Genomic DNA, 1,070,060 nt, shown 5'->3' with positions numbered 1-1,070,060 from the left:
TAAAGAGAAAATCAACTGGGCAACCAGGGAAAAAAAGGTCAAGATAATAACAGAATGCTCATTGAAAACAACGTAAATGAGAAGACAGTGGAGCAATATCTTTAAAGTAATGAAAAAAAATGCTGACCTAGAACTCTTTACCCAGTAACAATATTCTTCAAAAACACTTGCAAAATAAAGATATTATCAGACCTCAAAAAGATGAAAAAAATCATCACAACATACCTGCACTGTAAGAAATGTTAAAGGAAATTCTTCAAGCAGGAAGTAAATGATACCAGAGTAATCCTGGATCTACAGAAAGGAATAAAGAGTGGCAGAAATAGTAACTACGTGGGTAAATGTATAGACTTTTTCTTTCTTATTTAGATTTCTTTAAAAGGCAGTAGACTTTTAAAGCAAAAATAAAGTATAGTGTGTTTTATAACATCCGCAGAAGTGAAATGTATGTCAATAGCACAAAGGACAGGAGAGAAGAAATATAAATATGCTGTTGTAGGGTTCTTTTACTGTATGTGAAGTAGTATAATAACCCTTGAAAGTGAAGAAGCATACTGCATAGTAAAAACATGTTTCCTTCTGTATAGTCATAACACTTCTGACACCAGATGTGCATGTGTATGGGTTTCTGCCCACAAGAAACCCATTTTAATCACGTGCCACACCAGGCATTTCTCCAATTCCCCTTGGACACCAACTGGCTGTCTTATAATTCAATTAAATTATGACAGTATCTACCTAGAGTTAGCACAGATTCCACAGGTTAAGGGCTCAATCCCACAATGCTGCCTCTGACTTCAGATGCCCATCACAAGTAGTGGGTCCCAAGTTACTCACAACTTCTGTCTGGCTTGGCTACAGACAGAAGGGATATTCCCATGATCCCCTCCTCAGGTTTTATCATTTGCTGGGATGACTCACAGAACTCAGGAAAACACATTTACAAATGTATACAAAGGGCATTGCAACAGATACAGAAGAACAGCCAGATGAAGAGATACATAAGGCAAGATCTGGAAGGGTCCCAAGTGAAGGAGTTTCCGTCTCTGTTGGGGTGGGGTGTGCCACTCTTCCAGCAAGTGGATATGTTCACTATTCCAGAACTCTCCAAAACCTGTACTTTATATGGAGGCTTCATCACATAGGCATGATTAATTATTCACTCAATCTTCAACTCTTCTCCCCTCCCTGAGGATGGGGGATGGGGCTGAAAGTTCCAGGTTTCTAATCTTGGTGTGGGCTTTCTGGTGACCAACCCCCATCCAGGAGCCCACCAAGGGTCACCTCATTAGAACAAAAGATACCCCTATTGCCCAGGAAATTCCAAGGGATTTAGGATTTCTGTGTCAGGAACCTGGGTCAAAGAGCAAATATTAGAACAAAAGATGCTCCTAGCACTGCTATTGCTTAGGACATTACAAGGGTTTTAGGAGTTCCCACATCAGAAACCAGGGTCAGACACTAATATGTACATATTTCTTTTTATTTCATACATACTATAAACTCTAACCACTATGGAGTCTAGCTAATAAGCCATAAAAGGAGATAACATAAATACTCAATCCAAAAGAAGACAGAAAAAGAAAACAGATAGGATGAATAGAAAACAAATATCACAATCATAGCTTTAAACTCGATCATATCAATAATCACAGTAAGTGGAAATGGTGTAAGCTCCCAAATAAAAAGACAGATATTGTCACATTGGATAAAAATGCAAAACCCAACTAACTGCATACTGCCCACAAGAAACCCATTTTAACCACGAAGATTTAATCTGCATATTTAAAGACTGATATAAATATTTTAAATATAAAGATATGAATGGATTTAAAGGGATGAAAAATTATACCAACGTTAGTACCAATATTGTCAAACACAGATTTCAGAATAATGAATATTACTGGAGATAGAGTCATTTCATAGTAGTGGGGTGAATTCTTCAAGAAGACAACATTCCTAAACATCTATGTGTCTAATAACAGCACTTCAAAATATATGAGACAAAAATTGATAGCACTTCAAGGAGGAATAGAAAAATCCAAACAAATAGAAAACCAGTAAGAATATAGAAGACTTGGACAACAGTATAAACCAACTTGACCAAACTGATACTTTTTAGGTCATTCCACCCAACAACAGCTGAATGCACATTTTTGTCAAGTTCATGTAGAAAATTTATGAAGACAGAACACATTCCAGGCCATAAAACAAGTCTCAATATATTTAGGTGGATTCAAGTCCTACAAAGTATGTTCTCTGACCACAATGGAATTAAGTTAAAAATCCATAAAGAGATCTGGAAAATCTTCAAATATTTGGAAACTGTGTAATACACTTTTAAATAATACATAGGTCAAAGAAAAAACATATTAGAAAGTACTTAAAACAGAAAATGATAATATAGGATTTCACAGTGCTTTGCAGCTAAAGCTGTACTTAGGGGGAAATTTATAGCATGAAAGATACCAATATTAGAAAAGATCTCCAGTCATGACTTCAGCTTTCACCTTAAAAAAGCAGAATAAAAAGAGCAAATAAAATCCAAAAATGTGAGAAGAATGGAAATTATAAAGATAAGAGTGAAAATCTGTGGAAAAAAAATACATAGAACCAATAAATAGAAAAAATCAAAAGCTGGTTATGAGAGAAGGTCAAGAAAGATGATAAACCTCTTGCCAAACTTAAAACATAACCAGAATCAGGTATGAGAGAGGTGATATCACTATTAAGGGGATAATAAGGGATATTATGAACAAATTTACGTCAGTAAATTTGGCAATTTAGAATAATGGACAAACTTGTTGAAAGATACATACTACTGAATATTAAGTAGACTGAATTTACATGTGCCTGAAGAAATTGGAATTACATTTTTTCTTTAATAGATAAGGTCTTGCTCTGTCACCCAGGCTTGAGTGCAATGGCACAATCATAACTCACTGTAGCCAGGAACTCCTGGGCACAAGCGATCCTCCCACATAACTGGGACTACTGGCACATGCCACCATGCCTGGTGAAGTTTTGTCTTTTTTTGTAGGGATAGAGTCTTGCTGTGTTGCCCAGGCTGACCTTGAACTTCTGGCCTCGAGCAATCCTTCCACCTTGGCCTTCCAAAGTGCTGGAATTACAGTCATGAGCCATCATGATGGCCTTGATTTACATTTTTAACAATATGCAGATTTTCTTTGGGCTGCCTTTTCCCCCAGTTTTTAAAATGAGTGTGTACCTTCATGTATGTGTATTCACATGCAGAAAACTTTGGACATATTTTTCTGCAATTGAAATAGCTTTCAAGTTTCTGAACAAAATTTCTTTTCATGAATGCTAAGTTGTTGAGGGGAAAAGTCTGACTTTTCAAGCTGAGCTGCAGAGAGGAGGTTTCCAAGGAATGAGTGTCCATCTGGAGATATTCAAGCCTTACTCTCTGGATTTCCTTTGTTTAAAAATACATGCTTCCCAGATATTTGCAAAGATGAGTGTGCGCTGCTGTGAGTGCCCACGTTGTGGGGGGCCCTTCAAGGCACATGACAAGGGTGGAGCCAGAGTCACCTCAGTGACTTGGAGGCCCCACACTTCCCTGGGTCTCCATTCCCACTTCGGCACCCAGGAAGGGGTTCAGAGCTCAGGGATGAGCCTCTAGTGTAATGCGCATGGGGCAGTTTCCCCCAGAATCCTGAACAACTTGAATTTAGGACATCTTAGTCTGTCCCATTTTAATTAGGGGAAAATCAACTTAAGGGTCTCCTCAGTTTTACATGGTCATTGGTTGGAATGTGGAGGGAGGCTGGGATGAGTTCTTACCTCTTTTGCTCATAATTATGTAAACAGGAAAACATGGCCATGGTTGGAGGAAGAGGCCCAAAAGGAGACTCAAGGGGACATTGGCTGTTAAAGCAGCAGGAGACCTGGAGACACTGGGGTGAGCTGGGGAGACATGAGAGTGGCCTTCAGGAAGTGTGTGCCTCCAGGATTATGTGGGCTCAACTGGCAGTAGGTGCCCAGGAGCTGTAGGTACCCAGAAGGCAGGGAGGGCAGAGGCAGAGCCAACATGTGCTACATAATATTTTCAACTTTCAACATTCCTCTGTGGTTAGGGGACTTGTACTATACTTCAGATATGCATAGATGATCTGGCAAAGGGGACTATGCCTACCAGCCACATTGCAGAAGCTAATAACTGGGAGACACTATATGACAAATTACTTGAATTGGGTGTTACATATGAGGTCAGGGATGACATTCCTATTAGACTATTCAGGGCTTTCAGGGTGTTTGGTAATGTCTCTGTTCCAGTTTCATTCCGCAAGTCCCTAGTGAGCACCTGCTATGTGCCCCTATCCAGTGCCAGTTTCTCTGGTCCTTGACCCAGGCCCCCCTAGAAGGAGCTTTCAGTTTAGTAAAGGGGAGACAGCAGGGCTAATTAGAGACAAATCAGAGACTTAGGGCTGTCGCTCAGAGTGTGACCCACAGGAAGCAGACATGTGCAGAGGCAGAACCAGTGTTGGCGGGAGTTTGGGGAAGGACCAATCTTAAGCTGAGTAGAGCTGGGACAGGTATCAGAGGGCCAGTATTAGTCTGGATAGTCTATTAGGCCAACACAGGGTGGTTTTTTCCATGTAATGAAATGTTCAACAACTCCAGTAAAATTGATATGATGTATAAACCCAGTTGAATTAAAGTTAGTGTTTAAGGTTTAGGATTTAAGGGACTAGAAACGCCTGCGTGGCTCCATCTGGAAAAAGCTTTTGGGAACACCAAACAGGTGGTATCGGGCCCTGTGGGGGATGTGCACAGCCTGGGGCCCCTGCACGTGTATTTCTAGGCACTGTTTTCTCCAGGGAGACGGGAGAAAGGGAGGTATGCCCTGGCCTTGATCTACAATATTGAGGTCACTGGTAAAAGTTCTTTAGGTTTCCTTAAAGGTGTTAGGGATCCCTCCAACGGTCAGATTGTGGGGTAAATTAGGGTGACAATAACTTAGGAACACTGGGGGAGGGGGTGCTGTGTTGAAGGCCGCCTATGGCCATGTGCCTGCTTGTCAGAATCGTGGACACCAGAAGACAGGGATGGGGTCTAGGGAACTTGACTCTCTAGCTGGAACTCAGCTGGGCACAAGGCAATTGGGAATCCCATTCCAGGGGCAGAACTGGGGTACAGGGTCTGCCGGATGTGAAGGTCTGAGTAAGAAACAGAGCACTAGCTATATCCCAAAGGAAGCCTAAGCTCACAGCACTATGAAAGGGGGCTACGGTGCCCCAGTACTTTTTGGTGAATGCTAATATTGGTTTAAGTACCTGGGCTGGCATGCCCCTTCCTGTTGTGTGAAGGGTTTAGATCCTTTCTTGGCTAAGAAAATGAAGCAGTAGGCTGACTGCCATTTTGTTATGAAGTTTCTCCCATGCATATAACCTTCAGAGTGAACAGGCTATGGCAACTTCAAATAAAAATCAGATGAGCCAAACCATCCCCAGTTTACACATGAGCGTGTTCTGGGGGAAGGAAACCAGCCTCTAAAAGGTAATGCTGGCAAAAAAAAAAAAAAAAAATAATGCTGAAATAATCAAATATTTGTTTAAATGATTACTTGCTATGCAAACAATTTTAAGAATTTAATGGAAATTTAGAATAGATGTCTATGGGGAGAAAGGGAAGAGGGTGACCTTCAAATAAGTTTCCCCTAATATGGTTTTAACTATTGGTCTTTAAAATTTTTTCCTTTTATGTATTTGTACACATGCACGCATATCTCATGGGGTCATGACCCTACAATATGCATAGTTGCCTTTCCATTTTCACCTTGGCATTTTTATATAGTGGCTTCATGGATTGATTGATTATCTACTTATTTATTTGAGACAGAGTCTTGCTCTGTCACCCAGGCTGGAGTGTAGTGGCGCAATCTCAGCTCACTGTAGCCTTGACCTCCTAAGCTCATGTGCTTCTCCTACCTCAGCCTCTCGAGTAGCTAGGACTACAGGTGCATGCCACCAGGCCTGGCTAATTTTTTTTTTTTTTTTGTAGAGATGGAGTCTCGCTGTGTTGCCAGGCTGGTCTCAAATGTCTGGGCTCAAGCAATCCTCCCACCTCGGCCTCCCAAAATGCTAGGATTAGAAATGTGAGCCACAACGTCTGGCTGGATTTTATTGTTTTAATTGCAAATTGACAATTTATAATTGTATAATTTTATGGGGAACAAGGTGATGTTACTATTTATGCATATAATGTGGAATAATTAAATCAAACTAGTCAACATATCCAGCACCTCAATACTTAATATATTTTGTGGTGAAAACATTAGAAGCTTCATGGATTTTTAAATGAGCCTTGTTCACAGTTGCATAATGTGTGAGCAGTTCGGAGTTGAATGAAATACTCCTCTTTGGAGAGCTAGGTTGTTTCTGTTCATTTCCTATTAGAAACAGTATTTTCATGTTAAATTTAATGATTTCTTGAAGAGAAATGTTTTGGGTGCAAATTAGGGAACAATTTAAGGAAGGAAAGCCAGGATTTAAGGGACTCAGAAAGTGGGCAGAGAAACTTGAAACCATCAAAACAGGGGCCACTGTCAGTTGTTCCCCACCTCCTGGATGTCTCACCTGAGGTCACGTGTGCTCCTGGAGGCTTTGAAGTTTGTTCTGCATCACTTTCACTGCCCTGTGTTAGGTCCACTCAGATGCTGTGTAAAGGTGACTGTGTTTTACTCTTCTCTGTATAGTAAGAAAAGGGTGGGCTCCTCTCTATATTACTCTGATCAGAAAAATCCAAAGTTGCACTTTTCACTTTGCAAAGGGGGTAATTGGCTTCACAGAACCTTTGAATAATGATCACGTTGCACCTGAAGTGTTTTATTCCTGATCACACTGGTGGGACTTCTGCTTGGGAGAGAAGACAGAAACCAGGGGGACTTTAAACCAAAGGTTTTGGTGTCCCTGCTCCCTTGAAGACCCATGGAAAAGCAGTAACATACAGTCATACATCACGGGATTCGGTTTACAACAACTTAGGCAAGTTGCAACAAACAAAACAGCTAGAAAGTAAAGTGACCAACATTTGCCAAGCTTCACAGTCCACTCTGAGGTGGAATCCTAGAATCTTAGCCTTGGAAAGGATACTTCGACCCCTTATCCTGCTGACTGTATACTTTCTGAGGTCTCTTGGCAGATGGGCATAGAGCCTGTTGAGCTAGAACCTTTCCTGAGACAGGGAGGTCACTGCCCCCAGGAGCTACATTGGTTGCTCTAATTGCGGGCAAGTTTTTCTAGTGGCAATGTTATCTGCCGTTCTGGAGCTTCCTCTGGTGGCTCTCCTTCTGCCTGTGGAGTAACACCAAACATACTGATTTTTCTCTATCCATCCTTCAGCTGCTTATGGCTGAGGCTGGGCTTCTCCCAAGCCTGTTCCTGTCCAGCCTGAACATCTTATTTTCTAACTTATTTTTCATTAGACAAAATTCTCAAACCCTTGCCATTCTGGCTAGTCTTCTCTGGACAAAGTCTGGTTTGTCAATGTCTGGCTTAAAGTGTGCTACTCATAATGATGTTTCTGGGGTTAGAACTTGATGAGAAATTCCACTTAAGCTTGGGAGAGTGAAAATAACTGGAAAAAAAAATAGACCTACTGATTCAACCCAACTTTATCCATTGCCTTCTGAATGATGGGGCCAGTTACTTCTCTGGGTTATTGGGGTGGGGTGGAAGGAGGATAATAGAGCTCCAGAAAAGAAGAGTTGGGCTTGACTTGCCTTTTCCCAGCACAGAAAATAGGGTCTCTTTTACTTGTAGTCCTAGAATATTCGGCAAGATTCTTAGCGATCACGTCTATCAACTTTCTGATGTCACAACCTGCCCAAGATCACAGAAAGATTTAATGACAGGTCCTAAGTCAGAGTCCAAATCTGTATGGTTGTTTCCATCAATTTCTGCTGCTCCCCTCTTCTGCCTGCTCTCAGTCTCTCCCTCTGCATTTCCCCTGAGACCCCTACTCCTAAGTCCCTTTTACTATTCTTACCTGAAAGCTTTCTTTTGAAAATACAAGCACCAAAGTCATAAGATACCTTGGCACCTTTTTTTTTTCCCCATGAGAATCTTTTACACTGTGGTTTGTGAAGGAAGCTGACTTTAACAATCTAGGTGATATGGTGGTTATCAAGAAAGAACACTGGCTGTTAAGATAATACGTGTCTAAATATGTCAGCAGGTGCAAGAGCTATCTTGTCCCACTGGGGCTACAGGAAATGTATTCACCAAAATGTGCAGGTCACAGATAGGTCAGAGAGATAGCACAGTACAGTACGGGGGTCAGACCAGCCACAGTGTGATTTCTACAGACCTGTGATCTAAGATTACTGGAACAGAAATGCCCATCCTTAGAAAATACCTTAGTGTTCATATGGGCACTCATAGAAAACGCATTTAAACAAAATTTCTGCAGCATCAAGGACTATCTTTAATTTTAGACTCTGGTCTACATACTGCTTGTAGACTATTTCTTAGATATTCTAATTTGTTCTTTTGTTTCTGTATGTTTTCATTCACCCACTCATTCCATAACTATTTTTGAGTGCCTCCTTTATGACAGTGACTCTCTTTCTTCCCTGCCTCCTCTTTCTGAATTCTACTCTGAATCCTTTAAGATTTGGCTGGAGTCTCACATCTTTTGGGATGCCTTTGTTGTTCATTCCAGCCCGCAGACTTCTTCCTCTGCTCTTTATACTTCCTGTACTCTTCATCTACTTTGGATATTTAATGCTCTCATGTGTAGACTTTGCCAACTGGCCTTAACCAATTGGATAAACAAACTGAACATCTCTTTAGCCATTTGCAGCCAACCAAGTTCATGTGCATTTTCTCATTTCATCCTCACAGCATTCAGGTTAGTATTATCATTCTCGTTGCAAAAGTAAGAAAGCTGAGAGCTCAGAGATAAAGAAACTTGCTTGTCACACAACTGAAGGTAATGATGCAAGACTCAAAACTCAGGTTGGTTCAACTGACTATAAATCTTCTGCTTTTTCTCTTTCACCACACTACACTTGTCTAAACTTCCTTTTACTCTCTATTGGGTTTTACATATTATTGTCACTCAACTACATTCTCATCGATTGAATTGCTCTGAAACTTTCTGCTTTAGTTTGAAGGCTATAGAAGGGCATATTCACTTGGAAACCATCAAGGAAATATGGAAATGTCAGATTGTATTATGGCCATTTTTGTTTCTAGTGTTATCTTAGTTGCTTGGGCTGAGCCTTCCAGAAGATAAGGAAGAAGATAAAATCAATACATTGCCATTACAAAGCAGCTTACTAGTACACAACTTCAGCTATCGTGTCATGTCCCTCGTATACCCAGAAGAGAAATCAATGTTTGGGGTGGCTGAGGAGTGGGGAGAGTGCAATCAAATTGGCCTAAGCACAACAGATAGATAGCTGACATCTAGCACAATTCTGTACATTCTACCCAGGTGCCTCAGCATCCACATCAACTCAGCTCAAGGTTGCTATTTAAGTTGGGAGTTTGGCTTTGTTTACTTGTTGGTTTGTTTTTCATTTTTTTTAATGTGGGCTCTGGCAGGTCTCTACTCGAGCATGAGCTTAAGGAATAATTAGTTCCACACACTCTGTCCTATACTTGGTGCCATATTGATCTATTTACATTCCATCTGTGAATAAAGTGGTTTCATGTCTTCCCTTCCTGTTTGTATACCCTTTATTTCCTTATCTTATTGCAGTAGCTAGGACTTCCAGTATGATGTTGAAAAACAGTGATGAGATTGAACATCCTTGCCTTATTCCTGATCTTAGGAGAAAACATCCAGTTTCTCACTATTAAATATGATATTAGCTGCAGGTTCTTTGCAGATGTTCTTAATGAAGTTGATGTTTCCCTCTATTTCTAATTTGCTGAGAGTTTTATCATAAATGGGTGTTGGATTTTGTCAACTGCTTTTTTTTTATCAATTGATATCATCATATGACTTTTTTTCTTTCGCTTATTGATGCCTTGGATTACATTGGTTTTTCAAATGTTGAACCAGTCTTGCATACCTGGGATAAATTCTACTTGGTTATGGTGTATAATTCTTTTTATACATTGTTGGATTCTATTTGTTAATATTTTATTGAGGATTCAGATTGATCTACTTAAGCCACAGCCATGAACAAATCACTCTCTTGTTCTAAAGTATCAATGGTTTCCAAATGCAATCAAATAAAATCCAGATTTTTTAGTCATTCAAAGCCCTCCATAGCCTGGTTTCAATGTACCTTTCAGTGCTTCCCTTCCACTACATTCTGTGAAGTACCTTTATTTCTCTAAACTTTTTCTATAGTTTCTCACTTTCCTGTGTTTGAATACCCCTATTCCCTTCATCTGCTACTAGGTATAACTTTCAATTTTTTTCTACCCCAATTTTCTAAAATCTTATTTCTCTTCAATATCTAGCTTAAATAATAATAATTCTCCCATACTGGTAACTGTGTCTCTTCTTTTGTCTCTGTCTTCCGAAATACAGTATCTCATATATGAGGCACTTAATGTGCATTTTCTGAAATGAAAGGAACCTGGAATTTAACTTTGGCCTTGTTGATCAGAATATGACTCCAGTCTTTGCTTTTTCATTTTAGATATTGAGATCATCTAGTCCAGTTTTTCAATCAGGGTAGTGGTCCTCTCTACAATATCTCAGACAGAAAGACGTTTCTGTGATGATACTCACTACTTCAAGATCCATACTGTTGCTGGACTTTGTTAGGTAGTTTATGTGATATATTGAGCCAAACTTGGCCCACCTAGGATTTCCATCATTGATACAGTGGTCACTGGAGGAATGAAATGTTTATAGGGAGACAGCCTATAGAGTAGGAAGAATTTAGGCTTTGGCACTGGTCAGTCTTGGGATCAAAGTTTACTCTGCTACTTACTAGCTGTATTGTCTTAGATGAGTCTATGCATTTGCCAAAGCCTCCATTTCTCCATCTTAAAAATGGGGATAATACCTTTCTAGGAGAGTTAGAATGAATGACAAAATGTATGCATGAAATAATTATGTAGAGCTTCAAGTACAGCTCCTGGAATTAAGAAAGTGTTTGACAAATGGTAGCAATTATTGTTAAGCTCCTATAGTGTATGCAGTACTCTATTACATGTCATGGGGGAATTTATAAACTAATTTATAAGACTAATCCTTCCCACTTAAGGAACTTAAGGCTAATTTGAATTATGTCCCAAATTTGTTGCTAGAGATGAATATGAGGAGAAACGTTCCTTCACTTGCCTATGGGATGAGTCCAGGTTGGCAGGTGAAGGTTGTAACTTCCAATGGAGGCAATGTCACAGTTTCTTGGAATCAGAGCTGGTCTCCTAGAGTTGACTGATATATGATCAGTTCAGTTGAAGTTTCCAGTGGTGGTTTGGGAAGGCCAGACTGTTACTGTAATGTTTGTGTGGGAAGGAAAAAGTGAAACAGACCCGCAGGGTTTAATGGGTGAGCTGAGTGAGCTGTAGACAGTGGGGCAAGAAGGGAAAAAACAAATGAGAATTCCTTAGAACTTTCTTTTCACATCATTAGAAGACTTTGTGGGGACGGGTAACTATTTTCAATGATAACAATTCATAGTGATATCCAAACCTTTAAAAAACATTGGCACAGTCTCCCCCCTTCCTTCTAACAATAGCACTCTCATTTTATGAAGTTAATCATGTGTAGCTCATTTTGGTTAGGCCACGCAATATTTTTTAGCTGTGAACTGGTATTAGGATTCGAATGTCCTAGATGCTTTATTAAATGTTTTGTGGTCTTAGTGGGCAATTGGTAATAGCTGCTTTGAACATTTTCTAGGCTAACATGCTAGAGGGTTATCTCTATGACATACAATGTTTGGAAATTTGCCACAGGTTTGAATAGATGCAGAACTAGTTCCTGTGGGAATCATCGCTGCTCTTGTTGGCCCACTTTTTTGGTGGAGGTTCAGTGAATTTTCATGCTGGCTCCAATCCTGATTAGACTCCTTAAACTGACTAAAGAGGACGTTAGCCCCCACCCTCCACTTGGCTTATGGCCAAAGCATATCCAGTCTTCCTTTGACAAGAGCAATACATTGTGTGAATCTCAAGTTTTTGCCTGATAGTGTAACTTCAAACTCTGCAGCTCTATTCTTATCAGAAGCTCATTTTTTTAAAGAAATAATGTTCATAGAAGATTGCTTGAAGGATAAACCATTCATTTCTTTTTCCATATTCTACATGCTATTCTTGGGTCAAGAGGTACCATCAGATGGTTGCAGACTGGACTGAATTGCCTAGGTCTTTCAAATAATTCATTTGATTAATGGAACTTTGATGTGTGTTGTTAGTCTACATTGAGGAACTGAAACCTGCTATTGTATTCATTGTGGGTCTTTATGGAAGGTGGAAGTCATTCCAACCTACTACATTGGGGTGGGGGAAAATTCTCCCTGGTTTCAGTACCAGGACAACTTGGGCTTCACCTGGCATCTGTTGTTATCTTTTAGAAACCAGAAAACTTGTAATCAATATTACCCTCTGTGGATTTGCCACAGGAAGCACACTGTAAAATTTGTGGTCCTCTCTCTCTTTAGTATTGTGTCTTACTCCTTGTTTATCTCTTTTGCCCACTTTATTTTTCCTTTGGCCCAACTTTCTCATTGAAACAAAACTATAATTGAACTGCATGGAGATCTGCAGCTGCCATGAATTCCTTCATGAACAAGTTAGGGCAAGTCAGAATTTTTAAGAGCCTACTATCCCTTGGTGAAGGTCAGCACAGTATGTGGGAAATTCCAGAGGAGAGAGCAAAGAGGGGAGTATTTGCCTGAGAGAACAAAGATCAGCATCTGTTTGCATCTCAGCTCTGCAAAACCCTCTTCTAACCCTTACTGGTCACATGCAATATGCTCAAACCACGAAGTTTGTTTTTTTTAGGAAATTACGGAGGTGTTCCAGAAATGGAAAGTCTGCGCTAACTCTCCAGAAATCCAGTCAGACTTTGTGGGTGATTGGGGTCAGAAAGCCAAACACACCCTCTGTCAAGACTCCACAGCCCAGTTAGCTGTACCTCTGGGGGAACCAGCAGCTGCTCTGAGCACCCCTCTCCCCTTGCATGGCAGTCTCATGCATCTCTGGCTCGGCTCACATGTGCAGGTCTCCAATTGATTAACTTCATTTCATCCACCAAAAAGACAGGTGGGCCCTCGGTCTTGACACATTCCTGATGAAGAGGTAGAGGTTCTTGGGATGACTTACAGGAGAAGTCATGGCTTCCTCAAGCCAAGAAGGTCTTCTTTGGCTGTGGCCTCTACCCTTGGCTTCCCCCACTCCCCCGCACTCTGTGCTCTTTGCTCAGCATATAGTGACCTCCCCTCTTTTTGAACATTCAAGTGGTATACACGTCCTTCAACGCTCAGTTCAAATCCTTTCAGTTCTCTCTACTCCTCCAACAGTTACCCTCTACAGCTAGAATTTCTGCAGCCTTTGGTCTGGAGCATGCTTAGCCCTTAAATTCTGCTGTCCCTGTGACTAGGACATTTTATTTGTCTGTGGTTCCTCTCCAACTAGATTTTAATCTTCTAAACGGGAGCATATATATCCTAACCTTAGTCTTTTATTTCTCACAGACATTAACATGATTCTAAGCAACAAGAGTTACTAAAAGTCTCCTTCTCTTCCTCTTCTCCATCATCTTCCACCTTTCCATCTTTCTTGCCCCCTCCTCCTGTTGTTCTACACTGTCATCTTCCTATTCCTCCTGCTTTTCCTTATTAGCTGTATGTGGGACTCAGTATTAATCAGCTTTGCGTGCTGACAAGTAACCCTCATACTTCAGTGGCTCACAAAACATAGATTTGTTTCTGTTTCACGAATACGCTAGATTAGCTGGGGCCCTGCTCCATGTCTTCTCATCTGGGACCCAGCTGAAGGAGAAGCCCAGATTCAAGACAAGTGATGACCAAGGGAAAGTGTAAGAGAACTGGAAAAAACTTGCATTGTCCCTCATGCTTTTCTCTGTCATTTCCATTCACATCGTATTGGCTCCATTGAGTCTAGTGGCTGAGCTTGACATGGGCAGGGAAGCATACCCTAATTACAGGAAGGTACTCAAGTCACATGGCCATGAGTGTCTTGCAATCATCTCTCAAGAAAGGGAGCCAAGAGTTGGGACAATGGAAACATTTACTACAGATGACTTCTAGGTGCCTGGCTCTGCTTGGTGCATTACATGAGGCAATGAATGTTCAGTTCCAGGTACAGAAATTTTATGACACATTTTACCTCTATTCTAGTCCCATTTGAGCCCTATTTTATAATGAGGAAATGGAAACTTAGATAATTTAGGCAGCTTTTGAATGAATGTTTGTATTTCTTTCAGCTTTTCTTGCTGACTGCAAATGCCCAGGTCCCACCAGCATTTCTCTTCTCAAGACAGTGCTCCCTCCCAGTACCGTTCTTACAGTTTTCCACTGTGATCCTAAGAAAAAACGTCCTCAGTAGGTCTTAGCAGATTATTTATTAACTATGAGATGAAGAGAGTTATATCATAAACTTCTGGGCAGTGGCTCACACCTTTAATTCCAGCACTTTGGGAGGCTGACAAATTCTAGAAATGCAAGGTCTCGGAATTTTACCTCCCATGTATCCTTTCCCAGGAATTTACTGGAGCATGTGCTCCATCAAAACATTTGTGTCGCCTCTGTTCCCAGTGAGAAAGCAGTATGCAATAGAGGATGAGGGCCACACTCGGAGAATGAATGTAGTGGGTAGTCTGAGAGTGAAAGACAGCAAAGGCATAGAGCATACCAAGCAGCAGATAGCACTGTTTCCGCTCTCGGGTCCACATGACTTGATGCCAGACATTTTCCCCCAGTCACATGAACCAATATGTCTTTTCTTGTCTCAGCTAGTTCCAGTTTGATTTGTGTTCCTTGCATCAGGAGGAGTCTTGATCAACTTAATGGATATGACAGTTGCATGGCTTTCTAAAAATACCACTTTTGATTTGGATATGTTCACATAACTTTTGCAAAACAAACAAAATTCCTTCTTTCCTTCCAGAGAATCAATTGAGCACAAAAATGTGCTGTGTACAGTGTTTGATCTGGATAACAACAATGACAACGGATATCTATAGCAAGTTGTATTTCAATTTTTTTACCAAATTTTGCTTAGTGTAAAAAATAACATCATTAAATAAAACTTTTCAAAGAATAAGATTTATCTCTACTTCCATCAATGTATTTTTTTGCAGTTTCCTGTGTTTTCATCTGCTGTTTCTTCATATGCAAGATAAGGTCTTCCATGGTTGTAATCATGGTGTGCCCCAAATTTGGAACTCTACTTTTTCTCTATTAAATCATAAAATCTCCATTCATCATATTTAATTTCTGTATAATAGGGTTTTTTCAACCTCAGCATTATTGACATTTTGGGAGGCTGTCCTATACACTGCAGTATCCTTGGTCACTCCTCATCAAGTGCCAATAGAACTCACCCTCCCCCCAGGTTGGGACAACCAAAAATGTCTTCAGACATTGTTGAATGTCTCTTGGGGGGCAAAATCATCCTTCACGGAGAACCATTACTGTATAGTACTCCTTTGATTTGACACCATAGTTTTTTTTTTTTAACAAGTCCCCTATTTAAGTTACTTCGAATTTATTGCTGTTACAAATGATGCAGAACTAAAAGTTCTAGGTATACACCTTTTTATAATTCAAAATTGTTCTCTTGAGAATAAATTCAATATGGTCAAGGGGTAGAAACACTTTTGTGGATTTTGACACTCATTACTAATTTGCTTTTCAAAAGAATCCCACCCATCTTAGTGTGAGGAACAATGAAAGAATGTAATAGTTTCCCTGCCATCTTGCCAGTGCATCATCTAATATGTTGTAATTTCAGCATCATGTGGTGAAAGGAATCTAGAATTTGAAGTCAAACTGGCCTGGATCAAAAAGCCACATAAGCACTGATAGCACGTTGGCCTCAGGTAGTTACTTTATCTCTCAGCTCTGATGTTTGTAAGAGTGTTTGAACGATCTCTACCTTGCAAGGTGGTTGTGCTTAAAAAAAAACTGTTATTAACTGTCATTATGCACTGCTGTCCTGGATATTCAAAATACCTCTGTCTGTAAGGCAGGCAGTGGAAAATATAATTTCTGTTTTACAAAGGCCGGAGAGGGGAAGGTATTTATCAGAGTCACACAGGAGACGTGGGCTTCCACAGAGCCTGGAGGTTTATTGCGCCAGAGAGTTTGTTTCATTCTAGCCATCTGTATATGCCTCTACCAGGTGCCTGCCCTGCTGGAGGCTGTGGGGGTTGCCAGAGGAAGGGGTAGCAGAGATTACTGTCTGACACATGAAATTACAGGAGCTCCATGCCTGGTACTGTTAAAGATTCCCAGATTCTAGGGATTCTTCTCTGTCCTTCACTCCCAGGACCTCTGTTGTCAGCATGACTGGACAGCCCTATGCCTGACATATATCCTGATTCCCTTTACTCTCCCCAGTCAGCTCCTAACCAGTACCTTGCTTCTGCTGTCACCCTCCATAGTCCACTCTCCACAAAGCCTCAGCCTTAAACAGTAAATTAGATCATGTCATGCCTCTCCTTGACCCCTATAATGCCTTCCCATTGCACTTAGAATAAATACTAACTACATACCAGAGTCAGCAACTTACCCCAGTGGCTCTCAACCTTATGATGTAGCGTCACCTGGAATTTTTTTTTTTTACAGGTTTTAAAAAATAACCTTCACTTTTTAAAAGCTAATGTGTGCATTACAGGAAACTGAAAACCACTAGAAGCAAAGAACAAAGCCATCCACAATCACAAGCAATTTAGTTTCACATGTCCTTCTAAGTCCTGTTTGTGTAGATACAACATCCAACTTGATGGACTTGAGATCATATGTTATGTATCATGCCTTTTCACACATCATGAATATTTACCAATTCAAAATCTTAAAGCTATGTGAGTATTCTGATACTCAGCAACACATTACAGCAACTTCATCTGTTAGAAAAAATGTAATCCTCCCTTTCTTAGGACAAAAATTTCATAGAAGACCCAAATGACAACATGCCTCTACATAAAAGCATTAGCAGAGTTCTGATTAAAATACTGCGTTTTCTTAATGCTCAATTTAAAATGAAACATAAAGCAGCAGAATACACTATGTATAATGTTTCTAAGATAATTTCTCATATCTATACCATTAAAATATTAGCAAGAAGGTATGTTTCCTTCAAATTACTTACTGTATTCCTATAGTACAGCCAAAAGAGTTGCACATATATCAATGACTAGTATCAAAATGTAAACATAGACACATTTGCATACATCTCTCCCTTTATACTTCATTCTGCCCTTCTGCTGCCAACCTAATGAACAAGTCCTGACATACACTGCTCAGACGTGGCTTAACAATTCCATGTTCAAGATGCATCTTTTCTATCAGTTATAACAAAAAATATTAATAAATTGCCTAATTCACTAGCTCTACTTTTTATCATACATTGTCACTCCAGGACTTTCATAAAGCTCAGATGTTGCAAAATAATAAAACTTGTCCACAACAAACACAGGCACTTTACTGAAAATGCTCATATAGAGCTATGGGTATGAGTTTAAACCATCTTCTAGATATGGAGATACTAGCAAAGAGCCCTTTCCTTCATCCTTCCTCTTCTCCCTCTCCCACCATCCCAACGACTAAGGATACTACTGTGTTTAGCTCCAAGGGGTGGATTACCAAACTCAATCCCAGAAGACAGGACTTCCTATAAACAAACAAAAGGACATTTATGAAGGGATTGTTTTACGTTAGTCAACTCTATGTACAGTGGTGAGCATTAATAAAATGTACACAAAACAAAGGTTAGATTAGAACATGAAAATCTCTTCAGATATGACCAGACTGGCCTAGAACTTCCTTCTCAGGTTTTCTATGTCCTTTAACTCACTGAACAAACGTGGAAGCTTCGCTTCCAGAGGTGGTCTAACCACTTCAAAGTCACCTCCAGAAGACATTTATTTTTTATAATTTTTTTTTTGAGACGGATTCTTGCTCTGTCACCCAGGCTGGAGTGCAATGGTGCAATCTCCGCTCACTTGCACCCTCTACCTCTGTCTCCTGGGTTCAAGCGATTCTCCTGCCTCAGCCTCCCGAGTAGGTGGGATTACAGATGCCCGCTACCACTCCCGGCTAATTTTTGTATTTTTAGTAGAGACGGGGTTTCACCACGTTGGTCAGGCTGGTTTCGATCTGACCTCGTGATCCGCCCGCCTCGCCCTCCCAAAGTGCTGGGATTACAGGCATGAGCCACCGCGCCCGGCCTATGATTTCTTTTTAAACAAATGAGAATTTACAAGATGTGTGATTTTCTAACTCTGTCATACGTCGGCAACCTCTTCTCATCTAGAAAGCCTAGATGTGGAAAATGTTTTCTTTTAAAAGGTTGGAGGGAAGTTGAGAGCAACTTTTTCATGTTATATACACACAGGTTTTCTATAAACGGCCAGTAAACCTTCCCAAAGGGTGGTGGGCATGTCCAGCGGGCCAACTGTGGCCTGTCATCCTACCATTTCTCTTGCGACATAGAGGTCTGGTAGAACTAACACCAACCCGCGATGGCCACTGATCCTTCTGCTCACCCTCCTCCAGGACTTTGCTCACCTTCTGTGCCGTTAAGGCCTTTGTTGGTTGTCCTCAGGACTCAGTAGGTCTCCTTCAACTGTGACTGAGCAGTCTCTGCAGGCCTAGGCTTTACGTTGCTCTGTGGCCTAAAGAGGCCTCCGTAGACCCGCCCTGCCACACCCTAGGGGCCTCCCTGCCGCCGCCATGCTTCCGGCCGGCCACGGCAGCTGCCACTCAAAGGCTCTGCATCCGGGTGGCTTGGCAGGGGTGTCCTCTGGAGATCCAGCGGTCGGCGGGGTCGGCTGGGAGAGGCTGCCGCCACCATCAGGTCACCGAGGTGGGTTGAGGAATATGGTCGATGCTCCTTCAAGGCCTGGGTGTGGCCGGTGGGAGCCATAGCAAGGGCTCTGGGATATCTGCAGGGCGGAGGCCCCAGTCTGTCCTGGGGCTCCCCCAACTCACCCGTTGGCCCAGGGTTTGGAGGGCCCCAGGGGAGCTAGCCGCGGAGCTCAGAGTCTCACCGTGATCTCTGTCGGAACTCTGGAAGGCTTTTAAGAAATACCGATATCTGGACTTCCTACAGACTAATTAAACCAGGCATGTTGGTTTGTCCAGACTTTGTTAGCTCTTTGAGCCATTTTAGCATCCAGGGGTTCTTGAGGGTATGTGCCAAGACTGGTATTAAAATCCTTACTTTGTCAGGCTGAGTGGATTTCTGTTGTAGGTCTATGAAAAACCAGGAAATAAACCCATGCATTCATTAATGTACACATTCATTCGTTCCTTTGTATAGGAAATTCTCATTTATGTTCTTGAGTAAGATTGGTCTGTAATTTTACTTCCTTAAAATATACTAGTCAGGTTTTGATATCAAGATAATACCAGTCTTATAAAATCAGTTTTGAAGCTTGCCGTCTCTTTTGGTTTTATGGAAAGTTTATGTAAGACTGACAAAATACCTTAATTAAACCTAAGTTTATGGAAGACTGACAAAATATCTTCATGAAATCTTGGGTAAAGTTTACTTATAAGCATCTGGGCCAAGAATTTCTTTGTGGGAAGGTTTATATATTAAATTTTTTAAAATTATAATACTGTTTAGATTTGCTATTTCTTTTGGCAGTTTTGGTGAATTTTATTTTTCAAGAAATTTGTCTATTTCATCCAAATTTTAAAATTTATTTGTTTTAAGTTATTCGGAATATCTCTTATGAGATATAATTATGACATATCATGAGATATCAATGTCTGTTGGGTCTATAGTGATGCCCCTGTTTTTATTCATAATATGGATATTTGAGCTTTCTTTTTTATTTGAACACTCTCATCAAGATTTATCAATTTTATTAGTCTTTTTAAACAACTGTCTTTTGACTGTATTTATCTTCTCTAGTATAAAGGCTTGCCCTAAAATATGTGGAGTCTAGGGCAAGAGTATTGATGGAGTACATATATATCATACTATATATAAAAAAATATATATTCAGCCAGGTGCGGTGGCTTATGCCTGTAATCCCAGCACTTTGGGAGGCCGAGGCGGGTGGATCACGAGGTCAGGAGATCGAGACCATCCTGGCTAACACGGTGAAACCCTGTCTCTACTAAAAATACCAAAAAAAAAAAAAATTAGCTGGGTGTGGTGGTGGGCGCCTGTAGTCCCAGCTACTGGGGAGGCTGAGGCAGGAGAATGGCATTAACCCGGGAGGTGGAGCTTGCAGTGAGCTGAGATGGTGCCACTGCACTCCAGCCTGGGTGACAGAGCAAGACTTGTCTCAAAAAATATATATATAAATAAATATATATATAAAAATATATATTTATATTATATATATTATATATTTATATATAATACATATATTTATATTATATATAATATAAATATATTATATATAATATATGTATTTATATTATATTTATATAATATAAATATATATAATATATTATATATATTATATATTATATATATTATATATAATATATATTTATATTATATTTATATAATATATATTATATATTATATAAATTATATATTAAATATATAAATATATTTAAAGCCATAAATTAAGAAACTGTTGACTTTATCCTACCATGACAAAGCTATATAACTACAAAATTGAAAGATATTTAAAAGCTGTGGTTTTATATATGGCTAAAGCTGATGAAACATCGGAGATAACTGAATTTTATTTTTATTGGGAATATCTGTCTATTCTGTTTATGGAATGATAATGTTTCAGTGAAAATTTTATTTGTCTATATTTTAAATAAAATTAAAAATTATTTTAATTGAATTTTTCACAAAATTTTTGTTGATTGACTGTAATGTCAAATTAGACATCCTTTCCTTAGTCTTTGTGGTTATTTTAAAAATTAATTTTAATTGGAAAAACTTCTTTCTGCAGAGGCAGTAGCTGCTGAAATTGTCAATAAAATACTTAAAGCATTACTTTGATTAGGAAATGAAACAAAAATTTTACATGTAAATACAAACATTGTAATGTGGTTGCATGACAAATTATTACTGCTGAAATACAACAAAATATTTTGACTTCATCAAAAAATGCTTATCACCATCAATTTAAAGCAATATCTAGATCCCTACAGTAAGTTCTTTTTTCACACTTTTCAATGCTTAGATATTATAAAAACTGAAGGCAGAATTTATTCCACAATTTTTTCAAAGCTCCTTCAATCAAGACAGTACCTTGATCTATAATTGTCAAAAAATAGACTATACAAATTATTCGGGGGCTTATTTGTATGTGAATCCTTTCCTTCATATTCATACAAATGTTTTTGTTTTCTTTTTCTAATTTTCTCATATCTTATTGGAATGTCACTGTATTGCATATTTCTCATGTGTTTTCTTTTGGACTTTGAAAAATTATTTCTTCTAAAGTTGTTTTTTAAGTTTGTAATCCTTTAAAAAAAATACAGTAGTCAAATACAGACCTGCTTGGATTTTTTGGTGAGTTTTAAAATATTATAGTAAGCAAAAGTTCATACCAAACTGGATTTGCAAATTAAAAAGATCATTTTTAGTATTAAGAATCAATTCTTTTTTTCTTTTTTTCTTTTTTTAATACAGAGTCTCGCTTTGTTGCCCAGGCTGGAGTGCTGTGGCATGGGCTCGGCTCACCATAACCTCCGCCTCCCCGGCTCAAGTGATTACCCTGCTTCAGTCTCCCGAGTAGCTGGGATTATAGGCACCTGCTACCACGCCTGGCTAATGTTTGTATTTTTATTAGAGAGACAGTTTCACCATGTTGGCCAGGCTGGTCTCGAACTCCTGACCTCAGGTGATCTGCCCACCTTGGCCTCCCAAAGTGCTGGGATTACAGGCGTGAGCCACTGTGCCTAGCCAAGAATCAATTCTTAATATCAAAGACCACAGACCACAATGCACTTTATTTGAGGATTGTCTGTTGTTTTGCTTAGCTCATCTAGTGCATTTCATATCTTGTCCGATCAAATCTACTTATTCTAAGAACATTTAGTCAGTGTTTCCATTATGTATCTCAGGGTATCTGTGAGATCAAATTTTGTATGTGTTTCACCAAGACACTCCATATATAGTCTATAAATTATATATGAACATTTTTTGAATATCACTCACTTTTGACATGAGCCTGCTTCTCCTAGGAACAAATTCAAACTGTGGTCCTGTATAGCACAAATAATGCTTTTAAATATTTGACCACAATTCTGGCTCATTAATGTTTTTTAATTTACCAACCATATTAGTACCTTTATTAAAGGCTTACTCTAGACAGTCTTTTAAAACAATTCCTTCATTGAAAGTAGTTTCTGTAGTTTTTTGCTTAAGACAAAACTTGTACTTTTTACAGCAGGTGAAGAATTCATCAATTCCTGGTTTCCCTCTTCTAGTAGTTCATCAGTACAAATTAAGGATATTGTTAATGTAACTTTTGTTCCTGTTATAATCTAGTTGAATGAAGTAATTTTCACTTTTATTTTATGCATTTATTTTATGTATGATTTCATTACTTTATTACCTATTAACTTAATCGTTATCTCATTTATTTCTCCATCTTACATGGTAACCAAAGTTTCTAAAAAAAAGTTTCACTTCTATATCTTGCCACTCTAGCACCATTTCAAAATGATTTCCTCCAAACCTATACCTTGTCTTTATTTTTTTTTAAATATTACGTAATTAGTACCCTGAAGAACTTCAACTTGCTTGGCTAAAATAATGAGACATAATTTTATTCTTTTCAGAGGATCAAAACAAGTTTGTTTTTTTTTGTTTTTGTTTTTGAGATGAAGTCTCCCTTTGCTGCCCAGGCTGCAGTGCAGTGGCGCAGTCTCGGTTCACTGCACCCTCCACCTCCTGGGTTCAAGCGATTCTCCTGCCTCAGCCTCCTGAATAGCTGGGATTACAGGGGCCTGCCACCACACCCAGCTAATTTTTGTGTTTTTGATAGAGACAGGGTTTTCAGTGTTCACTTACCTTGATTACTATCACAGGTTTGCTGTTAATTCAGCCTTTTTTTTTTTAACTTTTAGTATAATAGTTGCATGCGTGTCTTTTGTGTGCAAGTAATGTTTTCTATTAACCAAGAACCTAGGTCTCTCCAGTCACAGGTATTTTATTTTCATGGTCAATGCTAATTTTGAATATTGATTATAAAACATAGCAATAGTTACAAAATTCTTCGTCTACATTTCTCCATTTGAAATAGTTTTGGTGTAGAATGAAGTGTTAAATATTCTTGCATGTTCATCCAATGGGAAGTTGTAAACATTAGTTCATGTCAGACTGTGTTTGAGATACATTCTCTTGCTGTGAGAAACACGTGACTGCTGTTTCCTACAATCATTGTCCAATAAGCAGAGTAAAGCCATGGAGGTTTCTTTCTTTTACATGAAATATACCAATTCTAAAACATGATTTTCTTTTTGTAATAGAAAGGCCAGAGTGTAAGTTTTTAATCCTGAGTTGTGCATTAGATCAATTGTTTTCATTGTCACTTTAGTATGAAGTCGTAAGAGCTTCATCTGACTTGTTCGCATTGCAGATTTGACAAAAATAATTTTCTTGCTTGTTTTTATTTTGATAAAAAATTATGCTAATTTTTTATTATGTATTTTTCTCACATTCTATTTCGGGTCATGTTTGACAGAGGTCTTTTTACTTTCATTGTTTCCAGTATTAAAAACTTAACAGATCACCACTTGGGATATTTTTCTGTTACTTTTTTCTCTAATTTTTTTTTTCCTGAGTTCTACCTTGCCATTTTTTATCTCTAGTATATCTTTATTTTTACACCTCAAACAGCTAAAGCATTTTAAAAAAGTTTTTAATGTGCTCAGGTATCTGAAATTTGAATATATCTTCATTAAAGATTCTAGCTAATATAAAAAATTAAAAATTATCTTTCATGAGTGTTTCAAAAATTGTATTTTTTCTATTTATTTATTTATTTATTTATTTATTTATTTATTTATTTATTTATTTATTTATTTATTTTGAGATGGCGTCTCGCTCTGTCGCCCAGGCTGGAGTGCAGTGGCGCGATCTTGGCTCACTGCAAGCTCCGCCTCCTGGGTTCACGCCATTCTCCTGACTCTGCCTCCGGAGTAGCTGGGACTACAGGCGCCCGCCGCCACGCCCGGCTAATTTTTTGTATTTTTAGGAGAGATGGGGTTTCACCGTGTTAGCCAGTATGGTCTCGATCTCCTGACCTCGTAATACGCCCGCCTCGGCCTCCCAAAGTGCTGGGATTACAGGCGTAAGCCAGCATGCCCGGCAAAAATTGTAGTTTTTCTAAACTGTGCAAAATTACTTACTGAAATAAAAGGTAAAATACAAGCTATAATTGAACTATCAAAATTCTAAGTAAAAATAATTTAAATCTGAAACATGCTGGGTGTAGTGGCTCATGCCAATAATCCCAGCACTTTGGGAGGCTAAGGCCTAGCCCAAGAGTTTGAGACCAGCCTGGACAACATGACAAAACCCCCTGGATGATTCTAGCATCCAGTGTCCATCTAGTTGCCAAGATGAAGAATCAGAATTACATTTCATGCATATTACATCTAGACCCACATATATACAAATTTAAGAGTAATATGAATGGTTTAATATTGCAAAATGCTCCTCAGCCATCATGAGCAAGTATTGTGAAATTGGCAGTAATTTGTGAGTACTTCTGGAGCCATTAATTGGAACATAAAAGGAGCAAGGAAATGAATACCAAACACTGCTGGGAGGTAATTTTTTTTTTTTCATGTAAGAATCTATTGAATTCATGCTGAGACTTAGGATTTGGAAAGTTAATTTCTCTTGTCTTTTACCTAAGTGCTTTGTCACTTAAATCCTTTCCACATTCTAAGGAAGTGTCCATTTCTGATGTTTTGGCAGTGGCAAAACCCATAAATCTTTCTGGCCTGATGGGTAGAAGAGATTCCCTGGGGGTTTGAATGCCATTGTTCATGGGATTATTTAGATTATGAATTGTGTTGTGACGGGGCTGAGAACCAGATCCTAAGTGATGGAAGTTACCATATGTTCCTTAATAAATTGTGTGTGGGTGTGGTGCAAGGTATGGATGGAGATTCACATTTTCTGCATATGGATATCCAATTGTTCCAGCACCATTTGTTGAAAAGACAATCCCTTTTTGTCACTGAATTACTTTTGCATTTTTGTCAAAAATCAATTGACCATAGCTGTATATGTCCATTTATGGACTCTATTTTATTTGATTGATCTGTTTTTCTATTCTTACACTATATTATTATTTTTTTTACAATGTCTTTATTGTAGCTTAATAATGTCTTGAAATTGGTTTGTATAAGTGCTCCAACTTTGTTTCTAGTTTTCAAGGTAATTTGTGTTATTCGAATTTTAGAATCACTTTACCAATTTCTACAAGAAAGCAAGCAGGAATTTTAATTGGGATTGCATTGAATCTATAGATCAGTTTTGGAGAATTGGCATCTAACCAATATTGAGCCTTCTGATTTATGAACAGATTATTTAAGTTTTATTATTATTTTGTCAGCATGTTGTTTAGTCTTCAGTGTATAGGTCTGAATGTCTTTTGCCAAATGTCTTCCTATTTTATATTTTGATACTATGTATATGTACACACACACACACACATATATATATGTGTATATATATGTAGAGAGAGAGAGAAAGGAAAGAAAGAAAGAAACAAGCAAACAGGGTCTTACCCTGTCACCCAGGCTGGAGTGCAGTGGCACCTCATGGCCAACTGAAGCCTTAACTTCCTGGGTTCAAGTGGTCCTCCCATCTCAGCCTCCTGAGTATCTGGGACCACAGATGTGTACCACCATGCCCAGCTAATTTTTACATTTTTTTTAGAGATGGGTTATCATTATGCTGCGTAGGCTGGTCTCGAACTCCTGGGCTCAATTGATGCAACCATCTCAGCCTCCCAAAGTAGTGGGATTACAGGCATGAGCCACTGTGCCCAGCCAAGTACAATATTTTTTAAACTTTATAATTGTTTATGGCTAGTATATTAAAGTAGAAGTTATTTTGTATAGTGACTTTATATCCTACAATCTTGCTAAATTTACTTATTAGTACTACTTGCTTTTTTGTAGATTCTGTAGGATTTTCTAGAATGATATTCATGTCATTTGTAAAGACAGTTTACTTCTTAGTTTCCCATTTGGATGCCTTTTATTTCTTTTTGTTGCATTATTACTGTGGCTAAAACCTCCCAGTATCACGTTGACTAGAAGTGGTAAGAACAGTCATCTTTGCATTATTCATAATCTTGGGAAAAGCATTCAGTCTTTTGCCATTAAGTAAGATGTAACTGTAGATTTGTTATAGATGCTGTTTATCAGTTTAAGGAAGTTCTCTTCTTCTATCTGTCTGCTGAGAGTTTTTTGAAAATCAGAAGTGGGTGGTTAATTTTATAAAAAGCTTTTTCTGTGTCTCGATATGATTGTATGGATTTTCCTTTTTAATGTATTAAAATGAATTAAATAACTAACTTTCAAGTGTGTAACCAACCTTGCATTCTTGGGATAAACACCACTTTGTCATTATCTATTATCCGTTACATATAATATTAGATTCAATTTGATGAAAGTTTTTAAAAAGGATTTTTGCACCTATGTTTATGAGGAATATTGTTTTTTGTTTTTTGGATTTATTTATTTATTTATTTATTTATTTATTTATTTATTTATTTTTACTCGGATAACTTTACCTGTTCTTGATATTAGGAGAATGCTAGATTGCAATAATGAATTGGGAAGATTTTCCTTCTCTTCAGTTTTTGGAAGAGTATATGTAGAACTGATGTTTATTTCTTAAATGTTTGCTAGAATTCATCAGTGAAGCCATTGGAGACTAGAGTTTTTCTAAAAAGATATACAACTATTCAGGTTATTTTTTTCTTCTTGAATGAGGTCTGGTATTTTGAGTCTCTCAAGGAACTTGTCCATCTTACCTAAGTTTTTGAACTTACTGGCATAAAATTATTTATAGTATTCACTAATTATCTTCTTGATATCTAGAATATGTAATAATGTCACCTCTCTCATTCCTGATATTGGTAATTCATTCTTCTCTCTTTTATTCTTGATTAGTCTGGCCAAAGATTTATTAATTGTATTGATCTTATCTAAGAATCAGATTTCGTTTTATTTATTTTTCTCTGTTGTTTTCTTTTTTCTTTCTTTTTTTTTTTAAGATAAGGTCTTGCTCTGTTGTCCAGGTTGCAGTGCAGTAGTGCAATTACAGCTCACTGTAGTCTCAATCCCCTGGGCTCAAGTGATCGTCCCTCCTCAGTCTACCAAGTAGCTGGGACTACAGGCATGCACCACCACACCCAACTAATTTTTGGACTTGTTGTAGAGGTGAGTTCTCACTAGTTGCCTAGGCTGGTTTCAGACTCCTGGGCTCAAGCAACCCTCCTGCCTTGGCCTCTCAAAGTTCTGGGATTATAGGCATGAGCCACTGTGCCTTTTTCTTATTTTGTTGATTTCTGCTTATATCTTATTTCTATTATTTTACTAACTTTGGTTTAATTTTCTCATCTTTTTCTAATTTTTAAAAATTTTAATTGATAAATTATATATATTTATGGGATTTAGTGTGATGTTTAGAAATATAAATACATTGTAGAGAGATTAAATCAAGCTAATTAACATATTCATCACCTTACCTATTTTTTTATGACAATGTTAAAATCTACTCTTTTAGCAATTTTGAAATATATGTTATTATTAACTATGGTCACAGTGCTGTACAATAGACCACTAAAATTTATGTCTCCTCTCTAACCAAAACATTCTACCTTTGGGCCAACATCTCTCTTGTCCTTCCCCCCTCAACTCCCACCCCCCATTTCGTGCCTTTGGTAACTACCATTGTACTCTCTGGTTCTATAAGTTTGACATTTTTAGGTTTCACATATAAATGAGATCTTGCAGTATTTGTCTTTCTGGACGTGGCTTACTTCACTTGTCATAATGCTTTCCAGGTTTACTCATGTTGTCCCAAATGACAGAATTTCCTTTTTTTTTAAGGCTGTATAGCATTCCATCATTTATATATACATTTTGTTCATCCCTTCATCCATTGCATAGATACTTGGGTTGATTACATATCTTGGCTACTGTGAATACTGCTGAAATGAACATAGGAGTGCAGATATCTCTTTGACTTACTGATTTTAATTACTTTGGGTATACAGAAGTGGGATTTCTAGATCATAGGAAAGTTCTATTTTTAGTTTTTTGAAGAAACTTCATATTGTTTTCCAAAATAGGTGTACTAATTTACATTCCCGCTAAAGCGGGCCAGGGTTCCTTTTTTTTTTTCTTATGTCCTCATCAACACTTGTCTTTCATCTTTTTGATAATGGCCATTCTAACAAGTGTGAGCTCATCGTGTTTTTAATTTACATTTCCCTGAGGATTAAAGATATTGAACATTTTTTCATATATCTGTTGGTCATTTGTCCTCTTTTGAGAAATGTCTATTTAGGTTCTATGTTCATTTTGTAACTGAGTTATTTGTTTCTTGCTGTTGAGTTGTTTGTGTTCCTTTATATATTTTAGATGTTAGTTCCTTATCAACTGTTTGGTTTGCATATGTTTTCTCCCAATTTGTGGGTCGTCTCTTGACTGTGCTAGTTATTTCCTTTGTTGTATAGATGCTTTTATGTTTGATGCAGTCTCATTTTTGTACTTTTGCTTTTGTTACCTGTGCTTTTGGGTTCTTATCCAAGAAGTCATTGCTCAGACCAGTGTCATGGAGCTTTCCCTTTTCTTTTTCTTGGAGACAGGGTCTCACTCTGTCACCCAGGCTGGAATCCAGTGGCGCGATCTTGGCTAGCTGCAACCACCTGGCTGCTTTGTTTACCTAAGCAAGCCTGGGCAATGGCGGGCGCCCCTCGCCTAGCCTCGCTGCCGCCTTGCAGTTTGGTCTCAGATTGCTGTGCTAGCAATCAGAGAGACTCCGTGGGCGTAGGACCCTCTGAGCCATGTGCGGGATATAATCTCCTGGTGCAGCGTTTTTTAAGCCCGTTGGAAAAGTGCAGTATTCTGGTGGGAGTGACCCGATTTTCCAGGTGCCGTCTGTCACCCCTTTCTTTGACTAGGAAAGGGAACTCCCTGACCCCTTGCGCTTCCCACGTGAGGCAATGCCTTGCCCTGCTTCGGCTCGCGTACAGTGCGCTGCACCCACTGACCTGCACCCACTGTCTGGCACCCCCTAGTGAGATGAACCCGGTACCTCAGATGGAAATGCAGAAATCACCCGTCTTCTGCGTCGGTCAAGCTGGGAGCTGTAGACCTGAGCTGTTCCTATTCGGCCATCTTGGCTCCTCCCATCCTGGGCTTTTTATGCCCATATGTTGATTTTGTATCATGCAATTTTACTGAATTTGTTGATCAGTTCTAACAGTTTTTTTTTTTGTGAAATCCTTAGGGTTTTCTTTATATGAGATCATGTCATCAACAATACGGCAATTTCACTTCTTCCTTTCCTTTTTGGATGCCTTTATTTCTTTTTCTTGCCTGATTGCTTTGGTTAGGACTTTTATTACTATATTGAATAGAAGTGGTGAGGGTGAACATTTTTCTCTTGTTCCTGATTATAGAGAAAAAGCTGTCAACTTTTCACTGTTGAGTATGATGTTAGCTGTGTGCTTGTTATATAAGGTCCTTATTATGTTGTGGTACATTACTTGTACATTCTATAGCTAGTTTGTTGAGAGTTTTTATAATAAAGGATGAAGTTTGTCAAATGATTTTTTTGCATCCATTGAGATGATTATATGGGTTTTGTCCTTCATTTCATTAATATGGTGTGTCACATTTATTGACTTGCATATGTTGAATCATCCTTGCATCCCAGGAATGAATCCCAGTTGATCACGGTGAATGATCTTTTTAATGTGCTATTGCAGTTTGCTGATACTTTGTTGAGAATTTTTACATATATGTTCATCTGGGTTCTTTTTCTAATCTTTAATATGGATGCTGAGACCACTGAATTGAGACATTTTCTGTTTTCTAATAAAAGGATGTCAGTACTGTGAATTCCTAAAGGATTGCTTTCACTGTGTCTCACAATTTTGATATGTTGTGTTTTCATTTCCCTCCAGTTAAAAATTACTTTCTAATTTGCTCTTCTTAAATTTCTTCTGCAATTCGTGTCTCAGAATATTTGAGGATTTTCTAAATTTCACGGTCTTCTTGTGATTTCATAAGTTTTTGCTTTATGTATTTTGAAACTCTGTTATTAGGCTGTTAGGAAAAATTCAAACCATTTTTCCTTTGCTGTCATATCAACACAAGACTTCTGTGACCCCAAAATGTGTTGGGATTTCTCCCCACCAACAAATAAGCAATCAGTTCTGTAGTGGGTGCCAACTGGGTATCCTGTAATTCAATTCTGACATTATTTACTTAGAGATAGTGTCAGATCCCCTTGTTGAGGTCTCATTCCACAAAACTGTCCCTCCCTTTAGTCACCAGTCATAGGTCATGGCCTCTGGAACTTATGACTAACTAGCTTTAAGCTGGGTTTCAAGTTCCGTGACCCCCACTTTGGGCTTGATTAATTTGCTTAAGTGACTCAGAAACTCAGGGAAACATGTTTACCAGTTTATTATAAAGGATATTACAAAGGATACAGATGAAGAGATGCACAGGGCAAGGTATAGGAAGAGGCATGGACCTTGCATGCCCTCCCTGGGTATGCCAGCTCTCAGGAAACTCCATATGTTCAGCTGTCTGGAAGCTCCCTGAATGAACCTTTGGACGTTTTATGGAGATTTCATTGGATAGGCGTGATTGATGACCATGTACAAAAGTGAGTGGACTAAAAGTGTTTGATCTAAATACAGCGAAGCCTGTCTGTTCAGATTCTTCTTGGCCTCTCTGTGCAGCATTCCTTCCTTCAAAATATGGGGCAGGTTTCTTTCTGAAATGAGGCTTTTATGTTCTACACTCAGAGTTTTGCCTTGGGCAAGAGAAGATCAGAGAGAGAAATTCTTTTTACTGTAAGAAGGGCTATGTCAGTTATGAGCCAGGAGCCATGAACAAAAGCCACCTGTATCTGTATCTCATAATGTCACATAGGCCCATATACATTTAAGGACTGTGTCTTCTTGATGAATTTAACCTTTCCTATGCCCCTGTTTATTCCTGGTTTGCTCTGGTTAGTGTTAAATGTGTTCTTTTACTCTGTGTGCTCTGGTTAGTGTTATGTCTGTTCTTTTACTTTTAACCTGTTTTTGTCTTTTTAAAGAGAATTTCTGATAGGCAAGATAGTTAGGCCTTGCTTTTTTTTAATCCAATCTGACATTCTCTGTCATTTACCTGGAGGTATTTAGACCATTTACATTTAATATTAATGATATGATTTGATTGAATCTGCCATCTTGTCATTTGTTTTCATTTCATTTGCTCTTTGTTCCCCTTTTCCTTTTCTTTTGCCTTCTGTTGGATTTATTGCCTATTTTTAATTCTGTTTTACTTTCTTTGTTAGATTATAGTTCTATCCATTTGTTTTATTTAGCGGTTGTTTTAGGCTTTATATTGTACATATTAACTTAGAGTCTACAATTAATACTTTATTGCTTTATATATAGTATTAAATTAAAAACTTACAACAGTTTACTTGTATTTCCCTTCTTCTGGCCTTTGTGCTATTCTTGTCATATATGTTAGTTTTATATCCATTATAAGTTATTGGCTATTATTTTTGCTTTAAATAGTCAATTTTGTTTTCAAGACTCTAAACATAATACATTATTTTATATTTTCTCACTATTAATCCTTTCCAATGCTCTCTGTTTATGTATCTGATATTTTCCTTCCATCTAAAAACATTTCCTTTAATATATGTTTTTGTAATATGGATCTGATGATGAAGAATAATTTCAGCTTTTGAATTTCTAAGGTTTTTATTTTGTCTTTGTTTTTGAAACACATTTTCATTAGGTCTGGATTGCTAGATTGACAGGCTTCTTCCTCCCCCACCGCCCCCAGAATTTTAAAGATTTTACTCCATTAATTGCTAGCCGGCATTGTTTCCAATGAAAATTCTGATGTAATTCTTATCTTTGTTATTCTGTTATAGCATATCTTTTATCTCTGCCTGATTTTAAGATTTTCTTTTTATTGTTGGTTTTAAGTAATTTAATTATGATATTCTGAAGTGTAATGTCCTTGGTGTTTCTTTTGCTTGGGGTTTGTGGAGATTTTTTGTGGACTTACAGTTTGGATCATTTTTGGAAAGTTTTGGCCATTATTTCCTTAAATAATATTTTTGTTCTCCCCTTGCCTTTAATTACATGTAATTTGTTCACTTAGTTCACTGATGTTCTGTCCTCACCGCGTCTTTTCTTTATGTTTCATTTTGGATACTTTCTGTTGTTGTGTCTTCAAGCTCACAAGTCTTTTCCTTGGTAGTGTCTGTCTATTTATTCTATCCAGTGTTTATTTTGTTTTAAATGTAGAGGTTTTTATTTTTAGGGTTTGATTTGGGATTTTTTTTCACTTTATTTTATTTTATTATTATTATACTTTAAGTTTTAGGGTACATGTGCACAACGTGCAGGTTTGTTGCATATATATACATGTGCCATGTTGGCGTGCTGCACCCATTAACTCATCATTTAGCATTTTCCTCTACCTACTTGGACATATAGAATATAGTTATACTAATTATTTTGATGACTTTTTCTGCTAATCTTATCTTTTGTGCCATTTTCATATGTTCCTATTGATTGAATTTTTTCCCTTATGTTTCCTGTTTCCCTTCATGACTATTTTATTTCCTTTCCTGTTTCCTTTCATATTTCCTGTTTCCTTTCATTTTTGTTTGCTTGTTTTTGTTTTGTTCAGAGACAGGGCTGTTCCCCAGGCTGGAGTGCAGTGGTTTGATCTTGGCTCAGTGCAGCCTTGACCTTCTGGGCTCAAACAATCCTCCCCTCCACCTCCCCAGTAGCTGGAACTGCAGGCATGGACCAATGTGCCTGGCTAATTAAAAAAAAAATTATTCTTGTAGAGATGAGGTCTCACTGTGTTGCCCATCATGGTCTCGAATGCCTAGGCTTAAGCAGTTCTCCTGCCTTGACCTCCTGAAGTGCTGGGTTTTGTAGGAGTGATCCACAGGGCCTGGCCTCTGTTTTTTTTTTTTTTTTAATTGAATGCCAAATATTATACATTCTACCTTTTCAGATTCTAGATATTTGTGTATTCCTCCAAATATTCTGAAATTTGGTTCTGGGATGCAATTAAGTTTTTTGGAAAAAGTATGATACTATTGAGTCTTTCTTTTAAGTTAGGTGGGACCATCATAATCTTTAGTCTAGGGTTACATTTCTCTATACTACTGAGGCAATATCTGAGTCCTTCACCTGGTACATCACGGATTATGAGGTTTTCTATTCTGGCTGCTGGAAATATAAACTGCTCCTGGTGCTGAGTGAGCTCCAGTGATTTGCTTTTTCTTTTTGAGTGGTCCTTTCCTCAGCATCAGGTAACTTCCTCACATGAATGCATTGATTGTTCCCAGCTGAAAACCCACAGGGATCCTCTGCAGATCTTTGAATCTCTCTTCTATCCATAAACCAGCTATGTGGTAGGTACCATTATTATGCTCATTTTACAAAGAAAAAGAGAGGTAGATGATGTGCCCAGGGTGGCACAATTAGTAGAGAATAGAGCTGCGATTCAAATCCTGACTGACTGTTCTGGAGGCTGGCCTAACCACTCTGCTCTACTACCTCTCTATGTGTGGTCATTCAATAGTTTCTAGGGTTCACTTACCTCAGGTATGATTTTAGGGCTAAGCTCCTAAAAGCTCAGATAACAATTAACATGTTTTACAAATCAAGGTCAACTGCTCCAAATTATGCAGTACTTGGACCAATTTAATTGGTCCCTATTTTCTTGCTAGTAAATACAGTTTCACTTTGAGAAGATGTCTTATCCCCAAGCCATTTAAGAGCTACTCAGAATGTTGGAATCCTGTCACTCTGCTTTTTTTTTTTTTTTTTTTTTTTTTTTTTTTTAATTTTTCCTTTTTGATACAGGTTTTTACTGTCACCTAGGCTGGAGTGCAGTGGTGCAAACATAACTCACTGTAGCTTCTACCTCCTGGGTTCAAGCAATCCTCCCACCTCATCCTCCTGAGTAGCTGGGACTACAGGTGCACACCACCATATCTGGCTGTTTTTTAAAAAATTATTTTTAGTAGAGACAGGATCCCAGTATGTTGCCCAGGGTGGTCTCAAACTCCTGAGCTCAAGGCGATCCTCTGGCCATGGCCCCCCAAAGTGCTGGGATTACAGGTGTGAGTCACTACACCCAGCCTCCTTTTCCTTATTACCTCTACAGGTAGGATCCTGTCCCATGCAGCGTTGTTCTTTTTGGAAAAGGCAGCTGTCCACCCCCTCAAATACCAACAAGTTAGCTGACTGAGCATTGCTTCTAAAATGGATGTCAATTTTTGTGCATTGAATTGCAAGCTGGCGTTTCTCAGTTCAGTTTTTTTACAAGAGGTGCAGGCAGGCTCCAGGCACAGCTTTTTCCTACTTCACACTGCCATTGTCACACCTTTGGGGGAAGTCAGGGCAGGAGTATTAAGAACAGGGTCCTTGGCATTTGATTCAGGACAGGAATCAGTTACAGGCTGAGCTGACTGAGCACACAGTGACCATGACTGAAGAAAGAGACGATCTGAATTGTTTAGCTGACAAGTTTCAAACTGTGGGTCCTATGCTGTATTGTCTTCTTTTTTTGCTTGGTCTACCTGGATTCAAACCAAAAGCTTCTTGGGAGATGAATTTAATCACCGTTCAGGGGAAAAATCACACATTCCAGGAAAAAAGATGCCTTACATATTGCCTGCCATATACATGGTTGTAACTGTTCCATTCTTGTCTATTTATACTGGCTGTTTAAAAATCCCAAATATAGATATTATTTAATTATAAATTATACAATTATAAATCAATAAAAATAAAATGATAAATATAAATACTAAAAATAGTAAAACCATTTTGGGCACTGTTGTCAACATAATGTGATGTGCTTATCTGATGATTTATTTTATGAAACGTCAAAATAACTTTGGGCTCAAAAGTCAATCTAAATCTGTAACTTTTGTTTGAAAATCATAATTTTAATGGCTGCCTATGACCTAGAACAGCTTTTGGCCAAATAGCCACAAGTCTGTCACTACCCCAAGCATAGATATTTTAGTCAAAAATTTAAAGGAAATACCAATATTTGGCTGGGGAGTAAGGGTTGGTCTATTTGTTATTTGCACAGTGGGACTATTTCTCTTATTTTTGTGTCTTAAATCAGGAGCATATAAACTCTTGGCTCTGTTTGTTCCTGCCCTTTTTGGTCTGTTCATTTCTGTGCTTGGCAGAGAAAATAACTTAGAGAAATTAGCTGCCCAAATGTGTGATTTCTTGGTCTACCAGGGCTGGGTGTGAAGCAGGTGCTTCCAGGACATTCCTGGGTTGTCCAGGGTGCTCATGTGTAATCATCTGTCTACACAGTATAGCAACATCATTTCCCAGCATCCCTCTGGTTCCAACAAGCTGGATCACTCTGTGTCTTTGCAGTTCTCTGTGATAGACACTGGCAGCTGGTGATATGTGGGGCTGACAGTTTCCCCTGAAACTTGGCAATGAGGGGAACAAGGACATAGGCAGAGCTGTGCAGCCTGAGAGCCCTGAGAAGGAGGTTGGGAAGTGTGCTCTGGGGTCTCTCCAGTAGCAGACGCAGGTTCAGCAGAGCTGGAATTGGCCCAAAATAATGAATTTGTCCTCCTGGAACAAAAACAGGGAAAGAACTGAGCTCACTTGGATGTCCCAGGTTGAGACAGGAGAGGTCATTTAGGTCCATTAAGAGCCAGGAGTGTGTCATCTGTCTTATATCATGGGATATAAGAAAGTGGGGATCAGAGGAACAAATCTGATGGTGAGCTCCCTGTAGGTCTACCCAGGTCTACCCAGGCAAGAGGAGACTCGATTCTGGGGAATGTGGGTCATACAGTTTTCTTTTGCAAGAGCATCCTCAGTGTGTCTTTGGGTAACTGTCACCCGCCCGTAATGACATGTTTAGTGTCTGGCTTCTCTCTTAGGACCATACACTCAGTGAGGCAGGGCCTAGGTTGGTCTGGTTCTTAGATGGTTCCCCACTGCCCAGCAAAAGGTCTAGTGGGCCATGACCAGAGAGGTGTGCTATACCTTTGGGGCAGACTGCCTCAGCAAGAGACCTGTTTTTCCTGTGCTCTCTGCTTCCTGTGTGCTGATTTCACTCCTGTCTCACAGTGGCCATGCCCCATTCCTGGGTTGGTGACCCCTGACAGCAGTGAGCATTCTGGTCACTATTACTCATATACCTCACCCAATGTAAATGAATGCATTTAGATGGGATTTTATAGCTCTCTTCTGCATTGGATCAGCATCAGTTGATTACTAATAAGTATTTTCATCTCTGCATGAATGACGGAGTCCTCTTCCTGGTCAGTTAAGGCCAGACTCTGATCATGGTAAATTTGCTAAGAAATGCCAAAGCAGCGTCACCCTCTGAGGTCCCTTGGTGTTACCACCCTTTTGTCAACTCATGTATGATCCCACCTGATTCATTCAGTTCAAAGCTTTAACACGGCTAGAAGCCTCTGAAGGGAGCTATGAAGCATGCCAGCTGGTCATTTGAGCACCAGGGCCCTGGTGCCTGGTTCCAGTTCTCACTTGCCACTTCCCAGCTGTGTGACTTCTGTGAGTTTAGCAACCTCTCTGGGCTCAGTTTTCTTATGGGGATGATAACAGTTAATGGCCTCAGCATAGGTAAGGGATTAAGTGAATAAAGACATATAAGGACTCCACACAGGGCCTGGCACACTGGAAAGGCTCAGCGAGTGTTTGCTCTGATGATTCTCAAGCATTGTTATCTCTTAACTTGCTTTTTAATATTCATCTTTTTCAGCAAGGCCCTGAACCTCCCCTCTTCACCACGTGCATTCATTCATCCATCCCTCTGTCCAACTTCATCTAATGGGGCCAGCGTGGCTACATCAACACAGCTGCCCTTGTGTTTCTGGAACAGTAAGAAGGGTTCTGAGCCCCATGAGAGCAGAAGCAGGCCTATATACCTTCACATCTGTATCCTCAGGGCCTGGATCAGGGCTGGCCCTGAAGAGGTACTCAGGAATGTTTGGTAAAGAAACGTTCTCAGCATTTGTCTTCCCAGCTGACCAGGAAGGTTCCACTTGATCCTGGGCACCCGTTCTGGGTACAGCATAGGCTATTGGCCAACACATGCTCAGCTGTGCCAAAGATGAGAGGAGCAGGGCATGTGCCTCGGGCAGCTCTGGTAGTTTCATTAAGATTCCTGTTTGCTGGGTATGTCGTGGGGAAGCTGATCATGGTGTTCCCACCACCACGGCTAGCTGGGAAAGCCTTGTCTCACCTACCTCCATCTCCTGCTTCCTGGGCACCTGCTTGCGGGAGAGAGAGAGAGCAATTCAGGTATGCCACAAGGGGAACTTACCTGCCTAAATGCAGGTTTGTCAAGAATTCTTGTCCAGCCAGAAAAAATCTTGTCAGGCTGAAGCGAAGTGATACATGATTTTTTTTTTTAAAGTCTGCTTTAAATTTCTCGTGGCTTCCAAAAAAGCGGCTAGCATACTTCCATATGGGATAAACTGGTATTCCATTAGATTAACTCATGCAACATTTTCTGAGAACCTACTGTGCCCCAGGTACCAGAGATGCCACAATGAGTAAAACCTACCCCACCAGGCTGTGCCATGTGGCCAGAAGAGCCCAGATGAGGAGGCTGTGGGTCTCTCCAGTAGCAGGTGTGGGGTCAGGCTCGTGGTCATCTTAGCCTCTTCCAGTCCTGCTTGTCTGGAGTCTGTGTGATGTAGGGGCAAGAGCACTGAGAGGACGTTGAAGGCCCTGGATTCTGTCTCTTGTTTGTCCTTCACCCGCTGAATGTCTGACAAATGGTTTCTTCATCTGTAAATGAGAGAGCCACACTAATTAAAGGTCTGGAAGGGCCCTTGAGGACACACATTCCATGTTCTGTGATCCCCACTTCTCTGTGTGTGTTTTCTCTTTTTTCTCTCAGCACACTGGGGCCAGACACTGCCGCTACATGTGGTGGAACCAAGTGACAGAGGGGGAGTAAGCGGAGGCTGGAATTTCTCCCTCTGTTGGCTCTCCCTGACCACCTGCCTGCTTAGCCTCTCCTCTTCCCCCAGTGAAAGTGCTGCAGCAATCTCGGCCTTTGGCACTCTCCTCAGGAATTTATGAAGCTTGTGATGTGAATGATGGAGCCAGCTAAGCCTCCTCTGCACTGACAGCTCAGCACAATGACCTGTTGGGTGATGAAAGAAATGCCAGGTGCTTCAGGTGAATTGGCTGGGATTGGGTAACTCAGAGAGTTGGCTCCAGAGTGTGTGTGTGTGTGTGTGTGTGTGTGTGTGTGTGTGTGTGTGTATTCATGGGACCTCACTTGAGCCAATGACACACCCAGACGGGACCTGGGCCAGCGGGCGTTGGGCCTGAGGTAAACGCCTGAGTCACTTTTGTCAACAGATCCTAGGCCCTGTCCACATATGGACTGGGAACCATGACTGCGCCTCACAATAGCCCAGCGAGGGCTGGTGTTTTTCCACTTAGAGTTGGTTTTGTTTCCCAAAGCTGAGCCTAATCCTTTTAACCCTTGCCTCTGGACTCCTCTTGGGGAGGAAGGGAACGCTATCCTTGCCTCACCAGCTCAGGTGGTTGTGCAACCAGCTCTAGGCGCGGGAGGAGGGCCAGGCCGCCTGTGTGTGCTCTGTGGGCAGGGCAGGTAGGCAAAAGGCCAAGTTTTAGGGCTGGACTCCTTCCCTGTGGGCTGGGGAGAGGGCTGAGGAAGGCTCCTGCTGGATCCCGGGGTTGGGATGGGTTCCTGGCTGGCTGGACTTCTGCCTACCCATCACCCTCTGTGACAGCCCCTTTCTTCGTGGTCCGGCCTTGCCTTCTTCCTCACTCTCTCACACTCCCTGCCAATCTCAGTCTTATCTCTCCTGTGGCTCGACAGAGAGCTTCCAGCCCAGGCCTCTCTGCCTAGCCCCAGATGCCCAGCCTCTGCCCAGCCCCAGATGCCCAGCCTCTGCCCTCAGGTGTCTCCAAGTCAGCGTGGGGCCCAGAAATGAGGATGCAGGCTCTGAAAACCACATCACAGCTCTGATTCTTACAGGGTTTTCAATCACACTACGCTTCAGTTTTCTCATCTATAGATATGGATAATAGCTGTGCCCTTCTCAAAGGTCCCCCCATGTGGGATTTAAATGAAATAATTCATATAAAGTTCCTAGATCTTGGCCTAGCACCTATTATTTTATTGTCTCTCTTCTCCAGCCCCAAACCTGCTCATGCTGCAGTCTCCCCGGTCCTGGTTTGTGGCTCAGTGGTTCACCCAGGCCACCCTGTGTCCTGCCCGTGCCCATATCTAGTCATCTCTAGGCCGCAGTCCTTGCTGCCTCTGCATTCCTGCGGCCCTGTGTTAGTTTAGGGCCTCTTTCTCTCTTTTCTGTAGTAGTGAGTTCCTAGCTCCTGAGCCAGCTGCATGATGCAGTCCCCAAATCTGATACAATCCTAATACAACGGCCCAATCCGATCATTACAAAAAGGCGGAGGAGCTCGCTATCAACTCCAGAATCAAGTCCACAACCTCCAAGGTGTGCGCAGCCTGGCGAGACCTGGGCTTTGCTCACCCTTCTGGCTTAATTCTCACCACACACTCCCCTGTAGCAGCCATGCCAAACCACGGCCCACGCTTCCGTCTCCTTGCCTTTGTTCGTGCTGTTCCTGCTTTCTGCTTTACACCTTTCCTGTATCCTTCTTTACCTGCTAGATGCCTGCTTTGCCATCAAGACAATAATCTTTTTTAAATTTAAATTTAAATTCTTTTGACTTTTAGGTGTAGGGTACATGTGCACATTTGTTAGGTAAATTGCATGAAAGACAATCTTAAATACATTTACAGACCCAGTAGCCAGACACTGTACTAACTGTGATTTACATGTATTCATATAATCTTTTCAACAACCTCTTGAAGTGGGTACCATTTATAAATGAGGAAACTGAGGCACAGAGAGGTTGGTAAGTTGACCAAGCTCATAGAATTAGTAACTGGCAGAGCCTGGGTGCAAACCCATGCAGCCAGTGCTAGAACCTGCGCCTGACTGCTACGCTATGTCTCAAGCCCCTCGTAGGCACTGCCCTCCCACTGATGCCCACCTGGCCTCCCCAGGCACTGTTTGGTGCCTCCCCTTTGGTGCTGGTGACTACTGTTGCTTTGCCACAACATGTGTTAGTCACAGTGCTTTTTCCGGCGAACCTCTGGAGGGCAAGGACCGTGTTCTGTTCATTCTCACATCCCCATGGCCCACAGTGCTTGGCACCTGGTAGGTGCCCAATAGACGTTTGTTACACCAAAAGAGCTGGTGAATGAAATGTCATCTGTAGGACTTGTCAGAATGCCTTCTTGCTTCCATCAACCTTTGGCCCTCCATTTCCAAGACTTACCTAAGACTTGCCTCCTTCCTGAAGCCTCACCCACCCTCACTCTCTTCCTTTGCTGGAAGCCTCCTCGCTTGCACAAGGCTCATGTGTATATGGTCAATTCTTTTCCCTCCCTCCCTTCCTTCCTTCCTGACAGAGCTTTGTGCTTGTTGCCCAGGCTGGAGTATAGTGACGCGATCTCGGCTCACTGCAACTTCCACCTCCCGGGTTCAAGCGATTCTCCTGCCTCAGCCTGCAGAGTAGCTGGGATTACAGGTGTCTGCCACCACACCTAGCTAATTTTTTGTGTTTTTAGTAGAGACAAGGTTTCACCAGGTTGGCCAAGCTGGTCTCGAACTCCTGATGGTCAGTTCTTGATTAGGTTTGTTGATGGTAGAGGAGCCATACCGTTGCCAGTGGGCTGGGGAAAAGCTCTGGCTCTCTTTTGTTTGGGAGAAGGCAGCTTAGTGAGTCAGATCACACCTTAATGCTCTTGCCCAGCTGGGGGAGGAAGGGAGAGTGCAGAAAGGTGTTGGGGGTAAGGGCAGGAGACACACCAACAGTGCATCCTGTTGGGATGTCCTTCTGTAACCACAGCCCCTTGCTTCCCAATTCAAATGATGAAAAGAGTAACAAGGAATCCAAATGCAGAACAAGTGGCCACCCTGTCCCCATGACTGTAACCAATCCATACACAGGATAAAGGAGATGGACCCAGGAGGGGCATTGTGAGGCTGCTGCTAACTTCCCACAGCATCCAGAGAGCACCTCTCAGTCTGATGGCCCGGATATCAGGGGTGTGGGCAGGAGTGGCAGTGGGGCAGGAGGGAGCTACTGCTGAAGGTCTTGTGCTGGTGCTAGGCCTGGCAAATGGCACACCTGGTTCCACCGAGTCCTGAAAGCCTAGGAGCTGGGGTATCGTGTCCACTACGCAGAGAAGGAAACTGAGTCAGGAATCATTTTACCCATCAAGTGTCCACCCCAGAAAGTCTGGTAACTCTAACGCCAGTCACTGAAAATTTAGGACGTGTCTCTTCGTTTCAGTTTTCTGTTCCACCGAGTGGATGTGTCCCCCGCCTCTGTCTCTCAGCTTCTGGAGGAATTGAAGCCTGTGACATGTTTCGTTCCCAGATGCTTCTTGCAGCCTCTACCCGACACTGCTTATGGAAGCTGAGGCTCAGAGAGGGCTCTGGAATATTTCAGCCGCTTACATGTAGCCATTTTGGTGTGGTTGTGTCAAAATGACTTTGCCCAGATGCAAAACCACTGGTAACTTAAACTTCTTTTTTAAGTAGTATCTCCCAGGGATCTCTGTAAGCCATGTCACCCCCACCTGGTCTCTCCCTTTCCTCTTCCTCAACCCTGCCCTGACCCTGACTTACCCAACCCCTGCTTGATCTTCATGTGATGATGAGGCAGGTGTGGGGAAGAAGAAAGTATTTGCATATTACTTGGTAATTTTTCAGGAGGTAAATGTTGGATGCATGTGCCTGCTGTTGTTTTGGTTTTAGGTGGCATTAAACTGTTCCAACATGGGTCCTGTGCCGGAGTGTTGCAACTTGGGGAGTTCCCTGGGGAGGCGCCTGTCTCCCTGCGTGGCTGGGGCTCCTTGGTCTCAGCATCAGATGGGGCTGGGGTATGAGGGTGGGTGGGAAGTCCGTGTTCTTGATGAGGGGAGAGGTGCTGGGAATCCCACTGGACACAGCTAGGCTCAGTGCACATTGGGCAGGCTACCCCTGGGGTGCAGGTGGGGACCTCAGCAAGTCCCGGAGGGAAAGCACTTAGCTGGGCAATGTGAGCTTTGGACTCCAGTTTTGCCACGTGCTACCTGTGTGACCTTGACCCAGCTCCTTAACCTCTGTGAGGCTGTCTCCTCATTCATGAAAAGGAGGATAATGAACCTTTCTCTTACGTTGGCTGCAAGGGTTAAATGCCTATATGTTGCTAAAGCTATTTGCCCTTCAGTTCTCCTTAGGCCTTGGGCCTATGATATCTCCATACTTATCCCCATTTCCTGATACTTCTTTACCTTCCTCACCTCTGCCCTCCAGGGATTGGCCTGATAGCAGTCAGAAGTCTTCCTTATTTCCAAAAAGGGTTTCTAGAGGAGAGCGGTTGCCTGGGGATAAGGATGGAAGGAGGGAGTAATTACACAAGGACATGAGGAAACATTCTGGGGTGATGGAAATGTTCTCTATCTTAATTGTGGTAATGCTTTTATAGCTGTATATGTATGTCAAAAGTGATTAATTCATACACTTTAAGTGTGTGCAGTTCATTGAATTTCAATTATACCACAATAAATTTTGAGAAAAGATTAAAAAGGTATATTTCAGTTGAGCACAAAGGATGAAAGTACACTTTCATGCTATATTCACATTTCATTAAATTACAAAAGAACATTAAAAAGAAGAGAGGGGATTGTCAATAGTCATCTCAATAGACCACCACAGTTTATCTGCACTGGGCCAGTATGTGCTATAGTAGTAACTCCTGAGCTCTGCAAGGACTGTTTTTGATTATATTCTTCACGCCCAGCCCACATCCTAGTATGTATCACTCGTGCACAAAATTGATGGATGAATAATTGATTGAGTGAATGAATGGATGTAGACATTTAAGAGAAGCGACTGGATTTGAAACCAGCTCTTGTATCCCGAGCCTACTTTGAAGCAGGAGAACTTTATCAGTAGTTGCCTCTTGTTTCTCCCACCTCCAGTCTGCCCAGGGTGCCACCGGGACCTTATGTGGTTGCCTCCTATCCCCACTGCTGTCACCTGCAGCCCTACCCCCGACTTCCCAGAAAACCTGCTTTTGCTGCGCACATCTCCTGGGGCCTTAGCTGCTATCTGATAGCTTCATCTGCACTTAGATGGGAGGGTGGTGGGGCCTGGGTGTGTTTACCTCCCAGGTAATGTGTTTTTCCATTCTGAAGGAATGCAGATCATGGGTACCTCAGTCTTTTCACCTTTGTGATGAAAAGTTGGACCCTATGGCCTCTGAAGCCCTGCCCTCTGGCATCTTATATGCTGTCACGTCTGGACTCCACTGTAAGGCTAGGGCTATGTTTCTGTTTTGATTAACAAGTTTATATTCTGACATGGTGCAAATTGCAAAGGGTACAGGGGATCATCCTCCTTCTACCCTGAGGCTCCATCCCTTAGTGCATGCCAGAGAGACCACCACTCCTGCTAGCTCCTTAAGTGCCCTTTCAGAGATGTCCTAACATATGTAAACCTAGAATGTGACTTCATGGACTTGAGCCAGATTTGGTTGACATTCATTTGTTTGTTTTAAACACTGGTATTTTCTTGTTTAAATGCACCGTGATTTATTCAGACAAGCCTTTAGATGTTTAGGCTTAAAAATGATGTGGCCATGAAAGGATGGAAATCCTTTTATTTGTATCTTTCTGCATATGTGGAAGTATAACTGTAAATATCCTAGGTAGAATTGTTGGTTGAAAGGATATATATAGCGTTTCAATTTGTGTAGATATGACCAATTTGCCTTTCAGAGATATTTACAGTTTATACTTCTAACACATATAGGGTGCCTGTCTCACTACATACTCATCAATAATATTTTATCAAAGTTTTTTTCTATTGATAAAATTTTATAGAGGTATAAAATTCACACAGAAAACCGCAGAAATTGTAAGTATTTGGCTAGATGAATTTTCCCAAAGTGAAACGTATCTATATAATCTTCTAGGTTAGAACTAGACTATTTACAGCATCCTAGAAGCCCTCCTTCTGTCCGTCTTTGTCACAACCCACCCTTTTGCCCAAAGATGACTAATATTTGACTTTTAATGGTCTAGGTTAGTTTTGCCTGTACCGTTACATGAAATTTACACAATTTGTAATCTATCGTTTCTGGTTTCTGACACAGCATATATGAAATTCATCCATGTTCTTACATGTAGCAGTAGTTTGTTCATGTTCATTGCTATAGCATATTCCATTTTATGAGTAGATCATGATTTTTGTCCACTTTTCTAGTGATGGACAGTTGGGTTCTTTTTAGTCTGGAGCCATTGGAAATAATGTTGCTAGGTATGTTCTTAAACCTGTGTTTTGCAGGTCAAATGCACTCGTTTCTCTTGGGTATACACAGGAGTAGAATAACCGGGTAAGAGAGTATGCGTACGTTCAGCTTCCCCCAGTGGTTGTGCCAATTTTCACCTCCACCAGTAATATCTGAGAGCTCCAGTTGCTTCATGGCCTCTCTGGGACTTGGTACTTACGACAATGTTTTTTCAACTTTAGCCATTCTAGTGGGTATGTAAGTGGTTTCTGATTGTGGTTTTAATTTTCATTCTCCTAATGACTCCAGAGTTTAAGCACTACTTTTATCGGCCATAAAAACTTTGTGAAGTAGCTATTTAAGTCTTGTGTTCATTTTTCTACTGGGTCACTTGTCTTTTTTGTTGTTGTTGTTGGGACTAATTTGAGAAGTTCTTTCTATATCCTGGATATGAGTCCTTTGTTAGGTGTAAATATTTCAAATATTATCTCCCATTCTGTGGATCATCTCTTCATATTCAATAAGTCTTGCCTACTGAGGTCATGAAGGCTTTCTCTTATGTTATCTTCTAGAAGTCTAATTTATTTTTCTCATTTTGATCTCTAATTGACCTGGAAATTTTATATTTAGTGTGAGGTAGGAGCCAAGAATAATTTTTTCCCATATGAATATCTTATTGACTTAGTGCATTTATTGAAAAGACTGACCTTTCCTCTTTGCTTTGCGGTGTTACCTTTGTCATGCAGTGTGTCCACATATGAGTAGGTTAATTTCTGGGCTAGTGATAGTTTTTTAATAATGATAACAATGATAGTTTTTTTCTTTTCTATTTGATCTATTCACCGATCCATACACAATACCACACTGTCAAAATTATTGTCATTTTAAAATAATGTTTTGAAATTTATTGTTATTAATTAATGAAGAGACTGGGTCTCACTATGTTGCCCAGGCCGGAGTGCAGTGGGCTGTTCACAGGTACCATAGTGCGCTACAGTCTTGAACTCCTGGACTCAAGCAGTTCTCTCACGTCAGCCTACAGAGTAGCTGGGACAACAGGGTCACACCACCAGGCCCAGCCAATAAAATAAGTTTTGATATCCAGTAGCATTATTATCCAACTTTGTTCTTTTTCAACATTGTTTTGGATACTTTTGGCTGTTAGCATTCCCACATAAATTTTAGAATAAATTTTTGACTATGAACATACATATACATATAAACTACTACTATTCTGATTGGGAATGTTCTTAATATATAGCCAAATTTGAGGAGAACTGACATCTTAGACATACTGACTTTTCCAATCCGTGAACATGGGATTTATTTTGGTATTTTATTTTTCTCCATATTTTCTAAAGTTCTGTATTTAACATTCTTGTATGTCTTTCAGATTTTTTCTTATTTTTAATTGAATTAGTACAATAAAAATGCGCATTTTTATTTTATGTGCAATCATTTTAAAATATACCTTTTCATTTATTTGTTGCTGGAGATAATTGATTTTTGTATATTATCTTTGAATTCAACAATCTTGTTAAATTCACCAATGAACCATAATAATTTATCTGAAAATCCTGTTGCATTTTCTGTATATACAGTCATGTAGACTGTAAATAATAATAGGATTTTTTTCGCTTTCTAATCTTCATACCTTTTTTTTGTTTTATTATATTGGTTAGGTTTTTTAGTACAATATTTGTAATATTGTGAAATATATATTTAGTCTTCATCCCCTTTTCCTGACAGTTCCTAAACCTTTGACATCTCCAGAGTGATGACGAGTGTCTTCTGTATGCTCAGAAGATGACAGGTGGTGGAGAGCCCTTCGATAACTTCAGGGTGGGGACTGGTTGCCAGAAAGACCAAGACATGATTAGAGGGTTAGGACTTTCAGCCCAATCCCCCCAACCTCTGGGGCTGAAGGTTCAGTTGACCACCAATGGCCAATGATTTAATCATGCCTAAGTAATATGGATACTTCATAAAAACCCAAAAGGACTGGATTCAGGGAGCTTCTGAATAGCTGAACACACTGAGGTTCTGGAGGGTGGCACTGCTGAAGAGGGCATGGAAGCTCTGCGTTCCTTCTCCCATACCTTGCCCTATGTATGTCCTTCATTTGGTTGTTCATCTATATCCTTTGTAGTATCCTTTATCATAAATGGGTAAACATAAGTAAAGTGTTTCCCTGAGTCCCGCGAGATGCTGCAGAAAATTATTGAGCCCAACGAGGGGTTTACAGGAATCCCCGATTTATTTCCAGTCCATCAGAAGTATAGGTAGAGCTTATTACTTGTGACTAGCATCTGAAGTCGGGGACAATACTGTGGGACTGAGCCCTCAACCTGTAGGATCTGATACTATCTCCAGGTAGGTAGTGTCGGAATTGTGTTGAATTATAGGACATCCAATTGGTGTCTGCTGGAAAATTGGTTGGTTGGTGTGTCAAAAGTTTTGTGTTGAGTGACTGTGAAAGTAGGGAATAGGAGAAACTGACTTTGTTTTTTTCTATCTCATTTAATGTTGAATAGAAGTGATGATAGTTGACATCCTTGTCTTGTTTCTTTCAGGGGAAAGCTTTTAGATTTCACCATTAAGTATGATGTTTTATACAAGCTTTAAAATAAATATTCTTTATAAGAGTCAGGAAGTTATTCTCTGTGCTTATGTGCTAAGAATTTATTTTAATAAAATAATGCATTTCAAATTTTATCAAATGTATTTTCTACATCTATTGAGATAGGTTTTTTCTTTATTCTGTTAATATGATAAATTATATTGATCCAATTGTTCTTTATTAAACTAAACATGTATCTCTGTAATAAACCCAGATTACTTGGAATGCATTGTCCTTTTCATGTACCACCGGATTTGATTTGATAATAGTTTCTTGAAGATATTTGAATTGAGGCTTGTGAGAGAGATTGGCCTGCAATTTTTTTAAATTGTTGTATGTCTGCCAAGCTTTGATGTCAAGGATATATTGGCCTCACTAATGAGTTCCAAGTGTTCCCTCTTTTTCTATTCTCTAAATGTATTGGAGACAGAATGATATTCCTCACACATTTGGGAGAATTTAGTGGTTATGCCATCTGGGACTGAAGTTTTCTTAGAATGTTTTATTTAAGGACTCACTTTTCAAAGTAAATGTAGAACTATTCATATTTTCTCTATTTTCTAGTGTCAGTCTTGATCAGTTTGATTTTTTTCAAGGAGTTAGTGTATTTCACCTAGTTTTTAATGGCATAAAATTGTTTCAAATATTCTTCTATAATCTTTAATTTTAATTCCTGATATTAGTAATTTGTGCCCATTCTGTCTCTTCCTGATGAATCTTGGTAGGTGTTTATCAATTTTATCAGTTTTTTCAAAGAACTAACTTTGGCTTTGTTGATTTTTCTCTATTTTGTACTTGTTTTCTATTAATAAATTATTAAGTTTTCCTCATTTATTTCTATTTTTCTGTGATGTTCAATTACTGTTTGCTTTCTAGCTGCTTGATGTAAGTACTTACAGCATTGGTTTTCATCCTTTCTTCTTTTCTAATACATCCATTTAAGGCTATAAATTTTCCTTTAAGCATGGCTTTAACTGAATCCCAGAAGCTTTGGTACACCATTTATATTAATACTCAAAATATGTCCTAATTTCCAAAGTAGTATTTTTTGATTCATGGTTATTTAGAAGTGTATTGCTTAAATTCAACACTCGGTGATTCTTAAACCTATGTTTGGTCATTTATTTCTAGTTTAATTTCATTGTGGTCAAGGAATATATGGTGAGTCATTTTAAACCTTTGAAATGTGTTATGGCTTCCTTGGCACTAGCACTATAGTCTAGCACATGGCCAATTTTCGTAAATTCCCCTATATGCATCTAAAAGAATGTTTATTCTGTATTTGGGCACAGAATATGTCAATTAGGTCTTGTTTTTAAATTGTATACTTCAGTCCCTCATATCTTTATTTTAAAATAGAGACGTAATTCACATGCCATATACACCCTTTGAAAGCGTACAATTAGTATTTTAATAAAATTGTGCAACCATTACTACTAATTCTAGAACATTTGCATCACGTCAAAGAGAAACCCTCCTTATTTATCCCTTCAGCCCTTGGCAATCACTAATTTACTAATTAAATTGAGTAATTCTGGACATTGGAGTAATTTACTAATTTACTCCTTGAATTTACTAATTCTGGACATTTCACATGAGTAGAATCATGTAATATGTGGCCTTTGTGTCTGGCACCTTTCATTTATCATAATGGTTTTGAGATTCATTCATATTGTTGCATGTATTAGTACTCCCATGACTTTATATGGCTGAATAATATTCCATTGTATGTCTACACCTCATCTTGTTTATTCATTTATCAGCTGATGGATGTTTAGGTTGTTTCTACTTTTGGGCTATTATGAATAGTGCTGCTGTAAATATTTGTATATAAGTTTTTATGTGAACATATGTTTTCAGTTCTCTTGAGTATATATCTAGGAGTGAAATTGCAGGTCATATGGCAATTCTGTTTAACTCTTTGAGGAACTGCCAGACCGTTCTCCAAAGGACTTTGCATGCCATTTTACATTTCTACTAGCAATGTATGAGTGTTTCTATTTCTCCACATCTTTAGCAACACTTTTTATTGCCCATCTTTTAAATTTTAGTCAGCATAGTGATGTGTGAAGGGGTATCTTATTGTGGTTTTAATTTGCATGTCTGTAATGACATTGAGTGTCTTTTTGATACATTTAATTGGCCATCTGTATATCTTCTTTGGAGGAATATTTGGAGGAATCTTAAATAGAGTTATTTTCCTTTCAGTTGTTGAGGTGTAAGTGTCCTTTATCCATTCTGGATATTAGTCCCTTAGCAGATATATGATTTGTAACTATTTTCTCCCTTTTATTGCTTGTCTTTTCATTTTCTTGATCCTCATTTACTTTTTTTTCTGCTTGTTCTATCAGTTACTGAGCGAGATGTGTTAAAATCTCCTGTTATGATTATAGATTTTCTAGTTTTCCTTGTGGTAGTATTAATTCCTGAGGCTTATTAGGTACATACAAATACAGAATTATGAAACCTCCCTATTGTATTGACCCTTTTATTATTATGAAAAGTCACTCTTTATTTTGGTTAATGCTTCTTCCTCAAAGTCTACCTATTTGATATTAGTATGCTACACCAGCTTTTTTGGAGGGAGTTGTGTTTGCATGGTTTCTTTTTGTCTTTTCACTGTCTCCTGTCTGTATCCTTATTTATAAGGCATATTTCCTGTAAGCAGTCTTTATATATCTTTTAACCTGGTCTGGTAATATTTGTCATTTAATGGAACTATTAATATTTAACCCCACTCATATTATTTAATTACTGATATATTTGTTTTTTTTGAGACACGGTTCTCTGTCACCCAGGCTGGAGTGCAGTGGCATGATCATGGCTCACTGCAGCCTCAACCTCTGGGTCTCAAGCTATCCTCCCACTTCAGTCTCCCGAGTAGCTGGGGCTACAGGCATGCACCACCATGCCCAGCTAATTTTTTAATTTTTTGTAGAGATAGGGTTTCCCTTGTTGCCCAGACTGGTCTCAAACTCTTGGGCTCAAGCAGTCCTCTTGCCTCAGACTCCCAAAGTGCTGGGATTAGAGGCACGAACTACAGCGCCTGGTCAATGACTGATATATTTAGATTGAAAGCTAGCATCTTACTTGGTTTGTACTTATCCAACCTCCCTGTGTTTCTTTTTCTCTCCTTTCTTGCCTTTTTCTGGAATAATCACGTTTTTTTTTTTTTTTTTTTTTTTTTGAGATTTCATTTCCCCGCTCTATTAGCTTGTCATTGTTACATTATTTTACAGTTCTAATGATCGCTCTAGTAATTACAACATGCATCCTTGATTTATTAGCATCTAATATAAATAATTACATTGACCACTTTCTTTCTTTTTCTTTTTTTTTTTTTTGGAGATGGAGTCTTGCTCTGTTGCCAGGCTGGAGTGCAGTGGTGCGATCTTGGCTCACTGCAATCTCTGACTCCCTGGTTCAAGGGATTCTCCTGCCTTGGCCTTCTGAGTAGCTGAGATTACAGGCGCGTGACACCACACCTGGCTAATTTTTTGTATTTTAGTAAAGACGGGTTTTCACCATGTTGTCCAGGATGGTCTTGATCTCCTGACCTCATGATCCGCCTGCCTCGGCCTCCCAAAGTGCTGGGATTACAGGCGTGAGCCATCGCACCCGTCCACATTGACCACTTTCTAGACAAGGCAAAGACTGAAAGCCACTTAACTCCATGTACTTCTTCTCACCTTTTGTGCCATTGTTTTCACATACGTTCATTCCACATTTATTTTAAACCCTACAATTATTAACAGTCAATATTCACTTAGATTTACTCATTTATCTACCTTTTCTTAGCTTTGTATTCCCTCCTGTGTTTTCCTTGCTCTCATCTGGCATAGTTTGAAAAAACATTTATTTAAGTATAGTTTTAGATTTACAGAAAAATTGCAAAAATCATACAAAGAATTACCATATGCCTCACACCCAGTTTTTCTCTATGATTAACATCTTAGTATAGTACATTCCCTATAATTAATGAACCAATATTGATACATCATTATTAACTAAAGCCCGTATTTTACTCACATTTCCTTAGTTTTTACCTAATGTTCTTTTCTTTATTATAGGATCCTGTTTAAGAAAGCACATTCCACCATCCTGGCTAACACGGTGGAACCCCGTCTCTACTAAAAATACAAAAAATTCGCTGAGCGTGGTGCTGGGCACCTGTAGTCCCAGCTACTCGGGAGGCCGAGGCAGGAGAATGGTTGAACCCAAGAGGTGGAGCTTGCAGTGAGCCGAGATCGTGCCACTGCACTCCAGCCTGGGCGACAGAGTGAGACTCTCTCTCAAAAAAAAAAAAAAAAAACAGAGCACATTTCATTTAATTGTCTCTTTAGGCTGCTCTTGACTGAGACAGTTGCTCAAATTTACTTGTTTTTTAAGACCAGCTCTTGTTCTATTACCCAGGCTGAAGTGCAATGGCATAAACACAGCTCACTGCAGCCTCAACTTCCTAGGTTCAAGCCATTCTCCCACCTCAGCTTCCTGAGTAGCTGGGATTACAGACATGTGCCATCATGCCTGGCTAATTTTTAAATTATTTTTGTAGAGACAGGGTCTTGCCATGTTGCCCAGGCTAGTCTTGAACTCCTGGGCTCAAGTGATCCTCCCACCTTGGCCCCACAAAGTGCTGGGATTACAGGCATGAGCCACATGCCCAGCACTTGTTTTCGATGACCTTGACAGTTTTGAGGAGTTCTAATGAGGTTTTTTTGTAGAATGTTCCTCAGTTGGGATTTGTCTGATTCTCTTTCTCATGATTAGACTGAGATTCCCTAAAGGTTTTTAGGGGGAAGAATCATAGAGGTAAAATATCATTTTTATTATATCATGTCAAGGGTACATACTATTTTTTTTTTTAATGGAGATGGGGTCTTTCTGTGTTTCCCACGCTGGATTTGAACTCCTGGGCTCAAGTGATCCTCCTGCCCCAGCCTGCCAAGTAGCTGGGACTATAGGTGTGTGCCACCATGCCCAGCAAAGGCACATACCATTAACAAGCCCTTCAAAATCTGGATCTACCTCTGAATACGGGTAAGTATGCTAATAGATCATTCCAGGAAATGACCATATGCCCCTGAGAAAGGATGAGAAAGGAGTTGTGGATCCTGTGTTTCTTTAGGGAATCTCAGTCACCCCATCCCTCTGGAGATGTGAGCATCTTGCTGTGCTGAGTATAGTTGTGTTTAAAGATGTGTTTTCTTTACAAGGTGATCTCTAGATATGAGCCAATTATTTCATCTGGTGCTCATCCAAAGAAACCACAATTGTTCTGACACCGGAGGAAAAGCTGACTGCGCTGGAGAAGTGGGGTGTTGGTTTTCAGCGTGGTCACACCTTCCTTAGGGGTTCTCGAGGGGAATTCTGACTTGTGGGGTTTTTTGCTTTCTTCCTAACTTCAGATGTAATGCCACAGTACCTCTCAAAGAGAAACAGTAGTCCATGAAGGCCATGCAGTCTAAATCTCTATTAAGGAAGAAACACATTTTAAAATTTAAATTCACCATAATTTGCACCATTTTTTCGGCTCACAGTTAAGGGGCAGTGCCAGTTCCCCTCTGGTCATCCTGGGTTGCATATGGGCCGTCTATCTTTCACAACCAAGCTTTATCTACACAGAGATGTGAGCGAAGTTTTGCAATCATAGTTTTTCTTTACCTTTTCCTGTTATCCTTAGCCCATCATGTTCTAAATAGCTTTCTCTGGTGATCAGAGTAAAGGGATTTCTCTGTTATTCTGAGCAAGTAAACACTGAAACATCAGGGAAAGGGTGAAGTTTGTTTCCGAGTGTATTTGCGTTCAGCTGGACTCTGTTTTCCTGCACCTGTAGGCCTGATTCTATCCTGTGGAGCCACCCAAAAAAGTTCTACACCTTCTGCTTTTCCAGATATTTGCAGGTGGGCTTTTGAGCTCCCCCAAACCTTATTTTCTCCAGTACAAACTTCCTCAGCTTTTCTAGTCAGTGTTTGTAACATAGTTGAGAGTCTCCTCACCATTTTAGTCATCCTTCTTTGAATTCATTCCTGTTTATTAAAACCTGGTGCCGAGAGAGGGATATAATATTATCGGGGTGGCTTCCTAGCCCATAGTATTGTGGGATTACCCATTCCTTTTTTCTCCATATTGTTCTTCTATTAATGCATTTTTAGGGTCACATTATTTCTACGATTACTTTATAGGCTAGTACTCATTTATTAATAAGTTATTTTTCAGAAATTCCCATACTCAATATCAAAGGCACTTCCTTGGCAAAGTGACTGTATTTCTCTCTGTCTCGGTTTCTTCATCTCCAAATGGCAATAATTATGATCCTATGAGCTCACAGGACTATTGTGATGAATGAATGAGATACTCTGGTCAAGCTCAGCCTAATAAATAATAAAGTCACTGTGACTGTCTCTACTTTCTGACTGTGAGTACTGCTACAAGTCCACCCCCACCTCTGCTTGTAGAAATAAAAAGTGCAGATTTATGAGAGGGGATGGGTCTACCTGGAGTGACTTGAGGAATACCCAGAAGACCCCGTCCACCTCCTCCTGCTTAGAATATGCCTTTTGCTAGCCTGCTGTGATGCCTGGAATTTCATCCTTCACCCATGTGAGTCATTATTGGACCCAGGAAGTTAAAGATCAATCAGTCTTATCCCCTGCCCCTCCCCCCCCCCCCCCCGCCACCCCCGGAGAGCTACAGATGCCACCCACAGCTGGCTCCTGGAAACTTGAGCAGAGACTGGGTCCTCTACTCTTTTTCAGAAGTTCTCCCATGAGGGTGTGAGTGGCCAGGGAGATGTCCTGAAAGGGATTCTGGGCTCGGAGTGGCTTAGAGGGCAGTTTCCCACGAATTTTCCAATTTTCTTCAGTCAGAAAGTGAGCGACCCATGACCAGTCCCATGCCCCGAGCACAGCCCAGCAGAGCTCAGAGTTGGTCCACAGCATGTAGGGGGGTGGGAATGATGACCATCGCGGCAGAGCCCACGCTGGCCAGCACAGCTGGTGCTCCACATTTTAAGCAGGAGTGGACACACGTACCCAGGATCTCCCAAACCCGTGCAGGCCAACCCACCCCGGTCTGAGTCAGCTTTCTCATCCAGACTTGAGTCTTAGTTAGAGCACTGCCTTAGCCTTTAGTGAGGCCCCCAAAATGATGTCAATGTTCACGCTCAGCTGCCCTCGCCTCAACCAGGCTAATGAGGATGGGGAAAAAGTTCTTTGTTTTAGGCCAAATGGGTCTTCTCTAACTGCAGCTGTTTTCTTTTTTTGTTCCTACAAGTGCTGGGCCCACCCACATAGTTTAAAGCCAAGATCAGGACAGAGATGGAGGGAGCTGTCCCCTGGCCACCCTGATACCTGCTGTTGGAAATCAACAAACAAACACAAACCCACTTTGCGTTCTGTGAGTGTGCATGTATGTTGGTCCCTAGGTGCTGCAGGACAAGAGGAGGGCCAGAAAGCTCTGCCCATGCCTGGGGAGCATGCTGGATCTCCCTTCCAGCTACAGAAGAGGTCAGCACCCTGCCCCCGCTGGCGGTCTTGCTCGAACCTCTGAGAGACCTCTTGGCAACATGCTGTCCCTCCTAATTGTCTTCCTCGGTCACCACTGCAGACCAAGCCTTCCAGGTCATCAGTCACCACGTGGCCCTTGTCCTGGGAGAGTTCTGCACATCCGCTTCCCTTCACCCCTCCTCACCTCCAGACCCTTCCACTGCATTATCGAGAACTCTGTCTCCTAGAGCCTCCCCTCCTCTGAAGGGGCCTTTACCTTCTTTCACTGAAGCCTGGCTGTCCTCAAGCTCCCTGCTCCTTGCAGCCACTCAGGTTGAGGCTGGTTTCTGTCGCCTACAGGCAGGTGTCAGGCAGGGCCTGGACGTAGAGGGGTTACTCATTTCTCCCTCTCAGTCCTCAGACTCTTTTTTTCTTCCCCCAGTGACTTCAGTCCCCAGCTCCTCTCTCCATCCACCTTTACTTTCACGGACGCTGACACCCACCTGGACCACTCTGACAACATCCTGGCTCCCCAACTTCATCAGACCCTTGCCTTCTTTGATTTCAGCCACCTCTGAGATCTGAAAATTTGCTTTTATTTAAAAAATGTCTTAAGTTTACATATGTAAAATTCTTTTTCTGATGTACAGGTCTATGGTTTCTTAGACACGCGTGGATTCTCACAGCCACCACCACAGACAGTACAAGCAACAGTTCCAATACTCCAGAGAACGCCCTCATCTCTCCTCACCCCTGCCTTCTGGCAAGCAATGAGCTGTTCTCTGTTCCTGTATTTTTGCCTTTTCTAGAATGCCATATAAATGGAATTATATAGAATGTGCCCTTTTGGTACTGGCCTCTTTTGTTCAAAAGAATAATACCTTTGAGATTCATCCATGCTGTTGTTTGAATCAAGCATGTTAACTTTTATTGCTGAGTAGTAGTCCATTGTGTAGATATATTACAGTTTTTTAAAAATCTACCCCTGTCGAAGGACATTTGGGTTGTTTTCAGTTCTTGGTGAGGATGAACATTTGTGTGCAGATTTTGTGTGGACTTAAAATCTTGACTTCTTTAAAATACCTAGAAGTGGTCATTGCTGGGTCCTATGTATGTGAGATCTCAACTGTAAGTTTCCTCTCCTCTGACAACTGTGCCCCATCCACATGGTTCCTTTCTCTAACATATCACACTGACCACTGTGACCTCACTAAGACCTCCAATTCACTGAGCCTGCCATTTTTTTCATTGATCATGAACCTATTCATTTTTTCTTTCCTTCTCACACAACTTAGTGATCCATCGTAATAGTCATCCTACTGGAAACTTTCCTCACTCCCTTAAACATACCGTCCTGGCTGAACCACAACCTGGTAAACTCAACTACCCACCCATTCAGTCTCCATTAGAGTAGAACAGTGTGGCTAGAAGAAAACACAATTGTGCCATGGGCCAGTTCATGACCATAAATCTCACCTGAGCTTCTGATACTGATCATCGATCAGTCTGACCTTCTAGTGACTATTTCATACTTGTATCTCTTCAAACCTCTGACAGCCTCATATATCACTGGGGAAATAGCGATCAGACTAGAGATTGCTTATTATCCTCCCACCACCAATTCCACCTGACGGACTAAGGCTTTACTCTCTTCTCTGCCTTCCCCCTTTTAAAACGATGAACTGTCCATGCTTCTGTCTGAAGCCAGCCCCTCGATGGTGCAGTGGATTCCATCCGTGCCCATCCCACCTTTTCAATCATTTTACTTCTGCAATTATCCCCCCCTTTCCTGTCTTCATCAACTTTCTGCCATCACCGTATATACGTTTCCTAATGTAGCTCATCTTCAAAAATGATGTCCCTCCTGGCTCCCCAAAACCAGTAACTTTACAGTGGAGAGACCTGACAAAACACCTCAGCCAGGTGATCAAGGCAACGAGTCATGACGGCGGAATGTACCCTTGCTGTGATGTGAGGAGGTGATAATGGCACTGTACCTCTTTGGTCTTCCTTTCCAAAACCCACAACCTCTGTCCAACCAGAAAAACACCAGACAAATCCAAATGGAAGGATGTTCTACAAAATACTTAACTAGCACTCCTCAGAATTGTCAAGGCCGTCAAAAGTGGGGAAAACCTAAGAGAAGCCTAAGGAGACGTGACAAGTAAATGTAATGTGGTATCCTGAATAGGACCTTAGAACAGAAAAAGAAAGATATTAAGTAACACTAAAAACTGGAATAAAGTACAGGCTTTAGATAATAAGGTACCAATACTGGTTCATTAATTGTGACTTATGTACCATAGTAATGTTAACAATAGAGGAGGCCAGGCACGGTGGCTCACGTCTATATTCCTACCGCTTTGGGAGGCCGAGGCAGGAGGATCACTTGAGCCCACGAGTTTGAGACCAGCCTGGGCAACATAGGGAAACCCCGTCTCTATTCTAAAAATAAAATAAAATAATAGAGGAAACTGAGTGCAGGGAACTCTTATAATGGTCTCACAGCCTTTCTGTAAACCTAAAACTATTCTAAGATAAAAGTCGATTAAATATGAAACCACACACACACACACATACACACACACACACATATACACTCCCACACACTCCCCTGACCCATGTCATCCTCTTGCTCCACTCCATTTCCCTGCTTTCCTGCACAGGGAACCTTCCCAAACGAGTTGTATATTGCTACGGTCTCTGTTTCCCCACTCCAGCCAGCTCATTCCTCAGTCTACTCCAATCTGCTGTCCTTAGCTCCCCACCAAACCTGCTCTTGTTAAGGTTGATGGTGAGCTCCATGTTGGCAAATCCGAGTCAATTTTTTTCCCCTTCCCTTACCTTTCAGTCTAGTGTGTGTGTAATGCAGTTCACTATGCCCTACTTCCCGCAGCACCCTTATCACTTGGCTTTTGAGATACTATACCCCTGGATTTCTTTCTGCTCCTTGGGTGCTCCTGCTCAGTCTGGCTTCTACCAGTGGCCTAGGTTCTGTCTCCCGACCTCTGTTCTTTGCACTTCTATCTCAGAGGCATATTTCATCCCAGCTCATGGAGTTAAGTACAATTTACCTACTGCACATACCCAAATTTGTATCTCCAGCTTTAAACCCTATGAGGTAGGGACTGCTGTCACCACCATTCTACAGAACAGCAGACTTAGGCTATCAGATGTTTAAGGGGCTTCCTTGAGGTTACACAGCAGGAAGCAGCAGGGCTGGGATTTGAACCTAGGTCCGTCTGACTCTAGGTCTGTGTTGTGAGTTGCCAGGCTGCCCGGCCGCCCCCTCCTTCCCAGCTCCCGTCCTGCCTGCCCCCCAGGGCCTCTTGCATGTATTGCTCATTCTGGCCTCAGGCCTTTGTCTCCCTGGTCCACTTCTCCTGGAATGACCTCTTTTCCCGCTGCCTGTCTAATCCTCTTCCATCCCAGCTCTGGTGGGAGATTCTTCACTCCTAAGACCCAGGCTGATCTCTGCTGGCCTCCTCTGGACATTTGCAGGAGTTGAAGTCCACCCTAAAACAACCAAGGGCTCATTTGCATCAATAGTTATCATGCTTTCTGAACCCGCGATGGGACCCTTGGCCCAAGTACAGCTGCACCCGCGGGGACGCGGAAGCACGTGATCTAATGCTTGGACTGGCTGGGAAAACTGGGCCATGGGCCTCCATCATCCCACACCATCTCAGACAGGGTCTCAGTCATCCAGGCGGGCTTTGTTTGGTTCCCCTACTAGCTGGGAAGCTTCTAGAAGGAAGGATCATGATTGCCGAAGAAGTATCATTTTTAAACACTGTGTATTAGGTGGGGCTGGGGAAGTACTTCAAAATCCTTTTCTCCTGGGTCCTGGGGGACCAAGAAAAGTTCAGTCTAGTAGTGAAAGAATTGATTTAGACTTCATTTGAGGTCACAGAGAGGCCAAGCAGTTCCCACAGGGGTCGCTGAGCTCAGAGGAATGTTTGGAAGAAATGGGGGTGACAGGATCATTTTTGGAAGAACTGAGAGTGCCGGAGGGAAGTGAGGAGCAGGAGGCTGGAAGGAAGATTTGGGAAGGGCCATGTGGGAGGCCCAGTGCTGGCTGAGACAGTGAGCGGTGACCTCTGGGGCAGAGAACACAGCCCTTTCACTTACGTGAGTTCAGCCCCAGTTCCCATGATGCTGGCCTGGGCTCTGGCCCCCACCCTGCCACTAACTCCCTGTGTGACTGTAGGCAAGTCGCTTTGTTTTCCTGGGCATCAGTTTCCTCATCTCTAAAATGAGGAGGTTGAAAAAAAGAAGTGATGGGGTTGGGCGACATTGTTTCTCAGCCCCTCTCAGCATCTGAGATAACATCCTGTGCTGTCTTACCCAGGGCCACTACCTCAGGGAAGGAAGAGCCGGGTTAACCTGACTGTTCTTCTGCAGGCCTCCTGGTAAAAGTTTCTTTTTCACAAAAAAGCAGTCTCTTTTGTGCGGGATCCAGGAGAGGAAGGATGTTAAGTGGTTGAATCTTGCATGTTGTAAAAGAAATGAATCTGCATTTCCGTGATCTCCAGAAAAAAAACAGTTCATTCACTCTCCACCCCCATCTGAACATGGGCATCAAAGCCCATGCTGCGGAATGGGATCAGTTTTGCCCTGCATGATCAGAAGGGGCAGGGTTGGCCCTTCTCTACTAGGTAGGGCCTTCTGAGGTTCCAGCCTTGGGTCAGAGTCCCTCTCCCAGAGAGATTCCTCATCCATAAGCCAGCCAACCAAGACAAGTGCTGAGATGTTGTCACAGCCCACCAGGGTTTGCTTGCCTAGAGGGGAATATATCTAGCATCAGGAGGACCCCCAATGGCTGAACGATTGCTGATTCTGCTCGGGCCCCTACCTTGGTCCTTGCACATCTGGTCACACAGGCATGTACCTACTCCTGAGTCACCTACATTTTGAAAATACAAAATCGGGAGCATTTAAGTCAGTCTTCACTGGATTGCTTGAGGCAAAACATGAAGCAGTGATGGCTTGTGTGGGTCTTGTGTCTTGTGCTTGGAGGCTGAGCTCCTCTGACCCATCAGGAACAATGGCTTCGTTGTGTTCCTGGCTTGCTCTGGCTTGCTCGCTGGACTTGGAAGCAAGAGGAGCTTTGAGCTGCCCAGCACCCCCAGGAGCAGGAGGGTATAATCATGGCCCAAGGACAGCACTGTGGACCCCATGGGACCCTGCAGTTGTTAGGGGGCTGGGATGGATAGCACCTTTCCAGGCCTGGATCCTGAATTAGCCAGTGCTTAGAGGCAACTCTGCTCCTGAAGGATGGGCTGAGATGTGTCAGTCACAGAAAAGCTTCAGAAAAGAACAGGTGATGTTTTCAGGAAGTCCAAGATGGCAGGCAAAGGTGGGTAGGAACCTGGCAGAGCCCAGAAACTCCAATCTGAAGGTCCAGGCCCCAAGATTTGGAAGAGAAGAGTAAGCAAAAGAACCAGAAGGAGGTCTAAAGGCTAAAGTAATAAAGACATGAATTTTCTATTTAGAAATGAGAACAGGGTCCTGTCATAAAATCAGCCTCCCAGCCATCAGTCTAAGGTGTAAGAGGAGAGACGCACTGGCCAGGAAGGGGTTTCAGTTTCATTTCTCCCATCAACAAGCTGTGACTTGCTTAAGTCATAAGATCCTCAGTTTCAGCTGTAGAATGGGTGCCCATGGCATTGCTTAGACCTAGGATCCAGTGAGCTAACAAGCTAACAAACATGTGAGACCATACTATATGGACCAAATGCTTAGGCAAAGTACATGCTGCTGGAATGGCTGGTTCTAGGGTAGACAGTGAGAGCGCAGGCTGCTGCACGGTCTCTCCCCTTGCCCCCATCTCTCCATGGAGACAAAGGTCTGCTCACAAGCAGGTCATGATCTGGAAAAGTGAAATTTGAATTGGGGAACATATCATGCTCATGTCCAGTTCTGGGCTTTCACTGTGCTCTGTCTCTGGCCGAGGGGATCTCTGCTCTTCCCAATCACAGTCTACCTGGGAAGACCCTACTCCAGCCCAGCCGCCTCCAAATTGAAGTCCTAATGCCCAGGCTGCCCCTTTCCCTTCGGGACCTCCATCCCAAAGTGCACTATGTGAATATACAGAACAGTGTGGCTCTCAAACGACTTCATGTAATTTTCTGAAAGCAGAGACCATGACTTCTTTCCTTGGGTTCCCCATAGGATACAAAAAATGGCCCCGAGGCACATAGATAGATAGATAGAAAAATACTTGCAGAAATATGGAAGATACAATATGAATTTTCAGACTTAGGCAACTACCAAGTATTTAACACAGTCTTTCCTTCACCAGTCTTATCAGCTCACTTCAGTAGTCTCATAAAGGTCTGTGCTAATGTTCAATTTATATGAACGACTTAATACTTCACTTTACATTGGCATAGCCCATGATAAATCCACAGGAAATAAGAGCCACCAGCAGTGGTAGGATCAGAATACTTTAATAAGATACCAGTGTCAAAATACATTTCCTTATAAAGTTAAGCTCCCATACAGTTATAATGTTGTCAGTAGGAATTCGACAATATAATAACGTTCATGAAATCGTTACGTTGACAGGTAGGGTTAATATGAAGCTTGGAATATTTTTCAGTGTTTTAGTAAAACTGCAAGGGTAAAATGCCCTTAATGCCAGGGCAACACACACAGGAAATCAAATACCAGCATTTACACGTCAGTAACCCTTCAAGTTCTGCCACCCTGTGTGGGGTAATGCCGTGCAGCTAAAATATGATTTACGCAACACCATGACTAAGGAATTTCTCATAGAACTTAAATTTCTTTTGAAAGCTATTTTTTGTTTTTGGCAATAAGTCTATCCGGGCTTACTAAATAGTTGGCCCAATGTGCTTTGTGTGTGTTTTTAGAAACTTCTTCATTGTACCCATTACAGAAAAGTTCCATGTAATTGGTATTGAAAAACCAGAGGTGTCGTCCCTCTTACCCAGGGAGTTGCAAAGTGCTCTGGGAACACTATTTTCAGTGCTTCCTACCTACATGTCACTGACCGACCCAGAGACCTCAGCCAGGGCCTGTGGCTAGGGGCCATCCCTGGAGGCCTTGCGGGGCCATCTGGCTGCCGGCTGAGTGGGGGCTGCAGGGCTGGTCTGGACCAGCTGCTCTCCCGCTGTGCAGCCTCCTCCTCAGTCCAGCTCCACGGGGCTCCAAGGTCGTGAGCTTGGAGGACGTGGACGGGGTCACTATACCATTTTTGACCCCTCATTTGCATGAATTCCCGTCTAAACCATCTCATGGTAGTTCTGGAAATGTCCAAATGTGCCGTGTGAAAGACCATCCGAGTCACATAGCTCAGTGCACTTGAAGGGCTAGCAACAAAACCTTAAGAAAAGTTAGAGCACTTCCCCGCCCCACCCCCCGACCCCACAACGTGCCATCAGACCCTCTTGGCAGCAATAATAATAATACATACATACATAGTACATAGAGAATGTGAGGGGATAGCGCGCAGTGCTCCCGCTGAATGACTCCACTGCTCGGATTGTCACACCTATGGCATATCACAGATGGCAAAAAGCCGACAGAGGGAGGCCTTCCACAGTGTCCGTACAGGCCGTGGGAGCACTGGACAAGTCTGCAGTGTCCACAACACTAAGAAAAATTAACAGCTTCGAAAAGATCTTAAAGTGATTTTGTGAGCAGGATTCCATTTCCGTTTCTAAGTTTTTAGATATTACAAAGTACCCATATATATGATAAACACTTAACCCAGATATAAATTTTCTCCTCTTTTAAAAAACTCAGTTATGTTTTTGAATAATAATAAAAAATCCACCAAATGCGGGGGAAAAACACCAGTTTAGGAAAAGCCACGCTGTGCAACTTTCACAGATAACCACATACGTTGGAGTTGACCCTTCACATTTCTTTTTTTCCAAAATTAGAGCAAAGAGTCAGCTTAAACAAAAAAAAAAAAACCCTGAAATTTACAATATGGTGATTAGTTTAAAAAAGAAACGAGAAGGGCTCTGCGAGGGAGACGCCACAAACCAAGCTTGGAAAGCAAAATCATTTTTGTTTCTCTTTGGCAACAACAATAACGAGGAATCTTTTTAGTAAAATGAAGCTAAAGCTTCTCCCTACAGAAGAACAGACATGCACCAAACTTGTTAGTATGGACAGTTGTGTGTGAGAAGGAGAAGGAGGGAGAGAAACCTATGGATAATATAAATTAGAAGTCATTGAAGGTGGGGAGGAAAAAAATCCTACAAAATTTAAGAACATTTCAGAACAGGTAAAACAATTGTGTACTTTAAAAATAGGGATAATAAAGTGAGCATCTCAGAAAAAGGCCACTGCTTGGTGACCTGGGCAAGTCTGCCAGGTAAGTCCATCTTGTAAATAGTGTGCTGGCGTTAGAAATACCTAGTTGCAAAAACAGACGGAGAGAGTGAAGCTGGTGGGACGGCGTCGGCAGAGGTGCTGCCCAGGTAGAAGGCCTGGCTCAGGTGGCCTGGTCCAGGGCTCTGAGGAGGTCCCCTCCTTGCAGGAGCGTGGAGCTTCCCAGCACGGGCACGTTCACCTCACAGTCATATCTGGTCAGTTCGGGCAGCAGGTAGGACTCAAATGAGGGCCCGAGCAGCCGGCTTGCCATGCCTGAAAGAAGGGTTGGTACCATAACTTAAAGGCCTAAATCGAACATTTGGAAAAGTGTCTACTTCTTTGTGACTGGGGGATACCAATAGAGCAGCCCTAATTTCACTCTGCTCCTTCAGTGGTGTCTGTCCCACGGCCTGCTGCATGCCCGGGGAACGTGTCTGCCTCCAGAACCACTGCCTCAGGTGGGGTGCTGAGACCCAAGAAAGAGGAAAGCGTGAGGTGCGGGCTGCAGCACAGGTATGTGGAAGCTTCAGGAAGAGCCTGGGGTTGCTGACCCCCATGCCTCCTGGCAGCAGGGAGGAAAGGCTGAACCACCTGGCACCTATGCTCACATACACAGAACATGCAGAACACACACATACATACAGATGCAAACACAGACTGCCTCAAGATTCAACAGTCTGAAAATCCAGTTTCTGGTCACCACCCTCAGCAGTCCTTTCTTCTTGCCTCTGTGCTATTCTCTTGCCGAGGAGGCAGACCAGGGAGTGGCAGGGGGGACACTCGCAGCACACACACAGGCCCCCATCCCAAGGAGGAAAGGCTTAGGTGGCAGCAGAGAGCCTGGAAGCCCTGCATTCTGCCCCTCCGATGGGAGATGCCCACCCACCTTCCCTTATCTGCAGAGCCTCGTTCCAGTGGCCATTGCCTCCTGCACCTCCTAGCTCAGATCCTTGCTGGGGTCCATGCCTGCCTCCCCAGCTTGACTGCTCCTGTGGACAGTATCAATGGATACCTGCTCACCATCCCTTGCTAACTTCTCTTATTCATGGTCAGAAAAGAGTTTGATATGATTCAACTCTTTTGAAAAGAATATGATTTTCCCTTGATTTCAATATTCAAGGTAATTCGTGGGCTTCACATAACAGGAAGAATAGTGCTGGCTACCTCTTACTGCACATAAATATATACCAGCCCCTGAACTCAACAGCAGAGCCAGAATTTAAGCCAGGGCTGTCTGGTGTTTCTACAGCCTGGACTCTGAAGCACAGAACTATAACCTTCCCCAAACTCTATTGCTGAGGAAATTGCCTTTTAGAACAGGGGCCTGGTATGTTTTTCCATAAACCACGAATTATTTTCAGGCCAAACAAACCTCATGAAGACATATATGTTTCACAAGATACTGTCAAGATGAAGGTGGCCCAGGGTTGAAGGCAGGCATTGGTGCCTGCAGTTGAACCAAGTCCAGTGGGGTGGGCCTACCAGAGCTTTCCAGGCTGTTCTACCTGAAGGAAGTTTTGGCATGTTCTCAGCACCTGCCTGAACTCAGAGTGACACCCCAAAACACATCCACATGAAGAACTGAGGAAGGGGCAAGGCTCCGGGATTCTCAGGGTGGAAAGAGCCCTGGATGGCACCTGATCATGGGAGGGTTCTCCCTAAAGCCCCAGGGAAGGAGCACTCCCTTCTCCACGCAGCAAGCTCATCCTTGCATAGACGGGAGATCCCCTGCCTCTGCCCAGACCGCTTCCCAACTCTCTCTCTCTGAACTTTCTCTTCTCTTCTTCAACAGGCCCTCACCACTGTGGCCGCCTGCTCTTTCTTCTGAAAGTGCTCCTGTCAACAGTGGTACAGTGTTCTGGGGGTCGCCAACCCAGTGTTCAGTGTTCAGTCCTCTTTGGGCAGTCGGTAGTGGTCTGCATTCTTTCCTTCAGTATTCTAGCCTGAGTTTGAGTTTTTTAGCTGTGTCTCAGACCCACCCACTGGGGGGCCTGATCACTGATGTCACAAGGAACTTGTGAGGAGGTTCCCTAAATCCAAGGAGACCTGAGCCCTGTATAGGTGACTTCAAGTCAAGCACCTCCCTGTGCCTGGCACTGTGCAGACGCTGGAAAAAAAGTAGACGTGGGCTTCCCCTGGCATCGAATCCTGGGATGGGGGTGACAGATCCTGGGCACACCCACCTGACACCTTGTGGGCTGACGACAGGCTGTAGTCCTGGTACTGGGTGGCGTAGCACTGTGGGGGGAACCTGCTCTTGCTGTTCTCCCCGGGACTGATGGCAGATGGAGGCTGTGGCAGCGGCAGATGTCTCAGGGGATGGCCCAGGCCCCTCATGGGGTTTTGGGTGAACTTATCTGAAAGACCAAAGTCAGAGAGTGACGGTAGCATTGGCCTGAGGGAGGGGAGAGGCCAGGAAGCCCTAGCATCCCTTTCCTTTATAAAAGGTGCTCAGAGTCACCAGAACTACAGCCAACCTTCAGGACCCTCTGATGGCATCATCTAAGTCAGAGTGGAGATGGAAAAGTTGGGTGTGTGGGACTGCGGGAGAGACAGAGGACATCGCCCCATTCTAACAAGGCTCAGAGAGGCAGGTACGGCCTGTGGTGAATGGAAGAACCAGGATGGGCTCCCGAGCCCCAGTCCTTCCACCAGAACCCCCAGGAGGCCCAGGCCTGTGGCCGCTGCTCACCATTGGGTACATTTGCGCTCAGTGGCTTGTCCGGCATCAAAGGGCAGCTCCCACCCCTGAGGTTCTTCATCCGTTTCCACATCAAATGTGAGGTGCTGCCACCAGGTGGGTCCCCCTGGGAGTAAGAAGGGCAGATGGAAAGGGGAAATGGCCAGAGAACCAGGTCCCCAGACTGGGTGGGTTGGGTGGGCCTGGAACAGGGCTGGCACTTGCTGGCTTGGAAGGGCCACATCCCCACCCCTCTCAGCAGCCCTGGGTTCCCTAAGGGCTATGCTGGCTTGGAAGGGCCACATCCCCACCCCTCTCAGCAGCCCTGGGTTCCCTAAGGGCTATGGAGAGGCCCCTGTGGCCAGTGGGGATGACTCACCCCGCTCAGGTCCTGGAAGGCTTGCTCTTCATACTCCAGCTGTCGCTTCAGCTTCAGCTTGTTGGAGAGGGCTACCATGGCCGGACTCAGCACGTCTGGGCCTCGAGCCCCAAAACCCTTTGCAGACCTGCCAAGCCCGAGAGAGCAGGCTATGAGGGAGTCTGGAGCCACATGCCACTCAGTGCCTTCTCATCTTAGGGGCCCTTCCAGTCCCAATGCTGATGCCTGTGATGACTCAAAGACCCAAAAGGCAGAGTCTCAGAGGCAGGCTGTGCACCTGCAGGCCGAGCTCGAGCTCTGTCTCCTTCCTCAGCTATAAGATGCTGAAGGGCTCAAGCCTCCTGGTCTGGGGGATGGCTGCCTGGCTGGGCAATGTTAGTCCTTAGGAGGGTTTCTTCTGCCCATGTCTCTCCTCTGCCTTTTGCTCCCACTGAAAACTAGTTTGGCTGCTCTATAAAGGGCAAGTACCAGCGGCCCCTGGGAGTGGCAGGTCATGTACCAACCCCTGTGCCTTAGCCCAGTGAGCTCGCAGCTGGTGAAATGAGCATGCTGGGGAGATGGGAAGGCATTTCTGGAGCCTAGGCACAGCTGGGAGAGGCTGCAGTGGCGAGGACCCGGGGGCAGCCAAAAGGCAAGGGGAGGCAGGGGTATCTTTTTGCTGTTTTCAACCAGGGAAAATCATCACTCAATTTTCTGTGTGGCTCAGATGATGAACCGAGATACGAAAGGCACTCTGGTGGTGGTCCGAAGGGAGACACTGAGGTACAGGGCTCTCAACAAGCCACTTCTTTGCCTGCCCTCAGTGGCAGCCCAGATAAAAACCCATCCTACACTAGGCCTCACATGGCTTGAGGTGATTCCCCAAAGTCTGAGCTCAGAGAAGGGCTAAATGGGGTATCAGATGGCTGGGGAGAGGGGCAGGGGCCTCCCTGGGGGTCCAGCTATCTTACTAGTGGGTGCCTCTCGGTTCGGCCCTGCTGGTACAGCTGAGTATCTGCCACTTACCTTGTCTTGAAGGTGGAGACATGGGGTGGAGAGACAGGGGGCCCCAACGGCGCTGCTCCCAAGAACTCTGTGCGCTGATCCCCGACGGCCCACTTTGTGGGCCCAAAATGTAATGGTGGATCTGGGGGCCACTGGGTATTGGATCTGCCCCCCATGGAAGAGAGAGGGGTGCTGGCCTGGCCACAGCACGGTGGCAGGGATGCTTTGCTTCCGGCATCAAAGAAGATGGAGGACATGGGCCGGTGCTCGGGCTCTGTCTTCTTGCTCTCCAGCTGCTGCTGAAACTTGTCCAGGAGGAAGGGACTGTGCGGGGCTACAGGGGCCAGTGGCTGGAAGATGTTTGTCATGGCACTGAAGCAGTGCTGGGGGGTGGACTGTGGGTTCTCCGCCAAGAGCCGCTCCTCGGGGCAGATGGGGCTTAGCTGGAAGTCTTCCCCGTCCATGGGGATATAGGGTGCCAGTGTCTCCAAGTCCAGCTCATTGAAATCCGTCTGAGGGGAGACAGCACCGGCAAAGAGGCAAGGGGGTTGGTACGACCTCACAAACACTATTCCAACTCAGCTCCTGCAGAGCCATTCATCTCAAGCACTGTTTCACAGTGCTGCTCAAACGCCTCCACTGGCTCCCGAGGGCCTATCAGGAAAACCTCAGACTTGGCTGTGTCATGTACACGACCTTGTATCATGTACCAGCCTTCCCCCATGTTTATCCCCTCTTCACCCTGCACATTGAGAAATGTTCTCCTCTCCCCATCCCACCTGTCCGGAGCCCGCCTTCTCTCTTGAAGCCGAGGCAGCCCCTCTTCCACAGAGTCAGCCCTGCCTACTCCAGCCTGTGGTGGTTATCCTTGTCCTACAATGCTTAGGCCTGTGGTGCACACTGTGGCTTTTTTTTGTCCTCTTCTCCCTCCTGTAAGCTGGCACGGGCCTAAGCAAGCAGTAAGTGCCCAGGTCCATCTGTGGACTCTCGCAGAGTAACAGCCTAACAGCCAGACCCCAGGGACAGAGACTTTGGTTCCAATCAGCAGATACTCAGATCATCCCTTAGGGTGGCAGTATCATGACGGACGCATGATACAAGCAGGGGAATACAAGCAGATGCGGAAAACAGTTTCTAACTTCAGAGACTGACACCCTCAGTGGGTGTCAGCTGACTAATGACTGCAATACTAAGCAATCTTTAAGGAGCAGAAGCAGATAGCTGTGATTAAGTGCCACATGATATATACTACAGGAGTGCTGAGGAGGGAGGGTGATAGAAAAGCTAAAATTGGGCATGTTTTGCAGAGTAGCTGGGATTTGTGCCAAGTAGGATCAAGAAACAAACTAAGTGGCAAGGCAGAAATCTGGTTGAACTCAAGACTAAGACAAATGGGGGATTAATGGTTTTCCCTGGGGTTTTGTAAAACACGTACCCCTCCCTCTACCTTATCCTTGTTTACATAGTTTTTGCAAGAACATTGGCCTTATGTAATAAATGTGTTCCTGAAAAGTTTTATGTAAATGAAAAATTGTCAAACAGATGTTATTTATTTTAAAGTGCATTTCATATAAAAATGATTATTTTTTTAAAATCACAAGATGAATGTGTTTATAAAGGGATTAATTGTCCCCTATGTTTATACATGTTTTATACATCTGGCTATGCTTGTTAAATGTAGGGCCTGTTTAAAGAAAGGTGCAGTGGTATCATTTCGGTTTTCATGTGTGCTAAGAAAGCTATCTAAGTAGGAGACACATATGCTGGAAGAGCTGGATTTGACAGTGGGAGGAGGGGGTGACCACAGGCTCCATTACCCTGTACCCCTACCTCTTTAGGGGACCTGGGCCTTGGCCAAACGTCTCCACTGCTCTTTACAACAAAGGGATGAGGCTACAAGAATGGATGTGAGCCTTTGCTGTCCACCAGACAGCAGGCACACACCCTAGCCTGATCTCCACAGCCATCTACCTGGGTACTGCATTGGTCCTTGGCCTCTGTGTCCATGGCGAAGAGCTTCTCAATCACTTCAATCTTCAGGTCGTTATCCAAAGATGTGTAATAGTCTTCAGGGCTATTGGGCTAGGGGCCAGGAAGGAGGGGGACAGAGTCAAAGATATGGCACTGGTCTCCCCAGAAGTCCAGCATGGAAGAAGAAATACCTTCCTGGACCCAAAGGTTCAATTCCATTCCACCACACAACTATTTGTAGAGGGGCTGCTAATTAACAAGCTGTATGAATTAGGTCAATTCATCAACCTCTCTAAATTCCAGTCTCCTCATCATAAAATGAGGCTACTGTCGCTTCACAGGTTGTCCTGTCTTGAGGACCAAACAGGATACAGGCTGTGGCCAGCAGGGCTGTGCAAACTGTGCAGCTCTGTGCCACATACGGGATGTTACTGCCCTGTATGGGGACTGAGCTGGGGGCTCAAAGCCCTTCAAGGAGCTTATTTCAATGGAGTTGGGGGATGAACACTAAAAGGAAGAAAACAGCTCTGATACCTGGTAGGTAAGTGTCACGGCCACTCTAGGGGGCTCTGTGATAACCTGAGAAGGACAGTACCTGTCCCAAATGTCCCTTCAGCCATCTGGCAGCAGTCATACATACGGAGCCCTCTCTGTGTCCTCGCCATAAGAGGGCTGCTCACCGTGGAGCAGCTGCTGCTGCTGCTGGTGGCACTGGGGGTGGTGCTGCCCGGGGCAGCTGCCTGGGGCACGGTGAAGGCAGGCAGGCTCCCAGCCTCGCTCTGGGTGCTGTGGCTCCTCAACTCCGTGGCCCATGGCTGGCTCGGGGGCAGGATGGCCTTGCCATAGGCTGAGGACTCCTCGAAGTTCTGATTCCCTGTGGAGACAAGGGCCTGGGAGGTGAACACCCACAACCATCGGGCTCACCCCAAGGCAGAGGAGGCCCAAAAACCGCAGAGAAGGCCCTAAGAGGGTCTGGAAGGCATGCCTGGGGCTAGGCCCCCCCAACACCCTGGGGCTCAGCTGGAACACATGGGTCTTTGACTCTGGCTATGAGTCAACGTAGAGACTCCCTTTAAACGGAACAGTCTCCTGGGACATTTAATTTTCAGAGACTAAATATATTAGGAGCCACTCTTCCCTGAGGAACAGATCCGGAAGGGTAGACAAGGAAGGTATGAGAGGGAGAGGAGAATTGGGCTATTGAGCTATTTGCCTCAGTACTGCCACAAAACAAGCCGCGAGACCTACTGGCCAAGGGCCCGCTGCGTTTCAGATTCTCTTTAGCTGCAATCCTCACGTGGCCGCTGTAGAACCCATCTAAAAGGGGCTGACACAGTCCAGGGTGAGCACCACTCTTCCGGCAGCCACAGCAAGGCCAGGAGAGGGTGGCAGCGGGTTGCGAACTGGGGAGCATGGGGCTTCAAGGGTGTTTCCAGGATTGGAGCAGCCGAGGGCTGAAAACCCTGCCGGGGTCCCCAGTGACTTACATCCCCAGGGACAGGCAGACACTTTAATGAAGTCGTGGGTTTGAGGGCTTAATCCCAGGCCTCAATATGTTCTCTGTGTTTTTGGAATGATCCTTCCCAACATTACTCCAACTTGGCCCTCTGCCTGAACAAGCCATCTGTCCTTCCAGACCCTGGTAGGAATCTGCCCCTTCTCTTTGACAGTGTCCAAGTGGCCTCGGAGCAGATCCCTCACCTCTCCCCTCCCTCTCATCTCAGACTCTCACCACCCATGGTGGAGAATCGACCCTCAGGGGGGTGTCCTCTCTTAACCCCTCCTCGTACAGCACTTGGTGAGGTCGGATATGGGATGGTCTTATCAGGGCAGGAGCGTGTGGTGTTCTTTTGTGCTCAGCAGGGCCTGGCCTCTAACAGGTGATTAACAAGACTTGGGGGGCTGGGGTAGCTCTGGTTAAGAAAAAGCTGCAGCCAGGGAGGCCTGTTATAGTAAGAACTCTTCCCAGCCCCAACGGGGTTCCAGGGGCCTGGCTTAGCTAAGAAGCACCCACCGAAATCCAGAGAGATGATGGCGTCTCCTGGGGTGGGAGCCAGCTGGGCCAGCTCCTCGGGCTCCTCCTTTAGCTTGGTGAATAGGAAGTTACTCTTCTCAGACACAGCCCCCTTGCCACTGCTATCAAAGATGCTGTTCATGGCCATCAGGTGGGGCTTGAACAGGGATTCAGTCTGGTCCATGGAGAACACCACGTCATTCTTCTCAATCTCACTAATGGGGGGGAAAGAGCCATTCAGACTTTCCACATTTTCTAGAAAAATTCTGCTCCCCTAGATGCATGGAAACCCTCATAGCTAAGCTCTCCGACAAAAAATGGGTAGGACTCCAGGCATTGGCGTCTTATAAAGAACCATACAATAGAAGTGTGTGAGCCATGGAGGTAGTGACAACAGAGGTATCCTCTGAATGTATGTCTGTTTCGGATCCTGTTTTATTAAATATTATTGCACTTGAGTGGGGTGGTATATATGAGGCCTGATGCTTTTGTTTTTCTCTGTCTGTAGAAACAACTAGAAATGACTTCCTCTAGCTTTCTTTCCAGGTACTATAGAGTGAAGGCATGACATCTTTTTTTTTTCCCAAAAGCATAAGCGATTCTCTTTCCTTTTTCCCCATTCAGAAAATATTGACTATTGTGTGCTATCTGCCTCCCCACCTGGGTCAGATGCATGGCATAAATGACAGATGCCAGGGAAAGCGCAGAAAAAAAAATCCCAACCCAGTATCCCACTGTTCCAAGACATCCACAGGAAGTCCTCTCAGTCACTAGGGTTAGCCCTGCAAGACCTCCCTGAGGTGGTGCCCAGGGCGCTGAGAGGCCTGGCATCTCCTAGGCCTGTCATCCTGAGTCTGGGAAGCTTGGGCACCCCCACATACCCTGCACCAAGGCCCGCCAGCCCTCACATGCTTACCTCAGGACGTAGTTGACACACATGATGCACTGGGGCTGCAGGTTGCGAGGGTTGTAGATGACCGTCCCCTGGGTCTCCAGCCACACGTAGCCCCCATGCTTTGCGAGCATCCGGTACTGGCCACTTACTACCTGACCCTTGGTGCACACTAGGGGAGGAGAAACAGAGCTGAGCTTAGGGAGGTGGGGCAGGGGTGTGCACCACAGGCTCAGCAGATCGCATGGGAGGGCAGTCTAATCTGCAGGGGAACAGACAGAACAGGGCGCCACGACAGTGAGGACCAGGGAGAGTGACCTGGGAGGGAGCTTAGGGATCACCTCAGCCAACTCTTCATTTTAAATATAGGAAAAAGAGGTGAGAAGAGGTGAAATGACTTGCCCAAGGCTGTCTACTGAGGGAGGGACCCGCTCACTATGCAGCTTTGCAGTGGCCCATCACCAATCCCTGGACAAGTCAGGCTCACAGACCAGCTCAGCTATAAGCAGAACCAAGTCCAGAACCTGCCTTACTTTCTTCATGGGGTTCAATGAGAAGAAGCCCCTTCACACTGGGTAAGGAGCGCCATCCCGTCAAGCACTCCAGGTGGGGGGACTTCTAAGCAGCCTGGAGAAAGCCTGACCTCAGGGCAGTTTTTTTTGTTTTTTTTTGTTTTTTTTTTTCAGCAGACCCACCACCAATACCCTGCTTATGAATAAAAGCATTTAAAACATTGATATCCTTGATTTCTCCAGGTCATCTGTCAGGCTTGCCACCTTTTGGGCCACTGAAGGTTTGTGACCCACAGCAAAGGCAGAGGCAAACCACCCCACCCTTTCTCAGTTGGGGCTGAGAAAGAGCTGGGACCCTGGCAGCCCACACACAGTCTCTTCATAAGCTGTAATAAATCACTTATACTCCTTCTCCCAACCGCCCAGCTAGGCTTCCTACTTATGAGGTTTTTCCTCTTCTAGATTGTTCTACTAAGTGTTCATTTAAAAAACGCTTTTGTTGTCTACCTTGGGGAAGGGTTTCACATCACAGACTGTCCTTCCCCAGTCCAGAATGTTCCATCTGCTGCCATTCAAAAGGAATCAATAAATCTCTTTAAAGTCTAATAATGTTAGAATTTTTGGTATTTTTCTGAACTGCCCATTCCTTGGGAATTTACAGAACTCCAGCTCAGAAGCTCCCAAATCACAGAGACGTTAGGAAAGGGCATGGAGGGAGGATCGGGAAATCTTGCTAGCTTGGGATTTGGGGAAAGGAACAATCCTTCTTGGTTTTGGTTTCCTCCTCTGCAAAACAGGATATTGATAATAATAGTAGTAACGGTAATAACTGTCATCATTAGCTACCCAGCATACCACTGCCATTTGTACTGAGGATCGACTGTACCCACATGGCTTATCAGGTACATAAGTGTTGACCAACTGTCACCAACAAATTTTGTATAGGAAAAGCCACCTCTTTCTTAGAGATACTAATACATATTATGCCCATGGCCTGTCACAGACAGTCTGTTACACGTTGGTAGATAGTCTCATGAGGGGCCACTCGGGAGGATATCCAGGCTCTCGGTAGACAGAGAGTCTCCCCGGTTCTCCTGGTAGGCTCGCAGGCCTCCTCCCCATTCATCAGCCCTGTACAGCTGAGGAACATGGCTCTCTTCATACTAGTGCAGTTTGGTAATCCTTTACACTTATGTTTTGCTTTCTTCTTCACAATTTAACAAGCACCTGCAAAGTGCAAGAATTCCTGTAACTTACATTTGTATAGTGCTTTGCAGTGTTCAGAACTATCTGATAAGATGAATTCGTTTCTGCAAAGCATTCAGCACAGTGCCTGGCACATAGGGCGCTCACTAAGGATTAGGTCATCATCACTGCATTTCATAGGCAACACCATGGGGTGCCTGTTGTTATTCCCACTTTACAGCTGAAGAAACTGAGGCTTAAAACTACTGAGTCATTTGCTGAAAGACCACCTCAGTGGAAACAGTAGACAGAATTATAGTTCAAATTAAAGATTCCTAGTCTAAGCTTTTTCTGTTTGCTCTTAATTTTTAAAAATAAATGTTATTGGGGTCAAATTTACCTTCAATAAAACACACACCCATTTGAAGTATACAGTTCAACAAGTTTTGACAAAGGTACAGTGAAGGCATAGCACTTTTCCATCACCGCCCCCACCACCCCATTTTTTATGCCTCTGGGCAGTTAATCTTCATTCCCACCCTGGTTCCAGGCAACCACTCTTCTGCTTTTTGCCACTATATATTCGAATTGTCTTTTCTAGATTTCCATGTAAGTGGAATTGTATAGGAGTATCTACTCTTGTGTCTGGCTTCTCTACACTCAGCATGTTTTGAGATTCATCATGGCGTTGCAGGCATTTGTGGTTTATTCCTTTTCATCAGTGAGTTGTATTCCGTTGCATGGACATACCATAATTTGTTTATCCATCTGCCTGTTGATGGATGTTTGAGTTGTTTTCAGTTTTTGATTATTATGAATAAAGCTGCTATAAACATTTGTGTATAAATCTTTGTATGGACATATTTTCATTTCTCGTGGGTGCAGCTAGGAGTGCAATTGCTGGCTTACCTGTAAAGTATATGTTTATAAGAAGCTGCCAAATTATTTCCAAAATGGTTGTATCATCTTGTCTAATCTTTTAAACAAAACCCTGTGCCACAGGGAGGATAAGTATTTTCTTTTAACATGAGGAAACTAAGGCCAGAGGGTTATGATTTGCTTCACAGCTTACAAGACAATAGTGACAGAGTCTGAGCTACACAACATGTCTGGTGGCTCCTAATACAATGGTCTCTTTATTACCTGGGTCCACAAATCACTGGGAAGACCAAACTTGCTGTTGCCGCTGTCCTAAACCATCATGGACTCAACCAAGGAAATAACTTTTGTCCTCTCTGCTCTCCCTTTATCTGTGCCACTGAGGCTCCTCTGCTGCAGTAAAATGATTCTTGCACAATTTCAAGTGCCTGTATTTAACTTATTTAGATGGTCCTTAATGCAAACCAAATTCAGGGCTCTTACTCTTTTTGATCAAACAGTGCAGCAAGCAAAGGTTTTAAGTGCATTTCTAACAATTGCAGGCAAGGGCCTGCTCTGTCAGTAGAATATAATTAACGCCAGCTTTCTAATCATCTGGTCATTAATGCCAGCCTTGGTGAAGGGCCTGCTACTTAATAGATAGGAAAATAAGATTAAAGGCCATAAAAAGCCTAAAAGCACATAATATCCTCATATAACAAAGGGAGACTGACCCCTAACCTCACGCCCAGAGTAACAGTGTATAAATTATTAATCCATTTGGAAATTACAGCTTTCAATGATCTAAATCTAGTTGAGCTTCTCCAGGCATTTCAACGGTAAACCTTTACAGGCTAAGACATACATGTGTGTAAATGGGGGATCCCAGTGTGTGAATCTGGACCTGTCTCAAACCTGAGCCTCCAGTTAGTCTAGAGCATGTGTGTCAGTCTGTAGTGAAACTTGACTTGCAAAACCTCAAGGACGAATGAGAGACAGGGGTCGGGGGCAAGGGGCAAGCTCGTGTCATAACTGTCATTAATCCAATTTCCAACCCAAGCAGATTTCCCTTGGCTAGCTATGGGTTTGTCCCTTTGCTAGCTATGGGTTTCTGAGCTCAGGGCAGCTTTACTTGGCTCCATCAAGGGGAGAGAGAGCCTGTGATTTCTATTTGGGCTGTGAGTTACCTTTCAGTGTGCCTAATAAGTAAATACACGGATTCAGTAAAAAGCACCTTATTTTCCCTAGAGTCAGCAGAAAACATAAACCATTTTTATCCTAGCCCTTTTTATGGATTGAAGATGTTCTAAGAAGAACAAGAGGGAAAATCCTTTCTATATGCCTAGTCAGAAGTCACAATTTTTTTTTCCTTTGACAGTAGCTTCTTCTGCTTTCCCATCCTACAAGATAAAAGGTAATACTGTCCTCCAAGAATTCCCAGAAATTTTTACATTTGTCTCTTGCCTTGGCTTCACCCTTAGCTTGGAAGGAAGGCTAGACTTTTCCCCAGTTTTACATCTAAAGTCAGGAAGGTCCAGAAATCCAGGCCCTAGGGAATCAGTGGGTCGGCTGGGCCAGAGCCTGGGCCGCTAAGTCCCAGTGCCTGGATGATTCTGTCACCTGCCTTTGAAAACAGGAACCCCTCAGGGACCAGGAAGCATGAAGGAATCCCAAAGGGAAGGCTGGAACCAGATGTTACAATTTCAAAGCTTGGGCAGGCTAAGGTGGGGTCACATTCACAGGCATAAAAGAGTACCTCCACTCCTACCCCATCTCTGGGTTCCTGAGTGGGGCTGAATCTAGGTTGTTTGTGTGTGTGTGTCTGTGTGTGCGCGTGTGTGTTTTGCCAGAGAGCACAGTGAGAAACTTCTCTGAGATATCATAATGGGCCCTGTTGTACTGTCAAATCAAACCCAAAAGCCATGAGGAAGAGGCAGAGGAACCAATAAAAGAAAAGAAAGATCTCACTCCTTAAGAGTGGGTTAACCATGTTCACATACAGCTTGCGGGGTTGTGACTCTGCTGGCTGCACTGAACTTGGCTGTCTTAGCCTTGGGGTAGATGGGTGGATTTAGGAGCCATGGACAAATGGCTGCCCTTCCGTTTTCTCCATTGCCAGCAGGGCCACTGGGAATCTTCTCAGACTTACTTTACCCGTTTTTAATCCTCCCATAATCCTCTCAGCACCACTGTCTGCACCACTGTGGGCACTCGTTTTGAAGCATTCTTTTCCAAATACAGTCTTGCCCATCGGTTTATATAGTGCATTTAGTGCCTGTTCTGTACCAGACGCTATGCTAGATACTGAGGTTAAAGATATGAGCCCCTTGTTCCCAAGGAGCCCACGGTCCTCTTTTTTCCTCAGAAATAAGGTCACTTAGGGCAGGAATCAATTCTACCAATTTATATCACCCCCAGTGGGCCAAGTACAGGGTTATAGGCCCAGAGCCCTTGCACAGTGATGAGTCGCATGGATTCAAGGGAACGGTCCTGGATCACCTGCCTATAGGAAGCCTGAATTGGGAACATGGCCAAGGATACACTCTAGAACTTCTCTGTCCAATATGGTAGCTACAAGCCAAGTGTGGATATTTACATTTAAATTAATTAAAACTACATTGTATAAAGTTCAGTTCCTCGGTTTCTCTAGCCACATTTCAAGAACATTTCCACTGCAGAAAGTTCTATGTGGCAGCCCTCTTCCAGAGTCCTTACATAACTCAGGCTTCTTTCAAACTGCAAAGCAGAGTTTCCATACGCCATCCCTGGGTTGCCTGGACAGCCTTTTCTAAAGCTCCCTTGATCCAGCAAGCAAGCTCTCTGAGAACTGTGGCCTACCTCAACATATGTGTTAAGTTGGACCCGTAATACTTTCCCCTCTGTTCAGCCTAAGCCTCCCCGATCCTTCAAGGTCCAACTCAAGTGTCCTTTCCTCAACTCCCCCTGCCCTCCTCTTCTGTGAATGTATGTACTTGAATCTATAGCATGCACCCAAGTTGATGATATGTTGAATTATTTTACTCTCTACAGTGCTGTTCCACAAGGTGTGCAAACCACTGACTGCACACAGGCACTCCGTGGAGGTGGTATGGGGGACTGAGACTCAACCCACCCTCCACTGCCTCAGCTGTGCACCTTGGCACGGGTGCATCTCCCTGGAGGAAGTGTCCTTTTTCTAATTTGCACGAAGGAGTCTATAGGCTGGTGGCAGCCTTGGTTTTCTAACCATCTTGAGGGCATAAGTCTTGTCTGCCACACAAGACAGCAGCTCTGTGGAGGAAGTGACCTGGTCTTCTGTCTCACCAGTCACACCCCACTCAAGGCCACATACCACAGACACAAGGAAGCCACAAGGGGCACTCCTGGAACTCACAGTTCTGGTGACTCTTGGTCATGTTCTCGGAGTCTAGCGCATGGTAGAATTCATAGGCTGAGCGGCCAAGCAGCTCCTCAGGGTGGTAACCAATCAGTTCTGTGATTCTGAGTTTTTAAAAAGGCAGCATGTAAGGAAGAAAGACCATATTAACTTAGCACAGCATGTGGGCAGGAGCTAACCCCAGAAGGCAAATCAAACACACACATGCAGATGAACACAATCCAGACTTTCTTGTTGTACCATGTATCCAAGCAAAAGAACACTGTGCTCAATCTACAGTTGCAGGTTTAACCAAACCCCTGTTGTTCCTGCCCTTCCTGAAGCCATGTTTGGGAGGAGAGAAAAGCACCAGTTCTGAGGACTCCCTCTCCCCACCACCCCGGTACACACATATGTCTGTTCTCCAAGAACCACTGGAAGGGGCTCACCCCAAGTTTTTGCAGATGAGGGAGTAGACATCCAGGACGGGCAGACAATTTGCTCGATGCCTACACAGGTGTCCAGGGACAGAGCAAGAATGAAAACTGGGGCCTCCAGTTGCTACATCAAGCTCATTCTAGTAGAAGGCAGTATAAATGAAACATGAAAATTATGTGGCCCCAGGTAGAGCCACCTTTGTCTCTGTGTCAACCAGCACGTGAGAGGGAGTCCAGGCAGGCAGAACCCGTCTGTGCTTAAACCTTCACTTTTCTGCAGGTCCTGCCTGTGACCTCAGGTGCCCTCGGACACTTTCTACTTGTGCCTCACATTTCAAGGAAACGAGGGAGGCAAGGAGGTGCTGAGAGGAAGAAATATTAAATCATAGTCATAGAAATGTGCCTTATTATACTCTAATAGGCAGCTCAGATGACACCACTGGCTGTCATTTCAGTGTCCCTTTCTTCATTCTGTAAGGTATCTGGTTTTGATGGGAAGTGGGCAGAGGAAAGGGCAAATGTGGAGAACCATGAAGAATCACTTAACATTCTTAGGACCCTTTGTTTTGTGCTGTAATCACTAAAATAAACAAAGCCCTGCCTAAGAACCACCAGGTTGGCCGCTTTACCCAATATCATGTCCTATCCTAGGCTATATAATACCTCCATATTATCTCTCAAAATCTTGGTTCTCTCACAGACTTTAAATAATGGCTTCACTGTCTTGTTTACTTGGCCTATCACAAGTTAGAAGTGATGCCACAGTCTCATTATTACAACTCTACTTCAGAAGGCATGACTCCTGGATACAGTCCTATAATTTATCCTTGTAGGGGATCAATAACACGGAGAGGAAAGCAGAAGCAGAAAGCAGAAGCAGTGGCTCCTCATTTCCTGTCTCTGCTCTAAACCCACCCCCCAAACAGGTCAACTTGCATACATCTGTCAGACCAAATTGCCCTAAAATACTACTTGCAACCTGCCATACTCTTATTTAAGTATCTACAGCTTTCACTTTTGCCAACCACACCAACAGTAAATGCTGCGTAACTTCCAAGTCCCCCCAGAACCTACTCTCCATCTTTTGAGCAATTTGATTTTCAACTCATCTGTAAAATGTTATGTACCCTCTGTCATGGAAGACCCCTCTCCCCTCAGTTCCCTATGCCTGGAAAACTCATTCTTGCTGCAGAAGCTTTATGCCTTCTCTTCTCCCCTCTTCTCCAAGCCCTGACACCTCCAGGACCAGCTAAAGCCTCATCTTCTCCACAGAGCCCTCTCCAGTTCCTCCAGCACAACGTCTCTCGTGAAGTCCTAAGGAGTATGCACAATATTACAGAAAATTATGCATTTGTCTCCTCACATCCTAGGCTGTCAACCCCTGAACTCAGGGACCACTTTCTCCTTTTGCTTCCTCTATAACGGGTGCTTAGTAAAAACCTCAACAGCTGACCAGTAGATTGATTTTCTCTTTGAACCTACGGTACAAACAGACACCTGTTTATCCCAGCACTGCTAAGGAACCTGGGCACTAAGGATCTACTTTTTTTTTCTAGAATAATATGATTAACTGTCTCAATGTGTGTGCGCACACATGCACGCGCACACACACACACACAGAACCTGTCATGATAGTCTATCCATCCTTTCTTCATTCTGTAAGTCATCTGGTTTTGAAGTGGGCAGAGAAGAGGCAAGTTCTCTGCTTGGGTGAGAATTTGGGGGTTAAAGCCTTTGTCAAACAAGGAGCAGCTCAACAGGGCTGAGAGGCTTAGGTCTCAGCTGATTCAGCCCAGTGGAGATTTCTCCAGTGAGATCCTAGCAGCTCATTTGTGCCAGCCAGCCAGTCTCAGAGCAGAAGGATCTGTCCCGTCGCTTGGCCCTGAGCAGAGAGGTCTCTGAACTCATTAGCAATGGATACATTATCTGGCAACCTGACCCTGGGGCTGGCGCCCAAGTACACCTTGGCAAAGGTGGAGACTGGGGGGAACAAGGAGACAGAACAGTGCTGGTCCTACGATCAAATGGCTTCGCTGCTGGGTCGGATGACTTTCAAGCTTAGCCTGGGAACTAGAACTGCATGAGTAAGCCCTGCTAACAATGGTCTGGCCATCTGCAGGCTCACTGACTTGCCAGATAAACTGCTTCTGTTCCTGGGCAGGTCTAGAATTTTCTAGAGACCCTCCAAAATGAGCCTACTGGCATTCTAGGAAAGATGTCTTTCTACTCTCTGAAGGAATTAAATTTCCTTTCGAGATTAGAATCTTTAAATTAAAATGTTCAAAGTAGATGTTTATTATAATCTGCCTCATAATAAAATGTTTATCTAATTAATGTATCATCCATTCAAAGGCATACAATGGGCATGTTTTGGAAGTGGAAAAACAAACCTAGATTTCAGAACTGCCAGATATCTTCCCAGTAGCAGCTTTCATTTATCTTGTCAACTAAAATAAATATTTAATGTCTTTCTTCATTCCTTTAAACAGACTACTATAAAAACTGGGAAATACACCACATCCCAAACACAATTGAAGAACATTTGAGTTGTCAAACTTCACAAAGCCAGGAAACCCCAACTTAAAGCTCATGGTCATTCGCCCCCACGTGCAGGCACGTAGACGCCAGTGGGGAGGTTAATGAACCGAGCTTGTTTATAAGGTCGCTCCTACGGCACACAAGGGCCTTCCCCGCTCATTTCCCCCAGGCTCCAGACAAGCCTTCCGAGCTGGGCTGTGATAACACAAGTTCATCTGCTCTCTCCATCAGGGGCCAGGGAACTATTTTTTTTTCTTTCTTTCTAATTAAGGACCCCTGACTCACTGGGAAAAAGAAAATCAGTTTGAGGTCACCCGTAAATTTCAAAGTCAACTCAGTAGGGCTGTTCTAAGAGAAGAGAGAAATGTACAAGGACTTAATTCACCAGATTTCAAACATAAGAACAGAGGATACTTTTTAATAATAAAGTCAAAAAACAGCAGACCAAGGATGCAGTGAGGAGAGAGATGCAGATAGATAGTCAGCCACAAGGAGGCAGAGGAAGGATGAAAGGAAATAGAAAATACAGCTTTAAAGGGGGTTGTTAAATTCTGAAGTTGGTGTTACCCCAAGTAAATACGTGGGTCAGCTCTCTGAGCACTGGACTTCAGAGTGAGATGTGCCTTCAAAATGTAAAATGAATGATTCATTGCTCTTTACTCTCAAAACTGTTTAGAAGCTCTATTCAAAATACACCACCTACAGCAGAGTGCTCGCAAAAAAATTATTCTCTTGGCTACAGCGTGAGTGCTGCCACCTCAAGTGGCAGAAAGAAATCCACCCACAGGCCTGAGAAGGCTCGCTCTTCTTCCCCGCATGTAATCGCCAGCACCCGTCCACGTGCGGTGCAGCGCCACGGTGCCTGACTTCAGATGCCACCGCCTGGAGTCACGCAAGATCTGGCTGCAGTTTTTACCCCTGTTCCCTACACGAGTAAAGGATTTGCTAGGTAAATTAATCATGTAAGCAAGATGGTGAGAGAGTATTTAAACTGTTTAAGAGGATGAAAGTTTTAAGTACTTTGTAACCACCTATTTGTTTTCCAAAGAATGTATCTGCTAATAAATACTTCAAGTCGGCTTGCTTTCCTTCCACACTCTGCCCATCGCCTCTCCTCAGCACCCCGTGATTTATCTCATTTTGGTTTCTATATGTGCTTATAAGCTTTGACACTGCGTTTCCTTACTAATATGTACGCTGTTCACTAACTCAGATTTCAGTGCCTTCGGTTGGTTTTAATATATTTTCATCTAGATTTTGTTTGCTTTAAACAGTACTTAAGCCTTGTGTTTTCCTCAAATACTACATGGTTATATGAAATCTATACAACCAGCTCTGTAATTAACGGGAAATCCATTTCTATCCTGTCTGTGGAGTGTTACAGGGTACCTGTAGGGGTAAGAGTATACATAGGAAGGTTGTGTGTGTGTTTTACCACTTATGGCTCTTTATAGTTCTCCTTACTGACATTATCTTTAGGATCCTCAACGTTTCCCTCACTTTCACCATTTTTACTTATTCTCAACTTCTTTGTAGAAAAACAATTCACCATAAATTTATCCACAGAACTTGGAATGTAGGCATCTTTATTCAACTGTAACTCCTGATATTAATATGTCCTATGTTCCCTAAATGCAATGACAAAACAGGGTTGCCCTAAAGTTCTTTACCTGTAAAAATTGTATGACCCTCTTTGTTGATTTGAAATTTTTACTGTAATTTTGAAACCTCTTCCCCTGGTGATACTGCTCCTATCCACATAATTTGGTTTTATAATTTATTTCTAAGATACAGGAAGACTCCTACAACTGACAAAATCGCAGTGGGATTATATGATAATTAGAAAGGCCTGGCCTCTATCTCCCTGACGGCTTGGCTTCCTTCACAGTTACCTCTTTCACCACTAGATGGCACCTCCACATGAATTTAAGAACCACCCTATTTTAAAGTTAAACTACTTGGGAACAACTTTTGTCTTCCTTTTGGGTAAATGGAATGTTGTATTTTGTACCATTCACTGTGGTTTCATTAAATGGCTTATGTCTCAAACTCTCAACTCCTGAAGATCAGGAATCATCTCTTTTACTTTGATGTAATGGTCTCTGGCACACAGTTACATAGCAGATGCACAGTAAATGACAGTTCGTAACTGGTTGCTCAGTATTTCGGGAAACAGAGTATATTGCCTATGTTTGAGTCGTAAATGAAGAAGAGATCATTAATTCCATTAATAATCAGGATATTTTTCTTTTACCCTGCTACTCAACTTGCTCCCCTTGTCTAGAGCAGTTGACCATAGGTACATAAATGTGACCGACATGAATTGTTATGAAATTTACTTTTAAAAGTATTTACTATTTTAAAAACAATTAATGCAGGACTTAATATGGTACTCTGATCCCTCATTAACAGGAGGACAAATGCATTTTGAACCATCTGTATTCCTTTATTCTATTTCAGATGTTTCAGAATAGGTTGTTTCAGATTCAACTGATTTGACCTGAGAGTTCAATGTAAAATTAGAGTTGTCTTTTCTCTCCCTTCTTTCCTGTCGGTTTTCATCTTTTTCTCCATGACCCTTTTTCTTTTTTTGCTTGATTGTGTCTGTGGTCTCAGTATATATAAGACAAGTACCAAACTGCTTCAAAATTGATTTTGTGGATTCTAACTGCCATACATTTTCTTCAGATTCTAACTTTTCTTGTAGGAAAACAATCCCCTTTGTGGGAATCACAGCACCTTGTGTGTCTCAGATGTCATTAAACCTAGTGAATTTCCTGATTAAAATGGAGAACCCCTCACCCCATTAGGTATCTTGGACAGGCATTGGTTTTTGCAGGATTTGTCTCTAAAGGGGAATTGAGGCGGAGAGTGTATATATGTGTGCATGTGCATATGCTTCTCCCCATCCCACCACAAAGAGTGAAAACAAAACAAGCTACCAAAACCAAAAATATCTCAGGCCTCATCAAAGCAATTAAGATATAACACTTAGGGATTAAGGACTTAAAATAGTCACTTCATCAACTGTCTAAGCCATGTCTGTGCCCTTGTTAACTAATCTGCTAATCGGTTAAACACAACTTCTGTGTGACACAGCATTCTATGTCTTTAAATGCTTCTACATGCAGCTCTCCAGCACCACTGAATTCAGACTTGGGGCCATGTAATTAGGTTTCTTGAAAGGCAAGATTTTGCTGAAAATGCAGTGTGTCTCGCAGAACTTATAAGCAATATCACCCTCTACATTATGAGTCACAAAGCCCTAAATCACGAGGCTTGATACTTCCTTTAAGCCAGAAGCTACTCTGGCTACCAGCCCTGAGCCAAACTAAGAAGTCAGCACAGCATCTTTCCCCTTTCTATGTACATTTCCTCTCCAGCCACATTTAGACATCCAATTCCTTGTGTTTCTCCCCCTCTTCTTTTGTCCAAAGGTTAGTACCTTCAGAAAATTACCTGAAACTCATTTAAACCAAGATAATGAATAAAGGATAAGGCTGAATTACCCCTTCCAGAGGATTTCTTCTCACTGTAACAAGGATCAAAATCTTAAGCTTAAAAAAAATCTCTTTTCTATTATGTAGGGATGCCAAGTTATTTTCTAGGACAGTAGGGTTTTCCCAGTGCTTATGGAGTTATGTTACGGATGTGCTTCATTCACCAGGGTGAAGCACGTATCTGACTTTCATCATCCCCAGCACTATATATGCTCCCAGGCTATATGGCTACGTCGGCTTGAGCCACTTCACCTCAAAGCCAGTGACACAGGGGCTATGCAGTGGGATTGTCCATGTTATCTCACAAGACTACTGAGGTACACAAAGCTGTGTCTTCTGCCCAGAATGTTCACCTGAATACAAAGACTGCATCTGATAAATAACCTTACCTATAACATGGATTCCTGCAGTGCCTGTCACTAAAAGTGCAATCTTCTTCTTGAACCACCATCATTATCACCACCACCACCACCACCACCACCACCACCACCACCACCACTACCACCACCACCACCACCACCACTAACAATTACAATAAATGGTGACTGTGTCGAAGTTCCAGGACGGAAGGCTTCATGCATGACATTTTCTCCCTATGAGGTTAGAGCATTTCTTTCTACTTATATAACTACCCACTAGCTCCAAAGGCTGTGAATCCTGGCCCTACTGTGGTCAGAACTGAAGGACAGGAATGACTCAAGGATACTTTTACAAAAGTTCTGAAATTGTGCCACAAGTGGTGGCCAACTCTAAGAAGGGGCGACCAACCAACACCAGGCCGGTCTGGAATCAGAGGAGAGAAACCCCATCCTGGAGAGGAGGGTCCCTCCCATGAAGAAACCAGATGCCCTTGGGATGTCCAGCTGATAAGAGAAAAGTGGGTAGGCCTAGGGGAGGCTGAGCAGGAGCTTTTTTTCCTGGGGTTCCATGGTTTCCTGCTAGCTGAGGAAGACAAGGCAGATTCTTGCTGATCTGGGGGTCAGATTCTTCCTCTTCCTGCCCCCCAGCCACTAACTGCCTTCAGAAGTGGTTTCAGCTCCTTGAGTTTAGTGGAAGATTTTGCTTTGGAGGAGGCCAAGGACAGGAAGTAAGATATAAGCAATAACAAGAAGCCTCACATGTGTTGTGGTGTCTGGACTTCTCAAAGTGCTTGCACAGCCATTATCTCATTTTACAGTGACCCCATGAAACAGGTTAGAAAGTGTTATCTCTATTTTGGAGAAGGGGAAACTGAGATCTGAGGGTTTCCTGAGGAGAAACCCTAGAAGATGAGAGAAGAGTGGCAAAGAGTTGGGGGTGGCAAAGAGCTGCCACAGGAACTGTCACCCTGGGACACATGGCGGCTCTAGATGCTGCAGAAAGCTGAGGTCAGGCAGGGAGATCTCTGCCAGGAAGGGCGCATGCGGGGGGTGCTGCTCAGCAAGCCCCAGTGGCGCTTACTCAAGCCAGGCCTACCCTGGGCCCAGTCTTCTGCATTTCCTTCCCTCCCTGGGGCCGGCCATTGCTCCGGGCATCTGTTCTCCCCATCTTCCTCCTCCTACCTCCCATCATCAGGCTCCACAGTCCCAGAGGCAGGGCTGGTGGGGGAGTTAGGAGCTGTAGGGTATCTAAATACTCCCTCCTATGACAACCCCAGTCTCTTCCCCACCTGCTTCAATCTTCTAAATGAGCTAAGAACCCGAGATGGCATGACATGCCTAAGCAGTCTTAGGCACTCTTTCAACAACTCTAATAAAGGTGATAATAAGAGCTAACACTGAACATTTATTACTAAATTTGAACCTAAGCCATCTAGTCCTGAAGCCCATGCTCTTAATCACTACTGTGTCTCCTAAGAGACACTGGGCCTGGCACTGGGGGGTTAGCATCTGGCTCAGCTACCTTCATCTTCTTCAAAATGGCTGGACACTGGCCGGAATGGAGTTGCATGCAGGAAGGAACAAGGCGGAGGGAAAGGCTCAGTCAGTAATGGAAGAGGGTCAGTCTCCAGGGCAGAAGCTGATGCTCCTTACTGGCCTCTGAAGCAGGAGTACAGATGGAAGTCTCTAGACTCTTTCTCCTGGGGCAGAAGACTGCCTTGAGAATTTCCTCAGGAGCCTGATACACGTATGGAGAAATATGTTCACACCACAATGATGAGAAGAGTTGCACACCAGGAAAGCTCTGCAGATGGACCCTGAGGCTCTGTCAATGGGAGACCACCAAATACAGTACCGGGAACCTCTGAGGGGCACTGATGCAATGAAACAGTGGCACAGGTCCACGAACATGCACCCGGCAATACCACGTCTATGTTCAGTTCCACACCTTTAATACAGGCACAACTCCCCACACACACAGGTAAGACCCATCTCTGCCCACAGCATACACACCCATGGCCCCCTACCTGTCATCACAGTAGGTGAACTTCATGTCCATGCTGTGGCGGCTCAGGAAGGTCTTGCTATCCAGGGGGATGTCCATGTGGGATGGGTGCTGGATTGGTTCACACATGATGATGAGGCAGGACAGCAGGGGCTCCTTGTAGCCACACAGACTATTGTGAGGAGGGCAGTTGTTGTAGACTTTCACCTGGCCCGTGCAGTGCAAGACCTGAGACAGGCGTGGAAGGGTCAGACATGGAGCCGAGAGTGCTGGGGGTGGGGGTAGGGCCTTAGGCATCCCCTGCACCGCCGTTACCCTACACCTGGGACTCCAACCCAGGCCTGATGTTGCCCTACCTTCCAGGTGGCTGACTTGAGGTTGACAGTACGGCCTCTGTTGGTGACCGTGCACTTCATCCTCATGAAGAAGTCCCGCTCTGTGGACATGTCTTTGCTTTTTTTCCCAAAACCAGAGCCTGGATGTGGAAGGATGGGAAGAACCAGCTGAAGTCAGTTTTATATGGATATTCATGAGAGGGGCCCAGCTGCAGTTTTTCTTGGCAGCCTATTGTTTATATTTTCCAAATATCTGCTCTCTTAGCACCTGTGGTCTGCCATCAACACTGAGCTCCATCATGGCCTGTGAACTAATGGTTCCCACTCTCAAGCTTATCTCCTCAACTGGAGCATAAACTCCCACAAGGGAGGAGCTGCTCCATCATTTGATTTCCCATTGCATCTGGAACATGGTCAGTGGTGCCTTCAGAGCAGCGACACAACGACTGCCTATCAGCCACTAACTCAGCCACCCTTTCCTGGGGCAGGCCCAGGTCTTCTCGCAGAAATTCCAAGGGACAGTCTGAGTGAGGCCACAGTTACTCCAAGGGTGTAAGCCTTCCTCACAGGTTAGAAATGTCTCTCCGACACTCCCGTCTTTCCTTTATAACCTGTCTCTCAGGAGGAATTTAACCCCTCCTGTACCCCATTTGCAAACTGCAATAGCTGTGTTCAGGATACCATGCCATTAGCTTTGTCCCTGAAGTGACATATGTATCAAGGCTCTAGAGAGAACTCTGGTACGAATCTCCTTACAGTGGACTTGGTGAGCAAGTCCACTTTATGGATTAACTCAACCTGGATCATATCCTCTCTCTCAGCAAAAATTAAATCACCAAGACCAGCAATATAGCTTACTTCCTTATAGTTGCCAAACAGCCTCCCGATTCAGAACCATTTTCCACTTTTTGTAAAACAAAGTAATGAAGAGTGCCAGCTGAATCCCACTTGTCTGTGTCTAAATCCTGCCTACACCACCATCTCTGGTACCTACTTTCAAAGATATAATCCTGCCCCCTACCCAGCATCATAGAACAATCTAGAGCCTTGTTTCGAATAGTCACACTCCTTCCTCCAGGAACAGTCACCAGCCCCTGCACTTAAACTTCCAGAGGATCTTGACTGACATATTCCTGAAGAGTTATGTGTCAAAGGAACTGTGGCACCCTTGAACAAAACTTCAACATCCTTAGGGGACCCCACTCAGTAACAGACTGAATAGTGAATTTTTTTAAAAAAGAGAGAACATTCCTTCATCACGATTATAAAACCATTTCTCCCATACCAAATTATGATTCTTGCCATTTTAATTTTCAGAGGTGGGGTTAGCATACAATGAGATATACCTGTATCTTGGGATCTGGCCCCACCACCAGGACCAGACCAGTTGTTGGGTATAAGGGGGCTGGAGGGATTCATTTGTGGCTGTTGCTGGGGTATTATTGAGGCCTCTTAACTTGCTAACCTCTGGATTCTCCCCATGCTGACATTTGATCTTTTTTTTTTTTTTTTTTTTTTTTGAGACAGAATCTTGCTCTGTCGCCAGGCTGGAGTGCAGTGGCGTGATCTTGGCTCACTGCAACCTCTGCCTCCTGGGTTCAAGTGATTCTCCTGCCTCAGCCTCCCAAGTAGCTGGGACTACAGGCACGCGCCACCACGCCCAGCTAATTTTTGTATTTTTGGTAGAGATGGGGTTTCACCATGTTGGCCAGGATGGTCTCGATCTCTTGATCTCGTGATCCACCCACCTTGGCCTCCGAAAGTCCTGGGATTACAGGCGTGAGCCACCGTGCCTGGCCTTGTTCATTCTTTCTAAACACTGCTCCACACAGATCACTCCACCCCTGCACAGAAACCTTCAATAGCTCCCCATTGTCTATGGAATAAAGTTCAAGGCCCTCCACCTGGCCTTCAAAGCCTTCCACAATCTGCCTCATGGCTTTCTTTTCCTCTAGGAACTCACACTAACCCTTTAGGTCTAGATCACGAGTCCACCCATAGGCTGGCACCTTCAGTGAAGATTTGCTGTTGCATTGAGTTTGACTGATCCCAAGTCCTCAATATGCAGATCAAGAGATCTAAAGTTCTACTCAGATAATTAGAGGTCACTTGGCTGTGAATCATGGCACTTGAGAACTGAAAGGTTGTCGCCTTTGCCTAGTCCAATACCATCAATTTGAAAAGAAAGACTCTGAGGAACAGAGAAGTAGGGTACTTGCTTCTGGTCACAGACTCAAACTCAGACTATGGTCAGTGGCTGAACTGACACTAAGAACCCAAAGGCCAAAGGGTTTCTGGAGTACAGAAGAAATCAGTCTTTGGTTTTCTCAGGCTTTCTCAGGCTTCAAGCACCTACCCATGCAGAACATGAATCCTCTTTTTAGAGAGCTTTAGAAAGTCTGGTAGCCCTTTCCCCACAGAACCAGACAAGACACTGAGCAGCCTACAGGGTGCTCTCTGCCAGTGTACCCTAGGACCCAGGTGGTCTAAGGCCTGCAGAAGAGAGAGCAGAGGAGCTGGGTGAGGGAGCTGTGGCAGTGGTAGAAGAGGAGGTGGTTGTGATTCTGTACTTTGCAGGCCCAAATGTGGACTGCAGACTCAGTCTGTAATAGGGTGGAGGTGAGCCAATGAAGTGTCTGTTTTTGCAGCGTGTGTGGTAATAAGAGCCAAACCTTGTAGGCTTAGCCTCACTGCCTCTGTTATTCAGGCTGGACAAGCACAAGCCCCATGGCAGTGACAGGTGAGGTTGTTAAAGAGGACATCTAGACATGCACAGAATCTCCCCAGACCAGTGACAGAATCTCAGGTTTGGAAGGGACCTTGACAGTCATTAAGCCCCAATTCTGACCAAAGCTTCAGTCCTCTTAACAATGTCCCTATTCATGCCTTTGTTGAATGGCCACAGTTACAAGACAGGAAGCTCCACTGCCATTGCAACCATTGCAACGTGCTTTCTGCCTGTGTGGGTCCTCTCATCTACTGGCACCTGCTGGGTATCCCCATGGGTAAGGTCCTGAATGCTACATCTTTTTAAACCTCTTCTCCATCAAAACCTACTTGACCTGCGTCTCATCAGGGTACCATTTCCTGTGGTAGCTCTTCTCCAAAAGTAGCTCCAACAAGCCATGCCTTTTGACACTCATGGCTTCGTGTAGTTTCCTCCCACAATGAGCCAGGGCTGGCCTGTAACATGCTCTAACCAACAAGATGGGGCAGAAGTGATGCTCTGCCAATCTGGGGACAAAGCCTTCAGAAGGCCTGGCAGCTTCCACTTTAGTGCTTCTGGGAGCCCTAAACTGCCACGTAAGATGTCTGGCTACCCTAGAGACACCATATGGAGAGGGAGAGTCTCTGAGTCTCCATAGAGTGAGAGAACAGTCCTGTTGTCCCAGCATGCCAACTGAGTCCAGGGTTCCAGCCACCTGCCACAAGGTCCCAGACGTGTGTGAGCTATCCTGATCACCCCAGCCTAGTCTGGCCCCCAGATGACTGCAGCCCAGCTGACATCACATGGAGTACAAGACCCACCCACTGAACCCACAGAACCCTGGGAGATAATCATCAAAGCCCTATGTTATAGGTGGTTTGTTAGACAGCAATAGATAACTACAGTAGTTACTATGAGCACTTTGGCACAGACTAGTTCCTCATTGGTTTGGGTGGTGTCATTTGGCAGAGATGCTTGACTCTTGGGTGATGAAACCTCCTAGAGACAGTGTCCTAACCCAAAGGTGTCCCCTAGTAGTGGGACACCAGGCACCATGCAGGGCCAGCAGGAGATATTTCTGAGTACTGGATCCTCTCAATGCCCCAATCTCATCTCACAGGCTACATACTTAAATTTTTTAAGGACATCCATTTTTCCTGCATCACAAGGGCCATGAGCTATCTCCCTTATACCCGTAGACAAAGGGGAGGCAGATTCCCACCCAGTGGGGGCAAGAAGGAAGTAAACACAATTAAGGATACCATTTTTGAGACTCAGGTTCTCACGAATCTCCTCATGGTCGCAGGGATGAGTGAAGTCAAAGATACTATGTCCTGTTAGCTCCACCTGTTTCAAAAACAAGGTTAGGCATCATTATTCCTAACAGTGAAGTAAAAGACTCCAAGAGTAAGCTGAGCCACCTTCCAGATTTGGAGGCAGGGAGGAGACTGAATTGGGTTTTCTCATAATCCCAGTCCAGTGTCAGGTCCACAGACAGAAAGATGTAATCGGGGACTACTGATGATGACAGAGACTTGGTCTGTTAATGAGTCAGTAGAGAGCTGTCTACCAGGATGGACATGAGCAAAGCCAAACCCAATGCTTGGGGGTGGGAGCGTGGCCTGAGGCGTGTGGCCTGAGGTCAGCGAGGGTCACCGTGGGCATTTGCAGGGAGAGGTCAAGTGGGATTGTGGCTAGCACCTTCCACTCATTTCTACCCCCAAATGGAAACATTTCTTCTTTTGAAAGAGATAGAGGAGGGTGTCACCTGTGTAAGTCCCATGAACTTGCTGATGTTTTCTGACAGAAAGATCATGTCGCCATCTTGGGTCACCACGGCAATGAAACCCTCCAAGGCTTTCAGGTACAAGTTGTCCATCTGCTGGTCAGCTTCGGCTTCGGACTCGTTTTCAGAGCAAACTGGAAAGGGGGGGGGGTGGGACAGCTTGCATGAATGTGGAGTGAAAACAGATGGGACTGGCACAGATAGGCATTTGCCAGGGATGGTGCAAAGGCATTGGGTGGACTTTTCTGGAAACGCATACTGCCAACCATCTGAATGTCTGCCTCCGCCTGGCAGCAGGCACCACTGCACAGAGGACACCCTGACGGGAGCTGTGAGGACAGTGTGCTTGTTGTGACAACAGTACTTCTGGCACTAGTAATGAGAGCAGTAGGAGCTGCTGTGTGAGTGGTTCAGGGTGGAAGTTTTCCCAAGCTGCCCCCAGCAACCACCTGTACAGCCTATAGACTCAGCTCTTGTCCCAGACCACAAAAACCTTTTAGGCCCCAGGCCTTTGGCTGTTATACACAGACCATAGACTTTATTTCAGCCCTCTAGCCCTCTTCTCCTAGTTCATTATTTATCTCCAAAGACATTTACTTATGAAAATCTGTATTTATCCAGTGCAAACATCAATCAAAGTATGCCTGAATATAATGGTAGTCGTAGTAGTAGGAACAAATTTTAGCTGCTAATATATACTGCAATTACTACATGAAAGGTACTGCACTAAGCATGCTATGTAATCTTCACAGTGACCGACGAGGTAGCTACTATTCTTAATCTCATTTTACAGATGAAGTGTAGAGAGGTTAAGCCATTTGTCCAAAGGTATAAAGATTGCAAAGCTAGCAAGCTTTGACAGCTGAATCCAGAAGCCACACTCAACCATTCATAGGCTTTGGAGTTAAACACAGGTTCTATTCCTAGATCAGCCTCCTATTAGGCTATGACTCTGGATAAGTAACAACCTCTTTGGATATCACTTTCCTCATCAGCTAAATGGGAATAACAATTTCCATCTCTGAATTGTAAGGATAAGTACGTAAAGTGCCTAAAACTATAAGAACAGTAAATTCTTTCTTCTTTCTGCTCCAAGACATGCACTACCCTCAAATTGCTCAGATCCCAGGTGAGGAATATGTAGCACTCAGAGATGCAAAGCTAAATAAAAGTTCAAGGGTGTCATAGCTGGGCTCCCAAGGAAAAGTGTAGATGGGAAGAGCTCTAAGGGGTCAGAGGACGAGGGGGTCGCTTTGGGGTGATCACAGACAACTAACTGTTGCAAAGAAGATTTGAAGAGTCTTAGAAAAAACAGATTTCACTCTGTGGAATGCAAGAAGGGCCTTCTGAACCAGACGGGATTGTGTGAACACTGGAAAACACCTGGAGCAAGCTTCAGTCCTAGGACTGAAGAGAGGCCCATCTGGCTGAAGAAGAGAATCCATTTCCCAGTCTCAGAGATTGGGCTGGTGAGGCAGGCCCAGTGTCCTGGAGGGGCCTCACATGTCAAGCAAATGTGATCAGAGGAGTGCATCTCAAAGCACTGCTTTGGGGAGATTAGTCTGGCAATGGCGTACAGAATGGTTTGGAGAGAGTGAAGCCCAGAGGTGCAAAACAGAGTGAGCAGGCAACTGCATTCTCAGCAGGCCGTACAGGTGGTTGCTGGGTGCAGCCTAGGAAAACTTCCACCCGGAACCACCCACACTTTGAGTATCCTGCCCTATCTAGTATACCTCTGCTATCTGAAAAATATAGACTCGGCTCTTGTCCCAGACCAAAAGAAACCTCTTAGGCCCCAGGCCTTTGGTTGTTATACACAAACCACAGACTTTATTTCAGCCCTCTTCTCCTAGTTCATTATTTAACTCCAAAGACATTTACTTATGAAAATTTGTATTTATCCAGTGCAAACATCAATCAAAATATGCCTCACTTGATTTACAGAACAAGTGGATGAGAGTAATATGTCAGTTGCAAACATTAACATTCACTGAACTAAAAGGAGTCTTCCAAATGGAGACTATTCTAAGGAATGTAGAATGCAATTCAATTTATGGGCCACTTGGCCAGGGACACATCAATGCTGTGAAATGTCGTTCAAGGGCCTTTCTGCAAGGGAACTGGGTTTCTCTTTTATCTTTTTCCTGGAGCCTCTAAATTTAAGCTTTGGGTTACCTGCTGTTATTCCTCAAGAAGAACAAATCCACATTACAAGATCTTCCTACCAAGAGGCTTCAGTGAAGGCAAAGGGGACCAGCTATCTTTCAGGACACAGGATCAGAGAACACGCCAGAGTCACAGATGCCTTTTGCAGAGGATCACAGTGGGTCCTGTCCGGGGATGGGCAAGGCTTCAGAGCCAAGAGTTGGGTTGTACAGAGTAATGCCCCGGTGGCTTTCCCTCTGTTCTGCTAAAATGGTGAAACAAGGGAAATTCTTTCCTCTGCACACCCTGGTTCAGGCGGCTAGCCTGGAGAGGGGAGAACCACAGGTCATGGGAATGACCTTACACCATACACATACGCACACCTGATCCCTGCTTGGGGTTTCTGCTGATACACCTGTTCTCTGCCAGCTCATCAGCCCGCTGAAGCGATGATGCAATGTCCCAGGTGTGGGCGATGCCACTGTGAATGTTAGCTTTCCCAGCTAAAATCTTCATTTGAACAGGGGCTTTAGGGGAGAAAATGACTTAACTCAGTGCTTTCAAATTTGAGTATGCATCAGAATCATCTATAGGCCAGGCTGAAAGAAACATTTCTGAGACCAGCACTGCTACATAATTTGCGTGGCCCAGTGCAAAATAAAAATGTGAGACCTCTCATTGGAAAAATTAAACCAAGCCTGAGAACTTTCTAAGTGTGGCGCCCTCTAAGACTGCCTGTGCTGCACGCCCATGAAGCTGGCCCTGGACGGGCCCCTGCTGGGTTCCTGGTTCAGTAGAACTGAGAATCTGTTTTTCTAAAAAGTTCCCAGGTGACGCTGACCCTGCTACTCATAGGACCACATGCTGAGAGCTATGGCCTCAACTCAAAGATCCTACGAGTGACCTTAATTACCCTGTGCTGGCAGGTGGTGACTTATTTTGGAGATGAGTGAGGAGAGGTTTTCAGCGCCACTTCAATCACACCAGATAGGTGACCACCTTCTGTAGATACACAGAGGCCAACCCTGTGGTTTCTAGCCAACCGAGAAGATATTTTCTCTTCAATTTCTTTGATCTCAGTGGTAACGCTGACTTCAAAATCTGAAGTAATCCCAAGACAACCCTATTTGGGTTAACTAGTCCCAGAGGAAATAGTCCTGCTTAAAATTTCCTGTTTTTAACAGTTCCAACACAGCCAAACTGGTTTCCACCCATGCCCAGTGCATTTGCTTCCAGGAGGTGGCGAAATCGGCTACAGCAGCATCGGGTCAGCTGGCCTCCGGGAGGGAGAGGGGCAATCTAGGGCCACGAAGGGTAACAGAATGTCTTGGGACTGCGGTCACAATGGCTGGAGGACCAGGAAGCCAGCAGGTTGGCCCCAGGGACCCTGTGACGGCAGGGCCGGGACAGGGTCTCTTCCCTCTGTGGAACTAGTTGCCCTCACAGCACCTGCTTGTTCTCCTGGGAGCTTCTGAAGGAACCTGGCCAGGTCACTCCCAGCTTGGAGCTGAGAGTGAAAACTGGGGAGCCAGGAGGTAGCCCCTCACCGTGGAGGCTCATGTCACAAATCTGCTGAAGACCCTTCTGCCTCTTCCCCTATGAACATCGTGTCTTCCCTGACGTACCATTAATATCCTACTCAGTGTTACGGACATGGGAAAATGCACGCGCTCCCTACACCATTATTAAGTTTCTACTGTGTTCATGTCTGCTTTATGCTAGGCACAAGGTAATCTGTCCAGAAGTGTCACTTACTGTGTGCTCAGTCCTGTCTTAAGGAGAATCAGGGATACTGAAAGGTGTAAGGGCAGTTCCTTCCCTCGGAATCGACAGACTGGTGGGGAAGACAGATAAACTGCTGTAAGGTGATGCCACAATCCAGCATCAACTCTTGGTCAGAACAAAGTGAGGAGCCCAGAGTAGGTGCTCAATAAGCCACCAAGTGGGTCTGTAAATCATCCTGGGCTCCAGATCTCAGTTACTTGCTTCCGAGGACCCTTCAGGGTCTGACCCCAAAGACGAGAGATGGCTCATTAAAACCAGAGGTGCTCTGCTGAGAAAGTGCATGCCCGTCCTGGGGAGCATAACAAGATTCTTTAATGCTAAAAATAGCCCCGGTAAACAGGCTTTGATGACTCCCCACAGCCAGGATATGCGCGGGCTGAGGTTTTGGAGCACTTTTTCCGGAGCAACGCTCATTTCCTTCAGGCAGCACCGCCCATGTGGGGTGGGACTTCCTGGGCAGCAGGGGCTGTGCATTGGGAGAGAGCAGGCAGAGTGGCAGAGCAGAGGCTCCTGAGTGGTCTCAGAGACCAGGCTGCCCCACGGTGCTGCTGGTCAGAATGCTGGCTGCACTTTTATTCCACCAAGGTCGCTTTGCCTCTTGTTTCCTACTCCGAGAAGTTCCAGGACTGCTCTGACTGTTCTTAAAGCCATTCTGATGGGGTCTTCCTGGTTCAGATGTGCTTGGCAGTTACCACTTTGTGACCACCACAGGGGCCTTCCTTCTAAGGCTCTGCCTAAACTGATTCCTCCCCTCCACCTGACCCACAGCCTGGCCCCTCAAACCCCGCCCTCCCGGATGTGCAGACTGCAAGAGCAGTGCCAGTCAAGCCACAGGGAAATCACTCTGGGATCGCTTACTGGATCCTTAGCCATACCTTTAAATGCCACCATTAGCAGGCCTGGGCTCCTCTGATGCCTTTGACAGAAGGCACTGTGTCCTTCCTGATCTTCCTGGGCTCCCTGAGAGTCCTGAAAGTCCACTAGGAGAGATTCATGCCTTTGTTCTTTGCATGTATCTTACTATCCTATCTTGCCTCTCTGTATTACCCTTGATGTAGTACAGGACTGGGTTCAGCAAACACCTGTTGACTGACGAGACTTTTTAGTTTAAGTTAAAGGAATGATCTGAACAAAGTCAGTATCTCTAGAAGAGACTGTATATTAGCTGTTCTCACCCATTAACATCCTCACATGAATCAGCTTATTGAGTTCTTTCCAAACAGGACAGAAAAAGGCCTTGATTTGGAGTGGGTGGGACAAAGGGGTGGAGGTAGGAGTGAAAGCCTGGGAAAAGAAGTCTGAAAGTGGGGTGTGAGAGGGTACCAGAACATATATCTGCCTCCACAATTCTTTCTTTGTCCCACTTTTCCTGCATGGAAAGGTCATATCAAGCCTTAAAAACTTTAAAATCACTTGTCTCACATTTTAATATCCTTCCCTTAGTAGTCTAGAGATCAGGAAAATATAATCTCTTGTTATAACTGATGTCTTCGCTAAGCAAATGATGATGAATCCATAATGCAACTGACACTTCTCTTTAGAAACCTTGCTTCACGCTGATCTCCAGGTCCATGGAAAATGAATTTGATTTCGCCATGTATGAGTTTGGGCAAGCCCAAAATTCAGTTTTACAATGAAAAGCAAATTTTGTATATTCACTGCGGTTTAATGCCCTCAGAATGCAGAGTTGACCCTGATTCGCTCATGGTTTGTGGGGCTCATCTTGAAAGAGGATTTAGGACAATCAAGTGGCATTTCCACCGATGTTCCTGTAAGAGTGTGTTCTGTCCTCAGCCCAGCGTGGCAGCTAATATCATAAAGCTATTGTTTCAGTTTGCTTCCTGTGATACGAATCTCAATCGGCAGCCCAGACCCACAGCCTGAATTTCTCAACGTTGAGGTTTCCTCTCCAACATTCCCACACAGAACAGCCTACTGTGAAAATCAAAGGGAAACGTGTTACTAAGTAAAGAGAAACTTTTCTAAAGAAAAACCTGGTATTTTTTAGCCTTTTGAACTTTGAGGTATGCAACCAGCTATTTCCTATTATAAAGTGAGCCAAAATTGGTACTCACCTTTGTTAGAAATGCTTAAATAATGAATGTGTGGGTTGTTTTGCCTTGGAAAAGTTTGACGACTCTGCATTTTGATAGAAATTGCTAGAAAGTAGGTTAGAGGATAGTAAGAATTTACACTGGGTTTTCTTTTACATCATTTCTCCAGAAGCCTATATTTAATATAAATCAATATATTTGTTCATAATAATTTTTATTTCTAAGCTATAACTTATTGAGAGCTTAATATGTGGCAGGCTAGAGGATAAGGCCTTTTATATCTGTTATCTCAATCCCCAAATAACATTGCAGGGTAAGCACCATTATTCCCTTTGTGCAGATGAGGAAACTAAAGCTCAAAGAGAAATTTTTACTACATTGCAGAGAAAGAAGGCAGCCAAACTAAGATTCCAATGCAGGTCTATCTGCCCACAAATCCCGTACTCCTCTTCATAACGCTACATGTGTTGGAAAAGCAAAATACGATTTAGAAAGAAAAAGATCTTGTCTTACAATTTCTGAAAATAACTTAACAATCAGTCTAGCGAATGTGTGGCAGGAGCCTGGGAGAGAAGTCAGAGAAAAGCGGGTGCTGAGAAACCATCTCCTCCTCCCTGGGCTGTGCTCGTTTGGTGAGAATTTCTCCTTCAAGGACATCAGGACCACATGGCCAAAAGTAGAAACTTTTTATCCTTTTCCTTCATTTCTTTCCTTGGGACAGAGAGGACCAGAGCTGACAGGCTAAAGGCTCTAGCTGGTCTAGGGCCGAGCCCAGCCAGAGGGCAGGCAAGTTTGTGTCCACAACTTTCAACAGGCTCCGGAGATGGGATAGATATGGGATGTCCCACTGTGGCCACTCTGGTCCTATCTCTGTGGGTGTGTTTAGCACACAGGGGTTCCCATCAGCACATGAGGGCTCACACCAGAACACACACAGGTAGATGTGCTCAGGGAGTCCAGCCTAACTCGTGGCCTTTTCGAGGCCAACCTTTGAACCACTGAGATGGACAGCCAGGCTCAGGAGGGCAAGCATGCAAAACGAAGCCCTGCACTAGGGGGAAGGACAGGACAACTCTCTGAATGTGTGAGGACCTCCTCCCCATCACGCTGGCCCCCAGCTGCTTCTGTTGACCTTTGTTCCCCTACCTTCTCCCTTCCCCCACACCCCATACCCCAGCCCTTGTCAGCATCTTTGCCTGACCAGGTTTACAAAATGCTCTTGCTGTCCCATGTCTGTTTTCCCATGGACCAAAATTCAAAAGGACTTGAATTCCAGGTGCAGGTTCACCATGTGCTAAATGTGTGACTTTGAGCAATCTTAACCTGTCTGTGCTTCACTTATCTGTGAAATAAGGAGAAACACAACGAGTCCAAATTTAGTCAGAGGCATTCTACAATTAATATACAGGTTGACTGTCCCTAATCTGAAAACCTGAAATCTGAAATGCTCCAAAATCCAACACAACATTCAAAGGAAATGCTCATTGGACCATTTCAAATTTCAGATTTTTGGGTTAGGGATGCTCAACTGATAAATACAATGCAAGCATTCCAAAATCTGAAAAAATTAAAAAATCAAAAGCACTTCTGCTCCCAAGCATTTCGGATAAGGGATACTCAACCTGTATTACCCCTTCTGGGGCTTTGTGTGGGTGGAGGAATTGGGAGTGGTGATGAAAGAAGCAATGATTAATCCAAAGGAATTAATGTCTAAGAGCAAAATCTCAAGTACCACAGCAGGAAAGCAGGGGAGAGGGTTCTCACTGTGGGGAAGGGGCCTCCATCCAGTCATTAAATCCTCCACTGTCTACTCTTTTTATGTAAAGATGATTGCAACATTAGCCAACTTGGCCCTCAGTTATCCAGTAAGACAAGCCTTTTTAAAGGGAGGGGTACACAAATGCCCTGTGATGGAGTCTCCCAGCCTTTCTTATATCCAGCAATCCAAGCCTTGCCAGGGCTCAGCCCACTGTTCTCTCTTTGCAGCATCTAGGATCATGTATCTGCCATTGTCTTGCATTGTTCTTTGAAAGTATTTATGGAGCATATCTTCCCCCTTGGCTCTCCTGCTCTTGTCTGCACATTTCGCCTCTTTAGGCCTAGCCCTCCAACCCCAGGCCCACTGAGCTGTCGTCCTATTTTCTGAAAGTCTGTCCCCCATATCCTTCCTGTACTACAGGGACCAGAATAGTACATTCTGGTCTGGCCTCCCAGCCTCACACTGGATTCCCTCTTTCCCAGAATAGCCACTTCATAACAGGATGGCGGAGTCCACCGTCTCCAAGGCACCAGGCTTACTCCGGAAAACTGAAAAACAACCACAAAAGAACCTTCCCTCCCTGAGTGCCTCCCTCATGCTCACCCGTCAGACACTGTCCCCACCTGTGGCACCAGACCAGGTGGGGAGGAGCACAACTCGTTGCCCAGCGTCCTTACAGAACTGACACCCCTGACGAGAATGTCACCTAGGATCTGAAACCAGAAGACTACTCAAGACACCTGTTTCTGGTCAGGACGCATAGGAAATGGTTTCTTGAAGAATGTAACTGAGAAAAAGCAAATGTCTTGTGAACTTTGGAGTTGCAGAGGTGCTAGGGAGGGGAGAACCAGTTATTTTCCGAGGGAGGGGTGATGTCAAGGACTCCCCAGTGTGAGTGAGCTCAGCCAGGCCAGGTGCTTTATGGACATCATTTCAGTCCATTCTCACCGACACCCTGGGCAAGAAGTATGTTTAACCCCATTTTATACACGAGGAAACCAATGTTCAGAGAGACTAAATGATTTACTTGGCCTAACTGGCTTCTCAGAGGGAAAAGATCATCCGGGCACACCTTCTTGCTGTTCTGGAGAAGGCACTGGAAGTTAAGGATTAGAATGCTTCCTGCGGACTCAATCTAGTGTGGAGGATGGGTCTTATGGCCAGATGGCAACAAATTGAGAAGTCAGCAAAAGCCGTCCTTGGTTCTCCCAGCCCGTGTTCTCCACAGCCTCTGGGTGCCCATGTTCTTCCCTGGTCCTGTCCCTGCCCTCCTCTCACAGCTGGATTCACGGTAAAGGTCACTGCTGGAAGAGAGATGTTTAACATGAAGGAATAAATCACTCATGATGGTGTTTCTGTGGGTGAAAGTTCTGTAGTGGGGTGACTTTCCAGCTCTGGCAGCAGAAGGGTCCCCTGCATATAGGAACATGCTGGTAAGGCTGGCATCTGCCCAGCCTAGGGGAGCCTGCTGGCCTTACCTGAGGAGAGGAGCTTGTGTGTTCGCAGGAAGCTGATTGCCAGTCGCATGATGGAGGCCTTGTCCAGATGGGAGCTCACACTGTGGGGCAGAGGCAGCTCATGGGCCAGCTCATAGAACACCTCCGTCTCCTTGCTCCGCCGGCACCGCGCAGCATCCCGGGACTTCTCCTTCCTCCTCTCCGAGCTACTCCTAAGTGGAGAAGAAGGGGTTAGTCCCGGAAAGGTTACTGTCAGCCTATCATACCTCTGGCCAGGACATCCCCATGGCCCCAACCCCCAGTGCAGCCACACTCCCTTACTAGACTGATCTGGGCTCACACCAGTTGTCTGAGCCACACACAACCTGCTTTGTATTGTTAGCTCTGCTTTTGTGTGTGTTGGTGTCTTCACAACCAAAGTCCTCCTCTTGCATTCCCTGTGGAGGCCAGAACAGGGCTTCACATGGGTGGAGTCTGGGCAAAGACTGGCTGATTAAATTAACTACCAATGCCTGGGACCTAGCCCTGGAATATCTGGGGATAGGGGTGAATGTCCAGGGATGGAAAGAGAAGGGTAAGGAAGCTATGATCAGTGGCTCAGATGGCTTTGTCAAGGGCTCTGGAGAACAAGATAAAAAAACTGCTTTAAGGTTCTTTTTCTGCATAAGACACAATCAGAAAAAATTAAGAGTAGTACTGAACCCTAGATCCCGCTTCATACCAGAAAGTGATTTCCACAGTAAAAACTGAAAATGCCATTACAGCCCCAGAACAGTTAGCCAGACACCCAACAGTCTAGAGTACCAACGTGCGTTCTGTCAAGGATTAAAAAGGAGTGGGCACAAACATTTTCTCTCTAAGCCCTGCCAGCATAGGTTGCCAGGCTGTCTCAGCCTCATTCTCCTCTTTGCTGCAGGATGGAACGAAAGATGACACGCACTGAAGCCTGCCTCTTTTAGAAGTCCTAAAGAAATCCTGGACTTTCTTATAAAGTCCATGGCAAGTTCTAGCACGGGCAATATTTAAAAGCCAGAATGTTTAGATTGGAGTTCTAACTTCTCTGCTTGTTAGCTCTGTAAATAAATCATTTAAACTGCTTAGCCTCAGTCTCCTCATCTGTAAAATGGTAACAATAGTGCTTACCCTACAGAGTTAACTGTGAGGACTAAATGTGATAATTTATGTAAAATCTTTAGCACTAAGCCTGTTCCAACTGTAAGCAATCAATGTTAGCTAATACTAATTAAAAAGATGGCCATGAAAAGACAATCATAAGAGTTAAAAAGTTACAAAACAGTACAGGACAATTCTATTTTCACAGAAATGTATTATACATAATACTTCCTATAAATTATATAGGAGAAAGGCTAGATGCATAATAACTATTATTATAGGTATCACAGACATAGTGCTTACAAGGACTGTTTTAAGCAGTACTACCTTGGCTTATTTAAACTCACACAACTGCCCTTGGAAGTAGGCATTATTATTATTATTATTATACCTAATTTACATATGAGGAAACTGCCCCATAGAGGCCAAGTAATTTACCTGTGGCCTCCAGCAGGTAAATGGGGAAGTCGGGCTTTGCACTGGGAAGGTGGGCCCCAGAATCATGGCACTTAACCACCAATGACTGTCCTGTCTCCTTCTACTCAAAAATGTTAGCAGTTGCATGGTAGTGAGGTTAAAGGGAGTTTTTTTGGTTTTTGTTTTGCTTTGTAATGCTTATCTGTATTTTCTTGTGTTTCTATAAATAACCTATATTGCGTATTTAATGAAGAAACAAGTATGTTTTTTATTTTTTTAAAAAGCATCTAAGCCAGGCATGGTAGTATTTGGACCTGTAGTCCCAGATGGGAGAATCACCTGGGCCCAGGAGTTCAAGACCAGCCCGGGCAATATAGTGAGACCCTGTCTCTATAAAAATATAAATAAGATAAAATAAAAAAGCATCCAGCGAAGTTCATAGGTTTCAAGGCCTCAATCCAATCAGCTCTAGCTGGCTCGTTCTGTCCTGCCATCTGAGATCCCAGAGGCTGCTTCTCCTTTTGTTTGGCTTTGCAGCCTGCTATTTGGACAGAAAATCTGTATTTTGGGATTCATGGAATGTGAGCATGCCTCTCAAATCCCTCAAGATTTGGGGCAGAAGCACTGTTTTGATTTTACAACATACTTCATTTAAAAAGACAGACTATCCAGCTCCGTGGATGGATTAAGCATCATATACTCGGATTAAAGGATGAATCGTCCAACAGCTGTTGATGGTCAAGAAGAACCTTCAGAAAAATTGTGAAATGAGTGAAACTATTTTTCTCGTCATGTCTCCCTTCTCTGCTTCCTTTATCTAATCCCTGTTTCCCTCTCTCCCTGACTTCCAACCTTCAGGACACCTACCCCTGCACCCCCCTTTCCCCACCTTCTCAGGACTTGCCCTGATTAGACCTTTAGTGGCAGTTTTTATATTAGTCCCTCCCACGTGCATTTTAATCCTGACCTGATTGTGGAGAAAAAGTTAAAGAATTGCAAGTATTCTGGCACAGGAAAGGAAGATGGGAAGAGGGCAGGATGCTGAAACCGCACACATCATGCCTTTGGATCAGGAGGGTCAGGTGAAAGATGCTGGATTTCATTACTAACCCTTGTGCTCTCCAACAAAAGCATCATCAACACATAACCTCGTCATCAGGGGCCAAGGGAAGCCATCCTGAAGCAAAAGCAATCCCAGCACAGGCTATGGCATTAACGCCAATATCTGCATGCACAAAGCTTCCCTCTGCCATTGGCCCCTTCCTCGAAGAAGAGGCAGAGAGGAAAAGCCAGGTAGGGAAAAGGCAATCTGGAGTCAATGCTCTGACAATGGCATCTGATATATGAGTCTTGCTGTGCTTTTTGTGCCTGGTGCTCTATCAAAAACCTTTCATATATTAGTTCATTATACTCTTCCTAACAACAAAATAAAGTAGGTATTGTTTACACAGTTTAGAGATGTGGAAACTGACGCTCAGAAATAATATGTCATTTGCCCAATGTCACAAAGCCAATGCCTACATAAGCCATTTAAGGGTTTATAGTCAGTGAGCAGACACTTAGAAGTCCGGAAACACACAGGGGATCCCTATCTAATTCCATCCTTGCAACCAAGTGAGGTAGGCAAGACAGGTACTGTCACTGTTCCCCTTTCACAGATCTGGAAACAGACACTTGAGCAGGTAAGTTACTTGCCTAGAGCAACCCAGCTAATCAGTGGCAGAGCTAGGGCTAGAACCCTGCTCTTCCTAGGCGAATACTCTTTTCACTGCTTAACTGTAGGAGATAGTGGCTTTGGCAAGAAATAAAGAAACAGCAACACCTTAGCTTCCAGAAAAAGGAAGATTGAGAATCTTAGGCAGCCTCTTGGTTCAAAAGTCAGGGAGGTGGGATTTCAGCTGAACCTAAAAGGACAAATAATAATGCCTTTACAGAAAGCACTTCTTCTTAACATGTGTTATCTCATTTGATTCTCACAACCCTGAGAGATAGAAACTATCATCTCCATTTAATAGATGAGGATGTGGAGATTTAGAGAGATTAAATAATTTGCTAAAAACATTGTCTCAAACCTAGTTCTTCTGGGTCCAAGATCAAAAGTTTTTCCATTGGCAGCAAGGAGACTATCATTTACTGTACAACTTTGATGTTCCCTGTGCTGTGTTGATACTTTCCCACAACCTGGATGCTCACACATACTTTGGGAAGAAGGGCTAATACTTTTTTAAATACAGTGACAAAAATTTCATGAGGGGAGCCTCATGTCTTTAAGTGTGCACCCATTCACCTTAGGAGAACACCTGGAATGTTAAGAGTAGGACTAAGAACCAGCATCAGAGTTCAGATGGGGTCGGCGGGGGAAGAAGGGACTAAGTGCTGTGGGCCTTAGCAGACACAGGTGCCGGTCACAGTAGTGCTGGGAGGGTGGGGGAATGTTATCAGATGTGGCTCTGCAGTGTTCCATAAAAGCAGCAGGTCCAACCCTGCCACAGTATCTATCTATGCCGCAGGTGGAGAAAAAGGTGTTTCTTTTTGTTTTGGGTTTGTTTTGGGTTTGTTTTTTTTCCCCCTGGACATTTTCATATGCACAAATTTATAGTTACTCTCCCCGAGGTGGAAACTCACATTCTGAAACGTTTGATCCCAGCTAAAGTTAACAACCACTTAAGCACCAGGCAGCCAGTCAAAAGATAAAACAAAACTGAAATGTCCAAAAATTGTCAGCAGAGATATGCTACAGTTCATCCAGGAAAAACCTCTTTGCCCAGAGCTTCGTTATCTTAAAAACATCTTAACTTTTAGGTCATTGCTCCGAGCATGGCTTAGGGATCGCTACTTAGGTCATGAATCTAAGGATGATCTGCTCTTGGTCAAGATGATCTTGGTTCCTGACTTCCATATGAACACAGCCTGGAGTGAGGCCCCAAGATGTCTGTCACCAGTAACACAGAGGGGTTGGCTGCCTAATTAGCTAGACTTTTAGAGTGATTAGGACTCACATGCCTAATGCCTGTGGCCATTCAGGTATCAAAACAATATGCCTATTACCCTATAAGGTTAAATGGCTTAGAAACAGAATGGATTTCAGCAGGTAAAGAGATGACTGAGGCTAATTAAGCCAGCTGGGATCAGTCTATTGGTTGGTGGTGAAATTCCAAGCTGGAGCCAATTTGCAAGAAGCTGAGAATGGAGGAAATAAAGGTCAAATGCAATTGGGAGAGGTCTAGTGACACTTCTATGAGGCTTGTGGCTGCTGTACAGGGGCTGCCTGATAGGAGAAACACACCCAGCTCCAGGTTCCAGAGATGAGAAAGAGTCACTGGTCCCCATACTTAACTGGGGCAGAACCAAAGTCGGTGGTTCTCAGTTTTGCTGCTCACTGGAGTCACCAGAGGAACCTTAAAAAACAGATGCCTGGGCTCTATCCCCAGAGATTCAGATTTAATAGGTCTCAGGTGCAGGCTGGGCAATGGGAGTTTTAAAAGCTCCCCACGTGTAGCCAGGGCTGAGGACCACGGTTCCAAAGCAGCCAGTTTTTAAAGGAAGGATGGATGGGTGGGTGTGTGTGTGGTGGGGGGAGGCAGATGGGGTTGGACTTAAATGTTTTTGGAGATGCAAACAGCTATGTCACCTTTCTCAAAGAGTAGGATGAAAAGGAAACATATTTATTGAGCACTGGGGCCAGATGCATTTAATAAATGGTCTCATTTGATCCTCACTTAAATGATGCAGTGTTATTGGCCCCAGTTTTGCAGAGCCGTGGGTCTCAATTTTAGCTTGCATCAGAATCACCTGGAGGACTTATGAAAACATAGATTTCCAGGCCTGTGATCATGTGTCTATGGAAGACTGACGCCCAGGTCCACTTCCAAAACCTAACCACACTCTTTCCCTCTACCATGCACTGTGTCCATATTCACTGTGTCCAGCAAATTTGAAGTCACCATCATAAGCCAAACAGTCATTTATCTAGGAGTTGGTGTGATCACCACTGTACCAGATGCTATGGCTAATAGGAAGAGGGAGATGAAAATAATGAGACATGTGAAATAGATGCCACACAGAAGGTGGCTACCCTTCAAAGAAGCCACCTTGGGAGAAGCCTATAACTTTATGCTGGTAGGTGGCCATCGCTCTGTCTTTTGGGAAGTCTTTTAGAATTAACTTCAGAGCCACATAAGAAAATCAGTCACAACTCTTCAAAGGACACACCTCATTTCAAACCCCAAACAATATTATCCAGTTTACCCACCCCGTTAGTCACCAGACTTAGCTGTGGATGGATTGTGGTTGTTTGATAGGATAAAATGTGCCCTCAAAAGATAAGACTTTGCCACAATTGAAGGTATTGAAAAGAATGGTCTTGGCTGTGAGGGCCATTCCAAAGGAGTGACAAAAATGTTTGAGATGAAGGCAGTGTTCCAGTGGTCAGTGTTCTAGGTACATTCTGATGTCCAAAGGCTGCAGGGATCAGTAGGGGAATCTATCACAAAGGGAGGAAAGGTATCAATGTTAGATAGTGAAAACAGAAAATAGGCCAGGCACAGTGACTCATGCCTATAATCACAGCACTTTGGGAGACTGAGGCAGGAGGATTGCTTGAGCCCAGGAGTTTGAGACCAGCTGGGCAACACAGCAAGACCCCATCTCTAAAAAAGTTAGAAATTAGCTGGGCACGGTGGCACACACCGGTGGTCCCAGCTACTCAAGAGGCTGAGGCAGGAGGATCCCTTGACCTGGGAGCTCGAGGCTGCAGTGAGCCATGCACCACTGCACTCCAGCTCAGGTGACAGAGTGAGAACCCATCTCAAAGCAAAACAACAAAAAGTTACAAATTCAGAATGGAAAATATTAAATTAGCAAATTCAGGAGGAGCTGGCCAGATCAGACAGACTTTGACAAGAGAAAAAAGGCATTAATATGCTTTAATACACACACCTCTCCTGAGGGGCATGGTCTCTATCCTGAAAGAGACCACAGCCCATCTGGGAGATAAGACTAATAATCCACACTAGTATATCAAAAGTCTACAAGAGGGGACAAAGAAGAGAGAAGACATGAGACTGGAGTGGTTAAAACAGGGACAAATGCTTTCACTTGCCACTTCCCTGAAAGAGGAATCCTGGAAAGCATCTCATACCTCAGCCTCCCAACCTCCGCTCCGCTGGGGCTGAGCCTCCAGCTCTCTGACCTACTCTAACGGTCTGTGTCCCTGGAGCAGAGGGCCTGGACTGCATTCAGCGCTGACAGTAATGTCTGGGGCTCACCCAGCATGGCCCTCTAATGGTCAATTCTGCTTGGGTTGACTGGAGATACTTATCTTCTGGCCTTCTCAGCCCCAGGCAGCCTTGTAGAAAAGAGCAGCAGATTCGATTACTAAGCAGCCCATCTGGGGCTCCAGATAACCCAGCTCCTTACGTAACCGGAGGACACGTGGACTCCCCAGCCCAGCTGGGAAAAGCTGTGTGTACACAGGAATAATCATAATGAACTGTCCCTGTGCTTAGCTTCATCAAGCCCAAGCCTTAGTGGGTGCCAAGGTCTGAATGTTTACGTCCCCTCAAAATACTTATGTTGAAATCCCCACTCCCAATGTGATGGTATCTGAAGGTGGAACCGTTGGGAGGTGATTAACTCATGACAGTGAAGTCCTCATGAATGGGATTAGTGCACTCGCAAAGGAGGCCCAGGGGAACCCTCTCACCCCTTCCACCATGTGGAGACACAGCTATGAACCAGAAAGTGGGCCCTTACCAGACACTGAATCTGCTGGCACCTGGACACTGGACTTCCCAGCATCCAGAACCATGAGAAATGAAACTCTGTTGTTTATAAGCCACTCAGTTTACGGTATCTTGTTGTAGCTGCCCAAATGGGCTAAGACAGTGGGGCATTCTTTATTCTACATATTAGTGAATAATACCACTTTACATTTGGATCACACACTACAGTCTAAAACACTCGTGAGTGAATCTGGAAATCTGTAACTAAATTTGTAAATTTCACACAGTAGGCTAGGAAGAGCAGCTACCATCATTCCCATTTTAGAGATAAGGAAAAACTGAGGTTTAGAAAGGTAATGGGAGTATGTGGAACTGGAACAAAAGCCCCGAGTTCTGGCTTTTTCAAGGCCCTGTGAACAGAGCGCCTGCTGACAAGCAGCACTGGCCATGTGGCACGATTAGAAACAGACCTTCATTATCTGTCCATCATATAACCTAGCTTTTCCCAACACATAATTTCCTTTTTAAAAATGCCGTGGTGAAGATAAGGGTAATGCATATTTAGTATAAGCAACTTCAAAAATACAAAAAGGTATGAAGAAAACGAGCTGAGATCTCATTGGATTTATAAATTAATACTTTGCTCTTTTTACTTAACAGGATATCCCATTAAGAATTCTTTCAAAATATTCATAATAGCCAGCAATATCACATCATGTGGCTGAACCACAATGCATTTTACTATTCCCTTATTGCTTTTCGTTATGGTTTCTAATTTTTAGCTGTTATAAATAATGCCATGACAACTACCTTGGCATCAGGTATTGCTTACTTCTTACAATAAAAGATATGTATCCAGCTTGCTGCCAGCTCCCCGTAGCCACCTCACAGTGACCCCACCCCCACCCCATGAAAGCTGAGTTGGCAGATTTGGCTACACTGGCATCCTCAGGACCACAGCCAGCATTACTGAGCACAAAGCATGGGTCACGGTGCTTCAGAGGGCAGTATCAGAGGGAAGGAAGACAGAACATGCAACAGTCTCAGCCTTGGAACCAGGCTCAGCCTCCTTTTCCCATGGCCAGCTCTCTCTAGGCTGCTTCTCTTCCTCATGCATACGCAGGTCAAAGCATCTGAAGAGAAGACCAGCTGTGCTAAAACTGGTGGCTTCCTTTGACTCTAATCCAGTTCTGAGAAGAGGGCCACCCTTGCTGATGAGCAGGACCTCTTCCCCCACTGTAAAAATAAAGTGTTCTTTCCATCTTTCCCACCCCTCATCTTATCCACTGCAGGGATGTATAGAGAAGACTCGGTGCTGTCTTCACTCATGAAAAAGCAGGGAGAAAGCCAGCGGGTGCAGGAGGCATTTGCGTGGCTCTCCATTGCTCTCTGTGGCCTCTGATGTCTGCCACTGCCCGACCCCTGACACCATGCAGCCTTCAGCTAAGAGACTAATTAACCTCCGCAAGCTGAGATACTGACTATATAACTAGGAAACAACCACATGTGACTCTTTCCAGTTAGTAAAGAACTCTCAGCATATTGCTTCTGTTTAATCCTGAATCAATCTTGCAGAGCAGGTGTATCACTCCCATTTTACACATAAGGAGACAGACCCCAAGGATGTTAGTGGCATGCCCAGCCATCACCCAGTGATGGAGCCAGCACTCAAACCTGGATCATTTGACCCTAAATCCCATATTCTTGATTGTAATTGGGTGACCTTCCCTACAAGGCCAATAAGCAAGTCCCTCAGGTTCAAAAGATTTAGCTGAGCTGGGCATCTTGAGGGTGAAGCCTTCTAGGATACTAAATCTGATGAGCTTTTTGAAACATACACTTGGTCTGGGAAGCAGCAAAGTGAGACACGCTGGCCACCATTTTGCCTGAGGCCAGCCCCTCAGCTGGCACACCAGCCCCCTTGGGATAGTTCTCAGCTTGGAGAAGTCTGTCTTTAAAAGAAAAAGAAAAAAAAAAGGTTTGTGCTTTGCTTGCGGAGTCTACAGCTGCCACAGGTTGTTTCCTTCTCACCAGACTGTTTTCTTTGGTGCCACCTCTCTGGGCTTGAAGGTATTTCCCCACACCCAGGCTGTTACCAGATCTGATTTAGATTTTTTTCCTTAGGGCTTCTACCCATCAGCAGCCTTCTTCCTTTGGATCTCACAAGCTTCCAACAACACCATCTGTGGTTTGGCTCAAACCCTTCTGCCTGTGCTGCCATCCTGTTCCTACAACACTGCCTTCAGCTAAGAAAATTGACAAAGAAATTGCACGGCGGTTGAATCAAGAAGAAAAGGCCTGAGATGTAAAACGGATTCCTCGGCATGAAGCAAACTCCGTGGGGCAAGTGGGGAGCAGTTTCCCGCCCCACTTCAGTCTCTAGGGGGGACTTAGCTACTGCTGCTGCCCCTCCCACTCCCTGCCTGGAATATACTCTCTCCATCTCCCAGGCCTGTCTGAATTAGGCTCATATTTCAAGATCTCCCATGCATCCGTTTCCCTAGGAAAGCCTCACCTGCACTGACTTCTCCTCCAAGTCCCATTTCAGAGGTTACACACGCACGATTTGGCCCTGTGTTGCTCTCCTTGATTTCACTTCTGTGGCTTCTGTCTCCCTAACTAGACCACATACTCTTCAGGGAAAGAACCCCACACCTGTTCTTTTGGTGTCCTCTAAAGCATCAGTAGTACAAAGTGGTACAAACTGGAGACATCGGATAAAAACCACGTCAATGACTTCAGTTCTGTGGATTCCTCAAAGCTGCTCACTGTTCTAGATCTTTCCTAAGAATTCTAACCCGGCTCTTAATTAGAATAGACGGTTTCCATCTGGGAAGAGTCACCCTGCGGACACTCAAGGTGTGTGTGTCTGTTGGTGTTTTGTCACCTCTGTGAATCAAATCTGGGGTCTGAACTAGTGCTGCTGACAGCTGCCTGTGGAGTCACCCAGAGCAGCACTTCCCAACCTTTGCTGTGGCCAGGAATCACCCAGGGATCTTGTTACAGTGCAGGCTCAGTAGGATCTGGGCTGAAGCCTGGGATTCTGCCTTCCTAACAACCCTCAGAGGATGCTGATTCTACTAGTCTGTGACCTCACACTTTGAGTAGAAAGAGACCCAGGAACACGTGCGATCTTGAGACTGAAGATGCCATCTGGCAGGGTTAGTGCTGCCTGCTGCCATCCTAATCTGAGGCACGTAAAGTCCAACAAGTCCAATCTTCTCTCTGGCCAGGAAGAATCCTGTTCTCTTTGTAGCTTTCTTTATGGGATTTTACTAAGCCCTACATTAATGTCCCTCTCCTCCTTCAAGTCTTCCCTACCTGTATCATTTTATTCCTTCCTATTTCTTCAAAACCCACCCCTTAGGACCAGCCCAAGCCCTACTTCTTCCAGCAGTGTCCCTGGCCCCTTAGCAACATTCTCCAGGGTACTTCCTGCCCACACTACTCATAGGCCCTTATTAAAGGCCTCCCTGTCTTGGTGGCTTTTCTATGCAAACGTTCTACTCCTATAACTGTGCTGTAAGTACCAGGGGAAGGGCACAGACACAACATCTTCCACTTTCGTGTATCCTTCAGTGGAACCTGGGCTAGGGCAGACAAACTGGGTAAATATTTGCTGATTGTGAAAGACAATCAAAAATGCCCTTTGCTCTTTTCCTTTCCCTCTCAAGGAGGAAAGAAAAAGTGATCCCAGCTGCCTTGGCCTCCATCCCCAGCCCAGCCTTGCTCCTCTCCCAGGCGCTGCAGCTGGGGCGGCTTAGATTTTATTTCGCTCTCTGCAGCTCCTCTTCCCTTCAGTGAAGAGTTAAAGCATCGGGAAGGCTCCTTCCCACTTGGAAATCTCCATTTCCTCCTGCAGCGTGAACAAGAGAACTCTATGGACAGAGGCCGAGTGAGCCAACTGCGCAGGGAGTGAACTCACTCTGAATGGGGCTGTTCTAACACCCGCCAAGTCAAGTCATTAAGATGCCATCCCCGAGGTGCAGCCCCCAGCGTCACCTCTGGATATCCATATCCTCAAGCCCGCCGGCAGAAAGGATGAATGGTGAGCACAGAGCTGGTGAAAGCAAGCTCTTTCATGAGCAGGGCGTGAGAGGACCTCTCCGGCTCCTCTTAAGGTGGGGGTGGGGCGCTTCGGAGTAGAAGTCGTTCCTCCTCTCTCCCACTGCCTCCTCTACCACACCGAACTAAAATTAACCCTCAAATTTACAGGGAGTTACCCAAAAGATTGCTCCACAAAAGGCAACCAAGAAGGGGGCTGGGTAATAACATTAGAAAAAATATCTGCAATGCCAAAAATAATCACTGTGTCATGAGAAAACAGAGCTGGACTGCCTCAGAGGCCAGCACTGGGTATATACAGGAAGGAGGGGGCAGAAATTCCCCTGGCAGTGTCGTCAAACATTCTGGATGGAAAAAGGCGGGTGGGGGGCGGGGGTGCACATAACCGGGACAGACAGTTGTCAGAACTCTTTTCAAGTACAGAATATGATTTTAAGGGTCAGTTCTCTCTTCTTTATTTCAGACACTTTAATTTCAAAGAAAACATTTGTTTAGACTTTTAATCAGGACTGATGCTTGATCACATGCTAATAGTGAAATATCCTAGGATCTGCCTTACTAATCCCAACATGTTGCCAGAACTTCTGGTTCCTGGAATTTAAAGTATTTCAAAACAGCAAGAGAAGGGGGAGAAAGCACGGGATCCCTCACTCTCCTACCCCCATCCTCATAACCCCTTCTCCCCTCCCTATTAAAAAAAGGAAAGCAAAGAAAGAGGAAAAGTGAAAGAGGAGAGAGCTGGTAGAGAATCTGTCCTGGGCTTCCTTTATAAAGAATCCTGATCTGAGGCCTGTTCACATGGTCACATGTCTAGTATTGTGGGATCTGATTCATGCCACAGCGCGAACACTTGCTTTCCCCCAATTCTGCCCTCTCTTGCTCTGATGAGAAGTGAGATGTCTGCGCACATTTCCATTCCTTTGTAAAGAAGTCATCAAAAGCCACAGGAAATGCTAAAAGTCTTTTCCAAATTTATTATCATGCTCTCAAATAACATTGAGCAATTTGGGAAATAAAACTGTATTTTTCCCCCAGCAATGGCTTATTCCCTCTGCTCATTCAATATATATTAATGATTCTCTCTTCCTACGATGGGGCTGTGAGCAGTAGAATGAAATGTGGAACAACTATGCCTGACCTCAGGGAGCTTGCAGAGAGGTGAAGAGCCAAGTCCTGAAGAATGGGCTGAACAGTCAGGGCTGTAGGAGTTTGGGAGGAGAAAGCCTGCAAGGCTGGAGAAGACAGGGAGAACTCTGCTGGAGGTTGGCTTTGAAAGAAGAGCAGGATACAGGGAGGCAATCAGGATGGCAGAGGGATGACAAAGACACACTGGGAATGGGCAGAGGTGCCAGTGGTCGGGAGACAGGCTAGAGAACAGGGAGCAAGGCATTGAGAATCTGGGTGGGGAGAACGCATTCATTAAACAGACCTTGTTGAGTATCCATAAGGTGCCAAGCACACGAAAGGGCTTTAAACAAAAGGACAGGTAGCTAAAGTCAGATGCCCGGATAATTGCCTAGCCTGTTGTCTGATTAGTGGCTGAGGTGCCAGGTGGTGGGCAGTGCCAGAACCCAACCTCCATGCTCCTCCTGCTGGTCATGCTTTGGCCCTGCTGGACAGCAAGTGTGAGAACCCCTCTTTTCTTGGCACCAAAGCCAAGGAAAATGAAACCCTCTGTTGGAAGCTCTAAATATGGCAGCAATTCCTGGGCTGCCACAGGCTGGAGCCTCAGCTCAGTCCACAGAGACCTCCGCAAGGCATTCTTGCTGAACAGTAACTCATAAATGTTACCCATGGGATGAAAAACAAACTTCACCCAGGGCACACGCCTCCTCTGGCTCTGGTGGTGTTTTATTTATTTCCACAGACCTTAGTCCCCATCTTCTGTTTGTTTCCCTTGCCCCTCACTTTCTTTACCACTGACCAAGAATAAAATTTGAGTCAGATCTTGGGGCAAGGAACAGCTCGCCAGCCCACCACTCTTTCCCCAAAACCATTTTCAGCTTGTCGCTCCCCCATTTTAAAATGAAAATTGCTCCCCACCATCCTCATGATGAAGTCCAAGCTGGACGTGCTCCTTGAGGTCTCCCAGCCCTTTCCAAACTTAGCTCCTACGATCCTGTAGCTCCACGCTTACTCCAGCCAGACCACACTATGCCCTGCCACCCCCAAACTCCGCACCCCTTTCTGCTGCCCAGCCATGTCCCCAGTTGATTTGTTCCACCTGAAGTGCTTCTTCCTTTCTGACCTTCTAAACCCTAAAGTTTGAGAGCCAACATAGGCCTGCCACCTCCACAGAGGCTTTTCTGAGCATCTTACCGAGCCTACACTGGTGTCTCCTCCTCACTCCTGCCTGGAACACTTAGACAATCTGTGCTACTTGACTGCAAGGCACCGTCACCTTGTTAGTCCTAGTTTTAAGGTTCTCTGAGGGCACAGGCAAAATGTCAAACCTCTCATGTATCAAAGTACCTTACTCCAACAATAATAGTGTCATACAGCCCTTTCAGTTATGGTATGGTGAGCTGGCATGAAGATTAAATCAGTCACGGTCCCCCAGCTGTGGGGGTATTGCAGAGTTCCAATGCTTTAGTGCTTCCAGTAGAAAGTGGATTAATAAAGGCGAGTGATGGTGGCTATATTCATCACTAGGTTGCTTAACACCCCATGACTCCTCACTGTCCCCAGGAAACAAATCCCTGTATACTAAGGATGTTTTCACACAGAAGTAGCTGGCTGTGCCCGCTGTCCACATCATGGGTGTGTTTCGTGAGCCAGCTGCTAGTCAGCTCTCACTGACACAGGTGAACAAGTCCGGACAAGGGCAGACCCCTCCCCTCCTGACCCGTCCCATCCTTAAGAGGCCAGGGAGGTTTCTGCCTCAGATCCCACCTCCTCGACACTACAGAACAATCTGTTGCCCAACACCCGTGGCCCAGAGCCCTCACCTCACATGTGTAGGTGCCCTGCTTGGACTCAGATTTCTGGCAGAGGATGCCAGGGCTTGGCCAGGGTTCCACCCTTCTGGTGATATAACATAGAGGTGAGAAAATGGGCCAAGCCCCAGGGGGAAAAAGCCACTAACACAAAAATCCTAAGAAACAAAACAAAAATGAAAACCTAATGACATCCCTAAAGATCAGCAAGTGGGGCTAAAGAACAGCCCACACTTTGGAAAAAACACTGTCCATTAGCCCAAACTTCAAAAAGTCCACTCTACTCTACTCCTCCGCCTTTGACTTCCCTGCAAGACACACATCAGACGAGGAGGGGGTTAACAGAACCCAGCTGCCCCTCTTATCTGGCTAGCCTGCTAATGGCGAATCTCTGCTACTGAGGTCCCGTCAGTGATTTCTGCAAATCACTTTTATTAGAGATAATGTCATCTTTACTTCATTATCCAGCCCAGCAGCCAAAGAGAAAACAAGTTGATACACACACACACACACACACACACACACACACACACACACACGTATTTTTTTTTTTTTTTCTGTGAAACACCAGTTCTGTCCATTAACACTGACAGGTGACAGGGAACTGAAACTCCTGGACCATTCTTATAAGATTTTGGTCAAAACTTGGCACTTAACCCTCTTTTTCCTGGGACAAGCAGAGCACACCCCACAGCCTCTTCCCCAGAGCCTCTAAAGCAATGGTTGGTTTCTGTGCGATGCTCATTGCCCTGGCAGCTGAAGACAGGGCCGCTGGTGACACCATGGCAGGCCGGCCTGCACACTCAGTTCTGTCCAGCAGATAAAACAGTTGTATAACACGCAGGCAGGTGAGTGCAGGAGCACTGCTAATTCTACTTTATGCAAAGCAATAATTAACATGTGAGTCAGCAGCAGAGAAAGACTTTAAGCCCGGGGAAAAAAAAACAGCCTGAAAGTCCTGAAGCCTCAGAGGCAGCGCCGTGTCTGATTAAACGATTTAGAAGATTAGAGTGAGTGTAGGGAGACCTAAGTGGAGGTGGGGTGTGACTGCAGTGGCTCTCCCTGAGTAGTCTCTCAGCTGTGTCCAGGATACTCTGAATTTCGGTGCCGGTTGGTAGAAAGAAAAGGTTCATTTTTCCAGAATCAACTAAGAAGTGGTCTTTTCTGTCTCTCCGCTTAGTTATTTCCCTTAATTATTTTTAAACCTCGGAGCTTTGGCTTCATTGGAGTGACGTCTGATGGCCACAGAGATTCTGACAAATGCATCTGTTCTTTTCCCATGGTGGTCTGCCAAACCCCACAACTCTATGCCACCTAGAGGAAAGATCTAAAGCAGTCAGAGTTCTAAAAGGCCACCCTTACATAGCTAAAACAGTTTTGTTTTGTTTTAATGAAAAAGTACTTCTTGGCATTTTAGCATTTTTGTAAAAAGTATGGCTCCTTGGAATTTAAATCACATCTGGTCTTTGTTTGATGAGCCAGGGCTTTCATTTATTTGACAGTTACTGAGTGTCTACTACATGCCAGGCACTGGGGATAGAGAAGGGAAGACAGATCCCTACCCTCCAGGAACTGACAGCCCAGTCAGGGAGACACACTGAGCAGACCAGGCCAAGCGCATGTGCCATGCAGATGCAGCAGGACTGCCCGGGCTTGAGGACTTGGACACTTACTCTATGACCTGGGGCAAGTTACTTAAGTTTCTCTAAACCTCAGCGTCTATGAGTGCCTGCCTTACAGAGCCTCTGTGAGGAATAAATAATATATACATGTATGCAGAGAACCATGCCTAAGAAATACTACACACTCAATAGTGTTGAGGCCATTGCTACAGAAGTCAGGAGCAAGTGCTCTGGGAGCAAGAAAGATGACATAACCCAAAATGGGGAGGAAAAAAAAAAAGACTCCTCAAGGGTTTCCCCAGTTGTGAATTTAAGGACAAAGGAGAGTTAGCCAGGACAAGGAGGTGGTAAAGGAGTCCCAAAAAGATGGGGCAAAATCAGGCCCCGTGAGGCTATGGTTGTAGGAGGACAGGTCTTGCCAACAGGGGCTGAACTCCAGAACAATGCTTGGGACCATCCCTCCTAAGGTGTCCCAAGGTGCCCTCAGCCGGAAGCAGAATCCTGGTTTAGCTGAACCATGGGGCAACCCTATTGTGGCATTTCTTCTATTTTTGCATTCCTTGTGCTTTGACAATGAGATGATTGTGTGGATATTACAAGAGGTGATTATCTCCATGGGCACTGAGCCTGTTTTAGCGCAAAGACCTTGCTTTGCCAGAGCCAAGACTTCTGAGGTCACAGCTAAGTTGCCAATTCTAGAGAACTTCTGACAAACCTCAAGGCCACTGGGAACCCTGCTCTTTGCAGGATGGCTTATTTTAAAAGATAAGCTACACTAAGTAGGTGCTGGGCAGAAGGTAGCCTGGACTTGAGAGAGCCTCAGTTCAGGGACAGTGCACTACCCATCTATGTGTGCCTAGCTCTACGTGTAGGAAGAGAAAAAGACAGCCTGTGCTATGAAGCGATAACAGCTCAGAAACGGAGCTGGATTCTGGATTCTGTAAAGCCTTTTATCCCAGATCTCTGTGGGAATGGGGGTGCTTGGTGAAGCTCATGCCATCACGGGGGTCAGGGGCAGAGGGCACAGAGCTTGTTTGATTCTGTCATGATTTAAAGCATTAAGATGGAAACTTGGAGGGAAAGTTTCAAGAAAAGAGAAACAAAGTATTACTGATGATTCTGCCTGTTACAACAAACATGTGGCATCACAAACGGTCTGGAACCTCAATCAGAATGTTCAGCAGTTACACATTCTTAGTTGGATTTAAGTCATTCTGTGAATGATTCATCTCAATGCCTATAAGTGAACTTCTTGGCTGTGAGGCAATAGTTGGGGAATTTAAAATGTGTAATATTCCACAGAGGCAGGCAGAAGCTATGCAGACAGCCAGAGGTGTTTTTGTCTTTAAGAAGGATGTGTGTGTGTGTTTTGTTTGTCTGTTTGCTTGTTTTGAGATGGAGTCTTGCTCTGTCACCCAGAGTGCAGTGGTGTGATCTCGGCTCACTGCAACTTCCGCCTCCCGGGTTCAAGCGATTCTCCCGCCTCAGCCTCCCAAGTAGCTGGGATTACAGGTGCCCACCACTGCACCTGGCTAAATTGTGTATTTTTAGTAGAGACGGGGTTTCACTATCTCGGCCAGGCTAGTCTCGGACTCCTGACCTCATGATCCACCCGCCTCGGCCTCCTAAAGTGCTGGGATTACAGGCGCGAGCCACCACGCCTGGCCGTGTGTGTGTTTTAATAGAAAGCCTATAGAGATGAGCACAGGCCAATTAATAGGCAAGGTCTCCAAGGGGAAAAGAGCTTATCTTACAGGGACAACTCCTCGGTCTCATTGCCTTTTTGCTGCCAGCTTCCCTTGACCATCTTCCTGTTTTTCCATAGGCCTCCCCTTACCATAAATAGGATAGCCTACACGTTCCCCTCCTGTCTTGCAAGGACTGTCGGCATAGGTGCTGAGTCCTAGGAAAGAAAGAGCATTCTAGCAATGGTGCCTCCTACCCTGTGGTTGCCTCGCACCCAGATGACAATCCCTGAACCAGAGTCAGTAACCAATCCTAGCGCTTCACTTTCAGACACTGGCCTACTCAACCAGGAAGGGTTTCTGGAAATGCCCCTATTAAGGAAAAGAAATGTAATATGCAACTTGACTTTAAAAACCCAGGAAGCTCTAACACTCTATCAAGTTCTTAAGACTTTTTCTTTGCTGCATAATCCTTGGCCAAGTTCAAAGGTGAGCACTTTCCCAGAGGCTCATTAGGAATAATGTTTACTTCATACATTTTGAGGATGCAAAGTTTGACTCCATTTTGCTTATTTGGAAAAAAATAATTTTTTTTATGAACAAAAAGGAGGAGGGAACAGGGAATGAGACAAGGGTAAAATGTGAAAGAGAAGAAAAAGGTGCTTAGAAGACTGGCCTGGAAGGCAGACTTGTGTTCTGAACATTTTCACCTCTGATTTGCTCTGAAGAGTTACAATGGGAAGATATTGTACATTTCACCTTTCTGAACCTTGAAGACCCCATCTGTCCTCCCCACTGTTCTAAGTGATTGCTGAAGGTACGTTCTGATGGTAGATATGATATATACTCATGTTTTCACAGAGGATGCTACATAAATAAAGTGTAGTGACATTTATAACTAGGACTTCTGGGTTCTGTACTGGGAAGGAAATTCAACAGAGAGCTCTGTGAAGGTTTGTGGTCTGCTGCTCTCAAGCCAGGAGGTCATAAACAGGCCCATCAAACCAGGCCATCACTGACTGTTTGGGGGATGGGCAGCCATTCTCAGTGACTGGTTGAGGCCAGGGAGTTCAAGCTTGCACTTCATCTGTCATTTTCATCTCATTTCCTCCCTTAGAATAAAGCACCAGATCTAAATGGGCCTGCCACCTCCCATGTTTGGTTAACGAAGAGTGGTATGGGGGAACTGGTCATGGGGACAGAAGTACTTAATGCCTCCACCTGTCTTACCTGCCATCGTGGCCTCTACTCATTCTTCAAGACCCACTCAAGCTCCTAGCTCTCCCTCCTTCCAGGAGGTGCCCCCAATTTCCTGGCCGGGGTGACCTCACTTACTGTCTACACCACTCTTTTGGCACTTAGCAGTCTCTGCCAAGTTTTGTTAAGTCTCTTTTTTACCTGTGTAAGCCAGGGTCACTAACAGCCCGATCTGCATATGGACTCTGGGGACCATAGGATAGTTAGACTGGAAGAAAAATTTGAGGCTGTTGCCAAGTTTTCTCAAAACCTAAGTTCAGACAATTCTGGGGAGGGAGTACGTGTAGCCCCCCCGGAGGTAGGTTAACATTTGGGAGCAGAGAATTCACCTTTGATAGAGGGCTGGCTCAGGAGGCATGAGGCAATATTAAGCTCTTCCCAAAGACTTGGCAGGAGGGCTCTGGCGGGGCCTCCTCTGTGCACTGCCCTCTGGAGGTGGGGCTGAGACCACCACCAGGGTGCCCACAGCTGTTCAAAGCTGAACAGGGCAGAACACTTTTTCCACAAGTCACTCAACAGATGAATTTTTGTGTGTGCCTACTCTGTGCCAGGGGCTATATTCTAATGGAATTGTCATCCAAGGATATATGGGAAGCTGGTTTGAGCCTCTTTATAGCTTCCATCCACACTACCGGTTTTAGACATGGAGTTTTATAAACTTTGTCCCACCTTATATTCCAAATAGGTAACTTTTGTTTTTCTGCAGTTCAACTTTAATTTAAATATTAATGGCAGTGTTCCAAGCTTCAGAATTCATGGGATTTGTAAACAAGTCTGAGCTCCTGTCTAAAGTCTCTGTGGTTCTAAACATTAGATAGGTCACTATCAAATCTCCTGACTACTCTGGTCCATTCTAAAATCTCTATTCCTATGTTCTCACTGCCCATACCACCTAGCTTTTAATTTCTAATATTCTCTAATTCTCTAATACTCTCCTGTATATTAATGTCCTCTCCTCACTTAGATTATAGCTCCTTGAGGCCAGGGACCACATATCCTACTTTTTCTCTTTTTCATTATGCCAACACAATATTGGGCACACAGCAGGCATTTAATACATATTCAACCATGAAATCACGGCACTTTAGAATAAAGAAAATGTTAGCATTTATCCAGTCTAATCTCTTCATTGTACAGATGAGGAAACTGAGACCTGGAGGTTGTAAGTCACTAGCTCAAGGTCAGCACGGCCCCTGCTGGTCCTGAAGCTGAGACCAATGTTTATGGGCAGTAAACCATTATCTACTGACATAGGTACAACAGTGACCTACATTTTGCAGTTGAAGAATCAGAGGTACAATGTGTTTAAGTGACTTCTCCAAGATACCACAACTCATAGGTGGTAAATCTCGGACTGGAACCCAGGCAGTCTGGCTCCAGGGCCTGCAGGCTTACCGCCTCCCTCTCACTTCTCCTCTCCAAAACCCCTAGAACCATTTTCCCTATTTCCATATCAGGGTATTTACTATCTCCTGTCTTGAGTATGATCACCTGTATGCTCGTCTTACCCCTTCCTGGCCCCCACTAGACTATATTTCCTATGGGCAGGAACAAAGGTGTCTCCTTTAATTTTCTGGGATCTTCAGCCCAGTGCCCTTCCTACAGTGGGTGCTTAGTGAATAGAACTCCAAATATGTACAAATGAAGTATGCTAGGGTAGTAAGGCAATCCATTTCTTCCTCTTAAAACACTGTGTAGAACTTTAAATACTTGTTTTTCCCCACGGAGGAGATAGGAATCTAGTGGGAGTACAAATGCTTTGTCAAGGCCTCTCCACCCTGACCAAATGTTGCCCAATTCTTGCACAACCTTACAGTCACGTGGGAGGCTCATCCCCCAGGCAGGTGATCTAGCCACTCCTCTCTGCACCTATTCATCATGGTTTTTACCCCCGTTTTCTTTCACTGTGTACAGAAGACTGCATCCTGGCGCCCATACTTAAGCCACTCCAGGAAATCTTGATAGTCGAATTCCCTTGTTATTAGGCAGTTGAGATTGGAAGCTTAAAGAGAAAAGCAGATTCCCCACTCCCCCTGCTTCTCCCAAGAGCATAAGTTGGTTCCCTGCTGGTGGGAGAGTCAGCAACAACTACAAGATTCTAGTGTTTCCCAAATTCACACAGGAGGGAGAACTAGGCTATCCCCAGGGGCAACTGATGCCTAGAAGGAACTGATCCAATCCCAGCAGCACAGAATCATTTCCATTTCATATTGAATGTCACTGTTTTCTCAAATATTCAAAATAGCACCCATGCTATTCCAAGGTTTCCCCTTATGAAGAATAACTGGGCGCCATAATTATGGTTTTCTTTGCAGGAAGTGATCACTACAGCTTAGCTACTTTCCCTCTTCAGGATTTAAATGGGGTGAAGGTAAGGGGCTTTCACTAACCTTGCATATGGCAGCCTTCTGTTTCTTCTTTGTGTCCCTGTTTTAAAAACAAAAAGCCCTAACATGAGTTCTAATGATCATCATGGTAATAGGATTTCAAGTTTTTCGCCAAATTTTTTATCCATGCAGCAGCTATGGATGAATATAAAACACCCTGGAAGTGAGCGTGTATGTCCCAATGGAGCTTTCCTGTTGGCAGGAACAGAGAAAATGGTCATGGAACTCCTCCTCCAACACCTGCCTGACATCACCAGCACAAAAGCCAGAATTCTCCGGCTAAGCAATGGAAAGGTTGACTAGCTACCATACAATTACCCTGCACTGATCTTATCCCGCCTGGATTCTCAGTTGAACTACTAGGAGGTCACCACCAAAGTGAGTCATGTCATCCTTCGCCTGCCTACAGGATATTCTAACACTGAGGCTATTAGGGCTTTTACCATGAATGAAGGACACCCTTTGGTGCCTCTCCTAGTCCCTCAGCCTCAAGGAAATGCCCACATCGGCAGAATTTTTCTTTATGCTCTTTTGTATGTTCTTGCTCCCATCTGCAATGGATAGGACAAAACAGTTCTCTCCCCAAAAGGAACTATCTAAAAAATTCCCAAGGGCAGTAATACTCTAATGTAATACAATACTGGTTTTAAAATCCCATATTATCTAAGACTCTAACCTAGAACATACAGAGCACTGCCCACTGGAGAGTACTGGATCCAACAAGCCCAAGGGAACCTTCCTCACCATGCTTTTTAAGCAGGGAAGTGGATTCCTCCCAGGGTCCTGTCCTCAGGAGATTTCCCTGCTCCATCTGGAAAGGTCAGCTCACCCTAAAGATAAACTGGACCTTTTTTCTTCTCTTTCGATGTTAAGAGCTACACAACATACTTAAATATTAAACAACATCTCTATCAATGGGGAACTGCCCAGTCCAACAGTATAGCAAAAGCCTGTGCCCAAGCTGGGTGAGATAGAAGAAAGAAAGGCAGGCTGTGAGATGGGCTCCAGCCCAATTCGTTTTCAGTGTAGAGCAGAAACACCAACCACTTCTGGACTTCTCTATTCTCAACATTTAACAAAACAGCTCCAAATGGAGGACTCTGTCTCTCCTGTTAAGCCTTTTATAAGGTGCAGTTAGTTCCCCACTTACGTAACTGCTTTTAATAATGTGCCTTGAAAACTTGTACGGAAAAAGTTTGGCATCTAGGGGCAGCCCAAGGATGAGCGTTTTCATCCTGGCCAGGCTGCCACAGCCTTGCCCCAGTCTATAGGGCATATCACAGCCAAACAGGGACATAAATGCTCCCTTTAACTGTGTCTTGGTTTGGCCAGAGATGGCCTTAAACCAGTCTGTTCTCAGGGTTACTGTTCCCTACCTCCAGCATGCACCTATGCTTTGTATTTTCACAAGCAAGATTTGTAGTTTTGGATGATAAATATTTATTGGGCATCTATTGCCCATGGGCCTTGCTAAGAACTGTGGGGTGTGCAATTCATATAAAAACATAATTAGGGCTGGGCGCAGTGGCTCACACCTGTAATCCTAGCACCTTGGGAGGCCGAGGTGGGCAGATCACAAGGTCAGAAGATCGAGACCATCCTGGCTAACGTGGTGAAACTCTGTTTCTACTAAAAATACAAAAAAATTAGCCAGGCGTGGTGGCGGGTGCCTGTAGTCCCAGCTACTCAGGAGGGTGAGGAAGGAGAATGGCATGAACCCAGAAGGCGGAGCTTGCAGTGAGCCAAGATCGCACCACCGCACTCCAGCCTGGGCTACAGAACGAGACTCCGTCTCAAAAACAAACAAACAAAAAAACCATAATTCACCCTGCCCTTGCTTTTAAGCTGCACAAACAGCAAATGAGACAAGAGGTTGCCCTATATACACAGTAGCCATAGACTAAATATTTGTTGTTGGTGGTGAGACCAGACATTGTATGGGCTGGCAGAAACACGCAAAAGATCATGGTGGGTTATTTCAGAAGACAGGAGAATCACACCCAATACAGTCAGTTTCCTTTGATTACTCATGTATATCTTTGCAAAATTCTGTTTTGGCTTCCCTGTGGAAAACAGATGAGCAAGTGACCTAGGGGCATAATAGTGGCAATATCTGATACAATTCACAATTTTCAGAGGAAAAAAAAATATTACTTTCTTGATGAGTTTGGTCAGTTTTCTACCAGTCTCTTATGCCATAAGAAGAGAAGCAAGACATCAATCTGTGGATGACTTTGGGACTCAGAGAGCCTCTGTAATGTGTTTTGGTTTGGCCAGAGATGGCCTTAAACCAGTCTGCTCTCAGGGTTACTGTTCCCTACCTCCAGGATACACCTATGCTTTGTACTTTCACAAGCAAGATTTGTAGTTCCGTATGATAAATATTTATTGGGCATCTACTGCCCACGGGCCTTGCTAAGAACTGTTGGGTGCGCAAGATATATAAAAACATAATTCAGTCTTGTTTATTCCTCCCATCCATTTGTTAAAAGACCTCATCAGGTGTGGACACAGTTGCCTTTGGCACCTACTTTATTTTTCCTTTCTTAACAACTGTTTATTGATCACTATTTTATATCCATCACCAAACTTAGTGCCAAAGAGTAGAATAACTATTTTTAGAATAAAATGTAGCATATATGAATTAGACAAAATATAGCAGCTTAAAAAAAAAGTCTCCTCATTAACTTCGTCTAGATTTTTACACTTTTCAAGGGTAACGGCCCTGTGTTGCCTGTGTGCTGAGTGTAGACTCTAGTTATGATCCGTGAGGTCGCCATGGGAGTGCTGTGCTTCACACAGCCTGCAATCTACCACGCTCTTCCCTCCTAGGCAGATAAGACTGGAGCTCACACAAGGTTTGTTTTCAGCTGTTAATAGATTGATTCCTTGGTAATGTCTCCATTTTAGAAAGGCCATACAGGTTAGTACAGAAATTGCAAACTTCAGCTCCCACTGACGGGTAGGTTTGGCTGTCAGGAGCAGTGTGTGAAAGATTCCGAGGACATCTCTGGGCTCAGAGGTGCTGTGATTGATTAATATTGCCTGTCGTGGGGGTGGACTAAGTGAGGGAAGCACAGGTGGTATCTATGCCTTTGCCATCCCTGATATAATGGAAACAGCAGAAGCTTTGGAGTGAGGCCTCTCAGCTTCAAATCTGGGCTCTGGCTCTGTGTGCAAGAACTGAGGCAAGTCATTTGGCCTCTCTACATCTCAGCTCCTCATCTATAAATGGGAATAATATCTATTTCACAGGCTTGATGGAAAGCAGTGGTTCTCATAGTGTGGTCCAGGGATGAGCAACATCATCATCATCTAGGAACTTGTTAGAAATGCACACTCTCAGGCTCCACCTCAGACCTGCGGGCCGAGTAAGAAATTCTAGGGATGAGGTCCAGTAATCTGAGTTTTAATAAGCCCCAGGCAGTTCTGATGCACACTAAGGTTTGGAACCCCTGTTGTTAAGAGTCACAAATAAGTCCTGCGGCACTTACAAGGATAGAAGTTATGTTTTATCAGTCATGACTGATGTAGTCATCTGCCACACAGTGACTAGCAAAGTGCCAGGCTTATAGCAGGTGCTCAATACATTCTAACTTCTTTTTCTTGTAAAAATATGAGCTGCCAGCATAAGAACCTAGCGGGTGGAGAAGAGGAGGGGTTTGTATATTGTTTCAGGTGGAGAAATTAGCTAGTGCAGCGGTTCAAAGACTTAAGCAAATGCTTGGCAAGATGTCTGGGAGATTTCCTCCCCCAAGAAGAAGGAAGAAAGTGGGCCCAGGATTCCGTAGTAGATGACAACAATAATTATTCTCAGGGAAGAATTTCAGGGAAGGGTACCTATACATCACCCAAATCAGTAGGGATTATACAGGATAGATCCAGCCCACAGCAAGCTTGCCTTAAACCTCATTCAGAGAGTTGAAGTTACTTAAGTCCCAAAGGCCTCTATTTAAAATAGTTTCACATGCTCCACAGCACGAACTGAAAATAGGTCTACTGAGGTGCCTGTACTATATCCTATATGCCAGTTATTATATATAATAACCTTATGGTGCCTTCATCCTTCTCTCCCTGACACCTTTCACTCCCAAATATCATTATGTTGATAGTCTTTGTTTGCCTCACAGGTGTAAACAATGGGGCAGTGATTTCCATTCCCACACAGGCTGTTGTGGGGGTGCGGGGGTGGGGTGGGGGGCAAGGAACAGGCAATATGTTTATAAAGACAAATCACTGATCATTAGGAAAATGTAAATCAAAGCCACAATGAGATACCACTTCACACCCACTAGGATGGCTGATATCTAAAAACAAAAACAAAACAAAACAAAAAACAGAAAATAACAAGTGTTAGCAGGGAAATGAAGAAACTGGAACTCTTATGCATTGCTCGTGAAAATGTACAATGGTATGGCTGCTATGGAAGACAGTACAGCAGTTTTTGAAAAAAATAAACACAGAATTACCATATGATCCAGAAATTCCACTTCTAGGTCTATATCCAAAAAAACTGAAAGCAGGGACTCAAATTGTACACCATGTTCACCATGATTCACAACACCCAAAGGTGGAAACAACTCAAATGTCCCTTGACAGAAGACCAGATAAACAAAATATAGTGTCTACACACAATAGGATATTATTCGGCCTTAAAAAGAAATAAAACTTTGAATACATGTTGTAACTTGGATGAACCTTGAAAACATTATGCTAAGTGAAATAAGCCAGACATAAAAGGACAAATACTTTATATGTCTATATATACAATCTACTTGGAATAGTCATATTCATAGAGAAAGTAGAATAGTGATTATCGGGGATTGGAGCATGTGGGGAATAAAGAGTTATTATTTAATGAGTACAGAGTTTCCATTTGAGATGATGAAAAAGTTCTTGAGCAGTGGTGCTTGTAGCCCAACAATATGAACGTACTTAATGCCATTGAATTGCAGGCTTAAAAATAGTTAAAATGGTAAACATTTTTTGTTATGTATATTTTACCACAATAAAAAACGATTTAACCACCTTAACCCCACCACTACCAGCAAAGGAAAACGACAACACAATGCAAAGCTTCTACAGTACTCTTAAACTAAACTCTCACACAAAGTTAAGTATCTTGAATAGAAAGGACTCCAAAACCTCTCCCTGCTTAAAATCTAAGATGATAATGGCACGGGCAGACAGTTTTCTTAATTTACTTTCATCTGCCACACTCCAAGCATATCTGCTGTGAAAAAGAGACACAGCTGAAAATGGAGATTTAGCTCTGGCTGTCCAGTGTGTTCACCCAGTGGCTTCAAAATCCCTATTCTCCTTTCCGTTAATGAAGGTTTGCTTCGATCTTTCCATTAGCCCACAAACTGCTATTAGAAAAGCCATTTATCAAATTAACACTGAGCACTGCAAAAGTCATCTGCAAGCGGCGTGCACTTTTCCACGTAGGAGTTGCTATGCCAACAGCTGCTCCATGTGCATTGTACAGAAGTAGCCATTTCAACAAAGTCCTGTTCAACAATTCCCAGGACCAATTAAGTCTTACTGTCCCTTTGCACTCCCTAAATGTGTACACATGGCAAGTACCCTACCAGAATCGGGTAATGACCAACTAAGGGAGCAATTACAAAATCAACAAATTTCCACACACCGAAAACTTTGAAAAGCAGGCAACAATTAGTTTCTCTCTTTAACTTTTACTCCTAGTCCCATCCTCATTCCTCGGGAATAGAGTCAAGGAATTTGGTGTAATAAGAGTCTGGCCAGTAATTCTAGAAAAAGGAGTCCAGGGTGAATAAATTGAAGGAGAGACTGTAATTATTCAGATTGTTGTAATAGATCATTTGCCTGAAGAGCAGACAACTATAAACAAAATGAGGCAAAAATCCTCGCATTCTGCCGTTGCCAAATTTTGTTGCAAATTTTTCTGTTCGAAGATGCCTGGGAACTCTTAAATATGTTTAAACTGACTGGCATTATCATGCTTTCCCACATAGACAAGAAATCTGAAAAAGAGAGCTTTAGGAAACGATTTGTCTTGACTAAACAGTAAACTTTACAAGCAATTCCCAACCACAAGCAATCATCCCCAGCCTCATACTATCACTTCTGATTAAATCAAACATTCAACTCAATTTAAAAATGAATCAAAGAAAATAAGCAAATACCGCAGGCACCTGGCTCCAAAACAAAGAGGAATCACCATTATATCAAAGTTTACTGTAAATCTATGCCACACTTCCAACCACGATCAGCAATGGAGGAGAAAAAGCTAATCACAAGCCTTAAAAATATACAATTTCCAAGGATGAGACAGAAACACTGATAGCACCTTTTTCAGCTAAACTAGTTGGATTTTTAAAATAATCTTCCAACTGTCAGCAAATCTGAATGATACTTTCTTTAAAGTTTTTAACATCATGAAAACAACTGTATAAAGAAGAAAGAGTGCCTTTTTAAAGATATAGATTGTGTCATAAAATTTCAGGAGGACAATAACCAATTAAAATTAAAAATGGAGCTTATTTGAAATCTTGGTCACAGGAATACCACTGAAGAAAAACTTGTTCTCCCAGCTAGCAGCTCCTGGCTCAAAGCATACATATGGGCCACACTGGAGGATCATTTTACCCAGGGTAAGGTCTGGCCCAGCCCTGGAAGCTGTCATCATTGCAGCCTCTTCCTATGTAATCAAGTGAATTATTCTAAGCCTAGAGAAAGGCCTACATGGCACTTAACCTTTTATTTTGCAGCTATTTCTGGGGCACCATAGCTAACACACTGGTCAGAAATATAGAAAAGATGCCGCTTTTCAGATAACACATTGGTCAGAAATATAGAAAAGATGCTGCTTTTCAGGTCTGAAAATAAGCTTGGGCTGGTTATAGCTTGTTTTCTGAGCCTGGACATGTCAATGAATAAGGGTTTCACTATGATACCTCTATAAGTGGAACTTAATACAACTATGTATTAAATCTTTGTAACTTAGTAGCAAGAGATAGTTCTGATATATTGCTATATAGAAAATGCATTTCACAATAGCATGTAACATGATAATGCAGGCATACCTCATTTTATTGTGCTTCACAATTAATACTATTAATAACTAATAATTAATGTTGAATTTAGGGAAGACACGTCATGTGAATTTACAAGTAGTTCTGCTACAACATGGCATATGAGCTCCTAAAAATCACCACACTATGCAAAACTAAAAACCACAGAGCTTACGGGAAAGAAGAGGTTAGGGTACAACACTCAAAAACTTTCTCAGCAACACAAAAACAATATGGGAACTTAATAAAAATGGTAGCACAGTTTTACACGTGTTAAATGGTTAAGAAACACAGGCATGCCTTGTTTTATTATGCCTTACTTTATTGCACTTTGCAGATATTGCACTTTTTACAAATTGAAGGTTTGTCAGGCAAGTTTATCCATGCCATTTTTCCAATAGTATGTGCTCACTTCATATCTGTGCCACATTTTGGTCATTCTTGCAATATTTCAAACTTTCATTATTATAGCTATTATTATAATGATCTGCGATCAGTGATCTTTGATGTTACCACCGTAATTGTTTTTAGGCATAAACTGCACCCATATAAGACAGTGATCTTAATAAATGTTGTGTGTGTTCTGACTGGTCCAGTGATTGTTCCTCTGTGTGCGTGTGTGTGTTTGTGTGTGTGTGTGTGTATCTCTCTCTCCCCCTCCCCAATCCTTCCTATTCCCTGAGACACAACAATATTGAAATTAGACCAATTTTAATAACTCTACAATGGGCTCTATGTGTTCGAATGAAAGGAAGAGTCACATCTCTCACTTTAAATCAAAAGTTAAGGAATGATTAAGCTTAGTGAGAAGATCAAACCAGGCATAATATTCCCTTAAGCCAAAGTCTAATCCAGAGCAAGGCCCTAACTCTCTTCAATTCTAGGAAGGCAGAGCAAGGTAAGGAAGCTGCATTAAGAAAAGTATGAAGCTAGCAGAGGTTGGTTCGTCACATTTAAGGAAAGAAGACATCTCCATAACATAAAAATGCAAGGTGAAAGAGCAAGTGCTGATACATAAGCGGCAGCCAGTTATTTAGAAGATCTAGCTAAGATCATTGATGAAGGTGGCTACACTAAACAGATTTTCAGTGTAGATGAAAGAGCCTTATGCTGGATGAACATGCCATCTAGGACTTTCACTGCAAGAGGGGAGAAGTCAATCCCTAGTTTCAAAGGACAGGCTGACTCTCTTACTAGGGACTAATGCAGCTGGTGAGTTTAAGCTGAAGCCACTTATCATTTACCATTCTGTAAGTCCTAGGGTTCTTAAAAATTATGCCAAATCTACTTTATTGGTGCTCTATCAGTGGAACAACAAAACCTGGATGACAGCACATATGTTTATGTGCTCGTTGTCAATGCACCTAGTTACTCAAGAGCCCTGATGGAGACGCACAAAATTAATGTTGTTTTCATGCCTGCTAACACAAGATCCATTCTGAAGCCCATGGATCAAGGAGTAATTCTGACTTCCAAGTCTTATTCAAGAAATTTTGTAAGGCTATAGCTGCCATAGATAGTGATTCCTAGATGAATCTGGGCAAAGTAAATTGAAAACCACCTGAAAAGAGTTCACCATTCTAGATACCATTAACAGCATTTGTAATTTGTGGGAGGATGTCAAAATATCAGCAGTAACAGGAGTCTGGAAGAAGTTAATTCCAAACCTCACGGATGACTTTGAGGGGTTCAAGACTTTAGTGGAGGAAGTAACTGCAGATGTGGAAGAAATAGCAAGAAAACTAGAAGTGGAGCCTGAAGATGTGACTGAACTGTTGCAACCTCATGATAAAACTTGAACAGATGAGTCAGAGCTTCTTACAGATGAGAAAAGAAAAGTGGCTTCTCAAGATGGAATTTGCTCCTGGTAAAGATGGTGTGAACACTGTGGAAATGACAACAAAGGATTTAGAATATTACATCAACTAAGTTGATAAAGCAGTGGCAGGGTTTGAGAGGATTGACACCAATTATGAAGGAAGTTTTACTGTGGGTAAAATGCTATCAGACAGTATCACATGCTGCAGAGTCTTTCCTGAAAAGAAGACTCTATTGATGTAAAAAACTTCATTCTTGTCTGATTTCAAGGAATTGCCACAGCCACCCCAACCTTCAGCAACCGTCACACTAATCAGTTCTGCAGCCACCGATATGGAGGCAAGAACCTCTCCCAGTAAGAAGATTATGACTCACTGAAGGCTCAGATGATTGTTAGCATTTCTTTTAGCAATAAAATATTTTTAAATTAAGGTATAGACATTGTTGGCCAGGTGCGGTGGCTCATGCCTGTAATCCCAACACTTTGGGAGGCTGAGGCAGGCAGATCATTTGAGGCCAGTAGTTCGAGACCAGCCTGGCCAACATGGCAAAACCCCATCTCTACTAAAAACACAAAAATTAGCTGGGTGTGGCAGCACATGTCTGTAAATCCCAGCTACTCGGGGGTGCTGAGGCACCAGAATTGCTTGAACCCAGGAGGCGGAAGTTGCAGTGAGCTAAGATTGCCCCATTGCACTCCAGTCTGTGCAACGGAGTGAAACTGTGTCTCAAAAAGAAAAAAAAAAAGGGTATGTACATTGTTTTTTAGACATAATGCTAAAATATAAACATAACTTTCATATGCACGAGGAAACAAAAAAAAATCATGTGACTCGTTTTATTGTGATATTCACTTTACTGTAGTGGCCTGGAACGAACCTACAATATCTTAGAAGTATGCCCGTATTCTGTAATTATATATCAATATTCATGATATAGAGAAAAGTATGTTCACCAAAGAGTTAACAGTGGTTATCTCTGGGTGATGGAATTTTGGTGATTTTTATTTTTATCTCCATGCCTTCTTTTACTATGACTTTTTATGGGGAACATGTATATTTTTTATAATCAGAAGAAAACAACTTAGCAACTTTAAAAATAATTTTACAGGAGAGACAATTCATGGAGATAGATGTGTGTGCACATGGTCCCAGGGCCTTCCCAACTCCCCTTGTGCTATAATCTTCCAAAGAATTTGAGGGGGCTCTGCCCCTCTTGCCCTCCACCCTCAGAGCCCAGAGCACCCCTGGGTGACGTTTGCAGATCCCTGCCCTCCCTCTACATCCTGCCCTCGGTCCAGCAGTGTGAGTGAGCTGCTCCTGCACTGGGGCCAGCCATTCAGGGAGCAAGGAAATATTATGCAAGAGCACAGGAAGTCAGAGGAGACAGGATTCTGGGCAGGCCTGGCAAGGAGTCTGTGTGAACTCCAGTGAACAAGCAGACTTTGCTCAGTGGGGCCGAAGCCAGCAGAAGGCCTTCCCAGGGCAGCAAAAGGGAGCCGTCCACCTCATGTCTCTGGCCAGTGGGCAGCCATCCAGAACTTGATGTACCTGATGTGAGGCAGATAAACCCAAGTCTCAATATTTCTACTCTTCTGGCCCAAGTTCAAGGTGACTCCCCAACACTTATGCACTGTGACTCACCTCCGTCCCACAGTATGCACCCCCGCCCCCTCTGTACAACATGACTTCATTCAGTGATTTTCAAACCTGCTCCTCTCACGGCCATCAGCTTTCCGGCTCAGTCCGTTCTCACTGTCTCAGAGTGAGGGACACAGTTCCTCCGGGTTGCCTGCATGGGTTGCCTCACATCAGTATCAGCCCTGAAAACTTCAGATACGTTCATGTACATGTATATGAGTCACAGTGGCCACAACCTCTTCTTTTGCAGTAGTTGATATTTTGGAAGCCCCAATCCAACTGGCAGGGCAGAGATCATATCAGCCATCTAACAGAAGTGGAAACTGAGGCACAGAGGGAGTGCAGTGTGACCTAGTTGAGGGTGCTCTCCGTCACCCCAGCAGCCTGCCTCCTTCTCCCTGGCATCAGGAGATGGAGACACTACCCCTCCTGCAAGCACAACTATCCCTTTTTGTAGAAACCACTGGGCAGCCCACCTTCTCGTACCCCAGCCCACCTCCTTCTTGAGGGTGGTGGTCTTGCTGCTGTCATGGAAGTGGGTTGGGCCATGCCCAACAGCGACTTCCAAGTCTCTGCCCCTCTATTCCAACAGAACCTCCTCTTGGAGAATGGGGAGTTCCTTCCTCCAGCTCCCGACCAATCATCTTTAATCGTCCACCTTCCTTCCCTCTAAGGGAGCATGTGAAAACAGGAGTCAGGACGAGGCTCCACTTGAAATTTATTTCACAATGGAGCTAGAACCCTATTGGGGATCTCTGAGCCAATTTTGACTGGTTCCCACTTACTAGTCCATTGTGAAGATGGGGAAACTGAGGCCCAGAGAGATCATCCAGCTGATTGGCACTTGCCTTTGCTGTCTAGCAGGCTACACAAACAGGACGTTTTCCTGAACAGAAAGGACCTAGATCTGAGTGGAGAGATAGCCAGGGCTGGGTAGAAATGGGGCTGTAGTCCTAGGACCCACACTCCCTTTGGCATCTGTGGAGGTACAGGCAGTGGTGTTTCAACACGCAGAGCCAGCCATGTAGAGAGTGACACCGACCCAATCACTGCCCCTGACCTGACAATTGCTAATTGTGGTAAGAACCGACAGTGGCATTCTCCTGGGACTCTCTTGTGTATTTCCAGACGCCACCAACACACAATGGCCTCTACTCCTCCGGTGTAAACATTGCCAAATAAGACAAACAATAACATCACCACGACAGAAAAATAAGGTGCCAAGAGAGACAGCATGGGTCTGTGGAAAGAGTCTGGGTCTGGGAGCTGTTCAGGTAGGCACTGCCACTCTCTGGTTTTGTGATCACATTTTTGTGCCTCAGTTGTTTCATCTATATGACAAAAATGACAAAAGCTTCAATCTACATCAAGAGCTTTGAAAAAAAATTAAGCACTGAACAAATATAAGAAATAATAACGTTGAAGACAAAGACCTGACAACCTCAGATTATTTCACTTAACAAACATTTAAGGAGCACCTCCTGTGTGTAGGCACTGCCCCAAACCCTGAGGATATGGCAGTAACCATGTAATGCATGGTCCCTGCCTTCATGAAGCTTACATACTAGGGGGCAGCAAAGGTGACAGATGATAAGCAAATAAATTATGACATGTGGGGCTGGTCACCGTGGCTCATGCCTGTAATCCCAGCACTTTGGGAGGCCAAGGCGGGCAGATCACCTGAGGTCAGAGTTTGAGACCAGCCTGGCCAACATGGTGAAACCCCATCTCTACTAAAAATACAAATATTAGCCTGGCATGGTGGTGCGTGCCTGTAATCCCCGCTACTCAGGAAGCCGAGGTGGGAGAATCGCTTGAACCTGGGAGGTAGAGGTTGCAGTGAGCTGAGATCCCGCCATTGCACTGCAGCCTGGCGACAGAGTGAGACACTGTCTCAAAAATAAATAAATAAATAAATAAATAAATAACAACATGTGGGAAGTACTGCTAAAACAAAACAAAACAGAACAGGAGGGAGGTTAACTAAAGGAGGTGAGAAAATGCTTCCCTAGGGAGGTGATATTTAAGCTGAGACCTGAAGGCAGAAGTTAACTGGCCAGCCTCATGGGTGGGGCTGAGGGATGAGCAAGCTTAGGCATTAGGGGCATCAAAGATGTTACAGATGAAGGATCAGAGGCCAGAGCTGAGTGGCCTGTCACATCTCATGGTCAGTATGTAGCACAGCCAGGCGTTTGCACTCAAAGCCTTTTTCCCACTTCTAGTAACACCGGAAGGACAAGGTATCTTTTAGGTGTCAACATTCGCTCTGTTTCTCTGCTAGTAGCTGTCTGACCTCTTAAAGACCTTGGGCAAGTCATCTGCTTTCTTTGGGAGCCCACAATTAGGTCTTGCTCATAAGATGCAAAGCAACAAGTAGGACCTGAGCAGACATGGTACAGATGTAGCTCTTTAGGTTTAGAGATTTGGGTGTGCTGAGTTGAAGGGATATTCCCATTCTCGACAGAATCACATCTTGCACAAACCACCTCCATCTCCACAGGGGAGGGAAAAACAGGCCAGATGTAGAAAGGAGCATAACTGGTCAGACCCTTTATCTAGAATCCTGGAAGTGTCCTTGGTCTCTTGGGTATAATCAGATTTCCTCACATCTCAGGGTATGGGCAAAAATAGAACTGATACCCAAAAATCATTATTAGTAAAAACTAATAATTCTGAAAATCCCAGCCAGGTAAGAAATTTAAAGGCCTGAGAGCAAGAGTCCCCTAGCTTTTCCTAAGGCTGCCTTCCAACTGCAGCCAAATCACATCAACAGGCAATAATGTGCCTAATGATTATATTGCTGTGCTTGTTAATAATGATGCCTTGAAGGTCTGCCCTTTAAACTTTTCAAAGTTCTATTGAGATAATAGTTGCAAAAGTGATTTTTAAAATATAATAGACTTTAAAAATGCATGGTTTTATGAAACTCTAGCTCATTTCAAACTCATAATAGTACTCTGAGAAAGCAGCAAATATGTCTAACCCCACTTAGGAAAGGGGTTAAAGAAAGAAAGGTTAAATTACCTGTCCTAGGTCACACACATCAGAGAAAGATCTAGAAAAGTCTTTCAAACTCCTAGAGACTTGAGAGCTCCTCTGAACCCCATGTGGAGGTAGGCTTTGCCAGGGACACAAAAAAAGAGAAGGTGACTCGGGAGCATTTACAATCCGTTTGGCAAGATAAAAGCCAAGAAACACAGAACCCTGTGGTCATCCCAACGCTAATTTTGGAGGCAAAGAAATTCAAGTGGGTGAAAGTTTGTCTCTCTCCAAAATAAACATGTACTGTGCCTTGGCCCTGAAGATCTAACTCAAGAAGAATTAAGTTGTCGTCATTGCCCTGGTAATATTTGGAGCCATACAAGGAGATACAGGTGGCCTGGAATCACCAAGATTATGTTGATTTGGGTATGGAAAATGGTTTCAAATGTGCTCAAAAGAGATGACTCAGGAACAAAGGGATCAATGCTCACAGTCACCCAGACTCCTTTCTGCCTGGGTTTTCTGCTCACCAGGCTTTCCCAAGGCCTTGGGCTGGCTGGCGGCCACAGTGACCACACCACCCTCAGGTGTGCCCATGTCTCAACATCTCACTAGCCAAGGTGGGGAAAAGTACTTGCTAGGAGTTCAGCAAAGGCAAAGTTGGAACTTTTCAAAAGGATGTTTTACTTTAAAAAGGAAGAGAAAAGGAAATGAACACAAAGGAAAAGACGTGGATATGTTCACAGGTTTCACACCCTAACAGATATCTAGTCACAGGTTAGCTTGGTAGGACATCTTCCTTTTCCTTCTGGAGGTCCACCTGGAGCTGTGAGAAGGTAGATGCTAGACTCAAATTTCTAGCCATGGCAAGATTTGGGTAAACAACACTTTCTAGCCTAGGGGAGTTCTTAGGAGATTCTTGAAACTAGTCCCTTAGTTTGGGCTGCGCTGTGCTCCAAAGCTCTCTGGCACCTGCAGTCTTTTCCTGGTTCTGACAGTCCAGGCTCCTTTCCACCTAACTGTAGAGGGCCCTTCCCTGCTCTCGGGCCTGAGGCTCAGCAGCCTGCACAGAGTAGGCAATGAGCAGAGAATGACTGTGGAGCGAGTCATTGAACCAACCAATCCTGCCTGGGCCAGGCAGCAGTTTCCCAGTTTTACAAGCATTTATTGATTACTAGAGGGACAGAAAAGGAATAAGAGGCCAAATATGCTGGGTGCAGTGGCTCACGCCTGTAATCTCAGCACTTTGGGAGGCCGAGGCGGGTGGATCACAGGTCAGGAGATCGAGACCATCCTGGTTAACACGGTGAAACCCCGTCTCTACTAAAAATACAAAAAAAATTAGCTGGGCATCGTGGCAGGCACCTGTAGTCCCAACTACTGGGGAGGCTGAGGCAGGAGAATGGCGTGAACCTGGGAGGCAGAGCTTGCAGTGAGCCAAGATCGTGCCACTGCACTCCAGCCTGGGCAACAGAGCGAGACTCCGTCTCAAAAAAAAAGGCCAAACACGCAGTTGTCATTGTGAGGTTAAATTCTAAGCCAAAAGTACTCAGGAGTTATATAGCCTCCCTCAAAGTACCGGTGGACAGAATGAGCTAAAGTGACTTGGATGAGACCCGCTGGCCTCTACTGGTCCCTGGAATGGAATCTTCTCCAGTGACTTGGGATCTCTGGCCAAGGCCTGGCCCACAGTGTTCAGGTATGACTTTAAGTGTTTCTAAATTCCTCCAGGGGAAAGGTTACACCTGCTCGAGGAGGGAAAAATCCCCAGCTGCTCTACCCAGGTGACTTCAGGAAGACGGCTCCTTTTTTCCCTCTTCTGGTGGTATCATCCCAAGAACTTGAGTTAGGGCTTTAGGGAGTGTTGTGACCAAACACTAGGAAAGGAGAAGGTCAAGGAACAGCTTGGTCGCAGTGCTTTGTACAGGGTGTGCAATGAACAGTTATTGGTAGAAATTGATCAAAGGGATGGTCTGACTTGGATTTGGCTGTGTCATGCCCTACAGATAGTGGGATATTGAAGGGACTGTTCTCTTTCCATAATGGTTAGACTCAAAAACCTAGAATCCAGAATGAGAAAGGGACAGAATGAGAGCCTTATCAAATAATGAGGGGGACAAAGGCTTTACCATCAGAAAGAGAACCTTATCAAATAATGAGGGGGACAAAGTCTTTACCATCAGAAAGAGAACATGGGGATGAGGGTCACTGCTATTTTAGGATACAGCAAGCTGTCCTCTTCCAGCTCCCACTCCATGCACTAGGAGACTCAGACATGGCGTTTATTACCCTGAGAAGTGGTACAGGCCAAAAAGAAACATATATCAGAGTGATTTGGGCACATTCACACATGCCTGATTTACTAAGGGCTAGCAGGGGAGGCTTTGAGGTCAATATTATAGAAGACAAATCATGGCCTCCTCCAACCACCCACTTGATGCTCACACTAGAGCTAGGCTTCTGGTTGGAGGGCTAATGATGGAGATGCCCTGAGCAGCTTCTCATGTGCCAGAAGAGGCATGCACTGCTCCCATGGCCCCAAGGCAACCCAAAGATTCCATCACAACATGACTCAGGAAGGCCTGCCCCTAAACTTCCCAACACCAGCCCAGGCCTGGTCCTCATCTCCTTTCTGCTAACAGAGCTCCAGATCCAGCCCTGGAAGGAACTGGCTCACCAGTCCTGGCCTGCACACTCTGTTTATTGCTGCCTTCTCATTTTACTTACGCAATTCACCTCAAATGGAATGCCCCATACTCATCTGCCTATCCAAATTCTACCTAATCTTCAAGACAGACCTAGGTCTTCATGCTCCTCCAATAAACCTCCCTCTAATCTCCACTAATCACTTCCCTAACTATTCCCAACACACAAGATCTATTTACCCTTACTCACTCTCACTTAATTACTATCAATCTTCCATTGTTTGCTCAATGTTTTATCTGAGTTGGTTGTGACTTCCTAACAAGATGGCAACATTGTAAAGGCAGCTTGGACATCCATTAACATAAATCATCTTATATTGCTTAAACAAATCATTTTAGGACATCCTGAGTGCAGGGTCCATCTAATGCCTCTTTGTAACCTCACCGTACAGCATAGCACCTGAATTTGGGAGGGAACCTATAAACATCTACACACAGTGATGATTCCCACAAACCCTGCTCTACGCATGGTGGATAAGCAATGAGGATAAGTTAGGTTGATGTGAGCAAAGTGTCTACCTGTGCTTCCAGTTCTCTACACCAAACTCCCAAAGTTCCTGACATAGACAGAATTACTCAGTCTACAAATAATTACTGAGCACCTCAAGAGACCTCTATTCTGACTTCTGTGGGGAAAAAAGAACAGGAAAAAATGACTGGGTCTTTGCTCTTGAAGGGCTTACCACTTGAGTGGTGATCAGGGACATACGCCACCCCCAACCTTCAAAAGCAAGTTGTAAAAGCATCATACAAATAACAAAATACAGACTGAAGACCATCTATAAACACAGGGGTAACCAATGTGCAGTTAATCAGGGAAGGCTTCCCAGGGAAGATGATCTCTGAACTGAGAGCTAGTGCCCTCTTGCACAACTTCCCCATCTTGCTTTTAACGTTGAGATTAAGCTGGAGTATTCTGTTTGGCTGTACTCACATTAGTGTATAAGGCATTCTTGAAGTGAAGCACTGATATAATACTAGCCTGACGTTTGCATCTGATATAAAGTTATGTATCAATAAGACCTGACTGTGGTCCCCCAAATTTTTTCTTTTCCTTTTTCTTTCTTTTTAAAGGGAAATAAGTAAAGGGGTCAAATCTACATGAATAAAGAAAGCAGAGCTTGTGAGGCAGGCTTTCCAAGTAACCCAAGGGACATGAACAAAGCAATTCTATTATTTTTTTTAAAAAACTAAGCATGATTTCAGAGCCCCCCCCCCCAAAAAAAAGCAAGCAAGGTATTAGGGCACATCAGAAAATCAGACATCCTTGGCCTTCAGGAACATGCTATATTGTTAGAAAGGCAAAAACAAATAAAGTGTCATTAGATAACAAGGAAATATAAGCAGGCTCTTTGGCAAACAACCAAAAGCTAGTAATGCAGGGAGTGGGAGTGCCACTGTGGAAATTTCTACGCTCCCTTAGTGATTTTGTGTAAGATTTCGGGAAGCCTGGGCTCACAATAGAAAAGTAGGAGCTATTTGAATAGGAAGAGAGGGGAAAAGCATCCAGATGGAGGAGCTAGTGTGAGGGAATAGAAGTGGGAATGAGTACTGCAGCACTGCCTTTGAGGCTGTGGGAGGAGGCTTGTGTATTAGGAACTCAGGAGGCACAGTGAATGATGGTGAATGGGCGATAGAGGTGAGGTGGGGTCCCTTGCAGTCAGCAAGGTGAACTCCCACTGCCATGGTGGCTGCCCTTGGGAAGAAAACTAGACCAAGGACCCATGTCTTTACTGAGGCCCTGAGTGTCTAGCTAATCTTTGGAGATCCCTAAGAGAAACCCAAATCCACAAAAGAAACCCCTATCCCACTCTGAAGATTCTCTGTGCTCCGAGGATAGGACAATCCCGCTGAGGAGGCCTAAAACAGCTGCAGGATCAGCACCATGTGGACCTCTTCTGGGGGACCAGGAAAGCGATCTCAGCAGCCAGGGTGCCTTCCAGTCAGTCGGCAGGGAAATGCACGGGGGCACTAATTTCCATGGAACTCTGGAAGACTCCAGAGAGTCAGGGGACCACACAGTGCCCAGCCACACAGACTAGGATTTCTTTAGATGTCTTGGCCATGACAAAGGCCCTTACCAAATGGGAGGCGCACATCAGCTGAGGCAAGACAAACAGAGTGATAGCAAGAAAGCCAGAAAACCAAGAAGAGCCTCAACTCCCATGCCCCACCCACCAATAATTCCCCCTAAGTCCCGGGTACAGAATAAAAGACAGACTCCCGCTGCACAACGATATGGTTACATTTATAGAAGCTCTCTTGTCACCAGTGAAATGTGACCTTCATACTTTCCTTATCTTAATATCTGGGTAAACATTTGTTGTGCAAGCACACAAATAAAGGTTCTAAAGGTGAAATGTGGTGTGTCCAGCAACACCACACTGCTCCAAACCCAGGCCCCAGAGAGTCCTTTTGGCTCTGCAGAGGACTTCTCTCTCCCTTCACCCTGGGCACCAAGGCACCAAAATTAGCTTCGTTGACCTCAGCCAGCTCTGGAGTGAACGCTGCCATTCGAAAATAGCATCTGAGAACTCTTGGAAACACAGGAGAGAAATACAAGGGTACAGTGGTTTACAGAAACTTACTGCGAAAGCAATCTCACTGGAGTGCTTTTTTAACTAAATACACAGGAAAGGGGCATTATGAGGATTTACTCCAATCTGTGGAAAGTGAATTATATGCTTCTAGCTCCCATCCTGATTAATTCTATTAAGTGTGATTGTTTTCATTTAGAAAAATATTGCAGAGGTAATGTTCATAAAGAGAGTTTGTCAAATGACCCATGCTTTGACCCAAAATTTTGCTGTACTAACTTGCACAGTCCTATTATTTCTAGACACTCTCTAAAAACATTGTGTCTCATTTCCCCATATATTTGATATATGTGATTTTTAAAATCTTGTCTTGAAATGCAGAAGGAAGGATTCTCAAGCAGTTCCTCAAAAGGCACAATTTTCTGTTGTTTCTATGTGGAATTCATAAACAAAGCCAAGTAACCGAGTTTTTATGTGTGCTTAAAGGCACTCTTTCCTGCAACTGTGTGTGACGTATTTTTCCAGGACAATCTTTCTCAATACTCCAAAGTGCTTCAGTAACAGGAAGTCATAAAGGTAGGAAGGAGGCCTGTAAATATTTGCTGTAATTGCTCATTAGTAATGAGAATGGCTGGCATTGAATTTTGAGTCACCCTTTTGTGCTCATGGCTCATTACCTTGTAACTGGAGCCCAAGGTGGTACATATGGGCTTTCCCTCACCATGGACAACCAGGTCCACTTCTAGGTTTTACTTCAGACAGTGTGGCTTGTTTCTCTCAGCACCTCCATTTCCCAAATATAAAGGAAGGAAAGCATGCTGGTCTTCTTGCTCCCTGCCCCCTAACCAGAGGCAGTCAGGAAAAAACTTATACAAAGTAGTGACAGTATGCAAAGTTTTTATCAAAAGTGAAATGTGTGTATTTTTTTAATACTATACTAATACAACATCGAGAGACAGATAAATACTGTCTGGGTAGACACACAGCACAATGATTTAAATGATTACCAAAAAATAATCATATACTTTAATGGATGTATTTTAAACAACTTATAAAATGCTTCTGAACTTTCTCAGATTCAGCTCATGTGTCCTCTTATTCATAACAAGCCACTGACTCCCCTTAGTCACAGGCCAGCATCAGGGCACCTCGGACTAAAAATGAGACCAAAACACTCAACCCGTTACAGAATTGATTAACTTCTAAGAATACTATTGGCTGTACCCCCTGCTTCTGGGGGCAGCCTACAGGGCAATGGGGGTTACCTTCAGCACCACAATCATGAGTACAACATAATGGATCCACTTTCCTGCCCACGTGTTTGATTACACGGCCTAACCAGATAAAATCACTAATTTGTTAAGATTGCTACCACTTATCTCTTAGTTTTTTTAATAGGAGAGTTCCATGGCTGGGGATGGGGGGATAGTTCAAGAAGTCACTAGGGGTGTATGAGACACTTCTAACAATCCACTTCCATGGCTTTATAGAATTCACAAAACGTCAGATGAGTACATGGCAAATAAACATATGTTTCAATGGGGTCATTTTTCTCATTGACAAGACACCCTTTCTGAAATATTTTTCCACATGAGAAAAGGATCTGTTCACAGGATCATTATCTGGCATGGAAATTACTTATAACTTTAAAACTGAGGAATCTTTCCAAGTTCGGGGGAGTGGGGGCAGTGGGAAATGTGCCTCCTGGAAACATGTGGAACTTCTGGCAGTGATGTCATCTAGTAAGAGTTTTGCTGACGTACAAGTGGCCCCTGCAAACAGCCTAAGGCAGTCAAGCAAACAGGTATTTCTTAAGAAATTAGAAAAAACAAGGTCACTTAGAAGTGGATAACATTCTTGTCCATTCCACACCTGACTCTTCAGCTCCAGGTATCTCACAAAGGGTCTCGCCACTCTTCTTCACTTTATGCTTTCATCAGATCAGTTATGGGGCTTCCAACAGTGGGAACAGACAAGGGTCACCAAATTACACCCAACATCTACTTGAAAATTACAGATGCTATTAGGGGCATCCCATGGATGACCACCACATCGACTGTGATGCACAGTTGCCAACACGGCTTGCTTCTCTCTTGATTAAGGTATGTGTCAATGCAATTCTGTTTGGCAGCACTAGAAAAACTCAAGGTACCCTCTAGGTTCACAGTGCAGGGGCCAACAGTGTGATGGCTGTTAAGGCTCAGGGCTCATCAGCGAAAGGGCTCTATAGAAATGCAACATGCTATTATCACAACAATCATAGCTATTCTTTATCCCCCTATCCATTCTTTCCTTCCTGTGCTTGCAATTTCAAAAGATCAAAAGAGCCACAGGAAGTCCTGTGCATCTTGATGGTTCTTCAGAAGCCACAGAGGAAGAGCTTCTAACAGGTTCTCCTGCACAATGGAGTCCGAAGGCTGAAGTAATTATTGAAGTCTTGCCACCAGCGAAGGGTGGGATGTGGAAAGCTTTGAATTTCTTGGGGCAGGAGAGAACCACCTCTTGTCAGGGTCTAGGAAAACCCATGAAAAATAAGAAATTCAAGGAGTTCCATGTTGGCCTTTCAGATCTTCAATCCCTATCTGCTTGTGAGGTTTGATGCAAGTGATAAATCACAAAAAAGAAAAGTAATTATAATTACAAGGAAAACAACAAAGGCAGTTGTCATTTATAGAGCACTTATTGTGAGTCAGAAGCAGTATTAAATACTTTATAGATATCTTCAGTAAGGGAAGGGCGTATGGAACACCCATTGAGAGTATAGACTCTGGGGACCTCCTTTACTCAGGTTGAATGCAGCTCTGCCCATGCTACCTATACGACCTTGGGCAGTTAGCCCTTCTAGACTTCAGCTTTCCCATCAATGAAGTGGGGATAATAACAGGGCTTATCTCACAGGATTAAAAAGTTAATCCATGTAAAGTTCTGAGGACGGCACTGGCACAAATAAGACTGTCAGTTTTTTGTGTTGTCCTGATGCAAAATATAATTTCTATTAAGACCACATACATTCCTAGAACATGAAGGTCATCCAAATAACTGTTTGAGGATGATGGAACATTTGAGGATAAATTTGTTTTCACAGTCATTTTTCAGAAGCATTAATAAAATGAATCATACCAGTATTTACCCTGTGCAGGGCACTTGGCTTCCCGTCCTTCCAAGACTGAGGGCAGACATGTAGGTGGACGGACACGCCAGCCAGGGACAGGGAAGATTAAGCGGCACCTCAGAACCTTTACTAAATACACACACCTTCCTCCTCCCCATTCTTCACCACAGGGAGAGGCAATGGCAGTAAAACACAAGAACTGTCTGGGATCTGAACAGGAAGACTCTGAAACATAAGACAGTCACCAAATCAGACATCCAAGAGCAAGGGCTTGCCTTTTCCATATCCTAGAACCTTTGAAAGGCTATGGAGAGCTGAACAGACTTCCTTTAGAACAAGTTGCTTCTATACATAATGTCTTGCACACATTTTCAGAGATTTACACGCCAGCCTCTGAAACCCATTCACAAAGCCTGGTTAAGAAGCTCCCTCTCCCTTCTTGGCCTTCCTGGAGTCATAGCTGTCTCCACTGATATTCTCAGGGGAACAGAAATTACTACCCCTGTTGTCTGTGGAGCCCCACCAGCTCCCTTTCCATGTCCCCACCCAAAGCAAGTGTATAAAGAACAGCAAACATTCCATTTCAGGGGCCTTCCTGTGTATGGTGTCGAAGTACATGATAAGGGATACACCATAGGGAGCCTTGTGTGTTTTCTTTCCTCTCGTTAGCCCTCAAAGACTGCCTTCTCCCATTTGACCTTCCTTCTGAGCCAGTCTTTAAGCTGGTGGTCAGCACCTACTCTGTGTGGTTCCGGGGACACTAGGAACAAATTTCTCCACCTCTAAATACACATAATACTCTTAAATAATTGTGTGTGCTTATGTGTGTGTTGGGGAGGGGGGCGGTTATTACCTGAAATGCTACTCAGAGCTTATCTTTTGCTTCAAAATATTAGATTTCTACAGAAAAGCATGTAGGCTGTCAGCTCTTTATATTTTCTTTCTTTTCTTTCTTTCTTTGACGTTGTCTCGCTCTGTCACCCACGCTGGAGTGCAGTGGCACGATCTCGGCTCACTGCAACCTCCGCCTCCCGGGTTCAAGCGATTCTCCTGCCTCAGCCTCTTGAGTAGCTGGGACTACAGGCATACGCCACCACGCCTGGCTAATTTTTTGTATTTTTAGTAGAGATGGGGTTTCACCATATTGGCCAGGCTGGTCTCAAACTCCTGACCTCGTGATCTGCCTGCCTCGGCCTCTCAAAGTGCTGGGATTACAGGCATGAGTTACCACGCCCAACCCCTTATATTTTTACTTAAGCTTCCTTGTATCTCTTTTTTTTTTTTTTTTTTTTTTTTCCTAATCAGACTAAGCAACTTGATGACCAGGACCATATCCCCTATTTCTTAGTATTCTCTTCAGCATTTTAGCCAGAGTAGGAGTCGGTGTTGAATACAAGTTTGTCATCTTATGGATTATATCTTAGGGTGAATATCAGAGCTGGTGTCCATCATGTGAACAGGCAGCATGGTACTGGTGGGGAGAGGGGTGGAAGTACAGAGTACTAGGGCCCCAGGAGCTAATATTGCTAACTTGACAATATTGGTAAAAGCTAGACCTGTTAAGAACTACCAGCAATGGTTAGTACTGAAAGCAAAAGGGAAGATTCATCAGGCTAAAATAAAAAGGGAAACTAGCAGGTTGGCATAGGGCAGAACCAAGGAAAACAAAACAAAACCCCCAAAAAACTACTAGATTTCCTGAAAAGTGGAAAAGCCTAAATCTCAAGACAATTAATGACAGCAAGTATTTTCAAATGTAGGAGCCTAAAATCCTGGAGCACTGAGAATTATCTAATTGTTTCCTTCCATTTCTAAACACTTTACTTAATAAATTCCTAGAAAGTTGAGAATCACCACTGCCCCCCCCCCCGACGCACGGGCACACACACACACACACACACACACACACACAGAGAGAAAGAGGGACATTCTAAGTAAATTAAACTGTTTAGTCTCACAGTTTTCACTCCTAGTGAAAATGCCAACTAACCCAGTACAAAAATCAATCTAGCAGCTGCTTGAATGTTCTCTACCTCAAAAAGCAATCTGCTCCACTGAGGAGCGGTCCTTGCATTGGTTTTGTTTAATGAGGTCTACCTATATAAGTAGATTTTTTTCTAACTAAAACAATGAATTCATACTTCTCAAAGTTTACAGACACTGGGAACAGCATCAATTCAACTCTGCTTCCTTTTTTTTTTTTTTTCAAAAAGCAAACAGAATCATCACTTCTACTGCAGCCTAAAGGTGTTGATAATTATCCAGAAAAGCAAATCTCCTTTCTATAAGGTTCAGCGGTTTGAGAGTTGTGATGGGGAAGGCACTCCTTCGGAAATCATCCTCACTATCTAGAGATATTTCAGGGCTGGGGTACTCTCCTGTGAACAATAGGAAAATACATACTTAATTGAAAGTAATAAACCAGGGTTCTGACTTTTTTTTTTTTTTTTTTCTTTGAGACGGAATTTCACTCTTGCCCAGGCTGGAGTGCAGCAGCGCTATCTCCGCTCACTGCAGCCTCTACCTCCCGGGTTCAAGCAATTCTCCTGCCTCAGCCTCCAGAATAGCTGGGATTACAGGCACCCACCACCACGCCCGGCTAATTTTTTTGTGTTTTTAATAGAGACGGGGTTTCACCATGTTGACCAGGCTGGTCTTGAACTCCTGACCTCAGGTGATCCGCAGCCTCAGCCTCCCAAAGTGCTGGGATTACAGGCATGAGCCACCGCGACCAGCCCTGACTCTTATCAGCACTAATTTTCCTTGTGACCGGAGAAGTCTTTTAACCTCTCTCGGCATCAGTTTCCTTATCCAGAAAGAGAAAAGTCTGACTAGATGATTTCCATGGTCTCTTATAAAATAATTCTAGGCTCCCTATAAGCACCACTGAAAAAAACTTGAAATGATGGCATTCTTTTGAACTTCATGAAAACTGTATGAATTAAAACTTAAATACTCAAGCCAACAATGTGTTACATCAATTCTGTATCATCCTGCGCTGCTGGTAATACAATGGAAACATATCAAGTGTGGAGGGAATATTTATTTAAAATATATGTTTAAATTGAGAGAAACTGTCCAGCAATATTTTTTCCCTTCAGAGTTGGAATAATGATGGAGTTTGATTTGATTTTAGAAGAGGAACAACTAAGTCCAGCTGTCAGAAGGAGGGGGAGATTGGAGATCCAGGTGTCTCCAATTCCCCTTCCACGCTAGCCCTGTACTGAGCACTACTGTATAAGCACTCTGGGAAGGTGTCTGGACCTAGGTCTGGCTTTGGGACTGGACTTTGATCCCTGATTATCCAAGGATCTCATTTACATTTGCCTGAACCACTCCTCAAACCCCGTGAATCCCAGAATTTCCACATTTTTTTCCCAGTGAAAGGACTCAGGCATTCCTGATAGATGCGTGCACAAAAAGGTGAGTGAAAGTGCAGTACCCCCACCCACCAGGCTTCAGTTTCTGACATCTGTGATGTCACCGCAAATGCCCACTACCACCAAAACTGGTACTATCAAGGACACCCAGCCAACTAACATTTAGAAAGCAAACTCTTTATTATTAAACATTAACATATTTATCGACGTGTGAACATTCTGGGACAAAATCATCTGCCCACTTCTTGACGGGCCATTGTTAGAACGAATATTCCAAATGTTCTGCCCATATTGCATTTGGGGGAAGAAACTGCTCTGCTAAACCAAAGAAACACAAAATGTAAGAACTAGTGGGCAGAATCATCAGCAGAGAGCCCCCTCACTGTCACATCGCCCTTGTGAGGCACTCAGAAAAGCTACAGCAGTCACTTACATGACAACACCAACTTTCAATGTATTGGTTCACATATTTTAATTACATCTTGGTCCCTAAAGAAGCCTGCAGCCAGCAAACAGACCCAGGCACGAAAAGTAAATGAGTCTCAAACTGATTAGCCCAATAGGAATTGGACAACCCCTTAAGGGGCTCTAGATGGTGAAGGACACGCTGTTTGCCCTGCCATTCTGCAGCACAAAAATCCAGGCAGGTCGAAGAGGGCGGACACCCTCGCGTGGCCACCAGCCCGGAGCCGCAGCTCACACAGCGGCCTCCAAGGCGTTTCGCAGGCAGTCCCCACAGTGGTTCTTAAAGCGGCCGCTCTCGCCAATAATTGGGAGTCTAATTACGCAACGTTCTTCCCGCTCCCATTCCCGCTTCTTCTCTCTTTCCAACAGTCCGCTAACGAACCAGGTACTGTAGCTGGGTGTGTCGAAATCATTTTTCCCCTGCTCCCAAGTTTCTCGGTATATACGGTACAAAACTGCACAAAACCCGGCGCTAAGGAGCGCAGGAGGAGCTGACACTTCACACATTTGTCAAGATTACTGTCAGGCCCCACCTCGGCGATTGCCACATTCCCGATAGGCATCGCAGTTGTAAAATACACAAGTTCCCTCCCCGGCTCCGGACCCGAAAGCGTCTGCAGGCGCTGTCTATAACTTTGCTTTTCGATGGTTCAGTCATTATTAGCATTATGATTGGTTTTTACAAAACGCACTGGAATCTTAAGAGTCTTTTCCTTGCTCTGCTGCCTTCAAAAGACATGGAACCCCAGGACTGCTCCGAGGGCCCTGGGAATGTGCCGGCTGCAGTCTCAGGGCTCCCTCACTTGTCTTGGGTCTGAGGGCGCGACGGTGACGAGAAAGGGGGGACTACGGCCAGGAAAGGGGAGCAGGGCCCAATCCCCTCCCCTAGCGATCCCGCAGTGAAGGGCCCGGGCGCCGAGCCAGGACAGGCGCGATTCGCTCCCGTTTATCAAATCCTTATCGGTGCCCCGAGGTGGGAACCGCTGCTTTCGACCGGAGGATACACGGTTTCTGGCTCCAGTCCCGTAGTGGAAGTTGGAACAAGAGCAAATCAACCTCGGCAGTGAGCCCTCCCGGCCAGTCACCTCCCTCCCTTAGCGAGTCGGTCCTCCTCATCCTCGCACCTCTATACCGCCGCTCCGCCGCTGGTTTCCCGCGGCTCAGGCGGTTCAGCCGGCCGCGCGTTGGATTCCAGCTTCCCGCAGCATAGCCTCGCCAAGCCGCGGCCAAGCGCGGGGCTGGAAGCTCCAGGCCACTGGGGCCGCACGGGTGGAGACAGGAGGAGAAAGGGGACAGGCGGCGAGCCGCACACATTTGCAGAAGTTGAGGCCCTGCCTGCTTCTGCGCGGCCGCGCAGAGGGCTCGAACCCTCGCTCGGGTAGCGCCGGGCCCGGCTGGACTGGGAGCGGCCGGGAGAGGGCGAGAGGGCAGCAAGAAATGGCCAGAGTTGCCTCTCACCCAGTGCCGAGAGGCTCGCGAGGGCAGGCGGGCAGATCGTGGCTGCCCTTCTCTGTCCTCTTCGGAGACAGACACCCGGACCTGCCAGGGACATCCAGTGTTGCCGTCCGCTTCCTACACACCGAACCATCTGCCCCCGCAGGGCAATCCAGGTCACTCACTACCTACTCTCCCCAGAGTCAAGGTGCGGCACGAGGAAGTGGGTTCTCCAACCTTCGGTGGGGTCTGGAGCCCGGCAGCGGGGCGCTCTGAAGGGTCCTGGCTCCTCGGTAGGATCGTGTCCCTGAGCCGCTCTCCGCCTCCCGCCCCCCTTTGCCCACTTGGGCCGCGGCGCGGGCACAGGAGCGCATTTGGAAGGACTCCGCGAATCCAGAGAAAAATAGAGACGTGGATGCTGCCCCAAAATGAGAGACCAGAGAAAGTCGAGGACATGCACCCACAAACATTTCCAAGCGCCGGTGGCCACGGTAATCTGCTGCGGGGCGGCTGGGAGATTTTCAAAGGCACCGCGGAAGCACCTCCGACCTCCAGGCCATCTCCCTCGGCCTCCTGGCCTCGCCGTGCGCGCAAATCCCCGACTCCTCCGAGCCGCAGAAGTCTCCACTGCAAAGCTGCTGATCCGCGCCCCCAAACCGGGCACATGCTCTCCCCCTCACAGCCCTCCAAACCGAGCCTCGAGCTCCGAAGACCTCTCAGCACTCTTCTCCCAACCACTCTCGGTCGCGCCTGCCCCGCGCAGCCCGGCCCTGGCCTCGGACCGGCCCCCTGATCGGCCCGGACGCCCGCTTACCTTTTCTTCTCCTTGTCAGCTGTCATTGTCGCTGTGGCCCTTTGAGACGTTCAGACGCCGAGCACCTGGGCTCCCTGGCGGGTGGGGGGCTGTGGCCCTCGTCCGCTCCCCGCGGCCCGGGCGGGTGGTGAAGGTCCGAGGTGCGCGCAGGTCCCGAGCGCCCCGCGCAGTCAGGTGGAAGGTGGCGCGCGGCGGGCTAGGTGCGGGGGCGGGGGTGGAGAAAGGTGACTGGGAGGAACCTGCGCGCGGAGGCGGGGTCCGGGGAAGGAGTGGGTGGAGGCTGTCAGACCCGAAAAGAGGACGGAGAGAAGGGAACCCAAGTTCCTTTTTCCCTGGAAAAGGAGTCACTTTTCTGAGTTTTCAAAGAAAAAAAAAAGTGGCTCGAATGCTGGGAGTCGGAAGGAGTCGGAGGCCGGGCTGAGCTGACCATACAGTCTCAGGACACTGCCGAGGATTGTACGGCCGCCTCAGGAGCGCTGGGGCGGAAGCGCAGCGGGCACCGGACCCGTGTGGCGGTCCGCTCGCGAGTGTAAAGCTCCCGCGGCCGGCAGCCCACTTTAAAAACTCCGTCGGCCGGCTTGGGGCGGGCACGGGGCGGGCGCGGAGGGCGGGGGGCGGGCACCGGCGCGGGTGTGTGGGCGGGCACGCGCCGGCAGGCCCCGCCCGCGCCGAGCTCCGGGCGGCTCACTGCGTCCCGGCCAATGGGGACGCGCGGCCGCAGCCTCTGCCCTGACCCTGGCCCGCCTCCTGCCCCCGCGCTGCGCCCCGCCTCCTGCCTCCGCACTTCGAGGACTTGTTTATGAGGTCGTCTGGGCGGCGGGTAGCGGGGTGGGACTCCGCGTCGGGGAGAGGCAGCCTGCGCAGGGCCGAGGGGCGGCCGGGAGCCGGGCTCCGGGATTGCTGCGGGGGACGGCAGTTGCGCCACAGCGTCGGTGTCCTCGTACCGGCGCCGTGCCCTTGGAACGAGGGCAGGACCGCGGGCAGCGCCGGGCCAGCGCGGAGCCCCTCCACGCTGCTGCGCTCCTGCGTCCCTGGCCCTCGGGCCAGGTGGGGATAATTTCTCGGCCCCCAGCGGCTGCGTTTCGGGCGTGGGCGATGCGCCCTTTTCGGTGGGACGCAGCTGACTTGACCGTCTGGGAGAAGCAGTGCAAGGAAATTGATCTAGGGCTGCGCCTACTCTTCCTTCCCTCTCCCAGCAGGGTGGTTGCTTACCGGCTTGTGCCAGGCGGTTTGGTTTTGGCGGGGATGCGGCAGAGGAGGCCCTTTGAGCCGCCCGAGGCCGGGGCGAGTTCAGAATTGGAGAAGTCAGTCTGGTTCCCCAGTGTGATCTTGGAGTGACAAGAGTTGGCCATGTGCCCTCAAGTCACTGCATCTCAGGCCTGCCCTCTCTGCCGCCAGGGTCGATGGAAGTCCTGGGAAACCCAAAGGCTACAGGTGTTGGAAATTTGTAGATTTAAGGGCTCACACAGGCAACGGTTAGCGCTCAGGGATTTTCCAGCGGCGCTTTTGACGCTGCCTTCCATCTCCGGGCCCAGTGCTCCCCTGCCCCGCGCTGAGCTGTCTCCCACTCGCTACCGGCGATGGGGAAGGGACATCTGGGGAGAGGACAGGGGACGCCCTTAGTTTTTGAAGGCTGTGGAAGGACCCATGAGTTTCACAGGTGTAACTTGAAGTTGGAAAGCGAGGGCCAAAGAACTGGTCTATATCTCTCCCTTTAGCCTCTTGCCACATTTTATACTAGAACGATCTACAGAAGCGATTTGAAGAGAAGGGTAGGTTTCAGCGCCATAATAAAAATGAACACGTGTTTTCCCCGTGTACACAGAAAGGGTTGGGGGAGATACTTTTCAGGAGCCTGGAGAAGGCGAAGTGGGGAGAGGGCAAAAACTGACGAAGAATTGGGAAATACTTTTTTTTTTTTTTTGAGACTGAGTCCCACTCTGTCGCCCAGGCTGGAGTGCTGTGGCCCCATCTCGACTCACTGCAACCTCCGCTTCCCGCGATTCTTGTGGCTCAGCCTCCGGAGTAACTGGAATTAAAGGCGCCCACCACCACCCTCAGCTAATTTTTGTATTTTTAGTAGAGACGGGAGTTTTACCATGTTGGCCAGGCTGGTCTCAAACTCCTGACCTCAAGTGATCTGCCCAACTTGGCCTCTCAAAGTATTGGGATTACAGGCGTGAGTCACTGTGCCCGGCCGGGAAGTAGACGTATTTTGTCATTTTCTCAGATCTCGGGGCACGGAGCACCTATACAGGTTGATAGTCAACGAATTCAAAGATTGCAAATCTCTCTCTAGCGAACTATTTCATGGGGCTGGTGGGTTTCAGGAACGGGGTGATTTGGTACTGGGCTTCTCCAGCCAGCCATTTCTAGTGGACACATTTATGTATTTTAATGAGTTCAAATTGGTAGATAGTTCTCCCTTAACCATAGGCTTATTTCCCTCACTTGGGACTAGAGTGCGGGAAAAGGGCACCTTGGTGGCTTCCAGGTGCCTACAGTAGTTCACCACAACAGCCTCTGAGTCCTGGACTGTGCTTGACAGATCGAGGCAACACCTCCAACCCATAGAGAACATAGCCTTTTAGATCTTGTTTTTAAAGAGGAAAGGCAAGGAGGGGTCACTCAAGACCACATCAACCTAAGAAGACATGGACACATGGGAGGAACAGCACAGACTGGGGCGTGTCAGAGGGTGAGGGGTGGGAGGAGGGAGAGCATCAGGAACAATAGCTAACGGATGCTGGGCTTAATACCTAGGTGATGGGATGATCTGTGCAGTGGACCACCATGGTACACATTTACCTATGTAACAAACCTGCACATCCTGCACATGTACCCCTGAGCTTAAATGTTAGAAATTCCATCAACCATGTTATATAGCTCCTTCCTCTTGGCCAGACTGCACCCTATAAGTGAAGGATCCCCAGGCTAACACAAACAGCTGGCATTGAGTCTGGGATTTTTTTTTTTTCTTTAGACAATCTCACTCTGTTGCGCAGGTTGGAGCGGAGTGGCACGATCTTGGCGCACTGCAACCTCCACGTCCCGGGTTCAAGCTATTCCCCTGCCTCAGCCTCCCAAGTAGCTAGGACTACAGATGTGCACCACCATGCCCGGCTAATTTTTGTATTTTTAGTAGAGATGGAGTTTTGCCATGTTGGCCAGGCTGGTCTGGAACTCCTGGCCTCATGTGATCCACCCACCTGGGCTTCCCAGAGTGCTGGGATTATACGCATAAGCCACCGCACCTTGCCAAGTCCGGGATTTTGGCAGTGTCTGAGATACACCAAAAACTCATTATAATAACTCTCAAAAGGGTTGCACCCAGCCTTGCTTAGAGCAGAGCCGGGTGGCCTGAGATTTCTTCCAGGACTCAGCTCAATAACCTTTGCAGGAAGGAGCTGAGAGTGTAAACCAGATGCAGGCTGTGGCTAGGGTGCATCCAATTTTACTTTTTAGAGCCTGTGGAGAACTAGAGGAGAAAAACTTTGAAAGGTGATGCTGGGGCAGTGAGTGGGGGATGGGGAGCTGGGTCCCCGGATTCAGAGGGGTGTCTTTAGAGACACTGATGTTGTGGCCACAGAGGGCAGCAGAGGACACCGGTAGGCAAAGCTCCCAAGCTGCTTAAAATAGGAGCAAACTGCCCACCTCCCAGCAAATCTCCCTACCTGCCCCCCAACCCTGTATTGGATGGTTTGGGAACAAAAGCTGTGGCACCAGTGAAACACCTATTTGTTTTGACAAGGGACAAATCTGATTCTCTTGCTTCCTCTTTTCTTTGTAGGGTGTGCCCTCAGGAGGATGGGATAGAGATAAAGTGTGAACTTACAAACCTGGCAGAGAGCAGGCACCTGGGATGCAGTGGGCTGGTGGAAGAAAGATGGCCTCAGTACTCCCATCGAAGTAACAGTATGTTCCAGGATGCAGTTGGAAATTAGGTTGGAATGGATGGGATCTAACAGGAACAGCTCTTGGAAGGATGGGCTATCTCATTAGTACCTTACAACTTCCAATGCATTGTCACATATTGGAGTTGGGACCAGGGTGAGGCAAAAGAGGCCTTTAAGAGTCATGCAAGTACACTGGCCTCTGTCCTGCCACATGCCTTATCTCACGTAATACCCATCTGACCCTTGTCTGGCTATTTAGTTGGTTTCGGGGTGGAGAGAGCAGGGGAGGTAAGGAGCAGAGATGGGAGAGAGGACAAGCTGGCAGAGACTCTTTCTCTATGAAAAGCCTTGCCTGAGTCACTCCTTCCCTCACACTTGCATGTTACTCCATCCAAACGAAACCAGCCCCTTTTGTGACTTCACAAAATCTATACTCACACTCCCTGTCACTGAACTCCAGGTCCAGAAAACTATGCCCCCTGTGTTTGGCTTTAGGCCAATGTCGTGAGATATTCCACACAGACATGTGCTGTATCTTCTTTTAAATGTTGTGACTTTTGACCCCACAAATCTAGAATTTGTCATCTTTCAAAAAGAGTTCTGTGATTTCTTTTTTTTTTTTTTTTTTTTTTTGAGGCAAGAGTCAAACTTTTTTTCCTCCTTGAATTCCTAAGTGCTTGCTGGTAAGAAGGATGCAGTTTTAAAGAACCCCAGCTTCTCCATTCCTCACACCTGTATACTGATGACTTGGAGACTAACATCTTCCATTGCTAGGCTTAGGAATGAAGTTTTGCCTCTGAAGGGAGTTGTGCATTTGTAACTGTCATTCAACCAATGGTGAAAGAGTCACTGGTCCAGGGCCAATGTGCTCTGCTGCCTCCGGGAAAGCATAAGACATCAGTCTGTGGAAGAGGGCACTGGTGGTTTCCTTCCCTCCAAGAGGACATAGTTCAGTTGGGTACATACTGCATTTCCCAGATTTTGAATACACACGTTTTAAGGCTTCCAAAATCAGGTATCTTTTGACATGGTAATTCCTTTTCCTCCCCCAATTTTTAATTTGGTAAATATGTACAATTTATATGCTCTTAACATTTTTAAATTTGAAAATCGAGAGCAAAATCTTATAGCCTAAACAACAGGAGTGGTAAGAATTTGGTGGTGGTGAACAACCAGAAAATCTGGAGTCCCAGCCATGTCCACTGCTAGGACCCAGAGAAGCCTAGCCTGGACTGGCCCAGCTGCCGGGCTGATGAGTGTGACCTCTGAGGTGATAAAATAACACCCATGTGGGAGGAATGGCCAATAAGAAGGACATGCCAGCCCCACCTTAGAAAAAGGCATGAGTAGAAATGAAGGTGCTATATCACTAAAAATGATGACATTGGGCCCCAAGCATCCGATTTTCTCTGGCACCTGGCTAAGACAGGCATAGAGGACAGGGCCGGTTGGGGTGTAGTCAGAGACACCCTCCCTATTCTGTGGCATTGCTTTGGCCTGTAGCAAAGTGTTAAAATGGGACTCTTCCTACTTCAGTTTCAACTGAGTTCCCAAGACAATCAATGCCAGCTACTCCCACTTCCAAAATGCGGAACACAAGAGCTCCTTGAAAATGATTTTGTGTACCTTCTCCAGCCACTGTCCACCTCAAGGAAAGTGCATGGATTGATACAGAAGAGGACTCAAAGTTGGAGTTCTAGGATTGAGTTGTCAACATTGTGATCAGTTTTCCTCCCCATACCATGGAGAGAGGACATGCCTTGCTCCTGTCTCTTAAGTCCAGTGACTAGGGCTTACCTGAGACCACACACAGAGCTTGATATCTGTCCCTGGAGCTTGTGGAACACAGGAGACTGCCCACTGGTGAGCAGCTGGCTGAAGAGGCCTATTGTAGAGGACATTTCCATTTGGAAGTCACTCCCTCTTGCCTATATCATGGCAAGGGAGTGTGTGGCAGATTGAGTTTCCTGGAAGATGACTCTGAGGGGGAAGATTAGCATGAGGAAGGTTTATTAGAGTGCTCTTGGGATAGCACCCAGAGGAGGAAAGGAGAAGAAGCAGGATCAGAGAGAAGTGGACCCCCACTGCCCGGATCTGAAGCTGGGATGGCCCTTCAGAGTTGTCCCAAGGCAGAGTCAAGGGGCCTTTCTACCCCTGCCATAGATTGGTCATTGTTCCTGGCTGACCTTGGGGAAAGGCTGTGACCTTGAGCAACAGCATCTGGGGGAATGTGTCCTTCATTCCTAAGGGGAGATCTGGGCAGGGATCACAGGGTCCAGTATGGCATATGGCATGCAGGTACCAGATGTGGAAACTGCAAGAAGAATAACCACCTAGGGCCAGGCACAGTGGCTCACATCTGTAATCCCAGCACTTTGGGAGGCTGAGGCAGGCAGATAACTTGAGGTCAGGAGTTCGAGACCAGCCTGGCCAACATGGTGAAACCCTGTTTCTACTAAAAATACAAAAATCAGCCAGACATGGTGGTGGGTGCCTGTAATCCCAGCTACTCAGGAGGCTGAAGCAGGAGAATCACTTGAACCTGGGAGGCAGAGGTTGCAGTGAGCCGAGATCACACCACTGCACTCCAGCCTGGGCAACAGAGACTCCACCTCAAAAAAAAAAAAAAAAAAAGAATAACCACCTAGAATTAAAGGAAAAAAAAATTTAGAGATGAGGGTCTTGCTATGTTGCCCAGGCTGGAGTGCAGTGGCTATTCACAGGTGTGATCATGGCACATTGTAGCCTTGAACTCCTGGGCTCAAGAACTTCTCCTGCTTCAGCCTCCCAAGTAGCCACTGTGCCCAGCAATTTTTAAGGGGACTCTGTCCACATGGGCTTCTTCAAAAAGACCTTGGCAGAAAAAGGTGGAGGCCCAACTGGAGATAGAGGCTGAAGGAGGACCATAAGTGACCAGCTGAAGGAGAGGCCCCTTTGGACTCTTGAAGACTGCAGTCCCAGGGGACCAAGAGGGTTCCATACAAGGTGACAAAGGTACCAAAGAGGGAAGCACCAGCCATGGCCAGGGAAGGTCAAAGAGATACTTCATCCATGCTAGAAACAAAGGATGGAAGGAGGATGGAAGGAGGGAGAAAAAGAAGGAGGGAGGAAGGAAGGGAAGGATCAAGGGAAGGAGAGAAGGAAGGAAGGAAGGAAGGCAGACAGAGAGGCATCTCCTACTCCTTGTTTTTTATTCTCCCTCCTACTCTACAGGGGCCAAGGTGAGGCTAGTAAGGGGATGGGGTAGAGGTGCTAAATGGGAAAATGTCTTGGCGTCCTCAATGCCTAGCAGGGAACCTGGCATAAAATGGACACTCAAAAAATAATATACGAAGAATGAGGAAAATCTTTGCCCCTTTATGATTCCCAGTGACTGTGTAAGGGCCTTCTATATCTGCATCATTCTGGGGACTGAATGTGGGTCCTTCCAAAGTCATGGTGTTATAGAACAGTGATACAGGGGTGATGTCTAAAGCACACACTGAAGTATCCCCAGACGCACCTGCACATACACACATGTACATGCTCATGTACCTACCTGGTGCCAAGCTCAGAAATAGGGTTCTACACAAACCTCACTGGAAACTTTTCATTTCTCTTCAGTGCATACCTCAGTCTTTGCCCTTTGAAGAAAACCAGGGATGCAATGCTGAGAATGTGACTGTAAATACTTCAGATTTTAAACTCCGAGGATTTTCTCTTGGTCTCCTCAGAGGGTTGTAGTCTGTGGTGTATGGATCCTGGGGTTTCAAGGCCATCTGGCCCCTGTGTGCTCAATGATCTACCCCAGTGGAAGGAAGACGAGAAACAGACATTTCAAAACCTTTAGGCAATGGGTCTTGGCCTGAGACAGAGTTTCACTTTGTCGCCCAGGCTGGAGTGCAGTGGCGCAATCTCCACTCACTGCAACCTCCGCCTCCTGGGTTCAAGTGATTCTTGTGCCTCAGCCTCTTGAGTAGCAGGGATTACAGGCACGCACCACCATACCTGGCTAACTTTTTGTATTTTTAGTAGAGGCAGGGTTTCACCATGTTGGCCAGGCTGGTCTCGAAATCTTGGCCTCAAGTGATCCACCCACCTCAGCCTCCCAAAGTGCTGGGATTACAGATGTGAGCCGCCGCACCCAGCCAGCATGCCCTATCTTAATTGTTAATTTTCTATGATAGCAGATTAGCTCTCCTAATTACTTCTATCTTAGGCTAGATTAAAATGCATCCTGATCAGATAGTAATTTATGGTGAAGAGATGCCTTCTGGCCTAAAAACATGCCAGGGGTAAATCTCTAAGTAGATGACCTCAAGGCAGAGAACCCAGAGTGCACTGTGTATGAAAGAATTACGGAGTGAAGTTCATGTGCCCAAGGTTTTAAAGAATAATTAAGAGCCTAATTATAAGAGTACTGAAAAGAGCCATACACAATTCCAAGTTAGCTTTGCCTGTTAAGAGTAGAAAGCTCATTTTATAAGTAATAAAACGATGGTGTTTACACAATGCAGCTTTCCAATTTCCTTTTCAAATTCCACTGTGCTTGAGGCACCATCCCCTTTGACTGCATGCATTCTGATCTTTGTTGAATTAATTTCATCTAGTAATTCTTCTACTCATTGGCATCTATTGACTGTCCAGTCCATATGCATGGATGTGGTTGAAACTCAGCTGAGAAAGATGAATGACACACGGCTCTACCCTCTAAAGCTCACTCTCTCCTATTGGAGACAGACTTCTAAACAAAATACTACACCTCCAAAGAGAAAACCCCATTTTTCTGGGAGCTCAGAATGGGAAATGACTCTGCCTGGGGATGGAGGTGGGAGGGAGGAGAACTTAGGGAAGGCTTCTAGAAAAGGTGACATTTTGGCTGCAGCTTGAGGGGTGACCAGGAGTTTGCTAGTTAGAACAGGGAAGGAAGAGCATTCTGGGTTGAGAATTGGGACAGAGTCTTCTCTGATAATTCGCAAAGCAAATGTCAGGTCATACAGGAGCAACTCAAAAGACCTTTTGCAGAGATTTAGTTATTATTGCCCATGCTAGACTATCAACTGCTTCTGACTTTGTGCAGTACTTAGACCACCTAAGTTAGTGCCTGATAGGGTATTTTGAGGATGACAGTAATGCCTATGCTAGAGATGAGTGGGATATGACCCTCATCTTTTAGTCATGACATTCCAGCTCTCCTACCTTGGGTTTGTTCCTAATAATTAAGTGGCCATCACAGCAGTAGTGAGTATTCTTCTGCAAACTCCAGGAGCATCTGTGGAACCGAGTGCAGATGCCTTTGACCTGTGCAGCAGTTGACTCAGGTTACCAGGCACCTTTTTCAAGTTCTTCCCAAGAAGATGTATCTTTCTTGTTCAGCCTAATTTTTATAAAACTTTAATGTTCTCTTAAAACTGAAATTTTGCACAGTAGGCATTAGCATCAGAGCAACATTCCCATGAGTTCTGGAATCTCCTGGAGTACATTACTCTAAGCAAAGAGCCAATTATTGCAGCCCTGAAGTTGGAGGGGACACTGATTAGTATCTGTGGCCTAGAAGTACAGATGGATGGCTGTGGAGGCCACAGCATCTTGAGGATTTTTTTTTTTTTGAAACGGAGTCTCATTCTGTCGCCCAGGCTGGAGTATAGTGGCGTGATCTCTGCTCAACGCAGAGGATGTTAAATGGAGTCAAAAGCAAATCAGACTCCCTCATGGCCCAACTCAGGAGTTATTCTTAGGCATAGGGAACATTAGAGAGACCTCTAGAGTTGGGAAGAGTGGGCCTAGTGGGGAGTCCTTGGGCCCTGCAAGTTTCCACTCAATTTCTCACCCTGGGCACTGCCTCCACCTGTTCTCTGTACCTATTCCTTCTCTTCTATTTCTCCTCTACAATTCTTCTTTTATTTCCCCATTCCTCTTTCTCGTAAATATATCTTTTTTTTCCCAGAAGTTTCTACTGAGTTTGAAGGTTTCAATGACCATGTTGATTACAGAGATAGGAAGGCTATTTCCATCACTGTCTTTGGATGAGAGACAGCAGAGGCTCCTCTCTGCAGGCCTGGCCAGACTGCTTATGAGGAGCTGGAGGGAAAGATGAACGGCTTTAAGTCACTCAGGCCAGTACCCAAGAACCCAACACTGTGCTGGGCCTTGGGGTGGTTCTGGGGTAGCGTGAGGGTAAGGAATGCTAGAGAGGTATGGCAGAGAGAACCCGAGAGAAGGCGTTAGGACATGCAATGAGGTCCCATTTCCCACTGATTCCTAACTTTATTTTTCTGCCAAATTAAAGGAAACATATCTTCCTCATATGGTGGAGAAGTAACTGAGACATAAGATAAGAAAAGTCTAAAGCCCAATATAAATATAAGGGTTTGAACTCATCTGACCTGGGTCTGTGTGGGCTAAGCTGCTCCAAGCTGGGCTAGACATGGGATAGGAAGCAGTTTAACTTGCCCTTTTCTCCTGTGGGCCTAGAAGTCCCTGGATTAGATGATGCTGTGGAGCCCACTGTGGGAGAAGGGGAGGGGAGAAGAGCATGGCTTGAAGTCTGAATCCTGGAGCCCAGGTTCAGGTCTCCATCAACCTGAACAACATCTCTGAGTCCCCACTTCCTCATCTGCAAGATGAGAATTCTAATTCCACCTCACACACTTAGGGATAGAATCAAATGCAATACTAAGCCCAAAGTCACTGTATAAAGTACAATACAAATGTGGTTATTAATATCCTATCATTAATATCTTGGTGTTTCTTATAGCATAATGGATTTCCAAAGGGAGAGCATTAGCAAGATAAAATAGCCTCAGAAGGAACCAAAGAAACTAAATTTTGTACACTAAGGTAGTATAAATTCAGTACATTTTAAAGCTTAGTTTCTATTTAAGATCATTTAAAAATCAGTTTCTATTAAAATTCAGAAGCATTTCTAAGTGCTGGGAAAGACTCTCTCCCTGCTCTTTGCCATTGCTAAATTAGCCTGCCTCTGGAGGAGAAGGCCCTTTTCCCTTCCTGCCCCACTAGTGCAGGACTCTTTGGGTGAACTCCCTCCCCTTGCCCCTGAGCAGTTGGGTGGGAGTGTGGTAAGCCTCTGGTTATACTTTAAAAATAGTGTTGAGAGAGAGGCAGGCAGGCAGGGAGGCTCACCGGACAGGAAGGACAGGTTTTCCTGCCTTCCCTCCCCACCTGCCCCACACCCAGTCACTTTGTCACCCCAGGGGAGCTGTCAGCCCAGCCCCACAAATTAGAGGGTGCTGCATGGCCCTGGCCCCACACAGTGTTTCCATGAGAACCTCTCCTTCCCCTGATTTTCCCTTTTCTCCTGGGGCCTCCTCGCACGTAGAAAGAAACCCCTGCTCCTAGCCCTGTTCCTGTATCTAGACCCTGGCAGCCTCAGTCACTCATCCAGACATTAGCTAGGAGCTGGCAGTGCCGAGAATGGCTCTGGAGGGGAGGACAGGGGGCCAGGGTTGGCACCTGGGCCACTCGGGCAAGCCTGAGATGTGGGTGCAGGCTTTGCTTGGTGCTCCCAGTGGCCCTGGCCTGGCCTCTCCTAGGATCCAGAGGGATCCTGGACCCTGGAAGGGTCCCAGGCCCCAGGAAGGGAAACAGTCAGACCTCTGGCTTCCCCGTGGTGGCATCTGAACCCATGGCATTGCCCTCTTCCAGACATGCCTTGGATCCCTTGACTCTGCCTCACCCTTAACCCCTGGTCAGCTCCTTCCCAGTGGCCAGCACTACCCCTCCACTGGGCGCAGACATGGCTGCATCTTGCTCGAAAATTATTCATAGGGATGCATACCTCCTGCCTGTCCTGCCAGACCCCCCACAGACCTCAATTAATGCAGCCCAGCTGATTGAGCATTTGTCTTCTGATGGATTGAATGACAAACCAGCCCTATGAGGTCTCAGCTTGTCCTCCATCATCTCTGGCCTGAGGAGTTACCAGGGTTTTGGGAGCTCTGGGCTTCATGGAAAGAGAAAAAAAAGGTACAGTAAATGCTCTGGGACTGTCCAAGCCTGAGGACCGGAGAGCACGGCGTCTCGGAATCAGACTGACGTGGTCGGCCTCCCAGCTCTGTAATTCATCCTATAGCCTTGGACAAATCCATTAACTTTTCTTGATATAAATTTCCTTATCTGGGGCCGGGCACGGGGGCTCACGCCTGTAATCCCAGCACTTTGGGAGGCTGAGGCAGGCGGATCATGAGGTAGGGAGATCAAGGCCATCCTGGCTAACGTGGTGAAACCCCGTCTCTACCAAAAATACAAAAAAATTAGCCGGGCGTGGTGGTGGGCGCCTGTAGTCCCAGCTACTCCAGGAGGCTGAGGCAGGAGAATGGCGTGAACCCAGGAGGCGGAGCTTGCAGTGAGCTGAGATCGCGCCACTATACTCCAGCCTGGGCGACAGAGTGAGACTCCATCTCAAAAAAAAAAAAAAAAAAAAAAAATTCCTTATCTGTAAAATGGGGATGAAGTTACCCACTTCAGAGGGTGCTGTAAGGATTAAATGATCTCCAAGGCCTCTACAGTGTTCAGACACACAAATCACCTACAGCACCACTCAAAGTGTATGTGCAGATGGGGTCTGGCTTCTTGCATTTTGTTGTTGTTGTTTAGTTGATTGTTTTCTGCATTGTGCATGTGTGTGGTTAAACAAAATGCCCTATCACTGAGATCTGGCCTGCAGGGCCAGGGCTGGACACAGATAACACTGCTGGAGGAACACTAAAACCTTTCTTGATGTGCCACAGGCTTTTATTTCTCTTATTTCTCACTAAGGACAGGAAAGCTTTCATCAGCAACATCAACAACAACACAACAAACACGTGGACACCTCCCCAGGGGTTTCTGTTGATCCTGAATCCTCCCACCCACCCACCCCCACCAATTGCCTTAGAGATGTGGGGCCACCAGGCTTGAAGCTCATCTGACTTCCAGAGGTTGAGGAGTGAGAATTCCTTGCACCAGGGGCTGCCTCAGCAGTGAAGCCACGGGAAATAATCTTCACTCTGTCAGTGGGGCTGCTGGTGACCAGCAACATCCACTTAAAAGCTGTCGATCAGGGCCTCTGAGCATTCCTGGCCTGGGAATGGAGGGGAAGAATCTGGCTAGCTCTAGGGTTACACAGCTGAGTCTGGCCTCATTAACCAAATTAGCTAACCAGCCGCTGTGCAAGCGACGTCTCAGAAGCCCCAATGTTCATGGAGGAAATTAACTCAAATTATTATTATACACACCCCACATAATCAATTGCATTTAAGCAGGTGTCCATATACAAAGGAGGAGGGAAATCACCACAGACTTAGCTTTTGTATAGCCCTTTGTTCTTTAAAAGTAACTTTTTAAACAGTCTATCACTGATTCCTACCTCGTTTCTCTGACATCAACAACACAGATGTTACTATCAGCATTTAGTTAGAGACTAAGTGGCGTATCCAAGATCACACAGCATATTGAGGGATCCAGGGCTCCTCTCTCTTAGTCCATTTTTCTTTTTTGTTTGGTTTTCTCTTCTCTCATAGGCTATTTTGTACACATCAGCCAGAGTCATCTTTTAAACCTCAAATGAGACCATGTCACTCCTGGCTCACACTCTCTGTGGCTTCCCAATAGAGAGAGCACAGTCCAGGTGGCTCACCTTCTTTAAGCTGCTTTCCTCCCCATCTCTCACACCAGGCTGCCATCATGCTTCTCCCCCACTGACTCTCCACAGCCTGGCTCCTTCTCAATCCAGGGCTTCCTTGTCCTCCAAATCACTCTGTCCCACTGCCTGCTTTTTGCTCTCTGGAATCATCTCATTTATCTGTTTACGTGTTTGTTTCCTGCCTCCCATCAGCAGATCATCAATTCCATGGCGTCAGGGACTTTGTTTTGTTGATGCTGCATCCCCAGTACCTAGATTAGTACCTGGCACTTAGAGGGTAATTAATGAAGAGCTTTTTGAATGAATGGATATTGCACTGTATTGATAAAAGAAAGAGAGAAAAGTCCTGGGAGAGAGTGAAGGAAAAGAAGTTATTAATGATGGGAAACAATATGCCCAATATGAGTGAATAGCTGCTATGAGAGATTGCACAAGCTCTGCTGGGTCACCCCGTCCCCACTGATCTAAGACTCCTGAGCCCTAGGCTCACTCCCCACCTCCAATCTGACCAACAAGCCAAAGCCAGCAGTAACTCCAGAGCGGACTTTGACTCTAAATGTGGCCTTAACCCTAGGCCTGACTGTGTAAACAACACCTTCTTCTAACTTTAATCCTGTCCCTAATAACCACCTTAACTTGGCACTCTAATCTCAATGACAAACCCAAATCCATAAGCACAGTCCCCTCTACTCGATGGACCAATTCTAGATATAAGATCCAGCAGGTCAGACTGTCATCCCAGTCCTGCCACACTGAACCTTAACTAGATCTGCATCAGTTTCCCTGAGTGGAAACTGATGGGGGAGGTATGGACTAAAATTGGAGACACTGAAAGCTAGAAAAGACCTTAGAGATCATCTAATTTCTTCCCTTTGGGGATAATATACAATGAATACATGCCATCATGTATTTTCTATGTGTCCCGTTGGTTCTTTCTTTCCTTTTTCTTGCCATATTTTGGATCAATCAAGTATTAGTATTCCATTTTGCCTCCTCCATTTGCATTTTAGCTAAATCTCTTTGTTTAACTTTTGTGTTTATTTTAGGGGTTATAATAGGTATCTTAAACTTTTCATAGTCTACATTGAAATCACATGAAAGAATTTAAACCAGTGTCATTCCCTTTTATAACCCCCATCTTTTGTTCTACTGTTATCGTATACCTAAGTACTGTGTATGTCATAAGCCCCACTATTATTGTTGTTGTTGTTATTGCTTTAGATAATTATGTCTTAAAGACATTAAGAATTGAATAGAGTATGTTTTTTAAAGTTACCGCTGTATTTAATAATTTCTGATGCTCTTCATTCATTTCTGTAGGTCATGTTTCTGTTTTATTTGCCTTCAACCTGCAGAACTTCGCAATTCTCTTCCCCCTCCAGGGACACTGCAGCTTTTCTACCCTTCCATTGCGGCTTCCATACAGCCTCCAAAACCTGCAAGTTTCCAACCATTTCCCACAGTGCAGTTAAATCCCAAGATAAATTTTTAGGCATTTCCAAACTCCCTAAGGACAGGCCCAGGTGGAGCCATGAAAGAGAAGAGAGGGCAGGTAACCAGGAGCCTCTCCTCTTCCTCCTTCCTACGTCACCTTCCCTATACTCCCCAAAGGGGACCTCTCTGACACTGCAATGCAAGATTAAACTACTGGATGATGATGATGATGATGATGATGATTTACCTCCTTTCCTTCCTGGGCCAGGGAGGAGAGCATCAAGCTCTTTGCAGCAGCAGTCTGATCCCCTTCAGTTATCCTCAGGTATTTACTAAGCCCCCTCCTCAGTGCAGCCCCTCTACTAGGGGAAGAGAAAGGCAGAAGTGGAGAGGCTGCAGGGAAGCGAAGGAGCTTATAGACTAGATGGGAGACCATGGGTACCCCTCCTAAGGAAATCAGCAATCCAGTCTTCTCCTTTTTTGTTTCTTCTCCCTCCTCTTCCCATTTCTTTCCCTGCCAATTAGCAAGGATCATAGAACTGTGGGTTGGAATAAGCGTGATTGGGTAAGAAAAGTTGATCAAAGAAGTCCTTAGATTCTAAACTCTGCAGGAAATGTTGCCTCCAAGGCTGCTCTCATCCCTAAATAATGGAGCAAGAGATAAAAGGGACCCCCTCAAAGCCTTGGGAATATACAGTTGAGGGCAAGTCAAAGGTTGCACTGCTGTACACCTGGCAGATTTGGAGAAGACGTGGGTAAGTAGCTGGAGGCAATCCTCTGAAGGGTTGTGAAGGGATGAGGGGTGCCAAGAGCATGTACCTCAGCTTGGAGGCAATGGGTAGAAAGATGCATAGCTGGCACCAAGCCAGGTCCTTTTCTGGCTCCCAAGTCCACAGCACCTTGTTCCTTCTCCTTCCCCATATGTGTCCCCAACCCCTCCAACAGCTGACCTCTAGTCATCCCACAGAACATACTCAAGTTCTACCACTAAGGCTTCCACAGCTACTGTTATTGTCTTATTATTTTTTCTGATGAAGAGCCCTGGAGCCAGTCATACCTGAGTTCAAATCCCAGCTAGGCCACTTGCCAGTTGGCTGACCTTAGATAATTCACTTTCCTCATTGAGTCTTGGCTTCCATTTCTATAAAAATGATGCTATTTTCTTCTTTTTTTGGACAATTCTTCAATAATGAATATAACAGGCATTGAGTTAACATCCTTAAAATATAAAGAGTTCATCTAAAACAACAAGAAGTATACTAAGGGCCAGGTGTGGTGGCTAACGCCTGTAATCCCAGCACTTTGGGAGGTTGAGGCAGGCAGATTGCTTGAGCCCAGGAGTTCGAGACCCGCGTGGGCAACATAGCAAAATCCTGTCTCTAAACCCCAAAATTAGCCAGGTGTGGTGATAGTCCCAGCTACTCAGGAGGCTGAGGTGGGAGCATTATTTGAGCTCAAGTAGTGAAGGCTGCAGTGAGCCAAGCTCACACCACTACACTCCAGACTTAGCAACAGAGTGAGACCATGTCACAAAAAATTAAATAAATAAATAAATTTTGAAAAGAAATATAAGACAAAAACAATAAGTAGATAAGAGTCACAAACAGATAATTCCAAAAGATGAAATACATGTAGCTAATAACGTTTTAAGACATGTTTAACATCCCTAATAATAAAAGTGAAAATTAAAGAAATGAGGCACGTTTCACTTATGAAAAACTACTATAGTTTTTAATCTATAATAATCAGTATTGACAAGGGTGTGATAAGATGGACAACCTCCACTTGGTTATTAGGAATGCTTTTTGGAACACAATTTGGCAATATGTACCAACAGCTTTAACAATGCTCATGCATTTTGACCTAGTAATTTCGCTTCTAGGAATCTGTTTGAAGGATATAATCAGAGATGAGGTCAAAGATTAATATTCACAGATGTTCAGATGTTCATCACAGAGTTATTAACAGGAAATTTTTGGAAAAAAATCTAAATGGCCATGAGTAAAAGAATGTTTAAATTGGTTATAATGCATTCTTAAAGTGGAATTTTACAGCTAATAAAAATATTTTCATAGATTGATGATATAGTGATTACAATACAATGTTTGCTGATAAGCAGGAAATAACGTACATAATATATAATCTCAATTTTATGCTGCTATATTTATGCTTATATATTAGAAAATAGACTGAGAAACACCCCAAAAGGTTAATAATAGTAATTTGAAAGGTCATACATGACGTTTTCTTATATTTTCTAAGCTTTTCACAGTAAAGAAGCATTACTTTTAAAATGTGAAAATAAACTACTATTTAAAATCACAATAACACTGTTTGACCCAGTAATTCCTCTTCTTCAAATATGTTTAAAAAATCAGAAATTCAGTGAAACATGTTGGTATAAAGAGCCAAGACTCAATGGTGATTAAACCATTACTTATAATTTAAAAAATAGGAAAACAGGTATCTAGCAGTTGGAGAACAGCTAAGAAACTTGTTGTATCACCACATAATGGGACACTGTGAATGCACTAAAGATGTTTTTTAGTTAGAATGGCAATCATTAAAAAGTCAGGAAACAACAGGTGCTGGCGAGGATGTGGAGAAATAGGAACACTTTTACACTGTTGGTGGGACTGTAAACTAGTTCAACCCTTGTGGAAGTCAGTGTGGCGATTCCTCAGGGATCTAGAACTAGAAATACCATTTGAGCCAGCCATCCCATTACTGGGTATATACCCAAAGGACTATAAATCATGCTGCTATAAAGACACATGCACACGTATGTTTATTGCGGCACTATTCACAATAGCAAAGACTTGGAACCAACCCAAATGTCCAACAACGATAGACTGGATTAAGAAAATGTGGCACATATACACCATGGAATACTATGCAGCCATAAAAAATGATGAGTTCATGTCATTTGTAGGGACATGGATGAAATTGGAAATCATCATTCTCAGTAAACTATCGCAAGAAGAAAAAACCAAACACCGCATATTCTCACTCATAGGTGGGAATTGAACAATGAGAACACATGGACACAGGAAGGGGACCATCACACTCTGGGGACTGTTGTGGGGTGGGGGGAGGGGGGAGGGATAGCTTTAGGAGATATACCTAATGCTAAATGACGAGTTAATGGGTGCAGCACACCAGCATGGCACATGTATACATATGTAACTAACCTGCACGTTGTGCACATGTACCCTAAAACTTAAAGCGTAATAATAATCAAATAAAAAAAATTTAAAAAAAAGAAAAAAAAAAGAAATTTTAATGACATGGAAAATTTTTGTTATAAAGGTCATTAAAAGAAGAACAGAAAATTGTATATACATATTTTAAATATATGTTTAAAATGAATTTTAAAACTAGGAATGCACACACTTAAATGCTAGCAATGATTTATCTTGGGCATGGGATTATATGTGATTTTTATTTTCTTCCATACACTTTTATATTCTTTTATATGCCATATCTATAATGACTATCAATACTTCATGAGCTTATTAAAAAAACAGAAAAAAGAACAATAGAGAAACGGTCTGAGAAGAAATGAACTTCTATATCGGAGAATGGAGCTAAGGACAGTTATCAAGATCGTTGAGAACATTAGATGATGAATGTGACCAGCACAGTGCCTGGCACATAACAGATGCTCAAATAAATGCAGGTTTGTTTCTCCCTCCCTCTTCTTTCCCGCACACATCTTTCTTGCTCTGAACCCTATGTGCCATTGACAGTCTGTCTCACTCTCCTTTACTCGAGTAACATTTCTCTTCCCAGCAGGTCTGTTGGCCCAGGAGGACTGAGCTAGCTCCTTCCTTCAGGGCATGGTGCCAGCTGGAGCTCAGGCAGCCTTGCTGACTAGTGATGGAGGAATAGGGACGACCCCTCCTTCCCTTCACCCTGACAACCCATATTCAGGGTTTCTTCTCAGGATGACATCTAGGGAGGTAAAGTTTGCACAGAGTGAAGGAGTGAGAGGGAGTTTCCTTGTAAATGGTTTTTTTCTCCTCTTTCTATCCCCCCAGTCTAGAGCTGGCAGAACATCCAGGGAAAGAAGGTAGGGAGATGGCTCCAAGGAAGGTTCCTATGCCAAGCATTTTGCCTTCACTGGTAACTGGCATCCCACCACTAAAGCTGAATGTTCTTTCTAGATACCTTTCACAATGCAGATTCCCTTTGGAGGACAAATATATTAATATGTACGTATTGATATGTATATATTTATCAGCTCCCCTTCAGAAGGCAAGTATGTGAGAGCCCCTGCATAAGGGAACTGAACAGGGAACTACTGAGAATGGCCATACCTGCAGATGGGGGTCTGGAATCTTCCATTAGTAAACCCATATTGAGGCTCCTACCCTGTGCCAGGCACTACTATATCACAGAAGATGCAGACCAATATGAGGCAAGGTCTGGTCCTCAGGTTTCTTACTCTGTAAATGGAGAACTAAGACAGACTTGTGAAAAATAACAGCAAAAACATATGGTAGCATAGAACTGCAGGACTGAAGGGACCTTAAAAGTTTTCAAGATTGACCATCCAATTGGTTATCAAATAACTGTTGTAGAGGTATATGCACAAAGGACACAGAGCTCAGACATGGCTTGAGCCAGGACTGTCTGGGAGTGCAGAAGGATTGTTAGGGCTGGACTGCCACAGAGGATTGGGAAAGGCTTTCAGGACGGGTAAAGCACAGAGCTGGGACATTTGAGGGACAGTGTGTAGACTGTTGGAAGGAGGCTGGTGAAGGGGAGAAGTAGGGAAAAGTACACACAAGAGAGTTGGGGTCAGTTTGCAAAGGACTAAGAATGCCAGGTTTGAGTGTCCAGACTTTGTCCTTTGGACAATGAGAGGCATCTGCTGCACATTTCCAAACAAAGAGGTGACTTTGAAAAGAGGTATCTGAAGGTGATTCTAAACATTGGCAGGAGACAGTAGGAACTGGTAGGGACTGGAGACAAGGTGGTGAGTCAGAGACATTCATGCCATCCAGATGAGATGCCAGGGGCATGGATTAGGACTGTGGAGGTGGGAATGGGAAGAAAAGGACCAGTGGCGAAGGACTTTCAAGGAAAGACTGGGCAGGCCTTGGGGGCTGAGTGGTGGCCAATCCACCAGCCCAGCACACTCTTTGTGTACCTTGATCTCAGCAGCTGAGGCGCCACTGCCCCAGGAGTGCTCAGAGTCCCTGGGGGAGGGAGAGGAAGCACATTTCTGACCAGAGTTTCCAGGAGTTGTGCACCAGTACAGACTGGCACCCAGGGCAAGGGTGGGGTCAGGGAGAGGGGCGGCTCCTCCTATTCTCTTGGATAACAATGCCCCCGAGCCTGCCATTTTCTGTGGTTAAAAGGAGGGCCTTTCTCCCCGCCAGTCCCTCACCCACAGGAAATCCTTGTCCCGGGAGTTCACAGCTGTGAATACAGTCTGTTAAATAGCTCAAGACAGGCCAGGTGCTGCCTGGTGCAGGCCTCCGGGGCCCTCTCAGGGGCCCTGAGCAACCAAGCACTGCCCATTCAGTCACCTGGCATGTCTTTCTTGAGGACTTACTTTGCACGAGGCAGGTGCTGGATGCTGAGGACACAGAGGTGAGGGAGATAGAACCACTACATCCAGTGGGACCACAGACAAGTCAATGCATAGCTGCAATGTAGCCAGACACTTGCCGGTTGAGGTCTGTGCCAGGTGTCAAACAAGCAGAGGATGGGGCTGGAATGTTCAGAGGGAAATGAAAAAAGTCTTCACAGAGGGTGATGTTGAACAGAGTCTTAAAGGGAGAGTAAGGGCTTCTCGGGTAAATGCAGGTAGGAGCAAAGTACATTTATTACATTCCAGGAGATGCTCTGAGCCAAGGCCTAAATAAAGCATCATGGTGCACCTAGAGAACCAGAAGTCACGGGTCAAGCTTCAGGGGAGAAAGTAGAAACGGGTGGGAAATGGAACTGGAGTGATACACGAGGTCCAGATAATGAGGATACCTGTGGGTGTCCCAAGGTGTATAAATTTTATCCTGCAGATCATAGTAGCCATTGGAGCTCAGATGTGGCCACTCACTGTGGGCCCTGCCTTAGGGAAATTTTACATTTTTTCCTCTAGGGGAGCTTAGAGAGTCCAGATGAGGCTCAAGTGTCTGAGGGAGGAAACCATCTCTGCATAAATCACATTCTACCAGGCAGGCTCCCATATCAGGGTTTTTCATGCTCTGTTTCTTCTACCTAGAATGCTCTTCCCCCAGAGACCTAATTTGGCAACTCTCTCCCCACTCCCCCCTCTATTATTAATTTCCCCGACCCTGCTGTCCTCTTTCTTTTTTTCTTTCCATAGCACTTAACATCTACAGTAGAATATGCTCACTTCTTATGTCTATTACTCATTGTGTCTGCTGGAATGTGACTCCAGGGGAGCAAAGACCTTTATATATTTTGTTCCCCAGCTGTTTCCCCTACACCTACAACTGTGCCTGGCACAGGTAGAGGCTCAATGACTATCTGTGGAACAAATGAATGAAGGAAGAAACCGTCTTTGTAATTCCAGTGCCCAGCACAGAGCTGTAAGACGTATGCATGTGTGCAAGAAATGCTACCATCATTAGGGCACCAACAAATGAGTGCCCTCGGGCTTCCCTGCAAACCCCAAGGCCTAGTTGGGCCCCCCAGAGTGGCGCGGGTTCCCCTTACTCCCTGCCGCCCAGCGGGGCACTTGGCACGGCCTGGGGCGAACGTGCCACTCGGAGAATAAAGCGCTTCCTCCGCAGGGCGGCCCTGCCAGGCTGCCGGGGTCTTGCGTCCCGGAAACGCCTCCCCCCAGCCAGCCAGGGGAAGCCTGGGCGGAGCTTTCTAGGAAGCAGCCCTAGCCTGCCTGGCCTTCTCCCGCCTGGAGGAGAGAGAGCTTGAGGTCACAAGGCCCTACTGGCTGCTGGGCACGAGCCCAGGGAGCGGGTCACCTCATTGCTGAGTGACAGGTCTCTCCTGGACCCCAAAGTCCCTCTAAACAGGGCCCCAAGCACTGAAAATATCCCAGTGTCCCAGTACCTATTCATAATTTTATAATTACATTATATTTATTTATATAAAAAGAAAGAGACACAAACAGATATGTAAGAGTAGGATTGGGGCAAGAATACAAGGACACTTAGCTCTATCTGAAATGTTTATTTATTGCAAAATAAAGTGATTAGAAGCAAATGGGAGAAAGAAGGCTTGTTTTAGGTGGTGAAAATATGGATGCTGGTTATATTGTTCTTTTCACTTTTCTGTAACTTTAAAACACTTCAAGGAAAAATAAAGGAAACATAAGGAAGAACAACAAGATTCATATATTTTTTTCTGTGATGACTACTTGGAGCTTTGCTGAATTAATGAATACCCTGGATCCAGCCTTGGTGTTGCTGTATAACTAGTCAGTAGACCAAGGCACCATGGCAGTGTGGTGGGGCAGAGCTTTGCAGAATGAGGGGTCAGGGAGCATGGATGGGGTGGGAGTGGGGACAAAGGCACTTTATAAGTGTCTCTCAAGGCTTACCATGCAGAGAGCCACTTGCTCTTCCCACATAAAGGGTCTGCCTTTCTTCCTTGGCCTCCTGCATGTTTTATTTTTTGCCTCTGACCTAGACCTCAATTGTTGCCACATGAATTAGATGGTGGAGAAGTTGGATGAACAGAAAAGAAGAAAACTTGAGAGGTGGTCTCTGGCAGTAGTGGTTCAGCCAATGTCACCTCCTGGTAATTTGGGTCTCTACCTGTCACTACAATCTCCGAGTGCAGGACTTTTGAGAATGCTCATAGACTCATAAGATACAGTGAAGCCCAGCATACCTCTGCCCCCAGGCCATCGCTAAGTAGCACCTTCCAGATCCCAGGAAAACACATGAAGATTTGTCAGATTGCTGTTTATCCAGAATTCAATGAAAGTACAAACCATAGGAATTTTTGCCTGCTTTTGAGAGGAGACAAAGGAGCAAATTTTCTTTCTTTTTTATAATGTTCAGGGCATCTCATAAGGTTGGTGTAGACTCAGCCCCATCTCTTTAACCTCCATGAAATTAAGGACTCGTGGGTGGTATCCTAGCCAGTCCTGCTGCTGTAACAAAATACCCTAGACTCGGTGGTTTAAGTCAAAGACATTTATTTCTCACAGTTCTGGAGGCTGGGAAGCTCTGGTATCTCATCCTCTTTTTATAAGGGCACTAACCTCATCATGGACACTCCACCCACATGACCTCATCGAAACCTCATCACCTCCCAAAGGTCCTGCTCCTTAACACCATCACATTGAGGGTTACGGCTTCAACATATACATTTTGGGGGAATACAGTCCATAACAGGTGGGAATGTCTTGGAAACCAGCCCTCATGGGAGACATAAACACTCCCTCTATGCATCCTGGCTGATGCATATACAGTCTTTCTTTGAATGTCCCCAAGGCAGCCAGCTCCCTCCCTCCATGTATTGGACATGGTTCTGCTCCCTGGGAGAGACCAAATTTGTCTGGCCCTTCCTGTATTTGTAGACTGAGTCAACCTTTCTCTAGACTAAATGCACTAGCTCTTCCCATAAGCTTCCTACTCTTTTAGTGGACAGATCTGTGCAATGGGAATGATAGTTCCAAGAGTACTCTGAAATCCCAAGAGATCCTGAAATATGTCTGACACATCAGAGAAGGATTGGTTAGGTTTGCTTGACAGAACTGTTCTTTAAAGATTGGTAAATGATCAATCCACTAGCCATGGAAGTGACAGCTTGCGTTTAACCAAGTTGTAAAATCACCCAGTGCTAGTTACTTAGGGCTTCTTGACATGCACAGACGCTTGGCTGAGTCCTGGAAGCTGCAGTGTTGACTTAGCCACTGTCCTCAGCCCGGTGTAACTACACAGGGTCAAAATGAGTCAGCAGGCACCCCAGGCCCTCATCCATTTTCCACAGTCTCCTGAAGGAAATCTCTGGGCAGACGGGGAGGTATCAAGGAGCTACCAGGGAGCTAGGCTGAATTCTGGGTAAGGCAGGAACGTCCCCAAGGCAGGCAGCTCCCTCCCTCCATCTGGGTCATAGAGATGAGCCAGTTAAAGATACAGTGACCTACTAGAATTGTTTAATTTGGGGCTCACATTGGGCCCAGAAATTTCAAGACTTCTTTAGAGCAATGTTTTTCCAATCACTCCTCCGTGAAAGTTGTCAAGTGTTAACTCCTCAGGGAAATGGAAAGCTAAGAATTCTCCACAATTGGCTCAGGAAGTACACACTGAAAGTTTAGCCTGACCTAAGATCCCTAAGATACATGTTTTATTTAGCTTCAGGGTGCCCTTCCTATGTACCCATTTCAGGGATTGGACACAAAGTTCAGCTATAGCAAATGTTTGCTCTAAACAGGAAGTGTTGGCCAGTACTCCTGATCTCCAGAGAGCTGGGTGGGTGGGGGCTCTAATTACAAAGGGAGAATGGCTGCTGGGGGTGTCCTGACTTTCTTCCTGAGACACCTCATCGTCCTTCCTGCCTTACCCAGAATTCAGCCTAGCTCCCTGGTGGTTCCTTGATACCTCCCCGTCTGCCCAGAGATTTCCGTCAGGAGACTGTGGAAAACGAATGAGGGCCTGGGGTGCCTGCTGACTCATTTTGACCCTGTGTAGTTACACCGGGCTGAGGACAGTGTCTAAGTCAACACTGCAGCTTCCAGGACTCAGCCAAGCGTCTGTACATGTCAAGAGGCCCTAAGGAGAAAAAGCAACCAAGAACAGATTTAGAGACCCAGACAGCTATTCTGTAAAATAGGGTTCCAGACCCTGGGCACCCAGCTTCCCATGTGCCTCTGGGCCTCAAGACAGTTCTTAAAAATGCCTCTTAAGTTTCTTTCTGGGCCTGTTGGAGCCTGAGGAGGTTGAAACATAACAATCATGTTTTCCCCATCCAAATTCTGTTTTTTTCTTTTTTTGGAGGCAGACTCACTCTGTTGCCTAGGCTGGAGTGTAGTAGCATGATCCTGGCTCACTGCAGCCTCTATCTCCTGGGGTCAAGCGATCCTCTCACCTCAGCCTCCTGAGTAGATGGGACTACAGGTGCACACCAACCATACATGACTATTTTTTAATTTTTTTGTAGAGACAAAGGTCTCACTATGTTGCCCAGGCTGGTCTTGAATTCCTGACCTCAAACAATCCTCCCACCTCTGTCTTCCAAAATATTGGGGTTACAGGTGTGAACTACTGTGCCAGGCCCCAAGTTCTGAAATATAGAAACAGCGGATGGAGGGAAAGATGTCGGCTCTGTTATGGACTGAGCTGCTGAGGACTAGGGACTTCCCAAGGGGGCCCTTGAGAAGACCAGCTTCAGCAGACCCCCAACCAGCTACAGGCGCCCCCAGTTGGTAGATCCTTTACCCCTACCCCTGTCAGAGCACCTTAGAGTGCAAACTACCTGCTGTGAGGCACACCCAACTGGCCCCTGATCCATTCCCAAACTGTTCACTCAGTCACTACCGCAGTTCACCTCTGTCGGGGGTCGGGCATGGTGGAGTAACCTGCCAGGAGTGCACAGATAATTCCCTCCTCATGGAAACCAAAGACTAAGGAAGAAGCCCTCCCTCATCTCTAGTAATTTATTTCTTAGGAAAAGAAGGTTGACATTCGGGGTAAAGAATTTGGGTTAGGAACTGGCTTCCAGGGGAGTTGGAAAGCAGCCACTGACAGAGGCCATCGAGTCTCTCAGGTGGGCAGGGGGGAAGCATTCCAGTCAATTCTGAAACGCTCTGAGCAGCCACTTGGTGCTGGGCACTACGCTACCATCTGGAAATGCAACGAGAAATGCAAGATGAAGAGAATGCCTTCAACATTCTCAACTAGAGGCAAGTCATTTGTGCTGCCTGGAATTGAGGAATGAAGAAAGTACAGAAAGAGAGGAGAGACAGTATTTCTGTGGGAGACACTCTAAAGAAGGTGAGCAGATACAGCGGAGGCCTGATGGGAGGGAATACATGGAAGCATTAGAAAAACCATGTGGTGGCCGGGCACGGTGGCTCACACCTGTAATCCAGCACTTTGGGAGGCTGAGGCGGGTGGATCACGAGGTAAGGAGATCAAGACCATCCTGGCCAATATGGTGAAACCCCGTCTCTACTAAAAATACAAAAATTAGCCGGGTGTGGTGGCATGCACCTGCAGTCCCAGCTACTTCGGAGGCTGAGGCAGGAGAATTGCTTGAACCAGGGAGTTGGAGGTTGCAGTGAGCTGAGATCGCACCACTGCACTCCAGCCTGGCAACAAAGTGAGACTCCGTCTAAGAAAAAAAAAAAAAAGAAAGGAAAGAAAAGAAAAGAAAAATCATGTAGTTTAAATAACATCCTGCCCAGGGGCGGAGGACTACCGCTAGTTAGACCACTTCTTTAAACTCTAAACTATAACTGCAGGGGTGTTTATGTTTAGAGCCATAATCCCTCAAGGAGTAAAACGGCAATCCCACATAAGTACCACATCAGCCAGTTTGCCTCACCCAGCACCTCTGCACTCAAGGTGGCTGCTTTCTCCCGGGATTCAAAAGGCATTAGCCCCCTGCCTGTGTGTGGGTGTATGCACTCTCACTGGCTTTCTAAGATGATCGGCCCCCCAAGGGTTCTTGCAGAAGCTTTGGGGGCCTCAGATCAGCCTCCAGGGGAGCCCAGCTTACCTTCCCAACCCCTTCTTAGAACTTCCACAGAAGAGGCCTTGACACCAAATGGCAGGTCAGGTTTGGAGAAATTTCTCAATTCATTAGTATCTCCCCATTAACAATAGAACTGCTTTCCCTTTTGGGAAACATGTGCTTTGACTGTAAAGGAGGGACCAACTTTTTCCAGTGGCCTTTCTCAGCCAGGACAGTCCCATCACCTCCTAGCTGTGTGACGGACAAGATCTCCCACATCCTGAAAGACTGCTCCAGGCTACTGCCGCTGTCACCACACCCAGGCAAACCAAGATGCTGGCTTCTGTACCCAGAGCACAATTATGCCCAGCTCTGCCAACTCTTACCAGCATTCACATGCCAGTGAAGGCCCACCTTGATTTAATAAGACATTAATGTCGAACAATAACAAAGGATTAATTTAAGCAAATAGAGAAACCTGAGCTTGGACGCTCCCTGTGCCTAACTGATGTGTCCCATTTGGGGCCACAGCCTGTTCTTTGGCAGGGCTGGGTCCTGGGAGACCATAGGATTGGTGGAGAGAGTCATATCTGCCAAGGATAACTTTCAAGGGGATGTGTGCCCGGGAGAAAAGGGTAGGGATTGTTTGTAGGGTAAGGGCTGCATTTGCAGCTCCCATCTGCAGAGGGACCTGTCCAGTGGAATAAGTATGGAGCTGGACACAGGAGATTTCAGCCAGGGGCTGTGTGGGCTGGGGCCAGAGCCCTAAACTCTCTAGGTCTCACTTTCCTCACTGGGTCTTTGGGTAGGAAGATACTTCTCTAGGGATGATGTCATGCAAGTGAAATGTGATTCTTCATCCACACTGTAAGCTCCTAGCAGAGAGTAATGGGTGCTAATCACTCCTTCCATCTTCTAGGGTACTTAGCAGAGTGCTCAGCTCTTAGAAGACACTCAGCCAAACAAACGTTTGTTGAACAAATGTATGACTCTGTTTCCTCCCTGCTAGAAAACCCCTGTCCTAAAAGGAAGCAAGTTTTGGGCAAGTCACAAATATTCCAGTTGTTGTATCCAAGACCCTCCATTTCCATATTGTCTGTAGTTCTAGAAATTTGCTGAGAAACATCAACAAAGTAAGGTTTTGCTTTATGAAGGAACAATGCTCCCAAAAAGTTGGGTGTAAGTTGGATTTTTATGAGACAATTTAGTATTTTAAGTGCACAATGTGAATTGGTTATTTTAAGAATGCAGTGAAGTTGTATAGGAAGTGAATAATTTGTTACATCAGTGTAAGGTAAAACCCAGCTAAACCACAGAAATTATGCTTACACACGGATACATTGCACCCACTGCACCCTCCCAAGTGTTCTGTTGCTAAGGGTTCAATCTTAAAAGAAGGATTACATTACATTATTTTAAAAGAAAAACGAGGGGAAAAAATTCACGAGTGCTGTTGCCTTTAAAAATGCAAATAACGGATAGGGATTCTCCTAATCTTCCGGGATTGCAGCTCCTGATTCAGCTACGGATTCCCAGTAGGAGTAGAGGGGGAAATGGGCTGGAGAATCACTAATCACCAGTGGCTGATTAGCTTCTGGGAAACCAGTGAGTCACACGGGGCCACGGTGGGCAACCCACAAGTACTCTTCATCAATGGCCGTGAGTCCTCTCCCAGAAGGAGTAGGGTGTGACCTTCACAGCCATCTGGATGGACTCAGCCTGGAGTGTGCGAATAAACCTAAATTTGTTTCGGGTTTAGAGGTTTCTGTTGCTCCCAGGGCAGCAACAGAGACCTCTAAACCCAAAACAAATGATCTTAATTGGGCTTTGTGGCCTTACCTCCAGGAGGCAGAGGCATTAAAGATTTTTTCAGTGGTGTAGGGTGTGTGAGGTGGGGGTGGGTGGGAGTGGGGATGCCGTTCTCTCCAGCCTCAAAACTTATTCCCCTTGGGAGTAGGGAAATGTTGCGGGGAAAGTACAGGAGTGGTGGACTGTATTATTATTCGCCAATAATAGATTGCATGAGGATTATAATTTCTTATCTACTTTAAATCATGCTTGGCTGTAACACACTTTAACCAATGAAATGTGCACAGAAACAACCTGGGTCATTTCCAGGCAAAGGCTCCAAGAGCCAGCTCCCACGGTCACCACAACATTCTGGAAAGTGGCTGTGGCATCATCCTGGAACCACAGGAATGACAGCACAGAGAACCCCCAGCCAACCTATGGTAGATGTGCAGAGTGAGCAAGAAATAAACCTCTGAAGTTTGAAATCATTGATGTTGGGGATTGTTCATTACCATGACAAAACCTTGCCTCTACAGATGGGTTCATGACAAATACAAATCGATTAAACATAAATCAGGTAGGAAGATATCACAGAACCAAGGAACACTTACAGCGTGGGCTGAGTGCCCTCAGGAAGGTGGTCAAGGAAGATGGAGAAGGAGCATGCATCTCCCAGGTTACATCTGAGCCTGGAGTCGCCAGGCTTCAAGGACCTGAGGGAAGCTTGTCTTGTCTCTGGGACATTGAGATAATCTTCAACGAAACCTTGTTAATAGTTTCCCCCAAATGGACACAAGTGGTAAGTTTTCCTTTCTGCACTCTGACCTTTCCCAACTCCTGTCAATCTCTATCTATGGACTAAGCATAAACTGATACTCAGCCTGGTGCCACTGCCTTCCAGAACAAGGTGTATTCCAGACCTAGATCACGTGAAACCTGTGGGAAGAAAAATCTAACCTGCGAGAAATATGTAAAAGTGAGATAGTGCAGAGCTGAGTGATAAACTGTGCAGTCTTTTTTTCTTTTTAAAATTGTGATAGGATACTTGTAAAATTACCATTTTTACCATTCTAAGTGTATAATTCAGTGACATTAAGAATATTTACATTGTTGCACAACATCACCAGCATCTATCCACAGAACGCTTTTCATCCTGCAAAACTGAGACTCTTTACTCCTTGAACAATACTTCCCCATTCTCTCCTCCCCCAGCCCCTGGAGCCACTATTTCACTTTCTGTTTGTATGTGAGCTTGACTACACTAGGCATCTCTAGAACTTCTTGCTCGTGCTGAAGAAGAGTGGTCTCCAAACCTTTTTAACCATGAACTCCCACTGTTAAATATCTTAGCACACATACCACCAGTATGTCATAGTTATTACTTTATAAATTAATACATTTATACCACTTTACTAACATATGATGTATATTTGAAAAACATACAGAGAGCAGCAAAGCATTTATTCCTTCTTTTTAAAACATATTATTTTGAGATAATTTTAAACTTATAGAAAAGTTGCAAAAATAGTATAGAGAGTGTTCATACATTCTTCTAGTTTCTCCTAATGTTAATATCTTATATAATCATTATATGACAATGATCAAAACTAAGATAGTAACATTGGCACAATATTACTAACCAAACTATGGACTTTATCTGGATTTCCGCTAGTTTTCCCACTAATATCCTTTTTCTGTTCTGGGATCCAAGCCAGGATCCCACATTGTATTCAGTTGTCCTGTCATTTTAGTCTCTTGGCCCAGTCTGTGATAGTTTCTATTTTTCCTTGTTTTTCATGACTGGAACATTTTGTAGAATGTCCCTCAGTTTGGGTTTGTATAAGGTTTTCTGATGTTTATATTGTGGTTATAGATTTTTGGCAAGAATAGCATAGAGCCAGTGTGCTCTCCTGAGTCTATCATACCAGGGGCTACAGGATGTCTGTATGTTTTATTATTGAGGATGTTAACTTTGATAATTGGTTAAGGTGGTGTCTGCTGGGTTTCCCTACTGTCAAGCTACAGTTTTAACCTTTGTAATTAATAAATATCTGGAGAAAGATACTTTGCAAATATCTTTCTTCCCAAAGTGTTGCCCCTTAATTTTAATATCTCTTGTGGATCTTGCCTTCAATATTATTACTGTAGTGTTCTAATGGTGATTTTTCTATTTCCTTCATTCCTTCCACATTTATTAGTTGAAATTCTTCTGAAAGGAAGAGATTCCTTTCCTTCCCACTTATTTATTTCTCCAATTATTTCTTTATATAGGAATAAACTTATGGATATTTATTTGGTTATAATCTAATAATATTATTATTACCATTATTTATCTTACTCCTCACATTGTTCCAGCCTTGGCTATTGGGAGCTCTTTCATGTTGGCTCATATCTTTCTGGTCCCACAACATGTTTCAGGATCATCTTGCATTTTCCCTGCCCCTGACCTGGAATCATCCACTTCTCCCTGGTATCTCTTATTGGAGAATGATATTTTAAACAAACCTGTGAGAGTTGGTGTGCTCATTGCCATTGGGATGCTATTGCTTCTAGGCTCTTTCAGCAGACAGAGATAGGATATATATATATATAATTTTTTTTTCCAGGAGACAGGGTCTCACTTTGTTGCTCAGGCTGGAGTGCAGTGGCACGAACATGGCTCACTGCAGCCTCAACCTTCTGGGCTCAAGTGATCTTCCTGCCTCAGCCCCCAAGTAGCTGGGACTACATGCACGCACCACCACACCCAGCTAAGTTTTGTATATTTTGTAGAGACAGCATTTCACCATGTTTCCCAGGTTGGTCTTAAACTCCTGAGCTCAAGCGATCCACCTGCCTTGGCCTCCTAAAGTGCTGGGATTACAGACATGAGCCACTGTGCCCAGCCAAGATAGGATTTTTATATATGTGCACTAATATGTGAATATACACGTTTCTATATTTATTTTTGTAGCTACTTCTCTGTATATATATTAAAAGACCATTAGTGTCCATAAACAGATGAATAAATAAACAAAATGTAATATCTAGTACAATGAACTATTATCCAGCCTCAGAAAGGAAGGGAATTCGGATATATGCTACAACATGGATGAATCTAGAAAGTATGCTAAGTAAAATCAGCGAGACACAGAATGACAAATAGCATAAGATTCCACTTATCTGAAGTACAAGAATAGGCATATTCACAGAGATTACTGGGGGTGGGAAGGGTCGAGGAATGGGGAATTACTGTTTCATGGTTACAGAGTTTGTGTTTGCGATGATGAAAAAGTTCCCAAATTGGATGGTGGTGATGGTTGCACAACATTGTGAATGTGGTTAATGTCACTGAATTGTACAATTTAAAAGGTTAAAAAGGTAAATCTTATGTTGCGTGTATTTTACCATAAACAAACATGAGTTCATGGTGATACTTTTGCATCCAGTCCAGTAACACAGAGTTCATTCTAGCCTTCCGTTTGTTTTTATTGGTAACTTCTTTCTCTGATGGGGGAAATTGGGCTCTTCTTATTCATAATATATTTACTTATTGTTCAACCCAAGTATATCCATTTTCAGAATTACTTATACATGTCCTCACGAGAAACAAATTTACTAACTACATTATTTGTGCATAGTTCATTTTTCTTTAACCTTGCAATTCCCAGTCAAAACACCGCTTGCTTACTTAGATTAGTTCTTTTCTTCACCACCCCCATCAGTGTGGTAGTGCTATTCATTTATAATATAGTTAGGTTCATTTGTTAGTTTGTGTCCTGATTTGAGTTCACTCCATGCCCTGATTTTAAAATTTTACATACTGTAAAATTCATTCTTTTTAATGTATAGTTTTATGAGTTTTGACCAATGCTCAGAGTAGTGTATCACCACCAGCCATGATACAGAACAGGTCCATCACCCCCAAATTCCTCATGCTGCCTTTTTGTCATTAACTCCTCCCGACCTCTGACAAACACTCATCTGTTCACCACCCCTGTAGTTTTGCTTTTCCCAGAATGTCGTATAAATGGAGTCATACAATATGGAGCCTCTTGGTTCTGGCTTCTTTCATTTACTAAATACATTTAAGATTCAGCCATGTTGTTGTTTGAATCAATACTTTGTTCCTTTTTATCGCTGAGTAGCATTTCATCCATTGTATGGATATGCCACTGTTGTCGGTCCATTTTCTGGTTGAAGGACATCTGGGTTTAGTTTAGCAATTATAAATAAAGCTACTACAAGCATCCATGCACAGGTTTTTGTGTGAACACAAATTTTCATTTCCCTAGGGTAAATACCTTGAAGTAGGATCGCTGGATCATCTGGTAAGTGCATGTTTAACTTTATATGAAACTGCCAAACTGTTTCTCAAGTGGCTCTGAAAGCACCCATTCTCAATCCTGTGAAACTGGGTGTTTTTGACATTCAGAAAAAGCCAGATACTGTGTTAGACACTAGAGACAGAACCTGGCACATGGCAGGCTCTCGGAAAGTACTTGCTGAATGATAAAAATAACAAATACAAAAATAACGAACATAAAAATGACTAACACCTCTCATCACAGGTGAGGAGCAGAATGGGTGCTCTAGGGTTACTGAAGAGAAGGGATCACATTAGAGGGAGTCAAAGAGGGCTTCATGGAGGAGGGGAGCTGTAACAATTTGAGGAGAAAAAGACTTATTTTGTAATTCCGCATGCATACCTACACAAATCACATCTTTCTATCACATCTCCTCAACTCTTTGTGTGTTTAAAGCATTTGAGTTTAGGATTAGAAGCAACAATTGTATTATGTAATGATTTTTATCATGAATATATGTCTACACACACACACACACACACACAAATGATTCTTTTTAAAAAGTGGCTGATTTTGAACAACCACTGTCTAATACCCTTTTCCCCTCCTCCACGGCTCCCACAGGCCTCCAGCTGTCCTCTGGTGGCTGGGTTAGGACTACCTCCACCGGGATCCTGCACTGCCTGGTGCTTCTCCAAGCTCCACACTGACCACTCATTCACTTGTCCATTTTTTGCCTCTTTTCTTGTCACTAGAAGTGCTTTGAGGGTATGGAAGTCTTTTTTTTTTTCTTTTTAAATCTCTGTCTCTAGAGTCTAACACAGTGCCTGGCATTTTCTGGATGTCAAAAACACCCAGTTTTATAGGATTGAGAATGGTTGCTTTCAGAGCAGTGGGCCACTTCACCTTCCTTAATCTACTGTTTTCTTTTCTTCTTCTTCTTTTTTTTTCTTTTCATCTTGCTCTGTAGCCTATTCTAGAGCTCAGTGGCATGATCATAGCTTACTGTAACTTTGAACTCCTGGGCTCAAGTGATCCTTCTGTCTCAGCCTCCTGAGTAGCTAGGACTTCAGACAGACTCTACCACGAACAGCTAATTTTATTTTATTTTATTTTATTTTTAGAGAGACAGGGTCCTGAATTCCTGGCTCAAGTGATCCTCCTGCCTCAGCCTCCCAAAGTGCTGGGATTACAGGTATGAGCTACTGCACCTGGCCATTAATCTATTGTTTTCAAAGCTGAATATAGTTAGTTGGATTTTTATACCTAGGCAGAACACCAAAGCCTTCCTGCACCAAAGAAATGTAAAACAAACCCAGAGAGTGACATTGAGCAGCTTTAAAGTGACGTTGTTTTCCTTTCACCTGGTGAATTTGAGAACGCAGTGGCTTTTGAGACTGTCCTGCCAGGTGGCAGGTGAGGCATGGAGTCTCAGCCCTGCTGGCTATAGACCATTATTAATCCATTTACACTACCCAACTGGCTCCTACATCACTGGGGTGTGAGAGAGGGGGGATGTTGCCCAAGCCAGAAGTTCTTCCACATAATCAAGCAGGTCTCTCTCTCCTCTAGCCCCAAACCTAGGCCCCTCCTCTCTGCTCCCTGGGCCATCCTGCTTTGCAGAGAATCTTGGATGCTGGTACCCATCCCATCTCCTCCCTTCCCCAACAGAGCCCTCCTTAGGTATGGTCCATCCCACATTCCTGAGTCACTCACTTATTCACTCAACAAACACAAACTGAGCTCCTATTTAACACCAGATCCAGGGCAGAGCCTCTTCATATCTGTCAAAAGTGACAGAGACAGATAAGGCCCATTCTTGCTCCTGTGGGAGTTCTGTGGCTTGAGTGTCCAGGCCGCATCTGTGTATGTTTTGGTGCCAGAGTCTTCAAGAAAAGCCATTCCTGAGAGCTTTAAGAACTCCAGGATAGGGTAAGGGAAAGTTTGAAGTAAAGCGAGATGAAACAAAACAAAACAAACAGACAGAAAACAAACAAACAAAAAAACCAAACAAGCAAAACAAAACAAAACAAACAAACAAAAAAAATAGATGACCTTGAAGTAGAGAAGATATCTCTGGGAGGAAAAATAACAGTACGGTCCCCAAATAGTACATTAATATCATTTCAGTATTTTTAAATACTTTTCAACATATTGTCCTTCCTGCATATCTTATCACCTCATCACAACATCCCAGTGAAAAGGGCCTGCACAGACAATTGGCTCCAATTGATCAGTGAGGCATCTGAGGGCTTGGATGAGTTAAGTGCATCACTCAATCTTGTAGACTGAGTCAGTGGTGAAGTGGAGACCAGAATTGACTTTTTCTTTTTCCTCCACCAATGACAAGGACATTATCCCATTAAAATGATGTCATGTGAGTCAGGTGTATGTGTCTCCTAATTGGATTTATCTTAGCCAAGTAAGTATCAAATTTTTCTGCAAAGTTCTTAGCCAATTAAGTATCAAATTAAGTATCAAAATTTTCTGCAAAGACATGAGGTGTTGCTCTTGCCCCAGCCTGCTTTGATCTGTGATTGGTTGGCTACCATGATGGACACCATGGTGACAGGTTGGCCACCAATAACCCACAGGCTTCTGAGTGAAATACTTTGTTAGGAGTACTCTATGGAGGTTGGTGTGGTCAAGATTCCTAAAATGTTATTTGGGTGTCTGCTGTCAAAGATGCGTGCCTAACAAACACCTTCTTCTGGAATAAGGCCAGAAGTCTACAGTCTCTGCTCTCAGGAAGCCCCTCATCTGATAAGGATAAGACTCTGGGGTAGTCCCCAGTCAGAAGGAGGAGGCTCAGCCCCCATCCTAGCAAGCCATCTGTCTGGAAGGAGGAATGTGGTCAAGCTGTTAGGTCATGCTGGTTTGGTTGGCCACATTGGCAACCCAACCTGCTCTATAGGTTTCTGAGGGCTTTTGGTCCAGAACCTTCTCCTTCCCTGTATAGAGCTTGCTGTAAAATTCTCCACCATCAAAGCTTTTCTGTCCAAATTCTGCTCCCATACCACGGGTGTAAGAACCTAGGATTGAAGTGGGGCAGGGGGCCTTTTAAAGCAGAAGGAGACCATTCAGCAGCACCAGTTGCTGTCCTGCCAAAAATGTGGCCTGTGTGGCCAGATCTGATAGTTTTCCTTAAAAAGTTGAAAGTTAGATTTGTAAGTGAAATTCCTTGATGCTTAAATATTGGTCCCCCAAATTTTAAACACTGTAAATCTCAAACAGTACATTTCTAGATATCATTTTATTTTTCCTCAAACCTTGCTATGTTAAAAAAATTTCAAATCCAGGAAAGTTTAAAGACGAGTAAGATGAACATCTGTATTCCTTACTCTCACATACTGTTAGCATTTTACATGTTTACATGTTTCATTTAACTCTTTTTCTTCCTACACACACACACACACACACACACACACACACATACACACACACACACTTTTTTTTTGGCTAAATGATTTGAGAGTAAATTACAAACATGATGATCCTTTACTTCTAAAGAATCCAGCATCTATCTCCCAATAACAAGGACATGTTCCACATAATCATAACACAATTGGTTTTGAGAAACTAAACATTGTACAATATTATCTAATGCATGGTCCATATTTGGACTTCCCCAATTGTCATAATACTTTCCTTTTTCTTTTTAAAATCCACAATCTAGTCCAGAATCACACATTGTACTTAGATGTCAAGCCCCTCTGGTATCATCTCACCTTTAAGAGTTCTCTTGCCCTCTTTGTCTTTCATATCATGGCCAGTTTAGAAAAGCCCAGGCCAGTTGTTTGAAGACTAAGTCTGGATTTGCCTGATTATGTATGCTCATGATAAAAGGTCAGACATTTTTGGGAAGAATATTACATGGGTGATTTCATGTCCTTCTCAGTACATCATATCAGGGGCAAATATGTCAGTTTGTCCCATTATTGGTGATGTCAAATTTGTCCACATTGTTAAGGTGAGTTCCACTGGCCTTCTCCATTGTAGAGTGACCCTTTTCCCTTTTTAACTCATAAGCAATCTGTGGAGTGACATTTAGAGACTGTTACCTTAGGCTTATTTAGCACCTTTGTAGGTGTTTTGGGAACATAAAAAGAGACAATGGTACAACAGTAACCAGATGCCTGGTTCCCAGACACTAATCTGAGACCAGCTGCAATGGAACCCCCAGTGCCTCTGCAAGCTGTTGGCTCCTGGGCCCAAGGGCTATTTATAATCATTTGAAGTGAGGATTGTATTTTTCATAAAAAGCAGAGCAGTGTCACTCCAAAGCATGTATACAAACTAGTGTAGACGTAGCTCAAGTGCAGCTACACTGAACTATACCTATATATACTGGGCACATTGGATTATAGTAGCATACTTTGGACAGCTTGCAAAGTAATGCAGGTATAAGCTCAATTATAGTTACACTGGCAAGACACCACTTATTTACTCCTTCTGGGCCTCAGTTTCCTCATCTGTAAAGTAGATGGTTTGATATTATTTCTAAAAGTCCATTTTAGCTGTAATGTTTTAATTTTCAAAATTATTTTGCATCTATTACATGCCATGAGTTTTCCCATATTATATCTCATTTAAATTGTCAAGAGCTCAGTTTTTACACCTGAGGATTCTAAGGCAGAAGAGGGCTAAGTAACTTCCTACAGTCATAAGCCTAGCCAGCCGGTGAACCAGGATTTGAATCCTGGTGTTCCTGAGAACAAGAACAGTGTGCTTTAATTCACAGAGGCAGAAAGCAGGGACTGGGAGGAGGCGGAATGGGGAGTGATTGCTTAATGGGTACAGGGTTTCTTTTTGGGGTGACGAAAATGTTCTGGAATTAGATGGTGGTGATGGTTGCACAACATTACGAATGTACTAAAAGCCACAAAAAATACTCTTTAAAATAGTTAAAATGGTGAATTTTATGTGAAATAAAATTTGCCTCCATTTAAAAAAAAACAATAAGCAAAACAAAAAAAAAGGTAGACTTTTCTCAAAACCGTGTTGACTTTCTGGTCAAAGATTAAACTAAAAATTAAGCAGAAGTACAAGCAGATTTGTGAACGGCTACTAGTCTCATTATCTTCATAAAATGAAAACTTGGAAAAAACCTAAATATCCAACAATAGGAAATTAGTTAAATAAATTGTGAGACAACAAATGAGGGAATACTATGGAGCCATTCCAAATTATGTTTTAAGAGAAATTTTAATGACATAGGAATATGCTTATGCTGTAACATTCAAGGAAAAGAAGAGGATGCAACATTATACAGAGTTCTATACAGCGCATGTGTCTGTGCTTAAAAAAGAGCTCTAGCTGGAAATATGCCAAACTGTTAACATTGGCTATCACTGGGTTGTGGGATTATAGGTGGTTTCTTTCTTCTCTACACTTTTTTGTATATTTCAAAATTTCTCTAGTAAGCTTTGTTACTTTTACAATAAAAAATTACAGTAAAAGTTATTAAAACAAATTTAGCAAAGTTTTCCCTGCATTCTCCCTGACTCTGGGTAGAGTTCCCAGGACCTTTCCTCTCCCCTGCACCCTGCCCAGATAAATAACAAGCAGATAAATATTTCAAAGGTCCTGATCTCAGATGCTGCCCAATTCCAGCAGCAAATTAAAGGGACACTGCCCTGCTCACTGCCCTGCTTATGTCCTTGGAACACCCTATTTTTATGGCCAGAAGCCCTAACGCTTCTCTCAGGAATCTGGACAGGCCTTACAGGAAGCAGCTGGTCACCCACAGAATGGTGGAAAAGGAGGAGTGGATGTAGAAGGCCCCCATGGCTCCTCCTGTTCAGGGCAAGGAATATTCTGTTAAAAAACTAACACATGAAGTGTTATCAGTCATTAACACCTCAGTGTGACTGAGCTTGTCAGTTTCCTGAGAATGGGTTGATAAGAAGAGAAGGAAGCCACACCTCCAAGAATAATGACAAAATCAAAGTTAAATTTCTTTAGCTTCTTGGACATTGACTCTGAAAAGTGGCTTCTATAAATACACAAAATTAGCAAGGACTGAGGTCATTTAGGGACAGAGGCTGTCTGTCCTAGCTTTACGCTGGTGTATTAGTCCATTTTGCATTGCATTTACCAAGGCTGGGTAATTTATAAAGAAAAGAGGTTTATTTAGCTCATGGTTCTGCAGGCTGTACATGAAGCATGGTGCCAGCATCTGCTTCTGGTGAGGCCTCAGGAAGCTTGCATCATGGTGGAAGGCAAAGGGGAGCAGGCGTGTTACATGGTGAGAGGGAGCAAGAGAGGTGCCAGGCTCTTTTAAGCCAGTTTTCACGTGAATGAATAAAGCAAGACTTCACTCATTATCACGGGGAGGACACCAAGCCTTTCATGAGGGACCCGCCCCCATGATCCAAACACCTCCCACCAGGCCCCACCTCCAACACTGAGGATTGCATTTCAACATGAGATTTGGAGGAGACAAATATCCAATCCATATGAACTGGTAACAGCTGGGAAGCTTAAAAAAATATACCAATGCCCAGTACTACCCCAGAGATTCTAATATTCTTGGTCTCAGGTGGGATCTGATCATCAGTATTTTCTTAAACTCCTCCACCCCCAACATTCCGTCCAGGATTGAGAAGTATTAAATTTATGTATCTTCTTCCAACAGCACTTTGCTGTTAAAAGATAAAGCACAATTGATCCTTGAACAACACAGGTTTGAACTGCGGGTGTCTTCTTGTACACAGATTTTCCTCCACCTCAGCCACCCCTAACACAGCAAAACCAAGCCCTCCTCTTCCTCCTTCTCTCTGCCTGCAACAAGGATGAAGACCTTTGTGATAATCCACTTCTACTTAATAAATACATTTTATTTTCCTTAAGGTTTGCTTAATAACACTTTTTCTCTAGCGTACCTCATTGTGAGAATACACTATATAGTACATATAATATACAAAATATATTTTAATCAATTATTTAGGTTCTCAGTAAGTCTTCCACGTTAACAGTAGGCTACTATTAATTAAGTTTTCGGGGAGCCAAGAGTTTGACATGGATTTTCAACTGCATGAGGGCATTATTCAAAGGTGAACTATAATTTAAAGATTGCTGCTAATAAAAGCATTCATAAGCACGTGACAATAAGCACGTGACAATAAATGATTTCTTCTTTTCTGAGGAATAATTTAGGATTGAAAAAAAAAGACCCTACCTTACACTTGAGCATAATCAGGATTCATAGCTTCATTCTGTTAGAAAGAGAAACAAAGAAAACGATCAGAGATGCCAAGAAAGATTTGTTTGCAAAGATGTTATTTATAACATCAAAAATTTTGAGGTAACATTATCATCTGTTGTTTTTGATTCCTCGAAACCTGGAACAAATTGAAGTTGGTCAAGAAACGAAAATAAACCACAAGAATACAAGCAGGTAAAATATGTTAAACTGATAGTAAATTTTTAGACCTGGGCATGAGGATAGTTCTCTACCTCTCTGTATAAATTGAGTCCTTCTGTTTGCAAATAAAGGTAGCTGGGTTAATTCAGCTACTGAGGGCTTTTTGAAAGTGTACAGAGCGTAATGAACAGGAAACAACCTCAAGTGCACTACAAGCCAGATCTCAGGGAGGCTGAATCACCAGCTGGAAAATATGTTATTGTTTAGGAACAACACAGCTGGAGTGACATGGGTGTTTAGCCAACCCCTTAGCAACAGATGCTGAAGTTCCTTCTGTCAAACTGCATCATTATGGCGACTGAGCCACTCTTATCCTCTGGCTACGCAGCTCCTACTACTCCTGACTTTCTGAGCCTTTCCAGGGCCGACAGCCTGGAAGGACTCTAATTTGTTCTGTTTTTGTAATTCATTACATCAACAAATATTAATTAAACATCAATCAGTACCCAGATTTTTTTAGGCATCCCATCAGGCCTGGTGGGAGGTGTTTGGATCATGGGGGCAGGTCCCTCAAGATACAGTATTAAGCAAAATGCGCAAAGTTCCTGTGCTCCTGGTGATTATATTCTAGTAGAGGAAGACAACAAAATTACACAGACACATCAGGTGACAGGCTCCAGCAGGGCAAGGCAGAGAGGGCAGATGCCAGATTTCCATTTTCACCGTGTAGACACCTTCGCTGCAAGATGTCAGAGTACCTGGAAACCGAAGAACTTTCTATAAGAAGTGTGGTACACATCAGCCTCACAGAGCCACCCGGTATAAGAAGGGCAAGGATTCCCTGAGTGCCCAGAGAAGGAGTGCTGTGATGGGAAACAGAGTGGCAATGGTGGGCAAACAAAGCCAGTTTTCCAGAGGAAGGCTAACATCACCAAGAGCTTTGTGCCAAGGCTGGAACATGTCGCACCCAACTGCAGATCAAGAGGATGCTGGCTATTCAGAGATACGAGCACTTTGAGCTGGGAGGAGATAAGAGGAGAAAGAGCCAAGTGATCCAGTTCTAAACTTCAGGACTTTTTTGTTCTTTTAATTTTGAGGAAGTGACGTGTGGGGAAATACAAAGATAATCTTACTAAAGGTCACATGGTGCTACATGCAGAGAAGAAGGATAAAGTGTCAGAAAGGGAGAGAGAGTGAGAGGAGGTGCCATGTTTCACGGAGTGTAAGGGAGGACTTCTCTGAAGCTAAACTTCAAAGTGAGATCTGAAGACAGCAAGGAGACATCTGGTGAGCACCTTCCAAGCAATGGGAAGAGTAAATGCTAAGCCCTAGGTTGGGGGAGGCAGGGAAGGGTGCTTGCTGTATTTGAGGGAGAGCAAAGAGGCCAGTGTGGCTAGAACACAGTGAAGGGGAGAGGGAGAGGTGGAGAGATGAGACTGAGGCTCTAGAACTCATAGGAGGCCAACACCGCAGGAGTTCTTCTGGGCTCCTGTAGGGGATTTGTTCCTCTCTCCCCTACGAGGAGCTGGAAGCCCCTGGAGGGTTTACAGCAGAGGAGTGATGTGATCTACTTTTTTTTCTATTAGGATAATTTTTTTGAGCAGTTTTAGGTTTATAGAAAAATTGGTGGAAAGGCACAGAAAGTTCCTACACACCAACTCTCCTCAGGTCCCCCTGCTATTTACATCTTATATTAGTGTGGTACATTTCTTACCATTGATGAACCAATACTGATACGTTATTATCCACTCAAATCCATTCTTCATAGTAGGGGTCACTATTTGAGTTGCATATATCCTACGAGTTGTGGCAAATGTATAGCGTGATCTACTTCTACGTTAGGAAGGATCACTCTCGCTGCTGTGATGAAAGGATGGGGATGAGGATGGAGCAAGGAGAGGGTGCAGAGGCTGCTGCAGGTCTCCGGGTGTGACGTGGGTGATTTGGGACCGAGTGGTGGTTATGGGGGTGGAATAAGGCAGTCAGGTAGAGCCGACAGGAATTGCTGATTGATACATGGAGGGGGCAGGTAGAGAGCAGGGACAGAATTAAGGATGATGGCAAGGTTTTCGGCTGGAGTAACTAAAATAAAGTTGCTAGGATAGTGAAAATTGGAGAGGAGGGGTGGGAAAAGTCAGAAATTTGGTTTTGGATGTATTTCAGTTGAGATGCCATCCAAGTAGACATTTTGGACGGGAATCTAATATATACATGGTGTTCAGGGGAAAGGTCTGGACTGAAGTATATGTTGGGGATTATCAGCATATTCATTGTTGAATATGGACTGGATGGGTTAAACTAAGAGTGAGTATGGATGGTGAAGAGAAAGAGCTGAGGCCTGAACCCTGGGATCCTCCAACATCCAATAAATAAATAAATAAATAAATAAATAAATAAAGACATTTTGTTTGGATGTTGGAGGATCCCAGGGTTCAATCAAGAAATTCAAGAAAATGAAGTGAATCCTGCAAAGGAGGCCAAGAACCAGCCCATGAAGTTGAGAACCAAGAGATGGTGGTCTTGGACATCAAAAGAAGAGAGGCCACAGAGAAGAAGGAGTGATCTGACCACTGCATCGAATGCTGCTGGGAGGTGGAGGAGGATGAGCACTGAGAAGTGACTGCCATGCATCAGTTTGCAGCATGATAACCATTGGTGGCTCTGACGGGAGTGGAGTGATGGGGCAGAAACCTAACTGAATGAGTTTAAGAAATAAGGTAAGGAGAGGCCGGGCACGGTGGCTCACGCCTGTAATCACAGCACTTTGGGAGGCCGAGGCGGGTGGATCATGAGGTCAGGAGATTGAGATCATCCTGGCTAACATGGTGAAACGCCGTCTCTACTAAAAATACAAAAAAAAATTAGCCGGGCGTGGTGGCGGGCACCTCTAGTCCCAGCTACTCGGGAGGCTGAGGCAGGAGAATGGCGTGAACCCGGGAGGCAGAGCTTGCAGTGAGCCGAGATCGCGCCACTGTACTCCAGCCTGGGCGACAGAGCGAGACTGTCTCAAAAAAAAAAAAAAAAAAAAAAGAAAAAGAAATAAGGAAAGGAGAGGAAACCCTCCTTGCAGAAGACAGTGAGTTCAGACAACTCTTTCAAGGAGTTTTGAAATACAGTGGAGCAGAAGAATGAGGCTCTACAGGGTTGTGAGGTGATGGAAAAGTTTTGGGGTTAGGGATTGGGGAATGGAAGACCATGTGTCATGGATCACCCAGCCAGCATCTGGCGGGGAACAGCCGTGGGGTCAGAGACCTCATAGCTGCAACCTTGCCAGCCTAGGGTTGCCCATAACTACTCCGTGTCATTTTGGCTGTGGCCAGCGCTGGCTGTCATGTCTCCAAACCTGATGGCCCCCTAGGTGGGAATCTCCCAGGATGTGGGTGCAGCAGCCACCCAGACTTCCCAGTAGGAGGAAGCCTTTCTGACCTGCTGTGTCATGGACTGTGTGGCCAGTCCATGATGATCTCTTTCTTTAAAGCAAGTGACCCACTTCTAAAATAATTCCAAGAAAGACAACCACTTTTGTTGGTAACACTGAGCATCTGTGCTGACGGTTGCGTAGCCATGTCTGTATTGGTCATCTGCCTTCCTCTGCAGGAGAACTTCACATTCTTCTAAGCTCCTTCACAGACGGATCTCATTTGGATCTCCAAGCCCCCATGGGGTAGAAGGGGTAAACATTATTTCCGTCATTTTATAGTTGGAGACCAGAAAGTTTAGAGACTTGACCAGGGTCACACAGGAAGCTGGTATTAGGGTCCAGGTATCCTGATCCAAGACCAGTGATCTGGATTTTTTCGGGTTGCCTGGGTAGCCAGCCTGCTCTCAGCCCTGTGGAGTATCAGAAATGTTTTGTCTACAGTGGGGTTCAGGGCAGGGTCTGAGCCTCATGAGCCCACATATGTTCCACACGTGGTGGTATGGCAGGTGTCTTTAAAGGTCAGGTCCAGACAGCACCATCAGGAAGCTCTGACCCAGGCCGAAGACCCCCCCCCTTAGGCGTGAGGGGGCCTGAGAGAACCATCAGATTAACACTCCATTCCACATGCAGGGCCTTCGAGCCTGAGAGCAGGTGGACACCCAATTTAATGTCTTGGATCCCAGCACAGTTGCCACGTCTTTTCACAGATTCTCCTTACTGGTTTACTCTGGATTTCTCAAAGTCTTGACAATAATGGCAATGAGACCTCGGCCATGTGTCAGTTCCTTGGGCCGTGTCACTCTCAGGCCTCGACTCTCACCTTAGAGAGGTTTTCTTTCTCACAGGGGCCCAGCCCCCTCAACACTCTACCCTGGATAAAGTCTGGCTTCTAGCATTACCCCCAAGTCCCTCTCCTTTCTAGGCCTTTCCACCTTGCTTCCCAGGCCTCTGGAAACACAAGACCTGCCTTCTGCCCTGAGGCTCCTTACAGGGCAAACAGCAGCTGCTTTTCCTCCTGGGGGAAATCAGTACTTCAGAGGGAGTGGCTCAGAAGGGCATAATTGCTGATGAGGACATTTTGGGTAGCTCCCAGAGCTCTGTGGGGACAGACGGCCTTCACAGTAAGCTTCAAATACTCTCTCTACACCTATGCCATGATACTGTGCTTTCCCTTCCAGCTACTCAGTCAGCTTTATTGGCTTTCTCTGCCCCTGTCTCTGTCCTCCCTCTCTCTTCTCCAGGCATAGCACCCATCACACTGACTGAGTCATCCGGAAAATGTGAGAAATCACTTAATAAAGAGCTGCCCTGGGGAAATGGACAGGTAAATGGCTTTAAATAAAAGATTTTGTCTTACGCTTAATTTAATAAGAACTATGCCCCAGTACCTTCACTAGTAAGAAAGATAGACAGCAGATAAGTGGAAGAGATGAACAAGCTGTCAGCACCAGAGCATGTAATCTCTGTGAGCTGAAGTTTCCCTCTCCGGATACAAATGGGGCCATGCCAGGGAAAGCAGCTCTCTGCTTTGCCCTGTAGAGAGGAGCAGGGACTGGGAACCAGGCCAGCCTGATGTCGATTCCAGATCCAGCACTTACTAGCTGTGTGACTTTGGGGAAACTACTGAGTTTCTCTGAGTTACATCCAGGAAACAGGGGTGACAAGGCCTATTTAACATGTCCATTCTACAAATATATGGGAGGTGCCAGACACCATGTTAAATGCTGGGGACACACAAGAAGGACCAGCTGTCAGAAACGCCACAGGCAGAGGTGAAATGGCAAGAAGACTGGAGCAATAGGGACTGAGCCAGTTCACAGAGGGGCTGGACAAGCTACACCATCACAGGGGAAGAGGTGCAGCTGGCATTTGATGGCACGTGGTCAGGAATCCTGGAAAATCAGATTCCTGTCCTGCAGATTATTTCTTCTCCCTTCCTCTCAGCCCCACAAAGTTCCCATTGGAAGGAACAGGAGCCAAATAGGAATCGAAATTGCACTCAATTGCTGCACAAGTGCAGGTCTTCGGTTGGGTTGAAGCTTGAGGCTTAGACGCTAAGCTGAATAAGATATCCTGCTTCCCCCCAGGCCCAAATCCAGTTTGTGAGCTCACCAGCTTCTGGCTGGGATTGCATAGCAGAAATCAGAGGTAGAGGGGAATTAATACAGCCAGGTTTGTACAGTAAAATATGGACTCATTTACTAAGTCAACTTGCTCCTCAGCTGGATGCAGAAAGACACATGGACGCACATGATTCATTAACGCACGGCATGCCTGCCTACTTCTCTATGGCACCAAATCGGCAGTTCTCAATGCTGAGCTTCCCAGTTAATACTTCTTGAAAGAGAGTTGGGAAGAAGCAGCAGAGAGGACCTTAGTAGGAGTGGAGGTTATAATAAATTCTCCTTTCTCCTAAATGAATCAGATTAAGACTCTGAAAGCCTAGTGGGAAACACCAAAGGCTATTCAGCCAGGTAAGTGGCAAGATAAGATTTGCATCTTTAAGGAGTACATCTGCCGGTTTTCTTCCCTCACGATCAACCAGGAAGAAATGTGAGATAGAAAACTGTGAGGACACCCTAGCATGACAGAAACTGTTTTGATTTGTGGTGTGGGAAGTGACTGGCCTGGGGCTAGACGTGTTCTGGCTTCTAGCACTTCCTAGGAGGCTAAACTGAGCAGTGAACTGCTGGAGTTCTGCTCCTGCTTTTCTACCACCATTTCTCTGGTCAGACAGGTGCTGTCCTCATACCTCTGGTGCCTCAGAACTAAAATCAGACAGAGCAGGAGCCCTGCGCTCAAAAGGAAGTGACAAAAATATGTAGGGACCAACTGGCCTCCTTTCCTACTCCATCTCCTTCCAGTCCTAAGGGCTTGGAAATTACACCCTAGGGAGTGTCTCCTCCTAATGCACTTCTCAGTCTGGGGCATGGGAGGAGGAGGAGAAAAGACCAGAAGTGGCCTGGCAGTTCTTTTGTAGATTGAGCAGTGATTGACTGTGTTTTATGGGAGTGAGGACAGACCTGTGTTATGACTTTAGTGAGTTCTGTGTACCCTTCCCTCATAAAATATATTAAAAATCATATTTTATAGCTGCATTGATATAAAGATGAAAATAATCCAGGCTGGGCCGGGCGCGGTGGCTCACGCCTGTAATCCCAGCACTTTGGGAGGCCAAGGCGGGTGGATCACCTGAGATCGGGGGTTCAAGACCAGCCTGGCCAATATGGTGAAACCCATCTCTACTAAAAACACAAAAAATTAGCTGGGTGTGGTGGTGGGCACCTGTAATCCCAGCTACTTGGGATAATGAAATGGGAGAATTGCTTGAACCCAGGAGGCGGAGGTTGCAGCGAGCCGAGATTGTGCTACTGCACCGCAGCCTGGGCACAACAGAGCAAGACTCCATCTCAAAAAAAAAAAAAAGAAAAAATCCAGGCTGAATTCGTTCATTGTTCTATATTCATTACTATTATACTTATTTCTTTCTTCAGCTAGTGAAATAAACTAGAAATAAAACACTTCTGTGGGTGCTTAAAAATGTTGTGGACCCTAGGCACCGTGTGTGCTGCAGCTGGTAGATAAGCTGGGCCTGGGTGCGGACTGTGGTTTTCAGGTGCTGGAAGCTCTCTCCACCCTCAGGTTTATTCATTGCCATCTCTTGAGTCTTCTGAAATCTTCACAGACTAGAATCTGGCCCTCCCCACACAGTTATTGCCTGACACATTAGCCAGTACCCTTAGGAGAAAATGAGCCCCCAGCCCAAATAGGCCGGCAATTTGAAAAGCTTGTAATATAAGAACCAAGTAGAAGTATTAGTTAGGAGCTTGTACTCTGATTAAAGAACACAATAGATGGATAAATAGCAGGATGATTACAACCTAGAAATGAATTCCTAAGCCCAAAATTGAAATGGAAAAAAGCTCTCAAAGAGAAAAAGGAAAGAATTAGAACACATGCAAGGGAAGTTAGGGGATATGAATTTGAGAGGTGGAAATGCTAATGTCTGTTTAATAGGAATTATGAGAAAGAGAAAAAGGGATAAAATACCTTATGAAATAATAGATATGTATTTCCTGAAATTAAAAAAGAAAAACCGAGCAACCTCAGATTGAAAGGACCTATAAGAGCACCAAAGAGGAGAAAAAAGGGAAGACTCATACCTATCTATAATGCAGTGAAATTTAAGACAATCAAGGACAAATATTCTAAAAGCCTAGAGAATTCATCAGGGTGCCTGGATATAAAATTAATATTCAAAAGTTGGTCGGGTGCGGTGGCTCACGCCTGTAATCCCAGCACTCTGGGAGGCCGAGGCAGTCGGATCACAAGCTCAGGAGATTGAGACCATCCTGGCTAACACAGTGAAACCCTGTCTCTATTAAAAAAATACAAAAAATTAGCCAGGCGTCGTGGTGGGTGCCTGTAGTCCATTAAAGAATATAAAATATGCAGGCATAAATCTAACAAGTGATGTTGAAGAACAGGGGAATGTTATTAAGAGATACTTAAAATACATAAATGGATGGAAAATACTTAATTTATGAACTGACAACCTGATTATCATAAAGATGTCAATTCTTCCCAATATGATCTATAAATTAAATGCAATTCCATTGAAAATCCATTAGGAGGCTTTTAAAAATGGAACATGAGAAAACAATTCTAAAATTTAATTGAAAAACCAAAGGGCCAAGAATAGGGCCCTTCTGAAGATGAGCAGGAAATTGCCTTACTGCATATCAAGACTTATTTTTAAGCTCTTGTGGTCAAAACAATGTGGTATCCCAGGGAGGTGTAGGTATAGACAAATTGATCAATGTGATAGAACAAAGAGTTCAGACCAGGAGGTGGAGGTTGCAGTGAGCTGAGATGGCGCCACTGCGCTACAGCCTGGGTGACAGAGCAATACTCCTCTCAAAACAAAAACAAAAACAAACAAACAAACAAACAAAAAAACAGAGCATTCAGAAACAGATTCATATAGCATGAAACTGTGGTAAATAATAGATGTCATACATTCAACCAGTGGGGACAAAAGGGATTAGTCAATAAATGAAACTGGGCGAAAATGGTTACTCAAAGAAAAATAGATTAAATTAGATCCTTTTACAGCTACAAATAGATTAGACTTAAATGTCAAGAACAAAACTTTAATATTCTTAGGAAAAAATATGTGTGAATATCTTTTATGCCTGGGGGTAGGAAAGGGTTTCTTAAAACACAAAAAGCATTGGCTAAATATAAAAGATAAGGCCGGGCGCGGTGGCTCACGCCTGTAATCCCAGCACTTTGGGAGGCCGAGGCAGGCAGATCACGAGGTCAGGAGATCGAGACCATCCTGGCTAACATGGTGAAACCCCGTCTCTAGTAGAAATACAAAAAATTAGCTGGATGTGGTGGTGGGCGCCTGTAGTCCCAGCTACTCGGGAGGCTGAGGCAGGAGAATGGCGTGAACCCAGGAGGCAGAGGTTGCAGTGAGCCGAGATTGCACCACTGCACTCCAGCCTGGGCGACAGAGCGAGACTCCGTCTCAAAAAACAACAACAACAACAACAACAAAAATACATATATGATAAATTGATTTGATTATATTAAAAGTAAGAATTTTTGTTTTTCAAGAGACAATTTAAAGTAAAAAAGATAAATTATACATTGGGAGAAGATATTTGCAATATACGCAACTGACAAAGATTAGTATCAAGAATATTTTCATATATATAACAACCATTTTAAATAAGAGGATAGACCCACTCAACCCGACAGAAGGATGGACAAGAGACATGACCAGAGATTTCACAGAAGGGAAACCATATGGCCAATAAACATGCAAAGATGTTCAACGTCATTGCTGATTAGGAAACACAAATCAAGATCATAATGAAACACTGTTTTGCATCCATTCAATTGGGAAATATTTTAAAAGTCAAACAATATCAAGTTTTTAGAGTGTGTGGATCCACATTTCCAGGGTCTCTTGTACATTACTAGTGGGAGCATAAATTGGTGAAACCATTTCTATAAAACAGCTTTGCACTATTTTCTAAAGTTGAAAATAAACATAATCTATGCCCCAGATTTTCACTCACTCACATGTACTCAGGAAACACATGTAAGAGTTCATAGCAGAGCTGTTTACAATAGCCAAAGTCTGGAAACAATCCAAATGTCTATCTCCAGAGAGTGGAAGATCATACTCTGGCATATTCTCACATAGGGATTAAAATAAATAAACTGTAGTGATAGACAATAATATGAATAAACCTAAGCAGTATAATATCAAGTGAAAAATGTAACTTTCCCCAGACTACATGCAGCATAACATCACTTTTACAAAGTTAGGTAAAAATTTTAAGATTACATTTAAGAAGTTATATGGATACAATAATAATATTAAAAAGCAGTACAAGAGCATTTCTATACACCAATAAGATCCAAGCTGAGAGCCAAATCGAGAATACAATCCCATTTACAATAGCTGCAAAATAAATAAAATGCCTAAGAATAACAGCTAACCAGACAGGTAAAACAAAAGAAATCATAGATGACACCAACAAATGGAAAAATATCCCATGCTCATGGATATGAAAAATCAATATTGTTAAAATGGCCATACTGCCCAAAGCAACCTATAGATTCAATGTTATTCTTATCAAGCTACCAATGACATGTTTCACAGAACTAGAAAAAACTACTCTAAAATTTATGTGGAAGCAAAAAAGAGCCCAAATAGCCAAAGCAATCCTAAGCAAAAAGAACAAAGCTGGAGGTATCACATTACCTGACTTCAAACTATACTACAAGGCTACAATAACCAAAACAGCATGGTACTGGTACAAAAACAGATACATAGACCAATGGAACAGAATAGAAAACCCAGAAATAAAGCCACACACCTACAACAATCTGATTTTCAACAAAGTCAACAAAAATAGGGAATGGGAAAAGGACTCCCTATTCAATAAATGGTACTAGGATAGCTGGCTGGCTACATGCAGGAGAATGAAACTGTACCCTTACCTTTAACTGTATAGAAAAATTACCTCAAGATGGGTCAAAGATTTAAATATAAGACCTCAAACTATAAGATTCCTAGGAAACACCATTCTGGACATCAGCCTTGGGAAAGAATTTATGACTAAGTTCTCAAAAGCAATTGCAACAAAACCAAAAATTGACACATGGAGCCTAATTAAACTAACAAGCTTCTGCACAGCAAAAGACACTATCAGCAGATTAAACAGAGCCTACAGAGTGGGAGAAAATATTTGCAAACTATGAATCTGACAAAGGTCTAATATCCATAATATGTAAGGAACTTAAACAAATCAACAAGCAACAAACAAATAATCCCATTTAAAAATGGGAAAAGACATTGAACAGACACTTCTCAAAAGAAGACTTATAACAACAATCATTGTGGCCAACAAGCATACCAAAAAAAGCTCAATGTAATCACTAATCATTAGGGAAATGCAAATCAAAACCATAATGAGATACCATCTCACACCAGTCAGAATGGCTATTACTGAAAAAGTTAAAAAATGACAGATGCTGGTGAGGCTGTCGAGAAAAGAGAATGCTTATCTATACACTGCTGGTGGGAATGTAAATTAGTTTGGCCACAGTGGAAAGCAGTTTGGAGATTTCTCAAAGAACTTAACATAGAGCTACCATTTGACCCAGCAATTTCATTATTGGGTGTATACCCAAAGGAATAGAAATCATTCTGCCATAAATACACATGAATGTGTATGTTCATCATAGTGTAAAAAGTAAAGCAGAGGTTCCTCTTCAAAGACTTTCCTCCCCATTTAATTAGGAAAAAATAGTAACTTCTCTTAGAAGCAAAATTTATTCAAAGACCTGTGCTAGCAGTCCTAAATATCTGCTAGCCATGATAAATAAATCAATGTACTTTATGTTCTTAGCTCCCACAATTTAGCCTAAATATTTGCCCTGGCATGCTTATACTGGTCCAAGCAAGCATTAGATAATAGCCTGTTCCTCTTCCTTATTTGAAGGTGTTTTTTACCTTTCTCAGCATTCCACAAGTTACTTCCTCCTTCCTTTGTTCTCCTCTGCCTTTGCCTCTTTAAAAAAGTTCTAAGTTGCTAGCCAATCAGGACAAATACAGAATGTGAGGTCCCGTTCCAGCCAATGGAAACCAGATACAACAGTAAGGTGGACGCATCAGGTTATAAATACCCTTCTCCTTTGTTCGGTGTACTCTCGTGGCAAAACTGCTGACAAGTGTACTCTTTCTGCAGGAAGTAAAAATGGCCTTGCTGAGTAAATTAAATTTATGTTCAAGTGCTATTTCTCTATGGCACCGGGGAACAAGCATTTCCAACAATAGCGCTATTCACAACAGCAAAGACACGGAATCAACCTAGATGTCTATCAACAGTGGACAGGCTAAAGAAAATGCGGTACATATACATCATGGAATACTACGCAGCCATAAAAAGAATGAGATCATGTCCTTTGCGACAACGTGAATGGAGCTGGAGGCTATTATCCTAAGCAACTTAACACAGGAACAGAAAACCAAATGCTGCATGTTCTCATAAGTGGAAGCTGAACATTGAGTACACATGGACACAAATAAGGGAACAACAGACCCCAGGGCCTACTTGAGGGTGGAGAGTGGGAGTTACCTGTTGGGTGTTACGCTGAGTACTTGGGTGACAAAATTATCTGTATACCAAACCCCTGCAACGTGCAGTTTACCCATGTAACAAACCTGCACATGTATCCCTTGAACCTAAAAGTTGGAAAGTTTAAAAAAAGAAAAAAGGGGTACAAGGAAATGAAGGATGCAGGATTCAGTATTATTATTACCTAATAAGTGGGGAAGGAAGGGAAAATTAGTTGTGAGAGGCGACCATACCATTGCATGTAAACTCATAGAGGCAAAGTAGATTCGTAGCCACTAAGGGCAAAGGGGTGGGGAACAAGCAATGACTGCTAATGGGTACAGGTTTTTTTGGGAGTGTGACGCAAATGTTCTGGAATTAAATGGTCGTGATGGCTGCACAACTTTGTTCATACATAAGCCCCACTAAATTGTGTACTTAGGAAGATGAATATTGTGATACAAGAATTATGTCTCAGGTTTTAAAAACAGGAAAAATCTCATTATAAAACTACAGTAATTAATAAAGTGTGTTTTGATTTAAAGATAAGTAAACAGATGAAGAGAAAATTATAGAGTCCAGGATTAGATCCACAGATAGATGGCCAGTTGATTTTCAACAAAGGTAAAGAAAGGATAGTATTTTCAACAAACAATTCTGGAAAAACTGGATGTATGTATGCAAAAAAAAAAAAAAAACCCAAAAAACCCTTTGACACATACTTTGAACCATATACAAAACTTAACTCAAAATGGATCATAGACCTCAATGTAAAACCTGAAATTATAAAAGTGCTAGAGGAAAACATACCAGAAAACCTTTATGACCTAGGGTTGGGCAAAGAATTCTTATGAACAGCACCAAAAAACATGTTCCCTTTTATTTAAAAAGAAATTTTCAAAAAAGTAAGGATAAATTGGACTTCATCAAAATTAAAAACCTCTCTTTAGGCCAGGCACGGTGGTTCACGCCTGTAATCCCAGCACTTTGGGAGGCCAAGGTAGGTTTATCACCTGAGGTCAGGAGTTCGAGACCAGCCTGACGAACACAGTGAAACCCCGACTCTACAAAAAAAAAAAAAAAAATTAGCTGGTCAGGGTGGCACATGCCTGTAATCCTAGCTATTTGGGAGGACGAGAAAAGAAACTCCTATGAAACCAGGAGGTGGAGGTTGCAGTGAGCTGAGATCGTGCCATTGCACTCCAGCCTGGGCAACAAGAACGAAACTCCATCTCAAAAAATAAAAATTAAAATTAAAAAGATAGAACCTCTCTTTAAAAGACATTTAAGAGTATGAAAAGAGAAGTCATAGACTGGGAAAAAATACTTGCAAATCACATTTCTAAAACAGGACTTTTATCCAGAATATAGGAAGACCTCTCAAAACTTTATAAAAACAGTAAAAATAACAATAATAATAACAATAATATAGCCTAATAATAAGTAAAGAGGGTGGTAGGAAACATTTGGAGATGCTGGACATATTTATACCATAGATTGTGGTGATAATGTCACAAACATATACTTATGTCAAGTTACATGCATTAAATATGTACAGCTTTTTATATGTCAATCAGACCTCAAAAAAGTGCTTTAAAAAATAGTTCTGGGTGTTACCTCAAAAGAAAAATAAAACCTCTACTGGAAGTAAGCAAACAACCCAATAAAAAATGAGCAGAACCTGTCAGCAGACACTTTACCAAAGACAGTAAGAGGATGACAAATAAGCACATGAAAAGAAGTTAAACTTCATTAGTCAGTAGTGATTTTTTTTTGTTTGTTTGTTTTGAGACAGAGTCTCACTCTGTCGCCCAGGCTGGAGTGCAGTGGTGTGATCTTAGCTCACTGCAACCTCCACCTCCTGGGTTCAAGTGATTCTCGTGCCTCAGCCTCCCGAGTAGCTGGGATTACAGGCATGCGCCACCATGCCCAGCTAATTTTTTTGTGTGTTTTTTGTAGAGACAGGGTTTCTCCATGTTGGCCAGGCTGGTCTCAAACTCCTGACCTCAAGTGATCTGCCCACCTCAGCCTCCCAAAATGTTGGGATTACAGACATGAGCCACCATGCCCCACCATGAAATGTAAATTAAAACCACAATGAAATGCCACTACTAATTTTAGTATGTCTAAAATCAGAAAGACTGATCATGTCAGGTGTTGGTGATGAGGTGGAAGAGCTAACTCCTGCACACTGCTGCTGGGAATATAAAATGGCACAACCACTTTACAAAATAGTCTGGTAGTTTTCTAAAAAGTTAAGTATACCCTACCATATAAACCAGTCATTCCACTGCTAGACACTTGCCCAAGAGCAATGAAATCATATGTATACCCAAAGACTTGTACACATATATTCACAGTAGCTTTGTTTGTAATGGCCACAACCAGAAACAATGCAAATACCCATCAACAGATGAATGGATAAACAAATAGTAATATATACCTACAGTGGAATACTACTTAGCAATAAAAACGAATACGCTATTGATAGACACAACACCATAGATGAATCTCAAAATAATTAAGCTGAGTGAAAGAATCCAACAAAAAGAGTACATGCTGTATGATTTTGTTTCTATAATATTCTAGAGAATGTGAACTATTTTATAAGCAGATCAGTGGTCACCTGGAGATGAAGGTAGGGTGGGAGGCAAAAAATGAATTACCAAGGGGCACAAAGGGCTTCCTTAAGCTGGATTCTTCCTTCCAAAGCTGGGACTGACGTTCTGCCAGGAGAGAATGTACAGAAATAATTTGAATGAATTAAAACCAAATCTGATAGCAGGAGACAGTTTTCTGATATAGATGTACAATGAGAGTTTAGGCCGGAAATTACTTTAAATGGGGTTTTTTTCCGAGGGGGATGTCTTCAATCTCTGTGTAAATATCCACATGCTTATGCATTGTAAACCAAGTGTATATATCTCTGTATGAATTTGTTGAACTGATTTTTGCTTCAAGAGAAGCCACATCTTTAATTTTATAAGGTTCCCTCCACCTGTAACCCTATACATGTTTGTAAACAGAAGGCTAAAATTAATAGTGATAGAATCAATTTGAGAATATCTGCTGAGAAACCAAAAAGTTCATTTTTTAAGTGCCTTGCTTAAAGAGGATAAAGATGATTCCTCTTGTTTATTTTTGGAAAGAAGAATGCACTTTAACAAACAGAGCGGCATGTGCAAATCCATGAAATGCGCACCCCTTCAGAAATCGTACTTTCTGAAAGCAGTACCAAATGCTCTGAAAGGCAGAGCCAAATGGGCTGTTGATCTCACTGCCTGTCGACTGAAGCTCAGATTCTGATCAATTTTGAGAGGAGCAGGGCTACTTCAAAAGAGCAATGTGGGCTGGGCACAGTAGCTCATGCCTGTAATCCCAGCACTTTGGGAGGCCAAGGCAGGCGGATCAGGAGTTCGAGACCAGCCTGGCCAACATGGTGAAACCCCATCTCTACTAAAAATGCAAAAAAAAAAAAAAAAAAAAAAAATTAGCTGGGCATGGTGGCAAGCACCTGTAATCCCAGCTACTCGGGAGGCTGAGGCGGGAGAATTGCATGAACTGGGGAGGCGAAGGTTGCAGTGAGCCAAGATCGCACCACTGCACTCCTGCCTGGGTGACAGAGTGAGATTCCATTTCAAAAAAAAAAAAAGCAATGTGAAAATGTGAATACGGCCATAAGCTTCAGATGAATCTGCAAAAATGGTGGGTCCTGTATTTCACCATTAACTAGCAAAACCAACAGAAAAACTCATAAAGAATAGTTTAAGAATCCTTCCTGCTGGTGTGCTCTCCTCACAATAGACTTTTGCAAATGGAGTTTTACAGTCTATATATTAAAAACGGCATAACAAAGTAGGCAGAAAAGTGAATGAGAAGCAAACAGGTGCACAACGAAATTTTGATGGTCTGGGTATGCTCATTATCTTGAATGTGGTGATGATTCCATGGGTGTAAGCATATGTCAAAACTAACAGATTGTGCTCTTCATTATCTGCAGTTTATTGTATGCCAGGCATACCTCCATAAAGCTGGTAAATACTGGCCTGTGTTCATAATTGGAAGCTGGATGATGGGTATATGGGAGTTCATTATCCTATTCTGTATGCTTTGTTTAACATTTTTTCAGTTAAAAAGAAAAAAAAATCCATAATTGTGATGGTCTGAAAATATGTTTACAAATTTGGTGATATGCCTCCCTTGCACAGGTGAAGTCTAATTCCCTTCTGCCCTTGAGTGTGGGCTGTACTTAGTGACAGCTGCTAATGAATAGGAAAGAGTGGAAGTGATGGTGTGTAATTCAAAGATGAGGTCATAAAAGGCAGTGTAGCTTCCTCCTTGCCCTGCCCTTCTCGAATTACTCACTTTGAAAGAAGCCAACTACCATGTTGTGAGGACACTCAAATAGCCCATATAGTAAGGAACTGCAGTCTCAGCTAACAGCCAGTGCAGAACGGAGTCCTTCTGCCAACAGTCATGGGCATGAACTTAGAAATGAATTCTCCAGCACAGTCAAGACTTCAGATTACAGTGCAGCCCCTACTGACATCTTGACTGCAATCCCATGAGAGATCCAAGTCAGAATCACCCAGCTAAGCCATTCCAGAATTCTTAATCCTGAGGAACTATGAGATAATAAATATTTGTTGTTTTAAGCCACTATATTTTGGCATAATTTGTTAGGCAGCAATAGATAACTTACATGCGAACATAAAAATTATTCAAAGGATAGGCAGAAAGATCATCCATATAAAACATGCTGGGCCATTTTAACAAAGTCAAAAGTTCCATTCAAGTACCAGCCTCTACAGCAGTATATCCTGGTTTCTCCAGCCCTTATTGCTGTCCTCTTTTATAAGCCGCTACAGACCTTGCTGTCTGGCCTGTGCAGTTTGTCTACACTGCCCTGGACTGTGGCAAGGCACAATCTTGTCTCTTCAGAGCCAGTCTTATAACCAAGACCAACCTTGTATCTCAAAAGAGGCTTGAAGATTCCAAAGGCCATCCTCTGCTTCCCTCATGACACAGAACACAGGGCAAAATTATGGACTTCAGTACCTTTTTTCCCAATTTTTTTTTATTATGGTAAAATACATACACATAAAATTACTATCTTATCCATTTTTAAGTGTACAGGTTAGTGATATTAAAGATGTTCATAATATTGTTTAATCATCACTAATATCTATCCCATAACTTTTCCATAAAACAGAAACCCTGTACCCATTAAATGAAACTGCATCCCCTACTTCCCCCAATCCCTGGAAGCCACCCATCTACTTTCTGTCTCTATGATTTTGACGACTCTGAGTACCTCATATTAGTGAGATAGTACATATTTGGGTTTTTTTGGTGAGAAAATAAATACTTTTTGATAGAAGTCAAGGAATCCAAACAGTACCATTCTCTACCTCATTCAAATTAGGGAAAGATTAGAAGTTTCTCTTGAGAGTGCTATCTCACTCCAGAGAATGATGGACTCAAAAATAAACAAGCATCAGAGGTAAGAGTCATTATCTCTGTTTTACAGATGAGGAAACTGAGCCTCAGAGATGTGAAATAACATTCCCAGGTTCACACACCTAGAAGTCAGTAGTGTCAACATTAGATGTCAGGTCTATCTTGAGAGGGTACCTCTATGTTTATGAGGAGCCCATGCCAGGGCCCAGCCTCTATCCACTGTAGAGGGAGATGGAAACCATCATGTTACAAAATAGTGGGCACATTACCCCAAGGATAACCTTTCAGATCCCCCGAGCCTTCTCCCCTGTCAACCGCCAGCTCCTTCCTCTGTGTTGCCTTCCCAGACTCCTCTGGCTCACCATGCCCTCCCCTCCTGAACTTAGCACAGCACTGCTGCTACCCAGCACCGCTTTCTGAATGTATCACCCATTTCCGGTGTGAGCAGACTGTGTGTATCTAGCTCACCTATGCATAGGGCAGGAAATGCATCTCAAAGCCTTCCCACTCAGTGTCTGGTGCTTGCCATGTCCTTGATTATTTGCTAAATTGCAGAGAATTGTGATCCCATAGCTGCTATTACTGAGCCTCTCAGATGCTAGGACTTGGGCAGCTGATTTCAGGTGAGCTGAGGCATCACAGCCCAGATCCTGTGGCACCTGTCAGGCACCTCTAAGGTGACTCCCAGGCCCGGACCATCCAACCAGGCTGCCCTCAGGAGGTCAGCTCCACCTGGTCCAGGCCTCTGTGGGAATGGGGTTTCTGAACATACTGCAAGGACAACAAAGCTTTATACTCTAGCCACAGAAGAAGCAGGAGGTCCTCCTCCTACCTACTTCCTATCCATCGAGGCCTGTAAAGCCTAGTGCCCTGGGGGAGTCAGAGTAGGAGGGCTGGCAAAGACCTGGGGCTTCAGGAGGAGGGAGGGAGCAGCCCTCTCTACTTCTGTCCTCAAGGGTGCAGAAGCTTCTTTGGCATAGCCAGGCCAGAGGGCCACAGCTGCCCACAGTTTCTCCTCCCAAATCAGGAAATTCTCTACAAGAATCACTGCTCTTCTAGGTCACACCGTGACCTCGTGGCCCGGGAGACAGACTGGGAAGTAGCTGTGGGCAGAAGGATGATTCATCATCACCATCATCACCACCATCACTACCATCATGATCATCATCCTCACCACCATTACCATATCACCATCATCACCACCACCACCTTCTAGGCATAAGGAACTGAAGAAACAAATGGCTGAAAGACATAGTACTTACTTTCAGAAACATACAATTTAGCCAGGGAGTGTATTAGTCCATTTTCATACTGCTGTAAAGAACTACCTGAGACTGGGAAGTTTATAAAAAAAAAGGTTTAATTGACTCACAGTTCCACATGGCTTAGGAGGCCTCAGGAAACTTAAACAATCATGGCAGAAGGTCAAGTGGAAGCAAGGCATGTCTTACATGGTGGCAGGAGGCAGGGTGGATGGGGACTGCCAAGCACTTTTAAACCATCAGATCTTGTGAGGACTCACAATCACAAGATCAGCATGGAGGAAATCTACCCCCATGATACAATCACCTCCCACCAGGTCCTTCCCTTAATAGTTGGGGATTATAATTTGAGATGAGATTTGGTGGGGACACAGAGACAAACCATATCAGGGAGGTAGCTACAATGTTACAAAATTTTCATTTTAGTATAGATTTTTAAGACAATGGCTTGGGGTTATGAGTTCAGATCACAGCTGTGCCCAGAGGGCCACAGGTGTTCAGAGCGGGAGTGCTGATTGTGAGCCCTGGGGTCAGGGGCTGACCCAAGGATGTGAGTGCAGGAGCCCAAGGGTCAGGCAGAGTCCAATCCCAACTACCTTGAAGGCTAGTGAGGCACCATGACCTTGGGCAAGTGCTTGAACATTTCTGGGCCTTGGTTTCCTTGCCTCTAAAACTAGGACAATAATAATAATACCCATTTCATGACATCGTTGTGAGGATTGAGATTGTGTGTATAACAGGCATGTGTACAGCAATATGTGCAATCCATGTTTCCACACACGCCTGGGTGCAGTGAGTGTTTATAGAAGGGGGCTGCTGCTGCTATTTATAGGAGAGGTGGCCCTCAGTCTTGACGGATGGAAGAGCATGCCCCAAGGGTAACAGCCTGAGCAAAGGTGCAGAGGCAAGACTGGGCAAAACTTATTTAGCAAAAAACAAAGAAGTTTATCCTGTTCCACATGGGTAGGAGGTCAGCAGAGGTTAGGGAACTAGCCAGGGTCTCCCAGAGACTCCGAGGCAGAAGGAACCTAGGCCCTCTGTGTTATGGCTATGTCCTTTTCCCTGTTCCACACTGCCCCACGTGGGGTTCAGTCTTTTCTTAGAAAGAATGAAGAAGTGGAAACAGGTTGCAGGAGGACGGGACCCAGCTTTGGTCTGGCTGTACCAGTGGCTCGACTCCCCTCTGCTGTATGAGTTCCTGAGGCTGTGGAGTGTGTGGTGGTGGGGGGTTGGCGGGAGACAGCAAGAAAGATTTCAGAGAACATGGGGTTCAGTTGGGGAACACGGAACAACTAGGGAAGATGAGGTGGCCATCCAAGAACAGATCTGCAGGCTGCTGAGGAAATGGCTGTCAGAGCTGGAGGTGCACACATATACACTTATACTACATGTAAGTCCCCACCCCCACAGACACAGGTCCAAAGAGGAGCACAAGAGGGAGGGACATGTGCACACAGAGGTGCAACAGACCTCACAGACTCACATAGGCTGAAATAGACACAGTCAGCACACAGGTGCACAGACACACCCCAAGCTGGAGGTCTACCTGCCAAGGGTAGGTAAGAGATTTCCTGGGCTGCTTTTTTAGATGTATGTTTGTTCAATGCACAAAGGTGCCTGGCTTAGCCGGGGTGGGGTGAACGGAGGATAAAGTTCACCCCCACCTCTATTTCCCAAGCTTTGCATCTTAATTTGGGGCTGTGCCTGCTAGGAGGAAAACACTCTTTTTCTCTGCACAAAAGCATCATTTGCTCATCAAGCCATTCAGCCACAGATCTGCATCTACCCAACGGTACCTGTTTCTAATTTGCACAGATGCCCAATGGGCTAGTGATGGCCCTGCATCTGCCCTGTTCACACTGAATTCCTAGCAGTTAGCACCATGTCTGGTAGGTGTTCAAGAAATATTTGCTGAATGAATTGAAGGTATATCTAGAGGGTAGACCCAAATGCATACACAGAGATACCCACGATACACACACGCGCACACACACACACACACACACACACACACACGGAAACCCTCATGAAATCATGAGGACAGAGGGGACCTGGGGAAGGGTGTGGGGTGAGGAGAAGTGCAGGCAGAGGGGAGCTGAGTGCCAAAGCTGGGCAGATCCTGAGTATTCAGAGAAACAGGGGAGGGTGCTCAAGCAGGGAGGACACAGGAGCAACAGGAGGAAAGGCATAGAGGACCCAAAGTCCAGGAGGGGCTCCAGGAAACATCCTTTGTGTACACACCACACTTTACACTCTGCAATCAACTTTTCATAGCTCATTTTACATTTGACAGAATAAGGGGCAGAGGAGAAATGACAAGCCTCAAGTCACACGGCCAGGAAGTGGCAGCCTCTCCTGCCTGTGCCCACTAAGAATGCACAACTGTGCTGGGGACACCTGTGTGTGTTAGGCTGCAGAGAACCTTGAATACCAGGCTAAGACTTTTGCATTGAGGAATGATTTTGAAGCCTTTGTGGACATCCCACCCTCACTTCACAAAACAATCACCATGCTTCCAGATGCTTAGAGACTAAGATGCCTCATTTCCATTTAACAGATAACAAATCTTAGACTGCTTTATAAAAAACAGATGTTTCAACCTACACAGACAGAGAGATGCACATGAGACATGAAGTGGGACACACAGACACACAGCAGACACACAGAGATGCCCAGAGAGCTGCATGGTTCAACATAGCCTCCCCTGTAATCACAGAGAGACCTCCACTTGCACCCTATAGCACAGACTAGTGTGCAGATATAGAGGCCCACAGACCAACCCACACACAGCATGGCAGGGGGCCCTTTGTTTTGAGGTTGGGGTGGGTTGTCTGTCCTTCTGCCTCATGCTTTGGCACAGCACGTGTCCATGAGAAGCCCAGACCAGTGGTCAGCAAGCCAGGCCCTTGGCCCTGAGCTCCCTTAGGTGAATCAGAGCCCTTCTCCACTACGTGGTGTTCTTCAAGCAATCCCTGGGGCTGAATTTCAAGTCTTTCTTCTCTGCCAAGTCCTTCTCGCATTTTGGTATTATCTGAGCCTCTGAGCTCAGAGGTGTTCACCCTGGGAGGTAGGTCTCATTATCTCCATTGGCAGGGGATGAAGACAGGCCCTGGCCAACCAAGGTCAAGTGACAAGCTAGAAGGCCTTCTCTCTCAAAGGCAGGACATTTCTCCCTGCTCCCTGCTCTCCTTTCTCCCCATACCCATTTCTCCCTAAGACTTGCAGAAATACCCCAAAGACATGAGGGCTAAGTCTATGGTGGCTGGAGAATTCGCAGACAAAGGAGCCAGACACAGCGGTCACCACGGGAGCTGAGAAGAGCAGATGAGGCAGCTCAGGATTGGGAGGGGCACTATGGAGACCAGCCCCTATCAGGTCTGAGCATTCTGGGGTACAAAATCTGATTGGCACCCATGCGCATTAGTTTGTATAAGGCCAGGAGTGAGCTCGGTGCTGGCTATGCCACTGCAGGTGAGACTGAAGTTAGATATAAAGGACTTTCTGTCTCAGAAGCTGAGATGCAATACTCCGTGGATCCAAGAAGAGGAGGCAGCAGCCATGATTCTGAAATGTACTAGGACAGACCAGCTCAGAGGGTGGGACCTGCGGGTGTCATCCACTTCTCTGGGTCTCAAAACCTTTTGGTAGAAATAGTTACAAGTAGCATATGCACAGCACATCGTTGTTTCCAAACTGCTGTCAGCTATAGTTCATTCTTTTTTTCTTTGAGATAGGGGTCTTGCTCTGTTGCCCAGGCTAGAGTGCAGTGGTGCCATCTAGGGTCTCACTCTAACCTTGAGCCCCTAGGCCCAAGTGATCCTCCTGCCTCAGCCTCCCAACTAGCTGGGACCACAGTCATGCAACACCACATTCAGCTAATTTTTTAAATTTTTTGTAGAGATAAGGTCTTGCTATATTGCCCAGGCTGGTCTTGAACTCCTGGACTCAAGCCATCCTCCTGCCTTAGCCTCTCAAAGTGCTGGGATTACAGGTATGAGCCACTGTGCCCGGCCTAAAGTTTATTTTTATCTATTACCGTATTCATCTGGGAGGAAGACTGGTACAGTACACAAGAGCATGAGTTTGCAGTGGCTCCCTAGGGTTAAACACTAACTCTATGGTGTGCTGTTTGAACTGAGGCAAATCTTTTAATTCCTCTGAGCCCATTTTCTCATTTGTAGAATGGGGATAAACAATAGTCCCCATTCCCTTACTTGGGGGTTAAAAGGAAGTTGGTAGCCTAGTACCTGGCACCCAAAGAGAGTTCAGTGTATGTTAGCTATTTGTGTTATGTAATTAATAGATTGATGCCTTGCCTCCATCTACAGAAGAATAAAGTTGGCTGCAAAATGGGCTTTAATCCTCCTAGCATCCCTGGGGGTGACCATCACCTCCACAGTGTATAGCTAAGGAACCTGAGCCTTGGAAAGATCCAGTGCCTTTTCCCAACCACACAGGGCAAACCCAGGACCCCTGCCCAGCCTCCGACTTCAAGTCCTGGGCTCTTTCCCTGGACCTTTTATAAATGCCACTGTCTTGTCATGCAGTCCCTGGTGTAGCCCTGGAGTAGGGATACCTGGAAGAAAGGTGGGAGGAGGTCAGGACCCCTTAGCTTCAGGAGGACTGAGTACCATGTGGCTGTCTCTATACTTAAGTGGCATAGTATGTGATGTCTTGTCTGAAGAAGATCTTTTTTAAATTTTAAACCTTAATACTGGTTTAGGTATACATATATATATGTATATATATATATATAAATATATATAAAAATCAGATACTGATTGAAAACGGAGAGGGTTGAGTAGAAAGGGGTGTGAGGGACATTTTGGGGAGATGAACTATTCTATAACTTGGATGATAGTTGCACCCAAATTGTCAAACATTATCAATTGACATGTACATTTTATTGTATGTTTATCAAATGATATCATTTTAATATAATATCAATTATATAGAAAAAATAGGCCAGATGTAGTGGCACACACCTATAATCCCACCACTTTGGGAGGCTGAGGTGGGCGGATCACTTGAGTTCAGGAGTTTGAAACCAGCCTGGACAACATGGTGAAACCCTGTGTCTACAACAAATACAAAAAATTATCTGGGCATGATGGTGTGTGCCTGTAGTCCCAGCTACTCAGAGGCTGAGGTGAGGGGATCACCTAAGCCCAGGAGGTTGAAGCTGCAGTAAGCCATGATTGCACTTTCCAGTCTGGGAGACAGAGTGAGACCCTGTCTCAAAAAAAAAAAAAAAAAAATTTAAGTTGCAATCCCAGCACTTTGGGAGGCCAAGGAGGGCAGATCACAAGGTCAGGAGTTCAAGACCAGCCTGGCCAACATAGTGAAACCCCATCTCTACTAAAAATACAAAAAATAAATTAGCCTGGCATGGTGGTGGGAGCCTGTAGTTCCAGCTACTTGGGAGGCTGAGGCAGGAGAATTGCTTGAACCTGAGAGGCAGAGGTTGCAGTGCGCTGAGATCGTGCCACTGCACTCCAGCCTGGGTGACAGAGTGAGACTCCATCTCAAAAAAAAAAAAAAAAAAAGTTTAAGCCTGCCTTTGGGGCCTTTTTCAGCTCAATAGGAGGCTGAACTCCTGAACTCCCTCTGCAGCTCTGTGTATGGCAGTCCTGGGGGCTTGTAGGAACCCTGAATGGAGGCTTCATCTGCCATCAGGAGTGTACACCCTTACACACACAAGCACACATATGCACACACACAAAGCCAGATGGAGGGAAACAGAGGAACAGGGCAGAGGAGCTGCAGAACACTAGCAGCTGAGCCCCCAAGGTATATTTGAGTCTCCTGTTTACCCGTAGAGCTGGGCACTATGGAGGGCTCCAGCAGAATGTGAGGTGGGGGTGGGAATGGAGAGGAATGTGTCCTAGGCTGCAGCTGGAGTGAACTGGCCGTCACCCCAACTTCACTGTCCCGGGCCATGTTCCGGGACTCCCCCTCCTGGGAGCCCTCCAGAAACCCTGCTGGGCTGAATTGGCTCTCTGTCTAGGACCAGGGCATTCATCCACGAATTGAGATGCTGGAGCTGAGTCAGAGGATGGGCAAACTTCAAGGACGTGAGGGAGAGCACGCTGGAGCTGTCCACGCCTCCCACCCCACCCAGTCCACAGCAGCAGCCCAGCCACATCCCAGGCTGCCCTGGCAGACCCTCCATGCAGAGCCCTGACCACACAGGTTCCTGGGTGGCCCACCCTGCCCCCACAGCCAGGTGGCCACTGGGACAGAGGCAGGACCCTAGACCTGACTGAGGAGGAGCTGGTGCAGGGTGAAATGGGGGTGGAGGGGCAGTATTTGAGCCCCCAGCATTTAAAAATCCGTTATTAGTGTTTAAAACATTTAAAAGATGCATCTAAGAAAATAGAGAATTAATTTTGGGATCATCTGTTGTGCTGATTTTTCCAGATCATTTATTCATTTATCTAACAAAATATTGAACTGAAAGCCTATTATGCAGGGCTCTGTATTAGGCACTTGGACTCTCTATACAAAGATGTATAAAATAGTCTCCACTTCCATGATGTTTACAGCCCAATTAAGGAGATAGATCAGTAACAACTCACAATAATAACAGAAAGAAGGGGCCCTGTGCAGTGGTTCACGCCTGTAATCCCAGCACTTTCAGGAGGCTGAGGCGGGTGGATCACATGAGGTCAGGAATTCAAGACTAGCCCGACCAAAACGGTGAAACCCCATCTCTACTAAAAATTCAAAGATTAGTCAGGCGTAGTGGTGGGTACCTGTAATCCCAGCTACTTGGGAGGCTGAAGCAGGAGAATTACCTGAACCTGGGAGGTGGAGGTTGCAGTGAGCTGAGATCGAGCCACTGCACTCCAGCCTGGGCAACAGAGGGAGATTACATCTCAATAATAATAATAACAGAAAGAAGGAAATCAGTGCTAACAAAAGGTTATAAGCACTAGCAACACGGGCCCAGAGTGAGGGGTTCATTCTAGCTGGAGGGGTTTAGGGAAGGCTTCCTGGGAGGGAAAGGGAAGGAGGGGCAGCACTTATCTGAGCTTGAAAGCTAAGTGTACCTGGTGAGAGGAATGGCATAAGCAAAGACTGTGTGGGCTCAGCAGCTGGACCTCTGGGGACGGTGCCTTGGAGCCTGGCTGATGAACGGGGTAGGCCAGGTCTTGGAACACCTGCCCATTCACCCCAGAACAAGAAGACCAGCTTCAGAAACCACGTGACCCCACCTCCTAGCTCTCAGTTGATTAGGTCAGCCTGGGTACCTCTGTTTTCCTTTGCGGCCAGGCAAGAACATTCGGCCCAAAGGAATATTGGCACTAATTGGATCAATAGATCCTTCCCCTGGGGGATTGTAAGTGGAGACATAGAAAAAGACAGGTAGCTGGCTGGTGTTGAGAGTAGAAGGAAAAAAGCAAAGAGAGCAGCAGAGGGCTGTGTGTCCTTCTGTGAGAGTAGAGCACAGAGCTGAGGAGGTAACAGGGTGGCCCTACCTCTGAGCCCCTCATCTGTACCCCAGTCTCCACAAGCCCTGACCCTGCTCTTCTCCTTGCTCTTTCTTGGTGGCGCTTCCTGGCCTTTGCCTAGCCACAGTGTTGACTAGGTCTAGCCACACGGTTGACTTCCCTGTGCATCCTCACCTGGCCTCCCCAACTCACTGCAGAAAGCAACTTGGTCTTTACAGTTAGCTCCATAAGGAACCAACGCCTTGAAGGGCAGGCTGGGAGCTGGAGTTCTAGTTCATGGCTAGTGGGATACTTAGAAAATTTCTGAGCCGTTTAGGAATGTCTCTGGCAGCAGAATGGAGAAGGGGATAGAGCAGAGCCAGCCTGGGGTTAGGACAGTGGTCAGGAGGAGCTCCCGGGCCCCAGAGGAGAGGATCTGAAGGGGAATTGGGACAGCAGCTGTGGGGTGTGTCACATAAGAGGAAACCAAATAGCCAATCAACAGGTGAAAAGGTGCTTCACAGGCCCAGTTCTAATATCTGTGAGGCTCAGAGCCCCTAAGTCTAGTGATAGCCCAATTCACATCTTAATATTTCAAAATTATTGAGTTAACAATCATTAAGTAAAGTACATTCTATCCTTCTAATTTTGCAAATACACATTCATTATGACCTGGAAGGCCAGGTTGAAATTCAGAACATTCGGTTCCTGGGAGTTCCATGCCTGAATGTGGTGGTTCAGGAAAAGCAGGTCCCCAGCCCCCAGCCTCCATCCCACCCGCCTTTACTTCCTGTCCCCAGCAACATCCTGTCCTGCAGAGGACCTCACACTCATGCCAGGGGACACTCCAGCTTACATGTCCAAGCTCCACCCTCCCCCCAGCAAACTACTGCCCCATGGCTGCTCTCCAAACTGGAGATGATGGGGATGCTTGTTACCACTTACCCTAAGAAACAGGCCTGGGGGAGCAGCCCATGCAACCTGGTTTGGGAACATCTGGGCAAGGAATTCCAGAGTCCTGAGCACCAGCTTCATCCCTGACTAACTGGATAACTCAACCTCCATGAGCCTCAGTTTGGTCACCTCTAAAGACTCCATAAAATGTCCTCTACTAGGTTACAATATTATGAGGTAAAAACATTACATAACTCTAAGTCCAGATGTTAGCCCAGTGCATTTAACTGGGCTGCGTGCTAACCTGACAGCTTGACCCAGGCTGCGGGATGTCACCAGGTATAGGGGTCAAGCTGAGACAGGGCTGGGCTCCAGTGGAACCCTCCTGCTGCCCTGCTGGGGAAGGGGAGGAAGTGGCTAACCAGCACCAGCCACAGCCCCAGGGCCAGGTGAGCAGGAGCCTTGACTCTGTCCCCTGGGCCTCCTCTGGCCTCAGAGCGATCCCTGCCTTGGCGGGGAGGCCTGCCTGGGCACTCGGAGCTCTGGCACCACCCTGAGTTGGGTAACAGTATTCCTGCCTCGCAGCTGTGTCTGCCCACTGGGCTGGCTTGCAGCTTGGGGAGGCTGGTGTGTGTGCCAGAAACAGGGAGACCTATTTTTGCCCCAGCCACAGGCCCATGGCCAGAAAAAAAGTTAAATAAAGATGATTTTGTTTTTTCTTGGTGTATAGAGTGCAACTCACTTACTTTTTAACAGACAAGATCAAAGGATCTCTTCAGTAAGAATAATGAATCGTAAATGAATGCAGGTCTACAATGAGACCAGCAAAATGGGGAACTAGAAGGGAGGAAAAGGGGAGGGAGAGAGAGTGAGGGAGAGCTGGAGGGAGAAAGACAGGTGGATAGAGACAGGAAAAACTGGAGTGAGAAAGAAAATCCAGTATCAATAAGCATCAATACCCTGAAGGGGTGATGAGAAAGAGAGAGACAGATACCAAGAGAGACAGACGGATGGAAAAAGAACAAAGACTCAGTGGGGTTTTCGGACTGCAGCAAAGGAGGTGGTGAGATGACGCATATTCGGATGTGACTTCATCCTGGTTAACCATTATTCAAGCTCTTCAATTGTTGCACTCTACGAACCCACAGGGAGTCCATTCTCAGTGAACTAACACAAGCAGGCCATAGCAGAGGAAGCTATTCCATTACCACAAGTGCTGTCTCAAGCCAAGGGGGCACATTTACCTGGAACATCCCTGTCATGTCCTTGAATGAGGGCAGGGGAAGGGTTAACCTGCAGCAGACTCTGGTAGACAGCTTCCATCCCACCTAGTGGTGAGGATAATCAGAGAAGGAAAGAAATCTCCTTCCATATAGCTTTTCAGAACAGCAGGGTCCCAGCTCCAGCCAGGGAAGGCTGCGCACCCGGGCCCAGTGAACTTGAACCAATTGTTTCACAAGATGAGATCTGACAAGCACCAGGGAGACAGCCCTACCCCAAAATATCTTTCCCACTGCCTGTCAGGACTTTGGCCTCCATTGCAAGGTAACAACCTCAGTCAGGGTAGGAGTCAGGAAGCCCAGCGGGGAGTCCCCAGCAGAGCTTTCCATGCCCGGATTCCCCATCTTAAGTGGGGATAACATTCCTTTCCTGCTCATTTCCCAGGGCGGTTATGAGAACCAGTTTGTCAATGGATATGCAAGATCATGGCTTGAGTTTGAATCCTGGCTCTGGTATAACTGGCTGGGTGGTGATTCTCGTCCTATGTTCTGCCACCTATAATAAGAAAAAAACAAGGTTGTTGTGATAATGAAGAAAAGTAATGTTTGTAATGATCTGGTACCAGCTGGTGGCCATAGAAATTACTTAGGTATTGGCCAGGCATGGTGGCTAACACTTGTAATCCCAGCACTTTGGGAGGCCTAGGCAGGAGGATCACTTGAGCCCAGGAGTTTGAGACCAGCCTGGGAAACATGATGAGACCCTGTCTCTATTAAAAAAAAAAAAAAAAGCCAGGTGTGGTGGCACACCTGTAGTTCCGCCTATTCTGGAGGCTGAGGTGCAAGGATTGCCTGAGCCCGGGAGGTCAAGGCTGCAGTGAGCTGTGATCATAGCACTGCACTCTAACTTGAGTAAAAGAGTGAGGTTCAAAAAAAATTACTTAGGTACTTTCCCTAAAAGTAAATCTATTTAGCTAAAATTATTGGTATTTCTGTGTATAGAGAACCATCTCACCCTCTGGACCCAAATGCATCTATTCTGGAGGGAAGCACACACCTAACCTGTCATTAACATCTTTTTCAAACATTTTCCAATAGGATAGGTAGCTGAGAGCAAGTTTCTGATGGTCTGCTATCTCACAGCAGAGGTAAGACTTGATAAAGAAAGAGGGGTGAGAAATTGCTCCACAGTTGGGGCACTGCCTGGGTTCCACCCAGCAATCAATCAATTCTCTGCCTGGTAAATTCTCACATGTTCTTGAAGACTCGATCCAGGTGTCACTTGTCAGTGATGCCTTCTCTAGTCAGACATTTTGACTCCTGTGAGTCCCACCAGTCTTTGTCTATAACCATTATATTGTATTTCTCACGTTTTACTGTAATTGCCTCTCCTATCAAACTGTGAGTTCTTTGAGAACGGGGACTGCATCATATTCAATTCTGCCTCACCAGTCCCTGCTTGGTCCAGAAAGGCACTCAAGGTCTACTGAATAAATACCCAGGCGTGTCTCTCTGCTGGGAGGACCAGAAATATTTAACCTGTGAGAGGATACTTCTAGCTATCAAAATAAAAGTTCTTTCATGTGCATGCTTTCACAGATTACAAATTTATATACCTGTTGCCTCATTTGCTTTTCACAGTAGTCCCACAGGGTAGATAGGAAAGGCGCTGTATCCCATACGACAGCTAAGAAGAACTAAGAGAGGCCGAAGGGTTTGCTCAAGGTCACCCACCTACTGAGTAGCCGAGCCAGGACTGGCACCCAGGTGTCTTGAATTCTAGTCCAAGACAAATCTGCTGAAGGCTTGCTGGGTCAGGAAAGTACAGGTCAGTGGGGAATATTATTTTCTAGGTTTTTTCTTTGAGCCAAAGAATTATATAACTTTTAAAGAAAGCTTGTTCTGAAAAAAAAGTCCAATAGGCAAAACATACAAAACATATGACAGCAGACTGTTACATTATTTTGTAAGTTCAAATTTATTACATTTAATCATGATTAAGTTGATCAATGAGAACAGCAAAACTGTTGTAAATCACACAGAAAAATGTAAAGTTCGATGTGCATGACCTCTGCAGCCAAGTGAGCTTTATTATCCAATGCATTTTTATTTGGAATCATAATCATTGTTTAGTTTTACAGCTTGCATTAGGAACAGTAGCTAAGAACTTTCTATTGACCATCCAGTAGGTGCCAGATCATTACAAATGACTTGTCTTCATTTGTCACACATGCAGACTCATAACTATAAATACTATTAACATTTTTTTTTCTGAATTAAGATATCTTGTCCCCTTTTCAACATGAGCACGTGCAGAACAGCCACTCTTAATGATGCACCTAGTAATCTGTGGGAAGAACGTATCATTTGTTTAGCAAGTTCTGTACTGAGAGACGTTTGTATTATTTTCCACTGAGTATCTTCAAACATACTGCATACTTCCATGAGTTTATCTGTAGTATAAAACCCCAGAAGAGGGGTTACTCAAAGAGCAGGTGAATTATACATTTTCATAGATATTCCAAATTAGCCTTCAGTGAAGTCTTTCCCAATTCACACTCTCATATACTGTGTATGAGGCTGCCATTCTGTCCTCACCATTACCAATGACGAGTACATTATTTTTTTATTTGATGCCAATATGTTACAAAATATCATATCACTTTAATTGGCATTTCTTTTATTATGAATGAGATGGAGTATTTTTTCATGTGACTACGGATGATTATATACCTATTTTCTGTGATGTCTATTTATATCCCTTGCGTATTTTTCTCTTTGAATATTAAGGGGGTTTCCACACCGACTACTCCTCCGGTTACCAATGGGTTCCACACTGACTACTCCTCTGGTTACCAATGATCTACATCTTGTCACCTTTAATGAACCATTCTCTGTTCTTATCTTCTTGATTATTCATCAGTGTTCAAAACAACTGACTACTCCCTGCTTTTCCGTTATTTTTCTCAAGTTTAATTGTTTTTGGTTTATTTTGATGAAAATTTATACAAACATAGTTGAAAGAATAGGCCAGTTTTATGAGGTTTATTAAGAAAATTAGCACAAATTTTGCCATACCCTTCATTAATTCCTGCTCCCCAGAGGCAACCAATTTCAGCAACTATAGTTGATTCATTTGGTATTTAATTCCACATCTCTAAATAACATGCTTATATTGCTATTTATTGATTTTTCAGTTCAAGATAGTACCTATTGATTTCCCACTATGGAAAATGAAGATTTAGCTGTCTTTTAATCCCTGGTCTGCACCACCACATACATGCATACTTTTCATTCCTCTGCCCTCTCAGTATAATTATATTATGATTTTTCACTAGATCAGTATTCTGTGTTCACATTTTTATGACTTTGTAAATGCCAGTTGCAGCAGAGATATATAGTAAACTTTGGTTGTGTTACCTTTCCTGCACAGTTTATTGTTTTGTCTGGAATTAATGCTTATTTTTCCATTGCCTTCCTTTTTGAAGAATTTATCACTAAGTTCACTATCTGAAGTAGTTCAACTTTAAACTCTTCCCCACTTGTGTAAATCTCTCAGTGTGTTTAAACACATTAGGTGTTCTATCAATTTAACCTTGAAACAATCTCCTGAATCTTCTGCCCTTTTAAAGTCCGTTCTGTTTGCCCTCTGCACTTGGCACATAGCTGTTGTCTTGGGAAATCCTTTCTTCATCATTCTGGGGATTTCCTTCTCCTCTTCCTTGTATTGAATCCCTTGTTTCCTGAATCCTCTGTTTTCCCAAGGTTTCTGAGAAAGGGTGTGTGGGAGATAATTTTTTTAACTTGCATATCTTAAAGTGTCTTTATTCTACACTAAAACTTAATTGATAGTTTGACTTGGGTATTAAATTATAGGTTTAAAGTAATTTTTCCCAGAATTTTAAATATATTGCTTTAGGATATGTCTTCATTTATTCTATTTGACATTATATATTATGTCTTACAATGTTGCCTTTGAGGAGTATGTAGCTATTTTTTTCTTTATTTCTTTTTAGACATGGGTTCTTTCTGTGTTGCCCAGGCTGGCCTCAAACTCTTAGCCTCAAGTGATCCTCTGCTTCAACCTCCCAAATAGTTGGGACTACATGGGCACACCACTGCATCCACTCCTATGAAGCCATTTTGATTCTAAACATTTGGTATGTGACATCCTTTTTTTCCTTCCTAGAATCTTGTGAAATTTTCTCTTGACTTTCAGTGTTCTGAAATTTCATGCTGTTGTTCGTTGGAGTAGAGTCTATTTTAATCCACCGCAGTAGAAACTTCATGCTCTTCTCATATAGGAAATTTTCTTCTATTATTTCTTTGATTATTTTTGCCCCTTTACAATGATCCTGGCCTCCTGCTATGCATGCTGTTGTGTACTCCCTTTCAACATTAAAAGGGAGGACCTGTGTGACCAGTAGGATATTGTGAAAGTGACAATGGATGACATCAATGGGTAGTCATAAAAGACCTTTCACCTTTTTTCTTGGTCTCTTGGATTACTCTCTCTGGGAAAAGCTAGCTGTCATGTCATGAAGATACTCAAGTGACCCTGTGGAGAGATTCACATAGTGAGAAATTGAGAAAGAACATAAACCTGCTAGTCACATGAGTGTGCTGCCTTGGAGCAAATTCTCCAGCTACAGCCAGTCTTAAGAAGACTGCAGCCCTGGCCAACATCCAGCTGAACCTCATGAGAAACCTTGAGGCAGACCATTCAGCTGAGTCACTCTTGAACTCGTGGCCACAGGAACTGAAAGAGATATAAATGTTTACAATTTTTTAAGCCACTAAGTTTTGAGGTAATTTGTCACCCCAAATAGATCATTAATATATACTCTTTTTCTGTAACCTCTAATTATTGGGTGTTAGATCTCCTGAACTAGATCTCTGATTTTCTAATTGTTTTACTCCTATTTATTATCTCAATGTCTCTTCATTCAATTTTTCTGGAGGTTTCCTCATCTTTATCTTTAAATCCTTCTATTTAAGATCATGATGAAGTAGTCAGCATCAGAATAACCTGCTTGCTACACACACACACACACACACACACACACACACACACACACAGAAAAAACACTAAAATATTAAGAAAAGGTAACAACCAATTTTTTTTTTTTTACTGAAAACATGCATGTCTTTAATTAAAGCAGAGGAATATCACTTTCTTCTGAAAAGCACTGTTCTTTTTTTTAAATTAGACTTTAAGTTCTAGGGTACATGTGCACAACGTGCAGGTTTGTTACATATGTATACATGTGCCATGTTGGTGTGCTGCACCCATTAACTCACCATTTACATTAGGTATATCTCCTATCCCTCCCCCCTCCCCCCACCCCACGACAGGCCCTGGTGTGAGATGTTCCCCATCCTGTGTCCAAGTGTTGTCATTGTTCAATTCCCACCTATGAGTGAGAACATGCGGTGTTTGGTTTTCTGTCCTTGCGATAGTTTGCTGAGAATGATGGTTTCCAGCTTCATCCATGTCCCTACAAAGGACATTAACTCATCCTTTTTTATGGCTGCATAGTATTCCATGGTGTATATGTGCCACATTTTCTTAATCCAGTCTATCACTGATGGACATTTGGGTTGGTTCCAAGTCTTTGCTATTGTGAATAGTGCCGCAATAAACGTGTGCATGTGTCTTTTTTTTTTATGTCTGTCACATCCAGTTTTATTCAACAAGCATTTACAAAACATCTTCAATGTATCAGGCACTACTAGATGCTAGGCATACATAGATGAACAAAACATATCTTGCCTTTAAAACCTCCTCTTGGAGCTCACAGTTTGGTAAGGGAGATAGACTAATTACAGTAGAACATGGAAGGGCAATAATACTATATTATCAGTGTTGTATAGGGTATAAGGTGGTTTCAAAGAGGAAGTGGTTAACTCAGTGAAGGTTTTGAGGAACAGTCAAGTTTTGTGGGTTTTTTTTTAATTAAACATTTTGTTTTAAGATAATTGTAGAATCACATGCATTGCAAGAAGTAATACAGAGAGATTCCATATACCGTTTGCATAGTTTCCCCAGTGGTAACATTTTACAAACATATAGTACAATATCACAACCAGAATATTGACATTCATACGGTCAAGATACAGAACACTTCCATCGCCACAACGATCCCTCCTGTTGCCTTTTTTGCACAGTATTCCCCCAACCCTATCCACACCTTCACTTTCTGCAGTTTAACTTATCCATGGTCAACCACAGTCTGAAAACTTTATGCATTTTGAGAGAGAAAGAGACCACAATTGCATAACTTTTATGGTCTTTATAGCAACGTGATTTATAATCCTTTGGGTATATACCCAGTAATGGGATGGCTGGGTCAAATGGTATTTTCTAGTTCTAGATCCTTGAGGAATCGCCACACTGTCTTCCACAAGGGTTGAACTAGTTTACAGTCCCTCCGACAGTGTAAAAGTGTTCCTATTTCTCCACATCCTCTCCAGCACCTGTTGTTTCCTGACTTTTTAATGATCGCCATTCTAACTGGTGTGAGATGGTATCTCATTGTGGTTTTGATTTTCATTTCCCTGATGGCCATTGATGATGAGCATTTTTTCATGTGCCTATTGGCTGCATAAATGTCTTCTTTTGAGAAGTGTCTGTTCATATCCTTCACTACTTTTTCGTGGAGTTGTTTGATTTTTTCTTGTAAATTTGTTTAAGTTCTTTGTGGATTCTGGATATTAGCCCTTTGTCAGATGGGTAGATTGTAAAAATTTTCTCCCATTTTGTATGTTGCCTGTTCACTCTGATAGTAGTTTCTTTTGCTGTGCAGAAGCTCTTTAGATTAATCAGATCCATTTGTCAATTTTGGCTTTTGTTGCCATTGCTTTTTGTGTTTTAGTCATGAAGTCCTTGCCCATGCCTATGTCCTGAATGGTATTGCCTAGGTTTTCTTCTAGGGTTTTTATGGTTTTAGGTCTAACATGTAAGTCTTTAATCCATCTTGAATTAATTTTTGTATAAGGTGTAAGGAAGGGATCCTGTTTCAGCTTTCTACATATGGCTAGCCAGTTTTCCCAGCACCATTTATTAAATAGGGAATCCTTTCCCCATTGCTTGTTTTTGTCAGGTTTGTCAAAGATCAGATGGTTGTAGATGTGTGGTATTATTTCTGAGGGCTCTGTTCTGTTCCATTGGTCTATATCTCTGTTTTGGTGCCAGTACCATGCTGTTTTGGTTACTGTAGCCTTGTAGTATAGTTTGAAGTCAGGTAGTGTGATGCCTCCAGCTTTGTTCTTTTGGCTTAGGATTGTCTTGGCAATGTGGGCTCTTTTTTGGTTCCATATAAACTTTAAAGTTTTTTCCAATTCTGTGAAGAAAGTCATTTGTAGCTTGATGGGGAGGGCATTGAATCTATAAATTACCTTGGGCAGTATGGCCATTTTCACGATATTGATTCTTCCTACCCATGAGCATGGAATGTTCTTCCATTTGTTTGTGTCCTTTCTTATTTCCCTGAGCAGTGGTTTGTAGTTCTCCTTGAAGAGGTCCTTCACATCCCTTGTAAGTTGGATTCCTAGGTATTTTATTCTCTTTGAAGCAATTGTGAATGGGAGTTCACTCATGATTTGGCTCTCCTTTTGTTGGTTGTTGGTGTATAAGAATGCTTGTGATTTTTGCACATTGATTTTGTATCCTGAGACTTTGCTGAAGTTGCTTATCAGCTTAAGGAGATTTTGGGCTGAGACTAAGGGGTTTTCTAAAAATACAATCATGTCATCTGCAAACAGGGACAATTTGACTTCGTCTTTTCCTAATTGAATACCCTTTATTTCTTTCTCCTGCCTGATTGCCCTGGCCAGAACTTCCAAAACTAAGTTGAATAGGAGTGGTGAGAGAGGGCATCCCTGTCTCGTGCCAGTTTTCAAAGGGAATGCTTCCAGCTTTTGCCCATTCAGTATGATATTGGCTGTGGGTTTGTCATAAATAGCTCTTATTATTTTGAGATATGTACTATCTATACCTAGTTTATTGAGAGTTTTTAGCATGAAGGGCTGTTGAATTTTGTCGAAGGCCTTTTCTGCATCTATTGAGATAATCATGTGGTTTTTGTCTTCGGTTCTGTTTATATGATGGATTACGTTTATTGATTTGCATATGTTGAACTAGCCTTGCATCCCAGGGATGAAGCCAACTTGAACATGGTGGATAAGCTTTTAGATGTGCTGCTGGATTCAGTTTGCCAGTATTTTATTGAGGATTTTTGCATTGATGTTCATCAGGGATATTGGTCTAAAATTCTTTTTTGTTGTGTCTCTGCCAGGCTTTGGTATCAGGATGATGCTGGTCTCATAAAATGAGTTAGGGAGGATTCCCTCTTTTTCTATTGATTGGAATAGTTTCAGAAGGAATGGTACCAGCTCCTCTTTGTACCTCTGGTAGAATTCAGCTGAGAATTTGTCTGGTCCTGGACTTTTTTTTGGTTCGTAGGCTATTAATTATTGCCTCAATTTCAGAGCCTGTCATTGGTCTATTCAGGGATTCAACTTCTTCCTAGTTTAGTCTTGGGAGGGTGTATGTGTCCAGGAATTTATCCATTTCTTCTAGATTTTCTAGTTTATTTGCGTAGAGGCGTTTGTAGTATTCTCTGATGGTAGTTTGTTTTTCTGTGGGATTGGTGGTGATATCCCCTTTATCATTTTTTATTGCGTCTGTTTGATTCTTCTCTCTTTTCTTCTTTATTAGTCTTGCTTGCGGTCTATCAATTTTGTTGATCCTTTAAAAAACCAGCTCCTGGATTCATTAATTTTTTGAAGGGGTTTTTGTGTCTCTATTTCCTTCAGTTCTGCTCTGATTTTAGTTATTTCTTGCCTTCTGCTAGCTTTTGAATGTGTTTGCTCTTGCTTCTCTAGTTCTTTTAATTGTGATGTTAGGGTGTCAGTTTTAGATCTTTCCTCCTTTCTCTTGTGGGCATTTAGTGCTATAAATTTCCCTCTACACAACTGCTTTAAATGTGTCCCAGAGATTCTGGTATGTTGTGTCTTTGTTCTCATTGGTTTCAAAGAACATCTTTATTTCTGCCTTCATTTCGTTATGTACCCAGTAGTCATTCAGGAGCAGATTGTTCAGTTTCCATTGTTCAGTTTCCATGTAGTTGAGCAGTTTTGAGTGAGTTTCTTAATCCTGAGTTCTAGTTTGATTGCACTGTGGTCTGAGAGACAGTTTGTTATAATTTCTGTTCTTTTACATTTGCTGAAGAGTGCTTTACTTCCAGCTATGTTGTCAATTTTCGAATAAGTGCAATGTGGTGCTGAGAAGAATGTATATTCTGTTCATTTGGGGTGGAGAGTTCTGTAGATGTCTATTAGGTCTGCTTGGTGCAGAGCTGAGTTTAATTCCTGGATATCCTTGTTAACTTTCTGTCTCATTGATCTGTCTAATGTTGACAGTGGGATGTTAAAGTCTCCCATTATTACTGTGTGGGAGTCTAAGTCTCTCTGTAGGTCTCTAAGGACTTGCCTTATGAATCTGGGTGCTCCTGTATTGGGTGCATATATATCTAGGATAGTTAGCTCTTCTTGTTGAATTGATCCCTTTACCATTATATAGTGGCCTTGTTTGTCTCTTTTGATCTTTGTTGGTTTAAAGTCTGTTTTATCAGAGACTACGATTGCAACCCTTGCTTTTTTTTGTCTTCCATTTTCTTGGTAGATCTTCCTCTATCCCTTTATTTTGAGCCTATGTGTGTCTCTGCACATGAGATGGGTCTCCTGAAGACAGCACACTGATAGGTCTTGAGTCTTTATCCAATTTGCCCGTCTGTGTCTTTTAATTGGAGCATTTAGCCCATTTACATTTAAGGTTAATATTGTTATGTGTGAATTTGATCCTGTCATTATGATGTTAGCTGGTTATTTTGCTCGTTAGTTGATGCAGTTTCTTCCTAGCATTGATGGTCTTTACAATTTGGCATATTTTTGCAGTGGCTGGTACTGGTAGTAACAACCAATTTTTATAAGCACTGGATACCTAACAGTGCAAGGTTGCAAGACTTAAGAAAAAGGAAGCATGCAAAGTGAACCCCACATTTACTCTGGCTTTCTTCCTGGAAGCATTTCACAGCTATGGTACAAGGAAGTAGAGCCCAAGCACAGAGAGGAAGTCTGGTGGGTGGAGGAAACAGATTTCAGAGCTTGGGGATGGTAGGGTGATGGATGGGATTTGGAGGGGCATGATGCTTAAGACAGCTACATAGACGGAACATCAAAAATCTGTGTAGGGGTTTTCTTGAATCCTTAGCTTAATCCTCAGATGTGCATGCACAAATTGAGACCCCAGAAAACCTAAAGAAAAGAGCTGTTGGAGTGTGCCCTAGAAACTGAATAGAGATTTTAGAGATTGTCTAGAGTTGGAGAGACATTAGAGATTCTCTCTGGCCAGAGTGGAGAAACTTTGATGAGCATCCATGGCATTTGATAGAGACCACAAAAAAGCCATGTCCTAGGAGTAAAAGCTATGTGTTTTGTTTGTTTGTTTGTTTTTGTTTTTGAGATGGAGTCTCACTCAGCCGCCCAGGCTGTATGCAATGGCATGATCTCGGCTCACTGCAACCTCTGCCTCCTGGGTTCAAGCGATTCTCCCATCTCAGCCTCCTGAGTAGCTGGAATTACAGGCACCCACCATCAGGCCCAGTTAATTTTTGTATTTTTGTAGAGACATGGTTTCACCATGTTGGTCAAGCTGTTCTTGAACTCCTGACCTCACATGATCCACCCACCTCGGCCTCCCAAAGTGCTGGGATTACAGGTGTGAGCCACCACACCCGGCCCAGAGCTATGCTTTAAGAAAGCAAAACTAAAATAGACCTGCCCTGACAAAGTAAAAATCAACCCTTAATTGGGTCAAGGGGATTCACAGTAATATATGAATAACTGTCTTTTCAAATAAAACTCAACACTCTTTTGACCAAAGGTTGACAAATATTTCTATGAAAAATCAGAGAGTAAATATTTTGGATTTTGAAGATTTCTACTACAGCTATTCAACTCTGCCACTGTAATATGAAAGCAGTCATAGACACTATGCAAACAAATGGGCATGGCTGTGTTCCAATATGACTTTATTTTAAAAGCAAGCAGCAGTTTTGTCTGTAGTTTGTATATCTCTGCTTTAGATAAAGATAACATAATCCTGAGCTTCTAAAATGTGTCACCTACAATATCTAGCTTGCATTAAAAACTTCATAATCAAGCAAAAAAAGAGAGGGTTGTGGAAATGGGAAGCACTGACCAAGAGATAGAAGGGTCAATATAAGTAGACACAGAAAAGGTAACAGTCATTGAGTTAGCAGACAAGGATTTCTAAATAACCACAACTGGTAGAAGAAAAATATATAGGGACAATGGATAAATGGATGAATAATGGTGTGTTTCAACAGAGAATCAGATGGGGGAGCAAGATGGTAGAGCTCGGGGAGCAACATGGCAGAATAGAAAGCTCCACTGATCATACCCCTAGCAAGGACAATAAGTTAACAACTATCTACACAGAGAAAAACCACCTTCATAAGAACCCAAAATCAGGAAAGCACTCACAGTAACTGATTTTAACTTCATATCACTGAAAGAGGCACTGAAGAAATAGAAAAAACAGTCCTAAATTGCTGACACTACCCCCACCCCTGGCAGCAGCAGCAGCATGGTGCAGAGAGCATCTCTGGGCACTGGGGGAGGGAGATCATAATAATTGTGATGCATTGGATTCAGTGCTGTCCTGTTAGAGCAGAAAGGAAACCCAGACCAAACTCAGATGATGCCTGCCCATGGAGGCAGCATTTAAACCAGCTCTAGCCAGAAGGAAATCACCAATCTCAACAGTCAGAACTTGAGTGCCTGCAAATCTCACCACCAAGGGCTACAGCACTCTGCGTCTCCAAGTAAACTTGAAAGGCAGTCTAGGCCATAAGGATTGCAACTTTTAGGTGAATCCTAGTGCTGAACTAGGCCCAAAGACAGTGGACTGAGGAGACACACAACATACTGAAACACTAGCTGGGGCAGCTAAGGGAGTGCTGGCGTCACCCCTCCCCTAACCCCAGGCTTGAGGCTCCAAAAGAGACCCCTTCCTTCTGCTTGAGGAGAGGAGAGGGAAGAGTGGAAAGGACTTTGCCTTGCATCTAGGATACCAGCTCAGCCAGATGATAGATCAGGATAGAGCACAGAGTCATGAGGCTCCTGTTCCAGGCACTAGCTCCCAGATGACATTTCTAGACACACTATGAGCCAGAAGGGAACCTATTGCCTTGAAGGAAAGAACCAAGTCCTGGCAGCATTAATCACCTGCTAACTGAAGAGCCCTTGGGCCTTAAATAACCAGCACTGACACCCACATACTGCATTGAGAGCATTGGTGAACCTCAGACTTGCTGGCTTCAGGTGAGACTCTGCACATTACCAGCTATAGTGGCTATGGAGCAAAACTCCTTCTGCTTGAGAAAAGTGGAGGGAAAAGTAAAGGAGACTTTGTCTTGCATCTTAGATACCAGCACAGCCAAAGTGGGGTAAGAGCACCGAGTGGGCTCTTGAGATCCCTGATTCCAAGACTTGACTCTCGGATGCCATTTCTAGACATGCCCTGGGCCAGAGGGGAGTCCACTGCCCTAAAGGATGAGTCCTGGGCCAGGCAGCATTCACAACAAGCTGATTTAAGAGACCGTGGGCCTTAAGGGAACATCAGTGGTAGTCTGGCAGCACTCCTCATGGCCTGGGGTGGCAGTTGCTATAGGATGAGGTTCCTCTGGCTTTGGAAAGGGGAGGGAAGAGTGGGAAGGACTATGCCTTGTGGTTTGAGTGCAACAGTGCAATAGAATACCAGGTAGACTTCTAAAGTTTTTGTCTCTAGTCCCTGACTCCTGGAAAACACTTCTGGACCTTACCCAGGGCCTGGGGGACCTTGCTGCCCTGAAATGAAGGACACTGGGTGGCTTTGCCACCTGCTAATTGTAGAGCCCCAGGGCCTTGAGTAAATGTAGCCAGTACCCATGGAGTGGTTACAGTAGGCCTTGGGCAAGATGCAGTGCTGTGCTGGCTTCAGGTCTGACATAGCACAGTCATAGTAGTGGTGGTCACAGGGGTGCTTGTGTCATTCCACTCCCAGCATTAGGTGGCTCAGAACAGAGAGACTCTGTATGCTTGGGAGAAAGTAAGAGAAGAAAACAAGAGTCTCTGTCTCGTAATCCAGAGAATTCTCCCAGATCTGGGCCAAGACCATCAAGATGATACCTCTATGAGTCAGTCTGTAAGAACCACAGTGTTACTGGGCTTGGAATGTTCCCTAAAGCAGATACAGCTTAGATCACAACACCTAAGATCTTTCAAATATCTGGAAAGCCTTCCCAAGAATGATGGCTACAAATAAGCCCAGACAGTGAAAACTACAGTAAATACCTAACCTTTCAATGTCCAGACAGCAAAGAACATCTATTAGCATCAACTCCATCCATGAAAACATGACCTCACCAAAAGGACAAAATAAGGCACCAGAAACCAATCCTGGAGAAACAGAGACATGTGATGTTTCGACAGAGAATTCAAAAAAATAGCTTTGTTGAGGAAACTCAAAGAAATTCAAGATAATACAGAAGAAATTCAGAATTATATCGAATAGAGTTAACAAAGAGATTGAAATAATTACAAATAATCAAGCAGAAGTTTTGGAGCTGAAAAATGGAATTGGCATACTGAAGAATGCAGAGTTCTTTAATAGCAGAACTGATCAAGCTGAAGAAAGACTTTGTGAGCTTGAAGACAGTCTTTTTGAAAATATACAGTCAGAGGAGACAAAAGAAAAAGGAATTAAAAAAAAAGTATGCCTACAAGATCTAGAAAATAGCCTTAAAGGGACAAATCTAAAAGTTATTGGCCTTAAAGAGGAGATAGAGGAAGAGATAAGGGTAGACAGTTTATTCAAAGGGATAATAACAGAAAATATCCCAAACCTAAAGAAAGATATCAATATCCAAGTACAAGTAGGTTATAGAACATCACACAGATTTAACCCAGAGAAGACTACCTCAAGGCATTTAATAATTAAACTCCCAAAGGTCAAGTTTTAAAAAAGGATCCTAAAAACAGCAAGAGGAAAGAAACAAATAACATACTATGGAGCCCCAATATGTCTGACAGCAGACTTTTCAGTGGAAACCTTACAGGCCTGGAGAGAGTGACATATTTAAAGTGTTAGAGGGAAAAAGAAAAACCTTTTACTCTAGAATAGTATATCCAGCAAAAATATCCTTTAAACATAAAGGAGAAATAAAGACTTCCCCAAACAAAAGCTGAGGGATTTCATCAATGCCAGGCCTGTCCTACAAGAAATGCTAAAGGGAGTACTTCAATCAGAAAGAAAAGGGCATTAATAAACAATAAATAATCACCTGGAGGTATAAAACTCACTGGTGAGTACACAGAAAAACACAGAATATTATAACATTGTAACTATGGTGTGTAAACTACTCTTAAGTAGAAAGACTAAATGATTAACCAATCAAAAATATTTACAACAACTTTCCAAGACACAGTACAATAAATATAAATAGAAACAACAAAAAGTTAAAAAGCAGGGGGACAAAGTTAAGGAGAGTTTCTATTTGCTTGCTTGTTTGTTTATGCAAATAGTGTTAAGTTGTTATCAGGTTAAAATAATGAGTTATAAGATAGTATTTGCAAGTCTCATGGTAAACACAAACCAAAAATCATACAATGGATACACACACACACACACACACACACACACACACACACACACACACACAAAAGCAAGAAACTAAATTATATTACCAGATAAAATCACCTTCCCTAGAGGAAGACAGGGAGAAAAGAAAGAAGGATGAGAAGACCAAAAAATAATCAGAAAACAAATAACAAAATGGGAGGAGGAAGTCCTACTTATCAATAATAATATTGACTGTCAATGGACTAAACTCTCCAATTAAAAGATATGGACTGGCTGAATGGATGAAAAAATAAGACCCATTGATCTGTTGCCTACAAGAAACACACTTCACCTATGAAGACACATATAGACTGAAAATAAAGAGATGGAAAAAAATATTCCATGCTAATGGAAGCCAAAAAAAGCAAGAATTGCCATACTTATATCAGAAAAAAATAAATTTCAAGACAAAAACTATAAGAAGAAACAAATAAGGTCACTATAAAATAATAAACAGGTCAATTTAGCAAGAGAATATAACAATTTTAAATATAAATATATGCACCCAGCACTGGAGCACACAGACAGATAAAGGAAATATTATTAGAGAGAGATAAATATTATTTAGAGAGAGATAGGCCCCAATACAGTAATAGCTGGAGACTTTACCACCCCACTTTCAGCACTGAACAGATGTTCCAGACAGAAAATTAACAAAGAAACATCAGACTTAATCTGCACGATAGACCAGATGGATCTAATAGATAGTTATGGAACATTTCACCCAAGAGTTGCAGAATACACATTCTTTTACACAGCTCGTGGATCATTCTCAAGGATAGACCATATGCTAGGTCATAAAACATGTCTTAAAACATTCAAAAAACTAAAATTATATCAAGCATCTTCTCTGACCACAATGGAATAAAACTAGAAATTAACAACAAGAGGAATTTTGGAAATGATTTTAATACATAGAAAGTAAACAATATGCTCCTGAGTGGGTCAATAAAGGAATTAAGAAGGAAATTGAAAAATTTATTGAAGCAAATGATAATGAAAACACAGTGTACCAAAATCCATGGGATAAAACAAAAGCACTACTAAGAGGGAAGTTTATAGTTATTAGTATCTACATTAAAAAAGAGAAAAAAACTTCAAGTGAACAATTTAATGATGCCTCTTAAATAACTAGAAAAGCAAGAGCAAACCAAATGTAAATTAGAAGAAGAAAAGAAATACAAAGAATAGAGCAGAAATAAATGAAATTGAAATGAAAGAAATGATACAAAAGATCAATGAAACAAAAAGTTCATTGTTTGAAAAGTTAAGCAAAAGTGAAAAATCTTTACCCAGACTAAGAATAAAAGACACAAGATTCAAATAAAGAAAATCAGAAATGAAAAAGGAGACATTACAACTGAAACTGCAGAAATTCAAAGGATCATTAGTGGCTAATATGAGCAACTATATGCCAATAAATTAGAAATCTATAATCAACGGACAAATTCCTAGATACATACAACCTACCAAGATTGAACTGGAAAGAAGTCCAAAACCTGAACAGACCAATAACTAGTAACAAGATTGAAACCATAATAAAAAGTTTCCAACTAAAGAAAAGCCCAGGACCTGATGGCTTCACTGCTGAATTCTACCAAACATTTAAAGAGAATTAATACCAATCCTACTCAAACTATTCCAAAAATAGAGGAGGAGTACATAGTTTCAAACTCATTCTATGAGGCCAGTATTTACCTTGACACAAAAACCAGACAAAGACACATTAAAAAAAAAAAAAAAACAACACACACAGGTCTACATCTCTAATGAATATTGATGCAAAAATCTTCAACAAAATACTAGCAAATGAAATTCAACAATACATTAGAAAGATCTTTCAGTATGACCAAGTGGGATTTATCCCTGAGATTCAGGATAGTCCAACATATGCAAATCAATCAATGTGATACATTATATCAACAAAATGAAGATGAAAACCATATAATCATTTCAATTGATGCTGAAAAGCATTTGATAAAATTCAACATCGCTTCATGAAAAAAACCCTCAAAAAATGGAGATAGAAGGAATATACCTCAACATAATAAAAGCCATATTCAACAGACCCACACCTAGTATTACACTGAATGGGGAAAAACTGAAAGCTTTTCCTCTAAGATCAGGAATGAAACAAAGATTCCCACTGTTACCACTATTATTCAGCGTAATACTAGAAGTCATAGCTAGAGCAATCAGACAAAAAAAAAAAAAAAAAAAAAAAAAAAAAAAAAAAAAAGAAAGGACATCCAAATTGGAAAGGAAGAAGTCAAATTATCTTTGTTGGCAGATGACATAATCTTATATTTGGAAAAACCTAAAGACTATGCAGGAAAACTACTAGAACTGATAAACAAATTCAGTAAAGGTGCAGGTACAAAATCAACATACAAAAACCATTTTGAAATGCCAGTAGTGAACGGTGTGAAAAATAAATTTAAAAAGTAATCTCATTTACAATAGCCTCACATAAAATTAAATACCTAGGAATTATCTTAACTGAAGAAGTAAAAGAAATCTACAATGGAAACTATAGAACACTGATGAAAGAAATTGAAGGGGACACCAAAAAGTGAAAAAGAATTCCATGTTCATAGATTGAAATAATTAATATTGTTTGAATATCCATACTATCCAAAGCAGTCTACAGAACCAATGCAATCCCTATCAAAATACCAATGACATCTTTCACAGAAATAGAACAATACAATACTAAAATTTATATGGAATCACAAAAGACCCAGAATAGCCAAAGGTATCCTGAGCAAAAAGAACCAAACTGAAGGAATCACATTACCTGACTTCAAATTATACTACAGAACCATGGTAACAAAAATAGCATGGTCTGGTATAAAAACAGACACTTAGACCAATGGAACAAAATAAAGAACCCAGCTACTCAGGAGGCTGAGGCAGAAGAATCGCTTGTATCTGAGAGGTGGAAGTTGCAGTGAGCTGAGATTGTGCCACTGAACTCCAGCCTGGGTGACAGAGTGACAGAATGAGACTCTAAAAAAAAAAAAAAAAAAGAAGAACTCATTGGATTAGATCGTCAAAGTAAGAGATCATCATTTACTATATGATAAAAAGCTGAATGTATTGTGCTATTATTATAAGACACATTATCTCTGAGTAGAGCTTACAGCTGTTCTTGTATAGAGTTTGAGGAAGGGTAGAGTTCAGGATTGGCAGAGTTTCAGAAGTAAATGTATTCAGGAAATGGCTGATCATTAGCTATAGCAGCATAGATTCTCAAATGAAGGTTGTTGCTGATTTGCTGGCATTCAGAAGCATAGTTACTAAAACAAGTTATAATCAGTCAATTAGCATGAATAATGAATATAAAACCACTTTTGGTGATTGGTTATTGCTAGAGAGTGTATTCTTACCTTAAGAAAATAGGAATATTTTTTATTCTTAAGTTGGACAATAGACTAGACACAGAGAAGACAGATTTAGAGAACTAAAGGAGAGATTAAAAAAAAAAATCTAGGCCAGGTGAGGTGGCTCATGCCTGTAATCCCAGCACTTTGGGAGGCTGAGGCAGGCGGATCACCTGCGGTCAGGAGTTTGAGACCAGCCTGACCAACATGGAGGAACCCTGTCTCTACTAAAAATATAAAATTAGCTGGGTGTGGTGGCACATGCCTGTAATCCCAGCTACTTGGGAGGCTAAGGCAGAAGAGTTACTTGAACCTAGGAGGCGGAGGTTGCAGTGAGCCGAGACCGCACCACTGCACTCCAGCCTGGGCAACAAGAGCAAAACTCTGTCTCAATTAAAAAAAACAAAAAAAAAACACACAAGAAAAAAATATCTAAACTGAAACACAGAAAGAAAAGAAATGGGAAAAAATCAGAAAGGAGCATAAAAGAGATATGAGACACAGTAACAAATATCCAACATACATATCATTGGAGTCCTAGAAGAAGAAGGGAAAGTTAGAATGGGAAAAGAAGCAATATTTAAAGAAATAATGGTCAAGAATTTTCCAAACATTCTATTGGGCCTTTTTTCCTACTACCATTAAAAAATATTTCTGAAATTCTTGTTGTTGTTGTTGTTGTTCTTCAAATATTCCTTACTCTCTTTAAATAAAACATACTTTTTTTTTGTTTTAAAATTGAAAAATGTCTTCTCTCTTAAGGATATTAAGAATAGTATTTGTTGCGTTTGTGAGGTTTTCTTTTCCCTCCCAAATACTTCTTGTTTCTGTTTGTTTTCTGAGCTACATCAACCCTTTAAATAAGTATTTTAGTACTAGTAAACTGAATCCAACAGTATACGGAAAAGTTAATTCACCATGGTCAAGTAGGCTTCATTCCTGGGATGCAAGGTTTGTTCAACATATGCAAAGTAATAAATGTGATTCATCACATAAGCAGAATTAAAAACAAAAACCATATGATCATCTCAATAGACACATAAAAAGTTTTTAATAAAATCCAACATCCTTTTATAATAAAAATCCCCAAGAAACTAGGTATTAAAGGAACATACCTCAAAATGATAAGAGCCATCTATGACAAACTCACAGCCAACATCATACCAAATGAGCAAAATCTGAAAGCATTTCCCTTGAACACTGAAACAAAACAAGGAAGTCCATTCTTACCACTCCTATTCAACATAGTATGGGACGTTCTTACCAGAGCAATAAAACAAGAGAAACAAATGAAAGGTATCCAAATAGGAAAATAAGTCAAGCTATCTCTCTTCACTGATATCATTCTATACCTGGAAAACCCTTGCCAAAAGGCTCCTGGAACTGATAAATGACTTCAATAAAGTTTCCAGACACAAAATCAATGTACAAAAATCAGTAGCATTTCTATACACCAATAACGTTCAAGCTGAGAGCCAAATCAAGAACACAATCCCATTTACAATAGCTACAAAAAATTATATAAGAATACATCTAACCAAGGAGGTGAAAGATCCCTACAAGGAGTTCTACAAAACACTGCTGAAAGAAATCAAAGATGACACAAATAAATGGAAAAACATTCCATGCTCATGGATCAGAAAAATCAATATTGTTAAAATGGCCATACTGCCCAAAGCAACATACAGATTCAACACTATCATATCAAGCTACAAATGTAATTTTTCACAGAACTAGACAAAACTACTCTAAAATTCATATGGAACCAAAAAATAACCAAAATCACCAAAGCAATCCTAAGCAAAAAGAACAAAGCTGGAGGCATCACATTACCTGACTTCAGACTCTACTATAAGGCTACAGTAATCAATATAGCATGGTACTGGCACAAAAAAACAGACACATAGACCAATGGAACAGAACAGAGTACTCAGAAATAAAGCCACACACCTACGGCCATCTGATCTTCAATAAAGTCAATAAAAATAAAAAATGGTGAAAGGACTCCCTATTCAATAAATGGTACTGGGATAGCTGGCTGGCCATGGCCAAATGCAGAATAATGAAACTGGACCCCTACCTTTCAGCGTATACAGAAATAAACTCAAGATGTATTAAATATCTAAACATAAGACCTTAAACTATAAGAATCCTAGAAGAAAACCTAGGAAATGCCATTCTGGACATCAGCCTTGGGAAAGAATTCATGACTAAGTCCTCAAAAGCAACTGCAATGAAAACAGACATTGACAAGTGGGATCTAATTGAACTAATGAGCTTCTGTACAGCAACAAAACAAAACAAACCAAAACAAAAACAAAAACAAAACTCTCCACAGAGTAAGCAGAAAACTTACAGAATGGGAGAAAATATTTATAAACTATGAATTTGACAAAGGTCTAATATTCAGAATCTACAAAGCACGTAAACAATTCAACAAGAAAAAAACAACCCTATTTAAAATGGGCAAAAGACATGAACAGACACTTCTCAAAAGAAGACATGCAAGTGACCAGCAAACATGAAAAAATGCTCAACATCACTGGTTATCAGAGAAATGCAAATCAAAACCACAATGAGGTACCATCTCACACCACAGCTATTATTAAAAAGTCCAAAAAAGAAACCAACAACAACAACAAAAAACAGGTGCTGATGAGGCTGCAAAAAAAAGGGAAAGCTTATACATTATTGGTGAGAATGTCAATTAGTTCATCCACTGTGGAAAACAGTTTGGAGATTTCTCAAAGAACTTAAAACTGAACTACCATTCAACCCAGGAGTAGCATTATCGGGTCAATATCCAAAAGAAGATAAATCGTTCTACCAAAAAGACACATGTACTTATACGTTAATTACAGCATTAGACACAATAGCAAAGACATAGAAACAACCTAACTGCCCATCAACAGTAGATTGGTTAAATAAAATGTCATATACGACAGAATATTACACAGCCATAAAAAAGAACAAAATCATGTTCTTTGCAGCAACAAGGATGCAGCCAGAGGCCATTATCCTAAGTGAAATAATAACAGAAACAGAAAACCAAATACCACATGTTTTCACTTATAAATGGGAGCTAAACATTGGGTACTAAATGAACATACAGTTGACACCAATAGACACTGTGGACTACTAGAGGTGGGAGGGTGGGAGGGGGACAAGGGTTGAAAAACTAATTTTGGGGTACTTTGCTTAGTACCTGGGTGATGGATCAATTGTACTCAAAACTTTAGCTACACACCATATACCCATGTAACAAACCTGTACATGAACCCTCTGAATCTAAAATGAAAGTTAAAATGGTTTTAAAAATTAGTAGTTTAGGATATTCAAGAAACAAAATAAAAAATGACTTTTAGTAACATAGAACACACATAGGCAAAAATCAGTTACAGGTAGACATAAAAAAAGAAATAAAGATTCATAATCCTTATCCACATTCTAAAACCCCAAAGTTCTGAACACCTGGAAGAGTGTACCATAGGCTGTTGACAATATCCAGACAGCCCAGGTGCAGCAGGCCTGAGAGAACTCTGTTAAAAACTTACTCGTGTGGATAAGAACCCCACCCCGTAGTGATGATCGTGTATCTTTAAATACATGTTTCAAGATCCAAGAAGGACAGGGCAGATATGAGACAGAAATCACGGGCAGGGGTGGATAGGGTATGAGGCACAGGAAAATGCAGAGAATGGTAATATAGCCTCAGGGTAGCAGATTGTGAAAAATATCAGCAAAAATAACTCCATGAAACAGTCTCTTAGAAATAGCTGGGCCAGGAAAGTACAAATCATTTGGGAAAGGGCAGCAATATTTACTAGATGAGATGCAGAACACTCATCAGAAAAATACTGCCAAGGGAGAGACAAAAATCCTATGAAAACACATTATTATAATTTAAAAATTAAAACCTAACAAAGCAATAGTTTCTGTGAAAAAAAACCACAAAGAAAAAAACATAAGAATTCAGGAAAGAGATAAGAAATCAAGAGTTGATGGTAAAATGATAGAGAGGATAAAACAGGAGCTAGTCGCACTCAGGAAAGAGAGAAAAACTATCCTGGAAACAAAGAGGAAATTAAAAGGGGAATGAGACAAACTAGGCACGGCAGAAAATAAGTGAGTTACATGGTTGTCAGAAATTTTTGAAACTGTGACCACAGTGAGACAGAAATAAAGGTTTTCAAAGGATGAGAGGGGCAGATATATAGAAGACAGGAGAAGGAAATTAACATATGTGTAATTGGAGTCATTGTTTATTAAAAAGAGAAAAATGGAGTAGAACAGAAATTTAGATGATCTTAAGTTAGAATGCAGAATTCAGGAAAATTTTGAAACCTTGCAATCAACGGCAGCTTGAGTCTACATAATGAAAGGGCACACCATATGCCATAGCAAACTGACAGAGTGGTCAATATGAAGACAAAGTGTATTAGTCCATTCTCACACTGCTACAAAAAACTACCTGAGACTGGTAGTTTTTGAAGAAAAGAGGTTTAATTGACTCACAGTTCTGTAGACTTAATAGGAAGCATAACTGGGAGACATCAGGAAACTTACAATCATGGAGTAAAGCAAAGGGGAAACAAGGACCTTCTTCACATGGTGGCAGGAGAGAGAGAACTGGGGTGAAGGAGGAAGTGCCACACATTTTTTTTTTTTTTTTTTTTTTTTTTTTTTTTTTTTTGAGACGGAGTCTCGCTCTGTCGCCCAGGTGGGACTGCGGACTGCAGTGGCGCAATCTCGGCTCACTGCAAGCTCCGCTTCCCGGGTTCACGCCATTCTCCTGCCTCAGCCTCCCAGTGCCACACATTTTAAACCATCAGATATCATGAGAATTCATTCACTATCCCAAGAACAGCAAGGGGGACATCCACCCCCATGATCCAATTGCCTCCCACCAGGTCCTTCCCCTGACATGTGGGGATTATAATGTGACAGGACATTTAGGTGGGGACACAGAGCCAAACCATATCACATAAACCTCAAGAGAACCAAGAGAAAGAAGATCTTTCTGGCCAGCCATGAAAAAAGACTCAATCACTTATAAGGGAGAAAAAACCTAAGTAGGCTCAGATTTCTCTACAGCAACATTGTAAAAATTAAATTTTCTAATCTTTGACCATAGTAGGTTTCTCCATTGTTTAAAGTATTCTTTAATGTTTCTTAATATTCTGTAGTTTTCTTGGTATTGTATGCAACTTGTTGTGTATTCCTAGTTGGTTCATGTTTTTTGGTGTTATTGTAAAATAGTATTTTTTAGAAATTTGATTTTCTACCTGTTTATTGCTGATATATAGAAATACGGTTTGGTTTTGCACAATGAATGTGTACAGAGATATTTTGTAAAATTTTCATACTAATTCAAATTATTTAGCTGTAGATTCTTTTGGACTTACTTCACAGACAATTATCTGTTTTGGAAATGACTTTTGTTTCTTGTTTTCCTACTTTTACAAGTGTTCCTTTTTTCTCGGTATTAGTTTCGTTAGTTATTTTACCTTGTTACACAAGCTAGGACATCCTGGTACAATGCTGAATAGAGGAAATGATTACATAGTGGCAGCAGGTATCTGTCTTCCTCACAATTTCAAAGGGAGAACTTTCAACATTTTACTTATCGAATGTAAAATGTGCTGCCAAATTTAGGGAATTCTCTTCTTTTCCTAATTTGCTAAGAGGTTATAGTTCTTCTTGTTGTTTAATCACTACTGTCAACCAAAGGGGAGCTTTATTGAGACCTCAGTCTTACGAAGCTCAGAAACGAGATCACCTTTGTCAGGCAAATGAGGAAAAGGCCTTTATTTGACTTTCTTTGGGGATAAATTGTTGGCATGACTGCACTTTTTTTCTGTGTTGAAGCAAGGTATTCAGCTAGGTGTAATATTTTCAATAGATAATTGTTGCAGTGATATCTCTGGATAGACTGGCAGAGGAAGACCCAGTGATAATGCCCCCAAAACACAGCACCAGATACATGGTAGATAAATTCTCTTTAGATATTTTCAGTGTGAAGAGTAAGTTCATCCCTGAGCAGCTTGCTAGCAAAAATCAGAAGCTGTTGGTTAGAAGGATTGCTTTCCTTCCTCTTTTTGAATTTTGACTTTGATATTCTTCATAGTGTAGCTGATCTTTGGGTGAAGTGGGGAGGAATGATGTCCTTGCCCACTAAGAGCTCCAGAAAAATCTGCATTTTTGCAGTGTTCTATGAGCCTCTTGTCTGCCTCATTTTTAAAGTGTCTTTATCATAAATCGTTATTTTTAACAAATATGTTTCTGAATCGATTGAAACTATTATATGGGTTTTGGCTTATAATTATTAATACGGTGAATTATACAAGGCAACCAACTAGGAGTTAGGATCTGCTTCACAGCTGTTTACCCAGGTAAATTATCTCAGGGCCAAGCATAGTTTGGAATCACTAGGCTTAACTCTCCAGGTTTCCCTTGTCTCCCAAAGATTTCTCAGCCTGCGGCAAGTTTTTTGATACATCTATGATTTTTAAAAATATTGTATCTTCTTTATTCTCAGCAGCAGGGTAGGTAGGAGTTACCTAGTCCATTGTTATCAAATGGAACTGATAACAGTTCCATTGATAACACAAGGCCCACAAATCAAAAGATATAAAGAGTTATATAGTGAGAAGCTCTTTATACCTTTTGATTTGTGGGCCTTGTGAATGCCTCACTTATATAAAAATAAAGATAATGTGAAACCATTTGAAAACTGGAATGAAATGAATATATTCCTAGAACAATATAAATGATAAGGATTGAGTCATAAAGCAAATTAAAAAAAAAAAAAAAATGAGACTGAAAGAAGGTGAATTGGTAACCAAAAGCCTTCTCCCAAAAGACACCAGGCACAGATGGTTTTACACAAAAGCTTCATTTCAGAGAATAGAAAAATATACAAATTATTTCGGAGAATATAAAAAGAAAAAAAATCCAATTTATTTTACAAAATGTATTAGTTAGGTTTTGCTTCACTCATGTCATGTAACAAATAATGCCAAATCTCAGTAACTTACAACACTTCTCACTCCATTGTCTGTGGATCTCTGTAACCATGTAGTTATATCAATCAATATAGAAAATGTACTTAATAAAATTGAACACTCACTCATGTTAAACAAAACAGACCTCATATCCAACTGGTACTAGAAGGTAACATGAAAAGAGACATCTTTCTAAAACCTATAGCAATCATTATGGTTAATATTGAAGTATGAGAGATTTTCCATTAAAACCAGGATCAAATCAAGAATGTCCATAATAATGGTTTCTATTCAAATTGTCCTGGTTGTGTCCTTCCCAGGGTAGGTTGGGAGGTAGGAAGATGAAGAATTCTTTGATGACATTAATTTTCCCCATTAAGCATGAGGCAATGTTATCAGCTGAACATGGGTGGGAAGCTGTCAGAGGTTTGGTAAGAAGGGAAGGTATTGACTAAGCATCTTGTAGAGTGGGAGAGCAAACTTATTCGGGAACCATCCAAGGATTGTGAGAAAAAGTTAAATGTCCACTGTGTTTGGTGATCATGAATGGAAGAGGAAACCTATAAGAGTTTATGACTTTCGGCTGGGCGTGGTGGCTCACGCCTGTAATCCCAGGACTTCGGGAGGCCAAGGTGAGTGGATCACGAGGCCAGGAATTCAAGATAAGCCTGACCAACAAGGTGAAACCTGTCTGTACTAAAAATACAAACATTAGCCGAGTATGGTGGCACGTGCCTGTAGTCCCAGCTACTCGAGAGGCTGAGGCAGAAGAATTGCTTGAACCCAGGAGGCGGAGGTTGCAGTGAGCCGAGATCATGCCACTGCACTCCAGCCTGGGCAACAGAGGCAGACTCTATCTCAAAAAAAAAAAAAAAAAAAAAAAAAGAGTTTGTGATTTTCTCAACCAATATGTAGTTGCTCAGGGATAGGCATGGTGAAATTGTTGGGTTTTACCCAGTTTAGGATTTTACCAGAGAAGAAACAATAAATCCCAAGGAAGCTGAGAGTGTTTGAAAGGTAGTAATTATAGAATTTAAGCTGTACAAAGAGAATTGAAGATAAAAGAAAGATGATAGTGAAAAAGTGATGGGATCAATGGATTAGAAGTCTCAATGAAGTTGAAAACACATTGATGGGATGCAAAAGTCGATGCACTTTTGCCTAGAAAGCTAGAAGGTTGTGGTGAGAAGATGGGATGTTTGTGGTTGAGTTTCAGAGGTGCTGGAGTCACTGGTGTTGAATAGGAGTGGGGCGACCATGGGGGCAGGGAAGTGGCTGAGTTGGGGTAGAAGAAAAGTTAGAGGCAAGATGGGCAGGGAACGGGGAGATCGAGGTATTGGGTGGGGTGGCCACGTGGATGTTAAAGCCTCATAGAATGAAGTCAGGAGAGAGAAACAGTGAGCTAAGAGTAATAGTCCATGACAGAGGCCAGTGGAGGGTTTGACAAGGAGGGAATAGGTAGGGGGTTAGATAAAACTAGGCCTGGATGGATCAGAGCAGTAAGACCCTGGAGGACTCTGGGCTTCTGGTGAAGGCTGAAGTAACAGGGAATTAGTCTCTTGGGCAGGGCTAGGAGAAGGGAAACATTTTAAACTACCATCTGAACTCCTTGTCTTGTGAGTTTTGAGGCCTGGGATGATGTGAGCTTTATCCATACCAGTGGAATTAGATGGTGGAGGTTGAGCTGGTTTGGCAGAGGTTCCCTCTTGGGTCCTGAGGGAAGTTTCTAGAGGGAGCTTTAGGGGAGGAAGGAGAACTCTCTGGAGATAAGTGTGAATCAACAGGCTCAAAACCCAAATGCACCTCATTTAGCTCCGGTGGCTTCAGAGGGCTGCAGCCCCAGGGCAAAGTTTGTGTTTAAAGGTGCTGGGCAGAGATAAGGTCTAGAGATGGTTTAACCAGCAAGTGGTGTCCTGTCCTCTCATCCCTGCTAATAAACAACAGATTCCAGGAATGCTACTTGCTTGAGCTTGGCCCAAGGAACAATCCCAGTACCATAAACATTGATTCCAAGGAGCCCCTCCGGCCAAGGCTGGGGAGGGAAAGCCCCAGGATATGGCTCCTGCTGGTTTTCCTTAGTTCCAGAAGACAGGGCTGAGCAGTTTCTCTGTACACACCCTCCTTGGGCACAACTGTACGTCCTGGCCTTTGAGGGGCCCCTCCAGCAACCCTGCAAGGCAGGGGAGAATGTCTCTACTTCAGCAGTGCACAGAATGCGCCCCAGATCCCATAGAACATGGCAGATCCCTTAGACCCTGACTGCTTGCACTCTATTTCCCTGCCTCTCATTCAGTTCTTCAAACATTTATGGGGTACCTACCATGGCAGTCACTCAGCTAGAAACTGAGGACACTGTGAGGACAGAGTTCAACAGCCCCAGCTACACATGAGGTCACCTTTGAAACCCTCCACCCTCCAATTCCGACTTCAGGAGTTAAAGGATGGAGCCCAAGAGTCGCATTTTCACTTGAACATATTTACGGAAGTTCCTGCTAGAGGAGACTGGTTTGCCTTCTGGGCAGGCCCAGAGAAGTGGAGTGGTCTAGCTTTGGCATCTTGCAGCTGGGAAGAGCCCAGCCCTAAGCAAGGGTGAAAGAGACTGTTCAAGGCCTGAGGGGCGCTCCCCTCCACCCCCACCTTCTTCAGGGTGCCCTAAAATCTCACTGTTGCAGATTCATTTGTTTCTTTCGGTTAAGGTTTGTCTCTAGCTAAAATGCAAACACCTCTCAGCTGGGGAAGGAGGGAAGGCTTGATGAGGGAAAGACACATCACCTATTAACAGTTGAACAGGGTGAGTTTTTCAAAGCAATGCACTGCTGGAGATGAAACAACACAAGTAACAAATACTTATTCAGGACTAATTGTGCTAGGTCCCAGCCTGGGCAGGGGAGACTAGTTGAGAAAAGTGGGGGAGCTGCCCTTTGAAAGCAGCTAGAAGGAAGTGAGGAGAAAAGGGGATGGTGTTCAGAACCCCGGCTCACCTTGGGAGAAGTAGGCTTGCGGCAGGCCTGCAGGCATCTGGGGTCTGCTGGGACACAGAGAGGGTCCAGAATACGAAGACAAGGATGGCTCAACCACAGGACCAGCTACAGGGGCGGCAGTAGGAGCAGTGCTGAGGGATACCAGGGAGGTACGCCAGTGCTGATGGAGCCCTGGGGAGGGCCTGGCAAGGAAGCATTATGGATGAAGCACTTTCCTTGGCCTGGGAGAGCCAGGGAAGGCTTCCCAGAGGCCATTTGATGACAGCTGGAAAGAATAATCTGATGAAGTAGAGGCTGGATAGAAAATGAAGGGCATAGAAGGACAGCAAGGGAACAGGCACCAGACTTTGCGAAGGAACTGCCATTTGTGGGGAGGGCACTGATCAGGGGGATGAGGCTGGAGACTTGGTTGGGCTGAGCTGAGGCTGGGCTCTGGCTGGCAGGTGCTTCTGGATTCTTTGTTAGCTGGTCTCCCTTTGGCAGGTTCTGAAGGAAAGGAGAATGGAGGGGCAGAACTGATGGGACCCTGTGCCCTGTAAATCTCAGGGCAGCCCTTTCTGAGCCCCGTAAATCTCAGGGCAGCCCTTTCTGAGCCCCCAAGAAACCTGTCCTGAGGCCTCTTTCTCTCCCACTACCCCTCACTCTGGGGCACAGCAGGCAGAAGCTCTTGAATATCTTCTACGAGACAAATTGGGGTTTTTAAACTATTTCGTTTATCTTGATGGAAAAAGGAGTTCAGTCCCTGTGGTCAATTCCTGGGAGCCTTTAACTCCAGCCAAGGACCTGGCCTGCTCTGGCAAGATTTTTTTCTCCCTTCCTCAGAGGTGGCTGGAGACCACAGTGCCTCTCTGGGCAAAATAAAAAGGCAGATTAAAGAATTACAACCTTTAAAAAAAAAAAACTAAAAAAGAAAAGTCCAAGAACAACAGGAAGTTGGACAGGAAGTTCCCATAGAAGATGAAAATATTTGAGAGTCATGCTGAGAGCAGAGGGCTGAGGGCTGGGGGATTTCAGGGATACACAGCTGTGCAGGTGGTAGTGGCCCATGACACCCAACCCTCTGCTGCCCCTTCCTTTCACAGGATGCCCCTGGACCTGCTGGTCAGGACCTGCTCATTCTCAGGGGCTCCAGGCACACTGTGCTTAAACAGGCATATGTACACACATGTATGCACACGCATGACAACCATGACAGGTGCCCAGATACACCCATGTGTGTACATGCACATGTGCTCATGCCAAGAAATGTGTGTGCACAGTGAACCTCTATGCACACAAATGTATAAAAGATAAACATAGAGACAGTGTGTAAAAGTGTAAAGAAAGCAAAAGCTGGAATCTAGGCCCTTCCTCTCCCTTGCTGTACCTTGCTGTATTTGACCCCCGTCCCTCTGGTAATGTCTGGCTGCTGGAAGACTTCTTACAGGTTTGTCCCCCATGCCCACGCAGGGCAGCCCTCCTTGGGCAGTATCTTAGCTCTATTTTTCTGGACATGTAGTCCTCAAGCTTTTTGATCTCAGGACCCCTTTGTTTGTTTGTTTTTTGAGACAGTCTTGCTCTGTCACCCATGCTAGAGTGCAGTGGAACTATCTCGGCTCACTGCAACCTCTGCCTCCCGGGTTCAAGCAATTCTCCTGCCTCAGCCTCCCTAGTAGCTGGGATTACAGGCACCCGCCGCCACACTGGCTAATTTTTGTATTTTTAGTAGACATGGGGGTTTCACCGTGTTGACCAGGCTGGTCTCGAACTCCTGGCCTCAGGTGATCCGCCTGCCTTGGTCTCCCAAAGTGCTGGGATTACAGGCGTGAGCCACCACAACTGGCCTCAGGACCACCTTATACTTTTAAAAATTATGAGGGCCCCGAAGAGCTTGTATTTATTGAGCTGTGTCTATCAACATAGCGGCATTGTTTTATATTTTTATAAATCTCTTTAATGTGCAGCTGAGTAGAAGGCAGCTGGATTCTTATATCTGCTTTTGCATTAAATACTTTAAGATATGCTTTGGTCAAAGCATATGACGAAAAGCCAGCATCACAGAGATATGCAGTTGGAAAAGCGAGGACCTCATGGATCCTGTGTTAGGCAGCCTCTAAGATGTCTCCCAGTGATCCTGCCCCCCAACATTCATATCCTTGTGTAAACCCCTCCCCTCCTATGTGGGCTGGACCTAGTGATTTGGTTCTAAGGAATACATATGGCAAAAGTGGTGAGATATCACTTTGACGATTACATTACAATAAGACTGGCTTTTTGGAACTGAAGGAGACCTCTGGCCCATATCCAGCGAGGAACTGAATCCTGCCAACAACCACGGCAATGCGTTTGGAAGGACATCTTCCCCTAGTAGATCCTTCAGATGAGACTGCAGCCTCAGCTGAACTCTTGAATGTAGCCTGTGAGGGACCTTGAGGCATCCGTTAAGCCTGCCCAGATTCCTGACTGCCTGTGAGATACTTGCAGATAAATATTCGTTGTTTTAAGCTGCTGTGCTTTTGAGTAATTTCTTCCACAGCATTGGACAACTAATATATTCATGAGAGGGTCTTAGGGATGCCCAGGAGTTCCCAGACCTCACTTTGAGAACTGCTACTCTAGAACTATCCCTCTTCAACTGCTCTTATGGATTTTATCAAGTCCGTATCTGCCTCTTCTTTCACTGTCCTGCTCTCAGCTGAGAGGAGGAAGAGGACTGGTATAGGGATGAGGCCCTGTGCAGGTGAGCACTAACAGGTGATAGGGTGCATTTCCAGTCCCAGGTCAGGACGGTGCCTGCACATCGCATTGCTGCTCCCTGAGAGTGGAATTTCAGGCAGTGTGCAGCTACTCGGGGACATGATGGCAGATCATGGGAGGTTCCAGGTAGAGTCTGTCCCCTCCTCAGCCAACCCACACCCTGCCCACCCCCATCCTGGTGCTGTCTGGGGAATTAAACTGCAACCCTACAACTCATGCACTGGGCCTTGGAGGGCCGTCACTGCAAATTATCCTATTGCTCCTGTCTTTGGGATGAGCAACATACATAGTCAGAATCTGACTTTGTCTTCCAGTTGAAGTCTTCTGTCTGAATTTGCAGATGTTCATGTTCACACAGGCCCATCTGTCCATCCTTCCAAATTCCTGAACTGCTGATGTCACACCTCTTTTTACAGATGGAAAAGCTGAGGCAGGAAGGAGAATCAATGGCATCCAGTCAGGGTTCCAGAGGCTGTGGCAGAACCAGGAAAACAACATTCAAATGGAGGAATTCCTTTAACCCCTATTAATTACTATGCAAAAGCAGAAGTTCCTGATCTCTTATATCTTCCTACTTCCAAGAGTAACATCAATCCTGACCATGATACCTCCATTCTAGATCACTCCTGGCTTTCCCCTACTGACATGGTGCCATGAGGATAGGGACATGGAGACCATCTAGGCCTGTCACCCCACTGTGGAAGAACAAATGGAGAGCCCAGCCCAGGAGATGATGTGACCAGCCCAAGGTCACGTAGCAAGACAGAGATAAGATCAGGTCTCAAACAAAACTTCTGCTCTCCTCCCCCATCCCCACTCACAACCAGCCTCAGATTAGAGCTTCATATGAGGGGCCTGCCACCCCCACCCGAGGCTGCAGGGGCTGCGTGGGTGGTGCTGGGCTCAGTAGCAGCTCAATCAATGATTGAGAATGAATGAGGAGGCTGACAAATTTTTAGGTTTGGTCTGTGGCCAGGGTTAGGTTCCTGTGATTAAAAGTTGGTTTCTGACAAGGTCAAGGTTAGAGGGTCGGCCTGTAGCTAGGATGGGGAAGTCAGTCATTGTTGAGGCTCAGCCTGTCTCTGATGGGGTTTAGAAGTCAATCTGGCTGGAGTAAGAGGCCAGCCTTAGGTTGGGGTGGTGTCAGTCCATGGCCACTGTTTGTTTCTTGCAATGCTAATCAACCTCTCTGGTGCGTCGCGCAGCATCCCTGACATCCCAAGCCTTCTTGCCTTAGTACAAAAGGTCCACTGTCCTGAGCAGAGGATGGAGGGGTCAGCTCCTTCTCCAGGGGTAGAGGGGGCTCAGGTGTGGCACCAAGGAACTGGCTCTCCGGGCTGGAGTTGTCATAGCCCTGGTTCTAGGGCTGTCCTCAGCAGCTGGCCTGGGAGACAGCCCTTGCATGAAGGGCACAGCCACTAAAAAGACTTCAGGCCCTTGGAGGCATTTCCTGTTTTCCAGTGAACTGAAAACTCAGCTTCCGGCTTAGAACAGTCCATAAGGATGGTTTCTTTTTTTGATGGTGGGCAGGGTGTCTTGGGGCAGAGGCTTTGTTGGACTTGAGGACAAGCTCTCAGGGCTCTGGTAGGAGGTGGCCCACAGAGACGAGTGGGAAAGGAGAGCAAGAACCCCTGGACACCTCAGCCTGTTTCCTGGCTGTGCCTTTGTGTTCACATCCAGAGCCCTTAGAGGGAGCAACACCAGCATAATCATACCTCAAACAATTGTGTGTATTTCACATGGAGGTGAAAGTTCTCTGGAGAGGAAAAGCAAAAAGTATGCAGGACCTATGTTGGCATGGTGACCAGAAGCATGTTGAAAGAGCCGGGTCTTTGGCGCCACCCAGACCCAGATTCAAATCACAGGCTTGACTGCTCATCTGTCCCTGAGGCTGGGTATGTTGCTTGGACAAATTCCTGGCCTCTCTGAACCTCAGAGCCTTCATTTCTAGAATGGGGTCCAAATAAGCCCCTCCCAGGCACCAGTGGAAGCCAGTCTCCTTCCTTCCAACTGAGTGCAGGGGGAGAAGGGTCCAGAGGCACATCTGTTCCCCAAACAAGGCAATCAGCTCCACTTCCGCCAAAGTGAAGGCCCTAGGCTGGTGCTGCTGCCCCTCCCCAAGCCCTTGCTCCTGCCTTCTCTACGACCCTACAGGCACATGCTGGTCCCCAGCCCCTCACTTGCCCAGCTCTGGCTCTCCTGTATTGCCTCTTTGGGTGGTGAGTGCAAAGAGGATCGGGAGAGGATGGAATTTCCTGATTGGCCCCACATGCCTTGACTTTGGTCCCCATTATCCCCACCATGCTAGACTCTGTCAGTTCCTCTGCCCCGGCCAGGGATCACCTAGGACCCCCAACCCCCAGCATCAACATAGAGTGCAGATTAATAGCCCCCTGCACAGGTGGGAGAGAGTGGGTAGAAAGTAAGGCCATTTACGAAGGTCATTAACACGGACCACAATTTTTAAGAAGGTGTTGGCCAGATGAGGCCCACAGCTCCCATCCCCATGGTGGGTCCAGGTGCGGAGGAGCTGGCCTAGACGGGAAGGCTGGAGGGGAGGGCGGGGAGGGCCCGCCAGCCCAGCCTTGCTCAGATTCCATCTGGCCCTTGGCCTGCTGTCTTTTGTGTCACCACCCTTGCCTCTGGGTGGACAGCGTCCATTAAGATGGGCCCTCACCTTTCCCTTTGGAGTGGTGCCTCTTTGGAGCAGCTGAATTGCTGGAGGCACCGAGTGACTTGACAACCGCCCAGAACAGAGGCCGCCTGAGGCCCGCTCTCATCTGAGCAGGGAACAGCTGGACACAGCTGAGCCTGCCTCGGACTCTGCCCTTGTAGACTTTCTCCTCCTACCTGAGTCTCTCCTTGTTCTCTCCTCCTCGCCTTCCTGCCTTTCTCAGGACAATAAAGTAGGAGTGAGGTAGATTTAGGAAATCCGGAAATAATGTGAAAATGTCTCTATGCATGCACACGTAAAGATCTGGGGTGAAGGCAGAGCCAGGCCTGCTGTCCCTGGGTGAATGTATTCCTGGGGGAAGTGCTCTCAGAAAACCATGCTCTGCTGGAGCCCTGGGAACTCAGAGCTGAGGGTGGCCGATAATTCTATGATCACAACATTGTTCTGCTCCAGGAAAAACCACCACCCAGATGGGATCAAATGCCAAAGAAGGGTCCTTGGGAGGGTCTATTTATTTGATTTGGTCCCAGCAGGAAGAGGAAGGCTGAGTGAATCTCAGCAGGCCGGTTCCCACCCCTCATCCTAACAGTCTTCTCTCTGGGATGCTTCTGGGAGCCCTGAATGACTGTACATTGGTTTATTCATTCATTCATTCTTTTAATTACATATAAATATAGTTCAGCCCTAGGGAAAATCACAACGACTTCATCCCACGTTGTGATCTCTTCGGCGTTTTCTTTCTTTTCTCCATAGCATATGCCACCTTCTCAGGACAGTCCTAGATCCAGGCAGGAGGGGCTCTGCCCAGGCCCTGCAATTTAGAGGGATCCCTTCCCTAGCTGCTCCCCCTTTCCAAGGGCCAAGGAGCCAGCAGCTGCAGCCAGCAGCCCTGCTGCTAGACTACCTCTGGGTACCTAGGATGTAGAATTCCCTGCCATGAGCAAACTCATGGTCCAGAGTTTGCTGTCAGAGTCTGCACAGACTTTGTCCTTGGGCCCATCCTCCCAGGGTGACCCAACCCCCAGCACGTGCACCCTTGGCCAAGGAGTGTGGATGGAATCTGGACATGATGACTGGGGTGTCCTACTGGTGTGAGACACAGCTTGGAGTGGGAAGAGAAGGAGCAGCCCACAAGCAGGGCCAGCTTTCCCCAGGCAGCCGTGTTCCTGGGAGCCAGGACTCCAAGGAGCCCTATTCCAAATTCAAACCTGGCCTTTCAGGTTGTTAAGAAAATGTATTTGTCAAGGGACAAAGCTAGGATGTATTTTACTTAACAATACCCTGCTTTATAACTTTAAAAATATTTAGCCTTTTGGTCCATTTATACTACTCCTTAAATGTCAGGGGCAGCCTGGACCTTCTAACACATTATGTAATTTACTTAGTGGTCGTGTTTACAGTTTCTTATTATCTGCCAACATCCTTGCCTTGTGTAAGGGCAAGGATTTTCGTCTTTGTTCACTGATGTCTAGATAGATGGCTTAAATTTAGTGGGAACTCCACGAAAATTTGTGGAATAAGTGAATGAATGAATGAGTGCATGAATAGTTAGTTCTGTGTATCATCTATCCTGTGTGCAAGTACTTTTTGTATGGTCTCTGGGGTTCAGCCAGATCTGGCCTGTCACTAGGTCTGTGAACTGAGCAATGTTCAGTTTCCTTAACTGTAGAACTGACATACAAATAACAACAGCTTTATGAAGTTGTAAGGATTAAATAAGCGATATAATTTCTGAGACGCAATTTCCTCAACTATAAAATGGGGGATAATTAGAGTATCTACTTCATGTGATTTTGGTGAGGTTTAAATAAGCTAATTTATGTGACATACTTAGTATAATGTCTGAAACAAAGAAGATTATTTAAGTTATTAATAACCTAAAGAAGGAAGCATGAATGGTGGATTCTGCATTTGGTTTCCTGGAAGTCAGCCTTTTCAGAGCCTCCCAAAGCAGCCAATGGGTGGCCTCCTGCTCCAATGTACATAAGGCCTGAGAGGCAGTGGCACGTATAATTGTTCACCTTGCACGGGGGTTCCAAAGCTGAGCTTGGTCTGATCTCAACCCTCCGGCAGCACTGACCTGATCCAACTGGGGAAAGTAAGCAGTAAAACATGAACTCTGCCATCATACACAGAGACAAGGGTGTCTTTATTGAAGGGGTGGGTTGAGCTCTCAAAGATTGTGCCCCCTACAAAAACCATCAAACCACTTTATAAACAATTCCCATGACTTGACACTCATGTTGAGAAATGAAGAAGACTGCTTCAGGACTGTCCTGGAACCCAAGCCCCCCAAGCTCCCAGCCCTTCCATGCCATGCAAAGCTGAGTGGCCCTTCCCTGCAAGGCCCTTCCCTGCTCTTTGTCTGCCCACATCTTCCTCCCCCTTCAGTGCCCTCTCAGCACTGCCTCATCCAGGAAACCTGCCTCGATAAGGCAAACCTACCCCCTTCTCTGGATTTCCCTGGTATCGTCTGCAGGGCTTTCTTGTCTCTCTTGCCTGCCTTCTGCTGCTCTCCTGTATGGGGCCTGTTTTGTTTCATGCTGGTTGTCAGTTCCCTGAGGGCCAGAACCTTGCCTTGGAGACTTATGCTCCTTTCTGTCTGCAGTGAGGATCCCTCATTGGGGGGGGTGGGTTGTGTCAGGAGCCCCCAGGAATGCTGAGGAGCAGGACATCTGAAAGACGAGAAAACAGAAAAGAAAGGCTGCCCTCGTTACACCAAGCCAGTCTTTCCCATGGTGGAGCCTGCACTCTGATCAAGAAGTGGGGGTGTGAGTGCCTCAGGGAGGAGAAATGATGGCAATAGAACCAGAAACTGTGCCTTGGAACTTTTGATCTCACTGGTGTTTCACAACAGGTCTTGAGGCTGTAGGTCTCATTACCACCATTTTATAAATATAGATACAGGTTTAGAAAGGTACAGTTACCTACCAAAGGTGAGCAAGCTCCCTAAGCCAATTTTTGGTGCACATCCTTGCATTCTTTTTGGTAGATTCCTACATCTGCAGGAAGGGGAGATGTAGTTACTCCATAACAAGTTCTCAGCCCACCCTCCGAGACCAATACAGACAATTTACTAGCAAGTAGGCAGAGAGGCTTGTGGATACTCTGAAAGCTCCATCAAGTCCCAGGTCCCTGTCCTTTTGGGTGTTTTTGATAGTGCCTCCCAGGAAAGATTTCCTGTGGCAAATGTGACCCTGTTCCCCCATAGCATCAGGCTGTCTGTGGGAGTTAAGACAACCAGGACACCTACAAGGCAGCAGGAAACACAGGCCATTTAGGGGTTCAGCCTAGGTTGCTGTCTCCAAGGGCAATAGGCAAAGGTCTTTCCAGATTTGGGGTATTTTCTTTTCTTTTTTTTTTTTTGAGACAGGGTCTCATTTTGCCACCCAGGCTAGAGTGCAGTGGTGCCATCACAGCTCACTGTGGCCTCAATCTCTGGGCTCAGGTGATTACCTCAGTATTCCAAGTAGCTGGGGCTACAGGTGTCACCACTATGACTGGCTAATTTTTTGTAGAGACAAGGTTTGCCGTGTTGCCCAGGCTTGTCTTGAATTCCTGGGTGCAAGCTATCTGCCCACATTGGCCTCTCAAAGTGCTGGGATCACAGGTGTGAGCCACTGCACCCGGCAGGGGGTTATTTACTTATTTTCTTTTTTATGTTTTTGAGACGGAGTCTTGCTCTGCCACCAGGCTGGAGTGCAGTGGCGCGATCTCGGCTCACTGTAACCTCCACCTCCTGGGTTCAAGCGATTCTCCTGCCTCAGCCTCCCGAGTAGCTGGCATTACAGGCATGTGCCACCACACCCAGCTAATTTTTGTATTTTTAGTAGAGACAGGGTTTCACCATGTTGGGATGGTCTGGATCTCTTGGGCTTATGATCTGCCCACCTTGGCCTCCCAAAGTGCTGGAATTACAGGCACCAGCCACCGCGCCCGGCCATGGGGTTCTTTTTATTTTTTATTTTTATTTTTATTTTTTATTTTATTATTATTATACTTTAAGTTTTAGGGTACATGTGCACAATGTGCAGGTTAGTTACATATGTATACATGTGCCATGCTGGTGTGCTGCACCCATTAACTCGTCATGTAGCATTAGGTATATCTCCTAATGCTATCCCTCCCCCCTCCCCCCACCCCACAACAGTCCCCAGAGTGTGATGTTCCCCTTCCTGTGTCCATGTGTTCTCATTGTTCAATTCCCACCTATGAGTGAGAATATGCGGTGTTTGGTTGGGGTTCTTTTAATTTAAGTATAACACACCTACAGAGAAGTGCATAGATCTTAAGGATACAGCTCAATGTACCGTCACAATGTGAACCCATCTGTTTGCCGGCTCTTCATTCTGAAAACAAAACTAGTACCCCCCAGAAGCCCTTTTGTGCCCCCTCCTAGTCACGACCTCGCCTCCCCATAAGGCTAACCACTAGCCTGATTTCCAAGAGCATAGATTGTGTTTCATATCCATAGAATCACAGTGTGTACTCTTCGGCTTGGCTTCTTTTCCTCAACATTATGTTAAGAGAGTCCTCTGTGTTGTTGTGTGTAGCTCTAAATCACTCATTCTTATGGTTACATAGTGTTCCATTGTGGGAATATTTCACAATTCATTTTTCCTTTCCATAGTGGATAGATTTTTCTCCTGGGTCAAAGGTATACAATTTGGCTTTCACAGATATTGACGATGTTTTTCAAAGTACTTGTACCATTTTCTACTCAGACTAGAAACACTGAACGTTCCAATTGTTCCACATCTTATGTCTGCCTTTTTCAGTTAGTCATTTGGGTGGAGGTAAAGTGGTATCACAGTTCGATTTAAATGTGCATTTTTCCAATTACTAGAAAAGTTGAAGTCCTCTAGGTTTGTATACCCTGTGTTTTGAAATGTGGAGATTGATCTTGAGATATCTTTTCCAGTCTACTTATCTCAGACACCACTAATGTCACCTTTCTAACATTCTTTATGCTAATTAAGAAGCCACCATTTTCCTTGAGAAAATAGTTTTCTAGCATCCCTTATGTTGATGACAAAACTCCCAGGTGCTTTGGGAGGTAAAAGAAGGCTGAAGCACTTGCAGTAGCTTTCTGAATAAATACTATTTATTCAGCCTGCTGTTCACCCCTGAAAAATGTATTTCTGATTATACGTGAAAGATCATCCTTCAAGTATAGCTTAAAACGAACACACCACATATGTAATGTCACTGTCTGGGCTAAAGTACTTTAAAGTAGAAAACAGACTTCATAAGGTGGCTTTCAAGCCTTATTTCCACCCCTCTCTGCCACTGCAAACACTAGGACAACACATGCCTCATGCTTCTGAGATTGCCTTGCATGGGGATCTTCAGGCTTCTGGTAGCCCGAGTGATGGTCTGCACTTAGGCACAAGGTAGTAGAGAAGGGACAATATCCCCATAGATTTCCTTGGCAAGAAATCTATTAGTCTGGCTTTTTCTTAGTTCAGGGCACAGCCACACATACTCTCCTCAAGGAGCTCTGCAGCCACCTGAACCTTGCTAGGGACCCTGCCCAGCGCTCCCCTGGAACAGGTGGGTCAGCACCTGGCTTTCTCATCTAGAATGTGGTTGGGGGTGGGAAAAGAGGCTCCAAACCAGATATACGGACAGCAATTGACCTTTCTTAGTGCTTTGTGGAGCATAGAGATTTGAGAGGACCAGTCCCTTGTCTCCAGGACTTTGGAGCTGTTCTCTTCCAGAGCGCTAGGTAAAGGGAAGGGCAGGCTGGTCACATTTCATTCAGTCAAGTGCTTGCAGATGCCTCCTGACCTTCCTACAACAGCTCCTTTTGTTTCTGTGAATGTTTTTCAGCTTTATTAAGTTATAACTGACAAGTAAAAATTGTGTATATTTGTGGTATATGTGATGTTTTGATATAGGTATACATTGTGAAATGATTAAATCAAGCTAATTGATATTAGATTGGTGCAAAAGTAATTGTAGTTTTGCCACTACTTTTTAAAATTTGTTAAAATAGTATATAGTATTTAATTTTTATTTTAAGTTCCAGGGTACATGTACAGGATGTGCAAGTTTGTTACATAGGTAAAAGTGTTAGTATTACTTTTAAAAATGTCAAAAACCACAATTAATTTTGCACCAACCTAACATATCCATCACTTCACATTCTTTCTCCTCCTCCTCCTCATTACTATTATTTTGAGACAGGATCTTGTTCTCTTGCCCAGGCTGGAGTGCAGTGGCACAATTATGGCTCACTACAGCCTCGACCTTCTGGGCTTAAGCAATCCTCCTGCCATGGCCTCCTGTGTAGCTGGACCACAGGCGTGCACCACCATGCCTGGCTATTTTTTTTTTTCTTTTTCTTTTCTTTTTTTTTTGGTAGAGATGAGGTCTCACTTTATTGACCAGGCTGGTCTTGAATTCCTGGGCTCAAGTGATCCTCTCACCTTGGCCTCCCAAAGTGCTGGAATTACAGGTGTGAGCCACTGTGCCTGGCCCTGGCCCATTCTTTTTTGTGGTGAGAACGCATAATATCTTCTCTCTTGGCAACTTTCAATTATACATTATTATTAACCATAGTCACCATGTTCTACAATCGAGCTTCGGAATGTATTTGTCCTAATTGAAACTTTGTAGTTTGACCAACATCTCCCCATTTCCACCCCCACCCCAGACCCTGGCAACCGCCATTATACTCTCTGCCTCTATGAGTTTGATGATTCTCCTAATTTTAAGTTCGTGATAAGACAGACAAGCTGGTAGGACGGTTGCTTCTCCTTGGGTGGTCACTTACCTAGAAACAACTCTTGAATCAGAGAGAAAACTATGTGCTAAACACATCCTTCTTGGGGTGGGTCTGGAAATTCATGCTTCGATCTCCAGGTGGGCAGGAGATGTTGCTGAGAGAGGAAAAACTGTGAGAGAAGAGGCCTTGCAGGCAGATACGCCAGTCACTGGAGGGCTTATGAGGAAGTCGAGAGGGTGACAAGGTAGTCCATCCCCTTACCTTAGGATAAGAAATAGTAGAACTGCAATCATTGCTGTAACTTTTTTTTCTTTTTTTTTGAGACGGAGTTTTGCTCTTGTTGCCCAGGCTGGAGTGCAATGGTGCGATGTCGGCTCAACGCAACCTCCGCCTCCCGAGTTCAAGCAAGTCTCTTGCCTCAGCCTCCCGAGTAGCTGGGATTATAGGCATGTGCCACCCTGCCCAGCTAATTTTGTATTTTTATAGAGGTGGGGTTTCTCCGTGTTGGTCAGGCTGGTCTCGAACTTCCAACCTCGGGTGATCCACCCACCTCGGCCTCCCAAAGTGCTGGGATTACAGGCGTGAGCCACAGTGCCCGGCCCCATTTCTGTAACTTTTAAGGAACAGGAAGTTTTGGCCAATGGAAATTTCTGGTGTACTCAAGAGGGTGCTTTTGAGTTTCAAACATTCTTGAAAAGTTTGTGCTGGAGAAAGAGGAGGAGTCTTGCAGTACCAGGGCAACATGCTTGGAATGGCAGAAAAGGAGTCCCAGAGTGAAGGAGGAACCTGGAGAGCCCGGGAGTCGGCAGGATGGGCACAGACATGGGCTGCATGGGGGAGGCGGGCAAGAGCTAAGCATGGAGCCCCGCTGGCCAGTCTGTGCTCCAGGCCAGCCTGCAAGGAACTCTCACCCTAGGAGGAGTCCCTGGAACCCCAAGGCCTATAGTTCCAAGCATCAGGCTCAAAACTGAGTCATGAGGAGGCTCAAGTGGGCATTGTTTGCAAGGTGGTCCAGCATTTGCTTCTCTGGAAAGACAAAAATGCAGGTGCCGCCTGCTTTCTTTCCTATCACCCAGCACCTCAAGGCAGACAGGCCAAGGCAGCTGAGAGCCATGTCCAGTTGGCACGGGTCCCCCTTATTCCTTCTGACAGCCCAGAAGCACAGAGGCAGGGGGAATGTGCAAATATGGTCATTTGCAGCTTTTGTGCATCTTCCAAGGAGAAAGGAAAGCTGAAACCACGTTTAGGTTTGGAAATTTTTGAATCTCTAACATATAAATGGCAAAAAGCTTCATTAGTGCCACTTTGCCACTCACAACGGAGATGAAAAATTCTTATTGGCACTGAAAATAAGACTTAACGTCATTGTATTTATTAGGTTCTGAAACAATACACATTCACATCCTTTTGAATACAGTACATTTGGCACAATAACGTTTACAATGAAATAACACTAATGAATGGCAAGAGATTAAAATTACATCCAGAAAGGAAAAAAATGTACAAATAAAGCATCACAATACAAAAAAAAAAAATCCTAAAATTGAATACATTTTACAGTTAGCCAGAATTATTTTGCACATAATTTAAAAAGAGGTAATTTTTTAGCCTTCTTTTTTTTTTTTAAAGCAAGAATGCATTGTTTTTTCACCTTTGGAGGAAAAAAAATTATGTTTCTACTTCACAAAGTCCATAATGAGAGAACACAGAAGAACAGCTATCCTTCATATATTTTTTGGCTTTGTTTTTTTTGCACTCCCATTTTTTTTTTCTTTGAGAGAGAGAGAGAAAGAGAAAGGGGGTGGGGCTGGAAAGATCAGAAAAAACTGGCAGAAGTGTTAACAGTGTGTCTATTTTCAAACTCTCGTAAAAATGAAAATGAAACAATGATTACTCAACGAACACGCAAGCCTTTTTCTATAGACCTTTGCTGGATTTAAATCAGCCTATGTGAGAACTTCACCAGCCAGAGGCATCCCAGCCAGCCCAGCTTTGGGTGCTGAAAAGGGCCCTTTCTGGGACAGACTGACTGGCTGCCTTCAGCTGCCAGGTGGAATGTATTATTTGACTTCCCAGCAAACTTGCCAGTTGTCCTGTAGGAAAGGCCCAGTTCCCACTGCCGTGCAAACACTAGGCCCTCGGACAAGGCCATCTGGCATTGCGGTTAGAGCTTGCTTGGTTGTCCAAAGTTTATTATGGTGAAGAAAGCAGAAGAAAGAACAGTAGTTACACATGAATATGATGGGCAGTATTATCATGTCTTCCTAAAAAATGAGATGATGCCACCGTAAAGATGTTTCTGTGCTTGTACTCAACTCCAGAAGATAGTCTCTCTCCAGAATGTCAAGTTACCGAAGATAAATTAAATTAATCTCATGTTCTTCATCATTCACTGGTATGCCAAACACATGAATTGATATATCATAATATTTAATATTTGCAATTATCTTAAGAACAGATAATAATTACACCTGAGTTTTTAAAAAATAAAAACAAAAGAGAACTGAATGTCATCATTAGTAACAAAGGCTATGACCAGCCAGATGCAAATATGGACACAGACTCTCTAATGGGCTCAAGATAGTTACTGTCCGAGCTTTGAAACCACCATCAAAAACATTCCTTTCTCTCCCCCATCTCTATCAGGGTATAATAGAGCACAGAAGAACTGTATGTGAGATTTAATATAGCTTAATATATGTTTACATCTTTTAAAATAAACCAAAATGAAATAAACAATACAAAGAATCCCCAACACACCCCCCCATCCCCCATAAAGGAACACACCTATCTCTCGGTAACTTGAACCAATAGACTTACAGAGTATTGCACCTGGACATTATTATAATTATTCTTTCATAGACTAAAGTTTTATAATATGCCTGAACATGCAGCAGTTGATACCTCTATATGCAACGAATTAATTCCACAGGCCTTGCAGCAAACACTATATACAAAAATCTCAAATGTACAAAAGGCAAAAGCTTCATTAGTGCCACTTTGCCACTCACAAGTATATATATTTAGGGGCAGCTGGGAAATCCACGTGCAATAGTTGGAATGGATTCCATTCCCTGCTAAATCAGTTCAGTAAATTAGGTAATCAAATGACCTCTGGGAAACATATACACAAAGCCACAGAGAACCCTTGGAAATGAAAGAATAACACTGTTAGCATATCTACAGGAGGTAATGTCACATCCCTTCAATAGTGTCCACATGAGTTGCCATTGCATGTCACACAGAAACAAAACTGAGTACATCTTGCGACATTGTCAGTTTTCTAACAAGTTGCTCTTCAGTTTCCAGATACCCTTTGTATAACCCATGTTTAGCCTCATTCTGCTTATTCCAAAAGCAGATATTTCGTATATAACTTTACATGTTTAATGTTTAAAAACCACAACACAGTAGTACTACCATTTTGTATAAGTGCGCAAAAATAACACACTGCTGCAGAAAATAAATAGTGTTTATGCTAGGAACTTAGGATGAAACTGGAAAGAGAATCTGGGAGCTGAGCTTTGTTGGAACCCCAGGGTCCTCGCCTTTGTGTCCAGGTAGAACTTGAATGATGAAGAATGCTACTTGTTGCCTTTTCTCTCAATTCATACAGCTCTCATGTGTCACTCGGGCATTGACAGCATCCACCTTGGACGACCGGTTTCTCATTTTTTATTAGCCCTTTAATATCTACCTGTATTCAGACTGGAACTCATCTCTTTTGGCCAATTAGAAAGTGAATTTGAAAATATATTTTTCAAATGTTAACAGAGTTCAAAACCCTGTTTCTTTTTCCACAAAGAGGATTTCTTCCACAAGACACAAACTTACATGACTTTGGCATGCTGAAAAGCTAAAACCAAAGCAGGCAAGAGTTAGCCATTCCAGAGCAAACCAACCCAGCTGGCCAATCCCTGCATCTCTGGTCTCCCTCCCTCAGAGGGCATGCCTCAAGGGCGCCCTCCCTCGTGTGTGCGGAGAAGCACCAGTCTCTTCTCCAGGACAGAAGGGCAGGGATGGCAAGCTGCGGTGCAGGAGGGAAAAGAAGCAAGAGGGATCAGGATCTGTGTCCGATAGCAGAGCCGGAGTCTTCTTGTTTGCTTTCTTTCTTTTTTCTGTTCTTTGCAGTAAAAGAACTGAAGTTGCTTCACTGCCAGGAGCCCCTGAGGAGTGGAACCAGGCTTGCCAATGGTCCAAACACGGCAGTGTATACAGCTAATTGCTGACCCAATGAGTCTGCATTACTGGTGAGACAAGAACCGAGAGCGCCTTCTGGTCACCAGGTGGGAGGGGGAGGAGGTGGCCTGGGGCAAGGGAATGCAATAAATAGACAGTGGACATGGGACTGGGGCTCCGAGGAGGAGAAGTAGTTCAAGACCTGCTGAGTGTCTCCAACACAGGAGTCTTCTCTGCACCCCTTCTTGCAGCATCGGCAAAGTCCAACTGCAGTGGGCTCTCAGGGCATCAGGTCTTCACCAAAGTAGGAGAAACCTTTGAATTCCTCCTGGTTGATCTGCTTTACAATTGCTTCGTCCACAAGGGTGAGTACCGGCTCTTCCCGGGTAAAGTCTTGGTCAAAATTATTGACGTCTCTTTTGGTTTTCTGTGGGAAGAAAAGAGAAAGTGGTGAGTTGAGGCTGCTCTCCCTCCTGAGGGCCCCCCATGGGGAGTGGGCACCGCACTGACCAGCCTGTCACCAAAGCAGGCCTCTAGCTACCAACAGACAGCAGACACGGGGCTGTCCCGATGAGGTAACGATGGATGGCCCCAGGACCCGGAGGTGAGAGACGAGGAGAGGAAGAATGAGTCAAGGTGAGAAGGAAGAAGGGGTGAGAGGGTATGATGGAAAAGCAGGGAAGTGGGATTCCCACAGACGTGTGTGTGTGTGTGTGTGTGTGTGTGTTTGTGTGTGTATGATGCAAAGGTCCCATCTCACACCCTCTTTCAGCAACTGCTGTAACCTACTGGCTCCATTACAACATTCCTCCCTGTGACCCAGGGAACAGATCTGAATCCCCTCTCAGAGGTCCTTCTTCCCCATAACCCGGCCACATCTGCTCCAGGTGACATCCTCTCCACAAGCCTGCCTCGATTTCCACTTACTCTCACCACGAACCCAATTTTGTGCTCCAGTATTTTTTCAATTATTAAACTCAGCACATTGACTTGCAATGACGTTTTTATGCTTTTGTCTAGACCAAGAGCTTCTTAAAGGCAGAGACCTTGTCTTGTTCAACTTTGAGTTCCCAGCAGTTCCCCAGCAATAAGTGTCTACTGAATGAAATAAGTAAACTCACCACTGACTCCCCAGCTCTGAAGGACCCATACCTCTGGGTTGAAGTTCCCAAGGTACAACTGTGTGCCTTATGGTTCTTGGGGGGTGGGGTGGAAGGGAGCAATCAATCAACCCACAAATGAATGCTGGTTTTTGGAGAAAATCAGGAAGTATAAGTAATGCTCTCTGCCTTTAGGGGCTTAGAGTTGAGTTCAAGGGGTCAGTAGTCCTGTGTAGAACACATCGCTTTAGTTAGAAAAATTTCCATGGAGAAGTTGGGATTTGGGCTAAGACTTGAGGAATGGGTGACAACTGTACTGGTAGAAATGGGAGGGAGGCACCTTGGCAGGGAGAAGGATGGAACAAAGGCAGGGAACAGGAAGACAAAAGATGCATACACAGGGCAGCGGGTTCACTAAGCTGCAGGGGCAGAGTGCGGCATGGGGATGGCGGGAGTTAGGGCTGGAGTCCAATGGCAGAGGCCTTCAATAGCAGGTCCCCTCTCCCCCACAGCACAGAGCACAATGCCCAGAAGATTAAAGGCAGGGACTCCAGCAATACTTTTTTCAGACACTGATTAACTGGTATTACCCAGGATTAGTGACTTGGATGATGGAATAAATCTTGTGGAAAGATTCACATTATTATTTGTAGGAGAAATAATATTAATATATGCTATGCTCTGTGGAAACCACTAACCTAAAGAAGTTAATAAGTAGTCCATGAAAAAAGCAGTTTTGACATAAAGCCATGTTTTCTACCCTGCTCTTGGAGATTTGCTATGCACATTGGCAAGTTAGTCTCTGAGAAATTCTAGAGTGAGGAAATCTAGTTTGCTTTGTTTAGGCTAGCCTTCCTCAAACTTGACCTAAAACTTTTTTGTTTTCCTAAATAGTTTATGAACACCTCTCCTGAGAGCAGGGTCTGCAGAATGCAGTTTGGAGAATGTTGGTTTACAGTTTACAAAGAATCTTTGCATTTATTCGCTCATTTGATCCTCAGAACAGGCTGGTAACATCCTGATCCTGCAGATGAGGAAACTGGCTCAGAGAGGTTTGTTGACTTTCCCAGGGTCACTGGACTGGGTAAGAGCAGACCCAGAACTCATGTCTGGGCTTCAGTGTGATGCCTTCCACAGTGGGTAAGGTCTGGAAATCTGGACACGGGAGAAATTGGAAGATATAACAAGAGTCAAGTTCAACCAGGAGACATTTTGGTAACACCACTAGGCAAAATAAAGCCGGAAAGGCCTGCCAGTAGGCAAGCATGGGTGGAGACAGCTGTGAGTCCGGGAAGATAGTGGGTAACGTGGGCCGGGTGAGCTGCGCGGGGGACTGTTTTCAACTCGTCCCAGGTTGAAATCAAAATCACAAACAGCACGGAGGAGGGACAAACTGATTTCTACCATCTTTTAGCACCACCAGTCCTGCCTGGTGTCTTCTCTCTGGGCTTGAGCTGCATAGGTCAGCAGGTCTCAGAGACCTTGGAAGGGGGAAGGGGGGGACACACAGAAAACCCAAGGGATCCCCAGAAACAGAACCTATAGCTGAGGGGTGTCCATGATGCCCCTGAGATGGGAAAGCCGGGTGGTTTGGTCACCTCTGCCAGGAGGGCTGGCCCCCGGCAGGAGGACCATCTGTTCTCCCTCTCCAGTGTGTACAGAACAAGAGGAAAAGGAGGGCCCTGCTTGAGAGGGAAACAACAAAGACCATCCCCACGGTGACGCACACTGACGCGGGAGGGTGGCGCCTGGGCAAAGGGTGTGGCGACACCTCTTCTGAAGATCTCTGTGGAAGGGGGAGGGATTCACTGACTGGGGAGGATTGCAGGCTATGGGCCCTCTGTGCCTGGCGAAGTGAGTCAGTCCAGAGGGAGGAGCGGGCTGGGTAGGCTGTGGCAACAATTAGGGAAGCCCTGGGTATCATCCCAGAAGGCAAGCCAGGAGCATCCACGCCGGGGGAGCTGGAGCCGAAGGGGATAATGGAGTAGTAGGGGTGGCAGTAAGGAGAAAAAGAGAGTCAAGGAATAGGGCAAGAAGAATATTCCATTTGTAACGTCACTAAGGACGAGCCTTGCCCAGGTATGTGGTAGACCGGTATAATCCAGGCAGAGGGCTGGCTGTACAAGGCGTGTAGGCAGGAGATGCCTTCACCATCTCTCCTAACTTGGCACTCACCACACTGAGGAGGCTCCCTCTTTTCAACTAATGTATGATATAGTGACCGGGATTCTCCAGGTTTCAGAATCATCCCCAGCTCCCTCCCAGATGGCTGCTAATGAGGGGAACCTGTGTATGAAGAACTTCAGAAAATCTGTAAGCCCTCTGGCACTGGCTCTCCCCATTTACCTGATTGTGTTTCACCTGTTGGTCATTAGTGTCTGTTAATCATGGAAGCTGGTTTCATTTCTTGAGGTCAACTGAGCATAGTGGTAAAGCTAGATCCTACAGGATGTCTGAATTTCACGACTTGCTGTTGTGAATCAGGGAACCAGGCTCAGTCAATACTGCTAGTGGTGTCATTCCAGAGGACCTTAGCTCCATGGTGGGCTATCTTGGAGAGCCATTTAGCTCAGCTCTGAGATTCTTGAGGTTCCAGAATCATCTGTGGCATTTGAGAGAGTATGCCATTCTTCATGATCGTTACAGACTTGGCTCACCCATCTCCTTATACAACTTGGCCCCTACCCTACTTTACTTGGAGACATTTCAGGTGCATGTGAGTTACCCATTTCTAATTCAAATAACCATCCCCACTATGTGCAATCTCTAACTGTTAACAGTAGAGGCTTGGGAGTTTTCCAAAGCAAACATCTCTGGGAAAACCCATCCCCTATTAATGGTATGTAGGCAGCACAGCATCGTCAAATTTGCAAAGAACTGCAGATTATATTCTTTACTCGCTGATTTTATTCTTTGAAAAGCTGCTACCTCCCGCACAGAGCAGGCACTGGACTCGACTTAAAGATTCTGAGGGGCAGGCTCTCAGAGACACTTGTTTATCCTGATCCTCAGTCATCCCTGCCTCCCCTAATGCCTAAATGTCAGGCTCCTGGCCCCCACTGCAGAGCCTGAGAGATGACAGTGGGACACAGGGAACAACATTCTAACTCGCCAGTCCCTTCCTAATCCGTGAAGCCTTTTCTACAACCTTTGGCCCACACTTAGGGAAGGCTGAATAGAGTAGGAGGAAGATCACCGGCTGAGCTCATTCTGGTGCCATCCTTTCCTGGTTATTGACGCTGTGAAGTTAACCTCTTTAAGCCGTGGTCTTTCCATCTGTCACACGGGGGTGGTAACAGGCACACTATAGGTTTCCTTGAGGACTGAGTGAGATGTGATATTAGGTTCCTTCTGCAGAACCTGGCATACAGAGTGCACTCAATAAATGATAGCTCCCATCATGCCTTCAAATCTTAGCATTCGTGTGCCATGGGCATGCATCATGCACAGCTTGGTTGTTTCCCAACACAGTGCATGGTATCTGCCCATCAGTGAGTTTCCTGAAGTTAGGGGCTGAGTCTTACCTTTCTTTCTGTGCCTCCAAATCCTGAACTAGGACTGAGCCTGGGCCTGCCTGAACATCCTAGTGCTTCCTCCAGCAATTGAGATGCTTCATTGCACATCACGGCTTTTGGGGTAAAGTCCTGAGTTCTTTCGCTCACCTGCTTCTGAGGCCCTTCAGGAGCTTGTCCTTGCCTCATCCCCCAGGTTCATCTCCCTGGCACTGCCCAACCATGGGGCTTCCTCCTGCTTTCTCTTGCCTCCAGCCTTGCATAGCTAGCCCTCTACCTGGAATGCCCTCCCCTATCCCTGCCTTCTGCCCCACATCCATGCAATTTCCCCACCTCCATGTACATGCCCTTTCTTCAGGAACCCTCCTCATCCCTCCAGGGCTGCTTGAGCAAAGCTTCTTGTGGGTGCCCTCACCATCTCTCCTAACTTAGTACTCACCACACTGAGGAGGCCTCTTCTTTTCAACTAATCTATGAGCTCCTTGCAGGCAGAGACTGGGTTGAACTCACCATTCTATCCCCAGCCTAGCACAATGCCTGGCACATACTGCATACTCCATAGATATCTGCTAGAAAAAATTAATAAATGCACCTCTCTTGCTGCTACTTTATCTAGAGCCAGTAACGTGATCTGGGTTCAGGGTCAGGGGCTGCTGTGCTGTCAGGGGGTGTTTTGATTTTGGGAAGTGGAGGCAGGGAGTTGGGGGGGATGGCTGTAGTCTGATTCATGAAGGGCCTAGAGCCAGGCATCCCAGACCATCACTAGGCCCATGGGGTCTGCAAAACAGGTAGGCTTAGGCCCAATTAATGAAATTTCTTCTCCCAGGACTTGGGGCACTAGAGTTTTCTAATTGCTGACACAAGATAGAAACAAACAGGTTCGACCAGGGTTTGGGAAAATTCCATCAAGACAGATATGTTTAGGGACTTTGTGGGTATGTCTGACCCCTGTGGCTGATGTTAGAGGAAAACAACATTCCGATTCCCTCTGGCATCATTTCAGAAATAAGGTCTTAGATTTGAGAAATCTGGGACTGACTCTGGGGGAAGGGCACATTTTTGGTGTCTGTAGTCAGGAAGGGAGGAAATAAGAGTTTCAGGTCAGTCCAGATCCCTCTCAGAGACTGGGCCTGCCTCAGAGCTCAGGCAGCTCTGAGGCCTAGAGACTCAGCGGCTGTGGTGGTGTTGGGAGCCCAGGGCAGAGGTAGGCAGGCAGCGTCAATGCTTACTTCCTGTCTGGCCAGCACAATCTCTCACAGCCCTCACTGTGCTGACGTCATAAACTTGAGCTTTCGGAGGAGCCAGCAGTGTCTGCTTCTGTCTTCATCTGATTCCCAGGAGATCAACAGATGACTTTGTTTTAAAGCACTGAGAAAACTCCCTGATCTTACAGGCTGGGGCATAGGGCTAGCTTTCATGTGGCTGCCTTATTGGTCCCTGCCTTCCCCCTTAACTCTGCTTGGCGTGACAGCAACAGCACAAGTAGCATAGTGACCCCAACCCAGAGGTCCTCTGCCTCATGGGGTGTGACCTGAACTGAGACATGCTGTCTCTACGTGGTCTCCTAAATGCCAGCATCCTTCTAGGTCCCACGTGAGGCTCCTTCTTATGACTTCCGTAACTCCAGTCTCCTTCCACCCTGCCCTCCTCCCGGCTCCTATGGCACTGTCTGGATCATGCATTTAGCCCCTTCTGCTATTTCATGTGTATTATATTCCCCATCATACCCCTCAAGGTACCTACTGCAAGGCAGGGCACACAGCAGATACTTAACGTTCATTGGCCGGAAATAATTTTAGTCACTATAACAGCCAAATCCCAAGTCCGTCCTAGCTTTGAAATGTCCATATTCTTGTCTATGCTCCACTTTTCTCTTTTAAATATTCTAAAAGAAAAAGAATTTAAACAATTAGAACACTTCCTCACCATTAACTAGATCCTCATATAGATACATATATTCTTCATAGCCATACATTCGAATTAAAAGAATATATGTGTATATGTTTACACACACATACTGATGTGTGAAGTTAAATGAAATAAGGAAGGTATCACTGCATAGTGCCCTGCCTGGCAAAAATGAGAATCTAACTCTCAAGTTAAAAATTTCTCTAAACATAATCATCTGTCATCCCTTCTTCCTCTTTATAATTTTGTTAGCCAAGAAATGTTCATACTTTTGGATTTTCTTTACAGTAAACAGGTCAAAATGTATAGAGGGGTCATCTGGCACTGGACTGCCCATGGAACTTTCTACTGGGAGTCCATGGCAGTGCTCTATTTTTTTTTGAGACAGAGTTTCGCTCTTGTTGCCCAGGCTGGAGTGCAATAGCACAATCTTGGCTCACTGCAACCTCCGCCTCCCGGGTTCAAGCAATTCTTCTGCCTCAGCCTCCTGAGTAGCTGGGATTACAGGCATGTGCCACCACGCCTGGCTAGCTTTTGTATTTTTAGTAGAGATGGGGTATCTCCCTGTTGGTCAGGCTGGTCTCGAACTCCTGACCTCTGGTGACCCACCTGCCTCAGCCTCCCAAAGTGCTGGGATCACAGGTGTGAGCCACCATGCCCAGCCATTTTTTTTTAAATCCATATCCTTGGTAGTGGCCAGAAGTGACTGCTCAGTTCCTGCCTCTGCGGTCTGAACAGTGCCAAGTGCAGTGGTGTTACTTTCTACTTGGCGTGAACCCTTAAATTACATTAACATTGTCTAAGATAGTATCAATGTTTTATAATTTCTTAAGTAGCTATGAGAAAACATTGACACTATCTTAGTTGTATCAATCCAATTTTACCATGTTATGAGTTGAATTGTGTCTCCCCAAAAAGATATGTGAAGTTTTAACCCCCAGTACCACAGGATGTGGTCTTATTTGGAAATAAGTTCTTTGCAGACGTAATCAAACGAAGATGAGGTCATTAGAGTGGGCCCTGATCCAATATGACTGGTGTCCTTATAAGAGGGGAAATTGGACACAGAGACAGACATGCACAGAGGGAAGAGACACAGGGACATATGTGTGAAGACTGAAGCTGTGTGGCACGAGCCAGTGAAAGTCTGTGGCTACCAGAGCTGAAAGAGGCAAGGAAAGATTCCTCTGTAGGTTTCAGAGGGAGCAAGACCCTGCCAACACCTTGATTTCAGACTTCTAGCCTCAAACCATGAGATCATAAATTTCTGTTGTTAGATAAGCCACCCAGGTTTTGGTACTTTGTTATGGTAGCCCTGGGCAACTAATACAAACTCCAATCTTATTTTTCTGAAATTGATTTAAAAAAATTTTTTTAAGTATATAAAGTAGAGAGATGAAATCTCGCTGTGTTGTCCTGGCTGGTCTTGAATTCCTGGGCTCAAGTGATCCTCCCACCTCAGCCTTCCAAACTGCTGGGATTACAGGTGTGAGCTACCATACTCGGCCTGAAATTGGTTTTTAAAATCCAAACGTAATCCTTTACACTTGATTTCTTCTTATTTTGGGACATATTTCTAGCCTGTCAAGATCACCATGATTCTGCAACTTACCTCTCTGAATCTCAGTGTATTTACCTAGGAAGTAGAGATAACAGACATACCTAGCTTTCTGAGGGTTATAGGTAAAGCTCAGATAAACCCTAAAATACAATGCAAATGCCATTTTAATTCTATCATCCATCTTATCTGCTGTATCCTCCAGCTTTATGTCATCCTAAAATTTGATTGGCATGCCTCCTATCTCTCTGTTGGGACACTCATGCAAATATTGTTTAGCACAGGATCAGGACCAGAGCCCTTTGACCTGGCCCCTGAAACAGCCCTCTCACATAGGTGACATCAAGTCCCACCAGCACTCTTTGGGGTGTGGTTGTGAAATTCATTGAGAAGCAACCAGCCATGGTCACTGTTTTCATTTTGCTCAGTTGCTTTGCTGGAATAAAGATACAAATGGCTGAGCATTTCTCTGCTGGAAATGAAGTTAATTGCTTCAAGTGATTACTACTGCCCCCTAAATGTCCACAAACTATCTTCTCATTAAGAATTTATAGAAACTTCCTTTAATAATATCAATTTCAAAGTGTCCTAAGTTCACATTTTCCCAGTTTCTGAATACTGGGAGACGGTTTGCCTTTCTCCTATCACTTGGTATCATTACTCTATCCCATCATTTCCAATTTACCAAGCAGTAGGCAGAGCAGATTCTTCCGTAACCTGGAATGTAATTCACCTGGGCCTACACTGGAGTCACCTGGGGGAGCTTCAACGCACGGAGCTGCTCGTCCCACTCTAGGGATTCTGTTGAACTGCTTTGGGATCTGGTCTGGGCATGGAATAATAGGGCTCCCCAGGTGAGCTTTATTAAATGTAATTTGCCTCTCTTGGGTTTCAATTTCCTCTTAGTGGTTTTCACCCTTATCTTTGTACTTTGGAGCTATTTCTCTTTGGGGAAAATTGGAGGCAAAATAACAGGTCTGCTTTTTGCCATTTTTTAACACAGTGGTTCTCAATCCTGGCTGTGCATAAAAACCAAACACAGCCATTTAGACACCTGAGAGTCATCCTAGACCTGATGAATTGGAATCTCCAGACGGTGAGTTTTTAAAGCTCCATAAGTGATTCTGGTGGGCAGCCTGGTGGAGTCCCTCCATATAAAGGCCGTGGGTCTCTTTCTTTCTTCTTTTAACAATTTCAAAAGGCCTGTTTTCATTGTTGTCCAAAGGCTTTTTCAGGAGCCTAAGACCATACTAGATTTGGCCTCCTCCAACACATAGCAAGTTCATGCTATATACTGGCATTCCTTCTCAGCTTCATGACTTCTTGGTCTATTTTATATTGGTATTTATAAAATCAGGACATCTGAGAACTCTCATGGAATCAGACTGGTTTCTTTAAATGCCGATCTGTGAGAGGTAGCTTAGTGGCTTAGCCTTCATGCTCTACAGCCAGACTGCCTGAATTCCATGCCTGCTTCTCCAGTTACTAACTTTGTGGCCTTGGGCCAATTATGTAATCTCTGTGCCGCCATTTTCTCATCCATAAAATGGGGACATTAGTAGGCCTTCCCATATATTTGTTATGAGGATTAAATGAAAGAATACAATCAAGTGGCGAGAACAGTAGGTGACATCGAGTAAATTATTGGCATTGTTCCTTCCTCAATATATCTAAGATCACAACTGTATGGTTAGAACAAACAGAATTGTCTTTGGGATGATCCAGGAGAGAACTTTCTATTTGGTCTCAGTTCACAGAATAATCATTGTTTCACCTAGGCCACCTGTGTGCATTTATCTCCCCTGCACATGAAATCTAGAACCAATTAGTTTTCACTGGAGGCAAATAGCCAAATATGTGACCCACCCAAAAGAACATTTCTGATGCTTTTTTGCCTTCCTGTGCTGTTTTCTCTTTCTTTCTTTTCGCTGACATTACATTCATAGTAAACTTTATATATACTGGTGGGACATCTTTAAACTTTCTGGAATAAGAAAGGAAAAACAAGGAAGGAAGGATTTTAGAAAAACAAGGAAGGAAGGAAGCAATTTTAGCCCTGCTGGCTAAAATTGCAGGCTGTAACACCAGATCTCGGCTGGGCGTGGTGGTTCATGCCTGTAATCCCAGCACTTCTGGTGGACAAGGTAGGTGGATAGCTCGAGCCCAGGAGTTTGAGACCAGCCTGGGCCACATAGTGAGACCCTGCCTTTACAAAAAAATACAAAAATTAGCCAGACACGGTGGCACGTGCCTGTAGTCCCAGCTACTCAGGAGGCGGAGGTGTGAGGTTGGCTTGAGTCCAGGAGGTAGAGGTTGCAAGAGAGCCAAGATCATATCACTGCCCTCCAGCCTGGGTGACAGTGCCAGATCTTATCTCAAAAAAAATTAAAAAGCATCATATCTCCTTTTCTCTCTAATGAGTGGGGCATGTGTGTGTCTTTGGGTGTCTGTGTGTGTTGTGTGTGGCATGGGGGAGCCTGGGCGCACCGGGAACTGAGGAGCCCAGCAAGCTGAGGGCTGCATGCCTCACCAGCTGATGCCACCTGTCGGGGACACCGACCCAGGGGTCCCAGGTCTTTGGAGTTGCCACGAAATGCCCCAATCTACATTTTCACTTACATCTCTTTTTAAATGTTGCCTACTAATTCGATTTTAAAAAAGTTATCTCCTGGCTGAATGGGTCTCACAATCCTCCAGTTTGCGACCTTTACATCATTGAAAAGATTGCTGCTTCCACCTTTTAAGGGAGAAGAAAATGAAGACCCACTTGCTTTTTAAGCACGATGGCACAGATGGCAGTTAAAATGGGAGGCCACTTGGCCCACCATTCCCCAGCCCAACGGAAAGGGTCCTGGCAGCTAGGTGGCCCCTGTAGTCGTAGGGACAAGCTGCCCAAGCCTCAGGCTGGGCCTCACAGGCCCCTTCCCCACAATCTCATTGGTTTCCTCGCTAAAACACTTCTGAGGGAAAGTTGCTTCATTCCTTTGGAGGCAGTCAGTAGACACACATATCTATTTTCTAAATGGACCAAATTCTCTCAGACCGCCAGGCATTCTGAACAATCAACCACAGCTGAATTCTATCAGGTCTGCTGTTTGACGGAATTCAACTATTTCCCATCTCCAGTCTCATTATTGTTTGCTAAACTATAAAAAAAAATTTGTTTACAAATTCCATGTGAGAAGTTACTTTAGGAAAAAAGAAAACTCTACTTCAGGTATTAGCTAACAGCAAACCTCCTCCCCTACACTCAGCAAATAGAGATCAAAGGAGTTCAGCCAACTATCGTTTGTCTGGGAATTAGCTGGGGTCTATAGACACAGCTTTCAGGGATTGCCATCACAGAGGCAAGCAGGTGTCCCTGTTATAAAGAAGTTGCCACCAAACTTCTAACATGTGTTATGATGCTTTGAAACAAAACTTCAGGGCAACTACCCGAAGGTTCCTTTGGAAGGCAGTGCCAATTCAGAAACCTACAGAAGAAAGGGAGGGCCCAGGACAGAGCCCCTTCCTGGCTCTTGCTCCTGCGAAACTGAGGAACATGTTCCTTGTCTGCTATTGGTAAAGTGAGAAGCTTTTCAAGGAGACTTTCAATGCTGCTTCTATGTCTAAATTCCACGGCTCAATCATTTGTAAGCAAAAGTAAGGAATATAAAGTAAGCTTCTTAAATGGGGTTCCCACCCCTGGAGCAAGGGTTGCCATTTTTTTCTGTGAAAGGCCAGGTAGTAAATATTTTAGATGTGGTGAGCCATATGGTCTCTGTCATAACCACTCCGCTCTGCCACTGTAGCCCAAAAGCAGCATGAACTTGTGTAAATGAATGACGGTGGCTGTGTTCCGATAAAACTTTATGGGCACTGATGTTTGAATTTCATACAGTGTTCATGTGTCATGAAATAGTATTCTTCAACCATTAAAAAAATGTTGAAACCATTCTTATTCTAGGGCTGCACAAAAGCAGGTGGTGGGCTGGATTTGGCCCTGGGCTGCAGTTCGCAGACCCCTGCCTCAAAGGATGGCTTCAGGGTTTCCATGAGCCTGGTAGAATATAGAACAGTGTACTGTGTTTGTGACACCTTGGGGTTTTCCTGGAGACAGAGTTTACTGTATCAGATTCTCCAAGGGGGTAGTGATACCACTAAGTTAAGAACCACTGATTTAAACATTTCCATTATAAAAAGCCTGGCTTTCTAAGTGGTACAATAACTGTCTCTGAGGAATCCACATAAAGGAGAAAGCCCTGAGAAGTATTTTCAGGACCTGAAGTGTCCCCTTTTGCTTAAGTCTTTCAGACCACAAGGGTCCCCAGCACAGGGCATCCCCTCTGGACTTAGTGACTATACAGTGCTCTGTGGGGAAGGCTGTCTCATGTAAAAATGGCTGAGAACACTCCCCCGGATGTAGACTGTGTATCTAAGCCTCTTTCCAGAGGTGTCTTCTAAGTGCAGGTGAAGTCAATAGTCTCAAAGCGTTAGCTCCAAACACATTATGTCTCCATTCTTGTTAGTGAAGGAGGCATTTCTGGGCAGTTCTGAGGGATGGCGCTTATTCCTGCTCCTCAAACCCTCCCAGGGCCGCCCAGGCACGCCCAGGCCCGCCCAGGCCTGCCCAGGCCCACACCTATACACTCCTTTGGCTGTGACACGTTGATTCTGAAATTTGGTAACAAAAATATAAAGTATACATTCCAGCCACATGGGGCCACCTGATTATGGATGAGTCCACATTGTCCATCCAGTGCACACTGGCCCCAGATGACATCCAGTCTGGGATTGAGGAATGGCCTGGATATGTCGCTAAGTGCCCCAGGAGTCTTGGCTCCCGCAAGAGGCTGGCAGTGCCTGGGGGGAAAGAGGGCCTGGCGCTTCTGACACTAGCAGGGCCCAGCTCAGCCTGGCTTTGCAGGCTCCCAGCTAATGGAATGAACGCTGCAGAGTCTCTGGAGGACGGCAGAGAGCCACAGCCATTCTCTCCACCGTTGAGCCCACTGGCCCTCCAAGAGTCGAACTGAGAGGATGCTGCACGTGAGCTCTGAAACCATTCCTGAGGCCACTCAAGGGACGTGTCTGCTGCTGCTGTACAGCAAAGGAAATGCCTCTTCCTGGGGGAATGATCCCCAAACCAGGCTAGTCCCCTCCTATATATACCTTGACCCTTGTGCTGGGGTTCTGTTTCCTGGTACTCCTCATAACTGGAGCTAAATGATGACTCAGTCTGAGGTGTCTTTTCCACTGGACCGGAGCTCCACATGCGCATCTGCCTTGTGTTTTTAGCACCAGCTCAGTGCCTGGGACAGCCTTAGCTTCTTTAGGAGGAAAACATAACAAAGCTGCAGATGGAGACTTTGCCAGTGCTTTGATGCCTTCAACACCCGGCTCTTGTAACCTCACACCCACTCCACAGGGAGGAGAGTGCTGTGATCACATCTCCATTGTAAAGATGGGGAAATGGGCTCGGAGGCATTAGACGTCTTGTCTAACAGGCAGGCTGGGCAAGAGGTGGGGTCAGGACTTGGAATCAGCTTGTTCTGACCCCGAGGCTGTGCCCCTGGCATGTACTATCCTGCCTCCCATGATGAACTGCCGGGAGGCATCAATGCAGCCATCTGCACAAAGACACGCAGCACTGTGCCCAGCATAAGCTGCCAGTTCAATGGTTTCTGTCAATAGCGGTGTTGCTGTGTTAACATCAAACAAACAACTGCATTCTGCCGTGTACCCCTCACAGTGCAAGAGGCCACCATCACCACCAAGTCTTTTGGGGTTATTTCGTAGACATTAGGGGCACCCCAGGAGATGCCTGGGACAGAACACGATGTAGAAAATGCTGTGTGGCTATCCAGGAATAAAGAGCCTTAGGAGGAGACAGTACCCTGCCTGCCCTGGCTTGCCTGGGGCCTGAGCTTGCTGAGCCAGGCCCTGCAGTGAGCTGGCCCCCCGCAGCAGGATGTGCAGTGGCAGGACCCGAGCCTGGCGATGCAGCAGGAGCCTGTGTCTCCAGCTGGAAGTGGGTAAGAAAACGGTGGCAACTTGGACTCATTCTGCTTCTAACTGGGGGACCTTTTTCATTTATCATCTACTTTTTAAAGCCGTCTTATTGCTGACAGCTGTTGGGTTTACCATTCCAGGGACATTTTTGGTATCCAAAGAAGAAACTTTCCAATCTGGCCCTGGCAAAGGCCCAGTTCCTCCACTTACCAATCTCTCCCCCACTTATTTAGGAAAATGTTCTAGATAGAGATCAGTTCTCTTGGCCCAGGATTTATTATTGCACTGCCTGTGAAATGGGAACTGTAAACATTCTAATATGTGCCTCTCAAGTCAAGACGAGGTCACCCACCTTCTCTCACCATTCAACAATAATTTCAAGTTTCCTAATGCAGGATCTTATGACCCCAAATTCCCGGGCATATACTGGAACTGATCTTGAGCCATAAAAGGTGAGAAGAGAATTTTGAGATAGAGCTGAAAAAAACACTGTATATCTGGGGAATTCATTTGTTCATTCCACAAATATAGATTGAATACCTACTATGTGCCAGGAATTGTTCTAACTGCTGGGGATGCATTTGTGAACAAAACAGATGTAACTCTCTCCCTTGATTGCTAATTGCTAATTACTGTGCATTGCTAATTGTTGACGCTGGGTGATGAACACATGGGGACTCATTCAATGATTTGCTCTACTTTTATATATGTTTGGAAATTTCCGTACTAAAGTTAAAATTATAAGTCCCAAATCTCAAAAACATGATGCTGAGTGAAAGAAGGCAGACACAAAAAAAGTACATGCTATGTGGCTCCATTTATAAGAAACTCTAGAAAAGACGAATCTAATCTCCAGTGACAGAAAGCAGACCAGGGTTGCCTGGGGCTATGGGCAGGAAACTTCTTGGGAGGATGGAGGTGTTCTATATACTTATTGTGCTGGTGGTCACATGGGTGTATGACATTTTTCAAATGCATCAGAATGTGGACTTGAAATGGGTGCATTTATTCTATGTAAATTTTGTTGCAATACAATTGATTAAAAAACCCTGCAAATCCCTGCTCTCACATGGCTGGGGCTGGAAGAAATCTTAGGGATTACTTAAGTCCCTCATTTTACAGGAAAGGAGCAGAGAGATTGAGTGAATTTCTCAGCATCTCACAGACAGTAACAGTGGGGACTAGCACCCAGTTCTGTCTAACACTTCCCCTTAGCTCACTGCCTGTGATACAAGGTGGGTGCTTCAATCTGAAGTGCCACATTTTGGGGTGACTGTCTTCTCAATTATTTGGTTGAACACCCACACCCCAGGTCCCTATAGTCTGAGTCTGCCACGCCTCCCAGGAAGTCTGCAAATCCTGTTACTGCCAACACTAGCTGATATGTCAGCTGCTGCGCTAGGGGGGACGGAGTGCGGCTAAAGTCCTAGGTCAGGGTCTGGTTTATTTTCGAAGTCATCTCAGTTGATAAGCCCTACTCTGGAGGGCTTATCTTTCCATCTCCTTACTTAAGGCAAATATATTTCATAGTTCCCTGGCCTAGCCATTTGCCACCCTCTTCCACGCCTAGCTGGGCTCTCACACCTGAAATACTCCATTGATCTCCAAGCTCTGTGCTCCAAGAAAGCTGCTGTTAAGGCGAAATAGGTCCAGAAAGGAGTAGCCAGAGGAACATGGAGGGTGAAGGGCTGCTGCTATGTGGCCAGGCCTTCTCACAGTGAGGAGACTGAGGTTGATGTGGAAACTTAATGAACCTTCACAAACCCACTGTGTATTAGTCAAATCCCAGAATTCCAGAATAACAATGGAATGTTAAGTTTAGGCCAAACCTAATTCTGTTACCATCCCCCTCCCCAGCACAAACAATGGGAAGGTAAGAAGGCACTGATCCCCCAAGTGCAAAACTGGATTCCCCAGAGTGTCTCTTCTCCATGACATATATGCCTCTGGAGATCAAAGGTCCTCCACTTGATGTGGGCAGAACACACCCCCCCAGTCAGCTTGCAAAGTGCCCCTTGGTGCCTGTACCCTTCAGGGAACAAATTCTGGCTGGAGGGCTGAGCCCCTCTGTGAGGGAGGGTTGAGGCTCTGTCTGCCTTCACTTCAATACACACGAACCAGGCTCTGACCCCTGTCCCTCCTGGCAGCCAGACCATCCTTTAGTCCTCTCCGCAGAGATAGGCAGGAGGGCATTGCTTATCCAGCAGTGCAGACCCACTTGGATAGGATCTTCTGCAAGACCCAAGATGAGAAGGGGGCTGACATAGGCTCTCAGGACCCACAGAAACGCTGGCTCCCAGCCTCCCCAGAGGCCCTCTTCTCTCTGTCCTCAAACCTTGAAAGGCAGAGCTCCAAATTCCTCTTCCAAATGAGCATCCTGTTAGGAGTCAGGTGCCGGATTTTACCCTACTGCCTGTTATCCCTTAAGTATTTTGCATTATCAAGTCTTCTGCCATCGAAGCTTTTCAAGGTGGCAATGTTAGGGTGATGGCAGAAGATTCTTTCCTTGCCTTTGTCAAGCTTCTCCCTCTAGGGCTTCAGGGCTTCACAGAGGGCTCAAAGGACATGTTCAACAAACACTTGTTGAATATAACTGACCTGAATCTTGCCTTTCCCTTTCTCCTTTTATGCCTTTCGCAGATAGTTCTTTCTTCCTGATCCCTCCCAGCTTTCTGTCAAGTTCCAGCTCCTCTAGGAAACATTCCCTGATTCCTCCTGCTGTCCTCTGGTTTGATCAGGCGTGGCCTAGGAAGTCCTCCCATGCTCCCAGGTGAGTTGTATGTGTGTTACTTCAAGTGCAGGTGGGTCTGGGAGGAGATTAAGTTCAAGAAACACTAGTCTGATGAACCCAGGAAGGCATATACCAAAGTAACAGCCATTAAGACACAAAGAAAAGCTTAGGAGCTTATGAAAGTGCCCAGCAAAGCCCAGGCCAGCCCAGGCCTCACACTCTTCCCTGGAGTGGGGGTAGGGGATGAAAATGATGGCCCTCCCAATCCCAGGCCACAGGAACGTTCCTGCCATCAGAATTCTCTAATGGTGAAATCATTGTTCCTGCCATCAGAATTCTCAAATGGCAAAATTCCTGCAATCAGAATTCTAAAATGGCGAAATCACTTGTCCAGAGTCAAAGATGCTCCACTGAGGCTGTTTCGCTTAGAAATATTTGGGAGCCTGCTGTGCTGGAACAGGGTCTCACTGGTGACTGCTACCACTTCAGGGCTGGGGTGCTGAGGGCCGCACAGCTGTACCCAGCAAAAACACTACTGAGAATGAAGGCAGGGAACGTCAACGAACGTCAACGTGGTAAGCATGGTCACAGAGTAAAAGCAGGGGACCGGGGGGCGGGGTGGGGGGTGCTGAGAAAATGTGGCAGAACTTGGGGTGCCATCCTAAGAGGCAAAAAGGGCTGGGAATGCTGGCACCTGGGGTGAGTCACCCTCGCAGTACCTCCCTCCCCTTGGCACTCCCCAGCTCATACCAGTGGCTGTGCTGGAATGACGCCCCTGCAGGCGCCTCAGCATTCTGAACTGTGCTCCTTCCCTGCCTTCAGATGCTTTCTGCCCTGTAATGGCTGGTGCCTTGCTAGATGGTGCCATCCCCTCATCTGAACTCCTGGCCCGTCAGCCCCTTTGGGACAGGAGTGTTGTCCAGTCCAGCCTCCCTTGGCCTCAGGCTCCTGTTGTCCTCCTCACCAACAGCATCAACACCATCAACACCATCCAAGTGTTCACCTGTATCAGGCACTGTGCTACTCATTTCAGGCAATTAGGTTTGTTGATGCTTCACAGCAACCCCAGGTGGTAGATATTTATAACCCCCATGCTATGATCAGCAGACCGAGGCTCAGAGAGAAGTGGTGACTTTCCCAATATCCCACAGCCCAAATTAGAACCTGGTTGCATCTGATTCCAAAGCCCAGCCTCCAAACATCACACCAACCTCCTGCAATTCTTAACTCTTGATTCTTGGAGTTTGGGGATGAGAAGAAGTTCAAAGGCCAGGGTAGGGGTGGTGAATGGAGAGAGAGGAATTAAAATTCATTGAGAATCTACAGTGCACAAAGTAGCTTAGACTTATTCTATTCCTGTTTATAATTCTTTTTGAGACAGGATCTCCCTTTGTCTCCCAGGCTGGAGTGCAGTGGCATGAACATGGCTCACTACAGCCTCAACCTCCTGAGCTCAAGCGATCCTCCCACCCCAGCCTCCCAAGTAGCTGGGACTACAAGTGCATGCCACCACGCCTGGCTACTTTTTGCATTTTTTGTAGAGACAGGGTTTTACCGTGTTGCCCAGGCTTGTCTCGAACTCCTGAGTGCAAGTGATCTGCCTGCCTTGGCCTCCCAAAGTGCTGGAATTATAGGTATGAACCACAGTACCCAGCTATTCCTGTTAATAATTCCATGAGTGAAGAATTATCATAGTATCCCAATTTTACAGATAAGGAGGCTCAAGGAAGCCAGAGGTCCAGGGGTGAGGTGAATTCTGAGTGTCACATGGCTTTCCTGTGAGAGCAATTTTCTTCCAACCCAAGTCTCTCAGAAGTCAAAGCCAGTATCCTGTCCACTGTACCATGCCACCCGCTGGGTCAACCACCAAAAACAGGTTTCTGGACTTTTCCCATGCCCTCCAGCCCTGGATCAGAGTCCTGGCTCTTGGAGGGCTCTTGTAGCCTCTTGGATGGTAAGCCGCTTGGATGTGGTGGACACAGTCCAGGGGGATGTCCTCGTGAGGGGCTGCAGAACTCAGCCTTGCTCCTGCCCCAGCTCTGCCAGAACAGAGGATGAGGATGGTGTCATGACTGGCCTCCATCATCACAACCCATGTTATCAGGTGGTCCCTAGGCAGGTGGGCTGGCTTCAGGGGAAGGGGCTGCCTGTTCAACAGGGCTCCTCCTCAGGTCGCTAAGTTGGTGAAGTGTGCGGGTCTCGAGCCCACTTCCCAGGTTTTCTCTCAGCACAGCCCAGTCATGCAGGAGCATGCAGGAGAGGCCTCCCTCGGGGGTCCCGCCATGCAGCGCGGATGGCTGGATGGAAACGGATCATGAGGTTGAGAGGGGCCTCTATGTCACCGGGCCTGAGGGCTCACCTACCTGGAGAGACTCCCCACTCTGGAGGCCTTACCTTAAAGAGGGACATTCACACTGAAGCAAACTTGAAAAAAGAGAACATGTACACAAAGAGAAGTTTACTTGGCCAGCATTTCCCTCATTGCCTCTGGCTTTCACTGAGGACAACTAGGTTTCTGGGGAGGCAAATCTCTCCCTCCTACGCTGGCTTCCCCCCATTCCAGTGCTGAAGCCCTGGGAGCCAGAGTCTCAGAGCTGAACGCTTTTGAGGGGAAGGAATGGGTACACAGCGGAGAAGCCAGGAGTGAGCAGAACATCCCCAAGATCTGCAAGGTCAGATGATGCCCTTCAACCACACCAAACACATCGCTCTGCCCCTCCAGTCCCCAGAGAAGGCAAGCCCATCAGTAACACAAAAGCGAAATGTGCTACTGTTATTGGCAATTAGACAAGGCCATCATCTTGGGATGAAATCCCCAATGGGATAGACCAGTGAATTCTAGGGTTGGAGATTTTCTCCAGCATCGAAGGCTTTGGCTCCAGCCTTGCTGGCTTTCCTGTCTCCCCAACCCCTCAGTGCTGGAGTATTTGCCACCAAACAGCCCCCCACTGTGTGTCCTTGCTCTGAAGCAAGCCACCCCCGGAAAATTGACTTGAGTACATGATGGTGCAAAGTCTTTGGTTTGGTGTTGATGGCACATCACTTGCACAAACTCAGTTCATTATGTGGGTGGACAGAGGGTGAACAAGAGGAATACAAAAGGGAAAGTGGAGGAGGGAGAGTACGTAAGAGAGCTGAGAGAACGAAAGACAGGAAAGTCTCCACGCTGAAGCAGAGGCCACTGAAAACTGCACTGGGTGGGGGTTAGTACAAAGGGATGTTGGCCTGTAGTCAGGAAACCCAGTTGGACTAGTGACAGCTGGTGAGTCAGGGCAGGGGTTAGACAAGGGAGGCTTAGGAGCCGGGGGAGCAGAAATCTCAGCTTAGCAGACATCTCAAGAAGGCAAAAGCCTGGGGGGAATAGAAGCCAACTGAGGTATGTGATGGAACCTGACCAGAGGCCAAATTCCAGCTATGAATCTGGACAATCTCCTTGGTGATAGCTTCAGAGGGGCGAGGCTTCCTGTGCAGGAATGGAAGTCAGGCCTGAAAGCTGTTGTGCTGTTGCATCCTCGGCCTCTGTGGTGGTGACCCAGGGGTCCCCAGCCTCTAGCGAGCCAGCCTGGGCAGAGTACAGCCTTGTTGTGCCTGGCAGGTTCTTCCACGAAGGGGCTCTGTCCTTGTAGTGAGAGTGGAGAGGGTCAGGAGCTCTGCAAAAATATGCCACTGCATCCTGGCTCTTGTAAGTGACATGACCTCTCCCAGCCTCACCTCCAGCACCAACCACCTGACAAAACCAGGTCCTCCTTGTATCAGACAGGCAGGGCACCCCCCGCCCCGGGTCACCCAGATTCAGTATGGCCAGCTGAGGAGTGGGGTAATTCAGGTTTCTGGAGACTGGTGTCATTCTAGTATGATGCCAAAAGGGCATGGCTTGGAAGCAAGTGGAGGTAACACACGACAGAGGAAACCTGGAGCTCCCTCAGGGGCTTCAGGCACTTGACTGAGTCACCTTGGAGGTATTCAGTTTTACCAGATTAGGGCACTTGTACAGCTGCCTTCCTTGCTTGTTTAAACACACGCCCAATGTCTCCTTGAGGCCACCATCAAATTGCAAGGCTGATGGTGTTTGCTCACAGACTTGATCCTTTCCCTTCTCACGGTGTCTTGCCTTTGACCTGGAGTCTGTCAAAGACCCAGGACCAACAACTGCACATTGTCCCTGGCTGCTTGTGATCCAGTAACTTGGAGGTTTTTTCCCAATGTCGGGATCTAAACCAGTTTTCCCTCTTCCCTCTGTCAAAGCCCTTTCTTTCCCAGCTCTGCTAGGAAGGCATCTCACATGTCCTCAAGTTATTTGATACCTTAAGCCCAAGGAAATCCTGTCTTGTGATGGCAATCTGCCCCCTGAATAGAAGCCACCTCACCACAACCTCTGTGGGGTGCACCTCAGCTTCCCCGTGTCTCTCAGTGGCCTCTGTGGGGTGCGCCTCAGCTTCCCTGTGTCTCTCAGTGGCCTCTGTGGGGTGCACCTCACCTTTCCCGTGGCCTCTGTGGGGTGCACCTCAGCTTCCCTGTGTCTCTCAGTGGCCTCCGTGGGGTGTGCCTCAGCTTCCCCATGTCTCTCAGTGGCCTCTGTGGTGTGCACCTCACCTTTCCCGTGGCCTCTGTGGGGTACGCCTCAGCTTCCCCATGTCTCTCAGTGGCCTCTTTGGGGTGTGCCTCAGCTTCCCCGTGTCTCTCAGTGGCCTCTGTGGGGTGTGCCTCAGCTTCCCTGTGTCTCTCAGTGGCCTCTGTGGGGATGAAGCTCAGCTTCCCCGTGTCTCTCAGTGGCCTCTGTGGGGTGTGCCTCAGCTTCCCTGTGTCTCTTAGTGGCCTCTGTGGGGAGTGCCTCAGCTTCCCCGTGTCTCTCAGTGGCCTCTGTGGGGATGAAGCTCAGCTTCCCCGTGTCTCTCAGTGGCCTCTGTGGGGTGTGCCTCAGCTTCCCTGTGTCTCTTAGTGGCCTCTGTGGGGAGTGCCTCAGCTTCCCCGTGTCTCTCAGTGGCCTCTGTGGGGATGAAGCTCAACTTCCCCGTGGCTCTCAGTGGCCTCTGTGGGGTGCACCTCAGCTTCCCCATGGCTCTCAGTGGCCTCTATGGGGATGCACCTCAGCTTCCCTGTGTCTCTCAGTGCCCTCTGTGGGGTGCCCCTCCACTTCCCCATGGCTCTCCAGTGGCCTCTGTGGGTGGCCATCTGTTTTGCCTGTGGTAAGGCTGACTCTGCTTATGCAGCACAGAGTTGTCCTCACTGCTGGTACCTGAGCTAGGCAGGCACCCACATCCCCGGGGTCAACCCTGAGTTGGTTACAGGGGCGCGATGGCGTATGAAAACCTCAAGTGAGTTTTCCCACTAGTCTTTTGAGGCTTTCTGAGATGAGAAATGCAGTATGTGCATCACTGCCATGGGCTTTAATCCTTGGGCTTTATTTATTTCTGCTTTTTCTACACAAGCCCACGGATGACTCGGGCTGGTGCCATTGACATTTTTCAGAAAAGAGCTTTTGATTTAGGGACAGATTTGGGTCACTTTTCCAACCTGCTAACTAGATGTGGACCACTCTCGTTTATTTTTTTTCCCCAATTTTGGTATTTCTCCTGAGAGAAATCTCTAGTGCCAAGGTTGTAAATGTCAGACATTTAAATAACTTGAAGAAGTCTTGAAAGACCTGCAGCTGAGAACTCTCTAAGGATCAACATTACTCAGCTCAAAGTGTGGCCAGAAACACCTCTTACACAACGTCAGCTTTCCGTTTTAGCCTTCCTTTTTCCAGATGTTCTAATTCTCTCCTCCCAACTGAATTCAAACCTACCTAATCAATACCCTCTCCCCTGACCCCGCCCCCCTCCACAGCACTGAGCATTGAGGTTAACTCTGAAGGTCTGGGGAGGCAGGGAGAGTGGGAACATGCACAGGAGATCACTTCAAGGCAACGATGAAGTCAGTCTTTAAGAAGTCTGACTGAGGCAGTTTTGAAATCGGTGGGAGCTCCTGGACAGCCCCATCCTTTCTCTTTGCCATCCTCTCAGGGGGTGATAAGGACCCTGAAAGCTTCCTTGACCCTCCAGGCAAAAGAAAGCAAACAGGGTCTTTCTGGCTCTTTAGTCCCAAGGGGGAGCTCCCAAGAGGCCCAAGGACAGAAAGCACAGGTCCCTTTTGCTCTAGACATCCAGGCAGAGGTGGACTCCTGCCTGACCCCTGACCCAGGGATATATTTCCTCCTGCTGGCTCCCAGACCCCCTCATACCCCTGCCCACAGGAACACCTTCACTTCTGGCCAGGGAGAGCTTTAAGGGGCTCCCTGCCTGTCTGAGGCAAGGCAATGCCTGCGTGTTAGTGGAGTAAGTCACGTGCCTGCCTCCCTCCCGGTTTGTCCTTCCCTCTCTTCCTTTCTGTCTAGGTTTTTCCCCATCCCTCAGACCCACACCTGTTCACCTCACCCCTGTTCTTCATACCCTTCCTGCCATGTGCTGCTCAAAGAGGGATGCCTCTCAGAAGGCCTGCACTTTCATTGGCTCAAAGTCTCAAACTAAAAGTTGGGAGTCCCAGTGAGGGATTCCTGTGAAGGGAAGGGCTTTGGCAGTGTTCTGGAATCTGCTATACCTCAGGGAGAGACGATTCTTCATGAATCCACACTCTAAAACCTCCTCTGTGCCTTTTATGATTAAGGTTCTTCCCTACTTCCTTCCCACCTCGTGGCCTCTCAATAAAAACCCCCTGGCTTCCTCTGCCACACCCCAGACCCTCTCTCTCCTCACACCCCTTGCTGATGGTTCCCCCTGGGCTTCACTTGTCCTCCCCACTCTTCCCCAAGCAGGAAGGGGCTGCTCCTCCGCCTCTGCCAGTACAGCTGGGGCCTGGTGCTCCATAAGCCTGGTTTAATGTGGTTTTGCTGAGACCTGGAGACTCGAGTTTAAGTCATCTTGTAGCCCTGCACTGATAATCCCCTCAGCTTCAGTCTCATCCTGTGTTTCTGTTAGTTGGGCCTCGATTCTTCACTTAGCACTACTTCTAATTTTTCTTTGGGTTGATTAACTTAGATTAAATAGAAGTTAAAATTCACCCTACCATCTGAGCCTTTAGTTTCTCCTCCTCCTTTTTTAGGCCTCTGGGGTCCTACTTCCCCTATTTTACCAGGGGCACAGTTAATCCTTTCCTTAAAGGTGACTGGCAGAGGCCCTCAGCCCCCAGCAATGGGGCAGGCTGGCATGTGCAGGGAGCCCTGTGGCAGCAGGGGACAGTTAACCCAGGGAGCTTAGAGTCTACGCCCTCCTGGCTTGGAATGGTGGGCCTGGAGCTGTGGTGGAGATGGGCTGAAGAGGAAGTGATATTTACAAAGAAAGAAGGTGAACCTAAATCTGGGCTGTCCCAAGCTTGTGCTATCCAGTGAAAACATGAAAACCAAAGGAGGAAGCGAATGAGGAGTGGTAACGGGACCAAGCATCCGGGGATGTTCAACCCCACGTGCTCGAGTCTGGTTGAGGCCTGGACCACACCCGTCCACTGACACTATCCCCCACCCCCACTCCCACTCCCACCGTGGAAGATTTCTGAGAATCACAACATTGTCAATAACGGCTCCCCAGAAAATCTCCTTGAATAGAACGGAATTCCTCTCTGATGGTTCACAAGGCACAGGAAGGTCTTTTCTGCACTTGGAGAAGGGGAGCAGGAGCTCATCTGACAGTATGCTGGGTGACTGAGGGCTGACTGCCTGATGGCAAATCCTCCCTGCCTGGGACCCCAGTTCCACAGCCCCACAGCACTGGGGCTCCTGCCTAATAAACTCTTACATTGCACACCCCCCTTCACCTCCCAGCAAGCCTGCCAGCCGGCTACCTCAATTTTCAGTCTGAATGATTGATTGCTTCAACGGGCTACAACACAACAGAATTAAGATAACACACGCTGTAACTTTAAGGACTGCAACATGACCCTCGCCCCATTCCAGCAGAAGGCCACTGCCAGGACGTGGTCTTTATTTTGTGAGTCGAGCCCAGACTGAAAGCTCTGAGCTTCAACTGCCCTGTGTTACATGCCCCCTCCAACTGGCATCACAGCAGGCCTGAGAATCTGGAAGGCAGAAGGGAGAGTGCGGCAGAGAAGGGAGAGGGTATCTCACAGAAATGCACTTTTACGCAGTGGGCCTCCCAGAAGCTCCCCCCAGCACCATCCTTCCTGCTGCCAGTCAGTGAATCCCAGCTTCATGCTCTGTGCTAGTTCCACGGAATGACCACGGCTATTATTTAGTTAATATTTTCCTTTAAACTGACCCATTTAGAAAACAAACCCAGTTCTTCATAAAGAAACCTTATGTCTCTACCATACATGGAAAACTAGTATCATTTGTCATTTTCAATCAAAATAAATAAATTGAATCTCTGTAAAGACAAAAGGTGTTCTGTGGCCCACGTAAATCATCATCTTGGGTGCTGCTGTAGTAGGTTACATGTTTTCAATAGTAAACACTTGGGGCCTAAAGACATTGTCTTAGGGAGAGCCTCAGCCACCTCTGGTCTTTGTCATTTTTACTGTAATACGCATCCCCTGACCAACTCTTCCTGGGTGCACGCAGCCTGTCCTGCAAGTACCTGGGCCCGACCCATGGTGCTGAACGTGCACGGGGACCAACTTACAATGCGTGGTTTGAAGGGTGGCTTGATCTTCTTCTGCTCCAGGAGCACCCAGTCAATCTCTTTGAAGAATGGGTGCTGCTTGATGGCGTCCTCGCCATTCTGCGATGCCACACAGCCCAGGCGCTTGTGGGGATTCTTCGTCATGAACTGCAGGGATGAGGACAGAGTCGGAATTAGTGACAAAGGCCTGGCCAGCACAGGCTATAAGGGACAGATGGAGGTCAGCCAAAGCAGCATCTTCAGCATCGCCTCCCAAGTCTGTTCTTTGCACTTTCAAGGGCCACATCTGTTGGGTTTTCTTTAACTCTTACATAGAATTGACTATGTCCCAGACACCATTCTAGACATGGTACATGTATCAACTCATTTCATCCTAATGCCCTACGAGGTACTATCATTGTCTCTATATTATAAACGAGGCACTAGAAGCACACAGAGGTCAGCTAATTTGGCCAAAGTCACCCAGCTAGTAAGGGACCAAGCTGGGATTATGCACTCTGGCTCTTACTGACTCTGTGATCCCCCTCAGATTCTCAGGTCTTCTCATCAGGGAGACTGAGGTCTGATAAACTCATTTACATGGAGGGGTCAACGGTCCTTTTTGAGATAAGGAATAAGGACCAGGTAAATGATCAAATGTACTAATGCCTCCTCCAGCTCCTTTCCTGTTCCTGGACCCAGCCCCTCTCCACTGTTTTTATGTTTGAATTTGCAATCTTGACACAAAATGCCCATGAAGGTCAAAAGATAAAAAACAAGAAAAAGAAAGGCTTATTCCTTTTCAATGCTTGTAGGTGAAAATCACATTGATGTGTTTTATATTTTCTGGGTGGTGTCTGGCGATCCCTACACACCCAGGTGAACTTGTTATTCCTATTAAATGAGTCAGTCCTGAGGGTAAACGTTAATTTAATTGAGCATACGTATACCAATAAAACCTTGGGGAAAAAAAGTGCCAGTAGGTGGAAATATTTCTGATAGCTACCCGAAATAATGGCATGTATGTATTGTATGTGCATGAGTGTTAGAGACAAAATGTCACATTTCATAGTGTGAAGGCTGAATATCTATCTAAACAGAGGAACTTGAGAGAATAAACTGTAATCCAAAGGAATACATCTTTGGTAGAATTTCAGGCTTCATCAGCAAGGGAGAGAGCCTCTAACTATTTCTTGCCTGATGCCCTTGGAACCAAAGCACCTGGCCTCGAGTTCAATGCGATTGGAGGGGGCAGCCCCAGATAAAGAGTGAAAGGGGTGGAGAGTAGGTGTGAGTCAGGAATGGTACCAGTGCACCTCATCTTTCTCATCTACAAGTCAGCAAGGTGACCCCCACTTTAACACCTTGGATGGCCCCCACCATGAAGTCCATACTCCTTAGTTTGGCACACAGGAGCTCCTCAGCCTGAACCCTGTCTACCTTGCTGTCCTTTTGCATTCTTTCTTCCCTCTGGTTGAATGTCCCTCTCCAGTCCCTAGGCCTCCTCTAGGAACTAGTCAAAATGCTACCTCCTCTGTGAAGCCTCCCCACATTCCCTCCTCTGTTGATATCTTAGACCCCAGGCTTCTGGTTTATTTAAATTATGATTTGTCTAAACATCTCTTCCCCTTGGTGAGCTCTATGATTTAGGAATCTGTCTTATCTGCCCCAAACCTGGCTCAGTGCCTGGTTCCCACTGTACACTCAGCAAATTGTGATGATGGAGTGAGGGGCTAAAGGCTGGGCCTCAGGGCATAGCACTGAGGGAGGGAGACTGTGGCACAGCCGCTTATTGTTGCACAGGTTGTGCACTGCATACTTCTATGATACAAATGGCCTTCTCTAAAGTTCTGCATCACCTTCACATAGGCAGTAGCCCTCGGAGACACAGCTCAGTGGCTAGAGTCATGGAAATCCTGGCCTGGCCCTGCAGTCAAGTGACAGTGTGAGGAAATGAAGTGTTTTGAGGCCAAGGGTGTAGTAGATTCCTCACTTCCTCAGCTCCTCCCGTCCTCCCTTTTCTGGGAGGGGAAGTATCAGGGTCAGGGATACACATAGAGGTTTGGGCATCTTAAGAAGCTGCCCCTGAGCCAGAGGCTCTTCTCAGTTGGAAGATGCTCTTCTCATGAACGTCTCACCCTCACGAACTGGTTAACCGGTTAGGCACGACTTCTAACTTCTGGATCTCTGTAGGTTAAGGTTTCTCAGCCTTCATGCTATTAACATTTTTGACTGGATACTTCTTTGCAGGGTGGGTGGGGGGAGCTGTCCTGTGCATTGCAGGCAGTTTAGCAGCCTCCATGGCCTCTACCTGCTACATGCCAGCAGCACCAAAAATATCTCCAGACATTACTGAATGTCTAAGGGAACAGGACAAAATTGCCCCTAGTTAAAGGCCACTGCTCTAAGGCCTCCAAAATAAAAGGGCTCAGCTGGTATGCTGGCAGGGGACTCACAGGGAGGTGTGATGGGCTGGTGTTGGGGCCTGGGATGGTGGCCAGCTCTGCTGGGCATGGTGTTCTGGTGGACTCGGGTGCGGCTGAGGTTTTCCTTTAGTTACTCATCTGACTTGGGAAGAGATGGGGCTCCGGGAATCAGGAGACAAAAGCTCCCATGTCCACCCCAAGTTAATTACCCAAGAGAGTCCTCTGCAGTGATTCAGAGTTGCAGCTCCAAAGTGTAAGTAGAGGCAGAACCAATGAAGATATGCCTGTTGCAAGATCTCACTGAGTAGAAAAAGCAAGATACACCATCGACAGGAAAATGAGATACGTGTACAGCATTCCTACCATTGTATAACACAGAAAAAGAAATAAGAAGTTATATTTGTATTGCTTGTATATACCTAAAGAAATTCCAGAAGGATATATAAAAGCCTCAAAACATAAGTAGAGAGTGTGTGGGAGGTGGGCAGATGGAAGCAAGGATGAGACAGAGACCTTTCACTGTATCTGATTTTATGCTTTGTGTTTTTTAAAAAAATAGCATGTGATCAAACCAGCAAGCAAATAATGAAATATTTAAGGCCTAAATATATAAACTGAACAAAACAGAATTTGAAAAGTTGGACAACAGAGTCCCCCTAAGCAAGGCTCCTTCCCACTGGGTGACGTGCCCTTCCTAAAGTGCTTTCCTGTAGGAAGGTCAGGATGGAAGAGGCTGGGAGCCATTTTTGGATGCAGACAGTCTCGCTGAATGCCTTGCCTAGCAGGTGCCCTGTACTCATCGGTGAAAATCCCTTCTCTCCTTCCTTTGCACACACATGAGTCTCCATTCTGTACCAAGTGCTGTGGTGAGTGATGAGACACGGTCCCTGCCCTCACGGGGCATGTAGAAGAGTAAAGGAGGCTGAGAAGAAACACGTAACTGCCAGAGAATCAATTAGCTGAGACTGTGATGAACTCCCTGAGAGAAGCACAGCAGGCTCTGACAGTGTGATGGGCAAGGAACTTGGCAAAGCATTCCCTGAGAGGCAACACCTAGGCTGAGACCTGAAGGAGGAATGTACCTAGGCAAAAAGGGCACAGGGGAGAGTGGTCCAATATGGCCAGAGCCCAGCAGATGACGGGGAAGGGCTGAGGGGGAGGCGGGGCCTGATGCAGAACCCTGGAGGCTATGTGGAAGAGAAGGTCTTTATCTAATCACAATGTGATGAGTTTTAAGTAGGGGATGAGGCGCGAAATGGCTAGATTTGCATTCTTTTTTTTTTTTTTTCCACGTAACAAACATTTTATTATTTTTTTTTGTACATGAAGTTTTTTTTTTTTTTATATACTTTAAGTTTTAGGGTACATGTGCACATTGTGCAGGTTAGTTACATATGTATACATGTGCCATGCTGGTGCGCTGCACCCACTAAGAGATCACTCTGATAGACGTACAGAGATGAGAAGGACACAAGAAGGGCTGCCCGTTAGGAGGTCCTGCAGTTCACCAAGGGAGAGGCGGTGGTGGCTCCAATGGGGATAGTGGGGAGAAGGATGGAGAAAGGTAACTCAAATGGAAAAGGTTAGCAGGGGGAACGGACTTGATGACTAGCTGTGATGGGGAGAGAGGGATTGCACCCCATTTCTGGTCTGTTTAGAAAGGAAGACAGGGTGCCATTTACTGAACCAAGGAATTTGAGAGTGAGCAGATTTGAGGGGGACCATCCAGAGCTGTTTGGGAGTATACTGAATGTGAGGGACCCCTGGCCAGCTGAAGGGAGAAAGTGAGTAGGGAACTGGAAACACAGGCCTGGAGGCTGGAAGATGGGTCTGGCTGGGGATACCCCTCCCTGAGTGCAGGGTGGGAAGTGGGAGAGTGCTGTGCAGGGGAGAGCACAGGGTACCCAGAGGACCCGGGGCCCAGGCCTGAGGAACAAGAGAGGCGGTGACCAGAATCCATTCATGAAGGAGCCGAACAGGGGCCCGCGAGTGACACCAGCAAGGAGCTGAGAAGAGCTCCTTGAAGGGGTCCATCAAAGATTCACCCAAGAGGCACCCAGGTCAAAGTTTTCCTTGGCTCTCAGTTGAACTAGTTGTAATCATTTAATTGAACTAGTTATAATCATTTAATGTTTCGAGATTTTTACATAAAAATCTGGATTTCGTGCTTCTCTTGGAAAGCCAGATCTGGTGAGGTGAAGTCCTCGTTGCTGCTGGGGGATCATGAGGGGTCTCCGTTTACCCTGCCCCACCCAGTCCTGTTCACCTTCCACAGCTCCTGCTGGGCTCTTGCAGGCATTTAACTTTGAAATATGTGATAAAATGGAAAGAACAGAGAGCTAAGAGCTGTTTCTGTTTTTTATCAAACAGTTACATAGCTCCTACAATGTGCTTGGCACTGTTCTCAGCCCTTGGGACGCGTCTGAGAAATAAGCTGGAAAACGTTCCTGCCCTCACGAAGCTCAGTCTTGTGGAAGGAAATAGACAATAAACATAATACATAATATATATAGTGGGTTAGAAAGTGGAAACTGCTATCAGGTATCAACTGAGCAGGATAAAGGTGGATAGGGAAGGGGACAAGGTTTAGTTTTTTGTAAAAAAAAAAAAAAAAGCCTCACTGAGAAAATGCTACTGAGTCAACCTATGAAAATGTTGGCACTAAGAGGGCAGCAGGAGAAAGGGGTAGCAAAGGAGATGGAGAAGCAGCCGCCCAATGCCAGAGGAGACCCAGTCCCAGAGGGCGAGGACAAGGAGGACTTTAACACGGAGGGGCTTGGCTGAGCCAGTGAATGTGGCTGGGAGGCTCCAAGGCAGGGGTCCTGAAAGCTTCAAAGAGCCACAGGGGGCCGAGGAGAAATGCGGCGGCGGGCGGGGGGGTTGGGGGGGGTGGGGCGGGGTGGGGAGGGCCGTGAGGACATCAAGGCAGAGAAGTGCAACAGAAGTAATTTCCACGAGTAGCAAGAACCATTCTCGGAGTGAGAGGCCCAGCCCAGAACACACATTGAATTTGGAAAGTTGGATAAACTAGTATCCCTAAATAAGACTAGTACCCCCGAGGCCTCCTCACTGGCTTGGGGCAAGGGTGGAGGACTTTTGGAGGCTGGCAGGAGAGGCACCCTCCAGACCACGCTCTCCCCAGCAGCCAGAGCTACCTTCTAGGTGTACCAGCCAGGTCCCTCCCCTGTCTGGTCCTCCGAGGGTTAGCCCTGCACTGGGAATCGAATGGAAGCTCTCGTGGCATAAGAAGCCCTGCATACCCAGGCCGGGCGTGGAGGCTCACGCCTGTAATCCCAGCACTTTGTGAGGCTGAGGCGGGCGGATCACGAGGTCAGGAGATGGAGACCATCCTGGCTAACACGGTGAAACCCTGCCTCTACTAAAAATACAAAAATTAGCCAGGCATGGTGGTGGGCGCCTGTAATCCCAGCTACTCGGGAGGCTGAGGCAGGAGAATCTCTTGAACCCGGGAGGCGGAAGTTGCAGTGAGCAGAGATCGTGCCGCTGCACTCCAGCCTGGGTGACAGAGCGAGACTTGGTCTCAAAAAAAAAAAAAAAAAAAAAAAGAAGAAGAAGAAGAGGAAGAGGAGGAAGAAGAGGAAGAGGAGGACGAAGAAGAAGAAGCAGCCCTGCATACTCAGACACCGCCATCCCGTCACCCTCCTCGTGCCCACTCTCCCTGAGCTCCTTTTGGGTTGTCCACCCTGGCAGATGTTTTCTAGTCCAAGGCCTGTGCACTTGCTCTTCCTTCTGAACAGACGCCCTTTCCCCCAGTAGCCACCTGACTGAAACCTCGCCTTAGTGTCCCCTCATGGGACAGGCATTTCCAGACTCAAGAGCACCCCATGCAGCCTGTTGCTCCTCATTTCCTGAGCCTCTGCATGTGTCTTTTTGCACTTGTTACCATTTAGTACAATATACAGTCATTTGTCTGTTCATTTATTCACTAGTCTGTAAGCAGGGACTGTGTTGTTTGTATCACCAGCGCCTGGCATAGTGCCTGCCAATAAATATTTATAGAATAAATGAATAAATAGTCTTTACTAGATGCTCAATAAATATTTGTTTAATAAATGAATGCATGAATGAACATACTCTATTTGCCTCCTTCACTTCTCTTATCCCAATTGTGGCTACCTATTGATATATTTTTAATTTATTAAAAATAATAAATAATTCCACAGGATTGGAAACTTCACAAGGCAGAGACCAGGTCTCACCAATACTTATTCAGCATCTAGCACCATGCCTAGCATGTTGGAAGTGCTCAATAGATAGTAGTTCATTGAATGAATGAATGAAAGAGAGAGGGAGGAGAGTAAGGGCAGAGGGGAGAGAAGGAATGAGGTGAGGGAAAGAGGAAAGGAAGGAGGAAAAAAAAACTACAGAAAAGGGTAACATGTTCTGATGTGGAGTTTTCTAAAACATGGTACATGCACCCTCAGATACCTACAAAATGGTTTTAGATCTTTCAAAAATTTTTATACAATAATTTACATTAGGTAGGGTGTAGTGGCTCACACCTGTAATCCCAGCACTTTGGGAAGCCGAGGTGGGTGGATCATGAGGTCAGGAGTTCGGAACCAGCCTGGCCAACATGGCGAAACCCCATCTCTACTAAAAATACAAAAATTAGCTGAGCATGGTGGTGGGCGCCTGTAATCCTAGCTACTCGGGAGGCTGAGGCAGGAGAATCTCTTGAACCCGAGAGGCAGAGGTTGCAGTGAGCCGAGATCACGCCACTGCACTCCAGCCTGGGTAACAAAGCAACACTCCATCTTGAAAAAAAATTACATTAATTCATTATGGCAAGTGATACTGATTTTCTACCTACGATAATGGTATAAAATTTCTTTGTAAAATACAGGCTGGGCGCAGTGGCTCATGTCTGTAATCCCAGCACTTTGGGAGGCTGAGGTGGGCGGATCACCTGAGGTCAAGAGTTCAAGGCCAGCCTGGCCAACATGGTGAAATCTTGTCACTACTAAAAATACAAAAATTAGCCAGGCATGATGGCGGGTGCCTGTAATCCCAGCTACTCAGGAGGCTGAGGCAGGAGAATCACTTGAACCTGGGAGGAGGAGATTGCAGTGAGCCAAGATAGCACCATTGCACTCCAGCCTGGCCATTGCAGTGAGACTCTGTCTAAAAAAAAAAAAAAAATTTCTTTGTAAAATACATATAATCAGGTAAATATTGGAAGTTGATTAAAAGAACAAGAAAAGCTAGTAATAGTGCAGAAGACACTTGAAGATGGCAAATTTTGTGACTATAATGTGCAAATGATTGAATTTTGGGGCATTCAGATGAGTGGAAGAAGCCAAGTCTAGAAGTCATGGTCCCTGGGTTGTCACCCTCATCCTATCTTAGCTCAGAGGGGTGACCCTGGGCAGACTGCTTGCTTAACTTCCCTGTACCTCAGCTTTCACGGATTTCAAAAGGGGACAGGTAACATCACTTGCTTGACACAGTACAAGCATTGTTACATCGTAGAGATGGCTGTGCTGAGAAAGCATAAGGGGTTTTCCCATGTGAGGGATGATTCCTAGGGCAGGGTCAGTCTCTGTATTATGTATCTAAATCCAGCAGGACTGCATGAATTTCCAGTGTACCAGATCTTTTCTGATTGGCTCTTGAGCCACAGTGATGCTGTCGTGGACACAGGTGGGCGGTGCCCACCCTCCCTCCCCTCCTCTCTGTTCTCCATCACAGGTCCCTGATGAAGACAGGCCACAGGTAAGGAAGGTATGGAAGTGGCAGAGGTGATGTCAGCACAGTTGAGTTGCTTCTGTTCCCTCTGAAATGCTGGAGGACACAGATGTACACAGTGCCTCATCTCAGGAAGCACAGACATGCGCTCCTCTTCCCACCAGAAGAGCAAGTCATCTCAGGCCCCATTCTCTTGGCAGCAGTCCTCTGCACTGTGCCTGAACTCCCAGTGGCAACTGCCCTTAATCCTTCCCATTCCGTGGTGATGAGCAGAGGTGGGAGGGAGAAAGCTGGACAGAGAAAGGGAGAAGGGAGTGTGTGTGTGTGTGTGTGTGTGTGTGTGTGTGTGTGTGTGTGTAGGGGGAGGAGCCCAGGAGAGCACAGCCATGGGTGAGGGGCAGTGACTCACAGCTTTCAAGATGCTGACAGCCTCCTTGCTGAGCCAGACTGGGTACAGCACGTCGTCATGGAGGATGGACTCAAATAGGTCGTCCTCATTGTCGGCCTCAAAGGGAGGCTGTCCAGCCATCATCTCGTACATCAGCACCCCCAGGGCCCACCAGTCCACGGAGGGGCCATACTCCAACTCCTGCAGGATCTGTTCAGGAAACCAGCAATGTCAGGCACCATCAAAGGCTCCCACCCCAGTGACACCCGTGCTACGAACGCCCATGGGAAGGACTTCAATTCCAACTTGCTCCTCCCTACAGTTGAGTCCTAGTCCTAGAAGTTCTAAATCAGCAAATTCAGTGACAGTTGAGTTTGGAGGCACTATGCTGGGGGCCAGCTATCATCTTTCCAAAGTCAACATCGACAGTCTGTCTTCCAGTGGGAACAAATTCCTATTTCTTTGAGCACCAGATAAAGTTCCTGACTGGCATGAGGGCCACATTTTAAAAAACTGCATATTTTGACACTAAAATCAGGGTCAGGGGAGCACGATGCATACTGAGAGAACAAGCTGTAAGTGACTCAGAGTGCAGCGAGGTCAGGTCTCCCATCTCACACAGTCCAGGGCACAGCTCACTGCCTGAGTGGAAAGGTGAGCAGAGGTCTTCTTTAAATGGTGCAACACTCAATTTACCTGAGCCCTGTGCTCCTGGAGAGGAAACTGCAATGAATAAGTCTCCCCCACCCTGTAATGGTCTCCCTATAAAGGACCACTATACTCTTGCATATTCTAAGAAAAAACCCATCTCTATTGTTCATCATGATTCCCATAAGATCCACTGAAGAATCCCCCACTTTGCCTGCCTCTACAAAACCGTAGGCCCCCTTCCTTTGGGGCCACCTTCACTAATGAACCCCCTATTGCAATAGCCAGAATCGAACCATCTCCTTGATTGTCTGGTGCATTTTGTCTTTGACAATGGTCACTTGTCTTATCTATGCTGTCTCTCTTTTTCCTCTAGCCAAATATGTAGAGTCAAATTCACTTAGATTAAATGCATGTATGACATGATGCTACTGAATACAAGACATCTTTTCTGGCTGGGCGCAATGGCTCACACCTGTAATCCTAGCACTTTGGGAGGCTGAGGTGGGAGGATCACTTGAGTCCAGGACTTCGAGACCAGCCTGGGCAACATGGTAAGACCCTGTCTCTTAAAAAAAATTAGCTGGGCATGGTGGTACGTGTCTGTAGTCTCACCTTCTCAGAAGGCTGAGGTGGAAAAATCACTTGAGCCCGGGAGTTTGAGGCTGTAGTGAGTCATAATCATGCGACTGCACTTCAACCTGGGTAACAGAGTGAGACCCTATCTCAAAAAAAAAAAAAAGGATCTTTTCTGATTGGCTATTCTATTTGATCTGCTCTCCATACACATATGTCATAAATACATGATACACACACACGCACATATAAATATGTAGCATGTCAATGACATATATATATAAATACATATATATAAATACATATATATAAAAATACATATATATATATATGGAGATGACATCCAATAGAAAAGACTAGAATTTAATATCACCTTTCAGCTGTATAGAGCTTTGTATTTTACAGTATGCCTTTAAAATATAACATATATAAATAAAATAAATATGTAGCAGATCAATGATGTGTTTGGCTCAGAGGAAAAATAAATGCTGAGCTGTCCACTCTACAAGGAAGAGATCATGAGGTGACATTCCCATTCCACAATTATTTTCTCTTCTTATTAGAGTGGGATTAGGCATGGCTCTGCCCAGAAACAGGAGGGTGGATGAGATGACCTATCCAGGTCCATAATTCTATAAAGAATTTTAAAAAGGGAAGGAGAAACAAGGTTGGAGTGCATATCCTGCAAGGGGGAACACTTTGAGGACCCTGAAAAAAAAAGGCAAAGTTCATGCCTAGTCATTCCAGCCCATGGGACACCTTGGGCAGATAATATCTCAGGCTGGGGACAAGGCTCCAATTTAGTTCTCAGATTTCATGGTGGCCAGGGAAGAGGAGGCTGAATTCAAGTATCTGGACTTTCTGTGGTCTGCTCAAAATACCCTTCTAGAGGTTACAAATTGCTTAGGATGAACTAGAAAGATTTGGATAGAAGAAGCATTTAGAAACAGTTAAAACACTCACAGTTTAGAATCTTCTGAATTTGGAATGAAAAGGAATTTGAGAAAATGCAGCCAACTCTACATTACTTGGGGCTGGTAATCTGTTTAGCTAATACCTTTGGTCTAAGCCCAGTGGTTAGTGTTCCTTGAGCTGTAAGGTCAAAGCTATGGGCTCCACTGTCCTGAGGAGCCAGTGATTCTGCTATGCTCCAAAGCCAATGCCAACTCCTCCCTCAACCTCAAAAGACACAGCGCCCAACTTAAGACCCCTGCCTGTTCCTACGAGTTGCAGGCACTTTCTCACTTTCCACATACCACTACGTCGTTAGTTATTTTTTCATGGCCAGCGGTCTCCCCAGTGCAACTATAAGGTACCAGAGGGTAGGAGCTGTAACATGCTACTGAGCCCAGTGCTGTGGCCAGCCTGTTCTATCATCCAGGAGACAGTCAACATCTTGTGACTGGCTAGCATGCATGGCCACTGTGTGTATCTACTGGGCATGCTCCCTTCTCTTCTAGCCTCAGGGCACACTGGGTGCTACAGTGGCTGCCCTCCAGCTTCTCGGAAGGAGGCAGCTGGGTTCTGTGCCTTCAGGGGGTGGGGAGAAGGTGGCTTGTGTGTGCTGAGACTGGATGGTGCTGTGGAAACCACAGAGCCGCCCTGCCACCCCACTCCAGGCCCCTTCCACAGCCTTCTCATTTTGGGTGGCATCTTTTGTAAGATTCCTTTTAGGCTTGGCTCTAATTATCTGCTTCCTAATTAACTGTCGGCAGTGGATCTGGGCAGAAGGGCAAGGCTTCCATGTCACGGGAAGTCACCTGGAGCCAACCCCTCAAGTGCGTCAGAGCTCGGGAGAAGGGAGAAGGGAGAAGGCATTGGCCCTGATGATGCTATTACCAAAGGCTGGTGGCCACTTCCTGGGAAGCAGGGGCTGGGAGTGGGAAAGCAGAGGGGGTGCCATGGGGCATATCATGTGGCAGGAAGATAAGCCTTGGGGCAGACCTCATGCCTCCAAAGCTGTCTCTGGTTTTGAGGTTAGCTCAGCACCTTACCACCTCTCCCATTTGAATGGAGGCTTCTGCTTTCTCAAGCATTTCCATGCTCTAATCTCATTAGATTCTCAAAGCAGCTTGATGAGGTAGGTAGGGAAGGAGTTATGGCTCCCATGTGAAAGATGAGAAACCTGAGACTCAAAAACATTTTGTGACTTCATCAAGTCATCAAATGCTCATGTGTACATTTGTGGTCAAATCTGGACTCAAGACTCAATTCTCAGGATTGCGTTTCCTATCCCATCACACAACCCAACAATGATGATAACCATGAAGCCACCATTTAGCCAGCACTCCCTGTGGGCTGGGCACTGGGCTAATGCTTTAGAGGCATAATCTCATTTAATCTTCCCAGTAGCCCTCGATGAAGGCAGCAATACCTTTATCAGCTGTAATTTGCCTACAGCAAGACCAGGGATTGTCATTGCCAGTGCAGAGATGTTTCTGCACGGTGGGCACGAAGGCCAGAGCAGGAAGGAAGAGTGTCTGTGCTTCATTGTGAACAGAGATCAGAGTTGTTCATTGTGAGTCTCACCAATGGACTGCTTTTCATGAAAGCTGAGTGGCTATTTTGTTCATTATAAAGTGAATGTTCTGTCTTGGGTTGGGTCCTTAACTATAACATGGGCTGTCAACTGTTAGGCTCTGGCATCAACTTACAGAGGAACTGGAACTGAGTATTCTGACAATGAAGAATGAATGATGGCATCAACTTAGAGAGGAACTGGAACTAAGTATTCTGACAATGAAGAATGAACGAAGAACACGAGAAAAGCAGTTCCCTGTCGAAAGCTCTTGCTTTCATTTGTTGCTCCTTGAAGGCTGAATTCCTAGTGTTCTTGCTAAGGAAATACATTTGCAGAAAGACTGAAATCCCTACTCTTTAGATCTCTTAGAAGATAAAGGTTCTAAAGGGAAACTACCTATTACTCATCACCTTCACTTCGAGATGTTCCTCAGGCCTCCCCTGTCTTGTGTGGTCTGTGAAGCCTCCTGACCATCAGTCCCTCACTCCCTGCCTTCTGATCTGCACAGCTGTGGCCTTCCTTCTTCCTGGGATGGATCTGACTAGGACTCTCCTCCACTGAAACCCTGAGTGGGTCCACAGATCCTACAGGATCAAAGCCACATTCACTGGGTCTTTATCCCAATCTCATTCATTACTATGAGCACCAGGAAACCCTATGATCTAGCTACACTTTTTAACTGTCCTGGAAAAGACCAAGATGTTTTTGTCCCTTGGCCTTTGCTCATGTTGGAATGTCATAAGTTGTCATTTTTTAACAAACCTTTCTAAGATCCTGATTTGTGTGCCGGATCCTGGCAGTACCCAGATTAGAAACACAGACCCTGCCCTCAAAGGATCCAGGGCCCAGGGACACTGAACCTCCTTTCCTGTCCTGCCCCCGTTCCAATCCTGTTGTTTTCAGGAATACCCTCCCCACCCCTTCCGTCAAAGGAAATCCTCATTCTTTACAACTCAATTCATCCACCAGGTGCTCCAAGAAGCCTTTCCTGATCCCTGAGGATACCATCTTCTTTTATGTGCCTATTTATTCTGCTTAATTAGTTGTTTACTTATCTATCACTCCCTTTAGACCAAAAGCTTCTTTAGAATAGGGACAAGTGTCTCAGTCAGTTCTTTATCTCCACATTGCTTTGTGCCTAGCACGTGCTCAAACAATGCCCACTGAAAGAAATGAGCTCTGAATGTGCTAATACCTATCCGCCATGGGCGATGTTTAGTGGGGATTGGTACTTCTTTCCTATCTTACATGTCTCAGAACCATGAAGATCATTTTGATTGTCTATGACAGGCCATGTCTTAAATCTGAATCACATCACACTAGTTATCTCTCAGTTTGGGCAGGAATAAGGCAAACAAACACTTCATGCTGAGCAAAACATCCCAAACAACTTTCAGGAAAGGCAACCTATTGGAGTGGTTCACAGTGAACATCTCTGATATCTGTATATAATGAGGCACAGTCACTCTCCTCTTCCTGCTCCATCCTGTGTACTCACAGCATAGAACTGCCACTATGCAGGAAATAGCAAACAGTTCCTAGTTTTACTGTTAGCAAATTGTAGCTGATAAAGTGAAGTGCTCCCATGATCAATGATGCTCCTTTATTCTGATTTTATTTTTTACTTTTTTTTTTATTGAGACAGGGTCTTGCTCTGTCACCCAGGCTGGAGTGCAATGGTGCAATTATGGCTCACTATAGCCTCAACCTTCTGGGCTCAATTGATCCTTTCACCTCAGCCTCCCAAGTAGCTGGGACTACAGGTTTGCACCACTATGCCTGGCTAATTTTTGTATTTTTTATATAGACAGGGTTTCACCATGTTGCCCCGGCTGGTCTTGAACTCCTGGGCTCAAGCGATCTACCTGCCTTGGCCTCCCAAAGTGCTGGGATTACAGATGTGAGTCACTGTGCCCACCCTGTTCTGATTTTAAAGACATGAAAACAATAATAAAAGTCAACACGTTTTTCTTGGTCCTAGATTTATTGGTGGTTCTGGACTAGGATGGGAAAGAGATGTTCAGTGTGAACTTGCCCGGGTTTGGGAAATAGCCTGTTACTCTCATTTCACTCATCATCTCCCCAACACTAGGACTTCTTGACAGACATCAATCAGCAAACTTTTTTCCTTTCCTTTTCTCCCTCCTTCCTAGAATCCATCCTGGATTTCCAGAGCCTTCCCCCAGCACCACTAGATGACCCCAGTGCATGGGTTTGGACCCCTGCCTCGGTCCTGGCACCAGGAGGAGGTGAACCTTTGCACACAGGTCTTACCTCAGGAGCTATGTAGTCAGGAGTCCCACAGAACGTGGTGGTCGTCACACCATTCAGAATCCCTTCCTTGCACATCCCGAAGTCAGCCAGCTTGCAGTGACCTTCTGCATCCAGAAGGATGTTGTCCAGTTTCAAATCCCTGCAAGATAGGCCAGGACCATAATGTCAATACGTCACTCACCCCAATATAGTCTTCCTGAGTTGGAGGTATGTGCCTATCTTAGGGAAATCTCCAGCAAAAAAGTCCTGAAAGAAGCTTGTGTTTCTTGAAACCCATCTCAGTCCAGGGGCTCTCTCTCATGTTAGTCAGCCCCTAACGGCACCTCCACTTTCTTCAGCAAGAGGGAGGAACTTCTGTAACCCCAGGAATATATCAAGACTGCTGTGGTTTAATAGAGCTAAGTCAGTAGGTATATATAGAAGCCCTGCTATGCACCCACATTCATATTAATGAGATCCTGCTATGAAAGAAAGAAGCATCTACCCCTGTCCCTCATGAACTAACCATGGGGATCAGCTGGGGTTCCCAGCATGACACATAGGGACATCAACGAAACGGTTAAAACCACCTAAGAGTCAGGCACTACTTTATAGAACACTATGAGAGCTAATGTGCATCAGAGCGGGAGACCACAAACAGCTAGTGCAGGCAGTGAGGGCTTCCAGGAAACAGCGCCCCTCAAGAGAAACATGGTTAGAAGATAAGGGTTCGATACACTGTGAGGAGAGAAGATGGGAGAGAGGAGAAGGCCAATATAGCTGATGCAAAAGGTAGTGAGGAGGCCAGAGAATTGGGCCCTAGTGAATGGTGAAGCAAGACAGGAATGTTTTGCTCAAAGAGCCTGGAATGCTAGGAAAAAGAATTTGAAATGCATGCTAACAGCAATAAGCATCCTGCCTGCATGAGCACAATGCATTTGTAAGATCACTTTCCTAGGGGCAAGCAGGCTGGGTGGGGGAAAGGTCTGGAGGCAGCAAGGAAGGCACATTGCTTATAATCACCTGGACCCACAGAGCCCACGTGGTTCTGTGCAGCAAGCAAGAGCCATAGGGGCATGCCAGTCTCAAACAGTGCAGCTCCCTTGGGGCCTGTTTTACACTTTGGGGTTCTGGGTAAAAATTCCTTGCCACCATGCCTGGAACCCACAGCCCTGACACGGTAGAAGAACCCAGACTGGGTGGTGGTATCCACCTTGGGCTCCCCGCAACAGCCATGCTGGGATGCAGGGTGAAGGGTCTTGCAAAGAAGGCCCATTTGTCTGCACACAGAAAGCAGGAGGGGTCTGCTGGCGTCAAGATGTGAACTCCGGCCATCGCCAGGGATCCAGGCCTGAGTGCAAAGGTGGGGCAGGAAGCACTTTAGGACCAGCCTGCATTGTAGCCACGACCCCGTTTCCACTTACAGCTGGGACTTCTTGAGAAAAAAGAGCATATAAAATATGCTGCTGTAAGCAAATGCTCATGAACTACAGAAAGAACAGTGAGCCCAACCAAGCTGAGCCCCTGGGACCAGGGTTCTCCCACCCCCACCCTGGCCACTGTGTGTGGTCAAGGCCCAGCTCTGGCTGTGGGTGATGGAGCAGTGAGACAAACACTGGGCCAGGACCCAGGGCCTGAGTTTGTAGCACTGGTTGTAGCCTTGTCCTGGTAAAGTCACCTTGCTGGTCTGTGACCTTATCTGGTGAATCAGAATGACACGCTCCTGCTTGTAGGCTTATTTGAAGGACTAATGAGATGTGCGTGAAAGTAGAAGGTCTTTAACATTGTCACACTCACTTTCTTCATGAAGGAACCAAGTTCAAGGGAACTGGGTGAACTATCTGCCCACTTGCAAATGTCTGAGTCCTTGAGAAGCTGACAGCTGGGGCCCCACTGAGTCACATGCCCCTCTATCCCTATTTTGTAGTATCCAGTGCTGCCAACCCCCATGACACACACGATCAGCACAATGGTGATACTAATTGGAAAAGGAACAACAATGATGCTTCTTTATGTGTGGGAAGCACCTCCCAGTTCATGATCCACGCTCAGCACTGTGAATTCCATTAAACAGTTCCATTGCATAGCTCTGTGAGTTAGGAGGAGCACATGTGGCAACTACCCTTACAGAAATACGTCAAAGGAAGCTGGAAGAAGGTAGGTGATTACAGGTGGTGAAGGCTTGGTGGATCTGCTCTGCAAGCCAGTGTGCTTATCCCTGTGTGCTGCGCTCCTCTGCCCTCCTGCCTTCACATTGGTTGACTTCCTCCAATGCCAGCCACCAAGCCCAACTTTATAAAATACCCCAAATGCCACCTCCTAAGCACTCTTTTTAAAGCCTTTGTTATGTCTGAGGAAGGACTTCTTCTAATTTTGTATAAATTGAATGGATTCAGAAGATTCCAAGCCAGCTTGAACCTTGCCCCTTTTCTGACTCAGGCTGCAAGGCTCCGCCTTTTCTTCTGCCCAGGATTGCCTCAGGTGGGGCAAAGAAGGAGGAAGTCCTCACTGCTCCCCAGCTCCTGCTCTTCTTTGCCTGCCCCTGCACTGGCCCCAGATGCTCACCCTCCCTTTGCTTTCTACCCTTTCTTCTCCCCAGGGGAAAGGTGGTCCAGGGTGGCTGCCACAGCCAAGCATGGTCTGCAGGCAGCATGCAGCAGCTGCCCTTGGCTATGACTGGGGGAGGCCCTGACCAAAATGCTTCTTCCTGCTGTCTTGCCACTGAGGCCTGAAGCCCGCCCCTGGTCACTTCCTCCAATTCCCCCTCTGTATTTCCTGAAAACTCTAACTGTCCATATAAAACCAAGTCCAGGAAGAGTTAGGGACTTAAGTTCCTTTCCTTAATGACAGAAAAAGTTAAGAGTGGGTCCAAAGACTTCCGGGAGCCAGAAGGGCGATTGTTAGGACTTTCTATTTCTCTGGGGGTCTTCGGTTCCATTATAAACAAAAGAGCTCACACCTCTGGGACTAAACTTGCCTGGCACTGGGCTCTCAGTGGCAAGCAGTTCACGAGTAGGGTTTCAGTGGATGGGATAGCTCAGGGAAGCCCAGGGCCATGATGGCTCAGGGGTGGGTGTAGGGGCAGGATGCAGTGGAGGTGGAAGGTGGTAGGAAGAGAAAGAGCTAGTCCTTCCCTAAGAGATTCCTTCATGGTTTTCTTACCAGCACTGCTACCCCAGGACCTCTGAATTTCCACTCCTCATTCCTGCCCCAGGAGTCTCCTGCCTGTATGTTTTCAGTGCTGCCTCTTTGCTAGGGACCTGTAGACCTTACTGGGCAGGAGGACTGGGAATAATGGTTTCCCAGCCTTGCCTACTTTGGGGTCCTGCTGGCAGGGCAGAACCGGGCAGGCTGTCTATTCTCCTGAGAGTTCCCATGGTGTTCAGTGTTCAGGACATGGCCAGGCGTGTAGCAAGTGCTCATCAAACTTGCTGGAGACTGACGGCTTTGCAAAGAGGGACAACTGCCCAGATATTAGTCCCTGTGTACTTGGTCCTCAAATACAAGGCCAGGGTACTTTTGAGGAATGGGACATATTTTAAGGAGGGGGGTCTTTTTTTAATAGAGGGGGGAAAATCCAGCAAAATTTCTTTCCCAATATGTGAGCCAATGTGACTAGCCTATACTCATTTATCTATTTAAAGTTTCATTCAATTTTTCTTCAATAGGTAATACTTTCATGTGTTCAAAAAACCAAAAAGTATGAAAGGGCATGCAGTAAAAATTCTCCCTCCTGCATCCATTCCCTAGTCACCCTTTTCTCTCTCTACAGGCGATTTCTTTTTATTCATGCCCTGTGTATTCTCTTGATCATACTTTACATATAAATAAGAAAATATGATTATATGTTCATTTCCCCTCATTTAACTAAATGGGAGCTTACCATACACATTTTTTTAGACTTTATCTTTTTCACTTAAAATATATTGAAGCTCTTTCTGTCTTGGCACTTAAAGAGCCTTCTGATTCTTTATTGTGGCTATATAATAATCCACTGTATTTATTGGGGGACATTTAGGGTGCTTCTAGTATATGCTATTACAAACAGTGCTGCTGTGGATAACCATCTGCATAGGACATTTTGCACATATGTGAGGGTAACTATACACATTTCCTAGAAAAGAAATTTCTGAATCAGGTACTACAAGAATGTGAATTTTGATGGATGTTGCCAAACAGCCCTTCTTGGTGGAAGAACAATTTATACGTCCATCAGCAATATATGACAGTGCCTGCTTCCGATATCTTTCCCAACATGGTATATTATCAAGATTTGGTAGTTTGATAGGTGAAAACAGTATCTCATTATATTATTAAGTTTCTCTGTAAGTTCGAGCATGTTTTCATGTATTCAAAAGAGATCTGTATTTTTTTCCATGAATTGTTGCCCATTTTTCTTTTGTGGTGTTTGTTTTTTATCGATTTTTAGGAGCTCATTCTATATTAGGAAACAAACTTCATGCATGAAAGGGCATACAGGAAGATAAGAATTGCAAATACTTATCCCAGTTTTTTGTTTGACTTTTGGCATTGCTTATGGTGGTTTTGTCATGCCAATATTATTTATTTTTATGTAATTGAACTGATGTTTTATATCATGGGTTTGGATTTTATGTCTTAATTTGAAAGGCTTTACCCATTTCAAAGTTATAAAAGTATTCTCCCAGGGTTTCTCCCAGTACTTTTATGTTTTCATTTGGTAAATGTAAGTCTCTGATATATCTGGGACTTGTTCTGATAAAAGATGTGTGATCCATATCCAACTTCACTTGTTTTCAGAAACTTAGTAAGTTGTCCCAGTCCCTTACGTTGAATAGGTCATCTTTTCCTCACTGATTGAAATACCACCTTTATCAAATACTAGTACTAAATCCTCATGTGCACTTGGATTTTTCCTGTATCTTTTATTCTATAACGTCACTCTATACCACACTCTTTTAATTATTGCAGGTTTATAATGCCTTTTAACACTTGGTAGTACCAGTCTACATATTATTATTTTTCAAAATTTCCTGGCCATTCCTGTTTATTTTTCCATATGAACTTTAGAATCATTTGTCTAGTTAAAAAACAATCCTGGTGATGTCTTTATTGTGAATATGTTTAAAGTTATAAATTAACTTAGGGAGAGTTGATATTTTTATGATGTTGAGTCTTCCCTTCTTATCCAATAATACTTTGTGTCTTTCCATTTTCATGTCATCTGTGTCCCTTAGGAGCATTTTAAAATTCTCTCATATAGATCTTATAAATTTCTTATGACATTTTATGGCAGATTTCTGGTTGTCCCAATATCTATTCTCACTTTCTTCCTTTGTAAGAGAACATTTACTTTCTATTTTTTAAGCCAGGCACATAGCTACGCAGCCATGAACTAGAATTAAAAGCTGCCCTTGGAGCAGGGTGTAGTTATGTGACTAGGTTCTAGGCAATCAGATATGTGGAAGTCTCCTTAAAAGGAAGAGCCTTACTCTTCTTTTTCTTTCCTCCTTCTATATATTCTCTCTCTCTCTCTCTAGATATATATGTATATGTATATATGTATATATATACACACACATATATATACGCATATATATATATATGTTCCTCTATATATTCTGTATATTGCATGAATGAGGACATAATGCCTAAAGTAGTAGCAGCCACCTACAACCATAAAGACAAGGACTAAGTCCTAGGAATGGTAACTGGACCATCAGCCTTCAGATAACTTTCATATGAAAAAGAAAGAAACTTGTATCTTATTTAGAGCACAGTTGTTTTGGGTTTATGTGTTAATTGCAATGGAATCCACTTCAAAATAATCCAGGCTATTATTTTATATTTTAAATTCTTCTGGTAAATGGGGGCTTTCTTCCGTTATATCTTCTATCTGCTCACACATGTATAGGCTAGGTATTGATTTATGTTTATCATTCTGTGCCCTGCCATTATACCGAACCCTCTATTTTTGTAACAGTTTTCCAGTTGATTCTCCTGGATTTTTCAAATTGTCTGCTATTAATGATTAATTTACCTCTTCCTTTTTAGTATTTATACTTCTAATTCATTTCTTGTGTCTGATTGTGTTGACTGCAACCTCAAGAACAATGCTAAGTAATAATGGTGATAGCATCTTTGGTGGTCCCTGATTTTAGGAGGGCCACTCCTAGCATTTCCCCCTCAGCCTGAATGCCTTTGCGATAGCCCTTGTTGCCTGACACCTGGATAGATGGCTACTTTACTCTCCACTCGACTGAAGACTTACGAGAACTTCCATGGAACCCCACTTCCTCCCCCAGTGCCAAGAGCCAACTGGGATGTGGGCTATAGGAAGGTGATAAGAACCAGGCTCTTCAGCTTCCCTTGAGTCCAGTGTGTCTTAACCTTGGCATGCTGGGACGAGATTGACATTTGGGACTGGATAATCCTGTGTTGTGGGGGGCTGTGCTGTGTACTACAGGATGTTTACTAGCACCCTGGTCTCTACGCATTAGATGCTATGAGATGTTATGCATTAGATGCATTAGGTGCTATTAGTATGCCCCCTCTCCAGCTGTGACAACCAACTGTGTCTCCAGACATTGCTAAGTGTCCCTTGCAGGCCCTCTGGTTGACGACCACTGCTCTAATCTGAGTCTTAAGCAGTGATCAGGGCTCTAACACGGCCTGGCCCGGATCACTAAGCCAGACAGAGATTTGGAAAGCACATCCTGGCTATAAGGAAAGGGTGCATTCGCCTGGTACATCCTCTGCCATTTTATTCCTAGGAGATGGGAATCCTGACTCTACCAACCCTGCTAATTGGCATCCTCAACCCACATGTTTAAATGTATGAGGAAACTGAGGCTCAGAAAAGGTAACTTGTCTGAGGTCACATGGCTGGTAAGAGGCAGCGTGGGCTGACCCTACATAACTGCCCGTGACCACCTATTAGATAAAATGACAGACGTATGAGTTGGAAATCTCTATTTGATGCTTGGACTAAAATTCCTCTGGGCTGGGAAAAGAAATCTTTGTGGTGAGGAGAACATGGAGCACAAGGGATCACAGACTCTACCAGGGCAGACCCACTTCAAGGCAGGATGGCACAATGAAGGCTCTCCTGCGGTAGGAGTGAAGATCTCTTCCAGAAAATCACAACATGACAAGAAAGGAAATTCCCTAAACAATGTACTTTTAAAATATTCTATAAAACCTATCTGAGCAGGAAAGAAATAAGTCCTAGCAGTAATAGTCTCAGGGGAAAAACAAAAAGTTTGACTTCTAAGACTAACTATACTAACTAATTTATTAGGGTAGGAAAATGGAAAAGCATCAGTGAGTACAAACAGATCCCTAATGTGATTTTGCTGCAAGGTGGGGAAGAAATGGTCTAAGACTGAGGGAGAACTGGTATGCAAAGAAGATGTCGTATCAAGATATATGCTGGTATGCTGGAGATGGGATGAGACCAGTGGTAGGTCAAATTCTACTTCTAACTTGACAAGAAACTGACTTTTTTTTTTTTTTTGAGACAGGGTCTCACTCTGTTGTCCAGACTAGAGTGCAGTGGCACTATCTCGGTGCACCCTCTGCCTCCCAGGATCAAGCGATTCTCCTGCCTCAGCCTCCTGAGTTGCTGGGATTACAGGCATGCACCACTACTGTCCAGATCTTTTTTTTTTTTTTTTTGTAATTTTAGTAGAGACAGGGTTTCACCATGTTGGTCAGGCTGGTCTCGAACTCCTGACCTCAAATGATCCACCCGCCTTGGCCTCCCGAAGTGCTAGGATTACAGGCATGAGCCACCGTGCCCAGCAAACAAACTGACTGTTCATGTCTCTAGCAATGTGTCTAGAATAATTTGAAACACATATTTTGGCTTCTAAGAATTGCCTCCCAGGTTTGGCTATGCATGTATCTAATTCTGTGTATAGTAATTTATGTATAAGAAGTTGTTTGTGCCTACATGTGATCTGAGATGTTGGGTGGGTCCCCATATTTTCTCTTCCCGATGTCAGACAAGAAGTGAGGCAGTTCTGAATCTATATCCCAACTCTGCCACTTACCAGCTGGATAAGGTTGGGCTGGTCCAACATATCTTTAAGACTCAGTTTTCTTATCTGTTAACTGGGGATAGGATTGCCAGGATGGAATGATGTAACCTCTGCGAAAGTGCTAGCACAGTGCCTGATCCATGATATCCCAGAAATTCTGCCTCCTCCAGGGGTCTCTAACACTCATTTCTTAAAATACACATTCCCTGCCAGTGCAAGTCACTAAATCCCTAAAACTCCTTTTATTTTTGAAAAATACTTAAGGTCTTTTATGTGTATAAAGCACTGAGATAGATGCTGTGGGATGAAACATATGAAGTATATGCAACTGTAACTTAGGGGAAAGGGACAAATGATGTGGAACAGAGATGAGACTGACTGAGACTTTTAGCATAGCCCGGTGAGAAAGTCAAGATTCCTTTCCCCGGGACTGGGGAGTGACACTGTGCACGGAAACACAAAGTTCCCAGGGAAGAAAGCAAAGACAGTGGGGCTCACAGGTAGGGGTGAGGCTGTGCAGATGTTGATCAACAGGATTCATGCGACAGCTTCCAGACCCTTCAACTTCTCAGGACTGGCTGCCACTGTGTGCTATCACAGACAGTATTCCTTTCCTTCCCACAACAGCCCTGGGCAGCGGGTATCATCATAGGTTTGCAGATAAAGAACTTAAGGTGGGGTGGGGGTGAGTAAACAAGGCTAGGGAGGTGACTGGGACCTGAACTGTAGATGTTTGGTGGAATCCTGTTTTCTTTACCCTGCACCTCAGCTATCTCATCTGAATTTATCATTTCCCATTTGGAAAATTGTATTTTTCTATATTGATGGTAGATTCCCTAAGAATAACAGCCAGAAAACTCTCCTTCTGTAAACCATACAGCATCTAGCAAAGCGTTAGCACGCGTGAGGCCCTTAACATATCAGAAAGAATAGGAAACAATTCTTTTATGCTTGACTTGAAAATTCACCACAGAAGAGCCCTGTAATGCTCCTTTATTCTTCGCTCGTTTTCCAATGCCCTCACTTCCCTGGCATGCAAATTCCACAAAGCTCAGGCCTGAGTGCTGCAGAAATAACAGCAAATTCCTCCAGTTACTTGAAGATAAGAGATTAGAAAAATTACTTCATGTCCTAGAGCAGGCCCTCGAGGGAGATTATGAAGAAATCCTGCTTGTTTTGGGACAAATAGTGGAGACTTGAGAATGACTGTGGTCAATCAGATGGGAATATTGGTTCTTCTGGCAGATGGTACCAGCACCTTCATAAATTTAACAATACACTTGAGAGAAAGACGTTTTTTCCAGATCAACATTGTGGCAAATGTTGATGACTGGCAGGCACCCTCTTCCTGACATTCTCTACATAGGCACCTCCCATCACTCTCAGGAAGCAAGTCCCTCAAAGACCACCAGAGGCCAAACACAAAGACAAGCAAAGTGTGTCTACTTCCCCTACATTAAAAAAAAAAAAAAAAAAAAAAAAAAAGCATAATTTGTTTCTGAACCCAAGGTAAATTTTTTTCAAGTTCTCCATTGCAGTGCTGATAACCGAGAGTCAAAGATAATATTTCATTCTGGGCCAATCTCCAGGGAAAATCTCTCCAAGTCTTTGCATAGGAAAATTCAATCATTTAGGAGCAACACAATTAACTACTTTTCTTCTTCCAAATGCTTTTGTATCCCAAGCTCAGTGTTAAATCTTTTCTATCTCTTACTTCATTTAATCCCACAAGTGCTCTGTGAATCTGGTAAGACTGTTATTATCCCTACCTGCTAGATGAGGAAAAAGAGTTTGAGGGGTTACTTGACTGGCCCAGGACACACAGGTGGTGAGTGAGCAACAGAGTCCACCCTGCCTGACCCCACTTCCATGCTCTGAATCACTTCACTGTGTTGTTTGAGGAGAAAAAAATATACATCGTGTCCACACGCCCGCCCTTTCATGGGATAGAGAACACAGTTGTAGTTGTTGGGGTGGTGGTTGTTTCTAACTCATGGAAACATGCTTATAAGATGTAACAGATAAGCCAGACAATGCTATTTTGATCAAATAGATGTCCTCTCAACTGGAGAGAGAAGACTTTTAGACACTACACTGACAGCTGGAAGCCTGAGGTGTCAAACAACATCTCGGTTTGAAGCCAAAATAAATAGCCTGGTACCTGGTTGATCCCGCCAATAGAAAAAATAATAATAAACAGCCTGTGGCTGTACCTGGGCATTAAGCCTTGGAATCACTACAGAATTGCTTATCTGATTGCATGATCATCCAATTACTTTTTTTAACCCACAATAATGAAAGTACATTCTTATCCTTAATATTCATGGATAAAATCCTGATCCCTGCTGAGGGGAAGCAGGCATTGCCTTGTGTTTCCAGCATGTGGGTGAGCTAGCCTGACGATCCGTCGTGACACTTACACCTAGTTCCCCTATCTCTCTCCAGGCCAATCAACTTGGTCATCAAAACAGCTGTTTGGGCAAAGCCCAGGACAGAGTGACCACAAGCAAGTCACTTTTCTGAGCATTACTGTCCTCAAATATGAGATAAGACGGCTGGATGAGTTAATCCCCAAGGGCCTTTCCAGTCTAAGATCCAGGAAGCGAAGGCAGCTGGAGCCCGTGAAAGAACTTGCTTGAACTTGCAGTCCTGGCTGTTGCACACCAAATGTTTTCCCTTTCCACTTTGGAGCAAACCTTTGCCAGCAGGCATTTTTACACGAAATGTAAATCAGATGATGCTCCCCTGCTGCTTGCATTCTTCAATGGCACCCCAGAAGCAGGGTTGTTAGCATGGTGTGAGAGGCCCTTTGTGGTCCCCCATGGCCTTCTAGCCTCATCCATCCAGTTTGGATCAGGAGAGTGTATGATGATGGAAAAGGCTAGAAGGCCAGAGGAACCTTCAGATGGTCCCTGTCTCCTGTTCCACTATGAGTGTCTATCCTCCACAAGGGACCATTCCATGAGGGCAGGGTCTCCAAGTTCCCACAGTGTCTGATGCATCCCAGTGTCTCAATACCTACTGGTCAAATGGATGAAGGAATAAGAGCAGAAAAGTGAATTCACAGATCGTGGCCCCAAGCAGCCAGATGATGTGAACACACATTTCCAGATAATGTATGGAATGAGTAAAACATTTTTATTGAAAATTATTAAAACTAAGGCCAAAACCATCAGAGGCAGCTGAATCCAACATTCTCTTGCACTCTCCAACCCATTCTCCCTATTATACTCAGGAAGAGAACCAAGCAACACCCTCTTGTTGTGAGGTCTCTGCCTTTATCCCAAAGATGCCTCTCTTGGCCACTTTACCTGAAGCAGCCCCTCACTACCACCCCCAACCCTTCCTTTAATGTCAGTCACAGCACTTTGGTCAGCTCCTCTACAACAATGACAACTTGTCATTATTTTGCTTATTGCCTTGAGCATTATTGGTTTCCTCACATGAACTCCAGGAGAACAGACATGGTGCCTTCGTGTTCACAGATTGGTCCTCAGGGCCCTGCAAAGTACCCAGTATTCAATGTTCACTGAATGTCAGAACGAAATGATGATTGGTCCTCAGGGCCCTGCAAAGTACCCAGTATTCAATGTTCACTGAATGTCAGAACGAAATGATGGGCAGGGTCTCTATGAAGTCCATTTTAGCGTCCATCAAATTGGCAGCATGATTACAATCACTGATATATTCATTGACTACTTGCCCCTACTATGTAATAATTCTATAATAGTTATTGAGTTTCTACTTAGAGTCTGTTTCAGGATAGGGAGAGGGAAGAAAGACACAATCCCTGTTTTCAAGGAGAGGTCTAGGGTCTAGAAGGAGAGATGGACATGAGGCCAGAGTACTAGGATGGCAAGTTCTAAAACCAGAGGGAGAAACAGGACATCATCACTGCCTTAGAAGGCAAGGATTGCTGGTTTCACCTCTTTTGGGCCCAGTGATTTGTAGCTCCAAGTCCAGCCAGCACTCTGTCATCACAGAAAGGGCCACTCCAGCTAAAGGACCAAGAGTAACCTTTCTGGGGGCGTTCTTGGAGCCTGGCGGAAGTGGACCGTAGAACCCAATACCGGGTCCAGAATTCCCGGACAGGAAGGCCAGAAAACCGCACTTCAAGCTCCTTTGTCAGGACCAGAAGCTGCCAAAACTAGTAGGCGTATGTCTTCCATGTCCAGCCACATAAGGAGCCACGTGCTAGGAGATTGGTTAGCCCCTTTTAGGTCACCCCAGCCCAGATAAAGAGCTGAGGAAACACAAATGTAACTCCACACAATTTGACGGGGATGTAGGGAAGGCACGTCTTCCTGCAAAGTGGGGGTCACCCAAGTTACTTGGAGGATATCAGAGGCCTCATTCAAGGTTAGGAGGCTGAAAATGGACTGACCTCTGAAGGGACAGAAAACAGATTTTATTATTCTTAAAAAAGAAGTCTTACATTTGTATTTGTTTAATTTGGCCATGGAAGGTATTTGCTTTAAGACCATGCGGTGCTTTCCAACGGCTAAGAAATGTGTTTGTGCGCGCACGTGTGCATATATGCATATATGCCAATAAGAAGGGGTACAGGGCTGTGCTTATGCCCTGTTATGGGCCTAGACCTGTGGTTTGATGGACAACGAGGCTGCACAGGCTCAGGCGAATGAGGCCGGTTAAGAAGAGTCCTCCTCTTCATCAGGGAGGACATAATCTGGTAGAGTTTACAAAATCAAAGGTGATTAGAGATAAAGACAGCCTCCATTTCTCCATGTGATGGACATCTACTGAGCACTTATGACATACCAGGAAGGCCCAGGCTTTGGAGGGAGGCAGGAGGATAGCAGCAGTTCAGCTCGTGCATGCTGAACATTATTGGTCCCTTGGAAGCACCTCACTGGACATGCTGACTAGGTGTGATATGTGAAGGTTTGGGCTGGAGGAAAAGAATGAATGTGGGTGAGATTTTTTGAGAAAAGGATCACATACAGTGTGACAAGAGAAGAAGGCTGGAAATGATCTGTAAGCAAGCACAACGCTTGATGGTTGGGACTTGAGACAGAGCAACCACCGAGGACTTTGGTGTTTGGGAAACCCAAAAAGAGAATCTCAAACAAAGAGCGTGGTCAGTCAGTGAAGGGCTCTGAACTTGGGTGGTTCAGAGGTCTTTTTATCCAGCTGAGGCCCAGGCAGATAAAGTCACGTGCCCTTACTTATATTTGTTTATTTTTTCTTTTTATGCTTTGAGACTCTGATTTAGAAATAATAAATAATAATAATAAAAATAATAATTGGTTGTATCTTTTGAGAAAAGACTTTCCAGACTAATAGAGGCATTGTGTATCAGGGTCTGCCCAGTGAATAGCTTTAGTAAAGAAAGTAACTGTAAACCTCAAACCTGCCAATGGGAAAGAAGGAGAGTTCCAGAATTCCACTTGGGGAAAAAAAGAAAGCAAGCAATAACTCTTGGAGTGACACTGGGAGACATGCCCTTTTTCAAGGCAGTAGAGTCTGCATGTGGGAAGAACCCTATTCAGAGAAAACCCACCAGAGTTCCATGTTCTCCACATGCCTTCCAGTCTTCCAACCAAGAAGGATCCAGCAGCTTCTCCTTTGCCAATCCTAGGCTGTCCCTGAGGAGCAGGTTAGTTGGGGCAATGGTGACCCAGCCCAAATCAGCTCAGTGTTCCTGGGCCCTCTCTTTCCTCCCCACTCCACCAGGCCCATCAGAAGGGGTGCCCATACTCTGGACATTTCTTTACTTCCTCCTTTTTAAAAATCACCCTTCCCTAAACTGTGATCCCTTCTGAACTACTTGCAAATCTGCTCAGTGTCATTGAGCTAAGGTGGACCCTTATGGCTTGATATGTAACTTCCCCCAGGGAACTTGCAGAGATGTATCAGAAGATCCAGGAGAGTCAGCAGAGGTGATAAGGCATGGGGCACAGCTTCAAGACCACTTCTCAAATCCTGGCAGGAAGAGTCTAGAGTTCCCTCTCCAGGGCCCTCCTGAAGGCCACAGCCTCACCCCTGCCTCTGACTCCATCCCCAGCCAACTGCTTCCTTTTACCTTCTTTAACCCAAAGACTCTACTTGGAGCAAGATTTGGATTTTCCTGAGGCCATTCAGCTAAAATTCAGAGTGCTGTTCAATCCCTGACTTTGCTGGTGGTCACCAGCCGGATTTATCCTCACACTAGAGCAGGTTGTTTGGCCATAGATGTGGATGAAATATTAGTAAGTTACATTCAAGGAAGACAGGTGCTCAAAAAGGATAACCTATCTCTGCTTTGGGAAAAAGTGACCCCCAGTTTTTAAGCAAAAGTCTCTCAATTATGATTCAGGTCATGGAAGTATCCTGATGGCACAAGGGTGCGCACACGAAGTACAGCAGACCCACATTTGGCATTTGCAGTTTTACTCTTCTCAAGCTACTCTAAGGGTCCAAAACAAGCAGCACTTTCTACCTGTGTACAGGACATATCTTAATGTGTTTTCTAATGAAGCTACGTGTGGGTAGGTTAGCTGGCCAGCAAATGAGCCAGACCAAGTGGAAACAGAGCAATGAGGTCTGCGGAAGGAATATTTCTCAGCCAGAAAGCAAGTGCTTTGAACAAACTGAAGAAAGGAATGTGGAATTTGTTGGTGGTTCAGATCTATGACAAATAAATCCTTTAAGCAGTCTATTCTGAAATAAAGAAATCATGACTTAAAAATTTATTTTAGCAAGTGCTATGACAAAAATTGAAACTTCAGTGAAAACTAAAAAGATAATTAACATGTGTTGTGAGACTGTACGCAGACAACATGTAACTCTCAACGTTTCTATATATCTATGTCATGTTATATTAATCATACTATATACTTATATATAACAAAGTATATATAATGTATAACAAAGTATGTATGATAAAGTATACAGTATGATTAATATATGTAATAGTATATTCATGTATGCATATTTATATTTTATGTGGTATAATATATACATATAGTGTAAATATGACATAAAATTAATAAAAGTTTAATTGTAACTTATTAGATTATACTTTGTGTTATTTGTCTCTTTCCAATTTTGTAATTATTTTTACCAACCCAATGGTTTATGCTAATAAAAATGAAAACAACCACAAAAACAATTATACCTGAAACCTTAAGAATACACAAGAACAAAATCTGTCATCTTATCAGGTTAAAAAAAACTCGCTATTTTCATGTGCTAATAGTCCCTAAGGGAGGTTAATTAAACAAATACTAATTTCCTAATCTGTTGATGACTGTCAAACAGCTTTTATTGCCAGAGATTAGCTGTTAAGATATACACCCACAACCATACCTGCTCTTTTTTGAAAACATAAGTGTTCTGATTTAATGGAAAATCACTGCAGGGCATAAGTATAAACTATAAAACAATTAAAATAATAAATCGGAATGGCAGCATTTCCCAGCGAGTCTTACAACATAACTCAGCAGCTTCCAATCTGCAAGGCTCTGCCCTGGGCCCTGTAGTTTGCTGGGGCAAGGAACAGGCACAGGCAGCTTCCTGTGGGCAGCCTTCAGCCAGCATGAACACGAGGCTGCCTGGAGTGCCCGATGGAAGAATGAGACAGTCAGCCCAGGGCTCAGGAGGTTCCAGGGCAGAGGCTGCCCACAGGCTCCTCATCAGCTTGCTCCTTTTCATAGAAAAAAACCCATACACTCATGTATTCAAATATTCATGGAGTGACTACCACGTGACATGCGCTGTTCTTGGCACTATGGAAACACGTTCCCTGTCCTCTTGGCATTTATATCCTAGTGTGGAAAGCGACAATCAACACATATAAAAAAAATAAAATAACGTTGAGGAGTAAAAGTGCTGTGAACGTACATGCTGAGATTAACTCTGGTCCATGCCCTTGTTTCTTTTCCACTCATCAACAGCTACGTACTGAGCACCTGCCATGGGCCCCCACCTTCCTTGGATGGGAGGTATCATTCTGAGACTTGGCTTCTGCCATCCACATGTGAAACAAGGAGAAAACCATGAAGACCCTGTGCTCACTGACGGTGCTGATGAGCCTTTACTAGTGCGCCTCATGTGGAGGAGCTCCTCGAATTCTCCCCCAAACTCTGAAATGGGTACTATCATCACTCCCATTTTAAAGATGACAAATCTGAGACCTAGAGAGGGTGCACGTCTTGCTCAGGGGCCCACAGCTAGTATAGGAGTGGGAAACTAAGATTTGAAACTCAGAGGCAAACTCTTAACCACCCAGTGTCTAGGCTAGGTGGTGGAGGAGGTCCTGAGAAGCCCTGAGCTCCTCCAAGAAGGACCCACATCTGCTATGGCATCCATATTTTCCTCAAGTTCAAAGCACCTGCTCCAGAGTCAAGTGCCCACGAGCAGGACCAGAAATACTGACTGCCTGGTCACTCTCTGGTGGTCTCTCCCCAGGATCACCAACATTTCCAGTGCAGAAGGTCTTTAGGTGTGTGGTTATCCAGCCCTGACTTCTCAGTGATGACACTTCATTGGCTTATCAACCTTATTTTTAATGGTCAACCACAGATCTATCTTTGGGGCCACTGGAAAACTGATTAAAAGATCGAAGACATAAAGATTAGGGAACGTTTACCAAAACAGGGAGCTCCTATGATGCTACTTAAGGAATAGCAAGACAGAGATGCCTGAGATTGAGCAGGAGAACGTGACGTCTCCCAGGCCTAAGTCTGAAGATTACTCTGATTTAGTATTAACACTATGTGAATACAATGTCTTAGTCTCACTTAGGTTCAGGTTCCTAACCCATAAAATGGGGATAACAGTACTCATTTCAAAGGCTTACTGTGATGCCTAAATGAGGTAATATGGAAAGGGTTTATACCAGTTCCTGGCACAGAGTGGGTGCTTAACAAATGTTAGCTCCAATTGCTCTTCATGAGCAGTTTCCAAACTTGACCATTTAAACCATGAGTTCATTACCCCTTTCTCACATACTAAAAAAATCACTGTCATGTAAACAGATTCGAATATCTACTCTTTTTTTTTTGTTGACTGATGACATTACAAGTGATGCTGGAAGGGAACAACACAATGGCAAATGACAATAACAAAAACTAGAGGGGGAACCAGGTAAGGAATAGAAAGAGGATATCATTGGAATAATTTGTCCAGGAATTGTAACCTGGTGTCTGTACCTGCTTGCTTTCATTTTATCTTTACTGCCCACTGTAGCAGACTCTGTCTGCCACAAAGGGCGTACCTCAGTGTGTGAACATGGAACACCAAGGCTTGGCCTTCCTGATACTCCTGTGACTTTTGAGGCAGTGGCATGAAGGCAAACTGGCTGTGAGCTGACCCACTGTGTTTTCCCACGGCCATGTCTGAGAAACACAGCTGTGGTCCAGCCCCAGTCCCTGTCCATTTTCCCATTGATTTTCCAGTTTGCCTACTGTATCTGTGAGCTGTCTCATGTCTTTCCAGCAAATTCTTTATCCATGCAAGTTAGGCAGAGCTATGCATACTACTGAGAACTCTGACCAAACTCCCAAGTTCCAGGACAGTCTACCCCTTGATCCTCAATGGTAACAGGCTGCCCACAGTGACAGCCACTCACTGTCAAAGATTTACCAACTCAGAACTATCTCAAGATCCAAGTCAGTGTGGAGAGGCCCTGCTGGCCATCATACGTTCCCCACAAGTGCACAGCACTGGTTGATAGCAGAGACCAATACTGTGAAAAGTAATCAAGTGCAATATGACCAGCATTACAAATGCAGTGGGCTTCTATGCCCTAAGAGAAGGCTGGGGCAAAAATTAGCTACTGGATGAATATTGCCATGACTGTGAACATCTGGAAGCTGAGAGGTTAGGATCAGATGCTGGTTTAGGGCGTGCTCTCTCTTTTATATATATAAACAAGTCTATACAGCTGTTTCTACTCCAGCTTCAAAATAAAAGAACACATCAAACATATTACTAAAACCTGGAGCACTCACTGTGCGGGACACTGTATTAAAAAGATCCTAAGAATCCAGGATTTTAGTGACGTGAAGAAAATATCAATGATAAATTGTTTAAGGGCAAGGGTCAACAATTTTGAACTGAACAAACCTGGAAGCTAAACATAGAATGGACACTGAAGCATCTAGAATTCCCCTAGAGCTAACCAGGAAGGCCCAAATCTGTGGGCTTTCTGGCTCTCAAGCTTTCCTTTTTCTGCATTTGCCCCTGAACTCCTAGGCCAAGGGTCTGGAGGCTTAAAATAGCACTCACTGACTCTAGATTTTTAAGCTCAACAACACCCATATTTCAAAGGAGCTCACCTAGGACAAGTCTGTTAACGTTGGGTCTTAAGAAAACTGTAAACCGCTGAAGTGGGTCTTTGCTGTCTGTAGCCTTTCCTCATCTCATGCTTGTCCTGCCTCCAGCATCTACTGGCTCCATGCTCTTTGTAGCCCTCACTCATCAGCTCCCAGTAAGGGCTGTGACGGTAGCATTCACCCTCCCATGGGACTGCTCAAGGGAAGGGAGGAGGAAATTCACAGTTGTCAATCCCTTACCATAGACCCGGTTCTGTGTTAGGTCCTATGGGGAGACACAAGAAAGCTAAAAAAGAATTACCACCAGGAAAAGCCTTTTAATCTGATATTCAAATGGGAAATATATATTTAATTATGAGTAAATATCAAATAAAAGCTATGCCTATTAAGTGTTCACTTTCAGGCTTTTGCATGAACTGTTTCCTCTGTCTGTAACAGCATCCGCCAATGCCTTCTCTGGCCAACTCCCATCACTTTCTGTAAGAAGAATTCATGGACTCCCCCATGGGAGTCCATGTGGGGGTTCAGTGCCCCTCCTAAGGGGTCCAAGGCACTATACCTCCTCTGGTGTAGTATATATTACAAGAAAATGTGAATGCCCCCAATAGGCAGCGAGGTCTACAAAGAGGGGACAAAGGAACTGAGTCTTGTTTACCACTGTATCCCCCCAGCACGCTGCACAGTGCCTGAGATGTAATAGGCCCTTAGTAAATATCTGATGGTTAAGAATGAACAGAGGGGTTAAGAAGAGACCCAGAGAGATCTCTGTGGGTTGAATGGAATCTGCTTCTAAGACAACAGGCACTTTGGAGTATTTACCAAAGAAACATCCAATAAGTACTTTTCTTCTGGAAACAGCATTACCTGTGCCAGAGCTTGGATGCCAGGCTGGTAAAACAACACTGCCTGAGCCCACTCGGCAAGAACTGACCTGTTGGAGTATTAGGGCTCTGGCTTGGCGGTCCAAGCCTGCTGCTTACATCTGCCATGCTGTTGGAGCAGATTAACTTGTCTTAAATCACTTTTAATCATTTTAAACAGGTACTTCACTCAGAACGAAGACACGTACAACTGGATTTTGATTCACACTCCATTCTGCTCTGGCAGTAATCATGTATGCAATGGACTTTGATTTTCATGCTTATTTAATTCTAATATGAATTAAGAATGACTCATTGTCATAGGCAGAACACTGATTTTTCTCAGAATTCTCACTTATGTACCTACTAAGTGTCTGTATATACTGTGAAGGTATATTTATGCCTGTATTTATTGGCATGCATGAATTTAAGAGAAGAAAATTATTCAAAGACACTGAAAAGTGGAAAAATTCCATCAGTCAGTTGAATTTGGCTAGATGAAGTCAATGACCAGTTCATTTCTCTCCTGATGATGTATGGTTAACCATATCTAGGAAACCGACCATCCTCCCCCAGCCTCTTCTTAAGGCCTGCATGTAACAGCCACCTCTTGTCCAATATACCGACTTGAGAAAATATTTCTCTTTTTCAGATAAATTGACTCCCACAAATTCAAACTTTTATTTTAAATCCAGTCACTGTTACCTAAAATGTCCCCCCAAAGTCACTGTTATTGGCTGGGTACAAAGGAGTTTCTAGAGAGGCACAGTACATCAGCAACCAAACAGTCCTCCTTGTCAACCACATACCGGGGATGACGCCTATTTTCCCTTCCTATCAGTTTGTATTACTGAGCTCTACAGACTGGATGAACTATAGTACTGACCATCAATTCATTTTCCCAAATGCTCTTCCCAAAGACTTCTCTACTAATATTTAGAGAAGTGTAACTGTAAATCAATTAGATTCCAATTTTCTAAAGCTTACATGCAGACATATAACTAAGCATGGCAGTAAAGAAGAATTTGAGAAATGGCTACAGGGAGAAAGTACTGGGCAATCAGTGGCTGAACAAGGCAAGACACCATTGCAAATAAATACCAAAGTCTCTTTATTTGTGCCACTTTGAGATAGGCCATCCCTTTTTCCAGCTAAGATTTAAATGTGTCTAAAAATTTCCTTTCAAGACTTACCATATTCATCGATTAAGTGGAGGTTGCTAGTGGAGAAATATTTTTAGTTATTTTGGGGCACGTGATATTTTATAACCATACAGCACCATCATCCTTATCATTCCCCACAGTGACTAAGGATCTTTGCTGGATATATTAGAAGATCAGAGAGATAGAAGACTGGGAATGAGCCCAGTCTTCAAAGAGTTTGTAGTTTGTCACAAGTAGATCGATGAGTGAAGTGTTGGGTACAAAGAATATGATCCCTTTCCTCTGCCCACAAGTGTGAACATAAATGCAGAGCCATGGATTATGTGGTCATTTTTAACAGAAGGAGGGGGTCTCTAACTGGGGAATGAACACAAAGTGATAGGGCAGTATCAAGGAAACTCATGAAACGAGGTTTCACAGAGGAGGTGATTCTTATTTATATTAGTATCAGTGGATAAAATTGAACCATTCATTAAGAGAAAATTCTCTATAGATTGCCATCTATTCATATTCCTTATTACATCTCGGAAGGCAGCAACACGATTAAAATTAGAAATAGGAATAGTGTCAGCTACTCAACACTAGTATCTCTCTTTCTTTTTTGTTTGAGATGCAGTCTCGCTCTGTTGCCCAGGCTGGAGTGCAGTGGTGCGATCTTGGATCACTGCAACCTACACCTCCTGGGTTCAAGTGATTCTCCTGCCGCAGCCTCCCAAGTATCTGGGATTACAGGCATGCACCACCACACCTGGCTAATTCTTGTATTTTTAGTAGAGATGGGGTTTCACCATGTTGGCCAGGCTGGTCTTGAACTCCTGACCTCCAGTGATCCGCCCACCTTGGCCTCCCAAAGTGCTGAGATTACAGGTGTGAGCCACCATACCCAGCCATATCTCTTTATTAAAAAGCAAACATTTTAAAATCACTTTTCAACCCAGGATGGCTTGGTGAAATTGTTTGACACATGCCAACTGCTGGCACTCAGCACTGCCTTGAGTTAGCACCCCTGTCAATCAGTGCATGCCTTGTAAACATTTGCTTCTTCATTCATTGTAGGCAACTTTATTTCTTTGCAGTTGGAATGGTACAAATCCTTACCACCAAACTTCTGAGAGCTGAAGAAGACATAGATACAACATAAAACTTGGCAGGGCACAGTGGCTCATGCCTATAATCCCAGCACTTTGGGAGGCTGAGGCAGGTCGGTCACTGGAGGTCAGGAGTTTGATACCAGCCTGGTCAACATGGCAAAACCCTATCTCTACTAATACAAAAATTAGTTGGGCATGGTGGTGCACGCCTGTAGTTCCAGTTACCTGGGAGGTTGGGGCATGAGAATTGCTTGAACCTGGGAAGCGGAGATTGCAGTGAGCTCAGATCATGCCACTGCACTCCAGCCTGGGCGACAGAGCGAGACTCTGTCTTCAAAAAGAAAGAAAGGAAGAAAGAAACCCATAAAGTTTGCTTTTGTTCTATGTGATCTCAAAGATTCTAAGAGTAAACACGACAAATCATCCATCCCCTCATTAAAAGTAATCCCTTGCATTTGACTTCCCCCAAATGATCCTCATTTCAGCCTCACTACTTGTCAGCTACTGCCCCACAATTGCAGGGAATAGTTTAAGATATTAAAGCATGTGCTTTGCTTATCTCTTTACTCTGAGTTTCCTTTAAGCTGTGTGTAGACCAAAAAAAAAAAAAAAAAAAAAAAAAAAAAGGCAAGTGTTTTCCTTTGTAAAGCTTTTCCTTTCCTTGTATTTGCACATTTTTTTTTTTTTTTTTTGCTAGTGAACTTCAGTCAACTTTCCTCTTAAAGTTTAAACATACATTTCAGAGACAGATTTCAGAAACCATGGCCCCTGGGCAGTAATATTGCCACAATGACCAAGGTGATCTGGTAAAGCTTTCTAGGATCTTTCCTCAGATTTTACCAGGGAGGAAATAACTCAGTTTTACATAAAAAATAATTTGGCTTCACCAGGACTCTCCTGATTATAATGGTGACTAGTGCTGGTTGGTGTACTGCTAAAAAAAAAAAAAAAAAAAAAAACCCAGACTGTTGTGCCAGAAAAAGCCAGGTTTCAACACTGCGCCCCCACTTCCTGACCATTGGACCTTTTTGCTTCATGTTAAAACTTGAAGCCTCAGTTTCTTCACCTGTAAAATGGGGACAATGCTATCTACCTTGCAGCTATCTTCCCAGTGGTTAAATGAAAGAATGTACAGAAAACACTTACTGTCAGGCCCAATTTAACCCCTCAATAATAATTATTATTCTTCATAAAAGCGAGGAACTTCATCTATCAACCCAAACCTGGGTAAGGTCAGAGGGATGTAACCTCGCCCAGTGAGGACTATTTACATATTTCATCACTAAGGTCAGTTTTAAAGAGACCTATAAGTGGGCTGGGTGCAGTGACTCATGCCTGTAATCCCAGCACTCTGGGAGGCCAAGGTGGATGGATCACTTGAGGTCAGGAGTTTGAGACCAGCTGGCCAACATGGCGAAACCCCGTCTACTAAAAATACAAAAATTAGCTGGGCATAGTGGCATGCACCTGTAATCCCAGCTTCTCAGGAGGCTGAGCAGGAGAATCACTTGAATCCAGGAGGCAGAGGTTGCAGTGAGCCAAGATCACGCCACTGCACTCCACCCTGGATGACAGAACAAGACTCCGTCTCAAAAAAACAAAACAAAAACAAAAACAAACAAACAAAAAACACAAATAAAGAGACCTAAATACAAAACTAACCTATTGGCAGAATGGTGGCTACCTCTCCGGGCAGTGGGGAGCACTGACTGGAAGGAGCCTAAGGAAGCCTGCCTCGTGCTGGGAATATGCTGTATCTTCGTTTGGGTTACATAGGTGTGTATTCATGTAAAAATTCATTAATATCTAAGAACTGTGCACTCGACTGTAGGCCTATTATATCTCAATGGGAAAAAAGGAGGGAAGGAGGGAAAAAGGGTGAAAAAAAGAGAAGAATACTGGTGAATGTAAATGATTTCCCTTGGCCTGATTTACTCCTTTTAAGTTCCCTGTAAATCCAGCTGAGTGAGCTGACTGGCAAGAAAGAACAGTGCTGTCTTTTCTCCATGATCAGATCTTGACTCCTGTCCACAGCATTCATGAGCATCAGTTTAGTACATGTTTAGGTGTACGAGGCCCTGCAGGTATGCATTTAGGGCTGGCACACCTGTCTGTTGTCAGTTCAAATGTGCTCACTGACACGTGCTGAAAGCCTAGCGTTTATGATCTTTGCATTGAATTTGGTGAGCCTGACCATCAACCCAGAATTCCCATCCACCAATTGGTCAATATCTTTTAGCCATCTTTTACAAGCCCAGCACCATGCCGGGTCCTGTAAATTCCCTATGGGCCCCTCTATAATATCTCAGAGTCCACTGTGTGATGCTGTACAGACTGGGCAGGGAGTTGCAGGTACCTGTATGTCAAAGACAGGCAATGACTGTGCCAGGCACCTTGGTGTCAGAGAGAACAGAACCAGGGGACATCTCTCAGTGTGCAGGGTGGGGCCCACCTCAGATCATGGGGACTGATCTCATGCCATAAAACATTCAAGGCAGTCTGGCCCCAAGAGGCCATAAACAATACAACGCCTACTTTACAACGGGTGCACCAAGGTGGAAATGAAAATTGTCTGCCTGTGCATTCTTAAGCTTATTAACCCCAAGAATGCCAAAGCATTATTGGCATAAACATCCCCATAAAAGTTGCTGAAAGGGTGGGTGAAGATACTCTGGTTAGATGGAGCTGTGATGGTAAAGTGACATTTTAAAAAGTTTGGTTTGGTTGAAACACAATTTATCTCAAAAGAAAGGGTTTTACTTTGGGAATGAATCCAAGTAGTCCAAAAGGCTCCTATGCTTTCTTAGACAATAAATTTTACAGCTTTGACTGAGTTAGGTTTTTAAAAATCATCTTCCTGATCATGTAGGTCAAGTGCCACAGATTCATGGTGAACAAACGTAACAGCTGTGAGTGGTGGAAAACTGATATTAATACATCGGTAAGAAGGCAGGATTCTATTCAGACTATTCTAGTTTTTACAGTATGGATAGATTAAATATACTTCTTGACTTAACGTTGACAGGAAAAGAAGACAAGCCTCTGGTTTTTGAAACATGGGTGGCATCCTTTGAAAGAAAGGTCAATACAATCTGAGAAGTTACAAAAACGTGTTGAGTAGAGAAAGGAAGTGAAATGACAAATGGAAGTCTCTCCCCTTATGCCTTCTCCTATCTTCAGAAGAGTTAAAAAAGCCTACATCATCTACATCTGATTTCTCCAGGGTCTGAAAAACCTGCAAATATGGCTGTACTCTACCTAAACACCATGGCAAAATCTGTATAAATCTTACTAGCCAAAACAAGAGACCTGTTAGCTCACAGCTACCCCCAAACCTTCAGAGTCACATGAGCAGAGAACTTTGCATCTAGAGCGGGTTTTCCAGCCTGGGCACTACTGACATGTTAGGCTGGATAAATCTTTGTTGTGAGGACCGTCCTGTGCATTGCAGAATGTTTACCAGTATCCTTGGCCTCTACCCACTAGATGCCAGCAGCACTCTCCTGGCCCCCATCCCCAAGTTTCAGCAACCAAAAATGTCTCTAGACATTGCCAAATCTTCCCTGGAGGTAAAATAACCACTAGTGGTTGAGAACCATTATGCTAGAGGAACATCAAGAACCACTTTTCACTGGGGAGGTGAAGAGACTATGGTTGATGAGTGTCTGAACATGAGGTCAGTGCGTTTCCTCTTAGCAATGCTACTGCTTAAAAACCAAATTCTATTTTTTATCTGAGCTTCATGTTGGGGAGAAGAGTTTTCTAAGTCCCAGAATGACAGCATCTTTTGAAAACTTATGAACAAAGGAGCCCCAGGGCTTAACAGACAAAGCATAGCATCTCCAAAAGGTGCCCAAGGAGCCTCCCAGCTACAAACTCCCAGGGTACCCGCCAACTAAAAGCCAGGAGAATCCAACAAATTCCAAGGTGACATTTTAAAAGACACATTATCATTACAGACTTCAACAGTTCTATCTAAATTCTAGCAACGGGAGTTGAGAATCCTGAAGCCAAAATTAAGATATAAGTAGTGATACTAACACACTGGGTGGAGTGTTCCTCACAAGCTCCATTTTAGTGAGAATCTACGTACTGTCTCTCTGCTGCCGGAACAATGCGTGTTTCTCAATCACTAGTTGAAAGAGTCTCTTTGCAAATATTTCTTCACTTGCTAAGCAGAGATGGTTTCTGGGAGATAAATTGCTGGAAACAATGTTCCTCTCCTAGCACTAATGCAAACCATACTGCAAAATGAGGCACTACACTAAAAACTCAATTTATCCTGTTCAGCCTAGAAAGATTAGAAATTAGGGGAATTCGGAAAACACAAGCCCTTAGGGCCAATAAACCATATTTAGAACCATTTGTATGTATTTTATACTCAGGAATTTTATTTATGATAAGAATTTGAATGTCTCCCCCCACCCACTTTATTTATAAAGATTAAGTGACATCATTTAGCTAGAGTAAAGAATGCCCTAAAAAGAACTAATAGCCCAAGTTGTTTCCAAAGTTTAGGAAAGGGAAAAAAAAACACCCTAATAACCCCCCCTTTTTTTTTCTCTTTCACAAAAATAACAGAAGGAAAGCTGCTACTGTAATCAGCAGTGATTGCAGGCATTTCCTGTATTTTTATATCAAGCTGGTTGTTTTTTTTCCATTACATACCCAGTGAACTTCAGTTAGGTCAAGACTAGAGAAAAACAGGACCAATTATGCCTCCAACCCCACAAATCTGCCTACTTAGCTCTGCTAATTTTATCGTGTTGACTCCATGGTTCCAAGGAGCCAGAGATAGGAAAACTTCCATGGGCCATTTGCTCTCTTCCTCCTGGAGCCGAGTTCGTGCACTTCCCCCTCTACTTCTAACCCATTTAGTCTCCAGCATCCTAAGATGGAACTTTTGCTCCATCTGTTGCAGGCTGAGATTCAGTCAGGTTGTTCGAATGAGACTCTTGGGTGAAGTCTCTGCTTTCTTGGAGGCTCCCAGACTCCCTGGGGCCATTGCTCTGGGTTTGCTATCGGACAGGTCAACGCCCAAACTGCCAGATTCCACAGCGACTCCCATCCATCTCTAGGGATCTTCATTCTTATGCTTTATCTTCAAGAAGGGTAAGAAAGTCTTTTTCCTTAGGTCTCATCCTCCATCTCTTTGGCTGTAACTTAAGTCCATTTCTTCATGCTCTGTATTCTGTGGTTACAACAGCATGGGGAGCCTCCTTATTGAAGCCAGTTGTTAGGCAGTGATTATCATATAATAGTCTCATCTCCATTTTTCTCTTTTGTTAGTCCAAGGCTTTCCATGAAGAGTATATTGTGTCTGCATTTTTTGGATAATATTTAACACCTTGCTTCTGATACCAGATCACACTGATTTTTGCAGCCAATGCAGTGTTTTCACAGCCACCAGTAGCTATTTTCTTTTTCAAACCTTTGGAAAAGCTGTGAAAACCTCCTTTACCAATTTGAGATCATTGTAGAACAGTGACAAGCTCTTTGGCCAACTTTGGGTAGTTTCTTTCTCCACCGTGTCCCACAGCTACCCAAGTGCCAACTCTTCTGAGTGTAGAATTTCAGGTAGGTTTCCTCCTGGTGATGGTTCCCATGCTCAAGTTAAACAATGATGTCGTCATTCTAAACAACCTCAAAGGAGTCTCTCCAGTTGATAATTCCACGAAACTGTCCTCTAAGCTTTTCCTCTAGAGTTGCCTGGTTCTGACCATTTATTCTTCAATTATCCATGCTATTGGTCAACATTTTTTCTTATTGTTCACATTAATCCCCTTGTTTTATGTAATTCAGCATCATGATTTCATGGACTATTAGAGCTAGGGTAGATCTTAGAGGTGAACAAATGCCATTTTGAAGTGTTTTACAGGATTGAGGATTAGAAATGTTTTTCTAGTCTTGGAGTTACCTCAGATGACCCCACTCTTTAAATACAGGTGTACTTTCAAGTCAAAACCTGACATCCTTAGCAACAACCCTGCAACTAGTTGACAAAGATTCAGTGATTACCTACTATGTACCTGGCTCCACATTATGGCAATGTAAGGGATCAGTAATAATAATAAGCAATTACTAAGCCCTTCCTATGTGTTTTCCCAAGTATCACCTCATTTAATATTCACAGTAATCCCGTGAGGTAGATACTATTACTATCCCAGCTTTTAAGTGAGAAAATTGAGGATCAGAAGGTAAAAAGAACTGGCTTAGGACCCACATGTGAAGGGAGGATCCCATCCCAGGAGTGTCTGACTCAAAGGTGAGTAATCACCCAGCTTGGCTGAACTTCTGGCTCCCCAGAAGGTACCATGGGGAGCCCGGAAATCTCTGCCCATGTGATTTCTGGACCTCATGTAGAATTAATTTCAGAATCCATCATTTCAAAGCCAACTCAGAAAAATCAGGTTTTTCCTTTACAGGCTTACATTATTTTGGATACAAAATGATTTTCAGAAATCAGATCTACTCCCAAAGCAGGATTATTAGCCACAAAAGAGACTATGTAGTCAAATAAAAACCTAGAGAGGCATGTAGATGTATTCAATGTAAAAGCAGTATTTTTGCCCTGAGAATGAAGTCTCCCAAAAGGACAGTTAAAGGAGAGGACAATACTCATTTGAATGTGTAAACTCTGGTATGTTGGTTTAAAAAAGTCAGTCTATTTCCTTATGGCAAAGGACAGAAACTCCCACCCCTCTGGTGCCCTCACTTGCTTTTGGGAAGAGCTCAGTGGCAGATTCTCCAGTACTTTTGATAGTCAATTGTTCTCTTCACTTTCCTTGAAACATCAGATTTGATTCTGAGCTATTAAAACTAAAATCCTCTGTGTCATGTTCCTTCTTCTGTGAAATTTGACCAATAATTTTCTTGACTGCTGGCTTCCCTTCAAACAATAGCAAGAGAAACCACCCTGCAATTCTTTAGATTCTCCAAGTGAAATGCCTGCTCTCCGGTTTTTTTTCCCCTCCCAGACCTAACCGCTGCAGTACACTCTCAGTGCTACTCTTTCTCCTTTCCCTCATTTCAGTATAGGATGCTTTTACTCCTCCTATTTCTCTAGCCAGACCTTCAAGGGGCTTTTTTTTTCTCCGAACAGGCATCCTTCTCAGGAACAGCACCATGTGTGATGACTGAATTAGCGTCTCTGGCCAGCCACAGAGGAGGGTGGGGACAGATGTATAAACCATGAACTTGGCTAACAAGCAAATGAAGGCTACACAGACCAAATCCCATCAATCCAAGGACCCACTTGATTTCAGTTAAGGGCGGACAGTAGAGGTGGGGAGCACATACTCACGGTAACCCAGCCTTCTGATTTCCTCATTGATTCAAAGTGTCAACAGTGACCTCAGCAGTTTCTCCAATCTCCTTTCACATTTTTCTTAATCATCTAATTATTTGAAACTAGGATGAAAGCAACCAGGTCACAGTTACCAAATTGCTTATTACTGGTCACAGGGATGTTTACTTTAGAATCCTGTATATTGCAGTGTCAAGGCAGCTCATGCCCATCTGTGCACACTGTTTCCTGGGAAGTTCTAGAAAGCAACTCTCACGTGACATTCTCCAACATAGAGGAGTGTGGTCATCTCTCTGAAGTTGGCTTCCCTTGGACACAGCCCTAAGCTGGGTACCTTGGAGGATCCAAGAGAAGGTGAGGTCATGGTCTCTGATCTCCAAGGGCTAGCTAGCAATTTGGTTGGGGAGACAAGACTAATAAAAACGAAACATTTCGAGACTAAGCAAGCATTACATCTGTACCCACACTCCAAAATCCCATAAGCCACTGGGAAAATGATCATTCACCTTATGGAGAAACCTCACCCCAATCCTCCTGCCCTGTAACATTATAAAGCAAGTCCTTTCCTCTGTAACTTTAGGCCCTTGGTTGACACAGGCATCTAAAAGTAAGGAAATTTGTATGTCTTATATCAAAAAGAAAATCAAAGATGAAGAGTCATATACAAAGAGAAAACAGAAGGCAAAGGGTGGGGTCACTCTCTCTCAGCCGAGTTCCCCGGGGTACCTGGTACCCTCTGTGATGGGGTGCTAATTACAAACGGGGAAAGCAGCCTGTGTCTGGTTCCAAGCTGGCTTAATTATACCTCTGAATCTTGCTTCCATCTAAAACACTGATTTATAATTTAGACAAATACACAAAAAGAACTTGGGAGCTTTGATGCAAGCACTGATGCCCATAGAGATCTTTTCAAAATCTGGCCTGCTGCATGCAGCAATGGCCAGATACCATGTTGTATATACACAGCATGAGATTAGATGATAAAGGCTTCCCCACTGGAGAATGCTGAGGAGCTTGAAGAGAAATGGGGCTTCTGGGTTCCTTACACCCCTCTCAGCTTATTTTTCCAGCCATGTGTTTGGTGGCTCAAATCTCTGAGCAAGATAGACTAAATGAAAATTTTTCACTGTGAATTTGGGTTTTATGAGATGTGCTTCTCTTTGTACAAAAAAATGTTAGGTTTTTAGACTCCTGCCAATAGCAAAATCACTCCCCCTGCTTCACAGGGACCTGGCAGGATGGACAGCAATGCCTGAGAATGTCTGTCCTATGGAAATGCAGAAGACCAGATGGCAAGAGGCCAAGGTGACAGGCTGAGCTTAGCACCTCTGTTCTTTGCACAGTTGATACTTGTGAAATACTACTTCCCTGCCACCTTAATCCAAAGAGAAGCTGCCAGTGCCTAGAACTGACGGTTGCGCTACACTGTGATCAAGCAGGAACATCAGATGGAACAATTCTATAGCAGCCTGATTCATGTGGAGGGCCACTCAGGAGAGGTTGGACACCTTCATGGGACTGTCCTGGTATGTCCTCACCAGCCCAGGTCAATGGCACAAGAGTTCCTGGGACCTTCTAGAATACATAATCATAAGAAAGATCCCTAAACATATATTATAAAGGTCTCAAATATTTTTCTCTAAATCTTGCCTTTTTCTTGGCTTAAGTAATCCAGACAATTGCTCTATTCAACCACACACACACCTATTTTAAACTCACATCAGTATATTAGAATTCTCACTAAATCATAAGGCACAGTGAACGGGCTTTCTTGAGGGAAAGGGTTTTAGATTCTCTTAAAAGCCTTGGACTCTGGGGCTGGGCACGGTGGCTCATGCCTGTAATCTCAGCACTTTAGGAGGCTGAGGCGGGCGGATTACGAGGTCAGGAGATCGAGACCATCCTGGCTAACATGGTGAAACTCCATCTCTACTAAAAAAACACAAAAAATTAGCCAGGCGTGGTGGCGGGTGCCTGTAGTCCCAGCTACTCAGGAGGCTGACGCGGGAGAATGGCGTGAACCTGGGAGGTGGAGCTTGCAGTGAGCTGACATTGTGCCACTGCACTCCAGGCTGGGCGACAGAGCAAGACTCTGTCTCAAAAAAAAAAAAAAAAAAAAAAAAAAAAGCCTTGGACTCTGGGAGGGCAATATTATTTCTAGCCCTTTTGGTCAGGCAATGCCCAATCTCTGGGAAGACTGTAATCTTAACTCAGAAAAATCATCCACAAAGCCCCCCTGATCGCTGGACACTAAGACAGGCACAGAAATGTCCTCTCATGGCAGGCTGAGGTCTGCACAGGTTTATACCCCCGAAGTTTATACAGAACCCTCGAGTTCTGTGCCTCTCGACATACCCACCACTGCTGTGAAGCAGAGCCAAGAACCGCAGGGTTCTTCTGTGGATATGCTTCTCCCTGCTCATTCGGGTCCAAAGGCCCAGCCTGGTAGATGTTCAGACATTAAAAATGTGTCTGGGGAGTGAAGAGAGAGGCAGTGTTTCCTTCCCGTTAAACCCAAACTGCAGAGTCAGATAACAAAAATATAAGAGGAAAATAATGAAACAAAGGAAGATGAATAACTAGCAGTATCTTGAATAGTCTTGAAGAGAAAACTGTAGAGACAAAGCCCAATCATCTATCTGAGGTCCCCACCACAGCCAGGACTGAGACGAATAAGTGGCTGGTCCTCGTTCAGGAGTCACTGCTTTATGATATGATGGGTATGAGAAGGGGTCACATGTCATGCCACCCCTGTTACATTCATCCCTCAGGAATCTCTTTTTGCCTAAAAGCTACCCCTACCCAGGGCTAAGTGGCAGCCCTTACATGAGGCAGGTGAGCATGTAGCACATCCCCCTTCCCACTGCAAGCCAGGGACTGCAAACTCTACCTGCAGAGATCTTTCCCCATAGGTCAAGACATTCTCCCTGCTAACGCTTAATTCTTATATGCAGCCTCTGCCTTCGTCAGGTCCAAAGTACTTCTCCCCAGAGTTTCCAGCTCAAAAAGGGAGACTGAGCCACAGGGAGCACCTTGTTAAGAGGAAGAGATATGAGGACAACTGATGACAATAATAATATCTATGATTTGGGCCCCTGCTAGGTCCTGACCACATTCTGTGAGGAAGGTATTAGTATAAATATTTTCAGGTGACTAAAATGAGATTGAAAGAGATTTAAAAACCTCTTTAAGTTCAGATATCTGTAAGTACCGTCTGGGATTCAAACACATGGATGTCTGACTTTAGAGTTCTGCATTTAACTACAGACCACAGAATACACATGCAAAGAGAACACACTTGCAGTAACTGACCACAAAAAAGCAGTCAGAACTATGTATTTAGGGTAATTATTCTTAGCCTTGGTGCAGTGATAGAATTGGGGTGTCTAAATCAGCTGTGAGGTCCATGAAGTATTTGGGCAGCACTAATACAGTAATTATATTAATGGTTAATATCTAGTGCTCACTGCCAAACCAAATACTGGGCTAAGTACTTTGATGCATTGTCCTATTTAAGCCTCACAATCTCTCTATGAGGAGGGTACTATGACAATATGTTATAGATTCTAGAACAAACTTTTTTCATATTTTAACAAATCTGAAATTAAGAAGCAACCTACAACTGGTGATTTTTCTTTTTAGTAAAAAAGCAACAAAAAAGATAGGGGGAAGGGAACAAAAAATGAATATAACAAATAGAAAACAGTGATAAAGAGGCCAGGTGTGGTGGCTCACACCTGTAACCCCAGCACTTTGGGAGGCCAAGGTGGGTGGATCACTTGAGGTCAGGAGTTTGAGACTAGCCTGGCCAACATGGTGAAACCCTGTCTCTACTAAAAATACAAAAATTAGCCAGGCATGGTGGCACGTGCCTGTAATCCCAGCTACTTGGGGTGGCTGAGGCATGAGAATTGCCTGAACCCGGGTGGTGGAGGCTGCAGTGAGCCAAGATTGTGCCACTGTACCACTCCAGCCTGGGTGACAAGGTGAGACTCTGTCTCTCAAAAACAAAAAACAAACAAACAAACAAACAAAAAAAAAACCAAAAAAACAAAAACAGGGATAAAGAGAGTAGATATTAACCCAACTATATCAATAATCACTTTAAATGTGAATGGTCTAAATACATCAATTAAAAGACAGAGATGGAGTGGATAAAACAAATAAGCAAAACAAGCAAGCAAACCAAAACAAACCAAAAATCCACAATACTCCACTATCTGTTTTCTAAAAGAAAACCACTTTAAATATAAAGGCTCAGACAGGTTCAAAGTAAAGGGATAGAGAAAGAATTACTATGCTAATGTTAATGAAAAGAAAGCTGGAGTGCCTATATTAGCTTCAGACAAAGACGACTTCAAAACAAAGAAAATTATCAGGCAAAAAGAGGGCATTACATAATGATAAAGATGTCGGTTCCTCAAGATGATCTAAATATCCTAAACAGGTATACAACTAACAACAGGGTGTCAAAACTGACAGAGGCAAGAAATGATAGAACTCAAAACCACTGTGGGATGTGATGATCCAGGTGGGTATATAATAAGAAAAACAGATAACGACAAGTGTTGGTGAGGATTTGGAGAAACTAGAGCCTTCATACATTGCTGGTGGGAATATAAAATGGTACAGCCATTTTTGGAAAACACGCAGGGAGTTCCTCAGTTAAACATGGAGTCACTACTTGACCCAGCAAGTCCACTCCTAGGTATATACCCAAGAGAAACGAAGACATCAGTCTTCTCAAAAACTTGCACACTAATATTTACAGCAGCAGGTGGAAACAACCTAAGTGTCCATCAACTGAGAGTGAATAAACAAAATGTGGTATATCCAAACAATGAAATATCATTCAGTGATAAAAGAAGTTCTAATACATGCTACAAAGTGGATCTTGAAAGCATAATGTTAAATAAAAGAAGCCAGTAACAAATAACCATGTATTGTGTGATCCCATTTGTGCAAAATGTCCAGAACAGGCAAATCTAAAAGGAAACTAGGTAAGTGAATGCCTAAGGCTCAGGGTAAGGGGATGGAAGGACTAGGGGATGATTGTTAAAAGGAACGGAGTTCCTTTTTGGTGTGACGAAAGTTTTCTAAAGTTGATTGTGGTGATGACTGCACAACTGCTTGAATAGACTAAAAACCATTGATTTGTATACTCTAAATGCATGAATTATATAGTATGTGAATTATATCTCAATGAAGCTGTTACCAAAAAACTGATTAAACTGAAAGGAGAAACAGACAAACCCCCTATTTCAGTGGTGGATCAAGCAGGCAGAAAATCAATAAGGATATAGTTGACCTGAACAGCATTAGCAATCAACTTAACATTTATAAATTGACATTTATAAAATAGCCATCCAATAACATAAGAATTCACATTCTTCTCAAGCTTGCATGTAATGGTCATCAAGATAGATCACATCCAGACCAGAAAAACTGCCTCAAATGTAAAAGAATTAAAATTGACAAAAAACTTTCAGATCATAATGGAATTAAACCAGAAATCAACAGGAGAAAAATAGGTGGAAAATATCTAATTATTTGGAGATAAAACAATACACTTTTAAAGAGCACATGGGTCAAAGAAGAACTCTCAAGAAATATTTAAAAATACTTTAAACTTAGTGAAAATGAAAATACAACCTATCAAAATTAGTGGAATACGGTGAAAGCAGTGTTTAAACAGAATTTTATAGCATTGAATGTGTACATTAAAAAACAAGAAAAACTTAAAAATCAATAAACTAAGCTTCTGCCCCAAGAAACTAGAAAAGAAGAGCAATTTAAACCTAAGGCAGAAACAAACAAATAATAGAAATCAGAGCATAAATTAATGAAATGTAAAACAGAAAAACAATAGAGAAAAATTAATAAAACCAAAAGCCGCTTTAAAAAAAAAAAGACTAAGAATATTGACAAGACTATAGCCAGGCTAGCCCAGAAAAAGAGAGAAGACGCTAATAACCAATATAAGAAATGTAAGCAGTGTCATCACTGTTGATCACGGGAACGTGAAAACAGTAATAAATGAATGCTGTAAAGAACTTTATGCCCACAAATTTGATAACTAAATGAAATGGGCCAATTCTGTGAAAGATACAAACTATCAAGATTCACACAAGGAGAAATAGATAATCTGAATAGGCCTCTACTTATTAAAGAAATCCAATCAGTAATTAATAATCTCCCCCAAAAAAGAAAGTATAAGACCCAGAGAGTTTCACTGGTGAATTGTACCAAACACTTAAGGGAGAAATGACACCAATTATCCACAATCTGTTCCAGAATATAGAAGCAAAATGAATACTTCCTAACTCATTCTATGAGGTCAGCATTACCCTAACACTAAAACCAGACAAAGATATTACAAGAAAATATAACAACTGACCAATATCTCTCATGATCATAGATGCAAAGATTTCTCAAAAAATTAGCAAGCCTAACAATGTGTAAAAAGAATTATATACCACAACCAAGTGGGATTTATTCAAGGTATGCAAGGCTGGTTCAACATTTGAAAATCAATGTAGTCTGCCGTATCAATAGCCTAGAGAAGAAAAATCATTTGATCATATCAATTAATGCAGATGAAGCATCTTACAAAATCCAATACCCATTCATTATAAAAATTCTCAGCAGATTAGGAATAGAGGGGAATTTTCTGAACTTGGTAGGGAGCATCTACAAAAACATTACTGTTAATATCATACTTAATGGTGAGTAGCTGGATGCTTTCCCACTAAGATCTGTAACAGACAAGAAGGTCCTCTCCCCCCATTCCTATTCAACATTGTACTGGAGTTCTAGTGAGTGTGATAAAACAAGAAAAGAAAATAAAAGGTGTGCAGATTAGGAAGGAATTAACAAAATTGTCTTTATTCACATATGACATAATTGTCTATGTAGAAAATCCAAAATCATCGACAAAAAACTCCTGTAATTAATAAACATAATAGAATGGTTGCAGAATACAAGGTTAATATGCAAAAGTCATCTGATGTCCTATGTATTTGCAATAAACAATTGAGACTTGAAATTTTTAAAAATATATCGTTTTCAGTAGCACACAAAAAAATTACATGCTTAGGTATAAATCTAACAAAATATGTATAGGATCTGTATGTAGAAAACTAAGAAAACTATAGACCACTGACACAAGAAATCAAGGAAGATCTAAATAAATAAAGAGTTATTTCATGTTCATGGATTAGAAGCTTCAATATTGTTAAGATGTCAATTGTCCCCAACTTAAAATCTATAGATTCAATACAATACCCATCCAAATCCCAGGAAGCTAATTTGCAGATATCAGCAACTTATTCTAAAATGTGTATGGAAAAGCAAAAGACATAAGGGACCCAAAACATTACTGAAGAAGAAGAAAGTTGGGGGACTCACATTAACCAATTTTGAGACTTACTATAAAGCTATAGTAATCAAGACAGCATGGTATTGGGGAAATAATAGACACAAAGATCAATGAAACAGAATAGAAAGCCTCAAAATAGACTCAAATACAGCCAACTGAGTTTTGACAATGGAGCAAAGGCAATGCAATAAAAAAAGAACAGTCTTGACAACAAATGGTGCTTGAACAACTGGACATCAATATTGAAAAAAAAAAGAACCTAGACATAGACTTTACACCTTCCACAAAAATTAACTCAAAATAGATCATAGATCTAAATATCAAACACTAAACTACAAAACTTCTACAATAAAACACAGGAGACAATCTTGGTGACCTTGGGTTTGGTGATGAGGTTTTTGATACAACACACCCAAAAACACAATCTATGAAGTAAAACAATTGATCAGTTGGACTTTATTAAAATTCAGAACTTATGCTCCACAAAACACACTTTTTTATTTGTAGATATGCATGGGGTAGAAATGCAATTTTGCTACATTGATATACTGCATTGTGGTGATGTCAGGGTCTTCAGTGCAGCCATCACTGGAGCAATGAACATTGTACCCATCGAGCAGCCTCCTATCACCCATTCCCCTTGACCTCTCTGAGTCTCCACTGTCCATCATTCCACACTCTGCTCACATGTGCATGCATAGTTTATTTATCTCCCTCTTACAAGTGAAGACATGCTATATTTGTTGTTCTGTGTCTGAGTTGTTTCACTTAAGACAATGGCCTCCAATTCTATCTGTGTTACTGCAAAAGATATGATTTCATTAAAAGACACTATTAACATAATAAAAAGTCAAGCCACAGACTGGGAGAAAATATTTGAAAAACACTTATCTGATAAAGGATTTGTATTCAGAATATACACAGAACTCATAAAACTCAAAAATAAGGCCAGGCATGGAGGCTCACACCTATAATCCAAGAGCTTTCGGTTGCTTGAGGCCAAGAGTTAGAGACCCGCCTGGGCAACAGAGCGACACCCTGTCTCAAAAAAACCCTAAAAAATTAGCCAGGCGCAATGGCACACACATGTAGCCCCAGCTACTTGGGTGACTGAGGCAGGAGGACAGCTTGAGCCCAGGAGTTCAAGGTTAAGCGAGCTAGGATCACACCACTGTATTGCAGTCTTGTGAGAGTGAGACCCTGTCTTAGAAGAAAACAAAAACAAAAACAAAACCCTCAACAATAAGAAAACAACTCAATTAAAAAATGGGCAAAAGATCTGTAAGGATACCTTTACAGATATACAGATATACAGATGGCAAATAAGATAGGAAAAGATGTGTAACATCATTTATCATTAGTGAATTGCAAATTACAACAATTAGACACCACTACCCACCTATTAGAATGACTACAATCCAAGAACTAACAATACTAATTACTAGAGAGGATGTGGAACAACAGGAACTTTCACTCACTGTTGATAGAAATGCAAAATGATTTCAGCCACTTTGCAAGACAGTTTAGCAGTTTCTTACCAAGCTAAGCACAGTCTTCCATATAATCCAGCAATTGCTCCCCTAGGTATTTATCCAACTGATTGGAAAACATGTTTACCCCAGAATCTGCATGTGAGTGTTTATAGTAGCTTTACTCATAATCATCAAAACTGGAAGTAAGATGTCCTTCAATAGTGAATGGATAAACAAAGTGTGGTACAGCCATAAAGTGGAATATCTGCCCGCCTCGGCCTCCCAAAGTGCTGGGATTACAGGCATGAGCCACCGTGCCCGGCCGGAATATTATTTAAAAATAAGAAGAAATGAGCTGTCAAGCAACAAAAAGACATAGATGAATCTTAAGTGCATATTGCCAGGTGAAAGAAGCCAGTCTGAAAAGGTTACACACTGTCTGATTCCAATTAAATGGCATTCTGCAAAGGCAAAAATTACAGTGTTGGTAAAAAAAGGTAAGTGGTTATCAGGGGTTTAGGGAGGAGGAGAGAGTTGGATAGGTAAAGCACAGGGGGTTTTTCAGCCAATGTAACTATGTTGTATGACAATGTAATGGTGATATATGATGCTATGCATTTGTTAAAACCCATAAAACTTTATAGCACAAAGAGTGAAACTTAATACACTCAAATTTGAAAAATTATTTAGGAAGCTGAGAAATCCCAGATGGAGTGCAAAATGTGACAAAATAACTTATCTGTATTATAAATGTATGAAACAACTTCATCGAAGGGTGGGGAAGAAAGGTGCTGACCTAAGCGTAAGCACAATACTTGGTATAGGACTGATTTGTGTTCTGCAAAAATTTGTATGTTGAAGCCCTAACCCTCCATAACTCAGAAAATCACTGTATTTGGAGACAGGGCCTTTAAAGAGGTCATTTAATTCAAATAAGGCCAGCAGGATGGTCCTACTCCAATCTGACTGGTGTCCTGATAAGAAGTGGACATTCAGACACACAGAAAAGACACCAGGTGTGCATGTGCACAGAGGGGTGACCATGCAAAGAGGTAGCAGGAAAGCAGCCTTCTGCAAGCCAAAGAGAGAAACTTGGAACAGATACTTCTGTTATGGCCCTTGGAATTTGCTGGTACCTTGATCTTGAACATCCAGCCTCCAGAACTATGAGAAAATACATTTCTATTGTTTAAGCCACCCAGTTTGTGGTATTTTGTTATGGCAGCCCAAGCAAACTATTGCAGTACTCTAGTTGATAAAGTTTTTCCCACAGCAGTGTGGGTTAACAATTCTATGCATATATACTGGGAATGAACACTTAAGTAAATGGGTGGCAGGTGGTGGGAGCTAGGTTTCTTAATGCCAGAGTGGGAGTTCACAGATAAGCAATGAGAAGAGGCTAGAATGATTCATATGGTAACAGATTAGAATTAGACATCGGTGTGAGCTCAAATAGCTTCATATAGACACAGATGGTTACATATACAATTGGCCCTTGAACAACATGAGTTTCAACTACATAGGTCCACTAATACATGGATTTTTTTCAATAAATATATTGGAAAAATGTTTGCAGATTTATGACAACTTGAAAAAACTTGCAGACAAACCACATAGCCTAGAAATATTGAAAAAGTTAAGCACAAGTTAGGTATGTCATGAATAATAAAACATATGTAGATAGTAGTCTATTTTATCATTTACTACTATAAAACATACATAAATCTAACATAAAAAGTTAAAATTTATCAAAACTTATGCAAACACCAACCATACCTGGTGCCATTTGCAGTCATGAAAAATGTAAATGAATGTAATGATGCAGTATGTAGTCATAACTGCATAAATTAACTGTACTGCATACTGTATTAGTATAATAATTTTGTAGCCACCTCCTGTTGCTATTGTGGTAAGCTCAAGTGTTGTGAGTATCTGCTTAAAAGGCCATGTGATGCTAACCACCTCCATATGAGCAGTTCCTCTCTCCAGCAAATTGTGTATTACACACAGCAAAAAGTGATCTCTGGTGGTTCTTGAGTATTTTTCATTGTGTTTAGTATAATACTGTAGTGCCATTCACTAGTGATGCTGGAAGTGTTCCCAAAAGTCATGGTATTAGAAGAAAAAGGTGAATTTCTTGATACGTGCCACAGATTGAGGTATGCATCTGTGGTTGCCTGACATCTCAAGATAAATGAATCAAACGTAAGCACTATTGTGAAAAAAAAAAAAAAAGGAAAGATAAAGATAATTTGTGAAGTTGTTGTTGCAGCTATGCCAGCAGGCATGAAAACCTTGCACTTTTTGTGAAATACCTTTTAATTTTGTATTGAAAGGCAGCTTTTACAGGGGCTCAGGGTTGCTATAAGAAAGCCCTAGCTATAGACTCTAATATGATTCAAGAAGGGAAGTTATATGATAAAGCAAAAGGAAGGTGAAGGATCTAAAGCTGAAAAATATAATGCCAGCAAAGGATGGTTTGATAATTTCAGAAAAAAATTTGTCTTAAAAAAATGTCAAGATAACAGGAGAAGCAGCTTCTGTCTACCAAGAAGCAGCGGACAAACTCTCAGACACCATTAAGAAAATCATTGAGAAGAACAGACATCTGCCCAAATAGGTTTTTGATGCAGGCAAAAGTGCTCTATTCTGGGGAAAAAAAAAAAAGGAAGATGTCACAGAGGACATTTATTAGTAAGGAAGAGAACCAAGCACCAGAATTTAAGGCAGGAAGGGATATTCTAACTCCACTGTTTTGTGCAAATGCAATCAGGTTTATAATCAACACTGCTCTTATCTATAAAGCTGCTAACCCCAGAGCCTTGAAGGGAAAAGATAAACCCCAGCCGCCAGTCTTTCGGTTGTACAAAAGGACCTGGACAAGAACACTTTTTCTAGATTGGTTTCATTGGACAATTGGTTTCATTGTCCCTGAAGTCAGGAAGTACCTTGCTAGTAAAGGACTACCTTTTAAAGTTCTTTTGATATTGAACAATATCCCTGGCCATCTGGAACCTCATAAGTTGAACATCAAAGAAGTCAAAGTGGTCTACTTGCCCCCAAACACAATATCTCTAATTTAGCCTCTTAATAAGAGGATCATAAAGACCTTTAAGGCTCATTGTATATAGTACTCTATGGAAAGGACTGCCAATGCTACAGAAAAGAACCCCAACAGAGAGAGCATCATGAAAGTCTGGAAGGGTTACATCACTGAAGATGCCATCCTTGTTCTAGAAAAAGCCATGAAAGCCATTAAGCCTGAAACAATAAATACCTGTAGGAGAAAACTTTTGAGATGTTGTGCATGACTTCACAGGATTTACAACAGACCAATCAAGAAAATCATGAAAGAGATTGCAGATATGGCAAAAAAAAAAAAAAAAAAGTACAAGGTGAAGGGTTTCAAGATAGGGATCTTGGGGTAATTCAAGAGCTAATAGACATCACATCAGAAGAATTATCAGAAGGTTACTTGATGGAGACGAAGGCTTCCAAAGCAATGCCAGATGATGAGGAAGAAGAAGTAGAGCAGCAGTGCCAGAATAAAAACTGACATTAGGCAATCTGGCAGAGGATTCTGATTATTCAAGGTTGCTTTTGACTTCTTTCAGAACATGGACCTTTTAATCCTATGGGCACTGAAAATAAAGCAAACGGTGGAAGAATTGGTATAGTTTAGAAACATTTTTAGAGAAATGAAAAGGCAAAAGAGGCAGACAGAAATTATGATGTATTCCTGTGAAGTTACACCAAGTATGCCAGTCTCTCCTGCCTCCCCTTCCACCTCCTCCTTTCCATCTCTGCCAACCCCTCATCTTCTTCCTCCTCCTCAGCCTACTCAAATGTGGAGATAAGAATGAAAACCTTTATGATGATCCACTTCCACTTAATGAATTATAAATATATTTCTCTTCCTTATGATTTTCTATAAATATTTTCTTTTCTCTAGCTTACATTTTAAGAATATAGTATATAATACATGTAACATACAAAATATGGGCCAATTAACTGTTTATGTTATCAGTAAGGCTTCTGGGCAACAGTAGGGCATCAGTAGTTAAGTTTGGGGGGATTCAAAAGTTATACACAGATTTTCAACTGTTTTTTATATTTGCTCACTCACTCCCATGTTTTTCAAGGGTCCACTGTAGAAATACTTAATATGTGTATTATACATGAGTTATGTGTATGTGTGTATTCATGAGTTAGAACACACACAATTCCTTGTTCTGTCCTTTGAGAGGGACTACAAGAAATGACATCCCAGCAGCAACTAGCACACTTCGCACCTAGATTTTGGTTTCTATTTCCATTCTCCAATAAAAGAAGCCAGGGATCCTTAGGAAAATGGCTGATTCTAGGACTGGGGCAAGAAATATACATTTTGTAATACCAGAAAGTAAGAAAGTGCTGAAAACCAAACCACTCCACAATGATGGGGGTATGTCAAAGAGACACAGGAGCCACCTAATGGAGCTCCCAATAAGCAGATCTGTAATAATTCGAGCAACAAAATAAAGTAGTATTGAATTATAACCCAAAATATAAAATAACTATCTATGAGTTCATATTGATATAAATAAATGAGCAAATACATATATAATGGTGGAGGAGACAATGCACATGGGTGGAAGAATTCTAAATAAATTACATTGCTACTCTGCCCTCACAGAGGTGAAATATAATTTGTCACTCCTCAAGTGTGGGCTTTATATAATACTTCTTTGCAAAGAATACAGTATGGAAAAGGGCATGGAAAAGGAGAGAAACTTTACAGTGGAGAAACCTGGCAAACATTTGATATTGACTATTGAGGTCAATATCAATGATAAGTCATGTTGATAGTATGGACCTTTGATGTGATGTAATGAAAATAAGACTTCACCTCTGAGGTATTCCTGTCTAATCCATAATCAGAGTCTAATCATGAGGAAAACATCAGACAAATCCCAGCTGGCAGATATTCTACAAAATAACTGACCACTATTCCTCAAATAGTGAAGGTCATAAAACAAGGAAAGTCTGAGAAAATGTCACAGCCAAGAAGAGCTGAAGGAGACATGACAACTAAATGTAATATGATATTCTGGATGAGATCCTGGAACAACGACAAGAAGGCATTAGGTAAAAACTTAGGAAATTGGAATAAAATATGGGCTTAGTTAATAATAATGTGTCAGTATTAGTTCATTAATAGGGGAACCTGGTGTAGGGTGTGTGGCAACTCTCTGTTCTATCTTTGCAACTATTCTGTAAATCTAAAGCTGTTCTAAAACAAAAAGTTTATTTAAATAAAAATAATGGTGTATCTTAAAGACATCTGAAATTTATTGAACTTTGACATTATCCTCATTCTACAGGTGAGGAAATCAAGGCCAGAGATGTAAAGGAACCCAGTGTAGGCCTGTTAACACACTGGAATGCTTTCTCTTATCTTCATAAGAGAGTCTCTGATTACTAGTCCTGAAAACTGTATACTCCAGTGGTGTCCTGGCAAGCACTTAACAATGGCTTTACAATGAGGAAAACCCTTGCTGATTTCCATGGTATAAGTACTACCATCATGGCTGATTTCAAGCTACCAATGGAATGTGACTGAACACAGAATGGGGAAGAGACACGCACAATCACCTTTCCCGCCGGGACCTGTAGCTAGCTCACACCAGCTCACAAGAGCAGATTGTTAAAATTTCAGGAATTTTGTGAGCTGGTTGTTCAACATGGATAGCCTGAAACTGGCCCCAGGGAGAATATTTATACCATAGAAATCAGTTAATGCTACAAATCAGGGTTTTGGGTTTTTTTTTTTTTTTTTTTTTTTTGAAAGCCAGTTTATCAGCATACACCACCAAAACACTAGAGTCCCAACTTATGGTTCTGTCTGTGTTGCTATGAGACCGAGTGTCCTCGGACAAGCCACATCGTCTCTGAGTTTCAGTTTAGTCATCTATAAAACAGCGAATTGGAGGACTAAACTCCCAAGTTTTCTCCCACCTCTGAAATTCTATTAAATACTAGGATCATCTTTCAGTTCCCACATGTTGTTCCAGATAAAACCTGAGGTCATGTCACCGTGCACTTACAGGGCTTTGACAGTCATTCGACAGCCTCTGAGGCTAGGGTCCCTGGCCTCTATTTGTGCTTTGAGTTCCAGGCATATACAAATTCTGTAGAGCCACAGACCCATTTGGTGTTCCCTCTCCCTCCACCAGAGCCTTTGCACATGCTATTCCCACTCCTTGGGCCACTCTTCCATGTCCTCTTTCTCTGGCCAACTCTTACTTAGCCCATTGGATCTCTCCGGGAGTGGTCACTTCCTCCAGAAAGCCTTCCTTGACTTTTTCTAAACTGGCTGAGGTATCCCTGTAATGTGTTTCCCTGGCAACTCCATATTTTTTTCTATCATAACTCTTATTGTTATTGCTTCTTTTATTGTCTGCCATCCCCACCTAAATTCAAGTGCCAAAGGGGCAGAGACTGTCTCTCTGGTTATCAGTTTTTTAAAAAAGAAATAGGCCAGGCATGGTGGCTCACACCTGTAATCCCAGACTTCGGGAGGCCAAGGCGGACAGATCACTCGAGGTCAGGAGTTTGAGACTAGCTGGCAAACATAGTGAAACCCCATTTCTACTAAAAATCCAACAGTGAACCAGGCAAGTTGGCGGGTGCTTGTAATCCCAGCTATTCAGGGAGGCTGAGGAGGGAGAATCGCTTGAACCTGGGAGGCGGAGGTTGCAGTGAGCTGAGATCGTGCTACTACACTCCAGCATGGGTGACAGAGCGAGATCCCATCAAGAAAAGAGAAGAGAAGAGAAGAGAAGAGAAAAAAGAAAAGGAAAGAAGGAAGATTCAGAAAGAAGCTAGAGACAGAATGTGCTCTTCTTCCTTGTCATGGCATCTTAGAGTCCTATACCTGGCACAGCAAAAATGACTTACTCGTTGTCTGTTGAGTGAATAAATGAATGTCTGCTTAAATTATACTGCTCTTCAAACAACAGATATTTTTCTTAGTTGCTTCCCCAGACAAAAGTACAAATCTAGAAAGAAACCCCCTTCTGATGAATGCTTTTGCATGAGCAGATTTCCAACACGGGAGGGGACTTCATGAGAGATGCCCCACTTCCGAGAGGGTGTTGTCTCAGGGGTGGCATTCTCAATCCTGACAGGACTAGGACTTCTGAGCAAGCATCCCTGCTCCTCGGCCAGCAGTTCTTGCTTACATGGTTGGTTACAGCCCCTTGCGGGAGCTCTGCTTGCCACAGGAGCAAATACAACTTGGCAACATCAGATCCCCCAAAAGCTATTTGTTTTGGTTAAGAGGGAGGACTTTGGGTAAATTAGAGAGGGAGGAAAACCCACAGACGGTGATTTGACATACCGAGAGCAGAGCACAGGACCACCAGCCAATGAAGTCTCACCTTCCGAGGAATGACAGGAATTGTGGGCCTGGATCTCTGAATGTTCCTCAGGGGCACTCTTGTTACTTGGGATCAGTTACCTTCTGGAGCCTCACTGAGGTAATTTTGAGACAGATTTTCAGAAATTCATTTTCAGATGCTCTTCAAGGCATTCCCAGACCAAACAATCTTAGGATCACAGAGCTAGATCATCCAGTCTGGCCACCATATTTTGTAGGTAGGAAAACTGAGACCCAGCAAGGAGAAGTCATTTGCCCAAGGACACCCAACTAAGACTGAGCTTTATTAGAGTTCTAGTCCCTAATTCCTAACTCTGTATTCTTTCCACTGCAGCAACTCACCAACCAGACCTTGTGAAGACTAAAAAGACAGGTGAAATAGGGCCATGCACACAGAAAGGAGCCCAGGGGAAGAGCGGTCCAGTGAGAAGTCCATTAGAAAATATATCCTGCAGCCAAATATGCTTAGAAAATCCCCTCACCTCCCTGGAGTTTTCTCGATAAATGTAAATAGGTTAGTCAAGAAATCATGGGCCACTGGGTATAACTATACATTTATCATAACCTATGGAAACTCTGTAGGGTCAGTCAACCAAGAAATAGTTGCAATGCAGTATAAGAAGTGCTAGAATATAAGGTAGCAGATGCAATGTTAACAGGGGGAAGAAATAACTAACTTCGCTGGAAGAAATAACTAACAGCCAGGAAAAATGATCTGAAGCTGAATCTCAAAGGATGAAAAGTTAGCGTAAAAAAAAAAAAAATACCATACCTTATTCCAGGAAAAGGTATGGTATTCCTAAGCAAAGGTACAGGGTGGTGGAAACATGTTGTATTGTGACTATTGATGCTTAAGATCTTGGTAATAAATGCACATTGTGTATGGGTGTGTCAAAGGCCTGTCAATGAGCACCTCTGTTAGGCTCAAGTAGTGACTCAAAGAGGAGTTTGGCTGGAGAAGCTGTTGAGGAGATAGAAAGGGGTCATCTTGTGGGGTAGAAAGAGATCAGTATATAAACCCCAGAGAGGAAGCTTAGGGGCAGGGTCAGCTTATGGGTGGCTTTGAGTAAGTGGCAGAAGAGTGGGGATGTCTTGGGATAATGGAGTCATGGCAGGCTTCTGAGCAAGAAAGCAACCCAGCTCCTTGCTTACCAGAATGAATTGGCCAAGAATGTTGGAAGAAGAGACCCAGAAGCAAGGAGAGAGAAGGTGGCAACAATTAGCAGTATGAATCCTTAGCTTGCTGCTGCATGACCAGAGGGAAGCAAAGCCAATTAAGTGTAGTCTCCACTACCTCAGCTCACTATGGTACCCCCTACCACTCTCCTCCTCACCCCACCTCCAGCCTGAGTCATCTTGAAACAAACATGGCCAACTGGGAGGGACCACAGAGACCAACTTCAAACATTCACACAGGACTCTGCTTACCACGGCAAAGCTGCCACTTGTTTGCTGAAACAATTCTCATTTTTAGTAGCTCAATCTAATGATTCAATAGCCAAAGGCATTGAAGAAACAAAAATCATATGACTAAGCCTTGGAGCATTCAGTACTGGCTGTTGAATATATTGCAGCAATAATTGTTCCAAGGCATCTACTTTCTATAGAACACAGCATAGTCATAAAATAAAATATATTGATGTCAAATTCCCCTATATAGGACAGGTCCCAACACCTCAAATTAGCCCTTGTTTGGAGGCCTCTAACTAGACAAAGTGTTTTCATCAGTTTACTAACTAGCAGGATACATTCATCCCCATTTTTGAGATGGACAAAGTGAATCTTATGAACTGTGCACTCAGCCACTTGCAAAATAACAATGATAATAATAACATTAATTAATGTTTAGTGAGCAATTACTCTGTACTAGAACCAGTTGTTACTGCTTTACTTGTACTAACTCTCATTTGATTCTCACAATATTTCTGTGTGGGTTGGGGGGGGAGTAATAACCCCATTTAACAGATGAAGGAACTGAGGTTTAGGGAAGTTAAGTTCTTTGCCCAACATCACAGATCTAATGAGCGCAGAGGCAGGGTTAGAGACCAGGGGTTCCAGAGTTGTGCCCTTAACCACTATAATGGGTTCTCAGTTCTATATGAGCTACCATGAAAGACACAAAAATAAGAGATGACGGGGTCCCTCATAATTTTTGCTCTGAACACACATTACTAGCTGAAACACTCAAATTTAATCAGGAATTTCCCTTTGGTTCCAAACTTCCTGTTTGCTCTAAACCTCTGATGTCAAAGGCAGTCAGAATTCTACTTCTAAGCTGGTCAGCAATAACGCGGCTTCCTCCAAGGAATGTAAACTTGGCTTTCATCCCAGCCAGCTCAGGCTCTCCTCTCTCCTCCTCCCTTCCCCTTTGTTAGGTCACAATGCTTTCACCCCCCAACTGTCATTGGCAGGTAACACTGCATGGAATCAGTTTGGGATAAAGATAGTCTCAGCCTCAAGTAGATTTGGACCCATATAAAAGTGATGACTCCTGAAAAACTCATGCTGGTATTTGGCATTCCTTTAGTAGGGGACAAGCTCTTCATCTATATGACATGGGAGAGGGACAGAATGACTTTTATAACTAAAGTGCACATTTCCAAAGGCAGCTTCTTTGCTGAAGCAGGTCACATAGGGACCAGGGCTTGGGCCGGGTTCTCATGAAGGTGGCTGGGTGCAAAGGGAGCCCAACAGGGAAGTCAAGACACCAAAGTCAGACTTCACAGCTTTTTTTTTTTTTTTTTTGAGACGGAGTCTCGCTCTGTCTCCCAGGCTGGAATGCAGTGGTGTGATCTCGGCTCACTGCAAGCTCCGCCTCCCAGGTTCACGCCATTCTCCTGCCTCAGCCTCCCGAGTAGCTGGGACTACAGACGCCCGCCACCACGCCCGGCTAATTTTTTTTGTATATTTAGTAGAGACGGGGTTTCCCCGCGTTAGCCAGGATGGTCTCGATCTCCTGACCTTGTGATCCACCCACCTCGGCCTCCCAAAGTGTTGGGATTACCAGTGTGAGCCACTGCACCCTGCCGACTTTGCAGCTTTATAATGCAAGCAGATCTGTCAGCCCTTCCAGCCCATTGGTTACCGTCATGCACGTTTATCAGTGTCAATATATCCTGTCCCTGGGTCCCAAAGTGACCACAAGAATAAAATATCACCTGGTTGTGAGATCTGGGCCCTTAGCCTGTAAAAGAGACACAGACTCACATATCCACCAACCTGCTCCTCCCAGACTGCAGTGTTACTGCACTGCCACCATCGTGGGGGTACCTGTAACTCCTCAGGCACTGGCCGAGCCCCTAAACAACCCCAGAGACATTTTTATGCCCAGTAGCTTATTTAACTATTACAATTTATGCCAAGTCCGCAGGCCTTGCCCTCTTATTTTAATATACATTAGTGGAGCCATTTTACAGATGAGGAAACTGTGGCTCAGAGAGATGAGGTCATTTGCCCAGCATTACACAGTTAGTAAGTGGCAATACTAGGACTTGAACTGAGGTTCTCAGTATTAGTTTGCTAGAACTGCCATAACAAAAAACTACAGATTGAGCGACTTAACAGGAATTTATTTTCTTGCAGTTGTGAAGGCTAGAAGTGTAAGACCAAGGTGCTGGCAGGGTTGGTTTCTTTTGAGTCTCTCTCCTTGGCTTGCAGAAGGCTGTATTCTCCCAGTTTCTTCACAAGGTCTTCCCTTGTGCTTGTCTGTGTCCTAACCTCCTCTTCTTATAAGGACATCAGTCATATTGGATTAGGTCACCCAATGACCTCATTTTGCTTTCATTACCTCTTTAAAGGCCCTATCTCCAAATGCCATCACATTCTGTGGTACTGGGGATTGGAGCTTCAACATAAGAATCTGGGGGTTGGGGGCATGATTCAGTCCATTCACTTTCTGACTCCAGAACTGTGTTCTCCGTTTAGCCAACCAATAATAATGGAGCTTACTAGGTGTCAAAGATTGCACTCAGCACTTCTGCAAATGTTTTCTCATGTAATTTTCAAAGCAGTCCAGAGAGGTTTGCATTATAATTCCCATGGAACACTGAGAAAACTGCATTTCAAACAGTTTAATTATTCTACCCAGGAAAACACAACAAAGATGAGGCAGACCCAGGATTCAGCCTCATTCTTCTGACCTCAAACTCTGTGCTGTCTCCAACATACAATGTTGCTTCCCATGTAAAACTGTGACTGGCAACAGAGAGGACAGGGTGACCTGACACAGTGCCAGTGATGGTGGTAGGATGTGGCAACATCTCCTTTTTGGAAAGGTTGTAAATCCAGTGGACAGTAAGAGCTTCTACTGTATAAGGTTGGTGTGATGACTCAATAAGTAACATGTGCAAAGTGTTTAGAATAGTGTCTGGCTACACAAAGGCTAAATAAGTGTTTTGCTATTATTGTTGTTGCTGCTGTTATTACGATTCTTGTTCATTTCTGGATAAAGACTGTAGATATTGAATATTCACCACTATTTTACTTTCCTTCTCAAAATTACACACAAAGATGGAGAGAGTAAGAAAAGAATGCAACACAATGTTGGAATCTTGAAAGTAAACGGATGAGTGGTAACTGAATTAGTAGATCCAAGAAAACTGAATCCTGAACCAGCAATGGGGAAGGTCAAGAGCAATGAAATTTTTGCTGCAGAATTTCCATCTTCCTATCCCCAAAGCTCAGGAAATATGCAGTAACAGTTACTCTGGAGATGAGGGTGATGTGGAGCGAGAGAAAAGAGAGATTTGGTTGAAAACTAGTTATAAATCCAGATTCTCTTTTCTTCTTGGCACGGCCCCTTCCCTGTCCCTAGAGGTTTATTCTCTGGAGAAGTGAAACAGGATCTCTAGACTAAGCATGGAGTGGGGGTAGATGGGCATGAGGGTATAGTACTGAACACAGGAGAATTAAATAAACATGTGTATTCTGGAAGCCGGGTCCTCTAATCTGGCTTCACTTGGTTCCTGCGATGCTGGCCACCAGGCCGTCTCCCTTTAGGCAGGACTCTGGGAGTAATCGAAGCACTCCAAGAGGAAAGGCCTAGAAATAGTGATAGTCTGAGGTTCCCCAACTAAGTGGGCCACCCAGATTAGTCTACAGTGAACCCCAAGTTGACTAGTCCAATATCTGAATGATAGTTCCAGAAAGAGAAAACAGAAGAGAAAGAATCAGTAAAGAAATAAGTAATACATTTTCTAGAACTGAAGGGCTTAATTTTCTAAATTGAAGAGATCTATGCCGGGCGAGTGCAATAGATGAAAACAGACCTATATCGCATCATTCAATAATTTTAGAATAATGGAGACAAAGCTTTAACACACTTCTGGAAAAGAGAAATAGATCCATACAAATGATTGAGAATTCAATTGACTTCAGACTTCTGCACAGCAGCACTGAGAGCTGGAAGACAATGGAATGATACCTTAAAATTGAGTGAAAATGCTTTTTTTTTTTTTTAACTTCAACTTTTATTTTAAGTTCTGAGTTCTTATGCAGGATGTGCATGTTTGTTATACAGGTAAATGCATGCCATGGTGGTCTGCTGTACAGATCATCCCATCACCTAGGTATTAAGCCCAGCATCCATTAGCTATTCTTTCTGATGCTCTCCCTCTCCCCACCCTCCCAACCCCATCCCCGACAGACCCCAGTGTGTGTAGTTCCCCACCATGTGTCCATGTGTTCTCATCGTTCAGCTCCCACTTGTAGGTGAGAACATGCAGTGTTTGCTTTTCTGTTCCTGTGTTAGTTTGCTGAGGATAACGGCTTCCAGCTCCACCTATGTCCCTGCAAAGGACATGATCTCATCTGAAGATTCTTTTTAATCTAAAATTCTATGCCCAGTCAAACTCTTTATCAAGTCTGAGAGTAAAATAAAGATGATTTTAGATATAAAAGGAAAGTCTCAATATTTCACTTCCTATATATTTGTTCTCAGAAATCTACTAAAGGTGCTTCACCAAATTGATGCAGTATACAAAGAAAGAGGAAGGCAAGGAATACTGGAACCAGGAGCTTCACAGGATAGTGGGAAAAGGAAGCCTAGGATGAAAGTGAAGTGGGATCCCAGGGTGACAGCTTTGCAGCAGGCACACAGGGCAGAAGGTAACCATTTAGACTGGAATAGTTTACAAGGCTTGGCAAAGAATGTATCCAAGAATATGAAATTGATAGAATACTGCTTATACCTAAACATGCTAAAAGGAGATATGGACAGTTTGTAGAGAGTTTGTGGTTGAATCAATAATAATTACATAGAAAACAAAGAGATATTTATTAACTTCAGGGAAAATAAACAAAAAAAATGCACTGGGAAGGAAAAGTAACTATAGCATACCACATAACTGAATTCCAAATGGTATTTCACAGTTATAATAATGTATACTATATATTCATTTAACCAAAATTACAGTAAACCATATTGAGAGGATGGGAGGTTGGGAAGGGTGTGCGTATGTGATAGGGCTGTGGAGGTGGGTAGTGGGTGAGAAACGGAACTAAAACCTCATTTTCCACAGTGGTAGGTCACTAGATAATGTGTAAAATAATTGTTTTTAAAATAACAATAAGGCTAGGTGCCATGGTTCATGCCTGTGTAATCCCAGCAATTTGGGAGGCTGAGGTGAGAGGATTGCTCAAATCCAGGAGTTCCAGGTTGCAGTGAGCTATCATTGTAACACTGCATGGCAGCCTGGACAACAGAGCAAGACCCTATCTCAAAAAAAAAAAAAAAAGAAAAGTACAATAAGATAATGTTATTTCTAAATACAGAGGTACATACCAAAAGACCCAGCTGCGAGTTGAATGTGGTTGCTTCTTTGGAAGGGGAAATTGAGGGGAGGGAAGGCAAAAAAAAAAAAACTGCTTTTTTATTAACCAAAACACCATGTAGAACTAATTCATCTGTATGTATATCTTTGACTGAAGTAACATCTAAGCTTTATACTATCTCATTGTGTAAACTCGGGTGAGTTATTCCACAATTTTGGTTTCCAAGTTCTGCACCTATAAAACGAAGGAGATGGATTATGCAGTCTCCAAGGCCCTCCCTGATTTAACTCATCATTTCTGCCATGGTAGCTGATTTCCTTCCATTAGAGACTCGGCCCTTAGATCCTTAGGAATTTTATGTCAAAATATCATTTTCTATAATGGATGGGGTAACGCTGACAGCTAAGAACGATGCTCTCTGGGGAAAACGATCCCCAAGTACCCTCAGTGACTTTCTAAAGGTCAGGTCCTAGAAGACTCAAAGGCAAAAAGAGATGCCCCTACCTTCTCCTCCCTTTCTTTGTATTAGAGCTTTAAATAACTTGATAATGTATTAAAAGAGGATGAGACTACACGTTAGACCTTCCAGTTATTAACTCAGGTTTAACTAAAGACCTTCATTCATGTCAGCAAATCCCTAACTGTGTGCCAATGGCAGGATATGATTCCAGAGATTAAGGCACACACTTTCCCCTCTGACTAGCAGGATGGCAGGACTAAAATTTACATCACAACTTCGTATGCATTTTCCATACGGAGGCCTGGTTTGGAGGGCACAGCTAGAGACCTCAGTACAACCCCAGCTTCTTCTAGGAAAGCCCCTCCTAAGCCTCTCCTTTGGGCTTTGTTCCCCAGCTCTGGAGAGAACAAGATAGTTAAGACAGGTTTATAAGGTGCACTGAGGTTCTGACTGGATTTTTGTTCCTTGCTCTTGATTCTTATCTGACTTTTTATAAACATCATGGTCAACAAGGAAAGCCCTTTCTAAGTACCTCCTGAGTACAGAAGAATCTAGGCTTGGCCAAGGCAGAGGCACCTCCTTTCTCCTTGTCTCCCCTCTGCCCAATTCTGGCACCGGGCACACGACAGGCACTAAGGCAAGACTGACTCTCAGGGAATGATGATAAGGGCTCATTAGAGATCAAAAGGCTTGGAGAATCTAAGGAGGAAGAGTCTATAACTTACATCTTTCTCTGCTGGTGGATAAAGACCAAATTTTAATGCTCAAAATGACAAATGTTAATTATTCATGATATGTGACATAGATAAGACGCTCTGTCATTTCCCACTGGCTTTCATATCCTCTATCACAGTCTGACTTCCAGCAATCACTCTCAGCTACCTTTTGAAAGAGACAAGGCAGGTACTATCTAAACTTCACAAGTGGAGACCAGTCACAAAGAGGTTTTGTAAGTTGCTCACGAAGATTTCTCAGAAAGTTCTCTAGAAACTGTTAAACTGTTTACCCCTGGGTAGTTATGAGTTTGATGAAGAAAAACGGACTTTACGCCTTTCTTCACTGCTTAGATTTTTATTTTTCCTATGACTACTACTTTATCATTTCAAAAAAGAAAGAGTTCGATTTTATCAGAAGGGAAGAATGAAGAAAAAAGGACAAGAAATAATTCATTTCTCTAAAGTGATTTCAGGCATTCCTTTTGGAGACCGGGATGGATAAGAAATCTCTAATGTTCTTTCACTGTATCTTAGTAATGTAAATTCGAGGTATGTGACTGGCTAACATTTACTGAGTACTTACTCTGTGGCAGGTGGTATTTATTTAAAATTACTTAGACCTATTCACTCATGAAATCCCTACGACTTTGTGAGACAGGTATAACTATCATCCCTACTTTATTGATGAGGATGCAGGCAGAAAACATGGGGACACTTGGTCAGGGCTATGGAATCTACGTCTTTCTCCACCCTCTGCTGCACAGCGCTCCTGGCTTCTGGATTACAAAAGAATAAAAAGATACCTTCCTGGCTGCCAAGCCTTCAACTCCATTCCCAGGCCCCTCTACTCCCCTCACTGTCTGAGGCATCATCACAAAATTTCTCCTTCATGACATGGGGACAGAGGGAGTATTCTCTGAAAGTCAGCTGCTGCTGTTGAGCAGCTCGGAGACTAACATGCATAAGCACTGAGCAGCATGTTGAGGAGGAGGAATTTCCCTGAATCAACCTTGGACGGAAAGCCCACCCTTCAAAAACCTCCCACAGTGCCTACAAGTGTATGGGGAGGGCAGGTGGTTAAATGCCATAATTAGGAAAAGTGGAAACAGGTGATCTAATGCATTCTTCTACTACAGCACAAGGGACAGGAACCCCCACCCAGCCCTCCCCCTGCTTCCCCCACCCCGTGTCCAGCAGGGGACACAGAGACAGCACCCTCTGCTGTCTAGGGGGAAAAGAAACCAGAGGAAAAGGAGATTGTGTCTATCTGTTTGGGCTCTCTTTCAAGTGTGAGCCAGAGAAATGACTTCTCTTACTTCTTGGACATGAACCAATTAGCTGCTAATTAGTTTGTATATCAATTCCAACAGGAAGGCTGGAAAATTCTATCTCAACTTAAGCAATGACACTTGTCCTCCTAAATTTGGTCTTGCCTGTCTCCCACATAAATTCCCTGTATCACATAAAACATGGTCTCTGCCTGGATCAGAATGGCCAGAAGCAAACAGGCAGAAACACATATGTACAGCTTCTCCATCAACCTCATATAGACCTCCCCACAGAGCCTTTTGCAGCTTGATACAAAGGCAGCATGGGAACACAGACCACAGGGTCCTCATAAATCCATAAAATAAAAGATAAGAGGAAATGGGGTGTTTTCTAGGGTCACAGAAAAAAATATCTTGTATACTAGAAATGCTTCAAACAAAGACTGGAGAAATATATACCTGTGAGGTAGCAATCCACTGGATTAGAAGACTCTGGGGCAGGAGAGACTAGAAGAACAAATATTTATTGATCATCTACTGCCAGTAGGGTACTGTCTTAGATCAACTAGGTAAGCACTCTCAGGTGGAGTTCTCAATCACAGAAGAGGTATCATAAGTAAAAACCCAAGGGTGGCAGAGGGAACAAGCAAAATGCACAATAAAGAGACTGTCATGTTGCTCAGGGAGGCATGATCCCACTAGGGGAGGGAGTCAGGGGAGGCCGCTCACAGCTGGAGTGCTTGAAGAGGTCCTGAGGATGAAATTCTCTTGAGCTACGGTCCCCCAATCACCTAGAGAACACTTTTTTTAAAATACAAATTCCTGAACTCCATATATCAGGTCTATTGAATCAATAGCTCCAGGAGTATTACTCTGGAATCTGTGTTTATGATTATTATGGCAAAACATACATAAAAGTAGACAGAATAGTGAACTCCAAGTGCCCATCATCCATCTCCAGCAATCACCTACTCATGACCATTCTGTTTTCACCCATCCCCTTACCTATTTCCCCTCCCCAAGTATTATAGGATCTGTATTTTTTTAAACCAGAGACCCTGAGGCAGTCAGATCTTGGATGCAATCTGGGAACCACTGATGCAGACACAGATTAGGAGCAAGGGAATCCTAGGGACAATGGGGGCAAAGTCTCAGAGAAGTGAGAGGCAATGGTATTTGGGGGATAATGGCAAGTAATTTGGAGTGCCTAAAGGGTGGCAATAGGGATAAGGGCCAAAAGGTCATCATGGCCATCGGGGCCCTGTTAACAGTAGGGTGTCTTTGTGAGAAGCATAAAACTCCATCTCCTCTGGGCAGAAAAGCATCTCTTGCTGAGGGCTGAAGCTCCCCATGCAAGTGGAGAGGGGCTGGATGCCTTCCCCAACCCGCGGCCTGTGCCCCTCACTTCTGCTGGGCCCAAACTACAAAGCTATGCACAGCAGCCCCGGGGCCAGGGCGTGAAGGGGTCTGGTTCCCAAAGGGGTTTGGACTTTATCTTATAAGGGCTGAAGGCTGCTAAGAAGGGGAACATGCAACAACCAGTCTGTGTTTTAGAAGAATTGTGGGCAGCCATTGAGGGGAGGTGGATGGATAGACTGGAGGGCAGAAAACCAAGGGGCAGTGAGCTAGTGAAGACAGTAACTACTGCAAACTAGCCAGGGAAGAAGGGAGAAGGCTGGGAAGGTCCAACATTGATGGGGAGAGGTTTAACGGAAGAGATCTTGTGTGGGGCTCTGGAAATAATGGGGGGCTAGATATAGAGGAATGCTGGATATACATATGTGAAGAGTCATTGGCATGTAGAAGTTGTCTGAAGCCATGCGAAGGTTGAAATTGCCCAGTATGTAGAATAAGAATGAGGAGGGAGGAAGGCCCTGGGGAAAACCAGCATTTAGAGGATGAAGGAGCCAGCCACTGTGATAAGAATGGTTAGGACAATGGGAAGGCAAGTGGGGAGAAGAGAATGGCTCATAGAAGCCAACAGGGCAAAAGTGGTCACAGGTTGGTGAGAGGAAGGCATTCATTTAGGGAAGCAGAAATGTCTAAGGGAAGGTCAAGTTTTGGAGTACCTAAAATGATTAGTGAAGGAGTTTAGAGTTGGACTTGAAAAGGCAGGGTACCAAGTGTCATGGTGTGCAGCATGAGTTGGTGTGTCAGTTATACCTCCTATGTCTGTCATTTACCAAGTATGGCTTTGGACACATTCCTTAAATTGAGTCTCTGTATCCCTGCAATAAAATGTTGGTGATTGTACTCACTGTATTAGAGATGGGGAAGGCATCTCAAGAAATGGCGTTTTTCTTCTTGTCCTTGGCACCTAACAATGCACAGCCTTGAAGTACGTGCATTGTATCCAACTCCTGCATCTCTAAGTAGCTTGTAAATTGCTTTGAGGATAGGGATTAAGGCCATTCAGACCATTAACTGAAGTCAATGGTTGATATTCATTATGCACAAATCAAGAAGAGCATGTAGATTAAGAATAAAGGAAGATTGAAGGTTTAATAAAAAGAAGAAATGGCCCTTTGAGTTTGAAACTTAGTGAAGGATCCATATAGATGTCTAATCCTACCACAAGGTGAACAGGGGCAGGTGCAGCAATGAAAGTCTCAAATTGCGATTTCTTCACAAAGGAAAGTGTGAGGGACGGAGGGACTCACTCTGGCTGATGGGGCCAGGCAGGCAGTGCTACATGGGGTTTTGGGGCTGGACAGAGGAGGTGCAAATGAGGGCAGAAGCACAGCAAAGTTGGAAATTGGCAGGTGAGTTTGAGAAAAGCTAAGAAACTTTGTGGGTGCGAAACAAGGGGTGTGGGAAGTGAGGAGAGAAAGGTATATGAAGCTGTAGCAGACACAGCCTAAAGTGACCCCCAACTCATGCTCTGGTATAATCCCATAATCTTTTGCCCTTGAGTAAGGTGGAGCCTGTGACTTACCTCTAACCAACAGAATATGGCAAAGCTGATGTGATATCACTACTGGGGTTATGTGACATTATATGGCAAAGGGATTTTGCAGATATAATTAAGGATCCTAATCATCTGACTTTGAGTTAATCAAAAGGGACATTATCTTGGGTAAGCCTGATTAGGGCCATTGAAAAGAAGGCCCAGACCTTCCCTGAAGTTAGAGACTTACGGCAGAAAAGACTTGCTCTCCTGCTGGCCTTGAAGGAGCAAGCCACATAAGTACTAAAGCTGCAAGGAAAAAAATTCTACCCACAAGCACATGAGCTTGAAAGATGAGCCCAAACTGCAGAACAGAATGCAGCCTGGCTGATTCCTCAATCACAGCTTCGTGATACACTGACCAGGGCATGTAGGTAAGTCATGCCTGGACTCCTGACCCAATGGAAACTGTGAGATAATGGATGGATGCTATTTGACACCATTCCGTTTGTGGTCACTGGATATGCAGCAATAGAAAACAAATGCGTCGATTCCCATGGCAGAGGGCCATGAATGGCAGGCTAGGAAGTATGGACTTTATTATATGGGCTCTAGGAAATCACTGACTAAGGAAGCTAAGAGATGGCAGAAGGAAGGGAAGCCTGGAGTGGGGTTGACCAGAATGCCTTGAAGAACATCTGGCCAGGGCACTGCTCCCAGGAGCAGGTCAGTAACGTTCACACATTCAAGGGTTAGGACCTGGATATCTTTCAGAGGAGGATTGTTCAACCTACCAACCTTTATATAAGGCAACTGAAGCCCCAAAAGGGCAGAGACTTGTCCAATGCCACACTTCCAGTTGGCAACAAAAATCAAAGATCCAGGTCTCCTTTCTGTCCATTTAGGCTTCTTCCACTAGACCAAGATGATGTCCATACTTGGTTTCACCAAGTTCTAGGTGAAACGAAGCCAGCTACTCCTCTACCCAATTAAAAAAAAAAAAAGAATAGAATAGAATAAAATAAAATAAAAAAAGAAGAAGCAAAGACCAAGTGAAGAAATTAACAGCCATTGAGAAAACCTTAAGGAACTTGAGTATCCTTGTGGCTAATTATAAATATTTACTCCTCCCAGAATTCCTGACCTCACAGAAGAGCCTTTGTAGTTTTGTTCTCTTCATGGAAAATCAGTGTGCGCGTGCATGTGTGTGTGGACGTGCGTGTGTTTCTTGGAAGGGGAGTGGGCAGTAATAAAGGATTGGATGATCTGCAAAAAGTAACTTCCTGTTGGATATTGTCTAGTTCCCATTCCTTGTTCCCCACCCAAGATCATAAACCCCCAGTCCCTCAAGCAACTCCTCCTTCCCTGATTCTATCTGCTGGAGAAAACTAAGCCAAACAAACTCAGGAAGTGGCAAGAGACTAGGAAGGGGAGGAAGTTCATGGCACAGAAGAAACACGTAAAGAGAATGCCCTGATGTTCAAGGAAGAGGGTGGAGGAGAGAGAGAAAAACGAAGGTCACACCAAGGTCACCTGGCACCAAGCCTTTAAAATGTCATGCTTGAGCTTTAAATCAAAACTGGCACAAACAGTGGGTCAAATCTCCCAGGGCCATTCAAATACTAACATTCACAGGAATAAACAGCCCCCAAAAAAGTCTTCTGTAAGCAAATTGGAACAAACAACTAATCTAAAGCAGGTTGCTAAGAGACGAGTGGGCAGGAGCTGAAGTCAGTTCAAGTGTCTGAAGCATCCTTTATTTTCTTCACTTTCAGGAAAGAGGAGGAGAGAAGAGGCTACCTGTAGATGACTCCATGCTGGTGGAGGAACATGAGGGCCGATGTGACCTCTGCAGCATAGAACCGTGAACGAGGCTCGTCGAATTTTCGGGAGCGCTGAATCTGAAACATGAGGTCTCCACCATTTACATATTCCATGACGAAAAAGAGGCGGTCCTGAAAGGAGAGAAGAAAATGCCATTTGGGTCATTTGATTGCAGCTGCCCACACAGGCCAGCTTAGTGTGAGCTCAGTGTAAGGTTACCAAGACTCAAGGGGGAAGAAGCCTCAAAGGTGGGTGAATCCTGGTAGCACCTGATCCATAAAGAAGACAAACGAATAAAGCACACAGATTAGGGTATGAAGCACAATTTTACTTTTTCTCTGTCCGCCTTCGGTGGGCATCACCTCGGTCTAGTGGAAGAAGCCTAAATGGACAGAAAGGAGACCTGGATCTTTGATTTTTGTTGTCATCTGGAAGTGTGATCTTGGACAAGTCTCTGCCCTTTTGGGGCTCCAGTTGTCTTTATATGTGTGGTAGGTTGAACAATCCTCCTCTAGAAGATATCCAGGTCCTAACCCTTGAATGTGTGAATGTTACCTTATATGGCTAAAAAAAAAAAAAAAAACAAAAACAAAAAAAAAAAACGGATTTTGCAGATGTAATTAAGTGAAGGATCCTGAGATAGGGAGGTTATCCTGGATTACCAGCGTGGGTCTTAAATACAATCATAAGTGTCCTTATAAGAGGCAGGTAGAGGAAGACCTGAGTCAGGGAGGAGGAGGCCAAGTGGCCACAGAGGCAGAGATTGGAGTGAAACAGTCACAAGCCAAAGGATGCAGACAGCCCCAGAAGCTGGAAGAGGCAAGGAGCGGAACCTCTGGAGGGAGAACAGCCTAGCCAGCACCTTCATGTAGGCCCAGTGATGCTAGACTCTTGGCTTCCAGAACTGCCAGAGAATACATTTCTATTGTTTTAAGGCACCAAGTTTGCAGTAATTTGTTGAGGCAGTCCCAGGAGACCAATAGATTGCAATGTGGAATCAAGACTGTGAACCCCCATGCACTGTGAGGGCCACTTTTTACTTTGGAGGATATTCCTTCCAGGATCCCCTATGGTTTCCTCCTGCAAGGCAGCCCTCAGAACGGCCAAACCACAGTCACACCTTATTGTAGGTGGCCCCCTCTTACCTGCAATCCATGATGATGTGGGGAGAGGATGGACTGACATTCTCTTTGCACCGTTTCTTGACTATTATATTCTAAGCTCCTAGGGTGCTAAGCTGCTAGGTGAGGGCAAATAATTACAAGCCATTGCTGTCCTGGGGAGCTTACAATCCAGGGGTGGAGATGGGAAATGGACAAAATGATAAAAAAACAAAATAAGAGTCGAATGCATGAAAGACACCAGGTGCTAAAAAGATTCAGAGAAAAAGGAGCTCTCTGACTTGGGAGGCCATGGAGGATTTTAGATGCAGCTAGGCCTGGAGAGAAAAAGAAGGTCGGGGGCAGCAGGAACCAATGCCAGGACATGGGAACGGAGTGAGCAAGTTTAGGGGCCAGTAAACTGACCAGATCAGTTGTAGAGGAAGGTTAGCGAAGTAAATGGTGAGGTTTAAAAGGCCAGAGAGGCAGAGCACATTCTTTTTTTTTTTTTTTTTTTTTTGATGGAGTCTCGCTCTGTTGCTAGGCTGGAGTGCAGTGGTGCGATCTCAGCTCACTGCAACTTCTGACTCCCTGGTTCAAGCGATTCTCCTGCCTCAGACTCCTGAGTAGCTGGGATTACAGACACACACCACCATGCCCAGTTAATTTTTTTATTTTTAGTAGAGATGGCGTTTCACCATGTTGGCCAGGATGGTCTTGATCTCCTGACCTCGTGATCCACCCGCCTTGGCCTCCCAAAGTGCTGGGATTATAGGCATGAGCCACCGTGCCCGGCTCACATTTTTAACACATAGGTATAGTCTAAGTGAAGCTTCCAGGAGGATGTTAGCATATTATTTTCCATTAGGTCTCAGTAACATTTACCAATGAGCTTCTTTATTTACAAAGCATATCTATCTTACTATTGACATCTCTTTGAAAATAAAGTCCATAGTTAAGAATTGTTACTAATTCAAACTACCTTCACCCCCACTCCAGTCTCCAGAATTATTCCATCTTTACCGGTATTCACAAAGGGCCTAAGTCCAGCTTTTCTTCCATTTACTTTGCCCTTCGCCTTCAAAGCCTACCTCGTTTTCTCCCCAGAGTACAATTTTGTAATCAGAAGTACATGGGCTGCCTTGCCCACTGTTTATTCAATCATCCATTCTCCACTCAAATCCTCATTTCAAAAATTAAATGCTCTCGCCAACCCCAGACCACTGGAATCAGAATTTCTGAGGGTGGGGGCCTGGCCTTAGTAATTGTGAAAGCTCCTCAGGTGATTCCCATGTGCGGCCAGGGTTGAGAAGCACTGACTCTCCTCCATCTGGTTTCTGCCTAGGTATCTTGCATCTGTGCAATATAAGGATTATACATTATTCTGGTCTCCTTTTTTGTCATTTCAAGGATTCCTTCCAAGAACAAAGACTCTTAAACTTGTGCATTAGAATCACATGGAAGCTTGTTAGGACATGGATTCCTGAGCCCCCCAACTCAGATATCTGGTTCAGAAGATCTGGGGCGGAGTCTGAAAATCTGAATCCTCTAACAAGTTTCCGGGCAATGCTGGCAGGCCAGGGACAACACTCTGACAGCCTCTGCCCTGCAGCACCAGGATAAGCCTTTCACATGGGAAGTACAGCTGGATCATTCACTGAACACTGAACCACACCACCTGAAACAGCCACTGAAGTGCCCATTCCACAGTCACCAGCCCTGGACTCGGACTTTAGCAACAATGGAGTATTTCCTTGACTGTGTTTAGGAGACTCCAAATCTCTGAAGGGGAAAAAATCTCCCCTCCCCATCATCCTCCCTGGATGCTTTTTATTCTACCAACACTGGACACAGTTTTTAAGAGTAGGGGCTGTGGGATGAGAAAGAGGCCTTCCCATATCGGTTTTATCACTCACTGGCTGCAAATGACTCAGGCAAATGCCTTTGGCTCTCTGTGCTCAGTTTTCTGATCTGTAAAAATGAGGATGGGCCGGGCGTAGTGGCTCATGCCTGTAATCCCAGAACTTTGGGAGACTGAGGTAGGCAGATCACTTGAGGCCAGGAGATCGAGATCAACCTGGCCAACATGGCGAAACCCTGTCTATACAAAAAATACAAAATTAGCTGGGCATGGTGGCGCATGCCTGTAATCCCAGCTACTCAGGAGGCTGAGGCATGAAAGAGAATCATTTGAGCTCGGGAGGTGGAAGTTGCAGTGAGCTGAGATTGCGCCACTGCACTCCAGCCTGGGTGACAGAGAGAAACTCCGTCTCAAAAAAAAATCAGGATGATTGAGTAATAGAAGCTGCCTTACAGAATTCTCATGAAGGTTAAATTATATGTTAAAATGCCTGTCTCAAAATGAAGATTGGCTATGACTGTTGCTATAGATGCTATTCCAGCAGTTATTATCGTAAGTCTTCATTTTCTTTGACCTCTCTGCAGCTTTCTTCCCTGACCACATCCTCTTTCAACACACACTTGTTTCCCTTGGCTTTCAGGCTTCCCCCCTAAATTTCTGGCAGGGTTTTCTCTGCCTCTCTCATGGGCTTCGCCTCTTCCCAGCTGTTAAGTGTTGGAATCCCACGAGGCTGGGCTCCAGATGCTCCCCATCCTCACTGAGTGCTTGCTGAGGATCTTGTCCACGCCCAGTTTCCAAGGCACCTCTATGCAGATGACTCACAAGCTCCGGACCACTCATCCAACTGCGGTTCTGACATCTCCATCCAGATGCCCCAAAGGCACTCAAGCCCAATATGTCCAAAATTGACTTCACGATCTACCCCAATGAACTAGTTCTCTAGGTCTCGGGGCAAAGCTTCACCCTTCAGAAACCTTAGTCATTTAATACCTCTCTCTCCCTCAGCCCTCACCAAGTCCTGTCATATTTACTTATCGTATCTTTGCATTTTGTACCTTTTTCCCTGTATACTTGTCCATTTCTCTCTCTCTCTACCACCATCATGCCCACCATTATGGCCCAAGCAACTATCATCCCTTGTCTAGATTCTTGCAGATGCCTTGCTTCTGATGCTCCCCACATTTATTGCAAATGCTGGTCACGCTCCAGGTAGAGGGACCTTGCCGAAACAGAAATCTGCTTGTAACCCACCCCGCTTCCTCCTCTAAGTCCACTGCTTAGTTTTTTTGAGAGTCTTGCTCTGTCACCCAGGCTGGAGTGTAATGGTGTGATCTTGGCTCACTGCAACCTCGCCTCCCAGGTTCAAGTGATTCTCCTGCCTCAGCCTCCCGAGTAGCTGGGAGTAAGGCAAATGCCACCATGCCCAGCTATTTTTTGTATTTTTAGTAGAGATGGGGTTTTGCCATGCTGCCCAGGCTGGTCTCAAACTCCTGACTTCAAGTGATCCACTCACCTTGGCCTCCCAGAATGCTGGGATTACAAGCATGAGCCACCGTGCCCAGCCTCTATAGCTTGATTCTATTAAAGTCTCCCTGTTACTCTAGGAATAAACGGAAAACTCTCTAATATGCTTCAAAGTCTGTGTGATCTTCTCAGTCTTCTCCTTTCCAGCTGTCGCTTGTTCCCTCTGCCCCAGGGCTTTACTCACACTGTTCTTTCTGCCTGGAACGTTTTCTTCTCTCCCCTCCTCACCCTTCAGATCTCAGCACAACCATCTTTTCTCCCAGGAAGCTGCCCCTGACTTCTCTGACAAGGTCAGATCCCCCTGTGACGTGCTACACTCTCTGTTGTAGCATTCAGCACAGCTGAGGTTTTATTTGTGTAATTAATTTATAACTTTCTCCCCTCCCCGCCGTAGTCTGTGTGCTTCATGAGGGCAGGAACTGTTGGTAACTCTGGCTTGCTGTTTTTTAAGGGAATTGAACTAACCTGAAAGAGAAGTTGTTATAATCTCTTTTAAAAGCAAACACCATGTGAATAGAAGAACAAAAAAGGTTAGGGGGCTATAAGAAGCAAAGAGTGATCTAAATATTTATATCTGCAGGCCAGGTGTGGTGGCTCATGCCTGTGATCCCAGCACTTTGGGAGGCTGAGGTGGCAGGATGGCTTGAGGCCTAAACAACATACCAAGACCCTGTCTATACAAAAAAATTAAAAAGTTAGCCAGGCATCGTGGTGCACGCCTGTAGTTCCAGCTACTTGGGAGGCTGAGGTGGGAGGGTTGCTTGAGCCCAGGAGGTGAAGGCTTCAGTGAGTTGTGATCGCACCACTGTGCTCCAGCCTGGGCAACACGGTGAAACCCTGCCTCTAAAAATGTGTGTGTGTGTGTGTGTGTGTGTGTGTGTATGCATAACTGCAAATTCTTACTGCTTAGTTAAGTTAGCTAGTTAAGCCAGCCTGCTGCCGTGAGCCTGTGTCTGCAGAACCTGGAGCTGGGTGCCCACTCTCACCATTTCAGAGGGTCTGTCTATATCAACACCCCAGTATTTGGTTATGGACTTGAGTGGTTCTTTTGTTCTTTGGATAGTTGTCTTCACTTCCCAGTGAGATGTTCAGCTCCTTGAGGAACACACTTATTCTTCCTAGCAATCCCAAGCAATACTAGCTCCAAACTCCATACCTGAGGAGGTGCTCAAACAAAATCTGCTCATCCAACCTTCACTCCAGGGAGCACCATGAGAGGAGGAATTTTTGTGGCTTTAGTTCCTTACTGTAGTCCAGCAACTAGAACTGAGCCAGGCATATAGTGGGTTCCTATTATGTCTGCGTCAAATGCCTGAGTTCTTGAACACCCACCATGGACATGGTTCAGATTGCTAGAAACTCAAAGGTAATCCAGAGTTGGTTTCCCCACATCATTTCTATTGTAAAACCTCATCTTGAGCTATTCTCACTTTAGCCCATTTTGAACTTTAGTTTTAACTTGTTTTCTACTCAACAAAGCTCCATGTTCATGACCCCAAAGCACGATCAACTCTTTTTTTACACATTAAGGGTGTTTTAAAGCAAGGTAAAATTTTCATTTCCCCTCACTCTACTGAGTCTGCATTGTTTCTGACCTCCAAATCTAACACATTTGAGAAGCATGTTTTGATGCAGGGTGAGAACCTCAAGTCATTCTGAGAACTGCTTAATTACGTAAATGAAATCAAAAGAAAGCTGGCAAACCCAGCAGCTACTCATTAATCCCCTCTTGGCATGGGTAGAAAACAAAACAAAACAAAACATCAACTTCCTGGTAAAGTAAGCAAATACGTTTTCTGAGGTAATCAAAGATTTTAAAAGCCTTATTCCACCTCCTCCTCCCTTAATCTCACCTGAATGTCTAAAAAGTTACGGTCTTGTGATAGCAAGTAAAATAATAAAATTAGGAAAGAGATTATGTGTCATGGCCATTTAGGGTAAGAATAGTTCATAATGACCTACTGGCTGGAAGAACCACATCGTGTGTTTGAAATTCCCATTGGGCTCCATTTTCCCAGAGCGTTAATCTTTCCTGTCTTTGAAGAGAAAACTAGGCCTGCCCTGTTTGCCTTTCAAGGTGTGACGGATAGCCAGAGGCTTCTCCTTAGCAGCAGTTAGGTTTCTTTGGACACACAGATTCTCCATCACCTGTCAGCTGTTTATACGTGCAAAGATTTTATAGCTCTTACATCGATTTCACATAAATGACCAACTAAAGACCAGGCTTGGAACAGCCCATACTTGATATGCTGGTGACAGCATGAGCAGTTTCTCCAATGTACCATATAAGGAAATTGTGGGTCCTAACTTCACACTCTGAAACATCTTCTCCCCTCCATGTCTATATCATCTAACCTATCAATTCAACAGGTCTTTCCTGGGGGCCCAGATTTTGGGTAGGTGGCTGGGGGATATAGAAGATGATATAAGCCATGGCTTATGTTTTTCAAGAGCTAGAAACTGAAGACAGGAAATCATGGAAAACAACACAAAATGCTGTATAATTATGTGCTAAACTCTCCTGTATCCAATCAGACTGTGAAGTCTATGCATCTGGATTGTATCTTAGCACCCCCTAGAGAATAATCATCGCTCATCCAGGCTTTATCACTTAGAGAAGATCATTACACAAAACAGTCCTATGGAAAGTCCTATATTTTCTTTTTTTTTTTTTTTTTGAGACAGAGTCTTGCTCTGTCACTCAGGCTGGAGTGCAGTGGCATGATCTCAGCTCACTGCAGTCTCCACCTTCGGGTTCAAGCAATTCTCCTGCCTCAGCCTCCCGGGTAGCTGGGACTACAGGCACACGCCACCACACCTTGCTAATTTTTGTATTTTTAGTAGAGATGCGGTTTCACCATGTTGGCCAGGATGGTTTTGATCTCCTGACCTCGTGATCCACTTGCTTCGGCCTCCCAAAGTGCCGGGATTACAGGCGTGAGCGACCGTGCCCGGCCAGAAACTCCTATATTTTCTATAGTACAACTGGTGTGTGAAACTGACCACTGCTATAGGAATTTGTTTCAGATAAAGCTGAACTGGGGCAAAGACTACACTTGAGTAAAATCTTGAACAATGTGAGTGGGAGGAGGAGAAGGCCTGGCAAATTAGAAGCACAACCTTGAAGGGCAGAGGTAAGCAGAGACGAAAATCACATGTGGGAATGAGGAAGGTAGGTGTGAGCTCAGTAAAAAAACTGTCATTTAGGAAACAGTGCATAGATCCAGGACATAGGTAGGAAGGAGACAGAAAAGTGCTTCTGAGAACATAGGTGGGAAGTAAAGAACCCTAAAATCTTATTTTTTTTTTTTTTCAAGACAGGGTCCTGCTCTGTCACCCAGGCTATAGTGCAGTGGCATGATCATAGCTCACTGCAGCCTTGAACTCCTGGGCTCAAATGACCCTCCCACTTCAGCCTTCTGAGTAGTTGAGACTACACGCATGTGCCACCATGTCCAGCTAATTTTTTTTTTTTTTTTTTTAGAGACAAGAGTCTTGCTATGTTGCCCGGGTTGGTTTTGAACTCCTGACTCCTGGCCTCAAGTGATCCTCCTGCCTCAGCCTCTTATAGTGCTGGGATTGCAGGTATAAGACACCACGTCCGGCCCCTGGAAGTTTCTGGAGTTGTAAAATGGCATCAAGTTGATTTTAAGGAAAACTCTTCTGGAAGCAGAGTTCAAGGTGGATTGGAAGAAGGCAGCCTGAAGTTATTCTCTCTTCCCCATTTCCATTGTCCAAAATGTTTTATTGTCTTTGAAAAAGATAAACAAGCAATCCTCATTCCTCACTACTACACTTCCTTGGTAGAAACACAATAAATATACAGCCACTTTGGAGAACTTCACCAAATCAAATTTATTTCCCCATTTCTGAATGTTAAGCCACAAAGAAAGTACAACCATCATTAGAATAAATGAAAACAGTAAATAATGATGAGTGGGACTTTCCAGCTCTAAAGTAGACAGACTATGTGTGAACTACAGGCAGAGCCTTGTCTAGTCAGTGTCCCAGAACTTCCAACTCTGTATTTCTAGAAGGTCAGTGTGGGTAATAGAAAGAAGGATTTTTTTTTCTTACTGGGGACTTGCCTGTCAATTCATACAGAATGAAAGAGTCTCATCTGAGTAATAATTATTTTTAGTGATGTCAATGTTCCTATGTAATAATAACAAAAATAACCACCTTAATGATGTTTAAAAAGTCATTTTCACATGTTTTCAGCCCTTATTCTACTAGGCCTTCACCCCCTGCTAACTCCCATTGTTCAAAGCCATACACAAGTATGTAATAACCTTCTTGTGGTCTTTCTCCAAATTCAGAGTTATCACAATCAAACTCCTATAGCAAAGGCCAATTCCATCCACACCAGTTGTAAGATGGAATATATAAAATAGGTTTTCACATGATTAGTTCTTTTCTTTTTCCTTTTCTTTCTAAATGCAATGCTGTATATTTATTATTTTCTTTTTTTAAAACTACTTTTTGAGGTCTGGTTGACATACAGAAAGCTGTACATATTTCATGTATACAACTTGATAAGCTTGGAGATGAGTATACACCCATGAAACCATCACCACAATCTATTCCATAAACACATCCATCTCCTCCCAAAGTTCCTGTCCATTCTTTTTATTATTATTATTATTATTTTGGGTGTGCGCGTGCGTGTGTGTGTGTGTGTGTGTGCACGAGAAAGAGACAGAGAGAAAACATAAAATCTGCAGTCTTAGCAAATGTTTAAGTATACAATACAGTATTGTGAAATTGGCACTATGCTGCCCAGCAAATCACTAGGACTTATCATCATCCTTCATAACTGAAACTTTGTGCCTTTTGGTGAACACCTCCCCGATTCCCCCTCCACCAGCCTCTGGAAACCACCAACCTATTCTACTCTCTGCTTCTATGAGTTCGACTATTTTAGATTCATCAGGTGAGTAGTATCACGTAGTATTTATCCTTCTGTGTCTGGGTTATTTCACTTAGCATAATATCCTCCTGTTTCATTCACATTGTTCCAAATTTCTTTCTTTTTTTAAGGTTAAATAATATTCCATTGCCTGTAGACATGGTTCTTTCTTATAATGATTGTCTATAAGCCAGAGAGGGTAGAGTCCATCCCACTTTTGGTAAAAGGGGAGATGCCTTTTTTTTGGAGAAAAGCCTTAATTCAATCACAGTTGGCCAAATGGTAAAAACTCCACTCTATAGTCTGCTGGTTGAGAAAGTAAAAATTTCATTCACATATATCTGATATTTGTTCCCAGTTGCTTAAAACTATGATTATTTGACTTAAACAGGATACCCCAAGTTTAGAGTGACCTAAAGCTGCGCCAAACTGACTCACCCAATAAAACTCAAATAAACATTTCCTGCCTCTAATTAGAGTTGCTTATCCCAGGGAATGACCTCAAATTACCGCCACCCTGTCCCACTCACTTCCATCTGTGTGTGAAAGCCACGGGAAAGAAGAAAAGTTTTGGTCCAATAGATCAGAGAACACTTTCCTTTTCCAGGGGTCATCAACATCTTAGGAAAAAGAAGTTTTTATCACATGATATGACAGCACAAATGGAGCAGCCCCCAGCTAGGCTACATCTCGTTAATGCTGACCACCAGAGCGATCTCCTGCCACGAACAATAGCAGCATCTAAAGTTAAGCAGGAATGGTGTGTTGTTAGTTTCCTCTTTGAAAATGACAGAATCAGGAGGGTTTTAGAAGGGGAACCCAGCCAATAGAAAGCACAGTGGTACTGTTTTGCAGAGACTCTTTCTTTTCCTCCATTGCATGACCAGCATCAATGTCCAGGCTGAATCATCACTTTCCAGTATGCTGGCTTCCTCCTGGTTTCGCCCCACTGGTTGCTTTCTCTATCAATTGCCATTCGTGGGGCATGGCTTCTGGCTACTGTCCTCTGTCCCTGGCTGTTCACCTGGACTTCAGAAAAGCTGGACGGCTTCAGGAACCTTTGCTTCAGGCCTCTACCCAATGCTGTGTCCTGATCATCTTGCAGAAGTTTTACGCTCCAGTCTGCCCATTCTGGCCAAGAGGATGCCTTAGTCAAATCCCTTTTTGATTCTATCAATAATTTATCTATTTATTTAGAGACAGGGCCTCACTCTGTTGCCCAGGCTGGAGTGCAGTGGCTTGATTTTGGCTCACTGCAGCCTTGGCCTCCCAGGCTCAAGCAGTCCTCTCACCTCAGTCTCCTGAGTAGCTGGGACTACAGGTGGATGCGACCATGCCTGCCTAATTTTTCATATTTTTTTGTAGAGAGAGGGTTTTGTTATGTTGCCCAGGCCCAGGCTGGTCTCAAACTCCTAGACTCAAGCAATCTGCCCACCTTGGCCTCCCAAAATGCTGGGATTACAGGTGTGAGCCACCACATCCAGCCAAGAAATAACTTAAATAGAAATCAAACAACAGGTTGCTCACTGGCACCTGTTGCCACCAGTAGCCAGCTGTTTGCGGCCGAAGTTTAGGACCTATGAAATATTTCTTATAAGATTTTTGAGCGGGCCGGGCACGGTGGCTCACGCCTGTAATCCCAGCACTTTGGGAGGCCGAGGTGGGCGGATCACGAGGAGATTAAGACCATCCTGGCTAATACGGTGAAACCCTGTCTGTACTAAAAAATACAAAAAGTTAGCCGGGCGTGGTGGTGCGTGCCTACAGTCCCAGCTACTCGGGAGGCTCAGGCAGGAGAACGGCGTGAAACCAGGAGGCGGAGCTTGCAGTGAGCCGAGATCACGCCACTGCACTCCAGCCTGGGCGACAGGGCGAGACTCCGTCTCAAAACAAGAAAAAGAAAAAGATTTTTGAGCATAGAAATGAAAGTATTCTTGTTCTAATCCAATTTCCCCAACCCAGCCAAAGCCCACATAATGCCTTGCCCTCTACCAATGCTCTTCTTGTGAGCTCAGGCGATTCCCCACGATCTGGTGTAGGGACTGCATGAGACTCTGCCTGTTTCCCACATTTACACCTTCCTGTGTCCCAGGCAGGACATAGGTGGCTAACAGCTGGTGCTCAAAACACCCCTTGTAGATCCCCATCTGTCCAGGCTCAGTGCACGTGCAGCTCAGTAAAGAAGAACTCAAAGCGTCTCCCTGGTCTCCAACCACTGATGCTGGAGCTGGGCCTCACACAGAACCTACGCAGCCCTCGTGGCTGCCACTCTGATTCCAGAAACTCAAGAGTCACCTTATCAGTTCCTGTACCAACAGAAAAAGCAAAACCTACAGAGGTCATGCTGGAGTTCTGATTTCCAGGAGGCTCAAGTACTGAATACTGCAGTAAATAAAACCTGCAGTCCTGGGGTAGGTCAATCCTTGAACCATTTCATTGTGGCTCCTCCTGCTGCTATTGTTGTTGTTGCTGCTGTTTTTTCTATCCGTGTTTTTCTTTTTTTTTTTTTTTTTTTGGTTGTTGTTGTTTGTTTGTTTGTTTGCTTGCTTAATTCTACTTAGAAAGAAATCTCGCTGACTAACCAGGGGATTAGAACATGCCCACATCGATATTAAAATGACCAGCCGATTCAGGGAAAAACAATCAAGGCAACTTTTTTCAATCTCATGTATATAAAACCACCAACCTGTTTACTGACTCCTTCACTTTACAACCAGCTGTCAAGACACAATGATTCTTTTCTTACCCTTTTCTTTCCTAAGAATATGCAAAGTTCTTGTGACTGTTTTAAAGATAAGCAAATCAGGCCAGGAAGCTGACCCCCCAATAAACAGGCACATCAATATTTCCCTTCAATTGTGGGAAGGAACCATAACCTGCTTAGATGGAAATATTTAGGTTGCTCACACTACACAAAGAGAGGGAAAAAAAGCTGCCCCCTCTTACCTTTCCTGCTTGAGTATAGCAGCCAGGACTGATCCTACCTCTAAGAGATGACACGTGAGAGCATCTGTTCAGCTTGCAGACCTGATGATACGTGCATAGCGTGGTCTGTGCAGCAGTTACTCAGGTATCCAGTGAAACAGTATTTCTCCACTTGGAATACTGGAAGGACGGTGTCTCTCTTCCATCCCCAGATGTATTCATTTACCAGGACGTGACTCATGCCTGGTAAATTCAACCACACTGACATTTTCCCTTCCTGATCTGCCACGGAGATTTCTGTCTGCATCAGTTTGGGTCCCTGATTAGTCTCAGAACAGTCTTCAGTTGAAGCAGGACAGAGCCTGGAATGCAGGAAGCAACCGCTCCTGCTGCTCCTGTTGGGTTCTGCTGGTCAGACCACACGGTCAGTGTGGTGTCAGACACTGTGCACTACACTGAACGCTGACTGAGGGCAAACAGGAGGGCGAGGAGAAGCCAGGACCTCCGAGAAGCAGCTGAGGGAAGTGCAACAGCCAGCCCCAGTAAATCCAGTGTTAGAGGAGACTGGCAGTCTGAACTGAATGAATGGGCAAATAAGTATCAGACAAAGGACAAACTGAAGAGAAACTCTTAAAATATTTGAAGGATTTCCACATTGGAAGGAGATTTGGTCTGTGTCACTGCAAAGGGTCAAACTAAGCCCAGTGGGTAGAAGTTACAGCAAGGTTCCTTTGATTACACTAGAAGAAAAACCTCTAGTAACTCCAATCCTCTGTGCAACATCGGACCCGTGCTGCCTTGTTCTACAATGAGTTCCTTCCAACCTGGGGGATGCTGGCCTCGGCTGGATGTTCACTTTTGCAAGGCTGTGAACAGAAATACTCTTTGTTCACTGAGAGGCTGGACCAGATGAGCTGGTGGACGTTTAGAACCCCTTGGTAGCATTTTAAAGCATCCAGATTTCCAGGCCCCTCTATCAGAGCTTCTGATTCTGGGGTGGGCCCTGGGAATGTGCATTTATTTTTGAATTCCCCAGGTACTTCCTACTGATGAGTGGGGTTTGGGAACCAGCAGATTAGGCAGCTGCTGGGGTGCCTTCTAACATGAACATTTGGTGATTCTACTGCATTTTTCTCTGATAATTTCATGTGTTGGTAAATCTAACTAAAGAGTCATTTCTTGGACCAGTGGCTTTTAGTCTTCTATCCCAGCACACTGATGGACAAAGTGCACCCCCATCAAAACCATGGCTTCCTACAAGAGGTATCTCATGGAGTTCCCAGGGCCATGTCTCCTGTATCTGACCATGTCTCTACAATGCCTAACACCATACTGGGCTTATGTGAGCCACTCCAGGAATGCCTAGCATTTAAAGCATTTACTGTTTAGTTGATACTATGCTGTGTTGGGTTTTCATAACTGTAGGGTCATATGAAATCAAATTGAGGACCTGAAGGTCCCGACCGTGTTTAGATAGCTGTGGTTTCACTCCATAATTGCATTTCTTGTCCCACTTGGCTGACTTTTAGTCTTATAGACATGTTGTTGGATTCATATGCATGGCTGCCCAGAACCAAGTAAACCATTTCATGATGGCAAGAAAGCGTGGTTGACATCTCCACTCTGCTAAATCCCCTTTCATGTTCTGACTGCTTTAATAAAGCCGAAATTAAAATGTGCTAATCCGGGGGAAACTGGAAACTTGGAAATAATACACTAACGTAAACATACAACTCAATCCCATGGATTCTGAACACTTGATCACATTGTTTTAAATCTTAAGTGGCACAGCTGGTGGCTGAAGGCACGCTGAAGAGGATTTCCATACCACTTCACTAATACTTTCATTTGATGACAGATAAAGCGTGAAAGGGTTTTTTAAATTATTAAATTCTTTGATCTCCATATTTCCATTCAGATTTACTCTGAACACTGAGCAGTGTGGTGAGATAAACTTATAAATATTTGCTATAATAGCGCGGGGTCTTCTGTGAAGAATTGTTGAACCATTGTTGTGCTGTCGGAGGAAGGTGCTGAATTCCCGCGTGTGTTTAAAATACACGAGCGCAGACTCCAGTCTACACCCTGTAGTCCGCATTAAGCAGGCATAGGTAGCTGTAGGAGTGGAACAAAAGCAGCCTGTGTTTAATCTGTTCACAAATCTTTTGTTCCTAAATACTTGGAAAGGTGGTTAGACCAAGTAAGGGAGAGATTCAGGACTGGGTGGAAGCTTTGATTTAGACTGATGGCTGACAATGCAGATAGGAGGCTGGTCTCTCTAAACACATAAATTCGTTATCTAAACAGAGTGGGTAATGTCACAAATGCCTGGGAACCTAACTGAAACAGTTCATGATTTGACTGTAGTCAGTCCCTGTTTGGGCACTCCTTCCATGGACGTTTTTAAAGTTTCCTATAGCTTTCCTCATCCTTCATTCTCATTGGTGTGGTATAGGGGTCCAAACTTGGCCTTGGAATCCTGACTGCCTGGGTTAAAATCCTAGCTCAGCTGCGTGAACAAGCTGCATGAACTTGGACAAAAGGAAATGCTGGTTTCCCTATTTGTAAAATCGAGATTCAATAGTAGCTACTTCATGGAAAACTAAAATAAGGTGTCTTTATTGTAGCTGCCTACCCCTTAAAAATTGCTCAGGAAAATATTAGTTCTGATTTTTCATTCACTAGTCTTCATTCAGTAGCAGCCTATGGCTCCATGATAAACAAATTTCAAATCAGCTGACTAGTACATATTTATAGAGGACTTCAAAAAGGCTACAATCTCTTTGGAGAGATGAGAAACTCCAATGAAATACGTTAACATTATTCGATGGTATTTTATTATTTGGAAGTTTCCATAGAAGAGTGGAGATTTAGGGGGAAGGTGTCAAAATGAGTAGGGTGTGGGTTTTCTGGGTGCAGGAAAGCCATGAGGACATGGGCATCTCTACGCATTTGGTTTACTTAAGAGAACAGTGATGAGACCTAGCTGTTTGGAGCAAACCATCTCCATCTTGGCCTTTTTGTTTGCTTAGAAAATGATAATCTAAGGCAAATGAGAGGACATAATTAACAAGTAAAGAGTAATCATGGCTATCATTTATTGAGCACCTCCTATATGTCAAATATAAGCTACTTTTCCATTGATGCAAGAATTATGAAAGCAAATGTTAACATCCACATTTGACACAAAGATACAGAGGCTCAGAGGAGTTGACTTGCCCAAGGCCATGGAACTAGTAAGTAGCACAGCCAGAATTTGACCCCGTGTCTGTCCCAAAGCCAGGGGCTCTTTCTGTTACTCCAGGAGTCACCCTCACCATCATTCAATAGAGCTGTCAATAAAATGCCACCTTTGTTTTTGTTTTTGTTTTTTTTTTGAGACGGAGTCTTGCTCTGTCGCTAAGGCTGGAGTGCAGTGGCATGATCTCAGCTCACTGCAACCTCCACCTCCAGGGTTCAAGCGATTCTCCTGCCTCAGCCTCCTGAAAAGCTGGGACTACAGGTGCATGTCACCACACCTGGCTAATTTTTTGTATTTTTAGTAGAGACAGGATTTCACCATGTTGGCCAGGATGGTCTTGATCTCCTGACCTCGTGATCCACCCTCCTTGGCCTCCACAAGTGCTGGGATTACAGGCATGCGCCACCGCGCCCAGCCATAAAATGCCATTTTTTTATACATCAAAAATGAAGGTGCTTGAGGCTAACATTCAAAAATGTGTATTGAGGGTCCACACAGGAAGCCTGTGCTCTGGTTATATTTATAGAGGTGGTCTCAAGTCTCTAGAACACAAAGTCTCTGCTACCTCGTGAAGGAACACAACAGTTCTCCCTGTGACCAAAGGACCCTTGCCTTCTTTAGAGTCAACCTAGAGTCCAGGTGAATACAATGTCATGTCTTTCATACAGTGGGCTGCTTTGTAGCAAACTCCACCATCTGGACGTCACTGTAAATCAGTAAGAGAGAAGAGGTCCTCTGAGCAGGAAAAGAAACACTAGCACCAGGACCCACGTGCTACTCAACAGCAGAAGTGAACACCATGTGTGAATCTGTCGGCTAGGTACCACTTTGTGGTTCTATCAGTAAAATTCAGGTTAGGATTTCAACCTTAAGAAAATTCCATTCTTCCCAGCTTAGGAAATAAGGGAATAGGTGACCGCTAGAATTGCCCCAAAATTGCCAATCTGGAACTATTTAAAGCAGGAATAGCAATCCTAACATCTTATAGCCCTTCTTATAGCCAACTGTTACACCAAAGTTGCCAAGAAAAACTAAAATAAGATTCAAAAATCTTTTTACCAAGACTTTAAAATTTGTGCTAATTTTATTATAACAGTGATGCTATTGCTATGAATGATTATGCAATGATTTAGTTTGGAAATTTTTTCCATCAAAGTGGTATACTGATTTATAAGGGCCCATATAAACTGTGTAACATGGAAACCTGAATTTCCTGATAAGTGCTAGATAAATGAATGGAATCAAAATACAGGAAACTGATTTTTTAAATGGTTAGAAAACATATGAATGACTTTTATGTTCTAAACTCTAAGTACCCTATAGTTGTTCTTATTGTTGATTGGAGTATTTTTTTTTGCAAAGTATATACTTTAAAAAATCCTTACTTACAGAAACATATTTTAGACGCATACCATATCAGAATCCAGAAAAGGCCTACTGACAGCCTTCAGAAACCACTTCAGAGAACAGTCATGTAATTTCAACTTCAATAGTTAGTGACTGGCAATTTGGAGATATTTCACTTTCCAGGTGGTGAGCAACAGGTAAGTGAGAATACAGCAGAGGCTACCACGTAAAAGAAAGTCTCTGAAATGCCCTGGTCTGTCTGCTCACTAGAAGACATGCCACTTCTCCTCTTCAAAGCATCTTCAATGATTCTTCAAAGCATCTCCATTGTCATTTGGAACCAAGCCCCAGTTCTAAGCAGCAGTGCTTTCCACACTTGAGCATGCAGAAGAATCAACTGGACAGTTTTTATAGCATAATTCCTGGACTCCACACCCAAATATTCTGATTCTGCAGGTCTAAGTTGGGACCGGAAATCCTGCATTTCTAAGAGGCTCCCAGGTAATGCAATGCTGCTAGTCTAGGGATCACCCTTGGAGTCACAAGGACCACAGCTCCTGTCGTCTGGTGGTAATCTAAATTTCAATCTGGTATCTCACAAGTCCCTACTTGAGCTGATCTCTTTTAATATCACAACCACTTCTTGCTCTTGGTTACTTCTGAGGCATTTGGGCAACTGCTCCAAGTCTCTCCCGTCTACATGCCAGGCATTTCCTATCCTCCTGCTCATTGGTGATGCCTTTGCAAATGAAGACAGCCCTTGGAGAATTCTTCTGCTTCTGAATTCACGGCAATCCTTAAACTACACATCTGATGATTGATCTTATTCTGTATGTGACAACCTTCTACCATTGCCTTATATTGTTACATCAGAGAGAGTTTTTTAAAGTTGGTATTATTTTTCTACCCTTCTTCAACTGGTCTTTCTCAGTCCTCATGAGTAGGAATTATACCTTGCACCTAATGGTACACCAATAAATAATGACTGATTAATTAGATATATCAATTAATATATTTAATATCATTTTGGTTCTGCTCTGCTATGATTGTCTGAACTACCAAGGTGGGTGAGCACCATTACTCTAGAAAACCTAATTCAACACTGTTTTATTGTCTTGTTTCCCAGGGCAGCTCCTGAAGTCTCTTTCTGAATCCTTTACTGGACCTAACAGAGTAGGCATGCTCGTAAGTTAGATAGCCTATGACTCAAGTGGCTCACCAAAATAGATTATTTTTTTCATCCTGGATACAGACCAGCTAAGGTTTATACTAATTCATGACCCTCTGTTAAGAATCTCAAAGGGAGATTCTACCCACTGATAATGTAAAAGTGCAGACAAACCCCCAGTCTCTCTCTGAACAATGAAAACGAAAGATGTTTCCATTGCCTTCTGACTAATCCCTTCGCGAGTGATATAATCAGTAAGCCAGTAAGGAAACCCTGCCTTCAACGAGAGTATGATGTAAAAAATGTGCATTCTCTTGCAATACTGACCCATGAACAATCTAATGCCAGGAAACCCACAACAAATGCCTGGAATACCGGCATTCCAGATTCACATGACTTTTACTGTACCCCTACCTTGCGTTATATTCTTGGTCTGTAGCGTTAGGAGAGTTAGCTAAGTAGTTATTACCAAGTTGTCTAGCTTGATAAGGATGGGCAAGCCCTCCACTGTAGACCCCCAGGCTCTGCTTTAAACTAACGGGAAGTTTTATGCGTTAATTTCATGAATGCCATTCAATGTTCAGCAGATACATTGTGAGCATCTACTAGATGCAAGCAGCGTTCCTGCAACACATAAAGTGCTCATTCTTCTTTTGCTCAGAACTCTAAGATGTGTCCACCCTTGAAATTACACATGGTGTTTCATTTTGCACCACGTAGGCTGGGCCCAAACCTGAATACGCACCAAACATGTGGAAGAGACGAGAAAGACTGCAGGGAGCAAAGGCCAGGCCACAGCATAAAACTCACTGCCTTCGGCTAACAGGTACTCCTGTCACCTCTGCCTTCCAGGTAGCGCCAAAACTGCCTCTCAGATGTCACCTCAGGCTGTTTATTGTGACTCTGAACCACTACTTTAAGTACCATTCTTTTCCTATTAATCCAAACTGTTTAAATAAAATTATTTTGATGGATGAAGACTCAGTATATATAATGCACGTCATTCATTTGGCACTTGTTCAAATAGGATATGGTGATATCTTGTATAGGACCAGGCTGAACATTTATCTGTAGAAAGGAATGCATTGCTTGGCCAATTAATAGCCAATGCAAAGGTAGATAATGTTTTAAATAATTTAAGAATAGAAAGAAATTTTTGGCACAGCAGTAACAACTACCTATTTAGCAAATGTGCTGGTTAAAATGATCCTTATCTTTTTATCATGTCAGGCTCTTCAGAACTTCTACCTGACAACAATTTTATTAGCCGTTCTAGTTCCTGTCCATGCACAGAAGTAATACAATGTCATCACTTTGAACATATTCCATATTACTCAGATTAACCACCAGTTCAAATGGTTCAAATGAGTTTCCTTTACCACGTATCTATGGAGAAGATAAAACTCTGCCAACTTAGTTAAAAAAGAAGCAATGATAAGAATCATTCTTTGGGGTTGACTTCCCACCACCCCAAAGACACAGCTCACCACAGAACTAACTCTTCTCCTCCTGTCTGTGAAGCCCAGGACATAGTTCCCACGTACTTATAACCAAGGGTCAGCCAGTGACAACAGTTGCCTGTAGCCTAAGAGCACAGCGAGAAACTTCTGTCCTGCTCTGATCATCTAAATGGAAAATTTACGAGATATACAGACAAATCAGTTCACAGACTATGCCCCAAGCACTAGAAATAACTTATTTCTACAATGTATTTGTACAAAATGTTCTGGATAATATAAAGTTGTTAAATGAATATAAGTCTAGGATTCCTAATTGGAGTGGATCGTTCCCTGCCCTCTTCCCCTGGAGATGGGAAAATCAAAAAGCAACAGACAGCCTTAGCCAATTCAACCTCTACCTATCTATTTTCATTCATAAATTCGGAGGGAAAGAAAGGAAGGAAAGAAAGTGAGGTCTCAAAAAAATGAAGTGAGGTAGGTGACTCATTACTTCAACATTTTCTTGGGGGTAACTTTAGCCAAGCCAGTGCTCAAGTAGGTGTATAGGCAGAAATAGGGGGAAAAACAGATACATCAAAACAAAGGAAGTTTATAAATGCTTCCCCTTCACCTGATATTGTACAGGGCCATCTCACCACGCTACAGCCCCTGCAACCCCTCACCACTTCTGTGTCTTTCCTCTAGGTCACAGCCTGCTGCTCCACACTCTGTCATGGGAGATGCCAAGGTTAAAATGACAGTTGGACTGTCAGCATCCAGCTTTTTGGAACGTCTGTTAAATAGTCTTGACGGATGCTGGATCTTTGCAAATGGGTGGTCGGGGACCAATACAGTCTCAGAAGAGGTATTTAAGACAAATTAAACAGCAGTGTTCCCCTGGCCCCATGGGCAAGAGGCAAGAGTGGGTTAGCTTCCCAAGAGACCGTGCCATCAGCTAAAGCATGAATCAACTGATCCATTCTATTTTTTAAACGTTTGCAAACACTTTCCTGGGATCAGTACCATGGCTCAAAGCACCTGTGATCATTTATGGCTTGGAAATATAATAAAGATATTTTAGGATAATTTTTTAATTGGAAAATATTTAAATTCCTTTTTGCCATATGTTTCTGACCTCCAGTGACCTCAGATCTTGATTAGGAAGATAAAGCAAAGACCAACCAGAAGTATGTAATTTTAGAACAGGAAAGTCGATCTGAAAAGTAATTTCTCTAAATTTAGTTACAGTAGCTCTTATCTGAACTGTGGTCCTTACACACCAATAACTTTTGGCTATTCAGATGAGAAGAACAACAAATTTTTTACCAAAATTGTTGTGTTCTTTTTCTGACTCAAGCTTAACCGGACAAATGAGAAGATGGAAGGGCTACTGGTGGAGTCAGAGAAATTCTTTACGTGAAATGACGTCTGCTTTTACTTGTTGGGAAACAGATTATTTTAAGAGAATATTAGAAACTATGACAAACCCCAAAACTGTTTCCCGTCAGAATTCTTGGAGGAATTGCTTAGTTTACCCACAGACACACTCCCTGGCCCCTGAATACTAGATAAACAGCATTCTTTCAAGATACAGGTCTTGAACAGTCATTTTCCCCTTTTCTCTTAATAGCAGGCTTTTAGGTTTAAACTATCCAGAAATTACATTACCACCCATGTCTCCTCCTCCTTTACCTGTTTGCAGAAAAGAAGCTTGGTAAATTATTATCGTATAATCTGTGATGCCAGCGCTGAAGTGTGGAATAATTTAAATATTTTGAAGGGTCGAGGATGTACAGGGTCAAATAACTTAAGAGCATGGCTTCTCAAGCTAGAACATGAAAAATTTCTCTTCTTCTAGTTGAAAATGGGGAGCCACATCTACAGAAAGCTTGGGCTTGGTGTTGGCAACAATGGGGCCTCCCCTTTCCCACTGCCCCAGTCCTTTTCTCCCCACACCCACATGAAAGGACGATACATTCCACAGGCCATGGATGAGCATCAAGTAGCAAAATTCTATAAGACTAAGAATCCCCCAGAAAGAGCCCAAGAGAATTACCAAAAAAACTTCTGTAATTTTGCCTCCAGTCCTAGTTTATTATATGTTACCAGTTTTAGGCCAATGAGGCATTTTCCAACTTCCCTAGTTCGTACTGTCACCAAAATCAGAGTCTAACTATGCTTAGAAAATGCTTCTTTGTATCTCCCTAATTCTTCTTCTATCTAATCTACAAAGGAGATAATATTCAGTCAGACTCTGCTTCTGGTGCAAGCTGCTGATGAAAATCTAAATCCCTCATGCTATGATTTAAGCAGTTATTGCCAAGACTGTCCTTTCTATTACCATCTAATATCATTTATTAAAGAAACCATTAGTGCAAGGAAATCTGATTAATTTGGGATTGCCAATTACTGAGAAGTGAATCATTAACAAATTCATATGAACTTCATTTGCAAATAGAGAACTTTTGAGTGTCGAAGGAGAACGACTATATTTTTAAGGGCAGTTAACAATTTTCTTTTTCTTTTTTTTTTTTTTTTTTTTTTGAGACAGAGTCTCACTCTGTCACCCAGGTGGAATGCAGTGGTATGATCTTGGCTCACTTCAACCTCCACCTCCCAGGTTCAAGCGATTCTCCTGCCTCAGCCTCCTGAGTAGCTGGGATTACAGGCACGTGTCACCATGCCTGGCTAATTTTTGTATTTTTAGTAGATACAGGGTTTCACCATGTTGGCCAGGCTGGTCTTGAACTCCTGACCTCAAGTGATCCGCCCACCTCGGCCTCCCAAAGTGCTGGGATTACAGGTGTGAGCCACTGTGCCCGACCAGTTAACCATTTTCATAGACAGTAAAATACTGTTAGCAAATGAAAGATGTGAGGCCTAACACCTGATGATAGTCAACAACTCTTCGGGCTCAGAGAGGACTGGAATTCTGTGAAGTCATTAGAAATGAATACTCCACCCTTCTCTCAGGTTATTGAATAATCTGTATCTTAAATGACTTTGATAGGAAAATGCTACTCCAATTTAGCCAGAAGAGGAGTCGCTGGTAAGGAGTTGCTGGTAAGGATTTTTACCCCAGAAGGAAGTGGCGATTGGTCTAGCAAAACACTGTAAATCTTTTCCTGCCCCTTGCAAGATGGTCACAGTTGCGGAATTCTCTGCCCTGGGAGCATGCTTGACTTCCATTTTCAAATACAAGGGAAAACAAACAAACTCGAGCTGCTTCACAGAGCCTCAAATAGCTTTTTCCAAAGATGGGCGCCATCCCCCATCAGGTGGGTTTTTGAGGGCCCAGACCACAGAAACCATCTGGGAGTCTGTGCTCAAAAGTTCAGAACAATCCAGAAATTATTTCAGCTGTTTTCATTTTATAAATAAAACAAAAACACCAAGTAGGAACAAACAAACACATGCTTCCATGCGTCTATTTTTAAAAGAAAAGACAGCTCCGCCCCGACTTTTTTTTTTTTTTTCTGTTCAACTTCAGGCTCTTACACATAAAAGTATAACACAATGCTGGAAACTGAAGCAGTTCCAAATTTTCTCCTCCTAGAATATCACCTAGCTATCTAAGCCTAAAGCATTTTAGGTCCTTTGTCTCCTCTTTCTGGCCCTGGATCAACGGAACATAATAACCAGTTGCTATTTCATCAACATCCCCAGGGTCCAACCTTGGCCCACTCAGCTCTGCCTTTCCAACAATCATCGCCCTCTCGTGGCAAAAGCTGTTAACTGCAAGCTACTTAGCAAGTTGACTGCAGATGGAGAATAAAATGATCAGCTTGCCCACTCTGCTTTCTTTCGTGATTTCTAAGAATGCACTTAAAATGAGAAAACTGGAAGATTTGTATGTAATTGATTTAAGTGTAGGAAAACCTACATTAATAAGCTGAGGCCGGGCGCAGTGGCCCATGCCTGTAATCCCAGCATTTTGGGAAGCTGAGGTGGGAGGATCACTTGAGCCCAGGAGTTTGAGACCAGCCTGGCCAACATAGCGAAACAACGTCTCCACTGTAACTACTCAGGAGGCTGAGGCAGGAGAATCGCTTGAACCCCGGAGGCGGAGGTTGCAGTGAGCTGAGATGGTGCCACTGCACTCCAGCCTGGGCCACTGAGCGAGACCATCTCAAAAAAAAAAAAAAAAAAAAAAAAAGGCTGAGCTTTTATACCCTTCAACTCCTACTTAAAAGAATATTGGGGGTGAAGTGGGGGAGGGTTGGTCAATGCATAAACACAGAAAGCAGATTGTTACTGCATTGCAAAGAGCCCCTTAGGTATCACTCTGTCGAACTCTCCTATTTACCTATTAGTCTTCATAGTTTGTGTCTAGTCCTAATCCCCGGGGATGGTTTTAGAATCACAAAAGAGTGTTCTTGGCACACTGGGCTTCTCATGGCTTCCTAAGGGGCACACTTTGAAAGAGAGTCTGACTAATTTGAGTAGGACATATCTGCCCAGGGAGCACCCACAGGGATGACCTGTCACCAGAACACACAAACGACCTCATGCACCGGGCCAGATTTTGTTTCTGAAAGGCTAAAACCCTATCCTCAACAAAAGAGTAGGGGACATGTCTATCGTATTCATTCCCATGCCCCCAGCATCTGACACAGGGCTTTATATCCAGCAGGAGGGCAAGAAATACTTAATGTATGCATGAGGCTGGGTGTGGTGGCTCACGCCTGTAATCCCAGCACTTTGGGAGGCTGAAGCAGGTGGATCACCTAAGGTTAGGAGTTTGAGACCAGCCTGACCAACATGGCGAAACCCTGTCTCTACTAAAAGTACAAAATTAGCCGGGCGTGGTGGCACTTGCCTGTAATCCCAGCTACTTGGGAGGCTGACACACTAGGATCTCTTGAACCCGAACCCGGGAGGCGGAGGTTGTAGTGAGCCGAGATTGTGCCACTGCACTCCTCCTGGGCGACAGAACGAGACTGTTGCAAAAAAAAAAAAAAAAAAGAAAAAGAAAAGAAAAGAAAAGAAAAGAAAAGAAATACTTAACGTATGCATGAGTGACAGCGAGATGCTGAATGGGTCTTCAGGAAAGCAAACACCGTGCTCATCTCCAGGGTACTTTGATTTCCAGTCCTGATTTCTCCCAGGAACTAGGGGATTTAAAATGCTACTCCGGGAATCCTTACAGATACCAAGGAGGTGGCTTGGGGGTTGGCCCCCAGCTCACTTCAGTAAAGGGAGGATTCCTCTTTCATAAGTTTATATATTGAGCTTCTCTGCAGGATTCATATTAAGGAAGGATTCTATTACTAAAATAGCCAGAAATGACTGCTCTAGGTCATTGGCCCCAGCACAGTAACAACGGACTTGAGAGAAATGGTTCTTCTCTCACCCAGAGAAAACAACGATAACTAAATTATAGGGGGGAAAAAAAAGAATAAAAAATTGTTAAAGGCCAGGCACCATGGCTCACGCCTGTAACCCCAACCCTTTGGGAGGCTGAGGCAGGCAGATTGCTCGAGCCCAGGAGTTTTGAGACCAGCCTGAGCAACATGGTAAAACCCCATCTCTATAAAGAATACAAAAATTAGCTGGGCATGGTGGGGCACACCTGTAGTCCCAGCTACTCAGGGGGCTGAGGTGGGTGAATCACCTGAGCCTGGGCATTTGAGGCTGCAGCGAGCCCTGATCATGCCACTGCATTCCAGCCTGGGTAATAGGAGTAAGACCCTGTCTCAAAAAAAAAAAAAAAAAAAAAAGGAAAAAAAAGAAGAAAAGAAAATCATTAAAGACAAAAAATCTGGCCGGACGCAGTTGCTCACTCCTGTAATCCCAGCACTTTGGGAGGTGGAGGTGGGCGAATCACTTGAGGTCGGGAGTTCAAGACCAGCCTAGCCAACATGACAAAACCCTGTCTCTACTAAAATTACAAAAATGAGCCAGGTGTGGTGGCGTGCGCCTGCGGTCCCAGCTACTCAGGAGGCTGAGGCAGGAGAATCACTTGAACCTAGGAGGCAGAGGTTGCAATGAGCTGATATCGTGCCACTGCACTACAGCCTGGGTGACACAGTGAGACTCTGTCTCAAAAACAAAAAACAAAAAAACAAAAAAAAAAAAAAGGAGAGAGAAAAAAATCTGACTATAAGATTGACAGAACTAGACAATTTCTTTGGGTGAGTGGGATGGACGCACAGGTGCATACAGCAACGGGAAGGGGAGGAGGGGTGTCTTATAATCACACAGAACTCTTCCGGGACCCTTTTCCCACTGGAACTCAGTGGTCCTGGAGGGAAGGACTGCTTTGGGAGCTAACAAGATTGGGTACTGTTTTCCTTCTCTGGTCTTTCCCCTCTCCTTCTGGATGACAGCTCCGTGTTGATGAGTGTGTGTGGTGCCCAGGAGCAGGAGAGCTCCCAGACAACTCACTTAACCCTCACTGCTTTGCCTGCCTCCGGTGTCATCACGAAGGTATTGTAAAACCATGGGCAGGGTCTTCTCTCTTGTGCAGGTTCTTGGGCTGCCCGGGCAGTGCCCAGGAGGAAGGGCTGTCTGACCTGACGTATGGAGATTAGACATGAACTTGCTACCTCAATCATACATTTGCTTAACTTCAGCTTTGGGGGGCTGAAAATGCATCCCTAAACTGAAATAGTTATGTTCCCTAGAGAAAAGATATGGCAAAAAGACTCTTCTCCCAACTAGTAAGCAATTCAAAGCCAAAGATATACACTGAGGTTAATAAAATACAGAATAATTCACATTGAATTTATTTACTATTTTTTCTTTAGTCCTTTAAAGTTCTTTTAATTTTATTTGGTTTTAATTTTTCCCATATATGTGGCAATAATGCAAACACATGACCTTGAGCACAAAGCAATAAGAAAATGTCAAATTAGTAGTAAGAAGTGCTCCTGGATAATCTCTAGAATGTGCAATATCCTTTGAAGTTAAGTTTATTTCAAAAATAATTCAAATGCTGAAATAAGCAAATTACAAGTAGTAAGCAAATGGCCCAAACCAGGCACTGTTGTTGTTGTTGTTGTTTTAAAGAGACAGGGGTCTCACTATATTGCTCAGGCTGGAGTGTAGCGGCTATTCACAGGTTCACTCATAGCTCATTACAGCCTTGAGCTCCTGGGCTCAGGTGATCCCCCTCAGCCTGCCAAGCAGCTGACACTCTAGGCATCTGGCTTCTGGGTTTTGAGAATGTTGAGAAGTGCAAGCATGGTAGGCAATAACTAAAATAATAAACCGCCTCTCAAATCTGCTTAGAATATTAGAAAAATAACTAATCTCTGCAAATGTGAGATAAATCCTAATGGCCTGAGTTTTTCTGAATAAGATTCTGGAAAGAGACTACTGAAGTACTTGTGCCATAAAGATTGACCAGTCACTGCTGCTGGTTACTTAAAGGAGTGACAAGAATCATCCCTGGTTAATGTAATGACTTATGGGCTGAGGCCACTGTATGTAGTGATTGCAGAAGATAATTTGTTTGGCTAAAGGAAAACAAAGTGCAAATAAATAGGCATTAATACTATTTTATTTGATCTAAAAGTGATTTTTGGAGGGTCAAGGGTTGAGGTCTCACTCTGTCATCCAGGCTGGAGTGCAACGGCGCGATCATGGCTCACTGTAGCCTTAACCTCCTGGGCTCATGGCTCACTGTAGCCTTAACCTCCTGGGCTCATGGCTAGTGATCCTCATGGCTCAGCCTCCCAAGTAGCTGGGACCACAAACAAGCACCACAAAGCTCAGCTAATTTTTAAATTTTTTTGTGGAGACACGGTCTTGCCACGTTACAGGCATGAGCCACTGCAACCAGCCTGAATGATCTTTTATTCTATTACTTAAAATGACACTTTTAGTGGGGCATAGTAGCTCATGCCTGTAATCCAAGCACTTCACAAGGTGAAGGCAAGAGGATCACTTGAGCCCAGGAGTTTGAGACCAGCCTGGGCCACACGGCAAGATCCCATAGCAACAAAAATTTTAAAAATTAGCTGAGTGTGTGGTGGCACCCGCCTGTGGTCCCAGTTCCTTAGGAAGCTAAGCCGGGAGAATCACTTGAACCTAGGAGGTTGAGGCTGCAGTGAGCCGTGTTCATGCCACTGTGCTCCAGCCTGGGTGACAGAGCAAGACCCTGTCTCAATCAGTCAATCAATCAATCAATTCAATGTGAGTGAAACCACAGCATTTGGGACATCTGGAAGACTGGAAGTGTCGAGGCCTGTCTTGATGGTGAGTAGTCCGACACTCCGCCACCAGGTGATATGCAGAATGAGTCTGGCGTTCACATCTTTACCACAACTTTCTGATTTGAAACGACTCTCATCTCCCCTTCTCCACTGCCTGTTTCTCCAAGCCAGGTTTATGGGATTTAAAATTCAGACCCTTTTTCTTCTTTAGTTGAAGTTTGGTTGATTAAATAAATATTTGGCAGTTTAAACAATGAGCCAGTTCCTTTGGGAACATGACGTTTCATCCCCACACAATGAGCATCTGGATCCCAGCCAGTCCTGTCCCAGCTTTCCAGAGGCTGGATGGGTGGTGTGGCCAGTTAGCCTCCTCTTGTCCTGACCTGCCATGGGCCACCAAGCCCTGGATGTTTGTGTCCTGCCAAGAGGGAAGCCTCAAGTCTGCAGAAGCAGCAAAACTCAGTCCTCCGTGCAGCCTTGTCTAACGTCTGTGTGCACCTATGCAGGCCACTTTACCGAATGGGAACAGAACTAGATGGTCCCTGAGGTTCCTTCCAGCTCTAACTACAAAGTGCAGAGGAAACTATGAATTTGCCCATTACTTCACTGTTGCAAATTGGAAAGTGAGGGCAGAGGAAAGGAAACTGAATTAGGAGGTAACTCCTGAGGTCTGACCAAGGTTCGCATTCTCTTTGTGGCCGGCAAGTGGCTTTTGCCTTTCCTTCACTTCAGTTAGTGTAGAAAGAATCACTGTGGATGGCCCTAACAGTGGTATTTATACTCAGATCTTTTCACAAGTTGTTGCTTATCTGATCCTCACAACAGCTTGGTGAGGGAGACAGGTGGCTATGTCCTGATCTCCATTTTTGTGAAGGAACAAACTGACGCCTGAATGCTTGAGAAAAAATACAAATTAAAATAAACAAACAAAAATACAAGGTCATATAGACATTCAGTACATTAAAAAAAATTTGAAGGCTGAGCCGGGTGGATTACCTGAGGTCAGGAGTTCGAGACCAGCCTGGCCAACGTGGCGAAACCCCGTGTCTACTAAAAATACAAAAATCAGCCGGGCATGGTGGTGGCGCCTGTAATCCCAGCTACTCGGGAGGCTGAAGCAGGATGATAGCTTGAACCTGGGAGGTGGAGGTTGCAGTGAACTGAGATTGTGCCACTGCACTCCAGCCTGGGTGACACAGCAAAACTCCGACTCAAAAAAAAAAAAAAGTTGAAGAGAATATTTTTTCTTATCCTGGTTCCCTCTGTTTCCAATACTTTATACCAATAACTTTCAACTATGTATTAAAGAGCCCTAAATTTGGGGGAATAGGTGGGAAGAAGAACAAATTTTCTCAAGATCGTTACAGGAATGTTTCCCATTCCACACGCCCCTTGACACCAGGTGGGATTATTTTTGCAGAAGCAATGCTATGTGACTTCTGAGAGTACGTCATGAAGACAGTGGATCTTCCACATCATTCACTGGAATATTCTCTCCTGAACACTTCAGCCACCACGTGAGCAGCTTGACTGCCCTGAGGCCACCATGCTATGAGGAAGCCCGAGTCAGGCCATACACAGAGACCACATAGAGAAGCTCTGAGACTCCATAGAGAGAGAGAGATGCCCAGCCAGCCCTCAGTTGTTTCCACCCCCTCCATCCCCACTGTTCAAACCCTCTGTAGCCACACAAGAGGCCCTGAGCCAGAACCAACCAGCTGAGCCTCTGAGTTTTGGGGTGATTTCTTTTGTAGCAATAGTGATCCAAACAGGTCCAAGTTTCCCCTATCAGTCAGAGCAGAAGTGCTTTCATCTGTTTTATATACTTGAATTTTCTCATTAATATTAGAACCATGATTCACTACTTAAAAAAAGAAAAGTTTGAAGGCTCTCTTTAAGAATAAGAGAAGAGAATTTCAGCCCTGCTACCACCTGCTGGAAGGATGACATGATGATGGCAAAATCTAACTCTAGGCTTGACTAGTATCCAACACATATTTTTAGATAGATAAATAATTACTCATGAGGCAGAGTAAAGCTTGTAATGAAAAGACATTCAAGAGGAAAAGATCTAAATTCTGGAAACATCTTAATTCGCTAATTGCTGACAATTTTTATCTTAATCAACGCAATACCTTTTAAGAAAGAAAAGATGAAAGGATTTGGGGAAAGTACCATACAATCACTGCAAATAACATATAGGACAGGAACAGCTTATTGGAAAGCCCCTGTTAGGAAAACTTAATCCCATATAAGTTACTGTATGCTTAGCTCACAGCAGGGGCAAACGGGCCAGAGGTACTGAGGTTGGTTCTGGCTTCTGTCTTTTGGGACAGACATTTGAAGACAAAGCACACCTGGAGGAGAGAGATCTGAAACTGATGGGCCTGAAAGCCAAAGGATGAAATGGAAAAAAAAAAAAAAGGTTCAAGAACATTAACCGTGAAGAAGTAAGATCAAGATCAAATGCAATTATTGTTTCCACAAATGGCAACAGTGAACAGCTGATGGAGCTCCTACTCACTGGGTATACTTGATTCAGTCCTCGAAACAGCTTGCTTCCATTTTACAGATGAGAAAATTATGGCCTAAGGTTATAGAGCCTGTTGGTGGTAGAGCCAGGATTCAAACCCAGAAAAATGGACCCCTGAAGTCCTGTATTTTTTATCCACAATGGGTTGGCATGCAAAAATTAGACTTACTGGCCGGGCGCTATGACTCACACCTGTAATCCCAGCACTTTGGGAGGCCAAGGCGGGCAGATCATTTGAGCCCAGGAGTTCAAGACCAGCTTGGGCAACATGGCAAAACCCCATCTCTAACAAAACTATACAAATTAGCTAGGCGTGGTGGTGTGCACCTGTGGTCCCAGCTACTAGGGAGGCTGAGGTGGGAGCATCACTTGAGCCCAGGTGGTTGAGGCTACAGTGAGCGGTGATCTTGCCACTGCATTCCAGCCAACAGGGCAACAGAGCAAGACCCTCCTCAAAAAAAAAAAATTAGACTTAGCATTTTTCCAAAGGGCAGATCCAGGACTGAGAATGGAAGTCACAGCAAGGCCAATGCCAATGGTGGCTCAAAAAGAAGAATTTTCTATCTGGTAGGGGTATAAAAGAATCAAAGTTATAGACAAAGGGTATCCTATTGCAGAAAATACACAAGCCAGATAACTAGCTTTGATGAATTTCAGTCTGACTGAGAGATTGAATTGAACCAGGGTATTTCACTGACCCCTTCATGGGAGGGAACTAGAGTTCACGGGCGCTAGAACTAGCCAGCCGCTTCGGTGCTGGCAGGGGCAGACTCCACTCACCTGGTCCCGCTGAGTTCCACCCTTGTGGGATGGGGAGCACAGGTGAGCAGGTGCAGGAGCCAGGGCGAGCACTTTTGGTCGCCAGCAGGAGCAAATCTCTGTGAGGGCCCCGTGGCAGCATCTAAGGTGGTGGCTGTGATCCCTGAAGCCCCAGAAGCAGTATAATAGTGTCCTTTTAGTTTTGCCATCCATGGTGATTTAAGTATGAACAGCTCAGTGGAGGGTCAGTGTGACGGCCTTTTGCGCCTGCATACCTGGCACTTGTATTGTCCGGCGTCCAGGAGGAATGTGATCACGAACGAATTAGAGATGGTAAATGTGGGGGATTTTATTGAGGGTAAAAGTGACTCTGAGTGGGAAGGGGAGCTGAAAAGGGGATGGAGTGGGAAGTGATCTTCCCCGGGATGGCCAGACTCCTTTCTGAAGCTACGCTGTCAAGCTGTCCCTCTAAAGTCAAGCTGCTTCTCTCCAATGTCCGCCCATAGTCTCTGATGCACAGCTGCTTCTTCTCTCTGCTGTCTGAGTTCTGGGGTTTTTATAGGCACAGGATGGGGGGTGGGGCGGGCCATGGGTGGTTTTGGAAAAGGCAACATTGGAGTGGTAAAACAGGGATGTTTGTTCTCACTTTGGGCCACGGTATTAGGCTTGAGGGTAGGGCCCTTGCTGGGGACCTGCCCTCTTCTGCCCCGAATTTCCCTGCCTCCTGTCCCTATCAGAACTAGAGGATTTCTGAGAGACACCTTCAAGCCCTGAGATTCTGTGTGTATGGTTGGGGTTGCAGTTATTCTAAATTTGGACATGAGTTGTCCTAAGAATGGAAGATTTTTTGTTCTCCTGTAATTCTTCTCTACCAAACACTTTAGATATGTGGAGATGCACTCCTAGTGAGCAGAGGCTGAGGGGGTATTCTGACATAGTAGAAAAAAAATAGTAGAGGTGTCAAGAGACCCTGGCTCTGATGCTTAACTTCCTGCATAACCTTGAAGGAATCACTTAATGTCCTGCGTGTTAGTTTCCTCAGTTATCAAATGCAAGTGGGAAGAGGTGGTGCACAGCATGGGGAGGTCACTCCCATAGCCACACTGCCCATCTCACTAGCTGCAAGTGACAAAATAACTTTTTGCCTCCATTTTCTTATCTGTAATACAGAAGTAATAACAGTAACAGCCTCCTAGGGCTATTGTGAGAATTCAATCAGTTAATCATTTCTAAAGTGCCAGGGACACAGCCTGCTATATAAAAAGCACAAAATAAGTGTTAGCCTACATGAGGACAATAGTAACTAATTCTCTTATCTCACTAAGAGATTGTGAGAGAGCAGTAAGGACCTATGCACAGGGCTACTCTGAAATAAGAAGTAGCTGTTTTTGTTGGTAGGAATGTCAAATGGTACAGCTGCGGTGGAAAACAGTATGGCGGCTCCTAAAAAAATTAAAAGGAGAACTACTATATGAGTCAGCAATTCTGCTTCTGGGAATATAGCAAAAAGAATTGAAAACAGGGTCTTGAAGAGATATTTGTAAGCCCATGTTCACAGCAGCATTACTCGCAATTGCAAAAATGCAGAAGCAACCCACGTGTCCACCCACGTGTCCACCCACAGGATAAATGGAGAAGCAAAATGTCGTATGTATATACAATGGAGTATTATTCAGCCTTAAGATGAAAGGAAATTATGACACATGCCACAACATGGGTGAACCTCGAGGACACGGTGCTAAGTGAAATAGGCCAGACACAAAAAGATAGATACTGTATGACTCCGCTCACATGAGGTACCTAGAATGGTCAAATTCATAGAGATCAACAGTGGCATGGTGGTTGTCAGGGGCTGAAGGAGGTAGGTAATGAGGAGTTTACTGCTTAATGGGCATAAAGTTTTCGTTTTACAAGATGAAACGCGTTATGGAGATGGATAGTGGTGACGGATGCATAACTTTATGAATGTATTTAATGCCGCAGAACTGTAGGCTTAAAACTGGTTAAGATGGTAAATTTTACCTATATTTTACCACAATAAATAATCGGGGGGGAGTAACTTTTTTTTATTAAAAAGTAAGCTCCCTTATAACATAATAAGGTCACTTTCCTGGGATTTTTCTAGGTTTAAATTTCCAGGTCCTAATTTCCTAGGCTGCAAATGTCTAGTGGAATCCAAACAGCTTTCTCCCCAGAGTGGGGCTTCTCCCCATGTTTATGTGGTTTTCTCTCTCACATTCAGTTATTTCTTTGAAATTACTGAAGTCTTTGACAATACAATAATCTTATCTTCCTGCCCATCTTTCTGCTGCTGGTTCCCTTGGCCTTCAGCTTTCTCATCCGTAAGTTCACAGGCAGTTGGGTGACCGGCTCTTACGTTTAGGTTTATAATCCACTTTGAGTTCACTTTTGTGTATGGTGTGAGAGCAAAGACTAAATGTCTCAGTACCATTTATGGAAAACCATCCTTTTCCCATTGAATGGTCTTGGTACTCTTCTTGGAAATCAATTGATGATAAAGGTTAAGTGTTCATTTCTGAACTCTCAACTCTGTTCTGTTGACCTATATGTCCTGTGCTTATTCCAGTACCACACTACTGTGATTATGTAGCTTTACAGTATGTTTTAGAACCAGGAATTTAAGTCCTCCAACTGTGTTCTTTTTCAAGGTTGCATTGGCTCTTCTGAGCCCTTTGCATATCTTATTCAATTTCATATGAATTTTAAGATCGGCTTGTCAATTTTTGCCAAGAACTCTGCTGGGATTTTACTAGGGACTGCATTGAATGTAGAGATCAATTTGGGGAGAACTGCCATTTTAATAATACTGTGTCTTCTCCACAAACATGGAATGTTTTTTCCATTTATGTTGATCTTCCTTAATTTCCCTCAGGAATGTTTTGTACTTTTTAGTATAAAAGTCTTCAGCTTCTTTTGTCAAATTTATTCCTGAGCAATTAAGTCTTTTTGATGTCTTTGCGAATGGAACTGTTTTCTTAATTTTGCCTTTGGATTCTTCATTGCTAGTATAAAGAACTGTAATTGATTTTGTATATTGATCTTGTCTCCTGTGGCCTTGCTCTACTCTTTTATTAGTTCTAGTAGCTTCTTTTGCATGTGTATTGACTAGTATTTTCTACATATCAGATGGTGTTCTCTGCACACACTACCTTTTGAAAGTGGTTCAAATCTTAGGTAGACTCAACTACTGGAAGGAAGAAGGGACTGTGTTGACAGTGACACAATCTTAGATTATATGGCTTTTCTCCTCCCTTCCCATGCACTGAAAAGCACCTGATATGGTTAGGCTTTGTGTCCCTACCCAGATCTCATCTTGAATTGTAATCCCCAGGTGTTGATGGAGGAACCAGGTGGGAGGGGACTGGATCATGGGGGCGGTTTTCCCCATGCTGTTCTTGTGATAGTGACTTCTCACGAGATCTGATGGCTTCATAAGGCAGTTTTCCCTGCTCTCGTGCACTTCTTCTCTCTCTGCTGCCCTCTGAAGAGGTGCCTTCCGCCATGATTGTAACTTTCCTGAAGCGTCCCCAGCCGCGTGGAACTTTGAGACAATTAAACCTCTTTTCTTTATAAATTACCCAGTCTCAGGTACTTCTTTATAGCGGTGTGAGAACAGACTAATATAGCATCATTGAGGATTTGTTTCTCACTTTATTTCACTAAGGTAAAAACAGCAGGGGGAATAAAGTAGAGAAAACAATACCTGTAAGTGGAAAAGCCCCAAAGAAAATAGGAAATGGCCCATGAACAACTGAGATGCAGCATGCCTTCAAAGCGGGTGCTAGATTCAGGAAATGTCTTCCAGGTTCCCCAAAGGAGAGCAGAGCCACCTTAAAATCAGCAGCTTGGGAGAAGAATGGCAAGGGCACTCTCTTGCACCAGGGAGATCAGCTGTGCCATGTGCCATATAACTTCTTTGAACCTCAGTTTCCTCATCTGTTTAAGTGAGAAAATCACATTTGCCCTACCCACAGCTCCCCACCTTCACAGTCACAGATCAGAGAGAAGGTGACAGCATGTGTATGGTGCACTGAGGCATGTGGACAGCTTCTTGCCACCAGAAACCACCAGCCCAGGGGCCCACTACCCAGGCTACCACTTGTGGTGCTCTGGGAAGGTCAGATTTCAACATTAAATAACATGAGCTGAAAGTTGAAGGAGTTTTGAGACTTGCAGTGGGAAAGAGGATTTGTTATCAGCTTACTCTTGCGGGAGGAACTGAAGTCATCTCAGTAGTTATTTGTGGCTTGACTATGAAAGCAGAATCCATGGAGGAAGCTAATTCCTCTCACCTGACACGATGCACATATTGTCTTTCTTCTTCCTTTCCCTCTCTCATTTGGGGGTGAGGGAGTGGGAGAGATAAAGGAAGTGATGACAGTGAGGTGAAGTGAAAGGAAGGGAGGACCACAAAGAACTGGGCCTTTTAAGACTCCTCAGGTGATGGCTTCAGAGATGTTTCTGCCCATTGTGGGCACTGAGAAAGACCATGATTTCTTTTCTAGAAAAGAGTGAGACTTTGACAAGAATGAAGGAAATGAGAGAAGATGCCTCCAAATGTGTTGGCTTGCTCCTAAATTATTCCCAGGACGTGGCTGGGGGGGAAAAAAGAAATCAAAGGTCCATCAAGTCATGCTCTTTGCAGGCCACAGGTGGCAGTGTCCTGAAATTGTCCCAGATACCTTTACCTTTAGAACCTCATTAAGGGGCCAGTGCTGGCTGGGAAGGCAGGACAGAGCGGGAAACAGAAACCTTTCTTCCTTCCCACCCCACAAGGTCACAGCTAATATTTTATAATCCATTCAGCTCACAAGGGAGGGACAAGGAGAGAGAAGAGGTGTGGAAGGCAGGAAAGGAAGCCAAAAGACTAGAAATAATGTTTTCTCTCCACTGCAACCCACATGGCTTAAACCCATTAAACTCCAAGGTGATTACAGAAATTAGACACCTTTTAACGAGCGGAACACTGGAGCCTAGGTGTGCCATGCACAGGCATGCAGGGACGGCTCGGCAAATAAACCCTGACAGCTTCTCACGGCTCAGGGATTAGAAGGAAGCCTGTTTACTTACATTTCATAAACTCTACCATCACAAAGGGCTCATAAGAAATTACCAGTGCTCGAGTCTTGGCAGCAGTGCCTTTGTCCAGCTTTGGCCTTTTTCTTGTGAACGGTAAATGTGATTTCAGGGAAATGACTTCAGAGATCTGGGAATGTGCATCACAGGCCATGAGCCCAGCTAAGCCACCCTACCCCTGGGGACCAGGCAGCAGGGCGGGCAATGGGAGCCAGTGGAGGGAGTGCCAAGCCTCCAATTCTGCAAGAACTTTAGGTTTCCCCATCAGTCGGTGGGCCCAGCTTTTACCCCCAGCCTTCTACACTGGCCATGGTGACCATGCTGGGGGTACCTCTCAGAGGACTCACCAGGACCAGTACTGTGTTGGATTTGATGGACAGAAGGACCTGCCTCGGGTTTGCCTCAGGGTCTTAGTCAAGATGGGAAAATGTAAATTACATGAAATCAACTGCAGAACACAAAATGGTGTATCAGAAAGAGCTAAACTGATGTGTAACACAAGGAACTGGGCAGAAGGAAACGCATGATGGGAAACTGAGGCAGGCTTTCTAGAAGAGGTGGGATTTACGAGAATGCAGAGTGGAAAGCAGAGGGAAGCCCCTCTGGTGACCTTCATGAATTCAAGTGAGAATATTTTCCCACAGCTACAAGGATACTAGAAGGTATTTCCTGCAGCGGGTATTACACCTGCAGCTGCTTCCCCCTTGACCAGAGTCTGCTTAGGAACAATCAGGCAGAAACTACCTTGGCTGCCCAAGGGCTGGACTCCAGTCTAGGCTCACAGTTAATTGCAAGATGTGCGTGTAAAGGGCTTTGCACCAACTGGGATAGGTTGTCCCATCTCCTGTTGCCCTATCTCAGGCCACTTTAAGTCAATAGAAGCTTAAAGTATCTGTGGGCATGAGAGAGAGCTGGGCTATGTGCATTGTCAGGACTGGGAAGAAACCAGGGCAGCACTAATCCAGTGAGGTGGGGGCTTCTATCAGGCTGTAAGCCCACTCGGCAATACTGACAGGTGGGAAGCTTCTAAGCAGAAACCCTGAGGTCCCTGGAAACCATCAAATAGGATGAGGGTTGCGCTAAGGAAACGTCTAGGAAAAATGGGCCCGGACAATCTTGCCCCAAGCTCAGTCAAGAAGGGGAAAGACAGACCTTGTATCTCCTTCCTGCCTTTCAATTCTGACTATGAAGGTAAGAGACATCACGGGACTCCAAGGAAGGCCCTGGGACTCTAGACTACAGAGAAGAGCCTAACTAAATTGCTTATAAAAGTTTTTTGGAGTTCCTCCTGTGTAGGTCAGATGGAGGCATTACTGGCGAGTCTCTACACTCCAGGCCAACTATTACAACACATGACTGGTGCCCCATACAGAGCTATAGGAAAGTGCAGAGTGCATTCTGTCTGGGAAGGAGAAAGGAGGAGGGCAAGAGTCACACTGAGTTGAGTCCTGCAAGAGGAACAATATTTCCAGAGCTGGTGAAGGTTCTGAGCTCAATGACCTGGTGTCCTTTTGCATTTAAAGGCCAATGTATTTCCTACCCTAAGGAAAAGTTCACCTGTCAGACACTGGTTCACCCCTAAACAGAGAGAGAACTGGCCAGAACCCATAAGCAGAGTAGATCACTTCCAGCTATCATCCGTCTCCCCCTGGAGAAAGGCCAAGTGCGTGGACAAAGGGGAATCAAGGACCACTGGACAGACCCCGACACTGGGCACGTCCACCCCTCGGTGACAAGACCCGAGCACCTTGCTTAGAAAGTCATCTGCTCGGTAGGAGGCACTGGCAGAGGGGCTCTGGTGGGACATTGAGCCCAGTGAACCCCATATGGATCCCTGTTGGCTGTAAAGAATCTCTGGACATGGGAAATTGATGGGGGCTGGAATACAAAAGAACATGAAGATAGGACATTTCCATTTTGTTAATACCCTTGAGACTTTTCAATAGGCTGTAGCTGAAGCCTCAGGACAGTTCTGAGAATGAAGCTGGGAGGGAGTACTGTCTCCATGTCACAGATAAGGAAAATAAGGCTCAAAGAGATCATGTACCTGCCCTAAGGTCCTATGGCTAGTCAGAGAAAGAACAGAAAACAGAACTTAGTTCTCCTTTTCCCCTAAGTGCCCATAAGCAAGTCACTAAACCTTACTATGGAAGGGGCAGGGGGTGGGAGGGGTGGCAGGCAGGCTCATTTGTGGAGTCCTTGACACGCTGTTTAGAAGTAGGTGAGTTAAATTAAAATACACTGGTTTGATAACTATTGATGATAATTAATATGTGAGTTAGTCTTCCAATTTTCAAAGTACTTTTTACATTTAATGAGCTACCCAGCTGGTCCTTCTAAAGCCAAGGGAGAATTGCATTTTAAAACCAAATTCAATTTTCCAGGATTTTCTGGTACTTGACAGAAAACTTCCTGTATGCAAGTCAAAGGTTAGTAAGCAGTGGAAATGCTTTGATGGTATTTATTTTAAGCCAAGATATCCTCCCTATTGAAAAAATCTTTTTTCCAAGTATTCACTTTTGAGTTATGTAGCATTCTTACTAAAAAATAAATGAGTTAAGTAAATAAGGGGAGGGGAAATGGGAACCACTTTGATTTGAAGCTTTCAACAAATGACATTGTCCAGAGTGTGTCCTGATCAAATTCAGTGTTTTGAAATGCAGCTTTTCAAACATTCAATACCTAACATGTAACTAATAGGTTTGAGTTTTACCGTGATCTCCAACTCCTCAAGTTACACAGGATGTGCCAAGTAAAGGCCTCCTTCCACTGACCACACAGCACTGCGAGCTCACAGCCTGCTGGGAGGGCAGAGGGTACAATCACCTCCCAGAACAATGTCTTCCACGATGTGTTTTTTCTGTCTCTTGTTCCAGCCACCTGTCTTCATTGCTGTATAAAAGAAGACTTTCATCACCAGGCATCAGTTGTGTTTATCAGCCCTTAACGGGATCTTGTCCATTCAAGTTCCTCGGGTTCCCTTGGCCAACTGGAGATGAGATTTCCTGTACTCTTTTTCTAATGAGTTTAGCAAGGAGGTATCAGACAAGGAGGGCAGTTCAATGAAAGCCTTTGACTCACCTGGCCCAGCCTGCTCTTAATCCTGTGCCTCAAAACTTCTCTAAGTAGGGATAAAAATGGCCAGGAAGGCTGGGTCTCCAGGAACAAGATGCCATTGGATTCCTGCCTCAATCATTTCTCGAATATCAGATACACCTCTCCTGACCTAAAAAGAATTCACTTCAGGAGAAGGGACAGAGAGCAGGCTGATCATGGCCTTCCCCACTAAGTTGAGGAAAGCCCAGTGTCCTCCTGTGCATGATGAGATTTTAAGAGCTGCCTGTGAACTGGTAGATGAAAGTGGAAATAGGGCTGTCCTACCAATGATCACTCAATGACTACACTGGAAATAAACAGAGAATGTGAAGTCCGTCTTGAATCCCATCCAAGGGAACCCTGGCTATTAAAGTGCTCTAAGTTCTTGCTTATAAGATGGTATTTTCAAGAGGATTCCTGAAGGGGTCTTGCCCATGTGTAGACCCTAAGGGCAGCGCTATCATGTTGCTGCTGTAGCTACACAGTTGACACTCCGCCTCCCCCACTGACTTTTAAAGTTTCAACCAGCTATGTAAACTCTTACCAGGAAGAACCCAAAATTAAGCCATCTTAACGTGTCTTAATTAGAAAAATGCCACATGCTTAAATTTTTCCATTTTTCAATGTGACGTGTACATCGAGGAAACCCCAAAGTGGAGACTCTCAAACTTGAACATGCAGAAGCAGCCCCTACAAGGTTTATTAAAATCACCTGGGCCTCAGCCCAGAGATTCAACTTCAGGAGGTGATTTTGTTGAGAAGCAATGGTTCTGAGGGCCATTGAGAAACACTGTCATGTGGAGCTAGGTGTCACTGCATATTGTTGGGGGAAATGATCTCTAGCCCTAGAGGTAGGGCAGGCCCCAGAGCCTATATCCAACGGCTAGAGCATGCTGAGTCTGGTGGAGACAGGAGGCTGGCTGCTCAGCCAACTTGGAGCAGCTGATTTACTCTGAACAAAGGATGGCAGCTGATCTGTTAGGAAACAGGTCTGCTCTTATGGTTCTCATCCAGTACTGCCACCAGAAATGAATCCCAGCCATCCCACTGGGTAAGCAGGGGCACTGGCCTCTCTGGAAGAAAGGGAGTTATTTCATTTACCATCAGATACCATCTTCCCATGACAGCTGAGGATGTCTGTGACTCAGGCCTCCTTCCAGCCATTGTCTTTGTCCCCCAGGAGATGCTGTTTTGATCTCTCACCTGCTGACTCAGTTCCCTCTACCAGGGCCCCACACTGTAAGTTAAGACCTACAGCCTAACATGCTTCAATTTCATTTTCTTTCTTCTTCTTTTTTTTTTATTTGAGACAGAGTTCTGCTCTGGGCTGGAGTGCAGTGGTATGATCTCGGCTCACTGCAACAACAACTGCCTCCCAGGCTGAAATGATTCTTGTGCCTCAGCCTCCCAAGCAGCTGGGATTACAGGCATGTGCCACCATGCCCAGCTAATTTCTGTATTTTTAGTGAAGACAGGGCTTCACCATGTTGGCCAGGCTGGTTGCGAACTCCTGACCCCAAGTGATCATCCCGCTTCAGCCTCCCAAAGTGCTGGGATTACAGGCGAGAGTGACCATGCCCAGCCATATGCTTCATTTTCCATAGCACAGTGGATATCCCTTGATACCAGAGGGAGGAGAGAGAAGAAACAAAACAACATGCAGATCCTACTGACTGGAGCCTGAGAAGCTCCTGCAATATTACTAGCCTAAACATCTCCACCAACCCATGAACCTGGCGCTAGCCTGTCTTAGGTAGGACTGAGGGATAAATAAGTCAGGCAAAATTCTGTATATGTCAAAGAGGACGGTCAAAATTGCTTTAACAGCCCTTAAATCAGTGTTTTATTTTTAACCACAACATGCAGTACTGATGACCCAGTCAATAAACATGTAGACACATACATGGCCAACTTATTCACACATGAGGGTGTATGTATGTATGTAAATACTATATATGTGTACATACACATAAGTAACTCAAATTAAATGTTCCCCAATGGAATTCCTATTTTTGCTATATGTGGTATACCCTAGGTTGTCTACCCTACTCTGTTTCATTAAAGTAAAAATGCCCATGGAGACACACTACATGAATTTTGTGATCCACTAATTGAACACAACCCGGAGCTTAAAAAATGCTCTTTAACTCACCTGTAGAATATAGCATATATGGTTTTATGTATACTGCTCTGTAAAATAAAATATGAGAACATATACTATACATAACGAAGTATATAGAATAAGAAGATACAAACATGTAACATACACTAGAATCACACACCACGTGGAGTGAAGCCTTCCCTGTGACAGATTCTCCTGCTTGGAGAGGCAGAGCGGAGCTGAGGGCCCCTGGGCACAGAGTGGATCCACAGCTCCAATACTGGGCTCATCCAGAGCTAAGAGGAACTCAGTGCACTTTCCCTAATTTATTTATTTGCCAACTACCTTTAATTAAATTAGCATAAATTAAAGCTTCGTGTGTGGTGACCTCACAGCATTCCTACTGTTATTAGGAGCTATTGAGCATTCCAGGTTTCTACAGGACTTTGCATTTAAAATGCTAAAAGACATAAATCCTAAATTTAATAACAGCATGCTAAGTTAGCAACTCTCTCAACTCAAGAGCAAGATGGTGAAGAGAGAAATCTGAGCACAGTGCAAAAATGGGACCACATCACAGTTAAATACAAGCGTATTTATTACATGAATGTCCCCAGCCAAAAATTAAGTGCTCATACTTGAATCAAAGCCCCCAAAGCACCAGATGAGCTCAGCATAAGGCCTTTGCTAGTCTTCTCACTAATTCCTGCCCTGATTACCCTAAGCCAATATTGATATCTCCTTTCTCTAACAGATCACTGGGACTTAAGGCACTCTTTAATTATTTCACATAGCTAGATCTTCCTTACTAAATAAGAATGTAAGGGCCAAGCCCAGACTTTTTCATTCATTCATTCATTCAACAAACATTCTGTACCCACTAAGCACCAAGTTACTCTTCTCTTGTAATCTTCTTAGTTCTCTAAACCAGGGTTTGAACACAGTCCCCAGTGCGTACTTTTACAATACAGAATTGAATTGAATTTGCATAGTTGGTGACCAGGATTAGAAATGTATCTTGGCCTCCCATCCAAGGTGGTTGGCATGAAATCCTAACAAGGACAGAGAGCATGATGTCACTCATTATTGCTATGCTCAGGACACCCCAGCCAGTGGGCCAGATACTCATGACTCTCCTATGCAGAAAGATCTTCCCCATTCAGAATTCGGCATCCGCTTTGAGATGGTTGCCACAAAAATAAATAGGAGACTCCTAAACAATCAGCCACTATTTCAATCACAGAAACACTCATGTTTTCAGAACAAATTGATACATTATAATGATTCATGGATGAAGAGAAACTCCTTTCTGATTCCTTGCATCTGGAGTTCCATAAGGGAAATCTAGGGGAAAAATCAGAAGTAACAGAAACCCCCTTTTCACCTTACTTTCTCTGATACATCATCTCAGTTGCCTAAAACCCTGCTCCATCTCCCCTTCCACCTCTACCACATCCCCACTGCCCAAACACACAACCAAGAACTCATTTTTGCTGCTAATGAAGAAGCTTGGTGGATGTTTCTATTACTTACCATAATACCTTATAGGCAACAATGGCCTTATCTCTAGGGGTATACTATAATACTGCTCTTGTAAGTTAAAACATTTGTAACATAATATATTAAAAAGATATCAATGGGTATTTCAAATGTTACTTAAAAAAAATTGAAATAGTTACTGTATGTGTGACTCTTCCCCTTCACTGCTGGAATGAAAGTTGTTTGTCTTGCCATATAAGCATGACTGTAAGAAGTCCAAACGAGCTCTGAGTTATATAACATATTTCACATTTTTAGGGGCTGTAATTAGAGTGATAATATTATGGCAATACTCCTAGAACAGATTAAGGACCTAATTGTGATGAAAGAGGGCTTTGGGTCAGAAGTACATATCTGAAACTGTTTTATTTAACATGACTTTGGCACAAGGATCGGTAATAATCCCATATTTACAGAACACCTTGAAAAAAAAAAACTGTTTTTCTGAAGGCCCTACAAAGTTTTCCCACTTCAAATGTTTAATTTGGATGGGAAGTTGCCTTGTGAGTGTAGAATGAAGTTACAAAACAAAACAAAGAGGGTCCCTCAGGAAACTACCACAATTCTAGAAGGGTTTAGAAAGACGGGAGCTACACAGAGGCCAATGTGGTTTCTGAAACTTTCTTCTTCTAGTAAAAATGCTACACCAAACAAGAACATTGCGTGGCAATCAAAACCCTGACCAGGGAGGTGCCTGTGAACAAGGATGCTGGGAAGAAGCCCACAGTCAGGCTGGAGTTACCATTCCTGATTAGCCAGGAAGAACTAGGTGGGGGTCTCTAGCTGAGCTTTTGAGAGTGTGCACCCACCCTTCGCCTCTGGTGTTTTGTAACATGGAAGAAGCCTCCAGGGAGACATTTCTTCTCCCATTAGTTACTTAAGAGAATACCACTCAGGGCTCATGCCATTAGTTGAAATTAAGTAGAAGGACCAAGAGGGGTTTATCTGATGGGCTTTAAAAGCAGGTCTCGGCCATGCTTTTCCAGAGGCAAAGAGAGAGAACTGCAGGCTGGCGCAAGTACCTCTTAAGCCCTGCTGGCCAATTTACCCTGTGGCTAGTCCTGATTGAAATTCGGAACAGAATCTTGGACTCTAACCTCTCCTGTTTACTTTTGTTTGTTTTCTTTTCTTACCAATGCTCCTTGTGAAAAACTCCAACTGACCCAGGCAATAAGCAAACAGGAGAAACTACTTTCCTCACCTGTTCAACAAGAATAAAAAGTGGCAACATTCTGAGACTAGGACGCTGGGGGAAAGAGTGAACAGGAGGGGAGAACTCACCCAGACAGACTGTGTGTCAGCTGTGGATGTTACTCCCTGTCTCAGCCAGAAGAATTGATGAAATTCACACACTCCAAAGACCAGCAAGTACTGCTCCCTAACAAACTGCTAATTTAACACCTTTGACTTTTCCTTTTCACATTAACCGACTCTTTTCAATAATGTTAATATTAACTTGGCTGGTAATCCCAGTAGTCAGTATTTGGAGTTCAGCTACAGATCATATATTGAGAAACACAATCAAACCATAAAATGGGATTCCTGGAAGGGGGACTGCCACCTCAAATTATATTACAATCTTTGATATAGACATCACCCATTTTGATAACTAAAAGCTAACCTCTGAAAAGAATTGCTCATGGTAAGTTTCCAGTGTGGAAAATAAGAGTATTCAAGCCGACATGTTAACATGGAGGCTGGTTTTTTCAACATCAAATTGTTGGCCGTGCAGAACAGTTTTAGGGCAAATTCCTCCAGCTTAAAGAATTTTAAATTTAATTAAACAATCTAATGTAAACTGATCTATACAGTATTTTGTCATGACGCATATGGAGAGGTATTCACAAGGAAACACTTCAGTACTATGTTGTTCATTCCAAGTTAAGGGAAAAAGCTATTATTTGTGACTTGGCAGTTAACTTGGTAAACAGATCCAGATCACTGCCTTGTGGGTTACTTGGGCCAATACTTGTAAAATTTATCTAAGACTATGTGCTGAGATTCCCATAGTTCCTGCAAATGCTGCAACTTTCCACACTATAAATTTCCTTTCTTCTAGAAGCCAGTCTGGATGTGAACTGAGTTAGGGCAGGGAAACATATGCAAGTGTGTTTTTCTCTCTTGAAAACTCAATGTGTGTCTAACAGGTGTATGTGGCTCTATAAATATACATGACTTAAGAAAATCAAAGCATCAGATATTGACTTATGGAAGGAAAAACCAATGAGCCAATCATTACATGAAAAGGGATTTTGTTTTGTTTTAATATTGCTTTAAAATTCTGATTTTGGACTTGGGTATACCCAGTACTCTTAAGATCAAGGGTAATCATTTGTTAGTTTAAAACCTATGGCTTAACAACTGGTACAAATATGAGAAAAACTGGAGACTGCATCCCTGCTGTGAACTTGAAGACCTGCCGAATCCAAACCTACTTATGAAATGAATACCTCGTGCCACCTACTCACAGATAGAAATGATTTTCAAAAAGTCAGAATATGACAGGCAAACGGAATGATTTATTTTGAATGCTGGAAATATAAACCGTGCCCTGATTAACTTACAAAGTTCTCATTCCTGGTACATATGGCAGCTTTAGCTGTGACCTAGATAGAGGGTAAAGTCCGAACTACATTTAAAACTGAGATTCGTCAGTTTGCCAGCTTTTTGGAAATCAGCGATTTTCAGAGTACAAAGGTTAGTTAGAATTAAGGGAAAGGGAGGGAGATGAAATCTTAGTAAGTCTTTAGCACTGCCTGCTCAGATTGTTACTAGTCCTGTCTGTTAACTCTGTGTCATAAACAGATCTCTTTCCATCATTACCCAATTCTTTCTAGTTTTACTCTAAAATTCTAAACTCTAGCTCAGAAGACTTAAAGGCAGATTTTGCCATTTTCTCAAGATTGTTAGCAATCTACAGTACAAGAGGTCTTCTGGTGTGGGGCTCTCCCTACATCCTGTTAAGTGTCCCTGGAAGTCCTAGACAGTGGCTCTCAACCCTTCCCCAGAGTGCTCCCCCAGGCCCCACCATGAAGATTCAATTTCAGTTGAACTGGGGTGAGCCAGGAGGTAGTATGTTTTTAAAGGAGTCCAGGTGATCCTAAGCTGAAGCCAAGGTAGACAACACTATCCTAAGGTATTCACGGTGCTCTGCCATCTGTCTGTCCTCCAAGTACCCTCCAGTGTAACCAGATTACGGTCTAATTGCTGTTCACCCTTCACAATTCCTGCTTTCCACTCGTCTCCTCTTTTGTGTGGATCCTCTCCCTGGAATGCCCCTAGCTCTCCAGCTCTACCAGCTAAAATCCTACTCATCCTTTGAGGCCTAGTTCAGTTCAATTTAGTTAACATCCCCTAGGCACCTACCATGAGAGCCAGACATTGTGTTCAGTTCTGTGTCTAAACACTGTGTGTATTCAGAGAGGCAAACAGGCCCTGCCTTCAGGAAACTTCCAGCCATGGTTAATGGGTGTGTTGACCAGGTTGTGAAACAAGTTTTCTAACATATTTACTCAAATTAAATGTCCTCCCCTCAGTAGGTAAAAATGGCAACTCCAGAAACAGCACAGGCTTGCAAGCATGGCAGCCCACAAGCACAACCACAATCCATCCCAGTAGCAGAGAAATAAATCTAGGATGGTGCGGAGACCCACAAATAACCCCACTGAGGGCAGACTGTGGTGTGAACCCAAATATCCCCCTCCTGGATCAGTGGAGAATATGAGCCACTGAGCAAATGAGAGGCTGAGCCTGTGTCTAATTGAAGAGCCTCGTATATGCCTTAGCCCAAATGTCAATATCGTCATCCTGAACTATTTCTGGAATAAACAACAGGAAAAACACTTTAGAGGACATTAGCCAGAGTAGGCTTCTGGAAGAGGAAGGCTGAGCCAACCCAAAGATCTAACTTAGACCCTGGGAGCAAAATTTAATTTTTTTTTTAATAACATGAACCAGACTCCCTCTTCCCTTCCCTCTCCCCTCCCCCTCTACTAAAACAAACAAACAAAAAAACAACAACAAAAAAACCCCACGAATACAGCTAAAAAATCATGGTCAGTAGGGTTAGAAGAACAGGCCTCAGTGGAGGCTCATTGAGCAATAATGTTTTGGAATATACATATGGAGATCTGAAACCCCAATGGGTCAAATGCCATTGTGAAAAGATTATGGCAGAGAACTGACAGCTGGCTTCCAAGCTCCCTGGAACGAATGCTCTCACTGGAGGAAGATGTGAGAGAGACAGAGAAACTGGGTGGGAAGCAGGTGAGCAAGAGATGGTAAACCTGAAGAGAATCATAATTAAAAGCATAGCAAATCATGTGTGTCATGTAAAGGACTTAACATTGCATCCACTCATTTAATCCTGAAAATTAGTCTATTCATTACTATTATCTTATTTTGCAGATCAAGAATCCGAAACACAGAGAAGTAGATTGACCAAAATTGCCCAGCTAGTTTGAGCAGAGGTGGGGTCTCAACTACGTTAGCCATTAAAGCCGTATTCTTACTACCACGCTAAATTGCATTTTAACAGTATCTCAGATACCTAAGGAACTAGATAAATTACATCTAAAAGACATTTTCAGCCAGGAACTATATTGGCGCTTCAAATGTTTATTGGTAAGGTCTGATTCCCAACCTGAAGATGTTCATAGTTGCTACAGCAATAAGTAGGAAAACTCAATCAACATTAAGAAAAACATGCTAAATCTTCTGTCATTCCTCTGTTTGGAGTTGGTAGAAGAGCTCCGTTTTATCATTATAAAGCATGGCTAAGCCTAGATGCTTGATGTAATGGAATAAGATGGTCATTCGCAAGGAAATATCTGGAAAATGTGTGTGTGTGTGTGTGTGTGTGTGTGTGTGTGTGTGTGTGTGTGTGTGTGAAGTTGTTACTATGCCTTAATTCCATCATTGTATATATTTAATACTACACCAAAGACCATGACAAGTATTGGTAGAACATTTGGGAGGTGAGAACCTTTGTGGATCAAATCATTTTTCGAGCCTCTTCTGAAGCCAGTTCATTTTAAGTTCACACATTGCTTGGGAGCTAGCAGTAGTTTGAACTTTTGGCCCGTGAGATATCCTGCCCATGGGTAAGTAAACATGCAGCAGGGACAAACAGTTTTTATACAACTCTTCATTGTACCATGATAAGATCGGGGAAAACTTTTTTTTTTCCTAGTTTAGATTTCTTTATTCAAATGTCACACTCAAAAAATTCCCCACCCCACTTTGCCAAGACCTGACATTTGCTCTCCTGTCTTCCCTAACTGCAATAGTGTGGCGTTTGCTGCCAGTATGTTTCAAAAATGAATTTTAAATGCAAAGTAGCGCCTTGATTTTTTTTCCTTAAAATTATACCAAGACTATAAATGGCTTATAAAGAAGATAACTATAGAGGAAGGGCCCCCAGCCAGGCAGGGCCACACTCAACTGCTCTCCTTCTTCATCCTCAGCAGATGCAAGACAGGACAGAGGAGACTGGTATTAAGTTGCTGTGCCAGGAGCTTGCACACACATCACTGCATCCCAGCGTTAAAACAACCCTATGATGGTCATCATCATCTTATCCTCATTTATTTTTTATGTTTTTAAGATAAAGAAAATAAGCATCAAGGAGTTTCAGTCATTTGCCCAACGACAACCAACCAGCACTCAAATTAAAGGCCACATATGTATCCAGCTTCAAAGGCAGTGATCTTTCCCTCTTTGCTAGAGCTGGGCTTCTGTCTGTAAGACTTTCTTCCTGACTCTCAAAGGCCTCCTGATACCCCCTGTAATCTGACTGTAGCCCAGACCAGTTTCTGTAGGTTGAAGAGTGGCCTGAGAAGGAACAATAGCCCTACAACATCCTGCCCTCAGAAGAAAGGATTGGGAGTTGCGGTTGTTTTCTTGAAATGTATTATTGGTAGGCTGGATAATGGCTTGGGTATGTTTCTCCCTCTTTTGAAAAATGGCAAATAAAACAATACTCAGCTATAGTGTTACCAACCTGGGGATGGAAGCGTTCGCCTGAGGGATATTTGAACTCCTCCAGAGTAGTTTATGTAACAAGGCATCACTAAACCAAATGGCATTAGCAGGTAATCCCTTTTTGCCATGTCATATGGTAACAATGCACCCCTGCTTTCTCACACAGGGCTAATGACTGATGGAAGAAGGGAAGAGGTGAGCGAGGCTGAGACTTTGCTTGCAGATAGGCCTGACTTGGAGTTTGGGATCCTTATCTTCAGCGCCAGTACGCCTGTTTAGTCCAGAAATGGAGCCACACTTTTCATAAGAATAGCTGTCCACCCCAGTCTGTGGGATTCCAGTGGTTCCAGAAAGGCGGAAAGAGAATTCCTGCAGACCGCAGAGACTTATGTCTGGGGAGGGTGTCTGTGGCTGGGAGGGGGCCCTGGCAGAGTGATAGTCATCACTGGAATGGGTACAGGAAAATCTGAGTCAGCAAATGAAGGGGCTGAACCCAAGTGTCCTGGACGCCAGCTGTGGGAAGGCAGGCGAGGAGGAGGGTCCGTCCTGGCAGCTGCTGGGAGCTTCTGAGAGTCAGCATCTACCAGGGCCTGGGCCAAGGTAGCTGACTGGGAGAAGAGGATGGGGGACAGCCAGGCTTCCACTGGTTTTACAACTTTCTCTGTCACTTGAGGCCCTCTACACATAGCCCCGACATCTCTCTTCTGCATTATCTTCCACTAGGCCCCTACACAAACTCTCCACTGAGGTTTGTTCACCTTTCTCCCACCAGGAACATCTCAAGTGTCCGCCGGGCTTGCAGTGTCCTTCTCATCAGCTCAAGTCCTACCTCTTGCAAGAGGCCTTCCTTGACCACCCCAGCCCAGAGAGGACACTCCCTCCCCTCTGAGAGTTTTGAGATGGATGCTCTGTGCTCCTTAGTGTGTGCTTGCCATGTCCTGCCTTGTCCAGATACCCAAGCTTATTTTTGAGACAAGGTCTTGCTCTGTAGCCCAGGCTGGAGTGCAGTGGCGCGATCATGGCTCACTGCAGTCCCCACCTCCTGGGCTCTAGTGACCCTCCCACCTCAGCCTCTCAAGTAGCTGGGACCACAGGTATGTACCACCATACCTGGCTAATGTTTTTTAATTAATTTTGTGTGTGTGTGGAAATAGGGGTCTCACTATATGGCCCAGGGTGTTCTTGAACTCCTGGCCTCATGCAATCCTCCTGCCTCAGCCTCCCAAAGTGCTGGCATTACAGGCATGAGCCACCACACACCGGCCTAGTTATTCTTTCTTTTCTAGAATGGTCAGGTGAGTGCCTGCTCTCGCTCTGACCCCACCTCATCCCACTTTCCCCTTAACTCCCTCTGTCTCCAACCATGAGCAGAGCATCACTGCTCCTTAGAAGTCCCAGACACACTCCTGCCACAGGACTTTTGCACGGGCCACTCGATCTGCCAGGGACACTCCTCCCCCAGGCATATGAGTGGCCGGCTCCTCCACTTCTTTCATGTTCTGCTTAAATGTTACTGTAATTCATCAGAGACCACCCTGGATTACAACAAACAAACACCTTTTCCCTAGCACTTCCACCTTCCCCTGCTTTGCAGTCTCATTTGTTATCACCACCTGACATCAGGGATTTTTTAATCCGTTATTGCCTTTCTGCCACTACTTGAAGCTCTATGAGGACAGGTTTCCAGCTCTTTTGTTCTCTGCTGGATCTCAAGGACTTAGGACTGTGCCTTGCATGTAGCAGGTATAAGATAAACAGATGTTAAATTAATGCATATCTGTTATAACTTGTTTGCCTCCATGGTGTTAGGCTATGTTTATGTATATACACTTACTATATATAACGTGCCATATACACCATATATAGTAATTTATATTTACCTTACCATCTACTATATACACACGCACATATATGGCATATGCCAAATACATGACAAATGTTCAGCAGACATTTACGAACAACAATATTATTCCCTCCTTGAGCTGAGACCTCTAATGGTTTTTCATTTCACACACTCCTTCCCTAAGTCTGGGAGGGCACCCCCTGGACTAAAGAGGGGAGTTATGAGGTGGGGATGGAGCAGGCAGGGACTGGGAAGGACAAAGTGTCCTGTTTCAAGTTAGCATCTGCACAAAAGAGCCTGCCCTGGGGTATGGTCTAGTCAAGCAAAGCCCTGGCCTTTTGTGCTTCTTGCTCACACAGGAGACCTGGACCTTGTTTTCTCTATGAGAAAGGAGTTCAGATCCTTCAGGCTACAGAGAAGGCTCTGGCCTTTCAGGCCAGCTTCAAAAATTCTGATGTTTCTCTAGAGGTATCAAAGAAATCCTGAAGTGTGGTGTCATGAGCTATGGGCAGGCCTGTGGTGTATGGGGACACCTGGACGATGGAAGCTGGGAATGTGCTCTGCTTGAAAGCCCTGACATCAAGGGTCATTCTGATTTTGCTGAGCCAGAGCAAAGGAGACCCTGTCTGAAGGAAGAGGAAGGGTGAGACCTTCAGCTTCAGAGGTACAACCCATGTGGTCACAGGCTGCTTTCGAGAAGGGACTCTTTGGGTCTAATCCAGATTTGTAGCCCCTTCCCAGAACCAAGATGTACAGAGACCACACATAGTAGGGCTATCACTCTAAGGTGTAGGCAGTGCATGCCAACAAGCTAGCAGTCTCAGAATGGTTTGCAAAGGTGCAAACCTCAGAACATACCATCAGTAATGAATCTGGCTACTGTTTGGCCTCTGATACGTGCATGGCACTATGCCAGAAATAATATCTCTAATCTTCCCAACAAGCCTCCAAAGGAGGTCAGAGCAGTTGATTTGCCAAAGGACTCCCTGTGGTTGGGCAGCAGAGCCCAGACAGGATCCCCGCCCTGGGTTCTGTCCAGCATGCTAGGTTGCCTCTCCTAAGCCCATGGCCTCGGCGTGCTCCCAAGGCTACAGGAGGGGAAGCTGACAGAGACTGAGTTACTGTGGTGTCCTTAGATGTGGGAGGGAGGATCTTCGGAAGGAAGCAGCCAATTCTGGTGTTGCTTGAGGTTTGAAGGATTGGTGGCTAGAGATCTATATGCAATGTTTTCAAAATTAGGAGTTGGAATGGAAGATACTCCGACCAAGGAAGAATACAATACCAAATATGCAAACACGGGCACACAGCCCCCTCCTTACGAAAGTAGGGGGAAGAGCCCTAATCACCACTATCATTTATTAAATGCTTGCTATGGGCCTGGTGCTGTTGGGTAAGTGCTTTACCCAATTTATTTCATTTAATCCTCCCTACAACCCTATGGGGTAGGTGACAGCCCCTATCTAAGGATAACATGGAAGTGAGTGCTTGGAAAATCTGTAACTACTTTACAAGTAACATTGAGGTATAAGTACTCAGGTTTGGACTCTCACAGACCGCAGTCTTGGCTCTTGGGATGCCCCAAGACATCCTTTATTTCAGAGCCAAATTTCTAAAAGCCTAGAGTGTTGTCATCTCCAGCATGGCTTAAGGCTATGTCCTTACCCACTGTCAGTGGGCTGGGGCCATCTGCCTAGACTTGGTGCCTGTTTTAGGTACATTAGAAAGCCTACGGCTTTCTCTAAACTGAAACATAGGCTTTCAGACTGAAATCCCAAGCTCAAGGTTGTCCTCACACTGGTGACCCCTCAATTTGTTCCTCTCATCAGAAATGCTCTTTCCCCTCTGAGTCATCAGTGCAAATCCTACAGTCCTCCAGGCTCAGGTGAAATGCCACCTCCCATGCCCAGTTGCCCTGACTCTCCATTCTTCTAGGAACTCCTCCAGCAGCCCGGCATCTGATTCTATCGAATCCTGCACTGCTTACCTCATTTCATACGTACACTTTTGAGGATAAGGCTCATAGCTTACAGATCTTTTTCAAATCCAGTCAGATTTAGGACAGTGCCTTGGGCAGTCATTTGCTGATTGATTCTAAAGTCAACTCTCTCCAACAGTAGGTGTCTATGCCACTATCAGGCAGTATTTCTCAAAGCGTGGCCAATAACCACCTTGCATTTTAAAATGCAGATCCCCAAGCCCTATTGAATCTGTATCTCAAGGGGTGGGACCTACAATTTGCCAATTAACCGGCTCCCTGGGAGATCCAAAAACACTAATGTTTAAGAACCCTGCCATGAGGGACAATGCAATAGTCAACTGAGACAGCAAGATCCATGTCCAAGGGCCATCAGAAGACAGGGTGTGGGGTTCTGCTATGAATGCCAAGGAAACCACCCACTGTGGTGGGACTTCCCACCACCACGCCCAGTGAGGAAGATGATGAGCAACGGCTACCAGACCTCTCTCACCAAATGATGATGTGTTGACGTGCTGTCATCACCATCAGTGAAAATGATATGACTAAGTCCATAAGTGATGTTTGGTTCACCTTTTCTCCTCTCTAATCCTCCCAGAAATGACTGATCTTTGTAAATACTACATGTTGACTTCTTGTCATTGCGTCATAAGTGGAGGCCATCCAACTCATGCTTCTACATTTTTCATCTGATTACAGGTGAGAACGGGCTTCTCCTCCAACTGGATGGCTCCAGTTCTATACATGAAACCCTGACCTTTAGAAGCACCACTGACGGCTACTTCAACTTATACCTCCGTGTTTCCAGTCCATGATGAATTTTTGGGAAAGAGAGCTCTTTTCTCACAGTTGAAAACACTGGCAGCCTGCAGATGTGGAAGTCTCAGCTGGGAAACATGAAATCTTTCGATATCCCAAAAGCACACACCTTGGAAGATAAACTTTACCCATGACTAACTAAAGTCATTCTTAAGAGAAAATTATGGAGAGGATTAACATGCTTCATCCCTTTCTCTCAGCTTCCTGATTAGGACCTTCTAGAGTTACATAAATCACTTCTTGCTCTAGCCAGCCTGACTCCAAGCATCAACACACCATTGTTGCCTGGGCATTTTTTCAGCCTAGCCAATAAAAACTCCCAAGTCATCCTGGAACTTTTGGAGATGACTGAGATGCAAGAAAAAAAACACGGTAGACTTTAACAAACTGTACAACTGGGGACAACCAGCGGGAAGGTTTTGGAAGGCTGGGGGTAAAGAGGTGGCCTGACCATAATTAAGGGCAAGTCCTGCCAGCAAACCCGTGCCCATTTTAAGAGAGGGATGGCGGTTTTCCCAGGCGGAAGCTGGGTGCCAGGGCTCATTCCATAGACAAATGCTGTCCTCTCTCCCCTCCTTAAAATGAACATTGTCAGGAACAGGAAGGGCACAGGCGTGGTTCTGGAAAGATCTCAGTTCCAGTCCCAGCTCATCGTTTGTGCCTATTTCCTCATCTGTCAAAGAAAGATATCCCAGGACCCTGCCTGTCGCAAAAGCACCATGAAGATAAAGTAAGATCATGGACAAAGGACTTTGTAAAGCAATTTAAAAGTTGTATGTGTGCTACATGCCAGGCACTGTGCTAAAGGCCATACATGTTTTAACTAAATTCTTGCGGCAGTCTTCTAAGGGAAGTATTATTTCCACTGCGCAAAGGAGAACACCAGGATTCACTGGCATTGTTAATATTTGCTGGAAGTTTAAAAAACCAAATAAATGTCTGAAAAGTAAATGTTCAAAATGAGATACCCTATTGCTAAGAGGCTGTGAGATGAGTTTGTGTGGGTGGGAAGAGGTTAAAAAAATAAGTTCGCATTCTCTCCCATGCAAATTGCGACCAGTTGGTAGGGGCTGTGAGGAGCATGTGGGATATTCAGGATTCTCTAGTCATGGGCTGAGAGGAGGAGCATGATGGACTAGCAACTTGACGGTAGCTGCTAAATCAGCCGATTTTAGTTCCAGAAATGACTCCTGCTGGGTGTAATCACACTGGCTTTCATTACCATCACTGCCACAGGATGCATGAGCATTTATGAGCATTTTACTCTGGGTAAGTGGGTTTTTTCTACACACACACACACACACACACACACACACACACACACACACACGAGCAGAATGTAAAGGGGTAGAAGACTGTGTGTCTGCCTTTGGGTACTGACAGTGATTTTGGGAGATAAGACTTTTGTGCATAGAAATCTAAATAGCTAGTCGTGGTATGTATGCTGGCTGCCAAGAAAGAAGGAAAATTAATAAATGCTACAGGGATTTGGATGAACTGAAGGGTTTGTGGAAGAGGCGGGATGTGAGATGATCAGTGGGAGGTCAGGACAATCAAGGGGCATGGCTGGGGCATCTCAGGCAGAGGGAACAGGCAGGAATTCACATGCCAATGTTTCCAGAAAGCGGGCAGTGAGATCGAAGACAGCAGGCTGAGAGCCAACAAAGGAACAAGGAGATATTGACATTTTATTTTGCTGGGCATGAGTGGTGCTCAAAGTCTCAAAATACGGTCACAAAAGTGGGCAAGTTCTTTTCGTTTATTTGTAAAGCTCCTTTCCCAAGTGATTTATTTCAAATAAAAATCTAATTGGCTATCCCACTCTAATCCATTGCTTCAGTTACTATCCAAAGTAGTATTTAAGGGAAATCCATTTAAATATTCATCCCTACTCACATAGAGCATGGTACATCATTCACGACAGAGTTGTTTAAATATAGAATGCACTCCAGGTAACAAATGATGTATACAGGACCGTGCAAGACACTCCAGAGAAGGTCCCACCAATCATAAAAGGAAACACGTAACGAAAACTGTCTTCACGGAGAAGAAATATTCCGTGGATGACCAAGACTGCAAGGATGTTAGAGTTTGTGGTGCAGGAATACAGGGACTATCCCACATCACACAGGGCTAGGAGAAACAAATGGTGGGTTAGAAGGTGGAAAAGGGAAAAGTCGTTTAAGCGAATAATTCCTTTTCGTTGGGACATAATTACAAGTTGCTACAGGGAAGTATTATGATAGCAGCAATCCTAAGAGACATTAATTTCAGAGACCCTGAAGGTAGCAGCTTTAGATCTTATGCATCCCCAAATCACACCTGAAAGATGCAATAGCTGTTCAGAAGTAACAGCAAGAGGGAGGAGGGACAGGACTTCAGAATCCCCAGGGAGGGGGGCATGGTGGAACAGCCACATGATTTTCATGATTTTGTCTTCTGTCCTTTCAGTCTCTCCCTCTCTCTAACCCCCACTACCAAGTTGGTATTTGGGACCGCCCCACTACTTGGGGTATTCTGGGAGGACAGGAAAGACTTAAACTTAGCTAGGGAAGCAGGAAAGCACTCCAGAGTGCCCCATGTGGGTTTAAAGGACCTGGGGGTTAGACAGGAGGTTCACATCTGTTGTATGGATGAGAAAATAAGCTTGTTTTTCAACAAGTCTGCTGTCTTTCTGAGTGTGTCTATATCTGCAAGGTTCTCCAGTGCTGTCTTCTCCATGTTCAAGGTGGATGCCTAGAATATTGTCCATGTTCTTAGACTATGGAGACAGCAGTGAGGATGCTGCCCTCCCAGGATGTGGGGATCTCAGGGAGTGATCAGCTCAGTCACCCAGCAGTTTTGCAAGTGAGGCTTTTCATTACTCCCTGGTGGGAAATAGCTTAACTTTCTAATGGGTTTACAGAATCTTCTAGCCATGTTTTGCGGGTGGGTTTTTCACCTTGCGTCACAGAGAGGGTATTTAGAAGAAAGGACAGTGTGGGAAACATTTACTCAGATACACAGCTTGGGAAGAGGATCATTATTCATGGAGTCTTCTGGTACAAGGACCCCAGCAAATGCCCTCCAAACATCATTTCCTCCTCCACTTACATTTCAAAAAAAGCTGCAGGAGTTTGATATTTTCTTAGTTTCCTTTTCCTGACTCCCTCTGTACAGGATGATGTAGTTGTTTACTTTAAGGCTCAGGAGTCAGCCAGCATTGTATGAAAAGCTTTCCCACAAAAAAAAAAAAACCCATACGACGACAAACCCCTTTCCCTGATGTTTAAGCAATTAGCGATGCATGAACAGGCTTGCTTGAGCTCTTGGTCTAGGACCTGCTCCTTCTTCCTGTTGCAGGAGCCACTCACCCTGGGACTGAGGGATACAGGGAGGCCTTTTCATTTCACAAAGGGTGGCGTTAGTGGGGGCAGTGAACAGACAGGATCTTCATTGGTCCCACCTCCAAGCCACTTTTGTGGCTCCCCCTGCTGTTCACCCCGGTGTCACATGAAATTCCAAACCTCAATGTGCTTATCCATAAAATGGGGAAATAAAAAAGTTGTGGAAAAGATGAAACCACCATGTAAATTTAACATATTATCTGAGACAGCACTGTAGAATGATGAACACTAGGACAATGGAACAGAAACTGCCTTGGTTCAAATCCAATTCTACCACTTCTTAACTATGTGACGTTGGAGAAGTCATTCTACCTCCCTGTGTCTCAGGATATCCACCTCTCAGGACTATTGCAAAGATTAAGTTAATCAACATACGTAAAGAGCTTTAAAAAATGACAGGTATATAGTAAGTGCCATAAGAACATTAGCTAAGTTCACAATAACAAAGACGTGGAATCAACCTAAATGCCCATCAATGATAGACTGGGTAAAGAAAATGTGGTATATACACACCATGGAATAATATGCAGCCATAAAAAAGAACCAGATCATGTCCTTTACAGGGACATGGATGGAGCTGGAGGCCATTATCCTTAGCAAACTAACACAGGAACAGAAAACCAAATACCACATGTTCTCACTTGTAAGTGAGAGCTAAATGATGAGCATACATGGACACATAGAGGGGAACAACATGCACTGGGGCCTGTGGGAGTGGGGAGGAGGGAGAGGATCAGCAAAAATAACTAATGAGTACCAAGCTTAATACCTGGGTGATGAAATAATCTGTACAATAAGCCCCCATGACACAAGTTTACCTATGTAACAAACCTGCACATATACCCTGAACTTAAAAGTTTTTAAAAAGAACATCAGTTATTATCATTCTTGGCTTATAGAAAACACTCTATAAATGTTAGTTACATTTACGTATGTGATGGCAGCAAGGAAAGCTGTTATTTTCAACCAGTGGTGGCAGGTGGGGAGGGCAGCACAGTGAGTGCTATGTCCCCTATAGAATATGCCAGAATCTAGAAAGAACACACACATCTACAGTTTAAAAGGTTCAATTTATAACATCACTTTATAGGTGAAAATGGAAAGATAACTATGGTTTTCATAATACAAACTGCCAAATGAAATGTTTGGCATCTTCTTAGTTATAAAACATGGTTTAAAAACATGTTGCAAAACACAAATGTTGTGGCAGTGAAGAAAGTTTACCCCCCAACTCAGAGCTGCTTGCTGAAAGAGTGAGGCTGGGCTAGGTTACTCTTTAAGAATCCCAACCTTCGGCCGGACGCGGTGGCTCACGCCTGTAATTCCAGCACTTTGGGAGGCTGAGACGGGCGGATCACTTGAGGTCAAGAGTTTGAGACCGGCCTGGCCAGCATGGCAAAACCCCGTCTCTACTAAAAACACAAAAGTCAGCCGGGTGCAGTGGTGGGAGCCTGTAATCCCAGCTACTCGGGAGGCTGAGGCAGGAGAATCACGTGAACCCGGGAGGCGGAGGCTGCAGTGAGCTAAGATCTTGCCACTGCACTCCAGTCTGGGCCACAGAGCCCGACTCCATCTCAAAAAAAAAAAAGAAAAAAAAGAATCCCAACCTTCAAGAGGGAGGTCCCCCAGGGTAGGTGGAAGGTGGGCCAGCAGTTCTGTAGATAACCCCCTGGTCTTGAGCCCCATCTTGGCCTTGGTCTTGGAAAGAGGATAGGGACTACGCTTCATTCTTCCAGCTAAATAGGCCATGGGACCAGTCACCACACTTCTTGTCCTTGAGACAGATCATACTGCCAAAAGAACAGGAAAATCGAAACTTTAGTGGCAAAAGAATGATACACAGAGGTAGTGCACAAGCTCAGTTTTTTGTTAAAGTTCGAATTTTTGGAGAGCATGTCATCATTTAAAATGCTAGTGCCTATGACAGTTTGGATGCTTTCATGTTCTTGTTCCCCTTCCCTGCCTTATTGTAAAATATACCTACGAATGAGAATATGTAAAATATGCATATGCATTTTAAAGATCAAATAAGACTCACTTTTAGCTGTGACCCACCTTGACAGATAGAACATGGTTGCTGGCCTTTGAAACCCCTTTAACTCTCTTTAATTGCAACCTCTCTCCCCATCCTCATTCAGTCCCTATTTGGACTTCCCTGGTAATCATGATCTTGTTTTTCTTTTCTTTTTCTTTCTTTTTTGAGATAGGGTCTCACTCTGATGCCCAGGATGAAGTACAAGTGGTACAATCATGCTTCACTGCAGCCTCAACCTCCTGGGCTCAACCTACCCTCCTACCTCAGCCTCCCGAATAGCTGGGACTACAGGTGTGTGCCACCATCCCTGGCTAATTCTTTTATTTATTTTTGAGACAGGGTCTTGCTCTGTTGCTCAGGCTGGAGTACAGTGGCATGATTATGGCTCACTGCAGCCTTGACTTCCTAGGCTCAAGCGATCCTCCCACCTTAGCCTCCAGAGTAGCTGGGACAACAGGCACACATCACCGTGCCAGGCTAATTTAAAACAATTTTTTGTAGAGACAGGGTCTCACTATGTTCCCAGGGCTCAAGCAATCCTCCTGCCTTGGCCTCCCAATGTTGGGACTACAGACATGAACCACCACACCCGGCCCCTTGCTTTTCTTTACAGTTTCATCACCCATGTGTTTCCTCCTAAGAATATTGTTTAGTCTCGCCTGTTTGGGGGTTTTATAGAAATGGAAATATGCTACATGTCTATTCTGGGACTTGCTTCTTTCCTTCTGTAGTCAGCTGTGTATCTTTTAAAATTACCAGCTCTTATGCCTCAGATCTCTGTGTTTAAGGGGTCTCATTTACTCTCTTATAAATCCCCTTCAAAAACATCCCTTAAACATCCCAAAAACATCCCTAAAATGTCATGACACAGCAAATCGACCAATTCATTCTGTTCTCTTGGATACAGGTTGTCAACCACATTTAGGAAAGCTGTGGCCAGTTCCTCACCTTTTCAACCTAAATATTTTCTTACATCAGAGTGACACTTTTGGTAGAATTAAAGATCAGAGAAATGCATTCAAACCTTCTGCATGATACCATCTTCCAAAAAGGTAACATTTCCACCACTACATTCTTAATGTTTCTGCATAGTCTTCTACGCTTCTTTCTGATTTTGTCTAACTGCCCATACTCCCGATTCTTGTCCTCCTCTACCCATGAAGTCTAAATGTCCCATTCTAGAGAATTGAGATTTTAGGTTTCACATCTTTACCTTAATCTTTGAACCATCCACATAGCTTTTATACCCTCTAACTTCGTATACTCTCCCCATGAATGCCTATGTGCTTAGACTGCGCTTTTTACTCCCATGATCCTGCAGACTGTTAGTACCATTTCCTACCAAGGAGAAAGGGGTATTTGAATATCTGCATTTCATGCTCAATAGTGTCTTCAAGATTTGAAAATTAACAATTAGCTCAAAGAGCTAAACAGAATCCCTCCTTCCTGGGATATGGATGCACAAGAATCATATCTATTGATCATTTTCAGCTTTTGGAAGGCCCCAGTTTGCTTCTGCCTATGGCGTCTACCAGGTACTGACTTCCAGTGTTTACCTAGTACCCAGGACACAGGCTCACTCTGGTTCCCATAGTGATGGGTCAGTTTGCCCTCCCAGAGATTAATGTGGTTTAAAGCAGCAGAGATCAACACTGGCCAGGGAGCTAAATGGATCTGAACTACACAAACATCCAGATCTGCCTTGGACAGGGCTTGCTCCTTTTCACACAATAACAACCCTACAAAGCCAATTTCCTTGAATCAGATGGGACCTTGCCACTGTGCTCCTGTGGGGTAGGTGGAACCCAGGGTTCTTATTCCTGTGACAAAGTCCCTTATGAGACAGCGAGAGAGTGACAGAGGGAGAGAGTGAGAGCAAGGGAGAGAGAGGGAGCACATGAGCGTGTATGTGACCCGGAAGGGGCACTTCAACGCTTGTGCCTCAGTTTCCTCCAATTTGTAGGAGTATACCTACTAGTCAGCCCACTCATCTCTTCCTCTGATTTTCATTCTCTGGTTCACCTATTAGCCTAACCTCCCTAGGTGGACCAGCAGTTCTTTGAACAAGGATTGTGTCTTTTTCTATCCCTGGAATACCTGATATTAAGTTGAAGACATACCGTACCAGGTACTAAAAAAAATACTGGTTGTCTAATGTATACTGAAGCAGAACACTTCGTCCCTGGCTGGGGGTGTGTGTTCCAGATGTCTTACGTTCCCTGGTACTGCTCCTGCACAGCTGTTTTTTAACACTTCAGGGTTCAGTTACTCTGCCTAGCACTGCTGCACCTCAGTCACCACGTCTGGCAATCCAAATGGATCTTGCCAACCCCGGGAGTTCTCTCGTGAATTCTTTTGTAAACATTTTATAATAGGAGTTAGCTTTTGCAAGGTCAACAATCACACCTACATTTGTTTTTTTTTACAGTCAAATTTTCGAGCTTTCTTTCAGTGGAGCCTACCTATACTTTGTGAAGTGTGTTTAATCTCTGAGTTATGTACATCAAAAGATACTTCCTAGATCTTTAAGAAGCTCTCCCAAGGGAATAAAACTCTGGGCAAATTGGATGGTAGAAGTATTTCACCATTCATGACAACGTGTTTCCTTTGGTTGTGTTGGTATGTTTTTAGTGTTAACACTGGTGAATCTAGAAAGTTTTCATAAACTGGGGCTTGATAAAGGAGGTTGGATTTAAACTCTTACCTGAAAAAGAAAAAAAAATACCAAAAACACATGGGGATAGGTTGGATAAATGGTGAAAGAAACACTGAGAACAAAAGTCATTTTCCCCATTCACTCTCATCCTTGGACACTTTACTGGACCTTCCACCCTCCTTCTGAAGTCCAGGGAAGGCCACAAACTTCTCAGGCCCAAATCTGTTAGCACCAGCAGGCTCAGCTCTAAGAGCCAGAGCCAGGTAATAAGCTTAGCTTCCTAGCAACCCGCACACAAGTGTTCCCGATAAAATGGATTACATACTGCTGATGAATCCCAGGTGAATATCATACTGACCCAACAAAGGAATTAATTTGTACCTCCTGCCACACTAAGGAGGCGGACTGAGAGAATTCTTTTTGCCCATGATCCTTCCTGGCATTCTCCCTGGAACGTCATGGTAAAAACAAAATGCTCCAATGAGGTCAAAAGTGGAGGCTTCAACTTCCTATTGCCTCTGCAAAAAAAAAAAAAAAATGTCCTCATAACAGGAAGCAGAGGGTCTGTTTTTCCATCAGTTGCTTTCCCAATACAACTCAGATTGCCTGGAATACCACCCTTAAAGAATTACTCCAGGGTGCCCTGGGCAACTCACGTAAGTAGTTCAGTCACCCCAGTATAAATCAACCAATTGCCATTTTATTTACACCTTGGGCTCTTGGGACCTTGGTTTATCAATCCTCAGGAGGCTAATCTCCCCTGGGCATTCAGACAAAATGAGGTTTCTATAATAGAAGCTAGCTAACCAGGTTTGAATTTAGGCTCTGCCGCTTCCAGCTGTATGATCCCTCTTTGGAATAACAGTCCTACCTCATAGGGTTGATGTGACGATTAAATTAATACGTGTAAAATGCTCCAAGTTGAACCTGGCATGTAATGAACACTATATAGAAATTCCTGCCATTTTTGTTATTGAGCCAAAGATGACCCTGAAATTGAAGGTGGTGACTGGCCCACCCAGATGGCCCCTCTCTCCTTTCAGGCTACACCAGAAGCCTCCAAAGACAAACCACAGGCAGTGGGGGGCACAGTTCTGTCCAAGTTATTATTCACTGGAACCGGTAACCTCCTCTTCACACATTTGGAAGCCAGCCCCAATTTGTGACCTCCTCCTCAGTGACAGGAAGGAGACAAAGGGCCCAGCAGGAATTCACTGGAATCTTGTGGCTAGCCCTAGTTCAAGCTATGGGTCAAGCAGTAAGAAGGAAGGGCTATCAAACTCCTGAGGACACACAGCCAAAGATGTTATCCTCACATTAACCAGCTGTAGTTCTAAAGTCATAAACAGGTTATATAATTAAGAAACAAAAGTGCTACCACAAAGCATTCATCTTCTAGCTGGCATAAACTTCTGGGAAAAGGGGTGGCTGTCAGTCATTTCTTGCTTGATGCCCTCCTGAACAGGCACTTGTGAGATGACTAAACAGGTTACAGGGTTGGCCCATCGCTGTTGTTACAGGCAACGTGTGCCCAGATTAGGGGACAGGTAATACATATTTTCTCTTTATGAAATGAGTGTGCCAGGGGTCAAACCTACCAACAATGGTAGACTCAGGTAGTCTCAATTCTGTTTCACAAACAGTTGGCCAACTGGCCAGAACAGGCCATCATTCTAGGCAAAGAGAAACATGACAAAGCTCTCAAGTCAGCTTGGGATCTATCTATATAGATGATTTTTTTTTTTTTTTTTTTTTGAGACGGAGTCTCGCTCTGTCGCCCAGGACGGACTGCGGACTGCAGTGGCGCAATCTCGGCTCACTGCAAGCTCCGCTTCCCGGGTTCACGCCATTCTCCTGCCTCAGCCTCCCCAGTAGCTGGGACTACAGGCGCCCGCCACCGCGCCCGGCTAATTTTTTGTATTTTTAGTAGAGACGGGATTTCACCTTGTTAGCCAGGATGGTCTCGATCTCCTGACCTCATGATCCACCCGCCTCGGCCTCCCAAAGTGCTGGGATTACAGGCGTGAGCCACCGCGCCCGGCCGATGATATTGAAACTGTTAACTGGATAAGACAGAAGCTAGAATTTATTGAACCTTCTGTGTGCTAGAAACTATGCTGTACTTTAAACAGACAGCTATAAAACCTCCTGGTAAATTTTCTGATGTAGGAGCATTAGTCATTGAAAATGTGTTTGAGTTTGGAACCCTGATGTAAAATAACAGCCTTGTGAACACAGAGGCTTTGATCAAGGTAGAAGCATTTGCTGAATTGAGCTTTGAAAAATTCGGGTTACATGGGTGAAGCCCATTGCTTCAATGGAGTTGTCTCAATAGACTAGGTAGAAGCTCCCTACGAAAGGCCCCATGTGACTTTCCCTGTAGAAAACACCACTAGACCACTAAACAGAAGGACTGTTCACTGACTTTGTCATTGTCCTTGTCTCACTCATGCATTAGCAACAGGTAAACCTGTAGTGATACCATGCGTATTTCCCAATGAATTGCATTGTCACAGGTCTTTAGAATCAGATTCTGGAGGGATCGTATAGGTCATGTAGTTGAAACTCCCCTCTCTGTGTCCTCCCCACATCTTTTATTATGAATGAGAAAAGTCAGTGCCCAGATAACTGTCTCAGAGCAAGCATCAGTGGCAGAAGTCACAGCTAGACCTGCAGTTTCTTGACTCGTGGTGCCTTCTTTACTGCATCCTGTGTTTCCCACACGTCAACAGGGCATATGTGAACCCAAACAGCTGAATAGGTTGCACCTACCACCCACCAAAGTCTTCAAAATCAGAGCATTAGGAATCATCTGGGTTGTCTGAAGTATTTCAGACCACTAGGACAAAAAGTTCGGGTTATATGGGGAAAGCCCATTGCTTCAATGGAGTCATCTCAATAGACTATGTAGAAGCTCCCTATGAAAGGCCCCAGATGACTTTCCCTGTAGAAAACACCACCAGACCACTATCAAAATTCAACACGAATCTAAACTGGACACACACACACAAAAAGGTAAATTCTGAAATCCAATAGATGGCGGGCGTTGGGGAGAGGTGAGAGAATCTGACGTCAGCCATGAGGAAACTGGCTTTGTTTGGTGACCGGGTTAGATAACTTAGACCTCTAGTTTTAGATTTCAAGATGAAACTTTTTACTTAAATTGGATCATGATGTGCCAACTGAACTGTGACCAAATGACACCTTAGAAATGTGTAGATCACCTGCTGCAACTAGCAGCAACTTAAGTTCTTGTTTCTAATCGGTAAGGGGCTACACAATTGACAGTTTCTAAGTGCTAAAGGGAGGACTATGCTTTCTTCACAAGCAGGAGGCCTTTGCAGATGCAAAGGGGAAAGCGAATGGCCACGTCAGTGCTTCCTGCAGAAGTTCTTCCCCACTGCCTCTGGACTCCTGGCCTATTGAAATAGCCTGCTCACAGATATCTCTGCTTTTCATTTTTCCTTTTAATGCAGGCTACGCAGAGCTGTCAGGCTATGATTTAAGTCATCATTTCCCACAATATCTTCAAGGAATCCCCCTTTACTTCCAGAATAAGTGCAAACTCCTTGCCTAGCAGAGTAAGAACTCCACAACTTAGCCAGTACCTCCTCACAAGGTTGTCTTCCTCACGGCTTCCTAGCATGAGCCTGCAACAGCAGCAGGACTCATCATTACACTCGCTAAATCAGGGGTCTGTTCCTGCAAATGCCTCCTGCCCCCAAACTCACTGTGCCCTGCCCCCCAATGCCCCAGCATCCACCCTGTTCCACAGTGGCCCTTCTCACCCCCAGGAGGCAAAGGTGGGGATCCCAGCTTTATCACTTAACTCCGTGTGATCGTGACCAAATGGTTAAGCCTCCCTGAGTCTGTTTCCTTAGCTGCCCAAAGAACTGGCAACAATACCTACATCCCATGGGACTTGGGTAAGATTGATGAAATCAGCTTTTAAACAACTTGGATAGGCTTGCCACATAATAGGTGCTCAATAAATACGTCTCTCCTTCCTCTTTATCACATACTGTCTTTATTCTAAGTTACTGTTTGCTGTGCCTTGTCATATCTCTCCTTCCCAGTCCCTGTTATCTCCCAACTGTGCCTCAAAAGATTCTGACGCAAATTCTCCTGATCAATGAAGTAGTGTGACATCCCAGTTACATTCTATCACAGGCCTCTACATCTGTCAGCAGTGAGTCAAAGGTTTAAACACACACTTTTACACATCAGCAGGCACTTCTGTGCGTGATCTAAACAATGAAATATGTTACTGAGACAGAATACCAGAATCTTGAATCTGCTTCCAAAATTCCATTTCTGCCCAAATCTCAGGAATGTGCCCATTTTAATAATGAAAGGACATTTGTAATGGAGACCTTCAGGAAATGACACCTGTATACATTAGATTATAATATGGGTAGGTTAAAAAAAAAAATCAAGACTCACTCCAGCTCCCAGTCAGAGCTGTAGTGGTTTTAAACTGTTTTCAAAGTGAAATCCTTTCTTCAAATGTTATCTTCCTTGGAATGCTAACATGTGAAACAGTCGGACATGGAGCTGCACAGCCAGGTGGAGTAGGTGGTGCGTGTACATCCTCCTCTAATAGCGCATACTGGGTCTGTGTACCCAGCTCCCACCCACCATACACTGAAGCAACAGAGGCACCTCCACAAAATGTAATTTGAAAACCAACAGCTTGGCCGGGCACAGTGGCTCACACCTGTAATCCTAGCATTGTGGAAGGCCGAGGCAGGCGGATCACTTGAGGTCAGGAGTTCGAGACCAGCCTGGCCAACATGGTAAAACCCCATTTCTACTAAAAATACAAAAATTAGCTGGGCCTGGTGGTGCGTGCCTGTAATCCCAGCTATTTGGGAAGCTGAGGCAGGAGAATTGCTTGAGCCTGGGAGGCAGAGGTTGTAGTGAGCCGAGATTGCGCCGTTGCACTCCAGCATGGTGACGGAGCAAGACTCCGTCTCAAAAAAAAAAAAAAAAAAAAAGAGAAAACCAACAGCTTTACAAGAAAAAGCAAACAGTTTAGGAGAATGGGTAAATATATTCCTTAGTGGTAAAAAAAAAAATGCCTCCTAGCCAAACAGTGTACAGGAAGTCCTCACAATGTCATTGGTAAGTTCTTAGAAACTGCAACTTCAAGTGAAAAGACACGTAAGGAAACCAGTTTTACCATAGGCTAATTGGTATAAAGAAGAGTTAAGTTCCTAAGTATACTTCTGGCTACAAAAACATCAGACTTCTAAGAAAAATTATTTAGAACACTTTGAATAGTAAAACTGAAATAACACTTCTAATATTAAGCACTGAAGTAAATGTGAGCTATACATATGTTTAAGAAAGATGAAGAAAAATGAGTAAGAGCATCATTTACCCACTTGCTGCAGTTCAGGGTTATGGGTGGGTGGAACCTCTCCTGGTAGCTCAGGGTGCCAGCGGGGAACCACCCTGGACAGGACCCCATCCCATGGCAGGGCACACTCACGCACACCCACACTCAGATGGGGACCATTTAGACACGCCAATTCTCCCGATGTGCATAGCTTTGGGATTTGGCAAGAAACCGAAGTCCCTGAAAAAAAACTCATACAGGCATGGGGAGAAAGTACAAACTCCACATAGTCAGTGGCCCTGGCCAGGAATTGATATTTTTCTCATTAATGTTATAAAGAAATGACATTGAACAAAATCAGGTTATTCAAAGACCTGCTGTATACACACATATTTAATGTTAAAGACATTTAAGTCTTAGTTTGCATTATGTCAATGCCAAATAGGTTATTTACATGTTGTACTCAGGTTGATGTTACAGAGAGAAATAAAAATAGAAGGAGGCAGTTCTGCTGCAGAGAGCGCAGCACCATCACTGGCCAGCACTGGGCAGAGCATGCGGTCCATTCACTGCTAACATCAGCTGGGAGGAAGCCAGGCACTTACCAGCCACCTGCAACCCCCGATGCAGAATGTCTACGAGACGCCCTCAGATACTGTAGAACCCTAGAAATCATTTGGCTGAAGAATATTTAGTGACAAGGAAAATAGCTCTACTATATTACTAAGTGAAACAGTTTACATAGAGTATGATACTGATGTTATAAATATATATGTATGAACAGACATGTACTTTTCTAAAACTGGAATGATACACATCGAAATGTTAGTAGTAGTCATGTGAATTGTTCTTATTTTCTTTTTTGTCCTCTTGTGACTTTTCCAAAATTTCTACAATTAATAAATAATCTTTGTGATTAAAACACAATTTACAAAAGAAGATCAGGCCAACAGTTTCTGAAGGAAAATAAAGCACTGAGTTCTGGGCACTGTATAGAGGCCAGAAGGGCTTTTTTTAAAAAAATTTTTTTTTTTGAGATGGAGTTTCACTCTGTGGCCCAGGCTGGAGGGCAGTGGCGGGATCTCGGCTCACTGTAACCTCTGTAGAGGCCAGCAGTTTTACGCTCCCATGAGGCTTCAAGTTCACAAGGCCGGGACTCCTACCTACCTTTCCCCACACCTGTGTTCCTCAGCAGGCAGCATGGCGCCCCATGATGCCCCATGGCACGGCACATAGCAGGTGCTCAGTAAGCAATGGCTAAACAGACAAGTGTGAGGGCCTCATCCTACTCCAGCCCATTTTGGATCGTTCCTGTGCCCATGCCCCCTTTTTCCTCCTTTCTCTCTTACGCTTTCAGAAAACAGAAACATTTCCAGAAACAGGCTGATCAACCCTGCTCCTCTTGCCAGCTTAAGGGACATTAATATTTTTTAATCCCAGCCTCATTGAGTTCATGTAAAATTGAGCTGACACCCCTTCAGACCCTTTTTCATGTGTGTGACAGGAATTGGGGAAGAGGGGATTTGGAGGTGAGGCTATTTGAAGTGGAGAATTTGGACAGGAGGACAGAGAAGGAGACAGAAATACATGGTGAACAACAAAGACTGTTGGGAAACCTTTATTCCAATCTGGGTTCTGTTGCAAACAAATTATAAGACTTGACTGGGCCTTGGTTTTCTTATCTGTAAAAATGAGTGACCACAAATCACTAGGGAAATGCACATTAAAACTATAATGAGATACTACCTCACACCCATCAGAATGGCTACTATCAAATAAAGAAATAAGTGTTGGGCAAAGTAATAGAGAAATCAGATCAGAACCCTGGTGCACTGTTGATGGGAATGTAAAATAGTTCAGTCATTATGGAAAACAGTATAGCGGTTCCTCAAAAAATTAAAAAGAGAATTACTATATGATCCAGGAATCCCACTTCTAGGTATATAGCTAAAAGAATTGAAAGTAAGGCCTCAAAGAAATATTCAGACAACCATGTTCACAGCAGCATTATTCATAGTAGCCAAAACGTGGAAGTCAAAATGTCCATCCATAGATGATAAGTGAAATGTGATATTATACACATGATAGAATAGTATTTGGCCTTTAAAAGGAAGGAAATTATGACATACGTTACATCATGGATGAACCTTGAGGACATTCTGCTAAATGAAATATACTAGTCACAGAAAGACATTATTGTATGATTCCACTTATAAGAGGTACCTAGAGTAGTCAAGATTATTGAGACTGACAGAGTGGCTGTTGCCAAGGGCTGTGGGGAGAGGGAATAGGAAGGTACTGTTTAATGGGTATTGAGTTTCAGGGTTGTAAGGTGAAAAGAGGCATGGAGATGGAGAGGGGTGATGGATGGACATTATGAATGCATTTAATACCACTGAACTGTACACTTAAAAACGGTTAAGATGGCACGTTTTATATTATGTGTATTTTACCACAATAACAAATTCCGAAAAAAAAAAGGGGGAGTGAATAACCATAGAGTATGGTAGGTGAATTCATAGAGACATCATTAGGCAGTTATAAAATGGCTGATCTAAGTCAGGGCTTTTTTCTTTCTTTTTTTTTTTTTTTTTGAGACAGAGTCTAGCTCTATTGCCCCAGGCTGGAGTGCAGTGGGACGATCTCGGCTCACTGCAACCTCTGCCTCCTGGGTTCAAGCGATTCTCCTGCCTTAGCCTCCTGAGTAGCTGGGATTACAGGTGCCCGCCACCGTGTCCGGATAATTTTTGTATTTTTAGTAAAGATGGGGTATCATCAAATTGGTCAGGCTGGTCTCGAATTCCTGACCTCAGGTGATCCACCTGCCTCGGCCTCCCAAAGTGCTGGGGTTACAGGCATGAGCCACTGCACCTAGCCAGTCAGGGCACTTTTAAAAGCAAAGGTCCTATTCAAATGTAAGGTTTCCTTATATGCAAAGAGGTTACACGAAGCTGCAGCAGTTAGATTAAGAGCCAACACATCCTTCTCTGCCCCTGGGACACATGAGCATTAACAAACTCCACAACTTTTCCTTTATCACACAGAATGAATCCTGTTATGCTTCAAGACCTGGGTGAAGTTGTCTTGCTCCATGAAGCCTTGCTTGATCGTGGAAACCAGTGACGATCTTTCTCTGACCGGCCAGAGAACCGCCAGCTCATCTACACAGACACACGCCACCACACACATACACCCGTGCATTCCTTCACAAGAGAGTAGAGCTTACCCCTCAACTAGTTTGACCAAAGGTCCTGCCATAAAAGTCTTGTCACATCTTGCAGTGATTTGCACACCATAGGTGCTCACTAAAGATGTGTTAATTGGCTGATTAGAATAAATGGCATTGCTGTCCAGCCCACTATCAAGCAAAGATGGTCTTCAGAAGTAAAGAGATGGACTTCCCTGGAGTCTGATTCTATTAATAACTGATTCTGCCAACACTAAGCCTGTAACCTCTACCACGGATCTCATTTCTCTAAAATCCATTGCAAATTACTGAGGCTATCTCTGCTTGTAATCTGTTACTGGCGAGCATATTGATTCCCAGGTGGCTGCCTGACCCACAAACCAACTCATTGTGTTGAGCATCTCAATCTCTTCTCGAAAAGCACTCACCAAACCTGCTCACACACTCTCCAACTCCTTCGGAGTAGTAGTGGTGCCTCAGGTAGACAGTATGGTCTAGCAGGAAAGAGACCCATCCTCAACGGCTCTGTCAGCTCGTTTAGATTTAATCTGACATAGCTGTCTCTTTAGAACAAAATCTACCAATGGCCTAATTTTTACTTCGTTTTTTTTTTTTTTTTTTTTTTGGTTTAGTGTTTCTGTTCTTCAGAGTTGAGTTCCTTGAAATGACACTTTTGCTCCTACGTTGTTAACACTCCTTTTCTCACTTCTCCCCGTGCTCACACAGATGATTCAAACGCATTTGAAAAACGTCTCCCGTTGCTTTGTAAGGATGTTTCCATGCTGCATTTTCCCTAGGGCAGCAAGGGAGATTGGCTAAGGGAGATTCTCTAGTTCACCCTTTGTTTCCTTTGCAGCAAAGCCCTCCAGAATTTGGCTTCCCAGGCCTGGCAGGAAATGCCAAAGGGTGGGGGATGGGTAGAATTGTGTAGAGATGAAATTTTTAAAGAGGAAAAATCATGAAATTATTCAAGACAGGTTTTGTGGGATCCTGTTGGAGAGAATGGTTTCAACAATGGGGGTCATAAATACAAATGCACAGACTCTAAAAATCTGGGAATTTCATTTCCTGTAACTTCCAGAAAAAAAAAACAAAACTACCTCTCAGTGGTTCTCCTATCCCTTGTAGTCAATGCCTGAATGGGAACCTGGGAACTGGGAGAGGCAATTCCAAAAGTCACTTCCCCCACAAACCCTGACCAAGCCCCTAAGTTTTAGAGCCTAGCAGTCCAATAAGGAGGGCTCACAGCATTACCTCCCTCCTCTACCGATAGGCATCTGATCTTGTAGATGCAGGAATCTGTCTCCTTATTTTCCAAATACCCTCCCTTTCTCCTCTTCCTTCTTTGCTCTGGTTTAGCCATTATCATTTCCTTGGAAGAAGTAGGAGATAGCATTGGTTGGGAGTTCAAGCATTGGAAAAATAATACAAATGAGATTTGGAAATAATTTCTAGGTTTCAGCAGCCATGTCTTTACCCCTACCCTCTTGCAAATGCCACCCATGCTTCCAGGTCCAGGGTAGGTTCTACCTCCATCAGGAAACCTTCCTGACTGCCTCCTTGCATGTCTATCTCTCTACTAGGCAGTAATTGGCATGAGTTCAGAGTTGGTATCTTTTAGCTTTGTAGCCCTAGAATCTAGCACAGTGTCTAGCACATAGATGCTTAACAATAAAGACTTGTAATTGAAACAATTATAGGCCATAATTTTTTTATAGCAAGAAACAACTGTGGATGTATAAAAAATTTTTTTTCTCATATGCAAGAAAATATTAAACACTACTGACAATGTTACCCACTTAAAAGTCTTCTAGAATTTTTAAATATAAAAATTTTGGTCTTTCATTCACATCAACAGATACAGTTTTTTGTGACTATGCCAATTTTGATAAGCTGATAAGCACCCTACCTTTATAAAATAAGAATTATGTCCAGGGATTTTTAGTTGTAAGAGGGAGGACCTGGGACGAATGTGGCTACTTGATCTTGACTGGAATTAGAAGTTCTTTATTCCTCTTTCTGTACTTTATATTTTGACAGTAAATTAAATCAAGTTTGGTAGAATTCCCTACATGGTTCAGGTTACTCTTGCATCCCAAAGACACACTGGTTTGAATTTGACTGAAATTAAAACCACTGGCTTAATTTGTTGTTCTGTCTGCTTTTTCTCACTAGCCCTGGAAAGCTGGAGCCATTTTATTTGCTTTTTGCCTTTCTAGATCCCATGGAGCGGATGGAGCACATGAGCCAAGGGTAGGCGGGCTCAGTAAAGAAAAGCCCAAATCTCTCTTCAGCTGTAAGTTGGCCCTTCACTGGGCTGCACTGACCAGACCTGAACCTGACTATGTCATCATGACTGATGCCAATGGGTTCATATGACCATTGCCATTGGTCACCGTATTAGATATGGTGACATCACTTTACACACTTCTGAGTCTTTCCAGGCAACTTGTATGTAGTGTGCAGTCTGAAGCAATGTCTAATCTCTCAGAAGAAGTTCTCAAAGGAATGTTTCCAAAAGGACCATTTTTTTCCGATATATTGAAAAATAAAGGCTCACCTAAAAATAATTAAACTCGACTTAATATTATTGCTGTTCTGTATGTCATAATTAAACAAGCATGAAAGAAATCTTAATAGGATTGCAATCGGGTCTTTGTGTTCCTGAATGTTGTATCAGAGTCTTAGTGGAAACCAGGTTTAAGGTGGCTCAGAGGAACTGTCCTTTGTTTTCAGGAAAAGTGAAACTCAATCAAGACTGAATTCTGTGGCTACCAAACCCAGCTGCTATTCCCAAATCCTGTCCAAATCCTCTCTACCTTTCAAAGCCTGGCTTGATCGCACTTCTTCCACTAGATCGTAGGGAAGACCCCCTCCCCTGAGTCTTCTTGGTTTGAATACTCCCATCTAGAACATAACTATTCAATGCTGTTTGCTACTCCCTCTTAGCTTGTGGAATTTAGAATAACCTCCCAATCTATTATCAGTGAATCCTTCCACGTGAGAACTGTCTTCCTTTGGTTAATAACCCCAGCATCTACCTCAGAGTCAGGTGAATAATAGCTACTCTTTAAAACTATGATAAACTGTTGGTTTGTCATAGGGAAAGTCACATTTTTAAAAAGTTAAGTTGAAGGTTTATAAGCTGATTCTTCATCAGGTTCCTTTCATAAGTAAGTTAAGATCCTTCTATGAGGTTAAAATATGATTCAGTTTAGAAAAATTCAGTGAATATGCATCTGTTACATAAAGCTAAGTATTCTATGAAACTGAGGTGGCATGAGAGAGTTGGTGCAAAGCTGCTCCTGTGACTGTGGCTGCCTGACAGTGGCCTGAGAAAAGATAGTAAATATCTGAACTACAGAGGAAGCTCCTTCTCTGCCCATCCTCACCCTACAGCCATCCATGACAACATCCATGTTAGCTTGATCACTGTTCTGCCATAAAAGAAATCCCTGGTGTTATTCAACACCATTTTGTGCTCCAAAAGCTGCCATATGATGAGGAATCCTTAGCCTTGTTATTCTACAACGCACAAAGGAGAACACTGCTGACATTGAAGACATCCATTCCCACTCCCTCACTCATTCACCAAGCTGACCTTCAACGTGGCTTCCCATGATCCACCACGTACAGGGGCTCCATAGAGCCCTCACAACTAAACTGGACCCCTCCTAGGATGTTGGGCTTCTTGATAATGGTGTAAAGAAAACTTGCCAGAGTGGCTCCCTGCCTGGAAAGCCACCTCAGATAGTGAGAGGGAGGGCTACCTGCTGGGGACAGGGGGAAGTGGGAGGGTTCCTCCAACAGAAGGGACCCTGTGCTGGATCAGGCACAAGAAACTAGCAATGTGAATCAGAGCAAGGCCCCACTACCTTGGGAGTCCCTGAGACTAGATGAGATGCCAGGTCTGACTCTGCCAAGATGGAGTGCCTATGAGCAAAATAGTTTTACTTCTCTGAAACCCAATTTTCTCACTGGTACCAAAAGGAAAGAAAAGAAAAAAAAAAAGGAAAAGAAAAGAAAGGAAAAGAGAGAGAGATAAAGAAAGATAAGGTGACTTTGAAAAAATCTTCCAAGTCTTTGATTCTGTCCGTGGGTACCTGTCAAGTGTGAGGCCCTGTGATAGGCACCATGGAAAATACAAAATATGATACATTTCTCATGAATCTAAAATTATGCTCTAGTGGAAAAAAGAAGAAAGTTAACTCCATCACTGAGTCTCTATTATTCAGGATTCTGTACACACACAAACCCATAAATATTAGGCATTACACAACACACATGAAAAATGAGAAGAGTTAGTAATTCTTATACTTGTGCAGAAAAAGGGATAGATTCCTATTAAATAGTGGTCTCTGAGGAAAGTTTCGTAGACAAAGAAATATGTGTCCATCTTGAAAGATAAGCAGAATGATTTCCAGATTTTCAGACGATATTTCTTATTCTCCTGAGAGATCAGAAGGATAGGAAAAATTCCACTGGATCAGGGTTCCTCAGTATGGAATGGGCATTGTGTGTGTGTGGGTGCATGTGTATGTGTGTGTAAGAGAGAGATGGGGGACCCTGGGATCAAATAAGTTCGGAAAAGTAGATTAAACAAAGGTAATTTTGTTTTCATTGCAGGTCTCCTCAAGGATGCTAATAAACATACGTGTGTTGAGACTAAGAGAGGTTACGTTTGCAGTGACTCCAACTATGGGTCACAGAGTCCTTTCTTCTTACAGCTGCTCAAGTGATTGGGGTTCTGAGAAATCCTCTCTGGGAAACGGTGTACCAAAGATAATGTAAACTCCATGAGGTCAGGGACTAGTCTAGTTCACCACTGTATCTCCAGCACCTGGCATGGCATCAGATACACGGGAAGGATATAATGAAATATAATAAAAGAAAAGTTTGCCAAATGACTCAATGAATAACTATTGAATTTTAAGTGGAAAAACTGGCATTCAAAATGACATGGAGATGAGAATACACCCAGAAGCAAGGTATCACCTCTCCATGATGTCACCCTCAGGGTCTGGGTTCCACATAAGCCACAGCTAGGAGTTTCAGGTGATGTCTGTCTTTGCCTTCTCAAGAAGCAAAATACTACAAACATCCATAATGATCCTAAAAGACTTTAACTCCTCCCAACCCCTCAAAAAGGATAACAAAATTAGAGCTTCATGAAGAACATTGCTGTTTCTTTACTAAAAACAGGTAACAAATTAGTTAATAATACTCGAGTCAGACTCTACCATGGAGTTATGGATTATCTTTGTTTCTTTACTGCCACCTTCTGGTTCCCAGACACCTATGCGGTAAATTAAAAATGCTGCCTTATATTTGTGTTTCACTATGAAATTTTAAGCATTTGTTCACATCCTTTATTTCAGATGACATTACACAGATTAGAAGAGATTAAGGTGGCCTTTACTCTTTTTCATATGACATGAAAATAACTTAGAAGTTAAGTGATTTGATTAGTGATAGAAAGTTAGGAGCAGAGCAAGGACTAACCACACTTGTTGGTTTTTCCAATGAGCAAACAGTGAGTTTAGCCATTTGGCTTTGTCCAACTCTGGCTGCAAAGAATTCTACAGCTCTCTCATCCCTTCACAAGCACAACCTTGAATGGAAAATCCTGTGCCCTAAAAAAGAAGATGCTGTTCAAATACATCCTGATCTTTTCAAGGGTAAAACCCATCCCACTTTACAAAGTCTTTGAGAGAACAATGTAGAGGGTCTAAAATTGGTATTTTATCTGATAGTCAAGATGCCCCAACATGGCAGCCAGCCAGCTTCTTCCTAACATACCTTGGTCTGGAAGCAGCAGTAGAGTTGGGTAAGGTACGGGTGTTTCCGTGCCAGAGCCAAAATCCTCTTCTCTGTCATTGTGCAGTCCACGTCATCATCCTGAAGGATGACGTCCTTCTTTAAGACCTTCACAGCATATACTTCATCTTTGCCCTTGAGTTCTGCCAACATGACCTGCAATCAATCAATTGCCTCCATCAATCTATGCATGTATGGAATAAAAAGAAGAAGTGTAAGCTAATACCAAATACTTCAAAAACGAATTCTGTTTTTTCTTTAATTTTAAATATTATAACAAGCCTGGTGTGGTGGCATGCACCCAAGATACTTGGGAGGCTGAGGTAGAAGGATCATTTGAGCCCAGGAGTTACAGATCAGCATGGGCAACATAGCAAGACCCCCTCTCAAGATGTATACATAATGTTTAAGAAAACTTCCTATTCTACAATTACTACCGTTCTACAGTTACTACATTCTAATAGTTACTACAATTTATTTATTTTTGATCTCTGGCACAATGCCCAGGCATAGAAAAGAGAAGTTCAATGCACATCTGTTGAATGGTTATTCATATGTTTATATGTGTTTGTCATACTTACAATTACAGTACACCAACTATTTTTACAGTTACAGTACAGTAAAATAATGTAACTATTTTTAACTGAACATTATCTTACAGACATTCTCCATATGGTCTCCATTATTATCACGGTTGCTTATACTCAATTCAAGTAAATATAATTTATTTAACCATTTCCCTCAAATTAGGCACTTCAGTTATATCTAATCATTAAGTATTATATAAGTTGCATTGAGTATTTTTGTACACAATTAAAACAATTTCTCTTGGATTACATTTGTAAGATGGAAACCCTCATAAGTAGATTAAAGGGTGAAGCATTTTGCACATTTCCTATTTTCAGAAAGGATGTGTGATACAATGTGCCACTAGCAATGTAGAAGTGTTGGAGTTTCATGGTGACTTACCAATACTGAGTAGTTTCACTTAAAAAGTATTTTTGCTCACTTAATAGGTGTGAAATGTTACCTTGATGCTATTTTTACTTAAAATGAAACTTTAAAATTAACTGTTTTCTGACTGTATTTCTTTTCGTGTAAATTATTCACGTCTCCTTTGTCTAATTATGCTGCTATCATATTAATTTCTTACAAATTTATACACATGTGATATATAAAGATACTAACCCTTTACTTTCTGTAAAAGGTTTTCTAAGCCTGTTTTATAATTTTCTGTTATTTTATTCTATTGAAAAGAATCATGTATCTTTATGTAGTTGAATCTGTCCTTGTTTGCCTTTATGGTTTCTTTTATAACTCTGAAGCTGGAAACGTGATTCCTTTTCAAGAGAGCTAATTAACAGTTCTATGTTCTTAAAGTGTTCCTATCATTTGATATTTTTGCACTCATTTACCTACAAACGTCACAAGCCTTTCTCTTCTTAAATAAGTAACTCCTAAGTACAGTATTCCAATGTAAGTCATCAAAGCTAAAAAGCAGCCATCAGAAACTTAATGAGGGAATTCATGATGTTAACCTGAAGACTTTTTGTCGCCCGCGTATTTTACAGACTCTTTAAAACTGGCTCAAACTTTGGCTGTGATTTTTCCTAAGAGATAACCTAAATGCTCCAAAGTCATCTAAGTTCCCATTCTGCCTACACTATATGAAAACCTAGAATCTCGGAGTCTTGCTCAAAATTAGACCACATCCTGTTCAGGTCCCAGAGTTATGCCTAACCAGAGGACCTCTTTTTATTTAGTCAGTCTCTAAAGAATGTAATTGCTTCAGCTTTTGCCATTTAAGTAAACCCCAGTTACCTTCCCACCAGAGTGGTATCAGGGTGAGATAGGGGCAGGTGAGACGGCTGGGAACCAGGTGGGATGGGCCAGCTGACTGACCTACAGGCTGCTGCTTTCAAGAGTCCAGGACATGCCAGGGCATGTGATCCCAGGAGCTTCCTGGTCCCCAGAGCAGGACCTCCCAGAACTTCTCAGGGGGTCCCAGAAAGGTGACTCCCAGGCTTAGCTCTGAACAGAACCAGGGAACAATCAGAGATCTCAGGTGAAATGCAAACAGCTTCCTCTGCTCCCTGCCCCTTCATCTTCTTTCTAAATGAACAGGAGTTAATTTTTCCATCTCACCCAGCCATCGGAATGGTGGCTGATCACCTTTAGTGCTTTATTGAGCATACTAAAGGCCACACCCCACACCACTGTGTTCATCTCAGTGGGAACAGGATATGGAGAATGGCACCAAGGGCAGAGGACCCTGATCCGAGGCATGAGATGATTATTCCCATTTTCTTGCCACGTGTAAAGGATAAACAGAACATTTATTACATGCCAGAAAGATCAGTTAAATAACATTTACCTTCCAAAGTAATGCATGCTAAATTTGCTTTAAACCCTAGGTTTGCTGAGGGCAGAGATTCATTCTCAAAGTCTTCATAACAAATTAAAAACAGAATTTCAGCTGATCTCTGAAGGAGGGAAGACATGTATTGACACTACTATTGATTTGGAACACTGAGCATTTAAAACTTTCCAAAGTGCTTTCTCATCTACCATCTCACTTGATTCCTGTCCCCATTCAACAAATGAGAAAAATTGAATTCCAAAGAGATTAAATCACTACTTGAAAGTCTCATATAGCCAATTAATAGCAGAACCAGCGCTCCTATCTACTTGGCCTCAGGTCATTTGCACTTACAAAAAAGGAAAGAAAACCTAACGAGATCAGGCTGAAAGGTTCCTCTCTCAATCTTAGATCAAACAGACGAAACAATGCTAAGGAGTAGAACAAAACCAGCAGTTCCACCCGTGTGTGCCACAGACCTTGCCAAAGCTGCCTTTGCCCAACACCTTGATGAAGTTGAACTCATCCAGGCCCAGGCGCTTGGCCTGGCCTTGCCGGACTTCGCCATTCTCACCGGGGCTCATCAGCTGGCCATCAGGAGACGATGCTGCCCGGTGCTCCTCTCCTCGGTTGTCAAATGACAAGGCTTTCCGAATGTTGTTCTCAAGTTCTTTTATTTCTAGGGCCAAGGGGAACAAGAAATTGCATTAGTGCATACCTCTTAAGCCTGTTACATTAGGACTCAACACTCAGACTTTCCCCTGTAAGCTCTCAGTCCTCTTTCTGGTTCTTCACAACAGATCCAGTGTGACATCCCTTTGTATGTTCCTTCATCTGTTCACCACACTCTTATTGGCACCTAATGCGCAGCAGAGCTTAGGTATGCAAAGAGGAGGAGGACACAGTCCCTTCCCTGCCCTTGTCAACTCCAGATTACACTGGACCTGGCTGTCTCTCTGAAAGCCCCCTTTGGCTAGTAGCCTATTCCACTGTTCTAGGTAAAGCACACAAATCTGGGCCCTCTCTGGAATTCTGCAGAGTCACAGGTATCCTTCAAGTTTCCTCTGAAGATGAGAACAACGAATCAAGAACTGTCATCACAGTAATCACTGGTGATATAATTATTTCAACAACTGAGCCATCAGAACGGTGGCTGATCACTGAAGGTAGAAACCTTCATACCTTCTAAAAACCTTTACTCAGCCTTGTTGCCGGGTTTCTTCTAAATACCCATCTTACACAAGGTTATCTAACAAAATGAGCAATGGGCTTATTATTAACAAAAGAATTGCTTTCCCAAGTGACATGTTGCAAACTTATCTCCAATGGGGCGGGAATTTCTCAGTACAATTTCTCAACTACGAGACAGTCTTGTGCCCCGCTCTAGAGCTTATGACCTGAATTACCTGGGGGAGATAATGCTGGATGATCCTCTGACCTTTTCTATTTGAAGAAGCTTTACTGTTAGCAACTCATTCATCAAGACACGCACTCTTCTGTGTGGAAATGGGCATCTTGAGCAAAATCCGATTTTAAATGATGCTTGTGAATAACTTGGATTATGGAAGGGGAACATAGCCTATTAACCCTTGGGAATGAGAATTAGGCATGAGTGACAGAAAGAGATCTTCAGCTTCTTTTCAGAAGGACAGAGTCCCATAAGGGCTTACTCAAGGAATCCGGAGATCTTTCCTAGATCTGGAGTTTGGCTCCTCTGAGACGTGTTGGGGAGGGTGAAGACGGGGAAAGCTGCTGAGTCTGCAGACACTCCCCTTGCCAGTTCAGCAGTTATCCACCTATCACTTAGCTTGACTAAATAACTTTTAATCTCACAATAGAGCTAAAAGCCTCAGTTATTAAATGAATTTTGGAAGGCAAAACATAGTTGTTTGGGGACAGCAAAGCTTGAAGAAAAGGTTTTTCTATGTGTCTTTACAAGGGAAGAAAAAGAAACTATGTCTTATTTCTGTTCTGTAATAATGTCGCTCAGAGGGACATCTGTGCTAACATCACTACTGGGAAATCCTGGCGTCTGTGTCAAGTGGGATGAACAGAGGCCCTGGGGCCGCTGTATCCTGCCACTGTATCCATCCAATGGCAGAGCTCAGAGCCAGAGAGCATGCAGGGCAGGAGCCAGGCCTACAAACCCTGGTCTCTGAACTCTTACCTGGGGTCTCTTTTCTATATGACCCTGTCTCCCTGAAGCTCCCAAAGGGGATCTCAGCCTCAGAAAGGAACACGTGAAAACCCCCAAACTGGTCTGGGAAAATAGCTACAAGTTCTGCAGCCCCAGAGTACATCAGGCTACTTATGAATGCTTCAAATCTCATTTGGAATGAGGTAGAGTATAAAGACACAGAAAGTTAATTGGAGTAGCACGAAGAGGGACTGAGACCAATTATTCTGTGGCCTCAGGGCTGGTGCATGACCCCCGAAGCTCTTTTATTTACTCCTGGGTAAGAAGGTCTGGGTCATGGTGGTGACCTCCAAGGAAGGTTTGATGGCAGGGTTTCTGAGAGTGTGTCCCTCAGCCAGCATGGGTACAGTCTTGCCCTTACCACTGACTTATCTCCAAACCTTGGGACAGAACTTTTCCACACTCTGACCTCCCACTTCCCACTCACTAACCTGGGGGACAGTAATGAAGCACCAACATAGAGTGGGTATGGGCATAAAATTAGGATAATGAATACAAAAAGGGATATAGAAAAACCAAGGCACCATTGTCAGGCTGTGATGGTTATTCCTCTTCTGCAGATGCATATGTCCCTTACCAGGCATATCTGATAATGGTCACGAGAGCAGGAGGTTTTGCAAGTGTAAGTCCCTCCTCAGCCTCATCATTCTCGGATGGCTGCAGAATTATTATTGTGCAAATTATGTCTGCAGAACTTATTGTCTGAAGCACAGTCGGACAGAAGGAGATATCTGGAGCTGTAGAGGGGAAACAGGCCTAGGACTGGCCTCCTTCCCACTTCTTTTCTCAGTCTCTCCTCTAGCTTCATCTTTCTATCCTCACCCACCCAAAGGCCAGGATAGAAGACATCCTCCCTCACCCAGCCCCAAACTCAAGCTGATCTCAGGTTTTGGGTATGATGATGGGGGAGGGAGTGTCAAACTCAACTCAAGGGAGTGGTGTTGACAGGTCTAGGGCCAGGCAAGAGCTTTAAGAGAGGGAGCTGTACCCTTCTCTCTGCAGTACACTTGGAACCAGGGACAGAGGCAAGGGAAAACAGATAACCATAACATCATACACTCGCTCTCCTCTTACCCTGGCCTGGAAGGAAATTAAGGCAGATATGGCCATGGAGTGCCCAGCCCTCAAGAAGGTCTTGGAGAATGAAAGAACTGTTAAATCAACAGGCAACGGGTGTGTGAAAACCCACCAGGGCTGCTAGCTATTTCAGCTAACAAGCTCACTCTTGGTTAAAGAGGCCTCAGAGCTCCTTGGTCCATCCAATGGCAGAACTCAGAGGTCAGGAAGCAAATCTGAGGGTCTCACCCTGGTCACAAGGGGAGGTGGGTGCTGACTTGGATCGATCTTCCTCAGATGGTGAGCTTCCAGAAGCAGGCTGCGGGGACTCGGCACCAGCAATGAGCTAGAGAGGAGAGAAAGCAGGGACAGAGGCATCAGAAGGGAGGGTTGAGAGTTTTCTGATGTCAAAAGCATCAAGATGCCGTATAAGAGCCATGAGAGTTCCCAGAGCAGCAGGAATTCAGTAGATCTCTGTCCTCTTGCAGCCATCGCCAAAGTAGCCAAAATGAAGTTCGATCCCTCTGTGACGTCTGACCAGAGCAAGAACCACAAAAGGAATTTCAGTGCACCTTCCCTACATTCACAGAAGGATGATGTCTTCCCCTCATTCCAAAGAGCTGAGACAGAGGTACAATGTTTGATCCAACCCCATCCAAAAGGATGAAGTAGTTCGGGTTGTGCGAGGACACCATAAAGGTTAGCAAGCTGGAAAAGTAGTCCAGGTTTACAGGAAGAAATACATCATCTACATTGGACGGGTACAGCAGGAAAAGGCTAATGTTCAACTATCCACGTGGGTATCTACCCCAGCAAGGTGGTTATCACCAGGCTAAAGCTGGACAAAGACTGCAAAGAGATCTTTGAACGGAAAGCCACATCTCACCAAGTAGGAAAAGAGAAGGGCAAATGCAAGGAAAAAACAATTGAGAGGATTCAGGAATAAATCTTACATATAACTTTCATTAAAAACTGCTAAAATAAAAAAAAAAGAGAGTGTTCCTAATACCCAGTGTTACTTGCTGAATTGATATTCTGAAAGCACAGACTCAAGGTTTCATTTGCCAATTTAAGGGAAGAAAACAAGAGACTTCAGTTTGTTCACTTTTAATTCTATCCAAATACAATTGACCTTTCTAAGCAAAGCTCACCCCATGTCTTCCATAACGTCCCCCTCCACCTATCCAAGCAATGCAAGTTATCTCATGCAAAGCAATGTGACACTTGTCTCTAACACCTGTTTGGCACTTATTTATATCTTATTCAGCTTTTTATAGTTAGTATCTTTATGTGTATATTGTGAGGTGTTCTCCACTTAAGTAGACTATAGGATACTTAAAGGTAAGACTCTGTCCGGCACTTTTATTGCCCCTAGTGACTTACACAAAGTAAGAAACATAATAGATGCTCAATAAATATTTTCAGATATATTGATATTTGTTGGTAAATTTTAATAGAACACCTCCAGTGAGGTTTGTTCCTTCGCATAGATGCTGGCATATCCACTTTGAGTCTCCATTAACATCAGTGGTTTAGACTCAAAGATCACAAACACTTCTGCTCCCTTTTAGTACTAACTCTTGGTCTACCTGCTGTGCACACACATCCTTTCTGGATGATGGACTAGTTGCAAGGGGCAACACGAGGGCTACCAAAACACCAGAAAGTCTGATATTCCTGCAAAGAAGCCTTTGAGCTTCAGACCAAGGGCACTCCTCTCCCAACCTCTCATAGTGACTTGAGTTACAACTTGGTTTTTCCCAATTTTGGCATCAGAAGCATCCCAGCAATAAAAATATCAGGACTACAGTCCCTCAGCCTTCCACCCTGCCCCTTCTTGAATTTCTCCATGTTGGCTTCTTACCTGTTGGTTCTTCCAAATCCAAGACAAGGCAGACAATGTCTCACAGCTGGCATGACAACCCATGTAAATATAGCGCAAAGACAGCAGGTACTGAGTTTTCTTTCAAATGTTTCATGACAAAGATTCTGTCTTAATTTACTTCTAGACAAGAATAAAAACCATGTCTCCTGAAAAGGGTTCTCTCTAGAGCTTTTAAATGTGTTTGCATAACGTTGTCATGACAGAGTGTTTGCTCAGCTTGCCTCTTCAGCAGGGCCCTAGCATTCTTGGGTACTGATACTCTGCTTGCAATTCCAGGGCCTTGGGTCAACAAGTGAAGTCTTGTTTCCACCAGTGGAATTTACAAAGCTGAGAAGAGCCACCAAAAGCACAAAGTCTCAGTTATCTCAACCAGAGAGAAGAGAATTTTTTCTGCAACCCTTGCACAACAGCTTTGCTTATTGAGAAAACAGGGTAGGAGAAGTTTAAGAAAATAAGAACCCTTCAACCTTTCCTATACAAGAGAAGCAACATGGAAGAGCCACGGGTAGCTTCTAACATGACAAGATGACCAGGAAATGTAGGAAATGCCTTTAGAAGACATTTCAGGGCAAAATTCAGGGAGACTATTTAGGCGGAAGATTGCAGAGGTACCTAGAGTCAGACTTGCTTTTCTAGCAGGGGGCTTGAGGATGTTCGCCACTGGGCAATGAGGGCCACGCCCCACTGCACCCTTCACCCGGATTTTCTGCCCTGTTAACATGGTTCTAATTTTCTCATAACTTACTTTTCAAAGACCTCTTAAATTTTCTAGGCTAGGAGCCAGGGCTAAAGAAGAGCCTACAAATGAAATGCTACGGATGCCTTTCCCCCTGTTTACATCTGTGGGCCCTGACTTACCAAAATAACATTTTGGCAAATGGATCTCTTCTTACTGATATTTAGAATGTCACAGAGATAGAGACAGTTTTGGTCTCCAAAGAATGGCCCAGATGTTTCATGTCGTGAGACATTAACAATATTCCCCAGGCAGCTCAGTGCTGGTATGATCACAAATCATCTTGGCTTCCTCCCTAGAAAAGAATGTGGTTCCAGTTCTTCACCCATTTATCTCCATTATAATGATACCAAGGGTGAAGTTCAGACACTGACATTGCTTTCATGCCAGTTCTGGAAGCAGATAAGTCCATTTCCTTGTATGGAGTTGTTAAGCTTTTTCTAGAAGGAATTTCAAATTCCTCATCTCAAAGTTTATGTTTCTTTGGCAAACGTAACCCTTGAGGCTTGCTGTGTTTTCAGTCCACTTTTGGAGCTCAAGAAGACATTAATGTTACCTGCCTGGCTTCTATCTTTGTTTTTTTCTTTAAGTACTGCAGTTCTGAGTAAAATACCTCAAACCCAGGAATCTTATTACCTCACTCCAGAGCACCCTCTGGAAGTCAGCACAGAAATGCTAGCCTGAAAAGGGCTCCAGCAACACCACCAAACAGCCAGTTACCTTTTTCCTTCTCTGGCCGCTGTTGGTGATTTTGTCTGGGGTAACGCCCAGGTCGGCCAGTACTTTGGCGATTCCTCTGGCATCCACTCCACAGTTGGGAGCCACGTTGGTCTCACATCGACGGTGAACATTCATTTTGCAGACTGTAAGGAGACATGGAGAAAAGACAGATAAGTGTTCATGGCCTAAGATGTTGCTTCTTTTCTTTGAGATTGTATTATATGTTCATGAAGTATTACATGTTCATTTAAGATATAATTTGGAAAATACAGAAATATATATATATATATATATGTCTTCCATCATACAAAACCAAAATCATTCATTAAACCACCTTGCAGAGATAACCACTGTTTCTAGTACTTCATTCCAGCCATCCTTTCTACGTATACCCTAAATATAGATAAGTAAGTAAATGTCACATTTATATTTCCCTCCAGGGACTGGGAATCTTTCAGATCTCCAGTCTGAATTCAATGAATTCCTTTGCTTTTCCCTCTTCACTTAGTTGTCCTTGGTGTAAGACATCACAGGTGAAAACAACCTGCTCATTGAAGTCTGGCACCTAAGGGGCTTAGAAGTCAGCAGCACTCCATTCTAACAAGCAAAACGCTGAACAAACTACAAAATCAACAGCTCTTCCGAGATCCACCAAGTGAAGTGAAGTCCTAGGGCAAACTGAAACTGCTGCTCCCAGAATTAGACAGCCAACCAGGCGAATACAGAGAATCGCAACTTACTGAAGCAGAAACCTCTGTAGGAACAATGCTGGGGTAGAAAAACTGTAACTGTAACCAACAAATGGGCTCAGAGCAGACAAGCCTGAGAGTCAAAAACTCTAAGGGGGACCCAGTCGTTGAGTTGATAGACTTTTGTACATTCAGTTGAGAGTCGTGCTCTTCAGGAGCTCAACTAGATTCTCATAGTAAATATGGAGAAAATCTCAGGATTTCAGTGTGGGGGTTGGGGGTGGGGAACGTGGGGAGAGAACCATTTTTTAAAATAGCCCAGAGCACTCTGCTCTTCTTAACGAGGGCTTCTCTTAGGAGAAACTATTTTATCAGAGGTTGAGGGTTGTTTTTTTTTTTTATCAGAGATTGAGGTTTTATCAGACCCCGACTGATCTGGGGACAAGGAAATCCCCAACTCCAGCCCACTCTAGCCATCCTGTCCTATCTAAGGCCAGGGGAGGACTGAACAGCACTTGTGAGGTTCACAGCTCAAAGGCACAAATTCATGAAAACACCCTAATCACAGCTCTATGTAATTCTTTCCCTCCCTCCACACGTTACTCACATTACTAACAGCCTGTTTACTGACAGTTCCTTTTACCCGGTATATAATGTCTGGCAAGAAAAAACTGTAAGGCATCCTAAAAGGCAAAGAAAAAAAAAAACAAAAAAACCCCAAAAAACCAGTTTGAAGTGACAAGGCAAACATCAGAACTAGACTCAGATATAGCAGGGATGCTGGAATTATCTGACTGGGAATTTAAAACAACTATGATTAATATGCTAAGGGTTCTAATGGATAATGTACACAGCATGTAAGAACAAATGGGCAGTATAAGCAGAGAGATGGAAATGCTAAGAAAGAATCAGAAGAACTGCTAGAGATCAAAAACACTAACAGAAATGAAGAAAGCTTCTGATGGGCTTATTAGTAGTCTAGACATGGCTGAAGAAACAATCTCTGAGCTTCAGGATATATCCATAGCAGCTTCAAAAATGAAAAAATAAAGAGAACAAAGACTGGAAAAAATATCCAAGGATTGGGTGATAACTACAAAAAGTGTAACATATGCAAAAAGAGACTACCACTACGAGAAGAAAGAGAAAGGAACAGAAAAAAATATTAATATTTGATACAATGAGGACAGAGAATTTCCCAAAATTAATGTCAGACACCAAACCAAACCACAGCTCCAGGAAGCTTGAAGAACACCACACAGGATAAATGCCAAAAAGAAACAAACAAACAAACCAACAAAAAACTATACCAAGGCATATAATTTCTAAACTACAGAAAATCAACTATTTAAAAAACGCTGAAAGAAGTCAAAGGAAAAAAAAAAGTTTTACCTATAAAGGAGGAAAAATAAGAATTACATCCAACCTCTCCTCAGAAACCATGCCATCAAGAAGTTAAATATTCAAAATGTTGAGATAAAAACCCCACCACCCTAGAATTCTCTACCCTGCAATATTATCCTTCAAAAGTGAAGGAGAAATTAAAACTTCCTCAGACAAACAAAAATGGAAGGAATTTATGGGCAGTGATCTGCCTTGTAAGAAATGTTAAAAGTAGTTCTTCAGAGAGAAGACAAATGATACAGCTCAGAAACTTGGATCTACATGAAAAAGAGAGCAGGTAAAGAAAGGTGAAGAAATAAGTGGAGGTAAAATAAAAACTTTTATTTTTATTCTTAATTAATTTAACAGCTAATGGTTTGCCCAAAATCATAATATTAGTAATGTGCTGATTATGTGTAATTATAGTATTTCATATATGCTAGGTATGCTTATGTGTAAGTGAAATAAATGATAGTAATGAGACAAGGATGGCAGGGAGGAATTAGGATAATTTTGTTATTATAAGGTACTTGTACTGTCATGAAGCAGCACAATATTATTTGAAAGTAGATTTGGATTTGTTGTAAATGCATACTGCAAACTCCACAGCAAGCACTAAAATAAGTAAAAAAGAAAGTATAAATGATACGCTAAGAAAGGAGAGAAACAATACGAACATATTAAATGCTCAATTAAAACCACAAAAGGCAGAAAATGAGTGGAAGACAAACATAGAAACAAAGAATAAGGGCAACAAATAGAAAACAGTACTAACTATAGTAGATATTAACCCAAGTATGTCAATAATCAATAATCATTGACTTCAAATGTCAATAGTCTAAATATACCAATTAAAAGACAGATTGTTAGAGTGGATCAAAAAAAACAAGACCCAACTAACTATATGTTGTTCACAAGAAACCCACCTTAAAGACACATACAGATTAAAAGTAAAGACATAGAGTAAGATATACCATGCTAACACTAAACCCAAAAAAGCAGAAAAGCTAAATTAATTTCAGACCCAGCAGACTTCAGAGCAAGGAAAGTTATTAGGGATAAAAAGGTCAATTCTCAAAAAAGACGTAATTTTTAACGTGTATGTACCTAAAACCAGAGCATCAAAGTAAGTGAGGCAAAAACTGATGGTACTACAAGGAGAAACAGATGATGCTGCTATTATAATTGGAGACTTCAGCACCCCTTTATTCAAAAATAAACAGATCTAGCAGGCAGAAACATTAATCAAATCAACAGCAACATTAATCAACAGCAACATTAATCAACTGAATCAACAGCAACATTAATCAACTGAATATAACTGACATCTATCAACAACTTCATTCGGTGACAGAAGAATACACATTCTTCTCAAGATATGAAGCAATCACCAAGAAAGACCACATTCTGGGCCATAAAATACACCTTAACAAATTTAAAAGAATGGAAATCATACAATGTTGGCTTTAGACCACAATGGAATTAACCTGGAAATCAATAAGAGAAAGATAGCTCAAAAATTCCAAAATACTTGGAGATTAAACACATTGCTAAATAGCATATGAGTGAGAAAAGAAATCTCAAGATAAGTTTTAAAATATTTTGAATTAATTAAAATACAACTTACCGGCCGGGTATGGAAGCTCATGCCTGTAATCCCAGCACTTTGGGAGGCCAAGGCAGGTGGATCACTTGAGGTCAGGAGTTTGAGACCAGCCTGGCCAACATGGCAAAACCCCATCTCTACTAAAAATACAAAAATTAGCCAGGTGTGGTGGCGTATGCCTGCAATCCCAGCTATTTGGGAGGCTGAGGCAGGAGAATCGCTTGAACTCGGGAGGCAGAGGTTGTAGTGAGCCGAGATCATACCACTGCACTCCAGCCTGGGTGACAGAGTGAGACTCTGTCTCAAAAAAATAAATAAATAAAATAAAAATAAAAAATGAAATAAAATAAAATACAACATCAAAATTAGTGGGATATAGCAAAAGCAGTGCTTCAAAGGAAGTTTATAGCATTGAATGCATATATTAGGAAAAACATTCTAAAAATCAATAATCTAAGCCTCTATCTTAGGAAACTAGAAAAAGGAGACCAAAGTAGCTTACTTAAATCCAAAGTAAGCAGGAGAAAAGAAATAATAAGAATTAGAGCAAAAATCATTTGAATTAAAAACAGAAAATCAGTAGAGAAAAACCAACAACAAAAAGCTGGTTCTTTGTAAAGAGCAATAGACTCAATAAGCCTCTAGTAAGGCTAGTGAGAGAGAGAGAGAGAAAGAGAAGACACAAATTATTAATATCAGAAATGAGAGGACATCATTATGGATCCTATGGGCATTAAAAGAATAAAAGAGTATTATAAAGAATATTATGCCTATCATTTGATAACCCACACAAAATGAGACTAATTCCTTAAAATACACAATCTGCCACAACTTACATAAGAAGACATACACAGTACAAACAGGCTTATCTTGTAAAGCAATAGAATCAATCATTAATAACCTTCCAAAACAGAAAGCACTAGGCCCAAATGGTGAATTCTGCCAAACACTTAAGGAAGAAATTATATCAATTCTCTATAATATCTTCTAGAAGAAAGAAACAGACAGAATATATCCTAACTCATTTTAGGAGGCCACCATTACCATAATATCAAAGCAAAGATATTATAAAATCTACAGATCAATAACTTTTATGAATATGAATGCAAAAAATCTTCAACAACAATCAGCAAATTGAATCCAACAATTTATAAAGAGAATTACACACCATGACCAAGTAGGATTTATCCCAGGCAAGCAAGGCTGGTTCAACATTTGAAAAATCAACTAATGTAATCAATTGTTATCAATAGACTAAAGAGAGAAAAAAAATCAAATAATTCTAACAATAGATGTAGACAAAGCATTTGACAAAATCCAAACCTATTTATGATAAAATATCTCAGTAAACAAGGAACTGAAGAGAATTTCCTCAACTTAATAAAGAACATCAACAAAAACCCTACAGCCAATTTCATACTAAGATCAGGAACACAAAAAGGATGCTCCCTCTCACCACTCCTTTTCAACACTATACTGGAAGTTCTAACTAATGCAGTAAGACAAGAAAAAGAAATAAAAAGTATACTGATTGGAAAGGAAGAAATAAAACTATAAAACTATCTTTGTTTGTAGATGATATGATTGTCCATGTAGAAAATCCAAAAGAATCAACAAAAAACTCCTGGAACCAATAATGATTATAGCCAGATTGAAGAATACAAAGTTAATATACAAAAGTCAGTTGTTTTCCTATACACCAGCAATGAACAAATGGAATTTAAAAATAAAAACAATACCATCTATGTTATCATTCCCCCAAATGAAATATTTACATATAAATCTCACAAAATATGTACAAGATCTATATAAGTAGAACTACAAAACCGTTGTGAAAAAAATCAAGAACTAAATACATATAGAGATATACCGTATTCATGGATAGAAAGACTCAGTATTTGTCAAGATGTCTTTCCAAACTCGATCTATATATTCAACGCAACCTTAATCAAAATCCCAGCAAGTTATTTATGGATATCGACAAACTCATTCTAAAGTTTATATGGAGAGGCAAAAGACCCAGGCAAAAGACCCAAGCAAAAGGCTAACACAATATTGAAGAAAAAGAACGAAGTCAGAAGACTGACACTACCCAATTTCAAGACTTACTATAAAGCTGAAGTAATCAAGACAATGTGGAATTGGCAAAACATCAATGGAACAGACAAATAGATCAATGGAACAGAACAGACAGCCCAGAGCAGACCCGCACAAATACAGCCAACTGATCTTTGACAAAGAAGCAAAGGCAATAAAATGGAGCAAAGACAGTTTTCAACAAATGGTGCTAGAAAAACTAGACATGCAAAACAGTGAATCTAGACACAAACCTTACGATCTTCACAAAAATGAATCCAAAATGGACTGTAGACCTAAATGTAAAAGGCAAAACTATGAAACTCCTTGAAGATAATATAGAAGAAAATATAGGTAACCTTGGCTACACAGATAACTTTCTTGATGCAACACCATGATGCATGGACATGATCCATGAAAAAAAGAGCTGATAAGCTGAACTTCATTAAAATAAAAAACTTTTGCTCTGTCCCCCACCTCCCCAAACTAAAACAAACAAACAAACAAACAAAAAACAAACAAAACCAAACCACACACTGCCAATAGAATAAAAAGACAAGTAACAGACTGGGAGAAAGTATTTACAAAAGACATATATGATAATATATGCCTATATTATCCAATATAGGCAACAAACTCTTAAACTTAACAATAACAAAATGAATAACCCAATGGGCAAAAGACTTGAGCATACACCTCGCCAAAGAAGATATTCAGATGGTAAATAAGCATAGGAGAAGATGCTCCACTTCATGTGTCATTAGGAAATTACAAATTAAAACAATGAGATACCACTACACACCTATTAAAATGGCCAAAATACAAGGAGGTAACTGATAACACCCAATGCCATTCAGGATATGAAGCAACAGGAACTTTTTATTCATTGCTGGTAGGAATGCATAGTGGTCCAGCCACTTTGAGAGACAGTTTGGCAGTTTCTTACAAAACTAAATATACCATTACCATAAGATCCAGCAATTACACTACTGATATTTACCCAAATGAGGTGAAGAGTTATGTTCATATAAAAACCCGCACATGGATGTTTATAGCAGTTGTATTCATAATTGCCAAAACTTGAAAGCAAGCAAAATGTCCTTTAGTAGGTGAACGGATAAACTATGGTATATCCAGACACTGAAATATTATCCAGCCTTAAAAAGAAGTGAGTTAGCAACTGTGAAAAGACATAGCAGAACATTAAATGCATATTGCTAAGTGAAAGGTGCCAATCTCAAAAGGCTATCCCCTGTATCATTCCAACTATAGGACATTCTGGAAAAGGTAAAACTATGAAAATGGTAAAAAGTTTAGTGGTTACCAGGGGTTAGGAGAGAGGGAGGGATGAAGAAGCAGAACACAGAGGATTTTTAGTGCAGTAAAACTATTCTGTAAGATACTATAATGGTAGATTCATGTCATTATACATTTGTCCAAAATCATGGAAATGTACACCACCAAGAGTGAGCCCTAATGTAAACTATGGACTTTGATGATGATGTGTCAATGAAGGTTCACTGACCGTTAACAAATATACCACTCCGTTGCAGAATGCTGATGGTGAGGGAGGCCGTGCATGTGTGGAGGCAGAAGGTTTGTGGAAAATCTTTATACCTTTGACCTATTTTGTTGTGAACCTAAAACTACTCTAAAAAGTAAAGTCTACTAAAAATGTTTAAAAACCAAAACTGTTCCTGGAGTGAAGCCAGGCAGGATAAGCAGCCAGATCTCCGTAATGCTCTACATAACCTGGTCACCTGTCTGGAGAGAGCCCCCCCAGACCAGCCTGGACAGTTCAACTGAGCTACTGAACCCAAGATGCCCATTGGGCTAAAGGTGGGGGTGGGGTGAGGTGGTGGCAGGGTGGCTTTCTCAGGACAAAAACAAACAAGAAAACTCCAGCGCAGCCAGGCCATGGCACCGACTTGACTAATGGAGTTATCACTAATAACTCTGATCCGCGGGCTGATCAGAGACCAGGCAACAGCACTGTGCCCAGAATTCTGTCCCCACTACCCTGCCTCATTGCATCAGCTGCCCTTTGATGCTCATTCACCACACCTGCTCCACCCACCAAACCCATGAAAGCTGTCTTCTGCCTCTCTGTGAAGTGACGGAAAAGAGAATAAAAGAGCCAAGTTGAGAATTTCTTGAGAAGGGCAACTAACTTGTCTACATAACTTGACCACTAGCTCCCTCTGGTGTTGAAATGCCAGACCTGTCTGTCCTGACAAAACAACTTGGGCTGGCAGGTCGGCAAAGGGGGTATCTTTTTTTGGTTTTGGTTTTGAGGACTTTGCCTTTTATTTTTAAAAAGTCTGCTATTTCCCCTGAGTTATGTACTCATCTTAATATGTAAAAAAAATCTCAATCACACATCAGTTAGCATGCACGATGTGAGATAGTGACTTTGAAAGTGCTTTGAAAAGTCTGGAAATGCCAGGGCAAAGTGGTGAGGAAGGGGAGCTCCAGTTACTCTGGGCAGCCATAACGGGAGCAAGATGGGCTCCTGGAGGCTGCAGGTGTCACTGGGAGGCCACAGACCAGCAAAGGACAGTGGGCGTCCCTGTTGGAACCAAAAGAAACCTGAGATGCATTTGCATTAATGTGGCCAAATGAACCACCCACCCCCACCCCTCACAACACTACTGGGGAGCACCAAGGCCAAAGGCCGTGAGCCCCTGCTGCCAATCCACTCCCAGCCCTAGGCTGCCCTTTAAGGCTTCTCTTTCCAGAATGCCTCTCAGTGCTCACTTTCACTGGTTTCATTTGGATAAAGTTGTACCGGGAAGAAATAGATCTGCTTTGCCAGGGGCTCTTACAAAAAGAGAAGCGCTCTTCTACTACTACCCAGCTATTCACCACACATTTGTTGAGGACCTACTATGTGCTGGGTGGTGCAGCAGCAGCAGTGTTGTCTGGGGACACACTGGGGTTCAGGCACTCTGACTTTCACCTTCTATCACACATCCTACCGTCATTTGGAGAGACTTGGTTTCCATGTTTCCACCCTTTTTATAGCTGAGATTGAAGCAAAAGGCAGGCCAGGCTCCTGGGAATTCCTCCAAAGCAAGCAGACAACCTTCTGGGAATGGTGACAGAGCCACTCCTAAGGAGGGGCCCAGGCCCATGTATGCTGCAGGAATTTCTTTATGTTGGGGTAATTTGGCCCTTGAGGGTGAGCCAGGGCAATGGTTTGATTTCATAACAGGTTCCAGTCATGCCAAGCTCAGAGACAGAGAGCAAATATTTGCAAATGGGAAATTGTGTGCTTGTGCAATGGAAGTTGGCAGGGGTGTGAGAGTGAACGACCGCAAAGTCGTTCACGCAGAATGAGGAGAAAGGAGGTAAGAGGGATGCCCCCCTGGGGTCATGCTGGGCCAAATGTCATCACCAGAAAGAGATTTTGGAGTCCTGATCACACCAGAACCGTGACTCAGAGCTTTCCGGGGACCACGATCGGCCGCTTGTCTGCTACCCAGCATTCCTCAGATCAAAGCTCAGACTGAATTTTCAGCCAATCTGCCACGTGTACAGGGGACATTCTCATGGTCCCCAGGCATTGTGGATGTTACTGCAAAGGATTCTGAGTCAACCAAAGCACTCCTGTGGCATTCTTTCTCCCTACACCCCTTTCCAGGCCCTCTCTTGCCTGTAAATTGCTCACACTTATTTCTGACTCAATGCCTGAATTATCGCCTATGATTTCACTTATTATGTTCAATGACCAAGCACAGTGCAAGTTTCTAGAGAACTAAAGTAATGTTTTATCTCCAGGTTCACCACGACGCCTTGCACAAATCAGGACAACATGCTTTTCAGTTATTCTAACTCTACGGAAAGTAGTAGTACTACAGTGGCATAAATGACACCTCTCAGACCAGACCCAATAGATAACAGGGAACTAGAATCCCAAGCTCACCATGCAAGCCACACAAATTAAACGTCAATGAAAAGGAAGGTAAAGCAGTCCATTAACATGGCTTGACTTTAAAGCAAACAAGTAAAAGTGCCCTTATGTAATTCCCTCCTTGTATAATTCAACCACAAAAAGACAAGGGTTTAAAGTGATTGTTTGATTTCTGTGGGCCTTTCTTTCATAATTATTCACACATATGCATGAAAAGGTATGTATGAGGATGTCTGTGACAGCATAAATTAAAATGGCGACAACACACAAACCAGTAAACATCCATCAAGAGGGCAACATTTTAAACAATCTACGGAACATCCACAATGTGGACTCTTTCTAGTAAGTAAAGTAGATGTCTGTACACTGCCTTGGAAATACTCCAAGACATACTGTAGAAAAGCAAATTATATAACTATGCACGGAGGATTGAATTAACAAATATTTATTGGATGTCAGTGTGCAGGCACTGTTCTAGATGCTGGGTAAACAGAGAATAAAACAGACAAAAAAAAATCTCTGTCCTCATGGACCTTGTATTTGGATTGGGAGAGACAGAAATTAACATTATAAGGTCTGGCGTGGTGGCTCATGCCTGTAATCCCAGCACGTTGGGAGGCTGAGGTAGGTGGATCACTTGAGGTTGGGAGCTAAAGACCACCCTGGCCAACATGATGAAACCCCATCTCTACTAAAAATGTAAAAATTTGCCGGGCGTGGTGGCAGGTGCCTGTAATCCCAGCTACTTGGGAGGCTGAGGCAGGAAGATCACTTGAACCCAGGAGGCAGAGGTTGCAGTGAGCTGAGATTGCACCGCTGCACTCCAGCCTGGGTGACAAAGTGAGACTCTGTCAAAAAAAAAAAAGAAGAAAGAAAGAAAGGAAGAAAGAAAGAAACTAACATTATACAAGTAATTTAGACTGGGTGCAGTGGCTCACACCTGTAATCCCAGCACTTTGGGAGGCTGAGGAGGACGGATCACTTGAGGTCAGGAGTTTGAGACCAGCCTGGCCAACATGGTGAAACCCTGTCTCTATTAAAAATACAAAAATTAGCCTAGTGTGGTGGCATGCACCTATAGTCCCAGCTACTCCAGAGGCTGAGGCAGGAGAATTGCTTGAACCTGGGAGGTGAAAGTTGCAGTGAGCTGAGAGCCGAGATCATGTCACTGCACTCCAGCCTGGGCAACAGAGCGAGACTCCATCTCAAAAAAAAAAAAAAGAAAGTAATTTAGAATATTAGAAGATGATAAGTGCTATGTTAGAAAAAAAAGCAGAGGAAGTAAGAGACGAGAGACAAGAGCTTGAGAGCTACCCAGTGGTCAGGGTAGACCCCATAGACAAGACGATTGCATTTGTGAGGAGGCGAAGGGGATGTGGATGGGGAGGTGCAGGTGTGCCAGGCAGCCCCTAAGCTGCCTCCTGATTGCCCCTGCCTCATAGTGTTCATGCTTTTATGTAACTCCCTCCCTTGGAGAGGACTGGACGTAGTGATTCTCTTCTAATGAACAGAAAACATCAAAAGCGATAAGATGTCCCATTGCCTCGTGTCTGGGGCATCTTTTCTCACTTTCTTGTTTGCATTGAAGGAAGCCAGTCACTGTGTGGAGAGGCCCATACGGCAGAGAACTGATGTTTCTGGTCAGTGGCCATGTGGGCGAGCTTGGAAGTGGATCCTCTTCCAGTTGAGTTTTCAGATGAGACAACAGCCCCAGCTCTCAGCTTGACTGAAACCTCATGAGAGTCAGATGCACCCAGCTAAGCTCCATCCAGATTTCTGACCAGCGGAAACTCTGAGAAAATAAGTATTGGTTGTTTTACACCACTATGTCCTGGGGTCATTTGTTATGTAGCAATAGACTCTAACGCAGTGTGTGTGAGTATCCGTGCAGCAAAGGCACACAAAAAGAGGACATTTTTAGAAGTAAGAGGACCCATAGCACATTTTTAGAAGTCTGAGGATGAAAGTGGAAAGAGAATATAAAGAAAGCCTTTAATATTTTTAATATATATCTAACTTCAGTCTTGCTTGGATCTTTGACAGTAAGAACAGTGAGAATGTATTTATGTATTGTGCTCTTTATAATTCTAAAAATAAAAGTTGAAGTTACGACAAGGGACCTAGCTGTTAAAAATAGTAAAGGACTGACATTTTCAGAAATGTTGAAAATTAAAAATTATTCTGCATGTTTTTAGTGTTTTTAAGTATCCAAAATACTTTTTTTTTTTTTTAAACAAGGAAAGGAAGGAAGGAGGGAGACAGGCAGGCCTTTCTTTCATCTTTATGGCTCTGCACAGCCACCCCAAGGTATGTGGCTAAGATCACTCCATTTTTATTTTTTATTACTGTCCTCAGAAGGGAAGAGGGCAGTTGGGGTTAAAAGCCAAGGGCACTAAGCCAGGGTGACCTGCTTGCAACCTCCCAGCTAGGCAGTACCCAAACCAGGACAGCTCCTCCAAATCCTAGCCTGTGATCTCTTCAGGCCACCACTCCTGTTTACTACTTACTGGAGAGGAGGGGACACCCTGTCCCCTTGGCCCCTGAAAACAGCCGCAGATCAGAGCAGTTATTAAGATGTGTGTCAGAGAGAGGCAGGAGCGAGGAAGAAGATTCTTTAGGAATCTCCAGGCCAGGTCTTCGTGGAGTACACCTTCCTCCCTGTGCCTCGTCCCCTGTCCTGGAGGACAGCAGGTGCAGAGCATTCACCCCAGATGGGGATGAGAAAAAGCAGGGCTTCCGCTTCCACAGGCCCCCGCAGGCCCAACTGCAGGCTCCGTCAGGAGGTCTGGCTTTCCTGTGAAGTTGCCCCTTGGTGCCCGATGACTTCAGAGCAGCTGTGCTGAGACATGAGTGTGGGGGATGGGACGGGGGCAGGTGAGAACTGGATCTTCTCTAGAGAAGGAAACTGCAATCAAAGGGTATTGGGTGTCTCTGCCTCCAGGGGCCACTGACTCCATGTGTCAATGGGAAAATAAAACAGGTGGAAAAGGGCCCCAGAGAGGCCCATGGTGCCAGTGAACCTGAGATTGGAGAAGGCAGCACTGTTCCAACAAAGTGCAGAATGAAAAGGCTACAAATGCCCGAGACTAGCGATGCTGCTCCTGGAACCTGGGAAGCTGATTTCTGGACTGTTTAATAGTGGTTGAGGGGCTCGGACAGACCCACGAATGAGTCTGGAGAGACTCAGACGCAGCAGGCACTTGAGTCACAAAATGAAAGAAAGAAATGAACTATTTTGCCTGCTCACTTTGTGCCAGCATTTTTCTGCCCTCGGTTAAGGATCTCAGTTACCCAATGATCGTGTGAGCATCCTGCAAGGGTCTGGCCCCTCTGTGGCTGTGGGCTGCAAAGGACAAGGGCTGGTTGCCCCACAGTTCCTGGTTGTATGCCCTGCATGCACCCACTCTTTCCAGATTTCCATTTCCTTGTCATAAAAGCAGACATAATTATGCTCCCTCTACCTGGCTGACAAAGGGACAGTCCCCAGAAGGGTACACACACAATGCTTGAACCTGTGTGGCTCAGACAGTTTTAGACTGGAGAAAGAGTGACCAGGACAGTCTCATGGATCCCTCCTCGTAGACCCAAGCTCTGAAGAAACCTGTTTTGCTGAAAATACTGTAATCTATTTCCAGGAATGGGAACGGGAATGGCAAAAAAGCTGAAGCCATAGGGCAGCAGGCCAAATAGATGATCTCCAGCCAGGACCAGGGGACCAGAGCTCCAGCCTAGCAGGCCCTGCTAGCATGGTCCAGCAAGACAGAAAGCCTGGCTGAGTCTTCCTAAGCAGCAAAGGGTGGCATAGGGCACCTGCCAAAGCCAGGAACAGGGCCAGGCTGCATGGGTGCAAGAGCCAGCTTCATAGGGACTTGCTCGGGGATGCTTGCAGGTCACTAAGTCTTGATTTCTTTTTCTTAGTAATCATAGTAGCAGAACCAGGCTTAGACCTGGGCACAAGCAGCCCCTGCCTTGGGCCCATGCTGGCCTCTTCTGGCCATGACCCCTCTCCACAGGGTAAGGAGTCTACAGGGCCAAGAAGCCTTAAGGAGGAGAAAGGATCTAAAGAGATAAGTGGAAGCAGGCAATTTTCCAGGGCCATCCAGCTAATCTGTATGATACTATCATGGTAGATAACGAGCACTGTCCATTTGTCCAAATCCACAGAATGCTCAACACCATGAGTGGATCCCAAGGTAAACCACAGACTGTGAGTGATAATGATGTGCTGTGCAGGTTCCGTGGCTGTGCACGTGTGCTGCTGTGGTGGGGATGCTGGTGGGGGGAGGCCATGTGTGTTGGGGGGCACATAATACAGGGACTCTCTGTACTTTCTGCTCAATTTTGCTGTGAACCTAAAAATGCTCTTAAAAAAATAAGGTTTCTTAATTAAAGAGAGAGGAAGACAAAGAGAGAGGGAGAGGGAGAAGGAGAGGGTCACAGAACAGCAGCAAGGGGAAAAAAAGGCCAAGTAATAACATCAGAGCCACAGAAGAGTAAAAGTCTGCACACTTTGGCTGGGGAGCTTCAGGTCTCAGCCTTCGTCTTCTAGCCCTCATGCGGCCTGATTCCCTCCGGGTTCCTGGGCTCCCATGGACAGATACCCTTGCTCCAGGCATCCTAATTCTGCCCCTTCTTTCCTTGAGCAGGGGCAAGAGCATTTCCTGCCCAACAAGAGCTGAATACACTGTCCCTGCCCCTCCTTCTTCCAGGGTCATTGGGGACCCACAGCCCTCACAGTGATGTCTGGGTGTCTGGGCTGCTTTCTTAAAATATCAATATTTATGATGATAGTATCTTCATTTAGGTTCACTAGATAGATCAATAATTAATATATTTACAAAAAAAAAAACAGACATCAGCTCATCAGGGTTCCCTCCAAAGCAGGCCCTGCTTCCCGGCAACCACACTAATCTTTCCAAAAGCACATCACTCCTCTGCTAGACACTCGAGACTCCTGCTCCCCTCCCTTCTTCCTCTTCTGCTCTCTTCACCTCACCTACAGGATTCCAGGCAGGCCCCATTTTGTTCAGGGTCACACACTAGAAAGAATACTCCAACGGGGAAGTGGAATGGCTCCGCCCCCACCTCCAGGGGTGCCGGGAAGCTCACAGGATGCTGGGCATGTCCACAGTCAGCACCTCCTCATGTCCAGTGGCTGGATTGTGTTCTGTCCCCACAATTGCTATTTCCAGCCCTCACCACCCTCCTCGTGCCTCTCACACCCCCACTTCTCCCTCCTACTTCAAAAAAGACTTCCTCTTTCAGAAAATAAGGGGAATCTCCTTGCAATGCCCTCAACAGATTCAAAACTTAAATGATGACTTTGTCCACTCACCTCCTCCTGGATTTCTATCCCTGACACCCGAGATGCATCTGCACCCAGGCCTGGTAGCCAGGCTTGCCCTCCATCTGGGGAAGGCGGTGTCCATCATTCTCCCCAAGGCCCATCCCCGCTCGCCTCCCCTTCCCTGCTGTATCAACAGTCAGTCCCCTCTCCCTTCTGCCTCATCCATCTCTCCTTTGCCACTGTCTTTTTCCTGACTAAAACATTCTGAAAAAACATCTCCCTCTATTAGCACTTTAGCCTACAGCACTTGGGCTCCATCCCACTGTCCCACTAAGACAGCTCCTGCTGAGGTTCCTAGTGACCTCCTTGTTGTTAAATCCAACCCCATGTTTCGTGTCTTATCTTAAATAACCTGTTGGAAAGCATTTGGCACCACTTCTTTATAAAACTGTTAAAAATTATCTACTCTTTTGGCTTCCATGGTGCCATTCTTTGCTACTTTTCCTCCTACCTGTGAGTGCTTCCCTCTCATTGCCTTGGCAGGCCCACCCTTGGATGTTGGTACCCACCCTCATGGTGTTATCTTTGACTTTTTTCTCTTCATACTCAATGTACTTACCCTGGAGAATGACATTGACTTTATAGCTTTAATTGCTTAGATCCTGACAAAACCCACATCTAAATGCTCAGTCTAGACCTATTCCCCAACTGTCAGTGAGAATGTCCAACAGGTGGACAGCTTCGTGTCAATTTGCCACGGGCACCTCGAGTTAAGGTGTCCCCAGCTCAGGCTCCATTTCTACCTCCAACCTTATCCTCCCTCTTGTATCCCCATCTCAGTGAATGCTATCACTGCCCTCCCAGCTGCTTCTGGTCACTACATCCAATAAATCATTCCTCCTTGATATATTAAAGTCATTCTCCTCTTCATTCCCACTGCAGCCCTGATCTTATTTCCAATTCTCATAGTTTCTCATTGGGATCCCTTCAATGACCAATTTGTTATGTCCTAGGTTTATTTTCTTATACTTTACTTATATTCTTCTAATTTTTCTACAATGGGAATTTATGAATAATACATTCCACACAAACAGTAAAACACTATTTTAAAATATTGTCCATGCAATATCCCTGCCTAGTAGTTCACGGTTGCCCAACCGTGCAAGCAGGCTGGACCGGCTTATAAAACTGGACACACTTCTCAGGCCACCAGAATACATTTCCACCTCCCTGTGTTATATGCTACTCCCCGTGCCACTTAGCATCATCATCTGAGTGCGCTGTTTGCGGGTGGCACGGCAGGAAACAGGAAGGAACTGAGGACGCGAGAGTCAAGGTTCAAATCCTACTTCTGCTAATAAATTGTGTGATGTGAGCAAGTTGCTTAGTCTCTGAGCCTCCGTTTCCTCACCAGGGCCATGGGAATAATATCCCCTATGTCCCAAGCTGGTGACGAGTCAGCAAGCTACCTTATGTGACAAGGTTCTGGCATGGCTCTTTCAAAGAGTAAGCACTGAGCCATGGACCATGCAAGAAAAGCCTCAATTCACACCTCTCACTTCCTTCATGGCCTAACTCCAAAAATATTACTTTTCTTCTGCTCTAATGTATCTTTCCTGAAATTATTATGCTTTTGTAGACTCATTTTGTCTCCCCAGATTGTGAGTGATCTTAAGGCGTGGAGTCCGCCCTCCTCCTTCCTCGGTGTTTCCCTCCACCCAGTCCTGGATGGTCTCTGCCCAGAGTCTGCCTACCAAATGCACAGAGTTACTAATGCAGGATTAACAAAGGCTTGCACTCAGTTCTTGGCCAAATCTGGAATCAGACAAGGGTTTTTTATAAAGCAGGGATGGGGGCAGGCAGCAAGGAAGGGGACATGCAGGGGCTGAGGGCAGGGCAGGGAGCAACTTACCTTTACACTGCAAACCCTGCCGCAAGAGTCCCCAGAGCAGGGACCCACAGTGATCGCAGAAGGTAGGGACCTTGTAGTTGTGGATACCGAACTTGTGGGGCATGTTGACGCTGAACCGCTGGGAGCCCACCTGCAGGGATGGCAAGATACAGGTTCACCACCGAGCTCCTCAGTTCCCCAGAAGACTTGTCAACGGAACTCTCAAAGAACTTTTTCCAAGAGAGCTTGTGTCATTGTAGGTGGCAGGCCCTAGCTTGGCTCTAAAAGCTGCCCTGAGGTGAAAAGAGCTTCCATCCTGCCCTGGCCTTGGCTCCTGATGCTCTTAACTCACTGTTGGCTACTCCATTTGACTGTGCAAGGCCAGGCCTACTCCCCAACATGGTCCTCTCCAGGACTTCAGGACTTTAAGCAATCATAGTACAGTGTCCTCAATGTGTACCTCAGGCCGGGTGCAGTGGATCATATCTGTAATCCCAGCATTTTGGGAGGCTGAGGTAGGCGGACCACCTGAGGTCAGGAGTTCGAGACCAGCCTGGCCAACATGGTGAAACCCTGTCTCTACTAAAAACACAAAAATTAGCCGGGCATGGTGGTGCGAGCCTGTAATCCCAGCTACTCGGAAGGCTGAGGCAGGAGAATTGCTTGAATCCGGGAGGCAGAGGTTGCAGTGAGCCAAGATCATCCCACTGCACCCTAGCCTGGGTGACAGAGCAAGACTCTGTCTCAAAAAAAAAAAAAAAAAATTGTACCTTCAATACTGCTGTGTGCCTGGAAGCCCCACCTAGGCAAAAAGTCTCTAGGAAGCTCAATGGTGGACACGGGATTCTGTGCAGCAGCGTGTAAACTCTGCACAATGTTGTGGAAACTGTGGATCAGTCAGAACGGACAACAATTAGGAGGAAGATGGCTAATACAGAATGGTGAGCACTAAGAATGCTAAGGTCTCAGCCCTGACCACACACCAGGCACCATTATCTCAGTTAAACCTCACCACCACCCTACAGGGCAGTCCATGGTTACCGCAACTTCACAGATGAGGAAATGAAGGCACAGCACTATCATACCCTGTCCCACCCAGTGTCACAGGATGGCAGGGTCAATGAGACCTCAGGGGTGGAAGAGGCTAGAAGCATAACACATTTCATGGAAGCAAGGGTCTGCTGGGCTACCTTTCTGAGTCATCTCTGCCCCTCCACAGCGCTACCCTCCATCTATGTCTTTAGTGGAGCAGCTGCACCCCCAGCCCCTCTCAGTATCGGCAGGAGACCATCACCCAGGACATCCATGGGCTGGGGAGATCACTCTTGCTACCCCGGGGATTAGGAAGTGGCTGGCATGCGGCAAAGCTGGGCCTCAGCTCCCTGGCTGACTGATAAGTAACAGGCCCCCGTGGGGGACTAATGAGGGGTGAAATGAGAGCTGGAAAGGGAGCTCGACTTGAACGCAAGCATGAAGACAAGTTCCCTAGCACCCAGTTCCAAGGAATGGCTGATCCTTCCATTGGACCAAGATTTCACTGATCCCTACTGAAATGGATGGTCTACCACTTGAGGTCTTGCCTGGGAACAAGAATGTCAGCTCTACTGAAAACAACTATACTCACCCATTCTTAGATGCCTAGCTTAGGTGTGCCTGTTTGTGAATGTAGACATGTTGACTCTGCCATGGTCTCCCTCACTGCTAAGGAAGTACGAGATCACTGTGCCCACTCTATTCCTACACATACCCTGAAGGCATGGTGGACCTATACTGAGAATAGAGTCTTGGTCTCTCAGGAATCACCTCATAGGGGTATGAATGACAGACTAAGGCGAAAAAGTGGGGACGTTGTCCCAGGTGACCAAGAAATCCAGTGTGGGGGTGGAAAGAGCTACGTGACCCTCAGTTGGGACCACTAAAAACTCTAAGGTATCAGAGAACAGAGGGAGGAGGATGAAGGAGTCCACACAAGAGCATGCCACAGCATCAGACTGACCAAGAGACCAACACAAAGACGGCATGTGTGCAGGGGGACATGTCACATGTGCGCTTGCTGAGGAGGACACAGATACAATGGGGTGAGTGAGAGTCACAGAGAGAACATGGAGAGGAAGACAATGGCAGAAAGAATTGTGAGATTAAAGAAAAAAAAATGTGACACCAGTGGAGATGGAACATTGTTTGGTTACCACACCTGGAAGTGCAGGCAGGGTGTGAGTCCACCGCATGCTAAGACACACAGACATGAGATGGGGGGGACCGGCCGAGTGTTCACGGTGCAGGACACCCAAGAAGTCCATCACCAGAGCACCTTTTAATAGGAAGGAGGGCATTGAAAGCATGGTGTTTAGGGCTACATGTGTTTCTGGTGTGTATGTGTGTATGATGTGTGTATGCACAGGCATCACATTAAAGGTGGTTGCACAAAAGAACGAACTCAAAGTTTGGTCCCCAGCAGTTCAGTAACCCGGCAGAGGGCAAGCCCATCACCCTGAGGGGCAGATACACTGACACTAAGGGAGACTGGCCTCTGGAAGCACAAGGTGGTGGCGGGGAGAGCCAGGACTGGGAGTCAACTCCACCAAGCTAAGAAACCCAGAGCCTCCCTCTCTCAGTCCCTGGCAATTTGTCCCTTGGTGATACATGTCAAGTTTGGGAACACACTTCACTGGAGACTTCTTCTCACTGCTCAATATGCCAGGAAAGACAGTCAGAAGAACTGGGTCACAGATCAAGCTGGGTTCTGAACATTTCAAATCTCAACCCTTTAACCTGCATGGCATGGACTCTTATCGGACCTTTCCCTCCAAAAAAGTGCAGAAGAGCTTTAGAGTCCTGCAGAGGCAGAGACCTGCAGGTGATGAGACTGAGATCCTTGAGGGAGGGACTAGTGTACTCCTCTTTGTTTCCATGGGACACAGCATAACGCCTGTCATACAGGACATACCCAGTAAATGTTCAATGGAATGTCCATAGGAAGGAAATAAGGCAGACAGCAAGCAAGCCATCTCTTTCTTTCATTTCCTCGTGAAAGCAACAGTGATGTACTGGGGTCATGATCCTAGACCAGGAGTCGGGAGGTGCAGGTGCTGGCTTGCAGTCTTAACCACAAGAGAGCCCCTGCAAACAATGTTGGTGCTCTGGGCTCAGACTAACCTTCACAGACACAGAAGGCTCAGTCTAAGCCTTGTCCTTTGTTGCTTTCCAGAGACAGTATGAAAGCAGAAGGAGAGAGAAGATGGGAAATGCCTTAGATGCCAGGATGCTATTTGACTCAATTATTAAGAAGCAGGTAGAAGTCTCTATAAGTCAGTCCTCTTGGAAGTCAAATTGTAGACCAGCTGATTATAAACCTACCCAAGGCCTTTCTCTCTAACCCGCGATTCTAATAGCCTATGACTACACAGAATTTATTTCCCCCAGAATTAAGAGCATGCTCTTGAAATCAAGTGTTCTGATAATACCTACATCCATATTCACAACTGTCATCTTCCTCAAAAAGGTTTTTTAATCTATCAGTGGGACTATCATTCTCGTAATTGCTCAGTTAGGTGAACCTAGCTTCATTGTTGCATTTTCCTGCTTCCTTACCTCTACCAAACTAGGCAATCTGATGCTAGTTTCTAAGATTAAGAGACAACGTAGTGCAGTGGTCAAGGGCTCAGGCTTTAGAACAAACTGCCTGGGTTTGAAAGTGGCTCTTAGCTGTGTGATTTTGGGCAGGTTAATTTCACTCTCTGTGCTTCTATTCTGTTGTAAAATGAAGATAATAACATCTACCTCATGAAGGTTTTTATGTGATTAAATAATATATGTTAAAGTGCTTCAATCAGGGCACGGTAAGTGCCCAGTGAATGTTGACTCTTTTTATTCCCGTGGTTGTTGCCGCCTCCTAAGTATTCCTTGGGCTTGCTCATTCCACACCACTCCCCCATCAGCTAGCTCATTAGACAAGGTTCCTGCTTGTGTTTCTATTACTGTTTATTACCTGTGAGGAGCTAGTGACACATTGGTTAGCCATTTTAGTTCTGATGAGATGATGCAATAAAAGAATTCATATTTTTCTTGTGGGCTTCAGTGCTGGGATCACACTGCACTTGGCATAACATCCAAGGGGATAGAACTGACTTGGACCTGTGCTCATCCTGCGGATGGTGTCTCATGCCAGAAGACCGTGGACAGCTCCCTTTGTTTTTTTATCAACACAATGAAATGACAGGGTCTCAGGCAGAGAAGGTTTTCTTGGGAACCACAGAAGAGGCAGTGAAGGGAGGGGCTGGCGGTGAAGAAGCCCAGAATTTCCGTGTCACCAACACTTACCTGGTCGGGGGTCTCCTGCTTCTTTAACCCAGCACACTTTGTGATTATGAGCTCGTGGCACCGCTTGTGGACCACGCAGGTGCAGACTGCAAATAGCAAAGACAGGAAGGCTGAATGACACTCAGGAAAGGGAGTGTCCCTCCCAGGATCTATTCAGGGCTTGGTGGAGTGACAAGGGGAGCCAGGCCCCTTCTGCCACTGAGCCTTAATTTAATACCCTCCCTAAAGTCTTTTATACAGCTATTTCAAAACACTGTCCTATCAGAGCCATCAGTTTCCTAAATGCTCCAGAGAGCAAGGTAACATTTATATTCAAAGGACATTAGCAGTTTTCTCCAGTTGAGGGAGTACTGATCAATTTTCTCACTTCAATACGCCAAGGTCAAGGAAAAACTTCCTTCCAGCCCTCCCATGGAGCACTGCCTATTAAAGGTGTTGTAGTGGCCTCGCACCCCACTCGGGACCATGCAGGGTGGCTGACGTGATAGGGGGAACTGCAGCAGGCGGTGCAGAGGTTCTGAGGCTTTTTTATCTGGTTGTGTCCTGACATACCAAACTTCAAAATTCCCATCGACTTTAATACTTCCACAAGTGGCCTATATCTGTGTTGTTAGTGTCATGGAGCAATGTGGGCAGTAGGTGGCTGAAAAGGTAAGTAACTGTGTGCGTGTTACCCCAAGGAACAGCAACTTCCACCAGACACTACCCCATGGGTGAGACCCAACAGTGCTTGGCGAGGAGACAGGAAAACCTCCCTGCTCTAACCTCAGCAAAACCACCGCATGACCATGCCACATTTCCACCCTCCAATTTTGTACAACTTAAACTTGCATTTGTAGTCAATTAACTGGAAAGGAATAATCTTCAATACCTTCAAGTGAGCTTTACATTTTTAAGAGCTAATGATCACACAGCCAAGACCAAAAAAAGGGATTAGACAAGGACCTTTCAGTGATACCAAGTACAACGAGCAGGCGAGGAAGCTTCTTCAGGGAGGGAGACAGGGAGGGATCTGGCAGAATACACAGACCCAGTTCAGGACAAAGTGGGACTTTCAAAGAGCCTCCAACTGAAGCAGAATGTCTCATTCAGAAAGATGAAAGTGCCACCTGCTCCAGTTGAGACACAAAGGCCGGGTGGATTGGGGACCTGCTGAGATCACAAGGACGCCTGGAGACAGGTGGCACCTGCAAATGCCTCCCATATATATTCCCATATATGCAGAAGTAATGGTCAAGTGGGAACAAAGAAAGCATGCAAGCTGTGGAGAGCCTCCAAATGTCATCAGACTGAGCACCTGCCTCCTATGGGTGCCAGTGATCTGGATCTAACCACGGGCCTCTGAAGATTTAATTCATAAATGCCTCTTACCTTGACACTGGTATCCCTGCTTTCCTATGACACCCCTGAAAAGAAGAATAACATTTTTTTAAAAAAAGTGAAATCTTACCAGGTCAAAAAACAAACAGAAAAACCACCCAATTTGGGCCACCACCCACATAGCACCAAGTACATGAAGTATGCAGAATATTGTAATTTCTCTCTCACTTGCAAGGTGCCTTAAATGTCTCCTTCCAGAAGCCCACAGAGGGCAGTCCCAGTGCTTGGGGAGGTGCAAGGTTTGGTCAGCATCAGAGCTTGATTTCCTATACAGAGAGCCATTCCTGTGTGGTCAGCAATGTTCTGGAAAGCCACAAACGACCCTGCTTGCTCCTGGTAGGCATTGAGCAGTGAAGCATACCTTTCCTTGTGGATAGAATGGACATTCCTCTTCTCCCAGCACCAGGACACGCTCTGTGGGCCCTCTAACTGTGGAAGAGGGCTGCAGCTGGCAGGTATATTTCCCTGGGCAGTCCAAAGACCACCAATGGTTCTAAGCCAGTCTGTGCCCCGAACTAGAGGTTCAAGAGGTTGTCTAGGTGAAGGCCAACATTAGAGGTTCCTTCCATGGCCAGAGTGGTGTTCCCAGGGCAAGACAGAAAGTCAGCATGGACACAGAACTATCACACAAACCCGGCCTTACCCCTGTCCTTAGTGTACTAACTACAGATGGTCAGGGAGCTCCCTGAAGTTCCCAGCCCAGTGGGAACCAGAAGCTATTCAGGCTCCACCCCAGGGAACCTAGAGCTCAGTGGCCTTTGCCCATGGACTTAGAGGAGACCTGGATCTGTAAGACCGACCACTCAGTTCATGACCAAATGTAGCAAGTGAAGGTCAGACAGCTGGGTCTGCCCTGGTAATTGGAAGTATCTGTGGCTGGAATGGGGCATTATTTCTGCCTCAGTTGGGCTGGGCTTGCTCTGAGCTATATCATCTCAGATGTCTACGCCAACCTGGATGACTGGCTTTGTGACATCATGAGGATAAGACAAGTGACTACTGGACACCTGGAATCCAAGGGGTCCTCAGAGCCCAGTGCAGATGTCCCTGGCTGGGTTCATACTGCATCCTGGCCTCACTCGCTCTCCCCAGTTGGATCCAAGGGTTCATGAAGGCAACCTCTACATCAGCTTCAAAGAGCTCAGACAGCTTGCTAGAAAGGCTGGTGGGATGTCAGGAAAAGTATCAGCATTAAAAGTCAGACTACTAGGGGTAGAATCATACTTCTGACACTTCCTAGCTAGAGGACATCAGGCCAGTCTCATTTTCATTTCTGAGCCTGGGTATTGTTAGTGGAATGGGGCTGGCCTTCGATCATCTTTATCTCAGCCCCTCTCCTCCTTCCAGATTTTTTTTTTTTTTTAAGACAGAGTCTCACTCTGTCACACCCAGGTTGGAGTATAGTATAGCGATCTCGGCTCACTGCAGCCTCCACCTCCAGGGTTAAAGTGATTCTCATGTTTCAGCCTCCCAAGTAGCTGGGATTACAGGCGCACACCACCATGGCCAGCTAATTTTTGTATTTTTAGTAGACACAGGGTTTCACCATGTTGACCAGGCTGGTTTCAAACTCCTGACCTCAAGCAATCTGCGTGCCTCGGCCTCCCAAAGTGCTGGGATTATAGACATCAGCCACCGCACTTGTGCCTGGCCTCCTTCCTGATTTTCTAACAAATCCTAGGCATCAGATAATTTCACTTGTAAATAATTCAGTGAATTATTTTTCAGTGGATTATTATTCAGTGGAATCCTCACCCTGAGGTGTGTCTGTAAAAGATAAGTATTCTTTTTAAAAACACACAATCAGCTGGGTACAATGGCTCACATCTATAATCCCAGCACTTTGGGGGGCAGAGGTGGGTGGATCACTTGAGGCCAGGAGTTCTAGATCAGCCTGGCCAACATGGCGAAACCCTACCTCTACTAAAAATACAAAAATTAGCCAGGCGTGGTCGTGTGCTCCTGTAATCCCAGCTATGTGGGAGGCTGAGGCATGAGAATCACTTGAACCTGGGAGACAGAGGTTGCATTGAGTGGAGATCATGCCACTGCACTCCAGCCTGGGCAACAGAGCTAGACTCTGTCTCAAAACAAGACACACACACACACACACACACACACACACACACACACACACACACACAGTCACAATATCCTTGTTGGTTACTAAAATCTTAACTCTTTTCATAAAATTCTAGGTATAAAGTTGCCAGAAACCATCGCTTCTTTCCATGTATTTCCCCCTATGTACCAAACACACACTTAGCCTTCCATAATAGTCCCCTGCATTCAGATAAGGAAGAAACGAGGCACACCAGCATTCTTTAAATGAGGTGCATAGTCTCCCCTACCCCATCCCCGACATCTTGTAACAGAGATGTTGTAATTAGAGGTTCCCAAGAGAAAGGCTTACCAGATGAAGTCTCTGCAATGGGAGCAGTAGGTGGGCTGCCGAAGATAGGTGGCCATGAACTTGTGGCCGTTGACCTGATGGACCCTGCGCCTGACGGCCCCCTGCCGCTTCCTCGGCCGCATGCGTTCCCTGAACACACGCTCTTCATTGTCTTTAGGGGCTGGGGAAGGACAAGAGCAGGGAAGAAAACGGAGTCTGGGTTAGTGCACCTTCAAAATGAGCTCCCTCTGGAGAGCTACTCCATCCCTGGGGGAGTGGAGCTGGGGTGGGTGAGAGGTAGCCTTTGTGTGTGGAGGGACTCGGGGGTCTGAGGAGTCCCACTGAGCAGCTGGAGTGAGCGAGCACATGTAGGGTGGAAAGGCCCAGAGTGTGCCTATTCCTGCTATATCCTCAGATTCCATCCAATCCAAATTCTGCTCCAGGGCTGGCTGCCCTTTCCTCCCCACACAGGCTACAGCTGGTTTCAAGGGCTTGGGGGTCAAAAGGCTCAAGGTTCGCATCTTACTGCAACTCCTGAGCAGTGTGACCTTGGATAGGTGGTGTTTCCTCCCCCTGAGCATCTGAGCGCATCTCCCTTTGTAAATGGCAATGGCAGTGCCAGCCACAGGGGGTGGCTTAGAGGACGCAATGAGATGAATCTCCACACCCTAAGCTTCCTGGCTCAAGAAGTAGCTGCCTAATAAATCTGACTTCTTCCTTCTTCCTCTTACCTAGACTAAGCCAACCAAGAGCATTTTCCCAGAGGTCAAAAGGAGAGGGAAATATGACACAGTGAAAGTAGTTTCTCGAAGGCTCAAGACCACCACCATGGGCTGTAAAGATCCCACTGGAGTCAAAAAGATCTTCCCAATACCTTCCTTCCCTCCAGTTCTGAGACTGCCCCACCAACTGAGAATGCCTTGCAAGGGGACTCACAGATGATCACAAAAATAATAAAGATAATTGTTATGGGCTACATATTTTTGCCCCCTCAAAATTAATACATTAAAGTCTTAACCCCCAAAGTGATGCTATTTGGAGATGGGACCTTTGGGAGGTAATTAGGTTTAGATGAGGTCGTGAGGGTTGAGCCTCCATGATGGGATTAGTGTCCTTATAAGAGGAGGAAGAGACCTGAGTGAGTGAGCTCTCTGTCATGTGAGCAAGGAAGAGGGCCCTCAGCAGATCCCACCCATACTGGCTCCCTGATCTTGGATGTCCACCTTCCAAAACTGTGAGAAGTGAATGTCTGTTGGTTAAGACACCCAGTCTTTGGTATTTTGTTATTGCAGTCTGAGCTGATTAAGACAAGGATGACCATGATAAATGTTTATCGTGGGCTTACGCTCTGGCAAGTGCTATGCTAAGTGTGTTATATCTTAGTGATACAATACATCTCAATGAACCCTCGAAACAACTCCACTTGAAGGGTACTGCTATTAGCCCCATTTTACAGGTATGCAAAGCGAAGAATAGAGTTTAAGTAACCTACTCCTGTTAACACAGCTACTCAGTGGGGAAGCCCAGATTCTAACCCAGAGAGTGAGAAAGAGGCCATTGTTCCTCCACCCACACGCTGCTCTGAAGGACGGCCTGCACTCCTTACAGAAAGTCCCCAAGCTCTCATCTGAGTGGCTTTCATCACCAAAGAGTCCAGCTGCCTGTGGCTTCCCCAAGAACACAGTGGGCAGGCTTTGGGCTTCTTCCTAGGTTTCTGACACCTTCTAGAAGGTCTCCTAGAAGGTCCCCTGCACAGGTCAGCTTAAAATGCACTGGAAGGCTCTGTGCCCCCAAATATCTCCAGGCATCAGCGAGTGCCTGACATCTCACCATAACAGGGCCAGTCTTCAGGGGAAGAAGCATTGATCCCTCCTGGACCTCTCTGAATGTAAGGTTCCCTGAAGTGGAGGTCATATGTATGACCTGAACAACAGATTAATCCAAGGGCATCTTGTTATTGGAGGGTAGGGTAGAGGGAAGGTAAAATTGAAGGAGGTAAAAGGTGAGAACAGGACCAAATGCGCAGCGTGTGCTTCCAAGGACGCAGCAGCCTCTGAGCAAACAGGCAGCTGTTTATTGGAAATCTGCCCTCAGCGTTCCCAGACTGCATCTTCAACACAGGCTCAGATGACCCGGGTGGAGGTCTGCTTGTGGATCCCCTTGCTTCTTGACCCCTAGCCCACCTGGGTTTCAATTGGTGCTTATTGTTTCAAAAAGTCTCTGGCATCACCGACCTTCTGGGTACAGAAAGCTCACCACCTCCTACCCTGCTCCAACCTAGGGGTCTTGACCTGCTGACCAAATTCTCACGGGAGGACCCAGGTCTGTTCTAGTATAGAGACAGCAACACACACAGCTGCAGAAGTATGGCAATCACCATTCGGTGCTGCCATCATAGGCAAGTTTTTGTTTCGCTTCATACTTTCACAATGTGTAGAATGTTCTACTATTTTCATAAGCAAGAACAAAAATATGACAACCAAAAACCAAATCTATTCAGTAGCCCTTACTTGCTACAAACTTACCTACAAAAATCCAATCCAGAAACATCATCCTGGGCATCATAGGACACAGGATGCAGGTTATTTTCGTAAAAGAGCACCCTTAACTCCTTTCACAGGATTCACCACGGAATACATTTGAACAGTAAGCCCGTCTCCTAATGCATTTAAGATGCAATTTGATTTACAAATCTCTCAAATTGACTAGTTGTTTTCATCCTGGGAAACTATTTTCAGTTAAAATGGTGATGGGTCCAATCTAATTTTCTCAAAGGAACACTGTTATGACGGTGGTTACAGTCCTTCCTAAGAGTCTTATTTCCCAACTTTTTACAGAAATGACGAGCAATGAAACCAATCGTTCTAAACTGTGTTGACATCAATCCAATAGGGCAATATGGCAACCAATTAATTTGACTCTATTCATTTCAAAGCTGTCTCAGCGGGGTGCCCTGATACCTGGAGGGAAGCTGTTTAAAGTTGGCAGGGGTGTGGAGGGGGAGTCTCAGGCACAGGCTAGGCAGACAGCCAAGGATAACTCCTGTAAGTCAGAGTTCTAAGTTCAACTTCCTCCAAGGTTTCTATTACTATTGCCCCAAAGGAGCATCTGCACTGCCTTTTAAGTCAGATTTGATGTCAGATATGGAAAAACAGAAGGTCACAGGAGGGAAAGAACATGGGTAAACTTCATGCTTCAAGTGAGGCTTGTGTGCAAAGCTACAAAGCAGGTGACAGGAGAAAGGGGTTGGAGCCTGTGGCTGCTGAAAACACCCCAATTCCACATTCCTCTGGGCAGGAAAGCCACGGGTCAGGCCAGAGTATCCTCAGCACTGTCACCCACAGGTGGAGAAGAAAGTGGCCTATACAATGTGAAAAGGGGAGCTACTAGGTCCCTCAGTCCCCAAGAACCTCCCTACTGGGGCCTGGAGTCCACCACCAGAAACGGATCCCTTCAGCATTTCCCTCCGCTATGAAAGGTCTCTTCCAAAATGTAGATCCCACATATGTATTAACTTAATTCTGGGCTCTCTATTTTGTTCCACTCGTCTATATGTCTGTTTTTATGCCAGTACCACACTGTTTTAATTGCTGAATTTTTGTAATATATTTTGAAATCAGGAAATGTGATGCTTCCATCTTTGTTCTTTTAACTCAGAATTGCTTTGGCTGTTCAGTCTTTCATGGTTCCATATGACTTTTAGGATTGTTTTTTCTGTCTTTATTGAAAAATGCCTTTGAGAATTTGATAGGAACCATATTAAAGTTGCAGTTCCTTTTAACAAAACATTAATTCTTTTATGGGCATTTTAACAAACATTAATTCTTCCAAGCCAAGAAGAGTCAACTGATCTTCAACAAGAGTGCCAAGAATATACAATGGAAAAAGGATATTCTCTTCAATAAATGATGTTGGGAAAACTGTACATCCAATGCAAAAGAATGAAACTGGATCCTTACCTTTTACCATACACAAAAATCAACTAAACGTGGATTGAATACTTAAATGTAAACACTGAAACCATAAAGCTCCTAGAAGAAAACATAGGGGAAAACTTTCTTGACATTGGTCTTGGCAATGATTTCTTAGATATGACACCAAAAAGGCAACAAAAGCAAAAATAAACAAGTTGGACTACATCAAACTAAAAAGCTTCTGCACAGCAAAGGAAACAATCGACAGAATAAAAAGGCAACCTGAAGAATGGAAAAAAATCATTTGCAAACTGTATATTTGAGAAAGGGTTAATATCCAAAATACATAAGAAACTCCCACAATTCAATGGCAAAACCAAATAATCCAATTTAAAAACAGGCAAAAGAACCGAGTAGACTTTTCTCTAAAGACATACAAATGGCCAACAGGTATACAGGTATTTAATAAGATGTTCTACATCACTAATCATCAGGGAAATACAAATTGAAGCTACAATGAGATGGCACTTCATACCTGTTAAGATGGCTATGATAAAAAAAAAGAATGATAAGTTTTAGCGAGGATGTGGAGAAGAGCGAACGCTTGTTCACTGTTCATGGGAATGTAAAATTGTACAGCCACTATAGGAAACAGTATCGAGGTTTCTTAAGAAACGAAAAATAGAACTACCATTTGATTCAGCAATTTCACTTCTACACATCCAAAGGAATGAAAGTAAGGACCCTGAAGAGTCCTCATGCATCTGCACTCCCACATTCACTGCAGCGTCATTCACAATAGCCAAGACATGGAAGCAACCTAAATGTCCATCTATGGATGAATGGTTAAAAAAATATATGGTGTATTCATCACATACACACAAAAGAAAACACAAGGCGGAAAGGTATGTTCCAACTACTTAGAAAACATTAACATTGGTCATTCGTTGACACTGGTGGAATTACAGGTGATTTTTACTTTTCTCCTTGTGCTTCTTTGTATTTTCTAAAAAGAATCTCTATTGCTCTTTTTAAAAAGATGATACAACAAACATTGAAAAACCATAATTCAAAAGAGATTGTCTTCTCAATCTCTTACACTTACACTAAGACTCAGTGTTCTACTGTCTTCAACCCTGGTTACACAGATGACTAAGTAAAAGCCAGAGAGAACCACTTGATACTTTTATGAAGTGTGAGGCTAAAGGAAAGCTGAAGCAGATTTCTATGTCCTTAGCATAGCTTTCTACCTTGACGTAAATAAAATGCTTTGTTACAATTTCTAAAAAACGAAAAAAAGAAGAAAATATGGTGTATTCATGCAATCGAATGTTACTCAGACACAGAAAAGAAGGAAATCCTGCCATTTGGGGTAACATGCATGGGAGGATATTGGCTAAGTGAAACAAGCCAATGGCAGGACAAATACTACATGATACCACTTATATGAGGAATCTAACGTGGTTGAACTCATAGAAGCAAGAGAGCAGAATGGTGGTGGCCAGGGGCTGGGAGAAAGGAGGAATCAGGGAGATACTAGTAAAAGGGCACCAAGTTCCAGTTATGCAAGATGAGTAAGTCCTAGAGATCTATCATGCAATTTTGTGCCTATAGTTAACACACTGCATTGTATACTTAATTTGCTGAAAGCGTACATCTTATGTTAAGCATTATCACAAAAAAAATAAATAAAATGCAACTCTCATAGTAGAGGTAATATGCGTGTGTCTGATGTATAAAATAACAGATACATAAATGTATGTATATGTGTATGTATATATAGTATGTATAATTTATATATTATATATTGATCCATAATATAGTATAGTATATATAATATGTATGATATATACATATATAGTTTTGCTGAACTATTTGAAGGTTATAGACGTAGTGACACTTCACTCTTAAATACTTCAGTCTTTATCTCCTAAGAACAAAGACATTCAGCTACATAATCACAATAACAGAGTCAAGAAATTTAACACTGATATGACATTATCTAATATAGAGTTCATATTTGAATTTCCCCAATTGTTTCCCAAGTTTCCTTTGTAGTTTCTGATTTTCACCCAGGAGCTACCCAGAGCTCATGGGGTTGCCATATCTTCTTAATCTTAGTCTAGAACAGTCTCCTTTACTGTTCTAGATACATAAATGTATCTTTTTTAATGATACATTTATGTAGCATCCAGGATGTTGTCACATTGAATGCTTCACAATCTGAATTTCTCTGATTGTTTCCTCCCAATTAGTTTCTGATTAAATGGCAAGACCAGCACAAAGGGCTATGTATCAACAAATTGAAATATATATATCAAGATCCCCATAGATAATAGCTTAAAGGACACAAACATAAAATTTTCATAAGATACTGACTATAATCAGGAATTTTGAAATGCAAAGCAAAACAGTTTTGGCATACACTGACATACCATTTAATACCTAAAAAAGTAACCAATTTGTTTTAAAATTATTATCCATTATTGGCAAGTCTACTATGAAACTGACATTCATTCACTGCTACAGGCAATGCCAGTTGACATGTTTTCAGAAAGCAGTATCACAAGACACAGAGACTGCACAGGGAAGGCCACAAAGAGATTCACATCCTTTGATTCGGCAACTCCTTAGGAATTAACTCTAAGTCAATAATTAAACAAACTAAAAGCTATATCCTTATAGATGTTTCCCTTTGCATATCTATATTAGCCAACAAACAGAAATGACTTGACTGTCTACTATTAGGCCAATGGTCTGATGAATCACATTACAACGACAGCAACTTTAAGAGGGTGAAGAAAGACCACAGAAACCTGGAGAAATGTGTTGTAATATTGTGAAAAAAGAATGAACAATAATACACCCCAATGTCAAGCAAATTTGCAGGCTGAAGATAACGTAAGAACGGCGCTCCACTAGGATGATGGGATTATATAGGCTGACATTTGAAAAAGTGTTCTCTAATGCTCTTTAGTGACTTTTTAAAGCTTTCACTTGCCTAAAAAGTATTAGGTAATGAGGTGCTCCCTCATGCTGCAGGAGTGGGGGGTTGCTTGGCACAAACAGGAGGTGAGGGAACTGCAGCTTGCCGTGGAGAAGGGGAGAGAAGAGGGAAACCACCGGCTTCCCAGCTGCCTGTGCTTCTGGACTGAGTAAACGCTGGGCCCGCTGCACACCAGAGTTGCCGGATCCATGCCCGTTCACCTCTGAACCGCTCCAAAAGATGCTCGCTGCTGGCACTGGATGCACTCAGCCGTGCTCAGCCAGCATGACAGTTCATTTGCCGTGACCTCTGAGGCAACATCAAGGTTGGCTGACCTCCCAGAGGACCCATTTGGCTCTTTGGAGGTCCGTTGTTTTATGCCTGCATCTGCCTCACTGCAGAAGGGGTGAACTTGAGTCAAGGAAAGGCCAAGACAAAGCTGGATAACTTTTGGGAAACTCTCTATGGAAATGGAGAACTTGGCTGTGGGGATGTAACAAGAATTCACAAAGGCATAAATAAGGCGAAGCAGAGACGTCCTCTGAAGCAGCTTCAAGATTCACAGTAACCCCAACCTCCAACAACATTCCAGGGATGGTTTCTCCTTGATTCAATTAGGCTATGAACTTCAAACTCCAGAAGGTTTTATATCAATGAATATTTTACAGCCCCAATGCACGGGATAATCTCTCACAGGCTGTAGGCAGGTGACAAGAGGAGCAAAAATGGGGTCTGTACCGTGCAGTTCTTCTTCTGTTTACCTAACTTCACCTGGCCCGTTTTCTTTGGGGGTGAGACTTCTCAGTCTGCACCACAGGAACACTCAGGGACTCAGGGAGAGATGGCCCCTGGCACCAAACCCTAGACCACATTTTCTGGCCAGTCTGGTCATTGAAGTTTTCACTGCTCCACTGTCCTTTCTCTTACCCACCACGTCTCCTCCCACACAAAAAGCAAGCTGGAAAAACTGAACGCCCTCCTCATGTGGGGTCAGGGGCACCCACAACCTCAGTGTTCTTAGATTGCCTTTCAGTTTAGGAATATTCAGCAGATAATTTCTTTTTCTAAAAAAACTTTTTTATTTCAATAGCTTTGCGATACAAATGGTTTTTGGTTGCACAGATGAATGACATGGTAGCGAAGTCTAAGATTTTAGTGTACCTGTCACCTGAGTTGTGTACATTGTACCCCAATAGGTAGTTTTTCATCATCACCTCCCTCCCATCCTTCTCCTTCTGAGTCTCCAATGTCCATTATACCACTTTGTATGCCTTTGCATACCCTTAGCTTAGCTCCTGCTTTTAAGTGAGAACATGCAGTCTTTGGTTTTCAATTCCTGAGTTACTTCACTTAGAATAATGGAATAATGTCCTCCAAGTCCATCCAAGTTGCTACATAAGACATTATTTCATACTTTATTATGGCGGAGTAGTATTCCATGGTGTGTGTGTGTGTGTGTGTAATATTTTCTTTATCCACTCATTGACTGATGAGCACTTAGATTGATTCCATATCTTTGCAGTTGTGAATCGCTAACAGTGAATTTCTAACACACACAGACGTATGCCTGGATGCCAGCAATGCCTTCCAGAGTATATGGAGCCAAGAACAAGGGTCAACCTTGCCTGGGCCAGACTTGCCAACATGCATGATCTTGGGGCACCACTGTCATTCCTCACTGCAGGACAGTCCCCTACCCTTTGTGTTCAGGGCACACAGGGATCTTTCCCCAGGCAGGTGTGCTGTGGGGTCTTCTTTCTTTTCTCTGAGCTCTCTCTTTTGACCTCCCCTTTCTGCCAGTATGGTTGAATGAGGTATTAGCAGACTGGACAAATTTTGTCCTTTCCCAAAACCTGCCTCATATCCTTGAACAAGTCATTTAATATCTCTGAGCCACTGTTTTCCTATCTTATCTATCAGGAGAGGGGCAATTCCATGGCTCAACCCAAACCTCAAGCTGAGAGGAGCAGCACAGACCCATGTTGGATTCTGAGGCAAAAAGAAAAAAAGAAAAAAAATGAGTCATCCTGACTGTATCTTTACTTCAAATTTTGTTATTTCCTTCATTAATCTGATTTTCTAAACTACTACATTACAATATTATTTGATTCCTGAGACTTGGGGCAGTCCTAAATTCTGCTTGCACCATAGTCCTGACCTTGACTATAATGGTTGATAAAGGCCCAAGTGAAGTTCTTCTTCCTAAGCATACCAGGCTTCGCAAGGGTGGTGGAAGCCTGGCCCCTGTTTGCCCTTCTCTCCCTCTGCTGGTCTACTGTGGGGTGGTAGGTAGGCCTCCAGGACCTCCTTCACCCCAGGGGACACTCCAGGATGGCCCCCAAAATTGATAGTGTAAGGACCAGAAGTGACAGAAAAAATACTGCCAAAAATGTGATGGGTTCAGATGGTGATTGTTGAATTTCACCTGCCATCTAGCACATGCTGAAGGGAGGGTTTTCTCCTCCTATGACCATGGCAGTGGGGTTTGAAGCCAGCTCTGGATCCTGTAGTACATACCGCTCCACATCTGAGGACTACACATAGTAGCGTGAAATGGCCACCATGGGGGTATTTACAGGAAAATCAACAAATGCTACAAATCAGGACTTTCTTGGGGAGGTTGTTGTTAAACATTTACCACCAGCACACCCCTGGCCCTGAGGAGATCAGACATATACAGCCATGGTTCAGGTTCTTTCTCTTTTATCTTTCCAAAAACAGGCTGTATCCACCAAAGCTGTGGCTTTAGTAATCCAATACTGACTTCCAGAAACCCTGCATCTCTCTATCTCCCTGGAGCCAACAATGCCTCACTGAGGAAGAGCGACAGCCTCATCCCTGACCCTGCAGAACCTGCTCCGATGCTCCCTTGTGGCCCCCAACCTGCTGGGGTTCAGCTACCCCCAGATGTTACCTACTTGCCACTGTAAGAGGGAGCGCCTGCCTTATCTTCCCCACACCCCATCCCACAAGGCTTTAGGACCGGGAAAACTGTCAGAAAGACTGGGCTGGGCAAGGAACACTGACTTAACTCTAGAAAAAAGCAGAAATGGGACTAGATTGAGGAAAACCCTGGGGTTGGGGTGGGGGTCAGCTCATCAGGAGGCTTATCTTGGAATCCAGGTAAAGAGTGATTATAGTCTTCAAGGTAATTTTACAACACAAAGAAAACAATTCAACTATCCTGGTATTTTGGTCTAAATAACTGTCAAACCCTGCCTATTCAAAAGCTGAAAGATGTCAGCTAGCATTTATGGGACCCCTGCCAGATGCTGAGCATGATTCCAAGCACCTTAAGTGTATGAGGTACTACTATCTGACACACACGACAGTATCCCGCATGCGTGCAAGGTAGTACCTCACATGTGTGACAGAGCATCACACACGTGCGAGATAGTATCTCACGCACACGTTTGTGGGAGCATCACAGGCACCTGCGGTCATGTTACACATCTATGAAGTATCAACATTACATATTCATGCAATATGTAAGCATCTTACATACTTCCTCTAATATCACAAGGCATTACTTTTGGCACAAAGAGGTTAAATAACTGTCTTGTGAAAGGCCATGCAGCCAACAGTAAATGTCAGTTTGGGATTTCCCACCCTGGCCCAGCCATCCACGCCTCCCAAGGATGGCAAAATAGCCTAGTCCCACTTGTACCCAACTGTGTGTGTAGAAGTTTCCTGTCAGCTGCTGATCACCCACCTCCCCACACATCTGCCCTTGCTCTCACCTAGATACTTAGAAAAGAAAGCTGAGGGGGACTGATTAAGTCATGGCACACCCACATAATGGAACGTAATGCAGCGGTTTAACAAAGCAGCTATGCTAAGCCCACCAAGAAACTAAGCAGAAAAAGAAAACTAAGAAACATGTCGATAGTGTGTATTTATTTGTATAAAATGAGAAAAAAAGAATACACTCAAACGCATATAAGCAAGACTGTGGATGGAAAATTTCTGCAAGGGTATATAATAAGCTATTCATCCTAAAAATGTTTATCATGTGGACACTGGATTCCAGGCAATGTTCTAGGCACAAAGGGATAACCCATGGCTACTCCCTCAATTTTGTTCTCAGATATTCTGGATTTGGTCCTTAATAGACAGGTCTCTGCTAACAAAGCAAGAAATTGCCATGATAGTCCAGAGTACAGTGATTATGACTGGGAGGTGCTCCTCACAGAAGCTAGGGTGCAAACTTTACCTCTCAATCTCTGGGGAGTCTACTTAATTTTCCCTTTCAATAATGCTCTGTTTTGACTTTATAAATTCACTGGTAAATATGCAAGGTCAATGGAAAGAAAACAAAACAAACAAAACCAGGTACTAAAAATCAAAGCAGCCGTGCCTTTTATTTTGTAATTTTCCATAGAACAATAGATGATAATGTTTGCAAGTGAAATAAATACTTCATGACAGTGAGTTTTAAATATTGTGTAAATATTTATGTGATGTCAAAGAATATGTTCTACATGTGTACTCACACAATGCATTAAAGAAAATTTGTTCAAAACAGGAAAGAGGAAACAGCAACTAATTCCCTCAGAGAGATTATTCGATGCTATCTGTATCTTCCCAGAGAGGCACACAATAAGAATCAGAAACGTCTGAGAGGAGAGGTTTGAGATTGCCTGCATGTTTTATTCTGCATGTAATCTAATCAGAAGAGAACGGGTGGCATTTCAAGATTAGCATCTCAAGTTTAACATGAACCGTTGTTTCTCCTTCCTCTTCACTTTCTGAATGATCTTTGCTGTGTTCATGGCAGGATTTATGCTCTGTCCAGGTATGAAAACAAAACTGCAGCTAGTGTTCACTACATAGGAAAAAAAAAGTGAAAATCTCAGACTTTGATACGGTAGGCACAGCAGCATTAGAGTAAACTGAGTCAAAACATGGTGATTGACAGATAATGTGAGAAAAGAAGATGCCAAACCCCAATCTCACTGCCCCATGGTTTCTGATGCCAAGCACACTGTGTTGAACACAAAGAAGCACCGAGGAGCAGTGATTTCACTTAAGCAGGAAGCCTGCTAGCCTCTAGTCTATATTCATTCATTCATTCATTCGCCCATTCGTTCATTCCCTCCTCCATCCATTCACAGTTACATATTACAGTCATGGTGGAACTTTACTGCATGCTTCTGGTACCCAGTAAAAATTACTACTTCCAGGAGGAAACCACAGAGCAAAAAGCCTCCAGGCAGACCTGCTGAAAGCTCAAAGAGTGCTCCCAGCCTGGGAAATCTGCCAAGTGGGGCACCAGCCAAGGGTGGGACCAGAATCCCTGTTGGTGCCAGTGATGATCTGAGATGAATCACAGGAAACTGAGCAATTGCTGCATTCTCGGGCACCTGAGCACAATGGAGCTCACGTTCCATGAGGCCAGGTTCTGGCCACTGCTCATGCTTCTAAAATGCTGTATTAAAACGGGCCTGTGGACAGCAGGATTAAAAGTCTTAGTAGGGTCTCTGCCTGTCCCCAGGTGCTGGTTGGTGAACATGGAAAGGGTGTGAATGTGCCGAGTAGAGTGGGACATTCCTCCCTCGAACAAATAACAAGCCTTTTAATGCCATAGGCACTGCAACCCTAAAGGCTATGGGGTTATTTATTGAAAAACCCACACCCTTCCAGTGCTGTTCGTAGCAGCCATTCCACATCACCCAGTCAGTGGCAGGCCACATTCATGAGACTAAAGCAAAGTGAACTCAAGATCACACCCTTCGACGTCACAAGGCTCCCAGCTACCTCACCTTGGGCTCCACAGAGCTTCTCAAAGGTACGTGCCTGCACAATTTCCCAGACTACCGCAGTGAGCCAACTTTTTAGTTCCTCAAACTCCTTCTTTACTAAGGCAGTTTTGAGCACTTGCTAATTTTAAAGTCAGAATTAAAAAGAAAAATAATGGTCTTTCCCAAGAGATCTGGAGTCCCGGCAGGGCGCCCAGAATGCTGACCAGGTGGGTATTCTGATTAGATGACCTGGGAAGGAAGAATTTCAGGGAATCTGAAGATAAAATGGAGATAAAAGGCAATGAAAGAATGGTAAGGCAAAGGAAATGGAGAAAGACAGAGGATAAAAGAGGTAAAGATGGCCGGGCGCGGTAGCTCATGCCTGTAATCTCAGTACTTCGGAAGGCCAAGGTGGGCGGATCACCTGAGGTCAGGAGTTCTAGACCAGCCTGGCCAACATGGCGAAACCCTGTCTCTAGTAAAAACACAAAAATTAGCCGGGCGTGGTGGCGCACACCTGTAATCCCAGCTACTCGGGAGGCTGAGGCAGGAGAGTTGCTTGAACCAGGGAGGCAGAGGTTGCAGTGAGCCGAGATCACGCCACCACACTCCATGTTGGGCAATAGAGCAAGACTCGGTCTAAAAAAATAAATAAATAAAAACAAGTAAAGATGATTATTATGCCACCCAGTCTGAGCTGGTAATTACCTAAATGAACCCCACATGTTCCCAGAAAGCAGAGGGACTCATTTTACATAACACAATCTACTCTCCCTGGTTTTTTGGTTCCTACTGATCAGGAAACGAGCTTGCCTTCCTTCCATCCTCCCTTCTATCGACCCAGGCCCATCTAGTCCCCACGGCAGGGCACTGGGAGATAGACGTCCCTTAGGAAGCTTCATATAGGTGAACAAGCCCCAAGTCTTTCCACAGAAACAGCTATAATGGCCACAGCTCTTGTGGAACTTATATCTTTTCCTTTGGCTTCAAAAACCTGCTTCAATTAAACTTTTTCTTACCAGTTTTTATGTTCCACTGAGACTGACCAAAACTCTGCACATGGAGAGAGGGATGAGAAGGTCAAAAGCAATAATGCTTTTAATAACTGAAAGCATCCCAGAATCGAACTCATGCTCCTTCAGGGCTCAGGAGCTCTGACACGCACATGCACACAGCACAGTGCCTCTCCCTGACACCCCCGCTGCTGGCACTTCTCCCAGGCCAGGGGACATCATAGTCCAGGAAATTTGCCAGATTCCCAGTTATTCGGGCCTTAAGGCTTGGCAACTCCTCTCTCCCCCGGAGCTGTCTTCTATAGTGATATGAGAATGTTGGGAAAAGAATAGTCACTGTGTGAGGAAAAAAGTCTATTTCTAATAGCTCTGCAACCAAGAGAAACATCAGCTAAATGCTGAGCTGCATATCTATAAACTTCCATTTGGAGAAAATGAAAACTGCCAAGAGGGGAACAAAAAAGGAAGGGGGGTGGTGGGCGTTTTCAGTTTAATGAACCTGAGAAAAAATTCTGAGGCCACAGATGCTTAAGGGAGATCCAGTTAGCTCAGTCCTTGGTGCTAATGAAGTAAAAGTAGCGACCAAATTCCTCAAATGAGTGAGTTATCTTTGTCTAGAAGGTAAATATTACTGGCCACAGGCCCTGCCTTAAATCTCAGCCAGATTTCTTATAGGTATACATTCTTTAGGGCCCTGGGGGGAAAGTAGGAATGGTTCTACATTACCCAACTTCTTTCCTAAAATTCACCTTCCATCCTACACCTTGCTGACCTCAGGAAAGCCCAAGAGTTGTGTCTTTACTTAAAGAAAGTGTCACTTTCCTAATCCAAAAATCTAAGCCCTGCATACGCTAGTCACCCACTTGCCTTTTCAGTAGGTTTTGGTTTAAGCAGTACCTGGGAACAGGTAGCAAAGGCGAGGCTGGGGTTGAGGTCTACCACAGTCTTAAGAATCCCTGGCAGCCGGGCGCGGTGGTTCACGCCTGTAATCCCAGCACTTTGCCAGGCCGAGGCAGGTGGATCACCTGAGGTCGGGATTTCGAGACCAGCCTGACCAACATGGAGAAACCCCGTCTCTACTAAAAATACAAAATTAGCTGGGCTTCGCGGCACATGCCTGTAATCCCAGCTACTCAGGAAGCTCAGGCAGGAGAATCGCTTGAACCCGGGAGGCAGAGGTTGCAGTGAGCCAAGATCACACCATTGCACTCCAGCCCGGACAACAAAAGTGAAACTCCGTCTCAAAGAAAAAAAAAAAAGAATCCTGGCAATGGAGTAGCACTGCCCTGGCCAAGGCAGGCTGCTACACCTCTGAAATGCTAACAAGCCTGGCTCCTCAGCTAAAGCTGCTCCTGAACTGAAAGTCTAAATGGGGTCTCTGCCTGTCCCCAGGTGCTACTTGGTGAACATGGAAAGGGTGTGAAATGTGCCAAGTGAAATGGGACATTCCCCCCTCAAACAAATAACAAGACTTTTAGTGCCATAGGCATTGCAGCCCTAAAGGCTATGGGGTTACAGAAACCGACTCACGGAAAATGAATGACACAATAAATCTTGATTACTATCTTCAGCTGCTGAATTTGAGATAACTTGTTATATAGCAGTAGATACTTCATTCAAGAGGTAATAGGTAAAGCAGGAGAAAGTCAGGGTAAACATTGCAAGGAAAAATGTTTTTAACTCTGAGACTTGTTCACTGCTCAACCAAATCGGGGGGGGAAAGGAGGTAGGTATTGTGACTACTGTACTTGGTGTTACACACTCCTGCCTATGGAGAGAAGCAGAGGAAGGATCAATGCTATGATAGGTCAGCTTATATTAGAATCACTATCACATGGAAACCAGGGCCTGTGTATAAGTGAGTAAGGCTGACTTAGCTCCTGAGAGCTGGGAATTCAGAGACGCTAAAGTCCTGGTATTCTAAAAAATAAAGTGATCCCTCTTGCTTCCAGCCCCTCTGTGTTTGCTTTACTCCTTAGTGCCAGGCTTTCAACCCTGTTGAAACAGAAAGCCTCTGCGAGGGCCATTATAAGTTCAACATAGGTGAATCTCAGATCCTTTTTGGAGAGGTTGTGCTGGGCAGGTAGGAAAACTGGGGGGCAGAAAGGATTGTAGGAACTGCAAGGAGAGTGAGGCAGGAGCTAAATTTGGGGAATTTTTCAGTCAAAGGCTGATGGGTGCTTGGCATCTCTAAAGCAAAAGATAAAATCCACTGAAAACGGGATGTTAGAAATAATAGGCACCATTTACAGCAGGGGCCCCCAATCCCCAGGGGACCACAGTACTGGTCTGTGGCCTGTTAGGAACCTGGCTGCACAGCAGGAGGTGATTGGTGGGTGGGCAAGCATTATTGCCTGAGCTCCACCTCCTGTCAGACCAGCAGCAGCATTAGATTCTCATAGGAGCGGGAACCCTATTGTAAACTGCACACGTGAGGGATCTAGGTTGGGGGCTTCTTATGAGAATCTAATGCCCTTCCCCTTCTGCCCCCCACACCACTCCCTGCCCATCAGTGGAAAAACTGTCTTCCATGAAACCAGTCCCTGGTACCAAAAGGTTGGGGAACACTGATTTATGGTATAGCAGGTGATTAAAACATATTTTCTCTATTTCTCGAAAGGATTCTACACGATTAGTATCACTACCTCCACCACACAATGAGGAAACCGGCACTAAGAAAATCCAAGTGACTCATCTAGGTGTACATAGTTATTAAGTGGTGGAGTTCGATTTGGTCCCAAGGCCAGACCGGTTCCAAAGTTCATGTCTTTTCCACCATACCACACACATTAAAAAATATGAAATGGAGGTTTTCCCCCCTTTATCCCAGAAAACAAGCATTCTGTTTGTATTTCTCTAACAGGTGGTCTAAAGATTTTTTAAGTGAACTTTCCTTCCCAAATGCTGTAAATGAAAAAACGATGTGAAAAATGATTAGCAGATAGGAAGAGGAGAGGCCAATTTCTTTTAAATGTATATGGGGTCTGACAAGAAGTTCTGAAAGTTTTTTTGAAACCAGACTGCTAGTAAACAAACAAACAAACAAATAAAACCCGGAAAATTAAAACTCATAGAGACAACTCCCTCTCACACCACAACACACATGCCAGGGAACATAAGGAGGTGACAGAGAGAAGACCAGAGGCCCCACTTTAGCTCATTTGTGTGGACCCTGGCTGTTTCATGCAGAATTTTGAAAGGTAAGAGGGTAAGTTAGATGATTCCGGAGCAAATATAATCATCACACAGGCATTAACCTCTGGGAACAAAAAGTTTGTATCTGCTTGAGAAAAGCAAGGAAGAAAGTTTCAGATCAAAGTGTTCCCTAAATCTGATCTGAGCCATCCTGTGCCCAGCAGGAACACCTAGCCATGAAGAAAAAGTCTATTCTCTCTCCAGGTCAGTCCCCTCCTCAATACTGAGGCCACAAAGATTGAAATTAATGCTTCTGTTTTTTAAATAAACATGATCTTCTTTCTCCAAACACAGCAGTCAGCAAAGGCCCAGATCAAACTTATTATGGAAAATCTGAAGTAAAAGGTTCAACTCTCATGCATCTGTGTGCATGTATGTGTTTAAGGCAGGAGAACTAAAATGAAGACATGACATTATATATTTTGTTCTTCCAAACCACCTGCCTGAGAAAAACATTGCAGTGTTCAAAAAGGCGTTACTCCTTCATTCTAGAGATGCCCTGGCCTCTCTGGCTAGCAGTCTGGCACAAATAATTCCTTGGAAGTAGAGGTCTTCCTGCATCTACTGTCAAACAGGCAAGACCACGACAACCACCTTCCTCTTGCCCTGAGGAAGCACGGTGCATTTTAAAAGCTAAAAAGATATTATTCTCCCTATTTTCAGCTCATGAGAACTCCAGTTGATTTCTAGCTAAGAACTACCCGCAACTTAATTAGTCATTAACCAGAACTTCAGGTTGACTCTTAACCTGTCAGCCTGAAATGTGCACCTGTTAGACCCCTGACGTGGCTCTTTCTGATGTTAATAGCTAGCCTGAAGACCTTTCTAGAGATCAGAAATTGCCTCCTGCTCCTTAGGGGCAAAACACATTTCCTGTTGGAATGTGATGGCTAAAGGATTCTATTAAAAAAAAAAAAAAAAAAAAAAAAAAAAAAAAAAAAAAATATATATATATATATATATATATATGTTTTAAAGGCCAGAGGAAGGGAAAAATGGTGTTTCTGTCTTTCAGACAATAACCACAATCCCTTGACAAACCTGAATTAACACACAGAAGAAGCTAAAACTCATAGAAAATTAAAACTCATAGAGACAACTCCCTCTCTCACCACAATATATATGGCAGGGAGCATAGGGGGTGTGTGAGAGGCCAGGACATCTCAAGGGGGTGCTCCCTGGCAGGTGGATTGTAGTGTGAAAGGGAGTTGTTTCTATGAGTTTTGATTTTCTTTCTTTTTTTTTTTTTTTTGAGACAGAGTCTCCCTCTGTCAGCCAGGCTGGAGTGCAGTGGTGCGATCTCAGCTCACTGCAAGCTCTGCCTCCCGGTTTCATGCCATTCTCCTGCCTCAACCTCCCAAATAGCTGGGACTACAGGCGCCCGCCACCACGCCTGGCTAATTTTTTGTATTTTTAGTAGAGACAGAGTTTCACCATGTTAGCCAGGCTGGTCTCGAACCCCTGACCTCGTGATCTGCCCACCTTGGCCTCCCAAAGTGCTGGGATTACAGGCGTGAGCCACCATGCCTGGCCCAATTTTCTTTTTCTTTTTTTTTTTTTTTTTTTTTTTGCGGGCCTAATAGATTAGGTTTATTAATATAACTCCATCACCATTTTCTTCTAAATGAACTAAATTCTGAGGTTCTCTCTGCTTAAAATAACAGTGAATCTGAAACTTCAGCATGCATCAGAATTAGCCAGAAGGCATGCTCAAACATACACTGCTGGACTTCACTTCTAGAACTGCTCATTCAGCAGGCCAGCTCTGGGAAGGGGTTGAGAACCACTTCTAACAAGTTTAGGGATGATGTGACCAGGACTACATTAAAAAAAAAAAAAAAAATAGAGACACAGTCTCGCTCTGTTGCCTAGGCTGGATCTAGTGCAGTGGCATAATCACAGCTCACTGCAGCCTTGAACCTCTGGACTCAGACTATCATTCCACCTCAACCTCCCAAGTATGCGGGGCTACAGGAGTGTGCCACCATGCCCTGCCTGTCTGGGTCTTTATTTACAGAGGTGGGGTCTTGCTATATTGCCCAGGCTGGTCTCAAACTCCTGGCCTCAAGCAATCTTTCCACCTTGGCCTCCGAAAGTGCTTCCAAATTCCAGGCATGAGCCACCATGCCTGGCTGCCACATTTAAGAACTATCTAGACCTCATTATCTATCCTATCTGAATTGCCTAAGAGTGATCAACTTACTTATTCACAAGTAATTAGAACACTGATTAAGATGTAGAAAGCTGGAAAGACCATCATTCCTATCATTACAACAAAAAACAAACACATAGGCAAATAGATCAACAGAATAGAGTCCAGAAATTAATCCACATATGTGCATACAATTGATTTTCAAAAAAGGTGCAAAGGCAAGTGAATGGAGAAATGGCAGTCTTTCAACAAGTGGTGCTTGGACAATTGAATGTCCATGCATAAAAAATAAGCATAGACCCATATCTTCTACAAAAATGAACTCAACATAGATCATGGACAAAAACGTAAAACCTAAACTATAAAACAGTGGAGGAAAACACAAAAAATCTTTGTGACGTTGGGTTTGGGTGAAGATTAGCTATGACATTAAAAGCATAATTCATAAAAGATTGACAAATTTGACTTTGTCAAAATTAATAACCTCTGCTGTTTGCAAGATGTTAAGAGAATGAAAAGACAAGTATCAAAATGGGAAAAAATATTTGCAAATCACACATCTGGTAAAACACATGTAGAATATGTAAAGAACTCTCAGAACTCAATAATTATTAAGCAAACAGTCAAATAAAAAATGAGCTAAAAATGTGAACAACACCTTATCAAAAAAGATATATGCTAATTAAACACATGAAAAGATGCTCAACATTAGTTTTAGAAAAAGGCAAATTAAAACGACAGTGAAATACCACTATATATCTATTAGAATGCTAATGTTAAAAAATAATAAAATAAAACCTGAAAATATGAAGTGCTGGTGAACATGCAATTTCAGCATTGTGTCTTTCATGCATTGCTGGTCAGAATACAAAATGGTCCTGTCACTTTGGAAAAGAGTTTGCAGGTTCTTTTTTTTCTTTGTGTGAGACCGAGTCTCGCTCTGTTGCCCAGGCTGGAGTGTAGTGGTGCGACCTTGGCTCACTGCAACCTCCGCCTCCCGGGTTCAAGCAATTCTCCTGTCTTAGCTTCCTGAGTAGCTGGGACTACAGGTGCATGCCACCACACCTGGCTAATTTTTTTTTTTTTTCTTAGTAGAGACAGGGTTTCACCATTATTGGTCAGGCTGGTCTTGAACTCCTGACCTCAGGTGATCCACCCACCTTGACCTCCCAAACTGCTGGGATTATAGGCGTGACCCACTGCATCCAGCCTGCAGGTTCTTATAAAATAAAACACACACTTACCATACATAATCAAGCAATCTTACTTCCAGATATTTATTCAAATGAAATAAAAAGTTATGTTTACATAAAAACCTGTATGAAAATATCTATAGCAGCTTTATTTATAAGCACCAAAAACTAGACGCAATCCAAACATCTCTCAATTGAGAAAAGGACAACCAAACAAATTGGTGTGTAGCTATAAAGTGCGGAGTTCTATTCTGCAACAAAAATGAATGAATTACAGACACAAGCAATGACATAAATAAATCTCAAATGCACCATGCTAAATGAAAAAAGCCAAACTCAAAAGGCTACACATATACTGTACGATTCCATTTAAACAACATTCTGGAAAAAGCAGTTATAGGCACTGAAAAGACCGCAGCGGTTACCCGGGGCTGAGGGTGAGCAAAGGGCTTGACTATGAAAGGGGAAAGATAACGGGAGAATTTGGGAGGTGATGGAACTATTCTATATTTTTATTGCGATAATGGTTATACGACTGTATGTAATTGTCAAAACTCAAATAACTATATGCTAAAAGGTGAAGTTTACTGTATGTAAATGACACTTTGTTTTTTTTTTAAATAGAGGGAAAAACTAGGGCACACCTACTATACCTGCAACCCTGTGTCAGGAGCTACTAAAGATACAAAAAATAACCCTGAGCGCAATTTAGAATGAACATCTGCCTAAAGCATTTATTTATCCATGTGGGGGTTTGTTTTTGAGATGAGCATCTCACTATGTTGCCCAGGCTGGCCTCAAACTCCAGGGCTCAAGCGATCCTTCTGCCTCAAACTCTGAAGTAGCTGGGACTACAGGTTAGTACCACCAGCCCAGCATGCCTGGAGCATGTAAATAGCCTATAACTAGGAATTCAGCTGAGCAGAAGAGACTATAAACATAAGAGTTCAGAGAAAGCTGGGGCATCAGGTATTAACAAGGTCCCCTGCACTGTCTGGTTCTACTTTTATGCTACGGGCCTTTCATTCTTCCTCCCATGTTTTTATCACACCAACCAGGTCAGTCTCCTGGCAAACCCTCTCAGAGGCCAAGCTCATTCCTCCCTCCAAACTTCTCATTATACCAGTTCTCCTTCCCAGGACTTTCTGCCCTCTCGTCATCTAAATCCTTCCTATCCTTTGAGATCTAATTCCTCCATGAAACCTTTCGATATCAGGGCAGTCCACAGGGATCTTTTTCTTCTTTGAACTACCATAGTACTTGGAGTCTTTACTATTGAATTGGATATTCATCCATTAAACATTTAATTATATACTTGATGGAGTACTTGATGGAGTGCGTGATGGAGTGTTCATATTGTTTCCTCAGCTAGATTGCTAGTTACTTTAGGAAAAGTAGCCCTTAAGATTTATTTTGCATGCTTCTTCCCAACCTCACCCCATACCCCCATTGCCTAGTTCTAATCATTATTAATTAAATGAAATACTAAAGTATTGACAATAGTAGGTAGGAGAAGCAATGGGGTACCAAACACACTGTAATTCATCCACTTAACAGCTCACAATCACTGTGTTTTTTCTTGCATACATGATTAAAATGTCTTTTCACAAAATAAAAGCTATCCTCGGTTCTAAACAGTTTAACAATCCCTAAAGGGCCTACAAGAGCATGCAATAAGTACTTGCATTTCTTGACAGTAATTGTTTCCTTGTATAAGATTCCTTTCATGATAGCACATTGAAATGAGGTTCTCCCCCTTTGTTTAAACACTAATCAAACAAATTCTATACATTACTTTTCTCTTGTAGAAGTCTGGCCAAGCATCTTGAGTTAATATGTACCCTCTATGAATGTTTCCTATTTTCATGCATGCTTATGTTTAAATTAGATAGGCCAATTTAATTAGTCTTTTAATCCTGCAGAACAGTGATGCAAGACCCTCATGCTGGGCTGATGTCATCCTATTCAGAGTCTCATATCACATTTCCTTACATGTTCTTTGCTTATTTTACAATAAAGGGTTAATGGATGATGCAATATTGATAAGGAACTTACAATTTGATCACAAGAAAATTGTCTGCTCTTCAGAAATTTTCTACCTGGCCTCTAAATTCTTTTGACTCCAATATTTAGTGATAAGGAAGCCATTAGCTGTCATTTGGCTTGGGTATACAGACTTATTTCAGTAATACACAGGCACACGTTTGTGAACAATTTTGAGAACTGTTTTCCTTGCCAAGATTCACTAGGGCCACACAAAGTCCCTGCGCACCTAAGGCCACCTTCAAAGTGGGAGCAGGACCAAGGAGATTTGTTTTATTCCAAGAACTGGCCAGTAGATTTATAGAAAATGACATTTGAAAGTCTTTTTAAATTTTGTAATAGGCAAAGGCACTGGCACTAGATAAGATTGCAGTAGGGAAGGGCAGCTTATGTTGTCTTAGGAAAATAGACAGCTTTTGTGAATCCATTCACTTCTGTGAAAATTTGACTTCCTCTGTGCTTTGCCTACATCAACTGGTAATTTAGGTCCAGGAGGTACACGAAAATAATTAGGACTAATATTGCACAACACGGGCTCTCAACTCTGCCTGCAGGTTAAACTCACCTGGAGAGTGCTGAGAAAGCCAGCGCCTGTGGCCCACCACAGACAACTGAATCACAATCTCTTCGGGGGGAGCCCAGGCACTGGTACTTTTCTTAAAGCTCACAAGGGGATTCTAATGTGCAGCCAGTGTTTAAAGCAGTGACAGCAAGAGTGGATGGGGGCGCAATTAAAAAGTAGGAGAGGCATCGAGGGACAACCGCACTGATCAAGCCGGTGACTTTCTGACTCAGCAGTGACACTGAATGAGTGTTTTGGGTTCAATGTCATTTTTTAGTTTAGGGCACAGCCCACGGTTGGGTATTCCAGGAGAGGTGTTCCAGAGGAGGGGAAAGGGAGCGGTAGCTGGCTGTTCAGGGAGAGGGAAGGGAGGAAGAGAGAGAGCAAGGAGGATGTTCTATCCAAATTGAAAAGCGTATGAAAAGTGCCCTGGGCAGGGAGTCCAGTAATGGAGAATCGTCTTGGCTCTGACATATGTCACAACCAAATATGTGACCCGTGGGTAGGTCATTTCTCTTGCCTTGGCCTCATCTTCCCCAAGACAAAATTACATGGGATGGTTCATGTTTTTCAAGTTCCTTCTGGTTCTGAGATCCTCTAGGTATGTTCCATCAAAAGTACTGGGGCATTACAGATGCATTTGCCTGGACCACCTGGCCATGGGGAAGGGGGTTCAGAACTGTGTTCACCTCCCAGGTAATCCGGGGCAAATGCTAAAACTTGAAAACAGATCTAGAGTTATTTCAGAATTACTATTATTTAAGCATTTCATTATCTCAAACACTACTCAGTAATGTCAAGAAAGGCAACGGGCTTGACCTCCCTGTCCATAAAATGAGATGTCAGGGTGAACTCAGCCTACCGCTTAAGACAAATCCTCATACTGTGATCTATAGTTTTATTTGGCTGCTGTGTTTCGTGCTGTTAATTTATAAGCTCGTTGAAAAGAGACACTGGTTGTCTAATAGACTTTTAATGTGACATGGCACATAATAGCCTAAACAAAGCACATTCAGTGTTCCTACTTTTTCTATAAAAAGTTGTGTTCCTGGAAAGCTGCATGTCAATGGCCCTCCCATCAATCAAAACCAATTTTAAATGTACAGTACATTAAGTACATTAAGTGCTATATAAGGGAATCCTGTGGTGAGTGCTTTTGAAGAGCGACTACATTTTTTGGAAATGCTAATAATTACATCTTAATTCAACTGTTTGGTAAATCTAAACTTTTAACATAGCAATTTCAACGTAAAATAGGGGTTGCTTTATGTTCCTTTAATTTGAACCATTAGTTAACAAGGGAGCCTGAAGTATTTTATAATAAATTCTGCGTGTAGTCCATGTTCCTTTAGAATGTATACTTCCAGCAAAAGGAGGGGTGTTTTATTGGTTTAAAATTCAGGGTGCTTCTGTGTGTTAAGCCCATGAGAGAGAGAGAACAAGAACAGCCCAGCATAGTGATGACTTATGTACGCTTGCGAGGCCCAGGGGCAGCATGGTGTAATGAAATGTGTATATCATTATAACTTTGGGGCCTGGGCTCTTTTGCCGACCACCACCTAGTTGGGTGAGTCCCTTTCCTTCTCTGGGCTTCAGTTGTTTATCTATGTGATGGAAAAATCAGACTAGGTGATAGGTCTAACATTCTAGGAGTCAGGCTCTTTTAAGAGTCTGAATCAACTGGGCACAGTGGCTCATGCCTGTGATCCCAGCACTTTGGGAGGCCGAGGCGGGTAGATCACTTGACGCCAGGAGTTGAAGACCAGCCTGGCCAACATGATGAAACTCCGTCTCTATTAAAAATGCAAAAGTTAGCTGGATGTGGTGGCACATGCCTGTAATCCCAGCTACTCAGGAGGCTGAGGCATGAGAATAGCTTGAACCCAGGAGGCAGAGTTTGCAGTGAGCCAAGATGGCGCCCCTGTGCTCCAGCCTGGGCGACAGAGCAAGACTCCGTCTCAAAAAACAAAACAAAACAAAACAAAAGAGTCTGAGAGTCTGGATCAACTGAGTTTGTCACATTTTACAGTCTTAAACCACTCACTCGTGCTTTGATCCAGCTTGGCACAAACTCAGAGGATGAGGTGTGGAAGAACCAGACTCATTGTATGTGGTTGTGTACAAAAGTGCTCAGCCTTTGCTACATTTGCCTCCAGCACAGAGTTGCATTGGCTCAGCTGGGGCCCTCATTTTGTGAGATGCTGCATTGGTCCTAGGGAGAGCGGCACCTTTAAACCTAGAGGAAGCAGAGCACGTATCTTGTGGTTAACATCTAAGTGTGGCCCCAAGCCAAAAGGGCTGTCTTTCTGGGCCCAGAGAAGCCTTGACTCAGGAGTGGGGGCCATGGACACATACATACTGCCTAGTCTCAGTGAGGAAGTCAGAGTTAGGGAGGAATTATGAAAGCCCAAAGACTTGCAAGACAGAGGGACCTACCTGGCATGACTGACTGGAAACACGACTTCCTCGACAGTCTGTATGAAGCTGTTTCCCAGAGGACTGGGTTCCTCCTTAGAGCCTTAGGTTAAAGTTGTCTAAAGCAGTGGTTCCCAATCTGGGCTACTTACCAGAATCACCTGGGAAGCTAGTGAAGCCATAAACTCCAGAGCCACTCCCCAATTCCACTGGGTGAGGCTTGAAAATCTGTAACTTTAATCAACTCCCCAGGAAATCTTTTGCAGCCAGAGCAGCACCGGATAACACGATAGTGTTTGAACACTGGCTTTACAGTGATGGTTTGGGCACCGAGCATTAAGCTGTGGGCAGGATTGTAGTGCAATTCACAGTCATGACTGGGGATGTACAAGGACACTATTTGGAGCTTTTGTCTTGGTGGCCAAGTGAACATGATCTCAGATCGGGAGCCACCAAGTGGGCAGAGATAAGTCAAAGAAATGAGGCTGATAGTTCCAGGACTTAATTAGAGGAGCCAGTTCTGAGAGGTCCTCTAGGAAAGTTGGTCCTCTAGGAACACCAGTACTCCCTCTTGTCCACCAGCTGCTGTTGCTGTCCCCAAGCACTTCTCACCTTGAGCCAACGGAAGTGTGAACAACAGACACTTGGCAGACACAAGGGTGGATCTGCACCCCGCCCCTTGATATCCATCTCTCGCTTTGCCCTCTGCGTGCTTGAAGTAACCTTTTTCACTCCATGGCTTATTAGACACTTGGCCTGGGCATCATCAAACCAGGCATCTTGTAATCCCAGGGGAAACTGGGGCACAGTCGAGCATAAACCCTGGTAATGACCTTGAAGTTATTTTCTCCTCATCCAGCCAGAGTTCCTCATGCAAATGTGCTGTGACATCTTTATCTGCCATCCTCAAAATTAGAATGTGAGAAGCAGAAATAAATTAACTCAGTGTAACTGAAATTCTGCCAGAAAATTTCATTTAAAGCTTTTCATAAGAAGAAGTGGGAATAAAATGCATTCTCCTAAAGACCAGAGATTGGCTGATGTCCCATGATGGGGTAATAAATGGTCTGGTGTATAAAGCAGTGATCTGTTTTTACTCCTAGTGTTAAAACTAAGCATTCATTTTTGGTAAATATATTGATTTTCAGTAAAGGTAAAAACAACTTCACTGAAGACGGCTTCAGCCTTTGGTCAAAATTTCATTTTTGCAGAAAACTATTTTGTTATGTTCCCAGGATGCCAATTAGAGACATATTTTCTAAGCATTCATTTTAGGCAAGTGTTCTGCTTCATAATACTTAAAAAGAAATTAAAAACTTGAATAGATGTAATAACCATTCTCATCAGTAATTCAAAAATTAATGCATTTTCAACTTAAATCCTACTAGGTTTCTCACAGAAATTGAAAAGCTAATCCTAAAATTCACAGAAGAAAAATGGCCAAAAAAGCAACAAAAAATTTGATAAGAATAAAGAATATTTGGACTGAGTTTTCTTTAAAAAAAAAAACAACAAAGAATGAAGGCTTCGCTATCAAATATCAAAATTTCACAGTCAAAGCAATTAAAACATGGTGTATCAGCGGGACAGACCAAAGGGATAGAACAGAGATGAGAAACAGGAGGTTCAAGAGGGAAAACATGGACCGATAAATATGATCCTAGGTCCATGGTTGTCAAACTGGGGGAGAAAAAACTGTTAGACCCAGTGCAAAAAGCAAAACATAAAAACTTTTATTTAAAAAATAAACAGGAAAGCATTTGTGTCATTTAGATAGGGGAAGATTTATTAAACAGAAAGCAAAAAGCAAACACCAACTATGATCATTAAAATGTAAGACTTCTGCACAGAAGACACCATAAATAATGACAAGAAAAAGATACCGAGAAAAGACATTTGCAACATGTAGCAGACTCAGATTTAGTTCAATGTATATTAAAAACTCCTACCCTCAAGGAAAAAAAAAAAACAACAATCAAAAAAAAAAAAAAAACAAGCAAAATAAATGAACAATTCATCGGCCAATAGTCCTAAAAGAATATTTTAAAGGTAATCAGGGCAATACAAATTAAAACAGTGGGATGCCACATCGTATTTATTAGTTGACAAAAATTAAAATCTGACATTAAAGGGTTAGTAAGGATGTAAAGCAACTCTTGCATACTGCCGGTGGGGATGTGAGCTAATGTAACCATGTTGATAAGCAATCACACAATAGTCAGCTAAGCTGAGGATGTGCATATTCTACAACCCAGCAGGTCCTTCCTCAGTATACATGTATATATCTTAGAGAGATTTGCACACTTATACCCAAGGAGACACATGCAACGATGTTCACTAGAACACTGTTTGTGGTCATAAAAAACTGAAAACAACTTAAATGTCTGCTAACAAATGAATGGGTAAAAACTGTGATACTGTATTGTCATTCGAGGAATAGCATAGAGAATTAAAATGAATGAACCAGATCTATATCACAGATAAATCTATAAAATTATGTTCCATTTAAAAAGCAAGTTACAAAACAATGTGTACAGTATACCATTTATATAAAGTAAAATTCACAAAACAAACATATATTGGCAGTCTTGTATATATTTTTTTAAGTGTTCACATATGAATGAGCTAAACACCAACTTCAGCCCAGGGGTTATCTCTGGGCAGACAGAAAGAGCAGGAATCCCCCAACAAGGAGACTTGAACTGACTCTGATGTTTTATTTCGTCAAGAAAGCAAGTGAAAAAAAAATTTTTTTAAGAGACAAGGTCTCACTCTGTCACCCAGGCTAGAGTGCAGTGCTGCTGGCATAGCTCATTGCAGCCTCGAGCTCCTGGGCTCAAGCAATCCTCCCACCTCAGCCTCTTGAGTAGCTGGGACTACAGGCATACACCACCATGCCAGCTAATTTTTAAATATTTTTTAGAGACAGGGTCTCAGTGTGTTGCCCAGGCTGCTCTTGAACTCCTGCCCTCAAGCGATCATCCCACCTTGGCCTCCCCAAGTACTAGGATTACAGGCATGAGCCACTGCACGCAGCCCGAATACAAAATTTTTATATTTGCTAACTATGGTTTATTAGGTTGTCACTAAATCATTCTTGCTTTTTCATCTATATTGGAAATATTTCCAATGTTTTTAAAGGCTCTGTATGTCTATGTGCCAATGAGCATTTGTTTTATTTTGCATGTGCCACGTTATGGGTATAGCAAGGAGACTTAACCCCAGTGCATTGAATTTGAAGATGTAACATGAACACTAATAAGTGATTGTTCTGCACAGTACAACTTTGAAACAGATGCAATTCACAAATTGTTCTCCAGTTATCAGCCAGTGCCTACCACTTAGATATAAGACATTCACGTAGGTGAGCAATGCCTGAACATGGTCTAGGATGGGGTGGCAGGTCAGTCTTATTACTGTACAAAAACAACACTGCGGACTTCACATATACGTAGTTCTCTAACTTCCTCCTGTTTCTCGTCATTTTTACAACTCCAAACTTTATTAAGTACAATAGGTTATAAAAGAAATATACACTTTAGAGCAAGAAATTTTGACTCGATAGTCCCACTTCAAAGAAAATCCTAAAGAAACGTTTTAATTCTACAGAAATGCTGTTTGTAGTAACAACCATCACCACAAGAAGTCTGGAAGCCTAAGTGCCTATCAATTGGAAAATAATTAAGCAAAATATCAAACTGACAGAATTATAAGGACTATAGACAACTGAAAACAGCACACTGTGACTGTAACCACACAAAAAGATGTCTCCAAGCTGCCAAAGATCAGATGATGATATGCAAAAGTTCAAATAGCTGTGTTAGTATTGTTATTAGGTTATTTTAGTATTATTTTATTTTAATATTGTTATTTTAGTTTGCATAATTTGTCTTAAGTAACAGTTTGAGATATAATTCACATACTATACAATTCACCTGTTGAAAGTATACCATCACTGGTTTTGTATATATTCTGTCATGTAATCATCCCTACAGTCAATTTTAGAACATTTTCATCCCCCGCAAACAGAAGTTCCACACCCTTTACCAGGCATCCCTCATTCACGCCTGCCTCTCTCCCCCACCCCCTGGCTCCTGGCAATCACTAATTTACTTTATCTCTATGGATGTTCCTATTTTGGACATATCACAAATAGAATCATACAATATGTGGTCTTTTGCAACTGGCATCTTTCACTCAGCATAGTGATTAAGGTTCATCCATATTGTAGCATGTCTCAGACTTCATTTCTTTTTTATTTCTGAATAACATTCGATTGCACAGATATACCACACTTTAGGTGGTACTGTTTTGCAATAACAATAAACACACCAGGTGATGGAGAGAGGTTGAGAGAGTTTTCTGTCTAGCCTATTCTGATGTGAATTCCTTTAGAGGGTGCTGAAAGATGAGAAGCTGAATATCTCATAGAGTCTAGGTCTACTGGGTTTGCTGACATCAGTCAGCAGTTCTTGGAGCTCCTGGCTGTGGCAAGCCCACCCAAGGAGACTTTACATATGCACAGTTAATAGGAGTTGACCCCTCTAAGGCGGAGTGATAGCTAAGGCTTGCACTGGTGCAGCATCCTGAACTGTTCCAGAACATGGTCACACCCATGTTTATTGATACTTTCTTTCCACCAAAATCCCATGGGGCAGGCAGGGGAGCTATTAACCCAGCATGTCATATTGGTACCTTTATCACAACCTGGTTCCTCTGGCTTTTAATTCACCTCCTCCTCCATGGAACTCCACCAAAAACTTCCTATAACTGGCTATTTCCCAGAGCACCAGCATGGATTTCACCAAGATTAGAGGCAATGAGCTGGCAGGGGGATTCTCACCATCGTTGACCTTGTTTGAACAAGAGCTGGAAGGCTGATGTCTTTGGGATTAGACAGTTCTGTTTTCTAGGCCTTTGCATTCTCTCCCATCAAATAGACAGATGTTTCCATTGTACCTGCTTCCCCTGTAAGCCCTGGGAAGAGCTGAGCCAGCACATCCCAAGGTTCTGACTTGGGTCATTTATAAACCGTATCATAAATTTTAAATGGAAAGTAGATTCAAGTGAAGAGAGCCAGAAAAAAAATGGAAAAGCAAATAGGCCAAATGGCCTCACTGCACTGTTAGTCATAGATGACCGGGCATAACTCACAAACCACCACAATCTTATCAAGAGTCCTGTGGTCTCAGAACCCAGTTGTGGGCAGGGATTTAAGGGATGCAGGGCTCCTCCTCATTCCTTTACAAAGTGGTTCTGCAAACTCTGGCCACCTTGGTTGGTATCTGGCCAACATCCTACGCCCTGGGAGGGCATGTGCCACATTCATAACCAATCCTGTCCAGAGCTATTAACAGTAGCCCTAGTCATTAATGAACACAAAACAACTTGTACATGCAGAGCACTGCACTGAATCCACCCCATTTTTTGGTTTATCATCACTACCATTCAACCATGGCTTCACACATAGGGATAAGTGGCCATTCATGTGGTGTCTTTTAAGGAGATAGAGAAGTCCTTCAAATGGTCTTCCCCCATCAGTACAGGACATTCCACCATTAACAAGTCATTCTTTTCTGTCAAGGGGTTGTATAAAGACAGACAGCCCTGGCTTTGCCAGATGCCTGTGTTCTAATCTGGCCCCCCACCAGTGGAGCACAGTTATGCAGCATCTCTTTAAAACTTCTCTGAGGAAGGGGTAATAAGAGTACCTGCCTTGCAGGGGACTGTGAGGGTTGAACGTGATAGCTCATGGAAAGCACTTAGTATGGTGCCTGGTACATAGCATGTGCTCAACCAGTGACGGCTGTGGTTGTGGTGTAGCCTGGCTGATATAGTTTCGACGTTTGTCCTCTCCAAATCTGATGTTGAAGTGTAATCCCCAATGTTGGAGGTGGGACCTGGTGGGAGGTGTTTGAGTCACAGGGCGGATCCCTCATGAATGGCTTGGGGCTGTCCTGATAACAAGAGTTCTTACTCTGAGTTCACATGAGATCCAGTTGTTTGACAGAGTATGACACCTCCCCGCTCTTGCTTCAGCTCTCGCCATGTGACATGCTGGCTTCCCCTTCACCGTCTGCCATGATCGTAAGCTTCCTGAGGCCCTCACCAGAAGCCAAGCAGATGTTGGTGCCATGCTTGTACAGCCTGCAGAACTGTGAGCCAATTAAACCTCTTTTCTTTATAAATTACCCGGCCTCAATAATTCCTTTATAGCAAGGCAAGAATGGACTCACACAGCAGCCTTCCCCAGGTGTTCCTCTGAAACTGAAATCCTCACAGAACACATCTTACTCTTAATGCATTGGTGTGGCCATCGTTTCCCTGCCTAATGCGAGAAAGTTTTGGCAATGGAAGGCTCAGGAAGGGGGGAAGTTGAAAGAGGAACAAGAAGTGGAAGAAGCATTACTGGAAAGGAAAAGGGCAGGGATAGGGAAGGCTGAGGGCACAAAAACAGGTGTCCCCACTCTACCTAGGGCCACCTCTGTATCCATTTGCAAAATGGTTTCAAAGGGAATCCGCCAACCTAAATGTCCAAAGATTTATAAGTGAAGTCACTTGAGGTTTTTGTGTTTTTGTTTTTAAATTGAGGATTGCCCAGCACAGTGGCTCATGCCTGTAATCCCAGCACTTTGGGAGGCCAAGGTGGATGGATCGCTTGAGCCCAGGACTTCGAGACTAGCCTAGGCAACATGGCAAAATCCTGTCTCTACAAAAAAAAAAAAAAAAAAAAAAAAAAATTAGCCGGGTATGGTGGCACGCACCTGTAGTCCCGGCTACTTGGGAGACTGAGGCGGGAGTATCATTCGAGCCTGGGAGGCTGCGGTTGCAGTGAGCTGAGATCACATCACTGTACTCCAGCCTGGGCGACAGAGCAAGACCCTGTCTCAAAAAACTAAATACATAAAAATAAATTGAGGACGAATTTACATAAAGTAAAACGTACAGATCTTAAGTTTACGAGTCAATAAGTTTTGAAAACTGTATACCAGCATAGCCATCACTCCAGTCTGAGCTGTGCCTTAGATACTATACTGGCTCAACAGCATTTCCTGTAGAGCTCATGCATAAGGAATGCCTGCTGCTGGAGAGACGCTGAGGCTTTTCCTACAGCCCTGGAACCCTGAGGCACCCCACAATATGGGGAACAAAAGGAGCATCAAAAAGTCCGAATGGAGCAAATGGACAGCAGTCAAAGCAGAATGGAGGGAAGAAATGAGTCACCAACGAAGTGATTCGGGCCTAAAAGGCTTTGGGATCAATGAATCTAGTCAAGAATATGCATAGAATGGCCCTGCAGGGTTGCCAACATGGTTGAGTCCTGGAATAGATTCATAATACCTATATTCTTTCCACATCTGACTCAGCCATCGCCCCCACCATCTATCTGCCTTTGAACGAATCACATCACAGCTCAATGCCTCAGTTTCCAAAACTGTAAAACCACGTGAGTGGACCAAACACTCTGTGCCTTTTCTAGCTTGAACAACTTAAACAATCCTGCGTTGATGATCTAGACTGGGCAGTTTCACTGCGCGGTCACTCCAAATTCACCTTTGTTTACTTAACACAGACACAGCCTCCCCTGCTGCTGTCTGGTGCATTCTGCAAACTGGGAACTCTCCTGACAAAGGGGACCCAGAAAGCAGGAGAGGAGGCTTGGTTTCTGCTAAGACGTGTAACTTAGCTGACATTTGTTATATCCTGGCGTCTGGTGAGAACTTTATATTCTGTGTCCTCCTCAAAGGCCTCTGAGACAGTGGAACTGGAAAACATTTAAGACAGAAAAAAAAAGGCTCTGGAAAGAAGGAATTCTGGCATGTTTCTGGCATGTGTAACCTCAACCATTTTGAGTCTTTGTGGGAGAAAAATAGTTAATCTTGTAAAACTAAATTACAACTAACCTGCAAGATCAAGTCCAAATGTTAGCGCCCCCTGGCAGACCTTCCTAAGCCCCGGCTAGAGGGGCTCACAGTGAGTTCCGTGGCCCTCTGCCCTATCCCTCTTTTGGCAGATGTACTCTGAGCTATAGGACCCACGTGCAACTCCTATGTGCTGGCTTAGACGCTATGGTTCTAAACTTTCATAGACTGGGTAACTGCTTTGCACATGATGACTGCGAAATCATTTTTTAAATAAAGGAATAAATGAATGTTAGTCTGCTTTGGAGTATATTTAATTGTGTCCTTTAACAAAGGAATTTCTTTTCTACAATATTCAAAAGCAGAAAATTACCTAAAATGAGCTCTTAAAGCCTCCTGAATCTTCACAGCTGAATCCTAGCGCCGAGATACAATCATCCTCTTTGGCTAAAATGATTCATCAATTTACAAAATGCCATAAAAGTAGAAATATTATGTGAAATAAATGGGAATTATGATCACATGTATTTGTGCAACACTTCTAAAGTATATTAAGAACAGCAGCAGCTAACTTCTGGGGAGTGGAGAATAAGAGGTTGGGGGGACAACTTTTCTTTTATACTTTTAAAGCACTGTTACTGTTAAATGTTTTACTGTAAGCATATTTCCACTGATGTTTAATTAAAAATGAAGTTTACAGAAAATTTTGATATATATACTCATTTAGTTACATGTGTACTATAATAAACATAATGCATTATAATTCATTTTATTGTTGAAAAAAACTGAATCTCAAGAAGATTAAGTGACTTTTTCCAAGAGTTAATCGCAGAATCATAAAACAAAGCGTGCTTACACAACAAAGCACAGGAAAGAGAGGAATTTGTATTCCATTCGTGTTCTAATCCTTCCTGCGGGGACCTCGTCATTAGACCAACAGTAATTTACTGAGTGCACACCCTACGCCATCCCCTGCTGTTCCCCTCATGAGAGCCACAGGGACCTTTCACATCACAACGGCTGCACGTTCCTCATATATGACATGTCACACATAATATGACAACATTAATTATAATAACATTTACAAGAGACTTGCTCTTTTATATCCTCTCAATGGATTTCAGGGAGGAACATACTGCCTATATGATTTTTTTCTCACTTGCACAATTTGGAAGTCATCAGCCACATGATGTCATTCTCCTAACCCACATGTAAACTTTGAGGCATTTCAGGGTGCACCCAGATAAGCATTGTCTTTGGCCAGAAACGCTTCTCTAATTGGTGTTTTTGGACCTTAACTAGCACAACGATTCAGCCTGTCAACATGTAACAGGTAGAATTAGAATCAATGTCTTATAGCAACTGCCTCAGATCAACATGAGACGTAAATGTTTCAAAGCCTGGCTCCCATACATCTCTAAGCAAGAGTGCTCACATTCCATGGACCATGCCAGAGGTGCCGTACTTCAAACTAACAAATTCATAACAGCAATTAGGTTTGGTTTCTAAGCATGTGCTTTGACAGCTCTTTGAAAGATGGAGCCAACTCAGAAAAAAACTTCAGCTACCTGCAGCAGCCTCTTGCTTGATTCTCCTGTTTTAATCAGGGTAGAAGAGGTAAAACTCTCCTCCAGCTAGTGTATTTTATCCCAATAAAGAACCTCCCCCTCCCCCATAATTAATGAATCTATGACCTCCTAGACAGAACTAGCCAGGGAAGGCTGTCATGTAATCAGACCACTCTGGGACTCCAGTGGACCGTAGAGGTTATCTAGGCCCTAACTTCAAGTCCCTCCCAGGCTCTTCCAGTGCATGCTTGAATTGCTCAGTGACCCAGGCACCACTCAATTTACAAAAAGCATCTTTAGCTCAGCAGGTCCTCAGTCCCTCAACAGATGGAATTGTGCTGACTGAATCTCCCCTCCCCTTTGTTAATTCAACTGCCCATTCTTCAAGGTTCCGTTGAAGTTCTGTGTCTTCCTCAAAGCCCACCCCTTCACGGCCCTGCTTTCTCTGAGCTGCAGAGTCTAACGCTTTATAAACATCCGTCCGTGCCTGGTTTGATGTAGGTCTGTATGATCTCCCATTCCAAAGAGTAATAAGTTTCTTAAGGCTGGAGGCCACGTCTTTTCCTCTCACCTGCCCTCAGATCACCTAATCTATAGATGAATATACCAATGATGTCCATCCAATATTTGTTGAACATGCAGAAAATGCCCAGATCACTAAGCTCTGGTCACTGCACATGCACCACATGCTGGCTTCTTGAGGTCTGGGTCTGATCTCAGCCACTAGAATGGGTTAAATCCATGAGCAAGTGGCCACATGAGTGCTTCTTCAAGGGATTAACTAGGCTACTGTATTGCTTTCAGTTCCCAGGAGCATGTGGCCCTCTTTCGGTTAGTATATAAGTCATTTGTTCAGTAGGGAATAGGTGCCTATCATCTTTTTTTTTTTTTTTTTTTTTTAGGATGAAGTCTCACTCTGTCACCCAGGCTGGAGTGCAGTGGCATGATCTTGGCTCACTGCAATCTCCACCTCCCAGGCTCAAGCGAGTCTCCTGCCTCAGCCTCCCAAGTAGCTGGGATTACAGGCACCTGTCACCATGCCTGGCTAATTTTTTTTTTTTGTATTTTTAATAGAGATGGGGTTTCACCATGTTGGCCAGGCTGGTTTTGAACTCCTGACCTCAAGTGATCTGCCTGCTTTGGCTTCCCAAAGTGCTAGGATTACAGGCATGAGCCACCACGCCCGGCCAGGTGCCTATCAACTTTTTAATTCTTGTAAGTTATTAAGCAAAAGGTATATGTATGTGTTTGAAAGCATGTGTGGGAGTGAAAGCATGTGTGACATGCATGCGGTACGTGAGAGTGAACACTTGTGAGCGCAAGAGTGTGCGCTGTGTGAACAGAGTGTATGTGTGGACCAGTGAATGTACCTGGCCCTGGATACAAGTCATCATCTTCTTCTTGCTCCAATTAACGTGTTCTCTGCTTCTTCCATTTCTTTGACTGACTTGGGCCTACTAAGCCAGACGTCTCCAAATATTTTTGACTGCATATACCAGCAACAACATTTTGAAATGTTTTCATATAAATTATAAACACATACTCTGGCCATCCATACATCAAATATTAAAGCTAAATCATGTTCTTGCTTCATAGGTAAGAAAATGAATACAGATGGAAGGTCTGTTTCCCAAATCCCAGTAGCTCATCTTGCCTACTCTGGGCACTGTGTCCAAATTCCACTTTGCAGGCCACTCCTTGAAGCCACAGCTACCCCTAATCTGGCCTCTCACCAGACTCCTAGACACACATCTTGCTGAGGACTGGTGCCAGATTACCTGAAGCAAATGTCAGGTGATGAACTGGAAAAGAGGTCTGAGGGAAGCTTCCAATTTGCATTGCTGATGCCAATTTCAGGAACCAGTAAGTGAGCGCAAAAAAGAAGAAGGCAGGAAGACGCAGAGACAAGTTCTAAAACATCAGGTCAACTAAGCAAGGAGACTCTCTGAGGCTGTACTGGAAGCAGGGGAGAATGTTCATATTTCTGAATGCACTTGCTGGCAATTCACTGCCAGCCCAGTATGGTGAGGGGCTGGGTTACACCCACATCTCAGAAATGACGGCAGACTCCCAAAACAATTTACAGCAAGCATGCCTTAAAAGTGCATTAGCGGGCCAGGCATGGTGGCTCACGCCTGTAATCCCAGCACTTTGGGAGGCCAAGGCAGGCAGATCATGAGGTCAAGAGATCAAGACCATCCTGGTCAACATGATAAAACCTCGTCTCTACTAAAAATACGAAAATTAGCTGGGCCTGGTGGCACGCACCTGTAGTCCCAGCTACTTAGGAGGCTGAGGCAGGAGAATCACTTGAACCCAGGAGGCGGAGGTTGCAGTGAGCTGAGATTGCGCCACTGCACTCCAGCCTAGCGATAGAGTGAGACGCCTTCTCAAAAAAAAAAAAGTGCATTAACTAACTGCCATTGGAATCACTTGCTGCATTACATTTTCTCTTAGTGACTTGGGGTTGAAATGTCTCTTTGAAAGTCTTAGTAACCTCGACAAAGGAAGGTGCCCAGATGCTACTCTACAGGAGAATACGGTATGAAATGATGAAAGAGCAACATGCGGAAGGAAGGGCAGCTCCAAGGCCCAACTGCCTGACAGTAAGACATCAGGGAATGAAGTGGTGAACACAGGGGAAGGTGGCAGTGCTGGCTTTAGACAAGCCCATCTCTTGTCACTATTGGGGTGCTACCAAAATAAATGCCTAAGGTCTTCAATAACAGCACTTGGCACTTGTATCAAATTTCTTTCCCGAAACACACCCATATCCCTTGTCTTATTGAAGCCTCCAAGTGACTCTGTGAGTGAGGGCATAATGTATAATGTTTGGTTTTGGTTTTATATTTTCCGGGAGAAGAAACAACGGGGAGATTTATAGCCCGGCACCTCCTCCACCCTGGCAGGGTGCTGTGGGCTGGATTTCACTGGGACAGCAGGGTTGGATGAGGTCAGAGCCAGCGTGGAATTAGCCTACTGCGCTGGATTCCTGAGTGTTGACTCAGCCGCAAGACTCCAGAGGGCAGAGCGCTGAATGTGCTAGAAAGAGTTACGAATGAGGTGCCCACCATGTGTAACTGGGTGAGAACACCCAGCCTCTGCCCTCAGGGGTTTGCAATCTAATACATCAGGAATAGGGCCAATGTTTGAGAGAACTGTAGATGAGTGAGAAAGAAAACTGGCACGACTTTGTAAATATAAGCTTTCTCAATTTAAGCAAACTTGCACATTTGTTTACTTTGTTCTAAGAGTTGCTGAATAAGGCATGATACCATGAGTTTATGGTCAAACAGCCAGGGAAAGGCAGCATCTAGGCAAAAGAGAAGGGACCCATAAGTTAGGAAAGAATGCAAATTGGAGGCCAGGAAAAGTTTGCTAACTGAATAAATAGCTGCTGCAAGGCTTGATGGGGGTTTGAGGGGTGGGCGCTGAAATGTTGAAAGGGACACAACAGGTCAATCACAGACACAAGGTGGAAAATGCAGGGATATCTATAGAGTGGGTAGGGAGGATGTAGGTTCCAAGTCACTAAGGATAGTCCTAGATTTTGCCTGTTTTCTTAGAGTAATTATGTATAGTGTCACTTATCATTCTCAACTGTGTCCTTTCTTGGAGGATAAATGATATAGTCACCCTAGTTCTCCAAAACTCACAAGATGCATTGAATTGCCAGATAGCCCCCCTCCAGCCAAGCCATCTACACCAGCTTCTATATTTGCACCACCTCTCCAAGGGGCTAAATACCACCTCCAAGAGACTAAATACCACCCCCATCAGCCCTGCCCTGAGGCTAAGAGAGCAGATGGTTCTATGTGGGTGTGAACAGTCTTTAATTCTTCATTTCTGGGCTAACACTGGCTCCTGAGAATCCAAGAGGAACAGAGGGAGGAGAACAAGAAGAGGCCGAAGGGGAAGGGTCGGGACCCTCTGAGTGACATTAGTGGTGCGTAACGTAAAGGCTACTCTCACTGTAGAGAAGCCAGCATGGCAGCAAGGAGGGCGAATGGGCCTTGGGTCCAGCAAGACCTGCAGTCTGCTCCCAGATCCCCACAGTCATTGCTGAGCCTCAGTTTCCTCACCTCTTTAAAGAAAAGTGGGGTGGGGGAGGATAATATCTACCTTCCAGAGTTGGAGTGACAGAATGTAATCATTATCAAGTACCAGGTACACAGTAGGCGTTCGATAATGGCAGCTTTTGTTGGAACGATGATATATACCTACAAGTTTTCTTTCTTTTTTTTTTTCTTTGAGACGGAGTCTCACTTTGTCACCCAGGCTGGAGTGCAGTGGTATGATCTCGGCTCACTACAAGCTCCACCTCCTGGGTTCACACCATTTTCCTGCCTCAGCCTCCCGAGTAGCTGGGACTACAGGTGCCCGCCACCAGGCCTGGCTAATTTTTTTTTGTATTTTTAGTGGAGATGGGGTTTCACCGTATTAGCCAGGATGGTCTTCATCTCCTGACCTCGTGATCCGCGCGCCTGAGCCTCCCAAAGTGCTGGGATTACAGGCGTGAGCCACCACGTGTGGCCATACCTATGAGTTTTCTTAAAACCAAATTGTCAAAAATGTGGGGCCTACCAGGTGTTAGCCTCCATCCCATAACATCGTGGCTCAGGTCACCCTCAGAAGGAGACACAGGGAGTCCTAAGTGTATTCTGGGAGTGACCTCTGTGGCAGACCAAGGGACACAGCTATGGCCGGGACACCAACAGCTTCTGCTATAATCTCCCCAATTTTTTTTTATTTAAGTGCAATTATTTTTATTTAAGTACAATTATAAAACTATAAAGGGAACATTTTTAGAGGAGTAATAAAAACCAGATGGACATGGAATCTTTTCTTCCCAGCCAAAGGGGATCATCTTGCTCATCCCCTGGGAGCACTCTTCTTTCATGATCACTGTCCCAGGAGCCCACAAAAGGTCCAAGCATCTATGGAACTTAAAATACAAGTACTGGAAGGCTTGTGTCTGTACCAGGCTCTGGTTCTGATCCTGGAAATTCAATGTCACAGTCTGAACAGGTGTGCCTGCTGATTGATTATAGCCTGAAAGTACAAGAGGGACAGGCAGAGCTTTTGTCCCTGCCCCTTTTAATAAGAACACATACCTGCGGTAGGTTGTGGATTGGAGGAAGTCTCTCAGAGCCGGGAGGAGACATTCCCTACACCAGTGGAAAATCTTTGGGTCCTCCAAAATCACACTTCTTTAACTCAAGTTAAATGAGGCCTTAAGGCGCTTAACTGTTAAGAAATAATAACAAGAAAAATCAAAGATTACGCAAAAAGAGGGCTGCAGGGGCTGCAGGCTGTCCTTAGGGCATCCTCCGGCCTTGGTGGGTAAGGTTAGGAAAACCTGGCTGCATTTTCCAAACCCTTCCACCAGAGCCACACGGGGGCACACTAGTCAATGTTTTGGATGTCGGGCCTCCCGCTGGCTTCCTCTCGGTAAAGAAACCTGGAGGAGGAGGACAGTGAGGGCAGAGGCGCTACTGGATGACTCCTTGCTTGGCCCACGGCCACCAAGCCAGTGACTTAGGCAGATTGTCCTTGAGTGATTCAAAACCACGTGGGTGCTGGCCCAAAGGTTTCCCCTTACTTTCTAAGCATGTTCCCAGCATGGCTGGGGCACGGGTTCCTGAGCTATTACTCAGGAGAGCAGGGAAAAGAATTGAGTGAATAAATGGAAGGTCTAATAACCTCTTAACCTGATACCAGGAAGGCAAGTGAGTAACCCCCAAGGGGTGCTTGGGGGCACAGCAGGCAGGGGTGGGCAGGGTAATAGCTCATTCTTCAGTGGGTCGCCATAGCATCCTTGGCGTGACCAGAGTGCTGGCCCTCAGTGCCTGCCCTCCTAGGGTGAAGGATCAGCCTCAAAGGCAGGGCAGCAGGCTGGCTCCTAACAGAGCCTCTTGACAGAGGGTCTCCTACGAGCACACACTGCTGCCTCACCAATAGACATGGGAACCCCAGGGGACAGACCAGGGACCAAACCCCAGCCATCACCAGGCACTGCAAGGCGCCAGCCAGCCTGCACTCCAGGACTCCAGTGTGCCTGCTTTCCAGAGCACAATGGGTCCAGGTGCACACAGACACAGCAGACAAACCAGAAGAGAAGGCATCTAAGTCACCACCTTCTATCAAGAATTCAGCTAAGCTGCGATTTTTTTTTTTTTTTTTGAGACAGTCTCACTTTGTCGTGTGGGCTGGAGTGCGGTGGCATGATCTTGGCTCACTGCAACCTCTGCCTCCTGGGTTCAAGCAATTCTTCTGCCTCAGCATCCTGAATAGCTGGGATTACCGGCACGTCACAATGCCCAGCTGATTTTTGTATTTTTAGTAGAGATGGGGTTTCACCATGATGGACAGGCTAGTCTGGAACTCCTGGCCTCAAGTGATCCACCTGCCTTGGCCTCCCAAAGTGCTGGGATTATAGGCGTGAGCCACCGTGCCCAACCCTAAGCTGCAATTTTATATGAAGACCTTGGAAAAGAAAAACACTTTTGTTTATAAACATGGTATAGTATGCAAATTTTAAAGTATTAATATTTTTTAGCTAAAACAGTACTTCAAAAGTTCTTAGCTTGAGGCCGGCTCTGAGAGGAGGGGGTTTATTTTCTTCTGCCCCACTTATCTTTGGTGAATGGCAGAATGTTTGTTTAATAAAAAGTCAGTAAAGCAGAGAATCATGCAAAGAAAAGATGTATGTACTTTAAGTATTTTAACTAACAATATTCAAACTGAAAATATTGAAAAACAAATATATGTACTCACTTGCCAATAACAGAAGGCCAATTTCTTTAAGGTATGGTCCCCCTCATCATCTCTTACAGACAAACATTATCTATGATTTCCATTTCCATTTTCTATGTGTGTGTGTGTGTGTGTGTGTGTGAGAGAGAGAGTGAGTGTCTCGCTTTGCTGCCCAGGCTGGAGTGCAGTAGTATGATCATGGCTCACTGCAGCCTCAACCTCCCACGATCAAGCAATGCTCCTGCCTCAGCCTCACAAGTAGCTGGGACTACAGGCACATGCCACCATGCCTGGCTAATTTAAATTTTTTTTTTTTTTTTGTAGAGACATGGTCTCTCCATGTTGCCCACGCTGGTCTTGACTCCTGGGCTCAAGCAATCCTACTGCCTCAACCTCCCAAAGTATTCAGATTATAAGTGTGAGCCACCATGCCCAGCCCAATTGTGGTTTCTTTCTAGTGGAGCAAAAATTAAAGATACTTGTGAAGTAATGTGAATTTGGAATCTTTTTAGAGCTTTATTATTTTTCTCACACAATTTAGCAGTAATTTTTTTTTTTTTTGAGGCAGAGTCTCGCTTTATCACCCAGGCTGGATTGCAGTGGTGTGATCTCGGCTCACTGCAGCCTCCGCCTTGTGGCTTCAAGTGATTTTCCCGCCTCAGCCTCCCAAGTAGCTGGAATTACAGGCATGTGCCACCACGTCTGGCTAATTTTTGTATTTTTAGTAGAGATGGGGTTTTACTATGTTGACCAGGCTGGTCTCAAACTCCTGACCTCAAGTGACCTGCTCGCCTCAGCCTCCCAAAGTGCTGGGATTACAGGCATGAGTGACCATGCCTGGCCAACAGTAATTTTATAGGAAATTTATCTTTGGCTTTTTCCGTCACATTCAACTTAGTCTTAATAGAAACTTTTTTTCACACTCATCTCAGTTTAAATAAGATTTCATTACAATTATTTATTACAATAAGAACAAATACAAGTGGCTTTTGATAAACACACAACTACTGGTGGGGACAGAAGTGTACAGTGGGAGTACGGCATAAGCTGCTCCACTATGGCTGTGAGCTTTCAAGTGTGCCCTGAGCGTGTGTCAGAGAGAATGGGAGACAGAGTTAATTTGGCAAGTCGGTGACAGCAGAGGTCAGTTAGGAGACTACCTCTGGAACTTTGGTGGAAATCTCTGAAAAGTCACAGACTCAGTGTTTATAATATGGACAAATTCACTGGATAAAATTCACATGCAACTCTTTAGAAAAACATGATGCCTGAAGCCAGGAGTACCTGCACTTATGTTTGCTTCCACTAGTCCCCCGACCCTGTTACCAAGTTAACATGATTTTACTACAGTGCTGCCCAAATCTTATGATTGTGCTATAAGCAGCCTAGTTCCCCTAGGGTCAAAATAACCACTCCCAGTTAAAAAGGCAGGCATGCTGGGTGCGGTGGCTCACGCCTGTAATCCCAGCACCTTGGGAGGCCGAGGCGGGCGGATCACGAGGTCAGGAGATCGAGACCATCCTGGCTAATATGGTGAAACCCCGTCTCCACTAAAAACACAAAAAAAAATTAACTGTGCCTGGTGGTGGGCACCTGTAGTCCCAGCTACTCGGGAGGCTGAGGCAGGAGAATGGCGTGAACCCGGGAGGTGGAGCTTGCAGTGAGCCGAGATCGCGCCACTGCACTCCAGCCTGGGCGGCAGAGCGAGACTCAGTCTCAAAAAAAAAAAAAAAAAAAAAAAAAAAGCAGGCATATGAGGTGAAAGGTAAAACAAAACTTTTGGAAGAAGTCATAGGTGAACATCCTTAAGACATTCAGGTAGGCAGCCTGTTCTTGAATGGAATACGAAAAGGTCAAACCATAAAGAAAATAACTGATAAATTGATACATTCCTCAGGGACTTCTGTTCATCAAAAGATCCTCTTAAGGAACTACAAGGTAAGCCACAGACAAGAAGGTACTTGCAATTCATATACTCAACAGAGACTCATATCCAATATCTATGAAGACCTTCTAAAAATCATCTTTTTTAAAGCAGACAACCCAATAGAAAAATGGGCAAAAGACTTGTGTAGGCACTTCTAAGAGAGGATACCCAAATAGATGATGCACATATAAAAAGGCACTCAAGAGCAATGCAAAGACATCAGGGAAATGCAAATTAAAATCAGAATAAAATCAAAGAATGGTGGATAAACAGAATGTGGTATATATTATAGATATAATGGAATACTATTCAGACTTAAGAAGAAATTCTAACACTTGCTACAACATGGGATGAGCCTTGAAGACATTGAGCTAGGTGAAATAAGCCAGTCATAAAAAGAAATACTGCCCAATTCCACTTATATGAAGTATGCAGAGTAGTCAAAATTCATGGAGACAAAGTAGCATGACGATTGCCCGGGGCTGGGGGGAGTAGAGAGTTAGTGTTTCGTGGGTACGGAATTTCAACTTGGAAAGACGAAAAAGGTTTTGGAGATGGATAGTGGTCATGGTTGTCCAGTAACATAAACACACTAAATCCCACTGAACAATACACTTAAAATGGTAAATTTAATGTTTTGTATATTTTACCACAAAAAAAGATACAATAAAACATACCCACCAGAACAGCTAAATATGGAAAAGAGATGAATAATCCCAAGTTTTGGCAGGGTTGTGAAGCAACTGGAACTCTCAGACTGTTGGTGGGTGTGTAAATTTGTACAGTCATTCTGGAACACCGACAGTATCTACTGAGGCTGAGCAGCTGCAACCCATGACTCAGCAATGCTACTCCTAGGTATGCACTCAATGCCAGCGTGTACATTTGTTCACCAGAAGACATGAACTAAAATGTTCATAGCTGCACTATTCATACTACCCCTAAACTGGAAACAAGTGCATGTCCATCAGTTATAGAACGGATATATTCCCACAATGGACTAGTCTACAGCAATGAAAATGAATAAACTACATGCAAAAACATGGATGAATCTCAGAAACCTAATGTTGAATGAAAAACCAGACACAACAGTATACACTGTATAAATCCATGTAGAGTTCAAAACCAAGTAAAACTATTCCACGTTCTTGAGAGTCAAGAAGTTGGGTGAGGGGTAGTGAGCAGAAGAGAGGATGGAGGGGGCTGGCCATGTTCTCTTTCTCCATCTGGATGCTGGTCACCCAGCATCTTAAAAATTCAGTATGTGGCCGGGTGTGGTGGCTCACGCCTGTAATCCCAGCACTTGGGGAGGCTGAGGCGGGTGGGTCACCTGAGGTCAGAGGTCAGGAGTTTGAGACTGGCCTGGCCAGTCTCATGGTAAGACCCTGTCTCTATTAAAAATACAAAAATTAGCTGAGTGTGGCAGCAGGTGCCTGTAGTCCCAGCTATTGAGGAGGCTGAGGCACGAGAATCGCTGCAACCCGGGAGGCGAAGGCTGCAGTGAGCCGAAATCGCGCCACTGCACTCCAGCCTGGGTGGCAGAGCAAGACTCTCTCTCAAAAAAAAAAATTCAGTCACCTGTATACTCACTAGCCATGCATTTTTCTGTGTGTCTATGTTACTTTAATGAAAAAGTTGGCAGAATCAGTCATACGCAGCATTGCATACAAAGTATTCAATTATAGAACATTTGGAACACCAGCAGTGGTGGGAAGTTAAGCCCCAATGGAACGGTGAAGCAAAAGAATGCATGTGGCTCCAACTAGAGTAATTTACCATCAGGAGGTTGTTTAGGGAGTGGGGAAAATTTAGGTCAATGAACTGATGACACCAGAAAGTGTTGTTAGAGCATTTACCACCTATGTCATTCATTCTGGCATCTAATCACATGGAGCCTTGTTTTGTTATTTAAATGTCTGAGGAATGTTCACCTTAACTATAAGCTCCCTGAAAGCAGGAACTCTGGGATGGTTTCTCTAGCATAAATCACAGCATTGAGCACAAAGCCAGGCATGTCATAAATCACAAAACCATTTGCTTAATAGCAATACACCATAATACTAGAATTACATAACAATAAATTAAATGTGTTATCAGAGTGCAAGGACTTAACAGAAATACTAAAATATCAATCCAGAGGCAATCTTAAACAAAGAGCTTAGACTTTGAAGCATGATGGATCCTGGGCAAGTCATGTAATGTTGTTGGCCTCTGCTTTGCAACCTGAAAATGGGGACAGTAGTGACCTTACAGAGTTGGTATAAGGATGAAATAAATTACAGGAGGAAATGAAGGATCAGGGACACAATTATGTGCCCAACAGCAGCACGCCATTAGGGTAAGTTGCCTTCTCCTAAACCCGGCATACAATCTGACCCTGAGCAAGGAAGAATCTGACTGCTTTTATCTCCTCGAACCTTCCTAAAGCCAACTCTTAGGGGGACTGCACATCAAGCTTCTTATCTCCTCGAAACTTCCTAAAGCCAACTCTTAGGGGGACTGCACATCAAGCCTTCCTGATCTGACACCTGGAATCCCTTTAGTCTGACTCAAATGTATGGCTGCAATGTCAAACAAACAACAGAGGCATTAAGTGGATTCTAGGTGCAATAAATCATGCAAGCGATGGTGCTCTGTTCCCAGTCATGAGGCAGCAGAGTTCATGATGAGTAACTGCAGCTGCCATGCCCTCCACAGACAAAGGACAGGCATTCCAATTGGAAGGTGGACACCCACAGCCCTCCTTGGAGTTGCCTGTGTATGTGCAATGCTTCCTCCCCCACCAGTGGGAGGCACAGTGGTGACTGGAGAGGGCCAGATTCTGGAGACATGCCTTATGTTTGTAAGATTTATTAAGCATCCAACATGAGCCACCAGGCACTTTCTTGGATCTGCCACTAGCTAATCATATAATTTTGGTCAAGTTTTCTGAACTCCCTAGGCCTTCTTCATTTTTAAACTGGTAGGTAGTACCAGGCCATCTCTTAATCACTTATCAACCTGTGATACTCTAATCCATGCGCTTTCCAAACACCAAAGTTAGCCTTCCTCTATTTCTAATTCAGTCTGTGACATCTTCTTCTGCTATCTTTAGAATTCTCATGTCCTCATTTGTGGGGTGTCGCACAGAACAGTAATCAGGTGACTGAGCTGGATGGAGGCGTCATCTGACTGCCAAAGGAAACCAACATCAGACTTGAATAATAAGAGCAGGGTTCATTTCTCACACTATATTTTTCAAAAACCATGATATACGACCTTTGGTTTGTCCATTCATTGATTCATTGAATGATTCATTTACTCAATAAGCATATATTTGGTGCCATCTTGGCCCAGGCACTATGCTGGGCATTAGAGAAATTTGACAGTGGGTTAGGGCAAGGCCCTGCCCTCGAGGTGCTCATGTTCTACAGGAAATGCAGGCACTAAACATGAATCACCCACAATATGGCACTAAAAGGGAGGATTGAGCATATCATAGGTACAGGAAGAAGACACGAGAAACACATGAAAGATGCAAGAGAAGGATTAGAGATAATTATATGAGGTCCTGGGGGTGGGGGGAAGATGGGGATGGAACAGGAAGAAGACAGTATCCCTGCAATGCTTACAAAAATTCCCAATGGTAACCAATTTCCAGGGCAATAAGAACCTTTGATAATATGAGTTCTCTAAGTTTTTAGCTTTGGAAGAAATCAAGAGTGGGAGCTTAATTAGCATCTTAACACCCAGCCACCCACCTAGACACTGCCTCCTTCTACCCTGAAGGGGCAACAGTTTCCTGCATCTTTTCTTTCATGCTCCCTTAGTCTCGGTTTCTGCTGCCTGAACTCAGTCCCGTGGGGGGATAAATGGGAATTAAACACGGTTAAAAAGCCACAAAATGGAGAGTACGCACAAGAGTAAAATTATTTATATATGGGCATCTTCCGCCGGGAGGAACGGCTCCGCTATCGCTCTTTGGTGTCTCAGATTAAGACTAAAGCACAACTCATTTTTCCCTTTTCCATTCCAATTAGCTGCATATTTTTAGCACGTGTTATATAAGGCTCATCTGCCCAAATCCATTGGCTTGGGGCCTTTCTTTCCTTTCATTTCACTGGTAGATTGACCCGCGTGGTAGGATGACGAGCAGATCATGACAAGTCTGTAAATAGCCTGCCAGAGGAGGGGTGGATGGGAAGAGAGCTCTCGAGATGAAGTGAGGGTTTGTATTTGGCATGCCAAGGCTAAATCCATCCCTTCTAAAAGGGGAAAGAAGAAAGAACGCACAATTCCAAATTGAACTGTGGCACAGCTAATAGGAAAAGGCTGCTCCCGCCTACAATAAGCACAACTCAGACAGGTGGACCTCAGCGCTGACAGAGGGGCCCCCAGACTCCCAGCCTCGGGGTACAAAAGGCTCCAGGTGCTCCATCAGCTGCAGAATAGTCTAATTCTGGTTGTGCATGGATTATGTGCATGCATTATATGCATGAGCTGCGGACCTTTCTAGGAAAAAAAAAGTCCATCCACACTATTAGTGGGGGGCAGGAAAAAGCATGAAGAAGGACTGAGGAAGGCTTGTCCCAGCCTCATCTCTGTCTCGATTCTTGCCATTCTAGCAAAGACGCTTCGGCATCCTTCTGTTAAAAATATCTACCATTACTTCTATACACATTGTTGTGGAAGGACTAAAATGAAACAGTACGTCCAGAGAAGTGTAAAGTTATGGGCCGGGCACAGTGGCTCACGCCTGTAATCCTAGCACTTTGGGAAGCCGAGGCGGGCAGAATTGCCTGAGCTCAGAAGTTGGAGACCAGTCTGGGCAACATGACGAAACCCCATCTCTACTAAAAATACAAAAAATTAGCTGGGCATGGTGGTGTGTGCCTGTAATCCCAGCTACTCGGGAAGCTGAGGCATGAGAATTGCTTCAACCCGCGAGGCGGAGGTTGCAGTGAGTTGAGATGGCACCACTGCACTCCAGCCTGGGGAACAGAGGGAGATTCTATCTCAAAAAGAAGTATAAAGTTATATTCAAATGTAAAGCATTATAGCTTTGAGTCTGAACTATACCCATGGTCACACACCACAAGCAAAATTTGTAGAGGTCACTGGGACTCAGCCACCTCTTCCCATAGATCACAACACAGAACAACTAGAAGCAGTTTCTTACAGAACTACAGCCTAGGAAAGCTTGGAGGGAGGTGAAAGGGAATCCTTGAAGTCAAGGAGTTTAGTGCTAGGGGTACTATCTTAGAGCCCAAAAGAACAAACAATAGCCAGATACTCTTCCTCGGCCCTGGGCTCATCAAAGATAAGTCTATGTACATTGGGGTCCTCCAGTACCACCCAGGCCCCCCCACCCTCTCCTGCCTCCGTGAGTGAAGGCTACAGTCACTTAGGAAGGCATACATCTACACGAAGCCTTGGGTATCTCAAAGACTATTTGAAATCACTGTGGAAAAGTTCTTCTAGAGCTAAGGAAAAATAAAGATGTATTTTTTTTTCTCAGCACACATCAGCTGCTAGCAATTATGTGTTTATCTATTTAATGGGAAAACAAATATTCAAATCCACTGCAGGAGAGAGTATCAGCCTCTATGCGAGAGATTTTACTTCCTGCTGATTTACAGTTCTGGAGATGAAATCCTCCCTTTCTCTAATGCTCCTTAGCCTGGGCTGCAGAATCAAATAATATGCCAGGCTGCATAATCTCTGGATCAGCAGTACAGACTGGCCCAGAGGTTTGGTCCTGGGGCACGGTAGGCAGTTATGGCCCTTGGACTCAGGCAGACCTGGATGCCTGTGGCTTTACTATGAGACCTGGAGGGAGGTACCTCTTCTGTTTATACATCAGTTATCAGCTGCAAAAATGGAGATAATACCTGCTTCATAGGAAGATTGCAATGATTAAATTAGATGATATACATAAAAGTGCTTAGCACAGAGCCTGGCACATTGAGGCATGTCAATGAATACTCGTCTCCTTCCCTTCTCTAGGTTCCAATACCACAAAAATCCAACTACATTTGTTAATTCACAAATTATATCTTTACAATTTCACCTCCCTCTTCTCTGACAACACCCCCCCCATGCACACTCACACATGGACTATACACATTCTATACTTCTTACCATCCTGTGTCCCGTGCACACTCATGCATGCACATATACACATTCTATACTTCTCACCATCCTTGTCCCATGCACGCTCACATGTGCACATATGCACATTCTATAATTCTCACCATCCTGTGTCCCATGCACACTCACACGTTCATGTATACACATTCTATAGTGCTCACCATCCTGTGTCCCATGCACGCTCACACATGCACATATACAGGTTCTATACTTCTCACCATTCTGTGTCCTATCCACACTCACACATGTTCATATACACATTCTATACTTCTCACCATCCTGTGTCTTGTGCACACTCACACATGCACACACCACACATTCTATACTTCTACTATCCTGTGTCCTACTTTTCAGCCCAAACCTCTAAGCTCAAATTCTATTTCCAGAAATCGTTTTTGGTGCCTCTGGCCCACAGGAGCCCCTCTGTCTGAATGCTTCTAGCCACGGCTGTCCATGTCACAAAATGTTCGTTAATAAGAAACACAGTAATTTAGTAATGACCAAAACAAAAAAAGAAAGCACTGGCTTACAAATCCTTCTCAGCCTCCGACTTTCAACTGGAGAGAATACTCTGCCTACCTCACAGTTTTGCTTTAGGATCAAATAAGATGACCTGTATGGAAGAGCTATGTAATATGCCAGTACTACGTTAAGGGCAACATCCCCTCCTCTTTATCACCACTATCACCGCCATTACCACCACCACCATAACAAAAGATCCTGAGGATGGGGGGGACTCACCTAACTCACTGATTTCACCAGCTCCTCCTCGACTTGCTGTGTAATGGAAACCTACTTGTGAAAGGCTTTTATTTGAAGACAGTGGTTATGTATGGCAGTTGCCCTGAAACAAAGCACTGATTCCCCCCTCTGCCCATATTCCTCTTGCCATGGCCCTGGAGAAAGGAAAATTCAAAATTAGCCAGCCAAGTTCCCTTGCATATCATTGCAGGCCTCAGCAGTCAGCCGCTGAGCAGCAGGCCGAAAATTCATGCTTGCCAACTTTGTCATTTCTCAACATTTGAGTTATTTATACTTCACAAGTCTGTGAGATGCAAGTCCCCCATTTCCTGGGATGTAGAAAAAAACTGGCACAATATTCTAGAAATTCCCAAGCCAAAGTGGGTGGCACTGAGGCTTCGAATATTCAGCCCCACTGAATTCTCCCAACCTGATTCTACCCACTGAAGTTAGCCTTGCCTCCCCCACCGAATCGCACCCTCAGGTTATCCCTGGCCTGGGCCAGGAATGACTACCCCAATATTTTATCTGCTTATGCAAAACCTTTGAGTCCTAGCTCAAGTCCCACTGTTGCTGGAAGCCTGCCAGAGTTTGCCCAGCCCACGATGATTGAAAGCAGCCTTCTGTCATCAACATCACAGGTCTTAGAAGAGTCCTAATAGAAGTCAGCTCAGTCTAGGTGATCCTTGGCCAGCTTGTGAGCTCCCCGAGCTTATGCTCTAGAATTCTCCCTTGGGTTCACTACTCGGATGGATGTATCCTAGGTACACAGTAAATGTTTACTGATGCTAATTGATGATTAAAATGCAGCATGCTTGGCCGGGCGCGGTGGTTCACGCCTGTAATCCTAGCACTTTGGGAGGCCGAGGCGGGTGGATCACCTGAGGTCAGGAGTTCGAGACCACCCTGGCCAACATGGTGAAACCCCATCTCCACTAAAGATACAAAAGTTAGCTGGGCGTGGTGGTGGTGCCTGTAATCCCAGCTACTCGGGAGGCTGAGGCAGGAGAATCGCTTGAATCTGGGAGGTGGAGTTTGCAGGGAGCCAAGATCATGCCATCGCAATCCATCCTGGGTGACAAGAGCAAACTGTCTCAAAAATAAATAAATAAATAAAAAATACAGCATGCTTAGAGAGAAAAGGGGAAATGAGTTATCAGGATAATATGCTTGTCCACAGGGCCTTTAGGAAAGGAAAGGGGAACACCCTCTCCCTTAGTACGAGTCTTGGAAATGAGAAACTGGACATCCTCAAGAACAGTTCTCATGTCCTGGCTGCCCAGTATCAAGCTTCAGATAGTTCTGTTTCTACTTTAAGACCTTAGCAAGCCTACCCATGTCCACAGTGGATACCTTTAAAACACCCTGCCCAGCCCAGGGTACCTCAGTTTCCCCTCACTGAACCTATTAAGAACTCTGGCTGTGCAGCCCTTGATGTCTGCAGGCTGGTCCCCTGCACTCAGAGCTGTCCATGTCCCTGCTCACTGATGAGCACCAAGGAACTCAGAGCTCTGCTGTTTCCTGCAAGCCCAGGCCTGGCTTTGGTAACTGACCTATGCCTTCCATTGTTTCTGCCCTCAATCCAAGTCCTGCATTCAGCCTCACTTCTCCCATGAATTAATTTCCATGCAACTCTTTGCTGCCACTAAGTATAGACGAAAAGACATATTTTTTCTCAGCACTGTGTAGGCCAGTAATGTAACAGCAGCATCTCTAACACTTACTGAAAGAAGATTATTTGCCAAGTGCTTTTTCATATGTTTATGTGTGGTAACCCCCTTTCAACCATCACAAAACCTGATGGGGTAGGGAAGTGAGTCCTGTCATTTTTCCTGGTGAGTTAAACAACCAGCCTAAAGGTCCACTGCTAGGAAGTGGCAGAGTCTGGATTCAGTCTGGCATGGGAGCCCGCACTCCCAGCCTCTCTGTTATCCTGCCTCCATAGAACACAAACATACAGTGAAGAATGCTTCCTTTCCACCCATCCCAACAATCATTGTTTCCTTAACATCTCCTCTGCCTCCATCCTTCATTTTCCTATTCAAAAACAACTGGTCTACCCAGTAAAGAAAGCCTCAAAATTGGCGCAAGGATTTATTTCCCTGGCAGTGGACATATTTGTTATACCTCTCCCCAAACAAAAATACGTCTCTTTCCCATTCTTATAAAGATCAAAAAACAAATTACTCAGCAACTAAATGGCCAGGACAGGAACGAACAGCCAATTCCATTGCTCATTCCCCACCCATAAGGAAAGGTTCCCATGAAAGTCCCTGACGGTTTAAGGCACAGGAGAAGATGGGAAAAGGGGTTGGGTCCATTTGTTGACTGCAAATCAAGGCCTGTGGAGGGAGTGCTCTTTTCTCCTCTCCACCTCTCAATATCTCCAAGGAGCCCAGGGACACAACAAACTCATGTTAAATGTCGATTAATGTACACCTCTCTCCTCAAAACTTCCAATAACAACCTTTCTTCCTGCTGCGCCCAAGAACATTCCACTCTGGCCAGTGTGGTTTCTCCACATTCCTATTACAAGGCAAGATCACTCCAACCACCTCACCTTTGCTTTCCATGCTCTCCCTGGCTCGAGTTTCCTCCCTCCTTCCCTCTGCTCCTAGAAAGCCACCCTCCAAGGTGATCCCAGCCCCCTCCCCAGGGAGCCTTCCCAACCCCCTGAACTTGAGGGATGGTTCCCTGCTCTGCCCTCCTATACCACAAAGTCTGTGCTGCACAAGTCAGCACTTAATCACAAACCTGCACACATTGCTTCACGGGTGTCTTTGTGTCTTAGACTTCTATATCCACCGCAGCACCTAAGACAGGGCTGAGGGCACAGCTGAGGTGATAAACACACCTGGCTGGTTGACAGAAACTAGAGATGTCCCTGGACTCTGCTCTACCTCCAAAGCTGGTCTCCAAATGGCAATTTCAGGCCAAAGTCATACATACTATTGACCGCACTTGGCATTTCTTCCTTGTAGGAAGAAATTCAGACCCTACCCTGTGAGCCTCAGGCAGTTGGCTGATGGCTTCTCCACATGGCCACTGCTCTGGGCACACAAACGCTTGTTAGCAGAATGCCTGGTTACATACTCCACACTCCCATCTCCTATCTGAAAGCTGTCAAAACTCAAGAAGAGGTATATGTGTCACAATACCAGGGACCCAGGGACTTACAATTTCTGTATTTTCTAGAAGACTTTTAGTGCCATAGTCCTTCCTATCAGAACTTTCTGAAATGCTCTCCACTCAGCAAGGCCTACTCCTCTATTTCTCCCCATGCAGATACACAGTCACGCCAAGGAAAATTCAGAAGTGCTGTCTTCCTGTCCTCTGTTATAAGCACAAGGGTTCAGTATCTGTTTCTTTCCTTTATTTGGCTCTACAGAAGGTGTGTGGTATTTTCTCTCCTCTTATATCTTGAGGAAATAATCGTCAAGCCCTGTAAAGCCAGGGATATCGAAACATGATCTTTTGTGCATTTATTATTTCCAATGACTAATATGTGAAGGATGTACCCTCAAGTTACAGGGATTTAACATAAAATCAGAGCTGCAAGAGAAAGGTGTGATGGTTCTTAGGCGTTTAAGCACATCCCAGCACTGGAAGATACACCCGTTTGCACTGTGTGGTCTCAACTCCATGATAATCTCCAGGCAACCAAAAGCCAGCTGCTTAGCAACACGAGCCAGAGGATCAGCTCACACGTCTCTATTAAAGAGCTGCTCTTGCCTCATGGTAAGTGCAGCTTGAGCTGACGGCACCCCAGGCAGTTGCTGCTGGGCAGAGATTGGGCCCACATGGGCTTGGGGTGGAGACAGCCTGGGGGGAAGGGTTTAATGAAGATAGTAGGAAGAGAGCAGGTGGCGGGTCATCCAAAAGTTAAAGGAAGAATTCAAAATGAGGCACAGGTTACAATTCCAGGGAGGGCAGTTGACCCCCTCCATGGAAACTCTGAAGCAGTTGCTTCTGACTCCTGTGTCCCCCAACTCTAGATGTTTTGCCCCCTGAGGGTATAAGGGGGCTTGACTTTGGAGACAACACTTGGTGGGTTAGCAGCTCAGCCAGTATAAAGAGTTTTGGGGCCTCTAGTCCAGCTCTTTTCCATTAAGCACTGCATATGATAGGAAAGCTAATGGCAATTTGTAAAACTACCATTTAATGGAATTTTACAAAGCTCAGGCTACAGCAATCCCCCAGTGTCAGAGATAACCTCAAACCAATGTCAACAGAGACACTCTCATACTATCTTTCAACTTGATCTTTCAACTTGACCTCCTAGAGGAGTATCAGCTCATTAGGAACCACATTCACACCAAGTGATGCCCTTAAGAAAATAGTCCCATAGAGGAAGAATTCCCCTATGCAGAAAGGGCTTGTTTTTGTGATCTCAGAGTGCCTGCCCACCTGTAATCTCATTTGAGCCTTAGTTCATTTTCCCTATATGAGGGAACATGTGATATATATTGATAATATAATCCTATCTCCACTACTAAACCAAATATCAAAAACAATATAGAAATCAGTTGACTGCCTCCATTTATTATCCATCCAACTTAATTCATTCTAAAGCAGTAAACATGTATTGAGTCCTTTCTGTATGACAGCAGGCATCACACCAGGAAGAAATAGCAAAATGACACTCCTCCCCTCAAAGGTCTCGCAGAAGGGCCACAACCCAGCCTCCCTTGCCTTTGTTGTATAATGGCACATGGAAAACTCATGGTAGATCAGAACACTGGAGCAACCAGAAGCAGCCACTCACAGCCAGAAAGGAGTGACTTGGAGCTCTGGTCACCCTGTCAGTTTACCCAGCTCTACCACTTACCAGCTAGGACCTTGAGCATGTGACCCAGTGACTCTGTAACTGAGCTTTCTAAGCTAGAAAATGGGGCCAATAATAGTACATAACTTGTTGGGTCATTGTGAGGAACAAATAAGCTAATACATGCAAAACTTAAGAAAGAGTAGCTGGCACGCAAGTGCTCATGAAAGGTAAACTATTGTTATTTTCTCCCATCTTTTAAGAGGGCTCTGCTAACTATATCTACGTATGTGTTTTTTTTACAACAATTTATATTTCCTATCATCTTTGGCCACCATCTCCCTCAAAGGCTATAGGAATTCTGGCAGTTCCAACTCCACACGCCTTTTTCTCTGGACAAGTCTCCTCTTCCCAAGAACTTTAGGAATTCTACGAGGGGCTTGGCTGTGTAAAAGACTACCTCCCTGATACCTTTATGTGGCCCTTATTCTTCAGTCTCCTTCAGTTCATTGAAGACCAGTGCCTAAGCAGTTTATTTCGATTTTGTGAAAATATTTCATAAACATTTTAGGGCAGGGGACATTTCCAGACTTCCTTGAGTCCTCAGAGGGAGCTACTCTCTCTTCTGATGGCTTCAGCTCACCGATGTAGGGATGAGCTGAGAGCCTGCTTGCTTTATGAAAATGGGGGAGCAACAGGCATGTGTATGGGGGTAGGACAACAATTATTTGGTTGACTTTCTTTAAAAACAGCTTTGAGATAAATCCCACACCATAAATTCACCCATGTAAAGTGTACAACTCAATTGTTTTAGTATATTCAGAGATATGTACTAAACCATCAGTTTTAGAACATTTTCATCACCTCAAAAAGTAACTCCTTATTCTTTAGCGACCACCCCCTGTTCTCCAATTCCCCACCCCCAGCCCTGTGCAACCACAAGTCTACTTTCTGTCTCCATGGATTTCCCTGTTCTGGACATTTCATATGAGTGCAATCATACAATATGTGGTCTTTTGAATCTGACATTGGTGACTTAGCTTAATATCATCAAGGGTCATCCATGTCAGTGCTTCATTCCTTTTTATGGCTCAACCATGGATATTTCACATTTTATTTATCCATTCAGCAGTTGACGGCATTTGGGTTGCTTCTGCTTTTTGGCTATTATGAATAACACTGCTATGAATATGCATGCACAGGTCTCTGTGTTTTCATTCCTATTGGGATCATACCTAGGAGTGGAACTGCTGGGTTATATGGCAACCACGTTTAATCGTTTGAAGAACTGTCAGAGAGTCTTCCAAAGCGTCTGCACCATTTTATAGTCCTGTATTGGGTTACTGAGTGGGCAGTTAGAAAGCCCCAAGCTGAGGCCTCAGTGTGCACTCCATCATCCTCCAAAGTTTATCCTCAAGCTGATGTCACTTTGTTTTCCTCCATTAGACCTTAAGATACATTTTTCTCTTATCAAACAGGAGTTTGATTGAGAGATTATTCAGACTGCCTAAACATTGAAGAGTTGTTCCTATCAGTGGGGCTACTAGTTCTGGAGATCTAGGGTGATGGGTGTGTCTGAACCGGCTGGGGCCACAAATACATGTACAGACATGGCCTGAGTAGCAGTTACTCAGTAACTGGCAGGGCCAGGATGAAAGAAGCCAGTTCTCAGGTCTCAAGCCTCCTCCTCTCCCACTGTCCCAGTGTCTGCCTTCACCCACTCACGCACCCTTTTCCACACCTAGTGAACACTGGCACTAGTGTTCGCCTGAGCCATGAGAATGTCCTGCACATGTATTTTCCCCTTTGGGGAGGTTCTGATGTTTATTTCCTTCTGCTTTCACTCAGCAGAAGGGACTCCACACATGCCATGGTACATGCCTGTAGGTTATTTCCTGTGTTTTTCTCTAGCCCCAGCCCTAGAGCCAAAGAAGGCCTAGATTTTCCAAGAAAAGGTTGGGGGGAATTCATGACAATGATCCACGATCTGTTGGGATGTCCTCTTCAGAGGCCTTTGTCTCCTGGTGGCCTTCCCCGCCCCTGATCCTATTGGTGTTCTCTAAATGTGAGCCAAACAGCACAGAATGTGCCGTGGCCCTCCCTTGGAGGCCAGTTCACACTGGAAGAGGGGTGCAGGAGGAAGTTCCCCAAATTCAACCCCAAGACAAGGCATAAACACACTTCAGTGGAAAGGCAGCAAATAAGAGAGGCCAGAGGGCAGAAGGCAAATACCACTGCCTACGCTGGCTTTCCTGTGGTTTCTCTAGCCAAGTAATTTAGAGATCACATGTTTTGGAAAGGAAGCAGGTGTCCGTCTCCAAGCCTGCAGAGTCCACGGCCCAGCCCAGCCTTCCCACACCTGGTTTCCAAGCTCCACAGTGATCCTCACTCACTGGCTGTGTTCTTTCCCTTGACAGGTTGTCCGTACGGCATCAGCCCAAGAGCCCAATTCATCAGCTCTTTTCCCCTCTGTCTACCCCACAACCCCTACTCATCTCCCTACCCCTGATGTCTTGTTTTCAATTAAATTCAAGTGGAACCAGCTGTTTCCATATAACAACCTTGATTTACATGCAGCTTATCCAGCCCACGTGGGCTGGCCTCCAGCCTAACTGTTCTGACACCCTCTCCAGGTGGCTGTCCATCCCAGCTGGCATACCCTGGCCACTGCCATATCATGCCAGCTCTCCCTGAAGAGGAGGGGTGTGTGACAGCAAAGGGGAATGAACACAGCTTAGATGGTGAAAGGAGCTGTGAGACCCTCCAACCTCTGCAACATTCAATAATACGGCCTGTCCTTTGGGCTTCTGCAAAATACAAACTAGTAGGATATGCTCTGAAGACCTGCACTTCTCCCCTCCCTTCCCATTCCCCCCCTCGCCAACCTCAGCCCTGCGGTGCCTCAGCCCCAGGCCCACTGCAGAGGACTCTGGCCCATGAAAAGTCATTCCTACATGTGCCTTTAGTTTCCAGCTGGTGGACAGATTGGTTTACTATATACAACCATAAAGCTTCAGAGATTTGGGTTGAATTTGAATCATCGGGTTTTAAAGTAACTATAGAAACCGAAAAATGGTTTATGTGGTTATTATTTTTTCCTCCTCCAATTGCATTTATTGTCCGAACCCTTTTCTGTTCTGGCCCTGTTCTCCTCCACAGTCCTTGCAAAATGCTAGTTGAATAGAGGCTGAATCTTAAATATGTATTGTTGATAAAATTGTTTGGTACAATGACCAGAGTTTAACTAAAAATAAATGAGTTACAATTTTGGGAAAAAAAGTTAAAGCTGTGCCACAGACTAGACAAGAGAAAGCTAAAGCCTACATTACACAGTCCCCACCCTTGCTGGGGAACGAAAGGCTCCACCTGCCCCTTCCACAGCCAGCACATGAGATTTTACCTGCAGTAGCGAGAGGTGACAGCGTGCTGGCAGTCCTCACAGCCCTCGCTCGCTCTCGGTGCCTCCTCTGCCTGGGCTCCCACTCTGGCGGCATTTGAGGAGCCCTTCAGCCCACCACTGCACTCTGGGAGCCCCTTTCTGGGCTGGCCAAGGCCGGAGCCGGCTCCCTCAGGTTGCAGGGAGGTGTGGAGGGAGAGGCGCCAGCGGGAACCGGGGCTGCGCGCGGCGCTAGCGGGCCAGCTAGAGTTCCGGGTGGGCGTGGGCTTGGCGGGCCCCGCACTCGGAGCAGCCGGCCGCCGGCCCTGCCAGCCCTGGGCAATGAGGGGCTTAGCACCGGGCCAGCGGCTGCGGAGGGTGTACTGGGTCCCCCAGCAGTGCCGGCCCACGGGCGCTGCGCTCGATTTCTCGCCGGGCCTTAGCTGCCTTCCCGCGGGGCAGGGCTCGGGACCTGCAGCCCACCATGCCTGAGCCTCCCACCCCCGACCGTGAGCTCCCGTGCGGCCGGAGCCTCCCCGACGAGCGCCGCCCCCTGCTCCACGGCGCCCAGTCCCATCGACCACCCAAGGGCTGAGGAGTGCGGGCGCATGGCACGGGACTGGCAGGCAGCTCCACCTGCAGCCCCAGTGCGGGATCCACTGGGTGAAGCCAGCTGGGCTCCTGAATCTGGTGGGGACGTGGAGAACCTTTATGTCTAGCTCAGGAATTGTAAATACACCAATCGGCACTCTGTATCTAGCTCAAGGTTTGTAAACACACCAATCAGCACCCTGTGTCTAGCTCAGGGTTTGTGAATGCACCAATTGACACTCTGTATCTAGCTACTCTGGTGGGGCCTTGCAGAACCTTAATGTCTAGCTCAGGGATTGTAAATACACCAATTGGCACTCTGTATCTAGCTCAAGGTTTGTAAACACACCAATCAGCACCCTATGTCTAGCTCAGGGTTTGTGAACGCACCAATTGACACTCTGTATCTAGCTACTCTGGCGGCGACTTGGAGAACCTTTGTGTGGACACTCTGTATCTAGCTAATCTGGTGGGGACGTGGAAAACTTTTGTGTCTAGCTCAGGGATTGTAAACGCACCAATCAGCGCCCTGTCAAAACAGACCACTGGGCTCTACCAATCAGCAGGATGTGGGTGGGGCCAGATAAGAGAATAAAAGCAGGCTGCCTGAGCCAGCAGTGGTAACCTGCTGGAGTCCCCTTCCACACTGTGGAAGGTTTGTTCTTTCACTCTTTGCAATAAATCCTGCTGCTGCTCACTCTTTGGGTCCACACTGCCTTTATGAGCTGTAACACTGGGAAGGTCTGCAGTTTCACTCCTGAGCCGGTGAGACCACGAACCCACCAGAAAGAAGAAACTCCGAACACATCCAAACATCAGAAGGAACAAACTCCAGACGCGTCACCTTAAGAGCTGTAACACTCAGCGTGAGGGTCCACGGCTTCATTCTTGAAGTCAGTGAGATCAAGAACCCACCAATTCCGGACACAGTAGGATGTAAATGTATGAACAAGACACTCTGTAATCGGGCTTTATTGTGTTTAGACTGTATGCTCTTTTAAATGTACTGTAATCTAAGAGATCAGAACACCCAAGATTCCCGATTGGCTAAAGAAATACTCAATTTGAGAGGATGTCAAAATTGCTCAAATAAAAGATGATCTGCAGACTTTGCCAAATAAGAAATGGCTTATTTCATTGGGTGCAATGGCTCACACCTACAATCACAGCACTTTGAAAGATCAAAGCAGGAGGATCACTTGAGCTCAGGAATTAAAAGACCATCCTGGGCAACAGTGAGACCCCCATCTCCACACATGAAATTTTTTTTTTAATTAGCCAGGTGTGGTGGTGCACACCTCTAGTCCCAGCTACTTGAGAAGCTGAGATGGGATGATTGCTTGAGATAAGGAGGTCAGGACTGCAGTGAGCCGTGTTCACACCACTACACTCCAGCCTGCATGATAGATCTAGACCCTGTCTAAAAAAAAAAAAAAAAAATTTCTCAGTGCATATAGAAGAATATAGAAGAACTAGTTCTCTCTCCTGTCATAAAGATACTACATTTTAGAAAATTTTAAAGGAAAAGTAAGTAGAGATAGAAAAGACTAACATGAAATCCATCAGACACCACACCCTTCTCAATGTCCTTAGAGTTCCTTCCTCATACCACCATCTCTCTCTTGAGCCCTAGAGCCATCCTAAACTCTCCAAGTTCTACCACCAATTTTCAAGGCTCCCTACCCAGACAAATTTTTCTCCCTGATTACAAGTCTGTGTTGAGGGGATGTAGATGCTGCATAATTCATCTCAGTGGAAGAGATACCCCGATTTCTCTCTCAGGTTCCTTAAATCCACCTGTGACTGCAGGTGTGTATCACTTGTGGGACAGTGGGAGAGGAGGATGCTTGGGAACTAAGAACTGGCTTCTCTCATCCTGGTCCAGCCAGTTACTGAGTGACTTCTAGTCAGGTCATGTCTGTACATGAGACCAAGGGCACATGTGAATCAACCAGCACCAAAACAAGGCCGCGACTGAGCTCCACCAGCACCACGCTCTGCTGAGCTAAAGGCAAATGAGAAAAAGATCATACGAATTTGATAGAACTTTGAGATACTTGAAAATCTACATCTGCCTCTAGGAGGCCTCAGGACCTTTCATTTGTCCTTTGTCTACTCCTCAGGTAGAAACAACTTGCTCCTGGAAAGACCCAAAATAACCTAAATCTCTAAAGATAAGGAGGCTGAATTCTTTAGGGTTCACTGGAGCTTTGGGAAATTCTAAAATACTCATACAAAACAGCTGATTCCCAATCCTATTAATATTTAAACCCTTTGTTCTTGGAAGTTCATGCCATCGATCTTAAAGATGTGCTTAGAAGCTAAGAACAGATGCATTAAATACTTAAATCTATTAATTACTAAAAAATGAAACAAAAAAATAGAGACTCATTGGGCTGAAAGAACAGCATGCCTTACTCCTTCATTATATTATTTTGCAAAAAATCATCAGGTGGAAAGAACAAAAATGTCAGTCTAAAATACAATATGGAGTCTGGGTACAGTGGCTCACGCCTGTAATCCCAGCACTTTGGGAGGCCAAGGTGGGCAGATCACCTGAGGTAAGGAGTTCGAGACCAGCCTGGCCAACATGGTGAAACCCCAACTATACTAAAAATACAAAGATTAGCTGGAGGTGCTCGCTTGAACCCAGAAGGTGGAGGTGGCAGTGAGCTGAGGTCATGCCACTGCACTCTAGCCTAGGTGACAGAGACTCTTGTCTCAAACAAACAAACAAGCAAAACAATATGGAAAGTTCTAGCAAAAGGATACTTTTTTTCAGCAGTTGATAGTAAGAGAAAGTGGGGTTTTGTGGGAAAACCAAGAAAGAGTTCCCTATTACGTATGCATGGATCACTCCCCAACAGCTGAGTGCTCCTACATAGCTATACATGGCATTCATTACTTCCTATGTATGCCAAACCAATAAAAGCAACACTTGATTAACTTGCCATCAATGAAAGACTTTATGGACTCTTTAAAATTTCTAATCAGATTATGGTTCATTGACTTTAACATGTGTAGAAAGAACCTGCTGAGGAAGCTCTAAATGCATGGTCCAGGGAGAGGAAGAGGAACCTAGGAAGCAGATGGGGGACGATCAGCCTGGTGGAGTGAGAGAAAACATGGAGGTAGGGACTGGTTCCCAAACCAAAGAGCAAAGAAATAGTTATCAGTCTCGCACACTTCCTGGACCACCATGGCTACCTACATGCCACAATTCCTAAATCTAGATCTACAGCACAGAACACTCCTGAGCTCCAGACCCAGGGAGCCACCAGCCCTCTGGACCACACATCGTTGAGACACATCCAAGTCCACATGTCCAAACAGAGCTTGCTCATCCCTGCCTCTGGTGTTCCATATTCAGTCACTGGACATATCGTCCACCCATCTTATTAGCTATTCTAGACACTCCAGCATTTACCCTCCACCTGGCTTGCATTGTTATTTTTTTGAATTCACATATGAATTTATCTTCCTAATTATAAACTCCTTAATGCCTTCATAGCACCTAGCATGATATTGTATGCTTCCACGTAATTTAAGTCATCAGTAAGTTATGTGAAGACTAGAATGTGAATCACACTTTGCTACACATGTAGAGCTGTATCTGCTAAGAGCTCTTGACATTGTTAACGGTTTCAATCCAGGAAGAAAAGTACTAGGCTCCATTAAGTTTGTAGGCCACAAATAAAATCTCAGTAAATTCTGCATCGAGGATAAAAAGAAAGGAGGGTACAAATTCTTGTTTTTCTAAGACTTGAGGAACAGACACTCCAGTTTGGGCAGGATTCCTTACAAGGGAAGTCCTAGAATCATCGTGGATGAGAGGTCACATTGTGTTGGGCTGTAATGTGTCTGTTTATACACTGGCTCCTCTCCCTGACTACACACTAGACACCTGGATGGCAGGGACAATGTCTGCAGGTTATATTCCCAGCAGCCTTGGAATGCACTCAATTTATTATTTGTTCAAGTGAGTGAGTGAACATATGCATGGATAGACAGAAAAACTGGTTTACTAATGCTGAAGAAGGTCTTTCAGCCAGAAGCCCCAAAAACTAGGGTTGGAGAGATCAGGCCAGGCGACAAGACTTGAAGCAGCTCTCAAAGGTACATGAGGCCCCTTTTCCAGATACCGGAACTAAGAGTCATTTAATCCAAGGAACACCAGAACCCAGAGCTCCACTGAGCAGGGAGTCTGTACCAGGAGCCAAGCGCTCTTGCTGGCTGGGCATGGTGGCTCACGCCTATAATCCAAGCACTCTGGGAGGCCAAGATGGGTGGATCGCTTGAGCCCAGGAGTTCAAGACCAGCCTGGACAACATGGCAAAACCTTGTCTCTACAAAAAAGATACAAAAATTAGTCTGGCATGATGGTGCTCGCCTGTGGTCCCAGCTACTCAGAAGGCTGAGGTGGGAGGATCATCTGAGCCCAGGGAGTTTGAGGCTGCAGTTAAATGTGATTGCACCACTGCACTCCAGCCTGGGTAACAAAGCGAGACCCTGTCTCAAAAGAAAAGAGCTTGTCTAGTCAAAACACTCTGAGGAGAATCTCCTGCTCTCTGACAGCACCTTCTCACACAAAGTAGTCAAGACACCACCTTACTTTTCCATAAGTCTGGAGCTTAGAGAAGATACACTTGATGGTGGTACTTGTTTAGCTCCCTCACTGAGTGACTCCTGACCACCAGTTCCAGATATTTTTGATAATGTCACTATGGAACCACTGTGTCCTCAGAATGGCCCCATAAGGTATGGGCTTGAACTCCATCAGGACTTCATTCTGGGCTCTGGCGTGGGTTGGATGGTGGTCCCCAGGAGGCTCCTAGGCAGCTGACTGCAAATGTACATGTGGCCCCAGACCCTGGAACTAAGTCTATTTTGTCATTTCCAAATGACAGACCCTTCTCTCAAAAGCTTTTCCTTTGTAATCTACTGTGTTAGAAGCCTCCAAGTTCTACCTGGCTGCTCCAGTGCAGATTTTCGGTGAGATGCGCTTCTAAGGTGCGTTCCTAAGTCCACTCCATGCCACCTGCAGAACCTGTCTCTCATGGTCCCCAGGTTGGCTCCTTCCAGCCTCCTGAATTATTTCAACTGCCAGGAGCTGTCAGAAGCCTTCTCCTCTGATGAAGGCTCCAGCTGTGAGCCTCAGCCTTCCCCAATCAAGGCCCTGCAGTGTGTGGCAGAACCCCAGCCCCCACCCACTCCCAAGGCAAAGCACTCCTTCTCCACCAAGTGAAGGCTAAGCAGGCCCGGGATGATGGCAACGTGTGCTTTTCTTCCTCTCTCACCCTCCTTGTACCTGGAGCTCACCACCAGGGCAGTGCCCAGGCCCTGCAGCTGCAGAGATGTGGATCCTGGGGCCCTCTATCTATTACTGATTAGCCATTTAGCTCCAGGCTGGACATTGACCCCTTATCTCAACTCTGTCACGGGATAACACCTTCCCTGCCTATCTTCAGAGTGTTGTAGAGACTCCAGGGATTATCAAAGTACTTTGAAAAACAAATGGTTGCCATCGTTCCTGGTATTGTTCTTCTCTCCCCAGTTCTATGAGAGGGGCGTAGCTATGACTGCTACACTAGAAGAACTGGGGAAAGAGAAAGACCCTGAAACTCCACTACCAGAATGCGTGGGAAACATTCTCCCAAGCTAGAAAAAAATGAAAACTTTTTTCTAGCTTTTCATTCTAAATAAAGACAACAACAACACAATAAAATACCACCACCACAACAAGCAGCAGCGGCTGACATACCAGCACCTGTTAAGATTTACCAGAGACCAGGACACACACTATCGCCATTAATTCTCATAACAATCCTACCAGGTAGGTATGGAAATCATAAGTTATCTGCCCTTATCAAAAAATGAAAGCCTAGAGAAGGTAAAATAACAAGGCTAGCAAGTGGCAGTATAGAACTAAATGCAGGCCCAGCTCACCTTTGTCACCTGTGACCGTTGTGGGGCAATCCCTCCAGCTTCCTTGAAGCCAGGTAACATGACCAACTCAGTTATCTTCAGGTCTGGGGCATTCCTAAAGTCATAGAAAATGGACTGACAGAGACTGAGGAGTCATACAATCAGCCCATCCCTCTGCCTACATCCAGGACTAACAAAGAATATTCTTTCAAAGCAATTTCTCATCTGGTCTCTAGGGTTCAGGGGAAAGGGACCATGTTTAGCCCAGAGGTATGGCCTCCTGGAAATAGTCACAGCTGCTTCAAGCCACATCTGGGATTTTTGGACCCTCAAGAGACTCTGCAATGCTCTGCATGCATAATGCAGCATTTCTGAGCAGGTGAAACACTCCCGTCCAGTGCAGTGCACATGCTGTCTAGCCCTGGTTTGTATTCTCAGTGATTCCCTTTCCTGAGAAGAAAGGTAGGGAAGGTTGTGCAACAGTGGGGCTAGACAGGTGTCAGTGGGAAAAAACAACTTAAAAATAAACCCAGCTCTTCCTAATGTTGATTGATAAGCATTTCCCCTGGAAATTTGTAAAGAAAAACCCTTTAGGCTGAAAATGCCAGTGGTCAGTATCTCCTGGGTAAATGCAGAATGCTCAAGCCTTTGCTAGGGTTTGAAACAAAGGCCTGCACATGGCAGCTGCTCAATGCAATCAGTCCACCTCTCCATTGAAAAAGCCCGTGAGTAGTGGTTCCCATTTTTCACTTTGTGATCAGCATCCCTTCTTGCCCTGTTTTCCATTCCCCAGTCTCCCATTCTCCTCCTACACACCCAAGACACTCAGCAAACTTGCCACGGCACGCTCTGCTTGCCAGGCCTTCAAGTTGTACGGTTTGCTGCACAGCAGGACCAGCGTGGGACTCTGTCCAGCACATCCTGGACTGCTCACCGCCCCCTGCCAGGCCTGCAGCTCTAGCCCCCTAACCTTGGCTAGGTTCTCTCCCACCCTTGGAACCATCTTTCCTCCCTGTTCACCATGGACCCGCCTACCTCCAATAGGTAGGAAATAGTTAAGGAAAGAATCTAGTGTTTACTGAGCCCCTGCTGTGAGACACTGAGCTGGGCTATCCAACAGATAACACTTCATTTAATGATCATAACAAACTTGTTTAGGAAGTGTGAAGTAACCAAGGCTTGGAGATACCAAGAACCTCACCCAAAGGCCCTGAGCTAATAACCAGAGAAGTTAGGGTTTGAACCCTAGCCTACTCCCATGTAAGGTGCTCCCAGGTTATCCTTTCTATCGTGCAACTCACACCCCCAAAGTAGTACTAGGCTAGAGAAAACATGATTGTGGACACGGATGTCTCCCCACTGGATGGCAAGTGTTTTCAGGGTGGGCTTCCTGTCTTAGCACCCTTTAGATTCCTCACCACCTCCTCCTTCCATTTCCCAGTTACTCCTAGTCTGGAACTCTGCACACAGCCACTGGGACTCAAGAACAACCAGTTCACAGTGACAATGGCCTTCAGAGACACTTAAGGTGAGGCTCCAGTTACATGGGATGTTTTTCTTAACAGCAATTTAGCAGTGGCATTTTTAGAATCATTAACTACAAATGGAACTACACGTCATTGTTATTAGGTGTCTTATTTTGCATTAAGTACCTTGTAGCATGAGTTGAGGTATCCTGGTCACACATTCCTGGGCACTTGGCTGGGGGGGGGCGGTGAGTTTACTGGAAAGGGCCATTTACAGAAATGCCACTCTGTCACTTCTACCTTGCACATAAGCAGAAGTGTGATTCCGGTTCTATTTGAGGGAGAAGGCAGTAGACTGTCTCCATGGCAACCCCAAGCAGCATGTGGAACTAGAGCCTAAATAAGGTTTGGGGAAAATTAAGTTGTTGGCCACGTGTCTGCCCCACCTTGTCATGGGCAGTGGCTTGGAATACCTGCCTGAAGGAAAGAGACAGGTATGGTGACCTGGAAGGGATGTTCTAGGAACAAGTCCAGGAAGCACTGACTCACTGACTCCTGCCTGGAAGGCTTTTCTAAATGCCTCACTGTGAAACGGTAGCCTCACCAGGAAAACTAAGCACAGAATGGGGGTAGGGGATGAGGAAGAATAATTTAGAACACACTTGCTAGCTTGTTCCCTAAGGTTTTATTTTCGCTGATTTTTGTTAGCTTTGTTTATTTGCTATTTTAACAACTTTCTAAATTTCAGAGCATTCTCAACTATGCCCTTTAGGAACAATACAACCAATATCATTTCAGGAATAGTCTTAGCTTAGCTATAGGCTGGCCACCCCTTAACAACTTCCCTTGGAATGGAATCATAATGTTTGGGATGGGGGAGATTATGATGCACAGTACTGGCAAGTCTGTTGAATTGTTAATATCAGCTCTAATGAGAAAATGAACATCCACATCCCCCTTCTGGTGCCTACCACCTCGTAATACTTGGCAAACTCATAAACCAATTGGAGCCTTCCTTTCTTGGGGACAATAATCTTCGTTCATCTTATAATGGCATTTTGAATATCAAATAAAATAATGACCATGAAAGTGCTTTGTGAGACAATATAATCTGCGAATTGAAGGAAGTGGTACTATTACTAATAAATGCAGGATTTAATGCAAATAAGTTGCATGACTAATGACGTTATTTTAGCAAAACTGTTTGGTGTTTTTCTCTGCCAATCTTTTTCTAAGTTCAAAAACAGATGGTGAAAGAAGTCTCCATGACTGGCTGACTTCAAGGTCAAGGCTCAGTCACGCATTTTTATGTGGCGCAAAGAGTGGCCAATCGATTAGACATAGAAATCAGAGTGCTAAGTAGAAAGCTGCCAGAATAGAGGACTGCGGGGCTCAGAGGAAGGAGAGGGGTATGAATCTGCCCACTGTACAGCCTGTCTGCCCCCATCTCTGTGGTTTTGCCCACCCTGGAGGATAATCCTTCTCACACAGGGAAACTGAGGCAACATTCTCCCGGAGAGATCCTCCACATTGCCCCAGTGGGACCTTATCGGCCTCTTCCAGTCTTTCCTATCCAGCTAGTGTTGAGAAACCTGAGTGTGAGAAGAACACAGGACTCATTCACAATGAGTCATGGCTTTTGATGGGAAAGATATCCAGGCTATACCAGTGCATCCTCAGGACCCTTGCCCCTCAGATGAGGTCCACAAACAGCAGCATCGGCAAGACCAGGAGCTGGTTTGAAATGCAGAAGCCACAGCCACATGGTCACCCACTGAGTCAGAATCTGCATCCTAACACAATGCATCTTTCCCATTGGCTAATCCTTTGTCCAATGGGCGAGAGAGAGTGGAGCAGTCGCTTCCAGTCACACTTACTTAGCGTTTGGGAGCAGACTGGGTCTTCAAGTCTCTAAACCCTAGGGTCCTTGCTCCTGGTCCGTTTCTGGCTGTGTATTGCCTGGCCTGCAATGCCTGCAGCTGCCTCTTCAGCACTTGCTTCTTCCCAGTGCCTAGGAGTTATTTTATCATGTTTCTTTCCCTTCAACCTGTGCCTGAGAAGCAGATCCATAGGGCCAATGATGAGACTGGGAAACTGAGGGAGGTAAAGGGTAAACAGAGGCACAGTGAGGGGCCACATGACTGAGATATAATTCCTTCCCCTTGGCCAGCGGTATGATCAAGGGCCTGGAGTCTTGACTTCCATTCCTGCCCATCCATTAACCAGCCACTCACACTCTGGAAAATGCCTCAAAGGTCTTCTGCTTCCCCCGTCTCAAAAATGGGGTGATAATCGCCCTCCCCACTTCAGAGATTTGAAAAGGATGAAGTCGGACAGAATCCTAGAAGGTGAAAACTGGGAGGGGCATGGGAGATCATTCTGGACAAGGCGTTTTGTTTAACATAGATACCAGGCACTGTTCTCAGCACTCGGCAAGTATTATTAGCTCAGAGGATGGGCACGGTGAGGCTGTGAAGTAGGGACTGCTATGACACCCACTTCAGAAGGAGGCAGCAGAGACCCAGAGGTGGCCATTGGCTCAGTCACGCCCTCAGGTACTACAGCTGCGCAGTGGTGCTGTGCTCCACTTGGCCTTGGAGAGGTGGCCACGGCAGATGTGGGCTCATGCTCCTTCTCCCTGGACAGAACAGTCCATAGAATGCGGACCACGATGATTGGCACTGGGAAAATGACACACGTGACATGGGAAGCAGGCTTGGGCACACGCTCACTGCCTGCTATGCCACTGCCCGGAGAGATGAACAGGGCCTGCGATGACGCCCTCAGAAGTGTGCTTCGTCCATTGTTACCTCTGTGGCAGGGACAAAACTCGTCTTGGTTTTGTTCACAGGAGTGTTACCCCAACAGCTATTCAGCAAATGCAATGCAGGACTCGCAGATGTTCTTGGCTTTTGAACCCAGACACAATCCAGTGCATTCAGATATTTCCTCAATATCCAATTTGCCTGCCTCTCATTCCTGAAAGTCACTCAATAGGGGGCTGATTTATTTTTTCCTTTGCCAACTGCCAGTCCACTTAAAATCTTTTTATTCTCAGTCAGATGCTCTGTGATAGTTAAAGCTTCATTTTTCTCTTCTCTCGGGCTTTCTTTCCATCACTGGCCTGATCATGTCAGCAATCCTGGCATTTTACCTTTGCTCCTCAGAAATTTAACATGGAGCGTGTACCCTCTGACCGCCTTCCTTCCGTCTATACCACTTAGACCTCCGACGCCTAATTTTGGAGCAACTGGGGCCCCATCCAGCCTGGTCCCTGCAGGGGATTATGGGGAGACACTGCATTTCTCTCCTACTGTGTTCTCTGGGCCCACACTCACAATGCAGCTCCTTAAAGAAGGGCGGCAGGAGAAGCCCATGAAACACTGTCCCAGCCAAGCGCAGGGTGTGACCCATCTCTGAAGATGTTCTGAGTATCAAACAGAAGTTCCCATCAGTGCTGGCCCCAGGCCTCTGCAGGGTAGGCACATACAGCAGGCACCTCAGAAGCTGCCGGCACATTGATGCCCAGAGCTGCCGCCTGATGGAGGGTGGGCCAGCAGCAACAGATCAAGACCTTGGTTCCTGCTGCCTCCCACACAGAGCACATGAGTAGAGGGGAGCATCACCCTGTCAAGGCAGAGATAGCTTCCCCCAACCTAACCCAGCAGAGGTAAGATCAAAGGACGGCCCTGGAATCCCATCAGACAGGCCCATGCTCAAAACCAGAGGAAAGGTGTTTGGGGAGACACTGGAAACCCGTCCCCCTCTTCCCTGCCCTTGAATTAGAGCCATGCATAGCACCACAGGTAGAAAGGACTTGTCTTGGTTTAACTGTGGGTGTTCCGTTTTTGCTTTAGTAAATGTACAACTTTAAGTCTTCAGAGTACCTCACAGCAATTCTGCAGCTGAAGATCCACAGGGGTTTAATTAACCCAATTGCCTTTGACTTCCTGCCTCCAGAAACCTGTTCTCTGCACCTTGGCAATGTCTTGCCCCAAGCAGAGCTGCCTATGCCCTGTGAGCAGTGCAGCCTCCTGGACTCAGCACCAGCACACCAGCGGTGATCCAAATGACCAGAAGATGCCCAGTAGGCCAGGTGGTTGAGATTCTTCACCTAGGTCTTAGCAATCAGCTAGCGGCTTTCCCTCCCTAGCTCCAGCAATGTGTCAGGCAGAGTTGCGGGGAGCAGGAAAGCCGCTGCATCTGGGTCTACCAAGTTAGGATAATTCATGTTAGATTCCAGCATGCTATCATGATACCAACCCACGCTCCATACCCGGGTCATGTGGGTAGGGGAGGAGGGTTGAAAGCGCATCACCGCTGAAGATAGCCTGCCCACCCCGGCCCTTCATGTGGGCAGACACCATACCCCGCACAAGCACATCCTTCCTCCCAGGGAACCTCTTGGAGTAAAGACCTTCAAGGAAATTATTCCCACTGTGGGAGCCACATCTCACCCAATTTGTAACTGAGTACAGAGTTGAGTAAGCAGTTCAGGTCAACACGTGTGTTCAGGGACTATAAAGAGCATGGGCCGGTCTCCATTTACCCTTCAGTAAACATCCTATCTTTGTAGATCACAGTTGCAGTGTTCCACCACCTGGCATCCACCCTCCCAGCATCAGAGGTTCCCCAGCTAGGGCCCCGGCCAGCCCTCAGCCCCTTAGAAAGGACTTGCAGGGCCAGGATACACAGAGCCCGGTGAAAGCCCTGCTTTGCCCAGCTTTTAGGAAAGCTCACAGGGCTCCAATGTGCTTAAGCTGTGTTTTACCAGATGGCAGGGTGTTTTTTACCTGATTATTAAAGCCATAGTCTACTATGGCCCATCAACAGCCAATTTGGCCTCAGCAAAATAGATTTCAGCTCTCTCAGCACTAGTCTCCTAGCAATCAGCTCATCAATATGTATAATGTTTAGAAGCTGGATATTGATTGTGGAATCTAATGGACTCATTCAGGGTTCACCTTGACCTCTGAGTTACTTTTTTTTTGGAGCTTCCCTGTTTTCCCACTACCAGATTCCAAAACTGGGTTAGCGTGGGCTATGTTGGAGAGCCAGCCAAGAGGTTCCTGAGGCTTGGCCATAAGTCAAGGATGCTCTTGAGCCAGGGTTTGCCCTAGCCAGTGTGAGATGGCCTGGACTACGGCCTGCCCCAGCATTACTCTGAATTAACAAGGAGCTGCTGTTGCCATAGGATACAGCAAGCACCAGTGGTGTGATTAACACCGTAGCATCCAGTGAGTCCTGTGTGTCACCGTGCCTGCTGAAGTGATGTGGAGCCCCTGTCGCTGTCTGTACAATGGTCAACAAAGGCTACCAGCTCTCCATGGTCCACGCCCGGGACCTCACACGTGGACCCCCAGCTCCCCAGGTTCCCCTGACTCCTCCCCCAGGGCTCACCAACACATTCACAGCACATAGGCTCACCCAGCCCCCCTCTCATGGGTCCCTGCCATCAGGAGAATGTCCCATGCAGGGCTGGAGAAAAGGCAGGCTTCTGGGGCAGCGGGGAGACAGCAAGAGTCTTGGGAAAGAGGAGCGCATCTGGGACAGGTGGCCCAGGCAACCGGGGGAGACGGTTTCCAGAAAGGGATTAGTTTGATTCTTTTTCTTCCTGGTGAGATCCCCGAGCACAGCCCACTTACAGTAAGCCCTGGCCAGTTAGTAATCATCAACGCACATGGAGCTAAGACATTTCGCTTCTTGGCAGGGGAAGAAATGCCCAGAGCCCAACCCACCGAGCACGCCTCTGCCTTCTCAAAAGGCTCATCTCATCCAGAGCCAGCACAGAGACATGACTTTTTAAACCATTGTTTCATTTTCACATGTGATATAAGTCTGTGTTCTCCATTACAAATACCAAAAGTGAGAGGTGGTACTGTTAAGAAACCTCATCTTCTCCCCCTGTGATTTGCCCTGGATGGGCACGTGCCACCCCCATAGTGTTCAGCACAGGCAGGGAACTTGGAGTTCTTTTGGTTTCAAGACTTCTCGGTTCGCACGCAACCGGCTTCTTTCTAAGAAACTGTTTTGTCTGTTTGTTTGCATTTTTAAGAGAATCTAAAAAGCTGAAAAGCTTTTTTAGTAACATTTTGGATCTTGCACTTGATTTAATCCCAGCATATTGGGAGGCCGAGGAGGGCAGATCACTTGAGATCAAGAGTTCGAGACCAGCCTGGCCAACATAGCAAAACCCTGTCTCTACTAAAAATACAAAAATTACCTGGGTGTGGTAGTGCGTGCCTGTAATCCCAGCTACTCCAAAGGGTGAGGCACGAGAATCGCTTGAACTCAGCAATGGGAGGTTGCAGTGAGCAGGGATCATGCCACTGCACTCCAGCCTGGGCAACAGAGTGAGACCCTGCCAAAAAAAACAAACAAACAAACAAACAAACAAACAAAAAAAAACTGCCAGGCTACAAGCTCTCATATACAAATGCTCCCAAACTGAGGGGGATATGATGAAAGTGATGAGGTGGGAAGAGGGTTTGAGGATGTATTAACCCATTTCCAAGAAGGAAGACCTGGGCTCTCTAAAACTTGGAATCATTCCTCACTGCCTTGCCTTGTACATTCTACATCACTTTCTGGTCTGTGTGTCTAGGCTTCCCTGAACATCTTACATGGGGTTACCAGACAGGAGATAAAAATACAAGATGACTGTTTAAGTTTCAATTCCAGAAAAAATAATTCTTTATAACTATGTGACATGCAATATTTGGAACATAGTTATACCAAAATATTATACAGAGTTGATCTGAAGTTCAAATTTAACGGTGTCCTGTATCTTACCTGCAACCCTAATCTTGCTGGGTCTTTCGGCCTCATCTTCCCTCACAGCCCCAGCTGCTGCAACCCTGTCCCATGGGGATGGTGACGCCATACCATTGACACAAAATCCTTCCCTGTATCTCAAGTGAAGAAAAGGGGATGCTCTGTCTATGGAGTAGCCATAATATTCACAAAATTAGTATTTTTTAAAGCCTGTGTTATGTGCCTGTTAATGTATGGAGGAATAACTTCTGAACCAAGATGGCCTGAGGGTATTTCTTGCCAGGCAGGGATCCCTTGGAGGACTCCTCATTCACTGACTTATTTAATGAAGTCCCTCTGACTTCCTTCCAATCAACTCCCTCGGGCACTGAGACCACTGAAAACATGACTATTGATAGTGATTCACACTAAAACACATACTGAAGTGAAATCATTTAGACTAGCATTTCCTCAACTCAATTATATTATTTGGAACTAAACTATATTCACGTAGGATCCTCCTGGGGGGAAAATACATAATTCCACAATCAAATAAGCAGGAAGTTGTATGCTATATATGCCCATCTGGGAAAGTCACTGTACATCAGCATACAAAGGCCTGAGTAGTCTTGCAGTCCAGAAACTCCCAGTGCTCACTCAAGCACTATCCAAACTTATTTGGCCACAGAGCCCACTGAACTCCAGTTCCCTTCTAATAGCTATTAACCCTACAGAGAACACTTTGGATATCAGAAATGTAAATATTTTTGAAACATAACTAACCCTTGAGTTACTGTTTCTTTCTAGCCCCTACTTTAGGTCTGGGGGCTGGGTTCTTCAGAAGTCTTCCTAGCCAAGCTCCCAGACCAGTGTAGTCACAGTCTTTCTTGAAGACCTTACCCAAGTTCCAGCTCCAAGAACTTCCCTGACCCTCCTGGCCTCTCCTGCCCACTCCAGCCAGTTCCTCATTTCTGACTTTTCCCCAGCACAGCTTTTCACACATCCCATGTCCTCAGGATGTTAATCCAAATATCCTGATTTGACTTTTGCTAGTATTTTCTGATTACTTCATTTCTATCTTAGCTCCTCAGGCAGACTTGGAGCTACCTGTGGGCAATATCCTCCTGTTGGATCACAGCCCCTTAGTTCAAGATGGGCTGGGCATTGGCAGGCTGGGCATTGGCAGGCTTTTGGTAAGAGCTTATAGGCAGAATTCTGTTTACTGTATGTATTACACTCATGTTCCAATTACTGCAGGTTTCAGGAACAATGGATGTTTTCTAAGAGAGCCGTGAGCTGGCTTCTCTCATGCACTACGAGAGATGAGAGATGAATCCCAAAGTCGCCTTCTGGGCCCATATTGCTACACCTCCTAATCATCACCATGGCTGGGCAAACACTCCAATTCAAACCCAAGTGGGAGTGGGAAAGACCTGAGAGGGTTGGAGATTTTTATGAGGGTGAAATAATTTCCTAGTTTGTAAGTCAAAATTCCCAAGGACTGTGGGATCTACAACCTAGAAATTCAGATGATTTCAGTTCTTCTGTCCTGGAAAATACCACTTCACTATCCTAAGGCAAAGATGGCCATGTACTCTTATAAAAAGTTATTGCAAAATGACCTGCTCTTAAACTCTGAAGTCACCATACTCTTTTACCGCACCTGGCTGGACTTCAGGGTTTTACAGACATCGTGTGTGAGCTTCATCACAAACCAAGGCCAGCACGGTACAGACTTCCAAGAATTCAACTGCATTTCCATATTCTTCAGGGAACTTTAATCTTCTACCCCAAGACTGAGTTAAAAAGAAAAATCTGAGCAACAACAGGAGAGTCTCTAAGATACATAATGGGAAATGTAAACACATTGTACGAATCAGCTGTGCACACACTTCATCGTCCCAGCAGCATATTTCTTTCCATCTCAGGTGAATTATAAAAAAATCCTTCAAACTTTACACTCACAGCTTTAAATAGCCTTAGTTTCCAAGGTGAAATAGACTGATCTTCTAAATGACAAGTTAAAAATCTATCAGCCATACGTTGATTTTTGTAAATCGGTTCTTTTCTAAAAGGCACAAGTCTTTCCAAGAAGGCCCAGGGCAAACTTTATTGGATCTAGTTCCTAAAAATATTACATGAGAAATATGTGAACAGGCTAATACCTTACCTAGATGAAAACATGACCAGGTCGGAGCGTTTGGCCTTGGGTAAGAACCATTTTAACATTCTGAAACACTAATGCCTTGCTTGTCCCCATCTCAATCCTCAAGCAACCGATTAGGAGTACTCAACACAGACGGTTTTGTAAGCACAATTTGTACTAAGTTCTGGATTTTGTAGCAATTTTTCTGCATCTCAAATCTCAATGAGATTTCCAGTAAAATGGATTCCAAACATCTATATACATAGTAGAGTTTATGATATCAAATCATTTCTGCTCATCAGGACTCAGCCCAAATGTCAATTCATCAGAATCTTTCCCTAGCCAACCCAGCGAAAGCATCTCCATCCCACATATGTGAGGCATGGTTCTGTACCATGTTAATTACCCAGTTTCTTTCCCAAAGTCCTTACAGTACCTGTATTGCCTTACTCATTTGTTAAGTGTGTATTGTTCATCTCTCCTCAGCAGAAAGCAATCTAGTTCTCCTTGCAGTCAGGCCTTCTGTCTGGTTCAATCCTGTATCCCAAAATCATATGCCTGGCAGCATAAATTTAGGAATCAATTACATTTAAAAAGATTTTTACAGTGGTAAATTACACAAACGTGGTTAAAATGGTAAATTTTAAGTATATAATTCATTAGTATTAAGTACATTCACACTGTTGTGAAACCATTACCACCATCCATCTCCAGAACATTTTCATCTTCCCAAACTGAAAATCTCTACCATTGAACAATAGTCCTCTATTCTCTCCTCCCTCTAGCCCATGGCAACCACCATCCTACTTTCTACCTCTATGAACTTGACTATTCTAGGACCTCATGTAAGTGGAATCATAGAATATGTGTGCTTTTGTGACTGGCTTATTTTACATAGCATAATGTTTTCAAAGTTTGTCCATGGCGTAGCATGTATCAGAATTCCCCTCCTTTTGGGGGTGAATAATATTCCACTGCATGTATAGACCACATTTTGTTTATCCATTCATCTACTGATGGACATTCGAGTTGTTTCCACCTTTTGGCTATTGTGAATAATGCTGTTATAAACACTGGTGTATAAATATCCATCTGATCAGTTCCTGCTTCCAGTTCTTTGGGATGTATACCTAGTGTTGGAATTGCTGGATCATATGGTAATTCAATTTTCTGAGAAAATGTCATGCCGTTTTCCACAGGGGCTGCACCACATTACATGTGCACTAGCAACAAACAACAGTTTCCATTTCCCCACATCTTCATCAACGCTTGTTATTTTCTGGGTTTTTTCCAACTGCATTTTATCCGAAGCAACCGTTCCCACTTAAATCTGTTATAGATTAGCTGATCTAGTAAGACACTGAACTGACTTGGTTTACTGTGCAATATATAGTCAGAGGTCACAAGCAGCTAAGTAAAAGTAACTTATCTTTCATAGTTGAGCCCGGGCTAGTAGAAGAAAGATTTATTTCTGGATATTTAGAGCCCCTTCATGCTAGAAATATAACCAAGAAATGAAAAGAGACACAATTGCCGCATGGCTTTCTCCCCAGGTGGTGTCAGGCTTTTCTCCACACTGCCCTGGTCAACAGCAAGTGGAACTTCAGGCAGGAATGCTCTGCACAGCACTACCTACAGGCCCAGCCACTTCTGAGAGAGAATTCAGGGCCTTCGGGAACTATGGTGTTGGCCATTAAAACTTGGAAGGGGCTAGGCACAGTAGCTCATGCCTGTAATCTCAGCACTTTGGGAGGCCGAAGCAGGCAGATTGCATGAGCCCAGGAGTTCAAGACCAGCCTGGGCAACATGGCAAAGCCCCGTCTCTACAAAAAAATACAAAAATTAGCCAGACATGGTGGGGCTCACCTGTGGTCCCAGTCACTTGGGAGGCTGAGGTGGGGAGATCATCTGAGCCTAGGGAGATTGAGGCTGCAGTGAGCCATGATTGTGCCACTGCACTCTAGCCTGGGCAACAGAGTGAGACTCTATCTACAAAAAAAAAAAAAGAAAAAAAATTTTTTAAAAAGACTTGGAAGGAAGGAGGAGTGGCAATTATAATCATCTGAATGCAATGGCCTGGCTTTATCTTTGCCCAACACTGAAGAAGCCTATAAATATCAAAAGGGGGAAAAAGTTTAATTTCCAAAGACAAAGTTTTCAGACCTATGTGACCTCTGAGAGAATAAGGCCATCTGAGAAAACATTTCCTGAAGGTCAAATCCAGGCTTAGGGAATGAGGCCACCAGCCAAAGCTCAGTCTCCTTTCACTCAAAACGGCTGCAGTCTTCCTGTCCTGCGGGACTTGGATTCTAAAGAGAAGGCGCTATGGCCTATTGGACAGTCTCCCCAGCCTCTAGCACAGGGCTTGGCACAAAGCCAGGAATGAACATGTAAGTCCTGAAACAATGAGTTGGGTGTATGGCCTAGCTAAGAAGATTGGGGGCTGCTTTCTTTTTGGGACATTCCACCCTGACTGATGCCTTTTTCATGGACCAGGCCTTAGAGTTCTGGCAGACCCAAGACAGGGGTCCTTCACAGAAGTCCCTGTGATCATCATGGCATGGCCTCATGCGAGTTCAGCCAAGGCAGGCCTTCTCCACTCCCTCCTCAGAGCCACCCTAGGAAATCCTGATCTGGTTACAATAGTATTCAAATCCCTCTCTCTACTCCTCTATTTCTATGTCCCACCCCTCTCCATCTCCCACACTGGTACTCTCTTCCCACAGTAACAGTAGTGGTAATGATAGTAACAGCCAGCTTCATGTTTTATATAGTGCTTTCAATTGCACTGGTTTATTAGATCCTCAGCATAACCAGATAGGAAAGCCCAGGGGACATCTGACTTACTCAGAGTCCTCAAGCAATGTGTGGTGGGACCAAGCTTCCAGACTCCAGCGACCCAGTCCTCTCTGAGTAGCTTTCTGTTCCTTAAGTGTTATCCAAGTATCTCCTAGTGTGAAAGTCAAATGCCCTACCCTTTGCTGCTGCTCTCTGTTACCCACTGAGAAGACAGACAGCTTCCAGCAGGTAGATCCTAATCACACTAACATGCTCAGACTGAACATAATTTCATGTGTTTGTGGCTGTTTTAAACTATGCCCACAAATTCTCTCTTACTCCTCCCTTCAGAGGTGAAGCTTAACTCCCCTCCCTCCTAGTGTGGGCTGGACTTAATAACTCGCCTCTAATGAATAAATAAGGTGAAGCGATGAGTTGTGATTTTAGAGACTAGGTCATAAAAGCCACGTGGCTTCATCTTTGCTTTTTGTTTTTGGGAATTAGACTATTACCAGTCATCTCTATCACGAGGGGCCTGCAAAAGGGAACCACGCCTGTGCCTGGTGTGCACTTGCCCAACTGCGTCCTTATTGACTGAGATGAAACTGCTGGGCAAGAAGAGGTATATACTTCTGAAATGACTATCATAGAGATCGCCCAAATCACACCAGAGGTTGGGCAAATCAGTATCCTACCAGCAGTTTATCCGGGTGTCTCATCATGCCCTTGTCAGCAGTGATTATTAAAAGCCACTTCTTAACTCAAATAATTTAATTTCTTGTGATGGAGTTTCAGGAAGAACCATGGAAAGATATGTGAGTGGCTAAGAAAACATTTCCTCTCAAATCATAAACCATATTGCTGTTTTCTCCATCTCAGTACCCCCCACACTGACCTTGACTCCTCTTACTTCAGCTGGGCTGCAACCAAGGCAGGAAACAAATAATCTCTGTCATGAAAGCCACTGAAATGTAGCCATAAAAAATGGGGTGCCATCTCCTCTTGCACCTCTAAACATCTGGCAATTATCATGGGCAAAGTGCCTTTTACCCCACTAAAGATACTCAATTGCATTCTGTTCTGTAACACTAACTATTCTTTCATCCATTTGACCTACATAAACTTTCTTCAAATTTTAAAAATAAAAACAAAAAATAAAGATGATGTATGTCTATTAGCACAAAACAAGATGGGCAACCTGACCAAAAAAGGGGCCCTGATTTCCAAGTTCGCAATGATGCCGTCTCTCACAGTGATTACCAGGCTGTGTCCTGAGGAAGATCAGTGTCCGCAGGTCTACAGATATTACATCACCTTCAGGAGATACAGTCTGGGAATGCTGGCCAAGATTACATGAATGGACGGGCCGATAGATGGACTGATGAATGAAATATATTCATGCCTATACTTACTGAACTAAAGAGTGAAGTTTTCTAGATAATTTGAGTATGTGTGTAATACAGTTTTAGATATTTCATATTATGTTATATTTAATACTACCAATGCAGTTATTAATAGTAATTTTCTTTTTTTAAGAGATAAGATCTTGTTCTGTCACCCATGCTGGAGTGTGGTGGCACACTCACGGCTCACTGCAGCCTCAAACTCATGGGCTCAAGGGATCCTTTCACCTCAGCCTCCCAAGTAGCTAGGACTACAGGCGGAAATATTCAGCTAACTTCTTAAATTTTTATTGAGATGGGGTCTCGCTATGTTCCCCAGGCTGGCCTTGAACTTCTGGCCTCAAGCAATCCTCCCATCTCAGCCTCCCAAAGCATTGAGATTACAGGCATGAGCCACGGTACCCTCAGTCATTTTCTCATATGTCCTTGCTTCAAAGGCTACACATGAAGCTCTACTGCGCACCTAAGTCACTGTTGGTTACTCAGGAGAGCATATTCAATCTCAGGATTATTTGCCAACTGCATATGTTTTCTCTGCAATCTACTCCAATAAAAGTATACATGCACTGCGCTACTTTGATAAGAGGTATAGTGACTCAAAATTGCCTTTTGTCTTGTAAGTATTTACGCACATTTCCCAGAAAAACCTGTTTCTTGATTCGAATATGTAAACCTAGTATATAAAAGTCAGAAAAGAGAAGTTCAGAAAAAAAGCAAAAGTGGGAAGGACAGGCAACAGGCATGTGGATGGTTGCAACATCCTTTGGGAACAGTATTTCCAAGGAGACAGAATGGAGCAAAAACTCTTTTAACTCCCTCCCAGCCACAGCCACGTAAAGTCCATGACTTTCATCTAGGTGCAATGGCACAAGCAGGTATGGTCTGCTAGTCAGGAAGTGGAAGGTCACCTGAGCTCCAGAGTTCGAGGCCAGACTAGGCAACATAGCAAGAACCCAACCTCTAAAATTTAGCAAAGAGTCCATGCCTTTCAAATTTCTTCCCTTAGACCCCACACAGACCACTCTAGGCATGGCAGGGATAACTGACCATTTAATCAACCTACAAAGAGCGAGGTTAACTGACTCGGACAAGGCAACACAGCCAGGTTGAAGGACCAAGACCCAGATATGCTTACACCTCAAAGGGGCAACATCTAGGTTAGCAACACTCATTTGTGGATGACCACCCCACTCCTGCGCATCCAGGACAACCATTGTGCAGTGCCCACGCTCTACCTGAAGTGCCCTCCTTCATCTGAGGCCTTCCTCGTGGACAGTGTCACACGGTGAACTTCAGCCACAGCCCAGACACCAACTCCTCTGGGAGCCCCTTGCCTGCATCCTCCACCCTTCTCTATCACAGCCCCAACCCCTGCGGCCCTACAGCACTTCCTCTACACCTGCGCACCTGCGTAGATTCCTGCCTCACTGAGCTGATTCCTGCTTTCCTACTGCACTGAGATTGAGACCATCCTTTTCCACTGGATTGCCCCAGCCCCTAGCAGAGATTAAGGGCTCCGTACAATTTGATTCAGCTGAGATGGAAAAGCTGACATCATCTACCCTGCATGCCATTAGAGTGACTTCTACCAAATGAATAAAACATGATCATTTTGCATAAACTCAGAAAAGCATTTTTTTCCTCTAACCAAATTGAAGAAGAATTAATTGAGCACTTCCTGGTGTCCTAACAGTTAATTCCTTTTTAAATCACCACATGGCTGCCATGCCTTGGGTGGCTGTACCATGTATCCCCACCATCCAGGGACCAGCCAGATGACATCAGGGTGCGGAGAGGCAGTTAGGCCTCCCCTCATTGTATAGCAGAGTCTTGTTTTAATGAAAAAGTCCCACTTTCTTCCCCGACTGAAACTCCCTTAAGTCCATATAAGTCACTGTGGATGGAGAGGTACTGTTACCGTAGCTGTGTGTGTACTGAAGGGGCACCTCTACAACCGACAGTGGCCAGAAGTGAGAAAATAAAATGGAGAGTAGTCTAGAAACATGTGCCTCATCCAACCCACTCCGCCTGAAAAAAACTTCCTTCCTTTCTCAAGAGACACCTGGGCGCCTTTTCATTCTCCCTACCACGTGGCCAAATGCTCACAACTAATGCTTAAGTTCTGAAGTTTACCCAGGTAGAGACGGAATCATTGATGACATTTATGTGTTCACTCAAAACAAACGAACGGGGGCACAGGGGCTGATGCCTGTAATCCCAGCACTTTGGGAGGCTGAGACAGACAGATCGCCTGAGGTCAGGAGTTTGAGACCAGCCTGGCCAACATGGCAAAACCCTGTCTCTACTAAAAATACAAAAATTAGCCAGGCGCAGTGGTGGGCACCTGTAATCCCAACTACTCGGGAGGCTGGGGCAGGAGAATTGCTTGAACCCAGGAGGCGGAGGTTGCAGTGAGCCAAGATCGCGTCATTGCACTCCAGCCTGGGCGACATGGTGAGACTCCATCGCAAACAAACAAATGAAAAACACAAAAGGCAAAACACATAACTTTCTTCTACTTTAGAGGAAGTGGAAGGGAACTACTGTGTGTGTGTGCCAGGCATCATGGAGAATGTTTCACATGCACCGTCAACACATCCTCACGTCCACTCCAGAAAATGTATCACCAACCCTCATCCTAGAGTGAAGACAACCACATTTCAGGTAAGCTAAGTAACTTGCCCAAGGTCACCTTCCTTCACACCCTGCAAAGATGTGTCATCTTAAGAGATTCTTCAGTGTTAACTAAATGACGCTACTCCCCAGAGCATTCCATCTAGTTTGCCCTCTATCTTAAGTTTATCCTCTTGATTTTTATTGGCTTCCTTATTGGACTCAACTTCCTTTCCCTTAAGATGTCGCTACCTGGCATTAACCAGGTGTTCATTGCTCAAAGTAATCAGTTTCCTCAATCCTCCTTTATTAAACAACCTGTTTCCTTAATCACTCCCTATCCCCAACCCGCCCCCAGTGATTCTGCTACTGAGTGCTTGCTGGCTAAAATCAGCTCTAAGAGATCTTCGAAAACTGATACCACAACAACTCTCATTACCACTAGTCAACAGACATGCACTATTGAACACCTAATGTGTGCCAACCCTGTGCGACAATGTGTATGGGCTGCAGGGTATGGAAGGGATCAGGACAGTGTTTGGGTGCCTCCTATGCCCAGGGGCATTACACATTACCTCTTTAATCTGGGGTACATTTATATCCATTTTACAAATGGGCAAACTGAGACCTAAGTTAGAAGTCCCTTGCCCGGAAACAGAGAGGCTAGGATTGTGGCCATAGAGCCCCAGCCTCTCCAGGAGGCCTCCTATATGCTGCCTGGCACAGTGCAAAGAGCCCTCCAGCATACAAAGAACAGACCAGCCCCGGTCCTCAGGAGCTCACCGCATAGTTGGGAAGCCTGGCTGTTCATTAAGAAAACTCTGCAGTTCAAGTGAGTATTTGCAGGGGGATCAATGAGTGGGCAAATAAGAGTGGCCCATGAGGTGGGAAGAGCGGGGCACTGGGGGAGGCCCCAAGCAGAAAGACATGAGCCAGGCTGGGCTTGGTGGCTCATGCCTGTAATCCCAGCACTTTGGGAGGCTGAGGCGGGCGGATTGCCTGAGGTCAGGAGACCAGCCTGGCCAACATGGTGAAACTCTGTCTCTGCTAAAAATACAAAAATTAGCTGGGTGTGGTGGCGGGTGCCTGTAATCCCAGCTACTCAGGAGGCTGAGGCAGGAGAATTGCCTGAACCCAGGAGGCAGAGGTTGCAGTGAGCCGAGATTGCGCCACTGCACTCCAGCTTGGGCGAGAGGGCAAGAGGTCAAGAGGGTGAGACCTCATCTCAAAAAAAAAAAAAAAAGAAAAGAAAAGAAAAGACATGAGCCAGGCTGTGCTGTGGGAGATGATCCTGAGGAACAGCCTCTCCCTGTGAGTCCATCACATTGACCCTGCCGGACTGCAGTCATTTTCACAGGTCATGCCCTTCTATCACCAAATCTCCCCAAGTTCTCTGAAGGAACAGGCCACTTCTTTCCACCAAACTACTCAACTGAGCGCTGCATGTGCTCTGACCCTTCCTAACTTTCCCTTCTCATTCTTCTGCATGTGAACTTTGCTGTGAATATGGCCTGCAGGGTTCTGTGAGGGTCGCAAACAGTCAGCCCATCTTGGAGAGCCCCTTTCAACACTTCTCTGTGCAGCGGAATGAGGCAATGGGAAAGTGGGCAGGAGGCCCAGGCTGACTTTCACGGTGAATTCCCTGAGCCCCGTGGAGATGCTGCCCTTGAGAAGTCATCAATCAACAGCAACCCCGGGGGGTACATTACTGACTGCTGCACATTTCTGGTCGCTCTTTCTGCAAACAGAAGGGTACATATCAAAGTTCTATACTGGTGCAGGCTGTAAGGACAATCTATTTGCTATCAGTGTGTGTCGGGTAAATCCATATCCCATTAGGCCAATTTTGCTCAAGCATATGCCACTTTCACTTTTATTTATACAGACACATTCTTGAGTCTCTGGCAAACGATGCTACATTTGCTTCTGGGCCACCGCCAGGGCAGCCTTTAAAACCAGGTGGGCACTCAGTACACCTGGGAAGCATACAACCAAGGCAACTCCATTTGGTCTGTAACACAAACAGAGCACAAACTTAACCACACTGCCTTTCCAAAGGCACTTGTCCCCCTCCTCCCTCACTCCAGCTTGCCTGAGTCCTCAAGTCCTCAGCTTGTCAACACTCAACGTATGATTTATGCACTTCACTTTTCCTGTTCCTAGTTATTTTTTTCTTCTGCTCTCTTATGAAAAAAAAAGAAAGTATCAAATACCTAGTGAGCCCCGTTCATCCAGCACTGTGTTAAGCAATAAGAGAAATACAAAGAACAGCTGAATGCTGTCCAGTGGCTTCATCCATCTAAGTGGACAGGCATGGGACATGAAAGGGCTTACTGAGCAATGCACACTTGGGCCATGGGAGCTCAAAAAAGCTGTCACCTCTCTCTGGGGAGGTCAGCAGAACCTGAGTGGAACAGATTTTGTTGGGCAGAGAGACGGGCAAGCCTTCTGGAAAACAGAACCATTGAAAAGCAATCGTGGAGATGGTAAGGTACAGGGCATTTGGGGACCTGCTTACATGGAGAGAAGCTGGAAACAGAAGCCAGGTGTCAACTGTGGAGAGCAGGGCCAAGGTAAGCAGGTGGCCTTTGCCTTCCAACAGGAAGATATTAGATTTGAGCCACCGTGTTGTTTTGCTTAACAGGAATGCTGCGGCAGCACTGTGTAGGAAGACGTGGGGACGGGAGCCACTGAAAGCAGCAAGTCTGTACAAGAGATTCTGAGGCACCTGACAGTGAGGAGCACCTGGGCTAGCGTGGTTGCTATGGGAATAGAAAAGCAAGAACAACAGGTGCACATGGCATTTTTAAGGAGGGCCAAGGCCTTGTGACTGAGAAGAAGGGAGAGGAAGCAGCCCAAGGTAACAGTGATATGCCTAGCGGACATTTGGAGGCTTAGCACTGAAACCCCCACTCTACGTGCGGAAGATCCCCATTGCATGATTGTTGATGGAAGGCAGAGCCCCAGGTCTTCTACAGAAGCCGAAGGAGTCCAACACAATTTTCCTCCCACTGTTTAGGTGTGTGGCCCACCTTGATCACACAGTCCTACCTGGGACTTGGAAACTTGACGGGGTGAAAAGGACACAGGGATGGTTTAGGATTCAGTCCCAGAGAAGGCATTCAGTAGTGATAGCCAGCATCAGGATGGGAGCAATGGTGGCAGCTTTTGTGGTACAACTTGGGCCGACTTTCCTGTGGCATGGCAGGGTGTGCTTTGCCAACAATACACCAGACTGCCCATTTCTTTTTTAGTTATGCAATGGGCTTCCAAAAAGTTCCTTGAGTCAGAATGAACAGCAACCCTAGGGGGTACATTACTGACTGCTGCACATTTCTGGTCGCTCTTTCTGCAAACAGAATGGTACGTATCAAAGTTCTATATTGGTAAAGGCTGTAAGGACAATCTATTTGCTATCAGTGTGTGTCGGGTAAATCTATATCCCATTAGGCCAGCTTTGCTCAAGCACATGCCACTTTCACTTTCCACTGCTGGCTGACAACTGACTAACCACAATATCAAACCCAACCCAATATCTACGCCCTTCCTAAAAGCCCTCATCTTCAAATACTCAGACGACACAGCCTCCAGCTCTGCTGAGCAGACAAAGCAAGCGACTTCATTGAGCACCTAACTTATGTTCCTTTCTGTTAGCCAACATTCCAAGGTCCAACTAGACCATGCGTGCTGTCAGGACAGGGGCCTAACATCTTCTAAATCCACTTCCATTGCATAATTCCACTCTATCCAACAAAATCTGACCTTAACCCATCCCTCAACCAGCATAGTGCCTTGTGCAGGGTAGGCACTCCATATACTTGTAGAGCTATCTGAATTTATTCATTCTAGGCAAAAATCTGAAAAGCCCCTCATGAGTTAAGTACATATTACTATGATGTTTAGAAAGTTTTGAAAAGACCAGGTGTGGTGGCTCACACCTGTAATCCCAGCACTTTGGGAGGCTGAGGCAGGCAGATCACTTGAGGCCAGGAGTTCGAGACCAGCCTGGCCACCATGGTGAAAATCCCATCTCTACTAAAAATATAAAAATTAGCCAGGTGTGGTGGTGGGCGCCTGTAATACCAGCTACTCAGGAGGCTGAGGCACGAGAATTGCTTGAACCTGGGAGGTGACCGTTGCAGTGAGCCGAGATCACACCACCGCAATCCAGTCTGGGAGACAGAGTGAGACTCTGTCTCACACACACAAAAGTTTTGAAAAGATACTGAGAAACAGAAGGAACAGAGAGTACTATGTACTGAAGTATTTCTATGACAGTTTCAAAATAATCCGAGGGAAAGAGGAAATGGGTACAAGTACAGATGAAGCAAGACTGGCCATGGGTAATAACTAAGCTAGGAATAGGTCCATGGGAACTACATTATTCTTTCTGCTTTTGATATTGAAATTGTCCATAATAAAAGCTTGAAAAGATTAAATCATAACTACCAAAATTAAAACGACTATCCTTCAGAGTCTAATCACCAAGGGAGAGGACTCAAATCTCCGGTAATGGTGATAAGTAATTGCTCTGGAACAGACAGTAAGCACTGAGCTCCATGTATTAGAAAAAGCTGGGATTCAGTAATAATGCTAAACCTCCATTTACTAGAGTGCTTTCAGGGAAAAAAGGCACTTCAATAAGGGACTGACCACTGAGGATTTGAGCCTAAAGAGCACAGAAGAGCGAAGGGGTAGTGACTCTATCCTCTGCACGGCTCATGCAGTTGCAGCCCACATGTTAATCTGTGTGGTTAACTGGAGGAGGAGTGCGTGACCTTTGTGTACATATGAAGCTGGTATCAGTCCCAGAATATCAAGCTCACTAAATCAGAACACATAAAAATGGAGGGAGCCACAAGCACGCTCATAATTCTGCAGATACAACTTCTGTAATTCTGCAGCTGCCATTTCCCATTCCTGGGAAGTCTATTTAAGGCATGCCTGACTTCCTATGGGAACACACCTAGTGTTAAGAAGCAGAGGTGTACACTCAGATTTGAGGGCTTCCCCCACCCCACCCCACCCCACCAACAGCCAGTACTGCATTTAAATACTTAAGCAGAAACTTCAAAAAGGATTTGCCTGAGAATGACACACACATGCCACAGACAAACTCTGTTAAGTATTAATGTAGAAAATCAAAATCAGTGGGAGATTTGCTATAAGACACAAGTTCATCGTTGAAGGTGTCCTCTCACCCTCTTCTGCATCATCCAGTTTTTGGAGGGCGCTTATGGACCATTTATGCCTGGTGCAGTTCTCATCACTGTCTCTAGGGCTTTGCTGTCCTGGCTGCAAGTCCTTATAAGGTGGAGTCGGCTTTCTCCCGCCCTCCATACATTTCACGTGGTACCACTGCAGCTGTCAGCTCTCCTGCACTCACACCCCACAGCGTGTTTCCCTCCCCCAACTCGGTATACTCTTAGTCGCTGAGCTCCTGCCCCAGCTGCCCCTATTTTTCTTAAGCTAAATGCAGTTCCTTCTCTGTAACACCATCTGCTTCTATAACAGAGCAACCCAAATGCTATGTGGTCTACAGATAATTAGTATTTTGTTGTAATTTCTAATTATGATCACAGGTTACCTCTTTGGGGGTATCTCAGGATAAGTCTCAGGCCATCTGAATTCCTGAGAGAACCCCACACGGGCTGGTTTTGCTGGTCAAGGTCTCCCCACTTTTGATTCTCCTTGAAGGGCAGAGCACCATCTGTACTTGAGGAAATCTTATCATCTTGACAGTAAACATTCCTGATGGAGGCTATTGAAAAGGTTAACTCCCTGGAAATCAGACAAGCCTTTTCTCCACAGTACTCCCTGGCTTGCTCTTTGGAAGAGTATTTCTGGCCAGGTGCGATGGCTCACACTTATGATCCCAGCACTTTGGGAGGCCAAAGCGGGTGGATCACCAGAGGCCAGGAGTTCGAAACCAGCCTGGCCAACATGGTGAAACCCCCATCTCTACTGAAATTACAAAAATTAGCTAGGCATGGTGGCAGGCACCTGTAATTCCAGCTACTGGGGAGGCTGAGGCAGGAGAATTGCTTGAACCCAGGAGATCGCGCCATTGCAGTCCAGCCTGGGTGACAAGAATGAAACTCCAGCTCAAAAAAAAAAAAAAAAAAAAAAAAGACTGTTGGGAAATACTACTTCTGCATTTTTTAAAGATGAGGCATGAGGCTTTCCAGTGGCCAAATGTTTGGGGAACCCTTGTATGCTGTATCCACATCTAGAGATTCACAACAAACATTAGCATAGTAAAGGCTTGGCAATTAAGACAGCTTCTTAACATATTGTTTCCCCAAATAATACACAGTGAGACTAGAGTTCTCCAGAACTCCTTGGGCTGTTGCAACTACAGCTTAACAAGTTTCAAAGGAGCTAAGCAGGAGCTAGAGGACAAACCCAGCGCCTTTTGCCACTTTTAATTCTTTGCCATCTGTTATATCTGGGATCATCCACACACACATTCCCCAAAATATTCACAACGATTCCATGTTCTGGCTATAACCTCAGTTCTGTTTTCATCTGCTGACTCTGGAAATCTAGGTCCATTTCTAATGATCACAGATCATGGGAGATAACAGTGGATTGGCTTCCAGCATACATTCTATCCTTCTAGTGTGCCCACCTCTCCTATGTGGGCAGAGGATGGGAAGCTAAAGCCAACTCTCAAAGTCCCTGCAGCTGCAGTTCCAGATATGATTTCAGTTGGGCCAGTTAGATGTGCTTTTGTGAAATTTAGAACGCCAAAGTGAGGCAGAGACCACATTTTGGCAGTAGCTGCCATTTGCTCAGCAAGCAAAGTCCAAGAGGCACCTGGTTCTTCTATGACAGTTTTAGCCAATGTTGCAGCATCCAGGTACCAACTTTGTGGGTTCCAGGAGGCAGGACCAGGACATCATTTGCAGATGCTGATCATAGCTGATGTGGCATGGTTCTAGAACCATAAAAGTCATGGCTTCCTGATTGTGGGACCCTCTCAATCATGGCTGTTGCAATGTGGTTCTGGAGAAGTGGCTTCATCTGTAGGAGTGGCAACAGCTTTCTTGGTGGTCTAGTTCTGTAGTGTGGTTCCGGGGTACTTATTCCTGAAACCGCCACCTAGAGACCTTTGTCTTCAGAACTCTTCATAGTTCTATAAGCCATTTAATTCCTTATAATAAATCCCTTCCTCTTGTTTGCTGTGATATATTCTGCTTTCTACAACTGAACCTCGACCTACACCCTAACTCAATCTGTGTTCCAGCAAGGATGATCTAGCTTCTCAGTTTCATCTTGATGGCTGTGGAATTTCAGACACAGATCGCTATCTATTGTCCATCTAGGTAGGAAGCCTTCTGCACGGTTGACTGTGGCCAAAATGCTGAGAGTATAACCTGCAAAGCTGACTTTCTGCAACCAAGCATGTATCCTGGGTCAGGCCCAATGGGAGGCCCTGCCTATCAAGCAGGAACGAGGCTAAAACTTCTGGAGGAGCAACTCTGTTATAAGCCATTACAGATAGACACCATGTAAAAACCCAGGCATCAGAGTTTACAAGAAGGAGCAATACTCCTGGGTTCTAATTCCAGGCCATATTACTTAAACTCTGAGCTTCTGACCCCGTTCTGCCACGTGAGGCTAGTGACATCGTCCACCTCACACAAAGATAGGAAAGAACTTGAGAGTAGACCCGAAAGGTCTTTGGAAAAAACTATTCTAGTGAAGAATGACATTTATTACTACTACTATCATTACTAGCATTCAAGAATCATAATCAAGAAAAGAGGGACCTTTTCCCACACTTTTAAAGGCACTTTCTAAGTCTTTAATACTCATAACTTTTCAGCACATTGGCATTTAAAGAAAAAGGTTTACGAGCTTCATAAAAAATCAGCACTCGAAGTGCAATGCTTCCTTTAGATTATAGCCAAGCATTAGAAAGGTTTGAAAAAGTCATTTGACTTCAGCATTGTCAAGACTCATTGCAGGGTTACTGTTATCACGTCAGCTGTATTTTTGTGCTATTCTCCAAGATGGCTGGACTATTTCCTGTGCCCATGTAGTTAGGTAGTTCTGGGTTTTTACTGTTGCTGTTTATGTTTAAGCAAGCCTGTTGCTTCACTTTTTAATGCAATAGAAGTCAGCATGGCAGGTTTGTTTTACTGCTAGCATTAAAATGCCAAGTCCCCTCTAAGCAAATCCTCTTCACACAATCTCATAGTGTGCTCTAAGATAGCCAGACGGTCATGGGCAGGGGTTCTCAGGAAGAGACAGAACAGGCAGGAAAGCAGACAGCAGCCAGACACAGGCTACGGAGCTCAGAGTGGGAGTGGGTTAGGAATTGGGACAGTTGACAGAGAGGAAATGAGAGTCACCTGGAGCCAGAGCTCCCTGGGCTGAGGACAGTCCTGCAAGCACTTCACCATGCATTCTAAGGCCAAGAACAGAAATGGTCCAGCATGTGAAGCAAGCCCAGAGCCCATGGCCCGGACAGGTAAGAGTTCCACCTGCCAGCAAACGTGGGGTCAGTGGCAAGACAGCCCAGGTAGGCCTCTTGAGGAGGAAGAGGAGGAGCAGGAGGCCACACTGACCAGGGAGTTCAGTGGGAAAGATTCACGTTCTGGGGAGGTGTGGGTCTAACATTCTTTACACACCTGATTCTTGGATTTACATTGTCAAAAGAGCCTTCGTTAAAAAGCAACTCCATGGGATTTCTCCGAGGCTCCCTCGTGCACTTAAAATAAGATTTTGCTTTTTAAATTATCCTACACACAACATTTTGGGAAAATAACAAAAATCAAAGCACCCAAAACCCACAAATTTGTGGATTTGTTTTTAACTGTAAGAGAAACCATTTTACACTGCAATATGAAATCATAGGAGTTGCCCTAACCCCCAAAATTCACTTTAGGATGAAGTGTTTGCTTTGGCTAGAGAACTAAATCCTATCTGTTGTCAACAACAGTCAGAGAAATTTGGCTGGGCTACGATTATGCACTGCCCAAATGGCCATCCAGACCAGAGGCAATCAGACAGATATATTAATTCATGTAGATTAACTTTTTTAAATGAAGTGGTCCAGGCTTGTTTTGTATAGGAAGACATGTATCAAAATACACATAGCCACTCTCTCTCTCCAACCCAATTAATAGCAGCAGCTTCCTCCAAGGACACTGGAGAATGGGCTGCGAATATAAATGTCCCAGGCAGAAGGTCTCTGAAAGCCAGGCCTTCTGAAGAGAGCTTTGCTCTGTTCCCTAGGGTCGATAAAAAAAAGGAAGCTTTGTCAGGTCCCTTCCCTCCAGACACACACATCATTTTATTTGGAAGTCACATGGTGTGATTAAATTTAACTGGGTGGAGCAGTGGAAAACCACAGTATTAACAACATAATTCTTTCTGGGGAAAGATTCATTCTGCCAAGTGCAAAAGATAATTCTGAAAGCTCTGAGCCACTAGCTGCTTTCAACATTTGTTTTAAATCCAGAGAGACCAAGTCATAAGAAAGTATACCTCTGCTCACTGTGGCATTGTTTCTAGTAATCAAAATACTGAAAACTACCTGGATTTTCACTTGAGCTCTTGGTAAAACAACAACAACAACAACAAATATATATATATATATATATATATATATATATATATATATATATATATGGATCACATATAACAGATCACACGCAGCTTATACAATCAGACATGTGTCTGTGTCCGTGTGTATATGCACAGGTGCAGACAATTTCCAGAAGGAGACAGAAGTAAGCAGAAGTCACCTCTGGGGAATAGAACTGGTTGGAGAAAGGGTGTCTTTCGCTCTTCATCCCTCTGTGCTGGTTGAAGTTTTTACAACGAGCAAGTATTACTTTCATAAGAAAAACTAGCCATGAAAACATGTTTTAAAAATCACTTTAAGAGCCCACAGGCCAGGAACTCTAAAGAGCTCATTGTTGACTGGCTCAGTCACCAACAAGCTGTAGAGGTGGAAACATTTTGCAGCTGCAAAATTCCTTGCAGTTTACAAGGCATGTGCTGCCTCCCTTTATTCCTATAACATTGTCGTAGGTGTCGAGACAAGACACTTGCTGCCACAGTTACTGCTCCCATTTTACCTCCGTAGAAATGGAGACTTTAGAGATTGGAGGACTTGCCTAAGACCACAAGGATTGCAGAACAGGGAGATCTGGTCTTGAACCCAGGCCTCCTTCCTCACCACCACCCTGTCGTCATACTATGAACCCTGGACAGGTCACTTCTGGTTTTGGTTTACCCAGCAATAAAAGGGAGACTTTATCATAGGCATCCTTTCAACAAGTGAGTCAACAGTAGCATTTCTATTTTATCAAGGAGGAAACTGAACTCAGAGGTTGAGTAACTTGCCCAGTGGCAGAACCTGAACTCAGAACCCTCTCACCCCACCTCCTGGCTGAGATGCCAGGCCTCTCCAGACTTTCCCCTCCACCTGAAACAGTGTTGGTTTCAGGATACAGATGTTCACAACAGTCCTGGTTGTTTGCAAAAACAAGTATTCTAAAAACTGTAACAGGGAGGGAGGGGCTGGATGGCAGTCCACAACGCCACTCACTCTCAAGGCAGTTGCCAAAAACCCAGCTCTGTGCCCCAGAAGGCCTTGGGCAGTCTCAAAGATTCTGAGCGACTCTGCAGTAAGGGAAAAACCTCAGCTCTGCAAAGCATTGACAACGTGGGAAGCAAGCTCCAAGGATTCCCAGGACTTCTCCCCAAAGCCCAAGCCCCTCCCCAGGCAGAGAAAAGGGAGTTTCCCACACACTCTCCTGCCTGTGTGTGACCCATACCCTGTTCCCACAGTGGCTGTGCAGAAAGGATATGCCAGCCCCATTTGTCCTTCCTTCCAGCATGACAGGCGGGGAGGACAACCTCTTCCTAAGGAACTGACTGACATCATATAGGGAGTGTAGCATGGCATGGTAGTTGTGCAGACTCACTCTCCACACAGGCATGATAAAAACTGTAAATGTGTAAGAACTATAGTATACATTTAATGCCTCCCACCCCAAAAAGGCAAAACCCACACAGATGAGCAAGAGGGAGGGACCTGTTAGGCTGGCACATGCGGAGAAGGGTAGCTCTGCCCTGCCTGTGCCCCCAGCACGACGGGGAACTCACCTCTAGGAGCCTTCCAGACTCCGTGGTTGGCTCCCGAAGGCCATTAGACACTGGCCACAGCTGAGCCAGCAGCAGGGGCTATAATGGGCTTCCCTCGGGTCTTCACCCACACTATGGGCCAGCCAAGGGTCATCCCTGCAGGGCGCCTCAGAGTCCTCCCTGGATTGTGCTGCAACACTACCGTTTTCTGACAATGCAAGCTCAGTGACCAGTTAATCTCCACAAAATCCAAATCCATACTTGGCTCTATTCAAGAGCAATCTGTTTAGGGAAGTCCCCAAATGGCAGCATCGATATGCAGTGAACACACAGAATGAATATACAGAATGGCTGGCTGCAGGAATGAGAGTCAGTACCTCAAAGAAGTACTACAATGTGAATTTGAAGATAGAAGGCTTTTTTCCCATTTTTTACCCAACTAAAATTTAAGCCCAGAGTGCCAAGTATTTGAGTAGCGACTGGCCGTCGCCACTCATTGCTGCGGGGAGTGTGGTTTCAGTCCAGCTTTGCCAGATGAACACGTGTCAAGCCTTTGCATTTCCGAAGCAGCGGCCAGCTTTATTAGCTTCCAAGTCCTTTTGCAGGGAGCCTGCTTGCTTGTCCTGCCAGAGGTGATGACAGAAGCCAGAGCTTCCCTGGAATCGGCAGACTCGGAGGTAACACGTGAACATTTAAGAAACGTTGAGTGCAGGCCCAAAGGGGCAAGTGGAATCAGATTCCAGCTCTTAAGGCAGGCTCCTTTCTGTTCCCTGTCTTCTCCGTCTTTCTCTTCCGTTGGTGGATGGGCCTCCAGGGTCAAGGAGTAATTGAGAATAAGCCAATTTTCTGAATAGCTCAGGAAAGAAAAACACTCAAATATCACCATAAAGAAAAGCATCTAGTAGAAAGCTAGTCAACAACTGTTTATTCTGCAGTGATGATTTTCCAAACATCATTTTTCTTTGGAGTAGTTGAACTCATGTCCCCAAGACATCTTTGAATTTGTCAATCCCAGCAATGGAGGAGGACCCAGTACCACAGAATAACTCATCCAATGAGGCTTCAGACTACTATGAGACTGCGGACATCAGAGCAAGGATGTTGCATTAACCCACGTGTGATGCTTGTGTACAAATATTAATAGCAACCCACATGCAGAACTACATGGCTACAAGAGATACGGCAGCTGTCTTGGAGGACAGCATCAAAAGACAACTGACATGAAAACAAAGGTGCTGTAACTTCACAGCTTCTACATGGAGGTATATCACCATGGCATCCTCAACCTGAAACTCGAAACCCAGTCGCCACATATTAGCTATGACATCATGATATCGGAAGGAAAACATGTAGGTAAGACAAGTCACCAAAGCAGAAAAAACAATTATAACACCTTAATTTCATTTCTAAACTTTTAAAATATTAACTCATGCTTAGTTTATGCCTTTCTACAGAAACACCTTTCCCCCCTGGCCAGTCAGACCTGACATATCAGCGCTTTGGAAAGCTCATAAACCCAATGGAAGGCAAGGAAATGTCTCCTTAGGCTACTGTCATGACAACACACAGAGCTCCACATGCTCCAGGGGTCTTCGAGCTACCACTGAGCTTCTAGTTTCTAGCTAACCTGCACAACTACACAGAGCCCTGGATAGCCTTGGGCAGCTAGTTAAAATTCAATCTCGTTCCCTCAATAGTAAAGAGTAAGATTAAGGACACAGAGCCAGAAGGGCTGAGTTTGCAACTTGGCTCTACCTCATATTGTGTGACTTAGGCAAGTCATTCCATCGTGCTGGGTCTTAGTTTCCTCATCTGTAAAAATGGGGATGACTATAGCACCTACCACATAATGATGCTGAGATAATTAAGAGAATAAACATCACATAGTTAAAATCCTTCTTGGGGAATAGTAAGCACTATGTAAGAGTTGGCTTTTATATGATTTAGTGCATATTAAGGACCTATGAAGCACTTTGAATATAAAATATTTTAACTGCAATCACTATATTTATAAATTTCTGACTTGGGTACTTAAATAACATTTAAGTACCATTATATCCAAAAATGGTAATGAGGCCTAGAAATTCCATTTAAAATGTGTCCATCTAAGTGTTTTAAGATGTGTCCACCTGGATTGCAACACTTGTCTCATCCTTTGTTTTCCAGCCTGTAGAAGACTAAATTAGACACAGCATGTTCTATATATGGATTGCCTTAATTTCATGGCTCTGCTTCTCCAGACAGATACTACAGAGCAGGAGAAGGTGGGCTCATTAAGATACCAGCTGCAGGCTCTGAAGGCAAATACACCCTGAAATCTTTTTTTTTTTTTTTTTTTGAGACGGAGTCTCGCTCTGTCGCCCAGGCTGGAGTGCAGTGGCGGGATCTCGGCTCACTGCAAGCTCCGCCTCCCGGGTTCACGCCATTCTCCTGCCTCAGCCTCCCAAGTAGCTGGGACTACAGGCGCCCGCCACTACGCCCAGCTAATTTTTTGTATTTTTAGTAGAGACGGGGTTTCACCGTTTTAGCCCGGATGGTCTCGATCTCCTGACCTCGTGATCCGCCCGCCTCGGCCTCCCAAAGTGCTGGGATTACAGGCGTGAGCCACCGCGCCCGGCCTACACCCTGAAATCTTAAAAGAACTGTTCTGAGTCCTTAATATCTAGTTCGTACTTACTGATCTATGATAACGAAAGTGACAAGTAGTGTTTCTTAATAAGACTGTATTCAAACCACAGTAGTCTTTGGTATCTGGCCAATCCCCATACAAATACTCTGCTGCATTCTTTCCTAGAGGCCGGATATTTGTCGTGCACCTACTATGAACTAGCCACTGTGTGAGGCATTGGTATACATATACTCCCTGCTTTTACACTGCTGTCCAGGGAGTAAACAGACTGTCTTAATCAAAAATATACATAAAATTACAAATTGAGGTAAATGCCAAGCAGAAAAAAATAGGGTTATAAAAGTGTAAAACAAGGAGACCTAAGATAAGATTGGGCTCGGCCAAGTCTCTTTGTAAGAGGTGACATTCAAAGTGAGTCCTCCATTCCTCACACTACAAATAGAGCTACCGTATAATCCAGCAATGCTACTAATGGGCATTTATCCAAAGGAAAGAAAACCATTATATCAAAGAGATATCTGTATCCCCCTCCCCAGGTTTACTGCAGCAGTAGACACAATGGCCAAGATATGGAATCAACCAAGGTGTCTGATAACAGATTAATGGACAAAGAAAATGTGGTGCATACACATAACGGAACACTCTTTAGCCATAAAAAAGAATGAAATCTTGTCATTTGCAGAGCAACGTAAATGCAACTGGAGGACACTAAGTGAAATAAGCCAGGAGCAGAAAAGTTAAACACTGCATGCTCTCACTCATGTGGAAGCTAAAAGAAGCTGATCTCCTAGAGGTAAAAAGTAGAAAAGAAGATGCTAGATACTGGGAAGGGTAAGGGAAAGAGGGTTTTGGAAGAGATTTGTTAAAGGATACAAAATCACAGCTAGGTTAGAGGAGTAAATTCTAGTATTCTACACCACTGTAGAATTAATATAGTTAATATATAATTTCAAATAGGTAGGAGGAGGATATTTAACATTCCCAACACAAAGAAATAAGTGTTTGAGATTGTGGATATGCTAATTATCCTGATCTGATCACTATACAATAGATGTATCAAAACATCACCAGTACCCTATGAATATGCGTAATTGAAACAGGAAATTTCCCTTGACCCTTTCACGGCCTCGTGACAGGAGTGCCTCCCTTACTCAGCCCACAGCTCTCAACTCCTCGTGGGAGGGGGAGCAGGCAGGTGAGAGGGTTCATGAGCCAGAGCAAGTGCTTTTGAGTGCCAGCAGGAGCAAAACTCCACTCGGGCCCTGTGGCAGCATCTAGTGGAGAGTACCTGCAACATCTGAAGCCCCAGAGGTCATGTGTTACAGGCAGTGCTCTTTTAGCTTTGCCATCTGGGGACAGCTTAAGTGTTTAATAGCTCAGTGGACCCTCTGCCTTTTTGCAAGGGGAGACGGTCAGTGTGACAGCTTTCTGTATCCTGAGCTCTTGTCCAGTGTCCAGGAAAAAATCAGGTCACATGAATGAATTGAAGGATAGTAAATGTGGGGGATTTTACTGCCAATGGAAGTGGCTCTCAGCAGGAAGGGGAGCGGGAAAGGGGATGGAGTAGGAAGGTATTCTTCCCCTGAAGTCTGGCCATCCTCGGCTGGACTCTTCTTCGAAGTCCCGCCATCAAGCCGTCCCTCTGAAGTCGAGCTGCTTCTCTCTGACATTCAGCTGCTTCTTCTCTTTCCCCCTTCTCTGCTCTCTGCCAGTGGAGCTTGGGGTTTTTATGTGTAGGATGCAGGGGCAGGGTGGGCCAGGGTGCTTTGGAAAAGGCAACATTCGAGTGGGAAAACGAGGATGTAAAGTTCTCACTTTTTGCCGTAGTTCCAGGCTTGAGGGTGGGGCCCTTACCAGGGACCCAGCCCTTTTCCGTCTAGAATTTCTCTGCGTCCTGTCCCTATCATAATTATTTTATGTCAATTTAAAAAGATGTCTACAATAGGCAAATCCACAGAGAGAAAGTTGATTTTAAAAAAGCAAGAGCAAACTTTGCTTTTCAATTGCCAGCATGAGGAGAAATGGAGCAAACACTAATGAAACAGACAGAAAAATAAGTGCATCTTTTAAAGCTAAACATATTTCATTGATTGTTCTTTATTATGTCTTTGGTATTAAAGCTTTTTATTCTGCTGTTTTAAAAAAGTGAGAACTCTAGCTCTGGCAATGGCAGAGTAGGTTATTTGAGTCAACTATACCACTAAAAATAACAACCCCTGAAAATGCTAGAAAAAATTGTTAAAAATCTTCTTTAACGCAGTAAAATACAGACAAGATAGTAGTGAAGATCTAGGGAAATTGAATAACAGTGAGAACCCAGGGAGTCACTTTTGCCCTAAAGTTTGGAAGATTTTTTAAGATTAGGAAGACAGATAAAAAAGATCAGAGCCCGCTCAAAGATGAGGCGCAAGTGAAAGATCATCCCCCCTGAGTATACTAGGCCCAGACTCAGGATAAGAGTAGACTGGAAATAAACCTTTGTGTAGATTTGTAACTTGAGATATTCAAGCCCTAAACTTGTTATAAGGTGGCTGTGGACTACCAGGCACCTAAGCAGATGCAAACACTAGAGGAGGATGCCTTCATAACAGGTCCAGATAAGATTTCCAAGCACAATGAACCAGTCCAAAGACAACCAAGTCTACAAGGAAACAAGGTGTTACCGAAACACCAGGGGTTTCGTCTAGGTTCTGCTGCTCGCCACATGGCAAGCCAATGACTGAGGTGATGAGCATTGCCAGGGAAGATAGGCTTTAATCAGGTGCTGCAGCCAAGGAGATGGGAGCTCAGTCTCAAATCCATCTCCCTGACCAACTAAAACTGAGGGTTTATAATAGCAGGGAAGAAAAGCAACAATGTGCAAGAAACAGGAACTGAGGAAGGGCAAGGATGCAATCATGATGAATGAGGAGTCCAGCATCTCATTGTCTGGATGTGGTGATTCGGTGAAGTTCCTGTTCTTTGATATTTTGAGAGGCGTGAAGGTCCTTTCCTGAGGAAGGAACTCAGATAAAACAAATGTAAGGTTCAAGCTTTAAGACCAGAAGGGTGAATAATTATGTTAATCAAAAAGAACAGTCTGTGGGGCTATTGGATCAGTTTCAAAGGGAACCATGAGCAAGAACCAGCTGAAAACCATAAGAACAACAAAAGACTTCAGGTGTTGGCATTATCAGACTATGAAATAGCCACACTTATATTAAAGAATTTTTTTTAAAGTTTAGAAATATATTAGAAGCAGGAAACATAGTGACCTAGAATATTTTATAGAGAACCAAATAGAACTTCTAAAAACTAAAAGTACCATAATTTAAAAACTCGATGTAACAGTTTAATATCACACTAGGTACAGAAAGAGACTTAATCAGTCAGAAGTTATTCAGAATAAACTATGGAAAGAAAAAGATGGAAAATACAGGAGAAGATAGAAAACGTAGAAGAAAGAGTAAGAGGATGGAGTATATTTAATCAGGATCCCAGAGAGAGAAGAGATAACGAACTTTTGAAAGATAATATGTAAGTTTAAAAGTCCACTGAACTCTAAGAAAAAATAAGAAGCCATACCTAAATATGTTATTATTAAAATACAAAAAGACAAGAATAAAAATCTTAAAGAGATGGGGTGAGGGGACCTTATCTTTAAAAGAGTAACAGATTGACAGCTAACTTCTCAACAGCAACCATACTAGACAGTGGAATGTTACCTTTAAGGTGCTCAAAGGAAATAACTCCCTACTTAGAATCCTATACTAGCAACAAACAAACAAACAAATAAAACCATGCAAGAATAAAAGGTGGTTATATTATCCAGAAACAAGGTAAAAGTTCTGGTTAACTTTAATTTTATAAGTAGGCATAAATACTTAAATGGTAATTTCCAAAGTAGTCACTAAGGATAACAAGAATGCTCATGTTTCAAACTAGTAAATGAAGAAACCAATTTAAATTCAATTCAAAAGAAGTCAAGAAAGTTAAGAAAAAAAGCCAGATTAGGCTACACACCCAAATATATCAGTAATTACATTAAATGTAAATAGACTAGATACTCTAGTTAAAAGACAAAGATTGTCAGACTGGATTTTAAATCTAACAGTATGCTGTTTATAAGAGATGAGGTAAAATATAAAGAATGAGAAGCTGTCAATCTGGCCAAGATAGCTATCCAGGCATAAGAGAGAGTGACTGCAAAGGCGCAGCAGTGGGGAAGCTGAACTGACAGGAGATCAGTGTGGTGAGGGGTAAAGATTAACGGGAAATATAGCCCAAATCAAGCCTGCAGGGTAGGCTGGACCAGTCTATACAGGGTTAGGCAAAAATTAAAAAGTGGGATTTACCCCCAAATGGTTGAAAAGTATTGGAGGAGGCACAGGAGACAACGTGTATGACCACAAGTTGCAAGACTATAAATTTAAACACAAATACAAAGAGCTAGTGCTTTTAAGTACAAATAATAAAGAACATTTGGGATCATTGGGAAGTGATGTGGCTGGAGTATGAAATGCGAGGCAAAGATAAGCTGGAGTTGACTTGGAAAGAACCAGAGAAGCCAGATGACAGAGGGTTTGTGTTCTGATAAAAGAATTGTGATTTATAGTTTGCAGATGGGGAAATGCTGAAGGATTTTACACTAGGAAGTGATTTGACGAGATTTTCATTTAAAACCACTTAGGCAAGATTGTTTAGAAAATGAAATAAGGGGAGATGGAAGCAGGGAGACCAGAGCCACTGTAATATTTTATTATCTTAAATACAGGTACTCAGTAATGTCCAAAGAAATGAGAATTCTTATTCTCCACTCCCAAGATGGAGAGACCAAAATCTGGGAAGCTGATGTAGATTTTTAGCCCCCATAGAAGATTATTCCCACTGCTGCTAAACCTCTTCAGAAATCAGCTTAACTTTGAAATTCTAAAACCCGTCATCTGCACTATTAATAAAGTTATTTAGCATTTTCTGAGGACTGGACATCTGCCTAGCACTTTAGGAAAAGTGCTCAGAACCTTCAAGTAGGAGGAGATCCATCATTTGTTTTCTAAAACGTCTGTGATGAGTTTACAAATTCATTTAGTCCAACCACCCAAGCACTGCTGGAGCCCCTTTTAGGTGAAAGATTAGTTGACATTTGTGTGAACACTTCCAGGGATGGGAGCTCACCACCCCAACAAAGCAGCCAGTTTAGTAGTGGCAAAATATCTTGAGCTTACATTTTACCCCCAACTGGTCTTTACTGTCTTCCTGATCAAGGCAGAACAACAACAACAACAAAAAACTCAATCCCTCTTCTATACAAGCCTCCTTTCCCATATGTGTAAATCAGTGCCCAGAGGGCTTGATACATGCAAGGTGTCTCTGCCACAGACTCTCCTCTGTTAAAGCCTCCAGACCCCTGTTCCTGGTCCCTCCAGAGCTGGACTCTGATGTTTCAACATCCTCCTTAGCATGTGACACCAGAACAGGTCCCAACTTGAAGAGTCTTCAGTATGGTTGTGGACATTGCATTAGCAGGCTTTAAATTGTGATGCCTGAAGGCAATAGATGAAAATGCTAACACAGATCAGATATGCTGTGGAAGTTTTACCATTAACATTGCTGGTTGAACCTTGGGTTCAAGTGTATAATGGTCTCTACTAATTTACAAGAAAGTATTCATTTGGTTCTCTTCTCCCAGACTGCACTGCAATATTTTCACTCCGAGTCTCACCTGGAACTGCCTAAAAGGGGTCACTCATGCCCATACCATTCACAACCTCTATTCCTGTAGCATCTGAGGGTACCTGTGGAGACTGGAGGCACCTGGTGGGGTCCTGCATGCATGTGTGTAATGTGGGTATGTGTATATCTACACATACACACTCTTCATATTTAGTATGTCGACATCTACATTTCCCCTTTCCGTAATGAGAAAAACAGGATAATCTTACCTAATTGGAATGTAGGCCAAATAGACGTAAGCTATACCCCCAAATAAAAATAGGCCAGAACTAGGCAAGTAGAATAAGGCACTTCATTCCCAAATATCCCCACTGCTAGCTGTTTGGTGGCATATTCTGAAATCTGAGATCAAGTGCCAGCAGCAAGCAGGAAGCAGGAAGCAAGAATCCTCTCTGGAAACAGTGGGCTGCATCTTGTTGGACTCCTAAGCCACCAGCTGCTTTTCAATCACCAGGAATTAAGAATCTGAAGGCTAGGATGAAGATGGCACTGTTGTGAAATAAAACAGGTGGTGCACCTGAGCTGGATATTTGACACACCCCATGGCCACACCCTCCCCATGTGACTCTTCTAAAGACCCAAGCCAGAGAGTGAGACAAGAAGGAGGCAGGGAGTCTGGGAAGGCTGTCACTTGCCTCTAAGCCAGTTGCCAAGTTGGGAGAGCCACTGCCAAAATGTGGGAGGGACTTCTTGGTAGCTGGCAGCTCACTCCAGGCTCAGCAGCCTCTTTCCTCCCTCAGCCTGAGGATGGCCGGACAGGAGGCCAGAGGACAGGCACAAGTTCAGGGCAGGCCAGCGTCATCACGAAGCCCCTGCAGCCACTTCCCTTCTTCACCAGCAGCTGGTTCAACAACTTGGGATCCAGCATGTTGACCAAATATTCCTGCAGGCAGACAAGGCCATGAAGGGAGGAACCAGGAGAAAAGGGACTCCCACATAGGCCTCTGATTGAGTGTGTGAGAGATGGAAGTTTGGGGTAAGTCTGGATTCATAAGTAGAAAGTTACCTACATGGTGTGACTTCATAGAACTTGTGTTGACAATCTCTTCAGCACCAGCCCTTGTGGGCACCTTACAGCACTATATCATCTAACCCTCCTCACATTGCTATGAGGTGGGGAACACTGCCCCATTTTACAGAGAAAATGTTCAAAAAGGTAAATGGCGTCTGTCCAAGATCTGTCTCCTGCCAGAACTCCTGTTCTTTCTAAAATAGCTCAGTGCCTAAGTGAAACCAAAATATCTCTCCTCCTTGGCCTGAAATGCCAAGACAAGAGACTCAGTTGGTTTTTTTGGGGCGGAGTGGGTGGTTATAGGCATCCTCTGGTAAACACTGCTGGGCTCACACTTTAAGACAGGTTGAGGCTCACAGGGAGGACTGCTCTCAGGGAACACACCGACACTGAGGCAAGAGACAAGCTGTCTCCTGGAACATGGGAGAGTGGAGACAAAGATCTCCGGGAGGAGTGAGGAGGCAGCTGGGATGCCCAAAGGAGCAAAGGTAAACTGCTGACTTCATTTGGCAAAGGGGAGTACCTGCATCTTAAACACAAAAAGGAATACAGGATTCTACACTTACGTCTAACAAGTGTTTGCTGAAGGTTCATCTCAGAAGGCACCATGCTGGGGCCATACCTCTCAACCTATCTGTGGTGAAGGACTCAGGTTTTTTTGTTTTTTTTTTTTTTTTTTTTTGCAGTCTACTATCTATGTGGTCTTGGTACGCCTGACTCGTATGCAGCTTGTACCACAAACAAGCCACCATGTGACATCAACAACACCCAGACTTTTCCATTCTCTGCTCAACAAGACAAGTCTACTGATGTTGCCTTAGGATGTTGCGGCAATTAGGAGTTGTCATGAGAATTTCTAAATGCTTTTGCTCAGTTTCTGGTCTTCCTGCTTTACCTTTCTACTGACCAGTGGCAGACAGTTCATGGACTGTCTTAAGCTTCACTCCAGGAATTAGGCTGGAAGACTAGGAAGTGGCCGTCCAATATTAAGACAGTCTAGTGTGTATATGTGAGAGCCATCGCTCCAGTTTAAAACACTCTAAAGAAGTATATCTGGGTAGGCCCTTAGCAGACCTGGGCTCTAGTTCAGACTTTCCAGCTGACTCAATGTATATCCCTTTGTTTCCATGTGGTTGACTTTCCCCTTCAGAAGATGCTGGATTTGTGCCAGGCAGCCACTAAGGACCCTTCCAGCTCCCAGGTGTCATGCTCTCCTTGAGCACACAGCTCCAGAGACAACCTGCATACCCATGACTCAATTTACATCTGCAGCCTGCCGCTGCCCCTCCATGCCCACCCCAACACCACAGCCATTTATCCAGACATCTGGATATCTCCTAGACATCTCAAATTTGAAATGGCCCCAGCCCCTTGAGGTCTGGCCCATATCAGTTAACACCAACTCTGTCCTTCCAGTTGCTTAGAACAAATACCTTGGAGCCATCCTTGACTTCTCTATCTCCAATCCACTTCTGGCATGTCAGTAAGATTCCACTCTCCCGCTCAAATATATCCAAAACCTAACTACTTCTTATCCCCACCACGCTGATTCAGGCCACTGTCATCACTGGCCTGGATCATGGCAGTGGCTCTTAATTGACCTCTGGTTCTGCCTTGCTGCCCATTCTTACACAGCAGCCAGAATGATGCTGTTAAACCTCAGGTCAGGCCACTCCTCTGCACAGAGCCCTCCTACGACTCCAGCTTTAATTCAGAGCCAAGGTCAGAGTCCTAACTGATCTGCAAAGCCCTGCATGAGCTGGCTCTCTGCTGCCGCTCTGACCTCGTTTCCACCCTTTGCCTCCTCATGCTCTGTTCCAGTCAGGCTACTTCTTTGCTTGCAGGGTCTTTGCACTTGCTGTTTTCTCTGCCCAACGTGATGTTCTTTCATTCCTGCATGGCTGACTTTGTTTCCTTCCAGAGTTACGCAAAGGGCTCCCTGTTCCCCTAACATCCCAGCATCCCCACCCCCTACAGTTCATATCACCCTTTCTTGCTTAATTTTTCCCTCCTTAGCAGTTATAAATTATTAACAACTAGGACTTTTCAAGTATCTGCAATCTATCTCCTCAACCAGAATGTAAGTTCCATGAGGGCAGAGCTTTTTGTCTGTTGTTCACATTATCTCCCCAGTGCCTCCCATGGTGCCTGGCATAGGGTACTGTCACACTAACTCCGTCCTCAGTATACTTGTGGAATGGGGACAGGAGTTCTGCTCTAGCTGCTCCAAGTTCCTCAGGTTGCCTCCTTTCTCCACTTCGTCATCAGACCCCAGACATCAAACTCCGCAGTGTGTAAGGGGAAGGTTCTGGCAGGGGGGAAAGAAGGCTGTCTCTCCTCTCTGGGGCAGTCTCAGGAGGGAACTGTGGAGAAGTTCAGTCCTCCTCCCTTAAATCCTTACCGCTGACCTGGCTTCTGGCTTCTAAAGCTGCTGCTTTGCACCCTCATCTCTGCAAAGAAAAATACCCTCAGGATGGGGTTTGTAAAACTTAATCCCATGTAAACCCTTCAGCTGTTTACCTGAATCCCATTTAATCTCCTATAGAGATACCTCTAAATCATCTGCTCTCAACGAGTCAGGGAAAAAGAAAAGAGACAGCTCTTCTGAAGATATTTTTATTGCTCTTGCTGCTGAGAAAACAAGTTTGCATTTTCATCAAGAGAAAGCAAAGCCACGGAGCAACTATTTATAGCCCCCTTCACCCCTGACCCCAGATTATCTAACCACAGGTTCCCTGGAGCACATAATCCGCAACAGGTAAAGCATTTTATTCATTTAAATCTTCCTCTGGATGAATATCCTGGACCCCAACTGCAATTGCACGTGTGAACCTGCATGACCTTCCGTTTGTTTTCACCAGGGAGAGCATGAAATGCTCTCAAAGCCAGAGCCATACACAAATGAGACTCCCCTTGACAGGGTGGGACTAACAGACCAGGCCACCCACTGAGGAAGGGGGCTTCCATCTCTGTGGTTAACAGATGTGCCTTCTCTCTCAGTCCCCACATGCAACCACAGTCCTGAAAGGACTAGGACACCCTGGAACTTTAGAAGACAAGCATTTGCAGGGTCCCTGGAGCAACCACTACTTTGAGAGGTCTCTTCCACTACATCCCTGACAACCAGGCCCCGCTGTTTGCCCCAAAACTTCTGGGCACAGGTTGGGACTGGGCATTCACTCACCATCTTCTGGGGAGCCCATTCCCCCCGAGTGCCATTGGTTCCACTGGGGTTTACTCCCTCCAAACATCTAGTGTCTTTGTCATCACCAAGCGCTCACTATGTGCCCAGTACGTTACTCACCTCGTTTGACCACTACAAGCGAAGGAGAGAGAATTAGCACCCCCACTCACAAGTGAGGAAATCCATATTTAGAACCATTAAAGAAGTCTGCCCAAGATGACATGGCTTAAGGTAACCGATAGAAACTGGATTTGAACAAACTGTGTCTGGCTCCAAAAACTACACCCTTGACCACGAGGCTCTTCCCCCTTGACTACCTCACACATCTCCCTACTTTCCAAACTGATTCCATGATGCTCAAGAGAAATGGGCTGAAATTCTGCTCTGCATGGCTGATGAGAGAGCAAGAGAAATAGAGATAACAACAACAAAACCCCTGAATGTGAATTCTTTCATTAAAGAACATCACTTAAGTGCCCAAATCAATAGCTGATGTTAAAATACAATGACTGAGTATAAAGAGGTTCTCCCCCCAGTTATACCTTTAAAACAAGTTAGCATCTCGAACATGCACACAAACACTGGAGCGTGCTGCTAATAGCTGAGTCTACACAGGATCTTTCTCCTTAAGGCTGGTCAGACCCCTTTCCTAGGATCCCCTTACCCCAAGTACTCCATGAATTGCACTCTGTGTCTTGGGTTCTGCATTTCTAGCAACCTAGTCAACCAGCAGTCCTCCTGACTTTCCTCCCCAGAGTGAGTAGAGTAATACTTGAGGGCTGTTTAAAAGAAAGGACTCAGATGTGAGGAGCCCTTCAGAGGTAGCTGCAATGGGCCTGATGGGAAGGCAAATCCAAATGACCTGGCTTGCAGGGAAGGACACTGCAGGCCAGGAAGGAGAGCAGTTTATCCTCAGTCACCGAGCTCCTCCATAGAAAAATGTAATGGGGCCGGGCGCAGTGGCTCTTGCCTGTAATCCCAGCACTTTGGGAGGCCGAGGTGGACAGACCAGGAGGTCAGGAGTTCAAGACCAGCCTGGCCAATATGGTGAAACCCCGTCTCTACTAAAAATACAACAATTAGCTGGGCGTGGTGGCGTGCACCTGTAGTCCCAGCTACTCGGGAGGCTGAGCCAGGAGAATTGCTTGAACCCAGGAGGTGGACGTTGCAGTGAGCCTAGATCATGCCACTGCACTCCAGCCTGGGTGACAGAGTGAGACACCAACTCAAAAAAAAAAAAAAAAAAAGAGAGAGAGAAACAAAAACAAAAACAAAAAGAAAAATGTAACAGACCTTGGGGCCAGACAGCCCAGGGGGATTTGAAGCCAGCTTACTAGGTGTGCTCCCTTAGTGAGCTCAACCTCTCTATGCTCAGGACAATAGGAAGAAGAGTTGTCCCTACCTCACATAGGGTTGCTATGAGGGGAAAAAACAGGTAGCATGTGTGAAAGGCTCAGCACAGTGCCTGGCGTGTAATAGGTGCTAAATAAATGGTAGATTTTGTGTTTGTTACCATCGTTAGCAATATTTTGTGACTTTCATTGTTATGAGCGATTACTAGCAGTGTCACAAACAGTTTTAACCAGGACAGAGAATGGATTCCCTCATGTAATCCTCTCTTCCCTGAAGATATGGCCGGAATGCACAGTATCTTGGTCATAAGGATAATAACAATAGTGGCTAACATTTAGTACAAGCTGCATTCTTCTAAAGCTATTCATGAATCTTCAGTCATTAATATCAAGTTACTGATTTTTAAATTTGAAGTATTTAGCCAAATATTTTACAGATTGTTTCTCAAATATTTCTATCAGCTCCTAAATTCAGCTAAAAAGTAGATCACCTATCACAAAGAACCTAGAAAGTCAAGAAAACCCATGCACCAAATGAACTTTTTTTCTTTGCCTGACCACGCAGCTTAAACCACACAGCTGGAAATTCTACCAGCTACTTATTTATTTACGTTTTCTTTCTTTTTTCTTTTTTTTTTTTTTTTGAGACAGGATGTTGCTCTGTCACTCAGGCTGGAGTGCAGTGGCACGATCTTGGCTCACTGCAACCTCTGCCTCCCAGATTCAAGAGATTCTTCTGTCTCAGCCTCCCAAGTAGCTGGGATTACAGGCATGCACCACCATGCCTGGTTATTTTTATTTTATTTTATTTTATTTTTTGTATTTTTAGTAGAGATGGGGTTTCCCCATGTTGGCCAGGCTGGTCTTGAACTCCTGACCTCAGACGATCCGCCCACCTCGGCCTGCCTCCCAAAGTGCTGGAATTACAGGCATGAGCCACTGTGCCCAGCCCTACCAGCTATTTAAAAGACAAAAATCAGCCAGGCATGGTGGCTCACGCCTATAATCCCAGTATTTTGGGAGGCTGAGGCGGGCAGATCACCTGAGGTCAGGAGTTCAAGACCAGCCTGGCCAACATGGGGAAACTCCGTCTCTACTAAAAATACAAAAATTAGCCAGGCGTGGTGGCAGGTGCCTGTGGCAGGAGGGAAAAAGGGGCTCAGGAGAGTTGGGCTAGCAACTACTTATACCTTAGTGTACATTCATTTAATCAGTTTTCCTTCCTTCCTTACCTAAGATGGACTAACTGCCCTAAAAAGTTTTTTTTTTTTTTTTTTTTTTTGGACAGGAAAGGGGATTTTGGTGTTTGAGACTTTAGGGAAGATGTTCTTAACCCAAGCTGGGCTGTAGAATCACCTGGAGAACAAAAAAAAAAAAAAAAAAAAAAGCTCCGTTACACCCCCCAACCAGACCAGGCATGGGTGTTTTTGTTTGTTTGTTTTTTGTTTGTTTGTTTGTTTTTAAAACTTTGCAGATATTTCAGTATGAAGCCAGGACTGAACCCACCACTCACGGAGAACAATGCAGCCAAAAAGCAAAAAGCAGTTCAAAAGCTGTGACCATGTGGGGCCATAGAAAAACCTGGCGGGAATGAGGCATCAAAACAATGATACGCCCTCTTTTTAAAAACTTCAAGTGGACTTCCTGTGGCCAACTAGTGAGACGTTCAGGAGCCCCAAAACAAGTGACCTGGGGGCTTCCCAAGGGGCTGTCCTGCAGAAGTGATGAGGTAGGATGAAAGGCCCCCAAACAACAGCTCCATCAGGTCTTTTGCTCCTTTCACAAGGATAATATACAAAAATCAACTGCTATATGCCAGCAATAAATTTGAACTTAAAAACACATTAGCACACACGTGCACACACACACACTCCAAAAAGACAAAACCCTCAGGTATAAATCTAACAAAAGATATGCAAAATCTATAGCAGGAAAACAAAACCTCTGATGAAAAAAATCAAAGATCTAAATCAATGAGGAGATATTCCTCCACCGAATTTTAAAAATAAATCTGAATCTCTCATCGTGATCACTTTCATAATGACAGTTAACAGAAAAATTCCCCCAAATAAAAGCAGTCCCATGGACTTTCAGTTACAAATAAGCAGCTCAGATCCTCTACCCCTGTTGGCTGCAGCAGGGAAGGAGGCTCCAACATAGGGTTGCCAGGTAAAATACAAATAACCTTGTAGTATATTTACTTATATCCCAAATCTTGCATGGAATATACTTATACTTTAAAAGTTTAAAAATTATTCAGTTTGTCTCAAGTTCGAATTTAATTGTGCCTCCCAGGTTTTTGTTTGCTAATCCTGGCGACCCTATTCCAAGGCCTCAGTAGCAAGGCTCAGAACAAGAAAAAGCAACAAACCTCTTAGGTGCATTTGGTGCTTGACACTTTCCAATGCCTTTTCTACTGTTTTTCTGTCTGGATTTTGCTACACGTCTGAGAGGCAAGCAGGACAATCATTCTTCAGCACACCTATTCAGCCCAGTGAGGCTCAACTCTGACTACATGTTAGAGGCACCTTGGGGAGCTGCTGAAACAACAGAGGCCTGGACCCCACCCCTAAGGATTCTGATTTAGCTGGTCTGGAGTGGGACCTGTGCATCTTTTTTAAATAGTCTATCATGGTAAAAGTTAAAGACATATGAAGGTAGACAATAAAGGATAATGAACCCCAAGAGCTCCAATCACCCAGCTTCAACAATTATTAACGCATAGCCAATGTTATTTCATGTGCCAGTGCTGGCCAATAGAATTTTCCACAATGATGTAAATGTGCTAGATCTGCACTGTGCAGTATGGCAGCCCCTGGACGCATGTTGACTATTGAGCACTTGAAATGTGGCTGGTGTCACAGGGGAACTGAATTTAATTTTTTAAGTTTTAATTAACGTAAATAGCCACAGGTGGCTAGTGGCTACATCCTGAACAACGCAGATTAACACCGTCGCCTGCTTCCCCGCCATTGTTAGTCTGAAGAAAATCCCAGGCAGGGCGTGGTGGCTCATGCCTGTAATTCCAGCACTTTGGTAGGCCAAGGCGGGTGGATCACGAGGTCTGGAGATCAAGACCATCCTGGCTAACACGGTGAAACCCCGTCTCTACTAAAAATACAAAAAATTAGCCAGGCATGGTGGCCGGCGCCTGTAGTCCCAGCTACTCGGGAGGCTGAGGCAGGAGAATGGCATGAACCCAGGAGCGGGAGCTTGCAGTGAGCTGAGATCGTGCCACTGCATTCCAGCCTCGGTAACAGAGCGAGATTCCATCTCAAAATAAATAAATAAAAATCAATTAATTAATTAATTAAATAAATAAAAAGAAAATCCCAGACATATTATCTCACCCATATCTTTTAAAGCCTTCCAGATGATTCACATGTAAAACCCCAGGTGGAAAGCAATGAACTGCTGTTTTAGCCCATTTGTGCTGCTGTAACAAAATATCTGGGACTGGGTAATTTATAAAGAAAACGAACTGCTGGGCACGGTGGCTCATGCCTGTAATCCCAGCACTTTGGGAGGTTGAGGAGAGAGGGTCTCTCAACCCCAGAAGTTCGAGACCAGCCTGGGCAACACAGGGAAACTGTGTCTCTACAAAATATGAAGATAAATCAGCTGGGTGTGGTGGCATGCACCTGTGGTCTCAGCTACTTGGGAGGCTGAAGCAGTAGGATCACTTGAGCCTGTGAGGTTGAGGCTGCAGTGAATTTTAATTGTATCACTGCACTCCTGCCTGGATGACAGAGTGAGAACTCGTCTCAAAAAAAAAAAAAAAAAAAAGAAGAAGAAGAAGAAACTTATTTTCTCAGAGTTCTGCAGGCTGAGAAGTCCAAGATCAGGGCACTGGCAGGTTCAGTTGTTTGATGAGGGCTGCTCTCTGCTTCCAATATTGTGAGACTCCACAGGGGAGAAGCACAGCAGCCTCACATGTTGGAAAGGCAAGCAGGCTGAATGCTGATGGAGCTTCTGTTACAAGGTCCTTCTTTTCATTCACAAGCGAGTCTCTCTCACGGCTTAATAATCTCTTCAAAACCCCAGCGCTTAATACTATCACATGCACAACATCTGAATTTTGGAGGGGACATATTCAACACATAGCACTATTCAAGACTACGATCCTCCATTTATTTAGAGGACAGACTTTCCAGCAGCCACACAACCTTAAGAGAGATATTCTCAACCTTGAGTGCACATTCAAATCACCTGGGGAGCTATACCTATGTCCAAGCCCTACCCTCTGAGATTCTGATTTATCATCTATTTGGGGGTATGACTCTTTTTTTCTCCTCCTCCTCCTCCTTTTGCCACAAGTTCCTCATGTGATTAAAATAGGTTGAGAATTCCAATTGATTAAAGAGGGTTGAGAATCACTGCTTTCAAGTCTTTCTACATAAAGCCTGTTCCACAGACTAGCAGAACTGGCATCGCCTAGGAGCTGGTTAGAAAAGCAGAATCTCAGGCACCACCCCAGATTTTCTGATTCAGAATCCGCATTTTAACAAGTTCCCCAGGTAACTTATATGGACAATAAAGTTTGAGATGTCCTACTCTAAAACAGAGCTTCTCAAAACTTGGTCTTACGACCAGAGGTCTCAGGTTACCTGAGAACTTAGGAATGTAAATTTTCGGCTTCACCCCAGAACGCCAGAATCAGAAATTGTGAAGGTGGAGCCCAGCAAGCTGTAACTGGCCCTGCAGGTGATGTTGATGTATTCTCAAGTTCGAGGCCCCCTGCTCTGAAGCCTGAAACACAGCTCCATATTGCTATGAATCCAGAGCTCCAAGCAGCAAGAGATGATTATGAAAGCAAGTACTCTACCTCAAAAGAGAAGCTGAAGTCATCCTCGGGCTCCCACGCAAACAATTATACATGAAATATCTCTTTATAATCCATAGGAATGGTTGGGGAGGAATTAAAGAAGAAAGCAAGCAACCTGGGATCCCTTGGTATGGGAATAAATCCTATGCTCCCTATACTCTTCAGAAGAGCACAAACCAATAACCGATGTTCATAAAAATGTGTAAGACATTAAGCCCTTAAGTTGTGTTCATTCAGTTCATTCTCAGTACATTAAGAAGGCAATTATGTTTACATTAAAAAAATATTTCTATTACAATGTTTTATGTTTCTTTCAAGTGAAAAATAACTACTTAGGACAGTCTATTGTTCCTAAAAATGTTGAAGGATAAGAAGAAAGGTTACATGAGGGTGGTGTGGTAGGACTTAAGACCATTCTCCAGGGCAGTTATTGTTAGGCTTTCTGAGGTCTTGCCTTCTTCTGAGAGCTGGAGCAAAGCCATGAACCTTCGTCCCTTAAAATGCGTTCCCAGAACGTACAGAAAATTTTGCATGCAATATCAGAAGATTGAGGCCCCCTAGGCCAATGGGACTGATGTTGAGGGTATCCATTCTGCTGTGGGGAGCAGCCAGAGAGAGCAGAATGACGCTCTTTGAGGGGTAGAAGGATTCACACCCAGGCTGAATCCTGGCATTCTCTCCAACCAGTTAAACCAGAGCCTCAGATTCCTCCTCTACAAAAAAGTAGCTGTAGGAAGGGCAGTTTTACTATTGCCATTCTACAAACAAGGAAATTGAAACCTGGAAAAGTGAGAGCTAGTCTAGGACACCAATGGCAGGGTCAGACTTGCAACCTCTATGGCCTTTGAATTGGGCCGTCTGCTGCCCAGCAGGATGCAATGCCCCCTTTTAGACTCTCCAGTGCAGCCAGGCGCACCATTCCCGTCCCTACTGTCTAGCTTAGCCCTTCCCACCCTGAGAGCTCATCTCCTACACACCCAGATGAAGCCTGCTATCATGACCACTTGTCCTCCCCCTAGCAAAAAAGAGCCATCTCTGCTTGCAAGCCGTATTCCGAGCCAGGAAGAGCTGGCCAGGTCATCTGTTAAGCCTCAATGCATCCTGAACAGAATGAGCTCCTAAATCTGTGGCACTGGATTGCACTTACTCTGCTTAAACGCCTATTTCTACTACTAAAACATGAACTCCTTGAGAGTAGGGACTGCCTGTGACTCCTCTTTGCATCCCCAGGGTTGGCCCGTGAGCACCTAACAAACAAGGAAGGTAGGGCAAGAAGAAGGGAGGGAGGGAAGGCAGGCACCACTCTGGCCCTTGCAGGTAGAGCTGTTTGGGGTCCTGATTCATCACGGAGCAGCCTTTGGGACTTTGCAAGTGCTATTTTACCCTGGTATTGTGTTTGCAGACAAGCCTGTCTCTAAGACTAAATTTTAAGCCCTTTGAGGGTACAAAAGAGTTTTCCTACCTTTATGTAGGAGATACCAAGGGCTACATTATATAGGCAACACAGTGGGTGGCCCTGAGACCTTCCATTTTCCTGAAGAGTCAAGATCTTCCTACCAAAGTATCCTAGACCCTAGACAGTAGGGTCTAGACTGGAGGCTATGAGCTGCCAGGAAATGAGTAGCCTAATTCTGCATACCCAACTTCCAGGAACCGCAAGCACACACTAACAGGACAAACTGTGGGTTCAGCTTCCCTCTCCCACAACCCCCCAGTCCCTCAAACCACACATATTGTCCCCAACTGCTCTCTTCTCCTCCAGCAGTGGGGCCACAGCAAGTAGAGGGGGTGGAGACACCAGGGAGTAGATTAGAGAGTGAGTAAGGCTGTTTTTCAAAATGGATCTCAGCCAGAAGGCCCTGATCTGGGGCACAGGGTCCCTAAGTTTTCAATGTGAATGCAGCCCCTGCGAAGCTTTGAGCCTAGGGGCACCCTGCGCAGGTGATTATGGGTGCATGTGTGTACACATTTGCATGCATGTATGTACACACACCACACACATATAAACACACACAGCCTTGGGGAGCAGAATAGAGCTGACTTTTGGTAATAAGCTGCCTGCTCTGAGTCCTAGCAATCCCCAAAGCCCTGCGCATTGTGACCTGGTTCCCGTGATCTGTAGGGTAACTTGGCAATTGGTTTCCCAGAAGTGCAGAAGTTAGTGACTGAGCCCAGCTCCAGGGACACAGAAAACCAGAAGATCCAGCCAAAGAATCCCCTACCCCTCTGACTGCACAGGTAGGCAATGCCTGATGCATTCTTGTACACAGTACCATGCTCACTTCTGACAGTCTGGTTAGAGGAGCTGACACCAAGAAAAAAGATGGAACAATCTCCGGCCTAATGCACCACTAGGTGGTATGACCAGGAAGTTCTGTGGCTCTTCAAAGAAGGCCAAGTTCCACTGGAGAGGGATCCAGGAGGTGACATGGAGGTGGTGAGACCTGGACGGATGAGGAGGAGGCAGACTGTTGGAGGGAAATGGAAGTAGTCCTGGTAAACCAGGAAGGAACACAATGAAGAATTCAGAGTAACAGATTTGAAATACTGTGTGTGTGTGTGTGTGTGTGTGTGTGTGTGTGTGTGTGTGTGTATACAAGAAGAAAGGTTACACTAGGGTGGCGGGGTAGTACCTAAGACCATTCTCCAGGGCAGTTATTGTTTTACATACATATAAACTCACAGCAAAAATGTTAATGAGTTAAAAGGCTACGTGGGGAGCATAAGTCCCTTGGTCCCCATCTCCACTTTTCAGAGGTAAATTTGTGTGTGTGTACACTATGCTGGCGTATGTTTTTGTGTTTCTTTCCTCATTTTCACACAAATGGGATCACAGTATAGCTACTATTCCAACTTACTTTTTTTACTTAACCATTTATTTTCAAAACCTCTCTTCATTAATATATAAAAATAAACCTAAAACTTTATAATGGTTGTTAATTACTCCATTATAGGAGTTACCAGTGCCCTTCAGCTGTAAACATTTACCTTGCCTTCAATATTCTGCTGTTTTGACCTGGCACTTTGTGCACTACCTAGGCAGGTTCATCAGTGAAGTAAACCTACAGCAGTTTCTGGGTCAAGGAAAACTCTAGTTTCATTCTCGCCAACAGTTCAAATGGCATTTAGTGAGTACCTACAATGTGCAAGAGAGAAGGGAGAATAAAAGAAAATTTATTTTAGTAACACTGAAAATAAGCCAGTCTTGGGGACCTGAAGCCTCATGCGAAGAGGTATTTATTGAAGAATGGGCTAAGGGCATTTCTACTCTATATTTTTTTGCTATTGTATGTATATATAATGTATATATTTTTGATAACTGTTAGATATGCAACCTAATACATGGGTTGTAAAACATTACTGCAGAGCAGGTAATTACATAGCATATTTACCCCCAATCTATTATATATCGTAAGTTCTTTTCACTGTGTTCAGCATAACTCAGTGTGTTATAAACTACATGCATGAAAAATCACCATGCACTTTTTCAGCATTATCTCCCAGGAGTTACAAGGATTGCCTGTGGAGGTTAGAACCAAATTAGTCTCTAGCCTCAAGCCCACCCCTACCCCTAATACCAGCCCCAGCACGAAGGAGCATTCACATCAGGCAATGGCTCAGCCTGCTGTTTTCCCAGCCAGAAAACCAGTGAGTAGGAAGCAAGCCTCCCCACTTGAGTTCTGATTTCCTGAAAAGCCAAATTCTCGTTGCTCTCCCTACCGAGGCCCTTCCTCTGCCCCCACCCTATCATCAAAAGTGAAAGTGTTACTGCAACAGCACACAAGCGCTGGCATCAAAGATCTGCGTTATTCACTGGTTCCCAGAAAAACACTTGTCTGGGACACGGGTTAAGGAGCAGCAAAGAAGAGGTCATTGATCTCTGTCTCCAGGGCTCAGTGGCTTTGGCATGGGGAGGGGCCGAGGCTTTCCAGATGTTCCACTGAAGGACTGGATGGGTGCCAGGAGAGTGCTGCAGATCTACAAAGGGATGCCTGTTCCCCAAGAGTGTACCATGCAAAGTCAAAAACTCTCTGAAGAGAGCACTGGCCAAAGTGGGCAGGGCCCCCAGAGAGACTTCAGCGGTGAACATCTTCTGCTGTCCTCACTCCCTTCAGTCCACAGCCACCACAGCCACTACACCCCCTCCCCAGCACTCACATGCACATATATTTCCCCCAGACTACCAGCTCTTGTTCCTATAGTAACAAAGCAAAAGCTAACAGGGTTTGAAAAAGCAGTAAACTTGACAGCAACCATACAGAAGGGCAAAGAAAATGGCCTGGGAAATTCTGTTCTCACCCTAGAAATCTGCCTTCAGAGGAGTGCCAGCCCATCAGGGGGCCCCAGCTACAAGTCTAAAACCTCAGCTCCCAAAGGCACAATTCCCTTCCTCTGACTCCACCCATCCTCTCTGAAAAGGAGAAGGCCAGAGTTACATGGATCAGTACACTATGTAAGTTTGCAAGTTATCTGAACAAGGAGCAACCCCTAAACACAGCATTTGGGTGATTACGTGGCAATGATAACATGGCTACTATTAACACCTCTGATTCAGTCATTCATTAAACAAATACTTACTGAGCAGGTACTGTATGCCAGGCACTATTCCAGCTTGCTGGGGATACAATGATAAACAACTTAGATAAGATTCTTGTCCTCGGGAGCTTACATTCTAGAGGGGCAAACGGATAATTAGTAAACAAACTGATACTAGTTTAATAAGGCACTAAAAGTACAATGAAATAAAAGCAGCTCCAGTAACAAAAAAGATTTCCAGGAAGTATATTATGTATAAAAATGGAGGCAGTAGGACGATAGAAAGAAAACTAGACTTTCTACATTATACAAGTGTGTGGTGCTTCACTTTCAAAATGAGCTTTCATGCACATCAGCTCATTTTGCCACTGCCACCTATTGAGTTAGCAGGGTGAGAATGCATCAGTATACTCATTGGCCCAAGCAGAAACATATTTGGAAGCCCAGATATGTGACATGATTTGTTCAAGATCCACCAAGTTTCATTCTTTGGATATCTATGTATCAGATAACCATAGAATGAAAAGATTATCTACAAATGAGGGGAAGATATTGCAATACATGACTGCCTCTGAAGCACTAAGAAATAGACAAAAACAACAGAAAAATGCACTAAGGGAGTGAACAGACATTTTTGAGGAAAGGTCAAAAACACATAAAAAGATTCTCAACATCACGAATAATCAGATAAATATAAATTAAAACTATAATGGCATATCACCCACCATACTGGTAGAAACTTAAAAGTCTGATAATACCAAATATTCATGAAGATAAAAAACAATTGGATATTGCAAACATGTCTGGTGGCGGCATCAACTGGTAAAATCACTTTGGAAAACAACTTATTACCTAGCAAAGCCGAATGTGCACGTATCTGTTGAACCATCATTTACCATGCCTGGGTAAATAATCTAGAGAAACTATAGATAGATACAAGGACACCCCCATAATATACTATTGTCCTTAATAGAAAAAACTTGAAAGTAATCCCAACGTCTAGGAATAGAAGAATGGATAAATTAATTTTGATATATTAATATAATGGAATAATATACAGCAATAAAAAAACGAACTGCAGCCACACACACATCAATATGGATGAATCTCAAAAGTAGAATGTTGAATGAAACATAGGATGATACTATTTTATTTATTTATTTATTTATTTATTTATTTATTTATTTATTTATTTATTTAGAGATGGAGTCCTGCTCTGTTGCCCAGGCTGGAATACAACGCCCTGACCTTGGCTCACTGTAACCTCTGCCTCCTGGGTTCAAGTGATTCTCCCGCCTCAGCCTCCCAAGTAGCTGGGATTACAGGCACCCACCACCATGCCCGGCTAATTTTTGTATTTTTAGTAGAGGTGGGGTTTCACCATGTTGGCCAGGCTGGTCTCAAACTCCTGACCTCAAGTGATCCGCCCGCCTTGGCCTCCCAAAGTGCTGGGATTACAGGTATGAGCCACCGCACCCGGCCTGATACTATTTAAGTAAAGCTCAAAAGCAGGTAAAACAAAACAATACATTACTTGGGAAAGCATACATTTAGGTGCTAAAATCATAAAGAAATGCAAGAAAATAATACAAAATTTAAGATATTTACAAAATCTTTCCCCCATTGGGGGAAAAAATGGCAAAGACAAAGTCAGTGAAGGGTGCCCAGGGGCTGAAAGGCACTGGCCATACACTTATTTTAAAGCTGGATCATAGGGACATATGACCCATGATATACAATATAAGTTCAGCATAAAAATAGTGGAAGGGAGGGAGGGTAAGTCTGATTTAAATTAAGTCCAAAAGACAGATTGATTCAAGGGAAACAAATCACAGAGGGTATTTTTTTCTTAAGTCAAAAAAAAACCCCATCATTTCTAAAACAAAGAAGGCTGACGAAGGCCTCATGCAGTACAGGAAGTGAATGTTAAATCCAAAAGACGCTGGTTTGATTTATGTTTAAAAAAATTAAAAATAAAAGCAAAATAGGTTCTTCTCCAGGCAGAGCCAGGTGTTTCTAGTTGGCCTGGTAGTGTCGCGGCTAGAAGGGCCATCGTTACAGGCAGGGAGAGGTTGAGTGGCCTGAGCAACATCTGTAATTAAGCAGGTGAAGTCTGTCTTCTAAGCTCCAGCCACTCTGCCAATGACCCTGGTGACTCAAACCCACCTATTACAGGCAGTTCTTGATTTTCATCCCTTCAGCCTTCAAACAGCACACAGGCCACACGTGGACGCTCAGCCGTCAGCTGGCGGTCACGTGTCACAGGATGCTTTCTGCCAGCCAAGCAACTCAGCCACCTCCACAGCTTTGCCATTTTTACCTGGCACCATTTACAACGGCCATTCCTTAATCATTTAACAAATATTTCCTAAGGACTACTGTATCCTGGCACTGTTTTAGGTCATGAAGGTACAGCAGAGATGAAAATAAACACAGTCCCTGCCCCGATAGAGCTTAGATCCTAAAGAGTTTGTACAATTATTTGAATACTTTATTGCCTCCTACCCTTTAAAAAAAAAAAATCAAAATGCTGGGTGTGGTGGCTCATGCCTGTAATCCCAGCACTTTGGGAGGCCAAGGCAGGCAGATTGCTTGAGCTCAGGAGTTCAAGACCAGTATGGGCAACACAGCAAGACCTCATCTCCAAAATAAATAAATAAACAAACCAATCAATCCATCGAAACAATGAATTAGAAAAAAATTAAAATGTTGGCCCTTGTGATGAGAGCGATAGATCTACTTCAGAGTATAGAGGCTAATAGGGCACATCGTCAAAGCTTTAGCCTCAGCTGGGCCCTTCCAGAACTTAAGCAGGTTGACAGGCTGCCCAGATGATCACGTGAACATTTTTTAAAAACTCTCTTAAAGAACAAACTGCTGGAAATATTACCAGAAATTGTTTCTGAACAATGAGACATAGTGAGGGGATTTTGTAATGCATTTTAGTTTTCTGGTAATGGAATCCTCCATAATAATGTTCAACTGAATTATTCAACTTTCACTCCTTTGACTTCCAGAAGCATTTTTAGAAAGCATCACGTGCAACTTAGGGAACCAGCTGCCTACAAACCTAGCAGTTGGTCCTTTATTAGTACAGCCACTATGGAAAGCAGTACAAAAGCTCTTCACAAAATTAAAATAGAACTACCATATGATCCAGCAATCCCACTACTGGGTATATATCCAAAAGAAATGAAATCAAATGTCAAAGAGACATCTGCACACTCACATTTACTGCAGCACTATTCACAACAGCCAAGATATGGAATCAACCTAAATTCCCATCTGATGATGAATGGACAAAGAAAATGTGGTACATCAGCACAATGGAATATTATTCAGCCATAAAACATAATGAAATCCTGTCACTTGCAGCAACATGATGAACCTGGAGCACATTATGTTAAGTGAAATAAGCCAGGCACAGAAAGACAAACACTGCATGATCTCACTCATAGGTGGAATCTTAAAAAGTTGATCTCATAGAAGAAGAGAGTAAAATAGTGGCTACCAGAGGCTGGGGAAAATAGAAGTCAGGGGGGATGGAGGGAAGTTGGTCGATGGGTACAAAGTTACAGTTAGACAGGAAGAATAAGTTTTCCTGTTCTATTATACAGTAGCATGACTACAGCAAATAACAATGTGTCGTATATATCAAGAGAGCTAGAAGAGAGAACCTTGAATGCTATTAACAGGAAGAAATGATAAATGCGCCAGGCACATGGCTCACGCCTGTAATCCAAGAACTCTGGGAGGCCGAGGTGGGTGGATCACTTGAGGTCAGGAGTTCGAGACTAGCCTGACCAACATGGTGAAAATCCGTCTCTACCAAAAATATAAAAGTTAACCGGGTGTGGTGGCAGATGCCTGTAATCCCAGCTACTCGGGAGGCTGAGGCACGAGAATTACTCGAACCTGAGAGGCAGAGGCTGCAGTGAGCGGAGACTGTGCCACTGCACTCCAGCCTGGGTGACAGAGTAAGACTCTATCTCAAAAAAAAAGAAAAAGAAACAAACAAATGATAAATGTTTAGAGAGGGGGATATGGTAATTGCCTTGAGTTGATCACTATACTATGTACACATGCATTGAAACCCCAGAAATATACACAATACATTGTATCCCAGAAATACATGCAATTATTATGTATCGATTATAATTTTTTAAAAAAATTTTTTTAAAAGAAAGAAAGGCTTAGGATTCCATCTTTCTATAAGGGTTTTGTTTTTGTTTGTTGAGGGAAGGGAGGGTTCGCCTTTTAATGCACACGGAGACTTCAAACCATCATCATCATGAAAACCCTGAAGGCAAAATCTCAAGCAAAGACAGAAGGTAGGTCAGTGTTAGGGGCAGCAGTCAACAGCCTTATTGTGCCCCTCCTCACAGGGGCAAAACATTGTTCAGCCCATTTATGGCAATACATCACCCACTGCAGTGAGAAGCTTTCTACCCAAAACAAAACCCCTTCTCAAGTTAAGAAGCTAAATTCTTCTCAAAGAAACCTCAGTCTCTTTCTACTCCTGTGGCTTCCAGACAAAACTCCTAAGTTTGAGGAGAAAATCCTTACTTCACAGGACACACAAGCAAGCACGATGAAAGGATGTTTCCCCTAAAGTCAAGGGCTTGTGTTGCCATTTCCCTTTCTCCCAGATGGACCTGTTCCCAGACACACACCGATGCACTGTGTTTTAACAAACTCCACATGTGCAGCTACACGAGAGAGACATTAAGGAGCAAATCCTGATGTTACAGACTTTTTCACTTCTAAAAACTCTTCTTAGGAAGGGTTCACACAATTGGGGGTTCATTCAAATAGGGAGCTTCCCTAGTTCTTTGGGAACAAGGTTCAAATTTTAACATTTCCATTTTTGCCTAAATTTGTAAGATTTTTAAGCATTCTGTAAATACCTGCTAAGATCCAACTTTTTCCCTTTTCCTTTATTTCATACACTCTTTTTCTCTACCTTCTTACAGTGTAAGCCTTGGATTTTTAAAAAGTAAAATAAACACTGCCTTATCAGCCTCCACTTGTATATATTTATGGAAGTTACTTGTCACATCCAGATCTTACAAAAGATCATTAGAAGAACAGTCTTGTAATAGAACAAATGGAAACACTGGTTCATCAAAACCAGAAAAAAGAACTGCAATTATCCAATACAGCCCTCTAGCTAATATATAAATTTGTTCTACGATATTTCAAAATGCTCATTTGGTCTCTCCTTGAATACCTCCAGAGATGGAGAGCTCCCTACTTACTGTTTGAGTATATTTAACTGCTGGTGAGCTCTGCTTATTGGAGACTTTTTCCATACATTAAACTAAGCTGAAATCTGCCTCCCTATAACTCCTTGTAACCCTTGTCATCCCAAAGCTGCAAGAGGAGCCACAGAATAAGTTCTCTCTCTATTCCACTTGGCCACATTTTAAGTTTCTAAGACACCTACCAGGTCTCATCTACTATTAATATTAAGGCTCCTGTTCTTTGGCCAAGAATAATTGGGTCTGGCTCCCTGGTGGTAAGTGTAAGGAGAGATTAGGAAACTTTCTCATGGACTCACGCCCGTATTCGGAAAGTCTTCAATCTGAGAATTCAAAATCCTGAGCATTGGCTTAACCATCGCCTCTTAATGCTTTCCTTGCAATCCTGTTGAAGGTCAGAAATACCCAACGATTTGTTTACCTTCAATAGGCTGGTTAGTAGCAGCTAGGAACAGAATCCAAGCTTCTTATTTTAATACAAGGATTCCTCCCACTATACCTCATCATGATGCCACCTAATGCTAATTCAGCGTAGCCAGTTGGGGGTCTTGTGCCCAGGGCTATTGAGGCCCTGGAATAAGCAAGACCCTCATAGACTTAATCCATGCCTCCCTATGGTAACCTGTTTCACACTGGGTTTTGGTGATCTGTCTCTAGGTCTGGTTCCCCACTGGACCAAGAGGCCCCAAGTACAGGGACAGTCCTTGTCCCCATACTTGTTTTGTGTAGTCAGAATGGTAGGATGGTGCTCCCGGCTCAGCAATGCCACATTGCAAGGCCAACAGGGAGCCACACTGCACCGGGCCAGGTCTCAGTTCTGGACCAGTACAGGAACCTCTGCCCTTGAATGACTTGTGCCCTTAGATGGGGCAAGCAGGGCACAACCTGGACTCCAATTATAGGTACAATATAAATATGTGAGTACATGGTTGTATAGAAAGACACAGAGGAGTGTGGGGGGCAAATCCAGTGTCATGAACCAGGGGAATGCTGGTGGGATGGGCCCGTGTGTGGGAAGGCTCCCAGGAGGTGGCAAACTTGAGAATAAAGAAGTAGCTAAATAAACAGGGAGAGGACAGGGTTTTATAACTGAGGACTTGGTGTGCATGCGGGCCCTGAGTGGCATTGGAAAGTCCCTAGTAAGTATCCGATACAGTAAGCTTAAACATTCAGATCCATGCCCACTCATGAAATTGATTGTACAGTGGAATATGAAAGAACCGATTATCCAAAGCAAAGTCAGGCCAAACACCTTGTTTATCTCAGTAGTTTCCTTTAGAAGTGACAGTTTTTCCTGTTATTTTCATTTAGTCATGCATTCATTTATCCAGCAAGTAAAAATTATGCCCCTACTGTGTACGCAGCACCTAATCCAGAACTCTGCATTTCCCCTTCCATAAAAAGCAGGTGCGACCTGCCTACCTCAGGGGAGATCACATAGAGGTAAGTTCTAGCAAGGTCCCTGGGTGAGTTATTTTAATTAAAGCCCCAGGAACCAGGAAAAAATTAGCACAGTGGGATCAAATTCAGGCACCACTCAATACTTCAGGATATTTATAGAAAAACAAACACAAAAACAAAAAATTCAATATCCTGACTGGTTGCTTTTAAAAGGGTTACTTAGTGCTTTGTTTTCCTGGTATAATTGCTTCTTGTTCTCATCTTGGAAGAACACTGATGTTGTCCATTTTGACCTTCTCAGAATGGAAACTGCAAACTATGAAAGCCAGAATGAAAAAACCAAGGCCTGGGCATTTCCCAGCTCTCTAACAACACTGATGCCTTCTCAACTCCTTTCCCCATAAGAAAGGAGAATGGGGAGGGAGAAGATTCCAAACAGAAAAGGATTCAAAGGCATTGATTTTGAGAAGGACTAAGTGATCGGGACTCGAGAAAGAAAAATCTGCACATTTCCTTCTTAGTTTTCCATCAAGTAGGAACTGGTGCCTGCTCAGCATGGTTCAGAGGCGGAATATCTCAAGGCTTCCAGTCTCCTGCTACTCCAAGTGCGGTTCAGGGACCAGCAGCACAGACATCTCCTGGGAGCTGGTTAGCAATGCAGAATCTCAGCCCCCATCCTGGGCTGCCTGAGTCAGAATCTCCATTTTTACAGGTTTTCCAGGCAATTCACATTCTTAAGCTCTTCAAGCCTCACTTTTCCAATATGTAAAAGAGGGATGATAAAACCTACCTGGCAGATCCATTTAGACTTAAATAAAATAATTTCTGCATTGAGATCTGGCTTGAACATTTTTATTATCTCCCACTTCCCCCTTCCAGGTGCCCAGCTGTATGCAAACCTCTCTTGGTTTTGACTCAGAACTATAGAGCTAGAAGAAGCCCTGAGTATCACCCCTCTCCGTGTACAGAGCAGGCCAGTGGGACCCAAGTAGAGTAAATGACTTGTTGCTGGACATCTCCTGGCTTGAGAGCTCCTAGAGGGCAGGACCTATGTCTTTTTCATCTTTGTTTGTTTAGCTCTTAGCATGGTGCCTGCGCAGGCAATAGACTCTCAGTTTACATCTGTTGAATGAATCGGTCAATCAAGTAATTAACTAATTATGGAGCAGGAACTACAATGCAGAACCCAATAACAGATGGATACACCTGAAAGTAAATTTAACTTCCCTTGAGTTAACTGTTTTAAACAGTTTAAAACAAATTCACACTTGGCTAATAGTAGAGGTCACGGGTTTTTGTTGCAGAGAACATTTCTCCCTTTGAACTAAACATCACCACTATTTTCAATATCAGGAAACACACAAACTTGAATGTTTGGAAAGTAGGTATGACCATCGGCAGCTGACTTGCCCTACTTAGCTGGGTAGAAGGGCAGAGCTAATGAAAGCACTCTGTCTGGGGAGATGACCAAGTTTGGGACAAGTACCAGCGGAGGCTAAATGCCGGAAAATGCTGCCATCAGAAACGCCACAGTGGGATTGTCTGTCCAGCGAGGTGCAGGCAGGGCTGGCAGGTGGAGGCAAGTGGTTCCTGGAGTTACTGCTCTGAGGGGGTCTTGCCTCACCCATTTTGCGGGAGCCCAGGCCACCTGGCCCACCTGCCTCTCCATGGCAGGAGCACTCAGTCCTCGGTGACAGGCATAGCCCGAGGGAATCCTAAATTTCAACATAGCCCTTTATACATTAGAGGTGTCTATCAAGCAATAAATGAACGGAGAGCATTCTTTGTGGAGTTCCCTGCCATTAGACGTGGTCTGTGGATTCAGTGAGTCACTCCTCTCTGGCAGGGTTTGCTGGAGCCTCTTGTAGCCTCTGGCCATGGGCAAGTCACTCTGTGAATGGGAATGGTCACATTTCTATATAATTCAATTTTTTTTCACAATTTCTAAGTAATAAAAAAATTAATAGCTCATGCACATACATGGGAAAGAAAAACAAAATAATAAGCTTGACAAGAAATGTCTCATCCTTTCCAAATTTTCCCTTTCCTTTCCCCAGAGACAGCCACTGTTCTCAATCTGCTGTGTATCCTTGCATAGACAACCTGCAAACACACACACATACCCCTCCCAAACACACACAAGCATATCCACTTGAATGTAAGCCCCATGAGGGCAGGAATTTCTGTTTCTATTATTCACTTCTGTGCCCCCAGTTCTGAGAAGAGTAACTAGCATACAGAAAGTGCCTAACAGCCATAGGTTGAATGAGTCAATGTATACATCACATGTCTTCCTGAAAAGTTCAAATTGTGGTCAATCAAATACTAGTCCCTCTTTATTTTATCTCCTGTTCAAATGAATCTTCAGTGGGCCGTGGCACTATTTCCTCAACCAAGGAAAGAGGATAACTGTTGGTACCTGCATTTCAGGGTTGCCATGTGGATCAGTGATCACGTGGAAGTGTTTGTGGCTGTCATTTACTGACTGCCTACTCACAGCAGAGCCTGCAAACAGAAGGGAGGCTCCTTGGTGGTCCCACAGCACCCTGCCCTACCAGTAGCTACCCAACAGCTAAAGCACACGATGATGCTTACTGGTCTATTGCTTGCCTCCTTCTAGCAGAGCATGAGCTTCCTGACAGCAGGCACTGTGTTCATTAGCTCTACATCCCCAGGGCCTCGTATATATTAGATAAGCAAATAAATGATGCTTCCAACTGAAGAAATGGAGGATGAGGGGGAGACAGAATAGGTGATTCAGAGACACTCATTCTCACCTGTGTGCACTTGGGCACATGTACACCCCTACACTGGCCCCTATGAGCTCACACCAAAGGTTTAAATAAAGGAGGAAGATAAAAGCCCCAGTGTCAACAGCTCGATTAAAAATGGTGAATGCACTTGCTTGTGAAAACATGCATGTTTCAACAAAGCTAGGTAATAAGGAAAATCAATAAAACTGTTAGCACTGGCCATTTTCAACTGGATAAAAGAATAAAGTAATAGGTCCTGAAAGACAGACAACTCTAAATTAGGTTAAATGAATGGAAATACCCTTTCTTTTAAGCCAAATCATGAAGACATCAACAACAATAAATGATTAAATTAGAACCCATTTTGGGCCAGTATGATCTCAGCTGCAAACAGGAATTTCCAGAAACAATCTTCTTTATAGGACACAGAAATGATACACAGCAAGACAACGGAGATAGAACTAGAGGTCATGTGGGACCCACTTCTTGACCAAGGATCTATTAGAAATCCACCTTTCCAATAAGCTTATTTCTTCACTGTAACTATTCTTCCTTCAATTATTTTATTGGTAAGACAGGCACACCAGTCAAAAGGAAATATATATCTACGCTCCTGTAATGGCAGAGGGGAAGGAGGCTCTAGTTGTGATCAAAAGAGCTCTGCTCTCCAAACACTCAAGATTCAGTTCTGTTTCTCATCTGCTAATGGTTGGCATTTGGCGTTGTTAACCATGGGTGATTCATTTCAGAGGCACTGCTGTGCATCTAGAGGCTATTTGGAAGGAAATGAGGGTTTCTTGGCTTATGTCTCATCAAGCATCTTAGCGATGTCTCTTTGTGACATTATAAACTCCTTGATGGGGGCTTGGTGCTCACTGTTTTCCAGCTGATCCCCTTGGTCTCATCTGGTGCATATAGTCACTTCTGGGAACAAGAATTTATTCCATCAGGACCAAAAATAGAGCCAAAAATCCCAAGACACAGAGGCTTGCTCCCTGGGTCTGAGAATCAGCCACAGGAAGAAGTTATGCCGGGGTGGGGTGTGGTAACGTGGGGTGCATATTGTAAGATCAATGTTGTTGAACATCTGGATTTTGTTATTTTGTTGTTTTCTGGGCTCCGTGCACTGCCAGGGGATTTGACATGTCCATGCATGTCTAGGGAGTCTGTGTGGTGAACAGGATCAGGATCTTATTGCGTAAGGCACAACATGTGAGGGAGCCTGATCAGCACCTTGGAGCTGGTGTCTGGCTTTGAGGTCCCCTGTTTGGGAAGCTGGAGGCTCTCCTTAACCTCTCAAGTGACATTTCTTATTAAAGACTGAAGAGAATTTGAAAAGAGAAAGCGTGGGAGTATCTGGGCTTGATTTTGGGGCACTTTTGAAAGGATGGAGAGGAAGAGAATGCTGAGGATGGCAGAAGGATTGCTATGGGACTCTATGAGGTTGCTAAGCGAGAAAAGAGACCACAAAGACCACGATGGGATGCCTGTACCTGGGCTTGATCTTCTAAATGCCTCAGTGTCATAGTTGTAAAATGTGCTCTGCCCAGTGTCCCAGACTTGACCAAACTTGACCTAGAACACTCCTTCCCATTGTAGGTCATGGTGAGAGAAAGACTTGACCCAGAAGTCACACCCAGAAGGAACTGCCTTCAATCTTCAGACAGTTTAAACATTTAAGGCATTTCATTTTCTTGCTTGCATAGCATGAAAATTTCTGCCTGCAATACTGACGACTGCCTTTGTTTGGATGCTCCTAGAGAGCTCACACTGCATCTATTTAACTTATCCTGTCTATCCAGCCATCCCCGAAAATAAGAGCTTCAAAGCTGTCTTTGATAATGATGACATGATTCCCTCCACTCACAATGGTCTCTCCACTTCTTCCCTGCCAATCCAGCCTGCCTATCCTTTCCTTTCCAACCCAAGCCTTGCCTCTTTCTTGAAGTTTTCCTGGGTTATTCTGGTCCCGACTTATTCCTACTTGGAGAACTCTTGGTAACACCTAATCAAACACACAATGCTTTGCATTGTTCTCTAATGCTTTCATCCTGCAAGTCTAGGGTGCCTAATTGAATTGCAAGCTCCTTGAAGGCAAAGGGGTTTTACACTTCTTGTGAATGCCATCTCCCATTTTCTACTTCCTTCTCCACTCTCCATTCCCCAAACCCAGCACAGACACAAAGCTGGGCACATTTGTTGAAATGCACTGGTAGCCTGGATGCAGTGACTCACACCTGTAATCCCAGCACTTTGGGAGGCCGAGGTGGGTGGGTCACATGAAGTCAGGAGTTCGAGACCAGCCTGGCCAACATGGCAAAACCCTGTCTCTACTAAAAATACAAAAATTAACCAGGCATGGTGGTGCATGCCTGTAGTCCCAGCTACTCAGGAGGCTGAGGCAGGATAATCACTTGAACCCAGGAGGCAAAGGTTGCAGTAAGCCGAGATCCTGCTGCCACACTCCAGCCTGGGCGACAGAGCAAGACTCCGTCTCAAAAAAAGAAAAAAAAAATGAATTGCTAACTATTGGTCATTTGAATGAATGGTTCTTTTTAATTTTCTACTAACTAGAAGACATTGGATTATTAACGTAGAATTTAGAAGAAAAGAGGTAAAATTCTTATGAATTGAAGCTCCAGTGGGGCTTGAATCTGAGAGAACCCGTCGATATGTATCCTGCCCACTGGCTAAGACAGAGTTTCAAGAGAAAAACCCCTTTCACTTTGATTTCAGCCCTGGAGGTACTGCTCTAATGCCTGCTATGGACTCAGAGTCTTCACATACAAAACTAACATCTCTAGCAAGGAGGGCAGGTCAGTAGGAAGAATTATTAACCTGCTGGGATTTGAGTCAGGTCTAGTTTCAGACCAAGACTTAGCCATGGATCCACATTACAGACAACCTGAGAAGGATCCAACCTTGAGCTCGGACCAAAAGAGCTTTTATTTCTAACACAGTGGAAAAGGGATCTGCTTATTTATGAAGGAGACTCTGGTCACCTTTGGATTCAAAGCTAAGAACTTTGGCTTTATATTTCTATAAAAAGCTTTCTGAAGAAGAGAACTAAAATAAAAAGATCGAACCAGGGGTGGAGTGGGGAATCACTGCCATGTGGCAAACTCATTACTGGGGCCATGAATGGAAGCAGGACCTGGATTGTGGCCTGGGGTCTGGACCCAGCAGGGTCTCATAATCAACCTTTTGGCCTGGAGCACATCATCTGACCTCTCAATTTCACCATCTCCCACATGGAGGTAATACTGCTGGGCACTTGGTAAAGCTAAGAGCTCTACACACATGTTATTATTTCAGAACCAAGCGAAGCTGGTTTGATCACGTCTGCCTGTGCAACTTGAAAAAAGTCCAGAAGAGGTTGCAAAGTTGAGTTAAGATTTCTAAAATATCCCTTCTGAAAGGTTAAGGGATTTGATTGATTCAGCCTGAAAAAAGAGATATTGAAAAACTGTCTTCAAATATTTAAAGGCCTTTTACCCAAGGGCTGGTGAGAGGATGGGGACCACATGCTATGGTCCACACTAAGCAGGGATGGGACAAGCCCAGGCTCTGACAAGGAGAAGCCTCTAGCATTAAGGGCCACGGAATGCAAATGAGTGGCTCAGGGATGCTAGAGAATGTCCTTCCAGGAATTACTTTACTTGGGAGAGGATAAGGAATAAATGGAGTGACAATAGGCAAAACTGAGGCAAGGCCTGAACTGTGCAGAAAGCAATCGCACAGTCCCTGCCAGATAGATTACTCTGTTAAGTCGCCTCTTTGGTACCTGGCTCTGTTCTTGGCCCTTGTGAACATGTCCCACCCCAGCGTCAGAAACCTGTCCTTGAACAGTTTCCCTGAATAGCCTGCCAGATGCTTCTTCAAGGGCACTGGGTAGAGCTATGCCAACCTCTCTGCCCTCAGGTCTCCAAGGCTTCATGATATTTACTGATCATCTCTTACATGCGAGGGCACTGTACCAAAGCACTGTTCTTATGACAATCCTGGCCTAGCACCTACCATAGGAACCATTATCCCTGTGTTGTGGGTGAGAAATCTGAGGCTCTAAGCTACTAAACACTAGAGCCAGGATTTCAATCCAGGTCTGAAGGACTCCTAAGGCTGTGCTCTTTCTCCTCTATCTGTTGAGTCCCACAGAGAAGACTGACCCCTTTCAGCCTGTGGCTGCAGAAAGAAACAGGGTGCCTCCTGTTCCCTGCTCTTCTGCTTCCACAATATGCAATCCCTCCAGAACTTGACTTATCTGCATCATTTGTGAGGTACGTGTTGCAAAAATCATTCCTATTCCTTTGTATCCTCTGTATTTTGTTGGAGAAACAGTTTGGTGATCCAAACATACCAATGGGCCTACTTGTTATTGCTGTTGTTGGTTTAGATGCTGAAGAACTCTCCCAGGTGAGCATGACACCTAGGTGCAAGGCATGGGAAGAAGAACCTATCAGTCCCCAGGTCAGGCGCCGACCGTCTCTCATCGGTAAGCCTGTGAATCATGGGGCATTGCCACATTATTAGAAAGAATAAGAAATAATATGCAAATTACATCATATGAAGGGAAGAAATACTAACAAATGGGCACAGCAGGAAACCATCATTTGCACAGGTGAGAATTACATTGCTGTTTATGCCTCTGTTACCTGGGCTAATTGTGCTTTGATTTAAGCATCTGGAGAGCCTGGAGAGCCACCCTTACCAGAACCCCCTGTGATTATTACTTACGATGCAAGTAAAACATGGACTGAGACTGGAGCTTCCCATAAGAGCATTTTGAGCAGGTTTGCTACTTGGTATAATGTAGGTAAAGTGCCTAGCACCATACCTAGCACCAAACGAGTCCATTTCTTGCAACTCCTTTTTTCTGTACATATTAGCCAGCCCTCAGCCACGAGCTCTGACAGATGTCTATTCAAATTGTACCAAAGGATAAAATCACATGGCCGGAAATGACCTTAACTGTCATCTAGCCTGACCCCCTTACATCTGGGGTTAGGATGGCTGGTTTAGCCAAAACACACACTGGCCAGATTCCACTATAGTGAACTGCACAGGACATGCAAGCAGTGGAATTTTATTAGACAGTTAGAAATCACATTAGCTCCAGCTCCAGCAGACGTAAACGCCCAGGCTTTCTAACAGCATATGAGCAAGAAAAAGAATCCTTCGGCGCATCCTAGAAGAAGGGGGTGTAGTCACACCATCTCACCCCCACACCTCTCTCTGAGCTCCTTGGAATTTGCATGTGTTGTAAACTTTGTGCAATTCCCATGAATGTATTTTTTTCCATTGATGGGGCTGCAGCATTTGAGAGATGGGAGCTGAAGGGATGCTTGATGGCAGAATAATGGAGTGGTGAAACTTCAGCTGTGCCTCATTTCAACTCTCTCCCTTTCACAGAATGCAGAGTTAGGTATTTTCACTAAAAAAAAAAAAAAAAATACTTAGTCCACAGTCTGTAAATCCAGGAGGGTGGTTGTGACAACTTGCTTCACCCCAGACCCATCTCACGTGGTTTAGGTATGAAATGTTGTGGTTTCTCATTCTCTAGGGCCTCCCCTTGCCCTCTCAACTCTTCCAAAACCCCCTCCAGGCTAGGAACCCTCACAGTCCCAGCAACAGGACTGGGAGAACAGATGTGTATAACACAAACAACAAGAGCAGCTTCTCAGAACGGATTATTGAAAGTCCTACCCACCATCGAAAGAAAGGATCCCAAGTCCAAGAACAGCAATTTAAAAAAAAAAAAAAAAAAGTAGAAAAATGTCTTCTTTTCTTCAGAGCAACACATGCTAGCACTTTTCAGACTCTGGCATGTGTCAGCATTTCTAAAGTAAACTCTATTTTCTTTAGATGAAAGAGATTTAAAAAATAGACTCAGAATTTAGCCCAGTGAAAATTGCTTTGGCTATTCACATGCAATAAGCTGTAGAAGCAAGCAGAAAAAAATCAATTGCTTCTGATTTATTTATTCATTCATTTGTCCATCTCCTTTCCCTCTAATGTAAAAAAGGATGTCTTCTATAATTTTGCAAGTCATTTATCTTTTCAAAGAAAGAGAAAATAGTCCCAGCCTCCCATTGGTTGCTCAGCATCTTGGCACAGGAAATACATATTTAATTAATTATCATATTGCACACAGATTATGTAAGGAAAAAAGGGGATTGATTTTGCCCATCAAATGTTTCGCCAGTGTCTAGAATCAGGAGGCCACACTGCAAAACCTTAAGTCAAGTCTGGTGAATTTGGATCACTTTCTATGTTAAAAGCAAGGACAAGGCTTCACCTCACTGCTTGCTCTAATTCTTAATTGGGGCGGTGGGCACACTGGTGCTCATTTAATTTGTCTTTATGCCCTTTTGTAGGTCTTAAATATTTCATGTGAAATATTGTTAAATCCTCAAATCTTCTACAACAGGTTCTATTCTGGGCAGTTCAGAGCTGAGAGCAGAGAAGGGAAGTTGGAAATGCCAAAATGTAATTGCAATAAAGAGCAGGAAATGTAAGCAACCAATTTTGGAAGGCTGTTTAAAGTTTTAAACCTATGCCAAATAATTGGGATCTATTAAAAGAGGGCCTAATTCTATTATAATCCCCATATACACACAATTATTGAATTCTTCCGAATACCTGTTGAGATTGGGTGATAAATTAGCTGAATGGAAATCATCAGGCACCACTGTCAAGCACATCATTTGACTAACTGAATATGTAATCCTTCCTTCTATCACTGAGCCTTAAACTAGAGACTGTGTGTGGGATTGTGACTTTGAGCTTGTGATCCCCAGTATTCTGGGGAGATGTTGTGAAAGGCCCAAGTGTTCCAGGCAGGAGAGCTGAGAGAGCTGAGTGTCCATTTTTCCTTTTGGGACACAGTCCCCAAACACTGTTTGTTTCTCACTGCCAAGAGGAACTACACATGGTCTTCCAATATCCCTGCCATGGCATTAAAGCCAACTGTTCTGTCCCCCTGCCCACAGATGGAGGAGTAGGAGAGAAAAGAAGGCCACAATAACTACATTTCAGTCCGAATTCCAAATCTTTCTTAGAGCTTAAGTTGGTTGTTATCTCCTTGTTCCTGTTTGGATAAGGTTTTATTTTCTAGGCTTCCCTTCTTCCCTTGACTGCTCAGTCCTCAACACCCAGCAAACCCTTCAAAGGTCTTAAGTGTAGTTAAGTGAGCAAAGAAAGGATTGAAAGAAGAGGGTGTAAGAGGAAGAGGGTGTAATACGCCATCTAATCAGTCAGTGGGGAGCAGATGTTCCCTCACCCCATTATTTCTCTTTAAGAGCAGAGCTTTTGTCTGTGTAAAGAACTGGTAAAAGAAGTCCCACTTCTATCAAAGCTCTAAAGAAGATTCTGAAGTTTGTCACCTTATTCGTTTCATTTCTGGATGCCGTTAGACCAACTGGTTTTACTTCCTTCCCACCACACACACACAAACCCCACGCAAGCCTCCTGGGAGAGGCTGCCCTGCCACTGAAGCCTGCCTTGCACACAGCGTGCAAAAACGCCCGTTTTATTGGCCTCACTTGGTAAGTCCAAAATCTTCCCTCTGCTCCACCAAAGTTAACAGATGGCTGGTCCCTTTTGGTACACAGGCGTAAGCATCTTCAAAATAACCTTTTCCTTTAAAGGATGCCAATTAATTAAATGTCACTATAATGTGTTCCGGCCAAGGGGGGGAAAGAAGAGACCCAGAAGGCAAAGGGCCAATGGAAGAAAACAGGGATGAGAAGTCACGCTCTCCTACCTTCACCCGACGACCCTGAGAGATCGATGATCACATACACTCTTCCTTCTGGCTCCAGATCAATCTGCAATTAAGAAAATGACAGTGACTCTGTTAGTGCATTGTGTGGGCAACCTAAGAGTTCCACAACATTTCTACCCCAAACTGCTAAAACCTAGAGACACAGCTCCATGTAATTCACCAACCTACAATGTGTTGAGTGCTAGGTGAGATGCAGACCTGGGAGGACTGATGCATACCCCATAGGTAGCACCATCCCAGTGGTTCTCAACTGGGGGCAATTTTGCTACACAGGGGATGCTTGGCAAACATCTGGAGGCAGTTTTGCCATGATTGGAGAGAGAGAGAGTGCTGCTTCTGGCAGCTAGTGGGTGGAGGCCAGAGATACCATTAAACATTCTACAGTGCACAGGATGACCCCTCGCAACAAAGAATCATTCAGCCCCAAATGTCATCAATGATGTTGAGGTTGAGAAAGCCCTATGTTATCCCATTTTACAGATATGGAAATTGTGCCCAAATTCCAAGGTAAGTGGTAATGCTGAGATTCAATGCCAAGCCTGTCTTGAGAAACCCATGTTCTTTATACCACAGAAACTGCTCCCAGGGGAAATAAGAGAAGCAGGAAGACACTACTCCTGCTTTTATGGCGTTTATCATCTCATTGTGGAGTTAAAAAATGGGGAACAATGCTGAATCCAGCTTAATGATGAAGGACAGAGAAGAACTGATAAAGTATCTGACGAACCTGAAATCAGTGTAGAAGACGGAAGGGAAGAGGGAAGGGAAGGTATGCAAGGCGTAAGAAACAGCACAGGCACCCTCACTTCCTCCCTCCCCACCTCAAATCCAGCTAACTACTTATAATATACAGAGACAAGGTGGTGAAATAATTGGGTGAGACAAAAGCCAGAGGGCTGGGCCTCTTGTAGTTAAAGACATCTTTGCAAGGACTGAACTATCCTTACAGAAACTGTGTTCTCTCTATAAGAGAGTAGTAACTCTGGAAACCCTGGATCACCAAGTCCCCCTGCTAGCCTCTCCGCCTCCACAATCCCATCTGTCTACACAGAGCTTTCATTGGTTCATAGTGCCAGGCTCTCTCCCCAACAAGCTGTGAATATCTTGAGGGCAGGAACCACTATCCCCCTCCTTTTCCTTTTTCACTGTCCCCAGCAAAGAGCAGGCAAGCATTTAGCAAGAATTACTTCAGAACAGTCAGTCTAGTGGATATCTCCTCCTCCTTCAAAGTCAAGGTCAATTATCACCTCCTCTCTGAAATCTATCCAGATATGCCCAGTCAGAATTAATTAGCCCCTCATCTGTGTTCCCACAATACACCAGACACATCTTACTCATGGCTCCTGCGATGGTTAATATTGAGTGTCAACTTGATTGGACTGAAGGATGCAAAGCATTGTTACTGGGTGTGTCTGTGAGGGTGCTGCCAAAGGAGATTAATATTTGAGCCAGTGGACTGGGAGAGGCAGATCCATTCTCAATCTGGGTGGGCACCATCTAATCAGCTGCCAGCGTGGCTAGAATAAAGCAGGCAGAAGAAGTTTGAAAGACTAGGCTTGCTGAGTTTTCCAGCCTTCATCTTTCTCTTGTGCTGGATGCTTTTTGCCCTCAAACATCAGACCCCAAGTTTTTCAGCTTTTGGACTCTTGGACTTACACCAGTGGTTTGCCAGGGGCTCTTGGGCCTTCAGCCACATACTGAAGGCTGCCCTGTCGGCTTTCCTACTTTTCAGGTTTTCGGACACGGACTGGCTTCCTTGCTCCTCAGCGTGCAGACGGCCTATTGTGGGACTTCACCTTGTGATCGTGTGAGTCAATTCTCCTAATAAACTCCCCTTCATATATACATATATCCTATTGATTCTGTCCCTCTAGAGAACACTGACTAATACAGCTCCTATTAAGTTGTAATACATTGTCCATCTACCTCTCTGTCCTGATAGACAGAAAGTATGATAACCAGATTTGCATCCCTAGTTCGTAGCTCACTGTCTCTTAGGAAACACCCAGCACACACTCGTGGAGGTGGGAAAAGGCTCTGTGTTCAGAACTTCCAGAGTCTATTCTGGGAACATTCACCCTCCCAAGGCTCTGTCCCCAGGAAGGAAGGCAGGCATGTCATCTCTACTAAAATGACATTTGAAAAAGGGTAGAGGAAAGATGAGGCAGCTATACCATGAGCACCACATGTCCCCATGAGACAAAGCGACCAGCTGGAATGGTGTTCTCCAAACTCTCCCAACGTCTCACCCCACACACAATCCAGGAGGCTCCCAGAGTCACTCCTGACCCCATCTTGTTGCCTGACTCAGCCTCTAATGGTTGAGAGAGCTTAAGGTTTCCCTCAAAATTTCATTTTCACCCACAAGACTCTTCAGTGCCTCGTGGGAGAGGCCCCTGGTGATAGCTGAGGTGCTCCGTCGGCACAGGAGTGAGGGAGTGCCACGAGCAGGCCTGCATTGCCCCCTGGGCACCCCGGGGGAGCTGCTCACCTGAGTTTGGGATCTTCGGTTTTAAATCCAGATGGGAACCAAATAACAAACTGGTAATTCCGCATGCTGCCTTTTCTCATTCCTTTCTCCCCAAGAGTCCATGATTTTAAGTTTCTGGGTAAAGAAAATGTTCTCCAGAATTCTCACCACTAGTGCTGACCCTCACCAGCCCCTGCAGCGAATGACAAACAGGAAAACCAACAGTCGGCTCTGCTGAATAGAGCCAAACCAGAATCTTCTCCCTGACAAAAGTCAAAAATATCAGGGGCCCTCTTGCCTAAAAGCATGGAATTTAAATAATGTATGCCTTTTAGAGATTAGATCATCCCTATTAAACCCTGCCGGCAAAATGAAACTCTTTCTCATATCCTCCAACTCAAAGATTTCCCACGACTGTGGACTTTATTGGCAAAGTACAATGCTATCTGTGTAAAGCAGGGAGGGAGAGAGCAAAGGAATGAGATGGGCTTCGGGGCCTATCCAAAGGCAGGCACCATGCCCATCTTTGCAAAAGGGGAGTGAGAACTCGTGGCAGGGAGGACAGGTCATTTATGATAAAATGTATTCGGATATTAACATTCAAGATAGCAATCAGAAAGCATTTTAGCACCCACTGCAGCCTCCGTGCTGGTGAACTGCATTTCCAAACAGAAAAATAGAAATTAAGCTATTAAACATGCCAAAAGCAACAAAGAGCTTTGCAGCATGAGCAGATGGCCGCAGATCGCCAGCCAAGCCCCAGCTAGCCAAGCGAGGAAGCTCTGAGAATCCATCCAAGGTGGTGGGTCTTCAACGACTGGAGGGGTCACCAAGTATAAAAGATGGTGAAGAGTGTGGCACAACTTCACCGCTGAATTAGTTTAATCATAAATTCTGCTCACGATTACATGGTCCAGATAATGATGCAATGTAAGTGCCCAGCCCTGCACAACCCTGCAAGCTGTCAGTCTGCATTGGCACCAGGCAGCTGGCGTGACACAAAAGCAGACTCGCTACCTCCTCCCAGCCATTCCCAGGGTTAGTTCTGAGCCTCTTCTTTGCACCAGGCTCCTCCCAGTTCTCCCAGATGCAACCTAATTTATCAAACCTCCTTGGACCTCATATCCCAACTTAACACATCTTCCCAGCTACTATTTCTATTTTCTTTGACTATGATTCTCTTTCACACTACGGTGCCTTGGCTACCCCTCCAGCACGGGCCAGAAGCAAGGCAGTCAAACTGGGGGAGACAAACACAGACTTTGGTGTCAAATCAGGGCAGAATCCATTTTGTCCTTTATCAGCTGAGTGACCTCAGGCAATTATTTACTCTTCCTGAGCCTCTCAGCCTCTTCATCCGTGAAATGGGTTGTCATGAAAATTCCATGAAACATACATGCAAAGCACTTGGCACCTTACCTTAGTTAAAAAAAAAAATTTTTTTTTTAACTAAGCACCCAGGAGACACTCTGCACGTGGTGGGTAAGAGCAAACTTAGCGGCCTTGTGGCCTGAAGCAAGCAGCTACCCTCTGTATGCCTCAGCCTGCTTGTCAGTGAAATGGGGCTGCTGTGAGATTAAATGAGATAATCTATGCACAGTGCTTAGCAAAGGCACCGGCATAAAATAGTCATCATTGGTGCAGTTATCATGAAAAAGGCAAGTCTTCTGCTTCTTAGTCCAATGTTATTTCTACTATAACAAACTTTCCTCAACAAAGTTGGTATTGTTACATGTAATTCCAGGACATTTGATGACTTTACAGTGTTGTTGTGAATATCAAATAAAGAGCTAAAGGTCAGGTGTGGTGGCAGGCAGCTGTAGTCCCAGCTACTTGGGAGGCAGAGGCAGGAGGATTGCTTGAGCCCAGGAGATCCAGGCTGCAATGCGCCACTGCACTGCAGTCTGGGTGACAAGTGAGATCCTGTCTCTGAAAACATTTTTTTTTAACTAAGGTAAGAGTATTGTACTTTAAAATCCAAGGTAAGAGTATTGTATGCACCCTTTCTGGGGGAAACCCGGGGCAGGAAGGGCTATACCCAGGGTATTCGGGGGCATCGGGAGGACGTGTGGTACTCATGAAAGAAGGGCAATGACACCTACTGTGCCTCTGACGCCATGTTGGCACCTTACCTGCATTAGTTCATCTAATCTCCTGTGAGACAGCAATATTCTCTACTTTTCTGATGAAAAAACAGGCTTAGAGAGCTTTCAGCCAGAATTCTCACCCAGGTCAGCCTGGGGCACAGAGGAGAGGTCAACAGAGCTTGCAAGTCATGCTCACAACCCCAGCCCTGCCTGGCCAACTGAGCCTCCTCTGACAATCCAGTCCGAGGTGCAGTCTCCTTCCTTCAACCCTCCCGTCCCCAGAGTGGGCTCATTCCCCTTTTCAGGTGTCACTGGCTTCCCCAGGCAGACCTGGAAGGCACAGCAATACCTCAGACACCTTGACCACCCCATGGTGCTCTGAGGGGAGGTCTGGGCAGCAATGAGAGTGCCTCTCATGTGAATTAGGAACTTGGCAATGGGGAAGAGCCCAACCCACATCAAGCCCTAAAAAGGCAATCTTAGAAAAGCCAAAAGTTAGGGACTTTTTTGGGGTGGTGCTCAGCCGTTTACAAAGCCCCTCATACGCATTCATTTATTCATTTCTCACAATTAATCTGTAAGGTAGCGAGTTTTGTTATTTTCAAAAAAAATTTTTGAGACAGAGTCTCGCTCTGTGCCCCAGGCTGGAGTGAAGTGGTGCCGTCATGGCTGCAGCCTGAAACTCCTGGGCCCAAACCTTCCTCCCACCTCAGCCTCACAGAGTGCTGGGATTACAGGCGTGGTAACAGTATTATTAGTGCTGTTGAGAATCTGAGAAAGCTGGGGTTAAGGAAGATAGGTGGCCATTATATCATGCAGTGTGCTAGTGAGATCACACCAGCTGCACAACCCCAGGAGGTGCCATTCACACCTATGTCTGTGCATGAGACCCCTGGAGCCGGACTGGCAGAATCAGAACGTGCTCCCTAGACTGGGCGTGGTGGCTCATGCCTATAATCCCAGCACTTTAGTAGACTGAGGCAGGTGGACCACTTGAGGTGAGGAGTTTGACACCACCCTGGCCAGTATGGTGAAACTCCGTCTCTACTAAAAATATAAAAATTAGCTGGGTGTGGAGGCATGCACCTGTAGTCCCAGCTATTCTGGAGACTGAGGCAGGAGAATCGCTTGAACCTGGGAGGCGGAGGCTGCAGTGAGGCAAGATCGCACCACTGCACTCCAGCCTAGGCAACAGAGCAAGACTCCGTCTTAAAAAAATAAAAGAACTTGCTCCCTCAACTCCTGTTTCTCAGTCTCATGTTTCTTCCTCGACACCACACCTGCCCAGCAGGAGTTCTGACAACCACAACAGCAAAATCAAGAGGACTCCACCTATGCTGATCTCCAGGCTGCTGGCTGATGTGCTGCTGTCAGCCCCCCGTGATCCACAGGTTATCTGTACACCTACATGTTGGGGGTTATTGGCTTCAAGGGAAGGGAGGTCTAATATACAAAGTCAAGCTTCCTAACCATAGGTTCAACTTTTGCCTGAGATGTCTAAGCAAACCTTTCCTTGGGACAGCCCACAAAGGTCACACAGGCCCAATTCGAGTTTCACTTCCCTTCCCATCTGCTGTCAGGCACAAAGGCGTGGAGAGAGGCAAAAGGGCAACAGGGACAGGGTCTGAAAAAGATGAATCCAGAAAGGATGAGAAGGACAAGGGAAGGCTTGCACTGCCCTTGTTCCACCAGTAAGGTCCTAGATAATCTACTGCTGTGTCTTTTTCTTTTTTACTTGGAGGAGGGTGGAGAGTGAGAAAGGAGGAGGCAGACGGGGAACCATCAGGACAGAAGACTGGGGGACTGGTTCCCAAAGCAGGGGGCCCACTGCCCAAGTCCTGTACCCCTTCACTGATGCCCCCTCTCCCCTGGAGGCACCGCAGGCACACTACCATCCCCAGACCCACCTGGCATGGGAGAGGCCAGCTGGACAGAGCAGGGGACATTCAGGCAGCAGGTGTCCTCCCAGCTCTGCATTTGGAAAGCAGAAAGCATTGAGGCAATACAATGAGCAACTCAGCAGCAGCTGCGGGGTGCTGATTTTGAAGTTAGCAGCTAATTAAAGACTCTTCATTTGGGGTAAAATTTGCTACTTGCTCTATTGGTAGTGTGCAGTGACTGGTCAAAAAGCAGAGAGTACACATGTAATCAAATATGTTCAAGATTCTATTCTGTTAATGGGCTTATAATAGCACTTACTTTCATAAAATAAGGGGAGGGGCAGATCGTTTTTCTCAAACAGCTTCCACTGCAGTGCAAAGACATGCAGGCTTCAGTGTACATCCCTGCAAAGCAGGACCCTGTCTGTCCCGCACATGGGAGGGATTCAATACAGATTTCTACATGTTGGCTTATTGAATGCATGGCCTTAGCTTATACTACTTCAATATATTAAAAAACTGGATCTGTACGCTGAGTTGTGGAGATGATTTACTGGGGAAGCCATCTACTATACAGAAATGTTCACAGCAGCTTCATTCCTAACAGCCCAAAACTGGAAATGTCCCAAATGTCCAACAACAGGTAAATGAATAAGCAAACCATGCTACATCCATGTAATGGAATGTTACTTAGCAATAAAAAAGAATGAGGACCGGGCACGGTGGCTCACCCCTGTAATCCCAACACTTTGGGAAGCTGAGGCAGGAGGATCGCTTCAAGCCAGGAGTTCAAGACCAGCCTGTACAACATACTGAGACCTTCTCTCTACAAAAAATAAGAAAAAAAAATAGCTGAGCATGGTGGTGCATGCCTACAGTCCCAGGTACTTGGGAGGCTGAGGCAGGAGAATGGCTTGAACCTGGGAGTTTGAGGCTGCAGTGAGCTATGATTTCACAACTGCACTCCAGCCTAGGTGAGATCCTGTCTCTTAAAAAAAAAAAAAAAAACAAATATACTACCGATACATGCAACAACATGGATGCTATGTGAAAGAAGCCAAACATTAAAGAGTATATACCATAGCATTCCACTTCTACGATGTTCTAGAACGGGCAAAACAAACCTACAATAACAAAAAAGCACATCTGTGATTCCCTGGAGCTGGAAGTGGCCAGTGAATGCCAGGAGACACAGGGGAACGTCCTGGGTGACGGGAGTTTTCTCTATCCTGATTGTGGTGGCTGCTCCATGAATGTAGACATTGGGTGGGACAAATCAAGCCTACACTTAAAATGAATGCACTTAATTGTATGTAAATTATACCTCAATGAAGCAGTTTTTAAAAATGGAAAAAAACGATTTATTTCGCATAAGGATTCCTCCACAAGTTTCCTTTAAATAACAAATCCTATTCCCACCCTCGGAGCATTTAAAATTTCATATTCCATTTTTAAAAATAAAAGGACTCATTCAGAGTTTTTCAACAGCACATCTGTGAAACAACATAATGTACACCTACCTGTGTAGGCGTGCACATTCACACACCCACCCACGTGTGCAAACACACTCACAGGCACACAGCTGAGCCACCTTCTCCTGTCTCCTGTGATCAAAATACAATAATAGCAAGATAAACACATCCAAAATGTAGGTTTGAGAGTCTGCTGAATTATTTAAATCTGTCTGTGTGTTTGTGGATCTGAACTTCCTCATATATAAAACAAGATAATTAGACCAAATGTTATAGAAAGCCTTTTAATGAACTTAATGACCTAAATGTCCATGAATAGGAGACTGCTTAAATAAATTATGGTACATCATATGGTAGATCACCATGCGAGTCCTAAAAAAGACTGAAAAAGATCTAAATGTACCAACTGATAGGGAACTAGCTCTGTGATACATTAAGTGGAGGGGGGATAAAGCAACACACCGTAAGTTCATGATGTTGTGTTGCTGTGTGAATACAATGGGGGAGCATGTGGGTGTACACACACACACACACACACACATACACACATGCGCACACGTGATCTGCACATACGTCCTTATCTCCAGAAGGAGTCTTAATCAGCAAAAGGCAAGAGCTGACTCAAGAGATGGACATGACAGGAGGAGCAAACCAGAAATCAGGAAAGGAGGCCTTATTCTTTATTCTACGCCCATTTACAAAATTGTGTTCTGAGCTAACTTGTTAAAAATTTAAGTTACTACCCATTTAAAAAAATAAAATGTCCCTTTTCACTGCACTGGCTGTTTATAATCTCCAATCCCCCAGACTACAGCTTGCTTCAGTTGCCAGACACACCTTAAATAAACACCCCTCAAAACTGGCTGAAACACTGCATTCTCATCACCCGTAGCCAGGTCACTGGGAACCAAGTTAGCAGCAGCCATTATCTTCTTGTGAAACTCTTGTTGGCTGGACCAGAGGCCCACGTTACAGATCTTAGCTCTCAACACACCACAAATGGAGTAGGCTCAAGTTAGCACCTACTTCCTCTTTTTTAGCAGGCTCAGAAATGGCCCCAGAGAGCTGGCTCCCTCTGATGACAGAGGTAGCTAAAAACGAATAACTCTATGTATACATAAATGCTTTCTTGAGCTGAGAAAACATCCAAAAGTGCCTAAACTAATGTGGAGAGTGTGTAAGGGTACAGAGCATCATCTGCTCACAGCACAGTCTGCCTGTCTACTTTGAGAGAAATGGCAGTACATGACTGTATATCCTAAGAAGAGGTAGGTGAGCACTAATAGCAGAAATGTAGCCACCTACCCAAGCATTCTGAAGCAGATAATCCACTGCCGATCTGCACTTTGCATTTCACATTTTGCATTTTGATTTGCAATGGTCCCTATCACTAGGTATATTTGAATGTGTGTGCTTTATCTTACATTTCCTATTTCTTACACTAAGTCAATATATCTCAGAGATTGAAAGTAAAGGTTTTGAAGCTAGCCTACCCGGGTTCCAATCCCAGTTCTGCCTGTTTAAAGCTCTGTGGTGCTTATTTTGATTTCCTCATCTTACAAGTTGAATGTCAGCAGGACCTGCTTCAGAGTGTTGGGAGGATTCGAGGAGATGGTGGAGCACTTGAAACTGTCTGGCACACAACTTCCTGTAAATATTAGCTGCCAGGTCATTATGATTGCTATTTCCCACCTAGACTGTGAGCACCTCTCCTGCTAAGCCATGTCTTTCTTTTGAGGATTCCACAGCTCTTGATTCAGGGCTGGGATTGAGATAGGTATTCAATAAAGACTCTAAGTGGAACTGAATGAATCCATGTGAAACAGAGGCAAGCTCGGTCAGGAACTCAGGAATTTGTAACCAGAAAAATTATCTTCATATCAGGAAATTTTCTGTCCCTGTAGTATCACAACCTAATAGAACTTTTATCAATGGCTGCTCACAAAAAATATTCAGTTATTTTTTCTTTCTTTTCTTTTCTTTTTTTTTTTTTTTGCCATGTTGCCCAGGCTGGTCTTGAACTCCTGCCCTCAAGAGATCCTTCCACCTCGGCCTCCCAAAGTGCTGGGATTACAGGCATGAGCCACCACACCGGGCTGATATTCAGTTCTTGACTCCCTTTGAAAGCCAAGACACGATCATTTGTTTCCATCTTTCTGAGTTCTTCAAAAGAGAGACTATGTTATGAATACTAATAATCACAACTCTCATAAGCACCCTTTATTGAATACTCTACATGTGTTACCTATGTGAAGAAGGCAATATTGTTGTTCTTAACCATTTGATGGGTGACAAAACTGAGGCTTAGGAATTTAAATAACTTGCGCGCATCCTCACAATTTGCAGAAGAGGAGTGTGCGTTAAAGCCGGGTTCTCCAAGTGGAGACCCAATGCTTCCAATAGGTACCTTGAGGCCTGGCAGGCTGCCCCACAGACAGCCTGAGCTCTGGGAGATCTGTAGAAAGAACACGTTGTGAGCTGTCATGGAGCCCATACTGCATGAATGATAAAAAGTTGCTCCTTGGCCGGGTGCGGTGGCTCACGCCTGTAATCCCAGCACTTTGGGAGGCTGAGGTGGGCGGATCACGAGGTCAGGAGTTCAAGACCAGCTTGGCCAATATGGCGAAACCCCATCTCTACTAAAAATACAAAAATTAGCTGGGCATGGTGGAGTGCACCTGTAGTCCCAGCTACTAGGGAGGCTGAGGCAGAAGAATCACTTGAACCCAAGAGCCGGAGGTTGCAGTGAGCCAAAATTGCCTCCCTGCACTCCAGCCTGGGCAACAGAGTGAGACTCTGTCTCAAAAAAAAAAAAAAAAAGTTGCTCCTTGGACACAAGAGCAATGAGAGTAATGCTCCTTCATTGTCCTCCTGGAGCTCATAGTTGTAAGGTACACTAAACCCACAGCAAAATAGCCGAGAGGCTCAGACAATGACATACAAATGTGACGCAGGATGCCCAACTTTGGGGAATAATTGCTCTCCGGGGAATATTCCTGCATCATAATACTCTGTATACCAGTCTTATTTGCCATTGCTTTTCATTGTTTAGTTGGAACCATGTCCTGTGAGAAAAAGAACAGTTTTATAAAAAACTATAAAAGCATGAAATTTAGGAGTCAGAAATGCCTTAAAAATCATTTAGTTTAAATATACATACAAAAATAAAATAAAGGATAAGATCTTTTTTCTTTTCTTTTGCTTATCAAATTAGTCAAAGTTTCATTTGGGTTATATATTTTTGTGTTATTTATTTATTAAAATATAGCCAAAAGTAAGTACTGTGATGTGTTCAGTTTTAAGAAACCAAAAGCTACATGTCTGCTTGTCATGAGAAGCAACAGTCCTCTGCCCCATAACTCCTCAGAGGGACCAATTTTAGTAATTTTTATATAGGTTTCTCTGGTGGTCACTGCTGCGTCCCTAAATAAAATGTGTATGCCTCAATTTCCTGATTTCTTATTTTAGACATTCTCTTACCTTGCTGCTATGATAGAAGAGGATTCAGTTTACTTACCACTTCCCTCCTCTTTTGCCCCTCCACAAAAGTTATACATCACAAATTCTGTTTATTCTCTGTTCTCTACAACTACAAAAAAACTCACACACCTAAAATGCCAATTTCTTATGCCATCAACTGTAGAGAATATATCCCTTGACCCTCCACATTGTACCCAGAGGACATTAGTGCTTCCAGCATTCCCCATCCTCTGCCTGCCACCCTCCATCCCAGCCACCTCTGAAATTTTTGTCTTTACTCTTAACCTATCAAGGTTGACAACACTGACATTCTGTTCTCTAACCATAGTTAATTTCCATGTTTTGTGTATACATTAGTTCTAAAATCTGAAAACTAATCGTCTTTCCTTATTATGACTTTGTAAATGGTGTTACATACACCTTCTTTCCCATGGGCCCAATGTAACAATTCACATGCCACTCAATGGCTAATATACCTAGCATCTAATTCAAATGGATTCTTCATCTTACAGTCTACCAATTGCCTTTCTCAGATCTTTGAGTCTTCCCAGCATTCTTTTCTCGGAGGGTGTACCTATCAGGACACCCCACTGTCCTATTCTCCCTGATCTGAGCTGACGCTCTCTGGTCTGCTGCACAACTGTAGCACTGCATATCTCCTCACTGTTCTGCTGGGTGCAGCCACTGTCTTGGAAATCCATTATCTTCCTTATTCTGAGTTATTCCCTTGTTTTTGCTAGGACAGTACATTCTGATTGAAATAGTAATCAGAAATCTTTCATGCCTGTTCTCACACATAATTGATAGTTTAGCTGGATATAGAATTCTAGGTTTTAAAAAGATCATAATCTATCAGAACTTTCTTCTAACATCAATATTGTCAATGGACTCTGATGTCAGCCAGATTACTGTTGTTTAATAGGTGACGTTGTTTTCACTTTGTGGAAGTTTTTGGGTCTTCTTTATCCTAGTATTCTAAAATGCCACAGTGATATGTCTCAGGGTGTCTTTTGGGATTCATTGTCCTAAATGAAACTGAATTTGTGGGAGATACTCTTCTATTTGTTCTTTGTCATGGGCCTCTTCTTCATTTTCTTTCTGAAACTCCTCTTATTCAGATGTTGGACCAGTAGGAATGATCCTTATGTCTCTTACTATGTGATACATATATATATCCATTTCTTTTATCTTTTTATTCCATAGTCTAGGAGATTTCCTTGACTTTATAATTCTTCCTCTGAAATTTTCTGACAATATCTTGAGTTTCCAGAAATGCCTTCCTATTTATTCATAATGCCTTTCTCATGTACAGGCAGTGCCTTCCTGTTTTCTCATTTCTCTCTCTCTCTCTCTCTCTCTCGTTTGTTTTTGTTTATGAATGCAGCATATTTCTAAGAATTGCAGCCCCATGTGCCATAGGGTTAGATGGTGGGATCTGGCCATTAGAGCATGGGTCCCTGAATGAGAAATTGGTTTCTTCTGGAGAGTAATACCCACAATGCTTTGCTAGTTCTCCCCAAACCATTATACTATTTCTTTTTCAAAGAGCCTTCCAATTTTTTTTTTTTTTTTTTTTTTTTTGAGACGGAGTCTCGCTCTGTCGCCCAGGCTGGAGTGCAGTGGCGCGATCTCGGCTCACTGCAAGCTCCGCCTCCCAGGTTCACGCCATTCTCCTGCCTCAGCCTCCCGAGTAGCTGGGACTACAGGCGCCCGCTACCACGCCCGGCTAATTTTTTGTATTTTTAGTAGAGACGGGGTTTCACCGTGTTAGCCAGGATGGTCTCGATCTCCTGACCTCGTGATCCGCCCGCCTCGGCCTCCCAAAGTGCTGGGATTACAGGCGTGAGCCACCGCGCCCGGCCGAGCCTTCCAATTTTTTATGTGAAAGTTAGGCCCTTCCATAGTGACAGTGGGGAGCATATGGTTCCACATACAGACTTTCCAAAGGTCACTTGTTTTTACCTGGGGTAAGTACAGTGTCCAAGCCTGGAGCCCTTTAGGGTCCTGCAGAGAAGCTGCTCTATGCTAGGTTCCTGTGCCCTCTGCACATGTTCTGGGCTCTAGCTCCAGAGTTCTCTATTCTGCTTCATTAGCTGCCACCCCACCTTCTACTTTCATCTCCCAGAAATTCTCTGAAATAGTTTGATGATGGCCTCTTTCTGCCCACTTGGTTAATACAGACTTCCCCCTTTTCTCCTTTTCTGTAATTTATATGGGGTCTTAAGCAGGCAAAACCAAACCCAAACAAAAACCCCAAAACTCATTTTCTCCAGGACCACCTTGAATAGAAGCTCCAAAATATGTCATCTGAAGTACTATTATGCAGTACTTATGAGAATGGGGAAGAAACAAACACTATTATACGCTGCCGACGAAATGTAAATTGACACAAAATTTATAAAGAATGTTTTGGCCTTACATGACAAAAATCCTTTAATCTTGCAATTCCACTTCTGGGAATTTATCTCAAATCACACATATGTGAAAAGATTTAACTATAAGAATAATCATTACAGAATTTTTAAGAGTGTAATATTAGAAACCAATTGTTCAATAATAATAAAATTATTTAAATAAATTGTAGCATATTCAAACCATTAGCTACCATGCCATCATGAAAAAAAAAACTTGTTGAATTATATGTAATAACATGCAAAGATATTCACAATATTGTATTCAATGGGAGAAAATGAGATTATAAAGGAACATATATTCTATGATCCAATTTTGTAAAACTAAAATAAGTATGTGGTAGGTACATATGCTAAAGAAAAAGGTGTTTGTGGAATAGTGGAATAATTTTTTTCTTTTTAAGTATCTATAGTTTCTCAACTTTCTACTTTTCTTCTACCTTCTACTATAGCTTTTTTGTTAAAAATAAGTAATTTTTTGCTTTAAGAACATTATGTAGTTCACTCCTCTCATTTATAGGTAAGGAAACTGAGGCATAATGAGGTTAAACAATCCATTAAAGTACCTGAGTAAATTGCCTACAGCTGAAAAAAAGAAAAGAAAAGAAACTCAGTCATCCTGATTTTCAGTTCTTTAAGGTACAAATTAAAAATGAGACAAATTATTTTAAATTTTCATATATCTTGAAAAGTATAATTTCCTGGTCAAATAATTATAGCACTACTCTATCATAATCACCAATTCTGAGTGGTAAGTAGTCAAGTGTATTTCTTAGTTGGATACAGTTTGAACATATTAAGGAAAAGCTTCAATAGCTCAATAGATTTTTATTTTATTTTTTTGAGACGGAGTCTCGCTCTGTTGCCCAGACTCGAGAGCAGTGGTGCTACCTTGGCTCACTGCAACCTCCGCCTCCTGGCTTCAAGCAATTCTCCTGCCTCAGCTTCCCGAGTAGTTGGGATTATCAATAGAGTTTTCAACAGATTTTTAATCTAATTGAAAAATCCTTTGCTTTGATCGAATCTCCTCTATATGATGGTGTTCCTCCACTTTTGTGAGGTGAGGCAGTCCACATTTTTTATATTCCAGACAATGTTACCTTTTAACTACCTTTCATGTAACAAACTGTCATAACAGCAGACTTCATTGATCAGGAATGGGCAAACATTTCTGCTATGATATGACCATACAGTGCCTATCATCCAGCTATTCAGAGTCACTATCTTTGTATGTACAGGAATCTGCTGGAATATATTCTCCTATTTGTCTCGAGTTCTTTATAAGACAGGAAAAAAGAAAAAAAGAAAAATGCTGGTGCTCTAAGGAAACGAAGCATAAGTCTCAAATTTATATAACATAAAGTAAAACAGAATTTATTAGGTATGTCAAAGTCAGTGACATTTCCCTTTAATCCAATATTAATCAGTTGACTCTGTGTTGAATTTTGAAGGTATAAATCAAATTTTTAAGACTTTTAGATTTTATATCAAAACAATGAACAAGATGTAAATAAGAAGGAGGACATGATTTTCTGTTTTCTGGGATAGAACCTGCCTTAACATGTAATCTAATGGTGCACTAAACTGTCCAACTGGCTTTTATTCTGTAACTAAGTAATACATAAGTTTTGAAGTACAAATTATATATGGAAGCACGGACTATCTATTCTCTGAAAATGGGCAACTCTCCTTATACATCTGTGCTTGTTTTCTACATGATTTATGAAGTCCAGGCCTTTAAAAATGAACAATTCCGGCTCATACAGCTGGACAACAAATGAGACTCACATATGCTCAAGCCCACACCACGATCTGAACCACAAGGGAAGATATTTCCTGAAGCACACAGCAGAAAGGATCTGAAAACTGTTCAAGCTCTGAATGTCAGAATAGATCCTTCATTTATGATCTTCTATCCTAGATATTAGATTTCCATATGATATTTTGGTCAAACACACGTAAGAATTGTATCATCTTTGATCCAGGAAAGCCCTGATCATCGAAAAAGCCAGCCCGACTGGTGCAGAGAGAGGAGCAGATGCAAAGGCATGGAGGTAGGGGAAGACTTGGTCTTTGCCAGTAGTTGAAGCAGACGGGTGTGACTGGAGCAGAGTGTGGAGGGCAGTTGGAGATGAGGTCAGAGAGCCAGGGCCTGGCACGTGCTTTGGCTTTGGCCGTGAGTGAGATGGGAAGCCAGAGGAGAGACTGCAGAGCAGTGAGATGCTGTGACTCACACTTTAAAAGGTGGCTGCATGGAGAATAAACTTCAGGCACCCATGAGGACGCAGGAAGGCAACTTAGGAGCCTATGGCAATAGTCCAGACAAGTGATGATGGTGGCTGGGAAGGGGTGGTGGTAGTGGAGGTGATGGGAATTGGTCAGATTCTGAATGTAATTTGAAGATAGAGCCAAAAGGATTTGCTGCGGGATTGCACGTAGTGTGTGAGATAAGGAGGGGAGGCAGGGATTGCATGGAGACTTCTGGCCTGACCTAAACATGGAGCTGCCCTTGGCTGAACAGAAGACGGTGATCAGAACAGGGTGGGTGGGGTGAACAGGAGCAGGTTTGCACTGGCCATGTCGGAGACATCTGTGAGACAGCCGGGGACAGCTGCATCTACAGATCTGAAGTTCGGGGGGAAGGTCCAAGCTTAAGACCTGAATTTGGTAGTTGGCAGCAGATAGATGGCACTGACCCACAATCTGTGACCCACAATCCTGACAGCCACAGCTCTAAAAACTAAAAGTTTTATTGAAGTTTGGGTCAAAATTATTCAGCAATAAAACCTAACCCAAAATGACATAAGGCTATTTGCTGTCTATGTTTATTCTACTTCATGTGAATATTTGTACATTTGTGATATAGAAATATTATTTGTTTGATCACAAAGACCTGCCCCAGAATCTAGTGGGAATGTCATGTAACATACAGAATATTTACTATATTAACCTTCTAAAATTCCCCCAAATGCTTTATTTCTAAACAAATCTAGCCCTAAGCATTTTGGATAAAAGATATGGATCTGTAGTTTGAGCCATGAAACTAGAGGAATGAGGACTGACCCTGGAGCCCTCCAACACATTGAGACCAGGAGGGTGAGGAGGATCTGCTCCGGTGTCTGAAAATGCAAAGGCCTGACTTCTACTGCCCTGGGTGGGGTCTACTTTGACTTCTCTCCTTCCATACCATCACCACCAAACATGCACCCTCTTCACAGACACATGACTTATAAAAGCCCTGCTTCTGTTAACTTTCTGTATATCTTCTAAAGAGATGGCAAAAAAACCTAAGTCTATCATCCCCCCATCCCCCCGTCCCTGCCAAATATACACTGTGGGGTATGTTTTTGTTTTTGAAATAGGATCTTGCTCTGTTGCCCAGGCTGGAAAGCAGTGGTATGATCATAGCTCACTGCAGCTTCTAACTCCTGGGCTCAAGTGATCTTCCTGCCTCAGCCTCCCAAGTAGCTGGGACTACAGGTGCATGCCACCATGCCTGGCTAATTTTTTTTAACATACTTTGTAGAGATAGGGTCTCGCTACGTTACCCAGGCTGGTCTCGAACTCCTGGCTTCAAGCGATCCTCCTCTCTTGGCCTCCCAAAGCGCTGGGATTATAGGAGCAAGCTACTGGGCCCAGCTGCATACTGTAGTTTTTATTAAATCAGGTGTAACATTGATTTCATGCACCACTGAACTAACTGTCTGCACTTTTTGCAAAGTGAGGTTTGTGTGGTGGGGAAAAAAAAAGTAGGAAAACTGAACTAATGTTTCAAGTTGGCATAATGGCATTTCCTGTTGCTAAGAAACCTATCTGCCTGCTGCTGTTGCTCTAACACAGTTTGGTGTCCCACCCCTCACCGCTAAACACCTTAGCTCCGAAATTCTGTCAAGATACACTGGTGGGGGCTGCAGCAGGGCCCCCCCAAGTCCCAGGCCTGTTGCAGGAAAACCGTGGCTAGTGCCTAAACCTATTGCCCAAGGTGCTCTCTTACTTAGGCTGCAGAGCCACAAGTTCCCCACAAGGTGCAGCTCCTGTTTTAAGGTGAGACACAGAAAAGGGAGTAAGAGGATTAGAACCAAGGCCAGGCAAAGATGACACTGGCATAGCTGTTGTTATGAAGGCTACTAGTTCTACATTCATCCCCGGAGGAAAAAAGTAATGTGGAGTTGGCAAATTTGCTGAAATCTAAACAAAAAGGCAGTCTCATTTCTCAATCCATGTACCCCACCAGGCGAACCCACGTTCAGCAGAACCTTTTCCCGGTTCCCACCACCCAACCTCTCCAACCCCGTCTCCTGCCCTGACTGCAGCTTTCTTGGCCCAGAAAACCTCCACATCAACCAAAATTGTTGGCCCATTCAACTTCTAAGGGAGAAGAGAAAGAAGAGACAGGAAATCTCCATTAGAATTTCCCCCTTCATTCATAAACAGATAAGCAACACACAACAAATCAGAAAACTCACATAAAGGGAGGGGTGGCGATCATTAAATACCAACTGGAAAATTGCTCATGGGTCACAACTATTGAAACTGGGTGGTAGAGGCATGAGGGTCCATTATTCTGCTCTATTTTTGAATATGTTTGAAATTTTCCATAATAAAATAAAAAGAAAAGGAGGAGAAAAAGAAGGGAGGAAATGAGGGAGGGAGGGACGGAGGGAGGGAGGGAGGAAATGGTCAACTTAAGTAGCCCAACCGGACTGTTATCCAAAGGCTAATTCTAGGCTTTCTTGAAGAGCTCAATTGGGGAAGGGAGTCCTCCCCACCAGTCCAACCCAATGCCCTGCTGGGGACACAACACGCCCCGCTTAAGAGACTCCCCGAGCTGCTTCCCTGGTCCTCCTGTGTGGATATAGCAGGTGGTGGTGCTTTTAATGTTTTGTTCAGGATTCACAATGGTAAGGGCTTTGGAAAGAAAGGAGTTGATCACTTCATCCTTTCCTTTCTTCATAAAGATGTTTGCCCTGACTTCAAAGGCTGTCTGTTTACCTTAGATGATTGGAGAGGATTAATGGAACTAATTGTGTTAACAACAGAACAGTCCTGCTGAAGCCTGCAAATTATCCCTGATTCTCTTTGATTGCCTCAAGATTACCTCTCCACCAACAAACATAGTAAACTTGCATACAGCCATGCTGGGCTGTGCCCTCATAGAAAGCTGGGAGTGCAGTCAGCACTACACAGGATGGAACTGCAGCAGCCTGCAGGGTGTGTGACATAAGCCTGCCAACCTCCCTGCAGTGCCAAGGAAAGCCAGTGAGCCAGTGAGCACATCCTGTGAGTGCAATGCCCAGTCCATCTCAGCTGAGCCAGACGCCATATCCTTGCTCCTCCCAGGAGCTGCGAGCCTCTGGGCAGGCCTCTGCGAAAGCTCTGCCAGCACGGAACAGACCCAGTTGTCCAGAGCACATGCCTCTCAGATGCCTCTGTGGCTGCCAGCAGCAAAGCTGGACATGCCCTCAGAGGTGGAACTGGGCCCAGGGAACAACCTGGGAAATCAGCCAGAGGCACAGGTATGGAACACTGGAAGCTCTCTGTCCCAGGCAGATGGAAGCTGCTCTCCTAGGATGCCTACTGGTGGCATTTAAACCAAGAAGTTGGGAGTGCCTGCCACCATGGCCCACTCCTGGCTTCCTTTCTGCTCCCTACCCCCGACTTTCTTGCTGTGGAGTGACTATCTGGAGTGTAACACATCCCCTGGTACCCAATTAGTCAAGTAGAAGAAAATCCACCACTTACTTTCCTTGAAAGTCAAGTCACTCTCTGATTCTTTAATTCATTAATCTGTCAGTGAATGGCAGGTTTCCTGATTTAATGAGATCCAAAAGTTTCAATAGCCTGTCTGCGAAAGTAATTCAACAGCTCAGCTACTAGGGGTGAAATATTTTCCAACCAATTCCAGTTCCTTTTCATCCAGAAAGAGCAGAGGCTCAACGTTACTGCTGATAACTCTCATAGATCCAGGTGTGTCGTTTGAAGTAGCAGGAAGGCTGTGGTCCTCGAGGACAAACTTCTCAAGCCTTAAGAATCCCAGGCCTGGGAATCTATCCCAATATTCAAAGCCCTAGTGGAGTCCATTTCATTCCTTGACAAGTTTCCTGGAGCACACGGCTTGACAGCAAGGAACAACTTCAGTAGGAGCCCAGGCTCCTTGGGGACAGAGTCCATACCTCTTTGTTTCCCCTGGGCCTAGCATGGCACCTGGTCAATTGGGGTGGGAGTGGGGGTTTAACAGGAATTAATGACAAGGCAGTGACTAACAGAACCCAATCAAAAAATGAAATAGATCCATCACTTATCTGTGATTATATTTTGGCCATCCCATACCAATCGTATACCCTACAGTGGGAGAGAAGGGTAATTACTAATGAGAGTTTTGCATAAGGGAATCATTACTGAAATAAAAAGTTAAGAAGCAACTCTCCTTACAGAGACAGAAGGTTAAAAAGCAAGCACTCCTAACTAAGGCAGAAAAGAGAAATCTATAGAAAAGTCTTAGCAATGATGGAACTCACTCAGTGAGTGACACGGATTCGGACGTCTTGCCCCACAGCACCTCCAAAGGCACCCCAACCACCACTTAAATTGCCAAGCTGTTCTTAGTTACCCAGGTGGAAAGTGCAAATCCCATGGCACAAAGCTCTCTATGCCCAGAGTCATTACAGGGCACCCCAGCCCAGGCACAAGGAAGAGAGTGACTGTGCAGACTTGGGGATGGCTGGCAGTTACCCTTGTGTCCACATCCAGCAACAGACACATCTGCAGACAGCCACGACCCTGCAGGCAGGACCTGGGCCACCCCAGAGGGTTTGCACCCCCAGGCGCTGACCTCATCTGCTGGGGTTGCTTGTGGGTACACAATGTGGGCTGCTTTCTCATTTCTCCCAAGAGCCCACAGCACTTTTCTCCCGGGCTGGCTCAAGTTTCATCCTCCGTAAATCGGCTGCTGTTAAAATGCCATGGGGCCTTCCCTAAACTACAAAATACAAAATTACCATTCTCCCTTTTGGAGGTGACAGGAACATTTAGCTTCCCTGTCTCTGTGTGCCTTTGTACACACACAAATTTGATATCTACAAAAACTGATATGTGTGGACATTACACAACCATTTCTGAAAAGGTACACACAAATGACTCAGAAACAGAGTACCCTGGACAGGTGCCAGAACATTCTGCACCCTGCTCTCCCAGGCCCTTCAGCCGAAGCCGGCTACAGGTCCTCCCACGCCCCGCACCTCAGAGCTCCTCAGTCACTAAGCCCCCTCAAGCCCTTCACTGTAAGCTGCTGTGCCCACCCTTCGGTTCCATTCTCGTCCCTGGTGCCAATCCTCAGCCTCTAGCCTGACAGCTCCTAGGTCTTCCCTTACTCTCCTCAGCATGAATCCACCCAGCAGATAGAATCTCAATTAGCTGATCTACAATACAGCTGCCATCGGGACACTTCTTGCCCAAGCCTTCCCTCTGTCCCCAGGGTGACATTCATTTCCACAACACTGCAACCCACTTCTGTACTGTGGCCTGCATTCCAATCATACCTTATTTACCACCACCAGTGCCCAATGCTCAGGCCGGGCTCCCCTGGCCACCATCCTGCCCAAGTCCCCCGACACATGCCAGTCCCCAAATCAGCCTCATGCTGGGCTCCAAATACCTTCTTTCCTAGGGCACATCCTGACTCCTCAATCCTTCCTCCAGCAGTCTCCCTCTGAGACACCCCTTGGGCATTGAGGGTCAACTGGGTTGTCAGGAACTCTCTTCTCACCTGTACTACTAGTCCCCAGGTAGGTTCCACAGGTAGCCCTTCAGAGGTGTGGCCTGCTCTATACCTCCACCCCCACCATCCTCCTGGGCCCAGCAAAGGGTCCTACATTTAGAGGCTGCTCAATTCACATTTGTTGCTTGTGTCCACTCCAGGCTATGGTGGTCTGTCTCTTCCCTTAGAAACTCTAACTTAGGGGAGATAATTACCTCCACTTGTAAATATTCAATGTTGAGTAAAGTAACTCTAGACATAAATAATATTTTTAAATGCTGTCCCTCCTTTCCATCAATCACCAACTTCTAAATATTACAAAAAGGAAGTATGCCCACAGCCTGTGAGATAGGGTACAAGAGGCTTGAAGGGGTGAATTATCCCAGACTAGCCTTGGAAGTCCTGAACCAAGAGCCTCCTCCACCTCCCTACCCCAGGCTTGGCTCCCCTGACCCTTGGGGCTCAAATATGCTGGCTGTGTAATCTCTTGTATAAGGTGATTTGTCGCCAGACCCAAACAAGTTTTCTGGATGTGAGGGAGCTAGAGCTAGAACCTCATAAGATTGCAGTTTGTTGCCATGCTGGGGGGTGGGAAGGGGGTGGGGAGACAGAAGGCCAGGTGTCTTGCCTTGCTTCTGCCACTAAGGTCAACATGACCCAGGACAATCTCTTGGGGCCTCAACTGTAAACTCTTGCAGGGACAATGCAAAAATCTGCAACAACCATGCACCAAACAGAAAGTTGGGAATGATCGAGAACAACAAATGAAGACAGAGAAGCTTTCAGTTTGAAAACTTCAATTGCATTTGTGTCGGGAAACAAGACTCAAGGACAAAAGGCCTCCTAAGGACCTCACTTCCAAATAGCAAAGTTAAAAAATCTTCAACTCTGTGATTCCTGCTGTCACGAGTCATTTCTCTTGCTGACATTTAACATCCTTCAAAACCCAGCCCTGAAATTCCCAACTGTCTCCCACCCCCTTATGCCTCAGCCATATTGCCCTCCTACTATGCCAGGCCTTTCTCATTCTGCCCTTCCTTAGCACAGTTCATTCCTCCCAAACTCCCCCTCTCCCCCTCCAAATAAAATCTACCTACATTTTCAGGCCTACTTCCACCTCGAATCTATTACCCTCTCGATCCTGGAGTTCCCCACCAGGCAGGTCCACACCCGTATCCTTCTTGCTGGTCCCTGGAGATTACCCTCTCCCCACATGTTTCTCAAGTGCCTGGCAGTGTTCTATGTGTTCCAGGAGCACATAGAACATTTCTGGGCACTTAAAAGGTGCTTAATAAACTCTTGTTGGTTGAATGATGTAACACCAAGAAAAGCTGATGCGCCGTGATGTTTCCATTACCTTCGTCTGGAAAATCCCATTGAGGATTCGCCCCTTCAGTCCAACCCACTTAAAACATCCTCCTTTATTTTGCTCTGAGCTCATCTCAGTCCTGTAAAAGTACTGCAATCCCCACAGCAGTGATTACTCCCAACACCCCTTAAACTCACTGTTGCTTTTCAAAGAAACAGCCACCCCAGATCCATACATTAGGAATACAGTGGGCTGTGCAATGACACAGCCCCAAACCAGCTTGATGCGATTGTTTCCCTGTATTGTTGCTTCACTGTAGTCTTACTATTGTTCTTCATTTACCCAGACAGCTTTGTCTGAAGCTTTATATGAAAAATGAATATGATTGCTTTACATTCCACACTTCCCAGAGCACCACCATGGGTTTCAAAGCTCTAGTCGATGGCTCTCAAGGCTTTGAGTTGAACAGTTTCACACCACAGCTTGCTATACAGTGTCATCCAGGCTGGCCTCAGTCCTTTCACCTCCCACATCCCATCTGTAGTATGTGTGTGCTTCCATCCAATCACCTGGACTGTCCCCAGGCCCAGGAACGTGAAAAACCAGAAGGAACAACCAGTCAGTTTGGCAGGGAGCAAGGTGGAAGAGAATCATCCCTGAAACCACAGCCTTGAGCCTTGGAGGGACAGAACGGCCACTCAGCTGCAACTGAGGACAATGTGTCCTCTTGGGTCCATGCTATGGACCTTGACTCATAAACGTGGTGTTCTCCCTGACAGCCCCAGAGGAAAGGCAGCATTCTGAGCCAGATGGGTTCTCAAGACAAGAGCAAGATGGGTACCACATGGGATTGGGAGCCAGACTGCCTGGGCTCAGGCATCACTTAGCAGCTGTGTGACCTTGGGCAAACCCATTATTCCTTGTGTGCCTCACTCTTGATCTGCAAAGTGGGGACAAAGTACCTCCCTCACAGAATTGTTGTGAGGATCTGATGAGTTAATTTATATAAAATGCATAGAAACTATGCCTGACAGAGTAAATATTTACCATCAGCATCAGCAGCAGCATCTCCCTGGTTATTAATATACCTACTCCTCTCTGCTTTGTTTAGGGAGAAGAGCAAATGCCTCACTCTCAATACCAAGCTTCCTGTCTCAGGAGGCTCCACGCCCCAAATCCTTTTTCCTCCCTACCTCCTTTTAGTGCCTCTAACACTTCAAACATCACATCTCCATCTGAGCATTCAAAGCCTTCATACTGGGCTGTACTTCCTTTCTTCCCTCAGCAAACACCCTGGATTCTTGCAAGCTATTAGATACACTCGGTGGCAAATGCAAGAGTGTTTGCATAGGTTTTCGTCATTATCCATGTTTTGGAAACAGCCATGGTGAGTGCTGCGGCAGGGCAAAGGAGAAAACAAGGTATTAAAATGATCAAAAACAGGTCTCCACCTCCTCGTGTTAAAACTGCTGTGGTCACTCTCCCCCGAAGCCAGAGGCTCCTTTGAGTTTTCTGTTCTTCTGAATTCAAACTGCCAGCTCAAAGGGCTGGCCTAGGAAGGAGATAAGGCAGATGGGAAAAACTGAGGATGAAAGGAGGGTAGAAGGGTTGAATCTCAAAGTGTAAGTTGAACCCTTTAGATGTTCTCATTTAATAGCACAGTTTCTGAGAGACTTGCCCACCCAAGTCCCGTCCTTCCTAAGCAAACATCTGTTAGGATGATTGAGACCCAGGGTAGTTTATTCTTCCTTTGCTAAAACTTCCGGTGGGGTATTGATCTCATAAATGTTATCCTTATGGCTCAGAGGAAAGTCAAGTTTCAAATCCAGAGGGGTGTGGGGCAGCCAGTTCATCCATCTTCTGAAGCCAAAAAAGATAGAAATCTACAAGTCACAAGATTGATTTTTTGTTTACATCTTCAGTCCCAAATATTTGGAATGAACCTTTTGATGTACCAAAACATGTCTTGTGAATGCCAAAAAGTAAAAACAAAAACAGAACTTAAATTTCTATGTGGCACATGATACATTTTACCTTATGGACCAATTGATTGTGTAAAATGATTATGAAATTCCCCTTGCCTATCCCATGAAGGAGAAAAAGTCACAGAATCACAAATGTGCTACCCTCTTGTCTCAGGTCATACTCTAAGGATCGAAGTGATTTAAACTCTGCTCAGCTCCGGGGCTGAGAAGGACAAACTCCAGGGAGACTGAGCCTGGTCTGATGGTTACTGAAGCTGGAGGAAACTCGGCCTGTAGCTTGCCCAGACACTTTGAGAGCAGGCAGTGAGATGCCCACGTGGCTCCTCTCACCTTCAGAGGGCAGGCAGAGAGAGAGACCCAGATTTGCCTTAAAAGGCAGGATTCCACTCCCAGCTTCATTGTCACCCATCTATAGGGTGACTGCAGACAGGCCACTGAACCTAGCAAAGCCTCGGTGTCAGCAGAATCTCAGGATTGGAAAGTTTTTTTTTTGTTTTTTGAGACAGAGTCTCGCTCTGTTGCCCAGGCTGGAGTGCAGTGGCGTGATCTCGGCTCACTGCAAGCTCCGCTTTCCGGGTTCACGCCATTCTCCTGCCTCAGCCTCCTGAGTAGCTGGGACTACAGGCGCCCACCACCATGCCCGGCTGATTTTTTTGTATTTTTATTAGAGACGGGGTTTCACCGTGTTAGCCAGGATGGTCTCGATCTCCTGACCTCGTGATTCGCCCTCCTCAGCCTCCCAAAGTGATGGGATTACAAGCGTGAGCCACCGCGCCCAGCCGGAAAGTTTTTTTAAAGAAAGTATTTGATTCATGATAAGACTTAACTTTGAAGCTGATGATGAGTTTGTATAATTAAACAGGACTACCCTGATTTAAACTTCTAAAAATATAGATAAAGTAAAAATAAGTAAGATATTTGAAAGTTGGTACTTGATAAACTGTGAAGCCTGATTACACATCAACTGCAAAGCTCAATAAGAAATGAGCTGCTGCTATCATGACAAGGCCTAGGGTTGCAGGCAGGGCTGCAAAGCGTTGCCCAAAAGAGGTCGCTCCCCCTGGGGCATGTCCCTACCCACAACACACACACACACACACACACACACACACACACACACACACACTCTACTTACAGTATATAATTTGAGTCATTTCTTTACACAACGATCTCTTTGTCCCCAATGTTCTGTGTCTCTGTGGATGTTTAGTAACACCTACTGTTATTATAAGTTCACAATGGTAATTATAGAAAACATGTTTTTAATCATTTCATCCTCACAAAACCCCCGAGCAGGGGGTCTCTTTAAAAGAGCTGTACCAAAAGGAATTAAGCCGATCCCCTTGTTCACACCTAGGGCCAGCTCACCTCTAACAATTAGGGGGAGGGAGGATGGACAGGAATATCGAGGAGGTAACAGGGCAGTGAGAAGGCTGGGAAGGGGCCATCTGATCCATGGGGCTAGGGCCATGCAGGGTGGCGCTGGGGATACCCTGGTACAGGAATAGGCTGTGCAAGAGAGTGCACAGAGGAAAGGAAGATTGCTCCAAAGACAAAGCCCTGGCATAATGATCATAAAAATATGGCATGAATCTAAGGCTAAGGAAAGAAAACAAAACAAACAAAATCCAGGAGTTTCACAAGAAGTCTGGAGTCTGGCCAGTGCTAGATTGCCAGCTCCCTAGTTGACACAAAAAGGCACCTCTGGGTGTTAGGGATGGTGAGGTGCCAAGTTATCCACCCCTGCACTGTAGGGATGAAGCCCATGCTGTCTCATCCCCAGGAAAAACAATCACTGATGGCTTTCCCAGCTCCGGAGCACCAGGACACTCCAAAAACTTTAAACCTCGTGACACTCCAGGGGGTAGTGAACAAATATCATTCAGCCTGGTCATCTAGGATGAATTCTCCTTCTATATTCATAGCAGGGCTGAGCCCAGCAAAGAGGTAAGTAAAGCCCCTCAAGCAGATCCTGAAATCACTCTCACTGGGAAAGTCCACACATGAAACTTCTGTATGACGCAGTGCCAGGCCTTGATGACTGTAGGGATTTTGGTAGCTGTGATAAAAAGCAAACAGATAAATAAATACAAGCATAAGTAAAGTTGTGCCTTTCCAGTACTCTTTACAGGCCAAGAGAAAATGGTTAAATGAGAGCCCCAAATGTACTTGGGATGTGTCTTGCATTAATCGCCATAAAGGTACCATCAACACTCTTGGCTTCTCATTTGTAGCTCTTGGCATTCACACTCTTCAGCCCAGGGCTGGCATGGGATTTGTGGAATGGATACCAGTGCTCCCACTTAACAGGTGAGAAACTGGGACTTGAGGATGACACCCAAGGTCACCTAACTGGAAGGCAGCTGAGGCAGAACTAGAATCTACTAGTTCTAAAAGGAGGAGTTACTAGAAGTAGTGATTTTCCACTCTAGATCCATGTCATTCCTCAACAACCTCCCTAGTTATTCCTTACAAATAAGATATAGAAAGTAGTATAGTTGCTGGGATATTCTATCCATAAAACATCTCCCTGCATGGAGTCTGGCTACAAACACCTGGTTGTTTACATTTGCCTGAGGGATTTGTACTTAGGCTATCTTCCACTGCAAAGTGACTGGTCAGGAAGTGCTTCTTGGGCACTTGTTTACTGAGATCTAATGGAGGGGACCGAGGAAGAAAAAGACAAAGCACCTAGGGATTGGAACCTGACAGGAGACAACCAATTGCAAACTAAGAATAGGGGAATGTAGGACACAATCAGGGGAGAGAATGGCGTAGGCTGGGGCAGTCTGGGAATGCACCCCCTCAGCTTCTGAGGAGAACAAAGGATTCAGAATCCTCTGGCATCACTGCCTGCTACACTTGCAGCTCAAAGAACATACTGCTTTCTTTAGGTTCTAGAACTAACACTTTGTCAAATTATTTCTGGATAAACATTGTAAAAAAAAATTATTTTCTTGACCCTGAACCACTGAAGAGAGACCAAAGAAGGGGGGTAACTGGTGTATCAAATTTCCTGCATAATCCTCTTATGAGATTAGTGCCTTCTTAAATGGTAATGAGGTTCTGGCTTGGGGACTAAATTATGCCACAGGGTAATTCTCCCATGGGGAGGATGCTTAATTCTATCACACAGGGTGGGAACAGAGACCTCTGATCTCCTGCTGTAAATGAGTGAGCTGAAGCCATCTCCAACCAGGAACATGGAGCTTTGGAGCAGAAAGGAACTTAGAGAACACCCAAACCAACACCTTGTTGGTTTTTGGAGAAGTCACATTGCCACAGCCTCCAAAGCACGGGACCCTTCTTGGGTCTCTTCTCCTAATAAGGGCTCATCAGGACAACTGCAGCCTGTGGCTAAGGTGCTATGAAAACTCCCCTCCCTCCTCCCTCCAGAGAGGATGAAGTACTCTACAAGACACTGTCCAGAGCTAGGACATGTCAGCAACTCTGTTGCACCAAATATTCTTGGCACCCAACCTGAATGTGCCTGAGGTCTAAAAGAATCAAGATGCCTGGCTCACACCCCCGAATAGCACAGACCCCAGGAGAATTGGTGCTCCTCGTTTTCTTCCAGATCGGTGGTGATGAGGGAGTATCCCATCCCTCCTTTTCCATGTACAAGTACATATTTTGTCCATGAGTTTTATTTGCCTTCCTGGTTTTCAGCATAAAAGATTTCTAAAATCCCTCTGGAGGAGGAGTGAACTCAGCCCCCAGCAGTGTTGCCAGGGATGAAACCAGAGATCAGGACAGAGGTAAGGCTCTGACCTCCAGCTGCAATCAGCAAACCACTGCCTTCCAGGCAGGGAGCACTTCTGCAGAGCCCCCGACGACCCTTGGCTGCGAGGCAAGGGTATCGGGGCATCCAATTACTCAGGTCTGAGATTCTCTAGGAAAATGGCTCCTTATCATTCTTGATGGGCTGCACTGATCAAATCCGTCAAGTTTGCCACTTCCAATCTATAGCTCTGGCTTCAAAATTTTTCTCAACCTGGCACCAAAGTCACACTTTGGTCCCGGTCATGGCAAGACTCATCACAGTGGCAGGAGAGTAGTCACCCTCTTCACTATTCCAGTTTGAAACTCACCTAGCCAAATCCCTCTTTTTCTCAGCATCATTCCCCTCTGTGCGGGAGGGGGAGGGGGGACCGGAGGTGGGGGCTTCTCTGATGTCCTGCCCACCTTGGTAAGGTCAATTTATGAGATTCATGTTGATTATACACTGATGATACTCACTTATGAATTTACTGCACGTGTCTTGGAGGTTTAGCTTTCACAAGTATTCAGCTAATCTCAGCTGTATTTATACCGTAACAGAAGAGAACAGATGCAATCTGGAACACATGCCCTGTGGGCTGTGTTGGGCACTTTACATCAGCTCAACGATTCCTGACAAATGCTCCACTGGGTCATTTCCATTTCACAGAGGAGAATTCACAACAGGCCACAATTTAGACCCTGCTCGGTCTGTCTGTGTTCTTTTTTCTTGCTGTACTGCCTGGCCTCCAGGGCCTGGGCTCTGAAGTCCTGTATGCTGGAAGTGGCTTGATTCAAGTCGCTGGGTGACCTCCTTGCACCTCTCTGGACCTCAATTTTCTCTTTTGTGAAAGACGAGGGTTGTCTCCCAAGGTTCCTTCCAGCTCTCAACTCTCATGTCCCACATGGTGTCTGCCAGGGAGCTGGGCACGTGGCCAGAAGGAAAGGGGATAACAAACTACAGCCCCCGTCTGCACTCCTGTCTCCTCTCTGCTCAGGAATAAGCCCCTTCCTTAGCACTGCATCTGCTTCACACTGAGTCACTGAGGAAGAGGGATCTGCCTCTAGCCATTAACCCCAGCATGCCCTTTCCTGCTAATGCAGTCAGGGAGTCATTTCAAGGCCCTTCTTTTGAAAATGACCCATGGCCAACAAGGTCCCCGCAGAATGAAGCCAAATAGCCCATCCCAGGCCCTTGGAGGCAGCTGCACTTCTGAATCCAGTTAGATAAGTGCCTCAGGAAGGTGTAATGGCTTCCTGGCTGGTGATTAGCGCACTGGATGAGATCATGCAGAATTCCCTGCAGTTTTGCCTCCTGGAACTGGATGCCAAAAGCGGATTCTCTCCATCCCAAACAAAGCTCATTCCTGGGCCGCCAGCGGGGCCAGGAAACCCCAGAGATAGAATTTTCAATAGCCATTTTCTTCCAATTCGTGTCTTTTGTGTTTTTCACAGCCAAGCTAAAAACTTTAAGGTACTTCTTAACCTGTCAAAGCTTTAAAAAATTCAAACATGTCCACTCCATATATAAACATTTTCCTGGCGGACTATTATTTTTGCTAATGTGTGTTGTTTCACATGAGTCTTTCCTCAACTAGATTTTAAGTGATGCAAGAGCAGAGAACAATGCTATCAATTCTACTTCTATTCTTACCACCACCACTACTGCTATGGGATCCAGTCCCTGCCGGGTGCTTTAAAATCAACAGCACATTTAAGGGTCCTAACCTACTAAAGTAGATACCACTGTTACCATTTCACAGCATTTACTAATACTATGGGCCAGGCACGGGCGTAATAAGTGTTTTACGTCTGTTAGCTAATTTAATCCTCATCACAAGCTTGTGAAGTGGATACTAATATTACTCCCACTGCACAGAGGAGGTCACTGAGACACAGAAGGGCCCAAGGGCACACAGAATGTAAGATGGGAAGCCAGCACTCCTGGAGTTTCTTGTCTTCACCATCACATTCTGCTGCCTTCTATGGGATCCCCTGCACAGGGCTTGACTCACACCAATGCTCCGTAAGTACTTGTTTTGCTGGGTAACAGTTCAACAGTTCCCTCCTTAGGCTTCATGTTTCAAACAGCCTTTCTGCTGCCTAGGATAGAATTTCCCGTACAAGATCTGTGGCTTCTCACTCCATGGGCCATAATAATCCCTTACATTTGAGCGATGCTTTACATTTTTCACAAGTGCTGACAAATTACCTCCCCTCCAAACATAAATCTTGAAAATGATCCTGTTAGGTAAGTAGAACAAGTGTAGTGAAGCCTGTTTCACAGATGCAGATCTTTACTCAGAGAGGTGGGGTGACTCACCCAAAGTCATACTGCTCATCAGGGTTGAGCTGAGGCTAAAACCCAGGTTTCTTAACTCTTGGTTCCCTCTTCTTCCCACTTAAGAAGAGATGACTACAGACAGTGCCAAGAGTATTCCCCTGCGGTGGAATCCCCTAGCAAGAATGAATGAATGGATTAATGAGTAAATAAATACATGGGAGGGGTGTGTGTGTCTGTGTGTACGCATGGAGGTATAAACATCTATAACAGCTAGCATAATTTTACAATTTTTATTTAATATTAAAAATATTTTAAGGCTTTAAAATAATATTAAATCCAAGTGGTTTGAAATTCAAGAATCTCAGAAAGATATGCAGTGGGATGACTCCCTATCATCTGTTCTTATTCTAGGGTTCCAGTTTCTCCAAGGTTCCCACTTCTCCCCATAATTGGGGAACATCTTGAAACTATTTATAAACATTACCCTTTTCCCGGCCTCAGATCAACTTCAGTGTTTTTTAGAGCCATACATAGATGGTGACTTTTATTTTATCCTATTGATAATAGGTAACATGAACATGGTACAAATTCAAAAAGAATAAGAAAAATTACAACGCAGGGTGAGTCAGCCTCCCTCTTTTGTCTGGCCCCTAGTCATCCAGAGACCATTCGTCCTTTCTATTATTCCTTTAATAAGAATCTATGGATTCACAAACATATTCATAATTTTTTTCCAGCTCAAACAGTACTCTGTTATACACACTCTCCTGCATGCTTATTTTCACTGAACGCTGTATCTTGGAGACCATTCTAACAGTACTTAGGCAGCTGCCTCCTTCTTTGAGTGGCTACATAATGTTCCATTGCATGGACATACCACAGATTATCTGATGGACCCTTGGTGGCCTCTCATTGCTTGCTATTAAGAGCAATGCTACAGCAGGAACTAGAGATGATGGCTGAGGCTGAGGCTGCTAGTTCCTGGCAATATCTGTATTCCCCTTCTCCTGTACAACAGAATTTTATAAAGAACACATTCCCCAACCTCCCTTGTAACTAGGTGTGACCATGTGACTAAATCTCGCCATAGGATACAAACAAATGTATATGTGACAGTTTTCAGGAACTTTCCGTAAGAGAAAGCAAATATACTCCCTTAACACTCTCCATTATCACCTCGTCAGGAAAAATTGTGAAAGACTTTGAAATGGACAAAAATGATGATTGGGTATCGAGTCTAGAGGACACTTCTGTGTTATCTCAGACTTTCATTGTCTTGGAGCCATTTTATCATTCTGTGAGTGAACAAATACTGTTAATAATACGAATGTGCCCTACTATAAAATTGCAAGCCTAGGCAACAAAGTTAGATTTTGTCTCTACAAAATAATAAAAAATATTAGCTAAGCATGATGGTGCATGCCTGTAGTCCCAGCTACTTAGGAGGCTGAGGCAGGAGGATCACTTGAGCCTGGGAAGTGGAGGCTGCAATGAGCCGAGATTCTGCCACTGTACTCCAGCCTGGGCAACAGGGTGAGACCCTGTCCTCCCCAAAACATTGCAAATGATGTCCAATGGAGATGAAGTTAACATTGCAGTGGAATATTCGTTCATTGTGCAGCTAATTATAGGCTCACCTCAGCATTCTTGGTGGCATCTATGTGTATATATATTTAGTCCTTCTTTGAACCAGCTATAACATCTTACTGGTTCCCTCATTAATTAATTAGTTAAATAAAATCTTTGCCATGTGCAAAGATAATATTTGTTTCATAGTCAAGAGTTCATCTTTTTAAAAAGTTATCCTTTGGCTGGGCGCGGTGGTTCACGCCTGTAATCCCAGCACTTTGGGAGGCCGAGGCGGGTGGATCACCTGAGGTCAGGAGTTCAAGACCAGCCTGGCCAACATGGTGAAACCCCGTCTCTACTAAAAATACAAAAATTAGCCGGGCATGGTGGTAGGCACCTGTAATCCCAGCTACTCAGGAGGCTGAGGCAGGAGAATCGCTTGAACCTGGGAGGCGGAGGTTGCAGTGAGCTGAGATCGCACCATTGCACTCCAGCCTGGGGGACAAGAGCGAGACTTCATCTCAAAAAAAGTTATCCTTTAAACATCCTTCTCTCTATCCTGCTGCCTGGAATAGAGGTGCCATCATCTTGAAGAATAGGATTGAAACTGCCTCTAGATAAAGGAGCCTAGGTGACCTTTATCTGTGATTTTGGAGAGCCATGCCCTCCTTGGGCTTGTACCCAGACTTTTTTTTTTTTTGAGATGGAGTCTCACTCTTGTTGCCCAGGCTGGAGTGCAATAGTGCGATCTTGGCTCACCGCAACCTCTGCCTCCTGGGTTCAAGCAATCCTCCTGCCTCAGGCTCTCGAGTAGCTGGGATTACAGGCATGCACCACCACGCCTGGCTAATTTTTTTTTTTTTGAGACAGGGTTTCACCATGTTGGCCAGGCTGGTCTCAAACTCCTGACCTCAGGTGATCCGCCCACCTCAGCCTTCCGAAGGGCTGGGATTACAGGCATGAGCCACCGTGCCCGACCGTACCCAGACTTTCATGTGTGAGAAAAAAAAACACATTTATCTTCTTTAAGTCGCTATTATTGGAGGCTTTCTGTTACAGTCAAATCTAACAATGAAACGACTTCAAGAGAAATTTTTACTAATAGAATATGTAGTGATTTCATCTTTGCACAGCTGCAAATTCTCCTTTTTACTGTTCTTGGCAGACATCATTAATCAGTCATCAAGCTTTTTTGCCCCAGAGCCCTTACTCAAAATGCTTCTCAAGGTCACATTCTAGGTGGCCATTAGTATCAAAAAGAGTTATGAATGACGCTTAATTACCATTCCTGCTACAGGATAACAAATCAGCACAAGTTTCTCAGTTGTCCAGGTTCTAATGCAAACTTATTTATTTATACCCCTCTTGTTCCTGGGAGGATTTAGGGCAGCAAATTATAGGGACCTGTATGAATGCCTATAGAGTTCCAGGACTAGAAGGGGGCCCTAGTCTAGATGACCAGTCCCATCAGGCTAGAATGCACCAAGCCCAAGGCCCTTCCCTTCAGTGAGCTTCCTCACCGGCCCATACCCATAGAAATCACAGAAGGGACACACCACCAGGGTAGACGAGGACTCTCAGGTTCAGGATTCTGGGCAGATTAGAGCCGGGTACAGTAGTAATTTAGGAAGAGGGCAACAGGAGGGAGTAGGATATATGAGGAGACCCCCCAAACTATAGCTCTGTTCATGCCCATCCCAGGTATTGTTGGAGAACAAGCACTAAGCTAGGAATAAGAGGAACCAGCATCCCCTCCCGCTAACTGGTAGTCTCACTGAGCAAGGCACTCTCCCTCACTGGGCCTCAGATTCCCCATCTGAGACTGGACTAACCAATTTCCAGTCCTAAGATTATATACTTCTAGAACAAAACAATCTCAGCAGCCTTGAGAGCATCTTCAGCTCAGCAGGGTCACGTGCAGAGACAGCCCTCCCACCACCCAACCCAGTGCCAGACGGTAGGGGGCTCCGATCCTGGCAGCTCCCTGGCAGATAGCTCAAGTGACAATGGGAAGGGCTGGCACCATCAGTGACTTTGGCATTCTCCAGACGGTACACAAACAGGAAGCCAGGGAGGAGTGATAATTGTTTAATCAGCACTCCAGCAACACCTGTTGAGTTTCCTCCAATGATGTGAAAAGTTGGGCATCTAGGGAATAACACTTTTTTATGGTTGTTAGTGTTGATCATGATGTACCATCAAAAATGACAGGAACAATATTCCCTGGGCAATTTTCCACAGTTCTTTTTCTCCAACCTCCAAACCTACAATTGTCAATTCATCACCTAGGTATATACTGAGTGTCTACCATGTGCCCTACTCCAGTGCTCATAATGGTAAAACACACGTTGAATGTTAAAGGGGAAGCAAAGAACTGGTTGGTGCTTGCCAACCAGACACTTATAACTCTGGCTTGGGGGAAAAGACCAGTTAACTGCCAATAAAAGTGGCAGTGTGAGGCTCAGGTGGTGAGGGTTACAGATGGTCAGAGAGGGAGTGACCACTATGCGCTACCATGATCAGCAACAGTCTGGGAGCGCTGAAATCTGTGGGCAGCCTTGGAGGATGAGTGGGCTTCCAGTGATAGTCCAGATGCAGGGGGTGGCACAGCAAGGGAGGGAGAGTAGAAATACCCTTCGAATTTTCAAAAGGGAGACCAGTCTGGCTGGACCAGGAAATGTGTGTCAAGCAGCAGGGGGAGAGAAAGTAGAAATCGGGTGGGGCAGGGGCTGGAGCTATCAAACTTGAGCTCACAGCAGGATCACCTGGAGGGCTTGGTAAAGCAGAGATTGCTGGGCTCCATTGGCAGCTCCTGACTCAGGAGGTCTGAGATGGGGGTCTCAGAATTTGCATTTCTAACAAGTTTCCAGGTGAGGCTGATGCTGCTGGTGCAGAGTTCTGGCTTTGAGAACCACTCAGCTAGACTGTTAGCCATGAATGTTGGGCAGGTGGGAGCTCTGGGAGACCTTGCCTCGACTAAATGGAAACGGAGTGGAAGTCATGATTTGTCTGGAGGAATGATTTGCACTCTGCTCGTCTCCATTTCTACAAATGGCTTTTCTGTACCCTTTGCTGTTTTCTAGTTTTGGGTAAATGGGATTAGGAGACACCAACCACTAGCTGTCACATCTATTCATAGCCCCACTTCTCATTTCTGTGTGAAACACATCGCCTTTTGAGAGAAATTAGCAGCCATGATTCTGGGCCATCAGCAAAGACCAGAAGACACTGTCCAGTTGGAGGTTTCATCTTCTTTAAAAATGCCAAGTGTGAGAAGCCCATCTTTGATCATTCCACTGTTATGTGTGAGCATCCGCCATGTGCTAGGCACTATGCTTCACACTTTATGTATATTACCTCTTTACAGCAACATTGCAAGATAGCGATTATTATCCCCATTTTACAGATGAAAAAACTGAGGCTGAGACCAGTTACATGGCTTGCTCAAGATCACACCTCTAACAAAAGGCAGAGCCAGTATTCAACACCAAGGCCTATCTGCTCCCCAGCCCGTGCCAGCCCTGAATCCCACAGCCTGTCCTGTTCTATCTATCCAGACCTGCAGAAAGCTCTTGGAAGCAGCTTCAGCATAGTCTCATCAGCCTCCTGAGGTCTACCCACAGTGGCTCTCTAGGCAAAACATCCTCAGGGGCCCAACTATTTAAAGAAGCCTCACAGAAGCTCTAAGCAGCAAGCCCGGACCCTACCTTCCCAGGCCCATGGGATCTCAGAGCTTCCCCAGCCTTCCCCTCCTTAGTCCCTGACGTACATGGTATCTCCCTGCACACTCATTTCCTCACCCACCCCGGGGTCCTCCCTCATCTGTACTCATCCTGAGAACAATTAAGGGTAAAGAATCCAGCGACCTAAGTGAAATAAGCTGATCACAAAAGGACATGTACTGTATGATCCACTTACACGAGGTCCTACAGTAGTCACATTCATAGAGACAGAAAGTAGAAGGGTGGTTGCCTGTGCTTATGAGGAGAGGGGAATGGGGGTTGCTGTTTAAAGAGACAGTTACGGTTCTACAAGATGAAAAGAGTTTTGTGGATAGATGGTGGTGATGGCTGCACAACAATGTGAACGGACTTAATGCCGCTGATCTGTGCACTTAAAAACGAGTAAGATGTTCAGTTTTATGTGTATTTTGCCACAACTTCTAAAATAAACAAACTAATTAAACAAATGAATAAATGAATCAAGTGAAAGAAGAGAAGTCAATCTCTGAGTCCCTGCTTGGGGAGCGGGTGGGTTAAGGGCAGCACCATTGACATGCATATCATGGACCAGCAAAGCTGTAAATCACATCTCCTGCTCACAAGCCTTCTCACACACATGGGACCCTTTGGTTCACGTGCCAGCCAGGATTCCCGAAGCAAATTCCTTCTATAATCTTCATTCTCAAGGATGTAGATGTAGATTAAGAACTTTCCCCTTGAAGGTTGGGATGAGCGCCCCAGTATCCCCTCCTCCAATATCCCAGGCAACTAAAACTCTGCATCAAAATCCTGGAGCTCATTCAGCAAGGATGTATTGAGTTAGACAGTGGGGAGCTCAAGAGCATGGACACAGAAACAGTAGATGGCTGTGAGACCTTGGGCAAGCTCCTTGACCTCTCTGAAGGTCATTTCTTTCTGTGTAAAACAGGAGAGTTGTGATAGGATAAAGAAGGTAATGTAGGCTGGGTGCGGTGGCTCACGCCTGTAATCCCAGCACTTTGGGAGGCCAAGGAGGGAGGATCACTTGAGGCCAGGGGTTCAAGACCAGCCTGGCCATCATGGTGAAACCCTGTCTCTACTAAAAATACAAAAGAATTGGCCGGGCACGGTGGCAGGTGCCTGTAATCCCAGCTACTTGGGTGGCTGAGGCAGGAGAATCACTTTAACCCGGGAGGCGGAGGTTGCAGTGGGCCAAGACCACACCACTGCACTCCAGCCTGGGCAACAAGAATGAAACTCTGTCTAACAAAAAAAAAAAAAAAGAGGAAGGTAATGTATGCAAATACTTAGCATAAGCTTCAATAAGTGAACTTTCTTCAAAAATCTTTAATTCCCAGGGTGTGCACTGTAGGACCCACACCTGTCCTCTGGGAGTCATGGCCTAGAGAGTCACACAAGTAAAGAGTGGCACAAGTAAACAATATCACAGCATCCTTTGTGTGTGGGCACGAACGCTGAGAAGGAACACTGAACCAAACCAATAAGGCAGGACTCATCTATAATTGTGTGATGACCCCTCACCAGGCTCCAAACTTAAAAGGCCTTATGTGTAGTGGCTAGGAGCACAAAATCATGCTGTCCAACTGGGTTTGAGTCCAGCTATACAATCTTGGGCAAGTTATTTACCCTCTCTATGGCTCTGTTTTCTCATCTGTAAGATAGGAATCGTAGTAATAGTGTCTAACCCACAGGGTTTCTGTAAAGATTAGATAAATTAGTGCTCAGAACAGTATCTAAAAAGAAGAAGACAGTTATGACTTAGCTATTCTAATTATTGAATCTTTGACTTGTCTTTTATATTTCCTTTCCTTGGCTTCCATATATCCAGCCTCATTCTAGAAAGGTTTTCTAGAACAGTCATCTCTTCTAGCATAAAACAGAACATAGAGCAAATGCAAAAAAAAAAAAAAAAAGTTGATGAGTTTAGCTGAACAAAGTCTTTAAAAGGCTTAAAACAAAATCCTGTCCCAAAGAAACAAATAGGAAAGGCTTTTGAAACAATCAAATTTGATTCCTGGTTGGCCTTCCTATACTAATTTGCCTTAATCTCTGATTTCCAACATCCATACATCAACACTGCCAAGCCGACTGCCAGTAATGTTAAGTCCCTCAGCCTCCAAATTTACTGGGTGACTGGGGAGAACGAACAGCAACCTCTCCTCTTTCTCAATTATAGTTGAATTGTTTTCTGAGTGGAACCATGTTCCTTCCCCATGAAGTCAGCCTCTACAAGGAGCTGGCCAACTCCAAAACCCAGGCAGCAGAGTGCTTTCTAGAACAGCCTGTAGAGATTTTCCCAGAGCTTGTTCCTTCTGCTACCCACATACTTCAGCACCTCAGTATAGGAGAAGTCATTGCTAACCAAAACAAGCCTTTCCTGATCTGCCTTGCTCAACCAGGCCAGGAGCTCTCAACCCTGGAAGGCCATTAGAATAACCTGCGGCCACCTCGACTCGGCATGCCCAGGTCCTCTCAATGGAATTCAGGTCGGTAGGGATGGGGTGGGGCCTGCACACTGGTGGTTTTTAAAGCTCCTCCACATAATGCTGATGTTTAGTCAGGGTTGAAACCCATTCCATTTTCTTTCCCAAAAGCCCTTGGCTTTGGCTACACAGCATTGGGTTTGCTCCTACTGGAGCCCTTGGCTTTGGCTACGCAGCATTGGGTTTGCTCCCACTGGCTGTGGCATCATCATAAAGCACCCACTAGAGTCATGCATTAAGCACTCCTGGCAGGCAAGACACTCAACTGGTGCTGTAGAGGTGGTGATGGGCCAGCCACAGATAGCCCAGGCAACCCAGGACCCTCTGTCTAGTAAGGGAGAAACAGGTTCCTGCAAGATGGTGAATCTGAGATTGGCTCAAATGTGAGACTAAATTTCCCTCTCCTGGATGGGGCAGGGATAAGGACCGGAGGATCCTGACTTCCAGCTTTGCCCATTAAACAACATCCTGTGTACAGAATCTCTGCAACTTTAGACAGACTATTTCATGGAGCCCCCACTCACCCTGCAAAGCATAATACATTATGTAAATTAATGAAATTTACAGTGTATACAATATTTTGGAGGGAAGCACTCTGTTATTAAAACATTTCAGAAACAATTTACTAAACATTTATTCCATTGACCTAAATTGAGCATAACCCACAGTGACTGAGCCAGTACTCATTACCGCTGAGGATGGTAAGAAGTCCTTGACTGTCCACATCCAAACCATCAGTAAATATTAAAGGCCAACCTACAGCTGGGGACCAAAGAGGGATTACATTTAAAAGCATCCTCGTGACCACTCCCCTAACTCAAATGTGACAAGCAGGGCAGAGGGATTCTAGCAAACCCTTCCCACTGTCTCTGATAATGCCATTGGGAAAAGCATAGCCACAAGCTATCTTCTAATCCTTGCCTAAAGAGAGTGGAAACTGTCCATATGGCAAAATTCCAGTGGGGAATAAACACTAGAGACTTCACTGTGTTCAAGGGTAGCACCAGCGCCTATGATGCTCAACAGATTCCAAAGCACTTACCCAAAATCTTTATTCTAGGACTTAATTTCAGTGTATTATTTCGTGGTGTGAAATGGTCACGGCTAAAAGACCAGATCATCCTGTACAATTCAAACACCTAGGTATAGACCAAATCTTGTTCCCTTGTATCTAAACATTCTCCTTTTTCTTCAAAGCTCATAATGTTTATTAATGATTCCTCTAAGATCCACCACGGTCTGAGACATGTTAAATTTTGAATTTCTCTTTAAGATTGCTTTGGAATATTGTTTAGAAATCAAGTGCCACCTTTCAAGCCATACCTTATTGCTTAAAAAAATACGTGTCTATACCTTTCATACTGTGAGCCAAATGGCTCCAATCTAAGTTGCTTGTTCACATAACACTTGGGCCTTCCTCGGTAAAAAGGTGACATTGCATCATATCCAGAAGCGAGCTGTGTTCTACAGTTGGTGACTAAAAACACTGAATAATAATCAAGATGGTCCTAGAAAATCTTAAAGCACCATATGATTTAGTGCATATACTGTGCATGTTTATACGTCTATGTCCACCGATCTTAATTCACAGTAAAGTTTGAGAGCCACTGAACTGGATCCCTATGGAAAGAACAAAAGAAAAGCTCATGTGTATTCCAGCCTTTCTGCTTTCAGAGATCTGTCAAATCCCGGGCTGTGAAGTGGGGCGGAGTGGAGCATTCTAAAGTGACTGACTTCCCTGGAGGGCTTACTCCATTTGCTTTTAATAGTGTACTTTAATACATTTTAATGTATTTGTTGTTGTGAAGATTACACCAGAAGACAGAGCCTCATCAGTGTGAGGCAGGCTGTGAAAGGCTTTATAATAGTCTACTCCGTTGAGGTTTTCAAAACACATTCACATCAATTACAGTAGATCATCTTATCTAAGATACTATCACTTTAAGATGGACCTTTATGCATCATTAATAAAGAAAAAAAAGGGACCAATATAAAATATAATAGCCTACCTTTGCCAGATGTATTTGGAATTCTTAGAAATTGAAAGTTGGAAAAATGTAAGATTTAACCAAATGCATACTTTATTTATTTGCTTATTTATTTACTCATGTATGAAGGAATGATAGGGTCTCACTCTGTCACCCAGGCTGGAGTGTGATCATAGCTCACTGCAGCCTTCTACTCCTGAGCTTCAACTCCTGCCTCACCCTTCCAAGCAGCTGAGACTACAGGCATGTACCACCATGCCCACACCCTGCTAAGTTTTTGGGTGTTTTTTTTTTTTTTTTTTTTAAGATAGGGTCTTGTTATGTTGCCCAGGTTGTTCTTGAACTCCTGGTCTCAAGTGATCCTCTCGCCTTGGCCTTCCTAAAGTGCTAGAATTACAGGCATGAGCCACTGGGCCTGGCCTAGTATTGCTTTCAAACCGCAGCCTAGATGTTAAGTATTATTATCCCCATTTTGTAGAAAAGGAAAGGAGAAGTGCAAAATTGACCCCAGCAGCAAGGCTAGGATCAGCACAACATTGAAACTTCTGACTTGGGTCTCTGGAGCATCCTCAGGCCACACCCACAGCAGCCTGCTTCAGGTTTGGCAACCTGTCCCATGGACAGCCAGGACACACCAGGGAAGAACGTCCTTTCTGGGGCTGCATTTCCTTTCCCACAGTCTCCCACCCTGGCTCTGCCCAACGGCCTTCCTCAGCCTCCTCTCTAGCTGGCTCTCAAACTGCACTCCCCATCTTCCTTCCCAGCACCTCATCCTAAATTCCCAGCATCTTGAAGCCTGACTGTGCAGAGTTTAGGACATATCACCTGAGCTGGAAACCTGGGCAGCATTCCCGCCTCCTCCCTCTCCCTCACCCTCACCCTCAGCACTCACTGATGACTGAGTCCTGTGGGATTTACCCCCTTCTCCACTGCTCCCCTTCCTGTTCCAATGAGCACAGCCCCAGTCCCCGTTTTTGCAACCCTTGGCCTGAAATTCCAGAACAGCAATCTAAATGGATTCCCTCCTCTGGCCTTCTCCCCTTCACATTCATCCCTGAAAATTCATTTTTAAATCCAACCTCTAATAAGGCACTAAAAATACCAAATGTCTTCCTAAAATTCAAATTTTCCTGGCCACTGGTCAGCTTAACACTCTTCTATGGTACCCCATGAGATCAAAGGAAGATCTCCTGAGCGCGGCCATCAGTCCCCACATGTGGCTAACTCTTCTCAACACATCTCTCACCACCCTGCTGAAAACTTGGCCCACTCAACTGCCTATACACCCGAGAACACTCCAGTGCTGCCACCACCTCTCTGCTTTCACTTATGCTGTTCCCCCTGCCTGGAATGCCCTTCCCCCCACTAATTCTTACCCATCTTCTGAGACTTGTTGAGGAATCTTTCCCAGGCAACTGCTGCATTTCTCTATGACTGCGTTAGTTTCCAGGTATTGTAATGATCTGCTCTTCTGCCTCTCTCATAGAGTGGATTATAATCCCCGGCTCTGGGAGGACCTGGAACCATGGCTCATGCATACATGTATGTCAGTGCCTAGCACAGTGCATGGTGCATAGGAGATAATTAGTGAAGATTTACGGGCCGAAGGAAGCCAGCTCTACTGTTAGTTCTACCCCCAAGTTCCTTCTCCAATTTTAATGGCGGAAGTTTTATTTTGTTCTTCTGCCTTGAACCCCATAGGTTGAAACTCCTTGTGGGGCTTAAGGCATGGACTTGACCCCTTGCCCAGCAGCCCAGTTCTGCCAAGACTGTGGCTCTCCCTTGTCCTTCTCTCCAGAACTTACTCCTTCTAGGAGTAAGGAGTGAAGGCTGCCCTCAAACCCCAGTCTAGACAGGCCTCTCATTGCCTATTGGCAAGAGCCTGTAGCCAACTGCTGACTAAAACTGCCCTTGGCACCTGCCAGGTGCCACAGGTCTACCTGGGCTCCAGCCACTCCAGCCCTGGCCCAGAAGCCTGACCAATGACATAGGCAACCTGATTGCTCTCTCGAGTCAGACCCCCCAGCATGAGGCTTTATGGAAGGGCTGCTGCCTGGGCAGTGTGACTCCCCATGCTCTCAAGGTGACTTATACTGAACAGCCTTTCCCGTTCAGTCCTTTCTTATTTTGTGAAAACACCCTGACCCCCAGCTGACCCAGCAACCTTGTAGCCTGACTGTGCAGAGTTTAGCATACTGCTCCATGCCTTTGCTTTAACACACTATCAAGTATCCAGCCGCTGGGCACTCCTGCGCCACCACTACCCTACCCTGCAACTATATTTTCATCTACCCAGCATTATACAAACTAGAGAACTAGGGGGAAAATCTCTCCCCACTTGACCAGCCTGGAGGTGACTACCCACATATCAGCCTTCCTCCTCCCCAGGACCCACCATGGAAACAGTCTCAAATCCAGGCTTTCTTTGTCTTGTGGACAAGAAGTCCAGACATTCAGATGCTAGGAGCTTAACCTACACCTCATTAAGCTGCAGCCTGGTGACATGACTGCAATTCCTGATCCTGCCTCTGCTGGAAAACCCTGACCCTAGACTGGGTCCTGATTCTGGTAACTACTTCTGACATCATCTCAGCAAGAAGAAATGGAATCTTCTCCTTGTACAAATTAAATGTGTGAGCAGTGCCATCCGCAGACTAGGGACAACAGGAGCCTGCCCTGAGCCCCATGCTTTAAAAAGTATCAGATTTTGAGTATGCACTAATTATACTGACATGTGCCTTTTAATTTTGAATATTTGGAAGACAATCTTTTTTTGAAAACATTGAAATAATTTTAATTTTTTAAAAAATATTCTTTTCTTTTAGAGACAGGGTCTTGCTACGTTGCCCAGGCTAGAGTGCAGTGGTTATTCACAGTCATGATCATCGTGCACAACAGCCTCCAACTCCTGGGCTTAAGCAATCTTCCCCACTCAGCCTCCTGAGTAGCTAGGACTACAGGCACATGCCACCAAACCTGACCAAATATTTTAACTTTTATATTTACTACAATTTATCTATTTACTAAATATATACTCAATTTTTATACACTTTGAATATAATTAAATTTCCTTGTGTAATTCTTTAGATCACTGAAAATGAGTATAAATTGGGATTATGATTGAAATAGAAAAGTGGAGCTCAGAAAAAAGGAGCTGAAAAGAATAAATAATAGAACATCAATAATGAATGAAAATGCTCACTTTTTTCTTTTTTTTTTTTTGAAACGGAGTCCCACTCTGTTGCCCAGGCTGGAGTGCCGTGGCACGATCTCAGGTTACTGCAAGCTCCGCCTCCCTGGTTCACGCCATTCTCTTGCCTCAGCCTCCTGAGTAGCTGGGACTACAGGAGCCCACCACCATGCCCGGCTAATTTTTGTATTTTTAGTAGAGACGGGGTTTCACCATGTTAGCCAGGATGGTCTTGATCTCCTGACCTTGTGATCTGCCCACCTCAGCCTCCCAAAGTGCTGGGATTATAGGCGTGAGCCACCGTGCCCGGCCAATGCTCACATTTTAAAAAACAGAAAACACCAATTATGTGCCCATAATAATAAGAAATACAATATAAAATATAGTTTTTTAAATTTTAAAAACACTGAAAACAGGTAAAAAAAAAAAAGCCACTTCTGTTGAGCATGGCCCATATACACTTTGAAACGATATTATAAATTCTCGATTTAATAAAGACTTAGGAAATAATTACTGATCAAAACAATGAAAATTAGCAAGAAAAATATTCCCATTAAATATGCAACTTGAACTTGATATTTTGCTTTCAATCATATAAAACTCTGGCTTTACACTTTTTAAATTTTGTCATTCTGAAGGTATATTTGTCAAGCTGGGAGGCTGGAACACATCTTAACAGTCTTTATGTTTGACATCTAATGTTTCAATATTTGGACACATTGTATATGGCTCTCCCTTAGCGCCTACAGGAGGTCCCACAAAAGTCGGGGGCAGGCATGTATGTGAGGCAAAGGAGGAGGCAACGTGTTTTGGTGGGGAGAGCTTGGGCTTCCAAATCCAAACCACAGCTCTGCTACTCTTAACTCTTGGGAGCCTCAGTTTCTATATCTCTAAAATAGACATAATAAAACCTAGCTTATATGCTCCACATATATAAATTCCTTTTTTATTTTAGAACTATTTATTTTTTATTTTTCCCATCTGCCTTTTACAATCTGGTTTAGCCTAATCCAATGGAGTAAACAGTGGTTTCCACTGTATACTTTATTTGCACAAACGACTTTGCTGAGCTCCTTGAGATCAAGGCAGGAGAAAGTACACTCATTAAGCCTGGCCTCTCTACCCGACACGCCAAGGAGCTGGCTCCTGGGTTAATCACTTTATGCAGCCCCAAGAATTCCTCACAGGAGTATAAAATGAGGAAATGAGAACAAGTCTACATTCCTGGGTTTTGGCGAAGGAACTCAGTAAGCCCAGCGCCTGTTTTGTTATGTTGGCAATGTGCATTCTCCTTCCAGCTACAATCCAGCTAAATACCAGAGTTCCATGAGAAGGCCTGGATCCCCTCAACCTTTACTGAGGTAGAGCACTTGTAAGAATAGCAGTACCTATGCTGAAAGCGCCAAGCGCCAAAGCTACCACGGTAGTCCCAATTGAAAAAGATGGGGCTGGGAAGAAAACAAAACTATGAAGTGCAATGCAGTCCTTCCTGAGCATGTGGACTCCAGCCATCCTCTGCGTAGTGCTGTTGCCCCAACAGCAGAGACCGCCCCAACCAAAGACAGGTCAGTTTAAATGTTCCTTGTCCTTCTCCCAGAGCTTCAGTGGGGTTGGCTGGCTTGCAGAGCGAATTAATTAAGGAGAACAACGGCCTCAGCCTGGTGCGTGCAAGAAGCCTGCTGGCAGGTTAAAAAAGCAAAACATAAGATGTGGCTCCCCAGCACTGTAAAAGGCACTTCTGCAAGTGAACAGGTATGTGGTGCACCATGGAACTGGGTCCACAGGTGTAAACTGAGATTGTTCTGGGCAAACCAGGGTGTGTGGTTACCGCAGTCGTGGAGAGCTGAGAAACCCTAGTAAGGACAAGGACATGCGTGGCTCCCTCCCTCCCCTTCACCCTGCAGCTTATTTCTGGTAGGGGTTTTGTTCTATGAAAGCTAAGCCATGAGGCAGAATGAGTAAAGTGGCCTTCCAACTGTGTGATGTCACCAGAATGGGTTTGGGTGCAGTCTCCCCACATGGACAACAAGCTAATGATACTATACCTGTTACATACAGGCGGTCACAGGCAATCTGTGAAAACATCAAACGCTAGACAGCAAGCATTATTCTCCCTCTTCCCAAAGCTGCTTTGTCTGAAACACTGACACTCCTAGGGATTCACCCTCTTGTACCATTGTGTCTCAAATAAATAGTAAATGGAGTTACGTAACCCTCAATGATGTCTTAACTGTTCTGAGCTCTTTATCTATAACATTAAAAAACAAAAATCCTCAAGGTGGCTGGACATGGTGGTTCGTGCCTATACTCTTAGCACTCTGGGACGCTGAGGCGCGAGGATCACTTGAGGCCAGGAGTTCATGAGCAGTCTGGGTAACATAGTGAGACCCCCATCTCTACAAAACAAAAAGTAAAACCTCGTGACCTGTGAAGTCTTTTCTAGCTCTGCAAGTCTTGACCTGGGCTCTGGGAAAAATGCACAATAGCTAAGAATGATGGCTCACCCTTGTTTGACCACAATGACATACCTGTATTTACTCATTTCATCCCCCCAGGTACCCAGTATATCATATCAACCCCATTTTGCAGGTGGAGAAGGTGAAGTCAGAGAGGTTAAGTTAATTGGCCTGGAAGCAGATTGCCCAAGTCAAGATAAGACAGTGCCACCTCTCAAGAAGTTCAATTTTAGTGATAATTTCAGTGAAATCATCATAAGAGATATAATAGCAGCCAATGCTTGTATTATGTGGCACCCATACACCAAGCATTGTTCTCATAATGTATATTAATTCATTTAGTGCTCATTACATCCCTAAGAAGTAGAAATTATTATTATCTTCGGTTGACACATGAGAAAATTAATGCATAAAGGGTTCAGTAACAGTCCAAGGTTTCTTACAGCTAGTGAGAGAGCTGGGGTTTGAAGCCAGGCAGCCTGGCTCTAGAGTCTATCATCAATTACTACGTTATACAAACGACACCTGGACATTTTGTCAGCCTAGAATAAGACAACTAACTGGGGCAGGCATGGGAATGGAGAACCTGGAGAAGACATCAAAGAATTAGCTGGAGTTCAGCAAGTAGAGCAGGGAAGGGCATTCTACACTGAAGGAACAGCATGAGCAAAGGCACAGAGGTGTGAAGAACAACTGCTTTCAAAGAAATGCAAAGAAGCTTAGAGTGAAGGGAGATGGAGGATGGGAGTATTGCTTAGAAATAATGAGCTGTGTTTATTTTCTATTCTTTTCAACTTTTCTGAATGCTTGAAATTTGAAAAAGCGCTGTCAAGCCTGGGTGGAGTGGAGGTCATGCTAAAAGCTGTGCAAACCTGCAGAAGACAACTCTGCGGGGGGTCTCACAGCATTGCCGAGCTCTGCTCTGCTCCTGGCCACCTGAGCAGGACCAGCAGACAGTGACATGAGAAGGGGCAAAGAACATAGTGGCCAATCCCAGGAAGCACCCTGCTGACGGAACCAGGGCCCACAGAGCCAGTTTGTGTGGTTTGAAGAAGCTGACTATGACCTTCAGGCCAGGTGGAGAATCCAGTATGGAGAGCAGCAGAATAGACTGGGCAATTAAAAATGTTCAGGCCGGGCGCAGTGGCTCACATCTGTAATCCCAGCATTTTGGAAGGCTGAGGAGGGTGGATCACCTGAGGTCAGGAGTTCGAGACCAGCCTGGCCAACATGATGAAACCCCATCTCTACTAAAAAAATACAAAATTAGCCAGGCGTGGTGGTGGGCACCTGTAATCCCAGCTACTCGGGAGGCTGAGGCAGGAGAATCACTTGAACCCGGGAGGCGGAGGTTGCAGTGAGCTGAGATCACGCCACTGCACTCCAGCCTGGGTGACAAGAGCAACACTCCATCTCAAAAAAAATAATAACAATAATGTTCAAGTGGTTCAGGTTTGAGGGAGAGCAGAGCATGGATGTGGTGGTGCGGGGTGGTGGGAGAGTTGAGGGCAGGGTCAAAGCTCTAGGTGGAAGGTCTGGTCACTCCACGACACGCCCATGCCAAGGAAGACCAGAAACTGTGAGGCTGGGGCCCTGGCTGGCTCATCAGCATGGATGCTGCAGTCTCTGGAAACCCCCGTGGGGGACCTCAAGAAGGAGAAGAGGTGCTGGCCTCACCTCCTCAGAAGGTGGGGTCATGTACCTCGAACAGACAGGGCTGGGTGGCACAAAGATGAAAGGAAAGAGTGGAAAACAACAGCAACAAACCAACAACAGCAGAAGCGGAGTCTGAATCACTCTGCTCTCATTAGCTCTGTGATCTTGACATTTCTACTTGTTTGAGGTTCAGTTTCTTCTCCCGTTAAGAAAAAAAGAAATGGTGGATGGGGGGGGGGGTAGGGCAATAATTGTCCCTCCCCCATAGGATTCTATAGGTGATCAATAAAGGATGTCTATCATTTTGATGAATACTTCAAGTAATTAGAAGTGGAGGAGGCTTGTATTCGAACAGTCCAACCTTGGGAGTGGGAGAGGAAGAAAGGAAGTCAGAGATGTTCAGAAGGAAAATGAAAAAGCAGTGAGTGGTCAGAGACTGTCACACATCTCCCTCCAGAGACGGGGCTGTCAGGCGAGATCCATGCCCTTCCTGAGATTCCTTGCCACAGCCTTGCCCAGGTTCCTCCCCAGGCGCTTGAAACCACAGAAAGCCGTGCATCAGGGTCCGTGCTAGAATACCGCAGGAATGAGAACGAATTGGCACCCTGCTTCATCCAGGCTGGTTAACCCCTCCCTTGAAAGATAAGAAAGTACTCAGCCCAGAGTGTAATTCCTTCCTGTCTGCCCCGTCAATGCATTTGCCATTTTCAAAAACAAAAATCCCTCCCTGAATAATTCATTATTCGAAGGAAACGCCAGCCCAGAGTGCGCCACTCCATTTACTCTGACATAAGAGCTCATCTCGGGCCATGTGTATGTGTTTCTGAAAAGGATCCACATGAGCAATCGCTTTTTAAAACGTCGATATCCGAGAAGGCAAGCAGAGAGTTTAAAAGGGCCATAATTCATAAATCAATGATGCCACACTCCTGAGGAAGAGTTCTGCATTGACTGGTCAACAATTCCATTTGCAACAAGCTGAAACATCTGCGTCTCCCTGCTTCTCTAGCTGGGGTCCCAGGGCGGCTGCCCCACGATAATAAGGCAAGGTTTTAGGGCTAATCCGAATCATACTCTCTGGGATTCAGGCATGGAGATGTGGGATTGCTGTGGATTTTATCTAAACCTTTTCATTTCTGTTAATATCCCAATAACTAGAACCAATCCGAACCAAGCAAGAAAAAAAAAATGTGAACACTCATGACTCAGAGTCCTTTGTTCCTGGCTATGTAACAGGGCTGTTCACCAGTCAGTGTGAGACCCTGTCCTTGTCCTTGACAAGCACCAGCACAGGTTTAGCCCGGATCCCAGTTCCAAACATATCTAGGGGGAAATTTAAACAATTGTTGCTGTTTTTGATGGTTCCTGATGGCCTCGATCAAAGTATGGTGTTTGGCCTTGATCATGGCTGTGAAAACAAAACTCTACACCTGGAATTGGCTAACTGCCCAACATATGCTCACACAGAACTCAAAGGCCAGAGCATCAGAGAGAAAATCAGTAAGCTGAGGCCACCGTCTGGAGTTGCTTTTGGACACATACTTTACCATTGCTAGAGAAAAACAACCTGCAGCTTGGATTCATCAGTAATCTTCATTGCAGACAAACGAGATAGAACACCTGTCAGCTCTCAGGGTTTCCAAAGAGCAGGATTTGGGGGAGTCTGGGTATAATTTTTTCTTCTTTCTTCCCCTCTCAGCTTGCCTCCCTCCCCCGAAGTGTCTAACCAAACATGGAACACACAAGAGCAGAAGAAGAAAGAGAACAAGCGAGAAAGAAGAGCAGCAGCCCAGGAAACAGATGGAGAAATTGGGGGATTGGGAGCTTTGCATTTTCCCCATTCGCCCAAATTCAACAAATAGGAAGGCTCCTCTGCAGCTCTCTCTCAGTCAGCAAAGAGCTTTCCAGGACATTTTGTTTACTCAACACCTCTTCTCTGCCCTGCTTAAATCTATTCTGGAACAAGGAAGGGCAAATAAATTAATTAGGCTGGGTAGGGTGGCTCACGCCTGTAATCCCAGCTCTTTGGGAGGCCAAGGCGGGCAGATCACCTGAGGTCAGGAGTTTGAGACCATCCTGGCCAACATGGTGAAACCCCGTCTCTACTAAAAATACAAAAATTAGCCAGAAGTGGTGGCGGGTGCCTGTAATCCCAGCTACTCTGGAGGCTAAGGCAGGAGAATCACCTGAACCCGGGAGACAGAGGTTGCAGTGAGCCGAGATCGTGCCACTGTACTCCAGCCTGGGTGATGGAGCAAGACTCTGTCTCAACAAAAAAAATTAATTAATTATACCACCTACCATTTATCAGTGCTCACGACAAAATGGATGCACTTTTACAATAAGCATTATCTCATTTAATCCTACAACCAGTCCTTGAAGAAAGAAACTCTCCTTAACCCCATCTTTCAAGGCAGGAAACCCAGGCACAGAGAGGCTACGTAGATTATCCAGAGTCACACAGTTAGTGAGCAGTAAAAGTGGGACAGGAACTTGAGCACCAGGCAGCAGAAGCCACCCTCGGCCAGCATCTCTCCTGCGTGTTAGAGCCACCAGAACAAGCTGATAGAAGGGAAAGGGTGGGAAGGGCACCCTTCTCTAGCTTTGTGTTTGGGGTAGGGATGGAAAGTGACCACTGACAATAGCTTAGCATTTACTGAGCACTCATCGTATGCTATGATTTGAGTTGTCCCCGCCAAAACTCATGTTGAAATGTGATCCCAAGTGTGGTGGTGTTGGGAGGTGGGGCCTCATGAGAGGTGTCTGGGTTATGGGGATGGATCTCTCATGAATGGCTTGGTGCCATTCTCATGGTAGTGAGTTCTTGCTCTGGGGAGACTGGATTACTTCTGGTGAGACTGGGTTGTTAAAAGCCAGGACACCCCTCAGGTTTGGCCTCTTTGCACCACTTCCCCTTTGCCCTTCTGCCATGTTGTGACACAGCACGAAAGCCCTCACCAGATGCCAAGCAGATGCCAGCACCAGGCTTCTGGAGCTTGCCATCCTGCAGAACCATGAACTAAGCAAGGCTCTTTTCCTTATAAATTATCCAGCCTTAGCTATTCTGTTAGAGTAACACTAAATGGACTAAAACACTGTGTGTCAACTAAGCACTACAGGCATGTGGTCATTTACAAATACCCCGTGGAACAGGTGCCATTATCCTCATTCCAGGGATAAGAAAACTGAGACCCAGAGAGGTCCTGTGGGTCAAATGTATTTGAACCGGGATTCTCATTGAGAGAGCTGGGGTCAAAGCCCGTGCTCCTGACCATTATGCTCCACTGGAGTTACAGATGGCAGTGAGCATCTGAGCCTCAGTGACCCTTTAGCACCAGCAAGGGCAGAGAGGAGCGCATTAACCCAGCATCAAGGAAAGGCTGTCTTTAAGGAAAGTACACCACTTTGCGCAGCTACCCATAAAGATTCTAGAGTGAAATAAGCTATCAGAATTTAATTCTGCAGGTATTCACTCAGGCTACTATTTGTTTACTCAAGATCAATCAATTGACCCCATTCTTCAAGAAAGAACTAAAAGAAAGAAAAGAACTAAAAGAAAGAGGATATGGAAGGAAAGGACATAGGGAATTATACAAATACAGTGTAATGCTGAGCCTGCTGGCCCACAGGGTAGCCTGAAACTAGAAGGGGGCAAGGCCCAGCGGGTGTAGGGCCTGCTCTTGGGGCTCCATGGGTAAAGGGACTCTGGACCAGGACCCCCACGTGCTCACTATAGCTTTCCCCACTGAAAGCCAGAGAGCTTGCCTTACAGTCTTTTCCATCTCTCGCGTTCTGTTATTTTTAGTTGGTTTCAATCTTTGGACAGCAGGAACCTCTTTACCAGAAAGCTCAATATGTAAAAAGGACTTAAAGGGGCTGATTAGGTGGGAATGAGGAGGTTCAGCAGGGCACAGAAACTATCCCTAGTCCCCAAGCCCCGTGACCAGTCAGAGGCACCTCTACCAGCCAATTCAGAGACCTCTACACAAAACCTTCCCTTCTTCACCAAAGTGAGCTGGCTGTAGACTGCAGACGTTTGTGCGGAGGTGGAGGGGCTGGAACACATGCCTGCTCTGTTCCCTTTTCAAAGGTCTGGAGACGCTGGCCTGGCCTCTGTGGGAGGCCTACACGCCTTTCTAGAGGTCCTTAATCAGGTACGGGCCTCAGGTGTCTGATAGTTGTGCCACCACATTCCCCGCTTACCACCACCAGCACCATCATCAGGACCAGAAGTTCATACTGTCAGCTACTTGTTAGAGAATCAACAGCCTTGAAAACTTCCAAGGATTGTGCAGAAACAGATACAAAGTGTATTCACAAATCAATTTCCCAGAGCATAGTACATCCCTTCTCAAGCCGAATAACCTTCAAAATCTGAAGAAGATGAAAAAGGAGAAGAAAAACGTGAAGGGTTACCCAAGGTTGCAAGCACAATGGCCAGAATGTGTGTAAATACTGGACTGGCCCTGTGTGCTTTGGGTCCTCTGACAGAATGGCCATTTCCTGCAGCCCCATTTCCTCTCATTGTATTTCAGTGGAACAAAAATGTTATAGAGAGCAGCCACTCAGTCACATAGGTTATTTTAATAGATACATCCTACAAGCCTTGAAAACTTGCTCTACGCTCTGATAACAAGGCTAAAAATATCACAGGCCCTATTAGCAGATTTGAGGCTCCAAATCAGTGAGACTGGAACACACGTGTGTGTTTTTCTCAGCGCATCCTGCAAGTTTTCCCACGTGCTGCCACCCTCGACACATTTTCATATTATCTTTTCCCCTGAATCTCGGTTGAAACTGATGCTTTCATACAACACTGGAGGATTTGGTGGCATTGATGATCTCTTCAGCATTCCTCATTCAGCTGCACATTTCATCCAAAGGCTGAAGGATGCTCTCATTTATGCATATGTGCATTTTTGCAACTACAAAATGCACGGTAGACAATACTGAAGAGCTGGCTACACAGGAACTGTCTGTCCCAAGAGCCATCACAAAAGAGCTGATCTTTCCACAAACCACTTGTGAGCTCCTGCCAGCTCTGTAATTCAGGGCCACTCTCGAGATTTCCACTCTTGGGACCAGAGATAAATCTTTGGTGTCCCAGGCGTTTGATCAAAGCTCTTCTTTCCTTCATTATCCTATCAATATGAATGAACACTACCATTTAGGTGTCAGATATGTAAAGCTAATCTAAAGACACAAGTTTTCATTATCTTCAGAAAGATACTAATACATTTTTTAAAATTCCGAGCTTCTCAGAAAATGTAGATTTAAAATATAAATATTAATTACAGGCAAAATATCTTAAAGTTGTGATTCTCAGCCCTGACTGCTCATTAAAAATGGGTGGCAGGGGTATTTTCAAATGATTCCTAGCTCTTCCAGATGGTTCTTAAGGACAGCCAGGGCTGAGGGTTGAGAATCCCTGTCTTTCCCCCCTTTCCCCCAACCAGAGAGACAGTCTCACTCTGTTGCCCAGGCTGGAGTGCAGTGGCATGATCATTAGCTCACTGCAGCTTTGAACTACTAGGCTCAAACAATCCTCCTGCCTCAGCTTCCTGAGTAGCTAGGACCACAGGCAGGAGCTATGCTCCACTGGAGTTACAGTGATGAGTTACATGCCCATATGATTTAAAAAATTTTTGTAGAGCCAAGGTCTCACTATGGTCCTAGGCTTTTGTCAAACATACACATTAGCACAGTGAAAGAAGACATGCAATAAATGCATGAACTGTGAACAGTATTTTAATAAATGTATTAAATAATATGGTCAATCTTATGGTCTCTGTACACAAATTTCTGAGTTATCACATTATTATACAAAATCCAGAGGCACCTTTTCTTTTGTAGACATGGGATCTTGCTATGTTGTCCAGGCTGGTCTTGAACTCCTGTCCTCAAGCAATCCTCCTGCTTCAGCGTCCCAAAGTGCTGGGATTATAGGCATGAGCCACCTTCCCCCACCAAGAACCTGTCATCTGTCTTAAAAGACACAAGTCTTCAGTGCGGTGGTTTTGCGAGGGTCTAAGTGGGTGGTTCTCCACCTTGCTTGCACATTAGAATCCCAAGGAGAGTTATTAAAATGCATGGGACACATCTCCAAAGATTCTGATTTAATTGGTCTGGGGTAGGACTAGGTTCTGGTATTTGAATATTATTTGAATATTCAGCCAGAGTTGAGGACCAATGGTGTAAGTCAATGCCCTTCTCTGATTGACCTATCCTTAAACATATGAAGCTAAAGAATCAGGAAATGTATCTTCATATATTTCTTCAGACCTAAAAATCCCGAGAATAGCACTACTTTGCCTACTTTAGACAGAAAGTAAGTAATAAAGGCATCTGAATAGAGAATTAGATTTGATGTTATAATGTCCACATACATCCCTTTCAGACGGAGTGTCCCTCTGGTCCTCATGAAAAGCTTGTTTCATTTCATGCACTGTTGAAACAAGATCACTTATCTGGTTTCTAAACCAACAGCTGATCAGAATCAAGTAAATTAGAGGCAATGGAGGGGTAGGTAGAAAGGATGAGAGAGGCTGTGTAGAAGCAGGCCCCCTGATTGCAATGAGAAGTGAGTGCTGATAGAGAAGACACAGAAAAACTGAAGTAAGTAGACACTGCACGTAAAAACACTGGAGTCAGGATTCTCTAATGAAGGGACAAACACCTTGATGTATCCAGAATGGCTCTGTGAACATCAACGTGCCACTGCATAGCAACATTACCGATGCTCCTAAGAAAAGCCCAGAGTCACCAAGGATGAGTTAAATTATGTTCATTATAACCATTTTATGAAAGCTGAAATAGGGGTGATGACTTCCATCCAAAATAGTAATAATAAAAGGTAAGTGTAGTTTAAGGAATACGCCTTTAGCTATTTGGAAATTGCAGTCACCCAGAACAACCCATGCCCTGAGAATCCCAAGTAGCCACAGACTTCAGTAGGAGACACTTTGGCAGGAAAAGTTTCGGCTTGACCAGGAAGAAATCCTGTCCCTCTCAGAGTCAGAACACGGTGAGGCCTGAAATGGGGGAGAATATTATTGAACGATCCTGACCTTCAGGGTTTCTAGGCACACACAGGGTACTCCAAGCTTTCATTGAAAACCTAACATGAGAGACAGCTAAGACAAAGGGAGAGCAGTGAGAAGCCTCTGTGGCTGGCAGGATCGCAATGCTCTGGATGGGCCGCTGGTTACATATCACTCCCCTGCACAGGATCTCCAGGCCTGCAATTCCTTGCTGAGAACTTCATCCCTTGAGGTCATACATCCCACTACCCAGACACTTTCTTTAGATGCAAAAATCCATGGGATGGTTAATACCTGTATCGCGAACCCTGAGCCAAGTTGTCAGGTCTCTTCTGTTGATACGGTAAGCCTTGTCGTTTTCAATATCTTTCCCCTCTCCAGATGAAATCTTATATGGAACCCAAATATATTATAAAGAGAAAATGGGATACCCCTGGTTGAAGGGCTTTCCATAGCATGAGTCTTGTCACCCCTCCCTCTCATCAGGTTCCCATGAAACACCTGTTTAGGAAACCATCTGGAAAAGACCTGCCTGGCTCCATTGCCTACAACTGAACTTCCCCTCCCCAGACGCACCTGCAGGCTCAGTCCCATTCTGTGGCCAGCATTGCCCAGAGGTGATGACTGGTCAGGGGCCTCTCAGCTGCTATTCAGCTCAGATGTCTCTGACTTTGTGTCTCTCTCTCTCTCTGTCTCTGTCTCTCCCTCTCCCTCATCACATTTTATCCTACTAGGCTATTTGTTCTCCAAATCCACCCCCAAAACTATCTAGGTGTGATCATTGAGTTCCTGTGCCTGGAATCCCGTTTTGGTCAAGCTTCCGAGCCTGCACTCAGCTCCAGCTATCACCAGCTCCTGTTGAGAAGCTCAGCGCCCCCAGCAGGGCTGCCAGCTACAGCCACGCTCCTCCCAGCTTGGGGGGACACCTCACTTCCAAATGGCCAAGTGTAGATTTTCCCACATCCACCAGCAGATAAGATTCACTCAGGGTCTCTATTCAATGTGCAGATTCCCAAACCCATAGGATCATCGGATCCAGGGGAAACCGATGGGAAATCCCGACTTGAACCAAAGCCTCAAGTGACTCACCAGGCGAGTTTGAGAAACACCAGCTTCCTGGTTAACAGTGAGGTTCTGGAATCGTATTCCCTAGGGTTTGAATCGCATCTCTACTATTGCCATGTGATTTTGTGCAAGTTACTTCAGCTGTCTAAACCCTCGGTTTCCACCTCTGTAAAACGGGGGTGAGGGTAGTGGTTACCTCACTGAACTGTTGGAGGATTAGGTGGCCAAGAGGCTGTACACAGCACTCAGAGCCTGCTTGGCACAGGGTGAACCCCCAGTAAGGTTTGCTGCTGTTCCTTGATAATAAACTTAAACCCTTGCCCCCTCACTCCCACCCCTGAATCTCATACAAAATACTCTGTCTTCCCAGTTGAACCTCCAGTGCCAAGGTCTGAAGGCCCCTAAGGCCTGTCCTGTTCCTGTTAGTGGGGCCTGTCTGCTTCAGGTCTTGTTGAAGTGAATTAGGTAGTGTGCAGATGGAAACTAAAGATAAAATGGCTGAAAGCAGATACTAGGAGCAGCCAGAAAGAGAGGGAGTGGGTGGGTACAGAAACGGAAGTTGCGGTAGGGAATACAAACTTCACTGATGTCACAGTTTTCTTGGAACCCCACGGATGAGGCGGTTAAACAGCAACTGTCACTTGAACTGTCTCTTCATTGTAACTCCTCCTGGAAACTTGGGATGAATTCTACTGTGTGGCCAGGCCAGGGAGACACAGAGACGCTGGACAGGCAACCTGGAAAGCCCAGCACTCCCTGGAAACCGGAGAGCAAGAAGCAGCACGGGGGATAAATAAGTCACTGGCAGACTGCAATCAATGCCCCTTGCTAATAATACATTGCTCATTTCAAATAAAGATCCCCAGCAGGTGCCTATGGAAGGCCATAGGTCCCTGGAGAGAAGCAGGTATCTATTCACCCCCACGATGACCCAGCAGGGCTGTGAGACTCTAGACCCCTCAGCAGCGCTGAGGCAGCATGACTGCAGCAGAACCCTAGGAAGGTTCTGGGTCTCAGCAGCAGGTGCCTAAGGGAGAGGTTTCAAGGCAACGAGCCATCCCTGCTGTCTCCATCTTACTCCAACAGCTCAGTCTGCCCGGTGCTGCATGTGAGGCAGAGGTTCGAGTTTGGCCTCCTGGTGTCATAGGAGCACTCCCATCTGTTGTGCTTCCTCGGCCTGGGTTGAGTGGTCTCCAGTTCACCACAGATCCCCTAACCCTGACCAGCATCTCTCAGTGCCACTGGCTCTGAGGGTAGTGGTCACCATAAGTTTGGAAAACAAAACCAGGTGCTACATAGGATGCCTGAGTGATGCCCAGTCAGAAGAACAGATCGTGTTCAGCAAGAGTCCTCATCCATCCCACAGGGACACCTGAAGTAGTAGCTCCCCTTCTACAGCGTTTCTCAAACCTCTGCCAGTCATGCACTGCCTCCAGCTTTCACCATATATGTTTACCACTTACATTTCTTTTTTTTTTTTATTCTTTTTTTGAGAGGGAGTCTCATCTGTCACCCAGGCTGGAGTGCAGTGGCATGATCTTGGCTCACTGCAACCTCTGCCTCCCAGGTCCAAGCAATTCTCCTGCCTCAGCCTCCTGAGTAGGTGGAACTACAGGTGTGTACCACCACACCCAGCTAATTTTTGTAATTTTAGTAGAGACAGGGTTTCGCCATGTTGGCCAGGCTGGTCTCTAACTCCTGACCTCAAGTGATCTGCCCGCCTCAGCCTCCCAAAGTGCTGGAATTAAAGGTGTGCGCCACCGTGCCTGGCCTCTTTTTTTCTTAAATAATTTTCTTTTAAAAGAAAAATGCTATAATACAACTTAAGAAAATTAGATTCACTGGCCATAGTATTTTTTAATGCAATGAAAATGAAATAATATCATGCTAAGGCCCTCTGCCTCTGTGTGAAGAGGGTGATAAGTATTAGAGAGATGGTAATGACACTCTAGCCCTAAGCTGAGAGTTTCTCTTTGATTTGATGAGAAGGACTGAAAGAAAATTAGAGGAAAAGGATAAGAAATACCTTTATATTTTTGAGGTATAGTACCAGATCTTAAGTGTACAGTTTGCTGAGTTTGACAAATCACATATACTCCAATAAAGACAAAAAACATTATCATTATTCCAGAAAGTTCTCCCCTTCTCCTTCACAGTCAAGTACCCAACCAAAGTCAACCACCATTTTCCTTTCTATCCCCATAGGTTCATTTTTTTCTGTTTTTGAATTTCATATTATTGGCTCACAGGCGTAGCTTCATCACTGTTAAATCAAAGTTCTGCTCATGTTATACTTTTGTAAGTGTTTGAAATTTTTCAAAATAAAAAGGTTTGTTTAAAAAAAAACAAAAAGCTAGGAGATGCCCTGTTCTTACTTTATCTAAAATCTTCTCTAGACCCTCTAACCCTCTAATGGGATGAGATCTACAATTTGGGGCACCATGAACTGGGAAGACATCAAATTAGGAAATTGGATTCCGACTTTGCAAATCCCAACACGAAGCTGATTATAGCACTGATTTGCCAAAGTTTCTCCGGCAAATCCCAATTAATCTGATTATCTTTTAAGCTCTCCAAATGTAAGTCTTCTCCTAGATTCACAGCCAGCCCACTTCTTCCTTTTTTGGCAGGTTCGGTTCCACACCTCACCCGCAAGTGGCCCTCACGCCTACAGGGGCCTTGTCAACACTGCTCCCTCTGCAAAGACCACCTTTCTCACTGCCTCCAATTCCATGTCTTCAGCTCCTTCCTTGGGATCCTGGCCAAGGCCAAAGCCTCTCCCCTCCCTTAAAATCAAGTTTACACTGCACATTTGCACTTGGCCTTCTTTGCTTTGCATTGCTACTTTTCTTTTAATATGAGCACACTTCATTCCTTCAACTAGACCCTGAGGTCCTTGAGCGCCAGCACAGAGCTCTCCTGACATCCAGAGAAGATATTGGATACAGCGATGCTAGTGGGTGAGTGTGTGTGTGACTGAACTGACATGAAATCTCCCTGCAGGTTGGATCCTAACAAAGTTCGAAGTCATGGCCTGGAAGATGAAGAAAGAAATGAATGGAGGCTGCAGCAGTTTCTTCAGACAGATCTATGCTTTCTGTGACTTTCCTATCACAGGTCCTGAGCCCCAGCACTACACATTCAGATTCAACAAGTCCGGAGTAGGGCTCTAGAGCTTGCACACTTCCCGGCTCCTAGAAGATTCTAAGATGGGAGGCTCGTGAGCCACACCCAGAGAAACACCATCCTGTGACCAGAGAACAGGTTAGGATACTGAACATCCCCTCATCTGCAGACCAAGAAAAACTGAGTTCTTGGCTAGCATGGAGCCTAACTTGTGTTTTAGTTAATTCTACTTCTGTCACTGGAGGTTGGATTAAACAGTAAGAGAACGACTTCCATACAACCAAAGGTGAACATAAGGTATAAAAAACCTGCAGATAGAAGTAGATTCCCAAGGAGGGAAATGCTGAAACCCAGCAAAGGAGATGACTGCAGTTCCTGACCTGAGACTCCGTCCTATTTCCCTTATGACATTACCCAGTGGTGCTTTTCCTGTTCCTAGAAAGAAAACCAACAGGGTGCAGCCTTCGGTGGGTGGGGGTCTATGTGTGCACAAGTGCACACAGTGATTTTTATATAAAAAGGCTCACCACAGGACAGCCACCAGCAGGATGATGCCCAGAGCACCGGCATTCTTACCATAGCTAAAGAAAACCCTGAGTATTTGGCCTCTGCAACCAGGGAACAAAGGGAGTTTTGAGATGGCTGTGCGTAAAGGAGCTGGAAGTCATTCCAGCATTTAGAGCTTCAATTGAAAATAAACAAACAGCCCAAGCCTTCCCCAGGACCCAGTCTGCCAAGCACCAGCCTGGGAGTGCACACTGGCCACTGGGGCCAGCACATGGCTATTTATATTCATAATCCAATTTGGACGGGGAAGGCGCATGAAAATAAATTGATTATCTTGAAACTGTAAGAGCAAAATTCATCAGGACAAAAAAGTAATGAAATAATATAGAGGAAGTACCTGAGTAGGTCATCTGAGGGGATGTTTCTCGTGAACTGTCTCCAACCCAGTTTGCTTTCTGGATTCAGACACGAGAAAACTGGCTGACAAAGTTCCAGAAATCACATGCCAACATGTGGATAGAGCTTTGCTGAGTATTTTTCCCCTTTTCTGGGTGTGTGTGTGTGAGTGTGTGTGTGTATGTGTGTGTATATATATATAGTTGTGTGTGTGTATAGATTGTTTGACAGAGGGTTGATTATCTCAACTCAGTTTCTAGCTGGTGAGGAAGAAAAGTGGACAGTTCATAAAAAACAACCATCTTTCCCAAATCTGAGGGTCAAACACAAGGGTACATTATCTTGGAAACACTGGCTTTCTATCTTAGGTCTTGCCCATCCTCTTTTCCCTAGAGGCTAGATTCAACTCTGCCTTCCCACAGGAACAATAGCAACCATTTATGACGCGTGTGGGATATGTCACCGGCTGGAGATGCACAGTCAGGAATAACCTGGGATGGGGACTCTCGGCCTATTTTAAAGATAAGGAAATGGAGGATCAGAATCGAAGTGACTAACCCAACACCACCTCGCTAATCAAGTGGGGACTTGGGATTAGAACCCAAGTCTGTCTGGGGTTTGTGTTGTGACACCATACTGCCTCCCTGAAAAAACCTAAGGACAGTCTCTAAAATCAACATTCATTCCCAGGAAATGGGCACTTGCTGGGGTCAAGTCGGAAGATGGGCCTGGACGAGAGGAGGCTTGGTAAAGCACTGATAGCTTGGAGTTGAGAAAGTATCCCTTTCTTAGCTCAGCTCCGAAGAGTTTACAAGACAGACTTAAGGAGAAACACTTTCACGGACTGCATCTATGAAGGCTGGCCCTTAATTTGAGCTTTCTTCTCTCTGTAGATGAATTATTTAAAAATAAAATAATTTTGATAAAACTCATAACCAAAAACGAGGCTCAAACCTCACCTCCATTTATTATCTATTGGTCCTGAGAAAGGATGTAACCTGTCTAGGATTCAGGTAATTTGTTTTTCAAGTGAGTAGACTGAAGAGGGATGGATGAGGCAGGACCCTGGACCAGGGTGGCTTCTGTGGTCCCCTCTAGCAATGAAATTGATGATTCTAATAACTAACAGAAGTAACCCCGCACTGTGGTGTCCTAGACACCACAGGAGTTTAGGAAAGTGATAATGAGAAGCTATTTTGAATATTTCTGAAAGCCTAAAGAAAAGCAAATATTTCACAGAGATCAGACCACACAGCAAACTACATTATCAGATGTAGCTGTTCCAATATCATGTCGGGGGCCGGGGGGCGGGCGCGGGTGGAGGCCCTGCATCAGCTGCTGGTGATGAGCATCTCTTGTTCTGAGTAAAGCTCCCTGCACCTGTTTCAAAGGTTCTGCCTGTATGCAGAACAGCCCCTCTGACACTTGCAACTGCAAATTTTGATTAATAGAAAATAACAAACAAATTGTCATTAAGGTAGGGGGAGGGGAGACTAATCAAAGATACTGAAGAACTGAATATGATCATTTAAGAAAAACAGGGCTGAGGTTGGACTCCCTGCGATAGGGTGGTAAGCAGGAGTCAGAGGTAGTAATTTGATTTCTTTTTGGTTTTGAGACAGGGTCATGCTCTGTCACCCATGCCGGAATGCAATGGTGCGATCACGGCTCACTGCAGCCTCAACCTCATGGGCTCAAGCAATCCTCCCACCTCAACCTCCCAAGCAGCTGGGATCACAGACATACTCCACACCAGGCTTTTTTTTTTATTATTATTTTGTAGAGATGGGGGGGTCTCCGTATGTTGCCCAGGCTGGTCTTGAACTCCTGGGCTCAAGTGATCCTCCCGCCTCAGCCTCCCAAAGTGCTGGGATTACAGCCTTGAGCCACTATGCCCGGCCTAGTCATTTGATTTCTAAATTAAGTGATTCTTCCTCAGGAGCTTGTGATACAATATGTAAAGCATTTCACGAGCCCTGGCAATTTCTGCAAACACTGTCCAAATTTTTCCTGGCTCTGAGCTGAGACAGTTAAGCTGTCCTCAGTGGCTCAGCAGTGTCAACGGGATGAGCTAGCTGAGAATTGGAAAGACAGCATTTTTGTGATATTTTAGAAAATAGAAACATGTTATAAGAAGGGAAGAAAGCAAATGTGAAACCACAATGAGAGGAGGAAGCTATGACTTCCACTCATCATGAGAACAAGTTACTGAGCAACCCTGGCTGACCAGATGGTGGGATTGGGTGGGCCACCCATGGAAGGCTCTGAGATGTGACCCCCTGGAAACTGAGCATCCCTGAGGCCAACCCTACAGAGGTTTGGGGTGCCCCCTTTGTCTCTCACATGTGCCTCGAAAGACAAGTGAAAGGGATTGCTTGGGGAGGCCAGTGAGATGTGTCCTTCTTTCTTCAATCCCACCACTCTGGCTCTTGGTCGCCTCATTCTCCTGCCTAAGAAGCTCCCATCTTTATGCCAAGAAATCAAATCTAATTCTGCTCAAGCACCTAGAACTCATTACCAGTTTACAAGGAATATAGGGCCAGAGGAACAGGTTAAAAGACACCATGGGAATACAATCAGCAAAATCCAAAATGTGGGAAACTTTACAGGACAATGACTAGTTTCTTCAACAAAAAAAGAAATGGCAAAAACAAAAAAAGAAAAAGGAGGGAGTAGAAATCTATGAATGGAATGAGACATAAAAAACAGCACTCAAATGCAACGTATAGACCTTATTTGAATCATCATTCAAGCACATCAGCTGTTCAAAGTTTATGAGACAAGTGGAAAAATTTGAACACTAATTAGCTATTTGATGATATGAAAGAATACAGGTTTCTTTAATGTGATAATGGCACTGTGGTTATATATGTTTTAAAAGTGTCTTTGAGATCGATACAGATGTATTTACAGATGCAATGTATGATGTCTGGAGCTTTATTTAAAATAATCCAGTTCAGGAGAACCTATGGAGTGAGGTAGGGAGAAAACAAAATTGATTATGTATTGATAAATGTTGAAGCTGAGGGAGATTTATTATACTGTTCTAGGTTTGCATATGTTTAAAATTTTCCATAGTAAAAGGTTTAAGTTAAAAGATGACTGTGATATATTTTTGAATTTTTGATGACAAGGAAATTATAAAATAATAGTTAAAACATAACCCTATTAAAATAAATCACACTACATATGCATGTATTAATTTTTATATACTTGAATAGACATATATATCTATATACAGGCAAAGAAAATCTTCTGAAAGCATGTACCCCAAACGTTTAACTATTAATCATGTTTTCTGGGGGAGAATAGGCCTGGTAGGAGATTTTCTCTTTTTTTTTTTTTTTTACTTTAATATATTTCTGCATTATTTAAATTTCGTCCATCAAACGAGTCTTACTTCTCAGTTCACAAATGGAGCAAGGAAGTAGTCGCAGTGACTCCCTGGAGCTCTCAACCTAGCTCTCGCAGGCTCTGTATCCCAGACCCCTCAACCCACAACACCTGGCACAGCCCAAGATCAGCAAGTCTTTCCTCGCCCCCGGACATCCCTAGCACTAGCGCCGCCTCTGTGCCTTCATCCGCCAAACATTCTCTTCCCATGCCACCTTTCGAATCCTAGCTCCAGACCCACTTCTTCCATCCAAGCAGTCTTGCTGCACTACTGCAGTGTGCAAGGGTCTCTCCTCTCCTCTACAAGTTGGCCAGGAGCTAACTACGCCTTGCCACTGTGTCTGGACAGCGCATTCTTAGAGGAAAACAGGCCACAATCCCCATACTACCTAGGTAGTCCAGGACGTAGTTGGGCACGTTAGGTGCTCAGTAAAGTTCCAAGTTACTTAATCTTACTGAGCCTGGGTTTCCTCACGTATAAAACGGGAATCCAGTTACCTACCTGGACTGCTGTGAGCAAAAGTCAAAGTAAAGTAGGTAAAACTCCCTGCACCTGTTTCAATCGTTCTGCGTACACAAAACAGCTTCTCTGACACTTGTAACTCCAAGTTTTAAGAGAATGAGAAGGAGACGTGAAAATCCACGTGGATCCACTCACTGGGAAGAGCACTGAGCTCAGAACTGCCCATTAGTTTAAATATTAACAGTAATAGAAATAATGTCCCGGGGTCAGGAGGAGGAGCTCCGAAGGTCACACCTTGAGCTCCCACTAGGTGGCAGTATTGTTTACCTGCTGTTATGCAAATAGAGGGGAGGGCCATCAGCCGGGAACATACATCCTCTGAAATTGATGATACAAAGGAGGAAATTTCTATATTAATTTCCCCATGATAGTGGAATAGACGTTGGCTTGAGGAAATGCACCGAGTTAGAGGAACATCCGCTAAAAACCAATAATGAAACCCCATGAGGAGCCCTTAGTGTCTGTGTAGAGGGGGAGATGTGTGTGGGGTAGGGACGCTGAGTGAAAGTAGTGGGACCATCTCAAAGGCGGAACACCAGCCAAAGGCGAGAACCTGCCAGAAGTCCAAACCTTGACTCAACCTTTCACACTCGAAAAGTAGTATTAATGTGACCAGTCGAAATGAGGATCTCCCCATCAGGGTCTCCCAGAGCATAAACTCCACGGAGCTAAGCGGCCAGGCATGTTCTCTTGGGACATCAGTCTCCAGAGAAGCAAGACTGGAAGATAAAAGCCTCCTGGATTCCAACTTCCCAAAGCAATACTTTCATGTCCCACTGCTCAAAACCCCTCATGGCTCCCCACTTCTTCTAGACAAAGTCTAAACTTTGCCACCTGGTGGCAAAGCCATCAGCAATTGGCTTAAACTCCACCCACCAACCCCAGGGACTTGGGAAAACATTTGCCAACCCACCCCTCCCTCCCACCCTTACTCTTCCTCAATGCTCCCAATGAGGAAAATGAAGCCCAAGAGATAAATTGACTTGCTCCTCCCAAAGCCCACCCTCCAGTCCTCTGGGTTTTCTCTGCACAGCCCTGCTCATCCTGTGATACAGACTCGGTGCCAAGTCTTCCCATGCTGAAAAATGACTTTGAGTCCCTGGGGCCTGCATTCTGTTCCATCTCAAGAACCTTTGGTGTGGTGTCTGTGTTGAATTGTTGCTATCTTTTCTCTCCAAAAAGATCATACCTCCATGAGGGCAGGTAAAATGTCACGTTTCAGTAGAAATACTGCAAACCAAGTTTCTGGCAGGGGGAAGGACAATGCTGTGATTAGGAGTGTGGGGGCTGTGCAGTCAGGCTGAATCCAAATCCTGACTCTTTCCCGAACCGTATGACCTTTACAGGGGTGCCTACCCTCCCGGGGCCTCTGTTTCCTCATCTGTAAACAAGAAGTAATAATAATACGTACTGCATAGAGTTGCTAGTGCAGATTCAATATCAAGTACGCAGGGTGCTAGACGTATGTCTGGCACATAATAGGGACAAAGATGGCTATGTCCTGTAGTCCCAGCTCTGTTGCTCATCAGCTGAGGGGTATGAGGAAGTCACATTAGCTCGTGGGCGCCACTGCCTTCATTGGCAATACTGAGAAGAGTGAGGGCAGACAGGGTGGGCTACATAATGTGCTCTGAGGTTCACGGTGGCTCTAAACCTCCATGCTTCTCCAGAACACTTCTCACATTTCCCCAGGAGATCAAGCTGGTACATGAATATAAAGGAAGGGGGACCAAGGTGCTGACTCGGCCTACTTAAAACTCACCCTCTATCAACACCCATCTCAAACTTACCTTCTCAAGAAAGTTGTCCCTGACAACCCCCAGTCCCACTCTGCCTGTTTCAACAAGGTTAGATCCCACTATTTCATGCTTTCATAACACCCTATGCTTTCCCTTATAATACATATTCCAAATGTCGAGTGAATTATTAATTGTGGACTGTAATTCCCCATTTTGCAGATGAGCAAACTGATGTTCTGGGAACTCACGTTATTCTTCCAAGACCCACACAGCCTGTCAGTCAGCAAGCCATGAGACCCTGCACTCCTCTCACTAGGCCATACTGCTTCTAAGGGGTTTTTAGTTATATCAAAAAAAAAATGATAACTTTCATATTAAGGCTGGGGTGATTCCTTGAGAGAAGATACACAGATCAGAAGGAAGAATGGTCTGTGGACTCTTCAAATGAGTTTGCTTGGAGAGTTCTAGTCAGAAAAGAACCAGAGGCATACATGACAAAAGGCTGTGAGGCTGGCCTTCCTCCAGCAGTTTTCTCCAAGGCCCTGAAACCACATTTGGGCTTCTTTAAACGGAATCAGAGTGTCATGGTGGAGGGAGGGGGAGAAGCAGGGGCAGAGTAGCATCATTAAAGCCTCCTGTGTGGTTTTGATTAGATCATCTGAATTAATAGTTCTCACAGGCAGGTCTTGATTAAAAGCAAATAAGTTTGCGAGCAGACCACCTACTGGAAAATACTGAGCTTAAGATCAAAGTCCCTTGAGCAAAAGCCTGCAAGATCATGTGGGTGAGATTCTGGGCTTGGTCCGTTTATTAGGACACCCTAAAAAAATCTACCTTCATCCTTTAATCTGCAAGTTCCTGGTTATTTGTTCTCTTCAGGAGCAGTGGCAATTTCAGTTCCTCTCAAGTCCACCAACGCCTACTGAGTGTGTACCAGCAGAAAAGCCGAAACTCGTAGGGGATTCAAGTAATGATGTCTGATCCCTGACCTCAAGGAAAATGCCAAAGGGATGGCTCAGAAAGTGAGGAGAGTTTAAGGAGGGTGTTCATCAGGTCGCCTTTTCTCAGAAGCTTTGCTATTCAACCCATGTTATGCACAGAATTCATTGTCTAATTTTACTGAAAGGCAGAATTCTAAATCTCTTCAACTCCATAAGTAAATTATATGATCTTTCAGAATGTGATAAGTACATACTCTGCACTACAGAATAAATAGCATGGGGTAAGGAGATCAGGATGGGGGAAGGGCATTGCGGTTTTAAGTAGAGTATTCAGGGTATGCCTTATTGTGGGCACATTACAACAAAGATTTGAAGTGGGGTTTCAGTGATCAAAAGTGATCCAGGCAGAGGGAATGGCCAAGACAACAAGGGGATGCCTAGTAAGTCTCAGGGATGCAAGGAGGCCAGTGGGAGGAGTTGGGAGAGAAAAATGCACAATGAGGCCGGAGAAGCAGGGGTGGGGTACAGACCATGTGTGGCCTTGTAGGCTGTTTTAAGGATTTTCACCCATGATGAGAGCCCACTGTGGGATTCTGAGCAGAAGAATAACGTAACCCGAGGATCATGCTGGCTGAGGCAGCAGGAAGCTCAAGGGTGGAAGCCGAGAGACCCATTAGGAGGTGACTGCAAGTTCCCTGGTAGGAGAAGGCAGAGGCTCAGACCAGGGTAGTGGAAATGAAGAGAAGGGGTCAGATTCTGGATTTATTCTCTTCTTGGGCCCTAAGTTTCCTAGTTTGCAATAGTTTCAGCTCCCACTTTCCATCTTCCAGGGAGGTATGAAAATAAGTTGAAAACAACTCTATGGAAATGTTTGGGGGCTCTTTGATTTAAAATGGCCCCAGAAATTCAAAGGCAGTATGAATAAGCTCTTGCTGGTGGGAGAATTTCATGAGCCTCAAATGCTGTGAGCACTGCATGAAGCATGAGAACGGGCGGACTGCGTGGAGTCCACCTTCCCTTGTGCCCTTTCCGCATACACTTGTGTACATGCACACGGGGCACACTCACGGAGCAGGAAGACAGTAACTCATGGAGTGAGATGGCCTGGTGAGGGCACTTTTTAACCAAATGACCACAGGAAACTTATTTAATAAAGTCCAAGAGCCTTAGTTCCTTATGAGCAAATGAGATATAAACATGGACAATGGGGCTTGAGGGGCAATTACGTAAAGTGCCTGCCACGACACCTGACATGTAATACAGTCTCAGTAATCTTTGTTCCTTCCTCAAGGCCCCCCTTGGGAACCAATTCAACCGTGGGGAGGAGATCATCCAGAAGGCAGAGGAATCCACTTGTAAATAACTGAGAAGTGTCTACGCTGCTATTGTCATTTTACTATCCTGTTTACCATTAAGAAAAACAACTTCCTTCACCACACCCTTGCTGGGACCGTGTCACTGGGCTTCCTCGGGTCACAGTGATACCCTGGACTTGGAGACGAACTCAGGAATGGGAGGAGCAGGACTGAGACTCCCAGGCACACGGGAAAGGGTGCACTGGCCCTGGGAATGTGCAGCTTGGGTGGGTCCCTCCAGGAAAGAGTCAAAGTCAGGGTGACTGGGCGTCCCGGCTTGATTCATCTATCAGAAGGCAAGGTGGGAAATCAGGTAGTCTCACAGACCACAGCCTGTCTGTCTCCCTGGGCCTGTGGCTTCAGAATACCCCTCTCAGTGCAACCCTACCCCACAGGCTGCCTGCTCTGTACAGTCACACCAAAAGCCACCCGATTCCTGGCATTCAGCTTTCCCCAAGGCATGGGGTGCTTTGGCATGATGGAAAGGAGACAGGAGAGACAGGGAGGGAAGAGAATTTATCAAAAAGAGAGAAAAAGCGGGCACTCGGTCTCTAAAGCCGTGCTGATGCTGAGTTTGCCTGTACAGGCCTCTGACGGGACTCTGCCTCATCCTGGGTTCACACCTCCGTTCAACACCTATTTAGTGAGCACTTCCACAGTGGAAGGCTGGGAGCTACAGAAGATGAGATGAGGCTGCCCTGCCAGGCTGGTGTCCGATCACCTCCCGTGAGGCTGTGAAGCAGCTGCTGAGAGAGGGGAGGCCTTAGAACCTCACCAGTCGCAGGCCCTGACCACAGGGGTGGTCAGCCCAACATGTCCCAGCCAAGCCCAGCCCTGGAACTCCCAGGATGACAAGTCCCTGGCTCCCTCCAGCCCCCATCTCTCCAAGGGAGGTCCTACCAACAAAGGGTGGGTCCCCCAAGATGAACAGCAGCAGCGGGGGAGGGGAGGACTCTGGGGTCTAGAAGGAAATTTCTACTTCTAACCTGATGTGGCAGACAGCAGCAGCCACGGGATGACAGCAGCGGACAGCACCGAGCAAGAGCATCGCTCAGCAGGGATGTTTGCTGAAGGCCTGCTCCACGAGGAGGGCAGCCTTGGGCAGCTGCCCAGGGCACCTTACCCAAGGCCTGGCAGCCGTAGGTACAGGAGCCCCAGGGTATACTTCGTGGGCTTCTAGCAGAGCAGGCCACTCTGGATGGCCAGGGGAGGAAGGAGGTGAGAAGCAGCCCACAGGCTGCTGTGGGGCAAACAGGGGCTCTGTAACTTGGGCCTGCTCCTCCCTGCCATTTCTGAAGCATCGTCTTTCCCCAGGCCAAGGCCTACTTGGGGACACCTCTCACTGGAATTCTAGAATGCTCCCAAACAGTCAATTCAAGTCCCAATTACACAGTGAGAAGGGAGGCCCAGGAGTAATAACTGGGGAGGCAGTGTGGCCTAATCATTAGCACAAGGCCTTTGGAGTCAGCAAGAGCAGGTGTGAATCTCAACCCTACCTCTTGATGCCCAGGAGTTCCATCAGCTTTGGCTTCTTCGTCTGCACAAGGAGGATGACAGCACCTCCCTTACAGAGCTGCTGTGAGTAGCAGATGAGTTGATGTCTGTCAAGTGCTTAGCACAGGGCCAGGCTCAATGAATAGTGTCTGTCACTACTTCGGCCATCATCATCTCCACTCAATGTCACACAGCTGGCCAGAAACAAGCCTGAATCCAGGTCTCCTCGGCCACCACTCCCAAAAGGCCTCACCCTCCTGTAGCCTGGGTGACCCTTCTCCTGGGGACAGTGACATCAGAGAGCAGAGTTGGAAGACTGTGGGTCCCAGGAGCCAACATGGATCTTCTTGGGTTTATGACCTTCAAAGACCCACCCTGAGAGGTCCTGCTCAAAAGCCCCTCGGAGGGGCTATGCAGCCAGTGCCTAAGGAATCCTGAAGGGGAAGGAGCAGAGCAGCCAGAAGGAAGTTATTAGGTAGGGCTCTTGCCTTCCAGGGCAGGACGGTGCACTTCTCCCAGAAAGCCTTCCCAGTCATACACGGCCCAGCCACCTGCCATCACCACTCCATTCGGGCCAGTCTAAACACCTAAACAATGACAAACAGGGGCTCAATAGGGTGTCACGGGTACAGCACATAGTCTCAGGGTTCATGCAGCATGCCTTTCCATGCTAAGAATGGGAGGAGGACACCTTGTCCTCTTCAGCCCCTGCTCCTCTTCCCCGAGATACACTCCCTGACCACCTTCCCCATGCAGAGCTTGCTCCTTAGAACCCACAACTTCACCCTAAATGGTGCTGAGCATGTGGCAGATGCTCAACTCACATCTCTTCAGTAAGCAGCTGCCACTTAACTTCTCCAAGCATGGATGTCCAGTGAAGGCAGCAAGCTCACTGTGGGAAGAGCCTATCTCTCCTCAGTCTCAAGGGTCCCCAAAGAGCCTAGGATCAGGCAGAGTACCCAGGAGATGGTCAATTGAATAGTGAAAGTGATCAATGAATATCATGGCAAGCTGACAAAATCTGCATTTCCTAGGAGATATACAGTATTTATTGCATTTCTTTCTCATTGTGACCCTTGGAGATAGGAGACTGTCCCTCCCAGGTTCCTAAATCCCTCCTTACTTCTACCACCTCCCTTTTCTCTTTCCCATTGCTCTCTGTTTCTCTTTCTCCTTAGGTTACTTTTACTCCCTATCTTTTCCTTGCTGTCTGGCTTTTTTTTTTTTTATTTTGAGATGGGGTCTTGCTATGCTGCCCAGGCTGGTCTTGAACTCCTGGGCTCAAGGAATCCTTCTACCTTAGTCTCCCTGCTATCCAGCTTTATGAAGAAGAAACACAAAATTAGGCACCAGCATGTCTGGGTGCTAATTCTGGCTGCACTCGGACTACCTACTTAACCAGGATGAACAATCTACTCAGTCTCTCTGACCTCGGTTTCCCTTGCTGTCAAATGGGAACAATCACATCTCCAAGAGCCACTGAGAGCATGAAATGATATGAGAAGGGGTTGCCCTTCCCTCCCATGGTCGGCAGTGTGTGTTCAGAGAGTTGGGGGCTGTGGTTTGGGCCCCATGGCAATGACTGAGCATGCCAACCGGGAAGCTGGAATGACACATGCAGATCCAGCTCCACCATCCCTGCCCAAACCAACCTTTGGAAGACTTGGGACCCCAGGGAAATAGCAGGGGCAGAAATGGGCTAGAGGGCTCTGGGGAGGAAGGGGCACAGCCTGCCTGCCACTGGTGTTAGCCAGCCCCCAACACACACTCACACACACACACACACACACACACACACACACACGCCCCACTCTGTAGAGTCACTCCACGTCCCCTGTATCTTAGGCAAGTACAAAACTGGAACAGAAGTTCTAAGAAAAGACAAAGGGGGAGGAAGAGGAAGATGGCCAGGATTTAGTCCACTTCACAATGGGCGGCTCTCAGAGGGAGGAAAATCCTGGCCCACAGAGTGTGTGCTGTGTTGTGCCTGCTGTCAGCAGAGATGAGGCCGTTGCAGGGGACTGTGGAGAGAGAGGTCACCCTGAGGCCGGCCGACAGGTTCTCCATCTCCACCCGCTGGAGAGGGGAGGTGGCCGCGCCAGGGAGAAGGAACCTGTCATTAGCTGTCTGAGAGGCTCTTCCTCCGCAGGCTGCTCACAGCATCTGCCAGAAAAAGGATCTGCCTAACGTGAGCCTCTTGGAGCCCTATATAAACAGATGCTGCTCGCTCCTTTTCACTTTGCCTTCTGCCTGAGCCCCGTCCTTTGTTTTCCTTTCAGCTTCCAAATTCCCTAGCATCACCATCTTTGCCAACAAAGGACAAAAGTGAATCTCAGCCTGGGAGGAGTGGTCTGCATTGACCCACCTCTTCCCACCCCTGCATTCTCTACTCCCCAGTGCAGCCCCTCTAAACACTGGGGGACCCTCATCATCATTGAGCTCAGGGATCCACTGATTAGTCAACCCAGGAATGAAAGTACGCTTGGAGGGAACACTACAGCAGCTTTGTAAGTCAATTGCTAATGCAATCAAACTGGCCAGCATAAACAATGACCAAACTTAAATATTTTCCACTCACATTAATCAGCTCAATAATTCCTTAATGACTTCCTAAGAAAAGTGTTAAAAAAAAAAAAAAAGCCCTTGTTTGTTTTGATTTGGTTGGTCTTTTTCACCCTTGGTTAAGGAGCTCATTGTCTCCACATGGCAAGAAGCAGCCTGGATTTTTAGGAAGGAAGAAATAATCCGCTGCAGATGGGGCCAGTACTGGTGACCTGCAGGTTGAGAGAGAGGGTACGGTTAGAGAGCTGGCATCCCAGCCCCTGGGCTTCTCGCTGTCTCAATTTCATCATCCACCTATGAAGTAAAGATGCCCATAACTGTCTCTTGTCTAAATCATAGGGTGTTTTTGTGGTTGTGGGGGGCGGTACCATGGCTGTGCCCTGCCTGGTCCTCCTGTGAAGGTAGGACGCTCAACCAACATTCAGACTTCTGTGGAAACAGTAAACCGTCCTTCTGCGAGCTCCAGAAACACAAGTGGCCGAAGGGACGCCATATATCTAGTGTCTCACAGCCTATCTCAAAAATTACAGTCTACGTGAACATGAGAACCTTAGGCAATATGCACACTTTTGAAACAGAAGAGTGACATCATGTCCCTAAAATAAAAAAGCCACAGTCAGTGTTGTTTCCAGACAGAGGAAGCATGGTTTTTACCTACCCCATGCATCCCTACAGTATTTCCAGATTGTCCCTGACCAGTCTGCATTTGACCCTAGGGCAGAGCAGCAACTCCCCGGACAGGAGGGGAGCAGAACAGTGTCCCCCAGGGCTGCAGTCCGAGAGAGGGCTGGAGCATACACTACTCCAATAGCACCCGCTACTGCAGGAGCCACCCAAGAGAGGGGATAAAAGACATGCGCATAGAGAAGGAGAGCGTTTCACAGCCCCACCTCTTGCAGAACTGCAAATCCTGTGTGATGGCTGTGTGAGTGTGCACCTGGGCATCCAGGCATGTGTCTGTGAGTGACAGTACGGGGTGCACGTGTGCCTGCTGCACCCTGGCAAGAGCAAGGAGCCATGGGAGATTGGCGCCGTGTACATGTTTCTGCCTATCTGTTCTCAGAAGGGTTCCTCCTCACACCTCCTACTGTTTTAACCAGGGTGCTGGAATTTAAGAATTTAGAGACAAGGATGCACTTAGCAAAGGCTAAACATCCACAGGTTAATCTGTATCTGGTTGATTTGTACCCTAAGTATGACCCCAGGAAGCAAAACATATCAAAATATGTGAGCACAGAATACAAATTTCACATTAAAGACAAACTGGCTAAAACCCATAGAAAAGAAAAGAACTTACAAACTCATGAAATAGAATCCCTTCACAATTCTGTATCACAGGTTAAACAAACTTAATATCAGTGAGAAATAAACTAGTCTCTGGATGAAAAATGGTTAGTTCTTCAGTTTCCGGGGCCCAAGATCCCTGCTGGATGCCATGTTACTCAAACTACTCGCCAGCGATTGTGCATGAATGAGTGTACACACAACCATCAGATACGCATGCAAAAAGCCACACACACACAGATGCAGATATGTACATACACACACACCCCTCCCAGCCCTGCCAAAGGGAGGCAGCATGACTGAAGCCCTAACACCTAACAAAAGGGGTGTAAGAAAAAATGGCAACTAAGATGTATCCATGGGGAGGAAGGAGAAAAAAAGGAAATGCAGCTTGACTCACAGTTTTGAAGGCATAAGGTGGGCGAGGATGAAAAGACTTTTGTCAAGAGTATACAAAGGAAGTCAATGAAACAGTTGGGTCTCACTGGCTCCCACACAGAACAAACCCAGCCAGACTCCAGATGATTAAAAATAAACTAATCTGATTAGAGAATTTTAAATTTGGATTGATTGTCCAGTTCACCAATAAATGGCAACAAACAATTTAAATCTTGTCCCACAGCTCTGCTGCCAAAATGGCCCGGAATTTGCCAAGCTTTGAAAGCAGGTTTTGAGGAGGTGAACATGTCAGTAGCAGAACAATCAGGTGATCCATAAATATCTGTGGCTAAGCCCTGTCCTGGTAACGTGGAGATATGAAGTTGTCCATTGAGTTCTGGGCCTCCAGTAGCCTACTGCAAGGTGGAGACACAACATTTGGATATAATTAAGCATTAGCCAACAGATAGATGTAAAATGTGTGTTAAGCTGCATGGTAAAGACTATAATTCCTACACATATTCAGAGAAGGGAGAGAAAATCAGTAGTAGAAATGGGTTTTCCTTCATCTCGCATGTGAAAGACAGAGCATTTGGATAAACAGAGAAAGAAAACAGCATAATTGCTCAATATCCATTCTCTGTCTGGCCCATTGTTCAGGTAGGGCTCAGGTGAGAAGGAAAAGAGCACCTAGCATCATCTCCCAGCCCTCACTGTCCCCTCCTAACTCTCCCCTACCCATCGAGCCCCCTGGCCAACTATCAGAGACTTAAGTTTTTACAGAAGGAAAAGAGGGAAGGGAAAGCTAAAATGTCCTTCATTTCTCAACCAAAATGAGAAATCATGAAAGGGGGAACCCAACTAATGAAATGTGATATGGTCCCTGAACTGTTCCTTCCAGAAGCCATCCCCATGGGACTCACACATAGACGATGTCATTTGGAGTTAATCAGATGTCTCTGTAGATAATTAGAGCCAGGCCAGGATAAGGCCAAGGAAAAAAGCATTCCCATAATATACATTTAGCACTGTAACAGCTTTTCAAGGCTCTTTCGTGTTTTGATTTCTTTCTGCTATGAAAATGGTCAAATTTCCTAAGAGATCACATCTACCCACTGGGAAACATCTGGAGGAGAAGAGTGGGAAAAGCTTGGCCATCTTAGAGTTTCTTCTCCATGATCTCTGGCATCTAGGTTTGGGTAACCACTCATGAACCCTGGCCAACAATTTTGCTTCTCACCAGGGCACTGGCACCAATGCCAAGGAATAGCTCCTCTCCAGGAAGCTTCTGGAAGCTCAGCACTTGAGTTTTCACTCCTCTGCTTGGTATCAAGCCAAATTTTGCTCTTTGAGGTATTTTTGCATGGATCCATTATTCCCACAAATGTTTTCTATCCCTTGGTGTTTCTAGTTTACAATGCTCTAGGAGGCAAACACCTGTGATACTGTGAAGGGTGGTGGAAGTCTTCAAATTCCTAAAATAAAGCCCTAAGTCTTCCTCCAGTAAAACCATCCAATAAGGAATCCAACACATGGGTCTTTCCAATGGACATGCATGCTAGAGAAAGCAGCAAGTCCACAGAAGCACTGCTGACAGTGAAGGCACATTCTTTGTAAGGCCGTTCCTTTGATCCTTAATAAAACTTCAAGGCAATAATTGGAGAAAACTTATGCCCCCGGAGATTGAGTGTGCTAGATTACAAAATTCTTCTGGGTGTAAAGCCTTCAGTATTACAAAGCCCAAACCAGTGCCTTCCTGTATAAACTCTCTCTGCAGTGTGAACATGGTTGATTACATACCCTCTTTCTACATAAATTCCCTTACAAGAGGAAGAGGCAGGAAGGCCAAGACTTTTGGATAAGCATAACCAAGATGCTGAGATGATACATATTTCTGACATAAACATTCTTCCAAATTCTGAAAGTACTTAAAATTGCCCATTAAGAGGTTGGTTAAAAGGAGCCATTGCTGTGCAGATTTTTTACTTTCTTGTTCCTTTTTTTAAAAAGTTTCAAAGAACATCAATGTATTAAGTTAGAGGGTTGGGCTAATTCCTCTCTACCCTCCTTCCAGAAGCAGAGGTATTTGAGAAAACTGTTGCCTGCATCTTATATTTGAGATAATTATTTGATAATTAGAAAAAGTACATTTCTACGGGAAGCAAACGCAAAGACCAAAGTAGAACATGACCGTGCCATTTTTCCAAATTTGCCCACAGGAAGTTACTTATTTTTTTTTTTTTAGACTGAGTTTCACTCTGTTGCCCAGGCTGGAGTGCAGTGGCCTGATCTCAGCTCACTGCAACCTCCACCTCCCAGGTTCAAGCGATTCTCTTGCCTCAGCCTCCTGAGTAGCTGGGACTACTGGCACACGCCATCATGCCCGGCTAATTTTTTTGTATTTTAGTAGAGATGGGGTTTCACCGTGTTGCCCAGGCTGGTCTCGAACCCCTGAGCTCAGGCAATCCTCCCACCTTGGCCTCCCAAAGTGCTAGGATTACAGGCATGAGCCTCCGTGCCCGGCCCAGACTTTTTCTTTTGTCCCACAATTAGGAATTTGAATGTGAGTGGAAGAGGCACCTATGAAGCATGATTCAAGAGGCCCAAGATATGCTAGTCACCCTAACCAACATGTACCCTGCCTATTAGGCCATCCTAAGGTCTGAAATTCCACCATGAAGATTTCTCACTGGTTAGAAACACCCCAGGTTCTTCCTTTGTCTTACTGTGATTTGTTTATCATGCTTCCCTCAACTATCTCTCTCTGTCTCCGTGTCCCCATTAATTCTCTAGGAATCTCTCCGATCTAACCCAAAGGGAAATAGAAGGTCTGCAGACTGGGAAAAAAGAAGAGAGTAGAACCAACCCTCAAGTGGCCACAGGGCTTTTTCTCTTACTGGATTGAGAAAGTACTAGGCCTCACTGAAGTCTTCCTTCAGAATTGACAGAGGTCTGCACGGCACCCAGGACCAAAAAAGGTAATAGAACATTTGTTCAAGTCCTTCAGATTAATCAAAAGCCCCCTCCTTTCCTTCTCCCAGTCGATTATCTTGCCCTGAAATTTTGGATGAGCAGGAAACGTAATTGACTATGGAGTATACGGACCTGCACGCTTCCATGCACCACAGATCAACACTGCAGATCCCCATAAACACAGATAAACTTGGGTACCTGCCAGCAATGCAAGGGAACTGCTGTGCTTGCCAGAGTCCTAAAATAATCTCCCCTATCTCCAGTATTTGTTTTAACTTTTCTTTTGCCTGGAGGTGGGGGAGGGGATCAGGTTGGAACCAACGTCTGGACTTGCAACTTCATTGCAATAAGGTTCTTAGTTCTTTCTGCTACCCACAGTTACCCAATATAATTCCCTTTCCTACACTTGGACAGGCTTTTCTCTTGATTGGAAGTGGGAGGAGGGAGGGTGGCAGGAAGAAAGGGAAATCCCCTTCTGTGCATTAATTCTCTGTATTCTAAAAGGCAAACTCTGCCAAGAGCCCAGTTCTGGGAAGCTGCTCTGGAGACAGCCCAGGATCCCACTGGGTGGTCTCATCTTTGGGCTTAGGACGTGGGGGTCAACAGTCCAGAGTTCTATTTCCAGCACCATCAGAACTTTGGCCAAGTTACTTGACCTCTTTTCATAAATGCTTTCCCCCAAATGAAAAGGAAAAAGGGGAAGAGGAAGAAAGAAGTGAAAAAGAATGACACCACTGCAGAGGCAAAGATGAGGTATTGAATGAAGAACTTTGGAAGCAAACCACAAAAGGTATTGCTACACACAGCACAACAGCCCTGCAGGGAGGTAGTAGAATTTGAGAACGAGGCCAAACGGAGATGGTTACTCTACAGCTTCAAGGCACCGGGGAGTCCAAATGAAGCATCTCCTCAGCACTCTACCTACAGTTCACACCTTACAACCCAACCTGGAGACTCCATTGGCCTTGGCCATTAGTTTGACCTTTCAATAAACATATTGTTTTTATTGTCAAGAAAACCTCTTCAGAAAGCTTATTCTCCAGGCTTACTCATCATGTGGCTGCTTCTTATAAAAAACAAAAATAAAGGAAACACTGAAGAATTAAGTAAAAATTAATTAGAAGCACATGGTTAAAACAGGCTTAGAGTTATGCATGGCTTAAGAACGTATTAAGGGTAAAGCGTTTCCTCCATCCAGACTTGAAGATTTGCTGAAAACAAGGCCCGTGTGAGTGGGTGGGTTTTTGAGCGGCTGGCATTTTGGACTGTACCAGGCCAAAGCCACAGGGAGGAAGGCTATGGTTCACATGGGGTCCACGTCCTTCAGCATGTTTGCTCTGCTCTTGATGTCAAGGAGAGACCTGAGAGATGCCAGAGACTCCATTGTCTCTAAGGCATTCAAGTAGGACCATTGTGTGAGACATAAGAACAAGAATAAAGACAGGAGTTAGGAATATTTTTAATATATGTTGATTTTAATGGGTTTAAAATATATATATAGTCTAATTCATTTGCAGCAGAATGAATGGCAATTTCCAAGCTCAAAAATAATAGTAACCCCAGCCTCAAGTTTCTGGCATGGAAGTAATAATTTGAGCTTATTTCTAAATGGGCTTACTAAATGAACAGATCAATTTTTTCTCAAATTTATGATATAAAAGAAATGGATGAAAAGAAATTTGGGAAGCTGAAACCTGCTGTCACCTACCTCTTTCATTTAGCCTCAGATCTGAATTGCCCTGTCTGGTTTCGGGGCCATGCCTGTCCCACTGCACACATTCGAGCTGCAGATATTCACTTTCACATGCAGGGGTCATGTCTAAAAACTGAACCCTGATTGCAACAGAAGCCAGTTAGAAGATTAATTAGTTAAGTATTTAATCAATTAATCCTGAATTAAGATCCCATTTTGGCTTTACTAGCCATAACCATTTCTTTCTTTGAACTAAAATCTTCTGCCTTCATTTATAAGCTCTTAAACCACGTGTTTGAATTTCCTCAGGTGGGCTGGAATTTTACCCCTCTTGTGTTGCAGAAGTGTAACTTAAATGGGCCAATATTTTCACCTACGGACATTCGTACAGGTGGGCTTTGCTTTAAGAAACTCAAGGAAATTAGCGTTTTAAGAACAGATAAAAACAATTCTTCTTATTGTGGGAGGACTCTTTTTGGTTCCTCCTAAGATACACTGATAACAAGAACTCCTGGGGTATTGTAATTGAAGCACTGGCCCCAACCCAAGGGATCGCAGTTCAGGACATCAAAAGATCCTTCTAGTTTTGAGATTCTGTGGTTGATACTAAAAATCAGAACCAACCTAAAACATAAGCAAGACGGCAGAGGACTGGGAAGGGAATTTAATTAGGTAAAAGGATGTCAGATCTAAGTGGAGAAACTGCAGGCATACAAGAAAGAGTCCACCAAAACAAACACCAAAGCTCCCAATCTGTTCAATTCGGCTTGGGATTCTTTTAACAAGGTGTGTGTCACTTTTCCCTCCACCGTGAGAGAGAGCCTAGAGCTGGCCTTCTCTTTCCCCCACTGATAAAATGAGTGGGTTAAACTACATGATCCCTTGGGCCCTTCCTGACTTTAGCGCTCACTGAGTCTGGGCAGAAGGGCAGCAAAAGACAGCGGAGGGAGCCTGAGACTAGCAGCAGCATGGCGGGTTATACCAAGGGAGATTGCAGAATCAAGCCCTACACTGAGTATTACTAAACTTAAATGCTGAAAACTGTCCTAGAAGAGGGAAAATCAATGAGGGCTGAGGTCCTTTGGAGACTAGGGAGGGGGTGGGACGTGAGCAAAGCCTTAACAATTCCTGTACTAGGCTGCACAACATTAGGTCTAGGTCCAGATGGTGAGGATGAAAAATGTTATGAAATCATTTCAGCCCCTGCCCTTTAGCATAAGCTTAGGCTTAATCATCCACTAGACAGGTCTCTGCTGTTTTTTACTGAAAAGTTCCTTATCTAACAAAGAAATGCCCCTTCCATTCACAGGCCCAAAGCAAAGCACACCCAAGATGTAGACTGGCCAAAGAAAGAACACCTCAAGGCCAGGAGCAGTGGCTCACGCCTGTAATCCCAGAACTTTGGGAGGCCGAGGTGGGAGGATCACGAGGTCAGGAGACCAAGACCATCCTGGCTAACATGGTGAAACCCCATCTCTAGTAAAAATACAAAAAATTAGCCGGGTGTGGTGGCAGGCGCCTGTAGTCCCAGCTACTCAGGAGGCTGATGAGGCAGGAGAATGGTGTGAACCCAGGAGGCGGAGCTTGCAGTGAGCCGAGATCGCGCCACTGCACTCCAGCCTGGGTGACAGAGCAGGACTCCGTCTCAAAAAAAAAAAAAGAAGAAAAGAAAAGAAAAGAAAAGAAAGAACACCTCAAGAGACACAGCTTTCTCCCAGCACCTACCTGTAGCTTGCTCTTTGACCACTCTGCCTGTTACAGCCTGAGGGCCCCCAACAGCACAGAAGCTTTTTATCCTAGGCTTGACACTTTCTTATCTATAAAATGGGCTATCAGGTTTCCGTTAGGTTGCTGGGTAGATTACATAAGCAAATGCATTAGCACTGGACCTAGCATAAAATAAGTACTCAATAAATAATAGGTATTATGTTGATGGAGAAATGAAGCTATCCATGCAACTCTAGATGTGCTGGTCTGGGAAGAATCACTCTCCATGTATCTTTTAGATAACATCTTCCTTGCCTTCCCAGGCAAGCTCTTCCAGATAGAGCCAGGCACAAGATGCCATTTTGATCCACTGAAAATATCCTTCAAAAGCTTCAAAGGATGAAAAAGAGCCTTGGTGTACCAAAAGGGACTTTCCTCTGAGCCTCTGAGGATGTGAGTTTGAGGCCACCCAGCTCATCCCATCCCATTCCCAAGTGACAAAGTTCAGCAGGGAGCAAAAGAGAAGACTGATCAGGGAAAAAGGCAGGAATTTTGGCATAAATTTGAGTATTACTCAGTTGGTCACCAGTTTTCCCAGCATAGTGAGACCCGCTGGGCAACATCCCCAGATACACAATCTCTTCCAATAGAAATGAATGCTTACTGATCCTGGTGGCCAAAGGCAGCAAGAGTCCTAAATCCTTCGGAAGTAAGAGAGCTTGACAAAATGCCATGCTTCTCCTTCTCTTCCATTGATGAGAGTAAAAGTCTCAATGTATTTGAAACATATTTTTGATACGATAAAATGGTGGTGGTGTATAGCAGCTACTCCCCTAGAGAGTGGCTGAATGGTGCACGCCAACCAAGGGAACCCATGTGAGAGGGTGGGATGGAAACCCAGGTTGGGAGGGACCCCTCATCAATGCCTGATCTGCAGTAACTCCCTGATGGGAAGCAGGAACTTGCTGGGTGGTCCTGAAGGGCAAGGAGGCTTTAAAAACAAGGAGACCTGGACTCTGCTTTTATGATTCTTGGAAGGGACCGATGGGATGCAGACAGCCCTGGCTCAAGCAGGAAGGGTGAGAAAGCGGGGTGGCTCAGGGATCAGAATATGGCAGCGAGGGCTCAGTAGAAAACCTTTGAAATCAGATAGGGAAGTGCTTATCTCATACAAGAGGCCAGAAACTTGCAGGAAGCCAGGGCAAGCTTAGAACAGAAGACTGTGGCCAGAGAGGAGGGTGCGAGAGGGGAGAGGGAGAGACCCAGGCCAGAGATTAGACTGGGGCCCAAGTCCAGATCCACTAGACCCAAAAGTGAGGCCAATTGGAATCTTCCTCAGGCTGGGGGCTTGAGAGAATATCAGAATCTCCACAAGCCCCGTTCTTTCTGATAAAATGGAGACAATAAAAGTGTATACTTCTGGACGTCATTGTGAAGATGACATAAGTGTTGTAGGTAAAGCGCTTGGGACACAGCAAATACTTAACACATGGCAGCTATTGATAGGAGGAATTGAGGCAAAGCCAACCTACTGGCATGTATTCCTTTCTGTACTTAGATTTTTTTTTTTTTTTTTTTTTTTTGAGATGGAGTCTCGCTCTGTCGCCCAGGCTGGAGTGCAGTGGTGTGATCTCGGCTTACTGCAAGCTCTGCCTCCCGGGTTCACGCCATTCTCCTGCCTCAGCCTCCCGAGTAGCTGAGACCACAGGCGCCCACCACCACACTCGGCTAATTTTTTGTATTTTTAGTAGAGACGAGGTTTCACCGTGTTAGCCAAGATGGTCTCAATCTCCTGACCTCGTGATCCGCCCACCTTGGCCTCCCAAAGTGCTGGGATTACAGGCGTGAGCCACCATGCCCGGCCTTAAATTTTTTTTTAAGTAAAATCACCCTGTCTAGACTTCAAACTCCTTGAGAACATGTCAAAGTCAAGAGCAGGTGCTCTAATGCCCCAGTTAAGATAAACCAGGGAATAGTATACTAAGGGTTTTGGTAAAGAGACAAGGTCAGCTCTGGACTCTGGAATCAGACGTGCGTTTCCCTTTATGCCTCTGGACACCAGGACACTCAGCACCAAATCCGATACCCAGACAGGGTAATTATATGATGGAAAGTGGGAACCCAGGGGCAGGAGGGCACCCACATCCTTTCACCGGGTATAATCTCACCAAGGCCAACGAGCTTTCCCCTCTGAATGTCCACTACAAAGCCTCCTTTGGGAATTTGTCTTCAGTCTCGTCTTCAAGAAAATGATTCTAAGTTAATTTTACATCAAGCCAGAGCCCCTAAAAGCCACATCACTGGACCTTGCCAGCTTAGCCACTGGCCAAATTACCTTCATCGTGTCACGCCTTGGTGTTCAATCCTCCACGCTTATGAAGGCTTTTGTTGTCGATGGACCTATGTTTATTATGCCACTGTGTCTTTTATGTAAACTCCCACATGAGAAAATGATTTTAGAAAAATGTGCCAGGAAGAATTTTGCCTCCCCTGAAGAGTTGGTAGACTTTCCCCTTTCTGATCAATAAAGCTGTGCGATTCACCTGGTTTTCATTATGTCCTGGCTGCCAAGAAGTGCAAAACCAAATCCAGTGCTCAACTGGAGCAACCATACTAGCCACTTTCTTTCTTTCTGTGGCCTTGATTTTCTATTTGTGTGTTAATTTTATTGGATAAGGTGGTTTGCAGGAAGATGCCTCCATCCTGAGAAGACAGAGGCAGGTCAGGAACCAAGTAAAAGCAATACATTCTACCCCTAATCTCTTCTCCTTTTCACAGCCTGCCTCCTCCAAGTAACCTTCCCTGATCACCTCACTCCACAGAGATTGCTCCCTCCTGTAATTCCAGCAGCTGTTACAGCCCTTTCCTGCAGCACTTTCAAATGCATCTGCTTTTGCGTGCATAGGTATTGTCCCTCCTAACTGGGACCTAAGCTAAGACTCAAGGGCTGCTCCCATGCCCTTCAGTATCCCCCATAAAATCTAACTACACATTAGAAACTCAAAGAATAGCATAGGCATGATCCATCACCTGCAACAGAAGCAGTGAGGAGACTTAAGCCAGGATTCCTCCAAGAGATTCCACCGCCCCTCCCTGCATCTCTGAATGCCGGACTCCTAAGCATTTACTCAGATTTTAAACAGCACATAATGCCATGGCGAGGATGATCCCTGTGAATGCTTTTAGCAGATTACTCACCACACTGACTAGCTATTTCTGTCTTACTCCTGAGATCATAACCGAGGCACTTCTATACTTACATCAAAGAGTGTAATAACTGACATTTCAGATTACAGCTACGTGGAGGTCTGCCCTTAAGGAGATGGCGCTAATTGCTGAATGTGAGGAACAACAGGCATCTCCCAGCCACCGCAGCCCTTGCTTCCTGCAGGAGCTCAGGTGTGAAAAGAGAGGCTTGGTCTCTCAAGGTCTGAGATGCACGGGAAGCCTCACAGCAGTAGCGTCCCAGCTGGGCCGAGCTCGTTCTCCAGCCCTGCACCGACATGGATAAATCGGAGCCATCTGGCTGGCTCCTCCTCTCACACGTGTGTCAGCTCCTCTCCAGCCTCCAGGCCCCGTCAGCCTAATGTGCTCCTTATGCCCAGAACCTGGAGTCAGCTGTCCTTCAAAACAGAGCAGCTCAAGACATACTAAAACCATGAGCCCACATACCACTTATTTGTCACTTATTTGTCATTTTATCAATACTGCCTTGTTCTGGCATATTCTGTCCCTGTATGTGTCTAGAGAAGGGGTTCTCAATGGAGGGCAGGGGCAGGGGACAGCACAGTGCCCCATTGGGGAGAGGGGAGAGTTTGGAAAGTCATCTTCAAAATCACCTATAAATAACTAAATTCACTTTGTAAATTCAATCACCCTGTGGGAGGCATGACCCGGAAGCTCTCCTGCTATCTCATGAGTGCTGATACTCTCCCACGGTCCCTTCACCATATCACTCCCTTGTTCAAGACAACACGCCGGACTCCCCACAAATTCACATCACCTTCAGGCTGCAATGCACCCTCTGCACTTTACAGGTGAGGAGGCTGAGGCCTGAAGACGCTAGGTGATTCACCCCTAAGACACAGCCTAATAAATCTTCTAGTCAACAAAAATTTATTGAGCATCCACTACATTCCAGGCAGTGTCCTAGGCTCAGGGGACATAACTGTAGAGAAAACAAAGTCCATATTCTTAAAGAGCTTACAGAACTTCCATTCTAGTGGGAGGAAGGAAAAATAAGCAAATAAAGATACATACCTATGTTAGGCAGTAGGGGAGGAAGGGCCTGCAATTTTCAATATAGTGGCTGGCGAAGGCCTCTCTGATGGGGTAACATTTGGGCACAGATCAAAATATGTGAGGGAGTGAGGCAGGAGTTCATCTCAAGGAAAAGTGTTCCAGGCAGAGTTGTCTCAGCAAGTGCAAAGACTCTGAGGTAGGGACAAGCTAGAAGCAGTTTCTCAAACTTTTGTTTAGGGGTTCTCACTGCTGTACCTATTGCTTGTTTTGTAATAATCCTAGCATTCAAGATTCTCCCCAAGAGTAGATAATAATTACAGTAGCAATAACATTTATTAAGCACTTAGTTTATGCCAGGCATGGTTCTAAATACTTTTCATGCAGTAATTCATTTAATGTTCAGTGTAACATCATGAGGTATGTATTACTATTCCCATTTCACAGATGGAAAAACCAAGGCACAGGGAACTTAGGTCATTTACCCAAAGGTTGCCCAGTTTTTAAGTGGTGCAGCCAGGATGCATAGAGAGGCAATCTGTCTCAGCCCATCTAGCTTTCATTCTTGAAAGTAGCCCCTTGCACCCTCAGCCTTCTCTGTACTGGTCTCCCCTGGTTCTTCAACAAAGCCTGTTGATTCCGTCTTTTAGGCCTTGCTTATTTTGTACCTCACTGCCTTTAACATTGTCCCCAGTCATTGAAGTCACTTGGATCCTACATCTGCCCCAGAGCTTCCCTTGACTAGTCCTCAAAGGCAGTTCCTTTTGTTTTTGCCAGCATCAACCTCCGTCAAGACCTGCCTTATGTACATTCAGTTTTGACAGTGGTCCTCCCCTGCCATCCTAAGCACGCTGAGGCTATTTTTTCTCCTCTCATTTCCAATGAAATGAATGAATTCCATGTGGGGGATGGGAATGTAAGGAGTTGGCAATAATGGCTTGTTTAACTGACTTGCATTGAATCTCTAAATTATCACTTTTATTTATTATTTATTATTTTTTAATAGAGACAGGATTTTGCTCTGTCACCCAGGCTGGAGTGCAGTGTTGTGATCATGGCCACTGTAACCTCTAACTCCTGGGCTCAAATGATCCTCCTGCCTCAGCCTTCCAAGTTACTGGCACTACAGCTGCATGCCACCACATCCAGCTAATTTTATTATTTTTTGTAGAGACACAGTCTCACTATGTTGCCCAGACTGGTTTTAAACTCCTGTCCACACGCAATTCTCCTGCCTTGGCCTCCAAAAGTATTGGGATTACAGGCATGAACTATGATGCCCAGCTCTTTATAATAGCTTTATTAATGGACAGTTTACCCACAATCAATTGAACACTCTTTTTTTTTTTTTTTTTTTTTTTTTTTGGAGACAGTCTCACTCTGTTGCCCAAGCTGGAGTGCAGTGGTGCAATCTCAACACACTGCAACTCCGCCTCCTGGGTTCAAGTGATTCTCCTGCCTCAGCCTCCCAAGTCGCTGGGATTACAGGCATGCACCACCTGTCTCTATAGGTGTCTCTAAATTAGCGTGATACAGGTGTCTCACCTGTCTCTAAATTAGCCTGGCTAATTTTTGTATTTGGAGTAGAGATGGGGTTTCACCATGTTGGCCAGACTGATCTCAAACTCCTGACCTCAAGTGATCCACCCGCCTCGGCCTCCCAAAGTGCTGGGATTAGAGGCATGAGCCACCACGCCCAGCTGAACACTCTTTAAATAAGAGTAAACCTTGATAAGTTTTGACACACATATACCCCTGTGAAACCATCACATAATCAAGATTATGAACATATCCTTCAGCCCACAAAGTTTCCTCATAGAGTTTATAATCTCTTGCTCCTGCCCCTCCCACACAACCTCCATCCTGAGGCAACCACTGTTTTACTTCCTATCTTATAGATTAGCTTGCATTTTCCAAAATGTTATATGAATGGAATCATATAATGTGCATTCCAAATTGTCTGTTTTTTTCACTCAGCATAATTATTTTGAGATTAATCCATCCATTCCTTTTTATTACTAAATAGTATCCATTGTATAGATATACCACAATTTGTTTATCCATTCTATCTTGATGAAAGATTGGGTTGTTTCCAGTTTAAGACTATTACAAGTGAAGCTGCTATGAACATTCATGACAGATTTTGAATGGACAAATGCTTTCATTTATCTTGAATTAAGGCCTAGAGTGAAATGGCTGGATCACATGGTAGGTTTACGTTTAACTTTTTAAGAAACTTGCAAAATGTTTTCCAGAGAGACTATACGATCAAACTTTTTCTACATCTGAAGTTTTGTACTTTCCCATCCTCTCTAATCCACCCCACTATTTCCTTTCCAGCAGAACCCCTAGAGCCTGGGAGCAGGATACCCTTAATCCTCTTCTTCCTCTCTGCCCTATCATCTGGTATTTGGAGGCATGCTTTTTCAAAGAAGTCCAGGATCCTAGAAAACAGGGTGGATCTTCATCTGATAAGCAAATGTTTATCCCTGTCTTAACCTGACTCATCCCCATCAGTCTCACCAAAGACTGGAGTCAGCATCATGTTTTAAGAATTCTGTAGCCACTCTTCCCTGCGGTCAGCCTCTATAGTCCTTGGCAGTTCATTGTGTGTCTAGTAAACGCCCAGAAGCCAGTGGTTCCCAGCGAATTAGCTGCAACTCCTTATTATACCCAGCAGTGGGGATGCAAAGTCTCCTCTGATCCTCCCAACACGGAATCCACTCTCCATCCTCCTCCCTTCTACCTTCTCCAATTCTCCGAGTGCCAACCAGTTCCAGCTGCCTTTAAGGAAGTTTCTTCTGGTGACTCCAGCCCCAAGGAGCTTTCCCTCCTCTGAACTTGACAGCCCCTGTCTGAGCCAGTTCTTTAGGACTCACTAAGCCCAGCAGCCTTGCATTTCGTTGGGCAACTAGTTTTGAGTCACTGGTAATACATACAATAATATATACAAGCCACAGAGCCGGGCCCTAGGAGGATAGACAGAGAAATCAAGGGGAATCGCTGCCCTCATGCAGCATAAAATCCAGATCAAGAATAAGACATGGTTACAACTGAAATATTTCTAAATGACCTGGTAATTGCCATAAGAAATTTGAGCTAAATATAGTGGAGGTTTGGCATTTGCCAGGCAGGAAAATGTGAGGCGCAGGAAGTCAATAAGCATTTCTCAGCAAAACAGCAGCCATTAGCAGTCACCGTAGAATGAAGGTCACTGTAGAATGAAGGACCGTGTCTTGGGCAGGTTAGATTTGCTATGACACTCAGGACCACCTCAGATTTATTTCTGTATCATATGCTTAACCTAAGCACTTCCCTTCTCTCCCTTATCTGGGCTGCAAAAATGTATTTGCTGCACCTTTATTGAGTGCCACTGTATACCAAATAGCAAAATAGTCCACTGCCCCTGAGGATCTTCCAGTCCAGAGAACAGTAAGAACTACGCACCAGCCCATTATTATACAACGTGGTTGGCGACCTTATACAATGTGGAGTGGCCACAAAAGAGGTGCAAGGGTGACTATCAGAATCATCCCCCTTGGGTCAGGAAGCAGCAGAGAGGACTGCTGTGTGCCAAAATGAGGAATTCAGCAATGCACACTCCCCTCGCCTCCAGGCCCTCCTTGCCAAGGCCCGGCCACATTACTTGCAGGCTACATTACTTGCAGTATCTACGCCGTAGTCTTGCTGCTCCCCAACCTCGAACCAGAGGTAGAAAGACCCTGAAGCCCCTGACAATCAGGTCTCTGTCCAGAAAAATCCTTCCCTCCTGGCAGCCTCGCACCTCAATCCTTAGCCAGCTTGATGCTGGCAGCCTCTCCTAGCACCGCATTGTGGTCCATATGGCGATCCAGCTGATGCTGTGTGATGCAGGACAGCTTTGCCTTCCAATGCACGTCAGCCCAGTCACGGGTACACCATGGCATTTAAATTGCAGCGAGGGACCTTTGATTTGGATGGGGAAGCTAAATTAGAAGCCTGTAACATGTTCAAAACACCTACATGAGGGATGAACCCAGGGGCAGGCCCTCAAGGGGGCAGGCACAGCATATCAATATTTATTTATCATACTTCTGGCATGAAACCAGGCCACCTAAGTGGACTAGGTGTGTGGAGGAGCTCTCAGAGCCTGGAGTTCGAAGGAATATTTTCCCTCCATAGAGCCGCAATGAAGGCTGGATTATTAACAAAAAGAGAAAGAAACCCCACGGAGAATAAATAAAGTGCATACCCCAAACACTTTAGAACAGCCACAGCCAAGATTCTTCAGGGCCAAGAACTCCTCTTCTTACCCCAGGCAACATATCTGTTCTGTAAACATATTCTAACAGTTACATATTCACACATGAAAGCAACTCACTGATCTAGAAGTCACATGCCTGGCCTCCTTGCCTCTTCAGATGAAAGAAAATAGAATAAAGTGAAAGCATCTCAGCAGCACAGAGCTGTCTCCAGGCCTCAGAATCAGTACTGCACTCTATTCACAGACCCTACCTCAAACCTGCTTTCCCCACCTCAGATGCATTTCAACAGCTCTGGGTCACTTGTTGCAACTAGCTAGCCCCAGCTCACTGCAGATCCCCCTACGCCTACAAAAGCAAATTTTGTAGGGAAAGGTAGCTAGCAATCAAAGGCAATGTGAATATAGGCCTTGTTCATCTCCTCATTCAACTGCAAAGACCTTTTTGAGCAACTGGGAAAATCTGAATACGGTTTGAGTATTAGAGGATACTTAGGAATAATTGCTGGATTTGTTGTGATCATGGTTTTGTGGTTATGCAAGAAAATGTCTTTATTTTTTTGGAGATGCAGTCAGAAATATTTGGGAGGGGAATGTTAGGATGCCTGGAGGGGAATGTTAGGATGTCTGGGATTGGCTTTAGAATATTTCCGCAAGAAAAAGATGAAGCAAAAATGTTAAAAATCTAGATGATGGGGACATGGGAGTGGGTCATACTATTCTCTCTATTTTTATAGGTGTGAACATTTTAATAAGAAAGGTTTTTTTTTAAAGCTCCAGGAAGGGAAGAATGCTATGGGCGCAGCAGCCGATCTGCAAACACAGAATGCAAACCAACAACTCAAACAACCTGGGTCAGTCTCAAGGCGGGCTCAGCACACCCTGGAATGACAGCTGGCCACAATAATGAATGGTCATAATTATGACTACAGATCAAGAAGATATGATATTACTTTTTTGGTATATTGGAATACAAGTAAATCATTTTTACCTAAAAACATGGACAGAAATGTTTTAGTTTAGTTTCAGTCTAGTACTTAAAAAGATGTAAAGTTCTCCATAAAACTTCTCTGGCACAGTGGTTGTCGAAGTGTGGCTCCTGGCCCAGCAGGTGCAGCATCACCTGGGAACTTGTTAGAAACGCACATTGTCAGGCCCAGGTACTGCCCAAGCCCTCCTTAATCAGAAACATGGGGAGGAGGGTGGGGTGAGGTGGAATTAGTGCATTTTTAACTAGGCTTCAGGTAGTTCTGAGGCTCACTGCCCTGGGGTGGTAGGTAACCCAGCCATTACCCTGAGCCTGTTAAACACACGACAGCGGTATATACATGCATACACCCTACTCAGATAAACTCTGCCCTACACCCTGTGCCCTGACCAGGAAAGTTGATGGGGAGAAGAAACAAAACAATACAGTCTCCATGAAATGTGTGTGCCGCAGGAAAGCTCCATAAACCCCAAGGACCCTCCTCCTAAGTCTATGCTCCAGAAAGCCCCATTAACAGCCGGTGCCCCATCTGTAGTTCAAAGGATGCAAACTCTATTAAAATGGGTCGTAAAAAACTTATATAAGCCACTAAGTCCCAGTACTCAGCAAACCCCACGGAGTACTCTGTCTCTGGCTGTGGCTGGCTGGCAACTTCTCCAGGCACACTGAGGTGGAGGTAGGTACCTAGGTCAGGGTGACCTGACTGCCTGCCTGCATGGTACAAAAGATAATACGCCTGCAGACGCAGGAGATGAGAGGAGGGCAGCATATGCTGGAAAACCAAGGCCCTGCTTCAGTGTCTAATTCATGAAATCACAGAATGTTCTGGCTGAGCAAGGGAGATCACCGAGACCGGCTCTCAGATTTATAGATGAGGAAACAGGCTCAGAGAGGTGAAGTGATCACCGTAACGTCATACAACCAATGAATGCACAGGAGAAAGAAATCCCAGCTTCTCTGAGTCTCAGTGCTGAATTAGTTCCATTAAACAGTGGGGAGGGGAGGGAGGGCGATATCTCAGTAGATGTAGGAGGGAGGAAGGCAAGCAGTTCAGCACAGGGTTGAGGGTACAGACCCTGAAGCCAGATTGCTGGGGTTTAAAACTCAACTCTTCTACTTAAAAGTCTTATGGCTTTGAATAAATTAACTTCTTTGTGTCTCAGTTTCCTGTTCTGTAAAATGGGGATAACGATAATATCTGCTTCATAGCAGGAATAAAATTAAATATGAGTGAAATCAGATGAATATTTAGCACATAACAAGTATTCAACACATATCAGTTATTCCATGTGATGTTCACTTGTTTTCTTGCTAATAGTGGTTAGCTGCCGGGCGCGGTGGCTCACGCCTGTAATCCCAGCACTTTGGAAGGCCGAGGCGGGCGGATCACGAGGTCAGCAGATCGAGACCATCCCGGCTAAAACGGTGAAACCCCGTCTCTACTAAAAATACAAAAAATTAGCCGGGCGTAGTGGCGGGCGCCTGTAGTCCCAGCTACTTGGGAGGCTGAGGCAGGAGAATGGCGTGAACCCGGGAGGCGGAGCTTGCAGTGAGCCGAGATCCCGCCACTGCACTCCAGCCTGGGCGACAGAGCGAGCCTCCGTCTCAAAAAAAAAAAAAAAAAAAAAAAAAATAGTGGTTAGCTTTGGAGGCTGGAGTTAGAACAGCACTGGGGGTGGGGTTATGGGAAATTTTCATTTTATTTTCTGTACTTTCAAAAATGTGTTTTGAAAAATGTTGCTTGGGTCATTTTTTAAAGTCGATTACATTCTGACATCTATTGGGTATGTATTAATCATATTCTGTCTGCAAAACCTGGTGCTAAAAGCTGCGGAGGATTTGAGAAAAGGAGAAACCACAGGCCCTCCTTCAGAGACTTGACTTTTTTGACCTGATTAGAGAAACAAGAGTTATACATAGGAACTGTTGAGAAACCAAATAAACAATATGGAAACTTTATGCAGGGTACTATGCTTGATATAAGTAGGGATCAGAGATTAACAAGACACGGCCCTGTTTTCAAGGAATTTGCAGCCTAATTAGGAAAGCAAGAGTGTATAAATAGTCCTAATATAATTATATAATGATGTGATAACATATTGAACAATTACCAGATGGTACCCACATATACAGGCTTTATTATCTCAGTTCATATTATTATGTACAGTGTATCATCTCGGTCATGTATCATGTCAGTCAATCCTCAGAACAACCCTATGATGTACACACCATTATGGCAGATGAAAAACTGAGTGAAAGACATGAGCACAGCTTTGCCAGTGATGGTGAGTAGAAGGTCATTCCCAAAAGAGGGAAGAGTATAAGCAAAGGCACAGAGGCTGAAAGGCCCAGGGGGCTTGGGGAACCAAAGGTGGTCCAGAGCGGTAGCAGGCAATGGGTTCCTGGGGAATAGGATGGGAAGAGAAACCAGAAAGGAAAGCAAGTGAGATGCAGAGGGCCTTAAACACAAAGCTAGCAGAAGGGTCTTGAGATGAAGAGTGCGTGATAGTGACACTCTGGTGATAATATTCTGGCTGCAAGGGTAGACAGGAAGGAGAAAGACCACTGAAGGGGCCTCCATGATTGCTCCAGTGAATGGTGTGGGGCCTGGTCAAAATCATGCCACCACACACTTACCAAGCATGCAATACTAATGCATATCAAGCACCTCCCACATTCAGACACTGTTCTATATACTTCCATGTATTACTCATTCAATTCTCAGAATGACCCATGATATAGGTATGATTATAGTCCCATTTCATGTGGGAAGAAAACTGAGGCATAGCAGTATTAAATAATTTGCCCAAGTTCAAAAACAAGGAAGTTGACATCATTTCACTTAATCCTTGCAACAACCTTGACAGACTCAGAGAAGTCACATAACTTGTCTGGGCATCAGCCCGGTGCAGTCTCTCTGATCCCAAACCAATACCCACCTTGGGACTCAGTTCCCTATGCAGGGGCACAGCTCTACACCAAGGCAATGGGACCGCAAATTTTGGTATGGGAAGGAGGAACTATAAGTGCTTAAATCAACAGGACACACACACAAGGCCACATCTTGTATTATTCCATCTATATAAAATACCCAGAGCCAGAAAATCCTGAGAGAGAGAAAGCAGAATAATTTTTCCCAGGGGCTGGGGGAGGGAGGAACAGAGAGTGACTGCTCAATGAGTACAGGGTTTCCTTTTGGGGTGATAAAAATATTCTGGCAATAGATAGTAGTGATGGTTGCACAACACTGTGAATGTACATTAGCGATATTTTCACTAACGGTACATTTTATGTTATATGTACTTCACCATAATTTTTTAAAAACCCTAACAGGATGCACCAACCCTTTGGGTGTAGAACAAAGGAGATGAAGATGATACATTATTCACCACTTGTGCTTAAGAGCCTAGAAAAATCAACCATGAAGAAAGAACACAGGCTGCAGACAAGTGAAGATTTTTTTAATACAGAATATATGTTCTCCCCCCAAAAGGCCTTATCCTTTTATGCAGTTCTTGACTCCTCTAAATACCTCTGGAAGAATGTTATGTGTGAGCCAGGATAAGTGGCATTTATACTTTAGTTTATCAACCTATGTCCTGTCTTCCTGTAGCAGCTGTAATGAACAGGGGGTTTAGTGCAGCATTTGAGAGCAAAGACTTTAGAAACCAAGCAGACTCATGTTCAATTCTGGTTCCATCATCTACCAGCTGTGAAACTCTGGAGAATTCACTTTGCCTCACTAATCATAGTACCTACACTTCATAGCATTCTTTCAAAAATTAAATGAGACACTGTTCATAACATGCTTATCACTAATTTTCATTATGTGTGCTATAACATTAAAATCATGCAATCCACATTGTATGATTGTCATTTCATATTTAGTACTGTGAATTCTCTTTGAGGCTGGTGAAGCCCTCTTACAATAACTTCTCTTAGTTTATGTCAGACATTCATCCATCCAAGAGATTGGGCTGTGTCCTGTAGCAGAACTGCACCCATGAGCTGCAAACCACATGCCAATGATGCTCTTTCAATTCCCAAGTAAACTGAGGCCCAGGAGCTAGAATAACGTATGAGCTGAAGATCACATCTCTCAGCTATGGGCTGCACTACAGAATTTGCTTATAGCATTTATTCTTCCTAAATAGGTTTTGCTCTGCCTAATATTAAATAGATTGGCTTTTCTGAGCACATACCCATGGTGGATCAGGGAAGATGGTTCAAGAACCCATTAAAATCCTGTTCCCAGGTCAGGGACTCAGCTCACGCTTGTAATCCAAGCACTTTGAGAAGCTGAGGTGAGCAGATCACTTGAAGCCGGGAGTTCTAGACCAGCCTGGTCAATATGGTGAAACCCCGTCTCTACTAAAAATACAAAAATTAGCTGGGCATGGTGGTGCATGCCTATAATTCCAGCTACTTAGGAGGCTGAGGCAGGAGAATTGCTTGAACCCAAGAGGCAGAGGTTGCAGTGAGCCAAGATCACACCACTGTACTCCAGCCTGGGCTACACAGCAAGACTCAGTCTGAGAAAAAAAAAAAAAAATCCTGTTCCCTCTCTGTTTTTGAAGTCCTGATAGCCTGCACTGTACTGTTTACTTGGTTTTCAAAGGCACAACATCTCTCATTGCTCTCAGGTGCATTCGCCACCTAGTCTAGCACCTGTAGGGGCTACTCCTTCAGGGCAGGAGCATCATCCCTTCCCCCTGAATCCAACACAAATCCTTGCCTCTCCAAAGCTTCCTGTTGAAGTGACTGATGTGTGTGACCAGCTCCGAGAAGACCCAAACTAGAGACTGAAGGGTAGAGATAAGAGATCCAAAAAGCCAGAGTATCTGCCCTCCCATTGAAGGCTGGGTAAAGGGACATTAGGTATTTGAGTCATACCGAGATCTAAACGTGCAGAAGGATCACATTTTGCAGAGTCAGGGATGCTGGCAGCGGCCTGCTTGCCAGGCACAGGCGTTTCTTTAATGAAATCCAGAGAAGAAGAGTGATGAGCAACACATGTGTGAAGCTTGCTTGCGCTCTCTCACGCAGCCTGAAGATGCAGGAGGCAACGTGGGGAGTCAGGCAGGCTTGACGTCACATCCTGCTTCTGCCACTCTTACTAGACTGGGGAATGCTTAGTAAATTATTGGACTTCTCTGAGCCTCAATTTCCTCACCTGCAAAATGAAAATGATGCCACATATCTTACAGGGTAGTTGTGCGCTTTGCATGAGATGATGCCTGGCATATATCCATGGATTTTTAAAGTTCTTTCACATGCCTGCCTTCAGATGTGGACTCCTATAATAACCAATGGTTGTCAATGTGTTCCCTCCCAAAAGCACCTAATTGTTGCACATCAGATACCTGATAAGGAGTTAATATCTAGAATATACAAAGAACCCCTATAACTTAATAACAACAGCAAAACCAGATGTAAGTATGGGCAAAGGACTTGAACAGACATTTCTCCAAAGAAGATATACAGGTGGCCAGTAAGCACATGAAAAGATGCTCAACATTGCTCATTAGAGAAATGAAAATGGTGGTTACTATCCAAAAAGAAAAAAAAAAGAAGACTAAGTGTTGGTGAGGATGTGGAGAAATTAGAACCCTTGTGCATTGTCAGTGGGAATGTAAAATGGTGCAGCTGCTATGAAAAACAGTAAGAGGGTTTCTTAAAAAATTAAAAATAGAATTACTATATCACCTAGCAATTCTGCTTCTAGTATGTACCCAAAAGAACTGAAGCAGGGTCTCAAAGAGATAGTTGTATACCCATGTTCATTGCATCATTATTCAATAGCCAAAAGGGGAAAACAGTCCAAGCATCCATCAATGGATTAGAAAAACCACATGTGGTATGTCCATACAATGGAATATTACTCAGCCTTAAAAAAGGAGGGCAGTTCTGACATATGCTACAACACAGATGAACCCTGAGGACATTATGCTAAGTAAAACAAGCCAGTCACAAAAGGACAAATACTGTATAATCCCACTTATGTGAGGTAGCTAGAGTAGTGCACTTCATAGAGACAGAAAGTAGAAGAGTGGCTTCCAGGGGATGTGGGCAGGGGAAAATGGGAAGTTAGTGTTTAATAGGTACTGGGTTTCAGATTTGCAAGGTAAAAGAGTTCTGGAGAGTGCATGTACAAAAATGCAAACTCACTTAAAGCCACTGAAGTATAAACTTAAGAATGGTTACAATGATAAATTTTATGCCATGTGTCATGTGTATTTTACCACAATTTTTTTAATTTGCAAAAAAAATACCCAGTTGTTTCATATTACATACTGTGGAGATGCAAGAGAATGAGAAACAAATGCCTTGGCCTCAAGAGGTTATAATCTCTGAGAAAATGAGATGAGCGCACGCAAAAGGAGGCAGGGTAAAATCCAGTGTGTCTCAGTAGTGGAGCAATCAGAGAAGCGTGTCATCAGTTCAGTTGCACAGTGGTGGGACACTGCAGAGGTGGCGGGGACTGAGGCTTGAAAGGTAGCAAGAGGCTAGACAGGTATGAGGACAAAGGAGGGCATCCAGGCCTGGGATAAGGAGAGGAGACTGAAGGGCAGGAATGCAATGACATGTTCCTGAGACGATAAGGAAGTCTGTGTCCTTGGAGAGAAGAAGCATGCTGGGAAATCATTTGGGTAGGCAGGATAGGGATGTGTCAAGCAGTCTTGAATGAAAGCTGGGTAAAATTATGCTAAGTAAAACAAGCCAGCCACAAAAGTCTTGTATAATGTCCATGGGATGCTGTGGGAAAGGCGGGACACTGAAAATACGGAGAATATTACGGGCAATGATATAATACCTTGTCCTGGCACAAACCATCAAAGAATAAGTAGCACTATCCACATTTCAGTGAGGTAGAAACTTAGGAAGACAAAGAAACCAAGTCATCTGGTGACACACAGCTGATCAGCTACAGAATAGGGAATGGATACACTCCTAACTCCAAGCATGAAGGTATAAATGTTTCCATTTCTTAGTCTTCATTCATTCTGTAAATATATTTTGAGCACCCACTATGGGCCAGGTGCCCTTCTCAACAGTGAGGACCAGAAAGGCTGCAGGAGGAGCAGATTTGGGAAGGAAAACCGAGTTTGGTTTTGGACATCTGAGGTGTGAGAAGCCTATTAGATACCCAGAGAGTTGGATATACCTCTGAGGTTTAGAGGAGTGATTTGGACAGAAGTGAAAATTCCATAATTATCAATATATAGGAATCATTTAAAGGTATGGGACTGAATATAGCTGATAGCTTTCCCTACAAATACAAATGAAAACTGAAAGAAAGCAAAACAACGAAGGAGGGAAGGGGCAGGGAAAAGGAGGGGAAGGAACATCTCGGAAAGCAGAGACAGATACTTAGGATTGCTGCCTAACTTCCTTCAGTTCCACTGTCTGATTTCTTTTGGCTATCACTTGTAGGCGTGTGATAATTAACAAGCTAATTTACAAAAAAAGAAAAAACATCTTAGCATGGTAAAAGTCCAGAGGCTTGTGACGACATCTATAATGACCTATTAGGCCATCCATTTAAATTAGTGCAGTGACCCAGGGCTAGAAAGAATTCAACTACGGTGGAAAAGAAATTCGATGCTGAACAAACTGAAATACAGAAACTGGAACGCTGATATTGTCTGCTTTCCCCACCTCACCACTGTTCAGATACTGAGGACACACTCAGGGGCTGGTCCACACGTATTATCCCTATCGGTGGTCTCCCTTAGGCTAGTCAGGGCCCAACTCTCCACCTCCCAGGCATCTCATTAGCCGCCAGATGCCAAATTAACTGGGATTAAAAGTAAAGTTATAATTTTTTTAACACCCCATACCCAGCTCCATTTGGGAGTGGTTATCTGTGCAGACCATAAACACAGAGAAGCAAAACCTCCACATGCTTTCGTTTCAACAAGAAAGCAAGCTTCCTGGAATGACAGCCAGGTAGAGATCAGGTCTCCCAAGGGCAGAGCGAGTGATGTGGGTGGGGCAGAGGGGACGAAATGTTGTTGAGAACAGGGATGAGAAAGCGAAGCACAACAGAGCAGATAGGGAAAGAAGCCTCCCCAGGGTGACTAAGTTCCAGGCAAAGTTCTGGAGGCACTGCAGGGAAAGTTGGGGTGGGCCTGTCAGGGCAGTGAGACTAAGGTATCTGTGTCCCGGGCCTCCTCTCCCCACCAGGCACTTGCTCTCCACCACCATCTGTCTCAGTCGCTGCAGGAAGGAGGGGAATACACAGAATTGAATGGTTTGCAGGACCCGCATGACAGACAGGGACAATTGTAAGATGGAATTGATCTCAGAGTCCCCAGAAAACAGCCTTCCCTGTCCCTTCAAACTCCCCTCACTCCCTGCCTCCCCATAGCACCCCAAGCAATTGTCTAAAATTCTACTCAGGGCTGTTCATTCCTTTGGGTTAAAGCAGAGGGCATATCAGAGTCATCTGGAGCACTTGGAAAAATACAGATTTCAGAGCACCACAAGAGACTCACAAATCAGAATCGCCAGGATTGAAAAACTAGGCAAATGGCTGGGTGCGGTGGCTCACGCCTATAATCCCAGCACTTTGGGAGGCCAAGGCAGGTGGATCACTTGAGGCCAGGAGTTTGAGATCAGCCTGGGCAACATGGTGAAACCCTGTCTCTATTCAAAATACAAAAATTAGCCAGGCATGGTGGTGCACACCTGTGGTCCCAGCTATCTAGGAGGCTGAGGAAGGAGAATCGCTTGAGCTCTGGAGACGGAGGTTGCAGTGAGCCGGAGACGGCACCACTGCACTCCAGCCTGGGTGACACAGCGAGACTCTGTCTCCAAAAGAAAGAAAGGAAGGAAGTAAGGAGGAAAGAAAGAAAGAAAAAGAAAGGAAGGAAGGAAGGAAGGAAGGAAGAAAGAAAGAAAGAAGGAAAGAAAAAGAAAGAAAGAAAGAAAGAAAGAAAAGAAAGAAAGAAAAAGAAAGAAAGAAAGAAAGAAAGAAAGAAAGAAAGAAAGAAAGAAAGAAAGAAAGAAAGAAAGAAAGAAAGAAAAGAAAAGAAAGAGAGAAAGACCAGGCAACTGGGTTTTTAAAGTTACTTTATGTGATTCTGATGTGTGGCCAGAATTCGGAGAAAAACATTGCCTTCTCTAGGAAATTTTTTGGAAAACAATACCTACACACACTCTACTTGATAGTCCTAATAACATCCACTACCATTGATTGAGAGCTTCCTGGCTTCCTGTGCCTGAGCTACGAATATTACGCATATTGTATCTATTATGTCTCATGACAAACAACAGGGTTGGTGTTATTATTCCCATTTGACAAGGACACTAAGCTCAGAAACATCAAGCAAGAAAGACAAAGTTACTCAGCTTGTGGTGGTCCAGGATTTGAACCCAGTACTCTCTGCCTTTCTCCCATACATCATTTTTATTAGATGCATTATCTGGAAAAAAAAAAAAAAAACACACAACGGCCAAATCTACAATCTACTTAGCTCCCGGGAGGCAGGCTCCTTCCTGTACACTCAGGTCTGTTCGCCCTTCACCAGGCCTGGGGATGAGGTCATGCTGGTGCTTGGGCCATCTCTGACCAGGCCAGTTTCCTATTTCTAGGGCCCAAGAGCCAACAGAACATCTGTAGGAACCAGAGCCGGAATCAAGCTCTCTGTGGAGTCTGCTAATGTGGATGTGTTGGCTCAAAGTATCTGGACTAAACACAGTCTTAAAAACCTCCTGCTTAGGGCAAGGTTTTGAAAGAAGCAGTCGGGGGAAAAGATACCCACGCCCACAATACGGATGTGAGGAATAAGTAAATGTACACAGATGTGGCCAGGCAGGGCGGGATCTGAAAGATAAACCAGAGTTGGCTCAGTGGGAAGGGATGAGCTAACTTCCTACATCAGCTCCCCCTGGTTCCTTTCTCCGGAGCAACTTCAAAGGCAAAAAAGCATCAAGTCTACTCTCGAAAGCTCCTGGGCCTCTCTCGGTGAGGGGTGGGAAATAGCTGGAGAGAAAGACTTCCATCAGGTGGCTCCTGGCTATTTTTCTTCAACTTTATTGAGGTATAATTGACAAAAAGTGTTTACATTCAAGGTGTACACCGCGATGTTTTGATATAAGTGCACATTGTGAAGTAATTACCACAATCAAGCTAATTATCATATTCACCTCACCTACTTTTTTGTATGGTGAGTATAGTTAAGATCCACCCTCTTGGCAAATTTCAAGAATACAACACATTATTATTAACTGCAGTCATTATGCTGTACATTAGGTTTCCAGAACTTATTCATCTTATAATTGAAAGTTTGTGCCCTTTGACCAACATCTCCCCATTACCCTCACTCCCCACCCAGCCCCTGGCAACCACCATTCTATTCTGAGTCTGACTTGTTTTGATTCCACATATAAATGAGATCATGCAATATTTATTTTTCTATGACTGGCTTATTTCATTTAGCCTAATATCCTCAGGGTTCAGCCATGTTGTTGCAAATGGCAGGATTTGCTTCTGCTTTAAGGCTGAATAATATTCCATTTTTAAAATCCTTCCATCTGTCAACAGACACTTAGGTTGTTTCCATATCTTGGCTACTGTAAATAATGCTGCAGTGAACACGAAAGTGCAGATTTCTCTTTGAGACAGTGATTTTATTTCCTTTGGATACACACCCAGAAGTGCGATTGCTGGATCATAAGGTCATTCTCTGATTTTTAAAGGAACCTCCATACTGTCTTTCATAATGGTTGTACCAACTTACATTATCACCAACAATGTAAAGGGATTCCTTTTTCTCCACATCCTCACCAACATGTTATCTCCACATCCTCACCAACATGCAGTATTATCTTTTTGATAATACTGATTCTTACAGGTGTGAGGTGATAGCTCATTGTGGCTTTGATTTGCATTTCTCTGATGATTAGTGATGTGGAACACCCTTTCATATACCTGTTGGTATATGTCTGTCTTCTTTGGAAAAATGTACATTCAAGACTTTTGCCTAGTTTTTTTTTTTTTCTTTTTAGAGATAGGTTCTCTGTCACCCAGGCTGGAGTACAGTGGCATGATCATAGCTCATCGCAGCCTTGAAATCCTGGGCTCAAGCAATCCTCCTGCCTCAGCCTCCCAAGTAGCTGGAATTATAGGTGCAAGCCACCTTTTGCACAGGTTTTAATCCAGTTGTGTGGTGTTTTTTTTTCTATTGAGTTATGTAAGTTCCTTATATATTTTGGATAGTTACCCTTATTGGATATATGGTTTGCAAATATTTTCTCCCATTCTGTGGGTTTCCTTTTCGTTTTGTTGATTGTTTTCTTTGCCGTGCAGAAGCTTTTTAGTTTGACATAGTCCCACTTGTTATTTTTGCTTTTGTTGCCTGTGCTTTTCGTGTGATATCCGAGAAATTCCCAAGAATGAGATGGAGAGCACCTGGAAGCAAGAACACAGAAAGCCCACACTCTAACCACAGCCTGCCTTCCTACATCCCTTGCAGCATAGGACACACAGTCAAGTGCCCTCAGGCTGACCAGGTAACAAGCATTACAGGGGACTTCCGCCCTCTTTAAAGGAGAGACCCTGGGTAACCCATGGCCTTCTGGTAGCTCTCCACATGCCCACTGAGAGGACTGTGCTGGAACAGAGAAGACCTGTTGAGCTTCTCTGGTCACCCAGTGGTCATGCTGGCAGCTTTCCTGGGTAATCCAGCACAGGCTGTACTAGCCTTGCACCACCCCTTGAACCTTCCCTTCCAAGACCACAGCCCGCAGCCTGTCAGCAGTACCTTACAGCCTGGGCACAGGCCCAAAACTTGCACATGCCCAAAACGTGCACATGCCCATCTGCCAGGCTGAGCCGGCAAAGGCTCCAATCTGATTGGTAGAAACTGGCTGAGGACCGTGTCAGACGTGGAGAACAGACCTCGTTCCACCAGAGCATTGCTGGTTTCTCCCAGAAGAACCTTGGCTCTCTGTCTGCCAGGCCCCATTCTGGTGCTACTGGCCCCAGGAAGATTCTGATATTTGTCCCCAGTCGGCCCAAGACCCTGTCTTACTGCCTACAACTGACAGGGTGTTTTATGCAACTTTAAGGCCAGAAAGTGTCAGATCTGGGTGTGCTGGAAGCAAACTATAAACAACCATGAGGAAAAGATTCTCAGAAACTTTGTTACAGCTGTTCAATTGGATATTCCAGCTCATCAAAAATATCCCCTCATTGCTGAACATACAAAGGTCCACCCTGGCTCCAGATCTTACCTACAGCCTAAGACTGCTTCCATAATTACAGACTCCTTTACAGGCACCGATAGAAGCAATCACATTTGGGATCCCCGAAGCCAGCATTCAAATGTATCAATTCCACTAAGGAAATTTCCGCATTTAATTTTAGCAACTGGTGAGCAACCTTTTTAATTTTTTCACAAAAAGATCATTTCAGAAAAAATAAAAGTGTTTGCATCTTATATAGAGAGATTTTTTCATCAGATGTTTTATATCAGAAAATGTAATATCTACAATGGAAAGTATTTATTACCTCCATGTCAGTAAAGACTTTCACTGAGCAGAAGGCTACTAAAACTTCACAAACCACTCTGTAATCTGCATGTTATACAGTATCTCCTTGTAATACTGCACTTTCAAACAACTGTGGTCTGAGATGAACCCAGGTAGAATCAGAATGAGGCAGGGAGAGACTGAAACATTTGGGAGTGTAGTGTTCGAAGTGAATAACCAGACATGAATGAAAAAGGAAAATGCTCAGATTGTAATGAGATGAGCTAGAAGTAACTAGGGAGGAGTTTGAGAGAATGGGGAATACAAAAACTGGAATGGAAAAGACTGAAAAGTCAGGCCCCTGGGGAGATTCCTGGAGCTGAGGATGCTCTGTTTGAGGAGGGCTTGCAATGGGCAGGGGGAAGGGTGCGTCCAAGTGGGGCCTAAAGAACGTGTCAGGTGGTTGGGGAGGGAGAGGAGTGAGGGGGAAAGAGCATAAAGGAGAAACAATGCTGAACCCTGAATGCCAGACTTTTCCTCTCCCCTTCCAGCCTATCAACTGGCTAGGAAGGATCATTCTTGCTACAGAATTGGAGTGGAGATAATGATGCTTCCTCCTGAATATTGCCCTAAGCCCTCTGCCTCCATCCCAGATTCCCACATTCCCTAGGGACTCCTGACTAAGCCCAAGGAAGGAGAGTTAGGGGCACAGCTTCACTGCTCCAGTCAGATAGTGGCAGCAGCATAAGGGCCACTGGTTTACTCAGTTCAGGGACAACTTGTTCATTTTCCAGTGAATAAGTCCTTTTTTTTTTTTTGAGATGGGGTCTCATGTTGCCCAGGCTGGTCTTAAACTCCTGGGCTCAAGTGATCCCCCAGCCTCAGCCTCCCAGGTAGTTGGGGCTATAGGCACAAGCCACCATGCCTGGCTGACAGCCAATTATTCTTGAATGAATCTAACACTTTGTGGTTTCTTGTTCTTGATATTAGATTATGGTGTATCTCAAAGCTACTTAGTTCATCACAGCTACAGTATTGATGCTCATTAAGATGCAAATCCCATTGTCAAACAGGCCTAAAGAGGATTTAAGGTTTTTTGTTGTTTTTATTCAAGTATAATTTACATACTGTGAAATTTTCCCTTTTTAGTGTAGAGTTCTGTGGATTTTGACAAATATATACAGTCTTGTAACCACCACCACCATCAAGATCTAAACAGTTCATGCCTCAAAAAATTCCCTGGGCCCCTTTGTACTCAATCTTGTACCCCCACCCCACTCCTGGCAGCCATTGATCTATTTCCTAACCCTAGAATTTTGTCTTCTCCAGAGAGCCACATACATGAGATAATACAGTATATAGCCTTTTCAGTCTGGCTTCTTTCACTGAACATAATTTTTTTTATATAAACGTCAGGTTTTTAAAAAGGAAGGGAGGAAACAGAATTTTAAGAGACTGGACATTAGATGAGTCTTCAGAATTAGCTGAGTCCTCTGCAGGCTGTAAAAGGGTACAGAAAAAGGAAAGTTGAAACCCCAAATATACAATCTGTTCCCTTTGCGACTGAGTCAACAGCTGCCCCTAAACTCAAAAAAGGGCTCACACAGGGACACTCTTGGTCACAAGACAGGCACTTCAGTCTTCTGTGTGATCTTAGAAAAGTCACTTAGCTTTTCCAAGGCTCATAATTTTCTCCTCTGTCCAATGATGTCCAGACCCAGCCACAGCAGTGGACCAAAGACGGGCCTTCCCAGTGACTTCTGCTAAAGCTACCAGGAGAGATACCCTCTCGTATCATTCTGTAGGTTCCTAAAATATTAATAGTTGAATTTAAGCCTGGAGAGGCTGGTGGCCATTTGTGCCACCACTTGGGAAGATCTTGTCTGAGAATACAGCCAGCCAGAAGACAGCAGCCTGGAGGGACAATGACAGCAATATGATGACTTCATATGAGCACTGTCATCCCACTTTGCTTCCATCTATCCTTGGACTGGTACATGAACCAACACTGCCCCTTAATTTGCTTAATAAAAATAATGCATGAACTACCTATTACTTTGAAGTGTGGTGAAGATCACGAAATAACAGCTGTGATTGAGCCGTGTAAAAACTACATAGCTGTTGGATATTAAAATTCATCTATTTCAGTCTCTAGAAACATGCTTTCCAATCCTGTACTTTTAAGAGCTGTCATATCTTAATGCCCAATAACTGTAAGGTTAAAAGCAAAACACTTAGGCCATATATGACAATCAAACATCTCAGAGTTATTCACACCTTAGGCCCTCATAGAAACTCACACTGATCCTTCCCAAGATGCTCAAATTCAGTACAATTCAGCCAATACTGAGAACAACGTACAAGGCTAAGATCTGTGGTTATATAAAGAATGACAAGATATAATCTCCATCATAAAGGCAATCCAAAAGAAAGAGAAAACACGTCTGGTTGCAAAAATCAGAAAAAGACCCTTGAAGACAGGTTATCTGAAAACAGTGGGATTTCAAACAGTGGAGGAGAGGAGGAAGGGCATTTCGGGGAAGGCAAGGCATGAGCAAAGGCAGAGAGGAAGGAAATACACAGCTTAAGAAGAAAACAGCAAATCAGCTCTTCTGGCTGAAGTGTACTTTATCTACAGGTGTAAAGAAATTAAGTCAGAAAGACTGGGTAAATGCCATAAAAGGCTCTAGTTGCTATGCAAGAAGTCATTGCTTAATGCTAAAGCAAAGAGAAAACCCTGAAAAATAACATCATTAAAACTATGTTAATTAATGATTTTAATTAACATAATTAAAACTGTAAATCTGGTAATAGTTGCAGGATGAAGCTAGAGGTGGGAGAGATTGGCAGCAGGGAGGCCAGTTAGGAGAAAATTCCAAGAGCCCAGACAAAAGGTTTGCGTCGCCTGCAGCAGGACTGTGGAGAGGAGGACGCTGGCATAGGAGGCTGTCAGGACCTGCCAGGAGGTGTTGAGCACATGGGGAAAAGGAATGAAACAAAGGGTTCAAGCCAGGGAGATGGAAGAATGGAGGTGCTGTATAATCAGGAAGGGGTGCTAAGGTTGGGGGAGGGATGTAAATTTGTTCCTGGTTTTGTTGAACTTGGGGCGATGTCCAGGTTGAAATGTCCAAGAAGCACTTGGCAATGTACGCAAGTCAGCAGAGGGGGTGAGTCTTAGGCCCCAGGTGGAGGTGAGGGAGGGCCCCGGGCAAGACAAGCTCTGTGGACAGAGCAAGGAGAGCACACCTGAGGGCAAGGGGACATGCAGAGAGCATGTGATTGGACCTGACTCCACCCTGACATTCTGTGTCTTAAGGCTCCAGGGGAGAAGGGGGCCAGGTAGGGCAGACGCTTGGGGAACATCTACACATCACAGGCGAGAGGATACACCTGGAAAGAGGCAGAAAAGGAGCCGAGAGGTCCTCCGCTGGGCAGTTGCGAGGAGGAGCCCCGGGCCGTTGGCAAATCAGCCCCACTCCGGGTCTCCCGCTTCGTGAATGGGGACACTGTTCCCACCCGCACAAAGGCTGGACAGGTAGTGGATGTCTGAGTGCTCCGAAGAAGAGCACAGCGTGTTCCAGGACTGGCAGGCCTGATTCCGCCTGGCTTCAGGCAGGGTGGGGAGTGAGGGATGACTCCTTGAAGAGTGTTTGGGAGTTCCTGATTTATCCAGAAGATGAGAGGAATCTGTAAGTGAGCCAAGACGTGGGCCAAGGGTAATTCATGCTTGCTCGCTCGCTCACCCACCTCCTTCTCAGGATTTCATTTTGAAGACAGCTGCGTGGGAGAAACATTTGGTCTCAAGTTGGCAAGGCTAGCATAACCACACTTCCTTGGAGAGAGTCGTCCAGCCCCCAACCCCATGCTGCAGGGGAGATGCCGGTGGCCAGGTGTGGGGCCTGACAGCACACAGGCAGAGAGATGCACGATGACCGACGACCGTCCATCTCCTGAAGGCGGCAGCTCCCTTTCAGCATGGCCGGGCCCCTCTTCCATCTGCTCATTCCCCCAGTCATTCCCATTTTCTGGGACTGGGATTTGGGCTTTATCCACTCAGTGAAGTCTCCCCTGATCACCTTAAACCAAAATGATCCTTACCTCCATCAGACTTCTGAAGCCTCTGAGGATGCAGAATCCACAGTCGCTTACCATCACTGCCTAGTGTTCCTATCCATAAATTCTTCCCACAGAAATGTCCTTCACATCTACTGGAGGATGCTCAAGGAAGGCGCACATGCAGGACAATGAGAGGAAAGAGGTTCAGCCCTTCCTGTTCTCCAGAAACTTGACTGTAAGAGGAATGAGGATAGCCCCACTGCGAACCACAACACATGGTAGAAAGTGAGAGGAGTTTTAAAGTTGATGGAGAGGCAGGCAGTGTCAGGAAGTCAGAGCGAGGAGTAGACTCCAGGGCAGGGGAACTTAGGAAAGCCTTCCTGGAAGAGGTGACTGCTCCACGTCTAATTTGCCTAATAGACTGATTTTTCTGTAAGCAACTGCCCTTCAAGCCCTGGCACACAACAGTAGTGAAGAAAAATGCTTTAGACAGTATGATCTAGTCACAGGAACACCAGCCCTGCTCTCACCCAGAGCAGCCTTCCAACTCCCGCCTATCATGTAATAGCTCTCTGACCTGGGGCAAGTGACTTAATCTCTCACAGCCTCAGTTTGCCATCTCAGAAATAAGAATAAAAATGTGTATGTCGGTCAGGCACAGTGGCTCACACCTGTAATCCCAAAACTTTGGGAGGCAGAGGTGGGTAGATCACTTGAAGCCAGGAGTTCAAGACCAGCCCAGCCAACATGGTGAAAACCTGTCTCTACTAAAAATACAAAAATCAGCTGAGTGTGGTGGCAGACACCTGTAATCCCAGGTACTCTGGTAGCTGAGGTGGGAGGATTGCTTAAACCCAGGAGGCGGATGTTGCAGTGAGCTGAGATCCCACCACTGTACTCCAGCCTGGGTGACGGTGAGACTCTCTCTCAAAAAAAGAAAAAGAAAATGTGTATGTCAGATGGTAAAAAATACATGGGACAATATATAGGAAGACTTGGCACAGTGCCTAGCACATAGTAGTTGTCAAATTAGCATTAATTTCCTTTCTCCACAACCCTCCGCAACTCAAGAATGAAAGCCTTGGCCTTTATCCTCTCATCCTTACCTCCTGCCTGGCGTCTATGTTCCCCAGAATAAGGATCCGGCTTGCCTTCCTCATTCATTCCCATGTGCACCTTCAGACAAGTGCACAAAATGTTCATGTTCTAAGAGTTATTTTCTCTTTGGTTCCTCCAACACTTTGCTTTCCTGCCACTTCCCATCTCCCTGAGCTCCTTTCCCTTCCACAAATCTGCTAAGAGCCAACACTCACACAGGCCTGTGCCAGGCACCTCGGCACCACTTCACTTAATCTGCAAAACAATGCTATGAGGTGAATGCTACCATTACCACCATTTTACAGGTGATGGAGCCTGGGTACAGAAAAGTCAAATGACTTGCCTATGGTGACCAAAGCTAATCCATGGAGGAGGCAAAATTCAAACCCAAAGTCTATGGTCTTGACCCCAAACTGTACTACAAGCTGTCTTACAGCTGCTTTGATTGTTCCTTTTTGCAACTAAACAGTTCCGAGATATATTTGTTCATATGGAAGTGATAGTCTCTGAGGACTCTGAGCCAAAGGAGAGCCTGCATCAGGAGGACGATGTCTAACTCAAGCTGGAAACCTCTAGTGGTGGGAGATATGGCAGACTTGCCATGCGTGGAACCAAACCAGCCTGCAGGGGTGATGGACCACATGTGGTGTTGCAATCACATCATGCGCCCAGGGCTCCAAGGGACCTGCCCACATCACAGGCCACTGTTTCCACCAGATGCTGGCCTGGCCCAGTGACTCTGAGAGGGAGATTAGCATGTAGGAGGTTTATTGAAGACTGTTCTCAGAAACAATCTAGGTGGAAGGGGTGATAGAAGCAGGACTGGGCAGAGGGAACAGGTGGGCTGCGACGCAGCTGTAACAAAAGTCCTAGGCAATCCCGAGGGGAGCTCTACAGCGAGGATGGACTTGGAGAACTGTCTCATTTTGGGGAAAGGAGGCTAGACCTTTCCCATAAACCAGTCTTTCCATGAGGGCTGCCCTCAGGAAGGGGCTTCTCTTCTGCTGAGGCAATAGTCCTGGGGAGGAGGGGCGCAGCTGCAAGCTGTCAGCAGCCCACACTCCCAGCAGTTGGGGAGTGAGTACTTCAGGCCTGCAGGGGGGATCTGCGCATCAAAAAATCCACCCCTACACTCAGGCTCAGGGTTCTCTTAACACACAACAGAGGCCCAGGCCAAAAGTCCTGTTGCTCCAGGAAGGCGGAGAACACACGGACCTGTGTAACCTCATCTCCTTTTGTGTTTGTCAGATTCCCAGTCATACCATCAAGCTGCTGCTTCTCTCACTGGCATTTGCTAACTTCCAATGCTCACACCACTTAACGCAGACAACCCCCCCGTTTACATGGATGAGTATACTGTCTTTCAGGACTGCAAGCATTACGTAAAATCAGGCTCAACTATAGACATGGAACTGAATTTCAGAGTTTAATTTTTTTTTTTTTTTTCTGAGATGGAGTCTTGCTCTATTGCCAGGATGGAGTGCAGTAGCGCCATCTCTGTTCACTGCAACCTCCACCTCCCAGGTTCAAGCGATTCTCCTGCCTCAGCCTCCCAAGTAGCTAGGACTACGGGTGCACGCCACAACGCCCAGCTAATTTTTGTATTTTTAGTAGAGACGGGGTTTCACCATGTTGGCCAGGATGGTCTCAATCTATTGACCTCATGATCCACCTGCCTCGGACTCCCAAAGTGCTGGGATTACAGGCGTGAGCCACCGCACCCAGCCCAGGGTTTAATGTTTTCCACTGGACTGCACTTCATAATTACCCAGCCTCAACTGCGCAGCCCACATGGTGCCACCTGCTATACAGCAGATATAAAAAGTGTGAGATGGCCCCTGCCTTCCAGGAGGTTTTCCTTGAAGCTAAGACCACCCCATGAAACTGCTACACAATGAATGCCATGTGCACAGGCTCAAAGCAAAATCGTTGTTCTGAGAAGGCAGGGGCCAGCAGGCCCCAAGTGGCCTTATGACTTGCAGAGCAGAAAGAGCCCACCGAGGTCACCAGCAGAGCCATGCCTGGAATCCAGGTCCCTTGAAGCCCCGAGCGCTTCCTACTACACGACTTTGGGGGAAGAGAGACTCTTAGCTGCGTAGAAAGAAAGCTGATAGTGGAGACGGTGAGAGGGAGGAGAGAGGGCATTTCAGGCCAGCCACTAGGCTGACTCCATGACCTCCTTCAAGTCTTTGCTCAAACCTCACCCTCTCAACGAGGCCAGTGCTGACCAGCCCACATAACACCCCAACCTGGCCACTCCGCACCTCCCCAGGGAATTCCAATGCCCCTTACCTTGCTTAGTAATGTCTCTTTTTCCGTGGCCTTTATCATCTTATCACATACCCCACCATTTATGATTTACTGTTTCTTGCGTATTATTTGTCTTCCCTTGCTAAAATGTGAGCTCCATGAGGACAGAGACCTTATCTGTTTTCTGTGCTCACATATCCCAAGCTCCTCGAATCATGCCTGGCTCACAACAGGCACTCAACAAATTCTTGTTGAATGAATGAATGAACAAGAGCTAATATTTGTTGAGCAGTTACTGTGTACCAGGACAGGGCCAGCCACCAGGGGAAAGGTGGGAAGCAAGTCAGAATCTCTGCCTGCATCAAGCTCACATGCAGTCAGTCTGATACCTCCTCAGCCAGCTTCTGAGAGAGGAGTAAACTCTCAAGCCCTAAGCCACAGGGATCACCAGTAAACCGCAGCCCCAGGGCCAAATCTCAGTCACTGCCTTTGTTTATAAATAAATTTGTTTATTTGTATTGTCTATGGCTGCTTTTGCACTACAATGGTAGAGCCAAGTTGTTTTCGCAGAGACTCTGTGGCCCGCAAAGCTAAAAATATTTACTCTCTGATCCTTTAAAGAAAGTCGTCGACCCTTGATCTAGGACATCCATTAATTATAACGATTTAACTTCTCTCCTGTTTATCTAAAATTACCAATCATGTACCATCTTTAGGAGAACTCAGAAAACAGTTCACTCATGTCGGTTTTTTGTTGTTGTTGTTGTTCTGTGGTCAGATGAGGAATCTTATTTGAGAAAGATAGTGAAAGAGACAGATAAACAAATAGGAAAATACCAAATAGTGTGTTAGGTGCTGGCTGAGGAAGGTGCAGGCAACACACTACAGATGCACATAGAAAGCTATGTGTAGCTGGATTTGGAGGATCCGGGAAGACTTCCTGGAGGAAGCAGCATCTAAGATATTATAATGATTATTGTTACCACTACTACTACTGCCCAAAGTAAGCTATAAGTAAAACATATAATATATATTATAGACTGACTTCAAACCTTTTTTCAAAAAGGTGGATATCAATGGATGAATAAACCTATTTAATACAGGTAATGACCAATAATACTGTATTTCATTATTTAGTAAGCTCCTGGTTATATGATAGGTACTCTGAAACATAAATCTGCCCTGTGAGTTGATACTAACATATGAAGAACCTCAACATATCCAAATATTTTAACACTAACAACCTGGGTAGAATGTACTTAAAATGGCATTCAGGGCTCACCTATAGAAAAACCTGAGTCCCTGAGACATGTCTGTCCCTAGCCTCCCGACATGGAGCCCTTTGCCTGCCCTAGGATGTCCAGGGCCCCCATATTCTTTCCTCCCTCTCCAATGACAGTCTGTTCCAAAAAAAAGCTCTCATAAATTTCATTTATACTGAGGTTCACATGACTGATAAGATGGTATGGCCCTTCTCTAGGACATCTGTATTTTAACTACTCATAACAAGGTTTAACTTACAGGAAAGACTTTCTAAGGGTGGAATTTCTAGGACTGTGGCTGACAGTGAAAATGGAGTTCTGTGGAGTAGGAGGTCATTCTGAAAGCCTAATTTGAATCACATGGCAGTCTGTAGCAGTAAAAAGCTCCAGGAATTGGCCAGGTACACTGGTTCATGTCTGTAAACCTAGCACTTTGGGAGGATACCTTGAGCCCAGGAGTTCAAGACCAGCCTGGGTAACACGGTGAGACCTTGTCTCTACAAAAAATTCTAGCCAGGTGTGGTGGCACACACCCATGGTCCCAGCTACTTGGGAGGCTGAGGTAGGAGCATCACTTGAGCCTAGGAGGTCAAGTCTGCAGGGAGCAATGTTTGCACCACTGCACTTCTTCCTGGGCAACAGAGTGAGACCCTGCCTCAAAAAAAAAAAAAAAAAAAAAAAATTCCAGGAATTCAGAAAATTCTTGGTTTTCAGGCTTAGGTTTCCCCATTAGTAACTACAAAATCCAAGACACTTAATGTCTCTGAGTCTCTTTCTCTCATGTCTAAAATGAACTTGAGAATTAAGGAAGGAAACTCAACTTCTCCCAGTTTCCTGAAGAGACTCAGTAAATGAAAAACCTCCAGACAAATGATTTTTACTCCATCTCCCCACTTCTTTTTTGGCATCTCTCCCAGGCCAGACATTTATACATCACACCTGCATGAGCCACAGAACTGATGGTCCTAAAATACTGACCAGAAAACCACAAGGAATGGAGCTGCTCTGTCTAAGTGAATGCTCTGAGCCCAAGAGGCTGAGTTGTCATAGGCAAAAACTGTGCATAACTCCATTAAGACACCCCTTGCTCTCCTGACACTAGCTGTAATAACCATCTTCCTCTCTAAACACAAAGGCCAATGCTAACTAATAACAGAAATCAACAGGCCCTAAACTCACCAGTCTCTAAACTGTCCACAGTAGCCACTTTCTGCCTGAGAGTTCTCCCTGGTTAGAGAACACCCAGGCTCCCACTATTCCCACATTCCTATTTCCTTCACTTCAAAATTTTCATTAACAGCTTCCACTTGTTCTTCCACACCAGTCAGATTTTCCTTTTAGATAAATCCAGGAATATCATTGCTCCATAAAGGTAAAAATGTATTTTTAAAAATGTTTTACAAATAACAGCACTCTGTCTCCCATGATCTGTCGGGCAGACACACAAAATTAATTTTTTAATGGAAATTTCCTTGGGAGAAGTGTCTCTTCAGAGACAGAAAAGAAACTGGTAGCTCTTGAAAATTAAAAATGTTGTGCTTGCCAGGCATGGTAGCTCACACCTGTAATCCTAGCACTTTGGGAGGCTGAGGCGGGTAGATAGCTTAAGGCCAGGAGTTTGAGACCAGCCTGGCCAATGGGGTGAAACCCTGTCTGTACTAAAAATACAAAAATTAGCCAGGTGTGGTGGTGCACACCTGTAATCCCACCTACTAAGGTGGCTGAGGCACAAGAATTGCCTGAACCCAGGAGGCAGAAGTCGCAGTGAGCCGAGATTGTGCCACTGTACTCGAGCCTGGGCAACAGGGTGAGACTCTGTCTCGGGAAAAAAAAAAAAAAAAAAATTACAACTGGTGGCTCACAGTTGTAATCCCAGAGCTTTGGGAGGCCAAGGTAGGAGGATCACTTGAGGCCAGGAGTTTGAGACCAGCCTGGGCAACACAGCAAGACTCCATCTCTACAAAAATAAAAAATAAAAAATTAGCTGGGTATGGTGGCCCACACCTGTAATCCTAGCTACCCAGGAGGCTGAGATGGGAGGGTTGTTTGAGCCCAAAAACTTGAGGTTACAGTGAGCACCACTGCACTCAAGTCTGGGTGACAGAGCGGAACCCTGTCTCTAAAAAATTTATTTTTCCAGTGTTGTGCTCTGTTGTCCCCAAACGGCTCTTCAAGCCTGGCGTCTATGGTAACATGACTGTAACCTCAGTGCTGCCCTGCTAATGTGTGGTTTCTGTTTTTCTTCCTCTTTTCAAATCCAAGGTTAACCAACGGACTCAAAACATCCATTCTTGTCAATGTTGTTGAACTATAAAAGTATGACTCTATACCCTTAAAAAATGCAAAATGCCCAGGACCCAAAGATCTCCTCCATGCTGATCTGTTCCTCTTTTAAGACTCCAGGTGGAGCTAGTAGGAACTGCACTCCAGGCTTTGAGCCATTGACAGATCTGCTCCCCTTGAGGCAAGGTGGACGTACTAGTTCTTCCTCCGGTCAAGGATGGCCAGAGCAGTCTGGACCCACTCTGGCCTAATCAGCATCAGCATACAGGCTCATCATCCATTACACTACCAATGTCCCTTGGAATATTTTCTGCTCAAACTTAAAAAATAAGCCCCCATGGAGGATACAGCCTAGAATCTCTAGTACAGATTCAAAAATAGCTGTATTCCTGAGTATGCACATCCCTTCAAAACGGTGTAAAAATTTTCAGAAGCCAAGGGTCAGTGATCACAGCCTCACTGGGGCCTAAAAATATCCTTCAGGCTATTGCTGTAGGAGGGGGAAAAGGAATCGGAAAGTAATGAAGGGGGACACATAGATGCATATGATGGAGGCTCCAGGGAGGGCCGAGCTGGCTTGATATCACATCTACACTGGCTGTCTCATAAGCGTATTAGGATCACACCCTTTGATAATAAAGAGGATGCAATGACCCCTGCTAAGAAGACACAGGCTTGAGCTGAGGATGGCTTTCATGGCACCTTTCATCTACTTTCTCTCTACTCTATCTTGCTCAGTCTCCCATAAGCCAGTGCAAACAGAGACTGCACTGTGTCCTCCACCGCCCTATGTGAATTAACCAGCAAGGATCCTGGTATAAGTGACGTGGTATCAGCTCCTTCGGGTCCCAAGGACAATGCCTCTGTTCCATTGATCAAGGCTTTGGAACTCCTTCCTTTGGAGTCCAGGCTTCCAAGTCATCATGGTAGCCATGGTCGGAATCCTACCTTGGCAAGTTGAGAGCAAGATCCCTGGTGGGGCAGTGAAAAAGAAAGACGATGGGAAGTGAGGGAAGAAGTGGGAATAGAGGCAGCCTCACTTGGCAAACACAGTGCAGCACAGCCTACCAGTTAGGAGCCAGTGCCCCAGTGCCACCGTATACTGAGTTCAAATCTTTGCTAACACCCAGCTCCAACACCCAACTCTAAACACATTACTCAACCTCTCTAACCTTAAAGGAGAGATGATGGTCATACCTTCCTCATACAGTTGTTATGAAAAATAAGTGACATGATGCATGAAAAGCACTCAGCACAGGGCCTCAATAATTAGCAGCTGTTATTGCTCAGATACTGAAAACAAACCATGAACTGGTGAAGACAGACCTCAACTTACAGTCAGGCAACCTGGGGGCTTTCAGTTCCCCATCTGTAAAACAAGGGGCTGAGAATGAAGGTTCCTTCCAGCTCAGACACTCTAGAAGTCTGTGACTAAGATACAAAGATTCCAGCGGCACGTGGGCATTACAACTGTAATATAAAATGACACCCAATAGCACTTGCACCACCCTCAAAGCAAGCAGCATGCACAAGAGGATACTGTGAAGAGTGCGTGTGTTTGGGCATGGGACTATTGGGGGAAGGGTTCTGGTGAAGAAGGGGCCAGTGAAATGGCATTGCTTAGATTGTTCTCTGGCTTGCTAGTCCAACATCCAGGAATGTTTCTGGCCTTCTAGGTATGAAGCAGGCAATTAGGGTCTTATAAAAATAAAAATAAAAAATTTCACTTAAAATCAAGAGGGAGAAATTTCTACTTGCCCTAACCTTGATCCTTTGCCCTTTGAAGCCAAAACAGATACTACCCTTAATTTATTTAGAGTAGCTTCTCACCCATCACCTTACTCCCTTGATGGGATACGAAGGACTTTCTGAAAGGATGTGGAGTCACACTTTGAAAAATACACTTACACAGAAGGAGCAGGCTTGAAAAGAAAAGATACGCTTAAACAGAAAGCGAGGCATGGTGTTTACTCAAGAGACCATCTCCCTCAGCCTGGTTTAAGCCAGTAAGGGCTTTATTTTCCATCTTGGCTTCCCAGAGTTTACTGTAAAAATACATGCCCTGGCTGGGCCCGGTGGCTCACGTCTGTAATCTCAGCACTTTGGGAGGCCGAGGCAGGCAGATCACGAGGTCAGGAGTTTGAGACCAGCCTGACCAACATGGTGAAACCCCGTCTCTACTAAAAATACAAAAATTAGCTGGGTGTGGTGGCGGGCACCTGTAATCCCAGCTACTCAGGAGGCTGAAGCGGGAGAATCGCTTGAACCCAGGAGCCAGCGGTTACAGTGAGCCGAGATCGCACCACTGCACTCTAGCCTGGGTGACAGAGCGAGACTCCGTCTTAAAAATAAAATAAAATAAAATAAAACACATGCCCCAATGTGAAGTCAAGAAGCAGAGTCCAACCAATGCAATGGCAAGAAACTAAAGGCATCAGGGAGCAAATGATGGCCAGCAGAACATCTGGGTGGAATGACAGATGTTGTACAAAAGCTTGGTCAAATCCTCTAAGCTACCTGGAATGCCCTCCCTCCTAGTCCAAATCCTCTTATCCTTATCCTTTAGGCAGAGTTTGAACCCCGTCCTCCGGGAAGCCCCCAGTGATCTCTCCCATTAGAGGTACCCACTCCCACTTTTGTGCACTGGTTGGACATACACAACATTCCGCCATTGCTTGTCTTCTACCTTCAATACACATCAGTTTCCATAAAAAGACTTCCAAAAGATCTTACTGTATCTCCCTTATCACCATGTATTTGGTTTATGCTAAATAAATAACTATGGCCTTAAGAGGTAGGTAAGCTGTTCTTGTCTACACAGTTTTCTACTCCGGAGAAGACTGCATCATTTGCCTAACAAGGATTAACTCTGCCCCATCACATAAAATTAACTTCACCTTGGGCAAACAGGGACTGTACTATGACATGCATCCAGGTATACATCTTTATCTAGAAAATTTGCTTAGCAAATGGCAGGTCTATTAATAAAAACTCTAAGGTCAAATCTCAAACTCAATAGAGCTTGTCAATATTAAGCCTTCGCATACATTTTTAATCTTATTTCCCATGAGGAAAGTAAGGGCCAGAAAGGTTAAGTGGTTTTCCCAAGGTCACCCAGCTAACAAGCAGCAAAGTCAGCCCTGGAATTCAGTTCTGCTTCTTTTTCCACCACCCTACAGCCACCCTACAAGCCCTCTATGTCACCTAGGAAAACAGGAGGGCTGATGACCGAGGCAATAGGATCAGTAGCCACAGGCTCCCAGGACATATCTGACCCCTTAAATCAGCAATATTTTTTAGAAGAATGTATCCTGAGAATCAAAAGTACAGGTATACATCAGAGATATTGAAGGTTCAGTTCCAGATAACTATAATAAAGCAAGTCATAAAAATATTTTGTTTCCCAGTGTACGTAAATTTATGTTTACACTATATGTAGTCTATTGTGTGTACGATGTAATTATGTCTAAAAATGTACATACTTTAATTGAAAAGTGCTTTATTGCTAAGAAAAATGCTAATGACCATCTGAGCCTTTAGCACACGTTGTAATCTTTTTGCTGCTGGGGAATCGTGCCTCGATGTTGACAGCTGCTGACTGATCAGGGTAGTGATTGCTGAAGGTCAGGGTGGCTGTGGCAACCCCACAGCAAGAAATTGCTATGCCAATTTCTTAAAATAAGACAATGAAGTTTGCCACATAATGGACTCTTCCTTTCACAAAAGATTTCTCTGTAGCATGTGACACTGTTTGATGGCATTTTCTGTCAAAATTGGAGTCAATCCTCTCAAACCTTGCTGCTGCTTTATCAGTGAATGTAATATTCTAAATCCTTTGTTGTCATTTCAACGTTATTCACAGAATCTTCACCAGGAATAGATTCTATCTCAAGAAACCACTTTCTTTGTTTTTCCCTAAGAAGCAACTCCTCATCCGTTCAAGTTTGGTCAAGAGACTGCAGCAATCCAGTCACATCGCCAGGCTCCATTTCTAATTCTAGTTCTCTTGCTATTTCTACCACATCTGCAGTGACTTTCCCAGCTGAAGTACTGAAACCCACAAAGTCATCCACGGAGCTGGAATTAACTTCCTCCAAATTTTTGATAATGTTGAAATTTTCACCTCCTCCCATGCATCATGAATGTGGGTTTTTTTGTTGTTGGTGGCGGTTTTTTGTTTTTTTTTTGAGATGGAGTCTCACTCTGTCAAGAGGCTAGAGTACAGTGATGTGATCTCGGTTCACTGCAACCTCCGCCTCCCGGGTTCAAGCGATCATCCTGCCTCAGCCTCCCAAGTAGCTGGGACTACAGGTGCGTGCCACCACGCCCAGCTAATTTTTATATTTTTAGTGGAGATGGAATTTCACCATGTTGGCCAGGATGGTCTCGATCTCTTGACCTCGTGATCTGCCCGCCTCGGTCTCCCAAAGTGCTGGGATTACAGATGTGAGTGTTCTTAATGGCATCTAGAATGGTGAATCCTTTCCAGAAGGTTTTCAATTGACTTTGCCCCAATCCATCAGAGAAATCAATATCTATGGCAGCTAAAGCCTTATGAAATGTATTTCTTAAACAATAAGACTTCAAAGTCAAAATTACTCCTTGATCCATGGGCTGTAGAATAGATGTTGTATTAGCAGGCATGAAAACAACATTAATCTCCTTGTACATCTCCATCAGAACTCCTGGTTGACTAGGTGCACTGTCAATGAACAGTAACATTTTGAAAGAAATCTTTTTCTGAGCAGGTCTCAATGGTGGGCTAAAATATTCAGTAAACCATGCTGTAAACAGATGTGCTATCATCCAGGCTTTGTTATTCCATTGACAGAGCACGAGCAGAATAGAATCAGCATAATTCTTAAGAATGTAAAGAATGGTAAATGAGCACTGGCTTCAACTTAAAGTCACCAGCTGTGTTAGCCCCTAATAAGGGAGACAGGCTGGCCTTTGAAGCTTTGAAGCCAGGTATTGATTTCTCTTTAGCTATGAAAGTGTTAGATAGCAACTTCTAATCTACATTGAAAATCTGTTGTTTATTGTAGCCACCTTCATCAGCGGTCTTAGCTAGATCTTCTGGGTAACCTGCTGCAGCTTCTCCATCAGCACTTGCTGCTTCACCTTGCACTTTTATGTTATGGAGATGGCTTCTTTCCTTAAACGTCATAAACTAGCCTCTGCTAGCTTACAATTTTTCTTCTGCAGCTTCCTTACCTGTCAACCTTCATAGAATTAAAGAGAGTTAGGGCCTTGCTCTGGAGTAGGCTTTGGCTTAAGGGAATGTTGTGGCTGGTTTGATCTTCTATCCAGACCACTCAAACTTTCTCTGTATCAGCAGTAAGGCTGTTTCACTTTCTTATTCGTGTATTTACTGGAGCAATACTTTTAATTTCCTTCAAGAACTTTTCCTTTGCATTCACAACTTGGCCGTCTGGTGCAAGAGGCCTAGCTTTCAGCTGTCTCAGCTTTCAACATGCCTTCCTCACTAAGCTTCATCATTTCTAGTTTTGATTTCAAGTGAGAGCTCTGAGACTTCCTTTCACTGGAACACTTAGAGGTCATTGTAGGGTTATTAAGTGGCCTGATTTCAATATCATTTTGTCTCAGAGAATTAGAGAGGCTGAAGGAGAGGGAGAGAGACAGGGAAATGGCTAGTTGGAGGAGCAGTAAGGACACACACAACATTTATCAATTAAGTTCACCATCTTATATGGGGGCAATTCACGCCACTCCAAAACAGTTATAATAGTAACATCAAACAAACGTAATTGTACCAAAAAGTTTGAAATATTGCAGAAATGACCAAAATGTGACACAGAGACATGAAGTGAACATATGCTATTAGAAAAATGGTGCCATAGGCTTGACTGACACAGGCTTGCCACAAACTTCCAATCTGTAAAAAGCACAACATCTGCGAAGTGCAATAAAACAAGGTGTGCCTGCATATAGCAAGATGCCAGCACACTGCCCAGAGTCTGAAGCCAGGAAGTGAAAAGTGGAGGTTCTAGACTGCTAGCTGCTCAAAATGAGAGCTGAAAGCAGGGTCTCCTCAAAGAATGTAAGAACAGACTATGTCATCACAGAATGAACAAATTAAAAGAACATGTATTGGGCTGGTTGCAGTGGCTCACCTTTGTAATCCCAGCACTTTGGGAGGCCGAGGCAGGCAGATCACGAGGTCAGGAGTTTGAGACAAGCCTGGACAACATGGTGAAACCCTATCTCTACTAAAAATACAAAAATTAGCTGGGTGTGGTGGTGGGCGCCCATAATCCCAGCTATTCAGGACGCTGAGGCAGGAGAATCGCTTGAAACCGGAAGGCGGAGGTTGCAGTGAGCCGAGATCGCGCCACTGCACTCCAGCCTGGGCAAAAGAGTGAAACTCCGTCTCAAAAAACAAAACAAAACAAAAGAACATGTATTGGAATGTTAAACCAGTGAGCTGTCCTGAGTAGCAGAGAATCCACACTGGGCAGAAGGAACGGTAAATCGTGACTATTAGCAGGGCAAACAGGTTAGAAAAAAGGGCAACACCGTCCCAGATCAGCTCCAAGCAGGACACACTTAACCTAATGTCCAGGAGCCTAGAAGCACATCTGTGTTGAAAATTAACACTTCAACCTCAGGCCCTGGAAGCCTCCTGAGGCTTATTACAGGCACCCTCTAATGACTACCTTGGAAACACATGTGAACTGGATGCTGGCTCATAGGGGCCTCTCCTCCTCCCTTGCATATTTTAACAGGGAGGAGTCACGGCATTTTCTACAAGAATCTCTAGGGGAAGAATAACCACGTGTAAACCATGTGGACTGAAAGTCCCAGGAGGGCAGAAGTGGCCTCCCATATTCTATTTTCCACAGTTAGCAAACAGAGAACAAATACACTGTTAACTTATCTTTTTGTTTTTGTTGTTTTGAGACAGTCTCATTCTGTCACCCAGGCTGGAGTGCAATGGTGTGATCTCAGCTCACTGCAACGTCTGCCTCCTGGGTTCAAGTGATTCTCCTTCCTCAGCCTCCCAAGTAGCTGGGATTAAGGTGCCCCTCCACCACACCCGGCTAATTTTTGTATTTTTAGTAGAGACAGGATTTCACTATGTTAGCCAGGCTGGTCTCAAACTCCTGACCTCAAGTGATCTGCCCACCTCGGCCTCCCAAAGAGCTGGGATTACAGGCGTGAGCCACCACGCCCAGCCCTGTTAACTTATCTTTTAACTGACTACAATGCATTCCTAGGTTTCTATGAAGAAAGCCATGAGGTGCTTTTGTTACATATACAAGGTGAGATTAGGACTCCAAGTGGAAATGGGCCAAATCTGTCACCACTCCTGAATCACACCTGCTTAGTACACTCAGACGCAGAGAGATGGGCCACACAATGGCTCCAGGAAGTAAAAGGATGGTGACCTATCTGCTTTTCCTCATCTTCCCATTTCCGAAGGGAGATCCAAGACCTGAGTTTCTGCCCAAGTTCAGCATCCTCTTCTGCCTAGGTTTAAATGTAAGCAGTGGTTCCCAAAGTGTGGTCTGGGAACCTCTGGAGGTTCCTGCGGCCTTTTCAGTTGGTATGCAAGGTCATAATTAGTCTTACAATAATACTAACGCTTTTTTTGTCACTTTCACTCTCTTACTCTCAGGAGAGTCCAGAGGCTACATGACATGTGATAAGACAATAGCCTGAATGCAGAAGCAAATAAAAGAATCCAGCTGACTCCTATGAAGCCAGGCATCACAGAGATGCACATGGACCCTAGAACTTAAAGAATAATAAAAACTAAATTAAATTAAAAAATTAAAAAGAGATTTGCAAAAAATAAACAACAGTGCAATGTCTCTAAGACTTTTGTTTTGGAAAGTGTCATTTATTTCATAAAAGTATGCCCTTTGTGTTAACATGCAATGGGCTTATTTTTTAATTAAGTAATTTAAAAATGTATCTGTTTCAATTTTAATGTGATAAATATGGATAGGTGTACCCCAAATAAACAGAAACTCTCTGGAATCTTTAATAATTTTAAAATATTTAAATTTAAATAACTTAAATTTTGATCTTGAGACCCAAAAGTTTGAAAAGCAGTAGTTCATAAGAAAGAAAGATGCTCAAATCCCATTTATGTTTCTTTTTTTTTTTTTTTTAAGAGTCAGGGTCTCTCTCCATCACCGCAGCTGCAGCACAGTGGCATGATCATAGCTCACTGCAGCTTTGAACTTCTAGGCTTAAACAAGCCTCCTGCCTCAACCTCCCAAGTAGCTAGAACTGCAGGTGCACACCTCCATGCCTGGCTAATTTTTTAATTTTTTTGTGGAGATGGGGTTTAGCTTGTTGCCCAGGTGGTCTCTAACTACTGGTCTCAAGCGATCCTTCTGCCTCAGCCTCAGCCTCCAGAGTCGCTGGGATTACAGGCGTGAGCCACCATGTCAACTCTCATCTATGTGTTTTGAGAAACTAAATTGGGACTATGCTGCTTTTCTGTCCCTCAGACCCTATCTATCATTCAGGATCTGGTACCACCCCCATGTCTTCCACCAAATCTTGACCTAGCCCCATCCGTCTGAGAATTCCACCTTCTGCACTCCCCTGACAACTAGTTTTTCTATGCCACCTAGCATTTCATCAGACACTGCCTGGTGACATCCCCTGCACTATTGTCCTGGGTTATGTAACTTGTGTTGTTATTTAACTCTCCCTGTGGGTGTGTCTTGCTTCCCCAAGGCAATGTGGAACTGTGAAAATGGGTCTGAATCCTAGCTCTGCCTCTTAACTAGCAGGCTGACCTTGGGCAAGTTACAGAGCCTCAGTTTCCTTGTTTATAAAATGCAGACCAGGCAGACTTCCTGTGAAACCCAGGCAATTACCTGCTCTTCCGACAGCACCTAGCTCAGGATTTTTTGTTTTGTTTTGTTTTTTGAGATGGAGTCTCGCTGTGTCGCCCAGGCTGGAGTACAGTGGCACAATCTCAGCTCACTGCAACCTCTGCCTCCCAGGTTCAAGCGATTCTTTTGCCTCAGCCTCCCAAGTAGCTGGGACTACAGGTGCATGCCACCACACACGGCTAATTTTTGTACTTTTAGTAGAGACAGGGTTTCACCATATTGGCCAGGCTGGTCTCGAACTCCTGACCTTGTGATCTGCCCACCTCGGCCTCCCAAAGTGCTGGGATTACAGGTGTGAGCCACTGTGCCTGGCCAGCTCAGGATTTTTCTGAGAACTAAAAGTAGTAACGCTCTTGAGCCCCAAGCACAGTGCTGGCATATTAGAAGCAGACCAATCTTCTTTCCAAATTCACAGCCATGACAGGCAGAAATGACCTTAACTATCACCTGCATGAATAATTAGGTGAATGACTGAAAAATGCATGCATCAATACATCAAGTTTGGGTCTCACCAGAGGACAGTACTGCCCTCCCAGGGGAACATTTGGAAGTGAATGTGGGCAAAGAGGGATACTGGCTTTTAGTGACCATGAATTACTGGCATTGGTGGGCAGCGACATATCTAAGACTCCCTACCCAAATGTCACAGATTTCCATCTCAGACATGAACTTTATGATTTCAGTATTGTGAGGCTGCATGTTGTTCCTCTCACTCGCTCACAGAAAACTCCCCAAGCTACCCCTGGGAGGTACTGGGGAGCCCTCAAATCCCTAGAAGCAATGCCAGGCACCCCTACCGCCCCCGCCAACCTCCCAGGTAGTTCTTTTACCAACCGATAGGTGGAAATGATAGCGCACTCACTTCACTTTATCTCAACTCCTCCACTTTATGGTAACTCCCCAGAAGGGTGGGACAGTGGCTGCTCCCAGCTTTGAAGTCTTGTTTCCCTCACCTACTGCACCTTGCTACAGTTCCTCTTACCCCTCCAGCCCCTCTCCCTCCCTCTCTGTCCCTGGCAAGCAGCCCATAGCTCCATCAGAGAAGAAGGATGCAGCCAAGGAATGCTGTTTCTGTGTGACTTTAGATTCTGCTGCTTGGACTGTGATCACTGGGAAGGGACTCCAGCAAACAAGCCATCTGTGAACTCCCTACTAACAGTCTGAGAGCTCTGTTGCTATTGTTATTTTGTTGTTGTTGTCGTTGTTGTTGTTTTTAGGAGACAGGGTCTTTTTCTCTCACCCAGACTAGGTGCAGTGGCTAGATCATAGCTCACTGTAACTTCGAACTCCTGGGCTCAAGTGATCCTCCTGCCTTGGCCTCCCAAAGTGCTAGGATTACAGGCAAGAGCCACGGCACTTGGCCAGTCTGGGTATTTTAATTGTTTTTGTGGGGAGGAGGGTTATGATTTTGTTTGATCTAGATTGTAAAAGGGGGAGAGAAAATTTCTTCCAAGCCATATCCAAATGCCATGTGTGTTTTACGGCTACATAGCATGTATTATGTGCATAGATTTCAGATGTGCCACACCTCAAAATACATATTAGATAAAATCCTGGTCCTGTCTTTCAGATGTGACCCACTATCCATCCAGTCACTCAGTACCTATTTCCCAAGTGCCAACTGCCCGCCATTGCTTTCCCTAGTGAGGGAAGGAGCCCCAAACAGTCCTTCCCGTGGTCCACAGGACACCCTGGGAATATAAACCAAAGGATGTCAGCACGTGGGCCTCCACTGATATTCCCATTGGGGGAATAAAAAAAGTTAAGAAACATAGTTTGCTCTCTCAGAATAAAACTGTAAGATTAATCCAGTGCTGAATCAGTGCAGAGATAAGCAAAAGCAATCACTTTAGATTAGATGTCAATCTGATGAAACACATTAACATCATCTCCAAGAAGCCGGAGGCTGGGGTAGGGCTGGGGAGTAGCCAGGACCAGCCAACAGTGCCAAAGAAGAGGGAAGTCCCCAAGCACAGGATGACAGTGCCCATCCTAGCACCGCCCACAGGTGGCAAGGATAGATGCCTCGAGCCTTCTCAACCTGCTGCTAATAAACCATTTTTCCACACTTTACATTGTGAAGAAAAGTCTCAAGAATTACTCCACAAGTTTTAATAAATTTGGCCAACACTGAATGTCAATTCTTTAGGTGACTTTTAGCCTATATTAGCATATTAAAGGCTCTGATAAATTCTGAAATAAAGAAATCTGTTTGTTTTTAATTAAATATTTCCCCAATTCATTTGACCATAAGAACTCTTTCTATATGGAACTACCATTAATAACTCCAAAACTAGTGTTCCTTGGAGCTCCAGATTAAACCATGAAATTACTAAATTTATTTTTGTGACTCTGGTTCCAGCATAGAGTTGGGTTTTCTGCAGAGCTTGCCTCCAGAGCTATAACAGGTTAGCAAACTTATCCGAGAGTCCCAGGTGACATAACACACAATTTTCCTGACTTGAACCAGTATATCAACTTTATATAACAATTGTTCTTGGCTGGGCGCAGTGGCTCATGCCTATAATCCCAGCACTTTGGGAGGCCGAGGTGGGCCGATCACTAGGTAAGGAGATCAAGACCATCCTGGCCAACATGGTGAGACTCCATCTCTACAAAAATACAAAAATTAGCTGAGTGTAGTGGTGCGTGCCTGTCATCCCAGCTACTCAGGAGGCTGAGGCAGGAGACTCGCTTGAACCTGGGAGGTGGAGATTGCAGTGAGCCGAGATCACGCCACTGCACTCCAGCCTGGTGACAGAGCAAGACTCTGTCTCAAAAAAAAAAAAAAAAAAAAAAAAGTAAGCATTTGGTAATTATTAGCTCTCCCCAAATTGCTGGAGCCTTCCTCATGTGCTAACCTAGTGATTCTCAATTGGGGGCAATTTTGCCCTGCAGGGGACATTTGGTAATGTCTAAAGACATTTGTGGTTGTCACAACTGAGAGGAAAGTGCTATTGACATTTAGTGGGCAGAGGCCAGGGAAGCAACTAAACACCCTAAAATGCGTAAGACAGCCTCCTCCAATGAAAAGTTATCCGGCCCAAATGTCAATAGTGCTGAGTGCTATAAACCCATGGTCTTGATCCGCAAAGCTGAGAACCTTGGTAAATTCACCAAAACAATGTATCTACAAGGATTCTTATAGAACCAGCCACCAGCTTCTTGAGGGGGCCCATCTTTGCTCATATATAAAAGGAGCCTTTCCTTTAACGTCCACAAGAGGTACAATATGGGGCTGGGGCACAAATGCCAGTTACCCAGAGAGTAGACCCGTGATACTGGAGCATCCTCTACCCCGTCCTCTGCCCATAGCTAACAGCCACATGAGGCCAATTATGCAGTTTGACTCTCATTTGCTCAAAGATTAATGACCGGTTTGTGGAAGTAGCCAGACCAGTGGGTAAGGGACCCTCAGGAGTCCCCAAAACAGGGGCAGAAGAAAAAGTCTGGACATCCCTTGCAGACTACTATGGCGGGCTAAATTAAATATCATCATCACCATTAAATACAAAAACTATTAGGAAAAAAGCCTCAGGATCCTCTTCTTGCAGTCAAGACAGATTACAGAACTTAGAAGGAACGTATTTTGCTCCAGGGAACGTGCAGATATGCACAAGACATGCCATATGCTTTAGGGGGAACCCAATGTAGGATTCCTTTGCAAGTAAAACTTTCCAAAATACATACTTATCTATGTTTACATGCATGTGCCCATGTATAGATAAATAGATGGAAAAAGATAGGTGATGGGTAGGGAGATAGATGATTGATTGAGAGAGAGGGGGTAAGAAGACAGACAGAGAGAACAAACCAGTTGTTATCTAAGTGCTGCTCTTTAACCCATAGGTCCAAACAGACTTGACAGACACACAAACCTGGATGCTACAGAAGCTGTACTGTGGGTGGCAAATGGGAGAACTGGGCTCCTCCTCCTTCACTGTAATTCTATCATCCTCATCTGGGCCTAGCCTGTTGTGGGAGGCAAACAATGGGATCCTCATCCTTTCACTTAGGGACCTTGGACAGGTTCAGATAGCAGAGGCATCACCATGTGACATGGTTTGGCTGTGTCCCCACCCAAATCTCATCTCATCTTGTAGTACCCATAATCCCCACATGTGGTGGGAAGGACCCAGTAGGAGGTAATTGAATCATGGGAGCAGTTCCCCCATGCTATTCTCATGATAGTGAGTTCTCACAAGATCTGATGGTTTTATAAGGGGCTTCTCCCTTCGCTCTGCTCTCATTCTTCTCCTTTCTGCTGCCACATGAAGAAGGATGTATTTGCTTCCTCTTCCGCCATGATTGTAAGTTTCCTGAGGTCTCCCCAGCCATGCTGAACTGTGAGTCAATTAAACCTCTATTCTTTATAAATTCTGCAGTCTCGGGAAGTTCCTTCCTACTTTCCTTCCTTCCTTCCTTCCTTCCTTCCTTCCTTCCTTCCTTCTCTTCTTCTTCTTCTTCTTCTTTTTCTTCTCCTTCTCCTTCTTCTTCTTCTTCTTCTTCTCCTTCTCCTTCTTCTTCTTCTTCTCCCTCTCCTTCCTTCCTTCCTTTCTTCCTTTCTTCCTTTCTTTCTTTTTCTTCCTTTCTTTCTTTTTCTTTCTTTCTTTTTCTTTCTTGACAGAGTCTTGCTCTGTTTCCCAGTCTGGAGTGCACTGGAACTCCAGAAGTTGGCTCTCTGCAACTTCTGCTTCCTAAGTTCAAGTGATTCTCGTGCCTCAGCCTCCCAAGTAGCTAGGACTACAAGCATGCGACACCACGCCTGGCTAATTTTTGTATTTTTGGTAGACACAGGGTTTCACCATGTTGGCCAGGCTAATCTTGAACTCCTGACCTCAAGTGATCTGCCCACCTTGGCCTCCCAAAGGGCTAGGATTACAGGCATGGGCCACTGCACCTGGCCCCAGGGCAGTTCTTTATAGCAGCATGAGAACGAAGTAATACACCATGGCACCAGCCTTGACATTTGAAAGCTGGAGAAACAACCATCCCAGGGATTCCAGTTCTGCCTGGGCCCCTATTCAATTGAAGGTGAGTAACACACGAGTGCAGAAAGACAATGGAGAGAAAGGAGGGGCTTGTAGGTTTCAAAAGCACCTTGGAAGCGAAAACTGAAGCAGGATTTTAGTAGGAAAGACTCAGCTGAGAATGTGGGCCCAGCACTGGGAGCAGAGACTTTTAGGCCTCCATCCAGGAGGGAGAGTTCAGGGGTGCTTTGAGATGAGAGGCATCATGGGGGGAGTGCAGAAAAGGGAAGAAGAGCAATCAAGATAGGCTTTGTGGACTTCAGTTTGCCTTCAGCCAACACTGCTCAACCTGTCCCAAACCATCAGACCCCATCCTCACCCCCAAAAATAATTGAGTCACCAAAGAAAGGCAGTTCGTGTAGTGCAAAGAAGACAGAGGGCTCTCAGAATCCACCCACAGATAATCCCCCCTTTACCTGCTCATCTCCTCTTTATACCTTACCATGCAGATGTTGTTTTTAAAAGGGACTTGACACCTTAGAATAGACTACCCTGTAGACTGACTCTTGTAGAAAATTTCAGAAGAAGCCAAGTCTCTGGGAGAGATGAGCAGGAGTCTCTTGCTCCTTAGAAACCCTGTGACAATGAAGGACACTGGATAGATGGAAGCAAGAGGGGAGGGATTTCCTCCAACAGGAGAAGCCAAAATTGGTCAAAGAAGAAAACCCAACCGTATCTTTAAGGACTCTGAGTTCCCTGAGACTGCAAAAGTCAGAGACATAATTCAAGATTCACTAGCACCTATCAGGGGTGTCAAGGGGTCAAAACAGAAGGAGACAAGAAGCTTCCTCCCACAAGGAGCTTAAGCCTAGCAGAGGTGACAAGATCAATATACATAGGGAGAGTTTGAGGCAAAAGATGCCATTGTGTGGACCAGGAGCATCTCGTGGTGGGCACTCCTCTGCTTCCTGCGGTGCGCTGCACAGCGTCATGCACACGGTTGCACACAGTTGGCACTCAAGAAATATTTGGTAAGTGAGTGAATGAGTTATGCATTCAACCCACAGCTCCGAGTTGCCTGCCTGCCTGTGGAAAAGCTTTGTGCAGCCCAGTCTTATTTTCTGCCAGGGAACAACTCCAGCCTGTTTCAGGGAAAACAACAAATCCTAAGGAGGAACCTGCAGATGCCGGAAACCTGAAGGCCAAGAGGTGAAACACCTTGTGGTTGTCTGCTTGTCCAAAAACCCAAACCATGAGGCTGCAACCAGCTTACCCACATTCATGAAAGTGACTAATACTCTCAGGCCAGTGGCCAATGCCTCAGGTCCACCTTGGTTCCGAGGGATACAGACATTAGACTCCAAGAATGCTAAGGAGATTTCAGGACAGGCTGGACAGGCTCAAGGCTCATCATCCCCTGAGTCAGGGAAGACACCCAGTGAGTTACACCTCCAGCTCCCCATTCCCCTCAGCACACGGTCTATACTCCCCACACAGGACCTCTTTAACAGGATTGTAGTGCTGGGCCAAGAGGACCTTTCACGAGGCCACAGCCAGATAAGGAAGGAGGAAAGCAAGGAAAGAAAGCAGAAAGCAAGACAGAAAGACACTCACTGTCATAAGTTTTCATAAAGCTGAATGTGTTTCATTTAAAGAGCCATTCTGTATCCTGAGATGTGTCTGTCCTGCTTTTTGACCTTGAGCACATCAAGTTCTTTTCCCACCTCATGGCCTCTGCAAGTGCAGTTTCCTCTTCCTGGAACACTTATTTCCCTTTCCTTACTCAGCTCCTTCTCTCCCTTTGTGTCTCAATGTCATTGTCCCTGTTTATTGCATCTTTGTAGGACAGTCCTTCCCTGACCATGCCACCAAAAGGCAAGCCATCTCCCCTCACCTTGATCTTAGCTCTGTGTCTCTCTTCAGAGTACCCTTTCTATGTGTTCTTATGTATTGGCTTGTTTCATGCCCCTCCTCCATCCGACTCTAAGTCCCATCAGAGCAGGGGCCATGCCTATCGTGTCTGCCATTAAACAGCCACTACTTAGCACAGTGTTTGGGGCTACTGGATCTCAAAAAATGCTTATTTAATTATTGAAGTAAAATGCTCTGTTCATGAAATAATTATGACAGTAAATGTATTGCTCAAATTCTTACTTGGTAAAATTAAAAGAACATAACTTTATGTCAATGCCCTTCCCTTTTGGAGGTGTGGGGGTTGAAGGAAGAGACATTTTACTGTCTCAAGAAATGCAAAAGTTTGCAAACCAATGCTTTATAGAATAAAAGTCCTTTGTGTAAATGAAGATTGTTATGGGTATCTCTCTGTTATAACCACAGACCTACTTCTGAAACAGGTGCCCATAAATGGAATGCCTGCAAATCCAGATCTATTTCTAGAGAGATGCACTTTTTCAGGGGTGTTTTATCTTCACTTCTCATTTACCATGAGTGGAAACTAATACCACATCTTTAGGCTTTTCTGCCTTCCCCCTTCTTGGCCCATCACATTCATTATTAGGTAGGTTTTAACTCCTCAACCTAAAAACAGCCATGGTTTCCTATTTAAAGAAATGCCAGTGGATCCCTTCTTCAAATGAAGAATGATTTTTTAAAATTGCTTTAATACCATCCACTTTTTTGTTGGTCCGGATGTTCATATACTGAGTTTCTTACAGCAGGGTTTGCCTGTGTGCCCTGGATGGTTCTCTGTGGGCTCAGCCTCCCAATCAGTAACACAGAAGGAAGATGCATACCCCTGCAGCTACACAGGACATAATGAGTCTTTACAGCTATCCATTACCATCAGGCATCACACAAATATGTAGGGCAAAGAAAAATACACATTATTAGCCACCCTCAGGCATATGCTCTCCTGTGGCTCTTCCCATCTGGCAAGGTGATCAGCTGCGGAGTCCAAGGGCAAGATGAGCAAAAACAATGACAGCCTCTGTATGTCTAGAACTTGATTCCAAACACATTCTTAAATAAGCATCCACTTCACCTTTATAAGAGCCTCGAGGTGACAGCGACTACAGATCATTTACAGGGAAAGAAACTGAGGCCCAGGGAGATAAGCTAGCTTATGGAGGACAGCACTGCAAGTCAGCACCAGACTGGGACCAAGATGAAAACACAAAGGTGTGAGAGCTTTTGAATCATGATGCGCATTACAGATGCAAGGCGACAGTGTCGTAATTATCATTATTATTCATCTAGTCACAATCTCTGAGCATTTAACATATGCCAGGTATACTTTCAGCCTCAAAGAGGTAGAAGTATGGGGCGAATACGAAGATAAATGACACATGGTCCCCGCCCTCCAAGGACAGGGAAGTGTGCTGGAGGAGTTGAACATCTCCTAAACAAATGAGAACCATGCAATAGAACACTGGAGCCAAGCAGATGGAAGCCCAGAGGAGGGAGCCAGACTCTGCCTGTAGGTACAGGGAGGAGCTGACACTTGAGCTGGATGGAAAAAAGGCAAAAGGCCCTTCCAGGCAAAGGGAATGGCCTGTCCAGGCCCCAGAGGTGTAGCAGATCATAGAGGGAATGCAACTGTCAGTGGGACCAGCCAGGGCCAATTGGTCCAGAGCTTCATGGGCCTTGCCAAGGAGGAGAGACGTTCCTGGAGGCCACCAACAGTACAGGCTTCCCATCAGGGGCTTTAAGCAGGGGGAATAGCATGATCAGATTTGGGTGTCAAAAAGACAGGACAGGCCGGGCGCAGTGACTCATGCCTGTAATCCCAGCACTTTGGAAGGCCAAGGTGGGGTAAATCACTTGAGGTCAGAAGTTCGAGACCAGCCTGGCCAATATGGGGAACCCTCGTCTCTACTAAAACTACAAAAAATTAGCTGTAGCTGGGCGTGGTGGTGCATGCCTGTAATCGCAGCTACTCGGGAGGATGAGGCAGGAGAATCTCTTGAACCTGGGAGGTGGAGGTTGCAGTAAGCCGAGATTGCACCACTGCACTCCAGCCTGGGGAACAAGAGCAAAACTCTGTCTCAAAAAAAAAAAAAAAAAAAAAAAAAAAGGACAGGCCGTAGAGTGGCAAGAGGTCAACTGTCAACAGGAACACCTGAGGGCACACAGACAGTGTGGAGAAGATGTAATTCTTTACTCAAGTAACAGTGGGGGCTAAACTGAGGATCTGCCCCCGTCACATAACCTTTCATCTGCAGAGTGAAATAGGAGTATTTGTCCTGCCTCCTTTATAGGACATAATATAAAGTTACTAATAATAATGGAGGCCGGGCGTGTTGGCTCATGCCTGTAATCCCAGCACTTTGGGAGGCCAAGGCATGCAGATCATGAGGTCAGGAGATCAAGACCATCCTGACCGACATAGTGAAACCCCATCTCTACTAAAAATAGAAAAATTAGCTGGGCATGGTCGCGCATGACTGTAATCTCAGCTAGTCGGGAGGCTGAGGCAGAATTGCTTGAACCAGAGAGGCAGAGGTTGCAGTGAGCCAAGATCATGCCATTGCACTCCAGCCTGGTGACAGAGCAAGACTCGTCTCAAAAAATTACATAAATAATAACAATAATGGAAACATAATAGAAGTAATAGCCAACATGTCTTGAACACTTATATAGTTAATTTAACAAGTACTGAATATTTGCTAGGCACCAGGCACGCTAAGTGCTTTACAAATGCTAATTCATTTAATCATTGCAATGATCTTGTGAAATAAGGACTTTCATTATCCCCATTTTACAGATGAGGCAATTGAGACACAGAGACATTAAGTGACTTACTCCAGGTCACCCAGGTCATAGGTAGCAGAGCTGTGATTTGCAGCCAGGCAGTCTGGCCTGAGTCCTCGCTCTTGGTCATGATGTCCATGATCTCTTGTTTGTTATATGCCCAGCACTGTGGAAAGTACCTTGCAGCTGTTGTCTATTACTCTGGTCCTCACAATAATTCTGTGAGGTAGGCACTCTTTTTTCTCCCTGCTTTATAGCTAAGGAAACTGAGGCACAAAGGGGATAAGTACCTTGCCTGTGGCTGCACATAGAGTAAGTAAGTGGTTGAGTTGCACGTTAATCTTTGGGACTGCAAAGTTCGTGCTCTGAGCTGCGCTCCCTTCAATCTAAAAGCACAAAAACCACAGGGAGGGGGACAGGGGACAGGGAGGGGGCAGCAACCTGAAAAAAGACTGAATACTTAGAATAGTGAGAGATCAGATGGAATATGTTTTTGCCTGGCTGGATTTTTCCCACCCCATGTTAAGCGAGAGAAGGCAAGGTCCCCCCTCTCTCCCAGCACCCCTGGTTCAGCCTCTAGACAAGTCAGGTTGTGTCATCTGGCCTGCCAGGCAGTAAAACACCCCGATCCTTTAGGGGTGAGGGTCTGCAGGCCTCAGCTCCAGAAACATCAGGGTGGCAAACAATGGTATATCAGTCAGGCCTGAGCATCTCTGATTGGCCCTGGCAAAAACAAGATGTCAGTTAGTAACAGCCGTAAATCCCTGTGACAGCCAGTCCCCAAGCCCTGGGCATACTCTGGGCCATGCTGGAGCCGCAATGTCCAGAGCCTTCTCCTGCCACTTCTTGGGACTGGGAATCCTGGCCTGGGGCCTGGCAATGGAATCATTAATCTATGGACAGGCTTCACAAAGAGAAAAACATGCAGGAAAATATACAGAAGAAAATAGAGCTAAAAAACACTCCAGGGTTCCACTGAGACCAGACCATCTAGGACTGAGATTCAGAAGCAGGAGAGCAAAGCTCTCAGGAGGACATATTAGAGACTCTGGAGGATGTATGGACTTTCAAGGAGTACTTACAAGAGGCTGTGTACCTCAGTGGGCAAGGGTATGGACTTTGAAGCCAGACTATTTGGGTTCAAATCCCAGCTTGGCCTCTTGCTTTACTGCTGAAAAACTGGGGATGTGTTCCTTAATCTCTCAGGCTGGGCCTCAGTGTTCTTACCCGTCATATGAGGATAGTGATAGTACCTACATCATCAGGTTGTTACAGGGGTTAAGTGAGTTAATACACAGAAAAGTCCAAGAACGGTGCCCAGCACCTAGCCAGTGCTATGGACGTGTTAATTAAATAAGATAAATGGGCCAGGCGCAGTAGCCTAAGCCTGTAATCCCAGAACTTTCCGGATCACTTGAGGTCAGGGGTTCGAGACCAGTCTGGCCAACATGGTGAAACCCCATCTCTACTAAATAATACAAAAATTAGCCAGGCGTGGTGGCATGTGCCTGTAATCCCAGCTACCCAGGAGGCTGAGGCATGAGAATCACTTGAACCTGGGAGGTGGAGGTTGCAGTGAGCTGAGATCATGCCACTGCACTCCAGCCTGGGTGACAGAGTGAGACTGTCTCAAACAAACAAAAAAAAAGATACATGGTCACAGGGGAGACAGGAGACATCTCTCCCAGTGGGAGATGTCACAATATCCAGGTGAATAGAGATGGGGACTGGAGATGAGATGCCTTCCATTTTATTCAAAAGAGTTTGAAAGAGTTTAGATCTGGAAGTCCCTGACTTAGGGTCACAGGGAAAGTCAAAGTGCTGTTTGACAACATGCTGCAGCAGTCACACTAAGGCAGAACCATAGCCTTGGAATCCAGAATGGGGATGGGGTGGCCCAGGAACTCTAAAAACTCCTAGAGCATAGTCTGTACTAAAGCTTTCAAAATTCACATTCATAGACATCCATGATCATCTAGTCCACACCCAGCTGCTGCAAATGAAAGGAATCATGCCAAGGGCCAGAGAAGGGCCTTGTCCAAGGTCAAATAGCTGGCTGATATAGGGCATGAAGCAAGAGCCAAGATCTGCCAGAACTGGGGCATCTTCCATCACACCAGCCCTCTGGCCTTGACCCAGGAAGGCTGAGAACCCAGTGCATGGGTCTTGGCCTGGTTGGAGCAGCTGCCACCTTGGCCTGGCTGGGTCTGCCCGGTATGCTGGCCCCAGCCCAGGGTGCTCCTGACCAGCACCTGCCACCAAGCTCTGGTAGGCCCTACTAACCTCTTCCAGAAGGGAATTGGGGGTCTTCACCTCCTACTCTTTCACACCCAGAGGCAGCTCCAGGTGTGAGCAGCAGCGCCAGTAAGTTCCACAAATCCCACTTGTCTCATCCAGACTGAATCCATGATCCTGACTCAAGCCATTGTCTTTGTCCCTCAAACTGGTATATTAGAGTAACAGGTAAATCCCCAAATAGTGGCTCACTGCCATTCAAGGTGAAACTGTGTGCTACTATCCACACAGGAGTGGCTCTCTTCCAAGCAGGGATTTGGAGAGTCAGGCTCCTTCCCTCTTCTGACTCTGCCACCTTCAACACATGGCCCCCAAGACCACTATGACTGGCTGCTCTAAGCCAACAGAGGGAGAAGGCACCTGGGACACTGACCCAGGAGGTTTTTGTGGGCTGGCCTAGAAGAAGCACTTACTCCTTTCACCCACATTCCACTGGCCAGAATTGAGCCACAGGACCACACCTGGCCATACCTGGTGTATTAGTCCGTTTTCACACTACTGATAAAGACATACCCGAGGCTGGGCAATTAACAAAAGAAAGAGGTTTAATGGACTTACAGTTCCACGTGGCTGGGGAGGCCTCACCATCATGGTGGAAGGCAAGGAGGAGCAAGTCACATCTTACATGGACAACAGCAGTCAAAGAGAGAGAGCTTGTGCAGGGAAACTCCCCCTTATAAAACCATCAGATCTCATGAGGCTTATTCACTATCATGAGAACAGCGTGGGAAAGACCTGGCCCCATGATTCAATTACCTCCCACCAGGTTCTTCCCACAACATGTGGGAATTCAAGATGAGATTTGGGTGGGGACACAGCCAAGCCATATCACCTGGTCATAAGGGAATGAGAGGTGTAGTCTAGCTGTTTTCCCACGATGTAGGCTTTGGTGGACACATAAGCCATCTCTGCTACAACTGACCTCACAGCTTTGTTCTGTGGCACTTGATGATTGTGGACTGGAGCCCCAGCTTAGCAACTTGCTCTGCCCAGGAAGACATTAAAGGAAATCTGCAGGCTCTCGAGTCCAACCTATGATGCGTAGGGAGGAGTGACAGAGGCGGACTTTGGTAGTAGATCAGGAGCTCACCGAAGGCAGGAAACATGTGCAGCACCCTGCAGCATCCCAGCATTCCTCATGCACTGCCTGCCATCGAGGAGGCCTCCAATTTGTGTCTACCTTATGAGAAGTAGCAGGAATGCAACCCGCAGGGGTACCAGACATAAGTCATGCTGCAGGAAGGCTGGGGCCTGCCTAACTGGAGCTTCATGCCTGCACTCCCAGGTCTGATTCCTGGCTTGGCAGTTGGGAACTAAGGAGAAGGGGACAGTCAGAGCCATCGCTCCTTCCATGCTGGCTCTCACATCAGAGGCAGACTCTCAGCTCGTCTGTGTGGGAGGATGCAGGAGCTATTTCCATTTTATTTCATATTCGTCACGAACTGTGTGTCCCACAGACATGAGAAGCCACAGAAGAAATGTTCTCCCTCCCCCAGTGCAGATCCTCAAAAGCAGGGGCTGAGGGGAAAATATTTGAAGGAAACATCCTTGACTTCCATGAACAGATAAAGCCTCTCCCAAAAGGACAAGCACAGGGGCAAGAGCAAGTCACAGGACCAGCTTCGAGTCTGCTTTGTGACCTTGGCCAAGTGACAAATCCTTTGTGCCTCCATTTCTCCCCCATCTGTCAAATGAAGATAATAAAGGCTGTTCTGAAGTTAGAATGAGATAATCAATGTTTAAATGGCTCTGGGAAGTACAAAGCTTTCTATGGGAATATAAGGTGTTATTATCCACTCACCCTTCCTGCCTCTCCAGTGAATTCAGATGTTTGGTAACAATTACAATCTTGGCTAGGACTCACTCTTGATGAGCAGAAGAAAGGCAGCAGCCTCCACATTTAACAGATGGGGACTGATGCACAGGCCTGGGCTGCAAGCAGACCTGGTAAGTTCTGGGACACATGCTCCAGCCGAGGAATATCTGCCTGTGAAGTAATGAACTGCGATCCACGAGGGACTTCCACTGCAATCATCAAACACCAGCTCTTGCAGACTCAGATGTGGTATTTGTTAGACTGAGGAATATAACAGTCATAAAATCACAGAATTCCAGAGTTGGCCAAGACCCCCATCTTTGGGGAGAGAGCTAGTTCCCCAGTCAAAGTGGAAAATCGACTCAATTTCCACTGACCTGTGAAAAGCAAAACCAGTTCATGTCTGTCATTGCTTATTCTGTTTGGGATCTTGAGCAAATCACTTAACCACCCTCTGCCCCAGTTGCCTTCTCACAGGAATAAGGAATGAGAAAGGACTCTGGTAACTAAAAGACACAGTTCAAATGAAAGGTATTTCTTGCTATTGATGATCAAATCTCTTACCATGAGTCACATGCAGTATTCTTAGATTCTCTTACACACAGAAGACAGGGGTTCCCATTTTCCTGCTCCTGAAATTTAATTCATTGTGGGGGGCCAAACTATCAGGCGGCCAATACAAAATCCTGCCTCAGGATAAACAGGAGAGAAGATACTGCTGGGATGTGATGCCAGAGATTGAGACATGTGCAAACCATTCATTCAAAGCAGAAACAAGAGCAAAGATCATTCTGGAACCCAATCTGACTCCTGCAAGGGTAGAGCCCAGTCTTCTCAGACACCTCTCAGTCAAGACTGGTTGACAAACACTGCTTCAAGTTCCTCCGACCTGGGAGAACCAGGAATGAAGCTTGACACAAGGGCAGGGAGGATTCAGAGAAAAGAAGGGAAAGATGAAAATGAAGGAAAAGCAGGCACTTTCAGAGCCTCATTTTCTCATTACCATCAGCATGCATTCATTTCCTCTGGTGGAAGGAGGGAAAAAAGTTTTCCATTGAGTGTCTAAGGCAATCCTGTGTAATATTTCATTTCACAGCCTCTTTCTCTTGCCAACTACAACAGCAGCTGTGAAACTATTCTCCTGGCCAGTCCTGTGGCATTCCTACCCCAGCATCAACTCAGAATTCTTTTCCCCCAGGGCTTCTACTGCTTCTCATCCTACCCTAACCTCAAGAACTCACCTGGATGTATTCTCAGGTGAAATCTCTGGCAGAAATAATTTCTAGTTCTCAAACAATAGAAAAAATTCAAGGGCCAACTGCAGGGGACCAGGTCCCTTTGTTGGCTACTATGACCTGGGGAACAGAGCCAGACACAGAGCTCCGAAGCAGATATCTAACTTAAAGCAACTGACAAAAGGCCCCACTCCACACCCAGGTTACAATCATCTTCAGAAAGACCCCAGGTCCCAACAGCCACTGCACTGGACAAACTCATTATCTTCAGCTACAAAGCCAGGCAGAAGGCTTAATCAGGTCAGCAGCATTTGATAGGAAAATAAGTACCTTCTTGACACTCTATGGATTATAGAAATTATGCCTGGTAAAGCTACCTATACCACCATCATGTCAAAGGACACTCAGGGATATTCAGCTGAGAAGAATAATTATACAGTCAAATGCCATCAAGTCCACAAAAGGAAAGCAAGCCCACCCATCACTCTAGAAGCCAAAGCGTGGAGGTTTATCTGACAGTGGAAAAAAACAGACAATCCTTAAGATTTGTCATGCCTCCCTCCTTCCAATAAGCCTGTAACCTCTACTCACGGAGGGCTGGGTTGGTCTGGTTGGAGCATGCGGTGCAGGGAATGGTACAGCTGGGTTTACACCCCGCCTCCTCTGGAGTACATATACCCCCAACTGGCAGTCACTCCTATGTTTTCTGACAAGCCATCCTTTTCAGCTAAAATTTTCCACTCCTGGATTCAGCCCAAAGGTGAGTTTATTTTGGAAAGTCTGAGCCAAATTTCTCCGCAACTAGAGTTTCAAGCAGGTGAAATAAAGCCTGCTGCTTCTCCCCACATAAAATTGTGTCCTAAGAGGGCAACAATAGTTCAGGCCCCTAGCGCTGCTCGGAACCGAGCTCCACAGAACTGGGCACATGTATGCATGAAATATGGTGGTAAAAGACATGCCCACAAAAGTGATACTGAATAAGGAATTGAAAGTGAATTATTCCATGTCCAAATGATAGTGATGATAGTAAGTCTCTGGCATTTGTAAGTTTTAAACTTCTTGAAGTACTCCACCTGCTTTATCTCATCTGTGCCCCACAGCTCCCCTGCAAGGAAGAGGGGACCATTCAGGCTCCCCTCCTGATAGATGGTAAGATGGGAGGGACAAAGGAAAGGGGCTGAGAATTACTTAAGATCACACTATACAGCAGTTGGCAAGGTCAAGACTATTCTCATGACCCCTGGTCTTCCTCAACCAAATTTGATAGCCCTTTAATAAGTACAGGGGTTAAACTTAAAATATGGCAGTGAACAGTGTTATTATCATTTCTTAGGCATAACACTTAGGTGAAAACTGCTGCCTGTCACCTTGAAATACTAGAGGGGGAAGGAAGAGATGGACATTTGCTGGGCACCTGCATGTGCCAGCAGCATACAGGCATTTCATCCTCACAATACTTCTAAAAGACTGGCGTGGCGATGCTCACTTTTCAGATGAGGTAGAGGAGGGACCCAGAGAGTAACTGGCAGAGTTAATATTAGGAATCCAGTGACTCTTCTAACAAAGGCCATGTCATGACACTTTAACACTGGGCTAAGGAAACCCCCAACACTCCCAAGTCACATTTCATACAGGAAAATCACTTTAGGATTTGAGTTCTGAACTAGTCTTTACCTGGAGTAGCTAACAAAAAGCAAAGCTACAGGTTCACCCCTTTCTCTGTCCCTCTCTGATTGCCCAGTCCCTGGACAGGGACATAGAGGGAGGGACACAGAAGGTACAGAATATTCAGGGGACAAGAGAAGAAATGAAAAATGAACAATCTACAAACCAGAAAAACCAACCCCAACATACTAAGCCAATAGTTTCCTTGAGATATACTACCTTGAAGAAGCACATATAGATTCTTTTTCCTGTGTTTAATCCTAAAAACAATGAAAGGAGTAAATGGAGGTAAAATGCTAATAATTCCACTATATGCTGCTCCCTGCCATGCCTTCCTTGACCCTTTTCTATTCAGCTATGCATCGCCCATGTGTCTCTGGGCCTGGCACTAAGTAAATGCTCAATGAATGTTTGGTTAATGGATAGATGAATGGGTGAAATAACAGTGTTGTCAGAAATAATGCCTCCTAACCCAGGTGAAATTTAAATCTGCATTACTCTACCCATTTGCTATTTGGAGACATATTTGTCATTTCAATACCAGTAATATAAAACAAGCTATTTTAGCTTTATCTTCTGTGAGCATATGGATGAGAGAATAGGAATTTTTTTGTTATGAGTGAACAGGCTGCATAGTTAAAGATAGTTTTCCAAAGAATGTGACAGAAGCCCAATTATTGTCTTTTAAAAACCAAAACAAAAGAAATGTTCTAGGAAAGAACCTTCACAAGAACAAATGATGATGTCTATTTAGGACAATAAAGGAAAATCCAAAGAAGAATCAGTTCCATGCAGAGAGCCCATGTTTGTCCTTCAAGTGCAAGGTTCTCTGGAGACTCCAAAAAAAAGGTGCCTCTACCGTCAATGAGCTTCCTTTTTTTTTCTTTTCTTTTCTTTATTCTTTTTTTTTTAGAGACAAGGTCTCACTCTGTCACCCAGGCTAGAGTGCAGTGTTGTGATCACAGCTCACTGCAGCCTCAAACTTAGGGGTTCAAACAATCCTCCCACTTTGGCCTCCCGAGTAGCTGGGACTACAAGTACATGCCACCATGTCTGGCTACATTTTTCAAATTATTTTTAGAGATGGGGGTCTTACTATGTTGACCAGTCTGATCTTGAACTCCTGGCCTCAAGTGATCCTCCTGCCTCAGGCTCCCAAAGTGCTAGGAATACAGATGTGAGCCACCACACCCAGCCCAAGGAGTTTTGATTATTCCTTTAAGGGCTAGAGAATAAAATATAGGAGGAAAGCAAACAGCACTGTGGCCTCTAACTCAGGTAGGAGTGACATAACAACAGCCATCAGAAATACAAAAAAAAAAAATAAATAAAACAGAAGCTGAGGACCATGTGTTCCACCTTTACTAAGGACAGCTAAATTTTACAACTTTTAGTTAGGAATAAGGACTGACTTCCTGACGGGGGGGGAAAAAAGGCTTTCTCAAGAAAACTTGATAATAGGAAAGGCTGTTATCTGCCGAGGCTGTTAGCTATGGCCTTAGCAGCTGATCTCCGGAACACTAAGCCCAGAAGTCTTTCTGTGGAATGACTCTTTTCAAACTTCAGTTCTAGCAGAGCTTTTAGCCCTTCTACTCCCAGAGTAAGGTGTTCAAATGGCTCCTTGTAGGGTATGTCTGAGGAACAGTGAAGGAAAGAAATGGAAAAGAGAGGTGGTTCGTGTCCTGCTTGCAATAGCAGAAGCTCTTCTTAGATTCACTTTATATGCTGGGGTACCCCTAGAGCTTTATTTTGGGGGAAAAAAAAGAAGGGTTCTACTATATAATAGTGATTTAGATATCACTATGGTAAAACAGTGACTAAATCTCAATCAATAGTTATTCAACAAATGTTTATGGAACCAGGTACAGAACTGGATGCTTGAAGTAATCCCAACAATCAGCCTTCAGGAGGCATAAAGTCCACCGCTCAGGATAAACACATGCAAGTAAAACTGACCATGCTGACCGAGCGCCTTCTATAACACACACAATAGACTAGGCAGTTTACAGATGCTCTCTCAGCTGATCATCACTATGAAAACTGATTGTAGTGGGTAGGCATGATCATCCCCATTTCACAGGTGCAGAAAGGCTAATAGCTTGCCCAAGAGCTGGGACTAGTATTCCGGGCTGCCCAACACTAAAGCCTCCTTACCAGCTACTAAAACCAGGTAGATTTCCACATCTGTATCTGAGCGGAGGACTCCCATTTTCAAGTGCATAAGTCATCTTTGTATTGTTTTTTGTTGTTGTCGTTGTTTTTTGAGACAGTCTCGCTCTGTCACCCAGGCTGGAGTGCAGTGGTGCGATCTCAGCTCACTGCAACCTCTGCCTCCCAGGTTCAAGTGATTCTCCTGCCTCAGCCCCCTGAGTAGCTAGGATTACAGACACGTGCCACCAAGTCCGGCTAATTTTTGTATTTTGAGTAGAGAAGAGGTTTCACCATGTTGGTCAGGCTGGTCTCAAACTCCTGACGTCAGGTGATCCGCCTCAGCCTCCCAAAATTCTCAGATTACAGGTGTGAGCCACCGCGCCTGGCCCATCTTTGTATTTGTGTTGTGACGGTGAGTCCTAAATTTCAGATACTAAGAGAAGAAGGAAAAAAATAATCTAGACTCGTCGGTGTCTCTAAGAATCCAGATGTTTTCTAAAACACCTGTGTAATAGGTGAGGCTTTATCAGACTAGAATTTACATGGGAATGGGAAGCAGCCTGGAGCACCAGGAAAAATTCTGTTTCCATCTGGGGCCATGCCTGGGTGAACCTAGGAGGTGGGCAAAACAAGTTTTCTTCACTGCATTATCTCATGTGGGGTGCCCTCCTCTGTACTTCAGGCCTTTATTGCCTTGGTAAGCTCTGTGCTCTCCCACCTTGGTATCAAAATCAAAACTGCCCTCAAAGAAGAATCTGGAGATCTATCATTTACCTGTTAGTATGTCTTCAGGTCACTGTTACCCACCTGCATTTTAAAGCTCTGTCTTCTGATGAAAGGGCTGGAGACCTCATCATAGGGTAACTGATGGGAGCATTTTTTTCAGCACAGGTAAGTAAAGGATTCTCTAGGGTGACTGCAAATTTGATAGACAGATAGATAGGTGGATCAATCAATAGATAGATAGGTAGCATCCCAATTTAACCTTTGAGTACTTCCAATTTTTCCAAAAACACACAAAAAACAAACCCTACCCCATCACACACATAGAAAAATAAAATGTGCCCGTTTTCTACCCAATGAGACAAGAGTAGATACTGTTCATTGAGCACCTATTATGTTCCTGGCCTTGTTCTAGGTATAAATATATTCTACTTCATCTTCAACACAATCCTTCTTTGTCCTTCCTTCCTCTACTGTCTTAGTTTCCTAGGGCTGCCACAAAAAGGAACCACTAACCAGGTGGCTTAAAACAATGGAAATGCCTTCCTTCCAAGTTGTTAAGGTCAGAAGTCCAAAATCAAGGTGTTAGCAAGGCCACACTCCCTCCAAGGCATCTAAAGGAGGGTCCTTCCTTGCTTCCGCCAGCTTCTGGGAGCCCCAGGCATTCCTTGGTTTACGGGAGCACAGCTCCTATCTCTGTGTCTGTCCTCACGGGGCCGCCCTCTCCCTGCATCTGCCTCTGCATCTGAATTTCCCCTTCTTATAAGGACACCAGTCATATTGGATCCGAGCCTACCCCAGTGACTTCATCTTAACTTGATTACATCTGCAAAGACCCTGCTTCCAAATAAGGTCACATTCTGAAGTACGGGGGGATTAAGATTTCAATGTCTTTTTCTGCTGGGACACACTTCAACTCATAGCACCCACCTGTGAGAGGGTGATGACCTCAAGGTCACACAAGGTCTAGGTCGAAGCCAAGTTTAGTTTCATTTCCTAGATGATCCTCAGTCAAGCAGAAGCACAGACTTGAATATCTGGAGGAAATTTATTACATCAAAGAATGACAGTGCCGGGCTGCTTCTACTGTTCCTTCTGCTTCAGACTTCTCTCCCTTCCTCACCGAACCAATCCTGTCCTCCTTGGCCTCTCAGCTCAAGCATACCGACCAAGGAGCCCTCTCTGACCTCCTAGACCAGCTCAAAAACCCCTACCCAGGACCTCTGCTTACCATCTATGTCTCCCTCACTGCCCTCCTCACCACCCTTAGTTTTCCATTTCTTTGGGGGTTACTTCATAGATGTCTCTCTTTGCCATCAGACTTCGAGTGCTGCAAAGAAAAAAGACCTCTCTATATTGCTCCCAGGTGTGTTCTCACCTCTCCACCGAGACCCTGGCTCCCGGCAGGGCCTCAGATGTTAGCCCTCTGCTACTTAAAAGGAAAACTCAGGTACCCATTTCATCCTCAACCCCAGGCGGCCTGGTTAGTTAACTGCCCCCGTTCATCTTGTGGCTCGTGCCTTCTGCCTTCCACTGGTGGGCTGGGCCTGGCCACTGCCTCCCCTCAACAGCCCAATTTACACCTAGAAATCACAGGAAAACCAGAGAGCTATCACCCCACCTGCTACCCCCTGCACCCCTCAGCTCCCCACACTTCCTTGATCTCATCAGTGTGCAAAACGAGCACCCATTTCTCCACTCATCAGACACAAGCGGCGGCATCCACACTGGTGCCTTCCGGGATTCCAAGAGAATCACACCTCCCGCATCAGCCCACAGCAACAGCACAGTCTCCTCTAAGCCACTGCTCTCTAAGGACCCAACTGTATACCTTTACCACCTTACCCTGTGCACACACATCTCCAGATCTGCTTCTGAAATCCTCCAGGACCATAAAAAAACAAGACTGGTTTCCTTGGGAGTCAGCTTTAAACAGTTATTAAGGCTAAAACAAGTTTGGCCTCTGTACAGATGACAGCAGAGCCATGTCTACAGTGACCCACACAGCATGGGGGCTGGTGCCCCTCATCCTTCACCAGCGGCCCCTCAACCACACAGACGGGCTCTGTGTGGTGTCACAGAGGAAGCAATCTGGCTATTCCTTCACTTTGTAACTCATGGTTAACTCATTCACTCTGACTCAGCCAACCTTTACTGAGCTCTGATCAAGTCAGCGAAACAATTTGAGTCACTTGAGAGACAGAGAAAGAAAAAGGCCTACTTCACTGCAATATTTCAGCATCTTAACTCTGAGAAGCTACAGACAAAGACACACATAACAAGAAGGCAGTGGGGTCAGTGTCCCAGCAGAGGTCCGTGCAAAAGGCTGCTGGGCCCTGCAGGGAGTGACACCTCTGGGGATTAGGGGGAGCCCCTCCTTTGCCTGCTAAGGACGAACAGCAGACAGGGAGGAGGACAGGAGGGAGTTGGGGGCACAAGGCAGAGCTTCCAAGCAGAAGGAAAAAAATATATTATGGGAACAGCAAACCACCCCACCTGCCTGAGGTATAAGGCGTCTATTAAAAATAGAAATAGACGAAGCTAGAAAAAATAAAAACTAGGGGCTAGTTTATAAAGAGTCTTAAAACAAGATGACAAGATGTAATCTCTTACCACTCCTTGGCAATACATAAATTTTAACCTACTACTGATGGTGAATTTCTAAGTCCATGGATGTTAATTCTCCCAAAAGGGAGGGTAACCACATGTACTTTCTATATCAAAAGTCTGTTCTACTCCCCTCTAAAGGCACACCAAGCCCTAGGAAATCCAGACAACTCCCTCCACAAGTCTGTCCTTGGCCACCCTCAGGGCATTCTCAGATTGGCTGTTTTTCCAGATGGCTTCCTAGGATACATGGCATTTGCAATCAGGCCCAGATACAAGAATCTGGATTTTAAAAACTGGACCTCATCCTTGTTGTTTCCTACTTCCATTGCTGACACCCCTCCCCCTCTCTTCCTCTCTTTCCTCTTCCTTTCTCTCTTCCTTCATATATTTTTTTTTCTGTGCTCACTGTTGTTTGCAACAGCTGTTGAAATTCACATATCTGGGAAGTCCATTAACTTGCTGTTTACTGGAGCTCCACATCATTAGCAGAGATGGGCAAAATCGAGCCTCTTATACCCCCATCCACAACCCCCAGGGAGCCAGGTCCCCACCGGCTGGGGACACTCCCTCTAAATAGCCCTTCCCTTCACTTTCACCCCCAACTGGAAATTTTTGTTTTATATCCAGCCAGACTACATTCATTTTGCTAAAATACAATTCTAAATATGATTTTAGGATGCTGGTAGAAAATGATTCCACCAAATTCACCTACCACCAATCTGGGTACTTACATATAAATCTATAAAGTAGATCACTACGTTGCAAAACCCTATGCTAACCACTTTTCCAGAACTTGCCCACAAAATGAGCGTGTGCCACCTAACCTGCGGCCAACAGCCACATTCGCATGTGGCACCCAATGGAGCATTTGTGAAAATAAAGCCAGCACAAACTGACGTCCACTAGAATCTTAGCTGCTTGGAAATTGAAAATAAATCTACATGGAGTTGACATACCCTCAGGAGCTCACTGGAAACTGGTCTCTGTCTTTCTTCTGTCAAAGGGCTGCTTTCCATTCACCCTGTCTAGGAAGATGTGTGCAAGAGTGTTAATATTCTCAATTTCTTCCAATGTAAAAAAAAACTACATCCAATTAAAGAATCTGGGGATAAATTCCACCTGCCTGCAAGAATCCCTAGGTGCTAATCCATTTTAAAAAGCTTGCTGGAAATTGGGGTGGTCAGCAGAGGTAGTCTGTCCTTTCAGTCTGGAAATGGGAACCTCAAAGTAAGAGAGGGGCTGTGAAACAGGAAGTAACTTCCAGAAAGCTCCTGGGAACAGAGGCAGGTTGGAGCCAAGGGCCTTCAGGTGAAGATGGCACCTGCAGGGATGTCACCTAGGGAGGGAGGTAATCAGAGCCGGAACAAAAGAAAGAGCTAGAGATGCCACCCACATAGAGATGCCAACCAGTCCACCCTGAGTGAAGAGCAGAGCCTGTTCTCTGTCCCTCCAATTCTTTGCTTTTGCTGGGGAGCCTCGGGTTGCCATTTCCACTCTGGTTTGGTTTTGTTTGTTAGTCCTTATCTGTCCTGGCTAAATAAATAAAATGGATTTTCACTCATATTTTGGCCAAAAACAATAGAAGGTCAGAGCGCCATTAAGAGGCAGAGAGGGCAACAGCGTCAGCCAGACCAGAGCTCTCCAGATCCCCCATAAAACCTCCGGACCAGAGCCAAGCAGAATGTGGGCAGCCAGGAGGGCCAGGCCAGCCAGTGGGGTGCGCCCCCTCTTCACCTACACAGGCCCTCCCAGGTAGAGCATGGACTCTTTGAAAGGACGATGCAGTCACTGTCAGCTACACTAGAGCATTTCATCTTATTTGGAGGCATGTTCCTAAGTATTAGAACAACATCCACCTTTTCCAATCAGGGGATAATCTTTAATATTACCATGGACATTAATGTAGTCACAAAAAGGTTTGCTTTCAGCTCTGCACCAAACATGGGCCTTGGTGGCAAGTACAAAAGCCAAGGGGGAAAGAAGACCTGGAATAAAAAGGAAGTGGGGTGTGGGGCCCTGGGAGGAAAGCAGGTCTGTGACTGGGGGCTCTGGTCATGAGACCAGTCACATGATCAACACAGTCCCCAGCAGTCACTTCTAGGTCCTCACCAGGGCTTCAAAGCCTCTGAGCTCTGCAGTGAGTCTAAAAGTCTAATGAAAAGCTTGTTATCAGGATGAGAGGCCGCATGGTGGCCAGATTTCACTCTGTGGAACAATGTGACAATCAGCATTCTCAACTTCCCATGAGAAGATTCTAGCTGGGTAGGAAAACTGAGAATCAGGTTTCTGGGCCTCCGCTTACCGCCACAGACTCCAAAGCTACTCGTCATGCATTTTGCTTATTCAGAAAAGCCTGTTTCGAACCCAGTGAAAAGATGAAGCTGAGTAGCAGCTTCACCCACCACACAGCCCTGTGGGGAGGCCAACACCAAACCCAAAATGTAAAATGGAGAGATCAGGGCAAAGACACACAAAACTCCTCAAGGGAAACTCGAAGTGAGCAGGCCAGGAGATGGGTGCACTTCCACTGCCTCCTGCCAAATGCCCCAGGGACCTGTAAAACAAGGTGGCTCTTTTGGGGCCCTGGCAATATAATTTATTTAATTATAAAAAAAGGCTTTATTCCTGTTAAATATGTAAATATGTAAAGACTGTAAATATGTATTCAATAGAAATAAAGCCTTTTTTTATAATTTAAAAAAGTTATTTCGGCCAGGTGTGGTGGCTCACACCTATAGGCCCATTGCTTTGGGAGGCTTAGGTGAAAGGATCACTTGAGGCCAGGAGTTCAAGACCAGCCTGTGCAACACAGAGAGACCCCTGTTCTACAAAAAAAAAAATTTCTCACACTCTGGGGACTGTTGTGGGGTGGGGGGAGGGGAGGGATAGCATTAGGAGATATACCTAATGCTAAATGACGAGTTAATGGGTGCAGTACACCAGCATGGCACATGTATACATATGTAACTAACCTGCACATTGTGCACATGTACCCTAAAACTTAAAGTATAATAATAATAAAATAAAAAAAGAAAAATTTTAAGTAATTATTCTAACCACTGATGTGTACAATAAACTCTTGTCAGCCTGACGTTAAAATCTGTTTCTTTTTTCTGCTCTCCACCCTCTTCCCCATGAGACCTTGCATCCTACAAGCATGGTACATATTCTACTAGTGGTTTCTGTTTTGTTTTTGAGACGGAGTCTCACTCCATTGCCCAGGCTGGAGTTCAGTGGCGTGATCTCAGCTCACTGCAACCTCCGCCTCCGGGTTCAAGAATTCTCCTGCCTCAGCCTCCTGATTAGCTGGGATTACAAGCACATACCATCACACCCGGCTAATTTTTGTATTTTTAGCTGCAATAAGGTTTCACCATGTTGGCCAGGCTGGTTTTGAACTCCTGACCTCAAATGATCCACCCACCTCAGCCTCCCAAAGTGTTGGGATTATAGGCATGAGCGACCATGCCCAGCCTATTATACATATTCTATTATTGTTATTTTAGGATTTCTTCAAGGATTTCTGTGATGGGTAGTTATTTGGTGAAGTGGTGGTACATTTATCTAACACATACACCATCTCCCTGCAGAAAAGGAAAGAAAGACTGTAATGAAGTTGACCTCTCTACCTCCAGCCTGACTCTGGGTTCTTTTCTGTGGGTGGTGATGGTTTCATTAAAATCATCGCGGGAACAGAGAAAATCCAAAAAGGAATGTCACCAAGATCCTTAGAGGCTAAGGGGAAGAGACCAAAGTCAAGAAGAAGAGAAAAAAGGAGAAACACTGAATAACAGATTTTCCTCCTCAAACTTTACAATAACCTTCCTTCTGTACAGTTTGAAGGAATACATCCAAGCTGCTGGGAGAAAGTTTCCTGACTCAGGAAAAACAGGGAGAAGGAACTGCCACCTTGTATGTGTCTCACAGGGGCAGAGGGCAGGACCAATGCATCTTACATGAGGCAGTTGGCTCTTTATAGCCAAACTGAAGGAGAAGGGAGAGGCAGGTCTCTTTCCAAAACACCGATCTCCTCATGTGATCCCTTCTCTTTAACTTCTAGTAGCTCTCAGCCACTCTCAGGAAAAAGCCCACACTACTCAGCCTGATATTTAAAACCCTCCACATTTCAGGTTTGTCCTACCTGATTACCATCCACCCCCAGATACACTCTCCTGTAGTCTGCCAGTCTTACTGTCTCATGGACACACCACATTGCTTCCAGCATATTGGCCATCCACCCAAGATGCTATTCCATGTCTTACCCATCTATCCAATCCACCCACCATTCGAAGTCTCACTCATGTCCTCCCTGAACCTTTCTCAGCCACTCTAACCAACATTGACTTTGCCTCTCCTTCCTCAACCACACAACTCATTCATATGCATTTCCCAGGGAATTCTTGTCTTGCCCACTAGCATAGGACAGGCTGTTAGTCCCACATAAGTTCCATGAAGACAGGAAACCTGTTCCTCTTGTGTCTGTTAGCACTTAGATGGGGAAGGCCTGGAGTGAAACCTTTGGCACCCAATAAACGTGGCATGGGGTTGAAGTCATATACTCCATGTTCCCTGAACCCATCCTCACTTTTCTGCCCATCATCCATATCCAGATCCAAAAATTCAGATCTAGAGAGAGGCAGGGGCGAGGGCAAAGCATAGTTCTTCCCCTGGATGGTGATGAAGGGAAAATAATTGCTATTTCCAGCTCAGGCTCCTACTGTCGTTTCCTAGATGAGACATTTTACCTGGCTTTAATACTTGACGCTAGAGAAAGCCTATCTAGAATGCCAGAGCTCCCCTTAGTTCTGGAAATGGCCACAAGAAGCTATGGGAAGCTCTTGGAGCTGAGGTGTAAGCCTCTCATCCTCATATCGTTAGGATACAGCAGAAATAAATAACCACAAAATCTGTGTCCACGGGTCAAAAATTCCATCCCCCAGGATTAAGGTGGCTGGAAGAGTGACCCTCACGGATTAAACATTTCCACACGAGTCGGACTTCTTTCACACCACGACTCCCTATCTGTTCCCTAACTTCCCTTAAGTCTCAGTCAAACTTCTCTCCCTGCTATGGATCCTAGGACCTGCCATCTTTTCCAGAATTCGCCTTATCAATGTACTGTCCTCTCTATCTTCCTCCCTAACTAAAAATTCCTTCTCTTTAACCTGCTTCTTCAGATGTCCATGCCTTCTCACTTCTCCTTGCCAAACCTCTCAGGGGTGACGGTCCACCCCGACTGCCTTATTCTACCTCTCCTTAACCTCTTGCAATTTGGATTCTGCCCCAGTCACTTTGTGGAGAGTTTTCTTGAGACCAGCCTCTCAGAGAGAACATCAGCTGTCAGATCCGACAGCCTCCTCATTTTCCATTATTTTCAGCTAGCTCAAGACAGGACCCAGCCCTGCTGGGTGACCATCTCCTCTCGACCTTCCTCCCTGCCCTTCCGGCCTGCACCATCTCCTACCCATGCCTCGGGGCATTCCCTAAACCTGGGCCTTGCCCTGCTTCTCTTCTGTCCACTTTCTCTCCAGGTCACCTCAGCCACCCCCATGGTTCCAACCATCACACTGCCATTCTCACCTCCAGCCCTGGCCTCTCTTCCAGAATGCTAATCTCGAGTTTCTCACTTGGTGCTGGGCATCTACACTGGAGCTTTAATGATCTCAGATTCAACATCTTTACAAGCAAACTTATCTTCCTTTCAAGTTTACTCTCTGCCTGAACCCCCTATCTTGCCTAAATAAAGTCTTCACCTTTCTCCCAATCGGCCCTTTCAGGAAGTCTGAGGGTCGCCTCTGACCTTCTCCCACCCACCCATCCATTGCCACCTCCCACCTACTTCACTCCCCTACCCCGCACTCCTCAGGATCTGTTCCTGACTTCTCATCCCACCACCACTTCCAAGTTCAGGCCTCCTGAGCCACCTTGGCCCCCTGCAGAATCTCTCAGTCAGCCTCAAGTCTCCAGCGTCCAATCCTTCCCTTACACATTGTTACCAGAAGCATCTTCCTTCCCAGGCCAGACCAAAAGTGCATCCATGACATTGCTCAGGTTCAGCTTGAAACACCCTGCACGGCTCACTTCTCTACAACTAAAATTCCACTCATCCCTCGAGCCCACATGCCAGGGCAAACTCACCCACAGAGCATTTAGAATGGACCGATTCTACATCATGTGATAGATGTGTGTTTAGTGTGGGGTGGAGTGGGGTGTGTGTGGGGGTGTGTGTGCATGGGTGTGTGTGTGTGTGTGTGTGTCCTCCCTTGGACTCTTCAGCACAGTGCTCCGGCCCCTTGTAGCACTGATTCCATCATCTTTTCCATCAGTCTCCCTCACTGAATTGGAAGCATCTTGAGGACAAATGGTTTTATGGGTTGAATTGTGTCCCCTAAAAATGTATGTAGAAGTCCTAGCCCTCGGTACTGATGAATGTGACCTGATTTGGAAATATGGCCTTTGCAGAGTAATCAAGTTCAGATGAGGTCATTAGGGTGGGCCCTAATTCAATGACTGTCCTTATAAGAAGAGGAGAAGACAGGGAGAGGAAAAGGGCCCTGTAAAGGCAGAGCAGGGAGCAGAGCGGTGCTAACACAAGCCCAGGAGTACCTGGGGCTACCAGAAGGTGGAAATGACAAGAAAAAACTCCCCGACATGTTTCAGAGGGAACATGGCCCTGCCAACACCTTGATTTAGGACTTCTAGTTTCCAGAAGTAAGAGTCATAAATTTCTGTGCTTGTAATCCACCCAGTTTGTGGTGCTTTGTTATGGCAGTCCTGGGAAACTAAGACAGGTGGGAGCTGCATCTTATTTACCTTTGTAGACTCCTCACTGTCCATAGAGCCCTTAAAACTCATTAACTTCTTGGTGAATTCATGAACAAAAATGAACCATCCACACCAAGAAACTTTTTCCATGAGTGAAGGTTTTTTAAAAAAATAACCTCTGAAGCTTGACTGTTATTATTAACACTGAAACTATCATTTTCCTAAGATAGAACAACGGACACATAGTCAGTAGAACCTCAGAGCGGTGTGTTGTGTCCAGAGAAGGACAAAGATGGGCTGAGTTCTAAGCCACCTGTACCCTCTTCACCTGGCTTCCCATGCCTCATGGAAATGCTGGCAAAGCAGTTGGCTGGGCCTGCAGGTGTCCGCTACAGGAAAGAGTGCCGCCTCCATGCAAAGCTGTGACCTTGTACTCATTAGCACAGGGCTCTGTTCCACTGAGCTAATGACCTCAAATACCAAATACCAGCAGCAGAAATTAGATTCATTAAAGGGGGCGTGGGGAGGGAAGGCTGATAAAAACTGTCTCTCTTCACACACGAAGTGGAGTATAATGATAAGATGCCAATATTGATACTGATGCACTTTCAAGTCAACGAAGCGGATGCCTGAACTGAAAGCCTTTTAGGAATGAATGGACTGGGAAGAACACTACTGAATGTGCCAGACAGTTAGTTATTCTCTTTTCTCTTTCTTGCACAAATGCTAAAAACCAATATATTGAAGGCATTCCAGAAAAACCTTTGATGGACAGAGGGGAAACACTCCCTGAGCCTGCGTCACTCAGTCTGCTGGTGTCCACCAGCTTGGTGGCCATAAATAATTCTCATGAGTCACAGTGAAAATCCACAGTCTCTCTGGAGACACTGCAGACCAGCAACAGGTGCACCCAGCCTGTTCCTCTGAGGAAATCAAATCTGAGGGTGGCAAAATGACTATTCCTGCCACGGAAATGCAAACGGCTCATTCTTCCTTGCACAGATTGTAATGGAGAACCGCCCAGCCCACTGACGGACACAGCTCGCTGGTTTCCAAAGGCCCCATTCTGGCCTGGTTACAGCTTTTAGAACCTTAGTCCTGAAACTTAATGCTCCCCATGTATGTAATTTTAAATAAATCTAATCCTAAGCCATAAGAGAAAGAAATCCAGCGAAGTTCAGGCTTTTCCCATGATGGCTATTTTGAAGCTTTTTGGTAAATATTAAACATAAAACTATTTCCAAAATAAATTTGCAGTGCCCTGACTTTGCTGGCACCCTAAGGTATGTGCTGTATCTGCTTCAGAGTAAGCCAGCATGGCCCATGCCAAGTTGTCCCTAAACTCTGGGAACTCTGGGAGCACCTGGATGGTCTATGATTGCCTTTCCACTGGTGCCCCAGTCCAGCCCTAAAAAAGTACATTGGTCTCTTCACTTCAGATCATTATACAGAGAGGGAAAATCACTCAAACCTTCTACCTCTCAAATTCTACAACTCCCTTTCTTCCAGCTCCCACACGATATACACAGCCTTCTCTTTAAGAGGTTCATCTGTAACCCCAAATGACTTTTTAACATTTAAACATGAAAAACCTCTTACATGTATATATTGCTTTAAAAGGCAGTGCAGTTTTTGTCTCCAATCTGATTTAATCTTTTATCAGTGACCCAGTCACCAACAGGAACAACAATTCTCACACGGGTAAAATTGACAATGCAAGAGGCCTGTCTCCACTGTGAATAAATGTGCTTCCTTCGCCCCCTGCCTCTGCTGACATATGGACCAGTGTTTTCAGCCCCTGCTTTGCACCATACATGTCAGTGGTCAGGGACCAAGAACAAATGGGCCTTTATCCCCCAAGAGAAGCAGCACATGTGATTTGCAACAACTATTTTTTTTCTTACTCAGACATCTCAGACATCTTTTTAACTTAGATGTTACAGTCATAGAAATTTAGAGCTGCAGGGAACTGAAGAGAAGATTTATGAAATAAATGAAGTATTTACCAAGATTCTAGTTCAACTAAGTATTGAACTATGGATTACTACACTGAAGAGTCTTTCAGAAGAAGAAAGCAGATCAATATGAGACTATCATAACAATTTCCAAAATTGGTAAGTAACAAAAGCAAGAAGCAGGATAGTGTGCATGATTTTCCTGTTTGTTTCCAAAAGACATATGCATAAGTTTATAGAATGCACAGAGTATTTCTGGAAGGATATCCAAGGAACTAGTCTCTAGAGAGGGAAGTGGGAGTCTGTGATAAGGGGAAGACAAGCATTTTTTTTTTTTTTTTTTTGAGATGGAGTCTTGCTCTGTCACCCAGCCTGTCACACCAGTGCAGTGGTGTGACTTCTGCTCACTGCAACCTCTGCCTCCCAGGTTCAAGTGATTCTCCTGCCTCCACCTCCCAAGTAGCTGGGACTACAGTCACACACCACCATGCCTGGCTAATCTTTGTATTTTAAGTAGAGACAGGGTTTTACCATGTTGCCCAGGCTGGTCTCAAATGCCTGACCTCCCTCGGCCTCCCAAAGCATTGGAATTACAGAAGTGAGCCACCACACCTGGCTGGAAAACAAACTTTTAAGCATTTACTTTTTCACTGTTTGAATGCTTTGCTATGTATATTTATTAAATTAAATCTTTTCTTAAATATTACAAATATATAAATATATAAAATATATAAAAACAAATAAAGGATAGATTACATTATCAATTTTTAACAAGGGGAGAGACTTTGAAACTGTCTAATACCTTCTTTTCGCCAATAGGAAACAAGGTATAGAGAATGGGATTGGGGGTCGTGGGAGGCCGGACCCCTGGCCATTCAGTTCAGTTCAGTTCTTTCTATTCTTCCACAGCACTTTCTGATTCATGATCACGTTCTGGTTACCCAAGGTTACCTGAAATCTGTTCCCCAGTTAAATAAGGCATCACTGTTCTTTATCTCACTTATATGACATGCTTTCAACTCGGAATCTGTGATCTAGACTTTTTTGTAAGTCAAATTCTATTCCGAATGTGCCACAAGAGCTGTGCTTAAGTCCCTCCCTTCTTGTAAAGCAAATAAGTGATCCCTAACTTAATAGGCTTCTTTAACCCTGCTCTTCTTTTATGAGGTTTGCTTTAAACAAAGCACGCCCCACAGCACATTCATACCTACAACATTTTGTTCATTTTTCCTTGTGTTCTTATGTTCTGGCCACATTAGCTCTAATCTGATTTGAAACATGAGCTCCCAAAAGGCCAACATCAAGTCTCTTATGTTGTGGATGAGCAACCAACGATTTGTGCCTCATACAGGCAATTCAGAAGCTTACTGATAAGAGAGTCTCTGGCTAATGCACATTGATCCAAGGACAAGGAGCACTTGCAGTAGGTGCAATTGATAAAATTATCATAACAAATAATTAGAAAGTGTATCCTTGCAACCCAGATAGGAAGCTTTATTTCAAACCTGTTCTCTGTTCCTTATTTTTCTTGACTTACCAATGCAATAGCTGAAGTGTTACATAAGTCAGGGAGAGTCTAAATACTTGGTCTCTTTCAAGAAACCCACAAAAACAACAGAATCATTTGGTGGTTTAGGCATTCACCATTAACAAAGCCCAGACTGATGCTCAATTCCTTAGGCATAATATATTCATCCAAGTTAAATTCTTTTCATTTTGCTAAATTCTAGCCAGTGCAACTTATAAACTCACAGAATGGTTATTTTATTAGAGTTTGTTTTGGGGTTAAGGGGGAAAAAAAGAAGAAAAACCTAACACAGTATCTTTAAAATAATATTTTAAAGAAGAAAAGTGCTTACAACCAAAGTTTGAACATCCATGAATCTCAGCTTACCCTCTTCTGATATGTACCCCTTTCTAGACAGTTAGCAGCCATGACATCTTACACTAGGGAATTCTTAATTTTTTTAATACTAAAAAAATTTACCTGCCCAGCCATTAATTAATTGAAAATATTTCCTTCTGGCCTCCAACTGCTCAGGGACCTCTCTTAGCAATTTCCTCACCTATAATTATGCTGATGGACTGTGTAACAGGTGGCATCATTATCTGAGTCAAATTAATGTTGGTGTGAACATAATGTTGTCAAATATAAGGGATTCTTATTTGCTGGGTGTCAAGAAAATGGCCCTAGAGAAACTTCTCCCTTGAGACACTGCCAGAGGGCCAGAGCTAGATTCCTAGTGGGGAGGAGCACATCTTCTGGGTGCTAACGCTCCAACTCTGAGGACCCCATACAATAAAGGCCACCAGCCACTCCCATCACACTGGTCTCCAACGTGCTTCCAAACAGAGCACAAAAGCAAGCGAGAACCTAATACCTGGGCTGTCTCTGCCCTGGCATTACAAAGCACAGCGCAACTACCTTATAATTAGGACTCTCCCTTTTTCTGAAATATTGGAATAATGTTCTAAATTTAGAGAATACCTTTCTTCTTTCTAGCAGCCTAGCTTGTTTCTGAGGTGCTCCTATACCAGCCATTTCAAGTGTCAGGAAACTAGAATCCCTATTGCCACCTTACAGATAAGCAAAATGAAACATAGAGTAATGAAAGACATTTAGATGTTACAAGAAATATTCTCAAATATATCTTCACACATAAATATTTCTGTGGGACAACATTTCTGGAAGTGGAATTACTGAGTTCATGGGTATGTGCATTTTTGGATAAAGATTATCAAAACACCCACTGTAGAAGCTGTTCCAATTTATGTTCCCATTATGCATGGATGTCTTGTTCCCTCCACCTTCAACAATAAATGTTTTTATGTTTATCATTCTAACAGTTAATAAAAATGGTAACCTATTGTAAGTTGGATATCTTTCTGTATATTTAAGAGTCATGTATATTTCTTTTTTCTGTCAATTGTCTGTTTATACCTTTATTCCATTTTTTCATTATGTTATTGATCTTTTCTTACTAATTTATTAGAATACTTTATAAATTAAGGATATTAGTCGTTTGGTTTTTATGTGTGATTTTCAATTCATTGTTTGTCTTTTGACTTTGTTTATGTTGGTCCATGAAGCTTTCATGGACTCGGGCTCCATGAAACCTGCTTGTTTTGTTTTGTTTTTGGAAATTTAATATATCAATCTCTCTCTTTTTGATTTCCATGGTTTGTGTTATACCTAGGAAGACTGTACCACCACAAGATTTTTAAAATTTCTCCTTTTCCTTCTATTGCTTTTAATATTTAAATATTTGATTCATCTGGCATTTATGTTGGCAGAAGAAACTAGGTATAGATCCAATTTTTGTTTTTCCAGAAGGCCACCCAGTTGTCCCAAACTATTGAATAATCTACCATTCTTCACTGATATAAAATGCCACCAAAGACAAATTTTCATTCTATATTGGTGTCTAGCTCTGGACGCCAATTTTCCATTTCTATTCTGTACTACTGATTTCTCAGTCTACACAGTATCAATTCTATACTACTTAAATATAGTTTAAATATATTAAACTATATTCAGTATATTTAAACCATAATATGGTTTAAAATATGCAATATCTGGCAGAGGTAGTTCATCTTTATTATTCTCACTTATCCTGACTATGAATGAAGCATTTGCTTCCATTCTATTTTCTACCTTGTTGTTTTTCTCTACGGTTATTTTTGTATATTAATTCTATGTCAAGCCACCTCACTGTATTACCTTATCATTTGTAATAAATAGCATATTGTATAGCATATAAGCATATCATATGCACATGATAAGCCAATTTCTCTCTTTCTGCATGTATACCTTTTTCTCTTTTGTCCAAGTGCATCAGCTAGTGCCCACAGAAAAATGGTGAATAAAGGCAGTAGTAGTAGACCTCCTTATGTTGTTGGCAGCATGACCCCCTAAGCCCCATGTAATCTTGTTAGCTCTGTATTCTGCAAACCCTTACGGAAGAAGAGAAAGGAAGACAATTAAATTGCTGATTTCAGCTCTGGGATTTAGGTGAAACAGAATAGAAGCAGGAAAATTATAAAGAAGGAAAAGTTTTTCTCTAGGCCTCTCCATCTACATTTACCCTGCTAAAGCCCTCTGGGTTTCTGCTTGCATACTCCTTCCCTTTAAAACTTGCCAGGCTTCATAGGATCAGCTGTGCGTTTTATACAGGACATATACAAGATAAGGCACTAAGATCCCATTCTAAGAAATTCCATATGTGATTCTATATGATTGATGCAAAATCTCCTATACTTAAATTTTAAAATAGTAATAATAACCAAAATCTGCTAAGCTATCATTTGTCTATTGTGACTACTGAATAGTCAGGGTTCTATCCGTGGATAGGCAGTGACTAAATTGCCAGAGCAGGATCTTCGTGAGTTCTATTCAGGCATACCTGTCACAGCAGAGTGCTCTAGTCTATAGTGTGCAGACTGTCACCAGGCTTATCCAAATACTACCCAGTCCACGAAAGCCTGAGTCACATTCTACCCCCTTAAAAGCTGTCCTATACCACTGCCCCCCGTACCTGGGGAAAGACTTCTAGTTGCCTACAGTCAAGAGACTACGGGCACATACCACAATGGCTGGCTAATTTTTGTATTTTTTTTTTTTGGAGCTGGGGTCTCACCATGTTGCTCAGGCTTGTCTCAAACTGCTGACCTCAAGCAATCAGCCCACCTCGGCCTCCCAAAGTGCCGGGATTACAGTTGTGAGCCACCACACCTGGCCTGTTTTGTTAACTTCCCTGACACTCCCTCCTGGCACGATAGTAATCATGTGAATAACAGCAATTGAATCTCTTCTGCTTTCAGGAAATGTATGTTTAGTGAGTAGCTAGAAGTAAAGACAAATCATAGAATTAAAATATGGGTATTTATGCAGATGGGCAAATCTTACATCTTGTAAAAAGAAATTACTGTAATCCACAGTGACTATAAGAAGCTATTTAAACAACAGAGTATCTTAGTACCAGGTACAGAGAAAGTTTTCAACAAAGTATTGATCAACTTAATAATAATATTTCTCATTTTCATCAGAGAACTGATCTTCCTTTACTTTTCCATGCAGATAGAATGTTAGCTCTTCCCTTCAGCCAGGTTTTGGTTATCCAGGAGTCATTGGCCCGTGTTTAGGTTTCAAGTGCCCTTTTATTCTCGTCTTGATTCAGCACCTTCCTGATCTTTTGGCCAATTTTCAGACCACAAAGTGAAAGAAGGGCCATGAGGAAAAAGCCAGGAACAGACTTTCTAACCAGTGCCAAAGCCAGGGCGGGTGTCGTTTCTCCCTCTGGATCTAGCTCTTCCTCACCTGGGAGTCTACCTTCTGTTTCCTCTTTCTGGTGCACACTGCCAGCCCCCTGCCAGCCACACAGATCCTATTTGCAAATTACAAATGGGGTTGACTGGGGACACACAAGTCCCATGCATTCCCTCCTTGGATGCGCACACTACCCCTTACACACGTCACAGAAAGCACTGCCACCTCTGGCAGACCCAGCCCCAAGTCTGGGTGCCCATTTGGCAAAAGAAATGAAAATCGAGGTGCAGTCCCAACTTGCCCCCTGACTAGGCGCCCAGATGCAGGAAACCAGAAAGAGCAACTCAGCTTAGCCCTGTAGGTCACATGCCACTAGGGGGTTGTAAAATCAATATTGTAGGTCCAACCAACATTTTTTAAGTAAAATAATAGGTTATTAACATAGATCAAATGCCTCTCAATGTAGTGAGGGTAAGTGCTATTCCACTGCTCCTTATGGTGCATGCTATGCCGCAAGGCAGAATATATTTCCTATAGAGAGTCTAGGTCAGATATCTGAAAGCCCAGCCTTAGGCTTGACTGTGGTGTTCATGTGAGCACAGATGAAATAGCCCTGATCCTCCCCAGCGTCATTTCAGAATCATGCTTGCCTATCCCCCCATCTCCTCATGGTTTCTTCACCAGGAGCCAAGACCTTCTGGTTAATCAAAGAGGTCTAGATTCAAAATACAAATTTCCTGAAAAAGGGAATCCACTGCCTTATATTCACACTGGGTTCTAAATGGCCAACTTCAGAAGCTCCTGGGAGCAGGTTTCAATGAGGTAGAGAGACACCATCACCTCTCTGAATGCACAGGGGAAGAATAAAGAGACCTCCCCCTTGACTTGACAAGTTTTCCCACCTCTGGCATAATTTCTCACTCCCTCCTACCAGCAAACACCAAGTCAGCTGTGGTCTGAAGTTGTTTATGGTGTTCAGTGGCAAGGCAGTTTGAAACTTCCAGCTAATAAGTCCCTGGGTTGATGGTGAACTTAGCTTCCCACATTATTTCTGTCCCCCACCACAAGAAATGATTGAGAATTGGCTGCAAACTTAGCTGCCTATCAATGGATAATATATATCTAGCCAAGGGATGGAGAAACAGGAACATCTACCACCAAAGGCAGACACTGGATTCCAGTGGAGTATAGCTGGGAGGACGGAGCACACAAGACTGCCTGGGACCGTTTATCTTGTTATATTTTATCTTTTGTCATCAGTATACAGTTCCAGCTCTAATGACTTGTTCAAGGTAAGAAGATGTCTTCTGAACTTGCCATAAATACTGCTCCCGCAAAGCATTTCCCCCCAGCTCCCATGCAGCAGTCAGACTTCATTCCATCCTATCTCTCATTCTTTCCAACTAGAAGCAAAGGTACTTGAGAGCAAAATCCTTCAGCATCCTCTCCCTGCTGTCCTAAGCCCACAGTTGGGTCTAGAACTACTTGGCACCTTACTCCTCGGGGTATTACTTTTCTTATCTCATTTCCTCACTATTTCTGAGAAGGGCAAGACCTGCCAAGGAGACTGGGCCTGAAAATAGTTCTGCTCCTATGACGATTCCAAAGAAAGATGTCTCACATTTCCTAATGCCACTTGGCTGACTGCTTGAGGGGAAAAAATTGTCACAGTCTATGGGGGTGCTAATTAGCATCAATTAAAACTCAGCTAGCCTGCCCTGGCACTGAATTACCTGCAGGACTTGCTCAGTCCTTGTGAAAATCAAAGGGAAATCCAGAGACAAAGAGATTCTGCGGTGATAGGAATATCAACTTACTTTCCCCACTGAACATTTCAACCAACGCTTGGCTAGCCAGTATCCTTTCATTCAGGAAGTAAAATCTCTGCTGGATTTGTCAAGAGGATAAAATGCTCAAAGTTACTAAGGCCATTACAAACTATTCCCCCATTAAAAATAAATAAAAGACGTACAATATTCTTTTTTCGTAAAGAGAACTGAGGTGACTTTACAACTACATACACATAGCCTTCAATAAACAGGCTTTATTTCTTGCCTACTATATGCCAGGAACACCTCAATTTACCGTGGCAGAAAACTAGAATCTTGGCTGGGCGTGGCGGCTCACACCTATAATCTCAACACCTTGGGAGGCTGAGGTGGGTGAATCACCTGAGGTCAGGAGTTGAAACATGATGAAACCCCGTTTCTACTAAAAATACCAAAAATAGCCAGGCATGGTGGCACATGCCTGTAATCCCAGCTACTTGTGAGGCTGAGGCAGGAGAATTGCTTGAATCCAGGAGGTGGAGGTTACAGTGAGTGGAGATCGCGCCATTGCACTCCAGCCTGGGCAACAAGAGTGAAACTCCATCTCAAAAAGAAAATTAGCCAGGCAAGGTGATGTGTGCCTGTAATCCCAGTTACTTGGGAGGCTGAGGCCCAAGAGTCACTTGAACCCAGGAGGCAGAGGTTGGAGTCAGCCAAGATCGTGCCACTGCACTCCAGCCTGGTCAACAGAGCAAGATTCTGTCTCAAAAAAAATAAATAAATAAAAAATAAAACTAGAATCTCAAAGTTATCTGGGAACCAAACTACCCCCTTACCACCAGTGTGTTATTTCAAAAGTTCCTACCTCGTACTCTCAGACAGGCACCCTCTGTAAAATCGGTGCTCATCAAACATCATTTTGAAAAAGAAAATGAGTAAGAAATCATGTTATCTGTAAAAAATGAGTTAGAAATCATGTTATCTGAAAAAAAGAATAAGAAATCATATTATGAAGTTCAAACTTATCAAATTCTACACTTTAAATATGGGCAGTTTGTATGTCAGAGATGTCTCAGTAAAGCTGTTTGTAAAAAATTTAATAAGTTCATTTATGATTGTTTGGATAAACAACACTTATATTTTAATAAGCTTAAACACTACCATTTCATAATTAAAATAAAAACCAAGTTTACTGCCCATAAAGAGCACTGGTGAAGAATTTGAATGGCGAGGAGAACCCTGAGTCTGCACCACTGGGGCGGTGTGGCTGGGGAGGAGAAACAAATGCATGCAAAGGTTACTAATAACCCAAGACAGGATGTAATAAGTGCCAAATGAGTGACTCAGACAATACATGTCACAGGAGTAGTGACTGCTGACCATGCACTTAGTGAGCACCAAGCCAGGCTGCTGCTTTAATACAGGGCATGCATGCCTCTCACAGTCCTTGGGGTTTGGATTCCCACAGGCATTGTCTATTTGTGTCCACGCATGGGGAATGGCAGTTGCATTACCAAGAAATAGCCCCAGCTCTGGTCTCTCTGATCTCATCCACAGGCCCAGGTAGAGATAATCAGCAGAGCCAGATGAATTTCAGGAATATAATTTCAGATGAAACAGCTCAAGGAGTCAAGTGGGACATTAATCACAGGTGGAAGCACCAAAACCAAAACAATTTTGGCTGGCCTGTACTTAGGTGCATCATAAACGCCTACCTGGGTACTCTGACAACTTTTTCATGACTCAGTTTACAAATAGATATAATGGGACCATTTTCCAAATGGTGATTTTAAAATCACCTGGTTAAAATTTAGGATAACTACATTGCCCTAGACACTCAATCACAATTACTTCCCACCAGGAGGCTTATTATATTAAGAAAATGCTATGCCTTTTTTTTTTTTTTTTTTTTTTTTTTTTTTGAGACAGAGTCTTGCTCTGTCTCCCAGGCTGGAGTGCAGTGGGGTGATCTCGGCTCACTGCAACCTCTGCCTCCTGGGTTCAAGCGCTTCTCCTGCCTCAGCCTCCCGAGTGACTGGGATTACAGGTGCATGCTACCACACCCAGCTAATTTTTGTATTTTTAGTAGAGACGGGGTTTTAGCATCTTGGCCAGGCTGGTCTTGAACTCCTTATCTCATGATCCACCCACCTCGGCCTCCCAAAGTGCTGGGATTACAGGCGTGCGCCACCGCACTCAGCCCAAAAATGCTATGTCTTTAAATGACATGTATAGATTATAATACATAAGTTACTAGAGTTTTAAATCTCTAACCTCTAACACAGGGTCTGGTGGCCTGGAACACAGTAGGTAGTCAATAAACGTTGAATGAAGAGCAAATATCCTGTATAAGAACTTCAGGGTACCTAAGACAACTCTCTAATTGTTTTACATGTGTTCATCTGGTTTTTGTTAAAAGCATGTTGAGACAAACCATATGTTCTTATTTATCTTCACAAGTTGAAAGGTATAGGCTATTGGAAAGACTCTACAATAGGTGCATTTGTTAAAAAGGCTTTTCTGCTCTCTTAAAGACCATTTAACAGCAAGACATCTTGGCCATATATGTATGTATATATCTGAGAGTCTGTGAGTTTTAGCCTACTGGCAGAAGTCGGCTGGCCTTTATCAAGCCTGTTTTTATCTTACTTTCCCCGTTTGGTTCACCATGTCGCAAGCATGTAAACAGTCCAACTTTAAAGTTTAACCCTGGGCACCATAAAACTAACAGTTAAAGAAACAAGTTTGCGCCTAAAAGGCCAAAATAAGCATCCCCACCACAGGTTAGCGAATATTTAGGTTATCAGAAGTGTAATTCTCTTTTTCCATTCTCACACCCTGCAGAGGGGAAAGAAGGGGGCACACAGAGCGGTTGTATGCTTATTCCATCCAATCAGCACTAACAAACTAACATCTCCTAACTTGGCAAGAACCAGTCTTGCTGCTAGACCTCCTAAGATTGCTGGTGTCCACCACTGAAATCCAACAAAGTTATTAACCTCTGGAGGTTTAGAACACCAATATCAAACCATCATGTCATTATTTGTCTAATGACATCTATTGTTTCTAGAATAGCTAGCCCTGGTCTGTGAATGGTAGCCTCAAATCTGTACCCTCACTCTTTATCCCAATAAACCTGTTCATCTCTGAATGTTTCTCTTTACCTCTCTTGTTTAATAGTTATCATCTCCCTCAAATGCTCTACTAATACAGAAATGTGCTAAATCTCTTCCCAGATCTAACATCATGAAATAAAATTATGGAGACAGGGCAGAGCCTAGGTTTAGAAGAGAGACTTCTCATGCCCTTTGCTCTACAAGGACTTCACCTTCATGTTGCATGGTCCTTTGGGCAGGCCCGGAAGAGCCAAGCTGAACCAGTCCTCTCTACCCTAGCTGGAGGGAACACAGAAGAAGGAAGGCAAAGTGCCTACAGAGGTCAATCAACACCACTACAGCAGGGCCCCACATACACCCGCAGACTACAGGCTCCCTGTTCTTGGTGGACATCAGCTCCCCATATCCCCTCTTCTTGTAAGTGTTCCACATGCACCCACTCTGTGCATTATCCCGATCCACCCCATCATTCAAGTTCTACTGCTACTGAAAAGGCTTCATAACTATTACAACCTGTACACCCATGAGCTTGACCTCCTTAGATCCACAGTACTTCCTGTCCATATTGTCTACTTGGCACTTATTATAAACAGACTTAGATTTTAATATATATGGACTTTATTTTCCCTGTTAGATTGCAAACTGAGGGCAGAATTATTTTCTTTAGCCCAGTATCACCTTTCACAGAGTATATATGCTATAAAAATTTGTGAATTGATGTGGAATAAAGTGAAGTAAGACACATTGCTTTCTCCAGTATAGCTCTTAGAGGGAATAATCTCAATCTTAGTGGAAATAATTAGGCTTCCAATACTGTGTATTCTTTTGAGTATATGTGTGCCTGTAGTTTCGTGTTTACAGCAAAGTACTATGCATGGAAGTCCTGGGGCAGATTCTATTGCAGCCACACTGCCATTCTGCTGCTTGCATATTTATGAAAAATTATCCTTTCAGGATGAAATTTTCCATGACTGGCTTCGGATCCAAAAGAAGGGTGTTTCTCTCTCTTTTCTATTCTTTTGGAAAATTTGAACAATATCCAGTCAGCCATGTAGAAGTTGGGCATTAGTGAAAAAAACAATGACATGTTTTGTCTTTCAAAATCAATGTAAGCCTTTCTTTTGCGTGACCAATTAAAAAACAACTAACTTCAAAATGAGAAACCTTCCACTCGTCTAGGCCTCAACAAGGATGAACCTGAGTGATAGTAGAAGTTAATGGAATGGAAACAGAACACAAACAAAATGAGTATGTATCTCTTCATTATACTTGCTTTAAGTTTCACAAATTCCCAAAGTTGTGTGCCTCTTCCCATGACTTCTAAAATTGAAAAATGTAATGTATTTATGAAATCAGAGTCCATCGAGGCTGAGCTAAAGCTCAGAGAAATGAAAAAAAAAAATCCAGATAATTACATGATAAACTTCTGGACAGTAAATAATTTATTTATCTTGAAAGAAAGGTTCCCTCCAAATTTTTCTCAAAATAGAGTCGTTTGCCTTCTAACCTCTTATCTATAAAATGTCCTCACATGATATTAGTTTTAATACACTAAATCAGGCGTGCACGTTCATTCTATGCCCTTACAACTGAAAAAAAGTTCGGAAATGACTGGTTACCTTAACCAGCAAAAGCATTTTTAGTTTGCCAACAGCAGTTGCAAGACAATTGCAATCTGCAGAAGACAACATTGGAGAAATTTTTTAAACCTGATCCCTCACTAATGTTACCAAAATTATATATCACAACCAGTAACAAATGCCAAAATAAAATTTAAATTCTTAACTTTGGTTTCTTTGATTCTTTTAATTAAATAAAAGACATTGTAAGAATAGTTTACATTATATAAAAACAGCATCATACATCCTGAATGCATTTGAAATGGGTAGAACATTAAAGGTTTAAAAAAGAAAACCCAAAATTTCAACATGCAATATGTATTCACATATGCACACAACCAGCTCTCAAGAAACCAAAAAGAAATTGGTGAGAAAGGCAGAGAAACCAAGTAAGTATAAATTCCCATGTGACCACAAAGTTTTCCCCCTGGCTCGGTGTAGAACCACCAACTTCTTCGATTGGGTTCTAAAAGGTTCCTCAGCTCCATGTAAAATCAAGTTGATATTTACATCACAGTGGCAGACAAAAGGGCAGGGAAAGCTACTGATATGCTCCTACCGGTTCCCACTACCCCTTCAGAACTTCCGTGGTGTCCTGGCCTTTCCATCGTCTTTTTCACTGCCCATCTGAAGCGGTTGTGTCTCTGAAACAGAATTTTCCACAACGATCTAAAGCAATTGCCTTTTAAGCCAGAGCCCACCCAGCAAATAACACCCGACCACAAGCCAGAGTATCTTTACCAGGCTAAATACCTAAAGCAGTTTCCTAATGTTCTAATCCATGTCTAGTCCATCCCACAGGGTGATACAATTTGAATCTGATCAGGTTATTTCTCTGCTTAAAAAACCTTCACTGCTTTGGGAGGCCGAGGCGGGTGGATCATGAGGTCAGGAGATCGAGACCATCCTGGCTAACAAGGTGAAACCCCGTCTCTACTAAAAATACAAAAAATTAGCCGGGCGCGGTGGCGGGCGCCTGTAGTCCCAGCTACTCGGGAGGCTGAGGCAGGAGAATGGCGGGAACCCGGGAAGCGGAGCTTGCAGTGAGCTGAGATTGCGCCACTGCAGTCCGCAGTCCGGCCTGGGCGACAGAGCGAGACTCCGTCTCAAAAAAAAAAAAAAACAACAACAACAAAAAAAAAAACAAAAAAAAAACCTTCACTGGCTCCTCCATAACCCTCAGAATAAAGCCCAAATTCAAGAGTTGCTATCCACCTAAAGTGGCCTCTCGTGATTCCAGGGTTAAATCGGAAAGAAGGAAGGAAGCAGGGAGGGAGGAGGAGAGGGAGGAAGATCAATGGCAGCTGACAAAAAACAGCTTACTTGTCCCCATGCCCCCAACCTACTCCCACCCCCCACAGTACTTCGCAGTAGTCACATTAAACTGTCTCCAGTTTCTCCTTTCAGGTCTCTGCTGAAATGTCGCCTTCTCCCAAAAGCCTTCCCCAACTCCCCATGTCTAGTTTGGGGCCCTTTTGGGTACTCTGGTGGCATACATCACAGGGCTTTATGAACTATGTCATAATTGCCTGTTTGAGTATCTGTCCCCCAATTGGAGCATGAGCCCTCTGAGATTAGGGTACCTATCTAGGCATGTTCCTGGTTATATCCCAAGACCTAGCTTGATGGCAGGGGCTCCCTAATGATTTATTAAATGAATGATCTAGAAACTATGAAGAAAAGAGGAAAGAATGGAGACACTTGATACCTCCTTCCTTCCCCAACCAGCAGTGACTGACCACAGAAGGATGGGCCTGCATGGCCTTTACTCGCTCCCTCCTTAGAACCTGAGCTGAGCCTTCTATTACTCTCTTCATTATCACAACCTTTCATCACAATGGGGCAATATGTATGTCCAGTCAAGAATGAAACAGGCAATGGTGTTTGTACGGACTGGGCTACTTCCATGTATGGATCAGAGTTTATATCCCAATAGAACCATCTTCCTCTCTATCCATACTCTAGTCTTATAAACTTAGTTTTCCTGTTAATGCAAAAATATAATCCTTATTGACGTCATTCTGACCTGCATGTATTAAGAGAGGAAAAGGCTCTGTATCCTTTAAGAAATTATTAAAATGTTTTAAATTGTTTTGTTGCACTGGTTTCAGTTTAAAAGATCTCTTTTGCACAGCAACACTTCAATCACTAGAATACTTGCATTATGAGGCAAATAGTTACAAGAAACAGGCTGCTGGGGGAACAAGCACAGGTGAGCAATGGAAGGTCAACAGAGCCAAACACGCGGCAGAGAAGCAACAGAGGGTTCCATCTTGAGACTGGGAAACTTACCACTGATAATGACCATGTAATGACACCCCCAGTGAAGCTATCCTGAGGCTCCCTGTACTTCACAAGGCCAAGAAAATCCCGTCACGCCAATGGTAAACAACTTCTCAAAACAAACAAACAAAAAAACAAGTCAAGCATTGGTGTCTACTAGGCCATGATTTTAGAGCCAATGTAGAAAACATTGTAGGAGCTACTGCCAGGTACCGGTGCTGCTTGAATAAAAGCGTGGAGTGGAGGCAGCAACTATTGAAAAAGGGGAGTAAAATGCTGAGACGCTTCCACAGCCAAAGTTCACCCCTCCCCACCCACCTATCCTGCCAGCTGGAGGCTTCCTGGTGGAAGGCCACCTCTCACCAAAGTCAGGCCCATCTGTGAGCTGAGGGCCAGCTCCCCGGAGACCCCTGGGAATTCTGAGCAGTGCCAGATGACAAGCAGAGGCCTGAACTCTTCTGGCATGACCTTGGGCCCAGTACCTCCCCGCCTCCCCTCCTCCCACCTACAGTGATTAAAGATAACCCAGCCAAGCAGCCTGGCATGTTGAAAAGGAGCAGGGCTGGAGGGAAATGAGGAGGACCAAACCGGGAAATGCACCACTGAATTTCCTCAAACCACATGGACCTTAAAACTCGTCAGACCGGTTTAAAATTAGCCAATACCCAGGAGAATAATTCATTAAATGCAACTGTTATGATTCATTTAGAATTCACTCCAATTCTGAAATGATAAATGACAGTGCATTTATGTATAAATGACAGTGTATTCATCTCCCCAAAGCTGGTCACAAGTGCCCTCACTGCTCTGGAGTAAAACATGGGCTAGAAACAAGGAAGCAAAGACTTAAAAACAGCATCATGTTTATTCACTGGAGAAAAAGGTGAGCTGAGAAGAGCTGAAGGCCTGGGCTAAGGTGCTAAGGGGCACGCTGGGTCTTCCTGGTCTGGGGAAACGTTTTCTGGAAAGGAGACGGCTTAATGTACATCTACAGAGTGTTTTCTTGTGCTATTTTGTTTTGTAACTTACAGGGGATTTTTCTCTTTATAATTGATGAGGTCCAGTCTCCAAGATCTGCCTGCTGTCTTCCTGGTCAGCCAGGCTTGGAAACTCTCACCTCATCCCTTCCTTTCCTTCTCTGACATTTAATCAGCATTGAATTAAAATTAGGCATATGGATCACCCAAGGCAAATGGAAATTAAGATACTGGATTTATAACATGCATAATCCAAACACAGAAAATCTTGCTACCAAAAATAATCATGTCTCTCATCCATTTCCCAGACAAACAGTTCAACTGCCTGCTTCACTTTGCCTTCAAGTTTATCAAGATGAGGCCGAGAATTCTCATAAACTCCTCAAGGACACCAAAAGGAGTTCCTGTAGACTCACTCAGAGTCCTTTCCCTCCTCTCCCTCAAGCAGTGCCCACCTCTTTTCAGGAAGCATCTTCTCTTTTCCATTTGACTTTCATAAAGAAGCTGGAGTTTTATTTTTCCTTGGCCTCCAATCTGTGCTTTGGGCTGTGCCATAAAATTCCTCAGTAATTTATGACCTGTTTTTCCTTTAAAGTGGAGAAGCACTAATCCCTCACAGAGTGGGGAGACAAGCATTTCCAAAGTGAGGTAATCTAGAAATATATGCACTGACCACAGTGAGTTGGGCCCTGACTTACAATTGAAGGCTCATGTAAAGATCCCTAGCCCTTGACACAGAGTATGATCTCAGAAATAGCCTGGTCTCCAGTTAGTACCTGGTTTGACAGAGTCCTCTTGACCCAAAAGTCCATCTTTTCCTGTCACTGATATCTGAAAATTCCAGACATTGCCATGTCACCCTCCAGATAAAGGAAGGCCTCCTCCACAGCACTCTTCTAAAGCACCAGTCTTATATATCTCATTACGGCCATCTACCTCAGTGTAAATGAGTTTATACTCAGCCAAGAGGAAGTGAGGAATCCTGGCTGGGCCCCAGGCTTGGAGGGGCTCAGAAGTGGAAGGAGCGTGCACAAAACCTGAAATCAGTCTTTGACTCCTTCACATTTTCGCCGCAAGTCAACCCCAATGATCACGCTTACATCTTTGCAAGTAGCTTTTAAAAAATATTTTCCAATAAACACAAGGAAATGAAATATTGAGATACACCTTCAAAAGAGAGTTGATGAGCAGCAAACATTCTGGGTCCAATCAAGCAACAATTGATTTGTGAACAGAAGGAGCAAGAGTTCAATTGCACTTGGATAATATTCACCCTGACCTGATTCAGGAAAGAGGAGGAAGAGTGGGTCTCTGTCCTCAGCCAATGTAATTCCATAGGAACGATCCCTGGAACCATGATATTGGCTTTGCTACTGCTTTATAAATGTCACTCACTAAAGACAGAACAAGGATGAACTCCTAGAATATTATTCAGAAAATCTGGCTAATAGGGGCCTTGTTTGCACTTCTATTTTCATATACTCTACAAACACTTGTTCAACCTAAGCTTTTCTCTCTTCTGTAGTCAAGTGTCTATAAACAACACTTGGGATCCTAGTTTAAAAAACAAAGTTTTAGTCTTTATGATAAAAATATTAACATAAATGGATAATGATTATTTCCTCCTCACCATGTTAGTTTCTCTTGGCCAGCAGCCCTAAATATGTCGTATTAACTTTAAATAGTAGGGTCCAGATTCTAAGACAGTGTTTCCCAAATGACATCAAGAGATGTAAGTACTGTCCCTAAATGTGTGTTGAACAATCAAATACAGTTGGAAACACTGCTCGCTCAATTGCCATCCAGAAAACTGATGGAAAATAGCCTATCGAAGGCTGTAAAAAAAAGTCCTGCAATAAATGTTTAGCTTCATTTACTCTATGGTTTTCCAAATTCACTTGATTATGGCATTCGTTTTTGAGTGTGAATGACCTATTCACTTCTTATATTGTTTGGAACACATTTTGGGAAACCCTGCTCCAAGGGAAGAGTTACAACTTGAAAGGAAGAATCTACCATTGCAGTAGGCTGATTGAATCACAAAAGTCAAAGTATCCTGACACTCCAGAGAGTTCAGAAAGTAGGGGGAACAAAAACAATGTAACCCAAAAAAAGGAGTGGAGGAGTCTTTAAAAAAAAATCTCTCACTGTGGTTTTTGGTTTGTTTGTTTGTTTTTATTAGAGACAGGGACTTGCTCTGTTGCTCTGCTGCCCAGGCTGGAGTAGAGTGGTGCCATCATAGCTCACCACAGCCTCAAACTCCTGGGCTCATGCAGTCTTCCTGCCTCAGCCTCCTGGAGCAGCTGAGACTACAAATGCATGCCACCACACCCAGCTAATTTTTAAAAATTTTTTTAGAGACTGGCTCTTACTACGTTGCCCAGGCTGGTCTCAAACTCCTGGCTCAAGCTATCCTCCCACCTCAGCCTCTCACAGTGCTGGGATTACAGGCGTGAGGCACTGTGTTCAGTCCCTTATGGCAGTTTTTACCATCCTCTTGACATGTAAAGACCAGCCACTGAGGGACAGACAAATGGTAATCTCAACCAAATAGACAAGTTTCAGGTTTTATCAGCCCACAGGGTAGTCTGGTCAATTGCCGCAACCTCAGTCAATAGCTGAAAAGCAAATTGAAAATAATAATGATAATAATAAATCAGACTCCCTTACTAAAAATTTTAGACACATGGCATTAGCATCAACTATATGACCAATAAACTGACAGGCTGTCTGGCTGCCTGGCTGTCCAGCTGGCTGGCTGGCTGGCTGGATGGATGGATGGAGAGATAGATGAATAGATGGATGGATGGATACATAGATGGATGGATGGATGGATGTAGAGATGGATGAATGAATGGATGAATGAAGAGATGGATGGACGAATTGATGGGTGGATGGATGGATGGATATAGAGATGGATGAATGGATGGGTGGGTGGATGGATGGATGGATGGATGGATGGATGGATGCATAGACAGATGGATGGATGTAGAGATGGATGAATGATGGAAGCATGATGGATGAATGGTGACTGGATGCAGCATGATATAGCAATGTAAGTACCTTACTAGGAATCAGGAAACCTGTTTACTCATACTTTTTCTGTCTCTACTGGATTTTTTCCTTTCCTCTTTTTTTTTTTTTTTTTTTTGAGACAGGGGGTCTCACTCTGCCACCCAAGCTAGAGTACAGTGGCATAATCATGGCTCATTGTACCTTTGACCTTTTAGGCTCAAGTGATCCTCCTGCCTCAGCCTCCCAAGTAGCCGGGGCCACAGGTGCATGCCGTCATGCCTAGATAATTTGTAAAATGTTTTTGTAGAGACAGTGTCTTGCCATGTTGGCCAGGCTGGTCTTGACCTCAAGCAATCCCCCTGCCTCGGCCTCGCAAAGTGCTTGGATTACAGGTGTGAACCACCATACCTGTCCTCTACTGGATTTTTTTTTTACTTTGATCAAGTCACTAAACTTCTGAACTCTTATATTTTTATGTAGAAATGAAGATTTAATGAATATCTCTTATTATATAGCAGATTTACATTTTTTCAATTGGAGGTAAAATGGTCTACGAACCTTTCCCCTACCTAATCTTCTCTAAGAGAAAGAAAGTGAGAGAAGGCTGGTGGGGGGAGGCAGAGGGGAATGGAAGGCAAAGAATAAGGTAGGAAGGAAAGAACAAAAGAAGAAATTTTGATTCATTTGATTGCCTTTTTAAATAGAGCTTAAATGCATAAATGGATAATGGTATTAAATGTGTAATGGTACTGATATCAATACCTTCTAGGCCAGGCCCTAGGCCTCCTGTACCTAGTGTGTTTGGGAGACTATATACCCGTGCATGTGCAGTAAAAAACCTTTGTCCTAAAAAGCAAGACATCCAGGTGCTCATTCATCTGCCTTGGCCCCCAATTCATCATTTAACTTCCCTGGGTCTTGTCCTGAAATGTCAAATTAAGAGGAATATCTTAATTCCCGCTTTGAATATATTCACTACCATACAAGTTTGATGGGAGAATCAAAAGAAAACAGTACAAATTGTTGAATAAATGTATCCCCATTGTGCAGTCTCCTGAGGGGTAAGGCCGCAAACACCTTATCTTCCAAAGATGCTGCATTCCTGATCAGAAGGTACAAAACTCTCCAGTGCCAGTTGAAGTATGGCTAGAGCTGAGGAAACCCGCCTTGTATTACAGGGCATGAACTAAGCTCTCTGACCTTGAATTTCCAACAATTCAACCCAGGAACCCTGAAGCACCACTATCTGATGTTGAATGCCACTTGCAGGGGTTTCAAGAGATGGGGGCTTTCAGGCCACAGAAGGTATTTCTGTTCATCAGGGCACTGCAGCATTATTTGTCGTCAGAGACTTGTTTACTAAGGAGTAGTCAGGCAGGTTTCTCAGAACCAGTCTATCCGATCCATCCTTCAAGGCCTAGGTCAAAAGCCACCTCCTCTACAAATCCTTCGTCAGTCTTTCCCTGGGGAATGATAACATATTTGCTTTTATGGAATTGTTTGGGTTAGTAAAATGTAAGTTTATTGAGTGCAGGGAACCCTATCCTCTTTACTTTCTTTTCTCCATGTTACTGGTACTCATTAAAATTAGATTGAATGAGAAACTGTGTTCTGGGGCAATATTTCTCAATGTTTTTTTAAACTGGGACTCACAGTAAGAATTAAGATCATACGTACTCACATAAATAAAACTGAAATAGGAGTTTTATAAGGCAATATTTATTCATATTGCATACAAAGCATTCTGATAATGTGTATATTGTTCAATTTTCATATTTAAAATTGTTGTAGAGATCCACGCAATTGATTTCATCAACTTCATTGAGGGTCCTGACCCAGAGTTTGAAAACCAATAGCCTAGACAGGATATGCCTTTATTCTCTTTTTCTCACGTCTTTCTCCTTCAGAAAGAAAAATGGAGCCTATACAAAAAGCATATTAAACCCTAAAGGTTCTTAACAGATTTAAATTTGGAAAGAGTCAGATGATGCCTCACTTTCCTAAAATTCAAATCCCATTAGAGAAGGCACGCGGCCGACTTACTGGGTGGGGGTGTCCATAGAGCCACCTCTTCAGCTAGCAGAGGCAAATTACTTAAATAATATTAGTGCGTCACACATCTATGTATGACTGATAACTAATAACAGACTTGATCGTCTTGATTATATAAATTTTATTTTATTTTATTTTGAGACTGAGTCTCACTCTGTTGCCCAGGCTGGAGTGCAGTGGTGCAATCTCAGCTCACTGCAACCTCTGCCTCCTGGGTTCAAGTGATTCTCGTGCCTCAGCCCCCAAAATAGCTGGGATTACTGGCACCTGCCTCCATGCCTGGCTAATTTTTGTATTTTTAGTAGAGACGGGGTTTCGCCATGTTGGCCAGGCTGGTCTTGAACTCCTGACATCAAGTGATACGCCCACCTTGGCCTCCCCAAGTTCTGGAATTACAGGCATGAGCCACCATGCCCGGCCGATATACATTTTAATTTTCACAGATACTACCTTTTTGCTTTCCAAAAAGGTGCCGCTAATTTATATTTCTACGAACAGAGTAGGACAAGGCCTAGTTTCTTCCTGCCCTCCCTGAAACTGATGTGATCAGATCAGTCTTTTCAAGTAGCCATTTCTCCCTTTTTTATACCTTGGGGACAAGCACCAGGACCTCTCTATTGGAGCCCCCACTGTATCAAGCTCAGTCCAGTCCCAGGCACAGAGCAGAGGCTTCAGCCACGCTGCGCGGTAAGAGAACACAGCCCAGCACTGAGGCTGGCCACATGAGAGACTTGTGAAGGAGTGCTCCCTCCGGGTTCTAAAACACATTCCTGATGGGCCTAATTCATTCTCCAGGCGAAAAGGAGGCTTTCTTAGTCTAAAACACTGCTGTAAATCCCACCCACAAGGGGACAGCCACATGACTCCATTTTCCTGCTTGTTTCTGAATCACTGTCTTATCTGTCTTCCTCCCCTTTTCCCCTTAAAATAGTTGGCTTTACGGTTGTCTGTGCACAGTCATATGATAAGCAGTGATAAAGAAAAATTTTTAAAGAGCCAAGTAGGGATAAGGAAGCAATGAGAAAGAGACACGTTCTCTTGTGTGAGGGGGTGGGCTTCTAAGACACAAGTTTCCTAGAAACAAAACCCACAGATTAATTTTAAATCTTCAGTCCCAACAATGTGAAAGAATGAGGCAGACTATTTGGCTAAGAAACCCAAATGTTGCTTAGTGTGATCAGGGACTTGGGGAAATAAGGTCTGAGTCCCATTCTAGTCCCTACCAAGAGGCACCCTTTATCCTCGGTTTCTCCATTTGTAAACTGTATACGAAAGGGCCGTCCCCCTCCCTGAATCCCAAAGTGGTTCATCACTATTACTTACATGTGTGTGACATGTTTTTCTTTTCGGATGCATATTAAATGAGTCTCACAACTCCGTGAGATAAGCAGGGCCAATGTGACTATTCCCATTTTACAGCTGAGGAAGCTGGAGCTCAGAGAGGTTTCAGCTTCATCAAGGTCACACAGCTCATTAGCACCGAGAGGGTGAAAAGTGAACTAGCAAACTGTGAATGTAGTACTTTATGAATATATGCTAGCCTATAAATGCTTGACAGTGGGCAGCAAATAGACATTTGGCAAACCACAGCCATTTCCTATGTAACTCATTATAAGGAGAAAGACCATCCGTCTAGGACACACCACTGAGATGACAAGCAACCCCTAGCCCCAAGTAACTGTCGGACATAAAGAATTATAAACCAAATGGATTCTTCGACAATATCTTCAGTCCCAAACCACATCATCCACAATTTATATTTTACAATAGTATTATAATAGCAATAGCAAACATTTTTGTGTGTTCTATCACATGACAAGCACTTTTCTCACCCAGGCTGGAGTGCATTGGCGCCATCTCAGTCACTGCAGCTTCCACCTCCCAGGTTCAAGCGATTCTCCTGCCTCAGCCTCCTGAGTAGCTGAGAGTACAGGCGCTCACCACCATCCCCGGCTAATTTTTGTATTTTTAGTACAGACGGGGTTTCTCCATGTTGGCCAGGCTGGTCTCGAACTCCTGACCTCAAGTGATACAACCGCCTCGGCCTCTCAAAGTGCTGGGATTCCAGACATAAGCCACCGTGCCCAGCCGTGACAAGAACTTTTCTATGCACTTTCTATGCATTATATTATTTATTTCAAACACAATTAGATAGATAGTACTGACTTAGTTTTACAGATGAAGAAACCTCAGAGAGGTTACACAACTTGTCAAAAGGTCACACGACTGGTTCAGTGGTGGGACCAGGATTAGAATCCATCTCCCTGTCATATAAAGCCCTTCCACTTAACCACAGTGCCACTTGGTTCCATATCTGGTGGTTGTGCTGCATCCTTTTTCACTTTTTTTTTTTTGAAGTTAAAACATATATAATAACAAGGAAAACTAGGTGTGGAGGTGAGGGGGTATATGGGAACTCAGTACTTTCTGCCCTATTTTTTTATAAACCTAAAACTGCTCTAAAAAATAAACATAACTAATTTTTAACAATAATGCTGAAGTAAAAGATAAAAATCCTCCTCATGTGTTGGCCTTTTCCTTTTTTAAAGTTCATACAGGTGTGTGCGTGCATGCAATTTTTTTTACAATACTACACTCTCTTCAGTTATGGAAGAAAGGAGAATACCCTAGTGCAAATACCCAAAGGAAGTCTATTATTTAGATCAATATTATAAATTCATGTTAAAATTTTACTTAACCAGGCTGGGCATGGTGGCTCACGCCTATAATCCCAGCACTTTGGGAGGCCGAAGTGAGAGGATCACTTGATGCCAGGAGTTTGAGATCAGCCTGGGGAACACAGTGAGACTCCATCTCGATAAAAAAAAATTTTTTTTTGAGACAGAGTCTCAACCTGTTACCCAGGCTGGAGTGCAGTGGTGTGATCTCGGCTCACCGCAACCTCCCCCTCCAGGGTTCAAGCTATTCTCGTGCCTCAGCCTCCCAAGTAGCTGGGATTACAGGTGTGTGCCACCACATCCGGCTACTTTTTGTATTTTTAGTAGAGATGGGGTTTCACCATGTTGGCCAGGCTGGTCTCGAACTCCTGACCTCAGGTGATTCGCCCGCCCCGGCCTCCCAAAGTGCTGGGATTACAGGCATGAGCCACTGTACCCAGCCTCTACAAAAAACTTTTAAAAATTAGCTAGGCATGGTAGTGTGTGCCTATAATCCCAGCTACTTGGGAGGCTGAGGCAAGAGGATCCCTTGACCCCATGAGTTCAAGGTTGCAGTGAGTTATGATCACACCACTGCATTCTAGCCTGGGTGACAGAGGAAGACCCCCACTTAAATAAATTTGTTTTTAAATTTAACCAATCAAGCATCTGTTATGTGTGGGGCAATATGCCAAGCATTAGCACAAAAAGGCAGGAGTTTTACCCTCAGGAACAGACCTCTTCTGTGTCTGCTAAAGAAAAGAGAGAAAGCATCAACACTGGGCATCAGTAATTTTAAACGGAGGGCACAAACAGTAAATGTTACCGCAATTCCAAGAGCCAAAAGAGCTGTAGCCTGGAGAATTCTGGGAATGATCGCCCAAAGAGAAGGGGATTTGGATGGCTGGTTAGAGTATCCCAGGGATGGGGATATGGGAGAGCAGAGCACAAAGAAGGGATAGAAAGAGTTTGGGTATGAAAGTTAGAAACAAGCCCTCAAGCAGAAGGTTCCTACCCCAGAGGATAAGAGATCCACCTGGCAGAAAATGGAAGCCGGGGAGGTGCAAACCACACAGGGCCCTGGATGTCTGGAGGGATGAGCAGACTTCACTATGTAGGCAACTGGGGCTGGCAGGAGACAATGGTGGGTTCTGAGCAACCGGAAGGGTATTTAGTGCCATGATCCCCACACAACTCATACACAAATCCCCTGGATTCCAGGGAACCAGACTAATAAAGATATAAAAACCCCTCCTATAGCTGTCTCCATGAATTAGTACTCAGGCACCTGGAGCTTAAATGGGATATTCTTTTCTAAAACGAAGGAAATATTTTTTAAAACCAGCTAGGTAGTCATGGCCAGGAATTGTGCACCTTCTATGAACAGAGCCCTGATATTCACCATCAGGGGAGGAGAAGGAAGCGGTCCTGTAGCAGGCTAATGGCAGGGAATAAACTTCAAACGTTAAGGTAGGAGGCCTTCTCCATGACTCTAGAAGCCCTAGAAAGGGGTCCCTCATCAAAAATATGTTACCTACTTACACCAAGGCTGGAATTATTTTAACAAGAGGCTACGTTTCCCTCCTCTGCCCTCACAGGGACAAGAGGACAAGCAGATCCATTCCTGGGCATGTTTCATTATTGGGGTAGTGGGAAGCAGAAGCCTAGGTTGCCAGCTTTAGCAAAGAAAAATCGAAGGCCAAGCTAAATTTGAATTGCATATGAACAACAAATACTTTTGTAGTATAAGAATGTCCCATGCAATACCTAGGACATATCTATAGAAAAAAAAGTATTCATTGTTTACCTGCAATTCAAATTTAACTGAGCATCCTGTATTTCCTCTGGCAACTCTGGGCTCAGTGCACCTGCAAGAGAAATAGGATGGTGTCATGAAGAAGCAAAGAAGACAAAGGAGCATGGGTACCAAAGAGAAACTTTTTTTTCTACTTCAAGACGTGGTGACTCTGCAGAAGCTCACAGTTGCTCATCAACTGGGGCAGAGAGTTGATGCTTACTTAAATGCCCAAACATTTCACCTACATCTATCTTATTTAATCCTCACAGCAACTCAACAAACTGCAAAAGATGACTGTTATTAACCCTTTTTTTAAATTAGCAAACAGAAGTTTGAGGAGGTTAAGTGAATTTTCTCAAAGTCACAAAGCTACAAAGCAGAAGAACAAGACCTCCTGCTCTTGGGTGAATTCTGAATGTTTTAAAGGAAGAAAAGGATTTCTATGGTTGCAAAGAAGAAGAAAAAGCAATTTCTGAGAAGTGATCCTCTTCTACTTGCCACATATATTTTTGTTACTTAAATGTAAATTATGTAAAATGAAATCCGAGCTTAAAGATCAAGGCTCTTAACAATTACAAGTAAATGCATATTTCCTCACTGAGAGTACAGTAATCTTTTCAGAAGGCTGGCTATGCTTCAACTCTTGTTACTCTTTAGCAATTCCAACATCGTGGTGGAAAGCAAAGCTTTGCTCTCTAAAGGCAGCACCTTTGTGCACTGCCCAAATTTGGCCCAGGACAACTGAACAATCAGTGTGCACTGCATTAGAGGTTGGGCATATATAAGACTCACATGGTAGGAAAATGAAGTCAGATGCTTTGGCCCAGAGAAATGGGATATACACCTGGACCACACAAAATGGGATGTGAAAAAAAGCCTTAAGCCTCAGTTACCACACTAGGCCCACAAGCTAATGCAGAGGATGTTCAGGTCAAAATGCAACAATGTCTCAGCTTTTCAAATACACAAAAGGGAGCAATGAGACAGATGTCCCCAGTGACTAAGACAGAAGCCAGTCCAAGGGAAGGTAATCCATGTTCCCCTCACCTCCCACCCTAGGAGCTGTTTAAAAAGAACCAAGTGTGAAATTGTAGTTCTGTACACTTGGAATATAGCAAACCCAACTCCTGTTGCTCATTCATTTCCAAGAGGGAGGGACATAAGGACTGGAAAGGTTTTACTGGCAACCCTTCAGTTGGTTATTACTAATAAAATCCCCAAACAGAAGCACAATTTTACCTGCATCTAATAATAAACATTAATCACAGATAATTACCAATAATAAGTAGTTAACCATTGATCGCAAACTTGCTATAAGGTAGCTATTATTCCCATTTTATGGATGAGGAGACTGGTACATATAGGCTAAATTATTTGTCCAATATGCAGCCAAAACTGATAAAACTAGATTTCAAACCGAGGACTAACTCCAAAGCCCATTCTACTAGTTTTAGATCTGTGAACTTGGACAAACCACTATCCAATGACATGAAGGATGCTACAAAGTTATTCTCCATCCCTATCAGACCTATCAATAAACAAACAAAAGAAAATTAATTGGAAATGCAGCATGTGAGATTGTCAGCATAGATTTCCTGGATAATTAAAACTTCAATATATCACTAGTGATTTTGTTCAACACTTTGCTCCAAGCAAAGTTCCTAGAACATAGAAAGTACTCAATATATGTTTGTTGAATGGCTGGTTGGCTAGATGAATGGATAGATTAATGAATGAACATCCATTCTAGCTACTGTTCCCGTTCTTTGGATAGTTTGTTTTGGTTTTTGTTTTTTTAATCGGGCAATTTTTCTGGAGTGCATTCCTACTTTAATCTTAACTGGTCTCCTGACTGCCCTCATAACACAAAATGCTAAAAACTGCCTGTCCAACATTTTCTTTTTTTTTTTTGAGACGGAGTCTCGCTCTGTCACCCAGGCTAGAGCGCAGTGGCGTAACATCGGCTCACTGCAACTTCCGCCTCCTGGGTTCATGCCATTCTCCTGCCTCAGCCTCCCAAGTAGCTGGAACTACAGGTGCCTGCCACCACGCCTGGCTAATTTTTTGTATTTTTAGTAGAGATGGGGTTTCACTGTGTTAGCCAGGATGGTCTCGATCTCTTGACCTTGTGATCCGCCTGCCTCGGCCTCCCAAAGTGCTGGGATTACAGGCGTGAGCTGTCCAACATTTTCTATATTCTTCTTCCAGTTTAGAGGGGCTCCTTTCCCTGTCTATTTAGATCCCATTTTCCTCAAGGCCTGGCTCAAAATATTACCAAGAAGCCTCTGCCAACTAGCAGAACCCACATTAATTCCCCTCTCCTTTGAATTCCCACAGTTCTTCAAATTCACTGTTTTATAAAAGGGTGTTAATCTTGATTTTCCGAATGGCCCACTTGAGAATATCCATTTCTTTTTTCTAATTATAATGTTTTTCAAAATATGTCCACAAAACATGAGTTCTTAATGTTTCCCAAATAAAAGCATTCTATGATGAAATATTTTGGGGACATATCTGGTTAAACAGACGTGTACAACTCGCTTTGCGATAGACCATCTTGAGTCTTTAATACACTAATGTGCATTTGACTCTGTAACATTTCCCAACCTCTTTGATCACAGAGACCTGAAAATAAATAAGGCTCCCACTCCTTGAAAGTCAATCTGGCAAACGCTGGTCAATTATATGCTCCATCTTTAATGGCTGATTGATGATTCTCTCAGCTACCTAAACTGGTTGAGATAATCATCAGTGCAGAAGGCAGGGAGATAGGTTCATACACCTTACATTCTAGGAATTCTGCTTGCTTGCTTGCTTGCTTGCTTGCTTGTTTTCAGAGTACTCTTTGAGTGGCTTAATGATACAGAGAGAGGGCTCCATTTAAGAATTAAATTTATTTTTTGTGGGCCTTGAACAAAGGTAGGTAAAGAAGCAAGCTATCAAAAATAGCTTTGTGATTTCGATCACAACAAAGAAGAAAGGCAAAGAGGGAAAAAAAAAAGCAGGAGCTGGCCCTTTTGCAGGGGAGACAAGGCTAAACTTCATGGAGAATAATAAAGACAAACTATTATCAGGTGCGAAGGTTAACCGTAGCCAAGGCCCAGAATGTAGGGTCCAGGAGCTGAGTCAGGATCATTGTTAACAGGTGCCTTTACAGAGCATCTAGACTATCCTAACTCCTGATTTCACAGCTGGGAAATTAATAGGAGTCACCTGACTCCCCTATTCAATACATTTCATAGAGAGAGAAAAAAAATTAGCCAATCCAGTCCTGAAGAAGTGAGATCTAGGTTTCCCCAGGCTCTGAAAGGATTGTAGTAAGCTGTGCTTCTCGGTTGTAATTTTACAGATCATATATTTATGTTATTCTTTGATTAATGTCGTGTCTCCTAGTAGAGTGTATGCTCTCTGAGAGCAACGACCAGTTCTTGACATAGTGGGCATAGCACCTGGCATATTCAATAAATATTTGCTCAGTGAATGAAAGGACGGCCAGAACAATGAATGAATATACTACTCTGTCCACTGCTTTGAATCTTTTGTGAATTCTTTCTTTTTCAGCACTGTACCAAATGATGAACTTCTAAGAGCACAGACTCAGTCAGTCTGATTAAAGAATACTGACTATTTGAGCTTCTACAAGACAGATCCCAGAGAGCTAAAGGGGGGTAGAGGGGGACACTTCCTGTTCACGAGATGCTTATATCTGCCTGGGGAAAGAAGACTGGCAACAAAAGATGCCATAGTCTGAAAAAACAAATCTATTCAAAAAGGACATAAGCAAAATCAAAGACTATTTTTCTCCTCAATAATTAGTTCTAGATTCACTCATCATGATTTTTTAAAACTCTTCTAGGCTGGGGACAGTAGCTCACGCCTGTAATTCCAGCACTTTGGGAGGCCAAGGCGGGTGGATCATGAGGTGAGGAGATTGAGACCATCATGGCTAACATGGTGAAACCCCTTCCTTACTAAAAATACAAAAAAAAAAAAAAAAATTAGCTGGGCGTGGTGGCGGGCACCTGTAGTCCCAGCTACTCGGGAGGCTGAGGCAGAAGAATGGTGTGAACCCGGGAGGCGGAGCTTGCAGTGAGTAAAGATGGCACCATTGCACTCCAGCCTGGGCGACAGAGCGAGACTCCTTCTAAAAAAAAAAAAAAAAACAAAAAACAAAAAACAAAACAAAACAAAAAAAACTCTTCTTGAAGCCAGGCGCAGTGGCTCACTTCTCTTATATAATCCCAGAATTTTGGGAGGCTGAGGCGGGTGGATCACTTAAGGTCAGGAGTTTAAGACCACCCTGGCCAACATGGTGAAACCCTGTTTCTACTAAAAATACAGAAATTAGTCGGGTGTGGTGGCTCATGCTTGTAATCCCAGCTACTTGGGAGGCTGAGACAGGAGAATCGCTTGAACCCGGGAGGCAGAGGTTGCAGTGATCCGATATCATGCCACTGCACTCCAGCCTGGGCAACAGAGCAAGACTCCATCTCAAATTTTAAAAAACTCTTCTTAAGCTTGATTACATTTTTAGTCTTATCTATCTCTTGGGGTCAGGAGCTCAGTGAGTCTACTCCTTGCTGGCAAATACAGGTGACTTTTCACTAACATAAAACTACCTCTTTGAGACTTCAAGGTGGGGTAGAGGTCAGGGATGAGGAGAGAGGAGATCCTCATTTCAGCATCTGGGTTTCATGATAGGCTTCTGTTTTTCCTCCTCTTCCCCAGCACAGTATTACAGATTTCAGTTATATTTCCTCTGGAGTTTCAATTTTGTTTAGATGTCAGTGAGTTACGATGAATTGTATGTTCCTGTCCTCCTGGTTCTCCCAGCACAGTACAGACTTTTGGCCACTTCACATGGTTTCTGACAGAAAACTAAATCTCAAACAGGTGCAACCATGCTGATTAGCATTATAATAGATTGTAATTACTAACAAGCCCATATATACCCAGAGGAACTTGGAGAGAAATATAATGTTTTGCCAAGTGTAGCTTTTATTTATGTAAAATATTGCAGGCCTGCTCTGGAGTTATTTTAGCCTAAGTGAAACCCCTGGAAGCTTTGTCTGAACATGCTTCAATAGCTCTATGAGTTCAGGCGCCGGAATTTGAAATTTCGTTTCTTGTTGCTGCCAACTACAAAGGGTTTTGTATCTAAAGCCCTGATGAGAATTTGAACTTCATTTAAACTCTGCAAATGGAGGACAAGTGGGCCTTTTTCTTCTTCCCTCACCATGGCACCTGGAATGGGCCCTGGGCACTCAGAGGGTAGAAAATTCCTACTTTTGGGAAATTCAGACTTGACGGAGATTCTTCAGCTTGATGCAAATTGCTATGTGGAAATAATATAGCATTCTCTCATAAGAACATCTTCAGGGATCTCATAGATTTTTATAAAATAAAATATCCTTTTCTCCTTCCTCCTCCTCCTCACTTCTTTCAACTGTACAGAAGGATTGTTTAAGAAATTCATTCAACTGGTTTCTATCGAGATGCCATGCTCCTCAGAGGCAGGAACTACACATACACAACTTTTGTGTTACCAAACCCCATATCTACCAACAGTGCTAGACCATAGTAGGTACTATAGAAATACACACTTGTTTTGTGTTCATTCATTCATTCATTCATTCAACAATGTGCCAAGAAATTTATTCATTCATTCAACAATTTATTCATTCATTCAACAAAGTGCCAGGCACTGTTTTGGGTGCTGAGATAAAGCGGTGAACAAAAAGCTCTACATTTATAGAGCGTCTGGTGTTCTGGTATTAGAAATAAACAACAAAGATAAATAAGAAAACTAAATAGCGTATCAGATAGAGGTAAGAGTAAAGAGTAAAAAAAAAAAAAGGCAGGAAAGGCGCATATGAAGCATAAAATAAGAGGGTGAACTTTTAGATAGGATTGCCAGAAAAGGCCTTACTGAGAACATAACATCTGAGCGAAGACTTGAGCCATGTGGATATCTGGGAAAAGGGCATTCTAAAAAAATGGGATGGCAAGGGTAAAGACTGAGGCAGGAGCATGGTAAGTGCATTTAAGGGGTGTCAAGTGGGTCAGGATAGCTAGAGAGGAATGAACAGGGAGAAGAGTGGCAAGTGATAGGGTCAGAGAGGTCACAGCAGAAGGCCTGACTTTGTTGGTCTTGTAAATTATGGTAAGGGATAATCTCACCTGAGAGATCTGTGAGCAGAGACAGGAGCTGAGAAGCCAGGACAGGTGGAAGCAATTCAGAGGCTGTTGAAATAATCCAGGTGTGAGATAATAGTGACTTGGACCCAAGTGAGGTCAGCAAAGGTATGGAAAGGATGTGATCTGAGATATATTTTGAAGGCAGAAAGAGCAGATGTTGCTGATGGATAAGATATGGGGCACCTGAGAATTACAGGCGTCAAGGATGGCCCCTCAAGGTTTTTGGCTGGGTAATTGGAAGGATGGAGTTGCCATTTCTTAAGCTGAGGAAGAAGGGCTTAGATTGAGGAGAGGGGAAAATAGGTATACAATATTAGGCATATGGAGTTTAAGATGCCCTTTACACAATGAAAGCTGAGGACCTGAAGGCAATCCCATATATAAAGTCTAGAGTTCAGGGTCAGGCATGAGCTGGAATTAGGAATTTAGTGTCAACAGCACTGAAAGTGTATTTAAATCCATGAAACTAGATGACATTGGCACAGTAAAACCAAAACACCAGCTCCCAAATATCCTCATTTCCAATTACCCATACCTCTTCAATAAATAATTAACCTTTGTCTACAATGACCGCAGCTTCTAGACTTTCCAGAACAATCTCATTTCAAGTAATTCTATTATCTTCCAAAGGGCAATTTGTTAAGTATAACTAAGTCAAATTTATTTTTAGAGTATGTAAGACTTTTCATATAAATACATTCACAAATCAAGGAGAAAAATATATTTCACTGGACCATATGTTCTGATTTAAGATTCTAAAACTATGAACACACAAATGACTCTTCAAATATTAATAAAATTGCTGAAATGTATTATAGCCAGACCACTTGCTACAAGCTTTATAGTTCCTTATTTAATTCTCATAGCAACTCTGAAAGTCAAGACCTACGACATTTCCATTTTACAGATGAAGAAACGGGCTTAAAAAGCCTAAGTCACATGCTCAAAGTCACACAACTAGTGAGTGGTGGAGATGCCTTCCAGTTAGAACTCACTGAATCCAGGGAGAGCGGTCCATTGAGGAGCCAGGGAATTCAGGGTCTCAAATATTCACTAAATCTGCTGCTGGTCAAAGACACTAAGAAGAAGAAACAGTTCAAACAACGCTTGACTGTCCATGAAGTTGAAGGCTAACTCAGGTCCTTAACTCTAGGGACCCAATGCCAAGAGGTTGTCTGTGATAGCACTGGGCCAAGAATGAATCCTTTGGGTAGTTGTTAAACAACCAGCTATGGACCAATGAGAGCAATATTGGATTACATGGTATTATGGGAGTAGGGGAAAGGGAGATCCAGGGACCCTTGGCTGCTGGGGAAATAATTCAGGGTATAGGCGCACACGAAGGAGGTATGGACAATTGCCAGCCCTTCCCTACCTCCTTACCCCCTTAGTAGTCCCTTCCCACCCCACTGTGTTTAAATGACAATGGAGGTTTCAGAAATCCTTTTAAAAAATTTTTTCCTACAAATGTCCTGAAGATAGAGATGTGCTCTAGAGTAACATATATCAAAGTGCGGTCAGGCTGCCATTGTAGGAGATGCAGCAGGGGTCCTGCTTAACTCAGGCTCCATTCGGGGCATCAGAATCAGCACTGCTAGAGGCTGTGCCCTGGCATCTGTGTTGCATGAATCTCCCCCAAGTGATTCTGGTGGGCCAAGGGAGAACGGCCTCAGAGCCTAACCTCTCCGAATGATGTACAGGCCTATCTCCCAGAGTCCAAACAGGGTATAGGCCTATCTCCCAGAGTCAGCAGGGGTGCCATCATTTTGAAAAGCTTTGCCGATGGGCTACTTGGGAAATACAAACCAGAAATGACACTTCTAGTGTCCCATTCTTTGCCAAATGAGATGGCCAGACTGAAGAGAGCTACTTTGGAGAATATGAAAACCTAGCTTTCTCGTGGCCTATATAATAATCAATTCAGTCAAAAACTCTCTCTAGGCCAGCCCCATGCTCATTTTGGGGGCTATAATAATAATAATTATAGTAGATATGCATTGAGCAGTTACTAGGGACCAAGCATTGGTGTATGCATTGTACATGTATTAACTCATTTTAATCCCCACAGTAAACCCATTTCATTATAGGGAGGTATATTTATTATCACCCACTTTGTACAGGGGAAGGAATGGAAATACGGAAGGTTAAGTCACTCGCTAAAGGTCATGAAAGTGGTAGATGGTAGAAGTGGGATTCAAGTCCAAGCAGTGTGACTCCAGACTTCGCTGCTCCGGGGAATCACCTCTCAAATGATGGCTTTCTGTACCTCTGGATTCTGAGTGCCTGCCTCTTCTACAGAATACAGCAAGGGAGTGACATTCGCCAAAGATGTCTTCAGAGGCAGGGCAGTAGAACAAAGAGGAAACTGAGCTCAGTGTGTAGACTACTGAAGCAATGATAGAGAAAAATCCAAAATGTGAACGAGCCAGCTAGCTGTCACCTGCATGCAGCCCTTCAAGCCCTAATCCTTGCTCCGCCTGCCTCCCACCCCTGTGCTAAATGCAATGCCAATCCATCCAGCATTCATTCAGCCTCTGCTTCTAACATGAATCCCAATACTTCTAGTTCACACAATTATTATTCTAAATCTTTCTTTAAAAATTATAAAGTTATACAGTCACATTTCAGGACATATCTATGTAAAAATGCTTGATCCATTAATTATCTGGAGCCCTCTCTGGCCTGCAATTTCTATTCTAGCCCAATGTTTCTCAAAGCAAGCCTGGTCTGGTCAGAATCTCTGGGACAGCTGGTTAAAAATGTAGATTCCCAGCTTATTCCAAATTGTAGCATCAAAAGCTCTCAAGGTTGGGCCAGAGGATCTATATTTTTATCTATATGGATCTATATAAATCTATATAGATCTATCTTTTATATGCCCTCCCTTACTGATTCTTATGTACATGAAAGTCTGAGTAGCGTTATTAACTGGTTCTTGGAAAACCCAGCTATAGCAATAGTGTTATAATAGATTTTACTTCAAAGCATCAGCAAAATCTTTCCTTCTCTTTGTAATGAGCTTTCTCTAAAGCAACCTCCTTTGTCATCACAACTGAAACATCTCTCATTATCTGGAGAATAATTATCTCAGCTTGGCTTTTACGCATTCTAGAATTCACCTCAGTTTTCTAAACTTTTTCCTACTCCAATGTTTCCGAAGTGTGGGCCCCACATCACTAATGATGTTCAGAGGCACTTGGAATGAACTTTGTTTCTGTATTGTAGAGCCCTGTTTATTTTAATGTGAACAAAGAAAAGTTATAACTACATGCTCCAAACCTGTGATTTCATGAATAGTGGGGCTTAAGAAAAGACTACGTGGAAAATAAAAGAATCAATTTTTTAAATATTAAGTAAATGAAAGCACAGGCAGTACTCAGAAAAAAGTCTTAAATTTGGGAAACCTTGTCCTGCCCACTCCTTTCTGACAGGTACACTCAGTTTCTGTCCTGCTCATCCATTCTCCAACCCTGACTACAGGATTGTCTGCCTTTATTCCTGCGGTGGCCATGCCAGGAACACTGCTCCTTCTTGTAGATACCTCTTTAAATATAACCTACTGTTTCACACTCAGCTCATGCCTCCTTCCAAAAACCCTCCTGGATTCTTCCAGTTCTCCCTACCTTTTTTTTTTTTTTTTTTTTTTTTTCAAGAGACAGGGTATCACTCTGTCACCCAGGCTGGAATGCCGTGGCCTGATGGTCAGATCATAGCACACTGCAGCCTTGAACTCCTGGACTCAAGTAATCCTCCCACTTTGGCCTCCTGAGTAGCTGGGACTACAGGCACACACCACACCGCAGGTCCAGATTTGGCTAATTTTTAAGTTTCTTGTAGTTATGGAGTCTTACTACGTTGCCTAGGCTGATCTTGAACTTCTGGACTCAAACGGTCCTCCCAGCTCAGCCTCCCAAGTAGTTGGGATTGCAGGCATGAGCCACAGTGCCTAGCCCACACTCCCTTTTTAAACTCTTAACACACTAATGGTACCACCTGTGTGGAACCTAATTGCTAGTTAAGTGTCTACATCAGGGTGTCCAACTTTTAGGCTTCCCTGGGCCACATCGGAAGAAGAATTGTCTTGGGCCACACATAAAATACACTAACACCAATGATAGCTGATAAGCTAAAAAAAAAAAAAATGCAAAAAAACTTATAACGTTTTAGGAAAGTGTACAAATTTGTGTTGGGCTGCATTCAAAGCCATCCCGGGCCACATGTGGCTAACAGGCCATGGGTTAGACAAGCTTGATGTATATGTGGGTACTTGGTGTCAATTCCTTGGTGAAATGGAAGCCCCTTGAGAGTAACCCAGGGCCTCATTTTCCTCTGGATGGCCCACAGTGAGAAGCTTCCCTGGTTAGACATGAGCACAAAACAGGAACTCCAGGAATACAAGTGAATTCAAAGTGCGGCAGAATTCGGTGTTCCGCAAAAATGAGAGAAACGGCTGCTTTATGCTATCCACATCCCCTTACTTCAGGCCAGATCTCTCAGCCACACCTGAGAAGGGTGTGTTTCTTCATTCCTGCCAGGTAAGGAGTGAAGAGACCTGAGCCCAGGGAATTCTACCCAAAGCTATGAAACCATGGGTTTACCCTGAATGTTAAGACTGGGAAAGGTGAACTTAGCCCAGCTGCAACTTGTCTCCATTTCCAGGGGCCAGTCACCCCTGCCAATGAGTCCCCACCTTCAGCCTGGAGGAACCAGAGTGGCTACAGCATCCTCTGGTGAAAACAGATGGGCATTCTGAACCTGCTCCACTGCTTGACTCATCCTTCAGACTTTGGGCTTCTCTATCTCAAGTTTTTTAGTTTGTCCAATACCTGCCATACCTAATTCACAGTTGCTATAAGGCAAAAGAGATGAAGTTATCAAGTACAATAAAAATGTCAGGGACACAGCACATGGATCTGCAGGGAGAATAGGCTGGGAGGCCAGATGGGCAGGCTCGGCTCCCCATCAGACAAGCCATGGGCAACAGGCGGTGAGGGCCCTACTTCCAACCCACCTTTGCTTGTCATGTGACCCTCGGTCCCCAACTAGCTTCTCTGGAACTCAATGTCCTCATCTGTAAAACTTGCCTGTGCACTAGATGATCTGGCCTAGGGCCAAATCCAACATGAATTTGAGAACCTTAGAGGATGATAACCAAACAAGTTCCCACTGCATGCTTCACTAGGAGGGATGAAGGTGGGGACAGTGTCCTGAAGCTCCCAGAGTTTGGGGTGTGCCCCAGTGAAGCATCACCAGAGATACAAAGACACTCTCCCTCCAACCAACATCTGTTCTATGGATAAATGCAGACCTGCTGCTCCTCATCCCTGCTCTCTGCCCCACTGTCCAAGCCCCTCATCTGCATACACTGCAAAAGGCTCCCATCTCCTAGCTACCAGCGTCAAGTTTTTTCCACCCCCTTCCTGTCCAAAAACAACAACTCCAAAATCACAGGTTTTCAGAGTCAAGGTCTACCTCTGAAATTAGTTATCCCTTCCACTCCCCCTCTCATATGCACTGCATTCATGAGGAAAGGGCCCAAAGGCCATGCATGGAAAAGAAATGGGGAATGAGTGGGAGCTCTGTTGTGGGGGCTGAAGGAAGCAGAGATGAGGGACATCTGTGAAGTAGAATAGAATGGCATGGAGTTCTCTGGGATTCCATAAAGGTTTGCCTGCTTTCCAAAGTGCAAACCACAAATCTAGAGTTCTACGCATGTGGCTTGTTGGAGCTTCCCTGTGAAACCGTAACCATGGTTTCAGGCAGACTACATCACAGCCATGAGCACAAAAACAACAGGCTCTCTCTTATTTTTCCCTAAAACTCCGTGTCCTTGAAAAAAATATGTAAGGTGATATGCCAAAGTGATCCATGTGCAACCTCTGACCTCTAGGACATTCATGAAGTTAGCTGGTTTTCAATAGAAAGCAATTGCTCTACACCACTTTTGAGGCTTAGATAGCTCTCTCACTTTTTGTGTAGACCAAAGAACCCTGAAAACATATACCTCCAGAGGAACGCTTGTACTTGCTGGAAACATGTAACAAACCTGAAAACACAAAAATCCACATCCTAAATTAATACCTTCCTTCCAAGAAGAGAGAAAAAAAAAAAAAAAAAAAAAAAAACAACCCAAAAACAAACACAAAAAGCAAAATGAAGGTTTGCTTCTCTCTGCTTGTCCAAGTGCCAAGACTGGATGCATTTGGTTTATAGTAGATTGAGACAAGACCTCTTTCCAAATCCTTAATAGTTTAATAATGGAATCAATTAACAACTCAATCTCATACTTAGAAATCGTCTTTTATTGCACAGTATCTTGACAATCAAAACAGAGAAACAATATAACTTTAAATAAGATTCAAAGCACTGACTTCCAATTACCCACAAGCAGAACCCTTCTTAAAATGCAACATTCATTCTGCATGGATGGGCAATGAATTGGACAAAACAAGCTCGACTGATGTTTCTGGGACCATAGAGGAGACATCCTGGAGGAGAACACATTTTTTCTACTTGTATGTCAGAAGATGAGCTAACCACCATGCAAGAGAATAGAAACAAGCCAGCTTCCTCTCGGAGGGAAAAATAAAGCAACTCCTCGCTCGGCTAAGCAGGACAAAGCCAGGACGTGCAAGAAGCCTTCAGTCAAAGGCTCCACGTGCCTTTCCAAGGACGGAGGGACCCACCCACACACAATCACACACAGCCAGCCCACCACGCGCCTGCGGAAGAAAGCCGGGTCCTCGGCCAACCTTCAGCACCAGTGGCCCAGGCTCTCCCAGTTTGCAAACCTCCCGCAGCACCCACCAACTGGAGGGCACAGAGGGAGCAGAGGGCCACATCCTCTTTCCAAGTCTCATCTTCCTCGCCAATGCCTGTTTCTCCCCAACTATGAAGTGAAGTGTACCTCCCCAAGGAAACTGAGACTTACAGGCACACACACCCCAGTCGTCAATAAGTCCCGGAGCCCTACGATCAAGACCAGCGAGTCTTTCCCCGGGACCCCACAACCGGGTTCCCGGAATGACGGGGAGGCGCCGCACTCACCCAGTCCTCGAAGTGGCGGCTCCCGTTCTGCAGCAGCTCCTCAAACTGGATGGTGCAGTTGGCCACGAAGTCGTCGTAGCCTATGGGGGCATCGTGAAAGACAGCCAGCTCGATCTTGCGTCCGTTGCACACATCGGTGACGAACTCGTCGTGCCAGGCCGGGCTGTTGGTCTTCTGCTTGGTGGCCGTTTGGCCGATGCGCGAGTCGTCCACATTGAGGGCAATGTAGGGGTCGAGAAGGAAAGTCTGCGGCCGGGGTCCCACCGCATGGCGCAGCGACCAGGCTGTGGGCTTCAAGCTCACGGCCTCGCAGATTTTGATCTTAAGAAGGCCATTGAACACTACCATGGTCGGGGCGGGGAGTGGGGGCCGGGGTCACTCCGTCTGCCCCGAGGGCAGGAATGAAGAACCGACGGCCCGGCACTCCGAGCCACAGGGACTCTTGGGTCCCCTTTCGCCCCACCCCGCACACTCCCTACACCTTGTGGCGTTGCGCCCTGGCGCGGGCGATTCTCAGCCAGTGCATGTATTTCCTCGCCGGGTTCCTAACGGAAAACAGGGAGGGGGGAGAGCTGGGGGATGTCCGTGTTTGGAGCAAGTCTCTCCCCCCGACCACCAGCTGCACCTCCAGAAGAGAAGACGAGCTGTCGGCTCCGCTGCAAGCCGCGGGGGCTGCCTCGCCGCCTCGCTGGCTCTCCGGCTCCGGACTGCGGGAAAGCGGGCGCCGCGCCCGGCGCTTACCTACCTTTCCGAAACATAATCCCGGGAAATTTCGACTCCGGGAGGGGGATGGGGCGGTGGGACGGGGCGGGGACGAGAACCGGGGGCGCAGATTTCAACCCGGATCCTCTTCGCACACTCAGCGCCTGCCTCTGACCGCGCGGGGCGGGGGGGTGAACGGAGGGATGTTCAGTCTATCCGGAGGGATGCATGTCGAGAGGAAATGGTCCTCCTCGGAGCCAAATTTTTAAAAATCCACAAGCCCCACGGCCAGCCGGGGCCGCCGCCTCCTGGGCGAAGCAGCGCCGCGCCGGAGCCGGCGATCGGGAGGCGCCAGGAGCCCGGAATCTCACATCCGCGCGGGCTCGGAGTCCGGGCGGCCGCCGATCCGGCTCGGGGGCGCAGGCCAGCACCGGGCGGTGCGCAGCGCGGCGGCGGGGCAGGGACTGCGACTCAGCGCGGCCCCACCTCCTGGGCGCCGGCGCCCGCCCTCCGCGCTCCCCGCGTCCCCGCTCTCGGCTGCCGCTCGCTCGCCGCCCGCCAGCCCGCGCTCCCCCGCGGTCTCCTCTCCCTCTGTCGGTGTGCGAGCGAGTCTCCCTCCCTCTAATGCAGGAAATGCGCAAAAGACGTCAGTGTGTGTGAGTGTGTGTGTGTGAGTGTGTGTGTGTGCACGCGCGCGCGCGCACGGCAGTGTTTGGGGAAATAGAAAGTTTTGCCGGTTGGGGGAGCAATACGGAAAAAGTGAGCCGAGGAGACAACGGTGGAGAGCTGGCGAGGCTGCCCGGGGTCGCAGCGGCGGGCGGGTCAGCCGGGGGGCGGGGACCCCGCGCGGGACCCCGGGGTGCGGCGGCGCTGGGCTGGATGCGCGTGCCGGGGGCCGTGGATGGCCATGGATGGGCCCCGCCGGGCCGCGTATCTCTCGGGGACCCTGCGGCCAACACTGTCTTTTAGAGCCGGGGATGGGGGAGTGGAGGGGGCCCTGTTGCCCTAGAGGCCTCGGGACCCTTCCCTTGCCCACCCCCACTCGGGCCGCGGCGGGCAGGAGCAGTCTGCGGAGTTCTGGCCCATCTGTCACTCTGTCCCGGGACGCTGTGATCCACGGCGGTGGGGGAGGGGGAAGGGGGAGGGACAAGCATGGCTCGGGTGAAGTTTTAAACTCTGTTCTTCTCTCTTGCCTTTCTTTGGGGACATTCTCCCCTTTGGGATCTGTCCTGGACTTCGCAGGCTGCGAGAACTTGTTGACAAGTGAAAGCTCGGTAGAGCCCCGGCTTGGTTTGTGGTCTGCTTATTTTTTGCAAAGTGACTGTTCCTGTTTGCGCTGGTCCTTATCGGTGCCCCTTTGGGGGACTTCGGCACTGATCAGCGCGCTGACAGCCGCCGTCCGGGCTGCGGGAAAATGGGGCGCGCCCTCCGGGGGGCGAGTGGCTGTGTCCTTGCTAATTTCCTCCGTAACCTTTAAACTCTCGCTGGAAGCTACCGCCGCGGCTGGTCACGTGAGGAGAGCCCTGGGCTGCTGGGGAAAAATTTCCTCGGCTGGGAGCCGGGACCGGGCCGGCGGCCGGCGAGGGACTGCCCCGCGCCCGAGACTGGGAACCTGGGAGGGCAGGGCCGGAGCGCTGGGCCCCGGGGCGCGGCCCAGCTGGGACACCCGCGAAGACGGCGGCGGTGAAGAGGTCGGCTCCGCTGCCGGGGAGCTGGGGATTATGCAAATGGGGAAAGAAAACCTCCGCCCTCGCCCTTCTGCCAAGTCAAGTCTGGGAATTTGTAGGTATTGTGGTAAGCTGAGTGTTCATCTGGCGGGTCTGGTTAGTGTAAACCAAAATTTAAAACGCGCCTCCCGATCACTTTTTCCTCAGTGGGTAAAGGTTATCATTGCCTGCGGCTTAAAAGCCTAAAAAGGCTTAAAGGCGAGGAAGGAGGCAGTCCCCTGGAAAAACAGGATATCAAGTGCAGCAAACACGTCCCAAAAATGATCCGAAAAGTTCTAGGGCCATCTCCTAAGAACAGGCAAAGCCTTTGCCTGCAACCGCTCTGGAGCTTCCTAATACAGTAATTTCTCGCAGCCTGCCCTGTTGAACAGGGCAGCTGGGTAGAGATGGTGCTAAGATTCAGTCTTCCGTATGATCTAGGTAGCTCCGATGTAAAAAGCCAGGATTTCAATGGTTGTCTTACCCTGTCACTCCCCCAGCTGGAGATACGATATCTTAAAATATGTCCGTTTGACAAAGCACAAGCAGGGGTATCTCATTGCTGTTTAATTTTTATTTCTTTGATTATTACTTTTTTCCCTTTTGCTTCTTCCTTCCACTCTGCTATTCTCATGAAGCCTCTTTCCCCCTTTCCAGGGCATGTGATGGAAGGCAGTGGCAAATATGGCTTGATCTTCTGAAAATGCATTTGGGAAGCAGAGCCAGCACCAAAGTGAGATGAGTGAGATACTTTTCAGAGGCAAAATGTAAAGGGTACCAATAAACGTAATCAAGATAAAGATTTAATACAATTTTTTAAAAATAAAAATGTGAGAATCCAGAATGGACACAATATCCACATTTTAAATAATTTTAAATATTGCACTAAAATATTTATACTACTGAGTTTATTGGCACCTGTTAAATTTTGTACCTGAGCCGAGTGCGTCACTCATCTCACCCTAGTCCTGATCCTGTTGGGAAGTCTGGAAAGTCAAGGATTTCATGGAGTTAGGGATCCTTGACTAATTGGTGCTTCATATGTTCTCATTACTTGCTTTGGGTAAGTCTTGTACAGGCAGGAGCCACCATGCCCAGCCCCCAAATATATTAAATAGGGTCTGTTACCATCTCAGTGACTGTCTTAAAACAACCTACAAACTTCCAGCACCATTTCCTAGCATGCTGGCTCAGCAGACTGTTACTCCGTGTAAATCACCAGACTGCAATTCTCAAGGGCGACCAATGCTTGTCTCCTTTCCATTACAGCAACTCTTTTGGAGCAAGGGTAATAAAAGACTTTGTCAAACAAAATACATGTTTTGTATTGGATTAATGTTTACATAAAAAGGGAGAATGCTGGTAGTCTGCATGCAAACACTGCTAGTTTCCTGCCCTTATTACCTCCTTATTTCTAAATAAATCTCTCGCCTTCCTACTCTCAAACTTGGCCAAATGAAAAGTTGAATTCCCCAGGGACATCATGGAGATGCCAGGTCCAAAATAACCCCCTGCTCCAGGTTTCATGTGAAAAGAAAATCCCAAGGAGGGGGCTTAGACGGTAAAATTCCAATAGGAAATTATTGCCAGCTTCATCCTTCCCTCAGCCCCTGTCTCCAATCCCAAAGGATAAGACAGTGGTTAGCATATACATTGAGTAAAATGACCTTTGGATTCCAACTATGGCCTAGTTATTTCATAATCTTTGTGAGAAGGAAGAAAATGATACAATAATTTAACAAAGATGACCAAAATGGAGCCTTTCTCCTTTCAAAATTAAGGCTTATGAGAAAAGAATAGAACAACAGATGTGGCCAGGACAGGGCGATCAGTGTTGCAATAGGTCTATGGATGGGAGTGGCACAGAAGAAGGATCACCCCTTTGCCTGGGGAGCCTGGGAAGGCATCAACCAGCAGAATCCTTTGAGCTGAGTCTAGGCTTTCCAACAGGAGTTCTTCCAGCAGCAAAGAGGGAAGGGAAGGGTACTGGCTGCAAAAAGTATAATGTGTACAGGTAGGAAAGCCATGACTCTTCAGGTAAGCGGCCAGGTGTGCCCCACTTGTGGCAGGTAGTAACAGGAGATGAAGTAAGTAGGAACCTGATAGTTAAGACCTCAGAGGGCCTGCAGATGGGTCTCAACTTTTTCCTGGAGAGACACCAAACATTCCAGCGGGCAAGCAGCATAACTAGAGTTAATACTTTACAAAGGCGATTTTGTGATGGATAAATATTTTTCTCTTCTGTAATTTTCCTCCAGAAGGCTCACCTCAAAACAGGGTATTAGACAAAGAGAAGATCCAAGTCTGAAGATGATTTACACTCTGTATAATCAAAATTGAAACTGTCTGTGGATACTGTTTAGATCAGCTGGAGGAAGCGGGGAAGGGGGAGCCAGAACCGTAGACTAGCGCGTTAATATTCATGTCCCTGTTGCTGTGCTGGTTGTTGCCATTTATAGAATGTTAATGGGCTTCTGCAAAGGTCTGCCTGGTCAGGGTCTATCATACATTCCACACATGCTCCGCTGAACAGAATCCAACCACCTGGGCCATGGGATGGAACGCGCAGCAGTATAATGACACAGAAACCTTCTAGAGCTCCGCTGGTCCTGCCCCAGCCTAGCCCCCACCCGACCCTGAGCCCCACTTCAAACTTTGCCCCACACCTATACTCCTGTGGTGGGCTTTTGTCTGCCCTGCCATGTCTTCTTATTTTGGCCCCATCTCAGCTCCGAATTCTGGCCCCATCTCTGCTCTATATTCTGTTGCAGTGACTCAGGCCAAGCTTCACTTAATACCTGCAAAGAGGTGGAGGGATCAGAGGCAGCCCTATCGAGCTTGCTGATGGATGCAGAAGGAGATGGCCTGGTGCCCCTATTCCTCAGGGCCTGTGACTGTGAGCCCTACTCACTAGGATGCCATTTGGAGAATAGCATAACATTCTTCATCTTCTGTGGGTCAGATGTTGGGTTGTGTCTTGGGATTTTTTTTTTATAAGGGACAGAGTCTCACTCTGTTGACCAGGCTGGAGTACAGTGACACAATCACAGTTCACTGCAGCCTTGGCCTCCCAGACTTGAGCAATTCTCCCACCTCAGCCTCCTGAGTGGCTGGGACTAAAGCCATGTGCCACCATGCCCAGCTAAAGTTTTTTGATTGTTTTTGTAGAGATGGGGTCTCACTATGTTGCTCAAGCTGGTCTTGAACTCCTGGACTCTAGTGGTCCTCCTGCATCAGCCTCCCAAAGTGCTGGGATTACAAGTGTGAGCCACCGTGCCTGGCCCCTGTCTTGGACTTTTAAGATCATATGTCAATCCAAGGGTCTTTACTAAGTACTTGCTATATATAGGATACTAGGGCAGGTGCTCCAGGGAGGATAAATAGCTATATGGATAATCCCTACTCTACCTGGGGAGATGAGTAGATCAATTCAGTCGGTCCTTTATTTAACAGTCAGTAGTGTCATGTCATGTCATTTGGAGCACTAGGGAAACAAAAAATGACAACACAAAATGGCCCTTTATTAGTCAGGATTGGCTAGGTCATGCTGCTGTAATAAGCTCTCCCCAGATCCCAACACCTTAAAAGAACAAAGCTTTCTTCTCATGCATGCTGTAAGTCTATGGCAGGTTGGTTGGGAGCTCTGCTTCCCATTAGCGTCATTCTCACTTCTGGATCCAGGCTGGCTAAAAAGTTACCATCTGGAACATGGCTGGTCATGGGCAGAGAGAAAAAGGATGTCTGGAGGGTCTTACACAGGCAATTAAATAGTCCACCTGGTGGCTCATGCCTGTAATCCCAGCATTTTGGGAGGCCCTGGGTAGCAAAACCTCATCTCTACAAAATAAAATAAAATTAAATTAAATTAAAAAAACATAGCTGAGCATGGTGACGGGTGCCTGTAATCCCTGCTACCTGGGAGGCTGAGGTGGGAGAATTGCTTGAGGAGGCTGCAGTGAGCCAAGATTGTGACACTGCACTTCAGCCTAGGCAACAGAGCCAGACCCTGTCCCCCACCTGCCCCCCACCCAAAAAAATCCATCTGGAAGTGCTAAATATCATTTGTGCCCACTAATTGTTAGCTAGAACCAGTCTCAGATCCCGCCTTCCCCAACCACAGGGTCTGGGAAGTTCTACCATCTGTACTGTCAAGGAGCATGGAATGTTTGGTGAATAGCACTGAAGACTGCCATAGACACTATTCTCAAATGACAGGTGCAGAAAGGTAATTCAAGGTGGCACACAATAAATAACAAATAATCAGCCCACTCAGAAAGCACTATAGGAACTTAGGGTAGCAATAATCACAGTAAGAGTCAGACTGTTTGACCGTCCTCCCTCCCTTTTGCTCTGGGCCACTGCATACAGAAGACTCCAGATGACATGGAGAATCCTGCCTAATATCAGAACCAGCAGCCATCCAAGCTCCTTTCCCCTCCCCGTTATATGCTTAACACCTCATGGGACGTGCAGTTCCTTAAAGCCACTTTAGAACCACGGCAGCACAAAGGAGGCATTTGGGCCCAACAGAACTGAGAAGACTTACTTGTTAAACTCTGTGGGATTTGAGGGATCACTTGGTTTGTTTAATTAATTAATTAAGTTTTTGAAATGGAGTCTTGCTTTGTCACCCAGGCTGCAGTGCGGTGGCACACAATCTCGTCTCACTGCTGCAACCTCAACCTCCCAGATTCAAGCAATTCTCCTGCCTCAGCCTCCTAAGTAACTGAGATTATAGGCACACACCACCATGCCCAGCTAATTTTTGTATTTTTTTTTAGTACAGACAGGGTTTCACCATATTGGCCAGGCTGGTCTCAAACTCCTGACCTCAAGTGATCCACCTGTCTCAGCCTCCCAAAGTGCTGGGATTACAGGCATGAGACACTGCGCCCAGACTATATTCTTTATTGTTATTAAATTCCTCTATTAAATGAGGAAACTGATACCTAGAGAAGTTAACTGACTTGCCAAAAAAAAAAAAAAAAAAAAAAACAGAAAAAAAAACCCCAAAACACTACCTAGAGGTCTAGACCCAAATCTTATACCTTATACATTGACTGTTCTTTCTACATTGCCATGCCGGAACCAAGGCAGCACTATTTAATGATAATCATGTCAATTACATTTTAATTCCTTGGAAACATTTTTATAAACCTAAGGTCTAGATTTGTTTTAATTTATTGGCTCCAAATTAAACTAGCCTTAGCACAGTGCAATATAATAATTCTTTCAATAATAATCTATACTATAATAACATAATTCTCAAGGGAACTATGATGTTGATAGAGTTCTTCCTTAAGTTGTTTGGTAATAAGAGTCTTTAAAACAAAAAGACTGAAAGACTTTGTTGTTCTTCAACTTCTATATTTTTGTGTCTCCTCTCCCAATACCAATAGAATTATTGAGGTATTTTTGGCGGATGGTTTGATGCTACCTGTAACCAAGTTTAACAGCTGTCTCCCAGGCTCCCCTGTGGATATTTTACCAATTAGCAGAATGACTGATCTGATTGTTCAGACTAGGTTATATATCTCTAGCACATTCTGGATATTTGGTGAATCCATTTTTATTTCTAATTTACCTTTCAGGATCAACAAGCTGGGGCTAAAGGGCAAGGAATATTGCCTTTTGTCACTGATAAGCATTTGCGTGTAACAGAATGTGTAACCAGAACTGCTTAAATCCACGGGTTCTGTTGCAACACATGTGTTGGAAAGCTGCGAATCTGTCCCACTTTAAGGCCCAAGTCCTCCATGCACCGGGCCTCATCCCCTAGCTGAAGCTGTAACTCCTCCCTCAACTCTCCTACCGCTTCTTCCTCACGTCTCGTTGGAGTTCCTGCCTCTCCCTAATATACTGTAGTATAGTTCTTTGGTACCTGTCTTTGATCCTGCCACTTCCCTAGAGGTCTTTAAATTTGGAGACCCAGGATGACTCATGTTGGTGCTGCTCGGTATCTTGGACATGGTAAATGCAACTTTGTGCTCTATACACATTTGAAATGAGAAGAGTGTGAAATAGTCTTCTTGTGGGTCTCTTCCCTTCTTGCCCAAATGAGTGCCTTGAGGATGGGTGGGTCTCTTCTCTCTTCTGCAACCCACCCGGCAAGCCTGCAGTGACAAAGTCGCTGCGCGCTCTGATGCCGGGCCGCACCGGGGGGCTCCAGGCCGCCCGCGCCCCACTCCGCGAGCCGACAGCGCCCTCTGGTGGACGCTGGCGCGCTCGCCCCAGTGGCTCCCGAGGCTCTCACCGCCTCCGCTGTCTCCGCTCCCTGTGGTGCCCCGCTCAGCCCCGGACCAGCCTGGGGGAAGCGACCCTTCTACGTCCTGGCCGGTCTAGTTTCTCTGTCGTCGGCTACCGGGTCCCTCAGGTCACCCCACCCCGGCCGGAGCCGGATGGAGAGGCGAAGAGAGCCTTGGGTCTAAAAAGGGGTCCGGCGAGTCCGCCTGCCATCCCGGCTTAGCGGGGGACGAAGGGTCGCAGGGTGGGGGCCAGGAGGCAGCCCCTCTCTTCTCCGCCCCAAGAGACTTCCCAAGGCCAAGGTTGGAGGGGGCGGCCGTTAGGCCTGGAGCCAGGAGAACAGAGACCCACAAGAACAGCAGAACAGAAAGCAACTGGGAGGGAGGGGAGTTAGAGGGGAGCCACAGTCCCAGGAGAATTCCTAAGGCCCCGGAGCAGAAAAGGCGGCAGACCCGGGCAAGAAGGGGACAGGCGTGGAGGGGGCTGGTCATGAGGCCGTTTGACCCAGGGTCACAGTGCAGCCACGGTGGAAAGGTGGCTCATTGTCCAGTCTAATTCAAGCTGTGTGACTTAAGTTACCTGCGCTCTGGAAGCTTCATTGGCTCTTAAGTGGAGATTAGAAGAGGCTAGGACTGCTCTGTGGATGAACGGACTATGAAAGTGTCCTGCACATAGTACATGGCCACTAGGACAACAGCGAGCTAGGGGGATAAGCCAAGAGGAAGACCACACGGCATGGGACCACTGCCGTTATCCACATGCCCCAGGCAGGCGGAGGTCAAATGCAGTCACTCGGTGTATGCCAAAACTGTGCCCCCCAACTTTTTTTTAAAGCAACTTGGCTTTTCAAAGTGAAGAATTCTGTTCTTATCGCTGCATTAGAGCCACAGGCCATCTATTTGACAGTTAAATCCAAGTTGGGTTCAGGAAAAATACAGATAAAGGATTTGTGGTCTAGGTTTGTAAGAAGCTAGAATTTGAAGGTAAAGGTATTCGAAGGGCCTTCAGACAGACCACAGAGACCACCCCTGCATTTTCCCAAACCCGAGGCTGCAGGTCAGCTCCTGAAGCTGAGGTGAGGGTTGTGGGAAGTGGCCGTACAATCCCACTGCAGGCATCGCCTCCAGGATGGGAGGTGCTGGGCATGGGAGCAGGTCAGGACCTGCTTGGAGGCTGCTTCTCGTCATCCCAGCACATAGCTGGGCTTACTTTTCTGAAAAACACAGAAGCCATCAGCTGGGTTTGCCCCCAAACCTGGCAACAGCTTAGGAAGGAAGAAAGAATGTCATTCCTCCATCCCACCAGGTATCATGGAAGCAGGTGGCTGGGCTCAGGCCTCCACCTGTCTCCTGGCCGCACCACCCAGCCCTGCTTCCCAGGGACTCTGCTCTGTGGATCACCCCTCACTTCTCTTCTCCACCCTCGTTCCCTCTACCGGTTGTTTTCCTTCAGTAAGTCTCAGCCCTTTTAAAAAAAATTGTAACCCTTCCTCACCTCACATTTCTGCCCAGCTACCACCTAACCCTCTCCTCTCTGTCCCTTGTTGTTATTTTTCAGTCTCCATTTTCTTTTCTTACTACCCACTCCCTCCTCAGCCCATATCATTGGGCTCACTGAAACATCTCTCACTTCCATGCTGCTAAAACTCATTTTTGTGGTCTGTACCTTATTTGACCACTTTCTTTGCCGCAAATGATGCTGTCTCCCCTCTCGCCTTGAAATGCTCCCTTCTTCTAGTTTCTTTTTTTGTTTGTTTGTTTTGAGACAGAGTCTTGCTCTGTTGCCCAGGCTGGAGTGCAGTGGCACCATCTCAGCTCACTGCAACCTCCACCTCCTGGGTTCAAGCAATTCTCCCGCCTCAGCCTCCAGAGTAGCTGGGACTACAGGCAAGCACCACCATGCCCGGCTAATTTTTGTATTTTTGGTAGAGACGGGGTTTCACCATGTTGGCCAGGATGGTCTCGATCTCCTGACCTCATGATCCGCCCACCTCGGCCTCCCAAAGTTCTGGGATTACAAGCGTGAGTCACCTGCCCAGCCCTTCTCCTAGTTTCAAGGACATCTGAACTCTCCAAGTTTTCTTCCTACTTGCTTGACGTCTCCTTGTCAGTTTCTTTTCTCCTCTTCCTCTGCCCATCTTTTAAATGCATCATTATGTTATAGTTACACTGCAGAATTAGTTATGTTATATTTACATATAACACAGCTAGTGTTATGTAATATGTAAATTATATGTAAGTTATGTTATATTTACATATATGTTATATATGTTATGTTATAGTTACACTGTTAAGACAATAATGTAAAAGTTATCTTGATGAATCATCAGGTGAGTGACCACAAGGTGCTGTGACTTTGAGGGAAGGAAAGATAGATCACTGAGGCCTAAAGTGGTAAGGAAAGTCCCTGTGGAAGAAGAGAGGTGGACAATGGGCATAGACAAGATGCTAGAAGTTCAGAGGTAGAGAAAAAGAATGGACATTCCTGCTGGAGTAACTTCCTACTAAATACACAGAGGGGTGAACCTAAAGATTTAATCCAATGATTTTTAAACATCTCTTTGGGGACAGCACTTTGCTAGGCATGGCATAAAATTGAAAAGAAAGATGAGAGCCCCTTGTTTAAATTTTAGTTACTATTCCCATGAAATGATTAAATAGCACTATAAGGTAGCATTTGATCGAGATAAAGACGGTAGAAAGAAGGCAGAGGTCACATGGGCTTCCTGGAAGTGGCAAAACCCACGGGCTATCATGATCTGTATGAATTAGGGTAGGCTGACTGCTCTAACACGTAGATCCCCAAATGCATAAAAGCTCAAACACAGTAGTCATTTACTTCATGCTCATGTAGCAGTATTGGGTAGGTCAACAAATCAAAAGGGTGGCCCTGTCCTCAGGCTTCCACAGTCACCCTGAAGGTTGTCACCAGTGGAGCCATCCAGATAGAGAACAGATTACTGGGGAGCAAGTCTGGGAGGGTGTTATGGGCCAGGTCACTCGCATCCCATTGGCTAGGACTTAGTCACATGGTCACATATAATTGCCAGGGAGGCTGGGAAGCACAGCCCTGTAGTGTGCCCAGGAAGAAGAGGAGAGCCTGGCTTTTTGGTGAGCAGTGAGCAACGTCTCCCACTGGGTCCTTTCATCCTTTGCTGGAGATAAGGATGATCTGTTTGGGTTAACCCTCAGTGCAGAATTGAACCCCTCTCCATTTTCCTCTCCCTTTCCCCATCTTATTCCGTATAAAAAAGGCTATGAGGACTCTGTGGTGCAAGTGAAAGAGACACAGGTGCAGGTGTGGGCCAAGATAAGGACGATGAGGTGTGATGAAGAGGAGGCCATGCACTGGGCTAGGTGTGTCTAGAGAGGACATTCTCTTCCAGCTTCTCTCCTTCTGCCCATTAAAATGCCAAGTTGCCCTCATCTCTGGTGTGAGTTGTGGCATGGTGGGAGTCATCCCCGACTCTTTCCTGGGAGTGGGAGGAGGTCCATTCCCAACCCACAAATGAAACGTGGTCAGTGTCCTCCGTGCAGGTGACCTTAGAGTTGCTGCAATGCAGTGAAGGCTGATGAGCGAGTCACCTGGCACAGGCTTCAGATGTAATGATGGTCTGTACTTTGAACTTTTTAGGGAGCTTTTATATCCATCCCTCCTTTTTCCCCTCTTCTCAACCACAGTGCAGGGCAAGTATTATTCCCATTTTAAAGACGGGGCTACTAGAACTCAGAGAAAGTAAAGGACTCAAGTGCATCAGATCCAAGAGGAGAGCCTGGTTCTCCAGATCCCCAGACAAGGCTTCCCTCCTATGACCAACCTTGTCCACTTTATATGTGAAATGAGCTGGTGAGTATGTTTTATAATTCCCTGGAGTCTGAGTCTCCAAGGAAGCCCCCCCACCCCGCCAGGCAAAGGCCACTGCTCCAGCTGGTGCGCTGCACAGAGACCCAGGCTCAGACATCAGGACCTTCCATCCGCTCTTAGCTGCTGACCTGGCCTGGGGGCTGGGGAGGTGAAGAGGTGAGTGCATTGGCATCAGAATTCAACAGGCAAGGCACTGTTCTGCACACGGGGAAACAAAGCCCACACTGCCCCCTAAGGGGCCTTAACAGCCCCTTGGACACCTTGCTGAATGCTTTCAGAGGGGCACAAACTTTACCCCACCTTTGGGTTAGGGTAGATGTCGCTCAAGCTTTTGCCTCACTGAAGGATTTCCTATTGACGGTTAGTCTTTTCCCTATATCTCTCTCCCTCTGCCTCTCCCCTGTCTTCCCTTTCTCTGAGCCTGTTAGACCTCAGGGTTAACTTCTGACAAAGGAAGCTTTTCTGGCTCATTTTGTTCTTGCAAATGCAAATGTAAGCTAACCAGGAAAGAAGGCCAGGGACCTCAAAGCAGGTTGGTGTTCTTCCTGGAGCGTGAGAACCAAGTATGGAAGCCTTCTCCTAGGGCCTGAGATGTCTCAGGGAGCTTGGAGAAAAGATGACAGCCCTGCGGATGAAAGGGTCCTGTTAACCTCTAGGGTGTGGCAGCTCAAGGCTCTGCACTTTGGGACCATCCCAGGTGCTTCCTGATCTAGGAAAGGAAGGAGAAAACGATGCTGTCCTCACTCCCTGAAAACCATGCCAGCTCCTCTTCCTTGCCTGCATCCTGTCCCTATTATTCCCTCTCCCAGGACTCCCTGGCCCATTCTGTGGGCCTCACCTTAGAAGGCATTTCTTCTAAGTGACTCTCCTGATCTCTCATCAGCCCACACTACATTTTATTGTCATCACTGTTCTACTTGCTTGTTTCCCAAAAAGCAGAATTACAGTGGTGCTCATAAGGCTTAAGCTTTAGGGCCCTTCATTTGCTGTGCTCCCTCCAAGCCCCACTTTCTAATTTGGTGTTCTTTTTCCAAAAGAGGGCTCTCCAAATTGCTTAAGCTTCAGGTCCCATGAAACCCAGGTTCACTCATGGCCTTTCCCACTACTGTGCAAACTTCCTGAATCAGGGACTGTGCTTCAGATTCCATGGAGTATTTTTAGGGAGTGGAGGTCTTCCTAGGCTCCAATAAACATTTGTTAAATAAAAGAGAAAGGAAGAAAGAATTCTTAGCTAGTGCTTAGCTGCCCAGTGGTTCTCATGAAGACTCCCCAGCACTGTCACCTGTGCAATCCGGATGGCTCTTATGGGGTGCCCGTCCCTACAGCACAGTGTAGTGTGCAGGAGGAATCCATCTGGGAAGCTCTAGGATCTTAGGAAAATCACCTGCCTCTCGATGAGCCTGCATTTATTCAAATGCAATAGGGGGTTGTAACCACTAATTACCAGTAAGTACAGTAGCTGGCACAACTGCATCTCAGAAAATAATAGTTTCTGTTATATACACCGTCCCTATGGAACATTTCATTCTTAATTCTTTTAGCTCTAGGACCTACAGCTTCCCCTTTCCCCCACGGTGGTTCCTGGATAATGGGGTTTTGGTGTGAAGAGTCAGGGCACACAAAGGGATTTGCCCTGCACCCAGCGTCCCACTAAGTTTGGCTCCAGGACCAGATCTGGGTATCCCCCTATACACTGTTCCTTCTGACAGCGAGATGTAGAACTGCATGGAAAGAGTCAAAGAACTTGAATGATGATATAAATGAAATATAGGGAAACAATGTGGTTAAGTGCCTTTCCCTTTGCAGCCATGGTTTTCCAGCCATTTGACCCACTGGAACCCTAAGGTATGTATCTCTCAGTGCGGTAAAGGAGTAGTTATTTTTCTCTGTTTCCACAGAGAAGAAAGTGAGACTGAAATGACCTTGAGCCACATGCCTGAAGTGCCAGGGCTGGCAAGTGGCAGACCCAGAGCCGCAGCGTAGGTCCATGTTCTTATCACCCTGGACATGGCCCTCATCCCCTGTCCTTCAGTGAAGGATTGATCCAGATCCCCAGACAAGGCTTCCCTCCTATGACCAACCTTGTCCACTTTATGTGTGAAATGAGCCGGTGAGTGTGTTTTATAATTCCCTGGAATCTGAGTCTCCAAGGAAGCCCCCACACCCCGCCAGGCAAAGGCTGCTGCTCCAGCTGGTGCGCTGCACAGCGACCCAGGTAAACATCGCTCAGTTCCTGCCCCAATTCAGTCATCCTGTGAGAACCATCATGTGCATGCCAGAACTGACCCTGCTGCCACAACATTTAATGTGTCATTGTGGTTTTCCTCTAACAAGAACTGAGAAGTGGTCAATGTTTCTCTTGTTTTTTTTCTGGTGACATCCATACATTCATGTTTGCAGGAACCAGGGCTTGAAAATTCAACAGCAAAGTGGGTAAGATATGCAGTAGGAGGGCAGAGTGTGAGGAGCATTTTACAACTTATTACAAGTTTTGTTATTCATTTCTTAAAATGGTAGTAGTAGTAACAACGGTGATAAAAGCTAACAACTATTGGTTGAGAACTATGTGCCAGAAATCAATATTTAACTTTTTTTTTGAGACAAAGTTTCCCTCTTTTTGCCCAGGCTGGAGTGCAGTGGTGAGGTCTCAGCTCACTGAAACCTCCTCCTCCCAGGTTCAAGTGATTCTCCTGTCTTAGCCTGCCAAGTAGCTGGGATTACAGGTGTATGCCACTACACCCAGCAAATTTTTGTATTTTTAGTAGAGATGGGGTTTCACCATGTTGGCCAGGCTAGTCTCAAACTCCTGACCTCAGGTGATCCACCCGCCTCGGCCTCCCAAAGTGCTGGGATTACAGGTGTGAGCCGCCACGCCCAGCTAATTTTTGTTTTTTTTAGTAGAGACGGGGTTTTGCCATGTTGGCCAGGCTGGTCTCAAACTCCTGACCTCAGGTGATCCACCTGCCTTGGTCTCCCAGAGTGCTGGGATTACAGGCATGAGTCACCACACCCGGCCTTAACAATTTTTTTTTTTTGAAACAGAATCTCATTCTGTCACCCAGACTGGAGGGCAGTGGTGCAATCACAGCTCACTGTAGCCTCGACCTCCCATGTTTAAGTGATCCTCCCACTTCAGCCTCCTGAGTACGTGGAACCAACACCACCATGCCTGGTTAATTAAAAAATAATAATATATATATATTTTTGATAGAGACAGGCTTTCATTATGTTTCCCAGGCTGGTCTTGAACTCCTAGGCTCAAGCTATCTTCCCACCTCGGCCTCCTGAGGTGCCAGGATCACAGATGCAAGCCACTGCACCTGGCCTTAACAACTCTTTAATCATCAGAAAAGCCAAACGAAATATATATTACCATATTTCTCCAATTCTAAGATGCACATTTTTGTCACATACTATCATCTTATGTAATCCATGATGAGAAAGTACTGGCATACTACTATAGTTGCTGGTGAGTTTTTTGTTTTAATCTCCTGTAGTACTTTACATTAGGATACCTTTTATAAATGAACCCAGTAAGGTGGTAAAAAACTAAGCAATGTCCACAGGATCATCCCACATCGAGTAGGTAGCAGAGCCTGGATTTATAGACAGGCGGTCCAACTCCAGGGCTCCCCCATTTGTTTGCTTACTGGCTTATTTGTTTTGCTATCTGGGCCATCCTTCAGACACCTTTTCTCATAGTCAGCCATAGGTCTATCCATTATGAGCTGGGCTCGTGCCAACTTCACAATCTGCAAAACAGGAGATACACATGTATCTTTTTGTATTAGTCCGTTTTCACACTGCTGATAAAGACATACCCGGGACTGGGAAATTTACAAAAGAAAGAGGTTTAATTGGACTTACAGTTTCATGTGGCTGGGGAAGCCCTACCATCATGGCAAAGGCAAGGAGGAGCAAGTTGTATCTTACATGGATGGGCGGCAGGCAAAGAGAGGAGCATTTGTGCAATGAAACTGCCCCCACCCTTCTTCTTCTTCTTTTTTTTTTTTTTTGAGACAGAGTTTTGCTCTTATTGCCCAGGCTAGAGTGCAATGGCACAATCTCGGCTCACCGCAACCTCTGCCTCCTGGGTTCAAGCGATTCTCCTGCCCCAGCCTCCCAACTAGCTGGGATTACAGGCATGCGCCACCATGCCTGGCTAATTTTGTATTTTTTAGTAGAAACAGGGTTTCTCTATGTTGATCAGCCTGGTCCCAAACTCCTGACCTCAAGTGATCCACCCGCTTTGGCCTCCCAAAGTGCTGGGATTACAGGCATGAGCCACCGCGCCTGACTGAAACTCCCCTTTTTATAACCATCATATCTTGTGAGACTTATTCACTATCATGAGAACAGCATGGGAAAGACCTGCCCCCATGATTCAATTACCTCCCACTGGGTCCCTCCTACAACACATGGGAATCTAAAATGAGATTCGGTGGGGACACAGCCAAACCATATCGCTTTTATATGCATGTGAGCATATTTATATATATAGCATTTATATTTCTTTTGTTTTAATTTGCACATGATTCTGTTCTGTCTTCCACAGAAACTCTGAACTTAGAATATTCCCTAAAGAAAAATAGACGCTAAGTTAAACTTGCCAGAATGGGCCTGGGTCAGGGACAGGGATGAGAAATATTTCCAGAAAGAAAATCTACTCCTGTATTTGCTTGTTAATTCTTTTGACCTTGATTAAGTTACTTTCATTCTTTGGCTGAAGTTTCTCCAATTGTAAAATAAGGAGCCTGTCCCAGTTCCAAACTTTGTTTTTCTCTTTTTGTTACCAAAGGCATCCAAAGACCAAACATCTTTTGCATCATCTTTTTCTTTTATTTACAAAGAGTAAAATTAATTTTTGTGTGTGTACAGTTCTCTGAGCTTTAATATATATAGATCTGTGCAAGCACCAATCAATACAGAACAGTTCCATTACCTCCTCCCCAAATTCTCTCATGTTACCAGTTTGTAGTGAAACTCTGTCTCCAGCACCTAACCTCTGGCAACCACTGATTAGTTCATCATCTCTGTAGTATTACCTTTTCCAGAATATCTTATAAATGGAATTGTACCATAGGTAACCTTTGAGACTTGTTTCTTTCAGAAACCTTTGAGACTAAACTTAGCAAAATGTCTTTGAGCTTCATCCATGTCATTGATCATATCAATACTTTGTTCCTTTTTGTTGCTGAGTATGATTCATTGAATGAATGCATTACAATTTACTTCGCCATTCAGTCATTGAGGGGCATTTAATGCATTTCCAGTTTTGGTTGATTATGAATAAAGCTGCTATAGACATTCATGTACAAGTTTTTCTGTAAGCATCAAGTTTTCATTTCTCTAGGGCAAACATCTAGGAGTGGGATGGCAGGGTTATATTGTAAGTACATGTTAAACTTTATAAGAATCTGCCACACAGATTTCAGAGTGTCTGCATTTTGCATTTCCACCAGCAATGTGGGAGAATTTCTTGCAGCTGCTCTGCTTCCTCACTAGTACTTGGTGTTCTCGTTTGGTGTTGGTGGTGAGGGCGGTGTTTGAATTATAGTCATTCGAATAGGTGTGGAGTAGTACCTTATTGTGGTCTGAATTTTCATTTCCCTAATGGCTAATGATTTTGAGCAACTTTTCATATCTTTATCTGCCATCTGCGTAACTTCTTTGTTGAAATGTTCATTCGCATATTTTGCCTATTTTTAAAATTGTATTGTTGTTTTCTTATTATTGTTTTGAAAGTTATTTACATATTCTGGATACAAATCCTGTGTTGGATATACAATTTGCTAATATTTGATCCCAGTTTACAGCTTGTTCTTTTAATTCTTAAATACTTAACAATGTTTTTAGCCAAAAAAAAATTAATTTTGATTAAGTCTAATTTATCTTTTTTTGCTTTTATGAATTGGATTTTGATGTCATAGCTAAACATTATCAAAAACATATGTTTTAAAATAAACATGTTAGTTTCTAGTTTTGCATTTAGATCTATGATCCATTTGAGGTTAATTTTTCTATAGATTATACTCTGATATATAGCTTAAGGTTCATTTTTTTGCATATGGATGTTCAGTTGTTCCATTTGTTGAAAAGATTATCCTTTATCCATTGAATTGCCTTAATACCTTTTTCAAAAATTGTCAATTTTGTACTTTAAAATGGTTAAAATGATGTATTTTATGTCAATTTTATCTCAATAAAAAAATCTATCTTCAAAAATCAATTGATCATATTTTTGTGGATCTATTCCTGGATTGCCTATTTTGTTCCATTGATCATTGTGTGTATAGTTTCATCAATACCACAGGGTCTTAAAATTATTATACTTCGCTTTAGACTAAGTTTTAAAATGGTTAGGGTGAGCTAACTCTATTCTTCTTTTTCAAATTGTTTTGTTTATTCTATGTCCTTTGCCTTTTCATATACATTTTAGAATCAGCTTGCTTATGTTTTAAAAAATCCTGCTAATATTTTGATTCTTATTCATCAAGTCTATAAAATCATTTTGGATCTTATATGGTTCCCAGACAATATACATGCTATCCAGCTAAATTTGAATTTCAGATAAACAAGGAATAATTTTTAGCATAATTATGTCCAAAACATTCCATGAGACATAATTATACCAAAAAAACTATTGTCATGAATGTATGTTGAAATTTGTCAAATGCTTTTTCTGTACCTTTTTGTACAAACATTTTTTTCTTCAGACATTAATATGGTGGATTACAGTGACTGATTTTAAAATGTTGAACCAGCCTTGTCTTCCAAAAATTAATTCCACTTGGTTTTTATTATTGTTTTTATATATTGCTGTATTTGACTTGCTAATTTTTCTTTCTTTCTTTTTCTTTTTTTTTTTTCAGTGTCTTACTCTATTCATCTAGGCTAGAGTGCAGTGGCGTGATCATGGCTCATTGCAGCCTTGAACTTCCGGGCTTAGGTGATCCTCCCACCTCAGCCTTCTGGGTAGCTAGGACTACAGGTGTGCACCACCAGGCCCGGATAATTTTTTGTACAGACGGTGTTTCACCGTGTTCCCCAGGCTGCTCTTGAACTCCTGAGCTCAAGTGATCCACCCACCTTGGCCTCCCAAAGTGCTAGGATTACAGGTATGAGCCACTGTGTCTGGCCAGATTTGCTACATTTTTAAAAGAATTTTTGCATCTATACCATGACAGATTATCAGTCTATAGTTTTCTTTCTATTCTTATTTTCTCATTTAAGCATTTAGTGCTAAAACTTTCCCTCTAAGCATTGCTTTAGTTACATCATTTTCATTTAGTTCAAAATACTTTATAATTTCCCTTGATATTTCCTCTTTGATCTATAGGTTATTTATAAGCATTATTTAGATGTCTAAGTTTTGGGGGATTTTTCAGATGTCTTTCTGTTGTTGAGCGCTACTTTAATTCCATTTGGTATTATTCGGTAAACCTGGTATTATTTCAGTTATCTTAAATATATATTAAACACATCTCCCTTCCTGGTCTTCTGATGGAAATCTAGGGCTTTAGTCTCTTTGCTCTCCAATTTGTTTCCTACAACTAAGTCTACCTCCGGGGAAAAGCAGCAGGAGGATAAATAGAGAAAAAAGCACCTGGGATTTGCTCTACATTTTTAGGATCACAGTTCCAATGATTAGAGAGAAGCATTCCTCTCTCTCTGGGTTTTATGTGTCTGTTGGCAGCCACTGCCATCACACGATTGTGATTTTGTATCTGGGGCTCACCTGGGGCTGAGATGGGAGAGAAAGTTAAAATGAGGGAGGAGATTCCCTCCAAATCTCTGTATCCCGCAGGGGCCCTCTTCCTGCTCTTCAGACCAGAAAGAAAAGCTTTTCTCAGGGCCCACAGTTCTTGGTCTTTGTTTGAGTCCAGGCTGGGAGACATGGAAGAGAAAAAAATAAAAATCGCCACCAACTCATTAGTACTTCAAATTTTGGTTTCTTTCCCTTGTATGTCTGTTATCATTTACTTTTCAGAGCCTTTGGATGGCTTCTCTAAGCATTCTGTTTAGGTTCCTAGCTGCTTACTCCATCTTCCAGAACTGGATGCCCCCAGCCTATGTAGATTTAATTCTTAATAACTTTTTTTACAGGTACTACCATACATGTACTATTTATTTTACATGCAAAATAAAAATTAAAATGAAATTTTAAAAGAATGAGAAAAACTTTCACTTCTAAATAAGATAGACTAACAGAGATAGGGTTTACTCTCTGAAACAAACATAAAAAAGGCAAAATATGTGAAACAATGATTTTTCTAGATGCTAATGTCAGGCAACAGTGAAGAGATAGAAAACAAGGTGAGTCCTGTGACTCAGCTTAATGCATTGAGAGGGTTTCTAGGCTATGATGCAGTGAGGGGGACTCCAGGCAGAGCCTGGGAGATTGCTGAGTTGAGGAGACGGAGCTGACAGTCTGGGGAGACCACAATGCTAGAGCCTCATGACACAGCGCTAGAGAGGTGAGAAGCACATAGAGGGGCTCCTCTGTATAAGTGAAGAGGGTTCCCTCAAGTATTCATCTGTGTACTGATGAGTGCATGGGATGGGGGGTTGGAGTTGGGGGGACTACCTGAAGCCTGGGAAAGAACTACGGGACAGGATTAGAGAGAATAGTGTATGCTGCTCCCACAGGGCCAAGAATAGTATCTCTTTCCACCAGCCAGAATAGGAAACTTCAGGATTCACAGGCATTGATTAGAAGATTTAGAAAGGTCTTGCATTCGTGGTGGGGAATAATCAGCTCTAGACTGAGCACTGATCTAGCTGTACCTAACAATTTAAAAAACTAGACCTAAAAGGACCAAACTATTTCCAAGTAATTTAACCATGCCCCAGAATAAGGCTCATGAATATTCAAGGGAATACAAAAATGTCCATTGTGTTGCAAGTTAAAATTCACAATGTCAGCATCCAACCAAAAATTAACATTATGCAAAGAAGCAAGAAAATATGTCCCATAATAAGGAGAAAGATCAATCTATTGAAACTGACCTAGAACTGGCACAGATGTTAGAATTAGCAGACAAGGGCATTAAAAGTTATTATAACTGAATTACAAATGTTCAAAAGGCTAAATAGAGACAAAATATATTTAAAAGACCTAAGTAAAAAATCTAGAGATATTCACTACAATATCTGGGAAGAAAAACACATTGGATGAGATTAATGGCATAGACATTACAGAAGAAAAGATTCAGTGAATTTGAATACAGCAATAGAAATGATCCAAAATGAAACACAGAGAGAAAAAAAGATTTCAATAAAAAGGTCATCAATGAGCTGTGGAACAACTTAAGCATCCTAATATACAAGTAACTGGAGTCCTGGAAGGAGAGGAGAGAGTGGGAAGGATTGGACAAATATTCAAATCCAAACCTTCCTCTTTTTGTTTTAAAATTTTTAAATGTTTAATATGCAACTAATTTTTTTATTTTTAAAAAACATAATTTCAACTTTTATTTTAGATTCAGGGAGTACATGTGCAGGTTTGTTGCACGGGTATACTGCATGATGTTAAGGTTTGGGGTATGATTGATCCCATCACCTAGGTAGTGAGCATAGTAGCCAATAGTTAGTTTTTCAACCCTTGCTCTGCTCTAGCAGTCCCCAGTATCTATTGAATGCAACTAATTTAAAAGTTAAAAATTATTGCAGGCCAGACATGGCTGGTAGGTTGCCAGCCAATTGCAGGTCTCTGGTATAATGGCGTGAGTAAGATAAGATACATCTCATTACAGTACAACTGCATAATGAAGCAATAGTTTTTCTCCCAATGCTCCAGTGCCCAAACCTATACTCTTATCAGTGCTGCTCAGTGGGTAAGATGCCCAGAGCCTTTGTGCTTTGAAGAAACCTGAGGTAGACTTGAAAGACAAGGGTAATAACAAGAAAAGAATAATCTAAGGCAGTAACTCATAGAATAAAACTGGTAGAGTATCAAATGCACGTGTAAGCCTCCTGAGTGTAGTGCCAGTGAGAGGTGGGTTCCTGGCTAACTCAAAAGCAGGGGCTGCCCAAAGAAAACTGCTGCTTTCACATTTTCTCTGGAGGGAAAAGTTTCAGCCTTTACCTACAGGTCACAGGTTCAGAATCAGGCTGAGTTAGATATGGCTAATTTCCCTATATAGTCTCCAGGCTGATTTAAATCCAGATATCTTGACACTTATTCCTCTAAATTTTTGAGAACCCATCTTCAGGCGATATTTGAGTAGGCAAACATTTTTCTAAGGAGACATTCTGAGTTTTGAAAAGAACTTTCTTCCTGGTGCTTTGAAACCTCGGTTTTGTATGTTTGTTTGTTAGAGATTGGGGTCTCACTCTGTTGCCCTGACTGGAGTGCAGTGACACGATCATAGCTCACTTTAGCCTCAAACTCCTGAGCTCAAGCCATCCTTCCACCTCGGCCTTCCGAAGTGCTGGGATTACAGGCATGAGCCACTGTGCCTGGCCTAAAACCTCAGTAGTTTAAAAATACTGAGTGGACATCCTTGGCTATTTCTCTGATGATTAGGTAGGTGTCTTTTGAAAGAATATTGAAAAATGCCTTCTCCCACAGACTCTTGCATTTCAGAAGTATCACGATTGCACATCAGAAATGTCCAATTTTTTTATGCCTTTCAGTCAAGTGCTCCCAACAAGGTATGTTCCATGTGGTGAAGCAGCCTACATAGCAGGATCAACCCAATGGCCAGTGGGAAAGGAAATAACTTACATGGAGTGCAGACACTGGTGATTGCCTTCCAAAAACCACTCACCAATCTCTACTCCCTTGTTTTGTTCTATTATTGATGGGAAGTTATATGTTTCTCAGAGGCTGGGTCCTCCCTACTTTCTCAGCTGCTGGAGTGAATTCCTGGTCAGTCTAAGGCTCTAAGCCAGTCATAGGAGGTATAATGCATCCCCCGTGCCTAAGAGTAGTTTAGGAATGAGCATATGATACAAAACTATACAGTGAGAAGTGAGAGTTGGAGAGTTTTCTGGAGAGAGCTTTCCAGGAAAAGTTTTCTCACTGATGAGAAGAAAATGATAAAAAGAAAAAGTTCCTTGCTATGCCTAAAATGGCACTATTGGCGACTATTTTTCCTTTTGAATTAATAATTGCCCTTTTCTTTTAGGTTATTGTGATATTTCTAGTGCAAATACCCCTGGGAAGAGTAATACATGGACTCACATTGCCAGAATTAGTTGGTCAGCTCCCTAATAGGGGTTAGGCCAGGTATGGTGGCTGACACCTGTAATCCCAGAACTTTGGAAGGCTGAGGCAGGAGGGTCACTTGAGGCCAGGAGTTTGAGACTAGCCTGGGTAACACAGTGAGACCTTTCCTCTACAAAAAATAAAAAAATTAGTCAGGCATGGTGGTGCATACCTGTAGTCCCAACTACTCTGGAGGCTGGGGTGGGAGGATCTTTTGAGCCCAGAAGGTTGAGGCTGCAGTGAGCTGTAATTGTACCACTGCACTCCAGCCTGGGCAACAAAGCAATATCCTGTCTCAAAAAAAAAAATTAATTAAAGATAAAAAGGTTTAGGTGGTATAGTGGCTTGCACAGTGCCTTCAAAAAGATATGTCCATGTCTTAATCTCTGGAACCTAATCCTTGGAACTGTGACTATTATTTGGAAAAAGAATCTTTACAAATATAATTAAGTTAAAGATCTTGAGATGAAGAAATCATCCTGGATTATCCAGGTAGGCCCTAAATTGAATGGCAAGTATCCTTATAAGAGTGAAATAGACATTGATGCAGACACAGAAGAGAAAGTGACTTGAAGACAGAGGCAGAGAGTGGAGTGATGAGGTCACAAGCCACGGAAGCTAGGGAATGCAGACAGCCACCACAAGCTGGAAGAGGCAAGGAAGGTTTCTCCCCTTCAGCCTCTGGAAGGGGGAAGGCCCAGCTGACACCTTGACTTTGGACTTCTGGGCTCTAGAATTGTGAGAGAACAAATTTCTGTTTCTTGAAATCTCCCATTGTGTGTTAATTTGTTGCAGCAGCCATGGGAAGCTAATTCAGAGGGCATGGGCTTGCTGAGGGCTTAAAAGAAATAAAGATCCAAAAAGGGGAGTCTGGGGGTCAGAAAGAGGAGCTCGTGGACTCTGCAAGTTTGCTTGGAGTCTTTCTTTAGCATCCCAACTTTGACTGTAAGAGGGCCGGTTAGCCTGTGCCTTGCTCCATAGCTAAACACAAATTCATAAGTTCTCCTCACCACACATTTTATCCTGGTCCTAGCTAGAGATAGTGCCCCTCATCTTGGTCAATTGTCTTCAAATGCATGCCCTTGGACACACAAAAGCCAGATAAACAGTACAGTGGATTGTTCAGTACAAACATTTCTCCTTCCTGGGAGTAAAACTCAGGAATGTCTCTCTATGAGCTTTTAGGCTTCCATAAGAACGGGACATTTGGTAGATTCACTCCTCTAGGTGAATCTGCTCAGGTAACTGACATAGTTGGAGATTCTGGCAGAGCTAGGAGTAGAAGGTGGAAGCAAAGGAAATAATATTTGTTGTGCAAGTGTCATGACCCCGGACCCATGTTAGATGTTTTACATACACAATCTCATCCAATCCTCACAAGAATCTCATGAAGTAAGTAGTCGTAGTATTCTGTTTTATATATGTGAAAACTGGCCCCAGAAGGACATAATGTGCCTATATTCACACATCTTGTAAGTGATGGAAATAGGATTCCTGGTGCTCTATTGGGTTCCAAATCCCATGTTTTTCACGCTAGGAATTTCTGCCTCCTTAGAAAAGGTTTAAGGTTGAAGGCAAAGGATGAATGAGGGAACCTTTGGGTTCAGGCTTCTCCATCATTCTTTCCCCATAGACAGCAGAAAAATATCTTCAGAGTCCCTGGAAAGGAGGAACTAACTCTGATGAAATGAGTCTGGAGTGATTGTTTAAGAAAGAAATACCACCCTGTGTATGAAATGACACAGAGCTTTCACATGGCTCGCTGGAGACCTGGGCTCCTAGGTTACCTCGGGACCACTGATCACTCAGAGATGAAAAGATAACGAGAGTATTTGCCTATCTCGGGCTTTCGGGCTCGTTTCTACCCAGGCCTAGTGACCAGTGCAGGTGTGAGCCAAAAGTTTATTTGAAAAAGGAGGCTGCTCTATTTACTTTTCCTATTCTAGTTCCCCCATTCCCCCAATCCACCCTCCCTCAGCCTGTAGGACACATTATCCTGGAAAAGGTATACTCACCCTGTTTGAACTGGGCCATTAGCTTTCAGGGGTGGCATAACTAGGAACAAAGCCAGAGTCTCCCTTTCCCTCCAAATATTTATAAGAAATTACCCAGTGAGCAGAAGCTAAGCTTTTAAGAGAAAAAGGTTCAGCTTACCACAGGGAATATAAGGCTTTAAACACTCACTTTCCCGGTTATTATCACCAATTTTTCTCTTGCACCCCCACAGTTTCAGAAAATCACACTTCCTTCTCACTGCCCCTTATCTTCCTTAGAAGATAACTGGTTGTTGTTGTTTTTTTTTTTTTTTCCAGTAAAGGAAACTGTCTAAGTGTCTGATTTTCAAATCAAGCAACCACACACTTATTCCTTCAATTAACAAGTTTGGTTCAGAAAAGGCAGGTGGAAGGCTGTCTCTGGAAAGGCATGTTGTAAATACAGATTGAGACTAGTATCTCCTTCACTGGTTCATTTGCTCTAATTAGGCTTAAAGTTTCCCAAAGACTCTTCTGGTCATCTTCCAAGCAAGATCTATTCACCTGAAGTTCAGCTTTCCTGTGACATTTCTCCTAGAACATGAACAGGATCCAGGCACCAAGTCCCTGCCTAACTAGTTAGTTACCAGCTGTGTGATTCCAAGTGAATCACTTAATGGCTCTGAGTCTCAGAGTCCTCTTCTATACAAAAGAGGCAAGTCATTCCTGCCACCTACTCACAGTGTTGGTCTCAAACCAGAGAAGGTATGTGAAAACACATAGAAAATGTTAGAGGTTGGTGAAGATGTAGAATAACATAATTGTGAAAATCCTCACCCCACAAGGTGGGTGGGTAAGCTGTCACATTTTTGTTCAGGCTTCAGCACTGGGCAGAGATCCTGAACTCCAATACCTTGTAGTTTCATGCAGAAGGAACATCTCTTTATATCCATTTAAGCTAAGAGCTTAGCTGTGATCCACTCTGAATTGCAGATGGAGTATCCTAAAACAGAATCCCAAACCCTGAGATCCGTACGGAGACATCTTTTCTTCCCATGTAGGGACCTCTGCAGCAACATTTCTGACAGCATCATCAAGCCTCAGATGAGACCCTTCTGTTAAATCTCTTTCTGGGCCCCTTTCTCACATGGGTCAGTTATAACTGTTAGAAAGTGATTTCTAAATAAGAACCCAAAGCTACTTTCACCATTATTTTGCCTCCTGGAATCACATACAGAAGGTTTGCCCACTCCTTCATAGGCTGGAAGATACTTGTACACAGCCATCAGGTCCTCATTAGACCCGCCCTACTTACCACCTCAAGTGTATTCCACATGTGACAGGACTTCAAACCTAGTGCCCTCCTGGCTGTCCTTCTTGGGACATACTTAGGTTTGTCAGTGTCTCTTCAAGTGTGCATATTAGTCCTAGTCCTATATTGCTGTAAAACAAATTACCCTAAAACCTGGTGGCTTAAAGCTATAAGCATATATTGTCTTACACCAACTCAGAGTCAGGAATCCAGCAACGGCTTAGCTGAGTGGCTCTGCTCCAGGCCTCTCATGAGGTCCCAGATATCAGACTGATTGGAATTCGATGGGAACCTAATCCACATTTCTTCATCACTTCCACCAATATATCACAGATAATATCAGACATTTTGATTACATCAAATAACTCTAGCTCTTCCAGATTTTCCTGACCTATCAGATTAGCAATACAATGGAATTAGTGGAAAGGAATTTAGGAATTAATAGATGCAATCTCCTTATTTTAGAGAAGGAAAAACAAAATGAAGTGACTTGCCCATGCTCACTAGTTATTGTCTGAAACAGAACTTGAACCAGTTCCATTCTTCACCCTGTTATACCTGTTGTTCTCTGTAGTGTGTCACTCACAGCATCAGAGAAAGGAAATTCTATATAGGGTATACTCATTTAAGGGCCTGCCAAAGCAAGTATCTCCTTGGTTCTTTCCCCATATCACAGCCACAACCCAGCTGTGGCATAATCCTGTGTATATTCCTGGTTCTTTCTAATCATCTCCTTTTTTAAAAATTAAAAATGTATGCCATTTTTACTCTTTAAATCTAACAAACCATCTGTTTAATAATGTATTCACAACCTTGTTGTGGATGGAAAATTTCACTACTCTGTGTTTCTTCTAATCTACAGTTTCCAGATTTGTAATAATCTTTTTTTTTTTTTTGAGATGGAGCCTTACTCTGTCACCCAGGCTGGAGTGCAGTGGCACGATCTTGGCTCACTGCAACCTCCGCCTCCCTGATTCAAGCGATTCTCCTGCCTCAGCCTCCTGAGTAGCTGGGACTACAGGCGTGTGCCACCACGCTTGGCTAAATTTTGTATTTTTTAGTAGAGACGGGGTTTCACCATATTGGTCAGGCTGGTCTCGAACTCCTGACCTCGTGATCTGCCTGCCTCAGCCTCCCAAAGTGCTGGGATTACAGGCGTGAGCCACCGCACCCGGCCAGTAATAATCTTTTACCTCTTCTAAAGTCCCTTCTTCTTTTCTTCATTATTTCACAAAAGTCCACAACACTAATTGTCATACCTCTGTGTTTGTTTTAGTGCCGTGGTTTGTATTTGTTCAGGCTCAGAGGGTGTAACTTCTGTAAAAGATCTAGATTTCATAATACTTTGTGTTTTCTTTTATGTCAGACATAAGTTCGTCTTTTAAAACAATTTTTAAAAAAGAGTTGGAGTCTTACTATGTTGCCCATGGAAATCCTGGGCTCAAGTGATGCTCCTGCCTCAGCCTCCTGAGTAGCTGGGGCTACAGGCATGCACCACCATTCTCAGCTACTTTTTTTTTTTGTAGAGACGGGGGTCTTGCTATGTTGCCCAGGCTGGTATCAAAGTCCTGGGCTCAAGTGATCCTCCCTTGGCCTTCCAAAGTGCTGGGATTACAGGAGTGAGCCACCACACTTAGTCTCATTCATTCTAAGATGCATACATTTTCACATTTGTTGTCTCTGAAATTAGAATGCATTGTGTAATAGATACCATATCGTAGTTTAATTGACAGGGCTTTGAAAATTTTTCTTTTGCAGTAGTATACGCAACAATGGCACATCTTGCAAACCATGGCATCTTAGCTTTGATAAAATATATTATTTGCATTTGTTTACATATGCAAAGTATTTTGTTTGAAAGGATTCTCAAGAAACTGGTAAAATGAACTGCTCATAGGGAGAAGAACTAGGTAGCTAAGAAACAGAGTGACAGAATTTCTATTGCATTTCCTTTTGTATCTTTCACATTTTGAATCACACCACAAATCTCAACAAATAAAACATTAGGACAATAGATTCCAATTTAAAAAGTACAACTGGACATGAGCCCTTGCAACACCATGACTTCACAGAGATTTGCATGCAGTTCTGTGTTTGTTCCTAGAGATGGCCAATGAGCAATGAGCACTGTGAAGGTACGGCTTTGCCACTGCATGCTTCTCTCTTAATGCAGGGTCCAACACGGCGCCTGGTCAGGGACTAACTTTAAATGATATCATTCCTTTCTCCCAAGGTTTTGGTCATGTTTAAATCATTAACCAGATCTTTGTTGGTTAAAATTAAGTTCAACATAACTGTTTTCCTCATTGCTTTCTTTACCTTCCTGTTGATGAAATTGTTCTACAAGGAAAGACACAAATATATCAGATGCTCTGCTCTTACTAGATTTTGACTTCCAACAGAACCGTAGAACAGCCCGTAGGGAAATGAGAGAAACATCTTGAGAAGAAAAGAAAAACAGTTTAATTGGCACCAACGCGCTTGACAATTGAGTTACTGTGATGGCTCATATGTGGTATTTGCTAAATGAACCAGGAGATTCTGGAAATGACTGTAAGATGTTGGCAGTTGTGCATGTCACTAAAAGGATCACTGTTGATTCCTTCCTGTTGATGAGGATATTTAGAAATGCAAATAGCCACTTCCCAGACCATGCTGAATATTAAATGCACAAAAAAGCCACACTAAATCTGAAGTAAGCAAAATCAATCCCAGCAATCCTGCGTGGCAAAGAATAACTGATAACCAGTGAATACCTATGATACCAGGTCTACTCCAAAAATAAGTCAAAAAGGTTAATGCAGAATAGAGATACAGTTTTCAGGGCCAGAGCTTTCAAGTTTGACATAGACAGAATCCAAGCCAGTGCTGGTTGGGTGTGGAAAGGGCAGGCTCCAGGGTGATTACTATCAATTTTTGTTGGCATTTGTGGTTCACTCTTATCAGAAAGTTGGTACAGGGTGAAGTCAACTTAAAACTCAGCAGTAAAATGAACAATTTTTTTGTGGCTTGTTTGTTTGGGATATGGATACAATAACGTCATTTTCTAGAATTAGGCCAGATTTAATTTAATAATTTAATATAAATTTACTTTTCAATAAGACTGTTAATTAAATGTGCAACCAACATAAAACATTACCTGTAATAACTTTTCAAAGCAAAGCATAGATTATTTGTTCCAATCTATGGTACAGAAAATACGGTTTTCTTATTTAAATACCAGATGATAAGTTTTACTCCCAAATCTTCTTTCCCATGACTTCCCTTTAAGAATCACTGGCTTGCCTGTTTCCCTGTGGCTTTTCTTTCTCTGTCACACATTTTGTACTCTGTGATGTAATTCTTCCATAGGTCCTGTGCCAGATATCCTTTCCTTATTCCTCAGATCTACTTGCCACCTTTCTCCACCCTACTTTCTGCCCCAGGAGGCTGACCCCTATGGGCAACCTCAAGGGCTCACACCCACGGCTTATGGGGACCTCTAGCAGGAAATCAGGGTTGGGGGTGGAGGGTCAAGGGAGATGAAGTCAGGGTATGTATTCTCCACTTTTGCCAACTCAGTTTGGCTGTGTCCCTTGACCAAAGAGATCAGCCATATTTACTGCTCCTCTCAAGGGGACCAACCATATAGGACTCTCTCCAGCTGTAGTAACCATTCCCTCTCATCATGCCTTCAGGTCCAGAGGTTATAGCAGCATTCTCTCTCTTTTTTTTTTTTTTTTTTTTTTTTTTGAGATGGAGTCTCGCTCTGTTGCCCAGGCTGGAGTGCAGTGGCATGAACTCAGCTCACTGCAAGCTCCTCCTCCCTGGGTTCACACCATTCTCCTGTCTCAGCCTCCCGAGTAGCTGGGACTACAGGTGCCCGCCACCACGCCTGGCTAATTTTTGTATTTTTAGTAGAGACGGGGTTGCACCATGTTAACCAAGACGGTCTCAATCTCCTGACCTCGTGATCTGCCTGCCTTGGCCTCCCAAAGTGCTGGGATTACAAGTGTGAGCCACTGTGCCCGGCCTACAGCAGCATTCTCTTATTTCCCCCTGTGGTCCCCTCTTCCTTGCCCACACCCTTGCAAACAGTATATCTTAATTTGAATGCAACGTTTGTCTCCTACTGGGATCCTGATTGATATACTCCCCTATGGAAGACCTAGCCTAAATTTAATCAAATGCAATAAAATGCCCCTTGAACCAGGGTATTAAAGAGTGCACCTGGCAGATGATCCACATCACTGTCATTTGGAACTTGATTAAAAAGGCAGATTTCCCAGACCTCACCCAACTCTCTCTCTGGAAGTCAGAGTGGGGAATCAGTATTTTAAACAAGTTTTCTAGGTGATATCTAGACACAGCGAAATGGGAGAACTTGTCACAGAACAGATGATGTTTTAAAAATATGCTGCTAATGAAGCTAAGGCTTTTTCAAATCTTATCAGGAAACTAGAGCATTATCTCAATCTCCCACCAGGACTCTAGATTGCTTTCCAAATCTCATCAAGAAACCAAAAATAAAACCAAGAAAATTAATGCAAGATAATGACTAGTGTAAATTGGTTTCCCAGTGACTATGAGACCTTTCTCAGGGTGCGAAAATTCTTTACAAATATGGCATAAATCTCAGAGGTCAACCATATAAACTTGAAAATTTTCTGATGGAAAAATCATTATAAGTAAAATTAAGAGACAAATGATAAACTGAGAAAAAATATTTGCAATACATATCAAAGAGCCTTGAAGTGGTACTTTTGGACAATATTCTCCAGTTTTCCAGTTTCTTGGATGGGGAGGGGAGAGAGGATTTACTGACCTCGTCACCCTACCAAGGCTGGAAGTCCCACTTCAGTCTTAAAAAACAGCCAAGCAAACAAAATCTCAATTGTCTTCCCACAAAGCACCTAACAAGTAGCACATTTAATATGCTTCAGTTTCCTTCCCCTGCCCATCCCTGGTGAAAATAAAAGCAATGAAATAATTTCCTATGACTCAAAAATTGGAAGGGGAAACAGAGTAGGTGGCAGAAGTAGTCCAAGTTCAAAATGAAGAGCATGTGGGTAAATCAGTTTCTCAGCACTTCAGGGATAGTTATATTTAAAAATACATATTTCTTCCTTCCTTTCTTTTTTTTTTGAGATGGAGTCTTGCTCTGTTGCCTAGGTTGGCATGCAATGGCATGATCTTGGCTTACTGCAACCTCTGCCTCCCGGGTTCAAGTGACTCTCCTGCCTCAGCCTCCTGAGTAGCTGGGATTACAGGTGCTCACCATCACACCTGGCTAATTTTTGTATTTTCAGTAGAGACGGGTTTTGCCATGTTGGTCAGGCTGGTCTCGAACTCCTGACCTCATGATCTGCCCGCCTCGGCCTCCCAAAGCGTTGGGATTACAGGTGTGAGCCACTGCACCCAACCTAAAATATGTATTTCTATTAACATCCACCTTGCTATTTCAAACATCCTCTTAAAAAGTCACAGGATATTTATTTGATGACCTAAATTATGTCAAAACTTTTTCTGCTTTTCAGACATTTACTCCATGGCCCCACCTGCACTGACACCTGCTGACTCAACCCAAGAAACTCTCTGAAATGATTCTCCATGGTCATGTAGACTAAGGAAGGTTTGATGGAATTAGAATAACAGCTTATGGCCAGAATCATTTCATCCCCCACCAAACCCATAGATGTTTGATGTGAACTTCATGAGGATTTCTGTTTCTGTAGGAAATAAATATGACATGGTCACAGAGAACAAGTAGGCTTTGCTCAGGTCCAAATTCTGTGTGACTTCTTAAAACATTCAAAGAGGAATACATTTGAGTGAGGTTTCTCCTCTTCTCCCCTCCTCTTCTTCCTCCTCCTCCTTCTTCTTTTTTTCTATCTTTCTCTTCTTCTTCTATTAATTCAGACTTATTCTTGTGTTCATTTGAACTGTGCACTATTCAGGCATAGCATTCTTTTTGCCCTTCAATTGAGCTGACACTGATCAGGCAGGGTGGCTCATGCCTATGATTCCAGCACTTTGGGAGGCCGAGGCAGGCAGATTGCTTGAGCCCAGGAGTTTGAGGCCAGTCTGGGCAACATAATGAAACCCCATCTCTACTAAAAATACAAAAAATTAGCCAGGCGTGGTGGCACATGCTTTTAGTCCCAGCTACTTGGGAGGCTGAGGTGGGAGGATCACCTGAGCCTGGGAAGTTGAGATTGCAGTGAGCCATGATCGTATCACTTCACTCCAGCCTGGGTGACAGAAAAAAATTGAGTTGACACCATCAATATAGTATGACTTTCTTGTATATTACCAGTAAAGACTTTAACAGCATTATTCGTCTACTAAATGAAGTCTACTGCTTTCAAATAAAAAAAAAAACAACAACAAAATTCTGTTTCTTATACTTTGAAATAATCTGGCATATTGATTATTTTAATATATCTTTGAATATGCACTCTTCCTTATTCTGACTCTGGCTCTCTGGACTTCAACTCATGCAGATTGTTTGCCAGGAGAGCCGGTGGATTATTGAAAATATTTACAACATTAAAAAACATTTTGGGGTAATGTATTTGCAGCAATAGATGACTAACAAATGCAGATTTAGTTGAAGTAGGTACTGCATATAATTATTATTATTTTTTAGTTCTTGAGGTTTTGATAGATAAATTATGCTCTGTACCTTTGGGGAAAATACTTAAACTCCCTAAACTTCAATTTCATCCTCTTAAAATGGGGATAAGTATATCACCTGTCTCAAACGACTATTTTAAAAACTAAAAAACAAAATGAAACAACAATGTGAAAGCCCTAAAATAAGTATATAAAGTGTTTATTACAATATCTTGAAAATATTAAGGCAATCTATAAGGGTTATCTATTTTTATTATTTTTGATTAATAAACTACACAATAGTAGTCAATGTGGCTAGCAGGAACTGTGAATATCTGGTCTGCCTTTTGGAAGGGCATGTTTAAGGGTAAGCCCCATAAAATGTTATACAGCATTTCAAAACCATACTGCTGTAGCTCAGTTCTCTAGCTTTCTAAGTCAAGTACACACTAAGAATTAGGGCAGTCTTTCTGTAGTGCATAGAACACCCCATCAGTATCACCTGGTGTCATCATAGACATGTAGAAACTACCTTAGACCCATTAATTTGGGATCTTGGAGTCAAGATCCCAAATTAAAGTTGGACATTGGGATTTTAAAAAGCTCTCCTGGTGATTCTTAGGTGAATTAAAATTTGACACATACTAGCTACATGATTACTGGTAACAGGCCTGAAAGTTACAGGAATTATAGACCTGGGATATTCTGACTGACAAAAACTTATGGTAGAAAGTCACGAGAGGCCCTTGTATACGCAATACCTACTTCTGCTAAACTCTATATTCCAGGATGCCACAGGAGTTTCTTGGTAAACAATCTGAATTTTCTTATATTCAGATCATGGTCCAATCTAAACAAAATACCCAGTTATACTGTATGAACATTATGACTTAGCTAACTTTCCACATTATTTGCTAAAGCTTATAAGTGCCACTTTCCCAATTTTAAAACATTCTTTTAGTATGATAAATTCATTTACTTTAAGCTCATAATTTTGTCATCTTTCAATGTGAAATTAGGTCATTTTTCTGCAAAGAATGTGTTCTATCTACATTGATGTTGGCATTAGGAAAGTTCCCATATGGTAAAAATGTTGGTGGTTTTGATTTCACCTGTCAGCTAGCTTCTTGAAGGACGTTTGGCCATAGTAAAGTTTTCTTTGTGGTCAACGAAGGAATCATTTTTCTGTGTGCTACTATGTCAGCAGTTGCCTGTAATAACATACACCTCTTAAAGCCAGGTGTCATATTTGACAAAGGACTGGTATCCACAATATATAAATAACTCTTGTAATTCAATAAACAAAAAGTCAAATTAAAAATAAAAGATTTGAACAGACACTTCACCAAAGAAGATATGTGGATGGCAAATAAATGCATTACTAATACAAATTGTTAGTCATAAGGGAAATGAAATACACACATTAGGATGCCAAAAAATTTAAAAACCTGACAGCATCAAGTTCTGGCAAAAAGTGGTACAACTGGAACTCTCACGCATTTCTGGTGGGAATGCAGAATGATACAGCTACTTTGAAAAACTAAAGACACACTTATGACTCAGCAATTCTGTTCCTAGGTGTTTATTTACCCAAGAGAAATGAAAACGTTTGTCCATACAAAAACTTGTACATGGATGTTCATAGCAGCATTATTCATAACAGACAAAAAGTGGAGACAACTGAAGTCTATCAACTGATGAATGGATAAACAAACTGTGGTATACCCACACAATGGAATGCTAACTGGCAATAAAAATAAACAAACTACTGATGCATGCAATGATGTGCATTAATCTCAAATGTATTATAATAAGTGAAAGAAATGAGACTCAAATGGTTACATGCCATATGATTCCATTTATATAATATTGATATGGTTTGGCTGTGTCCCCACCCAAAATCTCATCTTGAATTGTAATCCCCCAAATCTCCATAATCCCCACGTTTCAAGGGTCAGACCAGGTGGAGGTAATTGGATCATGGGGGTGGTTCCCTCCTTGCTGTCCTCATGATAGTGAATGAGTCTCATGAGATCTGATGGTTTTATAAGCGTCTGGCATTTCCCCTGCTGACACTTACTCTGTCCTGCCACTCTGTGAATAAGGTGCCTGCTTCTCCTTTGCCTTATGCCATGATTGTAAGCTTCCTGAGGCCTCCCCAGCAATGCAGAACTGTGAGTCAATTAAACCTTTCCTTTGTAAATTACCCAGTCTCAAGTATTTCTTCATAGCAGCGTGAGAATGGACTAATAAAGACATTCTGGAAAAGGTAAAATTATTGGAACAGAAAACAGATCAGTGGTTTGCCAGGTGCTGGTGGAAGGGGAAAAGATTGACTATAAAAGGGCATTTTTTTGAATGATTAAAGTGTTCTATATCTTGATTGTGGTGATGGTTACACAACTATATGTGTTTGCAAGAATAAAAAAGCTGACTTTTACTCTATGTAAATTATACTTCAATAAACCTGACTAAAAAAATAGTACACACAAATTTGGACATAGACTGATCTGACACACCATGCTTTTCTGAATTTGAATTCCAGTGTGTGAAGGCTCTAGTACTAAAATTCTGACAATATGCATTCCTAGATGAATGTTTCAAGCAAGCACTTTGCAGGATAGTTTCAATTTATTAAGGTGGAAGATGGACCAATGGTACTAGATATAATATTTAGTTCTGAATTACAGTATCCAGACATGGCTACCTGTGGTTAGTCCAGATTTGACTAAAATAAATCTGGCCCCATTATGCTGCCATTTATCCCTTCCTTGAAACCCAGCCAGCCATGGCATCATCAGGATCTTAATGAGCCCTCTGGGGTTTCCATACTTGGATCTCAGACTGTTTAATAGATATTTTAGGCCTTTGAGATGGTCCCTGAGCACTACTGATGAGAAACTCAACAGGAGAAAAAATTTCAATATGTTTGCTCATGATTGCAACCAATTGAATGCCTCTTAGCCAGTGACTTTGCAAGGTAAGTGATCAGTGGAAGAGTGGACCATGCAATAGATATGGTATTTCATCTATTATTTATGTTTTTTATGGGTCTTAATCCTATTTATAACTGCATTCATTACAAAATACCTTAGGAATTTGTACAAAATAAGTAGGATAAAGCACTGAACATTTTAGTTTTCACCTAAAGATACAAATTATATTGTATTTCAATATGCAGTTTCCATAATTTTACTTTGTGTGAGATAAATTTGATGTATACAATCCCTTTGATTCCAATTCCTTGACAAATCTGTACAATTAATTTCCTCAACCTTAACTGATGCTTCCTCCAGATCCATTTAATATTTAATAAAGACTCAGGTTTTAATCTCTTGAATCTTTACTCTTTCATAAGAAAGACTGACAAAGTTACTCTGGCTAGAACAATGGCATCAGCACTAGTCTAGCACTTTGGAGTCATGCTGCTGTTCCCAGCTAGATTGAAAGAGTTAATAGGACAGGCCAAATTTGAGAACCCACCTACCAGCCTGGTCAGCCTCACTAATAAGAAACTCCTTTTTCATTTGGGAAACAGAAGTAGGCCCCTCTCTGTTTACTAGTCTCTTTCATTTTGCAGTAAATCTCCAGATTTCTGGCTGAATTAGTCAGAGAAGGTCATTGAAGCCAAAGAGCTTTAGTGTTTAGGAATAAGAACGTCTGACAGTGGGAAAAGAGGGGAGATAGGAGCTAATACATACTTTTTTTTTTTTTTTTTTTGAGATAGAGTCTCACTCTGTCATCCAGGCTGGAGTGCAGAGTGCAGTGGCGCAATCTTGGCTCACTGCAACATCCACCTCCTGGGCTCAAGCGATTCTCCTGCCTCAGCCTCCAGAGTAGCTGGGACCACAGGTGCCCACTACAATGCCTGGCTAATTAAATATGCAAATTTTTGAACTAGGGCTCAGTTTGTTTGCTCATTCTTTAATCTGAAACAGCCATTATTATTATCATTTTTGCCTTTGCTAGTTGTATTAGAATTCTCCAGAGAAACAGAACTAGTAGGGTGTGTGTGTGTGTGTTTGTGTAATAAATACAGCATAAAGATATATGAGAATATTTTTTAGGGAATTAGCTCACAAAATTATAGAGGCTGAGAAGTCCAGTGATTGGCCATCTGCAAGCTGGAGGGCCAGGGAAGCTGGCAGTAGGGCTCAGTCCAAGTCTGAAGGTCTCAGAACCAGAGAAGCCAATGGTGTAACTCTCACTGCATGGCCAAAAGCCTGAGAACATGGGGCTGAGAGGGTACACTGATTTAAGTCCTGGAGTCCAAAGGAACATGCAGTTCTAATGCTTAAAGGCAGGAGAAAAAGTGTGTCCCAGCTCCAAAAGAGAGAGAAAGAAAATATTCCTTTCCTCTTTGTTCTATCTGGGCCTCAGCCAATTGGATAGTGTCCACCGAAATTGGGTGAGGGCAGATCTTCCTTACTTAGTCTACTGATTCAAATGTCAGTCTCTTCTGGAAATACTCTCACAGACACACACAGAAGTAATGTTTTATCAGCTGTCTGAGCATCCCTTAATCCAGTCAAGATGACACCCAAAATTAACCATCACACTGATTGACTCTCAGAGATAAAATGTTTGAATTTTCATAAGTACACTTGATTTTTAAAATGGCAACCCACCTTCTGTGTCAAGAGCTTTAACTTACTTTTCTCATAAGAGAAATTTGTTTGTACTCTAGACATATTATTGGGTCCAGGAGTTAGTGTACTATTTTTAATGAGTACCTATTATATGTCAAGCATTATTAGGCACTGTGTGGGTGGCGGGAGAAGGTGGAGAGGGGAGGAAAATTTGTTTTTACTTTAGACATGTTTTTGGGTCCAGGAGTTAGTCTACTATATTATTGAGTACCTATTATATGTTAAGCATTATTAGGCACTGTGTAGGTGGAGGGAGAAGTTGGAGAGGGGGAGATAAAAAATTACCAAGAGTTAGTTCCTAGATCCAAATATCTATTAGTAGGTGAAACAGTTGCATCTATTAATATATTAAGAATTTTTGTTCTTATGAAACTTAGTTTGAGGCCAATAGAGAGAATAGCTTTGTTATGTTTCAGGTGGTTAGACAGTACTTTATTTAGAGTATTTAGAGATTCGACAGTTCTGGAGCACCTTAAACATTGAGAGTCTCACTGGCCACCATAGTGGAGCGAGAAAAGGTCTTTGCTTTGAGTTTGTGGTACAGCTGGCCATCTGTATCTGCATTCATGGATATGGAACCTGCAGATGTGGTGGGCCAACTTTTTCTATCACTGATTGGTTGAGTATCTGTAAATTTTGCTATCTGTGGGGGGTCCTCAGACCAATCCCCTGTGGATAGACAGCAAATTGTATGTGGATACCTTTCAGAGTACTTGCTTTGGAGTAAAGCAGATTATTGGATTTGAATCTCAGATCTACAATTTATTAGCTGATGTGACCTTAGATGAATTATTTAACTTCTTTATACCTGGTATTCTCATTTATAAAAATGGTTTAATAGCAATATTGCATTGGGGTAATATGTGAATTATATACATAAATACATCTAAAAGCATTAACTTAGTGCCTGGCACAGGTAAGTAATCAATAAAGGTAAGTTATTACTATTATTATTACATTTGCCCTGGGGAGCTAGAACCCATAGGGGAAGGACTTGAAAACAGATAATAACATACAAATGATAATGTATCAGTGAATATCATGGGAAGAGCTATATACTTTGGAGGGATAAAACAACCTCCATCAAATCCAAAACATGTTTTCATTACTCCCAAACCCTATTGCATAGTCTCAGGTGGGTGTCCGGATTATTCCAGGCTTTCAGTCTAAACCCATGAATTTCTTGGAATTCAGCACTTGAGATCCAAAAGTAAACAATAGATTGGGCAATGTCCTAGACAGAAAAGGCAGTTTTTGTGGGAGGGCCTGTTTTATACTTAAGTGATTACAAATTTTCCTTGACAGCGTGTAGTGGGAGTGACTCTCTTATAGAATTCCAAGGGAAATATTCTCTGGACAGTCCTTATTGGCCTTTAGAGTAGGCCACTACCTACATACTTTAATTTTAGAGAACCTGCTTCAGATTTTATTTTCCCCAGATGTCTGATGTCTAAAATCTTAACAGGCTATTTATTTTTGTGATTTTTTTTTTCTTCCCCAGCTGTAAGGCAAAAATCCCTTGTGGGGAGAGGAAAGTCAAGCTTCAATGCTTTGCTGGCCCACTCTTACTCTCCTCCTCACTGTAGTGTGGCTACTACCTGCATACCCAACCCTTGAAGCTAGACTGTTTTGCTTGGGTGTCTGTTTCCTCTGGCTGTATCTGGTTCCTACTCTTGGTCGTAAATTCCTCCAGGGCAGGACTTATGTCAAAAGACTTTGCAGTATATTAGTTCACCTTTACCCTTACTACCTCTGCAATGATTGGAATGTCCCCTTCAAAAATTCAAGTTGAAACTTGTCATTGTAATAGTATGAAGAGGTGGGACCTTTAGGAAATGATTAGGTCATGAATGAGTTAATTCCATTATCACAGGAGGGTTAGTTATTTCGGGAGTCAATTGGGTTCACATGCCTCCCCCACCCCTACCCCAGTATGATGCCCTCCATCATATTTTGACACAACAATAATGCCCTCTGTCTTGGACTTCCCAGCCTTCAGAACTACAAGCCAAACAAATCTCTTTCTTTATAAATCTACCAGTCTATGGTATTTGGTTACAGCAGCAGAAAATTGACCAAGACAACCCCTTACCATAAACCTGAGTAGCAAATGCAACATCAAAAGTAGGTGAATAGTAAGTAGTACATTATTGTTGTTGATTTCTATGATCTGGTTTCTCTTCCCACAATCCTGAACGGTAAGGTGTTCTCTAGTATTTCTTCAGGACCATAAATTGTGAAGGAGACTGTGATTGTAGTAGACAATTCTAGGCCTTCTGGAACCATCACTAAAGGCAACATACGACTGTGCTAATTAAAAGGAAAAAAAAATCCCTAAACAATCTCGGAAACTGATCTTTCCTGGCCAACAATCTCAGATATAGAAGATTAGATTTACTAAATTTAGAAAGAATCCTTTTTTTTTTCCCCCAATCACAAAAATTATCCAGTAAAATCTATGCTCACTTCCGGTAGATCTGCAACAAGGCACGGTCACAGGTCATTTCAATAACTTGCTAGGCTCTTCAGTACTCAGAGTCCCTGGAAATAAGTCATTAGCAGTGGAAAGCTGCTTTTTAGAATTTTCTAAAACAAATCCATGGGGTTTTGATCTGCTAAATTCGAATGTAGACAACAGCAGCCTTATTTCCCTACTTTTATAATCTAATTTATTTGGCTGTATCTGTGGGCTTAAGAGTTTAGTGTTCTTGGTAAATAACACGTAAAAAAAAAGTCATTTTTCATTTCTACGAACCAGCCCCACCCCGGCGCTCCCTCGGGATCCTCGCTCTAGCCCCGCCTCCGTCCAGCCTGGCTCCGCCCCGTTCGGTAGCGCCGCGCCTTGGAGGTCTGTGGCTAACTTGGTCCGGAAGAAGCGAGGCGGACCTTCTGGCGTTTGAAAAACTTCCGGCGGGAACCGGAAGGTGCGGTGGCACTCACGGAATCTCGGGTCTTCTGACGTGCCGGGCGGGAAGGTGAGCTGTGCGTGCGCCTTGGCGGTCGTCTTGCGGGTTCTCAAGAGCCCGGCGTCCGGGCTCCGGGATCTTTGGGGCCATTAAAAAAGTTCTGAGCGCTCATTTGGGCAATAACACCCCTTTTTTAAAAGTGAGAAGTTCATTACATTTTACTGTCAGCGGTCTCTCACAACCGACCACCCGAAAACCCCTCCTAGCTACCTCGTGACACCTCTTTTCAGCCAAATTGCTGCAGCTCTTAGCGCATAACAGACATAGAAAAGCCTGGGCAAGCCTGTTTTTTTTTTTTTTGAGACGGAGTCTCCCTCTGTCGCCCAGGCTGGAGTGTAGTGGAGCGATCTCGGCTCACTGCAAGCTCCGCCTCCCGGATTCACGCCATTCGCCTGCCTCAGCCTCCCGAGTAGCTGGGGCTACAGGCGCCCGTCATCACACCCGGCTAATTTACCTGGATTGTTTTTATACCTAAAATTATCGGAGGTGGGAGAGGAAGCACCCTTTTCACGGTCATGGTGGCCCTGTCTGAATCAACTGCACCTTCTGTAGTGCGCCTGGCATGTAGGAGGCGCTCAGTAACCGGAGGAAAGGAATGAATTGGGAACTCTCTAGGCAACTTTCCTCGAACCCCTCACGTGACATGTCATTAACATATTGTGTGTGGAATGGGAAACGAGACTAGTCTTGGTGTTCCAGGCACTGGGCTATAGTCCTTTGCCACATATCTTTCCCCTTTGAGTAAACTGTTTCACCTCATTGGGTCTCAGATTTCTGAATATAGCGGGACTGTCTGATCTCAGGTTCTTTCAGCTCTAGTATTTTGTTTTTGTGACTTGGGAATCTGCTAACATTCAAGCACTCTGTTGGTCCTTCATGGAAACTTGTTTAGGTGCTTCTTAAGAAATTGTCCTCCTTTGTTTGCCTTCTTGAATTTAAATTTTTTTTTCCAATTTTAATTTAGTATTTGTTAGTGTGCACGTCCTTTTGCCCCTTTGTCCTGATTTGCAGTCGTCCTAGTTTAGTGGCTCTTCCCTTAGTAACATCATAGCAACCTCCAAATTATTGGTTTGGAATATGCTCATGTGCCTACAGTGATTAAGATAGTTTGAAAGGAGGGAAAAATCCCAAGTCACTGAAGAATAGGAATATTCTTATGTGCCATCACTTCTTCAGAAAGAGATGAATGCAATGTGTGGCATTGCCTAAGAGTGGTGGAAAATAAATGTATATTCCTCTGTAGAGACCATATTTGTACATATTATGTTCATTTAATAGTTGTAGGGCATCTGTTAAGTGCTAGGTTCTATGATATGGAAGTGAATAAGGCACATGCATTTCCTTCTTTCATGGTATTTACTCTCTTGACAGCAGTGCAAGCAATAAACAAGTAAAATAAAAATAATTACAGATTGTGTTATAACCTACTGTATACAGGAAGTAAATAGGCTCCTTTTAAAATATAATTGAGAAACCTATTTTAGGCCTGAAATGTTAAGATCTAAGGGATGCAAGGAGCCAGCCAATTGACAAGCAGGGGGAAGAATACTCCAGGCAGAGAGTACCTGAGGTGGGAAAGAATGTTATGACAAGAGCTGAGGAGCTCCAGCAAGTAGTAAAGGTGGTTAGAAAGGTGAGCAGGGCTCAGTCCGACAGGGCCTTTTCAAAGGCCTCATAAAAATGTGGCTTGATTCTAAGTGAAGGATGGGGTGGGAAGTAATTCGTTGTTTCTAAAGCATATTCTAAATGATCTTGAGTTGATAAGTGGAGAATGAGTTGCAGGGGCAAGAGTGGAAGTAGGGAGGGCAGTTAAGAGGCGAGTGTGGTAGTTCAAGTGAGGGAGGTTGAGGACTAAAGGCTCACTGAAGATCGTGGAGATTCAAGACATTTTGGAGGAGGATCTTATGTGACTTACTAATAGTCTGGATATGTGAGATGAAAGAAAAAAAGATTTGTAACATTTTGACTTAGCAAATGGAACTTTGGAGGATGATAATGTGTTCATTTTCTTGATTGTAGTGATATGTATACATATGTCAAAACATCAAATTTGCACACTTTAAACATGTGCAGTGTATTGCATGTCAATTATATGTCAATGAAGCTGTTAAAGAATTTTCTGGCCAGGCGCCATGGCTCACACTTGTAATCCCAGCACTTTGGGAGGCCGAGGCAGGCAGATCACCTGAGGCCAGGAGTTCGAGACCAGCCTGGCCAACGTGACGAACCCCGTCTCTATCAAAAATAGAAAAATTAGCTGGGTGTGGTGGTACACGCCTGTAATCCCAGTTACTTAGGAGGCTAAGGCAGGAGAATTGCTTGAACCTGGGAGGCAGAGTTTGCAGTGAGCTGAGATCACTCCAGGCTGGGTGACAGAGTGAGACCGTCTCAAAAAAAAAAAAAAATTTTTTTTTTCAAGGTTCTGGCTTAGCAAATAGGTGGGTGCCACTTATTGAGATGGGAAGGACTGGAATAGGAACAGGTTTTAGAGCAAGAAATGGTCATCAAGAGTTCCATTGTGGATGTGTTAAGTTAACTGTGAGACATCTAAATAGTTTCAGAGACAGGCAGTTTATTATAGAAATCTGAATGTTAAAGGCACGGTTTGGGATGGAGGGATTAGGATTGTTAATAAGTAGGTGACATCGGTATGTAAAACCGTGGAGATGGATGAGGTTTTGGTTAATCTAACAAGTTTTATGACACAAAGTAAGAGGATATGGGAGTAGTGGAGATGGAGAAACAGGCCTCAAGAATATTGGTGTTTAAACTGGAGAATACATACTCCTGGGGGTGTACCTGTCGTAGGTAGTTTTAAAGACATAATTTCCAAGTCTTCAGCTTTTGTATATATTCTTTCTAAATCTGATCTGCTTGAAATTGGCTTGTGTGTTCATGCAGATTCTGCTTTCCCACCTTTCCTTTTACATTGATATTTTTAACATTTGTGAAAAGAAATATTACAACTCACTCATCTTTCCATGGTATATTGCTTTCGGGGTGCCTTATAAAGAGGCAGTTGGAAATATTTGATTTAGGGGAGCCTTCTTTAAGGATAATGGTTAAGCAAAAACATAAGCCTGCCAAGGGTTTGCCTGTCCCTATTTTAAACACATTTCTGTTAAGGCTGAAGTGTGGAGATAGAATTAGTATATGGTAGTCTGTGTGGGAATGTTCTGAATTCAGGCATATTGTAGAATGTGGTGGTAGGAGTGATTGTAAGGTGATCTGGGTGGGTTGTTTGATGGGAAGCTTAGCACCTTCAAGTTTTTACTCTTGGACTGGTTAGATTCTCCAGAGAAAAGCCTTCCCATTCTCCTCCCTAGAGGGCAGTATTTTAGGAATTTAGTGGCGGAAGACTAGGGTTCTCTGCCTTTAGCATTCAGTCTGTATGGTTCCCATGCCCACAGTCTAGACTGTTTCATTAATACCTTCTCCAGAGAATAAACTTACAGTCTTTTTCCTGGGGCAGTTGCCTAATAGCATGAAGTGAGGTAGGACACTTAGAGATATTCCTTTGTCAGTTTATACACAGCCCTAACCCGTTTCACCTTTAATTCCAAAGGTATCAGCTACTGCTTCATATGAATTTTTTTTTTTTAGAATACTGCAGGGTAAATTGGTTTGGTTCTCATATGCTCCCACTACTGGCTTGGGATTTTAATTTTTATGTGTTGCAATTTGTTAGTCTTTTTGGTTTTGGAATTTTGAGGAGTCATATTTAGGAAAACCTCCATTTCCCCATCTCCCCTCAATAGTGTGAAAAGAATCACCTTTATTTCTTAGTTCTTTTATAGTTTTAATTTGTACATTTTAAACTATTAGTTATTGGGGAATAAATTTTTGTTAATGGTGTGGAGGTAGGAATTAAACTCCTTTTTTTCTTCTAGAGGAATAGCTAGTTGTCTCAATACCATTTATTGAATAATCCATTTTTACCCTGCCCTGATTTTAAATGCCACCCTTGTCATACACTAACTTCCTCCATTCTTATTTTGTTGTGGTAAGATACACATAATATAAAAATCACAATTACCTGTTCTTTCATGATCAATGTCTAAAAAATACTAATTTGAGAAAGGATGATCTTTATAACCTAATATGCCAAAAAGAGAGTGAAGGGAAAGATGGAAGATTATCCTGTCTACTTCCTGCAGACTGCTTTCCTGTTGTTCTTTTGGTTCCCTCTGAGCACTATTTTGCCCAATCATTGTGTACTTACTGGACTGAGTTGAGCTATAGCTGCTGGGAGAACATATTCCCTTTTGTGACAACCCCTTTAGTATTTCCATGAGAGATTATTTCCTCTTCTAAGCGGATGTTAGAACCAGAGGCATTATAACATATGACTGGGTCAGAAACTTGTTTAAAGGGTTCCAAACATGTCAGAGCCTAGTGTAGTCCTTATAGTTTGATGGTTTTATGGTAATAATATCAGGCAGCCACTTATAAAGTCCTTTATTAATTAATTTTAACAGCTAATTAATCTTAACAGCTAAAGTAATTTTATTTACTTTCCCGTATTATGTGATGTCTCTGGTTATTTGTCTTAACTTTTTTTTACAGCTTGGCCTTCGAATTTGGTAAATAGTTTTTAGTCACATAGTGATTAATCATTTTATTTAAGTTTAATGAACTTTTATTATAAGGGAATGATTATCTTGTTTTAAGAATAACCTGGCTGCTTACTCAGTCAATCAGCATCATTTATTTCATTGCCAACTTTGTAGAGAGACCTCTACTTTATTCATTAAGAATATATAGAATAGGCTGGGCACAGTGACTCATGCCTGTAATCCCAGCACTTTGGGAGGCCGAGGTGGGCGGATCACCTGAGGTCGGGAGTTCAAGACCAGCCTGACCAACATGGAGAAATGCTGTCTCTACTAAAAAATACAAAATTAGCCGGGTGTGTTGGCGCATGCCTGTAATCCCAGCTACTAGGGAGGCTGAGGCAGGAGAATCGCTTGAACCCAGGAGGCGGAGGTTGTGGTGAGCCAATATCGTGCCATTGCACTCCAGCTTGGACAGCAAGAGCGAAACTCTGTCTCAAAAAAAAAAAAAAAAAAAGAATAGGAAAAAAATGTTTCTGTCTTTGAGATATAGTTTAATAAAGGACTTTGTAAGGGGCTGCCTGATATTATTACCATAAAATAACACAGAATACTTAAGCACACAATTCTTAAAAAATGAAGCACACAGTTTTCCTACAGGTGTCACCCTGTAGGAGTTTATATTTTTTAAAAGATGGCCCATACTCTTAAGAGTTTTAAACCATTGGAAGGCTGTTAGCTACTCTTTTTTTTTCTTTTTTTTTTTTTTTTGAGACCGAGTCTCACTCTGTTGCCCAGGCTGGAGTGCAATTATGCAATCTCAGCTCTCTGCAACCTCCACCTCCTGGGTTCAAGTGATTCTTCTGCCTCAGCCTCCCCAGTAGCTGGGATTTCAGGTGCCCACGACCACACCTGGCTAATTTTTCTATTTTTAGTAGAGACTGAGTTTCACCATGTTGGCCAGGCTGGTCTCGAACTCCTGACTTCAGGTGATCCGCCCTCCTTGGCCTCCCAAAGTGCTGGGATTACAGGCATGAGCCATGGTGCCCAGCCAGCTACTCTTTTAATTGGCAGCTACATAGCAGAGGAAACTGATGTTTGGGCTTGTGAATAAACATCATTGTTTTTGTTTTTTTCCTATGAAATGTTAGTTTTGAATGACCCATTACTTGTAGCCAAATAAAGTGATAAGAATATTCAAGTGTTGCTGATTTTATTTTCTGTTTCTTCTAGATGTCATCATTGCCAAGAAGAGCGAAAGTACAGGTCCAGGATGTGGTACTGAAAGATGAATTTTCTTCATTCTCTGAGTTGTAAGCATACTGGTTTAATATGTGGGTAGGGGAATGATGAATATTTTAATAAGGAGTAATGCATTCTGTCACTTTCTAACTCCTTAAGTGATGTGGGTAGAAAAAACTTTTTTTATTCATTCATGCAACAAGTATTTGTTGAACTCATGCTGTGTTCCAGGTTCTGTCTAGTGTTGCTAATAAAGTATCGAAAGGAGAGAGAAAGTAACCAACTAAATATGTAACATAATACTTACACTAGAATATAAGCTCCATGAGAGCATAGAGTTTTATATATTGCTTTAGAGCAGGATTTTTCAACCTCTGCACTACTGACATTGTGTGCAAGACAATTCTTTGTTGTGGGGGCTATCTTTTTTCTTGTAGGATTTTTAGCAGCATCCTTGGCCTCTACCCACTGGATGCCAATAGCTTCCTGCTAAGTTATAACAATTAAAAATGTCTCTAGACATTGCTAGATATCCCCAGTTGAGAATCTCTGCTTTAGAGTCATATTAGGTGCTCTGAAGATATTTGTTAAGTAAATGACTGGTAATATTTATAGTAATAAGTACTATAAAGAAAAATAAAACAGGGCAGGGGATAGAGAGCATAGTGAGTGGTTGCAGTCGGGGGGCATTTTGGATAGAGTAGTCAGAAAGTTATTGCGGAAGATGTGGCAAGAGATCTAGATGAGATTTGGGGGTGCAGCTTGCAAAGATCTTGGGGATGGGTGTTCCAAATAGAGAAAGCAGCAAGTGCAAAGACCCTGAGGCAGGAATAAGTTTGGTGTGTTCAGGGAACAGCAAGAAGACCAGTGTGGCCAGTCTAGAGACATGAGGCAGAGAGTAGTAAGAAATGAGATTGTAATGAGTAGGATCTGGATCTAATAGGCTTAGATCCTTCTCCTTAGTCCCTTTAACTTCTCTTCTCACCACCCTCTAAATGTTGGAATCCCTCAAGGCTTAATTCTAAGCCCTCCCCTTCCTCCACCCCCCTTCCCCTCTCCCCTCCCTGTTAGTAGCTGATCTTGTCTTATGGCTCAATATAAAAATCTCAATTTTATACAGTATCTCCAACTTGATCTTCCCTGGTATTAGAATTTTATTTGAAGTGGGTTGGGAGGCCACTGGAAGGTTTTGGGTTGGGATGTTACATGACCTGGGTTTATATTTGTAAAATATTCTGGTTTCTTGGTGGAGAATAGACTATAGCGGGCAAAACTGGAAGTAGGGGAAATGAGTTAAGGAGATTATTGTAGAAGCATAGGATTCTAGATGTGAAAGTGATGAGAAATGGTCTAATTTGGGATATATTTTGAAGGTAGAGTGGACAGGACATGGTGGTGGATTGGATTTGGGGTATGAAAGAATGACAGACATTTTGGAAAGACTGGAAGAGGAACAGGTGTGAGAGTGGTGGAATCGGGAATTCAGTTTTGGACTTGGTAAGTTTGATGTGATTGCTGGACATTCAGGTGAAAGTGGATATACAAGTCTTGAGCTCAAGCGGGGAAGGTCGAGTTGGAGATACTATATAAAATTGAGATTCCCAGCTGGGTGTGGTGGCTCACACCTGTAATCCCAGTGCTTTGGGAGGCCACGTCGGGCTGATCACTTGAGGCCAGGAGTCCGGAGTCTAGCCTGGCCATCATAGTGAAACCCGGCTCTACTAAAAATACAAAAATTAGCCAGGCATGGTGGCACGTGCCTATAATCCCAGCTACCTGGGGGACTGAGACGTGAGAATCACTTGAACCCAGGAGGTGGAGGTTGCAGTGAACCGAGATCACGTCACTGCACTCCAGCCTGTGTGACAGAGGGAGACTCTGTCTCTAAATAAATAAATAAAAATAAAATATAGATTCCTGTATCGAGAAAATACAAGATTACCTGGCAAGAGAGCATAGAGGGCTGAGGACTAAGCCTCGAGGGATTCCAGCATTTAGAGGTTAGGGAGAAGAGGAGTCAAAGGGGCTAAAGAGAAGCTGCCAGGAAGTAGTATGAAAACCAAGGGCTGGGGTTCCTGTATGTAAGGGATATGCTCTAAGGGGTGAGTGCCAGATGCTCCTGAGAGCTCAAGTGATTGGGAAGGAGAGTTGACTAGCTGCCTTAGAACTATATCATGTATAACACAACGGTATCTGTGCTTGTGTTTTGTTCATAATAACTAAAGGGCCTTTAATCTTGGTGATATTCCTTTGTGAAATAGGGTTAGTCAGTAATCCTGGTTGATAGGTGATGAGACTAAGGAGGGAAGAAGTCATCCTGCTCAGTTTGATGATAGTATGAGGAGTGGAACCCTAGTTTTCTATTTCATTGGTTTTCTAATTATAGTTTCTTTCAGTTCCACTGCTGTTATGTTATTCTGATTATTCCTGTTTTTTGTTTGATTGTTTGTTTTTCCTTACCAGGCTTAGTGGTACCTCTGAAGAGAACACCAGTAGTTTGACCTATCATAATTATTCTCTTCTAGAGCATAATTTAGCTAAGAAGTCATCCAGTCAGGTTTTTGCCCCCAGCAAGAACTTAACATTAAAAAACCCAGACTTCCCTATTCACTCATCTCAGTAAAGGAAGTCTCACTAATATTGACCTTTTACATTAGAGTAGAAATGGAATTAACTGGGTTGGCAGGAGCATGATGGTCCTTTAAAAGAGTTCCCATGGCTGCTTTTTCTCTGCTCTTGCTGTGAGTTTGATTCTTCGTTGTTAGAAAAGTACTATAGTCGCACCTGATCCAATCTAATCAGGAAAGAAATCCATTCTGTGAAAGGAAAAAAGGGTTAATTAAAGCAGTTGGAAGGGTCTTGGTGCTGGCTTTTAATGTAATTTAGTGTGTTTCCTAGAGCCATTTCTCAATCCTTTCATTGATTTGAATAACTTAATACAATTTAAATGAATTTGATTAGTAGTTGGGAACTTATTTAAGTGCTTTTCACTGTTAAAATTGAAAAGCTCACATTGACTATAGTTTGACATGACCCAGTAAATTACTTAAGGTAATAAATGATTTTCTATGTCTTGAATGAATGTGTGTATGTGTTTGTCAGTTAGGTGAGAAGAGAATGGAGAGACAGAGCTGTGATTTACAGCATACTGCGGTATTTTTATACTGGTCCGTCATCAACTCTGTTGGTTCAATTCTTAGCAATAACTGTTCACAGCCTGTACTCAATCACTCCATTTTATATTAAACACCTCCTACTTTATCATTTTTTCAAGAATCTTGCATCTCTTTTTTACCTTTGACATTTGCTTTTATTTTTCCTGGAGATTATTCTGTTGATTTACTTCTAGATCATCTGCCTCTGAAGAAGATGACAAGGAAGATAGTGCCTGGGAGCCCCAAAAGAAAGTTCCCAGAAGCCGTAAACAGCCCCCTCCCAAGGAATCCAAACCAAAGAGGATGCCTCGGGTGAAGAAGAATGCCCCACAGATCAGTGATGGCTCAGAAGTCGTTGTTGTTAAGGAGGAGCTGGTAGGTGCTACAGCTGGATAGAGGGAACTCTGTAGTGTCTTCCTGATTGGTGATGTTATTTTCTTATTCTACAGAGTAGGACAAGGCATGTAAATGACAAAAACTGCCAGCAATGGCATCCCCTACCCTGGGTCTTAATTTTTGGGTCTGTACTGTGTTTCTTTGTCTATTCCCTTTTCCCTCTCCTAGGAGTTGGTCTGGGTGTGGTAGTGCTGGTAATGATGGTGGCATTAGCAAATAGTTGAGTGCTTACCATTAGCCAGGCAATGTGCTCAACATTTCATTTAAATGATCTTAATCTTTATAACAACCATTGAGGCAAGTGCTTTTATGCTGATTTTATAGATGAGAAAGCTGAAGAAAGATGTTAAGTGACTTGCTCACGGTGTACAGATAGTAAGTGATGGAACTGGGTTTCTAAGTTAGGAACATGATTTTGTCAACATTTTGGGAACAGATATATCTCTCTTGGGTGTTTTTACATCAGTTGTGTTCACAAGAGAGATAAATACAACCAGAGTGCTGGTTTAATATTTAATAGTTTAAAATAATAATCTTAAGGACTTGAAATTCTTATGGCCAGCATTTCGTTCTCCTTGGAGCCTAATCTGAATAGGGAATTAAGTAGTAATCAGAAATTTACTTGATGAGCATGGACTCAGAATAGGATGATGAGATAAATCCATTCGTTTGAGTTTATTGAATGTCCACTGTGGTCTAGGCATTATGCTTGTCACAATCACAATTGAATGTTTTAATAGCTTGAAGCTAAGACAGTGGCTGACAACACCCTTTATGATTGACACTTTCTTTAGATATGTCAATTCATTTGATTAGGTTATCAACTCTTTTAGGCCTGGGAGTTATTTTATCTTTATGTCTCTGCTCTGATCCATTCTATTTTGGGCAAAAAATTTAATACTCAGAGGGCTCTCTAATGTTCATTATTTTCAAGTTCAGATGGTGGTGGTGGCAGGTTGGCATTCAGGTGGAGGTGCTCTTTATTGTAGTTCTTAATATTTTTAATAGTGATTCTGGAAAAAATACTTGATAAAAGAGAAGATAGAATTTTGACTAAAATTTAGTTTGGGAATTGTTCATGTTTGTGCCATCTGCATCATTTAGGTAACGGAGAACAGACCAGCTTAGGGGTAGGGTCTTTATCTTATTTACACTATACCCAGTGCCGAGATGGGTGCCAAGTCTCATTTCTTCACACTTGAGCTGTCACTTGGATTGGGGGGCAGTGGCAGTGCAGAGTGTAGTCCCTAGACACCTGTGTGGGCTGCTGTGCGGACTCTTGTTAAAGAAAAATGCCTGACATTAGCCTGCTATCATTCTGTGTTCTATCCTCTACTCTTCAGCAGAAATTGGTGGCATGTGTAGCCTGTTGAGTTGTATGAGTGAATGAGTGTTACTTTTCTGTCTGCTAAGTGGTTGACTTTGATAGCAAGTTTTAATCTTGGTTTTCTGGCATGTGTAGACCTATCCTTTACTCATTTTTAAAAATTAAACTGCTTATTTCTAAATAGTTGACATGCAATGGGAAGAAATAATAGAAGAATTCCATGTACTCTTTATCCATTTTTTCCCGAATGGTAGCATCTTGCAAATCTATAGTAAGATGTCACAACCGAGATACATTGATAAAATCCACTGATCTTATTTAGATTTCTCCAGTTTTACTTGTATTCATTCATGTGTATGTATATGTATGTACTTGGTTCTGTGCAATTTTATCGCACATGTAGGTTTGTGTATCTACCATGACAGAAAAGTTCCATCACCACAAAGATGCCTAGTGTTGCCCTTTTATAGCCACACCCACCTCCCCCCATCATCTCTGACCCTTGCCAACCTCTAATCTCTTCAGGAATGTTATATAAATGTATTCATATAGTATGTAACTTTGAGATTGGCTTTTTTTCCCACTCAACATAATTTACTTGAGATTCTTCCAAGTTATTGTGTGTATCAATAATTTGTTCACTTTTATTTGTGAGTAATAGTCCCAGGAAATTGCTTTTTATCTTCTAATTCTCATATGTTCTCTTTGTGGTTTGATAGAATAGCTCTGTGGCTATTGCTGATACTGCTTTAGAAGACAGAAAAAATAAATTGGATACTGTACAGACTCTGAAAACAGCCAAGACAAAACAGAAATGTGCAGCGCAGCCACATACAGTTCGAAGGACTAAAAAGCTGAAAGTTGAAGAAGAAACCAGCAAAGCCAGCAACTTAGAGGGTGAGAGTAATAGTTCAGAGACACCATCCACAAGCACTGTGTGGGGAGGTACATGCAAGAAGGAAGAGAATGACGATGACTTTACATTTGGTCAGTCCGCTTTAAAGAAAATCAAGACTGAGACATATCCTCAGGGGCAGCCTGTCAAGTTTCCAGCAAATGCCAATAGTACTAAAGAGGAGGTGGAAATGAATTGGGACATGGTACAGGTATGTGCAGCCTTTTTCTGTCACTTTAGTTGTTTTGAGTGCTTTCTTTTTGACTAGCATAGGGGTTGTACTGTCTAAGGGAAGGGCTGGGGGTTTTCAATTCTCTCTTCAGTTTTGCCAGTGATTTCTGGAGGCTTTCCTACTTGTAACTTTCTTGGGTACACTGTTTTGTGTTGTAGCTAATCATCAGTTCTTCAGCTAAGATGTGTGGCCTCTCTTGGCCTTTGCTATGGTGTTTTAGTGAACATAAACTATATAGACAGATTGTACCAACTGGTTGGGCCCCCACAGGTTCATTGTTAAGTTTTTGCTTTGAACTTGGACTGTATTTTCCTATAAAAGCAGTGTAGGTGATTAGGTCACTGGCTGTTCATACATCTATTTAACCCTTAGTATAATGTTGTAATGTACTACAACAAGGCCTAGCGATTTTTGAAAGGAAATTCTGTAAGAATTCCAACTTGAGATGCCAGAATTATATGTCTTACTACAGGGGAAATCAGATTTCTCCCAGTTTTTTTGGCTGGCTTTGGGGACAGTATTGGAGACCCGAAGAGTAGCTAGTGAGCTTTTGTCTGTCCCAGCACATTCTGGGACCATTTTAGACTTAATTATGGTAGTGCCTCTCAGGGTAGGTGGGGGTGACTTCCCTCCCTGTTATCTGTCCCATGTGATTCTATTGTGTACTCTTTCCCTTGCTATGATTGTGGCTGTAGAGCTGAGGGCCTCTGCTGGATCCTGATTCCACTTCTCAATCTGGGACTGCCTGTGTGTCACAAATGTCTTTGTACCCATGCTGCCTTTTCTATTACCTCTTAGTAAAACGTAATTTTTTTTTTTTTTTGAGACGGTGTCTTGCTCTGTCGCCCAGGCTAGAATGCAGTGGTGCTCACTGTCAGCTCCACCTCCCGGGTTCATGCCATTCTCCTGCCTCAGCCTCCCGAGTAGCTGGGACTACAGGCACCTGCCACCACGCCCGGCTAATTTTTCGTATTTTTAGTAGAGACAGGGTTTCACCGTGTTAGCCAGGATGGTCTCGATCTGCCTGCCTCGTGATCTGCCCGCCTCGGCCTCCCAAAGTGCTGGGATTACAGGCATGAGCCACCACGCCTGGCCTGTCACTGGTAATTTTTAATCATGATTTTTCTTCTCTGTGGTGCACTAAGGAATAGAATGTTGCTTTACAGCTTTTCCTCTTACCTTGTTCCTGAATGAATAGTCCAAGGTATCTTGGAAAAACAGAGTATAATTAGGCTCCTTTCTATGCCTTCTTTTTCTTTGTTCATTTATACCTAGAAGGCAGTGTTTTAAAGTGTGGTCCATGGACTACCTGCATCAGATTCACCCTGAAGCCTTTCTTAAAGTTCTTGGTTCCAGACCAGGCCTACAGAGGCAGGTGGACATGTACCACTTCCCTTCTCTTTTCCTTTTCTAACGCTTTTTAAGGTTATTTCCATTGTTGACATAGATCCACCTCTGGTAGTTGGCAGTGTGCAGGAGGAAGTTAAGAAGTTTTAGACTGTGAAGTCTCTGGTCTTTGAGACTTGGTAATAAGTTATTCGTAGTAAAGAGCTACTTATTCTATGACTCTGCTTCCCACCCTCTGTTACAGGGAAAGAGATGTAGAAAATGGCCCTGCCTTAACCTTTTGTCTCTAGGTTACAAGTATATAAGCTCTTTATAATGAGCTTAAGTAGAAAAGAGTTTTTCACCAAGGACATAGGGACCTTTCAAAGAACAAAAGGGACAGAATGTGGTCAAGTCTCCCAAAGGACTTGAACCAGAAATTGGAAACTGTGAGGACTCAGAGAAGGTGCTGTTAGTTTTCTCTCTATCTGGTGTCTTATAATCACCAATTTCTGCTGCTTCTCTGTTTGAGTTATTATTTTCTCAGCAGATAAGATTTTCTTGCTTCTTTACAGAGGATAGAAAATGACAGCTCCCTAGTTTATTTGCCATTAGTTTTATTAGTTACGTAGACTAACCAGTTGCTTCTGTATTGCAGTTCCACATTTTTTTTTTTTTTTGTGAGACAGAGTCTCACTCTGTCGCCCAGGCTGAAGTACAGTGGCGCGATCTTGGCTCACTGCAACCTCTGCCTCCCAGGTTCAAGCGATTCTCCTGCCTCAGCCTCCTGAGTAGCTGGAACCACAGGCATGTGCCACCACGCCTGGCTAATTTTTTGTATTTTTAGTAGAGACACGGTTTCACCATGTTAGCCAGAATGGTCTCCGTCTTCTGACCTGGTGATCCGCCCACCTCTTTCTCCCAAAGTGCAGGGATTACAGGTGTAAGCCACCGCACTCAGCCTCCAGTTCCAAATTTTAAGAAGAAAGTCTGATTGGCTGAATTTGGGTCAGGTATCCATCTCTGGTCCAGTGCCTGGGGTGCTGAGGCCTCACTGTATTTTAGAAATATGGCTGCCAGGGCTGTGTGTGTGTGTGTGTGTGTGTGTGTGTGAGGGTTGTGGGTGTGGGTGTGTGTGTTAGGGTTGTGGGTGTGTGTGTGTGTGTGTGTGTTAGGGTTGTGGGGGGGTGTTCTCTGAGAAAAGGAGGGCATTTCTGGGCCAGAAGATGTCTACTTCAGGGTTCAGCTTTAGAATGTAAATTTATAAATCTAGGTGATGATTAGCCACTGTTGACAAATACTTAGGTTTCTTTTACCATAATACCTTAAGGTGTTGGTTTACAGATCTTTAATTGACAAGGGATCATAATACTTACCATTTATTTATAGATGACTTGTTATGAGCTCGGCTCTGTACTAGGCACTTTAGATTTGTTTACTACATTATCATGATGGATTAGTAGATGCAATGGGTTAACCATCAAAAAATCCTTTATGGATAGGAGTAAAATAGACAGAAAACAGTTTTGTTTGTTCAGAAAAACCATCTTAAAGTTAAAACTTACTGAGAAATTACTGAGAATTGACTCAAAGTATTTGTAGAATTTAGTTTCTAGTTTGCATCATTTCTCTAATAGGTATAACTGAAGGTGATTTCAGAGCTTTGAGAGAAGAAAATTTGTTCTGCAATCCGTTAACCTAGACTTTTAATGTTTGGTTAGGAATGAATATCTGGGTTCACTAATGCGTTCTGTAATGTCACTAAAATAGCAGCTAAACAAAGCCTTTTGGAAAATACATTCCAAGAGAAAGGCAAGATTACTTGCTGAATAGAATGAGGAGGGACAAGTGTATGATGAGCGATAGGTGCCCAGCTGCCAGAAGGTGAGTGACAAAGGAAAAGTAAAGAAAGAAAAGTTTTATTTGTAAGCTAGTAGCAGTAATGTCCTTTGTTGTGTTGTGGGAATAGTGACTTGGAAGCAAGTTGTCTCATTTAAAGGCACAAGAACTATTTTATGGCCTTTTGCCCTCTTAGAAAATATTTTGAAAATTATAGGCATGCTAGATTTTCCTTTTAATTCCAAGCAATTTTTTTTTCCTCTTCCTTTTTTGAAGTGAATGTTGACAGCTGAATGCCTATTCTCTGAGAATCTGGGCACTCCTTGCCTGTGAATTGGGAAGTGGTTTTTGGGACGCTGCCACCTTTGCTGAGCAATCTGATGGCAATTATTAAGCTCAGCATTTTCCTGGTGGGTTTAGGGAAATTGCCTGGGAAACTATTACATGTGAATTTTACATGTTTGGGTTCTTTTTATTTAACCAGTTGCAATTATCCTTCCTTAATTTTAACTTGAATTTTACAGACAATTATTGTGGTATATGTGGATTTCCTTTCCTATACTTTTAAAATTTCTCCGTAAACAGGAGAAACTTTGTCAGAGAGAAAGTAATTTTGTCTTAAAACTGTATTCCTGCTTGTAAACATGGTTGAGAACAGGGGTAGATGTTGGAAAAAGAGGGAACTGACAAGAATGAGAGTCAAGTAATACCAAGCCAGAAAATCAGAAAAGTCCTGAACATTTGGATAAGGATCAGACTCAACAAAATACCTGTAACATGCATATTATCTGCCACAAAATGTATGTCCAAATTCTTTGGGGGAAATCCTGAATAGTTATCTAGTTAGCAAGGAATGGTTGTGAAACTTAATTGTATGGAAATTATTAAGTATTACTAGTTGAACATGTGGAAATGTCATTTATATATCCTTTATTTTGTGTACTATTCCCCATGGCCTTGGCCACAATGATAACTTGGTCCTCTGTTTTTTTCCGTTCAAGGTGTATTTCTCAACTCTGAAAACTACAGATTTTTTTCAGGAACATCACTGTCTTGTTTGGAGAGGCAGAACTATATAGTCAACACTTGATTTAGTTTTAGGCTTGTCAAAAGGACAAAATTACAAGTTTAGTTTAAAGATCTCTGTTGGGTTTATGATTCTAGAATCAAGCAACACTTCATTTCATAAAATAGGATAAGTGTTCTAATGAATTAAGCAGGGGGGTTGGTTTTATAGATAGGACTAATGAAAGCAGAAACAACAGAAAGTGGATTGCTTTCCTTGTAAAGTGGAGAGAGGGAGACAGAAAAATAGAAAAATAACAGATAAAATGAAGTTACTTCAGTCTTTTTGTATAAGGATTAAAGTAGAGGGAACTTTATTATCATGCCTATTGAAGATTGAAACTGGCCTGTTTGATAAATTGGCTGTTATCATTCTTTAGATTTCTTGGAAAGTCAGATAACAACTTTGTTTTAGTTTGGTGACTAAAATTTTAGCCAGGGTGAGTTCATTTTGATTTTTAGTCTATGGAACATAGGGTCTATCGGGGCCTACTGCAGGAGCTTCATCCAAAACAATGGCTTCCTATAATGTTTTAACAGACATTATACATGAATGTATTTTGTTTCTATTTCCTGATCCGGGGTTGGGGATCACCAGGTCTTTTGACAGAAGCAACCTACTCCTTTTCAGCCCTTTCTCCCAAACTGCAAATGTGTGATTGCGACCAGAAACTAGTTTTTGTTAAAGTTATTTTGCAGATATGTTTTGGATACCATGAACTATAAGAATTTGAAGAAGTGACCAGCTACAGACAATTTTTGGGAAAATTAAACTGCTCCAAAGGTGGTTGTTGTCCAGTTTCTTTCGGGAGTGGTGAGTGTAGGGGAGTTGAGCAGCCATGTGTAATATCTTAGTAAAGTTTGCTAAACAGGGAGAAAAGGCAAACAAAACCTTTTTTATTAGCTGTTTTCCCTTTGTTGCAAGAGATTGTGTGGAATTGTGTGGAATTATGTGCGTGAAGAAAGCCATGGGATGACAAAATTGGGGAAAGAAGTGAGACAAAAAGTGGTCAACATTTCTGAGTTGTGTATCTCAGTGCAATTCTGTGTATAAAGGTGGAACCACTTATTAGGTTTAACCTATTTGTCCAGGAGAAATTAAATAAGAGAAATTGGTACTTTTTGTTAATATAATTTAGTTGGTAGTGTTTATTATGGTCTTTTTAAAAAACAACCTTTTTTTGAAGTATAACATACAGAATATTGTACATAAATGTACAGCTCAGAGATGTTCAAAAGTGTAACCATGCAACAAGCTTCCAGAACATTACCAACATCTCAAAATCCCCCTTTATACTATTTTCCAATTCCTCCTTCTGTCTCATACAACCACTCTTCTGATTTCTAACAGCACTGGTTTTTCCTTTTGCAATCTGTAAGGAAACTTGTGTGTGTAGTAGAATAAGTGATACAGTGAAATAACTAGGTAAGGGTAAGGAGAACAGCAGAAATCAACAGCTTTTCAGAGGGGAGGTGGCCAGTCGCTGGTTTGGGAGTGATTTAGAATAGAAAATTCTCTCAATTTCACTCATTAGAGAGTCATTTAACTTAGATGTTCTTTTAAAATGCAGATGCTGCCTGGATGATTAAGGCTATAGTTTATTTGGTTGATGCCAAGATGTTTTCTTTTTAACTGAGGAAATAGCAATTTCCTTTTGGAGGAGTAAATCTCAGGACACTTTGGGAAAAAGCATTTTCTTGGAGGTTTTAGAGAGGGCATTTTAAGCCATCAGATCTCATGAGACTCATTATCCTGAGACCAGCATAGGGGAAACCGCCCCCCATAATTCATTGCTTCCACTTGGTTGTGCCCTTGACACATGAGGATTATGCCTGAGGAATCATCTTGCTTGGCATATAAATTGAATTTTTGAAGAGGTTATATAGCTTGTGGAATTTTGGGCAGTTTACTTTTTCGGCCCTCAGTTTTTGCATTTATAAAATGGGAACAATAAAGTACCTTTCTCATATAGTTTAAATGAGTTTATATTGACTGTGTAAGAGTGTTTGGAACGTAATAGACTCTATAGAGGAATTAGCCTAAAACAACAGTCAAAATAAGTACCTCTGTCTTAGAAGTACAAAAAATTCTCGAGAGTGCCTTTTTTCCCCTTTACTCTCATTCCTATCTGCCAGTTAATTTTTAAAAAATATAAAAGTAATAAATGTGAATCGCTTATAAGTGAAAACTATGGTAGTTCTTTGCCCTACCCCTTCCCAACTCTAAGACTTGTTCTCTGTTTTTAGCTCTTTTAGTTGTTTCTTTGTTGTTTGCCTAATTTTTCTCAAACACACGTTATTAAACCCCCACCCCAGAGTTTCTGATTGAGTGGCTTTTGGGTGGGACCCAAGAATTTGCATTTTTAACAAGTTCTCAGATGATGCTTATGCTGCTGGTTTGGGGACCACACATTGTAAACCACTGCTGTAGTTCATAGATCTCATCAACTCTTGAAAAGGGGGTTGACTCAACAGGTGAGACCAAACAATGAGTGGATCCATTGTTGAATGGCTTTGTTACCAGTGGAAGGTATCCAAGTTACTGATGTCAAATCTGTAAGGGTCTGCAGCAACCTCAGTTTTTGCCTCCTCCTCCAAAGAATTCGACTGAGGGGCATAAAGCAAGAGAGACCAAGGCAAACTTCAGAGTAGGAGTGGAAGTTTGTTTAAAAGGCTTTAGAACAGGAAAGAAAGGAAAGGAAAGTATGCTCGGAAGAGACCCAAGCAGGCACTGAGGTCAAGTGTGGTGTTTAACTTTGATCCTAGGACTTTATAGGCCAGCCCCTTTCCCGTGATTCTTCCCTTAGAGTGGGCTGCCCGCATGTGCAGTGCCCTCCTTATGCTTGGGAGGTGAGTACATGGTGTGTGTTTAGGAAGTTGTACATAGCCCATCTGAGGCTTTCTTTGCTTCTTTGGTGGTGTGTCCCTATGTATTAGTCTGTTTTCATGCTGCTGACAAAGACATACCCAAGACTGGGAAGAAAAAGTGGTTTAATTGGACTTACAGTTCCACATGGCTGGGGAGGCCTCAGAATCATGGTGGGAGGCAAAAGGCACTTCTTACATGGCAGCAGCAAGAGAAAATGAGGAAGAAGCAAAAGTGGAAACCCCTGATAAACCCATCAGATCTGGTGAGACTTATTCACTATCGCAAGAATAGCACAGGAGAGACTGGCCCCCATGATTCAATTACCTCCCCCTGGGTCCCTCCTACAACACGTGGGAATTCTGGGAGATACAATTCAAGTTGAGATTTGGGTGGGCACATAGCCAAACCATATCACACTGGAAGGTCATACTCCACCATTTTGTCTCTCAGTGTGCATGTCCGGGAAGTTGCTTCTCCCTGGTGTCTGCATTCAGTTAACACTTTAGTGTAATAAGTATGGACCATCAGGAAATGGCCTCTTCCTGGGGCTGGCTGCCAATTTATCACTTTTAGAGAGGCAATGTGATAATTGCTGAACCATCACCCAACATTCCTAGTTGGGGAGGGGGGCTCTCCTGCCATGCTCATGCCTGTCTAACTACCTGTAACAGCTTCATATTGAGTATAGGATATCAAGTTCAAACTCTATAGAATTCACCATGTAGCCTCATCCACCTTTCCATTTCTCACCTGATCTTCACACTCCTTGTACATGTAACTGTCCAATGGGTTCATTTTGCCCACTGCCTACACAGAGCCTATTTATCAAGACAAGAGAATTGCAGTAGAGAAAGAGTAATTCACACAGACCCAGCTGTGTGGAAAACCAGAGTTTTAGTATTACTCAAATCAGTCTCCCTGAAAACTCGGGAATTGGAGTTTTTAAGATAATTTGGTAGGTAGGGGGCCAGTGAGTCAGGAGTGCTGATTGGTTAGGTCAGAGATGAAATCATAGGGAGTCAAAGCTGTCCTCTTCTGCTGAGTCAGTTCCTGGGTGGGGGCCATAAGACCAGATGAACTAGGTTATCAATCTGCATGTTGCCATCTGATCCATGTAGTGCAGGGTCTGCAAAATATCTTAAGCACTGATCTTAGGTTTTACAATGGGAATGTTATCCCCAGGAGCAATTTGGGGATTTTTAAAATCCTGAAGCCTCCAGCTGCATGACTCCTGTATTTGTCCATTTTCACACTGCTATGAAGACATACCTGAGACTGGGTAATTTATAAAGGAAAGAGGGTTTTTTTTTTTTTTGAGAGTTTCACTCTTGTTGCCCAGGCTGGAGTGCAGTGTTGCAATCTCGGCTCACTGCAACCTCTGCCTCCCGGGTTCAAGTGATTCCCCTGTCTCAGTCTCCTGAGTAGCTGGGATTACAGGCGCATACCACCATGCCCAGCTAATTTTTGTATTTTTAGTAGAGACGGAGTTTCATCATATTGATCAGGCCAGTCTCGAACTCCTGACCTCAGGTTATCCGCACGCCTCGGCCTCCCAAAGTGCTGGGATTACAGGCATGAGCCACCGCACCTGGCCAGGGAAGAGGTTTAATTGACTTACAGTACAGCATGGCTGGGGAGACCTCAGGAGACTTACAATCATGGCGGAAGGGGAAGCAAACACATCCTTCTTCACATGGTGGCAGGGAAAAGTGCAAGTAGAGGAAATGCCAGACACTTACAAAACCATTATATCTTGTAAGACTCACTCATTATCACAAGAACAGCATGGGGAAAACCACCCCTTTGATTCAATTACCTCCACCAGGTTCTGCCCTTGACACGTGGGGATTATGGGGATTACAAATCAAGGTGAGATTTGGGTGGGGACACAGAGCCAAACCATATCAACTCCTGAACCATAATTTCTACTCTTGTGGCTAATTTGTTAGTCCTACAAAGGAGTCTAGTCCCCAGGCAGGAAGGGGATTTGTTTTGCAAAAATGCTGTTATTGTCTTCGTTTCAAAGCTAAACTGTAAACTGAGTTCCTCCCAGAGTTAGTTCAGCGTACGCCTAGGAATGGACAAGGACAGCTTGGAGGTTAGGAACAAGATGGAATTGGTTAGGTCAGATCTCTTTCGCTGTAATAATTTTCTCAGTTATGATTTTTGCAAAGGCAGTTTTATATATTTCAGCATTACTGAACTTTTAGCGATTTAAAACATGTGCATTGGTTTCTCATCAGAGGCTTTTGATGTTATTCTCTGTTCCTGGAATTCCTGCCTCCCTGTTTAGCTGCCTGGAAATACCTTCATTCTCTTTTTGCTTTTCCATTGCTGCAGAATTCGATGTTTCCACCTTTCCTGTGGTCTTAAAACAATGTATATACACTTCTGTCAGAGTATGAACCATACTGTATGTTGACTATTTACATGTCTGTCTGCTTTTGTTAGCTTGTTAGCTCCTTGAGAAGAGGCACTTGATTTTTTTTACATCTTGATTATCATTGGCTTAGTATGGTTATTGGCATATAATATGAGCTAAAATAAATGTTCAACTGAATCAATATAGAAAACATTTGGTGATTTGGAGTCCCCAGAATGAAGACTGCTTGTATGTGGTTTTGTTAGCCTTAATTTCAAGGATCAAATTTGCATAAGCAGCACTGTACACTCCCATAACATACATGATGCCATATGGATTTGTTAGGACCTAGTACCATCCAGTGTCTGGAGTCTTAGCTGTCTTAGGTTTCTTTTATTCAACAATAACTGAGCTGTTGGGTAGTGGGAGCCCATGGATTGCTCTAACAATCACACAGTTCCAAAATGATGAGCATTCCTGTCGTTTCCACCTGTCATCTCTGTCTTTCAGAATCTTGCCTATCTTTCAAGGGTCAATCAAAATGCTATTCCTTCAGCAGGCCTCCCTTGGTTACCTCAGGGAGATCTTTTCTTTAAAAACATGGTGCCACTTATTGCCTGGCACATGCTGTTTTATTTTTACTTATTTGGATTAATATTTTATCTTCCCCTCTAGATTGCTAACTTCTTCATGAGCAGCCTCATGAAGGCCTCTCAAGAGGGAAGTGTGGTTGACCCTTACCTGTAGGTAGCTAAGAGTCATTGGAGCTTAAGTTCAAACAAAAGAAGAAAATAAGGGGCTTGATTATATTTGTATTTTAGAAATATCTGTAGTAATGCAGATGGGATGGGTGGGAGGCATAGACAACAATAAATACCTACTATGGGTTCAGATCAAAGATGCTATTAGTGGAAACAGAGCTTGAGGGGGGAGGGAACAGACATTTTATAAGTTCTGTTTGCCTCCTTGGTGACAGAGTAGATGGATGTGATAGAGAATATACAGTGATGCTTAGGCCATTGATTAGAATGCTTTTGATTACAATGAAAGAAAACTGTCTCAAACTAGTTTAAGCAATAAAGGAGATTTATTGACCTATGTAACAGGAAATTTTTGGTCAGTTCACTGAAACAATCTACTATTCTCTTAGCACCACCATCCTCATAACAATAAAATGGCTACAACTTTGAATTTCTACCTCTACAAACTGTATTTCTTCAGAGGAAGTTCCAGCCCAAATCTTAACTTTATGCTGATTGGGCTAATCTCTCTGGCCAGAGCAATGCAGCACTCAGGCTGTTAATTCTGAAAACAGCTGGTTCCTTGAGCCTCATGCTGTAGAGCTGGAGTTAGGGTCAAGTGCTGTCAAGCCACATAGCTGCTATATAATGGAGAGAGGTGGCCACAGTATTATGGGAGATAACCACAGTATCTCCTAAGGTTTCTGTGGTAGATGACATGATGTGGACTGGAACAGGAAACAGGAAAAGGTACAGGTTTGAGAGAGAAAATATAAATGAGTTGATTTTGTGAGGGTCAGGGAAGATAACAAGCAACAGGAGTATTTCTAAAGAGGGAGGAGCCTCATGAAGGCCTCTTAAGAGCAAAGTAACTGGCCTTGTTCTAGGAACTGAGAGAAGGCTATTGGGCTGGCATCTAATGATCTAGGGAAAGACTGGATAAGATGAGGTTGGAGAGAGGCTGCTTTCTTTTGGGTCATGGTAAGGAGTTTGGATTCCAAATGCAACGGGAAATCAGTGACAGGTCAACATCCAGTATACATTTTGAAAATAACATTCTTGTTGCTTTGTGTATACTGGAATAGATGAGACAGAGTGGATGCAGGGAGAACAGGTAAAAGCTATTTCATTAGTTCAGGCTAGAACTAGACTGGGGTGTGGGGCAGAAGAAATGAAGAACAGTGACAGAGTAAGGAAATATTTTGCAGTTCAAGTTGACTGGTTCTTAAGATGGATTGGATTTAAGAGTTGAAGGAGTTGGAAGAGTTAGACTCAGTTTTCTGGGTTGAATTGCCATTTGAATAGCATAATATGGGTAAAAGTAGAGGAGAAATAAGTTTGAGAAGAAGATAACTTTGGAAATGCAAGGTTTGAGATGCCCATTAGATTTCCAAGAGAATGTGTCAAAATAGTTAGCTAAATGAGTCTAGAGCTCATGTGAAAGAGAGTCAGGGATAGAAATGTGAAATTGGCTTTCTTGTCAGAATTGGCATTAATCCATCAGAATGGGTGATAAGATGTAGACCTCAGGATTTAATGTGCCCCGAGAATGAGATATCCTCTATAGTCTCTGGAGTTTAGCCATTTATTTCATATGTAGTCTTGAAATTCAGTCTGTTATGTATCTGGACTTGATTTTGATAATCAGTTGATTACGATAATTCTTTAATAAATTTTCCCTGTTTTTTACCCCAGTTTCTGTCAGATCTTGGGCATTCAGGGTTGAAATAATAATAAAACGTACTCCTTTTGTTCTTTACTTTGAAAGAGCTGCTTAGGGTTTGGGAAGCTACTAAAATTGGATTTTATTCTTTCTCTTTTCCGGGCTGACTTTTGTAAACTTTTCTGTTTAACTGTACATTTTGCTAAAACCTGTAGACTTAAAAATAATTAAATATTTAAATAATTAATCATCTTTTAATATTATTGTAAATATTAGTATTTTAATATTATAATTAACATCAATTTTAATATGTATTTAAAATAATTTCAAATATCTTAATATTTATAATATTTTAAAATAATTAAATATTTAAAAATTTTTAAATATTTTAATATTTATAATTTAAAATAATTAAATATTTAAAAAATTTTAAATATTTTAATAATTATATTTTAAAATAATTAAATATTTAAAAAATTTTAAATATTTTAATATTTATAATTTAAAATAATTAAATATTTAAAAATTTTTAAATATTTTAATATTTATAATTTAAAATAATTAAATATTTAAAATAATTTTAAATATTTTAATATTTATAATTTAAAATAATTTTAAATATTTTAATATTTATAATTTAAAATAATTAAATATTTAAAATACCAATGATTTTAAATAAATAATATTTTAAAACAAATATTTTAAAAAATAATTAATTGCCTGTTTCGGTGGTTCATGCCAGTAATCCCAGCACTTTCGGAGGCTGAGACGGGAGGATTGCTTGGGCCCAGGTATTTGAGACCAGCTTGGGCAATGTAGTAAGACCTCATTTCCACTAATAAAAAAAAAAAAATTAGCCAGGTGTGATGGCGTGGCTTGTAGTCCCAGCTATTTGGAGGCTGAGGCTGGAGGATCAGTTGAGCCTGCGAGTTCAAGGTTGCATTGAATCACAGTTGTGCCACTGCACTCCAGCCTGGGTGAAAGAGCGAGACACTGTCTCAAAAAAATAAAAAAATTAAAAAGTAATTAATTAGCTTGAAGATGTTGTATTTGTGCATGATACAAAATTCAAAAGATATAGAAGGGTCTTCCAACTCTAACCCTCACCCAACCAATTACCTTTTTATTTCCAGATCTTGTGAATCATTTCATATTAGTTCATATAGAGCTGCCTCAGATTCTTAAATGCTTGCATGGTATTTAGTATGGGCATAACATATTTTCCAGTTCCTCCATTGTAAACTTAGGTTTTTGCTCACCTTTACTCTGCTAGGGACAGTTCTTCAAAAAAAAATTATTATAAATAATATTTTCTAGAGGCATGTATATGTTATGATAAATTTCCAGTAGTAGAATTGCTGCTGGGCCAAAGTTTGTTTATGCATTGTAAATTTTCATAGATATTGCCAAATTGCTCACTAGCAATGACTAAAAATGGCTTTCCTTTGCTCTCATGCTGACAAAGTGAGTTACCAACTCCTTGCTTTGCTACCAATATGAGAGATGAAAAGTATATCATTGCATCATTAAAAAGTGCCCTCATTGAACACTGGAATTTGAATGATACAGTGGTTTGGATTAGATTTTATTGAATTTGTGAAATGGCTATTTTACCATTATGATTGTCAATGGATACATGTATTTTATATGGCTTTCTTTTTTTTAAAAAACTATAGCAAGTAGTTTCTAAGTCACTGGAGAACATTATTTGATACTATGTTTTAAATTATACATGATATAGATGTTTAATTTTCAGCATTTTAAATCACTAAGTATCTTTAATTTGCAGGTTTTATCTGAGAGAACTAATATTGAACCTTGGGTTTGTGCCAACATCATTCGTCTCTTTAATGATGATAACACAATTCCCTTCATTATACGTTATAGAAAAGAGCTCATTAATAACCTTGATGCTGATTCCTTGAGAGAAGTTCAGCAAACCCTAGAAGAGCTACGGTAAGAAACCTAAAAAAGAATAAGCCTAGTGTAAGGGGAAAAGGCCAATGAGGAACAGTGAGAAAGTGAATGACGGTATATTTGACAATTTCAACATTTTGTTTCCTTGAATTATTGTAATCTGGATATAGTCCTCTTTATTTAGCGAGTGTATGGAGTCCCTCTGCTGGTGTGTTTATGCATAGCTTGAGCATGTATTAGCAAAAAGGTCATTTGCAGTAAAAGTGTGTGCCTCAGAGTTTGACTGTCATCTTCTTTCATAGAAAAGGTTGGGCATAATGGCAAAATTAGGACTGCCAGCAGGAAACTCAGAAAGTACATTTTATTCTAACTCTTTTAACCACTCACATAAATCTGTCCTTTTAATTTCATAAAGTTCCTAAGTGGAGAGTTCTTTGGCAGTATAGAGTTTGGTAGGAAATATGTATATTTCCTTTTCCCATCTTTTTTTTTTTTCGGAGACAGAGTCTTGCTCTGTCGCCTGGGCTGAAGTGCAGTGGTGCAATCTCAGCTCACTACAATCTCTGTATCCCAGGCTCAGGCGACTCTCCTGCCTCAGCCTCCCGAGTAGCTGAGATTACAGGAATGCGCCACCACGCCCCACTAATTTTGTATTTTTAGTAGAGACAGGGTTTTGCCATGTTGGCCAGGCTGATTTTGAACTCTTGGCCTTAAGTGATCCACCCGCCTTGGCCTCCCAAAGTGCTGAGATGATAGGCTTGAGCCACCATGCCCAGCCTTTTTCCCATACTTTTAATGGTTATGGTAATTTAACAATAGTGGATTGTAAGTTTTGTATGGTTACAGAATGGAAAGTACCTTTTTAAAAAAATTATGCCTCTGGACTCACTGCTAATAACTGAGAAATATGTGTACAAAGACTACAAGACTGACCATATTATTCGATAGGGTTTATTAAAACACTTCACTGCTTATGCATTTATTGCATGTCTCCCATGGGCACTGTGTTAATGTGTACATTCTTCAAGTGTACAAAAAAGATCTGATTAAAATTGGATTATCATTCTACTATGAAGCCATTTTAAAAGTATTAAGGGTAATTTTTATAACAAGCTTGACAAGCTTTCTGTTATTTTGGGGGAACTTGCATCTCACTTTTCTACCTCTTGACGTTCTTTTAGTGTCAGGAGAATTAAAGTGCTAATATGTGGAAAGTTATACTTCATTGAGAGGCAGAATCAATTTGCCAATGTAAAAATATAAATGACTAAATCAAATAGTCTCAGATGCAAATGTTCCAGAGCCAGGCTAGGATAATCAAGCATGGGGAATAAGAATTGGAGATTACAAACCCTGTCTAAGAGGGGCAACCCTTGCTCGTCTCCAGTAGATTACTGTCATGCAGGGTTGTCTGCCCAGTTTGCTGGTTCTTCCTGTTTCTGAAAAGAAGCTGGTAATTTGAGTTTTTACGTAACAAATTTCTAGGCCAAACAAAACCACTCTTGACCACACCTAGAAGGCCAGCAGTTTGCAAATTCTGAAGTAAGCTTTCTGTTTGGTTGAAGGCAAGGTAATTAAGAAAGTCTGAGGGTTTTGGATCTGAAATTGGAGAAAGCCTCACAAGCAAGAAAAGCTTGCTTAAAAAATTAAAGGGTAGTCTAACAATATTTGGTTGTATGGGAGACAAATAGGAGCTGTATATCAAGAATATTATTATTTTCTTTTTCTTTAAAAAACCCTTCTATTGCAAAAGAATTCCATTCTCTGGGTTTCTATGAATAGGGGAATACATTGAATATTAGTAGAGGAGTGAATATTCCTTGAAGTAAGTGGGGGCATTGACTGGAACTTAAGAGATCTTTTTCTATAATACAGAAATTTCTTTCTGGTAATGAGATATGATCTTTATTTTTTCTTGAGCTCAGCATTTTCTATAACTAGAGCATTGATTTTCAATTTGTTAATTGCTACCCCTACATGAGAAGTAAAACCAATTTAATAAGTCATACCACTTAAAAAATGAAATAGTGAATAGAAAATACAAGAGTACATTTATGTGGTAAAGGCAAATATTGTTTCATGAAATGTTTCAATTATGTAGCATCTATATGTATGTATACTGGGTTGCAACGTAAAACATTTTTAAATTCACTGTTGAAAAGTGAATTAAAGAGTATGATTCTGGATAGTAAGAAAAGTTTTCTGTATTTTTCTCTAAAGATAATTCTCTTCTTCCTTATATGCAGGCTAATAGGACAAAAGGAATTGGCTTTTTGTTAAAATGACCTGGTAGGCTTTAGCCCTTGAAAACAGTCTTGGGCTACCATGACTATAGAAGACATACAGGTTGTAATCTAAGTACTGCATATTCTTCTTTTTAATTTATATTCTTCTCTTTAATTTATAGTCTTCTGCCTTTAGTTTTTTTTTTTTAATTTACAAGTAGATTTAATTTTCTTTTCCATCGATCATTTTGAATAAATCATATTATCATCTCTAACTTTTGCCCATCATTTTAGCAATACCATTATTAGGCAGATTCTATAAATAGGAGGTAATACAATAGGATGAGAAGCATTAACTGTAACAACAGGATTGTATATTCACAGTGAAAACCTGTTGTAAAGTGGGGGAACTACTGTGCCCACCCTTCCTTTTGTCGTTAGTTGTTTAGTGATCCCTGTAAATTGATTCCTGGAATCAACTTTTCTACATGGAATCCTGGTTCTTTTTAGTGGGGAATGGTATTTGGAAACCAATTATGGGTGCTAGGTGTGCCCATCCTGAGCAGTGATACTCCAGTAGCAATGAGCATATCTAGTACCTATACCTTGGTTTTTAAGTATCATTCTTCTGATTCCAGGGCTGGGGCAGGGAAACTAGAAGATAAGCCTGAAATATCATATGCCAGAGAATAAGGAAGTGCTCGCAGAATGACAGATACATGTCAAAAGGACACAGAAGCTAGCTTGAAGGGGTTACTTTTGGCCAAATCTGGAAAAATTTGAACATTAAGATAAATGATAGCAATGGATTGTAGCACTAAGTAAAATAAAAAACCATTAAATCTATAGTGATATAAATAAATCAGTGAATAAATTCAAAGTTTAATGAGGAATGGGATAATTATATAGTCTCAAAGTACCTCTCCACAAAATACTTATAATTACAAGAGGAATAAAGAGTACCTGTGTCTTGGAGAAACCCACAGATACTACCTTAATCAAATGATCAAAGTTAATTAGTAATGAGACAAATCAAAATCATTTGTCACCTAATAACGTGTAGTAAGAACACAGTATGACTTCTATGATATTTCTGCCAAAGATGCTCCATCGGTATTTAATTGTGAGGAAACATCAGAGAAACCCAAGCTGCAGGACATTCTACAAAATAACTGTCCAGTAGCGTTCAAAAACATCAAGGCCTTATCAAGGAGAAGAAAATCAAGGAGAGACTAAAATATTGTTTTAGCTTGAAGGAGACTGTAGTTGCATGCCAACTACATGTAACCCATAATTCTTAACTGAATCCACTATAAAGGATATTATTGGGACAGTTGGTAAAACCTGAATGAGCTCTGCATTAGATGGTAGTAATATATTAGTGTTAATTACCTGATAATGATGGTTATTTTGTGGTTATGTAGAAGATTTGTATTTGTAGGAAATCACACTAAAGTGTTGGAGTGCAGGGATGTTAACTTATTCTCAAACAGTTCAGAGACAATAAAGTTCCTTTTACTTTACCTGCAACTTTTCTGTAAGTTTGAGGTAGCTTTGAAAAGAAAGTTTTGACATACAGTTTTGGTATATTACAAAAGTTTCTCTTTTCAGGGCTGTTGCAAAGAAAGTTCATAGTACAATCCAGAAAATTAAGAAGGAAGGGAAGATGTCTGAGTGCTTGTTAAAAGCCATGCTGAATTGTAAAACTTTTGAAGAACTAGAACACGTGGTAAGGAATCCTTTTTATCTTTTAATGTAATACCTGAATATATTGCAATTTGGGTCTTCTTATGATTAAAGAACACCAAGAAATAAAAAGCTAACGTCATTAGCCACCATTATTTAATGCAACAAAATATTTATTCTTTATTCAATAAATATTTATAGAGTGTTTTTTTTGTGCTAGGCACTTGGGTTTACAAAGATGAATAAATACATAGTCTTTGTCTCAAGGAATTTCCAGTCAAGTAGGGAAGGACAGTAGATTATACAAACGTGAAGCTTATCAGAGAGGGCTGAACTAGAGATCCAGATGTGGATGTCTTCAGCCTGTAGTTGGTACGTGAAACCATGAGAATGGAAGAACTCAAGAAGTGTTTGTTAGCAGGTCAGGATTGACCACTGGAGGTTACCACCTTTTGAAGTGTGGATGGAGGATGTGAGAGCATAAGGAGGTAGGAAAAAAATAGAGAAGTATGAGGAGAATCAGGAGATGATGGTGCCCTGGAACAGCAGGGAAGAGAGTTTTAGATGGAGGTCATGATCAGCAGTTATGTGTAGCAGAGAAGTTTGGCAGAATGAAGACTGAAAAAAATATATATATTTGGTAATTAGGAGATCATCATGGATTTTTGTGATATCATTTCCTGCAAGGTATGTGAGAAGAGAAGCCAGATGATGGTGGGTTGGAGAGTGAGTGGATTAAGAAGTAGAAGAATTGGCTGGGCGCGGTGGCTCAAGCCTGTAATCCCAGCACTTTGGGAGGCCGAGGTGGGCTGATCACGATGTCAGGAGTTCAAGACCAGCCTGGCCAAGATGGTGAAACCCCGTCTCTACTAAAAATACAAAAATTAGCTGGGCGTGGTGGCGGGTGCCTGTAATCCCAGCTACTCAGGTGGCTGAGGCGGAGAATTGCTTGAACCCGGGAGTAGGAGGTTGCAGTGAGCTGAGATCGTGCCACTGCACTCCAGCCTGGGCTACAGGGCAAGACTCCATCTCAAAAAAAAAAAAAAAAAAAAAAAAAAAGAAGTAGAAGAATTGACCGGCCAGGTGCGGTGGCTCACGCCTGTAATCCCAGCACTTTGGGAGGCCGAGGCGGGCAGATCACGAGACCAAGAGATCAAGATCACCCTGGCCAACATGGTGAAACCCTGTCTCTACTAAAAATGCAAAAAAAAAAAAAAAAAAAAATAGCTGGACGTAGTGGTGCGCTCCTGTAGTCCCAGCTACCTGGGAGACTGAGGCAAGAGAATCACTTAAACCTGGGAGGCAGAGCTTGCAGTGAGCCGAGATCGCGCCACTGCACTCAGGCCTGGGCGAAAGAGCGAGAGTCCATCTCAAAAAAAAGAAAAAAACAAAAAAAACGAAGAAGTAGAATTATGTGTAGAACACTTTTAAAGGAGCTTGCTTGAGTTGAGGACTTTGCAGTCCAAGCAATGAGTTTTTAAGATGAGTGAAACCAAGCAACTAATTTAGCATATAGAAAAATATAAAGAATAAGATAAAGCACATACCATCTTCATACAGTAAAGCATTTTCAAATTAGTTTTAATTCATCTCTGAAGGAAGAGGAAAAGATTGAGAAAAGGATTTCTTTAGCATTCTCAGCATGTCCTCTAATTTTGTAACCTAGTTTTAACTTTTGTTTTTTTAAAACATAATCATATGTTTTCTGTCTTTATTTTCTAGTCTGCTCCATATAAAACTGGAAGCAAAGGGACTAAAGCCCAGAGAGCAAGACAGTTGGGCTTAGAAGGAGCAGCCAGGGCACTGCTTGAGAAACCAGGGGAGCTCAGTCTGCTATCGTACATTAGGCCTGACGTTAAAGGTACTGGCTTTATTTACAGAGATCAACTTTGTTTCTTTTTTTTTTTTTTTAATTTAAAAACGTATGTTAAAAAACTGTTTTGTTAAGTACTGATTATACAAAAGAATATTACAGCGTATGTAGAATAATTGAAATAAATCCTGACATACCTATTGAGTAGCCATTCAGCTTTTCTCTTTTGATGAAGTGCCTGTTCTAGTCTTTTGCCCGTTTTTCTATTGTATTGTTCTTTTTAAAATTATTATTTTAAAATAATTTTTGTCATTTATATGTGTTGCAAATCTTTTTTCCCAGTTTGTAACTTGTCTTTTCACTTTCTTTATGGCATCCCTTGATAAATAGGTATTAGTTGAGTTTTATTATAGTTAATCATCTTTTAAGATAATAGCTGTATTTTCTTTTTAAAGAAATTCCTTCATATCCCAAGTTTATAAAGATTCTCCTATATTGTCTGTTACAGCTTTTATTTCTGAAAATTTGTTTACTTGCAAAAGTCATAAATACTCTTTAAAAATGTCAAGAGTTTTGACATCCAGGAAGTGTAAAGTGAAGCTCCACTCTCACACTTCTACTGTAGAAGTAAAGTGTATTTTTCTGAAATTTCCCTCCAAGTGTATCTTCCTGTTTTGTGTGTGTGCATGCACAACAGAGAATAAGAGAGGGAAGAAGTAAGGGAGACATATTTCTAAGAAAAACTCAAGGGAAATGACAGTTGATAAATGTCAAGATGCATTGGTTTTATTGTAAAAATGAGTCTTAGAGTGACAACTTTGGTTAAGAGTGGCTTTTTCTCAGGAATTCGCTGTTAGGATTGAGTGGGGAAATTGATGTTTTGGTGGTCTCTACTCTCAAAAAATTATTTTTTTAATATTAAAAAATTATATAGTTAACATGTGCAACATGATGTTTTGATATACATATATTAATACATAGTGAAGTGAGTATTATAGTCAAACTATTCTATACATGATAATCAAGCAAATTAACATATTCATCATCTCACATAGTTACCTTCTTTTGTGTTAAGAGCACCTAAAATCTGTCTTAGCAAATTCACAGTATACATTACGATATTATTAACTGTAGCCCCCGTGTTGTATGTTAGAACTCTAGTCTTTTTCAGCCTATGTAGCTACAACTTTGTACCCTTTGACCTACGTCTTTCCACCCCGCCCCCACCTCCAGTTTCTTTTGTCCTTCTGTGGATCCCATAGGCTGGGACATGTAAATGTCTGTAGGGGGCAGTCTCTGATAACAAAATCCACAGTATGTACTAATCTGTAGAAAATTATAGCATACTATAGCCTGTTTTTATTTTACATAACCCAGCAAATGTGAATTTGTGATTTAAAAAACTGAGTGGGTGTGTCTGTAAAATCCAAATATCTGTTCATACCCAAACACACTTAATCTTAATGTTTGGAGAAGGGCAATAATGAAAAAGTAAAAAAGGATTATGTGAATTTAGAGATGGGTTGAAATGAGTAAAATTCAAGTTTGTTTAATTTTTAATGTGTATTTATAGTTAGATTTCCAAATGGTTGCAACACTTAATATTTTAATAATAGCTAAGACTATAGCTAAGCATTAAGGTTAACCACAGTGGGAAACTGTCTGTGCCCAGTCATCATATGTTTTATTAAAATGGAATGTTGAAACTTTCAGAATGTTAGATGCACAAAGGCTTATCGACTGCTTTTATTTTTATTTTTCTCCTTGTGGTTGATTTTCTTTCCTTCTACTTCTCACTACCTTTGGTACCAAGGTCTCTTGAGTTCTCTCATACACTGAGTTCCTACTGGGTAGGTTTTTGATAACCATATCTCTTTGGATTGTCCTACATGGTGATGCTGCTGGAATATATGACAATGGACACTTGGTGATACTTCTTATAATGTGGATAGTTCAGGGTCTAGCACAGTTACAGTAGTACTGTACTAGCAGACGTGTGAGGACTTTTGTTTGCTTTACTCCCTCTTTCTTTTACCCTGATCAAAAATGTAGAATTATTATTAGTAAGTCTATATAAGCTAGGTACTGCTTTTTTTTTTAAGTTTGATAGGAATGTTTTCTCTTTCTCTTTGTCTCCTCCTCCTTTATGTTACACACAATCATGATCATCCTTAATTTTACTTGTTTTTCGAAAGAAGTTTCATAATTCCTATCATTCCTGAAAGAAATATTTAAGAAACCAGATAGTTCAGTTTTTTTTTTCCCCAGTAGAAGACACTTCTTGCTTGCTTGCCACAGACCAGTAAGCATTTGGTCTGAATCATAAAGCTATACTGTGCCACAAATGGACTATGTCCTGGGAGATCCAAAATACTACTTTCGTGTCCAAGAGGAAGTTCTGTCATACATAAGAAGAGGTAGCTTAAGTGCGGAGAAAGTGAAAAGAAATGTTGGCCTTTCGGTTTTTGTTTACAGGTGTGGAGGTTTGAAGATTCTGTAGCTGGGAAGATTTCATTGTAAGGCAAAGGATATGATTTTCTGGTTCTGTGTACCATATTTCCTCCTGATTTAACTGAGGTGCTAAACTTTTGGAACATCTGTTATCTTGGCTGTATTAAACCCACAAGATCTATTCCCTTTGATTGGGAAAGGAGCTTTTTCAAAACACAGAAGACTTTCCTTTTAAATTATTTTTCTCCCTGGTTGGACTGAGAAGGGGAATGTAATTTGAAAGAGTGTCCCAAATGATTCTGATAATTTCTATCTCCCATTGAGAACCACTGCTCTAGAAGTAGCTCAAGGCATTTCCCTAGTGGCAGTTTTTTAAAGTTGAATGAGTATCAGAGTTATCTGGGACACTCCGTGAAGTACTTCATTTCCACAGTCTAGCCATTCATAGTTTTAACAAGTACCTGGTATGATTTTATTTTTGGGTCCTTGGACTACACTTTACAACATTTCTCTAGCGCTCTAGCACAATTTTAATTAGATTCATTAATTACATAAAGTTTCAAATTATATTCCCCTCTTATGATGGGGGATTTTCAAAGGCCCTTTCTTATTGCAAAGTCTATAATTTCTTCTGTCCTCTGCTTCCATTAATGGTTCTCCCTGTAGGTTCCATCTTTACTATTGAGTTATCACCCTGTTGTTGTCATTAAACTTCATGTGATGATGCTCTGGGATACTTGGAACTCCAGGAATTAGTTCTTGTGAATGGTTTTCCTAGATGAAGACTGAGAGAGCTAACAGAAGAGCAAATGTTTATTGAGTGCTCTATGTGTTATAGCTGTTTTAAGTCCATTAGATATACAGTCTCCCATCTTGTAAAGGTAATTTGTTACTGAAAATTCCCTCATAGGAAAGTTTTCTTAAAATGTAAATAGAATTACTATTAGTTTCATTAGCCACATTTCTTTCTTTAAATTTCTTTAAAATGTAATTGACCGTTGCATAATACAGAGATTAGGGGAACAACCCCCACCCCCCCCGACTCCCTCTTCAAAGTTGAAAATTTAGGTATAACTTTTGACTTTATAAAAACTTAATTGTTAATAGCCTACTGTTGACCTGAAGCCTTACTGATGACATAAAGCTGATTAACACACATTTTGTGTGTTATATGTGTTATATACTGTATTCTTACAATAAGGTAAGCTAGAAAAAAGAAAATGTTATTAAGAAATTTGTAAGGAAAAAATATATTTACTGTTTATTAAATGGAAGTGGATTATCATAAAGGTCTTCATCCTCATCATCACATTGAATAGGCTGACGAGAAAAAGGAGGAGGAGGAGGAGGAGGAGTTGTTTCTGTCTCAGGAATAGCAAAAGCAGAAGTGGTGGAGGAGGTGGAAGGGGTGACGAGAGGCAGGCACCCTTGTTCCAACTTTTATTGTAATTAATCCATGTAGAAGTGCAGACTGGTGCAGTGGCTCACGCCTGTAATCCCAACACTTTGGGAGGCTGAGGGGGGCAGATCACTTGAGGTCACGAGTTCGAGACCAGGCTGGCCAACACAGTGAAAGCCCGTCACTACTAAAAATACAAAAATTAGCTGGGTGTGGTGGTGTGTGCCTGTAATCCCTGTTACTTGGGAGGCTGAGGCAGGAGAATCACTTGAACCCAGGAGGCAGAGGTTGCAGTGAGCCAAGATCGCACCACTGCACTCCAACCTGGAAGACAGTGAGACTCCATCTCAGAAAAAGAAAAAGAAGTGGACCTGTACCCATGTTGTTTAAAGGTCAACTGTAAACATAATTACTTCAGTAGGTAACATAGCTATCCTAACACAACCAAACTAGATATTTTCTATTTATTAATTATGCCATAACAAATATCTTCCTGTCCTCTTTGGCTTTTGTACCTTATTACTTATTAAAACTTTACTTACAGGAAAATATACATATGATATGCAGTGCTTGTGTAATTCAGGTTTAGTGCAAAAAACGTTTCATGCAAATAGAATGATAAAGACAAAAGAAATGAAACAAAGCAGTGCAAATGATCTCTCTCAGTGTAAGTTGATATCAGAAAGACCTTGATTTACAAGATTCATTGCTATAAATTAGCAAATTAGAAATGCTTAAAGAGAACTTAATGCTCATCTGTAGACAATTTAACTGTGAAGAGGAACAACTGCATGAAAACTCTTGTTTTGTGCTTTTGAGATTTGTGAAATTCAAATGGGTCGTTGAAAATGTGAAAAAATGCCCCATAATCCAAAATAGAAATTGCTTCTAAAGGATAATTTTTTAAACAAATGGAGTAGTGTCCCTTGGGTTTTGACTCTATTAATATATATTTCCCATAACATCTTTAGTATTTGTAATCACTTCATAAAGGAGGTACTGTTATGATTCCATTTTTATAGGAAACTGAGGTACAGAGGAGTCAAGTAGGTTGCCCAGTGTCTCACAACTGGCAAATGGTAGAACCAGGATTCGACAAGGCAGCTGGCTCCAGAGATGCATTTTTACCACTGGGCAGTATATTATGTATTATGTCTGTATTATTGCTTTTGGAGACTTGTTTTTGTTACAAAGGGAAGCTAGTATACTGCTGCAATATCTTTCTGTCTTAAGACTGTCAACTTAAGGTTTTATTTTGACTGGAATTAATTTACTGTGATTTAGTTATAGAATTTAAAACCAATCGTATACTTTTTGTTTTTGTTTTCCTTTTTACCCTTCTCCTAAAGGGCTTTCAACGCTTCAGGATATTGAAATAGGAGTGCAGCATATTTTAGCAGATATGATTGCTAAAGACAAAGACACGCTTGACTTCATTCGGAACTTGTGAGTATCTCTTTTATGGAGTTTTCTGCTTTATGGACTCATGCTGTTAAGGGTCACACGGTTAGTGCTAATACCAATGTTCATTAAAAACTTTGTTTTCAGACTTTTTTTTAAAGTAGCAAAACTCTTTGTTCAAACAACAGAGCCCAAATATATAAAACAGATAAAAGTAAAGTTGTTTTAATTGAATTCTGGACAGGGAGCCTGGAACTCTGCCTACTCACCCTCCTTACACTGAGGCATCTCAGTGGAGGGGCCTGATGAGTTTAAAAACCATTGCCTTACACAATATATACGAAGAGAGATTCATGTCCTTTAGAGTGGCATTGCTTTTTAAACATGTTGATTGTGATGTATGCTTATTTTATAGTATCTCGTTTCTGGTGTTTACCAGTGATTGGCTTTACTTGAGAATGTGTAATATCAGATATGAATAAAAGTACTGACCTCCAAATGATTTTTAGCTGTTGAGGAGAGCAGCTTATCTATGGCATCACAGTCCCAATTTATCAGACATTAAAGATCTTTGACCTAGAGCCTTCTTGGGCTTATGGATTTTATGCATCATTAAAAAAACACATTAATTAAAAACCCTATTTTTGTATTATTTTGTTCTTTTTCTGCTGTGTATCAGAAGACAGGTTTCTGCTAGAGGTTTGTTCTTCCTCTCTCTCCCTCCACATATCTAGCTGTTTGAGCTGTGCAGAGGAGAGGAAAGGAGGAGATGACCTAGTTGACTACTGTTGCTAGAAAGAACTTTTGTATTTTCTCAGTGGCTCCAGCAGGAATGAGTTGAAGCAAAATAATTGCTCAGGTTTTAAAATGTGTTTTTATAAGTAATTATGCCACTTAAATTTGGTTCAGTATTATAAATTGTTATTGGAAGCTGTCCTGACACATCCTTTTGTTTCTCTTTTTTTAAGTTTTTAATTGACTGTGACTGTCTTAGTGATTAGAAAAGTCTGATATTTAGATCAGAGCTATTGGTTTGATTTCTATAGATAGTTTTGATCTTTTGCATAATTGCAGATGGTTTCTGAATTCATTTAGGCATTTTATGGGAAGATTGAGTAGATATATAAATAGATCTGGAGGACTATGCTAGTATGAATAGGCAAAGAGTCCTTTTGATGGGGTAGTAATATCAATTTCATAGCTGGGCATCATTAAAAAAACTCACTTGGTAATGGCTTAACTTTTTTTGCTATCCTTATTTCTATATATTCTTTACTAAAGCACAAATTAATAACTGCTTGTTTTTTGAACACTTGTGTATCTGAACAGGTGCCAGAAGAGACATGTTTGTATCCAGTCATCTCTGGCAAAAGTATCCTCAAAAAAGGTAAATGAGAAAGATGTTGATAAGTTTCTGCTCTACCAGCATTTTTCCTGCAACATAAGAAACATTCACCATCATCAGGTAAATAAAGAAACTGCATGTGCATGCTGATTTCGTAATAATGATAATATTTTGGATTTGCCTGCTACTTTACTAAGAATTTAAATAATTTTATGTCAACTGTTTTCTTTTTTCTTTATATAAATTCTTATAATATTGTCATATCCTTGCCGCTTCACAAATTGGGAAGTAATGACCCGGAGAAGTTAACAAGTGACATTGAGAATTATTAGCAGAGCTGACAATATAACATTTTAGGTATCTTGACTTTTTGGCTGGTGATCTTTTTGTTAGACTCTGCTTCCCAGTATCCTTATATTTGAGCTCAATTCTGGATCTCTTCCCTGTGAAATACAAATATGAGATATCTGATTTAGAATAAAGTGTGAGAGGTCTCATTTACTTATATAAATCAGTCATTGTATCTCAGTGTTTTAATTTCATTTTTCAGTTTACTAATTTTTTTTCCTAAGTGTAGTCGTAGGCTATATCTACATTGTGGAATGTGGCTTTTAAATTACATAGGGCAAAAAGGAGATAAAAACCAAAAATACAGTAACACTGGCGTTTATATTTACATATATCATGACATTTATCAGTGTTCTTTATTTCTTTGTATGGCTTCAAGTTACTATCTAGTGCCCTTTCATTCCAGTCTGAAGCACTTCCTGTAATATTTCATGTAAGGCAGGTCTACTAGTGACAAACTTCCTAGTTTTTGTTTTTCTGGAAAATCTTAATTTCTCCTTTTTTAAAAAATTTATGTTTAATTGTGGTAAGATGAACATAACATAAAATGTACCATCATAACCATTTTTAAGCATACAGTTCAGTAATGGGAAGCATAGTCATATTGTTGTGCCACCAATCTCCAGCAATTTTTTTATCATGCAAAACTGAAACTCTATGCCCATTAAACATTTCATTCATTTTTTTATAGAGAGTTTTTAAAATATAGAATTCTTGGTTGATGGTTTTTAATTTTTCCCTTTTAATACTAAATATACCATCCACTCTTATGGTATGGCCTCCATAGTTTTTTATGAGGAATCAGCTGTTAATCTTACGATGCCTTATTCATGACAAGTCTCTTCTCTCTTGCTGCATTCAGGATTCTCTGTCTTTATCTTTTGACAGTTTGATTATAATGTGTCTTGTCATGGGTCTTTCTGAGTTTATCCTACTTGGAGTTTATTGTGATTCTTAGACGTGTAGATTAATGTTTTTCATCAAACTTAAGAAATTCTTCATAATAATTTTAAAAAATATCCTTTCTGCGCCTTTCTCTCCTCTCCTGGGTCTCCCATTATATGTAGAGAGTATGATTGATAGTGTCTCACAGGTCTCAGCCTCTGTTGCTTTCTTTTCTTTATTTTTTTCTTTTTTCTCTGACTGTATATTCCCATTTGACCTATCTTCAGGCTTGTTGATTTATTCTTTGTATTCAAATTTGCTGTTGAACCCCTGGCACATTTTTATTTCAGTCATTGTACTTTTCAGCTCCGTAATTTCTATTTTGTTCTTTTTTATAATTTCTAACTCTTACTTTTCTATATGGTTGAAAGATCATTCTCCTGGCTTTCTTTAGGTCTCTGTTCATGATTTTCTTGAATTCAGCATATTGAATAGAGTTAATTTAAAATCTTTGTTTTGTAAGGTCAATGTCTAAGCTTCCTCATGGACAGTTTTTTTTTTTTTTTTTTTTTTTTTGGTAAAGTCTGGATATGTTGTATTTTATAACTTGGTAACTCTGGAAATCAGATTCTCTCCCCTCCCCTGTTTGTTGTTGCTGCTTGTTTTGGGGTTGGTTTGCTCTAGTGACTTTTCTAAGTATTTTTGTAAATTTTGTTTGCTATGTGTGGCCACTGAGGTCTCCCTTGTTAGCTTAGTAACCATCTAGTTATTTAACAGAGATTCCCCTAAATGCCTGGAGCCAAAAACAAAAACAAAATAAACCCTAAAAGAAAAAAATCCCCTAAAAGAAAAAAACCCAAACTCTCCCAGACTTTGCAGATTGGCACTTTGTTGGGGCACTCCTTCAACACTTAGTGAGGCCATTAACAGCTCTGCCGTAGCCTTTTCTTCCTGTTTGCATGGAGCCCAAAGTTCATCTAGAGGTGAAAGCTTAAGGTTCCCTCAGATCTTTTCAGAGCATACACCTAGCCCTCAGCATGCCCAGGAATTTTAAAAAGCCCCTTTTCCCTCAAATATCTCATTTCCAAGTTTATTTTTTCACAGGTTTTTTGTTCTCTGTGTTAGTTGCTCCTGTATTATCCCTTACCCCTCATGGCTGGGGCTAATATATTTGCCTTTAAGTACTTTTGACAAAGGCCACCTGGGAGGCTTCTTCTGTCCTGAGTAAGTTCCAAGGCATGTGAAATAAAGACAAGCCCTTGAGTCAGTTCCTCAGGGACACACCAGACATCAAAACACACAACCATAGTTATTTGAGAATAAGGTCCATATTGCTCCTTCTGCAACCTGCCCTAGGAACGTGGGCTGTCATCTTCAGAGGCCACTGCTGAGCTGGAGACTGGGGTACGTTAAAAGTGCTCTCTTATAGAAATTCTGCAACTTCTTTCTGTGTTTCTTTCGTTGTTATAAAATTTTTATTAGATTCCATAGTTGCGAAAAAGTTAATTCTGACAGTTTTTGCTACCTTACCAGTTACCTTTGTGGAGGGATGGAATTTAGAGTTCCCTACTCCACAATTTTCAGTGATGTCACTCCTAACAACGTCTTTAAAATACAGTATCGCACACTCCTCATTCTATTCCAGAGCTGGAGTGTGGCTTTTAACGTTATATAAAGTTTTCTTTATTACCTTGTTTAATGCTTTTTATCCTGAAGTCTGCTTTGGTATTAGGATTGCCTTGCAACCTGTGCTTTCTTAAAGGAAATTGACCCCACTCTCCCTACTCTTGTTTTAATCTCAGCCCTACAATTATATTAAATGCTTGCCCTTGGTCCTTTTGCCAGAGCTTTCCAAAGCCTTTAGAGTGAATGAAACTTATTCTGTAGTCTAGTATACAGTTGGTAAACTTTTTCTGTAAAGGTCCAGTGAACAAATATTTAAGGTTTTGTGAGCCAGATGGCTTTTGTTGCAACTACGCAACTGCTGTGTAACACAAAATCAGTCATAGACAATGCATAATGAATGAGCATGGTTGTGTTTCAACAAAATTTTATTCACAAAAACAGGTGGCAGGCTGGATTTGACCCATGGGCCATAGTTTGCTAACTTCTGCTCTAGTGAATGTCTGAAGAAAGGTATATGTGTACAATATTCTCTGAGTTCTTACACATTCAAAATTGTTTTCTATGGCCTTAACACTTGAAGGATAGCTTGGCATGGTATAATCACTTTTGTTTGCATTTTCTTTACTTAAGTTTCTTGAATATGTTGCTCTGCTGTTGGCTTCCTTTGTATGTTATATTTGAGAAATCTGATGCCAGTATAATTCTCTGTCTCCTAGAAATGCAAAGAGGTGGGTCCTATGTTGTGTTTTATTTATTTTCTTTATTGGTTTTATAGTTTTTTGAGAAAGGAAGGGGGAGATTTGAAATTAGGAAACTGCCAGTGTTTTTCAAACGCGGAATTTCTCAATAAATAATTTTAAAATTTATTTTTCTTCCTATCTGCATTTTACTGCTATAAAGAGAGAATAATAGAAAAAAAACTAGTATTCCTAACCTTTCATGTAATACTTAATTTTCATCATTAAGAATGTAATTGTTTTGCATGGTGGCACATGCCTGTAGTCCCAGCTACTCAGGACCCTGAGGCAGGAGGATTGCTTGAGTCTAGGATTTCTGGGCTGAAGTGCGCTATGCCGATTGGGTGTTCACATTGAGTTTAGTATCAATATGGTGACCCCACAGGAACGGGAGACCAGCAGGTTGCCTAAGGAGGGGTGAACTGGCCCAGGTCAGAAAAGGAGCAGGTCAAAACTGTGCTGATTAGTAGTGGGATTGCTCCTGTGAATAGCCACTGCATTCCAGCCTGGTCAACAGTGGGACCCTGCCTCTTAAAAAAATAAAAAAGTAATTGTTTTTCATTTAAGATGACACAGATGTGAAAAATTTTTGTTTTGTTGTAACAAGACATGAAGAGTGTGAATTATCCCACAAGTATTTCCTGAAAGGTTATTTTATGTTGGGTCCTGTTTAGGGTGTAGAGGTAACATGGCCCTTGCCCATTTAAAGATTTGAAATGTTTCACTATTATATCTAAAATTGTCAATTTTACTTTTGTGTACACTATATTTACCACATCAGGTGAAGTACATACTTTCAATATTTTGAAAGAAAGTACAGTGAAATTTTACATACGTAGTTATTATAGTCTACTGATACAGGTATAACATAATGAAAAGTAATTTTTAATAGTACCAGTGACTAAGTATACTAACATTCCTTTTGCAGAAGTAGTTTTTCTGTCTTATTTTGTCCACCTTTTATGTTGATTTAATTTTATTGCAACTTTGGAAAAACATTAATGCTTTTATTCTGTTAAAACCTAGCCTTCTAATTTCTGCTTGAAAATATTTTATTGGGCTCTGCATTTTAACTAGTGTGTGTAGCAAATGTGGCATTCTGAGTTAGTGACTGAATTTAAGATTATGATTGACACAGGCTTCTGGGTGTGACAGTATTCAGGCCTGGGAAAGCAGAGCATTTTGGAAATGTCAGTTTTGAAAAACAGCACTGCTGTTTTACGAACTTTTTAGTTTATCATGTACAGGCCGGAGTGATGATATGCTAGGTTACAAAAACAGCTTCCCAATTCCTATAGTGCTGAGACCTCATGTCCTAAATCTGAACCTTACTTTTCAGCCTTTATGTAGATAACCCCAGCACAGTATCACAGAACACAGAAATGAATGCAAATGATGAAAGACAGTGTGGTGAAGGAAAATTACTGTGGAACTCTCTCCAAGTACTGTGGGAATAGCCGTTAATAGCTGCTTAGTAAATTCTTCCAGCTGCATCTTTTTTTCTTTCTTTTTCAAATTGGTCCTTAGTGTGATCTTTTCTACCACATGAATTTGTAACTCAGTCTTCACATTCTCTCATGGGACTTTCTGTTCCTTATCTTTATTGGTGTGTCTTTTTACTGACGTGCAATTTCCTGTGTCTTAACTACCTATTTCCTGTTCAATGTCACCATCTGCAGTAATTCCGCTTTAACCCACTACTCACTTTCAATTTCAGTTTCTGTCCCAAGCTTTATTATTTCTGTTACCTTATTCCCTTCTCCACCATGGGTCTTCCTGTGTGTCAGGATTTTTTGTAAGTTTGACGTATTACATTACTAGGTATGGTGAAAAAGAGCAAAAAACCTCCAATAATGTATTGTGATATTATGGTATACTTATGTAAATCGGAATTAAATAACTCTCCTCTATATTGTTGTACTCTACTTAATTTATTAGAGAAAATTTCTTGTATGAAGAACTTCTGTTTACTAAGCTGGCACAGCCTATAGCAAATACGGAAGTCTCTGCTGAGCTCAAACTGAAGTTTATTTTGTATTCACAATTTATTTCTTTATAGATAGTTCTGTGCAGTATTATTGAATATATTGTTTTATGTAAGCTTACTTTTTTTTTTTTTTCTTAGACAGTATCTTGCTCTTTCACCCAGGCTGGAGTGCAGTGGCAGAATCCCACCTCACTGCAAGTTTCGCCTTGCGGGCTGAAGGCATTCTCCCACTTCAGCCTCCTGAGGAGCTGGGACTATGGGCATGCACAAGCACACCTGGCTGATTTTTGTATTTTTTGAGAGTTGGGGTTTCGCCATGTTGCCCAGGCTCATCTTGAACTCCTGAGCTCAACCAGTCCTCCTGCTTTGGCCTCTCAAAGTGCTGGGATTATGAGCATGAGCCCCCATACCCAGCCGAAACATTTATTTCTAAGTGATTGTTCTATTTCTGCTGATGTTTACTTTAGAAATTTCTCAAGTATATAAGAAAAGAAAAAAGTCCCCTATATAATTTTTTTAAAACTCTGACAATTTGTTTGATATTTAAAATTTTACTCAATATTTTTAAAATTTAAATTAAAGTTACAAAAAAATACGCGTTTTATCTTTTGACATTCTTTTCAACATGAAGCACAAATTGAGAAATTTTCGTGGTAGAATTATTTTGTGGTAATATTAAGTTGAATTATTCTAAGCTTGTTTCACCACAGATAGGAAGTCTAAGTTTTTGTTAGAGATCCTCATGGAAATGTGCTAAAATTGTTAAAATATCAGTTTGTGTCCTGTAAAGGGAGAACTTAGTTTATTAAAATCCCATTCATTAAGAGTAATTGGAAGAAAGCCATTAAGAATTAGTGAGAAATCTGAATATATGTTGAAGTGATGTTGTTTAATTTTTAATATATAATATACATAAATATATAGTTACAGACTAGCAGATATTTAAGGGAGGCTGTTAACTTGATTAAATTATTTGGTTAATTTGTGTTACTATTTATCATCTTAATAATTGGTATTAAAGAGTGCTTTAAGAAAAGAGTGTTTTAATTTTCTAATAGGTTTATTGAAGTAAAATTCATATTGCATTTAATGCAACCATTAGAACTTTGTAAGTTCAATGGTTTTTCGTAAATTCACTCAGTTGTGTCACCATTACCACAAGCAATTTTAGGACATTTTTCTCCCAAATATTTCCTTGCATCAAGCTCTAGGCAGCCAACTTTCTATCTCTATAGATTTGTCTGTTCTGGTCATTTCATATAAAGGAATCATACAATATGCAGACTTTTGCCGCTGGTTTCTTTCACTTAGCATAATGGTTTCAGAGTTTGTCTGTTATGGTATGTATTAGTATGCCTTTCCTTTTTATTGCTACGTAATATTACATTATATGGATTCTCCACATTTTACTTATCCATTCATCAGTCAGTGAATAGTTTGGTTGTTTCTACTTTTTGGATATTATGAATAATGCTATGAACATTCGTGTCTAAGTTTTTGTGTGGACATATGTTTTTATTTCTCTTGGATATATACCTAGGAGTATAATTGCTGTGTTATATGGTAGCTTTACATTTAACCTTTTGAGGAACTGCCATATTTTCCAGAGTGGCTATGCCATTTTTACATTCTCACCAGCGGTTTGTGAAGGTTCCGATTTCTCTACATCCCTCCCAACATTTATTGTCCATCTTTTTGTGTTTTGATTTGCATTTCTCTAATGATGCTGAGCATCTATTCATGTACTTATCAGTCATTTGTATATAATTTTTGAACAAATACCTCTTCAGATCTTTTGTACATTTTAAATTGGGTTGTGGCCAGGCGCGATGGCTCACGCCTATAATCCAAGCACTTTGGGAGGTTGAGGCAGGCGGATCGCCTGAGGTCAGGAGTTCGAGACCAGCCTGGCCAACATGGTGAAACCCCATCTCTTAAGAAAATAAATAAATGAATAAATTGGGTTTTGTCTCCTTATTGTTGAGCTGTAGGAGTTTTAAATATATTCTAGATACCCTTATGTGACATATGATTTGCAAAAATTTTTGTCCCATGCCGTGCATTTTCTTTTCACTTTCTTGATACTATTCTTTGAGGCACAAAAACTAAAATTTGTTGAAGTTCAATCTAGTTTTTTGTTATTGATTACACTTTTGGTGTTATATCTAAGAAGGCTTTATGACTTGAGGTCATAAAAATTTTCTCCTTTTTTAATGGAAATTTTATAGTTTTAGTTCTTGTATTAAGGTCTAAGATCAATTTTGAGTTAATTTTTATGTATAGCGTGAAGTAGGGGTCCGTCCACTTTTGTTCTTTTGCATGTGGTGAGTTCTAGTTATTCATGATTTATTGAAAAGATTGGATTTTCTTCATTGAATTATCTTGGTACCCTTGTTGAAAATCAGTTGACACTATATGTATAAGTTTATTTCTGGACTCCGATTCTATTCCATTGTATGTCTATCCTTATGCCAGTCCCCACTGTCTTGATAACTGTGGCTTTGTAGTCAGTTTTGAAATTGGGAAGTGGGAATCTTCCAAGTTTATTTTGATTTTTAAAAATTGACTTGGCTATTCTCAGTCCTTTGAATTACTATATGTGTTTTAAAATTAGTTCACCAGTTTCCACAAAACATGCCAATTGGGATTTGATAGGGATTTCACTGAATTTGTAAATCAACTTGGGGAGTGTTGCCATCTTAGCAATATTAGGCCCTCTGATCCCTGAACATGGGATGTTCATGGGTATTTATTTAGATCTTCTTTAATTTCTTTCAACAATGTTTTGTAGTTTTCATAGTACAGTTGTTCCTTGGTATATACAGGAGATTGATTCCAGGATCCCTGCATATACCCAAATCTATGTATATGCAAGTCCCAGAGTTGGCCCTGCAGAACCCATGTATATGAAAAATCAGCTCTCCTTATGCGTGGGTTTCAGATCCTGCAATTACTGTATTTTCAATCCCTGTTTGGTTGAAAAAAATCCACGTGTAAGTCAACACATGCAGTTTAAACCTGTATTGTTCAAAGGTCAACCGTGTAAGTTGTGAACTTTTTTTGTTAAATTTATTCCTAAGTATTTTATTCCTTTTGGTGGTATCATAAATGGAATTAAAAAAAATTATTTTCAGAATGTTTATTGCTAGTATGTATAAATTAATTTTATTTGTTGAGCTTGTGTTCTGCAACTTTGCTGAACTCTTTATTAGTTCTAATAGTTTTGTAGTGGATTGCTTAGAATTTTCTATATATAAGATCATGTTAGCTGCAAATAGAGAAAGTTTTACATCTTCCTTTCCAATATAGATGGCCTCCCTTCTTTTCCCTGGCTAGAACCTTCAGTACAATGTTGTGAGAGTGGACACGCTTGTCTTGTTCCTGGTCTTTGACCAGTAAATATGATGTTAGCTGTGAGATTTCTGTGCACAAGCCCTTTCTCATATTAAAGAACTTTCCTTATATTTCCAAGTTTTTTGAGTGTTTTTTATCATGAAGGGCTACCTGATTTTGTCAGATGTTTTTCCACATCTATTGAGATGATCATAGGATTTTTGTTATTTATTCTATTGATATAATGTGTTAGGTTAATTGATTTTTTAGATGTTAAATCAACCGGGCATTCCTGGAATTGATTCTAGTTGATCTTGGTGTATAATCCTTCTTATATATTTCTGGATGTGGTTTGCTATTACTTTATTGAGGATTTTTACATCTATATTCATAAGAGATATTGGTTTGTAGTTTTCTTGTGAAGTCTTGTCTGGTTTTTGTATCAGAGTAATACTGGCCTCATAGAAATATATGTGAAGTTTTTCCTTCTCTAATATCTTTTGGAAAGTTTGTGAAGAATGGATATTGATTCTTTTTAGAATGTTTGGTAGAATTCAATGGTGGTGCCATCTGGGCCTGGACATTTATTTGTGGGAAATTTTCAAATTACTAATTCAGTGTCCATACTTTTTATAGGTGTGTTCAGATTTTCTGTTTCTTTTTGGTTTGTTTTTGGTAGTTTGTATCTTTTAGGAATTTGTCCATTTTATCTTAGTTATCTAATTTGTCATACAGTTGCTCATGGTATCTCTTATAATCTTTTTTATTTCTATAAGGTCCTTAGTAGTGGCCTCTCTTTTGTTCCTGATCTTGGTGTTTGAGTGTTTCCTGTTGTTTTTCTTGATTAGTCTAGCGAAAGGTCTGTTAATTTTGTTGATATCTTCAAAGAACCAACTTATGGTTTTGTTGATATTTATTGCTTTTCTATTCTCTATTTTATTTTTACCCTATTATTTATTATTTTCTTCTGCTTGTTTTGGTTTTGTTTATACTTTAAGGAGTGTTTTTAATGTGTTTTAAGACAGTCGTTCTTTTAATATTTTAATTAAGAGCATGGACAGATTGATCTGAAGTTTAAATTCTTTTTTTGCTACTTGCTAGCTTTGTGATTTGCAACAAGTTAGTTTCAGAAAAATTATTATATAAAGTGAAGATAATACACACATTACTGGTGACTCTAAGGATTACTTGAGATAATATATTTAAAGTGCTTAGATAGGCTCTACAATTAGTAATGCTCAATGGATGGTAACAATTTGTAGCTACTAAATATTGCACCTAGGATTTTACATGTTTGTATTTATCTTAGCACAGGTTATCTTTTCAAATTATAAAAAGTATACCCTTCCAACTCCAGATAATCAAAAATTTTCAATTAGTAGAATCTGAAATGAGATTTTTAGATCATCAAAGTCTCTTCTTGTAAATGTGTTAGATAGGCTTTGTATCTGCATTTTATTTTCTAAGAGCATGTTAGGGTTTTCCTTATGTGGGAGGTATGTTACTTGAAAAAAGTGTAAGTAAATGATTATTTTAAAATGTATTCTTGTTTAATAAACGAGTAAAAAATTCATATAGCTGTCAGCTACATAGTCGCCTGATTTGTTTCATATATTTTGTGGATTATTAGTCTTTGCCTTATGTTTGCACTCAGATTCTGGCAATTAACCGTGGAGAAAATTTGAAGGTACTGACGGTTAAGGTCAATATTTCTGATGGAGTGAAGGATGAATTCTGTAGGTGGTGCATCCAAAACAGGTCTGTTTACAGATATTTACAGAATTTTCTTTGTTTCTTTTCTAAAATATGATACCGATATCTATATGTACTGATATGTAAAGATGTCTATTACGTGAACATTTTTAAAAAGCCAGTGACAGGCCGGGCGCGGTGGCTCACGCCTGTAATCCCAGCACTTTCGGAGGCTGAGGGGGGTGGATCGCGAGGTCAGGAGTTCAATATGAGCCTGGCCAAGATGGTGAAACCCTGTCTCTACTGAAAATACAAAAACAAAAAATTAGCTGGGCATGGTGGTGCACACCTGTAATCCCCGCTACTTAGGAGGCTGAGGCAGAGAATTGCTTGAACCCAAGAGGCTGAGGTTGCAGTGAGCCGAGATCACACCACTGCACTCCAGCCTGGGCGACAGAGCAAGACTCCATCTCAAGAAAACAAACAAACAAACAAAAAACCCACCAATAACAGACAAGGTATGTAGTGTCCTTTTTGAATTAAAAAAAATAATAAAATAAGTATGTGTGTCATGCATATTTAAACAGAGAATATCCAGGAGGGTGTGTGAGGAATTTTTGATAGTGATTATCTCTGTGGAGAAGAACTGTTTTACTTCATTACTTTTCTGTACTATTTGAAACTTTTGTAAGATCATCTTTTCCCTTGCAAAAATAAACTAACAAAAATATGCTCTATGTATCATATCTGAAGTGTTTAGCTCTTTAAGGATGATGGAAACAAAAATTAACTTATTGGATATTACAATATAAATAAGCATTCTGTATGTGGGGATAAATGTTGCATGTTAAGGATGATTGAAAGAAACATTAAATTTATTAGATATTTTAAGGAAATGTCTAAGCTTATGTAATTTTTTATTACCCTTTTTATTTGTTAAGGGAGCCTTTTAAAATAGCACCATGTTTGTATAATACTTTTTACTTTTAGTTTTAATTTTTCAGAGTGTAATTGATCCTCACAAAAATCTATTTAGTTGGTAGAGCAGATTTTGTAGCCACCACTTAGCCAGTGAGAAAACTGATACAAAGAGGTAAGTAAAGTGGCTTCCTAGCAGCTAGGAGATGTAAATTTTGATAAAGTTCATCACCAGCTAGTTCTGTGTAACTTTAGGATAAAGAGATTGCTAGGAATGATACTTAAAAAGTTAGATGACTTGTTCTTTGAAAATAAGTATCATGGATTTTGGAAATCAGTTATCTCATTCAACACAACTGTTTTGTTAATTCATTAAAAGCAATGAAGGATCAACTTGCTTAACAACCAAATACTACTAACTAAGCAACCATTAAGTAAAACAACAGTCTAAATGTTAATCAATAGGTAAATTGCTTAAGCCAATTATGTTATATCCATATGGTGGAATTCTGTGCAGCCATTTTGAAAAAGTGGAAATAGAGCTGAAGTTGAAATATGAACATGTCTTACTAAGTTAAAAAGACAATTTACAATTAGCATTTATTTATAGTATGATTTCACTAGTGGCAAATAAGTGTCTTTATATTACTGTGTATATTTTTCTATATAGTTTCTTTTCTTTTTCTTTTTTTGAGAGACAGGGTCTCACTCTGTTGCCTAGGCTGGAGCACACAGGTGCTATCATAGCTCACTACAGCCTCAATCTCCCAGACTCCAGTGATTCTCCCACTTTAGTCTCCTGTGTAGCTGGGACCATAGGTGCATACCGCTGGCTAAACTTTTTTTTTTTTTTTTATTTAAGAGATGAGGTCTTGCCATGTTGCCCAGGCTGGTCTTGAACTCCTGGGCTCAAGCGGTCCTTCTATCTGAGCCTCCCAAAATGCTGGCGTGACAGGCGTGACCCACCATGCCTGGCTAGTTGTCATTTTTTATGAATGCTTATTTCCTTTATAAATAAGCAAATAAATTCCAATGAAAGGAAAGAGGAAATGTATGCCTAAAAGAAATGCTAGATTTAAAAAATTAGGAAATTAGATAATTTAAGATATGACAAAACTCTAAGATAGTTTCATAGAGGAAACTCCTAAGAAGTAGATATATTTGAGTTTGAATTCCAGTTATATTACTTTCTACCTCTGCACCTATGGGCATGCTACTTAATTTCTTTCTCAGTTTTGTCTATCCTTAAAATGGTAATACTTTACTTGTAGATTTGAGAGAATTAAATGATAATCTACGTAACTGTATAGCACAATGTCTGGTGAAGAACAGGCCTTTGATGGTATCTGTTATTACAAAGTAGTGGGATTATTGTGCTAATTCTTTTTAGAAATGTTTTAGTAAATCACAAAGACAATTTCTGGCTTATTTTTCTGTAAATATTCATAATACTCAGTATCAGAGTCAGTCCTCAGTAGTTAAAGAAAAAATATGCTTTTAACCTATTTATTATCTTTAGACTAAGTAAATGTCAAGGAATTTTTTTACAGTGATTTATTTTTCCATGGCTTATTTATATTTTATTTAGTTCTCCAATTGAAAAATTTGTAATATTATTTAGCCTACAATGTAACATGTTACATCATTATGGCATAGTAATATAATTTTCAGTCAGGTTTGGAAGTTTTTCTTTTTCTTTTTTTTCTTTTCTTTTTTGAGACAGGGTCTCACTCTGTCTGTCACTCATGCTGGAGTGCAGTGGCATGATCTTGGCTCACTGCAGCCTTGACTTCCCAGTTTCAAGCTGTCCTCTCACCTGAGCCTCCTGAGTAGCTGGGACTACAGGTGCGCACCACCACACCCAGCTAAATTTTTCTTTCTTGTAGAGACAGGGGTTTTGCCATATTTCCCAGGCTGTTCTCAAACTCCTGAACTCAAGTGATCCACCAACTTCCGCCTCCCAAAGTACTGGGATGAACCACCCCAGGCATGAACCACCATGCCCGGCCTGAAACTTTTTCTTCATTTAGATAATTCCAAGAGCTGAAACACTTTTCTAGGACCTAAAAAATTATTCTCAAAAGAACTTTTTTTTTTCCTTTAAGCACATGTGAATGACTAGAAATGCTTACTTGATGAATCTTCTAGTTCCTTTTTTTACTCTCTTTTTCCCTATTTCTTCACCCTCTTCTGTATGTACTTATCCATTCAAGTTATGTGCTAGATTTTGGAGATTCCCCTGTAAATTAGACAGATATACTGCTTATCCATGATGACAGCGTAGTTTAATGAGAACAACACTGGGAAAATCATTACGAGTATGTTGAGATTATGAAGGAAAAGTGTAGTAAGAAGAAGAAAAGTGCTTGTAACAGAGCCCTGAGTAGTGTGGACTTGACAGCTAGGTAGGTTGGAGATAGAAGGAGAAGGAAGAGAAGTGACATGGAATGAAGATTGAGATGTTGACACAGGTTAGATCATACATAGCTTTCAGGTATGCTAAAGATTTTTTTCTTTTAAGGATGGTGGGAAGCCAATAAGGATTTTAAATACAGGAGTGTGATGATCAGATTGCATTTTAAGATCACTCAGGCCACAGTGTAGATAATTATTTGGAAGGAATCAAGAGTAGATATGGCACAAGAGATTATGGTAGCTTAGACTAGGGTGGTAGCAATAGGGAATAAGTAGATAGATTTGGGCAATATTTAGGAGGTAGACAGGGGCAGGACAAGGTATCTGATTAAATGGTGGGTGGATTGGTTAGGGAGAGGTGAAGTGAAGCATGAAATTTGTGTGGCGGCTGGGCGTGGTGGCTCACGCCTGTAATCCCAGCACTTTGGGAGACCAAGGTGAGAGGATCACCTGAGATCAGGAGTTCAAGACTTTGAGACCAACCTGACCAACATGGCGAAACCCTGTCTCTACACAAAATACAAAAATTAACCAGGCATGGTGGTGCATGCGTGTAACCCCAGCTACTTGGGAGGCTGAGGCAGGAGAATTGCTTGAACCCAGGAGGTGGAGGTTGCAGTGAGCCGAGATTGCGCCATTGCACTCCAGCCTGGGTGACAAGAGTGAAACTCCATCTCAAAAAAAAAAAAAAAAAAAAAAATAATTGTGTGGCTTGAACAATAAGGTAGATGATATAGTTACTATCACACTATAAATATATTAAGAACTATGTAATAGGGCAAATAGTGATTTAAATGGCAGTCTTGTCATTACATAAGTTAATTAGCATAACAAGGAATAATTTAAAGCTAATGTATTAGTATTAAAACTAATATTTAGGTCCAGATTCAGCAAATGAACAATTCCTCATTTGGAATTGTATGTTACTAGTACAAGATAAGTATGAAGAGGATTTCTAAGCTTTTTAGATGCTGAAATAGTTGCTGTGTTTGTGAGAACCTCAGTAATTTAAGTTTCTGCATTTGCTCTCTAAATAAAAACGTATCTAAGGAAATTTTTTTTAAAAAATTAAGAAAACTTCTTTTTAGAGACATTATCTCACTATGTTGCTCAGGCTGGTCTCAAACTCCTGGATTTAAACAATCCTTCTGCCTCAGCCTTCAAATTAGCTGGGACTGCAGGCATGCACCACCACACCTGGCTTCAGAACTTGTCTTTTGAGTTTGCAGATTTTTGTGTCTTTGACTTGATAAGTTAATTTTTATTCTCCCTAAAATTGTGCTGCTGTTTTTCATGTAGTAGGTTTAAGGGAAACTGTCTCTACTTTAAATGTGGAAAAAAGAAAGCCCAGTGGAGAGAGCCTGTCTTTATCTTATATATATGAAGTTGGGAGAGCATATTTCTTTGCCAAAGTGGAGAATATTTCTTTGGAGGAGTTTGTGATCCCTCACCTCAGTTTTGTGCTTCATTGTATGCAACATACATAGCATGTGTTTTGCAATGTATATTTGGTTTAAGTGAGTCCTCCTTAGTTTTATTCAGATGTATTTAACTGTTGAATTAGAGGAAGAATCAAGTTTTGAGATGACTTCCTGTAAGGCAAACCCATCATATTTTCTTTAAGTTTAAAGATTTAAGCAACAGGGTTTGTGAATTTACTATACTATTTCAGGTTCCTTAGTATGCTAAGTGCCTTCAATAAATCCCAGGAAGCCGGTGAAGGGCAGGAATTGTTTTGGTGTAAGGAGCAAAAAGGAGTTTCTATAATGTAGGAAATGAATGTAGCTGTTCTCTTTCAGGGCTGGGTCTAGTGGTCTAAAGTTCAACTGAATGGGCATGATTGAGGCATCCTCAAGTATTAAATAGACCCATAGCTCTCTGTTCCAGGAAGGGGAGGAGAGCAGTCCAAGCCAAGGGAGGATCTTGAGACTTGAAGAAGACTACTGGGGGTTTGAGAGGGTATGGGTAGGTGATATTTAAGATTTCTGGCTTTTTCCTGCAAGCAGTGGCTTAAAGGGCAACACCTTAGGAGACAAATCAGATACATACATTAAAACAAATCCCTCTGTTAGGGTCTTCCTACCTCTAAGGACTATCTGTCTAGCATACTGTTGCATGATTCAGGACTATGTTCTCTCTCCTACCTCGTCAGGCTCCATAGCTTTGTGTATAAGACCCTTTATGATCCAGCCACTGCCACATTTTCTACCCTCATCTTTCCTCCTGTTGATCTTGCCACTTTATTTCCTAGAAGCGCTAACCTTATAGTTACTTCAATTTACCGTGCTTTTTCATGCCTCTAAGCTTTTACATATGCTATAATTTCTTCCCAGAATGCCCTTATTCTTTTGTCTTGCTTGGCAAACTACAATTCATTAAAAAAACCTATCTCAGATGTTTCTTTTGGGAAGTCTTTCTTGACATTGGATTCCCCATATTAATAATAACAGCAGCAGCAGCAGCAGCAAAAACTTACATAGAATGTATTAGGCACCATTATAAGTCCCTTGCTTATGTTAACTCACAACAATTCAATGAAGTAGACTATTATTACTCCCATTTTACTGATGAAGAAATAGTAGCACAGATATACTTAAGTAAATCCACCATGAACATAGAGCAAGGCCAGACATGGTGGGTCACGCCTATAATCCCAGCACTTTGGGAGGCCAAAGCAGGTAGATCACTTGAGGTCAGCAGTTCGAGACTGGCCTGCACAAAGTGGTGAAAACCTGTCTCTGCTAAAAATACAAAAATTAGCTGGGCGGGATGGCGCACGTCTGTAGTCCCAGCTACTCGGGAGGCTGAGGCAGGAGAATGGCTTGAACCTGGGAGGTGGAGGTTGCAATGAGCCAAGATTGTGCCTCTGCACTCCAGCCTGGGTGACAGAATGAGATGAGACTCTGTCTCAAAAAAAAAAAAAAAAAAAAAAAAAAAGTAATAGAGCATAGAGCAGAACAGATCATACTTTTAACTAGTATATTATACTGCTGTTTGCTGTCACTTCTGCTTTTGAGCTCTTCATATCTTTAACATTTATTTCTGTTTTTACATTTATTGTGCCATACATTTGTTTAGATATTTGTTTCATTGAAAAAAGGTGTGTTTGTTGAATTCATGCCTTTTTTCAATGGAGTAGAGAAATCCTACTCCTCTGTATCCCTAATTCCTTCAGGCAAATGTTACAGTAGGGAGCAGCAGGGATTTAGGTGGAAGGAAGGATGTATATCCTGCCTAAAAGCACTTCCACTAAAATTTAAAAACTGTATGACACTTTCTATGGAAGAGATTCAGTTAGTTGCTATTATGTAATCTTTGGAATAAAACATTGTAAGTGCTTAAATGTTTGTTCAGTGAAATGTAGTTCATTTCCTAGCCTAAGATAAGTAAAGGGGATGAGAGTACCCTTAAGGTAATATTAATTAATATTTTGTTAATGGTTTTCATTCAAGAGGGCAAGGGCAGAGATGCTGTAGATGGATGAAAACACAGAATGGATAGTATCATAGGACCAACAGGTTTATATGCCCACTGTGCCGTAACAGACTAATACACCAAGACAGCAGGGTTTGTAGCAGAGAAAAGAGTTTAATGGGCCTGGCGAGGTAGCTCACGCCTGCAATCCCAGCACTTTGGGAGGCTGACATGGGCAGATCACGAGGTCAGGAGATCGAGACCATCCTGGCTAATACAGTGAAACCCCATCTCTACTAAAAATACAAAAACAAAAAATTAGCCGGGTATGGTGGCGCCTGTAGTCCCAGCTACTCAGGAGGCTGAGGCAGGAGAATGGCATGAACCCAGGAGGTGGAGGTTGCAGTGGGCCGGGATCGCGCCACTGCACTCCAGCCTGGGCGACAGAGCAGGACTCCGTCTCAAAAAAAAAAAAAAAAAAAAGGGTTTAATGATTGCAGGGCACTGAGTGAAGAGATGGGAGGAGGCCTTGAAATCCATTTTTCCAAAAAATTCTGGGCTGGGTTTTTTTTGTTTGTTTTGTTTTTGTTTTTAAGAAAGGGTCTCTGTTGCTTAGCTGTAGTGCAGTGGTGCATCATGGCTTACTACAGCTTCAACCTCCTGGGCTCAAGTGATCCTCCTGCTTCAGCCTTCTAAGTAGCAGGGACTACAGGCACACACCAACACATCCAGCTAAATTTTTATTTTTTGTAGAGACAAGGTCTGGCTATGTTGCCCAGACTAGTCTTGAACTCCAAGTGATCCTCCCACTTTGGCCTCTGGAAGGCCATACTCTGGGATTACAGATGTGAGTTACTGTGCCCAGCCTGGGCTAGGATTTTTAAGGGGATCGTGGAGGGAAAGGAGCTGGAAATTTGTGGTCTTTGATTGGTTGGGGTAAGGGGGATAAAATCATCAGCATATGGAAACTGTACTGTTTGGTGAGTCAGCTTCTTGGTGGGAGTCTTTCATAGTAGCTGATGTCAGTAGTTTCATTGGTACACAGGACCTGAAAGAGTATTCAAATGGAAAACTTAACATTTCATAATGTTCAGGTTGTTACCTATAGAGCAGTTAAGGGGAGCTATAATCTAGTAACAGGGTCTGTGTGATTCTAGGACAGTAGGCACCAAACAACTATGAGGAAGCAGGTCAGAGAGTGAGCTGACCTCATGATTAATGCTGAATGTGCTGCCAGCTTGGTTTATTTTCATTTCTAGCCCTCCTTTCTTTCCTGATTAATTTTATAAGGTTTATAGGGACCGTTTCAGTGAGGCTACATTTGTCCTTTTAGCTTGTGATTTTCTCTTCTATTCTTTCCCCAGTGTTCATTAACAATTGGTTCTGTGGCATTTATAGTCCTCATTACATATGCAGATGTTGCCTGGTAGAGCATTGTGGCCTGAGCAATAGAGTAAGTTCTCAGAAATGGCAAGAGGCAAGGGTTGAAACAGAGTTTCTGCTTTGCTCAGTCTACTTTAACTCTCAGAAAGAGATAAAGAAAGGGGGAAAAAAGGATACAGTGGCTGTCTTAACTTGGACTAACATAACAAAATACCACAGACTATGTGGCTTCAACCGGAGTAATTTATTTTCTCATAGTTCTGGAGGCTGAGAAGTCCAAGATCAAAATGCCAGCTGATTCATTTTCTGGTGAGGGCTGCCCTCCTTGGCTTGTAGACAGCTGCATTCTTGCTGTGTCCTCACATGGTTGAGAAAGAGAGAGAAAGAGCAAGCCCTCTGTTATCTCTTCTTATCAGGGCACTGATTCCATCCTGAGAGCCCCACCCTTATGACTTCATCTAAACCTGATTATCCCCCAAAAGCCCCATCTTCAAGGTATGGATATGGGGAGGGACACAATTCAGTCTGTAGCAGTGGTGTAATAATTTTTTGGTGACTTTCTTGTATCTTAAGATTTTGGCCATTATTAATAATGCTTTGGAGACCCTTTACTGAAGAGGAAATTTTTTCCTTGTTTTATATCTGACCATAGATAGTTACTAGGATTTTTAAAATAAAAACTCCAGATGTCATAGTAATAATTTTCAGATACCACAGCCTTTCCTCACAGATTATGTTACTTTGGCTTCAATAAAGGTTTTCCCCGCTTCTGTATTCCATCTCCCTTCTTTTTGGGAGCCTTTTTATGGCCTTATTTATTGTTGCATCAGTTTTAGTGTGGGCTTTTCTGTTTTGCAGGTGGAGACCACGTAGCTTTGCAAGGCCAGAGTTAATGAAGATCTTATATAATTCACTGAATGATTCCTTTAAACGCCTTATTTATCCTCTTCTCTGTAGAGAATTCAGGTATATATCTTGTCTTGTTTAATTTTGTGTACTGATTATTGTTATATGATACTAGTACCATTACAGTGTGTAGCTAATGTTTGTTGATTGATTAACCAATCGAAAGAATTTAGTCAGCATCACAAAGTGTTAAAGTTAAGGCTTGATTTCAATCTGTAGATGCATTCACATGCATAGATCATAAAAATAGTTCTTAATTATGATATGTTTTTCAAATCTTGACCACTTAATGTGTACCCCTTGAAATCCTGCAATACTAGTCTTGCAGCTGGAGGCAGTTTTTAGAGGTAAGAGAGCCAAAGAAAGCATAAGGAAATCAGTAGGGTACATGATGAATCAATTACTTTGTTTTTAACTCCAAATGGGAGTTATTTGGATGAAAAATTATCAGCAATGATAAATATTAGGAGATTATTAAAATGGCAATGTGAACGGACTAATAGAAGGACTAAGTAATATAGATGAAAACTGCAAAAGAGGTGAGGTGCAGAATTGTTTTCAGGACAGAAGATGGAAAGAAAAGAAATGTAGGGAGGCAAAACTCCTCTCTCTTGCTTCTCTGTAACCCTTGTTTTTGCACCCAATCTTTAGAAACTAGACATTCCCTAATTCATTCCTTCCAAAATATTATAGATTATCTTCATTCTCATTTCTTTGTAGGTTTCAGCAAGGGCTACTTGAAAACTGTAGTTTTGTAGCCATCTCTTCAACCTCTCTAGAATTTTTAGCAGCCTATGTAGGGCTTGTTTCTCTTTTGCTGGACTTGACCATTGAATTAAGATGGGTTCAGAGCAGGGAGTGAGCAGGTACTATTAAAAAAGACACATAGTCCTGTTGTCCAATTTCTTTTTACCAAAGTCATTTAATCTCTTGTTACATCCATTTTAGCCTAGATGTAGCCTAAAAATATTGTTCCTTTTAGAATTGTATTTCACTTCAAGCTGTCTAACATCGCTTGCTTTTGAGAGCTAGGGCATACACTTTAAAAATTAGGAATTTGGTTCTTCCTGAAGGAAAAAATTATGTTATTTAAAATTTCAATTTCTTTTTGTATGTTTTTCTTTTTATTGTTTTCTCATGTTGCTTATGTCTAGTGGCACTTTTGACATTTTTTGCATATATTTTTGATTTGAGTAGCTTCACTGCATGTGGAATAATTTCATCAAGGTTTAATGTAAACAGTTTGATGTGGGATCATTTAATGTATAAACTGTTTCTGAATTCCATTAGCAGTAGATAAGCAAGAGTACTTTCTCTTTCTTTTTCTAAAATGCCCATGGTTAAAATAATATAACTTATTTCAGTTTATAAGTTAGTTTGCAGGTATTATCTACAGATACGCCTCCTGATAGGAATACTTAACCTGAATAGCAGTTAAAGAGGAGGACACTCCCACTTGGTTTGTTTTTTAGACCATTTTATTTTGCAGTCACTTAATTTGGTTGACTGTATACTATGCATAGCCTACGTCTGCATATCTTATTCCCGTGACTGTCATGATCATTCATCCATGTGTCATTTTTCACATCTATCTCTGTCATCAGTTCTACATTGTCAGTTACAAAGTGCTATCTATTTTGCCATCTTTTATTATAACTTGAATTTTTCCTCCCCTTTATCTCCGTGGTGACTGTCTTAATTCAGGACATCATCATTTTTTGTCTGGATTACTGAACTAGCGTCATAGATGATCTTGGTCTTCTGTCTTGTCTTTTCCAATGCATATTACAAATCGCCCTTTCAAAATTCTCATCTCACAATTTCATGCTTGTATACTTCTTTCAGCTGATCTTGTTTGTCTCCAGGATAGAATCCAAGCTCTTGAGAAGAACATGCATGACCCTTTGTGATCTGTTTTTTTCTTGCCTCTACTTCTGTCTCGCTGTTTCTTTTTACTTTAGCATACGAAATTACTTGCTGTTTCTATGATGAGCCATGAGCCTTTACATATGCTGTTTCCATTGTCCGGGATATTTTCTCCCTGCCCACTGTGCCTACTTTTGTTTGCATCCCATGTGACATTCAAATGTGCGTACACTCTCTGTCTTTCTCACATATACACATATTTATAAATATGGGTTTTATATACAGTAGAGAGCAGATAGAGAGGTAATGTAGGTATGATAAACTTACAAGACTTGCTTCAGAATTGCTTGTGGTATCATATTACTGTGATTAGTGAAAATAGACTCAATATAATTTTTGTATATTTTTCTCTTAAGTTATATTGTTATAATAAATTATCCTTTGAGAAATAATTGTACAAAATGAATTCTGCTCCTTTTCTGGAAAGAAAATTTGGGTGAATGAAAAACTTTTTCTTTTCTTCTATTTCTAAAGAGCCAAACTAACATCAGATGCAGAGAAGGAATCAGTAATGATGTTTGGACGGAACCTTCGTCAGCTCCTTTTAACAAGCCCTGTTCCAGGGCGCACCTTAATGGGAGTGGATCCTGGTTATAAACATGGTTGCAAATTAGCTATAATTTCTCCTACTAGTAAGTTGTCTTGCAATTTTCCATGTAAAAGTTGTTTGGTTGGTTATAAGTTTCACTTCATACATTTCATGAGGATTTGGAAATAATGTTAATTTTAAAGGCTTAAAAAGTGGTTTTCTCACATACAGGGGTGTTGGGAACCAGATAATCAAACTTCATTTTTCTCTCATTTGTTGATCAAACTCCTCAATATACAACTATCATTTATATGCTTCCTATATCTCAGTAGAGATATTGAGGATTAATTAGGCTCGGACTTGAACTCTATTAATTCCCCATCAGATTCTATTATTGTGATGCATTTATATATGATGCATTTTAATTCTGCTTATATTTTAAATACCAAAAGACATTTTTATTGTTTTGCTCAATTTTTTTTCCTGTTTACTTACATTTACACTGATATTCTTCATTTCTTTTGCATTTCCGTGCTTCCATTTGAGATCATTTTCTTTCTGCCTGAAGAACTCTATGCTATTACTTTTAATGAGTCACATTGTCTTAGTTTTAGTTTGTCTGAAAACATCTCTGTTTTGCCTTCATTTTTGAAGAATATTTTTTGCTTGGTGTAGAATTCAAGATTGGCAGTTACTTTCAGTACTTTAAAGATGTCATTCTTTTTTTTTTTTTTGGCTACTGTAATTTTTGTTGAGAAGTCAGCCAAACTGTGGTTATTTGTTATTGTTCCTTTGAAGGTAATATGTCCTTTTCCTCTGGCTGCTAAGATTTTCTCTTTGTGTTTCTCAGTTTTCTTATGATGTGCTTCAGTGGGTGTGTATGTATGGGTTTTCTTGTCTTTTCTTTTCTGCATGAATTCCACTTAGGGTTTGTGGAGCTTCTAGCATCTCTTTCTGGAACTCCAATTACATACATATTATACCTTTCAGTTTCTTCTCTCCTTTTTGTTTATTTTCTGTTGATCATCTAAGTTAATTAATCCTCTATCCTGCTATGTCTAATTTGTTACTAAAACCATCTACTGGGTTCAAGTGGTTGGTTTTTCAGTTTTAGAATTTCCATTTGATACTTTGAAAAATAGGGTTATAGCTCCCTATGAACTTCTTTATTTCTAATGTTTTTGATCTTTTAACTTCTTGTTTTATTTTCTATTAGCCTTTACTATTTTAATTTTTTAAGTTTAGATTTTCATTTCTGAAATAATTTTTTCTTTCATCTCGAATTCATTCCCAGTTTATCTCATCTAATTTCTGAGATTTTCTAATTTTGACTTATGTTATTCTTTTATTTATTTAACTTTTACTGAGTCAGGGTCTTGCTCTTTTACCCAGGCTGGAGCACAGTGGCGTGATCTCAGCTCACTGCAGCCTCTGCTTCCTGTGCTCAAACTATCCTCCCACCTCAGCCTCCCGAGTAGCTGGGACCATAGGCACGCACCACCATGCCTGCCTTTTTTTTTTTTTTTTTTTTGTATTTTTAGTAGAGACGGAGTTTCGTCATGTTGCCCAGGCTGGTCTTGAAATCCTGAGCTCAAGCTATGTGCCTGCCTTGGCCTTCCAAAGTGCTGGGATTACCAGCATGAGCCAGAATTAACGTTACTCTTATTTTCTGTAATGTTTTTTTTTAAGAAGCTTGTTCTCATACATTAGGCACATCTTTCTGTAAGGACATTATATTAGTCTTTTAAAAATTTTTTTGCTTAAAAAAATAATCATTCTATATAGAATTTGACTATCATGCATTTCTTTTGTTTAGTTTTACATACGTTAGTTTGAACTTTTAGTAGAAGCTGGGTCAGGCAAGTTGTTCTCACTGTATATCTCTAGAACTTGCTCTTCTGTTTTTTCCAAATCATTAAAAAAAAAAACTCTGTGTGGATTGAGAGATAGTTTATAGTTTCTGGAATCTGCTTCTCTGTTGCTTTCCTTTATTTTATCTGGGCTTTCTTTTTCCTTTGCTGTTGCTATCTTTACTTTGCTCAGTTTGAATGTGATTACCAATTGTTTCTCCTCAGTGTGGAATTTTTGTCTTTAAAGGTATCTTTTACTAGTTAGTTTCAAGAGTTCATAGGGATCAGTGTTTTCCAATCCTTTCAGAAGTACTGGATCCCCTTTGTGCTGAATCTCTCTCAGTTTCAGCTCCTGTTCTCAAACTGACTGTTGAGATTTCCAGGGAAGTAGCCTTTGACATTTTTGGGATTCTCCTGTTCTCAGTTCCATCATATATTCCACTGTTTCTTTCTGCTTCCTTCCATGCAGATGCTGATGCATAGGTGTCTTGTCAGTACATTGTTCCCACCTGCTTTTTTGGAGGGTGGGGGTTTGTGGGGATATTTTATCTATGTTCTAGATATAGTCGTGACTTTTTGTTTTTGTTATCCTAGTTGTCTTTTTATGCTGTTCATTTTACAGCCAGTGGGAAATATATTTTATCAGTGTTTTTTTTTTTTGCATCTGTTCATATATCATGTGGCTTTTGTCCTTTACTATGTTGCTGTGATTAATTATATTACTAGAATTTTTTAAAATGTCAAGTCACACTTTCCTTAGATTAATGGAACTTGGTTATGATACTTTCTTTTGGGTGTGTTGTTAGATCAGTTTTCAGTTATTGTATTGCTTATAGGATAATTGTTCTAAAAATGTCACAAACACATCTATATTCTTAAGCTGTTTTGGTAAGATATTTCTAATTATCTGTTTTCATAATTTAATATAAAGTTGTTTATAATGGTAGATATCTTTTAAACCTGTGTTCAATCTCTAGTTATATCTTCTTTTTATTCCTAATATAATTCCTGTATTTGTATCTTCTATCCTTTCTTTTACTTGATTGGTATTGCTAAAAGTATGTTTTTCTCTTAAGTGATTTGTAACTACACTTTGTTGATCTTTTCTGTTGCATTTTTTTCTGTTAATTTTTGCTTTTAACTTCAACATTTTCTATCTTCTGCTTTCTTTGGGTTATTTTGCTGTTCTTTTCCTAACTTGTAAGTTAGTCTCTTAGCTCAGTTTTATTCTTTAGGTAGTTATCTTCAAATTTTAAAAAATACTTTTAATCAAAATAATTTTAATTATTTTAAATTTAATTGTTATAAATATTTTCAATAAAAAATATTTTTCTTTATAATGCAATATAGAAAAGCTCATAAGTCTTAAATATGCACAAGGTAAATAAAGTCATGTATCTACAACCAGAAAAAAAGAAATAGGATAGTCTCACAACAGTGTCTGACATATACTAACAATTCAGTTAGTGTTTGCTTTTGCTACTATTAATGTTAGATGTTAGTGAAAACCATTTTTCTTTTAGGTATCCTAGCATATTCTCCAATTAATAGTAGTTTTGTGTAGCAAACAGAATCCTGTGAAATTGGAAAGAGCAATACTTCAGAGAGGTTAGGAAGAATCTGATTTAGTGAATATGAATAGTTCAGACTTCATTATAAAAAACAAGCCAGTCTCCTTTTCTGTTACAACTTGCTTAACAAAATCATTCATGTGTTTCACTTTGTAATTTCTTATAAAATGGCTTATTCTTTTCATTTTTTAAAGGTCAGATACTTCATACTGATGTGGTTTACTTGCATTGTGGACAAGGCTTCCGAGAGGCGGAGAAAATAAAGACACTTTTGCTGAATTTCAAGTATGAAAATAAGTAATCTTTTGAATATATCAGTGGCTCAGTCAACCAGAGATACCTTTGAAGCCCCTAATTTGGAGGGAGGGATTAAGGGAGGTGCCTTTGTGAGAGACAATAAACCATATAAAACAGTTCTGGGGCAAATTGCTGGAGAACTCTGCATGTGGAGACTTGAGAAACGCTGCTCCCTTCCTTTGCCACCATTACAAATAAAGGAGGTAATATGGGCAGATGTGAGCAGTTCATTCTTCTGTTCCAATTTTCTCCCTCTCTCCCTGCCTTCTTTCCATCTGAGGAATAGATGTGGTTATAGTTAGAAGTTTCAGAAATTGACAATATATTATATAATTTAATCATAATATCTTTATTACGGCTTAGATGGCTTAGAATGCTCCAGAGTTGACTTATCTCTGATTTTGGTTCCTTCTTGATGGGAAGAAAGCTGACTTTTTTGAGATAGTGTGACAGTAAAATACTTCTCTGCTGCCTCCTATACCAAATGCAGGGCAGTGTCTTTTATTCCATATAAGTCTGTGTTTTCCTTATGCAACAGTGGACAGGTTGCTTGTATATATGAGAGAATAAGAGAATCATATAATAGTATTTGTGCATTCTGTACATTTTCTCCAGCTGATTTCAAAGCATGCCTTGAAATTCAGTTTGTCATTCTGTTTCTGCCTTGAAGCTGCAGCACAGTAGTGATTGGAAATGGAACTGCCTGCAGGGAAACAGAAGCTTACTTTGCTGACCTGATAATGAAGAATTATTTTGCACCACTGGATGTTGTTTACTGGTAAGGCTATTACATATATCTCTTTTCTTGGAGAAGCATGGGAACTTTAAAGTTGCTTTTGTGATGAATCCTCCCTTCTCTTTTTAAGATGTACATCTTCTTTGCCCTCCAGACCACCTCTTGGTGTTCATGAGAACTTTGCAGGATAATGTAAAGTGTCTGACTCTTGGAGAAATTTGAGACAGGAATGATTAGAGCAGGACAGAGTCCAGAAACCTCTTACAGAAGCAGCACGTTAGGGCTCAGTTTCATTGGATTTTCTAGGCTATACATTGTGTGAGGGTTCTAGTTAACTATTGAATAATAAGTAGAATGATGTACCAGGCTAGCAGCTAGTAGACTGTGAATAACTTAGCCTTTTTCTCCCAAAGCTTTGAAGCCTATGAATCATTACCCTTCAGAACTGAGAGCCAAGGTAAGTATTATGAATTAAAAAGTATTTCCAGTATTCTTTCCTCATTTATCCCTTGGTCACAAACTTTTATTTCATATAGGCATACAGATAACTTGTGAATAGCTTTGGATTAGAAAGACCCAATTTCTCTAGTCTTGCCCCTGCATTTGTAGTAGTTCTGCTTTCTTTCACCATTGTTTCCCTACTTCCTCTTTGGATCTCAATAGTCATGTCTTCCTTTTCCAAACTATAGTAGAATATTAAGTCCTAAAGGATTTAATTCTAGGAGAGAGAGTAGTTATAATGGCTGATATTTAACAGAAAGTGATCAAGAGCTATCTCCCACTGCTAGTGAGAAAACTAATAACTAAAAGAATGGTTGACTGATGAGCAGGTGACTGACAGGATCAACAAAGTAACAGAAAGTAAAACCTAACACAGGAAGAATTCTAGGATTTGTGTAGGTAGGCCAAAAGGTAAAGGCCAGGCAGTTATTATAGTCAAGAGTGCCAAGAGTGTAGTCAGAGTCAGTCAGAAAAACAAACTCAGGGTAACAAGGGGAGTAAGAGAAGGTGAGGAACAAACCGATAGGTGCCATGGGATCATGATTCAAGAAGGAAACAGATTGAAACATCCACTGCAGAATTTTTCCCTCTTTCTCTGGTTGTAATTTAAGTTGGCCTGGGAAATACGGTGGATCTTCCCTATTCTGGGAACTGCAAACGTGCACCCAGTCCTTTTGAGAAACTAACACAAGCACTGATGTAGCTGGTTCAGTTTATTTCAGGTACCTTCTCTGATTTTTTTTTAACTTGTTCACATTAATTTCATGTAAATATCTTGCATACATTTGTAGTGGTTATAAGTACAACTTTCAAATCATAAAAAATATTAAGTAGTGAAGATGTCTTCAGTTTTTTCTTCATTTGCTTATAGAATATCCCTTTATTGAACTTTAGGCAGTATGTACTATTAGAAAGGAAAGGATGAACTGTGGGGTCAGACAAATCTGGGTTCATCTGTTTTTTTTTTTTTTTTTTTTTTTTTTTTTTTTAATTGAGACAGAGTCTCGCTCTGTCACCCAGGCTGGAGTGCAGTGGCACAATCTTGGCTCACTGCAAGCTCTGTGTCCCAGGTTCATGCCACTCTCCTGCCTCAGCCTCCCGAGTAGCTGGAACTGCAGGCACCCGCCACCACACCCGGCTAATTTTTTGTATTTTTAGTAGAGATGGAGTTTCACCGTGTTAGCCAGGATGATCTTGATCTCTTAACCTCGTGATCCGCCTGCCTCAGCCTCCCAAAGTGCTGCGATTACAGGCATGAGCCACCGCGCCCGGCCTCATCTTTTGTTTTAATCATTTACTAGTTATGTAGGTTTTGAAGAGTTACTTAGCCTTTCTTAGCTTCACTTTCCTTCATTTTTAAAATGGGGAAAAGAATACCTACCTTACAGGTTTTTTAACAGTATTAAAAGTGAGATAACATAAATTAAAACACTAAGGGTTTAATAAACAATATGTTTTTTTATGAGTGTGTTTGTATTTGTTTATATACGTACTTTTATTATAAATATAAATTATATGTCTTTAAAAGTGCTGTGAAATTAGATGCAGTATTTTCTTATGCAAATTAATAAACTTACATAAAGTTTATTTTCACCTTGATGCAATAGGGATGATAGTAAAATCTACCACTTTGGATAGTAATAATGTCTATCGTACTTGTGTAAAATCTATGTATTGTGGTATCATGAGATGTTCAGTCTTATTAATGGATATGAATTAGATGCCATTTTAGTTGAGCCTCACCATAGGTGCTGTGGTATGAAGTGAAGTATGTGGGCTATAGAGACGACCTAGGTTCAGGCCTGCCACCTACTGCCTCTGATTAGCCATATAGTTTTAATCCTCTTTTAGCTTTAGCATCTTCATCTTTGGAAATGTTACTTACCTGTTAGCACCATTGACCACTGTGAAGATTTAAAATGGAATGTGTTATGTATCTCCTATTTTTAAGGCTATTTGTAGTAAATATGTTAAGTGTGGGCTAATCTTTGAGTTTAGGGAGACCCCATTAATATAAATTTTTTTTTTTTTTTTTTTTTTGAGCCGGAGTCTTGCTTTGTTACCCAGGCGGGAGTGCAGTGGCGCGATCTTGGTTCATTGCAAGCTCCACCTCCCAGGTTCATGCCATTCTCCTGCCTCAACCTCCCGAGTAGCTGGGACTACAGGTGCCCGCCACCATGCCTGGCTAATTTTTTTATAGTTTTTAGTAGAGATGGGTTTTCACCGTATTAGCCAGGATCTTTGGTGCCTTCTTTGCACTTTTATGAATATAGTCTCTATTAGGCATTTTCTTTCAGAAGAGCCCCATTTTGTTGCAATTTAAGACTTGCTTTGGATGGTAGTCTTTCTCCTATAGTCTGTTTTCTCCTTTCTGCTATAATTATTTGGGTTTTAAAATCTACCCGTGTGGTTAATTATGGTAGCTATTTTCTACAGTTGAACCATTTTTGCAGTTCTGATTTAACTCTACTTACACTGTATTAGTCTTTTAATGTACTTTTTGCATTTGTTTGCTAATATGTGCTTTTGAAGTTTTTAAATGATGCAGATATCTAATTGGAATTTATAGCAAGTGCTTTAGAAAAATCAGCTGTTTAATTTCATTTTATTATCATTTTGCCAATTCAAAGTGCCTGTTTGAGAAAACCATGTTTTCTCATCTTACACTTTGAAGTTACACTGAAATTGAAATCTCCAGTCTTTCTCTGGCAGCCATTTTTAATACCTTCTGAACAGATAATCTGATAGGTTAATCTATAATCTTGTCAGCCACTCATCCTGAAAAACCTTTTCCAGCCATATCTACCAGCACATTTCCTCTTATCTGTTCCTTCCAACACTCTTTGCCCTGACATGCTGCCATAGGTTAACAAATGCCATGATATATATCCTAATTCATAAACCCCAGGAAACCTGACCCATTCATCTGTCTTTTCTCTCATTCATTTCTCTCCCTACCCTTAAAATACCTTACGAATCATGATACTTACACATATTAGGGGGCAAGTCATCCAAAGGTGCAAATTCTAATTACCAAAGGAGCAAAAAGTTAAACTGGAGTTAAGTTGCAGAATGTAACCATGCTGAGTCTCAGTTATCACATACTGAATTGTGATAGTTGAAGTTGAAATGTTCATGAAAAAATGAAAGTTGAAAATGTTCGTGAAAAATTCTACAGTTTTATGGGTCATTTGTTTAAAGTATATGCTAGAATGGTTTGCAGTTTTCAATCTTTTGACATATGGTAGGCACTCATTTTGCTTTTGTAGTTATACATTAGTTTGTGTTTTTTAGATTTATACATAATGAAATCATACAGTGTATAATCTTTTATTGGCTTCTTTCATGGAGCATGATTATTTTGAGATTTCATCCTTGTTGCTGCAGAAACCAGTGGTTCTTTTTATTCCTGAACAGTATTCATTGTTTGGCTGTATCACAATTAGTTTATTCAATCACCTGTTGATGGATATTCGAGTTGTTGCTAGTTTTTTGCTACTACCAATAAAGCAGCATGAGCATTCATTTACAAGTCTGTATGGATATATGCTGTCATTTCTCTTAGGTAAATAGCTAGGTGTGGAAAGTCTGTGTTGTGTGGTATATGGTATACGGTACATGTTTAACTTAAGAAACTGTCAAGCTTTTTCCCAAGATGGTTGTACCATCTTACTTTCCCACCAACAATGTATCAGAATTCTAGTGGTGGCAGTGGCAGCCCATCTGGAGCAGCTGCTGGGAAGACACTGGCTGCAGCAGGGGAGTTGTGGCTTGGGTTGCATGCTCCACAGGTGATGGGAGCCCCACCTCCTACCAGGTTAGTGGGGCAGAGGAGCCCCATGCTCCTGGGCGCAGTTGCAGCTGCCCAGCTACAGCTCTGGACCTGGGCATCCCTGCACTCTCAGGGGCCTGCGATGCCCCTTCCCCTGCAGGCTCGGAAGTACCTGCTCCACCTCCCTGGCCTCTCCCTGCTCCCAGCACCCGCTCCAGAACAGAGCAAAGTTGTGGCCGAGCCTAGGCACTGTTGCGACCTGGACAGGTGTGCCTGCACTCGAGGCAGTGCTGACACCAGCCCCTGCTGCCTCAGCCTGTTCAGGATTTTGGGCACCAACCAACACAGGAGTGAGGCTGGGGTGGGGTGATGGCTAAGGGCAGCTTGGCACAGGCCTACAGGTGTCCCCTGGCACAAACAGCCCATGCACCATGGATGCATGCTGATGGTGGGAGGCAGACATTCCTGTGCAGCAAGGGGCAGGTCTCAGTGAAACCCCCACCTCCAAGCCAGGGCCTACGTGAAGTCTGGAGGCCAGGTTGCCAGTTCTGGGTGGAGTCTGTGGCCGGGAGTGTGAACTTATGGTACTTTTTCCAGACATGCCCATGGCTGCCCATGGACCAATCAGCATGCATTCCTCCCTTCTGAGCCCATAAAAACCCTGGACTCAGCCAGACTGACACAAATGTTGGGACTACCAGCTATGGGAAGGAGCCACCCACTTTGGGTCTGCTCTCTGCTGAGAGCTGGACACTTGTCAGGAGACCTGTCTGCAGAATGGGGCTACCCACTGCCCATCTCCTCTCCACTGGGAGCTGGACACTCATTGGGATAACCTGCCTGCAGAAAGGGGCTACCCACTGTGGGTCTCCTCTCTGCTGAGAGCTAGACACTCATTGGGACAACCTGCCTGCGGAAAGGAGCTGCCCGCTTTGGGTCTTCTGAGAGCTGTTCTGTCACTCAGTGAAGTTCCTCTCTGCCTTGCTCACCCTCCAGTTGTCCACATACCTCATTCTTCTTGGACATGGGACAAGAACTCTGGTTCCACCAAATGGTGGATCTGAAACAGCTGTAACACAAACAGGGCTGAAACATGCCCTCCTGCCTGCCATGCTGCAGACCTTGAGAAGGAGAAAAGAGCTGCAGCCCTTTGGGGAGCCCAGACCTAGGTGCTCCCTAAGCCAGGGCTATGGCACCCTCTTTGGGACTCTCTGGTTCCTGGCATCTCCCACCTTCCAGGAACCACTGTGTTCCCCTCGTCCAGATGTGGGTGTCTGCAGTGGTAGTTGCATGTGATATATCTGGTCCAGCCACAGCCTTGCATGGCACCACCTGCCCTGCCACAGCTGGCACGCCTAGCTCTGCACAGTGGCCGGACCCTGTGCTCACTCACACACCGCTCACCGCACTACGCCTGGCTCACCCTTGGCAGGGTGAGATCTGGGCCAGTAGCACCAGCCAAGCACAGCCTGCCAGCTTGAGTGAGTGGAACGAGCCCAGGGGGCCTGAGCAAAACTCGGACAAAGGCACCACTGGCCACAGAGGTGTCTGGCTGGAAAAGTGACACCCTAAGGATTCCGTAACACTAGTTTCTCTGTATCCTCAATGGAATTATGAAGTTATGGTCAGTGCTTGGTATGGTCAGCCTTTTAAATTTAGCTGCCCTAGTGGATATGTAGTGATATCTCATTGTGGTTTTAATCTGCATTTTCCTAGTGATTAATGATCATGAGCATCTTCATTTGCTTATTTGCCATCCATGTATCTTCTTTAGTGAGGTATCTGTTCAAATCTTTGCATTTAAAAAAATGGATTGTTTTCCTTGTGATTATTGAATAAGAGTATTTTTATTTATTCTGAATTAAGCCCTTTGTCAGGTATATGTTTCATAAACATTTTTTCCCAGTCTGTGACTTTTCACTTTTTTTTAAACAGGATCTTTTGAATGGCAAAAATTTTAGTTTTGAGAAAGTCCAATTTATCAATTTTTTGGTATAGTTTTTGCTTTTTGTTTTCTATTCTGGAAATTTTGGCAAAATCAAGGTTACTGTGATTTTCTTCTGTTTTGTACTAGAAGTTTTATAGTTTTAACTCATTAAGTCTGTAATTTAATTTTTGGAGAATTGACATCCACTCATTTAATTTTTTTTTTTTTTTTTTAAGATGGACTCTCTCTCTGTCGCCCAGGCTGGAGTGCAGCAGCACAATCTCAGCTCACTGCAGCCTCTGCCTCCTGGGTTCAAGTGATTCTCCTGCCTCAGCCTCCTGAGTAGCTGGGATTACAGGCGCCTGCCACCATGCCCAGCTAATTTTTGTATTTTTAGTAGAGACAGGGTTTCACTGTGTTGGTCAGGCTGGTCTTGAACTCCTGACCTCATGATCCGCCTGCCATGGCCTCCCAAAGTGCTGGGGTTACAGGCGTGAGCCACCATGCCTGGCCCATTCAATTTTTAATTTCAGTTTTATTTTTCATCTAGAAGTTCTGTGTTTTTCAAATCTGCTTGATGATTCTGTCACTTTTTTCCTGGCTATATTTTCAAGCCTGTCTTTTTTTAAACCATGTTAAATTTTGCATTTTACAATCTGTGTAATAATTCTAGAATCCTTGTAATTTTATTTCTGCTATATGCTGTAATTGCTGGTTCTGCTTTGTGATGCTTTCTTTCCTTTTTTGTTCAGTTCTTAAGGTAAGCTTTTTATTTTGGTGGAACTTTGTGGGAATTCATTTAGGCCTGGACTGATGGTAAGTTGCTTCAAAGAGGATTTGCATTTGCTTCTGCTACACTCCCTTAGATACTACCAGTTTGGGATCACTTAAATTAAATTCTCGGCTTGAGTTTTTTTCTGACCACCCAGGTAGTGTGAATTTAGGCTGCAGACCAGACAGATGGCTTATAGTTCCATATTCTCATCAGTAGTTCCCCGCTACATCAGCCCGTGACTGAGTTTGAGATAGTCCATTTTCATTGTGATCTCCTGGGGGTAGAGTATAGTGAGTTATAGTTCTGTTTTATTCTTACACTGAGGGTTTAACCTAACTCTGGAGTCCTAGCTTTACATATGTGAGAGTAGGTGGGGGATCTTTTGTTAACATCTATATCTTAGGTGGATCCTGGGTTTTCTATTTTATTCTTCTGGTTCTGTGAAGCTCTGTGAGGCCATGAAACTTGAAAATAAAATGCACTTGGTTCAGCAGATGCCCTCAGCTGAAAGTCAGCTTCAGAAATCAAGGTTCCCACATATACTTCATTTTTTTTTTTTAGCAAAAAAATTTCTTTCTTGCCAACTCATAGATCTCTTTAAGAAGATAGGTCTTTTAGTTGTTTTCAGTGAAAGATGAATCCAGGTAGCTCATTTCTCATATTGGTTTTGTATTTTAAATTTTCTTTAAATGTAAAATTTGCTATTTTCCGACACCAAAGTAAGACCATAAAAAAAAATAGATAATGATCTTTTCAATCATCTAAATTTACACTTGAGTTAAGAATTACTTGTTTCTTTTAGTTCTTTCCTCAGGATATCTATGCCTGTGGAAACATGTACATGATATAGCCTTCATTCTCTGGCAATTTAATATTCTTTTTTTTTAAAGGATGCTTAAGAGGGAGATCTTGAGAAGTCCAGAAAAATACCCAGAGGAAAATAAAAATTATTGGTACTGTCATTACTCAGAGAATCATATTAATGTTTTTATATATTTTCTTGTAGTTATTTTACTTATGCATTCATTTATTCAACAAATATTTATCACCTATAAATGTCAGATTGAATGAGATAGACTCAGTAAGGTACAAGAAGAGAACAACTTTTTCTTTACTACCTCCTCTCTTTATTCAACTCATGTTTGGATGAACTCATGTTCGTTCCTGGCTGAAATAATGGACAGGTCTCATAGCCTTTTCAGTCCCTCTTAGTTATTAGCATAGTCTCATTTCAGCAGTTGAAATATCTTCTGTAGTGCAATAATCAGAGATCCAAACTTGAGATAAGTTCAATTAAATGTCAGGCCTCTTTCACTCTGGAAGATGCTACTTCACTATCGGGATTTGCAGGTTAGTTTATCGGGATATGTAGTTAGTGTCCTCTCTCTTTTCCTCTTTGTTATTCTTATTTTCCCTAACTCACTAGCTGAATTTTCTGATCCCTCTAAGTTTAGTCCTCAGAGTGGAGTAGCATGGGAAAAAAGAGCATGGTCTTAGGAAGTGGGACCAGTTGCATTCTGGGGTAAGGCCCTCTGGGTGGCCCAAATACAATTGCTGATGCTTCCTTTCATGGGGTGTTATGAAGAATTTTTCTATTTTTGTTTTCTGAGATTTCCCTTGCAAGGAAGCTGTGATGTAGCTGATATCTTCTTTGGTTGACTGGTTATGGCTTTCCTTCTCTCGCCCTGGGCTTCAGACCAGCCATTCTCATCTGCGTTACTTCGCTGCTCAGTCCTCTTGGACAGAATCTGTTGAAAGCCTACCATACACTTCTTCCTGCAGGCCCATTTGGCTCATACCTCCTTGCCTGCTCTCCAATGGGTATCAACAGCTTATCCTTAGCACAGCTGTCTCCCTTTTAAATTTTCTCTCTCATACCTTAGGCTTGCACCTATTCTCTTTCTTACCCATCCTTGCCTTCCTCTTGTACTTTTCTGTGCTGTCAGAGGTAGCTCTTCCTTTTCATTTTTCTAAGGCATGTTTAGCACTCCATACTCTGGGAGCATATGTGAAGCTCATGAAGTGTTCCCAGTAAAGCGCCTTCCACTTGGCATGTGATGGATGAGATATTCTTCTATGTGAAATGTTGAGAGAGCAGGAAAAATGGCATAGCATCCCAATCATCTTCCCAAAGAAATTTTTTCTCTCAAGTCTAACTCTTGTCCCTCCCCCCAAAACACACCCATTTTATAGGACACAGATGAATGATTGCTATTGTTGGCAAAACAGGCCTTTGATGCTTTAGCTAGAACAAAAACATCCCATTACTCCTGTTTCGATCATCCAGTCAGCAGAGTATCCCTCAGAACCAAGACTATGTTACAGGCACAGTATTGTGTGCTGGGAAAGAAAGCAGTACAGGCAAAGTCCCTACCCCTCTTGAAGTTTGCATTCCAATGGAGAAGACAGACAAAAAGATAAGAGTGTGTGTATTTTTATATATGTCAGTTGGTGAAAAATTCTGTATCAAGAATTAAAAGCAAGGTAAGGCGATAGTGACAAGAAGTACAATTTTTAGGTAAGTATAGGTATAACCGATATTCTTGGTATATGAGACACATTTTAAGAAGACTCCAGTGCTGAAGTAAAGTGTGATGAATTTGTGTCCTCCTTTATCCATACTATCCAGATTCATGTTCTCTTTATCCTCATTTTTCTGTGTCGTATGAGCCTATGTTTTTCAGATTGTAACTTGTAACCCATTGGTGAAATGTGAAGTCCATTTAGTGCGTCTTAACCAGCATTTTTAAAAAGTTAAATAGAAAAGAATAGGAAATAGAGGGCATTTCATGCAGTAAGCTAAGTATTGTCTCATGAATATTTGTTTTGGTTACATGTATATATGTGTACTGGGTTGTGATGTGTTTCTTATGGTTGATCATAAAAGTTTGAGGAACATTGCTCTATGAAATTACAGTTTTCAGCCTTTAAAAATGCAAAGTTAAGAGAGAAGATTGGCCCGCAAGAGTCTTTACTGAGAAGTTAGAAAGCTTTTAGAAATAAAATTCAGACTACCTTATACAATTGCAAAAGATCCTCTGAAGGGAAGTAAATAGAGGAATGGTTCTGAGAACACATTGGGATATGTAAGCTGGACAAATGTACTCTTCCAGTAAAATAATGAGCCATGATCCTTACCATATTCCTTGGAAAAAAGTTAAATTAATGGATAGAATTTTCCCAATCTCAATTAAAATTCCTCATGTCAAAGAAAACTTTACAAATACTTTAGTTATTAACACATGATAAAACTTTATTATAATCTTATTTCAAGGCAAAAGGTTTTTAATAGGCCAATTCAGAGATGCACTCTTTGTAACAAAATTTTATGGAAAAGAGAACATAATTCCAGTAGAGAAAAACACAAATAAAAATGTTTGGGTGATTGGTTTGCTAGAACAAGTCTTCTACCTATTAGAGTATGTCAGAAAATTGCTTAAGTATTCTATCAAGTATGTTTTTTTCCCCTAGAAGAAAAAAAAGAAAGGAACCTTTCTTGTATGAATTATGTCATTCATACAAGAAAGTTTCTTTGCCAAACCAAGTTTGGAACAATTTATCTTACATTTATGTATTTTTCTTAATTTGTTGGTGTCTACTAGTAACTAGTATCTGATTTAGCTCTTATATGTTTAATTATATTATATAATATGCAAATATTCTGTTGTGTTCTCAGTAGAGCACATTGACTTCCAGGGGCTTTGCAACCAGAAAAAGATTAGGAACTAAAAGTAAATTAATTTGTATGTATTGACTGCATACTCCCTGCCAGGTGTGGATTTTACAAGGACATATACAAAGCTGAAAGAAGTGTAAGTAACCAAGAATGTGTGTAAGAGGGAAGTTACTGATCTGTTAAAAATAGTTCTGGAAGACCAAAATTTAAGAACTGAATCCCTCCTTTTCCTGCTTCCCCCCATGTATAGCATAAAAGTCTTTTAATGATTATCTTTGGGTAAAGAGAGTTAGAAAAGAAATCTCATTGCTTCTAGATAATATCATAATCCTAATCAGTGGATAAAAGAGTAGACTTGTTCAACTTCTCTTTTGATTTGTGAGATAGGATGATTTGGGGGGCTGAAAAGATGAATAAGTATCAATAAAAGAAAACTAAAACATAATTAAAATAAGATATTAAGAGATCTTCTGTTTCTTATTTTATCTTCTGGCCCAGATGAAACATTTTCTGGAGTTCTGGGTGGACTTGTACCTAAAATTTTGATACCACTATTGGTAATTGTTGAGAAATTGTGGAAGCTTGGAGATGAACTGATGTTATTTTGTTGTTCCAGAGGGAAAATAAAATAGGTTGTATAGATGACTGAGTGTAATCTTGGACAGGTAAGATTATTATTAAATTATAAAGGAATGGTTGATGAGCACTTAGGTAGGAAGGGACAGTAGAAAAATAACCACTGGACATCACCATGCGTTTCTTACAAATAAAACATTTTGGTCTTAACCTATTTCATTTTCTGTTAGGAAAATTAGACTGGTAGAAACATCTGGACCTCAGCACAGCTATTGATAGTCTCTTAATACCCTTATGGACAAAGTGGAGATTTGGTTATGTGGCTCCCAAAAAGATGTTGATTAGCTAATGTGTTGATGTCTGGTTTGAGGTCTCTAGTGTGCCACAAACATCCTATTAGTTAACATTTTAGTCAATAATTCAGTCAAGATTTGGAGACATGCTTTTCAAATTTGTGGACACTGAGGTGTGTTAGAATCAGAACCAAAAAAGTTTTTGAAAGACTTGAGTTTTTGGACCTAATCTAACAATATGAATTTTAATAAGGATACATTAATTTTGTGATGGTAGGGGGAATTTTTGGTAGAGATTTTTGGATGATTTCTCGGGTTTCTTTTTACTCTGTGGGTGACTTTATCAGAATAATGTGCAGCAGATCTCCCCTGTCCTGAACCACCTGGACCTTTTTCTTTTGCTTTGGTTTAAAGAAACTTACTTTCCAAAAAATCAGTAGACTTAGCTATATAACTTAAGATCTATTTAGCTATGTAAGTTCATAATGTTATGAAGTTAATACTGTTTTATATGGAGGAAAAGATGTGGTTGGTGTTATTAATTTCTCACTAGTGCAGTATTTTCCGTTTCACAAGTGGAATTTGAAATCAGGATTTTTGTATTTAAATATCCTGTCTCCTCTATATGCAGTTTTCTAGGAATGATAAAAACCATAAATCATCCTTGGAACTTGGGATAGCCTAAATTGTTTTCTGGATATTAAAACTAATATCCAGATTATCATGCCTAATGACAAGTTAAGGTGCTGTGTTATTTAAATTTCTCATTTCTTTCTACAGTGATGGCTTGAGATGATGTACTGTGACATTCTAGAATTTTGTTGCCTTTTCTTTATTGATATTCATCTCCATTTCGGTGACTATTATGAACACTGGGCTCTTGTTTATAGTGTTTCCTTTCTAGGATGTTTGTGATATAAGGTAAATTAAAAAATAAAACTATGTTTTACAGTCAATACAATTTATGTTCATTTTGTTGAAAGGCAGAATGTTTTTAAAAATACATATTTAAATAGACCATTTCAGTGAAGTATGTTGGGAAAGGAGACATAAGGAATGAATAATTTGGATGTGTGTGTATGTATATGTGTGTGTGGTTTTAAAATACTATTTGGATTTGAATTCAGTTTGACTGTTTTTGATCAAAATAAAATGTTTTACCAGTTTTGTAACCCATGTGTTTTTGTGTTCGTAAGTCCAATTTAAATATCTGCAGGAGTTACCCCACCCCCTCACTGTAGCCCCTCTTGCAGATCTTTGTTTATTGACTTAGATTAGAAATGGCCTAAAGCCCAGTGATGGTCATTTCTTGTTTTAAGATTTTTGGTTACAAATCTGCTTTTGTTGCCAGATCCAATAAAGATTCTTGATTGTTTTTGTTAGTTTTAAGTTCTTGCCAAAGATACAATGTATTATAACCAAAACAGATGTCCTGTTTAGACAAGTATATTTAGGCTCTAACAGAACCTAAAATGTAAATTAAACATGTTCAGCATTAATGTAGCAATTGATGAACTTTGGGATTGTATCAGTGTTTTTGATAACCTTTAGAAGTGGAGGAAACAATGCCTTACTTTTTCTCTGTCTAATCTGTTTGCGTATGTACAGTTTTACACTCCTAGATACTCCTCCAAACTGACATTTTACTGCCATTTTGAAAATAGAGTGGAATTCACCAATTTCCTGTATACAATTTTGTTCTTAAAGAGCATACATCAGATTAACAGTATTTTCTGTTAGAGAGTTCAGTTGAGTAGAAAAGGATAGTTTCTGAGACTTTAATGCTTGTAAATAGGTAGATGAAATAATTATATATAGACCCTCTTATTAATGGTGTTCTTGGTGAAGTTAGGAACCATATTAGGGTTGTAGTGTCCATCCTTTAGGACTTTTAGTAACCATCTCTGTAGATAGGGTCCAGTGCAGTCTTAATTTCTGCTGAATTCTGTGTTTTGGTGAACAACAGGTAATGTAGTGAATTCAAGATGAATGTATTTCTATTAAGCAGTGTTAGCTCTTTTTTTCCATCATAGTTTCTAGGGTAAATTAGATGTGTGAGGGATATATCAATTGCTACCACTGGAACCATTTTTACTTTAAGATTGTTGACTCTTTGGCCTATTCTTATCCATATTTTCCTCTTTTCTTTGGGATTAAACAGCTTACTGTTTTGCCTCACCTTTGGCCAACACGTTTTAAAAAATGTATTCAGTTTCTTATTGAGGGAATATCTAGGTTTTTTCTTAAACTGGGTTGTGAAGAATTATTTTGGTTCTCTCTCTGATTTTAGTTGCATTAGTTGAATTCAAAATTACTGAAATCCTTTGTTGAGATCCTTTTCTTTTGGTTATATAGAACTTGGAGATTCGGGGGCCAGAAATTGATAGTTGAAAACAGTAGTTCTTGAATTCACCTTATTTGTGTTTTATATATCTTTTGGCTGCAGTGGGGGGTCGGTAAACCTTTTGATTCTGTGTATTTTATGTGGCTAAATCTTTGTATTATGCTCTCCTAACTTAATGAAATACCTCTTTTAAGTTCCCCACATCCGTACATTTCTAAGGTTACGCCCAGTTTAATTCCCATTACTTTTCCGCTTCATAGCACTTGCATTTTGAAGGAACCCTAACATTTGGGTTCACATTATGATAATTAGGTTTCAAGGGCATGGGGGATTAAAGATATCTCAGGTCTAGTTGCAGAATAAAGTTCAGAAGCACTTTTAAAACTTGCCTGATTGGTGGGTAGAGGTGCTTTTATTTATTCTCTACTCATGCAGCATTAATCCCTATTTCATCAGGTACCTACAGTGCTGTAATTCTAGACGTGACCTTGGGTCTTGATTTACTTCAGCTCCGTCTTCTTTATAAATGTGCCATGAAAGAGGTACATGAAAGATAGCCAACATCAAAGCGCCTTTTAAAGTAAATTGGTTGATAGGAATTCCCTGGTATTTAACACTGTCTGTCAAATGTTTCAGCTGGTTTGCATCCTTTTACAAGCTATTGCTTGCTGCATGAAAAGAAATTTAAAGCAGTTGTTTTAAGTCTTGGGGAGGGTGGTTGTGATGGTGCTGATGGTGCTGATGGTGGTGATGGCAGCGGCATGGCAAAAGTTAGCCAGAGAAGAGAGTAAATGAGAAGTTAAGAACATGTTCTTTTTCAGCTGTGCCCCTCCCAAGATTGTTTTTGTGTTTTTCTTTGGGTTGGAGAGTCTTTAATACAGTGCTTATGATTAAGAGGAGGAGGCACTCATCTTGGTTATCAGAAGATTGAAGAGGGTGGCCAAAGAAAAGTCATCAAACTTTAGTGAAAGAAAGAATAACAGGCAGTGTCAGTATCTTATTCAGAGATTGTTCAACCAGTTTAACTTCCAGCCTGTTTATTCTTTATTGAGTCATATGAGAAGAAGCTGTAAAGTGGGAAACTGAGTCTGAAGAAAGAACAAAGGAAAAAGGACTCAGAGAAGGCTTGCCATATGTATTACGGAATATTTATTTTCCTGTAAACATGTTTTAGAGGCTGTTGTCTGTTCTAGGCTTAATATATGGGGTAGAACTTCTTACAGCTAAGTTTTGAAACCCTGGTTACTTCTTTGTTTCATAAATATTATTTGGCTGTTTCTCCCAACTTAAGAAAAAAATATTTAAAAGCATTTTATTTTTTGGATTATCACCATGATTGTCTTTGGATCTATTCCTATCGTCTTTACTGTAGAACTTTCTTAATCTGAATAGTGGAAAATAGAAATTATGGAATGTTATAGAAGATATTTACTTGCCTTCAAATATATACTTTATTTTCAGTTTACTGATGTAACCTTGACCTGTAGAGATCTTTAAAAATCTATTGTAATAAAAACTTTTTTGTAAATAGTATTTTTAATGTGCGTTTTTACGTATTGAAATGCTTTAAAGTCATATATTCTCTTGACATTCTGTAATATTGTTTTCACTTACCTGCTTATCTTTTTATTTATATACGGTGAGTATGGAAATAAATTTCAATCCAGACCTGGACTTGTCAGTTAGTTGAATTAAAGACTTTGGCCTGTAAAGGATAAGAAACCAACACAACAACTGACACAGAGGCGTTTGGTAGTGACCTTTTCTTTTCAAGGAAAGCAGATATTTGAGACAGACTGTAACCATCAGTATAGAATGAGCTACTGAGGTTTCTTGGGGTTTTATGAAGAGAGATAGCCTAGTATGTGTGTGTAGGGAGCAGTATACGCAAATTATTTGACAATTGATTCTGTGATGAAGAAAGTGGGTGGAGAGGTACATCTTGCCCATTTGTCTTTGTTTTGTTTTTGTTTTTGAGACAGGGTCTCACTGTGTTGCCCAGGCTGATCTCGAACTCTTAGGCTCAGCCTTTTGTGAGTATCTGGGATTATAGATGTGCTCCACCATGTCCAGCTTGCCCCTTTGTTGACATAGGCAAAGTAGAACATCTTACTGTCATTGCCATATACCATATATGGTTCAGCCCCTGTATTTGGAAGAGTGACCTCTGGGCTTTAGAGACTGATACTAGGAACTGGGTAGTAGAAAAAAGGTTGGAAGTGCTATACCTTTCTATTCATGCCACATTTCCTTTCAACCTCTGTCCTGCTCCCCTTCACAGTTAATAGCATCTTCTTTCATATATAGGATGTGTGTCTTTAATAATTTGATATGACCCATCATAGTCATAGACAGGAGACAGTGAAGCATGATATTGCTTAGAAAGTTAAGATCTTATTTTGTAAGCACTTTAACTTTCCTGAGGTGGACAGTTGTGGAGTCCTTTGATTGACTTTTGATTCATGCTGCTGCTGTTGCTTTTTTCTTTTTTAAATATTCTGAGGTTTTGTGTATCCTACGTAATTTAGGATCAGCATTGTTATAGCACATGAATTGGCCTTAGTGTTGTGTTGTCATTCAAATATATTAATTACAGGCTAGTCCAAAGCTTGATTAATAAGAGTCCACCTAGTCAAGGATCGTAAGATATTACTTAGTGATAAGCAACTTGAGCTTGCAAATGAGTCATCAGGTTAGCAGTTAATGGGTATATTTTTGACTGATTCTTCTGTTTACTCAATTAGTCCATTTACCTGAAATTCCCACTACCTTTTGAAGCATTTTTCTTTTTCCTTTCAACATAATGGTTTTCCTCAATCTAGGACTACATAAGAAGTTTGGTAGGCCACTCTTCTAATTCCTGGTTTGAATTTAGATAGTTCCATTGTTTAAACCATGCTGCTGCCATCATTGCCATTGTCATATTCTACTTCCTATTTTAAGTTATGTCCAGCAATATATTAGGAATATTTCTGGCTCAGAATTCAGATTTTGGTATCACCAAAAATTTGAGGGATACAGATGCAAAGAAGCCTTTGTACTGTCTTTCATAAGGAGAAATGCTTTGAGGAAGTCTTTCTATTCTTGTATGCTGTAATTTCTAGCATTTAATGATTTCCTTGTCTTCAAGGTTCTAGGCTTAATTTGAGTTAAAATTCACTGATTATACAAGAGGAACCCAGATACCTATTTTCTTTCTTCTCTTCTCTCCTATTTGGGGAATCCCTAACTCAACCCATTTGGGAGACTCTGTATCTGGTTGTAAATAGGAAATACTGCTTTTAGATGGTTTAGACTTTGGTGAGAAAAGTAATAATTAAAATTTCTACCATGAAATCAGATTTTTTTTCTATTTTAATAAAATTTTTATTGGGTGCAGAAAGACTGGAAGGGTGTTAGGGACCCCTGTTCAAATTTTCGGATTTTGGACTTGACATTTTTCTCATTCAAGGTTTTTGGTAGGGAAGTATAAGAAGTGGATAAAGAAAGCAGACCTAAGAATATGTCAGTAACATATTGGGCCTTTGAAATATCTTAGTTCTTTCAGGTTTGATTTGTTTCTACTCTTCATTTTTTTACTGCTTTTTCCCCATCTTCCTTCTGACTACATTTTCTTAGTGAGAAGTGACAGGTTTCTGCTTACTGGGAAAATGTAAAATGTATCTGTCTTATTGAATTTAATATCTTGGGGGATATTTGTCTCCAAAATCTAGTGCATGCACAGAATCCTTTTTTGTCATTATATAGAAGGGAAATACTTCTTTTAAAATCCTCTCTACAGTTAAGCCTGAGGTCTTACTATAGTACTGTTAATTATTGACATTTTCACTAACATATTCAGGAATGTTTTGGTTATATTGGATGATTCTTTCACTTTGACTATCAAAATTTATTTACTCATTCACACAACACATTTTTTGAGCACTTCTATCTGTACAGTGCTTGGCATGGTAGAGTCAAAGATTTGTAAAAGCATATCCACTGACCATTTTATGTTTAACCCAGCAGCCTCTTCTAAGCTGTAGCTTATCTAGATTCCTTTTCAGTTTCGTACACTGCTGTTTTTCTCTCCTGCTTTTGGTAATTGTACTTCTAAGCCTGTTAATCATTTTTTCTAGGCATTCTTGTACCTCTTCCCCACTCTTAAACTTAGACAACACTCCAGATATTTTCCTCACCCGCTTTGTCTTCTCTGTATATCTTCTTTTCCTTGATAATCTCTTCATCCACTTCTGGAGCTTCATCTTTTGCATCTTGTGGGTTCTAAGTCTACATAGTTTCAAGTTCTCACCAGAGACATGGACTCAGATTCAGTGGCTTATGCTAGTCTCTAGAGTACCCCTCTGGTACCTCAGTTTCAACCAAATTTAGCTTTTTGCTTTGGCTCCCAAACCTATTTTTTATGTGTTTTTTAAATTCTTTTATAAGTCCCTCCTTTACTGATGTTAATTCTCTTGGGCACAATGTTTGTACTCTTTGATTTCTTATTCTGTCATATACCCCATTCAAACTACCATGAAGTCCTGTTGATTCTGTCTCTGAAATGTGTCTCCTATTTCTTCCTTCCAGTTCTTCTTGTTTACCATTCTTCTTTTGAGATGTTAAGGCTTTCATGAGCTGGCCTCAACCTACTTTTCATGTATAGTCTCTTGATACTCGCTTCTTAACCCAACACATGGTGTTCATCATTCAAGCATTTATAATCTGGGTCTCCGTATTTATTTTTACATTATGCCATTGTGATGCCATTTATTAAGGAATCATACAGTTTAAAGAATTATGTAATCAACAGTTTATTCATTATAAGAATTAGCCCAGAGTTACAGTTACATCCTATATTTTATTAAATATATAAGCTAAAACAAATCCATTTTCAACATTGTTTTATTATTCAAAATTGCCTCAGCTAAATCTCTCCTGATCTGCTCCTATTATTTACAATGAAATTTTGGCTCCTGTTTTCAGTGGCTTCCATTTAAGTGCCCTTTCCTTTCATACCATGTATTCTCAGATAGCAATGATTCCTATAAACAAGGTAAGTTGGAATTTAGTTCTTTGAATGTGTTAGGTGGAAGTTTTCTACCCTTTTGTAGTTAAGAGCATAGGCTATGGAACCAGGTTCAAATTATAGCTTCATCCTTTACTACCATGGTGACTGTGCTTAAGTTACTTAATCTCCCTGTGTCTCTTCATCTCTGAAGTGGGGATAATAATAGTATCTACTTCGTAGGGTTTTCTTGAAGATTAAATTGAATAGTACATTGAAAAATACTTAGAATGGTGCTTGGCACATAGTATACAATCAGTAAATATTAGCAGTTATTTTTATTATAACTTCAAAATGTGTAATAATAATTATTATTTTTGCTCATCCTGTTTTCTTCCCTTGGTATACCCTTTCCTCATCCTCTGCCTATCAAAATCTTACCTATCCCTCAGGGCCTGACTCAGATACATTCTCCATGAGATTCTCTAATTTATCTCAGGTTAGAATTAATCTCACCCTCATCTGTGCTCTCCTAAAATTTTCTGTGTACTTCCATAACATTTAATATATAGCCGCCTTTGTACTGTACCGATTTATGTAACTTTTTTCGGAAATTCATTTATGACTGGGGTAGGAAGAATCATCATTGTTCATCCCTTTGGAAGATAGTTCACTGATTTGCCCATGTTGGCACTCAGAAATTTGAATTGATTTAAAACTTGCTGGCCCCCCTCCCCCACACATAATGTATGTGGAGAGTATGTATATATATTCATATTTATATGTAAGAACCTTCTGTGAATAAGGCACTCCCATAAGGACTATGGAAGATATAAAAAATAAAAGGTATGCTTTTCAGATTAAAGCTACATTTTAAAAAACATTTCTAAAAACTATGGAAACAACTTAAAATGATTAAATGATCTGTGTTCCCAGATCGCACTCAGCTTAAGACATGTAACGTTATCAGTACTTTTGAAGTCCCTGGCTGTCCCTTCTTTTTCACATCTCTTGTCTTCCCCTCCGTAGCTATTCATGCTCTTGAGTTTTGTGTTAATAATTCCATTGCTATTTTGCATGTTTCCTTTACATGAATCCTAATCTTCTATAACTTGATTTTTCTTCCTTAAGATTATTTTATATTCATTCATTTTGATATATTTAACTGTGATTCATTTTCAGTGGTGCATTACATAATTATACAATATTTTTCTATTTTTGAGTTGATTGACATTTGGATTTCTGATTTTTTTTATTGTTTTTGGAAGTCTTTATTCATTTATTTTGTTTAACAGTTTTACTGAGATATTCACACACCATATAATTTACCTATTTGAAGTATATAATTCAGCGATTTTTAATATATTCACAGATGTGCAGCTATCACTACTAATTTTAAAACTTTTTCATCTCAAAAACCTGTACACTTTAGCTCTCACTCCCTTCTCTCCCATCACCGCATTCTCACCTTCCCTACTCCAGCCCTAAGCAACCACTAATCTACTTTGTCTCTATAGATAGATTTCCCTGTCCTGAATATTTCTTATGAATGGAGTCATATTATGTGGTGTTTTGTAATTCACTTCTTTCCGTTAGCATGTTTTCGAGGTTCATTCATGTCATAGCATGTATCAGAACTTCATTCCTTTTTATGGCCGAATAATATTCCATTATATGGATATACAACATTTTGTTTATCCATTTATTAGTCGATTGACATTGAGTTATTTCCACTCTTTGGCTGTTATGAATAATGCTGCTGTAAACATTCGTGTACAAGTTTTGGTGTGGACATATGGGCTCATTTCTCTTAGGTATACACCTAAAAGTAGAAGTATTGTGGTAACTCTGTGATTGTTTGGGGAACTGCAGACTGTTTTCCAAAGTGGTGGCACTCTTCTGCATTCCCACCAGCAGTGTATGAGGGTTCTGATTTATCTACAACCTGCCATGGTTACCTGACTTTTTGGGTTTAACCATCTTAATGGGTATGAAGTAGTATATCATTGTGGTTTTTGATTTGGATTTTCCTGATGACTAATGATATTGAGCACTTCTTCATATGCTTATTGGCAATTTGTATGTATTTCTTGGATCAATGTCTATTCATATTCTTTGCTCATTTATTTTTAGAACCTAATAAAACACATGATAGTATGTTTAATTGGTGGTTTTAATTCTTTAAAAAATGTTAATATTTTCTTCAAATTGATAGTAAAAATCATAGGTATCATGTACAACATGATGTTTTGAAGTACATATACATTGTGTAATGACTAAATGGAGCTAATTAACGTCTATCTGCATTACCCCACATATTTTTATAGTAAGAACACTTTATATCCACTCTCAGCATTTTTTTAAGAATACAATATATTGTTATTAACTATAGTCACCATGTTGTACAGTAGATCGCTTAAACTTATTCTTCCTATAACTGAAACTGTTACTATTTTTTATTTAGATAATTTGTCTTTTCATTACTGAGTTGTAAGAGTTCTTTATAGTTCTGGATACAAGTCCCTTATCCAAGTGTATGATTTGCAGATATTTTATGCCATTCTGTAGGTTGTCGTTTTACATTTTTGTTGATTACATTTGAAGCACAAAAGTTTTAAATTTTGAAGTCCAACTTTTCTATTTTTTCCTTTGTTGTTCAGATTTTTGGTGCCATATGTAAGAACACTTTGCCAAATCCACCGTCATAAAGATGAGCTCCTATGTTTTCTTCTAAGAGTTTAATAGTTTTAGTGCCTACATCCATTTAGTTATTGACAGATTTTGAGTTAATTTTTGTACATGGTGTAAAGTAAGGGTTCAAATTCATTTTTTTTGCCTGTGGCTATCCAGTAGTCCTACCGACATTTGTTGAAAAGACTGTTCTTTACCCATTGAATGATCTTAGAACCCTGTCCTAATCAGTTGACCGTAGACATGTGTGTTTATTTGTAAACTCTCAGTCCTGTTTCATTGATCTATAAGTCTATCCTTGTGCCATAACCACACTGTCTTGATTTTTATTGTTTCATAGTCAGTTTTGAAATTGGAAAATATGAGTCTTCTACTTTGTTTTTTCTCAGATTGTTTTGGTTATTCAGCATCCCCTTCAATTCCACTTGAATTTTAGAATCAGCTTGTCAATTTCTCCAAAGAAATCAACTGGAAATCTGATGGCCTTTGCATTGAATGAGTAGATCAGTTTGGGGATTATTGTCCTTTTTACAATCTTAAGTCTTTAAATCCATAAGCATTTGATGTCTTTCCACTTATTTAGATCTTCCTTAATTTCTTTCAACAATGTTCTGTAGCTTTCAGAGTATAAGTTCGATACTTCTTTTGTTAACTTTATTCCTAAATATTTTGTTGTTCTTGATGCTGTTGTAAATGGAATTTTCTTATTTCATTTTTTTAATTGTTTCTTGCAAGGATGTAGAAATAGTCGGTTTTTATAATTGATATTTTATCTTGCAAACTTGTTGAACATGTTTATTAGTGCTAACAGTTTTTAGTGGATTTCTTAGGATTTTCTATATGCAAAATAATGTTATCTGTGAATAGAGATCATCTTCTTCCTTTCTACTATGGGTATTTGTCTTTTATTTCTTTTTCTTGCCTAATTACCATAGCTAGAAGCTTCAATGCAGTGTTGAATAGAAGTGGCAAGAGCAGACATTCTCATCTTGTTCCTGTTTTAGGGGAAACATCCAGTCTTTCATCATTAATTGTGTTGTTGACTGTGGGTTTTTCCTACATGCTTTTTACCTGATCAAGGAATTTCCCTTCTAATTCTAGTTTGTTGAGTATTTCTATCATGAAAAGATACTCCCTTCTGTCAAACTCCTTTTTTTGTTTCTGCGATCATATGAATTTTGTTTTTAATTTTGTTGACATGATTGTATGTACTGTATTAATTGATTTTTGGTTGTTGAATCAGTCTTGCATTTTTGGGATAAATCCCACTTGGTGATGGTGTTGTTGGATTTGGTTTGCTAGTATTTTGTTAAGAATTTTTGCATTCATATTCATAAGAGATATTATTTGGTATTTTTCCTGTGGTGTCTTTTTTTGATTTTGATATTAGGGTAATGTTGGCTTTTTAGAATGAATTAGGAAGTGTTCTCCCCTCCTGTTTTTTGGAAGAGTTTGTGAATTGATATTAATTCTTTTTTTAAATGTTTGGTAGAATTCAGTTTTAAAACCACCTGGATTGTGGGTATTTTTTTTTTAATTACAAATTCAGTATCCTTATTTGTTATTGGTCTATTCAGATTGTCTATTTCTTTTTGAGTCATTTTTGGTAGTTTGTGTCTTTCCAGTAATTTGTCAGTTGCATCTTTGTTATCTAATATATTGGCATACACAGTTGTTCTTATAATAATTTTTAATTCTCTAAGGTCAGTAATAATGTCCCCTGTTCATTTCTAGTTTTAGTAATTTAAGTCTTTCTTTCTTTCTTTTTCTTGGTCAGTCTAGCTAATGGTTTGTCAATTTTGTTAATATGTTCTAAGAACCAACTTTTGAGTTCAACTTTGGAGTTCATTTCTTTATTATTTTTCTCTTCTTTGTTTTATTAAGTTCTGCTGTAATCTTTATTACTTCCTTCCTTCTGCCTACTTTAGGTTTAGTTTGCTTTTTTTTTTTTTTTTTCCAGCGTTTTGGGTGGAAGGTTGGGTTATTGATTTAAGATGTTTCTTCTTTTTTTAATATGGGCATTTATAACTATAGTTCTTAGCTATATCCTTTAGTTTTATTTCTTAAGTTTTGGTATGTTGTGTTTTCATTTTTATTTATCTCAAAGTATATTTTCTAATGTCCTTTTTCATTTCTTTTTTGACTCATTAATTATTCTGTTTCATACACATGTTGAGTATCCTTTATATCACATGCTTGGGACCAGAAGTTTTTTTAAGATTTCAGATTTTAGAATACATCTGACCCTTGAACAATGTGGAGGTTGGGATGTTGACCCCCTCTGTGTAGTCAGAAATTTGTGTATAACTTTTGACTCCCTAAAACTAGTAATAGCTTACTGTTGACTGGAAGCATTATTGATAACATAAACAGTTGATTAACACATGTTCTGTATGTTATACGTCTTGTATTCGATATTGTTACAATAAAGTAAGCCAGAGAAAAGAAAATGTTAAGAAAATTGTAAGAAAGAGAAAATATACTTATTATTGATTGAGTGGAAGTGGATCATCATAAAGGTCTTCATCCTTATCATCTTTATTTGAGTAGGCTGAAGAGAAAAAGGAAGAGGAGGAGTTGGTCTTGGTATCTCAGGGATGGCAGAAATGGAGGAAAATTTTAGTATGATTCAAACCCATGTTGTTCAAGGGTCAACTGTATTTGCATTATATACTTAACAGTTGAGCATCCCTAATCCAAAATGCTCCAGTGAGCTTTCCTTTGAGTATCATGTTTGTGCTCAGATTTTGGGCCAGGCACCATGCATGGCTCATGCCCATAATCCCAGCACTTTGGAAGGCTGAGACAGGAGGATTGCTTGAGCCCAGGAGCTCTAGATTAGCTCTCGCAATATGGTAAACTCCATCTCTACTAAAAATAAAAAAATTAGCCTGGTGTGGTGGTGCATACCTGTAGTCCCAGCTACAGCTACTTGGGAGGCTGAGCTAGGAGGATCACTTGACCCTGGGAGGTCGAGGTTGCAGTGCATGCCACTGCTCTAGCCTGGGCAACAGAATGAGACCCTCTGTCAAAAAAAAAAAATTTCAGATTTTGGAGCATTTTTTTATTTTAGATTTTTGGATTTGGGATGCTCAATCTATACGATATTTTGTTTATCCATTTGTCTGTTGATGTACACTTGGGTGATTTTCACCTACTGGCTATTGTGTATAGTGCTGCTATGAACATTGGTATACATTATCTGTTTGAATCTCTGCTTTCTCCTTTTTTTTTTCTTCTTTCTTTCTTTCTTTCTTTTTTTGGGAGATAGGATGTTGCTCTGTCATCCAGGCTAGAGTGCAGTGGCATGATCATGGCTCACTACAGCCTCAATCTCCCAGGCTCAAGCGATCCTCCCAGCTGAGCCTCCTGAGTAGCTGGGACTAGAGGCACGTGCCACCATGCCTGGCTAATTTTTAAATTGTTTTGTGGAGACAGGGTTTCACCATGTTGCCCAGGCTAGTGTAGAACTCCTAAGCTCAAGTGATCCTCCCACTTTGGCCACCTAAAGTGCTGGGATTTGAATTCCTGCTTTCAATCCTTTTGGATATATACCTAGGAGTGTAATTGCTGGTAATATATATGTAGGAGTGTAAATATACAATCAAATTGTATATTTTGATTTTTGAGAACTATCAAATCTTGAGTTATCATAATGGCTGCACCATTTTATATTCCTACCAGCAATGCATGAGGGGTCCAGTTTCTTCACATCTTTGTCAGCACTTATTATTTTCTCTTTTTAAAATTATAGACATCTAGTAGGGGTGCAGTGATATCTCATTTTGGTTTTGACTTACATTTCCCTAGTGACTAAGATGTTGAACATCTTTTAATGTGCTTATTGGCTATTTGTATCTCTTAATTGGAGAAATGTCTATTCAACTCCTCTGCCTGTTTTCGAGTTTGGTTTGTGTGTGTGTGTGTGTGTGTGTGTGTGTGTGTTTTCCTTTTTGTTGTTGAGTTGTAGGAGTTCTTATATATTGTGGAACTGGCACTTTCCCCCTCTGTGTTTCTAGCTCCCTGCAGTCATTGGGTGTCATCTAGGTAGTGGATTTGGAACGGGAGACTTCCCTGACTCCCCTTGCAGGACGTGCGACAGGGGTGTGGCTTGTCTGTTTAGTTGCTGCCGCTGTTCAAACCTCTTATGGGAGGGGGAGCATGCGGACAGACAGTTGCAGGAGCCCAAGTGGACATATGTTACAGTGTGTTCTTTTAGCCTTGACGTCCATGGATGGCTTAAGTGTTAACCAGCTCAGAGGACCCTCTGCCTTTTTGCAAGGGCAGAGGGCCATTGCAATAGCTTTCTGTATCCCAAGCTGTTGTCCAACATCCTGGAAGAATTGGGTTACACATGGACTTGAAGAGTGTGAATGTGGGGGTTTTACTGAGTGGTGGAGGTGGCTTTCAGCCAGATGGATGGGAGCTGGACAAGGGGATATAGTGGGAAGATGATCTTCCCCTGGAGTTTGGCTGTACAGTGGCTGATTCTTCTCTCCGACCACCCCCAGCCAAACTCATCTTGGTGTTCAGATGCTCCTTCTCTCCTCTTTCTCTGCTGCGCCATTCTGCCATTTGCTTGTCTCTTCATCTGCTCCTGGAGCCTGGGGTTCAGGGTTTTTATGGGTTCAGGATAGGAAGGCATGGTGGGCCAAAAGGCAACTTTTTGGGCACGAAAACAAGAATGCCTGTATCTCACTAGGGCCATGGATATCCAGGTTTGAGGGTGGGGCCTTTGCCGGGGAACTGCCCTCTTCTCCCCCGTATTTCCCTGTCTCCTGTCTGTAGCAAATTCAGGGATCTTGTAACTGTCACCAGAAATGCCTAAAGCAAACAGCCTGTGGCAGTGTCAGCAGGTGCTAATCCATATTCTCACACTACTGCCTGGACTGGCCATGGGGCTTTGGAGGAGGGTCTCTTCTGGATCATCCTCACTAGAACCAGATTGATAGCTTTAGCATATGTGCTCCTGCAGACATGGGCTTGACTTGACCCAGTAACAGCACAAAAGTACCATTGAGGCCAGGTACCCTGCTGCTGTTTTTGTGCTGCTCATGCTGACAGCTTGTTGGACTCTATTTGGCTGACATCTGGAACATCTGTCTTTTTAAGTAGTATTATAATTGCCTGGGATGTAATTTTCTATTTTTTTACTTTTGTCCTGTTAGTGTCTCTTGCTTTAAATGTATTTTTTCTAAGGATAAAGAACTTGTACAGGGCAGTGGTTAAGATCATCACTTTTCTGTCTGATCTGCCTGAGTTTGAATCATAATTCCAATACTTATTAGCTTTTTGGTCTTGGTTTGGTTACTTAACCCTTCTGTGCCTTGTTTTCCTCATATGTAAAATGGGAATAATAATAAATAGTAACCTTATAAGGTTGTTGCAAGGATTAAATGAGTTAACATATGCGAGTACTTAGAAGAAGGCTCCATTACTGTATAGCAGAGACACATGCCACCTTCTCTGAAAGTCAACACATTTAACAAGCATCAAAGATTTCTTGAAACTAAAATTCCAGGAAAAATAAACAAAAATTTTTAAAAAATCACATAATGTATGTGCCTGAGTTAGAAGAAGGGACAAAATTTTCTTTTGAACCACCAAACACTGCAGTTGTCGGAATTACTGAGTAAAGAATATAATGTAAGAATGTTGAATATATTTAAGGAAATGAAAGAGTATGAATGGAATAATCACCTTTGGAGGACACAGGAGACACAATGAAAATCATGCTTAATCAAAGATACTCTTGTAAACTACTTAAGTGGCCAGCACCTGGGTCCTTGTAAGCGTTAACAGGCCAGATGAACTTTTTGTTTCTTTACTTTAGTTAAGGCTTTTGTTTCCCTGGACCAATGGCGGCCAAGGTTTAGTTTGAAATGTGTGGGTCTGAAGTGAGGTGGTAGTGAGGCCAGTGGGGTCCCCATGTTGTATAGTTTAGGACCCCTGAGTACAGGAGTATGATGAGGGTTATAAAGTTGTACTGTTTGTCTTTTCTGGGAATAACTGAAATTTTTACTTATCTATAAAAACTAAACATTTTGTTTTCTTTTTTAGTGCCCTCCTTCAGGAGCTATCTTGTTTAACCTTTGTAGAGCTATAAATATGATTTGATTAAAAAATTATAGCTTATAGTCACTCCTAGAATAGCTTTAAGTTTTGTTACAGCTTTTTGTCTTACCTACCAATTTTCTAGGCTTTCTCAATATACTTTGCTAGAAATTCTGCTAGAGAAAAATGGTGAGATTTTTTTTTTTTTTTTTTAGCCTTATTCGTTCTTAGGAGCTCACCCTGAGAAAGCTCAAATCTGTCATTTCTCTCTGGGAAAAATGAGATTTAAATAATTTTTTTTACTTGTACAAACCAAAACAGTACATGTTTTGGCAGTTTGTAAATTGTTGCCTCATTAACGTAAACAAAACAAGTCAAATTAGATATTTGTGTTTGAAGAGATTTATTTGCTGCAATACAGCTGTATCCTTTATATAGAAAATTTATAGGTTGTTATTTTATGATCTGTGCTTTTTCAGACTATCCCTTTATAGTCTGTCCAAAACATAAAAAAGATGTTTCCTTGGTTGATTCTTACAAAGGCACCAAACATGTTGTATAAATGTAAGTTGGAAGATTATTACCGACTTGTCCTTAGTCATGGTTTCCATGTAACAAGGTGCTGTAGATTAAGGTAATGAGAGGTATGAGGTGGGGCCATGAGGCCTCTACCAGCCTCTAAATTCTTTTTCTCTCTTCCACTCCACTCAGCAAACAACTGGACTGACAAATGCTGCCAGCCTAGTTTGGAAATTATAATACGGTTCTGTCATTCATTCTGCTCAAAATAATCTCATATAGCAGTGCTCAAGTAAATTAGAAGGTAGGTATAGTGGATAATTACTTAAATATTCAGTAGACTTTTTGAAGGGGCAGTATCGCACAGCAGAGCCAGATATCTGGTTTCCACATAAATTTGGATATTTTGCTAGTTTTATGCTCTTGGGTGAATTATTTACTTTCAGTTTTTCTACCTGTAAAAATGATGATGATAATACTTACAGGATTATTGTGGAGGCTAAATATATTATTGTATTTCAGTTAATCTAGGATGTTACCCATTTTAAGACACACCTTTTTAAGGGTAACTTTAAGGGGAAAAAAAGCCTGCCTATTATGATATTACACTTTCTCATCAAATAAAGAGAGCTTTTGAATTATCATCATCATCATTATTTTTTGAGATAGGCTCCCTGTCACCCAGGCTGCAGTGCAGTGGTGCAGTTGTGGCTCATTGCAGTCTCAACCTCCCAGGCTCAAGGGATCCTCCAACCTCAGCCCCCAGAGTAGCTGGGAGTACAGGCACGTGCTGCCAGATCTAGCTAATTAAAAAAAAAATGTTTTTGGTACAGACAAGATCTTGCTATGTTGCCCAGGCTGGTCTGACACCTCTGGGCTCAAACTATCCCCCTGTCTTGGCCTTCTAAAGTGCTGGGATTATAGGTGTGAGCCACCACGCCCAGCCTTGAATTATCTAGACATAAATTGTTATCATAAGTTACTCTTGTACATAGAAAAAAATAAAATATAAACTGAATAAAATTGACCAAGTTATTTCTGAAACTCATATTCAGAGACTGAGTTGAGAGTTAACTTTTACTTAGGATTAACGGGAAATTTCTGATTAATGCTTGATGACTTAGCTGTATACAGACTTGGTCAGAACTTGTCACATTAGTCTTTCATTGCCGTGAAATTGCTTTCACCTAATCCAAAGGATTTCACAGTTTTTTCTGCTTTTAGTTGCTCTGCTGTAACCTACTTGTTTTTTAGTCTTCTTTGTTACCACAACATGTTATAATGAACTCACTTATGTAAAAGTTGAGTTCTAATTGAAATTAAACATATTACAAAGCAATGTGATAGTCGTAAAAACAGGAACAGAGAGCAATAAAAACAACAGAAAATGCCAAAGCAGAGCTAACCATTTAAAAGATAAAACACACATAGAAAACAATAGGAAGAGAACATGGCCTGATAACGTTTGAACTGAATTTTAAACTGTTTAAATGATATTTAATTATGATGATTATATGGTGCTTTAGATACCCTCATTACTGTGTATGAATTAGTACAACCCTTCTGAAGAGCTAATTTCTTGGTATATTTTAACTTTTTGCTATAACATTGCTATGTATGTTTTTAGCTATTGGGCTGCACACTTTTTAAAATTTAAGGATTAGTAAATATTGGCTAACATGTAAGCTCCATGGGTGCAGGACATGTTTGGGTATTTATTTACTGATGTATCCTCAGACATAAGAGTGTGCCTAGCATATGGTACTCATACATTGAGTGACTCAATTAATATATTCTGTGTTAACCAGAACCTATGGATTCTAATATATCTTTTATTTATATTAACAAAATGCCTTTCCTGCAGAACCATGTTAAAATTCCTTACAGCATCTATATGGTGAGGGTACTTAGCTTTTTTTAAAAAGCAATACTTTTTTGATGAAATCAGAATGTATGTTTTTATACCTCTACACTTACAAATTAAGAATATTTTTATTGTTTTTGTGGAACTATCTACTCCTGTAAGCACTTTTAACAGTACAGAATAATCCAAAGAGCAATGTAGAGAATTATCTCTACTTCCTTCAAGGGGTAACAATCATTATTGTATTGGTGAACACTATTCCAGATATATCTGTTGTGTGTGTGTGTTACATAATTTAACAGTGATACCTGTTTTTTCCTTCACTCATTAATGTGTTACAGACAAGTACCATTTTAAAGGCTTCTCATCATTTTTAAGGATGGCCGAATAGTATCTTATTGCATGTGCATATTTTATGGTACTTTTTCAGAATGTGGATTTTTGTGGGGGCAGGGGTACCATTAAGCACACAGATCCCACCTTTCAAAACAGCTCCAGCTGCTGCTTATCCCTAATATTTATTTTCGAAAAGTAATAGTGTACTGTCATATATTTTTGTTTACATGTTTGGAATGTCTATTTTGTCCCCTTTTTAAGAGCAAAAGATTCTCATTTTAGCCCTTGGTACAATTCATATATTTAGTGTTATATATAAAATTTTGTTTTTTAATTAAACACAGTTCCTGGCACTTTGAAATGTGCTAATTAGATCTATCCTTTTCTTTCCTCTGTGTTTAAAGTCAAGGCTGAATACTTGACTAGGAGTGTTTTGAGAGTGGAAGAAAAACATAGGTAACACAGAGGGCAAGGCAGGGGCTGCTGAAGTAGTTATATCTAGGGATTCCCTTTAGAGTGTGTCTGTGGGACTTGTCATGGAGTGAATCAGCCACCATGCCCAGTGATTATGAAAAGGTGAATTTATGACCTGCCTACTGATGATAGAAATTGTTGACAGTGGTCTTTCTGTATAGAGATAACTTAGAAATATTACAACATTGTACTTAAATCATCTTTCAGGTCTTTCTTGGCTGCTGATTTTCTTTCTTCATGTAATCTATTTTTGTTTTCATACCTTCTCTATTAAGACAACAATCAGGTGAGAAAGAGGAGGAGAAACAGCATAGTGATCAGTTAGGGGTTGTCATGGTGGTAGAGTCACTGCCTCCTTAGGAGGTAATATAGTGCCAAGTCAAGGAGCGTAGACTCCAGAGTTATACAGTCTTGGATTTGAACCTCAGCTCTGCTTCTTGCTAGCTGGCTGACTTTGGGCAAGTTTTTGAATCTTTCTGAGCTTCAGTTTTCTAAAATACCCACATCTCAGGAATATGTGAATTAAATAAGATATCTACGCTGTACTGAATATAGTATATAGCTCACAATATGGGTTAAGAATATGGGTTCTTGAGTAAGACTGTCTGTGCTTAGATCCCAGCTCTGCCACCTACTAGTTGTATAACCTTTAACAAATTACCCAACCTCTCTACCTTCGTTTCTTCAGCTACTATATGGGATAATAATAGGTTTGCTGTGATAGTTAAAGAAATTAATACACATGTAGGATAACAGTGTCTGACCATAGAAACTGCAAATGTTAACACTCAGTAGCTAATAATAAATCTCCTTTAATTCTGAAATGGTTCCACATGTATATAGGATATAATTTCTTCTACTCTCTCTTGTTCCCATGTTCTCATGGAATTTGCTGTTCTTGAGCTTGAAACAGTATTAATTTCCAAGTGTCTTAGTCATATTGCTCAGTGTTATGTTTTCTTATGAAATACAGAAATTCCTTTTAAAATTAAAAAGTGACATCCAGTGATTAAAAGACTGAATAAGAATATTTGATCAAGAATATGGTCTGTTACAGCTGTTCATAGTCTAAGATAGACTTGGAGTTTTTGTTTGAAAATGCTTTGAAAATTGTTAGTGCCATTAAATTTGTAAGGTATAAGGAAGTTGTTAGTAATTTTAAAAGTGGTTTAAGTGCAAATTGGAACACTTTCAAAAGTATTTATTCCAGAGAGACTGGGATGAAAATAGGTGTTTCCTCTGGAAATCCTGACTGAGCCTATTCATTGAGTTCTGTAATGATAGAGCCAGAAGAACTCAGACAGTTTCAGTACCCTCCCCGCCGCCATCCCATATGATTCTGGCTGAGAAGGATCCAGAAGTGTGACACGTTTGTTTTCATTCTAGCCATGTATTATGTAGGCATATAAGAAAATTATTTTTCTGCCAAATTTTAGTTTAAATGTTAGCTAAATGACTTGTGTTGGAATGCACTCAGTAGCACTTTAGGAGTTAAACGCAGTGGTAAAGCAGTCGTTTTTTTCCCTTTTCATAGATAAGTTGTCACAAATTTTATTTTTCATATTTTTTTTGAGGTTCATACTCATACACTTGTGAAACTATATTTGCATTATTTAGAACTGGTGGTTATCCTGGATGTTACTTCTTCACAACAAATGGCCCCTACTTATTTGCTTTGTTACTATTTCACCACTTCGTTGAATGTGATTTCATGAACTGGAAATTTGTGAAAAATCAGGTTATAGGAAATAATACACTTAATTGTAAGAATTTCAAATGTACTTTTTCTTAGAGATGAATAAAAGTAGATTTTAGTAAATTCTTTAATTCAGACTTTTCGTAATCATATCCCATGGCTTTACTGCTATTTATCAAGTATTTTTATACCTATTCTTATTTATTTCTTACTTTAACCCCGTGGTTGTAAGTGTTGTTCACAGTTGATAGGTGAGGAAACTGAACTGAAAACTGATAAACTAATATGATGAAAGAGTTTGGACTTAAGTCCAAATCATCTGATTCTAAATCTCAAAGTCCTAGCACACCATGCAGCCTTTCCACCTCTCCATTGTTTTAATATGGTAGCTATTACCAGAAAGTTTGAATTGAGAGAATAAACTTGTCTTTAGCATCCTTTAATTTTTACCTTTTATCTTTGGTTGAGGAGACAATAGCAAAAACAAACAAACAAAAAAAAACTGTTTTGAACAAGACCGAATTTACATTCAGATTAATGAATTTTCATCTTTTTTTCAGCATTAAAGAATTTTCGTAAATTATACATGATACGGTATTTGAGTCAGAATACCCTCAAAGATCTGCTCTAACTCCTCATTTTCTTGAAGGGACCTGAGGGCTCAATGATCAAGCCAGCCAGAGTTTGTTCTTTATAGGTCCTAAACTCTGCCAAATAGTTTTTATTAAGGTTGTGAAATATAACACCTTTTGAATTTTTCATCTTCTTCAACTTTTATGCACTTTAGAATTCAGCATGAAGAGAATTTGTCTCAGTGCTAGGCTGAAACGAAGTATTTTATTAACTGGTCAGTTGTTTTTTTTTTTTCCTTAAGGGGCATTCTGGAGAAGAGGAACTTTCAGCTTGTAATCTAGCCCTTGTTACATAACTAGACTACTAGACTACATACCATATATTCTCATTATAACTGGACATCTTTTTTGAGCCTGAAATCTCAGCAGATGGCAAGAAATAGTTAGGGATTACGTTTGGGCTAACACAGTTTCGTATGATGAAGAATGTGGGGAAAGATCTGTCCAGCTCTCTGGCATGCTATCCTATGGATATGTTCTTGCTGGAGCCATGGGATAAAAATTATAGAAGAATATTGTTAGGGCCAGGAAGGAAAGAGTTTCAAAGTAGAGTTTGAGGCCATGGGGGTATATAGCTCAGGGGTAGAGCATTTGACAGCAAAGTAGAGCTTGATTTCTTGCTTTTTGATTTTGCTTTCTGTTGTCAGAGGGGCATGTGTTCTGGGGGTAATTTGTGTGTTTATTGTGTGCTTGCTTGGTCCTTCTCAGCATGAGGTTTGTGTCTCTTTCTACTTCCCTTAGTAGGTTAAAGGGGACAGACCTTTTTTTTCTCTAACAGAATTTGGAGGTCCATATTTCCATGACTAGCCTAGGAATAATACAGGCATAAAGAAAAATATTCACTTACACAAATTCCAAACATACAATCATAAGTTAAAAGTTCATAAAATAAGGGATAATCAGCACTTTACCAGTGAATCTTTGGCAATGTAAAAATTTAACTTTGTAGTTCCTTTAGCTGGTGAGCTCTTTGTTGCATTTAAAATGGATTTTGACTTATAAAAATTCAGTTTAAGATTTTCATGAATCCTCCTACACGTAAAGCACAATGATTGTCTTTCTGTTCAAAGCCCTAGTTGGTTGTCACATGGAAATAGTAGAGTTCGATATTTGCCCTTGGTGTAAATGCCTGAATTTAGTGTGCCAGAAAATTGTTATTTTTTGGAATTTAAAAGTATCTCTTCAACAGATAAGTACAATTTAGTATGTTGATAGGATTATCCTTCATAGATTCAGTTTTTCTTTTCATTGGGTAAGTGATGCGTATTCTCAGTAAACTAGGCTGAAAGTTTCTAAGTCCAGAATTGTGGTTCCAATAGGACTCTGAAGTTACAGATGTAGTATTCAAGTCATGCAAATGTATGTAAACTAAGGAAGTATGGTCTATAGGTAAAACACTTGGAGAAATGATAGTCAATTACATGAAGATTTTCTTTCCTTTTCTTTAAGCAGCCTTCAGGTTTAGAAGCTCAAGTTAGAGAAATAGTGTTTTAACCAAGAAAATCCCTTTGGCAAGACTCATATCTTGACAAAAGCATGTTGGTCTGCATACCACTTTGCATAAAAGATGTGTATTGCATTAACTATGGAGAAGAGAAGATTCCAGTGTATTTCAGCCTCTTTGCAGGATAAAGCAAAGCAAATCACGTAGCCATGCTGTGTGTCTCAAAGGGCTCTTGTGTGGGTATTTCAACTAGAAAGGAGATTAGCATTGGAAGTCTGTGATCATGTCATACATTTGTAATTGAAGGTGGCTGTTGAAAATAATTCTTTACATAACTGGATTCTAGCAGTCTTGATGAGGTAAGTAGAATCAATAGGAAATGATCTGTTTGTCACTGCTTAGCCACAATGCCAAAAAGCTTGGTATCTGGGAATGGAGACTTTAAAAAGCGTCAGCACTGGGAAGTATTTGATAATTCAAGTCTAAGAGGCTTCTTATGAAAAGTGCAGAAGGAATATATGCATGGGAATATATACCATTGAATTTTTGCCGATAACATTGTTTCTCGCCACAGTTAAAATTGAAACTTTGATCACTCTAGTAGCCACAGGTCATTTGATGATTTTTGCCAAACCGTAAACTTAGGCAACTTAAGTACCTGCCTCATGTAAACGGTCTTATATGTGAGCATGTTTTTCCTGTTATTTGTATTTCTATTCCTTGACATAAAGTTTTAGAACTTTTTGGGGGAAGTTCATGAACACTCATAGCTCTTTCTGGTAGATGAACATGACTCTTACTTCTGTGGATAAATTATAAATGTACTATAAAAATTCATCTGGAGTGGCAAGTGAAAAAGATACAGTATGATTTGCTGCCAAGAACATCTTATTACATCTGCATATTTATGCTGCTAATGAACGGATACTGCTAACAAGTCAGTTTCCGAAGATACGCAGCTTTGGCGAAACAACAAAGTGAACAGGAAATGTTTTTCTTAGAGGATTTTATTTGCTCATCCAAAGCAATAGAAAAACGTTAAATGATTGGTGGTAGATTTTATTTTCCTGGAGCACCTTGTACAGCCTGCAATTCAGTCGGTTATTGTGCTAAGGGATGGGTGCACTGACCTTGTCAAAAGAGGGAGCAAGGATTTCGTTTGACTTTGGTTTGTTGGTTCGCAATACTCATGGATATCTGGATCTCTAACCTTGGCTTTTTATAACTATAATCCTAGGCAGTCATTCACTATGAAAACACTTGTGCTTCTCTTTTTTTCTTTGTATTTGTTCATTTGAAAAGCCTTTCAAAAAGGAGTTGCAGCCTGCATGTGATTATAGCTATCAGTAGCACTTAACCTAACTGCTGAGATGAAACTTTTCTTTTTGGAACCTGCTAATTTTACATATCAATAGAAAAAAAATTTCTTGTACTGTTAAAAGGCCCGACTTTACTAATTGGTAGCTACTCTTTGGATTGAGCTAGAATCCTTAGGGACAGAATTTGATAGAATAATTTTTGACATTTTAATTTGACAAGAAACAATTCAGGGAAACGATTTTAGTCTTGGGCCTGAAGTGGAGTCTTCTCTTGCTGTTTGTGATACTTAGTGTGGGGAATGCCTTTGAAACAGCACTTTATAAACCCTGTGATCCATTTAATGTGATAGTTCAAGCTGCTTGGCTGTTTTTTTCATAGGAGCCTCACCTAAAATAGTCTAACACAGTGGAAAGATTTTTCTGTATTTTAGAGGGTAATGCAGTAAATTCTAATCTTTGTGAGAAAAACATAGCTTTCCAGAAGGACAATAAATTTAGGTGTAAAATGTGTGAATTGTATGCTCCTTTATCCTTTAATTGTATTATAGTCTACATCTTTCTAACTCAAAAAGTACTCTTTGTTTTAAAAATATCCCTTCCCACACTTGAAAATGGTAGAATAAGACTAATTTTAGTTACAGGTTCTTTGTGTGTTTGTGTGTATATCTCTATATAACAGAAAACTTACATTTTTAAATAATGAAGTTAAAGCTTTAAACAAGTAGAGTATATACACACATAAACATGCGTGCTAATTTGTTTCTGAAAAATTATCTTAGAAATCTGTGTTTCTCCAAGTATTTGGGGGGATATTTAAATAGCCAAACTAGAAATGAAATAGGTGTTTGAAAAAATATCTAGCTGGGCATGGTGGCTCACATCTGTAATCCCAACATTTTGGGAGGCCAAGGTGAGAGGATCACTTGAGCTCAGGAGTTTGAGACCAGCCTGGGCAACGTAGTGAGACCTTGTCTCTACTGAATATTTAAAAATTAGATGGACATGGTGGCACACGCCTGTAATCCCAGCTACTCAGGAGGCTGAGATGGGAGGATCACTTGAGCCCAAGAATACAAGGCTATAGTGAGCTGAGACTGCGCCACTGCACTCCAGCCTGGGCAGCAGAGTGAGACCCTGTCTTAAAAGAGAAAAAGGAAAAAGAAAAATATCTGGAGACAAACCTGGTTTCTAAGCCTGGGGAGTAGATTGGAAGAAAGGGAAAATATGACCTTTAGTTTCTTCTTTGCGTGTGTGTGTGTGTGTGTGTGTGTGTGTGTGTGTGTGTGTGTGTGTGTTTTGAGACGGAGTCTTGCTGTGTCCTCCAGGCTGGAGTGCAGTGGTGCAATCTCTGCTCACTGCCAGCTCCGCCTCCTGGGTTCACGCCATTCTCCTGCCTCAGCCTCCCGTGTAGCTGGGACTGCAGGCGCCCACCACCGCGCCCGGCTAATTTTTTGTATTTTTAGTAGAGATGGGGTTTCACTGTGTTAGCCAGGATGGTCTCGATCTCCTGACCTCATGATCCGCCCGCCTCGGCCTCTCAAAGTGCTGGGATTACAGGCGTGAGCCACCATGCCCTGCCTTGTGTGTGTGTTTCTAATACGTAAAATTTTGTTTTTTACTAGGTAAGGTTAGAAACTGATACTCTCAAATTTGCTCATAATAGTGACTTATTCTAGATGAGGAAAATGCATTGATTTTATTAACAATATATCCCTCGGAGATTAGGGTAGGTAGATGATTTGGAGAAGTAGGTTGCTTGATATCAATTAGTTATGTTGCTTCAGAACAAGCCATTATTAGTTTGTATCGTAAGTACTTTAGTGAAAGAAAAAATTTTAATGGATTTGGTGGTCATGTCAATTTGTGTACTAGCATGTATTCTCTTTCTCTGCACCTCCCTGCCCCCACCTCCCAACTCACCGTGCCCTGCAAACATTTTTCTGTCTGCTTTTTTTCTTTCTCTTCCTTTTTTCTTCTCTCATTTAAACATAGGGAAAATTGTCTAAGAATGCCTGTGACTGTAAATAATTCGTTTCATGAAGACTTATGACTTTAATCATTTTTACATTTATTTTAGTAAAAATCATTTATTATCTTTAGCAATTCACTGGGTAAAATTGCTCATAAAGAAGAAATATCACTATTCTATTTTCCTCTAAGAAAAAAAGTTCTAAGAATAAAAAAGTCAAAGTTAAGTCAACATAGCATATCACACATTGAGTTTGTATTCTAACATACTTTTGTTTTTGTTTTTTTAACTTTTAACTGAAAATAATGCTGGAATATGACTCCATGTGTGTGATATACTACAATAATATTAGAGATACTAATTTCACATGTAGTTGTCCTAATTTTGAGTTGGAAAACTTAACAGGAAAAATTCACTGGAGTCCTGTCATATAAAAGACTATATTTTTAGGACAACATCAAGTCCTTTAAAATTTATTTTGGAATGGAGGCTTTATGCTTAAAATAAACTTAGGGGAAATAAAATAATTTTAAAAGTTTCTTCAGCCATTGTGTATAGTTTCTGTTAGAGGTAATTTCCAGCACCGGAAAATCAGGAAGTCTGTAGTTTAAATTCTTCAGTATGAGATTATATTGCCAGTTTTCTTTACACATGGTGTTCAGTATGTATTAAGTGACAGCTGTAACTTTTCTTTTCCTCTTTTACCTTTGGGAATTTCAAGAACACAGCTTTAGCTTTCTTCTAATTTGTGTTATTTTTTATATTTAAAAACAATTTTCAAGAATATATACATTTAAATTATAGTGTGACTGAATAGCTGAACAACCTTCTAAATTTGTTTAGCATATTGTGTTTTAAAAATTATGTAAATATCTATCGGTCAGGCTTTAAGAACTTGTGTCAGGGGACAGTAAGAAGGGATGGGAGAAATGTCATTCCTTTTAGGTAAGATTAGACCAGGTTATGTTCATTTATTTATTTATTTATTTTGGTTCTTTTTTTCTGCCACTTATGAATTCATCTGAGCATTGAGAATTGTTAAGATAAAATGTATTTGCCAAAAATTAGGCCCAACAATTAAGTTTGAAAATTGCCAGGGATATCAAAAGAGATTTTAGACGATTTTCATGGCTTTAAGGGAGAATTGACTGAATATGGATTATTATTATTATTATTTTGTTTGTTTTTGTTTTTTGTTTTTTTTGAGACGGAGTTTTGTTCTTGTTGCCCAGGTTCGAGTACAGTGGCACGATCTCAGCTCACTGTACCTCCACCTCTTGGGTTCAAGCAATTCTCCTGCCTCAGCCTCTTGAGTAGCTGGGATTATAGGTGCCCGCCACCATGCCGGGCTAATTTTTTGTATTTTTAGTAGAAATGGGGTTTCATCATGTTGGCCAGGCTGGTCTTGAACTCCGGACCTCAGGTGATCCACACCCGCCTCAGCCTCCCAAAGTACAAGGATTACAGACGTGAGCCGCCGCGCCCAGCCTAATATGGATTATTTTTAAGTTTCAGAGAATGTTCTGTGATTTTGATAAGCATAGTCTTTTGTGATTTGGCTTAATCAAAGAGGTTGAAATGAGAGTCATTAGCCAAGTGACATTTAAGTGCCTTGGTTTGTCTGCTTGCTTTTCTGTGGATTGAAAAAAACTGACCACTGTTAATATGATTGTACAGTGACACTGGAAATTATGAGATGTGTGTCTGGTTAGTCCTGCTTGTATTTCAGTTGAGATACATACCAAGTCTGATAATGCAGAGCTTTTCCATTTCATGTGTCTGTTTACCATTTTCATGATCTTAAGCAATAAACATTTCTTGACAACAGCATCAGACCTCGTTTTTACCAACACTCATTCTTTACTATACGCCAAACATGAGCACAAATTGGTTTTTATCCATATTAATGAAAAACAAAACCCTCTATTTCAGTCTATAACACAGATACATGAGATGCTAGGAAGTCTGGAATCAATTAAGTCAGCCAAGTGTGTGGGAAAAAAGACAGCAGACATGGAAATCATATCAAAATGACTTGTTTTAAAGAACTGGAAACCTGCAGACTAAATGGTGAATAAGAAATTAATTTAGAAAACACTATTTAATATGCACTATTTAATTTACATTTGATTTTTAAACTGTAGAACATACGTGTGAGAGTACTCTTGGTCTTCAAATGACTATGGGTCTGTATTAATTGGTGTTTTTATCCTTTTCATGCTGTATATTTTAATTGGTCTTAGAAGAAGATCTGAAAATACAAAGATGAGAAATTACTTGAGCATAGAGTTTAAGAATAGTACTTGCTAGCTGATGACAAGGCAAGATAATATAGGCTCCCCTGGGCTGATTTAGTGTGAAATAGGCACAAGTGTATGGCAAATAAATGTCAGTGGGGAATAAAAAATGTCATTAGGGAGTAAAAAAGCTGGAGGAAACTCCAGCTTCTCTGTGAGAGAATTAGAAGATCATACCTGTTCTAGATACTTCCAAAGGCCTTTCTGTTGGCACTGTTTTATGTTAAAGTATTACTAAGTTAAATACAAGTAAAGTCCTGGCTCCTGCTTGTGCTTTATCTTGTGCCATAAGAGAGGAACTGAGGTGGTTTTGAAGTATGAATCTTTGTCCCAGTGATCCCTTTGTGTATTCCAATAGAGAATAAAAACCTAAATGAGAACAAATTTGCTTTTTCCATGGATGGATTGTATTATTAATCATATACTGCTCATCTGAGTGAACCCTAGTTTGTTTGATTTCTGATGTATCTAACCAGATGGCTTGACAGTAAATACTCCTCCCTAAACAAATCACTGATTTGTATGCTTCTTCAGCATCTCCTGCTTTGAATATTCCTTAAACATTATTACTCTTTCTTAGACTCAGGTCTGAGGAGCAACAAAGTATACTATCATGCCAATTGTGTTAACCTCTGGAGACAAAAATGATAATTGACTGACATTCACAAACAACTTTTAAAAGCCTCCAAAGCTTTCTTATTATTGGGAAAACCAGTGAAAAGATGACTGGGAGGAGGGATTAGGCAGAGGATATCTAAATAGAAAGAAGTCTGACCTAACAGTCCAGAGATCAGGTTTTTCCTAAGTCATGGTTTTAGATTATTTTGGTCTGATTATTTAACTCTTTGGGTCTCTCTTCCTCCAAATATGGGGAGCTTACTTATGATCCTAACTTCCTGATAAAGCTGTAAATATTAAAATGGGTTTGAGTTAATAGATCCTAAAACACTTTCAGGAAGCTCTTAAGTATTGTGCAAATGCAGGAGATTCATCTTATTTACTTTAGAATAACTGAAAAGGATCTTGAGAAAATTATACTCATTTGTAGACTTAACAAAGAATTTGGTGGCCATTTTCTTCTCTGCATAGAAGGAGCCAGTTTGACCAAATTATACACACAGGATACGGACAGGTGCCATTGTGCTCAGCTATTTTCCCTTATGTGAGAGCCTTGAGTTGGATGTTTCTCTGGGCAGCTAATCCTTGGCACCACAGCTTTGTTCTGATAGTGGCATCTGGCACTAGATTGATTTAACTGAGCCTGAGGTTTGCTCTTTTCAGAATGTGCTCTCTAGGCAGCTTCTTTGTGGCTCTGACATGACCACATGCTGCTGCTGCTTTTTCTGCCTTCTTGCTCCACATGTGAGGCTAAGACATTCTGACACCTGCCATTTGGAACCTTTACTTGCTGAAAAATGTCAAGATTTTCAGACAAGATGAAGACAGATATAACTGATTTTTTCCTTTCTCAGGAAGAGGCTGAGGGCATTTGTTCATAGATGGATGAGTTGCTGAAGTGGTACAGTTCATTTATTTTTGAGAGTGCACCACAGGTTTTGTGTAGAAGACTCGGTTGTGTTTATGTGTCCTTATTCTCCTTTGCACCTATTTGGTGTGATACTAATTTGATCTTTGTAGAAGTAAAGGTTTTAGTGATTATTTTCTGGACTTCACTAGATAATAATGAGGGTTGGCGGTGTGTTCCCATCCTTACTCCTCGTTTTTATTAAAGACTTCACGAGGAAATTGCAGATTTTTGAGGATGGGCTTCTGTTACGATCATATGTCATACATATGTACACACTGGTGACCATCAAATCTAAAAGGGCCAGGCGTAAGACCTCCTGTTTAAGGTCCTTGCCGCTTCCTCTTCCCTTTTCCCCCTCGAGCCATCTAAATGTCCTAAGTCTAGAGGACTGATTAGTAATAAAGGACAGAAAAAGTGTTTACTTGATAAGTGATAAGTTTTTGCCTTCTAGTAATTGATAGCTACCTGTTTAAGGAAGGAAATTGGTGAAAAAGGAAGGCTTAAAAAACTATTATTATTTTGCATATTATTACCTTTTAATATTATGGTTAAATTATAATTGGCTGTATGCTTTGAGTAAACTATTTCCTCTGTTTCTCGTATGTTGATCTTTATCTTGAATCTCTGGTCTGATTACATCACAGAGATGATGATAGTCTAATTTGGTGTAATTTGGGAAAGAAGCTCCAATGACTCTAATCTTTTTGAATTGCAAAAAACATAAAGAATTTGGATGAAAAAATGCCCTAAAAGTCATTTTTTTGGGAACCAGACTGTGTTGAAAGTTTGTGGGTCAGATATGAAGCTACATCCTCTGGCATCACTTTGGAAAGCTTTTTCTCAAGTGGCTTTAAGTGGCACGTGGAAAAGGGAGAATGAAGGATTGGCCAACAGGCTTGTAACTTATAGGGTAATTTGTGAAGACTAGTAGATAATTTATGAAGACTAGTAGATATGTAAAATCCATCTTGAGCAATTAGAAGGCAATGAGGACTAATGGCTTTTATGTTATCAATAAGATCCATGAATTGGAACATAAATATTTGAAAATATTTTATAGTAAAAACTTGGTAGTTCTTCAGTAAAGAAAGCTTCTTGCTTAGGGCTTTATATAACTCAAGACTGACTTGAGTTATATAAAGAAGGATTCTTGTTGCAAATTTAAACTTTCTTTATCTTTTAACTGGATTCTGCCTATTATAACAGTTTTTCCATAGAATTACAGAATATATGTCTTAGGTTATAGAAATAGCATTCATATAAGCCTCCTCCTCTTTGGATTTGCTTTTTGGAAGTGGGTAATCACTAAGGAAAAACCATGCATTATTTTGGGTTTCACCTTGGAAATGAATAACCTTAATATTACTTTGATCTGAATCAAACATATTTTACATTTGTTGAAGTATGTTTCACACAGTTGCTAATTATGGTATTAGACAAGATTTGAACTTTAGCTGCCGTCTTTGGTTCCTCTTAATTTGAAGTACAATAGATTTTCAACTAAGAAAGGGATGAATTGGTATGTGAATTATTTTAAATGGCTCTAAAGTGAAAATGACTAATAAAATTAGACAAAAATGCCAAGATAAATCAAATGTATTTTTAAGATAATATGCTTGTTCTCTATAATCTTTACCATGGTGCACCATTTATCTTATTAATTTGTAAAGTAGACATGTTTCTTATATTTTTCATAAGTAGGATGTCAAAAGCCATAGGGCTGACCAATGATTATGAAAACACTGGCGCAGCAATCCATATTCTTTAGTATGAACACTCCATCCAGTCTTCCTAGGTGATAGCTCAGGCCCATCTGAAGCTGAAATAAATGAAAATAAATTTATTTATTCCATAATATATTAAAGTCAGTTGCAAGTTTTCTTCATGGAAAGGGCTAATTAATATGTTTAGGATGCCAGTTATGATAGGCTTTGCTAAAACAAAACAGAAAAGTAGATGCTATGAAAGACATTTATGTATTGTGCAGCTGGAAAACTCTTAAGCTTTCACATAGTTCAAGGGCTTGGTATTTCTTTTGAGTTTTTGAGGCTTTAGAACAGTGATTCTCGTGATTCTCAGAGTGTGGGCCTAGACTTCATCAAAATTAAAAACTTTTGCTGGGCGCAGTGGCTTATGCCTGTCATCCCAGCACTTTGGCAGGCCAAGGCAAGAATATTGCTTGAGCCCTGGAGTTTGGGGCTGCATTGAGCTGTGATCATGCCACTGTACTCCAGCATGGGTGACAGAGTGATATCTTTTTTTTTTTAATTTATTATACTTTAAGTTCTAGGGTACATGTCCACAATGTGCAGGTTTGTTACATATGTATACACGTGCCATGTTGGTGTGCTGCACCACTTAACTCATCATTTACATTAGGTATATCCTAATGCTATCCCTCCCCCTTCCCCCCACCCCACGACAGGCCCCGGTGTGTGATGTTCTCCTTCCCGTGTCCAAGTGTTCTCATTGTTCAATTCCCACCTATGAGTGAGAACATGCGGTGTATGGTTTTCTGTCCCTGCGATAGTTTGCTGAGAATGATGGTTTCCAACTTCATCCATGTCCCTACAAAGGACATGAACTGGTCCTTTTTTATGGCTGCATAGTATTCCATGGTGTATATGTGCCACATTTTCTTAATCCATTCTATCATTGATGGACATTTGGGTTGGTTCCAAGTCTTTGCTATTGTGAATAGTGCTGTATTAAACATACATGTGCATGTGTCTTTATAGCAGCATGATTTATAATCCTTTGGGTATCTACCCAGTAATGGGATGGCTGGGTCAAATCAAATGGTGTTTCTACTTCTAGATCCTTGAGGAATCACCACACTGTCTTTTTGTTAGTTTTCCTTTTAACAGTCAGGACCCTTAGCTGCAGGTCTGTTGGAGTTTGCTGGAGGTCCACTCCAGACCCTGTTTGCCTGGGTATCAGCAGCAGAGGCTGCAGAACAGCCAATATTGCTGAACAGCAAATGTTGCTGCCTGATTGTTCCTCTGGAAGCTTCGTCTTGGAGGGGTACCCGGCCGTGTGAGGTGTCAGTCTGCCCCTACTGGGGGGTGCCTCCCAGTTAGGCTACTCGGAGGTCAGGGACCCACTTGAGGAGGCAGTCTGTCCGTTCTCAGATCTCAAACTCCATACTGGGAGAACCACTACTCTCTTCAAAGCTGTCAGACAGGGACATTTGAGTCTGCAGAGGTTTCTGCTGTCTTTTGTTTGGCTGTGCCCTGCCCCCAGAGGTGGAGTCTACAGAGGCAGGCAGGCCTCCTTGAGCTGCGGTGGACTCCACCCAGTTCGAGCTTCCCAGCTGCTTTGTTTACCTACTCCAGCCTCAGCAATGGCAGGTGCCCCTACCCCAGCCTTGCTGCCGCTTTGCAGTTCGATCTCAGACTGCTGTGCTACCAATGAGCAAGGCTCTGTGGGTGTGGGACCCTCCGAGCCAGGCGTGGGATATAATCTCCTGGTGTGCCGTTTGCTAAGACCATTGGAAAAGCACGGTGTTAGGGTGGGAGTGACTCGATTTTCCAGGTGCCATCTGTCACAGCTTCCCTTGGCTAGGAAAGGGAATTCCTTGACTCCTTGCGCTTCCTGGGTGAGGCGATGCCTTGCCCTGCTTCACCTCACGCTTGGTGGGCTGCACCCACTGTCCGACAAGCCCCAGTGAGATGAACCCAGTACCTCAGTTGGAAATGCAGAAATCACCCGTGTTCTGTGTCGCTCACGCAGGGAGCTGTAGACTGGAGCTGTTCCTATTTGGCCATCTTGGAACCACCTCCCCTCCAGAGTGATATCTTGTCTAAAAAATATTTTAAATTAAAAATCAAAAAATTTTTTTAAAATTAAAAGTTTTGTGTTTCAAGTGAGATTCATCCCAAGTATGCAAGGATGGTTCAACTTATGCAGATCAGTAAATGTGATACATCACATCAACAGAATCAAGGACAAAAACCATATGATCATTTCAATAGATGCTGAAAAAGCATTCAGTAAAATCCAGTGTCCCTTCATGATGAAAACTCTCAACAAATTGGGTGGAGAAGGAACATACCTCAACACAATAAAGTCTGTATATGACAAACCCATAGCTAATACACTGAATGGGGAAAAACTGAAAGCCTTTCTACTAAGATACAGAACAAGACAAGTATGCCTACTTTCCCACTTCTATCCAACATAGACCTAGCCAGAGCATTTAGGCAAGAGAAATATATAAAGAGCATCCAAATTAGAAAAGAAGAAGTCATATTATCCTTGTTTACAGACAACACCATCTTATATTTTCAAAACCTAAAGACTCCACCAAAAAACTCTTAGAAGTGATAAATGAATTCAGTAAAGTTGCAGAATACAAAATCAACATATGAAAATCAATACTGTTGGCTGGCTGTGGTGGCTCACACCTGTAATCCCAGCACTTTGGGAGGCCGAAACGGGCGGATTGCTTGAGCGCATGAGTTCAAGACCAGCCTGGGCAACATGGTGAAACCCCATGTCTACAAAAAAATTAGCTGGGCATGATGGCATGTGCTTATAGTCCCAGCTACTTGGGAGGCCAAGGTGGGAGGACAGCTTGAGTGTGGGAGGTGGAGGTTGTAGTGAGCCGTGATTGTGCCACTGCACTCCAGCCTGGGCAATAGAGCCAGACCTTGTCTTAAAAAAAAAAAAATCAATATTGTTTATATATACTAGCAGCAATCTGGAAAAGAAATCGAGAAAGCAGTCTCATTTATAATAGCTACACACACACATATACACACCATACACACAGAATAAATTTAACCAAACACACACATACACACACACACACACACACAGAGACATGCACAGAATAAATTTAACCAAACACACACACACACACACACACAGGATAAATTTAATCAAAGAAGTCAAAGATTTTTCCAAAGAAAACTATAAAATACTGGTGAAAGAAATTAAAGAGGATGGAAAGTTGGAATAATATTCCATGCTCCTAGATTGGGAGGATTAATATTGTTAAAATGTCTTTACTACCCAAAGTGATCTACAGATTCAGTGCAATACCTATCAAAATACCAATGACATTCTTCATAGAAGTAGAAAAAAAATACTAAAAATTCAAATGAAACAACAAAAGACCCCAAATAGCTAATGCAATCCTTAGCAAAACGAACAAAGCTGAAGGCATCACACTACCTGATTTCAAAGTATACTACAAAGCTGTTATAACCAAAACAGCATGATACTGGCATAAAAACAGACACATAGACCAATGGAACAGAAGAGAGAACCCAGAAGTAGATCTGTACACGTGGAGTCAACTCATTTTGACAGTGGTGCCAAGAACACACACTGGGGAAAGGACAGCCTCTTTAATAAATGATGCTGGGAAAACTGGATATCCATTTGCAGAAGAATGAAACTAGATCCCCGTTTTTTACCATATATAAAAATTAACTAAAAATGGATTAAAGACTTAAATGTAAGACCTGAAACTATAAAACTGCTAAAAGAAAACATTGGGGGAAATGCTGCCGATCAGTGGTCTGGGCAAAGATTTTTGGGGTAAGACCTCAAAAGCACAGACAAAGCAAAAATAGACAAATGGGATTACATCAAGCTAAAAAGCTTCTGCACAGCAAAGGAAACAGTCAACAAAGTGAAGAAGCAACCTACTGAATGGGAGAAATTATTTGCAAACTATCACAAAGGGATTAATAACTAGAACATATAAGGAAGTGAAACAGCTCAATAGCAAAAGAAAACCCACAAATACTGTGATTAAGAAATAGTCAAAAGACCTGTACAAACATTTCTCAGAAGAAGACATACAGATAACCACTAGATATATTAAAGAAATGCTAAGCATCACTAATCATCAAAGAAATGAAAATTAAAACCACAATGAGATGTCATTTCACCACAGTTAGAATGACTTATCAAAAAGGTAAAAAATAACAAATGCTGGAGAGAATGTGGAGAAATGTGAACACTCATACACTGTTGGTGGGAAGGTAAGGTAGTATAGCCATTGTGGAAAATTCTATATGGGTTCCCTAAAAAAAACTAAAAATAGAACTGCCATATAAGTCAGCAATCCCACTGCTAAGTATATATCCAAAAGAAAGGAACTCAGTATATTGAAGAGGTATCGTACTCCCATGTTTATTGCAACACTATTCACATTAGCCAAGATATGGAATCAATCTAAGTGTCTGTCAGCTGATGAATGGATAAAGAAAATGTGGTATGTATACACAATGGGATATTATTCAACCATAAAAAAAGAATGAAACCCTGTCATTTGCAGCAGCCTGGATGGAACTGGAGGCCATTATGCTAACTGAAATAAGCCAGGCATGGAAAGACAAATATTGCATGTTCTCACTCATATGGGAGACAAAAAAGTTGACCTCATGGAGACAGAGAGTAGAATGGTAGTTACCAGAGTTGGGGGGCATGAAGAAGTTATATAGAAGGAATAAGTTCTAGTATTCCGTAGTACAGTGGGGAAATTATAATTAACAGTAATTTATTATATATTTTTAAATAGAAGAGAATTGTAATGTTCTCAACATGAAGAAAAATAGATGTTTGAGGTGACAGATATCCCACTTATACCCTGATTTGATCATTACAGATTATATACAGATATCAAATTATCAATGTACCCCAAAAATATGTATAACAGTTATATATCAAGTAATTTTCAAAAATTAAAATGAGCACACACAACTTTCTGTTTCAGAAAACCATTAAGAGAATGACAAGATAAACCAAAATTGGGAGAAAATAATTGCAAATATTGTATCTGATAAAAGACTTGCAGTTAGAATACGTAAAGAACAGTTATGACTCACTAGTAAGGAGACAAACCAATTAAAAATGGGCAGAATAGATATTTCACTAAAGAAGGTTAGAAAAGGCCAATAAGTACATTGAGTAAATGGTTTACATCATTAATGATTAAAGAAATATAAATAAAATTATAAGTAGATAACACTTCATAGCCACTAAAATAGCTATAGTAAAAAGAGAGACAAATAGTAAGTATTGTCAAGGATATGAACAAACTGGAGCCTTCATTCATTGCACCTAGGTAGTTTTCTTTTTTGAGACGGAATCTCACTCTGTCGCCCAGGCTGGGGTGCTGTGGTGCGATCTCAAGCGATTCTCCTGCCTCAGCCTCCTGAGTAGCTGGGATTACAGGTGCATGTCACCATGCCGGGCTGATTTTGTATTTTTAGTAGAGACAGGGTTTCACCGTGTTGGTCAGGCTGGTCTTGAACTCCTGACCTCGTGATCTGCCCACCTCAGCCTCCCAAAGTGCTGAGATTACAGGCGTGAGCCACCACGCCTGGCTGGCAGTTTCTTAAAAAAAAAAATTATATGAAATTGAATTTTGGTGATGGTTGTACAACATTTACTAAAAGTCATTGAATTATATTCACTTAACATGGGTGAATTTTATGCAATGTAAATCATACCTCAGCAAACCTTAAAAAGTGTGGGCCCGGGACCAGAAGTATCTGATTCACCAGAGAACTTCTTAGAAATGCAAATTCTCAGCCACAGTGAAGTAGAAACTGTGGGGGTGTGGCTCAGCAATCTGTTTTATGAAACCCTCCAGCTAATTCTGATGTAGGCTCCAGTTTGAGAATTACTGCTCTAGATTGAAGGAAAGTTAAATGGAAATGTGGGTTGTTTTTGGTACCGTTTATGTACATTCAGTCTACCCTGTTCCTGTAACTGCAGGAAGGGTTTGAATTAAGGACTGTTCTAGTAGAATTAAAGGAAATTATAGGGCAATGACAGTAAAAATAAACTGGCCTTTCATGTTCTTGGTATGTCCCCATGAGAAGCTCTATGATTGTGATGTTTGTGTACCACATGTTAGTAAATTCCTGTGTTCTTTTAGGCTTGCCATTAATGAACATAGCATAAACAGGTTCATTTGCCATAGCGACAGTAGAAGTTTAGATCCTTGAAAGGAATTATGTCTCCTAAATATTTACACAGTGTAATATAGCAGAGTCAGAAATGTGCAGTGATCACAAAAAAGTAAAGATCTGACTCTAGATTAAGAAGCAGCCGGCTGAACTGAGCAACTCATTCTTTCCCTCCATCTGTTCAGTGTACTTTAAAAACTATGATTAGAAAAGAGGCTGATCTGTACATAGCATGTGTTTTCAGGATTTTTTTTCAGCATTAGCTGGGTGGCCAACAGAAATTTTGAAGGTTGAGGCTGCTCCAGAATAGATCTTCAAGATCCAAACTGGAGGCTACTGGGTGGTGAGTATGTTAGATGAAGTTTGTAGATAGGGTCTCCTTTGACTGGATAGTGGTGACTCCTGCTGAGGTATAAGTTCAGAGGAAAGTAGAGGTTGTGGGGAGAGAGATAAACAAATGTAAGAGAAGGGAGAGAGGGAGGAGTGAGGAATGGCATCATGAATGTATGTCATTTGTTAGTGGAGTTCGCTGAGATTGTAACAGTACAGTATAGAAGCATATTAGTGAATGTAGCAGAAACCATTGTTATTTCCAAAACTTTATTCAGCTATAGGTAAAAAAGAACTGGGCTGTTTGTTGCCGGCAAAGTATATCGCTGCTTCTATCTTTCTCTTTTTAATTATTATTATTATTTTACTTTTTACTGTTGTTTCATTTTGCTTTTTTTCTGTTTGTTTATTTGGGGTTTTCTTTTTTGTTGTCATTCTTTTTTAATGCTTTTAATAGTCAGTATTATTGGGAAAATATAGCAAAATATTAGAATATTCTCAAAGTTGGCTAATTCTGTCTTACGTTATTAGATAATGATGGAGTAGAATAATTTGCAATATGTTTTATTCTAAAAAATCTATGCCATAGCAATCTGAACTTCTCATATTTATTACTGGACAAACTCCCACAGATGCATTTAAGCTAAAAATAAAAACAAAACAAAACATAGGAGCAGTGGAAGAGTAAATGATGCAAAATGATGCAAACTTTTCCCTTTGTTAAGCAAACTTCACAATTCTCTGTGCAGCTCTCAGATTTGTATCTGAATGAAGGTGCACTTGAAAAGTATAAACAAATACAGATAATCTGGTATTATATGAGTAAATACAAATTTGAGTACAAAAGACATAAATAATTTTGGAGTTAAGTGCAAGAATCAGGAGAAGCAACTTTTGGGTGCTTTGTGGGGATGGCAGGTGGGTTGACATACCATGTTTTTTAAGCCAATACATTTCAAAATGTTGACCAAAGACCATTTTAATTATAAAATTAGAATAGTGTTTATTCCCTGCCCCCTTAGGTTTTGTATCTTGTTAGCAGTGAACCTGGAATGTTTATAGTACTGTTGCAAACAACGGTTTCTTCCACAGTTAGTGTTCCTTCCTCTCTATGAGCCTGCTTTTCCTGTCCCAGTATCAACCAGGCCCTTGCCTCTTGCCTAGTCGAATGCCACTTACGCATCAGGTCTTGTGTTTGGTCCTGTGGCAGTTTTTTTCTTTAGTTTCCTTAGTGGTACCATTAAATACTTTATGGTATGGCAACAACTTTATGTTGGTATCAGATACAGGTAGAGAAAAAAGATAAAAGAGGGATTTTGAAAGAGAAAAGCAGAATGCGGGGAGAGAGGGAAGAGAGAGAGAGAGTGAGATGCTTACTGTGGAAGGTAAGGGGAAACAATTTCTGCTTACGCCATTCTTTGTTGAAATTTCTTCTACCTCAGTAGAGGTACTTAATCTACAAATAGGAAACAAACTTTCCATCTTTTTTGTCCTTCAGTTTGTTGATTTGCTTTTCCCCATGATGGCATTTGAAGGTACCATTGAGTTTGTCATCTCTGTGAAGTTTGGAACCCCAAAATCCAAATTAAAGCTCTGCTTTTTAGTTGGTAATTCGGGTCTGTCCATTTTAGGTTTATTTTGTGGTTGGAAAGTGTTCTTTTCATCCACTGTGGTATGGGGCACCAAAAGAGAAGTAGCCAAGATAATTCTGTTCTTTTGAAAGACTGCTCTGTAGCTAAGATTTGATAGGATGTCCATCCTGGAGTATACTTAGATCCTCTGGTTGGTAGACTTTTTATTTTCTCCCAGGCTTGGTGTGGATCCTCTGTGTGATAACTGTACCACTACTAGAGTTGTTCTCTGTGGAAAATGATCATCTTTTTTGAAACATAACAAACTTAAAAAAACAAAAACAAAACGCTGGTAATTGAAGAATTGCTTCTAACTTGTCCTCCACCAGATGGTGCTAGTGTTACGTATCTAAAGGTAAACTCCTTTGGTATTGAAGTAAGGAGGTTGTGTATTTTCTTTCTCTTTTTCTGCCTCACCATATTTTGCCCTTAGTACTTTTTCATACATGCTACTTTCCTGGCATACTGCTGCATCACTTCACATATTTTATATTGTAGATAGTGAGCTGGTTATGCCTTAGTGATCATGAAGGATAACTTGGGAGGCCAAGTAAAATTCAAGAGGGCAAGGACCAAGTGAAATTTAAGGATGTATAATTTGTATTTTCTTATAAGATTTTTTTAATCATTCATTTGCTTCTTAAATGGCCTGTGTGTAAAAGTTGAGAACTTATTCTTGACTTTTCTGCTTAGCTATCTTTCTTTTATGTTATCATAATGATGTCATAAAATGTCATTGCTTGAGATCTTCTACAAACAAATGATGTATTTACCAAGATTTAAGTTCACAATAACTTTAAAAGAAAGCTTGGTAAATTAAAAAAAAAAAGTTGGCCATTATCTGATATGATTCCCTGACCAATTAATAATTGTTCTTACATTTTTAAACCTTTTCTGATTACATATGAGTATTACATGGTTATTGCAGAAAAACTTAAACAAGAATACAATTAAAGTAATAATACATGTTTAAATACTATTAACATTATATTACATAAGCCTGCTTTTTCTTTACCCAGTTTTAACTTAATAATTTATCATAAATATTTTACATGAGATAAAAATATTTTACAATAATAATTCTTAATGAAAGCTTAATTAAATGAACACTGTAATGATAGGCATTTTTTTCCACTTTGTTTCAGTCACAGTTGTGCTATCATAAATAGTGCAGTTTAATTTTTTTGAATTTTTACATTTCATTTGCATGTATTGCTAAAAATATAATAGCTAGTTCAGAGAGAATGTACATTTTTGTGATTTTTGATCTGATTTTCAATTTACCATCCAAAGAGTTCTGCAGTTTGAAAGTCTTTGACGGGACATGATTCTGCTTGTTTCCGTATGTCCTCTTAATCACTAGATTACCTAATTTATTTTATTTTTTTTTTTTTTTGAGTTGAAGTTTCATTCTTGTTGCCCAGGATGGAGTGCAGTGGCGCGATCTTGGCTCACTACAACCTTCACCTTCCAGATTCAAACGATTCTGCCTCAGCCTCCTGAGTAGCTGGGATTACAGGCATGTACCACCACGCTTGGCTGATTTTTTTTTTGTATTTAGTAGAGACTGGGATTCACCATGTTAGTCAGGCTGGTCTTGAACTCCTGACCTCAGGTGATCCACCCACCTGGGCCTCCCAAAGTGCTGGGATTACAGGTGTGTGCCACCGTGCCTGGCCTTACCTAAGTTTTTAAGATGACTAGATATTGCTCATTTGAGAATCCTTGAAATGATAATTCATCATTACATAAAAGAATTTAAAATTGCTTTGATATTTTCTTAGAAGTAAGCTCTACCCTTTAAGCATTAAATCTCAGAGCCCCCACTGTTCGTGGTAGTTTAGTTTTTGGCCTTGTCTCCTATCCCTAAAATACAAACAGCTATTCTTTTGATACTTCAGAACAGGTTATCTCATATGCAAATAATTAAGATTTATGTTGGTTCATGTTTTTAGTGCTTTGTATTACTCGTTGAGAAACCTAGTGCAAGTCATTTAACCTCTCACGATATGTTTCTCAGTCTGACAAGTTGGAAGAATGTTTTTTAGATAAATTATTTTTAAAACTTTGAGATGAGCTAGGCATTTGGCATAGTGGCTTTTTAATACCTTCATTTTTGATAGGCAGAAGGAAGGAAAAGGGGAAGATGCTAGATATTTGTAGAGCCTGAAGAATTCTAATATACTTTTGTAAAGAATTAAAAAGGTATCAGTCAGTGTTGAGTAATTATATCCCAGTTGATTTTTGGTATCTTACTAAATAACTGCATTTTTATTTAAGCAAATTACTTTTAAATTAAGTTCTTCTGTTAACATAAAAGAGCATGTAATTTATTTTAAAATCAGAAAAACCAAGTTATTTTCATATTTGGGAAATGGGAAGAAAAGAGATTCATGCAGAGTCTTCATGAAATCTTGTAAATGAAGGTGAAAACTGTTAGCCCAGTAATTTAAAAAAAAAAATAGTTTTGGCTGGGCGCAGTGGCTTGCGCCTGTAATCCCAGCACTTTGGGAGGCCGAGGCAGGCGGATCACGAGGTCAGGAGATCGAGACCATCGTGGCTAACATGGTGAAACCCCGTCTCTACTACAAAATACAAAAAATTAGCCAGGTGTGGTGGCGGGCGCCTGTAGTCCCAGCTACTTGGGAGGCTGAGGCAGGAGAATGGTGTGAACCCGGGAGGTGGAGCTTGCAGTGAGCGGAGATGGCGCCACTGCACTCCAGCCTGGGCGACAGAACGAGACTCTGTCTCAAAAACAACAACAACAACAGAAAAAACCTAGTTTTTCTTTCTCATGAAAATAATCTCACCTTCCCATCTCAATTTGGCAAAATATAATAATGATAATAACATTCCTTATGGTCAGAATGAATAGTCACTGTAAGAAAAGTTTTTTGAAAACCTAGTTTTAAACGGTTCATCAACATACAATCTGTCATGGTAGAAAAGACTTGTAAACTGTAGAGATATCAATTCTGTTATTTAAACGTATATCTTTTATACAGAAAACAAATTATATTGATTAATGATTAGCTTTTTGTAAGTAACACCATTGAATTTTACCTAAGATAAAACTTAGCATTTTTGTACTGGGCGTAGTGGCTCACGCCTGTGATCCCAGCCCTTTGGGAGGCTGAGGCAGGTGGATCACCCGAGGTTGGGAGTTCTGATCAGCCTGACCAACACGGCAAAACCCCGTCTCTATTAAAAATACAAAAATTAGCTGGGCATGATGGTGGGCACCTATAATCCTAGCTACTCGGGAGGCTGAGGCAGGAGAATCTCTTGAACCTGGGAGGCGGAGGTAATAGTGAGCCGAGATTGCGCCATTGCATTCCAGCCTGGGCGACAGAGTGAGACTCTGTCTCAAAAAAATAAATTAATTAAATAAAGCAGCATTTTTAACTCAATAGGGTTTTTGTTAAAAAATTTGAAAGTGAATGCGTTGATATTGTAGGTACTTTACTTGCTTTTTACTTTATAAGTGTGTGGTTTGTTTCCTTAAAATAAAAATCCTAAAAATAGTGCTTAAATAAAATATCTTAAATTATCAATTTAATTATAGAGAATTGGCATATTAACTTTTAGATCTGGTAAAATGTAAATTCAATGCTAGCTTCTGAAGTGTACTTTCTTATATCTAAAGCTTGAAATACTAATGTATTGGTTTAGGTGAAGGTCTAAACTATAGCAATTTGAAGGGCCTTCTGAGTACTGTAATAATCTATAAATAATTAGTTGAATTACAACTGTGGCAGTTAAAATCCCCCCAGATGATAAATTCTGCTCAGTCATCTGCTTCATGGCAAAATACATAAAATAATCAAATTGCTAGGATTTTGAGGCTAATTTGTTTGTACTGCTGAGAAATTTGTTTTGTGAAATGTAATATTAAATCGTTAGATATATGAATTTTATATAAAGTTCATTTTTGCTTTCTTCAAAATATATTAGAGATAATTGGAATAATTTCCCAATAGTTTATTGGAAAATTTCCCATCAAACAGAAAGTGTTTTCGTAAATTTAGTGTACTTTTGGCAAGTGTCTATTCTTGAACTCTTAAATAGGAATGAAAAAGGGAGGGTATTAAAACTTTTGTTCTTAGCAATGTCTGGAAAAAAATCATCACTCCCAGTTTGATTTGTTTCATTAATTCTAGTCACATATACTTCTTCAGTCCTTACATGTTTTATATTGAAGTAATCAATGTTGAGGTTTTTCTGTGCATTTAGGTTATTTAAGATTTCTGATCTATGCTGAGCACTGAACTGTGTATTAGACACATACTCTTCAGTAAGTAAAGCATATGAAATTTACTACATTTTGTATTGATTTAATATTAATGTTAATCCACAATCTTTGGGTGCAATGTGTCACATCTGTTTTGTATTCCTCTGTTTAAAAGAAATGGCAGTATGGTATTTGGAGGAATATTTATTATCTGAGTGTTTTTCTTTGCAATAGTTTCCCTCAGTCTATTGAAAATTATAACCTCCAAAAGCCCAGCAAATTCTCAGGTACCCAGTTGCTAACAACCACAGTTAATTGGAATTTTTATTTACCATTTAAGTTCCTTTTATTTAAATAGTTGTAACTTTGGAGGCTTCTGGAAATGATAGAAAATAAATCTGTGGTGAGATTTACAAAAATATTCTTTTCTCTTAATAATAGGTCTAGCCTGTACTTCATGGATACTCTGTCTTTTTAGAAAAGACTTTGTTAGATTGAATGTTGATTTGTATTTAAAAATGAATTTTCCATAGGTGGTGGCTAAATATTCTTATCCTGTAGTAGTGTTTCTTAACCTTTTTGGGGGTCACGAATTTAAGTAATCAATGAATGCTAGAACCAGCTTTCCTTGGGGGAAAATTTATATAAACACAAACATTTTACATGCAGTTCTGATTAATCCTGCCTCTTCCTGCCCAATAGTCCAAGGGCCCCTGGTTAGGAAATGCCACTATAATGGAACTGAAAAAATCACTTCTTAATTTAGTTTTAACATCACATTATTATGTAACACTACATTTTCTTCACTACAAGCTTTATTTAACATTACATTTTCTCCTTGATCATTATATTATTAGAAGATAAGCGTAATGTAAATGTTATTTTGGAGAAAATGCAGTATTACCTTTTAATTTTGAAGCTGGTCTCTGAAGTTATGGAACGTATTTGACTCCTGTATGTCCTCAAGTTCTGCTTTAGATAAGTAAACAATTCACTTTACCTTTTGATCAAAGAAAAAGGCAAAGGAAGAGAGATACGAGTTCTTCTAGATCTTTTGTTTGAGAAAGTAGCTCTTCCTTAGAAAAATATGTTGCGTTGGTTGTTTGGCACAAAAATATGAGTTCTCATTTTATTGAGAGTTTGAGAAACTATTTAAGGGTTACCTGGTTGTGCTGGTTAAGGGCTCAGACTTGGAAATCAAGCAGGTTAGGGTCCAAATCTAACTCAGTTCCTTTCCAGCTATATGATCTTGGGCATACTACTTATCCCCAAAATGGAACCTACTCCATTAAATGAGATAATGTCTGTAAAGTGTTTTTTTGCTTTGTGTATAATATGCACTCAGCTGTTATTGTATCATGATGATGGTGATGATGAAAAACAGGATAAGCAGCCTTGCTTTTCAGTTGTAGTGTTTATTTTTTTCTATTTAAATTTAAGAGAGTAGATCTTGGTTGCAGAAAGAGAAGTTGTCACATTCCCCAGAATAATCTTCTCAAGTTGTGGTGGCTTACATTTGTCATAAAAATTTATTCAAGAATTCTCCAAAGATGGGGATAGCAAACTAACTTTTCCACATTTTACTTCTCAATGTTCAGTTGTTACAGTGGGGCAGTACGTTACATGTCATCCATTAAATTTGCCTCATGCAATTGAAGTAAATACTGAGGAGCAGAGAAAGGGAGAGGTTGCTAAGAGTGAATTAAAAAGTGAGCCCTAACATGTTTCTGGTTTTGAATATTGACACCTACATGGTCACATGGTATAGAGCCACATGTATTGTGTATACTTAGAGTAGATGATGTTTCTTTGCCTGTCATGTCATAAAGGAGAACTCTAATGTAAAAATTTTTCATAAGCTGTACAAAATGGCAATCCCCATACAAATGTCAGCTGTAAGACAGTATTCTCATTGTGGGTTGTATGGTATTTGGAGCCAAAGAAGAAAGGAAGAGAATGAAAGAGAATGATTTGTGTGACTATTTGATTAAATAAATGATGAAAGGAATTAACACCTGCCTGAGTGGAAGACTTTAAGTTCACTGAAAGGATGATGATTTTCAGACCCTCCTGAAAAGAAGTCGGATGACATCCTGTCTGATCCCTTTTTTTTTTTCATGTTGTGGTTGTTAATTATAACCAGGTAATAACAATAACAGTGCTTATGATGGTGGTTTTTTTGTATGTCTGCATGTGCACATATCCACACATATGTCCATATGCTTTTCAAGGTGCCTTAGAATGATTCATTCAGGTAAGAATCATAAATGTCAGTCAATAATGAATTATAAATACAGGAGAGGCTATGTGCATTCTGAATATTTTGAAGTTGGCATCATGGGAGAGTATTCATTGTATTAATCTATAAACCATCTATTGTTACCAGTGACAGAGAAAGCAACTGATTTCTCTGATTGAATTCATTATGGATTTAAGTCTGTGTATTTCATATGTGAAAAAAACAAACACTGCATAATCATTTTATATTAATGAAATATTAGATGCTGTCAGTATCATTGAGATATGAAGAGAACAGTTTGCCCTGTTATTTTTTTTTTTCTGGTAATGCCTGGTTTCATTCATTTATTTTCTTTGACCAGGCAGGAAGTTAGGAAAGTGATATTCCCCTTTTTCTGTCTTCTCAGTATCGTCAGTGAAGCAGGAGCATCAATCTACAGTGTCAGCCCTGAAGCTAACAAAGAGATGCCAGGGCTGGACCCTAATTTGAGAAGTGCAGGTAAGAAACTATGGACCATCACAAAAACATGTGATTTTGATATTTTGGGCAGCATGTGTGGCATGCTAAATATTCTAAATATCAAAGAAAATTTAAAAGTTATACTACATGCATAAGAATTGGCATATTAGAAAGAAAGTGGTTAATTGGACTAATAATTGAAATTATGGAAAAGAAGAGGAAGAATATTGTACTTTTTAAAAGAACACTACTGTTCTATAGTGGAAAGCTAACCCACAAAGTCTTTAGCAAAATTAAATGCTAGAGAGTTCAGTAATAAAAATAATAGGCCGGGTGCGGTGGCTCAAACCTGTAATCCCAGCACTTTGGGAGGCTGAGGCAGGTGGATCACGAGGTCAGGAGTTCAAGACCAGCCTGGCCAAGATGGTGAAACTCCGTCTCTACTAAAAATACAAAAATTAGTTGGGCATGGTGGCAGGTGCCTGTAATCCCAGCTACTCGGGAGGCTGAGACAGGGAATTGCTTGAACCCAGGAGGCAGAGGTTCTAGTGAGCCAAGATTGTGCCACTGCACTCCAGCCTGGGTGACAGAGCAAGACTCTCTCAAATAATAATACTAGTAATAATAATATTAATAATAAAAGATCCTAAGATCTTTTATTATTGTTACAAAATATTATTGAAGCTTTTTATTGGCAAAAAGTAATACAGTAACATAAAAATATTTGTAATACAAATTTATGAAAGTACACAGACTTTCAGTTTATTGCCAAATATTTGTCAAATGACCAGTCTCTCATCTTGCTAATAGAGTTGTCATTTGATCATGTTTTGCTTAAAACAGCTTGCTTTGATTTTAGTTGTATTTGATTGCTTTGATTTCTATAATGTGGAAGAGTCAAAATCTTGTGTGTAAAGAAATTAAGATACTATGATGCATCTAATGAAAGCAGTTGGTATCATAAGCAATATGTTAGATCAGGTCAGTGCATTTTTCTGTATAATAAGTGAATATTTAGACCACTTGGTTAGTAATGGACCTTTTATTTAATTTTTTCCTTAAATATTCTCATCAGATTTCATCGGCTGTTCTTGAAATCTATACCTGGAGAGATATATATGAAATTTTTACAGTAATCTAAAGCTAAAAGCGTTCTTACGTCCAAAAGAGCTTGTAGTTTCCCTTTAGTTGTTTCATGACATAATTCCCTCTCTAAAATGATCATCTTCTTAAATCTGAGCTAAAAATCTTGCTTCTCCTGGGAAGCTGCTTCTTAGCACAGCAGCTCAGCGTGATCTCTGTCTCCTTACCATGTACTCTTTTGGTGGTTGCCTTATAATAATAATGGCAGAAGGAATAGAAATAGTAGTCATACTGGGAGCTGCTAATAGTAATTTTTTAAGCACTTAGTATATGTGAAACATTGTGGTAAGTATGTTACCAAGATTATTTTATCCTTTCTATTCCCCTGTGAGGTATTTATTATTATCCCCACTTTTTAAAATTTATTTATTTATTTATTTTATTTTATTTTATTTTATTTTTTTTGAGATGGGGTCTCGCTGTCACCCAGGCTGGAGTACAGTGGTGCGAACTCGGCTCACTGCAAGCTCTCCCTCCGGGGTTCATGCCATTCTCTTGCCTCAGCATCCCAAGTAGCTGGGACTACAGGCGCCTGCCACCACGCCTGGCTAATTTATTTTTTTGTATTTTTTAGTAGAGACGAGGTTTCACCATGTTAACCAGGATGGTCTCGATCTCCTGACCTCATGATCCACCCACCTCGGCCTCCCAAAGTGCTGGGATTACAGGCGTGAGCCACCGCACCCAGCCTATCCCCACTTCTAAAATAGGAAACTGAGGCTTAAAAAGGCCACATAGCCAGTAAATGTGCACATAATATTTGTGTACCTAATTTCTATGATAAAAGGGTACTTTCATTTATAAAAAAATAAAATCCAGAATTTCTCAAGTTGCTATTGAGAAGGTATCTCCCAATAGTGTGTTGGAAAAAATATTTAGACCATATTTTCTGAGAGGTAACAATCCCTCAGGCCTCCCGCTGCTGAAGATACTGCTGTTTCTTCTTAACCACTGGCCCATGTGTGTAAATAATTGTCACAGTATTATAGGTGAGACAGAATTACAACATTCCAACAAGATTCTATGAAAATAGAAGATAATAAAATGGAGAATCATTCTATGATTCTAATTACTCTAATTTCAAAGTCTAGCTGTGTCATCAGTGTGTGATTCATTTTAAGTATCTGTGTCTTCCTTCTGTGTCTTAGCTCACTTCTATGTGGCAATGACCATGTTTAATATATACCTAGAAACTTTGAGTCTTTAAAATCTGGTCCTGGAGTCAAATATTCAAAGAGCTTGGAGTCTCTACTCTTGGTTTTCCAGAGTCCACTTTCTTTTCAATTCCTATTTCTCATTGGGAGTCTTTCTTTTTCCTGGTGATTGATGCCAGGGGTGACTTTTTACGTTATGTGAGATCTGAGCTACCTACGAGTGTGGATTTTTTACCTTTAAGTCCTCTAAAAGTTTGCTGTATAAGAATATAACAGAACTTCAAAATTTATATGTGTGTTAAGCATATGTAAGAAAATAACCCTCATTACTACATCTCACTGGCCAGTTTATCAGCTTATTGAAAACAGAAGTTGTCTTCTATATATATGCTTATATTCCCCCACAATGCATGGTACATGGCCTCTAAATTGGATGGATATAGTAGATGGATGATATTAAACTGTCTATTATGGATTTAAAGTGGAAGATTGAGTGTATGTTTTATTCCTTCTCTCCTTCTGAAATTGATTAAAATGACATGATAGAATGAAAGCATAAACCTACTAAGATAAAACCTACTAAGATAAAAGGAATGGGAAAGGAGATAGCAACAACAACAACAAGATTTGAAGCTTAAAGCAGATAGATGAGCAATAAGTCACCTAGTCAACTTGAGAACATTGAATTCTAAGACAGCATTGTAGAAAATACAGAACTAACCTGGGATGGATCACGAAACCCCTATAGGTTCAGGAAATGGTGCCAAGTACTTTGGAAGTATGGTGAGAGCGTTGAGGCTAGGTTGAAAATGAAAGTATTGGTTGAAAGTCTGTTTAAAAAGCAACGAGACCAAATTAAACATAGGCCCAGCAATTTCACTCCTAGGCATGTCTCCAGAAAAATTGAAAACAGGTACTCAACCAAAATACTTGTACACAAGTGCTTATAGCAGCATTATTTATAATAGCTAAAAGTTGGAAACAACTCACATGATGAAAGAATGAACAAAATGTGGTATAGCCATACAATAGAATATCATTCAGCCGTAAAAAGAATGAAGTACTGGTACATGCTACAACACCATATGAACCTCAAAAATGTCATGCCAACATAAGTAAAAGAAGCCAATCCCAAAAGACTACATATTGTATGGTTATATGAAATGTGCAGAACAGACAAATCTGTAGAGATTGAAAACTGACTGTAGGTTGTCAGGGACTGGGGAGAGACAGGAATGGACAGTGACTGCTTAATGGGTACAGGTTTTTCTTTTGGCATAATGAAAATGTTTTGGAACTTGATAGGAGATGGTGGGGCACAATATTGCAAGTATGCTAAGTAGCACTGACTTCTGTACTTTAAAATAGTTAATTATATGTTATGGGAATTTCACCTCAATAAAATAACAATAACAATTAACATCCCCTTCCACACAATTGAGGAACTATCTTTTTACTACCTTTGCAGAAGACTGGGGATTTGTTCTCTGGAGAGGGTTAAACAGAAGGTTTCTACGATAGAGGGCACAGCTTACAAATGAGAGTGGGGATGCTACTGAAGTAAAGGGTAGTTGAGTAAATATTTACATGCTGTTTTAGAGATGTTAGGAATAAACCTGTGCAGATAAGAGGATTCTGCCAATACAAGAGACAACATTGAAGAAACTTGGGATTAGAGGTACCACAAAGAAATGGCCAGAGCACCCAAAGTAAGCCATAGTTGACAAGCCTTACCACTGGGCAAAACACTTAAAGTCATTGTTTTAGCATCCTGCCCCTGGTGGACAGTCAGAGGTCACCTAACATGTAATGAAAACTTCTACTATTAATATTAAAAACAGATGCCAGAATACACTAGGGAAGAAAAAAAGCTACTTGGAGGAAATAGAGATGATGAAGACAGAAGAAAAAGTTTAACATTCTCAGAGAAATAAAAAAAAAATTATTTATTTGGAGATATATTTACATAAAGTAAAAGTCACCCTTTTTAGGTACATCATCTATGAATTTTGAAAAGTTTATACTAGTTGGGTAACCTTCAGTCTACCTCCATTATGTCAGGATACAGAAAATTTTTTTCAGTTCAACATCTTTCTCAGCTTCTTGTTCAAAAATGTAATTATTACTTAGAGGGTCAGGATTACAGTAGATTTGCATCGACTTCTAAAACTACATTTTAATAAGCATTATAGTGAAAAAATTCTAATTTAGAGTTGTTGACTGAAAAAGACAACATGGGGGAATTTTACTTATTTTCCTCTGTTCCTGTCTGATGTCAAGGAGAAGGATAAAATGAGATGAATATTGGACTTTAAAAATACAGATATCTAATATTGCTAGATAACAGGATGAGACAAATTTTAAAGAGAGTACAGTTCAGTATAGTCTTTTAAGCAAATAAACTGATTTGCTCCAGAAGCTTTAGGATTCTAGATATTTCATAGAACTGAAAGGCCAAAACCCATGACATTCTTTTTATTCTTTGGATATAAGACATATTATGAGTGAGGAGAAATGTTGCTTTCAAGGCTACTGCATGTGGTCATGCAAGTTATATACTCAATCACTTTACCATAGGAAGTAGCTCTGGTTGCATATCTTTTAGGATGGTAATCTTTACTCAGTCTGGGATCCCTTCCCAACTTTTGGTGTGTCAAATGTAATTTTTTTCTCTAATGCTTAACTTTTTCTATTAATATCCCATATTAATTGTCTTCCTCTATACATTGACCTATGTTACCATTTAATAAATTAGCATTTATTAAAAAACCTAAAATCCCTATGTGTACTTTATGTTCTTGTTTCAGTGGTCTGTCTAGACTACCACAATGCAACTCTCTCAATTTCTGTGGCTTATAATATGCCTTGCTTTAATTTTTTAAAATTGCATTTTTCATAGCATTTCTTTTGTGTTTTGCAAATGAACTTTAAAGCCTTTTAATAAATACAGTTGACCCTGTGCACGTGCCCACGGATTCAACAGTGGATTGAAAATATTTTTAAAAAACAACACAGCAATAAAAGTAATATAGATTTGAAAATATAGTATAACAATTATTTACATAGCATTTACATTGTATTAGGTATTAAATGTAACCTATAGGTGATTTAAAGTAAATGGCAGGGTATGTGTAGGTTCTATGCAAATGGTACTCCATTTTATATAAAGGACTTGAGCATCCGCAGATTTTGGTGTCTGCAGGGGTCCTGGAACCAATCACCCAAGGATACAGGATGACTGTACTTTTAAAAGTCTATAGTATATAGAGTGAAATTCTGTGAAATTTCCACTTTCATCCTTGTTCTGCATGTTTTATTTTTATTATTCATGGGTTTGTGTGTGTGTGTGTGTGTGTGTGTGTGTGTGTTTAACGTTGTGAATAGGTTTTTCTCCATGATTTGATGTTTTTATTGTTTTTATTACATTTTAATTTCACCATACTGTACGTAAAATCTCTGTAATTTATTAACTTATAACTACAATTATGTACCCTTTCACCAGCATCTCCCCATTCTCTCCACTCCCCAACTCCTGTGTTATTGGTTCGATAGCATATGGTAGAAGCATCAATTTTTGTTTGTGTGTCTTGAAACTACCCAACTAATTGGAACCTTATTAGTTCTGTTATTTTTTCATTTGACTTGCTTAGGTTTTCTAGGTAGACAATCATCATACATAAATAATGTCATTTCAATATTTATATCTTCCCTTTTTGTCAAGTTGCATCAACTAGAGTTTTCTGAACAATGGTGAATAGTAGTGATACAGCAAACTGTTGTCATTCATTATATGTGGGCAAAATAGTATTTGGCATACATTTGGACATACTACATTTTAAAAAATAATAGCTTCATTGAGATATAATTTACATAACATAAAATTTACCCTTTTAAAGTGTACAAGTCAGTGTTTTCTAGTATAGTCAGAGTTGCACAACTATCACCACCGTCTAGTTTTATAACTTCATCCTAAAAAGAAACCCATGCCCATTAGCAATCACTTCCTTTACTGTCTTCACTCACCACCCAAACTCCTGGCAAACATGAATCTACTTTCTCTCTGTATGGATTTTCCTGTTCTGGACAGTTCATATAAATGAAATCATACAATATGTGGTCTTTGTGACTGGCTTCTTTCACTTAAGCATAATGTTTTCAAGATTCAACCATGCTGTAGCATGTATCAGCACTTCATTTCTTTTTATTGGCAAATAACATTCTATTGTATGGGTATACAACATTTTGTTTAGTCATCAGTTGATAGATTTTTTTTTTAACATTTTTGGCTACTATGAATAAGGCTGCTATGAAAATTCATGAATAAGATTTTATATGGACATATGTTTCCATTTCTCCTGAGTGTATGCCTGAGAATAAAAATTGGGGCACATGTAACTATGTTTAACATTTTCCAGAAATCTTTTTGACTTCTATTACTTTGCTGTCCTCGTCATTTATTCTCTGCCTCTTTCATTACTTCCTCCTTTTCTTCTCTGTCTCAAAATGTACACGTTCCCTAAGTTTTGGGCCATAACTCTTCCTCTCTCTTAATTCTCTTTATCAGCAATTCATTAGACTCCCTTTTCCTGAGCTACCTCCCTCTTACTTTCAAGAATCTTTTGTCAGCCTGATCATTCTCAACCTCGAGCTCTGCATTATTACTGTCCACTAAATAACGCATTCTTGATTATCTTGCCGGCAGGAAAGTAGCACCATCTCTCTCTAAAGCCTGGACATAGGAGTTATAAAAATGTCGCATGACATTTTTGTTTTCTCAGTGCATACAAAAGTTATGTTTATACTATAGTGTGTTAAGAATCTAATGGCATTATATCTCAAAAAATATGTACACATCTTACTTAGAAAATATTGTTTAAAATGCTAATGATCATCTGAGCCTTCAGCAGTTCACAGTCTTTTTGCTGGTGGAGAGTCTCGCCTTGATGTTCATGGTTGCTGACCAGAGTGGTGGTTACTAAAGGCTGAGATGTGGTGGCAGTTTCTTAAAATAAGACAACAATGAAGTAGTCTGCTGTATCAATGGACTCTCCTCTCACAAAAGGTTTCTCTGTAGCATGTGATGCTGTTTGGTAGCCTTTTACATTCAGTAGAACTTTATTTAAAATTGAAGTCCATATTATCCATTCCTGCTGCTGCTGCTTTATCAGTGAAGGTTTCTCTGTAGCATGTGATGCTGTTTGGTAGCCTTTTACATTCAGTAGAACTTTATTTAAAATTGAAGTCCATACTATCCATTCCTGCTGCTGCTGCTTTATCAATGAAGTTTATGTAATATTTGATATCTTTTATCATTTCCACAACGTTCATAGCATCTTCACCAGGAGTAGATTCCATCTCAAGAAAACACTTTATTTGCTTGTCCCTAAGAAAGCAGCTCTTCATTATGTCAAGTTTGATCATGAGATTACAGCAATTCAGTCACATCTTCAGGCTCCACTTCTAATTCTAGTTTTCTTCCTATTTCCACGACATCTGAAGTGACTTTCTCCACCAAAATATTGAATCCCTCAAAGTCATCCATGAGAGTTGAAATCACTGTCCTCCAAACTCTGGCTAATGTTGACATTTGCCCTCCTCCCATGAATTATGAATGTTATTAATAGCATCTAGAATGGTAAATCCTTTTCCAAAGATTTTCAACGTACTTTGCCCAGATCCTCAGAGAAATCACCATCTATGGCAGCTATAGCCTTACAAAATGCATTTCTTAAAAAATAAGACTTGAAAGTCAAAATTACTCCTTGATACATGGTATGCAGAATGGATGTTGTTTTAGTAGGCATGAAAACAGTATTAATCTTGTACATCTCCATCAGAGCTCTTGGATGACAGGTGCATTGTCAATGAGCACTAATATTTTGAAGGGAATCTTTTTTTCTGAGCAGTAGGTCTCCACAGTGAGCTTAAAATATTCAGTAAACCATGCTATAAACATATGTGCCATCGTGCAGGCTTTGTTGTTTCATTGATAGAGCACAAGCAGAGTAGATCTAGCATAATTCTTAAGAACCCAAGGATTTTCAGAATGGCAAATGAGCCTTGACTTCAGCTTAAAGTCACCAGCTGCATTCCCCTCTAATAAAATGAGTCAGGCTGTCTTTTGAATCTTTGAAGCCAGGCATTGACTTCTCCTCTCTAGCTATGAAAGTCCTAAATAGCATCTTCTTCCAAGAGAAGGCTATTTTGTTTACATTGACAATCTGCTGTTTATTGTAGCCACCTTCATTATGATCTTAACTAGATCTTCTGGACAACTTGCTACAGCTTCTACATCAGCAATTGCTGTTTCACCTTGTACTTTTATGTTAGGAAGATGGCTTCTTTCCTTAACCCTCACAAACCAGCCTTTGCTGTTTTCAGACTTTTCTTCTGCAGTTTCCTCACCTCTCTCAGCTTTCATGGAATTGAAGAGAGTTAGGACCTTGCTCAGGATTACACTTTGGCTTAAGGGAATGTTGTGGCTGGTTTAATCACTCAGACTTTCTCCATATCAGCAAAAAGCTGTTTTGCTTTCTTATCATTTGTGTGTCCACTGGAGTCACACTTTTAATTTCCTTCAAGAACTCTTCCTTTGCATTCACAACTTGGCTAACTGACCCAAGAGGCCTACCTTTCAGCCTTTCTTGGCTTTCAACATGTCTTTTGAATAAGCTTCATTATTTCTAGCTTTTGATTTAAAGTGAGAGACGTGCGACTCTTCCTTTTACTTGAACACTTAAGAGGCCATTGTAGGGTTATTTATTGGCCTGATTTCAATACCGTTGTGTGTCGGGGAATAGGGAGGCCCCAGGAGAGGGAGGGAGGGGAATAGCCAGTTGGTGGAGCAGTCAGGACACAGACATCATTTATTGATTAAGTTTGTTACCTTATAGGTGTGGTTCGTGGTGTTCTAAAGCAATTACAATAGTGATATCAAAGATCATTGGTCACAGATTATCATAACAAATATAATTAAATTTTGAAATATTTCTGAGAGTTACCAAAATGTAACACAGTGACCAGAAGTGTGCCCATGCTATTGGAAAAATGGCACCAATAGACTTGCCCAACTCAGGGTTGCCGCAAATTTCCAACTTGGAAGAAATGTGGTGTCTGAGAAGCACAATAAAGCAAAATGCAATACAATGAGGTATCCCTGTATTCTTAAATTCTTGACTTGGTTTACTGTTGTGGGGGTTTTTGTTGTTGTTTTTACTCAGAGTATTTTGGCAATGTATATGTGTTGAAAATCATTCTTATTGCATTACACATTTAAATGTTAGGCTAAAGAAATAATATTTGCTTTAGAGAAATTCAAGTATATCTCTACTTTAAATCTGTAATTATAAATGTGGTTATTAGAAGAAAGCATTTCTCCTATCACCTGCAATGCTTGCACTAACTAACCTTTTGTGATTGATTTCTTTAAATAATAAAGGTTTATGTGAAGGCCTTGGAATCCCCGTCTCTTCTGGGAGAAAAATAGATTGTGTAACGCCAGCTCAGCGTTCTCTAAGCTTGCTTTGCAAGGAGCTATTGTCACTATATATTAGATGTAGTAATAAAGGATGTGAAAAAGACTTGAATGATCATGTGTTGAACTTGATGTTCACAGTAGATAAGTAGATCTTATGTCTGATTAGAGAAGTGGTACAAATCAGCGACTGGAGAATCTGAGAGTCACTTGCAAGAGATGACTTTTGTTTCCAGACCTTGAACAGCTTAACATGGAAACAGGCATAGGATTTTCTTTGATGGTCTTAATATTTTCACTTAATGAATTTATATTTCATCTAACCTGTATGAGAAGGTGACACTGATTAGCTTCCATGTGTTTTGAAAATGGAAGCAGTTCATATATATATAAAGACTCAGTGTAAATATGCTACTGGAGAGGGAGGCTGCCTTTAGAACTATTCATAAGAGTTGTAATAGTTATCTTTTTTTTCTAGCTAAATCTATCTTATAAACGAAATTAGATGTGAATTTTTATTGATATTTGGTAAAAAAAAAAAGGACAATAAATGACGAACAAGTAAAATCATGACACAGTTAAAGGAATGTTTGAAATTAACTCTAAAGTTTCTTGAGCATGGATTGTAATGGTCAAGAAAGGGATGTAATTAGAACTATGGTGTGTTAAGAGACAAGCAGTTGGGACAGAAGGAGGATCACTTGCCAGGGCAATCTTGCAGTCATATTCAAGGCCACATGAGTATATTCATTAGCCAAGTAACTTGATCTCTGGTTGCATTAAGATATGATTCTGCTGGGCGCAGTAGCTCATGCCTCTAATCCCAACACTTTGGAGGGGTGAGGCAAGAGGATTGCTTGAGCCCAGGAGTTCAAAGCTGCAGTGAACTGAGATGGCACCACTGCACTCTATCCAGGGTAACAGAGTGAGACCCTATCTCTAAAAAAAAGGAACTTTAAAAAAGGAGGTAATTCCGTCACTTGTTCATTATTTGGGGGATCGAGTTCTAATAAGCATATTTGACATATAAATATATTTGTAATAATGCAGAATTATTTAAAACAAGGTTTTGCTTCCTCTGTGAAGCATGAGGTATCCTATTATGCTTTACGTAAAGAATGAAGAATGAATAGGTAATCATGTAAGTATAGGGAGTAAACGTTTTATTTGTTTTTCCAAATCTATAATCCTGTCAAACTACTTTGTGTTCAAGAATGCCTAGGAGTTCTGATGACATAATTCATGAAATTTTGCATTTACTTTTTGTGTGGGGAAAAAAGAGAACTTTGAAATTTAAATTGTTGGCCTTTTTTAGAGGGATGATGAGGAGGGACAGGATTAAGTACTTACATTATGAGAAACTAATGTAAGTAATTATTAGGTACTGCTTTTCACATTAAGTCATACTTGTTTTCTGATTCTGTTTTTTCAGTTTCCATAGCAAGGCGTGTACAAGATCCATTAGCTGAGCTAGTGAAAATTGAGCCAAAGCACATTGGAGTTGGAATGTATCAGGTAAAGCTATGTGGATCATTTAATTTATGAAATCCATCAATACAAGGAGCAGTACTCAAACCTGGGATAGTAATTAAGTGTCTGTGGGAGTAGATTCCCATTTTCAAGGTTATACAGTTTGTGGAAAGTAGGAGTTTTAAGTCATCAGGGAAGGAGGGAATTATTTTTGTCATTGTTGTTCTCGTGTTAATGATTTTGATTAAGACTTAGAATTGACTGTGGTCAGATTGAAAGACTATGAAAACACTAGATGAAACTAATAACTAATTTGGAGAGAGAGCCTCTTCTTTTAACATTATTATAAAAATGGTGGTGCTATCTAAAATAATTACAATAGTGATATCATGCATTGAACTTGATCTTCACAGTAGATAAGTAGATCTTATGTGTGATTAGAGAAGTGGTAGGTAATAATAGTACTCGTTTTTGTTGTTACTGTATTTTTAATTCTTGAGGTTGTATGTGTTCATTGGGCAATTCAAGACAGCACTAAACCTTGGCAGAGTGAATTTATGGTGATAGCAAAATGGTATGTGGGGAAGTTGTCTCCAGAAGGCTTGGGTCACATTGTTTTCCTCCTTGTCAAAAGCTATTAAATGTGAAATAGAGTATTTCCTTCTGTATAATTTTTATGGGATTTGAATGATAGGTACTATACTACACTTTTTCTAAAGAAATATATTATGTCATGGAATCTGTGACTACTAGATATGGAAGACACCTTAGAATTCATGTAACCCTACCCCCCTCATTTGATAGAAAAAGAGGCAGTGTCCTGGAGTACTTAAGACATTTACCCAAGATCTCATGGTAGCAAAGCTTAGATTAACCTGTCATATATTGAGATTCAACTGGGAATATTTCCATTTTATAGCAAGTTGGACTAAGGCATTCAGACCTTTAACTGGACTTACTCATTTCAGAAAGATAGTTGCTAAAGGGACTGATCTAGCTACAAGTAGATAGAAATGACTGGTATCTAAAGAGTACAACTGGCTAGGTGCAGTGGCTCATGCCTGTAATCCCAGCACTTTGGGAGGCCAAGGCAGGTGGATCACTTGAGGTCAAGAGTTTGAGACCAGCCTGGCCAACATGACAAAACTCTGTCTCTACTAAGAATACAAAAATTAGCCGGGTATGGTGGCGCGCACCTGTAGTCCCAACTACGTGGAAGGCTGAGGCAGGACAATCGCTTGAACCCAGGAGGCAGAGGTTGCAGTGAGCCAAGATTGTGCCACTGCACTCTAGCCTGGGTGACAGAGCGAGACTCCATCTCGAGAAAGAAAAAGTACAGCTATAACAGTTTTGTGATATAGGCATTATAGTGAAGAGGAATTATATTCATTCAAGATAAAGTTATGGAGCATCTTGGCAAGATAGTGGAATAAAGAGAAGATTCCAAATTTATGAAACCTGGGCAGGCTAATAAGCTATTGACTTCAAAGAGATCTTTAAGTAAATAGTGGAGACCTAACCTCCAGATTGGGATTCAGAGATAACGTTTAATGTGAAAGACTTTGGGATTCATTTTAACAACAGTGAGAAGTAATAGAAGAGGTTTAAGCAAGGGGGGGTGGCACAATCTGATTTATATTTTTAAGCATTGGCTCTGGCTGATCTGGGAAGAGTGACTTAGGAAGAAGAGAAGCAATAGAACAGCTAGGAGGCTCTTGTACTAGCCCAGGTGAGAAATAATAGTGCTTGGACAAAGTTAATGGCAGTAAAGATGGAAAGAAGTCAAGTCTGTTTTGCAGGGTTTGTGTGGTGATAAGTGAGGGAAAGGAATTATGAAGAACTTGCTCCAAGGGTTCTGATATGTGGATGATGCTTGAGTAGAGCAGGTTTGGTGGGTTAAGATCAGTAATTCAGTTTTAGACATGTTAAGTTTGAGATGCCTATAAGAAATCCAAGGAAAGATGTCAAGTAGGAGTTGGATATATGAGTCTGAGATTTAAAAAAATAGCCATATTAACATTGGACTACTCACTGTTCAGCAAATAATGAAACTAAGAACGTCATCAAGATGGTGGGCTGAATTAATGATATTCTTTAATTACACTACCATCATCAGCTGCATATTCAGAACTCCTAATTCCATGAGTTGACAGAAAAGGTGTACATGTGTACCTATATAAATACATATTTATTTGAATAAATTGATAACAGCATGGGAAAACAAGAAAGGGTCCCTCCCATTAGTGGATGGAAATCTCAGGAATTCCTGACAGATACTAAGCATGGGGAATCACACTCATGGAGAAATAAAACCTGGTGGAGTCACAGTTCAAAACATATACAGATCATTGTGTATCATTATGTTCTTGAGGTAGGTGCAGTTCCCGGTAGAGCCAAACTAGTCAGATTCAAATAGTAGGGAGAGGGTCTGAAGTATTAGATAAGAAGATACATATAGCAAAGCTAGGCCTGTACTGACCTCCTCCTCCAGTATACTGTGAATCCAAGCTGAAGCACTGACCTTAACATAGGCCAGAGAGGCTGGGAGATAGCTCAAGAGACCTTCGAATGTCAGGAAGCTCAAGGAGCCTCATCCTGAGAAGATAAATTCCTGCCATGTACATGACACCTGGCATGATGTCCCACATTTCCCACATTATCACCGGAGGTGGGGAATAGTAAACAGAAACAGCATACACAGACAGACAGTTAGGGACTCTGAAACGATCTCACTACCAAGAATGATTAAACATTTGAGGAAAACCTATGGTAGACAAATGAGGCACCAAACTTAATAAACAAAAAGTAATAGCGAGTGAGACAATGAATAAGTAACAGAGACTTTGAAATAAGTAAAAGTAAGATTCATAGAGAGAAAAGAGATTATTGCATTTATAAAGAAATATGTATTAAAATGAATTCAAACCAATCAAATATCTTAGAATTTAAGAATGTAATTATCAGGATTAAAATGCATAATTGGACTAAATAGAGTGGACACGGTTAAAAGCAAATTAATGAATTGGAAGGTTGAATTCCTTCAGAATGCAGTTTTGAACTGAAAAAGGTGGAAAGCATGAACAAAAAGTCACATGATACAGAGGACGTTCTAAACCTTCAGCGTTCATCTGATGTAAAATTGAAATAGTATGGAGTTATAATCACAGAAGTAATAGGAAATTTTCCTGAACTGAAGACAGACAAGTCTTCTGAAAACACCTTATGAATGCAGAAGTAAAGAATAACAAAAGGCCAACACTAAATTCCTGCTTATGAAATTTCAGAATACGTGATAAAGAGGAACTGACTAAAAGTATTCAGAGAGCAAACAGTTTATCTGCAAAGGAAAGAATGAGATTGACAACAGTCCTATTATTGATAAAAAATAAATGATAGAAGATAGAATGCAGTAGTTGTGGAGTTGTGGGAAAAAACATTTTGAACTCATAATTCTAAATCAGGCAAACCATCAATTTAGTGTGAGTGGAAAATAAAAACAATTTTGAACCTTCTCTGATTGTTTCACACCTTCTTTGAAAGAATTGATGGAAGTACTCCCTTCCAAAAAGCAGGGGAGTGTCCAAAGAAGGGAAAGACATAACATGGGAAACATGTACACACAGTAAAATGTATAGTTGAGCCTGATAGTTTTTAAAATCTATAATGTTAATCTTTAAATATTTAAGTCTAGATCAGATCAGTTCAACATGGGAGAGTAGAAGAAAAAGAAATGATAAAAAGTATTAAGATTCTTTTTCAGGAAAAAGATTCAGATATAAATTAACTCTAGAATTTGATTAAAAATATAACCTGAAACATATGAAGAACAACCACCAATAAGATATTTAATATAAATCATGAGAGTAAAATGTAAAAAGTTTATAATTTCATCCAAAGGTAGAGAAAAGAAAATAAGAAAGTATAGGAAATAAACAACAAAATATAAGGAGATAGGAATAAGTAATAGGTATTTAAAAGTGAATGGGCTAACTTCCCCTATTAATAGAACTTAAGACTTTAAAAAATAAAGTACAGCTCTAACTTACATATGTGCAAGAGACACTCCTAAAGAAAAAAAAAACAACCTTGATATTAAAGATTTGGATTAAAATATTCCACATAAATGAAAAAGACAGCCATAGCAATGTTGACCTTAGACAAAATAGAACTTAAGGCAAAATCATGAAATAGGAAAAAGAAAGATATTTCATGTTAATAACAGTCTTCCAAGAAAGTATGATTGCCCTGAGCAATCTGTTACCTAACAGCATAGCTTCAAGAAATATGCATATTACAAACTTTTCTAAAAATTAGATGAGACAAATTCACTGTTTTTGCAGGAGTCTTAGTAGACCATACCATATTAATATATACATTTTAAAAACAGCTTGAAGCTAGGCATGGTGACACGCACCTGGCCTCAGCTACTCAGAACACTGAGGCAGGAGATCATTTGAGCCCAGGAGTTTAAGGCTATAGTGAGCAATGATCATGCCTTTGCATAGCCACTGCACTCCAGCCTGGATGACATAGTGAGACCCCCCCATCTCTTAAAAAGACAAACCCAGCTTTATTGGTTCATAATTGCACATCATACAATTCATTGATTTAAAATGTACAAGTCAGTGATTTTTTTAGTATAGTCATGGAGTTGTGAAAATAGAACATTTTTATCACCCCAAAAAGAAACGCATTCATTAGCAGTCATTCTCCGTTGTCCTTTCTTTACCAGCCCCAGACAACACTAATCTATTTTCCTCTAGATACTTCATATACATGGAATCATACAATATGTGGGTTTTTATGATTGACCTCTTTCACTTATAATGTTTTCAGAGGTGGTCTGCATTGCAGCATGTATCAGTACTTCATTCTTCTTTATGGCTAAGTAGTATTCCAGTGTGTGTATGTGTGGGTGTGGGTGTGTGAGATATTTTGTTCATTCATCAGTTGGTAGGCTTTTGGATTATTTATACCTTTCAAGTATTATAAATAATGCTGCTGTGAACATTTTTGTTCAAGTTTTTATGTATGTTTTCATTTCTCTTGGATGTATACCTCAGAATGGATTTGCTGGGTCATTTATTAACACATAATTTTAAAGCCATGTCATGAATTAGGAAAATTATTTGCCACAAATATATATGTATATGTGATAACTGCATATTATTAAGGTTTTGTTTTATTCTTGATTTATATACATTTATAGTTGGTTTATATAAAACATTTACATAAAATATGTAAAGAGCCACTACATACCATTTACTGTGGAAGAAACAAATTTCTCTCTATCAAAGAAACCCAAATTTTAGAGGGTGTTATTATTTCAACCTAACAATTAAGTAAAGTTGTAATAAGATGAAAATATCTGTGCAAGTCAGAAGGATACAGTGAGGTGAACATTTTATATACACTGCTGGTAGAAGTCTAAATTACTATTTCTAGCAAATAGTTAATACCTATTAAAATGCACTTGTAAAAATGCATTTCTTTTAGTTCTCCCTTTAGCTAGTTCTAAGACAATAAGAACTGCTGTTAAGATTCATACACAAGTTTACTGTAATAGCAAAATATTAGAAGCAACTACAATAGCAAAATAGTTTTTAAAATTATAGTATGAGTTGAAATATACAACTATTTAAACAGGCTTTCAAGGAAGATTTAATAATGTGAGAAATTGTTCTTGTAGTATTTTAAAATTTCAACAAAGTTGTTGCTCTAGAATAAAAACAATTTGTGTTTTAAAAATGTAGGCATGTGTTTACATTGAAGAAAAAAAACTAAGCAGGTGACTGATACTTGTTGATGTGATTTTTTTTCACTTTTTGATTTTCAAACTCCCTATAGTGAATATGTATTAGGAAAAATTTGTTGTAAAATGTATAGCCATTAATAGATTTCCCTTACAATCAGAGTGGGACTGAATTTATTTTTAGTCTGGACTTCTAAGTGCTTTCAGTATAAACTTAATACTTATTTTCATTTTGATTTAAGATATGAGTAGATGGACAAACATTGCTGTTTAAAAAATGAAAGCTGTTCAAAGAGAGAATGTTAAATAGATGAAATAATAGAAGCTATAATATTATTTCAATAGAAACTAAAATACTTTTGGTTTAATAACAGCTAAAATGCTAAAGGCAGCGTTCCAATCCTTGTCTTAGGAGATGGGGAGAGGTGATTTTAAAAACACATGCCTGTCATTATTTCTGGAGAGAGAGGCAGCCAGTGTGGTCAAATGACAACATATCCCTAACTGACCCCTAAAGACTTTGCTGGAAAGTGACTTGATGTTACTCCCAAGAAAACACTCCAGAGTGAGAGCAGGATGATGCAGGTTTGGCTCTGTTGAGTTCACTGGGACGTGGGGAATGGTGGTTTAGCTTGGCCTTGTCATATCCTGAAAGCTCAACTTAAATACATTGGATTTACTTGATAATTTTTTCTTCTTTGGACTGTGTTTTCGGTACTTTCATGCTCATTAACACCTCCATTTGGTAATGAACACACACAGTAAAGTAGGAAAGACTCAGAACAGTGCTCTTTCCTCCTTTGTGCCTCTCTGTTAGATCATTTGGTGATGATAGAGAATGAAATGGTTGGCCAAAATAAGTTTTTGGAACTGTTATTGGATTCTATATCCAGGCCATCTTTATTCTTCATTATTGTGGATAATGAATAATTACTGTAAAAGGAAAATCATCTTCCCAGCGGAAATTTTTCACAGTAAAACCTCAAAGGTGGGAATTTGCATTTTCTTTCATTCCTGCTCTGTGGAATCAATTCTATGTAAAAACAAATCAAAAAAATAAAAAACAAACTGTTTTATAGTCAACATGTAGAGATTATTAAATGGAGTTTTAGTTTAGGTCTAAATAAAGTAAGGTTTCTTGCCTGTTCTACAGTGTTTGCTCAAATCTTTTAAAACATTTTAATTCCTTAATTATCATAGTAAAGTGGGATACAGAAAAGAGTCTGTCCCATGCCCGGTCACCTAGGTGACTTTTGTTTGGATTTTTGCCCCATACACAAAAGCAGTATTTTGAAATAGAGAAAACACAAAGGTGAAACAGAGGAAATTGTTCTAAAACTGAGACATTATTTACACAGGTGAATTCTCTGCCAAAATGGTTTTGCAATGTTGTCCCTTGACTCTAAGGCCCAGGATATGGGCTGTACTGAATCTTTGCTTTACAGGGTATTATGAGTGAAATTCAGACTTAGCCTTGCAATTCAGATATTTCATTCACTTGTGACAAAGCAGAGACCTAACTGAAGGAAAACAAGTAATTGACCTTGACTAGGTGTATGAACCCAACTCATGTGTTAGAATTTGCTATTTATTCCTTAAATTTCAAGTTTTAAAATTTCTTTTCTGGGTATTTTTCCCTTCAGGATGAATTATGCTTCCTATGTTGAAATACTAGCTTTAGTTTTCTCAAGTTCCTGGAAATCACCAACAATGTAATAAGCCATGTATACACACACATAACCTAGTGTAACACCATTACTTATCTTTAAAAGAAATGTGAAATGATAGCATGATTTGAAGAACCTTTTACCAATAATGCCTTAAATTAAAATGACATATCTAATTTCCTTTATCTTTTGTTTGCTTACTCTGTGTATGTCATTGACCTTGGCAGTGAAACTAGATCCATTTCAGTTTCAAGTTCACCTTCTAGTTTTCGTGTTAGCACAGAAATCACTGTTACAGTTTCTAAAACTTTAAGTTACTTTCAGTGTTTAAAACTAATAATTATATGATCATTTAAAAAATTATATATAACATTAAAAATACTATCATGAAAGAAAAGATTAGTAAATTCTACTGCATTAGAATCTAAAACATCTCTCAGTCAGAAAACAATATATAGACCATCCATAGACAGGGAGAAGGTATTATATTTACAACACATAAACTATAAATGATACAGAATATGTAAAGGTCTCTTGCAAATCAAGACATGAAAAGACAATTCCAGAGAAAAACAGGCAAAGGCTATGAACAGGCAGTTCACAGAAGAGGAGATACAAAAGAATAATAAAGCTATGAAAAAATTTCTCTCTCTTACCATGAATGGAGGAAATGCATGCTAAAGCCATAAACCCTTCAGGCTGTCAAAAATTAGTCTGATAATTCAGATGTTAGCAAGCATGTGGAACACTTGGAATCTTGTACATTATTTATAGCAGTATAAATTGGTACCACCACTTTGGAGAGCACTGGAAGTTAACAGAGCTGGAGATGAGAATTCTCTTCAACTCAGCAATTCTGTTGCAGAATGTATATAGCCTAGAAAAATTCTCTAAAATGAACCTAAGAAGACATGCACAATAAATTCATTGAGACTGGGCACGGTGGCTCACACCTGTAATCCCAACACTTTGGGAGGCCGAGGTAGGAGGATTGCTTGAGCCCAGGAGTTTGAGACAGCCTGAGTGACATAGTGAGACGTCATCTCTACAAAAAAGTAAAACAATTAGCTGAGCATGGTGGTGCACACATGTAGTCCCAGCTACTGGGGAGGCTGAGGTGAAAGGATCACTTGGGCCCGGAAGATAAAGGCTGCATTGTGTTGTGATTATGCCACTGCACTCCAGCCAGGGCAACAGAGTGAGACCCTGTGTCAAAAAAAAAAAAAAAAAGTTCATTGAAGCAATATTTATAGTAGTGAAAATTTGGAAATACTGTGCTCATCATCTGGAAACTGGAAAGATACACTAGTAAAGTCAAGACTGTGAAAGAACAGATAGAGCAGTGAAAATGACTCAGAAATGCTAGATTAATATGGAGAAACCTCATAAGATGTAATGTTAAGCGAGAAAGTAAGTTGCAGAATATGTACAGTATTATAGGGCTGATATAAAATTTAAAAATATGAAATATATAGGATTTATGAATACCTATATATAGTAAGATTATAAAAATAAGCGCAGAATTTAAGATGATAGTTTGGATGGGGCATGGAACGAGAGAAAAATGGGAACTGGGAGAGGTACACCAGGAGTTTCAATCATATTTATAATATCTTATTTCTTAAACTGGTTGGTGTTGCTTATACTCTGTAACTTTTGTTAAATATTTCATAATTTTTTAACAAGATGCAGGAAAGCTTGGTCAAATGCTACAGATGCTTTAACTCGGGAACTTTGGCTTTCAGTTGGTTTTAGTGTCTTCCCTATATATTGATGAGTGTGTGTGTACATGTGTGTTTTACAATGAGAATTTACTTATAATCAGAAAAAGGTAAGCTATTTTCATTGTTAGTGAAAATTTAAATATACATTTCATATTATATGTTACCTTTCCCTTCATAATATTCTTAGAAATCTTTCTCAAGCCCCTAATGTTGCACGAAGTCAAATGCTTTGTAAGGCACAGTTTTGACACTATCTTAAAAAATATCTTATCTCATAAATGCAGGTTTTTCTTCTGTGAATTTTAGGAATTAAATAATTATTTTTCCCCCATGGTCATTTTAGACAGATGTGGCCTACGACAAACCTGTAGACTGCCAAATTTCTAGTGCTTATATACAGGGCAGAGTTGGGTAGAGCAGATGTTTAAGGAATTATGGTATCATATGTTACAGTAATGGTACTGTCATTTAACTAGCATTTATCGTATACTATTTTCTTTTCGCCACTACCTGCTTCCCTCACTCTTAAATTATTTAAATGAGAAACCTTAAGATTATGCAGGGGAGTTTTTAAAAATACCTAGGCTACATCTCCAGAGTTTGTAGTTTAATTGGTCTGGGGGTGGGCCCCACATGCCAACAAGCTTCTTAAAATTCACATGTAATTCAAATGTACAACCAGGGCGGAGAATCACTAGTTCTGAAAATACAGTCAGTAGACTAGCAGCATCAATATCATCTGACAATATGCTAGAAATGTGCATTCTTTCACTTGCTTCCCAGACCTGTAGGATCAGAAATTCAGGGGGATTGGACCCTGTAGTCTGTGTTTTATTGGCCTGGGTTTGAGAACCACTGGTCTCTAATGCTCCTCAAACTTGACTATGCATATAAAATCCCTTTGTTAAAGATGCAAACTCTGATTCAGTTAACCTGGAGTGAGCAATGACAGTCTGTGTTTCTAGGAAGCACTCAGGTGATAACTGTGCTGCTGGTCTGTTTTGATTAACAAGAGACCCTGCTGAAAGTCTCCTGGGCCCTCCCTCAGGCCTGTTGAATCAGAATCTGATTTTAACAAGATTTCTAGGTGTTTTGAATGCACATTGCAGTGTATGTAATGTAGGAGGAAAATTAGGACATGCCAGTATCTAAGGGTGAGAGTTTGAAGAAGCAAAAATCAGTATTGTGAAACACAACCAAGATGAAATAGGAACAGAACTGAAAATGTGTCTTTTGTGTTTAATTTTAAATGTTTCCTTTAAAGAAATTTTCCTTTAAAGTGAACGTACTCATTTAAAATATTGATGATTACCATAAAAATAATTTCACTGGAGTGGTGGAGGCAGAAGTCTGAAAGAATTAAATCCAGGACTGAATGAAGTGTAAGCATTTGAGAGACAAGTGTATACAAATGTTTAAGGAAGAGAGTTATTTAAGGAGGTCAGGATTTGAATGTGTTGAATGTCACTGGGAGGAGGGAGAAGTGGAGAGTGAGAAGTTGAATATGCTGAAGAGGGAGGCAGCTGGTTGCCTGAGGAGATGGCATCCACAGGATGCCTCCAGGAATAGCCTAAGGAAGAAAATGGAGAGGAGCTCCAGAGAGACTCCTGTGGGGTAGTAGGTGCCCGGCAAGAGATGGAAGATAGCAGGACTGTGAGGAGTTGTTCCCCTACATTTCTTATCTTCTCTGTGAAGCAGGAACCTACTCCCTGCTAACTGCTCCCTCAACACACACAAAAGAACAGCTAGTGTTAAGTGTCTGAAATCACAGTATTTATTTGCTTACTGTGTTCCTCTTCTAGTGCAATAAAAGCCCTTACATGAGGGTAGGCTGTTTCCACTTCTTGTATCTTCAGCTCCCAGGACCTGGCACATGGTAGATATTCAGTATTTCTGAATGAATGCATGGTAGATTATTGGTATAGTTGACCATTTATTGTATTTTTTAAACTTTATTATAAACACACCATAAAATTTTGCAGCCTCTCCAAATTTTTGTTGAAGTGGGATCAGAACTGAAAATGTGTCTTTTGTGTTTAATTTTAAAACAATTCTTGTTCATTTAAAATCAAGAAAATGTAGCCTGGTCACAAATGCTTCTTAGATCCAGGTGTTTTGAATGCACTGTAATGTAATGCACTGTAACATGCATTCAGAACACCTGGAAATCTTGTAAAAATCAAGGTTACATTAAAAAGTGTAGCCTTTCACTTAAAATTTTAAACCTGAACTGTTAAATAATATTTTTAAAATGAAACTCCTTTGAAGAAAATATGTTGAAAATCATTGTCTTCCTTTCTAGTTTTCTTCCAGTCTTATACTTTGATCATTAAAAGTGTTAAGTCCTTTATGTTCAAGGTAAGAATCTGTTCAGTTTTTTGTCCAGACAGGGACCATGGTGTTTTCTTGCAGTCTGGATCATTTCCCATCAGAATTTTGACTGTCACATTCGTGTGTCTGTGTGTGCATTTATATATATATACACACATATATGTATATGTGTGTATATAGTCAGCCCTCCATATCTGGGGCTTCCAAATTCAACTAATTATGGATTGAAAATATTGAGAGGAAAAAAAGGATAGTTGCATCTGTACTGAACATGTACAGACTTTTTTTCCGTGTCATTGTTGCCTAAACCATACAGTTTAACAACTATTTAAATAGCCTTTACACCGTATTAGGTATTATAAGTAATCTAGAGATGATTTAAAGTACACAGGAGGTTGTGCAGCATAGGTTAAATGCAAATACTACACCGTTTTATATCAGGGCCTTGAGTACCTATGGATTTGGGTATCTGCAGGGAGTCCTAGAAAAAATCCCCCATACCAGGGGATGACTCTGTGTGTGTGTGTGTGTGTGTGTGTGTGTGTGTGTGTGTGTGTGTGTGTACAATCTCAACCATGACAGTTTCTTTTTAACAGAGTATTGGTACTCAATTAATTGAGAATAGTTATGACAAATGTTTAAAGATGTCGGTAAAACCACTTCATTATTTCATAAATAGCCTTTTTTTCTTATTTTATTAGGTTGTATTTGGCATACAACTTACTTTTTATACTTTTGTATACATTTTTAGAGCTTTAATGTTCAGACTTCAGTTACCTGAAAATATTCTGTCTCATTTACACATTCTGTGATCTGGAACACTGATCCAGTCTCCAATTTTGTGTCTCAGTGTTTTATACCTGTGTGAATTTCAAGCCCTTGGGTTTAGTTGATAGTGAATGGCTGGCCTTGTGAAGGCCTCGTTAACATATTCAAAATGTAATCTGTCTCAAAGCTGAGGTAGTGACCAGAATAACCAATGCCACATTCTTTCCCTTCTTTGTGATAGAATGCTTTGTGTAATTCAGTGTATGGAGGTGACACTTACAGCTCTTTATTAATTGACCTTTTATGAGGGCTGTTACTTGTTTATTATATTTGCCATCTAACCAATGATCTGAGGACGTGAAATGTCTTTTCAAAAGGTACCCTAGAACATCGTTTTTCTGTGAATTGGCGAGCAAAAGTTTCTTGAAACCTAATAGGATAGGAGAGAGCTATCTTGCATACCTCATCTCTTTTCTGTTCTCTTTTGACTTGGATCTTTCTGTGGGAGTTCTGTATGTGAGCACCTGCTTGAAAGGTGTTTGGTAGTTTAGGGCCAGAGAGCATTAGAATGGCCATGTAGTTGAAGTGAGAATGGCTAAGGAAAGTGAAGAAGGAGTGCTATGGATGAAAGAACTGGAGTTCTTTAATTTAGCATACATCTCCATTTCTTTACCCCCTCTGCAAGGCATATTCTGTTCTCGGTGGAAATAATCCTTACCAGGACAGATCAGAGGTAGCACTTATAAAGGAATGTTCTTTGATTATGACTAAATCAGTAATTAGGACTTACAATGTAAAGTGTAATATCTTTATCCAAGAAAAACTTTGTTGCGATGGGATTCATTGGAATAGAATTTTTCCTTTAAAGTGAACTTATTCATCAAAATGTAAGTTATGGAAGTTCTTAGTAATTTTATCTTTGTTTGATACAGAGCCCTAAGGGAGTTTTTAGTGTACTGGTTATGTGTGGATGCATATATTGGTTGTGTGTGGATGCATAGTTTGTAGACTAAAAATAGTAGAATAAGATTACTCCAAAAATGTTTAATCCTTCATAAAGGTATTACTGCTTTGCTAAATTTTGGGATATAATTATATGTGGATAACCATTTGGCACACTAACAATCTTGGATGTAATGTTTAACTTTACTCATGGAAAAAACCATGTAATATAATAATGTTCACATTAGAAAAAATGTTGAGAACCCAAATATAAGATTGTGCTAGGTGATTATAGCAATTGAGAAGAGAAATAAAATGTGGAAGCACTATGGGGGGCCACTTATGAGAATTTCAAAACTGTATCCTGAATATCTGATACTTGCTATTTTTCAGGAATGTTGATTAACTCATTCCTTTATATATGTGTGTTGGAGTGTGAGTTGATCATGATCTTTAAGAATAGCACAGGCAAATGTAATTACTTGTAAGATTATGTTACATTTTAAATTTAAGGGGAAGACATCATCATTATTATAGGGACAGTATGCATTAAATGCATAATCCTGCAGGAAGGCCTAAGGTATAAGAGTTGAAGTGGGAAATAAACCCTGCCTGCAAAGTGATTTTATAATGTGGTACAGAGACAGGAAGGGTGGCCTCGTTGAATTATGGTATGGGTTCACTCATGGCAAAGTTCTCCGTCCAATCTATCTTATGCTATAGACAGTTGTGTTACATTGTCTTTCTTTCTGGTGATCATGGAAAGGAATTCTAATGATAAAAGTCTGTAGTGAGGGAAAATTATATTGACAAGAGAGATTTCCCCCCCCCCCCCCGGGTTATTCTCAACAATTAAATATCATTACCATGTAAGAAAAGTTACTTATCCTGGATTCGTGTAGAATGAAAATTGTTTTTCAGTCCACAGAAATGCATGTGTTGTCGTTTTGAACAACTAACCTTAAAAAATCTATTTTTGGGTGGGATAGTAGGCAGGTTAGCAGCCTTCTTAGTGTACTTTTTTTTTTGAGATGCAGTCTCGCTCTGTTGCCCAGGCTGGAGTGCAGTGGCGCGATCTCAGCTCACTGCAAGCTCTGCCTCCCAGGTTCACGCCATTCTCCTGCCTCAGCCTCCCAAGTAGCTGGGACTACAGGTGCCCGACACCACGCCTGGCTAATTTTTTTTTTTGTATTTTTTTTTTTTTAGTACAGACGGGGTTTCACCATGTTGGCCAGGATGGTTTCGATCTCCTCTTAGTGTACTTTTAACTCTGCTGATGTGTTGTCTTTAATAATCTAGAGCAGGGCACCCAATCTGTTTATTGTACTGTATTATTAAAAAGTGTATATTCTTTTCAAATGCTTAATGGAAAGGGATAATTTTCTGACATATACAAGGCTTTTGTTTCATTATTTATTTTGAATACATGGGGCCAGAGGGTATGAATGCAGTTAGGTTTTGTTGGAAGGGAACTTGCAAAGACTTTTTGAGGCATGATGTGCAAGTGAGTGTTTTTAAGTCTCAGAGGTGTGATTATGTCATAACAGCCATAACCTCTGGGCTTGCTTTATTACTTTTATTAAAACAAATCTGTATGAGGGCGCTATGTATATTTTGGTGATGAAGGAAATGAGGTGGTTAATTTATTATGTGAACAGCACTTTCAACTAACCACAGCGTGATTCGCTGCGAGTGCAGTGAAAAAGCCTAGCTCTGTAGAAATGACTGCATTTTGATTTGTGGACCTTAACTTTCAACACCACAACATGAAGTTTATCTACAAAATGATTCCTTTTTTTTTCCTGTAATGTTTTTGTACAATTTTTAATCTCTGTTTCTTTTCTTCATTTTATTGTGGGAAAATAAAAACTTAGTAAATGAACTAAACAGCTCTCATCAGCAAACTGAAGAGAAAAAAGGGAGGAGGATCGACACGTTAGGGCATTAGGGAACTGAGTAGCATCTTTTTAGCTTCCAAGTATCTCCCACATCTATCTCAGAAGAGGACTCCACAGAATAAGTCAATATTCTAAGCTCTCAATGAATGACGATAACTATCTGAAGTCAAATAAGAGTCAAGGAAAATGAGGCACCTGTTCTTCCCTTTTGTAGGATGCATTTTTAAGCAGATCCATAGTGGAAAAGAAAATTAATATCTTGTAAGAGAATCTCTGAGATTTAAAAGTTGGGGGGGGCAGTTGAATCTCTGAGGTTTAAAAGTAGGGGCGGCGTCAGTTATGGGAGAAGGTGGGGATGTGTACCACACAGAAGCATATGCACTGTAGAGTGGGATTGACAGAGGGACTTGTCTGTCTAACGAGTTTGCAGTATATAGAAAGCACTTGTTGTATACTCATAAACAGCCATTGAAAGACCAAGAAAAGGTTGTTTTCCTTGGAGTGGAGCCATATCCAGCATCATCTGGTGATGTGAACCTGCCTAGAGAGAGAGTGAAAACAGGTCATCTTCCCAGCAGTATTTTTGAAAGACTCCGTCATTTTCCAGATGTGCCAAGTACCAACCATTAACAGACAGGAAGACTTGGAAATCAGTAAGCCATTTAACTGCCAACAATTAAGGTATTTTATATCTGGAACATTACAAGTCTCCATGAAAGGAAGGATAACAATCCGTTTTATATTTTATCTCTGCTTCTTTGGAGTGGCACACCACATTTCTCTTCAGATCCCTACATTTACTCTAAAAATTGTGTCATTCCTTCATAACACTTCCCCAGGAGAGTTGACAAAGTCCAGGAGATACATTATTTGTGTAGTTTAAAGACAGGCTATAGAGGAGAGAGGTCCACGCCTGTGGTTTCTGTAAACAGGGTAGACTGGGAGGGAGCGCTGGCACGCCTGGTTGGGTTGTTATTCGGTCATCATGACCAGTCATTCCTGGTGACTTTGTATCTACTTTGAAACTGCTTCCATAGTGGTGATTAGTAATGATCATGGACAGTCCCAGATTGAGGTAGAAATTTCATTTTAAAATTGGATTGTAGGCATAACTTCGTTTTAATGGCATTGGTTGGGCCTCTCAAACTTTCAGATGTCTTCACTAGTAGAATTAAACTATGTCCTGGACATTTCAAGAGAGTTATCTTTGATACTATGTAAGCCAGCATTTAAATTTTTAAAAGAGAATTTGTGTTCATAATGGTTTTGCTACTTTTTATAAAGTTGAGATTTAAGAAGTTATTCTTGGGAGTTGGTTTTGAAAAGTCTGTTACTCTTCCTTTCTCTCTTCTAAATGCCCACCACAAACCAATGCAGAACATAAGTTATTTTTAAAACATAGATAATAGAGAAGCCATAATTTCAAGTGTATCCTTGCTCTTCCCTGCCTTCCTCAGCATTTCCTTCTGTGCCTGCTTGCTATGTGCCTGTTTCCTCGACTCCCTTCCAACCTTCTGTGAGCTGCCTTTTGAAGAGGTGGTTTGTTCCCTAGTTCCTCATTCAGAACCCCCCTCATATGGTGTGAAATACAACCAGCCTTTTAAAAAAGTGATCCAAACCTCTTTTACGATTTGAAACCTAGTCGGATATGTGTTGACAAATTTAAGCAACTTTTTTTAGTTTTTCAAAATACAAATTTACGGGCATGCTACCAGAATTAGCATTAACTGAACACTGACCCAGTGATGGCAGCAGAATGCAGAAGACATCCAGCCCAGTCAGCTAGATGATCAGGGCATGATTGTGAATAAAATGGAACATGGAAGTTGGCAGTGAGCCAGGACGTGTTTTCTTGTGGATAAATTTACAAACTTAATGTTTATCATTAAGTTTGTAAAAGGAAATTTGGACTCTAGATTAGAATACTTGGTTAGTCATACCTTGGGCACATAACTATGCTCATTGACCTATGCCCATCCTTGCCGTTGGGTTATTCAGGGTGTGTTTAGTGAAAATTTCCCTGAGAGATAAAGATCTTACATAGACAGGAGCCTGCTTTAAACTAAAATTTCAGAAACATTTTCACTGGCACCATCCTTGTTCAGTGTGGTTTAGTGGAAAGAACACAGAGCCCTGGACCCCAAAGTGAGCTATGGACCTTGGTTTAGCTACTCATGTGTCATGTCACCTTGGGAAAGTAATTTTACCTTCTTGGAAAATAAGATAAGGATACCGATATGTTTTCTGAAGGAGTGTTAAAGGGAAAAAAATTAGACATGGAAGTGCCTCAAGGTGCATATGTGAAAGTGTTTTCACTTCATGAAATCAAAAAAATTTCATTCACTTTAGTAGTTCTTTGTTTAAACCTTTGATGTTAAGGTCCTGTTTATTCCTGTTGTTTATTCATATGCTAACCTTATCAAATATTCACTGAATCATTTAATTTCAGGTTACAAGGGACCCTCAAGGTCATTTAGTTCACACCTGTCAGGTATAAGCATGTTCATTCCTTTCTGCTGAAAGGAAGGACAGAAGCAGCCAATGGGGAAAGCTTCCAAAACAAAGGATCAGAGAGAGTGGCAGCGTTGCTGTGGTCATAATCCAGGAATGAGGAAGTGAAGGCCCATTGCCTGCCTCTTATAAATAGTAATGACAGGACGTGTTGCACAGGGAAAGATAGGCATTTAAAGTTGAATTGGAAAGTACACTTTAAACTTCTGTTAGTTATTACCTACAGAATTTTTTGTAAGTCTATAGTGTTTTACTTGTTATCCTTGTGTATCTGATTCTTCTGTTGTGGTTCACATCTAAATTGACTCAGTATTTTGGAGGTGGGAGTGGAAGAGGGTAGAATGCTTAAAAACAAACACAGCAGCAACAACAGAAACAAACTCTGTAGTTTGTTGGGATGCATGATCTGGTTATCGGTTGGCAATAAGAAACAGCTGTTTGTTTGTTGACAGCCTGCCTTTCCTCTCCCCTAATCAAGCTGTTTCTCATCATGTAATTACCAACTCTTTAGTATTTGAGACTTGTGGATTTATAGTTGGTCATATAATATTTGCCAAAACGTCATAGTTTACATAAAAAATTAGTGATTCCCCTGTAGTCATTCTACTGAAATATGAATGTGAGTTGTAATAAAATACCTGAAGAGACTTCTGAAATTCATTTCAGACTTAAGGGAATGTAGAGGGTGTTTTGTGTGTGTTCTAAAAAGGAAGTATTGGTGTAACTCTTCCCTCTCTTGTAGACTCCACTGCCAATCTGAAAAGCATTCTGTTTTCAAAAATGTAGTAAGGCAGCACTGATGTGGATAACAGGACAGATTTTGTTCTGATGAAGAAGGATATGGTTGCTTGTTTCTGTCTTTGTCTTTTTTCTTAAAACACTGTTCTAATTTTGAAGCCAAGTGTGAAAGGAAATAAAGTTGTCAGAGGGTCCAAGATGATGTTTCAGTCTTCTGGGTAGCTTTAGTAGCAGAAAAATAGCTGAATGTACCTCCTACTCTAAAGAGACTTAATTTAGGCCATTTTGTAAACAGACTACTTTCAGTCTGGCTTATGCTGAGTGAAGCCCATTTTGAAATAAAGGTAATCCTGTGTTTTAGGAAAACAAGCCAGAAAGGGTGAGGCTTCTGTTGTTTCATTTAGTTTTACCCTTCAAAATAAAACAAATGTTTTCTAATCACGCTCAGGTCACAGCTTCTCTCAGAATGGAAAAGTTTCTCTCTTCAATTAATCTTTTGACATTGCAGAGATAGTTCAGAAAAATCCCCTTAAAAGCTACAGTGCCAAAATTTTTTATTTTCATAAACTCCAAAGTAACATCACAAGTTCTCCTTGGTTTGATAGGTTTAAAATTATAATGGATTTTAGAATATATTATTTTCTCTTTGATCTCAAAGACATTACATAAATTAATTTTTATTTTAAAAGAGAATATGTGAATAGTAAGTGCTTTTTGAGATATGAGCTGTAACTAGGAAAGGGAATAATTTAGTTTAAAATTTGTAAAAAGTCAAATTTTGAAAAGCATATTTTGTATGAGTATAGTTTCTATTCTCATTTGCATTGTGTTTGTACTGTTTTTCATCTGAAGTTTACACCTACATTTTTTTCTAAAAGCATAAGTCCTTGAAAATATTTTAGTTTAAATGCACGTGTCAAATTTCTTGGTCTCTTGAAGTCAACAGCTCCCAAATGTTAGCTGAATTAGACTATCAGTGATTTCACCAGGTGGCTAGTGACAGTTAATATTTAGGTTTTTACCAGAACATGAAGTGTTTGTCGGGGTATTTTTTTAACATACGCCGTGAGAATGACATTTCTTATATTACTTTAAACTATTTAATTGCAGTTAGTATCAAGGCAAGATTTGTTTCTTTATCTTAAAATATTAGCTATACCATGAAGTTGAGATTTGAAATAAAAAGATTACTTCTAGCTTAATTGGAGCAGGTAGGAAGTGGTGGCATATAAAAGGTGAATATTTTCATATGCACAGCTGTGCATGTATTCTTAGGGCTCTGTTGGCCAAAATCTGTTGTCCTAGTAGTGCTCAGGTGCATAATTCAGTCAGTTGAATCACAGATGATCCATTTTCAAAGCACTTTAGTAGTTGGGTGTCAAGGGAAAAAAGTTGTAATTTTAAGAACTTCATCCGCAAATCATGTAATGGTATTTTTAATTTTAGCTTCCCAAATCTGTGTGGACAAAAATTATTCAGTTATAAATAAAAGATGTGTAAATCCTTATTCCAGTGGCCTTCTTTGGGGTGACAGGGAGGAGTATTAGGCGATGTTACAGGATATTGTTACAGTTTTATATTTTGTTTCTCTGTGTTAGACTTTTCTATTTGATAATACTTTTTCAAAAATGATGCTATAAAAACCCATTATTATAGAGCCATTAAAAATACAGGTCTATTATCCAGTGATTAATATCCATGACCTTTATTTTTGGATCGGCTTCATAAATATATACATTTTCTATGTCAGCCATTGTCTGGAATTTCATTTTTGTTCTGCTTTCCATTACATACCATGAATTAAATGAAATTAATTTAATCGCTACTACAAACAGAAATTAAACGTGCCCTAATCCAGAGTTACGTTGTTTGCTTTTACAACTGTAAGTCATAAGTAATTAATTTTCCTTGGAAAATTAATTCACTTAGCATTCCCAGTAGCATCATATGTTGACACAGGGTTATAGATAGTTTAATATTTTTCTTCAGCATGCTGGCCTCAACTTTAGAAGACCTTAAATGAAAACAAATTAAAATTTACTCAACTGTATGTAATTTGGGGCTATTTAAAATAAGTGTTGTTGTTATTGATAGCATCCAGGTGATGACTCGAAAATTATACTCAAACTTTACAAAATGCCCATTATGTATTAGCAAGTCTGAAACAATATATTTTTTAACATTGGTTATATGACAGTAGCCATTAATATTTTCTGTCCCTCAATTCTGAATAAACATTTGACATGAGAACCATCTAACAGCAGTAGCATGGAAAGTTTTTTTTACCATCACTTAACTGTCAAGAAAACAAAAGGGTTAACTTACTTGCTGGACATTTGACCACCTGGGATAGCAGGCCATCCTGTCTGATTCTTACAGAGCTTATTTTCAGTCTCTCACCTCGGTCAGCAGAAAAATTTCTATCAAGGTCATCTTAAAACATAGAATATATTGATTGCCGTTTTCTAATTGTTTCATTCTTTCCTGTTTAATACTTTTTTTCCCCTTACTTTCCAGAAAGGCCAGTGTGGAAAATGAAATAAGCAGAAGTCTTTCAGTTAAACAAGCTTTCCCCCACTGCTTTTTATATTCTGGGGACTCAGAAAATATGAGCAAACCAAATTTAGCTTTTCTTTTGCATTTGCCAGGAGGTTATTTAGTAAGGTGATTTTTTTTTTCTGGTTCACAGAACTCTATAAAACATATAGTGTTTATTACTTTATGTATATTTATTTAAGTCACTAAGGTGAAACTGTAGTGATGGTGGCAATGTTACAGTTTTAACAAGTGGGGCTTATTTTATAAATGTGTCTTTGTGGCAATAGCTTTCAAAAATGCACAGGGTTAGCAGTGACATGCTCTTTTGGAAAGAAAATTTGCTGTTTAATTCCAGGGTAAAAGTACTACTAGAACACAAAATCACCACTGTTATTTTTTTATTTTTTATTTTTTGGTTACTATTTATTGTTAAAGTCAACTTTAAAAAAATCTGTACTCGCAGGATTTAACTAACTACATACATTGCAAAGTTGTGTCAGGGAGAAAATGTTTGCTTGTTATCCCTATCAGAAGGGGGGTGACAGGGAAGTCCCCTTCCCTATGCTTCAGAGGGTTTCCCTCTGAGTGGCCTTCAGAGTTAGGATAATGGCTTTCCTCTTTATCATCATCAGACAAAATGAAAAGATTACACATGTCAAGTTACGCACATTTATGTTTTTGCTCTGACCTAAATATAGATTGTTGTACAGTCAGGTTTAAGGGAAAGCAGTCTTTCAAAAATAATTTAGGCAGCCCAGGTGATGATTATTCTAAAAACTCTATTCCTAAATCTACTATCACATACCTGCAATACGATTACATATAAATACGTATGATAATGCTGCATACATTCTTACACAGTTTTTAAAAAATGCTTCTGCCTTCTTTCTGAAATGAACTGGTTTACTTTATTCTGGTTTTGAAGTGGAAAAGTAAATTCACCCTTATAGAAATTTACTAATATTAATCTGCATTTAATTTCAGAATATATTCTCTTAAAAATTAAATTTAAATGAAAAGAGTTTGTCATGTCCTTCATTAACTTTTGTGTCAAAATGAATATCTTAGAAAAACATTTTATAGCAAACTAAGAAGTGTAGAGGAATTGTGTGTGTGGTGGGTGTACACAAGGAGATTTTAAGAGTGTGGAGAAAAGAGATGCTAAATTTGAGCTACATAATATTTACCCAAAACTGGCAAAGGAAAACTTTGTTAAAATATATAAAAATTATGGATTCAAGAAACAAAGCTTGGAGAAGTAAAATTTTTTACTTCTTACTTTCTGTGATTATTCTGTTGATTCAAATTAGAATAGAAACAAGATTTTGTGATAGAAATATGAATGTGCTTTTTAAAAATTTATAATGTTAAGATATAACAATGTTCATAATTTGCTGAATGATTGTGACACATGAAAAACCGTGCTGTTTGTGAGAAGTAGACAAACAAATGTTCGTGCATTGTAAGAACTCTGAGGAACTTAGAGCAGACTATCGCTTGAGTTTGGTCAATAAGACTTTATTTTTTACCTGCAAGCAGAGTGTAAGTAATCATAATTATTCCTAAATTGCTCCCTAAAGTGTGGTAAAAGTGGGGTTTGCAAACTGCTGATATTTGTTGGACAATTAGATTGATGTTTTATAACATGTTACTATTCAATGGAGTCCTTCACAGTGCCGTTGGGTGGAAAAGTAAATTTGTACCTAAAGAAATGTACAACTATTAATTTGTATTATATTCCACACTGTTCTTTCAAAACACTAAATTTAAATAAGTTTACACTTCTACTCACAAAGGGAATAATTAAATTAAGGTGATATATAGAAAGATAAAATGGCAATTTACCACCACCTGAGATTGACAAAACTCTCCCAGGTCTTTCAAAGTGAATCATGCTCCCAGTCATTATCTCACAGTACCACGATCTTACACATTGACAATGGGGTAAATTGGATTACATTTTTGCTTTTACTAGAAATTCAAATAAAATCTTAGGCAAGATAGGGAATACCACATTGTAATATCCTGCTTTTATGCTTCTGTTAGGGCTGTACATTAGTCTTTGGCTAATAGATCCTGCTAGATAACGCTTTTTCCTTTTGTAGCACCATTCATAGTTTGAGGCTGTCTTCAATCTGACCTGTAAGAACTCTGCTTCGAAAGACTGTGTATATAAGAATGTTGGAATAATTTAATACTCACATTTTGATAGGTTTAAAATGAACTGGAGATTTATGTTAATTGCAGTGGACGAATTGCCACATTTGTCCTACTAAAGTTGCTTATCAGAAGAGGAAAATGAGCAGAAGAATCTTTAAAAAGAATGTTTTGTCTCCAAATTATTTTATATTTGTATGTTAACCCAGAACTTTTTCTCTAGTCTCTCTCTGTATATATTAGAGGAGTAATTTCTGAGTTTTGTTTTTCATCAGATTTGCAGTGAAGATTAAAAACAAAAACAGAAAGAACCTCTTTGCAATAAACATCACTACCACATTTAAGTTTGTAATTTTTATAAGAAAGGAACACTAGTTAGAAGCTATTTTTTTTTGAGTTTTAATATTTACCAAATTTATAGGAACTCTCAACATGTTTTACATTTTTTCTCTCCATGTATGTAAACAGAATGAAGTTAAATTTAGTGATTTCTTCCCTGGAGTGATTAAAAGTAATGTAATTTGTTTGTTAATAACAAACTTAAATTTATTTTGACATTATTGTATTTTCTGTATACTATAATGTGGAAAAAAGTACTTAAGGAATGGAGAGAAATAGACTGTTCTAGCTAATAAAAGTGCTTAACTCTGGAGGGGCCACCAAGGAGTCTGTCATGATTGACAAGCATTCTAGTGGAGTCTTTCTTTCCTTTTTCTTTTCTTTTCTTTCTTTTTTTTTTTTTTCCTTATAGCAGTGTTGAAGTCAGTCAAAGTATATATACAAAGCTCGGTGAATACCAGTTTCCCCAGTACAGGGGCTATTTTTTCAGGAAGTCTAACTCAAACCAGATGTTTTGCCTAGACCTAGAGTTTGTTGCTGCCAAGCATCTCATCAGAGGTCAGAGTTCTGGGCTCTGGGCCCTGCTAGAATTCTTTCACAAATTGCTATTCGGTGAGGTTTTAATCCTAATGGAAAGAATAATGTGCTTGTAAAATCTGCAGTTATTACAAACACAGTATACATATTGTGGACTTCAAATGACTACGTATTTCATCCCCATAAACAGGGAATGCAGATGAATGCCTTGTGTGATAGCTTCAGACATTCTAACGAAAACCTAGTATACAGTTTATTCCACATTAACCATTTGCATTTGTAATACCCTAATAAAAGAAACTGTTATTTTTGGGTGACAACTGGTAACCAACTTACGCCCCCCCACCACAACCAATTTTTTTAACAAGCTCTACAACCCCATACAGCTGTTTGAACACAAGAATTAAAAACATTCAGAACCAAATATTGGATATTCTCATAGGAAGATCTATGAATGCTATAGTACTAGGTGAAAAGTTCTTAAAGCAAAAGACACCAGTATGCCAAGACTTAGCTATCTTATATTTAGAAACACATATAAATGTATTAAAACCAAATTCATTTATTCAAATTAGGATGAAGAGTATTTTTCTTTGTAATGGAGAATGTGATTGGTATTTAACTAAACATGAGTTATAGCTCTTTGGGAAAGGTTAAAGACGTGTACTGAGATTGATTATATCTCTGCATAATTAATTTTATATACAAATATTATGGATATTATTAGATGCTTACTTGGGGGCACTGCTGCTGCTGATTATAAGCCTGAGAGAAATTCTCAGGTAAAAGTAGGCGTGTGAAACCAGAGAATCACAATTTGGCTTAGAAATAAGAAGGTTAATTAAACTATCCTGCAGCAATTAAATAAATCTGCAGTTAAGTTAGATGTGGCAAATTTTTATCAAAACAGTGAAAGCCCAAATTTCTGAAAATGAGAAATTGAACTGTAAAATAAAAATTTTAAAGACAGATTCTAATGTCCCTGAATTACTCCTTAACATATGAAAGCAGTTTTTGGTTTGAACAGTTTGTAGCATTTATTTGGGAGTGGGAGTCTAATTTCTAAATACCTTTTTGTTTTTATATTTAAGTAACAATACGGAGTATAATAAATATGTAAACAAAACTTAGTCTTCAAGCAAATAAAAATTGGTTAACTGTGGGATCCCCCAAAATTTTAATGAAACATTAAAATTTTTTAACCACAATTTTTATTTTTACCTCTCATTTTATTTTTACCTCTCATTTATGTAAAAGAAAATCAGTTTTTATTTTTACCTCTCATTTATATAAAAGAAAATCAAAATTGATATCTCTACTGCCCAGACAGACAATTGCATTGGTGTTGAGAGGAGCCATCATTTACATGAACTTAAAGTCTCTTCGTTGCTGCCAGCAAATGGAAAAAAAAGAAAAGACTTGTTGAAGTATGTAATGTTAAAAAAAAAAAAAAGTTTGGAGGATATTTGTGCTTTACCACTTTCTAAGTTGTGGAACAATTTTAAAATTCTATTTTCTGATTAATCTTTTTGCTGTTGTGTGTCTCTGAAGATACTGTATGCCGGCAGATCTTCTGCAGAGTATTTTCTCAAAGAAAAGTGATGTGTATCTCATGAATGCTATCTCTCTTCCACAAAATCTCTGATAGTATGTCATACCTAGTACTCTGTCATTTAATATCAGTTTATTGTATAATTGCCAATAAGGGACTTTTTCTTGGAAGAAAGGTGCAATATTAATGCACAGTATTTTTATTACCTTTGGTATTCTGAAAAGCGAAATAATATTTTTCATATGTTCAATAATTTCACCCCCGTAAAGTTAGGGGATACCATCATCTATGTCTGTAAAGACGGTGAGAATAAATGCCAAAACTTGAGGCTACATTTCATTCTGTATGGCATAATCCATTCAAGTGCAATTAAAAAAAATAGTCCAAGACTATGATCACTTAATGAGAAACAAACAATTTCATATTAATGAGTTCCCATTTGCCAATAATTCTGTCATTTGTAGCTTGAATCAGTCATCACCCTGCAAATAGCCCTTTCAAGACATTATTTGCAATTTTGTCCTTTGTTTTCTGTCCTTGATGTTGTGAAAATGGCCGTCTACTGTTACAGGAATGAAAAGAGATCCCGTTCAAACATCTTTTGTGTTTCCACTTTCAGTGAAAAATGTTTTTCAAACCTGCAGCTGGTTATTTCTGCAGGAGTTCCCACTTATGCTCAGATTTGATTGACATTTTGAAATGGCAGCTTTTCATGAAAAGCTGTTAACTTGTAGAATTCAGTTATGGCACTAAGACAGACTGACTTTGTTCTGTGGCTGGGACCTGTCCAAACTAAATAGAACCCTGCATCTGAATTTAATAGTGCTACTCAGCCAAGATAGGGCACTTTTGCCTTTTTTCCCTTCAAAACTCTGATGCTTCTTATATGTTCTAAAACTAACTTGATGGGTATTCATCCCAACATCTTTCTGTTCTGTAATTGCTTTAATTGACGTATATAGTCATTCTCTTGTTCCCTCCCTTGAACATCTAATGGACTAGGACAGTGCTTTAAGATATAATGCTAATTGAGAAGAACTTCTTAATTGATAACTAATGTTACAGAGCACAGAAAATTTAAAAATATTGTAACTCTTCCAGTATAGAAGATCTAAAATTTTTGGAAACATGTTACTACTAAAGCTGTAGATTCATTATGTGAAAAATAGTTTGCATTTGGTACTATACAAATATATAGTTTATTAACATTTTTCATTCATTTACTCAATTATACCTACAATTTCAAGGGAAATCTGCTATAAACCCCACAAATCACAAAGTTCATGATCCCTGCCCTTAAGGAACTTTGAATTCGCTATCTTCTCATTATACTTAACAGAGAATTAATGCTTCCAAGTGTGCCAATTTATAAAATTATTTAGTGATAATCTTTAATTTTTCAAATGGCCAACTTTTCTTGTATTTGATTTCCATATAACACTCTCACGAGATGAATGGAAAATTTAGTATCGTAGGCCTCCTGTGCTTCTTTTTGTGGTCTTATGTCATCTGTTAAGAAAGGTTAAAAACCTGGTTTCACTTCCAAGTGTTTGGGCATTATTGGTGTTATATGGAGCCATTAACCCTGAACAGCTGTATGTGATACCTGGTTTCACCTGCCTTAAGAGAGAGGGCTGTGACATACAATGACTATAGACCCAGATCACCCTTATGAAGCCCTGATCACCCTTATGAAGCACTGGTCTTCGCCTTCTCAGCTCATACACCTGAAGTTGAATTGAAGTAGTTGACTCAAGATGACTCTAGTTCGTGTTAACTGTAGCTCGCTTATTTCTGCGGCTTTACTCTTAGATAGCTAATTTCCACAGCATATCCATAAGAGCACAAGCTAGTGCTACACAGTATGCCCTCTGAGAATGTTGGTGTAAAAATACAGTGTTTTAATTTGTATAGCTCTGAAAAAAACTTCGGGGTTGAAGTGGTTGAAATATTGGCCAAAATTATAGTCCTAATATTATTCCTGGATTTTAGTATCACACCCTTGTTATCATACAGCTTAGATACTTGAAATAAAACCATACATATCCAGGATTTCAGAGGATCGGTAAAACTTTACAATGCACTGTTAGTAAAAGTAATATAACTTTGAAGTCATATGGCGATTTCAGAATCAAAATTACTTTTAAATAAGTGTTTAAAATCACTTATTTTATGAAGCGATTTTAGAATCTTAATATGACATTTATTAGGAATATCCGTGGACTCACAGTCGGTAAACAGGTAGCCAAAAGGGCATTCCTCTGTCCTTCTGAGGGAGTGTAAACTGATTTAACTGTTTCAGTGTGCAGACTGACAGTGTGTATCAAGGTCCTCAAAATGTCCTGCTTTGTTTTGACTAGTTCTCTTTTGAGCATTATGTCTTAAGCAAGTAAATTGTTATGCATAAACATGTTTTTATAGTGTTACCTATAATCATTGAAAACTGGAAAAGTAAAGAAAATGTTCAATAAAAAAGACATTAAAATTTGTTCATATAATTGAATAATCTGCAATCGTTTAAAATTAAACTTCCAAAGAATTTTTAATAAAATGTGAAAATAAAATGTTCAAATAGTTAAAAGCTGGGTTCACATTTGTATTACAGAAGAAAAATATGCCTAGGAAAACCTGAAGGAAATATCCGTAAAAGTTAAGATGAGTTGCCCCAGGTGATAAAATTGTATTAGTTTCTTCTTCTCTTTGTGCATTTGTGCACTGCTCTAATTTGCTGTAATTAAAACATGTAACTTTTTTTCCCCTAAGGAGAAAAAAGTATTTATTAAATGAGAAATCCAGAGAAAAATAATGACACATTGGAATGTAGGAATCCTGTTTTCTAATTTCTTTCAGGGTAGCTTCAGTTCTTGAATAATGGCCCTAGTTCAAGAGGTGAAAAATAGTTATCTGCAGGTCTATTCCACTAGCAGAGTATTTTTGCTTGTCTAGCACTAAAATTTTTAAATAATGTAAATTTGAAGGTCGTTAGGGCACAAGCCTTTCCAGTTTACCCTAAGCCTTGACATCTTTCTCTTGTGCCTGTGTGATTTCGACATTTGTGTAACCTCCCAGGCCTCTGAGATGCAAATGTTGCATTTTTCCAGCTCTGTGCCTAATGCTGAATACCTTTGTCATAATAGTAGAATGGTCCACTCCAAGTTTGGGATTTTGGGTTTTTTTCCTTACTCAGCATATGGTAATGGTCATGGTGATCATAATGTTTTTTTGTTGAGCCTTTTTGTAGTACCCAGTTTATAATAAAATATATTATTCTATCTAGTTCTAATAATTCTGTATGGCTAGGTGCTGTTATTTTCCCCATTTCGTAGATAAAACAACTTGAAGCACAAAGAGATTAAGAATCTGTTAATAGTAGAGGCAAGATTTGAAACTAAGTCTACCTGGATTCAAAATCTGTGCTCTTAATATTGATAACTAAGTTATATGCAGAATGATTATATTTTAGCATCTCTGGAAGTCTTTAACCAGTAATAATCTTATCTTATTGAAGAGAGGACTCAGTAACAATTGCTTTTCCTGTTTCTGTATGTCATAAACGACATGGTATTATTTAATACTCTCATTAAACAACAAATTATTAAAAATGCATCCTTTAATACTCTTATTAAACAATAAGCCATGTTATTTTAAATGTATAGTAGTTGTATGTTGTATGTTAAGATATGGAGAGAAAATACTGTTTACTATGGAAACTTGATGTAAATATTCTCTGCCCCAAGGAATGGTACACTTATATAAAATTATATTAGCTTAAAATGTGTAATTCTGATATACTCAGCTTTTGTTACGTAACATATTCAGGAATATAACCCCTACAATAACTATCTAAGTGTATAAAAAGAAAGCTGTCTGTTAAATAATTTGATATTCAACTTTCATGGTTTTATATGCCTAATGGCTATTCTTCAAATATATGTTTTGGTTTACCTTTTGGTTCTATTTTGGCAAAAGAAACCAATTTGGGAGATTCTGATTAGAGGCAGAAAATTGCCTTCTATATGGAACAGAAAATAATGTGTTCCAAAATTTTTAATACCCTTATGAGGGTTAAATCACTTAACTCTTTGTATCTGACCCATTTAGGAAATGTGACATGCCTTTTCTTTTTTTTTTGTTTTTGAGATAGAGCCTCGCTCTGTCGCCAGGCTGGAATGCAGTGGCGCAATCTCGACTCACTGCAACCTCTGCTTCCCTGAGTTCAAGCAGTTCTCCTGCCTCAGCCTCCCAAGTAGCTGGGACTACAGGCGCCCGCCACCACGCCTAGAATTTTTGTATTCTTATTAGAGTCGGGGTTTCACCGTGTTGGCCAGGATGATCTTGATCTCTTGACCTCGTGATCCACCTGCCTCAGCCTCCCAAAGTGCTGGGATTACAGGCGTGAGCCACTGCGCCCGACCTCAACATGCCATTTTAAAGGTAATTTTTTACAAGTGATGGGAAAAGGAAGAAAGTCACAGAAGTAATTTCTGCTTTAAACTCTTTAAGGAGAAAGTATTCATTATGCAGATAGAAAACATTTATTACACTAGTAGTACATAGAAAATTAGAAAAGAATAAGGACGTAAAACCCTGCCACTGATGGATGACTGTTTGGAGGTGTATAGGAAGTAAATGTTCTAAGTTCATGCATGTTGAAAAAGGTATTTTGCCCTCCTGCTTGAATAATAGTTTCAGTGGATGTAGAATTTTAGGTTGCAAATATTTTTTCCTTAATGATTTCTTTGCATCCATTCTTTTGCCTTCTACCACCCAGTGGTATTGATGGCAGTCTGATGCTCATTCCTTTGAGAGCGACCTATGTTTTTAATTTTTGGAAGTTTGGGGTGTTTTTGTTTTTTTGTAGGTGTTCTGTGGGGTTTTTTTTTTTCCATCTTGATATGCCTAGATGCTCATGTCTTTTTATTAATTGGGTTGAACACTTCTTGTACCTTTTGTAATCTAAAGATGTCCTTCACTTCTGGGAAATTATCTTTTGCTATATATTTGATTTCTTATTCAATATTGGACTGTTAGGACCAGACTTCACACTTGAAAACTCAGACTTGGGAAAAGGATCCCCAATCCTTAAGATGTGAGAATTAATGATTTGGGAGGATCCTTAAGGATTAAGGAGATTCAATTGTGGTAGGGTATGGCAGAATTTTTGCCTCTTCTCTTGTTCTCCTACCTCAGTATACATGGTTAGGGGACTCCCTGCTCTCCCCCAGGCATGATAATGGGGACTTAGGGTCTCAAGACTTGCAGTTCCAGCATTAAAGACATTATGAAGCAGGGACCTGATTCAGCACCTCAGCTTTCTATCAGGATTGATTAGCTTATGCTGTCGTTCCCATGGCATACTGTGCAGAAGGCCAACATCTGTGTGAAGCCAACCTGCTGGGAATCAGTCTTTGGCATGTCAATTCGTTCTTAGGAGGCAACTGTTTTATATTCTGACTTTGAGTTAATGCCCTAGATCCTGTCCAATATGGTCTCTGACATATCCCAAGTCAGACCTCTCTAGAGGGTCTGCCTGACAGGAGCCACTTAACTGTGTCCCCATCATGTATGTGTCAGCCTACAACTTCTTCCTTCTGACTTTTCTTACTCAAGACACCTAATACTGAAGTTTTGAGGCAAACGTCTGTTCCTAGCCATTGAACTTTCTCTAGTAGCAGGTACATCATAGAGGATTTGGCAAGGGAAAACACCCTGGCCTTTACTTTTTAAACCATGTTTCCATTTTTGTTGAACTTTACTGGGGAAAAATTGTAGAACTTGAGCCTTTAAATTTAATGTCTGTTGAGATGAAAACGTTTCATAGGTGAGTTATCAGTAGTTGAAAAGTATATATGACTCTTAGTAATAGCTATTATTAAAACAATGATGGACTCTGGCATGGTTTAAGTCACTGACAACATGGTTTTTCTATGCTGTCTAACATTGGTTTCTTTAATATGTTTCTGACTTTGTTCCGTGGCTTGACTAACACTAATTCCTTTTCTACTTTTTTTTTTTTTTTTTTTTTTTTTTTTTACCTCTGGGAAGATATTGCTTCTGTGCATTTCACACTATAGAGAGAAACTTGCCTCATTGTGACCCCTAACCTATGTAGTAAATCCTCTAAAATTAATTTTGGTTCCTTCTGATCTGTGCCCCCATGTGACTCCCCCCAAGATTTCATTATTAGATTTTGACAGCCTTTTAAATTTGTAAATGCCACAAATTTGTCACTAGAGATGAATGGGTAAAAAGAAAATTCCTTGCAGTGGAGGATATGGGTAAAATATTTCAAGTGACAGATCTGCATCAATAATGTTAATGTTTATGGGGTGATGAAAACCATGTAAGTCTTAAGCCAGAATCTTTTTTCAGCTGAGTCCCAGAAATTTTGACCACAGAAGCCAAGGCACATTCCGTTTATTCCAACAAGTGTTTTTTCACATCCTTTCCAACTGTCTGAAAGACAATTGTCACTCTTAAATGCCTGAAACTTTAGATGCTTTTTCTACTGGATTAGTTAAAAGCAATGGAAACATTGTCTACTGTGGTCGGGATGACTTTTGTCTTGCCTTGAGTTCCTAAAATGGAGAGCAAATTTGACAATGTTATTTTGCCCTCTACTTTTTATGTTCATCATCTGGCAAAGTTTTCAAGAAATTTTGCATCATTCTTTCTGACTGACTTCTGAAGGCTTACTTTCATGCCAGAAGGTTGCCTTTGCTGAATGAACGTTGAGTGGTCACAGGGCCAGAGGCTTTGTCTCTTACTGATACCAAAGGAGTTCCCCAACTTGAGTGGCTTCTGATGCCAGTGCAGAAGAGCATTAGTATTTGAGCAGTTGAGAAGTACATTCAGAGGAAATTTAGAGAAAAAGATTATTGAAATTATCCCAATTATGATGCCAACTAACATATGTATGTGATTATTTTTAACTAAAGAAGAAGGATAAAGAACTTTGAACCAGTATAGTGTGGTCCTTTGTCTATTTATTTGCATATTTTGATTTTTAAATAATGAACAAAAAGGATTCATTCAAAGCAAAGCTATTTTAAACTTACCCTGAAAAGTTAAAAGTGATTCTTTGGGAAAAGAAGGAAAAAAGATTTAAAAAAAATTACCACTGTCCCACCTTCACCCAAGTGTATACAGGAGGTTTCCATGTCTTTACATATTAACAAGCTTATTTCTTTACTAAAGTTATGTGGATATTTTGGTAAAGAAATGATAAGCTTGTTATTGTTATCTCTAACTTCTAGGCTCAAGTGACTCTCCCACCTCAGTCTCCTGAGTAGCTAGGACTACAGGTGCACCACCACACCCAGGTAATTTTTAATTTTTTTTGTAAAGTTAGGGTCTCACTATGTTGCCCAGGCTGGTCTCAAGCTCCTGACCTCAAGAGATCCTCACGCCTTGTCCTTCCAAAGTTATGGTATTATAGGTGTGAGCCACTGCTCCTGGCCAGTATAAATATTAATATGTTCTGGTGTTAGTACTGTAAAATGGATTTTCTTATGTAGAGCTGTTGAAGAACTTTAAAACTTCCTGTAGATTCTCTGTAACATTTTGTATTTTGCCCCTTAGAATAAAAAACAGCTGCACCAGATTATGAATATTTCTCTGGAAATTCAGCCCTGTAATAGACATTTATGGAGTACCTGTCATTAAAGATTAAGCGCCTGGTCTGATGAAAATTACTAGATATGCGTAAGAAAAAATCTGGAAGCAACACTCTTTGTAAAACTAGTGGGTAGTTATCACCTCTTTTTTTTTTTTTTTTTCAAAATAACTTCAGAACTATTTGCATATAACCACTGCAAAAGAGTTGTTTTGTTTTTCTTTGTTTACTTAGCTGCTTACAGTATACACATTTCCACTTTATTCCCTGATGTTACTGGTTCTTCTCCCTACCACACCCTGCCTGTCTGCCAAAGTTTTAGATGTTTACAGTGTTCTTCCCATCTGCATGCTAGACAGTTTCTACCTTAAACACCATTGATCTCGTCCCTGAACTCCAAACTCCATATGTCCACCTGCCATCTTAACCTTTCAATTTGGAAGTCTAATAGGCTTCTCAAACTTAACATGTCTAGAAAAAAACTGTTGACGTCCCTCCACTAATCCCCCCCACCAAAATTTTAAAATTAAAACCGCAGTACTGTCTTATCCTTCCCTGTTTCTATTAATGGCATCATCATCTGCCCAATTAGTAAAACTGCAAACCTGTTGTCATTAAAAACTTCTTGTTATTAAGATTCTTTATTCTTCCTTTTGCTTCATCATTCTCTACTATTAACTCCATCTGCTTCTTTCCCTCTTTTTCCTCCAGCTACCTGACTCTAGGCAGCCATCATCTCCCTCTTGATATACTGAGAAAGTCTCTTACCAGGACTTCCTGTTTTCACTTTTGTCTTTTTAAAATCCATTTTCTACAGCATAATTTTTAAAAAGTATGTCAGATCCCATCTCTGTTCCCGTTGTCTCTGGAATAAAATTCAAACTCCTTGCCATGGAGACTTACAAGAGCTTGTCTACTCTCCAGCCTTATTTCTTAGTACTTTCCCCTTTTTTTGGTTATGTCTCAGCCAGATTGCCCTCCTTTCAATTTCAGCACTGTAGCTTGTTACTACGTGTGGCCATTCAAAACAGTAGATATTTATTACAAACTTACTTTTAGGGACGAGACACTACTGCCTCCAGAGAAGGAAAGAAATTTTGTTAGAATATTATAAAAGGGTGGCATGTAAAGGTAGCTAGACTGCCTTATCTCCATTTCTTCTCAGTGTCAGAAAACTCTCAAACTAAAATGGAAATAAGTTGCTGATTCACTTTAAAACCCAAACTTACTTAAAATAAACTGTCAGTTCTAAGCTGAGATTTACTCCAATAGAATATTCCCTTGATGGGTTGAGAATGAATAAGATGAATTATCTGAGTCCTGATCTTGCTCATATAGCTGTTTCTTTAAGGACCAACATTTGGTTCCTATACCGTAGGATTCTCTCCCTGGTAAAGAGGAGTTAGTAATATCCATATCTCTTTTCTAAATTCCAGAATTCTTCAATTTGTATTTTCTTTAACTCTGTGACCTAGCCGTTGTCCACGGCACAGTTAGTCTGTGGGTCAAATGGGTGTGGTTTCACCTAATTCTCCCAGAACGGGAGATATTGCAGGAAAATGAGTCCTACTACAATGAACATTAAAGAAAAGATTATGTCTAAAGGCAACATTTTCATATAAGTTTTTTCCCATATCTATTAATTGCATCAAGGTATGTGTCTGTACCAACGTATGCTGTTGGACCTTTCTGTTAGAGGTGCTTAATTGGTTTCTGACCATGTCAGTTATAAGATAGAGAATCTGTCTGTGGTAAATGACATCCCATAAATGAGTTTCATAAGGCTTGACCTGGGAGCTGACATGTCAGGACTTCCTAGTGTGTCTTTGCATACCGGTTCTAAATCTCCCAGCTTCTTTGGTATCTTTTTATTGTATGACAAGATGCTGTACTTTAGTTCATGTTTGAAGCGACAGAAGCTTAAGTTTTGAGTTCCCAGGAAAAGAAAGACTTAAACATTTCCAATTAAAGCATCAGAGATTAGTCTGACTAGGGTGTGAGTTAACAGGAACTCTTTATTGACCTAAAAACCTACCCAGAAAGTATTGGCATGAGAATTTGGCAGCTTGGAGTGGGAGGGCCTATGGCTATGGTCAGTCTTAACATGTTAGGACATCTTAAATTTCACTTTAAAATTTCTGAGTTTGCTGTTGATTGATGCCTGCTAAGAAAGCGTTTCTATAATAGGAATTGAGATTGTGCTGCTGTAATGCCCTCAAGCAATGCCACGTCACCAGTATCTCCTCCTATTTTAGGGCAATTCTTTTTCTTAAACCAAATTCCCAGCTTCAGCAAGAAGAATCCAAAAGCCGAACTGTTAGAAATTTGTCCCTGGTTTTTCCTTCCTTTACCCAATTTATTGAGTAGCTACTATGTACTAAGAAGCATGGTGTTAAGAAGTGGGAATACAAAGAAAAGTCTAAATGGCCAGCAAATGAACAAAGAGATCTTCAACTAAACCAGTACTTAAGGAAATAAAATTAAAGCAGCAGTTAGAGTGAGTACGTACTATGTACCAGGATACAATAACAAATCATATTTATTTACTTACACACATACACACCTGTGTGCATCAGGTGATAATAAATACTATGGATAAAATAGGAAATGGGGATAGGAACAGTATGGGAGGCAGAGTTTTGCAGCCTGGTCTTCACTGCCACCAGTGCATGAGGCTAGGTGTGGAGGATCATTGCAGATCACATGGAGTGCCTGGGCTCTGTCGCCATGGTTATGTAGAGATGGGACATGGAAGCGAAAGGAAACCTTTCCTTTCCATATTAACTCTCTGACTCCACATTAATGTGGATCCTGTCCTGGCAGTGTCAGCCTCAGGTCTAATTTGAAAGGTTTACTGTCTATAATAATAATGGGCTGGAAGCCAGTTCACATCTGACTACATGTGTGGCCACATACATGTATGTGTATTTGGGAAGAGAAAATGTATCTTTAGAACTTACTACTGGAAACATTAGGAAAGAGCCTTTTTTCTACATGTGGAGAAGAAAAGCCTTTTTTTATTATTATGCGTTAATACTCTTTTTTTCTCCAACCTCTGTCTCCTCAAACAGACAAATAATTTAAACATGGCTGTCAAAATTTCTGAACACCAGGAGGATGCCTCCCTGCCTTCCCTCCCTCCTTCCCTCTATTTCTGTCTCTCTCTTTCTGTCTCTCTCACACAGAACCATAGTTTCAGATCAGATTTTCTACACACTGTTTTAATTTATTAGAAGGGAAAAATTCTTTCTTATGGCTAAAAGTTTGCACTCTTGATTTTTCTAAAGTCCACTTTTATGACTAAGCTATAAATCTCTAAAAATAGAGATTTACAGTGGAAATGTCAACTCCTTTGTATTATGTCAGGTCAAAATGTGTAGCTAATTGGTGTGCATTTGTTCATGCATATGTCATGAGCCAGAACTATGTTTTAGCCCAGTGACCACACATGGGGGCAGATAGGTGTGGTCCAGTTCAGATATACTAATGTTTTCTTTGTTTATGGTAAATTAGAATAGTGCAAGGTACTGGTTTGGAAAAATATGTGGGCAAGGCAGACATTTAGGATTTATGAACCTTTACTTAGCCAGTATTGCCCTATCATTCGTCCACCATATCGACCTGTATCCACTAGGGGACATAAGAACACCTACTGGAGGAAAGAATGAAAGTTTGTCTGCATTAAAATTTAAACACAGGACTCTTAGATAACATACAAAAAGACTCATTTTTTTAGTTTCATGATTCATAAAGAAGTTATATATTTTGTTTAAATTTTAATCATCACCAGAAACTTTTAAAGGCAGGATCAGTATCTTAACGTCTATTTATGGAATGAGAACCAAACAAGCAGCTAACTAGCAAGCTTGTGTCATTAACTGACTACCTATGTGGTCTACAGAAGCTATGCTGAGAATGATTCTGGCTTTACAAAATACTTTATATAGAAAAGGATTACCTTTTAGAGTCAGGAGGTGAGACATCTGGGGAGGACATCTGCTATCAGATTGCAGTGGACAAAAACCAGAAGTGTTCTATATTTTGCACCCCGGCCACTAGCTATGAAACCCGAGAGACAGATGTTAAGGGCACTGCTGTTGTCTTCTAAACTGATTATCTGGCCTACCAGGTTAGAAACTTAGGTTGTATTTTTTACTTATGGTTCTTTTTTTTTTTCGGTATGATCTACCTGCAGAAAAAAATGCAAAGATTTTAAGTGATACAGTCTTTATAGACAATTTTTGCTTTTTAGTTGGAGTTTTTACTAACATTTAATATAAGTATTAATATAACTGAATTAAGGTCTACAGTTTTGCTGTTTGCTTTGTTTGTCCCATCTGCTTTTTGATCATTTCTTGTTCCTTTTCTGCCTTATTTTGGCAGAAAATCAAATCATTTTTAGTTTTTCATTTTAATTCTGTTGACTTTTCAGCTATACTTCTTTGCATTTTTTTTAAAGTGGTTACTCTAGGGATTATAATACACAGTCATATCTTCTCAGTCAACAGTGGTTAATATTTTACCACCTCACCTCCTTCTTTGTGCTATATATATATGCATATATATATATATGCATTCATCAATTGTTTTATATATATATATATATATGTCCTAGAATACCATGTTTTACTTTTTGCTTTCTGGTTTTATGTCTTTTAAGTAAAATTAGAATAAACACGCACAATTTTATATTTACCCATATATTTTCCAGCTGGTGTCAATTTCCTTTAGTCTGCAAAATTCCCTTTAAAATTTTTTTGTAGTGTAGGTCTGCTGGCAATGAGATCTCATTTATCTAAAAATCCCTTTTCCGTTATCTTTAAAGATATAGAATTTGAGGTTGACAAGTGGTTGTGGTGTGTGTATGTGTGTGTGCAGCACTTTAAAGATACCGTTTCATTGTCTCCTGGCCTCTGTTGTTTCTGATAAAAAGTTAACCATTACTCATATTGTTGTTCCTCCATATATAACATGTACATTCTCTCTGGCTACTTTGACAATTTTCCCTTTATCTTTGTTTTCCAGCAGTTTGACCATAAAGTTTCTAGGTATAGTTTTCTTTGTTTTTGTCCTTCTTAGGGTTCACTGAGCTTCTTGCATCTTTACATTATGTTATGTTTTTGAAAAAATTGGGGAAAGTTTTGTTACTACTTCAAATATTTATCTGCCCTATTCTCTCTTTCCCTCTCAGGACTCCAGTTACATATAGTTGTGCATTGTGATCTTGTCCCACAGTTCATTAAGGTTCTTTTATACCCCCCATCCTCGCCTCTCCTTCTTTTTTTATTTCTGGTCTTCAGATAGGATAATTTCTGCATATCTCTCTTCGTGTTCACTGATTTATTTATTTTTCTACTCCAATCTGCTGTTAAGCCCATTCAATAATTTTATTTCAGATGCTGTATTTCTTTATTCTTTGTTTATTAAAGCTTTAATTCCTTTACTGCTGTTTACCATCTATTCATTGATTTGGGACCATATTTGCCTTTAAGTCCTGGAGCCACTTTAAAGTTCTTGTCTGCTGTTTCCAACATCTGGGTCATCCTAGTTTGGTTTCTGCTGGATAAGTTGACCCATTATTCTGTTATTGGTCACATGTGCCTGCATTTTTGTATGTCTAGCTAGTTTTATTACATGGTGGATATTGTGGATGCTCTGTGTTGTTGAAAATACAAATTTTGTTGTCTTCCTTTAAAGAGTATTGAATTTTCTTCTGGTAATCAGATAATTAACTCTCAGATCAGACTATCAGATCAGAATGAATCATATAGGGATTTTTTTCAAGACTTATTTTTAAAGCAGTTTTAGGTTCGCAACAGAGCAAAAACTACAGAGAGTTACCATATAAATCTTCCTGCCACATATGCACAGCCCCCTCCAGTCTCAACATTCTGCACCAGAATGGCACATTTGTTACAATTGATGAATGCATATCATTATCAGTCAAAGTTAATAGTTTACATTATGGTATAATGTTACACATTATGGGTTTAGACAAACAGATAATAACCTATATTCACTATTTATAGTATCATAAAGACACTAAATTTTAACAAAATCCATATCAATTATTTCTATTATGAATTGTGCCTTTATTGTTGTATCTAAAAAAGTCATTGCCATATCCAAGTTTAGTTAGATTTTCTCCTATGTTATTGCCTAGTTTTATGGTTTCATGTTTTACATTTAGGTCTATGATTCATTTTGATGTGAGTTTGTTTCATTTTTTGTCTTTGTTTTTGAGACAGAGTCTTAGTCTATCGCCCAGATTGTAGTGCAGTGGCACGATCTTGGTTCACTGCAACCTCCGCCTCCTGAGCTCAGGTGATCTTCCCATCTCAGGCTCCTGAGTAGCTGGGAATATCAACATGTACCACCATGTCTGTCTTATGATTCATTTTGATTTACTTTTGTTAAGGGTGTAAGATCTGTGTCTACATTCATTATTTTGCAAGTTGATGTCCAGTTGTTCCAGCACCACCTGTTGCAAAGATACCTTTTCTCCATTGTATTGCCTTTGCTCTTTTGTCAAAGATCAGTTGACTCTATGTATATGGGTCTTTTGGTGCTTTCTATTCCATTGATCTATTTGTCTTTTTTTTTTTTTTTTTAAACCAATACTGCAGTGTCTTGATTACTATGCTTAGTGTAGTATGTCTTAAAAGTTAGATAGTGTCAGTTCTTTGACTTCATTCTCTTTTAATACTGTGTTGGCTGTTCTGGGTCTAATTAGCTCTCTATATAAACTTTAGAATTTTAATTGGGATTGTGTTGAATCTATAGATGGGAAGAACTGACATCTTGACAGTATTGAGTCATCCTACCCACATACATGAAATATCTCTCCTCTTAGTTCTTTGATTTCTATCAATAGAGTATTGTAGTTTTCTTCTTATAGATCTTATACATATCTTATTAGATTTATACTTTAAGCTTTTGGAGGGTGCTAATGTAAATGTACTGTGTTTTTAATTTTAAATACCACTTATTTATTGCTGGCATATAGGAAAACAGTTTACTTTTGTATATTAACCTTGTGTCCTACAACCTTGCTGTGATCACGTATTAGTTCCAGGAGTTTTTTAATCAATTCTTTTGAATTTTCTACATAGACGATCATATTATCTGTGAACAAAGAGTTTTCTTTCTTTCCTCATGATAAGGTTAGGCCTTGTGTCCCCACCCAAATCTCATCATGAATTGTAATCATCAGGTCTTGAGGGAGAGACCTGGTGAGAGGTGATTGGATCATGGGGGTGGTTTCCCCTATGCTGTTCTCCTCATAGTGAGTAAATTCTAACAAGATCTGATGGTTTTATAAATGGTAGTTTTTCCTGCACTTAGACACACACTCTCTCTCACCTGCCACCATGTAAGTCATGCCTGCTTCCCCTTCTATCATGATTGTAAGTTTCCTGAGGCCTCCCCAGCCATGTGGAACTGTGAGTCAGTTAAACCTCTTTCCTTCATAAATTACCCAGTCATAGGAAGTTCTTTATAGCGGTGTGAAAATGGACTAATACACCTCACAATCTTATATAACTTTTCTTTTCTTACTGCATTAGGTGGTACTTCCAGTATGATGTTGAGTGGTGGTAAGAAGGGACATCCTTGTCTTGTTTCTGATCTTAGTGGGAAATATTCTGGTTTCTTACCATTAAATGTTATGTTAGCTGTAGGGTTTTTGTAGATGTTTTTAATCACCTTGAGGATGTTTCCCGTTTGTTCTTAGTTTATTGAGAATTTTTATCATGAATGAGTGTTAGTTAGATTTTGTCAAGTGCTTTTTCTGCAGCTAGGACTATGTGATTTTTTTTTTCTTTTTTAGCTTGTTGATGTGATAGATTCCATTAATTGATTTTTTGAATGTTGAACCAGACTTGCATACCTGAGATATATTATATTTGGCTATGGTGTATAATTCTTCTTATAGATTGTTAGACTTGATTTCCTAGCTTTTTTGAGAATTTTTGCATCTGTGTTCATGAGAAATACTGATCTGTCATTTTCTTGTAATGTCTTTGTCTGGTTTTGGAATTAAGGTTATGCTGGTTTCATAGAATTATTTAGGAAGTATTCCCTCCGCTTCTATTTTCTGGAAAAGATTATAGAGAATTGGTATAATTTCTTCCTTAAATGTTTGATAGAATTCATCAGTGAACCCATCTGAGTAAGGATTATTTTTTAAAATTTTGTTAGGGTGGGGGTAGTGTAATCCTTTCTCCAGGACTAGAATAGCTCACTTCTACCCCTTTCTGGGTATCAGCAGAGTATCCGGGGTGTTCAACGAGGTCTCTTCAGTATGATTGGTAGGACGTCCTATGTCTCCCAGCTTTGTGTAATCTCAGGAATCTCTGGGTAGCTGCCAACTCACAGGCAGCTGTTTTTTTTTTTTGTTTTTTTTTTTTCCCCTGGCCTTGTGTTGTCTTGTCTTGGTGCCCTGGGTATGTGCAGCTTAGTATTTAGCTAAATGCTTAAGATGTCACTTATATGAGTAACTGGAATACTGCTCTTCAGAGCTTCATTCTCTCTGATATCATACTCTTAAAACCTTCAGGAATCCCAACCTCCAGTCTGTTTCTCCAGCTCAGTAAGATTACTATGTCCTGCTTGGGTTACCTCCTGGTGCCACAGTCTAGAAAGTGTTCTCAGACAGAAAGCTGGGGCAATTTTGAGGCTTATTCTATGTAGTTTCCCTCTCCCTGGAATCATAGTCCTGCAGCTGTCTAAAATTGGTTGCCATATATTCACTATTCACAATAGCAAAGACTTGGAACCAACCCAGATGTCCATCAGTGATAGACTGGATAAAGAAAATGTGGCACATATACGCCATGGAATACTAAGCATCCATAAAAAAGGATGAGTTCATGTCCTTTGTAGGGACATGGATGAAGCTGGAAACCATCATTCTGAGCAAACCTATCGCAAGGACAGAAAACCAAACACTGCACATGTTCTCAGTCATAGGTGGGAATTGAACGATGAGAACACGTGGACACAGGGCGGGGAACATCACACACCGGGGCCTGTCGTGGGGTGGGGGGAGCGGGGAGGGATAGCATTAGGAGAAATACCTAATGTAAATGACGAGTGAATGGGTGCAGCAAACCAACATGACACATGTATACATGTGTAACAAACCTGCACATTGTGCACATGTGCCCAAGAACTTAAAGTATAATTAAAAAAAAAAAGAAAAAAAATGCAAATAGGCAAGAAAGGCTTGATTCTGGAGCATATCAGATTTCAGATCTTGCTGACATAAACACCTCTGGGCCAAAAGTTTAAGTCAACTGGAGACCCTTGACATTCTAATTGAGAGTTAGCCCTGCAAAGGAGGTGATTGATTAAATTGATTCTAACACATAATTGATTGTATAGGAAATCTGAGAACATTGACCCTTTAAAAATTTATGAAATTATTATCTGTTTTTAGAGGTAGGAGATCCTTGACAGAATAAACTGACTTTATTTCTCTGCAAAAAAAAATTGTTTGCCAAATGTTAAGGTGCACATATGTAAGCCAAGATCCAATGAGGGCTGGGACAGAAAAGCTGCTAAAGATTTGTGAGGTGAATGGAGATTCCAGGGGTTACACAGTGTCTTGGGAACATAAGAATTGAGGCCATCCAGAATGGGGAGACCTCACTGAACAACATGGGCACTCATTTGATACCCGAGAAGGTCCATGACTTGAGTAAGGCTATTGAAGCCCTGGAATGTTGGGTTTTAAAAATTAGTTTACATTTGTCTTGTGCAGAACAAATAAGACAATCATTGTCCCAAGGATCCTTCTGTCAAGTTGGCTTGATAATTGATAATAGGTTCATGCAAATCTGATGCTTAAATACTGAGTTAGCAGTAAAGGAATCTTCAGCGTACCTTCCATATGCTTTATCAGAGGAGGAGGATTTGCAAAGAGAATGTCTTCCTGTTTATTTTTTTCCCTCTTATGACCACTGGCCATGCTTCAATCTGTGTTTCTGGATCTGGAAAAAATCCTTCCAGTGCTGATGCCCTTTGCCATCTTAATCCCAGAGCCTTATAGGCACAATGAATTATTTATTTTACAAGTTTATGCATCTACAAAATAAAAATCTTCTGATGTTTGAAGTATGTATTTTTAAAAGAATGTGCTTATGAAAATATCTTTTTCAAAGTCTTCTTCCAATATTATTTGTTCTATGTACTTGTCTGTGATCAGGAGCTAGAACACATAGGTTTTTAAATAGCTAACTAAAGCATTTCTTTAGTGCTGAACATTGTCTTTAACGGGAGTATATAAAGACCTCTTGTTTACCGGATTTGATTAATTGGAGGAGGAGCTTTCTTAAGCACACACTGTTTTCTCAAATGTTTCCCAGCCTCCTGTCAGTTCTGTCTGTCATGGGTCATTCAGCACACACTCGTTTGGATGACTCTTAAAAACTGTCACATGTCAATCAAAGGAAAGGAGATGCAAAATGAAGAAGTAAACTTGCTTCATTTGAAATTGAATAGACTGTTCCTGTAAAGCTTTTTTTTTCCTGGGTTAAGCTTAAATTTATTTTTTTTAATTTGACAAATAACATTGTATATGTTTGTCACATACAGCATGACGTTTTGAGGTGCACATACATTGTGAAATGATTAACTCTTGCTAATTAACAAATGTATTACCTCACACAGTTATTTTTGTGATGGGTGCACTCAGCATCCACTCTCTTTGTATTTTTAAGGAATTCAGTATATCCTCATTTACCCTAGTGACCGAGCACCTGTAAAGCTTTTTTGCATCTTTGGTTTTCTAGCTACATTTTGTATTTTGGCAGTACTAAGGGGCAGGAAGAGACATGAGTGGATGATGGTCGCTGAGTAAAATAAAGACTTAAGAATATTGCACTAGGAATCCACTTTGGGAAAAACTTCAAGTTTAGTATGGGGAATGTAAAGTGAAATTTTGTTGTTCTAGAAACTGTAGTCCACAGTGTTTCATCTGGAAGGACTTTAAAAAAATAATAGTTGTTAGATACTTTTCGTCCTTCAGGGCAAAATAAAACACAGCAGTTTGAGGAGGTTTTTCAGAAGTTTGTGGTAGAGTAATAAAGTTTTATTTTTTGAGAATTCTGACCTTAGAACAAAAGCTGACTAGCATAAATGATCACTTATATTCCTTTGTAAAAATCTCATAAATTTTAATAAAAATATAATGTCCCAGGATTTCCTTGAATTCGAAAGAGAGACTGTTTAAGTAACTTGCCCCAAAAATTCAGAGTTGGGTAACTTCTATTTAAAAATGGAACAGTCCATTTTTCCTGGCATGAAGTCCTTAGGGATTATTGGCACTGTTAGCCCTCAGGCCCTCTTGCTTCTTGTACCAGTTACTGCCAGTAGAGTGATGTGTCACAACTCAGCTTTCAGCAAATCTAAATGGAGCTTCTTAAAGACATGGAATACATATGATTTTTTCTATACTTTCAACACATAGCCCAACTTGCACAGTGTCTGGTACAAAATAGTTGCTTAGAAATGTTCTTAGAATAGCAAATGAATGCCTCTGCTTTAATGTCAAAGACATTATTATGGAAACAGTATGGGATTTTGTTCAGTATTCCTTCCACCAAATAGATATGATTTTTAGTTTTAGAAAATAGTGTTGGCCAGGCGCAGTGGCTCACACCTGTAATCCCAGCACTTTGGGAGGCTGAGGTGGGCGGATCACCTGAGGTCGGGAGTTCAAGACCAGCCTGACCAATATGGAGAAACCACGTCTGTACTAAAAATACAACATTAGCTGCGCGTGGTGGCACATGCCTGTAATCCCAGCTACTCAGGAGGCTGAGGCGGGAGAACCACTTGAACCTGGGAGGCGGAGGTTGTTGTGAGCCAAGATCGTGCCGTTGCACTCCAGCCTGGGCGACAGGGTGAGACACCATCTCAATAAATAAATAAATAAATAAATAAATAAATAAATAAATAAATACTTTTAACTCTTTAGTACTTTCCTAAGCAAAAAATTGGGGAAGAATGTAAGCAAAGTTTATATTTACAGCTGACCTGACGGCAGCGTTTACAGAAGTTTCTATTACATAAATAGCTGCTAGAAGAGTTTTTAAAACTTCTAAATTCAGTGAGTTAACTTGGACCTTTTTTCTTGTAGGATGTTTTGGTGAAATAACTGGTCTACTGGTTTGTTTTTGTTTTTTTTCTATTATACTTTAAGTTCTGGGATACATGTACAGCACATGCAGGTTTGATACATAGGTATACACGTGCCATAGTGGTTCGCTGCACCCATCAACCCATCATCCACATTAGGTATTTCTCCTAATGCTATCCCTCCCCTAGCCTTCCACCCCCTGACAGGCCCCAGTGTGTGTGATGTTCCCCTCCCTTTGTCCATGTGTTCTCATTGTTCAACTCCCATTTATGAGTGAGAACATGTGGTGTTTGGTTTTCTGTTCCTTTGTTAGTTTGCTGAGAATGATGGCTTCCAGCTTCATATCCCTGCAAAGGACATGAACTCATTCTTTTTTATGGCAGCATAATATTCCATGGTGCCACATTTTCTTTATCCAGTCTATCATTGATGGGCATTTGGGTTGGTTCCAAGTCTTTGCTATTGTGAATAGTGCTGCAATAAACATACGTGTGCATGTGTCTTTATAGTAGTCTCTGAGTATATACCCAGTAATGGGATTGCTGGGTCAAATGGTGTTTCTGGTTCTAGATCCTTGAGGAATCACCACACTGTCTTCCACAATGGTTGAACTAATTTACACTCCCACCAACAGCGTTAAAGTGTTCCAAAAAGTGTTCCAGTTTCTCCACATCCTCTCCAGCATCTGTTGTTTCCTGACTTTTTAATGATCGCCATTCTAACTAGCGTGAGATTGTATCTCATTGTGGTTTTGATTGTGTTTCTCTAATGACCAGTGATGATGAGCTTTTTTTCATGTTTGTTGGCCGCATAAATGTCTTCTTTTGAGAAGTGTCTGTTTATATCCTTCACCCACTTTTTGATGGGGTGGTTTTTTTCTTGTAAATTTGTTTAAGTTCGTTGTAGATTCTGGATATTAGCCCTTTGTCAGATGGATAGATTGCAAAATTTTTCTCCCATTCTATAGGTTGCCTGTTAAGTCTAATGATAGTTTCTTTTCCTGTGCAGAAGCTCTTTAGTTTAGTTAGATCCCATTTGCCAATTTTTGCTTTTGTTGCCATTGCTTTTGGTGTTTTAGTCATGAAGTCTTTGCCCATGCCTATGTCCTGAATGGTATCGCCTAGGTTTTCTTTTAGGGTTGTTATGGTTTTAGGTCTTATGTTTAAGTCTTTAATCCATCTTGAGTTAATTTTTGTATAAGATGTAAGGAAGGGGTCCAGTTTCAGTTTTCTGCATATGGCTAGCCAGTTTTCCCAACACCATTTATTAAATAGGAAATCCTTTCCCCATTGCTTGTTTTTGTCAGATTTGTCAAAGAACAGATGGTTGTAGATGTGTGACGTTATTGCTGAGGGTTCTTTTTTGTTCCATTGGTCTATATATTTGTTTTGGTACCAGTACCATGCTGTTTTGGTTACTATAGTCTTGTAGTATAGTTTGAAGTCAGGTAGCGTGATGCCTCCAGCTTTGTTCTTTTTGCTTAGGATTATTTTGGCCATATGGGCTCTTTTTTGGTTCCATATGAAATTTAAAGTAGTTTTTTTCTAATTTTGTGAAGAAAGTCAGTGGTAGCTTGATGGGGGGGATAGCATTGAATCTATAAATTACTTAGGGCAGTATGGCCATTTTCACAATATTGATTCCTCCTATCCATGAGCATGGAATGTTTTTTTCTGTTTGTTTGTGTCCTGTCTTTTTTCCTTGCGCAGTGGTTTGTAGTTCTCCTTGAAGAGGTCCTTCACATCCCTTGTAAGTTGTATTTCTAGGTATTTTAATCTCTTTGTAGCAATTGTGAATGGGAGTTCACTCATAATTTGGCTCTCTGTCTATTATTGGTGTATAGGAGTGCCTGTGATTTTTGCACATTGATTTTGTGTCCTGAGACTTTGCTGAAGTTGCTTATCAGCTTAAGGAGATTTTGGGCTGAGACGATGGGGTGTTCTAAATATACAGTCATGTCATCTGCAAACAGAGACAATTTGATTTCCTCTCTTCCTATTTGAATACCCTTTATTTCTTTCTCTTGCCTGATTGCCGTGGCCAGAACTTCCAATACTATGTTGAATAGGAGTGGTGAGAGAGGGCATCCTTGTCTTGTGCTGGTTTTCAAAGGGAACGTTTCCAGGTTTTGCCCATTCAGTATGATATTGGCTGTGTGTCATAAACAGCTCTTATTATTTTGAGATACGTTGCATAAATACCTAGTTTATTAAGAGTTTTTAGCATGAAGGGGTGTTGAATTTTATCAAAGGCCTTTTCTGCATCTATTGAGATAATCATGTAGTTTTTGTTATTGGTTCTGTTTATGTGATGGATTACGTTTAGTAATTTGTGTATGTTGAATCAGCCTTGCATCCCAGAGATGAAGCCAACTTGATCTCGGTGGATAAGCTTTTTGATGTACTGTTGGAATCAGTTTGCCAGTATTTTATTCAGGATTTTTGCATCGATGTTCATCAGGAATATTGGCCTGAAATTTTCTTTTTTTGTTGTTTCTGCCAGGTTTTGGTATCAGGATGATGCTGGCCTCATTAAATGAGTTAGGGAGGAGTCCGTCTTTTTCTGTTGTTTGGAATGGTTTCAGAAGGAATGGTACTGCCTCCTCTTTGTACCTCTGGTGGAATTCAACTGCAAATTCTTCAGGTCCTGGGCTTTTTTGGTTGGTAGGCTATTAATTACTAGCTCAATTTCAGAACTTGTTATTGGTCTATTCAGGGATTCGACTTTTTCCTGGTGTAGTCTTGGGTGGGTATATGTGTCCAGCAATTTATCCATTTCTTCTGGATTTTCTAGTTTATTTGCGTAAAGGTGTTTATAGTATTCTCTGATGATAGTTTGTATTTCTGTGGGATCAGTGGTGATATCCCCTTTATCATTTTTTATTATGTCTGTTTGATTCTTCTCTCTGTTCTTCTTTATTAGCAGTCTATTTTGTTAATCTTTTCAGAAAACCAGCTCCTGGATTCTTTTGGAGAGTTTTTTGTATCTGTATCTCCTTCAGTTCTGGTCTGATCTTAAGTTATTTCTTGTCTTCTGCTAGCTTTTGAATTTGTTTGCTCTTGCTTCTCTAGTTCTTTTAATTGTGATATTAGAGTGTCAATTTTAGATCTTTCCCACTTTCCCCTGTGGGCATTTAGTGCTGTAAATTTCCTTTTAAATGCTGCTTTAGCTGTGTCCCAGAGATTCTGGTACATTGTGTCTTTGTTCTTATTGGTTTCAAAGAACTTATTTATTTATTTATGTATTTATTTATTTATTTATTTATTTATTTTTTTGAGACGGAGTCTCGTTCTGTCGCCGAGGCTGGAGGTGCAGTGGCGCAGTCTCGGCTCACTGCAAGCTCCGCCTCCCGGGTTCACGCCATTCTCCTACCTCAGCCTCCCGAGTAGCTGGGACTACAGGCGCTTGCCACCACGCCCAGCTAACTTTTTTGTCTTTTTAGTAGAGACAGGGTTTCACTGTGTTAGCCAGGGTGGTCTGGATCTCCTGACCTCGTGATCCGCCCGCCTCGGCCTCCCAAAGTGCTGGGATTACAGGCGTGAGTTTATTTCTGCCTTAATTTCGTTATTTATCCAGTAGTCATTCAGGAGCGGGTTGTTCAGTTTCCATGTAGTTGTGTGGTTTTGAGTGAGTTTCTTAATCCTGAGTTCTAATTTTATTGCACTGTAGTCTGAGAGACTGTTTGTTATGATTTCTGTTCTTTAGTATTTGCTGAGGAGCGTTTTACTTCCAACTATGTGGTCAATTTTAGAATAAGTGCGATGTGGTGCTGAGAAGAATGTATATTCTGTTGATTTGTAGTGGAGAGTTCTGTAGATGTCTATTAGGTCTGCTTGGTCCAGAGCTGAGTTCAAGTCCTGAATACCCTTGTTAATTTTCTGTCTCATTCATCTGTCTGATATTGACAGTGGGGTTTTAAAGTCTTCCGCTATTATTGTGTGGGAGTCTAAGTTTCTTTGTAGGTCTCTAAGAACTTGCTTTATGAATCTGGGTGCAGCTGTATTGGGTATTGTGTATGTTGAACCAGGCTTGCATCCCAGAGATGAAGCCAACTTGATCTCAGTGGATAATCTTTTTGATGTACTGCTGGAATCGGTTTGCCAGTATTTTATTCAGGATTTTCGCATTGATGTTCATCAGGGATATTGGCCTGAAATTTTCTTTTTTTGTTGTGTTTCTGCCAGGTTTTGGTATCAGGATGATGCTGGCCTCATTAAATGAATTAGGGAGGAGTCCCTCTATTTAGGATAGTTAGCTCTTCTTGTTGCAATGATCCCTTTACCATTTTGTAATTCCCTTCTTTGTCTTTTTTTATCTTTGTTGGTTTAAAGTCTGTTTTATTAGAGACTAGGATTGCAACCCCTGCTTATTTTTCCTTTCCATTTGCTTGATAAATATTCCTCCATCCCTTTATTTTGAGCCTGTGTGTGTCTTTGCACATGGTATGGGTCTCCTGAATACAGCACACTGATGGGTCTTGACTCTATCCAATTTGCCAGTCTGTGTCTTTTATTTGGGGCATTTAGCACATTTACATTTAAGGTTAATATCCTTTCTTCCACCTGATCGATTCGGCTATTGATACTGTGTACACTTCATGAAGTTCTTGTGCGGTGTTTTTCAGCTTCATCAGGTCATTTATGTTCTTCTCTAAACTGGTTAGAGACTAGGATTGCAACCCCTGCTTATTTTTCCTTTAGTTAGCAATTCCTCTAACCTTTTTTCAGGGTTCTTAGTTTCCTTGTATTGGGTTAGAACATGCCTCTTTAGCTCGGAGTAGTTTGTTATTACCCACTTTCTGAAGCCTACTTCTGTCAATTTCATCAAATTAATTCTCCATCCAGTTTTATTCCCTTGCTGGCGAGGAGTTGTGATCCTTTAGAGGAGAAGAGGCATTCTGGTTTTTGGAATTTTCAGCCTTTTTGTGCTGGTTTTTCCTCATCTTTGTGGATTTATCTACCTTTGGTCTTTGATGTTGGTGACCTTCGGATGGGGATTTTGTGTGGACGTCCTTTTTGTTGATGTTGATGCTATTCCTTTCTGTTTGTTAGTTTTCCTTCTAATAGGCCCCTCTGCTGCAGGTCTTCTGGAGTTTGCTGGGGGTCCACTCCAGACCCTGTTTGCCTGGGTATCACCAGTGGAGGCTGCAGAACAGCAAAGATTGCTGCCTTTTCCTTCCTCTGGAAGCTTTGTCCTAGAGGGGCACCCGCCAGATGCCAGCTGGAGCTCTCCTGTATGAGATGTCTATCGACTCCTGCTGGGAGGTGTCTCCCAGTCAGGAGGCATGGGGGTCAGGAACCCACTTGAGGAGGCAGTCTGTCCCTTAGCAGAGCTCTAGTGCTGTGCTGGGAGATCCACTGCTTTCTTCAGATCCAGCAGGCAAGAACGTTTAAGTCTGCTGAAGCTGCGCCCACAGCCACGCCTTCCGCCAGGTGCTCTGTCCCAGGGAGATGGGAGTTTTATCTATAAGCCCCTGACTGGGCCTGCTGCCTTTCTTTCAGAGATGCCCTGCCCAGAGGGGAGGAATCTAGAGAGGCAGTCTGGCTACAGTGGCTTTGCAGAGCTGCTGTGGGCTCCATCTAGTTCAAACTTCACTGCAGCTTTATTTACACTGTGAAGGGAAAACCGCCTACTCAAGCCTCAGTAATGATGGGTGCCTCTCCCCCCACCAAGCTCTAGCATCCCAGGTTGACTTCAGACTGCTGTGCTGGCAGTGAGAATTTCAATCCAGTGGATCTTAGCTTGCTGAGCTCCATGGGGTTGGGATCTGCTGAGCTAGACCACTTGGCTCCCTGGCTCCAGCCCCCTTTCCAGGAGAGTGAATGGTTCTGTCTCACTGGCATTCCAGACACCACTGAGGTATGAAAAAAAAAACTCCTGCAGCTAGCTCAGTGTTGCCCAAATGGCCGCCCAGTTTTGTGCTTGAAACCCAGGGCCCTGATGGTGTAGGCACCCAAGGGAATCTCCTGGTCTGCGGGTTGCAAAGACCACGGGAAAAGCGTAGTATTTGGGGCAGAGTGTACCATTCCTCACAGCACAGTCCCTCACAGCACGGTCCCTCACAGCTTCCCTTGGCTAGGGGAGGGAGGGAGTTCCCTGACTCCTTGTGCTTTCTGAGTGAGTTCCCTGACTCCTTGCGCTTTCCACCCTGCTTCTGCTTGCCCTCCGTGGGCTGTACCCACTGTCTAACCAGTCCCAATGAGATGAGCCAGGTACCTCAGTTGGAAATGCAGAATCACCCACCTTCTGCATTGATCTCGCTGGAAGCTGCAGACTGGAGTTGTTCCTATTCGGCCATCTTGCCAGCCACCCCCTACTGTGTGATTTTTAATGGCATCAGAATAGTTCATTGTAGGGCTGTTCCATAATTTATTTGTACAAGTCACCTCTATGTGGATATTTAGATTGTACACATATACACACCCCTTTGTGCAAGTGTCTTGCTATTTCCTTAGAAAAAATCTTATATATGAAGATACTGCATAAAGTCATATGTACATGTTTTAGAATTGTTGTGAGGATTCAGTTACGTGCTATTATAAAGCTTTACAACAATGCCTGACAGTAAAATCTCAAGGAGTTTTGATAGTATGGTGATAGTTTTCATTGTCTCAGTCTTGCCGCTTGACTTTGAGCCCCTAAATAAGGTGACTGCTTCAATTGGAAAAACATCAGAGATCCTTACTCAAAGTGGCCTGAACAATAAGGAAATTTCTGATTCTTGATTAAATGATAAAGAGATTTTATTACAGGATGCTCAGGGGGGCTAAGTACAGAACTCGTTAATTCAGAAGCTCAAGAGTATCAATGAAGAAACAGTCTCTCAATGTATGTTACCTGCCATTCTCGCTAAGTTAGCTTTTCTTCAAGCTAGTGCCATCCCATGATACAGTGCTTACTGAGAGTCATACTTGAATCAAAAGAAGAAAAGGCTAGTTCTCTCTCACTCTATTTAAGGGCAGTGAAGTCTTTTTCTGAAGTACCTAGCAGATTTACCCTCACATTTCATTTGCCATTATTGAATAAATAGAATGGGACCACCATGATTAGCTTAGACCATTGTTTTTCATACCTTTTGATTTTGACACACTAGGAAATACATTTTACTTCGTCATGACGAGGGCACTTATCACACATCACTTCTGTTTGGGTATATGTATGTCTGTCTTATACAATTAAATGTAATTCAAAATAAGTTTCTCAAAATAATGCTTATCTTTACTACTGATTGTAAGTTAAATGCTATTTTACTTATGTTTAAATAGGTTTTTAATACCTAAATACAAAAATTTAGAACAGATTTAACTTAATGTATAGATATGGGCTGTTCATGAATTTTTTTCAGTCTGGAATACATGAGGACAATGCTATGAGCATATATAGTACATGGTTGAGCCGTTTTTTCAAATTTTGGGTCAAGATTAAAAATACCTTTTTACACAAACAGGTCATTGTGAGTAGCAAAATAATCTTAATAATAATTTATTCAGATGAGATTCATCAATGAATTCTGTACTTAGTAGGAGGGGATTACACAAGTGTATCAATACCAGGATTTGAGGATCATTGGGAACCATCTTGGAAGCTGCCTAGCACAAAGTATGAGGCAACTAAATGCAGTATGTCATCCTAGGTTGAATTATGGATTGGGAAGAAAATGCTGTGAAGAAAAATTGAGAAAATTGATGATTTGAGCATGGGTTGAATGTTAGGTAATATTATTACATCAGTATGTTTTCTAATTTTAATAATTGTATTATGGATATGTAAGTCAATGTTTTTGTTATTTGGAACTATACGCTGAAGTATTTATGTGAAGGAAGGGTAATAAAGTTTTAGTACTATTCTTGCATGCCTTCTCTAAATTTGAAATTATTTCAAAGTTAAAATTTAAAAATGTCAAGAGAGATTGTTTTAAAATGAAAACAATGTGAGTCTGGTTCTTAAGTTCATACATACTGAATACATTATATGTATGTCGTGTATGTCAATCCTTTTAATAGGCTGTTGGATTTAGTTTATTAGTATTTTGTTGAGGATTTTTGAACTGGTATTCATAGGAAATCAGTTCAAATGTAGGTTTCTTTCTTCTTGAGGTATCTTTGGCTTTGGTATCAGGGTAATGCTGGCCTCATAGAATAGGTAAGAAGTATTGGCTCCTCTTCTGTTTTTTTAAAGAGTTTGAGAAGGATTGGTGTTCTTCAAATGTTTGGTAGAATTCACCAATGAAACTGTATGGTTCTGAACTTTTTTTTGTTGGGAGAGTTTTGATTACTTATTGACTGTACTTATAGGTTTGTTCAGATTTTATATTTCTTCTTGAGTCAGTTTTGGCAATGTTGGTGTTCTTAGTAATTTGTCCATTTTTTATTCTCCTACCATGTATCTGGTTTAATGTATATGGAACAATAATGTGTTTTTGCATTGTGTAAACACATCTGATTTAATTTTATGTGAAGTTACATTTAAACCATATAAAATAAATCCTCCATTAAACTGCCTTGCCTTGCATATCTAACCTAAAATGCATTTATCACTTGAGCATTCCATTTGCTTCACATTCACATCAATATTTGTTATTTTCCATTGTTTTCATTTTAGCCCTGTGGTAGGGGTGTTCCAAGTGATTTTGTTTTTTAAGTTTGAAGTTTTATTTCAACACTGTCATCTACAAGAATATCATTACCAACAACACATCTGGGGTCCGTCATTTTTATTGTTTTGCACATTTATAAAACCATGTTTTAAATCAAGCTTATTTTAAAGTCGTATGGTTATTATTTTCTATATAAAATGTGGCTCAAGTCAAGTCAGAGATTACTGATTGGAGTCAACATTTTCTCTCAATTTTGTCACTATCAACACTTCCAAATCTGGTAGTTGGGCTTGCCTCTGTAGGTTTTACTTCACTGTCTTTTTTTCTTCTGAGTATAGAGTGATTCATTTTAAGGACTGCTTATACTAAATCAGTTAAAATATTACAGTTGCTGAGAATTTGAAAAATTTTATACTCAATAACATTCTTTCTGAAAAATACACTGAAAGTTTTTAACTAAACTTGGTTGAAAGAATCAGCTCTTTGCCGATAGATAAACTTCTCACATGCTTTGCTTTTAACTCTGCAGAGTTACTCTTTAACCTCTTCATTATCGTCAAATTGACCATCCATGTCAGAAGATCAAATGAGTTATCAGTGAACCAAATACCTATTCCTGACCAATTTATGTTGTATTCCTCTCACATGATAGTCTCAATTGGCTGCATTGTTCATTCTATTGTTCATTCGATGTTAAGGGTATATACAATATGCTGTATGTGGTTTATTCTATTCCTTTATTTTTTTATGCCGGTGGCAAATCACTGATTTAATTTTATGATCCACTAATTGATCATAACCCTCAGTTTGAAAAACATGGATTTTAACCAGTCACCATTGTCTGTGGGAGGTGGGACCAGCTTTTCCAAAGCATATGGCCTTGCAGAAATGGGATAAATGCTAGACACACGGTCAGGCTTCTGTTTGAAAGGAGGAGAAGGGGTTGACAACTAGAGGTTAGGATAGGCAACCAAAATAATCTGCTGCAGAGACTGTCGCTTACTCATTTAGCTGTCCTAAGCATCTGATGTGCTAGGAAGTACTGTATCAACTTGTTTCCCTTATTCTAATGGCTCTTAACGATTATTCTTCCTTTTTCCGGTTTGTTTGTAGTTTTGTGTTCCTCAGATATTTTTTCTTGTTGCTATCATTGTGCTTGCCTTTACATTGCCATACTATCTCCTACCCACCCATTTTAAAAAGTTCCCTTTTCATTTTGCTGCTTTTCATCTGCTTAGACAAAAGACTAGCTTCTTAAAAGCTGTGGCTCAGAGTAACCAAGTTCTCAGTAAGATCTAAGGTTTTACTTTACGATCTTTTTCATGGTGATATTTGCTTATTAGATTTTTAAAATGACATCCAAAATTTTTAGCTGCGGCCTGGCTAGTTACCAATAAGTTATCTCTGAAATACAGAAGTGCTCCTGTACCCTTCAGTCTTCCAGAACAAAAGCTTCTGCTGTTATTAAATGGTAATAATGTAATCACAATACTTGGGGACTCTACTAGATTATATTCCTTGTTTTCCTTGATGTTGGGTAAAGAGAAGTCTCCTGTCCCACAGATCATTAATTTTAGAATTATGAGTAATAGCGAATGTATTCATTGTTGTAACCTAGCTTCAGTTAGTCAACAAATACTTTAAAATATTGCATTTCATCAATTGTAAGATGCTCATTTTCTGACTTTTTTTTTTTTTTTTTTTTTTTTTTTTTTTTTTTGTTTGAGACGGAGTCTCACACCGTCACCCAGGCTGGAGTGCAGTGGCACGATCTACGCTCACTGCAAGCTCCACCTCCTGGGTTCATGCCATTCTCCTGCCTCAGCTTCTGGAGTAGCTGGGACTACAGGTGTCCGCCACGGCGCACGGCTAATTTTTTGTATTTTTAGTAGAGACAGGGTTTCACCGTGTTAGCCAGAATGGTGTCGATCTTCTGAGCTCGTGATCCGCCCACCTCGGCCTCCCAAAGTGCTGAGATTACAGGCGTGAGCCACCACGCCTGGCCATTTTCTGACATTTTAATACCTCTGAAATCAGAATGCAGCTTACATTTAATGGTGTCCTACAGTTGCTGTTGTCCCTGTGGTAAATCATGGTGTAGTTTCCACATGAACTTGGTTGCTAATCCTAGAGACATGACTGAACTGCACACCTTTCACTGTTTTAGTTAACAAACCATTGAATAATAAACCATTTAAGGACCTTTCAGAAAAGGAGTTTTGTCACTGTCCAAAATGTCTTCTGTTAATAACCTCTGTTAAGATTCAGATAGTGCTACCACCAACATGGCACATGTATACATATGTAACAAACCTGCACGTTGTGCACATGTACCCTAGAACAACTTAAAGTATAATAATAAGAATAAAATAAAATAAAAAGATTAAGATAGTGCTACTATCATCAAAGCTTCTAAGAATGTGCATCTGAAGCTTGAAAGTCCCAGAGACAACAGAGGATTACTCTTTTAAGAAATGCTGCGTTATCAAGGATCTTGTTAGTATAAAAAACAATACTGCATGGAAAACCTTGACACCTATGATTTTGAATATAAAAGTGATCAGAAGAGTTGAACACTGAATGTGAAGAAATTTTAGGAATAGCTTAGCCAGTTTAGATTGCTTATATTTTCTTATTTGTACATGATATATGGTTCTTACGGTTTCTAAATAAGTCTAAAGAGCTCTTTCAATATTTAACAAATAAATAAAAAATGTAAGCAGTAAGAAAGCATGTGTCATGGTTTAATTGACTATTTTCTTCCTTAGTGGTATATAAAATGGTGCTTCATATAAACAGTACTGTCTTCAATTTGATGAAACGAGTTTGATTTACTGTCTTACTGTTATTTTACTGCTTCCTATTATAACATGTTTTCTTCTCCATAACACTATAAGGCCGTGCATGAATGTTAGAGACTATGTCTCATTGTGATCTAGCAGCCACAGTATCATCCGGGAACTTGTTAGAATGCAAATTCTTAGACCCCACCCTAGACCTACTGAATCAGGAATCTGGATGTGGGTGTGTTACCAAGCCATACAGGTGATTTTAATGCAAGCTTAAGTTTGAGAACCACTGCTCTGGGCACAATTTCAGGCAAGGGAAAAATACTGGTACTGTTATATTCAAATTAGGTATATATGCATAGCTTAAAAGAGTAAGAAGCCACAGATGCCTTGACTTTAGCTTAATTCTGCTAACAGTGTGTCTAAGAGGAATGAAGAAATTTACCATGGTGTGTGTTAGCTAACCACCAGTAATATAGGCAGAGTAATGGAATAGTCCAAGAACTACATCTCCTTCACTGTTAATATTTGATCTTTGTCTTTTCAGCATGACGTATCCCAGACTTTACTCAAGGCAACACTGGACAGTGTTGTAGAAGAATGTGTCAGCTTTGTGGGAGTGGATATTAACATCTGTTCAGAAGTTTTGTTAAGGTGAGACAAATATGTGGCTGAAGATCACAGAATCTTGAGTTTAACTGGCTGTCCAGTCCAAACTCGGCTAGAAGAAGGGAACACGTGTATAAAGTTGTCAAGTAGAGAACGTCTATGGGTTTATACATTGCTTTAAGTAATCAGAGGGGAAGACATCATTTAAGAAAAGAATTATAACAATTCACATTATCATTTTTAATATTGCAGGTCTAAAGTGAAGAGCATATGGTAACCATTGAGTGTATTAGTGTTGCTAATAGAATTTAAATAAGGTTAACATGGAAAAGAGCTGTTTCCCACCACGTGAGAGTAGAGATTTTTCACTAGTTAAGCCTCTTGCATGCATCTGTCAAACCTGGCAGTAACCAAAAGATAAATTCTGAGGGTTCAAGGTATGGTTACCATATTTTTACCCTGATTCCACAAGAAACCTGTCAAAATTTTTATCATACTATAATCGCATGTTATATAATCTTCTTTTCCCCCATGGTTTTAGAAGAGCTGCTTTTTTGTTCACAGTTTTGCATTTATTACACAAGTCTGCTAATGCAGCATGAAATTCCCTGATCTGGACCGTTTTCACTGAAACAGGTATAGCAGAAACTGTCCCTTACATTTTAAGTTGTTGATTTTCTAACACATCTACAAACATTTCATAATTTCATATATGGAATTTTATAATAGAGTTGAGATTCTCTGAAATAATCTTTTGACACCAAGCAAACTACCTAATGATATAGTCTTTGTATATAATTTATACTAACCATGACAATTATAGATAAGGGCCTTTCTGTAGTTCAGCTCTATATTACTGAGAACAGGCTAACACACAAAAAAGGTAGTACAACACAGTTGTAGCTATTATAACTTCTTCTAACTCACTTTGTATGTATGCTGAAAAAAATAGGCAAAATTATTACTTTATCCAGAAACATAAGGAATGTGAATAGTATAGAAAAACTAAGGAACATTTTTTTCTTGCATCAGTGTTAGCCTTCTTACCAGCATCTTTATGACAGCTGTTGGTTTTGTCATTATTTTTTTATTCTGTTGTCCTTCTTTCCTCTTGCACAACTCTTTTTTTCTCCGTTTTTTTTTTGTTTTTTTTTTTAAACTCCCTTTTGGATTAACTTAACTTAGCCGTATGAGGATATGTCATTGCAGTCGTTTTTATGATCCAAATGTTTTATATCATTGTCTTTTCAGATGAGATCTTTTTTTCAGTTTGCTTATTTTTTTTTTCTAGGCATATTGCAGGACTCAATGCCAACAGGGCCAAAAATATTATTGAATGGCGAGAGAAAAATGGACCCTTTATCAACCGAGAACAGCTGAAGAAAGTGAAAGGGCTGGGCCCAAAATCCTTCCAACAGTGTGCTGGCTTCATCAGAATCAACCAGGATTATATCCGAACGTTTTGCAGGTGAGTATAAGTATACACTTTGATTCTATTGTCAACCTCCTCTCTTGTTACTGTTACCTATCCTACCACTGATTAGTGTAAAATTTTCTAAGTGTCCATTGTTCATGCCTTCATTCAGTTAAGTGTTGAGTGACTGTCCTTTGGTAGGCATTGGGAATACAACAGTGAGCAAGTCAGCAAATTCCGGATTCTCATGGAGTTATATTTTAACATGTGACACAGACAATAAGCAAACTAGTAAAATTAGTACTTTCAGATGGCAAGAAGTGCTATAAAAATTAAAGCAGGGATATGTGACACTGTCTTAGGAGAGTAATACAACTACTTTAGATTCGTTATTTTTTGAAAACTTATTTGAGCAGAGTTTTGAATGAAATGCCATCCAAGGATCAGAAAGAGAGCATTCCAGGCAAAGTGAACACTAAGTGTGCACAGTCCTAAGGCAGGACCAACTTTGGTGTATTCAGGAAATGAGGCAAAGGCCCACACAATTAGGGCATAGCAAATGGGAAGGACTGGTACAAGATGAGGTGACAATGGTGACTTCAAAATGACCACTTTATACTGACATAGCTGTTCCCTAAGCATAGATATGTTTCCCCACTCCCTCCTCACTGAAAATGGACCAAAGCATTGATTATCAGTTGTGTGGATCAAGAGCTAAATTTCTTTATTTTCTAATCCTGAAAGCACAAAAGCTTGTTAGATAAACTTCTTAGCATGATATAATCATGAAAGAAGAACATTTACGTATCTGCTACTTTGGGACTACGTGGTTAATTCATATGGACTTTATAATTTTGACAAAATTATAATAGAGGTCATATGGAAGATAACCTTTCTTCTGGAAAAGACTGATTAAGCCTCACTAGAATACATTATAAAGCTGTGGAAATTAAACAGTTTGCTTTTGATGTAGGAATAGCACAGAATAAGGTCTGAAATCCACCAAAACATGGTTAGAATTTAGTTTGTGGTAAAGGTGACATTTCAAATGGTAGGGTAAAATTGATTAATTATCTAACAAATGATATTATGACAACTGCCAGTAATTCAATATGTGTGAAGGAAGCTGTAGTCCCACTTCTCACTCCTATACCCAGATAAATTACAGATTTATCATAGACTTAAATGTCAAAAAAAGTAAAAAACTGTAAAAGCACCAGAAGAAAACATGGGGAAATCTTGCAGAGCATTAGAGTGATGGAAATTCTTTCTAAATAGATCATGAAACCTAGAAGTCACAATTGAAAAAAATTGAAGATAAAATGATTCTGTTTTTGTTAGTTTATATGTTCTTTGAACACTTGGTTAGAAAACTCACAGCATAGGCCAGGAGCCGTCGTTCACCTGAGGCCAGGAGTTTGTGACCAGCCTGGCTAACATGGTGAAACCCCGTCTCTACTAAAAATACAAAAATTAGCTGAGCATGGTGGTGCTCACCTGTAATCCCAGCTACCCAGGAGGCTGAGACAGGAGAATTGCCTGAACCCAGGAGGTGGAGGTTGCAGTGAGCCGAGATCATGCCGCTGCACTCCAGCCTGGGCGACAGAACAAGATCCTATCTGTCTCAAAAACAAGCAAACCAAAAAAACACCAAAAAACTCACAGTATAAAAAAAGAACAAAAAGTAAAAGATGCCTCTCAAGTCTCACTTGAAAAAGTTTCTTATATGTTGCTTCCAGAAAGTAAATTTACAGTTATGTCACCTTGTATGTATATGTTTATTATTTTAAAAATGTATACACAAGGGATCAGGCTCTGCAACTATTTGAAACTTGCTTTATTTGTTTCAGTCTTCTGGATCTCTTTCCAAATTATTACATATAGATTTCTAATTTTTTATTCTTTATATTGTCTGCATAAAATTTAATTGTATGGATGGGCTGTAATTTAGTCTAATCAGTGTCTTATTGATGAAGCTTATTTTAAAGCCTTGTACTTTTCCAGCTGATAATTAGGTACTTGAAGATTTGTGACTGTTACATCTCATGAACTATAGGTTTATTCAGAATGGAATATTGCTACCACATTTAATGTTTTTTGCTTTGAAATTTATTTGCTAGCAATGTTACTGTATATGCCTGTTTTTTTTAATTTTTATACTTTCTATGACATTTAATTTTTGATATGGCTCTTAGAAACACATAGCTAGATTTTGTGGTTTTACTCAATCTGTTATTAATACATTCATATTTGTTGTATTTATTTATATGTTTGGGCTTATTCTTCCTACGTATTTTGCCCCTCCATCATGCTTTCTGATTCTTCTTTTCCTTTTACGCTATTTATTAGATTTATCAGTTAATAAGTTTTCTGTTTCTCTCCTTGTTTTCCCATCTCATCTTTATCTCTCCTTAGTGATTTCAAAGTTGTACATCTTCTATTCTTATGATCATCCTTAAATTGGTTTTGGACTGACCTCTGGAGTTAATAGGTGTCTGTCCTCTTAGAGAAGACTAGAAACAGGATCCTTCCCAATCTTTCTCTCTTCAACTCTCTCTGCCTCCCATGATAAGATGATCTGGGATTTTAGTTTCAGACTCCTCTCCTCTCCTCTCCTCTCCTCTCCTCTCCTCTCCTCTCCTCTCCTCTCCTCTCCTCTCCTCTCCTCTCGTCTCCTCTCGTCTCCTCTCCTCTCCTCTCCTCTCCTCTCCTCTCCTCTCCTCTCCTCTCCCGTCCCCTCCCCTCCCCTCCCCTCCCCTCCCCTCCCCTCCCCTCCTTTTCTCTCACTCTCTCTATATATTTTATACATATATAAAAATATTTTATGTATATTTTTGTTTTTTAACCTATATATACGTATACAGACTATATGCATGTGTATATACGTGTGTATATACATATACACATACACACTATATATACACACTCCTCCATATATATAAAATATATTCTTATAGATGTATATTTTTGTTTTTTAAATGTGTGTATATACACATATACACACTATATGTGTGTATATACATACTATATACACACTATATGTGTGTATATACATACTATATACACACTATATGTGTGTATATACATACTATATACACACTATATGTGTGTATATACATACTATATACACACTATATGTGTGTATATACATACTATATACACACTATATGTGTGTATATACATACTATATACACACTATATGTGTGTATATACATACTATATACACACTATATGTGTGTATATACATACTATATACACACTATATGTGTGTATATACATACTATATACACACTATATGTGTGTATATACATACTATATACACACTATATGTGTGTATATACATACTATATACACACTATATGTGTGTATATACATACTATATACACACTATATGTGTGTATATACATACTATATACACACTATATGTGTGTATATACATACTATATACACACTATATGTGTGTGTATGTACATACTATATAACACTGTGTGTGTACATACTATATACACACTATATGTGTGTGTACATACTATATACACACTATATTGTGTGTACATACTATATACACACTATATGTGTGTGTACATACTATATACACACTATATGTGTGTGTACATACTATATACACACTATGTGTGTGTGTACATACTATATACACACTGTGTGTGTGTACATACTATATACACACTGTGTGTGTGTATATACATACTATATACACACTATGTGTGTGTGTATATACATACTATATACACTATGTGTGTATGTGCATACTATATACACACTATATACACACTATGTGTGTACACACACTATACACACTATGTGTACACACACACTATATACACACTATGTGTGTACACACACTACAGACACTATGTGTGTACACACACTATATACACACTATGTGTGTACACACACACTATATACACACTGTACACACACACTATATACACACTATACATACTACATATATACTATATAGTGTATATGTATATATGTGTATATACACATAATGTATATATATTTACATCATTCATGAGCACTTATTTAATTTAATCAGTTTTTGTGGTTTCTGCACTGTTTCTTGTAGTTCATATCATCATTTTTCTTTGATTTATTGGTTTTTGCTAGAATTAATCCTTAAGAAATTCTTTTAGAGCTTGGTATGGGTTATACTTAAGTCCTTACATACCTGCAAATGATTTCAATTTGCCCTCCTACTTGAATGCTAATTTGACTAGGTATGCGATTCTAAATTCAAAATCATTTTCTCTCAGAAACTTTAAGATATTGTTCCACTATGTTCTGACATCTGATGTTTGCCAGTGAGAAATCTGATGCTAGTCTGATTCCAGATCCTTTTAAAGTAATGTTTTAATTTTCTCTCTTGAAAGCCTTTTAGAATTTTAAAGATTATTTATATTGTAAAGTTTATCCATGATATGTCAAGTATGAGTCTTTTGCTTTTCTTTTCTTTCTTTTTTTTTGAGACAGTCTCTCCCTCTGTTGCCCAAACTGGAGTGCAGTGGCAGGATCTCAGCTCACTGCAACCGCCGCCTGCCAGGTTTAAGTGATTCTCCTGCCTCAGCCTCCCAAGTAGCTGGGACTACAGGCAGGCATGCACCACCACACCCAGCTAATTTTTTTATTTTTGGTACAGACAGGGTTTCATCATGTTGGCCAGGCTGGTCTCGAACTCCTGACCTCAGGTGATCTGCCTGCCTCGGCCTCCCAAAGTGTTGGGATTACAGGTGTGAGCCACTGCGCGAAGCCAAGTATGAGTCTTTTTCTATTCATCCTGTTCTACACTCAATAGATTCTTTTGAGAGCTTGTTTTTCTTAGCTCTGGGAAATATTATTATTTTGTTTCCCTACATTTTCCTCTTTTCTCTCTTAGAATGGCAATTATACAATCAGTTAAGAATGTTTTTGGCTTTAAGTAACAGAAAGCCCTTTTCCCAGTGATTTAAACAAATAAGTGGTAGTTTCTATGAAGTAAAAGGTCAAAATCTGGTTGCTGTTTTCGCATATTTGTATGACAGAGAAGTAAGCACATTTTAATTTGAAGACTTTTCTGCCCAACCTTCCCCTTTTCATAAATGTGGTTTTTTCTGGTTTTATATAGTCAGCAAACTGAAACTTCAGGCCAAATTCAAGGAGTTGCTGTGACATCTTCAGCAGACGTTGAGGTCACAAATGAGAAGCAGGGCAAAAAGAAGAGCAAAACTGCAGTGAATGTTTTACTGAAGCCAAATCCTTTGGACCAAACTTGTATTCATCCAGAATCATATGACATAGCAATGAGGTAAGTCTGAGGCCCATGTGGGAATTCTCCATATGCAGAGTGAGTTCTTTACAGCAAATGGCCTTTGTTTTGGCATAATGGAAACTGAAAAATATGACCGTTTAATGTGACAACATTTTTCAGAAGTTCTGCATTGCTGAGTTATGTGGCACATTATTTCATTTCACTGAGGAATGAAACCATTACTCCTGGAGCATTGTCAAGCTAATAAACCCTGATACTAATGGTGAAGTGTGTGTAATGGAAATTGCATGGCACTCCCCTCTGTTTGTTTTGGAAATTAACAAGACACAATTGACTAGCACCTGGCATAAAACTTGTGCTTTTCTAAAGATAAAACCCTTTTGAAAGTAAACAACCAACTCAGCTTTCTTAATATTATCTTTATTGGTTATTAAAATCTTAAAATCTAAGAAATGATGTACTTTTAGTGAGTATACATTAACAGAATGACATGGGGGAAGTTTTTGAGTAGAAGGGAAGTTTACGGTATAAAAAGAAAAATCTTTTTAACAGCATATTTAATTAGCTTTAAATTTTTTTAATTAGTTCAAAAACAGTGACTTGCTACATAACGACATTTTTTAAAGATTCTTACTGAATTGTATGACAGTGTAACAAATATAGTGAATATTTTAACTTTTATTGAATCTAAAATGAGATTTTTGTTTTAAAATCACTTATATTTGATTATTTTAGTAAATGTCATTAATTTGCTTTCTTTTAAAAATATTTAAAAAGACTATAGTATATTATAGAAAACTTAGAAAAAAGAAGTAAAAAATAATATTCTGTGAACATCCAACTAGTTCCTGGTTTCCCCCAACAGTTTTATGATGAAAAAATTTAGCCATACAGAAAAATTGGAAAAAAAATTTTTACAGTGAATTCCTATATAGCCACACCTAGATGTTATCATTAACATTTTATTCTATCTGTTTTTCCACATATCCATCTACTTATCCATCCATCTTATTTTTTTTTGTCTTGTTTTGTTTTGTTTTGTTTTTGAGACAAGATCTCTCTGTCACCCAGACTGGAGTGCAGTGGTGTGATCTCGGCAACCTCTGCCTCCTGGGTTCAAGTGATTCTTGCGCGTCAACCTCCTAAGTAGCTGGGGTTACAGGTGTGCAGCACCACGGTCTGGCTAATTTTTTGTATTTTTAGTAGAGATAGAGTTTCGCTGTATTGTCCAGGCTGGTTTCAAACTCCTGGACTCAAGTGATCCACCCACCTTGGCCTCCCAAAGAGCTGGGATTACAGGCGTGAGCCACTGCACCTGGCCCATCTTATGTTTTTGATGCATTCCAAAGAAGATTGCAGACAGACATTGGTACACTTTGCACTAAATACTTAAGCATTCATATAATTAACTACAATTTGATAATTCTTTACGATTTTTTTCTTTTGAGGTCACATTTACGTAACAATTAAATTTTAAGTTTATATTAGCTGAATTTTGACAAATACCTACTTCTGTGTAACCAAACTGCTGTTGAGATCAGGAACATTTCTATTATCTGAAAACGTTCCCTTATACCTCTTCCGATCAGTTACTGCCCCAACCTCCCAGAGGTAACTACTTGTTTTGATTTTTTTCTACCAAAGGTTAGTTTTCTCCCTCTACCATACAATTGTACTCATCTGTGTAAGGCTTCTTTCAGCATCGTATTTAGAGATTTATCCATGTTGTAGCAAGTACCAGTAGCTTATTTTTTATTGCTCAGTAATATTCCATTGTGTGAATATACCACAGCTTATCTATTTTCCTGTTAATGAAATTTAAGAGATATAGGAAATACCAAACTTTTTTATACTGTCTACTCTCAGTACAACATAGAACACTTTCGTGGCCTCTGGTCACCAAAATATGTAGGGATTTCTCCCCTCCAACCAGTCAATTCTGCAGCAGATTATCCAGCAGACGTCACCTGGGTGTCCTCTAATTTAGTTAATTTCTGACACTATCTACCTGGAGATAGTGTCAGATCCCACAGGTTGAGGGCTCAGAACTACAAGATTGCTCCCAACTTGAGAGGTCTGGTTGTGACCTGTAACTTCAGGATTCCTATGACCCTGGAGTTCAATTAATTTGCCAGTTTGCAGAACTCAGGGAAACATCTACTTAATGTTCATCCACTTATTATAAAGGATATTACAAAGGATACAGATGAACAGCCAGATGAAGAAGATGTATAGGGAAAGGTATAGGGGGAAGGTATATGGGGGAAAGGATATGGAACTTCTACATGGGCATACTACCCTCTAGGAACCTCCAGGTGTTGAGCTATCTAGAAGCTCATTGGAACCCAGGCCTTTTGGGTTTTTAGTAGGTTTCATTACATAGGCATGATTGAATCATTGGCCATTAGTGATCAACTCGACCTTCAGCCCTTCTCCCCTCCCTGGAGGTTGGGGGTCTGGAGCTGAAGGTGACAACCCCTCTAGTCACTTGTTTGGTTTTTCTGGTGACCATCCCCTATCCTGAAGGTATCTAGGGGACCCCAGCTACCAGTCGTGTCATACAAAAGACACTCTTATCTATCACTCTGGAGATTCCAAAGGTTTTAGGAGCTTTTTGCAGGGAAACAGGAGGAAAGCCAGATATGTACTTCCCAATATCACATGAACCTTGCTTATTTCCAGTTTTTGGCCATTGTGAGTAAAACTGCTGTGAATATTCTTGCGCAGTTTTTTTGTTGTCTTTGACCTTTGTTTTCATTTATCTTAGAAAAATACATACGAGAGGAATTGATAAGTCATGAGGTAGATGAAAGTTCAGTTTTCTTGGAACTCCTCTGGTCGTACCATTTCACATTTTACACTTTCACCATGAGAATTCTGGTTACCTTGCATTTTTGTCATGTGACATTAGGTGGTGATGGTTGTTTTTAGCCATTCTAATGTGTGTGGAAAGATCTATGTGGTTTTAATTTGCATTTCCCTGGCAACACTGAACACTTTCTAATGTGCTTACTAGCCATTTTTATATCTTCTTTGTGAAATATTTGTTCATATTATTTGGCCATTTTCTAATTGAATTATTTGCCCTTTTATTATTGAGTTTTGGGGGTTTTAATATATTCTGCAGATATAAAAATGTACTTTGTCAAATATATGATTTATGAATATTTTTTCCCAGTTTGTGGTTTACCTCTATTTTTTTAGAGACAAAAAAAATGTCATATTGCTGTCTTAATAATATTTATCAAGTCTTTTAGTCCATGAACTTATTATGTCAGCATTTATTTAGGTCATCTTTTATTTCTCTAAGCTGTGTCTTTTAGCTTTCAGTGTACAGGTTTTACATGTGTTTTATTAAAGGTGTTATATGTTTTTCAACACTATTGTAAATGGAGTTTTTAAAATTTGCTGCTACTTGTTTGTTGCTAATATATAAAAATACGAGTTTTGTATAATAACCTTATATGCTGCAGACTTGTTAAATTAACTTACTAGTTCTACTAGGTATTTGTACGTTCCTTAAGTTCTCCTATATAAGTAGTTATGTCATCAGTAACTATATTAAACTTTACTTCCTCCATTTTAATCTTCATGCTTCTTTTTTTTCTTTTCTTTATTCTTTTTTTTTTTTTTTGCCTATTGCAATGGCCGGGACCTTCAGTACAGTGTTGAACAGGAATGGTGAGAGTAGATATCCTTGTCTTGTTCTCAACTTTGGGCCATGGTTCAGATTTTTTTAATATAAAAAAAATTGTGGTTCCATAATAATTGTATTTTTAGTGTTTGATGAGAAGGTGCATATGTGCACAGGGATTCATAGACTTCTTGCAATAATTCTGAGGAGTACGTGGAGACTAAATTATCATTTTGTTCTGTGCAAATCACTATCTTTTTTTGGGGGGAGGGGGAGAATCAATCGGAGGGGATGTGGACAGGGTCTCACTTTGTCACCCAGGCAGGAGTGCAGTAGTGTGATCTTGGCTCACTGCAGCCTCAACCTCCTGAGCTCAAGCAATCCTCCCACCTCAGCCCCAAGTAGCTGGGACTACAGGCATGTGCTGTGCCACCATGCCCGGCTAATTTTTGTATTTTTAGTAGAAACGGGGCTTCACCATGTTGTCCAGGCTGGTCTTGAACTCCTTCGCTCAGGCAGTCCTACTCGGCCTCCCAAAGTGCTGGGATTATAGGCGTGAGCCACTGCACCCGGCCAGTATCTTTTATAATGTATGTTTTTGTTTGTTTCCATAATCTAGTTATAATATGGTTTAGAAGTTTTTCAATTTTTGTTAATTTGCTTTCTATTGTAAACACATTTTTTTTGTTTCTGCATACCCCTCTCATTAAAAGCTAGATAATGTTTCATCAACTGATTGAACTGTAACTTATTTTAGTTATAGTAGTGCTAATAGTGGTTCGTTATGATGGATTCCTAGAAGTAGAATTACTCTACCAAAGGGCTTAAAAGTCTTTGTGGCTCTTGAAATACATCACCAAGTAACACACTGATTTATAATGTCATCAGCAATGTTCAAACCTGAAAAATCTTGAATTTCTCCTGTAAACAGGACTTTTTTTTGCCAGCTTTGATGTGGTCCAGTTTCTGCATGTGAAATATAAATGCCCTGCTAGTGACTTCACCTTTCTGTCTGTTTCCTTTGGGACTAAGCTTGTCTCTCAGGAGGAGGGTATTTGTGAAGTATTTAGTGGGAAATTTCTTCTGTTGCAGTCCAACTCCTGACCTTCAAAACCTAGAGATGATCGCTTCTCGGCCTTTTGGCTAAGATCAAGTGTAAAACCTAGAGATGAAATTAGCAATTTATCTTACCATCCCCATTATCCAGTTTGGAACTGTGATAGTAATTTCTGTCTATCAAGTACGCTTAGTTTAAACATCACTCAGCATAGGTAGTTCATACTCTATATATTCTCACACAAGTGTCTTCCCAGGGAAGAAAAAAGCCCATTTAAGATGTGATTAGGTCATCATTGGTTTGATTTCAGTTCTATTAAAAGAATTTTTGTTGCAGTACATTTCATGTTTTAATTATGTCAGAAAACTATTGGAAATAAATGGCTTTAATGTCACCCTTCCATAATATCACCCACATAAATACATCAAAATGTAACATGATTATGTCTTTCTTTTCATGTTTATGATAGTCTGTCTCATATTTGTTTTTAGGAAAATTGAGATTATGATATTTTATAGCCTGAGTTATTTAGTGGTTTAAAGAAAGTCAACTTTTTTGTTTATATTTATTATTTATATAATTTTTTAAAGGCCTTATTTATGTATGAGTTCTTTGAATATTAAAGCCCTTTGTTATATGGACTGGCATTTTTTTCTACTTGTTTACCTTTTATATCTGCTTATAATGTTATGTTTTTGAAGTATGAATGTCTAGTTGTTATGAACTAAAACTTTTTCTGGTTTTTATGCAAGTTGTGTCTTGAGATCCCTCATCTCTAAGATGAGTTCAGTGTTCCCCATATTCTTTGTGTTCTTTACTTTAATAATTACTCTGAATTTTGTTGGTGATGACTTTATTCATCACTTAGAATGTACAGAACACTGTGATAGGGGCTGAAGTATATAAAAATGAATAGAGGTGATTATGCTCTCAAGGAGCCTAATAACTCCTTGGGGAGGATAAAACTTACATTCACAGGTATCACAGTAGTGCTGAACAATTAGAAAGTACCCTTTGTGAAGCACAAAGGTTGTTCCCAGGAAAAAGAACTCATTTCCAAATAGGGGAATCTTGTAAAGTTTTATGCAGAAGGTTACATTTAGGGTAGGTTTTTAAAAATGTCATTCTGTAGAAAGAGGCATTTAGAAAATTGGAGACAGAAAAATATAGCTCAGGCTAGCTTTGGAATAGTTAATGGTCCAGTACAAACAACCTTCATTGACTACTTCCTCATTACCAAGCATGTTAGAAGCATCATCATGTTTAAACCTCACACAGCAACCCTGTGAGGTTGGTACTATTATTATTCCCACTTCTTCAGGTATACAGAGTCTCTGATAGGTAAGTAAATTGCCTAAGCTGACTTAGCTAGTAGAACCAAGATTTGAACTAGATCTATCTCACTTTAAAGCTTGAGCTTTTAACTAGGCTACAATGAAAAAGCTAGCTTGCAGCCAGATTTTAATGAAATCATAATGGTCTTTCCAATTAAAGGTATTGTACCCTAAAGACTCTATGTATTATTCTGCACAGAAAAGTAACAGGGCTTGTGTTACATGTGCTTCTTAAGAAGAAAAAAAAAAAAGTATCTGGAATATGCTGTCTTTGAGTGTTACTCTATCATCACGTGGCTGAAATTTGACACTGCCTTTTCTTTCAAGGAAACATTACCCTGTCCAATAAATGAAACTGTGCCGATTTATTTTATTAAGGGGTATGTAGGAAATGGATTCTTCTCTAGAGTATGTAGAATTTTATGCTGTTCTGCTGCAGATATGCTATTTCCTGAAGAATATTCCACTAAAAATAATTCCCTTCCATCATGTTTTTTATATGAGGCATGTGTTTGCTGTCTTATTTTAGGAGAGGAGTATGGTACAGAGCAGGAGTAGCGTGTTCATCCTAGAGCCAGAGCAGGGTTTTCAGCAAGAGGATGGAGGTAGAATGTCAATTAAATATGGCAAGAGAACCCATGTTATAGAATATATAAGGGGAACATGGGATTTAGAGTATTGCTCTACACTGTTGCCACAAATAGATTTTCCCTCAATAGTTCTTTGAAGCCATTCTATTCTAAATTCCTTTTACTTGTTTCAGTGTCTTCTGACATTCACCTGGTGACAGTTCTTACCTCACTGAAAAAACTCAAAACTACCTTACAATCCTGTCTTCAGATTGTCTCTGTATTTTTACTCCTTCTGCCCCATCCTTCCCTACACTGCTCCTCCATGTCTTGATTCTCTTTCCTTCCCCACCCTGACTTCTGCCAGGTTGCTGCTGAGGACTCCTGACCTTGCCCATTGTATTGATCTCTGTGTCTTAATTGCCTCACCTCTAAATGTGAGGGGTGGGGGAGTGGCAGCCGAATGAATAAGGTTTTTTATAATAGCTTTATAAAGCTTTATAACTAACTGTCTCTTGTATCTTTAATGTCTTCACTTCTTCTCATCATTTTTGGCCAAAGATGTATTATTGCTGGGGTCTCCCTATTCCTCACTTCCGAAAAGCTAGAAGCTGTGGCCACCTTTTATCTTACTTTCCCTTAGACCTTCTAACCCATCACTCCTTCTTTTCATTGCTTACCCTCTCAGAACTATCTGCCTCTAATTCTTTCTTCCTGCTTTCTCCCAGTCCTTTACAATTGGCTTCTATCCTTACCCCTCTTCTGAAATTATTCTCTCAACTAATGACCAGTCGTCTCTTTTACCCATTCTGCCACATTTGACACTATCAACTTACCAACCTTCTACCATGACTTTTATGTTGTCTCTGGTTTCTCTTTCTCCTCTGGCCCTGTAGATGTATATATTCTTCAAGCTTTTGACCTTCATCATTTTTTCTACTTGTTCTACTTGCTTCCTTGGATGATTCTACCCATACACATGACCATCTGTATCTCTTACCTGACTATATAATTCAAATCCTATGTCTTAACATCCCTAGTTCAGGCCTTTCTAAGCTCTAGCCCAACCTTTCCATTTGTCTGTGAGAGATTTTCTCATGAATATCTTAGCAATGGAAACTCTATGTTTCTAAAATTGAAACTTGTACCACCCCCCTTTGTCCCTCCTTTTACAACTCCATCTTCTTTTATCATCAGTCCTCACTAGCCCCACACAAAAACAAGACAAACAAAAAAGGCTCAGTAATGAATAGTTAATGGCATGAATCTCTTTCCATTAACTTAGGCTAGAACTGACAGAATCTTTCATTTAAAAAAGTCTTTTGAGTGATTGCCATATTCCAAGTACTGTTATGCAATCTTGGAATACATTCAAAGATCCCTGCTCTCAAAGAGACACAGTATACAACCAGCATAATAAATAAATTATACAGTGTGATAAAATGTTGTGGGAAACAGGGAAAGAGCAGAGTAATGGAATAGGGATTGCCAGGATTGTGGGTAAGGGTTTGAAAATTTAAGTAGGGTAGTCATCGCAGGCCTCATTGACTTGGTGACATTTAAGAAAAGTCTTGACGGAGGAAAGAGTTAGCTGTGCAGATATCTAGAGAAAGAGTTCCAGGAAGAGGAGCCAGACAGTGTGAAGGTTCGAATGTGGGAGCAGGCATGACATGTTCAAGGAATAACAAGGCAGCCAGTGTGGCCAGAGCAGAGTGAGCAAGGGAGAGAAAAATAGGAGATTGAGTCAAAAGGGCATTGGGAGGCTACTATAGGGGTTTGACTGTAGTTCTGAAAGAGTGATATGATCTGATTTACATGTTAAAAGGATCCCCTTGTCTGCTGTTTTAAGTCCACTGTAAGGGGCAGTGGTAGAAGCAGGGAGACCAGTTAAACTAATTGCTGTAATCCAAGAGAAAGATGATGACTGAGATCCAGATGATACAGCAGAAGACATGGTGAGAAGTGTTCAGATTCTGGATATACTTTAAAAGTAGACTCAATAGGATTTACTGAAAGATTGGATGAAGGATATGAAAATTAGTAACTGGTTACAAATGGCAAAAATAATATGAATACTAGAGACACTGTGGAGGATGAAGTGGAAACTCACTGTATTGGAGGGGAGTGGAAAAGGGAAAAGTTAAAGAACTAAACAGTGATTACTCCCATAGTGATCTCATCTGGTCCCATGGCTCTAAGGACTGTCATAAGCACATTACTTCCAAATTTATATTCTTAGTCCAAAACACTCTTCCAAACTGTATCTGCCTACTTAAGATCTCAAACCTAATATGCCTAAATCTGAACCCGTCTCTCCCCAAAATCTTCAACTATAATCTTTTTCATCTCATATTATTTCAGTTCATCCTTTCAGCTTCTCAGTTCAGAGCCTTGAAATCATCTTTGATCTGACGAGATATCCTTAGCTGGAAATGAGATCTTTCTCCTTGAACAACCTTTATGCTTCACTAAGGGCATTTACTAATTTCTTACCTCTGTTATGGTATCTGTGAGTATAAGTTATATCCTTCCTACTTTGGGAGGCTCCTGGAGGGCGTAAATCACCTCTATTCATTTTTACATTCTTCAGCCCCTGCCACAGTGCTCTGCACGTTCTAAATGATGCATAAAATCATCAACAAAATTCAGAGTAAATATTAAAATAAGAGTACAAAGAATATGGGGAACACTGAACTGATCTTAGAGATCAGGAATCTTAAGACACATCTGGGATAAAAGCAAGAAAAATAATGTTAATTTTTTTTCATTAAAAAGCTGCTTTTGATGTACCCCTTGGTTACTCCACCATACCCCACTTACTCATAATAGGCTCAGATGGTCAAAAAGGAGTAGAACATAGTAGAATATCATAGTAAAGCCATGAGCTCCTTCAATTGTCCTTGTCTCTGCAAAATAAATAATGCATCTGAAAATTTGGCACCAGATTTACTAAGCTAGTGACAATTAAATTTCAGGTTAGTTTATAATTATTGGCTGTAAGCTCCAATAGGACATGGATCATAAGAGCCTGTTTTACCTCTCTATCCCTTGCACCTGACAAATACTGATACGGCAATGTTTGATGAAAAAATAAATGATAGGAATTAATAATGAAAGATGACTACATAAAAGAACACTGAGGAAGGGAACTACTCAGGAACTGATAACTTCAGTAGAACAAAATGAAATGTTTAGCTTTACTTTAATTCATGTATTTTTTTTTTGTATAATCTAAACTGGCTGTGGTCAATGCAGTTGTATAAACAAAATTGTTGGTAGAACACATAGATCATCCTTTCCTAATGTTGCCTTTCCTAAATATTGTGTAAGTACTTCTTCCAGAATCTCTTGTGGATTGAAAAAATTTCAAGACCTCCCCAAACTGAATCCCATTTGCCTTCACAGAGCATTGTATCCAGGGCCAAGGCCCTCCTAGATTTTGCAGACTAAAAGTCTAGAGACCATGAAAGAGGATTTCTTACTGTTTTCTGTCATCATCCAGAAACTGTCATGTCTGTGTGTGTGAGTGAGTTTGTTGTGTTGTGTACCATAAACCATAAGTAAAATTGCTGCTATATTAGTAGAATGAGACCCAGAAACAGCCTATTTAGGGGTTATTCTCCCCACTACTACCCCCTCTGTTTTTGTCCTACCATTTGGGTTGATCCAGAGAGCTAAGGCAGGTATCCGATTTCCTCTTTTTCTTGAATAAGGTGCCAGGAGTAGTGCTTGGTGCTGCAGATGATGCTGATTTGTATGTGCCACAGTGAGACCTGGCACTCTCCCAGAGAATCTGCTGTATTAAGAATTTGATTCACTCCAGATAGTTAAGCTTGAAAGTGGTTGTGCTCTTGATTTAACTTGAAAAATATCAGGAAATTTATTGTCAAGACTGTCACTTGGCACTCATTTTGATAAAGCATTAGCTAGTATTTGTTATTTCAATTTTTCCCATTAGGGAGGAATTCTAATACTAGTTTCTATAAGTGGTTAACAGCCTGTGTAGCAGGAATATCACATGCAGTAGCATTGGAATGGACCAGGTAAATGTATGTCAAGGAATGATTTGTATCAATACCTGTTTGTGATATTTGTACTATAGGATTTCCTTTGTTTCTGCTGATGTGCTTATTTGTGACCCTTACAATCAATGTTGAAAAGTATCAGAGAGTAGACAGCCGTCAATGTAAAATTCAGGTCTGGGACAGGAATAATCACATAGCAAAATATTTATTTGGGGAGGGAAGAAACTTCTGTACAAAAGCCAAACAGTGTTTTTCTTTAATTTACTAAAAACTTGTGTCAGGTTTTTAGAACCAAAAGTAGATTAACCCAACAGATACACAAGGATTCCGTCATGAGATAAATGAATATAAAGATTCCTAACTGGTGCCCTGAGCTAAAAAGTAGTTGAGATTGGGGGAGGGCCTTAAAAGGTTCTGCCTAGCTCCCTGCCGTGGAGCTAAAATAAGTCAAGCCAGATAGTGAAGAATGGCCTCTACTGAAGACCCTTAATGAGTGGGCATATCTCAGTCTCTGTCTCTTTCCCATTCCTGTTCAAGGATTTAGCATCTCTGAACTGCTCCTTGAGAATTGCCTTCAGAGTCTTCATTGCCTTCCCTCCAACCGGAGCTTACTGCCGAGCAAAGAAGTCTTCTAACTAATAAGTGACTGTAATGCAAAGAGTTTACATTGGTTTTATTTAAAAAACAAACAGCAACCATTGACTCTTCACAGATTTGATATTCAGAGTTTTCACTATGAGCAACCAGAAGGCCCATGAGTTGTAATTTGCAATTTTTCTTACAGGTGAGTCAGCCTACTGAATATGTCTAACACACCTCCCTACATCTAAAATTCACCACAGCTTCGTTCTGCATTGGCATGCCAGCTAACTCCTGCAATGATAAAAACACGTTCCTTTGTGGGAAACTTGCCTGAAAAGAAATCCAACTGCAAATGCTGTACAATAAATGATGATTAGGTAAACAGACCTAAGAGATTATTTGCAAATTTGAAAAAGCCCGAAGTTTTCTGAACTTGGACTTGCCTTATAAGAATTGGCAGCAGGGCAGAAAGACTCGTTCCTGGCTTTTGATAAATGATAATGTAAGATGTGTATCAATTAGTTATCCTACATTAATTTCTAATAGACCTATGGCTAGACAATATTAGATTGCCTTATAAAAAGACATAGCATCATAAAAGAGAGGCCAAACCTAAAATATAAAAATGTTAAGTGGACAGATTGCTAAAAGTTAATTTTGTTTTTAAAGATACAGCAGTCTCTCTATGTTGCCCAGGCTGTACTCAAACTCCTGGGCTTAATGACCCTACTCCTCACCCTCCCTAGTGGCTGGGACTACATGTGTGTGCCACTGGGCCCAGTTTTGTGTGTTGTTGTTAGTAGTTAAAACCTAAGCATCTTACTCTAGTTCCCAAGAAGTAACATTCATATTTTCAAAAGTGCCCTTACAAATGAGAAAAGTGAAAAAAATTCACCCACTTGAGAATTAGATGATCAGGCTATGGATTGATTGTCATATCCAATGTCTTACACACTGTTCCAAAACACAGCCCACATGACGTTTCTGGCAAAGCTGGTAGAGGAAACTAGGAAGATCAAGAACCTGAGACTTGACATAACTTTCCCCTAACTCAGTCTGGAGGCAGTGAAATGTCAGACTGCCTGGATTCAAATCATGGCTGTTTGAACTGGGAATGTTATTTAACCTCTCTATACCTCAGTTTTCTTGTCTGTTAAATGTGCGTAATAATAGTACCATATCTCATGGGGTTATATTAATTAATATATGTAGAATACTTAGCACCTGGACAGAGTAAGCTAGTGTTAATATGATTATTATTGCTGTTATTTTTGTTGTGATTGAGGAGGGGCTAAGCTAAGCCATAAAAGAAATGGGGGTAGTTGGAGGGAGTGGGGGAGAGTTACAATGGTTGGTCCCCAAGAAAAAAAGTTGTTTTTTCATGTGATCTGGATGTAATTTGAGACATTTAACATTGTTAATGAATATTAATATTGGGTTTTGAGACTGGAGAAAATGCTGGTTTCTCTCCTGTGTTTCTGGAGCAACCTATTAGTACCCAATGAAGGAGGAGTGTGAGGGAGTTGCTGGCCAATCATAAAGTTGTGCTTGCTTCAGCCTCTTCCATCTTCAAAATATTTGCCTGTCCTTCTCCTTTTTTTCTTTTCATCAAGTTTAGACCACTCAGTCTGGAGCCTGAAACTCAGTAGGTTATTGATTTAGTTTCCCATTATCTCCCTCCTGCCCTTCCTGCCCCCAGCCTAGCTATGGATTTTAATCTTAGCTTGTCTTCTGATTCTCAGTGTCACCATAAGCGAGTTACTTTGACCTCAGTTGCATACTCTTTAAATGGAATAACGTTTTTGCCCATTCAGAGGACAACTAGGGATTTATTGAAATGGCAGATGTTAAGCATTTTCAAATTTTTTGATAGGAGGATTCCTTGACAGGATGGCATTTATAGTAAAAAGGCTGTTTCCCAAGGAAGAGTCCTCTACCTCTGATACATAGGTTTTATTCCCTAGTGGTACAAGGTCTGTTTAATTTCAGCTTTTCCACCATGAGCCTGTATGTTTTTAAATACTACTTTTTTAATTTGCCCTCTTCTTTCAAACATTCACAGGCACTAATCCACATTATGGCTTTACAGGCAGTAAATTAAATTATATTAATTCTAAACACAGTGTTTTTGAGCTGTAGAGAGTCTGTAGCCTTTGAAACCACTAACTTAATTTTGTCCAACTCTTATTCAGAAATTCAAAAAGAGCCAAAGCTTTTTCCTTTTGAATTTGGTTTAAAAAATAGTAAGAAATTTCTCCCAGGCAGTGGTCCTGGGTGCCAAGGTTTATCAGAGATCTAAATCTGTCTGCATGAAAATCTCCGAAAGTAAAAGGGTAGGCCTGCTAATGAAGATGTAATCTGTTATAACTTTTACCTTCACTACTACTACCTTATGTTGTCAGGTGTGGGCAAGTCTCTTAATCTCTCTGAGATTTTGTTTTCTTATCAGCAAATCTACATTCACAATAAATATTTGAGATAATTAAATGAAATAATCTGTACTGCGCACTTTCAAAAGTATCTGTTTATCTGCACATAAAGTCCTGCCTCTAAAAGAGCAGATACAAGCGGAAGACTATTTTATACTGTCATTACTTAAAATTAGATTGTAAGCTCATTCAAGGCAAAGGCTCTATTATCTTTCATAGAGCCTTCCTCCACAGTAAATAAATGTTTATTGAATAAAGCTGAGTATGCTTTTCTAAATTATTCTTTGTTGGTTTCAGCATTTTGTCACATTCCTTTGAAGAGCCTTGATTTTAGCAAATCTTTATCATTTGGGCAGGGGAATGGCAGGGTGTGTGAAACAACCATACTCACAGGAAAAGGGTGATCAGGCTGCATAATACTGGGTTGTTGATTTTTTTTTTTCTGGTTCTCTTTTGGGAGGGTAATGGTTTGTTATTTTTCAAAATGTGAGAAGACTGATATTTTAATGTCACTTGTAAATTTATTTCTAAGACAGTTCCTACAACAGTTTAGATGTCTTTGGAGCAATAATAGCAACATTTCAGTACACAACACCTTTCCTATTTTTATATACTCATACTCATTTAGAGGTATACGTACAGTTGTTTAAATTATATGATAATTACACAGTATAAAGCGAGTGGTTCTGAAATAGGGAAAGTTGCATAATCACTGTGGTTGTGTATGGCATTGGTTATTATTTCACTGATCTTAGATACTTTGAGGTAACTATATGAGCACTGTTCAACTATTTCTGAAAAGATGATCATCCTAAATCTTTTAGAAGATTTCTATCTCGGGACTTTTTAAATGGCACTTTAAAAAATTTTTACTCTTATTCAGTAATGCTAAATTGCTAAGTAATAGAAATTTTAAAATAAAACAGCTTTCTAAGGATATATTCTCCTACATACAATGAATGCAACATGCAATGAGTATCCAGTTTCTGTACATGTATAACAGATCTTTGAAAAAGCAGGAAACATTTAGTAAGTTCTTCAGAAGTCAGAAGCAGGTAACAGTCTGATGCTTATAATACCAAGTCCTTTGGAAGACAAACTGCATTCCTTCATCTATGACAGGAAATCTTTCTCTTGTCATTTCTTTTTTTTTTCTTCTACTCATATATGCAGGAGGTGCTCCAAATGGTACCAAGAAATAACATTTAAAACGCCCCCACCCATGCCCAGATAGCTGCATGCATTTTAAAACTATATTCTCTCATCAGAGTCTGGAAGAGCTTTCAGAACAACTTCATGACTTTCTGAAGGGGTTACATTTTTAAAATGTTTATCTTAGTATGTTAATTTACTGTAAAAAAACGGTCTCAGCTGTAAGTTCTACTGGATAATTCTTTGCCCTTTCTGTGGTTGATTATTATGCTAAGAAATGCCATTTAAATATTATTTTCACTAGATATCTGTTAGCTTCTGTAGTACAACAGGTAGTTCTGTGGGCCTCTCTATAAATGAATGATACTTGAATTTATAATTACTTGTATATTTTGCACCAGCATAGATTGTTAAGGATTCTGGCCTATTTCAGTATCTTGGTTTAACAAGGAGGTAAGACATTTGAAAATGCCAGGTGCAGTGGCTCACACCTGTTATCCCAGCACTTTGGGAGGCCAAGGTGGGTGGATCTCTTGAGCCCAGAAGTTTGAAACCAGCCTGGGCAACATATTGAGACCTCACCTCTACAAAACATTTTTAAAAAATAAAAATTAGCTGGGCTTGTGGTTCCAGCTACTTGGGAGGCCAAGGGAGGAGGATCGCTTCAGCCTGGAAGTCCAAGGCTACAGTGAGCTGTGATTGCACCACTGCTACAGCCCCTGGGTGAAACAGCAAGACCCTGTCTTAAAAAAAGTTTGAAAAGATTCCTCAGTGATGATTAAAATGCAGTTCACATTGCTGTCCCTTTGATTTGACTGCTAGAACAGCCCCTATGGTGAAGCCAGCACTCCTTCTGTAAGCTAATCTAAATAGGTACTGTGATATTCTCAGCTGTGTAAATTCAGCTCCTCTGTAGATAGCATAAAGGAGCAGCAGGTTTTCCTCGTTTGCCACACTTGAATTTATATTCAATTTTTAATATTAAGAGCAGTAAATTTGAAAATAGTAATAAATTTTAAAGAAATGTATACATAGAGTAACATATATATGTTATATAGAGAGAAAATATAGAAACAGTAACAGATTTTTAGAGTAACAAATTACTACTGAACTTGCATTTATGTCCCACAGTTTACATAGTTTTTTAGAAGGCCAGATTTTCTTAGAGTATAAGCTTTCTTTTTAAATTATTGAATATTTAACCTGTATTACAGATTAAGACCTGCTCTGTCTACCTGTACCTATTCATTTCTAAAATGATGTGTTCTTGCATTTAATTTTGTGCTTGTTGCGTTACTCCATTAAAACTGAGTAAAGCTAATGGGTAAAAATAGACAAGTAGGAAAGTCTCTTGAAAGTGTTGAGAGTGGGTAGACTATTAGATGTACTTTGCCCTTATAGCATGGTTCTTGGTGGAGTTGTAAATCATATGTTTTGCCCACAAAGCACGTACTAATATTAAGTTGTTTTTAAAGTGATTGTGTTGCATCACCATGGTTCTTCTATGCTCTGTGGGGTATCATGTTGCTTTAATGTAATGAACCAAGTCCTCAGCTCCTAAATCTCCATGCTGGAAATGATGACATAAAACTGAATGGCCATGTCTGAAGTCATGAATCTTGAGAATTTCTTATTCTTTGGGAAAAGCCTTACAAGACTTTTCTTATTCTTTGAAGGGAAAAGCCCTGCACTTATAACAAGTTTCTGTTGAAAATATTAGCCATTTTAGGTTATATAGCATTCTGTTTGAAAAATAAGCATTAACTCTGCTGCAAGGTCTGTATTTTAACTTTGTGCAGATGTGTGCTTAAAGAACATGATGTGCTTATTTGTTGCATTTATGGTACTTTCTTACTTTAAGTAAGATGGATGAAATTACACATTAAATAAAAACAGCAGTCCTTACCAACCTGAAAAAGCCTTCCAAAAACAGTGGAGAAAATGAGAATATGACTTTAATAATTCATTGACTTTTGAAAGAATTGTCTATTTAAAAGCATGTATATAATTTCTTTGCAGGTTTCCTCAGTGTTTTTAATGTTAAAAGTAATCTGCCAGTAAATTATTTGTAAAATATTACTAAAAGTATTATTTTCTTTCCTAACCAAATATAGCACTTTAAATTTTACATATCTTGTTATACACAGACATATATATTGTGTGTGGCATAAAACTCCAGTTAGAATAACATCATGGCCTTGGACAAGTTATTTAAACTCCCTGAACCTCATTTTTTTTTTCTGTATGATATGATACCTACCTTTTAGGATCATTGTCATGATTAAACGAGAAAAATCTATTTAGAACAATGTCTGACAGATATTTATCACTACCTGTTCACTTCTGTATGCCAAGCTTCATAAAGCAGTGTGTTTTTATTTGGTACTTTTGAGCCAGAAAGTACTTTGTATTGAGTATTACTTACCACACTCAATTCTAAAGTGAAACTTTGTATTGGATATTACTTATCACACTTAATTCTGAAGTGAAATTTAGAATATGTAGAATAAATTTTTCTTAGGATATTTAAGGAACATATGTTTATTGAATGGCTACTAAGCATAAAACATTGTTTCCTATCATGTACAGTTGACTATATTTAAAATTCATTAAGGTAGAGGTCAGTCTAAATGCTATTCCCAGTTCGTTTTACAGTTCCTCTGTCTGTTGTTGGCTCTTTGTGTGTGTGTGCGTGACCTTGTTAACTTTAAGAAAGTTTTCAAAATAAAAAAGCACTTGACTTTGTAGTAATTTAAAAATAGGTTGATCAATATGAAGCATTAGCTAGGAGCACAAGTTGGTGCTTTTTTATTGATTTCAGTTACTAATGCCCTCAGGCTTATATGTGTGAGAATGAAAATGATATATGAAATACGCACCCAGGTTAAACAGACAAATGTTCTTGTTACATCTGCAACCACTATAGGCAGAATTCTTTATTTGGAAGTGACTTTGGTAGTAGTTAGTTCCTCTCTCCCTCTCTCTCTGTCTCACACACACACATACACATGTGCAAGCAACCTTAAGATAGACTCATACAGTGCTTTGGGAAGTTTCTGCCATTTAGTTACTTTTATTAATTATAAAATGCTATTCAAGATTCTAGACTTACAGCGCATTAGTATACATTCTGTCATTTTTAACAGATGGTTAGAAGCCAGAATCTTGAGGATTTGAAAGATACTCCGCTAAGTAGCCAGTTGCAGACCAATAAAACCAAGAAGGTGAATACCAGGGAAGCCTGCTCAGCAGGGCACGCATTATTTAGAAAGTTGTATAAGGAAGTTGGATTTCGGCAGAGGTTGTCATGTGTCATCCGCCCCATCAGTCAGAGCTCCAGCAGCTGTTCCTTGTCACCGGGACCCTTGTATGCTACTGTTCGTCCATCAGCACTAAGAGATACCGGCTGCCTTTCCACCATGCTGTGGAAGCCACAGACATACAGACTTACAGTGTTATCTCACTGGACACCAGTTTGGATGAAAGCTCATTTTCAAAGAGGGAGACCAAACACCAACGTTTTGGTATTTTATTAGACTATTAACCAAAATACATTCTCAAGAGAATTAGTCGGATACCATAAAGTGTGTCTATTTTTGGCCATATATATGGCTGTAATAATGTAGGAGTGTTGCACATTTGAATTCAAAGAGATGCCCTACTTAAGTGAGAGATGGGAGAACTTTCTCCACTAGATGCCAGATTATTATTATCAGAGTATCACTGTGAAGAGACCTTTCTGGTTGAACACAACAATGCAAAAAAGACTTAAAATCACAAGCATTCTTTTTTTGATAGTGCAGCAACCTGCCAAATAGGATATATCCCCATTCTGATTATAGACAAACCTCCAACAATTCCCTTTTTCTCTTTTTGTATTCCAGAGGTATCCCTAGAGGAAAGGATTTGAGGGCATTAGTATCACTATCTGCCTGATTACTGTGTTGACATTTTTAAAGTGCCATTAATCATAGGAAATGGAACTTAATGGTGTAGAAAAATACCCAGCCAAGGAATGTCAAGAAAGTAAGCTACAGCCCAGTATTCACATGAAATTAAAGGGAAATGCATCTTAACCCTTCAATTCTTTTTTTCTTCTTACTGAATTATAAAGGAAAGTAATTGAGAGGTAGCTTTGCAATCAAAGGTAATGGTAAACATAGTAAAAGAAAATTATAAAAGGCAGATGTTTTTATTTTACAAATATTACAGTTACATAATGTATAAAGAATATAAAGATAATATTCATCTTTAGATAGTATAATGGAAGTTTTACCTGCTTCCATTTTGGAAGAAAGTTACTTTTTCTTTTTGATATCCCCTCCTATATTTTTTCTGTTGACTCTGAATACTGAATAGACTTGATATAATTTAGTTTATATGAGGCTCAACTGTTACGGAATTTGAGAGTTATTAAGCTGATGGTATGCTGCACAGGTAATACTGCCATCAAGGGTATACAGAAGTAAAAAGCAGTGATAGGACACATGAATAGAGTAATTCATTTTTCAAAAGCTGGCAATATGTAATGCACATTTTGTTAGAGTTTGGTATCATTTCATCGTTTGCCTATTAGCTAATTTAAATAAAATGTTTTCCTAATTGAAATTGTAGGGAACAGATAGCCTCATTTTTAAAATATATGTGACACTAAACTTATAATGAATATTATAGTGTAAAATATTTTTGGCTGGACGCAGTGGCTTACGCCTGTAATCCCAGCACTTTGGGAGGCCAAGGCAGGCAGATCACGAGGTCAGGAGATCGAGACCATCCTGGCTAACACAGTGAAACCCCGTCTCTACTAAAAATACAAAAAATTAGCTGGGCGTGGTGGCGGGTGCCTGTAGTCCCAGCTACTCGGGAGGCTGAGGCAGGAGAATGGCGTGAACCCAGGAGGCGGAGCTTGTGGTGAGCTGAGATCTTGTCACTGCACTCCAGCCTAGGTGACAGTGCAAGACTGTCTCAACAACAACAAAAAAATGTTTTTGGTGCTGACTCTGAGCAGGTGCTTCATTTGATAAATAGCACAAAAATCTTTAATCCACTTTCTCCCTCTCCCTCAGCCTTTTCTTTTTCAGGACAGTTTACAGCACAGGACACATAATAGATTCTCAATAAAGACTGATTGATTGACCTATGGGTCTAAGATGAATGAATTTTAGGGTGATCTGTATAAGGAGATTGCAAAAGGAGTAATATTGTTAAGTGTTGCGCTTTTTATTTTTTCCACTGCAGGTTTTTGTCATCCATTGGAGGGACACTGTATGAGGTTGGAAAGCCTGAAATGCAACAAAAAATAAATTCATTCCTTGAAAAGGAAGGAATGGAGAAAATTGCAGAAAGATTGCAAACAACAGTACACACCTTACAGGTCATCATAGATGGTCTCAGCCAGCCTGAAAGCTTTGACTTTCGAACAGGTAAACAGTTGAACTTGAATTATAGCACCTTGCATTTGCATAGCTCCCATTATCTCCTTTGATCCTCACAGCAATCCTATGCCATAAGCAGAATGGATATTATTCTCCCATTTTATACATGAGAAAAATAAAGCATGGTGATCTTCCTTCAAAGTCATTATAATTAATATCCAGAGCCAAAGCTAGAAGCCAGGTGGTCTCCCTGGACCCCTTGTTCACTGTGTATTTCCCATTTACTAAACGAAATGCATCATGCATGTACTGCTGTATGCATGGAGACACACATTTTTTTATGGTCCTTTTGTAAGTTGTCTTTATCTCTTGGGAGCCAGAAGTGCAAGGTAAAGCAGTCCCTTCACAAGCTAAAAGGTGAATCTTCTTCCTAAATTATAGCTTTCCAAGTTCTTGGATTCTGTGTCAATGAACCCATTGAACAAATAAGATAATATCTCTGTTGATTTTCCTTCTAATTAAAAGTGCTCTCAGCTTTCAGCACAGGTAGATGGTGAGGGAATTATACTTCCATGTAACAACCATAGTTGTTGAGAGCAGTGACCCAGTGAAAAAGAATTACAGTATCAAATGACCTACTTCCCAAGGAAGTTTGAATAGGAACCCCTGAGATTTAAATGAATCCGCTCACTGGTCTTATAACCAGTTTTGATGATTCCGTGTTTAGGGCTTGGCTCTTTTTATTCTGGTTTAGGCTGCATTGAGATGGTTAGACATACTTCTTTGAAAAGGTTTAAAGGAGTTTTGAAATACATCCAGCAAGTTCATTGTACTATTCCTTCTTCTGTAGGGTTGTTTTGTTTTTTTTTAAGTTAAAGAAAAATAAAATGACACCCAGTAAGAACTATGCCAAAAATGTGGGAGTAGAAGCCTCCTAGTAGTCCTCCACACAATGTGGATGTTTCAGCAGACAAATCCATCTCCATTTGGAGGCCCAGTATCCTTTTATGGGAATTTCTGGGCTGGTTTTTAGCAGGAGTACTAGGTGGAGCAGTGGTTCTCAAAAATACTGGATTTGGAGGTGGTATGGCTGCACCCTTTGCATTAGAGGGTTGGCAAAAAATGCTGTAACTGCAGGTATCCTGTACTGGATTTTTCACATCCATCTTCATTTTTCTGTCATAGTGTCGATTGTTCCATTATCCCAGTTGCATTGTAGACTCAGAGCAAAGATCAACACTCAAATTATATGGTCCAATTAAACTACCAAGTTGTTGAGCAAAAAGACAGATGCATCTGGGCTCTGGACTGAGCTTTCCACTTACTGCAGTGTTCTATCAGTGTGGCAAGTGAAGTTTTAAATAGGTCTCTTTAAAAAAACTTTGGAACTGACCTTTGCTCTAATGTAAGTCACAATTTTCAAAATGTCTGAGAACTTTCATCTTACTACTAAACACATACCCAAGGTGAGGAAGGCTTACAAACTATACTTTCGAGGGGGCAGATAGTATTTTGGGCATTTCCACGTGATGATATTTTATGTTACATCTCTTTTCTCCATTTTCTCAAAAGTATTTCCTTTCTTAATGCCTCATTCTTTACTCATAATAATTCTGTCTTTTGTTTTGTCAATGGTGTAATTAATTTCATGTGTATTAACACTATGGTGACTAGTTAATTTCCCTAACTGGGTTTATTAGAAGCAGTCCAGACACAGGGGCTGAAAATGCTTGGCTATGAAAGTGTTAAAGTTTGCATGGTACACAGAGGATTTTCTGATTTCTCAGTGTCCCCAACTGTCTTCAGGAATATGTTAAGTAGTTCCTGACTCTGATTTTCCTTGCAAGATTAAACTAAACAGCTGATCAGGAACCCTTAGGGAATCTGCAGCAGCTGGACCTCCCCAAGAAAAGAGAGAGAGAGAAAGAATTTCCAAGCATAAAAACAATGCCTATGGGGTCTCGGAGACCCGTCCTACCTCTGCCCCTGATCAGTGACTTAGTTCCACTTTGCTTTGACACAGCCTTAGCCTGGTGTAATATTACATTACAGTAGGTTTCTTGCTTTTGGAATTCACTGCTTTAGCATCAGGTAAAATTCCACAGAATCAATTCCAATTTTAGCGTACTCATTTTTATGTGTACAGTGAGATTTGGAGTTTAAAGAAGGTTTTTATTTTGTTTTATAAGAAAAAGCTTAATTTTTAAAACGTCTTGGTATCAGTATGGTTGGACTGGGGGAAGGGAAGAAAGGGGTGACCAGTTGTTAATACAAATGTAAAGGATAGCTTTAACAAGTCATCAGGATAAAGCCAACAGCTGTGGAGGAAAAGGAAATGGAATGGGTGGAGGGGAAAATGAGGCCTTAGTAAAAGGAGATCCAAGCATAGAATGTGTTCTTTGTTATTAGAGTCAACACTCAGTAATCCTAGGAAAGGGGGCCTTCAGGAGGAGCATGGATAAATGGAGTCCACAGATAATCCACAGCCCCGTTTAAACTGTTAGTTCTAACTCTAACTGTCTCCCTCATAAAAACCTTTGTTTTTAACTAGAACCATAATGATTCCTTGGCATGCTTTATGCCTACCTTTTGGACAATAATGAACAAAGAAATGTATGCTGGGGTGAGCAAGAAAAAAGGGCTATAAAGAACTTGGAAACAGAAATCTGTATCTTCATCATTGTTTCTCTAGCACCCAGCAGAGTGCCTGGCCAGGAGATAATAGAGTTAACAAATGTTTGATGAATTTAATTGAAAGAAGAGAAAGAATATTAGATACTACCTGGTCTGGGATTCTGAGCCATAGATAATCAAGAATCCATAAATGTTGATTGGATAAATATATATGAAATAGGTGGGAATTGATTTTCTGAGTTCCAAATTTGTGGGAAGAAGTGAGGAAGAAAGAACATTTGAATTTCATCCACATTTGGCCAAAAGTTGATGTACTTTCTACCATCTTTAAACAATTTAATAATCCAGGCACTGGGGGAAAAACCAAAAAAAAAGCTTCCAGTCTCTTGTTTCCAAAGGTCTTACTTTCTCAGTGTTTGTGGTTTAGCTTTGTATATTTGTTAAGCAAATATATATTCTCATCACCTCTTCACAAAGAGGAAAATAAGACTGTCTTCTCGATCCTTATGTATAATGCTAGTGTGTAGCATTGTAGAAGGAAGTAAATTTTCTTGAATTGTTTCTACTGCATGAATGCTGTCTCCAACTGATATGCATGTTCTCTGAAGGCAAGCGTTGGTCTGCAGCTCCTTTTATAATCCCCCCTTAATCTTTAATATTGGTCTGGGCACATAGTATGTAGTAAGTACTTATTCACAAAGTTATGTTGTATCTAGGAAGTACAATGCCTTATTTACACTTACTTTTTTTCTCTTACAGATTTTGATAAACCTGATTTCAAGAGAAGCATAGTATGCCTGGAAGATCTGCAGATTGGGACAGTTCTTACAGGCAAAGTTGAGAATGCCACTCTCTTTGGAATTTTTGTGGATATAGGAGTGGGGAAATCTGGGCTGATTCCCATACGAAATGTAACAGAAGCAAAACTTTCAAAAACAAAGAAGAGAAGAAGCCTTGGACTGGGCCCCGGAGAAAGAGTGGAAGTCCAAGTACTCAACATTGACATCCCCCGATCTAGGATTACTCTGGACCTCATTCGGGTGTTATGAGTATCCCACGAAGGCCAGACGCTGATTTTATTTTCTCATTTCCACAGATTGACAAGGATAAGTCAGTTGTTTGTAAACTCTAGGTAGCAGATGAGAAATAATTCACTTAATATCAGAAATATTTTCCAAACACTTTCCTTTATTTTTTCTTCTGAATAAATAGAAAACCAACAGTTTGATTTCCTTTTCCCTTAAAGGAAACAACTAATACACATTCTTATATGGCTTTATGTAGTAATAGTTTTCTGACTAAAATTTTGTTTTTTATTTTTTGTAATTTATCTTTAACTCCTTTTGCATTTTGTATAACAGATTGCTTAACTTCTACTTGCCAACATCTGCCTTGCTGGACTTGTATGGGATTGTCTTCTTGATTTGAATTGTACCGTCTTTGTTGACACAGTAGGGCTGGGCAGTGTTTAATCCTTCCATTTTATAGATTTTTTTTTAATCAGGCCTTTTGGACTTCATTCATAATTTTGCAATAATCTCTTTTCCCTTGTCATGCAAGCCAAAAATATACCAGTAAAACAGATTCTGACGTGTTTGTAGTTATCAAATGAATGGCTCGAAACACTTCTCAAAAGGATATACGTATTGACCCCAACAATAAATGTTTGTGGCTAGTGACTTGTTTTTTGCTATGTTGATTCAGTGAATGACCTAGAAGTCAGTCTTGATGAAAAAAGATATGGTTTATGCAACCTTTGGAGAAGAGGGAAGCCTTTGAAAATTTGAAGAATGGTTTTGTTTGATTTAGCATAGAAGAGTGTGTCCTTTCTTAAATCAGAATTAAACTTCAAATGGGGATAGAAATGGCCGTTTTAAAGATCAAATATAGATCAGGTGTGAAGGGACAAGAAAAACAAGTATATAAAGGAAGTGACTCTTATTCCATTTTTATTTAGTGGAGATGGTAAGGATTAGCATGACCATTCAGGATCAAAATAAAGCCCACAGTGGACTGGTATCCTGTTCATTCTGACTACTGCTGCTGCTGTTGATTTGCCTGATGAAGATATTTGTATGACTGAATGAGTGTCTGGTTTTCTCCATGCGTGATAAGTAGGGGATAGTTACTAAAGACGACCAGTCTTGTTCATTTGCCTAGGAAACACCCATTGTCCTGGCATAATTTTTAATATTGCCTCTTTTTATTCTCAGAGTGCCCCATTTTGGATGATAAATCATATGGTCAACTAGTAGTAGTCACTAAGTAGTGACTGTGACTATGTTTCGTGATAGTTCTACCTGGTGGTTTGCTGTTTTCAAAATACATATCCAACTGGTGTATGTAGATCTTTTTAATGCAGTAGGTTCCTTAAAAGTTGCATATATCAACTTTTTTGATATATACAACTATTTGCCTAGCAATTTCATTTCTGAAATGCTTTTCCTCTGTTTCTTAGTGGTCTTTAACTGATAGTGGATATATCTTAATGTTATAACTTTAAGTTGATCTTCCTACTCACTCCTCCCAATATTCTTCCAGGTTCATAATCTATAGATCAGTAATGAATGATGTGTACCTGAAGACTCTTACTCTGAAGCTCGAGATACAAGTTCACACGAATTCTGTGGGGGAAGAGGCCTTCTCCCTGGTCACTTCGGATATAGGAACAAGAAAAGTTGACAGTGTAAAGCTGCTCTGTTGACCTGGCAGCTAAGCTTTCATGGACACAATAAGGACTTGACATTGCACTAGATTGCATAGTTTGTCCCATCCAGCCCAAACATGGTGGAGGCTGGTATAAGGCCTAAGCTATAAAATGAGGAGCCACATCTCATTTATAACTGCAAAGTGTGCATGGTGATGCATTATATTCTATTCCTAGTCCCTATTCTACTAGTAATCCACAGTGTGCCTTTGAGCTGGTATCTTTACTTCTGCAGACCTCCTTTTCCCAAACTTAAAATGGCATATGAGAAAGCATTTATTCCCATATACATTTACTGGTGGCCTCCTTGTGTGCCAGGCATTGTGCTAGTCACTGACCAGAAATTGTGATAGGAAAAATAGGTAGGGGTAGGGAGCATGAAAAGAAGAGAAAAAGAAAAAAATAGTCATTATCCTTGTCCTTATGGAGCTTAGAGTCTATTGAGAAAGAAAGTATAATTAAATAATCATATAAAAATGTAAAATTACAATCAGATAAGTGATATAATGGAGACAGCATCTAATTAATGGGTTGACTTAGAAAAGTCAGAGTAATTCAGTGGGATTTGAGATGTGAAAGATGACCAAAACTAGGACAAATTTTACTGACCTTTAATAATAACTCTTCCCAGTAAATTGAATGAGCTGTATTGGAGTGGGCTTAAGAGAGTAGGAGGAGTTAGATTGCAGACAGTGAATTTAGACAGTTCTTTTAGGGAGTTTAGCTGTAAAGGAAGAAGAGAAATAGCATAGTGGTTGGAAGGGGGAAATGGAGTCAAAATTTAAGACAAAAGAAATGTATACAAATGGAAATGATCCAGTAAAATAGGAAAATATGATACAGGAGACAGAGGGGAGAATTACTGGAAAGATATCCTTGACTAAATGAGATCAGATGGAATCTAGTGCACAAGGGGTTGGTCTAACATAGGAATACAAAGAGTATATTCATATTAGTGGGAGAAAGGACTAAGTATATGAGCACAGATGTAGGTAGGCAAATGTAGGAGCTCATGGAAAGTCTCTGAATTTCTTCTAGTTTTCTCATTGAATTATGAAGGAATACCATCATATGAGACTGAACATTGAAGAGAAAGGGAATTGGAGGTTTGAAGAGAAAGTGTGAGGAACGGATGAGAATGAGAGTGAAAAGCCTAGGGAAACAGCGTGACTTCTAGGCAGTGTTAAATGTTTCACTTGAGGTTATTGATCTTTAATTGAATCTAGGATCAGTTAACTTATTTTTTTCTCCAGCCCATCAGCTGTGTGGATGCAGGCCCAGATTAGGTGGAGAGGTGATTTAATCAGGTTTGGGGGTTTGCCAAACAAATATGATAAAGAGGACAAAGAAGTTGAGGGCACGTGGACAAAGAAACTATTGACCATGGAATTTAAGCTTAAGAAGAAAAATGAGAGTATAAGGGGACAGTGAGGAGCAGTGGGAAAGTATGGGATTAAAGGATTGTAGACCCTGATGAAGTTGGAGGGATGTTGGAGTGGGAATAATAAAGGAAATACTGGGTTTAGGTAAGAATACTTGTCAAAAGTGGAGTGCATAACCTTGAGATTACAGAGGAGTTGCAGTTTTTGGTACTGACAGCATAGGGAATGATAGTGGGATAAGTAGCAGAAGTAAAGGATAAGGTAAGATCAATTAAAGAAAAGAAATTCTGGTCTGTCAAGAACAGAATTTGAGCAGGTGTGCTGGCTCATGCCTATAATCCCAGGACTTTGGGAGGCCAAGGTAGGAGGATCTCTTGAGCCCAGGGGTTCACGACCAGCCTAGGCAATATAGGGAGACCCCATCTGTATAAAAATTAGATTATCCAGGCATGGTGCCACACACCTGTGTCCCAGCTATGCAGGAGGTTGAGGCTGCAGTGAGCTGTGATTGTGCCACTGCACTCCAGCCTGGGTGACAGGGCGAGACCCTCTCTCAAAGAAAAGAGCTGAGAACTCAGAAAGGATTATCTATGTGAAGAATGATTTTAGGAGGCTGTCTCAGTAATGCAGGCTAAAATAACGGTGGCTTGGATCAGAGTGTTAGTGGTAAAAATGATGAGAAGTGGTGGGATTCTGGATGTAGTTAGGTGGAGGTAGAGCCAAACAGGATTTCCTGGCATAAGATGTGAGACAGACAGTCTAGGATGGCTCCAAGGTTTTTGGCCTAAGCAATCAGGAGTATAGAATTATCTACTGAAATGAGAAGACTAGTGGGGGAACAGTTTTGGTAAAGGAATTCATTTTAGACAGGTTAAATTTGAGATACTCATTAGACATCCAAGTGCTGATGTCAAGTTAGGCAGTTGGCTGTGTGAGTTTGAAGTTCAGGGGAGTGGGCTGGACTGGAAATGTGAATTTGATAGTTACTAGCATAACTGCTTAGAGCCGTAAGACTGAATGAGACCACCAATGGGATAAGTGGAGATAAAGCAGAGAAGGGGTCCAAGGGCTGAGTTGTTGAAATCCAAGACCATCAGCTATAAAATTTTTGAACTTCATAAGAGCAAGAATTTTTTCTCATGGCACGGCCTGCTAGATGCTTGTTCAGATTTCTCCCCTTCTTTCTAAGAAGATCCTGCCTGGAGAGGAGCAACGACGTGGCTAATGGATGTGAACATGACCAATTACGTGTAGGCAAAAGTCATAGGATGGAATTCTAGGAAAGTTAGAAAGTGTGGGGAGCACAGGCAGCTCAGCTATCATGCTTTTCTTAACCTTTGTCCTTGCCCTCCTTCCTGCTTGGAATGCAGATAGAATGCTGAAGGTGCTGGAGATTACATCAGAAAGACTGAAAATTTCCAAATTTATCTTGACATTATGGAGTAACCAAAATAGCCCCAAACTGCCTGCATTGGACTTCATATTTTGTTAGAAAAAAACAAAACTCCTCATTCATTTAAGCTGAGGGGAGCGGGGTGGGGGCTTACAGCAAAGTGTATTCCTTAATATACATTTATGTTGTTCCCTACTTTATCCCCTATATCTAGAAAAATGCCCAGCATGTGACAATTACTCAATAAATATTGATTGGGTGAATAAATGAACATCTAAGAATTCCACAAAATGGTTCAATGTAAAATAAACATCTAAAAAATCATGTTAAAACAATATGATGGAGTAAAGATCCCTATTCATTACAACACACTATAAAATATTTAGACTTGGTCGGGCATGGTGGCTTACACCTGAAATCTCAGCACTTTGGGAGGCCAAGGCGGGTAGATCACGAGGTCAAGAGCTCAAGACCATCCTGGCCAACATGGTGAAACCCCTTCTTTACTAAAAATACAAAAATTAGCTGGGTGTGGTGGTGTATACCTGTAGCCCCAGCTACTTGGGAGGCTAGGCAGGAGAATCGCTTGAACCCAGGAGGCAGAGGTTGCAGTGAGCTGAGATCGTGCCACTGCACTCCAGTCTGGCGACAGAGCGAGACTTCTTCTCAAAAAAAAAAAAAAACATTAAACTCTAACAAGCAATATAAAAGATGAATATGAAGAAAAATTATAAAGCATTACTAATGAATATTTAAAAAGCAGAAAATATTAAGGTATACCATTTTCCTAAATTGTAAGGCTATAATTAGTACTCTAGAAAAACCAGTCCTCCAAAAATGATCTTTTTTGCCACAATTTTAATCATCATTCCAATAGGCTTTGCCAATGTTTATTTAAACTTAAAAATAAAACTTATTTGGAAAAGTATGTGAGAAAAATCAAGTCAATACTTCAAAAGAATAATTCAGGTCAGGTGTGGTGGCTGATACCTGTAATTCCAGCATTTTGGGAGGCTGAGAGACAGGCAGATTGCTTGAGCTCAGGAGTTCGAGACCAGCCTGGGCAACAGCAAGACCCTGTCTCTATTAAAAAAAAAAGAATAATTGAGTTGTATGTATGGTTTGGGAGACTTTGCCCTGCTATTAAAGTATACTCTAAAGCTGCCATCATTTAAATAGTATGTTACTAACACAGGAAAAGAAGAGTGGAATAAAACAATTCATAGACCAGCTTATCGAAGTGAGGGGAAAAAAAAATTCAGAATCAATGGGAATATAATGTAAAGAAATGGCACTTCAGATTGGGGCAAAATTATATTGCCACACTACAAACAAAAATACATTCCCGATGGATTATACATAAATTGTTTTTAATTACGAGCAAACTAGAAGGGCTTTGAGAAGTGATTGAGTAGCCACAGTTGTGGAATGTGAGGAAAGATAGGGGAAACACAGACCTATAGACCTAAGAGTTTCATTCAGAAGACATTTCCTGAATACCCGTGAGACCCTGTGCCAGGTTCTAGGGATAAAAAAGAGCACATCTTGTGAGGATGTTTTCAGCCTGAAGGAGTTGGAATTTAAGCTACAGTAAGGGGTGTTTTAAGTTCAATATCATGAGAATTTTGGAATTCAGCTGGCTGCTGTCTACTTGAGAATATGGTGGCATCCCATCTTATCTGAAACCACAGGACCTTTTGGAAAGCTTAGCTTTGGATTAATGGAGTGCTTATGTTGGGGTGTCTGTATATCTAACCCCAACCTCAGAGTTAGCACTTGTGTTAAAATTGGAGATGGCGAGAAGGGACAGGATGGAAAAACCAAAAATATATTTATTCCATCTTTTCATTTTGGTTTCCTGCCTCAAATCAGTCATAATGAGTTGGATTTAAATAACAGATCTTGGAGAACTCCTGAATGACTGGGCTCATTGCCAAAGCAGTGTGTTCCACAGGAAGAAAGATTAGGTTTCTTCTCACTCATTTTATATGGTGAGGATGATTCTGTGCATGAAGGTTGCATTTCTTATTTAGGGAGAGAGTGGGATAAGCAGACTCTGGTCCTTTCAGCACTAAACATTACCTTTTCAGAAATTAATTTAAAAACCACCCCCAGAAAGATTTGTTGTTCTCTTGCCTCATATCAAGAATCTAAGGATTATATAGCCACACCTTAAATATTTTAAAGAAGAAACTCTCATCCTGAAGAAAGGAAGTAAATTATTACTCTAAATGCTTCAGGGAAACTTCTGAGATAGAGAGTTTATCCTAACTGTATGGCCCATCTAATATGGCGGCCTGAAATGTTATGTAGCCCAATCGTACCAGAAAAATCTAAAGTTAAAGATACAATGGTGAAGGGAGACATGGGGTAACAGAGGGAGGAAGGGGGAGAGACCAACTTAATAGCTTCACGTTGGTGGGGTACGAAGTTTTAAGAGTTGAGTTTTATCCATGCAATTAGATCAAATATAACTCTCTAGATTTATTGCAGTATTTTGCAAAAGCAATCAAGTAAGACGAATGAAAGTGTGCTACTGAAAGCTTTTCACTTCTTGCAAAACTTTCCACCTTCTTATAGCCAGGCCCACAATAACTAGGGGAATTTCCCCCAAGGGAGCACGCTTTTGGATGTCTCTCTCCAGTCCTAACGATTGGTTCTTTGATCATTTGACATTTGCCCACCTGCTTCCCAGGTTTAAGTCTCTTAGCAATGAAAAGAGAAGGCAACACCAGTGAAAGTCAAAACTAAGATATACTCACATTCTTTGTTTCACAGGGTTAAGGTGATTTTATGAAGCTAAAACTCAAGATGCCCAGTTTAGTCAAATCTGATGTAATTTGCTACTTTAGTTACCAAAATAATTGAATTTCCAACGAAGCACACTGTCATTTGACCTGTATTATCACCCACAAGAAACAGCAAGTTATTTTGGACTATTTGTTATAACTGTATTTTTATGATTTTTCCTGATTGAAAAAGTAATATGTGTAGTCTAAAAGGCAGGAATAATGAAATACGAAAGTTGGAAAATAAAAATCTCCTCTGCTAAGTAGCCACCTTCTAGAGTTTTCGTACATCCCTGTCCCTTTTTCTATGCATATGTTCCTTCGTAAAGATTTTTAACAAACTGGCATCATATGTACACTGTTCTCTTTCTCTTTGTAATTGGGCATGTATGTGTTCCCATGTCAGTACCTACATATCTACCTTAATATGTTTCATTGTGTGTGTGTAAACAATTGCAAACAGTGCTGCGGTGAGCACCATCGTACATTGTCCTGGTGGTACCGCTCTGTCAAAGAATATGCACATTTAAAGGTCAGTGGCTATTGTGAACCCCCTACCACCACCACCAACACAGTAAGGTTAAATATTTTTTCATGACTTTTTGTTTCAATTGTATGAGCACATATATGTGTATTGGTACTGGGTTAAAATGTAAAATATAGTCTTTATTGTGGATTGAGGTTTTAAAAAATGAAAGTCAAAACTGGGAGACACTTTTCTCTATGGTAAGAACTCTTGCTGTTCCCCTGCTCAGCATGGTACCTCACACTACAGAGCCTTTGTAGATGTCATTCCTTTTGCCTGAAACGGCCTCCCCTCTCTCTCACTTCCACCCGTTTATCAGGTCCCAGTATTGGATCTTACCTCAGAGGGCATTTTCTCCCAGACTAAATCAAGTTCACTATTACAGGCTCTCCTTATACTACATGACTTTCCTTCATTTCCTGCACATATACATTTCTGTACATGGTAACAGCATGTAATTAACGTCTTCCTCTGAGGACTCTCTGAGGACAGCAACCTTTAATATCTGCCACTATTTGTGATAATCAGGAAACTCACCACCCCCTTTTTATTAATTCCTTCTCTGATTTTGCCCCTATCTTCATCAGACCTGCGTCTTCCATCTTTTCCTTTGATTCCTCTAGATATAGTGTTTGGCCTTGAGCTCTGTCTTAGCTCTTAGCTCATTTTTTTGAGAAAACAGAGCATGAAAAAGGCATATGTACTCATACTTTATTGGGGGTTATAATCCCAGAGCAGGAAGAAGAAGGGAAAAAAGGAAGTGAGCCAGGAAGCAGAGAAAGCAAATACAAAGTGCTGTGTTACTTAGCTAGTCATAGACTCATAAGAAAACATTGCCAGTTTCTTAGTCACCAGGTTGTCATGGAAGAAGCTCTGTGGTATGATGGTGGCACAGAACAGTGGAAGGGTGGAAGGAAGGTAGGGAAGAGAATTCATTGGCTGTCTCCCTCCTGACTCCTGTTTCTTTCTTACTAGTTAATGTTCACCTTACCAGGCATTGATTCCTCCATACTTCAAGGTTTTATTACTTGGCTTCTGTGGACAGCTGCTAAGGAAGTAGAACCAGTTGAGTCAGACCCTTGTGCTTGAGCTACTTTGGATCCCACAGCAGCAGGTGAGAAGGAGACCACACTGAAGTCTGGTCCTTACCACCCCCAGCTAAGGTGAGACAGCATGCACCGTGACTGTAGTAGCAAACAGGCTTCCCATGGAGCCACTGGCTGAGGACAGGGGTGGGAGGGATACAGGCAAGACCGAGTAAATAGTGGATTATGGGGCTTTGAGCGAGCTTCATAAACCAGTCCAGTACAGCTTCCAGAGCATTAGAATTGAGTCTTTCAAACTAACTTAGCTTACCTGAACTGCCCCCCACTCTTCCACCCCAATTGTTTTTTGCTCCTGTTCTCTACTTGTGGAACTCAACTCTAACCCGTGCAACCCAACCAGCTCCAAGGCAATCCAGTCCCAGAACCTTATCCCTGGCCTCACAATTTGTTGCAGCACCAGGTGACCAAGGCGCCAAAACTTCTCTTATTTCTTCATTGTTTACAAGGTTCCCTTGGATCATTTCCCTCCCACCTAGATCTCCAAGAGCACTGAGCAGCGGCTGCATATCCATTAAAGAAAGAAAATTAGAAATTCTGGGCAGTGGGGAGATCTCTCTGGCTCATGGAGAGTTTGGCTCTTGTGTGATTGATACTGGAAGCTGTTGGAGTTGAAAATGAATGAGTCAGGGGCCAAGAAAACTAAAACTGACAATTGGCCCTTAACCCATCACATCTTTCAAACAAGAAAACATACCCTCCATGCCCCTGTCCTCCTAAGATAAAAACATCAAAAACCCTAGGAGAGTATATGCAAAACTAGACTGTGTATGTCTAATTTGACAAAGGGTTATTTAAAAATAAATTGCTCAGGGCAAAGCACAGATCAAGAGAGTTCCTTTGGGCTTTGGCCAACTCTTCGCTAATACAGTTTGCTGGCCTGAGTGAATAGGGCCAGAACCAAAGAAAATAGTCTGCAATCAAAAATTTTGTGTCTAGAAACTTTCCCTTGCACAATCTTGCTCTTTTGCTAACAGTTTTATTGAGATATAATTCACATATCATACAATTCACATATTTAAAGGGTACCAATCAATGGTTTTGAATATATTCAAAGAGTTCTGCAACCATTACAATACATATTATCATTTTCATCACCCCATCAAGAGAACCTGTACCCCCATTAGCAGACAACTACTTTGTCTCTATGGATTGGCCTATTCTGGACATTTCATATAAATGCAGTCATACAGTACGTGGTCTTTTGCAACTGGCTTCTCTCACTTAGTGTAATGTTTTCAAGGTTCATTCCTGTTGTAGCATGTAGTAATAGTCTATTTCTTTTTATTGCTGAATAATATTCTCCTATATGAATATACAACATGTTACTTATCCATTCATGAGTTGATAGACATTGGGTTCTTTCCATGTTTTGGCTATTATGAATTATTCTGCCATGAACATTCAAACACAAGTTTTTGTGTAAACATATGTTTTCATTTCTCTTGGGTGTACATCTAGTAGTGAAATTACTGAGTCTTTAAATGGTAACTTTATGTTTAATCTTTTGAGTTCTTCAAAAGATTGCTTGCCAAAGTGGCTGTACCACTTTACATTCTCACCAGCAATGTATGAGGGTTACAATTTTTCTATATCCTCATCAACACTTGTTGTTGTTTGTATTTTTTATTGTAGCCATCCTTAGTGGGTGTGAAGTGGTTTCACACTGTGGTTTTAATTTGTATTTCCCTCATGAATAACAACATTGAGCATTTTTTCATATGCTTATTGGTCATTTGCATATCTTTGAAGAAATGTCTATTCAGACTCTGACCATATTTTTTTTTTTTTTTTTGAGATGGAGTCTTGCTCTGTCACCCAGGCTGGAGTGCAGTGGTGCGATCTCGGCTCACTGAAACACTTTGCCTCCTGGGTTCAAGTGATTCTTCTGCCTCAGCCTCACGAGTAGCTGGGACTATAGGCACAGGCCACCACACCTGGCCAATTTTTGTATTTTTAATAGAGATGGGGTTTCACCATATTGGCCAGGCAGGTCTCGAACTCCTAACCTCGTGATCCACCCGCCTTGGCCTCCCAAAGTGCTGGGATTACAGGAGTGAGCCACTGCGCCCAGCCTGACCATATTTTATATTAGGTTATTTTTACTACATTGTGGGAGTTCTTTATATATTCTAAATACAAGTTTCTTATCAGATAAATAAAAACTTTATCCCATTCTGTGAGTTTTCTTTTCACTTTCTTAATAGTGCCTTTTGAAGCACAAAATGTTTAATTGGTATGAGGGTCAATTTATTTTTTTCTTTTGGGCTTGAGCTTTTGGTATCATTTAATAAACATGCCTAATCCAAGGTCAGGATAATTATGCCTCTGTTTTCTTGTGTTTAATAGTTTTAGCTCTTAAATTTAGGTATCTGATCCACTTTGAATTAATTTGCATGTGGAATGAGGTAGAGGTCCACACTGATTCTTTTGCCTATGCATATCCAGTTGTCCCTACATTCTTTGTTGAAAAGACAATTCTTTCCCCAATTATTAGGTTGCTGCAAAAGTAATTGTGTTTTTTGCCATTTAATGGCATTTATAAAAA

The 1,070,060-nt window shown here is 42.6% G+C and overlaps 3 protein-coding genes, 8 long non-coding RNA genes and 4 pseudogenes across 43 annotated transcripts, besides 72 other annotated features; 10 read left to right on the top strand and 5 right to left on the bottom strand.

The window, feature by feature from the left end:
• Window positions 5,227-5,521: a silencer, noted in NCBI's record as "tiled region #2986; K562 Repressive non-DNase unmatched - State 23:Low". NCBI's record gives its function as "represses a minimal TATA promoter and a strong SV40 promoter by Sharpr-MPRA in K562 cells {active_cell/tissue: K562}" and the evidence as "EXISTENCE:reporter gene assay evidence [ECO:0000049][PMID:27701403]".
• LINC02583 (long intergenic non-protein coding RNA 2583) lies at window positions 6,138-18,781 on the bottom strand. Its single transcript, NR_103805.1, has 4 exons — window positions 18,692-18,781; window positions 7,745-7,844; window positions 6,600-6,875; window positions 6,138-6,412 (listed from the first exon to the last, which is right to left on the bottom strand). It is a non-coding gene; the product is annotated as a long intergenic non-protein coding RNA 2583 (long non-coding RNA).
• Window positions 12,647-12,941: an enhancer, noted in NCBI's record as "tiled regions #1085 and #2665 (exact overlaps); HepG2 Activating DNase matched - State 5:Enh". NCBI's record gives its function as "activates a minimal TATA promoter and a strong SV40 promoter by Sharpr-MPRA in HepG2 cells {active_cell/tissue: HepG2}" and the evidence as "EXISTENCE:reporter gene assay evidence [ECO:0000049][PMID:27701403]".
• Window positions 12,647-12,941: a silencer, noted in NCBI's record as "tiled regions #1085 and #2665 (exact overlaps); K562 Repressive non-DNase unmatched - State 7:EnhWF". NCBI's record gives its function as "weakly represses a minimal TATA promoter and a strong SV40 promoter by Sharpr-MPRA in K562 cells {active_cell/tissue: K562}" and the evidence as "EXISTENCE:reporter gene assay evidence [ECO:0000049][PMID:27701403]".
• A 16,419-nt stretch (window positions 18,782-35,200) lies between the features above and the next one.
• LOC124907762 (uncharacterized) lies at window positions 35,201-42,237 on the top strand. The gene is made up of 2 exons (XR_007086306.1): window positions 35,201-38,562; window positions 41,746-42,237. It is a non-coding gene; the product is annotated as an uncharacterized LOC124907762 (long non-coding RNA).
• Window positions 38,531-39,105: an enhancer, noted in NCBI's record as "H3K27ac-H3K4me1 hESC enhancer chr2:46636005-46636579 (GRCh37/hg19 assembly coordinates)". NCBI's record gives its function as "activates a minimal SCP1, AML or CMV promoter by ChIP-STARR-seq in primed H9 embryonic stem cells {active_cell/tissue: H9 hESC(primed)}" and the evidence as "EXISTENCE:reporter gene assay evidence [ECO:0000049][PMID:30033119]".
• LINC01820 (long intergenic non-protein coding RNA 1820) lies at window positions 53,804-55,678 on the top strand. The gene is made up of 3 exons (NR_146999.1): window positions 53,804-53,953; window positions 54,626-54,858; window positions 55,488-55,678. It is a non-coding gene; the product is annotated as a long intergenic non-protein coding RNA 1820 (long non-coding RNA).
• Window positions 53,807-54,307: an enhancer, noted in NCBI's record as "H3K4me1 hESC enhancer chr2:46620803-46621303 (GRCh37/hg19 assembly coordinates)". NCBI's record gives its function as "activates a minimal SCP1, AML or CMV promoter by ChIP-STARR-seq in naive H9 embryonic stem cells {active_cell/tissue: H9 hESC(naive)}" and the evidence as "EXISTENCE:reporter gene assay evidence [ECO:0000049][PMID:30033119]".
• Window positions 54,308-54,808: an enhancer, noted in NCBI's record as "H3K4me1 hESC enhancer chr2:46620302-46620802 (GRCh37/hg19 assembly coordinates)". NCBI's record gives its function as "activates a minimal SCP1, AML or CMV promoter by ChIP-STARR-seq in naive H9 embryonic stem cells {active_cell/tissue: H9 hESC(naive)}" and the evidence as "EXISTENCE:reporter gene assay evidence [ECO:0000049][PMID:30033119]".
• On the bottom strand, window positions 61,274-150,564 carry EPAS1 (endothelial PAS domain protein 1). 2 transcript variants are annotated; one of them, NM_001430.5, is made up of 16 exons: window positions 150,034-150,564; window positions 100,908-101,098; window positions 91,669-91,820; window positions 91,163-91,247; window positions 87,215-87,333; window positions 86,881-87,086; window positions 78,038-78,144; window positions 72,134-72,281; window positions 71,218-71,432; window positions 69,884-70,077; window positions 69,204-69,314; window positions 67,254-67,744; window positions 66,249-66,375; window positions 65,882-65,996; window positions 65,373-65,546; window positions 61,274-63,462 (listed from the first exon to the last, which is right to left on the bottom strand). In NM_001430.5, exons 1-16 carry the CDS (start codon window positions 150,057-150,059, stop codon window positions 63,311-63,313), a joined length of 2,613 nt encoding a protein of 870 aa, NP_001421.2. In that variant the 5' UTR covers window positions 150,060-150,564; the 3' UTR covers window positions 61,274-63,310. The 2 variants fall into 2 exon arrangements, with proteins under 2 accessions (NP_001421.2, XP_011531000.1); XM_011532698.3 differs by lacking the exon at window positions 150,034-150,564 and adding an exon at window positions 122,095-134,524.
• Window positions 63,024-63,523: an enhancer, noted in NCBI's record as "H3K27ac hESC enhancer chr2:46611587-46612086 (GRCh37/hg19 assembly coordinates)". NCBI's record gives its function as "activates a minimal SCP1, AML or CMV promoter by ChIP-STARR-seq in primed H9 embryonic stem cells {active_cell/tissue: H9 hESC(primed)}" and the evidence as "EXISTENCE:reporter gene assay evidence [ECO:0000049][PMID:30033119]".
• Window positions 86,325-87,524: an enhancer, noted in NCBI's record as "BRD4-independent group 4 enhancer chr2:46587586-46588785 (GRCh37/hg19 assembly coordinates)". NCBI's record gives its function as "activates an origin of replication core promoter dependent on BRD2, P300/CBP, MED14 and CDK7 cofactors, and independent of BRD4, by STARR-seq in HCT116 cells {active_cell/tissue: HCT116}" and the evidence as "EXISTENCE:reporter gene assay evidence [ECO:0000049][PMID:35650434]".
• Window positions 95,867-96,161: an enhancer, noted in NCBI's record as "tiled region #14137; HepG2 Activating non-DNase unmatched - State 17:Gen3', and K562 Activating non-DNase unmatched - State 23:Low". NCBI's record gives its function as "activates a minimal TATA promoter and a strong SV40 promoter by Sharpr-MPRA in HepG2 and K562 cells {active_cell/tissue: HepG2 | K562}" and the evidence as "EXISTENCE:reporter gene assay evidence [ECO:0000049][PMID:27701403]".
• Window positions 149,971-150,300: a silencer, noted in NCBI's record as "silent region_11447". NCBI's record gives its function as "represses an Ori minimal core promoter by ATAC-STARR-seq in GM12878 lymphoblastoid cells {active_cell/tissue: GM12878}" and the evidence as "EXISTENCE:reporter gene assay evidence [ECO:0000049][PMID:35858748]".
• Window positions 150,531-151,110: a silencer, noted in NCBI's record as "silent region_11446". NCBI's record gives its function as "represses an Ori minimal core promoter by ATAC-STARR-seq in GM12878 lymphoblastoid cells {active_cell/tissue: GM12878}" and the evidence as "EXISTENCE:reporter gene assay evidence [ECO:0000049][PMID:35858748]".
• Window positions 156,216-156,717: an enhancer, noted in NCBI's record as "H3K27ac hESC enhancer chr2:46518393-46518894 (GRCh37/hg19 assembly coordinates)". NCBI's record gives its function as "activates a minimal SCP1, AML or CMV promoter by ChIP-STARR-seq in primed H9 embryonic stem cells {active_cell/tissue: H9 hESC(primed)}" and the evidence as "EXISTENCE:reporter gene assay evidence [ECO:0000049][PMID:30033119]".
• LOC101926974 (uncharacterized) lies at window positions 157,473-201,534 on the bottom strand. 2 transcript variants are annotated; one of them, XR_940051.4, is made up of 3 exons: window positions 201,504-201,534; window positions 189,862-189,898; window positions 157,473-157,552 (listed from the first exon to the last, which is right to left on the bottom strand). It is a non-coding gene; the product is annotated as an uncharacterized LOC101926974 (long non-coding RNA). The 2 variants fall into 2 exon arrangements; XR_940050.4 differs by lacking the exon at window positions 201,504-201,534 and adding an exon at window positions 190,116-190,209.
• Window positions 163,927-164,221: an enhancer, noted in NCBI's record as "tiled region #3071; HepG2 Activating DNase matched - State 8:EnhW". NCBI's record gives its function as "activates a minimal TATA promoter and a strong SV40 promoter by Sharpr-MPRA in HepG2 cells {active_cell/tissue: HepG2}" and the evidence as "EXISTENCE:reporter gene assay evidence [ECO:0000049][PMID:27701403]".
• Window positions 178,047-178,341: an enhancer, noted in NCBI's record as "tiled region #5165; K562 Activating DNase matched - State 8:EnhW". NCBI's record gives its function as "activates a minimal TATA promoter and a strong SV40 promoter by Sharpr-MPRA in K562 cells {active_cell/tissue: K562}" and the evidence as "EXISTENCE:reporter gene assay evidence [ECO:0000049][PMID:27701403]".
• Window positions 190,796-191,111, top strand: RPL36AP14 (ribosomal protein L36a pseudogene 14; annotated as a pseudogene).
• On the top strand, window positions 191,039-195,561 carry LOC105374581 (uncharacterized). The gene is made up of 3 exons (XR_940052.3): window positions 191,039-191,334; window positions 192,469-192,764; window positions 194,710-195,561. It is a non-coding gene; the product is annotated as an uncharacterized LOC105374581 (long non-coding RNA).
• Window positions 208,244-208,293: an enhancer, noted in NCBI's record as "active region_15701". NCBI's record gives its function as "activates an Ori minimal core promoter by ATAC-STARR-seq in GM12878 lymphoblastoid cells {active_cell/tissue: GM12878}" and the evidence as "EXISTENCE:reporter gene assay evidence [ECO:0000049][PMID:35858748]".
• Window positions 217,422-217,511: an enhancer, noted in NCBI's record as "active region_15700". NCBI's record gives its function as "activates an Ori minimal core promoter by ATAC-STARR-seq in GM12878 lymphoblastoid cells {active_cell/tissue: GM12878}" and the evidence as "EXISTENCE:reporter gene assay evidence [ECO:0000049][PMID:35858748]".
• Window positions 218,087-219,071: an enhancer, noted in NCBI's record as "OCT4-NANOG-H3K27ac-H3K4me1 hESC enhancer chr2:46456039-46457023 (GRCh37/hg19 assembly coordinates)". NCBI's record gives its function as "activates a minimal SCP1, AML or CMV promoter by ChIP-STARR-seq in naive H9 embryonic stem cells {active_cell/tissue: H9 hESC(naive)}" and the evidence as "EXISTENCE:reporter gene assay evidence [ECO:0000049][PMID:30033119]".
• Window positions 259,981-796,692, bottom strand: PRKCE (protein kinase C epsilon). 23 transcript variants are annotated; one of them, XM_011532975.4, is made up of 19 exons: window positions 770,874-770,946; window positions 770,055-770,139; window positions 765,626-765,712; window positions 761,537-761,679; window positions 749,962-750,030; window positions 604,908-604,971; window positions 471,383-471,542; window positions 468,961-468,995; window positions 467,590-467,675; window positions 463,291-463,420; window positions 446,425-446,567; window positions 443,333-443,429; window positions 440,310-440,509; window positions 437,454-437,627; window positions 361,609-361,763; window positions 302,740-302,878; window positions 296,742-296,930; window positions 288,219-288,365; window positions 259,981-263,236 (listed from the first exon to the last, which is right to left on the bottom strand). In XM_011532975.4, exons 5-19 carry the CDS (start codon window positions 750,019-750,021, stop codon window positions 263,090-263,092), a joined length of 1,926 nt encoding a protein of 641 aa, XP_011531277.1. In that variant the 5' UTR covers window positions 750,022-750,030; window positions 761,537-761,679; window positions 765,626-765,712; window positions 770,055-770,139; window positions 770,874-770,946; the 3' UTR covers window positions 259,981-263,089. The 23 variants fall into 23 exon arrangements, 21 of the variants coding, with proteins under 21 accessions (XP_011531277.1, XP_047301050.1, XP_011531273.1 ...); XM_047445094.1 differs by lacking the exons at window positions 761,537-761,679; window positions 770,874-770,946 and adding an exon at window positions 771,204-772,248 and having other exon boundaries at window positions 765,626-770,139; XM_011532971.4 differs by lacking the exons at window positions 761,537-761,679; window positions 765,626-765,712; window positions 770,874-770,946 and adding an exon at window positions 771,204-772,248.
• Window positions 268,223-268,723: an enhancer, noted in NCBI's record as "H3K27ac hESC enhancer chr2:46406387-46406887 (GRCh37/hg19 assembly coordinates)". NCBI's record gives its function as "activates a minimal SCP1, AML or CMV promoter by ChIP-STARR-seq in primed H9 embryonic stem cells {active_cell/tissue: H9 hESC(primed)}" and the evidence as "EXISTENCE:reporter gene assay evidence [ECO:0000049][PMID:30033119]".
• Window positions 276,127-276,709: an enhancer, noted in NCBI's record as "NANOG-H3K4me1 hESC enhancer chr2:46398401-46398983 (GRCh37/hg19 assembly coordinates)". NCBI's record gives its function as "activates a minimal SCP1, AML or CMV promoter by ChIP-STARR-seq in naive H9 embryonic stem cells {active_cell/tissue: H9 hESC(naive)}" and the evidence as "EXISTENCE:reporter gene assay evidence [ECO:0000049][PMID:30033119]".
• Window positions 279,767-279,954: a silencer, noted in NCBI's record as "fragment chr2:46395156-46395343 (GRCh37/hg19 assembly coordinates)". NCBI's record gives its function as "represses an EF-1alpha promoter that drives an FKBP-Casp9 reporter gene in an ReSE screen in phorbol 12-myristate 13-acetate-treated (for megakaryocytic differentiation) K562 erythroleukemia cells {active_cell/tissue: K562(+PMA)}" and the evidence as "EXISTENCE:reporter gene assay evidence [ECO:0000049][PMID:32094911]".
• Window positions 303,550-304,049: an enhancer, noted in NCBI's record as "H3K4me1 hESC enhancer chr2:46371061-46371560 (GRCh37/hg19 assembly coordinates)". NCBI's record gives its function as "activates a minimal SCP1, AML or CMV promoter by ChIP-STARR-seq in naive H9 embryonic stem cells {active_cell/tissue: H9 hESC(naive)}" and the evidence as "EXISTENCE:reporter gene assay evidence [ECO:0000049][PMID:30033119]".
• Window positions 320,757-320,926: an enhancer, noted in NCBI's record as "experimental_58540 CRE fragment used in MPRA reporter constructs". NCBI's record gives its function as "activates a minimal promoter by MPRAs in K562 erythroleukemia cells, with activity observed for both the introgressed and non-introgressed 2:46354269 variant alleles {active_cell/tissue: K562}" and the evidence as "EXISTENCE:reporter gene assay evidence [ECO:0000049][PMID:34662402]".
• Window positions 329,834-331,033: an enhancer, noted in NCBI's record as "CDK7 strongly-dependent group 2 enhancer chr2:46344077-46345276 (GRCh37/hg19 assembly coordinates)". NCBI's record gives its function as "activates an origin of replication core promoter dependent on BRD2, BRD4, P300/CBP, MED14 and CDK7 cofactors, with strong dependence on CDK7, by STARR-seq in HCT116 cells {active_cell/tissue: HCT116}" and the evidence as "EXISTENCE:reporter gene assay evidence [ECO:0000049][PMID:35650434]".
• Window positions 379,458-380,657: an enhancer, noted in NCBI's record as "CDK7 strongly-dependent group 2 enhancer chr2:46294453-46295652 (GRCh37/hg19 assembly coordinates)". NCBI's record gives its function as "activates an origin of replication core promoter dependent on BRD2, BRD4, P300/CBP, MED14 and CDK7 cofactors, with strong dependence on CDK7, by STARR-seq in HCT116 cells {active_cell/tissue: HCT116}" and the evidence as "EXISTENCE:reporter gene assay evidence [ECO:0000049][PMID:35650434]".
• Window positions 432,120-432,758: an enhancer, noted in NCBI's record as "NANOG-H3K27ac hESC enhancer chr2:46242352-46242990 (GRCh37/hg19 assembly coordinates)". NCBI's record gives its function as "activates a minimal SCP1, AML or CMV promoter by ChIP-STARR-seq in naive H9 embryonic stem cells {active_cell/tissue: H9 hESC(naive)}" and the evidence as "EXISTENCE:reporter gene assay evidence [ECO:0000049][PMID:30033119]".
• Window positions 439,430-440,629: an enhancer, noted in NCBI's record as "CDK7 strongly-dependent group 2 enhancer chr2:46234481-46235680 (GRCh37/hg19 assembly coordinates)". NCBI's record gives its function as "activates an origin of replication core promoter dependent on BRD2, BRD4, P300/CBP, MED14 and CDK7 cofactors, with strong dependence on CDK7, by STARR-seq in HCT116 cells {active_cell/tissue: HCT116}" and the evidence as "EXISTENCE:reporter gene assay evidence [ECO:0000049][PMID:35650434]".
• Window positions 439,430-440,884: a biological region, named in NCBI's record as "CDK7 strongly-dependent group 2 enhancer GRCh37_chr2:46234481-46235680".
• Window positions 439,883-440,383: an enhancer, noted in NCBI's record as "H3K4me1 hESC enhancer chr2:46234727-46235227 (GRCh37/hg19 assembly coordinates)". NCBI's record gives its function as "activates a minimal SCP1, AML or CMV promoter by ChIP-STARR-seq in naive H9 embryonic stem cells {active_cell/tissue: H9 hESC(naive)}" and the evidence as "EXISTENCE:reporter gene assay evidence [ECO:0000049][PMID:30033119]".
• Window positions 440,384-440,884: an enhancer, noted in NCBI's record as "H3K4me1 hESC enhancer chr2:46234226-46234726 (GRCh37/hg19 assembly coordinates)". NCBI's record gives its function as "activates a minimal SCP1, AML or CMV promoter by ChIP-STARR-seq in naive H9 embryonic stem cells {active_cell/tissue: H9 hESC(naive)}" and the evidence as "EXISTENCE:reporter gene assay evidence [ECO:0000049][PMID:30033119]".
• Window positions 443,556-444,058, top strand: RPL26P15 (ribosomal protein L26 pseudogene 15; annotated as a pseudogene).
• Window positions 472,967-473,016: an enhancer, noted in NCBI's record as "active region_15699". NCBI's record gives its function as "activates an Ori minimal core promoter by ATAC-STARR-seq in GM12878 lymphoblastoid cells {active_cell/tissue: GM12878}" and the evidence as "EXISTENCE:reporter gene assay evidence [ECO:0000049][PMID:35858748]".
• Window positions 473,978-474,527: an enhancer, noted in NCBI's record as "NANOG hESC enhancer chr2:46200583-46201132 (GRCh37/hg19 assembly coordinates)". NCBI's record gives its function as "activates a minimal SCP1, AML or CMV promoter by ChIP-STARR-seq in naive H9 embryonic stem cells {active_cell/tissue: H9 hESC(naive)}" and the evidence as "EXISTENCE:reporter gene assay evidence [ECO:0000049][PMID:30033119]".
• On the bottom strand, window positions 482,142-489,114 carry LOC124907761 (uncharacterized). Its single transcript, XR_007086305.1, has 2 exons — window positions 484,520-489,114; window positions 482,142-483,086 (listed from the first exon to the last, which is right to left on the bottom strand). It is a non-coding gene; the product is annotated as an uncharacterized LOC124907761 (long non-coding RNA).
• Window positions 483,338-484,537: an enhancer, noted in NCBI's record as "CDK7 strongly-dependent group 2 enhancer chr2:46190573-46191772 (GRCh37/hg19 assembly coordinates)". NCBI's record gives its function as "activates an origin of replication core promoter dependent on BRD2, BRD4, P300/CBP, MED14 and CDK7 cofactors, with strong dependence on CDK7, by STARR-seq in HCT116 cells {active_cell/tissue: HCT116}" and the evidence as "EXISTENCE:reporter gene assay evidence [ECO:0000049][PMID:35650434]".
• Window positions 483,427-483,721: a silencer, noted in NCBI's record as "tiled region #14433; HepG2 Repressive non-DNase unmatched - State 9:DNaseU". NCBI's record gives its function as "represses a minimal TATA promoter and a strong SV40 promoter by Sharpr-MPRA in HepG2 cells {active_cell/tissue: HepG2}" and the evidence as "EXISTENCE:reporter gene assay evidence [ECO:0000049][PMID:27701403]".
• Window positions 487,587-487,881: an enhancer, noted in NCBI's record as "tiled region #2946; HepG2 Activating DNase matched - State 8:EnhW". NCBI's record gives its function as "activates a minimal TATA promoter and a strong SV40 promoter by Sharpr-MPRA in HepG2 cells {active_cell/tissue: HepG2}" and the evidence as "EXISTENCE:reporter gene assay evidence [ECO:0000049][PMID:27701403]".
• Window positions 488,675-489,225: an enhancer, noted in NCBI's record as "OCT4-NANOG hESC enhancer chr2:46185885-46186435 (GRCh37/hg19 assembly coordinates)". NCBI's record gives its function as "activates a minimal SCP1, AML or CMV promoter by ChIP-STARR-seq in primed H9 embryonic stem cells {active_cell/tissue: H9 hESC(primed)}" and the evidence as "EXISTENCE:reporter gene assay evidence [ECO:0000049][PMID:30033119]".
• Window positions 511,501-511,810: an enhancer, noted in NCBI's record as "active region_15698". NCBI's record gives its function as "activates an Ori minimal core promoter by ATAC-STARR-seq in GM12878 lymphoblastoid cells {active_cell/tissue: GM12878}" and the evidence as "EXISTENCE:reporter gene assay evidence [ECO:0000049][PMID:35858748]".
• Window positions 528,531-528,580: a silencer, noted in NCBI's record as "silent region_11445". NCBI's record gives its function as "represses an Ori minimal core promoter by ATAC-STARR-seq in GM12878 lymphoblastoid cells {active_cell/tissue: GM12878}" and the evidence as "EXISTENCE:reporter gene assay evidence [ECO:0000049][PMID:35858748]".
• Window positions 543,308-543,377: an enhancer, noted in NCBI's record as "active region_15697". NCBI's record gives its function as "activates an Ori minimal core promoter by ATAC-STARR-seq in GM12878 lymphoblastoid cells {active_cell/tissue: GM12878}" and the evidence as "EXISTENCE:reporter gene assay evidence [ECO:0000049][PMID:35858748]".
• Window positions 553,759-553,818: a silencer, noted in NCBI's record as "silent region_11444". NCBI's record gives its function as "represses an Ori minimal core promoter by ATAC-STARR-seq in GM12878 lymphoblastoid cells {active_cell/tissue: GM12878}" and the evidence as "EXISTENCE:reporter gene assay evidence [ECO:0000049][PMID:35858748]".
• Window positions 553,759-553,960: a biological region, named in NCBI's record as "ReSE screen-validated silencer GRCh37_chr2:46121150-46121322".
• Window positions 553,788-553,960: a silencer, noted in NCBI's record as "fragment chr2:46121150-46121322 (GRCh37/hg19 assembly coordinates)". NCBI's record gives its function as "represses an EF-1alpha promoter that drives an FKBP-Casp9 reporter gene in an ReSE screen in HepG2 liver carcinoma cells {active_cell/tissue: HepG2}" and the evidence as "EXISTENCE:reporter gene assay evidence [ECO:0000049][PMID:32094911]".
• Window positions 557,475-557,624: an enhancer, noted in NCBI's record as "active region_15696". NCBI's record gives its function as "activates an Ori minimal core promoter by ATAC-STARR-seq in GM12878 lymphoblastoid cells {active_cell/tissue: GM12878}" and the evidence as "EXISTENCE:reporter gene assay evidence [ECO:0000049][PMID:35858748]".
• Window positions 607,080-607,199: a silencer, noted in NCBI's record as "silent region_11443". NCBI's record gives its function as "represses an Ori minimal core promoter by ATAC-STARR-seq in GM12878 lymphoblastoid cells {active_cell/tissue: GM12878}" and the evidence as "EXISTENCE:reporter gene assay evidence [ECO:0000049][PMID:35858748]".
• Window positions 610,765-610,834: an enhancer, noted in NCBI's record as "active region_15695". NCBI's record gives its function as "activates an Ori minimal core promoter by ATAC-STARR-seq in GM12878 lymphoblastoid cells {active_cell/tissue: GM12878}" and the evidence as "EXISTENCE:reporter gene assay evidence [ECO:0000049][PMID:35858748]".
• Window positions 611,376-611,901: an enhancer, noted in NCBI's record as "OCT4-NANOG-H3K4me1 hESC enhancer chr2:46063209-46063734 (GRCh37/hg19 assembly coordinates)". NCBI's record gives its function as "activates a minimal SCP1, AML or CMV promoter by ChIP-STARR-seq in naive and primed H9 embryonic stem cells {active_cell/tissue: H9 hESC(naive and primed)}" and the evidence as "EXISTENCE:reporter gene assay evidence [ECO:0000049][PMID:30033119]".
• Window positions 613,771-613,880: an enhancer, noted in NCBI's record as "active region_15694". NCBI's record gives its function as "activates an Ori minimal core promoter by ATAC-STARR-seq in GM12878 lymphoblastoid cells {active_cell/tissue: GM12878}" and the evidence as "EXISTENCE:reporter gene assay evidence [ECO:0000049][PMID:35858748]".
• Window positions 613,931-614,080: an enhancer, noted in NCBI's record as "active region_15693". NCBI's record gives its function as "activates an Ori minimal core promoter by ATAC-STARR-seq in GM12878 lymphoblastoid cells {active_cell/tissue: GM12878}" and the evidence as "EXISTENCE:reporter gene assay evidence [ECO:0000049][PMID:35858748]".
• Window positions 623,563-624,084: an enhancer, noted in NCBI's record as "H3K27ac-H3K4me1 hESC enhancer chr2:46051026-46051547 (GRCh37/hg19 assembly coordinates)". NCBI's record gives its function as "activates a minimal SCP1, AML or CMV promoter by ChIP-STARR-seq in naive H9 embryonic stem cells {active_cell/tissue: H9 hESC(naive)}" and the evidence as "EXISTENCE:reporter gene assay evidence [ECO:0000049][PMID:30033119]".
• Window positions 624,085-624,607: an enhancer, noted in NCBI's record as "H3K27ac-H3K4me1 hESC enhancer chr2:46050503-46051025 (GRCh37/hg19 assembly coordinates)". NCBI's record gives its function as "activates a minimal SCP1, AML or CMV promoter by ChIP-STARR-seq in naive H9 embryonic stem cells {active_cell/tissue: H9 hESC(naive)}" and the evidence as "EXISTENCE:reporter gene assay evidence [ECO:0000049][PMID:30033119]".
• Window positions 625,707-626,001: a silencer, noted in NCBI's record as "tiled region #10855; HepG2 Repressive DNase matched - State 8:EnhW". NCBI's record gives its function as "represses a minimal TATA promoter and a strong SV40 promoter by Sharpr-MPRA in HepG2 cells {active_cell/tissue: HepG2}" and the evidence as "EXISTENCE:reporter gene assay evidence [ECO:0000049][PMID:27701403]".
• Window positions 640,919-641,008: an enhancer, noted in NCBI's record as "active region_15692". NCBI's record gives its function as "activates an Ori minimal core promoter by ATAC-STARR-seq in GM12878 lymphoblastoid cells {active_cell/tissue: GM12878}" and the evidence as "EXISTENCE:reporter gene assay evidence [ECO:0000049][PMID:35858748]".
• Window positions 660,421-661,620: an enhancer, noted in NCBI's record as "CDK7 strongly-dependent group 2 enhancer chr2:46013490-46014689 (GRCh37/hg19 assembly coordinates)". NCBI's record gives its function as "activates an origin of replication core promoter dependent on BRD2, BRD4, P300/CBP, MED14 and CDK7 cofactors, with strong dependence on CDK7, by STARR-seq in HCT116 cells {active_cell/tissue: HCT116}" and the evidence as "EXISTENCE:reporter gene assay evidence [ECO:0000049][PMID:35650434]".
• Window positions 669,047-669,341: an enhancer, noted in NCBI's record as "tiled region #1594; HepG2 Activating non-DNase unmatched - State 4:PromP, and K562 Activating DNase unmatched - State 12:CtcfO". NCBI's record gives its function as "activates a minimal TATA promoter and a strong SV40 promoter by Sharpr-MPRA in HepG2 and K562 cells {active_cell/tissue: HepG2 | K562}" and the evidence as "EXISTENCE:reporter gene assay evidence [ECO:0000049][PMID:27701403]".
• Window positions 669,176-669,265: a silencer, noted in NCBI's record as "silent region_11442". NCBI's record gives its function as "represses an Ori minimal core promoter by ATAC-STARR-seq in GM12878 lymphoblastoid cells {active_cell/tissue: GM12878}" and the evidence as "EXISTENCE:reporter gene assay evidence [ECO:0000049][PMID:35858748]".
• Window positions 714,667-715,174: an enhancer, noted in NCBI's record as "NANOG hESC enhancer chr2:45959936-45960443 (GRCh37/hg19 assembly coordinates)". NCBI's record gives its function as "activates a minimal SCP1, AML or CMV promoter by ChIP-STARR-seq in naive H9 embryonic stem cells {active_cell/tissue: H9 hESC(naive)}" and the evidence as "EXISTENCE:reporter gene assay evidence [ECO:0000049][PMID:30033119]".
• Window positions 717,635-717,774: an enhancer, noted in NCBI's record as "active region_15691". NCBI's record gives its function as "activates an Ori minimal core promoter by ATAC-STARR-seq in GM12878 lymphoblastoid cells {active_cell/tissue: GM12878}" and the evidence as "EXISTENCE:reporter gene assay evidence [ECO:0000049][PMID:35858748]".
• Window positions 718,155-718,234: an enhancer, noted in NCBI's record as "active region_15690". NCBI's record gives its function as "activates an Ori minimal core promoter by ATAC-STARR-seq in GM12878 lymphoblastoid cells {active_cell/tissue: GM12878}" and the evidence as "EXISTENCE:reporter gene assay evidence [ECO:0000049][PMID:35858748]".
• TRQ-TTG5-1 (tRNA-Gln (anticodon TTG) 5-1) lies at window positions 737,597-737,669 on the top strand (annotated as a pseudogene).
• Window positions 747,464-747,513: an enhancer, noted in NCBI's record as "active region_15689". NCBI's record gives its function as "activates an Ori minimal core promoter by ATAC-STARR-seq in GM12878 lymphoblastoid cells {active_cell/tissue: GM12878}" and the evidence as "EXISTENCE:reporter gene assay evidence [ECO:0000049][PMID:35858748]".
• Window positions 752,090-752,169: an enhancer, noted in NCBI's record as "active region_15688". NCBI's record gives its function as "activates an Ori minimal core promoter by ATAC-STARR-seq in GM12878 lymphoblastoid cells {active_cell/tissue: GM12878}" and the evidence as "EXISTENCE:reporter gene assay evidence [ECO:0000049][PMID:35858748]".
• PRKCE-AS1 (PRKCE antisense RNA 1) lies at window positions 772,451-774,631 on the top strand. The gene is made up of 2 exons (XR_940049.3): window positions 772,451-772,661; window positions 773,064-774,631. It is a non-coding gene; the product is annotated as a PRKCE antisense RNA 1 (long non-coding RNA).
• Window positions 774,993-775,204: a silencer, noted in NCBI's record as "fragment chr2:45899906-45900117 (GRCh37/hg19 assembly coordinates)". NCBI's record gives its function as "represses an EF-1alpha promoter that drives an FKBP-Casp9 reporter gene in an ReSE screen in phorbol 12-myristate 13-acetate-treated (for megakaryocytic differentiation) K562 erythroleukemia cells {active_cell/tissue: K562(+PMA)}" and the evidence as "EXISTENCE:reporter gene assay evidence [ECO:0000049][PMID:32094911]".
• Window positions 795,618-796,238: an enhancer, noted in NCBI's record as "H3K4me1 hESC enhancer chr2:45878872-45879492 (GRCh37/hg19 assembly coordinates)". NCBI's record gives its function as "activates a minimal SCP1, AML or CMV promoter by ChIP-STARR-seq in naive H9 embryonic stem cells {active_cell/tissue: H9 hESC(naive)}" and the evidence as "EXISTENCE:reporter gene assay evidence [ECO:0000049][PMID:30033119]".
• Window positions 796,397-796,866: a silencer, noted in NCBI's record as "silent region_11441". NCBI's record gives its function as "represses an Ori minimal core promoter by ATAC-STARR-seq in GM12878 lymphoblastoid cells {active_cell/tissue: GM12878}" and the evidence as "EXISTENCE:reporter gene assay evidence [ECO:0000049][PMID:35858748]".
• Window positions 796,397-797,021: a biological region, named in NCBI's record as "Sharpr-MPRA regulatory region 4153".
• Window positions 796,727-797,021: an enhancer, noted in NCBI's record as "tiled region #4153; HepG2 Activating non-DNase unmatched - State 1:Tss, and K562 Activating DNase matched - State 4:PromP". NCBI's record gives its function as "activates a minimal TATA promoter and a strong SV40 promoter by Sharpr-MPRA in HepG2 and K562 cells {active_cell/tissue: HepG2 | K562}" and the evidence as "EXISTENCE:reporter gene assay evidence [ECO:0000049][PMID:27701403]".
• On the top strand, window positions 796,756-799,244 carry LOC102724965 (uncharacterized). 2 transcript variants are annotated; one of them, XR_005647119.2, is made up of 2 exons: window positions 796,756-798,006; window positions 798,588-799,244. It is a non-coding gene; the product is annotated as an uncharacterized LOC102724965 (long non-coding RNA). The 2 variants fall into 2 exon arrangements; XR_005647118.2 differs by having other exon boundaries at window positions 796,758-798,018.
• Window positions 797,037-797,136: a silencer, noted in NCBI's record as "silent region_11440". NCBI's record gives its function as "represses an Ori minimal core promoter by ATAC-STARR-seq in GM12878 lymphoblastoid cells {active_cell/tissue: GM12878}" and the evidence as "EXISTENCE:reporter gene assay evidence [ECO:0000049][PMID:35858748]".
• Window positions 797,767-797,866: a silencer, noted in NCBI's record as "silent region_11439". NCBI's record gives its function as "represses an Ori minimal core promoter by ATAC-STARR-seq in GM12878 lymphoblastoid cells {active_cell/tissue: GM12878}" and the evidence as "EXISTENCE:reporter gene assay evidence [ECO:0000049][PMID:35858748]".
• Window positions 804,025-804,234: a silencer, noted in NCBI's record as "silent region_11438". NCBI's record gives its function as "represses an Ori minimal core promoter by ATAC-STARR-seq in GM12878 lymphoblastoid cells {active_cell/tissue: GM12878}" and the evidence as "EXISTENCE:reporter gene assay evidence [ECO:0000049][PMID:35858748]".
• Window positions 807,399-807,575: a silencer, noted in NCBI's record as "fragment chr2:45867535-45867711 (GRCh37/hg19 assembly coordinates)". NCBI's record gives its function as "represses an EF-1alpha promoter that drives an FKBP-Casp9 reporter gene in an ReSE screen in HepG2 liver carcinoma cells {active_cell/tissue: HepG2}" and the evidence as "EXISTENCE:reporter gene assay evidence [ECO:0000049][PMID:32094911]".
• SRBD1 (S1 RNA binding domain 1) lies at window positions 836,704-1,059,291 on the top strand. 8 transcript variants are annotated; one of them, NM_018079.5, is made up of 21 exons: window positions 836,704-836,752; window positions 842,530-842,609; window positions 845,888-846,068; window positions 848,136-848,522; window positions 862,197-862,363; window positions 866,161-866,278; window positions 867,958-868,096; window positions 873,248-873,344; window positions 874,629-874,764; window positions 885,215-885,318; window positions 894,241-894,348; window positions 896,689-896,846; window positions 900,359-900,449; window positions 901,132-901,239; window positions 959,640-959,731; window positions 970,896-970,978; window positions 1,028,077-1,028,183; window positions 1,029,430-1,029,606; window positions 1,034,678-1,034,857; window positions 1,054,842-1,055,026; window positions 1,058,372-1,059,291. In NM_018079.5, exons 2-21 carry the CDS (start codon window positions 842,530-842,532, stop codon window positions 1,058,659-1,058,661), a joined length of 2,988 nt encoding a protein of 995 aa, NP_060549.4. In that variant the 5' UTR covers window positions 836,704-836,752; the 3' UTR covers window positions 1,058,662-1,059,291. The 8 variants fall into 8 exon arrangements, with proteins under 8 accessions (NP_060549.4, XP_011531248.1, XP_047300814.1 ...); XM_011532946.3 differs by lacking the exon at window positions 959,640-959,731 and adding an exon at window positions 901,611-901,654; XM_047444858.1 differs by lacking the exons at window positions 970,896-970,978; window positions 1,029,430-1,029,606; window positions 1,034,678-1,034,857; window positions 1,054,842-1,055,026; window positions 1,058,372-1,059,291 and adding an exon at window positions 901,611-901,654 and having other exon boundaries at window positions 1,028,077-1,028,143.
• Window positions 836,884-837,053: an enhancer, noted in NCBI's record as "active region_15687". NCBI's record gives its function as "activates an Ori minimal core promoter by ATAC-STARR-seq in GM12878 lymphoblastoid cells {active_cell/tissue: GM12878}" and the evidence as "EXISTENCE:reporter gene assay evidence [ECO:0000049][PMID:35858748]".
• Window positions 878,479-878,772, top strand: RN7SL414P (RNA, 7SL, cytoplasmic 414, pseudogene; annotated as a pseudogene).
• Window positions 936,707-937,001: a silencer, noted in NCBI's record as "tiled region #7031; HepG2 Repressive non-DNase unmatched - State 16:ElonW". NCBI's record gives its function as "represses a minimal TATA promoter and a strong SV40 promoter by Sharpr-MPRA in HepG2 cells {active_cell/tissue: HepG2}" and the evidence as "EXISTENCE:reporter gene assay evidence [ECO:0000049][PMID:27701403]".
• Window positions 981,493-982,003: an enhancer, noted in NCBI's record as "NANOG hESC enhancer chr2:45693107-45693617 (GRCh37/hg19 assembly coordinates)". NCBI's record gives its function as "activates a minimal SCP1, AML or CMV promoter by ChIP-STARR-seq in primed H9 embryonic stem cells {active_cell/tissue: H9 hESC(primed)}" and the evidence as "EXISTENCE:reporter gene assay evidence [ECO:0000049][PMID:30033119]".
• Window positions 1,053,387-1,053,681: a silencer, noted in NCBI's record as "tiled region #15185; HepG2 Repressive non-DNase unmatched - State 16:ElonW". NCBI's record gives its function as "represses a minimal TATA promoter and a strong SV40 promoter by Sharpr-MPRA in HepG2 cells {active_cell/tissue: HepG2}" and the evidence as "EXISTENCE:reporter gene assay evidence [ECO:0000049][PMID:27701403]".
• Window positions 1,059,292-1,070,060: the final 10,769 nt, after the last annotated feature.

The sequence above is a fragment of the Homo sapiens genome, chromosome 2 (genome assembly GCF_000001405.40).
Source record: "Homo sapiens chromosome 2, GRCh38.p14 Primary Assembly".
Taxonomy (NCBI): domain Eukaryota; kingdom Metazoa; phylum Chordata; class Mammalia; order Primates; family Hominidae; genus Homo; species Homo sapiens.
This window is presented reverse-complemented; position numbering and strand designations above follow the sequence as displayed.

Bases quoted from the DNA above. Each gene is read 5' to 3' on its own strand.
- PRKCE (XM_005264428.2), bottom strand. From the start codon at position 795,870: ATGGTAGTGTTCAATGGCCTTCTTAAGATCAAAATCTGCGAGGCCGTG. The intron at 467,676-468,960 runs GTAAGAGGCATT...TGCTATTTGCAG, and splicing joins GCAGGGATACCAGTGTCAAG to TCTGCACCTGCGTGGTCCAC. The intron at 361,764-437,453 runs GTATGTTAGGAA...CTCTCCTTTCAG, and splicing joins ACTGCTGCTTCCAGACCAAG to GACCGCCTCTTTTTCGTCAT.
- SRBD1 (NM_018079.5), top strand. From the start codon at position 842,530: ATGTCATCATTGCCAAGAAGAGCGAAAGTACAGGTCCAGGATGTGGTA. The intron at 900,450-901,131 runs GTATGAAAATAA...TCTGCCTTGAAG, and splicing joins ACACTTTTGCTGAATTTCAA to CTGCAGCACAGTAGTGATTG. The intron at 1,028,184-1,029,429 runs GTGAGACAAATA...TTTTTTTTCTAG, and splicing joins TGTTCAGAAGTTTTGTTAAG to GCATATTGCAGGACTCAATG.
- EPAS1 (XM_011532698.3), bottom strand. From the start codon at position 122,159: ATGTTAGGGCTTTTTGTTTTTAAAACAGGGACACAAAGAAGAAACAGA. The intron at 87,087-87,214 runs GTAGGGCAACAT...CGCCTGTCTCAG, and splicing joins TCAAGTCAGCCACCTGGAAG to GTCTTGCACTGCACGGGCCA. The intron at 78,145-86,880 runs GTAGGGGGCCAT...TTAAAAACTCAG, and splicing joins TTCACCTACTGTGATGACAG to AATCACAGAACTGATTGGTT.